This window comes from Typopeltis vanoorti, chromosome 16, assembly GCF_054136105.1.
Source record: "Typopeltis vanoorti isolate ZY-2024b chromosome 16, IOZ_Tvanoo_1.0, whole genome shotgun sequence".
In the NCBI taxonomy this organism is placed as follows: domain Eukaryota; kingdom Metazoa; phylum Arthropoda; class Arachnida; order Uropygi; family Thelyphonidae; genus Typopeltis; species Typopeltis vanoorti.
Window position 1 is genome coordinate 46,323,155 of NC_143564.1, and position 993,590 is coordinate 47,316,744.

General features: G+C 35.7%; 1 protein-coding gene across 2 annotated transcripts; it reads right to left on the bottom strand.

The window, feature by feature from the left end:
• Nucleotides 1-18,185: 18,185 nt before the first annotated feature.
• On the bottom strand, nucleotides 18,186-973,194 carry rictor (rapamycin-insensitive companion of Tor). Of its 2 annotated transcripts, none has more exons than XM_090406113.1 (32): nucleotides 973,139-973,194; nucleotides 945,507-945,554; nucleotides 916,417-916,573; nucleotides 881,534-881,856; nucleotides 839,091-839,260; nucleotides 825,962-826,029; nucleotides 805,416-805,483; nucleotides 758,029-758,111; nucleotides 740,494-740,581; nucleotides 731,860-731,950; nucleotides 706,906-706,972; nucleotides 679,174-679,254; nucleotides 655,365-655,465; nucleotides 578,391-578,568; nucleotides 538,912-539,010; nucleotides 496,825-497,007; nucleotides 460,446-460,505; nucleotides 417,551-417,699; nucleotides 410,503-410,629; nucleotides 386,930-387,094; nucleotides 338,227-338,382; nucleotides 305,114-305,223; nucleotides 273,819-273,999; nucleotides 245,524-245,630; nucleotides 224,407-225,468; nucleotides 170,535-170,706; nucleotides 160,524-160,581; nucleotides 144,275-144,388; nucleotides 120,920-121,069; nucleotides 91,913-92,045; nucleotides 59,280-59,418; nucleotides 18,186-18,959 (listed from the first exon to the last, which is right to left on the bottom strand). In XM_090406113.1, exons 1-32 carry the CDS (start codon nucleotides 973,191-973,193, stop codon nucleotides 18,882-18,884), a joined length of 4,821 nt encoding a protein of 1,606 aa, XP_090262239.1. In that variant the 5' UTR covers nucleotide 973,194; the 3' UTR covers nucleotides 18,186-18,881. The 2 variants fall into 2 exon arrangements, with proteins under 2 accessions (XP_090262239.1, XP_090262240.1); XM_090406114.1 differs by lacking the exon at nucleotides 18,186-18,959 and adding an exon at nucleotides 61,856-61,963 and having other exon boundaries at nucleotides 59,282-59,418.
• Between the last annotated feature and the right edge of the window lie 20,396 nt (nucleotides 973,195-993,590).

Here is a 993,590-nt window from a genome sequence, read left to right on the forward strand (position 1 = left end):
TGTGATGCTTTTTTATGTAAAAATTTTATTTTTATAATAATGGCCATTTAGCGGGCTTTTGGGATATGGTTGAAAACGAAATTAGTGAATTAATTAATTGGGAAATAGATTTAAATAAGGAGAAACTGGTACAATTAATAGATGACGTCGAACCAAAAGGCGGGGAAAGTTCTGCCGAAGAATCTGATTGGGATGACCGTTAAAGAATTCGGTTTAAAGAAATTAGCAGAAGGATTGGACTTGGCAAGAAAGTTAGGAAGTTTCTTTACGAATAATGATCCCTCAATGGAGAGCTCCGGAAAATTCACGAGACAATTGGATTTTGTTTAGCTCCATATTACGAACTTAATAAAAAATTTCAGCATAGTGGTAAGCAAGGTCTTATTACTGACTTGTTGATAACTAAACCAGCCGAAGTATGCAATAAAAATTATACAAATGATGTCCAAGAGATTTCAAGTGATGACGACGTCTGGCCACTCGCAACTAAAGAACATCTACGAAATGTTCGTTTTGAAGATAGTGATGACGATTAAAATATGCAATTTTTATTTTATTTTAATTTAATTTAAATTTTATTTTGCCTAAAATATTTATGCATTATGTGCAATGAAGTTTACATACAATTTGTATTTTTATAAGTTTCAGCTAACGCCTTATTACTCCCGTATACGGGGAGTAGGCGAGGTCATTTAGCCCTATCTAACTTTTGGAGACTGAGTGGGCAGTTCAATCTCCACTGATACCAATCAGAGATAGATGGCCCAAGGCTATCACTAATTAAGCGGTACACAGTGAAGAGAGACGGCTCAAATGTGCCGCCATCTCGTGGTCCCTAACCCTAACACAATATATTTAATGTCTGAAATAATGTGGGTTCTACGGTCGATTTTCTTGAGTTTATGGGACGAAAAACCCGCTTGCCCGTGCCAGAGATCGACTAACTCGGGAACCGGTCGAAAAAAGGCTTAGAAAAATTTCCTCTAGTCGCCGACTAGACTCGAAACCAAGTCTTCTTTGTGCGGCCAAGCGCCGTGGAATGCAAACGACACATCCACTGAGCTACACAGGCTCCTTTTATAAGTTTATACTATGTATTTTGTTTCATACTTTTTTCTTAACTTATACGAATTACCTGAATTAAATAAAAATATTTTTTGTTGGATATTATAATTTATAAAAAAAAAAAAAAACGATTTCGGAACATAACCCTACCTTTTCTGTGTGATATGAATCTCGCATAACGCGATTTATATAACGCGGCATTTCTGTGGAACCTAACATCCGCGTTATACGAGGGTTACCTGTACGTACTAACTCCAATTTGTGTTTGATTTCTCTGAAGGAAACTAACAGAAATAACCTTTAAAGCATGTTAATATACTACATGTACCATAAACCATACGAGGCGTATTCAAAAACAGACCGAACTTTTTAAAATGCTCGCCAACAGGCACAGAGAGCGCGCTGCGACTATTCATCGCACCTAGCGGCAGGTTTTAACAAACAACTGCCATTTTCCCTGTTCTGTTATGAGCATTAGTCGTTAAGTTACATCTACTGAAGTAAGCACGTGCACAGCTATTTGTCAGATTAGTGGCAATGAAAGAGCGTGAAAAACAACGTGTGTGTGTGTGTGTGTGTGTGTGTGTGTGTGTGTGTGTGTGTGTGTGTGTGTGTGTGTGTGTGTGTGTGTGTGTGTGTGTGTTGGGGGAGGGTTAAATTTTGCTGCACACTTCGTAAAAATTTTACAGACATTTCAGTTGTTTAACCAATACGGGGAAGATGAAACGAATGCAGTGCTGTGAGTGGTTTAAGCGCTTTAAAAAGGCCAGAACGTCGGTCGGTGAAGATCCCAGGCCTGGACTATCTTCCACAATTCAGGAGTTCCCAAACTTTTGAGACGGAAGAGCCAAACCTGTCCCTCACAACAATTTAAAAATTATGCGAGAGCGATAAATATATTTTTACCAATAAGGAAAATTTAAACTAATATTATAGTAAATTTATAGTTATATATAACAAGTTATAATATTAATTATAATCTTTATTAAATGAAGAAAAATCACACAAAAAAATTGCTCTCATTGGTTTTAATCAGTCTGAGCAATGAGCTTGCATTTCCTTACAAAGTTTCTGTATGTCCGATTTGTAACCAGTCGTTTTTAATTTAAGGCACGATTCCAAGTTGGCATTAGTAATTTGACTCCTCAATTTACATTTAATGAAATTCATGTTAGAAAACGATTGCTCACATAAATATGTAGACCCGAAGATACTGAGATTTTTTCAACTCGTGATATGAGTCCGGAAGACTATTTCAAGTATTGAAAATCATTGAGTCTGCCTTCTGTAGTCCTTTTATAGCAGTCTGCTTGTGCTGTGAAATCAGAATGCATTTATCTTTTTGCAGTTCTTCTATTTCAGAACCAAAACGTACAAATTTGGAGCTCCATAAGTCTTTGCTTGTCAAGTCCAGCAATATATTTCGAAATTAGCCATGTCAATATCAAACGGAGAAAAATAATTTAATTCCTTCACAGTGGCATTAAGAGGATTTGTAATTAAAGCTAGAGTCGCTTTATTATTTCTGAATTCCTGAAACCTTAGAAGAAAAGATTCTCTCATGTTTAAAACTGCTGTCTTGAAATAATCTTTGTTAATGGGGCATTGTTTTCTCGGCGATATTGAGACAAGTTTGGGAAATGAACTAAAGTTCCCCTCTCTAAATCTTCAGCGAACAGAATCAATTTCTTTTCAAACGAAATAACTTCCTCTAGCATTGAAAAAGCAGTATTTCCCTTGCCTTATAATTTACGATTGAGCTGATTCAGTTGTGATGTAACGTGCACCATAAAGTACAATTTTTGCAACACATGGAGAGGACATTTGCTATGTCCTCTCCATGTGTTTGGCCCTTGAGTGGCAAAAATCCCAGAAGTTCTTCTCTCAGACCCTCAGATGATACATACCGCACAAAAAGAGAAACTTGGGCTGTGTCCTTGATGTCCCAAGACTCATCTACCGCAATTGATAAAGCTGAAGCTAATTTAACGTCTTCGACTTGTCTATAGGACAGTTGGTTGACCACTGTCCTATAGACAGTTACACTGTCCGGCGCCTGTGCGCTCACTTATTAGTCACTTTGTTGCTCTGCAAATGACCTCAGATGTCGAGGCACCCTAAAACCTAATCCTAATTAGTACCATTATGTGAATAAAATCCTTTACAAATTTCATAAATTAAACTATGATATTTTTATTTTCATTTTCAAGTTTACTTCAGAGCCACATGTACGTACCCAAAGAGCCGCATGTGGCTCGCGAGCCGCAGTTTGCCTAACCCTGTTCCACATCAACAAACGACGACAACCACGTCGAGAGAGTTCGTGCTGTGATTCGTGGAAATAGTCGTTTAACTGTCCCAGAAGTTGCTGAAGAAGTGGGCATCAGCATTCTTACCTTCAAATTTAATTAAATCAAATTTAAATTAAATCTAAATTTAATTTAGAATTTATTTAAAAGATTTAATTAAATTTTGACTGAAAAACTTCAGATGCGTCACGTGAATTCAAAATTCGTGCCGCGTTTGTCTATTTGACTGACCTGGGTTTATGGCTATGATGTTGAAACCAAAATGCAATCGTCGCGTTCCAGGAAGCATTCCAACAATGGAAGAAACGATGGGAACAGTGTATCGCCAGTAGAGGGGAACAGTGCTTAAAATGTTGCAAAATGAGCAAGAAAGTCTTTATAGCAAAAGTTCGGTCTTTCTTTGAACACACCTTGTATATTAGCAATTGGTATTTAAAGGGTGAGAGAATTAAATGCAACTGAAGTGAAATTTACAGAAGGTAACTAAGTCGGGAACTGCTTATAGCAAGCATGCTGTTTAATGGCCATTTTGAACCATCGAAACAGACTCACACCATAAAGTTATTTTTTAACTTTCCTTCGCTTGAACTTCATCATGGCGATGAAAGAAATATCAGTTATCCAACATAAACTATGTGCCAATAATTGTCCGGCACCCCTGTTATTTGAAGTTATGGAACATTCCAGGTTTGTTTATAGCATAAAAACTGGTGTACAGATAGTAGGAAGCAGTATTTCATCACAGCAGTTGAACAGAGGTGGTATAGCAACACGACGTGAGCTCAGTAACTTCGAGAGAGGTGTCATCTTGTCATATGCCTTTTCCAGATCTACCAAACTTAAGTACATATTCTTGTTCTGGCATTACTAATGAGGAAAACGCCCACGGCGGCAGCCGAAAATGACTGATAGCGACAGCACGGTGTTAAAACGAGTGGCATGCAAAAATCTGCACAGACCATCCATGAGTTCCAGAGCGCCAGTAACATCATCACGAACACTAATACTGTATAAAAAGAACTCCATTTACTGGGTTTTAACGGAAGAGCAATGACAGACAAGCCGAACATCACAATGAATAAGGCGGCTCGTCTGGCCTGGTGCAAAGAGCGTGCGTACAGGACAGAGTATTTCATTGTACCATTTTCCATTGGCAAAAGACCAGCGAAAAATGGTACTCTGGAGTGATGAATCAAGGTTCACCTGTTTCAGTCTGATGGCAGGGTGTATAGGTAGGCTGGTGAACGCTTATAGCCACAGTAAAGTTTGGTGGTGGAGGAGTAATGGTATGGGGTGCATTCATGTGGTTTGGAGTAGGACCACTGGTTGTTGTCTATGATTCCATGAAGTTTGTGCCTGAAGTATACTTCAGGTGCAAACTATGTTTACTTAGACTTGGATAAATGATTAAATCAAGTATATAATTTCTTGGTATATCTTTAATTTATAGTATAACCAAGTGAAAAAACTTCCAACAAGTTTCTCTGATCCAGAGTAATTTAATAATAAGGTGTGACACCTTTTGGCAACTCGTATATGAAAATGTGACTTCCGCATTACTTCAACCTTAGTATCACTTCTGGGTCTGACTCTCACTGAAGAGACCTCGGGGTTTGGCTCCCACTGACGAGATCTCGGTTTTTGGCAGGATAAGTATTTTGGTTTTCTTTCGATTGTTTTTTCACTTTAATATATTTTACTGGTGCTAGTGGTGGTTTCGTTCCGATTAGCACTGGTTTCTTTTAATAAATATTAGGATTGCTGGTAGTGCAGTTAGTATCTGATCACTTTTTACCGCTAAAAGTAATTATGGGATTACTTTTAGCGGTATCACGGCCGCCATTTATAGTAGCTCAAACAAACATTTGCTGGTGGTGTTTTCTGGATTACGAGATTATTTTATTCTCAGTTTTTTTCCTTCCAATTAAACACAGAGGTTATAGTCTTTTTCCCACTTGAGATAATGGTACCAATTCCTCCAAGTGTGCGAACTCTAGGAATTGAAATTCCTGGATGTGAAGAAGCGAGACGGGTAACTAAGGTTTTAAAAGAGATAGTCGGCGCAAACAACATTTATTCTTTCACCCCTTACGGTGAAGGGAAATATTTAATTGTAGTTCAGTGGTGGCCGGTGAAAATTTTAAAATAATTCATTTTTTCCTAATCAGTAACCAATTTATTAATAAGTAAACTTACACATTGGAAAAATTTCTTTATTAAAAATATTTCACCTTCACTACGAACACACACCAATAATAAAAGTTTCGTACACACAAATAACGCGCCCAAGCATACAATATATCTCTAGCGACATTGCTCAACGGGCAGTGTCGGTTTCGCCATTCCGACACTGCGTTAGATCGCAGTGCATTTGTTTGGTGTAACGATAATTCAAAAACTATAATTCTTTTCATATTTTCAGCAATGACACTCATCATAATTCAGCCTTGTATCTATAATAATTAAATAAATATATGTTATTTTAACAGCATAAAATAAGATTTACCAAATATATTTCACCCTCACCACGAACACGCACCAATAATAAAAGTTTATTATCTCACAGAAATAGCGCGCGCAACCATACAAGTTATCTGTAGCGACACTGCTCAACGGGTAATGTCAGATTCAGTTACGTGCAGCGACAAGTGCAAACGAATATCGGCGAGTCTAGCCGGAACTGACCGAACGTGTCAAATATGATAATTTGACAATTTATGATAATTAGATAATTTATGATAATTCCAACACTGCGTTCGATCGCAATGCATTTCTTTCGTAATCTAATGCGTTAATCGAACAATTCATTTATTAACTATTCAATCAATGTCGAAACATAAGATGTAACCTTTAACATGTTGTATTGCATTTGTATAATGTTGTAAGCATTGTTATTATTTATAAACACAAACAAAATTTAATTTTTTCGTTTTTTCCTTGGGGGTGCCGCAGTGTTGCAGTGCTTATATACAAGCCTCCACTGTTGTAGTTATAGATGTGGAAACAAGGAACAAACTATTACAGGGCTTTATTTTCGAAGGCAGCACAGTTATTTTTGTAATGGTGAGGAGCCAGGTAAAAACAGTAAAAATCGAAAGATTTCCGATGGAATATAGAGAATAATAATGAAATTCTCATACAGACATTTTCGAAATGGGGTGAGATTAGTAATATAGTAGTAATACGAAAAGGTTTGTCAAGTGAAGATCCAAATTGTTTTTTTGGTGATGTCACCTTCACAATGGATATGAAGACGCCCGTACCAAATTTTGTCAATGTTGATGTATTCATGGTACAACGCGAGTTATGGCAAAACTATCCCGGAGTACAACGTCAATGCCTGCGTTGCGGTTCATACGATCACTTAGGTGGTAACTGTCTCAAATCTAAATGTTTCAACTGCATGGAGATCGGACATATTGCTAATCACTGCCTCAAACCTTGTCAGAAATGCGAAAGTTCTGAACACCGCGTTAATACCTGTCCTTTCAGAACTTTCGCGGAAAGAGTGGGAGCTCCTGTAAAGCCAATTAGAACACCATATATATCAGAGAGGCATAATGAAGAGTTCCCGGATCTTCCAATTCAGTCCAATAAAGATGGCGCTTTTAAGCAAATTACACTTGGTAAAATCACAAAAAGTGCGCGACCAAATCAGTTAGAAATTAGCCCCAAAATTCCAGATCTGCAGGAGTAACTTTTCCAGTCAAATACTGGAACGCCAGTCGAAATTACCAATAATGAACCTAAAATAACAACCGAACAGGTACATAATGAAATGCAAAAACATTCAACTTTTCTACAAGGAGAAACTGGAGAAGAAACAGAAAAGCAAGTCAACTGAAAGAACTTAATATGCAGACAAGATCATCAAAAAGGAAAGACGAATTAATAAAAAAAATTGAAGATAAACAAAAAAAATGAAAAAAAAAGAACGAAAAGAAAAAGAAATAATAAAACATGTAAAGATGGAGAAGGCTGTGGATCATCAAATGAAAACTCTTCAGACTCAGAAGAGTTTATGGATTATGAAGAACCAACTGATACTAATAAAGAGAAAGCAAGAGATGCAATTAAAGAAAACATAATAAAGTGTATGATTCAAAGTTTTCTCAGTAGAACTATCATCTACATGAAAAGAAAATAACCAGCTTCCAAATCAAAAATGATAACCATGAAACTGAAGTAATGGAAAGCAACTGTAAAAAAATTGGAAAACAAGAAGCAGGTTACACAATTGCTTCTTCACAGACTGAAGCCCTCATTGGGTTCATCCAAAATTTAGAAGTTAAAAACTTACCAGTGACACTTCAATAATCATAGTATCTCCTTTCTGCATTGCCTCATTAAATATACGAGGATTCCATAGGCAAATTAAAGAAGAAACTATATGGAAACTTATGCTAAGCCATAATATCAGGTTTTTGTTTCTCCTAGAAACATACTTCTGCAGATATAAAGATATGAAAAGTTTAACAGATAGATATCCACTTCTTTCTTATTGGAGTTTTGGAAGATTTAACAGGGCTGGAGTTCTTATTCTTGCTAACCCCCCCCCCGGGTGTCATTCTGTAATATCCAAAGGGATGCAGAAGGGAGAATCTTGACAATCGATTGGAAATACTGTGGATGGGTAATAAGGTTTATAAAAGTTTATATTCCATCCAATGGAACAGTTAGACGATAATTCTTCCAGGAATTGGAGCCATATGGTGCCCACTATATCAAAGCAGTTGGAGACTCGAATTGTATTGAAAATCCCACATTAGACAAAATAGGAGGACACCCCAGGAGTGGAAAAGTGGGATATGCACAGTTAAAAACATGTCCTGACAATGCTCAACTAGTAAACATATGGAGGATCGCAATCCTAATCTCCAGGCATACACGAATCAAGGTTTTGGTATTGAATTTATATCTCTTCCCATATAAATAGGTTAATTCAGATAAAACATCTTGACATCAATATGTCAGATCATAATCTAGTTATACTTAAGTTCCACTGCATGGAAAAAGTAGAGATTTCTTCTGGACTATGAAGACTTCCACCAAATTTTCCGTTGATCTTTTCAACAAAATTCCAGACCCCTCTGTTTGAATTGGATTAATGTTACCTGGAATTGGGATATGTGGTTAAAATCCAAACAATCAGTAAAGCAGAATATGGTGGAATGGAGAAAGGAACAGGCTTTCCTCAAAAGGAAAAAGTTAAAAGATTTGTATAAAGAGAGAAGCTGGTTTGTAACAAACCAACGCAATGGTATAGAATGTAGCAACATCATTAGAAACATTAACATAGAGATAGAACTGGAGAGGCAGAAACAAGTAGAAGAAAGAAATTTTAAGATAAGAATACAACAGCACTTAGCCCTTCAGCTACATTCTTCAATAGACAATTTACAAAATTTCGCAAGGAAAGGGCTATCACGCAAATCTGTGTTGATGAAGAACACATGTCCACCACTAAAGACATCCTTGACTACTTTCAAAAAGACTACAAAACTCTGTTTGAAGACAATAGTAACTGTTGGAAATTATAACTCTTGGAACATTAATGGCTTTCCTGTTCATATCCAAGATGGGCTTGATAGCGCCATTACAGCATTTGAAGTTACCACAGTCTATAAAAAATGCCAGACAAGAAAATACCTAAGGCCTGATGGTCTACGGCAGTGATGGCGAACCTATGACACGCGTATCATAGGTTTGCCTTGACACACTTGAGGGTTTCAGGTGACACACCTTGGATGTTGAAAGATATTTGTATTCTGAAGAAAAAACTGCGATAAATCATGTAAGATCGCTCTCAGTTAATGCAAAAGTAGGTTTCGGTTCATTGAAAGAATTATAGTTTGTAGTTAGCCTATTTCTATTTTATTTTGTAACTAGCCTATAAACAACGAGCGTTTTAAGTTTACGTTTTCTTTCTTAATCATTATAATTTCTGCATAATCATATGATATTATAAAAACTTATAAAATTATTATTAATATTATATGATACAAACTTATGAATACCTGCTTTATATATTATAAACTTAAAGTTTTCATTTGACTTCTGTGTGAAATTCGTTCATGCATGCATTCCAAGTCTCTCGACTGAGTAATACAAGTTCTTGTTAAAGTGGTTTTAAATATAAACATATTTAAAACCACTTTAACAGAAAATATAATTCGCAGCATTAAATATTGAATTTATCTGAGTAAATAATTAAAACATTTTTATAGTTGCAATAAATTCAGTAAATTTTGTTAAATAATGCAAATAGTAACAACTTGCGATGAACGTCGCAACAAAACCTACTAAATAGCTGCTATTTAGTAGCATGATAGAGAGTAAAACATAACAAGGTTGCTACGAATCTACCAGTAATAAATCTGGCACCCCTGCTGAAAGAAGTAGTGGTAGTCTTGCATGGTCTGCCACTTAAGTAATTTGAGTTGCTGGTGTATAATTCATTTCCAGTAATTGTTATTTCTTATTAATTATTACTGTTTAATTACCGCTGTATATAATTGTGCTCTTTTTTAATTTGTGAACCCTTTTACGATGGAAGCTAGCACTAATGAACAATATGGTGTTATTGATAGAGGCGATAAAGTTCTCTGTAAATTGTGTGGTGAGCTATCTGTGAGTAGAACTTGGAATGTAAGAAGACATTTTGAAACTAAGCACAAATGGCTCCTAGAAAAAACTTTTGAAGAACGCAAAGAATACATATCACAACATCTAAACTGGCAGAATCACAATCAGGGACTTTAATTAAATTTGTTTCAGGACCTTCAAATTTAGTAGCCGCAAGTTACAGTATTTCACATACTATTGTTGAACATGGGAAACCACTTAGTGATGGTGATTATAATAAAGAAGCTTTCGTAAAGTGTGCACCATTTTTATTTCAGGACTTTCATAATAAGTAAGCTATTGTAAAGCACATGAGTTACCATTAAGTAGGAATACTATTAAAGACAGAATTATATCAATGAATGCTAGTATAGAAAATCAAATACAACAAGACTCGAACTCATGCCATTGTTTTTCCATTTGTTTCAACGAAACTACAGATATTGTCATCAGCTCGATTGGCTATTATTGCAAGGTATGTTGACGGTGATTTTATGCACGAGGAATTGATAAAGTTAGAAAATTTACCTCAAAAAACTACAGGTAAAGCCATGCAACTGTGTTGTTAAAGTGTTCCCTGAGAAACAGATAGATTTATCGAAAATATTTTCGATTACAACTGATTACGTGCCTAATATGGTTGGCAGTAATGACGGTTTTATCAAACAATTTACAGAATATGTTGGTCATCCCTTGGTGTGTTTCCATTGTATTATACATCAGGAGACACTGTGTGCGGAATCAGGCTTAAAGGATTTGGATGATATGATGAGAATTGTGACAAAGGTAACTAATTTTATTGCTGCCGGGCTTCAAACAAACGAGAATTGAATTCACTTTTAAGCGAAGTTGAATCAGTGTACAATGATCTATTAATTTACAATAATATTCGATGGTTGAGTCGTGGCCGAGTACTTGAACGGTTTGTTGAATGCTTAAATGAAATGAAATTATATTTAAATACGAAGGGCATGGAGCACAAATTTTCTCATGTGAACGATTCTGCTTGGCTCAGTAAGCTGATGTTTTTCACAGATTTTTCATTGCACCTGAATGAACTTAATATACAATTGCAAGGTTTCGGAAAATCTGTCGATGTTATGTTTGGCACGATCAAGGGCTTTGAGAATAAACTCAAATATTTCAATGTGATTTAGAAAGTAACAATTTTAAGTATTTCCCAAGAGCAAAAATTTTTTTTAATGAAACCAGCCGCAAAAATCGTGAACATATCCATCAATCTATCAAAGTTCTAAAGTCAGTAACTGTGCAGTTTTCTACTAGATTTGAGCAATTTCGAATGTTGGAACAAACAATCCAATTCATAAAGTATCCTGATGAAACAGAATTCATGGATCTTAAATTAGATGGCTTTGAGTGGTTGGATTTAAAAGATCTAGAAATGCAACTAGCCGACTTCCAGTGTAATCCTATCTGGAAAAGAAAGTTTATTGCTCTTATAAATGAATTAGAAGAACTTGAGCGGGAACGTCTGCATGATACTTCGTGTAAAAATTTAGACTGTGAAATTCTAAGCATGTGGAATAGCCTTCCCGAAAACTTTCATGCTCTTAAAATCTTTGCTAAAGCTCTTCTAACAATTTTGTCTTCTACATACTCTTGTGAAACTCTATTTCCTGCCTTAAATAATATCAAATAGAAAGGGAGAAATAGATTGAGCAATGATTTGAGCGCTGCCTGTGTAGCATTAAAATATACACACTACAGCCCTTCTATAAAGCAACTTTCTACCAGTACTCAGCAACAGAAAAGTCATTAAATGTAATGTAAGTTTGTAATTTCACTTTATTAAATCAATTGAATAATATGAATTCATAGATTTTATATCAATGTCTTATTAAATAAATAGCTTAATATGATATGTATAAGTCGACTCCTTGGAGTTTCCCGGAACAATAATAATAATAATAATAATAAGTCACCATCTATGATTATGTAGTTAAATTTATAATGCATGTATGCAAGTGGCACATCAACAATGTCAATATTTAAAAAAAAAAGATGTTTCAACACACCTGGGTAAAAAGGTTTGCCATCACTGGCCTAGGGATAGAACTTTATTGTGAGGCCAGCCTTTTTATTCTTCCCATTCTAGTTACACTATTTAATTCCTTTCTCTCATCAGGACACATACCAAGTGAATTTGTAGCAAGTCATACTGTCCTCATTCCTAAACCTAATAGAGATCACACCTTAATCAGCAGCTAGACCTATTTCTCTATCTAATACTGACTACAAGATATTTTTCCGCATTATCAATAACAGGCTCAAAGTGGGAATGAAATATATAATTAAAAGCACACAGGTGTACGGAGTACCAGGTCAAGCAGTAGAATTTAATCTATTTCTGCTACGTGATCTAATCCGCTTAGTTAACACAAAAAGCAGTCGATGGCAGTGCTATTAGTAGACCTTACTCAAGCATTCAATAATGTCCGGCATCACTTTCTATTCCACATCCTTTAGCAAATTGGTGTAGGTAAAAAACTGCTATCTGTTATCAAAGGAACCTATGCCAATTCAACCACCCACCTTCTAGTTAATGGGTTCCTGTCAGACCCAGTAAAAATTCAAAAAGGAGTCAAGCAAGGTTGCCCTCTCAGTCCACTGCTCTTTGCATTGGTTCTTGAACCTTTCTTACAAGTCAACAATATACATACTGTGCGAGGAATAAAAGTTCCATCAACTAAAAAGGAAAATAAGGTATTAGCATATGCCGATGATGTAGTCGGAACTTTGAAGGATAATGATTCCATATATATATATATTTGGTATTTTGGAAAAATTCAGCAAAAGCAGCGGATTAATTATTAATGCAGACATGACAAAATGAAAAGTTTATGGAAAGTGGGATCTTGGAGGCATTCCTTTGGACTAATCCCAAAGAGAGAACCCTTCATTATACTTGGAATTCCCTTTTACACTTACCAATATTACCATTCGAAGAACTTGGAAATGTTAGAAGACTGGAAAACAGGGCTGCCCTCCTTTTCTTCTAAAGCCATAGTACTCAAAACCACAGTTTTTCCTACTCAGTTGTATATAATAAATATTACGGACACAACAGAAGTTGAAGAAAAGAAATTATACCTGTCAATTTTTTTTGGTCTAGCCAATACCAAGAAGCTAAAAAGGAATTTCTTCAACTATCAACGAAGCATGGAGGATTTGGACTTCTAGTCTTAAAATTCTGCTATTTAAGCAATACAGCTTCAAAAATCCATAAAATATTGCCAACAAAACAAAAAATGCGCAGACCTTCTCTGGTACTACTTGGGTTTTCATCTTCCCCTGTTTGGAGTTGATTATAAAGGTCCAAAAGCTGAGATTTTTCCTGAATACTACAACACTCTGTACTTAATTTTAAGACTGCTAAAACACTCCGGAAATGACATTCTTTCCATTAAAACAGAAAAGTAAAATTTGGTATAAAGAAATCTTTAATCTGTTTCACTGCGAAGTTCACACAGTTGGGTACGACAACAATATTTTGATTCATAACTGAAGTTCCAAGAGTACTCTAACAGGATCTTGCTTGGAGAATTGCATATGGTCGCTTTCCAGTCAATGCTATCAAATGGAGGTACTTGAACATCAGATATCCAATCTGTGACATCTGTTACCAATTGGAAACAGTGGAACATGCCTTCTACAGCTGCCCTCCTGCTCTGCGTATTTTGAACAAATTATCTGTGTTGGGCACCACTATTTACAACAGAACAGAACAGATTGTAAATTTTAATTTTAATGAATTAAAATACCATTTATGGAAAGTTAGAAAAAACACGGATTTGAAAACCAGCAATATGACATCCAAATGCTTTATAATATTGTATTGTGGAAATTTTGTATTGTTCAGACAGACGTTTATGGTATTTAGAAAGAAGCATTCTAGGAGATATCAAATTTATTACTAGATGGTGTAGACCACCCACATTATGCAATATTCACCAGGTGGAGATAAAATTCTGTCTATTCTTGCTATGAGAGGTTTTTTAAATAGTTCCATTCTCTTAATTTAATGTAGTCTTATCAATTGCAGGGATGACTGGAGAGCAGTCCCAGACAGAAAGCCAACTCAAGGCGGTTAACCACCTGGGTATCAGTCCTCTTTGCACTTTAGTTCCAATTGGTTTTTTGGTTGTTTATCTATATGAGATTGGTGAAAAAGGAAAACTGATAGCCTTTGGCTATATGATGATATAAAAGAGCTGAGGCCTTTTCGCTCTCTCATGCTATGTCTGTCTTTTTTTTCTCCTAATACTATCAGGCTCTCTTGCACCCCTATACTAACTACTCTAGGCCTATGATGAGCAACTCATTACTTTTTCACCTCAATAAAAGTCAAAACCGGTCTGAGTAGTAACCCTTCCCACAATGCACAGCATTATACATATCTGCAAGGAGATGTGCTTTGCATTATGGGATGCTAAGGTAAGTGATATGAAGTCTTAGCTTCCTTATACGAGTTGCCCCAGTCATGAAAATACTTCAGGCACAAACTTGGTTTGCTTACACTTGAATAAAGGATTAAACCAAGAATATAATTTCTTTAATTTGTAGTATAACCAAGTGAAAAAACTTCCAACTTTCTCTAATAAAGAATAATCTAATAAGGTGTGACACCTTTTCTCAATGTATGTGAAAAATATGACTTCTGCATTACTTCCACCTTAGTATCACCTCTGGGCCTGGCTTCCACTGCAGAGACCTCTATAATAAAGGTCGAAACTGGTCTGGATAGTGACCCTTCCCATAATGCATAGTATTATAAATGTTCTGCAAGATGTAGTGCAAAGTACATCTTGCAGAACATTTATGTAGTGTACTGCAAGATGTAGTGCAAAGTACATCTTGCAGTACATAAATGTTCTGCAAGATGTAATGCAAAGTCATACTAAGGCAAGTGATGTGAAGTCATAGCTTCCTTATACAAGTTGCTCCAGTCCAGAAAATACTTCAGGTGTAAACTTTGTTTGCTTACACTTGGATAAATTATTACACCAAGTATATAATTTCTTGGTGTTTTTAATTTACAGTATAATCAAGTGAAAAAACGTTCACCACACATCATTGGTTTATTCATCATTCTTCATCATTTCACAAAATATTCCTCTTGAAGTTTTTATTTTATTAATTTACAGTTACTTTTATATATACCCAGCTATTTATTGGCTGGTTTAAAATTTCAAACAAATTTCTACTATTCTTATGTATATAGTGAATAAAATTTTCATTTCATTTATACTACACAAGTTTGTTTTCAGAGTCAACTATGCTTGTATATTAGATTAGAAGAAAATCAGAAGGCATTACATCATTCAGGTAACTTTTTAAATAAAATACAAAAAAAAAAAAAAAAAAAAAAAAGAAAAGAAATTAAAAAAAATCACCTAACGCCTTTTATTCCTGTATAGGGAGTAGGCCATTTTAGCCCTATTTAACATTTGGAGACTGATTAGGCAGTTCAATCTCCACTGGCAGCCAATCAGAGATAGCTCCCCATGGCTATCACTAAGTTAATCGCCACGCAGTGAAGAGACGGCTAACAAGTGCCGCAAGCTCGTGGTCCCTAACACAATATTTTAAATGTCTGAAAATAGTGTGGGTTCGACGGTCTTGAGTTTCCGGGACGAAAAACCCGCTTGCCCGTGCCACAGATCGAGTAACTCATCTTAGAAAATTTTTTTTTTTTCAACCGTTTCCGGAAAATAAATTAAAATAAAATACTTAGCCCGCATATATCTTTCATGGGTGGGAATTACATAAAAACAAAAAACACCTTGAGTGATCATAAGACTTTCTCCAAACTCTTCTGTCCAGAGGTGGGTTGTCTAAGAGCTCTGATGTGGATCAAGAGTGGTGGATTCCATACTGGTGATCAGAAATTAATTGGGTCTCCAGGCAGTGAAAATATAGGTTGTTTCAAAATGGGGTATACAACTTTGAATAACAATAGAAGGTAAATAGCGATAGCTGAACAATTTTTATTACTGTGCAAATGTAGGGTAACATGAAGTTTCAGCACATCCCATCAGTAATCAATTTCCTGCCATATGCGACAGAGCATATCTGGCATATCTTCAGCGATGGTGGCAGTAATTCTGGAATGCAGCTCATCCAAATTGGCTAGTAGTGGTGGTACAAACATTTGATCTTTCGCAAAGCCCCACAAGAAAAATATGTAATGGTGTAAGGTTGGGGGGAATGGGATGGCCATGCTACAGGGCCCCTCTACCAATCCATCTGCCTGGAAAATAGGTGTCGAGGTACAATCTTACATCTGTCATGCAATGAGGTGCTCCGTCTTGCTGGAAACGTGTCCATCATGATCATCATCGTCTAATTGTGGTATTAGGCACCCTTGCAGCATGTCCAGATACATTCACCAGTAACGGTAGACTCTGAAAAAATATGGGCCCCTACTTTCTTGTTTACAGCACAAAAAAGTTAGCCTTTGGGTTCTGCAAACATGTTCTACAATGGCGTGTGGATTTTCACTTTCCCAAATTCTGCAGTTGAGTGTTTACTTGTCCATTTAAGTGAAAAGTGCACTCATCACTGAAAACAGTTGTGTCCAAAAACTCTATTTTGTTCTATTGATCATTTCCATACAGAAATCCTGGCATATCTTTTTATTGTCTTTCTTAAAATGTTGTACAAGGATAAATTTGTGGTCCCTTAAATGTAGACGCTATCGTAAAACATGCCACAGTCACATATAGAATTCCAATTTGACTTTCCAGGACTTCTGGAAATTTTCTTGAATTCTTCCACAACAGCATTGCAGCATGCCTTTCTGTTGAGCTTGGATGATGCACAGAACATCTGGTTTCCACAAAATTCTTGTGCCAAGTGTAGATTATGCCCCTCCTAGCAGGCTTTTTTGTGGTATTGCATGCAGAAATTCCTCTCAACTCGTGTTGCAGATTTTGTTTTCATAACCCAAAACACACACTCACTCTGCACCATCGAAAGTTGCCCTTTTCAAATGATGTGGCACATCACGCCATCTAGTGTTGTCATTTGGTAATAAAGTTACGTGACCAAAAATTGATGTCTTTCACTACATTACACACTCACTCAGCTTGTGTATGTCTTCTGAGTTCTTCTGCAAAGTTGTATACATCCTTTTGAAATGCTCTGTATTGCCTCTTAATGACTTTCTTGATTACTTTTGGAAATACAGAGGTAAAGGCAATAAGATGATAGTTTGATAGCTAACTAACTTAATCTCACTTAACAGGTAAGATAAGTATATGCTTCCATGCTGTTGGGTAGATGACATGAGCATGACAGGAGGTATAGACAATAGAACAATGATATTAATTCTGGAGTAGAAGTTTTTAGCACAATTAGAGAGATTTTGCTAGGAACTTTTGTACTAATTTTTCTGTCTTCCTAGGCAAAAGATCAGAGGAGGCATGCAGTGAGTTGTTTGTTAAATATTGTGTTTTTCTTCTCCGATTCTTGTACAAAGGAGGAGAATGATGCCAGGAAGTCAGAATTAGCTTCAGGTGATGTTACCCTAGAGATATGAAAAGTCTTAGCAAGCCCAACAGCCATTGCAAGGGAAGAGAAAGACTCAACTACTGTTTGAGAAAGTGGCAAGTTGTTTTACATTTGGCCTTTATAATGTACAACAGACATTGTACATACTAAATATAAAACAACTTTGGATTGCATGATGATTTTTTAAAAGATATTGAGAGGTGTGTAGTAGACTAAGTAAAAAGCTGGGGTATTTGATTTGAACCATTTGAGGTATGCTGAATTTTTATCTTGCACTACTTTTATATTCCTTATTGGAAAACCATGCTAGGATAGTCATCAGTAGTTTTGTGTATAGTGAAGATCCTCATTCTAGGGTTTATATTTCAGTTATCTGGTTCAGGAGAAGTAATGAAAACATGGAGGAGAGGAGAAGTGATCCAGAAGATTTTCCAACTGGCATTGATAACAGAACCTAATTGCATGATGTAATCAGCTGCTAAATAACAGTAGTGATTTATATTTCTATAAGGAAAAATTTCCTTTATAATTTTAATGGAATATATTTCTTTTTTGTGTATTTATAGACAATATGTCAATGATATAATGTCATAAACATTATTTCTTTATATGATGTCATAATGATAATTCACTACACACAGAATTAATATTCACTTCTGTCAACGTATGAAACAATTTATTTTCTAATTTTATTATCTGACAGTTATAAAAGTTGGTACAAATGGCATGTATCTACATCACACATCAGAAAATAGGTCTCCTAAGGACAAATTGTTAACAGCATCCATTTGTACACAGCACACAACAATATATCAATATATTACATATGATAATGAGTTTTTTGGTTGTTTTTTTTCCCTCTTTATTTCATTCACGAAAACAGAATTCTGTTATAAGTATTTCATTCTTATAATGATTTCTTAGTAACAAATATGGCACAACAAATAAAATCACATACCTGCATAATTATCTTTTTTCATATATCTTAATTTTTATGTCTCTAACTATACAGTGGCTCTTACATTCCTGTTTTTTTTTTGAGGTTTTGTGACCTTTACAAAGTGGCATTTTAAATAAAAATTTAAAGCTACTCTTCGGCAGTTCATCCTCTTTATTACCTGAGAAAGAAAAGGAGTGGGGAACTAAAGTCAATTCAAACACAATGATATATTTCTTAATGACTCGACTAGACTCAATACCAAGCCCCCATGGAATGTGGCAATTTTACTGATAAAACACAGATCAGTTCCTTTTTTGTTTCTTCCTTTAGTCCTTTTGCAAATTCAAGTTTAAAATCACAGACTGATATTATTAGTTATTTTTTTTTTTTTTTATTCTCCTCTCTGAAGATTATGCATCTGAACTGCCTTGCTGGGAAACAGTTACTACTGGGGAAAAATCCAATAATGATTCGGCCTCTTGTATAAGCTGAAACAAATATCAATTACATAAGAAGGTAATGTGAATCTTAAGTTTAAGGATTCATAATTGCAAAACAAGATTTACAGTAACAATCATATAGAAATATAAAAGGATAATAAAATTAGCAGCACTATGCTGCCTATCATGAATATAAGTTTCATATTATTATCTTTGTTACTGTATATTATTATTTGTGGCTATATGATTTTTGAAAGTAATGACATGTGGTTTTGAGTTTAGATCTACTTAATATCTTATTTTTTATATGTATCCTATTTGAATTTAGCATACTGTAAACTGAAAACAACAGTGATAGATGTATTCTTATAAGTTATATATGACTAGCATTGTTGGGCATTACAAAAGTATTCAATCAGGAATATTAGTTTCCTTTCTTCTAGATTGAATGAGAAGTATGGGCAGAAGTAACCAGTGTAATTTTATATTTGAGTCAGCAGGAGATAGGAAAATAAAAGTGAGTTACAACAGGCAAAAATGTGCATGTAGAAACAGTGAAAATGAAGGAGAATGGGGGGGGGGGGGGGTGATTTGAAAAATTCTTGTGGTAAGATTTGGTTATACATAATGATATCATTAAGGAAATTAATTAGAAACTTCTTAAATTAATATTTCCAATATTTCAGCAAGGTTAAAATTGGCATCGAGAATAATGAACAAAAACTGACATGCATACAGTATATAGGATAAGTATAATTGAAGCAGAACAACAACGGTAAATCTAGAGTCCCAACTGCTCTCCATAGTCAACAGTCCAGAGTCCTGATATCACTTTGGTCATTCGTCTTTGGATAATAGTCCATATGTGGCTGACCAATGATCAATAAAAAGCATCTCGGAGTGGGCTGGGACAGGTGTTCTTGGTTGAGGGGCTGAAGTTCTTAGGATGAGTGCTTCTCAGATTTGAGGCAGATTTCAGTTCAAGTCTTTCGTATTTAAATTTGCTGTTGTGGAGTAAGATTGCCTTTTCCCATCATATCTTATGGTGAGTCTAAGGCATGGTAGACAAGCTTTCAGTAGCTGTAGGGGAGGAACTGGATGTAGTCCCTGTGTTCAGTGATTCTATTGTTGGTTGTTCTGCATGTTTGGCCACAATATGGCAGTGTAAAATCTCTCTTGATATGTGACTTCGTAACTTATCATGTTCGTTTTTACATTTTTTTGTTTAGGAGAATGTACTCAGACAAATGTTAAATTTTGACTGAAATAATCTTGTAATGAGCTTTAGTTAAAATAATGTGGCTCATGATGTTATGATGTAATGATATTAACTAATGTTAATATCAGTACCGGTAAGTCTAACTATAAAAATAGTGAAGAATTCCAGGAATTGTAATAGATGGAAATTTCCAAAGATGCACGAAGAATGATGTCATCATGTCCAAAGGTGAATATGTGACCATTTTTGAGAGACATGTGCATGCACACAATGGAAGTATGGGCCTATATAAGGAAAGTTGTCTAGAAGGAATTTTGTCTTAGGGTTTTCTAAACCTTCTCTTACCTGACTCCACCTTCACACCAGGTTTGTCGTAATTAAAAGAGAAGTGTGGCAGGTTCTAAGTCTTCTACCTGGGTTCGCCACCATGTGAGAACTGTTGTGTTGATCGTGGAGAAAGGAAAGAGCTGCAAATCACTGCCATGCCAAGGGTCCTATAGGGCAAGGCATAGTCGACAACTCGGACAAGGAAGAAATTCAGCAGGAAAACAGGAACAAGTCAGTAAGCAGAAAGAAAGACAAGACGACAACTTGTGTGTGAACAAAAGGTTTATGTGAAGCGTCTGTGTTTATGAGATAATGTATATTAATGTTGAATTAAGCTTAAACAAGGTATGCCTTATATTCAATTAATGTTATGCTAGATTGTGAATTAGCTTAGAAATAAGGTTAGATTAGAAAGGATTGAGACTAGCAAGAGAATTGTAATGACATTGTGTATATATATATATACATATGTGAATCATTCTGTAAATATTTCCTTTTGACTTAATTAAATGGTTTGTGAACAAGCACATTGGACTGATTCTGTCAATGCTGTCCTGGAAAAAAAAAAAAAAAAAAAAAGAACATGCATAAGATAGAAGTTTATGTGATTTATATTTAAGCCACGACTGGTTTAAAGTAATAATATAAGTGGGGAATACGAACTTCTTCATATTCCACTTCATCTTTGATTAAAAATCTTACACTCTCACACTCAATATATAGTCTAACTGGTGCAGTCGTAAAGCAAATACGTTATGTTAGACTATAGAGTGTGAGAAATGAGATATAATAGAAATACATATATGGTGGCAGCTGATAGTTAAGGCAGTTGGCCATTCATGAATAATTAAATAAAGAGAAAATAAAGACAAAGCAGGGTAACAGAAATACAGAACTTATATAATATAACAAATGGCACAGTCCACTACATTATTACTGCAGCTTACAACTGCATGGAACTTAGTAGGCATCTGTGGAACTGTGGCTAGTCATTGGGAGAGCAAATAAGGAATACTAATTTTTTATAAGTGGTTATAAGGTTGTATTTTTCTAAGATTTTAGTTAGTTTCCAGATGTGCCTCAGATATACGGACTGGTGATAGCTTTGGTGTAGTATCTGTTATGGAGGGGGATGCATAGCTTGAAGGTTTTAATATTTTCTGGATATGGTGGAAATTGTAATCATTGCCTAAGGTATTGAGATTGTGTTTATGTTCAGTGGTTAGGCCATCATTATCGGAGTTAATCAACTTTGCCCTGTTATATAGGGTTTTAATAATCCCATACTGTCGGTAGAAGATGATTGTGATGTGACTGTTGGTGAATGCATCTGGCTGTGTGTGGGGGAGGGAGGGGGGGACTGTTTTTTCATTTTCCAAGGTGAATGGGATCCTATGGTGCTGGTTATTAAGATGCATTAGGAAGATGTTACGAGCCTATGAGCCATGAAGCCAAATTGAGAACATAACAGCAATCTAGCATAGCCAAACTGTAAGTCTGTGTGGTACAGAGGTGTTACAGCATACTGGATGAGTAGTTTGGCTAAGTGAATATTTGGCTAGTTTGTAAGTGGGCAATCAATGCCATCCACAAGAGGGCATAAATGACACATTCTGTTTGTAGATTTTTGGCAGCCATTCCATATAGCTGAGGCACATCTGAAAAACTGACAAAAATTTAAAAAGTATATAACCACTTACAGACCATATAAAAATTGGCATCCCTTATTCACTCCCCCAAACATCAGCTACAGTCTCTAGACCTGCCAGATGTCTACCAGGTTCTGTACAATATTATATAATGGTTAAACAGGCAAGACAATCAGCATCGCCAAGCAGAAGGGCTACATCTGGTTCCACCATTACAATCATTCAGGGCTTGCTGACCATGTCTTGAATGCCCATCATGATATACGATGAAAAAAAAAACCACCACTTTATTCCACAGGAGCAAATTTAAATATGAAAGACTTTTCCTGGAATCTAACTTAGCTTTAAGGTACTAACGAAACTTCAACAAATTTGGTTGCATAAAACTATCTCAAATATGAGAAACACTCTTCCTTATAACCTCAGCCAAACTGCCAAGAACATCCATCCCAGGCTCACTATTTAGGATGTATTTAAAGTCCTAAATACCATATCAATTTTCTTATTATTATTGCAGTAACCTCCATGGAGTCAGAAGACTCATCATGGGAGGCCCACTCATCCTGCAACATGTCTATCATATTGAACTTTTACAACCCCTGCATTCACAATGCACTTCAGCATTTGCATTCCACTCACTAACAACCCTTCATGTAAAAAATCCACTCCTCGCACCCTTCTTCACCACATCTTTATACAACTTTCAGGGATGGCCTCTCATTCTTACCATCTTATTGTCAACTTTTTTAGAATTCCTTCTGTATTAATCTGATAAAATATATTAACCAACTTGAAGGTCTCTATCATATCTCCTCTTTTCCCCCCATCCAACAACAAACTTCGTAATCCACATTCCCTCGACCACTTTGCATGATCAACACTCCAGTGTCCCAATAACATTTTGGTCATTTGTCTTTGGATCCTCTCTAGTGTTTCCACATCACAATAAAATCTGAGCACAATAGTTCATGTGTGGCCTGACCACTGCCTTATATAGAGGTACTGCCACCTGCTTATCTCTATATTTCAATGTCCTTTTTATCATAGTAGAAATATGATGTACAGTCTTCACAAATGCCTTTGGAATTTTAGTCCACTGTCTACCATCACCCTTGATTCCAAATCTGATAATTCCCTGAAGCACAGCTGCACCAATACAGTACAAATTGCTTCCTGTGCCGTTCTCACATGGAGGTGGCAGGGTTTTTTCTCTGGTTTTTCTTCCCACATACAGACAAATTGGCCCTTCAGAACACACACAATTTACAGACAAAAAAATACTAGCTGGTAGTGGGCAGTAGATGACGCTGATGTTGATGATTGGTAGTAGAGGTTCGGTGTAGTGGCAGAGACGGAGAGTTGTACAATAGGTGTCCTGCCATGATGAGTCTTCGGACTCCTTGGAGGTGTCATGAATAATAATAATAATAACTTTGCATCATCAGCAAACATTTGAAGCTACCTCAGTCAATTCACAAGAAATATCATTAACAAATAAGTTAAACAGTAGGAGCCCCAAGAACATCACCTTAAGGCATGGCACTATCACCTACCTTTTCTAAGACACATCATATACAACTTGCTGTTATAATTCAAAAAAGCTAATCTTCGATTCATCTAATCAATCTGTTATCCAGACCCATCTTCTGAGCTTATACACTAATCTGTGACATGATAATCTATCAAATGCTTTCACAAAGTCCAAGAAAATCACTGTATATGAATCTCCCTAATCCATCACATTCGTTACTCATAAAATGCAAGCAGATTGCTAAAACAAGACTTGCCCTTCACAAACCCATGCTGACCATCATAGAGAAACCTATGTCTATTAGTTCAATTATGTATTGTTTTATTCCTAACCAGTTTACCAACATTTTGACTACAACTGCAGATATAGAGACTGGTCTGTCTATAATTGGAAACTTATGTCTTAGAACCATGCTTGTGGAGAGGTACTATTTTGCCTTCTTCCAACTCCTTAGGAACCTGACCTACTACAAGACCTTCATTAAATAATTTCACACGTTCCTTAAATGGTGATACGGCATCCATTCCCACACCCTTATTAACATCTAACCCAAGCAATGCTTCATACATCTCTGATTCTTTCATCTGTAATTGTCCTAATACTTGCTTCCCTTCCACATGTTGCAAAGCAACAATTCCCTTGGATTTTCTTTGACCTGACTCTAGCCAATCTTCTCATATTACACTTTTTTTTTTTTTTTTAAACTATGTTTGTCATGTCTGGCCTACAGTTTATTTTCTTCATGTATCTGTTCACTGCAAACCGTTTTGTACTTCATAACTTTTTTTTTGCCATGCTGCTTACTTGATTTCACTGTTCACCCATTTCACTCCTACTATATTTATTCATCTAACTCTTACTATGCAGTTATGCATTGCTTGTGTCAGATACTGCCTTATGATTTCCTATGCACTGTCAATATCTTTTCTGCATAATCAACAACCCACTGTACCAGAATACCAGAGAGATTTTTTTGAGGATCTTGCCCACACAGCTAATCAGAGTAACAAGACATTAATTGTTCTTGAGTTTTACATTTTCTAATTGGGAAGGCAATAACTATTGCCATGGATCCAAAAACTGTTTTTCTGTAAGTATCTTAAAAGACACAAATAGTACAAATTCATGGAAAATGATGAGAAATGTTTTAGTATCTCATGATAAATATCATTAAGCCCTAATGGCATTTGCATGAGATCTTTCATTTCCCTTCTTAACCAAATGCTGATCACATAGTAGTTCTATAGCTTTTATCTCGAGTGCGTACAACTACCTTGGAACAGCAATTGCACACCCATTATGTTCCATGATTGATAAAAAGAATTTTTATTCCATACCACTTTTCCACAATAGTAGCATCTGATGTAACAAATTTTAACAAAGCATCTTTAAAAGTAAAAAAATTGGTGTAGTGGAATGTTTGATGCAATGCTCAACAAAATGTTTAGAAAATGTGGTGTAATTACTATTATTATTACTATTATTACGGGCAACTCCAGGGAGTCATTGGACTCATCGAGGGAGGCCCCAAATCATATTCATCACAACTATTTGACATTCATACAGTATCTATCATACCTCGCCTTAAACTCATTCACTGTCACAGCATCCACCACAGACTCAGGGAGCGCATTCCACTCATTCACTACTCTAAAAGTAAAGAACCCAGCTCTAACACCTTTACTAACCACACTTTTGCCCAGTTTCCATGGATGTCCCCTAGTCCTCCCACAACCAGCCCTGTTCTCAAAAATATCTTCTGAATTAATTTTATAGAAACCCTTCAGTAATTTGAATGTCTCAATCATATCTCCCCTCCTCCGCCTATCAACCAATTTTTGCAACCCACAAATCCTCAACCTGTTCTCATACGGTTCATTCCACAGACCTGCTATCATCTTGGTCACTCGCCTCTGGATCCTCTCCACCTCCTCCCCATCAAGAAGAAACCTAGGTGACCAAATCTGAGCACAGTAGTCTAGATGGGGTCTTATCAAGGCTCGATACAGAGGAACAATAACCTGCTTGTCTCTGCTTGTCATCGTATTCTTCAGCAACCAAGTGATTTGATGAGCTGTTTTGGTCACTTTTGCAATGTGTCCCCTAAATTTCAATTCCTTATCTACCAACACTCCTAAATCTCGTGCCTCATCAATTTCCTGGAGCACGGTTCCACCAATGCAGTAAACTGCCGCCAATCTTTTCACCCCAAAATGCATAACCTTACATTTTGCCACATTAAACTGACATCCATTCTCCTTAGCCCAGACCTCCAATCTATCCAAATCATCCTGCAAAATTTTGACGTCATCTGCATTCACTATTGCCCTACCCAACTTCGCATCATCCGCAAACAAATGAACTGTTCCCTCTCAGATCATTTCCTATATCATTTATGAACAAATTAAACAGCAGTGGTCCAAGAACAGATCCTTGTGGCACACCACTAGTCACAGGCCGTCTTGTGGACTCTACTCCCGAGTAAACCACTCTCTGATATCTCTCCGTCAACCACCCTCCTATCCATCTCACCAACCCTATGTCCATTCCCATATGCTGCAATTTACTGATTAGAATTCCATGTGGAATCCTGTCAAAGGCCTTGGCAAGATCCAGTAGAATCACCGTAAACCCATTACCCTTATCCAGTTCAGCCGTCACTGTGTTATAATACGTGATAATTCATTGTATAATTCATGCAGTTTGTGATGAACGTTATAATTCATGCAGTTTGTGATGAAGCAGAACAAAATTTGGTATGGTGGTGCACAACAGAATAACAAAGCAATGAGAAGACAGCAAGAAACGTGTGACGGGAATAATGGTCATCACATACAAGCATATCAAAATTACCACAGAGATTACATCACATAAGTCAACAGACGATGCTCAAAAATAAAGTCAAATAACAACAGTATGGCATATGATCCTCTCTAACAGCTCAACAGGCCTGACAGTGGACCATGTTCAATATAAGGGTGGCTATAAGATTTGGCAACAATAAATCTCATTCTTCAACCAAAGCAGACTTTAGCTTACTAAGTAACCTAGACATTTGTTGTGTCTGCATGCACTGCAACACTCAAGGGAATATGACACTATGCATATTTGATTGAATTGGTGATTGTGCTGGACATGGCAGTTGGATATCTGCAGTTTCAAGATAACACAACACCCTTACCAGCTGCCATACCTTTCCTTGAATCATTCACACTAACTGTATGCACCACTTTCACCCCCTTTTTCACTGCATTCATTCTCGACTTCTACAGATCTCCTCTTCCAACCCTGTACGAAATAAAAAAATCTGAAATTTCTTATTCTAATGAGCTCTGAAAGAGCTCTTTCAGAAATCTATATCATGTTAATCCTCTTTCTCTTGTTTGCTAGTGTCTGCAGTCCAAAAATTCTCAATCTATCTTCATAAGCTGAATTCCACAATCCTTGCACATGCTTAATAATTCCAACCAGCACAACATAGTCATTCTTTCCTGATAATCATTTCCATGATAATGCATATTTCTATCATTAACACAGCTGCATAACATGGTAGACTCTTATGTCCAGATTCTCATCATTCCTCCTATCTTAATCTGGTTTCCCTGACTCTCTGCATAATAGGTCTCATACCAATTAATAATCTGTTGGTTGTTTTTCCACTTGGTTATACTATAAATTAAAGATACCAATAAATTATATACTTGGTTTAATCCTTAATCCGAGTGTAAGCAAACGAAGTTTTCACCTGAAATATAATCAAGACTACGGCAACTCATAAATAAGCTAATGACTTCACATCACTTGCTTTAGTATCTCATAATGCAAAGCACATATCCTTACAGGTATGTATAATGCTATGCATTATGGGATGGGTCACTACCCAGACCGGCTTCGACCTTTATTGAGGTCTCGTCAGTGGAAGCCAGACCCAGAGGTGATACTAAGGTTGAAGTAATGCAGAATTCATATTTTCACATACAAGTTGCCAAAAGGTGTCACATGTTACTATTAAAATACTCTGGATTAGAGATACTTGAAAGTTTTTCCACTTGGTTATACTATAAATTAAGGATATGTGCTTTGCATTATGGGATACTAAGGCAAGCGATGTGAAGTCATTAGCTTCTATATACAAGTTGCCCTAGTCCTGATTATATTTCAGGCACAAAGTCTGTTTACTAACATTTGGATAAAGCATTAAACTAAGTATATAATTTCTTGGTATCTTTAATTTATAGTATAACCAAGTGAAAAAACTTCCAACAAGTATCTCTAATAAAGAGTATTTTAATAATAAGGTGTGACACCTTTTGGTAACTTGTATAAGAAAATATGACTTCTGCATTACTTCAACCTTAGTATCACATTCATTCATTCTGCTTTTGGCTTTTGATGTGAACAGATGTATTATTTTAGACTGAGACTGATTAGATCACATACAAGGTTTCTCAGAAACCTCACATTGCACTTGTGCTGACGCAGTTTAATTCCTGTCTCCCCCTCTGCATGAAACATGCAAGAGGTCAAATGGCCGGCAGGTTCCACCTGCAATGAGGACCAGTGGTGGATTAAATTTTTATAGGGAGGTAGGTTTCCACTCTGTGGCCAAGTGAGATAGTGATACTCCTTTCCCCATTTAGTAGATGCTACAGAACTAAATATTGCTAGTAGACCAACACAGTCTACAGGATTTTCTGCTGGCAGGCCTCTAGCCCTGCAGGATTTTATATTGCTAGTAGACCACCTTGATCTACAGGATTCTTTGCTGGCAGGCACCTAGCCCTGTGGGATTACATATATACTGCTGTCAAACAATTTCTGCCAGCAGGAGATCGCTGCTCAGATATGGAAAACATCAGGGAGCAGATCCAGATCCTTAATAAGGAGCAGTCCCTAGAGGTACTGAAACTTATAATAGGCAAGCTTGAATCTGACTGGCTGGGTTTTATAAAGTAGTACATTCAAACTAACGATCAGGATGGAGAGGAGGAGGAGGATGAGATATCACAAGAAGAACTCATTACTGCTCTGTCACCAAAATCCCCCCCCCCCCCCCCCCGTCAAAAGAACTCACAGGGGAGCATTCTAACAAAAGATGAAGAACTACAGAGGACTGAATGCATGAAGACTCACATACACCAGATGTCTCGAGGAACACCAAAAAGGTTCCACCTGTTATGCTAAGGGACAAGGACAAATGGACCACTATCACATCAGCCCTTAGAAACATCAAATCTCATATTCCTGGGGTTAAAATCAAGATGAAGGAGTCTAAATTCAGCCAGCCTCAGTCACCACAGACAAATCACAAAACTAATGGATAACAAAAGTCTTCCTTATCACACTTGCTTTACCCAGTGAAAAGAATCTCAAGGTAGTACTTCGCGAGGTAACTGAAGGTGTCACCTCTGAAGAAATCACTGCTGACCTTATGAGTTGGGGCCTGACCCCAGTCAAAGTTAGTAGGATGCTCAAGTCAGATAAACGGCCAATGCCACTAGTGCTGATTAAGATTGGCAAGATACAGAAAAAAATATATATGAACTGATCACCATCTGTGGCCTCAGAATCTCCACTGAGCCACTAAGGAAAAAGTTGTCAGTTGGGCAGTGCCATAGATGCCAAAGGTTTGCCATGCCCCAAAACTTTGCAAGGCCAATTTCAGGTGTTTAAAATGTGACCAGACCATCATTTGCACCAAGCCAAGATCCATGCCAGCTAAATGTGCCAACTGTGGAGGACCCCACCCTGCCAACTACAAGGGGTGCATTGCACACCCAAATAACTGCGGGTCAGCAAAAGCTGCCCCCACCACACCCTACAGAGATGTTCAAGGCAGCCACTGGTCCAAACAATCTCCAGTCCAACAACTCAGGAAAGAATTCAAGCTGCAGCAATGACCAAAACTTATGCTGAGGCAGCACGAACAAAGGCTATCCCATCCCATGAACAAACAAGCTGTAATCTAATTTCTGTGTTAACTGCCTCACTAGCTGCCATGCTACAAGAATTCAGCATGATAATTCCTTCACCATCCTCCACAAAAAAGATTCCTACAAGGTACCCACTCAATTTTGACAGACCTCAACAATGAATAAAAGAAAGTATCAGCCTAACTCGCTCATGATTACTGCATGGAATGCAAATGGACTGAGCAACAAAATTCTAACATAGTATTAGTTAATGAAACACATTTCAGGCCAGCTAATAACCCTAAATTACGGAACTACATTTTGTACAAAACAGATAGACTCACCAGCAGTGGAGGAGGGACAGCCGTTTACATTAAAAACTACCTAAGCCACAACGTCCTGACCAATCCACAAACCAAGAGATAACAGGCGTTGAAGTTCATACTAAAAATGCTGGCAATATCAAAATCTATGCTGTATACAATCCACCCAGCATCCCATTACTGGCAGCTGACTTGGACTCCATTCTTGGCTCCACAGACTCCACCATCATGGCTGGTGACTTTAATGCAAAGCATAAGCTTGGTATAGCTCCACAATCAACAACAAAGGTCGTACCCTTAACCATTACTTAACGCAAAATTCTATTGTCATAGCAGGACCCACAGCCCAACTGGAAGCTCAGATGTACTCGACATTGTCATCCTCAGAAACATTGGATACCAATATCAATTGGAAACATTAAACGAACTCTCCTTGACCACAACACCATTCTGCTTATACTCGGTACTCAAGAGCAATTCTCTCCTCCGCACACTTTCATATCTCGGGACAAGCTCTCCAGAATTCTCCCAGAGCAGATTGGCCCAGTCCCTATTATTCGCAATAAAGAGGAGATAGACCTTGCTGTAAACAACCTAACCAGTCAAATCAAAAAAGCAATAACATCGGTCATGAAAATCACAGTCTTTCACCCTAGTGGTCGGATCCCTGAAGAAATCATGGACCTAATCAAGTTAAAAAACAAAGCCAGAAAGAGGTACCATAATACAATAGCACAAATACAATAAGACAAAACAACTCTGAATAATTTAAACAAACAAGTTCGTGAAGCCCTGCAAAAACATCGAAACCATGATTGGGAAACTAAGCTGTCGAACTTAAACTCAGAGGACAGATCCATCTGGAAATTCTTGAAAGCCCTCTGCACCAAAAGGCAAATTATACCTCCAATTCAGATTAATAAGGCTCACACTGATAGTGAAAAAGCAGAAGCTCTAGCTGACAACCTGGAAATTTAATGTAATCCCTCTTACAAAAACTGAATATCAATCTTATCTACAAGATTCACTGCCAAGTCAAGCAGGTGTTACAACAACAAAAGGATAACTCAGAACTCATCACACCCACCTCTCCAGCAGAAGTTATAAACATCATAACCTGTCTGAACAACAAGGCCCCAGGTCCAGATGGCATCTCGAACAGAATAATCAAACTACTCCCCAGAAGAGCCATTGTCCAGCTAATCAACATTATCAATGTCATCCTCAGACTCAAGCATTTTCCTATAAGTTGGAAAATGGCAGACATCATACCAATCAAAAAGATTGGAAAGAACTCTGAACTCCCTGAAAGCTACAGACCTATCAGTCTTCTACCCAGCCTTGGAAAGGTGGCAGAAAAAGTCATCCTTACAAGCCTTCAAACAGCAACTGATAAGCTAGGAATTATTCTGGATGAGCAGTTCGGTTTCAGAAAAAATCACAACTGACTGGTGGAACACATTACAAAAGGTTTCAGCTGGAACCTCCACACAGCTGCAGTCTTTATAGATGCTGCAAAGGCTTTCAACAAGGTGTGGCATCAGGGTCTTCTCTATAAACTCATCAAATTCAATGTGCCAATTAACCTTGTAAAAATAATTAACTCTTATCTGAAAGACAGATTCATACAAGTCAAAATAAATGAAGCTCTTTCAACCAGGTGCAAGATCTTGGCAGGAGTGCCACAGGGCTCACTTCTGACCCCCCTGCAATTTTCTATCCATAGCTGATATCCCTAATTCAACAATCACTGCATTGTATGCTGATGATACTGCTTTATTAACAAGAAATCACAGAACCAAACTAGCTATCAGTAGACTTCAAAACAATATTCATATGTATATTATTTCTGGGAAAACTCCCATGTTACTCCTCTTAATAAACTATTATAATTATGGCTATTTTGCCTGCTTCAGTTTAGGAGTGCCCCTGTTTAAATGTCACTGGCTATTTACTCATGGATTCTTAGGGCATTGTAAGTGTAAATGTACCAAAAAGTATATGTAGCATAAGGAATAGAAATTTACACATACCTTTCTCTGGGTGTTGCGGCTTTTCCTCTTTCTGCGATGTTGAAAAACTACTGAGTGTGTGGGGGGGGGGTAGGCAATTTGGTAGAATTAAGTTAGAAAAACCCAGGTTTTTTTCATAATATATATAAACATATATATTATATTATATAGCTCTCAGGGGACCCTGTAACCCCTAGAGAGCGCGTCCCCTGGGTGGCGGATAGGGAAGCCCACCATGTGTGTGTGTGTGTACATGCGTGTGTGTGTGTGTGTGTGTGTGTGTGTGTGTGTGTGTGTGTGTGTGTGTGTGTGTATATATATATATATATGGTGGGGTGGTCCGAATATACTGAATAAGGACTTGTGGACCAACAGGGCCATAAGGGGCAATCATCTTGATTGTAAGGGAAGCGGCACTCCCATGGACCCCTAGCTGGATCTATCCTCTCCTTCTTCTACTTTGAGGAAGACCCACTTACTTTAATCTTTCCTATAAGGCCTTATCAGCCAACTCTTCTTACTTTATGACCCTTGTGCTATTAGAGTACTCGAGGGCCATGGGGTCTTTTCATTTCTGGCCTTACAACTATGTCCTCTCTATAAACCTTACTATATTTCTTCTATAATCTACCCTTTCCCCTTCAATATACCCTATTCCTCCTATGGGTTTAAATTCAGAAGAAGGCGAGTTCAGAAGCCTTATGGTAGCAGCCCTACCACTGAACTATTCCACTGTCAGGCTAGTCCCCTGACATGGAGAACATAACCATACTTGTAAGCTGACAGAAAAAGATAATCGGATTGAATCTATGGGAAACGACCCTGGAATGGAAAAGGGAAAACGAAAATGGAAACGACAAAATATAATACACATGGCAAACTGGAATGTAAGAGGAATAGCATATAAAGAAATAGAATTAGACCAGTTATTAAATGAAAGAAATTTTAAAATCACTGAAACAAAAAAGAAATTAAAAGGAACTATGAGAACTGAAAATTTTAATGTGATACACACTGGAGTCAACAGAGACCAAAGAGCACAAGCAGGAGTCATGATTTGGATTCATAACTCCCTTTCAAAACAGTTAAAACATTATAAATTATGGAATGAAAGAATAATAGAAGCTACAATAAAAATAGATAGAGGCTATTTAACAATAATTGGTTTATATGCCCCAGAAGAAGGAAGAGAACAGGATAATATTGATTTTTATAATCAGCTACAAAACATATATAATAAAATAAATAAAAATGATTACATAATTTTAGCAGGAGACTTAAATGCAAGAATTGGAAACACGAAAATTAATAATAATATAGGAATACATGGAGAACATACTCTAAACAGTAATGGTAAAAAAGTGATTGACTTTGTAGTTTATAATAACCTAAAAATAATGAATTCCTTCTACAAACATAAAGACATACATAAATATACTTGGGCAGCAAGAGGATGGAAATCAATATTAGATTACTTCATATTAAATGAAAAGACATCAAAATTTTCACTAGATGTTAGAGTTCACAGAGGATATGAAATAAGCAGTGACCTTTCCTTGTTAAAATAAAATTAAGATTACCACCTAAATGGCTACAAGTAACAAGAACAGAAAGAAAAATTGAAACATTTGTTTATAAAACTAGACTATTGAATGACACAAATGTACAATGGCTATATGAACAAAGAATTAACCAGTATCTAGATAAAATAAAACAAATGAAGAAATAGAAATAGAATGGCTTAATATAAAAACGATACTAAATGCTGCAGCAAATGAAAGCTTAGGAAAAGACCAAAAAATTCAATAAAAGAAAAAAACTGAAGATCTGGGATGATACAATCAAAGAAATAATCAAAAAGAAAACAGAAGCATATCACAAATGGTTAAGCAGTAAAAGATTAGAAGATGAAATAGAATATAAAAGAATAAGAGCCATAGCTAAAAGAGAAGTCAGAAAAAGCCATAGAGAATCATGGAATAAATTTGTTTCTAATTTAGAACATGATTTATATAAAATAAGACCCAATGTATATAAGATTTTGAAACACCTAAATGCAGATACCAAAGAAAACATAAAATTAAACACTGAATTGAAATTAGAAGAATTTCAAAATTACTACACAGAACTGTGGACAGACAAATATTTTAAAAAAGACAACTGGCAAACAATTAACGAAAATGAAAAGGAAATAACTGAAGAAGAATTAGAAATCAGCCTGAAAGAAACAAGAAACGGAAAATCACCTGGAGAGGATAAGCTAGGTTCAGAACTATATAAATACGCAGGAACAAGATTCAAAGGAAGACTCTTATTATTTTTAAATAAAATTTACTCAACTGGTATCCCTCCCAATAGAATGGAAAAAAGCAATTGTGATTCCTATCTTTAAGAAAGGTAATAGAGATGACCCTAAAAACTATAGAGGTATCAGTATACTAAATTCATGTTACAAAATATACAGCAGAATCTTAAATAACAAACTAATGAAATATTCCGAAAACTTTATTCCAGAGGTACAAAATGGATTTAGAAAAGGACAATCATGTATAGACCCAGCCTTCTGCCTAAAATTAATAATAGAGAAAAGAAGAGAATATAATTTAGACACACATACTGCATTTATTGACTTTGAAAAAGCATTTGACAAAATTAAAAGAAACATATTATAAGAAAGACAAATACCAAATAATATCCTAAAAGCTGTCACAAATATATATGAAAATAATCAAATACAAATAACATTAAATCATGAGCTATCATATACAAGAGAGATAAACCAAGGGGTCCGACAGGGATGTCCCCTCTCAGCAACTCTTTTTAATATCTATCTACTTAAATGAAATAATAATAAAATGGAGTAAAAATTTACATCAAGGAATTAAACTTTCACCTACAGTTAACTTAAACACTCTCTCCTCTTTGCAGACGACCAAATAATAATTACAAATTCTGAAGATAACTTACAGAAAGCTATTTTAAATCTAAATGAGATAGCCAAAGATTATGGTATGATAATATCAACAGAAAAATCAAAAACTATGGCCTTTAAAGGACAAGATCCAGCAAGAACTAAAATAGTATTAGATAACAAGATCTTAGAACAGGTGAATTCATTTAACTACCTAGGATGTATGATCACTTATGAAAATGAAAAAGATATAAACATAAAAATTGCAAAATATTTAAAAATAACAGGAGTAATTAACTCTATATTTAAACCAAACCTAGTTCAAAAACAAACTAGGCTAAAAGTATAGAATACATTAGCCCTACGGTCTTAATGTATGGAAGCGAAATCTGGACAATAAAACAAAAAGACAAAAAAAGATTAACAACAGCAGAAATGAAGTTTATGAGAAAAACTGCAAAGTATACCCTATTTGATCACAAAAGAAACGAAGATATTATGAAAGAATTAAACCAAGAACCAGTAATTGAAAAAATTAAAAAATATAAACATAGATGGATGGAACACGTTCAAAGAATGAAAACAGAAAGATTACCAAAACAAGCCTTAAAGTACAAGCCATTAGGAAAAAGAAAACCAGGACGTCCTCTTAAACGATTCAACGATGACTTCTAAGGCCGGAACAGGCCATACTAGGCCTAAATCCTTGATGCGTATGATGATGATGATTATATTATATAGGGTGGGGAAAAGGTGAAAGGGTTGATTTTTTAATTAGGGAGGGGGAAGGGGAAACGTGGTTGATGGGGTGCAGTCCGTTTCGACTATTCGTGGTCGTCATCTGAACACATTGGGAAAGTGGATGCTATGTCAGGTCAGGTAGGTGCTTCTGCTTTTGAAGTGTTTGTGTTGTCGCCTATTGGTCGGGGTTGTGACCTCAATTTTATGTTGTGAAGCTTCCAAACCTCGGAGATTATGTAGGGTATGTTGATAGAGTTTGACAGTGTACCTGTGTACGTTGATAGTGTTCGCGTCACACTTTATAGCTATCGTTTCCGATATTCTGAGCATTGTTTTATTGTCTTGTCTGTCTACTATGATGGCCTTGTCGATCTGCGGGGTATGTTTTTGTTCAAGGGCGTGAACAGCTATTTCCGTTTTTCCTGTGCTTTGTATTCGATTTTTCTTTTTGATGTTACGTTTTTTAGTGTTTAATGTTCTGGAATAGGGATGTTACAGTCACGGAAGTGTTCTTGGTCTTGCCCATAAAGACCTGATGGTGGAACCTGTGTAGGTGATGTCACAGTCTTTTTGGCAGGGAAATTTATAGACTACATTGTGCTGTTCAAATATTTCTTTCTGTGTGTGAGGTTTGGTGGATTTTAGGAGGTTTGCCAGTTTTTGGTTTGTGGTGAATACCAGTTTGTAGTCAGTATGTTTGAAGATGTATTTATAGGCTTTGTATGTGTTTTGGGTGTATGGTAGTTTGATAATTTTTTGTGTAGGGAAGTTCGTTTTGGTACTTGGGTTGTTTTGGCGTTTTTTGGCAGTCTTGTTTGCGTAGTTAATCAGTTGTGTAGGATAGTTGCGATTTAAGAAGATCTGTGTTAGTTTTTTTATTTCTGCATTTAGACTATTTTGATTGGTTGAAAATTTGTAAGCATTTATGAATTGTGATAAGATAACAGATTTTTTAACAGAATATGGATGGTATGAGTGAAAATGGAGGTAGTTTCCGATGTGCGCGAGGGTTTGTGGCATATTTTCGTGGCTATTTTGTTGTGTGTTCTAGTTAATGTCAAGTTTAAGAAATTGATGGATTTGTTCTGTTCGGTTTCTGTGGTGAATTTTAATCTGTTGCTGTAACTGTTTAGGGATGTTTTTAAGGTGGTGATGTGTGTGTGCGATTACCAATGCACAGAATATCGTCCACGTATCTGCCATAAAAGGTGATGCCAGGGGGAAGGGAAGGGTGGAGTAGGAGTGATTCTATATGTGCCAGGAATAATTCTGCTAGTTGTCCACTGATGTTTTGGCCCATGGGGAGTCCAAAGATTTGTATGTACATGTTGTTGTTGAACTTGAAGAAATTTGCCGAGATTATCAGTTTTATTAAGTTAATGTCAATGGGCGTTAGTTTAGTACGAGAGTGTAGGGTGTGGTCTTCTGTGAGTAGTGTGTGTACGATGTCTAAAATTCTGGGGACGTCCACGTTAGTGTATAAAGAGGCCGCATCCAAAGAAGTGAGGATGTCTTCTTGGGATAGATTTAGGTTTTTTATTTTTTTGAAAAGGTCATCCGTGTTTTTTATCATGAAGTTAGCCGTTGTAGTTAATGGTTTGAGAAGTTTCGCTATGAATTCTGATAAAGGGGCTGTGGTGGTATTTTTGTAGGAGACTATTGGTCTCATTGGGTACCCATCTTTGTGGGTTTTTATTTGTCCGAACATATAAGGGGTTCGTGTGGTGCGGGGGGGGTTGTGTTTTTCAGTGTGGTTTTGTCAATTTTATTTTCATTTTTTAGGATGTGTAGGGTACCGTTGATTTGTTTTATGAGGTAGGGGGTGGGGTCAATTTGTATTTTTCGGTAGGTGTGTGGGTCAGTTAAGATGGCTGTTATCTTGTTGTGGTAATCGGTTTGGTTTGTGATGACTAAGGTGTCCCCTTTGTCAGCTTTATTGATAATAATGTCCGGGTTCTTCTTTAGGGATAAAAGGGCTTTTTGTAAGTTGGGGGTGATGTTTGGTTTAATTATTATTTTACTGTTTATGATGTTGTTAATTTTGTGGAATATTGTTTCTTTGTTAGGGTCATATTCTAATTTCGCTTGCATTTCGGTAACGTCTCTGTTTTGTATGTATTTTGGGGAAACACCAAAGTTTAATCCTTTGTTCAGGATGGTGATTTCGTCGGGCGTGAGGTTGTGGTGCGATAGATTGATGATGGAATTGTTTTTTGTTGGTTCTAAGGCGGAAATATCCGAAGGGTTGGAAGCAAAGCGATTGTTGTATTGGGTGTTTGTTAGTGCGTACCATTTCTTTGCATGTCGATCTTCTAATTATAGCGTGTAGTCATTGATGTGAGATTGGGTATTATCCCAAAAGACTGCACATTCGTTAGTGGTTAGTAGCTTTTTCAATCTGTTTTTTGTTTTGTAAATGTATGAATATGCTTGTTGTTTCTTTTTAAATCTGTTGTTTATGGCTTGTTTTATGAGGGCATGGGATGCTAGGTAGCAGATTTTTTGTTTCCATGAATCGTGCTGTTGCTGGGTACTGTCGCGAATTTTGGTATGATGTTGTGATCGAGGCATTTTTTGAGGAAGGTTATGTGTATTTTTTGAGCGGTGTATGTTAGGATGGTTTTTGGTATGTACTTTTTGTAAAGTTTATGCACTGATTGAACATGTGACGTGCAACCATGACATATGCTTGTGTTGGTATGTGCGTTAGGTGAAGGCTATTTTTTAGGGTGTTTTGTGATCGAGGGGGGGGGGGGGTTGGTGGGGAGGTTATGAGTAGAGAGCCAATGCTAGGGGTTGTATGGTTATAAGACACAAGTAAATTATGTATATTATTTCTGGGAAAACTCCCATGTTACTCCTCTTAATAAACTATTATAATTATGGCTATTTTGCCTGCTTCAGTTTAGGAGTGCCCCTGTTTAAATGTCACTGGCTATTTACTCATGGATTCTTAGGGCATTGTAAGTGTAAATGTACCAAAAAGTATATGTAGCATAAGGAATAGAAATTTACACATACCTTTTTTCTGGGTGTTGCGGCTTTTCCTCTTTCTGTGATGTCGAAAAACTACTGAGTGTGTGTGTGGGGGGGGGTAGGCAATTTGGTAGAATTAAGTTAGAAAAACCCGGGTTTTTTTCGTAATATGTAATATATATAAACATATATATTATATTATATAGGGTGGGGAAAAGGTGAAAGGGTTGATTTTTTAATTAGGAAGAGGGAAGGGGAAAGGTGGTTGACGGGGTGCGGTCCGTTTCGACTATTCGTGGTCGTCATCTGAACACATTGGGAAAGTGGATGCTACGTCAGGTCGGGTAGGTGCTTCTGCTTTTGAAGTGTTTGTGTTGTCGCCTATTGGTCAGGGTTGTGACCTCAATTTTATGTTGTGAAGCTTCCAAACCTCGGAGATTATGTAGGGCCTGTGTACGTTGATAGAGTTCGCGTCACACTTTATAGCTATTGTTTCCAATATTCTGAGCATTGTTTCATTGTCTTGTCTGTCTACTATGATGGCCTTGCCGATCTGCAGGGTATGTTTTTGTTCAAGGGCGTGAACAGCTATTTCCGTTTTTCCTGTGCTTTGTATTCGATTTTTCTTTTTGATGTTACGTTTTTTAGTGTTTAAATGTTCTGGAATAGGGATGTTACAGTCACGGAAGTTTACTTGCAGTCTTGCCCATAAAGACCTGATGGCGGAACCTGTGTAGGTGATGTCACAGTCTTTTTGGCAGGGAAATTTATAGACTACATTGTGCTGTTCAAATATTTTTTTCTGTGTGTGAGGTTTGGTGGATTTTAGGAGGTTTGCCTGTTATTGGTTTGTGGTGAATACCAATTTGTAGTCAGTATGTTTGAAGATGTATTTATAGGCTTTGTATGTGTTTTGGGTGTATGGTAGTTTGATAATTTTTTGTGTAGGGAAGTTCGTTTTGGTACTTGGGTCGTTTTGGCGTTTTTTTGCCGTCTTGTTTGCGTAGTTAATCAGTTGTGTAGGATAGTTACGATTTAAGAAGATCTGTGTTAGTTTTTTTATTTCTGCGTTTAGACTATTTGGATTGGTTGAAAATTTGTAAGCATTTATGAATTGTGATAAGATGACAGATTTTTTAACAGAACATGGAGGTATGAGTGAAAATGGAAGTAGTTTCCGATGTTCAAGGGTTTGTGGCATATTTTTCGTGGCTATTTTGTTGTGCGTTCTGGTTAATGTCAAGTTTAAGAAATTGATGGATTTGTTCTGTTCGGTTTCTGTGGTGAATTTTAATCTGTTGCTGTAACTGTTTAGGGATGTTTTTAAGGTGGTGATGTGTGCGCGATTACCAATGCACAGAATATCGTCCACGTACCTGCCATAAGAGGTGATGCCGGGGGGAAGGGAAGGGTGGAGTAGAAGTGATTCCATATGTGCCAAGAATCCATCAATTTCTTAAACTTGACATTAACCAGAACACACAACAAAATAGCCACAAACCCTCGCACATCGGAAACTACCTCCATTTTCACTCATACCATCCATATTCTGTTAAAAAATCTGTCATCTTATCACAATTCATAAATGGTTACAAATTTTCAACCAATCAAAATAGTCTAAACGCAGAAATAAAAAAACTAACACAGATCTTAAATCGCAACTATCCTACACAACTGATTAACTATGCAAACAAGACGGCAACAAAATGCCAAAACAACCCAAGTACCAAAACGAACTTCCCTACACAAAAAATTATCAGACTACCAAAACACATACAAAGCCTATAAATACATCTTCAAACATACTGACTACAAACTGGTATTCACCACAAACCAAAAACTGGCAAACCTCCTAAAATCCACCAAACCTCACACACAGAAAAAAATATTTGAACAGCACAATGTAGTCTATAAATTTCCCTGCCAAAAATACTGTGACATTGTTAAATTGTGAATGAAACTATGTTGTGTAATTTATTTTTTTTCATTCACATTTAACATTGCTTATTATATATTAATCATGATTTGTATAAAAATTATTTATTATTCCTTAATTAAGGATTAATATTTAAATATTTATTCTAAACTTAACCTACTATTAATTTATTAAACAATAATATGTGTAGAAATTTATGATAACTAAAATATATATATATGAAGTAACGAAAAGTGTTATTATAACTAATTGTATACGTAATGAAAAGCTGATTAAGTAGCTCAAATATTCTATTTATTCTTATTTGTGAAAATTTAACGTTATGTAATCATTTATGTAGTAGTAGAGCATTGTATTACATTAGCGAAATGTTTGCGTTCATTTGTTGTCATGGAGACGCATGAAATAAACAAGCACGAGTCGAAGAGTTTGTGACCTTGGAACGGAAAGGAGAAGAAAAGGCAATAAGAATTTTAATTAGAGAGAGAAAGGGGAGAGAGTTTTGCGGAGCCTGAAGGAAGGTAGCATACAAGCAAAGAAGTGAAAGAAAATTATAAATTCTTTAGGGCAGAAATTCATGAGAATAGTGTTCAGAAGTGAGCCAAAACGTAGTGAATCATATACTTAGCTGCAAGTGAAATCAGCTGTTGTTGTAGAGGAAAATTAATGTCGTAATCGGATAAAAAAAAGAACTGGACATTCAATGGGAAATTCTGATTAGCTCCAGTTAGTCTAGGATTATGTCTTAATTCTATGTTGCCCTGAGAAGAATTATAATGAATTTAACTAGTTGGAGAAAAAGTAAACAAGGAAAGATATCAGTACCTTATTGCTGTTGTTTAGAGTAGTGAAGCGCGATTAACAGTAGTTCAGTTAAAGCGTTGGAGAATTTTATTTAATGTGTTCCGCTAGCGTAAATAAGTTAATTCATAAGTGTGCTCACAATAAATTGATGTATTGAAGATTGTATCTGGTAAGAGTAGTCATACATGTTTGTTTATTCTAACATTAACTATAACGTATCTTCGAAGTTCAAAGTCCGGAATAAGATCGCTTGGAATATTGTCTACCTTGATTAGTGCCTGCTGTGAATTTAAACATTAAGTACAACTGATAGATATGTGCAAACTGATCAAATGAGAAGTTTAGTTTTATTAACTTGACTTAAGAAAGCTTGTGATTTTGAAACTGTGAATTGTATGTGAAAGTTTAGAACATTGAATTGGCATGAGTGACTTAGCAAGATGTATTAAGTTGATTGTATTGTTTCATTTTAAAGCAGAATTCTTGTATTTGTTATATATATCATATATTAAATGTTTTATTTTGTTAATTTAAATATTGTGTTTGCCTGAATTCCCTTTTATTGCACCGTTCATAAAAATTCGAATCTTGCGGGTGCCCCAAGTAGAAAAGTAAATAATTCGGCCTAAATAAATGAAGGACTGCTAGCTAATTTAAGAATCGATCCTACTATTTTATATAGACTAATCTAAAAATAGGGTGGCGCAGTATAATTATAAATTTCCCTACTTTTGGATCAGTGATCAATTTGCAATTAGTTGTTTTATTGATAAGAGTGATTTATAACAAGATGGCGGATTTAGAACACAACAAGAAAATAGAATGTCACGACAACATCACCTACACAGGTTCCACCATCAGGTCTTTATGGGCAAGACTACAAGAACACTTCCGTGACTGTAACACCCCTATTCCAGAACACATTAAACACTAAAAAACGTAACATCAAAAAGAAAAATCGAATACAAAGCACAGGAAAAACGGAAATAGCTGTTCACGCCCTTGAACAAAAACATACCCCGCAGATCGACAAGGCCATCATAGACAGACAAGACAATGAAACAATGCTCAGAATATCGGAAACAATAGCTATAAAGTGTGACGCGAACTCTATCAACGTACACAGGCCCTACATAATCTCCGGTTTGGAAGATTCACAACATAAAATTGAGGTCACAACCCCGACCAATAGGCGACAACATACACTTCAAAAGCAGAAGCACCTACCCAACCTGACATAGCATCCACTTTCCCAATGTGTTCAGATGATGACCACGAATAGTCGAAACGGACCGCACCCCGTCAACCACCTTTCCCCTTCCCCCTCCCTAATTAAAAAATCAACCCTTTCACCTTTTCCCCACCCTATATAATATAATATATATGTTTATATATATTACGAAAAAAACCCGGGTTTTTCTAACTTAATTCTACCAAATTGCCTACCCCCCCCCCACTTAGTAGTTTTTCGACATCGCAGAAAGAGGAAAAGCCGCAACACCCAGAGAAAGGCATGTGTAAATTTCTATTCCTTATGCTACATATACTTTTTGGTACATTTACACTTACAATGCCCTAAGAATCCATGAGTAAATAGCCAATGACATTTAAACAGGGGCACTCCTAAACTGAAGCAGGCAAAATAGCTGTAATTATAATAATAATAATATTCATATATTGGAGAAATGGCTGATGGACGGGAGGATCCAAGCAAACCCACTGAAGAGTTCAGCCATACTGTTCTCTAGGAAGAAATTTCAGTCCAATGAAGACCTGCTAGGAGTCAAGATTCCATGGCAGAGAGAAGTAAAATATCTCGGTGTGAAGCTTGACAAAAAACTTCATTTCACCAATCACATAAAACACGTGAGCTCCAAGACATCGAAAGTAATCGTATAACTCTACCCCATGATCAACAGAAGAAGCAAACTGGACACCCTGAACAAACCACTCGTATACAAGATGGTAATACGCCCAGTCATCACTTACGCATCTCCTGCATGGAGCCACATCTCGCATACAAATATTCTAAAACTGCAGAGGATACAGAGCACATGCCTGAGAATGACCCTGGATGCCCCATGGTTCATTAGAAACTCTTAGATTCACAGAGAAGTCAACATTCCCTACATCACATCCTTCCTTCATGACCTAGCAGAAAAGTTCTTCACCAAGACAAGCAATGATCCAAACCTCCCCCCCCTGATCAGGCAAGCTTCAGATTACAATGAAGCAGAATTCTGCAAATACAAAAGACCCAAGTCAATTCTATGCTCAGCTGAACATAGCTAATCTCACTGCCCATCCAGGGCGAGCTTAAAGCTCAATAATTCTCCACTCAAAGAACTTCTCTCTCAGACAAAGGGGAATATGAAAAGCATATATGCTTCACCGATCAAACCAGTAATGTTCTACATTCTGCCTTAGTATCATCTTCCCGTTTGGTGGCCAGGATAAGAATAGTCCCAATGTAGCTCATGCATGTCATACGAGGTGACTAAAATGGGTATCCAGGGAGGGTAATGGATGTCAATGCTGTAGCCAATGAAGTTCTAACTGAGGCTCGGGTATTGCTGTTACCTTACTGCCATGATCAGAGCTTTATATATAGCTCAATAATACCCTATCCTTACACTGTCCTCTACAGATAATGGGGAATATGAAAAGCATTCTTGCTTCACCCATCTAGCCAGTCCTTTTTAAGGACTCAGTATCACCTCTGGGTCTGGCTCCACTCACAAGACCTCAATAAAAGCCAAAACTGGTCTGGATAGTGACCTGTCCCATAATGCATAGCATTATACATACCCATAAGGATGTGTGCTTTGCATTTTGGGATACTAAGGCAAGTGATGTGAAGTCATTAACTTATTTATGAGTTGCCATAGTCTTGATTATATTTCAGGCGCAAACTTTGTTTGCTTACACTTGGTTAAAGGATTAAACCAAGTATATAATTTCTCTAGAGAAAGAGATGTACTCGCAAGCAATAAAAGTGTATGAAAGTGAGATACTAAGATGTTGTTCCTTGCTTTCCCCTCAGATGTTAGATGTTATATAAGAACTACAGGAAGCAGTGAGTTTTTTGGAAACGGGACATTAATGACATGGGCATTAATGGCATTTGCAATGCCACTAATCCTTACAGGGGAACTCATTAGCCATATGATCTTGGATGGGCCAAAATCATTTGCCCATCATGCTGAAGCAGCAACCAATGCACACCAGAGGGTTCTCTTTCTGAATATCCACGAATTACAATGTAGACAAAATATAAGCAGAAAAGATAAGTATAAAAGGGAAGAATGAAAAGGACTAACTTGGAATTACTGGGAGTTTCTTCCAACACAACAGGTATCCTATATGGCAGTGTTTCAACTTCAGGTCTCTACTGTTCATAACCCCAGTAACTTAAATCCAGAACCACTTTCATTGACCTAACATCAGCTTATGACACAGTCTGGATCAGCAGCCTCCTCCTAAAGCTAGGAAATATTATAAGGTGCAAAAAACCTTCCAGCTTTTTGAATCCATTCTCTTCAACAGAAAGATCTGGTTCCATATTGGCGGAAAAAAGAGCAGGCCCAGATTCCTTCACAACGGTCTCCTACAGGGCTCTGTGTTATCCCCTTTACTCTTTAACATCTAAGTGTACGACTTACCACATACCAGCTCAAGCAAGTATATGTATGCTAATGACTAGCGATCCTACATCAATCTACTCCTTTGCCAACCTTGAACAAAGACCTGAACATCCTGGAAGAGTACTTCAAGCAGTGGTACTTGAAGCCAAATCCAACAAAAACTGTGTCTACAGTATTTCACCTGAACAATGCAGAGGCGAATCGACACCTCAACCTTTCTTTCTGTGGAAAAATGATAGAACAAAAGTCTCACCCAAAATACCTTGGAGTGAGCCTGGACAAAAGTCTAACTTATAAAAGGCACACCACCAACCTGTCCAACAAAATTAAAACGAGAAACAATATCATTTCAAGGACTTGCTAGAACAACCTGGGGTTGTGGTGCAGAAGTCCTAAGGTCGTCTGCACTAGCCCTCACATTCTCTGCAGCAGAATATTGTGTCCCTGTCTGGAAAGAAGTGCACACACACTAACATTATAGACACCCAGCTAAACTCTACCATGCCCACAATTAGTGGGACAGCGAGAAGCACCCCCTCTCTCCTGGCTGCCTGTTCTATCTAACATTGCTCCACCACACATACGGAGAAGACAAGCCACGATTAAGGAATTTAATAAAGCAATGAGCAACCCACTCCTGCCCCTACACTAGACTCTCATAAACCCACCTAGTCTTCGCCTCAAATCTAGAAAGCCTTCCTGGTCCATGGACGAACTCTCTTCAGCTGCGCAGCCATCAATATCTGACATATGGAGAGAATACTGGTCCAACAATCTCCCAACGAACGGCTTCCTGGTAGAAGATCCATGTGCTCTGCAGCCTGGTTTTGCTATTCCTAGGAAGATTTGGTCATCACTCAACAGGATCAGAACTAACCAGGGCAGATATAGCTACGTACTACATAAATGGAGGCTGTTAGACCACCCTTATTGTGATTGTTCTCCTGTGGCTCAGACGATTACTCATATTGTGAACGACTACCCAAGGCGCCAATTTCACGGTGGTGGTCTACAGGACATCCACAAGGTGATGGATAAGGCCTTGGATTGGCTTTCCAGACTGAACATTGACCTGTAGCTGTTCTGTATTCCTTTTTCCAAAAGAATAAATAAATTACCCCAGTGAACCTCATCTGCTTCCTGGTGGACAATTCACACCAATACAGCAGAATGCCTTGCACTTTAAAACCTTGTATTAAAATGGCAACCAAAACAATGTGTCCAAGTTAAAATTCCACTTCCAGAAGGCACTTGGTATCAGCATTGCTTTTTTATAACTCTGCCTAACTTTGCAACATAATGGACTATTGAATATCCCTAGGTAATCCACATGAAATATCATTAGCAAACAACATGAACAGCCAGTTACCCAACAACAGAATGTAGTTGCACATTGGCAGTTACCTTCCTTTTCTTTGGGAGATGTTTCTCCCCCCCTCCCCCCAACCTCTTGATACCTTTTAGACAAGCAATCTTCTATTCTTTTAACTATTATCCATTCCAAATCCGATGGACTTCTATGCCAACATTTCATACAGCAATCAATCAAATACTTTTGTGAAGCAAAAAAGTATAATTTTTTATTGCTATTCGAATGGGGGGTGACCATGAGGACAGCATGGCATCTCATGTCAACTAACATGAAAGACTGAATCCAATAGTGGCAGGGATAAAGATATTCAAGAAAATCTCTAGGAGGCAGACAATATTTGCTGGTAGTACTAAATGTACTGCATGTTTCCAACTTTTCCTGGTTGGGGTGACCTTAAAAAAAATACTACTAATAATAAAAAAAATAAATGAGCTACCCTTAATTAGCACCCACATTGATTACTTTTTCATAAAATACAAATAAATTGCTTGGACAAGACTGACTCTTCACAAAACTATGCTGACCATAGAGAATCCCATGCTTAATGATCCAATTCTGCATTACATTCCTTTGAGATTCTCTCTACTGCAAGAATTTCATTAAACAACCAGATTAAAGGTATAATCAACTCTTTTGCACATTCCCTCAAAACACATGGATATCTTCATCCAGCCACAACCTTATTAATGTATAGGTACACCCAAAGCCTTGTATATCTATGACTCATTCACTTCTACTTTGTATATTTGGCTTCCTTCTGGACAGAGAATGACTATCACTCACATTGGTGAAATATACTGACAGTGTGATCATTAAATAATTCCTCTATATCTTTGAAATATTGGTCAGTGTTGGAATTATGGCTTTCAGATAAAAGGAGGGGATATAACAATAAACATGACATGACTGTTCTGGAATAAAATCCAAGAGTAACGGCTGAACATAAACACTGTCCACAGCTGGTGGGTTAAGAAACACTGTACCAGAAAGTGACAGGTAAGGATAATTAAAAAATGTAAATTTAACATCATGAAAAATATTCTACTATGTGTAAAGGATGTTCACTTTGGTAAATATATATATATATATATATATATATATAGTGATAGAATCACAATTTAGTATTAGTATTAGCACTTTTCCAAAGCCAGATATTTACTTTCAAGTCTTTAATAAACTTCGTTTAATCCTTTATCCAGGTGTAAGCAAACAAAGTTTGTGCCTGAAAATATCTTCAGGACTGAGGTAAGGTAGTGCAATACCAGGCAACTCTGAGCAAAGGTGGACCAAGCTCTCATCACTCCTTGTCTCAGTATCTCCCATAATGCAAAGCGCATATCCTCGCAGACATGTATACTGCTATGCATTAAGGGAAGAGCCACTTCCAGACCAGTTTCAACCTTTATTGAGGTCTCGTCAGTGGGAGGAAGACCCAAAGCACGTGGAGATACTAAGGCAGAAGAAATAGGAGAGGTCATATGTACCTACAGGAGTTGCCAACAGGTGTACCACCTTATTTTCAAATTACTCTGAATTTAGAGAAAGATGTTGGAAGTTTATTTTTCACTTGGTTAGACTATAATAAATTTAGTTTAATCCTTTATCCAAGTGTAAGCAAACAAAGTTTGCACCTGAAAATATCTTCAGGACTGAGGTAAGGTAGTGCAACACCAGGCAACTCCAAGCAAAGGTAAACCAAGCTCTCATCACTCCTTGTCTCAGTATCTCCCATAACGCAAAGCACATCTCCTTGCAGACGTGTATACTGCTATGCATTAAGGGAAAGGCCACTACCCAGACCGGTTTCAACCTTCATTGAGGTCTCATCAGTGGGAGGCAGATCCACACATGGCGATACTAACGACAATTGACATTTACGACTTTAGGGGTGAAGCAAGATGCTTTTCATATTTCTCGCTATCTGTTGTGGTTACAGTGAAGGTAAAATTCATGAGCAGTTTGCTCGCCCTGATTGGGCATGGAGATTATGCATCGCTATAGGAGGTTAAAATAGCTTTCGGCCTTCTATGTTTGAATATGTCCGTTGCCTCGTATGCTGCAGCTTGAACCAAATTGTTGGGGTGCATAGACATCTTTAGGAAGAACTTAAATGCTAAAGATTGTAGGAAAGAGAAAATATAGGGAATGTTTGTATCTCTATGAAGTTGATTGTTTCTAACATACCATGGGGCATTCAGAATCATTCTCAAGCACTTGTTCTGAACTTGTTGTATTTTGATAATGTTAGTATTAGAGGTGCGACTCCAGTCTGGAGACATGTAGGTGATGATGATAGGACGAATCGTCATCTGGTATAGCTGCAATTTGATTCTGTTACTTAGCCTGCTATTTCTATTAATTAGCGGATAGATCTGAGCGATGGCTTTAGATGCCTTTGCGCACGCAGACTTGATGTCTTGGTTGAAAGTTAGCTTTTTGTTGAGAATTACACCCAGGTATTTTGTTTCTCTCTGCCAGGGAATTTTAGTATTGAATAGTAATACATCTCCTGCAGGAGATATTGGCCTTTTCGAGAAAAGAATGGCTGAACTTTTTTGGAGGTTGACTTCCAATCTCCATTTGGAGAACCTCCCGCTTTAGAAGGTTTTCTTGAAGCTTTTTGGTAATGAAATGGGTGGGAGAGATCTGGTTAGTATTGCTGTATCGTCCACATACAGGGCCAAGATGGAAGATATCGGATTGTGCAGGATGTCCGACATATATATATATAGAAAACAGCAATGGCGCTAGTAGGGATCCCTGCAGCTATCCAGCAAAGATATGCTGGTGGGATGAAGTGGAACCATTAATTTTGACTTGTATTGATCTATTCTGAAGATATGAACGGATTAGATGAACCATTTTTGGTGAGATAACGGCTGAGATAAGTTTGTGTAGGAGTCCGAAATGCCAGAATTTGTCAAATGCTTCGGATAGGTCTAGAAAAACAGCTCCTGTGCACTGGTGATGTATTCCACAATTCTGTGGAATTGCTGGGTAGTACTGTGGTGTTACCGAAAACCGAACTGTTCTTTAGGGAGGATGTTTAGATCATTTATTGAGGTTCGTGAGAGTCGTGAGAGGATGACCTTCTCCACAACCTTACTCAGCTTGGAGATGAGACTGATTGGACGATAATTTTGCGGTTGGTGTGGGTCCTTGCCTGGCTTATGTATAGGGATTACATCAGCCAGTTTCCAGGTGGAAGGAAAATAGTGAAATCTTAAGATTGCATTTATTATAATGGTCAGGTGCACTACAGCTTTTCGAGGCAACAGCTTGATCACCCTGTTTGAAATGCCATCTGGTTCAGGAGCTTTTTTGTTCTTTAAGTTTTTAATAATATTATATATTTCACCAGGTGATGTGGGTACAATGTGGTCAGTACTGGTATCAGGAAATGTGAGTGTCTGACCTGTCTGTGAATTTTGTATATATGATTGAAGTCTAGATTTCCATATGCAGGTTTGCACTGCTCTTCCAAATTTCTTGCTATGGCCTCTGCCGTGTCTGCATCAGTGTGTACAAGGCCCTGGTATTGGAGGAAGAGATTTGCCTTTGTTTTTGATATTTCTTAGTAATTTCCAGACAGAGTGATCAGTAGGTGAGATAGAGGCTAACTTTTCTTCCCATAGACGGTCTAAGCCTTGAGTGCATCTCTCACAGCTCCAGTAAGTCTGTTTAGATTTGTTTTATCTTGTGGCGCACGAGTGTTATGAAATCTTTTCCTGGCTCTGTTTTTTTCCCTGATCAAGTTCATAATGTCTTCAGGCAGACGACCAGGCTTGTGGACAGATTTGTAGAAGGTGGCTACTGTTATGGTGGAGTTAATTAGTTGGGAGAGGCTTGTAACTGCAGATTCTATGTCTTCTTTTGTACGTATGTGAGGAACAGGGTCAATACTATCCCTGAGCACTTCCGACAATCTTTCTCATGATATATAGGAGTGAGGGGGGGAAGGAGACAGGTATTCTTGTCTTCCCATCTGAAGTAGTATTGGGTTGTGATCAGATGACAACTCATTTAATGATCTTAGGCTGCATTGAAGATTAATGTCCCACAGGATAGCTACATCCAGGACGTCTGCAGTTTCAAATGTACTAAGATGAGTTAGTTCGGTGGGGCCTGTCACAACAGCATTGTGTGATCCTATGAAGTTGGAAAGGATGCAACTGTTCTTGTTGGTGGATCTGCAGTTTCATGCAGGGTGCTTGGAGTTCATATCCCCGGCTATAATGGTGGGTTCTCTGACACATAAGATATGGCATTTAGGTCAGAGTGTAATAGAATTTTTAGGGGTGGGTTGTAAGCAGAGCAGATTTTCAGTCTGCCAGCCGAGCTGGTGAACGCCTCCATGCCTGTGATCTCGAGATTAGTGGTTGGAGGGTTGTTCACAGAATTGTGCTTGATGTAGTTTTTAATGAAGATGGCAGTGCCATCACCTCTGTAGACCAATCTGTCATTTCTGTATAGGTGGTAACCCATTATTTTAGGGTTATCTGAGGGTCTTAGATGAGATTCGCTGATTAATATAACATCTGGTTGATATCTGTTAGTGAAGTCTTGAAGCTCCAGAATTTTGTTTCTTAGGCAATTTGCATTCCATGCAATGATCTGCAAAGAGGCTGGAATAAGTTTGTTTCTATTCATCAATTAGTGCTGTGAGGATGACCTGTATTTCACGGAGAAATCTTTTGGTGGAGGTTGCTGAAGTCTTGTAGCATGTTGGCTAGAGAGGCTGTAATAACAGCTGTTAGGATTGTAGATGCTGATTTGTTTGTACGGGCCACATCAGCATAACTTATTGTTTGCTTTTGGTTCACTCTATCTTTGAAGGTTTCTGACTGTGGATGCTGAATGCTTCCCTTGTAGTTGGCAGGATGGAGGCCACCGCAGTTGGCACATTTATCCAGGGTTGTTTTTGGCTTTGTGCAGATATTCGTTGGGTGGCTGTCCCTGCATTTCAAACATTTGACACCTATGGCACTCCCAGAAGATGCCCTTTTTTGGAGTGGCTCTGGTGCGACAATGAGCCCACAGATTGTTTTCAAGTTGTAGATATTTTTATATATGTTACGGATCACTACGAGGACTAACAGCATGGGAGATTTGTTGTATCTGTACATTCTGCTGACCTTAACAGGAGGTAGATCCTGCAAATTAAGATCAGCAACTATATCAATGTCTTCACAGATGCCACGGAGGACCACTTTTAAATTTTTCTCCGAGCTGAGCGAAAAGGTATGATAATGTATACCTCTATTGTCTATTTCTTTTGTTAGTCGCCTGTATTCTATCACCGTTGTAGGATATATCTTTATTCCTTCATCCACATTTTTGGCCTTTACATGGCCACTGTGTAGGTTGGACATTGTTGATCTTAAAGCTGCCCATCTCTGCTTCTCTCGTAATATAATCAGAAGCACCTTTTCTCTGGGAGAAGCAGTGGAGTCCGAAACTTGATCATGTTGTCATTGAGTGGTTTATCTGTTGTTCTCTGCTTTTTACATAAGCGGACTTCATGAAAATCAGAAATAGTGGGGTTTGCCGATTCCGACTGATCTTCCATAATCTCGGCGTCAATATCTGTGACACTCACCGGGGAAAATGTATCATAAAGTTTCACCTTTCCTGGCCAATCTTTGTTGAGCAGCTCGCCCAGTCTGATAAATTCCTGATATACTTCTTCAAACGTTGTCTCATTTGGCTGCTGTTCTATTAAAAAAAAAAAAAAACCCGTTTACCGTGCAGTTGTAGTCTTACCAGCACTGCTGCAACTGTTTTGGTAAGAGCACTGATTCAAAATTGCATGATCTTCAAAACATATAATAAATGCAAACCAAAACTCAAAGCATCGGGCTCATCATTCTCAAGATACTAAGGCAGAAGCAATAGGAGAGGTCATATTTACCTATAGGAGTTGCCAACAGGTGTACCACCTTATTATTAAATTACTCTGAATTTAAAGAAAGATGTCGAAAATTTATTTTTAACTTGGCTAGACTATAATAAATTTAATTTAATCCTTTATCCAAGTGTAAGCAAATAAAGTTTGCGCCTGAAAATATCTTCAGGAGTGAGGTAAGGTAGTGTAACACCAGGCAACTCCGAGCAAAGGTGGATCAAGTTCTCATCACTCCTTGTCTCAGTATCTCCCATAATGCAAAGCACATCTCCTTGCGGGCATGTATACTGCTATGCATTAAGGAAAGGGCCACTACCCAGACCGATTTCAACCTTTGGCAGACCCAAACGTGGAGATACTAAGGCAGAAGCAATAGGAGAGGTCATTGCACTACCTTACCTCAGTCCTGAAGATATTTTCAGGTGCAAACTTTGTTTGCTTACACTTGGATAAAGGATTAAACTAAATTTATTATAGTCTAACCAAGTGAAAAATAAACTTCCAACATCTTTCTCTAAATCCAGAGTAATTCAATAATAAGGTGGTACACCTGTTGGCAACTCCTATAGGTAAATATGACCTCTCCTATTGCTTCTGCCTTAGTATCTCCACGATTGGGTCTGCCTCCCACTGACGAAATCTCAATAAAGGTTGAAACCGGTCTGGGAGTGACCCTTCCCTTAATGCATAGCAGTATACATGTCCGCAAGGAGATGTGCTTTGAGTTATCGGAGATACTGAGACAAGGAGTGATGAGAGCTTGGTTTACCTTTGCTCGGAGTTGCACTACCTTACCTCAGTCCTCAAGATATTTTCAGGCGCAAACTTTGTTTGCTTACACTTGGATAAAGGATTAAACTAAATTTATTACAGTCTAGCCATGTGAAAAATAAACTTCCAACAACTTTCAAGTCTTAATGGTAGCAATGCTCACAGGACAATCTTTGTAAATAAAAAATATAACAGAAGATGTGGAAATTGCTTACCACCCTTACATGTAACTGGCTTTAAAAATTTAAAAAAAAAACTTCTATTTTAATACAAGTTTGTGTTCTGTCTGTATGTTCCATTAGATGGAACATAAGAGAACAAAACTAATACAATATGGAAAAATAATTAACTATTTACTGGCATAAAATTATGGCTCATGATTCAGAGACATCATCATCATCATCATTCATAATATCTACCTTAAAAGAGTGTACAGGACACCACAATGGTACTACTTCATGTGAATTTTACATCATTACTGACCTCTAATCAACAATTCTCCTTCAAATTAGTCTCTGTCAGGATTTCAGTATTGGCAGATCATATATTTTAGCATCTGAAGTACTTCTAAATGCATCAATCCGCCTGGATCTTGATCTTTTCTACAATCAAAAACCCGTTTTGCCAACCTTTCGAATCTCATTCAGTTTCAAGGACATGCCACCTTAGATTAGCTTTGCTCATGCATTCCTGAATGCTAACAATGGTAAGTGCCTTTTTAATATTGTGGATTTTTCTCAGAACTCATATATATGTAGTCTGTTAAATCTCTCTGTAAAAAAAATTATGCAAAATGTTGTCCTAGACTAAACATTTTGTTTTTCACAAATTTGTTCATCTCTTTACACATACGTGTTTTTGCACCAAGTGGTAAGTACATTTTACAAGAGTTCAATCCGATTGTCTATTATTTTCAGAATCTAGGAAATGAATCCGGACCAAATAAAGAAAGATATTTAATGAAACTGAAAACTATATCACATGGTACATATAATTAAATTAATAACTACAAAATTATTTGGATTGAAGGCCTTCTAAATAGAAACTATAATTTTGAGATCTCTGTATCTTTAGACTTCATTCTCTCACTGACTCATTTTATTATTAGTTTGTTTTACATGAGCTTAATAATCAGTCTACTAGATGAACATTTTGTTTTTCATGCACAAACAATAAATGTTCATTTGAGTCAGTTCTTTATCAGGCCTTTCTCAAAATATAAAAATTCTTATCAACTTCTCTGGGACTATGAAGTGTTTCCTTATTTAGCACTTATTGTTCCATTCATCCTCACTGTTACACTGAATATAAATTATCAGGTTCTTTTACTACATTATAAACAAAACTGTATCAGAGTACAGCTCTTCATTAAAGCCACTTTATAGTTTCAGATTTCTTTAATTACATCACTTGCTCCAATAACAGTTATCACAGGCATCCTTGAGACAGAAAACAAAACTTTCATTCTTCGTTTCTTCAAAGAAGAAACGCAGAATGAAAGTGATAACAGCCAACCAGAAGTAAGTGATAACAGGAGTCACCAACTGCCTTCGGTGAACAGTCATGTGATCAAACTATCTAATCCCGCCCTGAACAATGATGAATTGTTGCTACTTAGCAAAGGCTTAAACTTTGTGGCACCCAGGACAATTAACAAATTAGATTTTATATACCATACTGAAAGAAGCTTAAGATTTTCTCCCAACCACCATAGCTGATAAAATATGTTTGGAAACCTCAAACATTTTAAATTTAAATAATACAAAAAATACAAAAACAATAACTAGCAAACTAATGAAATCTGAATTGGCAGCTGCGAAATTGCTAAAATCAAATTCGGACATCATAATCACTTGAGCTGATAAAAACAGTGCCACAGTTATTTTAAACTGAACAACATATTTAGAAAAATTGAATCAATTAGTCTCAGACAACAGCACCTATCAACTTGTTAACGGATAAAATCGGATAAAAAAAAAGAGGAAAAGTTACTTACATCAGTCATTTCTTGGCCCGAAGATAAAGTTAAAAAATTACTTTCGCACTATACTCGTTCCCCGATAATTTATGGTTTACCCAAGATTCACAAACAGAATGTACCACTCTGGCTGATAGTTGAAGGTATAGACAGCTCCAATTATCATCTAGCCAAGAAACTAGTGTCAACACTCAATGGGTTGGTAATCATTACCCCTTCTATATTAAAAACACATGACACTTCAAATCAAATACATCACACTGGAAAAAAGGTGATTTATTAGTTAGTTTTGACGTCTCTGCCTCTTCACAGAATTGTCATTGCCAATCAATGACACAATTCTTCTTTTACAGGATAAATTCCCTCCCAATATCACAGCGCTCATTGCACATGTACTACGTTCTGGCTATTTTGTGTGGCGAAACACTTTCTACCTACAAAAAGAAGGCACAGCCATGGACTCACCATTATTCCCCCCCCCAATTGCTAACTTTTATATGGAAGCTTTTGAGCAATGTGCTCTAGATTCCTCCCCTTTAAAACCAATAATCTGGCTTAGATACATTGATGATGTTGTCGCCATCTGGTGCCATGACTGCCAGACATTACACTTTCCTCAGCCACAAAACCCAAACAACAGAAACACATACAATTCACAACTGAGATTGAAAGGCAGAACACACTTCTGTTTCTAGATATACTTGTTGCATGTCTTCCTTCTGGCAGTCTTTCCTTCACTGTTTACAAGAAGCCTACACATACTGGCTAATATATACACATAAACTCCTACTACCACCCAACACAAAAACTAAGGCTTTGAAGATTTGCTCCAAATGAACAAGCACTTAAAAATGCATTAAAAGTTATCAGCAATATCTTCCTGAAAAATGGCTACAGCCAAAATACTATCAACAAAATTCTTCACAAAACCTCACTTAAAAACAAAAAAAAACTAGATTACAATAAAACTATAACCATTCCATACATTAAACAGATAGATAAAATAAACAGAATACTACAGAAATAAATACAACCTTAAAGCCACCTTTAAACTTCCTGCAAAATTAAAGAACTTACTCAACTCATCCAAGGATCCACTTCCTCTGCTGGCCCACCCTGGAGTATACATTCATTGCACCTGTAATTTGCCCTATATAGGAGAACAGGATGCACAATTCCTATCCGAAAAAAGGAACATAAATGGCACATTAAATTTAATAACTATGGTAAAGCTGGCCTTTCTGATCATATCCTGAATACTCTACATAGAATTAACTGGAAAGGCACCTGTTGTTTACATCACACCAAAATGTGGTATGAATGTAAATTTAAGGAGGTCTGTGAAATTCTTATCAACCACCCTAATCTTAACAATAATGATGGCCTAAAAATCCCAAGAATATGGAAGGCACATATTCTACCCACATAATCTTTCTGCATAAGAGTTAATTATAAATAGGCCTGTAAGTAATCCAGGATCTTAACACTAATATAATAATATAACTCTCATGTTAAATAAGGACATCACTTTTGCTGTAATAAAACTATCTATGTAAAATTATTCTCTGATGTTGTCATAAATATAATATAGCTTTAATGTAGTTATTTAATTTTATTTTTATTTTTTCACTACAGGTCAGGCCAATAGAATAACTGTTGATCAAATCATTGTCTCTTTGGCATACTGTGCGAAATGTAATATAGCTTGTCATTGTATATATATGTGTGTACTCCAGATGATGACCTTAATATGAAGGTTGAAATGTTGGGAAATTAAAATAATTATTTCTAACATGAAATGAATGCTGGCCCATCTTCGTTTGTCCAGTTAGATACTTACTACGAGGATGTGCACTACAAGAAAGCGAGGATTGTACATTAGGTCAGAAGTTCCAGTAATTTCTTTCTTCTACTTATTTAAAAGGCTATCATCTCAGATAACTGAACTGGGGGGCTTCTGACCTAATGTCATACATACATACATGAAAAAAATTCAACAGCAATGTTCTGGTAAGGTAAGGTAACATGTCCAATTATTTCTAGTTTTAATTTTGATTCTAAGAATAACTGACCGCTGTTACCTTACTAAAGCATTAGTGTTGCATCACATTTTTACCTACTCATCACTATGTATTATTAAAACACTTAAGGAATTGAACAACGTAGTTAAGGATATAAATTAAATTATACTTTAATAAATATTTTCCGATATTTCGGCAATGTCACATTGCCATCTTCTAAAGGAACTTACAAAAAAAGCACGTGCACGTAGGCACTACAACACACAGTAACTGGGAATGAAGAGATGAAGCTATTGTTCTCCTAAAAGTCCTGATAGCGCCCTCTAGTGGGCTAAGTAGGTGTTCTTGGCCATTGGGCTGAAGGTCTGCTGATGTAAGCCTCCCAAATTTGGGGCAGTCGCATACAACCAAATTTGTTGAGGTTTGGAGAATTTCTTAGGGCTGAGGCTGATTCCATAAATAGTCTTTCGAATTTGTATTTGCTACGGTGTATTACTGTAGCTTTCTTTCACCGTATTTTGTGGCATGTATCCAGAGCATGGTCTGCAAGACCAGAATGGCTGTACTTGTGAAACCGGAATTTGTATTTGCTATGGTGTATTACTGTAGCTTTCTTCCACCATATTCTGTGGCGTGTAATTTGTATTTGCTACGGTGTATTACTGTAGCTTTCTTGCCACCGTAAAACTTTTTCTTCCACACAAATTCGAAAGACTATGGAATCAGCCTCAGCCCTAAGAAATTCTCCAAACCTCAACAAATTTGGTTGTATGCGACTGCCCCAAATTTGGGAGGTTTACGTCAGCAGACCTTCAGCTCAACGGCCAAGAACACCTACTTAGCCCGCTAGAGGGCACCATCAGGACTTTTAGGAGAACAATAGCTTCATCTCTTCATTCCCAGTTACTGTGTTTGTAGTGCCTACGTGCACGTGCTTTTTTTGTAAGTTCCTTTAGAAGATGGCAATGTGACATTGCCGAAATATCGGAAAATATTTATTAAAGTATAATTTAATTTATATCCTTAACTACGTTGTTCCATTCCTTAAGTGTTTTAATAATGCATAACCAACGTATAAGTCTGTCTACGAGAATCATCACTATGTATGTTCCCATTCTGAAACATAACACAGTAATGGATATGCACTCGTTTTATAATAGAGAATACACTTTTTTTTTTTCTTAACTAGGAGAAGAATTTAATTTTTTAAATTTGAAGGTATAAAAAAATCATTAAATGATATATAAATATGCTTAAAATATACTGTACAGCAATGGAAAAAATATATTTGAACATGAAAGAACAACTGTTAAATTCAAGGCAAATGTAGAATAGCACTTCCTTTCCAATGGAGCATGGAATGAACAGGGGTGCAAATTATCACCAAACATTATTTAACTGTTTCCTCGAATATGTCAATAATGAAGCCCTGGAGAGCTGTGATATTGAAGCGACAATAGGAAGAAGAAGAATAAACCATCTAAAGTTTGCCAACAATACTGATCTCCTAGCAGAAAACAAATCAGATCTTCAGGAAATCAACACAAAGTTAGTTAGATAATACTTTTAAAAAATATGGCTTAATTATAAGTACCCAAAACAATGACAAATATCTGTGCTTCTGACCAAGAAAGAAGTGATGTGGAAGAAACTGAAAATATCCTACTTGAGGATACACCTGTAGAAGAAGTTGATCAGTTTATATCTTTATATAGTTTATACCTTGGCAATATCTTTAATAAAGATGGAAGACCAAGGCAGGATATTAGAACAAAAATTGCAAAAGCAACAACAGCACTCCAAAAACTAAAGCTACTATAAACGGATAACAATCTTACAATTACAAACAGATTATGCCTTATTGACACATTAGTTAATTCAGTATTTCTATATGGAAGTGAAACTTGGAACCTCCTAAAAGAAGATGAAAAGAGGTTGCTGGCATTTGAAATGAGCTGGTATAGATGACTCCTAAAAATATCATACACTGATTATGTCACAAATTTTGAAATAAAACAAAGAATTAGTTCTTTGCATGTTCAAGAGATAACATCATAACTAAGATTTGAAGGAAACAAATCATCTGGCTTGGTCATATCAGCAAATCTAACAGTCTCCCAATGTAAGTTCTTGAAGGACTTATTCCAGGAACTCGAAAAAGAGGCAGATCTAGAATAAACCGGAGAGACAATATAACAAGTTGTGAAGTGCTTCACTTACAGAGCTAAAAGCAAAGTGTCAATCAACGACTGAGTGTAAGATTTCTGTGAGAAGGACTATGGGAAGAAAAAGAAGACTGAGTTTATATAGTGTTGAGTATTTACCATATTTCTTACCTCACGAAATGTCATATCCAAAAACAATTCTTGCAGAAATCTGCGTGCCATTAGGCGAAAGTTGTAACATGCCATGTAAAGAGAAACTTCTGTGTACAGACAGATGTCTTGAAAGGCATTTGGAAACCTCTGTTTCAAACTACAAAAAAAAAAATAAATAAATAAAATAAATAAATAAATAAAACTAATAAATAAAATAAATAAATAAACAAATAAAAAAGTTACAGAATGTTTTAAACACAGTGCAACAAAAAAAAAAAAATTTTTCCCCTGTTCATAGCCAGTTAAATATATTTTTTAATTAAAAAAAATGTTTTTTTCAGTGCATTTTTCTAATATGAAAGATATATTTTGCAGAAAAATTTAATACTATTTCAAGTCACCATGGAGTCAGTATTATTAATATTATTATTATTATATTTTGATAAGGTTCACTATAACAACACTTCCTTTCTACAGTGTTATACCTTTCCTTCACTCAATCAAAAATCAGCACATTAAATAAACTGATCCTTTCCCAATTTATTCATTCCATAGTCCACCACTCAATATGAAAACATCTACTGTTTTAAGGTCGAGTGGCGAGTTATGGAATATCTTATCAAAACAGAATTATAAAACCTTCATGAATGTTGATCTCCCACAACCTGCTGTCCTGTGAAATCTCTCCCTTTATGCTCTCTTCACCAAAAGTCCACTCAGTAATTCATATAAAAAAAAAAAAACTTAAATAAGAAATTTAAACAAAACATATTTGATACATGGATGCATTCAGTGTTTTGTCCAGTTAACTAAAGAAAAGGAAAGCAAGGGACTTGGAGTAGTTCTGAAAGGAGTATCTGATACTTGAAATATATTATCAAAGGAATTTTTTTTTGTTTAATCAGCCCCCCCCCCCTTTCCAAACACACAAGAGGTACCAACACCTATTACACAACAGTGCCATATGAGGAAAAGTATAACAAGTCTTCTTATTCCTTTATCTTCAGTTAGCAATTCATATTTCCTCACTCAAACTTGTCAAAAGTGAGATAGTAAGTGAGAAAAGGCAAAATATGAAGGATAGGTGTGTTAGAAGAAAGATAACACAAAACAAGTGGTATGGAATTACACACTGGTGTCCAAAACCTAAGGATGAACACTATTTCTGAAGATTACAACCAGAAATTCAGATGAATCAGCTTGTAGCAATTTGTATAACTGACAATTTCGAGTAAAAATCAGGTATACATTCAAATTTTTGAATCATGTGCAAAGGGGTCATGTTGTAGTACTCAACAGGATAAAAGGCAAATGGCTGTGATAAGCGAATTGTGTTTGAAGGAAGCTGTTTTTGTGAAGGAATAAAGTTGCAAAACTTGGATGTCCTGTAATGTATCAAAAACATCATCTAGATGATTTCATGCAGAGAAGTATTACTGGAAAGCTTGAAGGCTGCAGAATTACTGACATTACCAGAGAGATTGGAATCTAACATAACGTTGTATCTAGGCTCTGGGCAGCATTTCAAACCAATGGAATGTGTTCCAGACGTTTGCCCTTGCTTAATCACAGAGCATGAAGATAGCTTTTTTGGTTATAATAGCAAAACATAATCAACACACCACAGCAGGTGAGCTCCATTCAAGGACAGGTATGTGGATATCTTGACAAACTGTGACAAGTAGGCCTATATTCCCAAAATTCATCCTCAGCTCATCATAGAGTATGTTTTCATGGTGTTGCATCTATAAAAATTGGACAAGACACAAATGGGCTAATATACTCTTTACAGATGAGAACCATTTTAATCTTTTTCCTTCGATTCTATTTGACACTTGATCTGGCACGAAAGTGGTACTGCATACCATTGCAAGAATGTTCTTGAAAGGGATAGACACAATGGTGCTGGGGTCATGGTTTGGGGGAGTGGTGGAAAAAAGGACTATGACTGGTAAGCGATATTGCAATGAAGTTCTTCAATGCCATGTTCAATTGTTGCAGGGGAAGAAATCATTTTTAAGAAATCAATGTCCCAACAAAATTGTACACGAACAGTGGAGATACTTCCAATTAATTTGTAAAGGCAGGAACTACTTATGTGTATATATATATATATACACACACACACACACATTTCAATCTCAAGCATTTCATAATGCGATGCATATACAAGGGATCTTCTTCATGCTCCTCATCATTTACTTTCTTTATATCCCTGGCCTTTTCTTTTAGCCTGTGTATGCATGCTGTTGCACAGGTAGTTTACATTTGTACTACATCTACTCTTCAAATTCATTTAATAAGTGATATACAAGATTATCTTAAAAAATTGATTTTATTATTACAGTGCTTATAAATTCCAGACCAATCGGTTATTTGCTGTTTAACCATGAATATAATGAAATGAAAAATCATTTCATTATGTTTGTATGGTATTCAAAACTTTTATATGTAATTAAAATTTCAAATTATTCTCAGATGACTCTGATCTAAGAATGACAAAAATTAAGGAATTTTTATGAATACAGTTATTTAGCATCACTAACAGCAAGAAGGCATAACAAGATACTGAAGATGTGATAAACAGTACTTACAGTCACATATGCTTGAATGTCAAGATGGTCTATTATTTAAAATTAGGTCAGAGTAGCCAAATTCCAGCAGAACACATGATCATTTTTGGAGATTCCATGGATGACATTCTGTGAATAAAATATGAACACAAAAGGGAATGTGAAACAAGCTTACTAATGACTGGAATTTAAAAAAAAAAAAAATTGTTGCAAAGATATATACATGTAAACATGATGTTTCATGAATAAAAGCTGAACAAAGAATTTATATAATGAAATCATTTGAAGATTTTAAACTCAAATATAGAAATAAAGATTTAAAGTGAAAGAAATGTGAATATAATAATTCTGAGGGGGGGGGGGGACAAAAAAAAACTAGGATCAGATGTGATATGTGCAACTATAACACATATCACATCTGATATGTGTTATAGTTGCACAGTAAACGAGAAGGCACAGAATTATATATGAGAACAATGACATTTGAATTTTAATTCATGGACCTGAGAGCTAGGTTAGAAGCAGAACAGTTGATCAAAAACTAGATAGAGATATGAGAGTACTGAGAAAAATTAAGGGTATGAAAAGATGGTATCAGTGGCAGAATCATATTAAAAATAAAAATATTATAAGGGAACTTGGCATTGTTAGCATTCAAGAATGTGTAAGTAGGACTAATCTCATGTGGTATGGTCACTTAAATAGAATGGGAGAGGAAAGATTAACATAGCATGTGTGCTGGTGGCAGGAAAATACTTAAAGTAAAGACAAGATCTATATGGAGTGATGCAGTTAGAAGTGCCTTAGAAGACAGAAATATAAGATCTAATGATATTGGAGTCCTGGGAGATAACAGACTTGAAGGAAAATTGTCAATAGGAAGTTAGTTATAATGTAACATTTTTCATGCAATACGATCATAGTATCCTGTGCACCCCTTGAGGTACATACAAGAATTTGATGGTGGTTATTGTCCTTGAACAGAAAGATCTGGGTTTGAATCCCATCTAGGGCACAAAGAATTTTTATAAAATTTCATCTGAAGGGGAGTTAATCTCATAGTGAAGTGGCAGGGTTTTCTCCCCTTAGAAAGTAGGGTTTTTCATTCTGCAAGACAGACTAACCTGGCCAGAGAATACATGCAACTAGGACTGAATGATGGGCATGGAGTCTGAAACTGTCTTTAAATGAGAGATGAATTTTATTGTCATACGTGAGACCAGCAGCATGCTTACTGGAAGCTTCAAGTGGATTGAAAATAATACATGCTTGGTCTTTAGAGCAGAGTTTCCAAATTATGTAAAAAATACAAAAAAAAAAAAAGTAATAAAAATACAGAAAAAAAATCCTTAGCCAATCCATGTTACTTGCATCTACAGATTTAAAAGTTCTCGTGCATGGGTGTCAATTTAACAAAAAAGCAGATTATGCAAGATAGGATTAACTATCTTGTGAGCATTAATTAGGTTTATATAAAGCCAAGTGCTAACTGACTGTGACAGGTCACTGAGCCTAACATATTAAGAGGAAGATATGATTAGATCGGATTAACAGACTGTCTGACATCTTGAGCGGATGTGACTTGCAAGTACTTTTTATGATGCTTTCTTGCCTGTTAACAATAGTTTATAACTTTCTTCACTATGAATCAGAAGAAGGGTTGCCATTATTACTGACATATATACAGTATATCAGGTCTTAACAATCCTGATCAGTAACATAAAAATTCACATTCCCTTCAAATTATGGTACTCTAAAGTTCAAATTATTTTACTTTATTTCTTTAATTACAAAAATGGATACCACATGTATATTGAAAATATACATGCAGTATTCCTACATTAAAAATATCACAACATTTTTATAAAAATTCATTATCAGTGCTTTATAAAGTATAGCCAACTCTCACTGTAGCAAACTCATAAGGACTAAAGACAATTATAATGAAATGTTTGTTATAGTGAACATTCATTAGCACAGAATTGATACTATGAAATTTTGTTTGGGACTTTTTGAAGGTTTGTTATAGTGAGCTTATTTAAGTTTATTTAACTGTAAACTGAAATTCATTTCTCTTGTATAGATAATAAATTTTTAGAGTGAAGAAAACTTTACATAGTAAGTGCATATTATTTTATTTTTTAATTTTTCAAATGGTGGTATTATTTTAATGAATGTGTAACGTGATTCGGATGTCATCCTGTTATTAAATGTAGTCCATTTATTCATATACAGTATTAAATGTATAATGAAATTAAATTATTAAATTTTCCATTTCTCCTTAGGTGTCTATTTCTATTATTTTCACTTAAACACTTTCTTTGGATGCTGATTTGGACAACCCAATCATGGATGAAGAATGGTTCTCTGAGAAATATGCTTCCTTCCTCAAATCTCTATCCTTGTGCTTTAATTATCATAATGGCACATGCATGAACTACATCACTTTGAATACAAAAGAAAATTTTAAATGTCTTGCAAACAGCCAGCCAGAATCTACAGTCAGGATTCTGTGGAATTAAGACTAAGATGCTTGCTAGATCCACAGCAAGCATCCTAGCCTTAGATCACCCCACCTCTGTTAAGTGTGCAAAAGAACAGTTTGGAGAAACTTGTAATATTTTCGTTTGCAAGGTATTTGACTTCCTGTGGAAAGAGAAGTCTTGGAGCCCTCCAGCAATAGTGAGGAAATACTCAAATCCATATGTCTCTTCTATATGTATTTTCATGAACAGGACTGTATTCTTCTGGATAGCAGCAAGTATTCTTTAGAGGATGGGGAGACACACCAAATGCCAAATGCGAGATCAATATCCTAAGGTAGGGTGGATTTGAGATTTATACAGTGTTTAAAGTTCTAAGGTGATTGCAGGTATGACTCATAAATCACTCCAAGAAGAGAGTGCTCATCTTGCATGGAGATTTAGGAATTATCCAAAGAAAGGTGAGGTGTGATACAAGATAGAATTGTGTATTGGTAACAAAACATAATTCTATCTTGATAGTTGTCTGAAATATGGCAAGTTGATCAGTATTTTAGTCATTTATTTAATTTATTCCAGATTCCATTGTAACGTTTGGTATTTAAGTGCTGCAAGGTTTTACAATGCAGAACTACAGATAGGATTTTAAATAAATATAGAAAGTAATTTATGAACAGGAGAAAGAGAGTGGGTGAAACTGTATAATTTCTGAAGTTTTACCCAGGAAGGACTGCCAATGGCAGTGTATCCTCTGGTATTTAAAAAAGTCTTTAAAAAAAAAAAAAAGCACGATATGCAGTAATTAACCGGAGAAGAATTTGGTAACCCAACTGCGCAGGGCAGAAGCAGACTACACAATGTTTACATAGTAAGCAGGCTTCTATTTTTGATCTGATCAAATGCAATGGAAATGTCAAGAGTGGCCATGGGTTTCTCCTGATCTTGCCATGGGTTGCACCATAAGGTAAGTAATGTTTGGAAAGGAGATCTTCTGTGGATCGAGATGGCAGAATTGGAATTAGTGGTCACTGATTAATTGGTGGGCCAACAACTGGTGAAGAAGTTGACTGTAGATGACTCACCATTATTTTCATGAGAAAACATATATGATGAACTTACTATGCACATAAATCATGCAAACAACACAAAGTATTTAATATAAAGTACTTATATTTTGTATGCATAACCTATGCTTATAAGATAGTAATAGATAACAAGATCTTAGAACAAGTGAATTCATTTAACTACCTAGGATGTATGATTATATGAAAACAAAAAAGATATAAACATAAAAATTGCAAAATATTTAAAAATAACAGGTGTAATTAACTCTATATTTAAACCAAACCAGACTAAAAGTTATACAATACATTAGCCCTACCAGTCTTATTGTATGGAAGTGAAAAAATCTGGACAATAAAACAAAAAGACAAAACAAGATTAATAATAGCAGAAATGAAGTTTATGAGAAAAACTGCAAGTATACTCTATTCGATCACAAAAGAAATGAAGAAATTATGAAAGAATTAAACCAAGAACTAGTAATAGAAAAAATTAAAAAATATAAACATAAATGGATGGAACACGTTCAAAGAATGAAAATAGAAAGATTACCAAAACAAGCCGTAAAGTACAAGCCATTAGGGAAAAGAAAACCAGGACGTCCTCTTAAACAATTCAATGATGACTTCTAAGGCTGGAACAGGTCGTGCCAGCCTAAATCCTTGATATGCATGATGATGATGACTTATATTTTGTGATGAATATCTCATCACATCATAAGAGTGAACACCCAAAACAGAATGGACAGTTACAGGCGGCAAAAAAGGAATGACAACAGACATTGAATGTTAAGAAGAATGCTACGAAGCTCTTCACAATCAAGCTAACTTAAATTGTAATGCTGGTCTAAAATTTTCAAAATTGTGTGAAACAGTGCCTTTAAACTTTCACAAATAATCTAATGTCTATTCAAGTGAAAAAATAAAATAAAATAAAATATACACAAACACATGAGCTTGTTTGCAGTCAGGGTTATATAATGACCTTTACCTAACTATACATATAATCATAGGCCGATTCAGTTATTCATTCATTGTTACTGTATGTAACAAAGAATGAATAACTTATTCTTGAAAGTTTTTTCACTTGGTCATACTATAAATTATTATTATTATTATTATTATTATTATGTGACACCTTTAGGGAGTCCAAAGACTCATTGAGGGAGGGCACCTGCTCTACAGCTTCTGTCACCACCACTCAATCCACCAACTACACTAACATCTTCTACCACCCACCACCACCACTAGAATTTTCACAGAAATCGCAAACATGATGCCCACGGTGGGATTTGAAAATGCAGCCATTTGGCTGGAAAGTGGATACTCTAGATACCAAGAAATTATATTATTGGTTTCATCCTTTATCAAAGTTTGTGCATGAAGTAACTTCATGACTGGGCTACTTGTATATAGAGGCTAAAGACCTCACATCAATTGCCTTAGTATCTGCATGAATTAACTTCACAACTGGGTTGCTTGTATACAGAGGGCTAATGACCTCACATCAGTTGCCTTAGTATATAACCCATAATGCAAGGCACGTATCCTTACAAACATGTATAATGCTATGCATTATAGGAAGGGCCACTACTCAGACTGGTTTCAACCTTTATTGAGGTCTTATCGGTGGGAGCCAGATCCAGAAGTGATACCAAGGTTGAAGTAATGCAGAAGTCATATTTCCATATAAAAGTAGTCAAAAGGTGTCACACCTCCTTATGACTAAAATACTCTGGATTAGAGATTAGTAAGTAAACAAAGTTTGCATGCCAAGTAACTTCACGACTGGGCTACTTGTATATAGAGACTAATGAACTCACATCAATTGTCTTAGCATTCCATAATGCAAGGCAAACTTAATTCAGAATATTTATAATTTAATTCAGCATGCTTTGTCCGAATTGCAGAATGAAGAAAGATTAACCTCCCTACCGGCCAAGGTGGATGAAATAATGAGACCAAATTGCACTTCTTATCCATGTTATTCAATAAGTGTTACAGAATCGTATGCAGATTTAGCTGGACGTCTCCAGATAGACATCATGGCCGGTTCGGGAGGGGGGGGGGTTAAAATATTTGTAATAATACATCATATCACCTCATCTAAATGTTGTTAGCATTTCATGTAATCATATGAAATTGCAAAAATAAAAATAACTATCCTTATTTCATAACCAAATATATATGTGGAAACTTGGAAAGTTACAATAAAATGACTAGAGAGATTATAAGACTACATCCATGGCATCGAGTTCCCTTAGCTTGCACTACTTAAAAGGCATGAGCACTTCCCAGGTGGCCATATATTTGCCTTTTATTAATGTATTTTTGATTAAACTTTCTCTGGGCTGACTTTGAAAACTGTTGGTTCTCATCAGAGATTGAATAGAAACTTAAGTGGACAAAAACTCTCATTCAATACAAAGCAATCCTGTATTCAACAGCTGTATGTTTCATAAGAGAATGCCAGTCAGTGCATAATAGAAATCATCACAGAATAGCCTAAATGGTTGTTAGCATCTGGATCCGAGATGAGGTATTGATCAGAAATTAATACTTCCTAGCCAGGTGAAAACAGGTGACTAGTGGTGTGTGTGTGTGTGTGTGTGCTGTGACTACTACTATTTAATTTGTACATAAATGATATAGGAAATAACCTGAAAGGAAATATTCAGTTATGTGAAATTAGATAGAGTAATAGTTAATCAAGGCCATGTGGAGAGCTTGCAGGTGATTTAAATAGGCTGCCAGTATGGGCAAAAGATAATGGGTATCAGTTTAATGTGGAGAAATGTAAAGTTATGTATTTTGGGATAAGCAGATTATAAGCTGTGTACCACATTGATGGAACTGTACTCCAGGAAATAAGAGGGTGTGCTGAAAAGTTGTGATAATCACCATGAAGGAATTAAGATAGAACCATGATTCTAGTAGTAAGACTTATACGTTGGTTAGACATAACTGGTAATTAGTTTACGGAATTAACAACGCATATAAAGTATATTAATTAAAGGTAACTTTAATGAATAACTTCTATATTTCGGCAATGTCACATTGCCATCTTCGGGAACATAAAGATATGGTATGTGCAAATTAGATTAGAACTATCCACAGACTCCTTAAGAAAGTCACTTCTTGGCCTGTGGAAGTCACCAACAAACTTAAACCTTATAACTCTAGACCCCCCCCGATTATATGGACTCCCAAAAATACATAAACAAAATGTGCCATTGCGTCCCATAGTGAATGGCATTGATTCCCCCACATATAAATTAGCCAAACATTTAGCCAAAACGCTCACACACTACACTGGCAACACACCATCACACAAAAAACTCGGCCCACTTTAAAGCCAGTATAGAAAACCTCACACTCCAACACACTGACATAATGGTCAGTTTTGACGTCTCTTCCCTATTCACTAATGTCCCACTCAAAGAAACCCTTGAGCTCATCCAAGCCAAGTTTCCTCCCGATATCTCAGCCCTATTTCAGTTCACAATGAACTCAGGCTATTTCGTTTGGCAAGGAAAGTTCTACAAACAGATAGAGGGGACAGCCATGGGTTCACCACTTTCCCCACCCTTGGCCAATTTCTTTATGGAGACATTTGAAGAGAAAGCCTTAAACTCCACCCCACAAAAACCCACTATTTGGCTTCGTTATGTGGATGATGTGTTTGCTATTTGGCCACATGGCTCAGATACACTCCACTCCTTCTTAACACACTTAAACAACCAACATCCCAGAGTCCAGTTCACCTTAGAAAAAGAGGAAAACAACACCCTCCCCTTCCTAGACACTTTATTCACCCGCCAGCTTGATGGATCTTTGGTTTTCTCTGTTTACAGAAAACCCACCCACACTGGCAGATACATTCACCAGCAATCCCCCCCCCCCCCCCTCACAATAATATGGGGTGATAAAAACACTAATATAACAGGGCAAAATTAATCTGCTCAGATGACAAGGCCCTGACTATTGAACTAAACCACATCCTCAACACTTTCTTAGCCAATGGCTATAACCCCAAAAAAATCCAAAAAATACTAAAACCTGTAAACCACAACCCCCCTCCCCCCCTCCACAATAAAGATTACACCAAGTCTATCACCATCCCCTACATCCAGGGCACCTCTGAAAAAATAACCAATATCCTCAAAAAAAAAATATGACCTTACTTCCTGTTACAGACCATATAAAAAGCTGGCATCCCTTATCCGCTCTACCAAAGACCAACCACTTCCCCTAGACCTACCTGGTGTATACCAGGTCCCTTGCAGCTGCAAATTGTCCTACTTTGGCCAAACAGGCAGAACAACAAATATCAGGATTTCAGAACACCAAGACTACATCCGGTTTCACCAGTACAGCCGCTCTGGGCTGGCAGACCATGCCTTAGATACCCACCATAAAATTCGTTGGAAGAAAACAAAAATAATCCATCGCAGCAAGTTTAAATACGAAAGATTATTCAAAGAATCTTCAGCAGCTCTAAAAAGCGTTCCTAACCTCAACAAATTTGGGTGCATGAAACTGCCCCAAATTTGGGAGACTTTCATTATGAGAACTTCAGCCCAACTGCCAAGACTACCAAATTAGCCCGCAAGAGGGCACCATTAGGACTTTAGGAACAATATTAGTTTCTTGCTTTCTTCCTCATTTGCTTTGTGTTAGTTCCTGAGTGCACATACCATATCTTTATGTTCCCGAAGATGGCAATGTGACATTGCCGAAATATAGAAGTTATTCATTAAAGTTACCTTTAATTAATATACTTTATATGCGTTGTTAATTCCGTAAACTAATTACCAGTTAAGATAGAACCATGTAACTTATACATCATTCTACATATTCCCCATGAAATGTTATACACTTGTTACAACGTGGCTGCATCATTTGCAATTCTCTGAGAAAAAATTCTTTCCCTTGTTGCACAAACTAGTCCTCAACTGCAGATATGATTTCATCATCTGTGGTAAAATTTGTTACTTTAAAGTGTTTCTTTAAATTTGGGTATAGGAAATAGTGAGATGTGGCCAGGTTTGGAGAACAGGTTGGGTGAAGAAGACACTGAAAGCCCAAGTTGTGTTCTGTCAGTTGGGTTTCATGGGCAGTGTGAGCAGGTGTGTTATCCTGCAAAAGCAAATGCCTCTGCTCAGTTTCCCATCTTCCTGAAGATGGGAAACTGAGAAACAATAGCAAGAACCATCCCTGCTGACTTTTGGGTTCAGATCTTCTTTGGTCCTGGAGAACTTTTGTGTCTCCACCCCACTGACCGTTGTTTGGTCTCTGGGTCATAGTGATGAAGCCATGTTTTATCAACAGTCACAATATGAGCCAAAAAATTTGCACTTGATTTCTCAAAATGACCCAAAGTCCCTAGAGATGACAGCACACGTTCTTTTTTTTGGTCAGCATTCAAACATTTGGAGATCCCATTTTGCTGAGAGCTTTTGCATTTCCAGATGTTGGTGGATAATGACACAATTCATTTCCTGGGTATCACCAGATTCTCTGCAATGTTTTTGGCTAGTATTTGTGTATCACCAAGGATCATGGCATGAACTGCATCAATGTTTCCAGGTGTGATCGATGTGGAAGGTCTTCCTGACCCTGGTGGCATTTGTTGTCTCAGGATGCCCAGTTTTAAACTTGGCCACCCATTAGGCAATTGTTGGATATGTTAGGGCATCCCCTAAAAGTCTCACACAAAGTTTGGTGAATCTCAGTTGCAGAATTTTTTTGCAGCACAAAAAACTTGATGACTGCCTGCATCTCTGTGTCATCAAATTTCTTCAAACCTCTGACATGTCTTCTTATATATATCCTAAAAGAAAAAGAACAAATCAGTATAATTTGAAACGCAGGGAGTTAAAGGGTTTTAAGATATGTTCTTTCTTGTGGTTAGATCAGTTGCTTTGATATCATTTCTGTTCTAGATGTTTATCAGAACTTTTCAGCACCCATTCCCCATAGATGAAGCTAGAGATTTAGGGGTGGTGGTAGACTGAGAGTTAAAGTTTAGAGGACATACTGCTAAGGTTGCCCATAAGACTACTTGGTTATTGAAGAACACATTAACAAGTAGAGATAAGGAAGTTGTCATTCTTCTTCATAAGGTCTTGATCCATCCACATCTAGATTACTGTGCTTAGGTCTGGTCATCTGAGTTTCTTGGGGAAGAGGAAGCAGTGGAGAAGATTCAGAGGCAAGTGACCAAAATGACGAGTAGTCTGTGGAACGTTCCCTATGAGGATAGATTAAAGGTGTGTGGATAGTAGATGTTGGTTGATGGGAGTAAAAGAGGGGATATGATAGAAACATTTAAGTTGCTTAAAGGGTTTTACAGGATTGATGCAAGGGAAGTGTTTCAGCACTTGGCTAGAAGAATCAGAACAAGCAGTCATCCCTGGAAGGTGAATAAAGGTGTGATTAGTAGAGGTGTGAGGACTAGATTTTTTGCTTGGAGAATTGTGAATGAGTGGAATGGATTGCCAGAGTCAGTTGTGAGTGCTCTGTCTGTTAATGGGTTCAAGGAGAGGTATGACAGATTGTGTGGATAGTTTAGTCTCCGGTGATGAGTCTTTGAACTCCATGGAGGTGCCCATACAATAATAATAATAATAATAATAATAATAATAATAACAACAACATTAATTTTATGAATAAAAGTTAATGAAAAATATTCAAACTAGCATGGCATGTATATTTAAAACTTCATAAAAATGTGCCCACTTGACATGGAAGGACATAATATAGCGACAAGCGAGTTCAAGCAGAGTTTGTCACATTCTGTGCTTCGCTTCAAGCTTCACTTGAAGCGAAGCACAGAATGTGACATCATAAGTGTGAACATACATTGCTTTAAAAACAGAGTTGTCACATTAACTCCTATGCTGAAGGTTATGTTCTCATAATTTCTCTGGTAAATTTTTGAAACTTTAAGTTTCTTTCCACATGTAGCTGAAAAACATGGTTGGATCCATCCATTTGAATATAACGAAACTGTCATTAAATTTTATAGAGAGCATTTATTTCAAAAAAAATAAAAAATACAACATAAGCACAAAATATATTTCACTTATTTCCTCAAATAAAAAAAAAAAATATTAAGACAACTTTTATTTTAATTGCAAAATACAGAGAATAATTTTGGATTTATTAATCAAAATGAATAGCGATAAATTACGATGAAGGAAAAGAATTTTTTTCAGTGGTTTGGAAGACATCTATGCCTGTTTTCTTCATAAATATTTTTCCATCTAAAAAAATTCCTTTTGATATATAAGCTGTTAACTGGTGCTGAAAAAAATTCTTCTCTTCTCTCTCTGTCTATTTTTTTTTTGAATGACTCAGTACAGCCTGTTATCCAGTGCAATCATTTCAGCCATAGTGTAATTCAAAGATTGTCTATTTGCCATCTGCAAACTTTTTTTTCTTTCTAGATTATGTGTTAACGTCGAATAATGTTTGATGCTTTGCTTTAGATTCTGACTGCTTAATTGTCCTAGGATTGTGGTTTGATATTTCAGTTTCATTTTGTTTTACAAATTCATTGCAATGCACATGTTTTGACATGATTAATTAGAGATGCATACCGTCCCTGTATCATCCACATATTTTATCTTTTTGCATGTTTTACATTTTGCAAATTTTGAATCTTCACATAAATCATAAAGCCTCCCATTATGGTCAAATTAAAGACAAATTTTAATACTTCAAAATATAAACAACTTTTAAGGCTGCATAATATAAACTAAAATAAAAACACCAAAGAAGGTGTCTATAGCAAACACAACAAGCCCTTATAAACATAAGCCCTTTTAATTTTTCAGGAAATGACAATGTATACTAGAATATTAATTATAAAAAACTTGAATTAATACTTTCCTCTATTTTGCCTTGTGCTTCTTTACAGATAATTTCATGGACAGTGCTCTGCTGAATTGGCCACTATTATTCCTCTACTTTCCTCCAAAATCCTTTGGAACAAGAGATTGCTAACCAACACCCTTTTATAGTCTATCTTGAAATTCAGTGAACCAACTTCGCTCTTTCCCCAAAGAAGGAAACCTTCAATTGTTAAAAAAAAAAAGTAAACAGATTCCTTCTTTCTTTTTATCCTCTCTACCACACACACACACACATAGCACTGATTTGCTACAGGAGTTGTGATCTTCTGTGTGGATCAGATATTTAAAAAAAAATAAATAAAATAAGGGTTTTATACAATGAAATCACCACTCTTCTATCTCTGCTAGTCATGGTTAGCATCCTTCTCAGTATTGCAGCAATCTTCTGGTTATTTTATTTTATTTTTTTTATGATGGACCCATACACAAGAGGTTGATTATTTAAACTATTTTAGTTCCATGCATGGGTGATGAGCCAGGAGAAGAGAAACGTATTTACATTTGATTTGAAGGCATGTATATTGTATTTCTTGGAAAACAAGAAGCAGAAAACTGCACCAAAGAACAGTATTAGTAGGAATAAAGGAGGTGGAAAAGAAACTTGTTCTGTTAGGTTGTAGTTGAACTGTGAAGGGATGTTGGGTGACAACTGTATGTATTTCCAAGGATTTAGTAGAGAGTGGAAAAATTATTGATGTTCATGTGAACAATTACCAGAAAAATATTTATAGAAGATAAATAATGCAGAAAACCAAACATCTGATTGTGAGTGAGTTGGTAACAGATAGGCTATTGGTAGGCATTCAATCTGACTGCCCTCTTCTGTACCGAGTCAAGTATTTTGAAGGCACTTTTAGGGCACCATCCTAAATGAGAGAGCAATATTCAATAGTTTTTTGGAAGCTGAAGAGGCTATGGTTGTAAAATGTTTATGCCAGGAGAGGCTAGATAGCAAGGTAATTCCAAGGAGAAAAATTTCATCTTGTTTAGAGATTTGAGTATTGTCAAAGTTAATACTGAGAAAAACAAGTTTTTTTTGTGAGAAATAAGGCAGAAACATGCTTTACTAGCACTGAAATTGATGATGAGTGAAATGTGTCAACAACCAGCAAAACTGAATGTTGCATTAGCAATCAGCTCACGGTAAGTCCTTGATATTGCCAAATTTCACTAGAAGGCTGGTGAGAGAACTAACCATTATGGAAGCTTGGCATTAGTTGTATAGTGAGGGGATAAGGAACCATCTACCATCACACATAGTGTGCATCCAGTCAGAGAGCTGGCAACCTAATTGTAGAAGTCATGGAACAGACCAAATGATGGAAGCTTGCTTAATAGGCCTTTGTGCCAGATCTATTCAAAAGTTATAGAGACATCAAGTGCAACCACTTGAGATTCACCAAACTTTTCCGTGTGTCCAGAGATGGCTGAAGAGTGAGCAGATCACCTGTTGATCAGCAATAATGGAATCCATACTGGTAGTCATTTATTAGTCAGATGCATTTAAAGTGGCATAGGAGTTGGGTACTGATTGTTCTCTCCATTACTTCAGACAGGAAGTGAAAAAGGAGAGAGAGAGAGAGAGAGACAGAGATATTGGGATTTTGATAGTAGTGATTTTTCACTACTCAAAACCTATTCCCTTCTTAGGAATAGGTTAAACATAGGCTGGTTTTCAAACTGTGGGGTAGATGCCAATGCAGTAGGAGAGCAAAAACAGGTGACAAAGTATAGGTGTCAGTTTTGGCACACAAACCCTCAAGGCAATCAGAGGACTGTCATCTGAAAACGGGAAACTTTTTTAGTGTCTAATTTGGAGAGTATTCTTCTGATCTCCTTCTGGCAAAAGGACAGAGAAGGCACTAAGTATTGGATATGTAGAATAGTTGGGTGGCATTTACTAGGATTGGTTATGCATACATTGGAAGAAAAGTGCAAAGCCAAGAGGCTCTTTTTCTGTGGGTGATAATGCAATGAAGCTGTCTGTTTGCAACTGGGGGTGGGAGAAGTGTTGGGAAAAAATTCTGAACAACTGATTTGGCAAGAGAAAGTCTTGGTTGCCATTTGGACAAGATGCAATATTAAAGCACTGATAGTTTTTTTGCAGAGCTGTTTCAGGATGGTTATAAGCACTAAAAGAAGATGGTGTTCTTGTTGACAGCCAGCTGTAGTATGCTTTATTTTTTCAGTGGTATAGTCTTGGCACACCTCTTGTAGAACTAAGTTTTAGATAAAGGATAGCAGTTCAGGATGGTGCAAAGAATGTATTTTTCATGCCAGTAAGAATTACTTTGGTGATATGTTCGGTGCATGTGTTTGGGTTGGAAGACTGGCCCCTCAAGATTAAACAGAAAATAAAACAGTAGTGCAAGAAAAAAAAAAAAGAAAAGAAAAAGGGAACAAGGCATAGAAGTCAAGAAGGTTATCCCACCTGGCTTTGTCATAATACTAGACTGCTCTTGATCGATTGAGAATGGCTGTGCAAACATTGTTTCATGGGGGAGGAAATAAGTACCAGATTGTTGGCTAAATTACATATGGGACATACAACATTCACAGTGTACTTGGAAGGGTCACTGGTGAGAAAGAGATCTAGGGTATGAGGGGAGTGGCAATTTGTGTGAGGTCTTTAGTAAAGTCAAATGTTTCAGCATCTTTGTCTGCTTGGTCTGTGCAACTGGAAGAGAGCTAGATGTTTTATGTGGCTCCCACCACCAAAGGTTTATTCATAAATCTGTAGTACATTTATACCATCAGTGGGCTAAGGATTTTTTTCCCCTATTTTATTGCTGTTATATACTTCTTGCATTTTTAGCCATGTTTACATAGTCTGGAAACTCTACTCTAGAAACCAAACATGGAACTTTTTCAAGGCACTTCAGGCCTCTAATAAGTGGGTGGCAGTTTCACACCAGGTGATGATATTCATCTCCCACCTAAAGATGATAACAAACATCCATGCCCATGGTGGGATTCGAATCTGTAGCCTGTTGGTTGGCAAGTGGAGGATACGCTAACCACTCTGCCAATCAGGCCAGCAGTGTTGTGAACATTAAAATCTTCCAGGAAAAATTTTACTGCTTGGAAAGTGAAATTGTAGTAAATCAACATTTAAGGAGAGGAATTCAAAGAGTTCAGATTGGTTGGCGGCATTGAGAGCAAGAGAGATTTTCAGCCAAAAAAAAAGGTCAAGTGATTTTAAGTTGGGTACTCTCTGACATGGCATGTCAGAGTGAATACATGCACAGATGCAACTCTTGGGTTGAAAAGAATCACAGAGTATGTAATTAGGAAAGCAGAGATGAGTATGCTTGAGGGGATAGTCTATAGATGGTAGTGTACATTGTTGAAGTTGAAGTGATGCATTTAATGAAGTGAATCTTGAAGACTCTGTGTGACTTAATTGTTGACCACATAGATCGTGCACTTTCCCTATGCATTGCCAGAATACTGGTTTCCATGGTGGATAATGACATCACTTGATTTCTTCTATAACCTTCCTTTTCTTTTTTTTTTTGTAAATAAAGATTAAACTATCATCACTATTTTGATATTTTTCTTCTAGTTGCTGTCATAGCTGATGTCTTCGTTCTCTGAGTAAAGGTTAAGTTGGACTGAGCATGAATGTATCACTGGTGCATCTCTAAAATTATTTACTAGTGTCATTAATTTTGATATGCTTGTCAGTGTGTTGTAGGTCACTTTCATGAGGCACAGGAAGTTCATTCCAAAATTTCTTTTGTTTGCAGGTCCAAAATGGTGGTACCAGACAATTTTCCTCAAATCAAAGTTGCATTCTTCTGCTGATCTGATGATATCATCCTTTAGCAGTTTGTCAGTTTCTGTGTGAAAAGTGATAACAACAGATGTTGAACTTTTTTATTCATCCCTTCCATAGTGTTGATACTGTTGATGGGATAAGTCATGGAGTTTATTGATGTTGTCAGGGGTGGGTACATTTGCATTGCAGTGCTGATTGTTGAGCAGTTTTAGATTGGCTTCCAGTGTCCTAATTTTGCAGGAGAATGTTTCTTTGATGGTGCTGAAGTACTGTTCAAGGCATTGTGTGTTTCCCTAAGTTCAAGAGTTACTTTATTGAGAGAAAGAGCACTGTGCACTTTACGACCAGTTTTTGTGCCAAATCCTCTATCTTTGCACAGGAAGCATGCAACCTTCACCACTATTACAATATGTTCCCCCTAAACTTCAAATTTTTATTAATCATCACTCCAAAGGCCCATTGTCTCCTCCACTTCCTCTAGTACAGTTCCATCAACAGAGTATGCATCTGTCACTGATGGATCTTGAACTTCAAGACCTTATATTCAGTTGAATTAAATTGACATTTGCATTAATTTACCCATCAGTCCAGCTTATTCAAATCCTAATGAAGGGCTAACATATCTGCACTATTAAAAACAACCCTTCCAACCTTCACATCATCTGCAAACAAATTAATATCTCCCTAAAATCCATTGACAGTCTCACTGATGTAAAGATTACACAATATGGGTTTGAATACTGAGCAGTGAGAGACCCCACTTGTAACCTTCTGCTTCCTTGATAATGCTCCCTCATACAGAACTCTCATATCCATCACATAGCTAGTACTCAATCTAATTCACTAATCAGACATATAAATTCATATGCTGATTTAAATATCAACTTATCAAATATCACCCTATCATATGTCTTTGTAAAATTTAAAAAAAATGGCAGTATATGCCTTTCCCTCATCGACTGCTTGTAACTTTATTATAAGAGGTAATCAGATTACTAAAACAAGACTACTCCTTAGCAAATCCATGCTGATCCTCACAGATAACATTATCCTTATCTGCCCAATGCTGTATATGATCTCTTACTAATTTCTCCGAACTATTAACAACTACAGAAGAAATATAAACTGGTCTATAATTTGACACTTCCAATCTACTAACATCTTTATTCATTCGCACCATCTGACTTTCCTTCCACTCCTTGGACACCTTTGCTGTAGTCAGATTGCTCATGGGGCTGTCAATTCTTTAGCATCTTCTCTCAAAATGTGTGGTGAAAAAACCCCATTAAGTCCCATTGTTTCACTGACATCAAGAGCATGTAGTATTTGAAACCTTGAACACTCCCCATCCCTACAGTAATAAAGCTTACATTTCCAGAATGAAATGCCATAATAAAGTGATCATTAGCAACTCCACTCTGCACCAGCTACTCTACTCCCATTTTTGTCTAACAGTGTTATTCTTCCACAGTGATTTCTTCTCCTAAAGGTCTCATAACAAAAGAATTCTTTTGGATTTTCCTTGGATCTCAAGGCTAATCTCTTCTCATATTCAAGTTTTGCCTTTCTTACCATGCTAGCCACTTTCCTAGCTTGAGTCCTATGTTTTTCATGCATCTACACTCCATCCTTCTCCTTGTACCTCTTCCATAACCTGTTTTTCATCTGTGGTTCCCACCATTTGATACTGTTAATCATCCCCTTTACACCAAGTAAATTTTTCTCTTTTTCACTATTCTCTTCTCTTTTTCACTCAAGGTACATAACTTTCCATTGCTAATAAGAATATTTCTTCCCATCCACTGGCAATCAACCAATGCTCCAATCAACGAAATTACCACAAGTTGATTTCTAGGAATTTATTAACTACATGCATTATAATTTCACATAAATATCTTTCTTATTGATTCTTCTGCATGTCTATTCATCTCCCAAGCCAAGGTTGCATGGTTACTCACTCCAACTGGGGGGGGGGGGGGATGATCTCTCAGTTACAAGATCTTCTGATGCTCTGAACAAATCCTAAACTCTTGAACCTTCATGCTTTATTTAAAGCCGAGAAAAAAATCCAAAAACCATGGAACAATGTACTCATAATAATTATTTACAAAATTAATTATTAAATTAAAATTTCAAAAAAGGGTGAAAATATCAAGTTACTGATCCATTAGTTTATTATGCAGAATACAAAAATTTACAAAAACATAATAACAGAATAATTCATTACTTCAAGTGGGAATTATAGGATTAGCTCAAGTAAAATAAATCACAGGAACATGCAAGTTTTCGATATAATTACAGTATCACTGATCATATCTATACTCTTAATCAAATCACAGAAAATAGACTGTGATAGCATATATAAAGCTATCACAAGTATATATGAAAATAATCAAATACAAATAAGATTAAATCACAAGCTATCATATACGAGAGAGATAAACCAAGGGGTCTGACAGGGATGTCCCCTCTCAGCAACTCTTTTTAATATCTACTTAAATGAAATAATAATAAAATGGAATAAAAATTTACATCAAGGAATTAAACTTTCTCCTACAGTAAACTTAAACACTCTGCTTTTTGCCGACGACCAAATAATAATTACAAACTCTGAAGATAAACTACAGAAAGCTATTTTAAATCTAAATGAGATATCCAAAGATTATGGTATGATAATATCAACAGAAAAATCAAAAACTATGGCCTTTAAAGGACAAGATCCAGCAAGAACTAAAATAGTAATAGATAACAAGATCTTAGAACAAGTGAATTCATTTAACTACCTAGGATGTACGATCACATATGAAAATGAAAAAGATATAAACGTAAAAATTGCAAAATATTTAAAAATAACAGATGTAATTAACTCTATATTTAAACCAAACCTAGTTCAAAAACAAACCAGACTAAAAATATACAATACATTAGCCCTACCAGTCTTTATGTATGGAAGCGAAATCTGGACAATAAAACAAAAAGAAAAACAAAGATTAACAACAGCAGAAATGAAGTTTATGAGAAAAACTGCAAAGTATACCCTATTTGATCACAAAAGAAATGAAGAAATCATGAAAGAATTAAACCAAGAACCAGTAATAGAAAAAATTAAAAAATATAAACATAAATGGATGGAACACTTTCAAAAAATGAAAACAGAAAGATTACCAAAACAAGCCATTAGGAAAAGGAAAACCAGGACGTCCTCTTAAACGATGACTTCTAAGGCCGGAATAGGCCATGCTAGGCCTAAATCCTTGATATGCATGATGATGATGACAGAAAATACACAAATGATTAAAATAAACTTCTCTGTATGCTTGTAGTCTTTGAAAAAAAGCATTTGACTCCATTAAAACTTCAGCTATCACTGTTAAAACAGGATATGGAAGAAATAGACACCTTAAAATATAAATAATCATGCAACCTCTCATAAAAAAAAAAAAGGCAAAAAATTTCTGATAAACAGAGAAATAATACAAGGAGATACAATATTTAAACATTCATAAATCTACCTTAAATTAGGCTTTTTATGAATTAAAATGAACGAATAAATGAGTTAAAATTTACAGAAAGATTCAGATTCATATGCATTTTTCAGATGATGCAGTTCTCTTGGGGAGAAAGACCCAGAACTAAAATTAAGTGAATTATTATTATTATTAAACAAGACCTCATGGAGTCAAAGACTCATCTAGGAGGTCCTTTTATCTCACACACACATCTCATCATACCGGGTCTTAAACACATTCAAACTCCTTGCAGACACCACACTCTCAGGCAAGGCATTCCAAACATTCACAACTCTGCACGAAAAAACCTGCCTCTCACTCCCCTACTCACACCCTCTTTATACAGTTTCCAGGGATGACCTCTGGTTCTCCCCTGATCTCCCACTATTCTCTGTAGAACTTCTCCACCATTGATCCTATAACAACCCCTTACCAACTTGTAGGTCTCTATCATATCTCCCCTCTTCCTTTTCTCCACTAGACTCTGCAAATTACATCTTTTCAATCTTTCCTCATACTCGACATTCCAGAGGTCAGAAACTACCTTAGTCAGTCGCCTTTGGACCCTTTCCAACATCTCTTCATCCTTCTGAAAACCAGGTGACCAAATCTGGGCACAATAGTCCATGTGTGGCCTAATCAAAGCCTTATACAATGGAACAAGAATCTCCCTACTTCTACACGTCAGTGTCCTCCTCATCATTCCCAGAAGTCTTTGTGTTGTCTTCACAATTTTGGCGATGTGTCCCCTAAATTTTAGATCCTTATCCACTATCACTCCCAGATCTCTTATTTCCTCTACTTCCAACAATATATTCTCACCAAGCATAAATTCTGCATCCCATCTTTGTTTTCCAAATTTTAAAACCTTACATTTTGCAACATTGAACTCACATCCCCATTTGCTTGCCCAATCACTCAATTTATTCAAGTCTTCTTGCAACGCCACAACATCTTCACTACTCTTTATGGTTCGTCCCAACTTTGCATCATCTGCAAACAACTGAATATCTCCATCCAAATCTTTGCCAATATCATTAATATACAAGTTAAATAGTAATGGCCCTAAAACAGATCCCTGAGGCACTCCACTAGTGACTTTCCTTTTCCTGGATACTGCACCCCCATACACAACTTGTTGATACCTATCAGATAGCCAGTCTCCAATCCAATGCACTAATCTAATATCCAACCCCATCTTCTCTAGTTTGACTGTCAACTTATCATGAGGTACTCTATCAAAAGCTTTTGCGAAATCCAAGTATATTACTGTGTATCCTTCTCCTCTGTCCAAGGAAGCAGTCACTTTATTGTAATAAATAAGTAGATTACTAAAACACGACCTCCCTTTAGCAAATCCATGCTGTCCATCAAAGATTATACCATTGTTGTCAACCCAACTCTGGATCCTAGTTCTCACAAGCTTCTCCAACAACTTAACCACAACACCTGACACACAGATAGGCCTATAGTTTGATGCTTGAGTTCGATCACCTCCTTTATGAAGTGGCACAATCTTGCCCTCCTTCCACTCTTTAGGGACTTGACCAAGTGCAAGACTCGTATTAAAAAAATATGTCAAGGCAGGTGTCAACTCTCTGGCACATTCCTTCAGAATACGCGGTGATATATTATCAAGTCCCACAGCCTTATTTACATCTAGTTTACTCAACTCCCCAAACACCTTTTGCTCACTTACAGTCAGTCTCTCCTCCCCATCATCAACTGCTCTTAATCTCTCCATGAAGTCACATTCACAAGATTGAAAGATCTTTATGAACTGCTCATTAAGTATCTCCACCACACATTCTGCAACAGCTGTCTTTATACCATTTCCTCCAATCAATGTCATCCTTCCATAATCATTCTTTCTTTTGCTGGCTACATATCGAAAGAACTCCCTAGGATTCTTTTTAGCTTCATTAGCTAACTGCTGTTCATACCTCTCTTTAACTACTCTCACCAACCAAGTCACCCTCCTTGCCTGGTCTTTGTAGACCTCATGAAATTGGTTACTTCCACTTCTCTTATGCTGCCTCCACAATGCCCTTTTTCTCTGTATTGCATGCTTAATCTCTTTATTCATCCATCTCACACCTACCTTATTTAACCTTCTCACCTGTGGTATACATTTAGACATTGCATCCACTAAATATTTTTTGAAAATCCCCCAAGCTGCATTGATCTCTTTTCCAGCTAACTCCTCATTCCATGCTACACCTGCAAGCTGTCTCCTAAGCTCTTCATAATCACCCCCCTTGTAGTTCCACATATACCCTTTTTTCACAGGGGTCCTTGCACTGCTGGCAACCACCCAAGTAATCACCTCATGGTCACTTTCACCAATTGGTGGATGATTTGATACCTCATTGATAATTACATCCTCCAATGAGATGACCAAATCCAAGACCCTTAATCCTCTTGTGCCCTCTGTTACATACTGTCTGAGGTAGTTATCCCTCAAAAACTCAAGAAACTCATTTTCTTTACTTCCAGTTGCTATCTCTTCATTCCAGTCTATATTGCCATAATTAAAATCACCCATAATGATCACCCTTTTCTGATTTGCTTGGCTTATTTGACTATAATTTCACTATCACCACCATCCACATTACCAGGTCTATAACAACATCCCACCAAGTATTTGATTCTATTCACCTCTATCTCACACCATACTGCCTCAAAACCACTGGCCCCCTTTCCCTCTTGCATCTCTACCTTGTATGGACATAACTCTTTCTCTATCATCAATAGCACTCCCCCTCCCTTTTTACCCCTTCTATCCTCACGAAACACATCATACCTTTCCATCTCTATTCCTGTCAGGATGTCATCCTCATCTAACCATGTCTCACTTATTCCGACAATCTCTGGGTGCACAGACGCAATTAGTGCAACCATTTCATCTGCCTTGTTTCTTATACTTCTAGCATTGGTATACAAACACAACAACTCATTTCTGGATCTACAGCTAGTTCCACTGATACCACTCACTCGATGTGATCTCTCCATGCTGGACTGGGGCCATTTCCCTTTCTGCTTCTTCATTTTAGAACCCTTTGCAATTCCATCTGTTTCCTTTTGATCCCTGATCATCCCATTACTTTCCTGCCTACACATGCTCTCACCTCCTCTTGGAGCATCCACCTTTCTCACGCTGTGTATCCCTGCCCACCCTGAGCCTCCCCGTTTCCCTGCTCCTCTTGCACACCCATTCTCTCATTTTCTATACTCATACCACTCACTTCCCCATTCATTTCCGCTCCTTCAATCTCTCCTCTCTTACTCTCCTGCTCTTCCACATCACTCCCCTCTCGATCTGATTCATTCTCTGTATTCACTTCTCCACTTTCCAGCAGCAGTCTCTCCAAGCGACTCACACCATAACCACTCAAATGCAGTCCATCGCTCCCATACAGCTCACTTCGTCCCTCAAACTCATTCCACACATTAACAAACTGTACTCCCATTTCAGCTTTTCTCATCCTATTTCAACATCTAGTTTCATTTTGCCATTTCTTCCCTTTGCCTACTGCCATCCATAAATCTTCATTCCACTTTTGCAGTGTCTTGCCCACTGCAAAAAATTAACTTAAGTATCCAGTCAATTGGGTTCAAAATAAATTTAAACAAAAGAAAAGTAATGATGAATAACAATTTAGTACAAAAAATATTATATTGACAGACTGAGAATTGGAGAGAGTCGATTCATATAATTATCTGAGACAGTTCATAAAAATCTATGATGGACAAAAGATATCTTCAAAGGTAATATTCCAATTATTTTGATGAGAAATGCTTTCAACCAAATGTGGCTTACCTGTAATTAAATGTGACAGTGAAACTTGAAATTTAATAAAGTTATGGTTCACTAATTGAAAGTTACTCAGAGAAGAATGGAAAAGAATATTCTTAGAGATAGGATATGCTGCCATTTGATATTAAGAACAGGTGTTGCAGTGCATTAACAATTCCACTTTTGCAGTGGGCAAGACACTGCAAAAGTGGAATGAAGATTGATGGATGGCAGTAGGCAAAGGGAAGAAATGGCAAAATGAAACTGGATGTTGAAATAGGATGAGAAAAGCTGAAAACAGAATGGAATGGAGAAATTTGGGGGAGACCATTCGGCAGTGGACATTTATCTATTTTGCAAAAGAAGGAAAACTGGATATATGCAAGTAAACTAGTAATGAAGTTATAGGTTGTTGACTTCACATGCAAACTCTTTAAAAAAAAAAGTCTCATACACTAAAAGAACTATACAGTCTCATCTAGAGTAGGCTTTTATGAAAATCCATGCCTAAGGAGGAATTCGAATATACAACTTGTTGGTTAGAGAGTGGGTATATGCTACCTACTTATCCAGGCTGGCAATTTTGTTCTCATACTTGGATAAAGGCTAAAAACAACTAAATAATTTCTGGTTGAGTATAATTAAAAAAAGACACTTCAATGCAGAAAGTTCAAAAAGTCATCTTTTTAAAATCATGTTTTTTTTTTTTTAAATCCAAACAGTTTATGAAGGTTAAAGAGCTACTCAATATCAGAATTTAGTAGCAGGAAGAAACAAAAGTGTTTCATATTCTTCCCTTGTGAATTCTAAAACTTCTCTCTTCATGCTCTACATTAAATTCTGGTGTATAAAAATTTCCCTAAAGCTTTAAATGAAGATTTTGTATCCCTTATTCCAAAAAATAAGCGATTAAAAAAAAAAAAAAACTGGACAAGAAATAATTGGATAAATAATAGGATAGAATAAATAAAAGCAAATAAATCATTGATAGTTCACTGTTTGAAATTAATGCTCCAGTTGCAATTCTGATAGTTTCCATTCATCCATTGAAGTGTGCTGTCTTTTGCAGAAGCATAGACATGACATCCACAGTGGAGTCTTGACCTGATAATCGTTCTGTATAAACGAAGCACTGAAGAAAGATTAGCATCTCAATATACGTGGAGCAGGTTTTTGTTGTTGAAATATCTGCAAGAATCTTGCTTCTGATGAATTGGGAATTAGTAATTGGTTATCCTAATCTTAGTTATGGATCAAGATAAAGATCACATTTGGGCAATAATGCATGGAAAAAACAGTTTTCTGTAGCAAAAAATCTGAACCTATTTGAAATCTTTTCTGCAATTGTCTTTCTACAACCCTAATATTGCAAGAATGACAAATGATGGTAAGTCATTCACATAGAGGTTGGTCAGTTGTTTTGGGATTTACAGCCAAAGCATAATAAATTTAGTTTAATCCTTTATCCAAGTGTGAGCAAACAAAGTTTGCACCTGAAAGTATCTTCAGGACTGGGGTAAGATGGTACAACACTGGCAACTCGTTGCAAAGGTGGAGCAAGCTAACATCACTCCTATCTCAGTATCTCCCATAATGCAAAACACATCTCCTTGCGGATATGTATAATGTTATACATTAAGGGAAGGGCCACTACCCAGACTAGTTTCGACCTTTATTGAGGTCTCTTCAGTGGGAGCCAGGCCCAGAGTTGGAGATACCAGGCAGAAGCATTAGCAAGGTCATCTCTACCTATAGGTACTCAACATCTTTCTCTAAATCCAGAGTAATTTAATAAAAAGGTGGCACGCCGTTTGGCGACTCCTATAGGTAGAGATGACCTTGCTAATGCTTCTGCCTGGTATCTCCACTTGGGCCTGGCTCCCACTGAAGAGACCTCAATAAAGGTCGAAACTAGTCTGGGTAGTGGCCCTTCCCTTAATGCATAACATTATAGATATCTGCAAGGAGATGTGTTTTGCATTATGGGAGATACTGAGATAGGAGTGATGTTATCTTGCTCCACCTTTGCAATGAGTTGCCCGGTGTTGTACTACCTTACCCCAGTCCTGAAGATACTTTCAGGCGCAAACTTTGTTCGCTCACACTTGGATAAAGGATTAAACTAAATTTATTATAGTCTAACCAAGTGAAAAACAAACTTTCTACAGCCAAAGCAATTCATGATATGCAGCCAGCGAGTGAATTATGTCTGTTAATTGCGTTTGTTCCAATGGTTGGTTTATCATTTGTGTTAGATGAAAAATCTGAGTTTCCAGGAGGGGTTAACTCTGTAACCTTCATGTGAGACTGGCTCACCTTTATTGAAAAGCTCTGATTAAGGATCATTGTATCCCAGATGAGATTCAAACCCATGTATTTCCAACAAAAGGGCATCGTCAATGCCAACTGAGCTATGGAGGCTCAAGAGACCATTACAGTTGGAGGAAGTTGTTCTGCTATCAACACTTAATACAGAACCTTGTGAGACTCCCTCATCTTGGAGAACGGATCAAGTGAGGGCTGATCCCACTTAGACTTGGAAGATTCGGTTAAGGAGACAGTTTATGAAGAAAAGGGAGAGAGAAAGAGAGAAGTTCCCCCCGCTAAGATCAACACTATGCATGTCTTAAAACATCAAACCCACAAGCTGTGTTATATGCTTTTGTCAAGTGATCATATTTTGAAAAAAGCATCCTTATGATGTTTTTGGAAACTAGATTATGCTGTTCTGGAAAAAAAAAATTGCTCTCCAGAAACCATAAAACATTGAACTGTCAGAACAGCCGGATGGTTATTTGTTGGCATTCATAGATCTTTGCCAAGCTTCAGAAATGCAATAATAATTGCCTTTTGCCAAGATTATGAAAATTCATTCTAACAAAAAATTATGTTGAATAAGTAGAGCAGCTGATCCATGAATGAAGGTGACAGATGTTTAACCCTATAATGATTATGATTTTAGTCCTATAGAGTTGATCAATAATGGACCACAGCAACTTTCAGTTCTTCCTTGAAAGGCTTATTTTAGACTAAAAGTGAACAGAATTTCATGTTCTCTTGCTTTGCTTTCTGGGCCAGGAAATCTGGGGTGTAAGAGGATGGTGGCAGTATTTTGGCATAACTTTTCCCAGGTATATCTGCAATTGCTTTTGACTAAGCATTTGCAAAACTATTTTGTTCCACGTTCAAAAGAGAGGTGAATGGAATGTCTGCTTTTCATTTTTGGGATTTTGTTCCAGAGACTGCAAGTAAATCATAGGTCAAATATGATAAAATTGTGTTCTAGAAGATGGGACAGGTATACAAGATAATGTCTCCTATGACACTTTCTTTGCTGTCACCTTCTCAGCATAAGAGAGTTTCCCACAGATATTGATGTTGTGGTATATGTCTTCTTTGCCTCCAGATATGGTATATTCTGCTCAGTCTTGATCTATTTAATCTGTTTTTCATCCTTCCAACTTTGGCATGCTCGGAATTAAGCTTCATGCAATAATAACATTTGGGATGTTTTGCCAACATCAATGTTAGAAGAAGCACAAAGGGTTCAGTACACAAAGCCTAGCAAGGCAAAGGAGATACTATGCTTTCAATGTTAGAGGTTCAGGGGTATCAAATATAAGAATGATGTTCCTCGTTGGATCTAGGATACCATCCCTGTGTACGAGAATTCTTCTTATCGCTGTCACTCCTTCGATTTTTCATTTTCAACAACAGATATTGATGTTGTGGTATATGTCACTCCTTCGATTTTTCATTTTCAACAACAGATATTGATGTTGTGGTATATGTCTTCTTTTCTAGGATACCATCCCTGTGGACGAGAATTCTTCTTATCGCTGTCACTCCTTCGATTTTTCATTTGGAACAAATTTCCTCATCGGGAAAATCATGGAGGTCCCACTCTGATATTACTTATCAAGGAAAGTTCAGTTTTGTTGGGATTACCATGAGTGGTATTCTCCCGAGCAATGTTGCACATTGAAGGATGTTTCAACAACAATGCTTCCTGGAAGGATTTTTTTCCACCACTGATTTTGGGGATCATGACCATCCTCCCAAATCCTTCTGGATGAAGAAGGGTGATATTTTCCCAATCTGAAGTTCATTTGTTGCATGAATTATTAGAAAAGGTGGAAATAAAATGCTTTTTACCTTTTTTTGTTTCTGAAAACTTTGCACAACCAGGCTGAGGTCTGTTTGAGGAACCCTCTGCTGATATACTCAAGAATGACAGACAATCTCAGCAAAAGAGCTACCTATCCATGTGACTATGGGGTAAACATACCAAGATGAAATGATTAACATACTCAAAACTGGAATACTAGGGTTATCCCAGAAGCTATACTGGCACGACAGCAAGCCTTGGAACATGTCCCCAGACCATGGGGACTTATTGCTAAATTATTAACCTTTACAGCAAAGTCCATTAACTGAATGATCCTGGCCAAGTCATCAAGTACTATCCATCTTGATAAAATAGTGCAAGACTATCAGGATTCTCCTCCCCCCCAACACACACTTACCCACAGGTCAGACAATGTAGCAGGGCACTGGATCCTGGTTTTGTAAAGAGGACAGCAGCAAAAAAGACTTAAGAGAAGTAGAGAAAAGAATGTGCAAAGATGAAAAACTAAAAGGAAAATCCCCTCCACTATGAAAAGGTGTCCCATGTGGAGGGGAAAGAAAGAGAGAGAGAGAGAGACTGGTTGGTTGATTTGGGGTTCACTGGTGCAATGACAGCAAGGTCATACTGTGCCAAACCAAAGGTTATAGCGATACTCAAGGATAATAAATAGTAACAAAGAAACAAATCAGTAAACAACGTGTATATAAAGCAAGTTTTATACAAACAAATTTAAACAATGTGTATCTACACATAAATAGAATTTATAATCATATGTTTGTAGAAATTTCTTGGTAACAAGTCAAAACATCATGCAATTTGTCCGAGTCTGATAAGATCTGCATGAGTGTATGTGACTCAGTTAGATCAGTAAAAGTTTCATGCCTTTCTCGAGTGAAGTGCTGGCATTCCACTAGAACATGGCAAATGGTGAGACATGTATTGCACTGTTCACACACAAGTTAGGAATCATCTCTCAACAGATAAGAAAGTGTGTTAGAGGACTGTGATAATGCAGAGCCTAGCAAGAACTACATTTCCCTCTCTTCTGCTTCTATGTTGACTATACTGACAATTCTCAATTTCAGACTTGATCTCAAGCAATTTATTTGGCAGTGCTTCCTACCATGATGACTGCCACTGGTTAATTAGTTTGATCTTATAAACTGTCTGTAGTCTGAATAAGAAACTGAGATACAGTGAGTGGAAAAAATATGAGCAGATCTAGCAATGCATCAGCAGTCTCACTGCCTTAATTCCAATGTGGCTGGGAATCCAGCACAACCAAATAAGGGCCTTCATTTCTAAGAGCCTTGTAAAGCACTGGATGTGGATTGTACAAAGGAGATATCGTGTAAATAACTCAATGAGTCTATAGAAATCATAAACTTTTGATAGTTTTTTTTTTGTTTTTTTTTTTTGTTTTAAGAAGAGCTAAATTGCATGCATTACTGAAATTAATTTTATTATTATTATTATTATTATAATATATTTTTTAATATTTATTTATTTATTTTTCATCATTAGACGTCAGGCTAGGAAAAAGGATCGATTAACTAACTACATAGATTTAGTTTACCGATATACAGGGCTATAGCATGTAGCTTGGTTCCTTATACGAATGTATCCTTCTGATGACACGGGTCTAAACGTCGAGTTTTATTTTATTAATAATTAATAAAATAAAATTTCAACACGTGTGTTTTTGTGTCCCTAAATTTATAAATATGGATTACTGAAATTAAGTTGGATCTGACTGGATATGATAAAGCCAGGAATTACAGCATCACAATCAACAAAGGATCTCAAGTTTTGAACTGTCAGTAAAGACAGGAGAGAAATGCTTTACTCTGAGCGAATTAAATAACTACATGTAGATGGATGCGACATACATTTCCTAGGAAATGTGTTTTTACATTATGGAAAATACCTAAGAATAGTGATCTGAACTTCCCCCACCTTTGCAACGAGTTGCCCGGTATTGTACTACGTACTAGGATCACTTGCATTGGCTAACGCTAGTGTCGCCGATACTTTATAGTTTACTATATTTGGCAAGAAACTCTCTGATTCCGATCTTTGAGTTTCTTATTCGGTTTTAAAACTATGTGGGATTTAATATCCCCTTAATTTAAGTAATTTAAGTAGGATTTATGTAGTAGCTTATTTACATCTAATGAAAAGGTCTTCATCTAAGACATGTTGGCTAGTCCACTAGTCCACCAATAACTATGAAACATCACTGAAAAAACGCCATTGTTGCCTTTCTTGCATGTGACTGTCCTTGTTCTGGAAGCCACTGTAAACCTAGTGTCTGCTGTGTATCTTAAAAATGCCTTTGATAATGCTACCATGACATCAGGTTTGTAAATACTTAATTTAGTTATTAAATATTTAGTTTATTTCATTCCTGTGTCTATACAGTTTCTTTCAGAAATTTTAAACGCAAACAATTAAGATGGTTTGGACACCTCTAGAGAATGTCCTCTCAGAGATTAGAACCATAGTCTTGAATGGAATTATTGGAGAAAGACAATCAAGAGGCAGACCAAAAAGAACTTGGTTACAGTCTTTAAAGGAAAGGTCACAGTTATCAAGCTTCAGAGAGAGATGACAGAAATGGCTAGAAACAGACCCAGATGGCACAGGGGACTCAATCCATCATCTGATGGACAAGAAAGAAGAAGAAAATATTACAACTTTGAAGATAATGAATAATTACAAATATAACAACAATAAGTTAGTGGTACCCATGCTCTCCAACCAACAGTTGTGCTGTCTGTGACAGAGAGGTTTATGACGATCTTTAGATGGCAGCTGAATTTCATTGTACAGTGACTACCTGGCATACTGAGGAGAAATCTGAATCAGCATGAAAAACTTACTATGTTCAGTCACTAGAGTAGGAGAACCAGATTACTCAGACTGCCTCTACGGTACTATTTCTAACTTAAAACTCATTTGGTGCCCACTGATAACTACTCCATTCGCATAACCTACATTATACTAGCAGAGTTAGCTCTATAAGGGAATCTGGGACCTTTGATTAGGAGACACATGGAATTTTTTCATGCTTCTTCAGGACTCCATAAGCAGGACAATACCTAAAGACAACTGTGGAAACATTTATACCATATTGGGATAACCTGTAAGTTGGAAAGCAGAGATTGCTATCCGCTTGGCTAATAAGGCCAGCAGACCAAACAGTAACTTCTCAGTATCATAATAATGTTATAGTGATGTTATTATTATACTTCCAATTACACTAAGATGTTTCTTTTACATGACAAGACAGAAACTGATATAATAATCTGAGTTACTTTGCAAGTTAAATACCATGAAAAGAATTAATAATGTTAAGACAGACTAAAGTATTTATTGATTATATTCAAACAAGACTTACTTGAGAAGGCCTTGTTCAGAACCTTTTACAGCAACTGAACTACTGAGGTTGGTAATAAACCGCATCACTTCTTTTCGAATGAGCACTTTGCTTTTGGAACTGCTCTCATCTTCTGTAATTCTGTTTCTGTGTACTGCAATATTATTGCTAATGTTAAAAAATAATTTAAACAGCTACCAATTATTAGCTGTTTACACCTATACTGGCGGAATATTAAATTAGGCTCTACATGCTGATGTCAGTCTCACAGGATTCCATTGAGATTTTTTATTAAGATTGATACGTTTTTCAAATATTTTGTGATTAGTGTTACTTTGTAATACTAGTAACTTGTTGTAAAGTTAATACCTTCATGCCAGGCTCTATCTTGCATGAGTTGTGTATCAGACAGGAACTTGCGTGATTGTATAACATGTCCCTTCAAGCATCTGGCAAGCATATTTGTACAAACTGTTAAATCTAAACATGCTAGTTCAATTTGGTGGATTTTTATTTCTAAAACTAGCACTGTATTTGTAAACCATTTTAATGGTATATAAATCTGTTTTCTTTTCTGCACTCAGTAAAGTATATACGAATGAATAAGTTTCTCTTATCAATTAGTTTAAATATTAGGACACTGTACTTAATTTAGCATACAATAAAACTTAAATTTTATTTGGTTTTCAGGACCATAAACTTCAGTTACCTAATTACACTAAATAGTGTAATTAGGTAACTCGTGCCTGTAGCTGTGCAGTATGGTGTTTTCTGAGGAGGATGTTTATCACAATAAAGAAGCATTTTCATTCAGTACTAAGCTACTAGTATACAGGCAGGTGCTTTTACCTTAATCACTGGTTTCTAATATATCACAAAACAGAGAGATCCCCCCTGACACACACACACACACACACACACTTGATTTCAATGGTAGCAGTTGCCCATAGTGAATGTGTATATTCAAGTATTTTGCCACTATATATTAATGACAAAATCACATTCTATACTCCGGTTGATAGATGAGCGAGTAGTGTCAGTTGTTTACATATTATATCAAATAATGAAAAGTCAAAGTTAAGAATAAAAATATTTCCTGTGACTTGATATTGATAAAATGAGGTACTGAAAGGTTTTATTTATTTATTTTTATTTGTAGCCATGGATAAAAATTCATTGTAGTATTATTCTATAATACTGAAGCAGGAGATGCAGGTTTCTGTAAACAGTGCTCAAAAAACAATTGGAACTACTAGCAGCTTACCCAATTATCTTAAAAGCCAGCATAAATTAACTTATTAAAAAGAGAGGGTGGGGGAGAAATCTGATGATGGATTGCCTTGCTGAAAATACTGATTTTAAGACTGATTTGGGTTCTAGATCAAAAATTACAATAATATCTCAACAAAATAACATTATAGCATAGGAGAGGTTCCCCTTTAGTAAATTTATGTACAAATATACAATAACAAAGATAATAGTGGCCTTAGCAGAGTGGCTTTATAATAATAATAATAATAATAATAAAAAAAAAGAAACAGAAAATTCGACTAAAGTGATTGAGTTCTTGTCTGAGAATCCTGCAACTTCAGATTCAATTCCTTTGACATTAGCTGAATTATCAGTGAAGAAAAAAAAAATTTCAGTTAGTGATAAACATAAAAACTGAGGTAGTGTGTAAATATCTAGACTCAGAAGTAAAAAAGGAGGTCTAAGAAACCCTCACTTTTACATGATTTTAAATAACATGCTTTTCAAATTAACATGGTTAAGAAATTGATATCACAATTGGTTAAAAATTCACTTAACATGTTAATTCTGTTCAGGCTGGTCCTGGTGGAAGTTTTGGCTGGCAAGGAGTAGCTTTATCATATCACTAAATACAGTACAGAGACAATTAGCATCTATGTACTATATTTAGTGACAATTAGTGTAAGCATGAATGAAAAGCAGCCCTGCATAATGAAAAATACCTCCCTTTCACAGATATTATACTACACACATGCAAGCAAACCAAAGTTTCATTGTAACACCAAAGTACTATATAACTCAATACATTGTTCTAACATCCTGTTTCAAATTTTCAGTTGCAGAAAATATGTGGTAACACCTGTTCATAATTCAGTCCTTGGGTGCAGAAACCAACGATTTGTATAAAGCATATTTTCAAATATTTATGTAACTATAAATCATACTTGCACTTTGGATTTTCTATATCATTAAGACAGTTCACAAATAATAATTTTATGAATAAAATTTAACCGAAAACATTCAAACCAGCTTGCCATATACAGTATATTGAAAATGTAAAAATGCACTCTTCCCATGTGGAAAGGACTTAACATACCATCAAGGGAATCCTCAAAGTGAAAATGATGAGGCACTGCCCTATTGTGAATTAATTCATTGTGTTTTTGCTAAGAGTTGCCAAATGATAGATGCAAGTGACCTTCGTTAGAGTGGTAGAGCGTGGACATATATCCTCTACCTGCATACATACTGTGAGTGCAGTAAGCATTGTGGTTCAAGCCACCATTAAATAAGCATGTGGTAATTAATTGTTTACTGCCTTATATTAAACATTTTTATATTGAATTTTCCTTCAGTGAAGTATGAGTATGGATAAAAAGGAAGCATGAAATAGAAAGGAGCAAAAAACTATCACTTTAGAGCAAAACTTGAATTAATTAAGAGATATGAGTATGGTGATAAAGAAAGCAAAAATTGCACAGTGATTTTGGACTATGTGAACTCTTGATTCACTGAATAAAGGCTCAGGAATCATTACCCTTGCATTCAAAAGAGGTGAGTGATAATGACCTGATTAACAAGGTGTATATGAATAACAAGACAAAGGAAGATATAACTTTAAAAGAATTTGAATAATTGCTTCAAGCTGTGGAAACTTTAAAACAATAACTTACAGAAACAATAACCTAATCTCAGACAGACAGACACGACAGACAGAGAGAAACAGAGGTCAGTGCAAACTACCTCATTCAAATATTTATTGTACTTTTCTTTTAAATACATTTTATTCTTTTAAAATCCTTAAAAACGGTTTATTCTTTCTAGGTATATTGAAAGTAAAAATGTATTTTAAAAAAGTTTATTGAGATTTTGAAATCACCCCTGGAGTAGTTGCATTTTCATAGCTTATTATATTCAATTAACATGTTTTCACTTAGTACAGCATTTTCATGGAATACATTAATCAGTAGTGTAGCTAGAGCTTTTGCCGCCCCTCCCAGTACACACCAAAAATACTACAAAAAGTCAAAATGATGTATAGGAAAATAAAATTAAAATGCTATGTTTATTTTTGAAGTAAAACTTTAATTTCAACATTCTAAAATATTATTTTTCTTGCTTTTCTGTTAGCAAAATCAATGACATTGGCAAAGTCTACTTCATATAGTAATGTAAGTAATTCTTAATCAATTTTATTCAGAAAAACTCTTTTCACAACTAGCAACACTTACAGCAATTGTGAGGAAAATTCGCAGTAGTATTACAATATTTGGAACTGAGTTCTCGAGACTGTATTTTAGAATTAAGTTCAAAAAGGTTACCCCCTCCCCCCCTCTAGCTACACCACTGACATTAACTGTGCATTGGGTTAAAGCAAGGGATTCCTGTAATGTATTGTATTCAAGCATCAGATCAGAGAGTTTTTCGCTGCTGGATTAATTTTATCATTAATCCAGCAAAAGGACACTAAAGAAAAAATAATTTAGATTGAATTAGGTATATGTTTCTGTTTTCCTTATCTTTATAGTTGCTATGTTGTTTTAAAATAAAAATTGTTTATTTTTAATTTATATTATCGATATTAATATATTGATAATATATTAATATTAGCAGGCCTGGTTGGCTGAGTGGTTAGTGTATCCGCTCTCCAGCCAAACTGCAGGTTCGAGTCCTGCCGTAGGCATGGATGCTTGTCTGTGAAAATACTAATGGTGGTAGATGATGAAGGTAGTTGTGGTTGGTGGAGACGGAGAGTTGTAGAGTAGGTACCCTCCCTCGATGAGTCTCTGGACTCCCTGGAAGTGTTATGTAATAATAATAATAAATAATTATTTTTTTCATTAGAATGAATATTTTTGCTTTTTAAGTCATATTTTATGTTTCAATAAAATTGTTTATTATTATTTACTAATTGTCTTTCAATATAACTATTTTGAAAATGGGGAGAAAAATGCTGGTAAACTGGCATTTAAGAAAATTTTCACAGAATTACTAGAACTGAAAAAGTTAGTAAATTTGCAATCTCTACTTTAAATCGCCTTGAGATCATAGCTAGATATTAAAATGAAAAAAACCAGATGCCACAATGGCAAAAAATATCAAAAGTGACATTAAGCAATCCAGAGATCAAAGGGCTTTGATCTCTGGATTGCTTACAAGCTGCAAGAATAGCTATTTGGTATTTCAGAATGCAATACAAGATGAGTTGTGATGATCAAAAATCTTGATGAATATTACTGCAATTATTTCAGTTAGGATGCTTAGGCTTTTGCCTTTTGCTTAGTAATAGATTAATAATCTATTACTAAGGCATGACCAACCCTTCACAAAGCCATGTTTGTCCCCTCAGAGTATCATGTTCTTATCAATTCATTCCTGAATTCTCTTTTTGACCAACTCTTCCAGTACTTTTATCACCACTCCTGAGATACTAGAAGAGTTGGTCAAGAAGAGAATTCTCTATAATTTGCTACCACAGACTTGGATCCTCTTTTATGAAAAGAAATTATTTTGCTCTCTCTCCATTCTCTTCAGTCTTTGCAAAGCTGAGACTTAAACAGCCCAGTCAGAGGCATTGCCAGTTCAGTTGCACATTCTTTTAAAATGTGAGCTGATATCCCATAGCTGTATTTGCATTCAGATTGTGCAATATCCTAAGTACCTCCAATTTATCAACCTCTGTTCTTACATCAGTCCCTGTCATTTCTGTCATAACAATACCTACACTTGGGCGATATCCTTGCAAAATGATCACTCAGTAGCTCGATAATTTCATCTGCCTCTGTTACCTCTCTACCATATGCACTCAATAAAGTTATCCTTCCATAGTCATTCTTTCTCCTACTTGCCACATAATGAAAAACTCTTTGGGATTTCTTTTTACCAGTTCAGCTAATTTCTTCTCATAATCTGATTTTGCCTTCCTTACAATACTAGTCACCTTTCTCCTTACAAACCCTCCACAACATTTTCTTTTTTTTAAGTTCATGCTTAATAAGTAACTCATCCATCTAATGCCTACCAATTTACTTTCCTGACCTTGGGTATGCAGTGTGATATTGCTTCTTCCAGATATCCCTTGACTATCCTCCATGCACTGTGAACTTCCTTCCCTTGCAGAATTTTATGCCATGGTGGTATTGCTTCAAGCTGCCACCTAAGTGTATCATAATCACCTTATAGAACCACATATATCCTTTCTTAACTGGAATTTCCACATGTTTTGCTACCTCCCAAGTCAAGACTACATGGTCACTTTTGCCAATTGGAGGAAATATTTGGCCACAATTAGAAACTTAAGTTACCAATAAGTTACAGTTTTGACCCTATAACAAGATCCAACAGTCATATACTCTGAGTCCCACCCCCTTTCACATTCTGCTTCAGTTATTTTTCAGTAAGTGTATACATTCCATTTCCTTCCTGCCATATGATCTTTTCTCCTTCCAACCTATATCTCTGAAGTTGTAGTCATCCATAATAATTACTCGACTTGCACTCATTGTACAAATTTGCTGATTCATATCTCTTCCACATAATCTCTGTACATCCTAACCTACAGCAGCAATCAACTTTATATTTTATGCTATTTGCCTTGTCTCATACCAGATTGACTCAAAAGGATTGCCATCTGCTTGAGTGATCCCTAATCTTGTTGGCTGCAATTTGTCTGCTATCATCAGCAGTACCTTATAAAGCAGCAATAGAAAGCTTAGGAATAAAGAACAGATGGAAAAGAAGGAGACAACTACAAAACAGGAGCAGAGAAATAGAAAAATATAATAAAACCCCAAAATACACTCACCAGAAAATGTGCAATGCATATATGGTTAAGTTCAGTTAGAAGAAAAATGAGAAAAACCTCATTGGCACAAAGATTGACAGTGCTATCAGTTACAAATTTAATACCAACATATCGTTGGGGGGGGGGGAAACATATATGGAAAAGTTTGTGAATATATCTGCATGTGTGAACAGGTTTTCTGTATAAACAGTAAAAGGAAAGTTGCCCTTGGTTTTTAAGTGCAACTACATATTCTAAAAAAGGCAAGACGACTTTTTTTAGAATCTATATTTTTTCCCAATTTGATTCTGTGTGAAGTTGTCAGAGGCATGGTTATTTTTTTTATTTATTTTTTATTTTTTTATGTTCTTCCAAGCAACAGTGGTTTATATTCCAGTCAGTCCGTATTAGCTAACATACAGGAATTTATTATTATTATTTTTTTTTTTTATTCTGGCACATGGAATTGTGAGAGACTGATCCTGATCTTTCTGAAGAAAAAGGTTAAGGACTAGTGGAAAAATTGTTTTGTTCATTCTTTTGAAATTGTAGACATAATATAAGAAGGTGTGTCATATTTTCTTCTAAGTTCAGTTAGAAGAAAGAGCTCAGCAGAAGAACAAAGACTGATAGCTCTATCAGAGTTTTAATAATAACATACTGTTAGGAAGGGAAAGGGAACATGAAAAGTTTATGAATATATCTGCAGCGTGTGAGATTTTCTGTATACAGTAAAAGGAAAGTTACCCTTAGGAAGACATGTTGCTAATGTGTCTAAGAATGGCAAAACTACTGTTTTTTTTTTTTGTTTTTCCACTGTATTATAACACATCCTACAATGTTGACTATTGACTTCCATGGAGTCAAAGACTCTATGAGGAAGGAGTCTAATGTACCCATGCCAAACGGAGAACACCATACCTTAGCAAGATAGAAAGCCTTAGCATGAATATGTGGGTGGTTGTGAGGAGGGAGAAACAAGAATATGCTTTTCACAAATTTCAATGAAAACAAATGGTATAGGTGCAGTGAGAGTAGAGAAGAACTTATTGAGGTGCCCTTTATCTGTTTGTACACTTTGTTCTTCCAAGAGAAGTAACCAGAATGGACAGCAAAGCAGAGCAGATGTGATATCAGGAGAAAAAACACTTTTTAAAAGCAGCAAGATGTCGTTCCAGGAAATACTGATAAAAAAAAAAGTTATGTGAAAAGTGAATATTACGTCAGAATTATGTACAATTAAATTTTTTATAAAGCTTAAATTAAAATGGGTAGAACTTTTAATGCAAGACGAGGTATGACCAGTGAGGTGGGGGAGGAAGGTAGAGATTTAGCTAAATGTTGAGATAGGCTATTAGAGAGAAATTTAGGTATGGTTTCGTTAAGGGCTTAGTGGTGCAAGGACAGTTAAGATTATAGCTGTCCTTGTGTCACTAGAGATCACTGCAGTACACAAGTAAATAATCATTTAACAAATCAATTTCGGCAGGATAGGAAGGAAAAATAATGGATTGAGTATTGCTTATAAGTGATGCATTATTATAATTATTATTATTCAGGCCTCCAAGGAGTCAAAAGACTCATCGAGGGAGGTCCTTCCTAAGACATAAAGTCTGTCAAGACTCATCGAGGGGAGGTCCCCCCCCTGAGAAACACAAAGTTTATCATACCACTCTTTAAAGTCACTGACCGTTCTCGCTCCCACCACTCCATCAGGCAATGCATTCCACGGCTCAACCACCCTCCACACAAAGAAACCACTCCTTACCCTCTTGCTCACAGTTTCCTTTCGTAACTTCCAGGGATGGCCTCTTGTCATCACTCCTTCCCGCTGATCAACCAAGCAAAAGAACTCCCCAGTGTCAACCCTGTAACCACCTCTCAACAGTTTAAAAGTCTCAATCATATCACCTCTCCTTCTTCTATCCACCAAACTCTGCAGTCCACATTCTCTCAGCCGATCCTCATAACTATCCTTGTACAGTCCTGAAACCATCTTTGTCATCCGTCTTTGTATCCTTTCCACAGTTAATTTATCCCCTTCAAATCCTGGGGACCAAATCTGAGAACAATAGTCCAAGTGTGGTCTGATCAGAGACTTATACAACGGAATGATAACCCTCTTATCTCTGCAGGTCAGTGTCCTTCTCATAATAGCAGCAATCCTCTGTGTTACCTTCACCACCTTTGCAATATGTCCCCTAAACTTAAGGTTTCTATCAATCATCAACCCCAGATCTCTTGTCTCCCCTACTTCCTCCAGTATAACTCCTCCCATAGAGTATGCAGCATCCCATCGATGTTCCCCAAACCTCAAGACCTTACATTTTGCTGCATTAAACTGACACCTCCATTCATTTGCCCATCTATCTAGCTTATTTAAATCCTCTTGCAGGGCTACCACATCTGCGCTATTACTAATAATCCTTCCCAGCTTCGCATCATCCGCAAACAACTGAATATCCCCCTGCAATCCACTGGCTATGTCATTGATATAAAGGTTAAACAATATAGGTCCTAGTACTGAGCCCTGTGGGACCCCACTTGTAACCCTCTGCCTCCTGGAAACTGCTCCACCATACACAACTCTCTGATACCTATCAGACAGCCAATCCTGAATCCAGTTGACCAATCTGACATCCAGACCCATGTGCTGCAACTTAAATATCAGCTTATCATGTGGCATCCTGTCAAATGCCTTCGCCAAGTCTAAGAAAATTGCAGTATATGCCTTTCCCTCATCTAATGCTCTTGTAACTTTATTATAAAAGGCTAGCATATTGCTAAAACAAGAGCGTCCTTTCACAAATCCATGTTGATTCTCACAGATAACATTACCCTCATCTGCCCAATGCTGTACACGGTCCCTCACTACTTTCTCCAAGATCTTAACAACTACTGATGACACACAGGCTGGCCTATAATTAGACACTTCCAGTCTGTTATCACCCTTATGCGATGGCACTATCTTACTTTCCTTCCATTCCCTGGGCACCTTTGCCAAAGCCAGACTTTCATTGTAAAGCCACGTTAAAGGTATTGTCAATTCGCTAGCACATTCTCTCAAAACTCGTGGCGAAATACCATCCAGTCCCACAGCTTTACTGACATCCAGAGTACTCAGTATCTGAAACACACTCTCCTCCTGTATCTGTGTGTTTTGTTCAATGAACACTTTATTGGAGTATTTCATCCTAGAGGAGTCAGTTTTAATGCTAGAGAGATAGGACTGGTACGAGGTAATACTCCAATAAAGTGTTCATTGAACAATTCCACTATGTCCTCTGCATCAGTCACTCTATTTCCATTTTTATCCCACAATATCATTCTTCCACAGTCATTTCTCCTCCTACTGGCCACATAGCTAAAAAATTCCCTAGGATTTTCTTTGGATCTTAGGGCCAATCTCCTCTCATATTCCAGTTTCGCTTTCCTTACCACACGAGTTACTCTTCTGGCCTGTGTCTTATATTCTTCACCCATCCTCTCTTCACCTGTCTCCTTATATCTCTTCCATAGCCTCTTTTTCGCATGCAGTTCCTGTTTAATGTTGTTTGTCATCCACTTTACTCCAAATTGCGCCCTCTTCTTCACTCGTGGTATACAACTTACCATTGCTGATAACAAATATTCTTTCACAATTTCCCACGCACTGGTGATATCCCGGCCATCCAATTCCTCCCTCCATGAAACTTCCCGAAGTTGACGTCTAAGACTATTATAATCACCTGCCTTATAATTCCACATAAGTTCCCGTCTCTTTGATACTCCTGCATGTCTATTCATTTTCCATGTCAACACCATATGGTCACTCTCTCCAACTGGTGGGAGAGACGTCAACTCAGTTATTATCAACTCTTCTGATGCTATAACCAAATCCAAAATTTTTGAACCTCTTGTTCCCTCTGTTACATGTTGCCTAAGACATTTGTCCCTCAAGAATTCTAGAAATTCCATTCCCCTATTGTTACATGCATCTTCCTCTCTCCAATTTATACTACTGAAGTTAAAATCTCCCATAACAATCATTCTTCTTGCACTTGCCAAACTTAGCTGTCTAAACATCTCCTGGTCCCCATCCTCTGTGCTCCTGGGTCTGTAGCAACACCCCACTAAATATCCTGTCTTGCCTACCTCTACCTCACACCATACGCTCTCAAAATCATTTGTCTCACTTCCTTCCAAATTCTCCACTCTTAGAGGACATAGGTCATCACCTATCATAAGCAGCACCCCACCACCACGCTTTCCCCTCCTATCCTGACGAAAAATGCTATACCCAGCGACTTCTATTCCTGTTTTTATATCCCCTTCTGTCAACCACGTCTCAGTGATCACAATAATTTTTGGCAAGGCTGATGCTATCTGCGCCACCAATTCCTCTCCCTTATTCCGGATACTCCTGGCATTAGTATACAGCATATAAATGCCATTGTTTCTATACCCAGCCTTATCCCTTCTAGACTCCACTGGGCTCAGTGTTACCTGACATTGTCTCCCTTCTCCCAAGTATCCATTTTATATTATCACTGTCATTCGAGCTAGTTTTCTGTTACCAATAAAAGTTTCGCATATACTTCACACATGAAAAAAAGCTTAAACAAGTTCAGTGGGGAGATAGTAACTTGCCTGCAGTGGTAAACAACACCCCTCCCTAATAGCCACTATACTGCAGAGGCAATAAAAACAAATACTTTTATTATGCCAGTGAATAAGGTATGAGGAGTCTGTGTAATATATTTCTCAACAAATAGTGCAATTAGAGACAAATGGGATAAAAACACACTAATTAATGAATCACATGTCCTTTTATACAGAAACTATGCTGTATAGACTGAAACAAAACCATATGTTGCATGGGCAAACACAGTATCTAACTAAAAACTATTGATATTAATTAGATGTGTGCGAGTTCGATTTCCCAAGGAAGCAATAAAATTCAACCAAACGTGTTAAAATTCGTAAAAGTGTTAAAACTAAGTAATATATATATAATGAATGTTATGGCAGTTTCACATATGGAATTCGGTTGAAGAGAGTTAGCATTTCAACTCAATTGTCAGCTATGCTTTTATCTTTCGGTTGCACAATCTTTTGTTAATACTGCACCAATCATGTGCACGTTTTAATAACCTGCCTTTGCTGTCTGTTTCGTGTTAGGCTTAATTACCTTAAAGGGAGAAAAGTCACAAAAGAGAAAAATGTTCCTGGTCCGGGGACTCCCTTATTCTGGTAATATTCACTAATTTCATGTTATCAGTATGTGGTGTGCCAGTATCGGTAAGTGGTGATATTATTTGATCTATTCTAAGTTAAAAAATTTAACCCTGAGATGGATAAGTGGCTGATAAAAAATAAAAAATAAAAAAGGAAGGTATTTCATATTTTACCAGAACAGCCCGCATCGTCTTCAGAACCAAACAGTAAGAGGCAAAAAATGTAATATATGCATTTGATTTTTGCTGTGTATGTTTTGTATTGAATATAAATACAATAAATATTATAATAATATATCTCTCTATTATGATTTTTTTTTTTAGGGAGGCCGTGCAATATTTTAATTTTTGCAAAGGGGGCCCTGACATCCAGAAGTTTGGGAGGTACTGACCTAGAGCAGCGTTTCCCAAACTGTGGGCCGCGACCCCCTTTGGGGCCGTGATATAATGAAAACAAATTTAAAATGTTTTAAGACTAAGTAGATTTTTTTTTATTTTAAAAGAAACGTATTCAACTTTTATTATTTATTATTTCTTTTTTGTTATTTTTTATATTTTAATGGAAAAATTCACACATTGGTGTTGGTTCACAAACTTTGCTTCCTGCGTATTTCGGCACTTAATGAATATTAGTGAATATTGCTTATTAATATGTTTCATTTCAAAGCAGTGGTTAATTGTATTTACTTCGAATGCTCTCCAGGGAAGCTCCATATCTTCCTGTCCCTTTCATCACGTGTTCGTAATCAGGGACTGTTGATATTGACTTTATATACATATCAAAACTCGTTTTATATTATCACTGTCATCCGAGATAGTTTTCTGTTACCAATAAAAGTTTCGCATATACTTCACACATGAAAAAAAGCTTAAACAAGTTCATGTGGAGAGATAGTAACTCGTTTGCATTGGTAAACAACACCCCTCCCTAATAGCCACTATACTGCAGAGGTAATAAAAACAAGTACTTTTATTATGCCAGTGAATAAGGTATGAGGAGTCTGTGTAATATATTTCTCAACAAATAGTGCAATTAGAGACAACTGGGATAAAAACACACTAATTAATGAATCACATGTCTCCTCATACAGAAACTATGCTGTATAGACTGAAACAAAACCATATGTTGCATGGACAAACACGCTATCTAACTAAAAACTACTGTTATTAATTAGATGTGTGCGAGTTCGATTTCCCAAGGCTGCAATAAAATTCAACCGAACGTGTTAAAATTCGTTAAAGTGTTAAAACTAAGTAATATATATATATATATATATATATATATATATATATATATATAATGAATGTTATGGCAGTTTCACATATGGAATTCGGTTGAAGAGAGTTAGCATTTCAACTCAATTGTCAGCTATGCTTTTATCTTTCGGTTGCGCCATCTTTTGTTAATATACTGCACCAATCATATGCATGTTTTAATAACCTGCCTTTGCTGTCTGTTTCGCATTAGGCTTAATTACCGTAAAGGGAGAAAAGTCACAAAACAGAAAAATGTTCCTGGTCTGGGGATTCCCTTATTCAGGTAATATTCACTAATTTCATGTTATCAGTCTGTGGTGTGCCAGTATCGGTAAGGTGGTGATATTATTTGATCTATTCTACATTAAAAAATTTAACCCTGAGATGGATAAGTGGCTGATAAAAAATAAAAAAAAAATCCCGCGAACAATCAGAAGAAGCAGAAACAGACTCAAAAAAAAAAGGACAGTATTTCATATTTTCCAGAACAGCTGGCATCGTTTTCAGAACCAAACGGTAAGAGGCAAAAAATGTAATATATGCATTTGATTTTTGCAATATTCGCTGTGTATGTTTTGTATTGAATATAAATACAATAATATTATAATAATATATCTCTCTATTACGATTTTTTCCGAGGGGGGCCGTGAAATAGTTTAATTTTTGCAAAGGGGGCCCTGACATCCAGAAGTTTGGGAAGCACTGACCTAGAGGACTGCTGCAATGCTGAGGTCACTGACCAGAAGAGACAGAAGAGTGATGATTCCATTGTATAAAGCCCTGATTAAATTACATCTGGATTACTGCTTTTTGTTCACTGAAACGTGAAGGGTATAATTAAGCTTAGAGAGGGTACAAAGGTAGATAACAAAAATGCTATCAGGACTGTACAATGTAGCTATGAGGATAGACTAAGGGCATACAAACTGCAGAGTTTGGTCAATAGAAAAGGAGAGGTGATATGATTGAGAGGTAGTTATAAAGTTGACACTGAGGAGATCTTTTGTATGGTAGAACAAGGAGCCATTCCTAGAAGTTACAAATGGATATTGTGAGTAAGAGGGAGAAGACCGAGATTTTTGCATGGAGGGTGGTTGGTCTGTGGAACGCACTGCCTGATAAGATAGTGAGAGCACAAATGGTGAATGAGTTTAAGGAATGGTGTGACAGATTTTGTTTTGTTTAAGATGGTTCTCCCACAATGAGTGTTATGTCTCCATGGAGGCACTGAATAATAATAATCAATAAAGTAACAGCATAAAATAGGTTTAAAAATTAGTGTATATATCATAAATTTAGTTTAATCCTTTATCCAAGTATAAGCAAACAAAGTTTGTGGCTGAAGTATCTTCAGGACTGAGGCAACTTGTGGTAAAGGTGAACCAAACTCTCCTCACTCCTTGTCTCAGTATCTCCCATAATGCAAAGCACATCTCCTTGCAGACATGTATAATGCTATGCATTAAGGGAAGGGTCACTACCCAGACCGGTTTTGACATTTATTGAGGTCTCATCAGTGATAGCCAGACCCAGAGGTGGTGATACTAAGGTGGAAGCAATGGAGGTCATATTTACCTATACGAATAGTGTATATATATATAAAAAAGCACAAAATGGTGAATAAAAGCTAGTGTAAAGAAGTTCATAAAAAACATGGATAAAACCAACCAGGTATTAAAAGCCTGTATACACTAACTACATTCTGTAAATAAAAATAATATGTATACAATACGCCGGCCTGGTTGGCCAAGTGATTAGCTCATTCGCTCTCCAGCCAAGGGTTTGAATCCTGTGTAGGCATGGATGTTTGTGATTGTCTTCTCCCAATATGAACTGGGTCACCATGGGAGTAGTAGACCCAAAACCTCTCGCAATGGGAGAGGTCTTTACCCTGCAGTGGGTAAAAAAATAGGCTGTTAATTTTTTTTTTTAATATATAATACATACATGATTCATATAAAGTGATAAATATTGATGTTCTGTAAAAAGTTAAAAACAGAACAAGCATGTGATGAAACTAATAAAATCTGTTTGAGTGTAGAGGGCTCATATAATTTATGAATATGACTAAAATAGTGACTGCAATTCACTGGATTAACCACCAGTCAATTAAAAGGTAGTTAATTGATAGAGCATATTGTTTAGTCTCTCTGTTCCATGATGCCACTGAGATAAAAGTTTCTGTCTTATAACTTGTCTATAATAAGTGTAAGGCAGACAGCAGAAGTATGAGGGATGAGTGACCTAGCTGCAGAGTCTGGAGCCTTGTTTCCCATAATTCCAGTGTGGCCTGGGATACAACAGAAGCACATATCCAAATGTAGCTTCCTTAAATGAAAGAAGAAATGTATATGACAGAGCTATGGATTTCTGCAGCTCTAGACTTCTTATTGCCTGCAGATGACTTCATCAATCTGCATATATAATGCACCTTTGGTAACACTGCAGTCAGGTGTAGGTTAAGGCAAGCCCTACAGCAGGGGTGTCAAACTAGTGGAATGCAAAGCCTCAAGAAAAGACACACACACACAAAAAAGGATGGTTGCTTTTTATAATAAAACAGAAATATCGATTTAAAGATTCAATTTATTCATTTTCAAACAATATTTATACGTACAACATAGGGCAGGTTCGAGGTTTAGAGGTGCAGGAGGAGAGTGTGTTCTACATACTGAGTACCCTGGATGTTAGTAAAGCTGTGGGACTGGATGGTATTTCACCACGTGTTTTGAGAGAATGTGCTAAGGAACTGACAGTGCCTTTGGCCTGGCTTTTCAATGAAAGTCTGGCTGCGGGAAAGGCATCCATAGAATGGAAGGAAGGTAAGATAGTGCCATTGCATAAGGGCAGTAGCAGACTGGAAGTGATTAATTATAGGCCGGTTTGTGTGTCATCAGTAGTTAGTAAGATCTTGGAGAAAGTAGTGAGGGACCATATACAGCACTGGGCAGATGAGGGTAATGTTATCTGTGAGAATCAACATGGATTTGTGAAAGGACGCTCTTGTTTTAGCAATATGCTAGCCTTTTATAATAAAGTTACAAGAGCATTAGATGAGGGAAAGGCATATACTGCCATTTTCCTAGACTTAGCAAAGGCATTTGACAGGGTGCCACATGATAAGCTGGTATTCAAGTTGCAGTAGATGGGTCTGGATATCAGATTGGTCAACTGGATTCAGGATTGGCTGTCCGATAAGTATAAGAGAGTTGTGTATGGTGGAGCAATATCAAAGAGGCAGAAGGTTACAAGTGGGGTTCCACAGGGCTCAGTACTTGGATCTATATTGTTTAACCTTTATATCAATGACATTGTCCATGGATTGTAAGGGGATATTCAGGTGTTTGCGGATGATGCAAAGCTAGGAAGGGTTATTAGTAATAGTGCAGATGTGGTAGTCCTGCAAGAGGATATGAATAAGCTAGATAGATGGGCAAATGAATGGGGGTGTCAGTTTAATGCAGCAAAATGTAAGGTCTTGAGGTTTGGGACACATTGATGGGATGCTGCATATTCTACGGGAGGAGTTAAACTGGAGGAAGTAGGAGAGACAAGAGATCTGAGGTCAATGATTGATAGAAACCTGAAATTTAGGAGACATATTGCAAAGTAGTGAAGATAACACAGAGGATTGCTGCAATAATGAGAAGGACACTGACCTGCAGAGATAAAATGGTTATCATTCTGTTGTTTACGACTCTGATCAGACCACGCTTAGACTATTGTTCTCAGATCTGGTCTCCAGGATTTGAAGGGGATAAATTAACTGTGGAAAGGGTACAAAGGCAGATAACAAAGATGGTGTCAGGACTGTACAATGTTAGTTATGAGGATTGGCTGAAGAGTGTGGACTGCAGAGTTTGGTGGATAGAAGAAGGAGAGGTGATATGATTGAGACTTTTAAACTGCTGAGAAGTGGTTACAGGGTTGACACTGGGGAGTTCTTTTGCTTGGTTGAACAGCGGGAAGGAGTCATGACAAGGGACTATCCCTGTAAGTTACGAAAGGAAACTGTGAGAAAGAGGGTGAGGAATGGTTTCTTTTCATGGATGGTGGCTGAACCATGGAATGCATTGCCTGATGGAGTGGTGAGAGCATGAATGGTCAATGCATTTAAGGAGTGGTATGATAGATTCTGTTATCTAGGAGGGACCTCCCTCAATGAGTCTTGATAGACTTGTGTTTCTTAGAAAGGACCTCCCGCGATGAGTCTTTTGACTTCATGGAGGCCTGAATAATAATAATAATAATAATATGGTAGCAATTGCTTGCTATAATATAATTGTAATAATAAAAATTCATATTGCAATTTCAATGTTAGATCAGATCCTAATGAATCGTAAACTATATTTATGCTTTCATTGTTAAAAGTTTATTTTTCACTTGGTCAGACTTAATAACTAATATTTAAGGAATTGACAGCGTATACTGGAAATATAGATTAAATAAACTTTAATATACACACCTAGGAAATTACCGGCCGAGGAATTAATGATTCAAATTGAACGCGGGATTCGCCAACTTCCAACCCACATCGCCAACGACATTAGATTGGATGTAGCCTGTGTTCTCAATAAAGCAAAACCTCCAAAATCCAACATATCCATTAGTGAATACAAGGCACTACAAGAATTGAAGAGAAACAAAAAAACAGTGATCACCAAAGCGGATAAGGGGAACGCCACTGTGGTACTCAATCTTAAAGACTACACAGGTAAGCTCAAGGCTTTATTATTAGATCGCTCCATTTACCTCCCCATTGATTACAATCCCACCAGCTCACAAATTAGAAAACTCCATAGGCTCCTTAAGAAGGTCACTTCTTGGCCTGTGGAGATTACCAACAGACTAAAACCCTATAACTCTAGACCCCCCCGCATATATGGGCTCCCAAAAATACACAAAGAAAATGTGCCATTACGTCCCATAGTGGATGGCATTGATTCCCCCACTTACAAACTAGCCAAGCATTTAGCCAAAGCGCTCTCACACTATACTGACAATACACCATCACACATAAAAAACTCAGCCCACTTCAAAGCCAGTATAGAAAACCTTACACTCCAACACAATGACATAATGGTCAGTTTTGATGTCTCCTCCCTATTCACGAATGTCCCTCTCAAAGAAACCTTAGAGCTAATCCAAGCTCAATTTCCTCCCGATATCTCAGCCCTATTTCAGTTTACAATGAACTCAGGCTATTTCGTTTGGAAGGAAAAATTCTACAAACAGATAGAGGGGACAGCCATGGGTTCACCACTTTCCCCACCCTTGGCCAACTTTTTCATGGAGATGTTTGAAGAGAAAGCCTTAAACTCAGCCCCACAAAAACCTACCATATGGCTTCGCTATGTTGATGATGTTTTCGCTATTTGGCCACATGGCCCGGATTCACTCCTCTCCTTCCTAACACACTTGAACAACCAACACCCTAGAATCAAATTCACCCTGGAAAAAGAGGAAAATAATAACCTCCCCTTCCTAGACACACTAGTCACCCGCCAACCTGATGGAACCTTGGTTTTCTCAGTTTATAGAAAACCCACCCATACAGGCAGATACATTCACCAACAATCCCCCCCCCCCCTCACAACAATATGGAGTTATTAAAACATTATTCAACAGGGCAAAAATAATCTGTTCTAATGATCAAGCCCTAACCACTGAACTAAATCACATCCGTGACACTTTCTCAGCCAACGGCTACCCCCTCCAAAAAATCCAAAAAATACTTAACCCAGTTATCCACAACCCACCACCGCCTCCCCTTCACAAAAAAGATTACTCTAAATCCATCACTATTCCCTACATCAGAGGCACCTCAGAAAAAAATCAATAAAATCTTAAAAAAAACATGACTTGACCACCTGTTACAGACCACATAGAAACTGGCATCCCTTATCCGCTCCACCAAAGACAAACCACTTCCCCTAGACCTACCTGGTGTATACCAGGTCCCTTGCAGCTGTAAACTGTCCTACTTTGGCCAAACAGGCAGGACAGCAAATATCAGAATCTCAGAACACAAGGATTACATCCGATTTCACCAGTACAGCCACTCTGGGCTTGCAGACCACGCTCTGGATACTCGCCACAGAATAAGATGGAAGAAAGCCACAGTAATACACCGCAGCAAGTTCAAGTATGAAAGACTATTCATGGAATCAGCCTCGGCCCTTAGGAACATGCCAAACCTCAACAAATTTGGATGCATGAAACTGCCCCAAATTTGGGAAACTTTTATCAAAAGAACTTCAGCCCAAAGGCCAAGAACTACCAATATAGCCCGCCAGGGGGCACCATCAGGACTTTAGGAAAACGCTAGCGTCCTAGCCTCAGTCTCATTTGTTGTATTAGTACTTGTGTGCACGTGTCTTTTTAGTAAGTTCCCAAGAAGATGGCAACGTGACGTTCGCCGAAATATCGGAAAGTGTATATTAAAGTTTATTTAATCTATATTTCCAGTATACGCTGTCAATTCCTTAAATATTAGTTATTATGTCTAACCAGCGTATAAGCCTCTCAACAAGAACTTGGTCAGACTATAATAAATTTAGTTTAATCCTTTATCCAAGTGTGAGCAAACAAAGTTTGCTCACACTTGGATACTCTTGGATACTTTTGCGCCTGAAAGTATCTTCAGGACTGGGGTAAAGTGGTACAACACCGGGCAACTCCTTGCAAAGGTGGAATAAGCTACCAACACTCCTATCTCAGAATCTTCCATAATGCAAAACACATCTCCTTGCAGATATGTATGTTATGCATTAAGGGAAGGGTCACTACCCAGACTAGTTTCGACCTTCATTGAGGTCTCTTCAGTGGGAGCCAGGCCCAAGTGGAGATACCAGGCAGAAGCATTAACAAGGTCATCTTCTCCTATAGGAGCTGCCAAACGGTGTGCCACCTTTCATTGTTAATTTACAGCACGCTGAAAAAAATTGAATTCTATTGGCTAGTAACTGTTTACGTGACCACAATAATATGCAGCATACGTGCCCATGTGAATCCAGGTTGCGCAACTTTATAATTACCTGCTACAGTTCAATCAGTGATCTCTGAAGCATATCTCAGTGCACTGAACACGATCTAACGACATGAGCAATGTAATCTAGCTGTGAGGGAATCCCTTTATTATCATTATTTTTTATTTGAAATAGTATGATGCACGGGGTCTACAGTTTTGTGTGTTTTTATTCAATAAATTTAGTTTTAATAATGTAAGTTAAGTTTTGTTGATCTGGAAAAGGCATATGACAAGGTGCCAAGGTGAGAAGCTATTCAATACGCTGCAGTTATATGGTGTGAATGGGGCATTATATCAAGCAATACTTAGTCTTTATTTGAGTTGTAAGTCAGCAGTTAGAAATGAAGGAAGTACAGGAAGATGGATTAATGTTAAATCTGGTGTGAGACAAGGATGTACATTATCCCCTCTGTTATTCATTATTTACATGGATCACATTATGAAGGAAAGTGGTATTAAACATGATATCAAAATTGGAAATGTTAATGTTAGCTCTTTGCTTTATGTGGATGATGTTATACTTCTAAATAAATCCACTACAAGTCTGCAAGATTCTCTGACTAAATTGAATAGCTGATGTAATAGATATGGTATGAAGGTCAGCAATAAAAAGACAAAGACAATGAAAATAGGCAGAATCATTGAAAATGTCAACTGTGTTGTGAATGGAGAACCTGTGGAACAAGTAAAACATCTCAGCTACTTAGGCATGATTTTTAGTGAAGATGGTAAATTAAATATGGAAATAGACAACAGAATTAGCAAAGCTGGTATGGTGGGAAGTCAATTGAATAAATTCATATGGAATAAGAGAGAAATTAGTTGGAACACTAAATCAGCTGTATACAAGACAGTGTTCAAACCAGTTTTAACTTATGGATCTGAGAGCTGGGTCAGAAGTAAAACACTTGACCAAAGACTAGAGACTGCAGATATGAGAGTCCTGAGAAAGATTATAGGCGTGAACAGATGGCATCAATGGCAATATCATATTAAAAATGAGGATATTAGGAAAGAACTTGACATTGTCAGCATTCAGGAATGCGTTAGCAGAGCTTATCTCAGGTGGTATGGTCACTTAAACAGAATGGGCGAAGAAAGATTAGCAAAACAAGTGTTCTCTGCCAGGTTGGCAGCAAAACGACCCAGAGGAAGACCAAGACATAGGTGGATTGATACGGTACAAAGTGCCTCAGACGATAGAAATATAAGATCTGATAATGTTGGAGTCTTGACAAGTAACAGACTGATTTGGAGGAAAATTGTAGATAGGAAGTTAGTAATGATGTAATTTTTTTCATGCAGTACTATCATATTCTGTACACCCCTTGAGGGTACATGCAGGAATTTGATGATGATGATGATGATAATGTAAGTAATTATATACATACATTTTCATAAAAATTGTTATTAATAATATATTTATTTATCCAGACAATGTCACTTTCTAAGACAAGAAACAGAAAAATTGCTGATGAGGGGAGAAAATTTCAAAAAAAATTAGAATTACTTCTGCGCTGAAACAAAGGAAAAAATTGTGAGCATTATTTGTAACAAAATAATTAGTGTTGCCAAAGAATATAATATAAAAAGGCACTATGATAAAATTCACAAGAATAATATTCACACTTTGAGGGTAAACTGAGAAAAAAGAAAATTAAAAAGTATGAAGAATTCACTTCAAAGTCAACAACAAGTACTTTCAAAAATTATGAAAGACAATAAATCAGAGTGAGAGCCAGTTTTGAAATCAGCTATTTATTGAAAAGCAATATATAGTGCTTTTCAACTGCACTTGATGAAAGTTTCGATATTCAGACATGGCTCAAGTTGCTCTGACAATACAAACGTTATTGAAGAGTTCTTGGAAATGATTCCTATCCATGGAATCACTACAGGAGAAGATATTTTTGATGCCATGTGGAGCATTTTGGAAAAATACCAACTTCCTCTGAACAGGCTCGTAGCTGTAACAACCAATGGTGCTCTAGCAATGACAGGCTGGATTTATTTTGGCTAAATTTATTGAATAAAAATGCACAAAACTGTAGACCAGTTAACGATACTATTGCAAATAGTATCGTGCACTGGTCATGCTTAAAAATAAAGGTTTTGTACCAAGACTTGCAAGGTTAAAGGAAATGTATCCAGACATTCCAAAACTAAAATCTTTCCACTGCATTATTCATCAGCAGGTCCATACGCTGCTCCAAAGTATTGGTAATAAGCAGCATACTCAAGGTTGTGACAAATACTGTGAACTTCATCCAATCCAGAGGTCTCAATCACCCAGTTTGCACAATTTCTTAAAGACTTGGAGAGTTAATTTGAAGGGCTACCTTATCACACAGAGATTCAGTAGTTATCATGTTGGAGGCTTAATGGATTGCATACAGCACTCAGAAAGGATTAAAACAGAATTTAATACTTCCTATATTTCGTGTCAGTCACTGAGACATCTTCAGGGATTACAAAAAACGATTGGTCCCGTTCCAACTACTAACCGCGTTCAAACTTACTTAACTGAGCCATTAGTAACAGAGGCTCTACCAATCACAAAGTGTCCTATATCTGTAAATGTGTGTGTGTGTGTGTGTGTGTGTGTTTATGGGGCCAATTTGCCTGTTCTGGGTGATGAAAACCCAAGTTTCCAGGTGATAGAACCCCTTTTCTCTGTATGAGACCAGCTAACTCACTTTTATCAAAAGAGACCAGATAAAGGTTACTCTCATTACGGAAGGGAATTGAACTCAGGTCATTCCGACCAAAGGGCTTCATTTATATTGACTGAGCTAAAAAAAGTTCAAACACTGTCAATTGTCGGGTAAAAAATAAAATACTACAATTAAATTACTTAAAATTACTATAATTATATTACTAATCATTAACATCAGGATGATTGTCTCTCTCTCTCTCTCTCTCTCCCCCAAAAGTTTGGGAGATTCTTATTTTATATAACTATCAAATATAGTTTTTAATAATATTATTTATTAATATTAATTGCTAGCATGTGGCAACAGGTTTTAATTGGTAAACCACCAACTGCTGTATGTACCTTATATGTAGGGGAGTCAGAGACTCATCAAGGGAGGCCACATTGTTGAATTCTTATTCAATTTGTACAACAGCTCTAATATCTCGTCTTCATGCACCTGAGTTTCTTCATCCAGCGAAGAGGCAGCAGTGAGCTCAATGTTGCGTACACCAGGTTGATAGCTTTAACAAAAGGCACTCAGCTGACCGACCTCTTCTGTATCTTGAGAGTTTATTTTTCACTTGGTTAGACTATAATAAGTTTAGTTTAATCCTTTATCCAAGTGTGAGCAAACACAAATTTTGCGCCTGAAAGTATCTTCAGGACTGGGGTAAGGTAGTGCAACACCAGGCAACTCGTTGCAAAGGTGGAGAAAGTTCTCATCACTCCTATCTCAGTATCTCCCATATCTCCCATAATGCAAAGCACATCTCCTTGCGGATATGTGTAATGCTATGCATTAAGGCAAGGGCCACTACCCATACCGGTTTCGACCTTTATTGAGGTCTCATCAGTGGGAGCCAGGCCCAGTGGTGGAGACACAAAGGGAGAAGCAATGAGAGGTCATCCTAACCTATAAGAGTTGCCAAAGGGTGTGCAACCTTATTATTAAATTATTCCGGATTCAGAGAAAGATGTTGAGAGTTTATTTTTCACTTGGTTAGCCTATAATAAGTTTAGTTTAATCCTTTATACAAGTGTGAGCAAACAAAGTTTGCACCTGAAAGTATCTTCAGGACTGGGGTAGGGTAGTGCAACACCACTTGCAAAGGTGGAGAAAGCTTTCATCACTCTTATCTCAAACTTTGTTTGCTCACACTTGGATAAAGGATTAAACTTAACTTATTATAGTCTAACCAAGTGAAAAATAAACTCTCAACATCTTTCTCTGAATCCGGAGTAATTTAATAATAAGGTTGCACACCCTTTGGCAACTCCTATAGGTTAGGATGACCTCTCATTGCTTCTGCCTTTGTATCTCCACTACTGAGCCTGGCTCCCACTGATGAGACCTCAATAAAGGTCGAAACCGGTATGGATAGTGGCCCTTGCCTTAATGCATAGCATTATACATATCTGCAAGGAGATGTGCTTTGAATTATGGGAGATACTGAGATAGGAGTGAAGAGATCTTTCTCCACCTTTGCAACGAGTTGCCCGGTGTTGCACTACCTTACCCCAGTCCTGAAGATACTTTCAGGCGCAAACTTTGTTTGCTCACACTTGGATAAAGGATTAAACTAAACTTATTATACTCTTCTGTATCTGTAATCCACATAGCATTAAAATTTAGAAGAGTTATTATTTCATATCATTCTTTTTTTTTTTTTTTACTTGCAGCATATTGATAGAATTCTTGTAGGTTGTCTTTAGCACGCAGAGCCAGTTTCTTTTCATACTCAGACTTTGCTTTCCGTACAACAGTTGTTACTATTCTAGCCTGCTGCTTATAACATTCATAACAGACATCACCCTTATGAATTTTGCACATGGTATTCTTTCCACATTGTCCTTTTCTTACAAATCTCTTGTTTAATAAGATTACACATCCATTTGACTCCTACCCTATTTATTCTTCGAACTCTTGGGACACATCCTGATATCGCATCATTTAAGTGTTACTAACATGGAGAAAAAAGACAGAAAATGTATTTTAGTATTGTTTCAATGCTTCCCATGTACTATCGATATTCTTTCCATCCAGCAATATCATGCAAGTATATATTTTTACCCCAAAATATAGACATCCCCCCCCCCCCAAATATAGACGTATTTAATTTCAACACAAACACAAAAAATTTCAAACTAACAGGAAGCTTTGTAAATTTTTGCAATTGTTATTAATGAGACTTTATACTTTTCTAGACTGTGTGCATATATATATATATATACACACATACAGTAAAACCCCGTTTTTAGGTTCCTGCAATTTACGTTTTCCTGTCATTTACGTCATTTTCCATTGGTCCCGTCTTAAGGCCTACTCTTACGATATATTGTTTTCCCGCCATTAACAACTTGGTGTGGATGTTATTTCCCAATGATTTGCGTTTTTTCTCAGGTGACAATACTGATTTTCGAATCGATTTCTGTGGAAATCTGCGTATTTCTGTTCCCAGATGGTGTTGCTTTCTGCTGTAGTGTCGCTTCCGCCATCATGGTGACCTGCATGCTTGCAGCAGTAATGTAGTGATGAGCGATACCGTGATTTTTCAATCACAGTACGAATTGATATTGCAGAATTTCTGCTACGTAATTTAGCATGTGAAAGTTGTGGTGGTGGATTATCCATGTTAGTAACATGGAGAAAAAAGACAGAAAATGTATTTTAGTGGAAGAAAAGATGGCAATTCTGCGATGTGTAGATTGGCATGCCAAAACACATGTGCATTTAGCAAAAGATCTTCGTGTCCACTTTGAACATGATAGTAAAAAACAGGTCAAGCATTGAACTCAATGCAAAGCAATCTGGCGCTAAGTCAAAAAAAAAAAAAAAAAAAAAAGCAGAAACAATCAACAATTAAATATTTTTAAAAATAGATAAATGTAAGTAATTTTAAATTCATTTATTTTCAGTTATTAAAAATTTTTTTTACATTTCTTGCTATTTGCACTTTTTTCCATTAGTCCCCTGAAAAGTGTAAAAAAGGGGTTTTACTGTATATATATATTTATTTATTTATTTAATTTGTTCAACTAATATTTTAATTTTGGTTTAATTTGGTTTAAATGTAAATATTGTAAATATTAATATAATAAAAAATATTTTATTATTTTTTTTGAGTAGTCAATCATCATTTTATGTCTTGTAATGACTTAGAATAAATTATATTTTCATTATTAATTTTCCAGTTTATTTATAATCATTCTTTGACTTCCCTTCGATTCTAATTAGTGCACCTTTTTTTTTTTTAAGTCAAAAATGTTTTTGCAGCCCACTTGAGATACACTTTTATGGCAAATGGCTCATTGTCCGATTGAATTTGACACTCCTGCTCTATAGCATATAGCTCAATAGTGAATTTGAAGCACTCTAGTGGGACTTAAGCAGAAATTATGCTGTCTGGAGAGAAAGCAGAAGATACCGCTAGAGCATCTCATTTCAAACATATTTGTAAACAAGTATAAAATCAGAGTATTCAATTCTATGGGTTGAAAGAGCTACACTGTGGAATATAGTAATGTGATGGCTTGTAGTGTATTTGATGGCATTTATGCATATCAACCTTATCATTCAGTGAAATTAAACAGTGAACAGCACTAATTATATATGATTTATGTGGTTGATTGCTATGTGATAAAAACTTGAATAACAAAATTCTACATTTTGATCTTCACAATAAGGTCAACGTCAGGAATATATACAGCTATATACAACTGCTACGTTAATCTAACACCCCGTACCCCTTCCTTCCAAATACAGATTACAGCAAATCTATCATCCCTTATATTTGTGGCCTCTCAGAAAAGCTGGCCAAGATCTTAAAAAAAAAAAAAGAAAAAAAAAAAGAAAAGAAAAAAAAGCACAACCTTCTGAAAATTTATAAATTGCACAGAAAGCTAGCTACCCTTATGCAAGGTGATCAAAAATTCATGCACATCATAAAATAAACTTGAATTTTTCAATATTAGTGACAAACTTCATCGAACTAAATTGCTACAAAGCTTGTAACCATAAGACAAAAATAAATCCCATTACTCAAGTAAATGGTGATATTTTTACCAAATTGGAGACAACTCTTTGAAGCATGGAATTACTGACTTCTCTAATTGCTTCAATGATATTCGCTTCAAATTCATCAATTATATGAGGATTATTTTTATACACCTTACCTTTCAGGTAACCCCTACGAAGAAATCTCATCATCATCATCAAATTCCTGCCATGTACCCTCAAGGGGTGTACATGATATGATAGTACTACATGAAAAATTTACATCATTACTAACTTCCTATCTACAATTTTCCTCCAAATCAGTCTGTTACTTGTCAAGGCTCCAACATTATCAGATCTTATATTTCTATCTTCTAATGCACTTTATACAATATCAATCCACCTATATCTTGGTCTTCCTCTGGGTCGTTTTCCTGCCAACCTGGCAGAGAACACTTGTTTTGCTAATCTTTCCTCGCCCATTTTGTTTAAGTGACCATACCACCATAGATTAGCTCTGTTAATGCATTCCTGGATGCTGACAATGTCAAGTTCTTTCTTAATATCTTCATTTTTAATATGATATTGCCATTGATGCCATCTGTTCACGCCTAATCTAATCACGCCTCTAATCTTTTTCAGGACTCTCATATCTGCAGTCTCTAGTCTTTGGTCAAGTGTTAATCTGGAGGTAACAAATCAGGCAACCTTGGAGGCCAGAGTCCTTTTGAACCCAGTCTGTCACAAAAAAAAAAAAAAAAAAAAAAAACTCCAAAAATCATATTGTTTCATTTGGACAAGTGAATTATGATAAGACATTTTGATTACTATGCTCAGATATAGTCACTAGGTTCAGAGGAGATGAGCGGTGAAAAGATCTCACATACGATAACAGATTGATGGAGTGAGGTCCTCATAGTCTGAGCAATAAATGGAAGAGAGGAGATATAAATTGGTATGTTTCCACCTTCCCCGAGTTCTTCACTACCTGTCTTGAGATGCAAAATCACAAATGCGATTTTACATCTCAAGACAGGTGGGGAAGAACTCAGGTATCTGAAAGTTCAATAAAGTTGTGGTTAGAATGTATGTGAGAGCTAGGTTTTTCTCATAGTGTGTGGAATGAGCATAAGTGTATCTTGGATTTGGAGTCATGAGTCCTTGACACAAGTGAAGGTCTCATGACTCTGATAAATACAGTACGAAGAGGAATATAAAACAAATATAGGAAACAGTGCACATTCCTGTTTTACTTCTTCATTAATCTTTCTCTCTTCTATTAATTTATTACTTAATTTACACTTTACTTTTGCAATTTTTATACTTTTATAGCAAGTTTTTTCACTGGATCAGAAATGGGTAAATGGAAAGCAGAATGTTATGTATGATAAGTGATGGCCTGTGCCCATTTAGATTGAAGAACTAGGAGGGAAACAGAAAAGATGACTTTCAGAGTGTATGACTGCAAATCAGAGGTAAGCATGCCAGGATGTTTATTTAGTGACTGTTTCTATAGGCTAGGGAAATAGAAGATGATGAGCAAGAAATGTTTAGGCAAATCAGTTTAGCAAACAGATAGTGAGTGATCAATGTGGAGGTTTTAACTATGGTTATACAAATTTGAGAGAGGAAACATTATGTATTAAAAAGGAATTGAATTCTGGAATTTGTGTGTGTGTGTGTGTGGGGGGGGGGACAATGCCTTGCACGTGGTGGAGAGCACACAATGATCTAGAGTTCTGGATTGGGCCATAGAAGCAGAGGATCTAACTGTGAGTGGGATGTCATCCTTGTATTCTGCTGATGAGTGACCACAGAGTTTTGATTTGAGAGCTGAGTAGGCATGCAGAAGTATCAAGGATTAAGGAACTTATATGGAATTATATGGCAGGTGATTATAGCAGATTTGGAAACCAACTTGAGGCTAAAGTGAGTGACTAGAAAAATAAAAAGAATTTGCAGATTTAACAAAAAAAAAAAAAAGAAAAAAGTCACAGAAAAGGCATAAACAAAAAGGAAAGCTGCATAAAGAATATATGGATTAAGCTAGGTAGAGTCTATAATAAGGAAGTATAACAATAAAGGAAAAATCAGAATATGAGCAGAAGACAGCAGTAAAGAACATATGGGTTAAGCTAGGTAGAGACTATAATAAGGAAGTATAATAATAAAGAAAAATCAGAATATGAGTAGAAGACAGCAGTAAAGAACACATGGGTTAAGCTAGGTAGAGACTATAATAAGGAAGTATAATAATAAAGAAAAATCAGAATATGAGCAGAAGACAGCAGTACAATCCACACAACATCTTAAGGATATATCAGTAACATATCCCTTGACAGTTAGACTCAGCGGCTGGTTATAGTTAAGTAATTTGGCTTTTGGTTTCATATAAATTTAATTAATGTCATGGAATGACAGGAAATCTTATCTATATAACCTGATTTGTATGAAAGTATGTGTTCTCCATCTAGCATGTCTCTTCTGTGAGATGAACATCTAACTTTCTGAGAGGAAAAAAACCTAACACATCTATTTGACAGCGGCTAACTCACCTTTGATTTAAAAGGACTTATAAGATATCCTGCATCTCTGAATGGATTCGAACCCAGATCTTTCCAACAAAAAAGTAAAACAAATACTAACTAAGCTATGGAGGCTCCAATCCCCTCCCTTTCACCACAAGAATCTATTATGCAGTGTGGAAATCACCTAATAATTAGTAGCACAGACATATTAACAAATAACCAAATTAAACTTTTCTACGTTATATTTTAACTGGTAAATTTTATTATAACTTACACATTTCTGTACTGCTAACGCTTGTGAGGCTTGTTGAGGTAACTGTGCAAGATGACTCAAAACTGCTAGTTCTAATTTTTGGCAATTTCCTTTCTGTTTTTGAAGGACTTTTAAATGGGCTCTTCAGCCTGGTTTCAACAGCAATTTCTTCTGTAACATTTTTTTTTTAAAATTATATACATTTAATAATATAGCTAAGATACATTTACAATTAATCATTGCATGCAATCACAAAAGGTATTTCCAATAATATTCCTTTATAGTAAAACCATTCATTAATGCATCAATCAAACATGGAGCTGTTTTATGACTATGTGCTGTAGATAAATAAAACAGATCAACCACTTTTAATAGTCTGATGGTAAGGCTTATATATTGACTAATCATAACTGTAATTTTTAAGAAAATTATAATGTAGACTAATTAATATATTCACTAAAATAAATTTAATCAATACTTCCAATATTATGGCAAAGTCAAACTGTCATCATCAAGAAACAAAATATAATAAGATATGTGCATGTCAACTGACAATAGGTCTAAAGTCCTAAATAACGACCTCTAGTGGAATAAATTAGGCATCCTTGACTGTTTGGCTGCAGTATGGAGGATGAGAGCTTCATAAATTTCTGGGAGTTTCATGCAACCAAACTTACTGAGGTTAGGGTAGATTCTTAATTCAGAAACAGATTCAAAGAAAAGTCTTTTGTATTTATATTTGCTGCAACAGGGAAGAGTGGCCTTCTCCCTGCATATTCTATGGTGGGTATCCAAAGCATGATCAGCAAGTCCTCACTGGCTATAGTAATGGAAATGGATATAGTCCTTATGTTCAGCAATTCTGTGGTTGGCTGTCCTGCCTGTTGACCATAGGAGGATAAGTTACAACTACAGTACAAGAGACCTGGTAAATAAACATCTGACAGGGACTGTGGCTTATTTTTGATGAAGCAGATGAGGAATGCTAATCTTTTTATGTGTGCAAGTGGTTGAAAAGGTGCACTTTTTAAGATTTTGGTTAGTTTTTCAGATGTCCCTTGGATATATGGAATAGTGATAGTTTTGGTGTACTTTTTGTTCTAGAGAGGAAGGGGTATGTGGATTTGGGTTTTAATATTTTTTGGATATGGTAGGAATTGCAGCCATTGGCTAAGAAAGTAATGTGAATGTGGTCAATTTCATTGGAGAGGGCATTGCTATCTGAACTAATTAATTTAGCCCTGTTACATATAAAGTTTTAATAATTTTATACTGTTGGGAGGGTGGTGGTGACTGTTTGTGAATGTATCTACTCATATGTGGATCCATTAAGCTGGTATGTAATTCAAGTTTCTAGGAAGGGGAGACTGTTGACTGTTATTTTCTTTTTCTAATGTGAACTGGATCTTCAGATGTTGATTGCTTAGATGTGATAAAAATATGTAGAGCATCCAGGCCATGAGGCCAAATGGAGAGGACATTATCACAGAGCATATCCAAACAGTGGGTATATGGGACAGAGTTTAGTGCTTTCTCTTCAAATGTTTCCATGAAGAATTTATCCGGGGGGGGGGGGGGAGGCAGAGCCCACGACTGTCCCTAATACTTTTTGTAGATTTTACCTTATCAAACAAAATAGCTCAAGTTCACAGTAAACAAGTGAATATCAGGAGAAAATTCAGTCTGAATAAGGTCTAAAGTATCTGTAATCAGGGCACTGGTGAACAGAGAGGAGATATTGAAACTACCATAATGTCAGTGTGTGTGTTGGAGTGTGAGGTTTTTCTATACTTTTAAAGTGGGCTGAGTTTTCTGTGTGAGGGGATGATGCCAGCATAATGGGAAAGCACTTTTGCTAAATATCTGGCTAATTGGTATGTGGTGAATCAATGGCATCTACAATTTGGCATAATTGCACATTCTGTTCAGGGATTTTAGGCAGTCCATATATATATAGGAAGGTTTATAATTATGCGGTCTTAGTTTATTAGTAACTTCGACAGACAAGGAGGTGACCTTTCTAAGGAGTCTGTGAAGTGATCAGATCTGTGTACTGGTAAGGTCATAGTCAAGGGGACCCTGACTGTTGAATGATCCTTTCGGATGCCTCTAATGCTTTGGCTGTCAAATCATTTCAAAAAATAAAAAGTTGGCCTGTCAATAAATTTGATAAACTTCTAAAAAACTTTGCTCTTAAGCCTCAACAAGATCAAATAAGCATTATAATACACTTCTCTTCCTTCACCCTGAAACTGGAAGCAATTTATGCACTATCTGTTGGCCACAGCTATGCACTCGCACCTATAAAAATTCCTACAGAAGAAATTATGATTCAGAGTGAACATGACACACTTCACAGACTTCTTATAAAGTTCACCTTCTAGCTTGCGGAACTTACTAATAAACTAAAACCATATAATTCTAGACCCCCCCCCCTCAACTGTATATATAGACTACCTAAAATCCATAAATAGAATGTGCCATTATGTCCAATTGTAGATGCCACTGATTTGCTCACACACAAATTAGTCAAATATTTAGCAAAGCTGCATTTTAAATATACTGGCAACACCTCATTACAATTAAAAAACTTAGCCCACTTTAAAAGTATAGAAAACCTCACACCCCAACACACTCACATTATGATCAGTTTCAATTTATTCTACTCAAAGACACTTTAGACTTTATTCAAGCTAAATTTCCTCCCAATATTTTGGCATTGTTTAAGTTCACTGTAAGCTGAGAGGGGACAGCCATGCTTTACGCTTTCTCCCCCAACCTCTGGCTGATTTCTTTGTGAAAGCATTTGAAGAGAAAGCACTAAACTCTGCCTCATATAAACCCACTGTCTGGCAGTGCTCTGTTGATAATGTGTTTTCGATTTGGCCACATGGCCTGAATGCTCTCAACATATTTTTAACACATTAAGTAATCAACATCTTAGGATACAGTTCACATTAGAAGAAAAAAAAAAAAAAACACTCTCCCCTTCCTAGACACTTGAATTATATGCTAGACTGATGGAGCCTTAGCTTTCTCTGTTTACAGAAAACCCACACATATTAGTAGATATATTCAAAGACAGTTGCCACTCTCTCAACAGTATCGGATTATTGAAACTTGATATAACAGAACTAAATTAATTAGTTCAGATAACAATGTCCTCTCCAATGAACTTGACTACATTCACAATACCTTCTTAGCATATCCTACCATATCAAAAAAAAAAAAAAAAAAAAAAAAAAAAAATCCCAAAACACCCCTTCCCCCCTCCAGAACAGAGACTAAAAGCTATCACTATTCCATATATCCAAGGCACATCTGAAAAACTAACCAAAATATTAAAAAAAATACAACCTTTCAACCACTTACAGACCATATAAAAAATTATCATCCCTTATCCACACTACGAAAGACTAGCCACAGTCCCTAGACATGCCAGGTCCTTTGTAGTTAGTTTCAAACTATCTTCCTATGTCCAAACAAGCAGGACTGCCAACCACAGAATTGCTGAACATAAGGACTATATCCGTTTCCACCACTTCAGCCAGTGAGGACTTGCTGACCATGCTTTGGGTATCCATCATAGAATATGAATATGATGGAAGGCCACTCTACTGTATTGCAGCAAATATAAATACAAAAGACTTTTCCTTGAATCTGTTTCTGAATTAAGAATCTACCCTAACCTCAGCAAATTTGGTTGCATGAAACTGCCACAAATTTATCAAGCTCTCATTCTCCATACTGCAGCCAATCGGTCAAGGATGCCTAATTTAGCCCACTAGAGGGCATTATTTAGGACTTTAGGCCTACTGTCAGTTAACATGCTTCATCTTCATTACACCTAGCATAGTGTCTGCATGCACATATCTTATTGTATTTTGTTCTTTGATGATGGCAGTCTGACTTTGCAATAATATTGGAAGTATTGATTAAATTTATTTTAGTGAATGTTCAACTTAAGAACAGATGAACCAAGTTTTTTTTTTTTTTTTTTTGTGTGTGTGAGAGAAAAAAGAAAAGACTATGTTGGTAGCACTAAAGGTGACTCGACTGTCATCACTGAAGGATGGTATATGGTATGGTCTAAAGTAGTGAATGATGGAAAATGTTGAAAGTTTATTTTTTTAAATTAAAAGCCAAACGGCTATTTTTCTGGCATCCTTAATAATAATTAAGGGGATACAAATCCCTTGTTGTTCAACTGCCAGTAAGCAAAACTCTAAGATCGAGAACTACGAATCTATGAGTTTCATATATACCGAAAAACTATTGGCGAATCCAAGTGTAATGACCACTTGGTAGTACAACACCAAGGCAACTCGAAGCAAAGATGGAGCAAGCTCCCTCACTATCCCTAATATCCTTGGATTCACTGATAGTTTTTCGGTATATATGAAACTCATAGATTCGTAGTTCTCGATCTTAGAGTTTTGCTTACTGGCAGTTGAACAACAAGGGATTTGTATCCCCTTAATTATTATTAAGGACGCCAGAAAACTAGCTGTTTGGTTTTTAATTTATGTTATAATATACAAACACACCTTTATGGCATTCGTTTGGTAAAAGTATGCAAGTTCTTTTCACTTAAACCTTGATAACTTCCAGGTCTACCTACTCAATAATGAGATCTCAAAAAAGGTTGAAACCGGTCTGGGTAGTGACCTCTCCTCATAGTGTAATTACAGTATTACATCCCCTAGGGTCTGTGTTTTTACATTATGAGAAAATATCAGGGATAGTGAGGGAGCTTGCTTCACCTTTGCTTTGGTGTTGTACTACCAAGTGATAGTTTTTCGGTATATATGAAACTCATAGATTCGTAGTTCTCCATCTTAGAGTTTTGCTTACTTAACAACAAGGGATTTGTATCCCCTTAATTAGTTTATTTTTCACTTGGTTAGACTATAATAAATTTCATTTAATCCTTTATCCAAGTGTGATCAAACAAAGTTTGCGCGCCTGAAAGTATCTTCAGGACTGGGGTAAGGTAGTACAACACCGGGCAACTCGTTGCAAAGGTGGAACGAGCTAACATCACTCCTATCTCAGTATCTTCAATAATACAAAACATATCTACTTGCGGATATGTATAATGTTATGCATTAAGGGAAGGGCCACTACCCAGACTAGTTTTGACCTTTATTGAGGTCTCTTCAGTGGGAGCCAGGCCCAGAGTTGGAGTTACCAGGCAGAAGCATTAGCAAGGTCATCACTACCTATAGGAGTTGCCAAAGAGTGTGCCACCTTTTTATTAAATTACTCTGGATTTAAAGAAAGATGTTAAAAGTTTATTTTTCAGTTGGTTAGACTATAATAAATTTAGTTTAATCCTTTATCCAAGTGTGAGCAAACAAAGTTTGTAGCTGAAAGTATCTTCAGGACTGGGGTAAGGTAGTACAATACCGGGAAACTCGTTGCAAAGGTGGAGCAAGCTAACATCACTCCTATCTCAGTATCTCATATAATGCAAAACACATCTCCTTGGAGATATGTATAATGTTATGCATTAAGGGAAGGGCCACTACCCAGACTAGTTTCGACCTTTATTGAGGTTTCTTCAGTGGGAGCCAGGACCAGAGTTGGAGATACCAGACAGAAGCATTAGCAAGGTCATCTCTACCTATAGGTACTCAACATCTTTCTCTAAATCCAGAGTAATTTAATAAAAAGGTGGCACACCCTTTGGCAACTCCTATAGGTAGAGATGACCTTGCTAATGCTTCTGCCCGGTATCTCCAAATCTGGACCTGGCTCCCACCGAAGAGACCTCAATAAAGGTCGAAACTAGTCTGGGTAGTGGCCCTTCTCTTAATGCATAACATTATACATATCTGCAAGGGGATGTGTTTTGCATTACGGGAGATACTGAGATAGGAGTGATGTTAGCTCCACCTTTGCAACGGGTTGCGCGGTGTTGTATTACCCCAGTCCTGCAGATACATTCAGGCGCAAACTTTGTTTGCTCACACTTGGATAAGGATTAAACTAAATTTATTATAGTCTAACCAAGTGAAAAATAAACTTTCAACATCATTCTCTAAATCCAGAGTAATTTAATAAAAAGGTGGCACATCCTTTGGCAAATGACCTTGCTAATGCTTCTGCCTGGTATCTCCAACTCTGGACCTGGCTCCCACCGAAGAGACCTCAATAAAGGTCGAAACTCGTCTGGGTAGTGGCCCTTCCCTTAATGCATAACATTATACATATCTGCAAGGAGATGTGTTTTGCATTATGGGAGATACAAGGTAGTACAACACCAGGCAACTCGTTGCAAAGGTGGAGCAAGCTAACGAGTTGACCGGTGTTGTACTACCTTACTCCAGTCCTGAAGATACTTTCAGGTGCAAACTTTGTTTGCTCACACTTGGATAAAGGATTAAACTAAATTTATTATGGTCTGAAGTAGTGAAGAATAATAGGATGCTGGTTGTTGAATAGCTGAGGGCTACTGGGTATGTTAAACGAACAGGATGAATAGGCAATCATGTTTTCTTCAACAAAACAATAGATATGGAATGAGGTAAGTGCGAGAAGGTCATGTATGTGAGAAAGACAGAAGGAGATATAACAGAACCATAAGACATACTTGCATGTGTAGAGAAATCTGAACAGAGAATACCCCCACTATTACACAAGTGAATGACTGCAGGTAGATGTTCGGAGAAATCACCATCATCATCATCATCATCAAATTCCTGCCATGTACCCTCAAGGGAGTGTACAGGATATGATAGTACTATGAAAAAAATTACATCATTACTAATTTCCGATGCTTTCTTCTTTTCCTTCACTGCCTCTTTAACTTCCTGTGTCCACCAGGGAGTTCTGATTTTTTTATCCTTGCAGACAACCTCACCACATGCCTCTCTGGCAGAATCAATCAATGTTTTCTTCAGAGTTTGCCACTGAATCTCCAAGGTTTGATTCCTGTTCTCAAACTCTTTCATTTTTTCTTCAATAATCTTTGTGTATTTTAGTCTACTGTTCACATTTGAGAGCTGCTCAACTTTTATTCGCTTTAAAACTTTCTTACATGTTATTCTTTTCAATATGAAATTCAATTTTATCCTGCTCAAGACTAAATAGTCATCACTTCCAATTTCAAATCCTCTGTACACTCTGGTGTCCTGTACCAGGGAGAACACATCACTATCAACAATAACATAGTCAATGAGACTTTTCTTATTCCTTGCCTCTTCTCTCCATGTGAATTTGTGCACATTTTTATGTTGGAACATGGTGTTAGTAATAACCAGTCCATGTCCTGAGCAGAAATCCAACGGATATTTGCCATTATTATTAGCTTTGCTCTTTTCTCTAAATTTTCCCAAAATATTTTTGTATGTCTCACAATTTCCTACTCTGCTATTTAGATCCCCAACAAGGACCAACTTTTCCTTTTTCAGTGTGTCAGTTGCTTTTTCTAAAGCCTCAAAAAATTTCTCCACTTCTACCTTAGTAGAACCTTTTGTGGGACCATAGGCACAAATAAGTCTCATTGTCCAGTTCCCCATTCTCATATTTGCCCACATTACTCTACTTGAGACCATTCAAGAAGATTAGCCTCGTATTTTGTGTTGAATACTATGGCTACTCCTTCTTTTCCTTGATTGTCATTGCCTGAATATAACATTTTGTATTTATTGCTCAGAAAGATCTCACCAGTTTTTGTCTTTTTTGTTTCAGTCACCCCTATTATGTCGATCTGGTACTTATCTAATTCCTCAGCTAGCTCCATTTCTTTGCCATTCAGGCTTCTTATGTTGATAGTACCGATCTTTAATTCTGGTGATGTTGAGATGGGGTTTGTTTTCCGATTTGTTCCAGTAGCTGACTTTTCGATGTTCGCCCTGGTTCTCTGGCGAAAACAACGGGGGCCTTGTTTAACCGGGCGACGCCCAAGCCGGCATGAAATTTTGTCATGTCGTACCACCATTTTTTAATTTGGTTTAACCAATAAGAATACAATTTGGTTGGCTAAATCCCAAATTGCCAGCCCATCCTCGTTCGTTCAGTATCCAAGTAGATACCCAATAGGGTGCACCATGAGAAGGTGAGGATTGGGCATTAGGTCAGAAGCCCTGGCCGGTTCTCAGCATTCCTTTATAGGCTATGTGCAGGTCTCCTCTCAGTTATACAGCTTTGACCCGTAAGCACCGTTTGGAGAAATCTTTGCTGCTAAATATGTCCATAGGTGAATAACACAGGCAAGGAGATCTGTGTTAGATAATGAATAGCAGAATATGTACTACTGTCCACTGATTAAGTGGGTTTCCAGATGGTGAAGAAGCCAGTGGCTGATAATCTTTTGTATTTGTAGTATTTGTTACAAGCTACTTGAAATATGCTGACTTTTTTCTTGGACCGTCTTGACATTCTTGTTGAAGAAAAAAAAAAAAGGCTTGGATACCACGTAGGGAAATATGAAGAGAGAAAGTGGGGAACGATTGCCTTCATTCTAACATGAATAAATTTCTGTAGCTTAATCAGAACACTATTTGGATTTGAAGAACAGAAACAGTGCAGCCATGGAAAGGAGGAGCAGAAAATCATCCCATAGAGTCTGCTGTAACGACAAAGGATATAAGCTTGTGAGTAGGTGAAGGAGAAGCATTTCACAAGAGACGAGCTTTGTACAATTGGTCCTAAATCCTAAATTAATGTCCATATCAGGTCACTATTGTAACCTGATATAGACATTAATTTAGGATTCTGTGTCTAGAACCCAGCACAACCAAAAATCAAATTTAAAGAGCTTCATTTTATATAATGGTCATATACAACATCACAAAGCACTGGATGAAGATTGCACATAGGAAAGGATGACCTGTCTGTATAAATCATACATTTTTGGTAATATCATTCGTTTATGTGTGTACAAGTGCAAGCTGAAAAGCATATACAGTGGTATCTTGCTAATCCGAACCAACAAAAACCGTGCTCGAACGGATTAGCGAATTTTCGCCCAAGAGACAACAGTAACTAGCGTTTAAGACAAAAATAACCAGATTCTAATGGTACATCAATTTAATTCTGTAAATAAATGAAGTATCTGATAGAAAAAAAAGCTACCGTACTGTAATATAAAACTTAAAAAAATAATACAGTACACAAGTTTATTTTAATAAAAAAATTAGTTTGTGTGTACCTGTATTGTTGAGGATTCTGATTTAATAAAATTTCATAGTTCAGTAGTACATAACTTAATTTGAGTAAAAATATCACTTTCTTGTACACTACACACAAAAAAAATTTCACAAAATAACACAAAAAAGTTTTTTTTTTTTATTTATTTCTAAAAAAAGTCACTGATTTTCTTTTGCTTCTTGGAAGCTAAACTTTTTTCGAATACTTCTTCTCGGAGCTGCATTAGCAATAAAATTTTGTGGAATGGTATCAGGTTCGACGGCTTCCCAGGCAAACCTGAACACACGATAAATCAAAATAGACTGACAGTATAACTGTACAATCGACAGTATGAAAAAATACTGTACTGTAATAATAATAAAATAAATAATAATTATTAAATAAAAATAATAATACACAATATAATAATACAATAATACACAATATAATAATACATAATAATAATATTAAAACTGTCAACTGCCTCTTCATGTTTTACTTTTTTTCCTTCGAGTTCTTTATCGTCAGCATCGTCTTCTAATTCATTCTGTAGCGTGATATTTATAATTTCAGCATCTGGTTTGATTTTGAATTCACTTTCGGTTCTACCTGTAATCCATTCTGTAAGATCTGTTTGTGAAATTTCAACATCTGGATTTATATTTTTAACCAAATTATGCACGTTTTGAATTTTCTCTTTTTGTGTATCACCGTAGTTATCTTGGTAAATTCTAGAAGGCCACAGTTTTTCCATGATGCTCGAATTGTTTTAGGCTCGACGGCTTCCCAGGCAAACGTGAACACATGATAAATCAAAATAGACCTACAGTATAACCGTACAATCGACAGTATGAAAAAATACTGTACTGTAATAATAATAAAATAAGTAATAATTATTAAATAAAAATAATAATACACAAAACGTTTTTGCTTTCAAACTGTAGTTCGGATTACTGGAGGGTTCAGACTAAAGAGGTTTGGATTAGCGAGATACCACTGTAGTTCCAATGTATCATTACTGCATTCAAGTGGGATCTGAATGGATATAATGCAGTCAAGAAACACAGCAGCACAACCAACTTATGATGCTTGCTTTATGACAATCCGCTTACATGCCACTTTTCAATTATGTCCGATGATGATATATACATCACTACATTCTCATACAATGGTTTTAGTGACATGATGCCACTTTAAATTAACTGATCTGCAGTATTCATGAACTCAGTTTATTTACAATGTCACTGCTTGATACATCTCTCTGTGTTTTGGTATTTTGCTGTGAATTATAAATTGTTTATAACTTACTGTTTATTATTTTATAAAGAGTCAATAGTATTCATTTCGGCAATGTAACATTATTTAAATTAAGGGGATATTAAATCCCACATTATTTCAAAGCCAAATAAGAAACTCAAAGATCGGAATCAAAGAGTTTCATAACGAATATAGTAAACTATAAAAGTTTCTGCAGATTGTAGCATAAGCTAAAGCACATAGTTCAATCTGCCAAAACTTTTATAGTTTACTATATTCGCCATGAAACTCTTTGATTCTGATCTTTGAGTTTCTTATTCAGCTTTGAAATAATGTGGGATTTAATATTTCCTTAATTTAAATATTGTTTATAACTATTATTATATTTTATTTTTTTATTAATAAGGGCAGATAAAATTCAAAGTAAGCACTGCCTCCAGCCAAACCACAAATTTATTACATTACATGCTAAGATTAAATGATTAAATTTAGTGATGATAGTGTATCAAACACTGAGACAAGGTCACAGGTTAGACTCACACTACTGTTATTATAGGTGTTAAAAACAAAGAGACAGTTCTAAGTGAAGTTCTAAATTGAAAAACTTTTAATGGTGTACATTAATGACCATATAGGTTGGCATGCTTGCCTAAGCCAAGCTATTCAGAATAAATATTTCATTGGCAAAAATTATTCTAAATTTTTAATTTGCATAAATAAATGCTTTAGTTATGCACATATGACTGCCTGAAAACATTATCAAACCATTACATGCATTTATAAGTGGAAAAAAAAAAGTGATTCGTTATATGATGAAATTTACTATATGGCAACAGTCTGGAACCTAATGCATGTCATATGACAGTGTATGCAGGGTGTAGATGAGTAAGAAATCAGAGTGATTTGTTCAGTGCACATTACATTACTGTGCTTGAGTGATGATCACTCTCATCTGGCACAATGAGAGGCAACATCATGAAGAGCAAATCTGCCATGGAAGGATGATATTATATTCAGTGCAAGTAATGTTGTCAATAATCATGCCAACAGCTTGCATAATCTCTTTCACATGCATGGCAAACTAATGTGTGTAATATTGAGCTTCTCACATAAAGAAAAAATACTAGTCAATAGGATGTTCTTAAAGATAGTTTATTTTTGTTGCATTATTAATTGGCTGTTTCCATTGAGGTAAAAGAGTAAGTTACCTCAATGAGCCCATTCCCAATCTCCAATGATAAGATCCAGCTATTAGAGAGTGCTCTCCATAGTAGAACACTATATTTGAAACCCATAATCAAGCTCTGATCAAAAAAGTACACAATAAAGTTAAAGCAATAAAAAAAAAATTAATCCACACCCCATTTTGTAGAAGACAGACTGCAAAGGATATTCAATGTTTTACTGCACTTTCTCTTAATTGACGAGTGTGCTGCAAATGGAATAATAGTTTCTCCCATCCTTAGCTTTGGAACTGGATGAAGGGGGGGGAACAGGCGTTTTTGGCAGAAGCATACACAGACACTCTTTTCTCCTAAAATCACATTGTCTATGGGGAGAAGAAGTTCGGTGATCGAGTTCATTTTGACAGCAAAGAGTGTCAGGCAACAGAGCCTTTTCTTGGAGAAATGGACAGGATAATGTGCTTCCCACTTAGACTTGGAAGATGCTTCTTTAGAACTATATTATAGAGGTCTTTTAATTTGCCATATCCCTACTCTACATGTGAAAAACTTTTTCATGTCACAGAACATTGAACAGATGTTCTCATATCAAGCTAGTACCTCTCTTATTCTTAATCTGCTTCTTTTTTCTAAACAGACTAAATGGTCTGTTTAGAAAAAGAAGGCAGATTAGGAATGGCTAAAACAACAGTCAGAGATCTGTCTAAATTCTGGAAAGGGATCTATCTCCACAGGAACAAAGTTGAGGATTCTGAATGCAGCTGTTTTACAACAGTGATGTATGAATGTGAGACTTGAAACCTGAAGAACTCTGACAGAAAAAGGATAGCTGAGTTTGAGATGAGGTCTTACAAAAGGCTATTGAGAATATCATATGTTAAAAGGCGGTGAAATGGATGGGTGCTAGAAAGTATCGGTAGACCTTTAATTTTATTAACAGAAGAAAGTTGAAATACTGTGGACACATTGAAAGGATGGAAAGAGGACTTCTCAAAACAGTAATAGAAGGTGTAAAGTTCCTGGAAAAAGAGAAAGGGGACCCTCAATGAGATAGATAGTGTGTCTCAAGTGACTGATCTTCACAGAGTTGAAGCCTCCAGAAAAGCAGAAAACAGGACCACCTGTTGTATCCTGCAAAGACTGGTGTGGCATATCACCGAGAAATGAAGTAACCACATGGCATCTGATGATGGCCAATGAATACATGGAAACCAAACAGGTCAATGTTGAATGAATCTACAAAAGCCACACTATGTGTTGGAGAGATAGAGAGGGGATCATTCCTTTTATAAATACCACAGAAATCCGGCACTCACCATTTTCTCCATTATCTCACTAAGACAACTGGTCAGGAAGAGGCAAGGAATAAGCAAAATCTCATTGACTATGTTATTAGGTTGGTAACTGGATGTCTGTGTTGCATCTTTTCCTGGTTTTCGATGGCAGTGATAATCCACTCATGTCATGAATCCAGGACTTCCTCCTCGGTAAATCTACTGTACAGCAAGAGAAGGAGAACCACTGATGATGGTGGATGATGTTTTATGATCTGGTAATGGATATCATTACACTCCACTGCACTGACATGAGGGAGTAAAAGAGTTTTATTTTTACATCAACTTTAAAGAATGGGTGATTGTACAGCTCTAGTCCATGTCAAACAAGAGATGTACTATTTCCATCTTATCCCATACAGGCTTTATAATGGTTGTATAAGTGGTAGATAATGTAAATTCGATCTATGATTATTTCTGACTATGACATCTAACATAATGTGCTTTGTACCAAGCAAATTTAAGAGATTTGAGATATGGTATCTCCAAAATATACCCTATGATCTGTCTTCATTTTTTTTTTCTTTCCTGCAAGACAGAGTTCCAACATACTTTTGGATAGTTCATAGTTAGGAATTTATGGAGACACACAACACATGTGTTAAAATAAAATAATTACTTAATATTAGGAAAGTAACATTTAACATTTCGACCTCAGTATTGAGGTCATCAGGAAAATACATAAGAATCAAGCTACATGCTACTGCGCTATACAAAGATAATTGAATCTAACTGTTCATTAATCTTTTACCTAGCCTAACCTCTTGTGGAAAAATTAAATTAATAATATTAAAAAAAAATTATAGATAAAGGAAAAGAAGGAGTAGTCATAGTATTCAACACTAAATACGAGGCTAATCTTCTTGAATGGTAGTCAGTCTCAAGTAGAGTGATGTGGGCAGTTATGAGAATGAGGAACTGGACAATGAGACTTATTTGTGCCTATGGTCCCACAGAAGGTTCTACCAAGGTAGAACCTTCTGTGGGACCATAGGCACAGAAAAAAGGCTTTAGAAAAAAGGCTTTAGAGAAAGCAACTGGCAAAATGAAAAAGGAAAAGTTGGTTCTTGTTCGGGATCTAAATAGCAGAGTAGGAAATGAATATCAGACATACAAAAATATTTTGGGAAAATTTGGAGAAAAGAGCAAAGCTAATAATAATGGCAAATACCTGTTGGATTTCTGCAAAGCACATGGACTGATTATTACTAACACAATGTTCCAATATAAAAAAGTGAAAAAATTCAAATGGAGAGAAGAGGCAAGGAATAAGAAAAGTCTCATTGACTATGTTATTGTTGATAGTGATGTTTTCTCCCTGGTGCAGGACACCAGAGTGTACAGAGGATTTGAAATTGGAAGCGATCACTATTTAGTCTTGAGCAGGATAAAATTGAATTTCATATTGAAAATAACATGTAAGAAAGCTTTTAAAGCGTATAAAAGTTGATCAGCTCTCAGATGTGAACTGTAGACTAAAATACACGAACATTATTCAAGAAAAAATGAAAGAGTTTGAGAACAGGAACCAAACCTTGGAGATTCAGTGGCAAGCCCTGAAGAAAACACTGATTGATTCAGTCAGAGAAGCATGTGGTGAGGTTGTCTGCAAGGATAGAAAAATCAGAACTCCACGGTAGATACAGGAAGTTAAAGAGGCAGTGAAGGAAAAGAAGAAAGCATATCAAAAGTTCCTGGCAAATAAGTCAGCTTGTGCTCTTAGAGAATACAGAGACAAATGTAAGAAAGCTAAACACCGTGTAAAACTGGCAAAGCAAAAGTCATAGGAGGACTTTGGTAAGAATATGGAAAATAAATATCAAGAAGGTGGCAAGTCTGGAGGTTGTTGAAAGAGCTAAGAAATGAAGGAAGGAGTGCTATAAAAGGAATTAGAGATGATAAAGGTGACACGAAAACAAGAGAAAAAGATATCTTGAAGTATGGAGTAATTACTTCTAAAAATTGCTAAATGAAACAAGCAGTGATGATAGCACAGTGGTAAAAAACACTGTCCAGGCATGCAATCAGGAATACATATTCATACTTGAAATAGAAAAAGTCATCAAAAGCCTGAAATGTGTAAAGGAAGCAGGAGCAGATGATATTCGACCAGAAATGCTTTAGTATAGTGGTATTAAAGTCTTACAGTGGCTGGACTGCATGGTTCAGAAAGCCTGGACAGAGGGACGAATTCCCAATGATTGGAGTAGAGCTCTAATAGTACTCATATATAAAAAGGAAAATAAAACTGAATGTGAGAATTACAGAGGTATTTCCCTACTGAGTATTCCTAGCAAGATCTATGAAGTATACTTGAGAAACGGTTGAGAAGAATTGCGGAAGAAAAGCTTGGTGAAGAACAAGCTGGATTCAGGTCAAATAGAGGCTGTCAGGGTCCGATTTTCACTTTACGACAGATAGTTGAGAAATCATGGGAATATAACAAAGATCTGTATTTAAGTTTTGTCGATATGGAAAAGGCATATGATGAGGTGCCAAGAGAGAGAAGCTATTCAAAATGCTACTGTTATATGGTGCTAATGGGGCATTATATCAAGTAATACTTAGTTTTTATTTGAGTTGTAAGTCAGCAGATAGAATTGAAGGAAGTACATGAAGATGGTTTAATGCTAAATCTGGTGTTAGACAAGGATGTACATTGTCCCCTCTGTTATTCATTATCTATATGGATCACATTATGAAGGAAAGTGGTATTAAACCTGATATCAAAATTGGAGATGTTAATGTCAGCTCTTTGCTTTATGTGGATGATGTTATACTTCTAAATAAATCTGCTACAAGTCTGCAAGATTCCCTGACTGAATTGAATAACTGTTGTAATAGATATGGTATGAAGGTCAGCATTAAAATGACAAAGACAATGAAAATAGGCAGAAACATTGAAAATATCAACTGCATTGTGAATGGAGAACCTATAGAACAAGTAAAACATTTCAGCTACTTAGGCATGATTTTTAGTGAGGATGGTAAATTAAATATGGAAATAAACAACAGAATCGACAAAGCTGGCATGGTGAGAAGTCAACTGAATAAATTTATATGGAATAAGAAAGAAATTAGCCAAAACACATTAGCTGCATACAAGACGGTGTTCAAACCAATTTTAACTTATGAATCTGAGAGCTGGTTACAAATAAAACTTGACCAAAGACTAGAGACTGCAGATATGAGAGTCCTGAGAAAGATTAGAGGCGTGAACAGATGGCATCAATGGCAATATCATATTAAAAATGAGGATATTAGGAAAGAACTTAACATTGTCAGCATCCAGGAATGCATTAGCAGAGCTAATCTCAGGTGGTATGGTCACTTAAACAGAATGGGAGAGGAAAGATTAGGTGGTTTAATAAATTTAGTTTAATCTTTTAGTGAAAAATAAACTTTCAATAAACTTTCAAGATTAGGTGGATTGATACAGTATATAGTAAAAAGTGCCTTAGAAGACAGAAATATAAGACCTGATAATATTGGAGTCTTGACAAGTAACAGACTGATTTGGAGGAAAATTGTAGATAGGAAGTTAGTAATGATGTAAATTTTTCATGTAGTACTATCATATCCTGTACACTCCTTGAGGGTATATATCAGGAATTTGATGATTAAAAAATTAAAATTTAAAAAACAGATAAGTTTAAAAATAAATTAAAAACAGAACTACATTTAACATTTCTAAAGTCCTTTTGTATTGAGATTTTCTTCTGGACTTGTTCTGGTTGCTATAAGGGTTGCAGATGGGTCCTCCACATTCTTGGAATGGTTAATCTGTCATTTTTGTTCAGGTTTTGTTTGGAATCTGTCATTAATCTGTCATTTTTATTCAGGTTTTGTTTGGAATCTGTCATTAATCTGTCATTTTTGTTTGGAACTGCAGTTGTTGCTGTGTGAAGAATATGGTTCCTATGAGGGTATAGTGCAAATCGCAGGAAAACCACTGCTTCCACATGTTCCCTCAACATCCCACATGAACAACAGAAGAATGACAGGGGATCTTGCAATCTATTCCAGAATAGATTGCAAGATCTATTCCAGAATACGAATGGATGACAGGCGCACACACACACAGAAGGCAGTATTGCAACCATTATTTAGAAGAGAAATTTTATTATTGTTAGATATATGCACAAACATACAACTTTGTTTATTCATCTCCATGAAATTAACAGATAAGAAATATGGACTTGAAGACGTTGCAGAATAAGATTATCGAGATCAATCTAACTCAGAACCAAGTGGTAAATAAATGGAACACACTGTAATAAGAAATCCCCTGAGAGGAAAATATACCATCTCCAAAGTAGTATTAAGCTGGAGATGCTGGAAATGAGCACACATTTGCCCACTAGGATAGTGACTTTGCCATGAGCAGGATCATTTCAGGAGTGAGACTATAATAGATCAGGCAACTAACACACTTCACCATCCAATAATTTCATATCTGAACTTTATGATCATGAGCACTTCCTCATGATCATAAAGTTAAAAGATAAAACTGAACAAAATATCTATCAAGAATGCAAAGAGGAAGTTAACCACTACACCCTTCCTTGTGAAGGGTGTAGTGGCAAATTTCCTCTTTGTATTTTTGATAGATATTTTGTTCAGTTTTATCTTTTGTAGTTCTTTTTAATTTTTCCACCTGCTGCCATGGAATGTATGGCAACAGGTCTCCCTCACAGTTTTACATCATCATAGGTGGTGGAGCCATGTAAAACATTTTGATCAGATCCATATTGCTGACATTTTAAGAATCTTACTGGATTAGAGATATAGAGCCTAACAAATGCAATGTCTTGCATTTACCAATACTAGAGGTTTGTGTGTATCAAAACGTAAGGATGCTGTTACTGATTGGAATCAGGTGACAATCCCTAGACAGGCTGCATCTCACACTTGTCACTCCTTGATCCTTAAACTTTCAACATTATATCCTCATCTGAAACATCAAAGGGATCCCATTTTGATAGTGCATCTCTAGAATAGCTGAGTGTTTTCTGAGGCGTTAAAATTAGCAACCCCCCCCTCCCAATATTGTTCATTGCAGCTGTTTTTCTAAGTGTTGCTGATGTTTCAAAGAGATCCTGCTAACCTTCCTAAGGGAGAAGACTCGAGATCTCAATGAATTCAATCGCAGCTAGATAGTCGGAGCCAGACATATGGGTCACTCTATCTCCGAAGTCGTGCAGGCACTGGGTTTTTCACGGGCCACTGTGTCAATAGTGTACCGTGAGTACATAGAATCGGATAAAACCACAGCTGCCAGGGAAAACTGCTGTGGTGTACAATGTGTTGATGACAGGGGATGCTGTCAGCTAGATCAGATGGTAACAGCAGATAGACGGGCCACAGTGCCGCAGATCACTCGCCAAATCAATGCTGGACAACAACGACGTGTGAGCAGCCACACCATCCAGAAGCATCTCTGCTCACCATATGTCACAAGGCACGATGATTAGCATGGGCGCAGGAACACCACCATTGGACCCTCGACGCATGGAAAAAGGTCGCCTGGACTGATGAGTTGAGGTACACGTTGGCAGGGTATGAGTGTGTCGCCAAGCACATGAAGCGATGGATCCCTCGTGCCAGCAGGGTACAGTTCAGGCCGGTGGTGGTATCCTCATATAAAGACTGTTTACGTGGGATGAAATGGGTCCCCTGGTACATCTACCTGCTGTCAGATCATGTGCATCCATTTCTGTGCCTACAACACCCTGCAGGAGACCTGTACCTACAGCAAGACAATGCACCGGCCCACCGTGCCCGAATTGTGGCCGAGTGGGTGGATGAACACTCCACGGACATGAGGATGCTTGGCTAGTCCCCTGACCTCAATACTATTGAACACATCTGGGATGCTGTCGAGAGAGATATATACGTGCCCTGAACCCTGCTCCGACCAATCTCCGTGCATTGTGGGAGGCTGTGCAGTTTGGCTCCCCAACGCTTCCGGTGCCTTGTGGAGTCCATGCCACAGCACATCGCCGCCGTCATCAAGGCATAAGGGGGTGCTACCCGCTACTAGGCAGGTATCTCTAATTCAACTGCTCATGAGTGTATCAGATAGTTTTTGTTTCTTATTCCTGTAATCAAATGATGTATCTACGTACAGTGGCAGTCAATATTAATTAAAGTGATGGGGCAAACATCAAAACAGGGAATTAAACAATGAAACTCAGTGGTGGCTATGGTCCTACAGCAGGTTCTACTAAGGAAGAGAAGGTGCTTGTTGGAGATAAAAAAAAAAAAGAGACAGGTAGGAACTGAATCATGAGTTCTTTTATGTGTTTCCTGCCCATAAAGGGTTGGGAATCTATAATACATCAGTACTGTGGGCAGGCTAAGGACTTTTTCATTAAAAAATTTTTTTTTCTTCTTTCTTTTTTGTAATTTTCACAAAGACCAGTATTTTTTACATAGATCAGATATGTAAAAAAAGAAAACAAATTAAATAAACAACAAAAAAGAAACATTTCATTGATTATGTTATCAGTGACACCTTCAAACTGGTTCACAATACAAAAGTATACAAGGGATTTGAAATAGGACAAATATTACTATTAAAAATAAATAAATAACATGAAAGAGTTTGAAAACTAGAAACCAACCTTGCAGTCTCAGTGGCAAACTCTAAAGAAAAAATTGAATGATTTAGCTTGAGAATCAGTGCAAGTTGTTAGTACAGTTAGAAAATATGAACTTTATGGTGGATACAAGAAGCACAGGCCTGGAAAAGAAGGGAGCATGAAGCAGATACCACTAAAAAATATACTGAGAAAAGCATAAGGGAGCTAAACTATGAATAAAGCCATATGAAGACCAGGACGAATGCAGAATGATGGAGGTTATTGAAAAAAACTTCAAAATGAAGGAAAGAGTAAGGTAAAAGGAATCGCACTGTAATATCAAAACCGAAGATAAAGATATTCCGAATGTTTGGAGTGATTAATTTGAAAGATTACGAAATCAGATAATCAAAGAAAACTGTGGTAGAAACATTCAAGACGAATGCGATCTACAGTACATTTCAATCCTTGAGAGAGAAAAACCCATCAAAATGTAATACATTGAAAAACAGCTGGAGCAGATTATAGATTAGCAGATTGCCTGGTAATACTCAAATATGGCAGTATAAAGATTATATATAAATTAAAGATGCCAAAAAATTATATTCTTGGTTTAATCCTTGATCCAAATGTAAGCAAACAAAGTTTGCACATAAAGTAACTTCACGACTAGGCAACTCGTATATAGAGGCTAATGACTTCACATCACTTGCGTTGGTGTCTCATAATGTAAAGCACATATCTTTACTGACATGTATAATGCTGTGCATTATGGGAAGGGTCACTACCCAGACTGGTTTTGACCTTTATTGAGGTCTCATCAATGGGAGCCTTGTAAGCAAACAAAGCAAACTTTGTGTGCTTACACTTGGATAAAGGATTACAGTAAATATATAATTTCTTTACATAATAAATAACGGAAAAACTCACGTAGAAATATTATTTAATAGTATAATTTTCGCCTGTGTGTCACAGGCATCTTCAGTACAATTAGGCACAAAAATTAAACACTAACTGACAATTCCAAAAAGCGCCACCTAAGTAGCTGGTGTAAGATAACTAAAAAGGTCAATAACTTTCCTAAAAAAAAAAAAAAAAAAAAAAAAAAAAATTAATACAATAAAAAGTTAGGAAAGATTAGCTGATTTGTAAAGTACTATCTCCCATAAAGGGGATAGACGTAAGCCGTCGGATCTGTTTAAGTTAGGAGAATGAAGTAGAGTTTCACATGTTTCTTTATAAAGGCGTTCCATGAGAAACTGACTTTTGTGAAGAACTCTTGTCTTTCTCCAATGAACTCTGTGTATAGTGAAGATCGCATGTTCTGCAAGTCCAGACTTTTCAGGTTTAAAGTATTCAATATAAGATTGGTGTTCTTCTAGCCGAATGGAGGCAGATCTTCCCGTTTGTCCGAAATAACATAATCCACAAGAGCACGGAATCTGGTAGACACCTGGATGATTAAGATGTGGAAGCTTGTCCTTTGGAGAAGCGAGAAAGGTGGAGATTTTTCTAAACGGTCGAAAGGCAACAAAAATATTCAGTGGTTTTAAAATTTTTGCTATACGTTCACTGATGCCTTGTATATAAGGGATGGTAATGCGCGTTATTTCCTCTGTGTTTGAAGAGGGAGACATATTAAATCTACTCAAAGTTCTTTTAATGAAGCAATTCTTATAGCCATTAGATAGAAAGGAAGAAGTTATATATCGTATTTCTTTCTGTAAAAGATCGTCTGTAGAACAAAAGGATTATATTATTTCGGACAAACGGGAAGATCTGCCTCCATTCGGCTAGAAGAACACCAATCTTATATTGAATACTTTAAACCTGAAAAGTCTGGACTTGCAGAACATGCCATCTTCACTAGACACAGAGTTCACTGGAGAAAGACAAGAGTTCTTCACAAAAGTCAGTTTCTCATGGAACGCCTTTATAAAGAAGCATGTGAAACTCTACTTCATTCTCCTAACTTAAACAGATCCGACGGCTTACATCTATCCCCTTTATGGGAGATAGTACTTTACAAATCAGCTAATCTTTCCTAACTTTTTATTGTATTAAATTTTTTATTATTTTTTTATTTTTTTTATTTTTAGGAAAGTTATTGACCTTTTTAGTTATCTTACACCAGCTACTTAGGTGGCGCTTTTTGGAATTGTCAGTTAGTGTTTAATTTTTGTGCCTAATTGTACTGAAGATGCCTGTGACACACAGGCGAAAATTATACTATTAAATAATATTTCTACGCGAGTTTTTCCATTATTTATTATGTATAGTTATGTCTACTCACGGTTTACCTCTTTTAAAACTTATATAATTTCTTGTCATCTTTAATTTGTAGTATAATCATGTGGAAATACTGTCAACATCTATCTCTAATCCAGAGTAATTTAGTAAATAGGTGAGACACCTTTTGGCTACTTGTATATGGAAATATGACTTCTGCATTACTTCAACTTTGGAATCACTTCTGGGTTTGGTCCCACTGATGAGTCCTCAACAAAGGCCAAAACTGGTCTGGATGATGGCCCCATAATGCATAGCATCATACATGCTTAGGATTTGTGCTTTGCATTATGGGATACAAAGGCAAGTGATGTGAAGTCATTAGTCTCTATATATGAGTTGCCCAGTTGTGAAGTTACTTTACGCACAAACTTTGTTTGCTTACACTTGGATTAAAGGATTAAATCACGAATATAATTTTGTGACATCTTTAATTTATAGTATAACCAAGTGGGAAGACTTTCAAAAGGCTATATAGTAGACACAATGCATCAATCAGAAGGCCTTGTCACAGAAACTCAAATTCTAGATGATTGGAGTAGAGCTCACAGTAACCATCTGTAAAAATGGAAATAAAACTATTTGTCAGAATGAAGCATACTTCGAATCATTGTCTTCATTTAAACTTTTCTAAAATTCAATGATAAGTTAACAAAAATAGCATCAAAACATACTCCTGTGACATATCACAAGTTATGATCATAGCCACTAGAATGAGATTGTTATTACATAAGATTAGTAAATTTCACTAACCAGCTCTGCTGGTCTAGTTGAGTGACTTGATAGTTTACCTGCATTCTATTCAGAGCATGAAGTTCACAATCTCACTATGGACATGGGTATTTGTAAATGCCTTTAGGTATAAATGAATTCTATTGTTCAATGCGAGAGCATCATTAACCTTGTTTATTGAAGACCAGAAGTGGTTTGACAGTTTTTACATTTATGTTTAATGTTCTATTTCACCTGTATCTCTAGGGTTTGTGGATTAACTAATCCTTTAAGATTCTGTGGATAGAATTCAAACTTTAAAAAAAAAAAAGCCAATTATCTAGTTGAAGAAAGCTGCATGCATTTAAAATAAAAATAGTTAATACAGTAAACACAGAAAACCAGAAGGTCCTCTAAAGAGATTCAATGATGACTTCTAAGGCCAGAACAGGCCGATGAGTAAATACAGCACTTCCAGAGCTCAACTGGAAGAACAGCAACAGAGCATTGCAACTTTCAGTTGGAAAAGACCAAAGATTCCGCTCACTGTGATGAGAATCAGCCATGAGAACACTAGCAATTTACAGAGAAAAAATACCGCTGTTATTTTTGTTCACAGTGGGTGGTGGATGGCATTAACAGTAGTAGTGTTGCTGTTTATAGTTGAAGAATTAAGTAGTAGAGGAGATGACAAGATGTGTAGCAGAGTAGATTGTCCTCCCATGATCAGTCATTGGACTCCTTGGAGGTGTCATGTTGTAATAATAATAATAACAACAAAATCACAACAACTTCAGAAAGCACTATGGTTAGGATGTGATGAAAATGGAATTTAAATTAATCCAGTATTTAATTATATAAAAATTGATGAGAAAAGATTACCTGATAATGTACTAGAAGATAAATTTTTCATCCTGGTCTGTTGAATTCTGTGGCTTAATAAGCATCTATTCACATTATGTAGTTCAAGTCCTGTCTCAGAAGATATTTCTGATGCTTGAAAAATACAGCAACTGAATCAATTATTGCAATTTATCTAAAAGTAACATAAATCATTTCTGCACATATTACAGGACCACAGCATACTTTTTTTGGGGAGGTAAAACAGGAATACAAAAGTCAAATATAATTAGGATCAATGATAATGAATTTACAATGTTTGCAGCTGACAAAACAGTAATCAACAGTATTTTGACAGATGTATGGATAAGCTCGGGTCTTGGAGTTTTTTTTACGTCATAAATAGCACCAGAATGCTATTTTTTGTCATCATTTTTGACTTTAACAAGACAGATCCTAAACCATGTTCCTTTATACAGGTAGAATCCCTCACAGATGAATTTGCTACTGATGGTGAAAGATGAACATATCCTCTCCATCTGCAGGGGATACATTCCAAGATCCTCCACAGATACACGAATCTGCGAATAGTACCGAACCCTATATATATATATATATATATATGTTTCTTCCTATACATACATACCTATGATAAAATTTAATTTATAAATTATGCACAGTAAGAGATTAACAACAATAACTAATAATAAAATAGAACAGTTATAACAACATACTGAAATAAAAGTTATCTGAATGTGAATGGAATCTTAGCAATATTAGCATACGTTTTTTTATTATTATTATTTACTATTTTATGAAGTCGAGAACTTTCATCTTTTCACTTAAAAGGAAGCATTTCACAGCTTCTCTTTGGCATATCCGAACTGCCAGCATCGCTATTCTTGTGCACTGAGGCGATTATTAAGTAAAATAAGGGTTACTTGAACACAAACACTGTGATATTGCGACAGCCAATCTGATAACTACTCAGAATGGCATGCAATTTAAAATTTATGAATTGTTTATTTCTGAAATTTTCCACTTAATATTTTCAGATGGCTACTAAGTAAGTAATGGGTGTGTAGCGTATTTGGTATAGTGTGGATATACTGGACAAATGGGTGAATCACATTCTGGGAGGGATGGTGCACAATTTCATCACGTTACTCAGAATGGCATACAATTCAAAACTTATAAATTGTTTATTACTAAAAGAAAGAACCATAACGCTTCATTTCAATGATGTAAAATTACATAGGAAAAGTGAATACTGGATCCAACATTATTTCAAAGCCGAATGTATGTAGAAACTATGAAAGTTTTGTAACCTGACTTGACAGCTTAGCTTACGAGACTACAATCCTCAGCATCCACGAGTTGCCTTAGCTTGCACTACTTAAAAGACATGAGCGCTGCCCAAGCATCCACATATTTGCCTTTTATTAGTGCATTTGATAAAGGTTCCACTGGGCTGACAGCTGATTCAAACTGACTGGTTCTTCTCAGAGACGAGGCCTATTTATATGCAGTGATCAGCTCTCCAAAAACTCTGGCGATCCTTCAGATCACTGAACAATGAGTGACCTGAAGGATCATTTAACTCAGTGGTGGCTCTGCTGAGTGACAGGCTCACCCTACCACTGAGCAGAAATGCTCATATTCCATGAAAAAGTATTTGACGAGGCAACTTCAATGCAGGCCATCCCAATGGACCCAAATCCCCAGATGCTGAACAGCACTCTCACTATGTAAGTACAGGTAGTTTCTCCAAATGCTACATGATCCCGCAGATCACGCTTAACTCAACAAGTGACCCAAAGGATAATTTCACTCAGCAGTGGTAGGCTCCCACTGAGCATAATTGATCATATTCTAGGGAAAAGCATTCACAGACACTGCCCTGAAAGAGGCCATGCCAGAAAACACCAACCCCTGGATCTCAAAATACTCTCCTAAAGCAGAAACCTTAAGATAGCAAAACTTGTTCAGTGCTAAGGAAATTGAAATGTCAAAGAAATGTATTTTTCATAAGTGAACTCTCTGTTGGGGCATAAAAGTAATTACTAAAGGATGATGCATAAGGCTTCATTTCGTCGATGTAAAATTATACAGGCAAAGTGAATATTAAATCCAACATTATTTCAAAGCTGAATGTTTGTAGAAACTATGAAAGCTGCACTGTGGATGTGGGTATTCGTAAATGCCTTTAGGTGTAAATGAATTCCATTGTTCAATGTCAGAGCATCATTAACCTTGCTTATTGAAGACCAGAAGTGATTTGAAAGTTTTTACATTCATGTTTTAATGTTCTACTTCACCTGTGTATCTCAAGCATCTATATATTTGCCTTTTATTAGTACTATGCACTAATAAAAGGCAAATATACATGGATGTTTGGGCAGCACTCATATCTTTTAAGTAGTGAAAGCTAAGGCAATGGATGCTGAGGATTGTATTCTCGTAAGCTGTCAGGTCAACTTACGAAACTTTCATAGTTTCTATAAACATTTGGCTTTGAAATAATGTTGGATCTAATATACACTTTGCCCATATAATTAAAAGCTGTTAATTTCTGGAATTTTCCATTTAATATTTTTGAACCAGGGTAGTGTTGTGTCGGAAATAACTGGCCCACTATAAGTCAGCCATTTGTTTCAGACACAACATGAGAAAATAGTATCTTAACATAAAGATATGCTTAAACTCTCAAGAGCAGAGGCAGAGAGGTAATAAATAACTTGTAATTGAAAGGTATATTAACTTAATTGATAATATTCTTGTAGTGTAATCCAAATACTGTTTTAGAATCATACCCAATACAGGGAAAATTATGTTAACCAATCAGCAGAAGGTCTGATCACTATGCAATAGTCCATGACACAGCAGAAAACCCGAAAAGTCATTCGGTAACCCCTGCAATACAGTTCCGTCGAGAAAAGGATATGACCACATTGTTATCTGACGAATCAAAGATGGCTGAGTGAGTGACGTAGACAGAGAGTGAGGGCACTCGCCGTTGAGATATAAGGAGCGGTGCACACTTCAAACCCTCTCTTGCTTCTACATTTTTCTGTGTTCCAGTTCGAAGGCATTGAGGAAGCTTGTCGCCGGTGTCCAGCAATTTTCCACGTTGCTGTGGGACCCGATACGTACAGGACGTCAAACTGAACAACAGGGAACCAGCAGACAGGTCCATTGGTGAGTTTTCTGCCAATGTGACAATAGCGAAGGAGCCACACTTCGGAAAGAAAAATATGAATAGAGATAGACAGCGGAGCGACAAGGAAATTTTGCAACATCCGAGGAAGGACCAGATCTAAAACAAAGGAACCATTTCGCTAAGGAAAATAGCAGGTAAGGTGCATATCTTTTACCCTATATATATTATCAAGTGCTGTAAAACCAGAGAGAGCAAAAAGGAGGAGAACTTTAAGCATAGCCCTCCTCAACCCAACTAGAAGATCCATTTTTGGTCTGAATGTCTTGATAGGACCTTCCTGTTGTAATTTGTAATTTTGTGTTCGAGTGAAACTATAGTGGAACAGTTAAGAGATGATTTATTATATGAGATACAATGAATGAAGGCACTGCTCTGTACATTAAGCTTGTGACTTGTATAAGATTTATAGCAAGGAGTTTTTTTTAACAAAAATAGTAATCGATAAAACTGAGTGAACATATCATGTGTAATTTAACTAACTTTGTATTGCCAAAGCTTGCATAACAACTGGAGTATCATTTAATCTTCACACAAACCACGGAAATAAGATTAATTAACTGATGCTCCTGGAATATAATTGTATGGGCCTGCATATTAAGAAGTATGTGAGAGGGATTGAGTGAGCTTATTGCAGTTGCGTGAGCATTTGTCCATGAACTTATTCCTTTTATATTATTATTACATGATTTCCTGTAGTAATGGCAAAAAAAAAAAAAAAAAGCAAAGAGCAAAGCTAATAGTAATGGCAAATATCTGTTGGATTTCTGCTCAGGACATGGACTGGTTATTACTAACACCATGTTCCAACATAAAAATATGCACAAATTCACATGGAGAGAAGAGGCTAGGAATAAGAAAAGTCTCATTGACTATGTTATTGTTGATAGTGATGTTTTCTCCCTGGTGCAGGACACCAGAGTGTACAGAGGATTTGAAATTGGAGGCGATCACTATTTAGTCTTGAGCAGGATAAAATTGAATTTCATATTGGAAAGAAGTAAGAAAGTTTTAAAGTGAATAAAAGTTGAGCAGCTCTCAGATGTGAACAGTAGACTAAAATACACAAAGATTATTGAAGAAAAAATGAAAGAGTTTGAGAACAGGAATCAAACCTTGGAGATTCAGTGGCAAACTCTGAAGAAAACATTGATTGATTCTGCCAGAGAGGCATGTGGTGAGGTTGTCTGCAAGGATAAAAAAAATCAGAACTCCCTGGTGGACACAGGAAGTTAACGAGGCAGTGAAGGAAAAGAAGGAAAGCATATCAAAAGTTCCTGTCAAATAAGTCAGCTTGTGCTCTTAGAGAATATAGAGACATATACAAGAATGCTAAACACTGTGTAAAACTAGCTAAACAAAAGTCATTGGAGGACTTTGGCAAGAATATAGAAAATAAATATCAAGAGGGTGGCAAAATATTCTGGAGGTTGTTGAAGAAGCTTAAGAATGGAGGAAAGAGTGCTGTAAAAGGAATTAGAGATGATAAAGGTGACATGAAAACGGGAGAAAAAGACATCCTTGAAGTATGGAGTAATTACTTTGAAAAACTGCTAAATGAAACAAGCAGTGATGACAGCACAGTGGTAAAAAAACACTGACCAGGCATGCAGTCAGGAATACATATCCATACTTGAAGTAGAAAAAGCCATCAAAGGCTTGAAATGTGGAAAGGCAGCAATATTAGATGATATTCGACCAGAAATGCTGAAGTATGGAGGTATAAGTCTTACAGTGGCTGCACTGCATAGTTCAGAAAGCCTGGACAGAGGGACGAATTCCCGATGATTGGAGTAGAGCTCTAATAGTACCCATATATAAAAAGGGAAATAAAACTGCATGTGAGAATTACAGAGGTATTTTCCTACTGAGTGTTCCTGGCAAGATCTATGCAAGTATACTTGAGAAACGGTTAAGAAGAATTGCTGAAGAAAAGCTTGGTGAAGAACAAGCTGGATTCAGGTCAAACAGAGGCTGTCAGGATCAGATCTTCACTTTACGACAAATAGTCGAGAAAGCATGGGAATATAACAAAGACCTGTATTTCAGTTTTGTCGATTTGGAAAAGGCATATGACAAGTTTCCAAGAGAGAAGCTATTCAATACGCTACAGTTATATGGTGTCAATGGGGCATTATATCAAGCAATACTTAGTCTTTATTTGAGTTGTAAGTCAGCAGTCAGAATTGACGGAAGTACAGGAAGATGATTTAATGTTAAATCTGGTGTGAGACAAGGATGTACATTATCCCCCTCTGTTATTCATTATCTATATGGATCACATTATGAAGGAAAGTGGTATTAAACGTGATATCAGAATTGGAGATGTTAATGTCAGCTCTTTGCTTTATGCAGACGATGTTATACTTCTACATAAATCTGCTACAAGTTTGCGAGATTCCCTGACTAAATTGAATAACTGTTGTAATAGATATGGTATGAAGGTCAGCATTAAAAAGACAGACAATGAAAATAGGTAGAATTGTTGAAAATGTCAACTGTGTTGTGAACGGGGAATCTGTGGAACAAGTAAAACATTTCAGCTACTTAGGCACGATTTTTACTGAAGATGGTAAATTAAATATGGAAATAGACAACAGAATCAACAAAGCTGGTATGGTAGGCAGTCAATTGATAGATTCATATGGAATAAGAGAGAAATTAGTCGGAACACTAAATTAGCTGTATACAAGACAGTGTTCAAACCAGTTTTAACTTATGGATCTGAGAGCCGGGTCAGAAGTAAAACACTTGACCAAAGACTAGAGACCACAGATATGAGAGTCCTGAGAAAGATTATCGGCGTGAACAGATGGCATCAATGGCAATATCATATTAAAAACGAGGATATTAGGAAAGAATTTGACATTTTCAGCATCCAGGAATGTGTTAGCAGAGCTAATCTCAGGTGGTATGGTCACTTAAACAGAATGGGCAAGGAAAGATTAGCAAAACAAGTGTTCTCTGCCAGGTTGGCAGCAAAACAACCCAGAGGAAGATCAAGATATAGGTGGATTGATACGGTACAAAGTGCTTTAGATGATAGAAATATAAGATCTGATAATGTTGGAGTCGTGACAAGTAACAGACTGATTTGGAGGAAAACTGTCGATAGGAAATTAATAATGATGTAATTTTTTTCATGTAGTACTATCATATCCTGTACACCCCCTTGAGGGTACATGGCAGGAATTTGATGATGATGATGATGATGATGATTTCCTGTAGATTTTTAGTAGTATTAAAATGCATTATTTTAAATCAAAGTTTGTACGTTCTGTTTTTTGAGCCTGACTTACCACTTATAAAAGTTCGAACCTGTGTAAGTGGGGGGGGAGAGACATTTGATGTAAGATAAAAAAGGGGAGCCGCGACTGCACACCACGTGTTCCCAATGTTAAATAATATTGTCAAGATAGTTAGTAGAGTGAGCTTAAGTATCAGGAACTAGTTACCGGCTGGCGCAGTCGATCTAAAATAAATAAATTTGTCGGAAGCTAACTTCTGGTACAAGTAATCTTAAGATATAAAACTAAAGATAGAAGTAAAGGAAAGAAAGAAACAATAAAAGAAAATAAAGGAAAACTAGGGAAGGCGAAGACGTAACAGTAGATTGCAGATAACTGAAACTGCAGATAAGGGGGGGGGGGGACTATGGTATTTCTTTTAATTTCTTTATAAGTTTCATTTTCATCTCTAGATCAGTTTTGGTGCATTTAGACATGTTCTTTTTTCCACTTCTCATCCTTTTTCCAATCATGATTGTACTTGATCGTAGCATATTCAAACACTAAAAATGAGTAAACTGATATGAATACAAATGTACAGCATGTCTGTGTTCAGCAGTAAACAGAATGAGACTATAAAGTTGTGTGCATAAACCAGAACAGGTAGTCTGCCTTGCAGATGACTGCTGTTATGTTTCATGGGAGTAACCTAGTTAAGTAAAATTTTTCAGAAATTTTTTGTATAAATTTGAGGTTATGTAAGTCAGGATTTGCATGTAATTATGCAGCTGAGCTGAAGTCTATACTGCTTGCACTTCTGCACATTAAAGAAAACCAATATCAGACTCACTGAGTTCTTTACAAGCTGTTCTATTGTATATAGACTATAGACCATATCTGGTACTCGGTGATATTTTGCAATTATTATATCATGTGAAACTTAATTTTTATTTTCAGTTGTGGTGTATTTTCAGGCACATTGAAACTTGCACTTTATCGACTGAGAGTAAATGACTCATCTAGTAAGGGTGGTATGAAAAGTTCTCGGCTTAACAATGAAAACACAAATTTATAATTTCAAAATTATTTTTATTTTTCAACATTATCTCCCTTAAGACTAATACATTTATTCCAGCAATGCTCCAGCACCATTATCCTGTCCCTGTAGTGGTTCTCAGTAAGATCTGCAAAATACCCCTCTACAGCTGCAATCACCTCTTGATTCGAAGAAAAACACTGACCAGCGAGGAAAAGTTTTAGTTTTGGGAAGAGATAGAAGTCAGAGGGAGCCAAATCTGGGGAATAGGGTGGACATTCCAACAATTCATAGTGCAGATCCCTTAATTTTCCCACTGCCAAAACACCTTTGTGGGCAGGTGCATTGTCCTGATGAAAAATGATTTTTTTCTTTTGCAAACCAGGTCTTTTCTCATGAATTTTTTCGTCTAGTCTGGTTAAAAGATTGGAATAATATTCCCCAGTTATTGTTTTACCCTTTTCAAGATAATTAATAAACAAAATGCCTTTAGCATCCCAAAACACCGATGCCATGACCTTTCCTGCTGACAGAACTGACCTTGTCTTCTTTGGTGCTGAACAACCGGCTTCTGTCCACTGTTTTGACTGCTGTCTGGATTCTGGTGTGTAATGGTGAATCCAAGTCTCATCCATAATAACAAATCAACGCACAAAATCAGTTTTATTATTCTTGTTAAAACGATTCAAACATTGTTCAGATATTTTCATGCAAGTGTGTTTTTGATCTGCTGTGAGCAAGCATGGCACACCCATCTTGCACAAAGCTTTTTAATTCGCAATTCTTCATGCAAAATATATCCTAAATATACCCATTTCTTAATTGTCGAAAATGAAGGAGAAGAGTGCCCATAAACTTTTAAGAACTTTGAATGAATTTCTTTTGGCGTTAAACTTTCTTTTACAAAGAATTTTATAACTACACGATACTCAATTTTATCCATTTCAAGGGATACAGACAACACTTTTGCTTCAGACAGCTGTAAAACGAACTACTTGATAGAATGACTTGCAATTTCACATGGATGCTTATGAAAGATGTACCAACTTGGAAAAAAAAATCTTGCTGATAGTGTTACCACCTATAGTCAAGGCCGAGAACTTTTCAGACCACCCGTGTATGGGTGAACACTGTAACACTTGCCTTTACCATATGTAATCTTCGGGTTATATTTGGTTGGTTGGAAACCAACCAAAAATCATACTTTATGTTTCTTCTAGGATAAGATAAATTGAGTTTAAACATTGTATGCAAACATTAAAATAATAATCATAATAATTATTTTAATAACATTATCATTATTTAAGCACTTAAAATTTTTTTTTCAAAAGGAAATGACCACATGATGATATTGTAGGATTTATTATTATCTTGATCTTCATAGAGTCACAAGACTCATTGTGGGAGGGCAATACATAGTCTATTGTACCACTCCTTCAACTCATCCACCATTTGCAATTTCACCAGCTTCTCAGGTAATGCATTTCATGCTACTATCATTCTCTATGCAAAAAACTTCCTTCTTATCGTTTTAATCACTATTTCCTTTTGTAGCTTCCAGGGATGTTCCCTTGTCCATATTCCTTCCCCTTGTTCTACCATATGAAAAATCTTCCCAGTGTTAATATGATAACAACCCTTCAGCAACTTAAATTTCTCGATCATATACCCCCCCCCCCCCTTTGTATTCTATCCACCAAACTGTAGTCTGCATGCTCTGTCTCGCCTCATAATCAACTTTGTACAATCTTGATATAATATTTGTTATCTTCCTCTCCACCTTCTCCAAGGTTAATTCATCCCCTTCAAATCCTGTGATCAGATCTGAGCACAGAAATCCAGATATGGTCTGATCAAAGCCTTATACAATGGGACCACCACATTTTTTATCTCTCATGGTCAATGTCCTCCTTAAGAATACAGCAAATCTATGAAATGCCATATGTCTTCTGAAATTTAAATTTCTATCTACAATCATAGAAAGATCCCTTGTTTCCTCCACTTCTTCCAACATAAATCCACCAAGTGAGTATGAAGCATCCAATCTGTCAATCCCCAAGTTCAAAACCTTACATTCAGTTGCACTAAATTGATATCTCCATTCATTTTCTCACTTTTCTAGCTCTTTCCAGCTTATTCAAATTCTCTTGAAGAGTCAAAACATTGGTACTAATATTAATGACACTCCCAAGTTTCCTATCATCTGCAAACAACTGAATATCTTCCTGTAGTCCTGTGACAATATCATTGACATAAAAACCAAACCATCCATTCATTTTCTCACTTTTCTAGCTCTTTCCAGCTTATTCAAATTCTCTTGAAGAGTCAAAACATTGGTACTAATATTAATGACACTCCCAAGTTTCATATCATCTGCAAACAACTGAATATCTTCCTGTAGTCCTGTGACAATATCATTGACATAAAAACCAAACCATAATGGTCCCAGTACTCAACCGTGAAGAACTCCACTTGTAACCTTCCACCATCGGTTACACAGCACATTTCTTGGTCTATAGCAACAACCCATTTATATCTTGTCTTATAAACATCTATCTCACACCACATATTCTCAAAACCATTACTGTTATTTCCAATGTGATTCTCCACCCTAAGAGGGCTATTAAATGCTGCCTTTTTTATACATCACTCTTCAAAATGCTGAAAATAAATATGGTGACACATGTTGATTTACTTTATTCAATTCACATGCAAATACAAGGAAATAAGTGAATAATATTTATTCAAAGGCAATATATTTCAGACTGAAAATTACAGGTCATTATTACTTTACTTTATTATTCAATTACTGGCAAACAGCAGTTTAATGCAAAGTAGAACATGAAAAATGGATTAGTTTGAATCAGTGAGAGCCGCATGATATTATATATGACACAATGCAAAGGCATAACTTGAGGAGACATTATATTATTAACTGTATTTTAATTAAAACTTTAATCATGTGTAATAAAATGCTTTGTTATTTCAGCTAGAAATATAGTAATCCAAAAGATGTTGTGTGGTCCAGTCTGAGAAGCCAGAAGAAAACAGTATGTAGAGTCCTTATCCCATACATTTCTGGTATCTCAGAACCAATTTCTAGAATTCTTAAGAAGCACAATCTAGTAGCTACATTTATGCTGATCAATAAACTATCATGTTTCCCATCTTCAAAACATAAATAATCTCCTCTTGCTCTTCTTGAAATCTATCAAGTTTCATGTAACTATCATTTTTCATATTTTGGACAACTTGAATGTCCAGTGGAAAAAAGAATACAAGAACACCAGTTGTATGTCATCAATAGGATATCTGAGAAATCAGACCTTGCAAAACATTGAATATATTCAGACTACAGTATTCTATGGTCGGAAACATGCTTACTCCATTGTTGTTGCTATAAATTCAAACATTTAAAGAAAGCGTTGAACAGAGACGTCACGAGAAATTTTGGTGCCTATGGCCAGGAAAGAAAATTGCGGCGTTCTAAAAAAAAACTTTAAAAATCTCAATTTTTGCACATATGGCCAGGGCCACATTGGCCATAGCCTCACTACGCCTCTGGTGCTGAAGAATTACTTCATCATCCAAACTTGAATCAGAATGACTGCCTCTCAATATCAAAGATATGGAAGAGTCTTATTTTAATTACAAATAATTAAAGTTTTAATTAATAATACATACTAATATAAACATCTTCTTAGTTATGCCTTTGCATTGTGTCATATACATTGTATATAACCATGCACCTCTCACTGTTTCAAATCAATCCTCTGTTCACATTCTACTTTGTATTTAACTACTGTTTGTCATTTTTTGTTTGTAGAGGATGCTTCATCATTTCAGGTGATTATTTGAATGCTCTTGAGTAAAAATGGAAATCAATGAGGACCATTTCAGTCAGTTGCCATTCCACTTGGTATTTTGTTTCTGTTGTATGCACTGTCAGCCCTGATTTATGTTAGTTGGTTTTCTGTAGACTAAGAAGTTGAATCTGTTTTGTTTTGATATTTCAATTATTGTATCCAAAATAGTTCTAAATATAACTGATTAGATATATATAGTGATACAATATTCCACATAAAAGAAATAGACAGATAAGTCTGTTCTCTCTTTTTAATTCTTCTGTCGGTTCCATTTCTTTTCTGTTGGCACTTCTTTTGTTGATTATGCCTATCTTGACTTGTGATGTTGAATGGGACTGTGTTTCAGTCTCTGGAACAGACTTCAACTTAACATTACCAGTCAAGACAGGCATCATCAACAAAAGAAGTGTCAACAGAAAAGAAATGGAGTCAACAGAAAAGAAATGGAACCAACAGAAGAATTACCAGATCAACAAAAATAGCATTACCAGGGGGGGGAAAAAGTGAAATTCTAAATAAAAAAAAAACAAGACATTATATTCAGGCAACAGTGATAAAGAAAAGGAAACAGTAGCTATAGCATTCAACACTAAATATGAGGATAATCTTCATAAAAGGCAGTCAATATCAATACAATGATGTGAGCAAACATCTAAATGGTGAACTAGATAATGAGACTAATTTGTGCCCGTGATCCCAAAGAAGAAGAAGGTGGAAGCATTTTTCGAATCATCAGAGAAGGCATCTGATATAAAGAAAAAGCTGATCCTTGATCAGGATCTAAACAGCATATTAAAAAGGAATATCAGACATACAAAATTATTACTATCATTATTATCATCACTCCCTCCATGGAGTCAGCAGACTCACTGTGGGAGGTTCATTCAACTGACAACATATTTATCATAGTGAATTTTAAACTGTGGACTGTCCTATATCACATCTCTGAAGTTTCAGCTAAAAAAGAATTCACAAAAGTTAAAAGTAGGCACCTAAAGAAATTTGAAATCCTGCAATAAAGTCGATGTACTAATCTCAAACTGCAACTTCACAGAGATCACATGATTGTAAATTTATCATCACTAGTGCTTACAGAAGAGGTTACGAACACTCTCAGTGAGGGGCATAACTTCGCTATTACACCTAAACAATAAATTATGATGAAGAGAGAATACAGCATCTACAATCTTCCACCTTCAATAACAAATAATGTTCATTTAATAGCATCGTAAGCAAATCTAAACCACTTAAAACAATATACCACAGAATGAAATAGACGAAGTGACTTAACGAAGTTATACAAAAGTAAAAATGTTCTGATTACTAAAGCTGATAAGGGTAATATCACAGTTATCATGAATCAAGAGGATTATAACAAACAAACAAACAAAAAAAAAAGCAGGATCTCCTAGTGACAATTCTAATTACCAAATCATAGATCAAGGGCCCCCCCCACTATGTCTCAAAAGAAAAAAAGTTCATAAATTATTGAAAAAAATTGACTTCTTAGCCCAAAGAAACCATCAACAAAATAAAATCCCCATATTTATGGGGAACCTAAAATCCGCAAATCTAATATTTTCCTATGCTCTATAGTTGACAGCACAAACAGTCCTACTTATAAACTTGCTCAACAATTAGCTGTCGCCCACCCACCAGTTACGCCTCCACTTTTATAAAAAAATTCTATTCATTTCAGATCACATCATTAAAAATTAAGGCATAATGGTCAGTTTCAATGTCACTTCCTTATTTATTTTTTATTTTATTTTATTATGTTGGGCCCATACACAGGAGGTTGGTTGGTCAACCTATAGTACATTAGTACCGTGTATGGGTAGCAGGTTGGGAAAGGAGGAATTTGTTTATATTTGATTTGAATGACTTTAAATTGTATTCCTTGGGAAACACAGCAGGTGGGAGACTGTTCCACAGTGCAGCAGTTGGGGATGAAGGAATAGAAACTTGTTCTGTTTGTTTCTAGGTGTACTGTGAAGAGATGCTGTGTAGCAGCTGCACGTGTTCCAATGAGCTTTGTACTGAGCGGAGGAATTATTGATGTTATTTCGGATGAGCATTTCCCATGGAAATATTTGTAGAATATACATACTGCAGAGACCATATGTCTGTGTGAAAGTGGGGGGAAGAGAGTTGGTAAGGGATGGATCATTTGATGTCTAATTGCTCTCATCTGTATTGAGTTGAGCATTTTGAGAGAGCTTTTAGGGGCCCCACCCCATACGTGGGAGCAGTATTCAATATCTGGGCAAATTTGTGATTTGTATAATGTTAATGTGGCGAATCTCAAGTAGCTGTTCTGGGGTGAAGTAATGTCTTGAGCGAAAGAGAAATCCTAGTTTTTTGAGGCTGAGGATGCAATGGTTGTGATATGTTTATGCCAGGAGAGGTTTGATATGAGGGTGATTCCAAGAAGCGTGATCTCAGACTATCTGGATATTTGGGTATTGTCAAAAAGGATATTGGGGAAAAATGGTTCTTTTTTATGGGAAATAGTACAGAACTGGGTTTTATTGGCATTGAAATTTATGAGGTTATCTGAACTCCATTGTAGGATGGCTTGGAGATCGGAGTTGAGGGTGGTGGAGGTTGATGTTCTCTAGGTTGAGGTGAGTTGTGAAGGGTAAGGCTTATCAAATGCAAGCGAGGAGTGAAGTGTGCTGTCATCTGCAAAACCGTGTATTGGGTTGGAGGTCAATTGCAGTAGGTCATTGATATACAGCAGGAAGAGGGTTGGTGAGAGAACAGAACCTTGTGGGACCCCAGCATTAATTTAGTGGTGAGAATATAGGGAGCCATCCACCATCACACACAGTGTGCGTCCAGACTGAAAGCTGGCAATCCAACTACAGAAGTCCTGGGTCAGACCGAATGATGGTAGTTTGCCTTGTAGGCCTTTGTGCAGACCCCATCAAAGGCTTTGGAGATATCTAATGCAACCACTTGAGATTCGCCAAACCTCACCATAGCATTTGTCCAGAGATGGGTAACGTATGTGAGTAGATCTCCTGTTGATCGGCAGTGGCGGAATCCATACTGGCGGTCATTTATTTGGTGAGTGTCATCAAGATAGTGAGTACAGGAGTTAGGAATTGATGATTTTTTCCATTACTTTTGACAAGACTGAGGTAAGTGAGATAGGGCAGTAATTGGATGGGTGACTTGTCACCCTTCTTGGGAATGGGATGAATATAGGCCAATTTCCAGTTTGTGGGATAGATTCCAGTGGAGTAAGAAAGTATATATATAGGTGACATAGGATAGGGATCAGTTCTAGAGCACAAACTTTCAGAACAATTGGGGAATGCCATGGGGGACAGGAGACTTTTTTTGTGTCTAATTTGGACAGTATTTTTCTGATCTCATCTTGGCAAAAGGATATAGGGGTATTGTATGTTGGGTGTCTGGGATAGTTGGGGAACATTTACCATCGTCAGTTATGCATGCATTTGAAGCAAAGTATGAAGCCAGAAGATTGGCTTTTTTCTGTGGGTGATGATGCAGTAGAGCCATCTGGGTATGATAGGGGTGGGAATAGTGTTGGACAGAAGTTATAGCCAATTGCTTTGGCGAGAGACCAAAAGGCTCGGCTGCCGTTTGGACAGGCTGCTAGTTTCTTGCTTTTTGCTCTTCAAACTTTGTTTTGGAAGCGTTGATTGTTTTTTGGCATCTATTATGGGCTTCGGTGTAAGCTTTGAAGGAGAATGAGGTTCTTGATTTCAGCCAGTTGTGGTATGTCTGGTGTTTCATCTCTACAGCCTTGGCACATCTTTTGGAGAACCAGGGTTTCTGTTAGGGAATGGCAGTTCAGAGTCCTGAGTGGAATGTATGTATTCATGCCGGTGAGGATTACTTTGGTAATAAGCTCAGTGCATATGTTAGGTTTGGAAGGCCGGAAATAATAGTCCAGCCATGGGAATGCAGCATAGAAATTGTGGAGGCTGTCCCACTTGGCACTGTTATAGTGCCAAACTACTCTTGTATGGGGGTGTCTGTGTAAACGTTGTTGCATGAGGGAGGAAATGAGCACTAGGTTGTGGTCAGAATTGCCAAGGGAGATGCTCACTACTTTCACTGTGTATTTGGAGGGGTCACTAGTGAGGAAGAGATCTAGGGTGTTTGAGGAGTGGTTTGGGTTATCTGGTATTCTGGTTGGCATCTGGACAAGTTGTGTAAGGTCATTAGTGATGGCAAATGTTTCAGCGTCTCTGCCTGCAAGATCTGTATAACTGGAGGAGGAAAGTCAGCTAGTGTTGTGGATGTTAAAATCTCCTAGGAGGATGATTTTGCTGTTGGGAAAGTGGGATTGGAGAAAGTCGATTTTTAGGGAGAGGAAATTAAAGAGCTCAGAGTGGTTGGTTGTGTTGGGGGGGGGGGGTGATAGAGACAGCAGATGAATTGAACTGAGTGTGCGGAAGGGATATTTTCAACCAAAGAAGGTCAAAGTTGGGTGATTCTAAGGCAAGGTATGTCAGAGCAGATGTATGCGCAGATTAGTATTTACTAATGTACTACTAACAGACACACCTGATTTAAAAAAATTTAATTCCCCCCTGATATCGTTGAATTATTCAGATTCAAAATAATTTAGTTCATTGATTCCAAGAACCATTCTTTCTTTATATTCTTCATATATATATATATATATATATATTTTATATTCTATCTTTATTGGTGTTTTTTTTTTTTTTTTTTTTTTTTTTGTGGTTCACTGAGATTCTTAATGGTCTCTCCACACCAAAAATTGAAATGAATCAATTTGCTTTCCATCTTTCTTCTTAATGATCTAGACAAATTGCACCACACCAATACTGGATGTACACCATTTTCATAATATGTTTCTAAGCCAAAACAATAATGGCCTCAAAACAGATCCCTATGGTAATGCTTAGACATGATATAAAAATATATAACAGAGATTAATTACCAGTTTCATATGATGTTTCTGGTGATACATCTTGTTCGATTGACTTGTGTTCTTGAATCTAGAAAATTAAAAACAATAACTATCTCAATTCATATTTAGTGGGAGGGGGGGGGGGAGATGAACAGAAATTATAAGTTGCTAAACTCATCTTCTATAAAAATTTATATACAGCAATTTTTGAAATCACACTGTCAGAATTCAAAAGTTGGTAAAAATCAAATCAAATCAATATTTAACAAAAAGCGATTCAGAATGAAAATATTAGTTAGTAATTTAACATATTTTTTCTATATTTAAGGCCAAAGATTTCACTGGAGTTAAATGCATAATATATGTTATTATATGTTATTTGAGATCTGAAGTTCTGTAGGTCTCTATTCCAGCTTTACTCTGGCACAAGAGTGCAAAAGTAAAATGAAGTCTGCATACAAGATTTCAATTAGTCAGTTCAGAAACATGACAGGACTTATGTTAGATGACAAAGATTAAACTCTTCCACCACCACACTTACTAGGAGGTAGATCTTGCAGGAAAAGCACAGCTAAAATCCTCCACACCTAGAAGCCTGCTTTTTATTTCAGTGTTATAGTGTTCAGTAAGAGCTGGAAAATACATGCAGAAGATTTCTGAATTTCCAATAAGGTAAATATGACTGTATTTCCAGCCTTTGTTGTATTTCATTACAACCTCCAAACAGAACTGAGCTTCATAGTGTATTTGAATACTGGTTAGAGAGCCCAGTTTGAAATGGTTTTCAAACTGGGCTCTCTCCTGTTCTCACCTTAAGAAGAGTCATTAGCCTGAAATCTAACATAAATTTTATCAGGTTTCTAAATTGAAATTTGCATCCTGTATGCAAACTGCATTTCATTTTAGTGCTCTTCTATAAAAAGAGCTTGAATATATGTATAGAAGTCCTTCAGATCTTACACAATGTGCGTGCATGCATATACACACAAAGGTTTTTTTTTAATCAATATGCTAAGTTTGAGAAATGAGCAATTCCTGTATTGCTCATTATATTAAAATATATGTTAAAGATATTCATATATTTTTTGTTTTATACATTTCTATTTTATTATTCATTGAATTATGCATTTAAAATTCATTTCTACCATCAAATTATAAACCAATCATATCCAGTGCAGCATTTATAGATAGATGTTTGTAAAAAAAAAAAAAAAAAAATACACAGCTGTTGTTCCATCCCTTACTTACTTGCCAGAATTGGTATCCTGACTTTTTTATTTTATTTTCTACAACTCAAGTTGACATTAAGGCAGAATATTTTATGATATCATCAAGGCAGAAAGGCTTGATCATATATTACTTAATAGTGTAAGGGAATGCAACTGGAAGTTTAATGTGCACTTGGCATGATTGTTCAACTATGCAACAGGAAAAGTTCCAAAAGAGAAGGAGGGACAAAAGTTTACATATGCACAAAGGGAGAAGACAATGAGTTCAAAGGTTAGTCTGTATATTTTGAGTGATGGTTAAGGTACTGGAGAGGTTAACAAGAACTAGTATCTTAGATTTTTTTTTTTTTTTTTTTGGTAGGGGAGAATTTGAGTTCTAGAAATTAACTTACATATTAGAATAGAAAGGCATATGTTAATATCAAGATTTTATACAATCTTCTGACAGACTGCCACACAAGTTAGTATTTAAACCTCAGTAGATGGATTACATATTAATCAACTGGATAAGAGATTAGTTGTCTTACAGGTATTGGCAAGTTGTGTATATGGGAAGAGTATCTGAAAGAGGAAAGTCACTGGGTGTTGTGTCACAAGGATCTGCTTTAGGACTATTAATATACTTCAACTTATGTAATAATGGTAGAGGTCTGATGCAAAGTTGGGAAGTAATACGAGGAATGAAACTAATATGGAACTCCAGGAAGAAATAAAATATGAATCAATGAGTGGGTAATATCAATTCAAGGCAAGAACTTGAAATTTCAAATGCTAGGACGAAATGCTGTATATTCAACTGGTGGGGATATACCGAAAGAGATAAGAAACCAATGAGTGATAGTAGAAAAGATCTGAAGTTTTAGTGAGATGCAAAAATAAAGAGGTCCAACAATATCATACAAAGCCTTCATTAGGCCATATATGTACTACTGTACTCAGATTTGGTCAATTAGTGAAAAGGTTCTGGAAATCCAGAGCAGGGTGACTAAGGCAGTGTCAGGTCTGTGAAATGAAGGGAATGAGGATAGACTGAAGGAGTTTGAATGTGGGTATGACGTTGTTACAGATGATGCAGAATTTGTGAGAGCTATGAAGAAATTTTATTTTGTGGGGTTGGTCCTGCTCATGGTGGAGTAGCTATCCTAGTGGACTATCACACTCTTTTCCAACTTGTCTAGCTTAATACTCCTTTGGAAGCAGTATTAATTCGCCTATTACAAACAATCTTTGGATATTGTAAGATCATACTGTAATGAATTTAGATTATCAGAACAGTTAATTGCTCTGCTCAACTGTTTGTCATCAGAAAATATAGAAACTTCACACTTAATATTTGAACCTAAATCATTTATAAATATATTAAACTACAAAGGTTATGGTACCCCACTTCAAACAGCCTCTCTGTCTCTCTTGAAAACTCATCTCTGAACATTGATTTCTGTCATCTTCCTGTCAACCAATTTCTTACTCATCTCACTAGATGATCAGCAAAACCTGTTTGTGCATTTTCATTGGTTTCATCATTTTCATTGGATTTCATCAAAGATGCATCAAATAATAAAAATATTTGGTGCATCACTTCAGTATAAGAATTAAGCAGATTTGTCTTAATATATCTTGAGAACGTTAACAAAATCATGCTTTGGTATGCAACAAATAATCCTTATCCTACTTGAGAATGGCAAGATTGTGCTATGAGGTTTCTCATATACCACATAGATTTATGTAGTGTTTTGAATGGTTTTATATCCTTATGATCTCTCAACCATTTGCTGTCAGAACTTTCTTGACAGTACAATGTATGATGCTTTTATAAATCTTTTCTGGAACACGCTTAAAATGCTCTTCCATAATTTTAGTTCTGAGTGAGTTATTTCAGTTCTGCTCATGCAGGAGGTTTTTGTCATGTAATTGTTGTACCAAGTAAACAAGGAGTGACCAAAAATTCCAGGTAATTTATCATCATCATTGTTCTGTGGAAATAACAGAATTTGAGCACAATGTCTTGAAGACCCTCATTAACAGACACATTGCTCATTTTGCAAGTTTATGATGCACATGAAAGTTATATATTTCACTTACCCTACTCTCAAACAATGTATTTCACATATCTACCACATTCCAGGAAGAAATACCTACTCCTCACCAATTTCCTGCATTCACTTCATGCAGCTTTCAGGGACAGACTCTTGTTCTGAGCCTTATGACTGCCACCACTCTACAAAAAATCTCTTCCATGTTAATTTGGTATTGTCTTCTCATCAACTTATGTCTCAATCCTATACCTTCTCCTCCCAATCACTGGGTATTCTGTTTATTTCTCCTCATACCCAGAATTTCACTCATCTGATGCTGTCTTAGTCATTCTCCTCTGGACCTTTTCAGAATCTCTTCATCTTCTTGAAAATCCAACTGACCTAATCAAGTTTTTGGACATTGGAACTATAATTTATTTATTTTTTACAATTTGGTGTTCTCATTCTCATTACCATTAACAGATTGTCCTTACATTTCTCACAGTGTGGGAAATTTCCCTAAATTTCAGATTCTTGTCCATTATCTCCCCCAGGTCTCTTAATTTATCCATGTTCTTAAAAACATTCCCACCAAATGAATACACATCATCTGATCCCTGCCTTCCAAATTTCAAAACTTACACTTGCAACCTTGGAATTCCCACTCATATGCCAACACAATCTGTTGAAATCCTTCTAGAGAGGCATCATGTTGGATTGTTTTCTTCATGGCTCTCACAAATTCTGCATCATCTGTAACATCTGTATGACCCGCCTACAAGTTTCCTACAAACAAAAACAGAAAGGTCTGTGTATCTGCAACAGAACCTTCATATTATTATTACCATTATTAAAAGAGACCCCAATGGAGAACATATATTACCCACAACAGCTGTCATACCTGTTTTTGAATTCATGGTAATCCATTCCAATCATGCACCACCCTATCAGAGAAAAATCTAGCTCTCACTCCCTTTTTGATGGCATTCATTTTTCAACTTCCAAGGATGGCTTCTCATCCTTTCCCTACTCCAATAAAATGCAAAATTCCATCAACTGATATCCTGTACGACACTCTCAAAAATCAGTAAGTTGCGATCATGTTACCTCCCTTTCTTCTGTTTTACTAGTGGCTGAAGTCCACAAATCCTCAATCTGTCTTCATAATCTGTATGCCACCTGATATAATACTTCAACTTCCTATCTACTAAAACTGCAAGATCCTAGTTGAGTTGTGATTGGTGGTCAGTTTCTTTTAGAACAATAATCTTTAGAACAACACTGTAACATGACACTGGATATCTTATCAACCAAAGTGTATGAAATAATTTCCTAATATTAACACGTTCACTGCCACACTATTTCGGCATAGTCTGTTCCCGTACGCCGAGCAATTTCACTTCTTCAAGGTCAGTACGGTAATCTCATTGTCGGCGGTAAGCTTCATACGAGTATACTCGTAGTTGGCTTGTGCAGAGCACATACCATCTATGAGTATACACAGTTTTGCTGCTAGCTCCACAAGCCAAGCATTTTTACTTCTTCAAGGTCAGTACGGTAATCTTGTTGCCGGTGGTAAGCGTCATACGAGTATACTCGTAACTGGCTTGTGTAGCTCATATATGAACTACGAGTATACTCGTAGTTGGCAGCGAATGTGTTAAACTGACAGCCATTTTCACAAGCCAACATGATTACCTTGCCTATCTTTGCATCATCAGCAAATAGCGGTATGTCTCCTGTCAAATCCTTCCCAATGTCATTAATGCACAGATTAACTAACAATGGACCCAGGACTGATCCTTGTGGTAATCCACTGACTTCTTGAAATCTTGCAGACTCCCATCTCTCCCATATACCACTTTTTGATATCTGTCAGTCCAATATTTTTTATGTTAAAAATAATATTTTTACAATATTATTTATGTATTCCAGCATGGATTTGTTAAGGGGATATGTTTTTAGTAATCTAGATACCTTTTATAAAAGGAGTAACAAGAGCAGTGGATGAGAGTAAGGTATACACTGTGGTATTTTTGTATTTTTCAAAGCTATTTGATAGGGTGCCACATGTTGAGTTGGTATTTAAATTGCAGCATATAGGTTTGGATATCTGAATAGTGGACTGGATTGGTAACTGGCTTTATTTCAGAAAGAACTATCAGGCAGTAGGAAGATTACATATGGAGTTACATAGGGTTCAGTGCTCAGACCTTTACTGTTCAATCTTTATATGTCAATGATATTGTTACTGGGCTAAAGGGATATATTCAGTTTGTTTACATATGATATGAAGCTTGGGAGGATTATTAGTAACTGTTGTAGTTTTTATTTTTTTAATGCAACTCATGAAAGGTTGTAAGCCTATATAGTACATTAGCACTGTGAGTAGGCTAAGGATTTTTAAAAAAATATTTTTATTAATTTTTATACTTTTTTGTATTTTCATTTATTTTTTTTTAATATAATCCAGTAACACTGCTATAGAGACCAAATATGGAACTTTCTCAAGCCACTAAAGTGGCTTGAGAAAGTTCCATAAGCCTCTAATAAGCAGGATGGTGGTCTCACACTGGATGATAAAATTCATCTTCCACCTAAAGACAATAACAAAGATTCATGCCCAAAGCAGAATTTTAACTCATGACCTATTGACCAGAGCAGATATGCTAATCTCAGCCAACCCCCAGGCCAGCTAATAACCAGGACTTAACTCATAAATAAATTTAATGGAATGAATAGAGCACAAGAAATAATTAAACAACAGGTTTAATCATTTCAATATTTCATCTGTCATAGAGACATCTTCAGGAATACAATATTAAAATCATAATAACACACACTTAAGCCTAAAGTCTGATGAGAGGCACCCCTCTATGGGCACTGTTGGCTAGCCTTAGATTTAGAATCCTAACACAACCATATTTATTTAGATTAGGGTGGTTTTTAAATCTGCTGCTGATTCTAAAAAAGTCTTTCAAGTTTGTGTTTGCTGTGATGAAGCATAGTAGATTTTCCTATCTGATCCTGTGCAAGATATCCAAGGCATGGTCAGCTATACTTGACTGAGCACAGTTCTGGCAGCAGATGCATTTGTGTTCAACAAGGCAGATGGTAAATGCTTCATTACAGCAAACACAAAGTCAAAAGATTTTTTTTAGAATCCAAAACAGATTTAAAAAACCAGTCTAATCTAAATAAATAAGGTTGTGTTAAGCTTCTCAAGATTTGAGAGACTTTAATTCAATAGAGGCTCATAGAGAGACTCATAGAGAGTACCCCTCTAGGACTTTAAATTTAAATTAGTCTAATTTCTTCCACTTATTGTTGTGTGTGTTATTACAATTTTAATTGTATTCCTGAAGATGAAGCAAAATATAGGAACTATTAAACCTGTTATAAAATAATTTCTCTGTGGTGTATTCATTGCATTAAATTTAATTATGATGATTTGAATAAGCTGGACAGGTGGGAAATGAATATTGATATTGATTTAATGCAACTAAATGTAAGATTGTGAAATTTGGGATCAACAGATGGGATGTTTCATACCCACTTGGAAGAGTTATACTGAAAAAAGTGGAGAAAGCACAGGATCTTGTGGTGATTGTAAAAAGAAATTTGAAGTTCAGGACATATTGCAAAGGTTTTGAAGACAACTCTGAAAACTTCTGCAATACTGAGGAGGATACTAACCTTGAGAGATAAAAGGATGTGGTTCCATTTCATAAAGCTCTGATCAGCCCACTCAAGGATTTTTGTGCTCAGATCTGGTCACCTGGATTTGAAGAGGATGAAATAGAATATAATGGGATGAAGAGCACGGAGAGTCAGATGAGGAAAATTGTATCAGAACCGTACAATGTTAGTTATGAGGATAGACTGGAAGGCATGCAAACTAGAGTTTGGTTGACAGAAAAAAGAAGGGGGAATGATATGATAGAGACATTTAAGCTGTTGAAAGATTATTATTGGACTGACAGTAGGATGCTTTTTCATATGGCAGAATGAGAGAAAGGAACAAGGACAAAATGCAAAAAGAAAGTAGTGAGTAAGAAGTAAGTTTTTTTTTTTGCATAAAGAGTTTTGGAATATGAATACATTATCTCTGAGAGTGGTAAAAGTAGTGAACAATAGTGCATGAGTTGTAGCACAAAAGACTTTGAGCTGCCCTCTAGTATTGACCTCCCACAATGAGTTTTGGATTGAACTTCATGGAGGTTAAGAAATAATTTGTATTCACATCTGTTCTTTCACTTTCTTATATTTGCCAATTATTCTATCAGTTTACATATTTACACCATTTAGTAATTTAAATATACCCACTAATATAGGATTCTTCTTAAATAATCCTCATCGGCCTGCTTGGCAAATCAGCTCTCTAATCAACAGGCTGCAGGTTCAAATCCTGTCATGGGCATGGATGTTTGTAATGTTTTTAGGTGGAAGTTGAATTTCATCACTCAGTGAGAGACCACTGCCACCCAACTTCTAGGAGGCCTGAAGTGATCTGAAAAAGTTCCATGTTTGGTCTGTAGAGCAGGGTTTCCAGACTATCTAAAAATAAAATAAAATACAAAATAATAATAATAAAGGCAATAAAAATAGAAAAAAATCCTTAGCTCATCCACAGTACAAATGTACTATTAGGTTTACAAGGAAATCTTTTGTGGGCAGGAGCCATATTATATAAACAAAAAATATCCCCCACCCCATGCGGCTTTATTGATGCTTAAAGAACCAATGATGATATGTGGCATGTCCTCTGATATTTAAACAGGAAGTACAAGAACACATCTTGTTGTCTTGCTGTAAGGTTAAGGTCAGTCCAAGTAGTTTCTTCTAATCCTCACATCAATGTATTAAGATGAAATGTCTCATGAATCATTGGATGATATTTTTTCACTGTGAAGAAACTTCATGGTGAAAAAAGCCTGGTTCTCTATGAAAATCATATTGAAAGAATGCCCCTGGTACTTAAAGTGCAAGTAGCCTTGAAGCATGTTGAATCTTGTTTTATTCTTGTATCACTCTGCTGCAATACAGTGGTATACAATCAGAGTTGTATTTATAATACTATTGTGTACAAAATAGCCAAATCCTTAACAGGCTTGTCAAAGCATGTAAAACAGTGTGCAGCAGTTGAATTTTTGATGCACAATAATATGAGTGCTACTGAAATTCACTACCAATGACAAAGTTTTCATGGTGAAGCTCTGTGATCAGTCATTACCTAACATTAATGACTGATCACAAAGTGGGTAGCGAAAACTGCAACTGATGCTTTCCATAAGCAGGAAGCTGAGCGGTTAATGAAGAAAATCAGAAAATAAGTCAGCTATCGCTAACATTAAAACTATATTGTACATTGTATTACATGGTTCAATCAAACTGTTAGAGAATTGAGCTAAAACAAAGTGGGTAAATGGGGTCACAGCTCAACAAAGGGAAGGCAATACTTTTCTTCATAAAATCATGATGAGGATGAAAGCTGAACCTATCATAACCCTCAAAACAAAAATAAAGCAGATAATTCCAAATGTCTCTTGCTTTATTTCACTGAGGTATCTCTTCTGTATGGGAGGCCTTCTCACAATGGAGAAATTTCTTTTCAAGCACCACTCATACCATATCTCAAATAAATATCAAAATAAAGTATAGTATTATGTATAAAAGGTGATATGGATGAAGAATATCAGTACACTCAACAAACGTTTATATTTATCATCTGATAATGATAATTGGTGAGAAGTAGGCTACAGAAATGGGTTGATATAGGCAGTATTCTCTGTAGTTGTCAGCATGGGTTTGTTAAAGGGAAATTGTTTTACTAACTTATGTACTATAACAAGTGAGAAATGTCTTGAATAAGGGAGATGCATATACAGTGGTATACTTCGATTTTGCAAAAGCATTTGATAGATTGCTACATGACAAGCTGATAAATAAAGTGAAATGAATGGGATTGGATAAGAGACTAGTGAGTTGGATCTGTGACTGGCTCTCAGATAGGTATCATAAAAATGTACATGAAGATGCAGTAACCTGAAAGAGGAAAGTCACTAGCAGTGTGCTGCAGGGGTCTATGAAGGGGCCACTGTTGTTCAATTTGTATATTAATGATATTGGGATGGGTTTAATTGGTGACATTCATGTTTGCAGATAATGCAAAGTTGGAGAGAGAGCAATACAGAGTCAAGCAGATGACTTAACTTATGGACTTACAGGAGGGCTTGAACAGATTGTATGAGTGGGCAGGTAACAGTTCAATGTTGTAAAGCATAAGGTTTTGTAATTTGGTCAGCAACATGGGATGAAATGAAAAATCTGGGAGCAGTGGTGGACAATGATCTGAAATTCAGGGGTCGCATTGCACAAGTTGTAAAGTTGGCACATTGGATAATAGGAATGATGAGGAGGACCTTGACATGCAGAAATAGAGAGGTTATGATTCCACTGGATTTGTGCACAGATTTGGTCACCGGGTTTTCATGGTGACAAAGATATATTAGAAAGGATCGAGAAAAGATTCACAAAAGTGGTAAGTGGCCTTTGGAAGGTGGAGTATGAAGAGAGATAATCCAAAATTGAAAAAATGTAAATTGAAAAGCCTCATGAATAGGAGGAGGAAGAAGAGAAGGGATATGATCGAGACATATCAGTTAGTCAGAGATTGTTACCAGTTTATGGTGCAGTTGGATGAGCTTTATGTGTGATTGTGTATCTCCCACAATGAGTGTCTGACTCCATGGAGGTCAGATGTTAATAATAATAATACTAATCCATGTAATACTTACAGAAAACAGCATGCTATACTTTACTGGCAAACATAAACCAATGAAACGGATTTCATCAATGGAAATATCGGATGACTGACAATGTACAACTGCTGGAGCTGAAGCTTGACTAGAAACTGATGATCTGCGATAGTGTTCTCCATTGTCTCTTTCACGTGGAGGAGTAAAATCTCTAGGAATACATAAATCACATTTGATATACACAGAGGTCGATTAAAAATACACACACACACAGATGTCTGAATGTAATTTGCAAATTATTATTTTTTTCTTTCATCATTATACTATGACCAGCATTCATTATCTAAAAATTATGCACCAAAAAATACCTTCATATTAAGATCATCACCAGGAATACATATACAGGTAAGCTCATTTTATGTTTCCTCTAAAATCAATAGAAAAAAAATCAAAAACATAAACAACAAGAAAAACACAAAGGCTTAAAGATGCAGCATGTGTAATTATTTTGTGATTGTCTTTTGTATTATATTTTATGGCAAATCTAGGATATGATGGTTAACAATATGCCTATAAAGGATGAAATCCAGTGTTTCTGGGTGGAAAAACACTAACCCCAGTATGAGATCAGCTAACTCATCTTCAAATGAAAAGCCCTGATAAAGATTTTTCACATCCTTTCCAAAAAGGGTACTGTCAAAACTGACTGAGCATGGAGGCTGTGATTTTCAAAAGATAACCAAAACTATTATCAAGAATAGCCATAATTAGAATTCTAATGTATAATATACGGGGTGTCCACAAAGGTTTACCCTGATTATGATATATTATAACTCTTCAGTGGATACTTGAAATGAAAACAAAGTTAGACTTCAATGCATAACATATAGAAAAAAGTCAACGAACAACTTCAACATGTGCACTGCCGGTAACACGTAAAATATCCAAGCGGTAATCAATAGCATGCCACACATTCTCCAACATTTGTTGTGTGACTCCTTCAACTGCATTTCTGATGCACTGTCGCAAGGTCAGCAACTGTTGTTGCATAAGCAAGATCCTTAGCATAACTCCAAAGAAAAAAGTCTAGGGATGTAATGTCTGGTGACCTCGGGGGCCATCTCTGCCAATCTAGCGATTTGGGAATTCTTGATTAAGATGATTGCGAACATCACGAGACCAATGAGGTGGGGTGGGGGGTGGGGTCCATCCTGTTGAAAGATAACATTTGGTTGCATCTCCTGTAGCTGGGGAATGGCATAATTATTGAGAATATCTAAGTACACATTTCCATTAATTTCAAGAAAGTTTTGGACTAGCTCGAATGTGTTCTCTTATGGCATGTGGGTTTTCAGATTCCCCAGATCCTTATATTGTGTCTGTTGATTACTCCACTCATGTGAAATGTTGCCTCATCAGAGAAACAAACACGCTGCAAAAAATCATTAGCCTCATCGATACGGTTCAAAATGAGGTTAGTAAATTCTTCACACCTTGGACGATCATCTGGCTTTATCTCCTGGACAATTTGGACTTTGTACGCAAACAATTTCAAACATTTGCATACCACTTTGTGGACTGTACTCCTTGGCATTTGAAGTTCTAGTGAAGCTCTTCTGATTGACTTCTGCAGTGACCAGGTGAAGGCAGTTTGAACTGTCTCTTCAGAAACTGATGGTCTGCCACTGCTTGTATCCTTATGAACTGAACCTGTTTCTTAAAACTTGGTCTTCCATGACTTTGACATCAGGTGGGTTCTTTCCATACTGTGCCCTAAACATTTGCTGCACTGTAACTGGAGATTTTGTTTCTGCTAGCCACAGAACACATTGGGCTTTTTCCTGTACTGAAACCATTTTTAAAGAAAATCAGCAGCAGCACTCCTGATGGCAAAAGCAGTATACTGAAGATACCAGTATGGAAACTTTATGAGTACTCAAGTTTACCTGAAACAAAATTTATTCAGTTAGTTTCATTGTTAAAATATTATGGCCAGTTGAAATCAGGGTAATCATTTGTGGACACTCTATACAATCGATAAAATCCTTCACAAGAATAAATCCAAAAATGAAAAAAAAAAAAAAAAAAAGATTACTATAAGGCACACTGGCCAATTCCTTACATTAAAGGGATATCCAAATAAATAAATAAAATAAAATAGAGCAATACAAAAATATCATATTAAACTACATATAAACCACCCACTAAAATAAGAAGTTTATTCATTGTCTCTCAGGATACCCTGCTCTACGTGTATATAAAATATGATGCACCTGTAACTTACCCTCCATAGAGAAAACAGGCTACAAAGTTGCAATAAGAGAAGAAACACAAACAACATATCAGATTCTTTTCCATAATTCTTTGATTATAGAAAATGGAAATATGATTAGAAAGGCATACATTTCTTATATTGTACCAAAAACTGGTATGAACAAAAATTCAAAGAAGACTGTGAGATGCTAATCCATCACAGCTATCTAAACAAGGATGAAGGCATAAGAGTAACAAAGATATGGCAAGCACATCTGCAACTCACATAACACTTGTACCAAGGATAACAACAGGAATATACAACTTTAACAATTATCAAAAGCAAAGCACAAAAATAACCAGATATTGGATAAAATCAGAGAACAGATCTATATGCCAATAATTAGTGCCTTTGACTTAAAATAACAGGACTTTAGAAAATTAAGCCTCTACACCCAGAACTACTGATGTAATGCAACTTATGTTCAAGCTATGCTTGTTTAATTTATCTTTTTCTCAGGTTAAGCTCTGGTCAATGTTTGACCAAAGCAGAACAGCTCTAGCATACTGTCCCGAATTTTAAAAAAACGTCATGGCTCACACATGTAACCAAAAATAAACAGAATTTAATTCAATAAGTCTAATATATTTCCAACATTATGTGGATGTCATCAGGGAGACAGACCATTAATTATATTCAAAATATGAATCACAATAATAAGTTATGAACCAAGCATATACACTAGCTCATATCTTGGTTGCAACTGAAGTATATGATTACACGATTACAGTTCAAAGGAACAACTGCAAAACTTGCATACATAAAAATAATTTAAAATAATTACTAATTTAAAAAAAATAAATAAATTATGAACAATTAATACTGATCACCTCCCAAAACTTAATGTTTAGCATGCAGTCTGGGAAGTTGAGTTTCAGACCATTTCGTTATGTTTTACATATTTCAAGGAAAAGATGATCAAATTTGAACTTGCAGGAATGAAGAAATTTTGTCTGGTTCCGAAGAACTCTGTGCCTGGTATTAACAGCATGAGAAGTGAGACCAGACTTGTCAGATTCCAAAACTGTAATATAGTTTTGATGTTCTTCAATTCTAATCAAGGCAGAAAGGCCAGTCTGTCCAAAAGATATCAAGACCATAATACATTTTTGGAATTTGACAAGTCTGGTCTTGCTTCTCATGTTTATTGACACTAGCTACAGAGTTCTTTGGAACTAGACAAAACTTCAATATCATCAGGTTCAAATTTGTCTTTTCCTTGAAATGCTACGATATCATCTGAACCTCAACTGATCAGACTGCATGCCAATCTCTCAAGTTTTGGGATGCTATTAATTGTCTTAATTTTCTTTAATAATCTATATTTTTTTAAATTATTTTTTACCCATGCAACTTTTTCATTTATTTCTTTGAACTCTAACAGTGTAATCATATACTTCAGCAGTAACTGAGACATGAGTACAACATGATTTATGACTCCTCATTGCCATTCATAATTCGAATGCAGTTAACAATCTGGCTCTCTGATGTCCATGTAGCACCGGATGAAATATATTGGAGTTTCTGAATATTACTTTTTTTTTTATTAGCAGCACTATGTAGTTTTTGTTACATGTGTAAGCCATGAAAGTTAATTAAGCATGTCTAGAACACGTTCCATTAAAACAATATTATTAAATAACAAATTAGATATTTAATATCTAATTTGTTAGCTGTTACTGGTGAAACAGACAAGTTTCAGTCTTTGTTAATTAGCAAGAGTTCACCAACATACAGGGCATGGCATGACAGTTTAATCACATTCTGTGCATTATAGGTAGTCAGTTGCATCTGCTATCACTTGCTTGTGGGTGGCTGTTCCTGAAGTCATTTGTTGATGATGCAATATTCAAACTGATCAAATCTGTCCATTAGTCATTTAAATCTTGTTGCAGTTTCATTCGAAGAAATCTGACTATAATATTTCCGTTGTTGAGTTTCAGAACACATTAAGTCAAATTATTGCTAATCCTCTCAAGGATATCTTAAATTTCAGAATTCACAGTGCAAAGTCCTGATTTGAAATTTAGTATGTGATTCAGGACATGTGCTAATAGAAAATGCTTGCATTACTGGATACCCTTGTTACATGTTTACTCTCAGGTAATCCTTCATTTGTGTTTATCATATTAGTTCATTATAATTATAATTAGTATATATAATAATTACCATAATTAGTTCAATTATAAGTTCAGTATAACAGAGGATATGAAAGGGTTGTTGGAAAAAGCAAGAGTGAAGACTGAGAAAGTGAAAATCATAAGTATATCATCTTGATATGATAAAAATGAATTAAGAAAGGACATGATGGCAAATGATTCAATACATAGGCTGTGTATTAGGAATGGATGTGAGTTTTTGGATGTGTGGAGTGAGGTTGAAGGAAGATTGGATTTGTATAAGAGGGGCAGCCTACATTTCAATGCGTTTGGTATCAGGAGTGTTCAAAAACTAATAACTGGTATGAGACCTAACACAGAGAATGAGGGAAACTAAATTATAATGGGAGGAATGGTGAGAATGTGTGTGTAAGAGCAACGAAGTCATATAACTGTGTTAATGAAGGGAATGGTCATTATCATGGAATTGATTACAAGGAAAGAATGATCCAGGCGGTGATATTGCAGGAATGAGGAAACCAATGGCATATATTGGAAATGAGGCGAATGAAATGGAGGTGAATAGTATATTACAGAACCTTAATGTGAATACATCTGTGGGATTGCATGGTATACCAGCTCGAGTTTTATGTGAAGCGGCAAAGGAATTGTCAGTGCCCTTGACCATATTGTTTAATTGAAGTCTCAGCTCTGAGTTAGTCCTGAGAGGATGGAAAGAGGTGAAAATAGTTCCACTGCATAAAGGAGGCTCCAAGACTGTTGTTGCAAATTACCGAGCAATCAGCACATCAGGAGGCATTGTCAAGGTATTGGAGAAATTAGTCATCATCAAATTCCTGACATGTACCCTCAAGGGGTGTACAGGATATGATAGTACTACATGAAAAATTTATATCATTACTAACTTCCTATCTACAATTTTCCTCCAAATCAGTCTGTTACTTGTCAAGACCCCAACATTATCAGATCTTATATTTCTATCATCTAAGGCACTTTCTACCGTACCAATCGACCTACAGGGTGTTCGGGATAAATTTGACAGTTTCGTAAGGAAAAAGAAAATCTTCTTTGTATCTATTAAATTTAATGAATTGACAAAAAAACATTACAGGCAGAGTTAATTACAATACTATCAACAAGATTTACTCAAAATAACCACCATTAGCATCGATCACAGCTTCAATTCTGCTTCGGAACCTCGAACAAGCTGATGCTACAGTCTCCCTGGGAAGGGCCGCAAAAACTGTTTTAATTTTATCCATTAACTGGGCTTTTGTATTACTGGAAGTGCGATTGGTGTCTTTTTCAACTGCGCCCCATACAAAATAATCCATGGGGTTAAGGTCTGGGGAGTTTGGAGGCCAAACATTTGGACTGGTGAAGTCGTAGAAATTTTCGGACAACCATTTTTGACTTTTCCCAGAGGTGTGGCAAGGGGCCGAATCCTGCTGCCATACATACGGCCTACCATTGGCTACCCTTGTTATCCAGGGCTTGACTACAGTTAGCAACTCCACGAACAAAGCCCGAATTCCAATGCCAGGGTTCTTCAACACCTGTTCCTGCAGATTTGCGAGGAATTCTGCTGTACGAACGCAATCAGATCGTCTGCTAGGGATCTTTCTTCTTGCTACATCCTCGTAGTCACCATTGCAAGTCTCTAGTTCATGCCTGATTGTTTTTACTGTATTCAGGGAGCATTGGGCAGCAGTCGTAATATCCTTATTTTGATGGCGGGCACGAATCATCATGATACAAGTTATTCTCTTCCATGATTCAGGTGGGTTCCAGCTATCCATCCTTTCTGACATCTTGTATATGAATGAAGAAGGATCCAAACTTTTAAATGAAGAGAAGTGTGTGTTAATACATGTAACTTACGGAAAAATATAATTAATTATAAATATGTCAAATTTATCCTGAACACCCTGTATATCTTGGTCTTCCTCTGGGTCGTTTTCCTGCCAACCTGGCAGAGAACACCTGTTTTGCTAATCTTTCCTCGTCCATTCTGTTTAAGTGACCATACCACCTGAGAATAGCTCTGTTAAGGCATTCCTGGATGCTGACAATGTCAAGTTCTTTCCTAATATCCTCGTTTTTAATATGATATTGCCATTGATGCCATCTGTTCATGCCTCTAATCTTTCTCAGGACTCTCATATCTGTGGTCTCTAGTCTTTGGTCAAGTATTTTACTTCTGACCCAGCTCTCAGATCCATAAGTTAAAACTGGTTTGAACACTGTCTTGTATGCAGCTAATTTAGTGTTCCGACTAATTTCTCTCTTATTCCATATGAATCTATCAATTGACTGCCTACCATACCAGCTTTGTTGATTCTGTTGTCTATTTCCATATTTAATTTACCATCTTCAGTAAAAATCGTGCCTAAGTAGCTGAAATGTTTTACTTGTTCCACAGATTCCCCGTTCACAACACAGTTGACATTTTCAACAATTCTACCTATTTTCATTGTCTGTCTTTTTAATGCTGACCTTCATACCATATCTATTACAACAGTTATTCAATTTAGTCAGGGAATCTCGCAAACTTGTAGCAGATTTATGTAGAAGTATAACATCGTCTGCATAAAGCAAAGAGCTGACATTAACATCTCCAATTCTGATATCACGTTTAATACCACTTTCCTTCATAATGTGATCCATATAGATAATGAATAACAGAGGGGGATAATGTACATCCTTGTCTCACACCAGATTTAACATTAAATCATCTTCCTGTACTTCCGTCAATTCTGACTGCTGACTTACAACTCAAATAAAGACTAAGTATTGCTTGATATAATGCCCCATTGACACCATATAACTGTAGCGTATTGAATAGCTTCTCTCTTGGAAACTTGTCATATGCCTTTTCCAAATCGACAAAACTGAAATACAGGTCTTTGTTATATTCCCATGCTTTCTCGACTATTTGTCGTAAAGTGAAGATCTGATCCTGACAGCCTCTGTTTGACCTGAATCCAGCTTGTTCTTCACCAAGCTTTTCTTCAGCAATTCTTCTTAACCGTTTCTCAAGTATACTTGCATAGATCTTGCCAGGAACACTCAGTAGGAAAATACCTCTGTAATTCTCACATGCAGTTTTATTTCCCTTTTTATATATGGGTACTATTAGAGCTCTACTCCAATCATCGGGAATTCGTCCCTCTGTCCAGGCTTTCTGAACTATGCAGTGCAGCCACTGTAAGACTCTTATACCTCCATACTTCAGCATTTCTGGTCGAATATCATCTAATATTGCTGCCTTTCCACATTTCAAGCCTTTGATGGCTTTTTCTACTTCAAGTATGGATATGTATTCCTGACTGCATGCCTGGTCAGTGTTTTTTTACCACTATGCTGTCATCACTGCTTGTTTCATTTAGCAGTTTTTCAAAGTAATTACTCCATACTTCAAGGATGTCTTTTTCTCCCGTTTTCATGTCACCTTTATCATCTCTAATTCCTTTTACAGCACTCTTTCCTCCATTCTTAAGCTTCTTCAACAACCTCCAGAATATTTTGCCACCCTCTTGATATTTATTTTCTATATTCTTGCCAAAGTCCTCCAATGACTTTTGTTTAGCTAGTTTTACACAGTGTTTAGCATTCTTGTATATGTCTCTATATTCTCTAAGAGCACAAGCTGACTTATTTGACAGGAACTTTTGATATGCTTTCCTTCTTTTCCTTCACTGCCTCGTTAACTTCCTGTGTCCACCAGGGAGTTCTGATTTTTTTTATCCTTGCAGACAACCTCACCACATGCCTCTCTGGCAGAATCAATCAATGTTTTCTTCAGAGTTTGCCACTGAATCTCCAAGGTTTGATTCCTGTTCTCAAACTCTTTCATTTTTTCTTCAATAATCTTTGTGTATTTTAGTCTACTGTTCACATTTGAGAGCTGCTCAACTTTTATTCGCTTTAAAACTTTCTTACTTCTTTCCAATATGAAATTCAATTTTATCCTGCTCAAGACTAAATAGTGATCGCCTCCAATTTCAAATCCTCTGTACACTCTGGTGTCCTGCACCAGGGAGAAAACATCACTATCAACAATAACATAGTCAATGAGACTTTTCTTATTCCTTGCCTCTTCTCTCCATGTGAATTTGTGCACATTTTTATGTTGGAACATGGTGTTAGTAATAACCAGTCCATGTCCTGAGCAGAAATCCAACATGTATTTGCCATTATTATTAGCTTTGCTCTTTTCTCTAAATTTTCCCAAAATATTTTTGTATGTCTGACAATCATTTCCTGCTCTGCTATTTAGATCCCAACAAGGACCAACTTTTCCTTTTTCATTGTGTCAGTTGCTTTTTCTAAAGCATCAAAAAATTCCTCCACTTCTACCTTAGTAGAACCTTCTGTGGGACCATAGGCACAAATAAGTCTCATTGTCCAATTCCCCATTCTGATATTTGCTCACATCACTCTACTTGAGACTGCCTACCATTCAAGAAGATTAGCTTTGTATTTTGTGTTTAATACTATAGCTTGTTCTTCTTTTCCTTGATTGTCATTTCCTGAATATAACATCTGGAGAAATTAGTCAAGAGCAAAATACAGGAATGGATAGATGGAAATTGGATATTGTATTGGGGGGGGGAGGAAGCATGTTTTGTTAAGGTAGATCATGCCTCAGTAACGTGCTAACGTTTTATATTACAATGACAGCTGAATTAGATAAGAGTAATGGGTTTACAATGATACTGCTGGACTCTGTTGCATAAATTAGAGAAAACAATGATGGATATGAAGCTAGTGATTTGAATACAGGGGTGCTGACAGAAAGATTTCAGGGAGTGGTATATGGAGAAGTCAGGTGAATTGTGGAGTACTGCACGGTTGAATGATTTCTTGTTCCTCTCACAATCTAATCTAGGTGGGCTGTTTTGGTCTCTGCCTCTGTTTCTTTGACTCTTTGGTTCATAGTTCATTTTCCTGGGTATTCTTTCAGATGTTATTCAACCTGGATGTTCTTTCCATTTGATTTTATATTTTTCCATGGTTTCCAGTATTGGCATTTAGTTTAGTTCTTTCATTTCTCTTTTTATCTAGTCTTGTATAACCTGTTTCATACATTTCATTAATTCTGCAGCGATTCTTTTCTTATCTCCTTTTAAGGTCCATGCTTCTTTACCCTATATTAATGGTAGAGAAGTAAAGATAAAATGTTATACATTCTGAGTGTGATTATGTTTTGTGACTATTTATAGTCCAACCACAGAAGGGAGAGCTCTCGTTGGCAGACTGCCAAGAAGTGTCAATTCATGTTGAAGAGGAGAAAGAAATAAGGTGATGAACGAATTGGTCAACAACATGCAAAATCACGTACTTTATAGGTAAAATTTTCCAACTGTTATACAAGCAAAATAGTTACCACTTTAAAAATTACAATGATCATAAAAGAGAAGTTAATTTTCCGAAGTGTAATAATAAACAACTCATCCCACAATACGGATTGATTACTCTATTATTGGAATGGATTCTCCTTCTGTTGACATGCGCAGAGGTGTCGAAGGGTCTTGTATCTGTAGGCGTACTATACTGACCTTCATGTTTTGTGGATTTTAATAATGGAAGGAGCATCTAGAATGAATAACATACATAAAGGAATACCCAGAAAGATGAACTATAAGCCAAAAGGTCAAAGAAAGCTGGACGAGTTAGTTTAATTCAGTTAAATGTAAAGTCATGAAGTATAAGAGAGATTGATAGGAGATTGAATACTCTGTCAAAGAACCTGGGAAGGCAAGGAACCTTGAGGTGATGATTGATAGAAATCTAAAATTCAGAGGACATATTGCAAAGGTGGTGAAGGTAACCCAGAGCACTGTGGCAATACTGAGAAGGATGTGACCAACAGGGATAGAAGAGTTGTCATTCCATTGTATAAAGTCCCAATCAGACCACACCTGGACCATTGTGCTCAGAAATGGTCTCCATGATATGAAGGGGATAAATTAACCTTGGAAAGAGTATGGAAATATACAAAAATGATATTGAGCCTGTAAAATGTTATTAGGACAAACTAAGGGAATGTGGACTGCAAAGTTTAGTAGATGGAAGGAGAGGTGATATGCTTTAGACATTTAAACTGTCGAGAGATAGTCACAGGATTGACACTGGGGAGTTATTTTGTATGGTAGAACAAAGGGAAGGAGTGAGGAAAAGGGGCCATCCCTGGAAGTCATATGCAAGAGGGTGAAGAGTGATTTCTTTGCATAGAGGATGGTTGAATGCATTGTCTAATAGGATGGTGAGAGCACAAATGAAAAATGAGTTCAAAGTATGATAGTGTGTGTTGTTTAGAATGGATGACCTACGATGTGTCTTGTGACTCCATGGAGGTCCTGAATTATAATAATAATAATGCCATTTATTTTGGAGAATGTGTTAATTTTATTAGAAATGTCTAAATCGTCATTGTAACTTAATTTATATTCCAAATAAAATGAAAATTGCTGACTTACTCAATTGCTTTGTTGTTGTTTACTATTTTAGTTCCAACAGTTTTCTTTTGAATGTTGTTAGTTTTTTTTTTATATTTACTTGAGAAGTTGACACATTATACTGTTTTATTATTTATTTAATTTATATACGGCTTTTTTGTACACTGCCCTCAAATGCTACAATATCACTTTTTCATATTCAAAGAGCAAGGCATCTAAGATAAATTTCTATTTTTATTTATTTATTTTTTTAATGCGATTCCCACTAACAAAAAGTCTATTTGTAAACCCGTAGTACATTCGTAATGTAGGTGGGCTAAGGATTTATTTTTTCTATTTTATACTTTTTTTTTTTTTGTAATTTTAGCTTATTTTTTACCTAATCAGGAAACCCTCCTGTAGAGACCAAACATGGAACTTTTCCAAGCCACTTCAAGCCTCCTATAAGTAGGGAAGTGGTCTCATACCAAGCAATGATACCGATCTCCCACCTAGACACAATCACAAACAACCATTCCCATGGTGGGATTTGAACCTGCAGCCTGTATGTTTGGAAAGCAGACATGCTAACCACTCAGGCAATTTGAATTTCCTCTTTTGCTGGCTAACTCCCTTCTTTGATTATTTCATTCATATATATTCCAAGTAATACTGGAGATGGAGGATATCTTTGTTTAAATCCTCCTGTTACTTGAAATTTTTTTTTCTTTCTGTTATTGTGTATTCTTATGCTTATTACTGTTTTCTAACATAGGCTGTAGAGAAGTTTTAATAAATATATATAGGTAAGTGGCTGTTTAATATATCAAAGAGTTTGTCTTGTCAAAAGCATTTATATAATCCAATGAGATGTGTTTCTAAGTTCAATTCTCTTCTTTTCTCAGTTAGTAGTTGGAAGTTATTGGAATCTCGGTTAGTAGTTTAAAGCCATTTTGTTCTTTGTTTATAATTCCCCCATCCCCTAAAATAGGGTTTATTCTTTTCTTCAGCATACATTTCATAACCTGTGTTTAATAAATGTATTCCTCTATAGTTTTCTTAGCTGTTCTTATTTCCTTTTTTTTTAAAAAAAAAAAAAAATAGGAATCATAGTTACATGGTTGCAAATCAGTGGGTATTTTTTCAATGTTATATGTTTTGTTTATTAATGTATGAAAATCTTTTGTTAAATTTATTTCCTGCATATTTTATAAATTCTATTGGGAGCTTATCTTCTTTGGTGTATTTTACTTCTCAATTGGCAAAGAGAATTTATGAATGCCATTAACCTGAAGCTATAAGAAAATTGAAGAGTTTAGTAATATAAACTCTTGGTTCCATTAACTTAATGCTTAACACTTCAGATGACCACATATGTCATATGTGGACAGAAGATGAAAGGGTATGATATTTTTTTTGTGAAGAAGACAAAGCAAAAAAGGAAGGTGGAGTGCAGTTGATGATAGAAGAGGAGTTATGCCTATACTAGGATAAAATGCAAATAGGAAATAGTAGCAGTGGTTTTGAGACAGTATGGTGTGAGATAGAGATGAACAGAATGAATATTTAGTTGGATGTTGCCATAGACCTAATAACAGTGGGTGTAATGACCATTATATGCATAAGCAAATTAGCCAATCAAATAGGAAAAGGAATGCAAATTTATTCATGAATATGGAACCGAGGTTTTGAGGGACAACTACCTTAAGTAGTATGTAACAGAGTTTTAGAGGCAGCATAAGATGGGTGATAATAATGAGTTCCATGAGGAGTACAAAGAACAGGTGGAGGAGAGTGACTTGATAAGGGTAGAAATTGATTAGGGGTTTATTGGTGCAAAGACAGCTGAGGTAGCACATGCCATATACCAGGCCAAAGGTTACAGCAGTACTCAAGGTAATAATAAAGAGATAAATTAGTATATAAATACAATATATAATGAAATGTGTTTGTATAAATTAATTCTTTTGAAAAAGTTAAAAACTTCATGCAGTTTATCAGAGTCCGATAAGATCTTCCTGATGGTATATGGCTTAGACAAATTAGTAAAGAATTCATTCCTTTCTTGACTGAAGTGTTGGGACTCCACCAGTAAATACAAATGTGTAAGATGATTGTGAACTATGCAGAGCCTAGCGAGAACTTCCTCCTTTCTGCTTCTATGTTAGCCACTCTGCCAATGCTTAATTTCAGATTTATGGCATGGTAGAACATCTAGAATGGCAGCATTTATAGAACATCACAAAGCACTGCATGTGGACTATACATAAGAGATGAGATGGCCAGTACAGAACTCAATGAGTCTGTATAAATCATACACTTCTAATAATCTCATGCAATTTATCTGTCAGTTCTTCCTACCATGACAACTGCCACTGGGTTCTTAGATGTCATCTTATAAACTGCCTGTATACAGGAGTGACAAACATATGAAGAAAAGGGGCACATCAAAATCATGAACCTTCAATTTCTACATCATTTGTAGAACATCACAAAACACTGCATGTGGATACATAAGAGAAGAGATGGCCAGTACAGAATTCAATGAGTCTGTATAAATCATATGCTTCTGATATGCACAAGCTGAATTGCATGCAACTCTGCTGTATGCTTACCGCAGTCAATTGGATCTGACTGGATATGATAAAGTCAGATTGTGAACCATCATTATAGATGGAAAAAAAATCAGTGTTCTGCTGTGTGTATTAATGCTTAATGCAACACTGATGACCCTTGCAGGCAAGCCTACTGACTGATCCTGGCTAGGCCATCCAAGACTGCCTGTCTTGCCAAAGTAGTGCAAGATTACCAGGTTCCCCTATTTTTGGATGTACACAGGTTACAGCAAACATGGCAGGATGGTGATCTGCAAGAAAGGATAGTCAAAAAGACTCAGGAGAAGTAGAGCAAAATATATTTAAGATATGCCAAAAAAAAAAAAATTGAAGAATGAAAAGGGTCAGTACCATCACTGGAGTTCCCTCCAGCATGCACAGGTTCCTCATGGGGGGGGGGGGGCTGCAAAAAAGTATACTTGAGATATGAATTGAGACGTTCATTAAAGTATTTCATCCTTTTTAAATGTAACATCATGTGGAGTTTGAGAGCAGTGGAAGGAAAGAGGAGACTGATTATGAGAGAATGAGAGGTATATGATGAATTGGGTAAACTTAAATGTTAAGGGTGATGAAATATCACCAATGTGTTCTGAGGTATGGTAGAGAGATGACACTTGCATATTTATTTAATATGAGTCTAACATTGGATAAAGTTCTGAAAGAGTGGATGGAAGGAAAAATTATTCAGCTTCATAAGGGAAGTGACAGAACTCAAGCTTCAAATTATAGGTCAAATCTGTCTGTCAGGTGTTATGGTTAAAGAGTCAGAGAGGTTGCGGAACTAGGATGCAGAATTGAGTCGACACGAGTGGTATTCTTTTTGCTCGAAAGCAAGTATTTGCTAATGAAAGGTCATGTTTTTTTTTGTAATATGCTTACTTATTTTAATAAGGTGACAGGTGCACCGGACAAGGAAGATGGAGACACAGTAGTATAGTTAGATTTTACAAAGGTTTTTGATAGATTAACTATCAATATCATTATTATTACGGGTATATCTCTATGGAGTCAGTAGACTCATCGCGGGAGACCCAAACTATCAAAACAATATCTATCATATCTCTCCTTGAATTCATTTACAGACAAAGAACTCGCAACTGAGTCACAGGCAATGCATTCCACTCATTCACCACCCTCCAGGCGAAAAACCTTGTTAACCACAGTTTTCCTTAATTTCCAGGGATGACCTCTTGTTCTTCCATCACTATCATCATTTCCCCTGCATCAATTTTATAAAAACCTTTTAGTAATTTAAATGTTTCTATCATATCTCCTCTTCTCTGCCTATCAACCAACCTCTGCAATCCATCAATGTAAGGAGCATTTTTTTACATCATCACCAACTTAGTCACTTTCCTCTGAATCTTTTCCACAACCTCCTCATCTCCAAGGAATCCAGGTGACCAGACCTGAGCACAGTAATCCAAATGTTGACGTATCAATGCTTTATAAAGGGGAATAATAACCTCTTTATCTCTGGATGTTAGTGTGTTCCTCAATAACCAAGTAATCCTATGTGCAATCTTGGACACCTTAGCAATGTGTCCCATGAACTTCATCTCCTTGTCTACCAACATCCCTAAGTCCCTAGCCTCATCAATCTCTTAGACTACCGTTCCATCAATGTAGTACACAGCTGGTAATCTTTTAATCCCAAAATGCATAACTTTACACTTTTCCACATTGAACTGACATCCATTTCCTTTTGTCCATTCTACCAGCTTATTTAAATCATCCTGCAAACTCTCAACATCAGCTTGATTTTTTATTGCGCTACCCAACTTTGCATCATCAGCAAACAACTGAATATCTCCCTTTCCTATATCATTTATGAACAAATTACAAATTAAACAACAATGGCCCAAACACAGGGCACTGAAGCACATCACTGGTCACCTGCCTCATCCTGGACTCTGTTTCTCCATACGCCACCTTCTGGTATCTCTCCCTGAGCCATTCTCCTATCCATATCACCAGTTTAGTATTCATTCCCATCTGCTTCATTTGCACAACAGTATTCCATGGGGTATCCTGTCAAAAGCTTTAGCAAAATACAGAAGTACCACTGTGTAGCCATTTCCTTTGTCCAACTCAGATGTCATTCTATTATAAAAAGCTAATAAATTGCTAAGGCAGGATCGACCTTTAACAAAACAATGTTGGCCCCTATAGAGTATCATATCCTGATCCATCCATTCTTGAATTTTGTCTTCAACCAACTTTTCCAATACTTTTACCACCACTCCCGAGATGGTGATTGGTCTGTAATTAACTACCACAGTTTTAGAGCAACCTTTATGCAAAGGAACTACTTTGCCTTCCTTCCGCTCTCTAGGGACCATACCAGAGTTCAAACTTAAGTTAAATAACCAAGTAAGAGGTGCTGACAATTCCTTTGCACATTCATGCAACACCCGAGCTGATATTCCATCTAAACCTAGCAGTGTTCGCATTTAAATTTTGCAATATACTATGTACCTCTGATTTCTCAAATTCAATTCTCACATTAGTTATTGCTACAGGTACAGAGATATTCTCACTTGGGTGATAGACTTTTGAAAAGTGATCACTCAATAACTCTACTATTACTTCTGAATTGGTCACCTCGATACCATCAGCACCCACTAAGGTTATCCTTCCGAAGTTATTCTTCCTCTTACTTAACACATAGCGGAAGAACTCTTTGGGATTACTCTTGATCTCCATGGCTAAGGTCTTCTTATAATCTGACAGCTTTTCTTACCATGCTGGTAACCTTCCTAGCTTGAGCCTTGTACTGGTCATGGGTGTATTGATTGCCTTTCTCCTTGTAAATTCTCCATAACATTTTCTTTTTTTGCAGATCAAGCTTGATACTACCACTCATTCATCTAATGCCTACCTTGTTTGTCTTCCTGACCATGGGGACACAATCTGATATTGTCTTCCTCAGATACCTACTGATTTTATCCCATGCGCTACTAACATCTTTCCCCTGCAATATGTTCTGCCAAAGGACTGCTGCAAGCTCACTCCAAAGCTTGTTATAATTGCCTAACTTGAAGTTCTGTATATACCCCTTCTTAAGAGAGAAATTCACAAATTTTGCAACCTCCCAAGTCAACACCACATGATCGCTCTCACCAATTGGAGGTAACGATGACACCTTACTTATGCATATATCCTCTGAACCAATGACCAGTTCCAGCACTCTCACACCATGTGTCCCTTCAGTTATGTACTGTTTTAAGTAATTATCTTGTAGAAAACGTATGAATATAAAATATCAATATGTGGCAAACTAGAATGTATGAAGTTGGGTATTAGATTAGTGCATTAGACTGGACTTTGGGTCTGATAGGTATCAGCAAGTTGTGTATTGGGGGAGCAATATTACAAAACAGGAAAGTTATTAGTGGAGTGATTCAAGGGTCTGTTTTAGGGCTATTGCTGTTTAACCTATGTATTAAATGATACTGCGGAAGGTTTGAATGGGAATATTCAGTTGTTTGTAGATGATGCAAAGTTGGAAAGAACTATAAAGAGTAGAGGAGGTGTTGTGGCTTTACAAGAGGATTTGAATAGACTGAGTGAATGGGCATGGGAGTGGAGTTGCATTCATTGTTGCAAAGTGTAAGGTTTACAATTCAGAAAACAAAGATGGGGTGTAGTGTATACACTACACCCCATCTTTGTTTTCTACGCCCCAGCTTGCTTGCTTTGCGGGATGAAAAACCCCAGAATAAACTGGGGAAAAAACCCTACTGTCCACGCCCAAGACTGGATAACTTGGCTATGGCTGAGGAAGATCCCTCAGCTCCTCATGTCATCAACGGGAATCGAACCTAGGACACTCCTTCCCCAGGCATATGGTTGCGAAGCACACAGCCACCAGGCTAACCGTGCAGACTCATATTTTGTCAGATTTATGTATATATATATATACAGGGTGTTCGGGATAAATTTGACAGTTTCGTAAGGAAAAAGAAAATCTTCTTTGTATCTATTAAATTTAATGAATTGACAAAAAAACATTACAGGCAGAGTTAATTACAATACTATCAACAAGATTTACTCAAAATAACCACCATTAGCATCGATCACAGCTTCAATTCTGCTTCGGAACCTCGAACAAGCTGATGCTACAGTCTCCCTGGGAAGGGCCGCAAAAACTGTTTTAATTTTATCCATTAACTGGGCTTTTGTATTACTGGAAGTGCGATTGGTGTCTTTTTCAACTGCGCCCCATACAAAATAATCCATGGGGTTAAGGTCTGGGGAGTTTGGAGGCCAAACATTTGGACTGGTGAAGTCGTAGAAATTTTCAGACAACCATTTTTGACTTTTCCCAGAGGTGTGGCAAGGGGCCGAATCCTGCTGCCATACAAACGGCCTACCATTGGCTACCCTTGTTATCCAGGGCTTGACTACAGTTAGCAACTCCACGAACAAAGCCCGAATTCCAATGCCAGGGTTCTTCAACACCTGTTCCTGCAGATTTGCGAGGAATTCTGCTGTAACGAACGCAATCAGATCGTCTGCTAGGGATCTTTCTTCTTGCTACATCCTCGTAGTCACCATTGCAAGTCTCTAGTTCATGCCTGATTGTTTTTACTGTATTCAGGGAGCATTGGGCAGCAGTCGTAATATCCTTATTTTGATGGCGGGCACGAATCATCATGATACAAGTTATTCTCTTCCATGATTCAGGTGGGTTCCAGCTATCCATCCTTTCTGACATCTTGTATATGAATGAAGAAGGGTCCAAACTTTTAAATGAAGAGAAGTGTGTGTTAATACATGTAACTTACGGAAAAATATAATTAATTATAAATATGTCAAATTTATCCCGAACACCCTGTATATATATAAATAAATATTTATTTATTATTCATATGGGGTTTCCCCATTCCTCATCCATCCTTTAAGCCCTCCTAATGAGGGATTAAGTATGTATTTATGACTGTAAATCAGTGTGTGTGTGTGTTCACAGACCAGTATTGCCTGTTCTGAGGGACAAAAAACTCGAGTGGCTGGGTGAAAAAACCCTCTACTGCCATATGAGACTGGCTAACTCACATTTAGTCAAAAGAGACCAGATAAAGGTTCCTCATGTCATGGATGGGAATCGAACACAGGTCTTTCTGACTATACCAACCCAGGTCTTTCGTCTATATCAACTGAGCTACAGAAGCTCATTAATATATTTAAGTTATTAGCTATTAAGTTTCTATTAGTTTTAATTATTAAGTTAATATAGTTAATACATTTAAGGCATGGTATGATGAGCTGTGTGTGTGGCAGAAGGGCCTCCCACTCTTTGACCATGGAGGCCTAAGGATAATAATGATGATTAAATAACAATAGACAAACAATGGATTCCTGCAGTACACCACTTACCATCTTAAATCTTGCAGACTCACATCCCTCATAAACTACTTTTTGAAACTAGTCACTCAGCTCTCCTCTTATCTAGGCTAACAGTTTATAATTCAATCCCAAATCCTCAAATGTATGCAATCGCCCTGCTTGCTGCATTCTGCCAAAAGCCTTTACAAAGTCAAAAAGCATCATAATGTATCCATTCCCCCACCTCTAACTCAACTATAACACTATTATAAAATGTGAGCAAGCTGCTCAAAATTGACCTTCCCTTAGTAACCGCATGCTGTTCTTTTTCACTTTGCTAAAGTTTTGACAGAATCATTATTAACACCACACTACTCCAGAAACACTGGCCAATGGCTATGTGCACATGGTATTCCTTCCACATCATCTTTTTCTTAAGAATACCATGCTGAATAAGATTACACATCTGTTCCAATCCTACCCTTCTTATTCTTCAAACTCTAGAGAAACATTCCAAGAAACCCGAACATGTATGCAACATTATGCTTAATTTTGCATACACCAGGTTGATAGCTCTTAGCAAAATGGATGCTCATTAATAAACACCTTCTACATTTGTGACCTGCACACAATCTACATTCAGTACAGTTATTCTTTCTTTCTTTTGCTGGCAGCATAATGATAGAACAGAATTCTTTTCAGTTAGAGGCAGTTTCTTTTCACACACAGCTTTCCATATAACGTGCAACTCTTCTGGCCTTATAGTCTTCATATATGACATCATTCATATGCACAGGGTATTCCTTCCACATCATCTTTTTCTTAAGAATCCCATGTTGAATAAGATTACACATCTGTTTCAATTCTACCCTTCTTATCAGTAGCATTTGAAAAATTTTGTACTGTCCCACTAGTCAGGCAAATATCTCAGTCAAAAATATCCTGGGTGTACTCTACCACAGTTTCTAATTATCATTACAAGAAACTTCCATGGAATCAGGGAATCATTGAGGGAGGGACGTTACTACCCACACCAGCTGTCATACGGCCTGGTTGGCCAAGTGGTTAGCGTATCCGCTCTAGTGGCTAGCGTATCCGAGTGGTTAGCGAACCCGCAGCCAAAAGACTGCGGGTTCGAATCCTGCCGTGGGCATGGATGTTTGTGATTGTCTGTGAAAATAATAGTGGTGATGGTGGACAGTAGATACCATTGGGATAGATGAGGCGGTTTGTAGATGAGGTTGCATAGTAGAGATGGAGAGTTGTAAAGCAGGTGCCCTCCCTCGATGAGTCTTAGGACTCCCTGAAGGTGTCAAATAATAATAATAATACCTGTTCTTCAATTCATTCATATTACTTGCACACACAGCCTCTTGTCCTTTCTGTAAAATGAAAAATTCCATCTACCGATGTCCTGTATGACTTTTGAGAAGTTTGTAAATTTCAATAATATCACCCCTCTTTCTCCTTTTTTCTAATGTCTGCAGTCTATAAATTCTCAATCTGTCTTCATAATCAGTATTCCACAATCCCAATATGATTTTTAACACTCTTCTTTCAACTCTCCCCACTGTATCAGAATCATCCTCCATGGATACCAGACCAGACCTGCACAATAGTCCTAGTGAGGTCACATCAAGGCCCTGTAAAGAGGCAAAATGACTTCCTTATCTTTACATGTCAAGATTCTTTTTAGCCATGCAACTATCCTCTGAGTTGTATTTGCAATCTTTTTTGTATGGCCCATGAACTCCAACTTCTTACTTATTAACACTCCAAGATCCCTAGCCTGATCAGTTTCTTCTAGCATAATCCCAACAATATAATAAGACACTGCACATCTCATCACACCAAAGTGCACGACTTTACATTTACAAACACTGAATTGATATCCATTTTCACATGCCCAGAATTCCAGTCTATTGAAATTATTCTGCAAGTACTGCATATCAGCTACATTCCTGAAAACCCCTGTCAATCTTTGCATCATCAGCAAAAAGATGTGTCACCTCTCAAATTCTTCCCAATGCCATTAATGTATAGATTGAATACCAATGGACTAAGGATGGATCATGGCACTGGTTACCTTAAATCTTCAGACACATCCCCATATACCACTTTTTGATATCTGTCATCGTATACTGTTTATGGCAATTAACAATGTATTTGTTAATAAATAAAATTATTTATTATTTTCTATATTTTTTCCAAGTCAAATCAGCAAAATCAGGGATTAATACACTTGTATTAGCATGTGCACACAGGCACACTTCAGTAACAAAGATGAAAAAACCGGAGAGATACAGGAAGACTAAAGTCCTACGATTATGTTCAATTAAGTTAGCAGCACTTATCAGCTCCCTCAAAGACCAGCTACAACCTCTGGATTTATCTTGAGTTTACCAAGTACCTGGCAGCTTCGACTTTTCTTATTATGAACTAACAGGCAGGATAGCTAACATCAGTATATCAGAGCACTAGGATTACATCCGATTCCACCACAACGGCCAATCAGGATTAGCAGACTATGCCCTGGATACTGACCCAAGATCCGTTGGGAAAAAAAGCCACCTTACTCCACTGAAGCAAATTCAAGTTTGAGAGGCTTTTCCTTGAATCAGCTGCAGCTCTTACCAACTATGGTTGTATCAGCCTCCCCCTCATATGGGAAACCCTCATTTACAGACAGTCAGCCCAATGACCAAGAACATGCAACTGAAGCCAACAGGTGGAATAATTAGGACTTTAGGTCTTCCTGTATCTCACCAGTTATTATCATCTTTGTTACTGAAGTGGGCCTGCATGCACATGTGTAATACAAGAGTATTAATCCCTGATTTTGCTGATTTGACTTTGGCAAAATATAGGAAATAATAATAAATATTTTTTATTTATTAACAAATATATTGTTAATTTCCTTAAACAATATACAATGCTTGCGAATCAACGTATAAGCCTAAACACTAGGATAACAATGATAACTGTCAGTCAGCCATTCTCTTATCCATGCCAATATTTTATAATCCAATCACATACTCTCCATTTATACAATGGTCTTTCAATGCTGTATTCTGTCAAAAGCTTTAGCAAAATCCAAAAGCAATCATGGTGCATCTCTTCCCCTCATCTAATTCAACAGCAACACTATTACAGAATGTAAGCAAGTTGCTCAAACATGACCTTCCCTTAGTAAACTCAGGCAGTTCATTGCAAAGTAATTTCTCTTGTTATCTGTTAATTCATTTCTATATTCACTCTTCCAAGATGACTCAGGAGTCATCTTGGAATAGTGCCATGGCTTGAGAAGCTACAGGGAAAGAATTTCAGTGGTGCATGGCAAGCGGTCAGTATTGCTTGTGAGTGGCATTATCAGACTGCCCCAAGGTCAGGAGGATAAACCAAGTTGGAATTAAGTGAAAGAGTATGGATATAAAAACAAGAGCTGCGAAAAAGGAAAACATAAAGAAAAAAGCGATCAGCAGTACAAAGTGCAAGCAAGAAGGGTAACTAGTATAATAAGGAAGGTTAAATTAGACTGTGAGAGAGAAGTAGCTAAACAGACCAAAATAAACCCAAAAGAGATTTTTCATCATGCAGCAAGTAAGAGGAAAAATGACTATGGTAGGATGACTTTAAACAATGCTCATGGCAGGGAGGTGACTGAGTCAAAAGAAATAATTGAGTTGCTGATTGATTATTTTGTAAAGGTGTATCATCCAGCTGGGAATTTTACAGTTGCTGATGTTACAGAGACACATATCAAAATTGATGTAGATGAATGAGAGGTGTTCAGCATATTAAACAATATGAATGCAAACACAGCATTAGGACTAGATGACATATCAGCCTGTGTACTATATAAATGTGCAAGACAATTGGTATTGCCTCTGATGAAGTTGTTCAATCTAAGTCTCAGCTCTGGCAAGGTTCCAAAGGAGTGAAAAGAAAGTAAGATAGTACATTGCATAAAGGTGGCTCCAAGACAGAGGTAGAAAACTACAGACCAATTAATATATCAGGAGTGGTTGTTAAAGTATTTCACAAGTTAATGAAAGGTAAAATATAACAGTGGGTGGATAGGGATGCAATATTCTATAGTGGGCAGCACACGGCTTTGTATAGGAATAATAATAAAATGATGACAGAATTGGATAAAGGTAATGGCTGCACATATGGATAGGGGATGGCTGACAGACAGACAGACACCAGAGATTAGTAAATGGTGGAGTGGAATCTAGGAGAAAGATGGTGACTAGTGGAGTACCACAGGGTTCGGTATGAGGGTTGCCACTCTTTAATTTGCATATCAATGGCATAGGCAAAGATTTAAGAGGGGGAATATTCAGTTGTTTGCTGATGGTGCAAAAGTGAGGAGAGCAATAGTTGATAAATGTGATGTAGATATCCTGCAAGATTATTTAAATAAATTACCATTGTGGGCAAAGGATAATGATTGTCATTTTAATGTTACAAAATGTGAAATTATGCACTTCATATTGGATTGCAGGAAAATGATGTGGCTAGAGACTCGGGGATAAATAATGGTGGGCAAAGAGTTAAAGGTTAAAGAGGACATATGCCAAAAGTTGGTAAAACAGTTCAAAGGATTACATGGATGTTGAAAAACATGCTAACAAGTAAAGATAGGGAAGTTATTATCCCTCTTTATAAGGATATGATTCGGCCACATTTTGACTACTGGCCTGTCACCATCTTGGTCACATGTCTCTGAATCCTCTCTATCATCACTTCCTGGTCCCCAAGAAACCCAGGTGACCAAATATGTGCATAGTAGTGAAGATGCAGCTGAATCATAGCCTTATAAAGAAGGATAATAACTTCCCTATTTTTACTCCTTACGAGGATAGGTTACAGGGGTTTTATAAAATTGAAGCAAGCAACATTTTTCAATATATGACAAATAGTCAGAGAACTAGGAGCCCTCCTTGGAAGTCATGTAAAAGTATGGATAGTAAGGTGTGAGGACCCGATTTTTTGTGTGGAGAGCGATGAATGTGGAATAGATTGCCGTAATTGGTTGCGAGTTATTTGACAGTGAATGGATGCGAGGCAAGATATGATAGGATTTGCATGTATAATGGTTAGTTTGGGTCTCCCTCGATGAGTCTTCGGACTCCATGGAGATGCCATAAAATAATAATAATGTATGTGAGCTCTAACTAACTTTTTCCAAAATGTTCATCGCCGCTCCAGCGATGCTGATAGGCCAATAGTTGGATATGTCAGTCTTTACACCACCCTCATGAAATGAGATTACCATACATTCTTTCCACTCCTGTGAAATCTTCCCTGTTTTGAGACTCAAATTATACAGCCTGGTAAAAGAAAAATAGCCAATTCAGTAGAACATTAGTATAGTACCTCCTCCTCCTCCTCATACACGAGTTTCTTCATCCAGTGAAGAGTAAGCAGTGAATGCAATATTTATATATCAGGTTGTTAACTTTAGCAAAATGGGAGCTCTTTAGTTGAACAATCTGTTCTGCATCAGTCACCTGCATACCATCTGCATTCAGTAGAATTATTCTTTCATATTCATTCTTTCTTTTACTTGAAGCATAATGAAAAAATTCTTTTAGATTGTCTTTACCTTGCAGAGCCTAGTTTCATTTCATACTCATGCTTAGCTTTCTGTACAACAATTATCACTCTTCTGGTGTGCTCCTTATAATTTTCATAACTGACATCATTTTTATGCACATGGTAGTCCTTCCACGTCATTTTTTTCTTATTAATCTCTTGCTTAATAAGATTACACATCCATTTCACTCCTACCCTATTTATTCTTTCAACTTTAGAGACACAATCCGTTATTTCATAATGTAAGTATTTTTTTAAACACTTTCCATACCCTGTTGATATCTTTCCCATCTAACAACTGATATCATGGTGCAGAACTCAGCATACTCCTCAATTGGTCATAATTTCCTGCTTTGTAGTTCAGTATGTAACCTTTTCTGAATGGAACATTTATAACCTTATCAATTTCCCAAGTGAGTACTACATGATCATCGTCACCAACTGGAGGCAAAATAATTATGTCTTTGACTGCTGAAACCTCTTCTGACAATATGAGGGGGGCTGGAAAGTTCTGATAAAGACCTAGAACAAAAATGATTTTAAAACAACTGATATAACCACAAGAAAGAACATATGAGGATATAAGAACATACATTACCTTAATAACTCTGATACTAGTATATTCTTTCTTGTGGTTATATCAGTTGCTTTAATATCATTTTTGTTCTAGGTATTTATCAGAACACCCCCACCCCCTCATATAACCATATCTAATATTCTGAGTTCCTTCTGTTGCGCAGCTTGAGGAAGTTTTCTCCTCACATTCTAATATACCATAGTCATACGCTCATCCTGATCCGATCAGTTAGGTTTTGTTAATGATATGGCTAATTTTTGTCCTATACAAGCATCAGTGTTGAAGCAAATATGGTTAACTATTTGTGTATTACTGTGTTTATCCATCTGTGAAGAAAAAAAAATCACATTTCATGAGTGATACAATACACGATAATTTTTTATTATTTACTTTTTTTTTTATTAATGACATTATTTTCTCACCTTTTTTGCTTCTAACACTTACAATATGTCTTAAATCAAGTTTACGGAAAAAAGCAGACAATTACATCTTTACCATTACGAATGTTAAAAACATTTACTATTACAAAACTTTAAAATAAAATTAAACCTTTAGGTCTACTACACATTGGCTCTGAAACACCATAGGACTGACAGGACTAGATATATGACAGAGCACAACTAACAAAACAATCTAAATATATTTAGGTTAGAATCAGTATAAAGAAATATTTTAGGAAAATAAATAATTCTTTCTCAACTTTCAAAGTTTCAATATTCACTATTAACATTTGAATTCTGCAAACTCCATAACCAAGAATATACAGAATTTGACTGCTTGTTGCCTCACTGTCTATCTATTTTAGGTTGGCCTGCTGTGATTAATTACTGGTTACCTAGCAGTATGACCGAGTGCTCTCTACAAATAAAATGATGCATTGTTCATATTCCCTTAGAGCAAAATCAGTGATAATCAACAAAACAGGCATTTGTAATGACCAGCATTCCCACACAAATGTGATGAGGAAGTAAACAAACAAAAAACTATTTAAAACATGAAATGGAATCAGCATTACTGATGATTAAACCAGAGCTTGTCTTCTGATTTTTTTTAATCATCAGCAAAAATTCTCACTTGTCACAGATGAGTGCATTTTTCAACACACCATGATGACTGCCAATCAACCAATCCATAGGGCTGTAAGAGCATTCTCCTACATATTTGATCTTGTTAGATTCCATCTCTCACCAGATAGCTTCATATTCACTGGTAGATGAAAAATTGTTACAAGTACTGCAGTCATAGCTTCTTCCCTAACCGAACTCATATCATCTGACATCATGAGCAGCACACCCCTCCTCTCCTACCTGTCCATCTTTTCTAAAAATACTGTAACCTTTACACTCGATACCAATTAGTATATCTGAATCAGAGAGCTAGGTCTCACTAATGTCTACAATCTGATATACTAATTGGTATTGAGCACAGTCTCAATAACCAATTAGTTATCCAATAACCAATCATGACTTCATTACACGAATAATAAATGCATCTGATCTGTCGTTACTGTTCTCTTTGTTGTCCCAGCGAATTCATCAAGATAACAAATTCTGCTCATCTGTTTTGTTTTCACTTATGCAGTCTCTTTGACCCAGTTGCACAACCATCAGATTCTTGTTCACAGCTAATGCTTCACTTATACAGATATTCTTAGACATATATATTCAGTGTACTAGCTGCGAAATGGAGTGCGGTCGGAGTGTGGTTAGATGATAATAAAGGAGTGAATGTGTGTAGAAAATGTAGGGAGAATGAGAAATTGAAGAGTGTTTCGGATCGTGAGTGTGATATTTTTGTCAAACTTCAGAATGAAAAAAATAGGGATATGACAAGAAATGGCGAGGTCATACCAGAGAATTGTGAGAGTGTGAATGTAGAAAGTGTGAATGATAGTATTAATGGTTTTACTGAGAATAAAAAAGATGAGATAGATGCAATGAGTGAGATCGCGTTGTTCAATGGTGCGATACAAAGGGCAAAACAGCAGCTAGAGAGTATGAGCAAAAGTCGACTGAATGAACCAGTCAATAATAAAAAGTATGACAGGAAAAATAGACGTATGAGTGTGAACATGAACAAAATGAAGGAGAGAGTGCTGTATGGAGACTCATTAGTACGAGTCTCCATACAGCACTCTACTATCACATAAGACTTGTGATAGTAGAGGATTTGACAAAATCGTACCAACCTGGTGCAACCATAAAGGATGTAACTGAGTCTATTAGAGAGCAAAAGGAAAGGTTGAAAGAAATGATTGTTGTGGCAGGTACGAATGATTTGAAAGGAGACAAAATGGAAATGATAGAAGACCTGAATGAATTGTTTGAGGTAGCAAAAGAAAAGAGTGAGAGAGTTAGAATGATTAGTCTTTTGCCATGGTATGACAGTGAAATGTTTAAAAGGAGGGCCATAATTGCGAATGACTTTATGCGTGGGCTATGTATGATGAGTGGCGTGGAATTTGTGGACATGTGGAGTGAGTTCGATGGGCGAAAGGATCTATATAAGATGGATGGCTTGCATTTGAATGGTTACGGTGTAAGAAGACTTGAGAAAGTGATGCTGAATGTGGTGGATATGCAAATTCAGGGAAACTAGATTTATTAAGGGGGGGGGAGTAGATATATACAGTCCTTAGGGAGGCAGTTGAATGTAAGAATGAATATAATATGCCCGAGCAAATAAGGACAACAAATCAGAGTGAGATAGTTAATATAAGGCATGAAGGTAGGGTTGGGGCTAATGGGGGTCTTAAATTCATGTACACTAATGCTAGGAGTATTAGGAACAAGAAGGAAGAGTTTTTGGCCATGGTTGGCACTTCCAGACCACAGGTTATTGGCATTAGTGAAACATGGCTGACTGTAGATGATATAGCTATTGGGATTGAATGTGATGGGTATAGTGTGTTCAGGAATGACAGGGAGAATAAAATGGGGGGGGGAGGGGAGGAGTATTGTTGATGATAGCTGATGAGCTGCAGCCAAGGAGAATAGAAGTTGAATTGCAAGATAGAGAAAAGAGCACATTTGAGACCATTTGGTGTGAGATTGTGGCTAGCAGAACTAAATATACAATTGGGTGCTGCTATAGAACAGGTGATGGAAAAGATGGTGGTGACAGTATGCACAAGCAAATAGAAGAAATGAGTGGAAGGAGGCTGATTATTATGGGAGATTTCAACTATGGTCGCATTGATTGGAGTGAGACGAGGACACATGGGAGGAAGGAATTGGATTTTATGCGGTTATTAAGGGATAACTATCTGCGACAGCATGTAATGGAAAATACTAGGGGTCAGAGAGTGCTTGACCTAGTAATTACATCTGAGGATTTGGCTGTAACTAATATGACCACATTGCCACCAATTGGTGAGAGTGATCATAGGGTCTTGACTTGGGAGGTGACTAAAGGTGTAGAATTTTCAATTAAGACAGGGTACATGTGGAATTATCGGGCTGGAAAGTATGACAAGCTTAGGAGTTTGATTGGTTCAGTGCCATGGCATGTATAACTGCAAGGACTAGAAGTCGACTAGTGCGAGGACTAGAAGTCGGACTAGTGCATGGGAGGTAGTTAAGAAGTGTTTGCATGAAGCAATGGCTGACTGTATACCTAGAGTCTGAATAATAAATCAACTAGGGGTTAAATGGATGAATAACAGCATTAAGCTTGAGCTGCAAAAAAAGAAACAACTATGGAGGGAATTTAAGGAGAAAGGTGACCGGCAGGCACACGAACGGTATAAAGCGCAGGCCAGAAAGGTAACGAGTGTGGTAAGAAAAGCAAAAAAAGGATTACGAAAGAATATTGGCCATGCAGGCTAAAGAGAATCCTAAACAGTTTTTTAGATTTGTAGCAAGTAAAAGGAAAAATGTACATGGCAGAATGATTTTAAAGAATGCCGATGTTAGGGAGATAACAGAATCAGTTAATATAGTTGAGTTACTGAGTGAGCACTTTGCAAGAATATATCATCCAGGTGGTGACATTGCAGAAACAAATGTACCAGTAGATTATACGGGAATAGTGGTGAATGAAGTGGAGGTGAGCAGTCTATTGCATAACCTCAATGTCAATACATCTGTGGGATTGGATGGTATACCAGCTCGTGTTGTACGAGAAGCAGCTATAGAATTGTCAGTACCCTTGACCATTTTGTTTGATTTGAGTCTCGGGTCTGGGTTAGTCCCGAGGGGGGTGGAAAGAGGGGAAAATAGTTCCACTGCATAAAGGTGGTTCCAAGACTGCTGTTGTAAATTACAGATCGATTAGCATATCAGGAATCATTGTCAAGGTCTTAGAGAAATTAGTCAAGAAAAGAATACAGGATTGGATAGATGAAAATGGGATATTGTATGGGGGACAACATGGTTTTGTGAAGGGTAGATCATGCCTCAATAACTTGCTCATGTTTTATAACACAGTGACGGCTGAACTGGATAGGGGTAATGGGTTTACAGTAATACTACTGGACCTTGCCAAGGCTTTTGATAGGATACCACATAGAACCCTAATCAGTAAACTGGAGCAGATGGGGATAGATATAGGGTTGGTGAGATGGATATGAGGGTGGTTGAAGGAGAGATACCAGAGAGTGGTTTATTCAGGAGTGGAGTCTAAAAGACGGCTTGTGACTAGTGGAGTGCCACAGGGCTCTGTTCTTGGACCACTTCTTTTCAATTTGTTCATCAATGATATAGGAAAGGATTTGAGAGGAAGTGTTCACTTGTTTGCTGATGATGCAAAGTTGGGTAGAGCAATTATGAGTGCACAGGATGTCAAAATTTTACAGGATGATTTAGATAGTTTGGATGACTGGGCTAGGAAAAATGGATGTCAATTTAATGTGCCAAAGTGTAAGGTTATGCACTTTGGGGTGAAAAGAATAGCAGCAGTATATTGCATTGGTGGAACCGTACTCCAGGAGATTGATGAGGCCAGGGATTTGGGAGTGTTAGTGGATAGAGAATTGAAGTTTAGGGGGCACATTGCAAAAGTGAAAACAGCTCACCAAATCACTTGGCTTCTGAAAAATACTTTAACATGCAGAAACAAACAAGTTGTTGTTCCTCTGTATCGAGCCTTGATAAGACCCCATCTAGACTACTGTGCCCAGTTATGGGTACCAGGGTTTCTTCGTGATGGGGAGGAAGTGGAGGTGTCCAGAGACGAGTGACCAAGATGATAGCAGGTCTGTGGAATGAACCTTATGAGAATAGGTTGAAGATTTGTGGGTTGCAGAAATTGGTCGATAGGCGAAGGAGGGGTGATATTATTGAGACATTCAAATTACTGAAGGGTTTCTATAAGATTGATCCAGAAGATATTTTTGAAAATATGACTGGTGGTGGGAGGACTAGGGGCCATGAATGGAAGCTGGGCAAGAGCGTGGTTGACAAGGGTGTTAGAGCTAGGTTTTTTACTTGGAGAGTAGTGAATGAGTGGAATAAGCTTCCAGAGTCTGTTGTGGGTGTTACGACTGTGAATGAGTTCAAGGTTAGGTTAGGTTAGGGCCTCCCTCGATGAGTCTGTCGACTCCTTGAAGTTGCTGGAACAACAATAATAATAATAATAATAATATATCGGTATTTTTTTATATACGAGTACACCAGTCTTTTTTTATAAATAAAGAAAAAATAATAATAATAAATTTAGTTTAATCTTTTATCCAAGTGTGAGCAAACAAAGTTTGCGCCTGAAAGTATCTTCAGGACTGGGGTAGGGTGGTACAACACCGGGCAACTCATTGCAAAGGTGGAGCAAGCTAACATCACTCCTATCTCAGTATCTTCCATAATGCAAAACACATCTCCTTGCAGATATGTATAATGTTATGCATTAAGGGAAGGGCCACTACCCAGACTAGTTTCGACCTTTATTGAGATCTCTTCAGTAGGAGCCAGGTCCAAGTAGAGATACCGAAGAATTAGCAAGGTCATCTCTACCTATAGGAGTTGCCAAAGGGTGTGCCACCTTTTTATTAAATTACTCTGGATTTAGAGAAAGATGTTGAAAGTTTATTTTTCACTTGGTTTGACTATAATAAATTTAGTTTAATCCTTTATCCAAGTGTTAGCAAACCAAGTTTGCACCTGAAAGTATCTTCAGGACTGGGGTAAGGTGGTACAACACCGGGCAACTCGTTGCAAAGGTGGAGCAAGCTAACATCACTCCTATCTCAGTATCTCCCATAATGCAAAACACATCTCCTTGCAGATATGCATAATGTTATCATTAAGGGAAGGGCCAACTACCCAGAATAGTTGCGACCTTTATTGAGGTCTCTTCAGTGGGAGCCAGGCCCAAGTGGAGGATGCTCCACCTTTTCAACGAGTTGCCCAGTATTGTACCACCTTACCCCAGTCCTGAAGATACTTTCAGGTGCAAACTTGGTTTGCTCACACCTGGATAAAGGATTAAACTAAATGTATTATAGTCTAATCAAGTGAAAAATAACCTTTCAACATCGTTCTCTAAATCCAGAGTAATTTAATAAAAAGGTTGCACATCCTTTAGCAACTCCTATAGGTAAAGATGACCTTGCTAATGCTTCTGCCTGGTATCTCCACTTGAACCTGGCTCCCACTGAAGAGACCTAAATAAAGGTCGCAACTAGTCTGGGTAGTTGGCCCTTCCCTTAATGATAACATTATACATATCTGCACGGAGATGTGTTTTGCATTATGGGAGATACTGAGATAGGAGTGATGTTAGCTTGCTATACCTTTGCCACGAGTTGCACCACCTTACCCCAGTTCTGAAGATACTTTCAGGCGCAAACTTTGTTTACTCACATTTGGATGAAGGATTAAACTAAATTTATTATAGTCTAACCAAGTGAAAAATAAACTTAAAAAAAAAAAAAAAAGAAAAGAAAATAACTCAGCTATTTAGGCATGATTCTTTAGTGAAGATGTAGAATTAAATATAGAAATTCATAATAAAATAAGCAAGATAATATGGGCAAACGAGCTGAATAACTTTATACAAAATAAGTGCAAAATTAGCTAAACCACTAGCAGTATACAAGAGACGGTGTTTAAACTAATTTTAACTTACAAAGTTTGTAAATGAAATAGTTAATTACAAACAGAGAGAACATATGTGAGAGTTTGAGAATTGGAGAATATAGAAGCAGTATTTGCAGTTTAAGTATTAATAGATGAACAGAGAAGCCATTAAGACATGCCTGGCTTCATGATTAAAGTAATTTTTCATTTAACAAAACATGAAAAATCTGCAAAATGTATATATATGTTTCTACATTATTGGATTTTGGAATTAAAATACCTGTAGATATTTTTTATGATAAATACATGAAACAGACATCAAGTCGAAAAGAAACCTCATCACATGAATAATAAATGCATCTGGTCTGTCGTTACTGTTCTCTTTGTTGTTTGTGATACGGCAGTTATAATGTCAATCACATGGATGCACGTCATGGAGAACAGGATATGTTATGTTGTGATGTGAAGCAAAGAAATTATGAACACAAGAAAAGGAATAGTTAATAGAGAAAGAGATGTTGTAAAGACAACAGCAGAAAGGAAAGGGCGACTTGTATATGATTTCCTTTGGAAATAACGAAAATAAATACGTGGAATGAATTGTAATTTTATGTAGATTGTTTATTATTCAAGTTACTATTGAGAAGCTGACGTATGTTCAGTTTTTTAATCAAGATAGATAAGTTATAATGAAATACATCAGCTGAATTTTATTTGTGAATGAAGTTTAGAAAGAAAGCCATACAGTGATTATGGAACTGACAACTGTCAAAGTGAAAGAACAGTAACATTCCAAAATAATCATATAATCACATTTTGTTTCATCAATGGATAAGTGAGGCCTGTGCAATAAATTATTAATATTTTGATACCTACATAAAAATATCTACAGGTATTTTAATTCGAATAAGTAGGAACATATACGTACATTTTGCAGATTTTTCATGATGTTGTTAAATGAAAAATTGCTGCCATCAGAAATTGTATATACTTGCAGTAAAGCATCGTTGAAGATTAGGCATGGGTTATCATTTTTTGTATAATTGAATACAAGAGCATTTACTGCTATTATTTTTCTGTTTTATTTTGGAACATTTCAACAAATCCTGATTACTCACAAACTGTATAAGAAATGCGTAATTTTGGTTCAAGAATCAGAGTCAACTGTTAACAATTTTATGCATGTTAAATTTATTTGCTGAATATGTTAAGTTTTTGTATCTGTAGACTGCAAATCAGCTGCAGAAGAGAAACAACCCAATGTTTTCAGGCTTTGAATGTGTGTGTGTGTAAGTATAGGGTTCATTATTCCATATAGTTTTAACATAAATTACTTTTATGTAGTCAATTCTCGACTTATGATCACTTGTATTTTCTGCTATTTCATTAACAAGATTAATGGAATACCATCTCACTCTTGGAATGTATGACCAGGGTGTTATTGAAGTCTTCTAGGCATATTATTTAAAAAGTGCTTTTGCTAAGGCTACTACTGCTGCTAGTGAACGTGAGAAAACTCTCAAACTTTTGAAAGAACTATAATATCTTACAGATGCATCATGGAGTGAGGTGATGACAGTAAAGTGTACGAATGTTGTTTGAAAGAAATTGATGAAAATATATATTCATACTTCCACAGATTCAACAAAGACAAAACCTTACAAAAGACTGGTAACAAGATAGTGCTAGCAGAAATTAAAGATGACAAAAATTATATTTTTGGTTTAATCCTTTATCCAAGTGTAAGCAAACAAAGTTGCACGTGAAGTCACTTCACGACTGGGCTACTTGTATATAGAGGTTAATGGCTTCACATCCATTGCCTTCATGCATAAACTTTTGTTTGCTTACACTTGGATAAAGGATTAAACCAAGAATATAATTTCTTGGCAGCTTTAATTTATAGTATAACCAAGTGAATAAACTGTCAACATATTTCTCTAATCCAGAGTATTTTAGTAATAAGGTGTGACACCTTTTGGTTACTTATATATGGAAATATGACTTCTGCATTACTTCAATTTTGGTATCACTTCTCAGTCTGGTTCCCACTGATGAGGCCTCAATAAAGACCACCTCTGGGTCTGGCTCCCACTGACGAGATCTCGGTTTTCGGCAAGATAAGCACTTTGGTTTTCTTTTGTTTGTTTTTCACTTTAATTTATTTTACTGGTGCTAGTGGTGGTTTCATCCCCACTAGCACTGGTTTCTTTTAATAAATAATAAATATTAGGATTGCTGGTAGTGCAGTTAGTATCTGCATTACATGATTACTTTTAGCCGTATCAAGGCCCTAATTTATAGTAGCTCAAACGAACATTTGCTGGTGGTGTAGAATTATTTCTACACCACCAGAAGTATCAGGATTATTTTATTCTTAGTATTAAGACTGAAAGTATTTTCTTCCAATTAAATGCAGAGGTTATAATCCTTTTCCCACCTGAGATAATGGTACCAATTTCTCTAAGGGTGCGTGTGAACTCTAGGAATTGAAATTCCTGGATGTGAAGAAGTGAGACGGGTAACTAAGGTTTTAAACGAGATAGTCGCACAAACAAGTTCTATTCTTTCATCCCTTAAGGCAGAGGTTTCACAAGGGACAAACTATTACAGGGTTTTACTTTCGAAGGCAGCACCGTTATTCCTGTAATGGTCAGGAGCCAGGTAATAAAACAGTAAAAATCAAAAGATTTCCGATGGAATATATAAATAGTAATGAAATTCTTATACAGACATTTTCGAAATGGGGTAAGATTAGTAATATACGAAAAAAGGTTTGTCAAGTGAAGATCCAAACTGGTTTTCTGGTGATGTCACCTTCACAATGGATATGAAGACGCATGTACCAAATTTTGTCAACATCAGTACAAAGCGAGTTTTGGCAAAACTATGCTGGAGTACAATGTCAATGCCTGCATTGTGGTTCACATGATCACTTAGGTCAGGGGTGTTCAACCCGTCGATCGTGGAGCGATTTTTGGCCGATCTCTTGTATATTCCTCCTTACTTACAAATTTAATTAAAACAGAAAACATAATATTTTATTTATCGTTATTTTGTATTATTTTTAATTCGCTTTAAGTATATTGCTATTGTTTATTTATTTTTTGTTAAAATTGTCAAATCAGTAATTTTCTTATAAGTACGGGTAAATGAATTAATTTGGATCAGTGGAAGTCAAACAGTGAGCCGACTGAATATGATTATAAACAAAGCGTAAAAACTCGACTGTAGCTTAAATATTCTAAAGCATTACATCAATTTTTTACTTAGGTTAAGTCCCATGTGAATACTGTAAAAAATAAACTTTATTTGTCTCGATATAGTTTGTATTAATGTTTTTGTAAATAATTCTTTTGAAGTTAACTGTATATACTGCTTTAATAACAATATGTTAGAGTGTTAAAAATAAAGGCAATGTTTTTGTCGCCAAAGCTGTACATGGCAGCATTAGAAAGATTGTTATCGAAACTTGTATGTATGAGAAAGGCTTGCAGGCTCTAAGTGTAAACATCTCCGAAGTCAGTCAGAAAGAGTTCAAACAACTTTCCGATGGCCGGCAACTTACAATCAAAAGAAAGCAGAGGAGAACAAAAGGTGTGCCAAACTTGAAACTTAAGATGAAAGACTCGTACTGATTCTTTGGGGGTTGCCAAACTTCATGCGTGGTCTCAGAGGAGGCCTAATAAAAAGAGACTGAAGCAAGCACAAGGGGTCCCGATTCCAGAATTGCTATCAGAGAGGAGGTCGCCCGGTCCAGAGTCGCCGTCAGAGAGACTGCCCGGATCCATGTTGCTTGATAGAGTAGTTTCCCGCTTCCAGAAAAAAGCTTCTCAGTTCGAGACGTCGCTAGAGAGAGACTACTTCTAGGACGCAGACAAGGTTTCAAATTGCCAAAAGGAAGAGTTCCAATTGCCAGAGAAAAGTTTCCAGGCCAGGTTAATGTCAGACATTCACCAGTGTGTTGCGTTTTCATTACAATTTGTTGAATCAAACGACCTCACTGATATTGCTCAGTTAATGGTATTTATTCGCATTGTATTTCAAGATTATTCAAGTAAAGAAGAATTTTTGAAAATTATACCATTATTGGGAATGACTAGGGGAGAAGACATTTTTTCGGCATTTGATGAATTTGTGAAACAACACAAAGTTTCGCATTTTAAACTTGTGTCTATTACTTCTGATGGTGCTCCTGCAATGATAGGTAATAAATCAGGCTTCATTTCATTATGTAAAAACGATGACAAATATCCATATTTTTTAACGTACCACTGTATTATTCACCAACAAGTACTGTGTAGTAAAAGATTAACACAAAAGATGTTTTAGATATTACATTTAAAATTATAAATTCTGTTCATTAATGATACAGGGAAGGATCTAAGAGGAACAGTTCATTTGTTCCCTGATTACGCAAAGTTGGGTAGGGCAATAGTGAATGCAGAAGATATCAAAGTCTTGCAGGAGGACTTAGATAGATTGGAGTTCTGGGCTAAGGAGAATGGATGTCAATTTAATGACAAAATGTAAGGTTATGCATTTTGGGGTGAAAAGATTAGCAGCAGTATACCATATTGGTGGAACTGTACTCCAAGAGACTGGTGAGGCCAGGGACTTGGTAGTATTGGTGGATAGGGAGATGAAGTTCAGGGGACACATCGCAAAAGTGGCTAAATCAACTCATTTGGTTGTTGAAAAATACTTTGACGAGCAGAGACAAGCAAGTTATTGTACCTCTGTACCGAGCCTTGATAAGACCTCATCTCGACTGCTGTGCCCAGATTTGGTCACCTAGGTTTCTTCATTATGGGGAGGAGGTGGAGAGGATCCAGAGGCCAGTGACCAAGATGATAGCAGGTCTATGGAATGAACCTTATGAGAACAGGTTGAAGATTTGTGGGTTGGAGAAATTGGTTGATAGGCGGAAAAGGGGAGATATGATTGAAACATTCAAATTGCTAAAGGGTTTCTATAGGATTAATTCAGAGGATAATTTTGAGATCAGACTGGTGGTGGGAGAATGGAGACATCTATGGAAGCTAGGCAAAAGTGTGGTTAGCAAGGGTGTTAGAGCTGGGTTCTTTACTTTTAGCGTGGTAAATGAGTGGAATAAACTGCCAGAGTCTGTTGGGTGCTATGACAGTGAGACAGTTCAAGGCAAGGTATGATAGATACTGTGATAATGTCGAATAGTTGTGTGGACATGATGCTTAGGGCCTCCCTCGATGAGTCTAAGGACTCCCTGGAGTCGCCCATAATAATAATAATAATAATAATAATAATAAAAGCCTAGCAACGGTGGTAATTTAAATCACAGGCAGATGATGACAAGGAACTTCTGTTGTACAATAATGTTCGCTGGCTCAGCAGAAGTCAATTTTTAGAAAGATTTCTGTTTAATTAATAATATAAAAATGTTCTTGATGAAAAAGGAGATATTTATCCACAATTGAGGGATAAAAGATGGTTGTTACACTTATCATTTTTAGTAGATTTCTGTACAAAATTAAGCAATTTAAATTTAGAGTAACAAGGTAGAGATAAAAATTTAATTGACATGTTAAGTTTAATAAAAACTTTCCAACAATACTTACTTTTATTAAAGAATATAAATGACCGCGAATTTAGACATCTCCCATATTTATTAACATTTTTTGAACAAAATCAAGAAATGCTTCGCTATGGTTTCAAAGAATTTAATAAAACTGAAATGATTGTATCTTTTATCAATAATCCATTTCAAGAAAACTTGAACATCACAGAAATTTCAAATAAATTAGTGGGCTGTTTGATAGCAAGCTGAAGTAGAACTTGAGATAATAAACATTTAGAATAGTTTACATTTAAAATCAATAAACAATGAAGTTATTTGGAAGTATGCACATGAAAAATTCCCAATATTAACTGATATTGATTGAAAATTCTGTCGTGTTTCGGATCGACATACTTGTCAGAATCCACTTTTTCACATATGACCGTCATAAAAAATCAATTAAGAAACCAAATTACAAATGATCATTTGGATGATTGTCTGTGATTGGCCACTTCTTCATATCAACTTGACTATGAAAATATTGCGAGGTCCGAACAATGCCAAATTTCACATTAACTTTTTTTTTTTTTTTTAATCAACTAGCATTTCCTGTAACTTGTGAGTTTGTAATCAATCTGTTGTTTTTTATAACTTTGGTTTTCCAAAATAGAGAAATAAATATTTTATTCCAATATATATATATATTTTTTTTGTTGTATTAAAATAATTAAAAGTGATAAATAAATTTTTAAAATTTTCAAATAAAGTTTTTAGTTGTGAATTTTTAGTAGATTTCTGTACAATTCTGTTTATTATGTTTATAACAAATAACTTATGTTTATTTGTGTGTAATCAGATATCAGGTTGGGGGAACGTGATCTATAGAAGAGAGTAAATCGCTGAATAACTTATATATAAGAGAGTAGATCGCCGAATAACTTATAAGAGATTAGATCACCGAATAACTTTTTATAGAAAAGTAGCTCACGTAGTAAAAAAGGTTGAAAACCACTGACTTAGGTGGTAACTGTCCCAAATCTAAATGTTTCAACTGCATGGAGATTGGACATATCGCTAATCAGTGCCTCAAATCTTGTCAGAAATGCGAAAGTTCTGAACACAACGTTAACACCTGTCCTTTTAGAACTTTCGCGGAAAGAGTGGGAGCTCCTGTAGACCCAATTGGAACACCATATATATCAGAAAAGCATAATGAAGAGTTCCCTAATCTTCCAATTCACTCTAATAAAGATGGTGCTTTTAAGCAAACTACACTTGATAAAATCACAAAAAGTGCGTGACCAAATCAGTTAGAAATTAGCCCCAAAATTCCAGATCTGCAGGAGCAACTTTTCCAGTCAAATACTGATGGAACATCAGTTGAAATTACCAATAATGAACCTAAAATAACAACTGAATAGGTACACAGTGAAATGCAAAAACATTTAACTGTTCTACAAGGGGAAACTAGAGAAGAAACAGAAAAGCAAGCAAGACAAATGAAAGAACTTAATATGCAGACAAGATCATCAAAAAGGAAAGAAGAATTAATAAAAAAAATTGAAGATAAGCAAAAAAAAAAAAAAGACCTACAACTAAAAGAAAAAAAGAAGTAATAAAAAATGTAAAGATGGAGAAGGTTGTGGATCATCAAATTAAAACTCTTCAGGCTCAGAAGGTTTATGGATTATGAAGAACCAACTCATGCTAATAATAAAGAGGAAGCAAGAGATACAATTAAAGAAAATATAATAAAGTTTACTGATTCAAGGTTTTCTCAGTACAGTTATCATCTACATCATAGGTGGCCAACAGCAGGCCTGCAGGCTGCATGCGGCCCGTAACATGATTTTGTGCTGCCTTCGGCAGGATAAAAATTATATTAAATTATATGTATTATCAATTTAGCTATTAGTTTCGACCACAGATTTTCTGATTGATATACTAGTTACATTCATTATTTCTGATGACGGAAAAAATTTATATTCTCAACATGGTATCAAATTGCTTTAAAAAGATTACTCAATTTATAAAATCTACTGCTTCTCTGCATGAGTTGTAGTAGTGGGAGTAGATTTCTATGCACTCCAGAATAACACATCATTGAAAGTCACTTGCTCTGCTCTGGTTACAGTGATCAGTTAACAGTGTTATTGTTGAAGTTTGTGTCCCCTGGTCAGTTACTTCAGCCTTTGTGTACTATGAGTAAGAAACGTAAGATCTGTGAAGAAAACAGGTCATTTCAGGAGAAATGGGAAAATGAATTTATGTTTATAAACAATAATGACAACAAACCACAGTGCTTTGTGTGTTTGCAAGTATTGTCTATGCACAAGGAATATAACCTCAAATGCCACTACATACAGCACCATGCCTCTAAATACCAAGGATACGTTGGACAAGTATGTACTAAAATTGTAGGTAATTTGAAGAGAGAGGTTAGTGTTCAGAAATCTATTTTTACTAAACAAACATCAATACAAAAAAAAAAGCTCACTCTTGGCATCGTTTGTTGTAAGTGCAGAGATAGCAAAAGCAAAAAAATCATTATCCGATGGTGAATTTATAAAACACTGTTCTGTTAAAATGGCACGTGCATTTGGGGAAGATAAAATTGCCAATGAGTTTGAAAGCGTCTCACTATCAAAACAAACTGTAACAAAAAGAGTTGAGGAAATAGGTTTTCACATATTAAATAAATTAAAAAGTTTTATTACAGATTCATCTTACTTCTAATTGGCTCTGGATGAATCAAATGGCATAACAGATACAGCTCAACTTTCTAATTTTCATTCAAACTGTTTCCAAAGACTTTATTATTAATGAAGAGCTACTAGCATTAGAGTCATTGCAAAACACAGCCAAAGGTCAAGATATTTATGATACAGCTATGAAGGTCGTAAATGGTACTGGTGACATCAACAATCTCACAGCTATTGTGACAGATGGCACCAAATCAATGCATGGCACTCAAACAGGCTTAGTTGGCTTACTAAGGAAGGCTGGAATTAATTGCCCCATATTGCACTGCATTGTACATAAGGAGGCTCTATGTGGTAAAATTCTGGAGATATAGGATGTTATGAAAACTGTAATGAAGTGTGTGAATCTAATTAAAAGCAGAAATTAAGGGCCTTGACACACCGCAAGTTTCTTTCTTTTCTAACAGAAATGGAGGCAGAATATGACGATTTAGTGTTGTACACAGAAGTACGTTGGCTAAGCAGAGGGAACTGTTTGAAACGGTTTTTTGCTTTGAGGAAGTAAATAAAACAGTTTTTAGAGGAACACAAGAAGACAAACAAAGAACTAATCACAAAACCATGTGATCCTCATTTTAACAGCTTACTCGCCTTTCTAACAGACATCACACACCACATGAATGAACTCAATGTGAAGTTACAGGGACGTAACCAAACAATCTCAGATTTAGTTGGACACCTAGATGGGTTCATAAGTTTTTACATTCACCCTAGCCAGAGGAAACTTAGTACATTTCCCTTCCAGCAGGGAGTTGATGGAGAAGAGCCATGACATTGACTTCAAGTTTTCTGTGCCAATGTTAGACCAACTTTTGGAGCAATTCAGTAAGTGATTTTCTGACTTCAGTGACATGTGGCCGCAACTCACATTATTAACCGACATTTCAGAGTAGCATGACACTGTTCAATTGGAGTTGTGTGACCTTCAAAGTGACCCCTTTTTCCAGTCAAGGGTGGAGATAGGCATTGACTTTTGGAAACTGGTATCAAGGGTAGCATTGAGTGATTTCGGCTTGAGAATTGCATCTATGTTTGGAAGCACATACATATGTGAATGCACTTTCTCAACTATGAGGGCAGTTAAATCGTCACAAAGAAGCCGAATGACTGATGACCACCTTCAGGATTTGTTACGAATATCGTCATCATCATTGAAAATCGACTTTGATGAATTTGTTACCGCACATGAACGCCCACAGTGTTCTCATTAAGTTGTGTTACATGTAAAAAATCCCAGAAATGTGTAATTAAATTTAATTTAACAACTTATATTTAAATCAATCAAGTATTTTATATTGTTCTTCCAGAAGTAAAATGATTTAATAAATATAGTAATTCAATCCATATAACTATTGCCTTGAAAAAAATGCAGAGTTTATTTTTATTTAAGTTCTGTCTAAAAGCGAGCTGCCCGTGACACTACCACTCATGATATATTGGTCCTCGTATAGAATGAAGTTGGCCACGCCTCTATATGAAAGAAAATAACTAGCTTCCAAATCAAAAATGATGGCCATGAAATTGAAGTAATGGAAAGCAACTGTAAAAATCTGGAAAACACTTTATAAGAAGCAGGTTACACAATTGCTTCTTCACAGATTGAAGACCTTATCGGGTTCATCTAAAATTTAGAAGTTAAAGACTTACCAATGACACTTCAATAATCATAGCATCTCCTTTCTGCATTGCCTCATTAAATGTACAAAGATTCCATAGGCAAATTAAACAAGAAACTATATGGAAACTTATGCTATACCATAATATCAGGTTTTGTTTCTCCAAGAAACATACTTCTGCAGATATAAAGATATAAAAAAAAGTTTAACAGATAGATATCCACTTCTTTCTTATTGGAGCTTTGGAAGATTTAACAGGGCCGGAGTTGGAGTTCTTATTCTTGCTCCCCGCTACCCTCCGTGGGTCATTCTGTAATATCCAAAGGATGCAGAAGGGAGAATCTTGACAATAGATTGGAAATACTGTGGATGCGTAATAAGATTTATAAATGTTTATGCTCCATTCAATGGAACAGTTAGACAAAAATTCTTCCAGGAATTGGAGCCATATTTATATGGTACCCATTGCATCATAGCAGCTGGAGACTGGAATTGTATTGAAAACCCCACATTAGACAAAATAGGAGAACATCCAAGGAGTGGAAAAGTGGGATATACACAGTTAAAAGCATGTCTTGACAATGCTCAACTAGTAGACATATGGAGGATTTGCAATCCTAATCTCCAGGCATACACATACATGAATCAAGGTATTGGTACTCGTATTGATCTAATTATATATGTCTTCTTCCTTTATAAATAGGATAATTCAGATAAAACATCTAGACATCAACATGTCAGATCACAGACCAGTTATACTTAAGTTCCACTGCATGGAAAAAGTAGAGATCTCTTCTGGACCATGGAGACTTCCACCAAATTTTCCATTGATCTTTTCAACTAAATTCCACATCCTCTGTTTGAAATGGAATAATGTTACCAGGAATTGGGATATGTGGTTAAAATTCAAACAAGCAGTAAACCAGAATATGATGGAATGGGGAAAGGAACAGGCTTTCCTCAAAAGATTGAAAGATCTGCATAAAGAGAGAAATTGGTTTTGTAACAAACCAACGCAATGGTATAGAATGTAGCAACATCATTAGAAATTTTAACATAGAAATAGAACTGGAAAGGCAGAAACAGTAGAAGAAAGAAATTTTAAGATAAGAATGCAACAGCACTTAGCAGATAGCTCTTCAGCTGCATTCTTCAATAGACAATTTACAAAATTTTGCAACGAGAGGACTATCACTCAAATCTAGGAATTTTTTCAACTATCAATGAAGCATGGAGGATTTGGACTTGCAGTCTTCAAATTCTGCTATCTAAGCAATACAGCTTCAAAAATCCATAAAATATTGCAAACTAATCACACATGTGCAGACCTTCTCTGGTATTACTTGGGTTTTCATCTTCCCCTGTTTGGAGTTAATGATCATAAAGTTAATGATCAAAAATTGTCAGGTTCCAAAAGCTGAGATTGTTCCTGAATACTACAACACTTTGTGTTTAACTCTAAGACTGCTAAAACACTTCGGAATTGACATTCTTTCCATTAAAAAAAGTAAAATTTTGTCTCTTTAATCTCTTTCACTGCGAAGTTACACAGTTGGGTACTGACAACAATATTTTTTTCATAACTTGATGAAGTTCCAAGGGTACCCTAACAGGAAGGATCTTGTTTGGAGAATTGCATATGGTCGCCCTCCAGTCAATGCCATCAAATGGAGGTACTTTAACATTGGAGATACAATCTGTGACATCTGTTACCAAATGGAAACAGTAGAACATGCATTCTACAGCTGCCCTCTTGTTCTGCATATTTTGAGATTATCTAATGTGTTGGGCACCACTATTTACAACAGAATAGGTTATTTTTTTACAATACCCACCATCAGTCAGCAATGGGAAGAGAATCTTGATTTTTATAATTAATGAATTAAATTAGCTGTATACAAGACAGTGTTCAAACCAGCTTTAACTTATTAATCTGAGAGCTGGGTCAGAAGTAAAACACTTGACCAAAGCCTAGAGACCGCAGATATGAGAGTCATGAGAAAGATTAGAGGCGTGAACAGATGGCATCAATGGCAATATCATATTAAAAATGTGGATATTAGGAAAGAACTTGACATTGTCAGCATCCAGGAATGCGTTAGCAGAGCTAATCTCAGGTGGTATGGTCACTTAAATAGAATGGGAGAGGAAAGATTAGCAAAACAAGTGTTCTCTGCCAGGTTGGCAGGAAAACGACCCAGGGGAAGACCAAGATATAGGTGGATTGATACGGTACAAAGTGCCTTAGACGATAGAAATATAAGATCTGATAATGTTGGAGTCTTGACAAGTAACAGACTGATTTGGAGGAAAATTGTAGATAGGAAGTTAGTAATGATGTAATTTTTTCATGTAGTACTTTCATATCCTGTACACCCCTTGAGGGTACATGGCAGGAATTTGATGATGATGATGAATTAAAATACCAGTTATGGAAGGTCAGAAAAAAACATGGATTTGAAAACCAGCAATATGACATTCAAATGCTTTATAATATTGTATTGTGGAAATTTTATTGTTCAGTCAGTCGATTTTTGTATTTAGAAAGAAGCACTCTAAGAGATATCAAATTTATCACTAGATGATGTAGACCATCCACATTATGCAATATTCACCAGAGGGAGATAAAATTCTGTCTATTCTTTCTATGAGAGGTTTTTTAAATAGTTCCATCCTCTTAATTCAAAGTAGTCTTATAATCAATTGCTGGGATGACTGGAGAGCAATCCTAGGCAGAGAAGGCCAACTTAAGGCAGTTAACCCAGATGGGACTAACCACCTGGGTATTAGTCATCTTTACACTTTAGTTCCAATTGGTTTTTTGGTTGTTCATCTATATGAGATTGGTGAAAATGGAAAACCGATAGCCATTGGCTATATGATGATATAAAAGAGCCGAGGCCTTTTCTCTCTCATGCTATCTATCTGTCTTTTTTTCCCCTAATACTATTAGGCTCTCTTGCACTCCTATATTAACTACTCTAAGCCTATGATGAGCAACCCTTTATTTTTTCGCCTCAATTTTCAGCGAGATAAGTACTTTGGTTTTCTTTCATTTGTTTTTCACTTTGATTTTATTTTACTGGTGTTAGTGGTGGTTTTGCATTCACTAGCACTGTTTTTTTATTTTTTAAAGTAAATATTAAGATTTCTGGTAGTGTAATTAATATCTGCATTACAGGATCACAATATCATTGCAGCCATTTTATAGTAGCTCAAATAGGGCATTTTGCTAGTGGTGTAGAATTATTTCTACGAGGGTGGTCTGAAAGGTTCTTGGCCTAACAATGAAAAAACGAATTTCTAATTTCAAAATTATTTTCATTTTTCAACATAATCTCACTTAAGACTAATACATTTATTCCAGCGATGCTCCAGCACCATCATCCTGTCCCTGTAGTGGTTCTCAGTAAGATCTGCAAAATACCCCTCTACAGCTGCAATCACCTCTTGATTTGAAGAAAAAAATGCTGACCAGTGAGGAAGAGTTTTAGTTTTGGGAACAGATATAGAAGCCAGAGAGAGCCAAATCTGGGGAATAGGGTGGATGTTTCAGCAATTCATAGTGCAGATCCCTTAATTTTCCCATTGCCAAAACACCTTTGTGGGCAGGTGCATTGTCCTGATGAAAGACAATTTTTTTTCTTCTGCAAACTGGGTCTTTTCTCACAAATTGTTTCATTCAGTCTGGTTAAAAGATCGGAATAATATTCCCTATTATTGTTTTACACTTTTCAATAATAAACAAAATGTCTTAAGTATCCCCAAACACCAATGCCATGACCTTTAATGCTGATGGAACTGATTTTGTCTTCTTTGGCATTGAACAACCGGTTTCTGTCCACTGTTTTGATTCTGGTGTGCAATGGTGAATCCAAGTCTCATCCATAGTAATAAATCGATGCATATATTAGTTTTATTCAGTTAAAAAGAATAAATCAATTTTATTCTTGCTAAAACTCTGCAGGCACCGTTCAGAGATTTTCATGAGAGTGCATTTTTAATCTGCTATGAGCAAGCGCGGCACCTATCTTGCGCAAAGCTTTTTCATTTGCAATTCTTCATGCAAAATATATTTTAAAGGTTCTTTTGAAATGCCTATAGTCTCAGAAATTTCATGCCCTTTGACTCACCAGTCATCCAATACCATATCGTGCTTTTGATCAATAATTTCTGGTGTTGTTACACTTTTTGGACATCCTTCACATGAATTATCTTCAAGGCTGGTATGGCCACATTTAAACTCAGCAGACCATTTCTTAATTGTCGAAAACAAAGGAGAAAAAGAGTGCCCATAAACTTTTATGAACTTCAATTGAATTTCTTTAGCCGTTAAACCTTCTTTTACAAAGAATTTTATAACTGCACTACACTCAATTTTACCAGTTTCAAGGGATACAGAACACTTTTGCTGTATAAAAAAACTACTTGATAGAATGACTTGCAATTTCACATGGATGCTTATGACAGATGTACCAACTTAGGAAAAAAAAAACATTTTGCCGATATTTTTGCCATATACGAGGTGGTATCAAAAAGTTTCTAGATCAGGTTTGTAACATGCCAACAGATGGCAGCACAAGGCTGCACACACACACAGTCACAGGGAGTATCTACCTTCATAAGTCAGTGTGCCAAAAGACATTATCCTGTGTACATCGGGAGCTGTGCAACTGATGCTATTCTGACCACCTGCATTACCACATCTGCGATTTCGTCATGGACAGCAAGTTAGAACAAAGAGCAAACATGAAATTCTGCATGAAACTGGGCAAATCTGCCACAGAGACGTTTGACATGATTCGACAAATTTAAGGCGATGCTGGAATTAGTCGTTCGAGGTGTTCTGAGTGGGACGCGTGCTTCAAGAGTGGAAGAACATCACTGGAAGACGATGAGAGATCAGGAAGACCTTCAAAGCTCAACCCCCAAAAATGTCGAAACCATTCGGCAACTTGTGCATGAGGATCATCGGAGAACATTCCACAACATTGCTGCCATTGTTGGTGTGTCATACGAAACAGTCCAGGCAATCCTCACGTGTGATTTGAACATGCACCGTGTTGCTGCCAAGTTCGTCCCCAGGCTGCTGACCCAGGAGCAGAAGGAACACCGTGTCGAAGTCTGCCGAGAACTCCATCAGCGTGCCGTGGATGACCCATCCTTCATGTCGAGGATCATTACTGGTGACGAAACTTGGGTGTATGGGTACGACCCTGAGACCTGCTCATCGTGTTTTTCGACATTCGTGGCATTGTGCATCGAAAATTCATCCTCAGGGGCCAGACCATCAATAGCAAGTTCTACTGCCAGGTTTTAAAGCATCTGAGGGAGAACATTCAGCGAAAGCGACCAGATCTGTGGTGTGCGAAAAACTGGATGATTCACGACGACAATGCACCCAGTCACTGAGCTCTCCTCACACGAGTTTCTTGCCAGAAACAACATGATCTGACTTCCGCACCCACCCTACTTGCCAGATTTGGCTCCTGCAGACCTCGCCCTCTTCCCGAAGATGAAGATCCAGCTCAAAAGTCACCGTTTTGACACCACTGCAGAGATCCAGCACGAATCGCAGAAGGTGTTTGACATGCTTCGCAAAGAAGACGTCCAGGACACACTCCAGAAGTGGCATGAAAGTGGGAGCACTGTATTGATATGCAAGGAGACTATTTTGAAAGTGATAGTGTGTAAACATAGATAAATAAAGTAATTTATTGTAAATAGAGCTAGTCTCGAAACTTTTTGATACCACCTCGTATGGTCTAGGCCGAGAACTTTTCAAACTAGCCTCATATATCACAGGATTATTTAACACTTTTTGTGTCTTACGACTGGAAGTTTTGTTTTTCTCTCTTACAATCAAATGTAGAGGTTTTAGTATTTTTCCCTACCTGAGATAATGGTACCAATTCTGCCAAGGGTGGAAAAACTCTAAGAATTGAAATTCCAGGAAGTGAAGAAGTGAGATGGAAGACTAAGATTTTAAAAGTAGTTGGTGCTAATAAGATTTATTCTTTCACTCTGTATGGCAGAATGAAATATATAATTGTAGTTAAAAATGTAGAAACAAGGGATAAACTATTACAGAGTTTTACTTTCGAAGGCAGCACAGTTATTCCTGTAATGGTTGGGAGTCAGGTAAAAACAGTAAAAATCAAAAGATTTCGAATGGAATATATAGAGAACAGTAATGAAATTCTTATACAAACTTTCTCGAAATGGGGTAAGATTAGTAACATCAGAAAGGGTTTACTAGGTGAAGATACAATCTGAATTTCTGATGATGTCACCTTCACAATGGATATGAAGACGCCCATACCAAATTTTGTCAACTTCGGTACAAAATTTTTTCCTCTGCATAAGAAAGCTTCTAAGACTACAGTAGCAAATTATAGACCAATCAGCATCCAAGGAGTGGTGGTAAAAGTCTCAGAAAAGTAGGTCAAAAAGAGAACTCAGGAACAGGTGATAGGAATATGATACTTTATGAGAGGCAACATGGTTTGGGATGGGTCAGGCATGCCTTAGTAATTTACTAACATTTTATAATAGAGTGACAGCTGAGCTGGATAAAGGGAATGACTGCATGATGATTCTGCTGGATTTTGCAAAGGCATTTCACAGAATATCACATTCTGTGAAATGTCAGAACAAATGGAGATGGATATGAAATTAGTGATATGGATAAAAGGATGGCTGATGGATAGATACCAAAACGTGGTATGGAGGAGCAGAATCCATGAGAATGCAGATGACCAGTAGTGTGCCAAAAAATTTGGAAAACAAAAAAGGGATGCAGAATTTATGCTTGGTGAGGATATATTGTCGGAAGTGTTGGAAATAAGAGATCTGGGGAGTGATAGTGGATAAGGATATAAAATTTAGGGGATACATAGCCAAAATTGTGGAGACAACACAAAGGCTTCTGGGAATGATGCAGAAGACACTGACTTGTATAAGTAGGGAGATTCTTGTTCCATTGTATAGGGCTTTGATTACCCCACACATGGACTATTGTGTCCATATTTGGTCACCTGGTTTTCAGAAGGATGAAGAGATGTTGGAAAGGGTCCAGAGGCGACTGACTAAGGTAGTTTCTAACCTCTGGAATGTCAAGTATGAGGAAAGATTGAGAAGATGCAACTTGCAGAGTCCAGTGGACAGGAGGAATAAGAGGGGAAATATGATAGAGACCTACAAGTTATTAAGGGGTTGTTATAGGATCAATGCTGGAGAGGTTCTACAAAAAATAGTGGGAGATCGGGGGAGAACTAGAGGTCATCCCTGGAAACTGTATAAAGAGGGTGTGAGAAGCAGGTTTTTTTCATGCAGAGTTGTGAATGATTGGAATGCCTTGCCTGAGAGTGTGGTGTCTGCAGAGAATTTGAGTGTGTTTAAAGCACGCTATGATGAGCTGTGTGTATGATAAAAGGACCTCCTAGATGAGTCTTTGACTCCATGGGGGTCTTGGGTAATACTACTACTACTACTAATAATAATAAAAGGTTCTGTGCTATGACCACTACTGTTTAATTTGTACATTAATGATATAGGAAGTAATCTGTGGGGGGGGGGGTTAGTTGTTTGCTGATGAAGGAAAACTGAGTAGAAGAATAGTTAATGAAGACAATGTGGAGAGCTTTTAGGATGATTTAAACAGGCTCAAGTATACGCAAATGGGTTTCGCTTTAATGCCGAGAAATGTAAAGTTGTGCATTTGTGGGATAAACAGATTACAATCTTTGTATCACATTGATGGAACTGTACTCCAGGAAATTGATGAAGCTAGGGAGTTTGGGGTGGTAGCAGATAGAGAGTTGAAGTTTAGAGGATATAGTACTAAGGTCGCGGGTAGCACAGGATTATATGGCTATTGAAGAACACACTAAGTAGTTATTCCTCTTTATAAGGCCTTGATATGTCCACATCTGGATTACTGTGGAATGCTCTCTATAAGGACAGACTGAGGATTTGTGGGTTGTAGAATTCGGTTGATAGGTGAGAAAGAGGGGATATGATAGAAATATTTAAGTTATTAAAAGGTTTTATAGGACAGATGCAGGGGAAACGCTTCAGCACATGGCTAGACTGAGCAGAACAAGAGGTCAATACTGGAAGTTGAGTAAGGGCATAGTCAGTAGGGATGTGAGAACTAGTTTTTGTTTGGAGAGTGTGAATGAATGGAATAGGTTGCAAGAGTCGGTTATGAATACTTTGTCGTTAATGGGTTCAATGAAAGGTATATATAGATACTGTGTAGATAGTTTGGGTCTTCCACGATGAGTCTTCTGACTCCATGGAGTTCCTATACAACAATAATAATAATTTTACTATTTTCACTCCATCAGACATGAGTATAACCTTCAACCAGAACTTAACTAAAGTAAATCATGCCTAATTACTAAGTAAAGATTATCTGGTGTCAACTTATTGAGTTTATTTATCTGGATCTTAAGTTCCTATTGATATACCACATGAACATTTAAATAAATATATAAATCATTATCATTAAGTTCATGATATTTACTCTCAAGGGCTGTAGAGGATACTATGAATACGTTTACATTATTACTAATCACATATCAACAATTTTCCTCCAATTAGTCTATTACTGTAATGAATTTAGTTTAATCCTTTATCCAAGTGTAAGCAAACAAAGTTTGAGCATGAAGTATCTTCAGGACTGCGGCAACTCGTGGTAAAGGTGGATCAAGTTCTCATCACTCCTTGTCTCAGTATCTCCCATAATGCAAAGCACATCTCCTTGCAGACATGTATAATGCTATGCATTAAGGGAAGAGCCACTACCCAGACCGGTTTCGACCTTTATTGAGGTCTCGTCAGTGGGAGTCAGACCCAGAAGTGGTGATACTGGCAGAAGCAATGGAGAAGTCATATTTACCTATACGAGTTGCCAAAAGGTGTACCATCTTATTATTAAATTACTGAAAGAATCTCTGAAAATCCTTACAGCATCGAAATCATTAAACTGTTTCCAAACCTCTTTAACAGACAGTTGCTCATTTTGCCTCATAGCTTCATTCAGACTTGCAAACAAACGTCGTGTGTAGTACGCTTTGAATGTTTTGATAACTCCATGGTCCATCGGTTGAAGTAAGCTGGTTGTATTTGGAGGCAAGAAAACAACTTTTACATGTGGATCAAAATCAAAGTTGCAGGAGGGTGACCAGGTGCATTATCAATAACGAGCATAACTTTAAACGGAATTTTTTTAAACTGGCAATAACGTTCAACTTCAGGTATGAAGTGGTGACCAAACCAGTCTTCAAAAATAGAAGCTGTCATCCAAGCTTTAGAAATCGACTTCCAAATCATTGGCAACCCAGCTTTAGATTTTTTTTTAAAGAGCTCTTGGATTTTCGGAGCAACAAATTCAGAGAGATTTTAACTTGCAATCACCAACTACATTTCCACCAAGCATTACTGTTAACCGGTCTTTGGAAGCCTTAAAGCCAGGAAACGTTTCTTTTTTCATGTGCTATGAAGGTTTTCTTAGGCAAGTTTTTCCAGAACAAGCCAATCTCGTCTACATTAAATATGATTTGACTACTATAGCTACCTTCCTCGATGATAGCCTTAAGTATCCCAGGAAAAGAAGACGTAGCCTCTTTATCAGTACTTGCCGCCTCTCTCTGTAACTGTGCCAGTTACAGAGATTTTTAAATCGGCTGAACTAACCATTACTGGCCACGAAATTTTCTCCTTTGGCCGTTTCTCCAGCTTCTACTTTTGGCCTCTCAAAAATCAGCTTGGCTTGGCTACATATTGTCGTTTGATCAACTGGACAATTTTTTACTCTCACTTGATTATCACACCATAATTTAAGCATTGTTTCCATCTCACCAATAATCCCATGACGTTTACGAATTATGCTTGAATTCAATGATTGGGCATTTTTCACAGCAGCGAGAATTCTCTCTTTATCTTTTATGATTGTTCTTACTGTGGATTCCTGTAGATCGAACTTCTTTGCTAGCTCACAAATTTTCATTCCACCTTCAAAATCCTTAATAATGTTGAGTTTTGTTTCCAAAGTCAATGTTTTTCTTTTCTTGCTAGCTGTAGAAGAATCGGACTTGTTTCTTTTGGATGACATTATTATTTTTTATGTGATAAAATTTTTATCAAGAACATAACATTAAACAATTGCAAAGTTTGTAGATGATAAAAATCGTGCATGATGGAGACCGCGCAAAACACGTCAGTGCTTGTTCACAGCATGTGCGACACTGGCGAATGTGGCTGGCACCGGAAAGATATGACTAGTGGTGAGGCATGAAGTGGGACGGGAATATGTACATATAAGAAACCGCGTAACTCTGGATTCACGTAAGTCGGGGTATTACTGCATATGAAAAATCACAGTAAAATGATGGTAAAAAAATCGCCCATCATAAACACTTAATTTTTTCTTGTCATTATTCATTTTACGGTATGCTGTGCATGTCACTGAGGATAGAGGAATAGGTACATGATTGGTTGCTTAAGATAATCTACATATAGATACTGTAAATGTGTTTGATATTTAAATATCTCAAAAGAACTAGGCTTGGACATTTTTACAGCTGAAGTAACTAAGGCTATGAGGCCTATATAATTATGCCTATAAATTGATTCTGTTAACTAGGGGGTTTTGAAGATGGAAACTACAATTTCTGAGAAATAGCCAGCCACCTCCATATAAGATCTGCAAACTCACCTTATGCTGAAAAGCCCATCTAAAGGTTCCTTTGTATGCTAAACAAATTTGAAGAGAGGTCTTTATAAACAAAGGCAAATACCACATTGTCCTTGCAAAATAAAACAGGTAACCACAAAAAAAAAAGAAGACATTTAAATATACAGTTAAATTATAGATATTTCACTTTGTATATTATAGAACATCTTCAGTGTTATGGTGCCTGTGTAGCCCTGTGGAAATCGTATTTGTATCCACAGTGCTGGTTCCGCTGATGAAAGATTAGTCTAAGCTTTATTTGAGTCATTAACTAGAGGAACTCTTTTGGATCCAAAAGGTAAGTTCTTTTTGGAAGTATTTAGCAACACTTAAGTCATTCTTTTGGCAACATTATATTTATAAGTGTTTGTTTGATTACCTGTAATGGTAGTATGCTCAATTTTATGAGTTTCAAAGGTTTAATATTTGTTTTCTTGTACACTATACCATGCATCATAGTGCTGATGCTAAAAACAACAGTGAGCAATTTTAACGTGTACGTTCACTGCAGTTTGTGTGAAATGTATGGCTACTGAAAAATGAGAGAGTTATGGAAGAGAACAAAACTGGAGTATGAGTTTGTCGAAAGCATTTCATTAGAGTAAAGAGAGTAAGAAGAATGAGCTGAAAGACGAAATGAGTGATATTGTGATAGGCATAGTTAGCATTATAAGTGGTAAGTGACTGTATGAATGATGGTAGAAAATGAAGAGAATGACCAGATGGTAATGGAAAAGATTGCACACGTGTGGATTTCTCCACAGAAAAAAATGTGAAATTGAGTGGTTGGAGAAATGCCTGGCAGTTGGTATGACACAGAAGTGAGAGAAAGCAGAGCATGAAAGAGCAAAAGCATGAGAATAAGGATCGAATTTTGTCTGGTGATTCAACAATAAGAGGAGTCCTTGAGGAGAGAGTGATGAAATAGTGTTTTCCTGGTGTTAAAATTAAGGATGTCAGTGACACTGGAAGGCTATAGAGAGTTAAGGCGAAAGATGTTTATTTTGGCTAGTACAAATGATTTAGCAGGTGACAAATGATTTGGCATGTGAGAAGAAATTAAAGAGTTGCTAGTGCATGCAGAAATGAAGAGTGAGAAAGAAAAAATTGTGAGTTTGTTGCCACAGGATGAGAGAGGTGAGCTGAAACACAAAAGCAACTCTCTTTTCACACAGATACTCTAACACATAAATACAAAAAAATACAAAAAAAAGCAAATACATGATAATCTTCATTACTACTTACAAAAGCACACTTCCCAGTTGAGGATCCAAACTATGAGATTTAACAGTACGATGATCAAAACTAAAGTTATTATCTGTTTCAAATGCCAGTGACTGTACTCGTCTTCTCTGTATGTCTCGTAAAGTAACATACCCTAAAGCATCTTTAGCACTAGTGAAGGAAAAGACATGTGGAGAAGTTGGACTATGTGTGACTTCCGTGACCGTATTATCAGCTAACTGATGAAATGTTCTTGTTCGGTCATTAATTTCATTTGTACTATTCACTGGAATATTGAGAGTAGTTAAGTTATTACTAGGATTAAAAATATGAGAATGATTTTGATATGAAAATTTTGATGAACATGAATCAGTCACATTTCCATCACTGTTGGCTGATTCAGTTGAACTATTAGAATGAGTTCTATAGCCAGTTATATTAAAACTTTCACTGCACCCATAGTTTTCTTTTTTTGGAAGAGGAATCAGTGGCACTGGACTGGATACCTGTGCTCCCTGAATAGCTAGATCACTTGACATATCTTGACCATCCTGCCCGCCGAAGGAACTAGAACGATCTTTAGGAATGTCTGACATATACATATCGTCCCAACTATCACCAGGACTAGTTATTAATATATTTTCCATTCTGTTATCCTTTCTGTGCATCTGTGGCTGGCTGTCTGAGGATGAACGAGGTCTAGTGTCAATGGCAGCATGAGAATAATGAGAATAAAATGTTGTACTTCGAGGAAGAGTATGTACTGAACGTGGTATATCTTTATCTTCAGCAACATCTAAGTCTAGACTGCCATAACTGGAAGCACTAGGAAAAAAAGATTTAAAGGAAAGACTGCTGGATAGACTTCCAGGTGGCCAGTCACTGGTACTGCTGCATGTACTAACTGACCACGAACAACTTCGAGTATCTTCCGAAGAAAATTCATGTTCCTGAATTTTAGACTCAATCATAAGTGGCCATTGGTCCTCATGTGTTCTTCTAACTGCCTTCCAGCCAAACTGATCTAAAACAGTTGAACCTTGTAGTGTGGATGATATTAATCCAATCACATAAAAACATGTTCTAAAAAAGGAAAATAAAAAAACCATCATCAAAACATTATTACTTTCTTTAGAATGATATTTTCTTAGTATAAAGAAAACAATTAGTATATATCATATAAATGCATTTTTTCCCTACTGTATATAAGCCTTGCTTTCACAAAGAATAAAAGTGCCTTGTGTAGGATTTAAATCGACAACACCCTTTTAAATAGACAAGGAGTGACAGCAACTAAGTAGCTACTGAGGCAGATTTCAATAATTGCTGTTAGTAATTTCTTTTAAAAAAATCAAGGAGAATTATAATATGGAGCAAAGTACATGACAATGCAAGGCAATTAGTGTAATGAATGGGAGATGTAACTGTAAGGGGATGTCATGTGTTTATACAAAGAAATCTCTGAAGTTATCATTGACAAATCTATTTTCTTTCTTTCTTTCTTTTTTTTTTTTTTAATGGATGGCATATGTTTATATATACAAAAAAATTTGAGATTATCATTATTAAGACTTTCTTGCTAGACTGAGTATTGTGAAAGGTAAGATCTAGGAGAGAAAATTTATTTTTTGTGAGAGATGAGACATGACTAAGTTTTTGCATCACTGAACTCAACAAGATCTTTCTACCAGCATGGTATGAAAATCAGTATCTGGAAAATCTGCATCAATGCTTCTGAGGAAGCATTCTTGTGGTCCAACTGCAAATGATCTTTAATCAAGCGCTAAAGAGTGAAAAGATACCCAGACACTGAAAGAGAACAAATGATACCATAATACAGTCAACACTATGAACATCATTATAACAAACTTGTTGACTATAATAAACCACTGAAAACTCTTGATCCTATAGGCACAATTCTTTGCTAAAAGGAATTCACTATAAAAAAATATCCACTATAGCAAAGCAATCCTGTGGTTCCTAAAAGTTTGCTTAAAATTTCACACAGCTGAAAGATTTGGACTATGCAGATGACATAGTTTTAATATTATCAAAATACTCTATACAAGCAATACAGCTGCAAAGAAAGTTGGATTAAATATGAATAAAATGAAAGCATTATTATTGGATACAAAATTGACCAACGTAAATACTGCTTTCAGAAGATTAGTTTGAATAATTTTGAATATACGATAATCATCCAATATCATAATAAATCCAAAATAAGGATCTTCAAGGGAAATATGTTATATGCACTGTTGTTATATGGATCAGATACATGGAAAATGATAAAGATGAAATCCAATTAATATTGGATTTTATTGATCTTTCGGATACAAACATATGACAAATGTTGAATTACATACTGTTAAATCTAGAATGAAAGGTTTAATTTATTATTAGGCATTTCATTCGGGATTTAACTAAGATGCAAAATTCTCCAAAAGAAATGCTTGTACATAGGTGTAAGTGATTTTGTAAATAATGTAATAATACTTTCTTAATGAAATTTTGTACGTGTTATATTGTAAACTGTCCTGTAAATAACAGACAAGAATCATAAAAGTCTTTGTAAAGGTTACATTGGAACAAGAAAGTTAGAGCAGTTCACATTAGTTTAATCGGCTTATAGATATGACCCTAGGCAGCTGCGATGCGAAGTTTGAGGTACGTGCAAGGCACTCACGTGGGAGACACATTGGAGAGAAGATAGCATTGAGTGCAAAAGGCTTAGGTACCATCAGCAATCGGTGACGTAGTAGGGAGAGCAACCACAAAGGATATAAAAGATTTGGCGGTGTGAGCTTGGGGCTTTTTTCTTGGTTCGTGCCTCTATCTTCCCTTGGTTTCGGGTTCCGGTAGAAGTCGTTCGTGCAGATGGGAAGAACGATGGTCAATGACGGCTACGCAGTCAGGTAGCGGTAGGGTCAAGGCATAACATCGGTGCAGCAAAGACCGAAGCACATGTACCTATCCGTCAGAGCAGATTCACACACATCGGCACACGAGTGATTTGCGAACGTAATCCCTGGGTGGTCAAGATATAGGTCAACAGGTCACAGAACATGGAAACTAGCTGAAGAAAGTCAGCAGAAATTGATCAAGAGAAAACTTCTGCATATTCAATGGTCAGTAATATAAACCTTTTATGTCCTTTGTAAAGTGAACTAAGCCAGAGAGAGAGAGAGCAATTGCGCTAATATAATAAGTGAATGGGCTTGTTAGTAAATGACAGGACTTGAGTACTTTATCCTCCAGCAAAATCGTTGTAGCTCTGGAAGTGGTTTTGTAACTGATATTGTCTTTGAGTTATTGTGGTATATCATAGCTTATTAATTAGGAAATGAGTAAGGCATTCATTGTATAACTGTAAATAGGTGAACAAGGACAGGATAGCTTAATTTTCCCATTGTTCTTTTTATTGTGAAGTACTAATTGTATTTAGATCTTGTCTGATAGATTAGTGTTACCTCTAGGAACTTCTTATTTAGTTTAGTGTGATTTTGAATATTCTGTATAGTAACTTAGGATGAATAAACATTCCTGTTTTCTTTACCTAAAAGAATTGTCTGATCTCTCAAACCAATGCACTGCTTGCTAAAATTAGAACCTATGTAAATTCAAGAGCGGGAAACTGGTTATGATTGCATTTGAAGAAGGCATTTAAAGGGTTTGTTAATTACTAGATTCTGAAATCGTGCAACAGTCTGTGTGTTAACTCTCTGACAAGGAGACTTTTCTTGTATAGGAATTAAGATGGTGCAGCTTAACAAATAAATTTTTCTTAATTCCGAAGAGGAGTTAGCTCCAGAATTGCAATTAGGTAAATTGGCTCTGATCTGGGGCAATTTCTTTGTTTGCGGAACTTGCACGTGAATTCAATTGAAAGAGAGGCCACAGAAGGGTTAGGTTTTAGTCAAGGTAGACTGCAGTAGCAAGAAGGGGTTGAATAACAATAGGGCATATATACTGTATATGTACAATCAAGAAGGTAAAATATCTGTTTAAGACATGTAGATACAAGAAGTAGAAAACATAACAATACAGAGAAAAAGTACTGCCAGTGAAACAGGTGGAATGGGATTGGTCATGTACTGAGAATGGAGAAAGTCAAAGGGTGTCTTTGTATAGATCCTGGAAGGAAAGAGGAAGGCTGAATCAAATTTGGCAAAGAATGACAGAGAAACTGGCTAGATGAGAAATTGCATGTGCACATATACACAGAGGTAGAATTAAATGTCACAGACAGAGATAACTACGAGAGGTGGATATCAGCATATACATGTTACTTTATTTTCACAGTATTGATTACAACACAGAATGATAAGAAAATAATTAATATTTATTAATTTATTAGCTGATATTTCACTGGTATTATATCCAGCATCTTCAGAGCACAAGAACAATTTATCACTGTACATGAAATAACAATTTGGTGTAACAGTAGGACTAGTTTAAAAAACTGTAACGGACACAAAGAACTAAAGTCCTAATTAGGCAGCATCTATGTTGGAAATTATTTCCTTATCAGTCTGTGTTGTAATCAGTACTGTGAAAATAAATTAACATGTACTACCAACACATAAGCCTTTTCATGCATATCAGCATATACATTTCAGGATATGAACAGTACAGATGAGAAGATAGGTTCTTTGTAGTCAGATTTCAACAGCATTTTTATATTTGTTTCATAAGATTCCATAAGGAAGAAAAAAAGGGTCTTTTTTTTAACTTCATAACGTGGTAGTACCATGAATGAATCATGGTATTAACAACTCCAAACTTATGAGTGCACGAGGTGATGAGATTCCCTCTAGATATACCTGCAAATATCTGTAAATGAGTAGATATCTAGGAAAGAGCTTCCTTTGGTTGTTCTTTTCTATATCTATGGTAAGTTTTGAAGCAAGGGTAATTCGCTTGCCACTGATACAGCTAATGAGGAAGTTCAGGTGTTCATTGAAATGAAACCATATATCCAAAAATGCCAAAGCCAAAAATAAGCAAGTATTATTATTATTATTTTTTTTTTTTAAAAAAGAAACTTTATACAAGAAGTTGGGAACCCTCACTTCTCATCAAAGCAGCTGGACAAGAAAAGAATAATTACAAACACACTGACCTATATAACAAAAATAATGAGTTAAATGACATGCTAGCCTTGTTGCTAAGTTGTGAGCATATCTGTTCTCTAACCAACTGGCTGCAAGTTCAAATTCCATAGTGAGCATGGATATTTGTGTTTAAGTTTGGAGACAAGTTTCATCATATGCAAACTGGAAGCTTGAAAGGGCTTCTGCATTTGGTCTCAAGAGCAGTTTCTGGAGACAAATCTTTAAACCACACACAGTATATTAATATTACTCATGCAATATACTGACACCCATACACACACACACACACACACACACACACACACACACACACACACACACACACACACACACACACACACACACACACATACTCATACTAATACCAACACAATACTAATGTAAGGTTAATGACCTTTTGTGGGTGGGACTGACATAAAAAAAGTACATGGGACTGAACCTGACGAATCTCCTTTTCAATGTACTGTGCATTATGGGATACAATGGCAATCTAATGTGAAGTCAACAGCCTTTATAATATAAGTAGCCCAGTCATGAAAAAAATTCACACTCAAACTTCTGTTTGTTCACTATTGGGTAAAATAAGAATATAATGATATTCTGGGGGGGGGGATTTACTGTCTTTAAAACAATCTCATTTATAGATAAAAAGTGCAAAAACAGGGGTGGAAAATAACTTCGAGAATGCAGGCATGAGTATTTTTTCAGTAATACTCATGTTACTGACCTTTTGTCTTGACTTTGTTTTGACTTGAGTCAAAAGTGGAAAAAAGCTACCAGAAAATAAGGAATGTAGAATGAAACATGATAAAGATGATATTCAATCAAAAATCTGAAAGAAATGATGTGAGGTATAAAAATTTTCCACAACATCAGAATGTAATTCAGAAGGCTTTGTCACAAGGCTTAATCTCAGATGTATGGAGTACAACTCTATTATAAGGAAAAACAAAACAGACTCTGAGAATTACTGAGGAATTTTCTCTACTGAGTGTTTCATATAGGATTTATGCAAGCATATCTGAAAAGAAGTTAAGAAAAATTGGCTAAGAAATATTAAACAGAATCTTAAATAAGAACAGACTCAGCTTGAGTCAAAACAGACTGCCAAGACTAGATTTTAACTTTTCCTTAACTAAAATTTTGCTAATACAAATAGTTGAAAAACCCTGGGAATACAGTGGAGACCATTGAAATAAGTTGTTACAGTGAACAGTTTGGGTTTTTTTTAATGACAATTCAAGAATAGATATGACAGCTGATGCGGGTAATAAGTGACCTCCCGTGAGTCCTTTACTCTCTGGAGGTCTCTCTTAATAATAATCTCATACACAAGAGTTTGGACAGTTTACAGTATGTCAGTACCATGAATGGGCAAGAATGAACTTGGTTACATTTAGTCTGAAGAGTAGTCTGGGATTACACATAAAATATGAAGCTGTTCCAAAAGTAGAAAGGATGAATGAGGAAGAGAAATTTGTTCTGAAGGTTAGGGGTTTAACTGTGAAGCGAAATTACTGATGCGAGTTTGGATGAACACTGTCCATAGGCGTGTTTGTAGAATATGCAAGCAGCAGAAACTGAATGCCTATATGACAGAGGGTGGATTGAACTGGTGAGAGATGGGTCATTAATCAACCTAACTGTGCTTCTCTATTCAGTGAATTATTTTTAGCAAGCTCTTATAAGCACCACCTCAGGTGTGAGAACAGTAATCAATGATTGAGCAGATTTGTGATTTATATAAGATCAATAGCCATTCAGAGGTAAAGTAACACCTTTAGTGAAAGAAAAATCCTAATTTTCTAGATGCCAAGGAACAAAGAGTTGTAATGTGCTTATGCAAAGAGATCTCATAAGACTGGAAGAAAATGGTGCTTTCTTTGTGAGAGATTAGATAGCACTGTGTTTTGCTAGAGCTGAAACTGACAAAGTTATATGAACCTCATTAAAGAATAGTTCAGAGGGAATTAGGATTGCAGAGTGCTGTTCTGGAGGCTGTGATGATCTGCATAGCGTGCTGTTATCAACAAAGTCATATACTTGGATAGAAATCATTGCAGTAGGTCACTGATATGTAGAAGGAAGATGATAGGTGAGAGATCAGTACCCTGTGGAACAACAGAATTAGTTACATAGTTAAAAGATAAGGGAGCCTCCACTATCACATGCTTTGTGTGTCCAATCAAAAATCTGAAATTTAGTTGCAGAAATCATGTGATAGACCAGATGATGGAAACTTACTTAACTGATCCTTGTTAAGAAAAAAACTGCTATTTGTCGACTGACAAGTTGAATACGGAGTTCCAGGCATCAACTGGAATACAAATCTGCACCAAAACATTCAGGACCAAGCTCACAACATGGGATTCCTGGTAAGACTACAATATGCAAGCCCCACATTACCTGAATCAACATGCAGTGTTGTCTTCAGTGGTGCAAAGAGCATGCGCAGTGAGGTGCGGAAGCTTGGACAGCTGTTATGGAGTGACGAATAATGCTATACCCTCTACCGATCAGATGGACACATGTGGGTGTGACAGGCAAGTGGTGAACATCTCTTACCAGAGTGCATAACCCCAGCTATAAAATTTAGAAGTGGTGATGGGATGGTATGGTCCTGTTTTTCTTGGTTTGGCCTTAGAGCTCTGTTTGTGGTGCCATGAACATTGAGCTCCAAGAGGAATCTGAATATTCTGGACAATACCATGCTTCCTACTTTGTGGCATTTTTATAGAATAACCACTGTCTCTTTCAGCAAGACAATGCACCATGGCATAGGTTGCTGCTGTAACTGTGTGGTTCGTGGACATGAACGTCACTACACTTGATTGGTCTCCACAGATAACTGATCTCAACCCCACTGAACATCTGTAGAATGAACTGGAGCATCAGATGAGGTAAAGGGATGTCCGCTAACAATGGCCCGTGTATTACAGGTTTTGTAAATCCTCATATGCAGTTAATGTTAAAAAACAATTTTTTATGAAGACAGCAAATTAAGCTTTAAAATAGAAGACAGAAAAAACAAAGCTATTATGATGGAGAACCAAGTGAATAAACTGATGAAGCCACCAAAAATATAGTATGTGGGTCAATGTTGCAATCGTTTTTAACAATGACAAAAGAACCAAAAAAGATTTCAATTGACTAAGTAATACTATTTAAATAAACCACATTAAATATAATCCCCCCCCCCCACACTAAATATATTGTAACTATAAAGTTTCAAAGACAGAGGGAATGTAAGTAGGAAGCTTATGAGTAAGGGTATTTTTTAATTTTTGGAGTCAGGAATGGTAACTTGAAGTTCCTGAGAATTCTTGATTTCTCGAATTTTTAATTTATTGATTTTTGCAGGATCTGTTAAATAAGAGTTTGTGTTTAATCTAGTCATAAATTATATAATAATGAACTGTACATTTTAGCATATAGGAGAAAAAAAAGTAAAATTTAATTAGGTATTCAAAAATAACTTAGGTTAGATCATTGAAAACGAAAATAAAATAAAATAAAATATTAAAAATATATTAATATAACATTTACAGACAGAAGACACTATACATTTGTTGATACACTAAATTTGAGTTTAATGTATGAGAAATTCAAAGTACAAAATGCAAGCTAAACAAACAAACAAAAAAATAAAATAAAATAAAACAATATACTGTATTTGCTGGCGTATAAGACACACACCCTTTTTTTGTACACATTTTTTAGGAAAAAAAATTTTAGGAAATTCAATAATTTTTTCTTCATATTCAGCTGGCATCTTTTGTGCTGTTTTTATTTTAGTCGGCATACATAGCTGATTTCTCTTCATGAATCTTGAAAACATCATGAGGTTGATCCAGTAAAGTTCGAGATGCCTCTGTTAGTAGCTATCTCTTTCGCTTGATGAATAATCATTTTTGTAGACACTGAAAGTCTCACTTTTCTGTGGTCTAACATCCAAGTATTCAGTTCTGCCTCAAGTTCTGGCCATTTTGCAGTTCCACTTTGTAGGTTATGTTTATTGCGAGTTGCTTTTTTTAGATCCTCTTCCTGATTCCGCCAAGCTCTTATAAATTTCTCAGTTGGGGATGGCTCGAAATGTCTCTCTGCAGCTCTGTTTACATGTTCTTTAGCATACGCAATCACACGTAGTTTGTATGCAATATTGTAGCAATGCTGACGTTTTTCAGCCATAATTTGCCAAGAAATTTAGAGAAAATTTAACAGCAGAAATTTATCACCATTCACAACAACCACGACAACAATTGGAAAGTTTAAACGAACAGGAACACAGCTGTGATTGACGATGAAAGCGCATGCGCATCCACTGAACTCTACGTACCTGGAATGCTCTCACACACCGCAAGGAAGCAAGAAAGAAATCGCGTAACTCGGAACAGAGAAATTTTCCAGAAATGAAAGTAACAAAAACTGAGTATCAGTGTATAAGATGCACCCTGTTTTTCAGACCTATTTTCAAAGAAAAAAGTGCGTCTTATATGCTGCAAATATGGTGTGTATATATATATATATATATATATGTATATACACATGCCAGTGCCTTGTCTAGTCATATTCTTTTCTCGAACAATCCTGATGATGAACACCAGGGTCATTCAGTCTGCTGGGATAGATCCGAAGACATCTTTCATTGCCATGATGAGTTTGAAAGAAAAATTGTGGAGTCCAGAGAAATCATCCTTAATCGTGAACATTTAAATAACAATTTAAATGGAAGCTCCATAACATAAAAATAATTTTTATGTTATGGAGCTTCCAACTCTCAGAGATTATGTAGGGTTGGTAGACGTTTATTGAGTTTTCATCATATTTTATGGCTACCATTTCCGATATTCTAAGTAGTGTTTTGTTATCGATTGCAAAGTATGTTTCTGTTCAAGGGCGTGGACTGCTATTTCGCAGTTTTTCCTGTAATTTGTATCCTGTTTTTCTTTTTGTTGTTGCGTTTTTTATTGTTTAAATGTTCTGGAATAGGGATGTTATGGATATAATGGATGTTTAATTTGCTTTCTTTAACAAAATATCAATTTGAACATATGAACTGAAAAGTTGTGTTAGAAATAAAATAGCTGATAACAGACTTCAGAATTCACAGATATGACACTCCCAAGGAAAATTTCCTAATTTTCCTTTGTATTTCAAAGAAGGGCATACAGTTTGTTATTTTTTTGTAAGGAGTGGTTGGTCAACCTATAGCATATTAGTACAGTGAATGGGCAAAGAGAAAACTAGTTCAACAGGGCGAACCATCCCAATCAGAAAGGATGAACATAAGCGACACATAAAAACCTCCATTTTGGAAAAACCGGCCTTTCTGACCACGCACTCCAAACATACCACAGAATTGATTGGAAAGGTACCAAGTCCCTATACCACACCAAACAATGGTTTGAGCGGAAATTCAAGGAAGCATGTGAAATGCTCAAACATGATCCGAATCTGAATAAAAATAATGGTCTAACCATTCCAAGAATGTGGAGGACCCATCTGCAACCATCATAGCAACCACGAAGAAAAATCTCAATACAAGAAGACTTGAAGTTGTTTTTTTTCCCTCCTAAACATTCAATAGCAACCTATACAAATCCAGAAGATAACTGTAGTATAACAATATAAACTGTATAATTCCAGAAGAATCCTAGTACGTGAGAACTTTAGCAGAGTTTATTGTAGTTTTTATTGGTAACTTTTTTTTTTTATCACTAGAGGGCAGGCTAAGAAAAAAGATTAGTTAACAACGTAGATGTAATTTACCTGTATAGAGTGCAACAGCATGTAGCTTGGTTCTTATACACATGTATCCTTCTGATGATGACCTCAATACAGGGGTCGAAACGTCAAGTTATTATTTTATTATTAATCAGTAAAATAATCTTTTCAACACGTGTGTTTTGTGTCCCTAAATTCATAAATAAGAATGCTGATCACCTTAAAAGAAAGATAGTTCATATTGATTTGAAGAGGTGTAGATGATATTCCTTGGGAAACATATAAGACTCTTTCGGAGGTCAGGTAGCATATATGAACAAAGAAGAGGAGAAATAGGTTGTATGGATTTGAACTTTGAAAGAGTGATGAATAGCTGCTGCATTCAATGGATTTAAGAGAATTGGGAAATTACTGATGCCAATTCATCATCAAATTTAAGTGAATTTCATTGCTTGGAGTGAGACTGCCACTCCGCTTATTGGAAGCCTGAAATGGCTTGAAAAAGTTCCATGTTTGAATTCTAAAGCAAGGGTACCAAACTATGTAAAAAAATAAATTTAAGATATAAAAAATATATATATTTTTTATATCTTAAATTTATAACTGATAAAAATAGAAAAAATATTCTTAGCACGCCAATGGTGCAAAATGTACTATAGGTTTGCAAAAATAAAAAATCGGTCGTGGAAGATGTAAGCAGCAGAAACTGTATGCCTAGTGAAAGTGGGAGGGAGGGAGGTTGAGAGAGAGAGAGGTGGTCATTAATCAGTCTAACAGCTCTTTTCTGTGCTGAATTGATTATTTTTAGAGATCTCTTAGGGCACCTGCAGATGTAAGAACAATATTCAATGGTTGGATGGATATGATTTGTTTAGAGTTAAAACTGTTTTCAGAGATAAAGTAACATCTCAAATGAAAGAGAAAACCAATTTTTTAGATGCCAAGGAGGCAATATTTGTAATATGTTTATGACCAAGGAGAGATTTGTGATTAGTGTTTTGCTGGCAGTGAAACTGAACAAGGTTATACATACTCCACTGAAGAATGATATTTCATACCACAATCTACACAAGACTGTGGTATGAAATGCCTAAAACACAGAAAATATTCACAGTGTACTTGGATAGTCATAGATATCTGAGCTCTGTGGTAGGAGCTATATCATCAGAACATCTGATTATGACCTCATGAGTTAGTGTTTTATGGATACCATATTTTTGGGCTGGGTAAATGGAAACAAACAGCAGCAGTTTAATAAATTATCTATTTATTGTATTCTTGTAGTCTTGTGAGTTAATACTGCAAAATAATAAAAATCAATAACTGTTAATGTCTCAGTCTTTCTATACAAAGGTAAATTTAACACCACAATATCCAGTATCCTGGTAGGAGCACAACTAAGAGTTCAACCCTTGGTTGTGCATATCAGAATGATGATGATAATATTTAAGTTTGGAAAAATATTTCACTATTACTTTATTAAGTGAAGTAATATAAATCATATTAAAATCTTAGAAAAAAAAAAGAAAGAAACATTTTATGAGAGCAGCTATGCAGCAAAACCAAAAATAAAAGAGGGATAGCCAAAACAAGACGTACAAGAATCATAGCTCCTTGTATACCATTTTATTATACATCCTGATGAAAATTTGGCCTTTTCCTGCAAGGCTAAAGTGCCAGTCCTCAAAGAAATAGAATTTTTTGCACATGCAAACTAGTCCAAGAAAAGACATTTTTAATAGGAAAGACAATAAATATCTTGTTTTATATAACAAGATATGCTTTTGCTTTGAACTTTAAAAGTTTCAAATGTCATGATATTGATACCATTACTATATGAAAAATTTCATATAGTAATGACTTATGACTTCTTCAGACAATGATTTCCATCAACTATCTCTAATTCAGAGAATTTTAATAATAAGGTGTGACACCTTTTGGCAACTCGTATATAAAAATATGACTTCTGCATTACTTCCACCTTGATATCACCACCTCTGGGTCTGGCTCCCACTGATGAGACCTCAATAAAGGTCGAAACAGGTCTGGGTAGTGACCCTTCCCTTAATGCACAGCATTATACATGTCTGCAAGGAGATGTGCTTTGCATTATGGGATACTAAGGCAAGTGATGTGAAGTCATACCACCTTTGCCATGAGTTGCCCCAGGCCTGAAATTACTTCAGGCGCAAACTTTGTTTGCTTAAACTTGGATAAAGGATTAAACAAAATATATAATTCATAGCATAACCAAGTGTAAAACAACTTCCATCAACTATCTCTAATCTAGAGAATTTTAATAATAAGGTGTGACACCTTTTGGCAACTCACATATGGAAATATGACTTCTGCATTACTTCTATCTTGGTATCACTACCTCGGGGTCCAGCTCCCACTGATGAAACCTCAATAAAGGTCGAAACCGGTCTGGTCTAGCTACTCACTGAGGAGACCTCAAAAAAAGGTTGAAACCGGTGAGATTGCTAATATGAGTTCACTCTCTTAAGGTTTTTGCCTTAAGGGAGCAATTTGAGTTTCCGGGGAAAGCGTTTTCCAGCACGGCCCGGTTGAGGGGCTTTGTCGGTGAATGCTTTTCTTAGGAATATGAGCGGTTCTGCTTGGTAGTGGTGGTCGGTGGAAGGCCATCACTGAGTGGAGCCAACACTGAGATTACTAAGTCAAAACTTCCTTTTCACAGAGATATGCTATTTTCCATTCCTATCTACCCATCCCATTCCTGAATCTTGCTCTAGCAACTTCTCAGATACTATAACCACTGCTTGTGAGATACCAATGCCTATAAATTGCTACCTCTCTTTCTCTCTTAGAATCTCTTTTATGTAATGCAACTATTTTGCTATCTCTTCTTGGGACCGTGCCAGAATTTAGACTTAATTAAGCAGATTGGTTCAGAGGCACCAGCAATTCTCTTGAACTTTCTCATAACACATGGGCTGATATTCATACCAGCTAATGTAATTCCATGGCTGTATTCATATTGGGATTTTGCAACATTCTAAGCACTTCTAATTGATCTACTTCTATTCTCATATCAATTATTGCATTATATCCACCTGGATGATATACCATCAAAACTCAGTGAGTCAATTATGTCTTCTGCTTCTGCCACAGTCCAGTCATACATGATCATTTAAGTTATCCACCCATAATTATTCTTACATATTATATACATTATTAACAAATACGTTATACAAGAATAACATAAATTATTCTTGTTTACAAAGTGCAACCCTCTGGCATGAATCTGTAATATTGCAATATACAAAAGAAAGAGATTCCAAACAGTTTCTATATCTGTTGTTTATTAAAACTTTTGATTAAGGAATACAATCACTTGACTTGAAAACACTGTTTTGGACTCAATGATTCTCTAAAAGCAAGAAAGAAATAACCTCGACCATTATATATGAATGAAATATTACTGACAGAAGAATAATGAAAAAATGCATATTATGAAAGAAAAAAAAAAAAAACAGATAAACAAATAATCAAAACATACTACCAGGGACATGGAAGGGAACAGAGAGAGAGAATCAAAAGAAAGAACAGTAGTCATTATGCCAAGAGCATGAACAATGTTTACATATTGCAAATCTACGTTTACTGTTGTATAGCAATAGCATGGAGTTTAATCTTAAAAAAATTTTGCTTCAACATCAGAAGAAATGAAGCTTCAGTACATTTCTTAACAGGCTGGTTGTTGTCCTTTGAAGAGTCTTAGATGTTTCCATGTGCTCCTTGAACTGCTTTGGCTATGTCGATGATTTTGTTTGTATAGAGCTTTCGTTCAGGATTAGGATCTATTTCTTGCAAGGCTGCTGTAATTGCTGGACAGGTAAGATGTGAGTGGGTGTCAGTTCAATATTGGGGCAGTTGTTGCAGTTTCTATATGTTCTCGTATCATCTGTATTGATCTTCATTCCTCTATAATGTCCTGCCCAGAGTCTTGCTATCATCATGGTCTTTCTGTCAGCATTAATTTCAGGAATTTGATGTTGTATCACTGATTTCAATGGAATTAGTTTCGATTTTGCTAGTGTGTTAGCATCAACAAGAGTTATCATGTGAGTTTCTTGGTTGAGTTCTCTGGTCTCTTTAGCTAATTTATCAGCTGCTTCATTGTAATCAATGCCTACATGAGCAGGAATCCATTGTAAAATGCAAATTTTTCCTAAACACTTTAGTTGATTTAAGAGTTTACGGGTGTGTGAGCTTGGTATTGCCATTTTTGATTGCCTCCATAGCTGATTGAGTCACTGTAAATTATAATTCTCTCAGATTGTTGAGATGATGACAATTTTAAGTAGGCTTCGAGTGCTTTATTTATTGCATAAAGTTCGCTGGTAAAATTGGAAGCAATTCTCCCAGATCCATCTTTTATTGAAAGTTTTTCACCTTTCGGGAGTAGAAGGAGAACACAAGTGCCTCCATTAATCATACTGGTGTCTGACGATCCATCAGTATAATAACAAATAACCTGTTTGGAGGATGAAAGAAGGTTGATAGTATTTAGGCCTCTTTCTTTGAGCATTTCTTTTGATTCTTTTTTTTGTACAGAGTTTGGTAAGGTTTAGATTTATGGAGGTATTTGGAGGTAAAGGACTGGAAAATAGAGGTTCTTTGTTTATGTGGGCATTTAGCTGATCAAGACCTATTTCCTTCCTGATAGTGTCATCATATTGTAAAGTTCATATTTATGAATTTAGGGACACAAAACACACGTGTTGAAAAGATTATTTTACTGATTAATAATAAAATAATAACTTGATGTTTCGACCCCTGTATTGAGGTCATCAGAAGGATACATGTGTATAAGAACCAAGCTACATGCTGTTGCACTCTATACAGGTAAATTACATCTACGTCGTTAACTAATCTTTTTTCTTAGCCTGCCCTCTAGTGATTAAAAAAAAAAAAAAAACTCTGCTAAAGTCCTCATGTACCAGGATTCTTCTGGCATTATACAGTTCATATTGTTATATTATGATTATATTCTGGATTTGTACAGTAAGGTTGCTATTGAATGTTCAGGGAAAAAAAACACACTTCACGAAGTCTTCTTGTATTGAGATTTTTCTTTCGATTCCTTCCACAATTGGATGTGATGGTGTGTCTGATTTGTGTACTTTTGGCAGGCCATAAATTCTGGGCACGCGAGCATACTGTGGTATTAATTTTTTAATTGTTTCTTCCAGCTACGTGTTAACTGATTTAAGTAGTTCATTAGTTTTCTTTTTGTTGCGTTGCGTGGGGTTGTAATTTACCATTTGGTAGGTGTTGTGGTCCGATACCAAATGGTTCATTTGTAGGTTATCCAATTTAAAACAACAGTGGCATTCCCTTTATCTGCTTTTGTGATAATAATGTCAGGGTTATCTTTTAGGGATTTGAGGGCCAGTTTTTCAGCTTTGTTTAGGTTGCTGCTTAATTTTTTGGTTGAATTTAGTAAACAGGCAGTTTCCATCCGTATTTTGTCAGCTAAATTGAAGGGGAGGGATCTTAAACCTCTCTCGATATGATGGATTATATCTAGTTTATTTACTGACCTCGGAGCAATGGTGTAATTTAAACCTTTCTCTAATAGCGAGAGTTCACCTTGGGTGAGATAGTAATCCGATTGGTTGATAACCAGACAGTGGTCCGATGGTAATTTGTTGCTCCTAACTACGTTTGTGGGTGATTGGCTGCTCCTTTCGTTAGTGTCGTAATTGTCTTGTGCTTTCCTGTAGTTTTAATGCTCGAAACTTTGTTACTAATTGTTCTTTGTTTTTGAGTAATAGATGCTTTGCCAAGTCGTCTGCGATCTTGTCCAGAATATCCCAAATTTCTGGATTAACGTAACTGGATAGCACAAATTTTAGTTGTAACACTTTGGCTTGGGTAAATGCTAAGTTCTTTCGTGCCTCATGGATCTGTTCTCTTAACAATGCTTTTTCTCTGTATCTTAGCCTGGCATAGATATGGAGCGCTTTAGCTGATGTAAATTTCTTCTTCAGTTTAATGCAGTTGGGTATTAAGTCGCTGTCTCTACATCGTTTAAAAAAGGTCGATTAATTAACACATTCACTGCCAGCTACGAGTATACTCGTAGTTGGTAAACCAGCTACACAAGCCAGCTACGAGTATACTCGTATGACGCTTACCGCCGGTAATGAGATTACCGTACAGACCTTGAAGAAGTGAAAATGCTTGGCTTGTGGAGCTAGCATCGAAACTGTGTATTCTCACAGATGGTATATGTTCTGCACAAGCCAACTACGAGTATACTCGTATGATGCTGACCACCAGCAACGAGAGTACTGTACTGACCTTGAAGAAGTGAAATTGCTCGGCGTACGGGAACAGACTATGCCAAAGTAGCGTGGCAGTGAACGTATTAACATGGAAGTACGTATCTTTAGCTTACTGTAGAGGCTACACTGCTTGTGGATCACATCTCCGTGGATTATGATGACTCTTTCTTTTAAGGTTACACAGTGATCAGCATTCATATTTATGAATTTAGGGACACAAAACACACGTGTTGAAAAGATTATTTTACTGATTAATAATAAAATAATAACTTGACGTTTTGACCCCTGTATTGAGGTCATCATCAGTTTTTGTGTTGGGTGGTGATAAGAAGTTTTGTGTATGTACTGGCCTGTGTGTAGGTTTGCGTTAAACTGAGAAGGAGAGACAGCCTGAAGGAAGACGTGTGACAAGTGTGTCTAGGAACGGAAGAGAGTTTTTTTTTTCTATTTCAATGGTGAATCGGATGCGTTTGTGTTGTTTGCTCAGGTGGCTAAGGAATGTATTTAGTGCTTTTCAGCAGTGGGGCCACTTGGTGAAAATATCGTCGACATTTCTTAGCCAAATTTTGGGTTTTAGCCGACTCTAGAGCTCGTTGCTCAAAGTCTTCCACATAAAACTTCTTATCACCACCCAACACAAAAACTAGGGGTCATAAGCACCCTTAAACACAGAGCTCAAACTATTTGTTCAAATGAACAAGCTCTTAACCATGAATATGAGACCATCAAACATACCTTTATAAAAAATGGATACAGTATAAAAACCATTCACAAGATCCCCCACAAAGATACCACTAATAACAAAAAAGATTTCAAGAATGCTATTGCTATACCATATGTTAGAGGCATTTCCGAAAAAACAGACAGAACACTACACAAATACAACATCAAAACCACCTTTAAACCACTGACAAAATTAAGACACCTACTCAGTTCCTCCAAGGATCCTCTGCCACACCTAGCCCACCCATGGGTTTACAAAACACAATGCACATGTAACATACCATACATAGGGGAAACAGGACGAACCATCCCAATCAGGAAGGATGAACACAAACAACACATAAAATGCCTCCATTTTGGAAAAACCGGCCTTTCTGACCACGCACTCCAAACATACCACAGAATTGATTGGAAAGGTACCAAGTCCCTACACCGTACCAAAACCTGGTTCGAGCGGAAATTCATGGAAGCATGTGAAATGCTCAAACATGATCCGAATCTGAATAAAAATAATGGTCTAACCATTCTAAGAATGTGGAGGACCCATCTGCAACCTTCATAGCAACCACAAAGAAAAATCTCAATACAAGGACTTGGTGAAGTGTTTTTTTTTTTTTTTTCCTGAACATTCAATAGCAACCTTACTGAAGAAATCCAGAAGATAATCATAATATAACAATAGGAACTGTAAGAAAAAAGATTAGTTAACAACGTAGATGTAATTTACCTGTATAGAGTGCAACAGCATGTAGCTTAGTTCTTATACACATGTATCCTTCTGATGATGACCTCAATACAGGGGACAAAATGTCAAGTTATTATTTTATTATTAATCAGTAAAATAATCTTTTCAACACGTGTGTTTTGTGTCCCTAAATTCATAAATATGAATGCTGATCACCATGTAACCTTAAAAGAAATATTGCAAAGTTGATGATCTGTGAAGTCTGCATTTTTGGTTCCAAAGTTCATAAGTTTTAAGGAGATATGATCGCTTTGGCAACTTCTGATATTATTTATGAATTTTATGGTGGCAAATTTTCATCTGTCCTCCAGCAGGTCGAGCCCACATTCCTGTTGGGCTCTGATGTTGTTAGTGGATGAGACTGCACCATGATAATCTTGGATGTTTTGCTTGTATTTTGTCCAATTTTTCCTTTACCAATGAGGCCGAAGGTGACCAGATAGGTGCTGCATATTCCATTATTGGCCTTATTAGTGTAGTGTAAGTAGTTTTGAGGATTTTTGGCTTTGCACCCCAATTTGTTCCACAAAGCCTTTTCAGTATATTTAATTTTTTTAGAGCTCTGTTGGAAGTGTTAGAGATGTGTTGTGCAAAATGTAATTCCTGATCAAGTGTAATACCAAGGTATTTCGGATTTGTGACTTTTTCAATTAGCTTCTTGTTGATCATGACTTTGGGATTGTAGGAATGTCTATTTTTCCTGTCTGTACTAAAGATGCTTATTTTTGTTTTGTCTGGGTTGATTTTGAGTTTAAGTTCATTTGACCATTTTTCTAATCCTCTCTAATCATGGATTTGTTTAGAATCTCCTCTGATTCCTTGATTTTAGCACTAGTGTGCCAGATGGCTTTATCATCTGTGTAGCAAGCTACTTTTGTGTCTTCTGTAAGGTAGGGATGAATGTTATTGACATATAAAAGGAATAGTAAGGGACCGAGTACTGAGCCCTGGGGAACACCAGTCCAGGTTCTCTGCTCTCTTGATATTGCTGCATTGATTCTAACCTTGATCTTTCTTCCTCTAATGAAATCAGCAACCTAGATTAAAACGTTTCCTCTAATTCCAATATCATGTACTGTTTGTATTAATTTTTTGATCCAAACACGATTGAAAGCAGCAGTCATATCAAGGAATATAGTAGTTGTCTTTTTTGTTGGTTTTTCCTGAAATGAGTCTATCATTGTTTGGCAGAAGTGGAATGATTGATTGAGAATGATTGAGCCTGGAGTGTATGATTCTTTCAGTAATTTTACAGAGTATGCTAGTTAATGCAATAGGTCTATAGCTTTGACATTCTGCAGCATTTTTGTCAGGTTTCAAGATGGGTACAATAACTAATTTTTTCCATTCTTTTGGAAGTTTGCCTATTCGCCAAGAGGTATTGAGAATATCCAGAAGTTGTTCTTTGGCATTTTTGCCAAGGTGTTTGACCATATGACCAAAGATAAGATCATTACCAGGAGATTTATTAGGTGCAGTTTTTATGATTGATGAATTTAGTTCACTTAGTGTAAATTCTTCGAAGAAGATGTCATTAGTTTGGTATGTTCTTGCTTGTTTTAGTATTTTACTTGCGAGTTTATTGAGGATCTTGTCCACTGTGTTATACTGAAGTTTGGAGTTGTTTGAATAGGTTTTTGCCAGTGTGTTTGCAATTTCTTGATCTGTAATAGTTTGTTTCCAGCATTTATGAAGAAGTTTGTTTTCTGTTGGTTCTCTTCTTTGATATTGTTGTCTAGGATTCTAATAATGTTCCAGTGTTGGCTGTCTTTTCTTGAGTCCAGGTTACTGCAAAGCTCTGCCCATTTCTCTTGTTTGCAATTCCAAATTTCCTGCTCTATTTTGTGTGTTATGTCCATTAATTTCTTTCTGGATTCATCAGTTTTATTAATTCTGAATTGTTCCTTGATATTGTCTCTGATACTGTTGGTACTGTTGGCAGAGTGAATAGCATACACATTCTTCAACCAAAAGTTTCTAGGTTTGAATTCCACCATGGGCAGTGATTGTGTGTATGTCTTAAGGTAGATGATTTTTTCCATATATTTTACCACTCTGCTTAGCAGTGAAATGAAGTGAGTTTTGAAAATGTTCTATGTTTGATCTGTACAGCAGGATTTCTGGATTATCTAAACCTAGTCTACACATTGTAGCTTAATACTACCATAGTGTAGATGTTCTACCATTAAATAATAATGAATAAAATAAGTTAACATTTAGTTTCACTTATTTATTTTCTCTATATTTAAAAAAAAAAAAAATAGCATTTTTTCTTTGAAGACGAAATGCCAATTTAATGAATAGATAAAATAAAAGATACTTATGTGTGTTAAACAAAAATAATTAAAATACCCTTAAAATTATTGTCTACATTACATCAAGGTATGCAATATTATGAAAGCACATGGTATTTTGTAAATTTATTATGAAGTAAGATCTGCTATTCAATTTATTAGCATAAGAACAATCACAACAACAACAAAAAAAAAAAACACATTAAAGATCACAAAAATCTTACCCTCTTACTGATAATACTGGTGCATCACCAACCATTCTGACTATATAAGGAATAATCCCAGCTTCATTTACATGAGGAAATGCAAGTGATGATGTACTTATATGACCCTAAAAATATAAACATATCATTCCTATTTTTAAAATTACTTTGTATAGTCAGTCCTCACATAACACAATAGATGTATTCCTAGAAACACTCATGAAATGCAACATTGTGTAATATGAATAACAGGGCTTAGCAGAAAAACAAGATGCAGGGTTGGGGTATACCACTCAAGACTGAACACATGCATTCGTAACCAAAACATTACCAAACAAAATAAATCTTCTTCCTCCTTATAGCAAATTTTTTTTTCTTGCTAAGTGCAGGGTCTGCAATGATTATGTGACTGTGAGAAACCTCAATGGCTTGTCACAGAGTCTGGCATTTTTTTTTGGGGGGGGGACACTTTATGAACGTAGAAGTGTGTTCATAAAAAGGCCAGTTTGTCTGTTCTGGGGGACAAAAAATCCAAGTTTCTGTAGTGATTCGTTCAGTATTAAAAATTTAGGAGGATATCAAACTGTCTGTTGAGTTTCTAGCAAAATAAACTTCCAAAATGTTTGCAATTGTGTTTGGATCAGCAACGACACATCCATTATGATTCAAGGTAGACAACTGGTGTCCATAGCTTATTTTAATGTATTAATACCACCAAATGAACTAATTTATAAAAAAGATGTTTATTAACTGGCTTATATTTCATTGGATTTCAAACCAGCATGTCATACTTTACACGCAACAATGAGTAAGTGACAAAATTAAAATTGCAACGGACAAAAGATCTAAAGTCCTAATTTGTCATCCTCTAATGATATATATATATATATATATATAAAAGAAGGGTATTATAGCTATGTAGGAGTTAATCTTAAGATAATTGTCTCCAAAATTTTTTGCAAATTAATACAACCACAATGGTTTAGGTTAAGAGATTTCTTCATAGCCATGGCCGATTCTAAAAAATAATCTTTCTGACTGTAATGACCTTTAAACAGCACAATTGGATTTCTTTCATCTAATCCTGTGTGAAAGGATGTCCAAGGCAAGATCTGCCAATCCTGACTTGCCATAATAATGGTAATGACAAAAGAAACCAAAGTGTCTTGTCTGTGGGGCAAGACACTTTGGATACCTATCTAAACAGCCAAAAACAGCCTACTCCACAGTAGAAAAAGAATCTAATAACTGTCTGCCCTTTTTTTTGACACATTAGTCAAACTTTCAGATGGTTCCCTATGTTTCTCCATTTCACACACACAAACCCAGAGGAAGATATCTACATAAATAATTACATTATATTTATCTCTAGATTTAGAGAAGTATGGACAGCCATAGTCAATTTCTTGCTCTGGAAAAATGTAGAATGTATTATGTGATGTGTAAGGATCATTTAGTAAGTATAATTTCCTATCCATGGATTTTTTTTTTTATCAGGATGTCTGGTGGTTTATTTTTCACTAGTATCCTTGCTATAATATTCTTGACAAGTGAGTTCTTAGCAAATGGGATAATTTCAGGAGTGAGACCATAGGTCAGGCAACTGATGTACTCCACACAGAAGCACACATGATTGTAAACTTCAGGTATTGTGAAATTATGAGACTGTGGAATAGACATGCACGTTTGCATTGATTTTGATGCTTTTTTTAGTACTAACCATCTTCTCAGCATAATAAGAATTCATAAATTCAGAAGAGATGTGGACTGGGGGCTAATTTCGTTTTTTGCATCCTGGTGTGATATATTTTGTTGTGTTTTTATCTTCTTTATATCTTTTTCTTCTTTACACTGGTGACATGCACAAGAGTAAGCTGTATGATCTCCATGACAGTTAACATATTTTGCTTTCTTGGAGAGAAAGATTTATTATTTGTTCGCTGATGATGCAAAGTTGGGTAGGGCAATAGTGAATGCGGAAGATGTCAAAATCTTGCAGGATGATTTGGATAGATTGGAGGTCTGGGCTAAGGAGAATGGATGTCATTTTAATGTGACAAAATGTAAGGTTATGCATTTTGGGGTGAAAAGATTAGCAGTAGTATACCACATTGGTGGAACTGTACCCCAGGAGATTGATGAGGCCAGAGACTTAGGAGTGTTGGTGGATAGGGAGATGAAGTTTCGGGGACACATTGCAAAAGTGGCTAAATCAGCTCATCAACTCACTTGGTTGCTGAAGAATACTTTGATGAGCAGAGATAAGCAAGTTATTGTTCCTCTGTATCGAGCCTTGATAAGACCTCATCTCAACTACTGTGTCCAGATTTGGTTACCTAGGTTTCTTCTTGATGGGGAGGAGGTTGAGAGGATCCAGAGGCAAGTGACCAAGATGATAGCAGGTTCTCATAGGTTCTATGGAATGACCCTATGAGAACAGGTTGAAGATTTGTGGGTTGCAGAAATTGGTTGATAGGTGGAAAAGAGATATAATCGAGACATTCAAATTGCTGAAGGATTTCTATAGAATTAATTCAGAGGATATTTTTGAGATTAGGACAGGTGATGGGAGGACTTGGGGGACATCGATGGAAACTGGGCAAGTGTGGTTAGTAAGGGTGTTAGAGCTGGGTTCTTTACTTTTAGCGTGGTAAATGAATGGAATAAGCTGCCAGAGTCTGTTGTGGGTGCTATGACAGTGAATGAGTTCACGGCAAGGTATGATAGATACTGTGAGAATGTTGAACAGTTGTGTGGACATGATGTTTAGGGCCTCCCTCGATGAGTCTAAGGACTCCTTGGAGTCGCCCGTAGTAATAATAATAATAATAGTAATAATAATAATTATCATGCTCTTTACTTCCACATTGGGTGCAGGTAGTAGAGAGAAAAACAGTTTGGAAATACCCATATTTCTGCTATTTAACCATTGTACTAGCCTTTGGATGTATTGCAAGTAAGGATAATGTTCTTGGTTCAAACCAGGTGACTATCGTTACATATCAGGATGTGCCTCGTATTTGTCACTCCTTGAACATCAAGCTATGAACATATCTCATCTGGAACATCAAGGAGATCTCATTCTGATATCTCTCCTTTAGAAGTGTTAAATGTTTTATGTTAATCCACCGGTTGATGTTGCTTTCAGTAGTTTTTTTGAGTGTTGCTGACATGATGTGTCTACAAGCACATTACTAGAACATAACTTCTTAATTGTTTTATGAGATTATAACAGTTCTTCCAAACCTTTTTGAATAAAGAAGGATGACATTTTCACTGTTGGCTTTTCACCTGTTGCATGAATGATGAGAAACACTGGTGCATTTATATTGGTGTCAGAAGTCTTTTGTTTTTTTACTGTTTTCAAATAATCTTCAATAAATTAAAGATACCAAGAAATTATATACTTGGTTTAATCCTTTATCCAAGTGTAAGCAAACAAGTTTGCACATGAACTATTTTCAGGACTGGGTCAACTCGTATAAAGAAGCTTATAACTTCACATTACTTGCCCTAGTATCCTATAATGCAGAGCACATATCCTTCCAGGTATGTATAATGCATAGCATTATACATACTTCCATGCAAACAGTGGGATTTGAACCATCAGCCTTTTGGCTGGAGAGTGGATATACTAACCACTCAGCCAACCAGATATAAATAAAACACTGCTTCTAAAGCAGTGTTTCCGGATTATGTAAAAGAAATAAAAATATGAAGGAAAATAAAACAAAAAAAAACAGCCATAATGCACTATAGGTTAACGACTTTTCATAGATGGGAGCCACATTATTAAAAAAAAAAAATAAATAAAAAATCAAACTATTATTGGTCATGACTTTCAGACATATCCATGTACAGTGGCAATGGCATAAACTCCACGAATTAATAAAATTCCCATTTATAGAAGGATGCAAATGTGTTCAAGGTCAGTTTTTATGTTTGTGATTGGTAAATATGAAGGAAACCAACCTTGATATACATATCACAACATTCATCACATGTGTGCAGAATGTCTTTGCAAGTTATTCAATTCATTTAATCCTTTCATTCAAACTTTCAGGTTTAGGGAATGATTGTAAGATAGTATGACAGGCAGCAAAAAAATAAAGATCAGCAATGTAGGTAGCAAGAATGAATGAACACAAGAAAATGGCTGAAGATATGAAAGCAGAGTTGGTGAAGAAGAGGCAAGAGATGAAGTATATACAAAGTGAAATGAGAGGAATTACAGATAGCTATGTAAAGAGGTTAAAATGATTCAAGAGCAGCCTTGAATGGGGATTTAATCATCACAGGTGTGGTGAATGAGGTGCATAACATTTATTTTCCTGGAGGCAGGCTGAGTGATTGGATATGAGAATTAAGGAAGCAAGCAAAAGAGTTGAATAATTTAGCTGAGAACAAGAAGGTGAGAATAGATATCAGGAGTTTGTTGAGGAGAATAAAAGATAACAGTGCCATAGGAAAGGGGAGGGGTTCAATGTGTTGGCCAGGTACGAAAGTGATGAGTTGAGTCAGTGAGTGAAGATTATGTATGATATTTTAGTGGAGCTGTGTGAAGGGAAAAGAGTGCATTTTTTGAATATGTGTAATGAATTGGAGTGACAAATGGAGTATGAAAGACGGACCATATTTAAATAGTCCTGGTGTGAGTCAGCAAGAAAAAACTGTTGCTGAAAGAAGAGTACAATAAATGCAATGAATGAAAAATCTTTCATTCATTGCATTATGGAAGTAAGAGGTGATGTGGAAGAGCCAAATAACCTTGATGGATGTTAACTAAATAATCATTATGGGAGACTTAAATTATCCAAACACCAACTGGGTATCAGAGAAAACACTTGATAATGAAGGGGAATTATAATTGAGATGTTGCAGGACAACATTTTCAAGCAGCATGTGAAAGAAGGAACTCAAGATCAAATAGTGTTAGATTTGATTTAGTACTAGAATGTGTTCCTAGAGTTCTAAGAAATGGTTTATGCATGTAACAAAAATATACAGAATTTTATTCAATAACTCCAATGTTTTTTATCCAAAATTATGGAGAGATCATCAGGGAGACAGGCTGTTAACTACATTCAAAACATGAATCAAATCATAATAATGAGTCATAAAGCAAGCATATACTAGCTTGTATCTGGGTCACAGTTGAAGTATAAGGTTACACTATTTGACTTCAAAGGCACAATTGTAAAACAGTTGTGTAGATAAAAAATAATTTAAAATAATTATTAATTTAAAAAAGCATGAACAATTAATAGTGCATTCCAAAGCTTAGAGATTGGCATGCAGTTTGATTAGTTGAGGTTTGAATGATTCTGTAGCATTTCATATTTTTCAAGGAAAAGATGATCAAATCCAAACTTGCTGGAATGAAAATGTTTCATCTAATTCCAAAAAAAAAAAAAAAAAACTTTGTACCTGGTGTTAATAGAATAATAAGAAGTAAGGCCCGACAGTGTTATTTTCCAAAACTGTAACACAGTCTTGATGTTCTTTGATTCTAATCAAGGCAGAATTGGCCAGTCATTCCAAAATAGCAAAGATGACATGACAAGGATACCTGATAGCCACCTGGTAAGGAAAGAGGTAGTATATATCCTTTGATCACATGAGCTCTATTCAAGATTTTTGATGAAGATAATATCTATCTTCTGTGAAAAATGATGGTGTGAGGACAAGTGAATGAATGTCTGCCAGTAAAGATTGGCTTCTGATAAATTGCAAATTCAACATGACCTGCTGGATTCAAGTTCAATAGCGAACTTGATATGGGAGTTTATTTTCTCTAGGAATTGAAGTAATTCTGATTCAGAGCAGGACCAGACTGCAAATATATCATCAACAAAATGTAATCATATATGAGAGTGAGAAAAAAAAAATAGTGTCAAAGAGTTGTTTTTCTAGATGCTCCATAAAATAACCAGCTAAGGCTGGTGAGATAGGACTACCCATTATTGTTCCTCTGATTTATTTGAATAACATTACAGCATGTAAACTAGCCTGCATTGATGGTGAATTTAAAGAAGTTGATGTCTTCTGGGAAATCAGATCGTAAAAACTGAAGTCTCTTGTAGCAGTACACTGATGAACAAGAAGACTCACTCTCTGTGGCAACCTTCATTAGTGTTGTGTCAACTGTTTATGACATTTGTTTCATTAGAAGCCGAGTTATAGTGCCAAGAGTGACAGTGTGTTTTGACGAATGGTCGGAAAATGAGTTTCAAACAGAGAGCTGCGATTGACTTGTGTTAAACTTGGTAAAAGTTTTACCGAAACACATCAAATGCTTCAAAAAGCATATGGTGATGAATGCATATCCCTACTCAAGTTCAAGTGGTTTAAGCAATTTCAAAGTGGTCGTGAGACGCTTGAGGACGACGAAAAGCTGGGCCGTCCAAAAATTGGACTGAGCAAAGTTAACATCCAAAAAGTGCATGATTTCATCAAAGAAAACCCAAAATCATCCATGAGATTGATTGAAGATGATGAATTGGGGATTCCAAAATCAACTGTACATAACATTTTGACCGAGAGTTAGGCCTTCGTAAATTGAATTCAGGATTTGTTCCCTACAAATTGACTGATGACCAAAAAATGTAACAAATTTAACACTGCAAGGACTCAAACTTCCTTGAAACAATCGTTACTGGTGATGAAACGTGGTGTTTTGAGTATGAGCCCGAAACAAAACGCCAGAGTGCTGAGTGGAGACCACCATAAGAGAGGCATCCGAAAAAAAGTCGCTTGGAGAAGTCAAAAGTAAAGACAATGCTGATTTGTTTCTATGATTCCAAGGGCATTATCCACAAAGAATTCATTCTGCCTGGCTAAATGGTCAATAGTGAGTTTTATCTCGAAATTTTGAAGTGATTGGTAGTGAGAATTCATCGTGTACGGCATGAATATTGTGATGAAGGTAGCTGGTCACTTTTGCATGATAATGCACCATCTTATTGTTCGAACATTGTGAGACAGTTTTTGAGCAAAAATCAAGTTTGTGTTGGATCACTCACCTGATTTAGCACCCGTGACTTCTTTCTCTTTCCCTGACTTCATTCGCCGATGAAAGGAAAGCGATACACCACCATTGAAAACGTTCAAGCGGCAGTAATCATGACCCTCAACAGCATCCCAAAAACCGATATAAAAAACTCATTTAACGAATTAATTGCCCGTGCCAAACGCTGTATTGAAGCTGAGGGAGAGTATATCGATTGAAATAAATGATTTGAATAATTATAATTGGCCTGTGTTTTATTTTCTATCAAAAGTTCAGTTTCTTTTTGGACAGAGGGTGTATATCAAGCAAAACTATTATCTCATTATTAGACAGTTATAGATCTTTTATCTTTTCTTTAAAGTCAAGACTGTTTTTAATATAAGAGCTAGTGTGGCCACTGAGATTCCAAAGATGAAGAAAGATGTTTTCCAAAGTAGTAAGTAGAAGAGCCAGTGCAGTCCACCATTGGCCGTAGTGGGTTGCCATTTGTTTTGGCAATTTCTTTTCTTTTTTTTTTTTTTTTTTTTTGCAATCTCCTTTGTATTAGTTCTCTCTATTTCTTTTGTAGCAATTTCCTTTGTTACATTTTTATGACTATCTTATTTCCTGTGACTTATTTTATTTATTTTTTATTTTTTCTGGGTGATTTTCTTTATTATACATTTCTCATGATTTCGTTAGTGTATTTTTCAAGAATTCTTTTATTTCTCATAATTTCCTTTGTTTTATATATATATATATATACTGGGTCATCCCAAAAGTAATGTCATTTTTTTATGCTGCATTTGTTCAAATGTTTCTCAGCTTGTCTAAACATGAACTTTTGAAGCTTTATAAGTACCGCTAAGCTGAGGTAGCATCATTCTAAGGAATTCCACCTTGCAAGAACATCATACATAAGTTATTGTTTAAATAACCCTTTATTACTATGGAGGTCACTGAAGAGCATATTAGGCACATCATGCTTTATGAGTTCTAAAAAAATGTTGCTAACACTGTAAAAATGTGCAAGAAGTGTATGGTGATAATGTTTTGAATGTGCGAAAGTGCCAGCAATGGTTCCAAAAATTTCGACAAGGGAACTTTAGCTTGAAAGACTCCCCTCAATCTGGGTGCCCTGTCTCTCTCTCTCAATAATGATATGCTGGAAGCTGCTGTTGCAAGAAATGCCAATGCAACTGTTGAAGATTTAGTGCAAAACTATTGAAGATTTAGCACAAGATCTTAATGCATCATCATTGACCATCCATCGCTATTTGCAAGAACTTGGAATAGTGTCTAAGCTCGGCAAGTGGGTTTCTCACAAACTGATGAACAACAATCGAAGGGAACATGTCAATATCTGCACTGCTTTTCATTCCCGAAAGGTTCCATCTACGTTTTTGAGTTGTGGTCACCAGTGATGAAAAAGTGGATATTTTACAAGGATGTTTTAGCATCAAAGGCAGTGGGAACATGCTAAACCTCAGCCAAAACAAGCCCTTCACCCTCAGAAAGCTTTGTTCAGCATTTGGTGGGATATAACTGGTATTATACACTTTGAACTCTTTCAACAAAACCAAACAATCACAGCTGAAGTCTACTGTGAACAAATCAATCGATTGAATGAAAAACTGAAAGAAAAGAGGTGTTCTCTGGTCAATCGAAAGGGTATTGTTTTTCACCATGATAATGCAAACCCTCATAGGCAAGAATCATCTGTATACATTGAGATTGTTGGCTGGGAAAGGCTTCCACATCCTCCGTATTCTCCTGATTTTGTATCTTCAGATTACCACTTATTTCAAAGTTTTCAATATTTCATTAATGAAAAACAATACATCAGAGGCACAGAAACCTATGCGACCTTTGCCTCCAAACCTCCTGAGTTCTATAGAAATGGCATTATGAAGCTTTAACAATGTTGGAAGAGTATTATTGATTCAAATAGAGAATGTATACTGGATTAAATTAGCAAGTGATTTATCTTTTATATTCTTTCAAAACTTAATGCTAAAAACGACATTACTTTTGGGATGACCCAATGATTACATATATATATATATGTTAGATGACTAATTTACTCAGTTGAAGTACATGTTTTTTAGGATTAAATGACCGAGAAACCGAGATGAGAAATAAAAAGCAGATTTTAATGGCAAGACTAGTTTTGTCTTTAACAGACTTCTTCAGGTGCAAAAAAATAATAGAAATAATCAACAAAAACCGTAAAGGAATTAACTCTAAACAGCACAAAAGTTAGCATATACATTTCGACGTTAATGCATTGACGTTTGTTTATTTAAAAACATTCTCTCTCTGACTTCAATGTTGGGCATATGCGCGCGCTCAAAATCTCGTGTATGCCAATATTGGATAGCAGCATAATGACAGTCTGATAGGTTGTAACTCAGGTTGCTGTTAGATGTATAGGATTAAGGATGACTTATTTAGATTTTACTATCTTTCTTTCAAGTTCATCGTAACAACAGAAAACATTATTGGACTTATGCCATAGTACTGGATGGGTGTGGTTCTTTTCATTGGATTCGCAGAAAACAGAACATGGCTAGACAGAGCACTGGCCCGTGTTCTCCCATAAATTATGTCTCTCTGATGTTCTTCGATGTGTAGCTCAATAGATTTCTCTGTCTGGCCAAAGTATAGTTTATCACAGTTGCACTAAATCTAGTAAATGCCGGGATATTATAGGTTGTTATGTCTAGGTTTAGGTCGGCTCAGTAAGGAGCAGAGTTTTGGTAGAGGTGTGAATAAAGTCCTAAGAACCTTGGTCAATTTGGGAGAGAGACGGAGCTGTTGTAGGGTAGCAAAACGTCACCTTTAACACTTGTGTTATCCTGATTATGGCGAGAGAGTGGATTAAACAACAGTTTTTTTTTTTTTTTGTTATTATTGTTCTTTGTTAAAAGAAAACTATTAACAAAGGAATTTGTTAATAGTTTTCTTTTAGTTGAAAGGTAGTCCAGAGAAAATTGAGTTCTTTGTTAAGTTCTTCTTCGTCATAAAGAAGGCAGCGAGCCTGATGTCCAAGTGTAGAAATGATTCCAAACTTTTGTGGGGGATAAGTCAGTTTAACATCCAAAAAAGGAAAGAAGTTAATGTTTCTCTTTAATGGTTAATGGTACCAATGCTCTCCAGCCAAGTAACTTGCAAGTAAAAGGAAAAATGCTGAGGGTAGGGAGGTAACCGAATCAGTCGGTATTGTGGAATTACTGAGCGAGCACTTTGCAAGAGTATATCATCCAGGTGGTGACTTTGCAGGAATGGAAGAACCAACAGCTTATACTGGAATTGTGATGAATGAAGTAGAGGTAACTAGTCTATTACAGAACCTCAATGTCAATACATCTGTGGGATTGGATGGTATACCAGCTCGTGTTGTACGTGAAGCGGCCAAAGAATTGTCAGTGCCCTTGACCATTTTGTTTAATTTGAGCCTCAGGACTGGGTCAGTCCCAAGGGGGTGGAAAGAGGGGAAAATACTTCCACTGCACAAAGGTGGTTCCAAGGCTGCTGTTGAAAATTACCGGCCAATCAGCATAACAGGAATCATTATCAAGGTCTTAGAGAAAATAGTCAAGAGGAAAATACAAGATTGGATAGAAGAAAATGGGATACTGTATCGGGGACAGCATGGTTTTGTGAAGGGTAGGTCATGCCTCAGTAACTTGCTCACGTATTATAATACAGTGACGGCTGAACTGGATAAGGGTAATGGGTTTACAGTGATTCTACTGGACCTTGCTAAGGCCTTTGACAGGATACCACATGGAATTCTAATCAGTAAATTGCAGCATATGGGAATGGACATAGGGTTGGCGAGATGGATAGGAGGGTGGTTGACGGAGAGATATCGGAGAGTGGTTTACTCAGGAGTAGAGTCCACAAGACGGCCTGTGACTACTGGTGTGCCACAAGGATCTGTTCTTGGACCACTGCTGTTTAATTTGTTCATAAATGATATAGGAAAGGATCTGAGAGGAACAGTTCATTTGTTTGCGGATGATGCAAAGTTGGGTAGGGCAATAGTGAATGCAGATGTCAAAATTTTGCAGGATGATTTGGATAGATTGGAGGTCTGGGCTAAGGAGAATGGATGTCAATTTAATGTGGCAAAATGTAAGGTTATGCATTTTGGGGTGAAAAGATTGGCGGCAGTTTACTGCATTGGTGGAACCGTGCTCCAGGCAATTGATGAGGCACGAGATTTAGGAGTGTTGGTGGATAAGGAATTGAAATTTAGGGGACACATTGCAAAAGTGGCCAAATCAGCTCATCAAATCACTTGGTTGCTGAAGAATACGTTGACAAGCAGAGACAAGCAGGTTATTGTTCCTCTGTATCGAGCCTTGATAAGACCCCATCTCGACTACTGTGCTCAGATTTGGTCACCTAGGTTTCTTCTTGATCGGTAGGAGGTGAAGAGGATCCAGAGGCGAGTGACCAAGATGATAGCAGGTCTGTGGAATGAACCATATGAGAACAGGTTGAGGATTTGCGGATTGCAAAAATTGGTTGATAGGCGGAGGAGGGGAGATATGATTGAGACATTCAAATTACTGAAGGGTTTCTATAAAATTAATTCAGAAGATATTTTTGAAAACAGGGCTGGTTGTGGGAGGACTAGGGGACATCCATGGAAACTGTTCAAAAGTGTGGTTAGTAAAGGTGTTAGAGCTGGGTTCTTTACTTTTAGAGTAGTGAATGAGTGGAATGCGCTCCCTGAGTCTGTAGTGGATGCTGTGACAGTGAATGAGTTTAAGGCGAGGTATGATAGATACTGTATGAATGTCGAATAGTTGTGATGAATATGATTTGGGGCCTCTCTCGATGAGTCTAATGACTCCCTGGAGTTGCCCATAATAATAGTAATAGTAATAATAATGCTGGGATTGAGTGCGGAGATATGTTTGTGGGGCAGGTTTTCTGTAAATCGAAATTTTCAATTTCCACACTGAACAAGTCAGTTTAACATCCAAAAAAGGAAAGAAATTAATGTTTCTCTTTAATGGTTAATGGTACCAATGCTCTCCAGCCAAAAGGCTGCGGGTTCGAATCCTGCTGTGGGCATGGATGTTTGTGGGTGTCTGTGAAAATAATAGTGGTAGTGGGCGGTATATGGCGTTGGTGTAGTTCGTGGAGGTGGAGAGTTGTAGAGTGAGTGCCCTCCCTTGATGAGTCTTTGGACTACCTAGAGGTGTCACGTAATAATAATAAAAATAATAATAATAAAAAAAGTTTTTTTTTTATTATTCAGACATAATGGTGAGTTTTGATATCACTTCACTATTCACAAATGTAGTGTTAATTGAAACCCTTGATTAACTGAAGTCACACTTTCCTCCTGATATATTTGAACTATTTAAATTCACAGTACATGCAGGTTATTTTACACAGAAAGGGAAAATATCAGGGGCAAATATTCCAGGTGTGCTAGGTTTGCGGTGCACATCCAGGGAATAGCAATATTACCAATTGTACTTTTTGCATTTATTCCTGGTAAAGTCTTCCCTAATTGTTTCCTGGCTTTGTGTAATTCCTAAAATTAAACATAGTACACTAATTCTTCATGAAAAGGATACTTTTTAACACTTAAACACTGTATCACATTTGCGTTAATTGTGTACAATCGCAAATACATACACCTTTGAGCCCTCTGAACAGACATACAGATGGCACAGTTGGTCAAATTCTTAAGTGTTCCAGTAGCAGAAGAGGCAGGGTGAGCATTGAGACAATAGCACCTAGGAGCTTAATTGTTTATTGTGTCTAACGCATGCGTGCAACATAGTCTGTGGGAGAGGAGTGTTTTTCCATTAAGAGTGTCGTTTGAGTTGTCTCTAATTACATTAATTGTCCTAAATATATTAGACAGATGTTAAATATGTGTTTACTGTATTTAGTGATAAAAAATATTTTGCTTGTTCAATATCTGTTGAAGTTGGAAAGTTTTTTTAAGGGAATATGTATATTTTTATCCTAGTTTTTGGAAACAACTTTTTATAATAGAAGAATTCATTTTTATTCAGGAATAGATAAATTTTTACTACGTCTGTTGTTTCCAAAAACTAGGATAAAAATATCCCTATACCCTTAAAAAACTTTCCAACTTCAACAGATGCTATATGGAACAAGCAAGATAAAGAAGTAGCTTTGTTTATCACCAAATCTACACAAATTGTACACAAATCTACAACAAACTACTAGCATGTGTGAGATATCTATTATTGATAAGATATAAGAGCTGCTGACACTAAAAAAATAAAATAAAAAAACAACAACTAATAAATGTAGGATTCCCGAAAGTGTGGGTAATTCCAATAATCATCAGATATTATGTATCCTATTATTGTGTAAAATGTATGCTGAGTCTCAGTAAACAAAAGGAAATTCTTAGAAAATGAAGCGAAATATACATAAACCAGAGAAATACACATACATGCACAACAAATTTTACGAGATGATTTGCTGTTAGATCAAACCACATGTATTCCTGCCACGCATCCACGAATCACCTGATCAACATTATTAGTTCATTGGATTAGTCTCTCCTTATAGTGGCTGTTTATTATTTATACTTTACAAACAAATCACTTTCCTTCTTCTCATAAGTTTTTTTTTTAATTATTATTACATGACACATCCAGGGAGTCCAAGGACTCATTGAAAGAGGGCGCCTACTCTACAGCTGTCTCCATCACTCAATCCACCAACTGCAACTACACCAATGCCATCTACTGTCCGTCACCACTTTGCTATCATAAATTCACTTATTCATGTCTAGACTTAATAAGATCACATGCTATTCACTCTTCCCAGCATCTTATAGGACACACATATCACAAATGTCAATTATTAATAATTCCTTTGCCATTAATAAAAGTATTTCTACTACCACTTATTCTTTCCTTTGCATTTTCCATTCTCACATGACTCATTAATGATTGTTCACATATTTACACCTTTGAGTAATTCAAACATGCCAACAAAATATAGCATTCTCATTCGTTATTGTTTTATAATACATATCAGTATATCTTAATGTATATCTATGTAAGCATAAATGTATATTCATGTAAATATATAATGCATGGTATCCGGAGAGTTCATCAAAAAACAGTTAATCGAAAGACAATTCATCAAAAAGGCAATTAATAGAATGAACAATTCATCGAAAATGCAATTCATAGAAAAAAAACAATTCACCAAAAATTTTAACTTTTTGATAAAAGTGATCCATTTAGAACAAATACTGAACTGTGCAGAGTGAGATAGCAATGCTACTTTAATAGGGAATAATTATAAAACAATATGGTTTCTTATTGTCTTTCTTGTCCGATAACTGTTTCATGTCTGTTCATGGGACTGATTTGCCTGTTTCCAGGAGGAAAAGCTCAGCCTACGCAGGTTCCATTATTATTATTGTCACTAGTAGTAATATGCAACTTCAATACAGCAATTATTATAGGATGAATTTTACTTGAATTCGCTATTTGAAACTTTTACAAGAAAATGTCGAACCATTCCAGTTTTCAGTTCAGCTATATTCAAGGCAACAAAAGAAATAACGTATCCAAATTATGTATTACAATAACTCTCTAAGTTAGTGGAATTAGTAGAAGTTGTCGGTACAAAAAGCTATCTGCACGGTTCAGTTTTTGTTCTAAATGAATCACTTTTATCATAACATTTTTGAAAAAAAGTTTTGAAACGATATTAGCAATTCCACTTCGGCTGGATCAATTTAATGAAATTTTAGTTAACATTTTTGGTGAATTGTTTTTTCGATGAATTGCATTTTTGGTGAATTGTTTTTTCGATGAATTGCATTTTTGACGAATTGTTCGATGAATTGCCTTTTTAATGAATGATCTTTTGATTAATTGTTTTTTGATGAATTTTCATGGAACTATAATGTATATCTTAAAACAAACACTCTGTTCCCCCACTATAAGCACATTTGGTTACAATTAATTGATAAATTAAAGTGTTGAAAGTTATCTTAAATAATTTCATTAGACCAATTAAGATGCACTATACACTCTTTAAACTTTCATACACTGATAAAAATGCAGTCAAATTGATGTGAATTTTGTAGTGCAAGTTGCATAAGCCACACAACAGCACATTCAACCGATATGGGCAGGAGACGCCACTGGAAAATATACAAACAATTAGATGGGACAGCAATGGGCTTTCCCCTTAGCCAATTTCTATGTTCACACTTGGAAAAGCTGGCTATCAATACAGCCACTGCCTCTGTAACTCAGTCGGTATAGATGAAGCCCTTTGGTCGGAAAGACCTGGGTTCAATTCCCGTCCATGATGTGAGGAACTTTATCTGGTCTCTTTCGACTAAAGGTGAGTTAGCCAGTTTCATACAGAGGTAGAGAGTTTTTTCCACCCAGAAACTCGGGTTTTTCGTCCCTCAGAACAGGCAAGCCGGTCCGTGAACACACACACGGATCTAAAATCATAAATACATAATTAATACCTCACTAGGCACAACCAGTCCTAAGGGATGGTCAAGGAAAGAGCTTAATCCATATGAATAAATAAATAAAAATACAGCCACTCTCAAACCAGTGCTTTGGCTTTTTTTTTTTTTTTTTAAACTAATTTTATTATACTCTAACCAAGTGAAAAATAAACTTTCAACATCTTTCTCTAAATCCAGAGTAATTTATTAAAAAAGGGTGGCACACCATTTAGCAGCTCCTATAGGTAGAGATGACCTGCTAATGCTTCTGCCTGATATCTCCACTTGGGCCTGGCTCCCACTGAAGAGACCTTAATAAAGGTCGAAACTAGTCTGGGTAGTGGCCCTTCCCATAATGCATAACATTAGACATATCCGCAAGGAGATGTGTTTTGCATTATAGGAGAACTGAGATAGGAGTGTTGGTATCTTGCTCCACCTTTGCAAGGAGTGACCGAGTGTTGTACCACCTTACCCCAGTCCTGAAGATACTTTCAGGCACAAACTTTGTTTGCCCACACTTGGATAAATGATTAAACTAATTTTATTATTACAGTGCTTTGGCTACGCTATGTCGATGATGTGTTTGCTATTTGGCCACATGGTACAGACATATTGGATACATTCTTAGTGCATTTAAATAGCCAACACCCCAAAATCCACTTTACAATGGAAATGAAGCTAATGACTGTGTGTCCTACCTGGATACATGAATCACACATCTTCCAGATGGTTCCTTATCTTTTTTGGTTTATAGAAAACTCACACATACAGGCAGATATTTGCACAAACAGTTACACCATCACCCATCTCAACAGTATGGTATTCTAAAAACACTAACCCACAGAGCTAGAGCAATTTGTTCCAATGACAATGCTCTCACTGCTGAACTCACTCACCCACGTCACACCTTCTTAGCCAATAGCTATAATCCCAATAGGATAGAAAAAACATACTAAATGCTTCCCAGAAATCATCCCCCCCCCCACTGTCTACCACAGAAGACTACAAAACTGTCACCATCCCATACAATCAAGGCACATCTGAAAAGATATCTAGAGTGAATAATAAACATCAGCTATGTACCTGATGTTTATTATTCACTTTTAAATTTAAACCTTATGTCAAATTGACAACTCTCATCTGTTCACCCAAGGACCAAATCTCTTCTTTATCACATCCAGGAGTCTATGAAGTGTCCTGTTCATGTGATCAAGTTCACTATACACAGACAGGAAGAATTGTGGACATCTGCCTCAGTGAACATAAAAAATACATCCGGCACTGTCGTTATGGTAAGTCATAGACCATGCCTTAGATACCCCTGCACACAGGATCAATTGAAAAAAAAAAAAAAAAAAGTGCTACACAGAAGTCATAAGTTTGAGTGATTGTTTTTGGAATCAACAAAAGCCTTGAAATATACTCCAAACCTCAACAAGTATGGCCGTATAAATTTACCAAACATTTTTGAGACAGTCATCTTAAAACATATTTAATACCTGCTTTCTCTGTCTGTTTTTTTTTTTTTTTTCAATATAGATGGTGCCTAATTAGGATTTGAGTCTTCGTGTTGTCCATTGCAATTGTTTAAACTACACTGTTATAGTAGATTGTTGTTGTTTTGCGTACTGTGACAAACTGTTTTTTGTGCTTGATAATGCTGGGTATAATACCAGCGAAATATCAGCAAATAAGTTAATAAATAGTATTATTTTCTTATCAGTCTGTATTCTCATCAGTACCGTTAAAAATAAATTAACATGTACAGTGAACACATAAGCTTTTCCACACGTTTGAAATCTAAGCAACTCACAAGCAAAATTATTATTATTACTACTTCACACCTCCAGGGAGTCCAAGGACTCATCGAGGGAGGGCACCTACTCTACAACTCTGTTTCCACCACTCAATTCATCAACTGCAACGAGCTGCAACTACACCAATGCCATTTACCACCAACCACTACTATTTTCACAGACAATCACAAATATCCATGTCCACGGTTGAATTCGAACCCAAAGCCTTTTGGCTGGAGAGCGGACACGCTAACCACTCGGCCTACCAGACCGGCAAAAGATCCTAGATATATGTAATTGGTTATCTATTCTCAAAATTCAAATCTTAACTTCAACAATAGTTAAGTAAATTGAGTCTTCACACTTCAATATACAAAAATGAAAAACTTTTAATAATATTAAGACATTTAAAAATATATATATATATATACACACGATATTCTGAATGTTACTTAAAAAACAGAAACTTGTTTTAAAATCTGAAAAGACAAACAAACAAATCACATCTTATCTGTTTTTTTATTTTTATTATTTTTTTTGTTTTGTGTGTGTGCGTGTGTGTGTGTGTGTGTGTTGTGTCCAAAAACATACAGCTAAAAAGAACATTATGTCTCTATGTGTCTTAAATTTGTCTGGTTCTCTCTCTTGAAAGAAACAGTTTATTTCTTTGGTAGAAACAGTTCTTCTTTTGAAGAACTGCTTCTTTATTTTGGAATAACTGTAGATTTGCTATTCTTAGTTAGAGATACAAAAAAAACTTCAGACTTGACAATAAAATCTTCAGATTCGAACACTATCTAGGGGTCCTCCATAAAATGGTTTCTTGAAAAATTCCACAAAAACGTTTATTCTTTCATATTCAAGATTGCCAATCTTTTTCTTCTTCCTGTATGAAGGTTCCCAAGGAAAAAGGATCGGACGTTAATCAACTGACAATGGAATTGGATCAGAGAAATAGCTACTCAGTGATACTGTTAGACTTTTGCAAAAGCATTTGACAAAATTCTATATAGAACTCTATTGCATAAGTTGGAGCAAATGAGGATGGATAATGGACAGATATCAAGGAATCATTTATGGAGGAGTTGAGCCCAGGAGAAGGCAAGTGACCAGTAGTGTACCACTGTGCACTGCACTCGGTCCTCTGTTTTTTAATCTGTATATCAATAATATAGGAAACGATTTGACAGGAAATATGTGGGTTTTTGCTGGCGATGCTAAACTGGGAAGAGCAATGATAAATGAAGGTGATGGAGGGTAAGGATAAGAGTAGGTGAGTTGGGATCTCTTTTGCAAAAGAAAAGGCAAGACTGTGTTTTGGTGGCATTGAACATGACAAGGTTATCCTTGCTCCACTGAAGGAGAGTATGAAGATCTATGTTTAAGGCACTACTGTAGATGATCTTGTAGTCTGGGAAGTCAGAGTACTGCATGACTTGTCAAATAAGTAGGATGAGTGGAGAGTACTATCATCTGCAAAACCGTGGGTAGGATTAGTGATGATTGTGATTTATATATAAGTTTATATATTAAGTAAGTCATTAATATATAAGTTTCTTCAAACCTTACCATGGCATGTATCCAGTGGATGATGTAAGCCATTAGTTCAGTTGCAGATACTGAATGGTAGAATCAATACTGATAGTCACTGATTAATTGGTGGGCCTCCAAGTAGTGGAGTTGGCTACTGATGCATTTTCCATTATTTTGGAGAGGACTGAGGTGATGGCAACTGGTCAATATGATGATAGACTTCTATTGTCTTGTCTAGTTCTGGAACAGGATGGATATGAGACTGCTTCCATGCATTGAGATAAGTAAGATGTGTATAAGAGAATTGTAGAGATGATGCAGGATGAGTGTTGACTATGGAGTACAGTGTTTGAGAACAGTTGTAGAACCATCAAGACCAAAGGACTTTTAGTAACCAAATTATTTAGTAGTTTTCTGATTTTTTTTTCTTGAAAAACTAAAGGAGACATACAGTGCTTGGATTCTGGTATGGTAGGAGGTGATTCTATGTAGGAGTTTGAGGAAAGCAGTGATGCCATCAGGAGGAGGAGGAGAGAGAGAGAGAGAGAAGTGGAAGTGCAGGAGAACTGAAGTTGCATCCAATGGCCTTAGCGAGGTACCAGAAGGCAAGGCTTCCATTTGCACAGGAGGCAAGATTTTGTTGTTTGCCTTTATAAAATCACATTTGGATCTGCTGATGACTGATTTGCATATGTTTAAAGTGCTTTAGTATATGCAGAGTATGAAGCTGGAGTTCTTGAAGCAAGCTACATGCGGTAAGCAAAAAAACAATTTTTTTTTCTTTGACTGTTTTGATACACTTTCGAACGAACCAGGGCTTGGAAAGTGGATGAGGATTATGGGATGAAGGCCTTCCTGCCAGTGAGAATAATTTTTGTAACTCATTTGCAGCAGGTGTTAGGTTCATATGAGTGGAAACAATAGATCAAGGAAAGGAGTAGAAGAAATTTTTGAGGTCATTCCAATTGGTTCCATTGTAGTGCCAGAGGATGTAAGGTTGGGAGTAGTTGGAGGAGAGGCATTTTGTGAGAGAGGAGACTTGAACAAGATTGTGGTCTGAGCTGCCAAGAAGAGATGTGACCTAAGGTGTATTTGGAAGGAGAACTGGTCAAAAAGAGATCCAGAGTATTTGGAGAGTAAAGTGGGTTATCAGAAATTTGAGTAGCTAAAGTATGATTGATTGTTAGGACATTACTATAGCAAAGACTTCTACTTCTTCTCCAACTTGGTCGGTGGTGTAGGAATAGGGTAGCCAGTTGGAATTGTAGACTTTGACATCACCCAGTAAGATGACCTCACTATTCAGATATCTGGATTGCAGATGGTCGAGTTTCATGAACAGGTATGTGAAGAAGTCTGAATGGTTATCAGTGTTTGGAGACTGGTAAATGCAACAAATAAATGTCACCAAAGGGGACAAGGAAACCTTGAGCCAGGTAAGTTCAAAAGCAGGGGATTCTAAATTAACCATTCTCTGGCAGGCTATGTCCAATGTTGTGGCAAAAGGATCTTGAAATGTCTGATTTGAGCATTGGATGTGGACAGTAGTAGATATAGCTGCAATCTGGGTTATTGTAAGGAATAACATATCTGGTCTGGAAGACAAAAGTGGCGGTGAATGGCATTTAGGTTTGAATTAATGCCATGGATGCTAGTAAAATGGATGTGAAAGTGAGTTTTTAGAGAAGAGGTTCTGGATTGGTTTGTATGTTATGCCTGTTCATGACGTGAGTTTTCTGCATTAATTTTTGAAGTAATATACCCAATACAAAATTTCAGATGCTAATGCAAGCTATTAAAAAAGGATGAACTGCTGTGGTGACACAGCTGGAAGCCTAAGAGAACAAAAGTCCTATACATGTAACTTGCTAGCAAGCTGTAAAGGCAAGCAACTGTTGTCTTTAGAACTTTGCCTACAAAACTGAATTTAATTATTTACTTAAACTAGAAATATATAAAAAAAAAAATTAAAAAAAAAAACACAAAAACCTAGCATGATAAAAGTACATATGCATAGAAAGAAACACTTGTTTTTTTTTAGTATATAGGTTAAGTATATCAGCTCCAACCAACAAGCTGGGAATTCAAATCCTACTATGGACATAGATGTTTGTTATTGTCTTTAGGTGACAGGTGAATTTCATCACCAGCTATGTGACATCTGTCTGTCTTATTGGACGTCTAAAGTTGCTTGGAAAAGTTCAGTGTTTGGTTCTCCAGAGCAGTTTCTGGACTAGGTAAAAAATGAATAAAAATTACAAAAAATTTTATTTTTTTTAAATCAATGAAACAGAAAAAGAAATCTTAAACTAAACATATTTGGTCGTTTATATAATTCGATTACAAACTTATTTATTAATTACTGACCATTTACGAAAAACAAAACTACATTAGAGCCTACCAGTAAAAAACTACATTAGAGTTTCACCAGTAAACTGTCTGGCTTTTTCAAGGCGTTTACGGAGATATCAATAGATATATATAGATATAAGATAGATTGGATTCAAATGCAGGTATGGATCCATTCTGACTTTCACCTTTGTAAGCTTGTGTGTGCATGCACGTACATGTTGGAGAAGAGAGAGAGAGAGACTATCTCTGTAAACGCTTTGAAAAAGCCAGACAGTTTGCTGGCAAAACTGGTAGGCTCTAATGTAGTTTTGTTTTTCGTAAATAGTCAGTAATTAATAAATAAGTTTGTATTAGAAAAAGAAATCATTAGCTCACTCACAATACTAATGTACCATAGGTTAACAATCTTTCATGAATGGTTTGGTTTTTTTGGACTTACAGGCAAAGCAACTCAGGCTATATGAGGCCCATGTATTATACCCATTAATTGTGTTTTCTAATGTCTGGTTTGCCTATTTTGCTGGATGAAAAACCTGAGTTTCTGGAAGGAAATACCCTGCTGCTCTCATATGATACCAGCTAACTCGCCTTCAGTTGAAAAGTCCTGATAAAGGTTCTTTGCATTCTAGATTGGATTCAAATGCAGGTATGGATCCATTTTGACTTTCACCTTTGTAAGCTTGTGTGTGCGCAGGTGTGCATGTTGGAGAAGAGAGAGACTATGTGATGCTAGACCTCACTACAGAAATAATTAGCTTATTATTATTATGTGGATATCTACACAGAACTGAAACATTCATCATGGGGAGACCCCAATAACCATTTTTCACACAATACATATCATACCTCTCCTTCTCATTCTAACTATTGTTCACATAATAGGTACCATACCTCTCCTTAAGCTCATTCACTATCAGGCGACAACAATTAATTCTGGCAATCCATTCCAATCATTCATCACGCTCCGTGCAAAAAATCTACTCTACACAAGCTTACTAACCGTGCTGTTACACAACTTACAGTAGTCACCTCTTGTTCTCTCCCTCATGATCATGCACTGAAAAATTTCATTTGTGTTAATCTTAGCGAATCCCTTTAGTTACTTATTAGTTTATATTATGGTCCCTCTCTTCTGCATGTCAACTAATCTATGCAACCCACACACCTTCAATCTATAGTCATATGGTGCATTACACAGACCTGTCACTAGCTCGGTTACTTGTCTTGTCTTGGGATCCTCTCAACTACCATCTCATTCCCAAGAAACCCAGGTGATCAAATCATCTGTGCACAGTAGTCAAGATGCAGCTGAATCATAGCCGTATAAAGAGGGATAATAACTTCCCTATCTTCATTTCTTAGTGCATTTTTAAATATTTTGTGTTATTTTACTAACTTTTGCAATATGTCCTCTGAACTTCAACTCTCTGTCCACCTTTATTCCCAAGTCCCTAACCTTATCAATTTTCTGCAATCCAGTACCATCAATGTGATACACAGTATGCAACCTTTCGAACTTGAAGTGCATAACCTTATATTTTGCAATATTAAATTGATAATCATTATCCTCTGCCTACAATGCTAACTTATTTAAATCATCCTGCAGGATATTTACATCACCTTTATCAACTATTGCCATTCCCAGTAAACAACTGAATATCCCCTCTTACATCTTTCCTTGTATCATTGATATACAAATTAAAGAGTAGTGGTCCTAGTACAGAACCCTGAGATACTCCACTAGTGACTGTCATTCTCCGAGATTCCACTCCACCAAATACTACTTCCTGGTGTCTACTAGCCACCTCCCTATCCTTGCTACAACTTTTATAATAAGTTTTCCATGTAGTATTCTGTCAAATGCCTTTGCAAAGTCCAACAGCAGCATGGTGTAGCTATTTCCTTTATCCACTTCTGCTGTCACTTTATAATAAAATGTGAATAAATTACTAAGATGTGACGTACCCTTTACAAAGCCATGCTTGCCCACTGCACAATATTGTATCCCTATCCACACTTAAATTTTATCTTTAACCTCCAATACTTTAAAAATCATTCCTGATATATTAATTGGTCTGAAGTTTGCTTCTTTCTTAGAGCCACCTTTATATAATGGAACTATCTTACCTTCTTGCCCACGCCCTTTGAACACTGCCAGAGCTTAGACTAGACTTAGAATGAACAACTTCATCAGAGACAATTCCACTGCTCTTGGACATTCATGCGGTACATTGACTGACATGCCATCCAGTCCCACTGTTGTATTTGATTTGCATTGATAGTTATCATTATTCTGAACACCTCCTCTTCATCTACCTCAATTCTGATATGGATCTCTGTCACATTAGCAACTGCAAAATCGCCACTTGGATGATATACCTTAGCAAAATGATCACTCAGCAACTCAACAGCTTCTTCTGCCTGTCACCTTCCTAGCATCAGTACTGATTAATGTCATCCTACCATAGTCAGTTTTCCTCTTACTTGCTACATAACGAAAAAATTCTTTTGAATTTACTTTGGCCTGATTACCAAATTTTCTCTCATAATTTGATTTTGCCTTTCTTTACTAGTGACCCTTCTTGCTTGCACTTTGTACTGCTCATAGTATGCTGATATTATATCCTCTCCATAGGGTTTCTTTTGTTTCAGCTCTTGCTTTATATCTCTACTCATCCACTTAATTAACACCTGGTTTTTCCTACTGATCTTGGGTATGCAGTCTGATACTATTTCTCCAAAACAATCTCTGACTACTTCCCATGCACTACTGACATTCTTTCCTTGTAGCTTTTCAAGGCAACTGCACCAAGAAGCCTACTACGATGGTCATAATTACCAGCTTTATAGTTCAATATAAACCCTTTCTTGAACAGAGAATTCCATGTGTTTAGCAACTTCTCAGAACAAAACTGCATGGTCACTCTTCCCAGTTGGAGACAGAGTGTTTATCTTCTGATGCTATTACCAGATCCATCACTCTCAAACCCTTGGCCCCTTCTATAACATGTTCATTTAGGTAATTATCCTTTAGCAACTGTATAAATTCCACTTCCATCTTGACATGTATCCTTTTCCTCTCTTTAATCTATGTCCCCATAGTAGAAGTTTCTCAGAATAATTGCTCAGGCTGCACAATGAGTGAAGTATTCACATTAATATTTTCCATATGCTGAGCGGTACCATCGACAGGGTGGTACCGCTCAGCATATGGAAGGGTTTACCACCGACAGGGTGGTAAACCCTTGCAAAATGATTGTTTAGTAGCTTAACTATTTATTCTGCTACTGTCACCTTCCAACCATCAGCAATGAATAAAGTTATTCTTTCATAATCATTCTTTCTCTTACTCACCACATAGCAAAAAACTCCTTTGGATTTACTTTAGCCTGCCCAGCTCATTTCATCTCATATTCTGATTTAGCCTTCCTTACCATACTAGTCACTATTCTTACCTGTGCTTTCTATTATTCATTAGAATTTATCACCTATTTGTTTCTATAGCCTCCCCCCCCCCCCAAAAAAAAACTCCTGCTTTATATTTCTGTTCATTCATTTAACTCCTACTCAGTTTAACCTCTTGACAGTGAGTATGCAAGTCCAATATTGCCTCTGTCAAACAATCCCTGATCATTACCAATGCACTAATGATAAGCCATGGCACTGCTCCAAGTTATTACTTTTGTCATAATCACCAGCTTTGTAGTTCTGCACAAACCCTTCGAGAATTCCACACATTTGGCAACCTCCCAAAATAATAATATAAGGTAACTTTCCTCAATTAGAGGTAGGGTTGCTACTGTAGTTATAGATAAGTCTTCTGAAGCTATTATCAGATCTAACACTTCGAAACCTGTCATCCCCTCCTCCATCACATGCTGTTTCAGGTAATTATCCCTTAGTAACTAATTATCTAAATTTCATTTCAATCTTGTCATATGCCATTTTCTCTCTCCAATGTATGTCCCCAAAGCTGAAGTTCCCAATAATCATTGCTCAGTCTGCCCTCACAGTGGTAATCTGTTGGTGAATGGGATGCACATCTTTCTGTGGACACCTTGGTCTACAGTAGATAACAGGCAATAGAACAAATTCCTATCTCCTGCCACACTGCTGAGAGACGCATTTCTGAAATTAGTTCTACAATCGTATGTTCATTGCAGAATGATCTGAAAAGGTGCATTGCTTTCAGCTTAGCATTGGATGAATCTACAGACATTCAAGATATCCTTCAGCTAGCTATATTTGTTCGCTATGTTACAAACATGGCGAACAAATGTTATAAATGTAAAAGAAGAATTCCTAGACTTGATGAGCTTAAAGGAAACCATAGCAGGTATTGACATCAAAAATCCACTTAACAAAGCTCTATTAAATGCTCAACTACTACCATTGCATAAACTTGTTATCACTGCAATAGATGGAGCACCAGCTATTGTATGTCAAAATACTTCCCTAGTTTGGCAATTGATACACGATATCAACTATCCTGAATGTCTCTTTATTCATTGTATCATTCACCTTGAGCATTTAATAAGTTGAACTTCGAGTTCAACAATCTCATAAATTGAGTTTTAGAAATTGTGAATTTCATTCGGACAAGTGCAAAAACACACACCGTGAATTCAGAAATTTTATTGAGGAGCTGGAGCTTGAAGAAAAGCCAAATGACCTTTCATTCTACTGTACTGTAAGATAGCTATCAACTACCAATCTTTTGAATAAATTTGTTGCTCTGTTTGAACCAATCATAGCTTTTATGAAAGAAAAGAAAAAGAAATACCCACAACTAGAAGATCATGGATGGGTACAGGATCTGATGTTCTTTACAGATGTAATGCAACACCTCCAATATTTAAATCTGGCACTTCAAGGACGGAACAAAGTTATTACAGAACTTGCCCAATCAGTTTTCAGAATAAAATAAAGCTTTTTCAAAGAGATCTGGCAACAAAGAAATTTGGGCACTTTCCAAAACTTAAATCAAGAATAACTGTTTTTTTCCTGATGTTGAAATTAAACACAGTAAACTGAAACAATATGAAGGAAACTTAGAAACACTTTATAATGATTTTGAGAATAGGTTTGAGAAACTAAAAAAGTTAAAGCCATGTTTTGAATTTCTTGTGAAACCTTTTGTGATTGATGTCACCAACGATGGATGTTCTATTGTTGAACCTTTTACTGCAGATGTTGCTTCAATAGAGACAGAGTTTATTGAGCTGCAGGAACATGTGGGTTTGAAGCTAGTGCATAAAAGCTCATCTGTAAATGACTTTTGAAACAAATCCCAGAATCAAAGTATCCCAATCTTCAGAAAACTGGCTTCCGAATACTCTCTGTTTTTGGGACAACTTACTGCTGTGAATTCCTCTTCTCTGCAATGAAATTTGTCAAGTCAAAACATTGTGCTATCCTCACTAACAGCCACCTCACTGAGCTTCTCAGAACAGATTTGACATCCTACCAGCTAGATTTTAAACTATTAACTGCACAAATGAAGATTCAATCAAAGTATTCAATGAGTACAGATTAAACATATTCTTCTTTGGTGAATAGGTGTATTATATAGTTGTATTTTTTTACTATTTATAATTTTAAAATAATATTTTCTGCGGCTCTCGAACATTGAAAAATGTATGAAAAGTATTATATGTGGCTCTTATTATCGAAGAACTTGCCCACCCCTGTCTATAAACCAGTCACTCTCAGCTACAATGAACATACACACTACGCTGCATAAAATCCTTCATACTGAAATAATTGAATATTGAAATCTTGGTTGCCATTTTTCTTGTACGTATCAGTGCCATGTAAAATACTGTTTAAACAATATTGTGTAAAATAGATTCACAATTAAACAAATAGATCACACCGTACTGTCCGAAATAAGGAAAATACAACTAATAACGATTAGCAATATCACAAATACTTACTAAAAATAAAGACTTATCTAAATAACACAAGCAATGCTGCTACTGCTCAAAGGGCAATGCTAGCTTAATACCAACAATTAATTGCAATAATGTTACTGTAATATGCAAAGTACATTCAAATCTAGAAACTTTTTTTTATGTGCATTCTATCCTCAAAATACATGTAGTACTGTGGGATAAGTGTTAGATAATCTGAAATTAGAGAGATTAGGGACCAAAAAATTAACTCTTTCAAGTCCCTTTAGGTTTTAATAAACAGAGTGTCACTTTCATACTAGAAGAAAAAAATTATCTAAGACCTAAAGAAATTTCAAATGTCACAAAGTGGGATTTGAACCCACAGCTATGGCATGAATCTACATACATAATTCAAGTGATTCAATGACAGCAGAGATGCAATCCACTCTTAACAGCTAGTAACAAATTCATTGTGTTAAACTGCTATAATATCTGACTTATATCTTGAGGATATACATCAGAAAATGTTCATGATGACTAAATTCCACGAATATTTTCTCTTAAATATTCATCAGAATATTCATCATCTAATGCCCCCCCCCCCCCACTTCAAACAAAAAGTTTCATGTTTTCCATAACATCATTGTTTTTATCATTTCAATAAAATATTTCTCCTGAAGTGAATATTTTTTGTAATTTTCTTTTAAACTTTCAAAATTGTAAGTGATATGAATGTTATTCAGGAGGCTATTTATTAATGCTGATTACCAGGCAAAGCTAATACCCACACAAAACTATTCTCTGAAAAGTGACAAAATGGAAATTAATTATTAAATGAGTAAATAGTCCTATGCTATGCAAACATCTACTAAATTTATGAAAATTTCTCTATGACAAATCCTCTCAAAGTAAATTTAATTTTCAACTGTTAAAATTTCAACTTTCAAGTTTTAACTTCCAAAATATACTCTCCATGCATGTCAACATAATGGTGTGGATAATTATCAACATGAAGAGACAATGCTCCCTATTCAGAGCACAAATCCTGTATACTAATGGCACACATGATACAAGTAAATTATGTTCCATGTGAGAAAGAGAGAGAGCACAAAAGACACTGAATGCTGATTAGTATTTCATTTCTTTTAAAAATTTCCTTTTAGATGAAAAAAAAAATTGAAGTAATGGAAAGGAAGATAATCATTCTCCAGAATTCTATAAATATTTTACTACAATAAATAATAACTCACCACAGCCCACAGGGCAGCCTTCAGGCGAAGCACTCCACTTTCTGAAATGTAACTTGGATTAATAATCTCTTGAAAAAGTGATGCAAAACAGTTTTCAGTTAATAATAATTCAAGACCTTCGTTATGCTGCACCAGTTGACCATACATATGAGGAGGTAGAAACACATTCTGGACAGTGAATCTGAAAGTAAAATAAATAAGCAAAACAAAAGATTCTCTCTCTCTCTCTATATATATATATATATTACATTTAACAAGCAGCGAGAATTGGGCTATTATTCTGAAGAATTCTTTCCACTGTTGTGCCATGCATACTGCACAACATCATATTGTTTCTTTTAGCTGACAAGGTGCCTGTCCTATGTCCAATGTTTAGCTCAATGTCACCTAGCATAAATTATGAGCAACACAGCATACAAGATTTGGTAGTTTGTTATGCCTGTGACAAGTATATTTGTTGTCACTGCTTCTGCTGTCACTAAAACCCAATTTTTTAAAAAAACTGGGTTTTAGTGACAGTAGAAGCAGTGTGTTGTAAATGAATGAATGTTAGAAGAGAGATATAAGTAAGTGGTTAACTGTTAGAAGTTTATTTTGCACTTGGTTAGACTATAATAAATTTAGTTTAATCCTTTATCCAAGTGTAAGCAAACAAAGTTTGCGTCTGAAAATATCTTCAGGAGTGAGGTAAGGTGGTGCAACACCAGGCAACTCCGAGCAAAGGTGGATCAAGCTCTCATCACTCCTTGTCTCAGTATCTCCCATAGTGCAAAGCACATCTCCTTGCAGACATGTATACTGCTATGCATTAAGGAAAGGGCCGCTACCCAGACCAGTTTCGACCTTTACTGAGGTCTCGTCAGTGGGAGGCAGACCCAAGCATGGAGATACTAAGGCAGAAGCAATAGGAGAGGTCATATTTACCTATTCAAGTTGCCAACAGGTGTACCACCTTATCATTGAATTACTCTAAATTTAGTGAAAGATGTTGGAAGTTTATTTTGCACTTGGTTAGATTATAATAAATTTAGTTTAATCCTTTTGCTTACACTTGGATAAAGGATTAAATTAAATTTATTATGGTTAAGTGTTAAGCAAACACAGAAGTGGTACTATATAAATGGGAACATCAAAAATGACAGAAGTTACTGCACATGGTGCTTTTTGGTACCAAAAGATGAGTTCTTTTTGAAAGTATTTAGCAAAAATTAACTTTCTTTTTGCATTTTTATATTTATGAGTGTTTGTTTAATTAACTAAAAGTAGTGTGCTTAATTTTGTAATTTGCAATAGTTTAATTTTTGTTTTACTATCAAACAAGACTTAGGCTTTAAATTGCTTACTGATATTTGCATCTGATGTTGTGATTAAGGTGCAAGATAAGCTGGCAACTGCTAGAATCTAAGACTCCACTGATAACAGCATGATTTCTATGAGGGAATCAACAGGAGTTTGTTAAGAGGAGGTCTTATTTTAGCAAGTTACTTATGCATACGTTCAGTTGACAGACATATTGGATAAGAAGAGATTCATATTCATACCCAGTAGTGAATTTTTTATATTTCACAAAGCATCTTGATAGACTTGGTTGAACAACAAGTTTGTGAGTTGGAAATGAGTTTCTTCATTCTAAGAAGTAGCAGTAAGTAGTGTAAGGGTGGGGAGGGGGAAAACGGCATCCCTAAAGAGGAAAATCACTAATGGTGTGGCACAGGAACATGTTTTAGAGTCATTGCTGTTTAACTTACAAGTTAATGACACTGGCAGATATAAATGAGGAAATAAAGTTGTCTGTGAATGATGCAAAGTTGGGAAGAATTAAGGGATTAAATGAATGTCTCTCCATGAGTGGGGTTTTCAATTAAGGCTCTGAAAGGCAAAAATTCCCCATCCACCTGAAGTAATCCCATGCACCACAGGGGGTTGTTCAACTTAGAGGACATTAGGACCAAAAACAGACAGAAAGCTGAGAAGAAAGATCAAACTTGCTAATTTACATTGTGCCCTTTGATTGAAAAAGGCCTAAGTTCAATTCTCATTGTGACTGGAGAAATCTTTATATATGGGTTTTTTCAATCGAAGGTGAGTTAGCCAATCTCCTAAGGAGGTAGCAGGGTTTTTTCTCCCAGAAACTCGGGTTTTTCATTCTGCATACAGACAAATTGGCCTTCAGGATACACACAATTTATTGACAAAAAATACTAGTGGTGTTGATGTAGATGACGGTGATGGATGGAAGTGGTGGAGATGGAGAGTTGTAGAGTAGGTTCCCACTCTCGATGAGTCTTTGGACTCCTTGGAGGTGTCAAGAAATAATAATAATAACTTAAACCTCAAATCGAAACACCTTTTTTAATTTATAAATTATATTTGATCAGAAATTACATTCTTAGCATGCAGGTAAAGTATCTTCTTAATTAGGCTACTTTTAGAGCTGTGATTTCACATCAAACTGTCCTAGAAAGCATAATTCACAGATTGCTCTCAGTCTAAATTATTCCTGTATCCAAACATATACACATAATATAGCATAAACAATTTAAACCACAAATCAAAACACCTTTTTTTTAATTTGCAAATTATAATTATATTAAATCAGAAATTACATTTGTAGCTTGCAGGTAAAGTATCTTCTTAACTAGAATACTTTTAGAGTTGCTGATTTCACATCAAACTGTCCCAATATATAATAATTCACAAATTGCTCTCCATTCAGTTGTGTATATTGCCATGCATTATGTAAAGAGTTGCCATCTACACCAATTTCGACCTTTTCAATCTTCAAGGTGAAAAAAATGAAGGGTGTTCATCATAGGTCTAAATAGTATAGAGGTGTAAGACAGTCTGGTAGTATTAGTAGAAAGAAAAGACAGATAGCAGTTGAGACACAGAAAACGCCATGGCTCTTTTATATCATCATGTAGCCAAAAGTTATCTGCTTCTCTTTTTTGCCAATCTCAAATAACTGAATAACTAAAAGACCAATTCAAACCAAAATCCACAGACTACCAATACCTACCTAGGTGGTTCAGTATTTTTAAGTTACTTCTTGAGTTGGTATCTCCTAGAATATTCTGCCAGCATTGTTGACCAAATGGTTCGCATACCAATTCTCCAACCAAAAAGCTGTGGATTGGAATGCCATCACAGGCATGGATGGCTGTAATTGTTTAACAAATTCAGTTGGAAAGGACCCTACCTAGAAAATAGTGCAGTATGAGCAGCAGTAAGCTAGCAAAACAAAAAAGTGAGGACTTATTTCAATATGTAGCCAGAAGAACAAAGAATGATTATGGAAGGATGACGCTGATTGAAGAAAATGGTAAGAGGATATCCGATGTGAAGCACATAGTTCAGATATTAAATAAGTAGTTCCTAACTATATTTCATCCTTGTGAATGTTACATCATGTGGAATTTAAGAATAGTGAAAGAGGAGGAGTAGAGATTGATTGTGAGTGAACAAGAGATATATGGTGAAGTGAAAGGATTGAATGGGGATATTCGGTTGTTTGCAGATAATGCAAAGTTGGGAAGAATTACAAGGAGTAGAGCAAATGTTTTTTAAGAGATGAATAGACTGCATGAATAGGCATGGAAGGTTCAATGTTGCAAAGTGAAAGGTTTTAATACTTGGAACACGAATATAGGATGTACAGTATACAATTGGTTGGGAAATATTGGAGGAGGAGGAGGTGGAAGAAATAAGATATATTGGAGTTATGATGAATACGGATCTAAATTTAGAGGATACATTTCAAAAAGCACAAGGAGAATAGAATGAATTCCAGCAATGAGGAAGAGGACACTGACTTGATTAGCCCACATATGGACTACTGTGCACAGATGACTTGGTTACCTGGTTTTCAAGTGGATGAAGAGATACTGGAAAAGGTCCAGGGGTCATTGACTAAGGTTCTATTTCTATTTTCTGGAATGTTGAGTATAAAGAAAGGTTGAGATGCTGCAATTTACAGTGTCTAGTGGATAGGAGGAGGAAAGAGGATATGAGAGAGACGTATATGTTGGTAAGAGGTTCTCATCATATAAATATTGATTTTTTCACAGAATGGGAAATTGGAGGAGAACAAGAGGTCATCCCTAGAAACTGTCTTAGGAGGGTGTGAGCAAAGGAATGAGAAGCAGATTTTTTTGCAGGGGAGTGGTGAATTATTGGAATCAATTTCCAGAGGAGTGTGGAGTCTGCAGAGAATAAGTATTTAAGGCATGGTATGATGAAATGTATGACAGAGGGCCCTCCCACAGTGAGTCTGATACCATGGAGATTTAAGGAAAATAATAATCAACAGCACTTCACCTCTCTTTGTTGCCTTTTCTATCTCCATGAAAATCATAAATTATACCCATCCATCTCTATTGCTGTCAGGATGTTGTCCTTATCCAATCATGTCTCACTTATTCCAGCAACTTTTGGGTGAACAAACTCAATCAATGCAACGATATCATTCTCCTTGTTTCTGATTTCTAGCATATGTGTACAAACATAACAGTTCATTTCTGGGTCTATAACAAGTTTCACTGATACCACTTATTAGACATGACCCCCTTCATGCTTTCCTTGAGCCAGTCTCTTTCATCACCTATCCTGGAAATCTCTCCAGACCCAAGAGATCCCACTCCATTCCTTTGTCTACTCAGACATTCACTACCTCTTCAAGCATCAACTTTCTCACGCTGTGTCTCCCTGTCAATTCATTTCAGTCTTCTTCACTGTTCCACACATATCCACAATTCTCTTCATTTCACTCTGCACATATGCTACATCTTTTGCCATATCACCACCAACTCTGCTATTCACTCTTGCTATCTTCCCATTTGTACACACTTTTACACTGCCAGTCCAGCTCGTTATCTTACTATTAAATGCTCTGTTTCTCACCATCATTTGAGAACCAAAGTTTAGTTATGGTACAAGAATGGAGGAATAAATGTTTCTATGCTTGTAAGAACTGTTTTAGTGACGCCTACATGCATATATTTAGTTTATAGAACTGAACAAAGGAAATGAAGCAAAGAAGTCAAGCAAATTAATGCTATACATGACAAACATAATAAAAAAAAGGACAGCACGAGTGTTGCTCCAAAAGAGAGAAGAATAATCATTCATCTGTGAACTGCTTGAAGACAAACATCCACAATATACTTAGATGAATGAAGGATTGGTTTACATACCTACTAGTAATATCAGACAATAACAATTTGTAGAAAATCTTTGTAGATAGAAAATTTTTAGTATCATACAGCTTGAGAGGAGAAGCTCCTTGTAGTTATGAATATTAAAATCTTTAAAGAGAATGACGTCACTATCAATGCGTATGGGGAAGGGGGACAATGAAAATAACAAATGAATTTTACAGAACAAGGACAAAAATTTAAAGAAGAGATTCTAAGTGGAACAGAATTTTTTTTACAGGATATCAGAATAAATATAAGCACAAATGCCATCTTGGAGACAAAAAAAAAACAAAGGTGTGCAATTAAGAAAACGGAGATGCATAGTGATTGGAGAAGCTTAAAAGATCTGAAAGGTGTGCCTTTTCTCATCATGTAATCAATTTTTCTCTTTGCTTGTCTTCTCACAGTGAGATATGAACACATATATATATTATTATTATTATTATTATTATTATTATTATTAAGGGCGTTTACTCGGATTGTAGACATTTTTATATTAGAATTTTACTGACTAGAAACTCCGAGATAAGACAAAAACTTTAAACTTCTCATATAAACAAGTTAGGAACAACACAGTCAAGTTCAAACTGGCATCCGCGTGGCAGGTCTAGCATGAGGCATTAGCAAAAACTTTAAACTTTAAACAAAACTTAAGTTATAGCTTACCTGATTCACACATCGCAGTAATTCAGTTTTGGTGTTCTCGAGACAGTTCCCACTGACTAATGCCTCACGCTAGACCTGCCATGCGGATGCCAGTTCAAACTTGACTGTTGCTGTTCCTAACTTGTTTATACGAGAAGTTCATTTTTTTATCTTGCTAACTTTCCAGTTTTTCTGTGATAGTATGTACACGTGAAGAAGTCGGCATTCCAATGAAACTAGTTGTGTTCTAATTAAAGTTTTTGTCTTATCTCAGTGTTTCTAGTCAGTAAATATAAAAATATAAAAATGTCTACAATCAGAGTAAATACCCTTAATAATATCCATTTACCTTCTGACGAGGTTATTCTACAACGCATTAAGGAGCATCAGAAGATTCTGGAAAAGATGCAAGTTCCATTCTATCATCCCCAAGTTTTTACAATTTAAGGAATCTATACGCAGAAAACATGCACATAGCATCTACCTTAGAGCAAAACTTGAACTGTTAAATGAAAGGATTACGGACACAAAATATATTTTAGCTTCCGTATTCTCTAAAAAAGATGTATTAGAAAACAGCCTGAAATCATCTTTAGACAACACATCTTGGAATGAGGTTAAAAATATCAACTCACACCATGCTTCTAGATCCCAACACATCAATAAATTGTCTCTTACTAGGAAATTTAATTGCCTTAAACAGGAACAAACTCGTCCATCTTCCATTCCTTTACAGGACCTAAAAAATGTCATAAATAAATCTTCACAAACCCTTTCTTCAGCAGAAATAAGCATATTTTCTAAAGGGCTCAACTTCATCCAATCTCCTACCTTTATTCCAAAGGAATTCTTTCTCACCAAAGTAGAAAAGGCTCTCTCACATCTCCCAAAACAAAAAGCGAACCTACTCAGAATATAAGCTATTTTTACAATCGACAACAGTCATCTGCCTCCAGATAATTTAGCTCATGCAAAAGAAAAGCTATCCACCAATTTCGTAATAACAATGACATTTTACCAGAAGACAAAGGAAATGCAACAGTCATCCTTAACAGATCTGATTACCATGTCAAGATCAATGAATTATTAATGTCTAATACTTACTCTCTTTTACAAAGTGACCCTATGAGGGAACTTCACAACTGGACCAATAACCTTTTCAATTCAACCTCGGAAGTTCCAAGACACTCCAGGTAATCTCTCCATTCTCTTCATCCCCTGATTCCCCATTTATATGGCCTTCCAAAAATCCACAAAGCAGACACACCTTTAGGACCGATAGTTGAAGGCATTGACTCACCCACTTACAACCTGTCAAAATACCTTGCCTCATCCTTAAAACATCTCACTGGAAATTCTTCCTCTTATATCAAGAACTCTGTGGATTTTATATCTAAGGTAAAAAATTTACAACTCAAGGAGTCTGGCAGAATGGTCAGTTATGATATTGTCTCTCTCTCTTTACAAATGTCCTACTGAAGAAGTCCTCAATCTCCTAAAAAACAAACTCCCCCCCAAAATTTTTCTCTTTATTAATGCATTGTGTAAACTCTGGCTATTTCCTATTTGCAGGAAAAATCTTTAAACAAACCAGCGGCTTAGCCATGGGCAGCCCTTTCTTTCCAGTGTTAGCAACATTTTTCTTGAAGACATCGAGATAAAGGAAATTTCTAGCGCTACACTAAAATCAAAACTGTGGCTTCGATACATGGATGACATCTTCCATCATCTGGGAATATGGTCTAGAGAACTTACAAAACTTACTAGATCATATGAACAATCGCCATCAAAACATCAAATTCACATTGCAAACTTGAGGTGAACGGTATCCTCTTTTTAGATGTAAAGATTACTAGGATGCCTAATTGTCTCAAATTTTTTATTTTTTGAAAAACAACTTATATGGATAGATATATGCCTCCTCTCATCACTTCCTTCGACAGAAACTCGGAATTATCACCACTCTGGCTCATCGGGTGAGATCTCTAATTTCAGGAGAAGAAGATCTTCAAATTGAACTTAACCACCTCAAAAGTATTTCCTTAAACAACAGCTACTCACCTCGAAGCATTTCTCACTGTCCATATCCACATCTCCAACCTCAGGAAGAAGATAACTCGAACCCTATTCCACACATTCAATTACCGTACGCAAGTTCTCTATTGGCCAAATTGGCAAAAATTATGAAGAAATTTAATATTAGAACTTCACTACCCTACCAAAACTCTGTTCTTTCCTGAGTCAACCCAAGCCAAACATGACCAACTTCAGTTCCCAGGAGTATATAAAATCATTTGTAGTTGCGGAAAGCCATATTATGGGCAAGATAAGTCTATCTCAGATAAGATACAGGGTGTTCGGGATAAATTTGACATATTTATAATTAATTATATTTTTCCGTAAGTTACATGTATTAACACACACTTCTCTTCATTTAAAAGTTTGGACCCTTCTTCATTCATATACAAGATGTCAGAAAGGATGGATAGCTGGAACCCACCTGAATCATGGAAGAGAATAACTTGTATCATGATGATTCGTGCCCGCCATCAAAATAAGGATATTACGACTGCTGCCCAATGCTCCCTGAATACAGTAAAAACAATCAGGCATGAACTAGAGACTTGCAATGGTGACTACGAGGATGTAGCAAGAAGAAAGATCCCTAGCAGACGATCTGATTGCGTTCGTACAGCAGAATTCCTCGCAAATCTGCAGGAACAGGTGTTGAAGAACCCTGGCATTGGAATTCGGGCTTTGTTCGTGGAGTTGCTAACTGTAGTCAAGCCCTGGATAACAAGGGTAGCCAATGGTAGGCCGTATGTATGGCAGCAGGATTCGGCCCCTTGCCACACCTCTGGGAAAAGTCAAAAATGGTTGTCTGAAAATTTCTACGACTTCACCAGTCCAAATGTTTGGCCTCCAAACTCCCCAGACCTTAACCCCATGGATTATTTTGTATGGGGCGCAGTTGAAAAAGACACCAATCGCACTTCCAGTAATACAAAAGCCCAGTTAATGGATAAAATTAAAACAGTTTTTGCGGCCCTTCCCAGGGAGACTGTAGCATCAGCTTGTTCGAGGTTCCGAAGCAGAATTGAAGCTGTGATCGATGCTAATGGTGGTTATTTTGAGTAAATCTTGTTGATAGTATTGTAATTAACTCTGCCTGTAATGTTTTTTTGCCAATTCATTAAATTTAATAGATACAAAGAAGATTTTCTTTTTCCTTACGAAACTGTCAAATTTATCCCGAACACCCTGTAAGTCTATCTCACTACAACTCGAAGAGCATCAAAGTGATGCTCTTCGAGTTGTAGTGCAACATGCAAGCACCCTCTCCAGTCATGTCCTTTTCTCTGCCAACTCTAATTTTGAAGAGCGTCAACACCAGATAAACTGGAATCTTACTACAAATATCCATAAATGCACTAAAGAACTAGAAAGACGCATCTTAGAATCGAAAGAAATAGTTCTGGACTCCTCACAGATGAACACATAAACCAAGACCTGCCATGAAGATGCCAGTTCAAACTTGACTGTTGTTGTTTATATGAGAAGTTCATTTTTATCTTGCTAACTTTCCATTTTTTTTGTGATAGTATGCACACCTGAAGAAGTCGGCAGTCCAATGAAACTAGTTATGTTCTAATTAAAGTTTTTGTCTTATCTCGGTGTTTCTAGTCAGTAAAATTCTAATATAAAAAAAAAATATATATATATATATATATATGTATATATACACATATATTTATGATGTGCTAGACCAGTGATGAGCAACCTTTGTTCTTCAGTGGGCCACAGTTGAAAACCTAATATTCCATATAGGCCACAATAAACACAAAAATAAATATTTTAATATATTAAAAAAAAAAAAATTTAATTTATGGGATGGAATTTGTTATTTTTGACAGATTTACAATGAAAAGTTTGTTTTAATTTGATTTACTTTTTATTAGTAATGTTTTCAATATATACACAGGTATACATACATAATTTTTTAATCAAAAGAAATTAAATATCTGCTTCAATTTAATTAATGAGATATTTCGCTCTGTATCTCATCAACATGCTTTTCAATATTAGGAGGTAAACTGCAAATCTAATTCAAGTTTTTGTTTGTCATCAAGGTGATTTCGACGATCATTTTTTATAATTTTCATTTTAGAAAAGAATTATTCACACAGATAAGATTACCAAATAAACTCATTATTTGCCTAGAATGGGTAGCCAGCAATGGAAATTTATCAGTTGGAAAGTAACTCTTATAAAAGTCAGTAAGACTAACATTTTGAAACTTATTTCCTAGTTAAGTGTTGCTTTGCAAATCAATTATTTCTATTTGAAATTCTTCAGGAACCCTTTCAATGGCTATATTAAAGGGTGATGAGAAAATATCAAAACTAGTTTCATTTTCATGTAAGTTTTTGAACCAAGAACTAAATTCTTCTTGTAGTCTCTGTATTTCCTCTGCATATATTTTTGTTTAATGTGGATTTTCTTTTCTCAAAATTGGAAAATGAACTATATTATTAGATTCCAGTTGTCAATTCCAAATTTTCAGTTTATTTTCAAAGGCTTTTATTTTATCAAACATTTCATTAATAAGTTTGTTCTGTCCTTGAAGATTTACATTTAATTCCTTCAAATGTTGAGTAATTTCAATGCAAAATGAAAAGTCTCAGATCTAGTCCTTTCATTAAATTCTGGAAATGAGTTGTCTTTCATCTCGAAGAATAACTGAATTTCACTCTTCAAATCGTATACAATGTTAAGCATTGTGCAGCATCTTAACCATCGAACCTCGGTTTTAAAAAGGATATCGCAATATTCGCTTTCCATATCTCTCAAAAATTCCTTAAATTCGCCATGATTCAGTCCTCGAGATCTAATAAAATTTACAATTTTTGTGATCGGTGGAACAATATTGGACATTTTCAAAACTTTTGCACTCAAATATTCTTAGTGCAAAATGCTGTGAGAAATAATTATTTCCTGCCCTGTCAATCTTTTTATGTCTCTGGATAATAATCCCTAGAGACTAACATTCTTACTAGACATGGCTCGAGCTCCATCTGTTGTTACACCAACAATCTTTTCTATTGGGATATTTAATTGATAAAGAACAGTTTTCAATTCCCTGTACATATCTTTTTTGGTAGTAGTTTCTTTCAATGGAACTAAAGATGCAAATTCTTCGGTGATTTGAACTAGAATCTGTTCCTCTCAAAAAATGCAGCAAGTTGTGCCATATCACTAATATCACAACTTTCATCTAAAGCCAAAGAAATCCATTCTAACCTAGAAATATGTCCCTGCAAAATTTCCTCAATAATTTGTGGAAGACCATCAATCCTTCTTGCGATTGTAAATCATGACAAGCTGATTTTCAAAATTATACCTTTTTTTTTTTTTTTTTTTTTATCAGGGAAAGCGACATCTGCTACTGTTAGTAAGCATTCTTTTACTATTTCTCAACCAGAGAATGATTTCATTCTTTTTGCCAAAATTTGACCAACAATGTAGCTTGCATGAACTGCAGTATCTGTGGTTAATGAAGAGGCTCTAAATACATTTTGCCATTGTTCAAGATTTTTTGCAGTTGATTCACTTTGTCTTTGTGTAACTGTCCTTGCAAATTGTCGAATCTTGAAGAATTTTAGTTTTATAATGCCTCTTGATATTATATTCCTTGAGAACAGATATCTTTTCACAACATATCAAGCAAACAGCATTGTCTTTTATGCAAGTAAAAAAATAGTCGCATGTCCATCTTTCATTAAACTGACGATTTTCATCTTCAATTTTGAATTTTCTAGATTTTGAACTCATTGATTAAACACAGTTCTGTTTGTATTTTTCTAAATAAAAAATGACATTACCATTATGAGCTTCCGTTGCTTAGTCAGTATAGATGAAGCCCTTTGGTCGGAAAGACCTAGGTTTGATTCCCATCAGTGATGTGAGGAACCTTTATCTGGTCTCTTTCAACTAAAGGTGAGTTAGTCGGTCTCATACGGAAGTATGGGGGTTTTTCACCCAGAAACTTGGGTTTTTCGTTTTCCAGAACAGGGAAACTGGCCCTGTGAACGCACATAGATTACAGTCATGAATATGTCCCACGTGCCTGTCCCAAGCCCGGATAAAATAGGGAGGTTGGGGAAGGCAATGGTAAACTATCCTGTAAAAATCTCACCGGGAATACTTTGTGGGCAAAGCCTACAAAGTCACCTATGGTCCGAAATGACTGAAAGGGAAAATCAGATCGGATCAGATAGGTTTTGAAAGAGCTTGTATCAATAAGTTTATTCAAGAATAATGCAACTACTTTCATATATCATTAAAGTACAACTGAAAATGCAAAGGCAAATGGCAGAATCGTGGGAACTATCTTTGCAAGCAAATATTTTTCAAGTGATCTCTTAATGCATGCTTCATATTGATAACACATTGTGCCTTTTTCTAAAATTTTTACACTTCAGCTAAATTAAGTGAAATGTTTCAGCAGGTCACGGGTTAGTAGTTGGCTGGCTGCATGCAGCCCGCTCATCATTATGCTAGACCATCCATTGCTGGAAAATGAGTAGTATACCTGTGTGTGTGTGTGTGTGTGTGTGTATATATATATATTAATCTCATACATGAGAGGCTCAGAACGTATATTATGAATGGACATACAGCAACTGATTCTCTGTTAAGCCACAAATACGAATAAATTAATAAAACTAATGGATTCACCCCCCCCCCCAATACCATTATTGCTATTCATCAAGGTTTCTTCAAGCACATGGAAGCAAATTAGCAGCAATATTATTCAGAGCCAACCTGGATGCCTTCTCAAGGTCTAAGTATGGTACAGAACATATTTATTAACTAGTCTGTGGTATCAGAAAGCCGTATCTTCTCCATAATGTCTAATGCAATTCTGAAGACACCATTCTTATTGCATGATGGTTGTATTATACTGGGAAATGAAACTTATACTATCTGGATGTGTCTACTAAAAAGGGGACTTTTTCATTTCCTGACAGGGTATGGATACCACATCATATACTTTGACTATACATTTATCCACTAGTAGGTTGTTTCCTACAATATAATTGACTCACTTTACAGCCAACTGATGTGGGTACAGGATTTAGTTGCAACAGATGACCAGACTTCAACATCTACCCAGATTATGGTGGCTCGAACATTCAGTTCCACTAGAATTGTAGACTTCCAAAGTTTACCTTGACAGGAACTGCAAAACATGCATTCTAACTCATCTCAATTATCACATGAGAAATATCTCAGGTTTCCTATTTTCAGGTACATTAGATCCAGGTTAGCACATAAACATCACCTTCTTAGCTTAGCTTCATCATTTGCTCATTTTCTCTCTTTTTTAATTTTCTATATTTATTTTTTATTTTACTTTTTTTTTTCACAAACACACACACACAGACATAACAATGCTGACACGATTAACAGTATTAAATTACATACAACCATTACAACAATTAATTTGAATAAATCTACCTGACAGACATAACTATTATCTAATTTTTTTTTCTTAAGCTATACCGAAATTCACTGCAAAATATAACTCACTGTCTTCAGAAAGGGTTACAGATTCCACATAATATGAATCACCAATTTAAAAAAGGAACTACTTATGTTTCTTTGATTCTCTTTTCTCAGTAAATTTTTATTATGCTCTACGTTATCAGACACTTATCTTCTTGGAAAGGAAGGCATAGTGATAGCATTCGACACCAAACATGAAGATAAACTTCTTGATTGGAAGGCAGTTTCAAGTAGAATTATGTGGGCAACCTTCAAAATGGACATCGAAACTTATTTGTGCCTATGGTCTCACACAAGGTTCTTCTAAGGAAGAAGTGGAGGAATTTTTAGCATCATTAGAACAGGCAGCTGACATAAAGAAAATGGAAAAGGTGGTCCTTGATGGCGAACTGAACATCAGAGTAAGAAATGAATCCCAACAGGAACATTTTGGAAGAATTTGGAGGAAAAGGACAAAGCTAATAATAATGGTAAGTATTTACTGGACTTCTGATCAGGACATGGACTAGTCATTACTAACACTACATTTCAACATACAGATGTGCAATGTTCACATGGAGAGAAGACACAAGAAATAAGAAAAGTCTCATTGACTACGACATTGTTGATAGTGATATTTTCATGCTCATTCAAGATATAAGAGTGTATACAGGATTTGAAATTGGAAGTGACTATTACTTAGTACTAAGCAGGATATCACACTGAAAAGAGCAGAATGTAAGAGAGTCTTAAAAAGAATTAAAGTTGAGCATCTTTTACAAGTAAATTGTAGACTCGACTATGCAAACATTATAGAAAAAAAATTGCAGCAGTTTGAAAACAAGAGCAAAACTTTGTTGTCTCAGTGACAAACTATGAAGAAGAAGACACGGATTGATTCAACTAGGGAGATAAGTGGTGAAGTTGTCTGCAAGGATAGAAAAATAAGAACACCATGGCGGACACAAGAAGTTAAAGCAGCAGTCCTGAAAAAGAAGAAAGCATATCAAAAGTTCCTAGCTGATAAGTCAGCAGATGCCCTAAAAGAATATAGAGAAAAATGTAAGCAAGCTAAGCTATGTGTAAAAGTGCTGCAAAATTTTTTTCAATAATGTTTGCATAGTTGAGAAAGGTGTTCAACTTTAATTCTTTTTAAAATTCTCTTATATACTGCTCTTTTCAGTGTGATATCCATTTTTATCCTACTTAGTACTAATGGTCACTTCCAATTTCGAATCCTCTGTACACTCTTGTATCTTGAATGATACATGAAGATATCACAATCAACAATGTTGTAGTCAATGAGACTTTTCTTATTTCTTGTGTCTTTTCTCCAAGTGAACAAGTGCCCATTTTTATGTTGAAATGTGGTATTAGTAATGACTAGTCCATGTCCTGAGTATAAGTCCAGTAAATCCTGAAGAAAAGTCATGGGAAGTCTTTGGTAAGAATACAGAAAATAAATATCAGGAAGGTGGCAAAATGTTCTGAAGGTTATCGAAGAAGCTTAGAAATGTAGGAAAGAGTACTGTAAAAGGAATAAAAGATGATAAAGGTGATATGAAAACTAAAAATAAGGATATTCTAGATGTCTGGAGTAGTTACTTTGAAAGACAGTTAAACGAACTAAGCAGCGACAAAACCATACTAGAAAATTTTCAAGACGAATGCAAAGAGGAGCATATATCAATACTTAAGGCAGAAAAAACTGTCAAAATTAAGGCAACTGGGGTAGATGATATTCAACCAGAAATGCTTAAGGATGGAGGTATAAAAGTTTTGCAGTGGCTACACTGCATAATTCGGAGGGCCTTTTCAGAAGGTCAAATTCCCAATGACTGGAGTACAGTTCTTGTAGTACCCATCTATAAAAAAAAAAAAAAAAAAGGAGTAAAACTGAATGTGAGAATGACAGGAATGTCTCTGCTAAGTGTTCCAGGTAAGATTTATGCAAGCATACTTCAAAAGAGGTTGAGAAAGATGGAAAGATGAGAAACTTGGTGAAGAACAAGCTGGGTTCAAGCAAATAGAGGTTGTCAAGATCAGATTTTCACTTTAAGCCAAATAGTTGAGAAACTGTGGGAATATGACAAGGATCTGTACTTGAGTTTTGTAGATCTGGAAAAGGCATACAACAAGGTGTCCAGAGAAAAGCTTTTCAACTACTACTACTACTCTCAGATCCATACAAAGGATCTGAGAGTTGGTTTAGAAATACACTTGATCAAAGACTAGAGAACCACATATATGAGGGTTCTGAGAAAAATTAGGGCAGCAAATCGATGGCATCAATAGCAGAATCACATTAAAAATGAAGATATCAAAAAGGAACTTGACATTATTAGCATTCAAGAATGTGTCAACAGAGCTAATCTAAGGCGTTATGGCCACTTAAATAGAATGGGTGAAGAAAAGTTAGCAAAACAGGTGTTTAATGCCAAGATGGCAGGAAAAAGACCTAGAGGAAGACCAAGATGTAGGTGGATTGATTCGGTTAGAAGTGCTTTAGATGCACGAAATGTTAGATATAACAATATTGGAGTGCTCACAAGTAATAGATTAATTTGGAGGAAAATTGTTGATAGGAGATAACCTGAACACCCCTTAGGGGTACATATCAGGAAATTTATGATGATGATTATCTTCTTTTACTCCTTCCTTTTTTTTTTTTTTTTTTTTTTTTTTTAATTAAGCCATTTGAACTGTTCTAGTTTTATTCCTACTAATCTTCTGTTTTGCTCAGTTTCTTATCTTTTTGATAGCATGTGTAAGGTATTTTAAGCATCCTTGATTCTTCCATTCAGGATAGATATAATTTCCTAATTTGGTTTTCTTTTCCTGTTTAGTATTGGGAATATACCAGTTAGCCTCAGAAAATGAAAATTTAATTTCTGTTCCCTGAGTGTGAAATTTTTTTTTGTGTTGATTTTTTTTTAAGACAAATGATTCATTTCCTGATCAGCATGTTATTTTCGACCACAAAATTAATTAAACAAGATAACTGAAATTGTCCTGAATTTGCTGTGGAGAGGGACTGGAGAATAGTATTCTTTTTTATTATTTTTTTAAGATATCCATTGCTGGTTAATATTTGGAGAATAAAATCTAATTCTTCTGTTAATATTCTTTCATCTCTTATAATAGAGATCACTAGCTCTGTTCTTCAGCATATGTATATATGCTCAATTTCAGTGAAATATGATGTAATGAGGAGAAATGCAGGTAACGACCCGTTGAGTCGGCTTATGGTACACATTGAGAGAAAAGCTTTCATCTGCTTGTTGCATAATTAAAATGTCCAGAAAAGGTAATTTTCCTTCATTCTCAAGTTCTAAGGTGAACTTGATTTTATGGTGAAATGAGTTTATGGATGCTAGAAAATCATATAACTCTGCTGCACTGTGTTTCCACATTATGAATATGTTGTCAACATATCTCTACTAAATTGATGGCTTTAGGATTTGTATGTAATAAGATGCCATTTTTGAACTTTTCCATGAATAAGTCCACAGGGAGGAGATAGAGGGCTTCCCATCACAAGGCTGTTTGTAGATTTTTCCTGAAAGTTGTTTGTAGATTTTTCCATTCCATCAGAAAAAAATTGAGTTGAAACAATGTTTATAGAGTTAGGTAGATATCTTGAGGAAACAGATTATCTATAAGAGCCATAACTTCATTTACCAGGACATTTGTAAATAAAGACATGACATCTAAACTAGCTAGAATGTCAGTTCATGAGATGGAGATTTCTCTTAGCTTTTCTATAAAGTGTTGCGTATTTTTGATATATGCATCAGTGTGCCTAATGTGCACCTTTAGTAGATGTGTGAGATGTTCAGATAACAAATAAGTTAGTGAGTTGATCGCATCCACAATTGGTCGAAGAGGAATATCGGTCTTGTATACTTGCGGCGATCCATATAAATGTGGAGATAAAGGATGCATGGATTTAGTTTCTTCCTAAGATCCATGGGCCACGTTGTCATGTTACGTAGAAGGTTGTTGGTTTCTACATGGTTCGTCCAAGTGGGATCAGAATCTAATTGACAGTGAGTAGATGTGTCAGAAAGTAAAACTGAGATTTTTGTCACATAATCCCTCGTATTTAAGATAATGGTAGAATTGCCTTTGTCAGCCTTTAGTATTATGATATCTTTTTCTTTAAATTAGGCTATGCTCTTGTTTCTAAGGAGCTAATGTTCTTTTTCGGACGACGAGAAACCGAGAGAAGAATCACAGTCTTTGACCTAATATTATTTTGCAACAGATTCAGGTAAGAAGTGAAAAGCCTTTTTGATGTTACACATAATATCTATTTTAGGTATGCGCTCTGGTGTGACTGCAAAATTGAAATCTTTTTTTTTAGAATGCTCACTTCTGCAGGTGTTAAATTGTGATCCGAGAAGTTGAAAACAACCTTAATATCAGAAAGGATAGCTCTCGAATTAAAACTCTTCTCATATATAGCATTAAATTTTTTGTACTATTGTTCTAAAGTTCTATTGTACATATTGTTTATCATATTGTCCAGATGGGACCATCGGTAAGCATCTATGCTGTTAGATATAATGTAGTGTAAATCAAGGCATAATGAATAAATCTGGTTTAGGGTAAACCTTGTGCATTGTATTCTTTCGCATAAAATCACTAATGACGTTTTCCAATAGATCTCTTTGGCTCTTCAAGAATGGAAGTTCCTTGAATATTAAAAACTTCAAAATTATATTATTGTTCCTACATTTTTTTCAGAAATGTAAGTTGATTCAGAAGTTTGGCTTTGTTGCATTTAAGCTGTTGTAGTTTATGTACCTTTTGTTTGACTTCCCCCATCAAGTCTGTTCATGATCAGTACGTTATTTTTGACCACAAAATTAATTAAATAAAACTGAAATAGGTTTTATTGGTCAGCTTTGATAAAACTTGTAATCGACTAGTTTTGCCATGTTAACTAGTGGTTTCTTCTGGATTTGATGAACAAAGAAATATAAACTTAAAACAACAAGCTTTGATTATGAATCAATACATAGCTGAAAAAATTATACCGAATGCATAGCAACCGTTCCACAATATAAATATGTGGAGTGTGGATGCTAGCACATGGTTAGTCATTGCTCAGAAGGTGCACCCTATAGTAGCAGCGAAATTAAATTCTGATTTGTGGAGAGATCTTATAAGTGATTTCCAAATGTCACATAGGGTCATCCCTTGGTTTCTGTTTATTTATAAATGTCCTGGTGAATGAAGTTATGGCTCTTAGATGTCTATTTTCTCAAGACATCTCCCAACTCTATAAACATTGTCTCAACTCAAATTTTTTGCGAGAATGGAATGAAAAATCTACAAACAACTTTTAGGCCTTGCGATGGGAAGCCCTCTATCTCCTCCCTGTGTGGACTTATCCATAGAAAAGTTCGAAAATGACATCTTATAATGTACAAATCCTAAACCATTAATTTGGTGGAGATATGTTGACAACATATTCATAATGTGGAAACACAGTTTAGCAGAGTTATGATTTTCTAGCATCCATAAACTCATTTCACCATAAAATCAAGTTCACCTTAGAACTTGAGAATGAAGGAAAATTACCTTTTCTGGACATTTTGATTACGAAACAAGCTGATGAAAGCTTTTCTCTCAATGTGTACCATAAGCCGACCCCCACACCTGCATTTCTCCTTATTACATGATATTTCACAGAAATTGAGCATTATGCATATACTGAAGAACAGGGTGATCTCTATTATAAGAGATGAAAGAATAACAGAAGAATTAGATTTTATTCTCCAAATATTAACCAGCAATGGATTTCTTAAAAAAATAACAAAAACAATACTATTCTCCAATCCCTCTCCACAGCAAATCCAGGACATTCATTATAGGACTTCAATCTCCATTCCTTTTGTTGGCATACTTTCACAAAAATTGCCAATCTCTTTCGGTCTCACGGCATTAGAGCAGCCTTCAAACCGATTAGGACAGTACGGAATATGTTACACTCACTTAAAGACAACAACGTTTTCAATAAACACCCTGGAGTTTACAATATTCCATGTTCTTGTGGTCTTAATTACATTGGACAAACTTCAAGAAGTCTAGAAATAAGACAAAAGGAGTACATTGGAGACGTCAACAACAACAACAACAACAGAGAGGGCAGTTCAGGATTGGCATTCCATTTTTCCACCCTTCATCACAACACTGAATGGGATAGAAGTTCTATGCCATACATAGAAGATGACTACAGCTGCCACAACATAAAAGAAGCTCCAGTGGTAAGCTCCACTCACAAGGTACCCTGAACAGAAACCAAGGGATGATCCTATGTGACATTTGGAAATCACTTATAAGATCTCTCCACACATCACTTTAATTTCGTGGCTAACTATGGGGCACATCTGCTCAACAATGACTGACCATGTGCTAGCATCCATGCTCCACGTATTTATATTGTGTAGTGGTTCCTATGCATTTGGTATAATTTTTTCAGTTATGTATTGATTCATAATCAAGGTCTGTTGTTTTAAGTTTATATTTGTATGTTCATGAAACCAAGAAGAAGTCACTAGTTAGTGTGGTGAAACTAGTCAGTTAATAGTTGTATCAAATTCTGACCAATAAAACACAATTTCAATTATCTTATGATTCATTTCCATAAATAAATACAGGAAATGCCATAGCTGGGTAAAATTTTAACTGTTTATTCTTTCAATGACTTTGTTATTGTCTTAAATACCTACTAGCCACAAATGATCTGAAGTAAATTATCAATTTTAAGTCCACCCCACCAGCCCTTCAGAGTCTTCTATTAGGTAAATTCAATAAGTTGCAGGTGACCAAATCAAGCAATCCTCATAATTATCACAATGCAATCCATCAAATAAAATGAATCTACTCTTTAGAAATGTCATAACTTCCATCCTTCAAAGCAGAGATAGTTTTCGTTAAATTTATGATTCTTTGAGTGTTGTTTTATCAATATGTTTCATGAACTCAAATTTCATATCAAACGAATAATACCTAAATTCCTTATATTTATTAGTTCTTTCCAAAGATTCTCCATTCAAACTTGCATACATCTAACACTACCTTTTTTTGTATGAAATGTATATACTGTACTTACATTTGTCCACATTAAATTTTAATCCTAACTTCCATTTCCACTCTTGCAATCTTTTAAGGTCATCCTAAAAAGAATTGAGGTAATCTGAACAAATTACTATTCCATTCAGCTTCATGTCATCATCAGCAAACAGAATATTTGCTCTTAAATATTTGAACTTAAATTATTAATGAATATATTTAACACCAGGGGGGGCTCTAAAATTGCACCTTGGAATTCATCTGCTCTTGAAAACCTGCTTCAGAAAAGAATTCACTCCAAACTCAACTTGCAAACAATTACCCACCTGTTTCACTGAATAATTGTTATATCGATTTGAAACATTTCATTAACAGATTCATTACAGAACACTATCAAAAGTGTTACTAAAATTTAATTAAATAACATTATAGCGAATCAACAAATAAGTACAATCAAGGATACCTGGATAGCATTGATAATATGGGCCACTAATATATTCCTAATGGAAAAATATATCTTCTTAACCAGGAGTGTTCCTAATGCAAAATAATATCTTCCTAGCTGGATGGCAGGTTAGCTAGACCTAAAAGATGACAGATGACTTTCACACCTGGTGAAATTGCATCAAACTTACTGGAGACCTGCAGAGACAGATGTCCATTTGATATCCAAAGTCAGTTCAACCTAATCTAGAAATCCATCCAAATATTCTCCATTTGTCCTGTACTATAACAGCAACAAAATCAGCTAAGTGCCAGACAGTACACAGGATCAAGCCAGATAATGATACACAGGACAGGTTTCTCAATCAGTTCCCATATATCCTGATCCCACACAGGGAAATCTATGTCTGCAAGAGGGAATCTAAAGAGGATGAAAAGTTAGGGGACACTTTCAAAGTCACATAATGTCAAGAATATTATGGCTTGGGCATATTGCCCATATGAAGAGCACTACTTGGTGCTCTGCATATAGCTGTTTCTGAGAATCTATCATATCATGCATGTTGCAATAGATTCTCAGAATTATATATAATTTGTATATATATAAAAAAAAACAGTTAATTATATTTATGCAGCTATAAAAATGCTCCTTTCGTTGAACTAGTAAAAATCTAAATGATGTACACTAACATTCAAACATTTGTAACTAAACCCTCAGATTTTAGCTACAACTATCACCAGGAATCCCAACTGCAAACACAGGAAATGAATATTACAGGGATGCACTCTGTAACATTCATTTCCTGTATCTACTGCTACCCAGATTTTGAAAATAACCCTGATTTCACAAACTTTTTATCCCTGAAGATTGATATTTTTACAGTACAACTACCCAAACGGTGAAGACGTATGTTACAACGTCAACTACCCAAACGGTGAAGACATATGTTACAACGTCAACTAGTTTCACTTTTCCAATTGCGATGAACAAGTTGAATGCATTGATGAAACATTTTTTTTAGTAATAATCAAGCAAATCACCCATTTACCTACAGAATATCACATACTCCTGCATGAGGCAAAATGCTATAAAATTTTGAATTCTACAGTTTTTGTAGAATATAAATCCTATCATCCTTCCTGGGGTGAATCTCATTCACTCCCACTCCTGACTTTTTTCCATCAATCCCTCCTCTTCCCCAAAAAATAATAAATAATTTCTATCTTCAGATCCTTTTCCCCCCCAAACACTCTCTACCGACCCTTAATAATAATAATAATATTATTATACATATAAAAAAACCCGGTTTTTTTTTCAAAATAACTCCCCCACATTACTTTACCCCCACTTTCCCCAAACCCCTTCCTCTTAATAGCTTAACAGCAGATGAATGCATATTACTAGGACAAGGAGACAGAAAACATCCAAAAGAAAAAAAGGTATGTCCAAATTTTCCTCCTATATTATTCTTCATATATTAGTTTTATAACTTCAATAATGCCCTAAGATTTGAGTAAAGAGCTAATAACATTGTAAAAAAAAAAAAAAAAAAAAAAAAAAAAGGCACTCCTAAACGAAAGTAGGCTATATTAGCCATTAAAATAATAGTTTATTTTAGAGTAACATGTGAATTTTCCCAGAAATAATACCTTTATATTTTATTTTTTTGTGAGGGTGGGGGAAGGGCACCAGCAAATCTTAAAAATCAACCCAAAAAATCTCATTAAAAAACTGCAAAAATCTTACATTGCTGCACAACAAGCAATAATTTGGCCTTTCTAGATAGTTATTTTCCTGACAACACTTTCTTCTACAGTTTGAAGAAAATAAACACACACGAGAAGGGGAAAGATTAATAGAAAAGAAGTGACCCAGAAGGTTTGCTGAGGACTGTATTCTTGTAAGCTCTCTGGTCAATTTAGGAAATTTTCATAGTTTCTACTATACTAACATTCACCTTTGAAATAACTTTGGATCTAACATCCACTTTGCATGTGTAATTTTACATTGTGAAATGAAGACATATGGCCCTTTTTATTTTTAGTAATTACTTTTACGCACCGACTAAGAGTTCAGCTAGAAAAATTCATTTCTCTGACATTTGATTTTGTTAGTACTGAATGAGAGTTTCTGCTCATTTCTGTCTGGTCTCTGAAGAGAATCTGCCAAATCGAAACAGTTGTCAGCCAGTGAAATCTTAAAAAATGCACTAATAATAAAAAGTGAATATGTGGATGCTTGGGCAGCACTTATGTCTTTTTAAGTAGTGAAAGCAAAAGATTCGATGCCAAGGATTGTATTCTCATAAGACTGCTGGCAAATTTATGAAACTTTAATAGTTTTTACAAACATTCATCTCTGAAATAATGTTGGATCTATACATAGCCTATTAAAAAATACTTAATTGTTCATTTCTCACAATATTTCGCACTAACAACAGAAACTGATAATTTCAAACAGAAAATTCAAGTTGAAACTAATTTACATAAATACTGTGGAATATCTGTATGCACATACTTATGGTCTACAAAAGGTTTGGTGAATCTCAAATGGTTGACCTTGATATCTCCAAGGCTTTTGACCAAATTTGGCACAAAGGTCTATTAAGTAAACTTCCATCATTCCGTCTGCTCCTGGCTTCTGCAACTGAGTAGTCAGCTTTCTAACTGGATGCTCACTTCAAGTGATGGTGGTAGATCTAACTATTCAACTAATGCAGGGATCACAAGGCACTGTTTTCTTTCACCCATCTTCTTCTTCAGTATTCTGCAATTGAGCAGGTTCTTCTCTTAGTAGCAAAAACTTTTCTTCCACTCTGTTCTGTTTTTAGCCTTCTCTTTCAAGGTTATGTACCTGTCTCCATTCATCATGTCATCTAGCATCATTTTCCTTACTCTTCCTCTGGGTCTTTTTCCATCTATTTTTCCTTCGATGGCATCTCTGATGATACCATTCCCTCTCAGAATATGTCTGATCCAGTTTCCCTTTCTTCTTTTTATCCTCCTTAACAGACTTCTTTCTTCTTCTATTCTTTTTAATACCTCTTCATTAGTTATTTTATCTGTAGAAAGTTTTTTACCTTGGGTATATATTATGTTAAAGATACCAAGCAATTTTATAAGCTAGGTTTTTTAAACCTTTTTCTCAAGTAAGTAAACAGACAAGTACGTCAAGTTTGCTGCTGCACATAGTGCAACACTAGGCAACTCGTGGTAAAGGTGGAGCAAGCTCTGATCACTTTCCTTAGAATTTTCCCCTAATGCAAAGCACATTTCCTTGCGGAAATGTATGATGCTATGCATTAAGATATTGGTCACTACCCATACCGGTTTTGAACTTTATTGAGGTCTCGTCAGTGGGAGCCAGACCTAAAAAATGCCAAAGGTGAAGTAATACAGAGCTTATAAATATTTTACCTAAACAAGTTGCCATAAGGTGCTTTGATCTCATTAAATAAAAATCTCAGGATGAGAGTAATATGTAGAAAGTTTTTTACCATGGGTATATATTATGTTAAAGATACCAAGCAATTTCATAAGCTAGGTTTTTTAATCCTTTTTCCCAAGTAAGCAAACAGACAAGTATGTCAAGTGTGCGGCTGCACGTAGTGCAACACTAGGCAACTCGTAGTAAAGGTGGAGCAAGCTCTGATCACTTTCCTTAGAATTTTCCCCTAATGGAAACACACATTTCCTTCTCTTTTTAGCCTTCTTAATGCATAGCATCACACATTTCCTTGTGGAAATGTGTGATGCTATGTGATGATTTGAGGTCTCGTCAGTGGGAGTTAAACCTAAAAAGGATTAAAAACCTAGTTTATAAAATTGCTTGGTATCTTTATCATAATATATACCCAAGGTAAAAAACTTTCTACATATTACTCTCATCCTGAGATTTTTATTTAATGAGGTCAAAGCACCTTATGGCAACTTGTTTAGATAAAATATTTATAAGCTCTGTATTACTTCACCCTTGGCATTTTTTTAGGTCTGGCTCCCACTGACGAGACCTCAATAAAGGTCAAAACTGGTATGGGTAGTGACCATTATCTTAATGCATAGCATCATACATTTCCGCAAGGAAATGTGCTTTGCATTAGGGGAAAATTCTAAGGAAAGTGATGTGATCAGAGCTTGCTCCACCTTTACCACGAGTTGCACTACGTGCAGCCGCAAACTTGACTTGCTTGTCTGTTTGCTCACTTGGGAAAAAGGATTAAAAACCCTAGCTTATAAAATTGCTTGGTATCTTTAACATAAGTTATTTTATCTGTCCATTTGATTTTTTCCATCCTTCTCCAAATCCACATCTCAAAGCTTTCCAAAATCTTAATTTCTTCTTTCTTCAATGTCCAAGTTTCAGCTGCATAGAGGGCAACACTCCACACATAACGTTTTATTAGTATTTTCTTAAAGTTTCTGTCCATTTTACTTCTGAATAAATTTCATTTTCTATTAAAGGCTTCCCATCGCTATTCTTGCTTTTATGTCACTTCTACATCTTCCATCACTGCTAATAAAACTTAAATGTCTTTAAGTGTTATTATAATAACACTTATAATATTTAAATGTTTTTACTTGATTCAATTTTCTCCCATTTATTCTGATATCCATATGTGCCTCTTTCCTTGCTATTTTCATTACCTTTGTTTTTCTGATGTTAATTTTCATTCCATAATTAATACAGGATTCCAGTAATCTGTTCAACAGATATTGTAGTCCTGTTTCAGTATTTGATAATAATGCCTAAACAGATATTTGCAATTTATCTTATTGCAAATATCTGTCTACCTAAAATCTTTATTCCTTCTTCCGAATTCTCCAGTGCTTCTTTTACCATTGCTTCAGAATACATGTTAAACAAAATTGGTGACAGAGAACAGCCTTGTCTTACTCCTCATCCAATGATACCTGGTTCTGTTGTATCATATATGTCTTTTCCCATATATAGTGAAATAATTAGTCTTCTGTCTTTCCAATCTATACCAATATTTTCCATTACTTCCACCATCTTATCCCATTTTACAAAGTCAAAAGCTTTTTCAAAATCTATATAACAGATATTAACTTCTTTATTCACTTCCAGACTTCTTTCACTTACTATTCTTGACAGTCCAATCGCATCTCTTATTCCCCTACCCTTCCTGAAAACAAACTGATCTTCTCCAGGAAATTCTTCCATCTTAGATGCAATTCTTCGTGTTAAGATTCTCATAAGTATTTTTGACGTATGGGCAATGAGGCTTCTGAAATCCTTCCAGTTCACTGCATTACTTTTCTTTGGTATAGGTATAAATAAATTTGGTAAAGGTAATAAAATCTTTTGGTAATTCTCCTTTGTTATAAATTAAATTTATTATTTTGGTTATTTCTTCAGAAGTTGTTTCAGGAATTTTGCAGGTCATCTATTCCTTCTGCCTTTCCACATTTTAGTTCTTTAATTACTATTTCTACTTCTGTCTTCAAAATCTCTGGGCCTAGATCATCTTCATTTACCTTCTTAATATCTTCTAATGGCAACTCATTTGGTCTATTTTCCTTGTCATATAGATCTTCAATGTATTCCTTCCATCTCATTAGGATTTTATCTTCTTCAGTTATGATTTCTCCATTCTTATTTTTTATGCCTCTAGCTCGAATTCCATTTCTCTTGTGATTCATGCTTCTTGCTTTTTCATATAGAAGATCATACCTTCCCTCTCTCTCATAATTTTCCATTTATTCACATTGTTTTTTAAGCCAATCTTCTCTACTTCTTTCTGCTTCCCTTCTCAATTTGTCATTCATATTGTATTTTCCCTTCTGGGGTGTCTTTATTTTTCCATTTTCTTCTTTCTTCCATTAAAGAAATGATCCCATTAGTTATCCAAGGTGTTTTTATTCTTTTAGCGCTTACATATCCAATTTCTTCTTCTGCAATCTTCTTTATTTTCTCTTTAACTTGTTCCCATTTCTTTTCTGGATCTTCAGTTTTGACAAAACTTGTTTCCTCTAATTCTTTCTTCAATCTATTTCCAAATTCCTTGGTATTTTTTAATTTCTCTAAGTTCCATTTTTCCCTTTTCATAGCTTCTTTTATTTTCTTTAGTTTCACATTTATTTCTATGAATAGTAGGTTGTGGTCAGAGTAAATATTAGCTCCAGGATACATGCATGCATTTTTTACACTATTCTTGTATTTTTGCTTTACTATAATGTAATCAGTTTTATACCTTTCCGTATCTCCTGGTTATTTCCATATGTATAGTCTTCTCTTTCATTTTTTAAACCAAGTATTCTTAATTATTAGCTTATTTTCTTTACAGAATTCCACTAACCTCTCTCATTTCTATTACCTAGTCCACATCTTCCTACTACATTCCCATCCTCATCTTCTCTCACAACTTCATTCCAGTCTCCCATTATAATCATATAGTCTTTTCTTTTTTCTTCCTTAATTAGTTCTTGCAATTGTTCGTACATTTCCTCATCTGAATGGTCACTTGATGGCATATATACCTGCATTATTGTTATGTCCACTGGTTCAGCCTTCAATTTTACCACCATAATCCTGTCAATCAGACATTTTATGCTAATGATGCTTTTTGCTGTTCTTATATTAAAAACAAGTGCAACTCTTTTTTTATTTACACCTGAGTAAATTACTCTTACTTCATCACTATAAAAATCACCTATTACTTCCCATCTGACTTCAAAGAGCCCTATGATATTAATTTTTCCGTTGTCCATTTCTTGTTTGAGATTTTCTAATTTTCCATATCTTTTCATTGTTCTCACATTCCATGTTGCAATTCTGATTCTCTGATGATCTTTCATTTTCAGTTTGTTTATAGCTTGTTTTAAGTCACTTTTAGAGGTTTGATTGGGAGGAACATCAGTCCTTGAAGAGTCCTTATTTCCTGATATATAAATGGCTAAACAAGGTTAAATGCCAATCTAGTATACTGAATTTAGGAGCACCACCCAAGATGTGGGATCAGTATTCAATGATCAGAGAGAGAGAGATTTGTGATTTGTATAAGGTTAGGAGTGGTTTGGAGTTAAATGTGACACATTAATTGGCCAAAAAAAAAAAAAAAAAATTTTGGATGCCTAGGAGGCAGTATGTGTGATATGTTTGTGTCAAAATAGAAAAGTAAATGCCAATCTAATATACTGAAGTATACTGACTGGATGTCTGCATTGGATTTGATTTTGCTAATGAAAGCAGACTACACTCCTCCTTTTCATTTGACAAACCTTGCAAAGCACAAATCAACACAAACAACACAAATTGCAGGACTTTAACCTCTACTAACTTAAATTCTGCTTTTCAAAGTGTTCATCAATGGGATTTTGATAGCCTTGTCAAGTTCAATGCTAGAAAAACACAGTTCTGCATTATTTCCCCACAAAAAAAAAAACTCTCTTCCAATCTTACCCTTGACAAGACCCAAATCTCTATACAAGATGAGATTTACTTTCTTGGGCTAACTCTAATCTCAAATCTCTTTTGGCACAAACATAACAAATATTGCTTCCTATGCATCGAAAAAATTATGTTTTCTTTTTTGGCCAATTAAGGTGTTACATTTAACTACAAACAGATACTAACCTTATACAAATCACAAACCTCTCTATTCAATGAATATTGATCCCACATCTGGGGTGATGCTCCTAACAGCTCCCTAAAAATACTGGATTATATACAGAAAAAGGTAGTTAGAGTGATTAACGACCCCTTCCACACACCCACACACAATGCTCCACTCACTTTCACACAGGCATTCAGTTCCTGCAGCCTGCAGGAACTGAATGCCTGTATGAAATATAAATACTTTTATGGCCACTGTTCATCAGAATGGCATCAATAATTCCCCCATCCTTTGTCAAATTCATCCAAATGTGTGCAGTAGCTAATCAACACCCTCTCACAGTTCAACTCCAAATCCCTCTCCTCTTTGTTGATCTCTTCCACTGCTGTCCTCTAGATCCACCTTCCACCAAGTGTTTCCTAAGGAATACAATCCACAGCTTTTCAAATCAAATGTGAATAAGTTCCTTATTGCCCATCCACAGTACTGGTGGCCTATAGGTTGACCAACCTTTTGTGGATAGTTTCTCCATAAAAAGACCATACATAGGGGAACATGATACAAAATATCAATAAAAAATTAAATAAACAAATAAATCCTATAAATCTTTATTCCCCATAGGGTTTTATTTCTTTGCATTCATGTTTCCAAGCTTGCATAGGTTGTATTTGTTCATATTTTTAGGTAAGGTAGGTAAGAGTAGGTAAGGCTGTTTTAGCCCTATCTGACTGACTTTTGTGGACTAAGATGCAGTCAGTCAGTCTCAAAAAGTCAGAGAGAGAACAAAAATAAAAGAAAAAAAGACATAAAATTCCCAACTATGAAAATTCAAGCCTTTCTGATCATGCATGTGAAAGATACCACAGAAATGATTGGCAAGGCACATATGCCATGCACTGTGCCAAAAACCTGGAAGGACAAGAATTAAACAAGCCTTTGATATATCATTAGACCACCTGAGGAAATGAATTAACATCTGCAGATCCCCAACAATTTCCACTAAGCCAAGCACGAAATAACCAGATATGGTGCATATAAAAAAAATCAGCAGAAATGAAACTGCAAGTCGATACTAAGTTAGTGTTTATTAGACAAAAAATCCAGACTTAAAAATATAGGACTTTAGCAAAATAAGTCATAGCCAATTACAACTGATGTACTTCCTTATAGACAAGTTTTTATATATTGATTTAATTAATTATTCTTATTTATTTTTTCCTCTGTTCATCACTAAATGCTAGGCTAGGGTCAATGGCTGACCAAAGCTGCAATGCTATGACACACTCTGATGAATGGTTGTGTAGATTGCAACCCTATTAGTGATAATGTCTTTAATAAAGAGGCTAAAATGATGATGAGTATTTATTTTAATTTTAATTTGAGGTAAATTTTTTAAGTATATAAAAAATAGAAGTTAAATATACTGTATGACATGTTCAATTTTCTCATTGACATCTATTTCTATCTGACATGGTAAATTTTCAAATGATTAAATAACTGAAATAGAAAATTTATAAATTTTCTATAATAATAATATATATAAAATATATATTATTTATATATATATAATATAAAAATAGAGCCTGTGTAGCTCAGTGGATGTGGCGTTTGCACACCACGGCGCTTGGCCACATGAAGGAAGACTTGGTTTCCAGTCTAGTCGGCAACTAGAGGAAATTTTTCTAAGCCTTTTTTCGACTGGTTCCCGAGTTAGTCGATCTCTGGCACGGGCAAGCGGGTTTTTCCTCCTGGAAACTTGGGTTTTTCATCCCGTAAACTCAAGAAAATCGACCGTAGAACCCACATTATTTCAGACATTAAATATACTGTGTTAGGGTTAGGGACCACGAGATGGTGGCACATTTGAGCCGCCTCTCTTCACTGTGTACCGTTTAATTAGTGATAGCCTTGGGCCATCTATCTCTGATTGGTACCAGTGGAGATTGAACTGCCCACTCAGTCTCCAAAAAGTTAGATAAGGCTAAATGGCCTTGCCTACTCCCCGTATATGGGAATAAAAAGGCGTTAGCTGATTTTTTTTTTTTTTTTTTGAGGTAAAATTATTACTATAACGAAGCAGTACTGTACAATTTTTTTAAAATGTGAATGCTGATGATCTTGTAATGATGAAAGAAAAGATGGAGATGTATCTTAAAAAAATAGCAGAGATCAGTCAAGGAGAGAGACAGGTGGAAATTTAAGGGGATAATTATATTCAGTAGTGGAATATAAGCATATATATATATATATATATATATATATATATATATAAATTTCTTATTCGGCCAAAGAAGAAATTTATCTCAACACACAGCCAAAATGGGTTATCTAATATAGATAACCTCTAAATATACATCATCTATATCCATATAAATTATCTATGATAATCCTCCTTTCAGACACTGATCACCATCATAAAATGACAAAACAATGGAAATTTTGTAGTTTCACTTCACCATATATGTGTGTATATACACACACACACAACTTTTTATCACCATTATAAACACAATATTTTTAATAGCTGAAATGAAATAACATTATACTTTGGTTAACTAACTTTGGTTAACTATTTAATGAAACTAATTTGCTAATGCTAATCAGGCTATCTAAAATCTTGCACTAATTATTAGTGCTAAAGATTATAAACTAAAAAAAAAAAAACAGTTTGATTATACATATATACATTGGGCATTTCATTTTATTAACATATCAGTTGGCATTTCTTGATTTCTTAAAGGTCAAGAAAATCCAAATGATATAACATCATTACAGTGGAAAAATACCACAGAACAAGGAGTCTGACCTTGCATTGCTGCTATGACGACCATAGGTACCATCTTCACTTCTTCTATGTCTCGTCAGAGCTTCGTTCAGCGTATCTTCTATAATTTTGACATATTTCAAATTGTAGATCTAGAAAACAATATAACAATTAATGTACTTTTTTTTAATTTATTTATTTTAACCATTTATTATACATTCTCCAACATCTTTTTCTATATCCAGAGTAATTTAATAATAAGGTGGTACACCTTTTGGCAACTCATATAGGTAAATATGACTTCTCCATTGCTTCTGCCTTAGTATCACACTTCTGGATCTGACTCCCACTGATGAGACCTCAATAAAGGTCAAAAACGGTCTGGGCAGTGGCCCTTCCCTTAATGCATAGCATTATACATGTCTGCAAGGAGATGTGCTTTGCATTATGGGAGATACTGAGACAAGGAGTGATGAGAGCTTGGTCCACCTTTACCACGAGTTGCCTCAGTACTGAAGATACTTCAGGCGCAAACTTTGTTTGCTTACACTTGTATAAAGGATTAAACTAAATTTATTATATTTATTATACAAGGGCAGCCCAGAAATAACAGGAAAGCTGCTGGAACAACAGCCACTAGAATGTCATTATTATTTTATAATTTAAGGTAGAAAAGCTAACCAAAGCCTGTAATGTGGAAAGGCAGAGTAAATGATATTCAACCACAAATGCCCAAATATGGACAAATAAAATTAGTAAGTGGTTATGATATATAATTCCAATCTATAAAAAGGAAAATAAAATAGAATACGAGAATTACAGAGGAATTTCCCTACTGACTATTCCTAGTAATATATGCAACTATATTGTGAAAATATTCGGAAAAATTGTTGAAGAGAAGTCTGGAGAAGAAAACAAGCTGGATTCAGGCCAAACACAGGTTGTCAGGATCAGATTTTCACTTTATGATAAACAGTTGAGAAATCATAGAAAAATAACAAGGATCCAGATTTAAGTGTTTTGTTTATCTGTAAAAAACATATAACGAGGTGTTCAGAGAAAACCTTTTTTAAAATGCTACAGCTTGATTGATAATAACCAAGTTTTTAACTTGTATGCAATTGTTTATTTATAACAGATTTCCTCAACATGTTACGCTATCTATATGACTAACAGCATCATCAGGAGATTACTTAGACACAAATAAAACAGCAAAAAAGTTAAATGTTTCCCAACAGCATTTAATATCTATAGTTGAAAAGACTGGAATAACAATCCAATCACAAGTATCATTAGGCATGTTACATGCTGTCTCTCTGTTGTTGTGTAAACTCTGCATGTGATTGCAGGCATAGGATAGGTCTTTAATTTTACACATGTTAATTAATGATTTCCAGATGTTGTGAAGGATCATTCCTTGATTTCTATTTAGTGTGCCTTTGGAGCAAATGACCTCAGAGGACTCCTTAAACAACCTGTTGAAGTAGTTCGCTTCTAAGTATGACATGGAGGATGTGCGCTATGAGTCTACTTTATTCTTCACGTTCATTTTCGATGTTGCCTATGTGTTCTTTGTTGCAGATTTCAAAACTTCTTCCAGTCAGACCATATGTATATCCTTCCACAAGAGCATGGAATCTTGTAATACACCCAGATGTTTATAAAATGGAACTTTGTCTTTAGGGGGAGCATAGAAAGCTTCGTAAGGTATTGACTGATTTGAAGGGCATTCTAATGTTGACTTCCTTTAATAATTTGGCTATTTTTCTTGATGCATGGAACAGATACTGTGCCTTTGTAATTAATTTCTGTGTGCTATCACAGGGTAGTTTGTGAGAAAGTAAAAGTTACTTTAGTATCTTATTTTGAGTATTCATTTTGGAGGAACTGATGAAATAGGATTTGAAGATCTTGTTTTCGTATGATGTCATAATTTTTTAGTACGTTTAAAGCTCTATTTTTCAAACTTTAGTTTATACTTAATCTACAAACAAGCTCATCCATCACCCTCACCAAAAATTAGGTGTAATCAAAACATTGAAAAATAGAGCTTTAAACATATTGAAAATGATGAATTCAAACAAAAACAAGAACTTCAAAATCCTATTTCATTAGTTCCTCAAAATTGGATACTCAAAAATGGTACTAAAGAAATTTTTATTTTCTGACAAACCACCCAGTGATAAGACAGAAATTAATTATAAAGCATGGCATCTGTTCCATACATCGGCAATGCATCAAGAAAAATAGCCAAAATATTATAAGACAGTCAAAGGCAGAATGGCTTTCAAACCAGTCAACACCTTACAAAGCTTTTTACACTCCCCTAAAGACAAAGTTCCATTTTATAAACATCTGGGTGTATACAAGATTCCATGCTCTTGTGGAAGAATATACATATGTCAGACTGGGAGAAGTTTTGAAATCTGCAACAAAGAACATATGGATGATGTTGAAAATGAACAAGAAGAAAAAAGCTGACTTGTAGCACACATCCTCAAAGAACATCCTTTTCCTTGTCAGATGTTATCTCCTTCCAGGAGGTTGACTACCATGAGCTTCCACCATGTACGGTTTTGTGCTTCTCTTTTACATTCTTCATAGGACAAAAAGGACCAGTCCTTAATATTTCCCATCCAATATGTTCTTTGTCTTCCTCTTCTTTTTCCTTGTATCATTCCTTCTAGAAGTGTATTTTGTAGGGATTCATGCCTTAGTATGTGACCAAGGTAGGTGGTTTTCCTTTTCTTAATGGTTTTCAACAGAATCCGATCTTCTCCAATCATCTCTAATATTTCTAAATTAGTTTTTTTCGCAGTCCATGGGAGTCTAAGAATTCTTCTAAGGATCCACATTGCAAAGGCTTTTAGTTTATTTTCACAATATTTTGATATTGTCCAGGTTTCTGCTCCATACAGCAGTGTTGACCGTACGTAGCATTTGGACAGCCTAATTCTTGTTTTCATGTGAATTTCACTTGAGGTCAGAATGTTTTTCATGCTAATGAAGGTGAGCTATCAATTTCTATTTTTCTTAATATTTCCTTATCACACTTTTCATTCTCTCTAATCAGTTGATCGAAATATATATAACTCTCTACTTGATCTAAGGTATTTCTTCTGATCTTAATATTTATATTGGGTATTTTCCCTTTTTCTCTTGTTACCATGCTGGTAACAAGAGAAACTTAAAAGAGAACTACTTCAACAGGTTGTTCAAGGCAATGTTATTCGAGGTATTTTGCTTAAAAGGCACAGTAAATAGAATTCAAGGAATGATACTTCACAACATCTGGAAATCATTAATTAACATGTTTAAAATTAAACACCTGTTATATGCCAGCAATCACGTACAGAGGTTACACAAGAATGGACAGAATGTATGTAACATGCCTAATAATACTCATGATTAGACTATCATTCCTGTCTTTTCAACAATGTTATTATTATTATTATTATTATTACCACGGGCTACTCCAGGAGTGCTTAGACTCATCGAGGGAGGCCCTAAACATCATGTTCACACAGCTGTTCAACATTCTCACAGTATCTATCATACCTTGCCTTGAACTCGCTCACTGTCATAGCACCCACAACAGACTCTGGCAGCTTATTCCACTCATTTACCACTCTAAAAGTAAAGAACCCAGCTCTAACACCCCTGCTAACCACACTCTTGCCCAGCTTCCATGGGTGTCCCCTAGTTCTCCCACCACCAGTCCTGATCTCAAAAATATCATCTGAATTAATCCTATAGAATCCTTTTAGCAATTTGAATGTCTCAATCATATCTCCCCTTTTTCGCCTATCAACTAGTTTCTGCAACCCACAAATCTTCAACCTGTTCTCATATGGTGCATTCCATAGACCTGCTATCATCTTAGTCACTCGCCTCTGGATCCTCTCAACCTCCTCCCCATCAAGAAGGAACCGAGGTGACCAAATCTGGGCACAGTAGTCGAGATGAGGTCTTATCAGGGCTCGGTACAGAGGTACAATAACTTGTTTTTCTCTGCTCGTCAAGGTATTTTTCAACAACCAAGTGAGTTGACGAGCTGATTTAGCTACTTTCGCAATGTGCCCCCTAAACTTCATCTCCCTATCCACCAACACTCCCAAGTCCCTGGCCTCATCAATCTCTTGGAGTACAGTTCCACCAATGTGGTATACTGCTGCTAATCTTTTCACTCCGAAATGCATAACCTTACATTTTGTCACATTAAATTGACATCCATTCTCCTTAGTCCAGAACTCCAATCTATCTAAGTCATCTTGCAAGACTTTGACATCTTCTGCATTCACTATCGCCCTACACAACTTTGCATCATCAGCGAACAAATGAACTGTCCCACTTAGACCATTCCCTATATCGTTAATGAACAGATTAAACAGCAGTGGTCCAAGAACAGAACCCTGTGGCACACCACTAGTCAAAGGCCGTTTTTTGGACTCTACTCCTGAATAAACTACTCTTTGATATCTCTCCATCAACCACCCAGCTATCCATCTCACTAACCCTATATCCATTCTTATATGTTGTAGTTTACGGATTAGAATTCCATGTGGTATCCTGTCAAACGCCTTTGCCAGGTCCAGCAGTATCACTGTAAACCCATTTCCCTTATCCAGTTCAGCCGTCACCTTATGATAAAACTTGAGCAAGTTACTGAGGCATGATCTACCCTTCACAAAGCCATGCTGTCCTCTGTACAGTACCTCATTTTCATCAATCCATTCCTGTATTTTTCCCTTGACTACTTTCTCCAAGACCTTGACAACGACTCCTGATATGCTGATCGGTCGGTAATTTGCAACCATAATCTTGGATCCTCCTTTATGCAGTGGAACTATTTTCCCCTCTTTCCACGCCTTCGGGACTAAGCCAGACCTGAGACTCAGATTAAACAACATGGTCAAGGGCACTGATAATTCATTAGCCGCTTCATGCAAGACCCGTGCCGGTATACCATCCAATCCCACAGATGTATTCACATTAAGGTTCTGTAATAGACTATTCACCTCCAGTTCATTCATCACAATTCCCATATAAACTAATGGTTCCCTCATTTTTTCAACGTCACCACCTGGATGATATACTTTTGCAAAGTGCGCGCTCTGTAACTCCACTATATCGACTGGTTCAGTGAACTCTTTACCATCGCCATTCCTTAAAATCATTTTGCCATGTATAGTTTTTTTCTTGCTTGCAGCATATTGAAAGAACTGTTTGGGATTCTCTTTTGCTTGCATAGCTAGTTTCCTTTCATATAATCGGCTTTTGCTGTTTTTACCACACTCGTTACCCTTCTAGCCTGTACTTTATACCGTTCTTGTGCCTGCAGGTCACCCCTTTCTTTAAATTCCCTCCATAGTTGTTTCTTTTTTTGCAGCTCAAGCTTAATGGTGTTATTCATCCATTTAACCCCTCCTTGTTTCACTATTCGGACCTTAGGTATACAATCAGCCATAACCTCCTGTAAATGCTCTTTGATCACTTCCCATGCTCTAGCCCTTGCAGTTGTACATGCCATGGCACTGATCCAAGCAATCTCCTAAGTAATAGATAATAGATATTAACTACTGCTAGAAAACATTTCATTTTTTTGCTATTTTATATTTATGTAAGTAACCTCCAATGATGCTGTTAGTAATTCTCGTAGAAAGGCTTAGATGTTGGTTAAACATGCTTACTAAATAACTTAAGGAAATTACAATGTACAATAGAATATATTAAATTAAACTTTAATATATTTCCAATATTTCGGCAAAGTCGCATTGCCATCTTCAAAAGGAACTTACAATAAAGACACGTGCGTGCAGGCACTAAACACAGTAAATGAGAATGAAGCAAGGTAGCTATGGTTTTCCTAAAAGTCCTGATGGCGCCCCCTAGCGGGCTATGTAGGTATTCTTCGCCGTTGGGCTGAAGGTCTCCTGATGTAAGCCTCCCAAATTTGGGGCAGTTTCGTGCAACCAAACCTGTTGAGGTTTGCATGTTTCTTAGGGCTGAGGCTGATTCCATGAATAGTTTTTCATATTTGAACTTGCTACAGTGTATTATTGTGGCTTTCTTCCACCGTATTCTGTGGCGTATATCCATCATAGTCTGCAAGACCAGAGTGGCTGTACTGGTGAAACCAGATGTAGTCCTTGTGTTCTGAAATTCTGATATTTGCTGTCCTGCCTGTTTGGCCAAATTAGGACAACTTACAGCTGCAAGGAACCTGGTATACACCAGGAAGGTCTAGGGGGAATGGTTGGTCTTTAGTGGAGCAGATAAGGGATGCCAATTTTCTATGTGGTCTGTAACAAGAGGTCAAGTCATGTTTATTTAGGATTTTGTTGATTTTTTCCGAGGTGCCTTGGATGTAGGGAATGGAGATGGAGTTAGAGTAATTCTTGTTGTGAAGGGGGGGGGTATAATTTACTGGTTTCAATATTTTTCTGATTTTTTTTGGGGGGGGGGATAGCCATTGGCTGAGAAAGTGTTGAAGATGTGATATAGTTCATTGGTTAGGGCATTGTCATTTGAGCAGATTAGTTTAGCCCTGTTGTACAGTGTCTTAACAACTCCATATTGTTGTGGGGGGTAGATGGTGGGATTGTTGGTGAATGTATCTGCCAGTATGGGTGGGTTTTCTATAAACTGAGAAACCAAGGTTCCATTAGGCTAGCGGGTGACTAGTGTGTCTAGGAAAGGGAGGCCTCTTTTTCCAGGGTGAACTTGATTCTGGGGTGTTGGCTGTTTAAGTGCGATAGGAATGAAGTGCAGTGTATCAGAGCCATGTGGTCAAATAGCAAACACATCATCAACGTAGTGAAGCCATATGGTTGGTTTTTGTGGGGCAGAGTTTAAGGCTTTCTCTTCAAAGGTCTCCATGAAGAAGTTGGCCAAGGGTGGGGAGAGTGGTGAACCCATGGCTGTCCCCTCTATTTGTTTGTAGAATTTTCCCTGACAAACGAAATAGCCTGAGTTCATTGTGAACTGAAATAGGGCTGAGATATCGGGAGGAAATTTAGCTTGGATCAGCTCTAAGGTTTCTTTGAGTGGGACATTTGTGAATAAGATGTCAAAACTGACCATTATATCAGTGTGTTGGATTGTAAGGTTTTCTATGCTGGCTTTGAAGTGGGCTGAGTTTTTTTGTGTGTGATGGTGTATTCCCAGTATAGTGTGCGAGCGCTTTGGCCAAATGTTTAGCTAATTTGTATGTGGGAGAATCAATGCCATCCATGTAATGGCACAATGCCCTAACCAATGAACTATATCACATCCTCAACACTTTCTCAGCCAATGGCTACCCCCAAAAAATCCAAAAAATATTGAAACCAGTAAACCACAACCCCCCTTCCCTTCAACCACAAGGATTACTCTAAATCCATCTCCATTCCCTCCATCCGAGGCACCTCGGAAAAAATCAACAAAATCCTAAATAAACATGACTTGACCTCTTGTTACAGACCATATAGAAAATTGGCATCCCTTATCCGCTCTACTAAAGACCAACAACTCCACCTAGACCTACCTGGTGTATACCAGGTTCCTTGCAGCTGTAAGTTGTCCTAATTTGGCCAAACAGGCAGGACAGCAAATATCAGAATTTCAGAACACAAGGACTACATCTGGTTTCACCAGTACAGCCACTCTGGTCTTGCAGACCATGCTCTGGATACACGCCACAGAATACAGTGGAAAAAAGCCACAATAATACACTGCAGCAAGTTCAAATACGAAAGACTATTCATAGAATCAGCCTCAGCCCTAAGAAACATGCCAAACCTCAACAAGTTTGGTTGCATGAGACTGTCCCAAATTTGGGACGCTTACATCAGGAGACCTTCAGCCCAACAGCCAAGAATACCTACATAGCCTGCTAGGGGGCACCATAAGGACTTTTAGGAAATCCATAGCTGCCTCACTTCGTTCTCATTTAGTGTATTTAGTGCCTGCATGCACGAGTCTTTATTGTAAGTTCCTTTTGAAGATGGCAACGTGACATTGCTGAAATATTGGAAATACATTAAAGTTTAATTTAATGTATATTCTATTGTACATTGTAATTTCCTTAAGTTATTTAGTAAGGATGCTATTAGTAACATAGACAGCAAAACTGTAGAGGAAATACATCTAGTATAAATAAACAATTGCATACAAGTTAAAAACCCGGTTATCATCAATCAAGAAAATTTACTCGTAGTGAATTGCAAAAATGCTATAGTTATATAGGGTAAATGGAACATTATATAGAGAAATATATGGCCTACATATAAGTTGTAAGTCAGCAGTTAGAACTGGAGGAAACATATGTAGATGGTTTGATGTAAAATCTGGTGTAAAACAAAGATGTGCACTATCTCCATTCTGATTAATTATTTACATGGATTGCATTATGAAAGAAAGTGGCCAGACTCTTAATATTATAACTGGAGATATCACACTTAGCTCTTTGCTTTATTCAGGTGATGTACTCCTCACTGAGTGCAAGTCTTCAAGATTCCCTAACTAAACTGAATAACAGCTATAACAAATTTATCAAGAAAATCAGCAATAAATATTCAAACTGATGGATCTAAGAGGTGAGTTAGAAACATGACACTTAATGATTAGAGACTAGAGATATGAGAGTTCTGAGAAAAATTAGGGAAGTGAACAGATGGCACGATCATATTAAAAATAAATATATTAGGAAAGAACTCAAGATTGTTAATATTCAAGAATAGTTTGTAGTAAGTTTTTCACTTGGTTATAAAGTAAATTATACCTGCCAAGAAAGTACAGTATATTCTCATTTAATGCTTTACCAAGTATATGCAAACAAAGCTAAACATGTGAAGCATCTTCATGATCAAAGACACACGTATATAGACTGTTGATTTCACATCAGTTGTTTTCATATCCTGTACTGAAAACAACACTTTCTTTTTGGACATGATGCTATATATTATGAAAAGGGTCACTATCCAGACTGGTTTCAATCTTTGGTGTGCTCTCATCAGTGGGAGCCAGACCCAGAAAGTCAGGTTAAATTCATGTGGAAGTCATGTATTTTCTGTAGGAAAGTAACAAAAAGGAACATCACCTCACCATTAAAATACTCTAGATCATAGATAGTCGAAACTTCAATAAAGCTCGAAATGAGTGTAGGTATTGATTTTTCTCATAATGCACAGACATGTCCAAAAGGAAGTGTCTTTTACATTATGGTATAGTAAGGCAAACAAGCCTGTTTAAGCAAACAGGCTTTGCTTAAACAGGCTTGTTTAAGCAAAGGATTAAATTTAACAGGCAAGGGATTAAATGAGAATATAGTTTCTTGGTAGATATAATTTAGCATTAAAAAAATGTGTAAATAGAGATAATCTAAAGTGGTATGGTCACTTAAACAGAATGGAAGAGGAAAGGTTAGCAACACAGGTGTCTGATACCAAGATGGCAAGGAAAAAAATCCAGTGGAAGACCAAGATGTAGGTGATTGATTCAGACAGAAGTGCTTTAGAAAACTGAAATGGTAGATATGACAATATTGGAGTGCTGGCAAGTAAGACTAAGAAGGGAAACTGTTGATAAGAGATTCCAAGGTAAAAATGTAATCTTAATATTGTAATGTTGTCAGAGTATCCTGTACACCCAAGAAACTGATGATGAAGGTAATACTAATAATGATTATTATTATTCTGATTAATTTTTGTATTCCATTGTATTTCTATATATTACTTTCTGCACATATGCTGCCTGTTTTTATGCTGCTAATAAAATTTTTCTGCTTAACTCCTGATTCTCTGTAATTACTTCTGTATACTAATGGTGACTGGTCAGTGAGTATTAGCATAATTAGATTCACTTATGCTATAATGTTATCTTTTAATGCAATCAGTAGACAATGTAACTTATATTCAAATTCTTATATTTAACAACTTATATTTATTTTCTCCATCAATAAAATCTTCTCCATCCATGAAAGATAAACAGTCCCCTCTTTTCGTCTCTGGTATTTACTGGGTTCAGCATAAAATGCCTTGCTTTCATTTGTACTCTGAACAAACAGGATGTTCAGTTGAAAAATGACTACAAGAACATCAATCTCATATTAATAACAATAAACCTGAAAAATCTGGCCTTCCTCAGAATGAAGTGGATGCTGATCACAATATCTTCTGTTTTGATACTCACCTTTTACACTGGTAATGGTTTAGGTTTGAGCAGTTATTTAAAGAGAGTTCTGAAGTACTTTTACAAACTTATATTGAAATTACTCTTTCCACTGAAAGATATTAGAGAGTCTTATCCAAACAAATACCAATTAATAGCATACTTTCCTCCATTCTCTCACCCCACCCCCCTTTTTTTTTTTTTAATATAATGCTGTCCCATTCAGTCATTTTATTTATCTAAATTATTTTTTGTATTTCAAAATTATTTTAGTTTTAGCCTTTTTAATTACAATTTCATTTTATTTTGTAACCACTCATATGGTGGCACACAGGCACATAGCTCAGCTCTATAAATAAGATAATGTTCTTTATTCTAGTTCACTTTATGACTATGCTGATGCATTGATTATTATTATTATCACCATCAACCATACCTCTATGAATTCAAGAGACTCATCAGAGGAAGTCTCACACATACACAGCTCATCATACCTTGACTTAAATGCATCCCACTCACCCAACTCTCTCCATGCATAAAACCTACTCATTACCCCCTGGCTCACACCCTCCTTATACAGCTTCCAGGGATGATCCCATGTACTCCTTCTATGAAAAATCTCATATACATTAATCTGATCATTACTTGTTATACTTATATGTCTTGATTATCCCCTCCTCCTCCTATTCACTAAGCTCTACAATTTGTGTTCTTTCAACCTGTCCTCATAAATCGACATTCCAGAGACCCAAAATTGACTTAGTCAATTGTCTCTGAACCCTCTCCAACAATTCACGATCATTCTGAAAACCAGATGACCAAATTTGTGCACAATAACCCATATGCAGCTGATACAATGGAATCATAACATCTTACTTCTACATATCGGTATTCTCTGTATCAATGCCATAATCTGCTGTGCTATCCTCACAAGTTATCAAAATGTCCCTCAAATTTCAGGTCCATATACATCATCACTCACAGATCTCTCATCTCTTCCACCTCTTCTAAGATATCCCACCAATCTTATATCTTGCATCCCATATTTGCTTCCCAAAATTAAAAACCCTATACTTTGCTATATTAAACTGACAATCCTCACATACTCACCCAGTCTATCCAGGCTACAAAATCCATTCTACTCCTCTGCAAACTGCTTCACCACAATTCAAGCCCTTTCCATTATAATGTATATATAAATTAAACAACAATGGTCCCAAAACAGATCCATGGGACACACCACTACTGACTTTCCTCTTTCAGGATATCACTCCCCATACACAATCCTGCTGATACCTATCAGACAGTAAATCTCTAATCCAACGCAGTAATCTGCTATCCAACTCCATCTGTTCCAATTTAATTAGCAGCTTGTTACATGGCAATCTATGAAAAGGCCTTTGCAAAATCTAAATATACTAATGTAGATGCATCCCCCTTGACCAATGCATTTGTCACATTATTATAATAAGTAAGCAGATTGCTAAAACAAATCTTTCTTTAGCAAACCTATGCTCTCCATCAAAGAGAATTTTGCTGCTGTCAACCCAGTTCTCAATCCTGGTCCTCACTAACCTCGCTAACACCCTGACCACAATCCTTTCTTTTAGTGTTGCACGGTGATCAGCATTCATATTAGAAATTATGGACTTTACAACAGTGTTATAATAACTATTTTAATTTCCCAATGTTTCGACCTTCATATTAAGGTCATCATCTGGAGTATATACGTAGGCTGTTCAATAAGTAATAAGACTATATTTATACAGAAAATAGATTACCTTTAATCGTCATCATTTACATGGTCTTTTTCGAAGTAACTACTGTGAGACGCGATGCATTTGTCCCAACGTTGCGTCCACTTCTTAAACACATGTGAGAGTCCGTTTTTTGAGAGTTCTTTCAAAACCGCCTCCGCAGCTTTTACATATGCTTTGTTGCTTTCGAAATGGCGGCCTCTTAGTGGTTTCTTGAGCTGAGGAAACAGCCAGAAATCGCACGGTGCGAGATCAGGACTGTATGGAGGGTGTGGTAGGATATTTGTGTCATTCTTCTGCAAAACATCCACTACACAACTAGCAATATGTGGCCTTGCATTATCGTAATGCAATAAGAAGCCATTCTTCAGTAATGGATGCTTCCTTTTGACGTGCTTGATGATAATTGCTGCTGTGTTGATCACTGTCTCTGTGATGGACGTTGAAGGTCTTCCCTCACGTTCAAGATCTTCCACATTTTGCCTTCCTTCCTTAAAAGTTTCATGCCAGTGAAAAACACTTGCCCTCGACATTGCTTCAGCGTGGAAAGCTTTGCATATCATGTTAAAAGTGTCCAATGCCAATTTTTGCAAACACACACAAAATTTAATCACATAACGCTGTTCCAAGGATGTTTCCATTTTGAAGACTGGTAGCACCTCGTAGGCCCGCCGATGAGCACTTGCGTTTAGTCATGTGACACTCTGGCACATCAGCCCGTATACGCCATCTATCAACCTCTTTTGTTAATACATACAGCAACATTTCTTTATTCCACAGAAATTAATATTGTGATGAATGGTTTGGCCACAGTAAAATTAGTTTTATTACTTATTGAACAGCCCACTTACATATATACAAGGACAAACTGAGTTACATTTCACACAGTATGCTAAAGAGACAATGATTTGATCAACAGCTATTCTACTGGCATAACCTCTAGTAAAAAAAAAAAAAAAAAAAAAAAAAAAAAAAAATTAATTAATTATTTAGAAACTACATCAAAGCTAAATTCTATTTAAGATAACATAAGAGAAACATTTTTTCATATAGACAGTTTAATTAATGAATTAAACTATCTATATTAATAAATCAGTTTAATTAATAAATCAAGAGCTATCATATACAAGAGAGATAAACCAAGGGGTCCGACAGGGATGTCCCCTCTCAGCAACTCTTTTTAATATCTACTTAAATGAAATAATAATAAAATGGAGTAAATATTTACATCAAGGAATTAAACTTTCACCTACAGTTAACTTAAACACACTCCTCTTTGCAGACAACCAAACAATAATTACAAATTCTGAAGATAACTTACAGAAAGCTATTTTAAATCTAAATGAGATATCCAAAGATTATGGTATGATAATATCAACGGAAAAATCAAAACTATGGCCTTTAAAGGACAAGATCCAGCAAGAACTAAAATAGTATTAGATAACAAGATCTTAGAACAGGTGAATTCATTTAACTACCTAGGATGTATGATCACTTATGAAAATGAAAAAGATATAAACATAAAAATTGCAAAATATTTAAAAATAACAGGAGTAATTAACTCTATATTTAAACCAAACCTAGTTCAAAAACAAACCAGGCTAAAAGTATACAATACATTAGCCCTACCGGTCTTAATGTATGGAAGCGAAATCTGGACAATAAAACAAAAAGACAAACAAAGATTAACAACAACAGAAATGAAGTTTATGAGAAAAACTGCAAAGTATACCCTATTTGATCACAAAAGAAACGAAGATATTATGAAAGAATTAAACCAAGAACCAGTAATTGAAAAAATTAAAAAATATAAACATAGATGGATGAAACAAGTTCAAAGAATGAAAACAGAAAGATTACCAAAACAAGCCTTAAAGTATAAGCCACTAGGAAAAAGAAAACCAGGACGTCTAAGGCCGGAACAGGCCATACTAGGCCTAAATCCTTGATACGTATGATGATGATGATGATGATGAGATAGTTTTCTTACAGTAACAATGATGCCCTAATTTAACATGACAATTGTTATATTAGATTTAAGATTTTGGATTATCTACAGTCCTGTTTGTAGTTAACTCTTAAGGAGAAAGGTTCTATGGGTAGAATATGTGCCTTATATATGCTTAGGATTTTTAGAACATCATTATTGTTCAGATTAGGCTGGTTGATAAGAATCTCACAGGATTCCTTAAATTTAAGTTCATACCATGTGTTGGTGTGATGTAAACAACTGGCGCTTTTCCAGTCAATTCTATGTAAAGTGTTCAGGGCATGATCAGAAAGGCCAGCTTCACCATAGTTATTATATTTAATGTGTCATTTATGTTATTTTTGTCTGATAGGAATTAATTATTTTTTTAACATTATATTTTCACTAGAGTCATGGTAGTAGAATAACCGTTGATCAAAAATCATTGTCTCTTTAGCATACTGTGTGAAATGTAACTCAGCTTGTCCTTGTATATTTGTATATACTCCAGATGATGACCTTAATATGGAGGTTGAAACGTCGAGAAATTAAAATAGTTATTTATAACACGGTTTAAAGTCCACAATTTCTAATATGAACCTTGACCACAACTGTAGACAAGCAGACTGGCCTATAATTTGAAGTTTAGTCTTATTTCCTTTAAGAAGCAGAACAATTTTTCTCTCTTTCCACTCCTTTGGAACTTGGGCCAATCTAAGACTCATATTAAGAAGGTAAGTTAAAGCTGCTGCTAACTCTCTGGACTATTCCCTCAAGACATGTGGTGATATACTATCAAGTCCCATAGTCTTATTGCATTAAGTTTACTCAATTCCTCATCCTCCTGCTCACTCACCATCAGTGGTTCTTTGCCCCTTCATACTGGTCTCAAGTTCTGAATTATGTTACATTCACAAGGATGGAATGATGATGGATCATTAATTTCTGGCTGATATATTTGCAACAATAAAAGTATTATTCTTTATTTTTGTGAATATATGGGTCTAATAATTATATAAGATATGATCAAACAGCACCAAGTATGACTGTTTCTAGAGTAAATCAAACACTGTCTGGTAAAACAATTTGTGTAGTGTTGAAAGATCCCTCCTTCCCCAAATACACACACTTATACGTGTGGGTGAGATCCCACACGAGATGTAGAAAAACATATCAGCACCTTGATGATATATGTGGAGTACAGGTGAAGGTTTGGAAAGGAGCTTATTGACATTTTCCTAAAAGGCCTGAAAGTTGTAGTTGCTTAGGAATACAATATGAGGATAGTCATGAGGATAGAGGTAGACAGAATAAAAGCAGGTCCAGTGTGTTTGCAGTTGTACTGAAAATGGATGCAGCTGTTGCAATTGTTTTAACAGGCCCAACAGAAAGTGAAGGAATGGCTGTTAGGTTAGTAGAGAAGTGATCATTGAAGTAACTGTAGAACAGGCAGACATAGAGCAGAAAGAGTGCACCTGTCAGATAGCAGTTGAAAGGAATATGCAAAGCAGGGATTAGCTAAAATACTCACCTTTGGACAGCACTGCAAATTTTTAGGTAGGTTTTAAATCGACCACCACCCCAAACAGAAAAGCAGAATTCTTAAGGATGAACAGATTGGGATTTGTATAGAATTATTAGCTGGGTGGGTGGATGAAAATAGAATTACGAGCAGAAGATAATATAGTTATATATTATTTAAGTTTTTTTTTTGAAGATATTAATGTGATATGTTTATACGAGGAAAAGCTGAAGGTAAATCTTAGTAAAATCAGAGAGATTTGATCTTGTTTAGTGGTTTGTTTATTACTGACTGTAGGGGAATGTGAGCTGAGATTCTTTTTGTGGGAGAAAAGGCAAGAGTGCATTTTGATGGCATTGAAGGAGAAGAGGTTTTCCTTGTTCCAGTGAAGAATAATACAGAAATCAAAATTTAAGGCACTAGTTGAAGATATGATGTCAAAGCTTGGGACTTCTGAGCACTGCAGTTTATCAAATGAGGTAAGATGAATGGATCTTCTTCTTCTTCTTTAGTATTCTGCAATTGAGCAGGTTCTTCTTTTAGTAGCAGAAACTTTCCTTCCACTCTCTCTCTTCTTTCTGAGCCTTCTCTTTCAAGGTTATGTACCTGTCTTCATTCAGCATGTCATCTAGCATTGTTTTTCTTACTCTACCTCTGGGTCTTTTTCCGTCTATTTTTCCTTCGATGGCATCTCTGATGATTCCATTCCCTCTCAGAATATGTCCAATCCAGTTTCCCTTGCTTCTTTTTATCCTCCTTAACAGACTTCTTTCTTCTTCTACTCTTTTTAAGACCTCTTCATTAGTTATTTTAGATGAATGGATTATGCAATATGAAAAACAAAAAAAATGTGTTTTCTTGGTTAAGATGTAACTTTTGCCAGTTTCGGCTGCCCTCCACACTTGCTGCTTGTAACTCACTGAGCAACTAATTATATTAGTTGCTCAGTGAGTTACAATGATCTTGCCGCTTTCTTTCTTTGTTTTTTTTTTTTCAATTTTCTCTCTCTTTGCATTTAGGCAATTTTTATATGGGACATCTAGAGAACAATGCTCTCAACAGCTACATACTATATTTTGCTTGGATACAACCCTGATGATAGCCACCATTTCAGTTCATAAATATTGACAAAAGTAGCCTAAAAAAATTAATAAAATGTGTTAGTGCATTAAAAAATAAAATATACTTCACTACTGAAAAAGAATCAAGCAAATGCCTACCCTTTTTAAATGCAATAGTCCTATGTTTTTTCAAAGTATCATTATTTTTTTCCATTTATAGAAAGCTAATACACACTGGAAAATATTTATATTAACAACTGCAACATTACCGAGCCCAATAATAATGTAAATATAAAGCATCTCCCAGAAGCAGCGGATTGGTGAACAAAACAGGCTGGAAAATTACCTGAGTATGGCCCAGGAAACCATTATTTTATGTTATGATTTGAAAAAAATGCTTTTTTGATGCTAGAACATCATTATTACCTAGGTCATTAATTTTTTTTACATGATATTATAGGTTTATATATAGGTTTACAATCCATGACAGGTTGTAATAATACATTAGCGATGCAGAAGGGCTAAGGGATTTTTTTAAGGGATATATTTTTATAAAAATATTTATTTATTATCATCATCAATTTCCTGATATGTAGCTTCAAGGGGATGTGCAAGATATTATGAGAGAACTACACAATTAAGTTTATATTATCCAGTTTCTAAATGGGTCTATCCTACAATCTGAAACAGAATGTAAGAAAATCATCACTGCCAAATGCAATAATCTTACACCCCTTCCCCTCTTTATGCTCAGCTGGCAATTGAGCTTTCTAGTCCTTTGCTATGACTGTTGGGTGTAATTAATGTACTTCCTTGTTTCCATCTCTCTCTCTCTCTCATATCCTAATAGTACTATGATAATATCATCCAAAGATAAAAGTAATAAAATTCCAAAGATAAATTCTTAGCATTCAGTTTTTCCTGCCATGAACTACTCGTGGTATGCTTCCTAATCTTTTGACAGTAAGACATCAGTAAAATCTTCGTATCTTGATGCTAATAAGTCTTCTGGTCCATAATCATTATAAATTATTCATAGAAGACAACAAATGATAATGGAAAAAAAGTAAAATTGTCAACAGCTAGCTAATTAGTCACTCTATGCTACCACACATGTGTAATCCCTTTCCCATATCTTGTTTGGCAGTAAATTCTGAATGGACCTTACTTTCTGGAAATGACTTATTTAATAATAAGCAGTTATATAGTGGGATAATGGTGAATACAGATGTGATGTCAAAACTGACTTTCATATTAGTATTGTGTGAAACTAAATTTTGAAATGACAGATTTGAAATGAGCAGAAATTTTATATAAAAAGAGATATGTTAAGTTGGGGAAGTCAGTTACATCTACTATCAGACAGAGGTTATTTTATTTCTGTTTAGGTAGGCTCTACATCTGGGGGGGTAACTGAAAGGTCTGAAGTTTTTTGTGAAGTCAGGAAGTTAAGTTCTACAGTATTCCACCCCCCTCCCACCCCCAAGAGTTTGGTTGTAATCTAAAATCCTGTAAGTAGTTGAGTTTACAATTCTATTTTACAATGTTCTTTTACAATAGCAGATAAGGATAATTCTGCAGCAATCATGCACAAGCAGGCATGACTGCTGCAGCATTATCCTTATCTGCTATTATAAATTACGATAAGAAATTGCGAGGGTGTACCAGAGAACTGTGAGGGAGTGAATGTAGAAAGTGTGAATGATGGTATTAATACAGAGCAAATTAATGGCTTACCACATAATAAAAAAGATGAGATAGATGCAATGAGTGAGATCGCGTTGTTGAGCAGAGCGATACATAGGGCAAAGTGGCAGCTAGAGCGTATGCACAAATGTCTACTGAGTGTACCAGCCAATAATAAAAAGTATGATAGGAAAAATAAGAGTATGATTGTGAATGTAAACAAAATGAAGGAGCAAGTACTGTATGGAGATTCGTTAGTACGAGGTGTGTTAGTAGAGGATTTGACAAAATCGTACCAACCAGGTGCGACCATCAAGGATGTAAGTGAGTCTATTAGAGAACAAAAGGAAAGGGTGAAAGAAATTATAGTTGTGGTAGGGACGAATGATTTGAAAGGAGATAAAATGGAAATGATAGAGGACCTGAATGAATTGTTTGAGGTAACAAAAGAAAAGAGTGAGAGAGTTAGGATGATTAGTCTTTTGCCGCGGTACGACAGTGAAGTGTTTAGAAGGAGGGCCATAATTGCAAATGACTTTATGTGTGGGTTATGCATGACGAGTGGTGTGGAATTTGTGGACGTGTGAAGTGAGTTCGATGGGTAAAAGGTTCTATATAAGATGGATTGTTTGCATTTGAATGGATTCGGTGTAAGGAGACTTGAAAAAGTGTTGTTGAATAAAGTGAATGTGCAGAATCAGGGAAACTAGATTTATTAAAGGGGGGGGGGGGGTAGATATGCAGTCCTTAGGGAGGCAGTTGAGTGTATGAATGAGTATAATATGCCTGAGTGAATAAAGACAACAAATCAGAATGGGATAGTTAGTATAAGGCATCAAGGTAAGGATGGCGCTAATGGGGGTCTGCAATTCATGTACACTAATGCTAGGAGTATTAGGAACAAGAAGGAAGAATTTTTGGCCTTGGTTGGCACTTCCAGACCACAGGTTATTGGCATTAGTGAAACATGGCTGACTGTAGATGATATAGCTAGTGGGTATAATGTTTTCAGGAATGACAGGGAGAATAAAATGGGTGGAGGAGTATTGTTGATGATAGCTGATGAGCTGCAGCCAAGGAGAATAGAAGTTGAATTGCAGGATAGAGAAAAGAGCACATTTGAGGCCATTTGGTATGAGATTGTGGCTAGCAGAACAAAATACACAATTGGGTGCTGCTATAGACCAGGTGATGGAAAAGATGGTGGAGATAATATGCACAAGCAAATAGAAGAAATGAGTGGAAGAAGCGTAATTATTATGGGAGATTTCAACTATGGTAGCATTGGAGTGGGGAGAGGACACATGGGAGGAAGGAATTGGATTTTATGCAGTAGTAAAGGATAACTATCTGCGACAACATGTAATGGAAAATACTAGGGGTCAGAGAATGCTTGACAGCCAAATCCTCAGATGCAATTACTAGGTCAAGTATTAATTGCATCTGAGGATTTGGCTGTAACTAATATGACCACATTGCCACCAATTGGTGAGAGTGATCATAGGGTCTTGACTTGGGAGGTGGCTAAAGGTGTGGAATTTACAATTAAGACAGGGTACATGTGGAATTATCGGGCTGGTAAGTATGACAAGCTTAGGAGTTTGATTGGTTCAGTGCCATGGCATGTACAACTGCAAGGGCTAGAAGTTGATAGTGCATGGGAGGCGATTAAAAAGTGTTTGCATGAAGCAATGGCTGATTGTATACCTAGAGTCTGAATAATAAATCAAGTAGGAGTTAAATGGATGAATAACACCATTAAGCTTGAGCTGCAAAAAAAGAAACAACTATGGGGGGAATTTAAGGAGAAAGGTGACAGGCAGGCACATGAACGGAATAAAGTGCCGGCCAGAAGGGTAACGAGTGTGGTAAGAAAAACAAAAAAGGATTACGAAAGAACATTGGCCATGAGAATCCTAAACAGTTTTTCGATATGTTGCAAGTAAAAAAAAAATGTATATGGCAGAATGATTTTAAAGAATGCCGATGGTAGGGAGGTAACCGAATCAGTCAATATAGTTGAGTTACTGAGCGAGCATTTTGCAAGAATATATCATCCAGGTGGTGACATTGCAGAAATGAATGAACCAATAGATTATACGGGAATTGTTGTGAATGAAGTGGAGGTGAGTAGTCTATTGCAAAACCTCAATGTCAATACATCTGTGGAATTGGATGGTATACCAGCCAATCGCACAGATGTATTGACGTATCGTACGTGAAGCAGCTAAAGAATTGTCAGTACCCTTGACCATTTTGTTTAATTTGAGTCTCAGGTCTGGGTTAATCCCGAGGGGGTGGAAAGAGGGGAAAATACTTCCACTGCATAAAGGAGGTTCCAAGACTGCTGTTGTAAATTACCGACCGATTAGCATATCAGGAATCATTGTCAAGGTCTTGGAGAAATTAGTCAAGAAAAGAATACAGGATTGGATAGATGAAAATGGGAAACTGTATGGGAGACAACATGGTTTTCTGAAGGGTAGATCATGCCTCAGTAACTTGCTCACGTTTTATAACACAGTGACGGTTGAACTGGATAAGGGTAATGGGTTTACAGTGATTCTACTGGACCTTGCCAAGGCCTTTAACAGGATACCACATGGAACTCTGATCAGTAAACTGGAGCAGATGGGGACGGATATAGGGTTGATGAGATGGATAAGAGGGTGGTTGAAGGAGAGATACCAGAGAGTGGTTTATTCAGGAGTTGAGTCCAAAAGATAGCTTGTGACTAGTGGTGTGCCGCAGGGTTCTGTTCTTGGACCACTACTTTTCAATTTGTTCATCAATGATATAGGAAAGGATCTGAGAGGAAGTGTTCACTTGTTTGCTGATGATGCAAAGTTGAGTAGAGCAATTGTGAGTGCACAGGATGTCAAAATTTTGCAGGATGATTTGGATAGTTTGGAGGACTGGGCTAGGGAAAATGGATGTCAATTTAATGTGGCAAATTATAAGGTTATGCATTTTGGGGTGAAAAGATTAGCAGCAGTATATCACATTGGTGGAACCGTACTCCAGGAGATTGATGAGGCCAGGGATTTGGGAGTGTTGGTGGATAGGGAATTGAAGTTTAGGGGGAACATTGCAAAAGTGGCTAAATCAGCTCATCAAATCACTTGGCTTCTGAAAAATACTTTAACAAGCAGAGACAAACAAGTTATTGTTCCTCTGTATCAAGCCTTGATAAGACCCCATCTAGACTACTGTGCTGAGATATGGGTGCCAGGGTTTCTTCTTGATGGGGGAGAAGGTGGAGAGGATCCAGAGACAAGTGACCAAGATGACAGCAGGTCTGTGGAATGAACTTTATGAGAACAGGTTGAAGATTTGTGGGTTACAAAAATTAGTCGATAGGCAGAAAAGGGATGATATGATTGAGACATTCAAATTACAGAAGGGGTTTCTATAAGATTAATCCAGAAGATATTTTTGAGAATAGGACTGGTGGTGGGAGGACTAGGGGCCATACATGGAAGCTGGGCAAGAATGTGGTTAGCAGAGGTGTTAGAGCTAGGTTTTTTACTTGAGAGTAGTGAATAAGTGGAATAAGCTGCCAGAGTCTGTTGTGGGTGCTATGACCGTGAATGAGTTCAAGCCGAGGTATGACAGATACTGTGTGAATGTCGAATAGTTGTTCATGACATGATGTTAGGGCCTCCCTTGATGAGTCTGTCGACTCCTTGGAGTTGCCAGGAATAATAATAATAATAATAATATAAAGAACATTTTTTTAAACTTTGAGTAAATAATAAAAACTAATCAGCTATCTGTTGGTGAGATTCCATTTAGACGATGAGTCTTGAAGGGATATCGGTAATATCAAGATTGATGTTGCTGGCAATATCTGGAGGTAAGTTACAAATGACAAATTCTCTGTGTATCATGAAATCTAGGAACATAATAAAGTGCTACTGTAAAGTTGTAGGTAAGGCCAAAGACACTGATGGCTGACTGGTCTAAGACAACTTCCATAAGCTGAATCTGTGGTTGGGAATTAGAATGGAAAGGACTATAATTTTTGTGTATGTTTATTTCTTATTTTAAGAAATTCTTTAGATGTGGATTTCTCAAAAAATTTCAGAAAGAATACATCAAGACACAGCTGAGAACAGAAGAAACCTCTGTTTCTCAATGTTCACTGCAAATAATGGATGCAGTTGCAATCAACCTTGCTTCATTATATGTCAGTCTGTTCTTGTAATAGAGCAGAGGTGGTATGCTTGTAGATCTAGAGTGCTTTAGAAGAGTGGAATTTGATGTTAAAGATTACTCTCTCTCTCTCGGATTGCCTCATGTCTGAGGACTCGTGACCTTCCTGGTGATTTATTTCTCTCCTGTGCCTCTCTTATTGCTTGTTCTAGTTTAAGTTCAGCAATTCTTGATATTTGGTCAATATCTCAACCTAACCCCACCTGTTGGGGGGTTTTCCTCTTTTTCTTTTCCCACATGGTTTACCTTGGATGATTACTTTTTCTAGGCAGTTGCCTTCCCTTCTACATATGTGTCCAAAATATTGCAGTATTCTCTTTTCGATTATGTTTATCAGTCTTGTGTGGATATTCAGTTCTTCTAGAATCCTTTTGTTTATTCTCTTTTCTGTCCAAGACACTCTTAACAATCTTCTCCAGCACCAGAGCTCGAATGCCCCAATTCTTCTTCTGTCATCTTTTGTCATAGTCCAAGACTCAGAAGCATAGAGAAAGATTGAAAAAACTAAGGTTTCTACAAGCTTAATTTTTGTCTTTTTGGAGATGTGCCTGTCTTTTCAGATCTTGGTTAAATCAGTCATTGCTTTTTTAGCCAGTGCTATTCTTCTTCTTATCTCTTTTTTTGTTATCACTCCAAGGTAGTTGAAATGGTCGACAATTTCAATTCCTTCTACATCTATCTCTTCTGTGTTGTTTAAAATTATTTTTTAAACAACACAGAAGAGATAGATGTAGAAGGAATTTTCGTTTTATCTTGATTTTTAACAAGCTTCGGAGTGAGCTTGCAGCCATCCCATGGCAGAACATATTGCAAGGGAAAGATGTTAGCAGTGCTTGGGATAAAATCAGTGGGTATCTGAGGAAAGCAATATCAGATTGTGTCCCCATAGTCAGGAGGTCAAACAAGGCAGGCATTAGATGGATGAGCAGTAGTATCAAGCTTGAACTACAAAAAAAGAAAATGTTATGGAGAATTTACAAGGAGAAGGGCGATCAGGACACCCATGAGCAGTACAAGGCTCAAGCTAGGAAGGTTACCAGCATAGTAAGAAAAGCTAAATCAGATTATGAGAAGACCTTAGCCAAAGAGATCAAGGGTAATCCCAAAGAGTTCTTCCGCTATGTGGCAAGTAAGAGGAAGAATGACTTCGGAAGGATAACCTTAGTGGGTGCTGATGGTATTGAGGTGACAAAATCAGATGTAATAGTCGAGTTACTGAGTGATCACTTCTCAAAAGTCTATCACCCAAGTGAGGATATCTCTATACCTATAGCAATACCTAATGTGAGAATTGAAGCTAAAGAATCAGAGGTATTAAATATATTGCGAAACTTAAATGCAAACACTGCGGTAGGCTTAGATGGAATATCAGCTCGGGTGTTGCGTGAATGTGCAAATGAATTGTCAACCCCTCTTACCTGGATATTTAATTTAAGTTTGAACTCTGGTATGGTCCCTAGGGAGTGGAAGTTAGGCAAAGTGGTTCCTTTGCATAAGGGTGGCTCTAAAACTGCAGTATTGAATTACAGACCAATCACCATCTCAGGAGTAGTGGTAAAAGTATTGGAAAAGTTGGTTAAAGACAAAATTCAAGAATGGGTGGATCAGGATATGATACTCTATAGAGGCCAACATGGTTTTGTTAAAGGTAGATCCTGCCTTAGCAATCTATTAACTATCCATAATAGAATAACATCAGAGTTGGACAAAGGAACTGGCTACACAGTGGTACTTCTGGATTTTGCTAAGGCTTTTGACAGGATACCCCATAGAACACTGTTACGCAAATTGGAGCAGATGGGAATGGATATTAAATTGGTGATATGGATAGGAGAATGGCTCAGGGAGAGATACCATAAGGTGGTGTATGGAGGAGCCGAGTCCAGAATGAGGCAGGTGACCAGTGGTGTGCCTCAGGGCTCTGTGCTTGGGCCAATGTTGTTTAATTTGTATATAAATGATATAGGAAACGGCTTAAAGGGAGATATTCAGTTGTTTGCTGATGATGCAAAGTTGTGTAGTGCAATAAAAAATCAAGCTGATGTTGAAAGTTTGCAGGAGGATTTAAATAAGCTGGTAAAATGGGCAAAAGAAAATGGATGTCAGTTCAATGTGGAAAAGTGTAAAGTCTTGCATTTTGGGATTAAAAGATTACCAGCTGTGTACTACATAGATGGAAAGGTACTCCAAGAGATTGATGAGGCTAGGGACTTAGGGGTATTGGTAGATAAGGAGATGAAGTTCAGAGGACACATTGCTAAGGTGTCCAAGATTGCACATAGGATTACTTGGTTGTTGAGGAACACACTGACATCCAGAGATAAAGAGGTTATTATTCCCCTTTATAAAGCATTGATACTTCCACATTTGGATTACTGTGCTCAGGTCTGGTCACCTGGATTCCTTGGAGATGAGGAGGCTGTGGAGAGGGTTCAGAGAAGAGTGACCAAGTTGGTGAGTGATATAAAAAATGCTCCCTACATTGATAGATTGAGAGCTTGTGGATTGCAGAGATTGGCTGATAGGCGAAGAAGAGGGGATATGATAGAAACATTCAAATTACTAAAAGGTTTTTATAGGATTGATGCAGGGGAAATGTTTCAGCTGTGTGATAGTGATGGAAGAACAAGAGGTCATCTCTGGAAATTAAAGAAGAGTGTGGTTAACAAAGGTGTCAGAACAAGGTTTTTTGCCTGGAGGGTGGTGAATGAGTGGAATTCATTGCCTGACTTTGTTGTGAGCTCTTCATCTGTAAATGAATTCAAGAAGAGATATGACAGATATTGTTTTGCTAGTTTGGGTCTCCCGCGATGAGTCTACTGACTCCATGGAGATACCCGTAATAATAATAATAATAATTTATTCTTAAACCGTGGCTTAGGCTTTCCCATTCTAATTGATTCAGGATGGATTTTAATTCCTGTTTGCTTGTTGCTATTATCACTGTGTTATCTGCATATCATAGGTTAGTGATTGTTCGGCCACCTAATTTAATGCCTCCATTCCACTTTTCTAGAGATCTTTTCATTATAGTTTCACTGTAAAGGTTGATTAGTAATGGTGAGCATATGCATCCTTGTCTTGATCCTTTTTCAAATTGGAATGCAGGGGACAGTGAGTTTTCAATTCTTACTGTTGCTTGATTTTCTTGATATAAGTTCTTTATGAGGGTTATTAGATGGTTTGGTATTCCCGATTCTTGCATGATATCCCATAAGATACCCCACCTCATGCAGTCAAAAGCCTTGGAATAGTCTATAAAGCATAGATAAAGGCTTATGTCGAATCCCTTGCTTTTTCAATTATTTGTCTGATGTTAGATATATGATCTCTAGTTTCTCGACCTTTACTGAATTCTGCTTGTTCTTCTGAGATCTGATGGTCTACTAAACTTTGTAATCTCTCCTTAATAATGTGTAGTAAAATCTTGCTGGTATGTGAGATAAGGGCAATGGTACTGTAGTTTTCACACTTGTTGTGAGTGCCTTTTTTGTAGATTGGAATAATGGAATTGGTCCAATCATTCGGCCATCTTCCAGATTTTGTTGCATAAATCACGCATCCAGTTAACTGCATTCTCTCCAAGGTTTTTCAACATATCAGCTGGTATTGAATCAGGATCTGGGGCTTTGCTTTTACTTAATTTTTTGATTGCTTGTTCTACTTCACTTATGAGGATCTCCGGCTCTGTTTCCATGTTTTCCATAGCTCCATCTTCTTGTTGAATAGCTGGATCCTTGTAAATCTCGACGCAAACTCCTTCCATCTTCTGGCTATGTCATTAGTGTCATTTAAGATCTTGCCATTTCCCTCTGCAATTATATTAAGTTTTGGTTAGAATTTTTTGGTTATATCCATATCCTTCTTGAATAAATCTGCTGTTTCATTAGAGTTGGAGTGTCTTTCTATTTCTTTACAGATGTTTTGGATATAGCTATTTTTATCATTTTGACAAGATTTCTTAATAGCTTTATTCAGGTTCATGTAATTTGGGTTTTGCCAATTTGTTATTTTAATTTGTTTCCTTTTTTCAATTAGTTCTAGGGCAGTGGTCGCCAAAGTGGTTGATATCAACCAATGGGGGGTCGATATAACATTGCTAGGGGTCGATTCGGGCTCAGGGGTCGATAGAAAAATATAAAACATCATTGTATGGGTAATATTTAATTCGGTTAACTTGGATTACCTCCATCCTGAATGACAACGCAATTAAGAGTGAATCGTGGGAACAGTGACATGAATAGGACGTAAGATGGAGCAAGGTCATGAAAATAGTTACGGAAGCCAATCAAGTAGGCCAAAACGACGTATTTACCAATAAACGGATGTTGGTGGTTCCCGCCTGGCCAGCGCGTACATGGTTGAAGCTGGTTTCAGTCATGTTAATTCCATTTTAACAAAACAAAGAAATAAGCTAGATATAGAATTCCATGGCGATTTAAGGCTGAAACTTACTAATTTTGAACTCAACATTTCTAATCTTGTCAAGAGTCACGAAGCACACCCATCACATTGACAACGTTAGTAAATTGTATACTAAGTTAATAAAAGTCTTATTTTCATTATTTCATTATTTAAATGAAGGGAATATTAAATCCCACATTATTTCAAAGCCAAATAAGAAACTCAAAGATCGGAATCAAAGAGTTTCATGCCAAATCTGGGATTTAATATCCCCTTCATTTAAATAATGTTACATCGCCGAATAGTGAAGCCCATTGGCTCTTTTATTTAAGTCTTATTTTCATATATATATAAGGAAGATTGTATTGTTGTTATTTTGTTATCTAAATTAAATTTTATATTTTACATATTATTTATCCCTCCTATCAAATATGTAATGTTAAGAAGGACGTCAAAAACAAAAACATATCCCTTTGACGTTAAACTAATATAATAATATATACTGTATTATACATACAATAAACACTGTAACTATAAAATAAACAATCTAAAAACTCACATAAGCGTCTTTTTTGCTTGTCCTATTATAATTACGTAATAGTAAAATAGATGGGGGTCGATAAAAAGTCAAGAAACTCTTGAAGGGGTCGACGGTCAAAGAAGTTTGGCGACCCCTGTTCTAGGGGTTTCCTTTGTAATCCATGGACTGCCATTCTTCTTTTTTATTGGGATGTGTTTGGCTGCAGATTTTGCAATGGTTTGTTTTAGGTGTGTCCAATATGATGTGTATTTCAGGTGTGTCCAATATTCAATGCTTTGTTCCTGAGGTGTGCTTTTTTTTTTTTTTTTGTTTCTCGAGCTCTGATTCAATGCCCATTGTAAATTTGTTGTCTATTTGTGAAAAGTCAAATCTTTTGTTGCTGTTATTCTTATTTGCTTTCAGATGGATCTTTAAATTAGAGATTAATAATTGATGGTCTGATCCACAATCTGCTCCTGGCAATGTTTTGGTGTTATTGATTAATGTCCTCCATCTTCTGTCAATTAAAATGTAGTCAATTAGTCAATTTGATTCTTACATCGATTTCCAGGTGCTACCCATATGCATAGTCTCCTCTTGTGCTGTTTGTACATTGTGTTAGTGATTGCAAATTCCCTTTAAATGCAGAACTCCAATAGTTTTTCTCCTCGTTCGTTTCTAATTCCCAGTCCATATTTTCCAATGATTCCATATAAGTGATCATCATGTGCATTGAATCCCACCTTAGCACTGAAGTCTCCTAGAACTATTCGAATGTCCTGGTATTGTATCCATAGTTTCATTTAGGTCTTTGTAGAATTCCTCACTTACTTCATCTTCTGCATTCGATGTGGGTGCATAAACTTGTATCAGCGTTGTTGGAATTGGGATGGTGTTTAATCTTACTGTTATGATTCTGTCACTGACTGGGTTGTATCCTTTTACTGCTTTACTAATATTTTTATTAACAATGATGTAATCTTTTTATTAAAGATTACATGGTAGGTAATATTTAAAAATTCTTCCACTTTTTTGAAAAAGGCGAGCTAGTTTAATTACAGACAAAGAGTTTCTAAAGAGATTCTAAGACACTGATTCTAGAAGTAGCAAAGTTACTAACTATTCAATTTATTTAGTTACACTTTTCAGGAAGACCCATTTGCTTTCTGGATAAAAGAATCACATTGATAAGTTAGGGATTGCAGTGGGATTAGATATGACATTAACCTCAGTGCTGAAGGAATGTGCAAGTTAGCAATGCCCTGAGCAATGTTCAACTTGAGTCTCAGTACATGAATGATTCCTAATGATGGAAGGAGAGCGAAATAATTCCACTGATGTAATTATAGACCAATCAGTATCACTGGGATGATCATCAAGATACTGGAAAGGATGGTTCAGAATTGCATCCATAGGTGGTTAAATAGCACTGTGATGATCTGTAGAGTGCAGTATGGTTTTGTTAATAGATCTTGCTACAGCAGTCTGCTCATGCATTATCTATAATAGAGTGACAGCAGAGTTGGATAACGAAAATGGATATAATAAATCATTTCTGGATTTTTCCAAGGCACTGGCAAGGATTTCACGTGATATTATATAAACTCAAAGGGAGAGGTATGCATAACAGACTTATGACATGGATTGAGAGTTATGGATTCAGTGACTGAGAGGTATCAGAAAGTGACATATGGAGATGTTCTGGAGAGTGACAGCCAGTTATTTCTGATGATTCTAGGGGCTGTATTACTGCTCTACATTATGATCTACATAGTGACCTTCTCTCACTCATAATGTAGAACAGTAATACAGCTCCTAGGAGCTGGATTTCACATTATGGGGAAATATCAAGAATAGTGATTGGAGCTTGCTCCACCCTTACCATGAGTTCCCTCAGTGTTGCACACCCTAAAGGGTCAGTTGTAACACTATCCAGGTATTTGCTTACGCTTGGACTCGTCGAACTTTATATATTTACTATATTTGGCATGAAACTCTGAGTTTCTTATTCGGCTATGAAACAATATGGGATGTAATATCCCTTAACTTAAATAAGCAATTTATATAACTGAGCAGTCTTCATTACTCAACAATACAGAAAACAGTAAAATACAGTCTTAACAAAGGATGGTCTATAACAAATTTAGTTTAATCCTTTATCCAAGTGTAAATAAACAAAGTTTGCACCTGAAGTATCTTCAGGACTGAGGCAACTCGTGGTAAAGGTGGACCAAGCTTTCATCACTATTGTCTTAGTATCTCCCATAATTCAAAGCACATCTCTGTGCGGACATGTATGATGCTATGCATTAAGGGAAGGGTAATATGGAAATATGACAAAATATGAAATATATGGAAAAATAACAGCATTTCAAAAAGCCTCAAACTAAAACTCTATAAAACCATTATTATACCTTCAGCAACATATGGAGCCAAGACAGAGAGACTCAATCAGAAAGAAATACAAAAAAAATCAGAGCATTCAAAATGAAATGCTTAAGCAAAATAAATAAGACTCACTGGTCAGAACACAAAACAAATGAGTACATCAAGCATTAATTAAACTATAGAGAAGATATTATGGCTCTAATTATTAAACAGCACTTGAGATGGTTTGGACATCTGCAGAGAATGTCCTTGAAGAGATTATCAAATACAGTCTTGAATGGATCATTGGAGGAAGATGATCAAGAAACAGACCAAAAAGAACTCGGCTACTGTTTTTGAAGAAGAAGTCACAATTATCAGGCTTCAGAGAGATGACAGAAATGGCCAGAGATAAAGCCAGATGGCAAAGATTTGTTTGTAGGGGGACTCAACCTGTCATATGATGGATGAGAAAGAAGAAGTAACAGAGAAGACTAATAAAAGAAGATTTAAACCTGGGGCAACGTTTGATCCGACACCAATTATGTCAACATGGTAATTCTTTACTTATTCCATTGGTTCTACTACCATTTATATTTATATTCAAGCCAGTACAGAATGTAATTCAGGCAGCTAGTTCAAGACCAACTTTGTTTGTTTGTATCCAAATTTAAATCTAATAATGGGATGCACCACAAGAAGGTGAATATTAGACAATATTAGACAAACTGTCTAATATTCTAATAATGGAATATCAGAAGATCTTCTTTAGAGACATTCCTTACTATGCACACATGACCCTTAAAGCAGCCAAGAAAATTCAAATCTAGAAAGAAACATGTGCTCAAACATCATTTTAGAACTGTACAAAAGAACATCCTTCAACTTTTCTTTTCTGAACAACTTTTTTAAATGATCAAGAATTGGATGCATATGAGAAAAAAAAAAAAAACTTTTTTTTAAATTTATAATACAGCATATTGTATCATAGCATCCTAATATTGTATACCACATGATAATATGAAGTGTACCATGCTTTAAATTGCAAAAAAAAAGTAATCAGAAAACATAGTTTATCAATTTTTATAAAAATTGGTATCTGTATCCATTCTTTGGAGAATAATATAAGACTGATATAATCAGTCCATGACCTACAGTGATGTTCCATTCCGATGATCCCCACCCTAAGTTTAAAAAGTTGTAAGTCAGAAATCACTATATGAACCAGGGACGAATATTCAGAGTGTGTTAGTTGTGCGGTGCACATCCACAGAATACCAATTTCACTGATATTATATCTTTGCATTTATTACCATTAAAGACTTCCCTAATCGTTTCTTCCTCAAACAACTGAAGTGTCTTATCAGCAGTTTTTTCTGTAAACTCAGTTTTCTTTTTCTTCTTGTTCTGCTTTTTTTCTCTCTTCTCATTTTTTTAAATCTATCTGTGTTTCTAACTCTATAACGTCTTCACTTGAGACCTCTTCTTCCACAGATTCTACCAACTGCTCTGCATCTTCATTATCAACTTCCGCCTCATCAGCAAGTAGCATAATCTTGTTACCAGTCTCTCACAAGACTGTGAAATCCTGTGAATGTATAAACATATATTTCTAGAAGCTTCTTCCAAACTTTATACCGTTTATCATCCACTCCACTGTCACATCTATCCATAATGCACCTATATTCTTTGTACAATATAATTTATTATATTCCTCCCAAAGTCTCTGATATTATATCAGAGACTTTGGATTTTCCCACTCTCAACAGCAGAAGCATGAGCAAAAGTATTCTTCCTCAAATAATATGCTTTGAAGACAGCAATAACATCCTAGTCTATGGGTTGCAGAATTCAGGTGATGATTGTTTTAATTGGATGGTCTTTGTAAATACATGCAGTAATATGGCATATATGAGGGTAGTATGAAAAGTTCTCGGCCTTGACCATGGATAGCAACACTACTGGCAAGATTTTTTTTTTTCTAAGTTGGTACATCTGTTATAAGCATCCATGTGAAATTGCAAGTCATTCTATCAAGTAGTTTGTTTTATACAGCTCTCTGAAGCAAAAGTGTTGTCTGTATCCCTTGAAATGAATAAAACTGAGTATTGTGCAGTTATAAAATTCTTTGTAAAAGAAGGTTTAATGCCAAAAGAAATTCATTCGAAATTCATAAAAGTTGATTGGCACTTTTCTCTTTCGTTTTTGACAATTAAGAAATGGGCTGCCAAGTTTAAACGTGGCTGTTGTACCAGCCGTGAAGATGATCGACGTAAAGGACATCCAAAAAGTGTAACAACACCAGAAATCATTGATCAAGTGCACGATGTGGTATTGGATGATCGGCAAGTCAAAGTGCGTGAAATTGCTGAGACTATAGGCATTTCAAAAGAACGTGTAAGATATTTTCCATAAAGAATTGCAAATGAAAACTTTGTGCAAGATGGGTGCTGTGCTTGTTCACAGCTGATCAAAAATGCACTCGCATGAAAATCTCTGAACAGTGCTTGGAGCATTTTAACAAGAAAAAAACTGATTTTGTGCGTTGATTTATTACTATGGATGAGACTTGGATTCACCATTACACATCAGAATCCAAATAGCAGTCAAAACAGTGGACAGAAGCCGGTTGTTCAGTGATCAAAGAAGACAAAGTCGGTTTCATCAGCAGGAAAGGTCATGGCATCAGCATTTTAGGATGCTAAAGGCATTTTGTTTATTAATTATCTTGAAAAGGGTAAAACAATAACCGGGGAATATTATTCCGATCTTTTCACCAGTCTAGACGAAAAAATTCGTGAGAAAAGACCCGGTTTGCAGAAGAAAAAAATCATCTTTCATCAGGACAATGTATTGTGCTGATGAAAGATGATTTTTTTTTTTTTCCATTAATTTTCCTATTGCAACACGACAAAAGTGTTGCAATGGGAAAATTAATGGATCTGCACTATGAATTGTTGGAAATCCATCCTATTCCCTCGATTTGGCTTTCTCTGACTTCTGTCTCTTCCCAAAATTAAAACTCTTCCTCACTGGGACGTTTTTCTTTGAATCAAGAGGTGATTGCAGCTGTAGAGGGGTATTTTGCTGATCTTATTGAGAACCACTACAGGGATCGGATAATGGCACTGGAGCATCGCCGGAATAAATGTACTAGTCTTAAGGGAGATTATATTGAAAAATAAAAATTATTTTAAAATTATAAAAAATTCATTTTTTCATTGTTAGGTCAAGAAATTTTCAGACCACCCTCATATAGGAGGGGAGAAACTAGAATTTCTCCCTTCCTAGAAAATTTGTCAGTCGTTTCCATAACTTCTTGCAATCAGATGCATGAAAAGTTTCCATCATTTAATGCAGCCACAGAAAATTTGCCATTAGTTTTTATATAAAGTTAATGTGATCATACTGTTTTGATTTATTAATTAATGTAACCAAATAAATAATTTCAAGCTGCTCAAAAACAATGACCTAAATTATAATCAGATAATCAAATCAGTATTACCTTATGCCACCTCTGAAGTTCATGATCAAGAAAGTTTGTATCTTTTAAGAATTTAAAACCACTAGGAACTGAAAGGAATCTAAGCAGCAGCAGCAGTCCTCTATCTCCAATGTGCAAAAGTGAAGGCCTTAAGGACACTAGTGTTTCTAAATTTTCCTATGAAGAGAAGGTAATGAAAAAGTATATGTCTACTGCTCAAACACATACAGCAGTGTAAAATGGATATATATATATATATGAGATGAAATGATATCTATTACCTTGGCATAAGACATTCATTTATTACCAATTCAAATCAGGTGTTAAAAAGATATGTCATGCCATTAATTTCACTGTCCAAAAATACCAGCATTAGCCAATGTCCAAGTAAACAGGCCTAAAACTTTTTTTTCATTCACCTTATTCAACTTTAAAGGCCTTTGTAATGAAGTGTGGCAGATATTCATTACCAAAAAAAGCCTTTTGTAGTTTGATGATAATTGACAAATATAGTAAGAACATGATTTCATATAAATCTAATGACAATAAAGATTGCCATAATAGATGGATAGTAAGTATTGCTATTTGGCTAATATTTTTTTTTATTCCATCTAATAGTACTACTGTTATTACCACCATCTGGTAATATTTCTCTAATTCCATCTGTTATCAGAGAAATCATCTTCCTGAAATTAAAATCAAAACAAATAAAATCCTTTCAAATCATAAGATGATTTATTCAGATACTAAGGATAAAGAGAGAGAGAGAAAACAACTACAGTATTCAATCCTCAACGAGTCCTTGGACTCCCTGGAGGTGTCAAATAATAATAATAAGCACGAAGAGTAATGAGAACTAATTTCAAGAAGAGTGAGGAGGGTAAATTACTCATGAGAAATTAAACAATAACGTATATATGCATTTGACATCATGGAATGTATTAGTAGAGAAAAGTAAAAATCAATCCCAGAAGTACATAACTGTTCTGAAAAGAAATAATTAAAAAAAAAAAAAAAAGAGGAGGTGTAACAATAATGATGAGTGCCTACAGATTTCTATTCAGAATATGAACCAGTTATTAATAGCACTGTTCAAACATAAAACACAAATAAATTCATGTGAACAGAACAAACACAAGAAATCTTACTGTGTTAAATATGATAGCAAGCACTTTAGACAGCTGTTTAAAAGATACTTATGCCATGAGAGGTTTGTTTTAATTAACACAACAAACACTAGGAATAAGTAATACAATTTATTTTTTTCACATACTTGGCCTTAAATAAATAGTATTGAAACAGTAGTGACCACAACCTAGTGATGACAATAACGAGTAATGAAATGCAAATGTTTTGAAAATAATCAGTCAAGGAATGAGCTACAGACTCACATGCATAATTAATACTGGATCAAAAAAAGTGAAGGAGTGTAAAAACAAGAACCAAAACTTAGAAACAAGTGTGAATTCGTTAAGTAAACACTGGCTGATCAGGGAGAAAAGCATATAAAGTTGTCTACAAGGATAAAAAGTGAGAACTCTGTGGTAGACAAAAGAAGTTAAAGCAGCAGCCTTGGAAAAGAAGAAATAATAATAATAATAATAATAATAAAAAGCCAGCCTCTACTGTTAGAGAATGTAGGCAAAAAGATTTGAAAATAGTTCAACTTTTTTTTTTTTTTTTTTGTATTATATGTTCTTTCCAAACCATCAGGTTTGGAAATAACACAGAATATAAACATCATGAAAACAGCAATGATGGACAACAGAAGGACTGTTGTCGCTCAGTGCCATAGTATAATACAATGTCTTGAACTTTATGAATTGGCTAACTTTATCAAACTGGCTATAAACTTAATTCTTTATAAAGATGAGCAATATTATAAGGAAGTATGAGAAAAAAATCATGATTAAGTGTTCTGAAAGGATAAAATTCTTTTGTAAAAAAACTCTAGTAATACTCTATTATAATTTGTGTAAGATTTAGTTTAGATTTATATTCTTCATGCTGTTTGTTCATAAAGCATATGCTACTAGATACCAATATTACTAGAATATTACTATTTCAGTGCCCAAGATATCAAGAGGTCATGGTTGAAAGAGTCCAATATAAGAGATTTTGTGAGATATGGTTGTGTGAAATGTACTTACTAATGAAGGGGAATAGTTTGTGGGTTGAAAGTAAAGTTAATTGAAAAATGAGTAGGAAGTGTTTTATAAGTAAGAACCAGAAGTGTGAATCACATAAAAGAGAGAGAGAGAGTTGAATGGTGGGCATTATAGATAATCGACAAGAATATGTGAGTGTGGATAGGAATGAAGGTGAGAAAAATTGACCATAATAAGAATAACACCATAGTAGATCTATAGATAGTCATTAGGTGAACGTAATGAGAGAGAGAGAGAGAATGCAATATAGTATCTTTCACAGAATAAAGCATGAACTTAGGCAATTGGAAAAATGTGTGATAGAAGTAGCACAACAGAGAAAAGAGAAAAAGAGAGACAAAAGCAAGAGAAAGGAAAAGTAGGACACACACACACATGTGGAGAGAGAGAGAGAGGGATGAGCAATGGACGAGAGGCATGATAACTGGTTAGTTGATTAAAAGTTTATGGTTTATTGGCACAAGAACAGCAAAGGTCATACTGCACCAAACCAAACGTTACAGCAGAAAGCAAGGTATTAATAAGAAGAAATAAAGAGATAAATTAGTAAACATGTTATGTACAAAAATGCAAATGTTAAAAAATTTCCATAAGAATATCACCAGAATGTAGTTTCTTAGCTACATTCCTGCCAGTCCTAAACTCTTCTGAATAAAGAAGGCTGGCATTTTCCTATTCGCTTTCACCTGCTGCATGGATAATGAGAAACACTGGTACATAAACAGCATCATATGCCATCTTTTTTCCTTACTTCTGCCATGAATGATGTATCTACTGTATTTGTAGTTGGTTGAGGCATTGTTAAGGTCCCAGAAAAATTTGAGGATGGATTCTTGTTTAAGGGTTTTTTTTTTTTGTTCAGCAGCAGAGTTCCTCACCAACACAGAGCCACACATGGACACTAACTCTCTGGTATGCAATGGCTGTGCACTCAAGTGGAGTGTTAAAGTTACTCAGGATGCTAGACTAGCACTACAGCAAGCCTTTGACTTCTCCCTCAAATCATATGTTAGCAGACTTCAGCAATGCCACTGACACTTGCAGGCAAGCTGACTAGCCAAATCATCTTAGCTAATTCATTTCATCCAGGAGCCCCCCATCTTTCCAAAGTAGAAGCCAAAGCAGTAGAAGACTACTAGGATGTCCCTTTCTGGATGTTGAAGGCTTACACCACATGGCAAACAATGTGGTAGTGGTTTGAATCCTAGTCATAGTGCTCAAGAATACAAGATAGTAAAAAAAAAAAAAAAAAAGATCTAGAATTAGAGCAAAGAATATGAGAAGAAAAGCAAAGAAGAGGAAAATTAAAAGGGTCAGTACCATCTATGAGGTTCTCTCCACCATGAAGAGATGTCTCACATGGGGGGAAGGGCTTGATGAAATCACATTTGATATATATATATTAAGATGAGAGATGCCACTAATGCTGTTAGAATGTAAATGAAGGAGCTAATTATTTCAGTGGGATGAATGATTTAAAAGGTAGCAATGACAGAGTTACCAGAATCACAAAAAGAATAGCAAGGCTATTAACTTCCTAACTGTCCACAGTGGATTAAATATAGCAAACACTGCTTGCTTGATGTCCATATGCAAAAATGAAGTGTAAGAAAGTAAAGATTGCGAGTCTTCTGCCTCGGTATGATAGGGCAGAACTGAAAAGAAGGGCCATGGATTGTCAATGAGAAGATTATGCAAGAGGAAAAGGGTGCAATTTATAGATGTATGGAGTGCATTTAATGGACGTAAGACTTGTATATGCATATGATGGACTGCACTTAAATGGGTTTTGTAGTTAGGTGCTTAAAGAAAGTGTTGTTCAGTGAGAGACTGGAAGTGCAAAACAGGGAAACTACAGATATTGGGGGGGAAGTGATCAAGCATGTATCTAGCCACCTCTGGGATAGATAAGTATGAGTGCAGATTATGAAGAGCTGGGTGCAGTTTCCCAGATTTCAAATCTGAATGGGCAGATAATGATATTATGTAAGGATAATTGTGGCCCAGGGATGCTTGTACACGAATGCCTGAAATATCAGAAATTAAGGAGAGAAGTTTTTAACATCAGTCAGCTCAACTTGGTCAAAATTTATTGGCATCAGTGAGACCTGATTGTCAAAGAATGATGTAGTTATAGGGATAGAATGTAATGGATATTCTATTTTCAGAGAAGATAGAAGAAACAGGGCAGAAGGAAGAGGGGAGTATTACTAATGATAGCTGAAAAACTTCAACCAAAAAAAAAAAAAAAACAGAAGTTAAGGAAGATTGTAAAGATTATAGATCTGATGGAAATGGGGCTCATTTGAGGCTGTCTAGTGTGAGATAGAAGTCAATAGGACAAAATATTATTGTTGGTTGCTGCTATACACCTGGAGATCCAGAAGAAAATGTGGACAACATGAATCAGCAGATTAGCACAATGAGTGCAGACTGAGGAATTATCATGAGAGACTTTTCACTATCGTGATATAGATTAGAAGGAGAAAAGGGCATTTGGAAAAATGGGAATGAAATTTATGCAGTTATTTAGTGATAATTACCTGAAACAGCATGCATGTGACAGAAGGGACCAGGGATTTGAGAGTGTTGGATCTGGTAACAGCATCAGAAAATCTAACCATAACCTGCAGTAGCAACTCTACCTCTGATCGGGGAAAGTGACCATGCAGTCTTGTCTTGGGAGGTTGCTGAATATGTGGAAATTTCAGTCAAGAAAGGGTTTATGCAGAACTACAAAGCTGGAGATTAAGACAAACTTATGAGGCAACTTGGAGAAGTGCATGGCATAAGAAACTACATGGAATGAATGTAATTAGTGCATGGGAAGTGGTCAAGGATGTTCCAGTGAGGCAGTATCAGAGTGCATATACCTGGGGTCAGGAGGATAAACCAGGTAAGGACTAAGTGAATGACTAGTAATATAAAGCAGGAGCTGAAAAAAAAAAAAAAAAAAAAGCATTGTGGAAGGAATATAAACAACAAAGTGATCTGCATGCCCATGAGCAGTATAAAGCACAAGCAAGAAGGGCAGCCAGTATAGTCAAGAAGGCTAAATCAGATTTTGAGAGAAAATTAGCTAACCAGGCCAAAGTAAACCACAAAAAACGTTTTTTCGCTACATAGCAAGTAAGAGAAAGAATAATTATGGAATGATAACTTTACTCAGTTCTGACGGTAGGAAAGTGACAGAAGGAAGAAATGTTCAGTTACGAAGTGATCACTATGCAAGAGTATATCATCCAGGTGGTAACTTTGCAGTTACTGAGGTGACAGAGACTGATGTGTGCACTGACACAGATGAACTGGAGGTACTCAGTTTATTGAAAAATATCATTGTGAATGCAGCAGTGGGCCTGGACAGTTTGTCTGCTTGTGTGCTACGAGAATGTGCAAGTGAACTGGCAGTACCTCTGACAAAGTTGTTTAATCTAAGCCTCAGCTCTGCCAGGGTTCCAAGGGAGAGGAAAGAGGGTAAGATATTTCCATTATATAAAGGTGGCTCCAAGAAATTGCAGAACAATTAGTATCTCTGGAACAGGGATTGGAAAAGTTGGTTAAAAGTAAAATTCAGGAATGGTTGGATAGACATATGATACTTTATAGTGGGAAGCATGGCTTTGTAAAAGGCAAGTCCTACCTTAGTAATGTGTACACATTTTATAAGGTGACAGCAGAAATGGGTAAAGGAAATGGCTACCATGATACTGCTGGACAAAGGAACTAGACAGAATCCAGCATGGAAAATTATCACATAATTTGGAGCAAATGGGAATGGCTGGTGGCATGAATGGGGGGGGGGGTGATATATAGACATCACAGGGTGGTGTACAATGAACTGGAATCAAGGCAAATCAGGATGACTAGAGTACAGAACCCTGGGGGCTCTGTACTGGGACCACTGCTCTTCAATTTGTAAATTAATGATATTATTATCATTATTCATGACACCTTCAAGGAATCCGAAGACTCACCGCAAGAGGACACCTATAGTACAACTCTCTGTCTCCACCACTACATCAAACCTCTACTACTAATCATCAACATCAGCACCATCTACCGCCCAACACCACCACAGCTAGTTTCTTTTTTGTCTGTAAATTGCGTGTGTTCTGAAGGGCCAATTTGTCTGTATGCAGGATGAAAAACCCCCGAGTTTCCGGGAGAAAAACCCTGCTACCACCGTATGAGAATGGTTAACTCACCATCGATTAAAAACGTCCATATAAAGATTCCTCCCATCATGACGAGAATCGAACTTGGGCCTTTTCCAATCGAAGGGCGCAACGTACCGTTGTTCTTCCAATTGTGCTACAGAGGAGCTTAAAACGTTTTGAGACTTTTAGTTTTCCTTTGGCAATCGTTCAATTCCTTTTTTTTTTTAATTTCTTTTTATTTATATAGAAGAAGATTTGAAGGTGGAGGATATTCAGTTGTTCCCCGATGATGCAAAACTGGGGGGGGGGGACAATAACTGATAAAGGTGATGCAAATATCTTACAGGATGATTTAAATAAATTAGCTGTGCAGGCAAAGGACACCAGCTGTCAATTCAATGTTGTAAAATTTAGGTAATGCACTTCAAGATGAAAAGAATACAGACTTCATATCATATTGATGGTACTAGTTTACAGAAAATTAATGAGGCTAGGAATCCAGGGGTAATGCTGGATAGAGATTTGAAATTCAGAGAACATATTGCAAGAGATGGCAAAATAGCTCAGATGACTACTTGGATGTTGAAGAACAAACATAGGGAGCTTATTATCCCTCTTTATAAGGCTATGATTCAGCCACATGTTGATGACTGTGTACAGATTTGGTCACTTGTGTTTCTTGGAAATCGAGAGGTGTAGGAGAGAATTCAGAGATGAGTGACCAAGATGGTGACAGGTCTGTGGAATGTTTCCTATGAAGATAGATTGAGGGTGTATGGGTTGCAGAGTTTAGCTGACAGGTGGGGAAGAGGGGATATGACAGAAACTTTATGTTACTAAAGGGATACTATAAAATTGACACAGAAGAAATTTTCAATACATGGGGGAGTAGGAGGAAAACAAGGTTTCACACTTGGAAGTTGTCTAAGAGTGTGGTTAGTAAGTGTGTGGGCTAGGTTTTTTACTTGGAGAGTGGTGAATGAGCGGGATGGATTGCCAGAGGTGGTTGTGAGTGTCCCAACGGTGAATAGATTTAAGGAGATGTATGATAGGTACTGTGTTAATGAATAGAGTGGGTCTATTGAGATGAGTCTTTTGACTAATCTCAGAAGAGCCAATGCAGTGCCCATATAAATAATAATAACAATATTATTACTATTATTTCAATGGAAGATTATAAATCCATGTTTTGAATGCCATTAAAACATAACATGTCTTACTGGAAGATTATGACTAAGTCCGCTGCCATGGTATGAGAAAACTGTTTCTTTGTTTTGGGTTTAATGGCACAAGGATAGCTATGATCATACTGTGTCAGCAGACAAGGTAATAAAAGTAACATAAATAGGTATAAAAATCAGTATATCAAAACAAATCTTAAAGGTGTGTAGAAACAAATGTAAAAAGGAGTATAAAAAGAAGTTCAGTAAGGAAAAAAAATCATAAAAATATTCCTATTAACATATCGACAGTATAGAAAGCATTTAAAAAATACTTAAATATGCAATATCAGAATGTACCCTGAGAGTTCAAAAAATAAATGGGTAGGAGTCAAATGGATGTGTAATCTTATTAAGCAAGAGATTCGTAAGAAATGGATGATGTGTGGAAGGTATACCATGTGGTACATAAGAATGATTTCTATTATGAAAATTATAAGCAGCAGGCTAGAATAGTCACAACTGATGTATGGAAAGCTAAGTCTGAGTATGAAAAGAAACTGTCTCTGCAAGCTAAGGACAACCCACAAAAATTCTATCGATATGCTGCAAGTAAAAGAAAGAATGAATATGAAAGAATAACTCTTCTGAATGCAGATGGTGTGAGGGTGACAGATGCAGAAGAGGTTGTTCAACTAATGAAAGCCTATTTTGCTTAAAGCTATAAACTTGGTGTATGCAACATTGAGTTCACTGCTACTGCTTCACTGAATGAAGAGGTATTAAAGCTGTTGCACACACTGAATAACAATTCACCAGTAAGAACTGATGGGATATCAGCACAGGTGCTAAAGGTGTGTTCAACTGAATTGGCTATTCCTTTGACCAGGCTATATAATTTGAGTCTCAGAACAGGGAAGATTCTGCAGGAATGGAAATAATGTATGGTAATCCCATTGCGAAAGGGTGGTGCAATGACTGATGTATCTAACTGTTGAGTAATTTATCTCAGGAGTGGTGGTGAAGATTTTGGAAAAATTGGTTAGGGCTCACATTCAGAAATAGGTTGACAGTGAATCTCTACTTAGCAATGAACAACATGGGTTTACTAAGGAAAGGTCATGATTTAGCAACTTGCTCACATTCTATAATAATCTTGTTATTGAACTAGACAAGGGGGAATAGATACACTATGATACTTTTGGATTTTGCTAAGGCTTTTGATAGAATATACTGGTGTTGGATTCTAATTATGTAGAAAATAGAATAAATGTTGTTTGATTCAGAATCCAACATGATTTTCCGTCATAAGAACTATATTTGTAGATATTATTTAATGTAAATAACATAAATTATAATTGATATTGTGTAACTACCTTAATTATGTCAAATATTTAATTGCTTGATCAAAGAAATGTGTTAATGGTAAATAGATTCTGTATTAAATGTTATTAAGCTGTTTTATTTATTGTTATGTCAATATTGTAAGAACCTATATTTGTAGTTTAACTGCGCATTTATTGAAATGTGATCATTCTATTTATTCCTTTTGTGAAAGCTTAATGTTATGTAATAACTCAATATAGTTGTATAGCGTAATGTAACATTCGCGAGAATGTTTACGTCTATCGGTTGTCATGGAGACGCGTGAAAATAAACGGGCGTGTGTGAAGGGAGAGTTTGTGGAGAAGAGAGAAAAACAGATACGTAGTTGTAAGTGAGGGTCGGAACGGAACTTTGGAACTATAAGGTAGCAAGGAAGTAAACTAAAGAAGTAGATGTAATTAAAAGGTTCTTAGGGAAGAATTGAGTAGATATTTTTTCCATAAGTGAATCTTATAGTTGGCTGAAAGCAAAGTCAGCCGTAGTAATAAAGGAAATTATTGCCGTAATCGGATAATTAGAGAACTGGACATTCAAAGAAGAATTCTGAATAAATCCAGTCAGTCTACAATTACGATTTATTTCTATACTACGAAAAAAGGAATTGTACGGAGTTAAACTAGTTGATGAATGAAAAATAAGAATAATTAATGTACCTTATAGTTTTTATCTGGAGTTTTGAAGCGCGATTAATAAGGCTTAGTTATAACCTTGGAGAATTTTTATAAATGTGTTTCGCAAGTATGATAAATACAAACTGAAAGTGTGCTCACAAAATATTGGAAGTACTGAAGATTATTTCTGGTAAGGACAGTCACATTAGTTTATTTCAGTGTATGAAGATTTAAGTATTAGTTCCGTTGCGCTGTTTGTAACATTAACTGTAGCTTACCATCGAGGCTGAGAGTTGAAACTATAGACATTGAAATGATATCTACCGTGGTTAGTTCCTGTTATGAGTTAATCGTAGAGTGTAGCTGAGAGACACAAGGAAACTGTTTAAATAAGAATTTCTATTGTAATAAGTTGAGTATAGGAACTTTGTGATTCTGAAACTGTGAAATTGTATGTGAAAGTTTGAAAGATTGATTTATTGTGAATGACTTGACCTGATGTACTAGCTTGACTGAGTTATCATATTTAAAAGTGGAATACATGTATTTTGTTATATAACCATATATTAAATGTTTTGTTTGTTAATTTAAATATTGTGTTTGCCTGAATTTCTTTTTACTGCACCGTTCACAAAAATTCGGATTTAGCGGGAATCCCAGAAGGAAAGAAAATAAATACCATCGGCCTGAATGAGTGAAAAGACTGCTAACTAATTTTGAATTAATCTTACTAATTCATATAGACTTATCTAAGGATAGAGTGGCGCAGTATAATAGAAATTTCTCTACCCTTAGATCAGTGATTAATTTGCAATTAGTTTTCCTTTATTTTATAAAAGTGACTTTTAGCAAGATGGCGGATTTAGAACATAACATGAAAATAGAACGTCACGACAAATGGCGCAGTCGGCAGGATGTGATTTAATTGATAAAAAGTAATTTAACAGCTGTAGATTAACAGATTTAATTTAACTTGGTAATAATAATTGTGGAATTGCTCCTTGAAAATTTAGAAAGTAAATTGAATAAATCACAATGAACTGGTTGTAATCAGAAATCAGGCAAAGATAAAGTTTTTTTTTTTTTTTGAAATTAAAGGATTATATTATATTAAATTAATACTCCATTTATCACAATGGCTCTTACTTCAAATTCAGAGATGGAAGACAGTGAATTTTTTAGAAGTATGAACCCCCAACAAGTAATTCCTCAATTTTCAGGAGAAGACTCTGATGATGTATTATCTTTTTTTTACTTATGTTGAGAAACTCAGAGAAACAGCAGGTTGGACAGACTTTCAATTGTTGGTATTACTTAGAAACAAACTAATTGGTAAAGCTAAGACATATTTTTTTTCATCTCCTGTACTTAAGGAAACATTTGAATACAAGAAATTTAAGGAAGTCTTGCTATCTCAGTTTTGTAAACGGAGGAGTGTTGGACCAAATTTGTGGAAGCTACAGAGGATTATACAAAAGGACAAAGAATGTGTTGGTGACTTCTACAATCGATTACTAACTCTCTCTGAAAGTTTAAATGTATCCAATGAAGACAAACCTCATTTGGATTGGGCAGTTTATCAACAATTTAGACAAGGTGTCAGACAAGAACTGAGGGAGACAGCCTATAAGAAGAAGATAACCTCACTAGAGGAATGTCTTATAGCTGTCAAGGAAAAGGAACAAATGATTGGAGACCTTTGCCTTTCATCTAATATTGGCCATGTAAACATAGTAGAAACAACTGATTGTTCCATAGGAGTGAATAAATCCTCAGAAGAGAATAGAAAGAAAGAAGATGACAGGAAAATCATTAGAGAGAATCCTATTGATCAAAACTGTATGTCCGACACAAAAGAACAAACCAACAAGAAATTATTTAAGGAAGTAAAAGACATTGTTCACCAGGAAGTAGAAAAATTGCAACAGCCAATGAAGAATAAATTAGATGAAGTAATAAAAAAATTGACAGAAATGACTGTAGGATTTCAAGAAAATTTCAATCCCACAGCGGAACATATTAGTAAAGTTGTCAAACTGGAGGTTGAGAAGCAAAATAAACCAATATTGGCTAAATTGGATAGAGTAGTGGAAGCCCTGGAGAATGTTCGACAGCAAATTCCCATTGATCCTCAAGCTCAGACAAGGAGAAAATTTCTCAGAGATGATGGAGATCCTCCCAAATGTTTTAATTGCAACAAGATTGGTCACATCGCTAGGAATTGCTACTTTAATAAACGAAACTACTCTAACAGCAGAAGAAACTCTAATTTTGGACATATTTCTCATAGAACATATAATAAAGCTCAAAATTTCCCTAGATCAAGAGAGTTAATGATGAAGGTTACAGGATGTGTCAAAGGTCATAATTGTAACATTCTATTTGACACAGGTTGTAATGCCTCAATCATCAGTAAGCATTATTTCCTAATGTTAAGAGATAGATTATGGAAGGATGTCACCAATTTAAGGAGACCTGTAAGAATTTCCACTCTTTCTAATTCGAGATCTACAGCATATGAAAAAGTTTGTGTACAAATTTATATACCTGGCATCAACCTCTGTGTATATCAAGATCTACTGATAGTCCCTTTCTCTCCTAGCTTAAATGCTCACATAATATTAGGAACAAATTTTATGGAGAAGCATCACTTCTCTTGTGACTTTTCCACAGGTCAAATATCCATATTGAATAGAAGAATACGTGTTAAAAAAAACAATAACTCTGAGTGCACAGGAACAAGACAACTAACAAGAAGATTTTGTGTGCCTAATCAAGAAGAACGACCTGATAAGATGCAATCATCTGTAGACAAACAAGTTGTGAAAAATACTGATTTAAGCTCTACTATACTTGATCAGCCTGTTATTCAACTTGACACTGACTTGACATCAAAACTTCAAGTATCTGATTCTGAGCAAGAGATTTGTACTGAGAATCAATTACCAGCTGAGATTAATTTTACTGAGATATCAGCTTTGCATATCAGAACTAAGAATATGAGAAGAGGAGACAATTATAAGGACTTAAATAATTACAGAAGCAAAACCAGAAGAATCAATCACCAAAGTAGAAGTTATACTACAGTCAAATGTAATGACAGTAAGAATCTAAGTAAAGACCGAGAAGTTGTAGAAGATAGTACATGCGTTGTAGAAAACACAGGACGGAGTTTCATCCAAACAAGGTATAACCTAAGACCTCCCCCCCAAAAAAAAGGAGAGTAGTAGAAATCTGATTCCACCACCTAAAGGTTTAGAGTGAAAAATTTTTCTTTAAGGAAAAATTTTTCAGAGGAAGAGTAAGCCTTTGTTGGATTCTAATTATGTAGAAAATAGAATAAATGTTGTTTGATTCAGAATCCAACATGATTTTCCGTCATAAGAACTATATTTGTAGATATTATTTAATGTAAATAACATAAATTATAATTGATATTGTGTAACTACCTTAATTATGTCAAATATTTAATTGCTTGATCAAAGAAATGTGTTAATGGTAAATAGATTCTGTATTAAATGTTATTAAGCTGTTTTATTTATTGTTATGTCAATATTGTAAGAACCTATATTTGTAGTTTAACTGCGCATTTATTGAAATGTGATCATTCTATTTATTCCTTTTGTGAAAGCTTAATGTTATGTAATAACTCAATATAGTTGTATAGCGTAATGTAACATTCGCGAGAATGTTTACGTCTATCGGTTGTCATGGAGACGCGTGAAAATAAACGGGCGCGTGTGAAGGGAGAGTTTGTGGAGAAGAGAGAAAAACAGATACGTAGTTGTAAGTGAGGGTCGGAACGGAACTTTGGAACTATAAGGTAGCAAGGAAGTAAACTAAAGAAGTAGATGTAATTAAAAGGTTCTTAGGGTAGAATTGAGTAGATATTTTTTCCATAAGTGAATCTTATAGTTGGCTGAGAGCAAAGTCAGCCGTAGTAATAAAGGAAATTATTGCCGTAATCGGATAATTAGAGAACTGGACATTCAAAGAAGAATTCTGAATAAATCCAGTCAGTCTACAATTACGATTTATTTCTATACTACGAAAAAAGGAATTGTACGGAGTTAAACTAGTTGATGAATGAAAAATAAGAATAATTAATGTACCTTATAGTTTTTATCTGGAGTTTTGAAGCGCGATTAATAAGGCTTAGTTATAACCTTGGAGAATTTTTATAAATGTGTTTCGCAAGTATGATAAATACAAACTGAAAGTGTGCTCACAAAATATTGGAAGTACTGAAGATTATTTCTGGTAAGGACAGTCACATTAGTTAATGTTACAAACAGCGCAAATTGATAAGTATTAGTTCCGTTGCGCTGTTTGTAACATTAACTGTAGCTTACCATCGAGGCTGAGAGTTGAAACTATAGACATTGAAATGATATCTACCGTGGTTAGTTCCTGTTATGAGTTAATCGTAGAGTGTAGCTGAGAGACACAAGGAAACTGTTTAAATAAGAATTTCTATTGTAATAAGTTGAGTATAGGAACTTTGTGATTCTGAAACTGTGAAATTGTATGTGAAAGTTTGAAAGATTGATTTATTGTGAATGACTTGACCTGATGTACTAGCTTGACTGAGTTATCATATTTAAAAGTGGAATACATGTATTTTGTTATATAACCATATATTAAATGTTTTGTTTGTTAATTTAAATATTGTGTTTGCCTGAATTTCTTTTTACTGCACCGTTCACAAAAATTCGGATCTAGCGGGAATCCCAGAAGGAAAGAAAATAAATACCATCGGCCTGAATGAGTGAAAAGACTGCTAACTAATTTTGAATTAATCTTACTAATTCATATAGACTTATCTAAGGATAGAGTGGCGCAGTATAATAGAAATTTCTCTACCCTTAGATCAGTGATTAATTTGCAATTAGTTTTCCTTTATTTTATAAAAGTGACTTTTAGCAAGATGGCGGATTTAGAACATAACATGAAAATAGAATGTCACGACACTGGTGTATAAAAAAGTGGGATATGGGGGATGTGAGAGTCTGCAAGATTTAAGGTAACTAGTGGTGTACAACATCAGTCCTTGGTTCACTGTTATTCAATCTGTACATTAATGATATTGGGAAGGATTTGACAGGCAACATGCAGCTTTTTTTCTGATGATGCAAAGATAGGTAGGGTAATCAGGAATGCCCCTGATATGCAGTATTTGGAGAATGCTTTGAATAGGCTGGAATTCTGGGCATGGGGATATGGATATCAGTTCAATGTCAAGTGATGCACTTTGGCATGATTAGATATCCAATGTCATATTATATTGGTGAGATTATGCTAGAAGAAACTGGTAAAAAAAACTACAACTCAAAAGATAATTGCAATGCTGAAACGAACTTTGCATATAAACATAAGGATATAATTTTGCCTCTTGACAAGGCTTTGATAAGATCACACTTGGACTACTGTGTGCATGTCAGGTCTCCTGGTTCCCATTGTGATTATGATACAGTGGAGAGCATGCAAAGGAGAGTGTTAAAAATTATATCAGGATTCTGGAATACTGATTATAAAGTCAGTTTGAGAATTTTTTTTACTGGAGACACTAGCAAACAGGAGAAAGAGGAGTGATATATCACTGAGACTTACAAACTTCTGAAAGGATCATTAGGATTTCAGTTGATGGAATTTTTCATTTTATGGAGGGTGGGGAAGGACAAGAGGACATCCTTGGAAGTTGAGAATGAATGCCACTAAGAAGGGGGTAAGGGGTACATTTTTCTCTCATAGAGTGGTGCGTGACTGGGATGGATTGCCTTTGGATGTCGTGTGCAAGCAGCGTGAATGAATTCAAAAATAAGTATGATAGATGGTGCATGTAGTATGTGACCTCCTCAATGAGTTCCTTGTGTCTGGAGGTCTATCTTAATAATAATAAAAACATTTGTTAAAAGCTTATATACACTATATTACACTAATAAAACTAATATGTACATAATTTATATAAGAGGATATACACTGATACTCTGTAAAAATTTAAAAACGGGGATGCCACTTGATGAATTTGATAAAATTTGCCTGAATGTATAGTGTGCAGACAGGTTATGAATACAACTAAAATAGTGACTGTGCTCATTGACTAAAGAGGGCAGTTAATTAAAATATGAATGATGGTTAGTCCAGTAGCATGCAACTCACCTGTAGGCATGCCATCACCTCTCAATAGGAAGGTGTGTTTAAGATGACTAAGACTTGTGCCATTCTGAGCAAGAAAAACTTCCTCTTTACAGTCTGACCATAGATTAGACTGCTACAATTTGATTCTGCACTTGATTTGATGACGCTCATTATTAGTCTCTCTCTATTCCAAGATAACTGCCAGTAATTAGTGCACAGGATAGAAAGATGGTGCAAGCATGAGACCATAGTTGCAGTATCTGTAGCCTCATTTCTCTTGTATACATTCATGCCAAGCAGTATTCTGCATGTGTTGAACTGACATCAAATACTTATTTTGATATTGAAAATCTCAAATGCAATTTGAACTGATGTTAACATATACATATATATGCATATACCTCTTTATATGCTTTAGAAAATTTACATAAACCATTTGCTTTCTGTACCGAATCAGTGAATTATAAGTAGTTGTTTCTACAAATTTTCTGCAATTGAAAATCTGGAAGAGGATGTTAGGAAAAATGTATTTAGTCAACTAAATAGTGCTTGGTGCTACAATAAAACTGTTTTGCTGGCATATATGTAGTATAGTGTTTGTGAGAGGAGATGTGGTTTTCATTAAAGGCCATTTCAGTTGTCTCTAATTATACCTTCTGTTGCAAAATATAGTATACAGACTGTAAATGTGAGACATTTACAGTCTGTATACTGTAAATGTCTCACATTTACACACATTTAAGCTTTGTTCATTTCTCCAAATTTTCCCAGAATATTTTTGTACGCCTGACATTCATTTCCTACTCTGCTATTTAGATATCCCAACAAGGACCAACTTTTCCTTTTTCATTGTGTCAGTTGCTTTTTCTAAAGCCTCAAAAAATTCCTCCATTTCTACCTTAGTAGAACCTTCTGTGGGACCATAGACACAAATAAGTTTTATTGTATCCAGTTCCCCATTCTCATATTTGCCCACATCACTCTACTTGAGAATGCCTGCCATTCAAGAAGATTAGCCTCGTATTTTGTGTTGAATACAATGGCTACTACTTCTTTTCCTTGATTGTCATTGCCTGAATATAACATTTTGTATTTATTGCTCAGAAAGATCTCACCAGTTTTTGTCTTTTTTGTTTCAGTCAACCCTATTATGTCGATCTGGTACTTATCTAATTCCTCAGCTAGCTCCATTTCTTTGCCATTCAGGCTTCTTATGTTGATAGTACCGATCTCTAACTCTGGTGATGTTGAGTTGGGATGTGTTTTCAGATTTGTTCCAGTAGCTGACTTTTTGCTGTTCGCCCTGGTTCCTTGGCGAAAACAATGGGGGCCTTGTTTAACCGGGCGACGCCCCAGCCGGCATGAAATTTTGTCATGTTGTACCATCATTTTGTATATTGGTTTAAGCCAATAAGAATACAATTTGGTCTGGTAAATCCCAAATTGTCAGCCCATCATCGTTCATTCACTATCCAGGTAGATACCCAACAGGGTGCACCATGAGAAGGTGAGGATTGGACATTAGGTCAAAAGCTCTGGTCGGTTCTCCGCACTCCTTTAAAGGTTGTATGGAGGTCTCCTCTCAGTTATACAGCTTTGACCCTTAAGTACCCCCCAAAAAATTTAAAAACATGAAAAAATAACAAAAATTTGGAATAAATAATAAAAATATGCCCCAATCAAGAGGCATTAATACAAATGTTAGTGACATCCCCACTTACAGACATCAAAACCTGATAATTTTGCTAACAGAACCTCAGGTGGCACTGTCCACGAACACAATCCACCTCAACTATCCCAGCTACATCCTACATGATGTATTTTGCACAAAAAGGTGGACCATGTACTTTTGTGAAATCTGATATCCCCCTGTCAAAGGTTATCCAACTTAGAATCCCAAACTTTCGATCTGCTCTGGCTCAAGATTTCCACTTACCTCACTTTACAACCTTCATTTTCTATCTTTACTGCTTTCCAAGAAAGCTGTCTGAGTATGAAAACAAAAGGGCATTGGAAGCTAAAGACAACCAAAAGAATATATTCTACCATTATGTTGGAAGTAGAAGAAAGAATGAATGTGAAAGAATGACTCTACTGAATGAAAATGGTGATGTAGCTAACAGATACAGTTGAATTTCAACTAATGAGTGTACATTTTGCTAAAAGCTATTAATCTGTTATATGCAACAATGAGCTTACTACTACTTCACTTCACTGGATGAAGAACCTCAGGTATATAAGGAGGAGGTACTAGAGTTGTTTCACAAACTGAATATGAATTCAGCAATCGGGGATGAATGGATATCAGTCCAGATGCTAAAAGAGTGTTCAGCTAAACTAGTTGTTCCTTTGACCAGTCTATAATTTCAGTCTCAGAACAAGAAAAATACCATAGGAGTAGAAAGAATGTATTATACTCAAACTGTACAAGAGTAATGCAAAGACTGATGTGTCTAATTGTCGAGCTATCAGTATTTCTGGAATGGTGATAAATATTTTGGAAAAGTTGGTTTCTATATACAGAAATGGGATAACAGAGAATTTTTACTTTGCAATGAACAAAGTTGTTGATCACATTATTATAAAATGTGAGCAACTTGCTCACATTTTATAATGTTATGGTTGAGTCAGATAAGGAGAAATGGATATACCATGGAAGACTGTTGCATAAATTGGAGAATATATGAGTACATTATAAACCATTAGCATGAATAAGAGGATGACTGACTGACAGATATCATACAGTGGTATATGGAGGATGCGAGTTTGCAAGATTTAAGGTGACCAGCAATGTGCCACAAGGATGAGACCTTGGTCCATTGTTATTCAATCTTTAAATAATGACAGGTGACTGATGATGTGAAGATAAGCAGGTTAATCACCAATACAACAGACATGAAGTACTTGCAAAATGATTTGAATAAGCTGGAACTGTGGACTTACAAAAATGGTTAGTATAATGTTGGTGAATGAAAGTGATGCACTTTGGTGTAATGATATATCCAATGATATATAACATTGGTGGGATTATGCTACAAGAAACTGATCATGCTAGGGAGCATTTAGTAGATAGGAAATTGAAGTTTAAGTGCCATATGGTAAAGATCGCAAATACAACTTAGAAGATAATCAATGCTGAAGCAAACCTTGAGATGTAAGGATGTCACTTTTCCCCATTATACAGCCTCACTAGATTACTGTACACAGGTCTGATCTGCTGGTTTACTGATGCTCATACAGTACAAAAGATAGTGTTCAAGATGAAATCGTGATTGTTGATTACAGATTATGAAGAGTAAGTATATGCGATTGCACACACCAGCAAACAGGAAAAAGGGAAGATATGATTGAGAATTACAAAACTTTTGAAAGGGTCATATACAGGTTACTAGTAGATGGAAATTTTAATCAAAATTCGGTGTCGAGGTTAGCTGGTGAACGGACGTGCTATCGGAGAGCTCCTGAGAGATTTGTGTTTTTTGTTGATTTATTGGTGTTCTGGATTCAATTTAATGGATTTAAGTGTTTAATTTTGGTATATTATTGGAGCTTTATTAGCGTGGTTAGTGTACTAAAGTGTTTTATAACATAATCTATGTCGGGAAGTCGCCGCTAGATGAATTCGTAATGAGTAGTGTTCGTGCAAGCTCCAGATAAGATAAGTATCATTTCAGTTATCGATACAAATTACTTAATATTGTGTAGTTTTGTTTTGTTTGCCTTGCGTATTTTAGTGCGTCTATTTTTGGTGTGTTATAACGTATAATTTGACAAAACACGTTACAGATAAGTATGGCACTGTGCGAAGGAAAATGGCGGCCAGTAATGAAGGTTCGCCATCGTTATCAAAGAACAGTAGCATAAAAGAAATGAGTCAGTGTACTAGCTGTGAAATGTACGCTTTGCGGAGTGCGGTCGGAGTGTGGTTAGATGATAATAAAGGATTGAATGTGTGTAGAAAATGTAGGTAGAATGCGGAATTGAAGTGTATTTCGGATCGTGAGTGTGATATTTTTGTCAACCTTCAGAATGAAGGAAATAGGGATATGACAAGAAACGGCAAGGTTGTACATGAAAATTGTGAGAGTGTGAATGATAGTATAAATGGTTTCTCAGAGAACAAAAAAGATGAGATAGATGCATTGAGTGAGATCGCGTTGTTGAATAGTGCGATAGAAAGAGCAAAACAGCAGCTAGAGTGCATGAACAAAAGTAGACTGAATGAACCAACCAATAATAAAAGGTATGACAGGAAAAATAGACGTATGAATGTGAACATGAACAAAATGAAGGATAGAGTGCTGTATGGAGACTCGTTAGTACGAGGTGTGTTAGTAGAGGATTTGACAAAATCGTACCAACCTGGTGCGACCATAAAGGACGTAACTGCGTCTATTAGAGAGCAAAAGGAAAGGGTGAAAGAAATGATTGTTGTGGCAGGTACAAATGATTTGAAAGGAGATAAAATGGAAATGATAGAAGACCTGAATGAATTGTTTGAGGTAGCAAAAGAAAAGAGTGAGAGAGTTAGAATGATTAGTCTTTTGCCACGGTATGACAGTGAAATGTTTAAAAGGAGGGCTATAATTGCGAATGACTTTATGCGTGGGTTATGTGTGACGAGTGGTGTGGAATTTGTGGATGTGTGGAGTGAGTTTGATGGGCGAAAGGATCTATATAAGATGGATGGCTTGCATTTGAATGGTTACGGTGTAAGAAGACTTGAGAAAGTGTTGCTGAATGTAGTGGATGTGCAAATTCAGGGAAACTAGATTTGTTAGGGGGGGGGGGAGTAGAGATACAGTCCTTATGGAGGCAGTTGAATGTAAGAATGAATATAATATGCCAGAGCAAATAAGGACAACAAATCTGAGTGGGATAGTTAATATAAGGCATGAAGGTAGGGTTGGGGCTAATGGGGGTCTTAAATTCATGTACACTAATACTAGGAGTATTAGGAACAAGAAGGAAGAGTTTTTGGCCATGGTTGGCACTTCCAGACCACAGGTTATAGGTATTAGTGAAACATGGCTGACTGCAGATGATATAACTAGTGGGATTGAATGTGATGGGTATAGTGTGTTCAAGAATGACAGAGAGAATAAAATGGGGGGAGGAGTATTGTTGATGATAGCAGATGAGCTCCAGCCAAGGAGAATAGAAGTTGAATTGCAGGATAGAGAAAAGAGCACATTTGAGGCCATTTGGTGTGAGATTGTGGCTAGCAGAACTAAATATACAATTGGGTGCTGCTATAGACCAGGTGATGGAAAAGATGGTGGTGACAGTATGCACAAGCAAATAGAAGAAATGGGTGGAAGGAGGGTGATTATTATGGGAGATTTCAACTATGGTCACATTGATTGGAGTGAGGAGAGGACACACGGGAGGAAGGAACTGGATTTTATGCGGTTATTAAGGGATAACTATCTGCGACAGCATGTAATGGAAAATACTAGGGGTCAGAGAGTGCTTGACCTAGTAATTACATCTGAGGATTTGGCTGTAACAAATATGACCACATTGCCACCAATCGGTGAGAGTGATCATAGGGTCTTAACTTGGGAGGTGGCTAAAGGTGTAGAATTTTCAATTAAAACAGGGTACATGTGGAATTATTGGGCTGGAAAGTATGACAAGCTTAGGAGTTTGATTGGTTCAGTGCCATGGCATGTACAACTGCAAGGACTAGAAATTGATAGTGCATGGGAGGTAGTTAAGAAGTGCTTGCATGAAGCAATGGCTGACTGTATACCTAGAGTCCGAATAATAAATCAAGTAGGGGTTAAATGGATGAATAACACCATTAAGCTTGAGTTGCAAAAAAAGAAACAACTATGGAGGGAATTTAAGGAGAAGGGTGACCGGCAGGCACATGAACGGTATAAAGCGCAGGTCAGAAGGGTGACGAGTGTGGTAAGAAAAGCAAAAAAGGATTACGAAAGAACATTGGCCATGCAGGCTAAAGAGAATCCTAAACAGTTTTTTAGATATGTAGCAAGTAAAAGGAAAAATGTACATGGCAGATTGATTTTAAAGAATGCCGATAGTAGGGAGGTAACTGAATCAGTTGAGATAGTTGAGTTACTGAGTGAGCACTTTGCAAAAGTATATCATCCAGGTGGTGACATTGCAGAAACGAATAAACCAGTAGATTATACGGGAATTGTGGTTAATGAAGTGGAGGTGAGTAGTCTATTGCATAACCTCAATGTCAATACATCTGTGGGATTGGATGGTATACCAGCTCGTGTTGTACGAGAAGCAGCTAAAGAATTGTCAGTACCCTTGACCATTTTGTTTAATTTGAGTCTCGGGTCTGGGTTAGTCCCGAGCGGGTGGAAAGAGGGGAAAATAGTTCCACTGCATAAAGGTGGTTCCAAGACTGCTGTTGTAAATTACCGACCGATTAGCATATCAGGAATCATTGTCAAGGTCTTAGAGAAAATAGTCAAGAGGAAAATACAAGATTGGATAGACGAAAATGGGATACTGTATCGGGGACAGCATGGTTTTGTGAAGGGTAGGCCATGCCTCAGTAACTTGCTCACGTATTATAACACAGTGACGGCTGAACTGGATAAGGGTAATGGGTTTACGGTGATTCTACTGGACCTTGCCAAGGCCTTTGACAGGATTCCACATGGAATTCTAATCAGTAAATTGCAGCATATGGGAATGGACATAGGGTTGGTGAGATGGATAGGAGGGTGGTTGACGGAGAGATATCAGAGAGTGGTTTACTCGGGAGTAGAGTCCACAAGACGGCCTGTGACTAGCGGTGTGTCACAAGGATCTGTTCTTGGACCACTGCTGTTTAATTTGTTCATAAATGATATAGGAAATGATCTGAGAGGAACAGTTCATTTGTTTGCGGATGATGCGAAGTTGGGTAGGGCAATAGTGAATGCAGATGACGTCAAAATTTTGCAGGATGATTTGGATAGATTGGAAGTCTGGGCTAAGGAGAATGGATGTCAGTTTAATGTGGCAAAATGTAAGGTTATGCATTTTGGGGTGAAAAGATTGGCGGCAGTTTACTGCATTGGTGGAACCCTGCTCCAGGAAATTGATGAGGCACGAGATTTAGGAGTGTTGGTAGATAAGGAATTGAAATTTAGGGGACACATTGCAAAAGTGACCAAAACAGCTCATCAAATCACTTGGTTGCTGAAGAATACGTTGACAAGCAGGTTATTGTTCCTCTCTATCGGGCCTTGATAAGACCCCATCTGGACTACTGTGCTCAGATTTGGTCACCTAGGTTTCTTCTTGATGGGGAGGAGGTGGAGAGGATCCAGAGGCGAGTGACCAAGATGATAGCAGGTCTGTGGAATGAATCGTATGAGAACAGGTTGAGGATTTGTGGGTTGCAAAAATTGGTTGATAGGCGGAGGAGGGGAGATATGATTGAGACATTCAAATTACTGAAGGGTTTCTATAAAATTAATTCAGAAGATATTTTTGAGAACAGGGCTGGTTGTGGGAGGACTAGGGGACATCCATGGAAACTGGGCAAAAGTGTGGTTAGTAAGGGTGTTAGAGCTGGGTTCTTTACTTTTAGAGTAGTGAATGAGTGGAATGTGCTCCCTGAGTCTGTGGTGGATGCTGTGACAGTGAATGAGTTTAAGGCGAGGTATGATAGATACTGTATGAATGTCAAATAGTTGTGATGAATATGATTTGGGGCCTCCCTCGATGAGTCTAATGACTCCCTGGAGTTGCCCGTAATAATAGTAATAATAGTAATAAATTAATAATGAATGCAGTCAAGAGCAGGGTGAGAACCAGATTTTTCTTTCATAGAGTGATGCATGACTAAAATGGATCTGCACTCACCACTTCTGGAGGTGGTGAGTGAAGGTAGTGTGAATGAATTCAATAACAGGTATAATATGTTTATTAAATTACTTAAGGAATTTACAACGTACAAATGATAAAAATTAAAATTAAACTTTAATATATATTCCAATATTTCAGCAACGTCACATTGCCATTTTCACATTGCCATTTCCATCTTAAAATAAAGACACGTGCATGCAGGCACTACATACAGTAACTCAGGACGAAACAGAAAGCTGATGTTTCTCCTAAAAGTCTTGATGGTGTCCCCTAGCAGGCTATGTACGTATTCTCGGCTGTTGGGCTGAAGGTCTTCTGATGTAAGTCTCCCAGATTTGGGGCAGTCTCATGCAACCAAATTTGTGGAGGTTTGGCATGTTTCTTAGGGCTGAGGCTAATTCCATGAATAATCAAATTTTCATGGAATCAGCCTTTCAAATTTGAATTTGCTATGGTGTATTACCGTGGCGAGTATCCAGAGCATGGTCTGCAAGACCAGAGTGGCTGTACTGTTGAAACCGGATTAGTTCTTGTGTCTGAAATTCTGATATTCGCTGTCCTGCCTGTTTGGGCCAAAGTAGGACAGCTTATAGCTGCAAGGGACCTGGTATACACCAGGTAGGTCTAAGGGAGGTGGTTGGTCTTAAGTAAAGCAGATAATGGATGCCAATTTTTTATATGGTCTGTAACAGGAAGTCAAGTTATATTTTTTTAGGATTTTGGTAATTTTTTCCAAGGTGCCTCGGATGTAGGCAATGGTGATGGATTTAGAATAATCCTTGTTGTGAAGGGGGGGGGGGGGGTGTTGTGGTTAACTGGTGTCAATATTTTTCGGATTTTTTTTTTGTGGGGGGGGGGGGGGAATAGCCATTGGCTGAGAAAGCATTGAGGATGTGGTTTAGTTCCATGGTTAGGGGCATTGTCATTTGAACAGATAAGTTTAGCCCTGTTGTGTAATATCTTAAAAACTCCATATTGTTGTGAGGGAGGGTGGTGGGATCATTGGTGAATGTATCTGCCTGTATGGGTGGATTTTCTATAAATTAAATCAAATCAGATTTAATTCAGATTAAATCAGAATGAAATTCACCCTGGAAGAAATAAAAAACAGCTGTCTTCCTTTCTTAGACACACTAGTCACCCGTCAACCTGATGGAACCTTCGTTTTCTCAGTATATAGAAAACCCACCCATACAAGCAGATACATTCACCAACAATCCCACCATCCTTCCTCAGCAACAATATGGAGTCATTAAGACACTATACAACAGGGCTAAACTTATCTGTTCAATTGACAATGCTCTAACCACAGAACTAAACCACATTCTCACCTCGGAAAAAATTACAAAAAATTCTAAAAAAACATGACTTAACTTCTTGTTACAGGACCATATAAAAAATTGGCATCCTTATCCGCTCCACTAAAGACCCCCCCCCCCCCCTAGACCTACCTGATGTATACCAGGTCCCTTGCAGCTGTAAGCTGTCCTACTTTGGCCAAACAGGCAGGACAGCAAATATCAGAATTTCAGAACACAAGGACTACATCCTGTTTCACCAATACAGCCACTCTGGTCTTGCTGACCATGCGCTGGATACCTGCCATAGAATACACTGGAAGAAAGCCACGATAATACACCGTAGTAAATACATATATGAAAGGCTTTTCGTGGAATCAGCTTCAGCCCTAAGAAACAATCCAAACCTCAACAAATTCGGCTGCATGAGACTGCTTCAAATTTGGGAAACCTACATCAGAAGACCTTCAGCCCAATCGCCCAAGAATATCAACATTGTCCGCTAAGGGGCACCATCAGGACTTTAGGATAAATAATAGCTTCCTGCTTCTTCCTCACTTACTGTTTGTTGTGCCTGCGTGCACCGTGTCTTGTTTTTAAGTTTCTTGAAAATGGCAATGTGACGTTGCCGGAATATTGAAGTATATTAAAATTTATTTTAATGTAAATCCTAGTTGACGTTGTAATTTCCTTAAATGATTTAGTAAAAAAATTTCATACACACTGCTTTGGGAACATTTAGAAAAAAGAGCAAGACTAATAATAAGGTAAGTACCTGCTGCATTTCTACGCATGATGTGGACTAGTCATTACTGACACCATGTTCCAACATAATGATGATGTGCACAAGTATACATAGAAGAAAACACAAGAAATAAGCAAAGCCTCATTGACTATGTTTTTATTATTGATATCCATGATGGTTTAGAATACAATAGTATACAGAGAATTTGAAATTGGAAGGGGTCATAACCTAGTGTTAAGAAGGATAAAAATGAATATCACACTGAAAAGAAAAGTATGTAAGAAAGTTTTAAATAGAATTAAAGTCCAGCTGATTTTACTGGTAAACTGTAAACTCAACGATGCAAACCTTATTCAGGATAAAATGAAACAGTTTGAAATCAAGAACCAAACCTTGAAGTTTAATTGGCAAACTCTAAAGAAAATTTTTATTGATTGATTGTTTGGCTAGGGAGGCATGCCATGAAGTTGTCTGCAAGGATAAAAAAATAAGAACACCATGGTGGACATGAAAACATAAAAAAAAAAACAATCCTAGAAAAGAAAAAACATACTCATAGTTCCTAACAAACAAATCAGCAGATGCCCGACTTCAGTACAGAGAAAAATGTAAGAGAGCTAAGCAATGTGTAAAAGTAGTTAAATGAATCCTTCCTTTTAGGGTCACACGGTGATCAGCATTCATTTTAAAATTTTTATGGAATTTACAACCGTGTTAAAACAACTTTTTTTTATTATCCCGACGTTTCGATCTTCACGTCAAGATCATCATCTGGAGCATACATAAATATACAGGACAAGCTGAGTTACATCATTAACTGTAAGCTAGAGAAACAATGATTTGATCACATGTTATTCTACTGGTGTGACCTCTGGTGGAAAAAAATAAAATAAAATAAAATAAAAAATATAAATTTTTACATCAAGCTAAATTCTATTTTTACAATGACAGGAATAAACATTCTTTTAGATGGTTTTCTTTCAGAAACAATTGGTGTTCTATTTTTAGTATTACAATTCTTATTTTTGATTTACAATACTGGATTTTCTACAGTCCTGTTTATAGTTGTTCTTGGTGAGGAAGGTCGAATATATACCTTCCATTTGTTTGGGATTTTTAAACCATCATTGCTGTTCAGATTGGGGTGGTTGCTGATAATCTCACAGGCTTCCTTGAATTTCCGTTCATACCATGTTCTTTTCAGAATTGACTGAAAACCACTAGCTGTCTACATCTAGTGGTTTCCGTTCAGAATTGACTAGAAAACCACTAGATGTAGACAGCTAGTGGTTTTCCAGTCAATTCTGTGTAAGGTATTCAGGGCATGATCAGAAAGGCCGGCTTCACCATAATTATTATATTTAATGTGTCGTTTATGTTCTTTTTGTCTAATAGGAATAGTGCATCCTGTTTCTCCTATATATGGTATGTTGCAAGTACAATAAATCCAGTATACTCCAGGGTGGGCTAGTGGAGGGAGTGGGTCTTTGGATGAGTTGAGTAAGCTTTTTAATTTTGTAGGAGGTTTAAAGGTGGCTTTGAGGTTGTACTTTTGTAGTACTCTGTTTATTTTGTCTGATATTCCTTTAATGTAGGGAATGGTTATAGTTTTACTGTAGTCTGGTTTGTCTTTGTTTTTTATTGTGGTTTTGTAGAGAATTTTGTTTATAGTGTTCTGGCTGTATCCGTTTTTTTGTAAGTGATTACTGATAATTTTAAATTCATCTTTCAGTGCCTGTTCACTGGAACAAATCGTCTGAGCTCTGTTTTTTAGCATGTTGATGACACCTAGTTTTTGTGTTGGGTGATGGTAGGAGTTTATGTGTATATATTGTCCCGTATGTGTCGGTTTTCGGTAAACAGTGAAGGAAAGATTGCCCGAGGGAAGATGTGTGACAAGTGTGTCTAGAAACGAAAGTGTGTTGTGTTTTTCAATTTCAATTGTGAATTGTGAACTGTATGTGTTTGTGTTGTTTGTTTAGGTGGCTAAGGAATGTATCTAATGTCTGGCGGCCATGGGACCAGATCGCGAAAATATCGTCAACGTATCTAAGCCAGACTTTGGGTTTTAGAGGGGAGGAATCTAGGGCAAGTTGCTCAAAATTTTCCATGTAAAAGTTAGCAATGGGGGGGGGATAATGGTGAGCCCATGGCTGTGCCTTCTTTTTGTAAATAGAAGGCGTTTTGAAATACAAAATAACCCGACCGTAATACATGTGCAAAAAGCGCCGTGATATCTGGAGGGAATTTGTTCTGTAGGAGAAGGATTATGTCAGTGATTGGGACATTCGTAAAGAGGGCAGAGACGTCAAAACTGACTAATACATCATACTTTTCTAGCATAATGTCTTTGATGATATTTATGAAGTGTTGTGTGTTTTTGATATAGGAAGGGTAATGACCTACCATGTATGGTAGGTCATTCCCCTTCCTTACAAACCACGTGGCCAACGATATTATATTGGAAGTAGTTCGTGTTCTCACCAAAGCTAGACCACCAAAAACCAACATATCCAATAAGGAATATAAATCACTGCAGGAATTGAAGAAACACAAAGAAATAATAATCACCAAAGTGGATAATATCCCACTTTTCGATCCAACCCCAATCGAGCGATCGGGGTTGGATCGAAAAGTGGGATACCGAAAGGAAACAGAAACTGAAACTAACAGAACTGTTATCAGTAGGAACATGGAATGTGCGGACACTCTGGATGTCAGGAAAATTATCTCTTAATTTCCTCACTACTTCGTGAGGAAATGAAGAGATATCGGTGGGATATACTAGGATTGGCAGAGATGAGATGGACATCATCTGGAGAGATCAGTGGATGCGAAGTAATATGGTCAGAACATGACACCATCCACGAAGCAGGAGTTGGCTTCCTTCTCAGCAAAAGAGCTCGAGAGGCACTGTTAGGCTACAAACTAGTAAATGAACGAATCATAGTAGCAAGATTTCAGGCAAAGCCATTCAACATATCAATAGTCCAGATATATGCACCCACATCTGACAGCACAGATGAGGATATTGACTTATTTTACAAAGATCTGACAGAGACAATAGAAACAATACCAAAGCAAGATGTGCTAATTATTGAAGGAGATTGGAATGCCAAAGTTGGAATAGATAATGATGGTTGGGAAAAAGTCATGGGAAAATGTGGTTTCGGAGAAAGAAGTGAACGAGGTGAAAAATTGTTAGAATTTGCTGTGGACCATGAGATGATGATCTGTAACACGAGATTCCAACAAAAGGAGTGTAGAAAATGGATGTGGCGATCAAATGATGGGAAAACCAAAAACATGATTGATATGATTATGATTAAAAGAAGATGGATAACATCAGTACAGCAATGTCGAACTTTTCAAGGAGCAGAGATAGACTCGGACCATAGTTTAGTGATTGCAAACATCAAGATGAAATTGAAAAAGAAATATAAACCCCAACATCAGAATAGAAGAGATACAGCACGAATAATTGAAGCAGAAATAGGAAGACGGTACAGAACAGTGTTAGCAGAGAAACTTAAAAGTGTGGAGAAAGAAAAAAACTCGAATTTAAGAGTGAAAAGAGTAACGAAGGCGATAGAAGATGCAGTTGAAGAAACAGTACCAGAAGAAGAGAAGATCAAGAAGAAATGGATTACACAAGAAACACTGAAGTTAGTACAGAAGAAAAGAATGTTGAAGATAAGAAGGGATACATCAGAACAAATAGAAGAGCAATATAGAAGAAAGTGTAATGAGGTGAAAAAAAGCAGTCAGAATGGATAAAATGAAATGGTTAGAAGCCCAATGCAACAATATAGAACAGTACTATGGAGAGCATAAAACAAGGGAGGTATACAAAATGATCAGAACCATTAATAGAAAGTGGCAACCAAAACAGACCACAATTAAAGATGAAAAGGGCAAAGTATTGATGAATAAAGAAAAAATTGTACAGCAGTGGACAAGATACTGTAGTGAGTTATATGAAGAAAAACTAGATTCAGATAGCATTGGGAAACTCACTGAAGAACTGAAGCAGATATCACCACCAGGTAATGAGCATGATATGGACTTTTTAAGAGGAGAGGTAGAAAAAGCAATAGGACGGCTAAAACACAACAAGAGTCCTGGTACCGATAACATTACTGGAGAAATGATTAAATATGGTGGTGAAAGTATGGTTACAGAAATGCACCAACTATGCAATATGGTATGGAAAGAAGGGAAAATGCCGAGTGGGTGAAATCAATATTAGTAACATTATACAAGAAAGGAAATAAGCTAGAATGTAAAAATTATAGAACAATTGCCTTGATAAGTCACCTTGGTCAAATGATGATGATCATATTGACAGAAAGATTGAGAACACAATTAGAAGCATACCTTGCAGACGAGCAAGCAGGATTTAGGAAGGATAGAACTACAATTCAACAGATTTTGACAATGAGGTTAATAGCAGAGAAAGCTAGGAGAAAAAACAAAAACATATATACTTGCTTTGTTGACTTTCAGAAAGCATTTGACAGTATTGACCAGAAAGTGACATTAGCAGTTCTGGAATCCTATGGAATTGATAAAAAACTAATAGCTATATTAAGAGATGTTTACCAGAATGCAGTTGCAGCAGTTAGAATAGGTGATGATTTGGGGAAATGGTTTAAAACAAGCAGAGGTACTAGACAGGGAGACCCAATATCACCAAGCATTTTCATCGCACATTTAGAAAGAGCAATGGATAAAATGAAAGAAGATGCCAAAGGAATATCTGTACACGGAATGAGAATTAACAACCTGAGATTTGCAGATGACATTGTTATTATTGAAGAAGACGAAAGAGAACTACAAAAAAACACTGAAACTGTTAAATGAGGAAGGGAAGAGATTTGGACTTGTTATGAACTTTGAAAAAACGAAGACAATGGTATTTGGTGAGAAGAACATGAAACAAAAGATACAAGTGGATGGAACTGATATAGAAAATGTAGAACAATTCACATATTTGGGAAGTAAACTGACACATGACTTGGACTGTAAAAAAGAAATAAAGATCAGGATTGCAAAGGGAAGAACAAATCTGAAGGCCATGGATAACATCTGGAAAAGTAGAGTGATCAGTCTTCAAACAAAACTAAGAGTATTGGAAACATGCATCTTCAGCGGTGTACTGTACGGATCTGAAACGTGGGTAATAAATAAGGAATCACGAAAAAGAATTTTATCATTTGAAAGAACTTGTTACAGGAAGATTCTAAGAATAGGATGGGTACAGAAAATCACCAATGAAGAGCTCTGTCAGAAGATACAACCAAAACAGAATCTAATGCAGAAGATTATAAAACGAAAGCTGCAATTATTTGGACACATCTGTAGAATGAGTGAGGACCGGAAGATAAAGACATTTATGTTTGGTATTTTGGATGGTTTAAACAGAAGAGGTAGACCATACAGAGAATGGATAGACGACATAAAGGACTGGTGTGGAATGGGTATACAGAAACTGCAGCACTGTGCACTGGACAAAGAAAGGTGGAAAAAGATAGTGAAACAAGCATCAGACATCAACGGGCAGTGAGCCTGTGATTCATGATGATGATGATGATGAAAGTGGATAAAAGTAATCCCACAGTAGTACTTAACCAAACAGACTACACAGGTAACCTTAAAGCCCTATCATCAGATTGGGCTACTTACCTCCCTATTAAGTACAATCCCACAAACTCACAAATTAGAAAACTCCATAGGCTCCTTAAGAAGGTCACTAACAAATTAAAACCGTTTAACTCCATATCCCCCCCCCCACACACACACATATATATGGACTCCTAAAAATACATAAAGAAAATGTGCCATTACATCCCATAGTGGATGACATCGATTCCCCCACATACAAATTATCTAAACATTTGGCCAAAGTGCTCACACACTACACTGGCAACACACCATAACACAAAAAACTCAGCCAATTTCAAAGCCACCATAGAAAACCTTACACTCAACACACTGACATAATGGTCAGTTTTGACATCTCCTCCTCATTCACAAATGTCCTATTCAAAGAAACCTTGGAGCTAATCCAAGCTAAATTTCCTCCCGATATCTCAGCCTTATTTCAGTTCACAATGAACTCAGGCTATTTTGTTTGCCAAGGAAAATTCTACAAACAAATAGAGGGGACAGCCATGGGTTCACCACTCTCCCCACCCTTGGCCAACTTTTTTATGGAGACTTTTGAAGAGAAAGTCTTAAACTCTGCCCCACAGAAACCAACTATACGGCTTCGCTACGTTGATGATGTGTTTGCTATTTGGCCACATGGCTCTGATACACTCCTCTCCTTCCTAACACACCTGAACAACCAACACCCCAGAATCAAGTTCACCCTGGAAAAGGGGAAAAATAACAGCCTTCCTTTCTTAGACACACTAGTCACCCACCAGCCTGATGGAACCTTGGTTTTCTCAGTTTATAGAAAACCCACCCATACAGGCAGATACATTCACCAACAATCCCCCCCCTCACAACAACATGGAGTTATTAAGACACTACACAACAGGGCTAAACTTATCTGTTCAAATGACAATGTCCTAACCATGGAACTAAACCACATTCTCAACACTTTCTCAGCTGATGGCTACCCCTGCCAAAAAAATCCAAAAAATATTGACACCAGTTAACCCCCTTCCCTCACAACAAGGCTTATTCTAAATCCATCACCATTGCCTACATCCGAGGCACCTCGGAAAAAATTACCAAAATCTTAAAAAAAATAACTTTGACCACCTGTTACAGACCATATAAAAAATTGGCATCCCTTATCCGCTCCACTAAAGACCAACCCCTCCCCCCCCCCCCAGACCTACCTGATGTATACCAGGTCCCTTGCAGCTGTAAGCTGTCCTACTTTGGCCAAACAGGCAGGACAGCGAATATCAGAATTTTGGAACACAAGGACTACATCCGGTTTCACCAGTACAGCCACTCTGGTCTTGCAGACCATGCTCTGGATACTCGCCATAGAATATGGTGGAAGAAAGCCACAGTAATACACCATTGTAAATGCAAATTTGAAGGGCTATTCATGGAATCAGCCTCAGCCATTAGAAACATGCCAAACCTCAAGAAATTTGGTTGCATGAGACTGCCCCAAATCTGGGAGACTTACATCAGAAGACCTTCAGCCCAATGGCCGAGAATACGTACATAGCTCGCTAGGGGGGACCATCAGGAATTTTAGGAGAAACAACAGCTTCCTGCTTTGTCCTCGGTTACTGTGTGTAGTGCCTGCGTGCACATGTCTGTATTTTAAGTCCCTGTGAAAATGGCAACGTTATGTTGCCGAAATATTGGAATATAGATTAAAGTTTCATTTTAATTTATATCATTTGAACGTTGTAAATTCCATAAGTAATTTAATAAACATGTATAACCAATGTCTAAGCTTTTCTACGAGAAAAGATATAACAGATGGTCTGTATCATATGTGGCCTCCCTCGAGGAGTTTCTGGTGATCACTTTTAATAATAGAATTTACAAGAAATATACAAGATGAATTTAATAGAAATTTTCCTGAATGGATTAATAAAGCAGGAAAAAATACACTTTTTATGTTATTAGTATTAAAGAGAGTATACTCGGACACATATTTGTAAACAGTGAAAAAAGTAAGACAGCATAACATCATTGAGACATTAAGACTCAAAAAAAAACTTGCTGACATCACTGTCCTCATAATTAAAACATGTTAGGACTGTTACCTTTATGATGTGCCAATAATGAGTTGAAAACAAATAATAACGGACTTTATTTATGCAATGAAAAGAGATGTGATGCCTCACCAACTTTGATACCATAGAATAACAGTAAAGGTAAGACAAGTGTAGAAGTGCATTAAAGAATATAAAAATGATCAAAGCGACACCACCTCATCATACAATACAGCATACTGTGTTGATGGTGTAGATTATTATTATACTGGTAATGATAATAATATTCAACAACCTAAAGGCATTCCAAAATGTAAATACCACAGTTCTCAAGGCAACATATAGGCATCATGTAACCCTTTTTGCTTTTCATTTTCAAAATTAATTTTAAATGGGCTGATAACTTGTGCTGGAAAGTGCTGAACTTTAAGTAAATGCAGAAAAAAGGAAACCAAGACTTCAATGACAACAATTACAATATGTTGATTTTCTTTTTGGACAAATTTTGTCCATTTGTTACAGAACTATAGCTAATAAGATACATGTTTTTAAAGCAGAATATAAAATTAAAGGATTTCATATCTACCAGAATTATATCAGTGATGTTAGTATTACAAATATTTAAATTAGAATAACGAAATGAGTAATGTCTATTGGACAAAACTTCTACAGTAACAAACATGCAGAGAGAGAGGTTACTGTTAAGAAAGGTCATTAAAAAGATTCACGTGTTATACACTGATCAGCAAATGAGCAATTTTTTTTTTGTAAGATGAATTTAATAGAAATTCTCCTGGATGGATTAATAAAGCAGAAAAAAAAAACTTTATATGTTATTAGCATTATTAAAGAGAGTATACTCAGACACATTTGAAAATAGTGAAAAGTATGATGGCATAACATCATTGAGGCAATAGGACTCAAAAAGACTTGATGACATCTTCGTCATCATAATAAAGACATGTTAGGACTGTCACCTTTATGATGCACCAACAGTTTACATAGACTTTGGGTAAAGAAGAAGAAAAAGAAACTAACTTTCAATAATTTTCTTTCAAATTAAAACTGTCAGGTCTCCAGTGCTATCAGATATTACATTTCTATCTTTTAAGACAGTATGCTAAACTGCATTAATCCCCCAAGACATTAGTCTTTCTTCCTGTCATTATGGTTTCAAATGCCACTGATCTCATGCAAAACAGTGTTCTACAAATTAGTCTACCATTTGTCAGTACTCCAATATTGTCATAACTAACCCATCGAGCTTCTAAGGCACTTTTTATTGCATCAATCCACCTAGACCTTGGTCTTCTTCTTAATATTTTTTCTGCCATTTTGGCATAATACACCTGTTCTGCTAACCTTTTTTCTCCTGTTCTATTTAAGCGACCATACCATGTTAGATTAGGCATACTCATACATTCTTGAATACTATTAATGTCAGGTTCCTTCCCAGTATGTTCATTTTTAATATGATTCTGCCACTGATGCCATCTGTTCATGCCCTTTTTTTCTCAGAAATCTCATATTTGTGGTCTCTAATCTTTGATCAAGTATTTTATTTCTAACCCAACTCTCAGCTACATAACTTTAAAAACTTGTCTGAACTCTGTCTTGTATACTGCTAGTTTAGTGTTTTGGGTAATTTCTCTCATATTTAATAAAAATTTATTCAACTGGAGAAGTTCGTTTTTCTCCATTCCCCCTTTTTTATTGATGTTAACTATGAACTCTACTCCAGTCATCTGAATTCGACCTTCTGTATTATACAGTGTAACCACCAAAACTTCATATTTGAGCATTTCCAGTTGAATATCATCTACTCCAGCTGCCTTTGCACATTTCAGGCTTTTGACAGTTTTTTTTTTTTCCATTCCCTTAATCTCAAGTATCTATATGTACCTTATGTTTGCATTCTTCTTGAAAATTTTCTACTACCACTCTTTCACTGCGTCTTTCATTTAACAGTCTTTCATAGTAATTATAGACATTTGAAATATTCTATCTTCAGTTTTCATGTCATCTTTCTTATCTTTTCTCCCTTCACAGTACTTTTTCCTTTAAAGATTTTTTAATGCATGCTAAAGATTTTGCCACTTTTCTGATATTAATCTTCTAAATTCTTATCGACAACTTCCTATAACTTTCATTTAACTACCTTCATTTTAAAATTTTTATGGAATTTACAACTGTGTTAAAAAAACTTTTCTTTATTATCCCGACGTTTCGATCTTCACATCAAGATCATCACCTGGAGCATACATAAATATACAGGACAAGCTGAGTTACATCATTAACTGTAAGCTAGAGAAACAATGATTTGATCACATGTTATTCTACTGGCATGACCTCTGGTGGAAAAAAATAAAATAAAATAAAATAAAAAATATAAATTTTTACATCAAGCTAAATTCTATTTTTACAATGACAGGAATAAACATTCTTTTAGATGGTTTTCTTTCAGAAACAATTGGTGTTCTATTTTTAGTATTACAATTCTTATTTTTGATTTACAATACTGGATTTTCTACAGTCCTGTTTATAGTTGTTCTTGGTGAGGAAGGTCGAATATATACCTTCCATTTGTTTGGGATTTTTAAACCATCATTGCTGTTCAGATTGGGGTGGTTGCTGATAATCTCACAGGCTTCCTTGAATTTCCGTTCATACCATGTTCTAGTGTGATGTAGACAGCTGGTGGTTTTCCAGTCAATTCTGTGTAAGGTATTCAGGGCATGATCAGAAAGGCCAGCTTCACCATAATTATTATATTTAATGTGTCGTTTATGTTCTTTTTGTCTAATAGGAATAGTGCGTCCTGTTTCTCCTATATAGAGTATGTTGGTATCAAGGAAGCCAACATGCCCAGTAAGGAAATTAAACCTCTACTAGAATTAAAGAAAAACAAGAAAACAATAATCACCAAAGCTGATAAAGGGAACGCCACAGTACTGCTTAACCAAAAGGATTACACAGGTAAGCTGAAAGCTCTATTGTTAGATCAGGCTACTTACCTCCCTCGAGTACAATCCCACCAACTCACAAATTAGAAAACTCCACGGGCTCCTTAAGACGGTCACTTCTTGGCCTGTGGAAAGTCACTAACAAATTAAAACCATTTAACTCCATACCCCCCATCCCCCGTATTTATGGACTCCCAAAAATACATAAGGAAAATGTGCCATTACGTCCCATAGTGGATGGCATTGATTCTCCCACATACAAACTAGCTAAACACTTGGCCAAAGCTCTCTCACACTATACTGGCAGCACACCTTCACACATAAAAAACTCAGCCAATTTCAAAGACCATAGAAAACCTTACACTCAAATACACTGACATAATGGTCAGTTTTGATGTCTCCTCCTTATTCACAAATGCCCCACTCAAAGAATCCTTAGAGTTAATCCAAGCTAAATTTCCTCCCGATATCACAGCATTATTTCAGTTCACAATGAACTCAGGCTATTTTGTTTGGCAAGGAAAATTCTACAAACAAATAGAGGGGACAGCCACGGGTTCTCCACTCTCCCCACCCTTGGCCAACTTTTATATGGGGACTTTTGAAGAGAAAGCCTTAAACTCTGCCCCACAAAAACCAACCATTTGGCTTTTTGGCCACATGGCTCCGATGCACTCCTCTCCTTCCTAACACACTTAAACAACCAGCACCCTAGAATCAAATTCACCCTGGAAGAAGAAAAAAACAACTGCCTTCCTTTCTTAGACACACTAGTCACCCACCAACCTGATGGAACCTTGGCTTTCTCAGACTATAGAAAACCCACCCATACAGGCAGATACATTCACCAACAATCCCACCACCCCTCCTCGCAACAATATGGAGTCATTAAGGCACTACACAACAGGGCTAAACTTATCTGTTCAAATGACAATGCCCTAACAAGAGAACTAAACCACATTCTCAACACTTTCTCAGCTAATGGCTACCTCCCCCAAATAATATTGAAACTAGTAAACCACAACCCCCCCCCACAACAAGGATTCCTCAAAATCCATCACCATACCCTATATCCGAGGCACCTCGGAAAAAATTACAAAAATTCTAAAAAAACATGACTTAACTTCTTGTTACAGACCATATAAAAAATTGGCATCCCTTATCTGCTCCACTAAAGACCAACCCCCCCCCCCCTAGACCTACCTGATGTATACCAGGTCCCTTGCAGCTGTAAGCTGTCCTACTTTGGCCAAACAGGCAGGACAGCAAATATCAGAATTTCAGAACACAAGGACTACATCCTGTTTCACCAATACAGCCACTCTGGTCTTGCTGACCATGCGCTGGATACCTGCCATAGAATACACTGGAAGAAAGCCACGATAATACACCGTAGTAAATACAAATATGAAAGGCTTTTTGTGGAATCAGCTTCAGCCCTAAGAAACAATCCAAACCTCAACAAATTCGGCTGCATGAGACTGCCTCAAATTTGGGAAACCTACATCAGAAGACCTTCAGCCCAATTGCCCAAGAATACCAACATTGCCCGCTAGGGGGCACCATCAGGACTTTAGGATAAATAATAGCTTCCTGCTTCTTCCCCACTTACTGTTTGTTGTGCCTGCGTGCACCTGTCTTGTTCTTAAGTTTCTTGAAAAAGCAACGTGACGTTGCCGAAATACTGAAGTATATTAAAATTTATTTTAATGTATATCCTAGTTGATGTTGTAATTTCCTTAAATTATTTAGTAAAAAAATGCATAACCAACGTCTAAGCCTTTCCACGAGAAGTGTGTATGAAAGTAGCTAAGCAAGACATTGGAATACTTAGTGATACAGTAGAATTCAGAAGATCAATTGTGGCAAAACTTCGGAAATTGTGGAGAGTGGCAAAATGTTCTAGATGGCATTGAAATAGCTTAGAAATGGAAAAATAGCAGGGGTGAATTATTGCTATGCTTGCTGTGCAAGCTCATTACTTGAGAAAGAAGTAGTATTTATTTGTTAATATAATGCATGCTTTTATTTTTGTAGAGAGAAGATTTCTTAAGCTTGCAATAATTGAGCTTTGCATTGTGTATCGAAGGCTGATGCTTGCTTGTCTAGTGAAAGCTACCTTGACTTGCTTGGTTGTAGGAGCTTCCAGGTCCTTGCTGCAGCACTGTGATTTCATGCATGCGCATAGCCATTTCCGCTCCCTTCACGTCGTCTTAAACACAGGCCATATACAATCAAAGTAGCTCTATCCAGTGAGCTTCAGCAAACCTTTAGAAGTGTGCATGTTGCTTGGGAAAATTAAGTTCGACCAGCTTTTTATGATGATGTTATTGACCAATTCGTAAAGAAGAACTGTAGAGTGGAATTTGTATTTAAGTAGCTAAATTGAAAAAGATAGAATATCATTTGTAAAATAAATGTTGTATTTGTACATAAATTTCTAAATATATAGTTTTAAATGGTCAGTAATTCATTATTCCACTAATCAGACTTCAATCACACCTCTCACTCCCTGAATGATAATGAGCAAGCATGAATTTCAAGACCAGCATTCACCCCTGGAAAATAGAGTAGGGAATAGAAAGAAATGATAAATGCGACATGAAAACTTAAGATAAAGATATTCTACATATGTCACATCTAGTAGAGCAGCTACAGAAGACTGCTTACTAGCCAAAACCTAGAATCTTCCTAAAATGTTATAATTGGACTTAGTGCAACATGCCATTCTAACATAGTGACTGGCTGACTGCAACTACTCCTCAGTTGCAGTCAGGCACAGCTTTAAAGCATTGAAAATAGAAGTTTTTGGATACTTCCTATAATCATGAAAATATAAATCTCATTGTATAGTAAAAGAAATGAAAGTGTTAAAAAAAAAAAAAAAAACTCAAAATATATTTTGCTACATCTAGAATTGTAATTAAATTAATATCTAAATTTTACATATATGAACATCGAATAACATAAAAATCAAATAACATGAATGAAAAGTGAACAGTTCGATATATTTATTATTACGGACAACTCCAAGGAGTCCTTAGACTCATCGAGGGAGGCCCTAAACATCATGTCAAGAACAACTATTCAACATCCACACAGTATCTATCATACTTTGCCTTGAACTCATTCACAGTCATGGCACCCACAACAGACTCTGGCAGCTTATTCCGCTCATTCACCACTCTCCAAGTAAAAAACCTAGTTCTAACACACTTGTTAACCACATTCTTGCCCAGTTTCCATGATAGACCCTAGTCCTCCCACCACCAGTCCTGTTCTGAAAAATATTCTCTGAATTAATCTTATAGAAACCCTTCAGTAATTTGAATGTCTCAATCATATCATCCCTTTTCCGCCTATCAACCAATTTCTGCAAACCACAAATCTTCAACCTGTTCTCATAAGGTTCATTCCATAGACCTGCTATTATCTTGGTCACTCGCCTCTGGATCATCTCCACCTCCTCTCCATCAAGAAGAAACCTTGGTGCCCAGATCTGGACACAGTAGTCAAGATGGGGTCTTATCAAGGCTCGATACAGAGGAACAATAACTTGCTTGTCTCTTCTCATCAAAGTATTCTTCAGTAACCAAATGATTTGATGAACTGATTTAGCTACTTTTGCAATGTGCCCCCTAAACTTCAACTCCCTATCCACCAACACTCCCAAATCCCTGGCCTCGTCGATCTCCTGGAGTACAGTTCCACCAATGTGGTGGAACTGTACTCCGCCTTGTAAGGGCAAAGTGCACTTACACTTTGCCACATTAAATTGACATCCATTCTCCTTAGCCCATCCACCAATCTATCCAAATCATCCTGCAAAATTTTGACATCATGTGCATTCACTATTGTTCTACAGAACTTTGCATCATCAGCAAACAGATGAACAGTTCCTCTCAGATCCTTTCCTATATCGTTAATGAACAAATTAAACAGTAGTGGTCCAAGAACAGAACCCTGCAGCACACCACTGGTCACAGGCTGTCTTGTGGATTCTACTCCTCAATAAACTACTCTCTGATATCTCTCCATCAACCACCCTCCTATCCATCTCACCAACCCTATATCCATCCCCATATGCTGCAGTTTACTGATTAGAATTCCATGTGATATCCCATCAAAGGCCTTAGCAAGGTCCAGCAGTACCATGTAAACCCATTACCCTTATCCAGTTCAGCCATCCCTGTGTTATAAAACGTGAGCAAGTTACTGAGGCATGATCTACCCTTCACAAAACCATGCTGTCCCCCATACAATATCCTGTTTTCATCTATCCATTCCTGTATTTTTCTCTTGACTACTTTCTCCAAAACCTTGACGACTCCTCCTGATATGCTGATCGGTCGGTAATTTGCAACAGCAGTCTTGGAACCTCTTTTATGCAGTGGAAGTATTTTCCCCTCTTTCCACCCCTTCGGGACTAACCCAGACCCGAGACTCAAATTAAACAAAGTGTTCAAGGGCACTGACAATTCTTTAGCCACTTCACATAAGACCCAAGCTGGTAGACCATCCAATCCCACAGATGCATTCACATTATTTCATCCACTATGACCTATAAACAACTTACTAGACATATAGAGAATTAGATATTTTACATGGTACTGTCAAATGTAATATGAAATCTAATTATCAGGTCAAGTCAGTGCTATAAAAGTCGCATCTGCCACACAGACTATAAGGAATGTATCATTTCAAAAAGAGAAAGGCCAACAGCAAATGTAAATGTGATAAATTTTTGTTAGGACATGAACTTGTCATCACTATTTTCCAACATAGCAATGTGTATAGACTTAGAAACCTGCTTGCAGCAGTACAATGGATGAAAGAATTTGAAGGAAAAGGGGTTAGTAAGGCATGGGAGATATTTAAGAAAAAACTGTTCACAGCAGAAGTAGGTTGTATACCTCGACATGAACTTGTCATCACTATTTTCCAAGATAACAATGTGTATAGACTTAGAAACCTACTTGCAGCAGTACAATGGATGAAAGAATTTGAAGGAAAAGGAGTCAGTAAGGCATGGGAGATATTTAAGGAAAAAAAAAAACTGTTCACAGCAGAAGTAGGTTGTATACCTCGAGTGAGGACAAAGCAATTTAGAGTCAAATGGATGACAAGAGAAATACAAGAATTGCAGATAAAAAATATTACAGAAAACACATAAAAGGGGGGGGGGAGAGGCAGAGAACATCTGTTTGAGAAATATAAGGCTCAGGCTAGGAAACTGCCTAGTATCATATGGAGAGAAAAATTAGAATACGAGAGGTGACTGGCATGAAATCGAAGGAGAATTTCAAAGAGTTTATTTCACTATGTGGCAAGTAGAAGGAAAAATGACGATTACCTTGCTGGATGGAATGGGACTCGGGTGACCAATGCAGATGTATAGTTGAGCTATTAAATAATCACTTTATTAGAATGTTCCATCCTGGTACAGCAGACTTTATTCCAAGAAGGATGATGAGTGGTGAAGTGTGAGAACTGAATAAAAATGATGTATTCTGAATACTATGTATGCTAACCGTCTGTAAGGCAGGGGACTGGATGGAATTTCACCACGTTTTAAGGGAATGTGTAATTCTCCATTCTACCACCAATGCATAAAGATGGTGGTAGAATTGAGGTATTAAACTATAGGTTGTTTGTATTTCTTCTGTAGTTTGGCAAAATTGGTAACAACATGTATACAGAATTAAGCAAATGATAGCAATATTATTTATGCTGGACAACATGGATTTCTTAAAAGATGCTCTTATTTTAGTAATCTGGTTACCTTTTGCAATAGAGTAGCAAGAGTACTCGATAAGGGTAAGGCTGCATGCTGTCATTTTTTTATTTTATTTTTCCAAAACATTTGACAGGGTGCTACATGTCAAGTTGGTGTTTGAGTTGCAGCATATGGGCTTGGATATCAGGAGTTGTATATAAGGGAACAATATCAGGGAGTAGGAAGGTTACAAGTGGAATTCAATACTGGGGCCATTACTGTTCAGTTTTATGCCATTGTGATATTGTCAATAGGCTACAGAGAGAGATATTCAGTTATTTGCAGATGATGCGAAGCTTGGGAGGGCTATTGGTAATACCAAACAAACTACATTATAAAAAGATGTTTATTAACTGGCTTATATTTTGCTGGATTTCAAACTAGCATCTTCAGAGCAAAACAATGTGTTACAGTTTACATGTGACAATGAATAAGTGAAACAGTTCAGATTGTAACAGATAAAAGATATAAAGTCCTAATATCACACTCTAATGTTGTAAAAAAAAAGAAATATTACAAGTGTATAGGAACTGATCACAGTCTCACAAATTTTGGCAAAATGATGTTGCCATATTTGTTATTACTTGCATAATAATAATAAATAAATATTATTAATGTATTTCACCAAAATGTACATTTTATTACAACTGCCTACAAAGCTATTTTCTCAAATCTGTATGTGAAGAAGTTTTTTGCAAAGAGAGAAAAATCAGCACCCCCATGGTGGACTCAGGAAGTTAAAGAGGCAGTCAATGAAAAGAAGAAAGCATAATTGAAAGTTTCTGACAAGTAAGCCAGTTTGTGTTCTAAAGGAATAAAGAGAAAAATGTAAGAAAGCCTTAATGGTATCTCCACCTTGATGTGGTAAGGAGACTTGTGTGCACCAATGACCTCAATAGCTATGCAAAGTTACTAGTAAGGCCTCCTTAGCTGGAGATCAAGAGGTAGGCGCCAGAAAATGAGAAATACCCTGGTTGTCCAGTTTGGAAGTTTTGCATAATAATAATTATTACGTGACACCTCCAAGGAGTCCAAAGACTCATCGAGGGAGGGTACCTACTCTACAACTGTCTCCTCCACTCAATCCACCAACTACACCAAGGCTAGTTACCTTACCAAGTAAATATCTCTATAATGCTTCAACTGGAAATTTCATTGGACAGAAAAGATAGAAGTAAAAGATTAGAATCTTGGACGTTTAAAAGTAGCTATGTGAAATACAAGAAATATAAACAAAGCGGAATTAGTAAAACAACTAAAAAACCAAAAATGTTAATAAAGCTGTGATAACAAAAACAAAAAATAAGTTAAAGGAAACAAAAAATATAGATGGTTATACTATGTTATATAGTGAAGTAGAACATCTTTTATAGATTCTAGTGGAGTGGCCATTTTTATTGATAAATAAATGGAAAAATAGAATACAAAAGTATAATTTTTGTAAATGATTGAACTACAACAGTTAAATTAAAAACAAATAGATGCTACTTAACTTTCATAGGAGTCTATGCCTGTGAAAAAGGTAGAAAAGAAGATTCTGAACAATTAAATTTATCTAAAACTAGTAAAGAAATGTTGCCAAGATTCTTGGGACCGAGGAACAAAAAAACAGAAGAAGAGATACGTGGAAGACAAGACATAGCCTACAAAATATTAAGGAAATTAAACAATGAAGCAGAAATCAACAGAACATTATAAGACTTTATGGTATGACCCATATTTATTAACAGAAAATAACAATGAAGAAATCAGTACTGATAAAGAACCAATTAGATTTGAAGAACTACAAGAAGCAATAAAAGTTCCAAAAAAATAGAAAATCAACTAGATTAGATGACATAAATACAGAGCTTTGGAAGTTTGGTGAAGAATATTTACATCAAAGATTTTTTAAGTTAATAAATAACTGCTGGAGTTAATGTGATGTTCCATCAGATTGGTCAAAAGCTAAGGTGGTATTTATATTTAGGAAAGGAGATATAGATGACTATGGAAATTACAGAGGAATAAGTCAAATCTCCAATACCAGCTCGCAAAATTACAAGAAACCTGAAGAAATTATAATATGATTATAAATTTAAGTAAAACAAGGATAATGAAAATAGGAAGACCTCCAGAAGATATAACAGATAACACTCAATCAGAAACCATAGAACAAGATAATGGTTTTAATTAGCTAGCAGCATATTCGACTTCAAATTTAAATAACATAGCAACAATAAAACACAGACTCTACATAGCATGGTTAATGATGAATAAACTTAATAATAAAATTTGGAAAATAACAAAATTCCACACTATAGAGAAGTATAATACTATCAACAGCTCTCTACAGGGCAGAAACTTGGACCTTAAAAAAAAGATGCAGAGAGGAAACTGTTGGCTTTTGAAATGAAATGCTTCAGAAAAATCAACAGAAAGCACTGGGCAGAACATAACACTAATGCACAAGTGCTGCAAGATTTGAATATCTCCAATTTAACAATTCTAACACAGCTCTAATTCAATTCTATTGTTTTGGGCACACTGTGTGAATGGAACTGGACAGACTTCCTGGTATTTAAGGCACTACGGAAGGTACATGACCAAGGGGAAGACGAAAATTAACATGGCATAAAGTCCTTAGAACTGCATTGGACTTTTAAAGCTATGGGCATATGAAAAAGCTTGATTTGGACAGAGAATAGTGGAAGGCTCATATCCACATGGGACTCAACCTGTCTTGAGGACAGAAGAGGATAAGAAGAAGTTTATTAAATACAAGTTACACAATACATTAAATTTTTGAATAAAAGATTTGCAAACAATTTACCCTCAGAAAAACAAAATTGCTTTGATTTCAGACATGGAAGATCATATATACACAATATTTATGTTTTAAAGCAAATTATTGAAAAAAAAAAAAGATGAGAATTTAATTTGGAGAGTAATAATCAGTAATCAGTTCTGGCACTCTCGAGATAGTTCCCACTCACTATCGCCTCAGGCTAGACCTGCCACGAGAAAGCCAGTTCAAATTTGACTGTTGTTATTCCTTACTTTTTTATGAGAAGTCCACGTTTTATCTTGCTATTTTCCAGTTTGTGAGTTTGTGATAATTTGTACACCTGAAGAAGTCAGCATTCCAATGAAATTAGTTGTGTTTTAATTAAAGTTTTTATCTTACCTTATCTGGGTGTTCCTAGTCAATAAAATTATGATTTAAAATGTCTACAATCTGAGTAAATACCAGTTACAATATATATATATATATATGACCTGAAAATACTTCAGGCAGAAACTTGGCTTACTTGCCTGTTTGCTTACTTGGGAAAAAAAAAGGATTATAACCAAGTTTATAAAATTTCTTGGTATCTTTAACATATAGTACACCCAAGGTAAAAAACATTCTACATATATATAGATATAGATGGGAACTATGTGAGCTGTACTTCAATCATATGAAATTCAACTTTCTTACCAGGCTCTCTGAATTATGCAGTATAGCTACTGCAAAACTTTTATACCTCCATACTTAAGCATTTCTGGTTGAATATCATCTACTCCAGTTGCCTTTCCACATTTCAAATTTTTGACAGCTTTTTTCTAGTATGGTTCTGTCACTGCTTAGTTCATTTAACAGTCTTTCAAAGTTACTATTCCAGACATCTAGGATATCCTCATCTTCAGTTTTCATGTCAGTTTTATCATCTTTGATTCCTTTTTACAGTAATCTTTTCTCCATTTCTGAGCTTTTTCAATAGCCTCCAGAGCATTTTGTCACAGTCCTGATCTTTTGTTTAGCTACTTTTACACGTAGCTAAGCTCTCTTATATTTTTCTTTGTATTCTTTTAGGGCATTTTCCAACTTATTAGCTAGGAAATTTTGGTATGCTCTCTTCTTTTCCAGGATTGCTTCTTTAATTCTTGTGTCCACTATTGGGATTCTTATTTTTTTATTCTTGCACACAACTTCACCACATACCTTCCTAGCTAAATCCATCTATGTCTTCTTCAGAGTTTGCCAGTGACACTAAGGCTTGGTTCTTGTTTGGTATTATTTTATTAGGTTGTTAAACATTTGTCTCTTTCTGTACATTATGCGCAAGAAATCCTGAGATCTTAGTTTGTATGAATCTTGCTCACATATGAAATGAATTTATTTACATTAGATATTAGAGATTAATTATAATTTTATGCAAACACTGAAGTTTTGAAATGCTCGTGCTGTTTGTATCTAGACAAACATCTTTTTAAAAAATTTACTATGTTGTCAATTACAGGAAAAGTGAAAGTTACCACTACATTATCTGAAGTGATTAAACAGTGCACTAGCCCTACTAAATAAAGAAACACTATAAATTCTGCTTGTTTCATAACAAAACTGTAATTAACTTTCCTGCAGTACGAAAAGAACTTTATTGTGAGTTCAAGCACAGCAATGAAAACATGTCTGTGCAAAATGGTGGACTAGAGCGGATATTTTACCATTGTATTTCCAAGCATGCGCAGTTGTGAAAAGAATATTAACAGACATCACTAAGCATTTAGCTGTTCAAAAGGAGAGAAGATAACACAACAGGAGAACTGTGAAGTTTCTGTCTCTTCAATTACATGAAGATGGAAAACAGAAATTACAAGTTAGAAATGGAAAACTTAGAGAACATATCCTTTCATAAAGAGATAAGTGTAAAGCTTATTGTAGTCATTAATCCATATAAGAATTATTTCAGCTAAATGTGAAAGGAACTTTATTGATTTCAAGTTCACATAGAAATGGGCAGAATAAAGTCTGTTGATGTTTTAGATAGGATTCTCAGTCTGAAGAAAGAATTGATACTATGCTGAAACTTTCATACAATACATTCAATCTGTGATGAAGCTCTTGCTATGGTTTTAGTAGTTTAGTCAATGGAATTTACTGTTACTTTCATACAGAAATTGAATCAAGTTATTGAAGTATCTTGGATGAACACAAGATATATTTTCTTCAGTTTCTGTGACTTTAGGATGTCAAAAAATTTTAACTGACATGTGTCGTTGTTATACAGGAAGCAATTTTTGTGTTAGCTTTCTCTCCTATATGAATTCAAGAAGGAATAAAGTTTTGTAGGAGGCAAGGGAATAAAATTTCAGAAGTTTTATCCATAAAGGATAATAACTGTTAAACAATGTGACCGAAAGGAAGTAGTACAGTTTTAGATGATTTTCTTGTTGTCTGAAGAAAATACTGGCATTGGCATAGTTAAGTTAAAGTGATTTTATGTTGCATCATTGGTGTCTATTTCTAAATTAAAGATTTTTTATTTTGGTTATAAATGTATTTTGAAGATCTCTTAATGAGTTGATTGTTATTAGATTGATTTAGAAGATAATATGTGATATCCTTTGTTGTTTTAAGGATACTTGCGACATAAGACTGAATGATATAATCACGTAATCACAAGAAAGATATTTAACCAAATATTTCGGTCTGGAAATAGCAGACCATCGTCGGTGGTATTACAAGAACAGTTTAAAAAAAATATACAAGCTAGAATACTAACAATAGATCGTTGAAATTAGAACATGCCGCGTGATGTTATATCACTAAGTATGAAACGAAATATTTTGAAGTAGAAACATGATTGAATTTGCTATTAAAAAAAAAAAAAAAAAAAAAAAAAAAAAAATTAATGAGTAATTTTGATTAGGCTTTCCCAGATTTTTGATATAGATATGCAGTCATTACGATTCAGGTTGGGATGATGGAGCAAGGCCTCCACGCTTTCCTTGAACAAACGTTCGAACCTGTAACGGGATCTATGTAAGAGGCGCGTCTTGGACCAAAGGATGCTGTGGTCAGTTTCAATCCCGTGTTGAGCCAAACCAGACTTTTCAGGTTTATTGTGAAGAATGGATGATTGATGTTCTTGGATTCTTTTTTCAAGAGAACGTCCAGTCTGTCCAAAGTAAGAGAGATCACAGTTGCAAGGAATTTGATAAACTCCAGGAAGAGATAAAGTTGAGCGTTTGTCTTTAGGAGAAGGAAAATGAGAAGACAATTTGTTAATAGGAGAATACGTAGCTGTTAAATCATATTTCTTCAAAATTCTTGCAAAATCTGGGAAAGCCTAATCAAGATTACTCATTAATTTTTTTTTTTTTTTTTTTTTTTTTTTTAATAGCAAATTCAATCATGTTTCTACTTCAAAATATTTCGTTTCATGCTTAGTGATATAACATCACACGGCATGTTCTAATTTCAATGATCTATTGTTAGTATTCTAGCTTGTATATTTTTTAAACTGTTCTTGTAATACCACCGACGATGGTCTGCTATTTCCAGACCGAAATATTTGGTTAAATAAATATCTTTCTTGTGATTACGTGATTATATCATTCTGTGATATCCTGGGATACAAATCTGTAAGTAATCTGTAGTTCAGTTTCAAGTATACCTTCGTTTTTGTTTTGAAATTAACAGTTAAACCACTCAGAGTAGAGGAGGTAATTTACTAACAGTATACTGACAGGATTGTATGCAAGCGAGAAAGAATAGTAAAATAACATTCTTCATGCTTCATTTCCATTAAATCTACAACATATGTAATAACAAAACAGGATCTATATCTATTAGATATAAACAATCCATTTACTATAATGAGATATACAAATAATCATTTTGTATAATAGAAATAGCAGAAAATAACTCTGAATGAGGATAATTCATTTATTCACAAAATGCATAAATACCCACTCTGTGAAGAATGACAATTACATTTTTAACTAGGAAAGATCAGACTACTCTAAATTAAATTTTACCTTGATATCACAAGCTTCATTTAGAATATCTGTGGCTACTAAGGAAACTGCATGACTTTTATCATAGAGTTGGGTGACAAGTAACTCTACTGCCCATTTACGAAAACCAGAAAAATTGGCACGTAGGAGTACACGCAAATAATTTGTTGCATAGAAACGGGAATTCTGAAAAGTAAATGATGAAAATTATAAATTGTGAGCATACCATTAAGCATTAAGCATTAAAACCTATAAGCATTCCATAGTGATCCTAAATGCGTACTAACACTCTTGAAATTAGAAGAGCATATATCAGTGGAAAGCATAAAACTTTTCCAAAGGTAAGTATAGGATCTGATTTATTTTTTATTTTATTTTATTTTTTTGAGGATGGGAAAGGACCTAACTTTTTTTAATATAATTTTTAATATGCTATAAATTAGAAAAACATGTTATGTGCATTGACAAATCCATTGAAATGACCGTGAAAGAGAAGCACATCAATTTTGGCTACCTGTTGTTTCTTACACCGTTATTTTGTTAAAGAAGAGGGAAAGGTGCAAATTGGGAATCATGAGCATATTGTAATTATCATTTAAGTGCTGGCAAGAAATCAAAAGAAAGAGATTATTTATATTACTTCTTATCAGACTGCAAGCTGATGTTAGTAGAAGCAGTTAGCGGTGTAATTAAAAGCATGCAATCTTCATATGTAGGTTTCCAGAAATACAACTGAAATCTACTATCCAGAAAAAAAAAAAAATTACTCTATAGTATCAGACTAATTAATCAAAATATTTTTATCAGTGATATTTCAAAAAACCGAATGTTAAATGCAAAGCAAACAGGAAGAGGGTGATTGTTATGGGTGATTTGAATTATGGTACTATAGACTGAACTGATGAGATAGCATGAAGAAGTAAAAGAAAATTAATTTCTCAACTTTTTGGGAGACATCTACATCAGGCAGTATGCAATAGAGGCATGTGAGGATTGAAGATCTGGATTTGATCATCTCATCAAAGGATAAGATGATTGTGTAAAATTTCCCTGTGCTTGCTGAGAGTGACCATGAAGTGATTACCTTGGTGGCTGCCAGCTATATGAGGACTTCTGTGAGGAAAAGATGTATGTCAACCTACAAGGTTGGTGATTATGTAAAACTCAGGAGACATCTTGCAGTTTTAGCATGGAATAAGGAGTTGACAGGAAAGGAATCAATGCTACTTGGATGATATCAAGAACTGCCTAGCAGAAGCAATGTCTAAATGTAGTTCATAGGTCAGAAGGTTAAATAAAGTTAGGTGTGAAATGAATGAATGAAGAGATTAAGCATGGAGTACAGAAGAATAAGGCATTAGGAAGGCAACATGAGTTGAGTGATAATAATCAGTTCCATGAGGAGTAAAGAACAGACATGGAGTGACTCAGTTGAGACATCAGTTGTGACTCAGAAGCTAGCTAATGAAGCAATAAACCTAGAGAGTAATTTTGATATTTAGCAAGCATAAGAAATAATGCTTATGGAAGGATAATAGTGATTGCAAGAGAATGATAAAGGGATAACCACTGTGAGGATATAGTTGAGATAAAAAATGAACAGTTCATAAAAATATTTCAATCTTGTGAATGTGACATCATGTGGAGTTTGAGAACAATGAAGGGAAGGAGGAGGAGAGACTGACTATGAATTAACAAGAGGTAGACGGAACTGAGTAAATGATATTTATAAGACTGTGGGACTTGATGATATATCATCATGTGTTTTGAGGAAATATGCCAGGGAGTTAACATCTGTCTTGGTATACTTGTTTAATAAGAGTCTTATATTAGGCCAAGTTCCAAAAGAATGGAATAAAGGCAAGATTGTACTGTTTTTTTAAGGAAGGTGACAGAACTAAAGCTGAAATTATATGTGTGTCAGATGTTGTGGTTAGTGTTAGAGAGGCTAGTGAGAACCAATATTCAGAATTGGGTTCAAAACAGTATGAAGTTGCTGAAGGAAGGTTATGTTTTAGTAATCTGTAAAATTCAGAAGACACTAACTTACAGAAGTATGGAAATTCTGGTTTCATTGTATAAGGTGCTGATTAGGCCACACATATGGACTACTGTGCAGAGATTTAGTCACCTGGTTTTCAAAAGGATGAAGATATACTGAAATGGGTCCAGAGGCCATTAATTAATTTGGTTTCTAATCTCTGGAATGTTCAGTATGAAGAATGGTCAAGAAGATGCAATCTGCAGAGTCCAGTGAATATGAGGAAGAGGGAGGATATGAGAGATGTATAATTTGGTAAGAGGTTCTCATCAGATTATGAAGATGTTTTTGCATAGAACAGTGGGAGATGAGAGGAGAAGAACAAGAAGTCAGCTGCATAAGGAAGGTGTGAGAAGCAGGTTTTTTGCATAGAGTGATGAATGATTGGAATGCATTGCCTGAAAGTGGGGTGTCTGCAGATTATGTCAGTGCATTTCAGGCATGGTATGATGAGCTGTGTATGTTATCTTCAAACCTCAGATGATGAATCGACTCCATGGAGGTCTAAAGATGATAATAATGTTATGACAAAAAATAAATAAATAAAATAAATAAATAAAAATAAAATAATATATTTTTCTTGCTATATCTTACACATAATTATACAAAAATATCCTTTTCTTTACGTGGATTTTAAATGCAAGCCACTAACAGTTTGTGCCTTTACATACTGGTTTTTCATATTTCTATACACTGAAGGATATAAGGGTTCCTTATTTTTTTTATTTTTTCTCAGTTACTGTGTTGTAGTGCCTGCGTGCACGTGCCTTTTTGTAAGTTCCTTTTGAAAATGGCAACGTGACGTTGCCGAAATATCGGAAATATTTATTAAAGTATAATTTAATTTATATTCGGATCTACGTTGTTCAATTCCCTAAGTGATTTAGAAATGCATAATCAACGTATAAGCTTGTCTACGAGAATCAAGGGTTCCTTATATCCTACATATCCATAATACTAAAAATCAGGTATGGGTATATGGTAATCAATTAAGCTTGTACAATCCGGAATGAACTGATCTAATCATAGACCTAATATAGATAGTGTTACAGTTTAGTTGAAAGAGAAAAGTTGTAAAAATAATCATAATTTATAATTATGAATCTTTTTACAGTTGTTTCTTCATTCTGTATATCAATAGTTTTGGTTTCGTAACACGTATATCGGGTAGCGATGTACCCGTTATTGATATTATTATTATTGTCAAAATGAAATGTAAAGCATTTGAAAAATTGATGTACTTACTAGATTCTGATAATTATGTTACTTTCAATCTTTTTTTATTGTAATTTAAAATTATTACGTGTTGTGTTTTGAAAAGACATTCTCATTACGCTAACGGAGACAACACGTCAGCCATTATACGTAACTTCTTGCTTGCACACTCACTTGGAGTGCGCATGCTCGCTGAGGAATTTGATGGATGATCAACAGCTGACAGAGAGAGTATTCGGTATCAGAGTAATGAAGAAAACAAGAGAGCTAATGGAAGTTTAAGAACACATACTGGAGAATACTTAATCGTGTGGAAAGGCTTATGTGTTCGACACACATGTTGATTGGATTTTAACAGTACAGATGCGAACACAGATTGATAAGAAAATAACTATTTATTAACTTAACACTAATATTTTGCTGGTACTATATCCAGCATCTTCAGAGCATACAAACAAAGTTTGTTACATTAGTGAGACAACCGCAATCCGGTGTAACAGTGGGACTAGTATGAGTAATTGTACCGTGCAACACAAAGACTAAAGTACTAATTAGGTGCATCTAAGTTATAAAAAATAAAATAAAAATAAATAAAAAACAGATATTAATTTGGTCTTAGGATGACTGTCTCCCAAATCTTTGGTAGATTTATACAACTATACTTGTTGAGGTTTGAAGTATGTTTCAGGGCCTCTGTTGATTCCAGGAACAACCTCTCTGACTTGTAAAAGCTTCTGTGCAGTAATTTTGTTTTTTTCCAATTGATCCTGTGTGCAGGGGTATCCAAAGCATGGTCTGCCAGACCTGACTTGCCATAGCGAAAGTGCCGGATGTCCACAGTTCTTCCCGTCTGTCCATAGTAGGTTCGACGACATGAACAGGACACTTCATAGACTCCTGGATGTGATAAAGGAGAGAATCTGTCCTTAGGTGAACAGATGAGAGTTGCCAATTTCACCTAAGGTTTAAATACAGTGCATAGTTAGTGTTTATTAAGCACCCTAGATATCTTTTCAGATGTGCCTTTAATGTATGGGATGGTGATAGTTTTGTTATAGTCTTCTGTTATAGAATGATAAGGTTCCTTATCATTCTTGGTTTATAGAAAATCCACACATACAGGGAGATATTTACACAAAAAATCACACATCACCCTTCTCAACAATATGGTATCTTAAATACACTAACCCATAGAGCTAGAGCAATTTGTTCGAATGACATTGCTCTCACTGCTGAACTTTCTCACCTGCATCACACCTTCCTGACCAATGGCTATAATCCCCATAAGAGAGAGAAAATACTGAATGCTCACCAAAAATCCCCCCCCCCATCTACCACAGAAGACTATAACAAAACTATCACCATCCCATACATTAAAGGCGCATCTGAAAAGATATCTAGGGTGCTTAACAAACACCAACCAACTACACACTGTATTTAAACCTTGTGTGAAATTGGCAATTCTCATCCGTTCACCTATGGACAGATTCTCTCCTTTATCGCATCCAGGAGTCTATGAAGTGCTCTGTTCATGTCATCAAGCCTACTATGGACAGACAACAGACAGGAAGAACTGTGGACATCTGCCTCGGTGAACACTAAAAATATATTGGACTTTTGCTATGGCAAGTCGGGTCTGGCAGACCATGCTTTGGATACCCCTGCACACAGGATCAATTGGAAAAAAACAAAAGTACTGCACAGAAGCTTTTAAAGTCAGAGAGATTGTTCCTGGAATCAACAGAAGCCTTGAAACTTACTCCAAACCTCAACAAGTATGGCTGTATAAATCTACCAAAGATTTGGGAGACAGTCCTCCTAAAACCAAATTAATATCTGGTTTTTTTTTTTTTTCTTAACTTAGATGGTGCCTAATTAGGACTTTAGTCTTTGTTTTGCAGGCTACAATTATTCATACTAGTCCCACTGTTACACCAGATTGCGGTTGTCTCACTAATGTAACAAACTTTGTTTGTATGCTCTGAAGATGCTGGATAATACCAGTGAAATATTAGCGTTACGTTAATAAATAGTTATTTTCTTATCAATCTGTGTTCGCATCTATACCGTTAAAATCCGATCAGCATACTGGAAAAAAATTTTTCTTATGAAGTTTATAAGTTTTATGTGACAGTCAGAAGAATATTAATAGAAGATACTGAAAAGGAATCATAGAACTACGAGTCTTCAAACTGGAGAAGTTAAGACTGTCAACAACTATTTAGTGAATAAAAGATATTGCAGTCAATGTTCTAATTGAATGTTCGAGGAAACGCTCATTGGAAAGTTTCATCTGTCTTAAGGATGCCAGAATAAGCTCAACTTAGATATGTTGTTTATGAAGTAGTAGAAGAAACTGTTTTTCTCTGATATAGTAAATTGTGCTTCAAACAGAACTGCAAGAGGTAAGAATATTTATACATCAGTGAGACAGGAGGAATAATATTGTGTGCTATATTTAAAAAAAAAAGAAAGAATCCTGTGGAAAAGAAGAAGAAAATTTTATATTTTCGGAAAAGGCCCTAACAAAGAAACTGACTCTGATGAAAATTTTTTGTTGTTGTGAAAACAAGGTGTTTAGTCTGGTAGATGTGATTAAGTAATGTCAAACAATCCGGTAATAGAATGAGTCAGAAAATGGATGATTTAAATATTTTGGATAAGAAAATCTCTAAACTGTAGATTTATTTTAGAAGGCCTTGGATCCAGTATTTTGTAGTTTTGAGATTTTATTTAAAATGTACATATTGTTTTAGTTTTTATTAAATGTGTATATTTTTTATTTGGTCTTGGGTCATACAGGAGATAGTAATTCTAGTAGTGAAGTTTCTTCAGTTAAAGACGAGGAATTTTTTTAAGTTAATCAATCCAACCTTTGTAATACCTTCATTCTCAGGTGATAGTCATGAAAGCATAGAAACAATTTTTAGACATGCAGAAAAGATTAGAGATTTAGGAAAATGGGCAGATTTCTATTTGTTAATAATACTTTGTAATAAATTATTGGACAAAGCTAAAACATCCCCTTTATTGAAAGACAGTGACAGTTATGCAACATTTAAAAGTTCGCTAATATCTGAATTTTCAAGTGTGGGAGAATTAGGGCCTAACATTTGGAAAATTCATCAGTGCATTCAATTTAACAGGGAATCTGTTTCAGAGTATTATCTTTGGACTTTGGAGCACTGCTCATAAATTTAATGTTTCATCTGAAGAGAGATCCTCTTTAGAGTGGTTGCTGTTTAATCAGTTTAGACATGGCATTAAAGATAATTTGAAAGAAGCAGAATACAAGAAAAAGGTTAAAAGTCTTGAATAATGTTTTCAACTTGTTATGGAAAAGGAAGAGAGACTTAAGAGATATACTGTATTTCATTCCACAAACAATAAATAGGTAAATTCTTTTCAGTATAATGAAACTTATTCTCTTAACAAAGTGGCTGCAGACAAAGTGAGAGAAAGGAAGTTTCAAAAATTAAAAGGTGCTAAGAAAAAGAATCAGTCAAAGGAAATTTCTGTGAATTTAACTGAATATGTTCCAGAATCTAAGTCCAAGTTACAATCACATGATTTGGGAAAAATTGAAGAACTGAAAACATTTCTTAGTGAAGAAATGTGAAGGAACAGGAACTTCTGTTTAAGATGATATCTGATTTAACAATATCCAAGAATCCTACAGATAATCAATATTTCTCTTGCAAATCTAATGGTATTGACAAGAATAAAACATCTCAAAGAAGATATGTTCTAAGATGTTCTGGATGCAATAAACTTGGTCATTTTGCTAAAGACTTATGTTACAGATAAACTTTGTCTTCAACATAAAAAATGTGAGAATAAAGGAAAATTTGGAAATAATTATTATTCCAATATCATATTGGCAAGGACAGAAATCTCAAACTACTCATTAGACATGAGTAAAGCTAAAGGCAGCTCAAACCCTAAAAGAGAGTTTGATATAGCATTAGCTCCTTATGCTAATGGAGATAATCCTTTGACATTTCTACAAGGATTTATTGAAAATGTGTCCTGTGAAATCTTACTTGACACAAGTGCACATATTTCACTCATTTCTTATAGTTTAACAAAATTAAAACTCTAATTCCAAATGACATTTCAGTTTTAAGTTATCCAATTAAGCTGAAAGGTATATTTGAATCAGAAATTTCAGCTGATAAGCAAATCAATGCTTTTGTTTCAATTATTGTTTTCCTTTGAAAGTTTGTCATTCGTTAATAGTTTTTCCAGAATCTTCTAATCCAAATGTACGAGTAATATTTGGAATTGATTTTCTGAAATGACATGGTTTTGTATGTAATTTTCTTGATGGTGCAGTGTGCTTGTGTGGACTAGAATACTGTTTGGACAGGACATCAGGTGATGACAAAGGAAGAGCAACCTCCTGAAGTTTTTAAACACACTGATGATCAAGTGTTTCATATTGAGACTCTAAAGAAAGATAAGAGGGAAAACACCGAGGAAATAAATAAAAGAGAACCTAGTGCATAATTCAATGAAATTAGCAAACACTAGTGAAGAAGGGAATAGAATTCTGAAATTCTTTAAGTCTGCCTTTGAATTTTTCTCTGGTATTTTCACAGAGGATATTGTTTCAATGTCTTGTACTAATGCAGTAGAACACTCAGTGCAGATTTGTACTCAATCTCCTATTTACATTAGGCAATATCAAACTCCACTGAAATATATGGAGTGTTTTCAGAAACTAATGCAGGAATAATTGAGAAGTCAAATTTTCAGTGGAATAGCCCATTCATTTTAATTCAAAAACCAAATGGAAAATAAGGTTTGTATTAGACTTGAGAGCCATTAATAAGGTTACAAAGCCTACTGATTTCACTTTGTGTAAGACTGAGGAATTATTGATCTGTATGGAAGGAGCACAGTATTTTACAAAATTGGATTTAAATTCTGGTTACTTTCAGATCCCTTTAAAGAAAGAAGACAGAAAATATTTTGCATTTACTACCAGATGGAAAAAATATCAGCTATGTAGATTACCGCAAGGTGCAAGAAATTCTGCTATGTCATTCCAGTCGTTAATGAATTCTGTCTTATCAGATATGTTGGGAAATCTGTTTTCAGGATGATCTTCTAATTTATTCAAAGGATATAGATAGCAATTGTGAAATCCTGTGGAATGTTTTAAAGAGATTAGATGAAGCAAATCTATCCTTAAAGTGCTCTAAATGCCAATTTTTCTTAAAATAAGTTGAGTATTTAGGTCATAAAATCAGCAACAAAGGAATTATGCCAACTCAGTCAAATGTAGAAGGCATATCATCAGCTAAACCTCCAAAAACAGTTAAGCATTAGATTCATTGGCATGTTAATTTTCTATAGAAAATTTATTCCTAATTGTTCACAACTATTGAGACCCATAGTGGACTTGACAAGGAAAGGTGTTAGATTCAATTAGGATAAAGCTCAACAAGAAGCATTTGATAAACTAAAACTGGGTTGTCTATCATCTTTCTGCTGATGCTTCAAATGACTGCATTGCTGCTGTATTAGAAGGAAAAGATTTTAAGCCATTCACTTTTATTAGTAGGATTAGGGATCCCATTTTTTGAAAACAAAAAACCAGGACACAATAAATTTTGTAGAATTAAGATTTAAGAGGAGAAATAAATTTTATTCGTTAACATTATGTATTTTAAAATAAAAAAATGAAAGGAAAAAGATCCTTCAATTTTTCATTGAAATTACACTTTCTTTTGGGCATTTTGTAACAAACGGTATAACTTTATTAATTTAAAAAATACAATATTCACAATTAATACGAGAATGCAAGAATACGAAATGAACAGTTCAAAATTAGGTTATATCACATACCCTGTAGTGATATAAAAACAATTTAGCGCCTGACGCGTGAAGCTTAGTTCGCATAGCGTACGATATCTGAATGTTTCTCATTGGTTGAAAGAAAATGAACTATCGTGTCGCATTAATATTCAAAAACATGTCGACCAATGAGAAACATTTCGGAACCGTCGGATATCATACACTATGCGAACTAAGCTTGAGACAAAAGATTGCTAAAAATTTACAGCCGACCAGACGAACAAAATAGATGCCGTGGTTAGGATTAGTTAAACATACAATTGGACGACTGTCTCCCTCATTCTGACATTCTTTTCTCCGGCTGAACGAAATGTATGGAACTAAATCGTTTTCCCAAAATTCTAATATTCTGGTAATTCACCGAACTACAAAATAAATATGTCTCTGCTTTTTGTTTTGTAAACATACATTTTTAAAAGCACCCAAAAATATTACGACTTGTACTTATTCTTGTAGAAAGTATTTTTAACTTGGGTATAGTTATGTTAAAGATACCAAGCAATTTTAAACCTGGTTTTACTCCATTTTTTCCAAGTAAGCAAAGAGACAAAATATCAAGTTTGCGCCTGCAATTTATGCAAGACTAGCTGATCCCACAGGTAGTGCAAGACCAAGGCAACTCATGGTAGAGGTGGAGCAAGCTCTGATCACTAATCTTAATATTTACCCTTAATGCCAAAACACATCTCCAAGAAGGGGATATATGATGTTTTGTATTAAAGGTAAGGGGCCACTACCCAGACCGGTTTCGACCTTTATTGAGGTCTCATCAGTGGGGAGCCAGGCTAGAAATACCAAGATGTAGTAATGCAGAGCTTGTAAGTATTTTACCAAAACGAGTTACCATAAGGTGTTATAACCTTATTAAATAAAAATTTCAGGAGGAGATATAGATGTAGAAAGTATTTTTAACTTGGGTATAGTTATGTTAAAGATACCAAGCAATTTATAAAAGCAATAAATAAAAGTATTGCTAGCCTGGCTCCCAACTGATGAGACCTCAATAAAGGTCGAAACCGGTCTGGGTAGTGGCCCCTTGCCTTTAATACAAAACATCATACATCCCCTTCTTGGAGATGTGTTTTGGCATTAAGGGTAAATATTAAGATTAGTGATCAGAGCTTGCTCCACCTCTACCATGAGTTGCCTTGGTCTTGCACTACCTGTGGGATCAGCTAGTCTTGCATAAATTGCAGGCGCAAACTTGACATTTTGTCTGTTTGCTTACTTGGAAAAAATGGAGTAAAACCAGGTTTAAAATTGCTTGGTATCTTTAACATGTACTTATTCTTATTAGAAATGTTAATATTTTTATATTCTAAACAATCCGGGACATTCAGCATCCCGAACTAAACATATCGGGATGCCGGGACAGAAGTAATAAAACTGGGACTGTCCCAGACAAACCAGGATGCATGGGATCCCTAGTCAAATGTAGAAGGCATATTATCAGCTAAACCTCCAAAAACAGTTAAGCATCGTTAGATTCATTGGCATGCTAATTTTCTATAGAAAATTTATTCCTGATTGTTCACAACTATTGAGACCCATAGTGTACTTGACAAGGAAAGGTGTTTAGATTCAATTGGGATAAAGCTCAACAAGAAGCATTTGACAAACTAAAACTGGGTTGTCTATCTTTCTGCTGATGCTTCAAATGACTGCATTGCTGCTGTATTAGAAGGAAAAGATTTTAAGCCATTCACTTTAATTAGCAGGAAATGATCAGGTCCAGAATTGAACTATTTGACTTTAGAAAAGGCAGCAGCAACAATTTTTCCCTTGAGAAAATTTAGATACTTGTTGTTAGGACACCCTATTAAAATAAGATCTGATTACCAGCCTCTGTCAATCCTAAGTACTATGAAGGATAAAAATCAATGTTTAATTAGTTGGTCATTGGAACTGCAGGAATATAATATTGATGTGGCTTATATTACAGGAAAAAGAAATATAGTAGCTGATTACTTATCTAGATCTCCAGGATCTAATGATGATAAATCATCTAGGGATAACCATGTGAATCAAGATGAAGAGAAGTCCAAAATTCATGTTATTCATAAGATGAATAAAGAACATAGTTCACAAATTTGAGAAAAGGATGGGATTATTCAAGCTCAGAAAGATGATCCCATAATTAAAACTATTTATGAAGCAGTATTGAGGGGTGAAACTCAATTGGATACATTTATAAACCTGGAAAACTTATATTTAGATAAAGATGGATTACTTTTATCTAGACAAATGGAAGAAGGAAGGTCGAAAGTGAAAATATTAACACCAACTCAAAGATTCCTTGAAATATGTACATTTTCCATGATTCTGACTTAGCAGGACACCAAGGATTTTCTAGAACTTGGGAAAGAATAAAGGATCATTACATCTGGAAAGGTATGAAGCGTAGCATACTCGCATATGTCAAATCATGCCATAAATGCTAATTAAGATCCCCTTTCAGAGGAAAAGCTCCACTACAACCATTTCCAATCCCAAGGAGACCTTTTCAGGCTGTTGCTATTGATGTAGTAGGTCAACTGCCGACTACTAAAAAAGGTATGAAAAAGATCATTCAAAAACTTCAAAGACTATTGCAAGAAAGTTCTTGAATATGATTATTTGTAGATATGGAACTCCTGAAACCTTACTTTCAGATCAAGGAACAAATTTTACATCTGAACGGTTGTTACAATTCTATAAATTACTCAATGTTAGGAAGATTTTTACTACTCCTTACCCCTCCCCCCCCCACAGTGTAATGGTATGTATGAAAGGCCGAATAAAAATATAAAGCAAATACTTTCCAATCTGGCAAACACTAAAATGAATGATTGGGACACGCACATCTTTCTCAAGCATCATTTGCATTCAGATCTGCTTTTCATTCTGCTATCAAAGAAAAACCATATTTTGCTTTATATGGCTTTGATCCAATCTTTCCTAATGAACTTGTTTGTCATTCCTAATACAGGATACAATGACATAAATTAGTACCTGAAAACAGTAGCAGATAAATTTTCCACTACTCATAGGTTAGTAGGTGAAATAAATAAATTAAGTTCACAGAAAACCAGAGAGTATATTAATCATTTCAGAAAGTATAAGTCATTTGCTCCAGGAGATTTAGTATTGTTAGATGAATTAGGAAGGAAAGCTTCAGGTCCACATAAAATTCTAGACCAATTTTCTCTTGTGAATTTTATCTGTAAGAGAATAATTAGCAAGGGTGTTAGGACTAGATTTTTTTGCTTGGCGGGTTGAATTTTGCAAGAGGTAGTTGTGAGGGCTTCATTAAGGAGGTGTATGATAGGTAAAGTGTGAACAGTGACCTACTGTGTGCCTCCTACTCATCACAGAAGACCCTATATTAAAGGATCTCCTGTGATGAATCTTCTGACTCCATCGAGATATGAAATTTATTTTTATTCTGCACAAAATGAAATTGGAATCACTTTGTAATTCCATTCCCTTGTATACTCTTTACCTCAACCAGTGTTAGGATATCACTATCACCAGTAGTCACTGCAACTTTCCTTATTTCTTTTGTCTTCTCTCCTTGTGAATTTGTAAATTGATTTATGTTGAAACAGTATTTATAATGAGTAGTCCCTGTTCTAAAGAGAGACTCAACAGGTATTTAAAGATTATTAGTTTGCTCTCTTTCTTTTTTTTTTTCCTTTCATATTTTCCCATTTCAACATTTCTATGTCTGGTATTCCTTTCCAATTTTTTGTTTTTGTCTCCATCAAGGAACCAGCCCTTTATTTTTCTTCATGTTAGAAATCTCTGCTAATGATTTGTAAAATTCCTCCATTTTTTTCCCTTAGTACAACTTTTCATGGGGTCACACAAACTCAAATAAGTCTCACTGTTCAATTTCCCATTTTGATGTTTGTTCTCATTCCTCCACTGGATACTGTCTACTATTCAAGAAGATTATCTTCCTGTTTAGTATTGAATAGTATTGCTACTTCTTCCATTCTCCGATTCACTAATGTTCTTATATAACATATTTTAATTGTTATTTTGAAGCATCCTTGCTGTTTTTGTCTTCTTTATTTCAGTAACGCCAATTATATCAGTGTGGTTCTTCTGTCAGTTCCACTTCTTTTCCATTGATAAGGAAGTATAGAAAGTGCAGTGACTGAGATCTTAAACATTTTCAATCAGAGTGGTATAGTTCTCAAAGAGAATTACTAGAATTATAACAATGCCTATTTTTATACAAAGAGGTTCTGCACATTGTGTGAGGATTGTAGAGAATTTGCCTGTTATCTGTTCCACGTACAGTGCTCTGCATTATTATAATCAGCATGATTAAAGGATAACACTTGGTTGTCATGCAGTGTAGAGATGAGCAAAGTGAATTCAAAAGACCAGCATAGACAATCTTTTTCATTGAAACAGATCCTTGAAAAAAAGTGTAGAATTTCTGAAACTATAGTTTCTTTGTCGATTTCAAAAATGTTTTTGATTCATTTGATAGACATATCGTATGCCCACACTTCATAGAACTGAGCTTGGCAATGTGCCAAGAATAGTCAATTCATTCTGAACCAGAGAAAGAAATAAAAAATGTACAAATTGATCACCAACATGCAAAATCACATGCTTTATATGTAAATTTCCCAATTGTTGTACAAGCAAAATAGTTATTTTAAAAACTAGAATTTTCATAAAAGAAAAGCTAATTGTCTGACTTATAATAATAAACACTGATCCCATGAAATGCATTGATTACCCTAATATCAGAATGGATTCTCCTTCTTCTGACAGGCGCAGAAGTGTCAAAGGGTCTCGCATCTGTGGGTGTACAGTATTTTCATATTTTTCTATCAAGTGAATTCTCAAAATATGAAAGTCTATAAGAGCTTACGAAGTACCTGATATACTCATTACCATTATGACGGTTTTATATAATAACAGTGAAGTTTGTGTTTTAGTAGTTTAGCAAATGGTTTAAAATAACAAGTGAGCCTCGCACTTTTTTTTCTTCCTGTAATTGATTTTCAGCCTAGAATTCTTCTGTATTTCTTAAAGTAGTTGATACAGAGTAAGTTTCTCACTTCATTTTGCTTTGCAGATGTGTAACTGATACTGAAGTGAGGAATAAAGTGGACAGAAGATTAGGAATAGTTTTTTTCCATTGTGCATTGTAGAGCTCAGACTTGGACATTATATAAGAATAATTTTATGACAATACTTTTCAACAGTAGTGTTTTTGAATAGTACCTTCAGAGTGAAATGTATGACTTTGTGAATAATTATATGCTGGAGAAGATATTATTCACCTCTCAGTACTTTTCTGTGTAACAATATACTGCAGTTTTTCATTCAAGGAATTGGAATATTCCTTTGGTAAACAAGATTTTGTTGATGGATTTTATGAAGATGTTAGGAAAAGTGGCGAGTTCTGAATGAGACAGGTTGATGTTGTCAAACAGGACCTAAAAAGATTAGGCTTATTGTAATATGAAGCAACAACAGACATTCATAAAAGCACATTCGGTATACAGAACTGTTTGATCTAGTCAGACCATTGCAACCATCGGTTGCTTAAAGAACTAGTATGGATGTACATAAACATTGGTTAAATAATATTTTGAATGTCTTATTTGTAATTGAATAAGTTTCATTATTTTTATATCCTAATTTATCTCTGCGGACCAGTTCATAGAACTATGTATATTAATCCATACAGTCCTTTATCCTTCCTCTCAAGATAGAAATATAAATTTGTTGCAAACTTATTAAAACTACTAATGAAAATATCAAAGTTCAGAATCAGAAACATGGGTGACTTTTTTGAGGGAATTAACCCCCTCTCCCAGAAATATTCTCTCATCATTCAAAGCTACTTCATTGTACACTAATGTTCACATCCCCAAAATACTGGACATCATTATTTAAATCTTTCTTCACAAACAAAACTAACTCCTACAGATATCCTAGATTTAATAAAATTAACAGTCTCAGGAAATTATTTTAGAGTCGAAAATAATTTCTGTACACAAATTTTCTTAATCCTAATAGGCCAAAATATTAGTGGTCAGCTTGCTAACTTATTTATAGCCCATTTTAAGTTAAACTTATTATTCCTAACCCTTCCACACAGCATTTTTTTTTATGAATGCTGATGATGTCTCGTGTAATCGGAAAAACAAAACATTTTAGATTTACTAACATCCATTAATAGCTTCAGTGATGATTACATTTCACTACAGAGCATGAAAGGAAAAATAAAATTCAATTAATTTCTTAAACTTATTGAATTTTATTTGCTTACTTGATCAGGAAGCAAACCTACTTTGATTCCTCCCACTCCTACACCATTAAAAATTCAGCAGTACTTTCTCAATTTATAAACACATATAAATATACAATGGTTTATGATTATTTAAACCAGGAATTTAGCCATCTAAAGCAGATTGTTTGAGCTGTACTTACTCCCCAACAATTAATAAACTGTTTATTCTATAGCTAAATTAAAATTTGTCAACTATTGGGAAAAAATAAATCTTTCTTATAATAAACTGTGTATAAGAAAACAATCTATGAAACTATAGTGTTCAGTGTTGTTTATCACTTTGTTTTGAGATTAGAGATTGTTTCTATAAAGCCCGTTTTTATATTAAGAGTGTTTACTATTTACACAAAGGTTTGATTCTGATTGGTGCAATGCTTTTTAACTGTTTCTTTTAGAATCCAGAAAATCACTGACTCAAGACCAAATACAAAAATATACACATTTAATAAAAACTAAAACAATATATAGACTTTAAATAAAATTACATAACTACAAAATACTGGATCCAAGGCCTTCTAAAATAAATCTACACTTTACAGATTTTCTTATCTAAAATATTTAAATCACCCATTTTCTGATTCATTTTCTATTACTAGATTGTTTGACATATACTTAATCACATCTACCAGACTAAACACCTTGTTTACACAACAACAAAAAAAGTTCAAAGTCAGTTTCTTTGTTAGAGTCGTTTTCGAACATATAAAATTTTCTTCTTCTTTTCCATAGGATCCTTTTTTTTATTTTTTTATTTTTTTAATATAGCACACAATATTATTTCTCTTGTCTCACTGACGTATAAATATTCTTACCTCTTGTAGTTCTGTTTGAAGACAATTTAATGTATCAGAGAAAAACAGTTTCTCCTACTACTTCATAAACAAGATATCTAAGTTCAGCTAATTCCGGCGTCCTTAAGACAGATGAAACTTTCCAATCAGCGTTTCCTCGAACATTCAATTAGAACATTCACTTCAATATCTTCTTTTATTTACTAAATAATTGTCGACAGTTTCAACTCTTCAAGTTTAAAGACATAGTTCTACGATTCCTTTTCAGAATCTTCTATTAATATTCTTCCAACTGTCACATAAAACTTATAAATTTCATACAAAAAAAATTTCTCCAGTCTGCATTCTTAAACTTTCATTAGCTCTCTTGTTTTCCTCACAACTTCAATACAGAACTCTCTCTGTGTGTCAACTGTCAATCACCCATCAGCCATCAAACTCCTCGGCAAGCATGCACACTCCATGTGAGTGGCAAAGAAGAAGTTACGTATAATGGCTAACATGTTGTCTCTGTTAGCATAATGAGAATGTCTTTTCAAAACACAACAGTTAATAATTTTAAATTACTATAAAAAAGATTGAAAGTAACGTAATCATCAGAATCTAGTAAGTACATAAATTTTTCAAATGTTTTACATTTCATTTTGACAATAATATCAATAATGGGTACATCACTAGCCGATATACATGTTATAAAACCAAAACTAATGATATACAGAATAGAGAAACAATTGTAAAAAGATTCTGTAATTGTATGTAATTACAGAATAATTCTATATGTAATTATAAACTCTGGATTAGAGATTGATGTTGAAAGTTCTTTCACTTGGTTATACTATAAATTAAAGAAGCCAAGAAATTATATTCTTGGTTTCATCCTTTATCCAAGTGTAAGCAAAGGCAATTGAAGTGAAGTTAATTGCCTCTATATACAAGTAGCCCAGTCGTGAAGTGACCGCAAACACAAACTTTGTTTGCTTACAGTTAGATAAACGATGAAACCAAGAATATAATTTCTTGGCATCTTTAATTTATAGTATACCCAAGTGAAAAAACATTTTTCACTTGGCATTATTTCTGGGAAATTCCCATGTTACTCCTCTAAATAAACTATTATTTTTTATGTCTATATAGCCTATTTTCGTTTAGGAGTGCCCCTTTTTTACAATGTCATTGGCTTTTTACTCAAATCTTAGAGGATTACATGATGTGTTATAAAACTAATATATGAAGAACGATAAAGGAGGAAAATTCGGACATACCATTTTTGGATGTTGTTGGCTGTCTCCTTATCCCGGCGATATGCCTTCACCTGCTGTTAAGCTGTTAAAGGGAGGGGGTTTGGGAAAAGTGGGGAGTAAAGCAATGTGGGGGAATTATTTGAAAAAAATCTGAAAAAGAAAATGTTTCTTTTTTCCAGATAAAAAAAGGGGCACTCCTAAATGAAAATAGGCTATATAGCCATAAAAAATAATTATTTTTTACCAGGTTATACTATATTTCACTTTGCTGGCCTGGTTAGCGTATCTGCTCACCAGTCAAAAGGCTGCAGATTTGAATCCCACCGTGGACATTGACATTTATGATTGTCTGTGAAAATACTAGTGGTTGTGGTGGGTGGTAGATGGTGTTGATGTGGATGATGATGGTAGTTGTAGTTCATTGTAGTTGGTGGAGACAGAGAGCTGTAGAGCAGGTGGCTCCGTCGATGAGTCTTTGGATTCCCTGGAGTTGTCATGTAATAATAATAATAATCATAATAATAATATGGGTCTCCTGTGATGAGTAGGCACACACAGTGGGTCACTGTTCACACATTACCTATTATATGTTTCCTTAAACTCATTCATTAATGAAGCACTCACAACTACCTCTGGCAAAATTCCATTCTCTGAGCAAAAAATCTAGTCCTAACACCCTTGCTAATTGCACTTTTACAGATAAATTAAAGATGCCAAGAAATTATATTCTTGATTTCATCTTTTATCCAAGTGCAAGCAAACAAAGTTTGCACGTGAAGTCACTTCACTACTTGTATACAGAGGCTAATGACTTCACATCAATTGCCTTAGTATCCCATAATGCAATGCACATATCCTTATGGACATGTATAATGCTATGCATTATGAGAAGCCATAATGCAGACTTATTATTAGTTTTTAGCCATAATTATTATTTTCCACTTATCCAATCCCATATATTCTAGTTCATACAACAGCCATTCATGCGGTATCCTATCAAATGACTTAGCGAAGTCCAACATACCACGCAGTATCCATTCCCTTTATCTAGTTCAATCATAACATTATTATAAAATATGAGCAAAGTGCTCAGACATTACCTCTCTTTAGTAAATCCATGCCATGCTTTGCAATTCCTTGCAAAGTACAGCTTGTTTGTCAACCCATTTCTGCATGCAAGTTCTTACCAACCTCTCTAAAATCATCATAATCACTTCAGAGATAATCATATGTGTAGATAGACATATCAGTCATTGCATCACTCTTGTACAATGGGCTTATCATAAAGTCTTACCGTTCTGTAGAATCTTTCCTGAGCTAAGACTCAAATTATACAACCAGAACAAGAGGTCTAGCCAATTCAGCTGAACATTCCTTTAGTATAAGTGCTGACATTCCACTTGTTTCTATTGCTAAATCCTTATCCAGGTTATTTAACAGAATGTACTTCTAAGGCAGCTCTATTTCTTCATCAAATATGGTAGCACTGTGCACTCATTATTTAAACTATAGCATCTGCTTCGGATACAAGGGCATGTTTAAATTCAGTGAAGTTATTCTTCTGCAATCATATTTTTATTCTTGCAGCATAGTGATAAAATTCATTTGGGACACCTTTAGTTTGAGCAGCCAATTTCTTTTCATACTTCAATTTAGCTTTCCATGTAATAATTGTAACTTTTCTGACCTGCTTTTCATAACTTCTTTCTCACACATATTCACATGTTATTCCTTCTATATTGTCATCTTCTTCTTATGGAACTCTAGTTTAATAAGAATTCACATCCATCCTATCATTCCCATTACTTGTTCTTTAAACTCTAGAGACATTATTAAAGCATCTTTTCAAAGCTATCCATGCACTGCTGATATCCTTTCCATTCATTAACTGATGCGATTGGACAAATTATATTATTCTCCTGAGTTTATCATTATTATTATTATTATTATTATTATTATTATTCAGGCCTCCAAGGAGTCAAAAGACTCATCGAGGGAGGTCCTTTCTAAGACATAAAGTCTGTCAAGACTCATCGAGGGGAAGTCCCCCCCCTGAGAAACACAAAGTTTATCATACCACTCCTTAAACCCACTGACCGTTCTCGCTCCCACCACTCCATCAGGCAATGCATTCCACGGCTCAACCACCCTCCACACAAAGAAACCACTCCTTACCCTCTTGCTCACAGTTTCCTTTCGTAACTTCCAGGGATGGCCTCTTGTCATCACTCCTTCCCGCTGATCAACCAAGCGAAAGAACTCCCCAGTGTCAACCCTGTAACCACCTCTCAACAGTTTAAAAGTCTCAATCATATCACCTCTCCTTCTTCTATCCACCAAACTCTGCAGTCCACATTCTCTAAGCCGATCCTCATAACTATCCTTGTACAGCCCTGAAACCATCTTTGTCATCCGTCTTTGTATCCTTTCCACGGTTAATTTATCCCCTTCAAATCCTGGGGACCAAATCTGAGAACAATAGTCCAAGTGTGGTCTGATCATGATTTCCATCTTTGTAATTCAGTATGTAACCTGTGATGATTGGAACATCCATATAGTTGACTACTTCCTAGGTCAGTACAGCATGATCACCAACTGGTGGCAAAACAGTCACATTTTTAACTAAGACACCTTCTGCAGCTAAGACCAAATCTAACACTTTTTGTCTTCTAATTACTTCTTTCACATGATGCTTGAGAAAGTTGTCTCATGACATCTCAAATAAATTCTTCTTCATTCTTATGAGTTTTCTCTGCTACCCAATCAATATTCAGATAATTTAAATCACTCATAATTACTTGTTTAGTAACCATTAGGTTAATTTGGCAATTTCCAGAAACTGAACCACCAAGTCTATAGAAACACCCCACTATATACTTTATCCTGTTAGCCTCCACTTCACGCCAGAGTCTCAAACTCACTGCTACAAGGGACATTATTACTATAATTGTTTTCATAAATTTCGACTCTAACTGGACTCGAGTTATTTGATATCATTAGTAGTAATTCTCTCTCCTCTCCTGTCTCTTCTGTCATTCCTAAAAATACTATACCCTTTACCTCGATTCCAGCTGATACATCTAACTCTGAGAGCCAAGTTTTACTAATACTAACAATAGCAACAGACTAAACCACTTTGTTTCTAATGCTAATAAATATATAAGGAAAAGGATTTAGAAATTTTAACAAGGATAATTAATAAAGCACAGAGAAATAACTTACTCAAAAATTAAGACATGAATCTGGCACTGCTCTAGTGAGTAAACATGGAACACTTTCACAACCTCAGCAGTTTTCACTGAGTGATAAAATTCATTTACAACCTAAAGATGGTTACCTAAAGATCCAATGTTCTTTGCATCCTAAATTTTATGAGTGCTTTTCAAATGAAGGACTTTTCATATGGGGGGGGGGAGCAAGGTTTCTTCCCTTATATTTTTCATCCTACAAGACAGATAATCAGCCACAGAATATGTGCACCTGACAGAGTAGACCTTGTAGGCAGGATTAATCACCTTATCATAGCAATAATTTCAACATGCAAAGGGGAAGATGTGATATACAAACCTAATAGCAGTAATTAAGTAATCGATGAAAAGGTTTCATGTCAGAATTTCTACTGTTTGAATGCAACACTCTAAATTTCACAAACATTTAAAATGTAGAGAACTAACATAAGTCATTAGCTGTTTTATGAAGTCAAAGGATGAATCATTATGAAAGCTGTTTACAAAACTTATACATTCTTTGCCTCATAGATGTCAAGTTGTACATCAGCATACAACAAAATGGTGATTATTATGCAGCAATGTATTGCAGGATTTTCCTAAATTTAAAAAACAGAAATTATAATTTTTCTAAGAGAAATAGTAAGAGGAAAAAGATGCAACTTTTTAAGTTAATTTTTTTTTTTGCTATGACCTATTAATTTAATAAATGTTGAACAAAAACAATCCTTTTTCCTTCATAAATCAACTGCATGAAACCAATATGAAATATAAAAGACTGAAAAGCTCCAATTACCCAGTCAGATGATGGTGCTTTGAAGGTTTATTTTAAAAACATCAAATTTAATGTTTTTACAATGAGAATATGCAGAATACAATTCTGAAATGTTGTACAAGTTACCCATGCTTGAAAATGATAGAAGAACTACATATCGAAATAACAAGGATACATGCCCAAGCATGAAGAATAACTCAGCAATGCAAATTTCAAGGACATAAGTAGAAGACTTTACAATAACAATAAATAAATACAGGTGGCACTTATGTTAATTTTTTATTAAATTTTTTAGAATTGTTGACTATATTTCATAGACATTTCTATATAGTAGGAAGAGATAAACATAAAAACAAACAACAATTAAATTGAATGCAAGATATTACATGTGCTATCAACTACAGAAAGAAAACTATCTACACAAATAGATTTCAAGAATAAAGTAAAAATAAAATGAAATTTCAAATTTAAGGAATAAATTCATTACAATTTTGATTTTTATAAAACCCAAGTGATGAGTATTATTGAGGATAACTTCCCAAAATTTATAAAGTTTAATGCAATCATTTTTGTTAAGGTTAGGATCATGAATGGTTACTTCACAACTTTTTTTATACAATCTTTCCAGAAGAAAATAATTTGTGCAGAATTTTAGTATTATTCCACTGAATTCTATGGTTAGTAGACATGCTGTTAATAAAAATATATTTTTATATATTTAGAGATGTTTATATAGAGGATATTATCTTAATATTAATCCTACCGGCTGCGGCGTTGTTTAAATATAGGATTTTTATTTATTTAATCTTGTATATAGAGATGATCTCTGTTCAACAATTATTTTTTTTTTTTAAATTTCTGAGTGTACCTATACATTATATGCACAAGGGTTCACTCCAATTGGTGCAATGACCTTAACTCTTTCTTTCAGAATATCCAAATAATCACTGACTCAAGACCAAAATACAAAATAAACACATTTAATATAACAAAAACAATATATATACACTTCAAACAAATATTACATAACTACAAATTTAATTGGATCCAAAGCCTTTTAAAAATAAACTTACACTTAAGACTAGACTAAACACTTTGTTTGCACAATGATAAAATGCTCATAGCCAGTTTCTTTCTCTGTTAAAGCCCATTTCCGAAGATATATGACTTTATTCTTCATTTTCACAGGATCCTTTCTCAATACTTATGTAGCATACATTAATTCTTTCTAACTCAATTCTGTCTCTTTTTAGTAGAAATAATAGTTAGATCCGGCGTCCTTAATACAGATGAAACTTCTTAATCAGTTTTTCTCAAACATTCCTTTAGAACTTAAATAACAAATTTCTTCTTTTATTCAGTAATGTTTATTGGCAGTCAACTCTTCCACTTCTACGATTCACAGTTCTCACAGACTCACAGTTCTACGATTCCCTTTTCGGAATCTACTAATCTTCCAATTAGCGTTTCCTCGAATGTTTCTTTTAAAACATATTATATAATAATATGTTTAATAAGTATTGATAATTAAATATTTAATTATCAATACTTATTCCACTTTGAAACTTCATAGTTCCACGATTCCTTTTTCGGAATATACTACTGATTTACCTCCGACTGTCACATAAAAAAACTCAAATTCCTCCGAATCTAAATATCTGCCGGCCTGTGTTCTAATTTTCTCTCAGAACGCTCTCTTGTTTATTTTTCTGTTACTCAGATACCAAATGCTTTCCTTGTCAGCTGTCAATCACACATCAAACTTCTCGGCGAGCATGCGCACTCCTTGAAAATGGCAAGTGAGAAACTAAATACTGTATAATGGGTGACATGGTGTCTCCGTTAATGACAAGAGAATGTCTTCATAAAACACAAAATTTAATATTTTAAACTACAATAAATTTGTTTAAAGTAACACAACTATTTAAATCCGGTAAGTACACAATTTTTTTTTTTTTTAACTTCTTTACAATTCATTTTGATAAAACAATTTCAATAACAGGCACTTTTCAATTTGTAAGTTTTCACAGAAACTTTTCAATTTGTAAATTTATTTTATATATAATTATATAAGAATCATATTCAGGAATGTCTATGAAAGAAGTAAGAGGCATATTTTTGGCCATTAATATGCTTACCTCGTTACCAGCTGTCAGAACTTTAACAAATATGATTCTAGAAAAACCTTCAATTGAGTAGTCCAATGATGATATTATTAACTTGATATATACATCATGAGATGTGATGCTCACTAATTCAAGAAGACTGAAAGAAAATATTGAATTCAGTAAATAAAAAGTATTATAATAAAATATAAATATATATTATAATAAAAAGAAGAAACTGAACAGAGAATCTTAATGCTAAAAGATATATGTTTCCAACTATTCACTGATCAAATTATTAGATGTGCATCTGACAGACAGAGAGAGAGAACCTGAACTATGATATATACATTATACACTGCTTAGAAAGAAGTCAACTGCAGCCCACATGGGCAAGGTGCATCCTGCCAGGTAACGAGTCATGAGTTTTTAGCCGGTATAATTTGGGGAATATGATGCTCCCAAGTCATTGCAACAGAGTCTGGGTGAAATGGCTGTGAGAAGGGAACTGATGGAGTTTGAAAGATAACAATATGCCATGCTGCAAGGCCTATCTGTTTGGTAAACTGCTGAAAAATTGAGCCATCCCAGGACAACAATCAGTGACACCATACTGAGATGAAAGCATAGGAAGTCAATTGCAAGTGCTTCCTACAGTGGATGACTCACCACACTCACCGAACATTACCTACAAAGGATATAGGGGATAATAAGTAAAAACCATCATTCATCGGCAGAGATGTTCAACGTGGAGTTTTGGGCATTGACCGGAACACGAATCTGCACAAAAACATTCAAAACTGAGACTCACAAAATGGGTCTCCATGTAGAACCACACTATGCAAGTCCACATTACCCAAACCAACATGCTGCTTCATTCATTAGTGGTACAAACAGCATGTATAATGGGACATGACAGCTTGGAAAGCTGTGTTATGGAGCAACGGATCAGACAACACTCTACCAAGCAGATGAACAGGTGTAGGTGAGGTGGATGTCTGGTGAATGTCTCTTACCAGAGTGCATAACCTCAACTATGAAATTCAGAGGTGGCAGTGTGGTGGTATGGTCCTGTTTTTCCTGGTTTGGTATTAGACCTCTGGAGTGCCACAACATATATTGAACTCTGAGAGGTATCTAAACATTCTGGACAATGAAATGCTTCCTACTTTGTGACATTTCTACAGAAATGGGCATTGTCTCTTTCAGCAAGACAATGCACCATATCATGAGGCTGCTTCTGTAACTGCATCATTTGTGGACATGAACATCATCACAATGGACTGGCCTCCAGAGAGCCCTGATCTCAACCCTATCGAACATCTATGGGATGAACTGGAGCAGTGAGTGAGGTCAAGAGAAGTCCACACCATAATAGTCCAGAACCTCATTACATATCTACAGGAAGAATTGTCCAAAATTCCCACTAATCTCTATCATATGCTTTTGGAAAGTATGCCCTGTATTATGGATTGCTGTAGTCATCATAGTGAAAGGAAGTCCTATATCGTATTAAGGTGGACACCGTGGCTGTTTGTTCTTCACATTATGGTGTCCATTGATTTCTTTTCAAGTAGTGTGTGTGTTTGTATATATACATACATACACCCACCACGAGGTAAGTTGTAGCACCGCTAACAGAGGTCCAAGGCCAGGACCACCACACTGCCACATCTGAATTTCATAGTTCAGATTACGCACTATGGTAAGAGATGTCCCCCAGGCATCTGCCACATCTCCATCCAATGTCCATCTGCTTAGTAGAGGGTGCAGGTGAATTTTCATCCCATAACACAGCTAAACAATTAGCTGTGTTATGGTGTGAAATGCTGCTCACAACTGATCAATTAGAGGGAGGAAAAGGGGCATGGCAACACAGAAGCAGAACATATACAGTTTTTCTAAGGGATAATTACATGAAACAAGTTATGGAGGGGGGGGGGCACAATGGGTTTGAGAGAGAGTGTAGGATCTGATAATAGCATCAGAAGATATATCCATAACCAAGGTAGTAACTATGTGGTCTTGTTCTGGGAAGTTGCCAAACAAGTGGATTTCTCGGTCAAGAAGGGGATTATATTCAACTATCATGCTGGTGTTTATGAGATACTTAGGAGTCATCTTGGAGCAGTGCCATGGCTTGAGAAACTACAGAAAGAATGTCAGTAGTGCATGGCAAATGGTCAGAGATTGCTTGAGAATAGCAGCATCAGACTAGATATCCAAAGTCAGGAAGATAAAGCAAGTTGGAATAAGTGGATGAGGAGGGATATAAAGCAACAGCTGCAAAAAAAAAAAAAAAAAAAAAAAAAAAAAAAAAAAAAAAAAAAAATTAAGAGGATATTAAATCCTGCATTGTTTCAAAACCGAATAAGAAACTCAAAGATTGGAATCAGAGAGTTTCATGCCGAATATAGTATAATAAACTATAAAGTATCGGCGATTACTAGCGTGAGCTAATGCAAGTAGTCCTAGTACGTAGTACAATCTCAGGCAACTCGCAGCAAAGGTGGTAAAGTTCTGATCGCTATTCTTGGCATTTTCCATAATGTAAAAACACATTTCCCAGGAAATGTATGCTGTTATTACATTATGGTGGGAGGTCACTACCCAGCCCAGTTTCAGCCTTTATTGAGGCTTCATCAGTGAGTAGCTAGACCAAATTAATACCAAAGGGTATAGCGAAAAGAACTTATATGCTCTGCTATACGAGTTGTCAAAAAGGTGCACTGATTAAGTTACTTAAATATAAAGAGCCAATAGGCTTCATTTCTGCGATATAAACATTATTTAAATTAAGGGGATATTAAATCCCACATTGTTTTAAAACTGAATAAGAAACTCAAAAATTGGAATCAGAGAGTTTCATGCTGAATATAGTATAGTAAACTATAAAGTATCAGCGATTACTAGCATGAGCTAACGCAAGTAGTCCTAGTACGTAGTACAATCTCGGGCAACTCGCAGCAAAGGTAAAGTTCTGATCGCTATTCTTGGTATTAATAATGTTTATATAAATAATGTTTATATCGCTGAAATGAAGCCTCTTGGCTCTTTATATTTAAGTAAATAATTAATAAATAAACAAATAAATAAAATAAAATAAAAATAACATTGTAGAAGAATATAAAGAAAAAATTAATCAGCATACTCATAAGCAGTACAAAGGTTCAAGCAAAAAACAGTAAAAACAGATAACCGTAAAGTTAATATGGAGAAGTCAGGCTATTAGGTCTCAAAATGACAATCTCCGGGATCTTGACAAATTAATGCAAGCAAACTTGTTGAGGTTGGTAGAGTGCTTCATAGCTGATGCTAATTCTAAAAATAGTCTTTCAGATTTATAATTTTTTTTTCTCTTTTGATAATACTTAACCTGTGAAGCTCTATTATGAATAATCAATAACATCTAAGCCCTTCCATGTTTGCAATTTATATTCCTTCAACTTTTCTCCACAACCAACATTCCAGATTCCACACCATTATCAAATTTTCCTTCGCATCTTCCCCACAACTCTATCTGCTTCAAGCTGTTAATTTCTATGATTTCCTAAGGCCAGTTAACAGACACCGTGTAACATCACATGGGATGCATTGGTCCCATATGGGTTCTTCACTTCTATGCTTGCCAATATCACTGTCAACATCTGCTTTTGTCTAGAGGTAAATAATTCATAACTTCATTGAATTTAATAGAAATTTTCTTTTGTTTTTCTGTTCTGTGAAACAAGAATTTACTTTCACTTTTGGAATTATTTTGTTACAATGTAAGCAACAACAAGCATTAATATCAATAACATGTATCACTAAAATAATTCCACTAATTCTCGGCCAGTTTCATACTATCAGTATTTCACAATATCATACAGAATGAAATATAATTTACCTATAATTAATTAAATCAGTGTATATTTTTCTTCAAGAAATATACAGCATCAATTTTCTAATTATGTTCACATGACGATCTGAAGCAAATCTTTGTTATTGACAGCCTGGTTGGCCGAGTGGTTAGTGTATCCGCTCTCCAGCCAAAAGGCTGCAAGTTCGAATCCTGCTGTGGGCATGGATGTTTGTCTGTGAAAATAGTAAGTTTGGGCAGTAGATGGCATTGGTGGATTGAGTGGTGGAGACAGAGCTGTAGAATATGTGCCCTCCCTTGATGAGTCTTTGGACTCCCTGAAGGTGTCATGTAGTAGTAGTAGCAGTAATAATAATAATATTAAAAATATACAAACCATTATATTATAGCTGATTTATGTTTATGTGTTACATAAACATAAATCATCATGTGAAACCCTTACTTGCATAGCACTTATAATATGGAAAAAAAGTGTAAATAAATGAATAATATTACTAGGATATCTGTAAATGGTGCTGTTAATATCTTGTTTGCTTAATATTCTAGACAAATGGTGTCTGTAAATTTAATTCTTGCAGTCCGTGTAAGGAAATTTCTATAAACTACTTTTTTCACTTGCTGTAAATATTAATGCTGCCATTATGAATTAACACTCATTTGCACAGAAGTTAGTACACTGGCTGCATATTAACTGAATATGTTCCTGCATAGTATTAAGCTTAAGTAACATGATCAGCACAGGTAAGTACAGTGTACATAGGATTTCTGCTGGGTTACAAAGTACATTATACTTGACAAAAATTTATTTTGTTTTAATCAACATGTAAGCAAGTACAGTCTGTATATGAGGCATTTTCACCTATACATATGTAGAGGCTGACACCTTCACATCAACTGTCTCAGTATTCCTTAATCAAAAAATAAATAAAAAATAATAAAAAAAAAATTATGGGAATGTTCTCTCCATACCACTTTCAATTTCATCCTCATAAAATTTCATCAGTAAGAGCTACACCCAGGAAGATACTAAAGCAAAACTAATAAAGGACATAATACAGGTCAGAGTTGATGTGAAGCTAAACAGCCTCTATATACAAGTATACATAATTAGGTTTAGTGGAAAGAAAATAGTACAAAGAAATAATTAAACATAGGTTTAATAGTTCCAATATTTTGTCTTGAACACAGAGACATTTTCTGGGACACAATAAGTAGATGTCAGACTAGAAGCCTAATATCCTAAAAGGAGCACCCTCTATAAGAGCTTGCACTATCCCAGGCTGTCAGCCTAAGAATTAATGTTTCCCAAATTGTGGGAAGTTTAACACAACCATTTTATTTAGATTCAACTTTTTTCTTAATCTGCTGCTGATTCAATATAAATAAAAAATAAAATAATAACAACAACAAATAAAATAAAAAAATATCAAATTTGTATCTGCTGCAGCAGTGAAACAGTTCCCCTCCCCACACACACACCCCAATTTGTTTCTGTAAGTATCCAAGGCATAGATATGTTGGATTTCTTTTCTTTCAACCTAATAAATGAGCTTAAGCCAGTATTTAAGTCTTAATATATGTTATACTAGGATACCAGTCATGATGATGCATTTTGCAAAACTTGGTCTATTAATTAATGCCTGGGTAAATGATTAAAATAAGAATGTAATTTCTTGTCAAGTAAAGTATACTTTGTAACCCAGTAGAAAAACTTTCTGCTATCTCTGATCCAGAGTATTTAATAATGTGATGATATGCTGTTTTATTACTTGTTTATAGCAAGTATTTAATTCTGCATTAGTTTAGCCTTGGTATTTTTTTGGGTACAACTACCACTGATGAGACTTCAATAAAAGTTTAAACTAGTCTGGTTAGTAATTGTTTCCATAATGTTTTTGGATTATAGGATAATGTGGCAACAGATGCAAAGTTAACAGCCGCTATATATTATTATTATTATTATTATTTAACACCTCCAGGGAGTCCAAAGACTCATCGAGGGAGGGTGTGCAAACAGCATCGAACGACTGGATCCCTTCCAATTACTAACCGTGCTCAAACTTACTTAACTGAGCCATTAGTAGCAGAGGCTCTACCAATCGGCCAACCTTTGCCGGCTATATACAAGACTAGTCATGAAGATTCCTTATATGCACATTTTGTTTATGCTTGAGTAAAGGATTAAAACAAGAATATAATTTCTTGTCAAGTATAAAATATAAGTATATAAGTATAGTAGGTATTATTTCTGGAAAATTCCCATGTTACTCCTATGGCTATTTTTATGCCTATTTAGGTTATTTTTGTTTAAGAGTACTGCTTTTTTTATAATGTCATTGGCTTTTTACTCAAATTTTAGGGAATTACTGATTTTTTATAAGGACAGATATATGAAGAATATATAGGAAGAAAAAATATATAAGAAGAAAAACCAGACATACCTTTGTGGGATGTTGATGGCTGTCTTCTTTTTCAGTGGCATCCTGGCATATGGCGATATACATTCATCGTTGAAGGAAGTATGACTGAACAGAAGGACGGTCGGTAAAGTGGTGTTTGAGAGATGTGGGAGAATTATTGGTGAGGCAGGAGGTATGCGAATTTTTTTTAACTTTTTTGAAAAATCTTTTTTTGTTTTTTTTTTAAATTATTAAAAGGTGGGCAGAGAATACTTTGGGATGGAGGTGAACATAGAAATTTTTGAGGAAGGAGAAAGATATAGGATAAGATCAGGGGTAGGAGAATGGGGTGCGAGTCGTTTCAACAGTGAGTCGCCTTCTGAGCTCATGGGGGGGGGGGGGGGGGGAGTGGAGGCTATGTCATGCTGGCTTGGTGTTTTTGTCTTTGGCATATCTGTGTTGTATTCTATTGGTCAGAGTCGTGACTAATTTTTATGTTATGGAGCTTCCAACTCATAAATGTCCACAGGCCCTACATAATTTCTGAGAGTATATACTTATTGTTTCAACCTATATAAACCAAGTATATTCCACAAATCCAAAGTCAAAAATTTGAATATTGCAAGTTTTTGACTTTCACTTACAGAAAATTTATCAAGAATTTCAGCAGTACATAATGATACTTTATACATACTTTATACTGGAAAGTAAGGGAAAGGAGACATATCATGCTCTGATATTTTTGAAAGAAGGAAGACTAACCATACATCTAAGTAACACAAATAATAATAATAATTACATTTATTATTGAAATCAAGCTTACATCTGAAAAATTGCAGTTTTTTCCAAAAACTTGCGACCTTTGTTGGAACTGGACAGCCTACCAATAAATAAGAAGTAGTTATTGCAGAGGGTGCTGGCCATCCGTGGTGGGCTAAAGGCAATATGAAGAGAAGCATTTTCTAAAGTTATCTGAAATATACACAAAAAAAAAAAAAAACATATGGTGTAAGAACTGCACTAACTTTTCACTGCTCTATAATAATTTTTAATGGTAGTTAAAGGAACAATGGAACATGCCAAGCTTTGAGAGAAGTGTGTAAGTCTTTCAAATGCATGTTTTTTTTTTTTTTTTTGGTTGGCTTGTCCATAATTTTAATCAAGAAAAAAAATTAGAACATATTTATTGCTCAGATAGAATGATCATGGACAGCAATATTTCAATGTTAAACAAATACATGATTTTCATTTTATAAGTTATGAATAATTAGTGACTACACAGAATTTAATAAATACTTTGCAATTTATATAAGCTTTTTGTTATTAACTAATATAACTTACGTTACTTTGAAATTGGAATTATAGAAATTTGTGTGTGTGTGTGTGTGTGTGTGTGTGTGTGTGTGAGAGAGAGAGATTGATCACAGGATGTACTATATGGGCAGCCAAATTAAACATGGCTAGGCTGAATGAAGGTCCTTTTATCACAAATCAAGCTAACAAAATATCAAGTGATCAGGTGCCTGACCAAAACTGCCATTAAAGTGCTATACAAAGCAAAGAAAAATGAAATGAATAAAGATTACACTTATGAGGAACTTCGCCTATCTTTTCAGATGTATATTATTATTGACAATTTTAAATCACTGAAGCTTAACATCAAGAATTACATGTTAATAAACACCTGATGAACACAAAATTAAAAAACATTCTCCTCATCCTCTTTAATACTTGACAGGACAGAAGAGAACAAGAGACAGCAAAGTGAGACGTTAGTGAATGAGCCGAATAAGTTGCTACAGTGGATTAGGAGTGATTTATTGGTAAATCACTTGAAGGAGAGGTATGAGAGGCATTGCATGAATAATGATTAGTGTTCCCACAGTGAGTCCTTGGATTCCCATTTACTCATTTCAAAGCTTTGCTATTTAATAGCAGTTTCTAATCAGATTTACCTTGTGTTTCTTTCAGAGAACTTATAAACTACTCACTATATACTATCTTTTGTTTCAAATGACATAAGAATATCACTATTCAAATTTAATACTAATTCAGAAATAAGTTATTCAGCTCAACATATATATTTTACATAAAATCTACATATAAAGATGGCAAATCTTACAGTGCATGAATACTGTGTACATAACCAGATGTACTGGCAATCACTTTCCATTGTATTTATAGTTCACACTACACACACACACACACACACACACACACACACACACACACACACACACACACACACACACACAGTCGCTCAAGCTCGGACGTGCCTGAAATCACTCCTGCTTTTACCTTGATTTTGTGCAGTATCGAACAGAAAAACTGGATGTATCTAGTATCGACTGATAGCATGTACAGTACTCTATCTAACATTGAGTAATTTACTCTATAGTTTCATAGTTCTAAGCACGTATGACTGAAATTTTATTCCATCTTTTTGAACTGAATACTGCTATGGCCAGACTATCTATTGTTCAGCTATCTCAAAGACAATGTCCCAGTCATAATAGGATTAGCTGCTACAGCAAGGGCTAACACTCCCCCCCCCCCTCTCCCAACTGCTGCCACTAGGAGGTACAAAGGACTCAAGAAACAACCCTCTGAAGCCTAATTCAATGGAAGCATCACTTCTAGGAACAAGCAGAAAAACTGTAAGTACACTATATCTTAAACTTTGTATCTTAGAAACCTTAGCAGTTCAATAGGAAAGCTATAACACACAACTTTAAGTAACATTAAGATGGCAGCACGGGACGAATAAGAGTTCAAAAAAGCCCTAGATCTGCTGCGTAATGTTGCCAAAGTAAGTGGCAATCTAAGAAATGATTTTAAAAAGGACATACTAACTGCAGTGAGTGAACTAACAAAGGTAATTAATAAAATGAAAAATGCAACTAAAGTAGTGATAGAACAACAGACTACTACAAACAACCAGGGACAGGCTAACTTAGCTCAGCCTACTCAGGTATACTTGCAAGTAGTTAAAAACAACGCTAAAAACAAAGACGAATCCGTAAACAATCCTCGCTATAAATTAATAGTAAAACTGATAGCTGAACTAAACAGTGAAGAAACCAAAATTCTTATAAAAGCAAACATAGACCCAAGAAAAATAAAACTCGGAATCACAAAAATGAAAAGTATTAATAACGAAGGAGTGTTAATTGACTTCAAAAAAATGACCGATATAGACTTGCTACATAACAAAATATCTAAGGAATGCAAAGACACATTAGTAGCAAATCCCAGTAAGAAACATCTTCCAAGGCTGATAATATATGATATTCCCAGGGAAATTGATACGAACAATGCAATAGACTCAATCTGCATGCAGAACGAAGAAATCTTCATCGGCGACACAAAGATGACAGAAATTTATCATGACAAATAAAAAAAATTAAAAAAAGGAACCTGATTATAGAAGTTGATCAAACGGTGAGGACAAAACTGCTGAAAACTGGTGTTAAAATGCTATGGAGAATTTGCCATTGTGCAGACTACATAAGCATTCTGAGATGCTTTAACTGCAATAAATTTCACCATAATACATGAGACTGCAGTGGGGAAACCACCTGTCCATTCTGCTATAAAGAACATAAGTTAAGCGAGTGCCCATGAAATAAGTCCGAGATGAATTGCATAAATTGCCAAAATCACAACAAGCATGCCAAAACTCAAAATGAATGCAAACACATGGCACTAAGCAAAGACTGCCCGACTACCATACAACTACTACAGACAGCTCAAAATTCAAAACATAGATTATGGAAAGCAATAATAAAGCTTGTAGAAACAACACTACTTCCCTAGCATGTCGTCAAATAAATCTACAATGCTCTCAAGGCTGTCAATAACTTAACAGAAATCATAAATAGAAAAAATATAGGACTGATATTAATACAAGAACCCTACAACATCAACAACAAAATATGCGGCTTTCCAAGTAATTATAAAATATTTTCCAAAGGATCTGAAAGAAAGAGAGCTGCAATACTCGTGGTCAACCCTGAAGTCAAGGGAATATTAATTTCTCAGCACAGCAACGAGGACTCAGTACTTATTGAAATTATGTACAGAGGAATTAAAACTTTTGCTGCAAGTATGTATCTAAATTATCACACTGACATAAAATACAATTTAGAAAAATGGGCAACATCGTGTATTTCACCATCAACCACAGCTTAATTATGGGAATAGATAGCATGCCCGTTCGGTTTTATGGTTTAACGAGAGCACAAACAATAGAGGTAAAAATTTGGAAGAGTTCATAGCATCAAACTCCCTACACATACTAAACAATGACAGTAACACTCCATCGTTTGAAAATACCAGAGGAAGCAGCTTCATTGATCTGACACTGGTAAACAATGCTATTTTACCCCGGGTTTCTGAATGGAAATGCGAAGAAAAGGAAAGCTGTTCTGATCATTGCATATTAAGTTTTAATATCAGTAACAAAAATATAAACGGAATAAACAACACAAATCATTGCATTAACATCAAGTACTTCACCAATAAAACCAATCGAGAGATATTTGCTAAAACATTAAAAAGCGAATTTTCAGGCCTAATCTCAGAACATCACGTTAATGGGATCAGCAAACAACAGCTCAGCTTAGACAAGAACCTAGCCACCTGGGAATCAGAACAAGCCGTTATAAGACTTCCTTGCTTATGTGCTTTCATCAGGCCTGAAAAAATCCAGCGACCAAACACTCAGAACAACCAAGAAGCTAAACATCAAAGGAAGAAAATCAGTACCTTGGTGGAATGCCAAATTAACAGTCCTAAGAAAACGTGTTAACATACTCAGATGACTTACCAAAGAACATATAATAACCAAGATTTAATAGAGAGAGCAGAGGACAGAACTACTATAAAGCCAAATACAGCTATCAGTCCAAAATTACAAATGCGAAAACAGAATCATGGAAAAAATTCTGTACTGTTTTCAACTCTATCGAATCCTTGGAATTGCATATATAAATAAGCAGCAAGCAAGAAAAAGTCAACACCTATATTATCAACCATCAAGAAAACAGACGGCACCTACACTAAAAACTTTATTAATTTATATTTTTGTATATAGCTGGCCTGGTTGGCCAAGTGGTTAGCATATTTGCTCTCCAACCAAAAGGCTGTGGGTTTGAATCCCACCATGGGCATGAATGTTTGCGAGTCTTTGAAAATACTAGTGGTGGTGGGCGGTAGATGGTGTTGGTGTAGTTGTAGTTCGTGGATTGAGAGTGGATACAGTTGTAGAGTAGGTGCTCTCCCTTGATGAGTCATTGGACGCTCTGGAGGTGTCATGTAATAATAATAATAATATATATTTTATTTATTATTTTTATTTCACCAGAGGTGAAATAAAAATTATATTTCACCTCTGGTGAAATATTATTTTCACCTCTGGTGAAATATAACAAAATTATATTAGGCTAGGGTGAACGATTAATAAAGCATTTAGATTTATTTTACTTTTGTGTAGTGTCATGTAGCTTATGTCCAGTGCATATGTATGTTTTCCTGATGATGAATGCAATACAGAGGTTGCAACATCGCGTGTTATTTTCATAATTATAAGTAAAATAATTACTCCAACAGATGTGTTTTTGTCTCCATAAATTCAATATGAACATTGAAATTAGCTGATATGGACCTTCTTTATCTCATAGATATATATATATATAGGTCGCTTCGGTCAAACCTAGATAGCGGGAAGGAAATCTCCACATAATTTTTAAGGAATGCAGAAATCCGATTAGGGCTTCTGACTTAATGCCAGTCTATGTGCATCCCTTTAGTAGTTATTCAATGCTGAAAGAATAAGGTAAGGTAATGAAAAAGCTTAGAAACAGAGGAAAGAGTTGGTTGGTTGATTAGGGGTTTATTGACACAAGAACAGCAAATGACATACAATTCCAAACCAAAAGCTGTAGCAGTACTCATGGTAATAATAAACAGTAATAAGGAGATTATGAAAGCAAATTTCAAAAACTAAAGTTCAACTAAGGAGTATCTACATATGAACAGAATTTATAACCAAATGTGTTTGCATAAATTACTTCTTTTTAAGAAGCAACAAACTTCATGCAATTTGTTCTAGTCTTACAACATCTGCCTGAATGTATATAGCTCAGACAAATTAGTAAATGATTCATTCCTTTTTGAGTGAAATGCTAATAACACAATGGAATTGACAAATAGTGAAATGAATATTGCATTGGTTGCACATAGGTGGATCATCAGCCTTCAGTAAATAAGAATGAGTATGATGACTGTGACTTATGTGGAGCCTAGTAAGAACTATTTCCTCTCTTCTGTTTTTGCATTGCACGTGACTGTCAATGGTAAATTAGAGCCTTAATGCAATTTATCTGTCAGTGATTCCTGCCATAAGGACTGCCACTGAGTTATTACCACTGATCTTATAGAATGTCGTAGTCTGTATACAGGACTAACAAACAGTAACTGGAAAATGTATGAGCTGATCTGAAGTCATCGTTTGCTAATGTGGCTTGAAAATCCGGCACTGCTGAATATCAAAAATCAAGGACCTTTAATTTGTACAACAGTTGCAGGATTTTGCAAAGTACTGAATGTAGACTGTACACAGGATATAAGATCGCCAGTAAACAACTTAGTGAGTCTGCATAAATCAATGTTTTCCTCTGTGCAAACTGAACATACGTGGAAGATTGAGCTGGAAACTTCCTTAGTTGGTACAGTGTGAGGTTGTATGCTGCATTGTAAACCTACCATGGAGGAATTTTATGTTTGCTGTGTTGTTGAGATTCATGTAATAGCTTGCAAAATCTCTTTAACATGCATTTCAAGGGAATATATAGCAGTCTGATACATGTGATATTGAGCCTGTCTAACCAGAGAAAAGATACTAGACCATGTAGGATACTCTAGAAGAGACTATTTTTAGAGCATAGTTTGGTCAAAATCTAAAGTTATTTCTATATGCCTGCACTGGTTGGATAGCTACTAGTGCTTTTTTGCACATCATTCCCCTCAATAAAAATTTTTAATGGATGATGTGCAAAAAGCACTAGTAGCTATCCATATATATCCAACCAGTGCAAGCATATAGATATAACGTTAGCTTTTGACCAATCTGATAGAACCCCACATTTCCTCCAACAGTTATTTATTAATTTAAAGAATCTGTGATGTATAATATTATTCACCATATTTCCAAAGCTCTGTATTTATGCCATCTAATCAAGCTGATTTTCTATTTTTTGATACCTATATTGGCTTCTTTTAGTACTGATTTCTTCATTATTATTTTCTGTTAATAAATTTGGGTCACATGATAAATTCTTATAATTTTCTATCTATTGTTTCTTTTGTGTTATATTGATTTGTGCTTTATCTCTTTTTTCATTGTTTAATTTCCTTAATATTTTGTAGGATGCCTTGTCTTCTATGTTATTAATAAATCTGTCCCAAGAATTTTGGTGAGTTTTTTGCACTATGGGTTTTAGCTATATTTCTTTAGTTTTTGTATATTTCTTCTGTTTTCTTTGTATGTTTTTGAAGTAATGATTTGTATGCCATTTTATGTTTTTCTTTTATTGCATTTTCTATATCTGTGTTCCAAAGTTTCAATATTTTTCTTTTTAATACTTCATTTATCTTTCCAAATACTTCAGAGGCTGCTTTATGAATTATTTTTCTTAAAGTTTTAAATTCTTCTTCTATAATGATAGGTGGGAGCCACATAAAAAAAACTTGCATGTCGAAACCTGACATTGTTTCTCAAAGAACATCAACTGGCCCACCCACCTTAGCATTCCAAGTCAGTTCCTTCAATACAGAGTTCCTTTCCAAGGAATCAAAGTCCCACCTGTTCTAGTGAATTTGAAATCTCGGGGATTAAATCAATTAAACTACAAAACACCAGGATTTTTTTTTCTATATTCAAAATAAAAAGGCATGCTAACATTACTTAATAAATTATTAGAAAATATGAAATTATAATAATTTCCTGAATATAATATTTTTGAATGAAGAATATATTTTATTCTAATTGCACACGAGAGTAAAAATTATTTTTCATCGATTCTTCATAGCTTTGATATCCAGGCAATGCTGCCAACACATTCAGTTCCCATTCATATTTAATGAATTTTGTTTGAGTGATTTATTTTTATTTTTTTATAATTTTAATCACCATAAAGTCTGGCCTAGAATCATTTTTGACAATGCAGTATTTTATTAAGAATTCCAATGCAGAAATTGAAAAATGTAAATAGTGTGGTTTTCCCCATTATTGTGTTATGGTTGGTTAAACTCAGTGTTTAAGCAAGAATTTATATTATTTGAAACAACAAGGTAAAGGACTTCAAACATCATGAATTTATTTCATAACATGAAAACCATTCCACCAAATTCATTCAAATCACACAGAGCCTTTTCTGCAGCAGGTTTATGTACAACCAAGTTAAAAACTTATCTTGGTAATAGAAGTATGATAAAAAATTGTGTTTAATAAATAATAAATAGTTACCAACAATGGTAGATACAGTCAAGTATTACTATAATGGGTCATCTAGACCAGTGACAAGCAAACCACGGCTTGCCGAAACGTTGTACTTCATTTAGCTGAAGTGTAAAAATATTAGCAAAAGGCACAATGTGTTATCAATATCAAGCACACATTAAGAAGTCACGTGAAAAATATTTGCTCGCAACGACACTTCCCACGATTTGCCATTCACATTTGCATTTTCAGTTGTGCGCGAGCAGTCATACTTTAACAATATATGAGAGCAGTTGCATTATTCTTGAATAAATTTATTGATACTTATTGATGTAATGGAAATATAATTTTTTTCCAAAAAAAATTGCGTCTTTGCAATTTTTTTTTTTTTTTTTTTACAAACAGAATCCTGTGTTTAATCAATCTAGAGAAAACGCAAAGTTGAGGACGAAAATCATCAGTTTAACGAAAGATGGACATATGACTATTTTTTTACTTCTATGAAAGACAATGCTGTTTGCGTCATATGTTGTGAAAAGATATCTGTTCTCAAGGAATATAACATGAAGAGGCATTAAAAACTAGAAATAATGAATAATAGAGCTTACTAGTGATGTCACTTTCCCTGATAAAAAAATGTTATAATTTCAAAAATTAGCTTGTCATGATTTACAATTGCAAAGCATTGAGGAAATTTTGCAGGGACATATTTCTAAGTTAGAATGGATTTCTTTGGCTTTGGATGAAAGTTGTGATATGCCACAACTTGCTGCATTTTTTGAGAGGAACAGATTTTAGTTTTAACATCACCGAAGAATTTTCATCTTTAGTTCCATCGAAAGGAACTACTACCGAAAAAGATATATACATGGAATTGAAAACTGTTCTTAATCAATTAAATATGCCGATAGAAAAGAATGTCGGTGTAACAATAGTTGGAACTTGAGCCATATCCAGTAAGAATGTTGGTCTGTCGGGATTATTATCCAGAGACATAAAGAGATTAACAGGGAGGGAAATAATTATTTCTCACTGCATTTTGCACCAAGAATATTTGAGTGCAGAAGTTTTGATAATGTCCAATGTTGTTCCACTGATAATTAAAATTGTAAATTATATTAGATTTCGAGGACTGAAGCATCGCAAATTTAAGGAATTTTTGAGAGATATGGAAAGTGAATATGATATCCATTTTAACACCTAGGCTCGATGGTTAAGTTGTGGCAAAATGCTTAAGCATGTGTATGATTTGAAGAGCGAAATTCAGTTATTCTTGGAAATGAAAGACAACCCGTTTCCAAAATTTAATGACAAGGACTAGACGTGAGACTTTACATTTTGTGTTGACATTGCTCAACATTTGAAGGAATTAAATGTAAATCTTAAAGGACAGAACAAACTTATTAATGAAAGGTTTGATAAAATAAAAGCCTTTGAAAATAAACTAAAAATTTGGAATCAGCAACTGGAATGTAATAATATGGCTCATTTTCCAATTTTGAGAAAAGAAAATCCACCTGAAACAAAAAATATGCAGAGGAAATACAGAGAATACAAGAAGAATTCAGTTCTCAGCTCAAAAACTTATGCGAAAATGAAACTAATTTTTATATTTTCACATCACCTCTAATATAGACGTTGAAAGGGTTCCTGAAGAATTTCAAATGGAAGTAATTGATTTGCAAAGCAACACTGAACTAAGAAATAAGTTTCAAAATGTTAGTCATACTGACTTTTATGAGTTACTTTCCAACTGATAAATTTCTATTGCTGGCTACCCATTCTAGGCAAATAATGAGTTTATTTGGTAGTACTTATATGTGTGAGTAGCTCTTTTCGAAAATGAAAATTGTAAAAAATGATCGTCAAAATCACCTTGATGACGATTTACTAAAAAATTGTATTACAGTTGTAATTTCAAACATACCTCCCAGTACTGAAAACGTTTTTGATGAGAAACAGAGCCAAATATCTCATTAATTAAATATCAGCTGTTATTTAATTTCTTCTGATTAAAAAAATCATGCAAGTATACCTGTGTATATATTGAAAGTATTACTAACAAAACGTAAATGAAATTAAAAAAAAAAAACTTTTCTTTGTAAATCTATGTCGAAAATAACAAATTCCACCACATAAATGAAAATTTTTTGATTAACATGTTAAAGTATTTAATATTGTGTTCGTTGCAGCCCACATGGAATATTAGGTTTTCAACTGTGTCCCACTTAAGAACAAAGGTTGGTCATCACTGATCTAGACAATAATAATTACCCAACTTTAAAATAGCTTCTTTTTCTTGCAATGAAGAAAGCTGAATCCAAAATGAAACCCACTTCTACACAAACAGCAGGATTCATGCATTAGCCAGATACGACATTGTATGACACAGATAATTAAATTTAGAATCCCTTCATTATGATCTGCAACAGCTACAGATCAAAATTTCTTTGACACATTTTACTACTTTCATTTGATGCCTTTACTGCTCTCTTAATTCCAATATACACTCTGATTTTATCTCTGAGGGTTGATTTTCAACAGTCATATCTACATATCCAACAATATTATCTTCCCTGGAGAATTAAATATTCAAAATTCATAATGAACATCCCTCTGTAGATGCATTAAAAAAAAAAAAAAAAAAAAAAAAAAAACCTGTTTGTCTTTCCTAAAAAAGCTGTAAGGCAACTATTTTTTTTATTCACCCTGTGCACAAATCTGTGTCATATTTTTGCATGTCCAAGCTCAAGTCTGATAACTCCTGAAGAACTCCACTAATTAAAAATAAGTGTTATATAAAGTTTAGTTGCAGTTTTTTTTTCCCCTGCAATCATACATATGTGCATCATTCTTTTTGGTCACAATTTCAATCATTCTTTGTGCATGTTCAAACTTTCAATATCTTTTCATTGACATTTGTTTGGTTATGTATGGCAAAGTTTGTTAATGACTTAAATCTACTGATACCACCAATGGATTTCACATTATCACCAATTGCTAGTTCTAACCAATGATCAGTGCAAAGCAACATAATGAAGAGAATTTTTCATTCATTTTCCAATCCATCATAACAGTAGCACCATCACATATGATACAAACTAAATGAGATTTTAAGTGCTTACCATCATACTATATGAAAAAAAAAATAAATAAATAAAACAATAATAAAAAATATATAAAAAAAAAGCAGAGAATCAAATATCTCTTTTGTAGCAACACTTTCCAGTTCGAGTCCAAATATACATTTGTGGCTGAGTTCATTCTACTGTCCAATGTACAGTTCAAATGCACACAATTAAAGTGGATTTGTTACTCCATGTGGTTGACTCACCACTCATTGATGTAACTTTAATCAACATAATTACTTTATAATAATTTTTTTTCTCATTTCATCACTAATGTGGATTAAGATATTAATGCAAGAGTCAGATGAATAAACAATACGAATCCTTCCAATTCCATTTAATTCTTGCAGATCAATTCTCTAATTCAAAATAATGAAAAGACTAACTTATATGTGGTATGAAGAATTTTTGCTGTAACTAATTTTTCACAAGATAAACCTTTTAAACACAGATTTTCTAGGGACTCTTCCTCATCTTGTGCAAGCAATTTTATTGCAGCTGTTTCCTTATAATGCAAAATTTCAATTCTTAATGACAGTAGTTGCTGCTGTCTACTTTCACCAAAATAGGTAACTTCATTCTTTGCCTATTTCTTAGAAAATTTCATGTCCATCTTCTTTTCTGATCCAAGAATTATAAATTACAAATTTTAATTTCTTAACTATGGAAGGTGAAAATAAACTATTACTTCTGTTAATTTTTAACTTTACAGTACAAGAAAACTGTTGCATTACTTCTTAGATAAAGAAAACATCTGCAAAAGTAAGATAAGCCTAGTAAAATAAATGATTTATTTAACACATTCACAAAAGGCAAGAACATCCTGTACTACTTAACTTCGAGGCAGGACAGGGGAATTTGTCTCATGCTTCCTGTTTGCATACCCAGTATATATTGCTAGCATAGTATGAGAATGAAAATGACAGAAAAGCCACCATCAGTATACTGTTGGTAAAGATATATGATGTATAAAGAGCTTTCCTGAAACAGCCTTATTTTACCCTGTAAATCAATTTCATTTACATTACACTATGTCTTTACATCTTTCAAGTTCTAGATTTTTAATCTTTACCAGTATATAGTACATTATTATTGATATCACATTATTTCCAAATTTATTCTCATCCACATTCCATCTTTTAATAGTATCCTATCATTTACATTTAGATTCTTATTTATATCTCTGAAGTTAAATTTTAAGATTCAACGGAGCTCGATCTTGCCATTCTACTTAACATTAATATATATTCACTCATCACCATCTACAATCTTCACTTCAAGTTTCAAAGATCATAACTGCCAAAAATATGGCAAAAGTAGGCAATAACAATTATATATGATAATTTCATTAATTTTTTTAAATTTAAAAAGAGCTATAGTCAAAAAACGTTCTGATCCAAGAATGCTCCATAAAAATTAAAAGTCATGCTCTTTATATCAAAGATTATAAAAGGCACAATATGATCCATAGGTTCAGAGATAATATAAATGTGCCTAAATAGCTGAAATGTATTTATTACTTGTTCTATAGGTTCTCCATTCAGAATGAGGCTGAAGTTTTCTATGCATTTGCCTAATTTCATAATTTTTAATCTTTTTATTGCTGATTTTCAAGCTATATTTGTTATAGCAGTTATTTAATTTACTTAGAGAATACTACAGATCAATATTCTCTTTAATTTTTGCTGACATATGCAGGAATGAAAAACATTTCGTACATAAGTTCCCAGTCTTGAATTCAATGTGTGCAGTAGCCTGTGCATTCTTTTCTTTGACATCAGCATTTTAACACATTTATTCAGCCACTCAAATAAATGAATTTGCAGTTGTTTTCCATTTTAATTGCAACAGTGACAATTTGAGATTAAACATACCACATGTAATATTTCTCATATTAATGTTGCTCATTTTTCATCTAGCTATAAACTATAGAACTGCAAATACTACATTAATTTGTATAAACCCATGTAGCTACAAAAAGTTCATCATGTGTGCACTCCCTTTTTGACCAGTGCATGTGAACATGAACACAGCTTAGAAAGAGAGCCTTGCTGCAGACTTGTACTGGATTTATTTAACAGTATTTAAATCTGCATAAAGTAAAGAGCTGAGATTAATGCCACTGAGATTAACACCCGATGTAATGCCACTTTCCTTCATGTTAATCATGTTTCTAGTCATCATCCATACAGATGATGACTAGAAACCATGAACAGAAACAATCTTTTTATACTTCCTTCAATTTTAACAGCTCACTTAGAACTTAAATATAGACTGTGTGTAATTTGCCACCTTTGCCATATGCCTTTTTGAAATTTGAAAAAAATAAAAACAAAGACCCCTTGTTATATTTCCATGATTTCTCAACTATCAGTTTAAAAGAGAAAATCTGATCCTGACAACATCCATTCGGCTGAATGTAGCTTGTTATCCAAGTTTCTGTTTGACAATATTTTTTAACCTCTTCTCAAGTATACATGCAAAAATCTTACCTTAAACACTCAATAGGGGAAGTCGTCTGCATGTGAAATACCTGTGAAAGTCCTTCACGATTTTATGTTATATATGATATTTTTGATATCATTAACATGTTCCAAACATACTCATTTTAAAAATAAAAATGCATTGAAAAAATGAAACTGGCATGCTATATGCATTTAACGATTTGTAGAAATGTGCCCAACCAGTATGTAAGGACACAATATGGGGTTAAGCAAGTTCTAACCTGACACACAACTTGTAAGAGACACAGCTTGGCATGAATATGTTAATATACAAACATGAAATTAATTTATAACTGGTAATTAGCTTAAGGAATTAACAGCGCATATAATGGATATTAATTAAAGCAAACTTTAATGAATACCTTCAATATTTCGGCAACGTCACGTTGCCATCTTCAGGAACATACAAATATGGTATGTGCACGCAGGCACTAACAAAAGCAAATGAGGAAGAAGCAAGAAACTAATATTGTTCCTAAAGTCCTAATGGTACCCCCTAGAGGGACTAATTGGGTTGTCTTGGCCATTGGGCTGAAGTTCTCATAATGTAGGCTTCCCAAATTTAGGGTAGTTACATGCACCCAAATTCGTTGAGGTTTGGAACGTTTTTTAGAGCTGCTGATGATTCCATGAATAATCTTTCGTACTTGAACTTGCTGCGGTGTATTATTTTAGTTTTCTTCCAACAAATTCTATGGCGGGCACCTAAGGCATGGTCTGCCAACACAGAGAGGCTGTACTGGTGAAACCGGATGTAGTCTTTGTGTTCTGAAATCCTGATATTTGCTGTCCTGCCTGTTTGGCCAAAGTAGGACAGTTTACAGCTGCAAGGGACCTGGTATACACCAGTTAGGTCTAGGGGGAGTGGTTGGTCTTTGGTAAAGCAGATAAGGGATGCCAACTTTTTTATGATCTATAACACAAAGTCAGGTCATATTTTTTGGGGATATTGGTTATTTTCTCAGAGGTGCCCTGGATGTAGGGGATGGTGATAGATTTAGTGTAATCTTTATTGTGGAGGGGGGGGGGGGGTTGTGGTTTACTGGTTTTAGTATTTTTTTGATTTTTTGGGGGTTGTAGCCATTGGCTAAGAAAGTGTTGAGGATGTGGTTTAGTTCAGCAGTTAAGGCATCGTGATCTGAGCAGATTAATTTTGCTCTGTTGAATAGTGTTTTTATAACCCGATATTCTTGTGAGGGGGGTGGGTGGGAAATTGCTGGTGAATGTATCTGCCAGTATGGGTGGGTTTTCTAATTAAACAGAGAAAACCAAAGATCCATTAGGCTGGTGAGTGATTAGAGTGTCTAGGAAGGGGACGGTGTTGTTTTCCTCCTTTTCTAAGGTGAACTGGACTCTGGGGTGTTGGTTGTTTAAGTGTGTTAGGAAGGAGTGGAGTGTATCTGAGCCATGTGGCCAAATAGCGAACACATCATCCATATATCGAAGCCAAATAGTGGGTGTTTGTGGCTTCTTCAAAGGTCTCCATAAAGAAGTTGGCCAAGGGCAGGGAAAGTGGTGAACCCATGGATGTCCTCTCTATCTGTTTGTAGAATTTTCCTTGACAAACAAAATAGCCTGAGTTCATTGTGAACTGAAATAGGACTGAGATATCGATAGGAAACTTTGCTTGGATGAGGTCTAGGGTTTCCTTGAGTGGGATATTAGTGAACAGGGAGGAGACGTCAAACTGACCATTATGTCAGTGTGTTGGAGTGAGAGGTTTTCTATACTGGCTTTGAAGTGGGCTGAGTTTTTTATGTGTGAAGGTGTGTTGCCAGTATAGTGTGCGAGCGCTTTGGCTAAATGTCTGGCTAATTTGTATGTGGGAAAATCAATGCCATCCACTATGGGATGAAGTCCATATAATAGGGGGGGGGGGGATCTAGAGTTATAAGATTTCAGTTTGTTAGCAACTTCCACAGGCCAAGAAGTGACCTTCTTAAGGAGTCTGTGGAGAGAGTTCTAATCTGCGAGCTGGTAGGATTATATTCAATATGGAGGTAGGTGGTATGGTCCTACTACCCCAAATTTGGGAAGCCTACATTATGAGAACTTGAGACCAATGGCCAAGACAACCCAATTAGTCCAGTAGGGGACACCATTAGGACTTTAGGAATAATACTAGTTTCTTGCCTTCTTCCTCATTTACTTTTGTTAGTGCCTGCGTGCACATACCATATTTGTATATTCCTGAAGATGGCAATGTGACGTTGCCGAAATATTGAAGGTATTCATTAAAGTGTGCATTAATTAATATCCATTATATGCGTTGTTAATTCCTTATGCTAATTACCAGTTATGCATGACCAACGTATAAGCCTTGCTACAAGAAATTAATTTAATATTCTGAAAATGGTTATGAAGCTTTATATAACAAACATCTTGACACATGTATTGAAAACTGCAACTTTAATTAATTAAATAATCTTATAAGAAATGAAGATATCATAAAAGAACTAGATATTTATAACATAAATGAAAAGATCTAGGAATACAGAGAGAAATAGAAAGAACATCTATTTAGGATGGAAAGATATTGGTTACCATAGATATAGACCAAAGGGGGGAGGGAAAGAGAGAGAGAGAGAGAGAGAGAAAGGGGAAGACCAGAACAAGATGGAAAGACCAGTGAAGCTGGAACAGGCAAATGCCTGATCCTTGAAGAGAAGAAGAAATAATCTTATTTGAATACAAGGTAAATGTTCAAAAAACTTCCTGCATATTATAAATTTCAAAATGCATTGCCTCAATGTGTAACACATCACTGTTAACAAAGAAGTAGTCAGTATGCAGTACCACTAAGTACTGACCCCACTCAAATACTTGTGTGTATATAGATGTATATATATATATATATAATATATATATATATCCTGTAAAATCTGGTATGAAGAAAATTAGAACAAAATTTTTCTATACCGATTTACTTGGAAATAACTAATTATGCAAAGTATTTGTGATTGAATTAATGTTCGACTCAATTTTTTTGCAGTATTAAAGCTGGTAAAATATTAGAGTAAATTGTTAAAATATGTAAGAACTACTGAAATTGTACAAACAAAGAAATAGCTCAGACAGGATTAGACATGTAGACCTGAGGTTAGTAAAAATCACAAAGGTCAACGAAGTACAGGTTTTCCTGCCAGAACTCAGCGGCAGCGGGGTGGCTGAGAAAACCCCTCCAAGAAAATCCGGGAGGTTTAATCTGAGGCTGTCCCAAGATCGGGAGAGTAGAATAAAAGGAAAAAAGCGAGGGGACCAAAGGCTGTGTGCCTGGCTCTCGCTTAGAAGAGGTCCCTGTGTGCAGCCGTTCCAAGGACGGGTGAGTCACGTCCTGTCAGCAGAAGTCTGGTGATGATAGGAGGTTTGTAAAAGCAGTGATGGTCTATTCTAGAAGTCCTATCGCGAAGTTTCTTGATGATCTCAAGGTATGCTGTATCATCGTTGCCGTGATCTAGTGCCCGAGTGTGGTTTCCACCTGAAGGAAGAGGAACGTGTTCATTGATCTCTAGGATAGAGTGTACTGAACTAGATGACAAGGTTACAAGTAAGAATTTTGTGGAACTTTCCTAGATTGTGAAATTTAAGGCTAAGAATGCTGATCCCATAGTTAGTTAGTGTAAAGAACATTTGTGAAGTTGGAAAGCCGCATTTCTAATTAATTGTGAAATTGTTTACAGAGCTCAGAGAAATTTACTAATGTTATGTGATAAAAAGGGAAATTGATTGTAAAGTTTAGTTATGCCTAATTTGTTCTGTTGCCCGAGTTCAATCATGTTAGGATGTGTAAAAGGTCTATCCATGTGTCTGATTGTTATGAATATATATATATATATATATATATATATATATAGTCCTTGTCATTAAGCTTAAGCAAGAAATGCTAATCTGATCGAGTGGAGAACTAGATATGTGCTTTTCTTTGTCTCCAATGTTATTTAGCTCTGATTTAATCAGAGACAGACATTTAGATGTATGCAGATTTAATTTTTGTAATTGCCTTGACTTAGAATGAATAAACTGTTTTGTTTGTTAATAGCTTGCCTGATTCTGTCTTACCAATGCACTGTTTCATAAAAATAGAACCTGTGTGTCCTGAAGATAAAATAGCCACGACAGACTGATATTAAGTTAAACGTTGCTTGAATTAGAATTAAATTTTAGAAGTACTTCCATGTGGAGCTGGACTTTTCTCTTGCATGTATGGGAATGACATACAATTCCTCTACGCGATCTTTAATGGTGCAGTCAAAAAACAAAATAAATTTTTAAAGATCAGTGCAAGAGAGAGTCAGCAAGAAAGACAAAGGAACTGGTTCCAGCCCGAGGCATTTCCTGAATCTTGACTGCATACACGTGAAAAATAGCATACTTATGACCTGGGGGGGGGGGATTAAATTATAGCCAGAGAGGATTAAGAGAGATTGAACTAGCTCAACCAACGACTACAAACTCGACAAATATGACTGATAAGAAAAAGAATATAAAGGCGCAGTTCGAAGGTTTGATAATAAGTAATAAAATAAATAATAACATCAAAGTACATACACATAATTTAAATATATGAAGACAAAGATATAATTACAATGCCGCAGTCAGCAGGATTTTAATCCACACTGATTAAATTGTGAAATTGTGGATTTTGTGAGACAGTTTTGGTAACAAATCAGGCAGTTAAAAATTTTAACTGTGAGAAATCTTTTTTTGATATGAATTGTGAAATTACAAATATTGACCGAACAAATAGTGTAACGTAGGATTTTTTCAAACTATTAATCCTCAACTTGTCATCCTGCAATTTTAGAGTTAAATCATGTTAGAATGTGTAAAAGGTCTATCCACATGTCTTTGATTGTTATGAATATATATATATACAGGGTGTTTGGGATAAATTTGACAGTTTCGTAAGGAAAAAGAAAATCTTCTTTGTATCTATTAAATTTAATGAATTGACAAAAAAACATTACAGGCAGAGTTAATTACAATACTATCAACAAGATTTACTCAAAATAACCACCATTAGCATCGATCACAGCTTCAATTCTGCTTCGGAACCTCGAACAAGCTGATGCTACAGTCTCCCTGGGAAGGGCCGCAAAAACTGTTTTAATTTTATCCATTAACTGGGCTTTTGTATTACTGGAAGTGCGATTGGTGTCTTTTTCAACTGCGCCCCATACAAAATAATCCATGGGGTTAAGGTCTGGGGAGTTTGGAGGCCAAACATTTGGACTGGTGAAGTCGTAGAAATTTTCAGACAACCATTTTTGACTTTTCCCACAGGTGTGGCAAGGGGCCGAATCCTGCTGCCATACATACGGCCTACCATTGGCTACCCTTGTTATCCAGGGCTTGACTACAGTTAGCAACTCCACGAACAAAGCCCGAATTCCAATGCCAGGGTTCTTCAACACCTGTTCCTGCAGATTTGCGAGGAATTCTGCTGTACGAACGCAATCAGATCGTCTGCTAGGGATCTTTCTTCTTGCTACATCCTCGTAGTCACCATTGCAAGTCTCTAGTTCATGCCTGATTGTTTTTACTGTATTCAGGGAGCATTGGGCAGCAGTCGTAATATCCTTATTTTGATGGCGGGCACGAATCATCATGATACAAGTTATTCTCTTCCATGATTCAGGTGGGTTCCAGTTATCCATCCTTTGTGACATCTTGTATATGAATGAAGAAGGGTCCAAACTTTTAAATGAAGAGAAGTGTGTGTTAATACATGTAACTTACGGAAAAATATAATTAATTATAAATATGTCAAATTTATCCCGAACACCCTGTATATATATATTGTCCTTGTCATTAAGCTTAAGCAAGAAATGCTAATCTAATTAAGTGGAGAACCAGACAAGTGCTTTTCTTTGTCTCCAATGTTATTTAGCTGAGTTAATCAGAGACAGACATTTAGATTTGTGTAGATTTAATCTTTGTAATTGCCTTGACTTAGAATGAATAAACTGTTTTGTTTGTTAATAGCTTGCCTGATTCTGCCTTACCAATGCACTGTCTCATAAAAATAGAACTTGCGTGTCCTGAAGATAGAATAGCCACGACTGACTGATGTTAAGTTAAACGATGCTTGAATTAGAATTAAACTTTAGAGGTACTTCTGTGTTGAGTTGGATTTTTCTCTTGCATGTATGGGAAAGACATACAATTCTTCTAAGCGATCTTTAATGGCACTGTGCCATTAAAGATCGCTTAATGATCGCAAAAAACAAAATAAATTTTTAAAGATCAGTGCAAGAGAGTCAGCAAGAAAGACAATGGAATTGGTTCCAGCCTGAAGCACTTCCTGAATCTTGACTACATACACATGAAAAATAGTATACTTACGACCATGAGAGGAGGAAGGAATTCAATTATAGCCAGAGAAGATTAAGAGAGATTGAACTAGCTCAAGCAATGGCTACAAACTCAGTAAATACGACTGATAAGAAGAAGAATATAAAGGTGCAGTTCGAAGGTTTGATAATAAGAAATAAAATAAATAATAATATCAAGGCACATACACATAGTATAAAAATAAAAACGAAGGAGATATTATTATAATACCCATAGCAGTTCATTAAAGTTAATGTATACATAGTTGGGAACCATGATGTGAATAGTTAAATTTAAGCTAATTATCATTTTGGCATTTATTTTTTGGACGTTTACAACATATGACATTCTTATTACGTTAGTGATTCTTGAAATTTAGTAAAGATTCAATGATTATATAGAAACATCCTGTTATAAACAGGATATTAATGCCATAAGATGGTGTAATGTGCATGCAGACAGGTTATTAGCACAACGACTACAAACTACTTATCCAGAAGGATAAGTAGCTTTTTCACATTTTAGTTGATAATATTAGGTTAACTTCTTGCAATTTTTGTTTTAAACGGATGTGTGATTGTCTGAGTTATTTAGTTTGAAAGTAAACCTTGTATTTTTTTGTTTAAACACAATATACTCAGTCTGGCCCCAATGCATGGTAGAACAATGGCAGCAAAAACCACGTGTTCGATGATTTAAATTTGTGGGATTTTGTGAAGTGCAGTGTAGTATGTGTGTGAAATGTATTTGTCAAGAAAATAAAAGGATATGTGGAAGGAAATTGAAACTGGAGAAAGCGAGTTTATTAAATGTTTAAAAGTGATCCTATTAAGTGACCACAATGCAGCAAATGTTAGTAGTGTGAACAATATTGATGGTAAGATGAAAAATATCAAAATTAATGTCGAACGTGTGGCTGTAGAAATAGAGGAGAATGAAATGGAGATAAATAAAAAATAGCACTTGAATTTTATCCTTCACAAAACAATGTTTGAAAATGAAAAATTGCAGAAGTCGCAAGAGATTAGCAGGGCCAAGAAGAGAAAGAAGCGGGTGGTTCAAAGTAATAATAAAGACCAAGCGAACAAAAAAGAAAAACAAGTTCAGGTAAAAATTATGTACGTAGACTCAATGATCAAGGGAGTACTTAATGAAATGTAACAAAATCATGTTTCCCTACTGCAAAAATTCACAATATTAGTTATGCCATCTGGATGAAAAAAAGGTAAGCCAAAGGAAGTGATTGTCTTGTTGGCACAAATGATTTGAGAGGTGAGAAGTATTCTATGAAGGAGGATGTAAAGGAGTTGTTATAAGAAGCAAAACTAAAGAGCAATAAGGTGAAGATTATAAGTCTCCTGCCATGCTATGATAGAGGTAAACTGATGAGGAAGGTATTGATAGCAAATGAATAAATAGATAGGTTGTGCAGAAGGAATGATGTGGGATTTGTGGATCTGTGTTTGATGGAAAGAAGGATTTGCATAATGCTGATGAACTGCATCTAAATAGTTTTGGTGTTGGGTGTCTAGAGAGAGTTGTAGAGTGTAAGAGACTATAGTGTGTAGAGTGTGAGAAAAACCTTCACCAAGCGATTGCTGAAGCACAAATTCAGGAAAACTTCAGCAATTATGGTGTAAGTAGGCGAGTTGTGTGAAGGCACCCATGAGGTGAGTGATTGTGAGAATAACCAAGTGCAGAATCTAGTCTCTCAAGCAAAAATAATGAACAGAATAATCAATTCAGGAAGTAAAGGTGAGTGGGGGCCTAAATTGATGATGAAGTTTCTATATCCTAATGCCAGAAATATCAGGAACAAGAGGGAGGAGTTTGTGGCATTGGTTAGTGCAACCTCGACAAAAGTTATACGCATTAGTGAGACTTCGATAACAGCAGATGATGTAGTTACAGAGATAGAAGGTGAAGGGTTTAGTATTTTCAGGGAACATTGGATGGGAGAAGAGGTACTGATGATAGCAGATGGATTGCAGCCAAAAAGAATAGCAGATAGGTGGGAGTGTAACTGTTCATTTGAAACAGTCTGGTGTGAAATCAAGGCGAGTGAGACAAAATATACAGCTGGTTGCTGCTATAGGCCTTGGAGTTATACAGATGATCTGGATGCTATGCATTGGCAAATCAGTACAATGAGTACAGGTCGAGTGATTATTATGGGGGACTTCAACTATGAAGATATAGACTGGAAGGAAGAAAGAACACATGGCAGGAACAAAATGAAATTTATACACCTATTGAGAGAGAATTACTTGAGGCAGCATGTGATGGGAGGGGACTAGGGTAGTAAGAGTATTGGACCTGGTCATAGGATCAGAAGAGCTATCCATAACTAAGCTAGCTACATTACCTCTGATTAGCAAATGTGACCATGCATTGTAAAACATGAGGAATATTCTGTCAAGAAGGGGTATATCTGGAACTACAAGGCAGGTGATTTGACTAGCTTAGGAGGAAGATCAAATCTGTGCTGTGGCATAAAACACTGCAGGGTAAGGATGTTAGTAGTGCATGGTAGTTCGCCATCACTAGAGCAGTGATGGTGAACCTATGACACGCGTGTCAGCACTGCCACACTTGAGGGTTTAAGGTGACACACCGTGGATGTTGAAAAATATTGGTATTCTGATGAAAAAACTAATTTCAGTAATTTCAGTTTATTAAATTAATTGTATAATATGAATTCATAGATTGTATATCAATGTCCTATTAAATAAATAGCCTAATATGATATGTATAAGTCACCATCTATGATTAAGTAGTTAAATTTATAATGCATGTATGCAAGTGGCACATCAACAACGTCAATATTTAAAAAAAGAAGATGTTTGACACACCTGGGTAAAAAAGTTCGCCATTACTGATCTAGAGGTAAATTCTATGTCTAAGATAAGGAGGGTTAATCACATTACATGGATGAGTAATATCATTAAGCGTAAGCTGCAGAAGAAGAAAATGCTATGGAGGATATATAAGGAGAAACGTGACCAGTATGGCAAAGAAAGCAAAATTAGATTATGAGAAGAATTTAGTCAAGCAGGCCAAATGAAGTCCCAAAGAGTCCTTTCGTTACACGGCGAGTAAGAGGAAGAATGACTATGGAAGCTTGACCTTACTGAGTGATATGTTCATGAGGTGACAAAGCAGATAAAATAGTTGAGTTACTGAATGACCACTTTGCAAAGGCATATCATTCAAGTGTTACTGTGAACAGAAGTGGATAAATTGGAGATTCTCAGAATACTGCAGAATCTCAACACAAATACAGCTGTCGGATTAGATGGGATATCAGCTCGGGCTTTGTGAGAATGTGCAAGGGAACTAGCAATGCTTCTGACTAGGCTCTTTAAGTCTCAGCTCTGGTAGAGCTCCAAGGGAGTGGAAAGAGGGCAAAATAATTCCCTTGCATAAGGAAGGTTTTAAGACTGCAGTAGCAAATTATAGATAAATCGATATCTCAAGCGTGGTGGTAAAAATATTGGAAAAATTGGTCAAAAAGAGAATTCAAGAATGGGTGGATAAAAATATAATACTGTAAGGGACAACATGGCTTTGTGAAGGATAGGTCATGCCTTAGTAATTTACTAACTTTTTAGAACAAGTAACAGTTGAATTGGATAAAGGAATGGCTACAAGACGATTCCGCTGGTTTCTGATTTCAGAAAGGCATTTGACAGAATACCACATGGAACTCTGTTATGCAAATTACAACAAATAGGGATGGATATGACACTGGTTATGTGGATAAGAGAGTGGCTGCTGGACAAATATCAAAAAGTGGTATATGCAGGGGCAAAATTAAGGTGAAAAAAGGTGACTAGTGATGTGCTGTGTTCAGTGCTTGGACCACTACTATAAATGATATAGAAAATAACCTGAAAGGAAATATTCAGTTGTTTGCTGATGATGCAAAATTATGTAGAGTAATAATTAATCAAGGCAATGTGGAGAGCTTGCCGGATGATTTAAATAGGATGTCAGTATGACTAAAAGATAATGGGTATCAGTTTAATGCAGAGAAATGTAAAGTTATGCATTTTGGGATAAATACATTACAAGCTATGTACCACATTGATGAAACTGTACTCCAGAAAATAGACGAAGCTAGAGATTTAGGGGCAGTAGTAGAGAGAGAGTTAAAGTTTAGAGGACATGTTTCTAAGGTTGGCTATTGAAGAACCCATTAACAAGTAGAGATAAGGAAGTTATTCTTCTTTATAAGGCTTGAAATATCCAAACCTGGATTATTGTGCTCAGGTCTGGTCTCCTGGGTTTCTTGGGGATGAGGATGCAGTGGAGAAGATTTAGAATAGACCACTCACCAAGATGGTGAGTGGTCTATTCCTTGTGAGCGGAGATTGAGAGTGTGAAGATTGCAAAGTTCGTTGATAGGAGAAAAAGAGGGGATATTATAGAAACATTTAAGTTGCTTAAAAGGTTTCATAGTACTGATGCAGAGGAAAGGTTTCAACACTTAGCTAGAGGGACCAGAACAAGGGGTCATCGCTGGAAGTTGAATAAAAGTGTGGTTAGTAGGAGAAGGCCTAGATTTTTTTGCTTGGAGACTTGTGAATAAGTGGAATGGGTTGCCAGAGTCAGTTGTGAGTGCTCTGTCTGTTAATGGGTTCAAGGAGAGTTATGATAAATTGTATATATAATAATAATTATATAAATTGTATAAAAGTATATATATAAATAATAATAATAAAGCAATCAAATATCACATATATGAAATCTAAAAAACTATAAATGATTAGTATTTATTACATGAGAAATTAATTATTTTATTTATTTATTTTTTTCACACATTGAACATTTCACTAAGCATAAGCAAAGTTTTGACCCAGTGAAGTGCATAGTACTGGGTAAGATTATTTATTTATTTATTATGAGCTTGGATACAAATTAATAAATTGGGCACAATTTAGTTCACTAGAGGGGTCTATTTAGGACTTTAGGTCTACTCTCAGTTGGCATGCTTCATATTCATTACTTAGTGTGGCACCTGCATGAATGTATCTTATGTTTTTTATTCCCTGATGATGCAATTTGACTATGTCAAAATATTGGACATATTAAATTTACTTTAGTTAATATAGTAGTCTATGTTATAATTTCCTTAAAAAATACAGCTATGAATAGTCAATGTATAAGCCTTACCACTTTATGTGACACAAGAATTCTTCATTAGTTTTGCTTTATTGCTAATTTACCATTATTAATACTTTAAAGCTTTTGACTCTGTTCGGCATGTGAAACTGTGGGAAGTAATGAAAAGAATGGACTTTTCTCAACACTATCAGATTGATAGCCAACTTGTACAGGGAGCAAGAAGCCATGGTAAGAACATGTGTTGGATTGACTGATTGGCTTCATGTTGGAAAAGGAGTTAGGCAAGGATGTTTACTTTCTCCTCACTTGATAAACTGACCATAGATATTTAATTCGTACGTATGTTCGTACAATATTGTCTACCGGTTTCGCTAGTAACTGACTAGCTTTCTCAAGGCTTGCACAGTACAAAAAAATGGTAAATGCAAAAAAGATTTAAGAATACAAAAAAAGTTAGTACCTGTTAGGTAGCTAAGGTAACACTTTCGTGTGACATGTCTGTATGAATCGTGACTTTCTACTAAGTATCATGAAGACGCGTTACATGCAAACACGTAATATGATTATTTGCATACTGTAGTTCTGTTGAACTGAGGGAATTAATTAGATTTTTCCAAGTATCATTCAGTATGGCCCCTTGATAAGCATTGGATAAGCTCAAGACAGAAATTAGGATTGGTGGTAGATTGATCAGTAATCTGAGGTAAGCTGATGATACCATACTCCTCTGTAATGACAAGGAAGAACCAGGACAAATTCTTGATAAAGTTAACAAGATTAGTAATAACAGAGGACTCCATCTCAATCCTAGCAAGACAAAGATTATGGTTCTCAAAAGAAATACAAACAGGGAAGCTTTTGAAAAACAAGTGTACCTTAATGGAGAAAGAACTGAGGAAGCCAGCAAGTTTGAATAGCTGGGATCTATTATTAATGTGAAGAATTGCTGTTCAGAAGAATAGGAATGGCTAAAACAACAGTCAGAGACTTGTCTAAAATCTGGATCTTAGACCATGGGAACAAAGTTGAGAATTTTGAATGCAGTTGTTTTCCAACAGCGACTTATAGATGTGAGACTTGGAACCTAAGAAGTCAGATAAGAAAAGGATAGCTGCTTTGAGAAGTGGTGTTGCAGAAAGCTGTTGAGGATATCATGTACTGAAAGGCGTACAAATGAATGGGTGTTAGAAAAGATCAGTAGAACTTTAAGGCTCCTTAAGGATACTGACAGAAGAAAGTTAAAATATTTTTCACACATTGAAAGGAATGGAAAGAGACTTCTCAGAAGTAATAGAAGGTAAAGTTCCTGGACAAAGAGGAAGGGGTAGACCGTCAATGAGATGGATGGTGTGTGTGTGTGTGGAGAGACTAATCTTCAGAAAGTTGAAGCCTCCAGAAAAGCATACAACAGGACTACATGGCAAGACCTGGTGTGTGTGTGTGTATGGCACATATTGGAGTGACCATACAGCATTTGTCGATGCCGAATGAACATATAATGATGATACTCTCCAACAGTACATTTTAAGCCCTTCAAATATTTTCAGTCTGCAGTAATAGTGCTAATCTCACAACCATATTAGAATATACTCCAAACAAATGTTTCCATAAATCATTTCCATATACTTTACTTATCTTACTTATAATAAATGATATCTTTCTGTTGAATATTTCTTTTCTCATAACTGTTATGTCTTGGACTTCGTGTCTTCGTCCCTTTTATTTATATTTATATATTCTGCAGTTTCTGTTATCTATTACTTTAAGACATCAGCAATTCCGGTGCCGACAAAAAATTTATATTTGTTTAAAACGAATGCGCCAGCCGGCAACTGAATTCTGATATGCAATTAAACAACTCAAAAATATTAACGGGATCACGTGATTTGCAGTCGTGGTCCCCCCTTTTCTTATTGCAGTGGATTCCCCCTTTACTTATGCAGGTCCGAAAGTTTAATAAGTCGTAATTCAACAGACAGACTCATGAACTTTGGGTTAAAGAAATACATTTATTTTGAATACTTACATATATACACTTTAAATGGTATTTTCAATACTAAAGAGTCTGAACTCCCCCCCCCCCCCTTTTATGTTAGGATATCCAAAATATCTACTCCTAAATTTATTCTAACAGTCCCACACTTTCTTTTGTGTTACTATGTTTACACTCAGTTAATTCACACAGAGTTACTCGGTTCCCACATATAAAAATACATGCACATAGTTATATACAATCCTTATGTGGAGCATATCGGACATATTCCATCTTGTAATTTAACATGGGATAATATTCTTATTTATGTTCAAGCTTTATCCTCCCCCAACTTAATATTCAAACTAATTTCTAACATAATATCATTAAATGTTTCTTCCAAAATAAACAGTTCGAAGGTTTGGTTTCTTTCTCAGCATGAGCTTAGAGTGGCACTAGCTTATTAGACATAGACAGATTAGTCCAAGCACAGTCCTTTAGGCATTATATGAAGGTTAATTGTGTGAAGCTCCTTAATTCCCTGGTTACCATTCCTTCTTTGGTTACTATTCAAAATGAGTATGAAAACTTGTACATTACCATTCTTGGTAATGTACAAGTTCTTTTCACGGAGTTACTGAGGCTTCCTTGATTACAGTTCCACGTTTTCTTACCACGTATTCTCATGGCATCAGTGACTTACTTCTATATTTTCTTCGAAAGGTTCACCTTTCGCTGACTACATGTTGGCATAACTAACCAATGGCTCTTTACTGGAATTCCGACCTCATTCCTTCGGTGATTATCTCTGTGCAGCACGTACAGCGACCGGGAGATTGTTGCTGGGTACCGGCAGTAACCTTCCGCAGCTATCCAGGGATTGGATCAGGAACGCAGGAACAGAAAACAAGAGAGCGATTGAATCTCGCGCCGGACCTTATATTGTAAATGCAAGCGCCCTCTCTCTCTCTCTCGGTGACTACGTCATGCTCATAGCGGCGTCTGATTGGTCACCGCAACTCCGAACTGTTTTGACATGGCTCTAATACATATATCATCTTAAATACATCTAATAACAACATTTCAGTACTGATACATAATTTTCCCTTGTTAATTTTTTACACAGACATTATCAACTTTAATTATGAGCTTTTCAAAATCACTTAATATCTACAACTAAAGATGGTTAGACATACTTCTGAGTGAGCATATGTACACTAACTTATTAGCTTTTCTTCTGGAGGCACAAGTATGTCCTTATCCTTAGATCTAATCATTACCACATGTTGGGTCAGAAACAGGATGACTCGCCAATAGTGAATCAGCACTTTTTTGGGAAAACATAACATTCTTTTTTATATTTACAACTTCTATTTTCTTTTACAGTTCTTCCAAGATATATGAATGATTTCATTTGTTCAATATTCTTACTTCTAATAACCCCATTATGTCCATGATCAGATAAAACATCATTCATCCTAAATAATATCTGTTTAAAATCCTGTTTGTTCTTACTAATACAGCTATTGTATATCAGTTCTTTATTAATTTAATTGCATTGTGTATATACAGGTCGAAAAATAAGGGTGATAATGCAAAACCTTGTCTTACACCTTTCTTTATTTCAGCAGTTTATTTATTTACTTTTCGGTATTCTTATATTTCTTTTCAGGATGGGAAACAATTTCTTAATTAGCCTTCAATCTTGCGAGTCAATTCCAATTTCTTTCATTACAGAGTGTTGAGTAGTTTGCATTACTAGATATTCTGAGATGTGATTTGGTTTTGCTCTCTTGAAAATCAATAATGATGAACTTCTTGATTTGAATAGTGAATTTCTGATTGTCGTGCAAGTAAAGAAATCTCAGCTGAGGAATTTTGTTAGTGTGTTTATGTTTTTTAATAGTGGTGAAATGTAAGTAGACTGGTATGGGAATGTTGCAATGTCAGAAATGTTCAATTAAGTGTGACCTTAAGGAATGAATAAATAACAGATCCAGTGTAACAGGAAATGCATCCCGATTAGCAGTTAAACTTATAATGTTTTTCACACAGTAAGATACCATCTCATTTACTGTGGTTTTGCGTTTTAATAAGTTTTGCAGTTTGCTGCTGGTGAATACGATTTTATAATTGGAGTATTTGCAGATATGTTTTATGGCTTTGTAAATATTATTGATATAAGGAAATTTTGAGACACTATGGGATTTACTTACTTATTAGAAAAAGGGACATGATTTTGGCCTGAGTGAACAGCATAATCTATTATCTTTTGAGGATGTAAGATCTCCTTCAGATGTGTAATTTCTTGGTTTAATGTAGTGACAAAAGATGAGTATCTGTAGGCATGAACTGTGTTAATATGAAAGACTTACTATTACAAAAGTTGAAGTTGTGATAACATGTGAAATGCAAATAACTTACAATGTGGATGGATTTATGGTATACTTTTGTAGTGATATGATGATCATATATTGCTGGCTTGCCGTGTGTATAATAGGTTTCTTCTTCCTTTTGGTTCTTTAAAATTTTAAACCCATTAGTTTGATTAATTATTTTTGTTCATGATTTCAGCTATCTGATAAAGATTTCTATGCTCAGTTACTGGTTCTTCATCTTGCAACACTTCTCCAAATTTTATACAATCTCAGTTCAACCAAGTTCTGTACCAAGTACTACGTCTTCCTTACCTTAAAAAAAATCAAGTATGTCAGATGATTTCAAAATGTCTTTAAATCTGATCAGGTGTATCTCCAAAAAATACAGATAAGTAAAATTAATAACCCTTCTTTAATATAATAGATCTTTTTCTTTAGTGTTACACAGTGATCAGCATTAATTTCAGACAAATTATGGAGACTACAACCAAGTTAGAAATAATTATTTCAATTTCCCGACGTTTCGACCTTCATACTAAGGTCATCATCTGGAGTATGCACACACACACACACACACACACACACACACACATATATATATATATATATACACACTGAGACAAGCTATATTACATTTCAAATAGTAGGATAAAGAGAAAATGATTTCATCAACGGTTATTCTACTGTCCTGACCTCTAGGAGAAAAAAATAAAATAACTACATCAAAGTTATACAGCAATCTCTCGATTAATGCACTACCGATTAGTGCATCATTTTTTTTTCGATACTCAAATTCGATTAGTACACCTCTAAAATAGATTAGTGTGCCTACATGCATCTTAAAAATAAATGTTACAGATTTTAAATATTTTCGATCTATACAATTTTTAATGGCTAACTATTTTAAAAAAATCACTCACCAGGATGAAATAATTTAGTTACCAATTTGAAACATTTTACAAAATTATTTTTTAATGGCATACTACACTATTTCCATGTACACCATGTTCCAAATTTACTGTCAAAATTTCTGTTGTCTGCTTTACATAGCATTTTGTTGATCATATCTCGTGCAATTGTTTTCCTTACTTTTTCATTTTAAATTATTTTCCTAAGCTTTAATCATGTAAAAGTAAAAGAATTAGTGAGCAAAAAATAGAAGTCTGAAAATGATTCGAAAAGTAATCTGATTGGAAGAAAAACTTGAAATAATAAAGAAAAATGAACAAGGCAAGTCCCGAGAAAAGATAGGACAAGAAGACAAAAATGGGTGAATCAACTGCTGAATATAAAGAGAAAGGTAAGGCTGCTTCAAGTTCATCATGCATGCACTTGAAATCAAAGTATTATAATGATTGAATTAGAGAGACTTCTTTTTGCATGGATCAAAGATCGTAACCAAAAACAGATCTTGACAAACACTGGCCTTATTAAATCAAAAGCATTGTCTTTTTGTAACCTGCAAAGAAAAGGCTATCAATGATGGAAAAGAAGAAAAATTCCACATTAGTGCTGGTGATTTGAGCGTCTCAAAAAGAGAAATAGCATACATAATGTTCTAATCACATGTGAAGCTGCAAGTGCAGATAAGGAGATATCCAGAGATTTTGAAGAAAACTGTGTAAGAAGGGGACTATTGTGATTAAATAAATATTTAATGTTGATGAAACCTGCCTTTTTTTGGAAGTGAATGCCATCCAAGACTTTTCTAGCCAAATCGGAGAAATCTCAGCCTGGTTATAAAGTCGCAAAGTCGAATGAAATCACTGCTAGCAATATGCGAGCCATTAGGAAGCACATTCTTCCACATTGTGCAAATGATTTTAGAGGCTTTCAAATGCATCTAAGTTAATTAAATCTCATTCTGAGAAGCTGAGTGATTCCGACCTGCTAAATTTAGATGCACAGCGGGAAGATCCTGAAGAATATGAAGAAAATTTAATCACTGACAAGCCCAAAGAGGTTTTACAGAAACAATTTGAAAATAGTTTTCGTACAATCGCGGCAATGCTTAGAGACTGACACTGGTGAAGAGAAAACCAGTAAAATTTGCAAAAGAGGCAATAGGGCCATACAGTCGGTTGTATGAAAAAACGAAAACAGAATGATCATCAAACTACGTTAGTTCAATTCTCTGTTAAGAAGCAGGATAATAAATTCATATTCTGAATATGTTTTATTGTCTTTCAGCTTCATGGTTTCCTTTAACTAGGCCCTGAGACATACCCTAATTCTTTTATAAAAAAACTTAAGGGTCAAAAAAGAAATCTGAGGAACGAATTATACATTTTCCCATAGGTTACTATATTCGATTAATGCACCTGTTTTAAAGAAAGCATTAAGCGCATTAATCGAGGGATTGCTGTATTCTGTTTGACAACATCAGAGATTTTTTTTTTTTTTTTTTTTTTTTTTAAACTCTTAGGGAGAAAGCTTATGTGCCTTCCATATTCTTGGGATTTTTAGACCATCATTATTGTTAAGGTTAGGGTGATGTAAGTTTTTTTCACTTGGCTATTCCACCAATTATATCTTTAATGTGATCTGGTGTATCTTCAAAAATACAGACAAGTGAAATTAATAATGCTTTATCCAAGTGTAAGAAACAAAGTTTGCACCTGAAGTATTTTCAGAACTGGGGCATCTCGTGGAAAAGGCGGTATTAACTTCTCTTCACTTGCCTTAGTATCCCATAATGCAAAGTACATCTCCTTGCAAACATGTATAATGCTATGCATTAAGGGAAGGGTCACTACCCAGACCTGTTTCGACCTTTATTCTGCTCTCATCAGTGTGGGAGCCAGACCCAGAGGTAGTGATACTAAGATGGAAGTAATGGAGAAGTCATATTTCCATATACTGGCTCCCACTGATGAGACCACAATAAAGGTCGAAACCGGTCTGGGTAGTGACCCTTCCCTTAATGCATAGCATTACAGATATCTGCAAGGATGCTTGACTTCTCCTCATCACTTGCCTTAGTATCCCATAATGCTTTGCATTATGGGATACTAAGGCAAGTGATGAGGAGAAGTTATACCATCTTTGCCATGAGTTGCCCCAGTCCTGAAAATACTTCAGGTGCAAAAATTTGTTTGCTTATGCTTGAATAAAGGATTAAACCAAATATATAATTGGTAAGATTAGGGTGGTTGATAACATGTAAACAACAGATGCATTTCCAATCAATTCTATGTAAAGTATTCAGGGCATGATCAGAAAGGCCAGCTTTATCATAGTTATTAAATTTAATGTGCCATTTATGTTCCTTTTTTCTGATAGGAATTGTGCATCCTGTTTCTCCTATATAGGGCAAATTACAGGTACAATGAATATGGTATACTCCAGTTTGGGACAACGGAGGAAATGGATTTTTGGATGAGTTGAGCTAAAGAACTTACTCAAAAGTTCTTTAATTTTGAGGATGTTTAAAGGTGGGTTTAAAATTGAATTTCTGTACTACTCTGTTTATTTTATCTGATATCCTTTTAATGTATGGAATGGTTACAGTTTTATTGTAGTCTAGTTTTTTTTTTGTTTTTAAGTGAGGTCTTGTGAAGAATTTTGGCTGCAGCCATTTTTTAGGAAGGTATTGCTGATAACTTTTAATTCATCTTTAGGTGCTTGTTCAATCTTCAAACCCCTGTTTTTAAGTGTGTTAATGACACTTAGTTTTTTTGTTGGGTGGTGGTAAGAGTTTGTATGTATATATTGGCCAGTATGTGTAGGTTTCCAGTAAACAGTGAAGGAAAGACTGCCAGAAGGAAGATGTGTAACAAGTGTATCTAGAAAAGGAAGTGCGTTCTGATTTTCAATCTCAATTGTGCTGTTTAGGTGGTTGAGGAAAGTGTCTAATGTCTGGTGGTCATGGGACCAGATAGTGAAAACATCATCAACGTATCTAAGCCAGACTTTGAGTTTTAAAGGAGAGGAATATAGCTCAAAATATTCCAGAAGTTAGCAATTCGGAGGGATTAATGGTGAGCCCATGGCTGTGCCTTCTTTTTGTAGGTAGAAAGTGTTTTGCCACACAAAATAGCCAGAATGTAGTATATGTGCAAAGAGCGTGGTAATATAGGGAGGGAATTTCTCCTGTAATATAAGGATTGTGCCATTGATTGGGACATTTATGAAAAGGAGAGACACATCGAAACTGACTAATAAATCACCTTTCTCCAATGTGATGTCTTTGATTTTGTTTACAAAATGTTGTGTGTTTTCAATATATAGGAGGGGGAATGATCTACCAACTCTTTGAGTGTTGACGCTAGTTTCTTGGTCTACCTTCAACTATTGGCTTGAGCGGTACATTCTGTTTGTGAATCTTTAATAAACTGTAAATTCTTCAGGAATGTGCACAGTGTGGAAGTAATTTTTTTTAACTGTGTCTTCGGGCCAAGAAGTGACTGATTTAAGTAGCTTTTCCGTTTTCTTTTTTATTTGATTGGTTGGGTTACAGTTAACAAGTTGATAGGTGCTGTTGTCTGAGACTATTAGATTCATTTTTATTATTATTATTATTATTATTATTATTGTTCTGGGAAACTCCAAGGAGTCGACAGACTCATCGAGGGAGGCCCTAACATCATGTCAAGAACAACTATTCAACATTCACACAGTATCTATCATACCTTGCCTTGAACTCATTCACGGTCGTAGCACCCACAACAGACTCTGGAAGCTTATTCCACTCATTCACTACTCTCCAAGTAAAAAACCTAGCTCTAACACCCTTATCAACCACGCTCTTGCCCAGCTTCCATGCATGGCCCCTAGTCCTCCCACCACCAGTCATATTTTCAAAAATATCTTCTGGATCAATCTTTTAAAAACCCTTCAGTAATTTGAATGTCTCAATCATTTCACCCCTCCTTCGCCTATCGCCCAATTTCTGCAACCCACAAATCTTCAACCTATTCTCATAAGGTTCATTCCACAGACCTGCTATCATCTTGGTCACTCGTCTCTGGACCCTCTCCACTTCTTCCCCATCACGAAGAAACCCTGGTGCCCATAGCTGGGCACAGAAGTCCAGATGGGGTCTTATCAAGGCTCGATACAGAGGAACAACAACTTGTTCGTCTCTGCATGTTAAAGTATTTTTCAGAAGCCAAGTGATTTGGTGAGCTGTTTTAGTTACTTTTGCAATGTGCCCCCTAAACTTCAACTCCCTATCCACCAACACTCCCAAATCCCTGGCCTCATCAATCTCCTGGAGTATGGTTCCACCAATGCGATATACTGCTGCTATTCTTTTCACCCCAAAGTGCATAACCTTACACTTTGCCACATTAAATTGACATCCATTTTTCTTAGCCCAGTCCTCCAAACTATCCAAATCATCCTGTAAAATTTTGACATCTTGTGCACTCACAATTGCTATACCCAACTTTGCATCATCAGCAAACAAGTGAACACTTCCTCTCAGATCCTTTCCAATATCATTGATGAACAAATTGAAAAGCAGTGGTCCAAGAACAGAGCCCCGTGGCACTCCATTAGTCACAAGACGTCTTTTAGACTCCACTCCTGAATAAACCACTCTTTGATATCTCTCCTTCAACCACCCTCTTATCCATCTCACCAACCCTATATCTATACCCATCTGCTCCAGTTTACTGATTAGGGTTCCATGTGGTATCCTATCAAAGGCCTTGGCAAGGTCCAGTAGTATCACTGTAAACCCATTACCCCTATCCAGTTCAGGTCCAGTAGTATCACTGTAAACCCATTACCCCTATCCAGTTCAGCCGTCACTGTGTTATAAAACGTGAGCAAGTTACTGAGGCATGATCTACCCTTCACAAAACCATGTTGTCCCCCATACAATATCCTATTTTCATCTATCCAATCCTGTATTCTTTTCTTTACTAATTTCTCTAAGACCTTGACAATGATTCCTGATATGCTAATCGGTCGGTAATTTACAACAGCAGTCTTGGAACCACCTTTATGCAGTGGAACTATTTTCCCCTCTTTCCACCCGCTCGGGACTAACTCAGACCCGAGACTCAAATTAAACAAAATGGTCAAGGGTACTGACAATTCTTTAGCTGCTTCTCGTACAACACGAGCTGGTATACCATCCAATCCCACAGATGTATTGACATTGAGGTTATGCAATAGACTACTCACCTCCACTTCATTAACCACAATTCCCGTATAATCTACTGGTTTATTCGTTTCTGCAATGTCACCACCTGGATGATATACTTTTGCAAAGTGCTCACTCAGTAACTCAACTATCTCAACTGATTCAGTTACCTCCCTACCATCGGCATTCTTTAAAATCAATCTGCCATGTACATTTTTCCTTTTACTTGCTACATATCTAAAAAACTGTTTAGGATTCTCTTTAGCCTGCATGGCCAATGTTCTTTCGTAATCCTTTTTTGCTTTTCTTACCACACTCGTCACCCTTCTGGCCTGCGCTTTATACCGTTCATGTGCCTGCCGGTCACCCTTCTCCTTAAATTCCCTCCATAGTTGTTTCTTTTTATGCAATTCAAGCTTAATGGTGTTATTCATCCATTTAACCCCTACTTGATTTATTATTCGGACTCTAGGTATACAGTCAGCCATTGCTTCATGCAAGCACTTCTTAACTACCTCCCATGCACTATCAACTTCTAGTCCTTGCAGTTGTACATGCCATGGCACTGAACCAATCAAACTCCTAAGCTTGTCATACTTTCCAGCCCGATAATTCCACATGTACCCTGTCTTAATTGAAAATTCTACACCTTTAGCCACCTCCCAAGTTAAGACCCTATGATCACTCTCACCGATTGGTGGCAATGTGGTCATATTTGTTACAGCCAAATCCTCAGATGTAATTACTAGGTCAAGCACTCTCTGACCCCTAGTATTTTCCATTACATGCTGTCGCAGATAGTTATCCCTTAATAACCGCATAAAATCCAGTTCTTTCCTCCCGTGTGTCCTCTCCTCACTCCAATCAATGCGACCATAGTTGAAATCTCCCATAATAATCACCCTCCTTCCACCCATTTCTTCTATTTGCTTGTGCATACTGTCACCACCATCTTTTCCATCACCTGGTCTATAGCAGCACCCAATTGTATATTTAGTTCTGCTAGCCACAATCTCACACCAAATGGCCTCAAATGTGCTCTTTTCTCTATCCTGCAATTCAACTACTATTCTCCTTGGCTGGAGCTCATCAGCTATCATCAACAATACTCCTCCCCCCATTTTATTCTCTCTGTCATTCCTGAACACACTATACCCATCACATTCAATCCCACTAGTTATATCATCTACAGTCAGCCATGTTTCACTAATACCTATAACCTGTGGTCTGGAAGTGCCAACCATGGCCAAAAACTCTTCCTTCTTGTTCCTAATACTCCTAGTATTAGTGTACATGAATTTAAGACCCCCATTAGCCCCAACCCTACCTTCATGCCTTATATTAACTATCCCACTCAGATTTGTTGTCCTTATTTGCTATGGCATATTATATTCATTCTTACATTCAACTGCCTCCATAAGGACTGTATCTCTACTCCCTCCCTCCCCCCTAACAAATCTAGTTTCCCTGAATTTGCGCATCCACTACATTCAGCAACACTTTCTCAAGTCTTCTTACACCATAACCATTCAAATGCAAGCCATCCATCTTATATAGATCCTTTCGCCCATCAAACTCACTCCACACATCCACAAATTCCACACCACTCGTCATACATAACCCACGCATAAAGTCATTCGCAATTATTGCCCTCCTTTTAAACATTTCACTGTCATACCGTGGCAAAAAACTAATCATTCTAACTCTCTCACTCTTTTCTTTTGCTACCTCAAACAATTCATTCAGGTCTTCTATCATTTCCATTTTATCTCCTTTCAAATCATTCGTACCTGCCACAACAATCATTTCTTTCACCCTTTCCTTTTGCTCTCTAATAGACGCAGTTACGTCCTTTATGGTCGCACCAGGTTGGTACGATTTTGTCAAATCCTCTACTAACACACCTCGTACTAACGAGTCTCCATACAGCACTCTATCCTTCATTTTGTTCATGTTCACATTCATACGTCTATTTTTCCTGTCATACCTTTTATTATTGGTTGGTTCATTCAGTCTACTTTTGTTCATGCACTCTAGCTGCTGTTTTGCTCTTTCTATCGCACTATTCAACAACGCGATCTCACTCAATGCATCTATCTCATCTTTTTTGTTCTCTGAGAAACCATTTATACTATCATTCACACTTTCTACATTCACACTCTCACAATTTTCATGTACAACCTTGCCGTTTCTTGTCATATCCCTATTTCCTTCATTCTGAAGGTTGACAAAAATATCACACTCACGATCCGAAATACACTTCAATTCCTCATTCTCCCTACATTTTCTACATACATTCAATCCTTTATTATCATCTAACCACACTCCGACCGCACTCCTCAAAGCGTACATTTCACAGCTAGTACACTGACTCATTTCTTTTATGCTACCGTTCTTTGATAACGATGGCGAACCTTCATTACTGGCCGCCATTTTCCTTCGCACAGGTGCCATTCTTATTTGCAACGTGTTTTGTCAAATTATATGTTATAACACACCAAAAATAGACGCACTAAAATACGCAAGGCAAACAAAACCTAAATTTTTCCTAAATATGTTGTTCGGTTTAAAATAACTGTGGCACTGCCTTTATCAGCTCTAGTAATTGCAATGTCTGGATTTAATTTTAGCGATTTCAAAGCTGCCAATTCAGATTTGGTTGCTAGTTATTGTTTACGTATAATTTAAATTTAAAATCGAGGTATCCAAACATATTTTATCAGTTATGGTGGTTGGGAGAAATCTTAATCTTTTTTCAATATGGTAAATAAAATCTAATTTGTTGATCTTCCTGGGTGCCACAGCAAAGTGTAAGTCTTTGCGGAGTAGCGAGAGTTCAACATTGTTCAGGACATGGTAGATAGGTTGTTCACATGACTGTTCGCTGAGGGCCATTGGTGGCTCCTGTTATTCCTTACTTCTGGGTGGTTGTTGTTATCACTGGCTTGTGGTTGACTGTTTTCATTCACTGCAGAGAAATTCAAATTTGACCATTGGTTTACTGAATATTGTCGATGTTTAAGTCTAAGAAATTTGGATGCGAGTTTTACTTTCTTTATTTCAAGGATATGATTAGCAGAGTTGTCCATAACTTTACTAATCATTCTCCATAGCTCAAGGATATCCCAAATATCTGGATTCAAACAATTTAGAAGTTCAGATTTTAAATTCCAGTCCTGATTTTGAGCAAAAGCCAAGTTTTTTTGAGTGGTTTGAATCTGCTGTCTGAGCAACTCTTTCTCCATATTCGTAGTGCCTTTGCTGAGGTGAATTTTCTTTTCAATTTGATGCAGTTTGGAATAATATTACTGTTTCTACAATGTTTTAAAAATGCCAGTCAATTAATCAAAACAGAAACATGCATCTTTAGCTTACTGTAGTCATTGCATCACATGTGCTGATATTGTCATAAACAGAATATAGCTTTGATATAGTTATTATTTCATTTATTTATTTATTTTATTTATTTATTTTTCACTAGAGATCAGGCCAGTACAATAACCGTTGATCAAATCATTGTCTCTTTAGCATACTATGTGAAATGTAATATAGCTGTCTCTCTATATATATATATGTTTATCCACAGATGATGACCTTATTATGAAGATGGTCTAAATTCCTCTCTTTTCAAACCCAAAGTTTGGCTTAGATACGTTGATGATGTTTTCACAATCTGGCCCCATGGCTTCCAGACATTAGATACTCTCCTCAGCCACCTAAACAAAGAACACAAACACATACAATTCACAAGTGAGATTGAAAAGCAAAACACACTTCCTTTTCTAGATACATTTGTCACATCTTCTTTCTGGCAGTCTTTCCTTCACTGGAAACCTACACATAAACTCCTATCACCACCAAACACAAAACCTAGGTGTCAATAATGCACCAAAAAACAGGGCTTTGAAGATTTGCTTCAATGAACAAGCACTTAAAGATGAATTAAAAGTTATCAGCAATACCTTCCTAAAAATGTCTACAGCCTAAATACTATCGAAAAATTCTTCACAAGACCTCACTTAAAAATAAACTAGAATACAATAAAACTGTAACCATTCCATACATTAAAGGGATATCAGATATAATAAACAGAATAGTACAGAAATACAACCTTAAAGCCACCTTTAAACCTCCTGCAAAATTAAAGAACTTACTCAACTCATCCAAGGATTCACTTCCTCCACTGTCCCACCCTGGAGTATACCGTACTCATTGCACCTGTAATTTGCCCTCCATAGGGGAAACAGGATGCACAATTCCTATCAGAAAAAAAAAAAGGAACATAAATGGCACATTAAATTTAATAACTACGATAAAGCTGGCCTTTTAGATCATGACCTGAATACTTTATATAGAATTGACTGGAAAAGCATCTGTTGTTTACATCACACCAAAACATAGTATGAAGATAAATTTAACGAGGCCTGTGAAATTCTTATCAACCACCCTAATCTTAACAGTAATGATGGTCTTAAAATCTCAAGAATATGGAAGGCACATATTCCACCTGCATAACATTTCTCCCTAAGAGTTAATTATAAATAAGATTACAGGTAATCCAGGATCTTAAATTTAATATAAAATCCTCATGTTAAATCAGGACATCACTTTTGCTGTAATAAAACTATCTATGGGGGGAAAAACAAATCTCTGATGTTGTCATAAACGGAATATAGTGTGTGTGTGTGTGTGTGTCCTCCAGATGATGACCTTAATATGAAGGTCAAAACGTCAGGAAATTAAAATAATTATTTCTAACACAGCTCTGGTCTTCATCATTTGTCTGAAATGAATAATAAATCTTGTTTCATTAAAATCTAATTCCCCTCTATTCTAAGTTGGATAGAGGGGAGGTTCCATTATCAAAATAGCTTTATTTTTTCTAGGTAATAATCAAATGGTAAGAACTTCATTAAATATTTCAGATACACCCATGTTTTAAGTTCAATCCATGTTTGGTCTATAGAGTTTTCAGTTATTAGTTCTCTGAGTGAACTTTCAGTCCACTCAGAGAACTAATACAAATATAACATAGGTTTTGGAAGTTTATTTTTCACTTGGTTAGACTATAATAAATTTAGTTTAATCCTTTATCCAAGTGTAAGCAAACAAATTTGTGCCTGAAAATATCTTCAGGACTGAGGTAAGGTAGTGCAACACCGGGAAACTCCGAGCAAAGGTGGACCACGCTCTCATCACTCCTTGTCTCAGTATCTCCCATAATGCAAAGCACGACTCCTTGCAGACATGTACACTGCTATGCATTAAGGGAAGGGCCACCACTACCCAGACTGGTTTCAACCTTTATTGAGGTCTCGTCAGTGGGAGGCAGACCCAAACGTGGAGATACTAAGGCAGAAGCAATAGGAGAGGTCATATTTACCTACAGGAGTTGCCAACATGTGTACCACCTCATTATTGAATTACTCTGGATTTAGAGAAAGATGTTGGAAGTTTATTTTTCACTTGGTTAGACTATAATAAATTTAGTTTAATCCTTTATCGAAGTGCAAGCAAATAAAGTTTGTGTCTGAAAATATCTTCAGGACTTAGGTAAGATAGTGCAACACCAGGCAACTCCGAGCAAAGGTGGACCAAGCTCTCATCACTCACATGTGATTAGAACATTATGTATGCTATTTCTCTTTTTGAAACGCTCAAATCACCAGCACTAATATGGAATTTTTCTTCTTTTCCATCATTGATAGTACTTTCTTTCCAGGTTACAAAAAGACAATGCTTTTGATTTAATAAGGCCAGTGTTTGGCGAGATCTGTTTTTGATCTCGCCAAAAACTTTTCGCCATGCAAAAAGAAGTCTCTCCAATTCAATCATTATAATACTTTGATTTCAAGTGCATGCATGATGAACTTGAAGCAGCCTTACCTTTCTCTTTGTATTCAGCAGTTGATTCACCCATTTTTGTCTTCTTGTCCTATCTTTTCTCTGGACTCGCCTTGTTCATTTTTCTTTATTATTTCAAGTTTTTCTTCCAATCAGATTACTTTTCGAATCATTTTCAGACTTCTATTTTTTGCTCACTAATTCTTTTACTCATGATTAAAGGTTAGGAAAATAATTTAAAATAAAAAAGTAAGGAAAACAATTGCATGAAATATGATCAGCAAAATGCTATGTAGAGCAGACGACATAAATTTTGACAGTAAATTTGGAACATGGTGTACATGGAAATAGTGTAGTATGCCATTAAAAAATAACTTTGTAAAATGTTTCAAATCAGTAACTAAATTATTTCATCCTGGTGAGTTATTTTTTAAAATAGTTAGCCATTAAAAAATGTATAGATCGAAAATTTTTAAAATCTGTAACTTTTATTTTTAAGATGCATGTAGGTGCACTAATCGGGGGATTGCTGTACCATGTTTCTTGTTGTATCATTCAGGGTGTTTTATCATTTAAGCTGACTCTGAATTCTTGAGTAGAAATTGTACTCTATGTGAATAATTTCAGGTCATTACCATAATACTTGATATTTAGTATCTGATTTATGTGCTGCCAATCCTGATTTGTGCTTTCTCTTATTCTCCATGTTTTTGAAATGTTCCAACATGAACATCTTGCCTGACCTGTCTGTCCTATATAGCACAACCCACAGGCACAGTTTATCTTGTAGGCACTAGAAATTTTAAGTGGTGGATGGGGAGACTTTGGAAGCCTGGAGAAATAGTGATCTTGTTGAGGGGAGAAGGATAAAAGTCAGCCCTCAAACCTTGTTGATGTAGTAACTTTGAAATTTTGTCTATGACTGACCATGCATATGGGAGAATTACTGTTCTCCTGAAAGGTTGCCTAAGAGGTTAAAGTAGAGTTAGCTTAGCATTTGCACTGGCTAGATGATTTTATACTGTTATTGCAATATAAAATTTTAAATATGCTTTCAGAAGCTGCTACTGCTTCTGAAGTCTGAAAATTATCAGAAATGAATCAACATAGAGACAACTTGAAAAATTTCTCTAAGCTTTCCAAATACTAAATTTCAATAAAATCCATCCATCCAGAGTCAAGAAATAACTTACTTATAGAGATAAAGTGAATCTGATTTATGATTATGTGATCTACCTATTTATCTGACCTTCAAAATACCAACCCTTCAATTAACTGACCTTTTCATCATAACTGGCTTCTGGTAGAGTACCACATAATTGTAATTCAATTACTCGATACTTCAATTATCAGAACTTGCTATTCCGATAATTGAAAAGTAGGATAAACGACAGACAACTGTATTTTGTTTTGCAGATGCCTAACTTGATTTTTAATGCAACTACCACCATTACAATACTTTTAGTTAATTACTAAAGAAAGAGCCATACGGCTTCAGGGTCTGGTTAGCAAGTGATTAGCATACCCTCTCCCCAACCAACATGTTGCAGGTTTGAATCTCATCTTTGCCATGGATGATTGTGACTGTTGTGAATTTCATTGCCCGGTGTGAAACTACCACCCAGCTTATTGGAGGACTGGAATGGGTGACCAAGTTCTTTTAGTTAATAACGATAATAGAAGAATTATGTGGTAATTATCTGAAATCACTGGTATTACTGTAAAGAAGTCATAAATTCAAATTTATTATTTAGACATATTTTTACTTTATTACAAAATAAATCTCTAACACAAAACATATTTCATCCATAATAAGCACACTCTTTCTTAAAAGTTACCTGACTAAGGCTGCAACTTAAATCTGTGAGAATATCTTCCAAAAATTCAGCTGATTTTGTCTGAAAAAGGGAAATTTCAATATCAAGATAAAAAAAAACACGTTAAAAAAATAGTCTTTTGTTTAAAAGACTATTTGGGGGGGGGGTTGGAAGAATAATAGATTATTCATTTTAATTAATTCATGCAGAAAACAGCAAAAAAATTACAAATAAACATGGATTTAAATATAGTTATTAAAAAGGAAATGTAATCCTAAATCTGTTATTTGGGCCTGGCTAAGTGAAACTGAAATAACAAAAATTTGAAGCAATGGCTGCATTTGGAGGGGAAATGAACCACCATTAAGAATTAATACATACTTGGAGCATTGAAGTGACATTACTTTTTAAATGGATGGATCTGTGTTTCCCTATCTTGAATGTTATTTATGATGTATATTAATTCAAAGGCAAGTTAAACTAGTCTTGCATCGTTATGCATGTTTTTCTCCCACCCATCAACATAACAAAACTTGTAACATTTGTAATTTTTTTTTTTTTTTTAAACTGTGACAATGGCTAAGAAAAGCTACTGAAATGCTGACATATACATTACAAATAAATAGTAATTATATTTATGGGTTTATGCTATGGAACTTAGATATCAGATTAGTGGACTGGAAATTGGCTGTCTGATAGAGAGAGAAATGAAAGACATGTAATGGAGGGCAGTATCAAGGAGGAGGAAGGTTCTAAGTGGGACACAGTGGTAGGATTCAGTACTAGGTCTTTTAATGTTCAACTTTCATGTCCATGATACTGTCACTGAATTGAAGGCAAATATGTTTAATATTTGCATGTGGGGATATTAGCAATAGTGCCATATGGTGTGGCTTCTTTGGGAGGAGTTCAATAAGATGGAAAGGGGGATGTCAAATTCATGAAACTGAATGTTGGTAGAACTATACTGGAGGAGGTAAGGGATCTTGTAGAAATAGAAATTTGACATTCAGGTTATACACAGCAAGGTGTTGAAGATAACCTACAGAACTACTGCAATACTGAGAATGAAATGACCAGCAGAAATAAGAGGGTGGTGGTTTTGTTGCATAAACTCCTGATCAGACCACATTTGGATTACTTTACTTCAACTACGGTCACTAAAATTTGAAATGGATAACATAATTTTGGAGAAGGTAGAAAGGTTGATAACAAAAACAAAATCAGAACTACATAGTGCTGGTTATGAGGAGAGAATTAGGGCAAGTAATTTCAAAGATTGGTGGATAGACGGTGAAGAGACTAGATAAATGAGACATTTAAGCTAAGCTGTCCAGAAGTATTTACCAGGCATATTTTTGCAAAGAAAAAAATAAAAGATTAGCACACATTATAATGGAAGCTGTGAGGGAAAAAAAAAAAAAAGAGAGAAAGAAATGAGTAAGAAGTGTATTTATTTATTTATCATATGTCAGAGTGATGAGATTCTTCACTCTCTCACCACCTCTTGATCATCTCACAGAGTAAGGAATCATATGATATGACTTTGTGTTGTCTAAGATGAACTCCCAAAAGTCTTGTGACTCCATAGTGCATCAGAATAATAGTATTATCTGCATATAGTACTGTTCCTTTTTTATGACAGTTACTTATTCATCATACTAATATCATTTATTCCATTCAATTTCTTGTTTTAAAACCTCGGTTTACTACATATATCTCAAGACAGTATAATAAAAATGCAGTATATCCAGCTGGTTTGAAACTAAGGTTGAAGGTTCTCTCTGATGTATGTATCAATTTTATAAAGGTGGAAATTTAAAAAAAAAAAAAATGCTTCACATCTACACAGAATGGCCATGCCTTCTTGCTGCAATTTCAGTTTACAAGATGAGCCAAAATTCCTGTCATTCTTCTCTGCCAACTCTTGTTCTAATGATCAAGGTAAAGGAATTCATAATGCACAGCATATGGGGGCATGCAAGTTTGGCAGGACATGCGTGTTGTTTTCTTCTCATGTCTCACTTTTCATATCTTTAACAAACTTTTCTTGTCTTGTCAAATAAAACAAAGCAACTTAAACATACATAAATCATCTATTACTCAAAAATCCTACCCAAATTCACAATTCCGTATGATAAATTCTGGCCTAAATGAGAGTTCGTTTTCAAGCCTTAAACATAACATTTACTTTTTCACTAAAACCCAACTCTCGCCATCCTATTCAAGAATCCCATCACCCTTCTATCAATTATGTTAAACTGTTCATGTGACAGTGAGAAGAAAACTAATGCATTGCTTCTGCACTCAATGTGCTTTCAGGCAATACATTCCACTCATCAAGCGCTCCCCATGCAAACAAATCTGCTCCTTACTCTCACTTTTGAGTGAGGAGCAGATTTAAAACCAGAATCTTCCAGGGATGGCCTCTTCTTCTTTCCCATTCTATGAAAAAATCTCTTCATGTTAATTGGATCTGGTAACAAAACAACACCTTACCAACTAATATGTCACAAACACATTCCTAACTCTTTACTCTTCCTATCCACAAGGTATTGCAAGCTGCATTTTTATTATTATGAACCTACTGATGGAAGCTAAGCATCACCTATGAAAGATATCCTACAAGAGTGATGTAGAACAGTTTGGGTGGTGGGCATAAGCAGCATAAATTCATTCACATTACTTGATCTACTATCTTCAAAGATAAGCCATTCCAATTATACACTGCCCTATGAGAAGAAAATCTAGCTCTCACACGTTTCTTGATTGCATTTATTCTTAACTTCTAAGGAAGACTCTCATCCTACCCCTGCCTGCTACAAAATGAAAAAAATCCATCTACCAATATCCTATGGCCTTTTCAAAAGTTTCTATGTATCTCAAACCAGCTTGTGTATGCAGTCCACACCCACTCAATCTATTCTACTAATCAGCAATCCATAATCCCAACATCATCATTAACATCTTCCTTGCACTCTTTACATCACCTTGAAAATCAGAAGTTTTGCAAAAATAGTCCAGGTGTAGTAATATCAGCACCTTATAAAGAGACAAATGATTTCTTATCCTTACTGTAAAAATATTTGTTTTCTTTATATAATTCTTTAATTTTTTTGATCGTATACTTGATTCTAAATATATTCTTTATTTGTCTTATATATAATTATTTATCTTATTTAACTCAACTCATAAAACTTAACAGTCGTAACTCCAAGTTGTAATCTCTTTGCTTGAATTAGTCTATCACCTTTAATCCTTTCAGTCCATCAATTTACCCCCCCCCCCTCAAAGTTGTGACAATACTAATCCACATGTACGTATTTTAGAATTTAGGAAATGCATCTGGCAGGAGCCAATTCCTTTGGCTTTATTTGTCTTATATATAATTATTTATCTTATTTAACTCAACTCATAAAACTTAACAGTCGTAACTCCAAGTTGTAATCTCTTTGCTTGAATTAGTCTATCACCTTTAATCCTTTCAGTCCATCAATTTAATCCCCCCCCTCAAGGTCGTGATAATACTAATCCACATGTACGTATTTTAGAATTTAGGAAATGCATCTGGCAGGAGCCAATTCCTTTGGCTAAATGATTGGCTTTTTCTCACACTGATCTCTGAAAATTTATTTGTATTTACAACTGAGCCATCAGAGATTGTGTAGAGGAATTGTATATCTTTCCTAACATGCAAGAATAATGCCCAGCATAACACAGAAATATCTCTAATAATTATCTCTAAGTCAAGCAACGTTTAAATCTACTATTCGTCAGTCGTGGCTACTTTTACTCTTATGCTCATGCAGGTTCTATCTTTTTATGAGAAGTGCATTGGTAAGGCAGAATCAGGCAGGTTATTTGACAAACAAAACAATTTATTCATGTTAAATCAAGGTACTACAAATACAAAATTTTTCAGGCTCTAATTCATTCAGCAAAATTAATATAGAAATACTATAAATCCACATGTCTGGTTCTCCACTAGATTAATTAAACAATTCCCACTTAAGCTAAATGACTAGTGCAATAAATACGCTCACATATAGATCAGACACGGGAACAGACCTGTGCACACCTCACATTAATTTAACTCAGACTATAAATATCATTAAGCATACTAAAACTTTCAAATACAATTAAGCTAGCTAATTCCTCATACCTCTGCAAACTACTTCACAACTGTTTTAACAAATGGCCTTCCGTCTTTACTACTGTTCTTAATGCTAACAAACTATAAAATCAGCAATCTTTGCCATAAATTTTACATCTAGGAAAGTCCTATACAAAAGGTCTTACTTGCTACTTAGTCATCCAGTCCATTATACAAGATCCTAGAGATCATCGACACCTTCTTCGACTTTCCAGTAAAATTCACACATGAGCACCTTTTACAACATTGATGATACTTCACTCGCGGAGATCGTCAAGGAACTTAGTGATGGGAATTCTGGAACAGACCATCACTGCTATTACGAATCTCCTATCATCGTCAGACATCTGTTGGCAGGATGTGGATCCCTATCCTTGGAACGGCAGGACACACAGGAAACTCCTCGTAGTGAGAGCCAGAACCGAGAGCTGGAACAGACAAGAGCCCGTTTTCCATTGATTCTTCCCTCCCGACCTTGAAACTCCTACAGATTCAATCGCCTGGATTTTCTTTGAGGGGGTCTTCTCAGCCACCCTGCGGTCGCTAAGTTAAGGTAGGAAAACCCTGTACTTCGTTGACCCTCGCAAGTTGCGATAGCCTCAGGTCTTACATTCTTAATCCCGTCTGAGTCATTTCTTTGTTTGTACAATTTTTTTTATTACAATTTATGTAATTTATAATTTACAATTTATAATTACAGGATGCCTGAAACCAACACCACTAAAAGACCTGTATACTTTGGCTGGTATTGCACCCCCTTCAATTTGAAGATCTGCATTCTCAGCTGATGAAAGAAGCAGACAAATGAATGATGAATGCCACCCACTATTCAGCCAGATCGCAGTGCCCCAAAGCCTAAGATACCTCACTGGCCCAGACAATTGTGAGTGTGGGACAACTCAGTCCATGGAACACATTCTTGCTTGCCCCTTTCTTCCATCACCTTGCACAAAACAGGACCTTATATCCTGCACAGAAAGAGCAGTTGATTGTGCAAGATACTGGAGGAACATCTGACCATATCTATTGTATATAAGTTATGTAAAGTTTCCTTTTTTCATATTTAATTATTATTTCCCTATATAATTCACCTACCAAATCTAAGCTGATCTCATTGTAATGTATCCTAATTTGGTGTAAATCATGTTGTACCACTTACTTACTACTGTACTACATGTGTTTGAATATGAAATTTAAAAAAAAAAAATTAATTAAAAAAAAATTAATTAAAAAAAAATTACAATTTATTGTTAAATTTTTTTTTTAGGTTTAGAACAGCAAAATGATTTAAGTATTAATCAAATTACAAGTATATTATATTGATTTTATTTCCCAAGTAAAATCGGTATAGAAGAATTTTTTTTTTCTAAATTCCTTCCATACAAGATTTTACATTATTATTACAAGGATACAATGTTTGTTTCAGTATTACTATTATTCTCTAGAGGTAATAATAGAAGTTCAAGTTATGTCAAAATGGATGAAACATCACTCATTTTGACATAACTAACACCACAAAAAAAACTATTGCAAATGTACCTGAGTTCAGTAGCCCTCGAATACTGAACTTAGATGACATTCTTGGCCAATAGTTATAAATCCTTTTAAAACAGATGAAGAACTACATGCTCCTCCACCTCTCTTACAATCAACACATAATTCATATTTATGAATTTAGGGACACAAAACACGTGTTCAAAAGATTATTTTACTGATTAATAATAAAATAATAACTTGACGTTTTGACCCCTGTATTGAGGTCATCATCAGAAGGATACATGTGTATAAGAACCAAGCTACATGCTGTTGCACTCTATACATGTAAATTACATCTACATTGTTAACTAATCTTTTTTCTTAGCCTGCGCTCTAGTGATAAAAACAAAAAAAAAAAACAATAAAAACTACAATAGACTCTGCTAAAGTCCTCACGTACTAGGATTCTTTTGGATTTGTACAGCACAGGTTGCTATTGAATGTTAGGGAAAAAAAAAAAAAAAACACTCCACCAAGTCTTCTTGTATTGAAATTTTTCTTTGTGGTTGCTATGGAGGTTGCAGTTGGGTCCTCCACATTCTTGGAATGGTTAGACCATCATTTTTATTCAGATTCGGATCATGTTCGAGCATTTCACATGCTTCCTTGAATTTCTGCTCGAACCAGGTTTTGGTGTGGTGTAGGGACTCGGTACCTTTCCAATCAATTCTGTGGTATGTTTGGAGTGCGTGATCAGAAAGGCCGTTTTTCCAAAATGGAGGTATTTTATGTGTCATTTGTTTTCATCCTTTCTGATTGGGATGGTTCACCCTGTTTCCCTATTTATGGCATGTTACATGTGCAATCTATTTTGTAAACCCCTGGATGGGCTAGGTGTGGCAGGGGATCCTTGGAAGAACTGAGTAGGTGTCTTAATTTTGTCGGGGTTTAAAGATGGTTTTGATGTTGTATTTGTGTAGTGTTCTGTCTATTTTTTCGGAAATGCCTCTAACATATGGTATAGCAATAGCATTCTTGAAATCTTTTTTGTTATTAGTGGTATCTTTGTGGGGGATCTTGTGAATGGTTTTTATACTGTATCCATTTTTTTTAAAGGTATGTTTGATGGTCTCATATTCATGGTTAAGAGCTTGTTCATTTGAACAAATGGTTTGAGCTCTGTGCTTAAGGGTGCTTATGACCCATAGTTTTTGTGTTGGGTGGTGATAAGAAGTTTTGTGTATGTACTGGCCTGTGTGTGTGTGTAGGTTTGCAGTAAACTGAGAAGGAGAAACAGCCTGAAGGAAGACGTGCGACAAGTGTATCTAGGAAAGGAAGAGAGTTGTTTTTTCTATTTCATTGGTGAACTGGATGCGTTTGTGTTGTTTGTTCAGGTGGCTAAGGAATATCTAGTGCTTCGCGGCCATGGAGCCAAATGGCGAAAATATCGTCGACGTATCTGAGCAAAATTTTGGGCTTTAGGCACTCCGATTCTAGAGCTCGTTGCTCAAAGTCTTCCATATAAAAGTTCGCTGTTGGGGGGGAAAGTGGTGAGCCCATGGCTGTACCCACTTTTTGAAGGTAAAAATTGTTTTGCCACACGAAACATCCGGAGCAGAGTACGTGGGCAAAGAGGGCTGTGATGTCGTGTGGAAATATATTCTGTAAGAGTAAGATAGTATCATTGATTGGGACATTGGCAAAATAATTTTTCCCTTCAAAAAGAGGTAAAGCATTCATATTTATGAATTTAGGGACACAAAACACATGTGTTGAAATTATTATTTTACTTCTTATTAATAAAATAACAAACTGCGTTTCGACCCCTGTATTGAGGTCATCATCAGAAAGATACATGTGTATGAAGATAAGCTACATGCTCTTGCACTCTACAAAGGTAAACTGAATCTATGCTGTTAATTGATCTTTTACTTAGCCTAACCTCTAGTTGTGAAAAAAAAAAAAAAAAAAAAAAAAAAAAAACCTTTGCTAAAGTCCTCCCATACTAAGATTTTCTTCTGGATTTGTACAGTTCAGGTTGCTATACTAAGATTTTCTTCTGGACTTGTACAGCTCAAGTTGCTATTGAATGTTAACAAAAACACCTCACCAAGTCTTCTTGTATTGAGATTTTTCTTTGGCTTGTTCTGTTGCTATAATGATTGCAAATGGGTCCTCCACATTCTTGGAATGGTTAGACCATCATTTCTGTTCAGGTTAGGATTGTGTTTGAGCATTTCACATGCTTCTTTAAACTTTCTCTCAAACCAGGTTTTGGTGCAGCGTAGGGAATTGGTATCTTTCCAATGAATTCTGTTGTATGTTTGGAATGCGTAGTCTGAAAGGCTGGTTTTTCCAAAATGGAGATATTTAATGTGTCATTTGTGTTCGTCCTTCCTAATTAGGATGGTATGCCCTGTTTCTCCTATGTATGGTAGGTTACATGTGCATTGTATTTTGTAAACCCCTGGGTGAGCTAGGTGTGGAAGAGGATCTTTGGAAGAACCGAGTAGGTGTCTTAATTTTGTCGTGGGTTTGAAGGTGGTTTCGATGTTGCATTTGTGTATTGTTCTGTCTATTTTTTACGAAATGCCTCTATTGCCGTATAGCAATAGCATTCTTGAAATCTTTTTTGTTTTTAGTGATGTCTCTGTGGAGGATCTTGTGAATAGTTTTTTTTACTGTATCCATTTTTTATAAGTGTGTGGTTGATGATCTCATATTCCTGGTTTAGAGCTTGCTCATTTGAACAAATAGTTTGAGCATTAACTGTGCTTATGACCCCTAGTTTTTGTGTTGGGTGGTGGTAAGAATTTTTGTGTATGTACTGGCCTGTGTGTGTAGGTTTGCAGTAGACAGAGAAGGAGAGACAGCATGAGGGAAGACGTGTGACGAGACTGTCTAGTAAAGGAAGAGAATTGTTTTTTTTTTAATTTCAATGTGAATTGGGTACATTTGTGTTGTTTATTCAGGTGGCTAAGGAATGTATTTAGTGCTTTGCGGCCATGGGGCCAAATGGCGAAAATAACGTTGACTAGCTGAGCCAAATTTTGGGTTTTAGGCATGCTGACTCTAGAGCTCGTTGCTCAGTCTTCCATACAAAAGTTAGCTATTGGGGTAGAAAGTGGGGAGCCCATGGCTGTATCCTCTTTTTGAAGGTAAAAATTGTTTTGCCATCCAGAAAGGAGTATGTGGGAAAAGAGGGCCATGATGTCATGTGGAAATATGTTCTGTATGAGCATAATAGTATCATTGATGGGGACATTAGTGAAAAGGGCAGTTATGTCAAAGTTGACTAATAAATCTTGGGCGTTGAGTGTAATGTTTTTAATTTTGTTTATAAATGTTTTGTATTCTTTTATGTAGGAAGGGGAATGACCTACCAATTCCTTGAGTGTGGCTGCTAATTTTTTGGATAAGTAGTAATTTGGGCTGTCGATTCCTTCAACAACAGACGTAGTAGTGTGTTTGTTTTGTGTATTTTGGGCAGGCCATAAATTCTGGGTGTGCAGGCATAATGAGGTATTCGTTTTTTGGTTGTTTCTTCTGGCCATGTTAACGGATTTAATTAATTCAGTTGTTTTCCTTTTGATTCGTTTCGTGGGGTTTAGAAAAAATGAACCATTTGGTATTGGACCACAACACCTACCAAATGGATTTAATTTGGAAAGGATGTCGGCTTCTAGTTTTTCCATGAACAGATCAGCACAGGGAGGTGATAAGGGACTGCCCAATAAAATGTGTCATTCACTTTGAAATAATTCAATTTGAGACAATGACGAAACGCTGAGCTATGTCATGTGGATAGAGATTGTCTAGGATCTTGATAACTTCTTCTTCAACAGGTACGTTGGTAAATAACAAGATCACATCTAAGCTTACGAGGATGTCTGTTTTTAAAATGGACATGCCTTTTAATTTTTCAGTGAAATGCTTAGAATTCTTTATGAAGGAATCTGATTTTTTTTAATATATATATATATCAAGTTCTTGACACACACACACACACACACTGGGGGGGGGGGGAGATCCGGTGCCCAACCTCCACCAGTTCTGGGCTGGTAAGCCGGTGATTTTTGGATCAAATGCTCGGAGCTTGCTCCACCTTTGCCGGGAGTCGCCTTGTTGTTGCACTACTTCCGAGTTGCCCTCATTTTGCACTACTTGCTAAGACTTGAAAACAGCCATTTTTGTTCAATATTAGCTTTGTCTTATATAATTAAAAATATCTATAAAAATAGTGCAATGTTTAATATTTTTCTATTAAAAAAATGTATTATATAAAAATAATACAAAGTTTAATATTTTTCTATTTAAAAAAAATACATATTATTTTCCTTAAATTTTTTATATAAAAATAATTACACTACTCACACCAATATATGTTATATTATATGCCAGACAAAAAACGTGACAAGAAAACGTTTCGAATTTTGGCTTATCTTTTTATAATTTATATATATATATATATATATATATATATATATATATATATATATATATATATATATAAAAAGACAATCTCTAAAAGATCCTAGACAATCTCTATCCACATGACACAGCTCAGCTGTTTCGTCATTGCCTCAAATCAAATTATTTCAAAGTTAATGACATGTTTTATGAACAACTTTGGCTTAGCTATGGGCAGTCTCTTATCACCTCCCTGTGCTGATCTGTTCATGGAAAAACTAGAAGCTGACATCCTTTCCAAATTAAATCCAAAGCCGCTGGTTTGATGGAGATATGTAGATGATGTTTTCATAATTTGGAGAGGCAAAGAAACAACCTTATTTGAATTCCTTACAAAAATAAATCCCTTCCACCAAGAAATACAGTTCACATTAGAGCTTGAAAAGAATAGCTAATTGCCTTTTCTAGATATACTAACCAAGAAACAAGAGAATGGAGAAATCCAGCTCACAATCTATTGAAAACAAACACACATACTGGACGTTACCTGCACTTCAAATCAACTCACCATATTGCACAGAAACTCAGCATAATATATATGCTTAAGAATAGAGCTTTTTATAATAACTCACAAAAATCTATAGAATATGTAAAATCAAATGAGATACTCATAGCAATGGGTGACTTGAATGCAAAGGTTGGAGAGGGGGAAGAAAATCCAGTTGTTGGAAAATTTGCACTAGGCGACAGAAATGAAAGAGGTGAGAGATTGATACAATTCTGCATTCAAAACAACTTGCGCATAATGAATACTTTCTTTCAAAATCCAAAGCGCAGAACTGTATACGTGGACAAACCCAGATAACTCTATAAGAAACCAAATAGATTTCATAATGATAAATAATAGATACAAAAATAATATAACCAACATAAAAACACATCCAGGTGCTGATATAGGTTCAGACCATAACCCTGTTGTGTCCACTTTAAAAATTAAACTAAAAAACATTTCTGAAAACAATCATACTGAAATACTTGACTTCATAGCTCTGAACATACCTGACAACATAATGGTGTTTAACTCAGAAATTAGATCATGTAGGATATAAAACAGAAGACAATATACTTTGTAACACAGAGGAAATTGAAAACAGGTGGTCAAATTTTAGAAGTGCAATATATAAGACAGCTAACGAGGTTATCCCAAAAATTAAAAACAATAAGGAAAAACCCTGGATGACTGAATCAATACTAGAACTTACGAATGAAAGACGAAAAAAGAAAAGTACACAACAGTATAGAATACTCAGTAAAATTATAAAAAATGAATGCAGGAAGGCTAAAGACAAGTGGCTAAATGAAAAATGTAAAGAAATAGAGGAATTGGACAAGAAACACATAATAAAGAAATGCATAAATCAATTCAAGCCCTGACAAATAAAAAGAAAAATTTCAACCATAATCCTTGTATAAAAGATCAAAATGGAAAAATGCTACTAGAGACACAAGATATCATAAAAAGATGGAAAGAATATGGAAAAGAACTGTTTGACTCTGATTGCACAGACACACCAGATATACAAAATATGGATGGTGAACCAATTACATATGAAGAAATAGAATACGCTCTAAGTCAAATGAAAACAGGTAAAACACCAGGCCCTGATCAGATCCCTATTGAACTGGTAAAGAAAGTAAATGAAAACACACTTAATGACCTAAAGGTTATTTTTAATAACATCCATGATTCAGGATACATCCCTGATGATCTAAGGAAATCCATCTTTGTCACTATTCCCAAAACTAATAAGTTTAACAAGCCATGTTACAAAATTACTACTGAGAATAATCCTAGAAAGAATAAAAGGCACTTTGTCAGCAGAAATAGAAGACACTCAAGCAGGTTTTCAAAAAGACAAAGGTACAAGAGAAGGAATCTTCAATTTGAAAACATTATGTGAAAGAAGACTTGACAACCAGAAAAGCATATATCTTTGTTTTATTGATTACAACAAAGCATTTGTTTCAATAGATCACAAGAAATTAATACATATCCTACAGAATAATGGGTTAAAAGGAAAAGATCTACGTATAATTACAAATATATACTGGAATCAAATGGCCTCAATAAGATATAAAAATACATATTCTGGCAACTTTGAAATCAAAAAAGGAGTAAGGCAAGGATGTGTCTATCACCCTTACTGTACAATATATATAGTGAGCAAGTTTTTAAAAATATTTCAGAACTGAAGGGTGTAAAAGTTGGAGGTAGAAACTTCAACAACTTCAGGTATGCAGATGACACAGTTCTTATAGCTGAATCTGAAGATGATCTTCAAAACTTAATCACAGAAATTTACAACAGAAGCTTAGACATGGCACTAATTATTAACCTAAAGAAAACAAAGTGCATGGTTATTTCAAACGAACCAATAAATAAGACACTGAACATAACTGTTAACAAAAAGAAAATTGAACAGGTTCAGTCTTTTATATATTTGGGACAAATGTTTACAGACAGAGGAAATTCCCTTAAAGAAATAAAAAGAAGAATAGAGATAGCAAGAAAAGCCTTTACTGATATGAAAACTGTTCTAACATCCAGAGACATTAATATAGACACAAGAAAAAGATTAATAAAATGCTATATCTGGTCAAGCCCTCTCTACAACAGTGAAACTTGGACTCTAAATAAAGAAGCAGAGAAAAAATTAGAAGCTTTCAAAATGTGGACCATCAGAAGAATGTTGAAAATACCATGGACAGAGAAAATGAAAAACGAAGATGTTTTAAAGAAAGCAAAAATGAAAAGAACATTAACGAAAATAATTAAAGAGCGAAAACTTAAATATTTTGGACATCTAACTAGACAAGAAGGCATTCAGAAATTAATATTAGAAGGGAAATTGGATGGAAAAAGAGGGAGAGGTAGACCCAGGAGACCATGGTTCGAAGACATTAAGGACTGGACTGGCTTGAATTACCATAAATGTTCCAGAGCAGCAAAAGAAAGAAAAAAGGTTCCGTGACATGGTTGGCAACCTCCTTCTAGGAGATGACACTTGAAGAAGAAGAATAGAGCTACCAACATTATCTCAGAAGAAAAAGATCTCCTTGATGAACTCACTCTCATATCTCAGACCCTAGCAAACAACAGTTACTCAAGAAATATAATCAAAAAGATTCTTCATAGAAACCCTCCACAGCAGCAACCTCCTGACATGCGATATACATCTTCCATTGTCATTCCTTATGTAGGCCGAGTGTCAACAAAAATTGCCAAACTCCTTAAGTCTTTCAACATCAGAGTTGCTCTCAAACCTGTCAAGACAATATGCCATATTTTAAGATCACCAAAGGACATTAATGCCTTCTTCAAATACGACAGTGTATACAACATTCCATGATCCTGTGGATTAAATTATAGGACAAACATCAAGAAGTCTGGAAATTCGAAAAAAAGAAAATGTAGGGGATGAACAACAACAGAACAGATTAACCCTCACTTCTCGATCTCTAACCACACCATCGATTGGAATAAAAGCTTCATGCCCTATATATAAATTGAATTTTCGATGTAGAAACTTCAAAGAAGCCGCGGTTGTACTCCACTCTGGAGAAAATCTAAACAGAAATCAAGGAATGATTCTGAAAGACATCTGGAAAAGCCTAATAAGTTCGCTCAGCTCACCAAAATCTCATTTTGCTAAAAACTATATAACGCACTCAATAAACAATGAATGATACACCACGTTCCATGCTTATGATGTTCCGTGACGGTTTAATTTATTTCACTGTGTTACTCCATTCTTCTTTTTTACTAGCAAACGTCAGTTCCTTATACCATTACACATTTCCTCAAGAAGCCAGAGAGAACAGCTGGTGAAACTTGTAGACAATTCTTATATATATTTTACAAAAATCTCTGGTCAACTAATAAAGCCAATAAAAAAGTTCCAGTTTAATATTTAAGAAGTCACCAAATACACACAGAGATAAACTTTAATACTTTTTTTAAAATAATATATTCCTTGTCATCTCTGCTCATTTCTCTTCTAATGCCTGAAAGTTCCAGTTTAATATTTAAGAAGTGACCAAATACAGCACAGAGATAAACTTTAATTAATTTTTTTAAAATAATATATTCCTTGTCATCACTGCTCATTTCTTTTCTAATGCCTAAGCACCACATAAAACTTGAAAACTAATTAATTACAGTGTCACTAGTTCATCACAAATTATGCTTGGCAAGAAGGGTCAAACCTGTATAACTGAGAGGAGACCTCCATATAGTCTTTAACGAATGCAGAGAACTGACCAGGGCTTCTTACCTAATGTCCAATCCTTACCTTCTCATGGTGCACCCAATTGTGTGCACCACGAGAAGGTGGTGACTGAATACCTGGATACTGAATGAACGAGGATGGGCTGGCAATTTGGGATTTAGCCGACCAAATTGTATTCTTATTGGTTTAAACCAAAATTCAAAATGATGCTACAACATGAAAAAATTTCATGCCAGCTGGGGCGTCGCCCAGTTATACAAGGCTGTCGTTGTATTTGCCAGGGAACCAGCACGAACAGCGAAAATTCAGCTACTGGAACAAGTCTGAAAACACACCCCAACTCAACATTACCAAATTTAAAGATCGGTACTATCAACATAAGAAGCCTGAATGGCAAAGAAATGGAGCTAGCAAGGGAATTAGATAAGTACCAGATCGACATAATAGGGGTGACTGAAACAAAAAAGACAAAAACTGGTTATATATTTCTGAGTAATAAAACAAAATGTTATATTCAGGCAATGACAATCAAGGAAAAGAAGGAGTAGCCATATTATTCAACACTAAATATGAGGCTAATCTTCTTGAATGGCAGGCAGTCTCAAGTAGAGTGATGTGGGCAAATATGAGAATGGGGTACTGGACAATGAGACTTATTTGGGCCTATGGTCCCACAGAAGGTTCTACTAAGATTGAAGTGGAGGAATTTTTTGAGGCTTTAGAAAAAGCAACTGACACAATAAAAAAGGAAAAGTTGGTCCTTGTTGGGGATCTAAATAGCAGAGTAGGAAATGATTGCCAGACATACAAAAGTATTTTGGGAAAATTTGGAGAAAAGAGAAAAGCAAATAATAATGGCAAATACCTGTTGGATTTCTGCTCAGGACATGGACTGGTCATTACTAACACCATGTTCCAATATAAAAATGTGCACAAATTCACATGGAGAGAAGAGGCAAGGAATAAGAAAAGTCTCATTGACTATGTTATTGTTGATGGTGATGTTTTCTCCCTGGCGCAGGACACCAGAGTGCATAGAGGATCTGAAATTGGAAGTGATCACTATTTAGTCTTGAGCAGGATAAAATTGAATTTCATATTGAAAGGAATAACATGTAAGAAAGTTTTAAAGCGAATAAAAGTTGAGCAGCTCTCAGATGTGAACCGTAGACTAAAATGCACAAAGATTATTGAAGAAAAAATGAAAGAGTTTGAAAACAGGAACCAAACCTTGGAGATTCGGTGGCAAGCCTTGAAGAAAACCCTGATTCATTCAGCTAGAGAGGCATGTGGTAAAGTTGTCTGCAAGGATAGAAAAATTAGAATTCCATGGCAGACACAGGAAGCTAAAGAAGCAGTGAATGAAAAGAAGAAAGCATATCAAAAGTTCCTAGCAAATAAGTCAGGTTGTGCTCTTAAATACAGAGACAAATGTAGGAAAGCTAAACACTGTGTAAAACTAGCTAAACAAAAGTCATGGGAGGACTTTGGCAAGCACATAGAAAATAAATATCAAGAAGGTCGTAAGATATTCTGGAGGTTGTTGAAGAAGCTTAGAAATGGAGGAAAGAGTGCTGTAAAAGGAGTTAGAGATGATAAAGGGCACATGAAAACAGGAGAAAAAGATATTCTTGAAGTGTGGAGTAATTACTTTGAAAAATTGCTAAATAAAACAAGTAGTGATAGCACAGTGGTAAAAAAACACTCAACAGGCATACAGTCAGGAATACATATCCATACTCGAAGTAGAAAAAAGCCATTAAAGGCTTGAAATGTGGAAAGGCAGCAGGAGTAGATGATATCTGACCAGAAATGCTGAAGTGTGGTGGTATAAAAGTCTTACAGTGGCTGCACTGCATAGTTCAGAATGCCTGGACAGAGGGACGAATTCCCGATGATTGGACTAGGGCTCTCATAGTACCCATATATAAAAAGGGAAATAAAACTGAATGTGAGAATTACAGAGGTATTTCCCTATTGAGTGTTCCCGGTAAGATTTATCAAGTTTATATATACTTGAGAAACGGTTGAGAAGAATTGTGGAAGAAAAGTTTGGTGAAGAACAAGCTAGATTCAGGTCAAATAGAGGCTGTCAGGATCAGATCTTAACTTTATGACAAAGAGTGGAGAAATCATGGGAATATAAAAAAGACTTGTATTTAAGTTTTGTTGATTTGGAAAAGGCATATGACAGGGTGTCAAGAGAGAAGCTATTCAATATGCTACAGGTATATGGTGTCAATGGGGCATTATATCAAGCAATACTTAGTCTTTATTTGAGTTGTAAGTCAGCAGTTTAAGAAGTACTGGAAAATGGTTTAATGTTAAATCTGGTCTGAGACAAGGATGTACATTATCTATATGGATCAGATTATGAAGGAAAGTGGTATTAAACCTGATAACAAAATTGGAGATGTTAATGTCAGCTCTTTGCTTTATGCAGATGATGTTATACTTAACACATCTGCATGTCTGCAATTAAGTCTGCAAGATTCTCTGATAAATTGAATAACTGTAGTAATAGATATGGTATGAAGGTCAGCAATAAAAAGACAAATGGTTAATGGCTAACAATGTTAAACATCAAATGCCTTAATATTCCATAATGCAAAGCACATTTCTTTTCGGATGTCCATATTATGAAAATAGGCAGAATTGTTGAAAATGTCAACTGTGTTGTGAACGGAGAACCTGTGGAACAAGTAAAACATTTCAGCTACTTAGGCATGATTTTTAGTGATGATGGTAAATTAAATACAGAAATAGACAACAGAATCAACAAAGCTGTTAAGAAGTCAATTGAATAATTTCATATGGAATAAGAGAGAAATTATAACTAATATTTAAGGAACTGACAGCGTATACTAGAAATATAGATTAAATAAACTTTAATATATACATTCCGATATTTCGGCGAACGTCACGTTGCCATCTTCTTGGGAACTTACTAAAAGACACGTGCGCACAAGTACTAATAACAGCAAATGAGACTGAAGCTAGGAAGCTAGCGTTTCCTAAAGTCCTGATGGTGCCCCCTGGCGGGCTATATTGGTAGTTCTTGGCCTTTGGGCTGAAGTTCTTCTGATAAAAGTTTCCCAAATTTGGGGCAGTTTCATGCATCCAAATTTGTTGAGGTTTGGCATGTTCCTAAGGGCCGAGGCTGATTCCATGAATAGTCGCGCACAAGTACTAATAACAGCAAATGAGACTGAAGCTAGGAAGCTAGCGTTTCCTAAAGTCCTGATGGTGCCCCCTGGCGGGCTATATTGGTAGTTCTTGGCCTTTGGGCTGAAGTTCTTCTGATAAAAGTTTCCCAAATTTGGGGCAGTTTCATGCATCCAAATTTGTTGAGGTTTGGCATGTTCCTAAGGGCCGAGGCTGATTCCATGAATAGTCTTTCATACTTGAACTTGCTGCGGTGTATTACTGTGGCTTTCTTCCATCTTATTCTGTGGCGAGTATCCAGAGCGTGGTCTGCAAGCCCAGAGTGGCTGTACTGGTAAAATCGGATGTAATCCTTGTGTTCTGAGATTCTGATATTTGCTGTCCTGCCTGTTTGGCCAAAGTAGGACAGTTTACAGCTGCAAAGGACCTGGTATACACCAGGTAGGTCTAGGGGAAGTGGTTGGTCTTTGGTGGAGCGGATAAGGGATGCCAGTTTTCTATGTGGTCTGTAACAAGTGGTCAAGTCATGTTTTTTTAGGATTTTTTTGATTTTTTCCGAGGTGCCTCTGATGTAGGGAATCGTGATAGATTTAGAGTAATCTTTTTTGTGAAGGGGAGGGGGTGGTGGGTTGTGGATAACTGGGTTAAGTATTTTTTGGATTTTTTGGAGGGGGTAGCCGTTGGCTGAGAAAGTGTCACGGATGTGATTTAGTTCAGTGGTTAGGGCTTGATCATTAGAACAGATTATTTTTGCCCTGTTGAATAATGTTTTAATAACTCCATATTGTTGTGGGGGGGGGGGGATTGTTGGTGAATGTATCTGCCTGTATGGGTGGGTTCTCTATAAACTGAGAAAACCAAGGTTCCATCAGGTTGGCGGGTGACTAGTGTGTCTAGGAAGGGGAGGTTATTGTTTTCCTCCTAGTATACGCTGTCAATTCCTTAAATATTAGTTATCATGTCTAACCAGCGTATAAGCCTCTCAACAAGAAGAAGAGAGAAATTAGTCGGAACACTAAATTAGCTGTATACAAGACAGTGATGAAACCAGTTTTAACTATGGATCTGAGAGCTGGGTCAGAAGAAAAACACTTGACTAAAGACTAGAGACCGCAGATATGAGAGTCTTGAGAAAGATTAGAGGCGCGAACAGATGGCATCAATGGCAATATCATAATAAAAACGAGGATATTAGGAAAGAACTTGACATCGTCAGCATCCAGAAATGCGTTAGTAGAGCTAATCTCAGGTGGTATGGTCACTAAAACAGAATGGGGGAGGAAAGATTACAAAACAAGTGTTCTCAGCAAAGATGGCAGAAAAAATACCCAGAGGAAGACCAAGATATAGGTGGTTTGATAGAGTAAAAAGTGCCTTAGAAGACAGAAATAAGATCTGATAATGTTGGAGTCTTGACAAACAACAGATTGATTTGGAGGAAAATTGTTAATAGGAAGTTAGTAATGATGTAAGTTCTTCATATAATACTATCATTATATCCTGTACAACCCTTGAGGGTACATGTCAGGAATTTGATGATGATGATTATTGAAACAAAGGATGCAAATCTTTATCTAGGTCAATGTTTCTCAAAGAGAGGTGTGCCCAATGGGTATGTAGCGGTCTTTAGGAAATAGAAAGTTTTTTTTTTTTTTTTTTTTTGGTCACCACATTATCGTAGGTAAGTGCAGGTCTATTCCATAATTAATTTTTTCAGTGACTAAAAACAATCTAAATGACGTTTTAAACAAAATGTAGTGCTTGGCATGTATGAACTGACCCCCATTAAGACCCTTGTTGAAGGCATGATCACAGTGCAAACAAGTTATTTGAACTATTTTCATGCCAAGTTAAAATTCAAATCGTTGGAACAACACTGTTAAAACTCTCTGTTAAATTGCATTTCTTGCATTAAACTTTCAACAATTAAAAAGCTGCTTCATGTTTATAATTTATAATGCAAAGGTTAAAATATAACTATAATTATTCATGTTTTAGTGAAATATTATTATGACTTTTTGCAAATTGCCTTTGCCTGAGGAGGGATACTTGAATGGTTATTAAAATTTTAAAAGGGGTAAAGTGGGTACTGAAAGTATGGGAAACGCTGATCTAGATTTATCTATGGACTTTTACAATGTTTTGCATATCTGTATCAGTGATCCTACAGTTCTCCAAATCATAAGATGAGAAATTTTTAATGTTGATTAGAAATGCATCATAAGAGTTGCACAACAGAGTTCTTTAAACAGGAGAAGAAATATTATGTATTAGTATATCTCTGCCTGTAGGCAGGCAGCATTCACTAGCATGGAGAAACCTTTATTGTACATCGCTCCCCTAATGCAACCAACCACTCTGAGCTCTTTAACTTCCTCTGCTGAAAAATTGACTTTCTCCAGTCCCACTTTCCCAACAATGAAATCATCTTCCTAGGAGACTTTAATGTCCACAACACCAACTGGCTTTCCTCCTCCAGATGTACAGATCTTGCAGGCAGAGATGCTGAAACATTTGCCATCATTAATGACCTTACACAACTTGTTCAGATGCCAACCAGAATAGCTGATAACCCAAACCACTCTCCAAAGCTAAATCTCTTCCTGACCAATGACCCTTCCAAATACACAGTGAATGTAGAGGCACCCTAGGCAATTCTGACAACAACCTAGTGCTCATCTCTTCCCCCATGCAACAAAACTTACACAGCCACTCCCATACAAGAGTAGTCGGGCATTATAACAGTACCAAGTGGGACAGCCTCAGCAACTTCTATGCCTCATTCCAATGGTTGGACTATTGCTTCTGATCTTCCAGCCCAAACACATGCACCGAACTTATAAGCAAAGTAATCCTCACTGGCATAGAAAAATATATTCAACACAGTACTCTGAGATACCATTCAATAACTAAACCTTGGATTACCAAAAGATGTGGCAAGGCTGTTCAAATGAAAAATCAAATATACCAAAACTGGCTCAAATCAAGAACTCCATCCTCCTTTAGGGCTTACCAAGCTCAAAATAAATGCAAAAAAAAAAAAAAAAAAAAACAATCAATGCTTCCAAAACATAGTTCAAAAGAGCAAAAAGCAGGAAATTAGCAGCCTGTCCAAACGGCAGCTGAGCCTTTTGGTCTCTCACCAAAGTAATCTGTCATAACTTCTGCCCAACATGATTTCCACCCCATCACACTCAGCTGGCTCAATTGCATCATCACCTGCAGAAAAGGCCAATCTCCTGGCATCACACATTGCTTCCAATGCATGTGTAATTGACAAGGGAAAATGTCCCCCAACCATTCCAGATGCCCATTATATCCTTTTGCCAGAAAGAGATCAGTATAATCTTGTCCAAATTAGACACAAAAAAGTCTCCTGGCCCTGATGGCATTTCTCCAATTGTCTAAAAGGTTTGTGCACCAGAACTGACTCCTATCCTTTGTATTATTATTATTATTATTTTCGGGCTACTCCAGGGAGTCCTTAGACTCATCGAGGGAGGCCCTTAACATCATGTCCACACAACTATATGACATTCTCACAGTATCTATCATACCATGCCTTGAACTCGCTCACTGTCATAGCACCCACAACAGACTCTGGCAGCTTATTCCACTCATTTACCACTCTAAAAGTAAAGAACCCAGCTCTAACACCCGTGCTAACCACACTCTTGCCCAGCTTCCATAGGTGTCCCCTAGTTCTCCCACCATCAGTCCTGATCTCAAAAATATCCTCTGAATTAATCTTATAGAATCCTTTTAGCAATTTGAATTTCTCAATCATATCTCCCCTTTTCCACCTATCAACCAGTTTCAGCAACCCACAAATCTTCAACCTGTTCTCATATGGTTCATTCCATAGACCTGCTATCATCTTGGTCACTCGCCTCTGGATCATCTCCACCTCCTCTCCATCAAGAAGAAACCTTGGTGCCCAGATCTGGATACAGTAGTCAAGATGGGGTCTTATCAAGGCTCGATACAGAGGAACAATAACTTGCTTGTCTCTGCTCATCAAGGTATTTTTCAACAACTAAGTGAGTTGATGAGCTGATTTAGCTACTTTTGCAATGTGCCCCCTAAACTTCATCTCCCTATCCACCAACACTCCCAAGTCCCTGACCTCATCAATCTCTTGGAGTACAGTTCCACCCATGTGGTATACTGCTGCTAATCTTTTCACCCCAAAATGCATAACCTTACATTTTGTCACATTAAATTGACATCCATTCTCCTTAGCCCAGAACTCCAATCTATCTAAGTCATCCTGCAAGACTTTGATATCTTCTGCATTCACTATCGCCCTCCCCAACTTTGTATCATCAGCGAACAAATGAACTGTTCCACTTAGATCCTTCCCTATATCGTTAATAAACAGATTAAACAGCAGTGGTCCAAGAACAGAACCCTGCAGCACCCCACTAGTCACAGGCTGTCTTTTGGACTCCACTCCTGAATAAACCAATCTTTGATATCTCTCCATCAACCACCAATCTATCCATCTCACCAACCCTATATCCATTGCCATATGTTGTAGTTTACGGATTAGAATTCCATGTGGTATCCTGTCAAACGAGTTTGCCAGGTCCAGCAGTATCACTGTATACCCATTTCCCTTATCCAGTTCAGCCATCACCTTGTTATAAAACTTGAGCAAGTTACTCAGGCATGATCTACCCTTTACAAAGCCATGCTGTCCTCTGTACAGCATCTCATTTTCTTCAATCCATTCCTGTATTTTTCTTGACTACTTTCTCCAAGACCTTGACAACAACTCCTGATATGCTGATCGGTCGGTAATTTGCAACCATAGTCTTGGATCCTCTTTTATGCAGAGAAACTATTTTCCCCTCTTTCCATGCCTTCGGGACTAAACCAGACCCGAGACTCAGATTAAACAACATGGTCAAGGGCACTGATAATTACTTAGCCGCTTCACGCAAGACCCGTGCTGGTATACCATCCAATCCCACAGATGTATTCACATTAAGGTTCTGTAATAGACTATTCACCTCCACTTCATTCATCACAATTCCCGTATAAACTAATGGCTCCTTCATTTTTTCAATGTCACCACCTGGATGATATACTTTTGCAAAGTGCGCGCTCAGTAACTCCACTATATTGACTGGTTCAGTGACCTCCTTACCATCGTCATTCCTTAAAATCATTTTGCATGTACAGTTTTTTCTTGCTTGCAGCATATTGAAAGAACTGTTTGGGATTCTCTTTTGCTTGCATAGCTAGTTTCCTTTCATAATCGGCTTTTGCTGTTTTTACCACACTCATTACCCTTCTGGCCTGCACTTTATACCATTCGTGTGCCTGCAGGTCACCCCTTTCTTTAAATTCCCTCCATAGTTGTTTCTTTTTTTGCAGCTCAAGCTTAATGGTGTTATTCATCCATTTAACCCCTACTTGTTTTACTATTCGGACCCTAGATATACAATCAGCCATAACCTCCTGTAAATTCTCCTTGACCACTTCCCATGTTCTATCGACGTCCAGCCCTTGCAGTTGTATATGCCATGGCACTGATCCAAGCAATCTCCTAAGCTTGTCATACTTGCCAGCACGGTAATTCCACATATACCCTGTCTTAATCAAAAATTCCACACCTTTAGCCAACTCCCAGGTCAAGACCTTATGATCACTCTCACAAATAGGTGGCAACATGGTCATATTCATTACAGTCAAATTGTGAGATGCTATTACCAGGACAAGCACTCTCTCACCCCTAGTATTTTCAATTACATGCTGTCTCAGATAGTTATCCCTTAATAATTGAATAAAATCCATTTCTTTCCTCACATGTGTCCTCTCCTCCTTCCAATCAATGTTACCATAATTAAAATCCCCCATAATAATTACCCTCCTTCCACTCATTTCATCAATTTGTTTATGCATACTATCTCCACCATCTATTCCATCACCTGGTCTATAGCAGCACCCAACTGTATATTTTATTCTGCCAGTCTCAATCTCACACCAAATAGCCTGAAATGAGCTCCTTTCACTATCCTGCAATACAACTTCAATTCTTCTTGGCTGCAGTTCATCAGCTATCATCAATATCACCCCTCCTCCCATTTTATTCTCTCTGTCCCTCCTAAACACACTATAACCTACACATTCTATCCCACTAACTATATCATCTTTCATCAGCCATGTTTCACTAATGCCAATAACCTGTGGCCAGGAAGAGCCAATCAAGGCCAAAAATTCTTCCTTCTTGTTCCTAATACTCCTGGCATTAGTATACATGAAATGCAGTGATCCCTTTGTCCCACCCCTATCTTGATGCGTTATTCTAAATGTCCCATTCCCATTTTTTGTCCTTAGTGCTGGCTCAGGTACATTATATACATTTTTACACTCAACTGTCTCACTGATGTCTGCATATCCACCCCCCCCCCATCCTTGGTAGTTCTAGTTTCCCTCGTTCTGCACATCCGTTTTCACTTCATTCAGCAACACTTTTTCCAGTCTCCGCACACCAAGTCCATTCAAATGCAGGCCATCCATCTTGTATAAGTCCTTTCGCCCATCAAACTCATTCCGCACGTCCATGAATTCCACACCACACCGTCTGCATAACCTGCACATAATGTCATTTGCGATTAATGCCCACCTTCTAAACTCCTCTCTGTCATACTGTGGCAACAGACTCACCATTCTAACTCTGTCACTCTTTTCTTTCGCTACCTTTAACAATACTTTCAAGTCCTCTCTCATAAAAATTTATCACTTTTCAATTCATTCATACCCACCACAATTATTAATTCTTTCACTCTTTGTTTTTGCACTCTAATACTCTCACTTACATCCTTAAATTTCGCACCTGGTAAGTTCGATTTAGTTACGCTCCCATCTATCACTGCGCGCAACCTAGCAATCTAACTTCCTACAAATAGTTCCTCATTTTTTTTATCATTCAAACCATTTTCTCTCTCTGTATAGTTGCTCTCACTCTTTCTTAGATCACTGCTCTCATTGCCATCTTGTACATTGCAATTCCCTATCAAGCCACTATTTTCACTCACATTCTGGCTTTCTTCAACCATAGCTGTCTCACAACCTGACACATAATTCAACTCCTCACTTTGCTTACACTTTCAGCCTATATATACTGTCTTACTCCACTGATATCTATCCCACATCCTGGAAATTGGCCTATATTCAATCCATTCCCAAGAAGGGAACAAGTCATTGTCATCCAACTACTGTCCCATCTCGCTCACCTCAGTCCTGTCTAAAGTAATGGAAAAAATCATCAATTCCCAACTCCTACACTACCTCGAAGGTACCCGTCTAATAAACAACCACCAGTATGGATTCTATCACTGCCGATCAACGCTGGCATGTCACCCATCTCTGGACAAATGCCATGGAGAAGTTTGGCAAATTCAAGCAGTTGCACTTGATATCTCCAAGGCATTTGACCGGGTCTGGCACAAGGGCTAACTAAGCAAGCCATCATCGTTTGGTCTATCTCAAGATCTCTGTAGCTGGATTGTCAGCTTTCTGTCTGGATGCACACTATGTGTGGTGGTGGATGGTTCCTTATCCTCTCACCATTCAACTAATGCTAGGGTACCACAAGGTTCTATCCTCTCACCAACCCTTTTCCTATTATCTATATATATCAATGACCTACTTCAGTTGACCTTCAACCCAATACACAGTTTTGCAGATGACAGCACATTGCACTCCTTCCTTTCTTTTGATAAACCTAACTCCACACAACTCACTTCAACCACCACTGTCCTCAATTCTGATCTCCAAGCCATTCTCCAATGAGTTCAGATAACCTAGTCAATCAATGCTAATAAAACCCAGTACTGTTTATTTCCCATAAAAAAGAACCATTTTCTCCCAGTATTATTTTTGACAACACCCAAATTTCCAGACAAGTTGATGTTTCTCTTCTCAGAAGTACCCTAACATCAAGCCTCTCCTGGCATAAACACATCACAACCATTGCATCCTGAGCTTCTAAAAAAATTAGAATTTCTCTTTCGTTCAAGACGTTACTTCACTCCTGAACAGCTGTTAATTATACAAATCACAAATCTGCCCAACCATTGAATATTGCTCTCACGTATGGGTGGGGCCCCCAAAAGTTCCCTCAAAATGCTTGACTCAATATAGAGGAGAGCAATCAGACTTATTAATGACCCATCTCTTACCAACTCACTCCTCCCACTTTCGCACAGATGATTGGTCTTTGCACTATGTGTATTCTACAAATATTTCCATGGAAAATGTTTATCTGAAATAGCATCAATAATTACCTCACTTAGTACTAAGCTTGTTGGAACACATGCAGCTGTTACTCAACATCCCCTCACAGTGCAACTTGAAGCCCACAGAACAAGTTTCTTCTCCTCCTCCTTCATTCCTGCAACTGCTGTACTATGGAACAGTCTAACCCCATGCATTTCCCAAGGAATACCATATACAGACCTTTAAATCAGTTTCCCTTTTATGTTGAGCCCATACATGAGAGGTTGGTCAACCTATAGTAATCAAGTACCTTCTTTCCCAACCCACCACCTATACATGGTAATAATAATAATAATCATATGATGATACACAACCGTAATTCCCCTTTACAGGGAGGTATGGCACCATCTCAGTCCCCCCAAATTTTTATCCGGGCTCTGGAACCGGCATAGCTGACGAATCAAACCTATGGCTGGGTCAGTATTGCTGACTGTAATCCGTGTGTGTTCACTGGACCGGTTTGCCTGCTTGCGGGATGAAAAACCCAGATAAACTGGTGGAAAAAACCCTGCTGTCCACGCCCAAGACCAGCTAACTTGGCTAGGACTGAGGAAGATCCTTAAGCTCACGTCGTCGACGGGAATCGAACCTAGGACACTCCTTCCCTAGGCATATGACTGTGAAGCGCATAGCCACTAGGCTAACCATGCGAACACCTATACATGGAACTAATGTACTGTAGGTTGATCAACCAACCTCTCATGTATGGGCTCAACGTAAAAGGCAAACTGTACCACTTGCTCAACTGCTCCTTTCTTACTCCTTACTTAACCAGACACAAATTTAACTTTATAGATGCACCCACTTCCATCTCCCATATAATGAAACATTTCATCAACTTATAACATATAAACATCCTTTTTGCCAACATCTGTAGTTCATATACTCTCGATCTGTTCTCATAATCTATATTCCATAATTCAGATATCTTTGTTACTCTTCTTTGCACAATTTCTAAAGCTTCTTTATCCCTTCAGAACCCAGCATACAAATATCATAGAATCAAGGCCTTGTAAAGAGACAAAATAAATTTTTTATTCTTACATATCCATGCTCGTTTCAGTATTGCAATTATCTTCTGAGTTGTATTTGCAATTTTTGTAATGTGACATTTGTCCTTTTTATCCACCATAACTCCAAGATCTCTAGCCTCAGTTTCTTATAGCACAGTTCCACCAATATAAATAATATACATTGAAATCTCTTAACAAAATACAAAACTTTACTAATGTTGAAATGAAAGTCATTATCATTTGCCTGCTATTCCAGCTTATTCAAATCATTCTAAGTGATGTATATCAGTAGCATCCCTGATTATCCTGCCTATGTTTGCATCATTAGCAGCAAACAAATGAACTTCTCCTGTCAGGTCCTTCTCAATATCATTAACCTATAGACTGAACACAAATGGTCTAAGTAAAACGGTCAGCTTAAATCTCATTGATTCACAAATCTATATACCACCTTCTGATATCTGTCACTTGGCTAACCACTTATCTAAGTCAATAGTTTATATCCAAATCCCATATCCTCCAGTTTATGCAACAGCCTACCATGTGGTATCTTATCAAATTCCTTAGCATAGCCAACAGTATCATAGTGTATCCATTCCCTATATCCTAACATTATAAAATATGAGCAAATTGCTAAAACATGACCTCCCTTTAGTAAACCCATATTGTTCCATGCAAAGTGCAGTTGTCTCTCAATTCATTGCTGCATGAGAGTTCTTAACAACTTCTCTAAAATCACTTAACTACCACTCCAGAGATATTCATAGGTCGGTGGTTAGACTCATTGGTTTTGTACACCCTTGATTAAAGAAACTATCATACATTCTTTCCATTCCTGTGATATTTCCTGAGCTAAGACTCAAGTATATAAACATGCCAGGAGCCAAGCCAATCTGGATGAACATTCCTTTACCATACATTCTGATATCCTGTCTGTCTATATTACCAAATTCTCATCCAAGTTATGCAACAAAACCTCATTTTCATTCTAAGAAAAGAATTTAAGTGAATATGAATGATATGATATTCTAAGACTCTGAAAGCTCTCCTCTCCAAAAAAAAAGGAAAATCACCAGGTCAAGATGATATCAAAGCAAAACTAATAAACAAAGCTGATAATGATAATATCAGTTGTCTGACCTTATTAAATAACCATGATAAATAATAATAATAATAAGATAATAAATAAATAAACAAAATAAAAGCTAATGCTGTAGATTATAAACATTATCACACAATAAACCTCTTGCCATATGCTTTAATAACATAAAATGAAATAATATATAGAGGAGAAGAACCTAAGTGAAGACCAGTTTGGATTTAAGAAAAAAATCTGGGCAAGGAAAGCAATCCTTGGCTTAAGACAAATCATTTAAAAAAATGGATGAAGGAAAGCACATAAACATTGCTTTTTTGCATTTAAAGAAGGAGACTGGAAAAATTACTTAGAAGTATGGAAACAGCTAACATTGACCAGAAAGCCAGGTAATTATATATGATTTGCCCTCAGAACAAACAGCTTCAGTATGTATAAATGGATGTGTACAGTGATGAAGCTATAAATGAAATAAAGAGGAAATAGTGTCTAAATGCATCAAATCCGTTGACTTGGTCACACTGTTCGAATGGAAGCGGACAGTCATCCTCACCTAGCATTTGAGGGTACAAGACCAGGGGAGGACCAAGATTAACATGGCATAAAATGCTTAGGCTGCATTCGACTTTCAAAGCTATTGGCATATGAAAGAGCTTGCTTTGGACAGATGGAAGGTTCTTATCCACAGGGACAACCCATCTTGAGGACAGAAGACAAGAAGATGAAGAATAGTTATAAATGGCCATATTTTACAATGGCTTTGACTCGCTGCATCACTGATTCAGAAAAAATTGCAAAATGTTTTGGAGACAATTTTTCAAAAATATTACTATAAATGCTAATAAAAACCAAAGTCATGATGATGAGAAGAAACCCACCAGTCGCTACTAAGATCTCTAAGAAAAGAGAAAATAAATCAACTTTCAAGTTTTAAATATACAAGGATTGTGATAACAGAGAAGGGTAGAAGTGAGACATAAGATTGCAGACTTTCAATGGCAAATGAAGCTTCAACAAAGATGAAATATTTATTCTCCTCAAACATAAATTTGAAGCTATGAAAAATATTCATAAAAGTGTGTTTGAAGTATTGCTTTTACATGTATGAAACATGGACTTTGTCAAAGCAAAAGATAAGAAGAATGGAGGCTTTTTTTTTTAAAAAAAAATATCTGATCCACACAGGAAAAGCCACAAAACCTATAGCGCATTAGTGCTGTGTGTGGGCAAGAAGAATCTGTTCACATTTTGCTTGAATAGCTGAGGGTTATAATGTTCGGACAGAGTGTGTGTGTGGGGGAGGGGGGGGGCTGTTCCAAAGGAGAGAAGTAGAAGGGGAAGGAGGAGGAAGCAATGAAGTTGGTTTGGTGAATTTCAAGATGGACTGTAAAAGAGTGCTGGTTAGAAGTGGTTCTTGTTTTAATGATTTTGGAGGAGAGTGGAGGAATAATAGTGGCCAATTCTACAGATCACTGTGCAAGTACCTGTAGAAGAGGCATGTGGCAGAAACTGAACGTCTATCAGAGAGGTATTGAAGTGGGTATGTGAGAGAAAGATCATTAATTAGTGGAGTGCCCTCTTCTGGATAGAATTGAGCAATCTTAGAGAGGATGTTAATGCTCTAAACCCAAATGTGGGAGCAATATTCCATCGCTGAGCAGATTTGGGCTTTGTAGAGAGTTAGCAGCTGTGAAGTAGTGTCTTGTGCGAAAAAGTACACCAAGTTTTTTTTGCAGTTGCAGAAGCTATAGTTGAAATGTGGTTATACCAGGAAAGAATGGAGATGCAGATCAGTCTGAATAAAGAAATCTAATCATGTTTGGATATCTTAGTATTATTACTGAAGGTAAGGAGGGAGGGATGGATATGAGCTCTTTCTTGCGACAGATCAGACAGGACTGAGTTTTGGTAGCATTAAAGTTTACATAGTTGTCCTTGCCCTACTGGGATATAGCTAGGAGATTTGAGTTCAGGTCACTGGTCACGGTAGTTCTTGAGGATTCTAATACTTGAGCACTACAAGTTTTTTGTTGAATGAAAAGGAGGAATGGAGTGTGCTGCAACTGGCAAAGCTATGGATAGGATTGGAAGTCTGAGAGGGCAGGTCATTTATATACAAGAGGAAGAGAGTGTGTGAAAGAATAGAACTCTGGGTTGATGGGGAAATCTAAGGGGAGTAAATGATCCGCCATGACGTAGTGAGTGACTAGTGAGAAAGCTGGCGATTCAGTTGCAGAGTGAAGGCAGACCATACAATAGCAGTTTGTTACATAGGGCCCTGTGCCAAACCTGATCAAATGCCTTTGAAATGTTGAGGGCAACCACATCATGAGTTTCTCCAAATTCTTCCATGGCTTGAGTCCAGAGGTGGGTGGTGAAAGCAAGATCATCTGTAGATCATGAGTGGCAGAATCCATACTGCTGGTCACTGATTAGTTGGTATAACTCTAGGTGGTTCAAGAGTTGCTTGTTGATGACCTTCTCCATAATTTTAGAGAGAACAGAAGTGAAAGCAATTGGAAGATACTTCGTTCGTTGACTTTTATCACCTTTCTTTGGGATGGGCTGGATGTGGACCTGCTTCCATGTTGTAGGGTAGATGCTAGTTGAATAGGATAGACTGAATTACAGGATACATGATATCCATTACAGGATAGATGTTAGTTCTAGGGCACAATTTTTTAACAAAATAGGTGGGATACCATCATGACCAGATTCCCTCTTTGTGTTCAGGTTATTGAGGATTCTTTGGATTTCTTTTGTCAGGAGACTATGGGGAAACATGAAGGGAGCCATTCTTGGTAGTGTGGAGGGAACTTTGCCCAAGTCAATCAATGAAGGAATTTGAAGAGAAGAGTGATGCCAGTAGTTGGCCTTGTCTTTAGTTGAGGTAACTACAGTACCATCTGGATGTGAGAGTGGTGGAAACTTGGGTGGGCAGAAGTTGCACCCAATGGCCTTGGCAAGGGACCAGGAGTGACTTCCATTTGGGCAGGAGGCCAGTTTGCAGCATTTGACCCTTTCAAAGTCTGACTTGGACTTGGCAACAATTCTTTTACATTTGAGTTGTAGTGTTGGCAAAGAGTACTGAAAATTAAACGAACATAACAAAAGAGAAAAATGGATATCTTCTGAGACAGCAATTTCATGAAAATGATTTTGGAAGGAAAGCTGATGATGATGATGAGTAAGAGACAGCATGGAAGGCAAAGGCAGAAATATCCGAAACAATTCTAACAGATAGCTTAGGTGTTGATGGTTATTCATGACTTAAGTGTTTAACGGTATTAACAACACCAAACAATTTAATCAAAAGATGTTTCATTAACTGCTTATATTTCGCTGAATTTCAAATCAGCATCATCAGAGCACAACACACTTGTACATGCGACAGTGAGTAAGTAAAACAATAAAATTGCAGTGTAATCTAAAGATCTAAAGTCCTATTTATGGCGCCCTCTAATGTTGGAAAAAAAAAATCATTACAGTTATGTGTGAGTTGCTCTTACGATGATAGTCTCCCAAATTTTTGGCAAATTAATGCAACCATACTTGTTCAGGTAAGGAGATTCTTCAAAGCCATTGCTAACTCAAAAATTAATCTTTCAGATCTGTAACAACTCCTAAATAGCACATTTATTTTCTTCCATCCAATCCTGTGTGAAAGAGTATCCAAAGCGTGGTCTGCCAGTCCTGACTTGCGATAGTAATAGTAGCAAATGTATTTTTTATGTTCTTCCAGGCAGATGTTAACTGATCTTGTTTGTCCATAGTAGGCCAAGTCACAGTCACAGGGAACTTCATACTAAGGATAAACTTCAGGGTGAAGTTTATCCTTAGGCTAGCAGATCAGAGTTGATAGTTTTACATGCGGTTTGAAAGTTGGAAAAGATAGCCAAAGTACTGAAGAAAAATGGAATTCGCTCCACTTTCAAACCGCATGTAAAACTAGCAACTCTGATCCGCTTCTTCCTTTTTGTAGGTAGAAAGCATTTTGCCATACAAAATAACCAAAACGCAATACACGTGCAAAGAGTGGCGTGATATCTGGAGGGAATTTGTTCTGTAAAAGAAGGATTGTGTCATTGATTGAGACATTCGTAAAGAGAGACGTCAAAACTGACTAATAAATCATCTTTATCTAATGCAATGTCTTTGATGATGTTTTGGTGTTGTGTGTCTCTGCCCCTTTACGAATGTCCCAATCAATGACACAATCCTTCTTTTACAGAACAAATTCCCTCCAGATATCACAGTGCTCTTTGCACATGTATTGCATTCTGGTTATTTTGTATGGCAAAACACTTTCTACCTACAAAAAGGAGGCACAGCGATGGGCTTGTCATTACCCCCCCCCCCCCATTGCTAACTTTTATATGGAACATTTTGAGCAACTTGCTTTAGATTCCTCTCCTTTAAAATCCAAAGTCTGGCTTAGATACGTTGACGATGTTTTCGCGATCTGTCCCATGGCCACCAGACATTCCTTAGCCACCTAAACAAACAAACAACACAAACGCATACAGTTCACAATTGAGATTGAAAAACAGAACACGCTTCCGTTTCTAGATACATTGGTCACACATCTTCCTTCTGGCAATCTTTCCTTCGCGGTTTACCGGAAACCGACACATACTGGCCAATATATACACATAACTCCTACCACCACCCAACACAAAAACTAGGTGTCATTAATACTCTAAAAAACAGGGCTCTGAAGATCTGCTCCAGTGAACAGGCACTGAAAGACGAATTTAAAGTTATCAGCAATATTTTTCAAAAAAATGGGTACAGCCAAAACACTATTAACAAAATTCTCTACAAGACCTCAATAAAAACAAAGACAAACCAGACTACAATAAAATTATAACTGTTCCTTACATTAAAGGGACATCAGATATAATAAACAGAATACTACAAAAATACAAACCCACCTTTAAACCTTCTGCAAAATTAAAAAGCTTACTCAACTCATCCAAAGACCCACTCCCTCCACTGGCCCACCCTGGAGTATACCATATTTATTGCACCTGTAACATACCATATATAGAAGAAACAGGACGCACAATTCCTATCAGACAAAAAGAACATAAACGACACATTAAATATAACAATTATGGTGAAGCTAACCTTTTTGATCATGCCCTGAACACCTTACACAGAATTGACTGGAAAAGCACTAGTTGTCTACATCACACCAAAACATGGTATGCACGCAAATTTAAGGAAGCCTGTAAGATTATTACCAACCACCCCAATCTAAACAATAATGATGGTCTAAAAATCCTAAACATATGGAAGGCATATATTCGACCTACGGAACCTTCCTCTCTAAGAGCAACTATAAACAGGACTAAAAAATCCAGGATCCTAAATCAAAAATAACAATTATGCTAAAAATAGGACATCATTGTTACTGAAAGAAAACTATCTGTAAGAAAAAATGTTTATTCATGTTATCATAAACAGAATTTAGCTTGATGTAGTTTATAAATAATTATTATTATTTTTTTTTTCACTAAAGGTCATGCCAGTAGAATAACTTGTGATCAATTCATTGTTTCTCTAGCTTACTGTATGTAATGTAACTTAGCTTGTCCTGTATATTTGTATATGCTCCAGATGATGATCTTGATATGAAGATCAAAACATCGGGATATTAAAAGAGTTATTTATAACACGGTTGTAAAGTCCATAATTTCTAAAATGAACGCTGATCACAGTGTAACACTAGAAGAAAGGAAAGCATTATTATGATATGAATCAGAGACATGGTAAGTGACAAAGATGCAAGAAGTCAAATTAAATTTCCAAACAAAGTTCTTTTATTGGCCCAATCAAATGATGAATTATATAAAAAGTAAAAAACATATATCACATGAGAAATAAAGAGAAACAAATAAAAGTGACTCACCATGTGCTGATATTGAAAAGAGGAAAAATTTCAAAGTAGACAGATCATAGAAGGAAAAAGAGGAAGACATAAATTAACTCAAAGAAAGCTAGCTGGGATGACAGAGCTAGAGAGAGACAGAATTAACTGCAAGAGATAAGTTACCTGGTGGGAGAGGTTGATTCTCAGTCTTATGTGTCACAGAAACTAAGTAATATTTGAATCAATTCTGGAAACTTTGGCGCCAGGCTTCTCTGTTTCAGAACAAACATTTTGTCAGGTGAATTACATTGTGCAATATCATGACAATCATATAATTTAAACGAAGTCACTCCAGCTGAATGAACATTGAAAGTACAAAATGTTCAACAGGTTCATACCTTTCTTGGGTGGGATTTATCGATACATTATCTACTGTTTAAATCACCAATGAGTGATGAATGAATCATACGTACAGGTAGTTCTCACTTTATGAATTTTTTGGATCTAAATTTTTATTTTAAATTGTGTGCAATGAAGGTGATTAGGGATGTGTGTACTGGGAATTACGCAGTATGTAATGATCAGTTAGAACGAGCCTTGGCGACGTGAGTGTGTTATTCATAGTTTTCTTCAATTACACCTAATTTTTTATTTTGTTTTCTTTTTTAACTATAACCCTTTAATTTTTCCAACAATGTCAAAAAGAACCAACAGTGCAAAACCAGAAAATTAGCAAAAGAAACAAAGAAAAGCAATTATATTAGAGAAAAAAATACGAAATTATTACCAGGCATCAAGCGGGTAGCACTGTTAAAGCTCTTTCGCAGAATTTTTCTCTTGCCACATCTACAGTCTGCACCATTTTAAAGGATAAAGAAAAATATTTGAAAAAAAAGTAAAAAAAATGCAATCTATGCAGTCTAGTGGTTGCGTAATCAATCAGAAAATCCAAAATGCTTAAAAGGAATTAATAAAGATACTCTCCCAGTAATATAGAAGGCAAATAAGAAGGCTTGGCTTATGCATCACTTTGTTCCTGAAGTGAAACTTTATTGTGAGAAAAAACAAATTTCATTTAAAGTGCTTTTTCAAAGTTCATTGTCAATAATTGACAATGCACCTAGCCATCTCTCATCAGTAGCTCACATTTGCCCTAATGTAAAAATAGTCTTTTTACTTCCAAATGGTACTATCTTACCCTCCTATCACTCTCTCCAGGAACACCCTTCCCATTGCTAGACTTTCAACAATAATTTAACATAAGCCAAGTTGAGGGCACAGTCAGTTCCATAGCACTTCCTTTAAAAGATGGTTAAATTCCATCTAGTCCCTCTGTCTTACTAACATTTAGCATAATCAGTATTCGGAATACATCAATGTAAAAATAGTCTTTTTACCTCTAAATACAACTTCTCTTTTACAACCAATGGATCAGGAAGTGACATTTAAAGCACATTATCTCAAAGAGACTTTTGAAATGTTAATAGAAGCAACTGATAAAAATGGAAACTTTTCTATCAAAGAGTTTTGGAAGGTGATGTTAATGAGCTGCTTCAATCTCACACTATGGAACTCTCACCCAATGATCTCCTTGAATTAGATGAACAAGAAAGAAATTAAGAAAGAAAAAAAAAAAGAAGATAAAAAATATAAAGCTTTGACTCAGTTTTTCACTTTAAAAGGCCCAGAAGAAGCATTTAAACTTCTCGAAAAAGCTCAAGCAATCTTTGAATCACAAGATTCAGACTTTGAATGATTTAGTAAATTTTCCTGTGAAATGAATAATGCTTCTGATTGCTATTGAGCTATTTTAAATGAAAAGAAGAGAAAGTCAATGAAGCAGATAACACTCAAGGCCTTCTTTGAAAAAAAAAAAAAAAGATGCACTGAAGCTTCCTGATATATCTCCTACTATCTCAACGGCTGCCAATTCACCTGGTGATATAGAAATGAGCTTTTTTTTTTTTTTTTAAAGAATCTTTTTTGATTTAAAATTTTTCTTATATTATTTTTTAAAATAAGTAAATTTTTGGCCAGTAAAGTCTTTTCTTATAATTTAATATTCATTTTATATTTTATATATTCCTTCTTATGAAAGTAACTCTCGCTTATAGCATTATTTCTAAGGGGCAAATAAACTCCTACTTTATAAATTCCCAATTTACGAATGGTCACCAGGAACCAATTAACGCATAAAGGCGGGAACTACCTGTATCTGATTTCCAATTATTCATATTGAACTATAAATTTACACGTATGCCACAGTAATTAACTTTTTTAATATGTAAATATTATTATTACTCATAATAAAGATCAAAATGGGATACTAAGGCAATTGGTGCGAAGTCATTAGCCTCTATATACAAGTAGCCCAGTCATGAAGTTACTTCATGAGTAAATTTTGTTTGCTTACACTTGGATAAAGGATTAAACCAAAAATATAATTTCTTGGCATGTTTAATTTATAGTATAACTAAGTTAAAAAAAAAACAAAAAAACTTTCAAACGAGTTAAATATTTGTCAAAAAACATAAATTAATAAGAATTCCAAAGATTATAGAAAATAAATTACAAATCATTTTATATAGTAAACTGGAAGCAGAAAAATGACTGGCATTTCTTAAATTTACTAACCTCATCCACTTCTAATAAGAAGTCAAAAAGAAAGCATCCTGAAATACATATCTGGTGTCCTCTGTCTCTCTCTGCTTCTATCTCAGAGAATTGTTTGCTACTTGGTTTATAAAACTGAATAATCCTTTTAATAAATGCACGGTAATTAATATCTTCCATTTTTTTCAAACCTTCTGATGGATTCTGAAATAATGGTTTCAACAATAAAATATTTGATTATTTCAATCTTAAAAAAGGAAAACAAACATATTATAAAAATATCTGTGCATTATTTAAGAATGAAATAAATAGCTAGTAGAAAAATGCTGTCAACTACTAAAATCAGTATTTTTGATTTCATGCATAAATCAAAATATTACTGACTCACATCTCTTTTTACTAGTAGCACAATCCATTCCCCCAATCCAAATAATTAAAAAAGAAGGGATTAATTCTCCTGTGTGACTCAATGTGTGACATAAATTCTAATCTGTGCTGAATTATTTAAAAGTAACTAAAGACCCTAATGACAATGACTTTCAATCCAGTTCACTAGCATATGCTTAAAACCTAAGGAAGGAAAAGTATGGCATCCCAGCCAAGTGTCAATTATACTAAAATATACATTGCAGTAATTTTGCTGCAATGCATATCTTAATACTGTAGCATAGCTGTGTTTTTACTGCAATAAAAACACATCATAAAACTACAGTTAACAAAAATAATTTTTGCAAAACTTCAAAGAAATAATTTCCTCCCTGACTAAAAGCAACAATGATGAGAACTACTATCCAAAGTCACTAATAAACATCACTGGGTCTTAAAAGAACAAATACAAGAAAGTTGGTTCAAAATGACAAAAACATTATTTATTGATTTTAGGCAGAAAATAATCTTCACTGCCAACTCTAGGATCAGCAGTCCACTTGCTGAATTCCCAAAGTGGCTCAAAAACTCTAGATGTTAGGTCTCTAGAGTAAGAATTCTGGATTATATAAAAAATAAAATAAATAAAATAATAAAACCCACTTAAAATACCACAGCACTAATGTACCATAACTTTAACACTTTTGTAGGTGAGGTTACATAAAAAATAATTACATTTGAATTAACTAAAAGCCACCACACCTGTAAGGTTTCTCATATCTCTTTTAATGATTATTAAGATTATGTTTTGGTCATTTTGCTAAACATCAGATTTGGTGAAATCCATAAATGTGAAAGCTTTAAATTTTTTACTAAAAAAACTCATGAGAAGGTTGCAATATTCTCTTGTTAACCAATTCTGGATTATGAGAAGGTTGGAAGGTTGAAGAATTCTAGATTATGTAAAAAATAAAATCAATAAATAAAATGATAAAACCCACTTAAAATACCACAGCACTAATGTACCATAACTTTAACACTTTTGTAGGTGAGGATTACTGCATAATCCAGAATTGGTTAACAGGAGAAAGAGGAGTGATATGATAGAGGTCTATAAACTTTTGAATGGGTGTTATAGCATTTCAAATGATGAAATATTTAGTTATATGGAAGGTGGGAAGAGAACGCGGGGGGGGGGGGGGGGGGCATCCATGGAAGTTAAGGTTCTTCTCAGTGAAGAAAGGGGTAAGAGCTAGGTTTTTCTCCCAGAGAGCAGTGAGTGAGTGAGTGGAATAATTTGCCCTTAGGGGTAGTGAGTGCATCTAGTGTAAATGAATTTAAGGGAAAGTATGATAGCTGGGTTGAGTAATTTACAGCCTCCCTCGATGAGTCCTCGACTCCCTGGAGGTCTCAGATAATAATAATAATATCCTACTTGAGGACTAGTTATAATCCATGCCAGTGACAAATCAAGTGAGGTATCAAGGTATAAAAAAAGGATATGAAAGGATTGGAAGAAGCAAGAATGAAGACATATGAGAAAGTGAAAATCATAAGTATATTAATCTCGATATTATTATTATTATTATTCGTTACACCTCCAAGGAGTCCAAAGACTCATCGTGGGAGGACACCTACTGTACAACTCTCTATCTCCACCACTACACCGAACCTCTACTAAAAATCATCTACGTCAAAACCACTACTGCCCACCACTAGCACCACAACTAATATTTTTTTGTCTGTAAATTGTGTGTGTGTTCTGAGGGGCTGATTTGTTTGTATGTGGGATGAAAAACCGAGTTTACAGGAGAAAAAACCCTGCTACCCCTGTATGAGATCGGCTAACTCGCCTTCATTTGAAAAAGTCCATATAAAGATTCTTCTCGTCATGACGAGAATCTGATATGAGAATCACGATGAGAATATGATAAATATGAATTAAGAAGGGCTATGATGGAAAATAATTCAATGCATAGGCTGTGTAGAAGGAACATGCAAGTTTTTGGATGTGTGGAGTGAGTCTGGGGGAAGATTGGATTTGTATAAGATGGATGGCCTACACTTGAATGTGCTTGATATTAGGAGTCCTGAAAAACTAATAGCTGATATGATAACACAGAGAGTCAGAGAAACTAAATTATAATGGAAGGATGATGCGAATATGTGTGTAAGAGCGACGATGTTATGTAACTGGGTTAATGATGGGAATAGTCGTTATCATGGAAATGATTCTTCTTCTTCTTGTCCGTCTAAGATGAGTTGAGTCTTCTCTTGAGCAGGATCTTCCAGTCTTCTCTATTCCTTGCTGTTCAAAAAAGTTCCTTATTGTTCTGCATCCCGAGATGTTCTTTATTAGTTTCAGCCAAGTAATTCTTGGTCTTCCGGGTCTTCTTTTTCAGTTGGAAAAGTACTGATTAGGACGTTAGGAAGTCTGTCTGCGTCCATGCATGCAGTGTGGCCAAACCATCTCAGTAGTTGTTTTCTAATTTTTTCTATTATTGTCTTCTTATACAATAGTTCTTGTCTGACTGTGATGCTTGTTTTCTTTGCTGTCCAACTTGTTCTATTTATTTTTCTTAAGCATTTCATTTCAAATGCCAGCAGTTTTTTCTCCTCTCTTTTCTTAACTGTCCACGCTTCTGCTCCATAGATGACTGTTGATATAATTATTGCTTCATATAATTTGATTTTGGCTTGCTTAAATATCTTGTTTGTTTTCCAGATTTTCTGTAATTTTCCCATGGTGGTCCATCCTATTGCTATTCTGTGTTTGATTGTTTTGAGTTCATCTATTGTTTCTGTTAGTTTTGATCTAAGGTAGTACATGAAGTTGTCTACTTGTTCTATTTGTTCTCTGTTTAGGGTGGCTGAGATGATAGTTCCGTTCCTCCCTATTTTCATCACTTTTGTCTTTTGTATATTTACTGTCATGTCATATGTTTTACAGGTTTCGTTTAGCTTGTTTATCAACTTTTGTAGTTTATTTGGGGTTCTTGCAAGAAGAACGAGATCATCCACATATTTGATATTATTTATGTTTAAACCATTGACATCGATTCCAGGCTCATTGTCTATTGCCTTCTTTACAACTTCTTCTAGACATATGTTGAATAGGCATGGGGATAATGGGCATCCTTGAATTACTCCTCTTTGGATCTCTATGGGTTCTGTTGTGAGTGTGTCCTTTTTAATTATTGCATTTGTCTTAGAGTAATATTTTATCAGAAACTATTTTATATATTTGTCTATTGCTTTTTCTAGTAGAATTTTAAGAAGGATTTCTCTGATGAGGCTATCGAAAGCTTGTTTAAAGTCCACAAAACAACAATATAGTTCTTTATGGTCTTTCCAGCTGAACTCTGCTAGTTGGTGCAATGTGAAAATTTGATCTATTGTTGAGTAGTTTCCTCGGAAACCAGCTTGTTCTATGCCTATCATTTCTTCATAGGTGCTTTTTAATCTATTTTGTATAATTCTTATGAATATTTTATAGGTGTGAGGGAGTAAATTGATTGGGCTGTAATTTCTGCAGTCTCTTTTGTCTCCTTTCTTGTATATTGGGATGATCTTTCCAGTTCTCCAGTCATCTGGGATCGCTCCTGTTTGTAGTATTTTATGAATAGGGTTGTTAAATATTCTATTGATATGCTGCCACCATATGACCACAGTTCAGTAGGGATAGTATCAATGCCTGGTGCTTTATTGTTTTTCATCTGTTTTATTGCATTATCTAACTTCTTCTTGTAAAATTTTTGGGTGGTCATTATTTTCTTCTATTGTTGGCATTGTAGTTTTGTTTCCTTGATGGAAGATAGTCTTAAAATGGTTTGACCAGATTTTTCTTATATCTTCAATATTCTTAGTTTCAGTCATCTTGTTGTTTATCAATGTTACTAGAATGGTCATGCAGATGGATACACCCACGCTTCCTCCTTCCTTGCACGGAAGGAGGAAGCATGGGTGGCCAAAGAAGAGATGGAGGGAGCTGGTAGGAGAGGACTTTAGGATGAAGAACTTGGATGTGGTGACAGCCCAAGACAGGAGGATGTGGAGGAGACTCATCATCAACAGTGACCCCACTTAAGTGGGAGAAGCTGCAGAAGAAGAAGCAGACTGCTTTCGCTGAGAATTCCTTTGTAATTTCTCTTACAGTATCATGGAAGACTTTTAGGTTGTTTTGTTGGTATGCATGCTTCTTGGTATTTCTTAGCTTTTTCTTCTAACCATTCCTCTTTGGCTTGTTATCAACTTTATTTTTTAGTGCTCTGTATTTTTCTCTATTCTCTTCATTGTTTTGTTGGTTTACAAGAGTTTTCTCTATGATTTCTTGGGTTATCCACTGTTTGTTTATTTTGGGTTTGGAACCTAGAGTGTCTTTTGCAATTGATAACACTGTTTCTTGTATAGCATGAGGATTTTTTTTCCTAAGAATATACTGGTGTCCTGATACATGAAGACCATACTAAGAATGTAAAAGTGCCTATCCAACTGCAGTTGATTTGGTATACCGCATCACTGCAACTCTCTTCTCTGATGGCACAGACTGTTCCAGCTCTATGCCTCATTGCCAGTATTGTTAAAGATTAGTTTGTTGAACATTGCCGGTCTGGTTGACCGAGTGGATAGTGTATCACCTCTCCAGCCAAAAGGCTGGGGGTTCGAATCCCGCCGTCGGCATGGATGTTTGTGATTGTCTGTGGAAATACCAGTGGTGGTCGGCGGTAGATGGTGTTGGTGTAGTTGCGGTCAGTTGGTGATTGAATGGTGGAGATGGAGTTGTAGAGCAGGTGCCTTCCCTCGATGAGTCCTTAGACTCCCTGGAGGTGTCAAATAATAAAAAACATGCAGAAATTTTCAGACCTTACCATGGCTGTCAAATTTATGACATATACGTGGGCTGTTCAATAAGTAATAAGACTAATTTTACTGTGGCAAAACCACTCATCGCAATATTAATTTCTGTGGAATAAAAAAATGTTGCTGTCTGTATTAACAAAAGAGGTTGATAAATGGCATATATGGGATGATGTGCCAGAGTGTCACGTGACTAAATGCAAGCATGTTTGGGCGCACCTACGAAGCGAGACCAGTCGTTGAAATGGAAGTGTAATTGGAACAGCGTTATGTGATTAAATTTTGTGTGCGTTTGCAAAAATCGGCATCGGACACTTTTAACATGATATGTGACGCTTTCCACAATGAAGCAATGTCGAGGGCAAGTGTTTTTCGCATAAAACTTTTAAGGAAGGCAAAACGTGGAAGACCTTGAACGTAAGGGAAGACCTTCAACGTCCATCAGAGAGACAATGATCAACACAGCAGCGATTATCATCAAGCACGTCAAAAGGAAGCGTCCATTGCTGAAGAATGGCTTCTTATTGCACCACGATAATGCAAGGCCACATATTGCTGGTTGTGTAGTGGACGTTTTGCAGAAGAACAACACATATATCCTACCACACCCTCCATACAGTCCTGATCTCGCACCGTGCGATTTCTGGCTGTTTCCTCAGCTCAAGAAACCACTAAGAGGCCGCCATTTCGAAAGCAACAAAGCATCTGTAAAAGCTGTAGAGGCGGTTTTGAAAGAACTCTCAATAAAAGGACTTTCACATGTGTTTAAGAAGTGGACGCAAAGTTGGGACAAATGCATCGCATCTCACGGTAGTTACTTCGAAAAAGACCATGTAAATGATGACGATAAAAGGTAATCTGTTTTCTGTATAAATATAGTCTTATTACTTATTGAACAGCCTACGTAAATCATACGTAACATTTGAGATTATGCCAATCAAGAGATCTAATGTTTGAATCTTTTACCCCAAACAATGCATATAGAACATACTTCTTGCAATAATTAACAGCCTCAAAGAGTCCAGGCTACCCAACATAATTTTAGTTTTGGCAGCAAAGGTAGGGGACAGGACTAAGAACTATTATGACAGTATTTATAATAATTTGACTAAACTGTCTATATTGTTATTATTTTTTAGACTTTTTGTTTTAATCTCCAGATCTTCAGATTAAATACTACCAAAAATTTTCCCTCCTCTCAACTTTCTGCCTAACCATGATACTAATGTACCAATAACAACCTTTGAATAGGAGAAGCTAGAAAAAAACAACAAAATCAATGTAAAAAAATTTCTTAAAAAAATGAAAATATCCAATCATCCATTTGATGATTGTATAAATGTTGATGTTGTTCTCAGTAGTTTTTTTGAGTGTTGCTGTCATGATATGTCACCAAGAATATCATCAGCTGAGATACTAATTGCTCCATAGATGGTAGGGAGGTAACCGAATCAGTTGATATAGTAGAATTACTGAGTGAGCACTTTGCAAGAGTATATCATCCTGGTGGTGACATTGCAGAAATGGAAAAACCAACAGCTTATACAGGAATCGTGGTGAACGAAGTGGAGGTGAATAGTCTATTACAAAACCTCAATGTCAATTCATCTTGAATTGAGAAATGAATTATTTGCAGGAAGTGAGATCGCTAGTTGGCGCGCAGTGATACAAAATGCGCAGCGGCAATTAGGCAATTAGAGCACCTGCAAAGCTCTTTCCAGAGTGATTCGGCTAATGTAAATAAACAGCATAAGAGTGGGCGAGTGTCTGAAATGAAGGAAAGAGTGTTGAATGGTGACTCGTTATTAAGAGGAGTGATAGATGGGAGTTTAACTAAATCGTACTTACCAGGTGCGAAATTTAAGGATGTAAGTGAGAGTATTAGAGCTCAAAAACAGAGGGTGAAAGAATTGATAGTTGTGGCAGGTACGAATGAATTGAAAGGAGATAACTTTTTTATGAGAGAGGACTTGAAAGTATTGTTAAAGGTAGCAAAAGAAAAGAGTGACAGAGTTCGAATGGTGAGTCTGTTGCCGTGGTATGACAGAGAGGAATTTAGAACGAAGGCCATAATCGCAAATGACATTATGCCCAGGTTATGCAGACGGTGTGGTGTGGAATTCGTGGACGGGTGGAATGAGTTTGATGGGCGAAAGGATTTATACAAGATGGATGGCCTGCATTTGAATGGACTTGGTGTGCGGAGACTGGAAAAAGTGTTGCTGAATGAAGTGAAAATGGATGTGCAGAACCAGGGAAACTAGAACTACCAAGGATGGGGGGGGGGGGAGTGGATATGCAGACATCAGTGAGACAGTTGAGTGTAAAAATGTATATAATGTACCTGAGCCAGCACTAAGGACAAAAAATGGGAATGGGACATTTAGAATAACGCATCAAGATAGGGGTGGGACAAAGGGATCACTGCATTTCATGTATACTAATGCCAGGAGTATTAGGAACAAGAAGGAAGAATTTTTGGCATTGATTGGCTCTTCCTGGCCACAGGTTATTGGCATTAGTGAAACATGGCTGACGGAAGATGGTATAGTTAGTGGGATAGAATGTGCAGGTTATAGTGTGCTTAGGAGGGACAGAGAGAATAAAATGGGGAGAGGAGTGTTATTGATGATAGCTGATGAACTGCAGCCAAGGAGAATTGAAGTTGTATTGCAGGATAGTGAAAGGAGCTCATTTCAGGCTATTCGGTGTGAGATTGAGACTGGCAGAATAAAATATACAGTTGGGTGCTGCTATAGACCAGGTGATGGAATAGATGGTGGAGATAGTATGCATAAACAAATTGATGAAATGAGTGGAAGGAGGGTAATTATTATGGGGGATTTTGATTATGGTAACATTGATTGGAAGGAGGAGAGGACACATGTGAGGAAGGAAATGGACTTTATTCAATTATTAAGGGATAACTATCTGAGACAGCATGTAATTGAAAATACTAGGGGTGAGAGAGTGCTTGTCCTGGTAATAGCATCTCACAATTTGACTGTAATGAATATGACCATGTTGCCACCTATTGGTGAGAGTGATCATAAGGTCTTGACCTGGGAGGTGGCTAAAGGTGTGGAATTTTTGATTAAGACAGGGTATATGTGGAATTATCGCGCTGGCAAGTATGACAAGCTTAGGAGATTGCTTGGATCAGTGCCATGGCATATACAACTGCAAGGGCTGGACGTCGATAGAACATGGGAAGTGGTCAAGGAGAATTTACAGGAGGTTATGGCTGATTGTATATCTAGGGTCCGAATAGTAAAACAAGTAGGGGTTAAATGGATGAATAACACCATTAAGCTTGAGCTGCAAAAAAAGAAACAACTATGGAGGGAATTTAAAGAAAGGGGTGACCTGCAGGTACATGAATGTATAAAGTGCAGGCCAGAAGGGTAACGAGTGTGGTAAAAAAAGGAAAAGCGGATTATGAAAGGAAACTAGCTATGCAAGCTAAAGAGAATCTCAAACAGTTCTTTCAATATGCTGCAAGCAAGACAAAAACTGTACATGGCAAAATGATTTTAAGGAATGACGATGATAAGGAGGTCACTGAATCAGTTGATATAGTGGAGTGACTGAGCACGCACTTTGCAAAAGTATATCATCCAGGTGGTGACATTGAAAAAATGAAGGAACCATTAGTTTATACAGGAATTGTGATGAATGAAGTGGAGTGAATAGTCTATTACAGAACCTTAATGTGAATACATCTGTGGGATTGGATGGCATACCGGCACGGGTCTTGCGTGAAGTGGCTAAGGAATTATCAGTGCCCATGACCATGTTGTTTAATCTGAGTCTCGGGTCTGGTTTAGTCCCGAAGGTGTGGAAAGAGAGGAAAATAGTTTCAATGCATAAAGGAGGATCCAAGACTACGGTTGCAAATTACCGACTGATCAGCATATCAGGAGTCGTTGTCAAGGTCTTGGAGAAAGTAGTCAAGGGAAAAATACAGGAATGGATTGATGAAAATGAGATACTGTATGTGGAGGACAGCCTGGCTTTGTGAAGGGTAGATCATGCCTGAGTAACTTGCTCAAATTTTATAACACGGTGACGGCTGAACTGGATAAGGGTAATGGGTTTACAGTGATACTGCTGGACCTGGCAAAGGCGTCTGACAGGATACCACATGGAATTCTAATCCGTAAACTACAACAGATGGGAATGGATATAGGATTGGTGAGATGGATAGGAGGGTGGTTGATGGAGAGATATCAAAGAGTAGTTTATTCAGGAGTAGAGTCCAAAAGACGGCCTGTGACTAGTGGTGTGCCGTAGGGTTCTGTTCTTGAACCACTGCTGTTCAATCTGTTCATTAACAATACATGGAAGGATCTAAGTGGAACAGTTCATTTGTTCGCTGATGATGCAAAGTTGGGTAGGGGAAATAGTGAATGCAGAAGATGTCAAAATCTTGCAGGATGACTTGGATAGATTGGAGTTCTGGGCTAAGGAGAATGGATGTGAATTTAATGTGACAAAATGTAAGGTTATGCATTTTGGGGTGAAAAGATTAGCAGCAGTATACCATATTGGTGGAACTGTAATCCAGGAGATTGATGAGGCCAGGGACTTGGAAGTATTGGTGGATAGGGAGATGAAGTTTAGGGGGCACATTGCAAAAGTAGCTAAATCAGCTCATCAACTCACTTGGTTGTTGAAAAATACCTTGATGAGCAGAGACAAGCAAGTTATTGTACCTCTGAACCGAGCCTTGATAAGATCGCATCTCGACTACTGTGCCCAGATTTGGTCACCTAGGTTCCTTCTTGGTGGGGAGGAGGTGGAGAGGATCCAGAGGTGAGTGACTAAGATGATAGCAGGTCTATGGAATGAACCATATGAGAACAGGTTGAAGATTTGTGGGTTGCAGAAACTAGTTCATAGGTGGAAAAGGGGAGACGATATGATTGAGACATTCAAATTGCTAAAGGGATTCTATAGGATTAATTCAGAGGATATTTTTGAGATCAGGACTGCTGGTGGGAGAACTAGGGGACACCTATGGAAGCTGGGCAAGAATGTGGTTAGCACGGGTGTTAGAGCTGGGTTCTTTACTTTTAGAGTGATAAATGAGTGGAATAAGCTGCCAGAGTCTGTTGTGGGTGCTATGACAGTGAGCAAGTTTAAGGCAAGGTATGATAGATACTGTGAGAATGTCGTATAGTTGTGTGGACATGATGTTTAGGGCTTCCCTCGATGAGTCTAAGGACTCCCTGGAGTCGCCCGAAATAATAATAATAATAATAATCTGCAAGATTGGATGGTATAAAAGCTCGTTTCATACGAGAAGCGGCTAAAGAATTATCAGTGCCTTTGACCATTTTGTTTAATTTGAGTCTCGGGTCTGGGTTAGTCCCAAGGGGGAGGAAAGAGGGGAAAATAGTTCCATTGCATAAAGGAAGTTCCAAGACTGCTGTTGAAAATTACTGGCCAATCAGCATACAGGAATTGTTGTAATGCCTTGAAGAAAATAGTCAAGAAAAAAATACAGGATTGGATAGATGAAAATGGGATACTATATGGGGGACAACATGGTTTTGTGAGTGGTAGATCATGCCTCAGTAACTTGCTCAGGTTTTATAACACACTGACTGCTGAACTGGATAAGGATAATGGGTTTACAGTGATTCTACTGGACCTTACTAAGGCCTTTGACAGGATACCACATGGAATTCTAATCAGTAAACTGCAGCAGATGGGGATGGATATAGGGTTGGTGAGATGGATAGGAGGGTGGTTGATGGAGAGATATCAGAGAGTAGTTTATTTAGGAGTAGAGTCCAAAAGACCTCCTGTGACTAGTGGTGTGGGGTTCTGTTCTTGGACCACTACTTTTCAATTTGTTCATTAACGATATAGGAAAGGATCAAAGAGGAAGTGTTCACTTGTTTGCTTATGATGGCAAAGTTGGGTAGAGCAATAGTGGGTGCACAGGATTTCAAAATTTTGAAAGATGATTTGGATAGTTTGGAGTACTGGGCTAAGGAAAACGGATGTCAATTTAATGTGGCAAAGTATAATTTTATGCATTTTGTAGTGAAAAGATTATCAGCAGTATATCACATTGGTGGAACCGTACTCCAGGAGATTGATGAGGCTAGGGAATTGGGAGTGTTGGTGGATAGGGAGTTGAAGTTTAGGGGGCACATTGCAAAAGTGGCTAAATCAGCTCATCAAATCACTTGGTTGCTGAAAAATACTTTAACATTCAGAGACAAACAGGTTATTGTTCCTATGTATCGAGCCTTGATAAGACACCATCTAGACTACTGTGCCCAGATATGGGCGCCAGGGTTTCTTCTCGATGGGGAGGAGGTGGAGAGGATCCAGAGACGAGTGACCAAGGTAATAGCAGGACTATGGAATGAACCTTATGAGAACAAGTTGAAGATTTGTGGGCTGCAGAAATTGGTTGATAGGCGAAAAAGGGGTGTATGATGAGACATTCAAATTACTGAAGGGTTTCTATAAGATTAATTCAGAAGATATTTTTGAAAATAGGACTGGAAGTGGGAGGACTAGGGGCCATCCATGGAGGTTTGGTAAGCGTGTGGTTTGCAAGAGTGTTAGAGCTAGGTTTTTTACTTGGAGAGTGGTAAATGAGTGGAATAAGCTGCCAGAGTCTGTTGTGGGTGCTATGACAGTGAGCGAGTTCAAGGCAAGGTATGATAGATACTGTGAGAATGTCATATAGTTGTGTGGACATGATGTTAAGGGCCTCCCTCGATGAGTCTAAAGACTCCTTGGAGCTGCCCGTAATAATAATAATAATAATAATAATAATAGTAAATTATAGACCAATCAGTATCTCAGGAGTGGTCGTCAAAAAGAGAATTCAGGAATGGGTGATAAGGATATGATACTCTATGACATGCGGCAAGACTTTATGAAATGTTAGTCAAGCCTTAGTAATTTAGTCACTTTTTATAATAGAGTGACAGCTAAGCTGAATAAAGGGAATGGCTATGTGACGATTGTGCTGGATTTTGCAAATGTATTTAGCAGAACATCACACAGAACTCTGTTCTGCAAATCAGAACAAATTGGACTGAATATGAAACAGTTACCGGGATATGAAGAAGGAGAATCCAGGAGAAAACAAGTGACTAGTAACGTGCTAGAAGGATATAAACTTGGATTTGCAGATGATATTTGAACACAATAGTCCAGATTTCTTCTGACAAGGTTTCATACATCAGAACCATTTCCATTTTTCTCTGCTCATCAATCCATCTCAATATAACAGCAAATCTCTAGGTTGTCTTTATGACAATATATCCCTTCAATTTCAAATGTTTCTTTTCCACTTCCCATACAGTTCCACAAATAGATTATGCAGCCGCTGATCTATGGATCTCAAAGTTCATACCTTATACCTAGAAAAGATAAACTCAAATCCTTCACCCACCTTCTAGCTTATTCATATCACCCTGAAGACCTGGTAGAGTGCAATTTTATCTAATAATCCTGCTTAGCTTCACATCAACCTAAATGAATAAATTGAGCAGGCTTCTTCTCTTCTTCTCTCCCATAGTCCTAAACGGACCGTTAGGTCATCATGGCTGGTAGGTGATTTTCTTTGTTAGCCTCCTCCAATCATCTCAGACTCTTGTTCTTGATATCAGTTGAGAAAGGGAGGAATTTGTCCATTTTTTGATGTTATCAGTTCATTTTAATCGAGGTTGGCCCCCTAATCCTTGGTCCCAGAACAATTCCTTCTGGTGTTTGCTTTGGAATGCCATTAGCCCTCTCCACATGTCCGAACCATTTCATCTGTCTTCTTCTGATGACTGTCAGAATATTTTCCCTTCTTCTCCCATCTATCGAATCAATCAGTTTTTGGACTTTCACGAATCCTCATTGGTTTCATGAGTGGGAAGATCGATATAGTCTGCAAAACGTAAGTTATTTAATCTTAGTCCGCCACTACTATTCCAGTGTCATATTCATGAAGAGCTTCATCTATGACATATTCCAGAAAACAATTAAAAAGAAGAGGAGACAAGATGCATCCATACGGAATTCTTCAGTCTTCTGTAAGTTTTCATTTCAAAAGACAGGAGTCTCCTCTCATCTTTCCTCAATAAAGTCCAGGACTCACAACCATACAAGAGGATAGAATTCACCAAGGTGTCAATTAGCCTTAGTCTGGTTGTGATTGCAATTCTGTTATCTCCCCACAATGGTTTTAACTTTTGTAGGGCCATGATTGCCTTAGCAATTCAGTATTTAATGTCGGTTTTTGAATGACCATCTTGACTCAATGTGCTTCTTAGATAAGTGAACTTGTTTACATTCGCAATTTGTTTATTGCCAATTTATATCTTTAAGAATTCAATGTCTGATTTTGAGGTTATCATTGTTTTTGTTTTTTGTAGGTTTATGTATAATCCATTTTTTTTAATGTTCTGAAAACGCAGCTAGTTATCTCTTGTAATTCTTCTTCACTTTTTGCCAGAAGATCGATGTCGTCTGTGAAACGTAAGTTATTTATTCTTAGTCTGCCACTACTATTCCAGTGTCATATTCATGAAGAGCTTCATCTATGACATATTCCAGAAAACAATTAAAAAGAAGAGGAGACAAGATGCATCCCTGTCTTACCCCCCCCGTTCTGTCTGGAACGGTTCGCTGCTGTAATTTTTAATTTCAATTCTCAAATCAGATGAGGAATAAAGAGATTTAATAATCCTAATGATTTTGTTGTCAATACCATAATGTTCTAAAATTTTCCATAATGCCTCATCATGCTATATTGAGTCAAAAGCTTTTTGAAGGTCTAAAAAGTTGTGACAGATTATTTTGTTATGTTATATGTATTTTTTGCCTAGTATGTGTATTGTAAAAATATGGTCGATTGTACTTCTGGAAACTCGCTTGTTCGTCTGACAGTCTGCTTTCTATTTTCTTTTAAATTCTTGACAATAGTATTTTTAATAGGATTTTGCTTGGATGACTAATAAGGCTTATTGTTCTGTAGTTGCTACATTTATTGCTGTTTCCCTTTTTAGGAATAGGTACAAGGACAGAAGTCTGCCAATCAGAAGGCCAAGTCTCTGTGTTCCATATGTCCTGGAATAAATTTAGCAAGGTGTCTATAATGATGTCACCTCCTTCATGTATCAGTTCCATTGTAATACCATCAATTCCTGGTGATTTTCCTATTTTTGAGGAGCTAACTGCTGCAAGAGCTTCACATCAACCTAAATGAATAAATTGAGCAGGCTAGTGACAATAAAACAGTAAGCTGATAGATTGGATGATGACATGGACATCAATTTATACATTGTTCCTTACTAAAATTCCTGAACAGTGAGTACAAAGATTTTATGTTATAAATATTTTTTCATTCATACACCAGAATATTGTAGCGATATGAAAAAAATTACAAACCAAAATTTGCAGGTTTTCAGGAAATGGAAATTCTTGATTAAATTCACTTATGAAATATAGTAATTTAGAAACATACATCATGAGAACTTCAGCCCAACAGCCAAGAATACCCAATATAGCCCACTAGGGGACACCATCAGAACTTTAGGAATAACAGTAGTCTCCTTTCTTCGACCTCATTTGCTGTTCTAATGCCTGCATGCATCTGTCTTAATCTTAAGTTCTCATGAAGATGGCAACGTGATGTTGCCGAAATATAGGAAGTATATATTGAAGTTTATTTTAATTTATTTTCCAGTTTACGTTGTGAATTCCTTAAGTAGTTCAATAATCATGTACAGTGAACGTATAAGCCTTTCTACAAGAATAGTAATTTAGGAACATGTGACAGGTTTCACAAACAAGTGTAGTGGTAAGCAGTTGTGACCGATAGTACTGAATCGACTAAGGTGTAAAAACCTCTGCAGGAAAACATTTATTATACTATTTTTTGACTTCTGACATTTCTATACAATAAATACCTCCCAGTTTTCAGGGAAAATCCTTACTAATTGTACTTGTTTTAAAAGTGCAGTATTTCTAAATGTTTTCCCCCCCATAATAACACAAGAGTGGCATAACACAAATTGACCATAGAAAGTTTTCAAACTTTGTTAGCAAGCAAATTATATTAGAAAAGAAATAATATTCTTATTTTAATCCTTTATCTAAGATGGTTGTGAGCACCCCAAGAGTGAATAGGTTTAAGGAGATGTATGATAAGTATTCTGTTAATGGATAGAGTGGGTTTCCACTATAAGTCTTTTGACTCCAAGAAGTGCCCATATAAATAATTATAATTATTATAATTTCTATTAAACTACTTAAGGAATTCACAACGTAAACTGGAATATAAATTAAAATAAACTTTAATATATACTTCCTATATTTCAGCAACGTCACGTTGCCATCTTTATGGGAACTTAAGATTAAGACACGTGCACACAGGCACTAGAACAGCAAATGAGGTCGAAGAAAGGAGACTACTGTTCAGGCCACCAAACTTAAACATGATAAAATTCTTGCACGAATTCAATTGCTGGCTTTCACGCCAAGAAATATGCTCAACCGAATACCTAATGATAATCAGCGACATAAACATAAATATTGCAACGAAAACCAGAACAACACTGTGCAATACCTAGACACGCTATCCATGTATCATCTAATACCAACAATAACATCATGTACTAGAGAAGAAATATTCGGAAATACTATCACGGCTTCCTGCCTAGATCATATAAACGTCTGAGCACCACCAAACAGTTACACTGCATTAGTCATAAAATGCAAAATAGCAGATCATTACTTGACGGCTCTAAACCTGCACACTAAGACAATATCCATGCAACACCCCACAGAAGAAAAGCAACACAAAACAATAATAGACGAAGAAGTAGTCAACCATGAAATAAGAAAAACCAACTGGGAACACATGGCATCAGATTCAGTAGATATCTTATACAACAACATTAGACTCACACTGGAGGAAATATATAAGAAAGCTGCAAAGAAAGTCAGAATTTACTCAAAAACAACCCAAAATCCTTGGATAACACAAAACTTAATCCTAGAAATACACAGAAAGGGCGCTTTATGGAAAGAATTAAAGCAATGTCCAAATAACAGAGCTTTAAAAACTGAATATAGGATAACAAGGAATCACCTTACAACACAAATAAGAAATGCAAAAAGAAACTACTACAGAGACAAATTAACCTCTGCACAAAATAACAAGAAACAAACCTGGCACCTGATCAACGAGATGCTAGATTGTGCTCCCAACACCACCACCTCTGAAACCATAAAACACAGTTTCGTGAAAAACGCAAAACTTATCCAACAACTAGCAAATGACTTTAATCAACTTAAGTATAAAGAGCTAATAAGCTTCATTTCATTGCCGAAATGAAGCTAATAAGCTTCATTTCGGCAATGAAAACATTACTTAAATTATGCAAACATGCACTAGGATCACTTGCATTGGCTAACGCTAGTGTCGGCGATACTTTATAGTTTACTATATTCGGCAAGAAATTCACTGATTCCAATCTTTGAGTTTCTTATTCGGTTTTAAAACTATGTGGGATTTAATATCCCCTTAATTTAAGTGACTTTAATCAATACTTTGCAGACTCCATCCAAGAACTGCACAGAAATATTCCCCCAATCAAAAAATGTGATCCTCCACTTGGACCACAATCAAAACAGACATTATGGTTCCCAACCATAAAAGAAGCAGAACTTCTCTCTGTAATACATCAAATCAAACCAAACCAAACAAAGGCCCAGGAATTGATGGTATAAGACCTAAGGATATCAAGCAACATTCAACTAGCTTAGGTCCTATCCTGCTAAAATTAATAAATAAAATATTTAAAACAGGACAGATACCAAGTATGCTAAAGGCCCATAATCACACCCATATACAAACATGGAGAAAGAAATTTAATCAGCAATTACAGACCCATAGCAACATTACCAATTATCAATCAAATTATGGAGCGGATCGTACTGAAGAAACTCACAGCATATATAGAGACCTTTCATATTATCCCCAAAAGACAATATGGTTTTCAGAAAAATAAGGGAACAACATCTCTCTTGGAAGACTTTACAGACATAATTAATACCGCCTTAGACAAAAATAAAATTGCCATGGTAGTCTTTATTGATCTAACTAAAGCATTTGATACACTCACACATCAAACCTTGTTAGAAAAGCTGAGGCATGTTGGAATAGACGGGCCTCTGCACAGGTGGCTTACAAACTACCTCCAAAATAGAAAGCCTATGACATGTATTGGGTCAAACCAAAGTAGAGAGCTACCAGTAATCAGTGGAGTGCCACAGGGAGCTGTACTGTCCCTAACTCTATTCAACATTTACATGCACAATATTAATCAGCTACCTCTCAAAGGTAACATATTCCAATACGCAGATGATACAATAATATCCATCCATAATAACACAAACATAGCCCAAACAAATATGCAACATGACATAAATCCGATCACAGACTGGCTCATGAAAAATCATGAAAAACTCCATACACCTAAACTCAGATAAGACAAAATTAATGATATTCAGAAATCCACTGACTCGACCAGCTGATAACAAATATATAACCATCCAATATCCACTCTCCAACATAAAAAACACAGAGAAAAGCAAAACCATACAACACTCAGATTGAAACAATACAATACCTTGGAATTTACTTTGATGCAGATATGAACTGGAATAGCCACATAAACCATCTACACAACAAACTCCAAACAATAAGTGGCAAACTCTACAGGTTAAAAGACATAGCTCCCACACGCCTAAAAACACTAATATACAAAGCACTATGCCAAAGTATACTAAGATACGCTATCACAATGTATGCTTTCTGTGCACCCTACAAACTAAATAGATTAATGTCGTTACAGTACAAAATGATAAAACTGATCTTTTGGGAACAAAGAGACAATAACGACTTCATATACACTGCAATGTCAGAACACAAAATACTGACAGCAAAACATTTATGTCACTATGCAGCTTTGCTAAAACATTATTTCGATGCCAACTACAGGACAGTCAGAAATACATATCGTATAACAAGACCTCAGACAACTAATTATATCACATATAAATACAATAATCACTACAGAAAGGACCACGCAAAACTTCTACATCCCAGAAATGATAAACAAATTACCTTTTGAATACAGAAACCTTACAAACTACAATAGCCTGAAAAGAGCTCTAAGGACATATTATGAACAAGAAACACGCATCCAAAATACCATACAAACTTAATGAAACACAATATATTTGTTCAGGCTTCCAGTTTAGCGACGCATCAATACATTCCAAGTTATTATGTGTGTGTGTGTGTGTGTGCGCGCGAATTTCTCAATCATAGATTTCGTAGCTTCCCAACACAGCAAACAAACCAATAAATAATAACCAACTGGTGTCATCCTCAGATAAGTTTACATATAAGCTTTGAGGATGAAAGCTGAGAAATTACTACTCATCCAAGATATATAAAAAAAAAAAAGTATATATCAAATGTAACCAAATGCATGTAATGTACATATCACATGTAAACCAATGTATGTAACATAAATATCATATGTAAACAAATGTAAGTAATGTTGTATCGTATGTAATCAAATGTATGTAATGCATGTAATAACTGTAACAAATGTATGTAATGTAATAAAAAAAAAAATGTAAATAATGAAGACAGTCAGAAATACATATCTCATAACAAGACCTCAGACAACTAATTATATCACATATAAATACAATAATCACTACAGAAAGGCCACACGAAACTTCTACATCCCAGACATCACAAACACTGTATGTTTGTGAGAATTAGGAAATATAATATTTTGATTGCATATGTGTAAATACTGTTGTATAATCACACCTTTTCAAGCTTTGAAAAAAAAAAAAAAAAGTAAACTACAACATGTAATATATAACTTATGTAACTCTGAACAATAATTGTAAATTATTAGAGTGATTGTTATTTAAAAAAAAAATACTTATTATTATTGAAATCTCATTATATGTAGCACAAAGTGCTGAACCTTGTATACTGAATAGATGATCATTATACATATGTAAATATTTGAGAGATTAAAAAAAAAAAATAATAATAATAAAAGATTCTGCCATTGATGCCATAGGTTCACTTCCCTAATTTTTCTCAGAACTCTCATATCTATGGTTTCTACTCTTTGATCATGTGCTTTAATTCCAACCCAACTCTCAGATCTAGAACTTAAAACCGGTTTGAACACTGTCTTGTATACTAAACTTGGTGTTTTGGCTAATTTCTCTCTCATTCAATATAAATTTATTCAGCTGGTTATCTGCCATACCAGTTTTGCTTATTCTGCTGTCAATTTCCAGATTTAACCTGTCATCTTTAGTAAAAACTGTGCCTAAATAGATGAAATATTTTATTTGTTCTATAGGATCTCCATTCAAAATACAGCTAATGTTTCCTATGCCCTGCCTATTTTCGTAGTTTTTGTCTTTTTATTGCTGATTTTCATGCCAAATTTGTTCACAATTTAGTTAGAGAATCCTGGAAATGCACTGGACAAGTTTATCAGTACAACATCATCTGCATAAAGCAAGGAGCTAAGTTTGACATCCCCAATTCTAATATCAGGCCTGATGTACTATTTAGAAAATCTTTTTTTTCTGGGCACCATATCATATTCCTTTTTCAGATTTACAAAACTTAAGTACAGATCCTTGTCATATTCCCAGGATTTCCCAACTATTCCTCTTAAAGTTAAAATCTGATCTTGACAATTTCAATTTGGCCTAAACCCAGCTTCTTGTTCTTGAAGTATCTTCTTCACATTCTTTCTCAACCTCTTTTCAAGTATGTTTGCATAAATCTTACCTGAAAATTCCTCTGAAATTCTCACATTCAGCTTTATTGCCCTTTTTTATAGATGGGCACTATGAGATCTCTACTCCAATCATCAAAAATTTGACCTTCTGATGAGGGCTTCTGAATTATGCAGTGCAGAGCCACTGTACAACTCTCTATACCTCCATAATTCAGCATTTCTAGTTGAATATCATCTACTCCAGATGCATTTCCACATTTCAAGTTTTTGATGATTTTTCTACCTCACATATTGATATACTCCTCTTTGCATTCCTCTTGAAAATAATTTGTACTTTTCTGCCACTACTTGGTTCATTTATTAGTCTTCCAAAGTAATTTGAAGAGGTTTGAGCTGTTGCAAGACAACTTCCTCAAGAAGCATGTGATAGAAGGAACTAGAAGTCAAAGAGTGTTAGATTTGATTATAGTGTCAGAAGGTGTTTGCCTTCTGACACTATAATCAGTTAAAGATGAAACTATTCTACCTCCGATTGGTAACAGTGATCATGCGGTACTCACTTGGGAAGTGACTAAGTTTATGAATGTTGCATTCAGAAAAGGTTACACTGTACTACAGAGGAGCAGAGTTGCTGGATGGTAAGAATATCAACAGTTCATGGAAAACATTTAAAAAAACTTAAATGATGCAATATTAGAATGTGTCCTGAGAATTCAAAGAATAAATATGACAGGAGTCAAATTTATTAATATATGTATAATTTTATTAAACAAGAGATTCGTCAGAAACAGATTATGTGGAAGGAATACTGTCTGCATAAGGATGATGTCTGTTATGAAAATTATAACCAGCTGGCTAGAAGAGTCATAACTGTTGTAAGAATACTAAGTTTGAATGTGAAAATAAACTCGCTCTGCAAGCTAAAGACAATCCACAAGAATTCTATCAATATTCTGCAAGTAAAAGAAAGAATGAATATGAAAGAATAACTCTTCTGAATGCAGATGGTATGAGGGTGGCAGATGCAGAAGAGGTTATTCAACTAATGAGTGCCCATTTTGCTAAAAGCTACCAATCTTGTGTATGCAACATTGAGTTCACTGATACCTCTTCACTAAATGAAGAAACTCAGGTGTATGAGGTGCATGAAGAGGAGGTATTAGAGCTGTTGCACATAACGAATAAGATTTCAATAATAGGGACTGATGGGATACCAGCATGGGTGCTAAAAGAGTGTTCAGCTGAACTGGCTATTCCAATGAACAGGCTATATAATTTGACTCAGAACAGGGAAGATTCTGCACAAATGGAAAGGATGTATGGTAATCCTATGGCACAAGGGTGGTGCAAAGACTGATGTATCTATTAACTAATTAGTATCTCAGAAGTGGCAGTAAAGATTTTGAAAAAATTGGTTAGGACTTGTATTCAAAAATGGGTTGACAGTGAATCTCTACTTTGCAATGAAGAGCATGTCAAAAGCCTTTGTCATTCTGTCAAAGGCTTTTGACATGCTTTGTATTCTGTCAAAAGCCTTTGCAAAATCCAAAAGTATCATGGTGTATTTTGCAAAGCCTTTTGACAGACAATAGCATGATAGGCTTACATAAATTGGAGAATATGGGATCAGATTACAAACTATTGGCATGGATAAGAGGATGGCTGACTGACAAATATAAAAAAGTAGTGTATGGGGGATGTGAGTCTGCAAGATTTAAGGTAACTGGCAGTGTACCACAAGAATCAGTCCTTAGTCAACTGTTATTCAATCTGATTGGGAAAGATTTGAAGGTGACATATAGCTATTTGCTGATGAAGCAAAGAGAGCTAGGGTAATCAGGAATGCTGCTGATATGCAGTATTTCAAGAATGATTTGAATAGGCTGGAAATGGAAACTGGATGTCAGTTCAATGTCAGTAAATGCAAAGTCATGCATTTTGGCATGATTAGATATCCAATGTCGTATTATATTGGTTAGAATATGCTGGAAGAAACTGCTCATGCTAGGGATCTTGGAGTGTTAGTAGACAGCAAGTTGAAGCTTAGAGGGCCATGTATCAAAGATTGCTAATATAACTCAAAAGAGTAACATTGAGAGCTACTAAGGCAATTAATGTAAAGTCATTAGCCTCTATATACAAGTAGTGCAGTCACGAATAATAATAATAATAATGTTAGAAAGTTTTTTTTTTTACCTTGGGTATACTATACGTTAAAGGTACCAAGCAATTTTATAAACTTGGTTTTAATCCTTTTTCCCCAAGTAAGCAAAAGTAAGCAAACCCTCATCCTGAGATTTTTATTTAATAAGATCAAAGCATCTTGTGGCAACTTGTATAGGTAAAATTTGAAATTTGGCATCTCAGGGCCATACCCTGAGATGCCAAGTTCTACATTACTTCAACCTTGGCATCTCAGGATCTGGCTCCCACTGATGAGACCTCAATAAAGGTCGAAAACCGGTCTGGGTAGTGGTTCTTCCCTTAAAGCATAGCATCATACATGTCCAAAAGGAGATTGCTTTCCCTTAGGGGAGATACTAAGGGAAAGTGATCAGAGCTTACTACACCTTTACCACGAGTTGCTTCAGGCGCAAACTTGACTTAGCTGTCTGTTTGCTTACTTGGGAAAAAGGATTAAAACAAAGTTTAAAAAATTGCTTGGTATCTTTAACGTATAGTCATAATGTTACTTCATGCACAAATATTTATTTGTTTAAACTTGGATAAAGGATTAAACCAAGAATATGATTTCTTGGCATCTTTAATTTATAGCATAACAAAGTAAAAAAACTTTCAAACATCTTTCTCTAATCCAGATTATTTTAGTAATAAGTTGTGACACCTTTTGACTACTTGTATATGGAAATATGACTTCTGCATTACTTCAACCTTGGTATCACTTCTGAGTCTGACTCCCACTAATGAGATATCAATAAGAGTCAGAACTGCTCTGGGTAGTGGCAGTTCACATAATGCACATCATTTACATCTCTGTAAGGATACATACATTGCATTATGGGATACTCAGGCAATTAATGTGTAGTCATTAGCCTCTATACACAAGTAGGCCAGTTTTAATGTTAATTCAAGCGAAAATTTTTGTTTGCTTACACTTGGATAAAGATTTAAATCAAGAATATAATTTCTTGTCATCTTTAATTTATAGTAAAACTAAGTGAAAAAACTTTCAAAATCAAAAGATAATTTAAGTGCTGAAAAGAACTTTCGCATGTAAAGATAAGAATGTCATTCTGCCTGCTTACTTGGACTATAATGCATAGGTCTGTCTCCTGGTTTCCACTGTGATTCTGATACAGTGGAGAGAGTGCAAAGGAGAGTGTCAGAAATGATATCAAGATTGTGGAATACTCATTATGAAGACAGATTGAGAATTTTTAGATGCAGACACTAGCAAACAGGAGAAAGAGAGGTGATATGATTGAGACTTATAAACATTTGTAAGTTGTGTCAGTTGATGTAAATTTTCATTTTATGGAAGATGGGAAAGGATAAGAGGGCATCCTTGGAAGCTAAGGATGCCCTCTTATCCTTTGGATAAAATATGATTGGAATGGATTGCCATTGGATGTTGTATGTGTGTAAGCGGTGTCAATGAATTCAAAAACAAATATGATAGCTGGTACATGTAGTATGTGGCCTCCCTCGATGAGTCCCTGACTTCCTGGAGGTCTCTCTTAACAATAATAATAATTTCTCCAGACATCTAGTATATCTTTATCTTCAGTTCTCATCTCACCTTTATTATTGTTGCTTCCTTTTAAAGTACTATTTTATCCATTTCTAAGCTTCTTCATTAGCCTCCTGAATATTTTAATATTTATTCGTCTTCCTGATTATCATTATTACTATTATATCCTCCATGGAGTTGGCAGACTCACTGTGGGAAGTTCATTCAACCGACAACATGATTATCATATAGAATCGTAAAATCCTTAATACTCCTTGCATTAACAACATATTCTGATAACGCATTCCATTCACTGAAAATTCCCAGTGTCAAAAATCTACTCCTCACTCCCCTCTTCACCACACTAATAACTTCCAGGGATGATCTCTAGTTCTTCTCCTCTCACCTTCTACTCTTTTTATAATCCCCTCTGAATTAATCTGATAAAATCCTCTCACTAACTTAAATGTCTCTATCATATCACCTCTTTTCCTCCTATCCACCAATCTCTGTACTCCACATTTCTTCAATCTCTCTCCATAGCCAGCATTCCAAAGTCTCACCATTGTCTTAGTCACCTTTGCAACACCAGAAATATGCAATCTAAACTTCAGTCTACTATCACTCCAAAATCTTGAATCTCATCCACTTCCTGCAGTACAGAACCACTGATATAGTACACAACCTCATATTTCTGCACTCCAAAATGCAACACCATGCACTTATTGATATTAACAGTACAAGCACACTCCTTTGTCCAAGTAAAAAGCATTATCAGCAAACAAATGAAGATCCTCAAGTCAGTCCACATGATATATCATTGACAAACAAGTTAAACAGCAGGGGCTCAAGAACAGAACTGGGGACGTGCCACTGGTTACACTTCTTTTTTGAGACACTGCTCCATCTAATCCCATCCTCTGCAGCTTGTACACCAAATTATCATATGGTAATCTATCACACGCTTTTGCAAAGTCCAGGAATATCACTGTATATGATTCTCTATTATTTAACAAACTTGTTACCTTATCATAAAATGCAAGTAAATTACTAAAACAGGACCTACCCTTTACAAATCCATGCTGACCATCATAAGGAAAGCTATGTCCATCAACACAATCCTATATACTATTCCTTACACCAATCTCTCCAACATCTTGATCACAACTGCAGTTATACAGACTGACCTATAGTTGGAGACTTCGGGCTTAGAACCATGCTTGTGAAGTGGTACTATTTTGCATTCTTTCCACTCCTTAGGAACCCTACCCACTGCAAGACTCATTAAATAACCAGGTCAAGGGCTTGGCCAACTATGGTTAGCTATGCCCTTAGCAATGTATTCTTAAGGAATGTGCCAAGGTCAAGGGCATAGCTAACTATGGCACATTCCTTAAGAATACATGGTAATATGTCATCCATTCCCACAGACTTATTAATATACGAGGATGGTATAGCAACACTATCAGCAAGATTTTTTTCATCTAAGTTGGTACATCTGTCATAAACATCCATGCGAAACTGCAAGTCATTCTATCAAGTAATTTGGTTTATACAGCTGTCTGAAGCAAAAGTGTTGTCTGTATCCCTCGAAATGGATAAAATTGAACATCGTGCAGTTATAGAATTCTTTGTAAAAGAAGGTTTAACGGCAAAACAAATTCATTTGAAGTTCAAAAAAGTTTATGGGCACTCTTTCCTTCGTTTTCGACATATAAAAAATGGGCAGCCGAGTTTGAAAATGGCCATACCAGCCTTGAAGATGATCCACGTGAAGGATATCCAAAAAGTGTAACAACACCAGAAATCATTGATCAAGAGTACAATATGATATTAGATGACCGGCGAGTCAAACTGCATGAAATTGCTGAGACTATAGGCATTTCAAAAGAATGTGTATGATATATTTTGCATGAAGAATTGCAAATGAAAAGATTTGCACAAGACGGATGCCGAGCTTGCTCACGGCAGATCAAATACTCACTAGAATGAAAATCTCTGAACAGTGCTTTGAGTGTTTTAATAAGAATAAAACTGATTTTGTGCATGAATTTATTACTGGATGAGAATTGGATTCAGAAGCCAGCTGTTCAGTGCAAAGAAGACAAAGTTGGTTCCATCAGCAGGAAAGGCCATGACATTGGGGTTTTGGGATGCTAAAGGCATTTTGCTTATTAATTATCTTGAAAAGGTTAAAACAATAACCAGGGAATATTATTCCGACCTTTTAAAAAGACTAGACAAAAAAATTCATGAGAAAAGATCAGGTTTGCAGAAGAAAAAAATCATCTTTTATCAGGACAATGCACCTGCCCACAAAGGTGTTTTGCAATGGGAAAATTAAGGGATCTGCACTATCAGTTGTTGGAACATCCACCCTATTCCCAAGATTTGGCTCCCTATGACTTCTATTTCTTCCCAAAACTAAAACTCTTCCTCGCTAGTCGGAGTTTTCCTTTGAATCAAGAGGTGATTGCAGCTGTAGAAGGGTATTTTGCCGATCTTACTGAAAACTGCTACAGGGACGGGATAATGGTGCTGGAGCATCGCCGGGATAAATGTATTAGTCTTAAGGGAGATTATGTTGAAAAATAAAAATAATTTTGAAATTATAAATTCATTTTTTCATTGTTAGGCCAGGAACTTTTCAAACCACCCTCATATATCCCAACCAACATCTGATACATCTATGATTCTTTCACTTCCAATTCTCCTAATACTTGCCTCTCTTCTACATACACCCTGTGTCCAAAAAGAAACAGAACTTTTCAAAAATAGAAGAAACTAGTGACGCCACCTGTTGTATCTTTTTGTTGTCAAAAGCGGCAACCTTCATTAGTGTTGTGTCAACTATTTATGACATTTGTTTGATTTGAAGCCGAGTTATAGTGCCAAGAGTGACAGTGTGTTTTGACGAAGATAGGAAAATGAGTTTCAAACAGAGAGCTGTGATTGACTTTTGTGTTAAACTTGGTAAAAGTTTTACTGAAATGCATCAAATGCTTCAAAAAGCATACGGTGATGAATGCTTATCTCATACTCAAGTTTACGAGTGGTTTAAGCGATTTCAAAGTGGTCGTGAGATGCTTGAGAACGACAAAAAGCCGGGCCGTCCAAAAACTGGACTGAGAGAAGTTAACATCCAAAAAGTGTGTGATTTCATCAAAGAAAACCCGAAATCGTCTGTGAGATTGATTGAAGATGAATTGGGGATTCCAAAATCAACTGCGCACAACATTTTGACCGAGAGTTTGGGCCTTCGTAAATTGAATTTGTGATTTGTTCCCCACAAGTTGACTGATGACAAAAAATTTTTCGAATTGAACACTGAAAGGACCTCATAAAACCACTCGTAAAGACTCAAACTTCTTGAAACTATCATTACTGGTGATGAAACGTGGTGTTTTGAGTATGAGCCCGAAACAAAGCATCAGAGTGCTGAGTGGAGACCACCAGAAGAGGGGCATCTGAAAAAAAGTCGCTTGGAGAAGACAAAGTTAAAAACAATGCTGATTTGTTTCTAAGATTCCAAGGGCATTATCCATAAAGAATTCGTTCTGCCTGGCCAAACGGTCAATGGTGACTTTTATCTCAAAGTTTTGAAGCGATTGATAGCGAGAATTTGTCGAGTATGGCATGAATATTGTGATGACCAACCGTTTGTCATAACACACTGTCATTGTTGGAACTATAACTCGGCTTCTAATGAAACAAATGTCATAAACAGTTGACACAACACTAATGAAGGTTGCTGCTTTCGACAACAAAAAGATACAACAGGTGGCGTCACTAGTTTCTTCTATTTTCAAAAAGTTCGGTTTCTTTTTGGACAGCGGGTGTATTGTATGGCATCATTTGCACCAGTATGATATGCACTGATAAAATGCTCGTTCAATAATTCCACTGTATCCTTTGCAGCTATTATTCTGCTGCCACGAGTATCTAAAGTGTTAACTGCCATAATTCTTCTTCTTGCTTGCCATATAGTGGAAAAATTCCTCTGAGTTAACCTTGGCGAGACCAGAAATCACGTCTCATGCTGCACTTTTTCTTTCTTTACCATACTTGTCAACTTTCTAGCCTGCACTTTATATTCTTTGTGGATCCAATCATCTGTAGTATTTTCCTACTGTCTTGTACCTCGTCCATAACATTTTCTTTTCCAGCACAGTTTGCTTGAATTAATTGTTCATCCATTTCACTCCAACTCTATTTACATGCTAACCCTTGGTATGCAGTTATACATTACTTTTGTCAGATATTGCCTTATGAGTTTTCATGCATTGTCAACATCTTTTCAGCTCAGTGCATCTAACCAATGTACTGATGCTGACTACATAGCCTCCTATAATCACCTGCTTTATACTCTTTATACTCTCAAACAAGTACCTCATGATCACTCTCACCAACTGGCAGCAGTGTCAACACTTCATTAACAACTGCATCTTGTGAAGTTATCACCAAATCCAAAACATTAAAGCCTCTAGTCCATAGGTTCCCAAAATGGGTGGTACTGTACCCCCAGTGGGCACTGAAGCCTTCTAGGGGGGCTATAGTGGGATAAGAAGCATTTGGGGGTATTCGGGCGGTCTAGGGGTCATTGGCTCTTTATAGAAGAAATTAATAATATATATTTAAAAATTAATCATTTTTGTGATTTTGCGATTAGATAATCATTTAAAATTTAAATACTGAATTTTAATTCATCTTATGCCTGTCTTACATGATAAATTTTTTTTATCAATTTAAAAAAAAAAAAAAAAAAAAAAAAAAAAAAATCAGCTAACGCCTTTTTATTCCCATATACGGGGAGTAGGCGAGGCCATTTAGCCCTATCTAACTTTTGGAGACTGAGTGGGCAGTTCAATCTCCACTGGTACCAATCAGAGATAGATGGCCCAAGGCTATCACTAATTAAGCGGTACGCAGTGAAGAGAGATGGCTCAAATGTGCCGCCATCTCGTGGTCCCTAACACAATATATTTAATGTCTGAAATAATGTGGGTTCTACGGTCGATTTTCTTGAGTTTACGGGACGAAAAACCCACTTGCCTGTGCCAGAGATCGACTAACTCGGGAACCAGTTGAAAAAAGGCTTAGAAAAATTTCCTCTAGTCACCGACTAGACTCGAAACCAAGTCTTCCTTCGTGCAGCCAAGCGCTGTGGTATGCAAACGCCACATCCACTGAGCTACACAGGCTCTATTTTTATATATTATATATATAAATAATATATATTTGATATATATTATTATAGAAAATTTATCAATTTTCTATTTCAATTATTTAATCATTGAAAATTTACCATGTCAGATAGAAATAGATGTCAATGAGAAAATTGAACATGTCATACAGTATATTTTAACTTCTATTTTTTATATACTTAAAAAATTTATTCATTTTTTGCTTTTGTAAAAATTGATCGTGCCTTACAGGCTTTAGTCTATCCACGCAGCAGACGAGTCATAGCTAGTAGTATGTCGGTCAACTATTACGTAGGTAATTCACTCAATACAGCATGTTGTGTTGATGTCAATGCCTGCAAGTCGATTCGGGCTAGATTTCAAATCTATAAATAATAGTGGTTTAGGAATAAGTTTCATTATTTTTTGTGTGCTTTGCAAACAATCATCAGTCGAAAATGTGATAGATAAGAGGAGTCATACAAAGTGTAAATTAAATCTTTTATTTTGTGAATATTTTTGCAAATTTTATTACTTCACTATGCCTGAATATAAGAAGAAATGTCGACAGTACAGTATCGAGTATTTGAAATATGGTTTTATTCAATCTGTTATAATGGGGGGGCGTTACAAAATTTAATTCTTGCAAAGTGGGCAGTGGCACGAAAAAGTTTGGCAACCTATGCTCTAGTCGCTTCAATCATATGCTGCTTAAGGTACTTACTTGTCTCTCAGAAATTCCACAAAATTGCTCTCCATGTTCCCATACACTATCTCCTCTTGAAAAATTATTTTTCATACTCTTACAAAAGTCTTCCCATGACTTTTATTTAACTACTTTAACATATGGTTAGGCTCCCTTACATTTTTTTCTGTATTCTTTTTAAGGCTTCTGCCAAATTATTTGGTTGGAAGATGCCTTAATGCAATTAATGGAACTTTTGCTATTCTTTCTTCTTTTCTGGGACTGGTTCTTTATCTTATTATGTCCACCATGGTGTTCTTTTATTTTTCTTTTTTTTTTCTATCCATGTAGAAAACTTCATCACATTCCTAGCTGAATCAATGTCGCTTTCAGTGTTCACCACTGAGACTCCAAGGTTTGGTTCTAGTTTTCAATTTGTTTCATGTTCTCTTCAATAATCTTTGTCTAGTCTACAATTTACATGCAAATGTAAATGCTGCTCAACTTTAATTCTTTTTAAAACTTTCTTACTATGCTGTTCTTTTCGATGTGATACCCATTTTTATTCTGCTTAGTACTATGTAATGATTACTTCCAATTTCAAACACTCAGTAGGAATACTCGTGAATCCTGAACAAGCATGATAATATCACTATCAACAACGACATTGTCGATGAGGATTTTCTTATTTTTTCTGTATTCTTTCCCTGTGCACTTCTGCACATCTTTATGTTAAAACATCACCATCATCAAATTACTGCCATATATCCTCAAAGAGTGGTGTACAGGATAAGATAGTACTACATGAAAAATTTACATCATTACTAACTTCCTATCTACAATTTTCCTCCAAATCATTTTTACTTGTCAAGACTCCAACATTATTAGATCTTATATTTCTATCGTCTAAGGCACTTTGTACCGTACCAATTCACATATATCTTGGTCTTCCTCTGGGTTGTTTTCCAGCCAACCTGGCAGAGAACACTTGTTTTGCTAATCTTTCCTCGCCCATTCTGTTTAAGTGACCATACCACCTGAGATTATCTCTGCTAACGCATTCCTGGATGCTGACAATGCCAAGTTCTTTCCTAATATCCTCGTTTTTAATATGATATTGCCATTGATGCCATCTGTTCAAGCCTCTAATCTTTCTCAGGATTCTCATATCCGTGGTCTCTAGCCTTTGGTTAAGTGTTTTACTTCTGAACCATCTCTCAGATCCATAAGTTAATAATGGTTTGAACACTGTCTTGTATACAGCTAATTTAGTGTTCCGACTAATTTCTCTCTTATTCCCTATGAATTTATTCAATTGAGTTCCTACCATACCAGCTTTGTTGATTCTGATGTCTACTTCTATATTTAATTTACCATCTTCATTAAAAATCGTGCCTAAGTAGCTGAAATGTTTTACTTGTTCCACAGGTTCTCCATTCACAACAAAGTTTACATTTTTAATGATTCTGCCTATTTTCATTGTCTTTGTCTTTTTATTGCTGACCTTCATACCACATCTATTACAACAGTTATTCACTTAGTCAAAGAATCTTGCAGACTTGTAGCAGATTTATTTAGAAGTATAATATCGTCCGCATAAAGCAAAGAACTGACATTAACATCTCCAATTTTAATATCATGTTTAATACCACTTTCCTTCATAATGTGATCCATATAGATAATGAATAACAGATGGGATAATGTACATCCTTGTCTCACACCAGATTTAACAATAAACCATCTTCCTGTACTTCCTTCAATTCTAACTGCTGACTTACAACTCAAATAAAGACAAAGTATTGCATGATATAATGCCCCATTGAAACCATATAACTGTAGCGTATTGAATAGTTTCTCTCTTGGCACCTTGTCATATGCCATTTCCAAATCGGCAAAACTTAAATACAGATCTTTTTTATATTCCCATGATTTCTCAACTATTTGTCGTAAAGTGAAGATCTGATCCTGACAGCCTCTATTTGACCTGAATCCAGCTTGTTCTTCACCAAGCTTTTCTTCCACAATTCTTCTCAACCGTTTCTCAAGTATACTTGCATATGTCTTACCAGGAACTTTCAGTAGGGAAATACCTCTGTAATTCTCACATTCAGTATTATTTCCCTTTTTATATTTGGGTACTATGAGAGCTCTACTCCAATCATCAGGAATTCATTCCTCTGACCAGGCATTCTGAACTATGCAATGCAGCCACTGTAAGACTTTTATACTTCAGCATTTCTGGTCGAATATCATCTACTCCTGCTGCCTTTCCACGTTTCAAGCCTTTGATGACTTTTTCTACTTTAAGTATGATATGTATTCCTGACTGCATGCCTGGTCAGTTTTTTTTACCACTGTGCTGTCATCACTGCTTGTTTCATTTAGCAGTTTTTCAAAGTAATTACTCCATACTTCAAGGATATCTTTTTCTCCCATTTTCATGTCACCTTTATCATCTCTAACTCCTTTTACAGCACTCTTTCCTCTATTCCTAAGTTTCTTCAACAACCTCCAGAATATTTTGCCACCTTCTTGATATTTATTTTCTATGTTCTTGCCAAAGTCCTCCCATGACTTTTATTTAGCTAGTTTTACACAGTGCTTAGCTTTCGTACATTTGTCTCTGTATTATCTAAGAGCACAACCTGACTTATTTGCCAGGAACTTTTGATAAGCTTTCTTCTTTTCCTTCACTGCCTCTTTAACTTCCTGTGTCCACCACGGAGTTCTAATTTTTCTATCCTTGCAGATAACTTCACCACATGCCTCTCTAGCTGAATCAATCAATAATGTTTTCTTCAAGGCTTGCCACTGAATCTCCAAGGTTTCATTAATGTTCTCAAACCCTTTCATTTTTTCTTCAATAATCTATGTGCATTTTTAGTCTACAGTTCACATCTGAAAGCTGCTCAACTTTTATTCGCTTTAAAACTTTCTTACATGTTATTCTTTTCAATATGAAATTCAATTTTATCCTGCTCAAGACTAAATAGTGATCACTTCCAATTTCAAATCCTCTGTACACTCTGGTGTCCTGCACCAGGGAGAAAACATCACTATCAGCAATAACATAGTCAATGAGACTTTTCTTATTTCTTGCCTCATCTCTCCATGTGAATTTGTGCACATTTTTATGTTGGAACATGGTGTTAGTAATAACCAGTCCATGTCCTGAGAAGAAATCCATCAGATATTTGCCATTATTATTAGATTTGCTCTTTTCTCCAAATTTTCCCAAAATATTTTTGTATGTCTGACAATCATTTCTTACTCTGCTATTTAGATCCCCAACAAGGACCAACTTTTCCTTTCTCCTTGCATCAGTTGCTTTTTCTAAAGCCTCAAAAAATTCCTCCTCTTCTACTTTAGTAGACCCTTCTGTGGGACCATAGGTGCAAATAAGTCTCATTGTTCATTTCCCCAGTCTCATATTTGCCCACATTATGAGACTGCCTGCCATTCAAGAAAATTAGCCTCGTATTTTTTGTTGAATACTACGGCTACTCCTTCTTTTCTTTGATTGTCATTGCCTGAATATAACATTTTGTATTTACTGCTCAGAAATATCTCACCAGTTTTTGTCTTTTTTTGTTTCAGTCATCCCTATTATGTCGATCTGGTACTTATCTAATTCCTAAGCTAGCTCCATTTCTTTGCCATTCAGGCTTCATATGTTGATAGTACTGATCTTTAACTCTGGTGATGTTGAGTTGGGGTGGGTTTTCCGATTTGTTCCGGTATCTGACTTTTTGCTTTTCGCCCTGGTTCCCTGGCAAAAACAACGGGAGCCTTATTTAAACGGGCGACGCCCCGGCCTGCATGAAATTTTTTTATGTTGTAGCGTCATTTTGTATTTGGATTTAACCAATAAGAATACAATTTGGTCGGCTAAATCCCAAATTGCCAGCCCATCCTCGTTCGTTCAGTATCCAGGTATTCAGTCACCACCTTCTCGTGGTGCACCCAATTGGGTGCACCATGAGAAGGTCAGAAGGCCTGGTCGGTTCTCCGCATTCCTTTAAAGGCTATGTGGAAGTCTTCTCTCACTTATACAGTTCTGACCCTTAAGCACCACTATGTTGAAACAAAGTGTTGGTAATGACTAGTCCATGTCCTGAGCAGATGTAAATACCGTTATTATTAACTTTGCCTTTCTCCAAGTTTTCCCAAAATGTTCCTATATGCCTGGAGGGATTCATTTCCTACTCTGCTGTTCATATCTCCAATACGATGTTTACCATTTTCTTTATGTCAACTGGCTGTTCTAATGACTCAAACAATTTCTTCCTTTTTCCTTAATATTCGGTGGGACCATCACATCATCATCAAATTCCTGACATGACATGAGTTCTATCATATCCTATACCCTCATGGGGTGTATAGGATATGATAGAACTACATGAAAAATTTACATCATTACTCATATTTGTAAATTTAGAGACACAAAAACACATGTTGAACAAATTATTTTATTAATTACTAATAAAATAAAACTTGATGTTTCGACCCCTGTATCAAGGTCATCATCGGAAGAATACAAGTGTATAAGGAACCAAGCTACATGCTCATGCCCTGTATACCGGTAAACTAAATCTACGTAGTTAATTAATCCTTTTCCCTAGCCTAACTTCTAGTGATAAAAAAAAAAATAAGAAGAAGAAAAAATAAATAATTAAAATAAAATAAATAAAAAAATAATAATAATCAAAAATAAAAAATAATATATAAAAAAAAATAAATAAATACAACTACAATAAACTGCTAAAGTCCTCATGTATTAATATTCTTCTGGATAGTTCTGATTGTTATAATATGATTTCTTTCAGTTGCTGTTGAATGTTACAACCACTTCAACAGGTTGTCTTCTTGTAGTGAGATTTTTCTATAGCTAGTTTGGGTTGTTATATAGGTTGTAGATGACTTCTCCACATTCTTGAAATGGTTAGGCCATCATTTTTGTTGAGATTTGGGTTGTGTTTGAGCATTTCACAAGATTCTTTAAATTTTCTCTCAAACCAGGTTTTGGTGCGGTGTAGGGACTTGGTATTTTTCTAATCAATTCTGTGCTATGGTTGGAGTGCGTGGTCAGAAAGGCCGGTTTTACCAAAATGGAAGTATTTAACACGTTCGCTGCCACGCTACTTTGGCATGGTTCGTTCCCCTACGCCGAGCAGTTTTACTTCTTCAAGATCAGTACGATAATCTCGTTACCGGAGGTAAACGTCCTACGAGTATACTCGTAGTTGGCTTGTACAGAGCATATACGGTCTATGAGTATACACAGTGTTGATGCTAGCCCCACAAGCCAAGGATTTTCACTTCTTCAAGGTCACTATAATAATCTCGTTCCCGGCGGTAAGCATCCTACGAGTATACTCGTAGCTGGCTTGTGAAGCAGGTTTAGCCACTACGAGTATACTCGTAGTTGGCAGCGAACGTGTTAATGTGTTGTTTGTATTCGTCTTATCTGATTGGGATAGTTCTCCCTGTTTCCCCTATGTATGGTATGTTACATGTGCATTGTATTTTGTATACCCCCTGGGTGGGCTAGGTGTGGAAGAGGATCTTTAGAAGAACTGAGTAGGTGTCTTAACTTATTTGGAGGTTTAAAGGTGGTTTTAATGTTGTATTTGCGAAGTGTTCTGTCTATTTTTTCAGAAATGTCTCTAAAATAAGGAATGGCAATAGCATTCTTGAAATCTTTTTTGTTCTTACTGGTATCTTTATGGAGGATCTTGTGAATAGTTTTTTTACTGTATCCATTTTTGAAAATGTTTGGTTGATGATCTTGTATTCCTGGTTTAGAGCCTATTCATTAGAACAAATAGTTAGGGCTCTGTATTTAAGGGTGCTTATGACACCTAGTTTTTGTGTTGGGCAGTGGTAAGAATTTTTGTGTATGTATTGGCCTGTGTAGGTTTGCGGTAAACTGAGAAGGAGAGAGAGAGAGTCAGAGGGAAGACGTGTGACAAGTGTGTCCAGGAAAGGAAGAGAGTTGTTTTTTTTCCCATTTCAATGGTGAATTGCATACGTTTGTGTTGTTTGTTTAGGTGGCTAAGAATGTATTTAGAGCTTCACGGCCATGGGGCCAAATGGCGAAAATATCGTCGATGTATCTGAGCCAAATTTTGGGCTTTAGACATGCTGTCTCTAGAGCAAGTTGCTCAAATTCTTCCATATAAAAGTTAGCTATTGGGGGAGAAAGTGATGAGCCCATGACAGTACCTTCTTTTTGAAGGTAAAAATTGTTTTGCCACACTAAATATCCGGAGCGGAGTACATGGGCAAAGAGGGCCATGATGACATGTGGAAATGTGTCGTTTGTGTTTGTCTTATCTGATTGGGATAGTTCGCCCTGTTTCCAATATGTATGGTATGTTACATGTGCATTGTATTTTTTTTTATTATTTTTTTTTATTTATTTTATTTTATTTTATTTATTTATTATTATTATTTTTTTTTTTTTATCACTAGAGGTCAGGCTAGGGAAAAGGATTAATTAACTATGTAGATTTAGTTTACTGGTATACAGGGCATGAGCATGTAGCTTGGTTCCTTATACACTTGTATTCTTCCGATGATGACATCGATACAGGGGTCGAAACGTCAAGTTTTATTTTATTAGTAATTAATAAAATAATCTGTTCAACACATGTGTTTTTGTGTTCCTAAATTTACAAATATGAGTGCTGATCACCGTGTAACCTTAAAAGAAAGAATTTACATCATTATTAACTTTGGATCTACAATTTTCCTCCAAATCAATCTGTTACCTGTCAAGACTGAAACATTGTCAGATCTTATATTTCTATCTTCAAAGGCACTTTTTACCATATCAATCCACCTATATCTTGTTCTTCTTCTGGGTCTTTTATTCCTGCCAACCTGTCAGAGAAAACTTGTTTTGCTAATCTTGTCTCGCCATTCTGTTTAAGTGACAATACCACCTGAGATTAGTTCTGGTAACACATTCCTGGATACTAACAATCTAAAGTTCTTTCACTAGTATTTTTAATTTTTATTATGCTATTGCCATTGATGCCATCTATTCACATCCCAAATCTTTCTCAGGACTCTCATATCTGTGATCTCTAGTCTTTGGTCAAGTGTTTTATTTCTAACTCAGCCCTCAGATCCATAAGTTAAAATTGGTTTGTACACTGTCTTGTATACAGCTGATGTAGTGTTTTGCCTAATTTCTCTCTTATTCCATATACATTTATTCAGGTCGAATTCCTATCATATCAGAATTGTTGATTTTGTTGTCTGTTTCCACATGATGTTAAGTAACTACAGAGCCTCCTACAATCATCTGCTTTACACTCCAAAACGAGTACCTCATGAGGATGCAGTTAATCTTTAATTTACCATCTTAACTAAAAATCATGCCTAAGTAGCTGAAATATTTTACTTGTTCTATAGGTTCTCCATTCACAAAGCAGTTCATAATTTTCAATGCTTCTGCCTATTTTCATTGTCTTCTTATTGCTGCTGACCTTCATACTATATCTATTACAACAGTTATTCAATTTAGTAGGGAAATCTTGCAGACTTGTAGCCGATTTATTCAAAAGTATAACATCATCTGCATAAAGCAAAGAGCTGACAATAACATCTCCAATTTTGATATCAGGTTCAATACCACTTTCCTTTATAATGTGATCCATACAGAAAATGAATAACAGAGGTCATAAAGTACATCCTTGTCTGACACCAGATTTAACATTAAACCATCTTCCTGTACTTCCTTCAATTCTAACTGTTGACTTACAACTCAAATAAAGACAAAGTATTGCTTGATATAATGCCCCATTGACACCTTATAGCTGTAGCGTATTGAACAACTTCTCTCTTGGTACCTTGTCATATGCTTTTTCCAGATCTACAAAACTTAAATACAGATCTTTTTTTATATTCCCATGACTTCTTAACTATTTGTTGTAAAATGAAAATCCGATCCCGACAGCCTCTAATTTGCCTAAATCCAGCATGTTCTTCACCAAGCTTCTCTTCCACAATCCTTCTCAACCGTTTCTCAAGTATACTGGCATAAATCTTACCAGGAACTTTCAGTAGAGAAATACCTCTGTAATTCTTACATTCAGTTTTATTTCCCTTTTTATATATGGGTACTACAAGAACTATATTCCAATTATCTGGCATTCATCCCTCTCTCCAGGACTTCTGAACTATGCAGTGCAGCCACTGTAAGACTTTTATACCTCCATACTTGAGCATTTCGTCGTCAAGTATCATCTACTCCTGCTGCCTTTCCACATTTCAAGCCTTTAATGGCTTTTTCTACTTCAAGTATGGATATGTATTCCTGACTGTATGCCTGTTGAGTGTTTTTTTTACCATTGTGCTGTCACTGATTCTTTCATTGAGCAATTTTTCGAAGTAATTACGCTATACTTCAAGAATATCTTTTTCTCCAGTTTTCATGTTAACCTTTATCATCTCTAATACCTTTTACAGCATTCTTTCCTCCATTTCTTCTTCAGCAACCTCCAGAATATCTTGCAACCTTCTTGACATTTATTTTTATGGAAGTCCTCCCATGACTTTTGTTTAGTTAGTTTTGCATAGCGTTTAGCTTTCTTACATTTGTCTCTGTATTCTCTAAGAGCACAAGCTGACTTATTGGCCAGGAACTTTTGATATGCTTTCTTCTTTTCCTTCACTGCCTCTTTAACTTCCTGTATCCACCATGGGGTTCTGATTTTTCCATCCTTGCAGACAACTTCACCACATGCCTCTCTAGCTGAATCAATCAATGTTTTCTTCAGGGCTTGGCACTGAATCTCCAAGGTTTGGTTCCTGTTCACAAACACGTTCATTTTTTCTTAAATAATGTTTGTTTATTTTCGACTACAGTTCACATCTGAGAGCTGCTTAACTTTTATTCACTTTAAAACTTTCTTACATGTTCTTCTTTTCAATATGAAATTCAATTTTATCCTGCTAAAGACGAAATTATGATCCCTTCAAATTTCAAATCATCTGCACACTCCAGTGTCTTTCACCAAAGAGAAAACACTACTATCAACAATAACATAGTCAATGAGACTTTTCTTATTCCTTGCCTCTTGTCTACATATGAATTTGTGCACATTTTTATGTTAGAATATTGTGTTGGTAATAACCAGTCCATGTCCTGAGCAGAAATCCAACAGGTATTTGCCATTATTATTTGCTTTTGCTTTTTTCTCCAAATTTTGCTAAAACATTTTTGTATGTCTGATAATCATTTCCTATTCTGCAATTAACATCCCCAACAAGGACCAACTTTTCCTTTTTCATTGTGTCAGTTGCTTTCTCTAAAGCCTCAAAAAATTCCTCCACTTCTGCCTTGGTAGAACCTTCTGTGGGACCTGTTTTTGAGAAACTCTGGGTTTCTCAAAAACAGGGGGGGTTTCTCAGAGTTTCTGGGGGAACTGTACAATGAGACTTATTTGGCACAAATAAGTCTCATTGTACAGTTCCCCATTCTGATATTTGCCCACATCACTCTACTTGAAATCGTCTTCCATTCAAGAAGATTAGCCTCGTATTTAGTGTTGAATACTATGGCTACTCCTATTCCTTGCTTGTCATTGCCTGAATATAACATTTTGTATTTAATGCTCAGAAAGAACTCATCAGTTTTTGTCTTTTTTGTTTCAGTAACCCTGATTATGTCATTTTGGCACTTATCCAATTCCTCAGTTGGCTGCATTTCTTTGCCATTCAGGCTTTTTATGTTTATAGTACTGATCTTGAATGCTGGTGATATTGAGTTGCTGTGTGTGTTTTAGGATTTGTTCCAGTAGCTGAATTTTCACTGTTTGCTCTGGTTCCCTGTTGAAAACAATGGGGGAGGGGGCTTGTTTAACCGGGCGACACCACAGTCGGCATGAAATTCTGTGATGTTGAACCATCATCTAATATTGTGGTTAAGCCAATAAGAATACAATTTAGTTGGCGAAATTCTAAATTGCCAGCCAATCCTTGTTCATTCAGTATCCAGGTAGATACCTAACAGAGTGCACCACGAGAAGGTGAAGATTGGACATTAGGTCTGAAGCTCTGTTCAGTTCTCTGCATTCCTTTTAGGACTATGTGGAGGTCTCCTCTCAGTTATACAGCTTTGACCCTTAAGTACCCCCCCCCCCATGGGACCATACACACAAATAAATTTCATTGCCCCTTTCCCCATTTTGAAGTTTGCCCACACGACTCTACTTGCTGTCCAATCAAGAAGTGTATGTTTGTATTTGGTATTGAAAGCTATTGATAATCCTTCCTTTCCTTCATCATTATTGTCTGAAAATAGCATGTTATACTTATTTAGTAAGATTTCACCTGTTTTTGTTGCCCTTTGTTTCAATAATGCCAATTATGTCCACATGGTACTTTTCCCATTCTTCTGCAAATTTGATATCCTTTGAATTATAATAAATTTAGTTTAATCCTTTATCCAAGTGTAAGCAAACAAAGTTTGTGCCTGAAATATCTTCAGGACTGAGGCAACTCGTGGTAAAGTGGACTAAGCTCTCATCACTTCTCTTAGTATCTCCCATAATGCAAAGCACATCTCCTTGCGGACATGTATAATGCTATGCATTAAGAAAAGGGCTACTACCAAGACTGGTTTCGACCTTTATTGCGGTCTCATCAGTGGGAGCCAGACCCAGAGGTGGTGATACTAAGGTGGAAGTAATGGAGAAGTCATAGTTACCTATACAAGTTGCCGAAAGGCATCTCACCTTATTATTAAATTACTCTGGATTAGAGAAAGATGTTGGAAGTTTTTTCCCACTTGGTTAGACTAAAATAAATTTAGTTTAATCCTTTATCCAAGTGTAAGAAAACAAAGTTTGCGCCTGAAGTATCTTCAGGACTGAGGTAACTCGTGGTAAAGGTCGAAACCGGTCTGGCTAGTGGCCCTTCCCTTAATGCATGGCATTATACATGTCTGCAAGGAGATGTGCTTTGCATTATGGGAGATACTAAGACAAGTGATGACAGCTTATTCCACCTTTACCATGAGTTGGCTCGGTCCTGAAGATACTTCAGGCACAAAACTTTGCTTGCTTACACTTGGATAAAGGATTAAACTAAATTTATTATAATCTAACCAAGCGGGAAAAAACTTCCAACATCCTTTGAATTAATGTTCCTTATATTGATGGTTCCTATCTTCAGTTCTTCTGATGTGGTGTTTATTCTTCCTTCTTCTAGATGTTGAGTTCAAGCTTGTTCCAGTAGCTTTTTTTTCATGATGAAAACAGTAGGGGACCATGTTTAACCAGGCAATACCCCAGTCAATGTGAAAGCTCTATGTTGTACCACCATATACATTTTTGGTTTAAGCCAAGAATGTAATAACATAATGTAAAAATGTAAACTTCATAATGTAGTACTATCCTATAGTACTACATTATTAAGTTAATAGTAGTGAACAGTGACATGTGACTTTTGGAATGTTGCACATTCAAAAATTTTAATATTCAGTAATTTTTCATATGTTTGCCCAGCATACAAATAAGCTTAGTTATTTAATGAAATTTACATTTTTCACTACATGTATTGTTAATATATTTGCTATATATTAACTGTTTACACACACACACACACACACACACACACACACACACACACACACACACACACACACACACACACATTTGCTATATAAATTTTATTGCATATATTTTACCTACTTATTTTATATTAATCATGATACTTATCAAACCTAAATGTTTGATAAGTATCATATTTAGTATAAAATAGGATTCTTGGATTCAGAATATCTAATCCCTAGTCCACCATAATTAGTAAATTGTACATGTAGCCTTCAGGATATGATACATGTACAATATGAGAAATTAAATCCTTCTTTTTTTTTTTTTTAATTAAAAATGACTTCATCTCGTTTCTCATTTCCATCTATACTAAAAGTCTTCCTATGAAATCTTCCTTCTGTCACAAAATTCCTCTTTGATTCCTAAATTTAACCCCTGACTCAGCTAAATGATTCTAGCAAACCATGCACCAGAATTTGCAGCCTTCACAGCAAAGATAAGTCAGCATTCGTATGTGAGAGTTGTTCAACTCAGAAAATTCAAATCCCCTTTACATACTTGTAAAGGGGATTTGAATGAGGTAGTGACTACCTAAAAATGGAGTAATCTGAAAGCTGATCACTATCAAAACTATCATAATCAATAAAACCTTCTTTCCCCTTGTGTGCATTTTCTCTACATAAATGTATGTGGGAACATGGTGTTAGCAATGATCTGTCTGCATCCAATTAGAACTATGAAGATATTGATCATGGTAAGTCTTCTTATAAAATTGCACTACCACAGTAAAATAAACAATTTCATCGTGTAATTTAGACATACATGCACAGAAAAAAACATATCCAGATAATTCAAAACTGCTCACTGAATGACACTTACATGTACTAATGTAATGACAATCACATCTTATTAAAGTAAAATAACATAAATATCATACCTTGAGAATGTTGCCAATTAGATCCCAATCCCAATCATCAGGCTCTCTAGAAAAAACTTGAGTGTCCTTCATATTCTGAAAAGTTTGATCATCTGTATCCTGAAAAGACAATGAGAAAAAAATAATAACAAGGTGAGCAATATACTATATTGGTAAATGAAAATTCCCAAGTGCATAATATTTAAGTAATCATTGTCCATTCTTGTATAAGGACATACAATTTTTTTCTTTTTATTTTATTTTAATGTTGAGCCCATACAGAAGAGGTTGGTCAATCAACTTGCAGTACATTAGTATCATATATGAGTAGAGGGTTGGGAAAGGAGAAACCTGTTTACATTCCTTGGGAAACGCATCAGGGGGAAAGACTGTTCCCCAATATGGCAGTAGCAGGGATGAAGGAGGAGAAAAGAAATTCATTCTGTGGGTTTCAAGGTGTACTGTGAAGGGATGTTGAGTGGCAGCTGTATGTGTTCCAAACGGCTTAGTAGTGTGTGGGGGAATTATTGATTCTATTTGACATGAAAATTTGCCATGGAAATATTTATAGAAAATATTTATAATGCAGAAACCAAATGTCTGTGCAAAAGTGGGAGGAGTGAGTTGGTAAGAGATGGGTCATTAATCAATCTAATTGCTCTCCTCTGTATTGATTCAAGCATTTTGAGGGAGCTCTTAGGGGCCACACTTCAAATTTGAGAACAGTATTCAATAGCTGGGTGGATTTTTGATTTGTATAAAGTTAACAGCTGTTCAGAGGTGAAGTAACATCTTTAGCAAAAGAGAAATCCTAGTTTTTTTAGAATCTGTGAATGCAATGGTTATGATGTGTTCATGCCTGGAGAGGCTTGATGTTAAGGTAATTCTAAGAGCAATCTCATCTTGTCTGGAAATTTGAGTGTTGTCAAAAATAATACTGGGAGAAAATGGTTCTTTTTTGTGAGAAATAAGACAGAACTGGGTTTTACTAGCATTGAAATTGAACCCCATGGTTATCTGAATCCCATTGAAAGATAGCTTGGAGATCAGAATTGAGGGCAGTAGTGGTTTATTTCCTGTAGGTTGAGAAGAGTTGTGTAGAGTAAGGTTAATCAAATGAAAGGAAGGAGCGGAATGTGCTGTCATCTGCAAAACTGTGTATTGGATTGGGGGTCAACTAAAATAGGTCATTGCATTTTGTATGCTGTGTGTGTGTGTGTGTATGTGAATTTGAATTTTAGAATTAGCTTTCGATATTCTTTGTGCTTACATTGATAGGTGTCTTTATTTCAAGTTTCTAGGATTCTTGATTTGTAAATAATTCAATCACTGTAAATATGCTTAAATATTTACAGTGATTGCATAACAAGCTTGAAATTGACCCTTCTTCATTACAGATATGACTTGAAATTTGTCATCCACACAGCAAAACAAAATCACAAATGTGAAGGCTCCTGGCTTTTGATGAAGAGAATAAATTATTTAGGTGAGAATTACAGAAGTGCTGCTATTATTATTATTGGTTATTCATATATGTTTCAGTAAGGAAATACCATGAGTAGATATATTACTTACAATTATAATAACGGAATTAACTCACATAAAATATTCTTTATTAGTAGAATTTTTGCCTGAGTATCACAGGCATGGGACAACCTATACAGTCTACAATAAGTCTTAATGGAATTCCTGGCTTATGTACTTTTGGAAGACTATATAATCTAGGTGGCCTCCCGAAGGAGGTTTATGGTGTTTTCTTTTTATCTTCATCCCATATTCATATATTATCTATAAGAGCATTAAGTCTTTTTATTTGACTATCAGTAGGATCCGAAGTGAGGGGCCTGTAAGTTGAATAGTCGGGGAGTAACAGTGACATTTTCCATTTTATTTACTCCACGACTACTCAAATTACAGGCCCCTCACTTCGGATCCTACTGGTAGTCAAATAAAAAGACTTAATGCTCTTATAGATAATGTATCAATATGGGATGAAGATAAAAAGAAAACACTATAAACCTCCTTTTGGTGGTCACCTAGATTATATGCTCAACATGCCATCTCTACTTAGTAGAGATGGCATGTTGAGCATATAATCTAGGTGGCTGCAAGACACTACACACTTTCCTCAGCTACCTAAATAAACAACACAAACGCATACAATTCACAATCAAGATTGAAAGGCGTTTCTAGATATACTTGTCACATGTCTTCCTTCTGGCAGTCTTTTATTCACTGTTTACTGGAAATAAACACACACACACTGGCATATATACATAAAAACTCCTATCATCACCCAACACAAAAACTAGGGGTCATTAATACACTTAAAAACAGGGCTTTGAAGATTTACTCCAATGAACAAGCACTTAAAGATGAATTAAAAGTTATCAGCAATACCTTCCTAAAAATGATTACAGCCAAAATGCTATCAACAAAATTCTGTACAAGACCTCACTTAAAAACAAAAATAAACAAGACTATAATAAAACTGTAACCATTCCATACATTAAAGGGATATAAGACAAAATAAACAGAATACTATAAAAATACAACCTTAAAGCCACCATTAAACCTCCTGCAAAATTAAAGAACTTACCAACACATCCAAGAATCCACTCCTTCCACTGGCCCACCCTGGGGTATACTGTATTCATTGCACCTGTAATTTGCCCTATATAGGGGAAACAGGATGCACAATTCCTATCAGAAAAAAGGAACATAAACAACACAGTAAATATAACTATGGTTAAGCTGGTCTTTCTGATCATGCCCTAAACACTTTACACAGAACTGACTGGAAAACCACCTGTTTACATCACACCAAAACATGGTATGAACATAAATTTAAGGAGGACTGTGAGATTTTTATCAATCACCCTAATCTTAACAATAATAATGGTCTAAAAATCCCAAGAATATGGAAGGCACATATTCTACCCACTTAATGTTTCTCCCTAAGAGTTAATGTAAATATAACCATAGGTAATCCAGGATGATCCTAAATCTAATATAACAATTGGCATGTTAAATTAGGACATCATTTTCACAGTAAAAAAACTATCTATATGAAAGAATGTTTCAATGATGTTGTCTTAAACAGAATATAGATTTGATGTAGTTAATTTATTTTATTTTATTTCTATTTATTGTAATTTTTTTTTTTTTCACTAGAGGTCAGGCTAGTAGAATAACCACTGATCAAATCATTGTCTCTTCGGCATACTATGTGAAATGTAATTTAGCATGTCTCTGTGTGTATATATGTGTATACTCCAGATGATGACCTTAACATGAAGGTCGAAATGTTGGGAAATTAAAATAATTATTTATAACACAGTTGTAGAGTCCATAATTTGTGTAAAATGAATGCTGATCAGCATGTAACGCTTTAGGAAAGGATTGGGTATCATTTCAATACCAGGAGCAAGATCCCATTGTCTCATGACTCACAATGATGAAGTAGCCAAAGAACTCGTTTCTAAACAAAATACCTTCTTATAAAACAGCTAGAATAAATGCACTGTTTCAAGACTTCTTAAACAATATGCTACTCAAGGTACCTCTAATGATGAAGAAATCACTCTTCCCTATATTAGCTCTATTTCCATAAAACTCAAAAAGTCCCCAAAGAAATAAAATAAAATCAAAACAGTAATCACTTCTTCTGTCTGGATGAGATCAATACTTCAATCAGTCACACCCCAGTAAGTGTTTACTTACTATGGACAGACATAGAAATCTATTGAACAACATATTGAATAATATATGACAGTTATTAAATACCAGAGAAGTGAGGCCTCAGCTTTGTCATCGCATACACATTCTCTCTCTCTAGCTGACCCACAAGATGCCTTAGAGAAAAAACATATGGAATGAGTCTGAACTGTTAAAGGGTTATGACAAAACCGAAATTAGAATTTGGGAGCATTTAGAAATGCAATGGATCCAAAACAGCTAAATATAAATCCGAATATTAAGTTTTAAAAGAGGTGAACCGTGAGTAGACATAACTATTACATATTATTTAATAGACATACTATTAAATAATATTTCTACGCGAGTTTTTCCGTTATTTATTATGTATAGATAAATCCGAATATTAACTTGACAGAATACACCTTAGTTATAGCTAGCCAAACAAATAAGCAGAAACATGCAGTGTGCTCAACAAAGCAAAGCATGTCTACACATAATTCGAAATTATCAGAATCCTATATAACTGTATAATGGCTGCCACCTTACTAATGCTTTTTAGTTTGTTTGTCTATTAGGTGTCTTTTCTACACCTGAAAAAGTTGTATGCAAGTAAGATGAATCATTGCATTTTTGATTAAAGTAATTATTTATATCCAATTCTGGTTTACTTACAAACTATCATATATTAGTGCATCCATAGTCCAATTGAAAGAATGACAGTACATTGCACACTTCGATTGGAAAAAGCCTAAGTTCGATTCTTGTCATGACAAGGGGAATCTCTATATGGTTTTTTTTTTTCAATTTAAGGTGAGTGAGCCAATCTCATATGGGGGAGGGGGGCCAGGGTTTTTCCTCCCAGAAATTCTGTTTTTTCATCCTGTGTATGCCTTTAGAACACAAAATTTAGAGATAAAAAGTACTTGTGAGGGTGGGCAGTAAATGGTGTTGTGTGTAGATAATGGTGGTAGTAGCGGTTGTGTGTAGTTAGTGAATTAAATGATGGAGACTGAGAGTTGTAGAGCAGAGTGCCCTCCCTCAATGAGTCCTTAGAGGTGTCAGATAATAATAAACAGTTGATGAAGCAGATGAAATGTAGCCAACAAGATTGAAGTCTCAGACAGATAACAGGTCTTTTGAAGCAATCTGGTGTGAAATGAGGCTAAAAGGACAAAATATAAAAGGAATTACTGTTATGGCGAGGGGGTAGTCAGATATAATGCAAAAGACATGCATAGCAGATTAATATAATGAGTGCAGGTGCAGGTTAGTATAATGAGATACACAAAATGGAAGGAGGTAAGATCACATGGCAGGGAGGAAATGGAATTATATTGATGAGAGATAATTACTTGAGCCAGCATGTGAATGAGGAGATTCAGGAGTACTGGATCTGGTTATAGGATCGGAAGAGCTACCCATAACCAAGGTGGCCAATGTTGTCTCAGATTCAGGAAAGTGATTATGCAGTCTTGACTTGAGAAGCATATGGAATGTTTAGTTACGAAGCTGTATATGTGGAACTACAAAACAGACGATTATAACAATCTTAGGCCGTGAATGAGGGGACTCAGGAGTACTGGATCTGGTTATAGGATCGGAAGAGCTACCCATAACCAAGGTGGCCAATGTTGTCTCAGATTCAGGAAAGTGATTATGCAGTCTTGACTTGAGAAGCATATGGAATGTTTAGTTAAGAAGATGTATATGTGGAACTACAAAACAGACGATTATAACAATCTTAGGAGGCAGTTTGAAGTAGTGCCATGGCATAAAAATCTGAAAGAGAAGGATGTTCACAGTGCATGGGGGCACTGTATACCCAAGGTCAGGAGGGTAAATCAGGTAGGAGTTAGATGGATGAGCAGTATCATGAAGTATAAGTAGCTTAATGATACCCTCCACAACATGAAAATGTTGTGAAGGGTATACAGGGGCAAGCGACAAGCAAACTCACAAGCAGAACAAGGGCAAGCTCAAAAGCAGCATAAATATATCCTCCACAACATTTTCATGTTGTGGAGGGTAAATAAGGAGAAAGGTGGCCAGCAAGCTCACAAGCAATACAAGAGTAGTACCCTGAGACCCCTCGGGGTACGAGAGTACTGGATCTGGTTATAGGATTGGAAGAGCTATCCATAACCAAGGTGGCTAATGTTGTCTCTGATTCAGGCAATCAGCATGGTAAGCAAAGCAAAATCAGGTTATGAAAACAAATTAGCCAAGCAGGTCAAAAACAATTCCAAAGAATTCCTTTTCATTCAGAGAAAGATGTGGAAGTTTATTTTCCACTTGGTTAGACTATAATAAATAACCAAGTGGAAAAATAAACTTCTAATATCTTTCTCTAAATCCAGAGTAATTTAATAATAAGGTGGTACACCTTTTGGCAACTCGTATAAGCAAATATGACCTCTCCATTGCTTCTGTCTTAGTATCACCACTTCCGGGTTCTGGTTCCCACTGACGAGACCTCAATAAAGGTCGAAACCAGTCTGGGCAGTGGCTTTTCCTTTAATGCATAGCATTATACATGTCCGCAAGGAGATGTGCTTTGCATTATGGGAGATATTGAGACAAGGAGTGATGAGAGCTTGGTCCACCTTTACTGACTGAGTTGCCTCAGTCCTGAAGATACTTCAGGCACAAACTTTGTTTCCATACACTTGGATAAAGGATTAAACTAAATTTATTATATTCTTTTCATTCCTTTCATTAAGTGGCAAGCACTAGGAGAAAGAATGACTATGGTACAGAGGTGAGAGAGAGAGGGGCAGAAGAAATAGCTGAGCTACTGAGTAACCACTTTGCAAGTGTATGTCATCCAAGTGACTATACTGCATGGCAGAAGCAACAGGGACTGATGTAAGAACAGAGGTTGATGAATTGGAGGCACTTAGAATACTGCAGAATCTCAGTGCAAATACAGCTCTGGGATTAGATGGGATATCAGCTTGTTTTTCACGAAAATGTGCAAGGGACTTAGCAAAGCGTTTGACCAGGCTGTTTAATTGAAGTCTCAGCCCTTGCAAATTACTAAGCAAGTGGAAGGAGGGCAAAATAATTCATCTGCATAAGGTGATCTGTGGTAGGAATACTAGTCATCTATTATAGACCAACAGTAGTATCTCAGGAATGGTGCAAAAGTACAGTAAAAGTTGATCAAAAAGAGAATTCAGGTTTGTGCAGATAAGAATATGACACACAATGAAGAGAGCAAGGCTTTGCGAAGGGCTGGCTTACATGTGAAAACTTCATTTCCAACTGTTGTTTTTGAAGTGATGAAGAAGTCGTATATTCCATATACAAGTAGTGAAAAGGATCACCTGATTATTAAAACACTCTGAATTAATTATTTTTAACAGTATAGATGAGAACAGAGAATGATAAGAAAATAACTATATATTAACTTATTGCTGATATTTCGCTGGTATTCTCTCCATCTTTAGAGCACAAAAACAGATTGTCACAGTACATGAGACAACCACAATCCAGTATAACAATGGGACTAGTTTGAACAATTGTAACGTCCAACACAAAGACTCGAGTCCTAATTAGGACTCGAGTCTTTGTGTTGATAAATTATTTTCTTATCAGTCTGCATTCTCATTTATACCGTTAAAAATAATCAACATGTATCATGAACACATAAGCCTTCCCACACTCTGGATTAGAAACTGATGTAAAGATTTTTCACTTGGTTAGACTATAAATTAAAAATGCCAAGAAATTATATTCTTCATTAATCCTTTATCCAAATGTAAGCAAACAAAGTTTGCACAACCTCAATGAAAGTCGAAACTGTTCTGCATAGTGGCCCTTCCCATAATGCATAGCATTATACATGTCCAAAAGGGTGTGTGTGCTTTGCATTATACTCTGGATCAGAGCTAGTTGTAGAAATTTTTTTTCCACTTGGTTATAAATTAAATTAACGATACCAAGAAATTATATTTTTGGTTAAAATTTCAACACCTAGTTCTGATTCAGAGTATTTTAATAATAAGGTGTCACACCTTTTCACTATTTATATATGGGGAAATATATGACTTCTGCATTACTTGAACCTTGGTATCTCTTCTATGACTGGCTGCAATTGATGAGGCCTCAATAAAGTTTGAAACCGATTGGTAGTAGCCCTTCAATAACACTTAGCATTATACACACCCAAAAGGATGTGTTCTTTGCATTATAGACTAATGCAATCAACGTGAAGTCATTAGCCTCTATATAGAAGTAGCTAAGTCCTGAAGATACTGCGCAAACTTTATTTGCTTGCATTTGGATAAAGGATCAACAATAATATAATTTTTTGGCATCTTTAACTTAAAATGGTTCATGCATTTCATATATATGGATGGATGGATGGTTCGTTTTTGCTGTAAATGCAATAGTATTCTGTTTTCATTTTGTAGCATTTTTGTTTGCAGTTAAAATCTATCAATGTTTCATTTTCCAAAACATTATTCAGCATGCAAATCACGATATCCTAAAAATCCTTTGAAAAAAAAACACACAGTGATGTGATGCCTCTCAATGCTTCTTCCATTTCAGCCAGTCTTGCACATCTCACAACGATTACTCGAATATAACTTGCCCTCATGTATATCTCACATCCCCGATTTTACTTTATAAAAAAAGAAATGGAAAAGTTTCATATATACCTCGCACACGAAAAAAGTTTAAAGCTTTAAGAAATAGTGAATGTTGTTATAGCAGTTTCAGATATTGCTTGGCATCTTTAACTTAAAGATTGATGCATTTCATATATATTGATGATAGCTGATGAACTGCAACCAAGGAGAATTGAAGTTTAACTGCAGGATAGTGAAGAGAGCACATTTGAGGCTATTTGGTGTCAGATTGAGACAAACAGAACAAAATATACAGTTGGGTGCTGCTATAGACCAGGTGATGGAATAGATGGTGGAAATAGTATGCATAGACAAATAGATGCAATAAGTGGAAGGAGGGTAATTATTATGGGGGATTTCAACTATGGTAACATTGATTGGAAGGAGGAGAGGACACATGGGAGGAAGGAATTGGATTTTATGCAGTTATTAAGGGATAATGTTGGATCTTGAATGAAAAGATTTCCTTAAAGAAATAATTTATTCAGGATTTAACAAGTTTTAGCTAAACAACAACGAAAATGCTTGTACATAGGTAAGGATACAAATTGTTTAATGAATCATATGTTAGTACTATTTTATGTAACATTACTTAAAGATTAACGATGTCTTTTTTTTGTAAGAATTTATAATGGAAGAAGTATTCTTTGTAAGATACATGTTAAGGCATGTAACAGAAGTTCAAAGTCCACTAATGAAAACCTCGGGTGAATTGCATAGCCTATGGTAAAATATCTAAGTGTGGGGCGGCATGCGCTCGGTGTTTTCCAGGAAGACATGGCACGCGCACCGAATTCTCCAGGAAGATGCGAATAGAAAAAAACGACACGTGCGCTAAAAGAGGGTGCCGGGCAGAAAGGTATGGGAGTGAAGAGGGCACAAAAGGTGTAGTGGATATAAAAGGGATTTATCCCCCTTTCAAGGAGTCTTAGCCTATTGTCTGTTTTGCTTTGGATTTTCTTCTGAAGTCGGGGTGAGTTTGGGATCTTATTGATAGCGAGTAGTTATTCAAGGCCATCGTTTCGAGATGTCGTATGGAAGGAATCGACAAGGAGATTATCGGCAGCATTCCGAGCAAGCTTGAAGGAACTGACCGCCATATGAGTCCAGGTGGATCAGTCCGAGCCATGCTGTTTCTAGTCCACAATGGGAAAGAAAGGTAGAACAATGAAGTCCAAGCCTAGCCTGTGAGACAATTGTCTAGAAGAAGACCGGACATTCCGTGGGACGAAGTAAGGATAAGATGACAGAATGAATATATTTCCAGAAATATGATAATATAAAACCTTTTGTAATTCTTTGTTAAGAAAGAGAGGAATATTGTATTATAGAAGAAAAGAGATGTTATGTTTCAGAACTCTATACTTGTAGGAAAAGAACTATAGTGAATATTAGATAGCAGTGTTTTAAGTCTTAGGGCTATTTCTCAAGTAATTAATTGAATGAATTGTAGTTTGAATTGTTGTGAGTAATGATCTATAAAGTTACCAATGTGATTGAAATAATTTGAGAGAATGTGTAGATTAGTAAGGATATTTGAAGGATGTTAACAAATTCTGTGCTATGGAATTAACCTATGCTTGAATTGTTGTATAAAGTACAGTTACTATGCTTAACCTTTTACTTAGGATACCTATATTCTAATTGAGTTTATTCTTATAAATGTGTAACCTTAGGAATTTAATAAATGTATCTTGAATATCTTAACCTGGTTTGTGCCTTGAATTGAATCCAATGCACCGCTTGCTAATACCTGAATCTGAGCAGGATAGAAATTATTTGACAGAGACCACGACTGCAAACAAAAGTAAATTAAGTGACATAGATAAGAACTAGATAAAACTGAGATAAAAAACAATTAGTAAATTGATTAGCTTAGTATATTTTCTGAAGGATACTCCTTGGTTAAGAGGAATTTCTAACCTAGGGATCTGGCTGGCACAGCTTGATCAAATAAATAATGCCAGAACCTGATTTAGGAGGTGACTCCAGACCGTTATTACTGAGGATAGGGGTCTATTCAGAGGTCTACCCTTTGGTAATTATTTAATATACTTAATCATTCTAAGAATCAGCCAATAGTCTGGATAGATTTTACAGTAAATGCGAGAGTACAGTGTTATGTTAGTTTCATGAGTATAGACCATAGAAGTACATAGTTAAAGTGATAACACTACACAGTGATAATTTAAGACTAATAAAACAGGAAGAAGAACACAATAAAAATATAAAATTAAGGAAATGTCACGACATAACAGCTTCAGATATTTCTTGGCATCTTTAACTTAAAATGGTTGATGGATTTCATATATATTGATGATAGCTGATGAACTGCAGCCAAGGAGAACTGAAGTTGAACTGCAGCCAAGGAGAACTGAAGTTGAACTGCAGGATAGTGAAGAGAGCACATTTGAGGCTATTTGGTGTGAGATTGAGACAAGCAGAACAAAATATACAGTTGGGTGCTGCTATAGACCAGGTGATGAAATAGATGGTGGAGATAGTACGCATAGACAAATAGATGCAATGAGTGGAAGGAGGGTAATTATTACGGGGGGGATTTCAACTATGGTAACATTGACTGGAAGGAGGAGAGGACACATGGGAGAAAGGAATTGGATTTTATGCAGTTATTAAGGGATAACTACCTGAGACAGCATATAATGGAATACACTAGGGGTTCGAGAGTGCTTGACCTAGTAATTGCATCTGAGAATTTGATTGTAATGAACACGATCACTTTACCACCAACTGGTAAGAGTGACCATAAGGTTTTGACCTGGGAGGTGGCCAAATGTGTGGAATTTTCAACTAAGAAAGGGTACATGTGGAAGTACCGAGCTGGTGAGTATGACAAGCTCAGGAGATTGCTTGGTTCAGTGCCATGGCATGTAAAACTGCAAGGGTTGGAGGTTGATAGTGCATGGGAAGTGGTAAAGGAGTGTTTGAAGGAGGTAATGGCTGACTGTATACTTATAGTCTGGATAGTAAATCAAGTAGGGGTTAAATGGATGAATAACACCAAAAATGCTTGAGCTGCAAAAAAAGAAACAACTGCGGAGGGAATTTAAGGAGGAAGGTGACCTGCAGGCACACAAACAGTATAAAGCACAGGCGAGAAAGGTAATGAGTATGGTAAAGAAAGCAAAAGTTGATTATGAAAGGAAATTAGCCACGCATGCTAAAGAGAATCCCAAACAGTTTTTTCGATACGCTGCAAGTAAAAGAAAAAATGTATATGGCAGAATGATTTTAAGGAATGCCGATGGTAGGAAGGTAACTGAATTAGTTGATATAGTGGAATTACTGAGTGAGTACTTTGCAAGAGTATATCATTCAGGTGGTGATATTGCAGGAATGAAAGATCCAACGGGTTATACGGGAATTGAGGTGAATGAAATGGAGGCGAATAGTATATTACAAAACCTTATTGTGAATACATCTGTGGGTTTGGATGGTATACCAGCTCAGGTCTTACGTGAAGCGGCTAAAGAATTGTCAGTGCTCTTGACCATTTTGTTCAATTTGAGTCTCGGGTCTGGGTTAGTCCTGAGGGGGTGAAAAGAGGGGGAAAATAGTATCACTGCATAAGGGAGGTTCCAAGATGCTGTTGCAAATTATTGAGAAGAACACAGGAATGGATAGATGATAACAGGATACTTAATGGGGGCCAGCATGGTTTTGTGAAGGGTAGATCATGCCTCACTAACTTGCTCACGTTTTATAACACAGTGATGGCTGAGCTGGGTTTACAGTCATACTGCTTAACTGTGCTAAGGCCTTTGACGGGATACCACATGGAATTCTAATCAGTAAACTGCAGCATATGGGGATGGATATAGGGTTGGTGAGATGGATAGGAGGGTGGTTGATGGAGAGATACCAGAGAGTAGTTTATTGAGGAGTAGAATCCAAATAACAGCCTGTGACTAGTGGTGTGCCACAGGGTTCTGTTCTTGGACAACTACTATTTAATTTGTTCATTAATGATATTGGAAAGGATCTATGAGGAAGTATTCATTTGTTTGCTGATGATGCAAAGTTGGGTAGAGCAATAGTGAATGCACATGATGTCAAAATTTTGCAAGATGATAGATTGGGGGACTGGGCTAAGGAGAATGGATGTCAATTTAATGTGGAAGTGTAAGATTATGAATTTTGGGGTGAAAAGATTAGCAGTAGATTGGGGGACTGGGCTAAGGAGAATGGATGTCAATTTAATGTGGCAAAGTGTAATGTTATGCATTTTGGAGTGAAAAGATTAGCAGCAGTATACCACTTTGGTGGAACTGTACTCCAGGAGATTGACGAAGCCAGGGATTTGGGGATGTTGGTGGATAGGGAGTTGAAGTTTAGGGGGCACATTGCAAAAGTGGCTAAATCAGCTCATCAAAAGGTTGAAGATTTGTGGGTTGCAGACATTGGTTGATAGGTAGAAGTGGGGTGATATGATTGAGACATTCAAATTACTGAAGGGTTTCTATAAGATTAATTCAGAGGATATTTTTTCAGAACAGGTCTGGTGGTGGGAGGACTACGGGCCATCCATTGGAAACTGGGCAAGAGTGGTTAGCAAAGGTGTTAGAACTAGGTTTTTTGCATGGAGAGTGGTAAATGAGTGGAATAAATTGCCAGAGTCTGTTGTGGGTGCCATGACTGTGAGTGGGTTCAAGGCAAGGTATGATAGATACTATGTGGAAGCTGAATAGTTGTTGACATGATGTTTAGGGCCTCCATCGATGAGTCTAAGGACCACTTGGAGTTGCCCATAATTATAATAATATATGGATAGATGGATGGATGGTTCAGCTTTTGCTGTAAATGAAATAGTATTCTGTTTTCATTTCGTAGCATTTTTGTTTGCAGTTAAAATCTACCAATGTTTTATTTTCCAAAACATTCTGCATGCAAATCATGATATCCTAAAAATCCTTTGAAAAAAACACAGTGACGTGATGCCTCTCAATGCTTCTTTCATTTTAGCCAGTCTTGCAAATCTCTCCCCTGATTTTACTTTATGAAAAAATAAATTGAAAAGTTTTATATATAACTCGCACACGAAAAAAGTTTAAAGCTTTAAGAAATAGTGAATGTTGTTATGGAATTTTCATATATTTTGGAATCCAGTTGAAAAGAATCAGCATTTCAACTTGACAATCTTTTTCTCTCTTTTGTGATTGAGTCACGGGATCCTTTGTTAATACCGCACTAATCCAATGCGAGACAAAAAACAGTGATAGCAAATAATAGATTCTTGGTAAGTCATACATTTTCAGTTGCTCTTTTTTTTTTAAATCATGGTGATTTTATGATTTTGAAATTATAAAAGGACAAACAATAATGAAACTGTTTTAATTTAATTACAGAAGCATTGTCATAAAGATTCAAATATAGCACATGATGAAGGTGAGCGGCCGATCGCTTAAATAACGCTGATATTTAAAATTTAAATGCATTCAATTTTATAAATAATGTGAACAATTATAAATTATAATGAATGAACGTCAATTTAATTTTTTCCTGAAAAACTTTAGTTTCTGAAAAAAAACCCGCATATATCTCGCACCACGATTCTCTAATTTTGGGGGGAAAAGCGTGAGTTATATTTGAGTAAATATGGTAATCTCTGCTGTTATATCTGTATTACTAACTACAAAATATGGTATATTTTGGAGTGTGCTATGCTAATAAATAAGTTTCAGCAAGAGTTACTTTGTCAATGTTATCTGCAGTGATTTTTTAATTTTTACATATGTTTTTAAGATTAAGATATGGATTTATATTTCTTGTGGCATTAAAATTAGAAAAGAAAATAAATAATTAAAAAAAAAAAAGGGTCATGCAAACATATACATCCAAGAAAATAACATATTATCCATGTAATAATATAACCTCAGATTCCAGGTTATATTGTGAGTGGTCAGTATAATTCAGCGCTCGTGTAAAATTAGTGATTTTTATGTTTTATTGCCCTTTAATCCTTAGAAAAATAATATTTTGTAGTATATTAGATTTAGTATTTAGAGTCTTTATAACATATTTTTTTTTGTGATATTCTAATTTTAAATATGGCTGTAAAATATCACACAGAAGAAATGGAATGCTAACAAGAAAAGTGAAGTGGTGAACAAGAAGGTTTCAATAAAGGTGATATTGAAAATAATTTAACCTCCAAAATTGCTAAGTTCTTCTTCCTCTGAGTGTTTTTCCTACTTCCAGTGGGTCTGCGTGTTACCTAGATATGACTTTTTTTTTTTGTTGGTACAACTCCCAGCCCGCCTGTCGCCAAGCATGACGTTGAGGGGGGGGGGGGGTAATATAATTACGGCTATTTAGCCTGTTTTTGTTTAGTGTATTTTTGTGTATGTTTAGTGTATTTGTATTTTTGACTGCAGCAGTGTTCACAAGGCCGGTTTGCCTGCTTGTGGGATGAAAAACCCCAGATAAACCGGGAGAGAAAACTCTGCTGTCCACGCCCAAGACCGGCTAACTTGGCTATGGCTGAGGAAGATCCTTGAGCTCCTCATATCAGCGACGGAATCGAACCTAGGACACTCCTTCTCCATGCATATGGTTGCGAAGCGCATAGCCACTAGGATAACCGTGCAGACTCCAAAGTTAAAGCAGAATATTAAATAGACAATGAGCAAATTACAGAAAGTTTAACAGTGTTTAGAGAAACACAGAAATAATAAAAAATTAAAGTAGCAAAATGGAAGACAACAAACATGAAATCAGGTAAGTTAGTGTGTAATAACAAAAATCTGCAAGTAAAGTTCATTGTAAAAAGAAGGATGTTATTTGGTAGGGTGCTCTATCATAAAACATGCCATTGATGAGTAAGTGTCCGCACAGTTAGTCTAGTGGCTTTGCACTTCGCAACCATATGGCTGGGGAAGGAGTGTCCTAGGTACGATTCCTGTCGACAACGCGAGGAGCTTAATGATCTTACTCAGCCATAGCCAAGTTAGCCGGTCTTGGGCGTGGACAGCAGGGTTTTTTCTTACAGTTTATCTGGGGTTTTTCATCCCGCAAGCAGGCAAACAGGTCTCATGAACACACACAGAATACATCCAGGAATACTGACCCAGCCATAGGCCTAATTCGTCAGCCTGTGCCGAGCCCGGATAAAATTTGGAAAAACTAGATGGTGCAGTATCTCCCCCCCCGTAAAAAGGGGACTCGCGGCTACTGTACCATCACATGGTAAGGAAGAATGAGTAAGTTATAACATCAAGTTTTCCCAGAGCAAAAATTAAAAATATAATGCAAGCAATTGAAAAAAAAAAAATAGAAAAGAGGCCATAATTCAGATAGGTACCAACGACTTAACTCGTGATAAATTCAGTATGAGAGAGGATATGAAAAGGTTGTTGGAAGAAGCAAGAGTGAAGAGTGAGAAAGTGAAAATCATTAGCATATTACATAGATGGAAATGAATTATGAAAAAGGACTATGATGACAAATGACTTGATGTAGATTGTGTAGAATGAATAGATGAGAGTTTTTGGATGCGTGGAGTCAGTTTGAGGGAAGAATGGATTTGTATAAGAGGGAAGGCCTGTACTTGAATGTGTTCAGCATCAAGAATCTTGAAAATGTATTAATTAGGTCTTTATGAGACCTAACATAAAGAGCCAGGAAAACTGATGGGAGGAATCATGAGAATCTGTGTGTAAGCGTCCATGACATGAGGAACCTTTATCTGGTCTCTTTCGAGTAAAGGTGAGTTAGCCAGTCTCATACAGAGGTAGGAGGATTTTCACCTGGAAAATCAGGTTTTGCATCCCCCAGAAGAGACAAACTGGCACCATGAATATACACAGATTTAGAGTCATGAACACTTACAATATGTAGAAGATATATTTACAATAGGGTCCTCAACACGTCATAACACACATAGTTGACCATGAGTTACATTGTGGTGGTCAACCTTCTAGATAGGAAATGTAAAATAATTGAATATACGGGATTGAGTATACTGGCAATAGTAGCTTTATTAAATGGTTATTTGGATTATTGTTCTTTAATCTTTTCATTCACCTGCCCTAGCCTTTTTCAGGATATTTATAAAGACAGAATTCCTGAGTTCATCAGGAACATATCCAAATATCCATTCTCATGTATATAGTTAAATAGTTTCCTTAGCTCTTCTATTCCATTTTCTTGTAGGGCTTTTAGTATTTCTATTAATGTCATCTTGTGTCTTTCCTGTCTTCATGTACTCCATAGATTTTAATATATATTTTATTACTGACGGTCATCCACGATTGTTAAATTCTGGTATTATTTTTTTCTCCTTATCTCTGAAAAGATCTGAAATCTATTCAAACCCACTATTATTCAATTTCTTCTGTTTAATAACATTTTGACATCACTGCTCTTAAATGAAATGTTCTATGGATTTATTTTTCTTCTGTATCAATTATTTTATTTTAGTGTACCTCTCGAGTTTGTTGCTTTATTTCTAGGTTTTCTATTTAATTGCACATATTATTGAGCTTTGGCTTCTCTACTTGCCTTCCTCATTGTTATATTGTAGATTTACATTGTAATTTATATTTTGTTTATTTTCTTTTGTTGAGAGCAGATTTAATTTACTTTCACTCATCCATGGTTCTGTCCTATTTTGAGTTAGTCTTCTTGAGGATAGAGTCACAGGCAGCATCTTTAACAGTCCTTGACACTTTTTCATTCAGTTTGTAATCGGTTTCCATTTCATATTGTAAATAATATGTTTTACCATGTTAAAAACTATCTTTAATTTTTTTTTTTTTTTTGCATACTTATTTTTAATTGAGTCATTCTTTAGGAAACTAAAATCCAGCCAATAGTTCTTTATTACTACTGTTAGCATTTTTAGTCTTACTTTTATTTAGAAACAACTGGAATGTGGTGTGAGTCTATATCTATTGCTAGGTACACTTTTGTTTGAACAATATTATTTTATAATCATTTTCTGAACATTATATAATCAATCTAGTTTCTGATTTTACCATCTGGGATTTCTCAGGTATATAGTCACCTTTTTAGTAGCTGAAAGTTACCAATTACTGGGGACACTCCTCTTCCTGTGGATCCAACTTTTTCATATAAGCCTCCTGTAAGGGTCAGGATATCACTTTTTTTTTATTTGTTTTATAACCTTCTGTACCTTCTCATAGAATGCTTCAACCTCTTCATCACAACAACTGTCAGTGGGGGGAACATACCTGAAGGTATATGCTCCCACTGTATCAATGTCAAGAGGTCTCCTGAGAGTCTGATTAGCATGATTCTATCACTTACAGGCCAATATCCAAGAATACTTTTGGAAATTCTTCCACCCCATCCCATTGTGATTCTAACATCTCTTGTGTGTTCTTTGTTTCCTGAATATATAAAGATAGAATTACTCTTTTTGATTTTTTCATTTCTATCCATCTTGCTTCCTGAATCTTGTAACGTCTTGTTCGTATTTAGAATATTTTCCATTAACTTTTCAAGTTTCCTAATTTGTTATGATGTTCTGACATGCCAATCAGCTATTTGTAAGAGCATCTACCCCCTCCCCCCCACCACACACACACCCAGAAGGAATCCTTCATAATTCTAATCACTCAGGTTACAGTGATTACAATTGTCTCAAAACCATCCTGATGGCTTTGAGATATCTTCTTCATAAGCCATTTTACTGAAGTTCCCAATTTCAGCATCTTCTTCCCGGTAGATATACACGCAGCAGAGCCCACTGCAAAGAGCCCAATTTCTTCTACATGATTATTATTATTATTAAACAAGACCTCATGGAGTCAAAGACTCATCTAGGAGGTCCTTTTATCTCACACACATCTCATCATACCGGGTCTTAAACACATTCAAACTCCTTGCAGACACCACACTCTCAGGCAAGGCATTCCAATCATTCACAACTCTGCACGAAAAAAACCTGCCTCTCACTCCCCTACTCACACCCTCTTTATACAGTTTCCAGGGATGACCTCTGGTTCTCCCCTGATCTCCCACTATTCTCTGTAAACTTCTCCACCATTGATCCTATAACAACCCCTTACCAACTTGCAGGTCTCTACCATGTCTCCCCTCTTCCTTCTCTCCACTAGACTCTGCAAATTACATCTTTTCAATCTTTCCTCATACTCGACATTCCAGAGGTCAGAAACTACCTTAGTCAGTCGCATTTGGACCCTTTCCAACATCTCTTCATCCTTCTGAAAACCAGGTGACCAAATCTGGCCACAATAGTCCATGTGTGGCCTAATCAAAGCCTTATACAATGGAACAAGAATCTCCCTACTTCTACACGTCAGTGTCCTCCTCATCATTCCCAGAAGTCTTTGTGTTGTCTTCACAATTTTGGTGATGTGTCCCCTAAATTTTAGATCCTTATCCACTATCACTCCCAGATCTCTTATTTCCTCTACTTCCAACAATATATTCTCACCTAGCATAAATTCTGCATCCCATCTTTGTTTTCCAAATTTTAAAACCTTACATTTTGCAACATTGAACTCGCATCCCCATTTGCTTGCCCAATCACTCAATTTATTCAAGTCTTCTTGCAAGGCCACAACATCTTCGCTACTCTTTATGGTTCGTCCCAACTTTGCATCATCTGCAAACAACTGAATATCTCCATCCAAATCTTCGCCAATATCATTAATATACAAGTTAAATAGTAATGGCCCTAAAACAGATCCCTGAGGCACTCCACTAGTGACTTTCCTTTTCCTGGATATTGCACCCTCATACACAACTTGTTCATACCTATCAGATAGCCAGTCTCCAATCCAATGCACTAATCTAATATCCAACCCCATCTGCTCTAGTTTGACTGTCAACTTATCATGAGGTACTCTATCAAAAGCTTTTGCGAAATCCAAGTATATTACTGTGTATCCTTCTCCTCTGTCCAAGGAAGCAGTCACTTTATTGTAATAAGTAAGTAGATTACTAAAACACGACCTCCCTTTAGCAAATCCATGCTGTCCATCAAAGATTATACCATTGTTGTCAACCCAACTCTGGATCCTAGTTCTCACAAGCTTCTCCAACAACTTAACCACAACACCTGACACACAGATAGGCCTATAATTTGATGCTTGAGTTCGATCACCTCCTTTATGAAGTGGCACAATTTTGCCCTCCTTCCACTCTTTAGGGACTTGACCAAGTGCAAGACTCGTATTAAAAAAATATGTCAAGGCAGGTGTCAACTCTCTGGCACATTCCTTCAGAATACGCGGTGATATATTATCAAGTCCCACAGCCTTATTTACATCTAGTTTACTCAACTCCCCAAACACCTCTTGCTCACTTACAGTCAGTCTCTCCTCCCCATCATCAACTGCTCTTAATCTCTCCATGAAGTCACATTCACAAGATTGAAAGATCTTTATGAACTGCTCATTAAGTATCTCCACCACACATTCTGCAACAGCTGTCTTTATACCATTTCCTCCAATCAATGTCATCCTTCCATAATCATTCTTTCTTTTGCTGGCTACATATCGAAAGAACTCCCTAGGATTCTTTTTAGCTTCATTAGCTAACTGCTCTTCATACCTCTCTTTAGCTACTCTCACCAACCAAGTCACCCTCCTTGCCTGGTCTTTGTAGACCTCATGAAATTGGTTACTTCCACTTCTCTTATGCTGCCTCCACAATGCCCTTTTTTTCTGTATTGCATGCTTAATCTCTTTATTCATCCATCTCACACCTACCTTATTTAACCTTCTCACCCGTGGTATACATTTAGACATTGCATCCACTAAATATTTTTTGAAAATCCCCCAAGCTGCATTGATCTCTTTTCCAGCTAACTCCTCATTCCATGCTACACCTGCAAGCTGTCTCCTGAGCTCTTCATAATCACCCCCCCCCCCCTTGTAGTTCCACATATACCCTTTTTTCACAGGGGTCCTTGCACTGCTGGCAACCACCCAAGTAATCACCTCATGGTCACTTTCACCAATTGGTGGATGATTTGATACCTCATTGATAATTACATCCTCCGATGAGATGACCAAATCCAAGACCCTTAATCCTCTTGTGCCCTCTGTTACATACTGTCTGAGGTAGTTATCCCTCAAAAACTCAAGAAACTCATTTTCTTTACTTCCAGTTGCCATCTCTTCATTCCAGTCTATATTGCCATAATTAAAATCACCCATAATGATCACCCTTTTCTGATTTGCTTGGCTTATTTGACTATACATTTCACTATCACCACCATCCACATTACCAGGTCTATAACAACATCCCACCAAGTATTTGATTCTATTCACCTCTATCTCACACCATACTGCCTCAAAACCACTGGCCCCATTTCCCTCTTGCATCTCCACCTTGTATGGACATAACTCTTTCTCTATCATCAATAGCACTCCCTCTCCCTTTTTACCCCTTGTATCCTCATGAAACACATCATACCTTTCCATCTCTATTCCTGTCAGGATGTCATCCTCATCTAACCATGTCTCACTTATTCCGACAATCTCTGGGTGCACAGACGCAATTAGTGCAACCATTTCATCCGCCTTGTTTCTTATACTTCTAGCATTGGTATACAAACACAACAACTCATTTCTGGATCTACAGCTAGTTCCACTGATACCACTCACTCGATGTGATCTCTCCATGCTGGACTGGGGCCATTTCCCTTTCTGCTTCTTCATTTTAGAACCCTTTGCAATTCCATCTGTTTCCTTTTGATCCCTGATCATCCCATTACTTTCCTGCCTACACATGCTCTCACCTCCTCTTGGAGCATCCACCTTTCTCACGCTGTGTATCCCTGTCCACCCTGAGCCTCCCTGTTTCCCTGCTCCTCTTGCACACCCATTCTCTCATTTTCTATACTCATACCACTCACTTCCCCATTCATTTCCACTCACTTCCCCATTCATTTCCACTCCTTCAATCTCTCCTGTCTTACTCTCCTGCTCTTCCACATCACTCCCCTCTCGATCTGATTCATTCTCTCTATTCACTTCTCCACTTTCCAGCAGCAGTCTCTCCAAGCGACTCACACCATAACCACTCAAATGCAGTCCATCGCTCCCATACAGCTCACTTCGTCCCTCAAACTCATTCCACACATTAACAAACTGTACTCCCGTCTCCTCACACATTTCAGCCAGAATATCATTCATAATCCTTGCTCTCCGCCTCATTTCATCACAATCATACCTAGGCAACACACTGACCACCCTTCCTGTCACACTATTCTCCTTTATCTTTCCAAGCAGTCTCCTGACATTCATTTTGACATGCTCTTTGTTCTCTCTCAAATCATTTGTACCAATTAATACAATTAACTCTTTTGCTCGTTCCCGCCTCACATTCAATGCCTCAATCACTCTACTCATTTTACCGCCTGGAAAACATACCTTGTGCATTTTATCCTCTAGCACACCTTTAATAATGGAGTCGCCATACAACGCCACTCGCTCATCTTTTGTTAACTCTTTCATGCCATCATGATTTATTTTAATAGTTTTGATTGAATTCTCTTAATTTCATTCCGCATCCATTTCATTTCTTGCTTCATCCAATCCAATTCACCTTCCGAACGTCGCGACACATTCACTCTATCATTAAATCTTTCTAACTTTCTAACTCTCGACCCCCTCTTCTCACTTTCCCTCTCATTCATCCTTCTTTGTTTCCGTACTTTCGGTCCAACATACGTCCAACTTTCACTATCATTCTTCTCACTTTCACTCTCACATATCTTTCTTTGTTTCCGTACTTTCGGACTAACATGCGTCCAACTTTCGCTATCATTCTTCTCACTTTTACTGTCATTCATCTTTCTTTGGTTCAGTACTTTCGTTCCAACATGCGTCCAACTTTCGTTCCAACATGCGTCCAACTTTCGCCATCAGTCATTCTTTTTTCGTTATCATTCATTCTTTCGATTTTTTTACTTGCGATTTCTGCATCACGCCATTTCTACTTTCATTCGTTCTCTCAATTTCGTTTCTTTCCGCCTCACTTTCGTCCCTTTTAACATCCGTTACGGTTGTCAAATTGCTCTTTTTCTTTTTTCCTGATTTTTTAACCTTTTTTCGCCCGTCTTTCTCGCCATCCTCTTTCAAACGTGCACTCGCGACACAATCTGTACTAGCACTTTCTGTCATCAACTTCATATTCGCATTCATCAATTCCTCGTTCAGGTCACATTTCGCACACACCCTTCTTCCATCCGCACTAAACATCCACAAATCATTTATATAGTCGAAGGAATACATATAACAGACCTCACACTTAACGAACCGACTGAAATCCAAATTAAAATCATGGAATGACAATGCTGCCGCCATTTTTTTTTTTCCTCTGCAGGTTACTAGGTCTAATATTAACGTTTTTGTATTTAGTTTAAGCAAGAAAAAAACCCCCACACTAATAATATCGGTAGCGTACAACGTTTACAGCCGCTCTTACTTAAACAATTACGCATATATACTTAATTATTCCTAGTAAAACTTATCTGAATCAGGAGCTCTTCAAAACACGTCCGTAGCGCTTGACCCACTAGCGCCCTCTCTTAAAGCTCTTCGGATCCATATCATACAGTAAAAAGACATGACGGTGAGGAGGCAGCTTTAATCTCTTCCATCTTGCAGTACTACACCCATTAAAATCATTCTAATCACGCCTGAAAATTTCTGGAAATAAACAACAAAATTTACTTCACTTTTCAGAATATCATAGTTCAATGGATTGCACAATGTTTGCTCCTAAAGTCTGATATGGGTGAAATGTGATCATAACCCTCCTGTTTATGCATATAAACACTCTCCCTCTATGTTCACTGGGCATCTACAGATGCCATATGGTCACTCCGATGCTCGGTGATGTTCCACACCAGGCCTCACCATGTAGTCCTGTTGTTTACTTTTCTGGCAGCCTCAACTCTCTGAAGATCAGTCACTCCACACACGCCATCCATCCATCTCATTGATGGTCTACCGCTGCCTCTTTTTCCAGGAACTTTACCTTCTATTACTGTTCTGAGATGTCCTCCTTCCATCCTTTCTATGTGTCCAAAAAATTTTAACTTTCTTCTGTCAATAACCTTAAGGAGCCTTAAAGTTCTACTAATCTTTTCTAACACCCATTCATTTGTATGCCTTTCAGTATATGATATCCTCAACAGCCTTCTGTAACACCACATCTCAAAAGCAGATATCCGTTTCTTATCTGACTTCTTTAGGTTCCAAGTCTCGCATCCATAAGTCGCTGTTGGAAAAACAACTGCATCTAAAATCCTCAACTTTGTTCCCATGGAGATAGATCCATCCTTCCAGATTTTAGACAGGTCTCTGACTGTTGTTTTAGCCATTCCTAACCTTTATCTGACGTCTTCTGAACAGCAATTCTTCACATTAATAATGGATCCCAGGTACTCAAACTTGCTGACTTCCTCAATTCTTTCTCCATTAAGATACACTTATTTCTCAAGAGCTTCTCTGTTTGCTTTTCTTTTGAGAACCATGATCTTTGTCTTGCTAGAATTGAGTTGAAGTCCTCTGTTATTACTGATCTTGTTCACTTTGTCAAGAATTAGTCCTAGTTCTTCCATGTCATTACAAAGGAGTACTGTATCATCAGCATACCTCAGATTACTGATCAATCTACCTCCTATCCTAATTCCTGTCATGAGCTCATCCAATGCTTCACGCATGATGTCCTCTGCATATATATTAAACAAGTGAGGAGAAAGTAAACATCCTTGTCTAACTCCTTTTCCAACTTGAAGCCAGTCAGTCAATCCAACACCTGTTCTTGCTGTGGCTTCTTGCTCCTTATACAAGTTGGCTATCAACCTGATAGTGTGTTGAGGAAAACCCAGTCTTTTCATTACTCCCCCCAGTTTTACATGCTCAACACAGTCAAAAGCTTTAGAGTAGTCTAAGAAACACATTACCAGAGGGAGTCTGAATTCTTTATATTTTTCTATGATCTGTCTAAGGCAAAGGATCTGATCTCTGGTGCCCCTACCTTTCCTAAAACCTGCTTGTTCCTTGGGCATCTCTGCCTCAATCCTATTTAACATGATCTTTAATGAAATTTTGCTTGCATGAGATATCAAACTAATAGTTCTATAATTCTTGCATGTCTTCATATCAACTTTCTTGTGTAGTGGTATGAAAACTGACTGCTTCCAGTCTCTAGGCCATGATCCTGTCTCCCATATCCTTGTAATCAATCTATGAAACACTCTTATCCTCCATCCCCTGTTGTCTTAATTAACTCTGCTGGGATTTCATCTGCACCTGGGGCCTTATTGCTGTTGAGCTGCTTAACTGCTCTTTCAACTTCATGCCTAAGTGGAGGAGGTTCCAAATCAAAATTTTCTTGGTGGGAGGACTCCACATTTTCTTTATCCACTCTGCTGTACAGTTCCTCACAGTATTCTTTCCATCTGTTTTTGATTTCCAACTCTTCTGTTAGTAATGATCCATTCCTCTCTTTGATGACATTCAATTTAGGCTTAAACTTGTGCTTTAAGTCACGAACTAAATAAAACATCCTTTTATAATTATGCCTTCTCCTCTGGAACTCTATTTTTTCACATTTATTAGTATAGAACTTTTCCTTGTCCTGCTTGATGGCTCTTCTGATTTCTCTATGTAATCTCTTGTATTCTTCGGTCCCTGTGTCTCTTGGTTTTTCCAACAGCCTTCTTTTGATTAGTTCCCATGTTGAATCGGATATCCATGGGTCTCTTGGTTTTCTTATTGGGCTGAGATACGTCTTTGCTGTATCCTGTATTATCATCTTTACTCCTTCCCAAAGCATTTCTGGTGAGATTTCCTCATTGGTCTCTAAAAAATCATCCAGCCAAGTTGATGTTTCTTCTGTGAATCCACTAGGAATTACTCTAACATCCAATCTAGTGGAATGTGCCTGACCTGATATAAACACTAACTAACTAATATTGGAATAGCTTTTAGGAGATTGTATCAGTTGTCACCAATACTTTTCACAGAATTGATCTTAATTAATAATGACATCCACCAAATGGAATTTATACTTGTGATGCATTTAAACAAATATAAAATATTTGAACTACTGCATATGAAATTTCCTTGTGCAGATTTAATTGCATATGCCATTTTTATGTCTATTATAGAATTTAAGCAGTATATTTAATTCAACTCCATGAATAAGTTTTTTTTAATATAAAAAACAACCAGATGTTTCATATTTCATTTTCACATATCTTTCAGATATCCCTCAGTGACAGTAATATTTTTCTTTCAATGCAGCACGTGATGAAAAATATTTTGTGAGATGTGTCTATTTTCTTGGTGAACCAGAAAATGAAGAGCCTTGGGCAGATTTGGAGTCATAAAAGCAGATGATGCTGACACTACTAAACATTCTTCCTTAGTTCTACAAGCATTAACTGCTTCTTAGACATCTTTTGATATGCATAAACTGGGTATATAAACTATAAGGTTCACAAATTTTTTATGACTAAAGACACTCTTTGCTTCTGCACAATTAACAAAAATATCTATTTAGTCTTATGCCTTTTCCCACCTTGTCGTTATTTCTTCATTCTTTTTTATCTCCTTTTTTCTCGCCTCTTGTTGATGAAGGACTGATAATTATCATTCAATCACAGTTTTTACTACTAGCACAAGTTGGAGCAGTGTCGTTGCAGTATTCGGTCATTGTTTGGGTTGTCAATAATGCCAGATCAAAATGCCACAGGTGGAGTGCATCTGGTTAGTCATGTCCAGCAATTTTTGTCTTAATTCTGAATCTTATAAATCTAATTAACATGCTATTATGAAAAAATTCTGCTTCAGGCATGCCCTAATGCAAGAATTTGGCACAAAATTCCTGAAAATGCATTTAGTTTCTTACTTTATCATAGTACATGCACATTAGCAAAAAAACAGGCCCAACACGTAAATACCTTTAACCTGTTTGGTTGTACAAATTAACAGAATAGTTTATAAAAGAAGAATCAACTATTAAATAATTAAAAATTCTGAAGGCAAAAATAGATAAGCATATTTGAGTCAATTTCACAGAAAGTAATTTTTCTTTTTTAATTTTACTGTTGACTGCCATAATAAGCACATAAGTGATGTGATTTAGAAGAAAAAGTGAAAAAAAATGTAGATTTTAAGTTGATTCTGCAGTCTTCTTCATTGCATTCTTCTATATAAAAAGTGATAGCCAATATTAGAAAAACAAGATGATGACTCTTTGACTACAGGAAGTATTCTTAGAATAATAAAGAAATTTATGTCTAAACCAGTCACACAGAACTTGTTCTTTACATTTGTACTTGTTGTATCAAATCACCAATCTCATGGTAAATTTTTTGTACATGTTATTAAAATAAACACTGAAACAAGTCAGATGTATGGAATCTCAGAGTTTATTCTGAGATTCCATACATATAGAAAGGCTTAGGTGTTGTTGATGATTCAATAATAATGCTTTACAGCATTGTTTCTGGGGATGAGAGCTGGAAAATATTCCAGCATATACTGACTAATTATTTAAATCACATTTGCTTTTTCCACGAGAGTTATGCAAGCTAAATTATATTTAAGATATATAATCTTTCAACCCATACAAAATTATTCTATTTCACCAAGAACCATTAAATATAAGTTATATATATTTTTTATTTGTTATATTTTAAGAAATTAAAAACTACTATATTCAAAAAATATCCCCGAATGTACTGCTGCCCAAGCCGAACACATGGATACTTGCTGTGCATACACTCGCCATTATCATGAGAAATGCCATTTCGTTGTGTAAAAACATCAACAAAGTGGATCAAGTGACAAATGAATGCTATTTTTTTTTGTTTTACCGGCAGTAATCAGAGTAAAGAACAATTGATTAAATTTTTTCTCTGAATTTTGAAAAGTTTAGTAAGAACTAAAATTAATTTTTGTTTACACGTTATTTTATAATTTTCTTAAGGAACTATGTCCAAATATGTAAATATTAATTTATTATTTGTAGTAATCCTTGCCATGTTCAAAAAATGAAAATGGAAAGACGATTATGTTGCTTACGGATTTACTTGTGCAACAGAGAAAAGACGGCACTCAAAGACCACAATGCATTTTATGCTGCAAAATATTTTCAAACTTCAATTTTAAACCGTCAAAGTTATTAGTACATTTCAACAATCAGCATGGTGGTAAAGCTGCATGACATACACTTAACATCTTGAAGTCTAATGCTAAATTCTGAATGAAAGAAATTTTAATCCATAAGTATTTCATTCAGTTTTAACAAGCAGCAACATTCCCAGAGCTAATATTTGTATATCAGAAAATATGAAACTGATTGTAAACAACCAACAACATTCATAATTTAAGTAATTTTCTCTATACATTATGTCATAGTTATTCATTGTAAAATTTCCAGAAGTTAAAACTATGTGAACTTTGTGTAAATATTTGTGTCATGAAGCGAATAAGATAATTGGATTAAGAAGTAAAGGCCTAAGGCAATCGCATGCACCAGAGAGGAATTGCACGTGGAAGTTTCCCATGAAGCACGCTAAGGGAGAAAGTGGCACTGGGTGCAAAGGAAAAGTGAGGTGTAGTGGGCAAATGAGAAAGAAAGTGACGTAAGAAGGTAAATATCGTGTGAGTGATATATAGAGATTGGCGGCACCAGCTCGTGGCTTTTTCCGCCTTTCGTTCGACTGGTCATCAAGTTCGGGAGATCCCAAGGAGGCTGTAGGAGCACGTGGAGATGTCTATAGGCAGCTCACCGGTCAAGCAGTAGATCAGCTAAGTACGGATCCCGATCCTGCAGAAGGCACAGCACAGACTGACAAATCATGCTGAGCCACTTAACCCGATAGCGGCAAGCCAGGGTTATTTACTTCAAAGGAGGCGAGTCGTGTCTGAGCCCATCAGTTGATTCTTTTAGATGAAATCAAGTAGGAGCATGGTCAATGAGACGGAAGCACTCCCAAGACAAGTGTGGAGAAGGCCAAGTATTTCTACGGTCCCTGGTAATGTAAACTTTTGTTCTGTTATGTAATTGTGTTAAGAGGGATAATCAATGTTCGCGCAAAGAACTTTCAGTAATTCATGTTTCGTTAAGTGAAAGGACTTTAGAGCTTATACAAAGTGAGAAAGTGGAACCTTATGTTCTAAGAAAAAGGATTGTGTAGGAATATGCTAATACCATAGGGTGAACTCAGTCTGTTAATTCAATAGCCTTTAGGAATGTTGATTACTGAATCAATGTTAAGCTATTAATTGAAGCTCTAATCTAGATTCATGTTGTAAAATGTTAAAAGAGAGTTTACATCATTTAATTAATTGAACTTATTCTCAAGGATAATTGGGATTCTATGCCAGTAACTATAGTTACCTGTAAATTGTTTGATTTGATAATTAAATGTCTTTCTTTTGTATTAATCTAACGACTTGCCTCTTGTTTTATTCTCTTGTCTAGGATTTAGGGTGGCGCAGCATAATATAAATTTTCCCTAAATCCGAAAAGGGATTAGCACCAGGAACGAAACAAAGGAATTGGCACTACCCAAAGGCAATTCCTTTGTCTTCCTTGCTTTGCACACTATTGTTAAATTAAATGGCGGCCTAGAATTGAAGTGTGACTGCATGCGAAATACAAAAGTTAATAATAAACAAGCAGAAACAATATAAAAACAAGAGTAAGAAAATATTACACTAAGAAGGCACGATTCAATAGCAGCAGTACCATTACAAAATCTGACTCTGTGGTAGTTCAGAAGCCTTTGCTAGAAGCTTCTTATTAGGTGGCATATTTGTGCATAAAGAAAAAAAAAAGCCTCATACGATAGCTGATGAATTGGTGAAATCATGTGCATTGGAAATTGTGAAAATTGTATTAGGTTCTGAAGCACATAAGAAAATTCAGCAGATTCCATTATCAAACAATGTGATTTGATCATGCATTCAAGCCATCAGTCAGGATATTTTACTGCAAGTACAAAATATTAAAATCAGTCCTGTGAAAGTGTGTATTGAATTGGACGAGTCAACTGACGTTGATAACTGCAGTGAGTTATTAGTATTTGTGCGATACATAAAGGAAAAGGAAATTTTGGAAGAATTTTTATTTTGTGATCAACTGGAACTGACAGCAAAAGAAATTGATGTTCTTAATCACATTAAAAACTTTTTCTTGAAACATCAAATACCAATGGATGTGATTAGCTCAACATGTACTGATGGTGCACCTACGATGTTAGGCAATAATTCCAGTTTTGCCTATATCAAAAGAGAAGTACCGCAAGTTACAATAACGCATTGCATGTTGCACTGCCATGCACTTGCATCAAAAACTTTGCCAGAGAACTTAAAAAAATATTTAACTACAGCAGTAAAAGTAAATTATATTCAAGGATGAGCACTTAATCATCATATTTTTCGTGCTTTTTGCGAAGAAATCGGTGCTAACCACACAACTTCCTAATTTATCACAATGACATAAGATGGCTATCCAAGGGACGTATGCTTAGCAGGGTTTTTGAAATTTGCAAGATTATTCACTTTCTTACTAACCAGAATTGTAATTTATTTCAAGACTTGAAAGAAGAGATGCAGTAATTTGATTGGCCTACTTAGCAGATATTTTCACTCACCTAAATGAATTAAATATATCAATACAGGGGTATGGTAAGAACATAATAACATCTAGTGAAAAATTATTTGCTTTTATTGAAAAACTAAAAATTTGGATAAGTCGAGTTGAAAAGTAATTTTGCAAACTTTCCCTTGCTTTATGAAATTTTTCTGGAAAACGAAAAAAATCACAATTTTACCTGAAATTGTACATTTGCAACAATTGATTGATTCTTTTAATGTATATTTTTCCATGGGAAATATTGGCAAAGAGCAGAGGTGGATAATGGATCCATTCCTTTTTGATCTTAATTCTATAAATGACAGTAATTTAATAAAAGATGATCTCATTGAAATGTGAGCCAGTGCACGTATTCAAATGGGATTTGAAAAATTGGATATAGAATAATTCTGGTGTACTCAGTTACGATTTCCACAACTGGCAAAGGTGGCATTGCAGACACTTCTACCATTTGCTACCACCTATCTTTGCAAAATGGGATTTTCATCACTTTTGCACATAAAAACAAAAACCTGAAATCGCTTAAATGCAAGTGATGATATGAGCGTAGCCCTTTCAAAAAAGGAACCTCAATTTCAAAATATTATTATGAAAAAGCAACAACAAATTAGTCACTAAAAATTGATATGTTATTTTGATTTTATGTTGATACATATATGTATATGTATTTTTCAATAAATTGTTTTGCAATAAATTTTCTTTACTAACAAATAAAAAATACATTTTTCAAGGGGATGCGAGAATGTAAATTGAAGTTCAGTGGGGTGAGAGCCAGTAAAAATGTTAAGAACCACTGCTTTACAGCATAAACAACATCAAGAGAGTTAAAGCACTTATAACTGTGACAGCAAACATCATCAACATACTGCAATGTTAATAATGTGTTTGATGTTTGGCCTTATTATCCAGACACATTAAATAATTTTTTTTTCTGGCACTTCTTAACAGACAATACCCTAAAAAACTTCACCACAGGAAAAGAATAACAATTATCTCCCCTTTTTTAGTTACACTAGTGATACAACTTCCTAATGGCTCATCACCCTTCTCCATTTATAGAAAACCCACTCATACAGGAAAGTATTTACATAAACAATCACAATCCCCACCACTACTCTTCCCAACAGTATAGCATTCTCAAAACACTTGCTCACTGAAACAAGGCTATTTGCTCAAATGATGCAACCCTTGAAACTAGGGACCTTCACAACTTTTTTGCCAATGGCTACAGCACATACAAAATTAGATAAAATATTGCAAGCATCCTCAATCCTTCCAACACACAGGATCACAGCAAAACCATTCCCATCCCATATGTTAAGGGTATAGCAGAAAAAAATATTCAAGTTTCTCTGCAAATATGATCCATGTCACTTTCAAACCTTCAATCAGCTATCTACCTTCATATGTTCTCCTAAAGATCAACTACATCCTCGTGAACATCCTGTAGTGTATAAAGTTCCTTGAGTCTGTAGTTTGGCCTCCTTTGGAATGATTGGTAGATTAGTTAAAATTTGCCTCGTAGAACACAAAAACGTTTTTGTATCTGTATGGCAAGTCAGGATTGGCAAACCATGTACTGGATACCCCAATGGAGGAAAACATCCTTATTAGACAGAAATCATTATAGGTTTGAGAGACTATTTTTAGAATCAGCTTCGACTATGAAGCACTCTCCCAACCTCAACAAGTATGGTTGCATTAATGTACCAAAGATCTGGGAGACTAAAATTAACTTTATGGTTATCCGAAGCATAGAAAGGACATTAGTTCTACTGTCAGTTACAACTTAAATTGTTTTCCTTAATTACGTAGTTTATTGCTATGTGCCTATCATAGTCATAACTGTGCTCTAATGATGCTGGTTAGAAAACCAGCAAAAATATTAGTGAGTTTAATAAACTGTATGTTTTTCATCTCTTAGTGTTGTTTTAGCATTAATATGAACTGATATTTCATAGCCAGTGACAGCAAATGAGAGATTTTGTGCTATAGAGCAGTACATTAATGAAACAAAGACTGAAGCATCCCTGTTAGCATTACGAAAATTAATTGGTAAAAATTTGTTTTATCATTAACTATAGCCTGGTTAGCCAAGTTGTTAGGGTATCTGCTCAGCAACCAAGGGTCTGCAGGATTCGAACCTGCCATGGACATGGATGTTTGAATTGCTTTAGGAGAGAAATGAATTTCATCACTTAGTGTGAGGCCACCTCATGTATTGGAGGCCTAAAATGGCTTGAAAAAGTTTCATACATTTAGTCTTCAGAGCAGGATTTCTAGACTATGTAAAAAAATATATAAATAGACATTTTAAAAAAATGTTATTCTGCTCACATTACTAATGTACTATAGGTTTTCTGGGAAGTTTTCGGTATTGAGACCAAATTGTAATATAAATAAGGAGTTTATTAAAAATAAGCAATTAAAACCAGACAAGTTTTGTGCATTGTAAGACTTACATCATCATGGGTAGTGGTACATAAAAGTTTTACAACACAAAAGCATATGAACAATTATTGTAGGAGGAGTTGTTTATTATTACATGGCAGAAAATTAACTTCTCTTTTATGATCATTGTAGTTTTTAAAGTGATAACTATTTTGCTTGAAAGCGGTTGGAAAATTTTACCTATAAAGCAGTGATTTTGCGTTGTACATAATGAACAGCATGTTGCAGCACATTCTGGCATAACGTGAAAGCAATGAGTGTCCGTGAAGTTTAATTTTGCATGTGAATAAGTGTTTGTCTTTTCATTATCGTGTCTAAATTTTGCTAATTGTTATTTTAAAGATTTAATTTGGCCCAATGGAGAAAAAAAAGCACCAAAGAAAAGCAATTTCTTTGGAAATGAAAATTGCAATTTTAGATCGCTTAGCAAAAGGAGAGGGATATACAGTGATTGGTAAACATTTTAATTTAGGTAAATCTTTTAATTTGCACCAGTTCACAAATGTTGCCGAATATTGTCTAATAGCGGCGATAATTCTGATGACAAAATGTAAAAAAAAAAAAAATTGTTACTTTTCAATAAAATTAAATGAATAAAGCTTTAAAACAAACTTAGGTATTCTTATTTTCCTGAATTTTTATAACTTTTTAAGTGATTTTAGGTTTATTTTAATTATTGCTTCGGTTTCATGTGGTTTTAGAAAATTATGAAACGTATCCCTAATTTTTCAACCTAAGTTAGGTCTTTTTTGTGCGATTTTTTATATGTGGTTTTCTGTGGAACATATCTACCACATAAAAAGAGATCCGACTGTATAATTGATAAACAAGAATACAAATGATAAATTCTTTACTGTATGTGTGTTGGAACATTACTATTTGTTGTTATCACATTCTGTGTTATCACTCGTACTATATCCTAGGTCATTGGCAGTTAAATTTTTGATGAAAACAGACCATACTTGATGTAAAATTAAGACTTGAATTTTATTCCACTGTCTAAGGATACTAAGCATTTGCAGCTCTTTCCTTTCGATTACCAACATTGGACCTGACGTGGCGGTGGACAGATAAAAGACTCAGAAACCTATGATACTTCTCTTTCAATTACCGACAGCAGACCTCACGTGGTGGCGAACCCAGGTAAAAAAAGGTGAAACCCTAAGACAAACGACGATTTTCTTTCAATGACTGACGACAGACCTAACGTGCCAGTGGACCAAGGTAAGAGAAGGTGACAATCCTAAGACCTACGACGCTTCTCTTTCGATTACCGACAACAGATTTCACATGGCAGCGGACCCAGGTAATAAAAAGTAAAAACCCTAAGACAAAGTCCTTCTCAACGTCTTGCCTTATATAGACCTGGACCTCCGTTATATGCAAGTGCACATCGAAACTTACATATATGGTCACATATTGACATCCGACTATTATGACGTCATACTTAGCACATCTTTTGAAATTGCCATATATGGCAATTCTTAGAATTCTTCACTATTCTTAGAATCAGACTTACTAATTAGACACGCGTTAACAGAGTTACATGATGACGTCATGCACCACATTATTTTAACAAAAGCTTATGGATAAATTATTACAATTATTATTACAAGATTATTACAGACCAAATAACATTTCTCTAAGTACATTCCCCTTAAAAAAACATGGAAAAGTGAAAATGATAAGTTACATAGTTACATATCATGAGAGATTTTACAAAGGAAAAGTAATATTTTTGTGCTGTTCTAGTTCAAGAGTGAATTTTATATTTATTAGGAAGCAAGTTGTTCACATAATCTTTGAAAGCACAATCAGCTCATCCACCTTCCCAACCAATTGACGAAAATATCATCAACATAATGTAACAAAACTTTTAGTTTTTTCTGATAGGTTTTTAATGCATTAGTTTCAAAATAAACAAGTTGGCTCAGGCTGGAGAAAGGGGGGGGGGAGAACCCATGGCAGGTCCCTCTTTTTGTTCCCACTATTTGTCTTGAAGTATGAAAAAAGTGTTTTCCATGCAGCGTTTGAATAGTCTTAGTGTGCGGTGGGAAAAGATATACAAGTAGATCCACACTATCTCATTTCTGGGTACATTGGTAAAGAGATTAATTACATCGAAACTTGCTTCCTCGAATTTCTTTTTTGAACCTTAATTTTTTTATAAAAGAATTAAAGTATGTCTCAGGGCCTAGTTAAAGGAAAACCATGAAGCTGAAAGACAATAAAACATATTCAAATATAAATTTTATTATTCTACTTCTTAACAAAGAATTGAGCTAACGTAGTTTGGCAGGCATTCTGTTTCTTTTTTTTTCATACAACCGACGGTATGACCCTACTGCCTCTTCTACTCTTCTGCAAATTTTACTGCTTCTCTCTTCATCAGGATCAGCTTCTAAGCATTGCTGCTTAAAAAATTCGATTGTACGAAAAATATTTTCAAATTGTTTTGTGAAATCTCTTTTGGCTGTCTATCAGTGGTTAAATTTTCTTCATATTCTTCGGGATCTTCCCGCTGTGCATCTAAATTTAGCAGGTCGGAATCACTCGATTCCTCAGAATGAGATTTAATTAACTCTTGGACATTATCATTGTCAATCTCATCAAAACCTTGTTCACACCTAATGTTGCAATTTCCTCAACAACATTATCCATTTCATTTGAAATGCTTCCAAAATCTTTTGCACAATTGCCAGCAGTAATTTCATTCCAAGATTGATGAATATTTTCAGTAGCAGATTTAACAAATGTTCTTCTCAGGTAGTATGCCTTAAAGGTTGTGATAATCCCCTGGTCCATAAGTTGTATGAGAGAAGTTCCATTTGGTAAAAATTTGGAACACAGTATACATAGGAGTAGTGTTAGTATGCCATTAAAAATGACTTTGTAAAATGTTTTAAATCGGTAACTAAATTATTTCATTCTGGTGAGTGATTTTTTAAAATAGTTAGCCATAAAAATGTATAGATAGAAAATTTTTTAAATCTGTAACATTTATTTTTAAGATGTATATAGGCATACTAATCGAATTTGGGTATCAAAAAAAAAAAAACGACTCATTAATCGGGGGAACATTAATTGAGGGATTACTGTATCTTTTACCTTTTCAATGATATGTAAACTATTCTTTAGAAATTGTTCTGTTTTCTATATGTGTGGTGATATCGGGTTTGATAGATAATTTGCTAAGTTTGAGGTCAGAGAATCTCTCCCATCTACAATTGGTCGTAACGGAATATTATTTTTTGTGTATTTTTGGCGCACTATAAATTCTTGAGACCAAGGAATGTTTTGATGGTAAAGATATTTTTAATTCTTCTGGCTAGTTAGGAAACTTTCTGATCAAGCCATTGGTTTTATTATGTGTGTGTGTGTGCCATGTGGGATCCCTGTCTAAGGATGAATAAGTATTTGTCTGAATTCATAACTACTGTTATATTTCCTTTATCTGCCTTGAATATTACTATGTTTTTATGTCGTCTTAATTCTTTAAGAGCTATGAATTCCATTTAGGTGAGTTTTTACGTGGTAATTTACATTTTAATAATAAGGCTGAGTTCGTATGCGGATGAGACCTGCTGAATCTCTAGGAAGATTGTGGATTCCTTTTCCAATCTCAGCTATGATGTCTCTACTTTTTGAATGTTTTGTGGAGATAAGGCAAAATAAAACCTTTCATAAGAGATTTTTTTTTGTTTTAAACAGGACTTTAGACTGATCTAGAAGTTTTTCTTGTTGAAGCAAGTTCAACTTTCTTATTAAATAATATTTCTTATGATTTGCAACCACTGTTGCAAACACTATATCAATGTCATATATTGATAACTGTTTCAAAAGAAAATTTAAAGAAGCCTCACAAATGCTTAGGATCCCTACACAATGCAGTAAAAATCATGGCTTAATTTTACATCAAGTATGGTCTACTTTCATCAAAATTTTAATTGCCACAAACCTAAGATATAGCACATGATACCACAGAATGTGATAACAACAACAACTAGCAATGTTCGAACATGCATACAGTAATGAATTTATCATTTGTATTCTGGTTTATCAGTTACATTTAACAGTTGTGAAGTTATCAAAAACATATATGTGCAATTAATTGTAATTAGTAGGCTTTTGTTGTGTTAAACTTTGATGTACACTATCCCTGATGATGATGTAAGTTTTATGACACACGAAATTTGTCGGGTTTTAATTGCCCACACGGTTAGCCTAGTGGCTTTGTTTCTGAACCATATACCTGGGAAAGGAGTGTCCTAGGTTCAGTTCCCGCCAATGACGTGAGGAGCTTAAGGATCTTCCTCAGCCATAGCCAAGTTAGCTGGTCTTGGGCGTGGACAGCAGGGTTTTCTCCACCAAATTATCTGGGGTTTTTCATCCTGCAAGCAGGCAAACCGGACCCGTGAACACACATGGATACAGTCACTAATATCTCCCTTAGGGGAAGCAGCAGAGGAGTGGCAAACCAGCTGCATCAATATGCCAGTAATCCCTCATTAGGAGGGGACTCAACCCATCCTAGGACGAACACGAAGGATAGGATTTTTAATAAACTCCTTATTAATATTACAATGTGGTCTCAATACCAAAAATGTCCTACAGAACTCCTTAACCACAGAAACCTGCATGTATGTACTATAAGTTTACACAAAGAAGCCACATAAAAACCAGCCGTGATTAAATCACTTTTTTTTGGAATCACATCCATCACAATGCAATTAAGGAGAAAAGTGATGAGGTTTTTTAAGGATACTTGTATGTTTCCCTCCACCAACGATTGTAAACCTATAGTGCATCGAGCATACTGTGGGCAAGCTAAGGATTATTTTTTTAATTATTATTTTTCTTTATTTTTATGAAGTCCAGAAACCCTTGCTCTAGAGCTAAATAAGGAACTTTCTCAAGCCACTTCATGCCTCCAATAGGTGGGGATGTTGTCTAACACCAGGCGATAAAATTTCTATCCCACTCCTTGACAACCACGAGCGCCCATGCATATGGCAGGATTTGAAAAGACTTTCAAAAGATTGGTAAATCAGTTAAAATCTGCTTTGTAGAACACAAAAATTGCATCTGCCATCATCTGTATGACAAGTCAGGATTTGCAGACCACGCACTCTACACTCCTTCACAAAGGATTAGATTGAGAAAAACATCTTTATATCAAGTTGTTTATCTTCTCTCAAAGAAAAACCACTCAGCTAACCAGGACTGACATGATTGACAAGGTTATGGTTGTTTCTGTTATATTACTCACTTCATGATGTATTTAAGGTTAAGCATACTTCAACATAAGTATGAAGAGTGATAATGCTAATGTCAATAAGTGGTGGTGGGGGGGGGGGGGGAATAAAATTCAGTCTGACTGTACAGGAACAATTATGTATCAAGAGAATCAAGAGAAAGTGCAGTTTCAAGGATTGGTTGATTTAGATTCAAACACTGAAGGACTGCTTTTCTGAGGTCAGATAAATGATAGTTTACTATATATGTTTACTATATCTGTTAAGCTATATATGTGTATGCATGTATTGTTGATCATCTGCCATGTGTATGTGTGTGTGTGTGGGGGGGGGGGTGCTGATATACTGTGAATAGACTAAGGTTTTATAACTATACATATTTACATAATCCAGAAATCCCAAGCTGAGGATAGTGCCTCCAATAACCAAGTCTGTGGTCTAACACTGAACTATGAAATTTATCTGTCACTTAAAGGTACTCACAATCATCCATTACCAAGGTGCAATTTGAACCCACAGTTTACTTCTTGGAGAATGGGTGCTTTCCACTTATAAGGCCAAACCAGACCAGCAAGAAAATATAGCAAAAGCAAAATATGGTCTAAAAGTGATCAATCTTTCTGTTTCATTGATACTGTAAAACCTCTGCATGTATAACTAATGGTGCAGGACATGTGATATTGCAAATATGCTATTAAAAATTTCAGTTATTTAGAATAGGTTTAGTATCTGGATCCTGTAAATATTTATCTAAAAATTATATTTTTTTAATTTTTTTTAATATATATATATACACACACACACAAAGTCTGAACCTTTCACAGTCTCCATTGGCCTCTGCCAAGGGTGTGTTCTGTCACCCCTCCTTTTCATAATATTTATGGACTGGATTGATAGGCACAGTGAGTGTGTCAGAATTGGAAGATGTAGCATTGGACATCTGCTTTTGCAGATGACCTTGTTCTGCTTAGCTCTTCCACAGATGACCTCCAGCGGACCCTGGATAGGTTTGTAGCTGTTTGTGCAGACATCGGAATGAAGATCAGTGTGGCAAAAACATTTGTGGTCTCAAGACAACCATCCCAGTGCACTCTACATGTAAGTGGAGTCCCAATGAGGCAGGTGGAGAAGTTTAAATACCTTGGGTCCATATTCACAAATGATGGAAAATGGGACGTAGAGCTAGATACTCGAATTGGCTTAGCAAGCTCAATATTGCGGGAGCTTGGCCATTCGGTAGTATTAAAGCAGGAGTTAAGCCAGAAGGCAAACTGGCTGTCTTCAATACAGTCTATGTCCCCATCCTCACCTATGGTCATGAGAGTTGGGTAATGACCGAAAGAATGCGGACACGAATCCAAGCAGCTGAAATGAGGTTCCTTAGAGGGGTTGCGGGGCTGACAAGACTCGACAGAGTCAGAAGCTCTGCAAGTCGGGAAACCCTCAATACTCAACCGCTGCTTCTCTGTGTTGAGAGATCACAATTACGTTGGTACAGGCACCTGGTCAGAATGCCACAAGAGAGGCTCCCTCAGCAGGCCCTCTTTGCCAAGCCAGAGGGTGGGAGGCCACGTGGAAGGCCAAGGACTCGCTGGATAGATTATATCCAAAACCTTGGGAGGACACGTTTGGGAATCCCACCAGAACACCTGAGCTTGGTGGCAGAGAATCGTGACCATTAGAAGTTCCTCTTGCAGCTGTTGCCCCCACAACTCAATTAAGAAAGGTGGGCCTTGAAGATGTATGTATGTGTATATATTACTACTTGAGCTCTATGAATTACAGGGGTGAATATATCAAAATTATGAATTAATCTTACCTTTTTCAGATAATGCCATAATTTAGCACGGCTGATTGTATTCCAAAATATTCCCTTCTTTTCTCTATGAAAGTCATAGAAATGTAACAACTGATCAAAAGCAAGGCTGTAAGGAACTTGCCCACGTTTCTTTAATTCATGGATTCGAGCAAGACAAGACACTGCAGAACTTGCTTGGCTATAGTAAAAAAAAATGAAAAATTACAGATTGATTTGATCTAAATTAAAAAACACAATTCTAACAATGTTAAATGCATATTTTATATCTACCAAAGAGGACTGCTGTGCACTGTGGTTTACATTTATTATTACACTCTCCATGAAGTCGAAAGGTTCATTGTGAGAAATTCATTCAACTGACGAAATATTTATCATATAGAATCTTAAAATCTTTAACACTCCTTGCATTAACAACACATTCTGGTAATGCATTCCATTCACTGAAAATTCTCCATGTAAAAAATCTACTCCTCACACACTTCTTCACACTTTTACATAACTTCAAGGGATGACTTCTGGTTCTTTCCCTCTCACCTTCCACTCTTTTTATAATCCCTTCTGGATTAATCTGATAAAATCCTCTCACTAACTTAAATGCCTCTATCATATCACCACTCTTCCTTGTGTAGAGGTTTATGTGCTGTGAGGACATCATATTGGAGCTTAATGGATTATACAGCACTCAAAAAGAATTAAAACAGAATTTAATACTTCCTATATTTCATCTCAGTCACTGAGACATCTTCAAGGATTACACAAAAAAAAACTAATGTAACATACAATACTAAGCCCAACCACATGGGTGACTCTAAAGTCCTATCTAGGTAGAGTACCCTCCAAGGGTAGGTGCAGGTGGCCTGGAATGTAAGGAGGGAACTCTGATGGTAAGTGTTTCCCAAATCTTAGGAAGCTTAATGCAACCGTATTTATTAAGATTTGGTTGATTTCTGAGAGCTGCTGCTGATTCTAAAAATAGCCTCTCTTTTTTGAATTTGCTGTGGTGGAGCATGGTGGTTTTTTCCCATGAAATCCTGTGGGTTGTATCCAAGACATGGTCAGCCAGGCCTGACTGACCATAGTCATGGTTGCAGATGTATGATGTGTTCCTCCAGGCAGATGGTTGCTGATCTGCCTGTCTATCCAAAGTACTCCAGCTTACAGGAGCACGGTACTTTATAAACTCCAGGCACTGAGAGAGGAGGGAGCTGATCTTTTGTAGAATGGATAAGGGTAAAACGTTTGCAGTGGGGCTTAAATGCTGTGTGTAGGTTGTACTTTTTTAAAATCTTGGCTATTTTTTCTGATGTGCTACGGATGTAGGGTATGGTGATGGCATTTCTAAACTCTTTCTGAAGAAAAAACCAGGGAATGGGGGGAGCTGATTATTTTTTTAATACTGTGATTGCTGTAGCCATTGGAGAGGAAAGTGTTGTGTATGTGGTCAAGCTCAGTTGTAAGGGAAGTTCCACTGGAACAAAGATTGATGTTTCAGTGACTGAGACAAAATATAGGAAGTGTTAAATTCTGTTTTAATCCTTTCTGAGTACTGTATACAATCCATTAAGCCTCCAACATGATGTCCTCACAGCACTTAACCCTCTACACATGGATTCTAATCATTCATGGAGAAAAAATAGCATGCAAATCCATACAATAAGATAAGTCGAAACTGCGACTATCTAGGCTGGCCTTTTTAAAAAGATGTTGGGATACACGGGTGATACCCAACTGTGTTAAGCTAAAGATCAACTTTCATTTCAAAAAAGTTCTCCGCATATATAACCGCGCCAGCTTTGCATTACTGCGGAAACAAATTGCCACTACTCGTGCCACCCACTCCGAGACGAATACCGCCATTGGCTCCTTACAATGAGAGCTCTCCGCTGTACTTAATCCTGAGCTTTGGTCCATTCTCTCTAGCATCTCAGAAGCTTCTGCACAGAAAGAATTTCAAAAAATAAAAAATAAACATATCAAAAAGTATAACAATCTATGTAAATCCAAACGGAAACCGCAAATTCAACCGCTCCAGACAGTAGTTAATCTTTCTTCCAAAAGGCTCAACGATGATGCCGCAGTGCCCTAAGCCTTGGCCACAATTTCGCGGTCGCACCGAAAGAAGTGCCAGTGCTTGATGTAATGTATAATATCGAAGGTGGGATCTGCTGCTTAGCGACAGAGATAGCAAATAACATCAGACTTTACATCGCCAACATCCTCACCTCCAAAAAGTAATTTATCATCCAGCCAACGCACTGCTCTCATGAAATTATGCAAAGGAAAAAAGTATCGTCATCACCAGAGTGAATAAGGGTAATGCCACTGAATACAATAAAAAAATGGAGATTATCCTCCGAGATCACTCTACCTACATCCCACTAGAACACAACCCCACAAAAACACAAGTTAAAAAATTTACTTAATCCGGAGGCCATGAAGATACTTACTTAAGTATCTTCATGGCCTCCGGACATTAGGAAAAAACTCTAACCTTTCTGTTCCCGTACCCCCCGAATATATACGATTTACAGAAAATCCACAAACCCAATTCCCCACTAAGAACTATAATAGATGCCACTAACGCACCTTGCTACAAACTGTCAAAACAGCTGGCCAACTCACTGACCCCACTCCCCCTCACTGGACTTTCCACATCCTATAAAAAAAAACCTAATAGAAAATCTTACCTTAAATAACACAGACATATTGGTAAGCTTTGACATCTCATCATTGTTTACCAATATTCTCTTAATTGATACCTTAACACTCTTAGAAAACGTTTTTCCTTCTTACATCTTAGATCTCTTTTCCTTTGCCATCAATTTTGGTTATTTTTCTTGAAAGAAAAAAATCTACAAGCAGACAGAGGGAACTGCCATGGGTTCCCCCCTCTCACCCCCTCTAGCCAATTTTTATATAGAAGATTTTGAAAAACGACCCATAGACTCAGCCCCTCTCAAACCTTTTATCTGGCTAAGTTATGTAGATGATGTGTTCTCTAATTGGCCTCATGGCCAAGACATATTACACTCCTTCCTCAGTCACCTAAACAGCCTACATTCAAGAATCCAGTTTAAGAAGGAAAAGGAAAAGAACAATTGTTTACCCTTCCCAGACACCTTAGTTACATGCCTTCCTAACGGTACACTTTTCTTCATTGTATGCAGAAAACCTACACACACATGCAGATACATTCACAAACTCTCCCACCACCATCCCTCTCAACAATATGGCATTATTAAAACTCTAACCAAGAGAGCCCACAATCTTTGTTCCAGTGGAACCGCCCTTACAAATGAGTTTGACCACATACACAACACCTTCCTCTACAATGGCTACTGCGATCACAGTATTAAAATAATCAGTTCCTCCCCCATTCCCTGGTCTTTTTTTCAGAAAGAGTATAGAAATGCCATCACCATACCCTACATCCGTGGCACATTGAAAAAATAGTCAAGATTTTAATAAAGTACAACCTACACACAGCATTTAAGCCCCACTGCAAACGTTTTACCCTTATCCATTCTACAAAAGATCAGCTCCCTCCTCTCTCAGTGCCTGGAGTTTATAAAGTACCGTGCTCCTGTAAGCTGGAGTACTTTGGACAGACAGGCAGATCAGCAACCATCTGCCTGGAGGAACACAAGTCATACATCTGCAACCATGACTATGGTCAGTCAGGCCTGGCTGACCATGTCTTGGATACAACTCACAGGATCTCATGGAATAAACCCCCATGCTCCACCACAACAAATTCAAAAAAGAGAGACTATTTTTAGAATCAGCAGCAGCCCTCAGAAATCAACCAAATTTTAATAAATACGGTTGCATTAAGCTTCCAAAGATTTGGGAAACACTTATCATTAGAGATCCCTCCTTACATTCCAGGTCACCTACATCCGCTCTTAGATAATGCTCTACCTCGATAGAACTTTAGAGTCACCCACGTGGTTGGGCTTAGTATTGTATGGTATTTGTGTATTTTTTTTTGTGCAATCCCTGAAGATATCTCAGTAACTGAGATGAAATATAGGAAGTATTAAATTCTGTTTTAATCCTTTCTGAGTGCTGTATATAATCCATTAAACCTCCAACATGACACCTCTCTTCCTCCTATCCACCAAACTCTGCAATCCACATATCTTCAACCTCTCTCCATAGCCAGCATCCCAAATTCCTGATATAGTCTTAGTCACTCATCTCTGGACCCTCTCCAATGTCTCCACATCATACTGAAAACCAGGTGACCAGATCTGAGCACAACAGTCCAAGTGTGGTCTGATCAGTGCTTCATATGTAGCTAGTCTGAAAAGTTCTCAGCCTAACAATGAAAAAATGAATTTATAATTTCAAAATTATTTTTATTTTTCAACATAATCTCTCTTAAGATGAATACATTTATACCATTAATGCACCAGCACCATTATCCCATCCCTATAGTGGTCCTCAGTAAGTTCTGCAAAATACCCCTCTAGAGATAGAAGTCAGAGGAGCCAAATCTGGGGAATAGGGTGGACATTCCAACAATTCATAGTGCAGATCCCTTAATTTTCCCATTGCCAAAACACCTTTGAGAGCAGGTGCATTGTCCTGATGAAAGATGATTTTTTTTTTCTTCTGCAATCCAGGTCTTTTCTCACGAATTGTTTTGTCTAGTCTTTTTAAAGGGTCGGAATAATATTCCCCGGTTATTGTTTTACCTTTTTCAAGATAATTAATAAGCAAAATGCCTTTAGCATCCCAAAACACCAATGCCATGACCTTTCCTGCTGATGGAACCGACTTTCTCTTCTTTGGCGCTGAACAGCCGGCATTTGTTCACTGTTTTGACTTCTGTTTGGATTCTGGTGTGTAATGGTGAATCCAAGTCTCATCCATAGTAATAAATCGACACACAAAATCGGTTTTATTCTTGTTAAAATGCTCAAAGCAATGTTCAGAGGTTTTCATGCAAGTGTGTTTGATTTGTTGCGAGAAGCGTGGCAGCCATTTTGTGCAAAGCCTTTTCATTTGCAATTCTTCATGCAAAATATATCCTACACATTCTTTTGAAATGCCTATAGTCTCAGCAATTTCACGGACTCTGACTTGCCGATCATCCAATACCATATCGTGCACTCAATCAATGATTTCTGGTGTTGTTACACTTCTTGGACGTCCTTCACATAAATCATCTTCAACGCTGGTACAGCCACGTTTAAACTTGGCAGCCCATTTCTTAATTGTCAAAAATGAAGAAGAAGAGTGCCCATAAACTTTTATGAACTTCAAATGAATTTCTGTTCATGGTAAGCCTTCTTTTACAAAGAATTTTATAACCACACAATACTCAATTTTATCCATTTCAAGGGATACAGACAACATATACTTTTGTTTCAGGCAGCTGTATAAAACAAACTACTTGATAGAATGACTTGCAATTTCACATGGATGCTTATGACAGATGTACCAACTTAGGGAAAAAAAATCTTGCCGATAGTGTTGCCATCTATCGTCAAGGCCGAGGACTTTTCATACCCCCCACGTACAGTGGCACAACCACTTCCTTATCCTTGCTTGTTAGTGTACTTCTTATCATAGCAGCATTGTGATTGTGCAGCATTTGCAACTGCAAATCTGGCAATATGCTGTCTAAACTTCATATAAGAAACTAATGTTTGAAATTATTTTCAAACATTTCACAACAGTTCAGAACTGTGTAAATTGCCATCTTGGGTTTGTGTGTGTATAAAGTGCATAAGTTACTCAGGATTATCTCCCCATTTTCCACTTCTATTCAGTGGAAAAAATATCTCATTCAACAAAATTATTATTATTATTATAAAACCTCCAGGGAGTCCAAAGACTGATTGAGGGAGACTGTGGCAACGGCATAGAACGATTATACCCCTTCCAACTACTAACCATGCTCAAACTTGCTTAACTTTTTGCATGAGCCATTAGTAGCAGAGGCGCTTCAAATCAACCAACCTTTGCTGGCTATCTCATAATTTGTCCTCTGTTTCCCATCTTCTTTTCTATTTGTACATGCACTCTTCAAAACAATCCTATAAATCAATAAAGTGATGGCAATTTATCCAATTTAAAGGAGGCTTAAATCCAACACTACTGTCCGACCATAGATGCCAGATTGCCAAGAAGGAATAATGTGATGTAAGAATTCGTCACCAACACGTGAAATCATGTGGTTTACAGGTATATGTGGTTTATAGGCTTAAATCCAACACTACTGTCCGACCATAGATGCCAGATTGCCAAGAAGAGTCAATTCATGTTGAGGGGAGAAAGGAATATTGTAATGTAAGAATTCGTCACCAACACGTGAAATCATGTGGTTTATATGTAAAATGTTTTCTTTCAACCTGTTGTACAAGCAAAATAGTTACCACTTTAAAAACTACAATTTTCATAAAAGAAAAACTAATTTCCTGATGTATAATAATAAACACTCATCCCACGAAATACACTGATTACCCTATTATCAGAATGGACTTGCCTTCTTCTGACATGTGCAGAAGTGTCGAAGGGTCTCACATCTGTGTTCAGACAGTAATGTGATATCAACATATTTTAAAAGGAAAGAATTGTTTAGAGATTTTGATTTTCCAGATAAAGAGGGATGCAGAATCAGTAGAGAGAAAAGCAAGTCAAATTTATTTCAGTTTTTTTTTTTTTTTTTTAATTTACACTTTTATTTTAATTACCCAAAATAGAAATAGAAAAAAATTACAAAATTATGAATTGTAATTCTTGAACATTTTATGACTAACTAATGTAAATACTAGTAGCTAGCAAAAAATACTATGAAATACTAATTTATTGCAGTATTAAAACACGACATTGTGTTTTAATACCGCAATAAAACACGCGTGCACGCACACATAGGGTGGCCATAATTAAAGAGGTGTTCAGAGCTCTGTAGTGAAAAATGTTTTTGTTTTGGATGAAATTCAACCAAATTTCATGTCAGTACACTCTGGAACATGCGGTTTTTATTTACAAAAAAAAAAAAAAATCTGCCACCATTGGACAATTGGCACTAGTCCTGTAATATTTGCATAATTACTGTTTCTACTGACGAGCTGGTGGATATAAAGAAGACCGAAACGGATTCATGTCATTCTGATAAGACTAAAGTGGTACGAATCTCACCTTAACAGAACATGCATTGCTAATCAAGCTTTAATATCAACAATGCCATAATGCTAATGCTGCGCTTCGAGAATTCCAGCATTTGAAGGGCAGGAGAAAAGGTCCAATGACAATAACAAATTTCAGAAAAATGTTTTTATGATTTGAAAATATGCATGAAAATGGCCCCTAAATTTCAACTTCCTATCGATCAACACTCCAAGATATCTTGCCTCATCAGTTTCTTCTAGCCTAATCTCACCAATATAATACAACATTGAATATCTAATCACACCGAAATGAATGATTTTACGATTCTTCAAATTTTTTAATTTGGTTCACCTTGCTTAACTGGAAAGTTTTCTCATAGTTAAATTTAACATGTGGTCTATACTTTTCCAGGTGGTGTAGTCTAAACTGTTTGAAATATCGTCAAAATGGTTCTGGCAATTAAGGTCAATAATATTTAGTTCATACCTGATGTGTTGTATCCTTTCTCGAATTAGCGCCAAAGAAGCTTTGTTGTAGATACTTTTGGCATGTTTAGATTGAATATATCCATTAATTATTAAGAACTTTGGGATGATTGAAATATTTCAGCATCTCTTCAGAAATGTAAGGTGGTTCAATAACTTAGCCTTCTTGCATTTCTCTTTTTCGAGGCACTGTACTTTGTTTTTCATCTGTCTATTTAAATTATACATATTTGGTCATAAAATACTTAAAAAATGAGACCTTTTGTGGATATGAGACCATATAGGTACTTTATTAATACATATATTAGTATAATCCCACTTACTAGTTTCGCTAGCGAATATCTAGCTTTGTCAAGGCTGAACGGTACACACAAAAAATATGAGAGAATACAGAAACGTTGCTAACTGTTAGGCAGTTAAATATGAAACTATGCGGGCATGTGTTGAGAAGCTTCAGTCAGTATCATGGATACGTGTTGTATGCACACGTGTTACATGATTTTTCGTGTATTGCAGTTCCGTTAAACCGAGTGAGTTGATTAAGTTTTTCCATATATCTTTCAGTATGGCAACCTGATTTCTGTTGAGGTTGTTACCCGTTCATAATACCACTGCTGCTTCCTTGAAAATTCTGTAACCGTAATCATCATCCAAATACGGCATAGAGCTATTTTCCCAGTCAATTGCATGGTTGGAAGTTGCAAAGTGATGTGCTAAGCCTGAGGAGATTGTCCTGTTGTGATTGACATTGCCAACATGCTCCTTCTGTTTGATTTCCAGGCTTCTTGAAGTTTGCCCAATATATGAAAGGCCGCACGTACATGGAATTCTATAAACACCTGGATAATTGAAAAATGGTACACTGTCTTTAGGAGATCATAATACTTGTCTGATGGCAGTGGTAGGCTTAAATACCACTCTGATGTTGAGAGATTTTAACATTCTCGCTAATCTTGAAGAGATTGAATCTACATAAGGGATGACCACTGTTGAAGTGTACTGGGTGACTGTTCCTTGTTGGTATTTAAGCCTACCACTACCATCAGACAAGTCTGATCATTCAATTTTTTATATGTTATAAATAAACTAGAATTTTTTTTTTTTTAAATCTAGTGATAGAATGCACATTCACAAACCTTTCACTATTGTGGATCCCACTTTTAACAACCATCCCTTGTACACTTTTAATTGTTTTTAAATAACTTACACATGTAACAAATCACACAGAATTCTATTCAAAAACAATATATTTCATTCAATATTAAGTGGACATCATTAGGGAGAAACACCGTTAACTACGTTCAAACCATGGACAATAATAATGGGTAATAACTCATGTGTATATTAGTTCAGGTCTCAGTCGCAGCTGAAGTATAGACTATTAAAGTTCAAAGAAACAATTGTTAAAAGTTGTATAGATAAAAAAATAATTTAAATAACTATTAATTTAATTTAAAAAACTTATTACCAATTAATAGTGATTACTTCCCAAAATTTGGAGATTAGCATGCCATCTGATCATTTGAGGTTAGGACAATTTCACGGCTTTCAAGGAAAAGACGACCAAATTTGAACTAGCTGCATAAAGAAGTATTCTCTGATTCCAAAGAACTCTGTGTTTAGTGTCAATAGTGTGAGTGTCAAGGCTAGACTTGATGGATTCCAAAAATGTAACATAGTCTTGATGTTCTTCAATTCTAATCAAGGCAGAAAGAATGGCCAATCTGTCCAAAATAACAAAGATGACATGAGCAGGGTACTTGATAGACACCTGGTAAGGAAAGAGGTGGTAAAGTATCCTTTGCAGGAGGTAGGAAGAAAGACAGTTTCTGACCTGGTTTGAAGGAAGCATTCTTTTCACATCATGTTGTAGTCTGGTTGAAGAATAATAATCATCAATAAATTTTTGAATGGTAGTTTTGTTGTATCCATTATATATCAAATTGTTTTTAATTTTCTTCTGTTCATCTAACAAACGGGGATCAGAAGAGTGGATCGGCTCTTGATAATACCCATTTTTTGCGATGAATGAATGAATGTATCTGTCAGTAAAGATACATATACATTCATTCATCACAAAAAAATGGGTGATGAATGCATCTATGAAGGTCAGCTTCCAATAAACTGAAAATTCAACGACCAGTAGGATTATGAATTATTGCTGTATCCAAAAATAGTTGATTATTGGTTTCATGTTCAATAGTAAACTTGATGTGGGAGCACAAGGAGTTTATTTTCTGAACTAGGAACTGTAGTAATTCTGACTCAGTGTGGGACCAGATTGAAAATATATCATCAAATCAGCTAAGGCTGGTGAGATAGGCCTGCCCTTCGCTGTTCCTTCAATTTGTTTGAACAACTTATTATGCCATGTAAAACAGCCTGCACTGATAGTTAATTTATAAAGGTTAACAATGACTTCTGAGAAATCAGATTGTAAAAATTAAACAGTCTCTTGTAGAAGAGACTGTTTAATTTTAGAGACTGGTATGTTGCTGAATAGGGAGGCTTCATCAAAAGAAACCATTATTTTGTTATTAGACAGATATGGACCTTTTATTTTCTCTTTAAAGTCGAGACTGTTTCTAATATACGCTAAACAGCCAAAGAGGTGCAGGTTCGAATCTCGCAGTGGGCATGGATATTTGCGATTGTCTGTGGAAATAGTAACGGTGGGTAATAGGTGTAGTTGCGGAGTTGGTGGATTGAGGTGGAGACAAAGTTGTAGAGCAGGTGCCCTCTCTCGATGAGGCTTTGGACTCCCTGGAGGTTTCAAATAATAATAATAATATAATGGATAGTGTGACCAATGAGATTGTGAAGATGATAGGAGAGATGTTTTGCAAGAGGTAAATAGGTGAGCCAATACAGTCTACTATTGGATGTAGTGGGTTGCCATCAGTGGCGCACCCAGGGAGGAGGCCAAGGGCCCTGGTGTTCGGGATAAATTTGACAGTTTCGTAAGGAAAAAGAAAATCTTCTTTGTATCTATTAAATTTAATGAATTGACAAAAAAACATTACAGGCAGAGTTAATTACAATACTATCAACAAGATTTACTCAAAATAACCACCATTAGCATCGATCACAGCTTCAATTCTGCTTCGGAACCTCGAACAAGCTGATGCTACAGTCTCCCTGGGAAGGGCCGCAAAAACTGTTTTAATTTTATCCATTAACTGGGCTTTTGTATTACTGGAAGTGCGATTGGTGTCTTTTTCAACTGCGCCCCATACAAAATAATCCATGGGGTTAAGGTCTGGGGAGTTTGGAGGCCAAACATTTGGACTGGTGAAGTCGTAGAAATTTTCAGACAACCATTTTTGACTTTTCCCAGAGGTGTGGCAAGGGGCCGAATCCTGCTGCCATACATACGGCCTACCATTGGCTACCCTTGTTATCCAGGGCTTGACTACAGTTAGCAACTCCACGAACAAAGCCCGAATTCCAATGCCAGGGTTCTTCAACACCTGTTCCTGCAGATTTGCGAGGAATTCTGCTGTACGAACGCAATCAGATCGTCTGCTAGGGATCTTTCTTCTTGCTACATCCTCGTAGTCACCATTGCAAGTCTCTAGTTCATGCCTGATTGTTTTTACTGTATTCAGGGAGCATTGGGCAGCAGTCGTAATATCCTTATTTTGATGGCGGGCACGAATCATCATGATACAAGTTATTCTCTTCCATGATTCAGGTGGGTTCCAGCTATCCATCCTTTCTGACATCTTGTATATGAATGAAGAAGGGTCCAAACTTTTAAATGAAGAGAAGTGTGTGTTAATACATGTAACTTACGGAAAAATATAATTAATTATAAATATGTCAAATTTATCCCGAACACCCTGTATATATATTTCTTAGTTTTAACACATTTACGAATTTTAACACTTTCGGTTGAATTTTATTGCGGCCGAGAGAACTCACATAATCTTATTAATAACAATAGTTTTTAGTTAGATACTGTGTTTGCTGGTGCAAAATATGGATTTACTTGAGTCTATATATACAGCATAGTTTCTGTATGAGGGGACATGTGATTTATTAATTAGGGTCGTTTTTATCCCAGTTGTCTCTAATTGCACCATTTGTTGAGAAATATATTACACAGACTGCTTATATCTTATTCACTGACATAGTAAAATACTTGTTTTTCTTGCCTCTGCAATATAGTGGCTATTGGGGGAGGGCGTGCTATTTACCGCGAGAGCAAGTTACTATCGCCCTGCTCTGAATGAGTTTCAGCTTTTTTCATTTGTGAGGTATATGCGAAACTTTTTAATTTCTTTTTTCGAAAAGCAAAATCAGGGGTGAGAGTTATATGCGAGTAAGTATGGTATTTCAATTATGGATAAGTACATTGGTACCTTCTTTAAACGGAAAAATATCTCCGATGATAGTGATAATACAAAATGAGTTTGTAATGACAGTTTGTGTAGTTTCTGAAGAGAAAGTGGTCTGTAACGAATCCACAGAAACACAGAATTCCCATCAGTTGCAATGCGATAATATTAATATGCTTAACGAAAGGAAATATTTGCTGACTTGCTGGACACTCAAGCAGTGGATTGCATTCAAAGGTAAATACAATTGGTTAGTTTGTAGGAACATTTTTCTGTTTTGTGACTTTTCTCCCTTTACGGTAATTATGCCTACATCATTGTGTTATTATTCAACAATTGTTTATAGTTTTGAATGTGTATATAAAGTCAATATCTACAGTAGCCTGCTTATGAATGCATGATGAAAGGGACGGGGAGATTTGGAGCTTCCCCGGACAGTATTCAAAAGATAAATACAATTGAATATTTTGTAGGGCCCTGAAACTTATTAGTTTAGAATTTAACCACTGGGAAAGGGTTTGTGTCCACCTCAAAACTCTGAAACAGAATTTGGAGACAATTTCTAAATAACTTTTCATAAGAAATTTCTGTGATTTCAGGCTTGCAGTCACGAGAACGACCTTTTGTTATCGAAAAAAAAAGAGCTGCTAATTGAGCTTTCAAGTGACAGTGGGCTTAAAATGCAATTCTGTGATCGTGGTTTGGCTCGATTCTGGATTTCACCTTCAGTGAGAAGTGAATTTCCCGAATTATTTGAAGAAGTCGAAAATCGTCATGCAGTTTTCTACAACCTATTTTTGCGAGAAACGACTTTCATTGCTCCTTCAAATAAAAACAAAATACGGAATTCATCTTAGTGCGTGTGCCGATCTTCAACTGAAGTTGACCAATATTGAGCCAGATATCCAGCAACTCTGCAAGGTCGAGAAGCTCATCCATCTCATTAAAAGTAAATAGTAACATAATTATATCGTTTTATTTATTTGTTTGATAAAAATTAAAACAAAGTTTTAATTTTTATCAAACATTTTTATCCACAAAATTTAATTTTTTTATCTATATATCCAGCCTGGGTGGCCGACTCTCCAGCCAAAAGGCTGCGAGTTCAAATCCCGCCGTGGGCATGGATGTTTGATTGTCTGTGAAAATACTAATGATAGTGGTTGACGGTAGACAGCATTGGTGTAGATGATGATGATTGTAGTTGTGGTTGGTGAAGACGGAGAGTTGTAGAGTAGGTGCCCTTCCTCGATATGCCTTTGGACTACCTGGAGATGTTATGTAATAATAATATCGACAAGCTTTATATGTTCATTGCACATGACATAGTTTGAATTTGGCACTTGGAAATGCTATATCTGTGACAAATAAGAAATTGCATTGGCATAACTGAAAAGGTACACAATTCCTTCAATACCCCTAAAAGACAGGATGTCCTTGTTGTCTATAGTATTATAATATTAATATCTTTTAAGATTTATAATATCTTTATTTAGCTTGCAAAAAATATTTGCATGCGCCTTACCATTGTCTAAAATTACGCAAAAATCTGACAGTGATCTCTTAATTGCCCTAAATTTTGTTGATCATGTTGTGGCTCAATTAAATACCGTTTGTTAAACACCAGATTCTTAATTTAAAGATATTTACAATGAAGCATGTATAAAAGCCAATAATTTTAATATTGACATTAAAAAGCGGAGTTCATCAAAACAAACGTTAAGGTCCAATGTTCCAGCCGATTCTGTAGAAGAGTATTTCAAGAGAACTATTTCATTCCATTTATTGACCAAATATTGACTCAACTTCATGGACGTTTCACTCGGCACCGCAACATTTTGAAATATTTTTTTTTTCTCTTCTACCAAATGGAAAAGATGCTCCAACAGCAAGTGCAATGGAAGATTTTCGTCAGTTGTGTGAATTTTATGCCGGTGATTTGCCTTATACAAATCCAGCAATTTTGAACACCGAATTCAAGTTGTGGTATAAGAAATTTGAAAAATCGTTTGCAATAGCTCCATACAAAAATGCCATTGATGCAGTTTCAAAGTGTGACAAAATGATATATCCTAACATCTATAACTTATTAGAAATATTTGCAATGCTTCTGGTAACAACATGCGTCAGTGAAAGGTCATTTTTAAACTTACACCTTTTAAAAACCTATTTAAGATCAACCATAACACAATCACGATTGAATGGACTGGCAATATACTTTGTTATATACATACACACAGACTTTGCTATATACATACACACAGAGAGAGATTAATGTAACCATGACTGAAATAATTCAAGAGCTTTGTAAAAAGAAAAGAAAACTGGATTTTATTCTTTAAATAAATTTTTATAATTACCTAATGAATTTTATTGAATGAATGAAATTTAACGATTTTAGTTGAAGAGATAAAAATATTTTTAATGCAAATTCATTGTATTAAAAATATTTTTATCCGTTCAACTTGGCCCCCCCACCCCCAAGATTAAATCCTGGGTGCACCACTGGTTGCCATACTTATGCATTTTAGGAAGATCACAGAGACAAGGCAGACGTGCATGATAAATTCCTAACTTCTCAACAGTAGTGATACCCACGATTGTTCACTGTCTAAAAATTTATTTAATTTATTGATTTGAATTTTTTTTGGATCCCTGCTGATAACATTGTAGGTTGACCTATCGCTTAATAAGATATTAATTTTATGATTATACTCTGTAGTATTCACGACAACAGTCATTTTGATTTGTGACAGAGTCCTGGAGAAGGTCTGTGACTAGTGAAGTGCCACAGGGCTCTGCTTTGGGACATTAGTACAGTCATACCCCGACTTATGCGCATCTGGAGTTACGCAATTTCTTATATGTACGTATTCCCGTCCTGCTTCACGCCTCACCACTAGTCGTATCTTTCAGGCAACGGCCGCATTCGCCAGTGTCACACATGCTGTGAACAACCAATGACGTGTTTCGCACAGTCTCCATTCATACACGATTTTTCTAGTCTACAAACCTTGCGATTGTTTAATGTTATGTTCTTGATAAAAATTTTATCACATAAAAAATAATAATGTCATCCAAAAGAAGCAAATCAGATTCTTCTAGAGCTATGAAAGAAAAAAACATTGACTTTGGAAATGAAACTCAACATTATTAAGGATTTTGAAGGCGGAATGAAAATTTGTGAGCTAAAAAAGAAATTTGATCTACAGGAATCCACAGTAAGAACAATCATAAAAGAAAGGTTTACAGATTTTGGAGGACATAGATTCTAATGAAGAACGAATTGTAGCTACAAGGCAAGGAATAAAAAAATCATTAGCTTGCTATGAAGAAATTTTGTGTGACAAGAAAAAGACATTACGCCGTCAGATGAATCTATTAGATTTTATGAAACCATCGACATCGAAATAATTTTCTTTTTTTTATGTACGAAAAACTACAATTATGATTATATTTCTTAAAAAAATAGGTGTTTTTATAAACCTTTGATCCCAATTGTATGTTTGTATATATAAATTACATGCAAAATTATATCTGGAGTTACGCGAATTCAACTTGCGCGTTTTTTGTTGGTCCCACCTACCGCATAACTTCGGGGTTTTGCTGTATTTAATTTGTTCATTAATGATAAAGGAAATGATCTGAGGAGAAATGTTCAGGTGATTGCAGATGCAAAATTAGGTAGAGCAATAGTCAATAAAAATGTTGATATTTTACAGGGCGATTTAAATAGACTGGCAGTACGGGCAAAAAAGAATCGATGTCAATTTAATGTGGGAAAGTGTAAGATTATACATTTTGAAGTGAAAAGATTACCAGCTTTGTAACATACTGATGGAACCAGGGATTTGGGAGTGTTGGTGGATAAGGAGTTGAAGATCAGAGAGCATATTGCAAAACCGGCTAAAACCTAGTTATTGAAGAACACCCTGACATGCAGAGATTAGCAGGTTATTATTCCTCTTTATAAAGTTTTGATAAGGCCTCATTTGGATTAGTACACATATCTGGTTGCCTGGGTTTCATGGAGATGTGAATGAGGTGGAGTGGATTCAGAAGCAAGTGACTGAGATGGTGGCAGGTCTATGTGATGCTCCATATGAGGAGAGATTAAAGATTCGTCGTAACAAAAGCTGGTTGATCAGCAGATTGGGGGGGGGGGGGGAGAGTAAGATAGCAACAAAAAAAAGTTTCTGAAGGGGGGAGAGTTACAGGATTGATGTGAGGAAAATATTCGTGAGTCATGAATGAGTTGAATTGATTACGAAAGTTAGTTATGTGTGCTTTGTCGGTGAATGATTTCAAGGCAAAATATAACAAGTATTGATAGCTGATAATTAATATTTTTGAAATTAACTTACTGTGATGAGTCTTTCGACTCCATGGAGATGCCCATATGTAATAATAATGATAATTAATAGTGATTACTTCTCAGAATTAGATGTTAAGGGTCATAGCATTTCACAAGTTTCAAGGAAAAGACAATCAAATTTGAACTTGCTGGAATGAAGTTTTGTCTGGTTACAAAGAACTCTGTGCTGTATCAACAGTGTGAGAAGCAAGGCCAGACTTGTAGAATTCCAAAAATGTATTATGGTCTTGATGTTCTTCAATTTGAAGGAAGGATCAAGCAAGGATTCTTTGTAAATTCAATCTATATGCTTCCTTAAAACCAGCTCAAAAACAGTCTTCCTTCCTACAATCTACAAAGGATACATTACCATCTCTTTCCTTACCAGGTTGCTATTTTGGACAGACTAACCATTCTTTCTACCTTAATTAGAAATGAAGAACATCAAAACTTTGTTACATTTTTGGAATCCAACAAGTCTGGCCTTGCCTCTCATGCTATTGACACTAGGCACAGAGTTCTTTGGTACCAGACAAAACTTCATCCAGCTAGTTCAAATTTTATCATCTTTTCATTGAAAGATGTGAAATGCTATGAAATCATACAAACCTCAAATGATGAAAAGACATGCCAAAATCGACAAGATTTTGTAAGTAATTACTATTAATTGTTCATAAGTTTTTTGTTTTTTTTAATTATTAATTATTATAATTATTTTTTATCTACATAAGATTTTAGAATTGTTTCTTTGAACCCTAATAGTGTAATCATATACTTCAGAAGTGAACAAGACTAGAGGTAACACATGCATGATTTATGACTCATTCTTGTGATCTACATTTTGAATGCAGTTATATATGATTTTTGCTACATGTGTAAGCTGTGAAAGTTATTTAAATAGTTCTACTGTACATGCTTGATTAAGCCTATTTATTTACTTTTAACCTTCAGATGCACTTAGTACTAATATGACTCATAAAAAATATGGTATGAATTGGTATGTTTTGTATTTGCTTTTTTTTTTTTTTGTCTCTGTATCAATTAATTACAGAGATTGTCGAAAACCTATTTTATGGATATTTATTTAATGCAAATTTAATAAAAAATGTATTTATTTTTTTAAGTAAGTTTATTCTCTAATGTTCTATGTAATCAGACTTAGATGAGGATGACTTATTTCATAATACACAAACACAACAGTGGTAATGGTAACACAACAATCTTGCATGTATAGAGTAGCATAGATTAGGAAAGTCAGCAAGACAAAATCTGTAATCCCAGGACAATAATTTTTTCTGGTTACTTGATGGACTGTATCAGGACTGAGAGAAATTGTGCTGTGATGGAATGGTTGCATCTGGACCAGCGTAAGGGCTTTCTCGTGGAATAACACAGCTATGTGGTGTACAAGATAGCAACCATTTCAACCAGCAATTATCAGACAACTGAGAACCCACACAGACTAAGGCAGTGATTCTCAACCACTGTGCTGTGGCACTTTGGTATGCCACGAGATTTTTTAAGTGTGCCACCACTGCGAACACCAATACATAAGAGGCATCAGACAAGTGGTTCAATCAGTTCTACCTTCCTAGCAGGGACTGGCTGAACCAATGCACATGGCTATTATAGTTCTGGCTGCTGGCTATTAGTTTAGTCTACTAGTCACGCACTTGATGTGTGCATATGGTTAGATATAACTTATATATTCGTTTTCGTACGTGCAATACCACAATATTGTGTAGTCAAACTTAATTAAAACGGATTCAAAGGCAATATACAATATGTCGTTTTTAATAATTTTTTGACAAAATTATTTTTATTTTCAATGAACCCCCTAAAATGGATAAATGGATAAAAAAAGAAAGCTTCATGACGATAATGATGATGCTAGCGATCATGCTAACGAGCCCAGTACAAGTAAAGACGTTTCCTCCACCAAAAAATGTAATGTTCATCATAAGTATAATGATGACTTCTTAAAATCTGGATTTACTTCTACAATGGAAAATGATAAAACTGTTCCCGAGTGTGTGGTAAGTGGTTGTAAATTATCAAACAGTGCTATGGTTCCGAGCAAGCTCCAACGTCAGCTGCTCACTAATCATCCTTCGCTGGCATCAAAAGACAAAGCCTACTTTCAAAATTCATTATCTGCAAGATCCAAACAATTAGATTTTTAAAAAGCAAATTAGTGTGTCTGAAAAAGCCCAGATAGCTTCTTATGAAGTGGCTGAATTAATTGCTCTCAAATTAAAATCTCATAATTTGGCTGAAGAAATTATATTATCTGCTTGTCATAAAATTGTAAAATGAATGATCGGTGAATCAGCAGAAATTGATGTTTGTAAAATACCACTTTCAAATGGCACAATTCATCGCAGAATTATAGACTTGTCTCAAAATATTGAGGAAAATACTGCTAAAACTCTTGCAAATTCAAATTTTGCTTTACAAATCAACAAAACAACTGATATTAAGGGAAAAGCGCACTTAATTGCATTCGTTCGATTCATTCACGAAACTGAAAAAATTAATCAATTTTTATTTGTCGTGAATTATCTGATTTCACAACAGGAAAACATATTTTCGATGAAATTAATTCTTATTTACAAGAAATTAAAATTTCGCGAAATTTGTGCATTGGCATTTGTACAGATGGTGCTTCGGCTATGACAGGATCTATAAAAGGATTTGTAGCACATGTAAGAGAACATAATGCAGATATATTAGTTACCCATTGTTTTTTTGCATCGGGAAACACTCATTACAAAACATTTACCATCAGAATTGAAAGTACTGCTGGAACAATGTGTTAAAATGATTAATTATATAAAATCAAGACCATTAAAGAGTCGCCTGTTTAGTCAATTATGCCAGACTATGGAGTCTAAATACGAATCATTGTTACTACACATGGAAGTCAGGTGGTTATCCAGAGGGAAAGTTTTGTCTCGTGTGCTTGAATTAAAAAACGAGATAAAGATATTTTTTAAACAAGATAATAATGATTTTGTTGGTTTGTTGGATGACAAAATATGGTGTGCTAAGCTGGCTTACTTATCTGATATTTTTGTTATTTTTAATAACATAAATACGAGTTTGCAAGGACCAAAAGAAAATATTTTAAACTCAACCGATAAATTGTTGGGATTTCAAAAAAAAAATTACTTTATGGAAGAAAAAAGCACAAGGAGGTAGTTTAGAAAAGTTCGAGTCAGTTCCAAAAGATTGTTATAAAATAATTCATAAAATAGTTATTGATCATTTGACAATACTAGAGCAAAAAATTGTTCATTACTTTTCAAATTTAGAAATAAAAAAATTTAATTGGATTCGGAATCCATTTGTGATAAACAACACATCGGTGTATGAACTAACTTTGAAAGAAGAAGAAGAACTGATTTCTGTGTGTAATAACTGAGATTTAATTTCAAAACATTCAGAAGAATCAATTAATTCGTTCTGGATTAATCTTAGATACAATTATCCAACAATATCACAAAAAGTTTTAAGTGTGTTATTACAATTTTTCACATCTTATTTGTGCGAATTCGGATTTTCGGCTTTGACCGATATAAAAACGAAAAAAAGTTATCAAAAAAAAACATGCTCAAATTTCGCATTAAATGTAATTTATCATTAAATAAACATTTTGTTTACTTTGTAATGTAATTTCATTTTATATTTTATTCCAAATTATTATTGTATGCTATTTTTACAAAATATATTATAGGTACATGAATTAATTAACCAAGTAAAATTCTTTTAAATTTATCTTATTGTTAATGTGCTGCCAAATTTTAAAATTATTAAAAGTGTACTGTGACGAAAAAAAAAGGTTGAGAATCACTGGACTAATTGAATCCAATGTTTCACTACAGCAAAACATTGTGATCATCACTGGAAGATGCTGACACTAGGGATTTCCACTCAGTGACCTGAATGTGAAAGAATATCATACAAGATTGTGAGGTAGTACATAATGAATTAGCAGGATTCACTTTGTACATCTTGATGGTAAACAGTTTTAATATCTGGTGGTGATAATGGGGTGTTTCAGATTCAGAGCTGTATAATTAGGATTGTGTATAGCATATAGCCTATTAAAGAATGCAGAGAACTGACCATGGCTTCTGACTTAATGCCCAATCTTTACCTTCTCTCGTGGTGCACTCTGTTAGGTTCCTATCCGGATACTAAACAAATGACGACAGGCTGAAGATTTGGAATTTAGCTCAAACTGCATTCTTATTAGCTTAAATCACAATATAAAATAATGGTACAACATGACAGAATGTTCTAGATGGAACATCACCTTGTTAAAAAGCCCCCATTGTTTTTGTCGAGGAACCAGGATGAACAGTGAAAAGTCAACAACTGGAACAAATCCTAAAATACATCCCAACACAATGTCAGCAGAGATTGGTACAATCAATGTAAGAAGATTCAATGGGAAAAAAAAAATGGAACTAGCAGAAGAATTGGATAAATACCAGATCAACATAATAGGCCTGATTGAAGAAAAGAAGACAAAAACAGATGAGATCTTTGTAAGCAACAAATACAAAATGTTATACTCAGGCAATAACAATCAGGGAAAAGAAGGTGCAGTTATAGCATTTAACACTAAATATGAGGATAATCTTCTTGAATGGCAAGCAATATCAAGTAGAGTGATGTGGGGAAATATCAGAATGGGGTCATTGGACAATGAGACTTATTTGGGCCTATGGTCCCACAAACTACATAAGAAACGGAAGAATTTTTTGAGGCATTAGAAATAGCAGCTGACACACTGAAAAAGGAAAAGTTAGTCCTTGTTCGAAATCTAAACAGAAGAGTAGCAAATGGTAGAAATGTTTTGGGAAATTTCGGAGACAAGAGTAAACGTAATAATAATAGTAAATGCCTGTTGGATTTCTGTTCAGGATATGGACTAGTTATTACCAACACCATGTTCCAAAATAAAAAATATGCACAAATTCACATGGAGAGAAGATGCAAGAAATAAGAAGTCTCATTGACCATGTTATTGTTGATAATGATGTTTTCCCAGTGGTTGAGGAAACCATTTCATCCTGGTGAGTGTCACTTAAGCCATCCCATTTGATACAGATATGTTGAAGATGTTTTTACTGTATGGAACTTTTCTTTTTCCTCCATGAATTACTTGAGAAAATTAATTCAGTAAACACAAGAATTAAATTTACACTTGAAGTAGATGATAACAACTGTTTTTCCTTTTTCGGCCATTCTCATTCTGCATCAACCTAATGGCAGTTTGCAATTCACTATATACAGAAAACTAACTCACATTGACATATACATTAATGCAGCCTCCACTATCACTCCTGTCAGAAATATGGTGTAGTTAAATCTTTGGTTGACAGAGCTCACAAAATTTGTTCAACTGATTCTCTTTTAAATAATGAACTGTCTACTATCAGAGCTACCTTCATTTCCAATGGTTACGATGCACAAACAATCGATAAAATAATTAATAATTATCCTTCATCTTAATCATTCACAGGATGTTTCTAGAATTTCTGTTCCACATGTTAAAGGACTATCAGAGAAAACTGTAAGACTTCTTTACCAGACTAACATACAAGTCTCTTTCTGTCCAGTTCATAAACTAAATAACCCTCCTCTCTACAAAAGACAAACATCGCCAAATATTCTTGTAGCCTGTGTTCTTGCAGTTCTAAGTATTATTATTATTATTATATTGTCACCTCCAGGGAGTCCAAAGACAGATTGTTTGTTCTGCTCTTGAGTGGTCTTGAGGAACATCAAGAGTATACTTTACTTCAAGAGTCTGATAAATCTGGTATAGTACAGCTAGTCATGCCTTGTCTACTAAAACCACAGAATTTATCAGAATAATACTAAAGTTCTACATAAAAGTATCGTTCTTGAAAGCTTACACAAGGAAAGCTGCAAAGCACACATTCACAACCCTAACCTGAACTAAAATGACTGCCTTGAACTTTAATTTGGAAAGTTATCGTAAACAATACTTCTCACTCATGTGTTTCAGAAAAACTTAATTGTTAAATTTTATTTTATTCCTTGAATTCTAAAAATGTAGATATAATTATCCTCCTACAGTTTGATAGTGCATATGTCATTAATTAATATAACAATTTAATTGTTTTATTAATCAATTGTTCTTTTTTGTGTTTATTTCTTTCCTAGCATATTGAAAATGGCTATGAAGTGAAGCTGAAAATTCTGCAAAAATACATAATAAATTAATGTAAGTGGCATCCGTATTTATTATTCTAGCAAAAATATCTTCTACTTACATTTTGATTTTAGAATCTATTCACATTTTTATCAGAAATTGGTGCAGTTCAACTGGCTACATCAGTTGTTGTCCCTAACCTACCACACGAGGTTATGAGTAATATAACTGGAAATAATCATAAAAATAAGCAATAGTGACATGATATGGATGATTGTCCCTAGGCCATACAGTGGTGGGGCATGGAATAATGCTTTTATATTTATTCTCCACATGCAGTCTGCACAACTTTACATTCCTGATGTGGAATTATGACTGAATGCTTCTAAATCAAAATTTCATCTAGCCACTACAACGATTTCAATCGAAGGTGAGTTAGCCGATCTCATACGGAGGTAGCAGGGTTTTTTCTCCCGGAAACTCTGATTTTTCATCCCACATACAGACAAATCGGCCTTTCAGAACACACAATTTACAGACAAAAAATACTAGTTGTGGTGGTGGTGGAGTTGGGCGGTAGATGGCGTTGATGGAGATGATTTGTAGTAGAGGTTCGGTGTAGGGGTTGAGACAGTTGTAGGTGTCCTCCCGCGATGAGGCTTTGGACTCCTTGGAGGTGTCAGGAATAATAATAATAATAATAATAATAGTATGCCATTCATGCCTTGCATAGTGTAAAGCAATGTTAGCTGGAATTGTTTTTGTACAGTTATGGCATGATTGCTTTAGTCACGAGGCCAATTTCTATCAGTGAATGAATTAAGGTAGATGCTGACAGAGTGGCCACTGTTTCCCACATGCTGCACCATTCAGGTGTAACATGTGGAAACCAAGCCATCTGAAGCCAGCCTATGTACTGCCATACTGCCAACTGTAAACTTTAGAAAAGGAAAGGAAAGAAGGAAGCATATCAAAAGTTCCTAGCAAGTAAGTCAGCTAGTGCTCAGATAGAATCCAAAGAAAGATGTAAGAAAGTGAAGCAGTGCATAAAACTAGCAACACACAAAAGGCATGCCGACAAAGAAACTAAATTTCAGGAAGGTATCAAAATATTCTAGAGGCTATTGAAAAAAAAGCTTAGAAATGGAGTCAAAAATGATAAATATGAAAATTGAAGATAAAAATATTATAGATATCTGGAGAAATTACTTTGGAAGACTGCAAAATGATACAAACAGTGACAGTATGGTTCTAGAAATTTTCAGAATAACTCTATAGGCAATGTTTCATAATAACTGGAATCATTGCTTTTATAATTATATCAACAACAGACACAACACTCTTTGTGAGATAGTGGTAAGGTGAATTTGCACATGACGTTATTACTTAATCTAGTTCTCAACAACCTGAAAATATTTTTAAACATATTGAGTTTAGAGCAAAGTGTTTCTTGCAAGCCAATTGAGAGAATCCAAGACAATTTCCATTGTAGATATGGGTTCGTTATTAAGTGGATAAAAAGGCTTATGTTGGCAGTTCATGTTTAACTTATTTGATGGTTTTAATTTGCATGCTCAACCTAAGTAGTGTTAATTTTCATGCAGTAGCGCTAAACTGCCTGTTTGTAAATGCATTAGGCCTTGGACGAATGAAACTTGTTTTTAATTTTGACATAGTTCAGTACTGTATTAGTATCTCAGTACCTTTTTAACCCTAGAGAGGTCGCGAGTGGACTGGGAGTCCGCACGTTTGCTTTTTTAAGCGGCTGGTTAAATCCGGTTGTGCGTTTATGTTGCTTCGTATATAGGCAGGACATATGTTAGTGTAGAATATTACGTTGATGCGATAACAATTGTTCCCACTGAGACATTGTGCAATCACAGATCCCACTCGACCCTTAGTGTTATAAGAATAAGCAATCGTCAAAATTTTTAAAATTGGTAAGTACTTGTAAATTATTTATATTTTTACATACAGGCTTATATATTTACACAGAAAATACAATTTTTATATACATATATATCTATTTTATATGTTTATATATAATTGCAATATGGTAAATTATATTCTCTTTAGGTAAAATAAAATGGGTGACTATGAGGAGCAAGAACGATTACAGAAGCTGATGAATGAATGCTTCGCTAATGACGAGGATGAAGATGTTTCAGACAATGATGTTAGTTCAGAGGAGGAAGACAATGTGGAAGAAATGAGTGGCAGCGAAACCGAGCAAAAAGCCGATGAGGTGTCATTAGAAGTAGCTGAAGATAACCCGGAAAGTTTTGAGGATAGATTCTATCAGGGAAGAGATGGAACTTTATTGAGAGCAGTACCACGAACTAACAAATGTATTAGGACTGAGAGATACAATATAATCAAAGAATCACCTGGCCCTAAAAACAACACTCAAAATTTACAGTCACCGCTTGATATTTGGAATTATTTTATAGGCGATTCTATTTTATCGATTATTTTGGAAAACAAGAACAAGTTTATATTGAAAGTTTAGCTAGTAATAACACTTGAGGACAGAAGACGCCAAGTTTACAACTCTGAATGAAATATGGGCTTCAGTTGGACTCTATATATTGCTGGTACATATAAAGCAAACCATTTGAATTTAGAAGATCTTTTTGGAAGTAATGGTAAAAGCATTGAAATATTTCGACTCACAATGTCGGTGAGGCGAATCAAATTCCTTTTGAGGTGCTTGAGATTTGATGATAACAGTACACGTGAAGAAAGAAAAAAGCTAGACAAATTGACAGCGATTCGTGAAGTTTTTGATCTATTTGTTACAAAGTGCAAAAATGGATACAATCTAGGTGCATTTGCTACAATCGATGAAAAGTTGGAAGGTTTTCGAGGAAAATGTTCATTTTGCCAATACCTACCAAGTAAACCGAATCAATACGGTATTAAAATTTTTGCATTATGTGATGCTAGAATGTACTATACGGCTAATCTTGAGGTATATGTTGGACGACAACCAGAAGGGCCGTACTTCATGAGCAATTTGCCAGGTGGCAATGTTGAGAGATTAGTAGAACCAATCAAAAATTCTGGGTGAAATATTACTTCAGATAATTGGTTCACTTCTTTTCCTTTGATTGAAAACTTGCTAAAGAAATATAGACTTACTGTAATAGGAACAGTTCGAAAAAATAAAAGAGAACTACCTCCTGAATTATTACAAGAAAATCGTCCTATAAAATTGAGTATGTCTGCTTTCAAAGATAAATGCACAATTGTATCATACTGTCCCAAAAAAAAAGAAATTTGTTTAGTTAGCATCAAGTTTGCATGACGATGATGGCATTGATACAGAGAGTGGAGCTTTATACAAACCTGAAATTCTGACTACCTATAACCATACAAAAGGAAGAGTAGATGTTGTTGATCAATTGTGTTCAACATACAATTGTGCTAGATCAACAAGAAGATGGCCTGTGGTAATTTTTTACTCTTGCATCAACATTGCTGGAATTAATTCTCAAGTTATTTACCATGCGAATAACATTGACAAAAAAATATTGCAACGTAAATTTCTACAAGATCTTGGATTCTCTCTACTACAAACATATTTGCAAGAAAGGGTATCAATTCAAAGTTTGGCAAGAAATATAAAACTAAGACTCACAGAAATTTGTGGATCACTCGAGAACAGAATTGAGAACGAAAATGCAGTTGCACATCCAGAAAAAGGAAGATGCTATTATTGTGATAGAAAAAAAACAGTGCATCTAAATATAACATCTTGTAAGAGATGTTACAAATTTATGTGTCTTGAACATGTTACAATCACGTGCGATGAATGTGTTGAACTTAAAAGAATGTTAATAAAGTTCTACACATTTATTGCACATGTAGCATTTGCAGTTCTATTTCTAAGACATTTAATTATTTTTTTTATTTTGTTTTCTCTTACAAATATTGTAATTTGAATAAATAATCTTTTTTCTACAATATGTTTATTTATTATTATTCAAAGCACCTTCAATTTTGTTAAAAATGAGTGCAGAATGACAGTCCACGTGCGACCCTTGATGCCAAAAATTTTCATGCGACCTCTGAACGGTTAAGAGGGCTAAATTGTTTAGCTAACATGTCAATTTTAATTTCCATTTACTTTCCTGTAGTGAATAGTAACAATTAGTTAACAATGGGAGTAGTATAAAAATTGTAATGGACAACAAAAGAAACTAGTAGTAGCAGCATTAACCACCTTACTGGGCATTATAGATCAAATATGCATCCTCAAAAGCTTCGTATCCATTATATATTTCAATGTAATATCAAGGATATTACAATTTTAATATGTACTTCGCATCCATGGTAATGTGGACATATATACACTTCCTGGCCAGTAGCATGGTTAAAACATACCCCAAACCTCAACAAGTATGGCTGTTTAATTTACCAAAAATCAGGGAGACGGTCATTTTAAGATCAAATTAATACTTGTTAATTCTCATTATCTGACAGTAGATGGTGCCAATTAGGACTTTAGTATCTTGTGTTGTTCACTGCAATTTTGAAATTGATTCCACTATTAACTAATTGTCACTGTCACATACTGTGACAGATTTTTTTTTGTGATTTGAAGATGTTCGGTATAACACCAGCAAAATATCAGCAAATAAAGTTAAACAAATATTAACCATTTTCTTATCATTCTTGTGTTGTGAATTACAAACCATTAAATAAACTAAACGGTTTCATCATTTACTCGCTGTGTAATCTAGCCAGTACCATCGACAGGATGTAGCATACAGTCAGCCTGCCTCACGGCACAGCTTAATAAGGGCACTCGTTCAGCCACACTGCAGTAGGTGCCGTCACTATGCTAGCATTCCTGTTAGCGCAGCAAGGGAGGAAAGAAGTTTTTTAAGCTTAAACTGATTAAAAATTATTTGCAAACAGCAATGACCCAAGAAAGATTGGTTGGTCTAGCAACTATATCAATAGAGGTGGACACAGCTTACAATTTAAATTTAGAAAAGCTTATAAACAGTTTTATTGTGCATTATACCCGTAGAGCAAACATTTAATTAATATTATTATGCAATCATTTTGCATTAATGTTTCTCTTGTAATAAAAATAAAATAGCAATCGGAGATTTATCAGGGACGATCTAATCTGGCAACAGCACTGAATCTAGCTTCCAATGTTGTGAGGTCCTGTTTTCATTAGCCTTCAATTTTCCTCCCCGCTTTCTGGAGAACTACAGTTGGCCGGTGTCCATCATTTCTTCAACCTTAAGAATATCCAAAAAAATCATCAAATTGGACTCCCTCTAAGGTACCAGGTATATTAACTGTTTTATCTTCTGTGAGAGTACTATTATCCATCTTACCTAATACAGGATCAACAAGCATGCCCTTGATTCTCTACAGTCCATTTTCCATTATTTTCATTTCTTTATTTTTTTTTTTAATTAGTCACTTTTTATTTTAAAGAACCATTTTTTGAATATGATCTGAAGTGAGCAAGTGCTGATTCTTCTCAGTGATATGTTCTGCAGAAACATCAAGCAAATCAAGGATAATCTAATTGTAAGATGGTGAAACTAATATGTGTGTTCAAGTCTGTACTGACACTTTACAGTTGCCTTCTTACCATAGGAGAGTTAACTATGTTGGTAAACCCTCATATATGGTAAGATGTGGCCACTTTTGTGGTACACTGCTTTCTTGATATGGGATGTGCTCTTGGGTTTTTATTTTTCAGATCTTTTCAACCTTCCACCATGCATGCTTGGAGCACACTGGGTGATCTCCCTCAAAATTAGGGCATTTCAGTGTTTTGTTCTTAAAATATTTGTTCTTGTGAACTTTACTGCCACAGTGAGAACAAATGGTAGAGTCATGACAGGCAATGAGAAAATGAACATACTTCTAATATTTAAAGCAGTGCAATGGATTTTGGATATAGAGTCCAACTAGGCAGTTAAAGTATTCTGTTTTCTCAGATTTATTTTTTTATGAAGAGCCAATCCATGAGAGGTTGGTCAACATATAGTACATATTAGTACTGTGGATGGGTAATAAGGACTTATTCACATTTGATTTAAAAAGCTGTGGATTGTATTCCTTGGGAAACACATAGTGGAAGACTGTTTCCAGAGGGTAGCAGTGGAAGGAATAAACGAAGAAGAGAAAAAATTTGTTCTGTGGGTTTGAAGTTGACTGTGAGAGGGTGCTAGTATGCTGCTGCATGCAACTGGATGAACTGGCAAAGAGGGTGGGGAAATTATTGCTGCCAATTCGGATGAACAGTAGCTATACAAGTATTCCTAGCAGATGCAGGCTGCAGACTTTAAATGCCTGTGCAAAAGTCAGTGGAGTGTATTAGTGAGAGCAGGGGTCATCAATCAAATGCACTGCTCCTATCTGTATACATCCTCTGTACAAAAAGAAACCAAACTTTTCGAAAATAGAAGAAACTAGTGGTGCTACCTGTTGTATGTTTTTGTTGTCGAAAGAGGTGACCTTCAATAGTGTTGTGTCAACTGTTTATGAAATTTGTTTCATTAGAAGCCAAGTTATAGTGCCAAGAGAGACAGTGTGTTTTGACGAATGGCCGAAAAATGTGATTTCAAAGTGGTCGTGAGATGCTTAAGGACGACGAAAAGCCAGGCCATCCAAAAACTGAACTGAGAAGTTAACATCCAAAAAGTGCGTGATTTCATCAAAGAAAACCCAAAATTGTCCATGAGATTGATTGAAGATGAATTGGGGATTCCAAAATCGATTGTGCACAACATTTTGACCAAAAGTTTGGACATTCGTAAATTGAATTCGTGATTTGTTCCCCAGAAATTGACCAATGACCAAAAAATGTATCGAATTGAACACTGCAAGGACCTCATTAAAACTGCTCGTAAGGACTCAAACTTCCTTGAAACGATCATTACTGGTGACGAAACATGGTGTTTTGATAAATAATAATAAATTTAGTTTAATCCTTTATCCAAGTGTGAGCAAACAAAGTTTGCGCCTGAAAGTATCTTCAGGACTGGGGTAAGGTAATACAACACTGGGCAACTCGTTGCAAAGGTGGAGCAAGTTAACATCACTCCTATCTCGGTATCTCCCATAATGCAAAACGAATCTCCTTGCGGATATGTATAATGTTATGCATTAAGGGAAGGGCCACTACCCAGACTAGTTTCGACCTTTATTGAGGTCTCTTCAGTGAGAGCCAGGCCCAAGTGGAGATATCAGGAAGAAGCATTAGCAAGGTCATCTCTACCTATAGGAGTTGCCAAACGGTGTGCCACATTTTTATTAAATTACTCTGGATTTAGAGAAAGATGTTGAAAGTTTATTTTTCACTTGGTTAGACTATAATAAATTTAGTTTAATCCTTTATCCAAGTGTGAGCAAACAAAGTTTGCACCTGAAAATATCTTCAGGACTGGGGTAAGGTAGTACAAACCACCAGGCAACTCGTAGCAAAGGTGGAACAAGCTAACATCACTCCTATCTCAGTATCTCCCATAATGCAAATCACATCTCCTTACGGATATGTATAATGTTATGCATTAAGAGAAGGGCCACTACCCAGACTAGTTTCGACCTTTATTGAGGTCTCTTCAGTGGGAGCCAGGCCCAGAAGTGGAGATACCAGGCAGAAGCAATGGCGAGGTCATCTTTACTATAGGAGTTGCCAAAAATTGTGCCACCTTTTTATTAAATTACTCTGGATTAAGAGAAGTCTGGATTTACCCGTCCTGAAGACATTTTCAGGTGCAAATTTTGTTTGCTCACACTTGGATAAAGGATTAAACTAAATTTATTTTCACGTTCCTAAGGCATTATCCACAAAGAATTTGCTCTACCTAGCCAACGGTGAGTTTTTTGCTCGAAGTTTTGGAGAATTCTTTGCGTACGGCAAGAATATCGTGATGCAGGCAGCTGGTCACTTTTGCATGATAATGCACCATCTCATCATTCAGACATCGTGAGACAGTTTTTGAGCAAAAATCAAGTCTGTGTGTTGGATCGCTCGCCGTACTCACCCGATTTAGCACCCGTAACTTCTTTCTCTTCCCCCGACTTCATTTTCCGATGAAAGGAAAGCGATACAACACCATTGAAAATATTCTAGCGGAAGTAACTATGACCTTCAACAGTGTCCCAAAAACCGATATAAAAAACTAATTTAAGGAATTAATTGACGTGCCCAACGCTGTATCGCAGCTGAGGAAGAGTATATTGATTAAAGAAATTATTTGAATAATTATAATTGGCCTGTGTTTTATTTTCTATCAAAAGTTCAGTTTCTTTTTGGAGAGACCGATGTAGAATCTAGTATTTTCCTGAAGCTCTTAGGGACATGACCCCCCCCCGATACGAAAGCAGTACTCGATGGTCAGGCAGATTTGCGATTTGTATAGGATTAAGAGTTATTCAGAGTTAAAGTAATGTCTCAAGTGAAAGGAAAAGTTTAATTTTTTGGATACAGAAATTCAAAAGTTATATGTTTGTGCTAAGAGAGATTTGAGGTGAGAATTATTCCAAGAAGGTGAATCTCATCTTGAATCCGAGTATTGTCAAGTGAGACACTGGAAGAACAGGGTTCTTTTTTGAGGGAAATAATGCAGAGCTGTGTTTTGCTGGCATTGAAGTTGATAATGTTATCCGAACTCCAATGAAAAATGTTTTAAAGATCGGAAGTAGTAGATGTTAGATTTCTGGAGGTTGTGATAGTTTGTGCTTTGTAGGGTTTGTCAAAAGAAAAAGAAGAATGTAATGTGCTGTCATCAGCAAAACTGTAATGGATTGTCAGTCAGCCGGAGTACATCATTTATGTATACCTTTGTGGGACCCCAACGTTAGTTGTATAGATAGAAGATAAGGAGCCATCTACCATCACTCGAACTGAGCATCTGGCCAGAAAGCTGGCTAGTCAATTGCAGAAGTTAAGGGGCATACCAAATGATGGGAGTTATCCTAATAGGCTGTTGTGCAAAACTAGGACAAAAGTCTTGGGGATATCAAGAGCAACCACTTGAGATTAGCCAAATCTTTCCAAAGTGTTTGTCTAGAGATGGGTGACATAAATTAGTAGATTTCCTGTTAATTGGAAGTGATGGAATCCATACTGTCGGTCATTTATTAGATGAGAGTCTTCGATGTAGTGTAGGAGCAAAGTAATGGAAAGAACCATCAATGGTTCTTTCCATTACTTTAGAAAGAGCTGAAGTGAGAGAAACTGGATGGTAGTTTGAAAGTAAGAATTTGTCACTCTTGTTAGGAACAGGTTGTACATGGGCTCCAGACTGCAGGATATATACTAGTGGAATAAGAAAGTGTAAATAGGTGACCTTTAGAACAATTAGAGGGATGTCCTCAGGGCTGGGAGATTTTTTCGTATCCAGTTTGAGCAAAATTTTTCTAATCTCTCTCTCTGGAGAAAGATCAAACGCAGCATTGAGTGTTGGGTGTTTGGAGGACATTTACCATGATCAGCTATGCAAGGGTTGGAGGAGAAGTAGGAAGCCAGGAGGTTGGTTTTTCTGTGGTGATGATATAATAGTACCATCTAGGTAATAGTGGTGGAAGAAGTGTTGGGCAGAAGTTACAGCTGATAGCCTGGGTTAGAGCCCATAAGACATGGCTGCCATTTTGACAGGATGCAGGTTTCCTAATTTTAGTTCTCTCAAAATCTGTTTTCGATGTGGTGATAATTTTCTTACAGTTATTCCCAGCTTTGGTTTAAGTGCTATAAGAAGACAGAGTTTTGGATGCAAGCCAGTTGTGGTATGCCTGACTCTTCTTTTGTACAGCCTTGGCACATCTGTGGGAGAACTAAGGCACAGACCAGGGAAGAGAATTTAGGATGGGAAATAAATGTTTCCATACCAATTAGTATTATTTCAGTGATTCTCATTAGTATTCCTTCTTTATAATTGATTATCTGTGTATCTTCTCCACTTTGACATTTCTCTTCCAGTTCTTTTCTTAATTCCTGCCTTTTTTTTCCCTCACTGTACATAGGTCAGATGTGGCTGGGCTCGCACTGAATAGCTCGAGTCTTCCGACTTGCTGTTCATGGCCGATACGAATACAATTGGCCTGCAATACAATTTATGAATAAAAGTGACCTGCAATACAATTGGGATATTGCAGGTCACTTTTATCAAGTTTGTTCCATCTCTCTGTGTGATTGTGGGTCTGAAATGGTGACACCTGACGATTTACTTAGGGTCAAAATTGCATTGTTCAGCGAGCCTGCAAATGTCATCATTTAGAGTTGTGTTGGTTTCTGAATGGAAGTTTAGGTTGATGGCACTGTACTTCTTTTATTTTATTTATTTATTTTTAAATGCTTAGAGTACTTACAGTTGGTTTAGAGACCTTCAGTTCCTCAATAATTACTACTGTACTTTGTTTTGGGGCAGAGGATAAGGTGAAATCACTTTTGAAACATTATAACAACAGAGCACAATTTCCAAGTGATTTCCAAGATATTGGCAGTTTAGTTATGTTAAAAGGATGATATTCTTAGTGTACACAATATAACCATCCCTGCATATGAAGATTCTCCTTATATTTGTCACTTCTTGGTCCTTCACATCAGAGCAAATCTCTTCACCTGGACTATAAGGAAGGCCACACTTTGGTATTACTCCTTGAGAATAGTTCAAAGTTTTGTGGGGGAGAACGACTGTGACTGGTTTTTCCAAATGGATGTTGCATGAAGGAGGGGGGCTCTAATTGATTTTGTTGTCTGTATAAGAATGTCTCCTGAATGGAGTTTCTTGACTGATTTTGAAGATCTCGCCAACCATTACAAACCCTGAATTAAGAAGGATTACATTTTCCCGAGTGGACATTTTTCAGTTGATTGTAATATTAAAAAATGATGGTATATTTACTGCTGTCTCTGATGGTTTTTTTTTTTGATTTTGTATTCATTTGTTATTGCAATGGTTTCTTGACATGGTGGGGGGGGGGGGGCATGTTGAAGACCCCAGATCCACTTGAGGATGAAAAATTACTCAATCAAAGGGATGAGTTTGCTTCAGCAAAAGAGCTCCCACTCACAGGCCCTCAGTCTGGGGGAGGAAACTTACTTGAACACCACTCACCCTTGCAGGCAAGCCCACTAGCCAAATGATCCTGCTAATGTCATCCAAAGCTACCCATCTTGCTGAAACAGAGATCCAAGTAGTGTGATACTACTAGAATCCTCCTTTCTTTGGATGCCCATGGTTTGAAATGAATGGCAGCAAGGTATTGGATCCCGGTGATAGTGGCCAGGAAGATAAGATAGTTAAAAAAAAAAATAACTCAGGAGAAGTAGAGCAACAAAAATAGTAAGAAAAGCATGAAAAAGAGGAATAATGAAACAGGGGCCAGTATCATCACTGGGAGGTCCTCTCTACCACAAACACATGCCTCACATGGAGGCTTTTGTTTATAGAAAAGAGAGAATCAAACTCACAGGCATGGGAATGTTTTGTTTATTAAAAAGTGTCTGAGATATTGTTTAGATGTTCCTAAAGGTATCTGATACTATAATTATATGCTATACAATTTTAATACATACTTAAACCACATTTGGCTGAAAGTAACTTCATTAACAAAAATAATAATAATATAAATATAATTATACACAGTTGCTTTTTTTTCTTTTTTTCAGTGTAATAAATATCAAGATGATACGCAATTTTGCCATCTGATTTGTGAGTATGACAGACTATCAAATTTTGTGACAATACACGATGAATAAACAACTAGTAAGGAAATTAAAAATTCTAAAAACTCACTCCAGATCAATTATCATTCTTAGAAATTTTATTCTTTCTTTTGAATCTGCACTAAAAATAGCTACATGAGTGAACTGCTCATTCCGGAGTACACTTTGACCACACTGGCCATGTTTAAACGAAATCTGAAAATTTGGAACTTTTCTGAGCAATGAAATACATTTATAGCACACTCAACACAATATCCAGATCAGTTTAGTAATACTGAACCATTTAAGATTGGAGATCTGTATTCTAAATGTACTGATTTAGATTAGCTGCTACAGAAACAGTGTAGATAGTTCTAACTGATAGTTGAATTCCATTGAAGTGGAAGACAGAACCATACTAAAAAATTATAAGGAGGAATGCAAAGAGGGATACACATCAATACTGGTAGAAAAAGTGATCAAAAACTTGAAATGTGGAATAGATGCTGGAATAGATGATATTCAACCAGAAATGCATAAGGGTGAAGCCATAAATATTATGCAGTGCGACAATGCATAATTCAGAGGGTCTGGACAGAAGATTCAATTCCCAATGATTGGAGCAGAGCTCTCATAGTACCCATCTATTATATACACACACACACACACACACACACACACACACACACACACACACACACACACACACACACACACACACACACACAGTAAAACCCTGTTTTTATGTTCCCGCAATTTAAGCCATTTTCCACTGGTCAAATCTTAAGGCCTATTCTAAGGATATATTGTTTTCCCACCATTAACAACTTGATGTGCACATTATTTCCTGTGATTTGTGTTTTTTTTCTCGGGTGGCAATACTGATTTTCGAATCGATTTCTGCAGAAATCTGCGCATTTCAGTTCCCAGATGGAGTTGCTTACGGCTGTAGTTTCATTTCCACCATCACGGTGACTTGCACGCTTCCAGCAGTAATGTAGTGATCAGCGATACCGTGATTTTTCAATCACAGTACGAATTCATATTGCAGAATTTCTGCAATATCAACATAATTTAGCATGTGAAAGTTGCTTTCAAGTTGCTGTGGTGGATTATCCATGTTAGAAACATGGAGAAAAAGGATTTCTCCATCTTCTACAGAAAATGCATTTCCGTAGAAGAAAAGGTGTCAATTCTGCGACGTGTAGATTGGCATGCCGGAACATGTGTGCATTTAGCAAAAGATCTTGGACTCTCTGTGTCCACTTTGAACATGATAGTAAAACGCAGATCAAGCATTGAATTCAATGCTTTGCATTGAATTCAATGCAAAGTTTTCAATGATCCAAAGTTTTCAATTCAATGCTTTAAAATTTATCTATTTTAAAAAAAAAAAAGATTTTTTTTAAAATAGATAAATGTAATTAATTGTAAATTCATTTATTTTTCAGTTCTTACATTTCGTAATCTGGTATGTAGTCAAATAATAGCAGTAAGTCATCTTTTAGCCTTTTTTTAGTGTTTTTTTTTTACATTTACTGCTATTTACACTTTTTTCCACCAGTCCCCTGAAAAGTGTAAAAAAGGGGTTTTACTGTATATATATATATAAATAAAGGAATAAAATTGAATGTGAGAATTACAGAGGAATTTCTCTACTGAGTGTTCAACGCAAGATTTATGCATGCATACTTGAAAAGAGGTTGAGAAAGATTGTGAAAGAAAAACAGGGAGAAGAACAAGCAGGGTTCTTGACAACCATAGAGGTTATCAAGATCAGATTTTCATTTTAAGACAAATAGTTGAGAAATAGTGGAAATGACAAGCAGGTGTACATATGAACAGGTGCACAAGGCTCAAGCTGTGGGCCCAAAAAAATTACGCCCAATTTAAGAACCCTGAGTAATGAGGAAGGGGTGCTTAAGGGTCAAAGTTGTATAACTGAGAGGAGATCTCCACATAGCCTTTAAAGGAATGCGGAGAACCGCCCAGGGCTTCTGACCTAATGTCCAATCCTCACCTTCTCGTGGAGCACCCTGTTGGGTATCTACTTGGATACTGAAACGAACAAGGATGGGCTGGCAATTTGGGATTTAGCTGACTAAATTGTATTCTTATTGGTTAAACCAAAATAAAAAATGATGGTACAATGTTAAATGTTAATGTTAAATCTGGTGTGAGACAAGGATGTACATTATCCCCTCTGTTATTCATTATTTATATGGATCACATTATGAATGAAAGTGGTATTAAACATATCAGAATTTGAGATGTTAATGTCAGCTCTTTGCTTTATGCAGACGATGTTATACTTCTAAATAAATCTGGTACAAGTTTGCACGATTCCCTGACTAAATTGAATAACTGTTGTAATAGATATGGTATGAAGGTCAGCAATAAAAAGACAAAGACAATGAAAATAGGCAGAATCATTAAAAATGTCAACTATGTTGTGAATGGAGAACCTGTGGAACAAGTAAAACATTTCAGCTACTTAGGCAAGATTTTTACTGAAGATGGTAAATTAAATATAGAAATAGACAACAGACTCAGCAAAGCTGGTATGGTAGGAAGTCAACTGAATAAATTCATATGAAATAAGAGAGAAATTAGTCGGAACACTAAATTAGCTGTATACAAGACAGTGTTCAAACCAGTTTTAACTTATGGATCTGAGAGCTGGGTCAGAAGTAAAACACTTGACCAAAGACTAGAGACGGCAGATATGAGAGTCCTGAGAAAGATTAGAGGCGTGAACAGATGGCATCAATGGCGATATCATATTAAAAACGAGGATATTAGGAAAGAACTTGACATTGTCAGCATCCAGGAATGCGTTAGCAGAGCTAATCTCAGGTGGTATGGTCACTTAAACAGAATGTGGGCGAGAAAAGATTAGCAAAACAAGTGTTCTCTGCCAGGTTGGCAGCAAAACGACCCAGAGGAAGACCAAGATATAGGTGGATTGATATGGTACAAAGTGCCTTAGACGATAGAAATATAAGATCTGATAATGTTGGAGTCATGACAAGTAACAGACTGATTTGGAGGAAAATTTCAGTTAGGAAGTTAGTAATGATGTAGTTTTTTTCATGTAGTACCATCATATCCTGTACACCCCTTGAAGGTACATGGCAGGAATTTGATGATGAGTAATGAGGAAAACCTCCAGCGCAATCTAGTGCCTCAGGCCAACCTACTTTGGGAAAAGTGTAAGTACGGCCCAGATGACAAGGATCTGTACTTAAGTTTTGTAAATCTGAAAAAGGAATATGACAAAGTAAACAGAGAAATGCTTTTCAAAACAGCCTTTGATTTGAATGGAACATTATACAGAGCAATACATAGTCTATATTTGTTATCGGTCAGCAGTCATTTAAGAATTTAAGGAAAATATAGGAAGATGGTTTAATGTCAAATTAGGGGTAAAACAAGGATGCACATTATTTCCACTCTGATTCATCATCTATATGGATAATATCTTGAAAGAGAATGACATTAGTCTTAATATTAGAACTGGAGATATCAAACTTAGCTCTTCGCTTTATGCAGATGATGTATTCATAAACACATCTAGTGCAAGTCTCCATGATTCTCAAACTGAATAACAGATGTAACAAATTTGGCATAAACATCAGCAGTAAAAAAATAACAAAACTATGAAAACAGGCAGGAACATAGAAAACTTCAACTGTATTCTGAATGGAGATCCTATATCACATATGAAATATTTCAGCTATTTAGGCACAGTTTTTAGTGAAGATGGTAGGTTAAATCTGAAAATAGATAACAGAATAAGCAAAGCTGGTATAGTGGGCAGCCAGCTGAATAAATAATCATCATTATCAAATCCCTGACATGTACCCTCAAGGGGTGTACAGGATATGATAGTACTACATGAAAAATTTACATCATTACTAACTTCCTGTCTACAATTTTCCTCCAAATCAGTCTGTTACTTGTCAAGACTCAAATATTATCAGAACTTATATTTATATCGTCTAAGGCACTTTGTACATTATCAATCCACCTATATCTTGGCCTTCCTCTGGGTCGTTTTCCTACCAGCCTGGCAGAGTACACTTGTTTGGCTAATCTTTCCTCGCCCATTCTGTTTAAGTGATACCACCTGAGATTATCTCTGCTAAAGCATTCCTGGATGCTGACAATGTCAAGTTCTTTCCTAATATCCTTGTTTTTAACATGATATTGCCATTGATGCCATCTGTTCAAGCCTCTAATCTTTCTCAGGATTCTAATATCTGTGGTCTCTTGCATTTGGTCAAGTGTTTTACTTCTGACCCAGCTCTCAGATCCATAAGGTAATACTGGTTTGAACACTGTCTTGTATACAGCTAATTTAGTGTTCCGACTAATTTCTCTCTTATCCCATATGAATTTATTCAATTGACTTCCTACCACACCAGCTTTGTTGATTCTGTTGTCTACTTCTATATTTAATTCACCATCTTCAATAAAAATCGTGCCTAAGTAGTTGAAATGTTTTACTTGTTCCACAGGTTCTCCATTCACAACACAGTTGACATTTTTAATGATTCTGCCTATTTTCACTGTCTTTGTCTTTTTATTGCTGACCTTCATACCATATCTATTACAACAGTTATTCAATTTAGTCAGGGAATCTTGCAAACTTGTACCAGATTTATTTAGAAGTATAACATCGTCCATATAAAGCAAAGAGCTGACATTAACATCTCGAATTCTGATATCATGTTTAATACCACTTTCATTCATAATGTGATCCACATAAATAATGAATAACAGAGGGGATAATGTATATCCTTGTCTCACACCAGATATAACATTAAACCATCTTCCTGTACTTCCTTCAGTTCTAATTGCTGACTTGCAACTCAAATAAAGACTAAGTACTGCTTGATATAACGCCCCATTGACACCATATAACTGTACCATATCGAATAGATTCTCTCTCTCTTGGCACCTTGTCATATGCCTTTTCCAGATCGACAAAACTTAAATACAGATGTTTGTTATATTCCCATACTTTCTCAACTATATGTCGTAAAGTGAAGATCTGATCCTGACAGCCTCAATTTGGCCTGAATCCAGCTTGTTCTTCACCAAGATTTTCTTCTACAATTCTTCTCAACAGTTTCTCAAGTATACTTGTATAAATTTTGCCAGGAACACTCAGTAGGGAAATATCTCTGTAATTCTCACATTCAGTTTTATTTGTCTTTTATATGGGTACTATGAGAGCCCTACTCCAATCATCAGGAATTCATCCCTATGTCCAGGCCTTCTGATCTATGCAGTGCAGCTACTGTAAGAGTTTTATACCACTATACTTCAGTATTTCTGGTAGAATATCATCTACTCCTGCTGCCTTCCCACATTTCAAGCCTTTGATGGCTTTTTCTACTTCAAGTATGATATGTATTCCTGATTGCATGCATGGGCAGTGTTTTTTTACCACTGTGCTATCATCACTGCTTGTTTCTTTTAGCAGTTTTTCAAAGTAATTACTCCATAGGTCAAGGAATTCTTTTTCTCCTGTTTTCATGTCCCCTTTATCATCTCTAACTCCTTTTACAGCACTCTTTCCTCCATTTCTAAGTTTCCAGAATATCTTACGACTTTCTTGATATTTATTTTCTATGTTCTTGCCAAAGTCCTCCCATGACTTTTGTTTAACTAGTTTTGCACAGTGTTTAGCTGTCTTACATTTGTCTCTGAATTCTCTAAGAGCACAAGCTGACTTATTTGCCAGGAACTTTTTATAAGCTTTCTTCTTTTCCTTCACTGCCTCTTTAACTTCCTGTGTCCACCATGGAGTTCTGATTTTTCCATCCTTGCAGCAACCTCACCACATGCATCTCTTGCTAAATCAATCAGGGTTTTCATCAAGGCTTGGTTCCTGTTCTCAAACTTTCATTTTTTCTTCAATAATCTTGTGTATTTTAGTCTACAGTTCACATCTAAAAGCTGCTCAACTTTTATTCGCTTTAAAATTTTCTTACGTTTTTCTTTTCAATATGAAATTCAATTTTATCCTGCTCAAGACTAAATGGTATTTACTTCCAATTTCAAATCCTCTGTACACTCTGGTGTCCTGCACCAGGGAGAAAACATCACTATCAACAATAACATAGTCAATGAGACTTTTCTTATTCCTTGTCTCTTCTCTCCATGTGAATTTGTGCACATTTTTATGTTGGAACATGGTGTTAGTAATAACCAGTCCATGTCCTGAGCAGAAATCGAACAGATATTTGCCATTATTATTAGCTTTGCTCTTTTCTCCAAATTTTCTCAAAATATTTTTGTATGTCTGACAATCATTTCCTACTCTGCTATTTAGATCCCCAACAAGGACCAACTTTGCCTTTTTCATTGTGTCAGTTGCTTTCTCTAAAGCATCAAAAATTTCCTCCACTTCTACTTTAGTACAACCTTCTGTGGGACCATAGGCACAAATAGGCACTTGAGACTGCCTGTCATTCAAGAAGATTAGCCTCGTATATTGTGTTGAAAACAATGGCTACTATGGCGATACAATAACTATGGCAAACAATATACATTTATGTATATTGTATGGCTACTCTTTCATTTCCTTGATTGTCATTACCTGAATATAATATTTTGTATTCATTGCTCAGAAAGATCTCACCAGTTTTTGTCTTTTTTGTTTCAGTCATCCCTATTATGTCGATCTGGTACTTATCTAATTCCTCAGCTAGCTCCATTTCTTTGCCAGTCAGGCTTCTTTTGTTGATAGTACCGATCTTGAACTCTGGTGATGTTGAGTTGGGGTTTGTTTTCAGATTTGTTCCAGTAGTTGACTTTTGCGCTGTTCGCCCTGGTGAAAACAAAGGAGGTCTTGTTTAACTGGGCAACACCCCAGTCGGCATGAAATTTTGTCATGTTGTATATTGGTTTAAGCCAATAAGAATACAATTTGGTCGGCTAAATCCCAAATTGCTAGCCCATCCTCATTCGTTCAGTATCCAGGTAGATATCCAACAGGGTGCACCACGAGAATGTGAGGATTGGACATTACGTCAGAAGCCCTGGTCGGTTCTCTGCATTCCTTTAAAGGCTATGTAGAGGTCTCCTCTCAGTTATACAGCTTTGACCCTTAAACACCCCAGCTGAATAAATTTATATAAAAAAAAAAGAAAAATTAGCCAAAACACCACACTAGCAATGAAGAAGACTGTGTTTATACCAGTTTTAAGTTATCTGAAAGTTGGGTTAGAAATAAAGCACCTGATCAATGACTAGAGACCAGAGATATCAGGGTTCTGAGAAAAATTTGGGAGTAAACCAATGGCATCAATGGCAGAATCATATTAAAAATTAAGATATTTGAAAGGAACTTAACACTATTAGTGCTCAGGCATTTGTAAGCAGAGCTAATCTAAGGTGATTATGGCAGGAAATAGATCTAGAGGAAGACTAATGGCTAAATCAATGGATTGATATGCCTTTTTCCCCCCCTTTTTTTATGTTGAGTCCATACACGAGAGATAGGTAGATCAAACTATAGTACATTAGTAGGGTGTATGGGTTTGGGAAAGAAGGTACTTGTTCATATTGGATTTGAATGACTATATATTGTATTCTTTAGGGAACACATCAAGGGGAAGACTTGTTTATTATTTTAACGGTATAATAGAACACAGAAACTAAGTAATAATTAATTTATTAACTTGATGCTGATATTATAACCAGCATCTTCAGAGCACAAAAACACTGTTTGTCACAATACGTGAGACTAAAACAACATGGTGTACTTAAACAAAATTGTAGCAGCAACACAAAGACTAGAGTCCTGATTTTGGCGCCCTCTATCTGAAAAAAAAAAAAAAAAAAAAAAAAAAAAACGCTATCATATATTACTAGAGTCCTAGATAAGTGCTAGTTTTTTCTTAATATGACTGTCTCCCAGATCTTCGGCAAGTTAATACAGCCATATTTGTGGAGATTTGCAGTGTGTTTTTTAGGGCTTCTGTCGCCTCTAAGAACAATCTCTCTGATTTATATGGGTTTCTGTGTAGTACTTTTGTGTTTTTCCGGTTGATCCTGTGTGCAGGGGTATCCAGAGCATGGTCTGCTAGGCCCGACTTCCCATAATGATAATTCCGGACGTATCATTTATGTGCACTGATGCAGATATTCACAGTTCTTCCTGTTTGACCGTAGTAGGCTTGATTGCATGAGCAGGCTGTATTAACTTGCCGAAGATCTGGGAGACAGTCATATTAAGAAAAAACTAGCACTTTTCTAGGACTCTAGTAATATATGATAGCGTTTTTTTTTTTTTTTTCAGATAGAGGGTGCCAAAATCAGGATTCTAGTCTTTGTGTTGCTGCTACAATTTTGTTTAAGTACACCATGTTGTTTTAGTCTCGTGTATTGTGACAAACAGTGTTTTTGTGCTCTGAAGATGCTGGTTACAATACCAGCGAAATATCAGCATCAAGTTAATAAATTAATTATTTACTTAGTTTCTGTGTTCTATTATACCGTTAAAATAATAAACAACATGTTCGACGAACACATAAGTCTGTCCACACGTTTAAGGATTCTTTACGGAGACGATATCGTACGCAAGACACGACGATATGGTAAGTGGAAGTTGAAATTGGCGCGGCAACTAAACATGTTAGCCTTCTAAAAGAGGTGCCGAGACACCAAATTAATACCGAACTGTTTTAAAATCAAAAAAAGTTCCACTCGGCCAAAGCCCAACGCATCTATAAATGAGCGAGTGTAGTGCTTTTATGCGAACAAATTAACACCACTCGCCGGAAATTAGCACAAGCAAATACAACCATCAGCGCATTACGAGAATCACTGCATAATATTCTAAATACGGAACTTTGGCAGATCTTAGAGAACATCACCGACGCAACGGCAAAAAAAGAATTCGACAGAGTCAAAAACCGGCACCAAAATAAGTTCGAAAATCTACAACAATGGAGCACCGTACAACGACCGCAATTACAACAAGACCTCGTCGTCGTGAATCTATCGTCACTCACCTTAAGCAAAGAAGCCACGACTGCTTTAAGTCGAGGGCACAACTTTGCCATAACTCCCAAGCAAGTTCCAAAAGCCGAAATAATGGCATCCATCGAACGAGGAATTTACGACCTGCCTCCAACAATAGCTAACAACATACGTTTAGATGTGGCCAACATCCTAATGAAGTCCAAGCCTCCCAAAAATAATATCCCACATAAGGAATTCATTGCTATAAAAGAGCTACACAACAACAGCCAGATTACCATAACAAAAGCAGACAAAGGAAATGCAACCGTGGTGATGGACACAACTGAATATGAAAACAAAATGCACACACTATTACAAGATCAGTCAACATACAAAATTATAGATCGCAATCCCACCAACACACAAAAGAATAGGGCACGAAAATTATTAAAAAAAGTCACTTCCTGGCCCAAAGACACAGTTAACAAACTCAAACCCTTCCATGTTAAAACACCGAGGATCTACGGATCACCAAAAATTCAAAAACCAGGCACACCCCTAACTCACTAACAATTCTCCCTCCTTTGTCAAAAATTCAGCACACCTAAAAAGCATCTTACAACACCTCACCCTAAAAAGCTCAGACTTAATAGTAAGCTTTGACATCACTTCACTATTCACAAATGTACCACTAATAGAAACCCTCAATCTACTGAAGTCACACTTCCCCCCTGATATATTTGAACTATTCAAATTCACAATACATGCAGGATATTTCACATGGAAAGGGAAAATATACAAACAAATTGATGGGACAGCCATGGGCTCCCCCTTCCCCCCCCCCCCAGCCAACTTTTACATAGAACACCTGGAAAAACAAGCAATCAATACAGCCACTCTCAAACCAACACTTTGGCTACACTATGTTGATGATGTGCTTGCTATTTGGCCACATGGCCCTGAGACATTGAAAACATTCTTAGCACATTTAAATAGCCAACATCCAAAAATCCACTTTACTATGGAACTGGAAGCCAACATCTGTCTGCCCTTCCTGGATACACTCATCACACGTCTCCCAGATGGTTCCTTATCATTTTCAGTTTTCAGAAAACCCACACATACAGGCAGATACTTACACAAACAATCACACCATCATCCTTCTCAACAATATGGCATATTAAAAACGCTAACCCATAGAGCGAGAGCAATCTGTTCAAATGACAAGGCTCTTACTGCTGAACTGACTCACTTACGCCACACCTTCTTGGCCAACGGCTACAATCCACAAAAAATAAACAAAATATTACACTCCTAAGAAACCCCTCCCACCATCCACCACAGAGAACAACAACAAAACAGTCACCATCCCTTACATTAAAGGCACATCCGAAAAGATCTCAAGAATTCTCAATAAACATAAACTACGCACTACATTCAGACCATGTAGCAAATTAGCCACCTTCATCCGCTCACCCAAGGACAGCATTCCTCCTTTATCACATCCAGGAGTCTACCAAGTACCCTGCTCATGCAATCAAGCCTACTACAGTCAAACAGGAAGAACTGTGAATATCCGCATCAGCGAACATAAACGATACGTCCGGAATTATCATTATGGGAAGTCGGGCCTAGCAGACCATGCTCTGGATACCCCTGCACACAGGATCAACTGGAAAAACACAAAAGTACTACACAGAAACCCATATAAATCAGAGAGATTGTTCTTAGAGGCGACAGAAGCCCTAAAACACACTCCAAATCTCAACAAATATGGCTGTATTAACTTGCCGAAGATCTGGGAGACAGTCATATTAAGAAAAAACTAGCACTTTTCTAGGACTCTAGTAATATATGATAGCTGTTTTTTTTTTGTTTTTTTTCCCAGATAGACGGCGCCAAAATCAGGACTCTAGTCTTTGTGTTGCTGCTACAATTTTGTTTAAGTACACCATGTTGTTTTAGTCTCGCATATTGTGACAAACAGTGTTTTTGTGCTCTGAAGATGCTGGTTATAATACCAGCGAAATATCAGCATCAAGTTAATAAATTAATTATTTACTTAGTTTCTGTGTTCTATTATACCGTTAAAATAATAAACAACATGTTCGATGAACACATAAGTCTGTCCACACGTTCAAGGGGAAGACTGTTCCATAGTATAGCAGTTGCAGTGATGGAGGAGGAGGAGGAGAAACTTGTGTGGATTTCAAGGTGCACTGTGTAGGGATGTTGAGCAGCAGCTGCATGTGTTCAAACAAGCTTAGTACTAAGTGCGAGAATTATTCATGCTATTTTAGATGAACATTTTCAATGGAAATATTTGTCACGGAAAAATTTTCATCTGTGCAAAAAGTGGGGGGAGTGATTTGGTAAACGATGGGTCTGAATGCTCTCCTCTGGACTGAGTCGAGCATTTTGAGGGAGCTTATTTTTTTTTGGGGGGGGGGACGCCATATGTGGTAGGAGTATTTGATGGTTGGATGGATCTGTGATTTGTATAAAGTTAACAGCTGTTCAGAGGTGACGCTCTTCAGATAAAGAGAAATTCTAGTCTTTCAGAAGCTCAGGATGCATTGGTTGTTATGTATTTATGCCAGGAGAGGCTTGATGTGAGGGTAATTCCAAGAAGGGAAATCTCACACTGTCTGGAAATTTGGGTGTTGTCAATACTGGGAGAGAATGGTTCTTTTTTTTATGAGAAATTAGACAGTACTGGGTTTTATTTGCAATGAAATTGACTAGGTTATCTGAACCCCATTGGAGGATGGCTTAGAGGTCTGAATTGAGAGCAGTGGTGGTTGCTGTGTAGGTTGAGGCGAGTTGTGTGTAGTAAGATTTATCAAAAGAAAGGGAGGAGTGCAATGTGCTGTTGTTTGCAAAACTAAATATTGGGTTGGAGATAAGCTGAAGTAGGTCATTGATATATATAGTAGGAAGAGGGTTGGTGAGAGGACAGAACCTCGAGGAACCCCAGCATTAGTTGAATGACGAGAGGATAAGGAGCCATCAACCACCTCACAGTTGGATTGCCAGCTTTCTGTCTGTCATCCAGATAGAAAGCTGGCAATCCAACTACAGAGGTCTTGAGATAGACCAAAAGATGGCAGCTTGCTTATTAAGCCCTTGTGCCAGAACTAGTCAAACGCCTTGGAGATATCAAGTCCAATCACTTGAGATTTGCCAAACATCTCCATGGCATTTGTCCAGAGATGGATGACATATGTGAGCAGATCTCCTGTTGATCAGCAGCGACGGAATCCATACTGGCGGTCATTTATTAGACAGAATAGCTTCAAGTTAGTGTAGGGAATTGATGTTTTTTCCATTACCTTAGACAGGACTGTGGTGAGCGAGATGGGGTGGTAGGCAGTGACTTGTTGCCCTTCTTGGGGAAAGGGTTGAATATAGGCCAATTTCCAGGCTATGGGATAGATACCAGTGGAGTAAGACAGTATATATAAGTGACATAGGACAGGAGACAGTTCTGGTGCACAAATCTTCAGGACAATTGGAGGAATGCCATCCGGACCAGAAGACTTTTTTTGTGTCTAATTTGGACAGTATTTTACTGATCTCTTTCTGGAAAAAGGATATAGTGGTCATTGTATGTTGTACATCTGGAACGGTTGGAGGACTTTTGCCATTGTCAAGTATGCATGCATACTTGACAATGACAAAAGGCCTCACACTCTGCTTCCAATGACGCATAGTGCGAGGCCAGGAGATTGGCCTTTTCTGTAGGTGATGATGCAAAGGTGCCACCTGGGCAGAAGTTATGGCCAAGTTCTTTGGCGAGGGACCAAAAGGCTCGGCTGCCATTTGGACAGGCTGCTAATTTCCTGCTTTTTACTCTTTCGAACTCTGTTTTAGAAGCATGGATTTTTTTTTTTTTTTTTTTTTTTTATTTCGGGCTTGGTATAAGCACTAAAGGAGGATAGAGTTCTTGATTTGAGCCAGTAATGGTATGTTTGGTGTTTCATTTGTACAGCCTTGCCACATCTTTTGGAAAACCAAGGTTTAGTGAGTGAATGGCAGATCAGAGTACTGTGGGGAATGTACGATTCCATGCCAGTGAGGATTACTAATATGAGTTCGGTGCATGTGTTTGGATTGGAAGGTCAGAAGCAATAGTCTAACCATGGGAACGAGGCATAGAAGTTGTGGAGGTTGTCCCACTTGGCACTGTTATAATGCCAAACTAGTCTTGTACGGGAGTGGTTGTGTAAGTGTTGCTGTTGCATGTGAGAAGAGATGAGCACTAGGTTGTGGTCAGAATTGCCTAGCGAGCCCTCTACGTTCTCTGTGTATTTGGAAGGGTCATTGGTCAGGAAGAGGTCTAGGGTATTTGGAGAGTGGTTTGGGTAATCGGGTATTCTGGTTGGCACACGTACCTGTTGTGTAAAGTCATTGGTGATGGCGAATGTTTCAGCATCAAGATGTGTGCAGCTAGAAGAGGAAAGCCAGTTGGTGTTGTGGACATTAAAATCGCTTAGGAGGATGATTTCGCTGATGGGAAAGTGGGACTGGAGAAAGTCAATGGATATGATAATAGATATGACAATATCAGAGTGCTTACAACCATCAGACTAATTTGGAGGAAAATTGAGGGTAGGAGATTAATAATAATGTAAAGTTAATCATGTAGTGCCATCATTGTAACCTGAATACCCTTGAGGGTACATAACAGGGATATGATGATAAATTAACCATCCACAGAAAATGTTGGAAAAATTATAATCTCCTACTTCAAATAATATCTTTATTTTAAAATTAATCCTATGCATTAAACAGATGCTGGACATTATAGTATATTATTTACCAAGTCTGGACTAGGAATGGGACACAGAAGTAGTCTTATCTTTCTTTTTTTTTGGAACCATACTGCAATTTCAGAAAAACATAAATAAAAGAATCCATAAAAATAAGTACCTTATAATCATACAGTTTAATGCACTTTCATTGATTTGTAAAGCATTCATAAACTTCATACAAGGCCTTTTAAAGTCTATTTTAAAAGATGAGTGTCCTTAGCTCAAGCAGTGATAATTATAATGCCCTTTTCTTGGAGAGACCTGGGAACAACCTTCATGAAGACCTTTCAACAAAACGTAGGTTAGTCAGTCTCATACAAATGGCAAGATTTTTCACCCAACAAGTCACACAAAATTTGATGCAGAATATACAAACAATTAACATGCATGGTAGGTTATGCAGATCGGATTACCTGTAATTTCATGGCATTAATCTGGTTTGAATGAAACAACTTAGACATGACAGAGTATTTGGCTTAACATATTAAGGGGAAGATGAAGTTAAGTTGGGTATCTACTTTGATACTGAACGAACGAGGATGGGCTGGCAATTTGGGATTTAGCCGACCAAATTGTATTCTTATTGGTTAAACCAAAATAAAAAATGATGGTACAACATGACAAAATTTCATGCCGGCTGGGGCGTCACCCGGTTAAACAAGGCCCCCCGTTGTTTTCGCCAGGGAACCAGGGCGAACAGCGAAAAGTCAGCTACTGGAACAAATCTGAAAACAAACCCCAACTCAACATCACCAGAGTTAAAGATCGGTACTATCAACGTAAGAAGCCTGAATGGCAAAGAAATGGAGCTAGCTGAGGAATTAGATAAGTACCAGATCGACATAATAGGGGTGACTGAAACAAAAAAGACCAAAACTGGTGAGATCTTTCTGAGCAATAAATACAAAATGTTATATTCAGGCAATAACAATCAAGGAAAAGAAGGAGTAGCCATAGTATTCAACACAAAATACGAGGCTAATCTTCTTGAATGGCAGTCAGTCTCAAGTAGAGTAATGTGGGCAAATATGAGAATGGGGAACTGGACAATGAGACTTATTTGTGCCTATGGTCCCACAGAAGGTTCTACTAAGGTAGAAGTGGAGGAATTTTTTGAGGCTTTAGAAAAAGCAACTGACACAATGAAAAAGGAAAAGTTGGTCCTTGTTGGGGATCTAAATAGTAGAGTAGGAAATGATTGTGAGACATACAAAAATATTTTGGGAAAATTTGGAGAAAAGAGCAAAGCTAATAATAATGGCAAATATCTGTTGGATTTCTGCTCAGGACATGGACTGGTTATTACTAACACCATGTTCCAACATAAAAATGTGCACAAATTCACATGGAGAGAAGAGGCTAGGAATAAGAAAAGTCTCATTGACTATGTTATTGTTGATAGTGATGTTTTCTCCCTGGTGCAGGACACCAGAGTGTACAGAGGATTTGAAATTGGAAGTGATCACTATTTAGTCTTGAGCAGGATAAAATTGAATTTCATATTGAAAAGAATAACATGTAAGAAAGTTTTAAAGCGAATAAAAGTTGAGCAGCTCTCAGATGTAAACTGTAGACTAAAATACAGAAATATTATTGAAAAGAAAATGAAAGAGTTTGAGAACAGGAATCAAACCTTGGAGATTCAGTGGCAAACTCTGAAGGAAACATTGATTGATTCTGCCAGAGAGGCATGTGGTGAGGTTGTGTGCAAAGATAAAAAAATCAGAACTCCCTGGTGGACACAGGAAGTTAAAGAGGCAGTGAAGGAAAAGAAGAAAGCATATCAAAAGTTCCTGGCAAATAAGTCAGCTTTTACTCTTACAGAATACAGAGACAAATGTAAGAAAGCTAAACAGTGTGTAAAACTAGCTAAACAAAAGTCATGGGAGGACTTTGGCAAGAATAAACAAAATAAATATCAAGAAGGTGGCAAAATATTCTGGAGGTTGTTGAAGAAGCTTAGGAATGGAGGAAAGAGTGCTGTAAAAGGAATTAGAGATGATAAAGGTGAAATGAAAACAGGAGAAAAAGATATCCTTGAAGTATGGAGTAATTACTTTGAAAAACTGCTAAATGAAACAAGCAGTGATGACAGCACAGTGATAAAAAACACTGACCAGGCATGCAGTCAGGAATACATATCCATACTTGAAGTAGAAAAAGCCATCAAAGGCTTGAAATGTGGAAAGGCAGCAGGAGTAGATGATATTCGACCAGAAATGCTGAAGTATGGTGGTATAAGAGTCTTACAGTGGCTGCACTGCATAGTTCAGAAAGCCTGGACAGAGGGACGAATTCCCGATGATTGGAGTAGAGCTCTCATAGTACCCATATATAAAAAGGGAAATAAAACTGAATGTGAGAATTACAGAGGTATTTCCCTACTGAGTGTTCCTGGCAAGATCTATGCAAGTATACTTGAGAAACGGTTGAGAAGAATTGTGGAAGAAAAGCTTGGTGAAGAACAAGCTGGATTCAATTATAAGATGGAACTTGAGCTTTCTAAGTAGCATCATAAAAGTGCACTGAAAACAGAATGAAATATAAATAATACCATACATTAGATTCATTTTAGTTTTTGAACACCTAACTAATATTTGGGTGTATTCAAGTAAAGTAAACATAAACAACAGTGTTAAGTGTTATAAGATTATTATTCTAAATGCATGTTTAAGATTTATATTTCAATTTTTTTGCACTTCTTTATTCTAATAATATTTTTTGTGTGTTTGAAAAAGTTCCATAACCTTCAACATTTGCTTCTATATTTAATTCCGTGAAATAAACGCTTTCTGTTCAATAATTCACTAACCTGACCTGAATAGCCCCCCCCCCCTTCCCTATACTCTATCTTCCAATGCAATGAATTACAATCATTAATTAGAACAAACTACAACTATTTCTATAGAAAACTACATTGTTGCTGAAACATTAATTTAAATAAACCAGCACATTCAGCAATATTAAACAGCTCAACATCACTAAGCACTAGCCAAGTACCGTAAGAATTAGTAATTTATCATACCTCTGCATTTGAGCATGCAATAAAAAGGAAATAATACTTTATTTCATAGAAAAATTTCAAAATTTCAAATTTAAGTTTAAAATGACCAGTGAAAATATACTGAATAAGCAGTTTGAGTCGGGCTTTATTTTGTTATAAGCAATTAAAAATTCAGTAAAGAAAGAACAAAAAATGTTAGCAATGAGAGAAATATAAAATTTAAAGAATGATAATTAGTGATCACATTGAAATTATTTTTAAATGTTGCTTTCATGTGCATCAATTTGATAAATACTTTTAACCTTCCTACAGGAAATGATGTGTGCATCTAGTAGCCAAACATAGATACAAAATGTGCCAAAGATCGACATGGAGTGGTGTTATATTTCATCCCTCATAACTGGCTGGGTGGTTAAACTGATAACCACAAAATATTCAGATGGGAAAAAAAAAAAAAAAAAAAAAAGCAGCTGAACCATAACAGTAGCAACATGCTTCTGCTCTGAATGAATTAAGATTTAAAATGAAAAAAAAAAAGTAAAATTAAGGTACTTGTTCTAATTCTATAGGTACTGGATAGCTATAGAATCAGAGAAATTCAACTCTTTTATCAAGCTGAAATACAAAATCAAAATGTACACATATATTTGCAAGTTACATCTAAATATAACATGTGAAAATGGTTATCATTCTCTCCTGCTTTCATACAAATTAAATAAACAGTTTCTTGAGAAATAATGAAAATTAGTCCAATAGGATTTATCATAAAAAATTATATCTTGAACATCACACTTAAAATGCAAAAAAGATTGAATGAATTTATTGTCTAAGTTCCTTATATCATTCAAAGTGCTTCCTTCAGCCAATTTTTAATTTAATTGAATAAAACATGCGCTCCAAAAAAATCTTCTACATCAAAATATCCAGAAAATAATAAACATGGCAGTGAAAGAATTCACACTTTTTACTTATGCATTTACATATTAATCTTGCGGAGGTCGCATGTATCTGAGAGATACATTCATTACTAGTATGTGCTAAAACGTGATAAAAAAAAAAACTCTGCAAATATAATACAAGATGGTTTATTTATTTTCAGTTACAATCTAGAAATTATTGAACAAAGAAAAACAACAACAACAAAACCAATACTATACTGACATCGGAGTTTGTGGTATCTCTCAGATACAATTTATTAACAAATATCAAAAAATTTAATATCACTTTAACATTCGACTCTATAATTCTCATCATCAGACTCAAGTAACAAAATCGCTGAATCTCTTCAACATCTGATGGATTATCAATCGATATATTTTTCCAGCCATTTTCAATGGTAAATAATAAAAAAAAAAACTACACCAATACTATACTGACATTGGAGGTTGCGATATCTCTCAGATACAATTTACTATGAAATATCACACACCTTTACATAACATGTGTTAAACCAAAACTGACCGCATAAACAGTGTATGGAATATCACTCGTAATATATGCATGCGCAGCTATTCATGACCTCCAAGCTATGCACTGGATATGTGTAAGAAGATTTATATTAAACAATTAGTTTGCATCTGTGAGATCAGTCGCGACCTCTGCAGGGTTATGAAAAGTCCTGTCTCCCCACCTCAGTATATCTAACCAGTATTTAGTATCTTGTTTCCCTGGCACCAAAATTAATAACAGTAGCGATGCTATCAGGATGCAGAAAGATAAGGTGAAAGAATGGTCTTAGCTTGCACTAATGACCTGAGAGGTGAGAAATATTCTATGAGAAAGATGTGAAGGAGTTGTTGGCCATAACAAAAAAGAAGAGTGAGAAGGTGAAGACTGCAAGTGTATTGCCATGCAGGGATCTCGAAATTATTCTGCAATGAAATAATTTCAAGAACTGAAGAGGAGAGGGCGTGATAGCAAATGAATCAATACACAGATTGTGCCAGAAAGAATGATGTAGGGTTTGTGAAGCTATTGTCTCAGTTTGATGGAAAAGGGGATTTGCATAATACTGAGGGAGTGCACTTAATGTTCACAGTGAAGAATTTATGGAGGCACAACACAAGTGTTAGAATAATTACTTTACTTAACATAAGGAAAGTAACATTCGCCGTTTCAACCTCTGTATTGAGGTCATCATCAGGAAAAATACATATGTATAAGATACAAGCTACATGACACTGCACTATACAAAAGCAAGATGAATCTAAATGCTTGTTAATTATTTAATGTAGCCTGACCTTTTATGGAAAAGAACAAAAAAAATTAAATAAATAAATAAAAATTAAATTAAATAAAAGAAAAAAATTAAATAAATAAAAAAAGAAAAGAAAAGAAATAAAAAATAAAAGAAAAAAATTAAATAAATAAAAAAAGAAAAGAAAATAATTAAATAAAATAAAATAAAATAAAATAAAATAAAATAAAATATAAACAGAACTACATTAAACATTTCTAAAGTCCTCTCGTCATACTGAGATTTTCTTCTGTTTGGGGGTTGTTCTAGTTGCTATATGGATTGAAGATGGGTACTCAAAAATTCTTGGAATAACTAATCCATAATTTTTGTCAGATTTGGATAATGTTTCAGCATTTCACAAGCTTCTTTGAAATTTCTCTCAAACTATGTTTTGGTGCAGTGTAGGGACTCTTGGTGCCTTTTCAGTCAATTCTGTGGCTTGTTTGGAGTGCATGGTCTGATAGGTCTGTTTTACATAGTGGAGGTATTTAATGTGTTGTTTGTGTTCATCTTTTCTGATTGGGATGGTCGTCCTGTTTCTCCTATGTAAGGTAGGTTACAGGTACATTGAATTTTGTAAACTCCTGGGTGGGCCAGGTATGGAAGAAATCTTTGGAAGAGCTAAGTAAATTTCTTGATTTTGTCGGGGGTTTGAGGGTAGTCTTAATATTGTATTAAAGTAGTGTTCTATCTATTTTTTCTGAAATACACCTAATCTAGGGTATGGCATTCTTGTAATCTTTTTTACTTTTAGGTATTTTTATGGAGGATCTTCTGAACTGTTTTTTTTTATTGTAGTCATTTTTTACAAATGTTTGAATTATAATTTTGAATTCTTGGTTCAGAGCTTGTTCATTGCAGCAAACTGTTAGGGCTCTGTGTTTGAGGGTGCTGATTAATCCTAGTTTTTGGGTTGGGTGGTGGTATGAATTTTAATGTATGTATTGGCCTGTGTGCATGTAGGTTTGTGGCAGACTGTGAAGGAGAGACAGCCTGAGGAAAGACGTGTGAAGAATGTATCTAGAAAAGGAAGAGAGTTGTTTTTTATTTTGATGGTGAATTGGATATGTTTGTGTCATTTGTTCAGATGGCTTGGGAATGAATTTAGTGTTTTGCGGTCGTGGGGTCAAATAGTCAAAATATCATCAACATATCTGAGCCAGACTTTGGACTTTAGGCTGGCCGAATCTAGAGCTCATTGCTTGAAGTCTTCCATGTAAAAGTTAGCTATCGGAGGCAAAGTGGTGAGATCATGGCCGTATAAAAATTATTTTGGCACACAAATACCTGGAGCGGAGTACATGAGCAAAGAGGATCGTGATGTCGGGCAGAAATATGTTCTGTAAGAGAAGAATAGTATCATTGATCGGGACATTAGTGAAAAGGGCAATTACATCAAAGCTGACTAATAAATCTTTGTCGTTGAGTGTGATGTTTCTAATTTTGTTTATGAAGTGTTGTCTATTTTTTAGGAGGGGGGGGGGGGGTGACCTACCAACTCCTTGAGTGTGGCTGCTAATTTCTTGGCTAAATGATAATTAGGGCTGTCGATTCCTTCAACTATCGGTCATAATGGTGTGTTTGTTTTGTGTATTTTTGGTAGGCCATAAATTCTGGGGTGCAGTATAACGCAGTATTAATTTTTTTGGTTGTTTCTTCAGGCCACATGATCACTAATTTGATTAATTCTGTTGTTTTCTTTTTGATGAGGTTTGTAGGGTTGTAATTCACCATTTGGTATGTGTTGTGGTCGAATACCAAATGGGTCATTTTTTCTAGGTATGCTGTCTGATCGAGGACAACGGTAGCATTCCCTTTATCTGCTTTTGTAATCACAATGTCTTTATTTTTTAAGGATTTAACAGCCAATTTTTCTGCTCTGGTTAAGTTGCACTTAGTTGTTTGTTAGAGTTTATTATGTATAATGTTTCCATTCATATTTTTTGGCTAAATTGGAGGGGAGGGAATCTTAGACCTCTTTCGATATGATAAATGAAATCTAATTTATTAACTGACCTTGGTGCAGTGTCGTAGTTCAGGCCTTTTTCCAGAAGTGCGAGTTCCCTTAAGTTAAGGTTGTAGCTGGATTTGTTAATAACTCGGCCATAGTCCATCGGTGGTCGGTTGTTCCTGACTTTGCTCGTAGCTAATTAGCTGCTCCTTGTATCGCTGGTTTGTAATTACCTGTTCCTCTGGATATAGCATCTGGATTGTCTGTTGCTTTCTTGATGTTTTAATGCTTTAAACTTCACTATTAATTTTTCTTTGTTCTTAAGTAACATTTACTTAGCCAAGTCATCTGTAATTCTGTCTAGAATATCCCAAATATTGGGATTAACCCTTTAACATACAAAGACGTCTGTGACACGTCTTTTGTTTATTGCACCAAAATTAATTTTGACGTATGGCAGACGTCACGAAGTTCGCGTAAGTTTTATCTGTTCCGACTTTAAAAATAATTTGTATGTCAAAGGGTTAATGTAGCTGGATAGCTCTAATTTTTGTTGTAAAATGCTGGCTTAGGTAACTGCTAAGTTTTTGTAGGCCTCATGGATCTGTTCTCTCAACAAAGCTTTTTACAAAACGGACATAAATACAGAGTGATTTAGCTGAAGTAAACTTCTTTTTTAACTTAATGCAGTTGGGTATTAAGTTGCTGTCTCTACATCATTTTAATCTTGCCGTAGTGGGTGCAATGTTTATGCATCAAATCTCCATGGGTTATGACAATTCCTTCTTTTAAGAAAGAATTATTTTCTGCACTTAAATGGATGTGGTGTTAGGTATCCAGGGTGCTGAAGTGCAACTTCAGGAAAATTCAAGCATTCAGGGTGGATGTAGATGAGCGTGTGAAATCACCCATAAGCCAAGTGAGAATGACCAACAAATGCACATTCTAGTCTCTCAAGCAACAGTGTTGAATAGGGTAGTCAATTCAAGTAGTAAAGGTGGATGGAGGAATATCCTTATTGTTCACCTCCATATTGTTCCTGATACTTCTAGTATAAGGAAAAATAGAGAGGAGGTACTGATTAGTGTAATTTCCCTAAAAGGGATGGGCATGAGACTTGGCTAACAGCAGAGATGATGTAGTTACAGGGATAGCACTTGAAGGGTAAGGATTTAGTACTTTCAGAGAGGATAGGATGAGGAGAGGGGTACTGCTGATGACAGCAGATGAATTGCTGCTAAAAAGAATAGGAGATAGGTGAGAGGGATGGCCTGTTCTTTTGAAGCAGTCTGGTATGAGATTGAGGCCAATAAGACAACATATACAGTTGGTTGCTGCTATAGGCCCAGGAAGGGGGGGGGTGAAAGACACAGGTCAAGTAATTATTATGGAGAACTTCAACTAAGGAAACATACATGGGAAGAAAGAAAGATCGCACGGTAGGTAGGAAATAGAATTTATACACCCACTGAAAGATTACTACTTGATGCAGCATGTGATGAGGGGACTCGAGAGTGTTGGTTACGAGAGTGTTGGTTAACTGTTTGGATATATCTTCGAATAGAGAATAATGAAAGGAGCAATTTAGCTTTATGATCACCTGTATCAGATTATGGACCAGTTTATAACCTAATCCAGCATTAAGGAAAGATGCATGCCCTACGTACTACTCTACCAGTTTCTAGCCATGGACCCTCCTCCCTTACTTTATGTAAACACTGCCACGACCATAAAATCAGTTAAAAACTAACACCTCCATCAGAAACATGTCTACTAAAAGAATTTCTTTCATGGTTCAAAGGAAAAAGAAAAAAAGATTGATGTGTGTGTAAAAAGTTTTCTTTGTCCTCTTCAACAGTGCAGAAGAATAAAGATATTTACATATTGGCACTGGAAAGCAGCATAAACAAAACAAAAAAAATTTAGAAAGTGCAAGATTACATAAGAAGCACTGCTAAAATTGTTACAAAAGAAATACTAGATTCTCAATAGTTTGGACAAGCATATTCATACAAATAATGTCTATGTATGTAATTTATATTATGTTTTCCTCTTTAATACTCCTTTTGTTGTTTTTCATAATCTATTTTTTATGAATGTAATGAGAATTAATGAAAATTGAAAAATATAGGTGGCAGATTTAACGTTGGTATAAAAATTAATAACAGAAACTTAACACACCTAAGATATGCAGATGATATCATAATTTTTGCAAACACTGCAGACCTTAATATAATGATAGAAGACCTATATCATGAAAGCAGAAAAGTCGATCTAAAAATAAAAATTCAAAAAAAAAAAACAAAACAGAAAAAATAAAATTATGTTTAATCATTTTGTAACACCAAAAAACATAATAATAGAAGACAATTTCTTGGAAAGAGTTTCTTCATATACATACTTAGGTTATCTCATTGATCTAAACTGTGGACTCCAAAAGAAAATAAATAGGAGAGTTCAACTTGCCTGGGATGCATTCAGAAAATTCAAAATCATTTTTCAAAATGATGATGTCCCACTCTGTTTAAAAAGGAAGACAGTTAACTAATGTATACTTCCAGTCATCACATATGGTTGTAAAACTTGGTCGCTAACAAAAGCACTAGTAAATAAACTAACAACAACTCAAAGAAAAATGGAGAGGTTGATGCTGGGCATCAAATTAAATGATAAGAAGCAAAACACCTGGATAAGAAGCCAGACTCATCATTGACATCATTCTTCACTATAAGCGACTAAAATGGAAATGGGCCACACATCTATCCAGAAGATGAGCAATGGACCACCATACTAACAAACTGGATTCCAAAAGAAGGGAAACTAGGCTGAGGACGTCTTCTCCTCCAGAGTGAAGGAAAAGAGTAGTGATGATGATGATTATTATTATTATTAAACAAGACCTCATGGAGTCAAAGACTCATCTGGGAGGTCCTTTTATCACTCACACACACATCTCATCGTACCGGGTCTTAAACACATTCAAACTCCTTGCAGACACCACACTCTCAGGCAAGGCATTCCAATCATTCACAACTCTGCATGAAAAAAACCTGCCTCTCACTCCCCTACTCACACCCTCTTTATACAGTTTCCAGGGATGACATCTGGTTCTCCCGTGATCTCCCACTATTCTCTGTAGAACTTCTCCACCATTGATCTTATAACAACCCCTTACTAACATGTAGGTCTCTATCATATCTCCCCTCTTCCTTCTCTCCACCAGACTCTGCAAATTACATCTTCTCAATCTTTCCTCATACTCAACATTCCAGAGGTCAGAAACTACCTTAGTCAGTCGCCTTTGGACCCTTTCCAACATCTCTTCATCCTTCTGAAAACCCGGTGACCAAATCTGGGCACAATAGTCCATGTGTGGCCTAATCAAAGCCTCATACAATGGAACAAGAATTTCCCTACTTCTACACGTCAGTGTCCTCCGCATCATTCCCAGAAGTCTTTGTGTTGTCTTCACAATTTTGGTGATGTGTCCCCTAAATTTTAGATCCTTATCCACTATCACTCCCAGATCTCTTATTTCCTCTACTTCCAATAATATATTCTCACCAAGCATAAATTCTGCATCCCATCTTTGTTTTCCAAATTTTAAAACCTTACATTTTGCAACATTGAACTCACATCCCCATTTGCTTGCCCAATCACTCAATTTATTCAGGTCTTCTTGCAAGGCCACAACATCTTCACTACTCTTTATGGTTCGTCCCAACTTTGCATCATCTGCAAACAACTGAATATCTCCATCCAAATCTTCGCCAATATCATTAATATACAAGTTAAATAGTAATGGCCCTAATGATGAATGAGATGAGAGTGAAATGCGCAGGAAAGGGGACCTGGAATATGTGGATGCATGGAGTACATTTGAGGATAGAAGGGAGTTGTATGCAAGAGATGGATCGCATTTGAATACAGAGGAGTGCAGGTATTTGGCAAGACTGTTGTTTTCTGGGCAAGTGAGCATGTTGGGACAGGGAAACTAGAATTGCACTGGTAGAATGTTGCATGGATGGCCTCATGTGGGGATAGTGACTTGAGACATGAAGGGGGGGTGCACTATATGGTGTACACACATCATCATTGGAGTGATGAACTGTCAAATTTTGTTGGGAAAAATTGGTCAACCATTGCCAAGAACAGAGAAAGGTGGAAAGAACTGGAAGAAGCCTTTGTCCAGCAGTGGACAGAAAATGGCTGAAAAGAAGATGATACACACACACACATAACAGTTGACCCTTGAACAACATGGGGCTTAGGGGCGCCAACTTCCCGTGCTATTCAAAAATCCATGTATATTTTGACTCCCCAAAAACTTAATAACTAATAGCCTACTGTTGACTGGAAGCCTTACTGATAACATAAACAGTGATTAGCACATTTTATATGATATGTATGTATATACTATATTTTTACAATAAAGTAAGCTAGAGAAAAGAAAATGTCATTATAGAAAATCAAAAGGAAGTGAAAATACATTTACAGTACTGTACTGTATTTATTTATTGATACCGTTTACGTCATCTGTTTACAAGAAGAATCATATGTCTGTCAGTACCTACATCGACATTGTCTTATATGATGTAGATGTTATACGTATTGCTAACACTAGACATCAAAAATGAAAAGATAATATGAAAAAGAAATTCATATTTATTTACAGGTGTAACGATTCATTCATTGATAATAAAGCAGCAGCAATATGATTATTTTATGGTAGCCAATGCACCAATTAATGAATTAATATGCTAGTTAATTTAATTGATTAATAACAGTTAATTTTATGCAGTTATGATTTAATACTGCACCTTTACAAATGTTTACATTTCTCTTGACTGCAAGTAAACTGTGTATGGTCTGTAAGGGTTTTTGTGTGTATGTGATAAATTTTAACTTTTTATAATAGATGTGTATTATTTATGGTAGTAAATGATAAAATAGACTAGTATCTAATTTATACATTCATTATACATATAATTATACATTCATGACATACCTAACTTTATCTTATTTTTTCAATATTTCTAAGCTATGCAGTTCGTCTGAGAGTTTTTTCAAATTGTCACACATCTCCAAAACATTTTCCAATATATTTAATCATAAAAAATCGCATATAAGTGGATTTTCGCAGTTCAAACCTGCATTCTTCAAGGGTCAACTTACCTGTCTCTCTCTCTTTGTGTGCACGTGTGTTTCCCTGTTCCTCCCTCCTTGTCGAAAAATGCAAGTTTTAGATATTCTACACTATAATATTTTTTGTAATTAATTTCTTGAATTTTATAGTCACAATCGGCAAAACGACTGATGAACTACAGAAACTTGCACAGTGAAACCATACTTGACAAAAAATAAAATAAAATAAAATAAAAAAATAATAAATAGCAGATTTAATAAATGTCCAATGTTTGTTTAAATCATGAGATCAGGTGGGACTGCATATGTCATATGCAGTCCCATCTAGCATTCTTGCTGCTAGGTGGAAGGATGATTTTCATGCATTTTCATGTGAACCAAAATCTTTTACATCTCATCACAGAGATGAGGTAGAACATCAAATACTGCTATGCATAAAATCATCGTTCTGATGATCTTATTCATAGCATAAGATCATCAGAACGATGATCTTATTCATAGCATGTCTATGAATAAGATTCATTAAATCATCGTTTTGATGATTCAAAGATCATCAGAATGATGATATGATGGGTTTTATGGTGTCTCTTCAATAAAACAGCTTTCTTATAAAGGATGTTATATCCTGTTACAGCCTTCTATCTAGCACCATGGATTAATGACATCTGGAATGGCAGAAGAAACGATGAGTCATATGTCAGAACTGGAAAAAAAAAAAATGATGGATATTCATCTTATACGTTTCTTATGGCAATTTGACCATATATAAGTTTATGTATTTACTCACCTGTCATTTTGCTTAACGAAAGTAATATTTTTAGTTTCCAGTGTTGATGAAGAGATCAGAACTATCAGTTATATGTATGTAGAACATTCACTTGCACATTTTTAATAGCTGTTACAGCATGTTCAATTAGTATGTTAACTCCTACTATAGACAATTAACATTATTTGCTAGTGGAGTTAACTGCACATCACAAAGATCTTGCAAATGTTAGATTGCATTAAAGATTTCTAAGTAATTCCTCTTCCAGATTCATTTTTGAGAAAATGAGTCTACTACATAAGATATTTTGTGAAAGACAAAATCAACTTTTAAGAATGATACAGTTTATGCCTAGAATATATCATATTTTCTTTGCAGAATATGATTATATACTTTTGCCAAGAACAAAAACGGTGATTTTTAATTGTAGAAGTCTGTTTTGTTAGGAATAATAACAATACACAATAAATTATTATTTATTTATTTGTTTGTTTTTATTTATTTATTTTGGTAGTAAGTATGTAAATAATCTCCCCCTCCCCAGTGCTATTAAAGCAATTCGAGGGCAAGGGGATGACTCCTTCCTCTCACATTATGCTTTCCACTAGTTACTAAAAAAGGGCAAGCCTAGCTGGTTCAAGGTAGTAGCTTCACCACTAGGGAACCAAAATGGAAATGACCCTAGACTGGATCAAGGTGATGCCAAATGGAAAGAGATTATTGCTCATTTTGCTACCTAGAATGTAAGAAGTTTATCTCACAAAGAAAACCAAATAGATGAAATTCTATATCAAAAGAAAATCAAAATTGCAATATTGGCAAACAAAGAAGAAAAATCAAGAAACCATAATTACATACATATCAATAGTGGAGCACAAGAGAGCAAAAGCAGGAGTATCAGTCATGATTCACAAAACCCTTAAAGACATTATCAATAACTATAAATATTGGAACAAAAGAATATTACAATTAAGAGTGAAACTTAATAGAAGATATCTCACAGTCCTCGGATTATACACTCCAGAGGAAGGGAGAGAAGAAGAAAGTTTGGACTTCTATAACCAACTACAAAATACAACAGAGAAAATAAACAAAAATGACATGTTATTACTCTTGGGTGATTTAAATGCTCATGTAGGCAATATTAAAATACAAAATCATGTCAGAACTTCTGGAGAATTAGTAAAAAACAGAAACAGCCAAAGATTAATCGATTTCTCTATCTGCAATAATCTAAGAATAATCCCTGTCAAGAGGGATAAAGTATCAGTATCCATTAGACAACCAAGAACTTAGGTTCAAAGTCAGCTGACACTGATAAAAGAAAACTATATCAGCAAAAAATAAATAAAAAATTATATCAACTACCCTCAGATGAATCTAATAATGAACAATGGAATCATTTCTGCAATATTTCAGAAGATTCAGCCTGAGAAATCTTGGGAATCAAAAAACGATAGAAAAGAAACCAAGATCTTCATAACTGGGACCCAGAAATCAGGAAAATCATAGATGAAAAAAGGAAGGCCTACAAAATAGAGGACAAAGTTGAATATAAACACAAAAGAGCAGTAGCAAAAAGAGAAATACACAAAAGACAGAGTTCAATAGAAAATTTTCAATACCATTAAAAAACAATACTGATAAACCTCAAATACAAAAATATAAATTTATAAGACACATAAATAGTAACCTTAGAGAATCAATCAAAATCAATACCATACCTTTGGAGGACTGGCTTAAATACTATAAAAAATTATGGACAATTGATGGCAATCCACTCTCAGAACTATTATCTGCATATAATTCAACAGACTCCTTTTATCCTTGAAGATTTAGAGTCAACACTTAAACAATGCAAGAACCATAGAAGTCCAGGAGAAAATGGTATCAATATGGAACTTTTCAAATTCTCTGGAGACAACTTCAGATACAAACTATAAGAATTCATGAATAAGATCCTAAATGTCCAATTACTGCCAGAAAACTGGCAAAATGCTTATGATTTCCCCATCTTCAAAAAAGGCAATATTAATGAAAGTCAAAACTATAGATACATTAGCCTTTTAAACACTGGATATAAAATATATTTAAGTCTCTTAAAGACTAAATTAACCGAATATTATGAAAATATTTTTGGAGAGGAACAAAATGGTTTCCGTAAAGGCAGATCCTGAACTGACACATTTTTCACTCTCAAGCTCCTAATGGAAAAAAGAAGAAAATTCAATTCAGAGACCCATATATTATTCACTGATTATAAAACAGATTTTGATGAAGTCAATCATAATAAACTACTGGAAATTTTAAGGGAAAACAACATTCTTAACCAGTTATAATTAAAGCAATTTTCAATATATATAAAAATAACCAAATTAAAATAACGATAGCTGCACAAAAACCTGAATCACAGAACATAAATGCAGGTATTTGACAAGGATATAGTCTATTGCCACTGCTCTTTAATATCTATATTAATAATGAAGGAAACTACTAGTTTTGGCATTCACATAAATGATTACACCAACATCAATGCAATTTTATTTGCCGATGATCAGGTTCTGACTGAAGATAATGAAGATTCACTGCAGCGAGCAGTCTTTCCATTAAATGAAATAGCAAAAACATACAATATGGAAATCTCCACTTCCAAAAGCAAAGTTAAGACAGTTAAGACATTTAAAGGCCAAGATCCAATCAGAAGCAAAATTTGAAGCAACGATGATATTATAGAACAGGTTAATACGTTCAAATATCTAGGCTACCACTTATCTTATGAAAGAGAGAAAGACCTGCAACATAAAATAACCAATTACATAGGAATAACAAAAACTATCAGTCAGATATTCAATCCAAATTTAATAAACAAAAAAACAAGAATAAGAACCTATAACTCAATAACAAGACCGATCCTAACATAATTCTAAAAAAGCCTGGACCATAACCCAAGCAGATAGAAAAAGACTGATAAGCTCTGAAATGAGATTCTTGGGCAAAACAGCTGGATATAATAGACTACACTTCAAAAGAAATAGCAATATCTTAAAGGAACTTTAGGTGATATCTGTTTTAGACTACATATCGATCTTTATAGAGTGAGTTGGAGACAAAAATAAAAAATAAGTGAAGGAAGACTCCCAGAGAGAGTCAGAGAGATACAGAGATATTGACCTCAAGGGAGAAGGAATAGGGGACAGCCTTTGAAAAGATGAGAACAGTCTGTAACAGGCCACTAGGCCTATTACTGGAAGAAGAAATATATAAATATTGTTTTTCTAAATTTGGATGAGCAAAACTGAAATCTGCTAACTTTTGTGTATCACTAAAGTGTTTTTTAAATAAAAGGGAATTAAAAACTTCATATATTTTTTTTTAAATTTTAGAAACAAAATAAAAAAATAAAACATGATAATTATTAAAAATATACACAAAAATTATTTGTGCTGTCCATTTTTAAGAACCTTCAATTTCCCTGTTAAGAAGTCAGGATAGTAGAAAAATTTATTCCTTGGAACTATTTACCAGCGGTGACCATCATGTCCTTGTAGGCTTTGTGTATGTGTGTATATATGTGTGTGTGTGTTCATAATCTATTGCACAAACTGATTGGGAAAAAATACGAATTTGAATCAAAGAAATAATGTACTGTAAAATCTCTCGCATAATTAAATTTTGTTAATTTTTTTGTATCCGATTTTACAGAAGAATTATTTATTCGTTTAAGTACAATATAATTTTCTAAAATTCAAAATATTCGGAAAATCATGCAAAATCGGATAAACATACATAAACTCTTGCATGGACAAACACAACAAGAGATCGCAAGGCCATGCAATGTTAAAAAAAGGCACCAAGAACGGAGGGAACAAGAATGATGTCATCACACTTGCAGCTCATCCTGAGAAATACTTCGTAAAGAAGAGAGAGGACTGAGACAAACCAGAAAGGCTTTTTGATTTTTGTCTCCAGATAGAAGGTTCCCAGTGCTGTCTGGTCCCAAGGACATGCTTTCAATGCGGATCTAGGAGAGGCGTATTTCCTGACGATGGTTCCGAGGAAGCAAGATCACGCTACTAGAGCAAAGGTACCTGCAGATTTTGTGGCGACTATGGCAATTCCACAGCAAGTTCCTGATGGATATTCCAACAAACGTTTTCCCAGAAACTTCTGTATCAGGCAGGACCGCCAGAATCGCCCAAGCAGCTATAATTACCCAGGAACAGGATGCAATGTCGAACGGATACAACTAAAGGTTGTGCTAACTGTCTATGCAAGGGTTTATGTAAGTAAGCACCTTTCCTGTTAATGTCAAGGGCTTACAAATCGATATTGAGTGTGTGCTTATTGGGAATTATATGTAACTAAGCAGTAATTAAGTCAATGTCTTTAAGGAAAGTTTAAATGTTAACTTGTCAGTTTAATGAATGAATATGTGCTTAGTCGTGATATAGGGAGCTACTATTTGTTTAAGTCAAGTTAGTTGGTATTGTAAATTGACGTAACTAAGCAATGAGTGTATTGAGAGCTTGAATGTGAATATTGCCTTCCTAGTAGGTGAAAGGGCTTATAGTGATTACTTCTCCTATGTGTATGTGTATTGTACAGTGGAACCCCGGTTGTTGAACATAATTCATTCCTAAAGGCTGTTCGGAAACCGATTTGTTTGAAAACTGAAACCATTTTCCCATAAGAATTAATGTAAAATGGATTAATCTGTTCCCGAACCCCAGATGATTGCTTCGTATACAAAAACAATGAAAATGCATAGAATCTTACACAAAACGAAAAAACAAAATAAATAGATAAAATACAGTCGAAAATTGATCGCCTCTTTATTTTTGAGTATTGTACAGATCATTGATTTCGCCACAACAAATTGCATACCAACATCCGAGACACGAAAACGCCATTTTCATGTTTGAATACGATTCCTTTTTTCACCACTATTGTGGTCCTAACCACTTTTCTTTTCGCTTTGCTGCTATCACTATCCTTCTTCAGCCCCATGGTGGTTTATTTAATAATAATTTATAAAAAAAAAAAAAAAAAAAAACACAAAATACAAAGGAAATCAAGAAAAGACACTGCAAATTCAAGAATGTACGTGGTTGCCGGTGTGCCAGTTCGGGAACCGAGATTTTGTTAGGAAACCGGTGCGTTTTTCGCTCGGAAAATATATGTTCGGGAACCGATTTGTTCAAGATGAGAGTCGTTCAACAACTGAGGTCCCACTGTACTTTTTTTTTTTGCTTAAAATAAAATGTTTTGTTTTGTAACTACCTTGCTGTGTTCACTAGCTAATGCACCATCATCATATTAAAATTCATGTATATCCACCTATATCTTGGTCTTCCTCTGGGTCTTTTTCCTGCCAACCTGGCAGAGAACATTTGTTTTGCTAATCTTTCCTCTCCCATTCTGTTTAAGTGACCATACCACCTGAGATTAGCTCTGCTAACACATTCCTGGATGCTGACAATGTCAAGTTCTTTCCTAATATCCTCGTTTTTAATACGATATTACCATTGATGCTATCAGTTCATGTCCCTAATCTTTCTCAGGACTCTTATATCTGCAGTCTCTAGTCAAGTGTTTTACTTCTAACCCAGCTCTCAGATCCATGACTTAAAATTGGTTTGAATACTGTCATGTATACAGCAAATTTTGTGTTTTGACTAATTTCTCTCTTATTGCATATAAATTTATTCAATTGATTTCCTACCAAAATTGATTCTGTTGTCTATTTCCATATTTAATTTATCATCTTCACTAAAAACCTTGCCTAAGTAGCCGAAATGTTTTACTTGTTCTATAGGTTCTCCATTCAAAATATACTTGATATTTTCAATGCTTATGCCTATTTTCATTCTCTTTGTCTTGTTATTGCTGACCTTCACACCATATCTATTATGACAGTTATTCAATTTAGTCAGGTAATCTTGCAGACTTGTAATGGATTTATTCAGAAGTAAAACATCAGCTGCATAAAGCAAATAGCTGACATTAACATCTCCAAATGAGTGGAGAGACTTATGTGTTCATCGTACATGTTATTTCTTAACGGTATATATTAGAACACAGAAAAATAAGTAAATAATTAATTTATTAACTTATTGCTGATATTTCGCTGGTGATATAACCAGCATCTTCAGAGCACAAAACACAGTTTGTCACAATACGCGAGACTATAACAACATGGTGTAATCAATGGACTAGTTAAACAAAATTGTAGCAGCAACACAAAGACTAGATTCCTGATTTTGGCACCCTCTATCTGGAAAAAATAAAAACTAAAATAAATAAATAAATAAATAAAAAAAAAAAAAAAATTGCAGTTATCACATAAAACTAGAGTCCTAAACAGAGAAAGAACCGGTACTAGTTTTTTCTTAAGATGACTGTCTCCCAAATTTTAGGCAAATTTATACAGCCATATTTGTTGAGATTTGGTGTGTGTGTGTTTCAGGGCTTCTGTTGCCTCAAAGAACAATCTCTCTGACTTGTAAGAGCTTCTGTGCAGTACTTTTCTGTTCTTCCAGGGGTATCCAGAGCATGGTCTGCTAGGCCCGAATTGCCATAGCGATAATGCCGGACGTATCTTTTGTATTTGCTGATGCGGATGTTCACAGTTCTTCCTGTTTGACCATAGTAGGCTTGATTACATGAGCAGGGTACTTCGTAGACTCCTGGATGTGATAGAGGGGGAATGCTGTCCTTGGGTGAGCGGATAAGGGTTGCTAATTTGCCACACGGTCTGAATGTGGTGCGTAGTTCATGTTTATTAAAAATTCTTGCAATCTTTTCGGATGTGCCTTTAATGTATGGGATGGTAACTGTTTTGTTGTAGTTGTCTGTGGTGGATAGTGGGAGGGGTTTCTTAGGGGCATTTAGTATTTTGTTTATCTTATGGGTATTATAGCCATTGGTCAAGAAGGTGTGACATAAGTGAGCCAGTTAAGCAGCAAGAGCATTGTCACTGGAACAGATTGCTCTCGCTCTGTGGGTTAGCATTTTTAAAATGCCATATTGTTGAGAAGGGTGATGGTGTGATTGTTTGTACAAATATCTCCCTGTATGTATGGGTTTTCTAAAAACTGAAAATGATAAGGAACCATCTGGAAGACGTGTGATACGAGTATCCAGGAAGGGCAGACAGTTATTAACTTCTAGTTCCATTGTAAAGTGGATTTTTGGATGTTAGCTACTTAAATGCGCTATCCATAAGGATAGCGCATTTAAGGATTCTTCATGGAGACGATATCGTACGTAAGACACGACAATATGGTAAGTGGAAGTTAAAATTGGCACGGCAACTGAACTGAACTGAACAGGTTAGCCTTCTTAAAGAGGTGCCGAGACACCAATTTAATATCGAACTGTGTTAAAATCAAAAACAAGTTCCACTTAGCCAAAGCCCAACGTATTTACAAACAAGTGAGTGTAGTGCTATTACGTGAACAGGTTAACGCCACTCGTCTGGAATTAGCGAAATCAAATTCAACCATCAATGCACTACGTGAATCACTATATAATATTCTGAATACAGAACTATGGGAGATCCTAGATAACATCACCGACGCAATAGCTAAAAAAGAATTCAACATAATCAAAATGTTGTTTATTATTTTAACGGTATAATAGAACACAGAAACTAAGTAAATAATTAATTTATTAACTTGATGCTGATATTTCGCTGGTATTATAACCAGCATCTTCAGAGCACAAAAACACTGTTTGTCACAATACGCGAGACTAAAACAACATGGTGTACTTAAACAAAATTGTAGCAGCAACACAAAGATTAAAGTCCTGATTTTGGCACCCTCTATCTGAAAAAAAACAAACAAAAAAAAACTATCATATATTACTAAATAGCCAACATCCAAAAATCGACTTTACTATGGAACTGGAAGCCAACAACTGTCTGCCCTTCCTGGATACACTCATCACACGTCTCCCAGATGGTTCCTTATCATTTTCAGTTTTTAGAAAACCCACACATACAGGCAGATACTTACACAAACAATCACCATCATCCTTCTCAACAATATGGCATATTAAAAACGCTAACCCATAGAGTGAGAGCAATCTGTTCCAATGACAAGGCTCTTACTGCTGAACTGACTCACTTACGCCACACCTTCTTGGCCAACGGCTACAATCCACATAAAATAAACAAAATACTAAACACTCCTAAGAAACCCCTCCCACCATCCACCACAGAGAACTACAACAAAACAGTCACCATCCCTTACATTAAAGGCACATCTGAAAAGATCTCAAGAATTCTCAATAAACATAAACTACGCACTACATTCAGACCATGTAGCAAATTAGCCACCCTCATCCGCTCACCCAAGGACAGCATTCCTCCTTTATCACATCCAGGAGTCTACCAAGTACCCTGCTCATGCAATCAAGCCTACTACGGTCAAACAGGAAGAACTGTGAATATCCGCATCAGCAAACATAAACGATACGTCCGGAATTATCATTATGGGAAGTCGGGCCTAGCAGACCATGCTCTGGATACCCCTGCACACAGGATCAACTGGAAAAACACAAAAGTACTACACAGAAACCCATATAAATCAGAGAGATTGTTCTTAGAGGCGACAGAAGCCCTAAAACACACTCCAAATCTCAACAAATATGGCTGTATTAACTTGCCGAAGATCTGGGAGGCAGTCATATTAAGAAAAAACTAGCACTTTTCTAGGACTCTAGTAATATATGATAGTTTTTTTTTTTTTTTTTTTTTTTCAGATAGAGGGTGCCAAAATCAGGACTTTAGTCTTGTGTTGCTGCTACAATTTTGTTTAAGTACACCATGTTGTTTTAGTCTCGCATATTGTGACAAACAGTGTTTTTGTGCTCTGAAGATGCTGGTTATAATACCAGCGAAATATCAGCATCAAGTTAATAAATTAATTATTTACTTAGTTTCTGTGTTCTATTATACCGTTAAAATAATAAACAACATAATCAAAATGTACCTCTGATATAGGGAATAGAAATGATCATGTTGTATTCTTGTGTATTCGGTGAGGGCAGAGTAATGGGCCTATGTAGTATTTTATCTATTTTGTAGGGACATAAACAATCGCATCATCATCCAGTCCAACAGTACAGCATTTTAAAAACACTTACACACAGAGCCAGAGCCATTTGTTCTAACGATACAGCTCTGACCACTGAACTCCAATACCTGCGCCATATATTCTTAGCCAACGGCTACAATCCCTACAAAATAGATAAAATACTACATAGGCCCATTACTCTGCCCTCCCCGAATACACAAGAATACAACATGACCATTTCTATTCCCTATATCAGAGGTACATCGGAAAAGATAGCCAAAGTATTGTTGAAACATGGCCTTTGCACCACTTTCAAACCTCATGTCAAGCTGGCAACTCTGATCCGCTCACCTAAGGAGAAACTTCACCCTTTAGCACACCCAGGAGTATATGATGTTCCGTGTGACTGTGATTTGGCCTATTATGGGCAAACAGGAAGATCAGTGAACATCCGCATGGAAGAACATGAAAGATACATTCGCTACTATTACTATGGCAAGTCAGGACTGCCAGACCACGCTTTGGACACTCCTTCACACAGGATTAGATGGAGGAAAATGAATGTGCTATTTAGGAGTCGTTATATATCTGAAAGATTATTTTTTGAGTCAGCAATGGCTTTGAAGAATTCTCCCAACCTTAACAAATATGGTTGCATTAATTTGCCAAAAATTTGGGAGACGGTTATCCTAAGAAAAACTCCTGGATAACTGCTGTTTTTTTTTTTTTTTTTTTTTTTTTTTCCTCGTTAGAGGGCTCCAAAAAATAGGACTTTAGATCTTTGGTTTTTTGCAATTATATTGTTTCACTCACTCACTGTCGCGTTTACTTGTGTGTTGTGCTCTGATGATGCTGAGTTGAAAATCAGCGAAATATAAGCGTTAATAAAAAATCTTGGTTGTTAAAAGTGTTTGTGGTGTTGTTAATACCGTGAAAAATAAGTCATGAATAACCATCAACACCTAAGCTTATCTGTTAGACAGATCTTTGTTATATTCCCATGACTTCTCAGCCATCTGTCACAACGTGAAGATCTGATCCTGACAGCCTCTATTTGGCCTGAATAGAGCTTGTTCTTCACCAAACTTTTCTTCCACAATTCTTCTCAACTGGTTCTCAATTATACTTGCATAAATCTTACCAGGAACACTCAGTAGGGAAGTACTTCTGTAATTCTCACATTCAGTTTTATTTCCCTTTTTATATATGGGTACTATGAGAGCTCTACTATAATCATTTGGAATTCATACCTCTGAACTATGCAGTGCAGCCACTCTAAGACTTTTATATTTCCATACTTGAGCATTTCTGGTCGAATATCATTACTCCTACTGCCTTTCCATGGCTTTTTCTACTTCAAGTATGGATATGTATTCCTGCCTGAATGCCTAGTCAGTGTATTTTACCACTGTGATTTCATCACTGCTTGTTTCATTTAGCAATTTTTCAAAATAATTACTCGATACTTCAAGGATACCTTTTTTGCCAGTTTTCATATCACCTTTATCGTCTCTAATTCCTTTTACAGCACTCTTTCCTCCATTTCTGAGCTTCTTTAATAACTTCCAGAATATCTTGCCACCTTCTTGATATTTATATTCTATGTTCTTACCAAAGTCTTCCCATGACTTTTGTTTAGCTAGTTTTAGACAGTGTTTAGCTTTCTTACATTTGTCTCTGTATTCTCTAAGAGCATAAGCTGACTTATTTGCCAGGAACTTTTTATATGCTTTCTTCTTTTCCTTCACTGCCTCTTTAACTTCCTGTGTCCACCATGGAGTTCTGATTTTTCTATCCTTGCAGAAAACCTCACTACATGCCTCTCTGGCTGAATCAATGTTTCTTCAGAGCTTTCCATTGAATTTCCAAGGTTTGATTCCTGTTCTCAATACACTATCTTCAAAAAAAAAAAACTGCATGCGTATTAAATTTTGGTTAGCCATGACTTGCATTAAGGTAAATTTGTGTATAGTTAAAATTTCCTGTTATTCTCACTTTGAAACTCTCAAACTATGTAAAATCACTCAGAATGGCACAGTTGAAAAAAAAAGATTTTTTCCGATTGATTTGTGCGAGAGTTGGTGAACTTCATATATTAAATAGACTGACAACTTGAGGTCTATTTAACATAAGGGGGGGGAAGTATAAATTAGACTTTTTAGGATTAACTGGTAAGCAGGTAATGTCTCCTATCTGCGTAGAAATGATATAAGTTAAGGTGCAGTAAAACCCAGGGTAGTGCAAAAGCGCAGTCAACAATCAACAACAACATACAAACAATATAAATTATACATAACATACATATATATATATATATATATATATATATATATATATATATATATATATATATATATATATAATACATTTACAAAGACACAATAGACATATTATACAATACAGGTATCCCTTGCTTAACGCCGGATTTGATTAACGCACCGAAATTAATTGCGGCAATCCCTTGATATACACGGCAAGAGTTTTGATTAATGCACCTTTAACCCTGCGGAGCTCACATATGATCTGACAGATACATGCAAAATGTTTAATATAAATATTCTTACACTATTCTGTGTATAGCTTGGAGGTCATGAGTAGCATATGTTACGATTGATATTCTGCACAGTTTTGCAGTCAGCTTGGTTTAACACATGTTATGTAAAGGTTTGTGATATTTGACAATAAAATTGTATCTGAGAGATACCGCGACCTCCGATGTCAGTATAGTATGGTTTAGTTGTTTTTTATTCTTTGTTCAATAATTTCTAGATTATAACTGAAAATAAATAAACCATCATGTATTACTAAAATTGAGAGCCAAAGGCTTATTTATCACACATGTCCTCTAGGAGATGTGCTTTACATTATGGAAAATACTAAGGAAAGTGATGTGGAGCTTACTCCACGTTTACTACGAGTTGCCCATAAGGTTGATTATGCTTGCATCCGCCCATACTTTTAGTTTCTATATGTTCGGCACTAAAATCATTTAGTTTCTATATTCGGCTATGAAATAATGTTGGATTTGATATCCACTTAATTTATACCATCATGTATTTGCAGTGTTTTTTCTTTATGTTTTATTGCATTTTAGCACACACTAGTAATGAATGTATCTCTCAGATATACTGCGACCTATGCTGCAATTTTTACCACCGCGAGCTATGCAGGGTTACATTTACCACGCAAAACATGCAAGCCTTGTGGCATGAGCATGATGACATCATTCCTCCTAAGCAGCCTCCTATGAATTATTAATACAATAATCGATCATGGACGAATTGTAATTTTTACCATTGATTATTAGATTGTATTAACGTGGTAACATCTAGGGATTAATTAACCGCGTTACTGTATGGACAAACTCCGACCATTTACAGCATTGCAACATTTCATTCACAAATTCACCCAATTAATTGTAGGATGTTACTAAGTAATCCTACTATTATTAATGTGAATGAAAATAATCTTTAAATATACTAGGTTAGCAGAATATAACCAACTACTTGAAACTCAGGAAGGTGTGATCAGGCCTTGAGAGTAATTTAAGAGATGGTCATCTTATAGAGGTCTTAATTAAGAAATGCAGATAATGGGTTATCTATGATCACACTAACAGGAGACCAAATTTTTAAAGGTCATAATTTCTGTCTGACCACTGGTCTTTTCATATATGATTACAATCGACTACAACAAAACTTTGAAAGATACATAATGGTTCCCTCTCTGAGAGTTACAAAGATCACAATTCGCTAATAATATTGTAATACTCAATACTCTAAACTAAAATCGCAATTCGCTAATAATATTGCAATACTTAAATACTCTAAAGTTAAATTAATAACTTAATTAACAACATAAAAGTTACTTAAATATTAGGAAAGCCATATACAGGTATCCATTGATTAACATGATTAATTAATCCCTCGATGTTACTGTATATATCAATATTGCATTATCAAAAATTAATGGTAAAATTACAATTCGTCCATGATCTATTACTGTATTAATAATTCATTTTATATGGTACTCTTTTAGGGAAGATAAAAAAGGAATGCAAAGTAAATGTTTGATAAATGCTTGTACCTACATTGGTTACTGCAATTTTTTTTATCAAAAAAAGTTATCAAGAGTTGTTAGAACAGTTTTAGTTTTTTTTTTTCTTATCAGCATAAATTCTACAATAACAAGCAAAATGACACTCTTGATCTCAGCAAACACGCATTCTTCGATTAACATCTTTATCCATATCTATTACTTGCTGCTTAAGTGATACTAAACTGCAAAATATTCCATTCAGTTCTTTGATTGTTATCTCCTTTAGAACCTCATCTACACATTCCATTTGTTCGTTGTCTTCATATGCATATTGTTGTTCAATTTCAAGAAGATCATTGTCACTGTTCACTGAAGAACATTGTTGCGTGTTTAATGTTAAAATTTTTCCAATATTCTTGGAGTGTAATCGCATTTCCTCCCGCTGTTGTTTCTGCTGCCTTTGAGAATGTCTTTTTAAGAAAATAGGCTTTGAAAGTTGCAATGACACCCATGGGTTGTAGCAACGATATCATATTTGGTGGAAAAAACAAAACTTTCACATTCTCGCACAGTTCATTAAAGAATTTGGATGACCAGGTAAATTATCTAAAAGCAAAAGAGCTTTGAAAGCTAAGTTATTTCTCTTCCAATAAACTTCAACTGCCGGACAAAAATAAGACTTAAACCAATCTTCGAATAGACTTTGAGTAACCCAAGCCTTCTGATTCACCCATCAAATTACAGGTAAAGAGTTCTTGTTGCATCCTTTTAAAGCTCTTGGGTTCTGAGTTCAATAGACAAGCAACGACTTCAATTTAAAATCTCCATTAGCTTCCCTCCAAGCATAACAGTTAAGCGATCCTTTGATACTTTATAGGCAGGCTGTGTTGCTTCTTTTTTTGATTAAAAGTTCTAGGTGACATTTTTTTCCAATAGAGGCCAGTTTCATCTACATTGAAAATTTGGTAGTAATCATAATCATTTTCTTCGGTAATTTTCTGCAGCTTAGCAGGAAATGTAGATGCAGCATCTTCATCAGCACTTGCAGCTTCACGTTATTTTCACATTCATTAGTCCAGTCCTAGATTTAAAATTTTGAAGCCAGCGTTTGCTAGCTGCGAATTTTGAATTGTCTTCTTTATATTTAGTCTCTTTAAGTCTTGAAAAGAGGTTTAGAGCTTTGGCTGTGATATTATAGGCACTAATTGGAATTCTATTTTGATTGCAGTCTTCCAGCCAAATAATCAACAGATCCTCCATTTCAACCATTATAGCACTTCAGTTATGAGGTTCGCATGCTTTTGCATCAGAGGATGAGTCTCAATAGATTGAAGTATGGTGGCTGCTCTTCTAAGCACAACACCCAGACCAGTACCTAGGTCGTCTGCAGATGATTTGGCGCCTGCACGTCACACCTGAATGGTGCGGCGTAGGAAGCAGTTGTCGCATAGTCTCAATGGCTGCCTTGATGCTTCCATTCTAGTGGCCTCATCGCCAGAGCGATTGCACCGTAACAGTACAAAAGCAACTCTGAATAGCGCTGCCTTTTAACTCACGAGGCACGAATGGTATCATTGCAGTGGCTAGACGGGATTCTGACTTAGAGGCGTTCAGTCATAATCCCACAGATGATAGCTTTGCACCACTGGTCACACGACCAAGTACATGCACCAAGTTTTCGAACCTGTGGTTCCTCTCGTACTGAGCAGGATTACTATCGCAATGACTAGTCATCAGAGGATAAGTCTCAATAGATCGCAGTATGGTGGCTGCTCTTCTAAAAACAACACCCAGACCAGTACCCAGGTCCTCTGCGGACGATTTGGTGCCCACACGTCACACCTGAATGGTGCAGCATTATTCAATTCTGTTATTGCAATCATGACCAAGAACATGATTTCTTGTTCCCAACTTACAAACTAGCTTATAGACTAACTTAATTCTACCTTAAAGTATCTTACATCTAAGAACTAGATTCTCTCCCATTCCTAACAGGGATCTTCAAATAATAATATTATATTCTTCAATCAGAATAATTCATTATTAGCCATATCGACTCAGCGAGACCCCACGATCTGCAATTCACCGAGAAACCTAATAACTGTGAGTTAGAAAGAAGCTCCCTACGGTGTATGTGCATACGGGAACAGTGAGAGTCTTTAGGGCACTCTCACCTATTCCCAACAAGACATCGTTTGGTCTTAATTCCCTGTAATGGGCACACAGGTATGCCAAGGTGGGCAACAAACTCCACATTAAAGACAGCACGACGCCCCAATCCTTCTCAGATTTCATAACGGGGCCAAGCATATCTCTTCGGGATCCTTGATGGTCACCCAGACCCGGTATTTAAAGGTGCGTTAATTAAAACTCTTGCCGCGTATATAAAGAGCTTGTCACAATTAATTTTGCTGCTTTAATCAAATCTCGCGTTAAGCAAGGGACACCTCCATTAAGTGGATAGGAACAGATTCATGTTGCAAAATTTCCTTATGATGATTTACTTTGGAGCTTCTCAATTTTCTCGTGACATCATGATATTAATAATGATTAAACCACAGTAATGAACAGTTACAAGAATTTAACATTTAAATCAAAACTACATGCTAAACCTAAACTGAATATTAATTTATAATTATATTTTACTTCACTAATGCTAAAAAAAAAAAAAGAGGAGGGGGAAAGAGAGAGAGAGAAAGAAAGAAATCATAAAAACAAGATAAAGTTTATGAGATTTTTAGTGCATAAATTTAAACATTTCAGACATCGAATACTCACTTTCTTTGATGAAGAGGCCTTTCAAGAGACACAGCTGAAGTTATTAATGTTGGTAAACAGTTACAATGATAACTACAATCTGGAGGTAGCAATTTATTTGCCTAATATTTAACAAAAAAAAAAAAAAAAAAACTTAAGTCAACTTTACATGAAGAAAGAATGCTAAATTAAATGAATACTGTAAATACATATTTCTTGATCAATGAAGCAATCATGGATAATTTGTTTAGAGTCAGTCAACTGGAAAAAAAAAAAAATCCGAACACTCATCATCATCAAATTCCTGACATGTACCCTCAAGGGGTGTACAGGATATGATAGTACTACATGAAAAATTAACATCATTACTAACTTCCTGTCTACAATTTTCCTCCAAATCAGTCTGTTACTTGTCAAGACTCCAATACTATCATTATCAGATCTTATATTTCTATCGTCTAAGGCACATTGTACCATATCAATTCACCTATATCTTGGTCGTCCTCTGGGTCGTTTTCCTGCCAACCTGGCAGAGAACACTTGTATTGCTAATCTTTCCTCTCCCATTCTGTTTAAGTGACCATACCACCTGAGATTAGCTCTGCTAACCATTCCTGGATGCCGACAATGTCAAGTTCTTTCCTAATATCCTCGTTTTCAATATGATATTGCCATTGATGCAATCTGTTCACGCCTCTAATCTTTCTCAGGACTCTCATATCTGCAGTCTCTAGTCTTTGGTCAAGTGTTTTACTTCTGACCCAGCTCTCAGATCCATAAGTTAAAACTGGTTTCAACACTGTTTTTATACAGCTAATTTAGTGTTCCGACTAATTTCTCTCTTATTCCATATGAATTTATTCAATTGACTTCTCACCATACCAGCTTTGTTGATTCTGTTGTCTATTTCCATATTTAATTTACCATCTTCAGCAAAAATCGTGCCTAAATAGCTGAAATGTTTTACTTGTTCCACAGGTTCTCCATTCACAACACAGTTGACATTTTCAATGATTCTGCCTATTTTCATTGTCTTTGTCTTTTTATTGCTGACCTTCATACCATATCTGTTACAACAGTTATTCAATTTAGTCAGGGAATCTTGCAGACTTGTAGCGGATTTATTTAGAAGTATAACATCGTCTCCATAAAGCAAAGAGCTGACATTAACATCTCCAATTTTGATGTCATGTTTAATACCACTTTCCTTCATAATGTGATCCATATAGATAATGAATAACAGAGGGGATAATGTACATCCTTGTCTCACACCAGATTTAACACTAAACCATCTTCCTGTACTTCCTTCAGTTCTAACTGCTGACTTACAACTCAAATAAAGACAAAGTATTGCTTGATATAATTCCCCATTGATACCATATAACTGTAGCGTGTTGAATAGCTTCTCTCTTTGCACCTTGTCATATGCCTTTTCCAGATCGACAACTTAAATACAGATCTTTGTTATATTCCCATGACTTCTCAACCATCTGTCGCAATGTGAAGATCTGATCCTGACAGCCTCTATTTGGCCTGAATAGAGCTTGTTCTTCACCAAACTTTTCTTTTCACAATTCTTCTCAACTTGTTCTCAATTATACTTGCATAAATCTTACCAAGAACACTCAGTAGGAAGTACCTCTGTAATTCTCACATTGTTTTATTTCCCTTTTTATATATGGGTACTATGAGAGTTTTACTCCAATCACATGGTTATATGAAGATGGATTTAACTACAAAGGAGCTTCACAGATTGTGACTTTTCAGGTGAAGTGGAGACTTGTACAATGATTGCTTTTTTTTTTTTATTAAAAATATTGGTCAATGGATACCTAAAATTAAGTATTTTATAATTTAATAGTGAGTAGACTTAACATTAGGAGAAAGACAACATCAACTTCCCTTCATACCTTAAAACTTCACAATAGGTTGAGGTGTTGCGATCTACTGTTAACCTTCACTTAGAAAGATCCTGAATACAATAAACCTTTTCAGAACACATATTGGTAATACAATGAGATGTTTTCCAATGAAGGTTTTCAACTAATTTTCAGAGTACATGTAATTAATTAGAAAGACATACCACCTTTATCATCATAAGCTCTATCTCCCATACTTACTTGGTTTAATTCCAATAAATAAAACCATGCAAGGTCACAAGAGAGCCATGATATTTTCAATCAATGTAAAAGTTTAAGACATGGTGTGAATGATCACATATGGTCAATTTCTTCAGGGAATAACTACAAATCTTTTCTATTGCTTATGTTCATAAGTTGTTTACTGAATGATCAATGCTATGCATTACATGAAGAGTCACTACCCAGACCAGTTTCGACTTTTATTGAGGTCTCATCAGGCACAAACTTTGTTTGCTTACACTGGGATAAAGGATTAAACCCAATATATAATTGGTAGCATAGCCAAGTGAAAAAACTTCCATCAACTTATCTCTAATCCAGAGAATTTTAATAATAAGGTGTGACACCTTTTGGCAACTAGTATATGGAAATATGACTTCTCCATTACTTCCACCTTAGTATCACCACCTCTGGATCTGGCTCTCACTTATGAGACCTCAATAAAAGTTGAAACCGGTCTGGGTAGTGACCCTTCCCTTAATGCATAGCATTATACATGTCCACAAGGAGATGTGCTTTGAATTATGGGATACTAAGGCAAGTGATGAGAAGTTACACCATCTTTGGCATGAGTTGCCCCAGTCCTGAAAATATTTCAGGAGCAAACTTTGTTTGCTTACATTTGGATAAAGGATTAAACCAAATATATGTATGTTATATTAAAAATAAATATACATAATCACAGATTATTATTATTATACAGGTATCTCCATGGAGTCAGAAGACTGATCATGGGAGATCCATTTATTCACATAATACCTTTCATACTCAAACTCATTCACTGATGAAGCACCCACAACCACCTCCGGCAACCCATTCCACTCATTCACCATGCATCAAGTCAAAAACCTCATCCTAACACTCCTGCTAACCACACAATTATCCAACTGGTGACCCCTTGTTCTCTCCCTCCTTGCAATATACTGAAAAAAGTTTTCAATCCTGTAAAACGTTTAGGTCGGGCGATCATAGCTCACTCACTGTGAATCCAACGATCTGCTGAAGAGAGCGAATTTACGGCAATTTCATTTCTGTGTGTGTGTGTCATTGGACTGTTCATAGCGGTTTCTTCGATTGTAACTAATCTTACATTGAGGAAAGGGGAATAGGTGAAAAGCAATGTTCTTTTCAGAATATATTAAAAATAATAATTAAAGAGAATGACATTTGATTATTAGTCACTATACTTGATTTACTAAAAGATGTAAAGAACAGTACATATAAGAAAGAGAAAGAATACACGTGAATAAAAATACTTTCAGTACTGTAAAAGGGATTGTGAATAATTTACATCTGTAATATCATATGTGCGCTTGTGTTATAAATATCTGTTGGATGGAGTGAAGAATACATGATCCCATAAACACTAGACTTTTATATTTGCATTTATGATGGGCATAATTAATGAATTGATGGAAAGGGATTTGTTTGAGAAATGTAAATCAATAACAGCCACTATATTGCAGACACAAGAAAAAGAAGCAGTTTTATTGTTCACTGAATAAGGTACAGAGACATTTGCAGTCTGTGTAATATATTTGTCAACAAATAGTGCATTTAGAGACAACTGGAATAAAAATGGCACTACCTAATGAAACATGTCTCCTCCCACAGAAATTATACTGCATAGACCCAAGCTAAACCGTCTGTTGTACTGCCAAACACAGTATCTAACTAAAAACAATATTTGTAATAGTTATCCAAATTTTCAATTACATGAAATAAGCGTTTCTTTGGATGCATTTGCAATTTTCAATGTCATTGAGACATATTACAAATGCTAACTTCAGATAAAATTCTACTGACAGAGTTGCAACAAATATGCTGCATAAACTGTGTCAGTGAGGAGGCTGCCTCCAGCCCGATACAGGAGTAGCATACAAGAAAGCAGCAATAAACTTCTCCCAAAAGGATTGCAACTAATGCACTGTGAAAACGTTGCGTCAGATCAGCTCGCGGCATGATGCGGAAACAACACACAAACGGTAATGGGAAATCCTGTCGATACGATAAGCATGAGAAACACTTCCTTACTTGAACGTGTTAATAACTTAAATGCATTTATCATATCAGTACTTTTTTTTCCCATCTATCATCTAATTTTTTCTAAGCCTAAAGATTGTCAATCTACTCTCATAGGGAGCATTCCATGGACCCCACAATCTTTGTCACTCACCTCTGGATCCTCTCCACAACTTCATCACCATGGAATCTGGGAGTCCAGATCTGTGTGCAGTGGTCCAGATATGGACTTATTAAACCTTGTATAGGGGAACAATAACTTTTCTATCCCTGCTTGTTAGTGTGTGTTCTTCAACAGCCATGTAATCTGATGTGGTGTTTTGGTTACCTTTGCAATGTGCCCTCTTGACTTCAACTCCCTGTACACAATCACAACCAAGTCCCTGCTGGTCTCATCATGTTTCCTGCGGTTCAGTTCCATTGATATAGTACACAGCTTCTGATCTCTTCAACACCTTACACTTGGCACATTAAACTAGCAGCCATTTACCTTTGCCCGTAATGCTAGTCTGAAGTCTTCCTGCAGGATCTCTGCATCACCTTCATTTCCATTGCTTTTCCCTAATCAGCACTGTCAGCAAACAACTTGAATATTTCCTGTCAAATCATTTCCTATATGATTTGACACTGAGGATGATCCAGTGACTTACAAATTAAACAAAAGAGGATTGAATACTGAGTCCTGTGGCACCATTAGTCACTTGCTTTCTCCTGGACTTAACTCCCCCATAAACCACTTTCTGATATCTGTCCATTAGCCACCCTCCAATCCAGTGGCAGCCGATGAAAATTTTAAGTGGGGGTGCTGCATATACAAAATAAGAAAAATAATTCATTTTTTCTAAATCAGTAACCAATTTATTAATAAATAAATTTACATATTAAAAAATTGCTTCATTAAAAATATTTCACCCTCACCACGAACACACCAATAATAGAAGTTTCATATCTCACAGAAATAACACACACAAGCATACAATTTATCTACAGCGACACTGCTCAATGAGCAGTGTCGGATTCACTTGTTACGTACAGTGACAAGTGAAAACGAATATCGGCGAGTCTAGCTGCAATTGGCTGAATGTGATAATTCTGACATTGCGTTTGATTGCAGTGCATTTGTTTCGTGTAATGATAATTTTTCATGTAACGATAATTGAGAAAATATAATTATTTTCATATTTTCAACAGTGACACTCGTCATAATTCAGCCTTGTATCTATAATAAATAAATAATTATGTTATTTTAATAGAATAAAATAAGATTTACCAAAAATATTTCACCCCTCACCATGAACATGCATCAATTACAAAAGTTTCGTATCTCACAGAAATAACATGCGCAAGCATACAATTTATCTGTAGCGACACTGCTCAAACGAGCAGTGTCAGATTCACTGGTTCATGCAGTGACAAGTGCAAACAAATATTGGAGAGACTAGCTGCAGTTGGCCGAATGTGATAATTCCGACACTGCATTAAATTGCAGTGCATTTGTGTCATAATCTAAAGCGTTAGTCGAACAATTCCAATTATTAACTATTCAATCAATGTCGAAACATAAGCTGTAACCTTTAACATGTTGTATTGCATTTATATAATGTTGTAAGCATTGTTATTATTTACAAACACAAACAAAATTTAATTTTTTCATTTTTTCCTTGGGGTTGCTGCAGTGTCGCAGTGCATACATACAAGCCACCACTGCTCTAATCCAAATCACCAGATTGACATCTGGTGATTTGGATTAGAGCAGTGCAACAATTTATGCAACTTATGCAACAGAGTTCTATGTGGAATCTTGTCAAAAGTTAATTTAAAATAGTTAATTTAAATTATAAAGAAAATATTAAACAGTATAAATTTAGGTTGATGTACATATACTATGAGCAAACTTAAAAATATTAGCAAAAATACTTCTTTAACAAAGAACTTACTATCAAAAGATACATTCAATGATAGCTGAACCATATCCTTTTATAATAAGATCAATGTTGATAGATAGCATCCACAGGCTTCAAAAATATGTTTGAGAAAAATAAATAAAAGCATTTCGAATGAAAACCAAAAAGAGATCCTCAGGAAAACCAAGAAGCAAATGAATAGAAAACTGCTTTACCGAACTCTTATAGCAAATTTAAATAACTGGGTTCTTATAGAAATTTAAATGACTTTCAAATTTACTATGACTGGATGGAGGAATGGATTCATAGTAAAGTGAATCTCTAATTACTATTCATTATTATTATCAAATTTGAACAGTATTGCCAGACATACACTATTCTGAACAGTGTTGCCAAACATACAATATAAATAAGGATGCTAGATTAAATATGGAATTTTTTGGTTTTATTATATTAGTAGTATTATAACAATTACCGCCCCCCCCTCGGCATTCACAGCACCCCAGGAGGCACCACTGCCCAGGTTAAGACCCAATGGCATAAAAGCACAATGTTCTACCATGATTTTTCATTGTGGTTTAACCACAATGTTCAAAGTTTTTTTATTTGGTTATATTATAAGTTAAAGATGTTAAGAAATTATATTCTAGGTTTCATCCTTTATCCAAGTGTAAGCAAACAAAGATTGTGTGTGAAGCAACTTCTGGACTAGGCTACTCGTATATACAGGCTAATGACTTCACATCAATTGGTATGCCTTAGTATCCCACAATGTAATACACATCTCCTTATGGAGATGTATAATGCAATACATTATGGGAAGGGCCATTACCCAGAAGTGATATCAAGGTTGAAGTAATGCAGAAGTCATATTTCCATATACAAGTATCTAAAAGGTGTCACATCTTATTACTAAAATACTCTGAATTAGAGATAGACGTTGAAAGTTTTTTCACTTGGTTATATTATAAATTAAAGATGCCAAGAAATTATATTGTTGGTTTCATCCTTTATCCAAGAGTAAGCCAACAAAGTTTGTGTGTGACTGGTCTACTTGCATATAGAGACTAATGACTTCACATCAACTGCCTTAGTATTGTGCCTCAAAAGTATGACTTCTGCATTACTTCTGGGTCTGGCTCCGACCGGTGAGACTTCAATAAACATAGAAACTAGTCTGGGTAGTGGTCCATTTCATAAGGCAGTGTTTCTCAAAGTGTGGTACGCATACCCCCGGGATACACGAAAGGTCGTTAGGGGGTACGTGGCAATTTTCGGCTATGCATAATTAAAGGAGTCATTATAGTTTTCAATAAACGGTGAAATTAGAGACAACCGGAATAAAACGGCATTAACTAATGAATCACATCCCCTCTCCAACAGAAACTATGTATAGACTAAGCAAAACCATATGTTTCCGGTGGAACATATGGTTTTGCTTGACATGATCCCCGTCGTTAATGTGTTAAAACTAAGAAATATATGGTGAATGTGTTTCAGATATTATGAAATTCAGTTGAAGGGAATTAATTAGCATTTCAACTCAACTGTTGAAATGCTAATTTGTCTTTGATTCGCATGATCTTTTGTTAATACCGCACCGATCATATGCAGTTCTTCGCTGCTCTACGTATCTCAAGTCTTGTAAATTACTGGCAATTTTTGCTTGAAATAATGGGAAAGAAGATGACACTATTTGGGTACATGACTTTGACGATGCACACAAAGAAACTGTTCTCGATGTCAAAAGTAGTGATAGCGAGTAGGAGCTTCTTGGTAAGTCGCACCATTTTCAGTTTTTTTCTGAAAACTTTAATTTCCGAAAATTCCCACACGTATCTCGTAATACAATTTTTTAGCTTTAATTTTGGAAAAAAAAAGTTAGAGTTATATTTGAGTAAATACAGTATTTTTTTTAGCTTTCAAATTCTTATGTATGGATCATTGGTTAAAGATTGGATTTAGAAAACTCCCAAAAGAAAGCAATATAGCAAATACAAGTAGCGGTAAGTAACAAGAAAACGTTGATATTGCATCTGGATCAAATGAAATTGATGAGTGTGTCGTCTGACATCTCTAGAGAACCAAAATTTAAAAATAAATCATATTTTTGTTTACATGAACATATAAATTCAAATAGAAGATATTAATTTTAATATTTTAAATTAATTTATTAATTTTAATTAATTAATTTTTTAATTAATTCATTAGGGGGTACTTGGTAATAATGAAAATTTAAGAAGGGGTATGCAGATATCTGAAGTTTAAGAAACACTGCCATAAGGCATTGCATTATACATGTCCATAAAGAGATGTGCATTGCATTATGGGATACTAAGGCATTTAATGTGAAGTCATTAGCCTCTATATACAAGTAGCCCAGTTGTGAAGTGACTTCATCGGCAAACTTTGCTTGCACTTGGATAAAAGATGAAATGAAGAGATGATGAAGAGTATGGGGGGAAAAAGCAATGGAGGAAAGAGTAATAGAAAATTTGCCATTTGACTTATGATGCAAACAGAATGTTCCAGCAAGAAAGAAATTAGATCATTTTTCTGATTCATTAGAAAATTGGTCAGCATATGTTTATTATTATTATTATTATTTATTTAATATTTATGAAGTCGAAAACCTTCACCTTTTTCACCTAAAAGGAAGCACTTTATGGCTTCTTGCCGGCATATCCAAATTGCCAGCATCATTACTCTTACGCTTTGGGCCATTATTAAGTAAAATAAAGGTTACTTGAACACAAGCACTATGATACCGCAACAATCAATCTGATAACTACTCAGAACGGTACTCAATTTAAAACTTCTGAATTGTCTATTAGTAAAAGAAAGAGCCATATGGCTTCATTTTGGCAACGCAAAATTACATAGGCAAAGTGGATATTAGATCCAACATTATTTCAAAGCCGAATGTTCATAGAAACTATGAAAGTTTCGCAAGTTGACCTGAGAGCTTACGAGAATACAATTCTCAGCATCCCTGAGTTGCCTACAGCTACTTAAGTCAAGTGATGCAAGCTAAGGCAACTCTGGGATGCCGAAGATTGTATTCTCATAAGGTCTCAGGTCAACTTATGAAACTTTCATAGATTTTACAATTTGGCTTTGAAATAATTTTGGATTCTTCATATCCAGTTTGCCGATGTAATTATAAATTGTTTATTTTTGAAATTTTCAATTTGATATTTTCAAGCCGGAGTTGACCTCAGCTAACTGAAACTGCGCATAAAGGGGGGGGGGGGAATTACAGTACTTGGTGCAGAATTTTATCTATTTCTTTTTTCGATATGATACTGGAAAGTACAAAGCACAAAATTTTAAAATGAATCAAGATTGAGTAGCTGTCAGGTGTCAATTGCATACCAAATATATATTACTATTATTGGAGCATTAAAAACATAGTTTTGAACAAAACTCAAATCTTAGAGAACAAATAAAACTTTGAAGAAAATACTGATTTAGACAGGAAACCAGATCATAAAAGTTATCTGTAAGGAAAGACAGATAACTTGTAGATGATTCATGAAATTAAAGAGACAGTTCTGAAATATCCAAAATCATATCAAAAGTTCCAACTAAGTCAATGTGCCCTTAGAGAAAACAGAGAAAAATGTAAGAAAGTTAACATATAAAGTCATCACAAGAAGACTTTGGGAAGAATACAGAAGATAAATATCTGGAAGATGACAAACAATCTGGAATCTATTGAACAAACTTAGAAATTACAGCAAGAGTAGTTTAAATTGAAATAGAACTTTTACCCATATATAAAGAGACAAGTAGAATAATGTGAAAATCATAGAAAAAATTTCCCATTAAATGTTCCAGGTAAGATTTATGTACCATCATGAGAAGAGGTTAAGAAAAATGATGAAAGGGAAAAATGAAGAACATAAAGTAAAGAAACCAAAAAATTATATACTTGGTTTAATCCTTCATCCAAGTGTAAACAAACAAAACAAAACAGGACTGGGGCAACTCCTATATAGAAGCTATTGACTTCACATTACTTGCCTTATATCCCAATAATGCAAAGCACATATCCATGTGGACATGTATAATGCTATGCATTATGGGAAGCATCACTGCCCAGACCGGTTTCAACCTTTATTGAGGTCCCATCAGTGAAAGCCAGACCCAGAGGTGATACTAAGGTATATGAGTTGCCACAACCCTGAAAATACTTCAGGTGCAAACTTTGTTGCTTATACTTGAATAAAGGATTAAACCAAATATATAATTTCTTGGTATCTTTAATTTATAATATAACCAAGTAAAAAAACTTCCGGCATCCATGAAGAACAAGAAGTTAGGTTCAGATCAAGGACCTAATATCTGAACCTGATTTTTACTTTATGATAAACGGTTTTTCCGTCATTTTGCATTATACTGATAACACTCAAGTAACGAGAGAGAACAGAATGATTTGGTGGAAATTTTTTCAAGAGGAATTTAGTAATTTAGTAATAATGTTTTCATGTAGCAATATCATAATATCCTGTACATTGCCATAGTATCCTGACATGTACACTCTCTGAGGGTACCTGCCAGGAATTTGATGATGATAAACATTAGAGAAAGTATTGGAATATAACAAGGATCTGTATTTAAGTTTTGAAAATCTGCTAACAGTGCCAAAGAAAAAAGCTGTTCAAAATTCAGAGCAACATATAAGCTTAAGTAGTAATTGAACAATCAGAAGAAAGGAGGCAAAGAAAGATAAATGGCCACAGAAATACAACTTCTGTTACTAGTCACAAAAAAATTTACTCACCCATGGTGTATCTCATATCAATCTACTTATAACACACACACACACACACACACACACATATATATATATATATATATATATATATATATATATTAGGATAACCAAGCAATTTTATATGCTTGGTTATTTTAGCTCCTAATCCCAAGTATGCAAACAATTAAGTTTGCGCCTGAAACAAAGTTCAAGTCTAAAGATGGTACAACACCAGGGCAACTCATTGTAAAGGTGGTTAAAGCTTTGATCACTATTCTTAGTATTTTCCCATAATGTAAAGCACATCTCACTAGAAGATGTATACTGCAATGCATTATGGGTGGGGTCACTACCCAGACCGGTTTCGACCTTTTTTGAGGTCTCCTCAGTGAGTAGCTAGACCCTAAATACCAAGGTTTTAGTAATACAAAGCCTTATCAACTTTACCTATATAAGTTGCAACAAGGTGTATTAAGTTTTAATAAAAATCTCTGGAGGAGATATTGATGGGAATAAATTTTTAACTTGGGTATATTGTATATTAGGATAACCAAGCAATTTTATATGCTTGGTTATTTTAGCTCCTAATTGTACCATCTTTAGACTTGAACTTTGTTTCAGGCGCAAACTTAATTGTTTGCATACTTGGGATTAGGAGCTAAAATAACCAAGCATATAAAATTGCTTGGTTATCCTAATATACAATATACCCAAGTTAAAAATTTATTCCCATATATATATATATATATATATATAAGTAATGCTTTCAAAAACTAAATGCCATGGTGACAAAACAAAATAATAATTCATTCTTTAATCCTTACTACATATTAAACTGAAATATCCTTCACTGTGGATTTAAAATGTACACTACTAACACTAACAGATCATGAGGGTTTCACATGTCCCCCCCCCAGCATATCTTTTCTTGGTTGCAAAATACTGCTTATTAACTGATTTATCTGGAATAAAGTCCGGCAGAGAAGGGCCATTCATATGTGTCATCAATAAATTATTCAGGATGAAGGGATTCGTTGATGATTTCAACTGGCCATTTATTATATTTATCATAATCATCATAATCAAATTCCTGCCATGTACCCTCAAGGGGTGTACAGGATATGACAGTACTACATGAAAAAATTACATCAGTACTAACTTCCTATCTACAATTTTCCTCCAAATCAGTCTGTTACTTGTCAAGACTCCAACATTATCAGATCTTATATTTCTATCGTCTAAGGCACTTTGTACCGTATCAATCCACCTATATCTTGGTCTTCTTCTGGGTCGTTTTCCTGCCAACCTGGCAGAGAACACTTGTTTTGCTAATCTTTCCTCTCCCATTCTATTTAAGTGACCATACCATCTGAGATTAGCTCTGCTAACGCATTCCTGGATGCTGACAATGTCAAGTTCTTTCCTAATATCCTCATTTTTAATATGATATTGCCATTGATGCCATCTGTTCACGCCTCTAATCTTTCTCAGGACTCTCATATCTGCGGTCTCTAGTCTTTGGTCAAGTGTTTTACTTCTGACCCAGCTCTCAGATCCATAAGTTAAAATTGGTTCAAACACAGTCTTGTATACAGCTAATTTAGTGTTCCGACTAATTTCTTTCTTATTCCATATGACTTTATTCAATTGACTTCCCACGATACCAGCTTTGCTGATTCTGTTGTCTATTTCTATATTTAGTTTACCATCTTCAGTAAAAATTGTGCCTAAGTAGCTGAAATGTTTTACTTGTTCCACAGGCTCCATTCACAACACAGTTGACATTTTCAGTGATTCTGCCTATTTTCATTGTCTTTGTCTTTTTATTGCTGACCTTCATACCATATCTATTACAACAGCTATTCAATTTAGTCAGAGAATCTTGCAGACTTGTAGCGGATTTATTTAGAAGTATAACATCATCCGCATAAAGCAAAAAGCTGACATTAACATCTCCAATTTTGATATCAGGTTTAATACCACATTCCTTCATAATGTGATCCATATAGATAATGAATAACAGAGGGGATAATGTACATCCTTGTCTCACACCAGATTTAACATTAAACAATCTTCCTGTACTTCCTTCAATTCTAACTGCTGATTCACAACTCAAATAAAGACTAAGTATTGCTTGATATAATGCCCCATTGACACCATATAACTGCAGCGTATTGAATAGCTTCTCTCTTGGCACCTTGTCATATGCCTTTTCCAAATCGACAAAACTTAAATACAGATCTTTGTTATATTCCCATGCTTTCTCGACTATTTGTCGTAAAGTGAAGATCTGATCCTGATAGCCTCTATTTGGCCTGAATCCAGCTTGTTCTTCACCAAGCTTTTCTTCCACAATTCTTCTCAACCGTTTCTCAAGTATACTTGCATAGATCTTGCCAGGAACACTCAGTAGGGAAATACCTCTGTAATTCTCACATTCAGTTTTATTTCCCTTTTTATATATGGGTACTATGAGAGCTCTACTCCAATCATCGGGAATTCGTCCCTCTGTCCAGGCTTTCTGAACTATGCAGTGCAGCCACTGTAAGACTCTTATACCACCATACTTCAGCATTTCTGGTCGAATATCATCTACTCCTGCTGCCTTTCCACATTTCAAGCCTTTGATGGCTTTTTCTACTTCAAGTATGGATATGTATTCCTGACTGCATGCCTGGTCAGTGTTTTTTATCACTGTGCTGTCATCACTGCTTGTTTCATTTAGCAGTTTTTCAAAGTAATTACTCCATACTTCAAGGATATCTTTTTCTCCTGTTTTCATTTCACCTTTATCATCTCTAATTCCTTTTACAGCACTCTTTCCTCCATTCCTAAGCTTCTTCAACAACCTCCAGAATATTTTGCCACCTTCTTGATATTTATTTTGTTTATTCTTGCCAAAGTCCTCCCATGACTTTTGTTTAGCTAGTTTTACACACTGTTTAGCTTTCTTACATTTGTCTCTGTATTCTGTAAGAGTAAAAGCTGACTTATTTGTCAGGAACTTTTGATATGCTTTCTTCTTTTCCTTCACTGCCTCTTTAACTTCCTGTGTCCACCAGGGAGTTCTGATTTTTTTATCTTTGCACACAACCTCACCACATGCCTCTCTGGCAGAATCAATCAATGTTTCCTTCAGAGTTTGCCACTGAATCTCCAAGGTTTGATTCCTGTTCTCAAACTCTTTCATTTTCTTTTCAATAATATTTCTGTATTTTAGTCTATATATTATATTTATTTGACACGTAAATCTGATTCACATGAGAATATATTTGCTGGTATAGTTACAATTGAAACTGTAGCCAATTATACTGGCAAAATCTATCCTTATTACTCATTGTTATTTCAAAAATGTCTTGTATGTTTCAATGCTTCTACACAACTTTGAATAATTTATTAAAACAATTCCTTATTGTTTCAATAAATAAATCTAATCCTAATGAATAATTTATTGAAACAAGAAATAAAAATTTTGATGATAATCATCAAAATTTTTATTTCTTGTCTTACAAGCCAGGTGAAACTATCTAATATGGAGATAATTTTAGCAAGTTCTGTATCATTTTCACTAAATCTTTTTACCAAACATATGAATAGATGAAAGAAATTCTTTCATCTATTCGTAATTATACAGATTCTCCTAACCCAACAATTGAATACCCCTCTACATGCATTATTTCATCCTCATCATCATCAAATTACTGCCATGTACCCTCAAGGGGTGTACAGGATATGAAAGTACTACATGAAAAAATTACATCATTACTAACTTCCTATCTACAATTTTCCTCCAAATCAGTCTGTTACTTGTCAAGACTCCAACATTATCAGATCTTATATTTCTATCGTCTAAGGCACTTTGTACCGTATCAATCCACCTATATCTTGGTCTTCCCCTGGGTCGTTTTCCTGCCAACCTGTTAGAGAACACTTGATTTGCTAATCTTTCCTCTCCCATTCTATTTAAGTGACCATACCACCTGAGATTAGCTCTGCTAAAGCATTTATTAACATATGCATTTATTATTAATATATGTATTTATTAATAATATAAGCATTTATTATTAATTAAGGGGTGCTTAAGGGTCAAAGCTGTATAACTAAGAGGAGACCTCCACATAGCCTTTAAAGGAATGCGGAGAACCGACCAGGGCTTCTGATCGGTTCTTCTGAAGATCTGAAGAGATCTTCTAATTGCACATTAGAAGATCTCTTCTAATGTGCAATTCTCACCTTCTCGTGGTGCACCCTGTTGGGTATCTACTTTGATACTGAACGAATGAGGATGGCTGGCAATTTGGGATTTAGCCGACCAAATTGTATTCTTATTGGTTAAACCAAAATAAAATATGATGGTACAACATGACAAAAAAAAAAATATTTCATCCTCATCATCATCAAATTCCTGCCATGTACCCTCAAGGGGTGTACAGGATATGATAGTACTACATGAAAAAAATTACATCATTACTAACTTCCTATCTACAATTTTCCTCCAAATCAGTCTGTCACTTGTCAAGACTCCAACATTATCAGAACTTATATTTCTATCGTCTAAGGCACATTGTACTGTATCAATCCACCTATATCTTGGTCTTCCTCTGGGTCGTTTTCCTGCCAACCTGGCAGAGAATACTTGTTTTGCTAATCTTTCTTCGCCCATTCTGTTTAGGTGACCATACCACCTGAGATTAGCTCTGCTAACGTATTCCTGGATGCTGACAATGTCAAGTTCTTTCCTAATATCCTCGTTTTTAATATGATACTGCCATTGATGCCATCTGTTCACGCCTATAATCCTTCTCAGGACTCTCATATCTGCAGTCTCTAGTCTTTGGTCAAGTGTTTTACTTCTGACCCAGCTCTCAGAACCATAAGTTAAAACTGGTTTGAACACTGTCTTGTATACAGCTAATTTAGTGTTCCTACTAATTTCTCTTATTCCATATGAATTTATTCAATTGACTTCCTACCATACCAGCTTTGCTGATTCTGTTGTCTATTTCTATATTTAATTTACCATCTTCAGTAAAAATCGTGCCTAAGTAGCTGAAATGTTTCACTGGTTCCACAGGTTCTCCATTCACAACACAGTTGACATTTTCAATGATTCTGCCTATTTTGATTGTCTTTGTCTTTTTATTGCTGACCTTCATACCATATCTATTACAACAGCTATTCAATTTAGTCAGAGAATCTTGCAGACTTGTAGCAGATTTATTTAGTAGTATAACATCATCTGCATAAAGCAAAGCGCTGGGGTGCTTAAGGGTCAAAGCTGTATAACTGAGAGGAGACCTCCACATAGCCTTTAAAGGAATGCGGAGAACCGACCAGGGCTTCTGACCTAATGTCCAATCCTCACCTTCTCCTGGTGCACCCTGTTGGGTATCTACTTGGATACTGAACGAACGAGGATGGGCTGGCAATTTGGGATTTAGCCGACCAAATTGTATTCTTATTGGTTAAACCAAAATATAAAAAAAATGATGGTACAACATGCATTATTTGGATACACTATTTATCTAAAAATTTCCTATCAGCAAGTTGTGGAACTTATCTCATTTCTTACGGGATATTTAAGGTGTTATCCAAAATGGTACTTTATTTGACTAAGTAGTAGATTTTCTTTTTGAAAAATGAATTTAAGCAACTAGTGAAATGAAATGGATTTTTTTTGTGAAACATGTCTTCACTTTCTTTGGAAGCCTTTTGATAATACAATATCATATCAAGTACTCAACAAACACAGTCAATGATCCCACTATCTATTAGACACTCACCTTACTCAATGCAGATACTTGAACATCAGGATTTTTGTTTGTAATATGGCTGATGCTTTTTCCAATTCTTTTTGGTGAAGTCTGGTAAAACTTTTTTACTATTGTTCGAATTTCAAAAACAAAGGGAACATCCTTAATAAAATTTAAAACACAATTCAAACTGTGTGCAATACAATGTGCCGATATAAGATCTGGCATGTCTCTTTTTAATTTGCCTACTAGCTCATTGTTTGTCCCCAGCATGTTACTCAATCCATCTGTTACAATGTCTACTAACCAAATACCTTTCTGGCAAGAAAGCATGTTCATTTCACTCTCTAATACATCAAAGTACCATCAGTTGAATTTTGGGGAAGAATCAGGGAAACAAATGCCTCTTTCAGTTTCTGATTTTTATCTATGTATCTCATATAAAGAAAAAGTTCCTCCTCATTTAACATATTTGTAGAAGCATCTAGAAGAAGATTCACTTTATGGGAATCTTTAATTTCTTTAACTAATTCTTGTTTAATGACATAAGCTATTTTACATTCTATGTCATTTCAATAAATAATTTATCGATGTGACTTAATAAGGTCATAAGTCTATAATTTGCACTTTCCTGTACAAAGACATTTCTGAATTACTCTTTCCAATTTCCAGTCATTAGGAATTTCCCCAGAATTTAAGATTTGGTTGAATAACTGCACTAAATAAAATTCTGTTGTTTCTCCTCCATACTTATATAACTATCAGTATTTCATCTCTGCTTAGAGATTTATCTGATTTCATCTATTCGATTGCAGCAGTTATTTCCATCTTGAATATTTTTGAGGTCTCAATTTTATCACTTTTTTTTCATAATTTTTGGCATTAACTTTTTGCAAAAATTTGTTTAAAACAGGCCCGCCCTACATTTGTGAAACAGATGTCAGAATTTTTTTTTTTTACTTCACCAGTCAGATTTCCTCTTTTATCTTTCATTTTTAGTGGTAAAAGTGTGTGTGTTTTTGAAAGTTCTTTTATTGGGTTAGTTCATTCTGGCATATGTCTACTTTTCTGATTTATCCAATTTGATTTTACTTCTCTACATTTTGATATAATTTTATTTTTTTAACTACTTCTGGTTTTCTTGCGATTCAGGTGTGCTCTGAGCAGAAAGTTTTTCTTTTATCCTTTTCTTTAGGCACCACAGATCTATTATTTCAGTAGTAAGCCAATTATTATTAGGCCTATCTTTTTTTCATAAGGTTTGTTTTATTGCATCTAGTAAAGCATTTTTTCCCCTTTTTTCTGAAAATTCTTCTGTGTTTTCAAAAGAGTTAAGGTTCTCATTTTATAATTAATTTTTTCATGAAACACATCCAGAAAGTAAGGTCCACTCAGAATTTACCACCAATTAAGATATGGGAGAGGGGTTGCACATGAATGGTAGAATAGAATGATTCATTAGATACCTGTTGACCATTTTACTTTTATTTTCATCGTATTATTATTCACTGTCTTCTATAATTAATTTATAATGACTGCTATGATAAAACATCCTGCCAGTATTATATAGACTATATATATGTAATACGGTTTTTGTTGGCAGAAAACAATAGATCTGTAGAAATTCATTGACAACTGTGCAAGGTTTGCAGGCCTAATGTAATAAGTGACAGTAAGGTTAGGCAATGGTCTTGTTTGATTAAAGAAGACCACAACAATGTTCATGATAAAAAGTGCAGTGGTAGACAATTTGGTGGAAAGAGTGAACACGAAAACTTACGAGAATCGTAAGTTTTCGTGTTCACTAAATCGTAATTAGACAATTACACAACATTCTTTTGAATTTCTGGAAGTTTCATGCTCAGTCATTCATGAAATTGCAAGAGAAAAACTGAGGCACAAATATTATTCCAGAAAAAAATGAAAGAGTTTCAGAACAGGAATCAGAACTTGGACATTCAATGGCAAGCCCTGAAGAAAACACAGATTCATTTAGCCATAGAAGCATGTGGTGAGGTTGTCTGCAAGGATAGAAAAATCAGAACTCCATGGTGGACACAGGAAGTTAAAGGAAAAGAAGAAAGAATATCAAAAGGCTCCTGGCAAAAAAAAGTCAGTTTGTGCTTTTAGAGCATACAGAAACAAATGTAAGAAAGCTAAACACTCTGTAAAACTGGCTAAACAAAAGTCATGGGAGGACTTTGGTAAGAACATCAAAGTCTCCCATTACTATTGACATGTGTTTTCTGTTGGTATTACCAATTTCTTATTACATAGGCAAAGTAGATATTAAATTTCTACTTTGCCTATGTAATTTTACACCGTTGAAATGAAGCCTTTTGACTCTTTCTATTTGCAGAGAGAAAGAAATTTCTCATATTCATCATACACCATGAGAGTGATCTAGTGCATAAACTTGTATTATCTTAATGTGTGTGTGTATTTTTTTTTTTTTTTTTTTTTTTTTTTTTTTTTTTTTTTTTGTGGTATGCTGAGATTTATTCTTGTACTGCATTGCCAAACTTTTTTGAGAACCAAAGCTTGGATGTTGGGGATGAAGGCCTTCATTCCTGGGAGAATGATTTCTGTCAGTCTGAACAGTTGTTTGGATTGAGAGAACAGAAGCAGAAGGAGCAAAAGTCACTGAAATAATTCCAATTCTATTTGGCACTTTTATAGTGCCAAATGGACTGAAATCCACAGTATATTAAGGGGATCTTGTTAAGAAGAAATCAAGTGTATTAGTAGGGATTTGTCAGGCATTCTATTGGGGAGATTAACAATCTGAATTAGTTCATTGCTAATGGCAAATACTTTGGCATTGCTGCCTGTTTGATCAGTGGAAATGGAGACAGGGATGGCAATTCGAGTTGTGGAGTTGCCCCAAGAAGAATGACCTCACTATTAGGGTATTTTGACTGAAGAAAATAAAGCTTTAGAGAGAGTTTCAATTGAAAAGGTCAGAAAATAGTTATCAGAATTTGGGGAGTGATAAAAAGAGCAGATGAAAGCAACAAGTTGGTCTGGTAAAAAAAAAAAAAAAAAAAAAAAAAAAAAAAAAAAAAAAATTGAAAGCAAATCGAACTGGGGGAAGAGATTTGAGGATTTGCTATCTCTGGCATGGGGTGTCAGTTCTGATGAATGCACAAGTGTTGCTCTTGTGGATGAAGGAAATGCATAATGTATACTTTGGGCAACTGAGGGGGTTCTGTTAGTGTTGATGGTTTTTAGTGCTTTTTTTTTTCATTTATTTTGATTGGATGTTTTTTTTTTTTTTTGAATTGTTTTCTTTGCAAGAATTTTTATGATCTGTGTGGTAAATTCATGTTTCATTGAGTTATAATCCATTATCTGCGAGGAAGAAGAGATAATAAGGAAAAGGGAAATGCAATGAGAGGTTTCAGACTTACAAACATACTGCCCATAGGGAGAATCCTATCTCTTGTCCACATAACCTAGACAGTTCCCCACCCACAAGCTGCTGTACTTCATATGCCTGTAATCACCAAGAGTAAGTGATAGCAGGATTTATTGTTAGCTGACTGGGAAGCCTCCAGATTAATTATTACCTGGTTCGGTTCCATGTACTATCAAGCAGCCAGCCTGCAGAACTCTTTTACTGCTGTGTACCCGAATGGGGTGGATCTGTCCCTCCTCCCAGAGTGACTGGCATCCTTGAGGACATCATTCACACTAAAAGGTGGTGGTGGTGGTATTTCACCAGGCAATGAAAGACACCTACCACTCAGGGGCATAGTTGGAATTTCCTCCAATTATGGAAGATATGCTTTTGTGATGGCAATGCTTGTCATATACGCTAGACCCCAATTTGTGGAAGCAGGTCATACCATATGATGGTGAAACGGATGACTTGACTGAGAGGCAATATCATGCACATCGACAGCACTTCAATAGCCCATGTAAAAAAAAAGAAGAGGTAATGTGAGGGAAAAAGAGGAATGGTCTTTCTTCCTGGAAATATAGGATTGTAATCATGCGGAGGTTTCTGTGGTTAAGAAGTTCAATCGAATTATTTCGGTTTTGTGACCACATTTTTATTAAAAAAGACTGTTTTTTAAAAGTAAACAAGTACTAAAAAACAAACCCAACAAGTTTCATTAGTCATCAGACTAACATCTTCAGGGATAAAGAGAACTAACAGTTTAAAGCACAAACTATAAGAAATTATGAAAAAAAACAAGTTCATTTGTTGGTATTATGAACATCAAAAAAGTTCATTAAAAAACTGAATAACAGATCTATACAACCGATCTAACAGATCTATACACCATACGTGTTAGCTGGAAACAATGCTATTTGATGTCGCGTTCTGTGGTTCACTTTCACTCTGTCCGAGGTCTGAACTGGATAAATTTTTGATAAACGCTGACCAAACTTGATTTAAAATCAAACCTTGATTTTTGTTGCATTGCATAGGAATTTTGATCACATTTGCTGCCTCTTTGAATTTTCTTGTGAAACAGTTTTTATCAATGTAGGACATGTTTGTTCTATAGGATGATATAGGATGGTGTTTTGGTAATATTAAAATTCACCAGGTTGTCCTCACTCCAACTGAGAATGGCAAGGAGAACAGTGTTTAAGGTACTGGTTAAAGATGATCTTGAATCATGAATTACCTGAGAGTTTTGAGGTCAAATCATTAGGGCAACAGTTAGATGGTTAATTTTTATTTTCCCTTTTGGGAATAGGTTGGATAAAAGCTTGCTTTCAAGCAGTTGGATAGATGTCAAATGAGTATGACTTGAAGAGATGATATAAGATAGTAAGTTCTGGGGTGCAGGCTTTTAGTATAACTGGAGGAATACCATCAGGGCCAGGAGACTTATTGGTAGTAAGGCTACTGAGTATTTTTCTGATGTCTTTCAAGTGAAATTTCAGAACAGGAATACTGGGGATAGTTTGTGAAATGGTGGAAGGAAGTTGTCATCTATATGAAAGTTTAAGGAAAAAAACTGATGCCAAAAGGTCAGCCTTATCTTTAGGAGATGCTACCACTGTACTGTCAGGAAGTGGTATACCACATGTGTGTAGGAGAGAAGTTGAGTTCCACAGCTTTGGCTAGGGAGCAGAAAGCTTGACTGCCATTTGAACAGAAGACAAGCATAATGCATTTTGGTCTTACAAAGTCAGCTTTGTTTTACAGTTATGAGCTGTAATATAAACAGAGTACGAGGCTGGAGTTTTTGACTTGAGCCATTGGGCATATGCTGAGTTTTGGGCTGTTTAGGCACAACTGTTGGAAAACCAGGGTTTGGATAAGAAGTCAAGGATTTTGAGTGGAGTGGGGAATGAAAGTACTTCTTCTAGTGAGGATAATTTCTGTTATCAGAGCAGGTGCTAGGATCAGAAGAGTAGAATCAGTAATCAGATAATGGAATCAATGCACAAAAGTCCTTCAGGTCACTTCAACTGGGATCATTATAGTGACACAGAATATGAGACTGAGAATAAATGGAAGAAAGACAGCTTGTAGAAAAAGAAGGCATAGAAAAGATTATGGTCAGACTTTTAAAGGGAAAGTCTGACCATAATCTCCCTTCAATTGATGGAAAGACTTTCCATCAATTGAAGGGAGAACTGGTTAAGAAAAGTTCTAAGGTGTTGGGAAAATGGTGACGATAATCTGGAATTCTGGTGGATTGGTGAAAAATTTGTGCTAAACTGTTATAGATAGTACACAGTTCAATTTTCCAGTTTGGTCTGTAAAGTTGGAGAAGGGAAGCAAGTCTGAATTTGGATGTTGAAATGACCAAGGAGGCTAACTGGACTGTGAATGACTGACTTTCAGAGATAGATAGTCAAACAGGTCTGTGAAGTCAACAGAGTTAAGAGAATGGTAGAGGTAGCAAATGAAACTAACAAAATAAGGCAAGGAAACATTGAGTCAGAATAGCTCATATAAAGGAGATTTCAGGTCCAAAAATATGTGGCATGGGATATCATAACTGACAAATGCATAAGTCCCACCCTTACAAAAAGCATAATAGAAGATGGTTTATAAAGAAACTGAGAATAATATAATACCAAGTTGAGCCACTTTCCTTCATAATACAGAGATACCACCTGGACAACTGAGGTGAGATGTTGAACAGGTGGTTTCTTCATATTATGAAGGAAAGTGGTACTCAACTTCGTATTATGTTAATCTTGGCACTGTACTTTACATAGATGCAAATATGTTATTCTCCCACATAAATCCAATACGAGTCTAGAGAATTCTTTAAAAGTAAATAATTAACTTAATAAATTGGTTATGAAAGTCAATAAGAAAAAGACAAAGTCTAAAACAAGTATGAGCATCAACTGAATTCTCAATAGCAGATCTACAGAATAAGTAAAATATTTCAGTTATATTGACACAATTTTCAGTTAAGAGCAAATTAAATAAGGAAATATATAACAGCATGACAAAAGTTATTATGGTAGTCAAATTTCTCTCTGTGATCAAATTCAAAAGAAATAAGCCAAGCAATTAAAACAGCAGAACACAAGAGAGTATTTTAAATCAAGTTTTGTTTATGATATGAGAGTTAGAGGTTTGATATAAAAACAGTTGCTCAAAAACTACAGATCACAAATATGAAGGTCTAATAAAAATTACACGCCAGAAATAGCTTCATCTCATTAGAAAGGTATATGATACCTTTCTAACAAGATGAAAATATTTCTGTAATTTTTCTCAGACCTTCATTAGAATGGTATGTGATACCTTTCTGGAAAGAATATTAGAAAGGAATTTGACATATTAGCATTCAAGAATGTATGGATAGAGATAATCTAATACCAGAAATACTGTGATTACCACCTCAACAAAATGGAAGAGCAAAAAAGGTCAGCAAGAGGATTTTTTTCATGGATGGCAGTAAAAAAGACTGGGAGGAAAGGTCAAACTGTTGATAGATTGACACGGCATATTCATACACACTCACAGACCAAAATGTAAGATCTGATTTGGAGATCCAACAAATCTAGTACACCTCGAGTGTACATATCAAAAATTGATAACAATAAAAAATATTATCAATTATACTGAGCTGCAAGCAAACCATCTCACTGTTAAATAATTCAAAAAACACTTGTATGAAATATTATGGTTTTACTAAACATTTAATATAACTAACTTAAGCAGATCTGTCTATTCAACAAGGTCACAACACAATGAATACTAAGCAAGTTTAATATTTATGAAAACTTACAGAAATTAAGAATTCATCCATATAAGCTTACCAAATGTAATAGTTCCCCTAGTAATACAGTTGCTCTAACACATACAAAGGAATCACTAGAAACTATAGTTTCTACAAGAGCCTATAAAGGAAACAAAATTGATTCAAAGTTTATTTTAAAAAACAAAACATTCTAAAATTAATTCAAGCAACATTAATAGGAATGCTAACAATTCACACAAGAAATAAATTAAGTACATCAAACTACATGCAGTTTCCTTCATTAATATGTGTTCAAAGCTAACCTGCATAAACTCTATCCCAAACAATTTATCATCAAACTCCTGATATATACCAACAGTGACTGTTCAGGATAGATGTGAGAGTACTACATAATGATGATTATATAATAAACTTCCTATCCTATCAATAATTTTCCTTCAAATTAATCTGCTATTTGTCAGGACTCCAATACTGTCAAGATCATATATTTAGATATTCTAGAGCACTTCCACTTACAAAAATCTACAATACAAATATTCACTTCTACTTACAAAAATCAAAAATACCTGGATCTTGGTCTGCTTCTGGATCATCCTACCATCACTTCATCAAGCACCCATTCTATGTAGATTAGCTCTGATCAAAGAAATAATCTAAGAATGGTAAGAATTCAATATTGTATAAACACACTTGAATTCTAACCATGTTCATTCCAATTTTTGTATTTTGAATATTTTTGTATTCAAATTGTTGGTGCTATTGATACCATTCTAGTCACTCCCATATTCTGCACAAATTCTCATTACCTATATTCTTTATTCTTTGATCAAATGCTTTATTTTTAAACCAACTATCAGATACATAAATTACAATTGGTTTGAACACAGTCTTGCATATGTTTGGTGTTTTCACAATTTCTCTCGTATTCCATATAAATTACATATGAATTTATTCAACTGCATAAATTTATATGCAATGTTCTGTAGGTTTTACACTGAGACTAAAGGTGCCTATGCCTCTCTTACTTTCATGTTGGTTTGTTTGCTTTTTACCACTAATTATCACACCAAACTTGTTACAGCAGTTATTCAATCTAGGCAAAGAATCCTGAATGCTTGTACTGACTTTATTTAGAAAGACACCATATCAATAACAATACTTCAGGTAGAAAAGGCCATCAAAAAATTAAAATGTGTAAAGGCAGCTGTAGTAGAATGATACTGAACCAGAAATGAAAAAATACAGAAGTAGGTAAGTTTTACAGTGACTCTGCACTGTAAAATTCAGAGGCTTGGTCAGAAGGTCAAATTCATGATGATTGGAGTAAAGCTCTCACAATACCCCTCTAGGGAAAAAAAAAAGAAATAAAGCTGAATGTGATAATTACAAAGAAATTTCTCTACTAAGTGTTCTAGGTAAGATTTATGCAAGCACACTGGAAAAGAGGCTGAGAAAAATTGTGGAAGAGAAACTGGGACAAGAACAGGCTGGATTCAGATCAAACAGAGGTTGTCAAAATCAGATTTTCACTTTAAAAACATGACAAATGGTTGGGCAATCATGGGAGTATTACAAGGACATGTATTTAAGTTTTGGAGATCTGGAAGATGCATACACAAATGTGGCCAGGGAAAAGCTTTTCAAAACACTACAGTTACATGGGATAAATGGAACATATACAAGGCAATACATAGTCTATATGAGGATTGCTTGAAAACTTTGGTAAAAAAATAAGTTAAACACATTTTTTTTTTTGGAAAAAATCACATTTATTTATCAACATAGTCTCCATTGAGGTCTACACATTTGGTCCAGCGAGTTTCCAATTTTTTCATCACATATAAAAAGTAGGATTTGTCAAATTGTGCAAAATAGTCATTGACAGATCTGATGACATCCTTGTTCGAAGAAAATATTTTTCAACCAAGCCACATTTTTAAGTTTGGGAACAAGAAGTAGTCACACAGGGCCAAGTCCAGAGAATAAAGTGGATGTGGAACCAATTTGAACATCAATTCATGCAATTTGGCCATTGCAATGGCTGATGTGTGGGATGCTGCATTGTCTTGACGAAAAAGCACTTTTTTTGTGTGCCAATCTTGGCCGTTTTTAATTCAGTTCTTCTTTTAAACGATCCAACAATGACACATAATAGCCTCCTGTTATTGTCTTACCATTTTCCAAATAGTCTATTATGATAATTCTTTGGGAATCCCGAAAAACAGTGGCCATCACCTTCCCAGCTGACAAAACGGTCTTTGCTATTTTTTGGTGCTCTTTCACCAAGCATTGTCCACTGTTCTGACTGCTGCTTGGACTCAGGTGTGTAGTGGTGGATCAAAGTTTCATCCACAATCACAAAGCAACGCAAAAAATCCTGCATATTGCGATTAATAGCCAAACACTGCATTGAAATGTCTTTTCGCATGCGTTTTTGATTGATATTCAACAATCACAGTACCCATCGCGCACACAGCTTTTTCACGTGCAAATTTTCATAAAAAATATTATAAACCCGTTCAGTTGAGATACCTACAATCTCACGTACTTTCACTCAGCGATCTTCCATAATGATACCATGATTTTGTCAATCATTTCCTTTGTAGTGACCTCAGTCAGGTGTCTCCAAAGCGCACTTCATCTTCGATGGACTTATGACCATGTTTAAACTCATTTATCCAAAAATAAATAGTCTTTAATACTAGTGCAGAGTCCCCATGAACTGCATCTAACTCGGCTTTGATCTGCAAAGCCGTCCACTTCATCAAATAAAAGTGTTTTATCACTGCACGAAACTCGTTTTTTTTTTTTTTTCATTTTTAGGAAAAATGAGAACATGGTCATTTTAAATGTTCGCCAAACAAGACCTACACATCACACGTGGCTAAAATTTTGCCAAGGGTCATGAAAAAGATGATACGTGCTGACACCGGTATGAATGGACGAATTGTGTTGCCATCTAAATCTGGAAATTTACTAAACTTTTCAAATAACCCTAGTATATAAGTTGTAAGTCAGCAGTCAGAAATGAAGGAAATACAGGAAGATGGTTTGATGTAAAATCAGGGGTAAGACAAAGATGCACTTTATTTCCACTCTTATTCATCATCTATATGGATCACATTATGAAAGAAAATGGCATTTTGTCTGATATTAGAATGGGAAATGTCAAATTTAGCTCTTTGCTTCATGCAGATGATGATGTACTCCTAAACACATCTAATGCAATCTTCAGGATTCTCTAACTAAATTGAATAACAGCTCTAACAAATTTTGCATGAAAATCAGTAATAAAAAGACCAAAACTATGAAAAGAGGCAAAAACACTGAAACACATTAACTGAATTCTGAATGGAGAGCCTATAGAACAAGTGAAATACTTCAGATTATTTAGGCACAGTTTTCAGCGAAGATTGCAAGTTACAATGGTGTGCTGAAAAGCGATAATCACCATGAAGGAATTGAGGTAGAACCATGTAACTTACACATTACTCTACATATTCTCCCATGAAGTGTTATACACTTGTAAACTTGAAGACTGCAAATGATGCTGCTGCATCATTTGTAATTGTTAAATTGTGAATGAAGATATTTCGGAATTATAATACTTCATTCACATTTAACATAATCTGCCATAACTTAAGCAAGACTTGTAAATATCATTTGTTGTTAGTCTCTTGCTTATAAATTATTATTCATATAATTACTTTGAGTTTGTTTATTATTGTTTAATTATATAATTTTGGGATATGTAGTAATGAAAGGACTCTGTGTTAAAATGTCATTAAATGTATTTTATTTATTCCTGTGTTAATATTATAAGAAGCTGTGCATATATATTATAAGAATTTGTATTTATCATATTTAAATGTATTTTATGTGAACAATGGATTATTTTTTTTATTTGTTATTTCTGAAAGAGAATGTAAATGTGTGGAATTCTGCTGATGTGATTTGATTGGTTACAGTCAGAGAACTTGGTTGTTTTTAGTTAGCGCGTGCTTAGAACGTGAACGGCTATGTATATGGAGAGAGGCCAGTAGGATGCAAGCTGAACTGATTAGAACCGGATTTTGGGGGGGAAAGAATAAGCATATTTGATTGGAAAATGAAAGTAAAGGGAAGAAGCGTTCAGGACACGAAGGAGTGAAGTAACTGGTGGCAGTAAGGGGATTTGGAAATGTCGTAAATCGATTAAGAAAGGGCTGGGAATTAATATGCAATTTGGAATATTTCTACAGAATTCTAATATTACGATGAATTCCAAATGTTTTGAGGAAGAATAGTGCAAAGCTGAATTTAATGCATAGAAGAAAATAAGGAATTAGTAGATTACTAAAAATGAATGCATCAAGATGTGTAGAACTCTGTGTCTATAAATTCAGTTATTATAGCGAAGATTTCTTTTGAATAATGTTACTTCAAAGTAATAGTTAACTACAGTTTTAAGTGTGCCTATAGTGAATCCAATGTATAAAAGGTGTAACCCAGTAAGAGCAGTCCTTTTTATATTAAAAGGCGTAACCCAGTAAGAGCAGCCCTTTTTATATTTCAGCATGGAGAAATAAAAGTTAGCTCTGCCTGATACATCTTAACATTAACTGTGGCGTTCTACTAAAAATAGCCGAAGTATGGAGCTTTAAAGTGTTTCCCCCTTGAAATGATAACTGCCTCATAATTAAATTAAGTGTTTGTTGACTAAGAGTGAATTAGAGAATTCTACTTTAAGAATAATTACTGTAAAATTCTGGAACATTGAACTGTGTGAACCATTTTCAATTATTCGGAAGAATATAGAATTGACAGCTGAATGTTTGATGCCTAATGTATTATGTTTATTATGAGTATTTGAACTAAGTTGATGTATAAAAGAATTGAATTATCTCATTGAATAGAGACAAGTTGTGATAATAGTATTTAAGCATTGAAGAATAAGATCTGTAAATTTTAACTTTAATCTTTAAACCAAACCGAGTGGCAACTAGTGTCTCAGAGATATTTTGAATGTTGTTCAATTAGATTATCTTGCTTAGAAAATTATGCTTAAATGTGCATGTTTTATAATCCTGTATTAAATGTTTATTTTATTGAATTCAATTTGCTGTTTGCCTGATTTTTCTTCATTGCACAGCTCATAAAATTTATTCGAACCTTGCAGAAGCCTTATATGATATTAGTAACCTTGGCCTGTAAAAGAAGATTATATAAATGTAGTTGAAGGTCGATTCCTCTATTTCACTTAGACTAATCTGAATATAGGGTGACGCAGTATAATATAAATTTCTTTATATTCAGATGAGCATCAATCAACAACTAACCAAGTATAATGGAAATTAAAGAGGTAAAGATAAAAATAAATAACCAACATAAATGGAACAGTTAGCTAGGTAGGACGACCCAACACAATCATCTTCTGAGAAAAAGTTGTTCCCTTGTACAAACCAGTCCTCAGTAGCAGATATGACTTCATCATCTGTGGTAAATTTTGTTCCTTTCAAGTGTTTCTTTAAATTTGGAAAAAGGAAAGAGTCAAATGGGAACAGGTCTGGGAAATAGGGCAGGTGAGACATACACTGAAAGCCCAAGTTGTATACTGTCTGTTAGGTTTCATGAGCAGTGTGAACAGTTGCATCCTGCAAAAGCAACATGCCTCTGCTCAGTTTCCCATGCCATTTCTCCTTCAGTATCGCCAATTCCTTCAGAGCTGCTGAATAAAATTAAACTGCTGCTGTAACAGTTTCACCTTTTTTCAGGTACTTGGTAAGGATTACACTATCATATCCCAAATGAAAATGGCAAGAATTTTCTCTACTGATTTTTGGTTTTGGTACTTCTTTGGCAGTTGAGAACCTTTGCATCTCCACTCTATTGACTGTGGTTTGGTCTCTAGATCATAGCGGTGAAGCAATGTTTCATAAACAGTCACAATACGAGCCAAGAAATTTGCACCTAATTTCTCAAAATGACCCAAAATCCCTTGAGATGACAGCACATGTTCTCTCGTTTGGTCAGCATTCAAACATTTTGGGACCCATTTCGCTGAGAGCTTCCAAATGTCCAGATGTTGGTGGATAACGACCCCAACTCATTCCTTGGATATCCCCAGAGTCTTTGCAATGTTTTGCAAAGGACATCTGTTGTCTCAGGATGCCCAGTTTTAAACTTGGCTGCCTATTTATAACTGTTGGATATGCTGGGACACAGCCCTCTAAAGCCTCACACAAAGTTTGGTGAATCTCAGTTGGGGACTTTTCTTGCAGCCCAAAAATATTGATGATGTCCCGCACCTCTCTGTCTTCGAATTTCTTTAAAACCTCTGACATGACTTGATATATATCCTAAAAGAAAAAGAACAAATTATTACAATTTTATTAAATATGTAGGTTAAATTGTTTTAAGATATCTTCTGTATTGTGGTTATATCAGCTGCTTTAAATATCAACTTTCAGCCCCTCCCCTTCATAAATCTGGAAATTGACAACAGATTAAGTAAAGGTGGTATGATGGGTAACCAGCTGAATAAATTTACATGGAATAAGAAAGAAATTAACCAAAACACCAAACTAGTATCATACACAACACTGTTCAAACCAGTTTTAAGTTATGGATCTGAGATTTGGGTAAGAAATAAAGCACTTGATCAAAGACCACATATATGAGGGTTCTGAGAAAATTTAGAGTATGATGGTATAAATGGCAGAATCCCATTAAATATGAAGATATTAGAAAGGAACTTGAAATTGTTAGCAGAGCTAATCTGAAATGATATGGACACTTAAATAGAATGGGTGAGGAAAGGTTAGCAAAACAGACATTTGGTGCCAAGATGGCATGAAAGAAACCTAGAGGAAGACCAAGGTCTAGGTGGGTTGATTCAGTCAAAAGTGCCTTAGAAGCATGAAATGTCAGATATGACAATATTAGAGTGTAATAAATTTAGTTTAATCCTTTATCCAAGTGTAAGCAAACAAAGTTTGTGCCTGAAATATCTTCAGGACTGAGGCAACTCGTGGTAAAGGTGGACTAAGCTCTCATCACTTGTCTTAGTATCTCCCATGCAGTATGCTTAGTATCTTAGCATACTGCATAGAGATGTGCAAAGCACATCTCCTTGCAGACATGGATAATGCTATGCATTAAGAGAAGGGCCACTACCCAGACCGGTTTCGACCTTTACTGAGGTCTCGTCAGTGGGAGCCAGACCCAAAGGTAGTGATGCTAAGGTGGAATTAATGGAGAGGTCATATTTACCTATATGAGTTGCCAAAAGGTGTATCACCTTATTATTAAATTACTCTGGATTACAGAGAAAGATGTTGGAAATTTTTTCCCACTTGGTTAGACTATAATAAATTTAGTTTAATCCTTTATCCAAGTGCAAGCAAACAAACTTTGTGACTGAAATATCTTCAGGACTGAGGAAACCCTTAATGCATAGATTATACATGTCTGCAAGGAGATGTGCTTTGCATTATGAGAGATACTAAGACAAGTGATGAGAGCTTAGTCCACCTTTACCACGAGTTGCCTCAGTCCTGAAGATACTTCAGGTGCAAACTTTATTTGCTTACACTTGGATAAAGGATTAAACTAAATTTATTACACTCTAATATTGTCATATCTGATATTTCATGCTTCTAAGGCACTTTTGACTGAATCAACCCACCTAGACCTTGGTCTTCCTTCTGGGTCTCTTTCATCATGCCATCTTGGCACCAAATGTCTGTTTTGCTAACCTTTCCTCACCCATTCTATTTAAGTGTCCATATCATTTCAGATTAGTTCTGCTTATACATTCTTGAATGCTAACAATTTCAAGTTCTTTTCTGATATCTTTCTGAAGGAGATGTGCTTTGCATTATAGGAGATACTAAGACAAGTGATGAGAGCTTGGTTTACCTTTACCACGAGTTGCCTCAGTCCTGAAGATGCTTCAGGCACAAACTTTGTTTGCTTACACTTGGATGAAGGATTAAACTAAATTTATTGTAGTCTAACCAAGTGGGGAAAAAACTTCCAACATCTTTCTCTCTAAATTAGAGTAATTTAATAATAAGGTGAGACACCTTTTAGAAACTCGTATAGGTAAATATGATCTCTACATTACTTCCACCTTAGTATCACCACCTCTGGGTCTGGCTCCCACTGATGAGACCTCAATAAAGGTCGAAACCGTTCTGGGTAGTGGCCCCTTCCCTTAATGCAGAGCATTATACATGTCCGCAAAGAGATGTGCTTTGCATTATGGGAGATACTAAGACAAGTGATGAGAGCTTAGTTGCCTCAGTCCTGAAGATATTTCAGGTGCAAAGATTGTTTGCTTACACTTGGATAAAGGATTAAACTAAATTTATTATAGTCTAACCAAGAGAAAAAAAACTTCCATTACGGTGCTTATAAGTAACAGACTACTTCGGAGGAAAATTGTGGATAGGAGATTAATAATAATGCAAACTTAATCATATAGTTCTGTTATAATAGCCTGTGAACACCCCTTGATGGTATATATCAGGAATTTTATGATGATCCTTGTTATATTTCTATATTTTGTTCAATAATCTGTCATCATCATCATCATCAAATTCCTGTCATGTACCCTCAAGGGGTGTACAGGATATGACAGTACTACATGAAAAAATTACATCATTACTAACTTCCTATCTACAATTTTCCTCCAAATCAGTCTGTTACTTGTCAAGACTCCAACATTATCAGATCTTATATTTCTATCGTCTAAGGCACTTTGTACCGTATCAATCCACCTATATCTTGGTCTTCCTCTGGGTCGTTTTCCTGCCAACCTGGCAGAGAACACTTGTTTTGCTAATCTTTCCTCTCCCATTCTATTTAAGTGACCATACCATCTGAGATTAGCTCTGCTAACGCATTCCTGGATGCTAACAATGTCAAGTTCTTTCCTAATATCCTCATTTTTAACATGATATTGCCATTGATGCCATCTGTTCACGCCTCTAATCTTTCTCAGGACTCTCATATCTGCGGTCTCTAGTCTTTGGTCAAGTGTTTTACTTCTGACCCAGCTCTCAGATCCATAAGTTAAAATTGGTTTGAACACAGTCTTGTATACAGCTAATTTAGTGTTCCGACTAATTTCTTTCTTATTCCATATGAATTTATTCAATTGACTTCCCACGATACCAGCTTTGCTGATTCTGTTGTCTATTTCTATATTTAGTTTACCATCTTCAGTAAAAATTGTGCCTAAGTAGCTGAAATGTTTTACTTGTTCCACAGGTTCTCCATTCACAACACAGTTGACATTTTCAATGATTCTGCCTATTTTCATTGTCTTTGTCTTTTTATTGCTGACCTTCATACCATATCTATTACAACAGCTATTCAATTTAGTCAGAGAATCTTGCAGACTTGTAGCAGATTTATTTAGAAGTATAACATCATCCGCATAAAGCAAAGAGCTGACATTAACATCTCCAATTTTGATATCAATAATCTGTCTTAAAATGAAAATCTGATCCTGACAACCCCTATTTGCTTAAACCCAACTTGCTCTTCACTAAGTATCTGTTCTACTTTTTTCTAACCTCTTAAGTATATTTGCATAAATCTTGATTATAACATTCAACAGGATTAACAATTCTCACATGTACTTTTATTTTCATTTCTATAAATTCGGCACTACGACGTTCTAGTCCAATCATCCAGAATTTGATCATCAGACAGTGCCATCTGAATTATGAGGTGCAACAATTATAAAACTTTTGTAACACCATATTCAAACATGTCTAGTTGAATATCATGTAACACAACTGCTTTTTAGTATATTAAGTATCTGATTTCTTTTCTACCTCAAGTATTGATAGGAACTCCTAATTGCATTCCTCTGGAATTTTCTTTCAGTGTGTTGTCATTGTTTGTTTGCTTTTGCAGTCTTTCAAAGTAACTAATTCAGCAATCCAGAATATCATTATCCTCAGTTTTCATATTATCTTTATCATTTCGGATTCCTTTAAGCCTTTCCACAGCCACCAGAACATTTTGATGCCTTAGTGATGATATTTACTTTCTATTCTTCCCAAAGATTTCTCATGACTATTGTTTAGCTATCATTCAGTTTTCTTATATTTTTTCTGTATTCTCTTAGGGCATCTACTGACTAACTTATTCGTATAACCTGTATATCGGAACTTTTAATATACTTTCTTCTCTTCCAGAATTGCCTGTTTCACTTCATATGTTCACCATGGAGTTCTGATCTCTTCTTGCAAACAAACTCACCACATGCCTCCTCGCTGAATGAATCAATCTTTTCTTCAGAGTTTCCACTAAGACTTCACAGCTTAGTTCTTGTTCTCAAGCTCTTTCCTTTTTCTTAAATAATACTTGTATATTTAAGTTGAGTGTTCACCTCTGAAAGCAGATTGACTGATTTTTTATCATAAAACTTTATAACATATTATTTATATAAAGAATATTATATATAGTCCATTTTTATTTTTAGCCAGATTCAAAAATTTTTCAGAGAACTTATCAGAACGTAAACTTCAGCATGGGAGTTGCCTTAGCTTGTACTACTTAAAAGACATGAATTTGACACAATATATAAGCATTAACAATTACTGTTGTAAATAATTTAAATATTGTAACAAACAAGTCATAATCTGGTGCCTGCAAATGCAGTTATTGGCTTAGGGTTGGTCTTAAATGATTGTCTCCCAATTTTTGATAAATGGGAGAGCATTTCATTGCAACTGCCTCTCCAACTTGTGACAAATCTAATCTAATCTAATCTAATCCTGCATGAAGCGGTATCCAAATCACGCCTGCCAGTCCTTTGTGATATTGACAGTAGCATACATATTTCTTTTTCTTTTATTCTTTTAGTTAAATTTAGCAGATTTTCTCACCTGTCTTAAGTAGGCCAAGTTATAGGCATGGCTACTAGTTTGATGTGTAGTTTGAAGGTGATGTACAGGTTATATTTTCTAGTACTGCAGATGGGTAAAGAGTATCCAAGGTACATCTTTTCAGATGTATACCCTGGATATGGAGATAGGACTTTTTGTTTTTAATGTGAATCCCTACCATGATAGATTATAAACCTGTCATACTGTGGGTGAGGAAAGAGTTAAATATCCCACAAACTGCTCTAGAGACCAAATATGAAACTGTTTCAAGCCATTTCAGGTCCCATATTGGGTAATGAATTTCTCATCCAAGGACTTCACAAACATCAGTGCCCAAAGTGGGATTCAAAAGCATAACCTATTGGATGAAGAGAGAGAAGAGGTCCATTCAACCAACCAGGCCAGCAAAATTTGTGCTCTGGTCCTGAGTGCTTAGGGAGGAAGATAGAGAGAGAGAGAGAGCATAATTTTACCTATTTTATGGGAATGCAGTTATTGGCTAACACTGTGTGGCAAAAGCAGTCAGCTGAGTTCTGTGACAAGAGTTGTTTCATTAGAACAAACATACTGATTACAATAACTAAAACACTTTTTTTGAATGTTAGTCAAGTGGGTTTTAATTTACTGTCCTACATGTTTTGCCGATTTTTGCTATCGGCATCTTCAGGGAATACAATTGGTAAGCTATATGAAGGTAGCAGACTAGGTTTTAACTGTCAGTTAAAATATATGAAGGTAGCAGACTAGGTTTTAACTGTCAGTTAAAACCTAGTCTGCTACCTTCATATAGCTTACCAATTGTATTCCCTGAAGATGTCAATAGCAAAAATCGGCGAAACATGTAGGACAGTAAATTAAAACCCACTTGACTAACATTCAAAAAAAGTGTTTTAGTTATTATACAAGTAGTCAAGGAAGAAAATCACCAATACTGATTACAAGTTAAGTATTTTAAGCAAAGCATATTGCTGAGCTGGATGATGACATGCTTGTCTATGTATGTCCATGTATCTTCCAGTGTAAACTCTTGACTTACCATATATATTTTCAGTGTGTCTTGACTTTTCATTGAAAGACATGTGACTATTGTTGTAAATGATAAAATTTGATTATTTTTTTCCTACCCTGAAGTGCACTTTTAATGTCTTTAAACAGCCAATACTATATACTCCATAATAGAAAAAGGATCATATGTCTAACCCTTAGAAAACATAAATAGTCACATTTATCAAACTGTTACATTTTTTTTTTCCAATTTATAGAAACCCAACACAAATTGGAAGATACATAAACAATCAATTTATCATCCAAGGCTAATAACATGGTATCCCTAAAACACCAGCTCAAAGAGGTAAGACAATTTGTTCTAATAACACAGCTATTGCTCCAGAAGTCAAATACCTCTGCCATATATTTTTAGCCAATAGCTACACTTCTTATAAACTCTAACACAGAATACTAAAACTAAAACATACACAGACAAAGCACAACTATTTCCATCCTCTATATCTGGAATGCATCTGAAAAGATAGCTTAAAGTACTAAATAAATATAACCCACATGCCACATTCAAACCACACAAACTAGCCACCTTCATCTGTTCAACAAAGAACAAACTTATTACTCTATCTCATCCAGGAAAAGTAATTTTGCCCTATGGTCATTGTGACCAGTCAAGGCTTGACCACCACATTTTGAGAGGAATAGATGGTTAAAAAACTTGAGTGAGATAAACAGAATTGCTACAAGTGATAAAAAATGTTTCTATAGTCAACAGCTAAAATTAAAACAAGTATGGCTACAGTAATTTACTAAAAATTAGGTAGCTCATCATTCAAAAACTGTAAACTTCTTTACAGTTTTGGATCGGAATTGGTCTTCAAACATTACAGGATAACAAATCAGAGTTTAGTTCTTTTGTACATTATAATTTGAACCATTTCCAACACCAACAATAACAGTCAGTGCAAAATATTACTTAATAAATATCTTATTTCATAAATAAATGAATATTTATTTCATCTTGTTTTGTTTAACACGGTTAAAAATAATATGAACAAAGACTAAAACACACACAAAAAAAATGAAGTATTGTTTTCTGTCCTTCAGGTAGAATCTGACAAGATTTAAGGGTGCTTACCATGACCCTAACAAAACACTTTGCTTTAATGAGTTCATAATATATTTTATTTAATTTAAAGAAAATGTCAGAATGACTGAGTGATTATGTACCTGCCATACAACCAGCTATAGTTTCAATTCCTGCCCTGGACATATACAATAATCATTAGGAAGAAGATGAATTTCAGTGCCTAGTGAGACCACCGCACAACGAAGGTCTGAAGTGACTTGAAAATTTCCCACATTTAATCTCCAGAGCAGGGTTTCTTTATGTAAAAAATAAATAAAAAATATTAAAAAAATAAACAAAATAATAAAACAAACAAGTGATACCCAACTACTGCTCTCTTGGATAACAGGGCAGAATGTATGTATCAGCACTGCAAACCAAATGTGATTAACAACAAATGAACAATCCTCAATCCACCAACATATTTAATAGTCAAGATTTATGTCAAAATAACTAAGCTATGCAACTTAGTTATTGTTTTTATGTCTGTTAATTGCATGTTTTTTTTTTCTCCCTCACTCAGGTGGGATGCTTTGCAAAGATCACAAAACCTGAGTTTCCAGGAGGAAAAAAATTAAAAAAAAAATAAATAAATCTGCCAAATGATATCTCTTCCTTCTCTCTCACTCCCTTTAATTCTCTTCTTTGGAAAACAGTTTCCCACACTGTCTTTCCTAAGGTTTAAAACCTTCAGCTGCTCAAGCTGTGGGCAAGTAGTTAAGGAGAAAGAATTGCTATGACAGGCTCTGCAACTTTCATGTATGGATTTCATATGTGTGTGTATATATATATATATATATATATATATATATATATATATATATATATATATACACACACACACAGGGTGTTCGGGATAAATTTGACAGTTTCGTAAGGAAAAAGAAAATCTTCTTTGTATCTATTAAATTTAATGAATTGACAAAAAAACATTACAGGCAGAGTTAATTACAATACTATCAACAAGATTTACTCAAAATAACCACCATTAGCATCGATCACAGCTTCAATTCTGCTTCGGAACCTCGAACAAGCTGATGCTACAGTCTCCCTGGGAAGGGCCGCAAAAACTGTTTTAATTTTATCCATTAACTGGGCTTTTGTATTACTGGAAGTGCGATTGGTGTCTTTTTCAACTGCGCCCCATACAAAATAATCCATGGGGTTAAGGTCTGGGGAGTTTGGAGGCCAAACATTTGGACTGGTGAAGTCGTAGAAATTTTCAGACAACCATTTTTGACTTTTCCCAGAGGTGTGGCAAGGGGCCGAATCCTGCTACCATACATACGGCCTACCATTGGCTACCCTTGTTATCCAGGGCTTGACTACAGTTAGCAACTCCACGAACAAAGCCCGAATTCCAATGCCAGGGTTCTTCAACACCTGTTCCTGCAGATTTGCGAGGAATTCTGCTGTACGAACGCAATCAGATCGTCTGCTAGGGATCTTTCTTCTTGCTACATCCTCGTAGTCACCATTGCAAGTCTCTAGTTCATGCCTGATTGTTTTTACTGTATTCAGGGAGCATTGGGCAGCAGTCGTAATATCCTTATTTTGATGGCGGGCACGAATCATCATGATACAAGTTATTCTCTTCCATGATTCAGGTGGGTTCCAGCTATCCATCCTTTCTGACATCTTGTATATGAATGAAGAAGGGTCCAAACTTTCAAATGAAGAGAAGTGTGTGTTAATACATGTAACTTACGGAAAAATATAATTAATTATAAATATGTCAAATTTATCCCGAACACCCTGTATATATATATATATATATATATATATAAAAGAGTACAAAATAATAGGAAACCCCACATCAACTTCGACAAAGTCGTAATTAACAAATCTTGTCACATACTTTCAGACGAAGAAAAAAGCATCCATAGTAGAGGTCTAAATTTTATTCCTTCTCCAAAATTTATCCCAAAAGAATCACTCCTTATCAAAATAGAAAAAAGCTACTTCATTCCTCCCTTCACAAGATGCAAAACTTCTGCATATCGAATCCATCTTTATTATCAATAATGCAAAACCACCTGCAGATAACATTACTTCAACAGAACACAAAGCAATTAAGAGTTTAAAAAATAACAGAGATATAATTATTCTTCCCACAGACAAAGGCGATGCAACAGTTATCCTCAACTCTGAAGATTACCAAAATAAGATGCTTGAATTACTACAAAGTGATACCTACTCAATACTTGAGAGAGATCCAACTCGAGAACTTAAAAATCATACCAACAACTTATTAAAAACTACCACTGAACTGTCTCAAAACGTTTTCCTGTCTCCGCGCTCTCTCCATCCTCTTATTCTGCACATATATGGAGTTCCAAAAATCCATAAGGAAAACATCCCACTACATCCCATTGTGGAAGGTATTGATTCTCCAACATACAAACTTTCTAAACATCTTGCAAAATACTTCAAATGTTTTTCAGGCAAGTCTTCATCCTTTATCAATAACACAGCGGACTTTGTTTCATACATTAAGGATGTGACAGTTAATGAAGATGAAATCATAGCTAGCTTCGACATAATTTCCTTGTTCACTAATATCCCAACAGACAAAGTCATAACATTACTCAAAGACAAGTTATCCAAAAAAATGTGGGCCTTACTTACCCATTGCATCAAGTCCGGTTACTTTAGATTCCAAGATACTATATACAAGCAAAATCATGGTCTGGCGATGGGTAATCCTTTATCCCCTGTTCTTGCAAATATTTACTTGGAGGATTTTTGAAGCCAAGGCTATCTCTTCCTTTGCTTTAACAACTAAAGTTTGGAAACGTTATGTGGATGACATTTTCCTCATTTGGAGCCATGGACATGATTCCCTAATGGATTTCATGGAACATCTCAATAGTCGACATCGAAGTATAAAGTTCACAGCAGAGCTTGAAACTGCTGTGAACTTTATTATTCCCTGCCTTTTCTAGATGTAAAACTGACCCGCTCTTCTGGTAAACTTAAAATTTCGATGTATAGAAAGCCTACACATACCAACAGATATCTTTATAGTCAGTCCCATCACTTCCCTCCCCAAAAACTTTGAATAATTTCTACCTTGGGACAGAGAGCTCGCTCTCTTCTTGATGACCCAAATGAACTTCAAAAAGAAATCAACTATCTCAAAACTACTTTCATACTTAATGGATATTCTGAAAGAATTATTGAAAAATTCCTTCTTAATCCTCCGTCATCACACAGAAGAAATAAATACATTTAAAGGCAATATATCTATTCCTTACATAAGGGTCAGTTTCACAAAAATTAGCCAAGGTTCTAAGAAAATACAATATCAGAACTTTGTTCACTCCACCTCCAAAAATCCGCTCCTTAATAAGCCACCCAAAACCTTGTCATCATCATCATCATCTTATATATCCTGGTGTGTACAAAATATGGTGTGATTGTGATATTCCTTATTTTGACCAGACGGACAAATCTATTGAATTACGTAGGGAGGAACACATGAGGGACATTGCTTACAAGAGACAGCGAGTCAGTGCCTTATCAAGCCATATCCTTTTTTCGGCTGATCCTAATGATGAAAACCCAAGTCATACAGTCCGCTGGGACAGATCTACTAACATCTTTCGTTGCCATGATAAATTGGAGAAAAAAATTGTAGAATCTAGGGAAATCATCCTCAACCCTGAACATCTAAATAATAACTTGAGCTACAACCTCCCAGATAGTCATTCAGCTGTAATCATGTACTGCCTGAATTTTCACGAATTTGAGCCATTCACGTGATGCTGCAAGCACATACTCTCCCAACAATGCAACAAATGAAAGAACAGCTTTAAATACAACTACAACATTTTCATGCTAATTATGTATAGAGACTCTCTATGTTGTTCATAGTTTTTTTAACCTTCAGTGTTTAGTGTTTTTTCTTTTCCTTTATAATGTCACCTGATGAAGGCTGTTATAAGCCGAAACTAGTTGTGTTTTACTATTAAACCCCCCTTTTTTTTACCTAACTCTCGGTTTAAGTCATTCAACTCTATTTTACTATATATATATATATATATATATATATATATATATATATAGCATATAAATACATGAAAAAAAAATTGCAAAGACTGCCAAGAAATCACAGCATCTCCCTGCAAAACTCAAAAGCCAACATATATTTACAGTTTTACTACAACTGCAAGGTTAAAATATAGATACATCAATACTGTTTTGGGGAGATAGAAGTATATATATGCACTTTTTTTTTTTTATTCAAAGCATTAAGAAGAAATAGTCTGTTATTGTCAAGCATTCGCTCAATGATATGGCCTCATCCATTTGTGTTGACACAACCCCACAGAGTGTTGTGCACATTAAAGTCACCCATAAGAAGTATGGGCTCAGGCAGTTGCAATATTAAGTTTGATCTCATTTAACTGAATAATAAAAAATCCTATAGATAGGCAATAGGCTACTACTTTTGGCACAGTATTAAGAAGGACAGATTGAAAAGGAGTATGACTGCCTGCTAGAACAGTAACTGCACCATGAGCAGTTGCTATGCTACCAAGCAGTCACAAACAGGCCCATTTCCAGTTCTGGCAAAATGCGTTAATGTGGGGTTCTCACTTGGTTGCAAAGCCTTTCTGTTGATGTCTAGAGGAAACATATTTATGTTTCCATGGACAGAAAGAGAAAGGCTTATGCTTCTGTAATAGTAGAAAACCCTGATATCATTGATATTTCGGTGAAATCTGCAATTTCTCCAAAAAGACCTTCAATTTCAGAGAAGTTGAAGGCTTGCCTTTCTTATGTTTATATTTATCTATTGATTTAGGGAAATATGGATGGCAAGTGTCCATCTTTTCCTCTGGAAAAATATTCACTACATTATCTGTTGTGTTAGGATCAGCTGGTAAGTTTATTTACTTTCATTGGATAATGAAGTATCCATTTTTTCTGTGGAGGGTATCTGGTTGTTTATCTTTCTTTCAGTGATATCCTTGCCATAACTTTTTTTTTTGTCTGAACAAGTGAGTTCTCATCAAACATCACCATTTTTGTAGTTGTTGCAGGAGTGAGACCATGCATTATGCAGCTGATGCACTCTATAGAGAAGCAATTACAATCATAAAGCAGGTATGGTGAAATTACCAGATGGCAGATAGACATATGAATTTGAGTTGCTGTTGATATTTTTTTAACTGTCAATCTCAGCATAAGAGGATTTAAGAAGAGGTGTGTTGGAGATATCTAGCTTTCTCTTGGCATTCTGATATATTTTGTTTCTTTTTATCTTTTGTATTTCTCTTTTATCCTTCTGCCTCTTAAATGCATGGGAATAGGTTGGATGATTTCTTCACAGTTGATGCAATTTCGCTTTCTTGGCAGAGCAAGATTTATTATAATCTTCTTTATTTCCACTTTGGCTACATGTAGTAGAGCCATGACAGGCAGTTTGGGCATAGTCATCTTTCTGAAATTTAAAGTATCTCACTGAATCAGTGACACACTGCCTAACAGGACAGTGGAGATACTCTATTTTTACAGATGTTGGAGGCTTAGGAGTATCAAAAGTAATCTGGTAACCTGGCTCCGACCAGGATGAACCAGGTGACCATCCCTACATATCAGAATGTGGCTCATACCTGTCACTCCTTGATCTTTAAGCTCTTGAGCATATCTCTTCATCTGGAACATCAAGAAGATTTCATTCTGATATCCCTCTTGTAGAAGAGTTTAGTATTTTGTGAGGGGTTACTATAGTTGATATTCCACCCATCGATGTTTCCTCAAGAATATCACCAGAAAGTATGTTCTTAAATGTTTTGGAGATCCTGCCAGTTCTTCTAAATGAAGAAGATGGCATTTTCCTTATTGGATTTTCACCTGTTACGTGGGTTATGAGAAACACTAGTACATTTATACTGGTGTCAGATCTGTTTTGTTTCTTACTTCTGTTATTAAATGATATATCTATGGTATCAGTACTTGTTTGGGCCCTTGAACCAAACGAAGGTAGTAGACATAGCACTATGATCATCTATAGAGGTAGCATATTTTTGCTAAGTGTAGATCTTGCTTCAGCAATCAGCTAATGTTGTATGATGTATAAGAGAATCACATCAAAGGTAAATTAATATATCATATTTCTGAAATTTGCAAAGGCAATTAACAGGATTCCACATATGGAATCCTGTTAATAGCTTTGCATAGAACTTAATTCTGTTGATAACTCACAGGGACTGGAAAACTATTAAGAAAGTGCTGATACTTAGAGATGGGCAACCAGTGGTGTACCAAAAGGTTCTTTACTTGGACATTATCATTTAACTTATATAATTAATGACTTGGGGACAGTCCAAAGGATGCATTATCAAGTTAGTTGCCGGTTATGCTAAGCTGAGACAAGTGATAAGGGAAGTGTACAGAATCTTGCAGATAAACTGAACAGACTAAATGAATGTCAATTAAATGCATTTTCATTTTTAAGTATATGATTATACATTTGGGACCAAGGACATGCAATCAGAGCATGAAAATGGTTAACATACTCACTCTTCAACCAATTAGTTGTGGATTTGAATCCCAATATGGGGATGGAATTACTTTTGATTCCCATCCATAAAAGGTGGTAAGACTATTAGCAAATCAGTACTATAGATGGGCAAAGATTTTTTTCCCTATAATTTAATCTTATTTTCTTTGTATTTTTCTTCTTTTTTTTTTTTTTTCTTCATCCAAAAATTGCGCTCTAGAGACCAAACATGGAACTTTTTCAAACCATTTCAGGCTTTCAATAAGCAGGGTGTTGATTTACACTGAGCAATGAAATTCAACCAGCACCTAAAGACAATCACATATGTCCAAGTCAACACACAGAGGTATGTGAATTATAGTTTTGGTTAGGAAAAAGAACTGCATCATTTGCTGTGAGCCTGTGTAGCTCAGTGGATGTGGCGTTTGCACACCATCGCGCTAGGCCGCACGAAGGAAGTCTTGGTTTCGAGTCTAGTCGGCGACTAGAGGAAATTTTTCTAAGCCTTTTTTCGACCGGTTCCCGAGTTAGTCGATCTCTGGCACGGGCAAGCAGGTTTTTCCTCCCGGAAACTCGGGTTTTTCGTCCTGTAAACTCAAGAAAATCGACCGTAGAACCCACATTATTTCAGACATTAAAATATATTGTGTTAGGGTTAGAGACCACGAGATGGCGGCACATTTGAGCCGTCTCTCTTCACTGCGTACCGCTTAATTAGTGATAGCCTTGGGCCATCTGTCTCTGATTGGGTACCAGTGGAGATTGAACTGCCCACTCAGTCTCCAAAAAGTTAGATAGGGCTAAATGGCCTCGCCTACTCCCGTATATACGGGAATAAAAAGGCGTTAGCTGATTAGCTGATCATTTGCTGTGAGACCCATCCTACTTAACAGAAGACTAAAGCAGCAAGAAGATATTCATTTTTAGTCTCTTAGAGCAGTGGTCTCCAAACTTTTTGCCGTGAGGGCCACATTGGGTACTGCAGCACTGTTTAGCGGGCCGTAGTAAATAAAAAACTCCAGAACTAGATATATGAGTTTTATTGAAAGCAGATTAAAACTGATTACAGAGTATGTGAGATTAAATTATCATATATTAATGACAACGAACACTAACAGCAAATTCTCATTTTTATCACAAATTATAATGAAACCATTAATGTGAATGATGTAACTGTGTTTGTATTTTTAAAATCTTATTAAACTCAGGTTCAAATTTTTAAATTGCTAATTACAAGTAGCGATTTCAAATGTTTCAGATAAATTTGCCCTGTATTTTGACTTTATATATTTCATTCAAGAAAAAGTTTGCTCGCAAAGATACATTATCCCAAAAATTGGGATAAATTTACAAGCAAATTTCTTCAAATTTGCTTGTAAAATTTTGTAAAATTCAAATTAATTTTTTTTCGTTAGTCCATTTTAACCGACCTTTTACAGTCAGAAAGACTGTAACTTGGATTACGGTTACTTTTTGCTATTTGGGAATATATTTTGAACACAATTTTAATTAATACGTTTGAAATCTATCAACACCCCATGTTTTTTTTTTTTGTGGATTCTTGTTGAAAAATTAGTCCAATTGGCAGGCCAGATAAAATCATATCGCTGGCCGCATCTGACCCGCGGGCCGTAGTTTGGAGACCCCTGTCTTAGAGCATGGTATGACAGTGTAAAACATAAATAAAAATACGAAAGAAATACTTTTTTAAAAAAATGTAACTCACCCCTAGTATTTGTTATGTGGGTGGGAGACTAAAAATAAGAAAATAATAATAATATTATTATTATTATTATGTAGTTAACTCTCAGTACAGTAAACACTGTTATAGCAAACTCATTCATTACTTATTATTGCATGGGTACCTCATGAAGTCTGAAGCTGTATGCAACGCAAAGAATCCTATCTATCTATAATATGACAGACAGATGCTATGGCAGCAAGTAATTCAGGGAACTTGCTGTTCAACATACCCATGTATTGAGATACAGCAATCCCTCGATTAGTGCGTCTAATGTGTTCTTTAAAACAGGCACATTAATCGAATGTAATAACCTATGGAAAAAAGTATAATTCATTCCTCAAATTTCTTTTTTTACCCTTGATTTTTTTTTTATAAAAGAATTAGGGTATGTCTCAGGGCCTAGTTAAAGGAAAACTATGAAACTGAAAGACAATAAAACATATTCAAAATATAAATCTATTATTCTGGATTTGGCAGGCATTCTGTTTCTTTTTTTTCCTACAACTGCCACTTCTGCAAATTTTCCTGCTTCTCTACTCACAAGGGCCAGTCTCTAAGCATTGCTACTTAAAAGTTTCGGTTGCACAAAAGATATTTTAAATTTGTTTCTGTGAAATCTCTTTGGGCTTGTCAGTGATTAAATTTTCTTCATATTCTTCAGGATCTTTCCGCTGTGCATCTAAATTTAGCAGGTCGGAATCGCTCAGTTTCTCAGAATGAGATTTAATTAACTTAGATTCATTTGAAAAGCCTCTAAAATCATTTACACAATGTGGAAGAATGTGCTTCCAAATGGATCGCATATATCAGTAATTTCAGGCTGAGATTTCTCTGATTTAGCCAGAAAAGTCTTGGAAGGCATTGGCTTCCAAAAAAAAAAAAAAAGGCCAGTTTCATTGACATTAAATATTTGTTGGTCACAATAGCCCCCTTCTTATACAATTTTCTTCAAATCTCTGGATAATTTGAGGCCACCTCCTTATCGGCACTTGCAGTTTTGCCTGTGATTAGAATATTATGTAGGCTATTTCTCAAAGCACTAACGTGGAATTCTTCTTCTCCACCATTGATAGCTCTTTCTTTCAAGGTTGCAAAAAGACGTAATGCTTTTGATTTAATAAGGTCAGTTCTTAGCAGGATCTGTTTTTGGTTACAATCTTCGATCCGTGTACAAAGAAGTCTCTCTAATTCAATCATTGTAATACTTTGTATTCAGTAGCTTTGCTTAAAACTGCTCTTATAGTTGATTCACCCATTTTTGTGTTCTTGTCATATCTTTGCTCTGGACTTGTCTTGTTCACTTTCTTTATTATTTCAAGTTTTTCTTCCAATGTTGATTACTTTTCGAATCATTTTCACACTTTCACTTTTTTGCTCACTAATTCTTTTACTCATGATGAAAGGTTGAAAAAATACTTTAAAATAAAAAAATAAAAAAAGTAAGGAAAATAATTGCAAAGGAGATACGAGATATGATTAGGAAAATGCTTCGTAATTAGTAGATGACATAAATTTTGGCATTAAAAATTTGGAACATAGTACACATAGCATACATGGAAGTAATGTAGTATGTAAATCAGCAACTAAATTATTACATTCTGGTGAGTGACTTTTTAAAATAGCCATAAAAAATGTATAGATCAATAATTTTTAAAATCTGTAAAATTTATTTTTAAGATGTATATATGCGCACTAATCGAATTTGGGTATCGAAAAAAAATGACGCACTCATTGAAATGCACCAATTGGGGCGCATTAATCGAGGGATTACTGTATATACGAAATATATATTAAAAATACTACTGTCATCTTATGACCAATCAACATATAGTACAGTGTTGCTTAAAGATCGAAGCTAGGTAACTAGGAATGATACTTCTGCATATCCTTTAAGAAATGTGGAGAAGCAAATGGGTTTCTAATCCAGTGTCAAATCCTCATCATCCTATGACAAGGATTTGACACTATGTGTCCCAGTACAAAGTGTCTAACTGGTTGTAGAACAAACAAGGACAGACTAGAAATTTTAAATAACTACTTCAAGTCTGATTGTAATATGAAGAATAAGAAAGTAAAGGTTGTGATTATAACAAACTTATTAATTACTGCTGCCTTCGTATGATAGGACAGAACTGAGAAGAAGGACCATGATTGTGCAGGAGGAACAGTATGCAGTTTATGGATGTGTGGAGTGAATTTGATGGATGCAAAGACCTGTATATGCCTGATGGACTGCACTTAAATGGATTTGGAGTTAGGTGCTTGGAGAAAGTGTTGTTCGGTGAGAGTTTAAAAGTGCAAAACAGAGAAAACAGAGATATTTGCGGGAAGCAATCATGCATGTGTGTGTGTTGTGGGATTGATTATGAAGACCTGGGTTTTCCCAGTCTCCCAGATTTTGATTTGAATGGGCAGATAATGACATTATGTAAGGGTGACTGTGGGCTGTTAGATCCTGAATGCAGAGCTTTACAAGTAAATTCTTTATTCAGGATTTAACATGACAAACTACTACTTATTAAGGAGATATACAGTGAAGCAGCAGTTACCATTTAGAAGGCATGTCACTAAGGTGTCTAAGGAAAGGTAAACTATTGTGATTTTCCTTTTCCATTGTAAATTGGATTCTTGGATGTAAACTATTGAGGTGAATGAGGAATGAGTCTGGGCCATGAGGTCAAATAGAGAACACATCATCTGCATATCTTAGCCTCTTCTGAGAGGGGGCTGAGTCTATGGCTCGTTTTTCAAAATTTTCCACATAAAAATTGGCAAGTAGGGGTGAGAGGGCTAAGATACTAGATGATGTGTTCTCTATTTGGTCTCATTGCCCAGACACATTAGACACCTTCCTCAGTCACCTTAATAGTCTACATCCAAGAATCCAGTTTACAGTGGAAAAAGAAAACAATAATCTATCCTTCCTGAACACCTTAGTGACACACCTTCCAAATGGTAACCTTTCCTTCATATATAGAAAATCCACTCACACAGGCAGATACATTCATAAACTTTCCCACCACCACTCTTCTCAACAATATGGCATCAGTAAAACTAATCAATAGAGTCTATAATCTTTGTTCCAGTCAAACCTCTCTTCCAACAGAATTCAACCATGCACACAACATCTTCCTATCCAATGGCTACATTGCTTACAGAATTAAAAAAATAATCAATCCTTCCCCCATTCCTTGGCCATCCCTTCAGAAGGATATCAGAAATGCATCACCATCCTCTATGTCTGGGGCACATTGGTAAAAATAGTAAGGTCTTTAAAAAAGTGCAACCTTTACACAGCTTTAAACCCTTATCCATTCTACCAAAGAACAACTCCCCCCCTCTCTCAGTGCTTCGTTCTTGCAAGTTGGCTTACTTTAGAGGGACAGACAGGTAGATCAGCCACCATCTGTTTAGATGAACACAAATCTTACATTTGCGATGACGACTATAGTCAATCTGGTCTTGCAAACCATGTATTGGATACTACTCAAAGGATCTTCTGGAAGAAAACCATTATGCTCCACCATAGTATATTTAAAAAGGAAAGACTGTTTTGGAATCTGTAGTGGCACTCAGAAATCAACCAAATTTAAACAAACGTGAATGAATAAAACTTCCCAAAATTTGAGAAACAATAATCATCAGAGGTCCCAGGTTACATCCTAGGCTGCCTACAAATGGCCAGAGAGGCAAACTACTTAGATAGGACTTTAGACTCACCTACATGTTTCACTGAGTATTGTGTTGTTTTTGTGTGTGTGTTGCAAGTGTTATTTGTACTCCCTGAAAAAATATTGGAAGCACTAAATTAGTTTTTAATCCTTTCTTAGTGCTGTTAATACTCCATTAAACCTCCAACATACATGCATCATCCTTCATGCCATTAACCCTTCTGGTGTCATTAAAACATTGGCAAAGAGAGGTAGAATCATCAGTTCAGACCATATTAGCCTTGCCACTGAGATCAATAACATCTGTGATACCATTAGCCAATGATCATCCCCTCAACAAAATCAAATCCACAAAACTATGCTCTTCTCATAATCCTCCCCAAAACCCAGATTATTATAGTAAAATGATTGCTATCACTTATATCCAGGATAACTCAGAAAAAATATGAGTTCTTTAAAGAAACAGCATTCAGACATCTTTCATGCCTTACCAAAAATTAGCTTACCTTATTCCCTCATGAAAAGATCCTCTCCATCATTCAGATCATTCTACATTTATGTACACTATATTTATTATTTTGGCCAAACTAGAAAAACAGTCAATATCTGTCTGGAAATAAAACACATATCAAATAGTCTATGCTGCAGCCATTCAGAGGTTGCAAATCATGTCCTTGATTCAGATAACTGAATTCACTGGAAATAACCTGTTTAGTTTATTAACACTATGTGAATTTAAACCTGAGAATGTGTTTTTGGAAAATGGCATAGGTTTACAACATTCTCCCTAACCAAAATAAAAGGAATGCCTCCTTCTTCCAGAAATATGAGCGAGTATCATTACTTGATGATATCATCAAGTGTGAACATGGAGGATGCTGGTTAGGACTGTAGGATTACACCATTCTGTACTTATGTGCCGTCATGCTTCTTCTTCCTTCTGTTGAGACTGTGTGCAGATGAATATTCTTCTTTGAGAGAATGAAGATGCCTTGGTGGCTAATGCAAAATATTGGCTTAATTAAATAAAAGTTAGTTTGTTATCCTGGACATTTGTTTCTTCCAGTAAACTAAAACATGCGTCATCATCAGAATCTAAATGTGCATATCAGGTAAGAGAATATAGAAAAAAGTACAGACAAAAAATTATACATATCATGAAAAATTCAAAATGTTTTGGAGGCTAATTATGCTTTGGCTACTACCACAGAATCACTTAGAGGAAAACAAAACAATGTGAATCAGTTCATATAGAGTATAATTATTTATAAATACAGTATAATTATACAGAAATGTCCTACTAACAAGGTAAGATTTGTACAAGCATACCTGAAAAAAAAGGCAAAGAAAAATTAGTGAAGGGAAAAGCAGTGAAAAACAAACTGGATTGCAAGCAAATAGGCATTGCCAGGACAAATATTTCTACCTTATGACAAACAACTGAGAAATCGTGGGAATATAACAAGCATCTCTATTCAAGGTTTCTTTTAATATACTAAAGTGATCTTAAACTTCAAATAGTATATAAATAGCCAGCTTGGTTGGCAAAGTGGTCAGCATATCCACTCTCTAATCAACAGATTGCACATTAGAATCCACAATGGGCATGTATGTGTGTGTGTGACTGTCTTTAGGTGTAGAAGAATTTCATTGCCTGGTTTTTATACACTCTATGAAGATGAAATCATCCTCTTATGTTATTTTCGGGTAAACTAAATACTACTGAGACAAAATTGGTATGAAAAGCAGTAATAAAAAGACAAACTATGAAAATAAAAAAACATCAAGTATATTCTCAGTAGCAGACCTATAGAAATCAACTATTTAGAATCAATAAAATAGGAGAAATAAAATCCTGAGGTCCCAATGAGTTCTCTATAAAGAGTTAACTGTAAATATGGAAAGAGATAAGCCAGAATGGTACAAATTGCAAGCCAGTTGAATAAATTTACTGGGAATAAGATATACACACACATATATATACACACACACACACATATATATATATATATATATACAGAGAGAGAGAGAGAGAGAGAGATCAGCTAAGAATATACAAAAATGTTGAAATCAATATTAATATACTACTGAGTGGCAGGATGAGAGGATGAGTTATAAAGAAAACACAAGATCAAAGACTAGAGACAACATATAATATGAAAGTTTCAAGGAAATTTAGAGTGACAACATTAATATCTTAAATATTTAAGATATCAGAAAAGTAATTTGCAATTGTTAATATTCAATCATTTGTGAGCAGAGCTAATCTAAGATGATATGGTTGCTTAAACAGAATAGGAGGTAACAGATAAGCAAACAAAATTTTAGGGCAAAAATGACAGGAAAAAGGACTGAGAAGATGACCAGCATTCAGGTAGATAGGTTGAAGCAATTAGGGATGCTATTGATCAAATCAGAGATCCAATATGAAATATAATAGACCAGTTTTCAAAAAGTTGATTACAAAGTTGAAATATCGTGTTAGATTGTCATAAAATCAGGTTCTCACCATGAGGTTATATACAAAAAAATAAAAATAAAAATTATAATAATATAACAGACATAACAATAAATCTCAGGTGTAATTATATAAGAACTTTAATAACTGCATTCAGATAAAGAATACACCTTATGAAATATCTAAGCAAAATGTGGATGATTTTTCTATACTGTACGATGACTATATTTACTCAAAGAGTGTAAGACAATTAAATCTGATATAAAAGAATAAAAAGGAATAATATAATGCTATGTTCAGTAAAATTCGACATTTAAATTCTTTGAAATAAAATGATTAAAAAAATTAACCTGACATTTGCAAAAGAAAATAACAATCCATATACTTACCTCTATTAAACCAGTATGTACAAATGCCAGTAACAGGATAGCAAAATAATTTTCGACTAGATTTGTTCTATTAAAAAGAGTAACAAATAAAAACTATGTTATTAAAAGTTTATAAATGAGTTGGAGTGAATCTGTGTGAACAGTTCTGAAAGGAATAAAAATACTAGCTTAAAGAACAATATATCGTCAAGGTCAATAATGATACATTTAAATACTATATATGACAAATGAATTTGGTGCTAATTCTAAAATCTTTAACAATTTTCAGCATAACTTAAAAAAACTTTATAACTTCTTATTAGAGTGATTCAAAAGATTACCATTTACATACACAATGTTAAAACAAATACCATATAGTATGCTATGACATGAGGCGGTCACTGTAGTATTAGAATAACAATACACAAATACAGATGCCAGTTACATTAATAAATTAACATAAGTAGCATCTGTATTTATTTATTGCTATTCTAATGTCTTCTACTTACATTTCATTACACTTCATTAAGCACATAAAACAACATAGAAAACTACAGCTCCAAACAATAATATTGGGTTGGCAAATAAATTTGTTCGGTTTTTCAGAGTGGAATGAAACACATTTTATTTAATATATATAATACATACGTTTCAGTTATATATTGACCCTCTTTATCAATGACCTCTTGCCATCTGTCCACCAACTTCATTATGCCGTGTTCATAAAACTCCTGAGGTTTACTGGTGAAAAACTGATCCAGGTGTCTTTTGACAGCCTCCTCATTAGCGAACGTTTTCCCATTCTGAGAATTCTGCAACGATCGGAATAAGTGGTAATCGGAAAGTGCAAGGTCCATTGAAGATGGAGGATGCAGCAAAACATCCCAGCCAAGACGTAATAATTTACTCTGGGTTGTTAACGATGTATGGGGTCTGGCATTGTCGTGGTGAAAGACTAATTGCACGGGCCAGTCACATTAACTGTGAGCAATAGACAGTTAAATCAATCATTCTGCCTGACGGTAACACCTCATAGTGGACAACACTTTTATAATCCCATAACAAAGAGAGCATGATCTTCTTTGGGTGCAATCCCGCTTTCGAGGTTGTTTGCAGCGGTGCACTCTTGTGCCCCCATGATCTTTTACGTACCACGTTATCATACACGACCCATTTTTCATCTCCCGTAATCATCTGCTTTAAAAATGGGTCGTTTTCTTGGGGACATCGCAGAGAATCACAGATGGATATGTGAGCAGTCATAATGGCCTCGGTCAATTCATGCGGCACCTAAACATTGAGTTTTGAAACATATCCCAGCTTGTGCAAATGGTTTTCAACGCGTGTATGGGATATGTTCAGTACTGCAGCAATCTCCCGCACTTTGACGGATTTTTGTCAACGATATCCTTCACAACACTCAAATCAACCTCGGTTGGGCGACCGCCGCATCACTGACATCGAAATCTCCAGAACGGAATTTGGCAAACCACTTTTGGCACATGCGTTCTGTTAAGGCACCATCTCCATATACGCTGCATATTTTTTTATGGGCTTCCGCAGCTCGTTTGCCTTTTATGAAATAAAAAAGCAAAATATGCCGGTAATGTATGTTATTTCTTTCCATTTCTAAAAATATGTTACACACACAGGCAACTGAAGTAGGCCAAACGAAAATTCACCGAAAGGTTATGTGAAATGTCGCCTTTCAACTGCGCAATAGCGTTGTGCGATAGCACTACAATAGCGGCGTAAACTTGTACTAACGCATAAACTGAACGAACTTATTTGTCAGTCCAATAGAACCATATAAGAAAGAAGAGAACTAGTAGAGTATGAAATTAAAAAAATGAAAATCCACAATTAATGTTTAAATTTTGAAATGATAATGGTACACTGGATTCCATTAATGTCACAATTCTAAATTAATTATTATTACTATTTAGGACCACTATGGCATCACAAGGCTCATAACAAGAGATCAATCTTAGACAACACAAAGACTATTCACATTGTTCCTTAAACACATTCATTATCTGCATGTTATTCACCCTATCAGGCAATACATTCCGTGGTCCTATCACCTTCCATGCAAAAAACTATTTCTTACCCTTTTACTGACCGCCTTCCATGATAACCAAGGCTGTTCCCTTTCCTTGTTTCTTCCCCTTGTTCTACTACATGAAAAATCTCTCCTGTGTCAATCTTGTAAATACCTCATTCATGTCACCCTTTTTACTTCTATCCACAACTTTATAATTTGCATACCATCAGTCAATCTTTATATAGCATTTTTTAGTCAATGTATAGTACCAATATATTACAGGTTGTCCAATCAGTCTCTTGTGTGTGGATCCCATATAAAAAAATTATGATTTTTTGCAGTCTGTTTAAATATCAATGAGATTAGTTCTGCTTACTCATTGCTGAATGATAACAGTCTCAGGTTCCTTCCAGATAACTTCATTTAATAAGATTTTTGACATTATTGCCATCTGCTCACTCCCTTAATTTTTTGCAGAACTCATGTGTTGTCTCTGGTCTTTGCTCAGCTGTTTTACTTATATTCAGCCATTACATGCATAAGTTAAAATTGGTTTGAGCATTGTCTTGTATATATCTAGTTCAGTGTTTGACTAATTTCTCTCTTATTTTGTATAAATTAATTAATTCACTTCCCACCATAATAGCTGTGCTTCTTTTCTTTCTTTCCATATTTAATTTGCCATATGAATTCAGTAAAAAAAAATTGTGCCTAAATAGTTGAAAACTATAACTTGTTCTGCAGGTTTCCCATTCTTCCAAGTGAAGTTGATGTTTTCAATGTTCCTGCCTATTTTCATAGTCTTTCTCTTTATTGCTAATTTTCTGGTCAAAATTTTTTACAGCAGTTAATCAGCTAAGATAAGGAATCCTGAAGACTTTAACTGCTTTTGTTTTGTTTTTTTCTCAGAAAGTAATATTGCATAAAGTGGAGAGTAGAGATTTGCATCTTCCATTCTGATGAGAATTAATGTCATTTTACTTCTTAATATGATTCATATTGATGATGAACAACAGTGGAAAGAGTGCCCCCCCTTACACTTAATTGTACATGAAACCATCTTTCTTGTATCTTTTTCAATTCTAAATGCTGATTTACAATTTAAATTCTGACTACATATTACTTAATATATGTCCCATTTACACAATGCAGTTGTAATGTTTATTATCATCATCACCAGGCCTCCGTGGAGTAAAGACTCATTGCAAGAGGTCCCACTCTCACATGCACAGTTCATCATACCTTGATTAAATGCATTCACTGCCTTTGCACTCGCAAAACTTTCACGCAATGCAGTCCAATCACCCAACACTCTCTCAATACAAAAAATCTATTCCCTATCCCTTTGTTAACACCCTCCTTATACAGCTTCTTCCAGGGATAGCTTCTTATTCTCCCTGATATTCCATGAAAATTCTCACATATATTAATCAGGTAATTACCCCTTACCAATGTATATATCTTGATCATGTCTCCCCCCCCCACACACACACACCTCCTCCTCCTTATATCCACTAGGTTCTGCAATTTGCATTCTCTCAGTCTGTCCTCATTCATACTCCACATTCCAGAGACCGTTTTAGTTAAATTGTCTCTGAATCCTCTCCAACAACTCATCTTTTTGAAAACCAGAAAACTAAATCTATAATCCGTATGCAGCCTGATCAAAGCCACAGTTGAATCATAACATCCTTACTTCTATATGTCAGTGTTCTCCGCATCAATGTCATAAGCACTCTGTTGTCCTCACAATTTTAGCAAAATCTCAAGTCCTTATCCACCATCACCCCTCCCCCAAGATATTTCATCTCCTCCACTTCTTCTAAAATATTCTCACCAATCATATACTCTGCATCCCATCTTTGCTTCACAAATTTTAAAACTTTACTGTTTGCTACATTAAACTGACATCCCTACACATACACTCACCAATTCAGGGAGTGTATTTAGGTCCTCTTGAAGGGCTACATCTGCTCTACTTCTCATAACTCTCCCCAACTTCACATAATCTGCAAACAGCTGCATATCTCTAATTAAGCCCTTTTCAATGTCATTTATATACAAATTAGACAACAACAGCCCCAAAAACAGACCCCCCCCTCCCTCAGACATGCCACTAGTGACTTTCCTCTTCTGAGATAGCACTCCTCCATACACAACCTGCTGATACCTATCAGATAGCCAATCTCCAATCCAACCCCATCTGTTCCAGTAACTACTAGTTTGTCATGTGGTAATCCATCGAAAGCTTTTGCAAAATCTAAATATACTATTGTATATGCATCCCCGTTGTCCAATGTATTTGTCAACTTGTTAGAATAAGTAAGCAGATAGCTAAAATATGATCTTCCCTTAGCAAAGCCATCCTGTCCATTAAAGAGAATTCTACTGCCGTCCACCCAGTTCTTGTACTCACTAGTTTCTCCAACATCTTGGTCATAACTTCACCAGCAACAGTTTCTCCAATAGACTTACACCAAATCCATTCAAATGTAGCCCATCTCTTTTATACAGCTCTATATGCCCCTCAAACTCATCCCACACATTCATAAGATGAACTCCTTCCTCCTGACACAACTCTGCTAGTATACCATTCAAAATCTTCACTTGCATTCTCAACTCATCATTATAATACCTGGTCAACAAGACTACCTTAGCTACCACTATTATCTTTCAGTCTCCTTAAGAGACTCATGACATCCCTCCTTATATTCTTCTTTACCAGTCAGATCTCTCGTGCCAACTACCACTACCAATTCTTTTGCTCACATACTCTTCTTATACAATACTTTAACCGCTCTGCTCATGCTACCGCACAGAAAACAGACCTTGTGCACCTTTTCATTCTTCCAAATCTTTCGTCCCATTCTTCCTCACATTTTCATGCAAATCCATAATTCTCCTCAGTTCATTCCTCATACATTTAATCTCTTGCCTCATCTTTGCCGACTCCGCTTTCATATCTTGAATTAATTTTTCAGTGCGGTTTACACAAATTACATTTTCACTACCTAGCACTTCTGCTGTCTTACTGCTCACCACCACTAACTCACCACCAGCTCTCATACCACTTATCACCACTAGCTCGCTGTCATTTATGCATGCTATCTTAGCAATCAATTTCACTAACTCATCGCCACTTTTGGCTGCTGTCATACCGTTACTGCTCAAGCACTCAGCAGTAATGTCAACTCCATCTACTCCACAACAATCTTTTGCCAGCTAAAAATTACATTCAATGATATCTGATAATCCATAAGTATGTCACACTTCTTACACACCCAAACTCGCTCATCTCTTTTATTTTTCCTCTTCGCAAAAATATCCTCAATCTCTCCCCTAGCAAACTTGCCACATTCATGGCTTCTCAACATTTTCGAAATATCCATGCCACTTGAGCTCATCTTTCATACCATCTTACAGCCATTTCACTCACGCTCAAAGCTGCACACATCTATAAATACAAAATTATAACTACATTGAACACCACCTACTGATCACAACTATCATACAACAATATTTAAAAAAACTAACTATTGCTAATACCATCTTCACAATTATGTATACTATCATCATAACACTAATTACGGGTATAGACCATATTGGTCTGTTCTGGTCTCATTATCCATTCAATATCCTTTTTTGAGGTCTACCTTGCCTTCTCTTTCCAACTGGCTTATATTTTAGTATTTGTTTAGGATGTCGAGTGTTGGCCATTCGGTTTACATGTTCAATCCATTTTTGTTTATAATTGTTTAGTTTTTCTTCAATTGATTTTGTTTTTAGTTCTTTTAAAATGTCATCATCAAATTCCTGACATTTACCCTCAAGGGGAGCACAGGATATGATAGTACAACATGAGAAATTCACAACATATATATTTATATCTCTATCTTCTAAGGCACTTTTTGACCACATCAATCCACCTACATCTCGGCCCTCCCAAGGGTCCCCCTCCTGCCAACCCGGCAGAGAACACTTGTTTGGGCAATCTTTCCTCGCCCATTCCATTTAAGTGACCACACCACCTGAGATCAGCTCTGCTAACGCATTCCTGGATGCTGACAATGTCAAGTTCTTTCCTAATATCCTCATTTTTACTATGATATTGCCATTGATGCCATCTGTTCACGCCTCTAATCTTTCTCAAGACTCTCAGTCTTTGGTCAAGTGTTTTACTTCTGACCCAGCTCTCAGATTCATAAGTTAAAACTGGTTTGAACACTGTCTTGTATATAGAATTATATAGAATTAGTGTTCTGAATAATTTCTCTCTTATTCCATATGAATTTATTCAATTAACTTCCCACCATGCCAGCTTTGCTGATTCTGTTGTCTATTTCTATGTTTAATTTACCATTTTCACTAAAAATCGTGCCTAAGTAGCTGAAATGTTTTACTTGTTCCACAGGTTCTCCATTCACAACACAGTTGACATTTTCAATGATTCTGCCTATTTTCATTGTCTTTGTCTTTTTAATGCTGACCTTCACACCATATCTATTACAACAGTTATTCAATTTAGTCAGGGAATCTTGCAGACTTGTAGCAGATTTATTTAGAAGTATAACATCATCTGCATAAAGCAAAGAGCTGAGATTAACATCTCCAATTTTGATATCATGTTTAATACCACTTTCCTTCATAATGTGATCCATATAGATAATAAATAAGAGAAGTGATAATGTACATCCTTGTCTGACACCAGATTTAACATTAAAAAATCTCCCTGTACTTCCTTCAATTCTAACTGCTAACTTACAACTCAAATAAAGACAAAGTATTGCTTGATATAATGATCCACTGACACCATACAACTGTAGCGTTTTGAATAGCTTCTCTCTTGGCACCTTGTCATATGCTTTTTCCAGATCTACAAAACTTAAATACAGATCTTTGTTATATTCACATTAATTTTTAACTATTTGTCGTAAAGTGAATATCTGATCTTGACAGCCTCTATTAGGCCTGAATCCAGCTTGTTCCTCACCAAGCTCCTCTTCCACAATCCTTCTCAACCATTTCTTAAGTATACTGGCATAAATCTTACCAGGAACTCAGTAGAGAAATACCTCTGTAATTCTCACAATCAGTTTTATTTCCCTTTTTATATATGGGTACTATGAGAGCTCTACTCGAATCATCTGGAATTCGTCCTTCTGTCCAGGCCCTCTGAACTATGCAGTGTAGCAACTGTAAAACTTTCATACCTCCATACTTGAGCATTTCTGGTCTAATATCATCTACTCCAGCTCCTTTCCACATTTTAGACTTTGGATGGCTTTTTCCACTTCAAGCATGGATATGTATTCCTGATTGCATGACTGGTCAGTGTTTTTTATCACTGTGCTGTCATCACGGCTAGTTTCATTTAGCAATTTTTTGAAGTAATTACTCCATACTTCAAGGATATCTTTTTTTCCAGTTTTCATATCACCTTTATCATCTCTAATTCCTTTTAGAGCACTCTTTCCTCCATTTCTGAGCTTCTTCAATAACCTCCAGAATATTTTGCCACCTTCTTGATATTTATTTTCTATGTTCTTACCGAAGTCCTCACATGACTTTTGTTCAGCTAGTTTTACACAGTGTTTAGCTTTTTATCATTTGTCTCTGTATTCTCTAAGAGCACAAGCTGACTTATTTGCCAAGAACCTTTGATATGCCTTCCTCTTTTCCTTCACTGCCTCTCTAACTTCCTGCGTCCACCAGGGAGCTCTGACCTCTCCATCCCTGGCAGAATCAATTAATGTTTTCTTCAGAGCTTGCCAATGAATCTCCATGGTTTGATTCCTGTTCTCAAACCCTTTCATTTCTTCCTGAATAATGTTTGTATATTTTAGTTCAGAGTTCACATCTGAGGGCTGCTTAACTTTTAATCGTTCCAAAACTCTCCCACATGTTTCCCCCTTCAATATGAAACCAAACCCCATCCCGCCTAAGACTAAATGGTGATCACTTCCAATTTCAAATCCTCTGTACACTTTAGTGTCCTGCACTAGAGAGAAAACATCACTATCAACAATAACATAGTCAATGAGACTTTTCTTATTCCTTGCCTCTTCTCTCCATGCAAACTTGTGCACATTTTTATATTGGAACATGGTGTTAGTAATAACCAGTCCTTGTCCTGAGCAGAAATCCAACAAGCATTTGCCTTTATTATTAGCTTTTCTCCTTTCTCCAAATCCTCCCAAAATATTTCTGTATGTCTGACAATCATTTCCCAATCTGCTATTCAGATCTCCAGCAAGGACCAACTTTTCATTTTTCATTATGTCAGTTGCTTTTTCTAAAGCCTCAAAAAATTCCTCCACTTCCACCTCAGGAGAACCCTCTGCAGGACCACAGGCACAAATAAGTCCCATTGTCCAGCTCCCCATTCTGATACTCGCCCACACCACTCTACTTAAAACCGCCAGCCATTCAAGAAGATTAGCCTCGTATTTAGTGTTGAATACTATGGCTACTCCTTTTCCTTGATTGTCATTGCCTGAACATTTTGTGTTTATTGCTCGGAAGGAGCTCACCAGTTTTGGTCTTTTTTGTTTCAGTCACCCTTATGTCGATCTGGTATTTATCTGATTTTTCTATGCCTCCATTTCTTATGTTGATAGTACCAATCTTCAATTCTGGTGATATTGAGTTGGGGGTGTTTTAGGATTTGTTCCAGCAGCTGACTTTTTGCTGTTTTCCCTGGTTCCCTGGTGAAAACAACTGGGGCCTTGTTTAACCAGGCGACACCCCAGCTGGCATGAAATTCCATCATGTTGTACCATCATTTAATATTGTGATTTAAGCCAATAAGAATACAATTTGGTCGGCTAAATTTTGTTCCTTTTTTGATCTAATAATGTGTATTTTGCAGTTCTCGTAAATCTCAATTCACTTGTTTTTATTCTTTGTTTATTTTGTTTGGTTATTGCCCAAATTTCACTGCCATATAATAATGTGGGCGCTGCTAAAGTATTGTATATTTTCAAGCGTGTTTCTTTTTGTACTATATTTGGGTTGAGTGTTCTATTTATCAGGCCTATAATCTGTAAAAATTGTGAAGTTTTTAATTTTGTCTGTTTCTCTTTCATATGATATTTCACATCCAAGATAACTGAAAGTATTTAACTGTTCTATTATTTTATTATTAATAACTATTTTGCTTCTAACTGGACTTTGTCCACAAAATACCATTGTTTTAGTTTTGTCTATAGAAATTTTCATTCCAAACTGTTCTACTATAATGTTTAAATTATATATTGTTCTTTGTAAATTGTCTTCCTTATCTCTGATATTATTACCTGATCATCTGCAAATAATAGCATATTTATTTTATTATTCTGGGAAATTTCTATACCTTGACTGCTTAAGGTATTCCACTGTATTAATATTTCATTGATGTAAATATTGAAAAGTGTTTGAGACAGAAGGCATCAATGTCTTACTCCTTGGTTTATAGATTGTTTTTCAGACAACTTTTCATTTATTTTTATTTCATTATCTTTATATATATTCAATATTGCACGTAGTCAGGGCTGGATTAACCATTAAGCAAAATAAGCACGTGCTTAGGGCATCATGGAAAGGAGGGCACCACAGAATTTCTGCTTTAGTTAGATGACGAATTTAATTTAAATTAACTTTTAATTAATTTTTCATTGTGTTTATAATTTCTTACTGTTACCTACTTTGTTTCAATAAATAATGACGTGTAGAAGGCCTAATAATAACGACGTGCATGACAGTTCGTTTACACCGTATTATCGCTCATGACGCTTTCTGGCACTACCATTGCATCAAATTAGGTAATTTTTTTATAATTAACGTAACTATTTTATTTTTTATTTTTTTTATAATTAACGTAACCATTTTATTTTTTATTTTCCTGTCTGTTTTAGGTCTTGTTTTAATAAATTATGTCTTATAAAAGGCTCCAGAAGCAAATGTAAAACAAATCACGGTTGTCTCAGAAATGCAATTCCGGTAAAATAAGAGTTAATTAAAGCACGAAAGCTGAAGATTCAGTTGTAAGCCGAAAATTAAACTGTTTGTATGATTTTGCCTGTGATATGTGTAACTGTGTTGATTGCCACAAAATAATCTTTTTATTTCTGTATTTAACAGATCCCAAGAACCAAGATGAAACGTGTTCAGTTAAGTGGTGCACAAAAGTGAAAACTATAAAAAAAACAAGAGGAGAATTTAGAATTAGATTCCAAGATTGCAAAGCTGACTGATTTCTTAACACAAGTTCCACAACATTATATACCAATTCCTGATCAGAGCCAATCTCCGTCATCAGAAGTGGACACAAATACCACTTTGATCACTTCAAAATCAAAATATGATGATATTGGAATCATCAAGGTGTCACAAGCAGGTTCATCTAGCACATGTCTCACTAATGACCTCACTTTGTCTGTAAATTCTCTTGATATCGCTACTGCAAATGTTGATGCAAGTTGCTTTACAAAACATTCTGAGGTTGAAATAATTGCTGAAAATGAAAGTTCAGTGGGTCATAATGAAATGATTCAGTCTGCAAAAGATGAAGTAAATATAGCAAAAGATCCAGGGTTGTGGCTTGATTTCTCTGCTGATGACGTGGCTTATTAGACTGCTTGTGGACCCAGTGACTGTCAACACCACAATGGGCCATTTGACAAGTCTTACCGGACATTTCAGTAGTGGCAAACCAGTAAGGTACTGTTCGCAGAAACTTTTTGTTGGGACAAAAGCCAATGGTGAGGAATACAAGAGAGAGTGGTTATTGTATTCACCATCAACAGGATCAGTTTATTGTTTTGTTTGTAAACTGTTTGCTCCTAAAAATTTCTCACATTTTGTTACAAGAGAAGGGTTCAGCGACTGGCGAAATACTATTGTAAATGATCAACATGAAAAACGCACTACTCACTGAGACTCTATGCTAACATACTTAACTCGCAGACAAGGTGTAGGGTTGGGTCAACAGTTGGAAAAACAAATTCAGGAAGAGTGCGATTACTGGGAACATGTCCTGAGGCGTGTCATAGCTGTTATTCGTACGTTAGCTGAACGTGGCTTGGCTTTTCGAGGAACAAAAGAAAGATTTGGATCGTTGCAAAATGGGAACTTTTTAGGGCTGCTTGAGCTCATAAGTCAGTTTGATCCATTTTTAGCAGGTCACATTGCGAAATATGGAAATTGTGGCAAAGGAAATCCTTTGCCACAATTATCTGTCCAAAGCCACCTGTGAGGAACTCATTCAACTGATGGCTCAAAAGGTCCACGTGATTATTGTAGATGAAGTAAAATCTTCTGGTTATTTTAATTTGTCAGTTGATTCAACACCAGATCTGTCACATATCGACCAGTTAAGTGGTATACTTTGGTACTTAAAAGATGGACAGCCTATTAAACGCTTTTTAACCTTTCTGGAAATGAAAAGCCATACTGGTGAGGAAATGGCAAATCAAGTGTTGCAGTACGTACGTACGCAAAGTTTGTCAGCTAAACTTTTAAAAATGTAGGGGTCAGTCTTATGACAATGCTGCTAACATGTCTGGGTGATAAGGGAATGCAGCAAAAAATTTGCTGCATCACCTTATAACGCCCAGTACACATAGGAAACAAACAAGTTTGCTATATATGTGCCCTGTGCAGCTCATTCACTAAATTCGGTAGGCCGAAGTGCTGTTGACTGCTGTCAAGAAGCGGTTAATTTCTTCTCTACAGTGCGGTTGCTCTATACCTTTTTCTAGCCTCAACCAGCCAGTGGACATTCTTAAAGGTTGTATTGGAAATGAAAATGTCTTAAAATCCCTCTCTGATACCAGATGGGAGGCACATGCTTTAGCAACAGCAGAAATTTTGAAATCTTTCCTTCAAATTTTAGAAGCATTAGACTGTATAGCCGAAGACCAGTCACAAAAGGGAGACACTAGAAGAGAAGCAGATAATATTGCAAATAAGATGCAAGAGCTAGAATTCGTTTTTATGTTGAATTTTTGGGATGAGATTTTGCAAAATGTTCATAGAATAAGCAAATTCTACAGAATGAGGATGTCAACTTAAAAACGTGCAGATCTGTATGGATCATTAGCTGACCAATTGTGCACTTCACGAAATGAATTTGAAAGATATGAAGCAGCTACAAAGGATGTGCTACCAGATGTTGATTACAAGGCAGCTCAAACTTGCAAACGTATTAGAAAGAAGGTACCCAATGACGGAGATGCTCCAGAAGTTTATCTGAATGCCAGAGATAAATTTCGTATCACCACCTTTTACACAATTGTTGACAAACTTGAAACTGAGGTGAGAAGAAGAGGAGAGATATACAAAGAAATATCAGAGAGATTTTCTTTTCTAAGTGAAGTGCCACATAATGCTACATTAGTGACTTCATCATCTACTGAAATTGAAAGGTATTCTCAGTGTTGTCAAAAGCTGATTGATGCTTACCCAGAGGACTTGAACACTAATTTCTCAGCTGAGCTTCAGCAGTTTCACTCATATGTGCACAATAAGTTCAGTGCAACAAAAAATGTAAAAACAAGATTCAGTCATGCTGAACTTTATAAAATAATTGTAAAAGACAATATTGAGTGTGCCTTTCCAAATGTAGACATTGCTTTTCGTATATTTTTAACATTAATGGTCACAAATTGCTCAGCTGAGCTTTCATTTTCTCAGTTGAAGTATATTAAAAATCCCATCAGAACAACTATGCAACAAGGCAGGTTGAATGCCTTATCTCTACTAAGTATAGAAGCAGATGTGTTACGTAAGATTAATTTTGAGGATCTGATCAAAGACTTTGCAATTAAAAAAAGTAGGAGAAAACTTTTCAAATCCAAATAAAGTTGAAGTATACAAAAATAAACATTATTTTCCACTTACTATAAGTTTTGTTTCATTTTAAAAAATAAAAATGTATTTTATGGTTTATTATTGTTTATATTTTGAATTACATATATATGGGGCACCAAAATCTTTTAGGTCCTTAGGGCCTCTATGGGTCTTAATCTGGCTCTGCATGTAGTAAAATATTAGGCATATTTATTCTTTGTAATATATCAAACAGTATATATCTTTTTACTTTGTCAAATGCTTTTTAGTAATCTATAAACAAAAGATGAGTTTCCAAAATTAAATTCTCTTCTTTTTTCTATAAGTAGTTTTAAACAGAAAGCTGCATCCATTGTAGAGCATCCTTTTCGAAATCCATTGACATTCTAATAATATTTTTTCACCGTATATTTTTAGTTTTTCATTAAATATTCTGCTATAATTTTGTAGCATATATTCAATAAACTAATACCTCTGTAGTCAGCAGGTTTTATTTTATCTCCTTTTTTTAAATATAGGTAATCTTAAGGGTCAAAGCTGTATAACTCAGAGAATACCTCGACATAGCCAATAAAGGAATGCGGAGAACTGACCAGGTCTTCTGACCTAAAGTCCAATTCTCACCTTCTCGTTGGTGCACCCTGTTGGGTATCTACCTGGATACTGAACGAACGAGGATGGGCTGGCAATCTGGGATGTAGCCGACCAAATTGTATTCTTATTGGTTTAAACCAAAATACAAAATGATGGTACAACATGACAAAATTTCATGCCGACTGGGCGTTGCCCAGCTAAACAATGCCCCCGTTGTTTTCGCCAGGGAACCAGGGTGAACAGCGAAAAGTCAGCTATTGGAACAAATCTGAAAACACACCCCAACTCAACATCACCAGAGTTAAAGATTGGTACTATCAACATAAGAAGCCTGAATGGCAAGAAATGGAGCTAGCTGAGGAATTAGATAAGTACCAGATCGACATAATAGGGGTGACTGAAACAAAAAAGACAAAAACTGGTGAGATCTTTCTGAGCAATAAATACAAAATGTTATATTCAGGCAATGACAATCAAGGAAAAGTAGCCATATATTCAACACTAAATACGAGGCTAATCTTCTTCAGTGGCAGGCAATCTCAAGCAGAGTGATGTGGGCAAATATCCAAATGTGGAACTGGACAATGAGATTTATTTGTGCCTATGGTCCCACAGAAGATTTTGGTAAGGTAGAAGTGGAGGAACCTTTTGAGGCTTTAGAGAAAGCAACTGACACAATGAAAAAGGTAAAGTTGGTCCTTGTTGGGGATCTAAATAACAGAGTAGGAAATGATTGTCAGACATACAAAAATATTTTGGGAAAATTTGGAGAAATGAGCAAAGCTAATAATAATGGCAAATACCTGTTGGATTTCAGCTCAGGACATGGACTAGTTATTACTAACACCATGTTCCAACATAAAAATGTGCACAAATTCACATGGACAGAAGAGGCAAGGAATAAGAAAAGTCTCAGTGACTATATTATTGTTGATGGTGATGTTTTCTCTCTGGTGCAGGACACTAGAGTGTACAGAGGATTTGAAATTGGAAGTGATCACTATTTGGTCTTGAGCAGGATAAAACTGAATTTCATATTGAAAAGAATAACATGTAAGAAAGTTTTAAAGCAAATAAAAAGTTAGAACGATAGAAAAATCAGAACTCCATGATGGACACAGGAAGTTAAAGAGGCGGTGAAGGAAAAGAAGAAAGCATATAAAATTCCTGGCAAATAAGTCAGCTTATGCTCTTAGAGAATAGAGAGACAAATGTAAGAAAGCTAAACACTGTGTAAAACTAGCTAAACAAAAGCCATATGAAGACTTTGGCAACAGCATAGAAAATAAATATCAAGAAGATGGCAAAATATTCAGGAGGTTGTTGAAGAAGCTTAGAAATGGAGGAAAGAGTGCTGTAAAAGGAGTAAGAAATGAATAAGGTGACATGAAAATGGGAGAAAAAGATATCCTTGAAGTATGGAGTAATTACTTCGAAAAATTGCTAAATGAAACAAGCAGTGATAGCACAGTGGTAAAAAACACTCAACAGGCTTACAGTAAGGAATACCTAAAAATACTTGAAGTAGAAAAAACCATCAAAGGCTTGAAATGTGGAAAGGTACAGGAGTAGATGAAATTCGATCAGAAATGCTTAAGTATGGTGGTATAAAAGTCTTACAGTGGCTGCACTGCATAGATCAGAAGGCCTGGACATAGGGATGAATTCCTGATGATTGGAGTAGAGCTCTCATAGTACCCATATATAAAAGACAAATAAAACTGAATGTGAGAATTACAGAGATATTTCCCTACTGAGTGTTCTTGGTAAGATTTATGCAAGTATAATTGAGAACCAGTTGAGAAGAATTGTGAAAGAAAAGTTTGGTGAAGAACAAGCTCTATTCAGGTCAAATCTTCACATTGCGACAGATGGTTGAGAAGTCATGGGAATATAACAAAGATCTGTATTTAAGTTGTCGATCTGGAAAAGGCATATGACAAGGTGCAAAGAGAGAAGCTATTCAACACGCTACAGTTATATGGTATCAATGGGGAATTATATCAAGCAATACTTTGTCTTTATTTGAGTTGTAAGTCAGCAGTTAGAACTGAAGTACAGGAAGATGGTTTAGTGTTAAATCTGGTGTGAGACAAGGATGTACATTATCCCCTCTGTTATTCATTATCTATATGGATCACATTATGAAGGAAAGTGGTATTAAACATGACATCAAAATTGGAGATGTTAATGTCAGCTCTTTGCTTTATGGAGACGATGTTATACTTCTAAATAAATCCGCTACAAGTCTGCAAGATTCCCTGACTAAATTGAATAACTGTTGTAACAGATATGGTATGAAGGTCAGCAATAAAAAGACAAAGACAATGAAAATAGGCATGATTGTTGAAAATGTCAACTGCATTGTGAATGGAGAACCTGTGGAACAAGTAAAACATTTCAGCTATTTAGGCACGATTTTTACTGAAGATGGTAAATTAAATATGGAAATAGACAACAGAATCAACAAAGCTGGTATGGTGAGAAGTCAATTGAATAAATTCATATGGAATAAGAGAGAAATTAGTCGGAACACTAAATTAGCTGTATAAAAACAGTGTTGAAACCAGTTTTAACTTATGGATCTGAGAGCTGGGTCAGAAGTAAAACACTTGACCAAAGACTAGAGACTGCAGATATGAGAGTCCTGAGAAAGATTAGAGGCGTGAACAGATTGCATCAATGGCAATATCATATTAAAAACAAGGATATTAGGAAAGAACTTGACATTGTCGGCATCCAGGAATGGTTAGCAGAGCTAATCTCAGGTGGTATGGTCACTTAAACAGAATGGGCGAGGAAAGATTAGCAAAACAAGTGTTCTCTGCCAGGTTGGCAGGAAAACAACCCAGAGGACGACCAAGATATAGGTGGATTGATATGGTACAATGTGCCTTAGACGATAGAAATATAAGATCTGATAATGTTGGAGTCTTGGCAAGTAACAGACTGATTTGGAGGAAAAGTGTTGATAGGAAATTAGTAATGATGTAAATTTTTCATGTAGTACTATCATATCCTGTACACACCTTGAGGGTGCATGGCAGGAATTTGATGATGATGTATTCCATTTTATTGTTATTTGTCCATTTGTATATATTTTATTTAAAAATTTTAGTAATCTTTGATGAAATTTTTTTCCAACAAATTTATACAGTTTGGAGTTTATCCCATCTTCTCTGGCTGATTTGCTATTTTTTATTTTATTTAAGGTTGTCCTTTAATTCTTTCATTGTTATCATATTATTATGATTTAAGGTATTTTGTAAGTTTCTGGTGTAATTATTTTTGATGCCAGTATTATCCGTCCAAAGATCTGTAAAGTAATCCAAAAATTCTTTTACATCTATTTCACAATTTATATTTGCAGTTTCTTTTATATCTGCATTTGTGTGTTTTAGTATTTTGTATGCACTGGGTCTTATATATTGTATATGTCATTTTCTAGATATGATACGAATTTTTCCCAGCTTTCTCTGTGTTTCTTTCTGGTTTCTCTTTTGGCTATTGCTCGTCTTTTTTTATATTCAATTTCATATTCTTGTTTTTTGCTACTTAACCATCTTTTAAAAGCCAGCTTTTTATTTTCAATTATTGTTTTCATTTAATTTTCCCATATATGTATTTTTTTATTTTAATGATATTTTTTGTGTGCTCCTAGACTTTTATATGCTGCTGATGCGATAATTTCTTTTATATTATCCCATTCTTTCTCAATGTCTTCATTTTCTTGTATTTTTTCTAAGTAGTTATTAATCCTGTGTTGGTATAAATTTTTTATACTTGAATCATTTAGTAGTCTTACTTTGTAATTAGATTTTGTTTCTCTAGTTTGTTTATTTTTTGGTATTTTTTGTAGCTAGTGAATATCCAGGTCAATGGAAACAGTCCCTTAGCATACTCTCAAAACACATGGCAAAATCCCATCCATTCACACTGCTTGACTTCCAATGTATTCAGTATCTGAAAAAACTCAATTCCCCCTCCAGGAATAAAATGATTACAGACGGGAGCCCAAAGATAACACGTTCTAAAAAAAATTAGGGGAGTGAACAAATGACATCAATAGCAGAATCATATTAAAATGAAGATATTAAGAAGGAACTTGACATCACCTGGAAACATTGTTTGCTTTCAATTGGATAAAGGATTAAACAAGACCATAATTTCTTGCCAAGTTGAATTTAATTTATAACCAAGTGAAATAAATTACTACAAAGTTCTACTAATAATCAGTGTATAAATAAAAAATATGAAAAGAAAGACCCTATAAAGCTTCAACTCTTGCTCAGCATTTTTAAAAGGAAGATAATATCTCTTTTCTTGTGATGTATACTTGGTATGTTTTACAAATCAATTAAGTAAATAATGTTCGCACTATGAAGAAGTTCAGAAAGACCAAGAGCTTACAAAGTTGCACAACCTGTGACATGGGTTGCTTTGATATCATTATTCAACAGACACAATCTCTTAAGGGTCCCTCTATTATTAAGGGACCATGTAGAATGGGTTCTGGTTCCTGCAATCTGAGATCAATATTAGGTATATGAAATCAAGTGCTGCTCTATTAGAAAGTTCTAGTAAAGATTTAATTTTAAACTAATTTAAGAAAGTCTCCCTTCAAGCTCCCCATCCCAAAAATGAAGGAGATGTGCAAGCACATGAGTGCTCCCAATTACATGCTCAATCATTTTTAAATCTCAAGATGTTTGGAAAACAAAGAACTGATACTCTCATTGACAAGGAAAAATTGAAGTTACCCATCATAATGAACAGGTAAAGAAAAATAGAGACATTTTAAAAATATTAATTGATGCTGTATGCTATTTGGCTAAACAACGACTTCCTTTGAGAGGTCATGATGAGTCTGAAGATTCAACTAATCGAGGAAAGTATATAGAATTTTTAAACATACTCCATGAGTATGATAGACAGTCATTTTAAGGATTTGACTGTATTTCAAGGAACTTCTTCCACAGTACAAATGATATTATTAGTGCTATATCTGATGTGGTTAAAGATGCTTTTTTTTTTTTTTTTTTTTTTTTAGATGCTATAAAAAAGAAATTGTTGCTGCTACATTTGTGGCCATTATTCTGGATGAAGTCTGGTGGTATTTATAAACATGTTGTAAACAGAGTTGAGGAATTTAATATCAAGGACAAGTTAGTCGGCCAAACTAATGATGGTGCCTGTGTAATTAGTGGCCATATTAATGACTTACAAAGAAAAGTTATCAAGGCATATCCTTTAGCAATATTTAGACATTGCTATGCCACATTTTGAATTTAGTTCTGAAGCAAAGCCTCTCGAATATCAAGGAATATAGATTGTTTTTCCAAACTATCAGTGTGTTGGCAGCATATTTTTCTAAATCACTGAAAAGAATAAATGCTTTGCAAGATTTTGTTGCTAAAAAATTAGCAACTCCATCACATTAACCAGATGGAACTTTACTTCCTATTTAACAAGCACAGTAAAACATCACAGAAATCAACTAAGTGAACTTTTTGAACACAAAGTGGAGAATTCTGGGGAATGGGAAGTGGATGCTGTAATCAAAGGTTGTGATTTTTTGCATTTTTCTCTTAATTTTGACTACCTTCAAACTCCCTGACAAAATTAAGAAATTTACTCAGTTCTTCCAGAGATCATCTTCCAGGCCTTGCCGACCCAGGGGTTTACAAAATCCAATGTACATGTAACCTACCCTATATACTGGAAACAGAATGCACTATCCTAATCAGAAAAGAGGAACACAAACGACACATTAAATACCTCCATTATGGAAAAACAGTTCTATCAGACCATGCACTCCAAACATACCATAGAATTGACTGGAAAGGCACTAAGTCCCTACACCACACCAATCCAAAACTTCTTTAAATTTTCTCTCAAACGAAGTTTGAGAGAAAATTTAAAGAAGCCTGTGAAATGCTAAAACACAATCCAAACCTGAACAAAAATGATGGACTAATCATTCCAAGAATGTGGAGAACCCATCTGCAACCCTTATAGCAACTGGAACAAGCCCAGAAGGAAATCTCAATACGAGAGGACTTTAGAAATGTTTAATGTAGTTCTATTTTTAATTTATTTTTATATTTGCTCTCAAAATATATTGTTTTATATTGTTCTCAAAAATGCTGGCGTAAATCTTACCTGGAACGTAGAGAAAGTCTGGCGGAATTCTCACAATCAGTTTTATTCCTCAACCACAGAGCCCATGATATTTCCAACAATAGTATACTGTGTTGGTGTTAGGGACTGCAAGATGGTGCCACTTGTCTGTTATCTCTTCATCGATGGCATTTAAAATTAGTGATAGTCTTGACTGGACTTTTGATGTTTTTTTCTACCTCAAACACTAATATATACTCCGTTGGAATTCCTCTTGAATATGTTCTACTACTGTTCACTGCTTATTTCATTTAACAATATTTTAAAGTAATTACTCCAGACATCTAGAAATCTTTACCTCAGCTTTCTTGTCCTTTATCATCACAGATGACTTTTATAGTTAACTTATCTTCCTCCCAGTCAGTCTTATCTGTCAGGCACCTCTAATTACACCAAGAGACCAACATCTTTTTCCTGGCATCAAAAACCTGTTTGCTAAACTTTCCTCTTCTTATTTCTGCTTAAGTTACCATACCAGCTGAGATTAGTTCACTATACAGACCTTTTAACTCCCACTCAAGAAAGGTTCTTGCAAATCTATAGTGCATTCATACCATGAGTAGGGCAAGGTTTTTTTTTTTTTTTTTTTTTTTTATTAATGTTTGCATTTTTATTTATTTTTTACATATTCTGGAAACCCTGCTCTAGAGACTAAACATGGAACCTTTTCAAGACACCTCAGTTCTCCAGTAAGAGACCAATAATCTCATGCTGGGCAACGAAATTCGGCTCTCATCTAAAGAAAATCGAAATTCCAACCAATAGACTGTGTCTGTCCACAGTCTATTGGCTGGAGGGTAGATACATTAACCACAGAGCCAACCATGCCAATGTAATGTTTATTTTTAATATGATTCTGCCAATGAGGCTACCTGTTCACTCCCCAAATTTTTCTCTGAATTCTCAAACCTGTTGTTTCCAGTCTTTAGCTATTTCTTACCCAACTGTCACAACCATAACTTAAAATTCATCTGAATGAACACTCTTTTACGAATAATTCAGTGTTTTGATTTCTCGCTTATTCCATATAAGCGAGAAATCAACACATTCCACAGTTTTATTTAGATGACCTCCTCACACATACACCAGATAAGTTTTCCTTATTCTGTTGTCTTTCATGTGACTCCCACTAGCAGAAGATTGACGCCTTTAGTACTTGAGTGGGTTATGGATTTTTTTTTTTTAATTAATTTTAGACTTTTTTCATTTTTATTCATTTTCACATTTCTATATTTAAACTGCTGTCTTCACTAAAATTCTGATTAAATACTCGAAATGTTTTACCTGTTCTACAAGTTTTTCCAGTCAGGATGTTCAGGATGCAGCCAATGTTTTCCATATTCCAGCCTATTTTCACAGACCGAATCTTTTCATTGTTAATTTTTACAAAAAATTGTTTATAGTTATTCAATTCAATTAAAGAATCCAGCGGACTTGTACTCTTTGTTAAAGAGCATAACATCATCTTCATAAAGAGCAGAAATGAACATCTCCAATTGTGATACCGGATTAATGCCATTTTCTTTCTTAAGATGATCCATACAGATTGTGAAAATAGTGTGCATCCTTCTCGTACACCTGATTTTGCATCAAACCATCCTCCTGTAACTTCTTTAATTCTAACTGCTTGATATACTTAAATATAGACTACATGTCTGGATATAATGGTCTATTGTAGGGTTTTGAACAGCTTTTCAATTGGCACATTACGACATGCCTTATCCAGATCTATAAAACTTAAATACAGCCAAACTTGATTATATCAAGTACCACAGGACCAACAAAATTTCCTCATTATAACCATTACTCATTATATCAGTGATGAATCAAATCAACCTCCTATTTTTTTTTTTTAATTCTCAATAACTCAATAAAAAACAGATTAAAAAAAATGAAGTATTAGAGAGAAAAAAATAATATGCTTATCTAGATATTACTTGTATGAAAATGCTTGTAAACTACAATAAACTTAATATTAAACACAGTTTATTTCTCCATAATTAAAAGCAATGCTAATTAATTAATAAACATGATTTCAATTATTCTTTTTTTAAAAAATCGATCTAATCAACCATTAATAAATTTAGTTTAATCCTTTATCCAAGTGTGAGCAAACAAAGTTTGTGCCTGAAAGTGTCTTCAGGACTGGGGTAATACAACACTGGGCAACCCGTTGCAAAGTTGGAGCAAGCTAACATCACTCCTATCACAGTATCTCCCATAATACAAAACTCATCTCCTTGCGGATATATATAATGAAGCGAAGGGCCACTACCCAGACTAGTTTCGACCTTTATTGAGGTCTCTTCAGTGGGAGCCAGGCCCAAGTGGAGATACCAGGCAGGAGCATTAACAAGGTCATCTCCACCTATAGGATTGATGTGATGGGAATGATGTTAGCTTGCTCCACCTTTGCAACGAGTTGCCCGGTGTTGTACCACCTTATCCCAGTCCTGAAGATACTTTCATGCGCAAACTTTGTTTGCCCACACTTGGATAAAGGATTAAACTAAATTTATTATAGTCTAACCAAGTGAAAAATAAACTTTCTAATCAACCATTGTTATATAGAATATTGTTGTGTCTAAATTGTTTAGCAAATTTTTCCACTTGAACCTTCAATATTGGATCTATTGAGAATCTAGCAACTCTTTGTGTAGTGAAACATCGATAATACTTTATCGATGTTTGTAATCTTGCACTGTCTAAATTTTTTTGTTTCAGTTATGTTGTTTTAGAGTGCCAATATGTAAATATTTATTATTCCACAAAGTAGATGCTGTTGAAGAGGAGAAAGAAAACTTTGTCCTAATTAACATTTTTTGCACACCACGTTCTAACTCGCAAATAATTTCAACGTTTACGCAAACTAATAGACTCTTTTATTAGACATGTTTCCATTAGAAAGGTTCGCTTTTAAGTCACTTTACAGTCATGGCAGCATTTGGATAAAGTGAGGGAGGAGAGCCAGATACCAGATAGGAGAAGTAGGTAGTAAGAAGATGGTCCCAAGGACAAGAATATATTATAAACTGGTCCTTAAACAGATGCAGGTGGTCATAAAAGCTAAGTCACTCCTTTCATTTTTGTCTATTCCAGGAACTACCTGAGCAATTAATAATGTTTGCATCATTATTAAAATTTGAACACAGTATATCAGTGTAGTACATCATTATTAAACTGAGCAACTGTATAATAATATGCATAAATTAAAATCATTATGGTTTTTCTCATTACAGCAGTTGTCTTATTATTTCCATGCTTGGGACAACAAAGTTTAACTATACATCTGGCTGCCAGTTTAATACGGCCAAGTATAAAATTATGCACTTTTTGAAGAAGAGATCTCAAGCCTGTGTACTATATTGATGGAATTGAACTACAGAAAACTGATGAGACCAGAGACTTTGAGATGACTATGGACAAGAAGTTGAATTTTAGAGGACATATTGAAAAGGTAGCTGAAACAGTGCATCAGATTACATGGTTGTCGAAGCACACACACTAACATGCATGAAAATTGAGGTTACTGTTCCTGCTCTAGTCACCTGGATTCTGTGATAAAGAAGTGGTGGACAATATCCAGAGGTAAGTGACAAAACTGTGGCAGGTTTATGAAATGCTCCCTATGAGAATAGACTGAAAGCCTGTAGTCTTCAAAAACTAGTTGATAGGCAAAAAAAGAAGAAACACAATAGAAGCACATAAATTATTATAGGGGTTTTATAGGAATGATAATGAAGACGTTTTTTCAATATCTGGCAGAAGACACAAGAATGAGAGATCACATATGGAACCTGTGTTAGTGTGTGTGGTTAGCATGGCTATTAGGACTAGATTTTTTTTCTTGGAGGGTAATGAATAGGTAGAATAGATTACCTATTCATTACCCATAGAAGTGGTCTTGAGTGCTTCATCAGTAAAGGAGTTCAACGAGAGGTATGAAAGGGATAGGTACTATGTGACTAACAGCTATTGTGCGAATAATGGGTCTCTCACAATGAGTCTTCTGACTCTGTGGAGATACCCATACAGTAATAATAGGATCCTTGTAACATTAACAGGATTTCTCAACTATTTTTATCTTTTCAAATATTTTTATCTTCATCATCTGATTGGTATAGCACTCTTTTCTCCATTTCTATTTCTACATTACATCAATAGTCTCGAGAACATTTTGCCACCTTCATGACATTTACCTTTTGTATTCTTACTAATATCCTCCATTACTTTATTAGCTACTTTTTACTTACTGCTATGAGTTCTTACATCTTTTTCTGTGTTCTCTTAGAACCCATGCTGACTTACTTCTTAAAATCTTCCAATAGACTTTCTTTGGTATGAACACGAATTTAAGGATGCCTGTGAGATTCTTATCAACCACCCCAATCTGAACAATAATGATGGTCTAAAAGTCCCAAGCATATGGAAGGCACATATTCTACCTACAGAACCTTTCTCCTTAAGAGTTAACCTTTCTACCTAAGAGTTATATTAGAATCCTAAATCTAATATAACAAATTGTAATGTTAAAAATAGGATATCATTGTTACTATAAGAAAACTACCTATAAGAAAGAATGTTTCTCTCATGTTATCTTAAATAGAATTTAGCTTTGATGTAGTTTCTAAATAATATGATGACTTTAATATGAAGGTCGAAATCTCAGGAAATTAAAATAGTTATTTATAACACGGTTCTAAAGTCCATAATTTCTAAAATGAATGCTGATCACCGTGCAACACTAAAAGAAAGAAGTGACTTTCTTTATTTTCAATGACAACCAATTTAGCTTTCTGAGTCCACAGGGGTTCTCATTTTTCTCTTGTAGACAACTTCGTCACATTCTTCCTTGACTGAACTAATCAATGCTTTTCTTTTCTGATTTTGCCAATGTGTCTCTAAGGTTTGATTTTTGCCTTCAAACTTTTTAATTTTTAACTAAATAATATTTATATATTGTATAAAGGTGATTTCTGAAATCTGCTCACATATGATTATTTTTTAAAATTTTCCTAAACACTTTGCTTTTCAATATAATATTCAATTTCATCTTGCTAATAATTAAATGATCACTTCCTATTGCAACTCTCCTGTATGTTCTTGTGTCCTGAACTAATTAGTATTATCAACAATCTTTTAAATGAAAGATCTAATTTAAAAAAAAAAAAAAAAGCTTCCCCCCACATTTGAGAAAATGTGGGACCAAATGATCGGCTGGTCCATTAAATCTAGGAGACACTTGCATTTTTCAGAGTGTATACCATCCCTCCCCTCAACACACAGGCAAATTAGAATGCAATTAAAGTAATTTCAATTTTAAAAATTACCGATATTTTGCCACATGAGGTAAAACTTCAGCTCCTTCTGCTGCAATATACCCATCATACAACTGCCATGTATCATGATATGCTGATGGATCTATAAATTGAAAAAATAATAAATCATGACAAAACTTAGAACTTTTAATAAACTACGCATACACGCACACACACATATATATATGATACAAATATAGATATACAGGGTGTTCGGGATAAATTTGACATATTTATAATTAATTATATTTTTCCGTAAGTTACATGTATTAACACACACTTCTCTTCATTTAAAAGTTTGGACCCTTCTTCATTCATATATACAAGATGTCAGAAAGGATGGATAGCTGGAACCCACCTGAATCATGGAAGAGAATAACTTGTATCATGATGATTCGTGCCCGCCATTAAAATAAGGATATTACGACTGCTGCCCAATGCTCCCTGAATACAGTAAAAACAATCAGGCATGAACTAGAGACTTGCAATGGTGACTACGAGGATGTAGCAAGAAGAAAGATCCCTAGCAGACGATCTGATTGCGTTCGTACAGCAAAATTCCTCGCAAATCTGCAGGAACAGGTGTTGAAGAACCCTGGCATTGGAATTCGGGCTTTGTTCGTGGAGTTGCTAACTGTAGTCAAGCCCTGGATAACAAGGGTAGCCAATGGTAGGCCGTATGTATGGCAGCAGGATTTGGCCCCTTGCCACACCTCTGGGAAAAGTCAAAAATGGTTGTCTGAAAATTTCTACGACTTCACCAGTCCAAATGTTTGGCCTCCAAACTCCCCAGACCTTAACCCCATGGATTATTTTGTATGGGGCGCAGTTGAAAAAGACACCAATCGCACTTCCAGTAATACAAAAGCCCAGTTAATGGATAAAATTAAAACAGTTTTTGCGGCCCTTCCCAGGGAGACTGTAGCATCAGCTTGTTCGAGGTTCCGAAGCAGAATTGAAGCTGTGATCGATGCTAATGGTGGTTATTTTGAGTAAATCTTGTTGATAGTATTGTAATTAACTCTGCCTGTAATGTTTTTTTGTCAATTCATTAAATTTAATAGATACAAAGAAGATTTTCTTTTTCCTTACAAAACTGTCAAATTTATCCCGAACACCCTGTATTTAATGTAGTCATGATATACTGATTTCATATAAAAACAAGATAATTAAATATTACTTACCTTAATGAGACTTGTGAATCTGTTTCAATTTCACAAAAGCAATGTTCGGAGTTAAATTACTTACTGCGAGCAGCAGAGAATTCTTCAAATTTGAATTGGTCAATCATGACCTCATTTTATTTTTAATCAATTTCATGGCTGAAAATACTTGTTCCATCTGTTTGTTGTTCCGAAATGACAGATATAACTGAATAAATTTTCTTAATTCTGCAAATGCTAACAGGGTAATGATCACCAAAAATTAATCATGCTGGAAACATTTGGAACTGAGGGAAGCTCATCAAATTTCATGTATTAATGAATTTGTTTTCAAGTCAATAAGTTACATTTGTATGTTATTAGGAATCTTCATGATTTTTTGTTCACTAAGTGAAGATGGGTTTATAAATGCAAGTATACAGCCTTCTTTACAAAACCACAAAAACCAACTTTCACTGACTCTTGCAATAACCTGATTTTTTTCAATATACAGTCACATCCTTCAACTTACGTCTGAATTTTGTTCCATCCGTCAGGACGTAGGTCGATACATTAAATCAACAGAGTTATGGGGGTTAAGGACTTAACCATAATAAGTATACTGTCATTTTAATTTTTAAACCTTATAAAACTGTACTGTGCGTAACGCACAGTACAATACAAGTGTATTGTACTACAATGTGATTATACTCAGTAAATAATTGAACTGATCAAACAGTCTGGCTACGGATGTATTTATATTTTTGGAGAAGTTCTAGAAATGTCGCAAATGGAAGTCAGTGGAAGGTTCGTTATTGCAAATGTCATCTCTTTGTAACACGTGATTGTTCTGGAAAGGAGGATGGGTGACAAAAGAGATGCATGAACTGTGCATAATGATTGGTAGAAGCGTGATTTGGGGGAAGGGTTCATAGCCATGCCCTCATCAATCATCATTCGCTAATGTGAGCTAGTTCTGAAGTGTCTCCATTAGCGGCGATTCAAATTTAACATTTGTTGATCCATAACTAACATTTTGCATTTTATTTACTTTACTTGTTTTTCCACCATTACTGATTATTTTTTGTGTACCCCTGAATAGCCCAGCACGTACCACCGGTTGGGAACTGATGCCTTACTGGATCATGGATGTATCTTCGAGAGGATATAACTCAAACAGATGTAAGTCGAGAGATGACTATATTTGTAAAATTGCTGTTATCTGCAGCAAAATCACTCTGCTCTTTTCAATGCAAAAACTGGCTCAAATCCTCATTTCATAACTAGAGTTTTAACTTCACCTTGAATACATTGATATCATTTACTAAGCTAGGAAACAATTTATTCTTGCCCTGCAGTTTCAAATTAAGATCACCGAGATGGCTAGTAACGTCAACTAAAAATGCTAAATCAAAGAGCCAATTGTTATCACATAAAAGAGCTCTTTCCTCAGGCAGCTCATTTTCTTCTAGAAAATTATGAACAGTATTTTTCAGTTTTCAAAATCTACTCAGAACCTGTCCTCTAGAAGGCCAGTGCACCTCACAATGAAAAATGAGATCGCCATATTTCAAATCTAACATTTCACAATATTCTCTGAATTTGCTTTTGTTTAATCCTTTTTTTTACTCTCATTTTATTCACACATTTCACAACCGGTAACATAACATGTTGCAAATTTAAAGTTTTTACACACAGTGCCTCTTGGTGTATAATGCAGTGATATTTTAGTAAAGAACAGACAGAAAAGGTTTTCAAGCAAAGTTGTTCTCCTAGTGGCTTTACCTATCATTGATGGCACTTCATCAGTACAAAAACTGATCAGTTTACCAGAATCTACTTCTAGATTTTCTAGACGTAGATTTTAGTAAATTCTTGGCATGATTTTACTTTCTCAAATATGTCTGATCATCTTATTTTTCCATGAAGCAATTCAAGACCGATAAATTCTTCAAAAAGGTTAAAATTTTCATCAATTCTTCTTTATAAAAATTCTTAACTGGCTATATCACATATGTCAGTAGATTCGTCAAAAGCTAAAGGAAAGAAAGCACAACTACAGACAAAGCCTTTCAGTTGCTCAGATACATCATCTTCAGTGTGTCTTGTAACTGTTTGCTTTGACAGAGGAATTTCGTCTACTTTCTTTTCAATATTTTTATCACCAAGACATCTTGCAAATATTTGCAGAAAAGGCTTAATAATTTGTTCTCCATCAGAGAAAGCCTTCCATTTTTTGGCAAACACCAAAGCAATTTTGTAGGATGCTTCTGTCATCGTCAAACTTTCATAACTTCTTTTAACACACATATTTTGTCTTTTTTGGATTTCCTCCTTTTTCTTCATCACATATTCATTTCTTAACTCAGACCCAAGCATTAGCTTCAGCTTTCCTTCTATTTCACAGTCTGATATGGTGTTCTGTAGAGTCTATTAAAATTGTCTTTTATTATGTGAGAAAGTGTTTTCACAAACAATGCACAATGGTTTTTCTCATGGATTCACTATAAATAAGAACTCATTTTCCCACAGTTCACTGAATTCATGCTTATTATCACCTTCTGTTTTTCTTTTTCTCATTTTCTTTTGCACTGCGATGAGTAACTAAATATAAAAACAAGGCTTAATTTTCAAGTACAAAACTCAAATGTTCACAAATGACAAACAAAGCACAACTCCATAGCACACGAGTATTAATTGTAAACTGACAAAATCCCGTGACACACTGCTGTTACTAATGCTTGGTGCCTCAGAATCAAACAAGTGAATGTGCAAAAGACGGGCACGAAACAATGAAATTGATAAAAATAATTACTAAGTTTTAGCTTTTTTTTTCTACAAATCAGTTTTTAGTGAATATTTTTTACACAAATAGGCTTAGTTTTATTACTATCATTGGGATACAATGAGCCACTTCTAATCATCCAATTGGCGCATGTACCATAGGTTGGCCATCTCTTTCTTAAATTAACTTACTTGCCATTTTACTCATTAAGAAAGTGAGTTTTCAGATACCTTTATAACCAAAAGAAAAATCTCTTTAATTTACAAAAAGAACACAAATATAGACAACATAAAATCTACATAACTACATAACTACCAGTATATACTTCAGATCGCAACAAGAAATCATAGGAAAATCACTCTTTCTACATAGCTGCCAACAGTTACCACCTTTTATGGACAAAACTTCTGGAATTTTAGCCTTTAGCCTTCTACATAATTTCTATTCTTACTGGAATTCACACATGAGGAAAACTAACATAATCTCCTCCTTCCTGTATAACAGCAACATAAGTCAGCCAAATGTTTCCTATACCAAAATCATAGAATACTGAATAGTGTATCTGACCTTCATCCAAAGGACTTCAGATAACCTAAATTCACCTTCTATGAAAGCTACAACAAGCTTCACTGAATAAAGTATTAAAACCACATCAACACTGCACTTCTTTAGAATGAATTCATTTTTTATATAAAAGTTTCAACAGTCTTCATTGAAGCAATAACTAAAGCCATATATCAACAGTTTCAAATCACCTTTCAGACTGAGAATCCTAAATGAAACATTATAACTCAAACTTTACTGGACTCATTTCTACATGAAATGGAAAGTGACAAAGTTTCCCTGAATAAATATACTATATCGATTAATAGTCACAATAAACTTATTTTTTTAAAGTATTTATATTCTCAGTCTTTCATTTCTAGCTTTTCTTTTAATATCTGTTCAAGCTTCATATATTAAACACAAGTTTCCCAATTCTCCTCTTCAGTGGTCCTTTTCCTCCTTACAAAGAGCAACCACTTAGTGATATCTAACATTCTTTTCTATCTGCACATTCTCAGAAATACAGCACAGCTACTTTGCACCAGTACACCACAGGGCATCGCTTGGTTTTGGCATTGTAATAGCAATAAATTCCCATTTCAGGTGCAGAAGTTATTTAATTACAATTTCAAAATGAAAGTAGTGAAAATTAAAACCATTTTTTTTTATTTCACAATAATTTACAATAGAACATCAGTGCATAAAATATTTCACAATATTTTATACGCTGATGTTCTATTTAATTATTTTCATAACATGAATACATCTTTCACTTAGTGCCTCTCCATGTATCAGAATACAATGTTAATTTCAATATAACAGGTTCATATAAAATTATAATTACTCTCTAATATCTAATTTAAATAAATTTATTTTATAACGAGGCAAGACTTCAGCAGCCACAGATAACAATATCTCTAAACATCTTATTCGGGATGCTTAAGGTTCAAAGCTGTATAACAGAGGAGACCTCCACATAGTCTTTAAAGGAATGCAGAGAACTGACCAGGGCTTCTGACCTAATGTCCAATCCTCACCTTCTCGTGGTGCACCCTGTTGGGTATCTTCCTGGATACTGAACGAACGAGGATGGGCTAGAAGTTTAGGATTTAGCCGACCAAATTATATTCTTATTGGCTTAAACCAATATACAAAATGATGGCACAACATGCCAAATTTCATGCCGGCTGGGACATCTCCCGGTTAAACAAGGCCCTGTTGTTTTTGCCAAGGAACCAGGGTGAACAGCAAAAAGTCAGCTACTGGAACAAATCTGAAAACACACCCCAACTCAACATCACCAGACTTAAAGATCGGTACTATCAACAAAAGAAGTCTGAATGGCAAAGAAATCAAGATGGCTGAGGAATTGGATAAGTACCAGATCGACATAATAGAGGTGACTGAAACAAAAAAGACAAAAACTGGTGAGATCTTTCTGAGCAATAAATACAAAATGTTATATTCAGGCAATGACAATCAAGTAAAAGAAGGAGTAGCCATAGTATTCAACACAAAATACGAGGCTAATCTCCTTGAATGGCAGGCAGTCTCAAGTAGAAAGATGTGGGCAAATATCAGAATGGGGAATTGGACGATGAGACTTATTTGTGCCTATAGTCCCACAGAAGGTTCTACTAAGGCAGAAGTGGAGGAATTTTTTGATGCTTTATAGAAAGCAACTGACACAACGAAAAAGGAAAAGTTGGTCCTTGTTGGGGATCTAAATTGCAGAGTAGGAAATCATTGTCATACATACAAAAATATTTTGGGAAAATTTGGAGAAAAGAACAAAGCTAATAATAATGGCAAATACCTGTTGGATTTCTGCTCAGGAGATGGACTGGTTATTACTAACACCATGTTCCAACATAAAAATGTGCAAAAATCCACATGGAGAGAAGAGGCAAGGAATAAGAAAAATCTCATTCAACAATAACATAGTGAATGAGATTTTTCTTATTCCTTGCCTCTTCTCTCCATGTGAATTTTTGCACATTTGGTGTTTTCTCCCTGGTGCAGGAGACCAGAGTGTAGAGAGGATTTGAAATTGGAAGTGGTCACCATTTAGTCTTGAGCAGGATAAAATTAAATTTCATATTGAAAAGAAGAACATGTAAGAAAGTTTCAAAGTGAATAAAAGTTGAGCAGCTCTCAGATGTGAACTGCAGACTAAAATACACAAATATGATTGAAGAAAGAATGAAAGAATTTGAGAACAGGAACCAAAACTTGGAGATTCAATGGCAAGCCCTGAAGTCACCTGACATATCTTCCTCACCAGTCTGTCAGTCTTCTAGTAACCATTTTTTTTTTTTTACTGCTTCTAGGCATGGTCATCAGGTTTCTCCCAACATTCTGTGATATCTCTATTAAAATTCAGGTATCTAAAAAAAGAAAAAGTTTAATTTAAGGAGTTAATAATGCAGTGTTATTTTGTACCATGTTTATTGCAGTGTCATGTTGTACCATGTTTATTGCAGTGTCATGTTGTACCATGACAACAATTGTGAACTGTATAACAATTGAGATCAAAAAACAGAACACACTTCCATTTCTAGCTACACTTGTCACACGTCTTCCTTCACTGTTTACCGGAAACCGACACATACTGGCCAATATATATACATAAACTCCTACCTCCACCCAACACAAAAACTAGGTGCCATTAAAACTCTAAAAAACAGGGTTTTGAAGATCTGCTCCAATGAACAAGCACTTAAAGATGAATTTAAAGTTATCAGCAATACTTTTCTAAAAAATGGTTAGAGAAAAAAAAATTTAACAAAATTCTCTACAAGACCTCAATAAAAAAAACAAAGATGAACCAGATTACAATAAAACTATAACCATTTCTTAGATTAAAGGGACATCAGATAAAATAAACAGAATACTACAAAAATACAACCTCAAGGCCACCTTTAAACCTCCTGCAAAATTAAAAATCTTACTCAACTCATCCAAAGACCCACTCCCTCCGCTGGCCCACCCTTGACTATACCGTATTTATTGCAACTGTAATCTACCATATATAGGGGAAACAGGAGGCACAATTCCTATCAGACAAAAGGAACATAAATGACACATTAAATATAATAACTATGGTGAAGATGGCCTTTCTGATCATGCCCTGCACGCTTTACAAAGAATTGACTGTAAAAAAAGCACCAGTTGTTTTCATCACACCAAAACATGGTATGAATGCAAATTTAAGGAAGCCTGTGAGATTCTTATCAACCACCTCAATCTGAACAATAATGATGGTCTAAAAATCCCAAGCATATGGAAAGCACATATTCTACCTACGAAACCTTTCTCCCTAAGAGTTAACTATAAACGGACTGTAGATAATCCAGAATCCTAAATCTTCTTAAAATCTTCCAAAAGGCTTTCTTTGGTATGAACACGAATTTAATGTGGGATGCCTGTGGGATTCTTATCAACCACCTCAATCTGAACAATAATGATGGTCTAAAAATCCCAAGCATATGGAAGGCACATATTCTACCTACGAAACCTTTCTCCCTAAGAGTTAACTATAAACGGACTGTAGATAATCCAGAATCCTAAATCTTCTTAAAATCTTCCAAAAGACTTTCTTTGGTATGAACACAAATTTAATGTGGGATGCCTGTGGGATTCTTATCAACCACCCTGATCTGAACAATAATGATGGTCTAAAAGTCCCAAGCATATGGAAGGCACATATTCTACCTACGGAACCTTTCTCCTTAAGAGTTATATTATAATCCTAAATCTAATATAGCAATTGTAATGTTAAAAATAGGACATCATTGTTACTGTAAGATAACTATAAGAAAGAATGTTTCTCTGAAGTTATCTTAAATAACATTTAGCTTTGATGTAGTTAATTAATTTGTAAATTTATCTGTATTTTTTTTTTTTTTTTAAATATTTTTAGAGGTCATGCCAGTAGAATAACCAGTGATCAAATCATTGTTTCTTTAGCTTACTGTGAGAAATGTAACTCAGCTTGTCCTTGTATATTTGTATATACTACAGATGATGACCTTCGTATGAAGGTCGAAACGTCAGGAAATTAAAATAGTTATTTATATCAAGGATGTAAAAAGTCCATAATTTCTAAAATTAATGCTGATCATCGTGCAACATTAAAAGAAAGAATAGTCATAACAGAAATTTAGCATTTACCTGAAGACTGCATGCCTACATAAAAATCATCTGTCCATTCTGGTAGAGGAAGAGAAAAAACATCATACAGCAACTCCATAATGTTTTTCTATGAAAATAGTGAAAAGAAACTCAGTAACATGAAATATAGACTGAAAAGAGATAAAAGTTTGCAGAGACCAACAAATGAAAACATAAATTACTAAAATTCACTAAATTTTTTGTTTTGCACATATTTAAGCAACAATATTACATTATATTATAATTCAGTAAAAGAATTTTCATAAAACCAAACAGCTTAAACAAATGCAAACTAAATCCACTAGCATTTTTATATTTCAATTTTGTGCTTCAGAGATCTGAAATGTTTTTGCATTTGAAAGCAAATTAACAAGTAAATAAATAACAAAATTTATCAGACATTTCATTAGCAAACAATTAATAATACAAGTGAAAGCATATGATATGCAGATACAGCCCTAATATAAAACAGTAATGGTTGGCCACCAAAAGCTGTAGTTTCTAGTAATGACATTCAATAACATTGGTTATTTATAATAAAAATATCACCTCTATATAAAATGTAATGCACATACAGCACATTAGTTAGCCAATTGTAGATCAAAACCAATTGTTTTAATTAAATGGTGGATATGGATAAAATATAAAATGAGTTAGAACCGTACTCTACAATAAGATCACACCAAGCATTTTTACGGAATTTTTTATTTTTATTTTTTATTTTTTTTTTGTCAAAATTTGGTGGGATTGAAAAAGTACACTGGATGCACACAATGCTCGACAAATATGCTTTGCAAAGGTGGAGCAAGCTACCAACATTCCTATCTCAGTATCTCCCATAATGCAAAACACATCTCCTTGCGGATATGTCTACTGTTATGCATTAAGGGAAGGGCCACTACCCAGACTAGTTTCGACCTTTATTGAGGTCTCTTCAGTGGGAGCCAGGCCCAAGTGGAGATACCAGTCAGAAGCATTAGCAAGGTCATCTCTACCTATAGGAGTTGCCAATTGGCGTGCCACCTTTTTAATAAATTACTCTGGATTTAGAGGAAGATGTTGAAAGTTTATTTTTCACTTGGTTAGAATATAATAAATTTAGTTTAATCCTTTATCCAAGTGTCAGCAAACAACGTTTACACCTGAAAGTATCTTCAGGCAGCACGCCAATTGGCAACTCCTATAGGTAAAGATGACCTTGCTAATGCTTCTGACTGGTATCTCCACTTGGGCCTGGCTCCCACTGAAGAGACCTCAATAAAGGTCGAAACTAGTCTGGGTAGTGGCTCTACCCTTAATGCATAACAGTAGACATATCCGCAAGGAGATGTGTTTTGCATTATGGGAGATACTGAGATAGGAGTGTTGGTAGCTTGCTCCACCTTTGCAAGGAGTCGCCGTGGTGTTGTACCACCTTACCCCAGTCCTGAAGATACTTTCAGGTGCAAACTGTGTTTGCTGACACTTGGATAAAGGATTGAACTAAATTTATTATCTAGCTTGTATTTTTTTAAAACTGTTCTTGTAATACCACCTGAGTATGGTCTGCTATTTCCAGACCGAAATATTTGGTTAATTAAATATCTTTCTTGTGTTTATGTGCATATATCATTTAGCAATTTAGGACATATCATTAAAAAAAATGACTGGGGGTCTTGGCTGAGCACATTTTTGAAGCACATTTCTGTTTAATACTTCTTTTATGAAATTACATAAAATAAATATTAAACAGAAATGTGCACTCAGTGTATTTTGTAAGTTCAGTGATTTACACCCAAACGCATATTTGTTGCTAACAGGCAATATCAAAATTGATATGTTTCAACTGCTAAAATTGTTATAATTTCAAACTGAATGCAACACTTCTGACACGATTCCTGTTTTTAATAAATGCAAAAGAAAAATTACAATAACACAAATATCATAGTAAACAGAAACTGCTGTATTCATTTTTGCTTAGACTAGTTCACTTAGTTTTTCAAACCTTCTCTCACCATTTGAGAGAATATTTATATTTCTATTTATACTAGAATTAAATTTTAGATGTGATGTTCAAAAGAAAAACTATGCAGGAAAGTTTTAAAATGATTCAAAGTGCTGCAGCTTTCAAAGAAGAACTGTAGAATCCAATATAAATGTTATTCAAGAAAAAATAAGTTTGAAAACACTAATCAAAACCATGGAGATTCGATGGCAGACTGAACAAAACAGTGATTTACCCAGAGCGACATGATGAAGATATCTGCAAAAACAGAAAAATCAGAACTCCATGGTCAACTCGAAAAGTTAGAGGCAGTCATAAAGAAGAAGAAAGCATAACTGAAGTTCTTAGAAATTAAGGCAGCATGTGCTCTGAGAAAATTCACAAAAAAAAAAAAAAAAAAAGTAAGAAAGCATGGCAATATGTCAAAGTAGCTTAGCAAGAAGTAATGAGAAGAAACTGGAATGAATATAAAAGATAACTATCAAGAAGGTGGAAAACATTCCAGAGACTACTAAAGGGGGGGGGGGGGGGGGAAAAGAAGTCAAATATGGAAGAAAGAATACTGTAAAAGGAATCAATGATTGTAAACATGACAAAAAAAAATATATATATATATAGATGCCTCAGATAATTATTTTGAATTGTAACATTGAGAACAGTGGTAAAGAAATTTTAAGAGGAATTGTAATCTAATCAGGAGTATATATCAATAATATTCGAGTTAAAAAAAATAAAAAATTCATCAAAAACGTGAAATGTAAAATGGCATGAAATACACCAAAATATTCAAATATGCATAAACAGGGCTTGAGTAGCTGCAGACCAGACAAAACAGAATTTTTTATTTAATAAAAAATAGCTTATTCTTCTATCTTTTCTTAAAGTTAAAAGAGGATTGTGTTTTTACAAAATTCATCTTTTAACTATAAGAAAACACAGAAGAATAAGCACAATATAAAGGACCATTCTAGTATCAGAAATTAATGTAACAAATTATATTTTCAAAAAATCAATGTTGTGTTTACTGCTCTTTCTATTCTTATTGTTTATTGACTTCTCCTGTTTGGAATGGTTCTCATACAAAGGTATGTTCTTCTAACAACAATACAACAACTTATCAGTTTATGAAACTCCTGTTACCTAGGAAGACATATCAATTTAAAAAAAAAAACGGGAGTTTTTTTATTTTTTTATTTTTTAAAGTAGGAGTTTGCATAATTTGTCGAGCCCTGTGCATTATATAAAAATTTTACAGTGACTGCAGTGCATCATTCAGAAGGTATGGTCAGAAAGTAACATTCCCATAATTGGAATAGGATTCTCATTGTATCCATCTACAAAAAGGGAAATAAAACAGAATTACAAAGAAATTCCCTAAATGAGTGTTGTCAAGGTAAAATCTATGCAAGCATACCTGAGAAGGGGCTATGAGAAATGGTGAAAGAGAAACTTCAAGAAGAACAATCTGGATTTACTCCAAACAAAAGATATCAGGATCAGATTCTTGTTTTACAATGAATAGTTAGAAATCACAGGAACATAACAAGGAACAGTATCATGTTTTATAGATCTAGAAAAGACATGGCGTGGTATCAAAAGAAAAGCTTCAAAAATTGCAATTACAAGGTGTAAAGGGGAGTTGAAAATGAAGAAGATACAGGAAGATAAGGGCATAAATTATCTCCACTGATATTATCTATATGGATAGCAGTATGGAGGAAAGTAGCATTCAACCTGAACAAATGGAAATGTTAATCTCAGCTCTTTAAAACTTTATGCAGATATTGTTATACCCCTAAATAATCCTGTACTGAAATCCTGTACACAAAAATCAACAATAAAAAGACTAAAACTATGAAAATAAACAGGAACAACAAACATTCACCTGCATTCTGAATCTAAAATCTATGGAACAAGTAAAACATTTCAGTCTATTTAGGCCCAATTTTTAGTGAAGATGGTAAATTAAGCATGAAAGTAGGCAACATTATCACCAGTTGGTGGAGAATTAATTAAATAAATTTATATGAAATAAGAGAGAAATCACCACAACACTAAAGTGGCGGCATACAAGACAGTGTTCAAACCAATTTTAACTTGTGAATCTCAGAGGATTAGAAAAAATGAACAGAATGAAAAAACTGTATTAATGAAAGAATCATTAAAACTTAAGATACAGTAAATATTATCCAAATAGATTGGGAAATGGCATTTTCAGATAGTGGAATTTTCTACATAACAGAAGACCCCCCCCCCCTCCCCCCTGTCCCAAGAATGACACATCCCTGTGATACAGGAATACATATTATCATACCTCACTAGTATTATGAATTTCATCATCATAATACTAGTGAGGTTGGTCACATCATGAATTCATAATACATAAGGGGGGGGGGGGAGAGAAGACACCTGAACACTGTACTTTTGTATGGAATATGAAAGAAACTGAGATGTAATTAACATTGTTTCACCTTTTTTGTATTTGATAAAGTAATAGCAGGGCAAAGTCTACATATTATGAAAATGAAGTTTCCCCTCACAAGAAAGTTTACTGTCAAAAATATATAATGCAGGATAAGGGAAATTAATTACAAAAAAAAAAAAATTAAACTTTAACATGTTACACCATCAGCTAGATAACAGCATCATCTGAAAAAGGAGTAGAGATACAAAAAGATCTGAATACTTTAATAACTGTTTATTTTTTGAAAAAAAAAAAAAAAAAAAAAAAGTAGTTGATAGCATAATGGCTAGTCATGTGTGTCACTAAATGTAATCATGCATACACTGTGTGTTGTGTAAAGCCTGTATTGGCATTTATATTGTCCTATATATATTGGTGTAACAGAAGTCAAATATGTTTCACAAACCAATAAGAGCATTCTGGATGTCAAGGCCTTAGTTTTTGTTCAAGATGCCATGTGCAAAGAATCTTATTGCATAACATACAAGTCCTCTGTTATGCCAAATTTATGCAACAATAATACAAAGACCATATTTACAGTACTGACTAACTACAACAATATATGTTATGGGGTAAACAGGTTTATTAACAAAGAAATATATGTTTACACCTGATGATATGTACATCTACTACAACTATCGGGATTATGTGTTTGAAATGGGCACCTCGTCTTTCAAGACGGGTTTCAGTAGCATGAGTGAAGGTTCTCTGTCATCTTAAAGAACAAGGGTTAGGACATCTGCTGGACATATTGTGAAATTTTATTCCTCAGTTTATAAGGTTTAAAGGCAGGTCACCCATTCCTTCAACACCCCCCCCCCCCACAAACAAAGACATTAAGTGATGTGAGATCAGGAGAACGTGAAGGGTATGGAAATTCTCTGAACCTGAAAATGAGCCTTCTGGGAAAGTGTTCTGATAAATAGGCTCTAGAATAATGTGATATGTGACAGATTGCTCCATCCTGTTGGAATACCTGTGCACGAAATGGAATGTGCTTTGCATGACACATCCTATGCAGGTCCTGGGTGAATGGAACCAACACATTCTCGATGTAGCGTTTGCTATTCACGGTCAGACGATCCTTTTCAATGAAGTAGGACCCAATTATGCCATGGCCGGAAACTGTATACCATGCAGTGACCTTCTCATGAAGAGGTTTTTCTTGGAGAAATTCAGGTGCAGAGAAACCAAGAAACCTGTAGGTTCCTCCGTTTATATGACCACTTAGGTGGAAATGCACTTCGTCTGAGAAACCAGAACATTATGGACAAAGGACTGATCTTCATAGACAGTGGTGCACACATGCATAGTATTCCGCCGTGCAGCATAATCCATTGCAGTTAAACACTGATGCACCTTAATGATACACAAAAAGGCACCCAGTTCCTTAAGGATTCTCTGCAGTGGTTGCCTCAATATCCCAAATTTTACCGCTGTTTGGTGTTGACTGTGTTTCAGAGACTGTAACACTCTCCAGCACATATCCGATAATTCTCATTTGTGTTAACAGTTCGTGGTCTCCCCAAATATCCTTTGTATTGGAATAGACCACTCCTGGGACATCGGAACCTCTTGATTAAGGCAATGATGACACTACTGCTTGGGGCATGCTTATGGAAACGGCAAACAAGCTGCTAACAACATTTCGTAGGCTTGGACCATTTATTCTACCAACTCCGTACAAATGAAAATAATGCTCAATGGTAAATGTCTTTTCTTCTAACATCAACACCATTGCTAAATGTAATTGTGCAGACTCTACACATGATCTTCTGTTAATGTGCATGCAGTTGAACAGCATGCTGCATGTATTTTTAATAAAAATAAAAACTGAAAAGGGGGGGGGTCAAAGTTCAGTACTGTTATTTTTTTTTTTTTTTTGCACTATGCCATATTAACCAAATGTAAGTGAATGACAGTTTCCTGTGCAAAATCAATTGATGTTTTTAAGCATTCTAAATTAATTTTAAGAAGCTAATATTTCATATTTCAAATAAAAGTACAGTTCAGATACATCTGAATTCTCTCTCTCTTTAACCATTATATCGTTTTTCTGTATGCATTATTTATTGTTATTAATAGAACCAGTTTAACCAATGTGAGAATGATAAACAAACACAGTAACAACATACTATTTGCACTTTTCCAGAAATAACTGCAATATTATTTAGTTTTCTATTAAAAGTACAGAAATGAGAAAAAATAATTTCTAACATTATTTGCCTACATGGCATCAAATAATATTTATTAAATAATCATACTTATCCTTGTTTGAAATACAACTAAAGCCTTTCAAATAAGACATTTTTATTAATTTCAGAAAAATAAAAATTGTTTATAAGAATGATTATCATAAATATACCTAATTCTATATTCTACCAATAAAAATGTTCAGTTCATTTTTTTTTCTGCAACTGATTACAGTTTTAATTTTCAATTTCACAGAACTGCTATTAACTTTACCAATATTGAATAATGAAATAGTAAAATCACTATAAACTATGAAAAGTACAGGGTGATTATAATTAAAGTTCACATTTCGAAAGGCTGTAAATGGATAACTACTCAGCAGAACGATTTAATATTTAACATGATGATGTGTGTGGCAATGAATTTTATTCTGCACCAAAACCAATGTTAGTTCTAAAAATTGCCACTAGGGCAATATGTGGTGCTGCGATACATTTAAATTACTTGTGATACTCCTGGTATGCAGTGAAATGCAGTGACTGTACTATTTATGCAAATGACAAATGTCCCCAAGAGTATGCTTCAAAAGAATGTGAATGCCCACTAAACAGCAGGCAGTAAATGTGCTTAGAAGTGGCTACCCTGCATGCCAATACCACAGCAAGCCATACCCATATATGTAATATAGGTTCATCAACCAACCTCTCATGTAAAAAAAAAAAAAACACCTTGGGCCCCAGACTATGGAATAGGAGACTTATTGCAACAATCACTGACCTTTGAAGGCAAGCTCACAAAAGCTGACTAATCCTCAGACCATCCCGGACCACCCATCTTGCTGAAGCAAAGGCCAGAGTAGTAGAAAACTGCTAGGATCCTCTTTCCAGATGTACATGTGTTGCACCACACGGTGAAGAATATGGGAAGGAAAAGCAAAGTAAAAGGGATAGTGAAAAGAGCCAGCACCATAACTGTGAGGTCTCTTCAACCACCATGGACAGGTGTGTGTGTGTCCCATGACAAGGGATAGGAAGGAACTTGATGTTAGTAGCATTTAGGAATGTGCAAGCTAAACTAACCTAAGGTGATATAGTCACTTAAACAGAATTCAAAATCTGTATGACGAATTGTTGAAAGTTGTTTTTTTTACTTGTTAAAAATTAAATTAAAGATGCCAAGAAATTATATTCTTGTTTAATCCTTTAAGTGTAAGCAAAGAAGGTTTGCATGTGAAGAGACTTCATGACTAGGTACTTGTATATAGAGGCTAATGACTTCATATTAATATTAATTGCCTTAGTATCCCATAATGCAGAGCACACAGTTTCAGTTTTGACCTTTTTTGAAGCTTCATCAGTGGGGGCCAGACCCAACAGATATAACAAAGTTGAAGTATAACAAAAGGTCAGATTCTAACTAATTCCAGGTAGCACTCCTGTTTTGGTGAGCAGATAATCAGAGATATCTGATTATCTGCAGCTGTAGCCCATGGCCTTCATTCAATGTATCTCCAGGAGTGTTAGGTTCCACAATCTGTGAACCATGGAATGACTCATATATAACCATCTGACTACCCTGCATCTGACTTTGACCTCTAGTCTCACAACAGCTCATCACCTGAATTAATCGGGTAAATTATATCTCTGAGCTATATCTAAGAATTCTGCTATTATGAAATGTCTTGTTCTCACTATCGAAACAAAATAGAAAACCACTCCAAATTACCCACTTTTATGCTGTGGCTTATTTGGGGAGGAACATCACTTTCAGATGTTCCTCCCCTTCTTGCGAGTTATCAGTTTTTCTTTTGTTATCTTAATTTAGGGAAACCAATGTACCATAGAAGAAACAACTATTTGTGTGGGATTACCACAAAATATCGCTTAGTCTATTCGTTAAAATTTATTTTGTTTAAATTCCTTGATAGTTATTCTTGATTTTCAGATATATTTCTTATAGTTGTATAGCACATTAGCAAGTAAGATTTGTAGGTAATTACATGATATCACCATTTTTTTCCCACTTAAGTAATGTAATTCTGGAGACTTTCAATATCCTCCAGAATATTTTACCCGTTTCCTGATATTTATTTTCGATATTCTTACCGAACTCTTCCCATGTGTTATGTGTTATAAATTTATAACACATTCCTGACTTCTTTTGTTCAGCTAATTTTACACATTGCTTCACTTTCTCATATTTTTCTCTCTATTCTCTAAGAATACAAGATGATTTACTTGCTGCCAGGAACTTTCAATATGCTTTCTTCTTTACAAGTTTAGAAATGGAGGAAAGAGTACTATAAAAGTAATCAGACATATAGACAATGACATAAAAACTGAAGATAAAGATATTCTAGATGCCTGGAAAACAAGTGTTCTTTGTCAGATTGGAAGGGAAAAAAGATACAGGGGGAAGACCAAGATCTAGGTGGATTGATACAGTAAAAAATGCCTTAGAAGACAGAAACATAAGATCTGATAATGTTGGAGTCTTGACTGATAACAGATTAATTTGGAAGAAAATTGTCAATCAGAAGTTAGGAATTATGTAACTTTTTTTCATATAGTAAAATTATAATATCCTGTACATTCCCTGAGGACACACATCAAGAATTTGATAATGATGAAAAATTAACCTTAGTTCTTTATGCAAATCACATTATCACCTTAAATAAATCTACTGTGAGACTTCAAGAGTCTTGATCCAAATTAAATGTTATAACAATTTTGGAGAAAATCAGTAATAAAAAGATTGAACTATGATAACAAACAGGGAAACAGAAAACATAATCCACAATCTGAGCAATGATCCTAAACAACAGTTTACACATTCAGCTATTTAGGCAAAATTTTTATTAAATTATTATAAATTACATATTGAAATCAATAATAGAGTAAGTAAGGTTCATATGGTAAGAACTCAGTTGAAAAAATGTATATGGGTAGAAAAAGAGGGAGGGGGGGGGGAAGATAAACAAAAGACCAAGCATTTAGACTAATTTTACCATATGAATCAAATAGTTGGATTTCAAATAAAACAATTAATCAGAAACTCGAGTTCACAGATATGAGGAAAGAAATGGGGGAGACAGATAGCATCACTGGCAGGACCACTTTAAAAATGAAAATATCAGAAGAGAGCTCAATGTTATTAATATGCAATAAAGTGTAAGCAAGCTAATCTGTGAATGCATGATCACTTAAGCAGAAGAGTTGCAAGATTGGCAAAATAAGTATTCGAAGCAAAAATGGCAGAAAAAATACCCAGAAGAAGACCAAGATACAGGTGGTTTAAATGAGGTTAAGAGTTTTAAATGATAAAAACATAAGAAATAATAAAATCAGATACCTGTCAAATAATTCAGTAACTTGGAGAAAATTACTGACAGGAAACCAAGCTTGAAGTCTTAACTGTGTTATACCGTCCTAATAAATGGTATGACCTTCGAAGGTATGCACCAGAATAACATGATGATGATGATGATGATGCAATATGCAAAAAATCAGCCTTAAGACTTATCTTTTCTCATATCTAGGGAAGAAATATATAACAGCATGAGTCTTAAGCCGAGAATAGAAATGTTACTTGGTACAAACACGCACACGAGTGCATTAGAGAAAACACTTGTCAAAATTATTACAAAAAGCAATTTAAAATATAATTTATTTTTTCAAATTTTCCATTCATGTTATATGCTTCAAAGACATGTTTTGAAACTTAAATTTTATTAAATAAAAGGATAATAAAAAGCTATTATGTTTTATACCCACGTATAAAAAAACAATGACTATGAAACTTAACAAATGATGAAACCGAATGATAGCTTAAGAATACAACTTTTAGCCTAATAACTACTACTATTTAAAGGCAATGGATGCTACCAACAATCTTTTTATCAACTTTTGATTATCATTTCTCTGGTCCAATATATCAGTTTTAAGTTTTTCAAACACTATACAGAAAAACAAAATCCTCTTCTCAATACTTTAGAATTTCACATGCATTAGCTATGATATTGTTAAGGTATTCAAGCATAAGATTTATGCGTTTTTATTTGGTTCTCTGACAAGAACTGAAAATTTTAAACAGCAAACTTGCCAAAAGTTGTATTCTCATAAGCTCTCTGACACTATGAAAACTTTTTAAGGTGAAAGGCAAAGTTGTTTTGCTACCTGGCTATAAAACATAATGAGTATCTGTTATCCTTTATTTTTAATAGTTGTGATGCTGAATGAAGCCTTTACCTCCTCTGTTCTGCACATGTGATGTAAAATAAAATTCTCTAAATGTCTTCTGGAATCTGTTTGTGATGCTGAGAGGGCCGCCAAGAGGGGGATGACATCTGAGACTTTTGTCATGGGCCCGGCATCGAAAAGGGCCAGACTGTCGGGCCCCAACATGTCACATAACTGTGTTCATAATGCATGGTTTTAATTCTCGTAATAATACAACATTGATAAAGGATAATGGCATATCGAGAATGATACTATGTTTTATTTTAGACGGCTACGCTCTTTAGCTCGCCGTGAGTGTCCGGAAGACATTGATTCTCTCGGCGCAGATCGCTGTAGTTATAGCGGGTGATGACGTCAATAGGCGTTCGTACAAGGTTGTTGCAGTCGGCTGCACTAGCGCTAGCTAGTAATTGCATTCAGAGTAATGTTACCTGCCAGAATGCTTTGTTCTTGTTAGTATTTTGATTGACGAAGGTTTTGTGATTGTTTGTAAAGTGTGCAACTGTATAGTGTAGGCCATGCGCTAAAAAATAAAAGTAAGTATTCGTATTAATTTGATTTTTTTTAATTATTAAAATTATATTTTTAGTAATAAAAATTTGACCAACAGATTTTAGACGGCTACGCTCTTTAGCTCGCCATGAGTGTCCGGAAGACATTGATTCTCTCGGCGCAGATCGCTGTAGTTATAGCGGGTGATGACGTCAATAGGCGTTCGTACAAGGTTGTTGCAGTCGGCTGCACTAGCGCTAGCTAGTAATTGCATTCAGAGTAATGTTACCTGCCAGAATGCTTTGTTCTTGTTAGTATTTTGATTGACGAAGGTTTTGTGATTGTTTGTAAAGTGTGCAACTGTATAGTGTAGGCCATGCGCTAAAAAATAAAAGTAAGTATTCGTATTAATTTGATTTTTTTTAATTATTAAAATTATATTTTTAGTAATAAAAATTTGACCAACAGAAATGTATCATCATAAATCTGGAAATCAAAAACGAATCGTGAGAAGGCAAAAGGAGGTTAAAAAAAACAAGCATTTACTACTGAAATATTTGAAGATGGAAGAACACCAAGATATTGAAATTTCAAGTAAACAATGTGCTAATAGTTTAATTGCTGACAAAAATAATAAAGAATCTTCTTCACCTGGACCTGCAGCAGCTAACTCTGAAGTGAACACTGAAATAGATGCTAGGGACAATTTAAACCTTGAAGATAAAGAATAATTTAAATAATAAAAATTTAACAATAAACAATAAAATTTAAAAATTCTCTTTTTATTTCATGTTTGTATTTTGTTTGGTAAGTAATGTATCGGATTTTGAATTTATTGTACAAATTTTTTTTTTAAATAAATGTTTAATGTTTTATATGTTTTTTTTATTAAACAAAAGTGAAGCACTTTATTAAGTGGGGCCCGGACCACAGACTTGTCACGGGCCCGAAAACTTCTCTCGGCAGCCCTGGATGCTGATATTTAGTTTTAGTTTTCCTTGAGGCATTTATATCTAAAGCACTAATAAGCATTAATAGGGCACGCAAATAACACACTTACATAATGGTAGGCATTCATAAATTTGACTGGAACTGTGTTTTAATAAACACTTCCAAGGTTTATTATAAAAGGTTCCATGAATGATTAGGTCACTGGGGATAAGCTAAGGCATGGTGGCAAGATGATGATAGACAAACAGAAAAAGTTGGGTAACAGTATATTGAATGCACAGAAATCGCCAAAAAATGGACAAGATACTCATTCACAAAAAAGGAAGCAAAGTGGACTTCAAAAATTACAGAACAATCACACTAACGATTCGTGTTGGAAAAGTACTTATGATAATATTAATAGAAAGAACAAGGAAAGTAATGAAAAAAAATCTAAATGAACAAGCAGGATCAGAAGAGGCAGACACAAATACTGTGCCAAATATTAATGTTTATTGTGGAGAAGTAAAAATATAAATACTTAAGCCTGCTCTGCTGGCTTTCAGAAAACATTAAACAGCATATACAAAACACACATAAACTGTGTTTAACTGGTCGGAGATTTTTTTTTTTTTTTATTGTCAAGTAACAGCCTAAAAAAATTGCTAAAATGCTCAAACCTTATGAAATCCAGGCCTTCAAACCAATAAAGACAATCCGCAACTTGTTAAGATCACCGAAGCACAAAAATGCTTTCTATAAACATCCTGTGTTTACAACATTTCCCTGCTCTTGTGGTTTAAATTATATAGGACAAACTTCTAGAAGTCTAGAGATAAGAAAAAAAAAGAACAAATTGGGAATGTTAATAACAACAGAGAAGACAATTCTGGCTTGGCGCTCCATTTTTCTAATACCAATCATAGCATCGAATGGAATAAAAGTACTATGCCGTACTTGGAAGTAGATTTTCATTCCTGCAAAATCAAAGAAGCTGCAGTAGTTATCCGTTCAAGAGGCAACCTGAACAGAAACCAAGGGATCATCCTTGGTGACATATGGAAAAATCTCATACGATCACTCATTATAGATCATATATGTATACTTCTAAGTAAGGCATTGATAATGAATAACAGAGGGAATAATGTACATCATTATCTGACACCAGATTTAACATTATACCATATCTGTCTAAATCATTCTCTCCATGCGAATTGGTGTATATTTTTATGTTGGAACATTGTGTTAGTAATAATTAATCCATGTCCTGAGCAGAAATCCAACAGATATTTGCCATTATTATTAGCTTTGCTCTTTTCTTCAAATTTTCCCAAAATATTTTTGTATGTCTGACAATCATTTCCTACTCTGCTACTTAGCTCCCCAACAAGGACCAACTTTTCCTTTTTCATTGTGTCAGTTGCTTTCTCTAAAGTCTCAAAAAATTCCTCCACTTCTACCTTAGTAGAACCTTTTGTGGGACATAGGCACAAATAAGTCTCATTGTGCAGTTCTCCATTCTGATATTTGCCCACATCACTCTACTTGAAATTGCCTGCCATTCAAGAAGATTAGCCTCGTATTTAGTGTTGAATACTATGACTACTCTTTTTCCTTGATTGTCATTGCCTGAATATAAGATTTTGTATTTATTGCTCAGAAAGATCTCACCAGTTTTTGTCTTTTTTGTTTCAGTCACCCCTTTTATGTTGATCTGGTACTTATCCAATTCCTCAGCTAACTCCATTTCTTTGCCATTCAGGCTTCTTATGTTGATAGTACTGATCTTGAACTCTGATGCTGAGTTGGGGTTTTCAGATGTGTTCCAGTAGCTGACTTTTCGCTGTTCGCCCTGGTTCCCTGGCGAAAACAGTGGGGCCTTGTTTAACCGGGCAACGCCCCAGCCGGCATGAATTTCTCTGATGTTGTACTATCATTTTATTGGCTTAAGCCAATAAGAATACAATTTGGTCAGCTAAATCCCAAATTGCCAGCCCATCCTCGTTTGTTCAGTATTCAGGTAGTGCCTCCGTAGCGCAATTGGAAGAACGACAGTATGTTGCACCCTTTGATTGGAAAAGGCCTAAGTTCGATTCTCGTCATGACGGGAGGAATCTTTACATGGAAATAATACCTTTGTATGGACGTTTTTCAAGTGAAGTTAGCCGATCTCATATGGAGGTAGCAGGGTTTTTTCTCCTGGAAACTCGGGTTTTTCAACCTGCATACTAACAAATTGGCCCTTCAGAACACATGCAATTTACAGACAAAAAATATTAGCTGTGGTGGTAGTGGCCAGTAGATGGCGTTGATATCGATAGTAGAGTTTTGGTGTAGTTGTGGAGCTGGAGAGTTGAATAATAGGTGTCCTCCCATGATGAGTATTATTCGTGACACCTCCAAGGAGGTGTCACGAATAATAATAATAATACTTAACAGGGTGCACCACGAGAAGGTGAGGATTGGACATTAGGTCAGAAGTCTTGGTCAGTTCTCCACATTCCTTTAAAGGCTATGTGGAGGTCTCTTCTCAGTTATATACAGCTTTGACCCTTAAGCATCCCATTGTATACCATTCACACAATAAGGGCATGTACATATGCACACAATATGGGCATATACCTGCCCCAAAAATGCTAACAAGCATCATGACCTTATTGTATACCATTCACACAATAAGGTCATGGAACTTGTTGGCATTGTTGGGTGGTACATTTATGTTGAGGAACTGATTGCTAAGCAGTATGAGGGTGTAAATTAAAGATACCAAGAAATTTTATACTTGGTTTAATCCTTTATCCCAGTGTAAGCACACAAAGTTTGTGCCTAAAGTATTTTCAGGACTGGGACAACTCGTATATAGAAGCTAATGATTCGCATATAGAAGTCATTAGTTTCTATATACAAGTCCACCATGGTGTTATTATTTTTTTTATCCTTGCAGACAACTTCACTGCATAGCACCATAAACCAATGTTTTCTTGAGACTGACACTGAGAATCCAAGGTTTGGTTCCTGTTTTCAAATTGCTTTAAATTAAAAATTTTTTTTTTTTTACATACTGTTCTTTTCAATGTGATCATTTTTATCCTACTTAAAACTAAGTAGGATGATCATTTATGATTTCAAATCCTCTGTATCCCTCATAAACATGAAGGTATCACACTCTCAACAATTACAGTCAATAAGGCTTTTCTTATATCTTATGTTCTCTCCATGTAAACTTGTGTCATGTTTATACAGAAACATGGCATTAGTACTGACTAGTCCACATCCTGAACAGAAATCCAGCAGATATTCACCATTATTATTAACCTTCCCCCCTTTACTCCAAATTTTCCCAATTTTTTTTTTATGTGGTTGGTGGGATTCATATACTCCTTTGCTGCTTAGATCACCTTAGCAAGAACCAGCTTTTCCATTTGCTTTATATCAGCTGCTGATATATTATCTTCTCCAATGACATGAAAAATTCCTTCACTTCTTCCTCAGCAGAACTTTCATGGGACCATAGGCACAAATAAGTTTAATTGTCCATTTCCCCATTTTGAAGTGTGCCCATGTAAATCTATTTGAAGTTGGATTCCAATCAAGACATTTATATTCATGTTTGGCATTAAACGTTGTTTCTACCCCATCCTTTCCTTGTTCATTATTCCTCAAATATAACAGCCTATATTTATTATTTAGTAAGATTTCATGTTTAAGACTTCTTGATCTCAGTAACACCAGTTATGTTCACATGGTACTTTTCTAGTTCCTTCCTGCAAGTATGATCTCCTTCTATTGGTACTCCTTACATTGATAGTTCCTATCTTCAATTTTGACATTGTGTTTGTTACTGAAGCAGAATTTTCACTGTGTGCTCTGTTCCTTAATGAAAATAGAGAGGGGGATTCTCGTTTAACCAGGTGATGCCCCAGCCAACATGGATATCTCATCATGAGGTGGTTTAAACCAATAGTGACTAAAATTTGGTCGACTAAGTTCCAAACTGCCTCATTCATTCAGTACCTAGTGGTTACCTACTAACAGGGTGCACCACATAAATGTGAAGACTGAACATAGGTCAGATGCTCCCAGTCAGTTCTCTGCATTCTTTAAAGGCTATGTAGGTCTCCTACTCCTGGTTATCTTGCTTTCGACCCTTAAGTAACCTTCCCCCCCTTCCCCTTTAGCAAGACCATAAGGTTCTTTTTTTTTTTTTTAACAAGCATTATTTTGATACAGCTGTAGAGAAGCCTATTTAATTGGCCAAGTGGATAGCATACCCATTCTCCAACCAGCAGGTTATGTGTTAAAATCCCATCATGGGTGTGGGTGTTTTTCGATGTATAGGTGGTAGCTAAATTTCATCACACAGAATTTGCCCACCATCCTGCTTACTGTGGAGTGTTTCAGATTCTTTCTCTCAGGTCACTCAACAGTACTAATCCTAATGTAAACAGTATTAGTCCCACCCACCAAAGGTCTGCAGCTTATAATGGGTGAAATCCACATTTAAAAACTATATAAATCCCAAATTCATCCAATCTTAGAATATTGCCCAAACACTTGGAGAATAGCCTTTTCTAGAAAGCATTCTACCCAGAAGAAGACAATCTAGTAAATAAATATCGCCCTTTTCAGATTCACTGTGACAACTTTTTCATATAGGTTTCATATTTTCTAGAGGTATTTTCATGGATAATGTTCTACCAAGCTGGCTACCTTCATTCTCATTTAACTGTGAAAACATGGTCAGCTGCTGGTAAAGTCCCTACGGAGAGTTTAATTTGAAACTTACCCAACCACTCCTCATCCTAATTTATTATTCCTAGCTCTTTTTTTTTGAAGTTTTCTCACACTGCAAACTCCAGTTGTTCAATATATTCCTTCTTCCTAGCTAATCAGTTACCACACATATACATAAGGTTTGCAACCTTTGTGAATATGGATCATAAGCGAGGCAAATCCTAAATAGTGTTGATTCTTGAACTAACAAAGTTGTGAGAATATCATTTATGTCACTAAATGATACGGATACTGTTCTATCTAACAAAGTATAATTGTCTGTCACCAGAACAGCAATTTAAAATTTTGAGAAATCTTTCAGCTTTTATCAAAATTCTATGTATATCAAAATTCTAAAAACAGATAAAATTTCAACTTAGGCTGAAAATGAAGGTAGAAATTATGCTCATCACAAAGATCAAAGAACTTTACACAAAGTATATATCCAAAATTTAACTTACTCTTATATCTGTATAAGGAAGATACAACATGTCTATTAAAGACTTTAAACTGGAATTTCCTGGCTTACACATGTATATTAAACCTATGACAAATATCAAAATTCATTAATTGATTAAAAATAAATAAATAAGAATAATGAGTCAATGCAGTAAAAAAATTATATATTTTTTTATTATAATAATCATAAACATATAATTATATATGTTTATCATTATTAACTGACTTAAACACCGAGAAAAGAAAAATAAATTAAAAAGTCAGCTAATAATTATAAACGTCATTTAACTGAGTCAATTATTCTGTAAATAAATGTATGTATATATATAACAATTCTCAGACACAGAGCAAAGTGATACTATTTCAGAGTACATCATGTATGTATGATGTTAAAAGAGAATGATAAGTTTATCAGAATGCTTCAGAATACTTATACCTCAGCAGCAATAAAAGTGCTGAGCTCAGTCTTCTAGAACAGCGGTTCCCAAATGTTTTTGAGAACCACTGTTTGCAAATATTTAAAAAAATTTTTTAAAATAGCTTTTTTTAAATAGTGACACTTTTGTTCAGCACCTATCTTAATGTAAAATAGTGTAAATGAGGTAATGAATTGGGAAAGGAAAATTACTATATTAAAAGTACAAAAGCATACCACCAGGTTGGGAACCGATGTTCTAGAAGAAAACAGTCCACTTAATACTTCTTAATACTGACACTCACTTCATTATGAATTATGACCCTACTAAAAAGCTTCAAAATCACATCAATAACCTTTTGAAAACAACCTATAAGTTTAACAGAGAAAACATTCTAGCTTTTCAATCTCTTCATCCTCTTCTTCCACTTCTGCAGGGTGTCCCAAAATTCACGCAAGAAGTAATTTTGATAGAAAACACAGGTTTTTAATTAAAAATTGTAATTTCTTATTGATTCATAAAGTATACAGTATAGGGTTATGCATGGAATAGCATATCAGGTAAATGGATTCCATGGCTTTGCTGGCACATACGCACTCTTTTGTCGAAATTTTCCATGACCGTTTTGCATAAATGTGGCTGAATTTCGTTGATACACCGCTCAATTTCCTCCTTCAAGGCGTGGGTAGTCGTGGGCTTGTTGGCATAAACTTTAGACTTCAAAAAACCCCAAAGAAAAAAGTCCAATGGCGTTAAGTCACATGATCTGGGCGGCCAATTCTGATCACCAAAACGAGAAATTACATGACCAGGAAATGACTCATGCAGTAATTGAATTGTTTCTCGGGCAGTATGGCATGTGGCACTGTCTTGTTGAAACCACATGTCATCCACATCTATATCTTGCAATTTAGGCACAAAAAACTCGATTATCATGTCGTGATAGCAAGCACCATTAACTGTTATTGACTTACCAGCCACATTTTCGAAGAAGAATGGACCGATGATGCCTCCAGCCCAAAATCCAAGCAGTGACACGTTGTGGATGCATTTGTTTCTCAACAATCACTTGTGGATTTTCTGAACCCCAAATGCGACAATTTTTGCTGATTAACGAAGCCATCAAGATGAAAATGAGCCTCATCGCTGAAGATGATTTTGTTCGAAAAATAAGCATCCACTTGTTGTTCCATAATCCATTCAACGAACTCTCTTCGCTGTGTGTGGTCAGTAGGCTTCAGTTCTTGAGTCAACTGAACTTTGTAAGCATAAAGATGCAAATCTTTCGTGAGAATATGCTGTAGAGAGCTTCTCGAAATGCCCAATTCAAGACCACGGTGCCGAATTGATGTTCCTGGACTCTCAGCAACACTTTCACGAACTGCTTCGATGTTTTCTGTTGAACGACTTGTTGAAGGCCAGAAAGAGTGCATAAGATCATTAATTGATCCAGTTTCCTTGAATTTTTTAATTAATCTTTTCACAGTTGATGAAGTTAAATCACTATTCCGACCATATTTTGTACGAAAATTGCGAACTGTAGCTGCCAAACCTTCATTATTTTTAAAATATTGCTCAACAATGAAAATCCGTTGTTCTTTCGTTTAGCGCTCCAGTTTTAATAACCCTGAACTGTCAGCTGTCACACTGTCTTTTTTTTCTCGTTGGCAACACTTTACCGCACAAATGCCGCTAAATTTAAATCTTGCGTGAATTTTGGGACACCCTGTATAAGACTTCCAAAATTCATCAAGTAGACACACTTCTATATCAAATAGTAGAAGGGAGAGATTCTCCAACATATCTTCTTGCCAAACATCAAGCTAAACTACTTAAGGGCCTGATAGTACAATCACCATCCTTTGTCAAAAACTCTGAGCATTTTGTTTCCAATGTCAGCAACCTTGAAGAACATGACATTTTAGCAAACTCTGATATAGTTAACCTGTTCACCAATGTTCCAACAAATGATCTACTTGAAATGCAACAAGATAATTTCTCTAAGAAGGTTATGTTCACTCCTTAAACACTGTATCTTATCTGGATATTTCAAATATAAAAACACAACATACAATGAGAACTCTGGGCAAGCCATGGACAGTCTTCACAAAACTTTAAACAGAAATATTCAAAAAAAGGTCATAGAAGAATACCATCTTAACCGAAAATTATGAAAAAGGTAGAACAACAATATACTCTTAGTCTGGAACCACGGACTACCTTCACTTTTGCTTTTCCACGAGTAACCTGAATCATCAACACCCTAACATAAAATTCAAATATGAATTTGAATGTAATAGTTCACTCTTATTTCTAGATCTTCAACTAACTAAGGAATCAGGAAAATTAAAAGTCTCGATATTTCGAAAGCCCCCCCCCCAGCACACACACTGACAAATATCGACATGCTCAGGTCCTCATCACATGTCAGAAATTAACCATGTCTCATTAATGAATCATTTCATGGTACTCAACCTCCTAGATAAAAGATGGTACTTGAATGGGATATAAATATATATATATATATATACACCCTCTGTCCAAAACGAAACCGAACTTTTGATAGAAAATAAAACACAGACCAATTATAATTATTCAAATAATTTATTTCAATCAATATACTCTCCCTCAGCTTCGATATGGCATTTGGCACGGTCAATTAATTGCGTTAAATGAGTTTTTTATATCGGTTTTTGGGATACTGTTGAGGGTTGTGGTTACTGCTGCTTGAATGTTTTAATGGCATCGTATCGCTTTCCTTTCATCTGCAAATGAAGTCGGGGGAAGAGAAAGAAGTCACAGGGTGCTAAATCAGGTGAATACGGTGAGTGATCCAACACACAAACTTGGTTTTTGCTCAAAAACTGTCTCATAATGTTCGAACGATGAGATGGTGTATTATCGTACTTTTTTTTGGATGCCCTTCTGGTGGTCTCAATTCAGCACTCTGGCGCTTTGTTTCGGACTCATACTCAAAGCACCATGTTTTGTCACCAGTAACGATCATTTCAAGGAAGTTTGAGTCCTTACGAGCAATTTTAATGAGGTCCTTGCAGCATTCAATTTAATACATTTTTTTTTTTGGTCATTGGTCAACTTGTGGGGAACAAATCGCAAATCCAATTTACAAAGGCCCAAACTCTCGGTCTAAATGTTGTGCACAGTTGATTTTGGAATCCCCATTTCATCTTCAATCAATCTCATGGATGATTTCAGGTTTTCTTTGATGAAATCACGCACTTTTTGGATATTAACTTCGCTCAGTCCAGTTTTTGGATGGCCCAGCTTTTCGTCGTCCTCAAGCGTCTCACGACCACTTTGAAACTGCTTAAACCACTCGTAAACTTGAGTATGGGATAAGCATTCATCACCGTATGTATTTTTGAAACATTTGATGCATTTCGATAAAACTTTTGCCAAGTTGAACACAAAAGTCAATCACAGCTCTCTGTTTGAAACTCATTTTCCAACCGTTCGTCAAAACACACTGTCACTCTTGGCACTATAACTCGACTTCTAATGAAACAAATGTCATAAACAGTTGATTCAACACTAATGAAGGTTGCTGCTTTCGACAACAAAAAGATACAACAAGTGGTCCAACTAGTGTCTTCTATTTTCAAAAACTTCGCGGTTTCTTTTTGGACACAGACACCACTGTGTGAGAAACCAACAGCATTGGCACCCACCTTAATAAGATGTAGGACTCCCTTTTGTAATGAGTGCAGGAATTCTATGGAACATATCTTCCACAAATATACAATAGCAATCAATATGAATTTTGGACCATACTTTCTGTAAACATGATATGAGGTCCTGGAATGTTGAGAGCCAGACATCCTTTGATCTCACCAGATGCTCCAGTTCATACCATAGATGTTCAATAGAGTCGAGATCAGGGCTCTGTGGAAGCCTGTCTAGTGTGGTGACATTCATGTCCACAAACCGTGCAGTTACAACAGCAGTCTTATCCTGGTGCTTTGATACACGGATGTTGGCTGGACTAACTGTCTGTCCATAGTATGAATGGTTGCAGCTGCAGAGTACCTGATACACTCCAGGTAAATCCAGAGGTTGTAGGTGGTCTTTTGCCTCTCGTATAGGAAACCCGCACCAGCAAACAGTTACCCCAACAGCCGTGAACACCCAACCAAAGCCAATAGGCGGTATAATTATAGAACTTTGTCTTCCTGTATCTCTCCTGTTCCACCTTTGTTACTGAAGTGTGTCTGTGTGCACATGTTTAATACCAGTGTATGAATCCCTGAAGATGACAATTTAACTTTGGCAAAATATAGGAAGTAATAATTAAATAATTTTAGTTATCTAGTCTATGCTGTTAATTTCCTTAAACAACATGATGCTTTTCAATTGTTTCAAACATCACTTCTACTATATTTATTTCTCCTCATCAGATGCTTTTCATAAAGTATAATGCCATCATTTGAGCAGTGGGTGGCAAATAAGATATGCAAGATAATGAAAATGCACAACAAATACAAATTAGTGCCCTTTATTCTTCTGCAGTTATCCTGAAAAAAATGTTTATAAAAACATAAAACTGAAAGAAATTAATGAATTTAAGAGCAAAAAGAGATTCATGCAAATGTTTTGTTATGTTTAAACCATTTACAAAAATCTTTGATTTTCGTTATGTTTCATCATTATCAAATACAGTAATCCATGTTTATATTACCATTCAATTATCAGAACAGTGAGTTCTGATAATTGAAGTACAATTACATGGTGCTCTACTAGAAGTTGATTGGCACGTAAAGATCAGTTAATTGAAGGTTTGTTGTTTTGAAGGGTGGATAAACAGTAGATTACTGTACATGGTATTATGAGAGTACTACATGAAAAGGTTATTACATCAATACTAAATTCATATCGACAATTTTCTTCCAAATTCATCTGTTATCTGTCATGACTAATATTACATTTCAGTTTTCTAAGGCACTTCATGTTATATTAATCCACCTGAATATGGTCATTCTCTGGATAATTTTTCTGCCATCCTGACAAAAAAAAAAAAAAAAAAAAGCACTTGATTTGCTAAGCTTTCCTCTTCCATTGTTTAACTGGCCACAGCACTCTACTAACACATTCGAGAATGCTAATTTTCCCTAAGATCCTAGTTTTTAATATGATTCTGCTATTGATGTCATCTCTTCGCATCCGTGATCTTTCTCAGAACACTGATATATGTGGTCTCTACTCTTCAATGAAATGTTTTATTTCTGGCCCAGCTGTTGGATCTGTAAGTTAAATTGGTATGAATGCTGTCTTGTATCCAGCTAGTTTAGTGCTCTGAATAATTTTTTCTTATTCCATATAAATTTATTCAGCTGACTTCCTACCATACCGGCTTTACTAATTCTGTTGCCTATTTCAATAATTAACTTGCCATCTTCATTTGTGCCTAAAAATTGTGTCTAAATAGCTAAATGTTTTATTTGTATATTCTCCATTCGGGATGCAATTAATGTTTTTTTTACTGTTCCTACCTACTTTCATAATCATCTTACTGATCAAATTTATTACAGCAATTACTCAATTTAATTAGGAAATACTGACGACTTGTACTAGATTTATTCAGAAGTGTAACATTACTTTTGATAACAGATTTAATGCCACTTTCCTTCATAATGTGATCCATATAGATGAGGAATAACAGTGCAGATTGTGCTACATTATTTGACACATGATAGTATATCAACTGTTCTTCCTGTATTCCTTTTCATTTCTAGCTGCTGATTTACATCTTATATATCGACTGTACTGCTCTATATAATGTTCCATTTACCCCATATCATTGTAGCATTTTGAACAGTTTTTCTGTTGGTACCTTTCTCATATTCCTTTCCAGATCTAAGCTAAGATACAGATCGTTGTTATATTCCCATGATTTTCACTTTAAGACAAATAGTTAAGAAATCTTATCTGGACCACTTCTATTCGGCCTGAATCTGGCTTGTTCTTCAAGCTTCTCTTTCACAATTTTTCTTAGCCTTTTCTCAAATGTACTTGAATAAATCTTGCCATGCAATTTTCAGGTTTAGTTTCATTTCCCTTTTTATAGATGGGTACTATGAGAGCTCTAATACAATCATCTGAAATTTCACTTTCTGGCTCTTTAAATTATGCAGTGTAATCAATGTAAAAATTTTATACCTCAATTTTTAAAGGTACCTGTGGCATGACTATAAACAACAAAATTACACGATAACCACAATAATTAACTTTAATGAAATGACAGTACAGATATTTCATACTGAAAATAACAGTACATCATCAGTACTAATATGTACTCCTGAACACTCCTCTTGAATGTTTTCTATATGTGTGTGTGTGTGTGTGTGTCACTGTTCATTTCATTTAGCAATCTTTCAAAGTAATTCCTCCAGATATCTAGAAAATCTTTATCATCTTTCATGTCGCCTTTTATCACAATACTATTTTTTCCATAAAGGAAATTTGTTTCAATAAAGAAAATTCTTAAAGTGCCTTCTGAACAAATGTTCAGAAGTCAATTCAAGAAGTCACCTTGCTATTTAGCAAGCATTTTCTGTAAATATAATCTGCAAGCTGCTTTCAAACAAGCAAAAAAAGTTATCTTCTTTCTAGCTAAAGGTAATCTGCCTCCACTAACTTTACTTGGTGTTTATCAAGTACCCTGATCATGTTGACTTTGCTATTTTGGTAAGATCAGAATCAAAGAACACCAGGATTACGTGAGATGTCTAGAATCAGAAGCTTCGGGACTTGCTTCTCATGCCATTGACAGACAGAGTTCACTAGGATCAGACAAAGTGTTACACTACAGTAGATTTAAATTCAATAGTCTATTCCTTGAAACATGCAAAACAACACACCATTGTCCTCATCTTAATCAAATAGACTGCATGCCTATTATCAAGTTCTATGAAGTAATCGCCATTACAATTTTTTTTTACATTTTTTAAAATTAATTTTGAATTACAGAACTGTAACTGGTTCCCTGGAACTTTAATAGTGTTCTCTCCTTCGCTCAGCTGCAACTTAGACATGAAAATATACCATATTCACACTGACTCATGTTGTGTTAATATTTTTTGCTGTATCCAATTCTTCGCTCTCTCCCTGAATGACTTTTAAGTCATGTCACAGTGAGCAAAATATATAGAAGTTGTTAATACAGTTTAATTTCCCTTACTTGTGTTAAACCATTTCTTAAAGTATTATATCTACTACATGTTTATAAAAGCCATTTAGTCAATAAGACTTTATTTCTTCTATTTCTTTATTTATTTATTAATGTTCCAATGTAAAGTCAATGAGACTTTACATTGGAACATTGTCTTTCATCAAGTAGCAAATACACCTTACTATCATAATCTATTTGGCACTTCTATTTGGTTCAGCAGCTATTGCATTCAAGCTATGGTCATTACAGTTAAGGCCATAAGTGGGACAAATTCAGAACATAAACCATTAAATTCATTAATAAATGAATGTAAACTGTTCTGCTGTTATCAGTTTAACTACTCATCCAACATTGATATGTATATTGTATATAAAGTGCAAACGTGTAAACTTGCCCCCAGTGCCATGAGGTTGTTAGTATATTCTCTTCAAAAATATATAATTGTTGATGCATTTTTCACTTCGTCACTGTAAGTACAAACTTTTTTTTTTGATAAAAAAAGTTTTCAGAGCTTGTGCGATTATATTAGTGGTTGAAAGGTTCTAGTCCTGCAAAGGTAGAAAGGGCACACCTGGTACACTAATAATCAGTACAAAAAAATAATAATAAAATAAAATAAAAACATAAATGTTTCCCTATGTTTTTTTTTTTTAAATTCCTGCCACGTACCTTCAATCGATGTACAGGATATGATAGTACTACGTGAAAAAAATTACATCATTACTAACTTCCTATCAACAATTTTCCTCCAAATAATCACTTTGTTACTTGTCAAGACGCCAACATTATCAGATCTTATATTTCTATCGTCTAAGGCACTTTGCACCGTATCAATCCACCTATATCTTGGTCTTCCTGTGGGTCGTTTTGTTGCCAACCTGGCAGAGAACACTTCTTTTGCTAATCTTTCTTCGCCCATTCTGTTTAAGTGACCATACCACCTGAGATTATCTCTGCTAACGCATTCCTGGATGCTGACAATGCCAAGTTCTTTCCTAATATCCTCGTTTTTAATATGATATTGCCATTGATACCATCTGTTCAAGCCTATAATCTTCCTCAGGACTCTCATATCTGCGGTCTCTAGTCTTTGGACAAGTGTTTAATTTTATTCTGCTCAAGACTAAATAGTGATCGCTTCCAATTTCAAATCCTCTGTACACTTTGGTGTCCTGCACCAGGGAGAAAACATCACTATCAACAAAAACATAGTCAATGAGGCTTTTCTTATTCCTTGTCTCTTCTCTCCATGTGAATTTGTGCACATTTTTATGTTGGAACATGGTGTTAGTAATAACCAGTCCATGTCCTGAGCAGAAATCCAACAGATATTTGCCATTATTATTAGCTTTGCTCATTTCTCCAAATTTTCCCAAAATATTTTTTGTCTCACAATCATTTCCTACTCTGCTATTTAGATCCCCAACAAGGACCAAATTTTCCTTTTTCATTGTGTCAGTTGCTTTTTCTAAAGCCTCAAAAAATTCCTCCACTTCTACCTTAGTAGAACCTTCTGTTGGACCATAGGCACAAATTAGTCTCATTGTCCAGTTCCCCATTCTCATATTTGCCCACATTACTCTACTTGAAACTGACTGCCATTCAAGAAGATTAGCCTCGTATTTTGTGTTGAATACTATGGCTACTCTTTTTCCTTGATTGTCATTGCCTGAATATAACATTTTGTATTTATTGCTCAGAAAAATCTCACCAGTTTTTGTCTTTTTTTTGTTTCAGTCACCCCTATTATGTCGATCTGGTACTTATCTAATTCCTGAGCTAGCTCCATTTCTTTGCCATTCAGGCTTCTTACGTTGATAGGCACCAATCTTTAACTCTGGTGATGTTGAGTTGGGGTTTGTTTTCAGATTCGTTCCAGTAGCTGTCTTTTTGCTGTTCACCCTGGTTTTCTGGCGAAAACAACGCCGGCCTTGTTTAACCAGGCGACGCCCCAGCCGGCATGAAATTTTGTCATGTCGTACCATCATTTTTTTTATTTTGGTTTAACCAATAAGAATACAATGTGGTCGGCTAAATCCCAATTTGCCAGCCCATCCTCGTTTGTTCAGTATCCACGTAGATACCCAACAGGGTGCACCACGAGAAGGTGAGGATTGGACATTAGGTCAGAAGCCCTGGTCGGTTCTCCGCATTCCTTTAAAGGCTATGTGGAGGTTTCCTCTCAGTTATACAGCTTTGACCCAACTAACTAAACAAAAGTCATGGGAAGACTTTGGTACGAACATAGAAAATAAATATCAAGAGGGTGGTAAAATATTCTGGAGGTTGCTGAAGAAGCTCAGAAATGGAGGAAAGAGTAAAAGTAATTAGAGTAAAAAGAATTGAATTAGAGATAATAAAGGTGACATGAAAACTGGAGAAAAAGAAATCGGTGAAGTATGGAGTAATTACTTCGAAAAATTGCTAAATGAAACAAGCAGTGATAGCCCTGTGGTAAAAAACACTCAACAAGCATACATTCAGGAATACATATCCATACTTGAAGTAGAAAAAGCCATCAAAGGCTTGAAATATGGAAAGGCAGCAGGAATGGATGATATTAGACCAGAAATGCTGAAGTATGGAGGTAAAAGTCTTATAGTGGCTATACTACATAGTACAGAAACCTGGACAGAGGGATGAATTCCCGATGATTGGAGTAGAGCTCTGATAGTACCCATATATATAAAAACGGAAATAAACCTGAATGTGAGAATTACAGATGTATTTCCCTACTGAGTATTCTTGGTAAGATTTATGCAAGTATACTTGAGAAATGGTTGAGAAGGATTATGGAAGAAAAGCTTAGTGAAGAACAAGCTGGATTCAGGCCAAATAGAGGCTGTCAGGATCAGATCTTCACTTTACGACAAATAGTTGAGAAATCATGGGAATATAACAAAGATCTGTATTTAAGTTTTGTCGATTTGGAAAAGGCATATGACAAGGCGCCAAGAGAGAAGCTATTCAATACGCTGCAGTTATACGGTGTGAATGGGGCATTATATCAAGCAATACTTAGTCTTTATTTGAGTTGTAAGTCAGCAGTTAGAATTGAAGGAAGTACAGGAAGATGGTTTAATGTTAAATCTGGTGTCAGATAAGGATGTACATTATCCCCTCTGTTATTCATTATCTATATGGATCACATTATGAAGTTGTATTAAACCTGATATCAAAATTGGAGATGTTAATGTCAGCTCTTTGCTTTATGCATACGGTGTTATACTTCTAAATAAATCCGTTACAAGTCTGCAAGATTCCCTGACTAAATTTAATAACTGTTGTAATAGATATGGTATTAAGGTCAGCAATAACAAGACAAAGATAATGAAAATAGGCAGAAACATTTTCAATGCTTCTGCCTATTTTTTCAACTGCCATTAACTGTCAATAATTGCTAATAGAGGGGGGGGGATTTCAAAGATCTCCTGAGTTTAAGTGCAAATTATACAGATGCGCAGTCGATTTAGTAACAAAAGCAGAGAGATGTGGCTGTATTTAAGTGGTTAATTCGCAGATATTGCATTTATCCCCCTTCTATTAACATATTTGCCGGTAAAATAGCCTGTCGGCTTATTAAATGTCAATAATTGCGTTGTGAATGGAGAACCTATAGAACAAGTAAAACATTTCAGCTACTTAGGCATGATTTTTAGTGAAGATGGTAAATTAAAATGGAAATAGACAACAGAATCAACAAAGCTGGTATGGTAGGAAGTCAACTGAATAAATTCATATTGAATAAGAGAGAAATTAGTTGGAACACTAAATTAGCTGTATACAAGACAGTGTTCAAACCAGTTTTAACTTATGGATCTGAGTGCTGGGTCCAAAGTAAAACACTTCACCAAAGACTAGAGACTGCAGATATGAGAGTCCTGAGAAAGATTAGAGGCATGAACCGATGGCATCATATTAAAAGCGAGGATATTATGAAAGAAATTGACATTGTCAGCATTCAGGAATGCATTAGCAGAGCTAATCTCAGGTGGTATGGTCACTTAAACAGAATGGGAGAGGAAAGATTAGCAAAACAAGAGTTGTCTGTCAGGTTGGCAGGAAAACGACCCAGAGGACGACCAAGATATAGGTGGATTGATAAAAAGTGCCTTAGAAGATAGAGATATAAAATCTGATAATGTTGGAGTCTTGACAGGTAACAGACTGATTTGGAAGAAAATTGTAGATAGGAAGTTACTAATGATATAAATTTTTCATGTATTACTATCATATCTTGTACACCCCTTGAGGGTACATGGTAGGAATTTGATGATGATAAAATGAATAAATAAAATAAAAAATACGAGATAATTAGTAGTTAGCATCCTGATACAGACAGCCACTTATGAGTTCTCATATTTGGCAGTCTAATGTTTTAAACTTGTAATACCATGAAGCACTGGGGACAAGTTTAGACATTACAACAATGCTGCCGATGTGTTAATATACACTTTGCATCAATGGCAATGTTGACCTATGTACACATATCAAGGCTGGATGGATGGCTAAACTGATAACAGTGATATATTTTATTCATACAGATGCCCATGTCGTGAATAATAGTTAAGTTCTAATGGTTATTAGATTTGTACAGTTAATACAAAATTTCATTTCATTTCAGAATAAACATATGACAAAAATTTTATTTGTGTAACAAGTGTTACACAAAATATAAAAATAACAATAAATATTCGATTCGGCAAAATTCTATTACATCTGAAGTAACATTTTATAATAATGAAATTAATAATATTAAATGACAAAGCTTAGCTCTACTGCATAAGATGATAATAGACATTTCATTTGATAGCAGCATGCATATTATTAATTTCTCAGTTCTTACAATAAACAAAAGAAAGAAAATGACCTGCTGAAAGAAGTGTTGGCAGGTCATTTTCAACAGAATAATTACTGTCTTTCATAGAAAAAGCCACCAACCCAACTGTATGCTGCATTTTCAGTTTGTACTACAGTAGCATACTCAAAGCTTGGACAAGGACTAGAAATCTTCCAAAAATGGAGTGGGGAAAATGGCAATCATCCCAGAAAGAATAATTTCTCTTATTAGAATAAGATATCTTATTTGCTCTCTTATCTGGAGAGCAAAAGCAATAATCACACCATGAGAAAGATGCACAGAAATTCCAAGGTCAGACAAGAGGATGAGACTGGCTGGAAGGAGGACCATCTGCAGTAAAAGAAACATGGACAAGATCACTATCAGAGATGTCAAAAGGAGAGCCAACATGAACAGTGCAACCAGCAGGACAGCCAGTCGAGAAAAGGTCAAGGATGCCAAGAAAATGATAAGGATTATCTGGAATTTTATCAGGCAGGTGAACAACATAATAGATCATGACCAAAAGAAAGCAATTCAGCTGCTTCCCCAACTGGCTGATGTCACCTTCTGCACATTAAAGAAAAATCCATCATCATTTGCCCATACTGCGAGCTATATAAATCATTCTGAAGGTAAATTCAAATAATTTCCTACATCAGTGATTGCAAAAGAGCAGCAGTCCAAGGACAGAGAAGTGCACCGCATAACCACCAGTCACCTTCCCTTCACCTTGAATCTGTTCAACAGATACTCTTTGGTATTTGTCCATAAGTGACTGGTATCCATAACATCAGCTTCATATCAATCCCCATTTGCTCCAGTTTAGACCTCTGTAACAGTTTTGTAGGTTATCCTGTCAAATGCCTTAGCAAAAATTCCACAGTATCATCATGTAGCTATTCCCTTTACCAAACTCAATTGTTACACTATTATAAAAAGTGAGTGAATTAAGCTACACTATCCCAAAGATTGTGTTCTTATCCACCAATTCCTGAATTTTGACTTTGACCAACTTCTCCAATAGTTTTGCCACAACTCCGAAAATACTAAGTATCTGTACTTCACTACCCATCTTGGGAGTCACCTTTATGCATCATGACTATTTTGTCGTACTTCCCTTCCACTGGCCTTTTACCAAAATACTGGGATTCATGAACTCATTGGGATTACCTTTGACCTGCTTGGCTAATTTCCTCTCAATGTAATTTTGCCTTCCTTATTATGAAGGTCACCATTCTTTTGCCTGAGCCATGAAATGCTCATAAGCTTCTCAATCACCTTTCTCTTCATATACGTTTCACAACATTTTATTTTATTTATTTATTTTTTTTGCAGCTGTTGTTTAATGATACTATTCATCCATCTAACTAATATCTGATTTATCCTCCTGACTTTGGGTATACAATCTAATATTGCTTCCTTCAGAGACACCCCTTAACCATTCCTCCATGCATTAATAACATCCTTCCTTTCTTCGGAGATTATGATTCTTATGCAACGGTATTGCTTTGAGCTAACTCCTAAGCTTTTTAATCACATGCCTTTTAATTCCATATACAGTCCTCAAGTTAAAATTCCACATTTATGGCAACCTCCCAAGTCAAGGATGCACAATCATTCTCCCCAGTTGGGCAATGTGGCAGCTTATGAACAAATCCTCTGATGCTATCACCAGATCCACCACTCTCAAACCTTGAGTCCCCTCCAACAAATGCTGTTTCAAGTAATTATCTCTCAGTATGTGAATAAATTCCATTCCCTTCTTGCCACATAATCCCTCCTCCTTCCAATCTATATCCCAATAGTAGAAGCCCCCACATGCCCTACATACTCAATCATGTTAATTATGCTGAAACATGCCATACTGTATTTACTCGAATATAACTCGCATGTTTTTCCTCAAAATTTAAAGTTAAAAATTCATGGTGCTGCGAGATATATGTGAGGATTTTTGGAAATTAAAATTTTTCAGGAAAAAACTAAAATACCATTTATAATTAAATCCTCAGTATTCATTATATAGATAATGAATATGAATGAATATAGATATGGTGGTAGAGGATTTTTTCACCTGGAAACTCTGGTGTTTCAACCCTCAGAACAGGCAAACTGGCCCCGTGAACACAAACGAATTTACAGTCATAAAATACATATGCTTAATCCTCATTAAGTAAGCACAACTTGTCCTAACAGATGGAAGAAAACCCCATATGAACGAATAAATAAATTGCTAACATTATTTATAAAACGAAAGCATTTAAATTTTGCTTATCAACGTTATTTACATGATCGGCCACTCACCTCCATCACGTGATATATTTGAATCTTTAGCAACACAATGTAGGTTTTTAAAAAACTCTTGGCAATTATTTCTGATAAAATGATGTCCCAAGCTCTCAAAATTCAGTTTCACAACAGTGCCAGAGTTAGATTGTAGCCGTCATCTGCCATCCACTCTGTGTAGAATTTTCATACATAGTCCTTGAATGGTTTGTTGACGATACATCCAAGGGCTGTAGATAAGGTGTAAGACCACACTAGGAATAATGGCCATATCAGTCTTCACATCCAAAAGTTGTTTACTATTTCTGCCATAACATTCACTATCTATTTCTTAAACTTTTAACCTTTTTTCATGTGCAAGGTATATGCGAAACTTTTTCATTTCTTTTTTCATAAAGTAAAATCAGGGATGCGAGATAATATACGCAAGGGCGAGTTATATTCAAGTAAATACAGTATGCAATTTTCCCATGTACCCTTCCTGGCCCAAAGCAGCAACAAACTATAAATTTTGTGACTTCAATCTTGCATCAGCTTGTCTCAAATGCACAGCCATCCACATGTCTTCATGGTAATCTATTCTTTTCACTGCAATTCATCTGCAGTATTCCCCTTCCTATTCTGTCAATTCTCCCTGAAAATACTATATCCCTCTCTATCCCAGCACCTACATCATCTGCTATCAACCAAGTCTCACTAATGCCTCTGTCTAGCATGGAGAGCAACCAACGACAAGTACTAATTCTTGTATGCATTTGACACTGGTATACAAAAACTGCATTATTCTTCTAAGCCACAGCTATCTTTATACCCTATTTAAAAAACTTGCACAGCTAACACATTAAAAAAAAAATAATAATATAGAATTTTCTTCAAAAACTCCAATATATTTCATCCAATGCTACATGGATATCATCAAGGAATACTGTTAACTACATTCAAAGCATAGATCGCAATGAGTCATAAATCATGTGTGTGTTATCTCGAGTCGCAGTCACAGCTAAAGTATAGGATTACACTATTAGAGTTCAAAAGAACAATTGTAGAAAGTTGCATAGATAAAAAATAATTTTAAATAATTATTAATTAAAAAAAAACTTCTGAACAATTAATAATGATCACTTCCCAAAACTTGGATATTGGCATACGGTCTGATCAGTTTAGGTCTGGATGACTTTAGTGTTTCATGGAAAAGACAATCATATGAACTTGCTGAAATGAAAAAGTTTTGCCTGGTTCCAAAGAACTCTGTGCTTAGTGTCAATAGCATGAGAAGCAAGGCCAGACTTGTCAGATTCCAAGTATACTGAAATATACTGAAGTTTTTGAATAAAATTCTATATAAATTGTTATATGTGTAAGAGAATAACCAGATTTGAACACTGTTAGTACTGTTTTTGTACATATGTAAAAATACAATAAGAAAAAATAAAATAAAAATAAATGAAACAGGGATATAGTGAAAGAAAATATTCAGGGAGTGAATAATACAAGTCAACTGATACAAATTATGTGGGGAGAGAGGGGATCAGCCAGGGGATCAGAGGGGATTATATCTTTTTTTGGGGGGTTAAAGGCTATCTGGTGAAAAAAAACATGCTATTAGTAAGCACATGAAAAATCTGTGATTTTTGTTGATTTATTGAGTAAACACTCAATAAATTTATTGGTGTATTTTTAGTATATTATTATAGCTTTTTAAATATTTATTGTACTACAGCATTTAATAACATAACTGTAGAAATATCATTAGTTTTTACTAATTACAGTTTCTCTTAAGAATGGTAACAAAAACTCATCACAACAGGAAAGTGTCTAACATTATGTGTTCAAGTTGTTACTACTAAGGAGAACATTTGTCCCAAAGTGCATTGCTACAGTGATGATGATTTATCTGAGGATAATCTGACATTGGAAATATCCCAATTAAAAGAAATTATTAGAAAATTGACCAGAGAATTAGAAAAAGTGGAAAAACATTTAACAAAACTTAGGAAAAGAAAAAGGATCTGAACTTGGTAATGATAATATTAATAACAATGTGTTAAGGTATTTCAAATCTAAGAAAAAAAGAGGTAATATGGTATAGTGAGTCAATCTTAAAATTTGCACTTGTGAGTGAGTCACTAATTCTTGTTTCCCGGGAGCAAAAATTAAAGATATGACAAACATAATTGAAAAACAGAAAAGGGAAGTAAAAGAGATGGTAGTTCTGGTAGGAACTAATAATTTAAGTAGCAAAAAATATAGTATGATAGAAGATATGAAAGGTCTGTTGAAAGTAGTGAGAAAGAAATGTGAGAGACTAAAATCTGTACATTTGCTACCCAGATACGACAGTACCAAGTTAAGGAGATAGGGCAATGATAACAAATGATTCCATGCAGGCTGTGTAGAAGAAATTAATGTGAGTTTTTAGATCTATGGGGTGTATTTGATGGTATGAAAAGACATATAAGAGGGATGGCCAGCACTTGAATTCATTTGACATCAAGAGCCTGGAAAAATTACTTATTGGTAAGAGACTAATGCAGAGAGTCAAGGAAACTAGATCATCAAGGGAGGAATGGGAAAAAAGTGTGTGAAAGTTCAGCTATGGTATGCAGATGTGATAAATATATGAATGGCTTCAAACGTGGTTATATATCTGAACATAGCAAATAGATTGCATATCTAATTATAAGAATAGGCTAGGTGGTAATTTGTTATGTTTGTAAGCATATGCAAGGAGCACAGAAACAAAGTGGTTGAGTTCATTGCTTTACTGAATATGATGTGGCCTAAGATTGTTGGCTTTAATGAAACCTGGCTATCAGAATTAGATATGGTAACTGGGATCGCGTGTAATGGGTATACTATTTTTAGGAATGACAGGCAGGATAAGAGAGAAGGGGAATACTACTAATGATATCAGAAACTTAAGTAAAGTTAGGGTATGATAGTAACAATTTGGTGAGTTTGAGGCTATCTAGTGTAAAGTGGAAGCTAATAACAGAATAAATATATAGTGGGATGTTGCTACAGACTAGGCGGCTCAGTTGCAAGAGACAAAGAAATGCATCGTCAATTTAGCCATATCGGTGATCACTAAACAAGTGATTCATCATGGGTGACTTTAATTATCCAAATATTGATTGGGTAGAAGAGAAATCTCATGATAAGAATGAAGAGGAATTTGTTGAATTGTTGCAAGACAACTTTCTCAAGCAGCATGTGAAACAAGGAACTCAGGTCAAAATGTGTTGGATTTGTTCATAGCATCAGAAGATGTCTCGGTTAAGAATATGACTATTTTACCACTAGATAGTGACAGTGATCATGCTGTGCTTTCTTGAGAAGTATCTAATTATATTGATGTTCCTATGAGAACAGGTTACATGTTGAACTACAAAGCTGGGAATTATGATCATCTTAGGAAAATACTATTTTTGGTCCCATGGTATCAGTTACTGAATAAGAAAAATGTCAGCAATGCATGAGAATCTTGGAAAAAGTGCTTAAATGAGGCCGTATCTGAATGTATTCCTAGTGTTCAATGAATAAACAGGTTAGGAGTGAAATGGATGTGCAACCTTATTAAGCAAGAGATCCACAAGAAGATGATGTGGAAAGAATATTGCAAGAATAAAAGTGAGAGGGGTTATGAAATATATAAAGCTCAGGTCGGAAAAGTAATGACTATTGTGCAGAAAGCTAAATTGGAGTATGAAAAGAAATTGGCTATGCAAGCTAAAGGCAATCCAAAAGAATTTTATCAATATACTGCAAGCAAAAGAATGAATGGGGAAGAATAACTTTATTGAATGCAAATGTGTCAGAAGCTAATGAGATTGTTCAATTAATGAGTGCTAAATTTGCTAAGATATATCAACCAGGTGTAAGTAATGCGGCACATAGTGCTATGTGATGAACAGTTCGAGGTGCATGAAGAGGTTGAAGAGCTCTTGGATAACCTGGATAAGAATTTGTCAATAGAGACAGATGGAATTCTTATCCAGGTTATTCGGCTGAACATTCCTTTAGGGACAGCACATTTACTAAAGGAATGTTCAGCCGAATTGGCTAGGCTATTATTTGTATAACTTGAGTCTACTCACGAATGATACCACAGAAATGGAAGGAATGCATGATAGTTCCCCATTCCACAAGGGTGGTGCAAAAACTTTCATCTAACTAATCAGTATCTCTGGTTTGGTAGTAAAGATTTTAGAGACGCTAGTAAGAACATGCATACAGAAATGGGTACACAAACAAGCTATACTCTGCAAGAGCATCATAGGTTTAGTAAAGGAAGGTCACATTTTAGCAATTTGCTTATATTTTTAACAATGTTATGGCTGAGTTGGATAAAGGGAATGGTTACGCTATGATAATGTTGGATTTTTCTAAGGCATTTGATAGGATACCACAAGAAAGGCTGTTGCATAAACTGGAAAATATGGGATTGGAATATAAAATCTTGACTTGGATCAGGGGATGGTTGACAGGCAGTTATCTAAAAGTGGTATAAGATGGGTGTGAATCTGCCAGATTTAATGGGACCAGTGGTATACAAGGGCAGTCTGAAAAGTTCTTGGCGTAACAATGAAAAAGCAAATAATTAATTTCAAAATTATTTTTATTTTTCAACATAATCTCCCTCAAGACTAATACATTTATTACAGTGATTCTGCAGAGACATTATCCTGTCCCTGTAGTGGTTCTCGGTAAGATCTGCAAAATACCCCTCTACAGCTGCAATCACCTCTTGATTCGAAAAAAAAAAAAAAATGCTGACCAGCGAGGAAGAGTTTTAATTCTCAGAAGAGATAGAAGTCAGAGGGAGCCAAATCTGGGGAATAGGGTGGATGTTCCAACAATTCGTAGTGCAGATCCCTTAATTTTCCCATTGCCAAAACATCTTTGCACGCAGGTGCATTCTCCTGATGAAAGATGATTTTTTTCTTCTGTAATCTGGGTCTTTTCTCACGAATTTTTTCGACTAGTCTGGTTAAAAGATCGGAATAATATTCCCCGGTTATTGTTTTACCCTTTTCAAGATAATTAATAAACAAAATGCCTTTAGCATCCCAAAACACCAATGCCATGACCTTTCCTGCTGATAGAACTGACTTTCTCTTCTTTTAAGCTGAACAACCAGCTTCTGTTCACTGTTTTGACTGCTGTTTGGATTCTGGTGTGTAATGGTGAATCCAAGTCACATCCATAGTAATAAATTGACACACAAAATCAGTTTTATTCTTGTTAAAACGCTCCAAGCACTGTTCAGAGATTTTGATGCGAGTGTGTTTTTGATCTGCTCTGAGCAAGCTAGGCACCCATCTTGTGCAAAGCTTTATCATATGCAATTCTTCATGCAAAATATCATACATGTCCTTTTTGAAATGCATATAGTCTCAGCAATTTCACACACTTGGACTCACTGGTTATCCAATACCATAACGTGCACCCAATCAATGAATTCTGTTGTTGTTACACTTTTTAGATGTCCTTCACATGGATCATCTTCAAGGCTGGTATGGCCACGTTTAAACTCGGTAGCCCATATCTTAATTGTAGAAAAACGAAGGAGAAGAGCACCCATAAATTTTTATGAACTTCGAATGAATTTCTTTTGGCATTAAACCTTCTTTTTCAAAGAAGATTTAATGCCACATCAAACTCAATTTTATCCATTTCAAGGGATACAAACAACACTTTTGCTACAGACAGCTGTATAAAACAAACTACTTGACAGAATGACTTGCAATTTCACATGGATGCTTATGACAGATGTACCAACTTAGGAAAAAAAAAATCACTTGCCGATAGTGTTGCCACCTATGGTGGAGGCCAAGAACTTTCAGACCACCCTCGTACCTCAGGGTTCAGTCCTTGGACCACTGTTGTTCAATCTATACATTAATGACATTAGGAAGCCCTAACAGGTGATGTGCAATTGTCTGTTGATGATACAAAGATAGAGAGGGCAATCATGGATGCTACTGATATCCAGTACTTACAAAATAATTTGAACAGCTTGGAAATTTGGACAAAATAAAATGACTATGAGTTTAAAGTTAGTAAGTGTAAAGTTAAGTACTTTTGTGTGAAGAAATTTCTAAAGGAATATTTATAATAACATGGTTATGCTACAAGAAACTGATGAGGCTAGGGGAATAGGCATAATGGTGAATACGAATTTGAAGTTCGAAGTTCCCATAGCAAAAGTTTCAATTACAATGCCAAGGATAATTGCGATGTTGAAGAGAACCTTGACATGTAAGGATAAGGAAGTCATTTTGCCTCTATATATGGCCTTGATACAACCACACCTGGATTATTGTGTGCAGATTTGGGCTCCTGGGTTCCAAGGGGATAAAAAAAAAAGCTGTAGAAAGGTGCAAAGAAGTGTTACAAACATTATATCTGGTTTACGGGATTTAGATTATGAGAACAGACTGTGAGTGTATGGATTACAGACTATGGTTAATAGGAGAAAGAGGGATGATATGATAGAGGTTTATAAATGCTTGAATGGGTGTTACAGGATATTATCTAATGAAATTTTTGACTATATGGAAGGTGGGAGAAAGAGGGATGATATGATAGAGGTTTATAAATGTGTGAATGGGTGTTACAGGATGTTATCTAATGAAATTTTTGAATATATGGAAGGTGGGGAAAGAACATGGGAACATCCATGGAAATTAAGTTTGTTTACAGTCAAGAAAGAGACAAGAACTAGGTTTTTCTCTCATAGAGCAGTGAGTGAGTGGAATAGTTTGCCTTTTAGGGGTAGTGAGTGCTTATAATGTGAATGAATTCAAGAGAAGGTATGACACAGTTGGTGTGGGCGATTTAAAGCCTCTCTCGATGAGTCCCTGACTCCCTGAAGGTCTCAGATGATAATAATAATATTAATAATAATAATAATAACACCCCCTCACCGAGGAACGCTGCATTGTTGTGGTGGTGGGGATTGATGCTTCAATGATGTTGAGAGCTGTGCTGGCAGAAGAAAAGCTACCAGCAGGGCCAACCTTGTCAGACAAGTCTCAACTGAGGAGCCAAACTAAGTGTTCCATCCCCCATCTTAGTGGTGAAAAGCAATAAGAAATCCACACCGGATCAGTCGATGCCCAGGTCATCAAGGATTGCATCAGATGGTGGGGATCCTGGACATCAGGTGACAAGTGAGCTACAGGACCCAGCATTCCTTGCTGTGCAACCAGGACAGGAAGCTGAAAGCGACTGGAAGAAACCAAATGTAAAAAAGAGACTTGAAAAAAACAGCAAACTTATGTTTTTAAAGATCAACACTAGAAAAACAGGGTTTTAGAAAGTGTATGTATTTAATTTGGAAACAAAAATTACCAGAATCTGCAATAACAGAACAAAGACTTATTGATCAAAAGAATTTAATTTTCTGCAATAAAATATTTACTGAACTTGAGCTACAAGAGTTACATAATAAACCAACAACTCCAATAATAGCAAGTCATCAGCAGGTAGCTATATCTAACTTTGGAAATCTACCTGGTGAGCATCAAGCTGACGACATACCTCAGAATGCTTTGACAGAAATACAGTGTAAAATGAAGTCGGGGATATTGGAACATATAAACTCCATAAATGACCGTATAAGACTATTATCATTAAAAGCCGTGCATAAATCTAAGCTAAAACAGCTCCTCTTAGATGCAAATGATGTGATAAAAACCATCACAACTAACAGTATAAAGGAAACAAATCATTTCCTATACAGCACAGCCTATATATATCATTGCAGTGAAGCTTGGTTGCAAACCGCAAGAGCAAAAGCCAAGGATGAAGCAATGTGCACCATGGAAAATCCGGTTGGAATGAAAAGTCAACAAACTTTGAGCTGATCTGAGCAACTTAAAGAGTCTTAAAAAAGGACGGCTGAAAAATAATAGCATCAAAAAAAAACTGATAAATGCATAATTTGGAAAAACAAAACCGAAGAGCTAAAACAAAGAATTATGGCAACTGCACAGAAAATTAAGAGATATGAAGCAAGAATCAACAATATGTAGAAAATATGCAATTTCGACTGAACCAATGTCACTTCTGTCAGTCTCTCCAGAGAAATGCTAACAATCATTCACCAGAAAAAGAAGAAACATTCAAATTTTGGAAGTCAATCTGGGATAATCCTATTGAAAATAATGAAGATGACTCATGGATTAAGGAAATAGAGTCAGAAATAAAACAAAAACAAATGCAAAATCTCATTATCACTAAAGAAATGGTCAGAGCACAAGCTAGAAAATTAAAAAACTGGAGTGCACCTAGCAAAGATGAACTACATGAATTTTGGTTAAAGCATCTAACCAGTTTACATAATCAAATGGCAGAACAATGTACTTATTCGTTGAAGTCAGGCTCGTTGGAAAACTGGATGATATTTGGGCATACATTTCTCTTCATGAAAGATAAGGATAAGGGTGCGGACCCAAGTAATTATCGTCCAATAACATGCCTACCAACTGTGTTTAAACTGTTCATTGCAATCACAAATTCCATATACCTATCAGATAGTCAGTTTTACCGGATTTAACAAAAATGCAATTTTCAAAATTCTAGAGCAGGGGTGTCAAACTGGTGGCCAATGGGATACTTGCAACCCTGTAGGAAAGATTAAAATAAAAGGATGGTTACTTTTTATAATAAAACAGAAATACCACATTTACTTGAATATAACTTGCCCTCACGGTATGACTCAAAACTCTGATTTTACTTTACGAAAAAAGAAATTAAAAAGTTTTGCATATAAATTTAAGATAGCAAGAAATTATATACTAGGTTTAATCCTTTGTCCAAGCGTATGTGCAAATGAACTGTGTCCAAGTTCATTTGCACCTGAAGTATCTTCAGGACTGGGACAACTCGTGGCAAAGGTGGACTGACTTCACATCATTTGCCTTAGTATCCCATAATGCAAAGCACACCTCCTTGTGGACATGTATAATTCTATGCATTATGGGAAGGGTCACTACTCAGACCAGTTTCGACCTTTATTGAAATATCATCAGTGGGAGCCAGACCCAGAGGTGATACCAAGGTTGAAGTAATGCAGAAGTCATATTTTTCATATACGAGTTGACAAATGGTGTCACACCTTATTGTTAAAATACCCTGGATTACACAGTCAGTTGTTGAAAGTTTTTCCACTTGGTTATACGATAAATTAAAGATACCAAGAAATTATATATTTGGTTTAATTCTTTATCCAAGTGTAAGCAAACAAAGTTTGCACCTGAAGCATATTTTCAGGACTGGGGAAACTCATGGTAAAGGTAGTATAGTATGACTTCACATCACTTGCTTTAGTAGACTCACTCAGAACCACCTATGGGACTGGTTCCCACTGATGAGACCTCAATAAAGGTCGAAACCAGTTTAGATAGTGACTTTTCCCATAATGCATAGCATTATACATGTCTGCAAGGAGGTGTGCTTTGCATTATGGGATACTAAGGCAAGAGATGTGAAGTCATACGACCTTTACCATGAGTTGCCTCAGTGCTGAAAATACTTCAGGCACAAACTTTGTTTACTTACACTTGGATAAAGGATTAAACCAAGTACATAATTTCTTGGTATCTTTAATTTATGGTATAACCAAGTGGAAAAACTTTCAACAACAGTTTTGCATATAGTTCGCACACGAAAAATGGTTGAAACACTTTCATGTCGGGGTGATAACCCCTGCGATACAGAACACGTCCTCCAAAACAGCCACTATACTGCAGATGCAAGAAAAACAAGTAGTTTTATTGTATCACTGAATAAAGTACAGACACATTTGTTGTCTGTGTAATATATTTCTCAACAAATAGTGCAATTAAAGACAACTGGGATAAAAACAGCACTAACTAATGAATCACATGTCTACTCCCATATTAACCATGCTGTTTAGACTTAAGCAAAACCATAAGTTGCACCGGCAAACACAGTATCCTTTCTTTTAGTGTTAAACGGTGATCAGCATCCATTTTAGAAAATTATGGACTTTACAACCATGTTAGAAATAACTATTTTAATTTCCCAACATTTCAACCTGTATATTAAGGTCATAACCTGAAGTATATACAAATATACAAAGACAAGCTGAGTTACATTTCACACATTATGCTAAAGATACAATGACTTGATCAACAGTTATTCTAATGGCATGACCTCTAGTGAAAATATAATATTAAAAAAAAATTAAAATAAAAAAAATACAGATAAAATTAAAAACATTAATTATTTATAAACTACATCAAAGTTATATTCTATTTAAGATAACATCAGAGAAACATTCTTTCATATAGCTAAGTTTTCTTATAGTAACAATGATGTCCTAATTTAACATGACAATTTTTATATTAGGTTTAAGATTCTGGATTATCTACAGTCCTGTTTATAGTTAACTCTTAGAGAGAAAAGTTCCGTGGGTAGAATATGTGCCTTCCATATGCTTAGGATTTTTAGACCATCATTATTGTAAGATTAGGGTGGTTGATAAGAATCCTACAGGCTTCCTTAAATTTACATCCATACCATGTTTTCGTGTGATGTAAACAACTGGTGCTTTTCCATTCAATGCTATGTAAAGTGTTCATGGCATGATCAGAAAGACCAGCTTCACCATAGTTATTATATTTAATGTGTTGTTTATGTTCCATTTGTCTGACAGAAAATGTGCATCCTGTTTCCCCTATATATGGTAGATTACAGGTGCAATAAATATGGTATATTCCAGGGTGGGTCAGCTTTAAGGTTGTATTTCTATAGTATTCTCTTTATTTTATCTGATGTCCCTTTAATGTAAGGAATAGTTATAGAAATGGTTACAGCCAAAACACTATCAACAAAATTCTCTATGAGACCTCACTATAAAACAAAGATAAACTGGACTATATAGTGAGGTCTCATAGAGAATTTTGTTGATAGTGTTTTGGCTGTAACCATTTTTTAGGAAGGTATTGCTGATAACTTTAAATTCATCTTTAAGCGCTTGTTCATTGGAGAAAATCTTCAAAGTCCTGTTCTTTAGAATATTAATGACACCTAGTTTTTGTGTTGGGTTGTGATGGTGGTAGAAGTTTATGTGTATATATTGGCCAGCATGTGTCGGCTTCCAGTGAACAGTGATGGAAAGACTGCCAGAAGGAAGACATGTGACAAGTGTATCTAGAAACGAAAGTGTATTCTGCTTTTCAATCTCAATTGTGAACTATATGCGTTTTGTGTTGTTCGTTTAGGTGGCTGAAGTGTCTAATGTTTGGGGGCCATGGGGCTAGATAGTGAAAACATCATCAACATATCTAAGCCAGACTTTGGCTTTTAAAGGAGAGGAATCTAGAGCACGTTGCTCAAAATATTGCATATAAAAGTTAGCGATGGGGAAGGGGGGGATAATGGCTGTGCCTTCTTTTTGTAAATAGAAAACGTTTTGCCACACAAAATAAGCAGAACGTAATACATGTACAAAGAGCGTTGTAATATCTGGAGGGAATTTGTTCTTTAAAAGAACTACTGTGTCATTGATTGGGACATTCGTAAATAGGGCAGACATGTCAAAACTGACTAATAAATCATTTTTTTCTAACGTAATGTCTTTGATTATGTTTATAAGTGTTGTGTGTTCCTGATATGGGAGGGGGGGAATGGCCTACCAACTCCTTGAGTGTTGATGCCAATTTCTTGGCTAGGTGATAATTCGGGCTATACCTTCAACTATCAGCCACAGTGGTGTGTTTTCTTTGTGTATCTTTGGTAGACCGTAAATTCTCGGAGAATGAGCGAAGTAATTTTTTGACTATCTTTTGGGCCATGTAGTAACTGATTTAAGTAGCTTCTCTGTGTTCTTTTTTATTCTATTGATGAACGAAACACAAATTAACAGCGGTGAAATCACTAAAATCAAATACTGCCATTATAATAACCAGAGCCGATAAAGGCAGTGCCACCGTTATTCTAAATGGAACCACATATTTAGAAAAAATGAATCTGCTAGTCTCGGACAACAGTACATATAATCTTGTTAACTATGACCCAACCAATAAAATAAAAAAGAAAACAAAGAAGCTACTTAAATCAGTTACAACATAGCCTGAAGATACAATCAAAAAATTACTTCCGCACTATGTCGTTCTCCGAGAATTTATGGTCTACCAAAGATACACAAACAAAATACACCACTTCGGCCAATAGTCGAAGGTATAGAAAGCCCAAATTATTACCTAGCCAAGAAATTACCATCAACACTCAAGGAGTTGGTAGGTCATTCTCTCTCCTATATCAGAAACACACAACACTTTATAAACATACTCAAAGACATTACATTAGAAAAAGATGATTTATTAATCAGTTTTGACATCTCTACCATCTTTATGAATGTCCCAATTAATGACACAATCCTTCTTTTACAGGATAAATTCCCTGCAGATATCACGGTGCTCTTTGCGTATGTATTACGTTCTGGTTATTTTGTGTGGCAAAACGCTTCTACCTACAAAAAGACAGCATAGCCATGGGGTCGCCATTAACCCCCGCTATTGCTAACTTTTATATGGAATATTTTGAGCAAAGTGCTCTAGATTCCTCTCTTTTAAAACCCAAAGTCTGACTTAGATACGTTGACGATATTTTCGCTATCTGGCCTAATGGCCGCCAGACATTAGACACTTCAGCAACCTAAACAAACAACACAAACGCAGTTCACAATTGAGATTGAAAAGCAGAATACACTTGCCACACGTCTTTCCTTTACTGTTTATCAGAAACTGACACATACTGGCCAATATGTACACAAACTCCTACCACCATCCGACATAAAAACTAGACGTCATTAACACACTAAAAAAACAGGGCTTTGAAGATTTGCTCCAATGAACAAGCGCTTAAAGACGAATTTAAATTTATCAGCAATACTTTCCTAAAAAATGGTTACAGCCAAAACGCTATCAACAAAATTCTCTACAAGACCTCACTAAAAAAAAAGACAAACTAGACTACAATAAAACTATAACCATCATCATCATCATCATCAAATTCCTGCCATGTACCCTCAAGAGGTGTACAGGATATGACAGTACTACATGAAAAAATTACATCATTACTAACTTCCTATCTACAATTTTCCTCCAAATCAGTCTGTTACTTGTCAAGACTCCAACATTATCAGATCTTATATTTCTATCGTCTAAGGCACTTTGTACCGTATCAATCCACCTATACCTTGGTCTTCCTCTGGGTCGTTTTCCTGCCAACCTGGCAGAGAACACTTGTTTTGCTAATCTTTCCTCTCCCATTCTATTTAAGTGACCATACCATCTGAGATTAGCTCTGCTAACGCATTCCTGGATGCTGACAATGTCAAGTTCTTTCCTAATATCCTCATTTTTAATATGATATTGCCATTGATGCCATCTGTTCACGCCTCTAATCTTTCTCAGGACTCTCATATCTGCGGTCTCTAGTCTTTGGTCAAGTGTTTTACTTCTGACCCAGCTCTCAGATCCATAAGTTAAAACTGGTTTGAACACAGTCTTGTATACAGCTAATTTAGTGTTCCGACTAATTTCTTTCTTATTCCATATGAATTTATTCAATTGACTTCCCACGTTACCAGCTTTGCTGATTCTGTTGTCTATTTCTATATTTAGTTTACCATCTTCAGTAAAAATTGTGCCTAAGTAGCTGAAATGTTTTACTTGTTCCACAGGTTCACCATTCACAACACAGTTGACATTTTCAATGATTCTGCCTATTTTCATTGTCTTTGTCTTTTTATTGCTGACCTTCATACCATATCTATTACAACAGCTATTCAATTTAGTCAGAGAATCTTGCAGACTTGTAGCGGATTTATTTAGAAGTATAACATCATCCGCATAAAGCAAAGAGCTGACATTAACATCGCCAATTTTGATATCAGGTTTAATACCACATTCCTTCATAATGTGATCCATATAGATAATGAATAACAGAGGGGATAATGTACATCCTTGTCTCACACCAGATTTAACATTAAACCATCTTCCTGTACTTCCTTCAATTCTAACTGCTGACTCACAACTCAAATAAAGACTAAGTATTGCTTGATATAATCCCCCATTGACACCATATAACTGCAGCGTATTGAATAGCTTCTCTCTTGGCACCTTTTCATATGCCTTTTCCAAATCGACAAAACTTAAATACAGATCTTTGTTATATTCCCATGCTTTCTCGACTATTTGTCGTAAAGTGAAGATCTGATCCTGACAGCCTCTATTTGGCCTGAATCCAGCTTGTTCTTCACCAAGCTTTTCTTCCACAATTCTTCTCAACCGTTTCTCAAGTATACTTGCATAGATCTTGCCAGGAACACTCAGTAGGGAAATACCTCTATAATTCTCACATTCAGTTTTATTTCCCTTTTTATATATGGGTACTATGAGAGCTCTACTCCAATCATCGGGAATTCGTCCCTCTGTCCAGGCTTTCTGAACTATGCAGTGCAGCCACTGTAAGACTCTTATACCACCATACTTCAGCATTTCTGGTCGAATATCATCTACTCCTGCTGCCTTTCCACATTTCAAGCCTTTGATGGCTTTTTCTACTTCAAGTATGGATATGTATTCCTGACTGCATGCCTGGTCAGTGTTTTTTATCACTGTGCTGTCATCACTGCTTGTTTCATTTAGCAGTTTTTCAAAGTAATTACTCCATACTTCAAGGATATCTTTTTCTCCTGTTTTCATTTCACCTTTATCATCTCTAATTCCTTTTACAGCACTCTTTCCTCCATTCCTAAGCTTCTTCAACAACCTCCAGAATATTTTGCCACCTTCTTGATATTTATTTTCTATATTCTTGCCAAAGTCCTCCCATGACTTTTGTTTAGCTAGTTTTACACACTGTTTAGCTTTCTTACATTTGTCTCTGTATTCTGTAAGAGTAAAAGCTGACTTATTTGCCAGGAACTTTTGATATGTTTTCTTCTTTTCCTTCACTGCCTCTTTAACTTCCTGTGTCCACCAGGGAGTTCTGATTTTTTTATCCTTGCACACAACCTCACCGCATGCCTCTCTGGCAGAATCAATCAATGTTTCCTTCAGAGTTTGCCACTGAATCTCCAAGGTTTGATTCCTGTTCTCAAACTCTTTCATTTTCTTTTCAATAATATTCCTGTATTTTAGTCTACAGTTTACATCTGAGAGCTGCTCAACTTTTATTCGCTTTAAAACTTTCTTACATGTTATTCTTTTCAATATGAAATTCAATTTTATCCTGCTCAAGACTAAATAGTGATCACTTCCAATTTCAAATCCTCTGTACACTCTGGTATCCTGCACCAGGGAGAAAACATCACTATCAACAATAACATAGTCAATGAGACTTTTCTTATTCCTAGCCTCTTCTCTCCATGTGAATTTGTGCACATTTTTATGTTGGAACATGGTGTTAGTAATAACCAGTCCATGTCCTGAGCAGAAATCCAACAGATATTTGCCATTATTATTAGCTTTGCTCTTTTCTCCAAATTTTCCCAAAATATTTTTGTATGTCTCACAATCATTTCCTACTCTACTATTTAGATCCCCAACAAGGACCAACTTTTCCTTTTTCATTGTGTCAGTTGCTTTTTCTAAAGCCTCAAAAAATTCCTCCACTTCTACCTTAGTAGAACCTTCTGTGGGACCATAGGCACAAATAAGTCTCATTGTCCAGTTCCCCATTCTCATATTTGCCCACATTACTCTACTTGAGACTGACTGCCATTCAAGAAGATTAGCCTCGTATTTTGTGTTGAATACTATGGCTACTCCTTCTTTTCCTTGATTGTTATTGCCTGAATATAACATTTTGTATTTATTGCTCAGAAAGATCTCACCAGTTTTGGTTTTTTTTGTTTCAGTCACCCCTATTATGTCGATCTGGTACTTATCTAATTCCTCAGCTAGCTCCATTTCTTTGCCATTCAGGCTTCTTACGTTGATAGTACCGATCTTTAACTCTGGTGATGTTGAGTTGGGGTTTGTTTTCAGATTTGTTCCAGTAGCTGACTTTTCGCTGTTCGCCCTGGTTCCCTGGCGAAAACAACGGGGGCCTTGTTTAACCGGGTGACGCCCCAGCCGGCATGAAATTTTGTCATGTTGTACCATCATTTTTTATTTTGGTTTAACCAATAAGAATACAATTTGGTCGGCTAAATCCCAAATTGCCAGCCCATCCTCGTTCGTTCAGTATCAAAGTAGATACCCAACAGGGTGCACCACGAGAAGGTGAGGATTGGACATTAGGTCAGAAGCCCTGGTCGGTTCTCCGCATTCCTTTAAAGGCTATGTGGAGGTCTCCTCTCAGTTATACAGCTTTGACCCTTAAGCACCCCTTAAGGGTCAAAGTATAAACCTATAACAATTCTTACATTAAAGGGACATCAGATAAAATAAACAGAATTCTGAAATACAACCTTAAAACCACCGTTAAACTTCCTGCAAAATTAAAAAGCTTACTCAACTCAGCCAAAGACCCACTCCATCTACTGGCCCACCCTGGAATATATCATATTTATTGCACCTGTAATTACCATATATATGGGAAACAGGATGCACAATTCCTATCAGACAAAAGGAACATAACACACTAAATATAATAACTATAGTGAAGCTGGCATTTCTGATCATGCCCTGAGCACTTTACATAGAATTGACTGGAAAAGCACCAGTTGTTTACATCACACCAAAACATGGTATGTAAATTAAATGTAAATTTAAGGAAGCATGTGAGATTCTTATCAACCACCCTAATCTTAACAATAATGATGGTCTAAAAACCCCAAGCATATGGAAAGCACATATTCTACCCATGGAACCTTTCTCCCTAAGAGTTAACTATAAACAGGACTGCAGATAATCCAGAATCTTAAACCTAATAGAAGAATTGTCATGTTAAATTAGGACATCATTGTTACTGTAAGAAAACTATCTATACGAAAGAATGTTTCTCTGATGTTATCTTAAATAGAATATAACTTTGATATAGTTTCTAAATAATTAATTTTTTAAATTTTATCTGTATTTTTTTTATATATCATATTTTCACTAGAGGTCATTGCCATTAAAATAACCGTTGATCCAGTCATTGTCTCATTAGCATACTGTGTGAAATGTAACTTAGCTTTTCCTTGTATATACTTCAGATGATAACTTAATATGAAGGTCGAAATGTCGGGAAATTAAAATAGTTATTTCTAACACAGTTATAAAGTCCATAATTTCTAAAATGAGGCAGACACAGTATCTAACTAAAAACTATTGTTTTTAGTTAGATGTGTGCAAGTCTGCCTGCCAGCTCAAATGCAAAGCAGCAATAAAATTCGTCAATGTGTTAAAATTAAGACATATAGAGTGAATGTTGTTATGGAAGTTTCAGATAATATGGAATTCCTTGAAGAGAATTTGCATTTCGACTCAAAAATTGTCGCTTGCCTTTGTCTTTTGATCGTGCGATTTTTTGTTAATACAGCACAATCATATGCATGTCTTCATAGCTGCTCTATCCCTACTGCCTATCATTGCTGTCTATTTCACGCTCTGCTTTCACTTGTCATTCTGGAAGGGTTATTCATTACGTATCTGAAGTCTTGTAAATTACTTGTAATTTTTACTTGGAAAAATGGGAAAGAAGATGACATTATTTTGGTAGATGACTTGGATATGCACACTAGGAAACCGCTTTTGAGGCCGTGAGTAGCGAAAGCTAATAGGAGATTCTTGGTAAGTCATCCCCATTTTCAGTTTTTTTTCCTGAAAACTTTCATTTCTGAAAATCTCTGCATATATCTCGCACTAAGATTTTTAGCTTTAATTTTGGGAAAAAAAAGTGCAGGTTATATTCAAGTAAATACAGTATCGATTTATTCATTTTCATACGACATTTATAGTTACAATATGAATGCAATGACTTACTATAGCATAACTGCAATAATAAAAATTCATATTGCGATTTCAATGTTAGATCCGATCCTAATCAATTGTAAACTATATTTATTTAAGCTTTCATTGTTAATTTATAGCAAGCTACGGCTAGTGTGCTGAAAAAATTGAATTCTATTGGCTAGCAGCTGTTCACGTGATACACAGTGCACTCATGGGAATCCAGGCTAAGAGTTTATAATTGCCTACTACAGTCAGTCAATCAGCGATCTCTGAAGCACATGTGAGTGCGCCGAACAGGATCCAACAACCACCTAGCCACATAATCTAGCTGTGAGAGAATCCCATTTTTATTATTTTTTATTTGCAATAGTATCGTGCACTGGTCTACAGTTCTGCGCGTTTTTATTCAAACATTTTTATAAAAATTGTTACTAATTTTGCATTGCAATGTTGCTTTCTAAGACAACAAGAAAAACTGCTGATAAGGGAAGAAAATTTCAAGAAAAATGGGAAATGCATTGAAACAAAGGACAAAATTGTGTGCATTATTTGTAATAAAACAATTAGCATTGCCAAAGAATATAATATAAAAGGCACTATGATAAAATTCACAAAGAACAATATTCATGCTTTGAGGGTAAACTGAGAGAAGTCAACAATGATATTTTCAAAAATTATGAAAGATATGTGGAGCATTTTGGAAAAATACCAATTTCCTCTGAACAGGCTCGTAGCTGCGATAACTGATGGGGCTCCAGCAATGACAGGCAAAAAATAAAGATTTTGTATCAAGACTCGCAGCAAAGTTTAAGGAAATGTATCCAGACATTCCAAAACTGCAATCTTTCCACTGCATTATTCATTAGCAGGTCCTGTGCTCCAAAGTACTGGAAATGAGCAGCATACTCAAGCCTGTGATAAATACTATGAACTTCACCTGATCCAGAGGCCTCAATCACTGCCAGTTCGCACAATTTCTTGAAGACTTGGAGAGTGAATTCAAAGGGCTACCTTATTACACAGAGATTTATTGGTTATCTTGTCATAAGGTTCTAAAAAGCTTTTTTTTTCTTTTTCTTTTTTTTTTTTTTTTTTTAGAGGAGATCAAATTGTTCCTAAAAATGAAAAATCATGATGTTGCTTTAGGGGAAAGATCATTTAATAAAACACATATATGATGCACTGGCAAGTTTTAGACGTAAATTGGTTTTGTTTCAAAATCATTTAAAAGAGAACATTCTAAATTACTTTCCTATGTGCAAACATTTGAACAATAATCAAAGTTTTACCTTTTCACAATATTGTCCCACACTAGAGAAGATTAAAAAAGAATTTGATGGGCAATTTAAAGATTTTAAGGAGCAAAAATTTTTTTTTTTCCGCTTTTAACAGTTTCTTTTTCCTTTAATTTTGAAAAAGCTCCTATTTATATTCAAATGGAACTTATTGATTTCCAAACTGATTCCATTCTAAAAGAGAAATACCAAGAAGTTGGTGTTCCAAAAATATACAGTTATTTAGGTCAAAAATATCCGGATATAAAAATGTTTGCAGCAAATATAAGCACCTATTTATGCAAACAATTATTCTCGTGTATGAAAGGTACAGCCCACAAATCAAGACTAACTGACCTCAATCTTTCTGCCATAATGAAGGGCATATGCTCTCAAATCTTTGAGTCTAAATTTTTTTTTGGCAAGCTGGTTAACAGTAAACATTGTCAAGCGTCGGGGAAAAAATAAAATACTGCAATTAAATTACTTAAAATTACTATAATTATATTATGCAAGTATATATATTTTAGTCCCAAAATATCATCTTTCCCCAAAATATAGACACCCCCCCCCCAAAAAAAAGAAGTATTTTATTTCAACACAAACACAAAAAATTTCAATCTAATAGGAGGCTCTGTAAATTTTTATGATGGTTATTAATGAGACTTTATACTTTTTTAGACTGTATAAATATTTGATTTGTTCAAATAAGATTTAATTTTGGTTTAATTTCATTGAAATGCTATATACACCTAAACCTCTTTTTTGTGAGAATTTTTTTTATGCGAATTCGGAGTTATGTGAATTGGGATATCAAAAAAAATTTGTTTTTTACACGATTTTTATTCACTTTTACGTGACCAACCTAAAGTCGAAGTTAGGAAAAAATCTGTAATTCAAGAAAATTCTGAGAATTTTGTAGAATTGCATTCTCATTTCAATTAAGAAAATTCTAAATTCTTACGAATTTCATTTATTGGGAATTCCTTGAATTACATAACTGACTGCGCATAAAAAAGCAGTTCTTAGCAGTTTGAATTTGGTGTCTGAGCAGACAACACAGTTACCTCATTTTTTGCATTTGCATTTTTTAAGTGAAATCAAAATAAAAATCACATTATAAAATTAATAATTTTGTTTGCCATGAAATAATAAATGATAAGCTATACGTAATTTTCAAACTTTCATTTCATTAACTGAAGATTTTAATCCAACCCTCACACGATGTTGCCGATAACAAAAAAAAAAAAAAGGAAAGCCGTTTCCTTGGATATAAAAATTCAAATTTTAGATCGTCTTCAAGCTGGGGAAGGTGGGACGGCTGTGGGTAAGCATTTTGGAGTCTGTGAATCAACTGTCAGATCTATAAAGAAAAATGAAGAGGCTATTAGAAAAGCGGTATGTTCTGGTACAAAATCGAGTGCGAAATTATCATCATACTCAAGAAATGTTGTTCTAGAAAAGGGCCGAAATAGCTTTAGTGATGTGGATAGAAGATAATGTACAAAAAAGAATGCTAGTTGACGGAAATTCCATCAAGCAATCAGCATTGAGATTTTATGAACAGATTAAAAAACTGCAGCCAGATACTTCATCTCAATCGAGGAAAAAATATGAATTTCATGCAAGCAATGGTTGGCTGGCTAAGTTTATTAAAAGACATGCTTTTCATAATATAAAAATTAAAGGTGAAACGGTTTCTGCTGATGAAACAGCTGCTAAAGCATTTCCACAAAACTTGCTAAAATAATTGAAGATGGAGTTTACACTCATGAACAAGTTTGGAATATGGATGAAACAGGCCTTTTCTGGAAAAGAATGCGAAACAGAACTTACGTATCAAAAATGCAAAAAACTGTTGGTGGGTTCAAAGCAGCAAAGGATCACATAACACTCCTATTTTGTTCGAACGCATTAGGAGATCGGATGTTAAAACCACTGCTCATAAATCGATCATTAAGACCACGGCCAATGAAAGGTGAAGATTTTCAAAACTTGCCAGTTCATTGGATGGCCAACAAAAAAGCTTGGGTGACCATTGATATTTTCACTGAATGGTTCCACAAACATTTTGTGCCAGAAGTTAGATGCTATTTGAATGACAGGGGTCTCAAATTTAAATTGCTTTTGATTCTTGATAATGCACATTTTGAACAAGCTAAATGATGATGAAACACTGTCAGTTATGGATGTGTGGAAAAAAATTTCCATTATGGATTGTATCGATCAGGTTCGATTATCGTTATCTGAATTGAGACCAGAAACTATGAATGCATGCTGGAAAGCTATCTGGCCCTGGCTGCCATCCACTTTGCAACACATATACTCGGTCTTACTTCTGCTCAGTCTCATACCTCTCTCTTCCAGTACTTTCCTCCAATTTTCAGTTTGGCTGCACTTCTTCACTTGATTCTGCACTGGAAAACTTTCTGTCACTCCCAGGCAGGTTCGAACACTTGTCTTCACATTTCTGTACATCTCCTGCACCAACCTGACATATTCTCCAGTACCTTCTTCTCCCTCAGACTTCTTGCCTTGGCACTCTATCATACACTTTCTCCAGATCAATAAATACCAGATGTAGCTCCCGTTGCTTCTCTTGAAACTTTTCCATCATCTGTCATACCTCAAAGATAGCATCTGTGGCCAATCGATCAGGCATGAAGCCAAATTGCTCCTTTGAAATCTCCACCTCCTTCCTCAGTATTCCATTAAGAACCCTTTCTAGGATTTTCATTGTGTGGGACATCAACTTTATTCCTCTGTAATTCTTACAGTCTTGTGCATCCCCTTTACCCTTGTAGATGGGGACAAGAGTACTTTTCCTCCATTCCTCGGGTATATTTTCCTGTTGGCAAACTTTTGTGATCAGGTCAACCAGAAGGTCAATTCCCTCTTCCCCCCAGAGGCTTCCATGCCTCCACTGGAATCCTGTTAGTCTAGTGGCTTTGTGCTTCGCAACCATATGACTGTGGAAGGAGTGTACCAGGTTCGATTCCTGTTGAAGACGTGAGGAATTTGAGGATCTTCCTCAGCCATAGCCAAGTTAGCCGGTCTTGGTCGCGGACAGTAGAGTTTTTCTGGCAGTTTATCTGGCGTTTTTCATCCCGCAAGCAGGCAAACCGACCCCGTGAACACACACATGGATCTATAGCCGTAAATACTTAACCCCCCCATTAGGGGCTCAACTCGCTCCAATAGGGACGGGGGAGAAAAAGGGAGAAAACCCCATACGAATAAGTAAATAAATAAATAAACTGGAATCCTGTCTGGACCCACCAATTTTCCATTCTTCATCCTCTTCATGGCCTCCTTCACTTCCACTCTACTGATGTTCTGCACCATCCCCTCAGAAGGCTTCCCATCTTCTCTGTGAGTCCTTGCATTTTCCTCATTCAAAAGTCCCTCAAAGTATATTCTCCATCTGTTTCTTATGTCCACATCCCTCCATAATATTCTTCCTTCAGCATCTTTGATCTGCCTCACATGTACGATGTCCTTTGAAGCCTTATTTCTACATTTTGCCAATCGATAAATCTTTCTCTGTTCTTCCTTTGTTTCTAATTGATCATAAAGGTCTTAATATGCCATGGCCTTTGCCTGTGCAACAACTCTCTTGGCTTCTCGCTTTTTCTCTCTGTCCTCTTCCACTCTTGACTCGTCCCACTTCTGCTTTGCCTTCCTCTTAGCCATCACCGCTTCATCATTATTCCATCACCAACCCTCCTTCTGCTCTGTAATCTTTCCGGATGTTTCACCAAGCACCTCAATTGCACAGCTTAGAATTACTTTTGAATTATGTCTCCACTAGTCTTGTTCACTTTCTAGTCCATCCGAAATCCTCTCTAACCCCCTTCTCCCTAAAACAGTTCCTCACACTCTCTTCTTTTAAGTGAAACCATTTAATTTTCTTCCTCCCATGGCTTCCAAAGGTTCTTATCTTCGACTTTATTTCAAAAAGTCTGCACACTGCGCCACTTGATCAGTTGGGATTACTTCACAATTTGTTACTGCCTTAAGATGTTTTCTTCTGGTCAAAATGAAGTCAATCTGTGAACTATTGTAGCCACTTTAAATGTTATCAAATGAGTTGTCATAATCCTTATACTATTATTTTATGTCTTGTAATGACTTAGAATAAATAAAATTTTCATTAATAATTTTCCAATTTATTCATACTCATTAAATTTTTCATGTAGTATTATCATATCCTGTACACCCCTTGAGGATAAATGTCAGGAATTTGATGATGATGATGATTTATACTCATTCTTTCACTTCCCTTCAATTCTAATTAGTGCAGGTTTTTTAGTCAAAAATTTTTTTTTTGCGGCCCACTTGAGATACACTTTTATCGGAAATGGCTCACAGTCCAATTGAGTTTGACACTCCTGTTCTAGAGGAACAAAATATCGCATCCTTATAAGTAAAATGATACTGAGAAATTCAAAAAAGATGAAAAACTAACTTGAACATGGCATGGATAGACTATAAGAAAGCATTCTACCCCCTCCCACACTCTAAAATCACTATAAATATCTGATGGAATAACTGTCTGACCACAGATGCTAGAACCTTGGCTGGTCAAGAAGCGTCAATTCGTATTGAAGTGGAGAAAGGAACAAGGCAATGTACAAATTCATCACCAACACGAGAAAAGTGTTTTATACATAAAATTTTCTAACTGTTGTACAAGTAAATAGTTACCACTTTAAAAACTAGAATTTTCATTCTAGTTTTTAAATCCAAATTTCTAACATATAATAATAATCACTCATTCCACAAAATGAAATGCATTGATTACCTTATTATCAGAATGGATTCTCCTTTTTCTGCCATGCACAGACGTGTTGAGGTGGCTCACATTTGTGGTCAGACAGTAGCAAAAACATATGTTCATTTCTGGCTGCTGCTATGAAATCATGGAAAACAACTTTAATGGTCAATAGAGAACGATTCAGAGATATTATCAATAAACGTGGAATTTTCCAAGATAATCCCTTGTCACCATTGCTCTTCAACAGTAGTTACATATGGATCAGCATTGTGCCTGAGAGACTTTTCATTGCTTTGATTTTCAAGAAAACAAAACTTGGATATGAAATTCCTAAATATAATATTAAAATCTCACATCTGTTGTATATAGATGATTTGAAGTTATATGGAAAATCTGCACAGCCAGTAGACTCTTTATTGAACACAGTTCGTATTTTCAGTCAGGACATCAAAATTTAATTTGGTTTAGATAAATGAGCAATTTTATCTATTAACAAGGAAAAATTAATGATACTAGCAATTTTAATTTTGATCAAGAGAAATATATAAAAGCAATTTCAGCTAATGAACACTATAAATGCCTAGGAATATTAGAAGCCAGTGATATTCTCCACTTGAAAGTTAAACAACAGGCAGCAGAAAGATACACCAAAAGAGCTAAAAATATTCTGAAAACAAAACTAAATGGATTGAACACAATTAAAGCAATTAACTCTTGGGCTATACCAGTGATCTGATACACAGCTGGAATAATGGACTTGAAAAAAGAAAACCTGGACAAATTGGACTGCCAAAACTATAAAATTAATGACTGTGCATCATGCATTACATCTATGAAGTGATGTTGACTGGTTGTACCTACCGAGAATAGGTGGACAGGATCTGCTGCAAGCGAGAGAGACCATGGAAGAAGAAGAAATTAGTTTAAAAAGTTACATCGACAATAGCTCTGAGCAAACGTTTCAAGAAATTACACAAGAGGACCTTCTTAATGCAACAGGAAACAAATCCAATTACAAAAAAGGAAAGCAAAATAACTGATATGTGGGCTGCAAAACTAAACCCTTGCATGGCCAATTTCTCTGAGATACCGAGGAAAAAACTGGCATGAACAAGACATGGCAATGGCTAAATGAATATATTAAAAAAGAAACAGAAGGATTTATTCGAGCAGCTCAAGAACAGGCAATACAAACTAATGCAATCAATGCAAAAATTTTGAACATCAATAATAACAGCAAATGCAGATTATGAGATCAGAAAGATGAGACTGTAGAACATGTAATCAGTGTCTGCAGCAAGATGGCTCAAACTGATTATAAATACTGCCATGGTCAAGTGGCCAACATAATTTATTGGCACATATGCAAAATATATGGCTTTCCTACTTCTGATAACTGGTAGCAGCATAAAATAGAAACAGCACTGGAAAACGAAACAGTAAAAATTCTCTGGGACTTTAGAATACAAACTGATCGACATTTGGAACATAATAGACCTAACATCACAATTATCAAACATCGACAGTTTGGATTATTGATATTGCTGTATCCAGCAATAACAACAATGAACTGGAAAAAGTTACTAAATATCAAGATCTGACAATCAAAATTGGCCAGCTGTGGCTTAGACACACTAAAGTCATCCCAACAGTTATCGGTGTGCTTGGTGCAATTTCTAAACAGTCATCTAACTATTTACAAGAATTAAACATCAACGAAGTAACCCCATATGATCTACAAAAAACGACATTACTTAGAACAGTCCATATTTTATGATGCTACTTGGCAGACTATTCTTAGATTCTTGGCTGGAATATGAATTGCTCTGAATCACCAGTCCAATTGTTGTTTGACTGTAAAGTAATAATGATAATAATAAGTATAACTGGCTGATTTGGTTGGCCAGGTAGTTAGCATATCTATTTTCCAACAAACAGGCTGAAGGTTTAAATGGTCATGGATATTTATTATCGTCTTTTGATGGGAAATGAATTTCACTGCCTAGTGCAACTCATTTCCCAGCTCCCCCAATACTTTTCGGAGGCCAGAAGTGTCTCAAATACGTTCCGTGTTTCTAGAGTAGGGTTTCCAGACCAGGTAAAAATGAATAAAAAAACAAAAAATATTTTAAAAAATGGATAAAAAATAAAAAAAAAATCCTAAGTCTCTCTGTGGCACTAATGTACCATAGGTTTAGAAAAAAAAAACTTTCATGAGTGTGAACCACACATTAAAAAAACATCAGTTTCAACTAGACTACAGAGGTGACAGATACTACAGTCCAGTGAAACTGATATGCATTTTTTAATTAATTTAATAATAACAAGGTGATACAGCTTTTTACTACTTGTATATGAAAAATATATGACTTCTGTATTAATTCAACACTGGTATATTCAGGGTCTGGCTTCCACTGATGATACCTCAATACAGGTCGAAACTGGTCTGGGTAATCACCATTCCTTAACACGTTCGCTGCCAACTATGAGTATACACATAGTTGGTATATCATCATCACAAGCTAACTACGAATATAATCGTATGTCAATTACCAACCTCCTATGCCAAGCATGAGTTAACCCTTCGTATAAGCATGTTAATTTGGACCATATAGCCTTTAAAGGAATGCAGAAAACTGACCAGGGCTTCTGACCTAATGTCCAATCCTCACCTTCTCGTGGTGCACCCTGTTGGGTATCTCCTGGATACCGAAAAAACGAGGATGGGCTGGCAATTTGGGATTTAGCCGACCAAATTGTATTCTTATTAGTTAAACCAAAATAAAAAAATGATGGTACGACATGACAAAATTTCATGCTGGCTGGGGCGTCGCCCGGTTAAACAAGGCCCCCGTTGTTTTCGCCAGGAAACCAGGGCAAACAGCGAAAAGTCAGCTACTGGAACGAATCTGAAAACAAACCCCAACTCAACATGACCAGAGTTAAATATCGGTATTATCAACATAAGAAGCCTGAATGGCAAAGCAATGGAGCCAGCTCAGGAATTAGATAAGTACCAGATCGACATAATAGGGGTGACTGAAACAAAAAAGACAAAAACTGGTGAGATCTTTCTGAGTAATAAGTACAAAATTTTATATTCAGGCAATGACAATCAAGGAAAAGAAGGAGTAGCCATAGTATTCAACACAAAATACAAGGCTAATCTTCTTGAATGGCAGGCAGTCTCAAGTAGAGTAATGTGGGCAAATATGAGAATGGGTAACTGGACAATGAGACTTATTTGTGCATATGGACGCACAGAAGGTTCTACTAAGGAAGAAGTGGAGGAATTTTTTGAGGCTTTAGAAAAAGTAACTGACACAATGAAAAAAGAAAAGGTGGTCCTTCTTGGGGATCTACATAGCAGAGTAGGAAATCATTGTCAGACATACAAAAATATTTTGGTAAAATTTGGAGAAAAGAGCAAAGCTAATAATAATGGCAAATATCTGATGGATTTCTTCTCAGGACATGGACTGGTTATTACTAACACCATGTTCCAACATAAAAATGTGCACAAATTCACATGGAGAGAAGAAGAAAGGAATAAGAAAAGTCTCATTGACTATGTTATTGTTGATAGCGATGTTTTCTCCCTGGTGCAGGACACCAGAGTGTACAGAGGATTTGAAATTGGAAGTGATCACTATTTAGTCTTGAGCAGGATAAAATTGAATTTCATATTGAAAAGAATAACATGTAAGAAAGTTTTAAAGCAAATAAAAGTTGAACATTCTCAGATGCTAAAATACTGTAGACTAAAATACACACAGATTATTGAAGAAAAAATGAAAGAGTTTGAGAACAGCATCCAAACCTAGGAGATTCAGTGGCAAGCCTTGAAGAAAACACTGATTGATTCAGCTAGAGAGCCAGGTGGTGAGGTTGTCTGCAAGGATAGAAAAATCACTGACTATTTAACTTCCTGTGAAGGAAAAGAAGAAAGCATATAAAAAAGTTCCTGGCAAATAAGCCAGCTTGTGCTCTTAGAGAATACAGAGACAAATGTAAGAAAGCGAAACACTGTGTAAAACTAGCTAAGCGAAAGTCATTGGAGGACTTTGGCAAGAACATAGAAAATAAATATCAAAAAGGGGGTAAGAAATTCTGGGGGTTGTTGAAGAAGCTTAGAAATGGAGGAAAGAGTGCTGTAAAAGGAGTTAGAGACGATAAAGGTGACATGAAAACAGGAGAAAAAGATATCCTTCAAGTATGGAGTAATTACTTTGAAAAACTGCTAAATGAAACAAACAGTGCTGATAGCACAGTGATAAAAAAACTCAACAGGCATACAGTCAGGAATACATATCCATACTTGAAGTAGAAAAAGCCATCAAAGGTTTGAAATGTGGAAAGGCAGCAGGAGTAGATGATATTCGACCAGAAATGCTGAAGTATGGTGGTATAAAAGTCTTACAGTGGTTGCACTGCATAGTTCAGAATGCCTGGACAGAGGGACAAATTCCCGATGATTGGAGTAGAGTTCTCATAGTACCCATATATAAAAAGGGAAATAAAACTGAATGTGAGAATTACAGAGGTATATCCCTACTGAGTGTTCCTGGTAAGATATATGCAAGTATACTTGAGAAACGGTTGAGAAGAATTGTGGAAGAAAAGCTTGGTGAAGAACAAGCTGGATTCAGGCCAAAGATCTGTATTTAAGTTTTGTCGATTTGGAAAAGGCATATGACAAGGTGCCAAGAGGGCATTATATCAAGCAATATTTAGTCTTTATTTGAGTTGTAAGTCAGCAGTTAGAATTGATGGAGGTACAGGAAGATGGTTTAATGTTAAATCTGGTGTGAGACAAGGATGTACATTATCCCCTCTGTTATTCATTATCTACATGGATCACATTATGAAGGAAAGTAGTATTAAACATGATATAAAAATGTAGATGTTAATGTCAGCTGTTTGCTTTATGTGGACGATGTTATACTTCTAAATAAATCCGCTACAAGTTTGCAAGATTCCCTGACTAAATTGAATAACTTTTGTAATAGATATGATATGAAGGTCAGCAATAAAAAGACAAAGATAATGAAAATAGGCAGAATCATTGAAAATGCCAACTGCGTTGTGAATGGAGAACCTGTGGAAAAAGTAAAACGTTTCAGCTACTCAGGCACGATTTTTAGTGAAGATGGTAAATTAAATATGCAAATAGACAACATAATCAACAAAGTTGGTATAGTAGGAAGTCAACTGAATAAATTCATATGGAATAAGAGAGAAATTAGTCGGAACACTAAATTCTGTATACAAGACAGTGTTCAAACCAGTTTTAACTTATGGATCTGAGAGCTGGATCAAAAGTAAAACACTTGACCAAAGACTAGAGATTGCAGATATGAGTCCTGAGAAAGATTAGATGGGTGAACAGATGGCATCATATTAAAAATGAGGATATTAGGAAAGAACTTGACATTGTCAGCATCCAGGAATGCGTTAGCAGAGTTAATCTCAGGTGGTATGGTCACTTAAACAGAATGGGCGAGGAAAGATTAGCAAAACAAGTGTTCTCTGCCAGGTTGGTAGGAAAACGACCCAGAGAAAGGCCAAGATATGGGTGGATTGATAATGTACAAAGTGCCTTAGACGATAGAAATATAAGATCTGATGATATTTGAGTCTTGACAAGTAACAGACTGATCTGGAAGAAAATTGTAGATAGGAAGTTAGTAATGATGTAAATTTTTCATGTAGTACTATTATATCATGTACACCCCTTGAGGGTCCATTCCAGGAATATGATGATGACGATGATATATTTTTCTTATTATATACTGGAGTTAACCTGGTAACAGCATCACAAGATGTATCTAACTGAAATAGTAACTCAACTTCAAATCAAGATTACTCAACAGATAGAATTTGCAGTCAAGAAATGGTTTATGTGGAACTACAAACTTGGTGATTATGATAAACTTAGGTGGAAGCTTGAAGCAATGCCATGGCATAAGAAGCTACAAGTGAAGAATAACAGTTGTGCATGTGAAATTGATTAGGGATTATTTAAGAGAGAGTGAGAGCAAACATCAGACTGGATATCCAGGATCAAGAGGATAAACTGAGTAGAGATTAAATAGATGTGTAGTAATATAAAAGAGAACCTGCATTTTGTATTGCTCAAGAGCATGCCGATCATCTTATTTGCTCATATTCCTTCAACAATGTTTGTTTTTGCAGCTCCTGCTTTATATTGCTACTCATCCATTTAATCTGTACTCAGTTACTAAGCATGCCAAAGTAAGTCCAAAACAGTTTTTTCACTATATAGCAAGTAAGAGAAAGGATGATAATGGAAAGATAACTTTACTCAGTGCTAACAGTAGGAAAGTGATAGAAGCAGAAGAAATAGTTGATCTTACTAAGTTATCACTTTGCAAGAGTGTATCATCCAAGTGGAGACGTCACAGTTATAGTTGTGAGAATTGAGATAGGCGAACGTCTAGAGGTTCTTGGTATATTAAAAAATATCAATGTGAATACAACAGTTGGACTGGAAGGTATGTCAGTTCATCTAAGTCTCTGCTGTGGCAAGTGGAAACAGGATAAGGCAGTTCCAACACATAAAGGTAACTCCAAGACAGAAGTAACAAATTACAAAACAATCTCTATTTCAGGAGCGATGGAGAATTAGAAAAGTTGGTTAAAGGTAAAATTTGGGAATAGGAAGAATGGGGGGGAGGAAGAAACAGCATAGATATGTAAATAGTAGGTGCTGCTTGTAATTTATTCACATTGTATAATAAACTGACAATGTAATCAGATAAAGGAAATTGTTACACCATCATACATCTGGGCTTTGCAAAGGCATTAAAGAATATCGAATGGAAAACTATTTATTACATCAGTTGGAGCAAATGGGAATGGATATAAAGCTAGTGGAATGGATAGAGGCTAACAGGCATCAGAGGGTGGTGTATATTGGAGTGGAATCAAGATAAATGAGGGCAACTAGTGAAGTGCCCCAGGGCTGCCTACTATGACCACTAGTCTTTAATTTGTATATTAATGGTGTAGGAAAGGATTTAAGAGGGAGGGAGGGGTGAGGATATTCAGTTGTTTGTAATGATGCAAAACTGCGAGGGCAGTAATTGATAAGTATAACATATGTATCCTACAGGATGATTTAAATAAATTGGCAGTGTGAGCAAAAAAAATGGTTGTAATTTAATGTTGCAAAATGTAAGGTAATGGGTGTATCATCCAAGTGGAGACTTTACTGTTATTGATGTGAGAACTGATGTGCCTTTGGGATGAAAAATTACATACTCTGTATCATACTGATGGTACTGGATTACAGGAAACTGATGAAGCTAGAGATCTTGGACTAGTAGTGTACAGAGATTTGAAGGTCAGTGGGCATATTGCAAAAGTTGGCGAAAAGGATTAGGTGAATGTTGAAGAACACACTAACAAGTAAAGATTGGGAAGTTATTATCCCTCTTTATAAGACTATGATTTGATTTCATCTTGACTACTGTGCACAGATTTCATCGCCTGAGTTTCTTGGGGATCAGGAGTTGCCAAAAAGGATTCAGATTCAGAGATGAGTGACTAAGCTGGTGACAGATCTGTAGAATGCTCTCTATAAGGATAAACTGAAGGTGTTTGCATTTTAGCTCACAGGTGGACGAGATTATAGAAGCTTATAAAATAGTAAAGGGATTCTATAAGTTGACACAAAAGTAATTTTTCAATACAAGTGTGTGTGTAGGAACAAGGGGGGGGGGTCTTCCTTGAAAATTGTGGAAGAGTGTGGTTAATAAGAGTATGCAGACTAGATTTTTTTTTGCTTGGAGAGTGGTGACAAGTGGAATGGATTGCCCAGAGGTAGCCATGAGTGTCCTGATGGTAAATGAGTTTAAGAATAGGTGATAGCTACTGTGTGAATAATGGTTAGTGTGGGTCTCCTGCAATGAGTCTTTTGATTCCATGGAGATATCCCACAAATACTGTTACAACTTAAACAGCACATAAAGCTTTAATCTATCAGTAAATCATTTACAGCTTTCAGCACATACACATGTATATAGCAGCACTCAATTTCAAAATGTCACCCTTTTGCCTTCACACATGTCCAAAATCTGTGAGGCCACATACTGATGGCAGTGCACACAGCATCCAATGGAAACATTGCCATTGCTTGCTCTAAATCCACCTTCAGGCTGGTGATGCTGGGTGACATTTCTAGCAGGCTACTCTCTCAAGCTCCGACTACACTTTGAATTCTAACGGATTCAGATTAAGACTTCCAGATGGTCAATCAGATGGTGATATGTGGTCAGGCACATTTGCCTCCAACCACTGTTGTGTGGTTCACACCTTGTGTACAGGGGCTGAGTCCTGTTGGAAAGTCCAACAGGACTTTCCAACAGGACGATGAAACAGCAATCCTGTAGGGACCACAGAAAATATTTATTACACTTAACAGTAGTTAAATACGGATCAGCATTGTGCCTTTGCAAGGACTTTTCATTGCTTTGTTATAGAGAGCAAATTTGTTATGGTGTTTGCTATAGTGAGAATCAACTGTATAAGCTTATTACACTTAAGAAGTTTTACAACTATACCAAACATTCCACCACTACCGCTCCTCCAACCGCTTAAATTTTCATGTTAGATTTTTACATATCTGACCAGAGATTGCCATCAAAGAAATATATAAACATACCGGGCCAGGATCTCAGTACTGCAACTAGAGCCAAACGACTAGCATTGAACCTTGTAACTCTGTCTTCACTGAAAAAAAAAAAAAAAAACATTCTGCATTTATATAAAATTAGTAATCGACAAATTAATGCAAAGAAGAATTTTAATGAAAACGTTTATTAAAATAAGTTACTGATATCATTTACTGGAACATATTAACATGGGAGACAAAAAATGCTATTTTAGTGCAGCATGTTTTCTTTACTAGTAACCTAATATTAATGAAATCTTTCAAGTGGGGTTCTATCTCAAATGTAATATATTACATATGAAATAAGATCCAGTATGACTATATCTAGTTTTTATCTAAAATGCATATAGCAAACTACAAATGCAATGGTGGCCTAATGGTCCTATGGTTAACTTATAGCCTTTGGAAAATGCAGCCTGAGTACTGCATCATTAAGATATGATTTAAAGAATCAATATAAGCAATTTTTGTTAATGAATTCTTTAGTCCTACTACAGTATTTCAAATGCTGGATTTTTTTAAGCAGTAGCTACAAGCTTGAAGGCATTTTCAGTCAAGAGTTTTAAGTGATCAGCATCGCAGTGAGTAAAGATTCACTGACTAAACAAAGGGAACAAAGAGGGGCCTCGTGAAAGAAATGAAGCACTTACGTGGACACCTGGACCCCTTCACAAGGAAAAGTATAGGATTGAATAACTGCAAAAATGAAAAAGGGGGAGAGAGCGAGATGTAAGATAAGAATTAGGAAGATATTCCTAAACAAGAGGAGAGAAAGAGGAAAAATTTTATGGTGATAATATCATAAGAGGAGTACTTAACAATGTGACTAAATCTTGTTTCCCTGTTGTGAAAATTAATAACATTAGTGAAGCTGTCAGGTGCAAAAAAAAGTAAGGTAAGAAAATTGATTGTTTTGGCTGCCACTAATGACTTAATGAGTAAAGGTGAAAAATACTGTATGAGAAAAATGAAAGTTATTTGAAGAAAAAAAAATAATGAGAGAATGAAGACTACATCTGCTACCACACAGGTGAATTGAGGAAGAGGACAATAATTGAAATTAATAAATCAATGAGTGTGCTGTGCAGACTGCAATCTACCAACTGAATTTTACAGACAGTAGGATTCATGCACTGCTGATGGACTGCAATTAAATGAACTTGGAGTTGGGTGTCTCAAGAAAACATTCTTCATCACCAGTGTGGATGTGCAAAGTCTAGAATTAGTGGATGCAGGTATGTGTATATGTAGGTACTTATGAAGTCGGCGAGCATGAGAATAAAAGAAAAAGGCAGAATATAATCACTCAAGTAACAAAATTGAATGGGATAGTCAATACACTGTAAATGCAGTTGAGGTGTAAGGGGATGCTTTGCTCTTAGCTCATGTATACTAATGTCACAAATATCAGAAATAGCTGGGAAAGTCCCCCCCCCCCCATACACACACTCACTGGTCAGTGCAACCTTGCCAGAGGTAACAGTATTTTCAGAAAGAATTAGAAGAATAAGATTGGGGGGGGGGGGGGGGGGCTGCAGATGAACTGCAATGAGAAAGAGCAGATCAAAGACAGGATTGTCGATGGCAGTTCATTTGAGGTGATCTGGTGTGAGATAGAAACCAACAGGACAAAATGTACATCAGCTTGCTGCTATAGGACAGTGGTATTAACACAAGTGCAAGTCAAGTCATTACGATGTGAAACTTTAATTACAGGAATATTGACTGGCAGGAGAGAATGTCTCATAGAAGGAAATGAAAGGAAATTTATTCACCTACAGTCAAACTTGGTTATAATGAGCCCAAAGAGACTGACAAAAGTTCCTCATTATAACTATACTCCCTATATCAATGATGAGTTAAAAATACATCCTACTGTTTTAATTCTCAATAACTTGATAAAAAAAATAGATTCAAAATAAAAGCATTAGGGAGAATAAAAACAATATCACAAAAAACTAGATATTATTTGTACATGCTGCTTTAAACTGCAGTGCACTTACTATTAAACACAATTTATTTGTCCATAATTTTAAAACTATACACATTAATACTAAATGCAGTTTATTTTTTCATACTTAAAAATAATAGTAATTAATAATAAACAAGATTTCAATTATCACACCAGATGTAGTTACATACATGAAGTTAAAAAAGGTAAGTCAAAGGAAATGATTGTCTTGGTTGGTACCATTCATTTGAGAGGCAAGAAGTATTCTATGAGGGAGGATGTAAAGGAGTTGTTAAAAGAGGCAAAACTGAAGAGTGAGAAGGTGAAGATTGTAAGTCTACTACCACACTATGACAGAAGCAAACTGAGGAGGTGGAGGACATTGATAGCCAACGAGTCTATATATAGATTGTGCAAAAGAAATGACATAGAATTTGTGGATCTGTGGTTTCTGTTTGACAGAAAGAAGGATTTGTACAATGCGGATGGACTAAATGGTTTGGTATTAGGTGTCTGGAGAGAGAGAGATTTGTTCACTGAGCATGCTGACATGCAAATTCAGGGAAACTTAAGCAATTAGAGTGGAAGCAAGCAAGTTCGTGTGAAGGCACTCATGAAGCGAGTGAGTGCGAGAATGGCCAAGTGAGGAATATAGTCTCTCAAGCAAAAATATTGAATAAGGTAGTCAATTCAGAAAGTAAAGGTGGGTGGGGAAATAAAGGGATGTTGCCGTTTCTATATAATAATGTCAGAAGTATCCGGAACAAGAGAGAGGAATTTTTGGCATTGGTTAGTGCAACCTTGCCAAAAGTTATAGGCATTAGTAAGACTTGGCTAACAGCAGATGATGTAGTTACAGGTTACAGGGATTGAATGTGAAGGGTTTATAGTATTTTCAGGGAAGATAGAGAAGATATGATGGGAGGAGTGGGGGAAGGAGTACTGCTGATGATAGCAGATAAATTTGCAACCATAAAGAATAGGGGACAGGCAGGAGTTTGCACCTGAAAATATCTTCAGGACTGGGGTAAGGTAGTACAAACCACCGGGCAACTCGTAGCAAAGGTGGACCAAGCTAACATCACTCCTATCTCAGTATCTCCCATAATGCAAAACATATCTCCTTGCGGATATGTATAATGTTATGCATTAAGGGAAGGGCCACTACCCAGACTACTTTCGATCTTTATTGAGGTCTCTTCAGTGGAAACCAGGCCCAGAAGTGGAGATACCAGGCAGAAGCAATGGTGAGGTCATCTTTACCTACAGGAGTTGCCAAAAATTGTGCCACATTTTTATTAAATTACTCTGGATTTAGAGAAGTCTGGATTTACCCCAGTCCTGAAGATATTTTCAGGTGCAAACTTTGTTTGCTCACACTTGGATAAAGGATTAAACTAAATTTATTATAGTCTAACCAAGTGAAAAATAAACTTTCAACATCCTTCTCTAAATCCAGAGTAATTTAATAAAAAGGTGGCACACCTTTTGGCAACTCCTATACGTAAAGATGGCCTCGCCATTGCTTCTGCCTGGTATCTCCACTTCTGGGCCTGGCTCCCACTGAAGAGACCTCAATAAAGGTCGAAACTAGTCTGAGTAGTAGCCCTTCCCTTAATGCATAACGTTATACATATCCGCAAAGAGATGTGTTTTGCATTATGGGAGATACTGAGATAGGAGTGATGTTAGCTTGGTCCACCTTTGCTACGAGTTGCCCGGTGGTTTGTGCTACCTTACCCCAGTTCTGAAGATATTTTCAGGTGCAAACTTTGTTTGCTCACACTTGGATAAAGGATTAAACTAAATTTATTATACAGTTGGTTGTTGCTATAAGGCCAGGGAGATCCACAGATGATCTGGAAGACATGCATCACCAAATTAGTACAATGAGTACAAGTCGAGTGATTATTATGGAGGACTTCAACTATGGAGATATAGACTGGAAGGAAGAAAGATTACATGGTAGGAAGGAAAAAGAATTTATACACCTGCTGAGAGATAATTACTTGCATGTGATGGAGGGGAACTAGGGGTGGGAGAGTATTGGACCTGGTCATAGGATCAGAAGAGTTATCCATAACCAAGGTAAGAACATTGGCTCCAATTAGTGAAAGTGACCACACAGTCTTGAGTTGGGATATTCTAAAACATGATGAATATTCTATCAAGAAGGGGTATTTGTGGAACTACAAGGCAGGTAATTATGACATGTTTAGGAAAAAGCTTAAATCTGTACCATGGCATAAAACATTGCAGGGTAAGGATGTTAGTAGTCCATGGGATATAGTTAAGGGTCAGCTAGAGGAAACAACATTGTGTACCTAGGGTAAGGAGGGTTAATCAGGTAGGAGTTAGATGGATGAGTAATATCATTAAGCACGAGTTGCCGAAGAAGAAAATGCTGTGGAATGTGCATATAAAGAGAAAGATCACTAGCAAACTTATAAACAGTACAAGGCTTAGGCATGACCAACATGGCAAGGAAGGCAAAATCAGATTATGAGAAGAATTTAGCCGAGCAAGTCAAAGGAAATCCCAAAGAGTTCTTTCATTATGTGGCAAGTAACAGGAAGAATAACTATCGAAGATTAATCTTAATGAGTGATAATAGTCACGAGGAGGCAGAAGTGGATAAAATAGTTGAGTTACTGAGTGACCACTTTGCAAGCATATATCATCCTAGTGAGGTTACTGCTTTAACCTATGTGACAGACAGACACTAGTGGCAACAGAGGTGGATGAATTGGAGATTCTTAGGATATTGCAGAATCTCAATGTAAAAACAGCTATGGGATTAGATGGGATATCAGCTAGGGTTTTGCAAGAGTGTGCAAGGGAACTGGCAATGCCTTTGACTAAGCTGTTTAATTTAAGTCTCAGCTCTGGTAGAGTTCCAAGGGAGTGGAAAGATGGCAAAAGTATTCCTTTGTATAAGGGAGGTTCTAAGACTACAGTAGCAAATTACAGAACAATCTCAGGCATGGTGGTAAAAGTACTAGAAAAATTGGTAAAAAAGAGAATTCAAGAATGGGTAGATAAAAATATGATACTGTATAAGGGTCAGCATGGCTTTGTGAAGGGTCAGTCATGCCTTAGTAATTTACTAACTTTTTTTATAATAGAGTAACAGCTGAGTTGGATAAAGGAAATGGCCACACAATGATTTTGCAAAGGCATTTGACAGAATACCACATGGAACACTCTTACACAAATTAGAACAAATGGGGATGGATATGACACTGGTTAAGTGGATAAGAGGATGACTGCTGGGCAGAACAAAATAAGATAAACAAAACTTAGCTGAAAATTCTGCAGGTATTAAATAATTTTTTCCTTATGTAAGTGTAATTCCATTACTATTTTTTATCATTATGTCAACTGTTCACGTCTCAATATTTAGTTCCATTAGACCCACTAGGTGGTAGAGGACCTTCATGCCCCTTGGAAATACCATCACCTGGCTTATTGAAGGCCTGAAGTAAAGAATGCCATGCTTGGTCTCCAGAACAGTGGTTCTTTTTTCTATCCCTCTTCTCCTCCATACAATATAGGTGATACACTTTAAGGACATGTGAAATAGACACCCCAAACTTCCTCCATTTTGAAGGTAGGTCAGTAAAAATGGTGGTGGTGCATGCCAGCCACCAGACAGCACACAGATCCCATTGACACATACTCTGCCAATCCATGCCTAAAGAGAAAATCTTAGTGGTATGAGGGAGGCACTTTCAAGGCCCCATTGTAGAATGCAGACTGGCTGCTCTCTGTATGGTATCACATCCAAGAATATCTCTTCTCACTTCATGTCACTCTATCCTTCTATATAACCATAAGTAAACCAATAATGAAATGTACAATCACTAGCAGTAACACTGCAACTAAAACAAATCTCCTTCAAAAAGCAATTCCCCCCCCCCAAAAAAAAGCAGATTAAGAACAACACATGAACTCATTTTCACATCTGCTTTACCAATACCCATATGCTATAGAAGCATAAACATAAATGGCATTAATCATCACTTAGTGATCCAGAACGGATCTCCTCCTACTTGACAGAAATCCAAATTGCAGCCACATTATTCATGTTCAGTATCCAAATTAAACACTCCGTGATTCTTTCTGCCATAAGAGCATTCTCGTGTTTTGAGAAATATGAATATGTTGCTGCTTGCCAGAAAACGCTAATATAGAATCCCCTTACTTTTAACTTCCTCTGGCTAAAGGTTTTCTTGCACAATTTAGTAACATTCTGCTGTAATTTAGCTTAAGAATCCAAGTATTATTCCAATATCAACAGAAGCTAAGTTTTTGATACTCAGTTTTGACAGAAATCTTACATTCTTAGCACAAGATGTGAGTGAAGAGTTCATTTTCAGCAGAAGTGTACACACATCTTTTTCTTACTGAAAACCTGAACCCATTACTAAAAGCCCATAAAGAGACACAATTGACTGTTTGTTGAGGGTGTCTTTCAGTTACTCTTATTTTATAAAAGTGACAGCGAATTGTGAAGTCACCAACAAATACAGCACTGTCTACTGTGGAAGGAAGGTGTTCAGTGACTGAATTAATTCTGGCAGCAAAGAATATAACATGCTTTGCACTTGAAATGAGGAGTCAGCCATGTTTTTAAATAAAAATAGGATGTCCTCTGAGACAAAGGTTACTGACATCTTTTAATATACCATAACTACAAATTAGCTTTTTCTAAGTGAAAGAGCACTGAAACCAGATATTCTCATTTCAGAATGTGTCTCTTATACATGTTTCTAAACAAACCAATTAGACCAACACTGAATGATATCCACAAAAGACTGTGTATTGCAAAGATGATTTGATTTGGTTCAGTTAATTTGGATTTATGGCCAGAGCAACTGAGGCTATGAGGTCAGTGTATTATGTCTGTTAATTGTGTGTGTTATAATAACCAATTTGCCTGCTTTGTAAGATGAAATACCCAAATTACCAGGAGGGAAAACCCTGCCCTGCAAATGAGACTGATTAACTCACCTTCAGCTGAAAAGCTTTGATAAAGATTCTTTGCATCCTAGACAGGATTTATTAACCCAGGTCTTTCCACCCAAGATGATTGTTACTTTCTAAATATCAAAGAAGTCTGGGATTTACCATTTTTTTCCAATATCTTACAAAGATAGCTTGTCAGAATGACAATTCAATAATTGTTTGCATATGCTGGATCCTTTCCTGCTTGGGAATGAAAATAACAATTGACTTATGCCAAGAATCTGGAAACAACTTCTCTGTAAGTATTCTGTTGTATATTAAAAGGAGATCCAGAGAAAATGATGGAAGATGCTTTATAATTTCATAAAGGATGTAATCAGGACTTACTGCGCTAGTAGAAGAGCTCTTGTCCATGGCTCCAGTCCAGTTTCTTGCACCCACATTTGTTTACATCTGGTTGATTTCTTGAGGGCCACTGCAGATTCTAAAAATAGTCTTTCTTTTGAAATTCACTGTGATGTATCATGGTGGTTTTCTTTCAGAGATCCTGTGAGTGGTATACAATACATGGCCTGCAAGAACAGATTGACCGAAGTCATGATTGCAGATGCAAGTTTTGTGTTCATTTAAATGGATTGGAAGCTGATCTACCTGCCTGTCCATAGTAAGCCAACTTGCAGAAACAGAGTACTTTATATTGAGAATTGAAAATAGCCAGGCACTGAGAGAGGATGGAGCTGATAGGGGTAGCAAGTTTACTGGGGCTTGAAAGCTATGCAGAGACTGAATGGCTATTTTTTCTGATGTACTACCCCAAATGTAGGGAATGGTGATGGTATTTGTGAAATCCTTCTGAAGGGATGGCTGCAATGTGAGGGAGAGGATTGATTTTTTTTTTAAGTTATGTTTATTTATTTGTATGGGGTTCCCATACAAATCACATACAAATATGGGATTCCCCTCCCTTTCTCTCCCATCCCTTTAAGGAAGGGCAGGTGAGCCCTCGTAATGAGGTATTAAGTATATATATCTTATGACTGTAGGTCTGTGTGTATGTTCACGAGGACAGTTTGCCTGTTCTGAGGGACAAAAAAAAAATGAGTTTCTGGGTGAAAAAAACCCTCTACATCCGTATGAGACCAGTTAACTCACTTAAAATTCTGTCCAAACTTTGGATAGAAAGGTGTTGTGCATGTGGTTGAGTTCTGTAAAGAGAGGTTCCACTGGAACAAAGATTGTAGGCTCTAATGGTTACAGTTTTAATGATGCCATATTGTTGAGAGGGGTGGTGGTGGGCGAGTTTGTGAATGTATCTGTTTGTGTGAGTGAGTTTTCTGTATACAGTGAAGGAGAGGTTGCCATTCAGAAGGTGTCACTAAGGTGTCTAAGGAAGATTAAACTATTATTTTCCTTTTCCATCATAAGCTGGATTCTTGGAACACACACACACGGATACACAGAGATATTTAGACATAACTTTCTTTCTCGTTAGATTAAGGAATTCAGAACTATTTTTTCACATGGCTCACTTACTAATAACCAAGGACTCATCATAAGTTATACCTGGAAATCTTTGATTAGATTGCTGCTCATACCTAACTTCATTTCAGCTAATTATCCCCAAATTATGCTAAGAAAACTAATGACTCATGCATACTTCACTGTTTCCTGGTGTTTGATTGACTGCACTATAGTGGTTTCTTTCAGCTTTATATGTTACTTTTTTTGTTTTTCTTCATATAAAGAAGTCATAAATTCCTTACGGCTTCTTGTCAGTGTTTTTCTTTGTTTCAAGAACCAAATAAATCCAGTTTCTTGGAATAACAAAAGAAAAAAAAAAAAAGCCTTAGAAGGCCAAAATATTAAATGTGCCCATACTGGAGATCTGACAAATAACAGACTAATTTAGAAGAATATTCTTAAGAGGATGCTTGTAATATTTCAAACTTAATCATATAGTACTATTGTTAATAATTGGTGGATTTTTATATAGATAAGGATATTCATAGATATTATTTCTTAATATTTATCCTACCATAGAGATGATCTCTGTTTCTAACAATTATTTTTTTAATTCTGAGTGTACCTATATGTTATATGCACAAGGGTTCACTCCAATTGGTGCAATGATCTTAACTCTTTCTTTCAGAATCCAAATAATCACTGACTCAAGACCAAAATACAAAATAAATACATTTAATAAAACAAAAACAATATATATACACTTCAAACAAATATTACATAACTAACTACAAATTAATTGGATCCAAGGCCTTTTAAAAAATAAACTTACACTTAAGACTAGACTAAACACTTTGTTTGCACAATCACAAAATGTTCATAGCCAGTTTCTTTCTCTGTCAAGGCCCTTTTCTGAAGATATGTGACTCCATTCTTCATTTGCACAGGATCCTTTTCATCACTGAACACACACAAAATCTTCCTGACTTAATTCTGTCTCTTTTCTTCAGTAGAAATAATAGTCAGATCCGGCGTCCTTAATACAGATGAAACTTCCTAATCAGAGTTTTCTCGAACATTCCTTTAGAACGTAAATAGCAAATTCTTCTTTTATTCACTAAATGCTTATTGACAGTCTTACTCTTCCAATTAAAACAACTTACAGTTCTACGATTCCCTTTTCGGAATCTACTATAAATCTTTCAATCAGTGTTTCCTCCAATATTCCTTTTAAAACGATTTATAGCAATATTTCCCTTTTATTTATCCACATACTTATTCCACATTAAAACTTAATAGTTCCACGATTCCTGTTTCGGAATATACTATTAATTTTCCTCTGACTGTCACATAAAAAGCTTAAGTTCCTTCCGAACCTAAATGTCTGCTGGCCTGTGTTCTAAATTCCTTCCGAACACTCTCTTGTTTTCAGCCGTTACTCAGATACCGAACGCTTTCTTGTCAGCTGTCAATCACTCCATAAAACTTCTCCGCGAGCATGCGCACTCCACGAAAGTCAAAAACTAAGTACTGTAAAATAGCTGACACGTTGTATCCGTTAGTGACAAGAGAATGTCCTCATAAAACACAACTTTTGATAATTTTAAATTACAATCAAATTCTTTTAAGTAATACAAAGATCAAATCTAGTAAGTATATCAATTTTTTAACTTCTTTACATATTACTTTGGACAAAACAATTCCATAATGGGCACATCGCAAGTGCCGACCATGCGTTATGAAAACAAAACTAATAAACATACTAACATAAACAATACGTAAAAATATTCAGAATTTTTATTATGATTATTTTTACTATAATGTGCAAAATAACCTGATAGATTTCTCCTGAAGATATAACTATTAGAAATTGATGGTGATTATGATGGTAATTTGTACATTAGATAATTTTCATTTGTACACTGCACAAAAACAGAAATGAAAAACATTATTCAACAAAACATGTTACATTTTAAGGTGCTGATCTTTCTCTAGTAGCAGGACTGAGTTCAAGAATTTCAATTTACAATAACAAATCTAGTCATTGGGGATGAACAATTCTTGACACCCACTCAGCATTGGTGAGGAAATGTCCATAAACAGAGTAAGACAATAATTGAAATAAGTGCTAATCAGATGATGTCAATATATATGCCGATATATCTCCATGTCCAGAACCTTGATGTTTTGTTTTCTTGCATTTGAATTGCTGTGTGCACTTTGACATTGTCTTTTTGGAGAACCGTTCACCTTCAAATGGCCAGTGAGTAGCATTCAGAGAGACTGTGATGAGAAGAGGTCAGCAATGAGAGTGCAGCATTCTAGAACCTGCTCAAAGTAGACTATGCCTTTGAAATTTCTTCAAACATACACAACATGAGCCTGTTCTGAAACCCACCTCTTATCAGAAATAGAAGTGCATATTCATTTTTTTTCACATTCATTTTTCTGTTTATTCAGAAGTTTGAAGCATGTTCTTTTCAAATGTGACTAACTGTATTTGCTTATACAGTTGAACTTTGTTGTAACGAAGACAGAAATAACAAGATCACAGTTGTAATAAGCAAAAACACAATGATTTTAATTTACACATATTCCCATACAATTGCTCATTTTTTAAAAGCGCATACTACACAAATATACAATACGAATTTTGGTAACTATATAAATATTTCTTAATTGCTCGAGAAGTTCTTGGAATAGACAAGAATGAGTGACTTAGCCTTAATGACCATCTGCATTGGATTACTGGCCAGTTTATAACCTAATCTTGGCTTTGAGGACCATCTCCTCTCTATCTATTTCTCCAGTGTCTAGACTCAAGCCCTCATTTTTCACTTTACCCAACACTGCTATGATTGTAAAATCAATTAAAAATGGACCCTTCCTTCAGAAATGTCTACTAAATGAGAAAGTCCATCAGATCGCAAAAAAAGTTAAAATTATTCATGAGATAGAATGTGATGTGAAAAATGTTTCTTTATCTTCTTCAAGAGTATTGACATTGTGGAAAAATAAATACGAGGGTGGTCTGAAAAGTTCTAGGCCTCAACCATAGATGGCAACACTATCGGCAACATTGTTTTTTTTTCTAAGTTGGTAGATCTGTCATAAGCATCCATGCGAAATTGCAAGTCATTCTATCACGCAGTTTGTTTTATACAGCTGTTTGAAGCAAAATTCTTTGTAAAAGAAGGTTTAATGCCAAAAGAAATTCATTCGAACGTTCATAAAAGTTTATGGGCACTCTTCTACTTCGTTTTCGACAATTAAGAAATGGGTTGCCGAGTTCAAACATGGCCGTACCACCCTTGAAGATGATCCACATGAAGGACATCCAAAAAAGTGTAACACCACCAGAAATCATTGATCAAGTGCACAATATGGTATTGGATGACCGGCGAGTCAAAGTGCGTGAAATTGCTGAGACTATAGGCATTTCAAAAGAACTTGTAGGATATATTTTGCATGAAGAATTGCAAATGAAAAAGCTTTGCGCAAGATGGGCGGTGAGCTTGCTCAAAGTAGATCAAAAATGCACTAGCATGAAAATCTCTGAACAGTGCTTGGAGCGTTTTAAAAAGAATAAATCAGTTTCTTTTTTAAAAAAAAAAACTGATTTTGTGCATTGATTTATTACTATGGATGAGACTTTGATTCACCAGTACATACCATAATCCAAACAGCAGTCAAAACAGTGGACAGTAGCCGCTTCAGAGCCAAAGAAGACAAGGTCATGGCATCGGTGTTTTGGGATGCTAAAGGCATTTTGTTTATTAATTATCTTGAAAAGGGTAAAACAATAACCGGGGAATATTATTCCGATCTTTTAACCAGACTAGACGAGAAACATGAGAAATAACCAGGTTTGAGAAGAAAAAAAATCATCTTTCATCAGGAGAATGTACCTGCCCACAAAGGTGTTTTGGGAATGGGAAAATTAAGGGATCTGCACTATGAATTGTTGGAACATCCACCCTATTCCCCAGATTTGGATCCCTCTGACTTCTAACTCTTCCCAAAACTAAAACTCTTCCTTGCTGATCAGTGTTTATCTTCGAATCAAGAGGTAATTGCAGCTGTAGAGGGGTATTTTGCAGATCTTACTGAGAACCACTACAGGGACAGGATAATGGTGGTGGAGCAGCGCTGGAATAAATGTACTAGTCTAAAGAGAGATTATGCTGAAAAATAAAAAAAATTTGAAATTATAAATTCGTTTTTTTTATTGTTAGGCTGAGAACTTTTCAGACCACCCTCGTAAGTTGTGAACTACGACCGATTTTTTTTTTTTTTTTGTAAAAAAAAAAGACAATGTTTTGGTAGTAGTGAAGTACATTCTTCAAAGGAAATGATGATACAACGTTTTATAATGAACAACAATACTCATGGTAATAGTTGTATGACCCTGAATCTTAGGAGTGTTGAAATTTATCAAATGAGTAGGAGGAGACACGGAGTGTACTATTATCAGTCGTGAAGTATCTTAACGACTGGACTACTTGTATATAGAGGCAAATGACTTCATATGAATTGCTCAGTATCCCATAATGCCAAGCGCATACGCTCTCTCTCTCTCACACACACGCACACACCCTCCTTTGGGTGTGTATAATACTATGCATTATGGGAATGGCCATTACCCAGACCAGTTTCAACCTCAAGTCTCATCAGTGGGAGCCAGGCCCAGAAGGGATATCAAAGTTAAAGTAATGCAGGAGTCATATATATTTTTCACATACAAATAGTTAAAAGGTGTATTATGTTGTATTAAATTACTTTGGATTAGAGATAGATGTTACAAGTATTTCACTTGGTTAGATGCTAAGAAATTATATTCTTGCTTTAATCCTTGGTTCCAAGTATAAGCAAAGTCTGTGTGTGAAGTATCTTCACCACTAGACTACTTGTATATAGAGGCTAATCATATATATTGATATAATGGGCTAAGGTGAGAGATTAACGAGTCATTTATATATAGGAAAAGACAGAGTAGGCAATAAAACAGTCCTTGAGAGAAAGAAAGGAAATCTGCTGAGCAGCATATGTGCAAGATCCTATCAATGCTTTGAAAATGTCAACTGCAACAGCACAGGTTTCTTTGAATCTTTTCATATCATGTGGCCAGAAGTGGGTGATGTAAGCACAGAGATATGGTATGGATCTGAAGTGACAAAATCTCCACAAGTCGTCACTGATGAACCAGTAGACCTGCAAGCAGTGAAGAAGATAATTTCATTGCAATTATTATTTTTTTTTTTTAGAGGACAAGGTAATGGATCAGTAGATTGATAGCAACCCCTCATTTCTTTTTTCTTTCTTTTTTTTTTTTTTTAATCGGCTGATATGGGTTTGCTTCCAGACCAGGATACACAAATTCTATCATCTATGTTGGAGATGTTTTGATATCTACTTTAAAGAAAAGAAAAAGAGAAAGCAAAAAACAGATGGACAGGTTGTCTGCAATGGCCTTTGCAAGGGATAAAATGGCATGTCTGCAATTTATATAGGAGGTTGAAAGTTTATTTTTCACTTGGGAGGTGTTTTAAGCATTTAGCTCTTTCAAAAGTCAGACTGGATTTGTTGGTGATTTGCAACTGTTGCAACTTCAGTGTAAGATGAAAATGGAGCTAAAGTTTTTGTCTTGTGACATGCTAATTTGTCTTTCCTGAGCAATTCTCTTCAAATACTAGTACAATACTGAGCATGTTCAGGTTAATTTGTGTGAAAATTTCCATATAATGAACTTGTTCATTATACGGAATTTTAGAGTAAACTACTCCTCCTACAAATCTCCTTCCATTCCATTCTAATGAACTTGACAATCTGGCAAGATGATGTCACAATTTCTCTTAAAGCAATCAGTTCATCCAACAATCCAGGAACAATACCAGTCCACACTGGATCTGAATATCTGATGCAGGTCTCAGAATCAATTCAGAATGACCATCCAGAACGGCAATAGTCACTGAAAATGAGATGTTCAGCCGTGTTTAGTTTGTAATGTCCAAATGCAATGCTATGCCTCACATTATCTGGCATTTTCCTTTGTAGATATTATACTGTTCTAGGTATAATACAACTGAGTTCCAACTCATAACTCAAATGTTCTTGAATTACATGATCTTTAAGACTTAATCATATGCTATTGTGCTTGCAGAAAAAGTGCTTTAATTTGGTATACAAAACAGTTATACAGTAATCTACCATTTATCCAACTTTCAAAACCACAACCCATCAATTAACTGACCCTTGTATAGCAACAGACTTTCTGGTAAAGTATTATATAATTTTACTTCAATTATCAGAACTTGCTATTTTCATAATTGAAGGGTTGGATAAATGGTAGATTACTGTTTCCAAAACCTTCTATGCTTTAAGAGAACTATAAAATGAAAAGAAGACTGTTCAGATGAAGATAAATCCTACATGATCCTACACAAGAGAAATAACTGCTACTAGAGAAATAAAATATACAGTATCAGAAGTATGTATCTATAAATTACTCTACTCTCTTACAAAGAATGAAAAATCAAAACCTGGTTATAAATCACCAAAAGACTGAATAACAGTTTTAATGGGTGATAATGCTGAAGGAAATTTCAAACTAAAGTCCGTGTTTGGTTATTATACAAAAAATCCTAAGGCATAATGATACTAAAGCCAGCAATCAGCAAAGCATGGATGACTATGAATCAGGTTTAGATGAAAGCAAGTTTGTTATAACAATGTTTACTATAGCAAGAGTTAACTGTCTGTGATAAATACCACCAAACATTATAATAAATACATATGTGGTGTGCATATGGGTCAAAGTTGGATAACTGGAAAGAGACATCCACATAGTTTTTTTTAGGAATGTGGATAACCAATAAGGCTTCTGACCTAATCTCCAATCCTCATCTTCTCATGGTGCACCCCATTAGTAGATCTCTGCCTAGATACTGAATGAAAGAGAATGGGTCAGCAAGGGATTTGGCAGACTAACTGCATTATTATTATTGGCTGAAATCAAAATCGGAAAATGATGGTACAACATGACAGAAATTCGTGGCAACTGGTATGTCACCTGATTAAACAAGGCCCAAGTCATTTTAGTCAGGCAACTAGAGCAAACAGAGAAAAGTCAACTACTCGAGCAAATTCCAGAACATCAGCAGAGTTCAAGATTGGCACCATCAACAAAAGAAGCATCAATGGAAAAGAAATGGAATTAGCAGCAGAATTGGATAAGTACCTACCAGATCAACATGATAGTCATTACAGAAACAAAGAAGACAAAAACAGATGAGATTTTGATGAGCAACAAATACAAGATGTTATAATAATTATTAATAATAATTAATTATTAATTAATTCTTATTAATTACTTCTATAGAGACCTCAATAAAGGTCAAAACCAATCTGGGTAGTGACCCTTCCCATAATGCATAGCATTATGGGATACTAAGGCAAGTGATGTGAAGTCATTAATCTCTATATATGAGTTGCCCAGTTGTGAAGTTACTTCATGTGCAAACTTTGTTTGCTTACATTTGGATAAAGGATTAAACCAAGAATATAATTTCTTGGCATCTTTAATATCTTTAATTTATACTATACCCAAGTGGAAAAACTTTCAACATAACAAGGATTTGTATTTAAGTTTTGTACATCTGGAAATATTATTTACAGCAGTCCTAGAAGAACTTTTTAAAAATCTGGATTGGAAAATTAGAGTTTTATAGCAAATGGGAAAGAACTAAATCACCCACAATTTGCTGATAACATAGTTATTTTAGGAAATTCTGCAGAAGAATTTCAACAAATGATCAATGAATTGAATGCAGAAAATAAAAAGAAAGGATATAAGCAAATAGATATAAAACAGATTATTATTATTATCTAACACTTCCAGGGAGTCCAAAGACTCATCGAGGAAGAGCGTGCCAACAGATCGAAAGATTTATTTCTTCCAACTACTAACCACGCTCAAACTTGCTTAACTTTTTGCGTGAGTCGTAAGTAGCAGAGGCTCTACCAATCAACCAACCTTTGCAAAGACAAAATGAAAATAATGTATAATAAATACATCACCAAAAAGCCAGTACAAATCCTATGTTCACCTAAGACAAAAGATCACAGTGGAGAAAAGCTATGAAGAAGAAATTATACATAGAATTCAATTTGGTTTGGAGACCCTTTGGAAAACACTGTGAAGCACCCAAAGGAAACATTCCAATCTGCCATAAAAGAAAAATATTCGACTGTTGTATACTTCCAATCATGATATATGGAAGTGAAATACGATACTTTGACTAAAAACTTTGATCGAGTTGAGATTTACCAAGAGTAAAATGGAAAGATCATTACTCAGTATTACCATTCTAGATAGAAAGCGCAATACTTTGATCACAGCTCAGACTAGGATGAGACACATTAAAAAGCTATTAAAAGATAAAAATAGCAATAGGCAGGTCATATGAACAAAGTTGATATCTGAATGGTATCCCAGAACATGGAAACAAAACTACAGGAATACCAAAGAGATAATGGGTTATTATTATATTATATTAAGATTATTAATTATTAAGGCAGGTGCTGCCTTAATAATTTACTAATGTTTTATAATAGAGTGACAGCAGAATTAGATAAGGGAATTGATACCATGATACTGTTGGGCTCTACAATGGCAATTTGCATGTTACCATGTGGAAAAGTATTACAAAAGTTAGAGCAAATGGGAATGGATATGAAGTTGGTATGGTGGAGTGGAATATCCACTATAGAAAGAGAATGAGAGTGACTAGTGGAGTACCTTAGTTATCTGTACTAGGACCACTACTCTTTAATTTGAATATTAATGATATAGGGAAAGATTTAAGGGGGACATTCGTTTGCTGATGATGAAAAATGGGGGAGGCAATAATTGATAAAGGTGATATAGCTATCTTGCAGGATAATTTAAATAAATTGGCATTGTGGGCAAAGGATAATGATAGTCTAATGTTGTAAAATATCAGATTTTGCACTTTAGGTTGAAAATGTTGCATACTGTGTATAACATCAATGGTACTAGATTGCAGAAGATTGATGAGGCTAGGAACTTGGGGTAATAGTGAACAGCAAGTCTGGTTTCCATTGTGATTCTTAAATAGTGGAGAGAGTGCAAAGGAGAGTGTTAAAAATGATATCAGGATTGTGGAATACTGATTATAAAGGCAGATTGAGAATTTGTAGACTGCAGACACCAGCAAACAGGAGAAAGAAGGGTGATATGATTGAGACTTACAAACTTCTGAAAGGGTCATACAGGATTACAGCTGATGGAATTTTTCAATTTATGGAGGGTCGGGAAAGGACAAGAGGACAGGCATCCTTGGAAGCTGAGAAAGAATGCAGCTAAGGAGGAGGGGAGAGGGCTAGAATTTTCTCTCATAAGGTGGTGCATGATTGGAATAGATTGCCATTGGATGTTGTGAGTGCAAGCTGTGTGAACGAATTCAAGAATAAGTATGATAGCTTGTGCATGTAGTATGTGGCCTCCCCTCGATGCGTCTCGGACTCCCTGAAGGTCTCTGAATAATAATAATACTTCCATATTTGAACATTTCTGGTCAAATATCATCTACTCCAGCTGCCTTCCCACATTTCAGCTCTTTGATAGCTTTTTCCTTACCTAAAATGATATGTGCTGCTGATAAAAAATTCGATCACATTTATCAATCTTTCAAAGTAATTGCTCCAAACATCTCCATGAATCTTTAGTTTTCATACAACCTTTGTCTTTACAAGTGACTTTTACAGTTCGCATCCTCCATATCTAAGCTTTTTCAATAGCCTCTAAATAGGCACCATGTCTTTCAAGACAGATTTCATAGTGCATGCAAAGTTTCTCTGTCATCTCGGAGAACAAGGGTTGGGACATCTGCCTGACATATCATGTAATTTTATCCTTAGTTCATCAAAGTATGAAGGCTGGTCATGGTGGAATGCCCATTTTAGAGAATGTAATACTTGTTCCAGCACATGCCCATGATTCTCATTTGTGTTAATGGTTCATGGTCTCCCTGAATGCCTATTGCATTGCAGTAGAACACTCCCAGTACATCAGAACCTCTCGATTAAGGCAATGATGACACTATTGCTTGAGAAATGCTTAAGAAAATGACAAACTGCTCACAAGCATGTCATAGACCATTTGCTATACCAAATCCGTATGAACGAAAATGACACTCAACAAAAAGTGTATTTTCTTCCAACATCAAAACCATTGCTACAGCTCAATATAATGGCATAGACTCTACACGTGCTCTTCTATTAACGTGCATGCAGTTGAATGGCATATCTCATAGATTGTGTACCGAAGGGGGTGTACTGTTTTTTTTTTTTCCTTTTTTTCCCCACCATACCATATTTTGTCATCTTCCTGATAATTATCCTCTGTATTCTTACCAAAGTATTCCCATCACTTTCGTGTAACTACTTATACACATTGTTTCACCTTTTTACATTTTCTCTGCATTCTCTCAGTGCACATGCCAACTTACTTGCCAAGAACTTTCAATATGCTTTCTTTTTTCCATGACTGTCTCCTTAACCTCTTCAGTATGCCATAGAGTTCTGATTTTTCTATTCTTGCAGACATCTTCACCTCTGGCTGAATAAATCAATATTTTCTATAGTCTCTACAGGTCGGTTCTTATTTTCAAATTCCTTAATTTTTCTCAATAGTTCACTTCTGAAAGCCTCAACTTTGATTTTTTTTTAAATAAAAACTTTCTTATATAATTTTCTTTTCAATATGACGTTTATTTTAATTTTGTTCAGAACTAAGTGGGATCACTTCCTATTTCAAATCTGTATAGTTCACTTTCAGCAGAAACCTAGTCAACGACACTTTTCTTATTTCTTGTGATTTCTCTTCAGGTGAATTCGTGCACTTTTTTATACTGGAATACTATGTTAGTGATGAAAGGTCCATGTCCTGAACAGAAATCCAGATACTATTATTATTATTATGATTTGCTATATTCTCCAAATTTCTCAACATATTTCTATATGTGTGTGGTTTGATTTCCTACTCTGATGTTTGGATCTTCGACCAGGACCAACTTTTCCTTTATGTAACTTGCTGTCTATAGTAACAAAAAATTCCTCTCCTTATTTAGGAGAATCTTCTGTGGGACCATATGCACAAATAAGCCTCAGTGTTCAGTTTTGCTTTCTAATGTTTGCCTATATCATCAACACTTGAAACTGCTTGCCATTCAAGAAGGTTTAGCTTCATTTAATATTTATTGTTGAATACTGAAGCTATACATCCTTTTCCTAATCATTAATGCTTGAATATAACATCTTAGCAACTGTAGTTGCTATTTAGAAGCATTTGCCTGTTTTTTTGTCTTCATTTCAGTAACACCAATTATGCCAACATAGTACTTCTCCAATTCTTCTAATAGATGCTGTTATTACTTCTAATTAAAAATTATTAAATTAAGATATAAATAAGGAGTAGATCAACAAATGAAACATTGTTTTAAATTTCTAAGTAGTACACAAATTTTCAACAGCATTATCTCTGAGACATCACATAAGTATTCACTAAAAGAAACAAAGTATTTTATACCAGTAAGCAGAAAGGAACATATATGGCCTCCCAATAATGCCCATGTCTTTAAGTGACAACTCATGGTGAAGGTATGTATCTGTGCAAGTTCTCAATATCACTTTCAAAACTTTTAATTATAAATATTTTTTCTACTTGACATGAAATAATAATGGATATTTATTATCCTTTAGTTCAATAATTTTCATTACTACACACTTCATTATTAATTAGATACTTATACAAAACTGATAGATGCCACTATAAACGAGTGATTTTAAAATATAAAAGAAGTCTGCTTAAGTTTTTTGGCCCTCTTTCAAGCTCAGGTGGCCTCAAGACTGAAATAGTAACATTTTTCTCTTCTAATAAATTCTCTTCCTATAAAACATGCATGCACACAAGAGAACATGTGATTGTTAGATATAGCAGAAGAGAGTGAGATGAGAATATCCCATCATGGCTCCAGGACTAGGTGCATCTCATAAATACTGAAGAAACTCATACACATATATACTGAACATTAATTTATTAAAGAGAGCAAAAAAGGTAGATGCAATAACAATTTACCTGAATGCATAATCTGATATGTCAGCAGAATAGTAAAAATGGCAGTCAGTAAATGGTGCTAATATAGTCTGTAAAAAGAAAGAGATTTGAAAAAATGTCTATAAAGCTAACAAGAAAGTTTAAATAATATCAAATATGGTGTTCAAATTTTGTTATATAATGTTCTCTCTCAAAGAAAATCAAATTTACCTTTAAAAAATTATAAATGCTACTACAGTCAAGCACAAATGTATTTTTATTATAGTTATTGTAGAAGGCCTACATGAAAAGTTATGCATATTATTCTCATTATTTCCTCTATTTTTTTTTTTTTTTAATTGCAAATGTAAGAAGTAAATGTGACATTAAGAAAACAAGCTTATGAGAGTAATATATTATGATGGCTTATACAACTTGCTCTATCTTGGTCATAAAATGCTTAAATATTCACTATTTAAGACAATCAACAAAACAAACTATGCTTCTGACTTTATTACTTTTGTTTTAGATGTCTGACTAATCTTCAGAGAGGTCAATCATACTGTAAAAAAAAGTATACTAATAAAAGACGAAAATATCATCCTCTTTCAATCAGTGGAATACTATGACAACTTTTGGCAAATGCTCCACATGCTACACTATAAGAAACAGCTTTCTTAGCCTAAACATACCTTGTTAAGTTAAAAAATGCAAATATCTTATCCTGTTACACATGATGTACAACCCTGGCACTCGATGTAACATCAAATAATATATCCTTCAATTCTAAAATAAACAGCCAAGATGAAACTTTCCTACCATACATCAATCCTATTCGAGAGGTTAAAAAAACCTTTAGGAATCCATACTATATGTCTAGGTCAGTAATGAGAACAGAAAAACTTACTCATATTTTTTCTGAAAATGTATGTCTTAGGGGAAAACAAGCAGACAGCATCTCCAAATAATGAAAGTAAGAAAGATAGGCATACAGTGAGCTTTGAGTTCAGCTGCATGTGTATGAATAATGGCCAACGGCCACTTCTACTGAAATGGCTTCCATCCTCCCATATCACACATACCAGTACCTAGAGAAAAAACTAAGGAAAACTGGGACTGCTTGCTTGCTAAACTAAGGTTCATACAGTGACGTAGCTAGAGCTGTTGCTGCCCGGGGCAGTCCTTGAGTTTGCCGCCCCTCTCAATGCACACCAAAAATACTACAAAAAGTCAAAACGACGTATTGGGAAATAAATTAAACACTATGTTTATTTTTGAAATAAAACTTTAATTTCAACATTCTAAAATGTCAGTTTTCCTGCTTTTTTGTTAGCAAAATCGATGACATTGGCAAAGTCTATTTCATAGTATTGTAGGTAATTCTTAATCAAATTTTATTTAGAAAAACTCCTCTTACAACTAGCAACACTTACAGCAATTGTGAGGAAAATTCACAGTAGTATTACAATATTTGGAACTGAGTTCTCGAGACTGTATTTTAGGATTAACTGCAAAAGTTCAAAAAGGTTCAAAGTGCCGCCTGGGGCAGTCTGCCCCCCCGTCTGTCTGTCTAAAAGTTTTCAAGAGTGGGAATTATATAAAAAAACAAGTGCTAATAAAAATATTAATAAAAATTAGGTCTCCGCAACCTCTTTTTTTGACTTAAGCCGTTAACATAAAAGGCGTCTATGACACGTCTTTTGTTTATTGCACCAAAATTGATTTTAATGTATCGCAGACATTACGAAGTTCGCATCAATTTCAAACTAATTTAGAGTTTAAAAATAATTTATATGTCAGAGTTAAACCCACTTCTCAAATTTTGCACATTTGTCAACGATTTTTCATTAATGTTTTCAAATATGCCATAAAAATGTTTTGTCAAGAAATCAGTAATAAATTTTTTCTTTGGGGAGGGGGGGGGGGGGAGTTGTCACATCAATACTTCACCAAAACATGTCTCAGAAGTACACAAGTTAATAAATATAAATAAATAAAAGAGCATAATTAGACAAAAATCAGTGTAGAAAATTAAATGTAGAAGGAATATAAACACAAATATAAAAATTGTATAAAAACAAGTGCTAGAAATTTATAAGAACATAGGTAAATAAACCAGGTATTCAAAGTTTACGTACAGTTAGTTAAACTGATAAATCTAATATATTCAATATCATAATTTATATACAATGAAAAAGATTAATGCTCTGTAAAAATTTAAAAACAGAAACAATGACTGTACTCATTGACAAAACGAGTTGTTTTGTCAATGTTTAATTAATAGTTTAATTGATGAGCAGTCAATTAAACTATGAATTATACACAGACATGTCATCACCCCTCAATAGGAAGGAATGTGAAAGATGACTATGACCTATGCAGAACTAAGCTAGAACAACTTCCTCTTTACGGTTCCTGCATGGCCAAAGCTGCCAGAATTTAATTTCGGGCTCAATCTGAAAGGGCTAATTATTGGTCTCTCTATTCCATAATGACTGCGATTGAGTTGGTTTCTGATGATCTACCAATAATCAGTACATGGAACAAGCAGATGGTGGAAGCATGAAAAAAAAAAGCTGACCCAGCTGCATTCTAATGTGGCTTGGAATCCAATAGAAACATAGATAACCGATAGAGGATATGTTGGATTTGAGAGAACTCTCGATGTTTCTGCAGCTTTAGGCATCCTACTGCATATAAAGAACTTCATCGATCTGAATACTTTATGTACCTTTGGTACCAATGAAATATTCTGTATTTTAATGCAAGCTCTATTGCAGATAGCTCAAGTGACATGATAGAAGTCTATTTAGTGGCATATGAAATTCTGTGCTATGCTGTTTACTATGTTATCCAATATCTAGCTTATATTGTAGTAGGATTCGAGCATATATTAGGCTGTCTGGGAATACAGCAACTAGTGTCTGATTTTGAACAAACCATCAGTGTAAACAGGCACAAAAATCAAAGTATTCTATTCCATGAAGTTAAAAGAGTTGCTGAAAACATAGGAAGGATGGAAAATTAGGGTAGCGTGCAGAAAGAAAAGCTGCATGGTATGTATTATTACGGGCAACTCCAGGGAGTCCATAGACTCATCGAGAGAGGTCCTAAACATCATGTCCATACAACTATACGACATTCTCACAATATCTATCATACCGTGCCTTGAACTCACTCACCGTCATAGCACCAACAACAGGTTCTGGCAGCTTATTCCACTCATTTCCCACTTTAAAAGTAAAGAACCCAGCTCTAACACCCTTGTTAACACTCTTGCCCAGCTTCCATAGGTGTCCCCTAGTTCTCCCACCACCAGTCCTGATCTCAAAAATATCCTCTGAATCAATCCAATAGAAACCCTTCAACATTTGAATGTCTCAATCATCTCCCTTTTTCCACTTATCAATCAATTTCTGCAACCCACAAATCTTCAACCTGTTCTCATAAGGTTCATTCCATAGACCTGCTATCATCTTGGTCACTTGCATCTGGATCCTCTCCACCTCCTCCCCATCAAGAAGAAACCCTAGCGCCCATATCTGGGCACAGTAGTCTAGATGGGGTCTTATCAAGGCTCAATACAGAGGAACAATAACTTGTTTGTCTCTGCTTATTAAAGTATTTTTCAGCAACCAAGTGATTTGATGAACTGATATAGCCACTTTTGCAATGTGCCCCCTAAACTTCAACTCCCTATCCACCAACACTCCAAAATCCCTGGCCTCGATCTCCTGGAGTACGGTTCCACCAATCTGATATACTGCTGCTAATCTTTTCACCCCAAAATGCATAACCTTACATTTTGCCACATTAAATTGACATCCATTCTCCTTAGCCCAGAACTCCAATCTAACCAAGTTGTCCTGCAAGATTTTGACATCTTCTGCATTCACTATTGCCCTACCCAACTTTGCATCATCAGCGAACAAATGAACTGTTCCTCTGAGATCCTTCCCTATATCGTTAATGAACAAATTAAACAGCAGTGGTCCAAGAACAGAACCCTGCGGCACACCACTAGTCACAGGCTGTCTTTTGGACTCTACTCCTGAATAAACTACTCTCTGATATCTTTCCATCAACCACCCACCTATCCATCTCACCAACCCGATATCCATTCCCATATGTTGTAGTTTACGGATTAGAATTCCATGTGGTATCCTGTCAAATGCCTTAGCCAGGTCCAGCAATATCTATTCCTATTCAGACCCTAGGTATACAATCAGCCATAACCTCCTGTAAATGCTCCTTGACCACTTCCTATGCTCTATCGACATCCAGCCCTTGCAGTTATGCATGCCATGGCACCGAACCAAGCAATCTCCTAAGCTTGTCATACTTGCCAGCACGGTAATTCCACATATACCCTGTCTTAATCGAAAATTCCACACTTTTAGCCACCTCCCAGGTCAAGACCTTATGATCACTCTCACCAATAGGTAGCAACATGGTCATATTCATTAGTCAAATTCTCAGATGCTATTACCAGGTCAAGCACTCTCAAAGCTCTAGTATTTTCAATTACATGCTGTCTCAGATAGTTATCCCTTAATAATTGAATAAAATCCAGTTCCTTCCTCACATGTGTCCTCTCCTCCTTCCAATCAATGTTACCATAGTTGAAATCCCCCATAATAATTACCCTCCTTCCACTCATTGCTTCTATTTGCTTATGCATACTATCTCCACCATCTATTCCATCACTTGGTCTATAGCAGCACCCAACTGTATATTTTGTTCTGCCAGTCTCAATCTCACACCAAATAGCCTCAAATGAGCTCTTTTCACTATCCTGCAATACAATTTCAATTCTCCTTGGTTGCAGTTCATCAGCTATCATCAATAACACTCCTCCTCCCATTTTATTCTCTCTGTCCCTCCTAAACACACTATAACTTACACATTCTATCCCACTAACCATATCATCTTCTGTCAGCCATGTTTCACTAACCAGGAAGAGCCAATCAAGGCCAAAAATTCTTCCTTCTTGTTCCTAATACTCCTGGCATTAGTATACATGAAATGCAGAGGTCCCTTTGTCCCACCCCTATCTTGATGAGTTATTCTAACTATCCCATTCCGATTTCTTGTCCATAGTACTGGCTCGGGTACATCATATATGTTCTGTCTCACTGGTGTCTGCATATCCATCCCCCCCCCCCATCCTCGGTAGTTCTAGTTTCCCTGGTTCTGCACATCCATTTTCACTTCATTCAGCAACACTTTTTCCAGTCTCCACACACCAAATCCATTCAAATGCAGGCCATCCATCTTGTATAAATCCTTTTGCTCATCAAACTCATTCCACACCACACCGTCTGCATAACCTGTGCATAAAGTAATTTGCGATTATGGCCCTCCTTCTAAACTCCTCTCTGTCGTACCGCGGCAACAGACTCACCATCCTAACTCTGTCACTCTTTTCTTTTGCTACCTTTAACAATACTTTAAAGTCCTCTCTCATAAAAAATTTATCTCCTTTCAATTCATTCGTACCAGCCACAACTATCAATTCTTTCACCCTCTGTTTTTGCGCTCAAATACTCTCACTTACATCCTTAAATTTCGCACCCGGTAAGTACGATTTAGTTAAACTCCCATCTATCACCCCTCTTAATAACGAGTCACCATACAACACTCTTTCCTTCATTTCAGAAACTCTCCCACTCTTATGCTTATTTTTTCTTTCAAAAACTTGTTTATTTCCATTAGCCGCGGCACTCCGGAAAGGGTTTTGCAGGTGCTCCAACTGCCGCTGCACACTGTGTATCACTGCGTGCAACCTAGCGATCTCACTCCCTACAAATATTTCCTAATTTTTTTCATCATTTAAACCATTTTCTCTCTCTGTATAGTTGCATTCACTCTCTCTTTGATCATCGTTCTCATTGCCATCTTGTTCAACATCACAATTCCCTATCAAGCCACTATTTTCACTCACATTCTGGCTTTCTTCGAATGACTTCGTATGAATGACATAGTGGAAGTGTGCAGTATTTAGTGATGGCAGTGCTATGTTGTCTATCCCAATACCTAGCATGTAAGAGAGATTTTATTTGCAAAGCAAAGGATTGTATGATAGTCTGACAGGTGTTGTACAGATTCTTCCACCATGAAAAAAAAAAAAAACTCCAAATCAAAAAATTAGGATAATCTAATCAAAGAAAATGTGTTGAATGATTTGCAATTCCAATTTATTCCATAGAAAATAATTATTACCAAATATGAATTAGCATCATCTAAATCTATGTACTTCGTACATTATATAACTATGTAAACACGTAAAAATGCAATATAAATTATAAGAAAGCTGTTATTTGAAAACATTCACAAAATTACAATAATTTTTAACGTGGTTCAAAATATTAGAATAATGAGAAAATAAATACACAAAAATTAGTCAAAGGGAAACAACATGATACTTCGTACTTTGTCCCCCTTAGCTTTTATGACGATTCATAAAGGGTTAGGCATATTATTTACTAGTGGTTCATAATCTTTTTTTTTTTTTAATCAAAACATGCCCATATGGTTTGCAGACTAGAAAAAAAAGTTCATTTTTGTCCCTTGGGACAACTTCTTGAGGATGTTTTTTCATAATTCCCCACAATTCTCAATGGGGTTTAAATCTAATGAGTGTTTTCTGGCCAAGAAATTACATTATTTGCCTTTCTTTGAGCCATCTAGTAGGGGTCTTGGAAGTGTGACAAGAAGCTGAATCTTGCTGAAATAGGAAATCACCATCACATAAATCTTCTGATGCCAGTAACATAAAGTGCTCAAGAATTTCTTGATACACTTTGGAACTGAATCTTTTGTACACACAATGTACAAAGCCTACCTGGACCCACTGCAGTCATACATGATACTTTTGGTAGCAAGCCCATAATATGCCAGAGGTTGCAAATTTCACCAAACATTTCATGCATTCTTTATCAAATGCTTTTCGTTTAAGAGGTCAAACACATATCCCTTGATGACAACGGGACACACAAAACATATTTTCATTGCAAAAGTACCTTTTTCCAGTCCACTTGACCCCACAACAGTCTTTGTTTACACCATTGCACTCTAGCTGCCTTTTGCTTCAAAGTCCAATTTGTGAAGTTGTCTCAACATCGTAGATTTAGACACATTTAGAAACCTAGTTCTTTCCATCACCTGTGAAAACACCTTGCACTTTGGAAGCTGTTTTTCTTCACAATATTCTTCAATCTCCTCTCATCTCTTGATGTAGTTATCTTTTGACTGCAATTGCGGTGATTATTTTGAAAACTCCGGTTATTAGAATACACTCCCAATATTCTACTCATGCTTGCTTGAGAACATTTCAATTCCTTAGCTATAAACTGTTAAGTTTGGCATTCTTTGTGTAGAGACATCATATAAAACTTCTCAGCTTCTGATATGTCACTCGTTTGACCCATGTTTAGCAAATGATTAACTGAAATAGCCCGCAGCTACTGAAATATATGCTATTTCTATGCTCTCCTCAAACCAAGTGGGAAAATTTGGAATATTCTAATACTTTGAACCAGGTTAAAAATTATTCTAATTTCATGAATATTTTCAAATAACAGTTATAATAAATGTTCTTATAATTTATATTACATGTTATGTGTTTACATGGTTATATAATCTACAAAGTACGTAAATTTAGATGATGCTAATTCATATTTGGTAATAATTATTTTCTATGCAATAAATTCAAATCATTCAACACGTTTTCTTTGATTATTCTAATTTTTTGAATCGGAGGTGTAGTTGGCCACCACATGGGATGGTGGCCAACTACACCTAACAGGGATTTTATTTTCACAGAATATAATACAGATAGCTGTTGATGTCTAAGCAATAAAGGCGTTTCATTTATCCCAATAAACAGACCAGGGATTGGTAAAGTTCAAAATAATTAACTAAAGATTTTGAACTTTACCAATAATCATTAACTTGATATGCATAATCAAGTTTTGATCATGTTAATACTAAATACAAACAAGGCAAAGAACATCTGTCAGCACCCCAAGAGGTGAAAAATAAGATGCAAAGGAGGATATGTTCACTGCTTTATGGCACTCATTTCACAAGTGATGTATGTCAGGAGGAAAGTGAGTGCCCGATTTCTTGTCAAATACCCAAGAACTGAGCTACAGGGTGCAACTGAGAATAAATTTTGTCCTAGTCAGAGTTCTGGATCAGGATGAAGATCACATCTGCAGCAAAAATGTACACAAATTGTTTTCTGCTGTGAAAATCTGAACCCATTTGCAACCACTTATTTTGAAAGATGTTTAACAGCTTGCTGCAGCTGTCTTTCTACGACCCTCATTTTACATGAATGGCAGAAGATGGTAAAATCACATAGAGGGCATATCTTGCAGTTGGAGAAATCTATTCAGCTACTGGGTTAACCTTGACTGCAAAAAGCATGGCACTTAAAAATCAGCCTGGTTATATCAGTCAGGACAGGGCAGTTCCTACTTGGTTTTGGAAGAGACAGGTGGATAAATGTTCTTAATGAATAGAGGGAGATTCCCCTCTGAGAATTATGTCTTCCAACATTCCAAATCTCCAAGTAGCGTCGTGTGTTTTTTTCCATATCAGTACAAAACCAATACAACACAATAATACCAATACACTTTAGGAAGATATCTCTAATAGATGTTTCCCATCTTCTCCAGAAACCACAAAATATGAGTTTTTTTTTTTTTTTCTGAATCTTGCACAAGCAACTGAAGAGCAACGGTTGATTGTTTATTGGTGATTTTTGGATCCTTCCCTGGATTAGAAAAGGCAATAATGTTGCCTTTTGCCAGGTATCTGGAAGAATGTTCTCATAAAGCATTCTTTGAACTTTGTTGAACAGGTAAGCTCCAGTTGCAATAGTACAGATATGCTCCAGCTCCATTAATAACTGATCCCTGGAAGTTGGTGAGATGTTTGATCATCACATAATCATGTTATCTGGACCAACAGCGGTTAGGAAGCATTTAAGGAAAGAAGCTTTGGTTCTTCTTTGGTAAAGTACTGTTATATTCTTCAGTACCACTCAAAGAAAACAAAATTTGTTGTTCGTCTGATTTTCATTTTTGATGTTGATAAAAAAATGCAAGATTACTGTTGCAAATTCAAATTCTGCTAAAATAGAGAAAATGGACCAGTCAGCTTGCTCAAACTTCCATTGTGATATTCGCAATGTGATGCATGGATGCCCATTTAGTGGATTTCACAGGAAAATGAACAATAACAAATAAGTTCTCATAAGTTTCCCACTGAAAGGAAAGAAGCTTTGGTTCTTCTTTGGTAAAGTACCGTTATATTCTTCAGTACCACTCAAAGAAAACAAAATTTGTTGTTCGTCTGCTTTTCATTTTTGATGTTGATAAAAAAATGCAAGATTACTGTTGCAAATTCAAATTCTGCTAAAATAGAGAAAATGGACTAGTCAGCTTGCTCAAACTTCCATTGTGATATTCGCAATGTGATGCATGGATGCCCATTTAGTGGATTTCACAGGAAAATGAACAATAACAAATAAGTTCTCATAAGTTTCCCACTGAAAGAGTGGAAAAAGGAGGGTGAGTAGACTTATGGCAGTGAATGTTTGAGTAGGTATATGGAAGAAAGTGTTGCTTGCTGTGTTTAAGAGGAAGAGATTATTACCATTGAGCATACACTTCACAACTCGTCCTCAGATGTTAGTTTGGGCACTACTCCACAGTATTATATTCATTTAAATCCCCCATTAAATAAAGAGTATGGTAATTGCAATAAGGGTGTGCTTAAGGGTAAAAGCTGTATAACTGAGAGGAGACCTCCACATAGCCTTTAAAGGAATGCGGAGAACCGACCAGGGCTTCTGACCTAATGTCCAATCCTCACCTTCTCGTGGTGCACCCTGTTGGGTATCTACTTGGATACTGAATGAACGAGGATGGGCTGGCAATTTGGGATTTAGCCGACAAAATTGTATTCTTATTGGTTAAACCAAAATAAAAAATGATGGTACGACATGACAAAATTTCATGCCAGCAGGGGCAGCGCCTGGTTAAACAAGACCCCCCCCCCCGTTGTTTTTGCCAGGAACCAGGGCGAACAGCGAAAAGTCAGCTACTGGAACAAATCTGAAAACAAACCCCAACTCAACATCACCAGAGTTAAAGATCGGTGCTATCAACGTAAGAAGCCTGAATGGCAAAGAAATGGAGCTAGCTGAGGAATTAGATAAGTACCAGATCGACATAATAGGAGTGACTGAAACAAAAAAGACAAAAACTGGTGAGATCTTTCTGAGCAATAAATACAAAATATTATATATTCAGGTAATGACAATCAAGGAAAAGAAGAAGTAGCCATAGTATTCAACACAAAATACGAGGCTAATCTTCTTGAATGGCAGTCAGTCTCAAGTAGAGTAATGTGGGCAAATATGAGAATGGGGAACTGGACAATGAGATTTATTTGAGCCTATGGTCCCACAGAAGGTTTTACTAAGGTAGAAGTGGAGGAATTTTTTGACGCTTTAGAAAAAGCAACTGACACAATGAAAAAGGAAAAGTTGGTCCTTGTTGGGGATCTAAATAGTAGAGTAGGAAATGATTGTGAGACATACAAAAATATTTTGGGAAAATTTGGAGAAAAGAGCAAAGCTAATAATAATGGCAAATATCTGTTGGATTTCTGCTCAGGACATGGACTGGTTATTACTAACACCATGTTCCAACATAAAAATGTGCACAAATTCACATGGAGAGAAGAGGCTAGGAATAAGAAAAGTCTCATTGACTATGTTATTATTGATAGTGATGTTTTCTCCCTGGTGCAGGACACCAGAGTGTACAGAGGATTTGAAATTGGAAGTGATCACTATTTAGTCTTGAGCAGGATAAAATTGAATTTCATATTGAAAACAATAACATGTAAGAAAGTTTTAAAGCGAATAAAAGTTGAGCAGCTCTCAGATGTGAACTGTAGACTAAAATACAGAAAGATTATTGAAAAGAAAATGAAAGAGTTTGAGAACAGGAATCAAACCTTGGAGATTCAGTGGCAAACTCTGAAGAAAACATTGATTGATTCTGCCAGAGAGGCATGCAGTGAGGTTGTGTGCAAGGATAAAAAAATCAGAACTCCCTGGTGGCCACAGGAAGTTAAAGAGGCAGTGAAGGAAAAGAAGAAAGAATATCAAAAGTTCCTGGCAAATAAGTCAGCTTTTACTCTTACAGAATACAGAGACAAATGTAAGAAAGCTAAACAGTGTGTAAAACTAGCTAAACAAAAGTCATGGGAGGACTTTGGCAAGAATATAGAAAATAAATATTAAGATGGTGGCAAAATATTCTGGAGTTTGTTGAAGAAGCTTAGGAATGGAAGAAAGAGTGCTGTAAAAGGAGTTAGAGATGATAAAGGTGACATGAAAACAGGAGAAAAAGATATCCTTGAAGTATGGAGTAATTACTTTGAAAAACTGCTAAATGAAACAAGCAGTGATGACAGCACAGTGATAAAAAACACTGACCAGGCATGCAGTCAGGAATACATATCCATACTTGAAGTAGAAAAAGCCATCAAAGGCTTGAAATGTGGAAAGGCAGCAGGAGTAAATGATATTCGACCAGAAATGCTTAAGCGTGGTGGTATAAAAGTCTTACAGTGGCTACACTGCAAGACTTTTATACAGCTCTGTCTCTCTTCTACAAGTACCTTAATGGTCACTGCTCCAGCAAATTGGCAAACATCACCTCCACAGGCTGTTGGGCATGTTAAAACTAGAACAGTAGCTGCCCCAATAACCCTTTTCAGTACAACTGCAAGCACATCAAAACCTGTTCTCTTTTTCCTCATTTGTTTCCTTCCTCATAATTTATTTCTTAACAACTTCAATTTCCAGCTCTTTAAGAAAAATGTGCATAGATTTCTTCTTTCTCAATCCTTATCTGTACTTTACACAAGGCATTGATGTGCTAAAGATGTACCTCTCATGTATGAGATAAATATAAAAAACAAAAACTTCTAAAAATGGAAAGATTTTATTTATTTCCTTTATATATATGTACATATATTAAGAATATATGTGGAAGCCTAAAGTAACGTGTTTGGTCTCATTGAGTAAATATTTTTTCTATTTTTTTTTCAAAGTATACACAAATACGCAATATACACACAGACAGAAATGAACATCTCCACAAAAAAAAAAAAAAAAAGCACATCCACATAAAATATACAAGAGGAAAAATAAAAAAAATATGTAGTTAAACTTCAACAGAATCTCAGTTAACCTAATTTAAACTAATGTGATTTCTAATAAACAGACTACTCAATGACTTATAATTCAATATTTGGTGAGGTGTTTATTCCATAATTTGTAGTTCGATGAACTGTTGTTACTCAATGATCTTTTTGATGAACTGCTATCGACAAATTATTTTTTTCAATTAACTGTTGTTTGATTAATTATTTATACAATCGTTTTTAAATTAATTGCCTTTCAGTAAATTGTTGTTTGATGAACTATTTTTGGTGACTTTTCTGCTTACCCTCAGCACTGTGTATTATTTCTAATCCCCTGCACATCACAGCAGCTTAAAATGGTAACACAATGTGAATAGAAAGATCCATCATCTTTTCACAGCCAAATAAAATGAATCTTGAAATTTTTCAAAATTTTAATCATAAGTAAAATTTTACTTATAGTGAACTCTCAGTAAGTGCAACATAAAATACCAAGATATCAAAAAGGTTTCAATTTGGTAAATTAAGTAATACATAATGAATCATCTTTACAGAACCAAATAAAATGACACAAGTTTTGATATTTAAATAAGTGAATCCTAATCGATGCACTAATAAATAGCAAACATACGAGTTCCTTGGCAGAATTCATGTCATAAGTAGTGCAAGTCAAGGCAACTTTTATGCCAAAGGTTATACTCTCATAAACTCACTGGTAAAACTTTTTTTAACTTTTCAAGTCTCATTTTAATTTGGCTATAAATAAATAATCATTAACATCCTCATTATGCATTATTTAATTTGCCAAAATGAAGCTTTGTGGCTCTGTATCTTAGTATTAAAATGATAATTTTCCTAATTCTGACTGACCACAGATTTATTTCGTTAGCTGAATTATAAATAAAACTTACCAATGAGTAGTACATATTAAACATACCTCTAAAAAACCATCCCCTCTGATCAAACACCTTGTTGTAGAATTATTAAGAAGAAACAAGATAACTGCAACAAGAGCTTCACTAACTTGTGGTTGATGACAATCAAGTACATTATGTAAAACTGCCCTCACTCCACCATATTCAATGCATGCTTGTGGATTTAGCACAGCTAAAAATAAAATAAAATATATTAATAATCAGCTAGCAATAGTAATAAAAAAAAATCAAAAAATGAAAAATTACTTCATATGATGGTCTAATAAGATTCTGATTTATACCAGGTAAACATTTGTCTTGCAGCCTTTTTTTAAGTGCTATAATACTGTCTAATAGACAACCACAATTTCACACAAAGTGTTCACATGCACACTAGAATACCAAACAACCCCAAACACCACATCTCTTCTTCACCAGTGACCCATCCAACTATGCTGTAAATGCCATCCGTCCTCTACACAGCTCAGATCTCAATTTAGCACACAGCTCTTCCTCAACAGAGCAACCACTCACATCTGCATGCATTGTATGGCAGTACAAGAAATGCCAAGTGGGTAGATCTTTGCAACTTCTATACCTAATTTCTTTGGTCATGACTATTTTTTCATGACCATTGCAGAACTAATCACCAAACTAAATCTTATGAGTGGAAACATTTATTCCCTGCTTCACTCTAAATTCCTGTCCCATCTAAGCTCTAGTTCTCCCATGGGTGTGCCAACTGCAACTGGCTTTCGTTCACAACTCCATCTTCCTATACGACTTACATCAAAGCCCAGAACAGCTGAAAGAATTTATCACCACATCGAACATGACTTTGAGAGAGCTCAAAGCAGAAAACTTGCATCCTGCTCACACAGCAGTCATGCCTTCTGGGCTTTAGCGAATGCTATTGGCTGTAACTTCTCCCCAACACTACTCACATCACTGTTACACTCGGATGATACTAGTGCATCATTTTACCCATTTTACCTACTTCTCCACTAATTATTGCATAGCTGATCAGGTCATGGTAAATGTCCCCCAACCATTCCAAACAATGCCACTGTTAATAATTAGGATGTTTATATAGAAAGGATATTATCATAATATTAATCCTACCATAGAGATGATCTCTGTTTCTAACAATTATTTTTTTTAATTCCGAGTGTACCTATATATTATGTTATGCACAAGGGTTCACTCCAATTGGTGCAATGACCTCTTTTTTTCTATTTCTTTCAGAATCCAAATAAATCACTGACTCAAGACCAAAATACAAAATAAACACATTTAATATAACAAAAACAATATATATACATTTCAAACAAATATTACATAACTACAAATTAATTGGATCCAAGGCCTTTTAAAAATAAACTTACACTTAAGACTAGACTAAACACTTTGTTTGCACAATCACAAAATGTTCATAGCCAGTTTTTTCTTTCTCAGTCAAGGCCCTTCTCCGAAGATATGTGACTTTATTCTTCATTTTCACAGGATCCTTTACCATCACTTATGTAGCACACGTTAATTCTTCTTGACTTAATTCTGTCTCTTTTCCAGTAGAAATAATAGTTAGATCCGGCATCCTTAATACAGATGAAACTTCCTAATCAGAGTTTTCTCGAACATTCCTTTAGAATGTAAATGGCAAATTCTTCTTTTATTCACTAAATGCTTACTGACAGTCTTAACTCTTCCAATTAAAAAAAACTTACAGTTTTACGATTCCCTTTTCGGAATCTCCTATAAATCTTCCAATTAGCGTTTATGCCAATATTCCTTTTAAAATGCCAATAGCAATATTTTCCTTTTATTTATCAATACTTATTCCACTTTAAACTTAATAGTTCCACGATTCTTTTTTTGGAATATACTATTAATTTTCCTCCGACTGTCACAAAAAAAAAAAAAAATCAAGTTCCTCTGAATCTAAATGTCTGCCAGCCTGTGTTCTAAATTTCTTCCGAACGCTCTCGTTTATTTCTGTTACTCAGATACCAAACGCTTTTCTTGTCAGCTGTCAATCACACATCAAACTTCTCGGCGAGCATGCGCACTCCTTGAAAATGGCAAGCGAGAAACTAGGTGTAATGGCTGGCACGTTGTCTCCATTAGTGACAAGAGAATGTCTTCATAAAACACAACTTTTGATAATTTTAAATTACAATAAATTTGTTTAAAATAACACAACTATTCAAATCCGGTAAGTACATAAATTTTTAACTGCTTTACACATCATTTTTGACAAAAACAATTTCAATAACAGGCACATCGCAAGTGCTGACAATGCGTGTTATGAAACTAAAACTAATAAACATTCTAACATAGACAATATGTAAAAATATTCAGAATTTTAAATTATGATTATTTTTACACCACTTTTGATCATGTGCCAGAATGGGACTGGAAAAAGGTTGCTCAAATTTGATAACAAAATGTCTCCTGGATTAATAGAATTCCTCTGACTGTTCTAATGGTCTATGGACCAGAGTTGATCCCAACTATGTGGTGCCTATTTACACTTGTCGTGACGTTCTCTTTTACAACGTTCGAATCCGCCATCTTGTTATAAGTCACTTTCTTAAAATAAAACAACTAATTGTGAATTGGTCACCAATCTAAGGTAGAGAAATTTCTATTATACTGCGCCACTCTATCCTTAGATTAGTCTATATAAAATAGCAGGATCAATTCACAGATAGTTAGCTAGCAGTCTCCTCATTCATTCTGGCCGAAGTATTTGTTTTCCACTTGGGATTCCCGCAAGATTCAAATTTTTATGAACGGTGCAATAAAAAGGAATTCAGGCAAACACAATAATTAGATTAACAAAATAAAACATTTAATATAAGCTATATAATACACACATAAATTCTACTTCTAATTTCAAATAATAGGACCAAGTTAAACATTAGGTCAAGTCAATCACATTAATTCAATCTTCCAAACTTTCACATACACTTTCTCAGTTTTTTTCAGACACAAAGTTCCTACACTTAATTATATATAATAGAACTTCCTATCTAAAAGGTTTCCACACAATTCTCAGCTATGCTTTACGCTTACAGAACACAGCAGGCACTGATTGCTGCAAATATCTTTCAAATCATTTTTATTTTCAGTTCTCAATCTCAAAGAATTTCCACAGTTAAAGTTATGCTAGACGTAGCGTAACTAGCATTCAATTCTTCATGCATTGAAATAAATCAATATGACAGTCCTTACCAGAAACAGTTCCTAGTACATCAATACGTTGTGAATAACTTTCAAAATATATTTATTATACTTAAGAACACATTTATAAAACTTCTCCACAGTTATAACTAAAACACTATTAATCACACTTCACAACTCTAGATATCAACTGTAGGGTACTTTAATTATCCTTGTTACCACTCATTAGACAATTAAACACTGTGCAGTTCTCCTTAGGGCAATTTAGAATTAAGTCGCAATTCTAGATTAACTGGGTTTAATCAGAATTCTTCACTGAACGTCCAGTTTCTTTATATTATCCGATTGTAGCATTAAATTCCTTTTATTTTTACTGCTGACTTCACCTTCAGCTAACTATAAGATTCACTTCGTCTTTGCTCGCTTATAAATATTATCCCTTTTAACTTCTGCCCTTGAGAACTGGTCATATACTTCCACCTCTCTAGTTTATACCCTTGCTTCCTTTCACTTCAAAATTTCCGTTCCAACTCTCTCTTTGTTACCTCTATATATTTTTTTTTATTATCCTTGTCCTAGCTCACGCTCTGTTCCACTCGCGCTCGCTTCTTCATGCGTCTCCATGACAACAAATAAAATATAATAAAATTGAGCTATTGCATAACTCTAAACTTCTATAACAGAAATAAATAGAGAATATTTACATTTCAATTAATACGCAGTTAAAATTATCAAGTACAAATTCTATAATATTAACATAGTAATAAATAAAATAACTTAAAAATATTTAATACAGTATTTTCATTATTAATACATATATCTTTGAATAATTAATTTAATATTAGACAAAATTAAGGTAGTTATATGAATATTTAATTGTAAAATAAGTGATTTACATTAAATAATATTTACAAATTTTGCCTATGTGATGGAAGATCATGTTGGATTCTGAAACAAATAATTACTTCAATCTCTATATAATCAGAATCCAATACACACTCTTATTCTACTGTTATCTATCCTGCAGTCTGTAAATTAGTCCATATATAATCTGTTCACAAGAAGGTTGACAAATACTTACCTTGAAAGGTACTGTCCAATTTCTTTCACCTCAATTCTTAATGGAAAGAACCATGAACAAACTTGAAAACGCTCATCTAATAAATGACCACCAGTATGGATTCCATCGCTGTCAATCAACAGTGAATCTACTAACTCATGCCACCGGTCTCTGGACAAACCTCAAACAGCAGTGCCACAATAGGGCAGTAGCAGAGATGGAGGAGGAGTGAAAAGAAACTTGTTCTACAAGATTCAAGGTGTTCCATGAAGGGATATTGGATGGCAGCTGCATGTGTTCCGACAGACTAAGTACTGAGTGGGGAATTACTGATGCTATTTCATATGAACATTTACCACAGAAATATTTATAGAATATGTACATTGCAGAAACAAAATGCCTGTGCAAAAGTGGGAGTGAGTTGGTAAGAGATGGGTTATTAATAAATCTAACTGTCCTCCTCTGCATTGAGTCAAGCATTTCAAGCAGTATTCAATAGCTGAACAGATTTGTGATTTGTATAAAGTTAACAGCTGTTCAGAGGTGAAGTAGCATCTTGAGCAAAAGTGAAATCTTAGTTTTTTAGAAGCTGAGATGGTAATGGTTGTGATGTGGTTATTCCAGCACAGGAGAGGCTTGATGTAAGAGTGATTCCAAGAAAATAAATCTCATCTCGTCTGGAAATTTGGGTGTTGTCAAAAGTAATACTGGAAGAAAATGGTTATTTTTTGTAAGAAATAAGACGGAAGTTTTGCTATCATTGAAATTGACAAGGTTATCTGAACCCCATTGGAGGATCGCTTGGAGATCAGAATTGAGGGTAGTGGTGTTGATGTTCTGTACACTGAGGTGAGTTGTGTAGAGTAAGGTTTATCAAATAAAAGGGATGAGTGTAATGTGCTGTCATCTGCAAAACTGTGCATTGTGTTGGAAGTCAACTGAAGTAGGTCATTGATATATAGAAGGAAGAGGGTTGGTGAGAGGACAGAATCTTGTGGAACTATGGCATTAGTTGAATAATGAGAGGATAAGGAATCATTCACTGGCACACACAGTCTGCATCCAGACAGAAAGCTGGCAATCCAACTGTAGAAGTCTGGTGATAGAACAAATGATGGGAGTTGGTTTAGTAAACCTTTGTGTCAGACCTGGTCAAGAGCTTTGGAAATATCAAGTGCAACCACTTGAGATTCACCAAGCTTCTCCATGGCATTTGTCCAGAGATGGGTGATATATCTGCGTAGATCTCCTATTGATCAGCAGCGAGAGAATTCATACTGATGATTGTTTATTAGCTGGGTGCCTTCGAGGTAGTGTAGGAGTTGATGAGGTGAGTGAGATAGGGCAATAATTCAATGACATGATTTATCATCCTTCTTGGGAATAGGTTGAACATAGGCCAATTTCCAGGTTGTGGGACAGATACCAGTGGAGTAAAACTATAAACAAGAGACAGGATAGGAGTCAGTTGTGGTGCACAAACCATCAGGACAATTAAAGGAATGCCATCAGAGAAAGAAGACTTTTTTGTGTCTAATTTGGACAATATTTTTCTAATTTCTTTCTGGCAAAAGGATATAGGGACATTACGTATTGGGCATCTGGAATGGTTGAGGGGCATTTACCATGGTCAGTTATGCATGCATTGGAAGCAAAGTGTGAAGCCAGGCGATTTTTTTCTGTAAGGAATGATTCAATAGAGTCATCTGAGTATGAAAGGGGGGGGGGGAATAGTGTTGGTAATAACTTTTGATCAACACTATTCCCGCCCCTGTCATACTCAAATGACACTAGTGAATCGCTAGTGAAAAAGGCTTGGCAGCCATTTGGACAGGCTGCAAGTTTTCTGCTTTTTGCTCTTTCAAACTGTTTTGGAAGTATGATAGTTTTCTTGCAGTTATTTCAATCTTAAGTATAGGCACTAAAGGAGGATGGAGTTCTTGATGTAAGCTAGTTATAGTATACTTCATTTTCCATTTGTACAGTCTTGGTACATCTTTTGGAGAACCAGAGTTTAGTTAGGGAGATGGCAGTTCAGAGTAGTGTGGGGAACGTATGTTTCTATGCCAGTGAGGATTACTTTGGTTCAGTACATATGTTTGGGTTGGAAGACTGGAAACAACAGTCCAACCATGGGAATGAGGCATAGAAGTCATGGAGGCTGTCCCATTTGGGGCTGTTAAATTGCCAAACTACTCTTGTATGGGAGTGGATGTGTAATTCTGATTGTGGTCAGCTTACCTAGGGGGACAACTACATTCATTGTGTATTTGAAACGATCACTGGTGAAGAAGAAATCTAAGGTGTTTTGGAAGTGGTTAAGGTTATCTGGTATTCTGTTTGGCATGTGAACAATTTGTGTAAGGTCGTTAGTGATGACAAATGTTTCTGCATCTCTGTCAGCATTTCAGTCTGCCTGCTACAGCTGTACAACTGGAGGAGGAAAGTCAGTTGATGTTGTGGACATTAAAATCTCTCAGGAGGATGATTTCACTGCTAGGGAAGTGGGACTGAAGAAAATCAATGTTTAAGGAGAGGAAATTAAAGAGCTCAGAGTGGTTAGTGGCATTAGGGGAGCAATAGAGACAGCAAATGAATTTGACCAATTGAAGAATAAAGATTTTCAACCAAAGGAGGTCAAAATCAGGCAATTCTGGGTTAGGTGCTCTTTGTCAAGCTATGTCAGAGGACATATTGTAAAAGTTCGATGCAGCATGAATTTTCATCTGGTTAATGCATTGACCTTTTACAGGAAAGTAAAACCCAGAAAAGTTGTAAATATGTCTCTTATATTATTATTTAGTATTGTATATAGAATATGTAGAGCACAATGGAGATTAGCTTACTCTTTACAAAAACAAAACATGTAGAACTGATAATGCCAAGGGCAAGGCCATGCAGTCAGGAGGCCGTTTGATTCTTATTTACATGTTCAGTCGCAGGTGGCCTTCACGGTCAGTGCAGAAAGGGATGGCAGGAATCAAACGTGACTTCCACAGGCAGACAAAAACGGATTAGGAACATGAAAGAAGAAGTCGGCGAAAGTTCCAGAACACGTTGTCACGTGATATTGTAAGGGGGGTTCCAAAACTGAACCCAAGGTTTGGAAACTGAAAAGGATATAAGGCAAGTTTTGGGGAATGATCGGGGATCGACAACCAGCATGGACATCTAAAGAAAGGAACAAGGGGAGGTTCTGCTCAGATGCGGAGAAGTCCGAAGAAGGAGGTTGGAGGTCAATCAACTGTAAGCCGTTCGAGTCAAGGAGCGTGGATGTCCAGAGGCGGATACGTAAGGAGAAACGAAACTGTCCAGATGCTATTCCACTCAGCCGAGCCTGTGAATGCCCAACAATCATAACCCTTCGACCGAGTGTTCAACGCCGGAGAATTGTTCCTTGTATCCCACTTGCCGACCTGATGAAGCTGCCGGTTCTCCGATGATCCAGAGGTAGGAAATCCAAAACCTGGAATGGAAAAGGGAACATAGGATGCCGTGATGGAAATAGAAGAAAAAGGTGCATCAAAGAGGAGGACTGTTCATGTGAGTCTGATATTGTATCTTATAAGATTATGTAGTGTAAAAAAGATGTTTTAACGAACTGATAAGATTCATAAGACAGGATAGTCATAGCCAGAGAATAATTGATATGTCTCTTAAGATTCAAATTGATAATGCATGTGTATATGAGTACAGCTAATTCCTGAGAAGCTAATTGAGTTTTGGAAGTAATCTGACACTTGTATAATATCCAAGTTTTGTCCTATTGTTGATATAATTGATTGTTATAAGTCTTGATAAAGATAGAGATGCACTTAAACTAGATATTGAAATTTAGGCTGAGGAAAGTAATACAAACTAACTGAGAAATTTTGGGAAGATACCTTGTGTTTTATATTGATAGAGAGTGATTGCTATATATATGTCATGTTGGTAAATTGATGCGAATAGAAGTAGATATTGAGAATTAAGTTGAGGAAAGTAAATATAAACTATTCGAATAACTAAAGAAAATTGTTGTAAGAAATATAAGTAGTTCCATGAATTTTGAACTGAGATTAACAGAGGATAGTTCCCCTGCTCTTCTCTTTGTATTGTACATTTCTTTAATTAGTGATCATTAAATATGCTTGTTGAATTTTCTTAAAGAGCGTCGCCTGATCTTATTTATTGCAATGCATTGATGTAAAATATTTCAAGCCTATAAGCGAGAAATCATTAGAGTAAAGAAAAATAAGGTAATGAGACCACGACTGTGAATGTTCTAAGTAATTAATATTGGATGATTGAGGTCTACCGGAGGTATCACATTTCATGTACCATATTGAGGCAAGGTAGTACAGTCAATCTATATAAATTTCCTATGCTCTCAGGTGCATAGAATATAGAATCACCGAAGGTAGAATAGAAAAAAATTAGAGGTGGAGCAATATATATGCTTAAGTTAATAGAAAATAAGATAAAGTTAGGGTAGATAATAGAAAGAGGGCACTACATGTATGTATGTTACGAATATATGTAAAACAGTGAGAACGCAGAGAATACAGAAAATACATTATAAGAATACAATATTAGCAATATGCACCCCTTGGTCAAAAGGAGTTAAAGAGTGTACAGCTTGGAAAATTGAGATGAATAGTGTTGTGTGTGTGTGTGTGTGTGTGTGTGTAGGAGATGAAATTTGCATTTCTGTCATGAAGATAGGTGGGGGGGGGGGGTTGGTAGACTGGAGATGGCAGTAGGCACTATTAAGGTCAAAGTTAAGGCACAGATGTTAGTGAAGTGGATATACAAGGCTCTGTGGGGCATATTTGACAGCAAGGTTCTTGCACATTTCCTATGCAGTGCCTGCATACTGCTCTCCAGTGGTTACTAGTAGTGTCACTTGATTTCTGTGCCAATTTTCCTTGTTTGTAGTCAATGACCCAACTGTTATCTCCATTTTGGCATTTTTCTACAAGTTGTTTTCGAAGTTGATGTCCTTGTACTCTCTGGAGAAAAGTTAAGTCAGGTCGAGCATGTATGCTCGACCTGACTTAGGTGGACAATCATGCATTAACTTTAATCTGTGATTGGGGGCAAGTACCTTTGAACTTGTTATTATCACTGTTATTGGTTTGGATGTGCTTGTCGGTGCATCGCAAGTCACTTTCACAAGGTGTAAAAAGTTTGTTCTGTCCTTTCTTTTATTTGTGGATCTGAAACAATGGCACTTGACGATCTTCCTAGAATTAAAATTTACTTTCTCTTCCTAATTAGCAGATGTCATATTTTAGTGATCCACCAGTTTCCATTGGGAAGTTCAGAATAACGGCATTGAATATGTTTTCGGCCTAGACTGAGTCTTGTACCATTGATGCAATTAGGTCACGGAGTTCCTTAGTATTGTCAAGAAAGGGTGCACTTCAGTTGTGGTACTGATCATTGAGTATTTCAAGCTTAGCTTCCACAGTTTAGATTTTGAAGAGTTTAGTTCATAGTTTTAAGGTGCTGTTTGAGGTTTTCAACTCATTTACCTAAATTCAGAAGCTGCTTTACAGAAGGGAGGCACATAACAAACAGCTTCTGAGGTTCTCTGGTTGATGTCAATAAGTACAGGCAGCCCTTGGTTTATGCCGATTCACAACAACGCCAGTTGCCTGCGCGTGCTTTCTTACTGTAGTGTAGTTGACTGAGAAACGATGCTAGCAGGCACTCCAGTGTTTGAGTGTTTACCGAGCTACTACGACATATATGTATCAAACCTAGTTTTAATGTTGAATCTACCTAATTGTTCTATTTAATTAGAAATAGAAAATCAATCACACTTGAAAAGAAGATAGAGGTGCTTCGAAGAATGGAAGATGGACAGACACATGCTAATGTCTGTAGAAGTATGAACTTACCTCCAACTTTTACTACAATTATAAAAAAAATACAGATAGAATAAAAGAGTCTGCGCAACAATCTACAGCAGCACTAAATGCAAAACATGTACATTATAGCAGGGGTAAACTTCATGAAAAAATGGAAAAATTATTATGATTATGGGTGGATGAATTATGAAAACATTCCTCTGATGCAGGCAGTTTATAACTGAGAAAGCAAAAACAATTTTTGAGGCTCTTAAAAAGACAGATAGAGATGAAGAAATAATTTTAGGAAGCAAAGGTTGGTTCATGAGATTTAAGTCTTGAAATAAGTGCCACAGTGTCAAATTATCTGGTGAGGTGGCAAGTACAGATGTTGTGGCAGAGGCTGCTTTTCCTAAAGAATTTTAAGACTGTGTAGAACAAGGAAGTTATCCTCCTTATCTCATTTTTAATGTTGATGAGACTGGGCTCTACTGGAAAAAATTGCCATCATGCACCATTTCCTGTGAAGAACATTCTGCTCCAAGTTTTAAAGCTGCAAAAGATAGACTTACGCTTTTGTTGGGTGCAAATGTCTCCAGAACTTTGAAGCTTAAACCAATATTGGTGTAAAATTCACAGACACCATGTGCCTTCAAGGGTCTAAAACCCATGGTGCCTGTCTATTGGAAATGGAACAAGAAAGCTTGGGTTACACAAGACATTTTTATAGATTGGTACACAAATTATTTTTGTCCTACCGTGCTTCGCTTCTGTAAAGAAAATGATTTGTCAGCCAAAGCATAGCTTCTCTTGGATAATGCCCCTGGACATCCTCAAAACCTAGCTGAACAAAGTGTCTAAAAGGAGCATGGCGAAAACTTTTTCCAGCATTTATGCATGACTTCGAGGAATTAGAACAAGAGGAGAATGTTATTGAAGATGTTACCAAGCTTGCGCGAGAGGTGGGATTGTAAGATATTACAGCTGAAGATGTGACAGAAGTCTTAGAGAGCCATGATAAACTGTTTTCCAATGAAGACTTAAAAGAATTAGCCGAACAATTAAGTCAACATCCAAAGGAGGAGAAAGAAAACAAAGGTCCTCTGAGAGAGATGAAAACGGCTGATTCCTTGCAAGCAAAGAGACACTGACTGATGAACTCTGAGAAATGGAGCACGATTGGGAATGGAGTATGAACATAAAAAGGAGTGTAATCGCATCTATTCGACCTGACAATGAACTCCTTAAAGAAAGAAATAGAAAATCTAGGCAGTTAACACTGGATACTTTTTTTTTAAAAAAAATACAGGTGATCCAAAACCAGGAACTTCAACTTAGAAATATGTAATATCTTTTCAAAGTTTCATATTTTTTGTATATAATATTTTGTTTTTTCACTATTAATAATTTTATTTTAACAAATATATGTATGTATTATCAAAGCTTTAAATATAATAATGTTACACATACTTCATGTGCATATTTTTTGACTGCGTGGAACATAACTTGATACCTCCCATTAAAATTGAGTTCGTTTTATGCCGATTCAGTTTACGCCTGTTTTTTCAGGAATGGAACTGAGGTGTAAACTGAGGGCTGCCTGTAGTTTGTGCACCGATTCTTCTATTTTTGCACAGGAAGCATGCAGCCCAGTAGCAACAGAAATCACATATATCCTTTTTCTTATCAGTAGCATCAATTTTACAGCTGCGGCATTTTATATTATCACAGGGCTTTGTTACTGTCATCTTTGCTTCAAATGGCAGGTATAGTGGGCACTCGTAAGTGGCTGATTTTTAACTGAAAAGATAACTGACTTGATACACTATACTTAAAGGTTGTGCAGAAGTAATCAGCTTCTTAGTACCTGCTGTTGTGATTCCCATTTATTGGTTAATTTGAGCAAAAAACGCTTACAATAACAATGAAATGTGGAGCACAAGTTTAGAGTAACTTATTCACAGGTGCCACTAGTTACCCTTGATATCTTCAAACTTTCAATTGAGTATGTCATAAAGGTAAATTAAGTAAACTTCATCATTCAGACTGCCCCCCAACCTGTAATTGGGTAGCCAGCTTTTTCTGACTGGCGTTGCTCGCGTCCATAGTGATCCTAAAGCTATACGTGTCCCCTGGGTGGTGCTAAATGAGCAACAGCGATAGGCAGCCAGTCCATCCAAAGGATCTCCTGGCCAATTTCATGACGTCTACTGAATTTGTTGAATATAGTGACTTGCAGAAACCAATTTAGAAACATTTAGAATTTAGAAACATTGGCCCTACACTACATATTTGTCAATTATAATACAACTTTTAACTTTTATTTTAATTTTCCAACTTCTTGGATTAGATCTGTGTTTTCCATCAAAGTTTTAACTTAAAATATTTTAAATTCTTCAATTCTGTTAATATATAATGACATCATGATTATCTTTTTTAACATCATGTTTTTGCCATGAGCTATGTATGTCTGACTGGATACTGACTTTAAGTGATGGAGAATAACTCCCTATCTTCTAACTAAACAATGAATGATGAGATTCCACAAGGCTCTGTTCTTTTGTCTACCCTCTCCCTTCTATATATAAATCATCTACTGCAGCTGATTGCCAATCCAGTACACAATTTTGCTGATGACATCACACTGCACTCCTTTTCATTTGACAAACCTTGCAAAGCACAAAAATCACTGCAATCTGCAGTAATTTAATCTCTACTGCCTTAAATTCTGATCTTCAAAACATTCAATGGGGTTTGGATAACCCTGTCAACTTTAATGCTAGTAAAACATAGCTCTGCATTATTTCTCACAAATAAGAACCCTTTACTCACACTCTCCCTTGATAATACCCAAATCTCTATTCAAATAAGATCAACCTTCTTGGGATAACGCTAATCTCAAATCTCTCTCTTGGCACAATCATATCACAAATACTGCCTCCTCTGAATCGAAAAAAATTAGGTTTTCTCTTTTGCTCAAGACATTACTTTAACTCCAAACAGCTTATAACTCTATACAAAATCACAATCCCACCCAACCATTAAATACTGCTCTCACATGTGGGATAGTGACCATAAGAGCTCCCTAAAATTGCTGGATTCTACACAGAAAGCTGCAGTTAGATGGACTGATGACCCCCCCCTCCCTCTTTCACTAATACACTCCACTAACTTTCACACAGGCATTCACAGTTTTCACAGCCTGCATCATCTATAAATATACTTCTATGGCAGCTGTTCATCAGAATTAGCATCAATAATTCCCAAACCCTCTGTCAAATCCATCCAAATGTGCACAGCATCCAATCAACACCCTCTCACAATTTAACTCCAAATCCACAGAACAAATTTCTCTTCTTTGTTCATCCCTTCCACTGATACCCTCTGGAACAATCGCCCACTACATGTTTTTAAGGAATACAATCCACTTTGCAGGTCAAATGTAGACAAGTTCCTTATTGCCCATTCATGGTACCAGTTTATAATAGGCTGAACGACCTCTCATGGATGGTTTTCCTTAAAAAAGCATATGGATATGCATAATGTATACCATAAATAAAAATTAAGTATTATGCTTCAAGAGTTCTTTATAATATGCAAAACAAATTTTATATTAAATATTAAAGAATGAAAACACATGCTATAAATTTACCAGTGAAAGGGCAACAAAGATGGGAAAGTTTATAATGATGCAGCTGTTAGTAGCAAAGGCAACAATTAGAGGATTTACAATAATAATGAGAGGGAAATATGGACACCATTAAAAACTGAACAATTAAGAAAATAAGTTTCAGACATATCTCATATCTTTCTTCTTTACCACTCATGATCACTTCAGAGCATTTCTTATAAACTATACTCGAAATAGCTTAGTGATGTCACAAATCTGATTAAAATAATATACAGATGGAAAAGCTTAGGTGTTGTTGATTATTCATAACACTTCATGGTATAAACAACCACCAAGAAAGTGAAAAATTAATTAATTAAAAATAAATTTAAAAAATTTTTTAGATTTTTAGTACATCTCAATAGCTAGTGTCCTAAAATAAACTTCAGGATAGAGAAAGAGAGTAACAATACCCCCCCCCCCACTTTCAGATACACTAGTGACATGACTTCCTAATAGCTCACTATCCTTTTTTTTTTTCATTCACAGAAACCCACATATACAGGACATCAACCAGCAGTACAGCATCCTGAAAACACTTACTCACACCAAGCCAGGGCTATTTGTTCAAATGAGACAGCCCTTAAAACTGAGCTCGGCGATCTCACAATACCTATTTAGACAATGGTTAGTCTATATAAATAAAACAGATAAAATACTACATATACCCCCCCCCATTCCTTCTGCAACCAACACACAGGATCATGGCAAAACTATTCCCATCCTATGTATTACAGGTACATCAGAAAAGATAGTTAAAGTTGTCTGCAAATATAATCTCCATGCCACTTTTTAAAATTACATTCATACAGCATGTAATGTTGAAAAGGTAGCGAGCTGAAAAAACTCTTTTCAGCTCGCTACCTTCGCCCATTCTTCTAAAGATCAGCTTCGTCTTGCACATCCTAGAGTGTATAAAATTTTGTGTGCCTGCAGTTTAGCCTCCTATAGACAGACTGGTAGAGTAGTTAACATATGCCTTGAATAACACCAAAATTACATTCATGATCATCTGTATAGCAAGTTGGGACTAGCATATCATGCTCTGAATACTCCTTCATGTAAGATTAAATGGAAAAAAACATGAGTACTCCACACAATGTTGCTACAGGCATGAGACTATTTTGGAAGCATCTCCCCAACCTCAACAAATATGGCTGCATTAATTTGCCAAAGATCTAGGAGAGAGTTATTCTAAAACTAGACAGCCTGACTTCTCCAAATTAACTTTATGGTTATCTGGCCCATGGAGGACACAATGTTATTAGGAACATTAGTTCTGTTTTAGTTACAATGATTTTTAGTTACCTGAATTATTTCCATTGATTTAATTTGATGCTTGTGTACTTATCACAGTTACAATTTGTACTCAGAAGATGCTGGGTTTGATTTAGTTTGATGCTTGTGTACTTATCACAGTTACAATTTGTACTCAGAAGATGCTGGGTAGAACACTAGTGAAATATTAGTAGGTTTATGAAATAAATTTATTTTTTCCTCTCTTGGTGTTGTTTATACTGTGAAGTGCTAGTATGGAGAATTCATTAAAACAAACTTTCTGATTACCACTCTGATTGTAATAATGCATCTGCAAACATGTATCTGTGTAAATGAAATACAGTTTACTGATAACAATTAAAATTAACATAACACAGCATATCATATTCAATAAATTGTGGTTATGTTTAGTTTCAAATTTTTTCCATCCTGTTTAAAGTGTTGTGCTGAAAACTAAACAAAATAATGCTTAGTATAAGGAGAAGGCTGTACTACAGCCAGTTCATGTGCACTATTCAAATTCCCTGAACTTCTGGATAGCATTTCATATGTGTAACAGCATGTAATGTTGAGTTGAATTTTGTAATTAATAGACTATAAAATCTTATGATGATTGTTATTTCATGAAATGATTATAATTATAGCCTAGAATATAAGGAGAGTTTTGTTCATGGAAGGTTCATACATGGATATGAAATGAATTAAATTTCTTCACAGTAAGCAAACAATGTGTTAAGGTTAGTTAACATTTATTTGATAAGCAATTTGATTTTTTATATTGATCCTATACACAAGAGGTCAAGAAACCTAAGCATATCAGTACCGTAAGTAGGGTGCAGATGAGGACTGAGATAGAAGTTTACTGATGCCTTTTTTTGAAGGTTGTAATTGTTTGAGAATACTTCATGAGGAAGTCTGTTCCAGAGAACAAAGGTGGATGGGATAAAAGAGGAAGAAGCGAAGCAGATTCAGTGTGTTTGCAGTTGCACAGTAAAGGGATCCTTGGGCCGCTGCTGCTCTTGTATTAACAGCTGCAACAGAAAGTGGAGGAATGATGGTTGCCAATTCACTGGAGCAGTGACCATCGACGTACTTGTAGAATAGACATGGTGCTGAAACACTGTTTCTGTGAAATAGAGGATGAAGTGGAGCTCTAGGAGGGGGGGGAATCATTTATGAGCCTAATCGATCGCCCCTGAACAGTATCAAGGATTTCGAGGGAAGTTTTCACGTGCACCACTCCGAACACGTGAGAAGTATTCTAAGCAAGAATAGATTTCTGATTTGGTTGGGTGTAAAATAGCCTCTTGAATGAAAGGATGCAGAGGAAGCTATTGTGTGAATGGCAGGAGAGACTGCAGACAAACATTAGTCCAAGAAGAGAGATCTGATCTTGTCTGGTGATGTGTGTATTAATGAGAGTAAGGATAGATGAGATGATATCTCTTTTGCAGAGAAAAGTCAAGACTGTTTTGGTGGCATTAAACATGACAAGGTTGTCCTCATATAGATCAATGTTTAAGGCACTGATTATGGATGATCTTGTAGCATGGAATGTCAAGACTACTGTAATAGTTTTGTTAAATGAGTAGAGAGTACTATAGTCTGCAAATCTGTGGATAGGATTAGTGGTGATTGTGAGTAGGCCATTTATGAACAGGAGAAAGATTAGGTGATAAGAGAAAGCCTTGAGGCACACCAGCATTGATGGTGAAGCTTGAAGAGAGGGGGCCATCTACCATGACCAGAGGGAAAGCTGCCTATCCAATAGCAGAGGGTGGCAGGGAGACAAAAAGGATAGTAATTTGTTAAGCAGATCATTCTGCTACACATGGTCAAAAGCTTTGGAAATGTTGAGGATGACAGCACAAATTTCTTTCAACTTTCCATGGCACATGTCCAGTGATGGGTGATATAAGCTACGAGGTCAGCTGTGGGTCCTGAATGGTAGAACCCGTACTGGTGGTTGCTGATTAATTAGTGAGCCCTCTAAGTAATGGTAGAGTTGGCTATTGATGAAATGATGAACCTAAATGATTTCTAAGATGAACCTATATTGTAATGTTTAACGCTATTAACTGAAGTTACCATAAAGAATTGCTCAATGTAGGGTGCTCTCTGAAGCTGAGTAAGTTTTTGAACCTCTCTAAATGGTTAAATTATGTGTTGTACACATAAATGTTTATATTAAATTGTGCTACCGTTTAGCATTACTGAGACTTTAATAAAGTCTAAACAAAAAACAAATTATTATTATTATTATGTCCTCACCTTGCTATCTACCTGAAAGAGAAACCCTCTTGCTATCACTCAGAAGACAAATCCATTTCCCTAACCACTCAGCTCAAATTATTATTGTAAAACTTGATTGTAGTTTAAAAATATCAAAACGCTTTACATCAATTTTTACAGAGGTCAAACCTCATGAGAACTGTTACAAAAATAACCTTGTTTGTCTCTATGTATTTTATATTAAAGATTAATGTAAATAACCCTATGGGAATTGATTGTATTTACTGTTTTAAAAGTTTAAGAATGTCAAAAACAAAGGCAATGCTTTGCCATCGGAAGTTTTGTATAATAGCTCTATATGAGGGCATAAGAAAGTTGTTTATGATGAAGTGTGTGAGAAAGTTGTTTGTAAGCTCTGCGCATGAACACCTTCAAAGCTAGTTTTAGAGAAGTTTCCGCTGCCCAACAAGACAAGGAAAATATCAAAGAGGTCCGCTAGTTTTAGAGAAGTTTCTGCTGCCCGACAAGACAAGGCAAGAAGAACGCACGGAGGAGAAAAAAGAACGGGCCGGCTTTAACAAAAGGATCAAGGAGAACTGCCAATTTCTTCGGGGTTTACAACCCTTGGTGCAAGGTGCAGAGAAGGGAAAATAAGAGGACTGAGCCGAACATCGGGAGGCAGTCTCCAGAAGAGAACGTAGGCAGTTTCCGGCAGAGAACTAGAGTAGTTATCGGCAGAGAACCAGGTCCAGTTGCCAAAAGAGGAGAGTCCAGGTCCAGTTGCTGACAGAGGAGAGCCGAGATCTGGTTACCGAGAGAGCAGTGGCAAAGGACTGTTACCTAAGAGAGCCAGAGAAAAATTGGGAGAACAGCCGATGCCAAGTGCTGCGGGAAGTCAACGGAAGCCAAAAGCCACAGAACGATCTTCAAGCCTGAATGCTGAAACCTCTTGCCTGAACTTTTGAGCTCCGGGAAGATTGCAGTCCAAGACCCGCTAAATATTCTGACGAAGCGCCCCCCTGAAACAAGACTCTCCGGACAGAAACCTAAGGCCTGTGATGATAGAAAAACCATAGTGACTTTGATGAAGGGCCTATGGAAGGTGTCATGACAAAGAGCCTCCGTAAGTGTGTCCAAATCTCTAATGTACATTCTTTTTTGTAATCTAGGACATATATCATAGATGAACTGATAATAAATAGTAATAAGAAATATCTATAAGAGAGTCCTCTGATTTGTTGTTAACTGGAATATAAATTGTAAGATAACTTGCCATAACTAGCTAATCTCTAGAGTCCTCTGAAGTGTTGTTAACTGGAATATTAATTGTAAGATAACTTGCCATAGCTAGCTAATCCCTTTATGAGTAAATCAGTCTTGGCAATTTATTTTTTTTTAAGCAGAGAAGTAACAGAGTAATTATATATATTGTATAGTCATTTAAATTTGAAAAGGGAAAGTTTGTTTCTATATACCAAAGGCATAAAGGATAGGTGGAGAAGAGTAACCTCCCTATCGCTTATTTAATGTATTTTATTATTATTGTAATTAAATGTGTTTTATTTATATGCAAATAGAGTGCTGCCTGATTTTTTTTATTTTACAACTGCACTGTTCCTAAAAAAATCGGACTTGTGAGCGAGAAACAACTAAGGTAATAAAAGTGCAGTTTAAGTACTTAAGAACCAAGACTGTTTATATAAACTTTGTTGAAGGAACTCATGCTAGTAAGAGAGGGAGGGAGATCTACCAGACGTATTACTAAGTCTTCTGCTGATATAAATAATACTGGTGGCGCAGTCTTACAAATAAATTTTCCAGTCTTCATAGGCATATGACTAGTAAATACGGAAGGTGGATAAACATAGTACACAGTAGAATAAGTAAGGAAGGTTACGAGAGAAAAAGCGCGCACTACTAATTAGAATAACGGTATTTCAAAGGCACAGTAACCAAGCAAGCTTTATAAATAGCAAGTAATAACATTATGAATTACAGTATTAACCACCTGAATTTGTAACAACAGTACAGTACATTGCATGCTGGCTGGGATGTTGCTTGATTAAACAAGGCCTTGCTGTTTTTGTCGAGAAAACTGGATCAACAGTGAGAAGTCAACAATCACAAGGACTTCAAACTCCAGAAAATTGGAGACAGATGCCATAATCATCGAGAGTATCAACACAAAAGAATTAATACTAACAGAAAAATTAGACATACCATATCAACATAACTGATGTTTCCAAAACAAACCAGACCCAAATAGGTGAGATACTATTAAATAGTAACCACAGAAAAGAAAGAGGAACCAAAGTATTTAAACTTTAAATGCAAAACTTAAAAGGGAAAATTTTGAATAGGAAAAATTTCAACTATTTTTATGTTGCAAATTTCAAAATGGGAAAGTGAACAAGACATATTTGTGCCTATGATCCAAGAGACGAAGCTAGTAAGAAAGAAGTAAAATGTTTTTGTCTAATTCTTAGGCAGCTGCTAACAAAAACAAAAAGCTAGTTCTTGTTGGAGATCCAAACACTAGCACTAGTGTAGAATATTAATATCAGACATCTTTCTCTCATGGTTTCACAGTAGTTAGCATTCAATGTGTAAAAATTAGGGCACAAAAACACATTTAAAAACAGTTTTGTTTTTAAATTTCATTTTTACTCTTCCACTCTTCTTTCCCACACCGAAGGTCAGGCTAGTGTAAATGGTTAACAACAGTTATACTACAGCTTACTTATGTGTATTGTAATGTAGCTTGTATTTCAGTTCATGTATTCCTAATGATGACCTTGATATACAGGTTGAAACATCAAGGGTTATTTTTATAAGTATTTGGTCTAATGTATGTTTTTGTCTCCATAATTTCTATACAATGAATAATATCAAACAAACAAAAAGATTGAGAAAATTTGGAGAAAAGAGCAAAGCTAATAATAATAATGGTAATTACCTGCTAGATTTCACTTTGGAATATGGACCATGTGTTTGGTTCCAACAACATAGATGTGTGAACGAATTCATGATGAGAGAACAAAAAAGATATTATTATTATTAAGACCAGACCTCCATGGAGTCAAAAGGCTCATCACGGGAGACATACACTGTTACACACACAAAGCCCATCACACTGTGCTTTAAACTCATTCAGAGTACCTGCATTCATCACAGTGTCAAGCAACAGATTCCATTCACTAACCACTCTCCATGCAAAGAATCTGCTCCTTATGCTCGCTCATAACCCTTAGAATATATAGAATCATAATCCTTAGAATATATATATAATATATTCAAACTCCATAAGTTTCCTTCTAGCAGCCATTTCACCTGGACACAGTTGCACTGACTTGGGAGCATCATATTCCTCTAATTCATACCAACTACGAACACATAACTCATTACATGACATGATGTCCCTTGCCTATGAAGGTGTCTGCTCACTTGAGATCCTGTACACTTCTTTCTAAGCACTGTATAGGATTTCAAGTTTGGAAATAAAAATTCCAGTATGAGGTTTTTCTACTGTTTGTTTATTTAACTTTGTATTTGTTCCAATCAAAAGATGAAATCATGACAGAACATTTTATTTCAAACAGAAAGCTGTACGTTTTTTCCAAATAGTGTTCTTATAGCATGTGTGTGTACAGAATACTGAAGACAAGAAGAAAACTATTATTCAGAATTCAGGCAAGGAAAGGATTGGAATTCCTGCAATGAAGATTATGTTTAGAGAACTGTAAGGCAAACAGTTTAAGTATTTTCTCTTCGTGTTTATCTTTCTGGAATAGGTAAACATTCCTGAGAATTATTTATAATGAAGCTACAGGGGTAGAATGAGTCTCTTTATTTGTAAGGAGTGTTAACTTTGAGCAAGAATAAGAAGATTCCTTAAGTGACTATAATGGAAGTTATAGTTCATTAATACTAAACAGGATTACCAAAGGAATTTGTTTCCTTTGTTTGTTGCTTACAAAATGTAGTAAAAAAAGCTATAGTTGTTTAATTGTTGAGAGGATTGGTAAAGAAATCTGTTTCCTTTGCTTTTGCTTGTTATTGTTGGATTTTTTTAAATTTCTGAAATTAAATGGTTTTCTTTGAGTAAATAATTATGTTTGTATATTTAAGTTAAGGGATATTACATCCCATATTGTTTCTTAGCCGAATAAGAAACTCAAAGAGTTTCATGCTGAATATAGAAACTATATAAAGTTCGGCGATTCCAAGCATAAGCAAATACCTGGATAGTGCAGCACCTGACCCATTTGGTAGTGCAAGCTGAGGCAACTCATAGTAAGGGTGGAGCAAGCTCTGATCACTATTCTTGGTATTTATCCATAATGTGAACTTAGCTCCTAGGAGCTGTATTACTGTTCTACATTATGAGAGAAGATCACTACCCAGACCGGTTTCGACCTTTATTGAGGTCTCATCAGTGAGTAGGTAGACCTAGTTAATACCAAGTTTGTAGCAAACAGAACTTGCATCCCTTCTATGAGAATTGCCAAGAAGGTGTCCTAATACATTACTAATTATATGAAGAGCCAAAGGCTTCAATTCGGTGACATGAACTTATTTAAGTTAAGGGATATTACATCCCATATTGTTTCTTAGCCGAATAATACACGAGTTATTAGTTTGGGGAAAACTAGAAATGATTTTGAGGTATATGAATATATTGGAAAGAAACCAGAAACACTTAAATGATACTTGTGTTATGACCCTAACCTGCAAATTTAACCCATGTGGTTTTATAGGTAGTGACAATCACTCACTCACTCACACACACACACACACTCTCTCTCTCACACACACACACACAAATTTTATCAAAATGAAATCAATCAATAAGATGGGTTACTGATCTCATACTTACAATATAATAATAAAATAATTTTTTTAATTATAACTAATCAGTATTTATTTTAAAAATACATATACACCACCAATTTTCTGGCACCTTTGATTCCTGAGCCTTGTCAGATTAGCCATTTCGCCAGGGCAGCAGAAGTTACGTAATAATAATTCATGAGTACCCAATCTGACTCACTAATTACACCTCCCCCCATATCTTTAAAACATTGTGGATCACTACAAACTTAAATATTAAATGTGAATTTTAAGTGATTAAATGAAATACATGATTATTAATGATATACAAGTTTATAAATATCAATGAAACAGGATTATCAATTAAACAGGCATTAAATGTGAAATAAATGATTTAATGAAATACATATGCCAATACTGATAGAAATGATACAGGTTTATTGGTACAGTATAAATAAAAACAGGTTCATTAATCGCTGCACTTACAAAGAATGTTACAAACTGCTTCCCAAGTAGAAAAATTTAGAATTTTACTGGGATTGTACAGCTAATGAAAAAAGTCTCGCAGTTAAGGGCGTCCCGGATTACTGTTGCATAGCTAACTGATTCATCATAGATCTTTGATGTTGTAAGGGGAAAAGAACATCTTGAAGTAAAATTGTTTAATGTATTTTGATCTTTCCCTACTTTAACAGTTTTTGAATATACAAGCAACTCATGAATAATCTCCCTCATGAACTGAACCTTGCTTAAAGGCTCTATTTAGGGATAAATGAAAGCTAAGAATCGATCAGAATCAAGGTATAGTCACCAACTGCAGATGTAAATAATTACGCGAGTGTATCACACACAATGCCATCTGTGGCAGCCCAGTGAACTAGTCAGAAAGTCGCGGAAATTTCAGGTGTAATTTCATAATTTTGTCCGGACTAAAGGGGGTGCTGGACCATCCGTTTCCAAAAAATCGGTGGTGTACCTGTATATAAATAATTATATAATGAATAACTATAAAATAGTTAATTACAAATTAATCACAATTTTAAAAAACATTCACAGAAGTCTAACAAAATTTGAGTCTAAGAAGGTTAAAAATATATTTTTTTAAAATCTCATGACCAATTAAATGCAATACATAATGCCAGACACTGCTTTTGGTGTGAATGTGAAATATTTTGTATTCAAAGAAGCAAAAATACCAATTAAATAAACCAATCGTAATCAAATTCCTAATATATACCCTCAGTGGGTGTACAGAATATTATATAAGGCACTTTTTACTATATCAATCCACCCAGATCTTGGTCTTCCTCTGCATCTTTTTCTGACAACTTGGCAAAGAACATTTGTTTTGCTAATCTTTTCTCTCCCATTTTGTTTAAGTGACCATATTACCTGAGATTAAGCTCTAGCACATTCCAGAATGCTAACAATGCTGAATTCTTTCCTAATATCCTCATTTTTGATGTAATACTACCGTTGATGCCATCTATTCACTCCACTAATCTTTCTCCGAACTCTCATATCAGAGGTCTAGTCTTTAATCAAGTGTTTTATTTCTAACGTAGCTCTCAGATCCTTAAGTTAAAGCTGGTTTGAAGACTGTCTTGTATACAGCTAATTTAGTGTTTTGACTAATTTCTTTCTCATTCCAAATAAATTTATTCAGCAAACTCCATATTATACCAGCTTTACTAATTCTGCTGTCTATTCTACTAATTTGCTGTCTACTAATTTGCTATCTTCAAAAAATTGTGCTTAAGTAGCTGAAATATTTTACTTGATTCTATAGCTTCACTATTCAAGGTTACAGCAGTTATTTTCAATGTTTCTGCCTATTTTCACTGTCTTTGTCTTTTTAATGCTCATTTTCATACCAAATTTATTACAACAGTTATTCAATTTAGTCAGGGAATCTTGCAGACTTAGACTGGATTTATTCAGAAGCATCAGCCAATAAAGTAGAAAGGTATAATTAACATTACCAATTTTGATATCAGATTTAATACCACTATCCTTATTAGATAATGAATAATAGTGGAGATAATGTGCACACTTGTCACACACCTGATTTTACCTTTAAACCATCTTTCTGTACCTCCTAGAATTCTAACTGCCAACTTACATATTAAACAGAGACTATGTATTGCTTGACATAATATTCCATTTACACAATATAACTGTAGCATTTTGAAGAGCTTTCCTCTTAACACCTTGTCATATGCCTTTTCCAGATCTATGAAACTTAAATACAAATCCTTGTTATATTCTCACGATTTCTCAACTTGATATCTTTAAAGTGAAAATTTGATTGGTTCACCTGAATCCAGCTTGATCTTCACAGAGCATCCCTTCCCCAAGTTTGCTTAGTCATTTCTCAAGTACACTTACATACAGTAAAACCCCTTTTTTACACTTTCCAGGGGGGCTGATGGGAAAAAGTGCAAATAGCAGGAAATGTAAAAAACATTTTAAAAAAGACTAAAAGATGACTTACTGCTAGTATGTGACTCTACATACTAGATTACAAAATTTAATAACTGAAAATAAATTGATTTACAATTACTTACATTTATCTATTTAAAAAAAATCTTTAATTGTTGATTGTTTTTGCTTTTTCTGCACTCATAAGTTCCACCTGCCTCTCCACAGTGTATAAGGCATTAAATGCCCCATCGTATCCTGATGCACTTGAAATATACTGTTTCAAAACAGAGATAGCTTCCACTGCTTCTTTACTAGTAAGGATGGTAGCTTCTTGATCACAGTCTTCTTCAACCACTTCTTCCTCTTCTTCTTCACCAAGATAGTTGGAAAGGATGTCTTCTACATTTGGTACCACTGATGTGATCACACCAACATCAACAAAGTCTTGAAATGAGGAAGACTCATCCATCACATACCAGTTGTTGGGCTCTGACATATCTTCTTCTTCTTCCTCTTGTAGTTGTTCCTCCTCTTCCAAAAATGTAACTCCTGCCTTCCAGAAACAGTTGGATATGATTTCACGAGTAACATGCAACCATGCTTTGGCCACATAATGCATGGCATCAAGGATTGATATCATTTGTTTTGGGTCCATACCATTATCATGCATAAACATAGCTTTTTCAACAAGCATTTTTCTATATTTCCATTTAAATGCATAAATGATGCCCAGATCTAATGTGATGAAGCTCGCTTGTACAATTAGGGAGAAAGAACACTAATCTAATGTTTCTGAGCTGCAGATCTTCAGGGTGTGCAGAACATTTGTCCAGCAGTAGCAGTAATTTGCAGTGATTTGCCCCCATTTTAGCATCCAGAGCATACATGGTGGATGTGAAGATGCTGCTGATCATCCATGCTGTGCTGTTGGCATCATACTTAGCAAGCAGATTTTTCACGTTCTTAAAACACCTTGGCTTTTTAAATTTACTGATTACCAGTGGAGGTAATTTTTCTGATCCATCAGCATTGACCATTAGCAAAACAGTTACCCTCTGCTTACTGAGTTTCCACTGCGACACTTCTCTCCTTTAAAACACGTTTTACTTGGCAGAATGTTATAAAATATTTTCAATGTTTACAACATTGAAAATATTTTTCGGTTCGTAGTCCTGAATAATAGTCTTTAGTTCACGTTTCCACTGGTTTACAGTTTCCCCTGCAACACTAATACTTTCTCCACACACTTGATTATACAATATTGTGACGAGTCTTGAAATGATCAATCCATCCATTTGCTCAGAGTATAATACCATCAAATGGAATAACTGACGCTCTAGTAGAAACAAACCACTCTGCCCAAGTTTATCCAATTCATCGTATGTCGATGTCCGGATATATTTTCGTTTTTTTGACATAGCGCAAGATTGCTTTGCATTGACCTATTTTTTACTATCATGTTCAAAGTGGACACGGAGAGTCCAAGATCTTTTGCTAATTGCACATGTGTTCCAGCATGCCAATCAACACGTCACAGAATTGCCATCTTTTCTTCTACCGAAATACATTTTCTCTTTTTTCTCCATGTTACTAACATGGAACATTCACCACTCAACTTTAAAGCGACTACCACACGCTAAATTACGTAGCAGAAATTCTGCAATATACCATGTGCTTCTGAATTGCGACTACGAACACTAACACTGCAAGCTAGTGAAGCAATATTTCAGGAACTGTGGTTTATTCACTGATATCTAATAATTCACGAGTAACAACTGTTACTTGGTAGAAGTGTGAATGTGATTTCACAATTTGTGTATGATCCTTGTTCACGATTTCAATACAGCACTGTGAATGTAAAATCACATCACAACATGTTACTGGTGTCACAACACTGCTACAAACGTACAAGTCACCATGAAAGCAACGCAATCTGGGAACCGAAATGCGCACATCGCATTAACTTTTATATCTCCATATTTGAGTATTTCTGGTCAATTATCATCTACTCCAGCTGTCTTTCCACATTTTAGGTTTATGATGACTTTTTCTACTTCAAGGATGGATATGTATTCCTGACTGCATCCCTGTTAGGAGTTTTCCCCACACTGTGTTGGCAGTGCTTGTTTCATTTAGAAATCTTTCAAAGTAACTACTCCAGACATCTATAATGTATTCATCTTCAACTTTCATGTCACCTTTATCATCTTCGATTCCTTTTATGGTACTCTTTTCTCCATTTCTAAGTTTTTTCAATAGATTCCAGAATATTTTGCCATTTTCTTGATATATATTTTCTATGTTCTTACCAAAGTATTCCCATGACTTTGTTTAGCTAATTTAATTTAGCTTATTTTTTTATTTCTGTAAAAGAATACCAGCTGACTTACTTGCCAGTTAACTTCCTGAGTCTACAATGGAGTTCTGATTTTTATATCCTTACAGACAACCTCACTACATATCTCTCTGGCTGAATCAATCAATGTTTTCTTCAGGGTTTGCCTATGAATTCTCAAGGTTTGGTTCGTGTTTTCAAAATTTCATTTTTTTTTTTTTTTTTGAATGATGTTTGTATTTGAGTCTACAGTTCACCTCTGAAAGCTGCTCAACTTTGATTTGTTTTAAAGTTTTACACACTCTTCTTTTCAATAAGATATATATAATTTTATTCCACTCAAAACTAAATACAGGAAAATCTCACTTAACGTGATTAATTAATCCATCAATTAATGCACACTAAGTGAAATCGCATTAAGCAAATGCAATAAACAATAGGAATAATTATAATTCATCCATCAGGTAGCGTATATATAGAAAAAAAAATGCAGTATAACCTATATTAGAGGATAAAATCATCAAAGTTAATAAAAATTATTAAATTTTTATTTAATGTCTAAACATTTGATTGAATTACTTTTTTACAAAAAAATTAAGTAAAGATGTTTGAATCATGCTTGACTTTTTCATCTTATCATGGAATCTGCGATAACTGGCAATCGCTTTATCAAGATTTCAGCGACTTCAAAGCTTCGTTCCATAATAGGATCATAGCATCAAACAAAATTTCCTTAGCATACTCAATGTGATTGAAAACAAGTTCAAGTTCTTTTGTAGTTAGCTTCTTAGTCATAACATTCTCTTCTTGTTCACACTCCTTATCTTCTTCTTCATATGCATGCTGTTCTTCTAGTTGAAGGAGATCATTCTCGCTTAACTGTTCTGAATGAGAATCGAGTAAGTTTCTCACATCTTGATTATCCAGTTCATTAAATCCAAGTTCTTTTCCAATTGTGTGCTAATTTCTTCAAAATGTTAGATCTTGAATTTTGCACGATAAACTAACATAGGCTTGAGTTTAAAGTCGCCTTTTGCATTGCCTCTTAATAAGAATGTAAGACAATCTTTAGATACTTTGTATTCTGGTTGAGATGCTTCAGTTTTAGCTAGGAAAGTTTTTGTTGGCATATGCTTCCAAAAGAGACCACTGACACTGAATATTTGCCAATCATCATAATCACCCTCCTGAATTATCCTTTGCAATTCTTCACAAAACTTGGACGCAGAATGTATATCAGCACTAGCAGATTCCCCAATGATTCTTATGTTATGCAGTCCAGTTCAATTTCTAAAATGTTCAAACCATCCTAAACTTGCAATAAAGCTTTCACATTCCTCTTGAAATTTGATCTCTTTCAATGAGGTAAAATAGTGAGAGCTTTTGCCTGAATATTCCCTGTACTGAGAGGCATTCATTTTTGATTATAATCCTCAATCCAGAATGATAGAAGATGCTCCATCTCGATCATTAAATGGCTTCTATTTCAGATGATCTGCATGCTTAAAGAAGCAGTAGCAACCTTTCCTTGTTCTTTGTATTCTTTGCTCTTATTTAACATACTCCAAACTGCAGACTCGCTGTATCCCAGGTCTTGCATAATCATTGCATTACTAGCCCTACTTTCACGTCTCTTAATAACTTCCAGCTTTTCCGCTCGTTGCAGATTGGCGACAAAAAATTTCACGTAACATAAAATTCTGCATAACGTAAAAAAATCGCATTAACTGATTAATCAGTCACTTAAAGTGGGAAATAGTATAATTTCACTCAATTGTGCTAACTGATTATCATGCATATCTAATTAGTGTTAAGTGGGGTTTTCCTGTAGTGATCACTTCACTACAGGAAATAGGATATTTCATATCTTCTGTGTACATTGTGTCCTTAACCAGTGGGAAAACATCACTATAATCTATAACATAGTCAATGAGACATTTCTTTTTTCTTGCATCTTCTCTCCATATGAACTTGTGCACGTTTTTATGTTGGAACATGGCGTTACTAATAACCAGTCCATCTCCTGAACAAAAATCCAGTAGGCACTTACCATTATTGGAGGCATAGTACCAACCACCTTATCCTCATATAACAGTTGCGGTTATAAAGAATAGGAACCCTCGACACCACAAAGGTAAAAGAGGGAAAGATTAAGAAAGAAAGACTTACCATTATTATTATTGTGCTTTTCTTCAAATTTTCTCAAAACATTTCTATATATCTAGTATTCATTTCCTACTCTGCTGCTTTGATCTCCAAGGACCAACTTTTCCTTTTTTTCATTGAGCCAGCTGCCTCCTTTAATGCCTCAAAAAATTCATCCATTTCTTTCTTAGTAGAATCTTCTGTGGGACCATAAGCGCAAATAAGTCTCATTGTCCAGTTCCCCATTCTCATTCCAATTCAAGAAAATTATCCCTGTATTTAGTTTTGAATACTATAGCTATTCCTCCTTTTCCCTGATTTTATTGCCTGAATGTAACATTTTGTATTTATTGTTTAGAAAGATCTCACCTATTTTTGTCTTCTTTATTTCAGTCATGCCAATTATGTCGATCTGGTACTTATAAAATTCTTCTGCTAGTTTCATTTCTTTCTTTCCCACTGATGCTTCTTACATTGATAATACCAATCTTAAACTTTGGTGATGTTGAGTTGGGATGTGTTCTGGGATTTGTTCCAGTAACTAACATTTGTGCTGTTCATCCTAGTTTCCTGATGAAAACAATGGGACCATGTATAACCAGGCATTGGTCCCAGGCAGCATGAAATTCTGTCATGATGTACATCAATTTGCATTGTGGTTTAAGCCAGTAAGAATACAATTTGGTCAGCTAAATACCAAATTGCCAAACCAATCTCATTCATTCACAGTGTGCACCACAAAAAGGTGAAGATTGGACATTAGGTCAGAAGCCCCAGTTGGTTCTTCAAATTACTTAAAAGACTACACTAAGGTTTCCTTCTAGTCATATAGCTTTTCCCAAAAGCACCCCTTGATGAATTCTGGTTTTGCTAAGCAATCATGAAATCAATCATATCCTTCAAGGATTTTAAGAGGTATTTGTGACAGAGAGAAAACAACACACAAACAGAGACAAAAAAAAAATATTGTTTAGGTATACAAAATGTTCAGTATAAATGACATGACAACTCAAAAAAGGTAGTTAACAAATGGATAGAAAGTGATTCATGTAACTTTTGAAAGAGACTGTTGTTTTACCTTTCTAAATTATCAGTAATAATGTGGATCATCCACAAGTTCGGATAAAATTTTTGGTTCATCTTGTATAGATGTAAAGTTAACGTGTGTGTGTGTGTGTGTGTGTGTGTGTGTGTGTGTGTGTGTGTGTGTGTGTGTGAGTGAGTGAGTGAGTGAGTGAGTGAGTGAGTGAGAGAGAGAGAGAGAGAGAGATATAGATGACAAAATACTACCATTTACATTAATAAAGATCAAACTTTCACAATACTCACTCTGTTTCAAGTTGGGGAAATGTGGTAACTTTTTTGATCTCTCTATAAATAAGCATTCAAAGTTAAAATGGCATGTATGCAAAAGGTGGGTCTTTCATTAGAAGATCCTGGGATACATTCTGCACTATACCAGATTTTTGGGTCTATTTTATAAAGAATTCAGGATTGATGCTCTTGTATTCTCAAAGAACATCCTGTTTGTTCAAAGTATAAGGAAGGTAATATAAAGAAGAGTTTATTAACAGGAGATTAAAAAAAAAAAATGTACCATGTTATATCTTTTTTAGGATCCTTAAATCTGGTTCAAAAAAAAAATGGAAAAAATGGTCCTTGTTGGAGATCATCTAAACAACAGAGTAGGAAACAAATCCCACCAAGTATATAGGAATGTTTAGGGAAAATTTGGAGAAAAGGGCAAGGCTAACAATAATGCTAAGTATCTGCTGGACTTATGCTCTGGACACGAACTAGTCACTACTATGCACCATGTTTCAACATAAAGATGTGAACAAGTTCAAGTGGAGAGAAGGCACAAAAAATAAGAAACACCTCATTGACTATATCATTGTTGAAAGTGATATCTTCAGGGTGGTTCAGGATACAAGAGTGTACAGATGATTTGAATTATCTGTACACTCAAAGAACATCCTTTTGAATATCATATTCAAAAGAACAGTATATAAGAAAGCTTTAAAAAGATCTGAAGTTCACCAACTTTTACAGGTAAACAGTAGATTAAACTATGCAAACATTATTAAAGATAAAAATGAAACAGTTTGAAAACAAAAACTAAACCTCTGAGTCTCAATGGAAAACTCTGAAGAAAATATTCATTGAATCAGCTAGGGGAGTAGGAGTATATGGCAAAGTTGTCAGCAAATATAGAAAAATAAGAACACCGTGATGTATACAAGATGCTAAAAAAGTAGTCCTGGAAAAGTAAAAAGCATACCTAAAGTTCCTAGCAAATAAGTTAGCAGATGTCCTAAAAGAATACAGAGAAAAATATAAGAGAGCTATATTATGTGTAAAAGTAGATAAACAAAAATCATGGGAAGACTTCATTAAGAATACAGAAAATAAATACCAGGAAGATTGCCAAATGTTCTGGAGGCTATTGAAAAAGTTTAAGAATGGAAGAAAGAAAACACAATATAAAAGAAATCAAAGATGATAAAGGTGACATGAACACAGAGGATAAGGATATCCTTGATGTCTGGAATAATTACTTTCAAAGACTGTTAAATGAAACATGCAGTGACAGAACAGTAACAGAAAATTTTCATGAGGAATGCAAACAGGAATATATTATTATTACATGACACCTCCAGGGAGTTCAAAGACTCATCATGGAGGGTACCTACACTACAACTCTCCGTTTCTACCACTCATCCACAAATACAGCAAACCTTATCATCTACACCAATGCCATCTGCTGCCTACTACCACTATTAGTATTTTCACCGACAATCACAAGCATCTATGCCCACAGCAGGATTTGAACCCGCAGCCTTTTGGCTGGACACGCTAACCACTCGGCCAACCAGATGACAAAATACTACCATTTACATTAATAAAGATCAAACTTTCACAAAACTCACTCTGTTTCAAGCTAGGGTAATGTGGTAACTTTTTGACCTCTCTATAAATAAGCATTCAAATTTAAAATGGCATGTATGCAAAAGGTGGGTCTTTCACGAGAAGATCCTGGGATTCATTCTGCACTACACCAGATTTTTGGGTCTATTTTATCAAGGATTCAGGATTGATGCTCTTGTATTCTCAAAGAACATCTGTTTGTTCAAAGTATAAGGAAGGTAATATTGAGAAGAGTTTATTAACAGGAGAAAAAAAAAAGAATGCTATACCATATATATCAATACTTGAAGTAGAAAAAGCTAGCAAAAACTTGAAATGTGGAAAGGCAGCTGGATCAGAAATGTTTGAATATGGATGTATAAAAGTTCTGTAGTGGCTGCACTGCATAATTCAGAGGGTCTGGTCAGAAGTTCAAATACCAGATAATTGGAGTAGGGCTCTCATAATGCAATGTAATGGAATAACTACAGCAAAAGAAATAATTAAACAGAAGTTATAATTCTATCTATTCTATTCTATCAGTGGTCCTAACAGGCACTTATGGGTCCCTGACTTTTCCAAGTATTCTTGGACTTTGCAACCGTAACTCAAGGATAAGGTGGTTAGCCCTATGCCTCCTGGTGTATTTTACGGGGCCACTTTGGCTGTTCTGGGGAACAAAAAACCAAAGTTTCTGGGTGAAAAAAAACTCCTACCTCCATATGAGATCGGCTAACTCAGCTTTTGTGAAAAGAGACCAGTAAAGGTCCCTCAAATCACTGACGGGAATCAAACCCAAGTCTTTCCTGACCAAAGGGGGATTCGTCTATACTGACTGAGCTATGGAGGCTAAACAGCAGTTATAATAATTGCAATATTTCATATCTGTCACAGAGAAATCTTCAGAAATGCAATGTTAAAACTGTAATAACACACAAAAAAGCACACAAGAAGCAATAAGTGCAAGAAATTATATGAGACTACATGAAGATTAAAGTTCTATGAGAGGCATCCTCTCTGGGTGCTATTGTCTAGCCTTACATGTTGGGCTGAAGGATTAAAGTTTCCCAAATGAAATAAACTTGGTCGGATCAAACCTGGCTTAATAAATATGGCTGGATTAAGGCTTGCAAATTTTAATCTGACCATATTTATTAAGATTAGGTTGTTTTTTCAAAAATGCTACTGATTCTAAAAAGAATGAAGTTTGTATTTACTGTGATGGATCATGATAGTTTTATTTCATCCGATTCTGTGCAAGGTAACCAAATACATGGTCTGCTAGACCTGACTGACCATGGTCGTGAAGAAGAAGGTATTTTTTGTGTTCATCTAGATAGATGTTAGCAGATCTCCCAGTCTGATCATGAACCTTGTAAACACCTGGAATAGAGAAGGGAGGAAGTATGATGTAAGAGACAAATGAATAAATGTATATGGAATAAGAGAGAGATTAGTCAAAACATGAAATTAACAGTACACAAACGGCATTCAAACCAGTTTTAAGTTATGAATCTGAGAGTTTAGATTAGAAATAAAGCATCTGATCAAAGACTAGAGACCAGAGATATGAGAGTTGAGATTAGGGGAGTTAACAGATGATTCAATGGCTGTTTCATATTAAAAATGAATATATTAGAAAGGAAATAGACATTGTTAACATTCAAGAATGTGAGATTAGAGCTAATTTCAAGTGTTATGGCAACTTAAACACAGTGGCAGAGTATGGATTAACAAAACAGGTGTTTGATGTCAAGATGGCAGGAAAAAGACTCAAGAAGATGACTAAGATCTAAGTAGAGTGATTCAGTCTGAAGTGCCTTAGAAGAATGAAATGTAACATATTAAAATATTGGATTGCTGACAAGTAATAGACTATCTGGAGGAAAACTGCTGATGGGAGATTAATAATAATGAAAACTTAATCAAGTAGTGCTGGCATAGTTACCTGAATACCCCTTGAGGGTGCATTACGAATATTCAGGGTGAGCTAGATATGTGGTGCACATCCAAGGAATAACAATATCACTAATATTATATTTTTGCATTTATTCCCAGGGCGAGGGTGAGTTCTGAGGCAATAGCACCTAGAGGCTGTGAATGGTTGTCGTGTCAACCAATCCAATTGAATGAACCAAGTGAATGATGTCACTGAGGCACATATTAGGAAATTGATGACTTATGATGATAAACCTGCTTCAGAGATTCAGCAGTCATTTGTCATGAGTTACTGTTTTTGTTTTCTGAGTTTCATCCGTTTTCTGTGTGAAGTGTGAACTGATGTGGTAGGCAAGTTTTTATATATAATATAGACAAGTTTTTAATATATAATTTTTGATAAATTTATAACTTTTTTGCCCCTATTTACAATGGGAATCAGTATTGTAGTCAAAGGAGGTAAGACTCGTCCTCCTCTTCCAAATTTTACACCTGTGAGTAATTGAAATATACCAATCAAATATAGCAATTCTCCTTTATTATCGATTTCTAATATACGGTATCTTAACACAAACACATTGTCCCACTCTGTGAAGATTTACAATACAAATTTATTATTCTAATCACATATATACATAATATTTATAAATATACAATTCAAGTATTACTGTATTCTCTGTTGGTTTTTACATTTGTTTTTGGCTGATTATTTTGTTATAGAAAAAAATATTTTCCTTATATATATATATGTATATTTAATATATATAATTAAAGTATTCAAAGTTATCCTACAATTAATTGCAATAGACCAATTAAGATGAGCACTGATGTTTTATACACTCTTAAAACTTTCATACATCGATAAAAATGCAATCATACAGTCAAACTATTACGAATTTTGTAGTGCGGGTTGTGTAAGCAATGACAGCACACCCAACTGAAATGGGTATGCGACACCATTAGGGTACATATTAGGAAATTGATGACTTATGATGATAAACCTGTTTCAGAGATTCAGCAGCACATTCAACAGACATTCAGACAATTTCAGAACATTCAACAGCACAGCACAAATGAGTCAATGCATGTACAGGGTCATAGTTCATCAAGAAATTCCATATATATCCACAATATGCAGGATCTCCTTTGAGGTGAAGCCATTCATTTTGCTGAATGATTTTTAGATTGGGGAGGGGGGAGAAATAGTGTCAAATTCTAGTTTAAGGTCGTAAGGGTTGGAACAGAATGTGTGCTCTATTAATATATTTTTTTTGTTGCTGTTGTTTTGTTGATGTTTTTTTTTTTTTTTTTTGTTAACATATCATCCTTTAGAAATAGGTTTACAATATACTGAAATTGTCTGATGCCAGATGGAAAGTGTAAGAGGAGGATGTCCAGGAAAACTAATTTGGCATTCTTGTACTGATTTTATTTAGAAGTATTAACATCATCTGCAAAAAAGTTAAGAGGTGAGATTAATATCTCCAATTTTAATATCAGGTTTACACCACTTTCCTTCATAATGTGAACCATGTATGTGACGAATAACTTACCATGAACACTCGGTAGAGAATGGCAGCTCTACTCCAATTATCTAAAATTTGACCCTCTGACCAGGCCTTCTGAATTATGCAGTGTAACCACTGTAAAACTTCTATACCTCTGTATCTGAGCATTATCTATTCCAGTTGCCTTTCATATTTCATGTTTTTGATGGCTTTTTGTACTTCAAGTTTTAATTTATGTATTCCTGGTTGCATTCCTGCTGAGTGTTTTCACAACCATCATCTTGTCACTGCTTGTTTCATTTAGAAATCTTTCAAAGTAAATACTCCGAACATCAGATATCTAGAATATCTATCTTCAGTTTTCATATCACTTGATTCCTTTTATAGTACTCTTTCCTCAATTTGTAAGTTTCTTCAATAGTTTCTATAATATTTTGCAACCTTCCTGATACCTTTATGTTGTATGTTTTTATCAAGTCTTCCCATGACTTTTGTTTGGCTAGTTTTACACATAGCTTTACTTTTTTACATTGTTGTCTATATTCTCTAAGAGCACAAGCTGGCTGACTTACCAGGTATTTCAGGCACATTTTCTTGTTATTGATTGCCTCTTTAACTTCCTGAATCCACCAGGAATCTGATTTTTTTTCTCCTTGCAGAAAACCTCATCATATGCTTTTCTCACTGAATCAGCCAATGTTTTCTTCAAGGACTGAAACTGTATCGCTGAGGTTTGGTTCTTGTTTGCAAACTCTTTCATATTTTCTTAAATAACGTATGTATTTCAGTCTACAGTTCACTTCCAAAAGTTGCTCAACTTTGATTTGTTTTAAAACTTTCTTACACACTCTTCTTTTCAATAAGATATTCAATTTTTCCTGCTCAAAACTAAATGGTAATCACTTAAAATTTCACATCCTTTGTATTCTATAATGTCCTGAATCAGTTGAAAAACATCGGTATGAACAATAACACAATCAGTGAGACTTATTTCTTGCATCTTCTCCCAATGTGAATTTGTGCCCATTATGTTGGAACATAGTGTTAGTAATAACTAGTCCATGTCCTGAACAGGAATTCACAAGTATTTACCATGAATATTAGCTTTGCTCTTTTCTCCAAATTTTCCCACAACATCTCTTTATGTCTGGTAATCATTTCCTACTCTGCTGTTTAGATCTGTAGAAAAGACCAACTTTTCCTTTTCATTGTGAGGGCTGTTTTCTCTAATGTCTCAAAAAAAAATACTTGACTTCTTCTTTAGCAGAACTTTCTATGGGACCATAGGCACAACTAAATCTCATTCTGCATCATGGTTAAAGCCAATAAGAATGCAATTTGGTAAGCTAAATCTCACATTGTCAGTTTATCCTCATTCATTCAGTAGGATATGCGGGCAATTTGTCCAATTCTCACCATGAGAAGGTTAGCATTAGACACTAGGTTAGAAGACCTGGTCATGGAAGTAATAACCTTTATCTATATTGTTCATATATATTTTTTGTTTGTTTGTTATAATTCCATGATGATCTAATCTTTTAAAATAACTCTTAAAGAGCATCTGTGGTCTGGAAGGTTATTGAGAAACCACATCAAACAACTTTAATAATGAAATGTTTTCTAAGAAAAACTCAGTAACTAACTCATGTTATTAGTAATAAGAGGATTACTCTAAATTTATTTATTTTAGTTAAATATAAATAAATAAATAAACTTTTCGGGGCTGTTATATGCATTATATTTCTAATTGTATATATTTAATTTAAGCTTCTTAAGATAACAGCCACGACAAGTTTATTTATTAACTAATAAATAAACTTGTCCCTTAACTAATTATTATTATTTCATTTCTTTCTTTTTTTTTTTTTTTATTACCCCATACATGAAAGGTCACAGGACCTAATACACTAAACTACTAAGTGTGGGTAAGTGATTAAGAAGAAAGAGGTATCCTATTGATATGTTTCTTAAGATTTGGCATTGTACCAAATGGGAAAACAGTATGTGGAAAAATTGTTCCAAAGAATAGCAGAAGATGGAATGAAGGAAGATCGTGAAAATTTTGTTTGGTACATTTGAAATTGGACCATGTAGAGGTGTTGGCCATTGGCTGTTCTAGTCCTCATATGGTTAGAAGAAAGTTGAGGAATGGTCGCCATTTCAAAGGAGCAGCGACCATGAAAGTACTTATGGAAAAGGCACGGTGCAAAAACAGAGTGCCTATGGAAGTGATTGAAGGGAGTCGTGTGAGGGAAGGGTTACCTAATAAGTGGATTGTCTTCTGAATATCATCAAGAATTCTTAAGGATGGCTTGAGTGCACCACCCTGAATTTGGGAACAATATTCCAAGTGGTTGGATCTGAGACTTATAAAGTATTAAGGGTGGAGAGGAAAAGATGTTTTGAATGGAAAAGAACATCATGCTTTTTAGAGCCCAAGAGGCTATATGTATGTAATATGCATGTGCCAGGATAAGACAGTCAATCCAATAAGAAAAATATAATCTTTGAAAGAAACTGGAACATTATCAAAAGTAAGAGGGAGTGAGGTAGGATTATTCTTGTGGGTAATAAGTCAGGCCTGAGTTTTTATGGCATTGAACTTTACTAAGTTATCTTCACCCCATTTGAGAATGTTGAGGAGAACAGTGTTTAAGTCATTGGTTATGGAAGATCTTGAGGCTTCTATCACCTGAGTACTACAGGGTTTCTTTAATGAGGAAGAGGAATGAAGAGTACAGTCATTGGCAAAGCTGTGAATGAGATTTGAAGTCAGAGAGAGAATGTTATTAATGTAAAGGAGAAAGAGTGTGGGTCAGAGCACATAACCCTGGTGTACTACAGCAATGATAGAGAAATCTGATGAGAGGAAGCTATCCACCATGACACATAATTAACAACTGGTGAGGAAGCTAGAAATCCAATCACAGAGTGCACAAGGAAGGACATAAGATGGTAGCTTGTTCAGGAGGCCTCAATGCTAAACATGATCAAATGCCTTTGAAATATCAAGAGAGATAACATGGATTTCTCCAAATCTTTCCATGGCCTGTATCCAAAGGTGAATGAGATTAACTAGGAGGTCAACTGCAGAATGACAATGCAAAATCCATATTGATAACTGCTAATTAACTGAAGAGTCTCCAGGTAGTGAAGAAGCTGGTTGCTGATAATCTTTGCCATCACTTTTGAAAGTACTAAGGTGAGAGCAATAAAAGGAATAGAATGATAGTTACATGGCTGACTTTTGTCTCCTTTTCAGAAGAATAAAGGCTTGCTTCCATGTTGGTGGGAAGATGCCAGTAGAATATGATAACTTATATAGGCAATACAGGTTGGTTGTCAATTATGGAGCACAAGTTTTGAGCACAACTGGAGGAATACCATCTAGACAAGAAGTCTTATTAGTAGTGAGATTAATCAGGATTTTCATTATGCCCTTCTGGCAAAATTTCAGAAGAGGCATGCAGTGTTCAGTTTGTGGTAGTGTGAGAAGTGATTTGTATTGATCATCCAGGCAAGAATTGGAAGAAAAAACTGATGCCAACAGGTCTGCCTTTTCCTTGGGTGAGGTTAACATGGTGCATTTGGGATGTGAGAGAGAGAGAGAGAGAGAGAGAGAGAGATGGAAATAGAAAAGGGGAAAACAGAAGTTATGCCCAACAGCCTTTACAAGGGACCTGAAAGCTCAAATGCCAGTTGAACAGAAGACTAGTTTATTGTATTTCATTCTTATAAAGTCCGCTTGGGAATCGATAACTTTTTTACACTTATTTCAGGCTGTAATGTAAGTTGAATGAGAAGCTGTTTTTAATTTAAGCCATTGAACATACACTGCATTTTTATCATGGACTGCAGAGGTGCATTTTTTGAGAACCAGAACTTGGATACTGGTTGGGAGTTTGCAGTGGAGTGGGGAATGAAGGCTCTCATTCCAGTGAGGATTGTTTGTTATTAAATCAATACAGATGTTTGGATTGGGAGAATGAAAGCAGCAATCTGACCATGTAAAAGAGGCATAAAAATTCCAGAGGTCATTCCAGTTGGCACAACTGTAATGCCATAGGATATGAGGCTGGGATTATCTGAGAGGATGAACTGAGAAAGTGACTTGAATAAGACTGTAGTCAGAGTTGCCAAAGAGATAGCAGACATCCACAGTGTATTTGGAGGGAGATCTAGTTTAATAAAAAAAAAAAAAAAAAGGTCCAGAGTGCTGGAAGAATTATGAGGATTTTCTGGTATACTGGTTTGCAGATTAACTATTTGTGTCAGGTCGTGACTGATGGCAAACAATTCAGCTTCCCTTCTGGCTTGACCTGTGAAGCTGGAGCAGGAGAGGCAGTTTATGTTATGGATGTTGAAGTCTCTCTTAGGAAGACAATCTTACAATTTGGGTAATTAGTTTGTATGTAACCAATTTTTAGTGATAAGCAGTTGAAAAGGATGGCATGGTTGTTGGGGTTAGGGTAGCAATAAAGGCATCAAATGAAGATAATAAGCCAAAAGGCTATGTACCGGCGAATTTGTTAATTAAGAGGGAGATGTTAAATCCTGTTTTATTTTATTTTATAGCCGGGTACAAAACTCGGGTCGAAATCCATCGACATCCATAGAGTTTCAATGCCGAAAAAACTATCGGCGGAACCAAGTGTAAATGATCACTTGGGTAGTACAACACCAGGGCAACTCCATGCAAAGGTGAAGCAAGTTCCATCACTAACTTTAATATTCTCTCATAATGTAAAACCCAGCTCCTAAGAGATGTATAAATACTGTTTTACATTATGAGAAGAGGTCACTACCAGACTGGTTTCAACCTTTTTTGAGGTCTCATCAGTGAGTAAGTAAACCTGGAATATCAAGGTTTTAAGTGAACCGAAACTTACATAATTAACAAATTCGCCTGTAAAATAGCCTTTCGACTTATTATCTTTGTAATTAAAAATATTTAACAATATATAGTACACCACTTCGGCAATTCGATAGTAGAGGTATGTAAGTTTCGGTTCACTTAAAACCTTGATATTCCAGGTCTACCAACTCACTGATGAAGACCTCAAAAAAGGTTGAAACCGGTCTGGGTAATGACTTCTTCTCATAATGTAAAACAGTATTTATACATTTCTTAGGAGCTGGGTTTTACATTATGAGAGAGAATATTAAAGTTAGTGACGGAGCTTGCTCCACCTTTGCATGGAGTTGCCCTGGTGTTGTACTACCCAACTGATCATTTACACTTGGTTCCGCCGACAGTTTTTTCGGCATCGAAACTATGGATGTCGATGGATTTCGACCCGAGTTTCGTACCCGGCTATAAAATAAAACGGGATTTAACATCTCCCTCTTAAGCATCAAATGAAGGTTGTAAAGTGAGGCAGGGAAATCTTATGCCAGAGCAGGTCAAAAAGTGGAGATTGCAGGTTGGATGCCTTTGACAAAGGATATCAAATTTTACAAAAGTACATATTCCTCCTTTTTTGCGGAATGCGTCATGCGGGTTGTAGTTGTGATAGTTGAGGTGGGCTGTGGTCATGGACAATGGCAAGTGGGGTTCTGTTAGAAAAAGGAGATGGCTATATGGTGGGGGTGTATATCACTGATGTTTGTAGTGAGCCTCAAATGTTGGTGAAATGGATGTGAAAATGTTTTTATTGAAAAAAAATTTAATGTTCTTTTGGGGTATTTGGGGCATATGTTTATTATTTAAAAAAAAAAAAAAAACTATTGTATTTTTCATATTTTTAGTTTTTTTTGTGTGATTTTTTTTATGGGAGATTTTTTTTGTTTCTGCAATTAAGATTGACTTTGTTGTGTAGAGATGTTTTGATTCAGAAAACATAAAGGGCAGGGACTTGCGTATATATATAACTCACACAGGGAGTGCCCAGATTTCATTCCAAGTGTGGTCGTGGACAGTATTCCTTGCATACACATTAGCTCATCTGCCTGCTTTACAGACAGAATATTTATATAAGATCACATTATAAGCTCTTACCTTTCCTTTTCAACATATAGGAATAAAAACAAACGATATCTGATTGGGTTTTGAAAACTCAGGAAATGAAGAAGTTCAAGCAAATAAAACTTGTTTGATTTTTTTTATCTTGAGCGGGTACAACTGGTTGATTGGTTCGAGGAAAGAGAATAATTATTCAGCTTTAAGTTTTTTTTTAATGCTTCAAGCATGGCAAGTACTTTGAAAAAATGCATTACATCATGTGTGTCTAAGAAGTTTTACTAGAAGATATGAAAAAAGAAAAAGTGACTATTTAGGCTTGTAAACTAAGTTTGGTTGGTAAGCGCAGGGTTCTCTAATCAACTCCTAACACAATTACTATGGTACTTACATTCTATAGGTTTATAATCTTTCATGGGTAAAATTCACATATATATATATATATATATATATATAAACAAATAGCTGCTTATCAAGTAGCTATCCATGGGTGACCTTAAAAGTACTAATTATACAAAATGCAGATCGTCTCCCCCCCACCCCAGAAACCAATTGTATTCACAGAGATTCAAGTTAAAGATATGAATGAAGATATAATTCGAAAAACATTACTAAACTGCTGTTCGATAATTTAACAGTAATTTTATTCACTAGTGTGTTAATATATAATTAACACTTCATGCAAAAGGCATATTCTAGAATTTTTGTTCTTGCTGAGTAAGCAATTTATTAGTGTGTTATATTGACAGGCAGCAAACTTGTTGATTTACAGGGAAGATGAAACCTGAATAGTTAAATCTCAGCAATCACTTAATTACAACAAGCAGAGAAAATTAATGCTATCCAATATTATTTTGTTAATAACTGTAATGGCTGCCTTATTGCATCAGTTTACACACACACACGGCTGTGATCACTGTCACAAACACGAAACATTATCAAGAATTACAGAAACAGAATGAAATGTAAGAATTAAGAATGCAAGCATAAAACAGAAAAATTAAGTGATTTTTCCTGTTTTCGATGTGATGCCAACTTTGTTTTTAATTCTATCCAAGAGTATTGAGTTACAACTTAATATGTAACTTTCAAATGCCATTTTAGGAATCGAAGTAATGACAAATTTAAAGCTAAATTATTATTAATTTTTTAAATTTACTTACCTAATTCACTTAAAGTAGCAAGTGCAGCTTTAACCAAGAAGTCTCTTTCTTGATTCCCATCATTTGCTATTGCTACAAGGCAACTGGTAAAGGCACAAGGAAAAAGCAATGGTTCGACACAAAGTAATTTTCTGACTAGACGTAGAGACTGTATGCGCTCAATTCTATTATCCAGAGCAATATCTAAGCTCCTACATATTAAAAGTGGTAACTGCAAATGACAAAAAGCTGTAACAGATGCCCTGTCGCGAATTATGTGTCTCATAGCTCTCAAACCAGCAGCTCGAACTTCACATGATCCGTGAAAAAGGACAACCCTCAAGCTAGGGAAAACAAAAACATGAATTAAGTTTTTCTAATAATTATAATGTATTTCAAATGATGTGAGAATTAATCATTTCTCTCTCAATCACCCAAACATATTTATTATCAAAGATGTTAATCCATCCCAATATTTTTTGAGTTCAAGGCTACACTGTGAGTGGTCAACGTATATAGAGCTCATGTAAAATTGGTGAATTTTATCTGTTTCATTAGATTTTTGCCCTTTATATTATATTAGTGAAGATTTTCATGTGTTTATAGGATTTAGTGTTTTCAATACATTTTTATTTTATAATAATGGTAATATTTACTGGACTTCTGCTCAGGACACAGACTAGGTTCATTACTAACACACCATGTTTCAACATAAAGGTGTGCACAATTTCACATGGAGAAAAGACAGAAGAAATAAGAAAAGTCTCATTGACTACGTCATTGTTGATAGTAACATCTTCATGCTCATTCAGGATACAAGAGTATACAAAGGATTTGAAATTGGAAGCGACTATTACTTAGTACTAAGCAGGATAAAATGGATATCATATCAAAAAGAACAGTACGTGAGAAACTTCTAAAAAGAATTAAAGTTGAGCAGCTTTTACAGGTAAATTATAGATTCGACTGTACAAACATTATTGAAGAAATAAATGAAACAAATCGAAAACAAGAACCAAAACTTGGAGTCTCGGTGGCAAACTCTGAAAAAACATCGACTGATTCAGTTAGAGAGGTATGTGGTGAAGTTACCTATAAGGATATAAAAATCCATGGTGGATACAAGAAGTTAAAGAAACACTTCTGGAAAAGAAAAAAGCATGCCAAAAGTTTCTAGCAAAGAAGTTGGCAAATGTCCAAAAGAATACAGAGAGAAAGGTAAGAGAGCTAAGCTATGTGTGAAAGTAGCTAAAAAAAAAGTCATGGGAAGACTTTGAGGTAAAAATATACAAGTATCAGGAAGGTGGCAAAATGTTCTGGATGCTATCAAAGAAGCTTAGATATGGAGGTGTAAAAATAATCATAATTAAAATTCTGAATATTTTTACGAATTGTTTATGTTAGTATGTTTATTAGTTTTGTTTTCATAACACGCATTGTCGGCACTTGCGATGCGCCCGTTATGGAATTGTTTTGTCCAAGGTGATATGTAAAGAAGTTAAAAAATTGATGTACTTACTAGATTTGATCTTTGTATTACTTAAAAGAATTTGATTGTGGTTTGAAATATTAAGTTTTGTGTTTTATGAAGACATTCTCTCTTGTCGCTAACGGAGACAGCGTGTCAGCCATTTATACCTAACTTTCTCGCTTGCCACTTTCGAGGAGTGCGCATGCTCGCCGAGAAGTTTGATGAGTGATTGACAGCTGACAAGAAAGCGTTCGGTATCTGAGTAATGGCTGTAAACAAGAGAGCGTTCGGGAGAAATTTAGAACACAGGCCGGCAGATATTTAGGTTCGGAGGAACTTACGTTTTTTTTTTTTTATGTGACAGTCAGAGGAAAATTAATAGTATATTCCGAAAAAGGAATCGTGGAACTATTAAGTTTTAATGTGGAATAAGTATGTGGATAAATAAAAGAGAAATATTGCTATAAATCGTTTTAAAAGGAATACTGGAGGAAACACTAATTGAAAGATTTATAGTAGATTCCGAAAAGGGAATCGTAGAACTGCAAGTGAATTTTTTTATTGGAAGAGTTAAGACTGTCATTAAGCATTTAGTGAATAAAAGAAGAATTTGCTATTTACGTTCTAAAGGAATGTTCGAGAAAACTCTGATTAGGAAGTTTCATCTGTATTAAGGACGCCAGATCTGACTATTATTTCTACTAAAAAGAGACAGAATTAAGTCAGGAAGATTTTTATGTGTGCTACATGAGTGATGAAAAAGGATCCTGTAAAATGAAGAATAGAGTCATATATCTTCTGAAAAGGGCCTTGACAGAGAGAGAAACTGGCTATGAACATTTTGTCATTTTGAAAACAAAGTGTTTAGTCTTAAGTGTAAGTTTATTTTAAAAAGGCCTTGGATCCAATTAATTTGTAGTTATAGTTATGTAATATTGTTTGAAGTGTATATATATTGTTTTAGTTTTATTAAATGTGTTTATTTTGTATTTGGTCTTAAGTCAGTGATTAATTGGATTCTGAAAGAAAGAGTTAAGATCATTGCGCCAATTGGAGTGAACCCTTGTGCACATAATAAAATATAGGTACACTCGGAATAAAAAAATAATTGTTAGAAACAGAGATCATCTCTATGGTAGGATTAAATATTAAGATAAATATGAATATCCTCAATATAAAAATCCACCAATTATTAACAGAGGGAAGAGTACTGTAAAAAATCAAAGATGATAATGGTGACATGAAAACTGAAGATAAGGATATCCTAGATGTCTAGAATAATTACTTTGAAAGACTGTTAAGCGAACCAAGCAGTGACAGAACCATACCAGAAAATTTTCAAGAGCAATGTAAAGAGGAGTATATATCAATATTTGAGTTAGAAAAAGCCATCAAAAACTTCAAATGTTGAAAGGTAACTGGAGTAGACAATATTCAATCAGAAATGCTGAAGTATGAAGATATAAAAGTTTTGCAGTGGCTACACTGCATAATTCAGAGGACCCGGTCAGAAAGTCGAATTCCAAATAATTGGAATAGAGCTGTAATAGTTCACATCTAAAAAAAAAAGTGTTCCAGATAAGATTTATGCAAGCATACTTGAAAAAATGTTGAGAAAGATTGTGGAAGAGAAACCTGGAGAAGAACAAGCTACGTTCAGGCCAAATAGAGGTTGTCAAGATCAGATTTTAACTTTAAAACAGATAGTTGAGAAATTATGGGAATATGACAAGGATCTGTACTTAAGTTTTGTAAATCTGGAAAAGGCATACAAGAAATTGTCCACAGAAAATCTTTTCAAAATACTACAATTATATGGAGTGATTGGAGCATTATACAGAGCAATACACAGTCTATATTTAAGTTATCAGTCAGCAGTTAGAATTGAAGGAAATACAGAAAGATGGTTTGATGTAAAATTAGGGATAAGGCAAGCATGCACATTATCTCCACTCTTATCCATCATCTATATGGATCACATTATGAAAGAAAGTGGCATCAAGCCTGATATTAGAATGGGAGATGTCAAACTTAGCTCTTCGCTTTATGCAGATGATGTACTCCTAAAAACATCTAGTGCAAGTCTCCAGAATTCACCAACTAAATTGAATAACAGCTGTAACAAATCTGGCATGAAAATCAGCAACAAAAAGACTAAAGCTATGAAAATAGGCAAGAACATAGAAAACTTCGGCTAATTCAGAATGAAGATACTATAGAACAAGTAAAATATTTCAGCTATTTAGGCACAGTTTTTAGTGACGATGCCAAGTTAAATCTATAAATAGACAAAAGAATAAGCAAAGCTGGTATTTTGGGTAGCCAGCTGAATAAATTTATATGGAATAAGACAGAAATTAGCCAAAACACCAAACTAGCAGTATACAAGTGTTTAAACCAGTTTTAAGTTATAGATCTGAGAGATGGATTAGAAATAAATCACTTGATCAAAGACTAGAGATCACAGATATGAGGGTTCTGAGAAAAATTAGTGAACAGATGACATCAATAGCAGAATCATATTAAAAATGAAGATATTAAGAAGGAAAAGCTGACACTGTCAGCATTCAAGAATGTGTAAGTAGAGCTAACACAAGGTGGTTAGAAAGGTTAAAAAAACAGGTGTTTGATGGCAGGAAAGAGACTGCATGGAAGAACAAGGTCTAGGTGGACTGATTCGGTCAGAAGTGCCTTAAAAGCATGAAATGTGAGATATGACAATATTGGAGTGCTCATAAGTAATAGACTGATTTTGAAGAAATTTGTTGATAGGAGATTAATAATAATCTAAACTTAATCATATAGTGCTGTCATAATAACCTGAACACCCCTTGGGAGTACATATCAGGAAAATGATGATGATTTTTATTGAGATATTGCAATATTAAATGCAGCTGTAAAATGATGTCAAAAACACACAAGAAATGAAATGTTAACAAGAACAGCAAAGTCGAGAACAAGAAGACTTGCCCACTAAAGACATCGTTAAAAAATATCTTAACCTCCGAAATCACAAAGTTAAAACATATTATTAGACAGATGGCATGGGAATTACAGAAAGTTGATGGGTTTTAAAGGAACATAGGGAGGATTAAAAAGTTAAGCAGCAAAATGGGGAATCAACAAAGAATGGAATCAGATAAGTTAGTACATACAAAAATCAGGTAGGTAAAGTTGATTGTAAAATATGCCATTGATGACCAGGTGTCACTTAGTTTTCACAGAACAAAATTAAAAATACATCACATGCGATTAAAAAACAAAAAAAGAAAAGCACAAGAGATTATAATTCTAGTAAGTATGAACTTAATACTGAATTTAATGCGATAAGTTCAGTAAGAGAGAGAGGGAATATGCAATGATTGTTAGTAGAAGCAACAGTGAAGAGCAAGAAATTGAAAAAAAATCATAAGTATATTACCTAGAAATGAATCAAGAAGAGGGATGTGATGGCAAATCATTTGATGCACAGGCTGTGCAGAAGAAATGGAGGCAAGTTTTTGGATGTGTGGAGTAAGTGTTAGGGAAAAGTTTGCATAACAGGGACAGCCTGCATTTGAATGCATTTAGTATCAGGAATCTTTAGGAATTATTAATTGGCATGAGGCCTAACACAGAGAGTCAGGGAAACTAAATTATGATGAGAGGAATGGTGAGAATCCGTGTGTGTGAAAGAGCTACAGTGTTACATAACTATGTTAACTGGAATGGGTATTATCACAGAAATGATAACAAGCCGGCCTGGTTGGCCGAGTGGTTAGCATATCTGCTCTCCACCCAAAAGGCTGCTGGCTTGAATCCTGCCATGAGCACAGATGTTTGTGATTGTCTGTGAAAATAGTGGTGGTCAACGGTAGATGGCTTTGCTGTACATGATGAAGGTAGTTGCGGCTAGTGGGGTGGTGGAGACGGAGAGTTGTAGAGTAGGTACTCTCCCTTGATGAGTCTTTGGACTCCCTGGAGGTGTTATGTAAGAAGAACAACAACAAAGATCTCTAAGTTGCCTGACTATCATAAGCATGCAGGAAACTTATTATATATCTACATGAATACTAGAAGTACAAGGAACAAAGAGTAGGAGTTTGTTGCCTTAGTATACATTGGGAACTCAGACCATAGACATTAGCGAGACCAGACTATCAAAGGCAGACATACTAATGTGAAGGGGACAGTATCTTTAGGAAAGATGGACAGGAGAGAAGGAGATGCACTGCTAATGATACTGGATGACTTCAAGTTAGGACTGCAATACTGGTCATAGTTTTTCATTGGCAGTAAGCTTGAAGCCATCTGGTGTGAAGTGGAGTGTAACAAGATCAAATACATGGGATGTTGTTACAAACCTAGGATTGGTTGTTGGTGATAACAAAATGCATCACCAAATCAGTCTTATGATTGCCAAACAAGTACTCATCATGGGGGACTTTAATTATCTGAACAATTATTGGGCAGCATTGAAATCTTATGAGAAGAATGAAACTGAACTTACAGAGATGTTGTGAGAAAACTTGAAGTAGCACGTGGCAGAAGAAAATTGAGGTCAATGTTATGCAATAATAATGTTGAGAGTGGGGAAGGGAGGTCAGTTAAAGTCATGACTGTTCTACCTCTTGTTGGTGCCAGTAATCATGCTGTACTGATCTGGAAAGTGGTTATGGATATTCCATTAAAAAAAGGTTACATGCTGAACAACAAGCAGGAAATTATGACGGACTGAGGAGGATATTAGGTTCTGTCCCGTGGTATTAGTTAGATGGGGGGGGGGGGGGGGGAACTGAGCAGTACATGGAATACATTTAAAAAATACTTAAATGATACAATATCAAAATGTGTCCCTAGAGTTCGAAGAATAAATAGACTAGGAGTGAAGTGGATGTGCAATCTTATTAAGCATGAGATTCTTAAGAAAAAAAATGATGTGGAAGGAATGCCATGTGCATTAGGATGATGATAATTATGAAAATTATAGAGTTACAAGTATTGTACAGAAAGCTAAGTCTGAGTATGAAAAGAAGCCTGCCCTGCAACCTAAAGACAACTTAAAGAATTCCATCATTATGCTGAACTTAAAGTCTTTAAGTTCAGCATAATGATGCATGAAAAAAAACAAATGTGAAAGAATAATTACCGAATGCAGATTATATGCATGTGACAGATGGAGAAGAGTGTTCATCTAATGACCGTTCATTTTGCTAAGAGCTATCGACGTGGCGTATGCAACATTGACATGAAACTCTTCATACACCTGAGTCTTTTTATCCATTGAAGAGGTAGCATTAATGGATAAAAAGACTCAGGTGTATGAGAAGGAGATACTAGATCTGTTGCCTAAGCTGAAGAAGAATTTTGCAATCAGAACTAATTGGCTATCAAAGAAGTTTGTTCAGATGAACTGGCTATACCTTTGAAGCCCTCTGCATCTTGTAGTACAGATTTAGTCAATTTAGACTTAGTCAAATGGGAAGTAGACGATTTGAGGACTGAAATAATCAAAGAGATGGATTTAAAGTTAAAATCTTTTGCCATAGCATAGGAAAAGATATTGGAGATGGTTACTGAATTAAAATCTGATCGTTCACAGGTGTCAAATAGCTAAGAGAAGTCAGGACTATCACAGCCTAGAGGAAGTAAAAGATTTCTTGGAAAACAACAGATCCGATGTTACAGATGCAATGGTTTGGGACACATTTCAAGAATTTGTCTGGCTATGGTGCCCAAACAAAATCAAAAATCACTTCCTCTTAATTCTTCTCATCTCTCTTTAAATATAATACAAAAACTGGCCAAGTTAAAACTTTGTTCTCCAAAGGTTTTATGTCCAAACCAGTCTTAAAGCTTTCCAACTTCGAAAATTTTAACTACCTTAGTGTCTGCAGAAATAGAACCCATAACCCTGCAGAGGTCACGGCTTCTCCTAAAGACAAACGCCCAACTTTATCTCTTCCAGGAGTTTATCAAATTTCTTGCACCTGTGATCTCTCCTATTTTGGACAGACTGGACGTTCTCTTGAAAAAATAATCCAAGAACATCAATCCTCCATTCTTCACAAAAACCTGAAAAGTCTGGATTGGCTCAACACGGGATTGAAATTGACCACAGCATCTTTTAGTCAAGGACTCGCCTCTTACATAGATCATGTTATAGTTTCGAACATTTGTTCAAGGAAAGCGTGGAGGCCTTGCTCCATCATCCCAATCTGAATTGTAATGACTGTATATCTATATCAAAAATCTAGAAAAGTCTAATCAAGATTACTCATTAATTTTTTTTTTTTCAATCATGTCTCTACTTCAAAATATTCCGTTTTATACTTAATACTTAGTGATATAACATCACGTGGCGTGTTCTATTTTTAACGATCTATTGTTAGTATTCTAGCTTGTATTTTTTAAAACTGTTCTTGTAATACCACTGAGGATTTTCCTCCTATTCACCAAACTCTGTAATCTACATTCCAGTTATGAGCTAAAGTCATGTGAAGCATTAATAATCAAGTGGGCAACAAAAGTAATGATTAGATATCAGAGGAAAATCAACATTGCATTTATTAATCATATACTTTAAAGAAACATGTATTAGACCTATTTATAGATATTATATGGCTCACACATTTGAAAATCTAGAATTTGATTCAAAAACCCCACTATATTTCAATCAATGCAACATAGGCATCATTGGGGAGAGAAAGACCAGTAATTACATTCAAAACATTAATGATAAGAATGAGTCATGAATTCATGTGTTGAATGTAGTTACCAGTCATTCTTCCTGATGATGTCCATGTTACATTGGATGGAATATATTGCAGTATTTGATTGTATTTATTAATTGTAAAGAATTATTGAATGTTTTTTGCAAAAAGTTCTGCAAAATATCTAACTTCGGCTCAGAACAAAGTTGTTCCTTGTCTTGAATGAATGAAGAACTGACCTTAATTCATTCAAATATGATCCCCCTCTCAACAAAGTAGCTAAGACTTTGTTTTCTGAACTGAAGTTAGACATTCATGGATGAGATTAATGCCAGCTTGGATGTATGATGATTAGTGAAAGAAGCAGATCTTAGATATCAATATGTTTTGCATTCATTTTAGAAATTATGAACTTTACAACCGTGTTATAAATAACTCTTAATTTCCTAACGTTTCAATCTTCATATTAAGATCATTATCTGGCGTATCTACAAATATACAAGGGGTCAAGCTGAGTTACATTACACACAATAAGCTAAAGAAACAATAATTTGATCACCAGTTATTCTACTAGCATGACCTCTAGTGAAAAAAAAAAAATTACAAATTAATTAATTACTTAGAAACTACATCAAAGCTAAATTCTATTTAAGAAAACATGAGAAAAACATTCTTTCTTATAGATAGTCTTCTTTCAGTAACAATGATGTCCTATTTTTAACATTACAATTGTTATTTTAGATTTAGGATTCTGGATTACATACAGTACTGTTTATAGTTAACTCTTAGAGAGAACAGTTCTGTGGGTAGAATATGTGCCTTCCATATGTTTGGAATTTTTAGACCATCATTATTGTTCAGATTGGGATGGTTAATAAGAATCTCACAGGCTTGCTTAAATTTGCATTCATACCATGTTTTGGCGTGATGTAAACAACTGGTACTTTTCTGGTCAATTCTATGCAAAGTGTTCAGGTCATGATCAGAAAGGCCAGCTTCACCATAGTTATTATATAGTTATCTCCTCCCACATTAATCATGCTGTTTAGACTCAAGCAAAACCATAAGTTGCACCGGCAAACACAGTATCTGTTCTTTTAGTGTTACACGGTGATCAGCATTCATTTCAGAAAATTATGGACTTTACAACTGTGTTATAAATAACTATTTTAATTTCCCGACATTTCGACCTGCATATTAAGGTCATAATCTGGAGTATATACAAATATACAAGGACAAGCTAGTTACATTTCACACAGTATGCTAAAGATACAATGACTTGATCAACGGTTATTCTAATAGCATGACCTCTAGTGAAAATATAATATAAAAATAAAAAAAAATACAGATAAAATTAAAAACATTAATTATTTAAAAACTACATCAAAGCTATATTCTATTTAAGATAACATCAGAGAACACATTCTCTTACAGTAACAATGATGTCCTAATTTAACATGACAATTCTTATATTAGGTTTAAGATTCTGGATTATCTACAGTCCTGTTTATAGTTAACTCTTGGGGGGGGGGGGTTCCGTGGGTAGAATATGTGCCTTCCATATGCTTGGGATTTTTAGACCATCATTATTGTAAGATTAGGGTGGTTGATAAGAATCCTACAGGCTTCCTTAAATTTACATCCATACCATGTTTTCGTGTGATGTAAACAACTGGTGCTTTTCCATTCAATTCTATGTAAAGTGTTCAGGGCATGATCAGAAAGGCCAGCTTCACCATAGTTATTATATTTAATGTGTCGTTTATGTTCCTTTTGTCTGATAGGAATTGTGCATCCTGTTTCCTCTATATATGGTTTATATAGGGGAAAGACCTGGTTTTGAGTAGCAGTCAAGTTTTTTCTCGTAGCCTGGATCTGTTCTCTGAGTAACGCTTTCTCCATGCATTTTAAAATGGTGTAGGGACAGCAATATCATTCCAAATTGCATCAAACTAAAGAGAAAATTTACCTCAACAAAGGAGCAACGAATATACCACCACATGGAGAAAGCGTTGCTCAGAGAACAGATCCAGGCTACGAGAAAAAATTGGCCGCTCCTCAAAACCAGGTACAAAATGAAAAATCTGAACTTTCAAGTTACTTGAACGCAGATATTTGGATTATCCTCGAAAAGATTACAGAACGGCAAACCATATCCTTCAAACTACGAAAGAAAATCTCGTATCCAAATTTCATAGATTAAAAGAGCGACAAACCAATGGACATATTCGAATTTCTCCACTGTGAATGTTAACAACCAACAGGAGCCGCCAATCGCCGGCAGGTTACAGTAACGTAGTCAACCTATCCAACAACGCTTTAAACAAAGATGAACTCTTGCTACTCAGCAATGCTCTAAATTTTGTCGTAGCACCAAGATCGATGAACAAACTGGATTTTATTTGTAATACTGAAAGCGGCTTAAGGTTCATCCCAAATAACATAGCAGACAAAATACGTTTAGAAACTGCTAACATTTTTAGACCATATAAAAAATTTTAGACCATATTTAAATATAAATCATAAGAAAACAATAACAAGTAACTTAACGAAACACGAATTAACGGTGCTGAAATCATTAAAATCAAATCCGAACATAACTAGAGCCGATAAAGGAAGTGCCACCGTTATTCTAAACCGAACCACTTATTTAGAAAAAATTAATCTGCTAGTCTCAGACAATAGTACATACCAATGTGTTAACTACGACCCAACCAATAGAATAAAAAAGAAAACAGAGAAACTACTTAAATCTATTACTACATGGCCTGAAGACACAGTCAAAAAAACTATTTCCACACAACGCTCATTCCCCCGATAATTTACAGTCTACCTTCGAATATCTGGCCGACAGTCGAAGGTATAGATAGATAGCCCAAATTATCACCTATCCAAGAAATTAGCGGCAACACTTAAGGAGCTGGTAGGTCATTCCCCCTCCTATATCAGAAACACACAACACTTCATAAACATAATCAAAGACATTACATTAGAAAAAGATGATTTATTACTAAGTTTTGACGTCTCTGCCCTCTTTACAAATGTCCCAATCAATTACACAATACTTCTTTTACAGAACAAATTCCCTCCAGATATCATGGTGCTCTGCATGTATTACGTTCTGGTTATTTTGTTTGGCAAAACATTTTCTACTTACAAAAAGAAGGCACAGCCATGGGCTCGACATTATCCCTCCTATTGCTAACTTTTATATGGAACATTTTGAGCAACATGCTCTAGATCGTCTCCTTTAAAACCCAAAGTCAGGCTTAGATACGTTGATGATGTTTTCGCGATCTGGTCCCATGGCTGCCAGACACTAGACACTTTACTTAGCCACCTAAATAAACAACACAAACACATACAGTTCACAATGAGATTGAAAAACAGAACACACTTCCGTTTCTAGATACACTTGTCACATGTCTTCCTTCTGGCAGTCTTTCCTTCACTATGTATGTACCAGAAGCCAACACATACTGGTCAATATATACACAAACTCCTACCACACTCAACACAAAAACCAGGTGTCATTAATACTCTAAATAACAGGGCTTTGAAGAACTGCTCCAATGAACAAGCTCTGAAAGATGAATTTAAATTTATCAGCAATACTTTTCTAAAAAAATTTTACAGCAAAACATTATTAACAAAATTCTCTACAAGATCTCAATGAAAAACAAAGATAAACCAGACTACAATAAAACTATAACCATTCCTTACATTAAAGAGACATCAGATAAAATAAACAGAATACTATAAAAATACAACCTCAAAGCCACCTTTAAACCTCCTGCAAAATTAAAAAGCTTACTCAAATCATCCAAAGACCCATTCCCTCCACTGGCCCACCCTAGAGTATACCGTATTTATTGCACCTGTAATATACCATATATAGGGGAAACAGGACACACAATTATTATCAGACAAAAGGAACATAAACGATACATTAAATATAATAGCTATGGTGAAGCTGGCCTTTCTGATCATGCCCTGAACACTTGACACAAAAACACTTGACAATGGAAAAGCACCAGCTGTTTATATCACACCAAAACATGGTAAACACAAATTTAAGGAAGCCTGTGAGATTCTTATCAACCATCCCAATCTGAACAATAATGATGGTCTAAAAATCCCAAGCATATGGAAGGCACATATTCTACCCACAGAACCTTTCTCTCTAAGAGTTAACATATCCTGGATAAGAATTCAACATGGAGAGATGGGGAACCAGCTTCAGCTGGTTCTCACATATAGCAGGTATGCATATGCTAAATTAATGTTCAGCTGAATTGGTTAGTCCCTTAACTTAGTTGCCTGAGTCTCAGCTCAAGAGGTAGTGGAAAGAATGTATGATATTCCCATTACAAAAGGGTAGTGCAAAAACTGATGTGTCCAACTACCAACATCTCTGGAATGGATGTTAAGATTTTATAGTAGGTAAGAACCCACATACAGAAATGGGTTGACAAAACAAGTTATTATAAACCATCAGTATATATATCTATACAGATGTTCAACAGTATTTTTATTTAATTATAAGGGATGCATGTATGTAGACTTCAATTTTCTTTTCCTGATTATCAGTTTCAGTTGCCAGTGCATTTGAGTTGTGAGAAGAGCACCATTTCTTTTTATATACAGTAGAACTCGGTTAGAATGAATTCCATGGGACCGCATATATTTGTTCGTAATAACTGTTATTCGTTATATCCAAGAAGGTCATAATTTGAGCGAATTAAAAATGTTTTCAGATTTTTCTCAGCATAGATATATTGGGTAACATAAATACATATGTGCATACATACATACACATGAACAAAAATTTATTTTTAAAACTACTCATTTTTACATAAAAAATCATCAAGCGTGCTTTGCTTTGCACAAGACGCATATTTCATACGATTGAAATTGTTCCTTATACCGTATAAGATGCTTGAATGTGTCGTCTGAACTTACAGATCGCGATTCCATAAATCTTGTTAAAATATGTAAAGCACTTTCTGCTTCACACCAGGTAACGATTTTCTCACTACTGCTATTTTCTTCCTCGGAGTCACTACTACTATTATTTTCTTCTGGTGTATGAGAGATTTGTTTTAAGATGTCAGCATCTGTCGGTATACCCGAAGTTACGACGCCATTATCAATGTCTATAAAATTATCAATCTCAGTGCACGTTTCAAAATTGTTCAAATTTCGCCCTTTTAACCACGCTGATAATGGTAAGTTATCCCCTTCATCTTCTTCAGATTCGCACTCGTATTCCACAAGACCGGCTTTCTTAAAACAGTTTTGTATCGTAGACGATGACACCAAATTCCAAGCATCGTTCATTAAACGTATTGCGTGAAGTACACTGATCTTCGAGTCGTAAACATAAACATTTTCCGCGGATTTTTCTCTGCGTTCTATCAGTTCCAAGACTAACAGACGATGAAAATGGAATAAAACATCCAATTATGCCTTGATCAAGTGGTTGCAAGACAGATGTCACATTCAGTGGCAAAAAAACAAGTTTTATGTTTGTTAAATTAGCCACTATAGGATGGGAAGGACAGTTGTCTATCAATAACAAAATTTTCCGGTTTTCACTAAGAAGATTTTTATCCCACTTGCGAATTTCATTTTCGAAAATTGAAGATATTATCCAGGCCTTCTTATTCGCTGTATAATCAACGGGGAGTTTCTTTATGTTTTTAAAGCATCTAGGCTTTGCCGATTTCCCAATTACAAGAAGCTTTCTTTTATCGCTACCGGTCATGTTCGCACAAACTAACACTGTGAGTCTATTTTTGATAAGTTTTCCGCCAATGCACTTTTCATTTTTAAATTGAAAAGTTTTATTGGGCGTTAAATTATAAAAAAAATCCTGATTCGTCTGCATTATAAATGTTGTTGTATCCATACCTTCGTTTGATGTCCAGCCATACATTCTTGATCCAGTCAAAAACAACATTTTTTTCAATGGACAATGCCTCGCCACTTACTTTTGCGTAGACAATATTGTTCCTGTTCTTAAAGCGATCAATCCACCCATTGTTGCATTTAAAATAGCTATAACCAAGTTGAACAGCAAATTTTTCAGCTTGAACTTTCAAAATTGGTCCGCTAATAGGTAAGCCAGCGGTTCTTTGCACTTTAAACCACGAAAGAAGTGCCTTGTCAACATCACTTTTATTACACTTTTTAAGTTTTTTACACTTCGATAAATTGTTTTCAAAAGCTTTTAGAGTCAACTTGCGATTCTTCCAAATTGTTGATATTATAGATGGGGACAAACCATACTTCTTTGCTACTGTCAGATTTGATTGGCCACTTTCCACCTCCCATATAATTTCTACTTTTTCGGAAACCGATAAAATTTTCCGTTTGACTCCCGACATTTTTCCACAACCAGAAAATGCGTACGTACGAAATGTCAGTAAAGGGACGACTAACATGTATTATTCATTCGTTATTCCCATGAAACGAATTCGTAATAAACATGAAATACATGCATTAAATCAAATGTAATTCAAATATACCTTCAAAATTATTCATTATAAACGTGAATTCACTGTAACTGTGATCGTTATAAGCGAGTTCTACTGTATATATATATACAGTGGGGTGTTGATTATATGTTACGTTTACATAGTGTTAATTGTTAATGAAATAAACGTAGTAGGAGATTCACTTGATTGTAAGTTCATCTATCCAAAATAATTATTATAACTTAATGTTTGGATACATGTAAAATATTTAAGTTAAAAGACTTAATTATTTCACTGCAATTGTTATGTTGACACTTTCTAGTAAAGTGCCATAAAGATAACTTAAAATGATGTCACATTTTATAACTGAAATATTACACATTACAGGTGATGGTGAGTGACAAGAACACAGTAAAGAAGTAAACAGCTGATGAAGAACTGCAAGAACTAGACAGAGAAAGAGATATGGGGATTTTTTTTTGGAAACAGAAAGTTCCATTACAGGATATGATACTACTGTGATCTATAATGTGATCCATATAGATAATGAATAACAGAGGGGATAATGTACATCCTTGTCTCACACCAGATTTAACATTAAACCATCTTCCTGTACTTCCTTCAATTCTACCTGCTGACTTACAACTCAAAGACTAAATATTGCTTGATATAATGCCCCATTCACACCGTATAACTGCAGCGTATTGAATAGCTTCTCTCTTGGTACCTTGTCATATGCCTTTACCAAATCGACAAAACTTAAATACAGATCTTTGTTATATTCCCATGCTTTCTCAACTATTTGTCGTAAAGTGAAGATCTGATCCTGACAGCCTCTATTTGGCCTGAATCCAGCTTGTTCTTCACCAAGCTTTTCTTCCACAATTCTTCTCAACTGTTTCTCAAGTATACTTGCATAGATCTTGCCAGGAACACTCAGTAGGGAAATACTTCTGTAATTCTCACATTCGGTTTTATTTCCCTTTTTATATATGGGTACTATAATAGCTCTACTCCAATCATCGGGAATTCGTCCCTCTGTCCAGGCGTTCTGAACTATGCAGTGCAGCCACTGTTAAGACGTTTATACCACCATACTTCAGCATTTCTGGTCGAATATCATCTACTTCTGCTGCCTTTCCACATTTCAAGCCTTTGATGGCTTTTTCTACTTCAAGTATGGATATGTATTCCTGACTACATGCATGGTCAGTGTTTTTTACCACTGTGCTGTCACCACTGCTTGTTTCATTTAGCAGTTTTTCAAAGTAATTACTCCATACTTCAAGGATATCTTTTTCTCCCGTTTTCATGTCATGTTTATCATCTCTAACTCCTTTTACAGCACTCTTTCCTCCATTCCTAAGCTTCTTCTACAACCTCCAGAATATTTTGCCACCTTCTTGATATTTATTTTCTATATTCTTGCCAAAGTCCTCCCATGACTTTTGTTTAGCTAGTTTTACACACTGTTTAGCATTCTTGCATTTGTCTCTATATTCTCTAAGAGCACAAGCTGACTTATTTGACAGGATCTTTTGATATGCTTTCATCTTTTCCTTCACTGCCTCGTTAACTTCCTGTGTCCGCCAGGGAGTTCTGATTTTTTTTATCCTTGCAGACAACCTCACCACATGCCTCTCTAGCAGAATCAATCAATGTTTTCTTCAGAGTTTGCCACTGAATCTCCAAGGTTTGATTCCTGTTCTCAAACTCTTTCATTTTTTCTTCAATAATCTTTGTGTATTTTAGTCTACTGTTCACATCTGAGAGCTGCTCAACTTTTATTCACTTTAAAACTTTCTTACTTCTTTCCAATATGAAATTCAATTTTATCCTGCTCAAGACTAAATAGTGATCGCCTCCAATTTCAAATCCTCTGTACACTCTGGTGTCCTGCACCAGGGAGAAAACATCACTATCAACAATAACAAAGTCAATGAGACTTTTCTTATTCCTAGCCTCTTCTCTCCATGTGAATTTGTGCACATTTTTATGTTGGAACATGGTGTTAGTAATAACCAGTCCATGTCCTTGGCAGAAATCCAACAGATATTTGCCATTATTATTAGCTTTGCTCTTTTCTCCAAATTTTCCCAAAACATTTTTGTATGTCTGACAATCACTTCCTACTCTGCTATTTAGATCCCCAACAAGGACCAACTTTTCCTTTTTCAATGTGTCAGTAGCTTTCTCTAGAGCATCAAAAAATTCCTCCACTTCTACCTTAGCAGAACCTTCTGTGGGACCATAGGCACAAATAAGTCTCATTGTCCAGTTTCCCATTCTCATATTTGCCCACATTACTCTACTTGAGACTGACTGCCATTCAAGAAGATTAGCCTCATATTTTGTGTTGAATACTATGGCTACTCCTTTTCCTTGATTGTCATTGCCTGAATATAAGATTTTGTATTTATTGCTCAGAAAGATCTCACCAGTTTTTGTCTTTTTTTTTGTTTCAGTCACCTCTATTATGTCGATCTGGTACTTATCTAATTCCTCAGCTAGCTCCATTTCTTTGCCATTCAGGCTTCTTACGTTGATAGCACCGATCTTTAACTCTGGTGATGTTGAGTTGGAGTTTGTTTTCAGATTTGTTCCAGTAGTTGACTTTTCGCTGTTTGCCCTGGTTCCCTGGCGAAAACAACGGGGGCCTTGTTTAACCTGGCGACACCCCAGCCAGCATGAAATTTTGTCATGTTGTACCATCATCTTTTTATTTTGGTTTAACCAATAAGAATACAATTTGGTCGGCTAAATCCCAAATTGCCAGCCCATCCTCGTTCGTTCAGTATCCAAGTAGATACCCAACAGGGTGCACCACGAGAAGGTGAGGATTGGACATTAGGTCAGAAGCCCTGGTCGGTTCTCTGCATTCCTATAAAGGCTATGTGGGGTCTCCTCTCAGTTATACAGCTTTGACCCTTAAGCACCCCAAGTTCCATTACTAGTGTTTTATATATAAAGGATGTATAAAGTACCAATGTCTCTTCAAATCGATGAACCATGCATTGCACTGCATTTGGCATCATTTGACCTTTTCACAAAATCTTTAGGTGTTTGTGCTCATGAGGTGTTGCTGTAGCATTTCCCCCATTCCTATAGAAAGCAAGGCACATTCAGGCAAAATAAGATCCATCACACAAGTCAAATAACCATAGAGTCACTCTTGCTCCTTCATTTATACTGCCTTATGGCTTATACAGTATGCAATATTCACTATCTTTTCTTGCTCAGAGTGCCATATTTCCCCTATTGGCCATTTTTAAACTATTTTTTTTATTGTCAAAATCTTTACCCCATAACCTGGTTAGGTTACCATGAAGTTTGAGGACATTCTGTCTTTTCCTGATTTGGATCCTGATTTTCTAGTTCCCTCTACAGATTTCTCTGAATAGGCGAACTTTAATTTGAAACACTTTGGATATATACAAAGTTATTCATATGGAAACAGAAATGTTTATCAGGTAATAAATGCTAATTCAGCATAGTGATACTTTTATGACTATTTTAGAATAGATATAGCAAAGCTGATTTTAAATGGTAACATATTTCCTTGGAAATCTTTCATATAGGAAGAGAAAGAAAGTTGTGATTTTCAAAGAGGAAACTGCAAAGAATACACATGTTACATGACTTTTCTAGAAAGCATTCTAATCAATAACTGAATTACCTGTGTCTTTTAAAGAATAACTCAGGATTATCGGAAACTGAAGCGCCTAGTCTGAACTTTCCTCTCTCTTACCATAAATGAAGTTCACAGTTCTCACAATTTTCAAAAGAGGAAAGTTGTCATCAGGTATTAGAACTTGCATATTTTAGTAACAGTTACTATTACAGTACATTATATTTTATAAAAAAAAGCAAAAGTGTTGGTTTTACTCCCACAGCAAGAAACAAATTTGGCTTAAAGTTAATCCTTGGTTAAATAGCTAACATATTTTAAGGCTAATAATTTATTTATTACATCCTAAAATTAAATCCTGTATATATATATATATATATATATATATATATATATATATATATATATATATATATGGTGTGTGTTTTAATGTAGCTTGGAATTATTAAGCTATTTCTTTTTTGGTAGTGTGAAGACTAAATTTTTTCTTAATTCTTGGAGTGAGTTATACCAAAGTTACATATCCAGGAGGAAACATGTGCCTAGATATCAGTACAGAAATTTAATACTGCTTGCAGCCACTGGAACTACTGCAGCCAAGAGAAAGACTTTACTTATGTACTCAAGTGAAAATTCTAAAAAAAAAAAAAAGGAAAAAAAAAGTGGTAATCTACATGTTACTTTTCAAGAAATAAGCATGGGTTTACTAAAGGTGTCACTGTGAGATCAAACTTGCTCATGGTTTATAACATTACATATAAGTTGAATAATGGGAATGGATACCCTATGTTATTGTACTTTGCTAACGAATGTGGCAGGATATGACATAATGACTGTTGTTGCATAAATCAGAGGATACAGGATTGGAAAACTGTTGACTCAGATATGTATGATCCATTCTTTCCAAACCCTTTCATAGTATTGTATTTGTTTTGATTAATCTTTTCATGGAATACTTTGAAAACAAAAATAAGAGTTTAAAAACAAACCTTGCAGATCAGGCAGCTAAAACTGACAATTCAGTGCACTGATTGAGGGAGGTACTGATAGACCACTAGGTGGTACATGACCTTCATTGCACAGTGAAACACCACTACCCTGCTTATTGGGGGGCCTGAAGTGGTGAATGCTATGTTTGCCCTCCAGAGCAGGGATTCCAGCCTCCTCCCCCATCTTTCCATGCAATGTGAGTAACACTCTTCAAGGACATTCAAAACATATTGAGAGACCAGACTCTCCTCCGCTTCAAGGGTACAGCAGTTAGAACGGTGGTAATGGTGGTACAGCAGTTAGAACGGTGGTATCTCAACTACGCCCCCCCCCGGCGCCTACGCCGGGGGGGGGGGCGTAGTTGAGATACCAAGGATAACTTAACACAATCCATTATAAAAGTATGGTTTTGAGATGCAGAAATAAGAGAAAAATGTATTCTATGTTGGTAGATTCCATGCTTAAGTGAATTAATGAACTCATTAGGAACAGAGGAGCACATAAAATATTAAGTTGGAGTTTAAATTTTGTAATTATTTTCTTGTGAAATTAAAATTTTTCTTTAAAATGTGAGTGTCCCAATTAATTACTTTGCTATTGTAAGTGTTACTAAAACAAAGACAAAAAAAAGTGAGATATTTTCTAAGCAACAAATACAAAATATTATATTCAGGCAATAACAATTAGTGAACAGGAGTAGCTACAGTATTCTACATTGAATATGAAGAAAATCTTTAATGGTAGACAATATCAAGTACAGAAATATGGACAAATTATAAGAATGGGGAACTGAACAATAAGACTTATCTGTGCCTATGGTCCCACAGAAGGTTCCACTAAGGAAGAGAAGGAATTTTCCGAGGCATTAGAGAAGTCAGCTGACATAATGAAAAAGGAAAAGTTGGTCCTTGATGGAAATCTAAACGGCAGAGTAGGAAATGATTACCAGACATATACAAATCTTTTGCAAAAATCTGGAGAAAATAAAAGTAATAACAGTAAATACCTGGATTTCTGTTCAGGACATGGACTACTTATAACTAACACTGTGTTCCAACATAAAAATGTTCACAAATTCACATGGAGAAAAGATGCAACAAATAAGAAGTCTCACTGACTATGTTATTGTTAATATGATGTTTTCCAACTGGTTCAAGACAAGAGTATACACAAGATTTGAAATAGGAAGTGATCAGTATTTAGTTTTGAGCAGGATAAAATTGAATTGCTTACTGAAAAAAAGAGTGTGTAAGAAAGTTTTAAAATAAATCAAAGTTGAGCAGCTTGTAAACTCAAATGACACAAATGCTATTCAAGAAAAAATGAAGTAGATTGAAAACAAGAACCAAATCTTGGGGATTCTGTGGCAAACACTGAAAAAAACATTGAACTCTTCAACCAGAGGCATGTTAAGAAGTTGTCTGCAAAGACAGAAAAACCAGAACTCTATGGTAAATTCAGGAAGTTACAGAGGCAGTCAAGGAAAAGAAGAAATCTTATCAAAATTCCTGACAAGTCAGCATGTGATCTTAGAAAATACAGAGAAAAAATGTAAGAAAGTTAAGCACTGATTAAAACTAGCTAAACAAAAGCAAGGTGACAAAACATTCCAAAGGCTATTGAAAAAGCTTACAAATGGATGAAAGTGTACTGTAAAAGGAATCAGAGATGATAAAGGTAACATAAAAACTGAAGATATTCTAAATATCTGGAGTAATTACTCTGAAAGATTGCTCAATGAAGCAAACAGTGACAATATGATGATAGAAAACACTCAACAAGAATGCAGTTAGAATACATATCAGTAATTGAAGTAGAAAACATCCTCAAAAACTTGAAATGTGGAAACACAGCTGGAGTAGATAAGCTCTGACCAGAAATGTTCTAATACCAAATTATAAAAGTCTGTAGAAGCTACACTGTATCATAAGGCCTAGTCAGAAGTTCAAATTCCAGATGTGGGAGTAGAGCTCTCATAGTACCCATCTATAAAAAAGGAAATAAAATTGAATGCAAGAATTACAGAAGAATTTCCCTATTGAGTGTTCCTGGTAATATTTATGCAAGTATACTTAAGAAATGGCTATGAAAAATTGCAGTAGGGAAACTTGGAGAAGAACAAGCTGGATTTAGCCAAGCAGAGGTTTGTCAGGATCAAATTTTCACTTTTTTAAGACAAACAGTAGAGGTCATATGAATATAACAAGGATCTGTTTTCAGATCTGGAAAAGGCATATAACAGGTATACATATGTCATATATGAGAAAAGCTGTTCAAAATGCTACAGTTATATGATGTAAATGGGAAATTATATCAGGAAGCTGTAAGTCAGTAAGAATTGTAGGAGGTACAGTGTAAGGATTTTTGTCACAAAGACTTGCGAATTCTCTTTAAACTGTGTACTGGTGGCGAGGAGGCGCGGCAGTCGTGACAACGAAGCAGACGATGCTTAGGACTGTTATTAGCAAAGTTTCCACCGAGTGGTATCCATTTTTGCTTTTTTAAAATGTGCCCAAAGTGAGAGAACAAGTAGAACGTTAGTGTTTGAAAGCAAATATAATTTTCTAGTTAGATCATATACTACAGTACAATAGGTCATCGGTATTGCAAAAAAGAGCTATTTCAACGAGCATTCATTCTGCGTAATGATCAAGACTTTCACCAGCTTTACCATTCATCACGAGTCCGAGTTTTACTGGCACAGTCGATAAGACCTACAAGGTGAGAGCAATTCATTATGTAAATGCATGCTCCCATGTTTTAGAGTTCTATTTTGATTATTTGGGCGAAAGTCTGTTTTAATACAAAACAAAAAAAAAATGGCGTTCGGAGTTTGTTCCATCCTGGAACAGTAGTAGTTTTGATTTCTCGCCAGAGAAAGAATACATCAGTATTCAAATTTTGTTCCATCCTGGAACAGTAGTACAATAGTTTGGGTAAAAGAAAAACACGCCAGTGTTCAAGCTATATTTTCATCCCAGATAAATCAGAATAGTTGTTTTTTTTTCTCATTTTAAATTTATTTTGTTCTGTTCTGCATTTACTGATTTGTCCTGTTTTGCATGTTTGTTCCATCTTGGAACAGTCAGTACTTGTGATTTCTCGCCAGAGAAAGAACACGACAGTGTTATCACAGTTTATTTTTGCATACTGTTTTGATAGTTCTGTTTTGAGATTTAAGTTATTATTATAGTAGGGGTGTAAAATCGAAACTATTCTTTTTTGTTTTGGCTTTGTTTTTAATATCCACATATATATATATATATATATATATATATATATATATATATATATATATATATATATATATATATATATATATATTTGTGTATTTGAAAGTGTAGTAAATTGTGTAGTTGAAGTTTTTTTTTTTATCTGATAATATTGTAAGATTTATCTATGTTTACAAATGATATGTTGAATTTAGTTATGAGTCCCATAATTGCCAAATATATACATCTCTTTCTGGGCATTTAAAAAAAAAAAATTGCAATTGATTCCTTTTTAAGGGTGATTTTTTTTTTTTTTTATCAGTAAAGAGAGTTATTGTTAAGCACCATGGCTTATTTAACCAAAGGTAGAAAGGAAGATTTACGTAAATTGGCTGAAGAACTGGGAGAGAAGCCAACTGTCGAAATGAAAGTGATAGATCTTAAAATGATTATTACGGGAAGTAAATTTTATGAAGAAGAATTTGTTAAAGGGATGTTGGAGACGATTATTAGTACCAGACTCGAGGAAGAACTGATGAAGAAAGAAGAATTAGAAGCTCAATGGTGGAAGGAAGAACGAGAAGCTCAATGCTGGAAAGATGAATTGGAAGCCCAACAGAAAAGAGAACAAATGGAGTTCGAGCTGAAGAAACTGGAAATTGAAGCACGTGTTCAACCAATCTCAACTCCAGTATCCAGTGACAATAAACCATATTGTCTTGAGCTAATTAAGCTAATGCCTAGGTTTAGATTACAAGAGGATGACATTGTGATATACCTATCCCTTTTTGAAAGACTAGCTAAGAGAACCAAAATAGATGTTAAAGACTGGATATCATGTCTCTTGACTTTGTTATCATTTGAGATTGTCCAATTAATTGGTAGAGAGTCAGAAGAAAATTGCGAAGATTATGAATATATTAAAACAATTCTACTAAAGAGATTTAGACTGAATCCTGAAAGTTTCAGAAAAAAGTTTGTGATGCACCAAAAGGTCGCTGAAAAATCTTGGAGGGATTTCTGTTATGAAATAACTAATTATTTCGAAGAGTGGATTGGTGGCCTTGATATCAAGGATTTTGAAGGGTTAAAAGATCTAATTATTACGGATCAACTGAAGAAGAAAGTACCACATGAAGGGAGAGAACATCTCTTAGACGACTGGCCAAAATTCGTTTCTCCAACCAAGTTAGCTGACAGACTGGACGAATACGACAGTGTTCGTAGTACATCAAGGAAGCCCATTGGAGCTATTCCGAAGGACAAGATTACTGAAAAGTTTAGACCTTATACTCCACCTGCTGAACAAACATTCAAGAATAAGTTATTATCCCCCTCTCAAAGTCCACCGAGATGGTACCAGCCACGACGAATTGATGATTCATACAAGCCTCACTACAAACCAACTTGTTTTACTTGTAGAAAGGAAGGTCATATCGTCAAGTTTTGTATGAAAAATAGTCAGCCAAAAGGTACTCCTGCTACAGCACACAGTAACCTAGTTCAAACGTCTACCACTGGGGATGACAATAAATCAGGTGTGTTGACTGCCAAAATTTCCATTCCAGTATCCAAATCAGTAGACATTGGTCGAAACGTAGATGATTTGAAGGTCGTCAAAATCAAATGCGGAAGTAAGGTTTTAAATGGAATAATAGATACGGGAGCGCAAATATCGGTAGTGTGCGAAAATTTAGTGGCAGATACGCCCCATGATGGAGAAAGTAAGATAGAAATATCTTCTGCTTTCGGAGAAAATGAAATAACACCCTTGAGAATTTTTGAAATGAAATTGATGATAATTTACATGGTAATGTTCCAGTCACATGTGCCGTCTCAAGAAGACTGGTTACCGATCAGCTACTGTGCTCCTCTGCCTATGAAATACTGGTCGAAAGCGTCGAGCTACATGAGAGTAGTCATCATTGGGAGACACCAGTTCTGAAATCAAAAGATTTAAGTGATAAACGGTCAGAAGATGATGAAGACGAAGACATGCCTTCGAAAATAACCAGTACAGCATTGGCAGTCAGTACGACAGAGTCCCCACCAGGTGCAGAAAATGAGTGTATACCAGAAAAAACAAAATTCGAATTTGGTAAACTTCAAGAGGATGATGAGACACTTCGAAGGTGTTTTGAATGGGCAAAAAGGCAGAAAAATGCCTATGCATTTGACAGTGGGGTTCTGCTTCATAACGAACATATTTGTGGCGAGAATATTAGACAAGTAGTGCTACCGTGTGTGAAACGAGAAAATGTCTTAAAGATGGCACATGAAATCCCTCTTGCTGGCCATCTCGGCGAAAAGAAAACCCGTCAGCGAATCAAGTACTCATTCTTTTGGCCTACCATTAAACAATATGTGAAAAAATATTGCGAAAGTTGCAAGGAATGTCAAATGAGAAGGACTGCTACATATAGAGATAGAATCCCCATACGACCTATCGTCAGACCAGAAACTCCGTTTGAGGTATGGAGCGTGGATTGTATCGGACCGTTAGAACCTCCATTGGGAAGAGGACATCGATTCATAACATGTGCTGTTGATTTATGCACTAGATGGGCCGAAGTCATACCTGTCAAGGAAATAAGTGCTAAAACTACATGTAATGTTCTGATGAGGATTTTTACTCAGACTGGATTTCCTAAAATGGTCTGTACCGACCAAGGTATGAATTTTACATCTAAACTCACTCAAGCTTTTAAAGATCTGCTAGGCATAGCTCCACGTTTTTCCACTCCAGGACACTCTGAGAGTATGGGCGCTGTTGAACGTTGGAACAGAACTTTAAAAGAGATGATGAATAAGAATATACAGGAACATGGAAGAAACTGGGATTTACATCTTCCCTATCTTCTATTCGCCTACCGAGAAGTACCACATAGCACTACTGGGTTATCACCTTTCCAGTTGGTATATGGAAGATTACCTCCAGGCCCCTTATCTTTGTTAAAGGAAATTTGGACTGGTGAATGAGTCATCCCAACCGCTGCCTCTCGCTCGGTTGAAAATTATTTACAAGAGCTTCTTGAAAATCTAAGAAAAGCTCATGAAATTGCATCCGAGAACGCCAAAGGGTCTCAAGAACAATAGTCCTCCAGATATAATCTTCGTTCCAAAGAAAAATCTTTCATTGTTGGTGAAAAAGTTTTAGTATTGTTACCTTCATCCTCTCATAAGCTTCTAAATACTTGGACAGGACCTGCTACAGTCGTCCAACTTACTAGACCACATTCTGTGAAGGTTGAGATGAAGGATGGAAGTATCAGGGAGCTCCACATAAATAAGCTTCGACCATATATTCAAAGAATTAATTATGTCGGTCTAGTCTTCGAGCTAGATGAAGATTTCGGAACACTCCACTATGCACCCGCTGACAAGATGAATAAATCAGTCGAAGATATTAGGAAACACCTTGAGGATATGAATGCTCTCTTGACGGGAGAACAAAAACAAGAACTTTTTGACATCCTCCGGAAATATGCAGATGTTTTTAGTTCCAAACCTGGTCATGCCAAAGTTGATGGACACTCCATCAAAGTTACAGAGAACTGTTCCCCTAAGAGACTCAAACCCTATAGGTGCCAATCACTCTACAAAAGGAAGTAGATTGACAAGTCAAAGAACTGTTAGATATGGGTCTCATTGAGCCAAGTGTCAGTGAATGGGCTCATCCCGTGGTTTGTGTGGCTAAGAAAAATGGAAGTGTCAGACTATGCATTGACTTTAGATTGCTAAATAGTTTTACTATTCCAAATGCTTATCCAATGAAAATAGTTAGAGATTTATTATTTGAGGTAGGACAAGCAAGATTTATCACTGTAGTTGATCTCACCAAGGTATATTGGCAAATCCCTATGGAAAAGGAAGCAAAGCCCTTCACCGCATTCGTGACGCATTCTGGTCACTATCAATGGAACGTCTTACCGTTTGGAATGAAGAAGGCTGGAAGCACATTCCAGAAATCATTAGATAAAGCACTAGCTCCTCATAAGGCATACTGCCGATCTTATATCGACGATTTGGCTATATTTTTTAAAACATGGTCTGAACATCTCACCCATATAGATGAAGTCTTCAAAACATTAAGAGAGATGGGTTTAACAGTAAACCTAGAAAAATGTGAATTCGGGAAAAATCAAGTGAAGTTCCTAGGTCATTTGATTGGATCTGGTCAACATTCCCCGGACCCAGAGAAGGTCAAGGTTATAAAAGGTTTAGCGACACCAGCGACAAAGAAGGAAGTAAGAAGTCTACTTGGACTGGCTAGCTACTACCGTGACTACATACCACGATTCTCCCAAATTGTATTACCACTGACAAATCTGACTAAGAAAAGTGTCCCAAACAATATTCCTTGGACTACTGATGCTGATGAAGCTTTTACGAAATTCAAAGAAGAGCTTATAAAAATGCCTTCTTTGCATACTCCAGATCTCGACAAGCCATTCTAGTTGTATACGGATGCATCAGCAACAGCAATTGGCACATGCTTAGCTCAAAACAACGAACAAGGAAAAGAATTGCTCATTGCTTTCTTCAGTAAGAAACTAAATTCCTGTCATATGAAATGGTCGACCATTGAAAGGGAAGCTTTTTGCGTCTTGGAAGCATTGAAAAAGTTTGACACATGGGTATTTGGTGCTGAAATACAGGTAATTTCAGATCATAACCCTCTGACCTATCTAACTAAAAGTGCCCCTCATGGTGCCAAGTTGTCCTGATGGGCTTTAGCCCTACAACGTTATAATATGACCGTTACATATAGAAAGGGTAGTCGTCATGGTAATGCTGATGCCCTTTCCAGATTAAAAACTGATATAATTAATTAATGTTATTGGCTTGTTTCTTAATAATGATTATATATTTTCTTGATGTTTAGTTAATGATGATTATATAGTTTTTTTTGTTTGTGGGAGCTGCATCGCACCATAAAGCTCTCACCTCATTTCTTGTATTTTAGAGTCAATTACTCGCCTGAGTTTTTTTTTTTTAGATGCAACATCGACATTCCTGTGACGGATGTGCTTCCCCCAAAGGGAGTTGTGAGGATTTTTGTCACAAAGACTTGCGAATTCTCTTTAAACTGTGTACTGGTGGCGAGGAGGCACGGCAGTCGTGACAACGAAGCAGACGACGCTTAGGACTGTTATTAGCAAAGTTTCCGCCGAGTGATATCCATTTTTGCTTTTTTAAAATGTGACCAAAGTGAGAGAACAAGTACAACATTAGTGTTTGAAAGCAAATATAATTTTCTAGTTAGATCATATACTACATTATAATAGGTCATCGGCATTGCAAAAAAGAGCTATTTCAGCGAGCATTCATTCTGCGTAATGATCACAACTTTCACCAGCTTTACCATTCATCACGAGTCCGAGTTTTACTTACAGGAAGATGATTTGAGGTAAAATCAGGTGTGCAACAAGGGTGCACATTATCTCCACTGTTATTCATTATCGATATGGACTACATTATGAAGGATAGTGGTATTAAATTTGATATCAAAATTGATAATGTTAATTATACCTCTCTACTTTATTGGGTGATGCTTCTGAAAAAATCCAGTACAAGTCTGCAAGATTCCCTGACTAAACCGAATAACTGTTGTAATAAATTTGGTATGAAAATGAATGAACATTAAAAAGACAAAGACGACGAAAATAGGCAGAAACATTGAAAACAACTGCTGAATCCTGAATAGTGAAGCTATAGAAACAAGTAAAATATTTCAGCTACTTAGGCACAAGTTTTAGTAAAGATTGCAAATTAAATATGGAAATAGACAGCAGAATTAATAAAGCTGGTATAATATAGTTTGCTGAATAAATTCATTTGGAATGAGAAAGAAATTAGTCAAAACACTAAATTAGCTGTACACAAGACAGTGTTCAAACCAATTTTAACTTAAAGATCTGACAGCTGGGTTAGAAATACTTGATCAAAGACTATAGGCATCTGATAAGAGAGTTCTGAGCAAGAATAGCGGAGTGAATAGATGGCAAAACAAAAATGAACATAAAATCCGAGAAAGTGTTATGCTGGGTCAACGGTAAGTGAAAAGCACGTTGCTCATGTATGCAATATTCTAATGGGAAAAATGGAGAAATCTCTAATGATTTGAATGGAAGATTCCAAAAGAAAATTCCTTTGGATGGAATTCTTATTAAACAAAAAGTTCTCAAAGTTTATAAATATTTAAAAGAACTTGATCAAGATTCTTCATCCAAATGGAGTGGGGGGGGTGGGGGGAGAGTTCTGCCAAAGATGCTGATTGTGATGAATAAGAATTCAGTTTAAAGAAATTAGCAGAAGGATTGGACTTGCCAAGAAAGTTAAGAAGTTATTTTACTGATAATGATCCCTCAATGGAGCGCTCCAGAAAATTCACGAGACAATTGGATATTTGTTTAGCTTCGATATTATGAACTTAATAAAAAATTGCAGCACAGTGGCAAGCAAGGTCTTATTACTGACTTCTTGATAACTAAACCAGCTGAAGTATGCAAATGATGTCCAAGAGATTTCAAGTGATGATGACGTCCGGCCATTCATAAATAAAGAACATCTACAAAATGTTATTTATGAAGACAGTGAAGATGATTAAAATGTTGGATATGTCATTGCTGTTTATATAATTTTAAAAAATATAATTTCGGAATATAACCCTACTTTTTCTATGTGATCTGAGTCTCACATAATGCGATTTATATAATGCGCCATTTTTATGGAACCTAACATCCGTGTTATACGAGGGTTATCTGTACTATAATATTCTGTAAACTTCTTGATGGTGCATGTCAGGCATTTGATGATGATGATGAAAAAAGTTTGGTATAATTTAAGACCATCTACCAAAAGAAAAACATAATTTCTATAACAAAAATATGGATAAGACGTATTCCTTTTTCTGAGATAGATATTTTCTAAGGAGGGGAGAAGGAAAGGGTTTAATGTCAAGATGGCAGGAAAAAAGACCCAGATGAAGACCATGATTTGATAGACTGATTCAATCAGATGGGCTTTAGAAGACTGAAATGTCAGATATGACAAACTCCAAGTGCTAATAATTAACAGACTAATTTGGAACAAATGTGCATTGTCAACATGTATGTTGTCATATTTTATTACTATTATTACTATTATTACGGGCAACTCCAGGGAGTCATTAGACTCATCGAGGGAGGCCCCAAATCATATTCATCACAACTATTTGACATTCATACAGTATCTATCATATCTCGCCTTAAACTCATTCACTGTCACAGCATACTCCACAGACTCTGGCAGCCCATTCCACTCATTCACTACTCTAAAAGTAAAGAACCCAGCTCTAACACCTTTACTAACCACACTTTTGCCCAGTTTCCATGAATGTCCCCTAGTCCTCCCACAACCAGCCCTGTTCTCAAAAATATCTTCTGAATTAATTTTATAGAAACCCTTCAGTAATTTGAATGTCTCAATCATATCTCCCCTCCTCCGCCTATCAACCAATTTTTGCAACCCACAAATCCTCAACCTGTTCTCATAAGGTTCATTCCACAGACCTGCTATCATCTTGGTCACTCGCCTCTGGATCCTCTCCACCTCCTCCCGATCAAGAAGAAACCTAGGTGACCAAATCTGATCACAGAAGTTGAGATGGGGTCTTATCAAGGCTCGATACAGAGGAACAATAACCTGCTTGTCAATGTATTCTTCAGCAACCAAGTGATTTGATGAGCTGATTTGGCCACTTTTGAAATGTGTCCCCTAAATTTCAATTCCTTATCCACCAACACTCCTAAATCTCGTGCCTCATCAATTTCCTGGAGCACGGTTCCACCAATGCAGTAAACTGCCGCCAATCTTTTCACCCCAAAATGTATAACCTTACATTTTGTCACATTAAATTGACATCCATTCTCCTTAGCCCAGACCTCCAATCTATCCAAATCATCCTGCAAAATTTTGACGTCATCTGCATTTATGAGATGGTCACTACCCAAGATCAGTTCTGACCTTTATTGAGATCTTATTAGCGGGAGATTTATAGAGGTAGTAAGAGCTAAATCAATGGAAGAAGTCATATTTCCATATAGAAATGGGAAAACAGTGCATCACCATAATAAATTTTCTGGATAAGAGACAGCTGTAACAAGTTATTTCATTTGGAGATTTCGTTTGCATCCATTACTGAAGGATTAGCTCAATCTTTCCAAGTTTCTAGTTCTTACTTACGAGAACTCAATAAAGACCAAAACCAGTCAAAGCAGTGACCCTTCCCATAATGCATGGCATTATACACATCCAAAAGGTTCTGTGCATATACACAAAGAAGAGAAATTTGATGTCAAGACAACTGCCTCCGTATACATGAAGTGTGAAAATACACACACACAAACTTTGTTTGCTCATACTTGTCTAAAGGTTAAAAACAAGAAACATTAAAACATGGAAACTTAAACTTATGTGAAATAAATTTATTAGGCATAAATTTTTGCCTAAGTGTCATAGGCATCCTCAGTACAATAACAACAATGGAATACAAGTTAAAATTACAATAAAAGAATCAATTTCAAAAAGTGCCACTACACTGTCAATAAGACAACAGACAATTGTCCTATATTAAAGCAGATAAAAACAAGAATATAAATTTTTGTCTAGCATAGCTTAAGGACAAATGTGCAATATCAAGAAATAGCAAATTAAATTCCAACACACAATAATTTTTTTTTAAATTATCAAAGCATAAGTAATAATAAATTAATGTCAATTTAGAAAATATGAAAATTTGACAGAATCTAAGAATCGTTCTTACTTCTGAAAATTAGTGAACGTTAGATGAAACATTGTTAATAAATAATTTACTAAATTAAAAAATAACATGATTTTTGAAAATATTTACTTTTTTGACATGGTACACTATATCACATGGTGACTTAAAGGTTAATCTGGAAATTCTGCTCTAAAGACCAAATATATGATAATTAATCAAACCTCACAGCACAGGCTTCTGTGGAAATAGAACATTTTTAGAACTTTTTTTCTGTATAAAACCACAAACAAAGATGTCAAATATAAACTGTTTTTATTTCAATTAGTTTCATGAAATACTTTGTTTCACTTCATCAGGAAATAATATGAATAAACAAAAAACTAGAAAGCAAGTAATAACAGTTAACATCTCTAGTGAAAAATATCTGAAAATGTTTAAACAATGGAAAGCGTGCATTTGCTATTATGCTGGCTGCTGGTTTGTGGGTTGCTGTATACTACTGGTAGATACAAGTGTGTCGTGATTGATTAAGGAAGACCAGACTTGATGTAAATTTATCCCTTGTTTTTTTGTTAGATTGTAGATGATGTTTTACCATTTCAGCTGGTGACACCTGGTTTTTTGAGTGGTGGATGTGTCTACAAGATCAGTTGCAATTGTTGTGTACACTACATAGGACAGACTGGCAAGAAAGTGCAAATCAGGGCTGGCAGTACATACAATGGAAAAAAAAAAAAAAATGGCAACAACCTGAAATGCTCCACACTGATTACTGTTTTTATTCAAGAGCATTCAAAGAATCAGCCAAAATGATTCAGCATACAAGTGTGCTGTGATTAATCCATCACAGCACACTTGTATCTGCCAGTAGCATACAGCAACCCATGAACAAACATAATAGTAAATGCATGCATTCTATTATTTAAACATTTTCAAATATTTTTTATTAGGGATGTTAACTGTTATTATTTTCTTTCTAGTTTTAGTTTATTCATGTTATTTCCTAATGAAGTGAAACAAAGTATTTCACGAAACTAGTCAAAATAAAAACAGAGTTTCTATTTGACATCTTTGTTTGTAGTTTTATACCTAAAAAAGATAGTTCTAAAAACTTATTCAAACCATTTCGTGGTGATGGTCTCACACTAAGTGATAAAATTATTTACCACATAGACATTTACAAACATTAGTGCCCATGATGGGATTCATATCCAAGCTTCTTGGTTGGAAAGCAGATACTTAAACGTCCACTTAAACAATAATGCTGGCATTTGCATCTACTTTAAATAGTCTCTAAATGCAATTACAGAACAATAAAGTTGATTGTAGAAGAAAAGTAAACAGAGAGCAAAGAAGAGTAGTTATTAACAGTGGCTTTAAGACAGTCTTGTTTTTAAGATAATGTAGTTCATTATAATTAATGTCTCAAACTATAATAAATTTAGTTTAATCCTTTATCCAAGTGTGAGCAAACAAAGTTTGCACCTGAAAGTATCTTCAGGATTGGGGTATGGTGGTACAACACCAGGCAACTCGTTGCAAAGGTGGAGCAAGCTAACATCACTCCTATCTCAGTATCTCCCATAATGCAAAACACATCTCCTTGCAGATATGTATAATGTTATGCATTAAGGGAAGGGCCACTACCCAGACTAGTTTCAACCTTTATTGAGGTCTCTTCAGTGGGAGCTAGGCCCAAGTGGAGATACCAGGCAGAAGCATTAGCAAGGTCATCTCTACCTATAGGAGTTGCCAAACGGTGTCCACCTTTTTATTAAATTACTCTGGATTTAGAGAAAGATGTTGAAAGTTTATTTTTCACTTGGTTAGACTATAATAAATTTAGTTTAATCCTTTATCGAAGTGTGAGCAAACAAAGTTTGAGGCTGAAAGTATCTTCCGGATTGGGGTAAGGTGGTACAACACCGGGCAACTCATTGCAAAGGTGGAGCAAGCTAACATCACTCCTATCTCAGTATCTCCCATAATGCAAAACACATCTCCTTGCAGATATGTATAATGTTATGCATTAAGGGAAGGGCCACTACCCAGACTAGTTTCAACCTTTATTGAGGTCTCTTCAGTGGGAGCTAGGCCCAAGTGGAGATACCAGGCAGAAGCATTAGCAAGGTCATCTCTACCTATAGGAGTTGCCAAACGGTGTCCACCTTTTTATTAAATTACTCTGGATTTAGAGAAAGATGTTGAAAGTTTATTTTTCACTTGGTTAGACTATAATAAATTTAGTTTAATCCTTTATCGAAGTGTGAGCAAACAAAGTTTGAGGCTGAAAGTATCTTCCGGATTGGGGTAAGGTGGTACAACACCGGGCAACTCATTGCAAAGGTGGAGCAAGATAACATCACTTCTATCTCAGTATCTCCCATAATGCAAAACACATCTCCTTGCAGATATGTATAATGTTATGCATTAAGGGAAGGGCCACTACCCAGACTAGTTTCCACCTTTATTGAGGTCTCTTCAGTGGGAGCCAGGTCCAAGTGGAGATACCAGGCAGAAGCATTAGCAAGGTCATCTCTACCTATAGGAGTTGCCAAATCCTCAATTTTCAATTTCTCAAACTAAAGGAGATCATTTCCTAAATGTCTCAAAGTATGTTCATAAAGACCACACTTTTATGAACATGCTTTTACATACTTGAAATGGTTTTTTGTATAAGAATTTCCTTCTGCATAATATATTCCCTGCACTTACTCATATACACTCATGAGTATATGACCCATATATAAAGGACTATGAGATAGGACCCATATCTCATAGTTATGGGATTTTATTGTGAATGTAATTCTCACATTCACAATAAAAGTGAATGTGAGAATTACAGATGTATTTCTCTACTGAGTGTTCCTGGAAAGATTTATGCCAGTATACTTGAGAAATGGTTGAAAAGGATTGTGGAAGAGAAACTGGATTCGGGTGAAATAGAGGCTGTCAGAATCAGATTAAAACTTTACGACAAATTGTTGAGAAATCATGGGAAGCATTGAAAAGAGAGCTAGGTTAGAAGTAAAACACTTGACCAAAGACAAGAGACCGCAGATATAAGAGTCTTGAGAAAGGTTAGAGGCATGAACAGATGGCATCAATGGCAGTATCATATTAAAAACGAGGATATTAGGAAAGAACTTGGCATTGTTAGCATCCAGGAATGTATTAGCAGAGCTAATCTCAGGTGGTATGGTTACAGACAAATAAGTGTTGTCTGCCAGGTTGGTAGGAAAAGATCCAGAGGAAGACCAAGATATAGGTGGATTGATATGGTAAAAAGTGCCTTAGAAAATAGAAATATAAGATCTGACAATGTTGAAGCCTTGACAGGTAATAGATTGATTTGGAGGAAAATTGTAGATAGGAAGTCAGTAATGATGTAAATTTTTCATACATTTTTTACACCCCTTCAAGGGGTATATATATCCTGTACGCCCCTTGAAGGTAAATGTCAGGAATTTGATGATGATGAATAAATACTTTTTTTCATTTTTCATCCCAAAAGGAGGAATGGAAGAGGGATACTATTTTATTAAAAAAAAAAAAACATTTAATGACATAAGGAATATCTAACTGTCCCTCTTTTGATAACAATTTTTTTTTATTTAATATTTTATTAAAGTTTACAGTATAAATTTTATAGTAAAAAAAAAACTTACCAGGAAAGTATTTCTTCATTTGTAAATCCAAAATCAATGTTATTTGTGACTTTAGCACATAATTTTACAAAACTGTTCAGGTAACCTAGTTTACGAGCCTTGCTCACATCTTGTTTCACTAAATTTATCAGAACTTCCCGGGTCGTATCAGCTGAGGCTACAGAATAATATGCAATAATAATAAAATTTTACAATGTAAAGTGATAAATGTCTTACGTTTCATGATATTCGTACAATTTTACTAAAATTTATATCCTTATTTCCAGGATTCCTTATTTGGATATAAACAGAAATATACAATGTAAAACATGTATTTCTAGTTACAAAAACGATTACTCACAAAAACTTCTTTTGACAGCAGAGACACTACCTATAAATGTAGTGTCCATTCAGCCTACTATGCAATCAAGCAATTAACTGCACAGTTTCAAGAATAAGCCTGTTCCTCCCACTTCTAAATCCAAAGGCTAGTTTTAAAATTAAACAGAGGTTATATAAGCAATAAACAACACAAATGTTATAGAAAATATACCTACAGAATACTTTACAGTAAGTATGGGGGTGTTCAAGCATATAATGAAACAGTAGGATAATTTTTTGCGCTTCTATTCCATATTATCATGAGAAATGAAGAGTTTTGCTACTGATATGATCTTTATTTGATTACAACTGACAAAGACTTGCACAATATTAAAATTTTCAGTTTCATCAATCCATCCCCCAAGCAATTCATTATCATCCTTAACTACAGAAGTCACTTTTTTAAGTACACCAGGAACAAGAATCACAGCACAAATCTTGTATAAAGTAAAGTTGGGAGGAGAACGATATGCATTGCCAAAAGCAATATTTAATTTACCTAGATTTAAACAAGTACAACCACAATTTCTTCCAAAGAAATGAAACTGAAAGAGCATATGAATGACTAATTAAAATGTTTTCCTGCTTTCTGTGGGAATATAAAACTGAAATCTCGTAGAAGGATGGATTTCCATATGAAGCTTATAGGAAAAAAAGAAAATAGAAAATTTTTCACCATCAATGATCAATCAAAATTCTGAATTACAGTTAGAGGTAGTGAGATAAAAATAATACAGCAAGATAACTACAAGTTATCTCACTGTACTATTCCAAACAGCACATACACTGTGACAACTTATGGTAAAGTTGTCTTGATTTAAAAGTACAATTTCTATCCATATCTATTTCTATCCGAGTTTTAAGCTGTTTAAAAAGTTAGTACATAACTTTCTAAACAGCTTAAAACTCAACAGATGTGTGTGTGTGTGTGTGTGTGTGTGTGTGTGTGTGCGCGCGCGCGCATAATTTTTTAAACATGGATAGAAATTGTACTTTTAAATCAAGTTGCAAATCAAGTTATGTACAACATGCAACTGCTAAGTGACTACCTAAAGGACAGATCACAATGTTTTCTATTAGACTAGGAATCTAGAAATATTTCAACGCGATAGTTCTTGGTATATCTCCAATGAGGAAAAATTAAAAATAGGAAATTTTTCAATTCAAGCAATCCTCAAAATTCTGAAGTAAAGTATATCTAAAACTTTACCCATATTCAACAAAAATTATTTTGACTGCTTAGAGTCTGACAGACACAAATGCCAAGGCAACTCATAACTCTAAACCAGGGGTCGGCAACCTTTTCAGACTCGTGGGCCACATTCAACTTTTATTTTTAATAATCGGGCCGCAAGTGTTTTTATTTATATATTTAATTAATAGAAAATAGTGATTGAAAAAATACTTAAGTTTTCAATTTTTATTATATCAATCTTAAAACACACAGAAATATTTAAAGTACGAGATATGAAACAATGAAAATGAAACTCAATGAAAAATTATCACGTAAAAACAAAGTAATATAGTGCATCCATCACAATTTGTACGTATGTCTCCCTGCTTAATGTGACTTTGTGATAGTTTTCCCTTAGCCAAATTATCTAGATCCACTTTATAACCCGAGGTACAAATTCGAATCGAAGCATGCAAATGCTCATCAGTCAGTCGAGAAGAAATTTTTTTTTTGTTCTAAAACTCATGGCAGAAAATGCTTGTTCGCATATGTATGTGCTTCCAAATGCGACTATCATTTTCTTTGTGAAACTGATTAAACCTTCAAATTTTTTTTGTAAAACGATAAATTTTTTTGGATATTTTCTAACGAAAATGCGTTCTTTAATGTTTCATTGTGTTGTAATTCCAAAACTTTCGTCCATAGTCGGTTTGGTACATCATCAATGTCGACATTAAAAGGGCGCAAAAATAATAGCATTTCGATGCTATTTTTATGAAAATCCACAAATCTTATTGAAAACTCCTTTTGTACATGTTCAATAATACCAAAAAAAAGTTTCCTTTCGTGTTTGCAGATTTGCAACATACATAATGATGTAGATTTTCTTCCATCATATATTTCTTCAACAGACATAGTTTGCCTTCAAAAGGTTTTATCTCAGAAAACAGTTCTGCTAATAATTTACCTTGGCCCTGCAGGGTCAAATGAAGTTTATTATGGTAGTTGTAATAATCCATTTTTATCTGATAGTTGTGGGACAGTATTTTCATGTTCCGTCATGAAAATATCTATTTCTTCAAGTAAATTAAAAAATCTTTTTAGCACAGCACCTATACTTAATCATCCAACAGTTGAGTAGTAGATAACATCCTCTTGAATGTCCATAATGTCTTTTCTTGATGATAAAATTTTACAGGCTACATGCCATGTAAGTATGGTCAACCTTTTATGGGCAGCCAAAAATGCACCTTTGGGACGATTTTTGTGGTCCGCCGCTTGCCGACCCCTGCTCTAAATAATACCAGTCCCAATATCATTATGAAACAGTTTAACTACTATTCTGAAATCTCTCTTGGAATAAGTTAGTTCCACTGAGCTTTCACCATAATGGATGTCAGACATTGCCAGTTAACTGATCAACTACCATGTGACAAACACCCAATCAAATAATTTGACATATTCGTAGTAGTATTTCTCCTGTTCAGACAAATATTAAATATGTTACAAACATACATGGTTGCAAATAAAGTGGCATATTTACACTATCAAGTTCCAGTTATTACACAAAAAAATAAAATGAATTATATAAGCCTAAGACAGCTCAATAATTTGCCAACTACTTTTGAAAATATTATTTCAGAATAACTTTGCTGCAGTGAAACATCCAAAATTACATTCATTCATAGTGAATGGATGTAGCTCAAAAAATCCTGAAACAACATGGATTAGAGGTTTTACTCATATATGATTTCATATATGAAATATATCAATTTCAGACTACAGATTCTCTATTATATTTAAATCTAATGATTGACAAAGCCATGCTATATCTTACTTCGTTCATCCATAGCCATTTCACTTTTTTAGCACAAAGTGACATTTCTATATAAGGATTAGAAAAACACATGACCTCTGGCTTTTTATTCATTTAGTTATTTTTATTAATCCCATACACAAAGTAACAAAACCTATAAAATGCCAGCATGTCTGCCAAACACATACCAACCTACACTATAATCAACAGGCTATAGATTCAAATCCTATTGTGAGCATGAATGATTATAAAAGTCTTCAGGTGGCAGACATTTCATTACCCAGAGATCTGAGTATTATCAAAGGAGATAAGAGAAGTAAAGATAAGAAATATCTTTCTTATGAATAGTTCAAGCCAAGCCAGCAATTTTATGTAATTTTCATCCTTTCTTCTGCTTCCCTTTCTATGACAAGAATTAAATGCACTGTTAACAACAAAGATATGGAAGAATTTGGGGTTAGTGGGGAGTCATTAAGTTGCGTAAGAAGGTAGGCAAAAGTATATATCTATCACATACATATGATTAAACTTCTTTTATCGATCCTGTCATGGACTGAACTGAAATGCAAATTATGCTTTCTCTATCAAAAATGTTCCTGATGCAAAAAAACAAAACGAAAGTATTCTTCCCATCCTTTTTCATCATAAAGATTCTCATCCCCATTTGAATAAATCAGACCACGATACTTATCTTAGAATTATCAAAGAGAGAGAGTCCTGTCAGATATCATCTCCATCCAGGAGGTTGTCTATTATGGATCTACATATATTTCTATCTTGGGCTAACTATTCTCTCTTGCTCTCTGCATAGTTTTTTTGAACAGATGATTTTTGAACCCAACCATGCTGAGTGAAAACTTGGCATGCCAGTCCCATGTTGGATAAATGGGGAGGATTGAGCATAGGGCTAGCAACCTCAGAAAAAAAATTTTGCTATGCAAACTGAAACCTTCCAAATTTTGTGATTCCTGGCAAAGAAAATAGAATATGAACTGCCACAAACCTCTGTGAAAGCCCTTCTGGGGAAGCAGAGGTGTCGAAGAAAGTGACAGACACCTTATCAAAACACAGACTTAGACTGGGTTGTTGGAATGATAGAACCATGTTTGAAACTGAAAACATACCAAGTCTCAAGAGTTCTAGAAAAATACAGATTAGAAATAATGGGATTAAGTGAAACGAGATGGATAGGAACTGGAAAAATTTGACAAATTAAACCAGAGTTTAATTTGTCAAATTAAACTCTGGTCATTACTTAATCTACTCTGGGAACAAAAATACGAATGACCACACAAAGGGAGTTGCACTAATGATGACAAAGAAAGCTCATGGTGCACTAATGGAGTGGAACCCAATATCAGAAAGAATACTAAAGGATAGATTTAAAGCTGGCAAGCAGAATGTTATAATAGCTGCTATATATGCACCAACAAATGACGCGATCCAGGAAGAAAAGGATAATTTCTATAACATGCTACAGAAAAGTATAGAAACAACAAATAAAAAAGATATTATTATTACGGGTAACTCCAGGGAGTCGACTCATCAATGGAGGCCCTAACATCATGTCAAGAACAACTATTCGATATTCACACAGCATCTATCATACCTCGCCTTGAACTCATTCACAGTCATGGCACCCACAACAGACTCGGGCAGCTTATTCCACTCATTCACCACTCTCCAAGTATAAAACCTAGCTCTAACACCCTTGCTAACCACATTCTTGCCCAGCTTCCATGTATGGCCCCTAGTCCTCCCACCACCAGTCCTATTCTCAAAAATATCTTCTCAATTAATCTTACAGAAACCCTTCACCCTTCAGTAATTTGAATGCCTCAATCATATCACCCCTTTTCCGCCTATCAACCAATTCCTGCAACCCACAAATCTTCAACCTGTTCTCATAAGGTTCATTCCATAGACCTGCTATTATCTTGGTCACTCGTGTCTAGATCCTCTCCACCCCCCCCCCATCAAGAAGAAACCCTGGCGCCCATATCTGAGCACAGTAGTTTAGATGGGGTCTTATCAAGGCTCGATACAGAGGAACAATAACTTGTTTGTCTCTGCTTATTAAAGTATTTTTCAGCAACCAAGTGATTTGATGAACTGATATAGCCACTTTTGCAATGTGCCCCCTAAACTTCAACTCCCTATCCACCAACACTCCCAAATCCCTGGCCTCATCAATCTCCTGGAGTACGGTTCCACCAATGTGATATACTGCTGCTAATCTTTTCACTCCAAAATGCATAACCTTACACTTTGCCACATTAAACTGACATACATTTTCCTTATCCCAGTCATCCAAACTATCCAAATCATCTTGCAAAATTTTGACATCCTGTGCACTCACTATTCTCTACCCAACTTTGTATCATCAGCAAACAAGTGAACACTTCCTCTCAGATCCTTTCCTATATCATTTATGAACAAATTGAACAGTAGTGGTCCAAGAACAGAAAACAGCGGCACACCACTAGTCACAGGCTGTCTTTTGGATTCTACTCCTGAATAAACCACTCTCTGATATCTCTCCATCAATGACCCTCCTATCCATCTCACCAACGCTATACCCATCCCCATATGCTGCAGTTTACTGATTAGAATCCCATGTGGTATCCTGTCAAAGGCCAAAGCAAGGTCCAGTAGAATCACTGTAAACCCATTACCCTTATCCAGTTCAGCCATCACTGTGTTATAAAATGTGAGCAAGTTACTATGGCATAACCTACCCTTCACAAAACCACGTTGTCCCCCATATAATATCCCATTTTCATATCTCCAATCCTGTATTTTTCTCGACTAATTTCTCCATGACCTTGACAACGATTCCTGATATGCTAATCGGTCGATAATTTACAACAGCAGTCTTGGAACCTCCTTTATGCAGTGAAACTATTTTCCCCTCTTTCCACCCCCTCGGGACTAACCCAGACCCGAGACTCAAATTAAACAAAATGGTCAAGGGTACTGACAATTCCTTACCCGTTTCACGTATGACACAAGCTGATATACCATCCAATCCCACAGATGTACTGACATGAGGTTTTGTAATAGACTATTCACTCCCGCTTCATTCACCACAATTCCCATATATTCCTGCAATGTCACCACCTGGATGATATACTCTTGCAAAGTACTCGCTCAGTAATTCAACTATATCAATTGATTCAGTTACCTCCCTACCATCGGCATTCTTTAAAATCATTCTGCCATATACATTTTTTCTTTTACTTGCAACATATCGAAAAAATTGTTTGGGATTCTCTTTAGCCTGCATGGCTAATGTTCTTTCATAATCCGTTTTTGCTTTTCTTACCACACTCGTAACCCTTCTGTCCTGTGCTTTATACCGTTCATGTGCTTGCAGGTCACCTTTCTCCTTAAATTCCCTCCATAGTTGTTTCTTTTTTTGCAGCTCAAGCTTAATGGTGTTATTCATCCATTTAACCCCAACTTGATTTATTATTCGGACTCTAGGTATACAGTCAGCCATTGCCTCATGCAAACACTTCTTAACTGCCTCCCATGCACTATCAACCGATCAAACTGTGCACTCCCTATTGCTCTACCCAACTTTGCATCATCAGCAAACAAGTGAACACTTCCTCTCAGATCCTTTCCTATATCGTTAATGAACAAATTGAAAAGTAGTGGTCAAAGAACAGAACCCTGCGGCACACCACTAGTCACAGGCAGTCTTTTGGACTCTACTCCTGAATAAACCACTCTCTGATATCTCTCCATCAATGTAATTCTCCATCCATATAAGTTGCAATAGATATGCAACTTATAATTGGAGACTTTAATGTTAAGGTTGGAAATGATAATACTAATAAAGAAACTGTTATGGAAAAGTATGCAGAAGGAGAAATAAATGAAAATGGAGAATTACTTATAGGCTTTTATGTTCAACTAGCTTGTAATAGGAGGGAGTCTCTTCCAACATAAAAAAATACATAAGTGGACATGAATAGCACCAGAGAGGAAGACTAAGAACCAAACAGATCCTATACTTATAACAAGGAATCGGAGGAAATCACTCCTGGATGGCAGAGTTAAAAGAGGGGAGCCAACTTATTACAGATCACTTTCTCCTAACAGCTACCATAAAAGTAAAAATATTTAAAAAAATAAATAAACAATGAACAATAGAAAGAGGTTTAGAACTGAAAAACTCAAAAACAAAAAATGAGAAATAAATTTACAACAATGTTAATGGGATAAACTTGAACAAAGAGGAGGAGGAGATAACATAGAGGAACAATGGACGGACAAAGATTAAAGATATACTAATAAGCACATTAGAAAAAATATTGGGATTTCGAACTAATACAGACAAAGAATGGACATCAGAAAACACTAAATTAAAAATAGAGGAGAGAGACAGAATAAAAGAGAAACTGCTACAGACTGGCAAACATGCTGAACAAGATATAGAGCAATTAACAAAGAAATAAAAAGAAATGCAAGAAATGATAAAAGAAAATACATGGAAAATCTAGCACAAGAGGCAGAGGGTGTTGCATATATAAACGTCACTAGAAAGTTGTATAATATAACAAGGAAATTAAGTGGAAAAAGAAATAAATGGATAGTTCCAATACACAATAAAGAAGGAAAACTATTATGAAATGAAAAAGAACAGATAAATAGATGGGTTGAATACTTCTTGGAAAAATTTCAAGAAACAACTGATGGCGACCAGAGCCTAGAATTAAATGAACAAAATTTATTGATTTTGAACAAGCTTTCGAGAGTATAAACAGATCTTCCCTATGGAAACTACTTAGCCATTATGGACTCCCAGAAAAAATAATAAGAATAATTTAAAAAATGCAAAGATTTTGAAATTAAAGTAATACATGGAAATACCCTTTCAGAACCATTTAAAACAAAAACAGGAGAAGGGCAAGGTTGTATACTCTTCCCTACTATGTTTTTAATTATCATAGACTGGGTGATGAGAAAAGTATCTCATGGAAATACAGGATTACAAGGGCTACTTCAAAACCAACTTCACAATCTAGATTTTGCAGATGATATTTGCTTACTTTCACAGGAACACCAACATATAGAACAAAAAACAACAACATTTGTAGAAACAGCCAAAAAAGTTGGTCTTAGGATAAATAAAAATAAAACGATGTTGATGAAAATAAATGCAAAGCAAAGCAAATAACAATAGAAGAAACACACTTAAAGAAGCAGAACAGTTTATATACCTTGGTTCAACAGTATCAATAAAAGGAGGAACTACTGAAGATATAAAAAGAAGGAAACAACTCGCTTATTCAACTTTCAGCCAACTTAGAAATATTTGGAAAAACAAGAACTTGTCTATAAAAACTAAAATGAGAATATTTAACTCAGATGTAAAGGCAATACTAGTGTATGGATCAGAAACGTGAATGCTAAACAAAACGATAGTTAACAATGTCCAGGTCTCCCTAAACAGGCGTTTAAGAATGATACTGGGAATATATTGGCCAAACAAATATCAAACAGAGAACTATGGTAGAGACCCATGTTGCAACAGGTATGCGAAAGGAAATGGAAGTGGTTGGGGCATGCGTTGAGGAAAGAAGATAAAATAATAGTAAAACAGGCTCTAGAAACTTGGCCTTCCCCAAGAAGCAAAAAACAGAGTCTGGTGGAAAATGGTGGTGGAAGACCTATGCTCCCAGGTGGAGTGAAGAGGATTAAGTAAATTAAGATCATTTTTGATATTTTTATATTTTTCTTTTCCATATATAATTTATTAGTTCAATTTTAGCTGATATCTCAAAATATTTAGTTCTCTTCTGGATCTATGAAATATCCAATACTCTTCTGTACATATTATACATACATCTCAAAAGCATAAACCCTTTTACTATTTTCCTTATTTATTGTCAATATTTCTGCTTTATAGAGAAAAGAAGACCAAATAAGCCTTTAGTCATTCTTAATCTAGTTTTTTTTAATCATATTTCATTTGATTTTAGTATGTTTTTATTTTCTAAAGGTTGATTTTCCATTTACACTCTGTAGAGAACATGTACTTGTTTATAATTTGGTTTTCTACTTTTAACTTCAAGATATACTCTTCTCTACTTAATGTCATAACTTTATATTTCTGACATTTAATGTAAGGCCATATTTTTTACTTAGTGTATTTGTCATCATCATTATCATCAATTTCCTCATATGTGCCTTTGAGAAACATTCAGGTTACTATGAATGCAGTACATGATTAACATTACATTATTAATAATCTGCTATCAACAAATTTCCTCCAAATTAGTCTATTACTTGTCAGCACTCCAATACTGTCACATTTAACATTTTGCTCTTCCGAGGCACTTCTGACTGAATCAATCTGCCTAGACCAAGGTCTTCCTCTTGGTCTTTTTCCTGCCATCTTGGCATCAAAGACATTTTGCTAATCTTTCCTCTTCCATTCTATTAAGTGACCATACCACCTCAGATTAGCCTTGCTCATACATTCTTGAATGCAAACAATCTCAAGTTTCTTTCTAAAATCTTCATTGTTAATATTATTCTGCCATTAATGCCATCTGTTCACTCCCCTAATTTTTTTCAGAACCCTCATATTTGTGGTCTCTGGTCTTTGATCACGTAATTTATTTCTAACCCAACTCTCAGATCAATAACTTAAAATCAGTGTGAACACTGCCTTGTATACTGCTAGTTTAGTATATTGGCTAATTTCTCTCTTATTCCATGTAAATTTATTCAATGGGCTCTCCACCATACCAGCTTTGTGTATTCTGTTGTTTATTTCCAAATTTAACTTGTCATCATTATTAAAAACTGTGGCTAAATAGCTAAAATATTTTACTTGTTCTTATAGGCTCTGCATTCAGAATACAGATGAAGCTTTCTTATTTCATTGTTTTCCTATTTTCATTGTTTTGGTCTTTTTTTTTTATTGGTGATTTTCATGTCAAATTTGTTACAGCTAATCAATTCAGTTAGAGAATCTTAGAGATTTGCATTGAATGTGTTTAGGAGTACATCATGTTCATAAAGCAAAGAATTAAGTTTGATATCCGAATTCTTTCATAATGTGCTTCCATACAGATGATGAATAAGAGTAGAGATAACGTGCATCCTTGTCTTACCCCTGATTTTCCTTCAACTCTAACTGCCGGCTTACAACTTAAATACAGGCTATGTACTGCCCTGTTTAATGTTCCATTTATCCTATATAACTTAGAAAAGATTAGTGTTAGAAAAGGTTTTCCCTGGAAAACCTTGTTGTATGCCTTTTTCAGATCTGCGAAACTAAAGTACAGAACCTTATCATATTTTTTTTATGTTGGGCCCATACACAAGAGGTTGGCTTATCAACCTATAGTACTTTAGTACCGTATATGGGAAGTGGGTTGGGAGATGGGAGAAACTTGTTGACATTCGATTTAAAAGCATGTATATCGTATTCCTTGGGAAATATGTCAGGGGAAGACTGTTCCACAGTACAGCAGTAGCAGGATGAAGGAGGAAGAAACTTGTTCTGTGAGTTTCAAGGTGTACTGTGAAAGGATGTTGGGCAGCAGTTGTATGTGTTTCAATGGGCTTAGTACAGAGTGGGAGAATTATTGATGCTGTTTTAGATGAACGTTTCCCATGGAAATATTTATAGAATATACAAATTGCAGAGACCAACATCTATGTGAAAGTGAGGGGAGTGAGTTGATAAGAGATGGGCCATTCATCAGTCTAATTGCTCTCCTCTGTATTGAATCAAGCATTTTGAGAGAGTTTTTAGGAGCCCCACTCCAAATGTGAGAACAGTATTCAATAGCTGTGTTTTGTATAAGGTTAACAGCTGTTTAGAGGTGAAGTAACGTCTTGAGCGGAAGAGAAATTCTAGTTTTTTTGGAAGCTGAGGATGCAATGGTTGCGATGTGTCTATGCCAGGAGAGGCCTGATGTCAGGATAATTCAGAGAAGAGAAATCTCATCTTGTCTGGGAATTTGAGTGCAATCAAAAATAATACTGGGAGGAAAATGGTTCTTTTTCGTGAGAAATAAGATAGAACTGGGTTTTTACTAGTGTTGAAGTTGACGAGGTTATCCGAGCCCCATTGGAGGATGGCTTGGAGGTCAGAATTAAGGGAAGTTGTGGTTGATGTTCTGTGTTTTGAAGTGAGTTGTGTAGGGTAAGGTTTATCAAATGAAAGGGAGTGCAATGTGCTGTCATCTACAAAACCGTGTACTGGGTTGGAGGTCAACTGAAGTAGATCATTGATAAACAGAAGGAAGAGAATCGGTGAGAGAACTGAGCCTTTTGGGACCACAGCATTAGTTGGATCGTGAGAGGATAGGGAGCCATCTACCATCACGCATAGTGTGAGTCCAGACAGAAAGTTGGCAATCCATCTGCAGAAGTCTTGACAGTCCAAATGATGGGAGTTTGCTTAGTAAGTAAGCCTTTGTGCCAGACCCAGTCAAAGGCTTTAGAGAGATCAAGTGCAACCACTTAGGATTTGCCAAATTTCTCCATGGTATTTATCTGGAGATGGGTGATATATAAGAGCAGATCCCTGTTGATCGGCATCGACAGAATCCGTACTGGTGATCGCTTAATAGCTGGGTACCTTCAAGGTAGAGTAGGAGTTGAGATTTGATGGTTTTCTCCATCACTTTAGATAGGACTGAGGTGAGTGAGATAGGGTGGTAGTTAGAAGCAGCGATTTGTCACCCTTTTTAGGAATGGGTTGAACATAGGCCAATTTCCAGGCTTTGGGATATATATACTGGTGGAGTAAGAGAGTATGTACAGATGGCATAGGATAGGAGTCAATTCTGGTGCACAGATCTTCAGGACAATTAGAGGAATGCCATCAGGTCCAGGGGACTTTTTTGTGTCTAATTTAGACAACAGGTTTATGATCTCTTTCTGGCAAAAGGATACAGGAGGCATTGCATGTTGGGCAATTGGAATGACTGGGGTCATTTGCCATTGTAACTATGCATGCATTGGAGGCAAAGTGTGTAGCCAGATCAGCTTTATCTGTGGGTGATGTTGCAAATGAGCCATCTGTGTATGATAGGGGTGGGAATAGTGTAGGACAAGTTACAACCAATTGCTTTGGCAAGAGACCAAAAGGCACGGCTACCATTTGGACAGGCTACAAGTTTCCTGCTTTTTTGCCCGTTCAAATTCTATTTTGGAAGGATTGATAATTTTCTTGCATCTGTTTCGGGCTTCAGTATAGGCATTGAAGGAGGATGGAGTTCTTGATTTGAGCCAGTTGTGGTATGCCTGATTTTTTCATTTGTACAGCCTTGGCACATCTTTTTGGAGAACCAGGGTTTAGATGGGGATGGCAGTTCAGAAAAGTGTGGGGAATTTATGTTTTCATGCCAGTGAGGATTATTTTGGTGATACGTTCAGTGCATATGGTTGGATTGGAAGACTGGAGAAACGATAGTCCAACCATGGGAATGAAGCATAGTAGAGGCTGTCTCATTTGGCACTGTTATAATGCCAAACTACTCTTGTGTGGGAGTGACTGTGTAAGCGTTGTTGCATGGGGGAGAACATGAGCACTAGGTTGTGGTCAGAATTACCTAGGGGCTCACTACATTAACTCCATATTGGAAGGGTCATTGGTAAGGAAGAGATCTAGGGTATTTAGGGAGTGGTTCGGGTTATCTGGTATTCTGGTCAACTTGTGAACAATTTGTGTAAGGTTGTTAGTGATGGCAAATGTTTCAGCATCTCTGCCTGCAGGATCTGTACAACTGGAAGGAAAGCCTGTTGGTGTCATTGACATTAAAATCACCTAGGAGGATGATTTCACTTTTAGGAGAGTGGGACTGGAGAAAATCAACTTTTAAGGAGAGGAAATTAAAGAGCTCAGAGTGGTTTGTGGTATTAGGAGATAGACAGCAGATTAATTTAACTGAGTGGGGGAGGGATATTTTTAACCAAAAAAAGGTCAAAGTTGGGCGATTCTAGGTTAGGTGCTCTCTGGCAGGGAATGTCAGAATGGATATATGCGCAGACGCCACCTTTGGATTGAAAGGAGTTAGTTTGGAGTTAGAAGTAGAGTTTGGAAGGTTGAGATGGATAGTGTTGGGGGAGGAGAGATTTGAGTTTCTGTTGAAAAGAGTAGGTGGGATTTGGTGGACTGCAGATGGTAGTGGACACTACTAAGGTTGGAGTTGAGGCCATGGATGTTGGTGAAGTGGATATGCAAGGTTCTGTGAAGCATGAATTTGATCGCAAGGGTCTTGCATGTTTTCAATGCACTGCCTGCATACAGGTCTCCTTGGTGGCTACTAGTAGAGTCACTTGATTTTTGCACTAGTTTGGTTTGTTTGTAGTCTATGATCCAACTGTTGTCTCCATTTTGGCATTTTTCTTCTGTCTTCAGAGCTAGCTTAGTTCCCTCTGGGAAAAAGATAAATCAGGTCGAGCACATGCACGCAATTAAGGGTAAATGTCCTTTAGCTTGTTATTTATCGGCGTTATTAATTTGGATGTGTTTTTCGGTGTGTCAAAGGTCACTTTCATGAGATGTGGAAACTTCATTCCATCTTTTCTTTTGTTTATGGGTCCAAAACAATGCCATTTGATGATATTTATGGGATTGAAGTTGCATTCTCCTGCTAATTTGCTGGCGTCTTCTTTTAAAGATTTACTGTTTTCCGTCAGAAAGTTCAGAATAACGTCGTTGAGTCTCCTGTTTACAGCCTCGAGCAACTAGTGTACTGCTGATGTGATTAGGTTGTGGAATTCGTTAGTGGGCACAGGTGTACTTGCAATCAGTTGCTGGTCATAGAGTATCTCAAATTTAGTTTCCAACTTTCGGATTTTGGAAGAGAAAGTATCAATCATAGTATTAAGGTATCGTTTGAGGTTTTCAACTCATTTGCCTAGGTTCAGTAGCTGTTTTGTGAAAGGAAGTATATCGAACAGAAGAAAGGCTGGTTGAGATCGATAAAAAGCTTGTGCGCTGATTCATCTATTTCTGCACAGGAAGTATGTAGCCAGTGACAACAGAAATTGCACAATATACCTGTTTTTCTTTCATTAACTTCGGATTCACAGCTGCAACACTTTGTATTGTTATTCAGTTTGTTGTTTTAAGGATACTTGCGACATAAGACTGAATGATATAATCACGTAATCACAAGAAAGATATTTATTTAACCAAATATTTCGGTCTGGAAATAGCAGACCATCGTCGGTGGTATTACAAGAACAGTTTAAAAAATATACAAGCTAGAATACTAACAATAGATCGTTGAAATTAGAACATGCCGCGTGATGTTATATCACTAAGTATGAAACGAAATATTTTGAAGTAGAAACATGATTGAATTTGCTATTAAAAAAAAAAAAAAAAAAAAAAAAAAAAAAAAAAAAAAAAAAAAAAAATTTCAATATTTTGAAGTAGAAACATGATTGAATTTGTTAAAACGTTAAAAAAAAAAAAAAAAAAAAAAAAAAAAAAATGGGTAATCTTGATTAGGCTTTCCCAGATTTTTGATATAGATATGCAGTCATTACGATTCAGGTTGGGATGATGGAGCAAGGCCTCCACGCTTTCCTTGAACAAACGTTCGAACCTATAACGGGATCTATGTAAGAGGCGCGTTTTGGACCAAAGGATGCTGTGGTCAGTTTCAATCCCGTGTTGAGCCAAACCAGACTTTTCAGGTTTATTGTGAAGAATGGATGATTGATGTTCTTGGATTCTTTTTTCAAGAGAACGTCCAGTCTGTCCAAAGTAAGAGAGATCACAGTTGCAAGGAATTTGATAAACTCCAGGAAGAGATAAAGTTGAGCGTTTGTCTTTAGGAGAAGGAAATTGAGAAGACAATTTGTTAATAGGAGAATACGTAGCTGTTAAATCATATTTCTTCAAAATTCTTGCGATAGGTTCTGAAATACCGGAGATATAAGGAATAGGTACTCGACGTATTGAATCTTTGTTGTTTTGTGGAGGATTATAAGATGTAAGAAGACGTTGAATACTTTTTTCAGAAAAGCCATTGAGTTTCATGTGTTGCTGGATAGTAGAAAGTTCTTTCTGTAGATAATCAAAAGTAGAACAATTAGTTTTTATAGCCAAGTAGAAGGAACAGCCATGGGAAGTCCTCTTTCTCCAGCTTTAGCCAACTTTTATTTGGAACATTTAGAAAAAGTCCTCTTCACATCTAGTTTCCCTCTACCATCTTTTTGGGTAAGATATATAGATGACATATTTGCTATTTGGCCTCACAGTAAAAACACTTTATCTTCCTTTTTAAACAGTATTAATTCCTTACATCATCGCATAAAGTTTACTATGGAATTAGAAGAAAACAACCAGTTATCTTTTTTAGACGTTCTCCTCATCCGATCATCTTCAAATATTCTTACAACTACAGTATACAGGAAACCAACATTCACAGGTCGTTATATTCTGAAAGAATCAGCCCATCATCCATGTCATAAAACAGGAATTATAAAATGTCTCATCAAAAGAGCCAAAACTAATTGTTCTACTTTTGATTATCTACAGAAAGAACTTTCTACTATCCAGCAACACATGAAACTCAATGGCTTTTCTGAAAAAAGTATTCAACGTCTTCTTACATCTTATAATCCTCCACAAAACAACAAAGATTCAATACGTCGAGTACCTATTCCTTATATCTCCGGTATTTCAGAACCTATCGCAAGAATTTTGAAGAAATATGATTTAACAGCTACGTATTCTCCTATTAACAAATTGTCTTCTCAATTTCCTTCTCCTAAAGACAAACGCTCAACTTTATCTCTTCCTGGAGTTTATCAAATTCCTTGCAACTGTGATCTCTCTTACTTTGGACAGACTGGACGTTCTCTTGAAAAAAGAATCCAAGAACATCAATCATCCATTCTTCACAATAAACCTGAAAAGTCTGGTTTGGCTCAACACGGGATTGAAACTGACCACAGCATCCTTTGGTCCAAAACGCGCCTCTTACATAGATCCCGTTATAGGTTCGAACGTTTGTTCAAGGAAAGCGTGGAGGCCTTGCTCCATCATCCCAACCTGAATCGTAATGACTGCATATCTATATCAAAAATCTGGGAAAGCCTAATCAAGATTACCCATTAATTTTTTTTTTTTTTTTTTTTTTTTTTTTTTTTTTTTTAATAGCAAATTCAATCATGTTTCTACTTCAAAATATTTCGTTTCATACTTAGTGATATAACATCACGCGGCATGTTCTAATTTCAACGATCTATTGTTAGTATTCTAGCTTGTATATTTTTTAAACTGTTCTTGTAATACCACCGACGATGGTCTGCTATTTCCAGACCGAAATATTTGGTTAAATAAATACCTTTCTTGTGATTACGTGATTATATCATTCTGTTATTCAGTTTGTTGGTGAATGGTGGTGCTACTCGAGGACCTAATGGGACTTGAGGTAATCTTTCATTCTTGGCCTTTGTTGCTGCCATCTTTACTTCGCATGGTAGGCATAGTGAACACTTTCATGTGGCTGTTTTTTAATTGTATAAATAACTGACTTGAAGGACTATAGGTACTTACAAGTTGTACAGAAGTAATTGGCTCCTTAGTACCCTCTGTTAGGTTTTCAGTTTACTGATTATTTTGCACAGAAAACACTTGCAATTACGATAAAATGTGGGAGCACAAGTTTAACGTAACTTATTCATGGGTATCCCCTATCACATTTCTATATTCCCACGATTTCTCAACTATTTGTCATGAAAGTGAAAATCTGATCCTGTGAACCTCTATTTGGCCTGAATGCAGCTTGTTCTTCTCCCAGTTTCTCTTCCACAGTTTTCTAAACCCTTTTCAAGGATACTTGCATAAATCTTACTTGGAACAGTTAGTAGAAAAATATCTCTAATTCTCACATTCAGCTTTATTCCCTTTTTTTACATATGGGAATTATGAGAACTCTACTCGAATCATCTGGAATTCGACCTTCTAATATCATCTACTCCAGCTGCATTTCCACAATTCAAGTTTTTGGGAGCTTTTTCTACCTCAAATATTGGCACTTCTATTTGTATTCCTCTTGAAAATTTTCTACTACTGTTCTGTCATTTCTTATTTCATTTAAAGTTTTTCAAAGTAATTACTCCAGACATTTACGATATCCTTATCTTCAATTTTCATGTCATCTTTATCATTTTTGTATTCTTTTACAGTATTCTTTCCTCCATTTCTAAGCTTTTTCAATACCCTACATTAGTGTTTCTCAAAGTGTACGCATCCCCCCGGGGATACGTGGAAGGTCTTCAGGGGGTACGTGGCAATTTTCGGCTATGCATCATTAACGCATAGAATCATTATTAAGAATAAAAGAATTATTTTAAACATATATATTTCTCAAATTATATATTATGTATGAATTCTTGTACTGTATTGCGAGTTACTATCACCACGACATTCATGTCCTGGCGTGAACTATTATTATTTTGATAAGGGGGTATTTAATAATAATGAAAATTTAAGAAGGGGTACATGGATATCTGAAGTTTGAAAAACACTGCCCTACAGAACATTTTGCCACCTAACAGATATTTATTTTCCATATCATGTCATGGGAAAACTCTTATCAAAGTTTTTCCATGACTTTTGTTTAACTACTTTTACACATAACAAAGTTCTCTTACATTTTTTTCTCTGTGTTCTTTTTAAGGCATCTGCCAACTTTTTAAGTTGGCAGATGCCTTTCTAAACATACTGGAACTTTCAGTATGTTTTCTACTTTTCCAGGACTGCTTCATTAAGTTCTTGTGTCCACCATGGCATTATTATTTTTCTATCCTTACAAACAACTTCACCACATACAGCCAGTGGTGAGCTATGGAAATTTTAACAAAGGGCTCACATCGTCAAGCAAAAAAATATTTCATACAAAAACTTATTAATACAGCCTGTATACAAATGCCAATCAAAAGTTATGAGGGGACAATCAACCTGTAAAGGCTATCATTTATAAACAATTTCATGATCTAAACATGAAATATTTGCACACGATCATCTGTGTTAATTTATGTTACATAAGAAAAACATTTTTTGACTATCAAAATATAATAAGAATAAAATCTTTTATAATCGCACATATGCAATAGTCCGCATTTTTTATAAACAAAATAAATTTGTTTTGTTTGCGATAGAAGTTTATATGACAAACAATCTATAAATAATAAATATTATCTAAACACAATAATATTGAAACACATCATATTTCTCTTTTGTTTTTATACTTCAAGTGATAATTAACGGTGCCAATAAAGGGGCATTATTTTATAGTCCTATTTATTTATATGTGATTACCAAAGTGAATTCTTATTTGTAAAATGGCAGTAACAGTAACTATAATATTTTATTTAATGAAATCACTTTGTTAGGTTACCGTATGAGTTTGTTGCTTAATATATTTCAAAAAATTGTTTTTCTTTTGAAAAAATAAAAAAGTAAACAATAAGAACAAGAGACTCGCAAATTTGAGAAAAATTTAACGAAGGGCTCGGGCAAGCCCCTTATAGCTCACTACTGCATACAGCCCTAGCTGAATAAATGTTTTCTTCAAAGTTTTCCACCGAGACTCCAAGGTTTGGTTCTTGTTTTCAAACTGTTTGATTCTTTCTTCAATAATGTTTGTATAGTTGAGTCTACAGTTTATCTGTAAAAGTGCTCAACTTTAATTATTTTTAAAACATTATCACATTGGGATTCACTTTCTACTCTGCTGTTTTCTCCAACAATTACCACTTTTTCCATTTTATTTATGTCAGCTACCTGCTCTAGTGACTCTAAAAATTCATCCACTTCTTCCATAGAACTTTCTGTGGGATCATAGGCACAAATAAGTTTCACTGTCTATTTCCCCATTTTCAAGTTTGACCACATAACTCTTCTTGAAACTACCTTCCAACCAAGAAGTTTATCTTTGTGTGCAGTGTTGAATGCTACCAGCACTACTTCTTTCCTTAATCATTACTGCCCAAATATACTTTCTATATAACATTTTATACTTATTTAATAAAACCTCCCCTGTTTTTGTCTTCTTGCTTTCAGTGATACCAATTATGTCCATGTGGTACATTTCCTTCAATCCTGACATGAAGGTGAGGATTGAACATTTGGTCTGAAGCCCCAGTCCGCTCTCTGCATTTCTTAAAGATGATGTGGAGATCTCCTCCAAGTTATTTAGCTTTCACCACACAGAAGAAGAAAAACTCGAGTCTGTACCAGTAGCTGACATTTCATTGTTCACCCCTGGTTCCCTGACAAAAACATCAGGTGCCTCGTTTAATTAGACAATGTCCCTGCCTAGATGAAATCTGATCATGTTGCATCATCATTATATTATTTGTGGCTTAAGCCAATAGAGAGTACAATTTGGTTGGCTAACTCCCAAATTGCCAGCCTGCCTATCCTTGTTCATTCAGTACCCACTGGATATCTACTAGCAAGGTGCCCCATGTGAAGATGAGGACTGGACATTTGGTCTGAAGCCCCAGTCAGCTCTCTGCATTCCTTAAAGGTGATGGAAATGTCTCCTCCAGTTATTTGGCTTTGACCCTTAAGCGACCCCTTGTGTTTATTTGCTCTTAATTTTTTCAAGCATTTCTCTCTCTCAGCAATTGATATTGCATCATTGGCATAACAAACATTATTTATATTTCTTCCACTTATTTTTACTACCACCAGTTTTTCCATTCTTTCAAAAAAATTTTTTTAAGTGTTGAGAGAAAACATAACAGAAAGCACACAACCCTGTCTGACACATTTTTATATTTGGAAAGTTTCTGATAGTTCACTGTAGATTTTTATGTTTGAAGTTTGATTCCTATATGCAGGATTCAGTTATGTCACTCCTATCTATTCTTGATAGGAGTGACATTTTAATAAATTTTAGTATTTTGACAGTGTCAAAATACTAAAATTGATTAGTATTTCTATTACTTTATGGTGAACACTATCAAATGATAAACATCTTTCTGCATTTTAAAGTTTCTTTCTAGTATCACTGATATTGAAGATGCCCTCTCTTGTTCCTCTGTTTTGCATAAATCTACTTTGGACATCCTTTATTTCATTTGCTATTTTTAAGTTTATTCTTTCTGTATAATTCATGATATTAATTTTATTACATAGCTCATTAGAGTTATTGGTCTGAAATCTTTACATTTATTAAGAACAAATCCACTTTCATATAGGTGGTTAAGTACTTCCTCTTAAGTTCTTCTATTCAATACATTTTTCTAGGGCATTTAGCATTTCTGTATGAAGATTATCTTGACCTGGTGCCTAGCTCTTAGTGTTTCTTCTTTTAGTATTGGAGAACCATCTTCAAAACTTTACTCTCAGATATTATTTCTCTCTTGATCTCTGAAAAGTATTCAAATCCATCTTTTTTTTTTTTTTTTTAATTTCTTCAATTTCAAATAACATCTTGCCATCCCTACTCTTGAACAAAAAGTTCTGTGAATTACTCATTTTCTTGTTCATCACTTCTTTTATTATTTTTTTGGTATACCTTGAGTTTCATTTTCTTCCTAGGTCTTGTCCTCAAAGTTATTATTTAGTCTTTTTTTTTTTTTAACATGATTTCCTTATTATATCACTTAAAGATTTATATTGTGATGTATTTCTATGTGTCTTCTTTGGCTGAAGAGATTTCATATATTTTCATGTCATTTCCTTTTGAATCACTGAAATTTTTCCATTACTTTTCTATCTTCAGTTTATCAGCTTCTATTTTATGTTCTAAATGAAACTCACTGATGTGTTAAAAACAATTTTTAATTTTTGTAGCAAACACTTGTTAACTGGGTCTTTCTTTTGGTAATTAAAATCCAGATTAGGGTCTTTATTTCTACTCTGAGTGTTTTTATTTTTATTTTTGTCTATTAATTATGAAATAACTGGAATGTGGTCTGAGCCTACATCAACTCCTGATAGTATTGTGCAAATAAAAAACCTATTTTGATTTTTTAAAATCATTATATAATTAATCTGGTTTCTCATTTTACCATCTGGGCTTTCCCAGTTTTTGCCTATTAAAGAAGTACTGATTAATATCCACCATTCTGTGATAAGCATAACAGTCAGGATATCACCTTCATTCATTTGTTTTATAATCTTTTGTTACATCATGGCAGAAGTCTTCATCACAATGGGAAATTGTCATACTTCTAAACAAATCCAGTACAAGTCAGCAGAATTCCCTGACTAAACTGAATACTGTTGTAATAAACTTGGTATGAAAATTAGCAATAAAAAGACAAAGACAATGAAAATAGCCAGAAACAATGAAAACATCAACTGCATCCAAATAAATAATAAAAAACGTGATGAACAAGAAAACGAGTAATTCACAGAACTTTTTGTTCAAGAGTAGGGATGGCAAGATGTTATTTGAAATTGAAGAAATTAAAAAAAAAAAAAAAAGATGGATTTGAATACTTTTCAGAGATCAAGAGAAAAATAATATCTGAGTATAAAGTCTTAAAGATGGTTCTCCAATACTAAAAGAAGAAATACTAAGAGCTAGGCACCAGGCCAAGATGATCTTCATATAGAAATGCTAAATGAATGGAGAACCTACAGAACAAGTGAAACATTTCAGCTATTTAGGCACAATTTTTAATGATAACAGAATTAGTTAAGCTGATATAGTTATGAAGTCAACTGAATAAATTTATATGGAATAAAAGAGATATTAGTCAAAACACTAAACTAGCTATATATAAGACAGTGTCAAAATCAATTTTAACCTATGGATTTGAGAGCTGGGTTAAAAATAAAGCTCTTCATCAAAAACTGGAGACCACAAATATAAGAGTTTTGGGGATGCTAAGAGATATCATCAATGGCAGTATCATATTGAAAATGAGGATGTCATGAAGGATCTTGATATTGCCAGCATTCAGCAATGTGTTAGCAGAGCTTATCTCAAGTGGTATGGTCACTTAAACAAAATAGTAGAAGAAAGATTATCAAAACAAGTGTTATTTGCCATGATGGCAAGAAAAAGACCCAGAGGAAGACCAAGATGTAGGTGGATTTATACAGTAAAAAGTGCCTTAGAAGAAAGAAATATATTAGTTGAATAGTTGAATAAAAAGGAATTTCTCTATTAAGTGTTCCAGGTAAGATTTATGCAAGTATCCTTCAAAAGAGAAAAACTGTGGAAGAGAAACTGGGATGAAAAGAAGCTCGATTCTGGCAAAATAGAGGTTGTGATGATCAGATTGTCTCTTTACAACAAATAGTTGAAAATTCATGGGAATATAACAAGGTTTGAAAAGCTTTTCAAAAGCACTACAATTATATGGGGTAAATGGAACATTGTATAAAGAAATACATAGTCTATATTAAAGTTATAAGTCAGCAATTAGAAATGATGGAACTACAGGAAGATAGTTTTGATATAAAATCACAGGTAAGACAAGAATGCACATTATCTCCACTCTCATTCACCATCTATAAAGATCACATTATGAAAAAAAGTTATAGTAAGCCTGATATTAGAATTGGAGATGCCAAACTTAGTTCTCTGCTTTATGCAGATGATGTATAAGGTCTTACACAAAAAAAAATTAGACTAACCCTATAGCTTAGGAACAGAGAGTGGGAGGGGAGAGACAAAGAGATGTTTATAGAGCATTTTCTAACCTGTCACCATGAGACAAGGCTCAACTCCACTGCTTTACTCGGTACGAGCGGATGTATGTTCAAATATAGATGTTTTCTTACTCTCGGTCAGAAAATGTTGGAGTGCAAGAGTGAACGGTGAGTTAACATCAAGTTTCTTGTGAAACTCAAGAAATCCATAATGGAAACTTTTCAATAATTGATTGAGGTTTACAGTGAAGATTGTATGTATTTTTGAATGGCACAAACGATTCTTGGAAGGCAGAGAAAGCATGAAAGATGATGATCACCAAGGCCACCCATGCACAGCAGTTACCGATGACAACATTAAAAAAGTGTGAGATGCAATTCGAAAAGACAGAAGGTTGGGTGTTCAAGCTGTAGCTAAGAAAGTTCATTTGGACAGGGAAGTGTTCGACGCATCTTAACGGAAGAATTGTGAAAAAAGTTTGTACAAAAATGTTATCAGATGAACAATAAGAATGTGTGTTTGGACCTTTTGCAATGCATTAAGGATGAACCAGATTTGTTGAATTCGGTAATTACTTGTGATGAAACCTGTGATGAAATATTTACGTGTGATCCAGAAACCAAGTGACAATCAATGCAGTGGAATTCAGCAAAATCTCCAAGACTAAAAAAAGGCACACAAGTCATTCGAAGTTCAAGGCCATGTTTGATTGCTTTCTTTGATATCCAGGGTATTGTAATGGCAGAGTGGATTCCCAGTGGCCAGACTGGTAAATCAGCAATATTACCTTGAAGTCTTGATGAAATTGCATGACCGTATGCGAAGGAAACAACCAGAATTGTGGAGAAATGGTTGGATTTTGCACCAGCCCACAATGCTTCGTTTGTGAAGCAGTTTTTAGCTAATCACAACACCACTGTGCTTGAGCACCCACCCTATTCACCAGGCCTGGCTCCCTGCAACTTCTACCTCTGCCCAAAGATCAAAGGAACCTATTTTTTGTTGGTAGAAGATGTGAAAGCAAAAACAATGGAGATCATCAACAGCCTTTCAGAAAATGATCTGCAGAATCGCTTTGAACATTGGCAGCATCGTATGCAGCTGTGTGTCAACTCAGATGGGAACTATTCTGAAGGAGATTGCAGTTGATTTCCTCAATTTGTTAAATAAAAAGAGATACAGGCACAGTCTCGTTTTTTCTGTGTCAGACCTCGTACTTCTAACTATATCTAGTGTGAGTCTCCAGGACTCTCTAACTAAATTGAATAATAGCTGTAACAAATTTGGAATGAAAATCAGAAATAAAAAGAACAAAACTATAAAAATAGGCAGAAGCATAGAAAACTTCAACTGCATTCTGAATGGCAATCCTATAGAATAAGCAAAATATTTCAGCTATTTATGCACAGTTTTTAGTGAAGAGGCAGGTTAAATCTGGAAATAGACAACAGAATAAGCAAAGCTGGTGTAGCCAGCTGAATAAATTTATATGGAATAAGAGAGAAATTAGCCAAAACACTAAACTAGCAATATACAAGACAATGTTCAAAAACAGTTTTGAATTATGTATTCTGAGAGTTCTGTTAGAAATAAAGCACTTAATCATAGACTAGAGACCACAGATAGGAAGGTTCTGAGAAAAATTAGGGGAGTGAACAGATGGCATCAATGGCAGAATCATATTAAAAATGAAGATATTAGAAAGGAACTTGAGATTGTTTGCATTCATAAAATTCTTATCTAATCTAAGGAGGTATTGTCACTTAATAGAATGTGCGAGAAAAGAGGTTAGCAACACAGGTGTTTGATGCCAAGGTTGCAGGAAAGAGACCCAGAGGAAGACTAAGGACTAGATGGATTGATTCTAAGTGCTCTAGAAGAAGGAAATGTTAAATATGACAATACTGGAATGTTGACAAGTAATAGACTAATCTGGAAGAAAATCATGGACAGGAGGTTAATAATATATACTAAATCATGCAGTGCTGTCTTAGTAGCCTGAACACCCCCATGAGGGTACATCTCAGGAAATTGATGATGATTAATGTTGTCAAGAGTCAAATACTAATCAAAGAATAATAAAATAATATTCATCTAACAATGCCTGATATAAAATGAAAGTCTATATTTCAATGGCTGTAATGGCAGAAGAAAGATGCAGCAGAATGAAGTTCCCAATTGTCTTAGTCATTATACCAATGAAATCAGATATGTAAACTATCAAGTTAGAGTGTGCCAATATACACATTAAAAGTTACAAATAATTATCTTTCAAATAGGGATTCCCATCAACATCAATTCTATACAAGTTCCTTAGTAAATAGTAAGTGGTAACAAGATCTGAATCTAAAAATTCCTAGTCACAAATCAACATAGATTGATTCAGGTATCAACATTGAAAACTGAGGCAGTGAAACATTTCCAGTAGCTTCACCAGTAAATGATTATCCCTTTTCAGAATCCTCCAAGATGGAGAGGGAGGCCAAGAGAGTTTTGCAATTTCAATGTCTAAGTTCTTATGGTTAACCACATTACTGATCAAACTGAAAGATTGACTACTTTTTTTTTTGCCCACAATCAGAACCGAAGAGATCAAACATATATAGCTTGCTTGTTCAGAAACTTGTCATGCTAGAGAAGGACAGACGAGAGAGAACTGTACAATCACTTCTTTCTAGAAAAGGAGAGAAGAGGGAAAAAACACACAGGATTGATTTTGCTATTAAAAATAAATGTCAGCCATCTAGATGATATACCAGCTGGAATCAACAAGTCTCTTTATGCTTGAAGATAACGAAGAAGCAATTAACTACATTCTCCAATTCTGGATGCTGATGACAACAATGTTCCAAGAGAAGACAAAGTAATTCTTGTTTTTGAAGATTCAATGCAGGTGCAGGCTGTGATTCAAACACACTGGCAAGCATTACCAGGAAGAAAGGTCTTAGAAAATTAAACTAAAATGGAATTTGCACTGACAAAGTGTTTTGATTCATCAGCAAATGCAAATTTCTTGATTACAAAAAACAAACTTAACTGATACTCTTTGGAAAATTAATACATTCACTGACTGTATTTAAAAAAAATTAAAGAAATATTTCAAAAAATTACAAAAGGTTTTTTTTCCTGTTACATAAATAACTTCCTCATCCCAAAGAGCATTACATGATTTATCAACATTCCCTTATATGAATAATTTTTTGAAGGAAATTAAACATCTGTTTAAGATAATAAGAGTACAATACAGGCAACTCTCATTATACACAGGGATTGTGTTCTCAAGAGCTGCCACGTATATTGAAAACATGTAAACAAAAGGTTCATAACATGGGATAATAGAGGTCGTATTCCCAAACAAGTGAAATCCCTATCTTTCAAGATTAATTTTATCAAAAGTGCACCTATTTTTCATGCATATTAAGACATAAGAGTAGTAAATAACATATCTAGTATGTATAAAACGAATAACTCTTAAATTCTTTAATTTCAAGATTAATACATTATAACCATATCTTTAATCACATCTACTTTAGTCGGCATGCTAAAGTTGAAGGTTAAATGCTGCTTTTTCAAGAAGCTCTCAAATGAAGCCTGACTCGCAGTTTTCAATTTTTGAATGACATCCTTGTAGCATTTAAGGTAGTTTTCAATTTTCCTTTTGAACTCCTTACTTAGTCATATTTTTAGAAGACCATCATGACACAATCTAGCAGCTTAAAAGCTTGAGACATGGCCTTCATTATGAGAGTTCTTCGGCTCAACTTCCACAGGACTTGACTCGGATTCCTTATACGTGTGTAGAGGCTTAAGTGCTGTGAGGACATCATGTTGGAGGCTTAATGGATTTTTTTACAACACTCAAAAAGAATTAAAATAGAATTTAATACTTCCTATATTTCGTCCTAGTCACTAGGACATCTACGGGGATTACAAAAACAATTAATGTAACATATACACAAATAACAAAAAATACTAAGCCCAACCACGTGGGTGACACTAAAGTCCTATCTAGGTAGAGCGCCCTCTAAGGGCAGTAGTAGGTGGCCTGGAATGTAAGGTGGGACCTCTGGTGATGAGTGTTTCCCAAATCTTCGGAAGTTTAATGCAACCGTATTTATTGAGATTTGGTTGGTTTTTGAGAGCTGCTGCTGCTGCTTCTAAGAAAAGTCTCTCTTTCTTGAATTTGCTATGGTGGAGCATGGTGGTTTTCTTCCATGATACCCTGTGGGTGGTGTCCAAAACATGGTCAGCCAAGCCTGAATGGCCATAGTTGTGTTTGAAGATGTAAGACTTGTGTTCCTCTAGACGGATGGATGCTGATCTGCCTGTCTGTCCAAAGTACGCCAGCTTACAGGAACAGGGTACTTTGTAAACTCCAGGCAGAGAGAGAGGAGGGAGCTGATCTTTTGTAGAACGGATAAGGGTAGCAAGTTTGCGGTGGGGCTTATATGCTGTGTATAGGTTGTACTGTTTTAGTATCTTGGCTATTTTTTCGGATGTGCCACGGATGTAGGGTATGGTGATGGCATTTTTAAATTCTTGTTGACGAGAAGGATGGGGAATGGGAGAGGAGTTAATTATTTTTTTGATACTGCGATCGCTGTAGCCATTGGAGAGGAAAGTGCTGTGTATGTGGTTAAGCTCAGTAGTGAGGGCGGTTCCACTGGAACAAAGATTGTGGGCTCTCTTGGTAAGAGTTTTAATAATGCCATATTGTTGAGAGGGGTGGTGGTGGGAGAGTTTGTGAATGTATCTGCCTGTGTGTGTGGGTTTTCTGTATACGGTGAAGGTAAGTGTATCATTAGGCAGGCGTGTGACTAAGGTGTCTAGCAAGGGTAAACAATTGTTCTTTTCCTTTTCCATAGTGAACTGGATTCTTGGATGTAGATTATTGAGATGACTGAGGAAGGAGTCTAACGTGTCTGGGCCATGAGGCCAAATAGAGAACACATCATCTACATATCTTAGCCAGATAGAAGGTTTGAGTGGGGCTGAGTCTATGATTTTGTTGTTCCAAGAGAAATACCCAGAGTTAATGGCAAAGGAAAAGAGATCTAAGATGTCAGAGGGAAAAACGTTTTCTAAGAGAGATAAGGTGTCAATTAAGGGAATATTGGTCTGTTTCGTAACAGACATATTGGTAAACCAATATGTCTGTTACGAAATCTTCCATATTGGTGTCATATCTTCCAATATGACAGACATATTGGTAAGCTTTGATATCTCCTCTTTGTTGCAATTTCCAAATATTTCCAATGCATGAAACTAAGTTATAAGGATACAAATTTGACTAAAAAAAATTACTGTCCTATACAATATATCTTAAAATGTCCTACTGAATATGTCTTTAACTGAAGAATATGCACCAGTTTGGGGATATTTCAGAATAATATGAATGGTTGCAGTTATATCATAACATCCAAACTGTTTATTTTCTAAATATATATTAAAAAAAAAAACTTATAAAGAATTAATAATAACACATTACACACAATAAACGAATTCTTTCTCAGAAGATGCTAAATGTTTAGACTATTATACTTTTAAGAAAATACTAGGAGCTCAAAACCCCACTCAAGGATACCTGGCAAATTCTTCTTAACATGCTCAGACAACTTATTTATAGCTCATCAAATTTCACTTAAAAAATGCAGGATAATCTAAAAAAGGTAGCTGTCTTTAGACAAAAGGATATATCATATTAATCAAAATGCACACTAACATGCAGATTTCACTTAAATGACTTGAAATGTGGGAAGGATCTGCCCATCTCCATTAGTTATTCTTTTACACTTCCACCCCATGCACACATCTCCATGAAAATTACAATAAAATCATTCTAGAACAACATCACACTTTTTTTCTTTTTTTTTTAATTTCATGTTTGGTTCTTGTATATTTCATGAATTCGTTAAGTACAGATTTCAAGGCAGCCTTATAATATCCACCTTAATATTAGGCTATATGAGAGAGAGAGAAGTAATACAAAAAAAAATAATAATAATAATAATAAATGGCTAGCCCTAACTTAGCAAAATATAAAAAGCAAGTTTCAAAGATACAAGCACCATATATACTAAGATAAAACATAAAATAAATAAATAATAATAAATCTAACCTTTATTAAAATCCAGATAAACAGTGTCTTCTTCACTATCAATACGTTCTGTAAAATGAAGTAAAAGAAACAACAAATTTGCATTTCAGCATATAAACATGAATATCTCTAATACTACCCACCACACCTTATCTACTCATATTAACATAAAAAATGAATAAATCCAGCAGGAAAAAAATTTGTGGTTTAAATCAATAATGTGAAAGTGCAGTACATATGAATATACTAACGATAGTTTCTGCCTAGTGACTTATTCATAATATGTTTTACCCATATTCAATAAAAATAATAATAATAGTACTCCCTCAAATTACATGACCAATGCAGAATTCTTTTGATCACTCATTCAAGTAAAATTATAGAACACAGACAGAGAAACTGCAGGTGCTACCTGCTCTGTCTCACACACACACATTTCACTTTGCACAAATAGCTTTCAATAACAATTCATTGCTGTAAGTTTTTTCCGATTTTGTTGGGTCTCCACTGAACTGATGCTTGGTGTTTTCATCCATTATCATAAAGCAATTCACTTTACTTGTCCTGCAAAGAGAAAAAGACGGTATTGTCCTGTTTATTTTATTCAATACCCTTTCTAACTTATTGTATTAGCAGTAAATTTGCTGCTTCTTGTATTACTATAATAAAAAAAAATGTACAGCTGGCTTGCTACATATACACCTCCAAATCAAAAAATTAGAATAATCAAAGAAAATGTGTTGAATGATTTGCAATTCTAATTTATTGCATAGAAAATAATTATTACCAAATATGAATTAGAATCATCTAAAGCTACATACTTCTTAGATCATGTATTCATGTAAACATATAAAAATGTAATATAAATTATAAATAATGTAATATAAATATAAAAATGTAATATACGAAAACTATTATTTAAAAACATTCATAAAACTAGAATAATTTTTAGCATGGATACAACAAAGTACTTTGTTGCATTCCCCCCCCCCTGCCCCTTAGATTTATGACCGTTCATAAATGGTTGGGCATATTACTTACTAGTGGTTCATTTTTTTTTTTTTTTAATCAAAGCATGCCCATATAGTTTGCAGACTAAAAACTAAAGACTAAAAGTTCATTTTTGTCTCCTGGGACAACTTCTTGGAGATGTTTCTTCATAATTCCCACAAATTCTGAATGGGATTTAAATCTGGTGAGTTTTCTGGCCAAGGAATTACATTATTTGCTTCTTTGAGCCATCTAGTAGTTGCCTTGGAAGTGTGACATGAAGCTGAATCTTGCTGAAAAAGGAAATTGCATTCACATAAATTTTACGATGCCAGTAACAAAGTGCTCAAGAATTTCTTGGGAGACTTTGGAATTGAGTCTTTCATACAAATATATCCTGGACCCTCTGTGGTCATACAAGCCCACCATGACAGAGGCTGCAAATTTCACCTAATGTTTCATGCATTCTTTATCAAATGCTTCTTGCTTAAGATGCCAAAGACATATCTCTTGATGACCATGGGACACACAAAACATCCTTTCATCGTTAAAAGATACTTTTTTTCCCAGTCCTCTTTACCCCACAAGTCTTTGCTTATAGCATCACACTCTAGCTGCCTTTTGCTTGGAAGTCCTAAGCGGCTTCGTCTTAGGCACAAGTGATTTAAAACCTAATTTGTGAAGTCATCTCAACATCGTAGATTTAGACACATTCACACCTAGTTCTTTCCATCTCTTGTGAAAATACCTTACACTTCGGAAGCAGTTTTTCTTCATGATATTCTTCAATCTCCTCTCATCTCTTGATGTAGTTATTACCTTTTGACCACCATTGCTGCAATTATTTTGAAAACTCCAGTTATTAGAATACTGTATCAATACTCTACTCATGCTTTCTTAAGAACACTTCAATTCCTTAGCTATAAACTGTTGAGTTTGGCCTTCTTTGTGTAGAGACACCATACGAAACTTGTTAGCATCCAATGTCACTTGTTTGACCCACGTTTAGCAAATGATTAACTGAAATCCACACACAAATCTCACACGTCAGTCCCACAGCTACTGAAATATATGCTATTTCTATGCTCTCCGCAAAACCAAGTTGAAAAATTATTCTAAGTTTGTGAATCTTCTGTTTTCAAATAATGGTTTTCTTATGATTTATATTACATTTTTATGTGTTTACATGATTATATAATCTACAAAGTATGTAAATTTAGATGATGCTAATTCATATTTGGTAATAATTATTTTCTATGAAATAAATTAGAATTGCAAATCATTCATCACATTTTCTTCGATTATTCTAATTTTTTTATTCAGAGGTATATAATGGACTGTTTTTAATGTTCAGTTACTTTAAATTAATAGTTTGCTTAATTTCACTACTGATTTATTAACTTCCATGGCTTCCCCCCCCCATGTTCTCTCCCCACCTTCCATATAACAAAAAATTTCATCAGATGATATCCTATAACACAATTCAAAAGTTTATAAACCTCTATCATATCATCTTTCTTTTTCCTGTTAACCAGAGTCTGCAATCCACATACAAGCAATCTGTCCTCATAATCTGGATATAATCTTTGTATCCTTTGCACAGCTTCTTTATCCCCTTGGAACTGGGGAGACCAAGTCTGCACACAATAATCCAGGTGTGGTCTTATCAAGCCTTATGAAGAGACAAAATGACTTCCTTATCGTTTCTTGTCAAGGTTTGCTTCATTGTAATTATCCTCTGGGTTATATTTGCAACTTTTGCTATGTGACCTTTGAACTTATATATGCAATCTATTTGGTCTTGTTCTAGAATTTTCTCTTTTCCCTCCTCAGACATACTTAAAAGGTCTGAACCTAAAGTATATTTTTCCACCCCTTTGCACACATACATAACCATGTTCAATACTTTCACACACATTTTTCCCATTCCTCTCTTGATGATCTAGTTTTTCTGACTCTTTGTATTAGATCTCATACCAGGAAGTAATTTCTCCAGGCTCCTGATGCCAAATGAATTCAAGTGCAGGCCATCCTTCTTATACAAGTATTTTCTGCCATCAAACACACTCCACACATCGAAAAACTCGCATCCATTTCTTCTACACAGCCTGCAAGCGAAATCATTTGCTATCATAATAATATTATTATTAGCTATCATTATTAACAAAACTATCCATAATATTGTTTTCTATAGATATTACAGACAAATCTGTTAAATGTTCTTGGGTTATTATTCATCGTAAATAATTTTCAATTATTTTGAGTTTTGAGAAACTTCTTTCCTGTGATGCCACTGATACTAGTAAAGTTAGATAAATTCTTAAAAGGACTGAAATATTCAGAAACATATCAAGTAAATTGTTCTCATATGCAAAGTTCAACAAATTATGAGGTAATATATATATATATTTTTTTTTTATGAAACAACGTAAAGTCTTGAGTTCCTCAAAGAGGACATTGCCATCAATATCACGATCATTTGGATTTTTATTGTTGCTTAATTTCAAGTGTAAATTTTCACAATGTTTTAAGATATCTTCTGCCTTCCATTGTTTCAATGCATTGACATCATGGATGATTTTAAATATTTCATTATTTTCCTTTAACATAAACCTTTCAATTAGAGATTGTCTAATATCGTGAAAAAGAAGTGTATTTTAAAATATCTTTTGCACTAGAGATTCATCATTCGCTTCATAACCAAATATTCCTTTCTTTTTTTCTTTTTCAAATATCAGGAAAAACTGGTTCTACATTTAAAATAACTGCCATCTTCTTTGCAGAATTAGTAACACTTTCAAAATTTTGATCTGTTTCATAATCTGTTAATTCTTTTGTAATTTGTTCAACACATTCATTAACTGTTTGTATATTATATGAAAGGTTTTCCATCATTTTACCAAGGATGTTAATTTTAGTTAAAATATCATGCCATATAATAATTGAACAAAGAAGTTTAAATGACGTAATTTTTAAAACAAGATTATTAGCTTGTGCTCTTGATTCGATATCTTTAGTTGTGCCTTATTTCCAAGAGGGCTTGATACATTTCATGTATGTTAATTTTAAGGGGCTTTATCGCTTCTATACGGCTTTCCCATCTTGCATATGACAACGGTTTTAAAGTTAAATTTTGAATATGAGAATTCAACATAGCCAATCGCTTAGTAGAAGTGGAAAAACAATTGTACAATTCTTGAACAATGCAAAAAAATCAACTGTTTCAAAAGATAATTTTGCCACATCATAAACTATTAAATTTAATGACTGTGTAGAACATGGAACAAAGAAAGCTCTAGAATTTGTTTCAATATTTTTTTTTTGCTGAAGCCTGTTATGTTTACCATGCATATTATTATACATATAATCAATCAAAATGCTGCCCCTTTAATTTGCCACCTTAGTGCAGTGAATGACCTGCACACCTAAACGCAACAGCCCTGATGATATTACTTAGTATATCAAACTGTGTCACAATTTTATAGATATAAAGAAGGCCTTCAATTCATTATGGCATGAGACATTCTCGAGAATACTGAATCAGTATGGAAAGATAATAAAATAGTACACCTCATTGAAATGCCAGCCTTGTTAGCATATCCGCTCTCCAGCCAAAAGGCTGCAGGTTCAAATCCTGCCATGGGCATGGATGTTTGTGATCGTCTGTGAAAATACTAGTGGTGGTGCTGGTGGGTGGTAGATGGCGTTGGTGTAGTTGTGGTTAGTTGTTATTGGTGGAGACAGTTGTAGAGTAGGTGCCCTCCCTCGATGAATCTTTGGACTCCCTGGAGGTGTCACGTAATAATAAAACTTTTTACCATTCCTCAGAAATATTAACAGAAATCAATGGCAACTATAACAAGTCTTAAAATGGAAAGTGGTATGCATCAAGGCTGCATACTTTAGCCAATGTATAATAAACTTAGCCTTGGTAAACAGTGGTATTGGAATTCCAGTTGGTGGCAAAAAAAAAAAAATCATTAATCTCAGATTCGCCAATGGCAGAGAATGAACATCAGTTACAAAAATTAACAGACAGTTTCGCACTCAGTGATTATGCATTAAAAATCAGCATTAACAAATTAAAAACTGTCTTCAGGCAATAAGCCTAAAACTTGGGAAGCATACAACACTAAGATGGCCAAAACATAATATTAAAGCACTCATCGCTAAAGCAACTGTTGCCTTCAGAGATCATAACCACTTTGGAAGGAGAATAAAATTCACCTAACTACAAGACTACCTCATCGATATCCTTGTTAATCTGTCTTACTATATGGATGTCAGAGTTGGACATTGCTAAAGGACTACTGGCCTTCAAGATGAAGTGCAACAAAAAAATTTTAAATATATTATACATGACACTCCATTGCCAGAACAAAAAAATATCATCACTAAAATATGTCAAAAAAAAACAGTTGGCCAGGTCACCTAACTAGATCTGATAGTTAACCCAAAATAGCACTAAAGGGCATGACTTCTGGTAAAAATTATCTATCCCATAGAATCACCCAGATGATAATATTAGAAAATGAACTAATTCTTTGTTCTCCACCTTGTTAAAGAAATCCCAAGACAGAAACATAGGTGAAGTAAGGAAGTAAAGGCAGCCCTCGGGTTACACCACACTTCTCTTCCCGATAAAACATGTGTAAACCGAACCCAAATTTAATCGGAGGTACAAGGTTATGTTCAGCGCAGTCAAAAAATATGCACATGAAGTATGTATAACATTATTATATTTAAAGCTTTGATAATACATACATATATATTTGTTAAAATAAAATTATTAATAATGAAAACAAAACAAATTTATATACAAAAAATATGAAACTTCAAAAAGATATTACATATTTCTATGTTGAAGTTCCTGGTTTCGGATCACCTGCATTTTTTTTGAAAAAAGTCTCCAGCATTAACTGCCTAGATTTTCTTTTTCATTCTTTAAGGAGTTCAGTGTAAAGTCGAATAGATGTGATTACACTCCTTTTTACATTTGCACTCCATTCCCAATCATGGTCCATTTCGCAGAGTTCATCAATCAATGTCTCTATGCTGCAAGGATACGCTTTTTCTTTCTCTCCTTTGGATGTTGACTTAATTGTTCGGTTAATTCTTTTAAATCTTCATCGGAAAGCGGTTTATCATGGCTCTCTAAGACTTCTGTCACATCTTCTGCTGTAATATCGTACAATCCCACCTCTCGCCCAAGCTTGGTAATATCTTCAATAACATCCTCCTCTTCCTCTAATTCCTCAAAGTCATGCATAAGTGCTGGAAGAAGTTTTCGCCATGCTCCTTTTAAACACTTCGCTGACACTTCGTTCCAAGCTGCCTTGATGTTGGTTAATGCCCTTCAAAATATCGAATGACTGCAAATAGTCTTTAATAATTTTTCCTGAAGTGTCCAAGACTCTTACCATTTCTATAAATGTTATACAGGGGTAATAGGCTTTGAAGATTGATATAATCCCCTGATCCATCGATGTTGCTCCCAAACACAAAAGCGATGTTGTGTTTGGGGGCATACATCCAATGGTGTTCTTACTTCAGCAAGGTTTTGAGGATGTCCAGGGGCATTATCCAAGAGAAGCTATGCCTTGGCTGACAAATCATTTTCTATACAGAAGCAAAGCATGGTAGGACAAAAATAATTTGTGTACCAATCTATATAAATGTCCTGTGTAACCCAAGCTTTCTTGTTCCATTTCCAATAGACAGGCAGCACGGCTTTTATACCCTTGAAGGCACATGGTGTCTGTGAATGGTACACTAATATTGGTTTAAGCTTCAAAGTTCTGGAGACATTTGCACCCAACAAAAGCGTAAGTCTACCTTTTGCAGCTTTAAAATCTGGAGTGGAACGTTCTTCACAGGAAATGGTGTGTGATGGTAATTTTTTCCAGTAGAGCCCAGTCTCATCAACATTAAAAATGAGATCAGGAGGATAACTTCCTTGAAATTCTTTAGGAAAAGCAGCAGCTGCCGCAACATCTGCACTTGCCGCCTCACCACATAATTTGACACTGTGGCACTTACTTCGAGACTTAAATCTCATGAATCAACTTTTGCTTCCTAAAAATGTTTCTTTGCCTCCATCTGTCTTTTTAAGATCTCAAAAATTGTTTTTGCTTTCTCAGTTATAACAGCCTGTGTCAGAGGAATGTTTTTCTGATTCAAGTCATCCACCCATAATCATAATAATTTTTCCATAAAGTTTACCCCTGCTATAACTTACATGTTCTGCATTTAGTACTGCCGTAGATTGTTACACAGACTGTTTTATTCTATCTGCATTTTTCATAATTGTAGTAACAGTAGATGGAGGTAAGTTCATACTTCTACAGACATTAGCATGTGTCTGCCCATTTTCCATTCTTCGAATCACCTCCATCTTCTTTTCAAGTGTAATCGATTTCCACGCCTTCTTAACACCAAGTTCTGTGAACTTTTCTGCACTTCTTTTATCAGACATGGTATGTAATTACATACTTTTTCAATTTAAATACGTATGTATGTATGTAAAAAAAATTAAATAGAACAATTAGGTAGATTCAACAGTAAAACTAGGTTTGATACATATACGTCATAGTAGCTCGGTAAACACTCAAACACTAGAGTGCCTGCTAGCGTAGTTTCTCAATCAGACCACACTACAGTAAGAAAGCACATGCAGGCATCCACGGTTATTGTGACTCGCCGTTAATGGAACAGTCGTAAACTGAGGGCTGCCTATATATTGAAGAATCTCAATACAAATATGGCCATGGAATCTCAGCTATTACCAAAATATGCAAAGGAATTGCCAATGCCTCTGACTAGGTGTTTAGTTTAAATCTGAGCTCTGGTATAAAGTTCCAAGAAAGTAGGAGGGCAAACTGGTTTCACAGCATAAAGAGGGCTCCAAAGTATGATATAGATTTGGACAGATGGGACCAAAATCTGTATTGGACATCTATCCAATATAGATTCAGAAATGGGTAGATAAGAATATTATAATCTACAGATGACAGCATGGCTTTGTAACATGTAGATCATGTCTTAATAATTTCATCAGTTTTGAGAACACGACAACTGAGTTGGATAATGAGAATGCACAATGATACTTCATAAGGAATTTTGCAGAGGAATTTGTTTCTTTTTCCAATGTGTTTTCAAAGTTTATTTTTTCAATGTGCAACAGAGTTATGCAATGAAAAAACATGAATGGATATGAAGCTGGTGATTTCATATAAGTGTGGCTGATGAACATATACCAAAGAGCAGGATACAGAGAAGTCAGGCAACTAGAAGTGTATCACATGGCTCTGTACTTGGATGACTGTCGTTCAATTTGCACATAAATGATATAGGAAATGATGTGAAGGGAAATATTCAGTTGTTTGCTAGCGATGCTGTATTGGGTAGCATGATAATTAATCAAGGCAATGTACAGAGTTTGCATGATTTAAACAGGCTGATAGAATGTACAAAGTTAATGGATATCAGTTTAATATGGAAAAGCATAAAATTATGCATTTTGGAATGAAAGATCATGACCTGTTTAATACATTAGTTTTAGGAAACAGATGAAGCTAAGGATTTGAGACTGTTTATCAATAAGGAGCTGACGTACAGAGGCGATATTACAAAAGTGGCTAAAGTAGCTAAAACTTTGTTATTGAAGATCACTAACAAGCAGAGACAGGGAAGTTATCATTGAAAGATGTGTATATGCAGACATACAAATATATTGATTAAAATAAAACTTTATTTGCCAAATATTTCAACAGGCTAGCATGAACAAGGTCAAACGTTAACAAGGGATTTTTTAAAAACAATGAGCCACATGATGGTATAATGAACTCTGAGATGTGGACAAGATGTATTAAATGGATGTGTAGATGACGAAAAACTGATGGCTGATCTATGGTCAATGTCAATCATATGCAGTAGAGGACCCTATTTCTCAGATTTCTTATCAGTGATATATGATTAGTGTTGCTGTTATCTTTCTTCCAGAGCCAATAGTTACTCTGAAGTAGAAGAGGTGGGAACTCCTGAAACAGGAGTTCATTTACCTTTAAATAAAGGCAACCAGGAGAAGAATTTATTGACAGGAAGAAATGTAGCCACTAATTCTTAGCCTATACAATTCACTCATCTATTATCCAATTCCATCTGTCCAAATTTAGTTACCACCTTATCATGTGGCAATCAAAGGTCTTAGAAAAATCAAAGTAAACCACTGTATATGAATCTCCTTATTCAATGAAACTGTCACCCTGTTGTACGAGGGAGGAGGGAGACTGAAAAGTTCTGATAAACACTTAGAACAAAAATTATATTAAAGCAATTGATATAACCACAAGAAAGAGCATATCTTAAAACCCTTTAACCCCCCATGCTTCATCAAACTGTAATATTTTTTTCTTTTTTGTTTAGGACATATAAGAAGACATGTCAGAGGTTTTGAAGAAATTCGAAGACACAGAGGTGTGGGACGTCATCAAGTTTTTCATGCTGCAAGAAAAGTCTGCAAATGAAATTCAACAAACTTTGCGTGAGACTTTAGGGTACTGTGCTCCAGCATATCCAATAGTTGCCAGATGGATGCCAAGTTTAAAACTGGGCATCCTGAGATAACAGATACCCTCAGGACAGAAAGACCTTCCACAGCGATCATACCTGAAAACATTGATGTAGTGCATGCTATGATCCTTGATGATAGACAAATACCAGCCAAAACCATTGCAAAGACACGGGGAATATCCAGGGAATGAGTTGGGGTCATTATCCACCAACATCTGGACATGCAGAAGTTCTCAGCAAAGTGGGTCCAAAAATGTTTGATTGTTGATCAAAAGAGAAAACGTCTGCCGTCATCTCAAGAGATTTTGGGTCATTTTGAGAAATCAGATGCAAAATTTTTGGCTCATATTGTAACTACTGATGAAACATGACTTCATCACTATGACCCAGAGACACAAAGGCTCTCCATGGCCAAAGAAGTTCTGAACCAAAAAGTCAAGGTTCTGGCCATTGTCTTTTGGGTTATGGATGGTGTAATCCAAGTACCTCAAAAAAGATGAAACTGTTACAGAAGCAGTTTATTCAACAGCTCTCAAGGAATTGAAGGAGGTACTGAAGGAAAAATGCCACAGGAAACTGAGCAGGGGCTTGTTGCTTTTGCAGGACAATGCACACCTGCTCACACTGCCATGAATGCAACAGACAATACACAACTCGGGATTTTAATGTCTGCCTCACTCACCCTATTCGCCAGAACTGGCCTCATCTGACTATTTCCTATTCCAAAATTTACAACAGATGATGAAGTTATATCTGCAGCTGAGGACTGGTTTGTGCAAAGGAAAAACTTTTTTCTCAGAGGATTGCAAATGATGCAGCAGTGTGGTAACAAGTGCATAACAGTTTGTGGGAAATACGTAGAATAATGTGTAAGTTACATGGTTCTACCATAATTCCTTCATAGTGATTATCACAACTTTACAGCAAACACCCTCGTATATGAGCAGGATGCACATGATCTCATTTTAACAAACTCATGCAGACCATCCCAGAGAATACTGGTGTAATCAACACAATTCTGAATCCAGATAAGCAACTTCTCCACAATTTATCCATAACTCCAGACACACAAAGATTGACCTATAATTTGTAGCTTTTTTTATCACTGCTTTATGAAGTCAGACAATTGTACCTTCTTTCCCCCTCCTTTGGGTCTGACCTGTTAAATAAGATTTGTCTTAACTTGTTAAACAGGTTATGCCAAGGATGCATTTTACTCCCTGAAGCATTTCTTTAAAACACATGGCAATATGTTGTCCAGTCCTACTATCTTATTAACATCAGGTTTACTTAATTCCGCATAGACTATCTGTTCGCTCACCATCAGAACACTATACCCTCTACACCAGCGTTTCTTGAACTTTCTGAGCCTGCATAAATATATTTATTTTTTGCAAAACTATAGAAATTTTCATAAAAAATTATTGGAAAGGAATTATGGCAATGAACTATTACCCACAAGATATTTAATCAAGAAACCAAATGATAAATAATATTACAAATAATAAAGTAAGATAACTATTCTAAAAACAAGTCAATTTAATAAAAATTTGTATTTTCCACATTCAGGAAAGATTTTGTTTCAGAATCTTTAGTTATGTCTGTATGTTCTAGGTAGCCCCTTCTGATATTATAATTCATTTAAACATGCCTGCTTATGGTATTTCCTTATTAGAAGAAATTATTGAAACAACTAACCCCTTCAAGTTTTCACAGAACCCTAGGATTACAAAAATGTCACATTCATGAGGATGAAATATCCTGATAAACTGCTCAATGATGCTCTACAGTGGTTAGCAATCTATTATTTTCATCCACTATCAATATCACCTAACCACAATCACTTTGTCCTACTTGCCACATATCAAAATAATCTTCCAGGATTATTATGTTTTTTTTATTATTAAAAATAAATAAAATAACTAAATAAAAAACCTCACAAACAAGGAGCTATGGAGTGCTTTTTTTTCAGGCAGTACACAATGATACACAGTACCAGCACCTTTTTTCCTAAGTTTTTAAAAATTTGCGATTTATTGACAGCAAAATGTATTATAAATATTCCAATAGAATTTTCAGTTTTGATTACTCATAAGTTGGTACCCTGCTTTCCTGTTTCATAGGTTGGTATGCAACTGGAAACAGGAAGTTATGTTCACTTCCGATTGCTTCCAATGTCAGTTTATCAGTTCTATATTCACTCTGCAACAGGCAGGTGTTCACATGAGTTTTGAATTAATCTAAGGTTAAATTAGTGCAATGATTGTTCAAAATGAGTAAAATAAGTTACTTTATGCCAATGAGTAAAAAAAGGAAGGCTGAAGAAGCAGAAATTGTTGAATCTACTTGTGATCCTGTAAAACAGAAAACTAGCACCGAAAATACACTTGGTGAAGAGGATCATGAAACCAAGACCGAAGATCCACGTGGTCAAAAGGAAGCAGATTCTGATAATGATAGGCCCGAATGTCGGACACTTTTGCAGAAAAATTACTTCTGTGAGAGAAACGAGTGGCTGTATGTCAAGAATAAAATATTGGGCTGTAAAGTGTGTCGTGATGTCGGAAGTCTTGCTGTCTATAAACACATGGGAATGAAAATTTCAGCAGAGTGAGCAAATGGTAAAATCAGACATTTTGGAGAATCTTGCAAACAACAGTTAATGTCATTAAGAAAAACGATTTATGATCATAAGGAGAGTGCAGCGCACAAAGCATGCCAAAAAATAAAATCTGAAGCAAAAAACGAAACATTCGAGAAAGTTTTCCTAAAAACTTTGTCTCGTAATAAAGACGTAACAGGAAAAGTGCTTCGAACCGCTTACAAAGTTGCGAGGAGAAATCAATCATTTAAGAACTTTGAAGATGAAAATAAATTTACAGGAACTTAATAGCCTAGACATGGGATATATTCTTCATTCTGCAAATGCTTGCATTAATATTGTAAGCCTTATCGCAAATGAAATGAGAAACATTATTAGACAATATAGTGAACTCCAGGGACAAAATATCGTTACTTATTGATGAATCAACAACCGTGAGTAACACAACAACATTGATTGTTATTGTTCATGTAGTTCTTCCTGAACTTTCTGCTCCTGTGAGTCTTTTCCTAGGTTTCATTGAATTATCAGATGTAACTGATACAGGAATTCTAAATTCTTTAATTAGTCATCTTGAGTGTTTAGGATTATCTGAAGATTACTTAAAGGATTATTTATTGTCTGTAACTTGTGATGGTGCAGCCGTGTTGTTTGGTGTGTGTGATGGTGTAAGGAGACTAATGCAAGATAAGTTTTCTAGTGTTATTTTTTGGCATTGTGCTAGCCATTGTCTAGAATTGTCTGGTAGTGACACAGTGAACAATGTTGCAGGAGTGAATCACTTTAATAAGAGTTTCATTGACAAACTTTATGTGACTTATCATGCTCCACTTAAGAATGCTAGGGAACTACAGGAACATGCAGTGACTCTAGAACTTCAACTTCATAAAATTGGCAGAATTTTAAGCACTTGCTGGGTTGCAACCAGCTTTTGCACTGTTTCTGCAGTGTGGCAAGACTCTGAAGTCCTCGTCCATCACTTTCTGGAGGCAAAAGAACACAGCAGAAGAAACAAAACAGATCACTTTCTTTATGAGAGCCTTTTAAGAAAAATAACGTCATGCGAGTTTCTTGATTTGGGCCTTATGTGTGATGCTCTCCAAGAACTTAATGAACTAAGTGTAGATTTACAAGAGGAATATTGACTTATACAAAGCAGACAGGAAGATAAAGAATATCTTCCTGTCTGCTTCAAAAAATTGAACAGAATTTCAATTTTTTGAAGAAAAAAATTAAAATTCCCGGTCCATACTACAGAAGTTCTCTTCAAAGTCAGAAGAACATGAAGTTCAAAGGGATCGAGCTCCACAAAAATGAAAGACACAGTCCTGCAATAAGTTCATCTGCTTTCTATAAAATTCTAAAAGAAGCTGTTGGAAAGCTTCTGCTGAAGGAAATGATGCTGATTTGCCTGAATGTGCTAAGATTTTAGATTCCAAGTATTGGCCAGAAAATTCTGGGAAGCATCTGACATTTGGTGAAGCTGAAATTAAAAAGTTAGCATGCAAATTTCACTTAAATAAAAGAGAAGCAGTTCGTGGTTTCCGCAAATATCTTCAAGAAAATAAAGTCCCGGACATACCACTTCCTCTAAACACACTTTGGGCACAATTGCAATATCTTCCAGTGAATGTGAAAGGGGTTCCTCTCAGATGAATCTTATAGTAACTTCATCTAGGTCATCTCTGCTTGTACGGACAACTTCTGCACTGATGTTCATCAGGATAGTAGGACCTCCTCTCAATCAGTTCAACCCTAGCAAATATGAAGACTCATAGCCGCTCCGAGGTCATCATTCTGCAGTTGATACCAAAAGCAAGAAGCGATTTAGAGATGACGAGAGTATATCGGAGGATATGTTAAAAGTGTGGAAGTTGCTGTAATAACATCTTCATGGTGAGTACCGGAACCTTTTTTGACAGAAAAAAAGCACTGGAGCTTTGTAAGCTCATCCCAAGAAGGCTTTTACAAAAATCCATGTCCACAGTGTGATTCAAACCCATTTTCTACCTTCACAAAAGCTCATTTTTCTAGACCACTACTGTCCTCAATATCCAAAACACAACTAATTTCATCCTCAGAACCTGCACTACATCTGAAACAACAGCCTCTACTTACATCATTCGGAAAAAAAAGAAAAAAAAACCAAGGCTAAACTCCATAAAAGAACAACAATAAACCTCCATTCCCAACAAGATTATACATACATGATAACTCTACCATACATTAAAGGTATAACAGATTGACGGGGCTTGCTCCTAAAACACAAAATTAGAACAGTCTGAAAACCTCTGAACAATTTTTCCACTTTCCTGAGTCAAATCAAGGACCACTACCGGAATCCTCTCTCCTCGGGTGTCTACAGTATCCCTCTATCAATGTGGAACCTAGTATTTCAGACAGACAGAACACCTTCCATGGGTAACCTAAAAGTAGACTGGAACAACATGCCTTGGATATAAAAAAGGTATATTCAATATACACAGTGCAAAGATCATTTCATGAAAGAAAGCCAGGATAATACACAAGTCCCAATTTAAATCACAGGAATTGTTCCTGGAAGCAGTCCAAGTACTATAGAAAAGGCCACTATGTTACAGTTATGTACAATATACAACCTCTGCAGATCAAGCGAACCTTGCCTTCTCAATGTGTGGCCTGTTTCCACCAAAGGAGCCCTGCATCATTTTTGCAATAAAAGTACAGTTGACCCATGAGCAACAACAGTTTGAACTGCATGGGTCCACTTATATACTGATTTTTTTCAATAAATACACTGGAAAATGTTTTAGAGATTTGCAACAATTTGAAGAAAACTCGCAGACAAACCACATAGTCAAGAAATATCGAAAAAATTAAGAAAAAATTACGTATGTCATGAATACATAAAATTTATGTAGATACTAGTCTATTTTATTATTTACTACCGTAAAATATACACAAATCTCTATTATAAAAAAGTTAAAATTTATCAAAACATACAAACACTCAAACATGTACATGGTGCCATTTGCAGTCAAGAGAAATGTAAACAAACATAAAGATGCAGTATTAAATCATAACTGCATAATAACTTATTAATCAGTTAGTATAAAATAAAAATTTTATAACAATTCATTCATTAGGAGAGTGTTTCTCAAAGTGTGGTATGCGTACCCCTGGAGGTACGCGAAAGGTCATTAGGGGGTACGTAGCAATTTTCAGCTATGCATAATTAAAGGAGTCAAAAACAAACTGCAATTAGAGACAACCTCGATAAAACGGCACTAACTAATAAATCAGATCTGCTCTCCAACAGAAAAACTGCTATATAGATCAAGCAAAACCATATGTTGCCAGTGGAAACATATGGTTTTACTTGACACCACCCTCATCATTAACATGTTAAAACTAAGAAATATATAGCGAATGTGCATTTTTGAAAATTATGGAGACAACTGCCGTGTTTGAATAAAAACTTTAGTTTAATATAACTAAAATCTACATTCGATGTTTCGACCTTTATGTCAAGGTTATCATCTGGAGCATACAACTATACACAGAGAACAAGCTACACTACAATCAAACTGGTTTGTTAAAGACACTGACCAACCACTACAACAACTGTTGGCCTGACCTCTGGTGGGGGAAAAAAAAAAAAAATTACATCAAAGCTAGAGTCCTATTATTAGTGTTATCTGTTGGTTGTAGAAATACATTGGGCACAACAACAAGTATCTATCTAGATACATATATTAACATCATGTACACATACCAGCCAGTTGGTATGGAATGGTTTCTAATACTAGCTGAGGATTAGCTAGAGTCCTGACTTATGCTGGATCTTATATATTAGGTAGGCTGAATGTGTGCCATCCAGATCCCTGGAATTTTCATGCCATCTTTGTTGTTGATATTTGGGTGGTTTATCAGGATTTCGCAGGCTTCCTTAAATTTCCTTTCGTACCAGGTTTTTGTGCGATGTAAAGAGCAGGTGCTTTTCCAGTTGATTTGGTGTAAGGTGTTGAGAGTGCATGGTCTGAGAGGCCTGCTTCACCATAATGGTTATATTTAATATAACCATATTTAATATAAATATAACCATTATGGTGAAGCAGGCCTCTCAGACCACTCACTTAACCATATAACCATAACCATATTTAATATAAATATAGCCATTATGGTGAAGCAGGCCTCTCAGACCACGCACTTACACCAAATCAACTGGAAAAGCACTTGCTCTTTACACCACACAAAAACTTGGTATGAAAGGAAATTTAAGGAAGCCTGCGAAATCCTGATAAACCACCCAAATATCAACAACAAAGATGGCATGAAATTTCCAAGGATCTGGATGGCACACATTCAGCCTACCTAATATATAAGATCCAGCATAAGTCAGGACTCTAGCCAATCCTCAGCTAGTATTAGAAACCATTCCATACCAACTGGCTGGAATGTGTACATGATGTTAATATATGTATATAGATAGATACTTGTTGTTGTGCCTAATGTATTTCTACAACCAACAGATAACACTAATAATAGGACTCTAGCATTGTGTATTTTTTTTTTTTTTCACCAGAGGTCAGGCCAATAATTGTTGTAGCAGTTGGTCAGTGTTTTTAACAAACCAGTTTGATTGTAGTGTAGCTTGTTTTCTGTGTATAGTTGTATGCTCCAGAAGATGACCTTGACATAAAGGTCGAAACATCAAATGTAGATTTTAGTTATATTAAACTAAAGTTTTTATTCAAACATGGTAGTTGTCTCCATAATTTTCAAAAATGCATTCGGATCACCGTGTAAGCATAAAAGGATATAGTGAATGTGTTTCAGATATTATGGAATTCGGTTGAAGGGAATAAGCATTTCAACTCAACTGCTGAAATGCTAATTTGTCTTTGGTTCACGTGACCTTTTGTTAATACCACACCAATCTTATGCAGCTCTTCGCTGCTCTACGTATCTCAAGTCTTGTAAATTACTGGTAATTATTGCTTGAAATAATGGGAAAGAAGATGACACTATTTGGGCAGATGACTTTGACGATGCACACAATGAAACTGTTCTCAATGCCAAAAGTGGTGATAGCGAATAGGAGCTTCTTGGTAAGTTGCACCATTTTCAGTTTTTTTCTGAAAACTTTAGTTTCCGAAAATTCCCGCACGTATCTCGCGACACGATTTTTAGCTTTAATTTTGGGAAAAAAAGTTAGAGTTATATTTGAGTAAATACAGTATTTTTTTTAGCTTTCAAATTCTTTTTTTAGCTTTCAAATTCGTTGATATTGCATCTGAATCAAATGAAATTGATAAGAGTGTGTTGTCCGACATCTCTAGAGAACCAAAATTTAAAAATAAATCATTTTTTGTTTACATGAACATATAAATTCAAATAAAATAGATAATTAATTTTAATATTTTAAATCAATGTATTAATTTTGATTAATTAATTTTTAATTAATTATTTTATTTATGCTAATTAATTATTGGATTTATTTTTAATTAATTAATTAGTGATACTTGATGATAATGAAAATTTAAGAAGGGGTACGTGGATATCTGAAGTTTGAGAAACGCTGCATTAGGGTATAGGCTAGGCTACCATGAAGCAATCATATCGATTACACCAGGTAACCATTAAGCAATCATATTGCTGCTTATTCATTATCAATGCATGAATTGCTATATCTGTAAATAAATATGAATTTCTTTTTCACGTTATCTTTTCATTTGTGATGTCTAGTGTTAGTAGAACAAAACATCATTTACAGTGCTTCTATCATATAAGACAATATTGATGCAGGTACTAAAAGACATAATTCATCTTGCAAACAGATGACATAAACTTACAGTATTGATAAATACAGTATAGTATTCTAAATGTATTTTCTTTTTATGATTTTCTTAATGACATTTTCTTTCTTGAGCTTACTTTATTGTAAGAATGCAATCTATAATACATATAAAATACAAAATATGTGTTAATCGACTGTTTATGTTATCGGTAAGGCTATCGGTAAGGCTTCCAGTCAACAACAGCCTATTAATAAAGTTTTTGGGGAGTCAAAAGTTATATGCAGATTTTCAACTGTGCAGAGGGGGTACCCCCTAACCCCCTGCATTGTTTAAGGGCCAACTGTATATCTTCCTAGTTGTAAGAAATACCAACAAATTTACCATCATGCTTACTGGGGGGGGGGGGGGGGGCTGAAGTAGCTGTTGATATGATTGGTTCCTAGAGCAAATGTTCTGTGTTCTGTCTGCCCATCAATGCTTCAACATGCAGTGTGAGTGATAACCCTCGAGGGCACAGCAATAAAGCAGTTAAGAAGGCTGGCCCAGATAGTGAAAAATGTAAAAAATGGTACTTTACCATTTTTGGACATCCTACTTATTAGAACATCTTCTGGTACCTTATCTACAAGCATCTTTCGAAAACCCACATTTACTGGCAGATACATTCACAAAAAGTCTGCGCACCACATGTCTCAAAAATTTGACATTCTTAAATCTCTAATTCATAGAGCACATAAAGTTTGCTCTTCCCCAATAATCTTACAATAAGAACTTTCCATCATTAAAATGTTAATGGAATCAAATGATTACAACTCCAATCAAATCCAACAGATACTTGACTCTTATGTTCCAACTCCTACAGTATCTTCAACAGTCTGCAGAGTTCCTATTCCATAAATTCCAGGAATCTCAGAACCTATAGGTAGAATTCTAAAAAAGTATCAATTAATTCCAACATATCCTATCAACAAAATTTCTTTTTTATTACCTTCTACAAAAGATAAACGATCTTCTCTATCTTTGGCTGGTGTTTACCAAATACCTTGCGAATGCGATGTCTCCTCTTTTGGACAAACTGGCCGTTCTTTGGAAAAAAGAATAAAAGAACATCAATATTATATTGATTATAACAAACCTCTGAAGTCTGGTCTGGCACAGCACAGTATTGACTCTACTCATAGTTTCCAGTGTGATAAAGCAGTTCTCCTCCATAGATGCAGATTCAAATATGAACACTTATTCAAAGAAAGTTGTGAAACTATCTTACACCGACCGAATTTAAATAGAAATGACTGTCTTTCTCTCTCAAAGATATGCGAGACTTTTATCTTATGTAAAAAACCATTTATCTTAATAGATTAAATTTGGCATCATCAAATTCCTACCATGTACTCTCAAGAGGTGTACAGGATATGATAGTACTACATGAAAAATTTACATCATTACTAACTTCCTATCTACAATTTTCCTCCAGATCAGCCTGCTAGTTGTCAAGATGCCAATATTATCAGATCTTATATTTCTGTCGTCTAAGGCACTTTGTACCCTATCAAACCACCTATATCTTGGTCTTCACTGGGTCGTTTTCCTGCCAACCTAGCAGAGAACACTTGTTTTGCCAATCTTTCCTCACCCAATCTGTTTAAATGACCATACCACCTGAGATTAGCTCTGCTAACACATTCCTGGATGCTGACAATGTTAAGTTCTTTCATAATATCCTCATTTTTAATATGATATTGCCATTGATGCCATCTGTTCACACCTATAATCTTTCTCAGGACTCTCATATCTGCAGTCTCTAGTCTTTGGTCAAGTGTTTTACTTCTGACCCAGCTCTCAGATCCATACGTTAAAACTAGTTTGAACACTGTCTTGTATACAGCTAATTTAGTGTTCTAATTTCTCTCTCTTATTCCATATGAATTTATTCAATTGACTTCCTACTATACCAGCTTTATTGATTCTGTTGTCTATTTCCATATTTAATTTAAAATTTTTACTAAAAATCGTGCCTAAGTAGGTGAAATGTTTTACTTGTTACGCAGGTTCTCTGTTCACAATGCAGTTGACATTTTCAACAATTCTACCTATTTTCATTCTTTGTCTTGTTATTGCTGACCTTCATACCATATCTATTACAACACTTATTCAATTTAGTGAAGGAATCTTGCAGACTTGTAGTGGATTTATTGATAAGTATAACATTATCTGCATATAGCAAAGAGCTGACATTAACATCTCCAATTTTGATATCATGTTTACTACCACTTTCCTTCGTAATGGGATCCATATAGATAATGAATAACAGAGGGGTATAATGTAAATTCTTGTCTCACTTCAGATTTAACATTATTTCTCCACTATTTGTTGTAAAGTGAAGATCTGATCCTGACAGCCTCTATTTGGCCGGAATCCAGCTTGTTCTTCACCAAGCTTTTCTACAATTCTTCTCAACCTTTTCTCAAGTATACTTGCATATATCTTACCAGGAACACTCAGTAGGGAAATACCTCTGTAATTCTCACATTCAGTTTTATTTCCATTTTTATACATGGGTACTATGAGAGAGTTCTACTCCATTCATCGGGAATTCGTACCTTTGTCCAGGACTTCTGAACTATACAGTGCAGCCACTGCAAGACAAGAGTAGATGATATTGCAAGACAATATCATCTACTCCTGCTGCCTTTCCACATTTCAAGCCTTTGATGGATTTTTCTACTTCAAGTATGGATATGTATTCCTGACTGTATGCCTGTTGAGTGTTTTTTACCACTGTACTATCACTGTTGTTTCATTTAGCAATTTATCGAAGTAATTCCTCCACACTTCAAAGATATCTTTTTCTCCGGTTTTCATGTCACCTTTATCATCTCTAACTCTTTTTACAGTACTCTTTCCTCCATTTCTAAGCTTCTTCAATAACCTCCAAAATATTTTGCCACCTTCTTGATATTTATTTTCTATGTTCTTGCCAAAGTCCTCCCATGAATTTTTGTTTAGATAGTTTTACACAGTGTTTAGCTTTCTTACATTTGTCTCTGTATTCTGTAAGAGCACAAGCTGATTTATTTGTCAGGAACTTTTGTTATGCTTTCTTCTTTTCCTTCACTGCCTCTTTAACTTCCTGTGTCCACCATGGAGTTCTGATTTTTCTATCCTTGCAGACAACCTCACCACATGCCTCTCTGGCTTTTCATTTTTTTTTTTAATAATCTTTGTGTATTTTAGTCTACAATTCACATCTGAGAGCTGCTCAACTTTTATTCGCTTTAAAACTTTCTTACATGCTATTCTTTTCAATATGAAATTCAATTTTATCCTGCTCAAGACTAAATAGTGATCACTTCCAATTTCAAATCCTCTGTACACTCTGGTGTCCTGCACAAGGGAGAAAACATCACCATCAACAATAACATAGTCAATGAGAGTGAATTTGTGCACATTTTTATGTTGGAACATGGTGTTAGTAATAACCAATCCATGTCCTGGGCAGAAATCCAACAAATATTTGCCATTATTATTAGTTTTGCTCTTTTTTCCAAATTTTCCCAATATATTTTTGTATGTCTGACAATCATTTCCTCCTCTGCTATTTAGATCCCCAACAAGGACCAACTTTTCCTTTTTCATTATGTCAGATGCTTTCTCTAAAGCATTAAAAAATTCCTCCATTTCTACCTTGGTAGAACCTTGTGTGGGACCATAGGCACAAATAAGTCTCATTGTCTAGTTCCCCATTCTGATATTTGCCCACATCACTCTACTTGAGATTGCCTGCCAATCAAGAAGTTTAGCCTCATATTTAGTGTTTAATACAATGGCTACTCCTTCTTTTCCTTGATTGTCATTGCCTGAATATAACATTTTGTATTTATTGCTCAGAAAGATCTCACCAGTTTTGGTCTTTTTTGTTTCAGTCACCCCTATTATGTCGATCTGGTACTTATCTAATTCCTCAGCTGGCTCCATTTCTTTGCCATTCAGGCTTCTTATGTTGATAGTACCGATCTTTAACTCTGGTGATGTTGAGTTGGGGTGTTTTTTCAGATTGTTCCAGTAGCTGACTTTTCGCTGTTCACCCTGGTTCCCTGGTGAAAACAATGGGGGGGGGGCCTTGTTTAACTGGGTGACGGCCCAGGTGGCATGAAATTTTGTCATGTTGTACCATCATTTTATAATTTGGTTTAAGCCAATAAGAATTGCAATTTGGTCGGCTAAATCACAAATTGCCAGCCCATCCTCGTTCGTCAGTATCCAGGTAGATACCCAACAGGGTGCACCATGAGAAGGAGGAATGGACATTAGGTCAGAAGTCCTGGTCGGTTGTCCGCATTCCTTCAAAAGCGATGTGGAGGTCTCCTCTCAGTTATACAGCTTTGACCCTTAAGCACCCCTAGCACGCGGTAACAATTGTATTTTAATAGGTGATCCACCGAACGTTTTGCCTGTATTCCATTCCTATTATTGTTACAGACACTGAAGATGTACTATTAATTTTAGTACAAAATGTCCTTTTACTAATTAAAGATATCACTGTGGTTTTTATTATTTATATTACTTTATTATTTAAATGAAACAGGTGATGCTAACCCTAATTGTGATACACGTGTTGTAATGGCAAGTAAATCTGACACTATAAAGTATAAGAAAACAAGCCGTTCAAAGAAAAAATGCAGTACGAAATATAACAGTTGATATTTTGGAATTTGGGTTTACTTGGGTGTGGAGATGAAAGTGAACAGAAACCTCAATGTTTTGTCAAACGAGTACATGAAACCTGCAAAACCTTTAAATAATCCTTTATCCAAGTTAAGCAAACAAAGTTTGTGCCTGAAGTATGTTAAGGACTTAGACAACTCGCAGTAAAGGTGGTCCAAGCTCTCATCACTCCTTGTCTTAGTATCTCGCATAATGCAAAGCATATCTCCTCGCAGACATGTATAATGCTATGCATTAAGGGAAGAGCCACTACCCAGAAGTGGTGATACTTCCAACAACGGAGAAGTCATATTTATCTATACGAGTTACCCAAAGGTGTCTCACCTTATTATTAAATTACTCTGGATTAGAGAAAGATGTTGGAAGTTTTTTTTTTTCACTTGGTTAGACTATAATAAATTTAGTTTAATCTTTTATCCAAGTGTAAGAAAAACAAAGTTTGCACCTGAAGTATCTTCAGGACTAAGGCAACTTGTGATAAAGGTGGACTAGGCTCTCATCACTTGTCTTAGTATCTCCCATAATACAAATCATATCTCCTTGCAGACATACCATTTAATAATAAGGCGAGACACCTTTGGGCAACTTGTGTAGATAAATATAACTTCTCCATTACTTCCACCTTTGTATCACCACCTCTGGGTCTGGCTCCCGCTGACGAGACCTCAATAATGTCGACACAAGTCTGGGTAGGGGCCCTTTCTTTAATGCATAGCATTATACATGTCTGCAAGATGTGCTTGGAATTATGGGAGATACTAAGACAAGTGATGAGAGCTTAGTCCACCTTTACCACGAGTTGCCTCGGTCCTAAAGTTACTTCAGACGTAAACTTTGTTTGCTTGCACTTGGATAAAGGATTAAACTAAATTTAATATAATCTAAACCAAGAGAAAAAAAACTTCCAACACCTTTCTCTAATCCAGAGTAATTTAATAATAAGGTGAGACACCTTTGGGCAACTCGTATAGGTAAATATGACTTCTCCATTACTTCCACCTTAGTATCGCCACCTCTGGGTCTGGCTCCTACTGACGAGACCTCGATAAAGGTCGAAACCCGTCTGGGTAGTGGCCCTTGCTTTAATGCATAGCATTATCGATGTCCACAAGGAGATGTGCTTTGCATTATGGGAGATACTAAGATAAGTGATGCGAGCTTAGTCCACCTTTACCACGAGTTGCCTCAGTCCTGAAGAAACTTCAGGTGTAAACTTTGTTTGCTTATACTTAGATAAAGGATTAAACTAAATTTATTATAGTCTAACCAAGTGAAAAAAAAAAAAAAAACTTCCAACATCTTTCTATAATCTAGAGTAATTTAATAATAAGGTGAGACACCTTTGGGCAACTCGTATAGATAAAATTTGACTTCTCCATTACTTCCACCTTAGTATCACCACCTCTGGGTCTGGCTCCCACTGACGAGACCTTAATGAAGGTCGAAAATGGTTGGAAGCTTGGGTACTGAATGGCAACGCTGTAGCCCATGAAGTTAACCAGGGCACGGCTGTTGCTGTTACCCCTCAGATGACATATGAGAAGCTTTGCTTGGTGATGGGGTGAGCCAACCACGGGGTAGAGCCAATGCTGAGAGTTCTTCTCAGTGGCAGGGTGAGCCTGTTACTGAGGGGAACAATGCTGAGTGTATGGAGTTTCACCTGTACTTAAAAATTCAATAAAGGTTAAAACCAGTCTGGATAGTGGCCCTTTCCTTAATGCATAGCATTATACATGTCCACAAGGAGATGTGCTTTGCATTATGGGAGATACTAAGACAAGTAACGAGAGCTTAGTCCACCTTTACCACGAGTTGCCTCAGTTTCCACTTGAAGTATCTTGAAGATACTTCAAGTGGAAACTTTGCTTGCTTACACATGAATAAAGGATTAAACTAAATTTATTGTTTAATCCTGTTCATGTCAAGTTTTGATGGATGTACAGGTTATGCATATAAAGTTGGGTTTTCTGCTCCTGCGAACTACAAAAAAAAAAAACTGACAATGACTCCATCTATGGCTGAAAAGAACAAATACAGAACCTGATTTCACCAAACTAACTTCTTCCCAAAAGAAACAATTTCATTTTGACACTCGGAACATTTTTTTTATTACTGAAAATTTGAATTTCATAATTTTTGCTTCTACTGTTTGTACATTGGATTTATGTAACTAAAAATATATTCAATAAATAAAAAAATTGTTTCAATTGCACGTAATTTATGATTATGCAAATGTTAAAAAATAAAACCCTTTAATTATTCAGATGAATGAAAGAGTAATATAACTTCTCTCAAACTGCCTTTTCCTGAGAAAGGGATATGCCAGTGTTACTAAAATTTCAAATATTGAAAGTTTCCTTTGACCTGTTTCGCTAATTTCCTGTCAATTGAATTCTGCCTTCCTAATCATGCAGGTAACCCTGCTGCCTGTGCCTTGAGCTGATTTGTTTGCTGAAATTTAATGTATGTACCAATTCTGCAATTAAATTTTACATTCTCAATTCTGCATTCTTAACTGAAAATTCCACACATTTAGGCACTTCCTAGATCAAGACTGCATGATAACTCTCTCCCAACTTGCAGTGATGTAGTAACCGTGGTTACAGACAAATCCTCTGAAACATTCACTAGGTCCAGTACACTCAAACCCTAGGTGCTTTCTACCACATGCTGCCTAAGGTAATTATTTCTTCCTGCCCATCTATGTCTATATAGTTGAAGTTCCCCATAATAATTTGCCACAATTTTGAAAACAGCAAAGCTGAATGGTTCTCAAAAGGCAAGATATCCCAGGTATTTAATCAGTGGAAAAGTAACACACATTGCTTTTCTAAGAGGTGTAAATTTGGTTGTAAGATAGTCCTTCATGAACAAGATCATCATCTGTGGAGGCTTATATAGACAAACAGAATTTCCTATATGGAGCAACTGACTGAAGCATTTAATGAAAGCACTTTTTTTCTTTTCAACCACACCAAACTTGTGTAGGGAATTGAAGAGGGTTGGTACTGGCAGTTATATGGCAATAGAAATGAAAGATGTTTGAGGCTATCTGGTTGGAAAGAGAGGTTCACAAAATGAAATATGAGGTGTTACCCAAAAGTTCAAAGAATTTGAAGAATGTGTGTGAACCATTTGTAGTGTAACCTTCTGCTGCTATAAGGGACAAGCAGTACCCTTTGCAAATCCATATACCAGCAGCTAGCAAGCTGAGAGGCTGCATTCTCCACCATGACCTGTTGTTCGACATCTCCTAGCTTTCAAAATCACAAGTCATTCCCCATCCTCTTCACCTGCTCTCACCTTCTGCAACTTTTCCAGTTCTCCAAGATGAAATTCTGAAAATGAAATTCATGCAACCAAATTTGTTGAGGTTAGGGTAATTTCTTAAGGAAAGAAAAGTCTTTCCTATTTATATTTGATGCAATGGAGTAGAGTTGCTTTTTTCCACCATATTTTATGGCACCTATACATGGTCAGCAAGTCCTGAGTGGCTGTAGTGGTGAAAGCAGATAACATTCCTTATGTTCAGCAAATGGACAACCATGAGTTCTACTTTCTTCCCCCCCCCCACCAAAGTTAATTTCTTCATGGAAACATTTGAAGAGCAAGCTCTAACTCTGCTCCATACAGACCCACTGTTTGGTTATGCTCTGTTGATGATGTGCTCTCCATATGGTCACATAGCCAGGATGTTCTCAACATATTTTTAACACATCTAAAGAATCAACATCAGATGATCCAGTTCACATTACAAAAAGAAAATGACAACAGTCTCCCCTTCTTAGATATTTTAATTCCACACCATTGTAAAGGCCAATGGGTATAACTTATGACCTCCAGTGCTTCCACATCTCTCTCCTCCACATAGCATTATTGTAACAACACTAAAAAGAGAAAGCTTTACCTCCCGGCATCATTTTTCTCCTCCAATTCTTATTGGAGAAGAATGATGTTCCTTTTTGGTCAACCAAGAAAAATCTTCTGCAATCATACTAAAAAAAGTGTGCCACCCACAAGTTTTTTTTGTTTATGCATTAAAATATCCAAATGTCTTCTGGTTCATTGTTCTAATAGTCTTTTTTATGTATGTACATAATAGCTGTGCACCAGAATTAACAATTGTCCTATATGTCACTCTTTTACACTCAGCTAGCATCTACACAATATGGAAGCAAATCTACATTCAACTTATTTCAAAAACAAGGAGATAAAAGTCTGCCATAAATAATTATTCCAAAGCCCCCTCTAAAATAATGGCGGTCATTAACAGTCACTTTATATTAACAATCATATTAACAGCTTCTTCATCACCTGGAAATCCAGTTAATCAATGGATTAACTTGTTGTATGGTTTGTAAGTTGTATGGATTCTAGCACTCTCGCTATATACAATTATACACTGGACTAACAGCCTAATACCAATTCAAACCAACCAATTAATTTCTTCAACAGCAAGCGTATGTTGCGAATGGTCCTCATTATCTAGAAAATTTTTCACATCACAGGCAAATAAATAATGATACGTATCTAATCCCAGTGTCATCTACAAAAATAAATAAAAACGCGAGTTAAATTCAATTGCACTTTCTATTTTCTACAAGACACGCAAAAATGGAAACGTGGTTGTTTTGATTTACAGAACACGGTCAATGTATATTTTTGGACTCGCCTCAAAAGACAGTCAACTATTATTTCAACTTCCCTTTATGAAAAATATCATCATACTGAGCAATATCGTACTATATTTTAATTAACAGTTAGTCTATTGCAGAGCAAGAACAATATAAATTAGAATGTGCATCCCAGATGAAAAGTGACATATCAAAAACACCTCTTCAATAGTTTCACCCTAGATGATATTATAAGCATAACAGACGGACAAAGGTATTCAATCCTGAGAGCATAAACACAAGGGGAGCCAATGCCTACTGAATAAAAATAAGTGCAAGTTTGCAATTATGAGTTAAATTAATGCCACATACTTCTAGAAGATCTTCTATATCTTAAACTCATACCACGATGATAGAAAGAAGCCATATCTTTCTCCCAGCCATTTCTCACGCCCTCTATAATAACTCTGGAACAAACATGAATCAATAAATAAAATTCAGATGTGAGAGGCTATAGCCAAAAAGAACAAAGAATAGTAAATACAATATCAGTTTAAGCACAACGCATTGCTTATATCTACTTGAAACTATTAACGTGATTTCAGAAAATAAGTGTCCATGTACTTTTTTTTTCCAATTCCAGCCAACCAATCAATTTCTTCAAACTGCAAGTGTGAATATGAATGTTGTGAACAGTCTTTGTCTCATTTACAAAGGCAAATCACACGGTATTTGTTAAGGCATCTGACCAGTCTAAATGTGGAACAGCAGAACAATTTAATTATTCGTCGCATGGGGCTCAATCGAAGACTCGATTGAGCCAACTATGTTTGCGCATGTCGACTGTATTCAAAGCGAACTCCTTATATCATTTTTTATTCGATGATAAAATTTATCGGACCAACAAAAGGACGATTTTTAAAAAGTTTAACCAAATCTTAATTGATAAAACGATCCTCCGAATTTCAAAGAACACGAAATACAAACTTAAATCCAGATAGACTACATTGACAGCATTTTACTCCCGCCTACATTCTTGGATCTATAAAATATTGGAAATTAGCAAAAACATATTAGTTTCTGACTGTTATCAGTAGCGTAGCTAGATTTTTTTGCGGCTTTCGTAATTTTGATACCGGGTAAAATATACTCTCATTGCAACCCTGTTCTGTCACCGTTGCCCTTGGCATTTCCCCATGCACGCTATATGGATGATTTGAAATTATATAGAAATCTGGCACAGCAAATTGTCTAATTACTCAACACGATTCATAATTTCAGCCAGGACATATAAGTGTAAACATTCATCTGTTAAATTGAAAAATTAATAACACCAACAATTTTCATTCTAAAAATAATTTCAACTAACAAAAACTGTAAGTACATAGGAACGTCAGCAGTCAGTCATATTCTTCACTCGACAGTTAAATAAAAAACCAGCAGCTAAATACATCGATAGAGTCATGAATATTTTCAGAACTAAACGAAATGCGTTGAACATAATTTGATCGAGTCAACTATTTAAGAACGCAGCTGCTCGGTAATCTTCCAAAGTGCTGATCACAATGGGAAATATAAAGGGTATTTTGGAGTTCGATAAAACTTATTTGGGTACTCATCTGGCCATAATTTTGAAAACAGAAGAGCCGACTGGATTCTGAAAAGGTGAAATATCTCAGATGCTTAATCAGTGGAAAAATAATGAACATTTCCTGTCTAAGAGGCTTAACTGTGGTGCTAAGACACCCTGTCAGGAACGAGATTGCTGTCGTCTGAGAAGGCTTATAGGGACAAATACAACTTCCAGTGTGAAGCAATTGACCGAATTTAATAAAGCTCTGCCCAACCCATAAATCGCCTAACTATGCGCATGGAATTTTAAAGGAGGGTTTTGCCAATCGCATGTCTATACATAAACTATTGATTTCTGTGAAATTTATAATTTGGTGGCCAGTATATATACTGCAAGTGAGGCAAGCTTTTTAAAAATAAATTAGTTTAGCCAGCTAATCGACAATAGCACTGTACAAATGCTCCAATCTATTTCACAAGAAGGTCTACTAAACGCAACAGCGAATAAATTCGATTACAATAAACAATATGAAAAAATATATTCTTGCATAGCCAGTTTGTGATAGATGTGTAAAAAGACGTGGAATTGGCTACAGTTTGGTTATTTTACAAAGGCCAACAGGGGTTTCTTTATTTGCATTAGATATTAATGAAATTAAACCAAATATTGAGAGCATCGGTAATAGCATTAACGGAAGATTATACGACTTCTAGAGAAAGCACTGTAGAGTATTTGATCAATGCCTGCTGCAAGATATCTCAAACAGACTAAATTGACAATGGATAAGATTATTCATTAAGTATATATGAAAATAAATATGATTTTTGTTTGCTTTTTTTAACTGGTACGAGAATTGAAATTCGAACTGATCGGACTTTCAATCACACTGGCATCTGATATCACAATTCTTGAACAAATCTGGATTATTCGCATGGCAAAATTAAATGACACAATAACAACGATCTAGAAAATATATTTTTTTTGAATATATATACATATTCAAATAATTTCTAAAAAAAAAGAAACAATAACTATAAATTTACATATAGTTTTTTTTTTTGTTAGCAATATAGAATGATAAGCAGATTCATTTCATCTTTTCACACTGTATTTTATTTTACAAAAAGTCGATAATAATAATAATAATAATAATAATAATAATAATAATAATAATAATAATAATAATAATAATAATAATAATAATAATAATAATAATAATCAGTGGCGTAGGAAGGGGACGAAGGGTCCACCGTGGGCGGCACTTTGCATTTAAGAAATCTTAAAATACAGTCTATATAACAGCAGATGAGTGATGAAATAGACTTTGACAATGTCATCGACGATTTTGCTAACGGAAAACATAGAAAAATAACATTATTTCGAAAATAAACATAATGTTTTTATTTATTTCCTTATATGTTATTTTGACTTTTTGTAGTATTTTTGGTGTGTATTGATAGGGGCGGTAAACACAGGGACCACTCCGGACGGCAAAAGCTCTAGCTACACCACTGATAATAATTAGTTCATCTAACGGCTTTTTGTTCCCGTATAGGAGTAGGCTAGGCCGTTTTAGCCCTATCTAACTTTCGGAGACCTAGTGGGCAGTTCAATCTCCACTGTTAGCCAATCAGCGATAGCTGGCCCATTAATCGGTATGCAGTGAAGAAAGCGGCCAGAATATGCTGCCATCTCGTTTTCCCTAACACTAACACATTATTTTTAATATCTAAAATTATTGCGGGTTCGACATTTTCTTGGGTTTACGTCACGAAAAACCCTTGGGCCTACAGGTACTTTTGTATCTTTTATTAACAGTTAAATTTAGTTGAGAAACTTACTCTTTTTTTCATACTCTTCTCTGCTATACTGCTACTTTCTAGATGCTTTTCTGGACCATCTAGCTCAAACGTTCCGCAGTGATTTATTATTGTTAATGAGATTTCACATTCTCATTCTCTCATTAAGCACTCTACAATTTGCTATTCATTTTTAGCCACTTCTTTCACATTACTTTTCTTCTGACTTGCAGTCTTGGCATTTATATTATGTTCACCTCTGCTCACTCCTTAATTTCCGTATTTATCCCTCATGACCATACTGCCTACCTTTACCTTTTGGTATTTAGCCGGCCTGGTTGGCTGAGTGGTTAGCGTATCAGCTCTCCAGCCAAAAGGCTGTGCGTTCAGATCCCGCTGTGGGCATAAATGTTTGTGATTGTGAAAATAATAGTGGTGATGGTCGGCGGTAGATGGTGTAGATGAAGTTGCAGTTGTGGTGCATTGGTGGAGAGGGGGAGGTGTAGAGTAGGTGCCCTCCATCGATTAGTCTTTGGACACCATGGAGATGTTATGTAATAACAATAAGTTATATATATTTTATCATTTTTGCTTTTAATGTATTTAAGCGCGGTAACTTCAACACTTAAATCTAATAAATGAATTTTTTTTTCCTTTCTGTTAATCTCGGTTGAGATATAATGTCTCAGCTTGAATCCTCGAAGATTTTTAGTAAACGTATCTGGGGGTAACACTGGTTAGATATCTTTTATTAATATGATTGCTCTATTGGAAGTAGGCTGATGTCTGAGAATCGGATCAAAGTGAAATTGCCAATATATTCTGGTTGTATTACATCTGTCTGGTGGTTCACATTCATTTTTATTGTTGTCTTTTTTTTAACTAATTAGGAGACTTTTTTCATTGTAGCAGCCTTTCTATGTCTTCTGGGCTTTTCATTTGTATCAGCTTTGAAGTTTGTGACATCTTCAAGAATATCTTGAAATAGCTGATCTACAAAAATTGATAACTTTTTTCTGTTTTTGCTTTTCTTGTTTGGTACAACAGATTCTGGTTGAATGGTGTTTAATATTCAGATAGGAAGATTGATGTATTGTCTTGCAATGCGTTTAAGTCCTTGGCAACTGTTTTTTTCTGTCTGCTAGCTTTTATGAGATTGTTTCTTGTGGACTTGCTTGTAAGACGAAATATGACTGGTGCGAGTCAAGGTAAGCCTTGTTTTTTGCTCTTCCTGTGAATCCGAATATTGGTCTGAATGTCATTTTGCTGTAGAGGGATGTCGATTGCATATCCTAATTTTAAAACGATGTCTCTGAGATTTTCTGTCAGTGCAGTTTCAGGAAGACCGTTTATATTGTTGCTGATTTAAACGTTCGTATTGTACTTTTATGGAATTAAGTTATTATTATTATTATTATTATTATTATTATTATTATTATTATTATTATTATTATTATTATTATAAAAACCTCCATGGAGTCAAAGACTCATTGTGGGAGGTCCACTGTTATATACACAGTTTATCATACTGTGCCTTAAATATATTCACTGTCTCTGCACACACCACACATTCGGGCAAAGCATTCCAATCACTCACCACACTCCATGCAAAAAACCTGCTCCTCACTCCCTTGCTCACAACCTCCTTATACAGCTTCCAGGAATGACCGCTTGTTCTCCTGCTATCCTCACCCATTCTGTGCAAAACCTCTCCGACGTTAATCTGGTCGTTTTTCACGGAGTTCGAATGTCTCTTTCATAAAATTGTGTTGCCTGTCAGTTAGTGCGTTAATTCTGATTTTAATGTCTTTTACTATTTGCAAGATTTCTTTCACTGCTAAATTATTATGTTTGAACAAATCCTCAAATTTGCTAGATTTTTTTTATTTGTTCATTCTCTTTATCAGAGAGTTCTTGCACAAGATCTACTAAGCTGGATTATACAGTCTCTAGACCGTTTTCTATTAGCATATTTGAGGAGTTCAAATTATAGGACTCACCTGCATTTTTTTTGTATATTCAGTTCGTCGTCTGATTTTGCCTTCGATATAATAGACTTCGCCTTAGGTGCGTTTCGTTGTTCTGCCTGCAGAATAGGCATTTTCATTCCTCACGTGTTGCATTGCATATACGTTGCCATGCTGTTTCTGAAAGAAAGGCAAATATAAAGTATATTCCTATGGCATTTCCTACATATTATATGATTTCCGTTGGATGATAAATCCTTCAGGCATTTGATGCACTTCATGGCTCACCTTTCTTCCCTTGAGAAACTGTAGTGTGATTGTAAAGATGGAGACATCCTTTTTTCTTTGCTCGTTGTTGACCATGGTCTTCTCTGTTCAATTTTCAGCACTCAAAATTTGGTTTATCCTTAGCCAATTTCAGAGAATTTTTTATCACTATCTTCGGCGTAATAAGCAGAGTTAGTTCCGAATGCTTTCAAATTAAAAACAAGTGTTAGAACCACTTTAAAACTATACAAAACGAGAGCAGTGATATCACAATTTGTATGCCTACAAACTACATTACACAACTATAATTGTGCATAAGTTATAGCAATTCTCTCGCAATGCTTGTTTGTTTGCATTTCTCACTTATTCCTATAATGCACCCAACGAAATCTTCTAAGAGAGACGAACCGAGTTGTGCGGTTTATTTAATTAAAATAAAAAAATTTAAATTAAAAATTTAAATTAAAATTATATCTATATATCTATATCTATCTCTCTCTCTCTCTCTCTCTCTATATATATATATATATATATATACACACACACACACACACGAGGGTGGTCTGAAAAATTCTCGACCTCGACCATGGGTGGCAACACTATCGGCAAGATTTTTTCCCAAGTTGGAACATCTGTCATAAGTATCCATGTGAAATTGCAAGTCATTCTATAGTTTGGTTTATACAGATGTCTGAAGCAAAACTCTTATACATATCCCTTGAAATGGATAAAATTTCAATATGATAAAAAAATCGAGCCTGTGTAGTTCAGTAGAAGTGGCGTTTGCACTCTACAGCGCTTGACCGCACGAAGAAACGATGGTGGTTCAAATCTAGTCGCCGACTAGAGGAAATTTTTCTAAGCCTTTTTGTGGCCGGTTCCCGAGTTAGTCGATCTCTGGCACGGGTTAGCGGGTTTTTTCTCCCGGAAACTCAAGAAAATCGACCATAGAACCCACACTATTTTCAGACATTAAAAATATTGTGTTAGGGTTACAGACCACGAGATGGCGGCACTAGTTTGCCGCCTTCTTCACTGCATACCGATGAATCAGTGATAGCCTTGGCCCAGCTATCTCTCTGATTGGCTACCAGTGGACATTAAACTGCCCACTCAGTCTCCAAAAGTTAGATAGGGTAAACGGCCCCGCCTACTCCCTATACGGGAACAACATAGGCGTTAGCTGATTTTTGATTTTTGATTGATAAAAAATCTCACAGGAAGAGTGAACCCTTTGTACTTCTCACATAAACGACCGCATGTGAAGCATAACTATTTACCTTTATGCTTTCCACGTTTTAAATTTATTAATTGATAAATGCAAGTATTAAAATTTATCTTACAATTAATTCCACTGGACCAATTAAGATGAGCGCTGTTGCGCTATAAACTCTTAAAACTTTCCTACATAAATAAAAATGCACTTGTGTCCTATCCTATTCTTCTCATCCATCCTTTCTGATGGGTTGAGTCACCTACTGAAAGACGTACGACGAATTAACGAAGCTCGATCGTCACACCTCTGCTGCATCGCCTGAGGACAAGTATTCGTGACTGTAGATCCGTGTGTGTGTTCACGGAGCAGGTCTGTTCCGAGGGACGAAAAAACCGAGTTTCGGGTGAAAAAACCTTCTCCCAACGTAAGAGACAATCTAACTCACCTTCACCTTCAATGAGACCAGATAGATGTTCCTCACGTCATGGACGGGAATAGAACCCCGGGTTTTCCAACCAAAGGGCTTCGTCTATACCAGCGTTTCTCAACCTTTCTAAGCCCAAGGACCAGTAAAATGCCTAAAACAATTCTACAGACAACTAAGTTACAGAGGCGTAGCTGGGGGGGGAATGGGGATACGTACCTGGCTGAACTTTTTTGGCATTTAAGAAATCTTACCATACTGTCTATAAAACAGCAACTGAGTTATGAAATAGCTCAGTACAATGTCATTGTCGATTTTTACGAACAAAAAAGCAAGAAAAAAAACATTTCAGAATATTGGAATTAAAGTTTCACTTCAAAAATAACCATAGTGTTTTTAATTTATTTCCCTATACGTCGTTTTGACTTTTTGTAATTTTTTTAAAAAAACCAATGGGAATTACCAATATTTCGGAAAAACTGTGCCATTTATAACATAATAAATCTTTTGAATACATATGGAAACATAATTAATTAAATTAGAAGTAAACGATTAAAATGTATCGAATAAATAATATAATATAATTATGTTACTACTTACTTTTAATGAGTTAGTTGAGCTTCTAGACCCTTGCAGAGTTGTTGGATATCTGGCTCAATATCTGGTTAACTTCAGTCGAAGATACGCACAGACACATTAAGACGAAGTCTGTGTTTTGTTTTTATTTGAAGGAGCGATGAAAATCCTTTCTCAAAGATAGGTTGTAGAAAACTGCATGACGATTTTCAATGCTTCTTCAGTTAATTCTGGAAATTCCCTTCTCACCGAAGGCGATATCGAAAATCGAGTTGCCACTTGAAAGCTCAATTAATGTCCCTTTTTCGATAACGAAAGGTCGTTCTCATGATTGCAAGCCTGAAATGGATCGCGAACCCACAGAAATTTATTATAAAAATTATTCGGAAAATATGTTTATAAATTCCGTTTCAGATTTTTGAGGTAGTCACAAACCCTTTTCAGAAACTCAGAATCAACAATATTATCATTTTCCACTAAAAAAAATTCCAATCATGAAAAAGGTGCAAATTGTCTGTCTTTTGCTAATTAATCCATAAAATCATTTTTTTCCCTCGAATGTCTTTATTTTGTCGTACACAAGAACAGTTAAAGAATTTCCCTGAAGGAAGAGTTTAGTACATTTAATTTTAAAAAAAAATCTCTGAAAGATAGGATAGTGTTGATAACCAGGCTTCGTCAACAAGGAGTGATGCAAAATCAGAATGACGTTCATTTACAAAACAATAAAACTTCGTGCCTTAATTGAAATAGCCTTGTTAGTACTTTGCCCGTGGAAAGCCTTGCTTAGGAAAGTGCGTGCTAGTACAACTAACGAAAGAACAGCTTTAAATACAACCACAATGATTTAGTGTCAGTTATGTATAGAGACTCTCTATGATGTTCATAGTTTATTTAAGCTTCAGTGTTTTGGTGTTTTTTCTTTTTTCTTTCTTTTATAATGTCACCAGATGAAGGCTGTTACAAGCCAAAATAGGTCGTGTTTTTATATTAAGAAACCTTTTTACTTAAATCTCGGTTCTAGTCATTCAATTCTTTTAAAAAATATATATGTTAACCGAGTTAATGATCATTCTTTCATATATATATATATATATATATATCGACCGATTCCCGAGTTAGTCGATCTCTGGCACGGGCAAGCGGGTTTTTCCTCCCGGAAACTCGGGTTTTTCGTCCCGTAAACTCAAGAAAATCGACCGTAGAACCCACATTATTTCAGACATTAAATATATTGTGCTAGGGTTAGGGACCAAGAGATGGCGGCACATTTGAGCCGTCTCTCTTCACTGCGTACCGCTTAATTAGTGATAGCCTTGGGCCATCTATCTCTGATTGGTACCAGTGGAGATTGAACTGCCCACTCAGTCTCCAAAAGTTAGATAGGGCTAAATGGCCTCGCCTACTCCCCGTATACGGGAATAAAAAGGCGTTAGATGATTTTTTATGATATATATATATATATATATATATATATATATATATATATATATATATTGTGTAAAAACTCGAAGTAGCTTAAAAAACTCCAAAGCACATTACATTGATTTTTACATAGGTCTAGTCCCAAGAGAACTGTAAATAACCTTGTTTGGTTCTATGTATATTTTGCAAAATATTAATGTAGCTAGCCATGTGGGAAGTGAATGTATTTCCTGTGTTAACATCAAAAACAAAGGCAATGCTTTTCCAAGGAAACTTGGTATATGTATATAGTTATGTGTTATGTGTAAGAGCTATGTGTAAGAGCGCAGGAAAAGTTGTTTACTTGTTATGTATATAAGCGTTGCTTAATGCGCTAACACCTTTAAAGATAGTATCTAAGAGAGCCGCTAGGTTTAGAGAAGTTTCAGCGGCTCCGAAAGGAGAAGCAAAGTATCAAAGAGTTCAACTAGTTTTAGAGACAAGTTTCGGAGTTGAACAAAGCGCAGGTTAAACTTAAAAGGAAGATAAAATAGTCATGCCAAATTCTTTGGGGTTTACTACCCTTAGTGCAAGGTTCTGAAATCGGAGAAATAAAAGGGACTGAACCAAGCACAAGTGCTTCCCGGTTCCAGTCACCAGAAGTGAGGAGCTTCCAGGCCAGAGAGAGGGCTTCCAGACGTTGCAGAAGAAGGAAAGGCTTCCACACGCCAGAGAGAGGGATCCTGGTTGAGTGTTTGCAGCAGTTTCAGTTTCTTAGAGGCAGAAGATCAAGCTATTGGAAACGACAATCGTCCAAGCATTTTCGGCTAGCCAAAGCAGATCAGAAAAGGCGATGTAAATTACCGAGGCAGGTTTGCTCGGAAGTTTTTCTTGTCGCCGTGGTAGAACAACCTTTTGCTGGAGTTGTATCAGTATCGCAGTCCACAGCCCGCTATTTTCCCGATGAGATATTTCCGAAACCAGACATTCATGAGGAAACTCGAGATCTGAGATGAAAGAAATGTCATAAGACTATAGTGAAAGACTTTTTGACTGAATGTGCGATACAGAGCTTTTGTAAGTTCCATACTTTTGTACAATTCCTCGTATAGTATGTTACAGAAAGACTTAAGAATTTGGTTAAGAGCAGTAAGAAGTGTCATTAAGAGAATCAATTGCCATGTTGGAAGTTGATATAAAAATTGTAAAGATAACTTAACAGAGAGTTAGCTAATCGCTTTGCAAGTAAACCAGAAGATTAATAAGTTGAATTTATAAGCGGATAGTAAATAAGATTGAGTTAAAGAAGTTAATTAGTGTTAAAGTAAAAGGGTTCTTATTTTTGCTAAAGATTTTATATGCGGATAGAGAAAGCAATCTCCCTATTGTTTAATTCGTGTATAATTTGTAAATAAATGTGTTTTAATTATTTGTTAAAAGAGTGCTGCGTGATCTTTTATTTTACAACTGCACTGTTCTTAAATAAATTGGACATGTGAGCGGGAAATAATTTTAGGCAATAAAAATGCCGTTCAGTAAGTAACTGAACTGCAATTTTATTTCCTTAAAGTATTTAATTAAATTATTCTTAAATTATTCTATCAATGTCAAAGTAAACATTCATAAAAGAAACTTCGCTCGTGAGAGAGAAGGAAATCTACCAGAAGGTTTATTTAGTCTTATTCCAATGACATGAAATAATGGTGGCGCAGTCTGACAAAATAAATTTCCAGTATTCATAGGCATTCGACTAGTAAATACGGAAGGTGGATAATCACAGTACAGTAGAGTAAATGAGAAAGGATAAGAAAGAAAAAGCGCATTACAGTAAAGCTATAAAGAATTAGGAATAAAGAATTAGGAATAGAATAAAAGAAGAGAGTAAAGATAAAGATATTACAAAATAAGAAAAAATAAACATTACGTTTACAGAAGTGCAGACAGCAGTCAATATTACAATTAAACGTTCACTAAGACTTTTTTTGACCGGTTCCCGACCCGAGTTAATCGATCTCTTGCAAGGGCTACCGGGTTTTTTCTCTCAGAAAGTCGGATTTTTCTTCCCGTAAACTCAGGAAAATCGATCCTAGAAGCTACACTATTTTCAGACAGTAAACATCGTGTTAGGATAAGGGACCACTAGATGGCGACATTTGTCATTCACCTCTCTTTACCAGTTGCCATGTATAATTAGTGATAGTCTTGGGGCAAGCTATCTCTGATTAGCTATCAGAGGAGATAGAACTACGTCCCTTCCACTCAGTCTCCAAAGGTTAGGTCAGGGTAAAATGGTTCAGTCTCCTCTCCATATGGGAATAAAAGGCCTTACCTGATTTGATTTTGGTTGTATATATATATATATATATATTGTTTTTTATTATGATCTGTGTACCATTGTGTGTAGTATCACAATGATGTTTGTCCCAAGAAAACCAATGATTTAAATCTCACACAAGACTAAAAAAGACGAACTACTGAAAGACTTTCAATTTAAAAATTAATCAATTAATGTCCACATGGTAATCCTAGTGGCTATTTGCTTCACAACCATATGCCTGGGAAAGGAGTGCCCTTGGTTCAATTCCTGTCGACGACATGAGGAGCTTAAGAATCTTCCTCAGCCATAGCCAAGTTATTGCTATGGCTGACGTCTTGGGTGTGGACAGCAGGGTTTTTCATCCCACAAGCAGGAAGCAACCTTAACCAAACAAACCGGTCCCGTGAACACACACGGATACAGTCAGAAATACTTAAGACAATTCCTCTAGCCATAGGTCTGAATTGTTAGCCATGCCAGTCCCGAGCACGGATAAAAAAATATGGGGATTGAGGTGGTGCCATACCTCCCCATAAAAGGGGCCATGGCCATTGAATCACAATGCGAAATGAATGAATGAATTAATTAAATTTAATTCAGCTAGTAATCAGATTTTCAAATGGGAAGTTACATTTATATAATGTAACCATAAATGTTTCCTTTGGAATATTCAAGTGAAATAATCACTGTATTGGAAGTGTGATCCAATTCGTTAATTTACACATCGTTTTTTTGAAAATATGAAGTGGAAATTAGAGAAGGGATACGTTTTTGTGAACAAGAAATTTTCAGTAGTAGTTATTGATATGGATGAAAAATACTATATTCTTCAGATCAAAAGATGCATCACAAGGATCATCAAAGCACACTGACCTCAGCAGGGATAAAGGAAAATCCTTTGTTTTCACGTGACATATTACAATATAGTACTCCTTGCCTTGTAAGAAGCTAACATTCAAGTGTATATGATGTATCTCTACAAGAGGCTGTTATGGAAATGGCCGGAAAGGATTTATCGAACCTACAGATATCAGTGTCTATTGAAACAAAAAAAGTTACTCTGCAGCGAATGAAATTGGGAATTTCCACCATTACAGGGAGAAGCGGGGAGTGCTTTCATAAAGAACAACAAAAAATTTTGCAATTGTTAACAATCTACAGATTGCTCTGTTGCAATTACCAAATATAAAATTTGGAATCGGTTTTTGGAGGATATAAGCTTCTATCGTTTTGATGTATTTCAGGATTGTCAGGGCACTTGATTACTTATATGACCTTCTTTAGTGCTCAAAGAAATATTAGGTACAGGGGAGAAAAAAAGAGTTTATCGAACCTAGTAGCCGACAGATGCAATGAGCTTTCGACACTTTGAAGATAAGCAATGAATTTGGTAGAGAAAAATGGAGGAAAAATTCATTTTTCTTTTTACTCCAACATAAATATGAGGGTGGTCTGAAAAGTTCTCGGCTTAACAGTGAAAAAATGAATTTATAATTTCAAATTATTTTTATTTTTCAACATAATCTCATATAAGACTAATACATTTATTCAAGCGATGCTCCAGCGCCATTATCCCATCCCTGTAGTGGTTCTCTGTAAGATCTGCAAAATATCCCTCTACAGCTGCCATCACCTCTTGATTGGAGGAAAAACACTGACCAGCAAGGAAGAGTTTTTGTTTGGGAAGAGACAGAAGTCAAAAAGAGCGAAATCTGGGGAATAGGATGGATGTCCCAACAATTCATAGTGCAGATCCCTCAATATACCCATAGCCAAAACATCTTTGTGGGCAGGTGTATTGTCCTGATAGAAGATGATTTTTTTTTCTTCTGCAAACCCAGTCTTTTCTCACGAATTTTTTCGTCTAGTCTAGTTAAAAGATCCGCATAATATTCTCCGGTTATTGTTTTACCCTTTTCAAGATAATTAATAAATAAAATGCCTTTAGCATCCCAAAACACCAATGCCATGACCTTTCCTGCTGATTGAACTGACTTTGTCTTCTTTGGCACTGAACAACTGGCTTCTGTCCACTGTGTTGACTGGTGGATAATGGTGAATCCAACTGAAATCCTTAGTAATAAATCGACTTACAAATTGTACAATGTACAGTTTTATTCTTATTAAAACGCTGCAAACACTGTTCAGAGATTTTCATGGAAGTGCGTTTTTCATCTGCTGAGCGCAAGTATGGTAACCCATTTTGCTCAAAGCTTTTTCATTTGCAATTCACTTAATGAAAATAAATCCATCATGCAAAATATATCCTACACTTCTTTTGAAATGCCTATAATCTCAGCAATTTCACGCACTTTGACTCGCCAGTCACCCAATACCATATCGTGCACTTGATCAGTATTTTCTGCTGTCGTTACACTTTTTGGACATCCTTTACGTGGATCACCTTCAAGGCTGGTACGCCTACGTTTAAACTCGGCAGCCCATTTCTTAATTGTCGAAAATGAAGGGGAAGAGTGCGCATGAACTTTTATTAACTTCGAATTAATTTCTTTGGGGGTTAAAACGTTTTTTTACAAAGAATTTTATAAACGCACGATACTCAGTTTTATCCATTTCAAGAGATACAGACAACACTTTTGCTTCAGACAGCTGTATAAAACAATCTACTTGATATAATGACTTGCAATTTCATATGGATGCTTCTGACTGATGTACTTACTTAAATCATGATTGTGTTGCCATCTATGGTCGAGGCCGAGAACCTTTCAGATTATCCTCGTATATTTCTTTTTTTTTTAATATTTTATTATTTTGTTGTAATTTTCATTTTAATTTTTTATATATACATTTTATGCCTGATATTATTATAAAGAGATGTGTATGCATTATTTAGAAATAAACTTATTAAATTCCATATTATGTGTGTTTCATTTTTTGTTATAATGAAGCTCAAGTTCTTTTTGTAGCATATACATGGAATACCAGCCTGCTAAACACTCTCCTGATAAGGTAAAGACTATTTCTTGACATCGCCGTGTCACATAACGTGCTATGGAAGGAGCACTTTCTGCAGCTATTAGGTTTGATGAGGTGGGGAATCTACGTATACACTCCATGTTATATATTGATCTATTTTTTTTTTTTTTTTGGCTCAACCTCTTCCTGAAAACACCACAGTGGTTCTTTATGCAGAATTTGAGTGTACGTAATCCATAACAAAGGATCGTTCTGTGTTACTGGACTATGAACACTGAACAATTAGTAAGCATACTAGAGTTAGAACCCACCACGAGAAAAGTGGATTTAGGAGTTTGTGCTCGTGATGAATTGCCACAACATCCGATCAGAAAACAACAGTCGATGTTCGTGATGAACACAGATCCGACCTGGTTGCCAGGACAACATTGGCAAGCTATCTATATTAAAGACAAGCACGGTGATTTTTTCGATAGCTTCGGTCGTCCACCCGAAAACGATATTGTTAACTTTCTGAATATCAACACTAATAAATGGAATTAGAATTCTGTAGCTGTACAAGCTAAGGAATCTGTCGCGTGTGGTTTGCATTGTGTATATTTTTTAATATTGAGATGTCATGGTCTTACTGTGCAAAATATTATTAGCAAATGTTATTCTAAGGATTTGTGGTTAAATGATATTGTAGTAACTTATGCTGTTGCAGATCATTTCTTGAAAATAAAACATAATTAAAAAAAATTGTTTTTGTTTCACTTACCATTTTTTCAACACTGGTTTCTTATTCCCACGCAGCTTTCGGAGAGATAAAAAGATGAATTTGGTACTCCTTCTTCGAGCTCTCTTGCAGGGAGGGATTGGAGTGGAATCATTTTCCTCACAGGGACTGGCTGATGGATGATGGGAATGGTTCTGTGTATTCGGTTTGTTCAGTGAAGGTTCTGAATATGGCAGTCTATGTTCCTGTTGCTCTCCTTCTGTGTGAGCCAATTGGTTTTTCAAACCTAAATACTTTTGCAGAACATTTAAATATGCTTTTACTTTTTCATCTGCATGTTTATTTCTTATTTTTAAAATGGCACTCATTTCATCATCGAGTGTGTACAGTTCATGCTCCTCTGGTGATCGGCGAAGTGTAAATTTTTTAAACATATTCATTTTCTAATAAGTGAACTCAATAAAGGAACAATGATATTGCCTAATAATGGGAACAGTGCTCCCCCATGCTGTAAAACCAGTTTCTTCTGGTAATGAAAGGAAGCGATTTGTTAGTGTTCTTATAATTTTTTTTTCCTTCGTAGACGTGACTTCTGATTATGCTTTAGTGGAATATTTCCACATAAAACATTTTTGCAGATTTCACAGAGTGTGGTGATTTGGCTGGAAGTGCAGTGTTTTAAAGCATCATTTGCTTATTTGGGAGAGGAATGAGTAAGTACTTGATGAGATATTCATAGCGTTTGAGTCTATCAGCCATTCAGGGATAAATACTGTATTGAGTCCTTCTCCTGGCAAAATCCGTGACCTTAAGCGTAAAATATCAGGTGTTTCCTGTATGAACTCTAAAACTAAATATGAATGAGGTTCCCGTGTTGTATCTTTATAAATCTGAACTAACACGTTCGTTTGTCCTGGAAATACTTGGGAAGCTAAATGAGAAAACTGTAAAGAGTCTCGGGGTTTTTTACAAGTAATATATAATATAATATAAAGTAATATATAAGTAAAAACGGATGAGCGCTATTAAAAAAAAATACTTTCTAGATTTCAGAAATATCGTTTAGAAATAAAAAATTATAAGGTGATTTTGCAATTTCGACGCTACATCATGCTGTTTTTACTAACACTGTTTTACTAAACATCAACCCTCAAACATTTTCCCGAAAATCCTAAACTAACGACCAAAAAATAAAAATAAAAAATAAAAAATGTTTTATGGACATTTCACTAAACACGAAACAGTTTGAAGTATTTTCATGAAATGTTACTCATCATAAAGTTTTTTGCAATTTCGACACAACGCGATGGTTTCACTATCACAATATTACTAAATAACCACCGCGCGGTTAGCCTAGTGGCTTTTGCTTCGCAAACCATATGCTTGGGGAAGGAGTATCCCAGGTTCGATTCCCGTTGTAGACGTGAGGAATTTGAGGATCTTCCTCAGGCATGGCCAAGTTAGCCGGTCTTGTGCGCGGTCAGTAGGGTTTTTTCCGCCAGTTTATCTGGCGTTTTTCATCCCGCAAACAGGCAAACCGGCCCCATGAACATACGCCTCTACAGTCAAAAATATATCCCCCCCAGCGGCAGACCAGGCGACGGGTCGGTTGGGAGTAGTACTAACAAAGAAGTCGCATCTAAAGTAACACGCAGACCCTGCATGGGAAGCGGGAATAACGCGTAGTAGAAGAAGAAGAAGAAGAATATTACTAAATAACCACACTCAATATCTTTTACCAATCAAAAAAAAAAAAAAAAATATATATATATATATATATATAATGATGGGATTTCACTTAACACAAAACAGATCGAAAATCATGAACATGATTTTTTATTTTCCATTGCAAAAACCACCTTATAACTTTTTAGATAAAATTCGCTAATTTAGTCACTATAAATTCCACTAATCTTAAATTTTAAATAAACGATCTACAATCTTCTGAATGAATAGAAATATTACAAATACTAGAAAGTCAAATCGGACCAGCAAGCCCATTAACCTATTTATAATAAATTAGATCCAATGGAAAACCAATAACGACAACATGTGACAATGAATAACTTATTTCTTAACGATCACACATGGTCAAATTGCGAACCTTTGCTACCCATTAGTAGTGTAATCAATTCCTGTATCACCTCGAAAACAATTAGTCACAGCAGAAAGCATGAGTAATACATAATCCTGGGAAAATTTACCTTTGAAGAAACCGCGATACATATAGGAAAGGGTGTGATTCGAACAATTTAGTTCTCATCATCACATGAGGTCAATGGAAACTTTGCTACCGAACATTAAGCTACCTAAGCTTTCTGATGTGTAAACATTAGTCACATCAGAAAGCTTGACTGATACACAACCCTGGGAAAAATTTTACCTTTGAAGAAACCGCAATACGGCTCTTAAAAGATCGATGAGTGACAGGAAATGAGCCACTCAGTTATCTACAAACAAGTCTAATGAAAATTAACAGTGTGGGAAAATAATTCACACATAATTTATTTATTTATTTTACTCAGTTATTCTGGTTATAATATGTAGTTAACTGAATTTTAAAAGTAAAACTTATAATTTAAAAAGTCAACTGGATTTTCAGACTTGCGTGTTTGTGTTCTGTGCTATGAATATATGTTAAAAATCAACAATTTGGAATATTAAGAAAACCTAGATAGTACCGAGATGTTCTCATTCTGGAAAGAAATGTAAGTTAATATTTTTAACTGAAACATAACAATTGATAATTGTAATTTCAATGATCACTGCTCATATGTTTTGGTAAGCATAATTCTAACACTGAATAGTTTTTTTTCATAAGAATAATCATAGGATATATATTAGAGCAGGGGTTCCCAACCTTTTTGTTTCTTAGAGCACATTCTAAAATACCGGTATGGCGACGGGCACCATCTATTTTTTCAAGCAATTTTTTTGAATTCTTTTGTTAAATGAATACATACAAAGTTACATTATAATCAAATGTTTTATTACTTAAAAGTTTACATTATATAAAAATTTAAATACAGTAAAACCTCGTTTTTACGTTCCCGCAATTTTTTCTCTGCCATTAACGTCATTTTCCGTTAGTCCCATCTTAAGGCCTATTCTCACGATATATTATTTTCCCGCCATTAACAACTTGATGTGGACATTATTTCCCGTCATTTGCGTTTTTTTTTTTTCGGGTGGCAATACCAATTTTTCGAATAGATTTCTGCGGAAATCTGCGCATTTCTGTTCTCAGGCGGCGTTGCTTTCTGCTGTAGTTTCGTTACCGCCATCACTGTGGCTTGTACGCTTGCAGTAGTGATGAGCGATACCGTGATTTTTCAATCACAGTACATATTGATATTGCAGAATTTCTGGTAAGTAATTTAGCCTGTGAAAGTTGCTTGCAAATTGCGGTGGTGGATTATCCATGTTAGTAATATGGAGAAAAATGACAGAAAAAGATCGAAAAATGATTGAAAAAGCAGTGCTTATGCATGAAAATGGTATGGACCTAAAATAAATGACCATATCAATCCTTGATGCCATGCATTATGTGGCCAAACCATGGTTGCATATTACTCCTGAAACCATATCCAACTGTTTCCGGAAGGCAGGAGTTACGTTTGCAGAAGAGGAGGTACAACTACAGGAGGAAGAAAATATGTCAGAACCCAACAACTCGTATGTGATGGATGAGTCTTCCACATTTCAATACTATGTTGATGTTGATGCTGGTATGATCACATCAATGGTACCAAGTGTGGAGGACATCCTTTCCAACCACCTTGGTGAAGAAGAGGAAGAAGTGGTTGAAGAAGACTGTGATCAAGAACCTACCATCCCTACTAGTAAAGAAACAATAGAAGCTATCTCTGTTTTGAGACAGTATATTGCAAGTGCATCAGGATAAGATGGGGCATTTAATGCCTTATACACTGTGGAGAGGCAGGTGGAACTTATAAGAGTGCAGAAAAAGAAAAAAACAATCAACAATTAAAGATATTTTTAAATAGATAAATGTCAGTAATTGTAAATTCATTTATTTTCAGTTATTAAATTTTGTAATCTAGTATGTAGAGTCACATACTAGCAGTAAGTCATATTTTAGCCTTTTTTATTTACATTTCCTGCTATTTGCACTTTTTTTCATCAGTCCCCTAAAAAGTGTAAAAAAGGGGTTTCACTGTATATATATGTAAGTTAGTGTGATCTTTGGCATTGAATTTCATTGGTCAGTGCTTCATGATTAGGAGAATATGATGATATTCCAGTTGTTATACTGGAATGAACAACTTCGAATGCGTGTCTACTTTACATTGTATGCGTTTAATACTCATCATGTGTCATTAATGCATGCGTCTTATAGCATGCCTTGAATTGTTGCGTGATTATTTCAAACTATACGGCACATGGTTGAACAGCGGTGGGCACACACAAAATGGTCGACGGGCGCCATGGTGCCTGCGGACATAGGGTTGAGAATCCCTGTATTAGAGTATCAACATGGATACATTAGCGACTTTTGATGTCTAATGTGTATGTGTGTGTGTGTGTTTGTGTGTGTTTGAGGGTCACCAGCATATAATTAAATTATTCAGAAAAGTTCGAAACACAGCCGCCAATAGACTCTACTCTAAGAATTAGCACCTTTTAACAGGAAAGAAATACCCCAAAATGTATTGGAAAATTAGTACAGCCATCTATAGAAGAAAAAAACTGTATGTTTGAGTGACATAGCATATAATTAAATAAATCAGAAAACCTCGAAACAGTGCCGCCATCACGACTCTACTCTACTCTAAGAATTCCCACCCTTTAACAGGAAAGAAATACTCCATAATGTAATGGAAATTAGCACACCTAACGGATGTGTGTCACCCTGGGAAAATTCCAAGGTATCTTATCTCAAAAACATTGCCCACAATTCCATAGCCAAACCAAAACCGCATGTGATATCACCAAGAGACATATGTTCCCCAGAAATTTCCAAACGCATAACGTCACGATTCTTATCTCTAAATATCACCAAACACAGCACGTGATGTCCCTGACAGACGAGGGCCCCAGCGAAATTCCAAACATTCCAAACTCTATAACAACAAACATTCACGTCACGATTCCTTCTTATCTTGATCTTGATCTTAGAAGTGTCCCACCAATCACGACACGATTCCTTATACACTAATATACCTCCCTTTCCATTCAAAACAACAACATCACTTATCCTTATTTCTAATACCCATTCAAAACAACAACGTCACTTATTTACAACTAACAACAAACATTCACGTCACGATTCCTTATCTTATCTTGATCTTGATCTGGTCAGAAGTGTCCCACCAATCACGACACGATTCCTTATACCCTAATATATCTCCCTTTCCATTCAAAACAACAACGTCACTTACTTAAAACTAACAAATGACGTCACTTATCTACATCTGATAAAAACATCCATCCACGTCACGATTCCTTATCTTATCTTGATCTTGATCTGGTCAAAAGTGTCCCACCAATCACGACACGATTCTTTATACTCTAATATATCTCCCTTTCCATTCAAAACAACGTCACTTATTTACAACTAACAAATGACGTCACTTATTTAGAAATAACAAATGACGTCACTTAT

What these genes read in the sequence shown, in the direction of transcription:
- rictor (XM_090406113.1), bottom strand. Translation starts at nt 973,193, where the DNA reads ATGGCTTCTTTCTATCATCGTGGTATGAGTTTAAGATATAGAAGATCT. An exon ending in CCAGTATTATCAGTAAGAGG is followed by an intron (nt 225,469 to 245,523) that starts GTAAGATTTTTG and finishes TTCCTTTTTTAG; the next exon opens with AACATGTTTTTATGTGATTG. An exon ending in AGTATAGCATGCTGTTTTCT is followed by an intron (nt 160,582 to 170,534) that starts GTAAGTATTACA and finishes TTAATTTTCTAG; the next exon opens with ATTCAAGAACACAAGTCAAT.